The following is a 1,074,469-nucleotide window of genomic DNA, read 5'->3' as shown; positions in this document are numbered from 1 at the left end:
TTTTGAGTTAATTTTTGTGTACAGTGTGAGTAGTAGTCCAGCTTCATTCTTTTGCATGGATATCCAGTTTTCTCAGCTCCATTTGTTGAAGAGACTATTCATTCCTTATTGAATGGTCTTGGTACCTTTGTTAAAAATCAATTGACTATAAATATGTGGGCTAATTTCTGGACTCTCTGTTGATTGATGTATATATCTATCCTTATGCTAGTACCACACTATCTTTATTATTACACTTTGTAGTAAGTTTTGAATCTGAAAGTGTGAATGCCCCAACTTTGTTCTTCTTTCTCAAGATTATTTTGGCTATTCTGGATCCCTTGCATTGCCACATGAATTTTATTATCAGCTTGTCAATTTCTGCAATAACCTGGCTGGGATTTTCTAATTTCATTCTGTCATGGTTAGGGAACATATTTTATAGTATTCAAAACTATACATCAGTTTGGGGAGTACTGCTATCTTACAATATTGAGTCTTCAAATTTGTGAATATGAGATGTCTTTTCATTTATTTAGGTCTTCTTTAAATTCCTTTACCAGTGTTTCATCTTTTTTTAGTGTACAAATATTGCAATTCTTTTGTTAAGTTTGTCTCTACATGTATGATTCTTTTTGATGCTACTGTAAATGGAATGATTTTCTTAATTTCATTTTTGGATTGTTCATTATTAGTGTACAGAAATACAACCAATTTCTGTATATTAACCTTATATCCTGCAGCCTTGCTGAACTCATTGTTAGCTCTAAGAGTTTTTTTGTGGATTCCCTTGATATTCTATATTCAATAAGATGTTATCTGCAAGTAAAGATCCTTCTACTTCTTCCTTTCAAATATGGATGCCAATTTTTTTCTTTATTAAGTTCCGTAACTAGAACCTCCAGTACAATGTTAAATAGAAGTAACAAGAGTGGACATCCTTGTTTTTTTCCTATCTTAGGGGGAGAGCTTTTATTCTTTCACCTTTAGGTATGATGTTAGCTGTGAGGTTTTCATATATGCTTTTTAGAAGACTGAGAAAGTTTTCTTCTAATTCCTACTTTGTTGTGTGTTTTGACCATGAAAAGGTGCTGGTTTTTGTCAAATGCTTTTTCATCATCTATTGAGATGATAATGTGGTTTTTGTCCCTTATACTATTAGTATGGTATATTACATTTATTTTTTTTATGTTGAATCAATCTTGCATTCCTGCCATAAGTCCTACTTTGTCATGGTATGAAATACTTTTTATATGTTGCCGATTCAGTTTCCTGATATTTTTATCAGGATTTTGCATCTATATTTGTAAGGAATATTGGTTTCTGCTTGTGATATTTTGTTCTGCTCTTGGTATCAAAGTAATACTGCCTCACAGAATGACTTGGAAAATGTTCTCTCCTCTTATAATTTTTGGAAGTATTTGTGAAGTATTGGGCTTAACTCTTTAAATACTAGGTATTATAAAATTCCCCAGTGAGGCCATTTGTCATCTACTTTTCTTTGTGGCAAGTATTTTTAATCACTAATTCAATCTCTTTACTTCTTACAGGTCTGTTCCAATTGTCTATTTCTTCTTGAGTCAACTTTATCCAGATTATCTAACTCATTAACACACAAATGTTCATAATATTGCCTTATATTCCTTTCTATTTTTGCAAGGTCAGTAGCAACATTGCCTCTTTCATTCTTGATTTTAGTAATTTGGTTCACTCTCTCTCTCTCTCTCCATCAGTCAAGGTAAAGGTCTGTTAATTTTGTTGACCTTTTCAAAGAACCAAATTTGGTTTTGTTGATTTTCTCTATTCTTTTCTATTTACATTTGATTTCTTTCTGCTTTAATCTTTATTAGTTTCCTCCTTCTGCTTGTTCTGCGTTTAGTTTTTCTAGTTCCTTAAGGTAGAAGTTTAGATTACTAATTTGAGGTCTTTGTCCTTTTCTTCAATTTGGGTGTTTATAGCTATAATATTCTTTAAGCACTGCTTTGGTTGCATCCCATAAGTTTTGGTATGTTATGCTTTCATTTTTATTCATCTCAAAGTATTTTCTAGTTTTGTTTGTGATTTCTTCTTTGACTCATTGATTATTCAGAAATGTTGTTTAATTTCCATATATTTGTGAATTTACCTCTGTTATTGATTTCTAATTTCATTCTTTGTGGTTAGGAAACATACTTTATATTATTTCAAAACTTTTAGATTTATTGAAACGTGTTTAATGACCTGACATACAGTCTAAACTGGAGAATGCTCCTTGTGCACTTAAGAAGAATGTATATTCTGCTGTTTTTGAGTGAAGGGTTCTATTGCTATTAGGTCTAGTATGTTTATATTGTTATTTAGTCTCTATTCCCATACTGATTTTCTGTCTAGTTGCTCTATCCATTATTGAAAGTGGAGTATTGAAGTCTTCAACTATTGTCATATCAATTCTGTCAGTTTTTGCTTCATATATTTTGGGTCTCTGTTACTAGGTGCATATATGTTTATAATTTTTATATCTTCTTGACAAATTAATTTATTTATAATTATAAAACTGCTCTTTGTCTCTCATAACAATTTTTGCCTTAAAGTCTATTTTGTCTGATATTAGTATAGCCACTCCAGCTTTCTTTTGGTTACTGTTTGCCTGATATATCTTTTTCCATTCTTTTACCTTGAACCTATTTCTGTTTTCAAATCAAACATGTGTCCCTTATACATAACATATAGTTGGATCATGTATTATCCATTCTGCAAGTCTCTGGCCAGTCCTATTCTGAGGTTTTCTTGTAATACTTGCCAAATGCAGAAATAGCAGCCAACACATCTACTAATGTTCTGTTTTTCAGTCTCTTTTCCTAGAGATGCCATATAAGTAAACACAAAGCTTGCCTCCCAAGTTAGATTGGTTAATAATATTTTGGCACAACATAACATGCATTGACATATTTCTGGTCTCCAACATCAGTCTTCCTCTCAGCACGCCATCAGCTATTATAGCAGTGCCCTATTTCAATGTACCTATATCTGTCTTAGTATGATATTTATATTGGTCATAGTATGATAAACTATACCCTAGTAATAAATTAACTCAAAAATCTTAGTGTCTATTCACAATAGCCAAGATTTGGAAACAACCTAAGTGTCCATCAATAGACAAAGAGATAAAGAAAATGTAATACATATACACAATGGAGTGCTATTCAGCCATAAAAAAATGAGATCCTGTCATTTGCAAAAATGTGGATAGAACTGGAGGTCATTATGTTAAGGGAAATAAGCCAGACACAGTTAGACAAATTTCAAATGCTCTCACTTATTTGTGAGAGCTAAAAACTAACAATTGAATTCATGGAGATAGAGAGTAGAATGATGGTTACCGAAGGCTGGGAAGGGTAGTTGGTGGGGTGAGGGGGAAGAGAGATTGATCAGTGGGCACAAAAAATAGAAAGAACAGTATCTGACAGTAGAACAGCGTGGCTATCATTAATGATAATTTAATTATATAGTTTAAGTTACTAAAACTGTATAATTGAATTGTTTGTAACATAAAGAAAGAATAAATGCTTGAGGTGATGATACTCCATTTACCCTAATGTGACTATTATACATGGTATGCACATATCAAAAGATTCTATATACCCCATAAACATATACACCTACTATACAGTCATGAAAATTAAACATTAATAAAACATTTTTAAGTTTAAATATTAGCAATCTAACTCAACAAAGGTTTATTTCTCACTCATATCACCATTCAAGGCAGGTCAGGTAACTCTTGTGTGGCTTTCTCCAAGCAGTAAAGGATGTTCACATCTGGCAATTTAGGCATTTCAGAGCTCTTCATTTCTGGAGCCATAGAAAGGAGTGAAGAGGAGTGGTTGATAATGCGGCAGGGCCAGGGGTCGGAGGTGTTATTTCCAAGATAGAAAATGGCACAAATTTTTCTGCTCACTTCTGATGGGCTACACATAATCACATAACTCCAAATCAACTGCAACAGAAATAGGACTTTATAGGAACACATTGGTATTTGGTGATCACTAGTAGTCTCCACCACACCCCTATTCCATAAACAAATCAAAATTTCGCCTTTGAAAGGGGAGAAGACTGTCTAGAGTCAACTATTTTATGAATACAGGCCGTGTAGGGTTCTAAGAAGCATCATGATTAAGTGGTATTAGCTCTATAGCCAGTCCATCTGGGTTCAAATCTTGGATCTGCTGTCTATTAATTATGTCACCTTAGGCATACTTAAGCCCTATAAGCTTCAATTTCTTCATCTGTAAAGTGGGGATTAAATATTACCTACCTCCTAGGTTTATTGTCAACATGAAATGAGACATTCCAGTGCAGTACCTAGCACACATTAAATGTATAACAGATATACCTATTATAGCTAAAGAGCTAGAAAATAATGGGACATGAAATAAAACCATACAGATAATATTATAATTGTTAATGATATTTCCCTCTGCATGCCTGATTGGAAGTGCTCATGTCTGGGGGTTCTAAGCAGTGGCAGGAAACAGGAGGCAAGACAGATGAGACGCTAATAGGCCTACTTATATGAGATGAACAGGCATCTGATAATGGTATTAGCTCTCAGAAGTGCATTAGTCCAGGCCTGAGAATGCCCTCCTGAGGACTAAGAGAGGAGAGACTTAATTGAAGTTCAATTTAAATCTCAATCACATCCCTCCTCTCAGGACAGTAGAGCTGCCTGCCTGGTGGCGAGAAGCTTGGACTCTACTTGGGCTGCCTCTGATATTTCTAACCACTCTGTAGATTTGGGAATCCCAGTGGGAGAGCCTAGAGGGAAAACGGCAAGTGTGAATCTTGCAGCACCATTCTGGGCAGCAGGACTAGGAGCTCTTGTTGCTGTCACAGCTAAGAGGTGATACTATAAGGGGATCCGTGAGATAACATAATTCATCTGAGCTGTGCACAGTCAATCTGCTGTCTGATTTCAGGGTCTTCACCTGAGAGGTGATAGAGCCTGGTGGTTAAGAGCACAGGTTCCAGAGTCAGACTTACTGACTTCAAGTCCTAGCTCTTCCCTTGAGTTGACTGTGTGAATCTAAAGAAGTCACTAAGTCCTTCGAGCCTTAGATTATTCATCTGTAAACTGGGATTTGCATTATCGTCTCGGTTGTCTTCTATTTGCCCTTCCATATGTGCTCTCATTCCTCTCTACCCTGACCTGTGTCCCAGGAGGCTGACCTTTATGAACCATATCCAGGGACTCCTTTGCTCTCTGGCTTCCAGTTGCACCCATGAAACGGGAGGGTGGGAGGAGAGTGACATCTTGGTGCTTATTCCCCTGGTACCCACACCACTGGGTTGCTTGAGGGTTGCTTATGACTCTCCCAAAGACTGAAGCTACTTTCAGGCAGCCTTTTGGCAGCTCTTTCCATAGGTTCCAGAAGCCACTACCTCCTCTTTCCCCTTCAGGCCTGGGATGGTAACAGCTCCCACACTCACTAGCCCCAAGATACTTCAACATCCTTTGTTGCTTTCCCTAAACTCTTCTCACTTAATCTCCTTATTAAATACTCTTCAATTACCCACTTTTGAGTGTGCCAAAACCCTGACTGATACAACTATGTGCTTGCAGTTAGCACTCTTTGAGTGACCAATCAGCTCACAGGGATTCCATTTCTCTGAGCACAGCTCCTATATAAAGCTGAGAGCGCCTGGTGGCCATGCCTATGCTACAGGGTCCTTCAACCTGGTTGGTCCAGGAATATATACCTGACCCAAGATAGGTCAATCAGATTCTCCCATCTTGAAATGTGGTATTTGTAACAGAGCGATAACAGGGACTAGGAGCCAGTAGTGCTTCACCAAGTTTATTCCCAAATCCACCTTCTAAGGGGACAAGATCAGGAAAGAATGGGTTCTTGTCCTTCCAAGTTTTGATTGTTCAATCCTTCCTCTGACAGGGTATCCATTAGATACTCTATCATCCTTTCAATTCATTTCTTCTTTTCCTAGCTAGACTTGGTTTCTGTTGCTTACAATCTAAAGAACCTCAACAGACTCAGCACCTCATGGAATTTTTATTAGATATGTGTAGGGCAAAGTGTTTAGTTTATGGAAGCTTTCAATAATGTTTTGCATTTATTATCTGTAGAAGTAGAGCTAATAATTGCCTCACAGGTTTTGTGAAAATTAAATGAGTCTGTGCAGTCTCTACTAAAACCTGATGGGCACCCACAGAACTCAGGTCTGGAAAATTAAGTAGAGGTTCTGAATGAATCTCAGTTGGTTCTAATATCCTTCAAGAGTAATAATATTAACAATGCCTCAGACTGATACAGCCTTGGAATGGACATGTTATTTGGTCTGCTTGTGTTTCTTCATTTAGAAACTGTTCTGCCCCTGCTTCCAAGGGAGACTTGTGGGACTGCCACTCAAGTAATAGGGAAGAAGAGGGGCAAATATGATAAGCTGGCCAGACAGAAGACCCATCCCCTGGACACAGGGATGCCCAAGACACCCAAGCAAGGAGCAGTTGGAGTCCTCTGAGGAACAGGTTGGGTCTCTAGGAGGAGTCTCTTCTTCTGAGGTCACAAGCTTAAGAATTCTGAAAACCTGGAGTCTTTGAGATTCTTTCAACATGTGGGAAAAGTGTGCTAGGGAAGAAATTCATCATAGAGAGAAGCAGGCCCACAAGACAGGAAAAGAGAGAAAGATTCCTGGCAAAATTTTTGGGTTTCCTGAGCCAGCTACACTTAAAGCTGAAAGCTAGAGTTTTCAGTTATGACCGCCAATATATTTCCTTTCTTTCTATGTTGATTTAGATGGATACCAGTTATGTGCAATTGAAATAGTCCTATTATATAAGCCTGTCTTCTGAAAAGTTTAGACACTGTCAGAGTTATTTCCTTTGTCTTAACAAAAGCCCTGGGAAATGAGCAGGTACAGAAATTTTTCTTCTCATTTTTCTGGCAGAAAAAAAACTCTTATGTTAAGAAACGTATCCAAATTTATACAGCAAGTCAATGCACCAAAATGACCAATGAGTCAGGGTCCTATCAGGGCCACATTATTTATGGCTTTCATGAGCCCCCAATACTTTTGTCTTCCTGAGGTCCTTCCTCCATAAAATAATACTTAAAATTATATTTTATGAGTTCATGAGTATAAAGACACATATAATCCAGTTTGAGTTCATTGTTACATATTTTATATTCATTTTTCTATGTTTAAAAGAAATTAAAATTGATACTTTTTTATAGGCCTTGGTCCCTAATGTGCCTAATGGATAAGCTTTCAGTCTTCTTTGCAAAAGAAATTAGAAGAGAGTATGGGGAAGTGGTGTTTTGGAGGGAATCGGGGGCAAGCCCAACTGCAGTCCCACTGGAGAGACATGAGGCTTGCAGTCCTGGGCCTGGCCAGGTTGCAGCGGCTGAGCTGGAGGTCAAGGATGCACTCCAGGAGAGTTCCATAAAAATATATCATCAGCTCCAACCTGATATTTAACCAAACTGTGGAAAACCTCATTGACTCCTCACTAGATCAGAGCATAGCTGGCATTCTTAAAAACTCTTCCCATGAAAAAGTATCAGGAATGAAAACTTAAGATACATTCCTACCACTTCAAGATGTTCTTATACAAGACAACAGTCTAGCAGATCAGCTAGTCTCTTTCATCAAGCTGACATACTCGAGGCACCAACACAGCAAAGGGCACAATACGTCTCTCTGTGAGTATTTTTTATACTATGTGTGTGACCCATTAGTGAGGCATGAAATCAATTCTGTGAGTCACAATAAACTTTAAAAAAAAAAACATGTAGGTGGCTGGCAAGATGGTTGACGGTTGAATAGGAACAGCTCCCGCCTCTAGCTCCCAGCTAGATCAACACAGAAGGCAGGTGATTTCTCCATTTCCAACTGAGGTATCCAGCTCATCTCATTGGGACTGGTTAGACAGTGGGTGCAGCCCACAGAGGATGAGCTGAAGCAGGGTGGGGTGTCACCTCACCTGGGAAGCACAAGGGGTCAGGAAACTCCTTCCCCTAGTCAAGAGAAGCCGTGAGGGACTGTGCCGTGAGGAATGGTACACTCCAGCCCGGATACTACACTTTTCCCACAGTCTTCGCAACCCAGGTGAGATTCCTTCAGGTGCCTACACCACCAGGGCCCTGGGATTCAAGCACAAAACTGGGCAGCCATTTGGGAAGACACCGAGCTAGCTGCAGGAGTTTTTTTCATACCCCAGTGGCACCTGGAATGCCAGTGAGACAGAACCGTTCACTCCCCTGGAAAGGGGGCTGAAGCCATGGGGCCAAGTTGTCTAGCTTAGCAGATCCCACCTCCTTGGAGCCCAGCAAGCTAAGATACACTGCCTCGAAATTCTTGCTGCCAGTCCGGCAGTCTGAAGTCCACCTGGGATGCTTGAGCTTGGTGTGGAGAGGGGCGTCCACCATTACGGAAGCGTGAGTAGGCAGTTTTCCCCTCACCATGTGTACAAAGCCATGGGGAAGTTCAAACTGGATGGAGCCCACCACAGCTCAGCAAAGCTGCTGTAGCCAGATTGTCTCTCTAGATTCCTCCTCTCTGGGCAGGGCATCTCTGAAAGAAAGACAGCAGAACCAGTCAAAGGCTTATAGATAAAACTCCCATCTCCCTGGTACAGAGCATCTGGGGGAAGGGGCAGCTGTGGGTGCAGCTTCAGCAGACTTAAACATTCCTGCCTTCCAGCTCTGAAGAGAGCAGCAGATCTCCCAGCACAGCACTTGAGCTCTGCTAAGGGACAGACTGCCTCCTCACGTGGGTCCCTGACCCCTGTGCCTCCTGACTGGGAGACACCTCCTAGCAGGATGGACAGAGACTTCTTACAGGAGAGCTCCAGCTGACATCTGGCAGGTGCCCCTCTGGGACAAAGCTCCGAGAGGAAGAAACAGGCAGCAATCTTTCTTGTGCTGCAGCCTCCATTGGTGATAACCAGGCAAACAGGGTCTGGAGTGGACCTCTAGCAAATTCCAGCAGATTTGCAGCAGAGGGGCCTGACCGTTACAAGGAAAACTAACAAACAGAAAGGAATACCATCAACATAACAAAAGGACATCCACACCAAAACCCGATCCAAAGGTCACCAACATCAAAGACTAAAGGTAGATAAACCCACAAAGATGAAGAAAAATCAGCGCAAAAAGGCTGAAAATTCCAAAAACTAGAATGCCTCTTCTCCTCCAAAGGATCACAACTCCTCACCAGCAAGCGAATAAAACTGGATGGAGAATGAGTTTGACCAACTGACAGAAGTAGGCTTCAGAAGGTATGCAATAACAAACTCCTCCAAGCTAAAGGAGTATGTTCTAACCCAATGCAAGGAAGCTAAGAATCTTGAAGAAAGGTTAGATGAATTGCTGACTACAGCAATCAGTTTAGAGAAGAACATAAACGACCTGATGAAGTTGAAAAACATAGCACAAGAACTTCGTGAAGCATATACAAGTAACAATACCAGAATCAATCAAGCAGAAGAAAGGATATCAGTGATTGACGATCAAATGAATGAAATGAAGTCTGAAGATAAGATTAGAGAAAAAAAGAATGAAAAGGAAAGAACAAAGCCTCCAAGAAATATGGGACTATGTGAAAAGACCAAACCTATGTTTGATTGATGTACCTGAAACTGACGGGGAGAATGGAACCAAGTTGGAAAACATTCATCAGGATATTACCCAGGAGAACTTCCCCAACCTAGCAAGACAGGCCAACATTCAAATTTAGGAAATATGGAGAACACCACAAAGATATTCCTTGAGAAGAGCAACCCCAAGACAAATAATCATCAGATTCACCAAGGTTGAAATGAAAGAAAAAATGTTAAGGGCAGCCAGAGAGAAAGGTCAGGTTACCCACAAAGAGAAACCCATCAGACTAACAGCAGATCTATCTGCAGAAACCCTACAAGCCAGAAGAGAGAGGGGGCAATATTCAACCTTAAAGAAAAGAATTTTCAACCCAGAATTTCATATCCAACCAAACTAAACTTCATAAGCAAAGGAGAAACAAAATCCTTTACAGACATGCAAATGCTGAGAGATTTTGTCACCACCAGGCCTGCCTTACCAGAGCTCCTGAAGGAAGTAGTAAATATGGAAAGGAACAACCAGTACCAGCCACTGCAAACATACCAAATTGTAAAGACCATTGACACTATGAAGAAACTGCATCAAGTGATAGGCAAAATAACCAGCTAGCATCATAATGACAGGATCAAATTCACACATAACAATATTAACCTTAAATGTAAACAGGCTAAATGCCCCAATTAAAAGACACAGACTGGCAAATTGGATGAAGAGTCAAGACCCATCAGTGTGCTGTATTCAGGAGACCCATCTCACTTGCAAAGACACACATAGGCTCAAAATAAAGGGATGGAGGAATATTTACCAAGAAAACGGAAAGCAAAAAAAGCAGGGGTTGTAATCCTAGTCTCTGATAAAACAGGCTTTAAACCAAAAAAGATCAAAAGAGATAAAGAAAGGCATTACATAATGTTAAAGGTATCGACACAACAATAAGAGCTAACTATCCTAAATATAGATGCACCCAATACAGGAGCACCCAGATTCATAAAGTTCTTAGAGACCTACAAAGAAACTTAGACTCCCACACAATAATAATGGGAGATTTTAACACCTCACTGTCAATATTAGACAGATCAACAAGACAGAAAATTAACAAGGATATTCAGGACTTGAACTGAGCTCTGGACCAAGCAGACCTAAGAGACATCTACAGAACTCTCCACCCCAGATCAATAGAATATACATTTTTCTCAGCACCACATCACACTTATTCTAAAATAGACCACATAATTGGAAGTAAAACACTCCTTAGCAAATGCAAAAGAATAGAAATCGTAGCAAACAGTCTCTCAGACCACAGTGCAATCAAATTAGAACTCAGGATTAAGAAACTCATTCAAAACCGCACAACTACATGGAAACTGAACAACCTGCTCCTGAATGACTACTGGGTAAATAACAAAATTAAGGTAGAAATAAATAAGTTCTTTGAAACCAATGAGAACAGACACACAACATACCAGAATCTCTGGGACACAGCTCAGGCAGTGTTTACAGGGAAATTTATAGCACTTAACAGCCACAGGAGAAAGCAGGAAAGATCTAAAATTGACACCCTAACAACACAATTTAAAGAACTAGTGAAGCAAGAGCAAACAAATTCAAAAGCTAGCAGAAGACAAGAAATAACTAAGATCAGAGCAGAAATGAAGGAGATAGAGACACGAAAAACCCTTCAAAAAAATCAGTGTATCTAGGAGCTGTTTTTTTTTTTAAGATCAACAAAATAGACCACTAGCCAGACTAATAAAGAAGAAAAGACGGAAGAATCAAATAGACACAATAAAAAATGATAAACATGATATCACCATTAATCCCACAGAAATATAAACTACCATCAGAGAATACTATAAACACCTCTATGCAAATACACTAGACAATCTAGAAGAAATGGATACATTCCTGGATACATACACCCTCCCAAGACTAAACCAGGAAGAAGTCAAATCCCTGAATAGACCAACAACAAGTTCTGAAATTGAGGCAGTAATGAGTAGCCTACCAACCAACAAAAGGCCAGAAACAGACAGATTCACAGCCGAATTCTACCAGAGGTACAAAGAGGAGCTGGTACCATTCCTTCTGAAACTATTCCAAACAATAGAGGAAGAGGGACTCCTCCCTAACTCCTTTTACGAGGCCAGCATCATCCTGATGCCAAAACATGGCAGAGACACAAGAGAAAAAGAAAATTTCAGGCCAATATCCCTGATGAACATTGATGTGAAAATCTGCAATAAAATACTGGCAAACCAAATTCAGCAGCACATCAAAAAGCTTATTCACCACGATCAAGTCAGCTTCATCCCTGGGATGCAAGGCTCGTTCAACATATGCAAATCACTAAATGTAATCCATCACATAAACAGAACCAATGACAAAAACCACATGATTATTTCAACAGATGCAGAAAAGGCCTTTGACAAGATGCAACACCACTTCATGCTAACAGCTCTCAATAAACTAGGTATTGATGGAACGTATCTCAACATAATAAGCGCTATTTATGACAAACCTACAGGCAATATCATACTGAATGGGCAAAAGCTGGAAGCATTCCCTTTGAAAACCAGCACAAGACAAGGATGTCCTCTCTCACCACTCCTATTCAACATAGTATTGGAAGTTCTGGTCAGGGCAATCAGGCAAGAGAAAAAAATAAAGGGTATTCAAATAACAAGAGAGGGAGTCAAATTGTCTCTCTTTGCAGATGACATGATTGTATATTTAGAAAACCCCATCATCTCAGCACAAAATCTCCTTAACTGATAAGGAACTTCAGCAAAGTCTCAGGATACAAAATCAGTGTGCAAAACTCACAGGCATTTGCACCTATACACCAATAACAGACAAACAGAGAGCCAAATCATGAGTGAACTCCCATTTACAATTGCTACTAAGAGAATAAAATACCTAGGAATAGAACTAGGAATAGAACTTACGAGGGATGTGAAGGACCTCTTCAAGGAGAACTACAAACCAATGCTCAAGGAAACAAGAGAGGACACAAATAGAAAAACATTCCATGCTCACGAATAGGAAGAATCAATACCATGAAAATGGCCATACTGCCCAAAGTAATTTATAAGTTCAATGCTATCCCCATCAAGTTACCATTGACTTTCTTCACAGAATTAGAAAAAACCACTTTAAATTTCATATGGAACCAAAAAAGGGCCCGTATAGCCAAGACAATCCTAACCAAAAAGAACAAAGCTGGAGGCATCACGCTACCTGACTTCAAACTATACTACAAAGCTACAGTAATCAAAACAGCATGGTACTGCTACCAAAACAGACATATAGACCAATGGAACAGAACAGAGGCCTCAGAAATAATGCCACACATCTACAGGCATCTGCTTTTTGACAAACTTGACAAAAGCAAGCAATAGGGAAAGGATTCCCTATTTAATAAATGGTGTTGGGAAAACTGGCTAGCCATATGCAGAAAACTGAAACTGGACCCCTTCTAACTCAAGATGGATTAAAGACTTAAACGTAAGACCTAAAACCATAAAAACCCTAGAAGAAAACCTAGGCAATACCATTCAAGACATAGGCATGGGCGAAGACTTCATGTCTAAAACACCAAAAGCAATGGTAACAAAAGTCAAAATTGACAAATGGGATCTAATTAAACTAAAGAGCTTCTGCACAGCAAAAAAAAAAAAAAAAAAAAAAAAAAAAAAAAAAAAAAAAAAAAAGTCCTATCATCAGAGTGAACAGCAACCTACAGAATGGGAGAAAATTTTTGCAATCTATCCATTTGACAAAGGGTTAATATCCAGAATCTACAAAGAACTTAAACAAATTTACAAGAAAAAAACAAACAACCCCATCAAAAAGTCAGCAAAGGATATGAACAGACACGTCTCAATAGAAAACATTTATGTGGCCAATAAACATATGAAAAAATGCTCATCATCACTGGTCATTAGCAAAATGCAAATCAAAACCACAATGAGATACCATCTCACACCAGTTACAGTGGTGATCATTAAAAAGTCAGGAAACAACAGATGCTGGAGAGGATGTGGAGAAATAGGAATGCTTTTACACTGTTGGTGGGAGAGTAAATTAGTTCAACCATTATGGAAGACAGTGTGGCAATTCTTTAAGGATCTAGAACTAGAAATACCATTTGACCCAGCAATCCCATTACTGGGTATATACCCAAAGGATTATAAATCATTCTACTATAAAGACACTTGCACACGTATGTTTATTACTGCACTGTTCACAATAGCAAAGACTTGGAACCAATCCAAATTCCCATCAATGATAGACTGGATAAAGAAAATGTGGTACATAGATACCATGGAATACTATGCAGCCATAAAAAAGCTTGAGTTTATGTCCTTTGCAGGAACATGGATGAAGCTGGAAACCATCATTCTCAGCAAACTAACACAAGAACTGAAAACCAAACACCACAGGTTCTCACTCATAAGTGGGAGTTGAACAATGAGAACACATGGACACAGGGAGGAGAACATCACACACTGGGGCCTGTTGGGAGGTGGGGGGCTGGGGCAGGGATAGCATTAGGAGAAATACCTAATGTAGACGATGGGTTGGTAGGTGCAGCAAACTACCATGGCACGTGTATACCTATGTAACAAACCTGCATGTTTTGCACATGTATCCCAGAACTTAAAGTATAATTTTAAAAATGTAAAATATCAATGTGCTTTGCATGGATCCTTTGTCTGAATTGTGCATGTTGCAAGGAATACTGAGGTCAATTTCAATATGTGAGAAAGGTATTTGATGGAGGGGATATGATGAATAGAACGTATACTGGCTAAGAAGTGGTTTTCAGTCACTTGCTCTTGGATGTCTTGCTTGGTTTTCATATTAGCAAAGTTAATGTTGTGCAGTCAAGTTTTATATTATAATGACTTGAAACTAGAGATATTCAACTGAGATTCAATTGCAAACTTGGAGTGTAGTTTTTGAAAAGATGTCATTTAAACTATATATATATGTGTGTATGTGTATTTTTTTCTTCTTTTTTGAGTTAGTACCAATTATACCATTTTAATCAAACTGGAACAAATTGCTATTAAAATGCATAATTTCTTTATTAAAAGAAAGAGGAATCATGAACTGAAATATACAGAAGCATGTTCAAGTTCATCTGTTGTATTTGGAAGTGTGAGTAGTGACAATATGGAGAAAAACACAGACTCTAATCTGCAAACTTAAACTCCATTTGAGCCTCATTTCAAAAAGAAAATCTTCAGTGCAAGACGCTATTATGAAGATTAAAGTATTGCTTTATCGAATGTGAGAAGCCCATTGAAAATGACAGACCTCAGTGTGTTATTTGTGATAATATTCTTGCAAATGAAATCTTAAAACCTAAATTTAAAAGGCACTTAGAAATTCAGCATGCTAAACTTATTGATAAGTAATATTTTCAAAGAAATAAAAAAGATATAAAATTATCAACACAATTTCTTAGTTGCTCTACTACTGTTAGTGAGAAAGTCTTCTCATCTTATCTAGTTGCATATCATGTGGCAAAAAGAACATAGCTAACATAGCTGCTGAAAAAAATTATTCTTCCAGTATGTTTGGATACGATGCATACGATTTTTGATGAGAAATCAGCTGATAAATTAAAAACTATACCTAATGATAACACAATTATCTCTTTGGGTTTGTACTATTGCAGAGCATTTAGAAACAATGCTTATTACTCGGTAACAGTCTGGTATAGATTTTGCAATCCAGTGTGATGAAAGCACTGATAATATTGGGAGCTGCACAAGACATTCAGTTCACGTCAGATATGCGTGGAAAGATGATTTTATGAAGGGTCTTTTGTGTTTTTTAAATAACCTCACACCCAATTAGATTAAATATTTTTACAGGATTAGAAAGGCACATAGTTGGTCAATATAAATTAAACTGGAAAAACTGTAAAGGAATTGCAAGTGACAGCACAGCAAACGGAACTGGAAAACATAGCAGAGTAATTAAAAAATTACTAGAAGTGACTAATAGTTGTACTGTGTGGAATCATTGTTTTCTACATCATGAAGATTTAGCATCCAGAGAAATTCCACAGAATCTCATGGAAGTATTGAAAAATGCAGTGAAAGTTGTCAGTTTTATTAAAGGAAACTCACTGAACAACCAGCTTCTTGAAACATTTTGTTCAGAGATTGGAACTAATTGTACCCACTTTCTGTGTCATACCAAAGTTCGTTGGTTGTCTCAAGGGAAAATACTAAGCAGGGTTTATGAGTTCAGAAATCAGATTTACTTTTTTTCTCATTGAAAAAAATCTCATTTGACAAATATTTTTGAAGATGACATTTGGATTAAAAAATTGGCATATTTAACTGATATTTTTGGTATTCTTAATGAACTGAGTTTAAAACCACAGGGAAAAAATGTATTGTGTTCCCTGTGATGTATTCCAACATGTCAAACACATCCAGGGATTTCGAAAGACATCATTGTTATGGCAAGCAAGACTTAAAAGTAACTGTCTTAGCTACTACATGTTTCCAAGATTTTTGCAACACATTGAAGAGAATATTATTAATACAAACATTTGAAAGAAATAAAATTAGAGATATCGTTGAATCTGACTTCTCTATCTCAAACTTTTAAACATTTCTTTCCAGAAGAAAAATTTGAAACATTAAGGGAAAACGGTTGGGTAAGAGATCCACTTGCGGCAAGATGTGGTGGCTCACGCTTGTAATCCCAGCACTTTGGGAGGCTGAGGTGGGCAGATCACGAGGTCAGGAGATCAAGACCATCCTGGCCAACAAGGTGAAACCCCGTCTCTACTAAAAATACAAAAATTAGCTGGGCTTATGGTGCACGCCTCTAGTCCCAGCTACTCGGAAAGCTGAGGCAGGTGAATTGCTTGAACCTGGGAGGAGGAGGTTGCAGTGAGCCGATATTGTGGCACTGCACCCCAGCCTGGTGACCATCTCAAAAAAAAAGAAAATCCACTTGCTTTTTGAAACCCGGAATCAATAATTGGGCTTAATTAATAACTAGTGCCTGAAGAAGAGAATGAATTATCTCAGCTTAGTCATTCATATACATTGAAGAATGATTATGAGACCTTAAGTTTATCAGCATTTTGGATTAAGGTAAAGGAAGACTTTCCTTTGTTAAGTAGAAAGAGTGTCCTGCTATAACTACCATTCACAACTAGTTTGTGTGAACTAGGGTGTTCTATGTTAACTCAGTTAAAAGCAACAGAAAGAAATGTGTCGAATGGTGCAGCAGCTGTGTGGGTAGCGTTATCTTCCTGTGTTCCAGACTGGAAGGAACTTATGAACAAGCAAGCACACCCATCATAATTAATAAAATCTTATCTAGGTTTTGGTTTTGTATTTCTTATTTTGTAGTATTTTTCTGTATTATATTTAAACGGCAATATAACATTATATGTGATACTTTTATTATGTTTTAATTTTTGTTGTATCTGATAAAATTATTTTATGTTTGCTTAAAAAAAGAAGAAAGTATGGAAATGAGATAATATATGTGAATATACTAAAGTGCTCTGTTGACTATAAATCATTGAACAAATATAATAACTATTACATTTATTTCTAAAAGGGTGCTCTCTGGAGGGTAATGAAGGTATGTGGTCAAGAAATAGTTAAAAGCCAAATCCCCAAGTGGCTACAGATGTTTAATGGTAGGAGACCAGAAGGATGGGGAATTGATGACTTTTGGCAGTAAGGAGTCCTTTGTTGGTCAGCATCCACCCCTGCTGACCAGTCTGCTCCGATGACGTGGCCCAGCATGAGGCACAGCTGAGGAGAAGCCAATCCTGGGCACAGCTGGAGGCAGGCAGAGACCCTCACAGGTGTCTAGGCCATGCTCCTCAACTGGACAAGGCTAGTAGAAGCCACCTAGACAGATCTAGGCCAAGGAAGAGCTTTAGAAACAAAGCTGGAAATGGAGTTTTTATTCCGGTTGGCATAGGTGGAATAGAACCAGCAGCATGGATCAAATATTAGGTGCAAAAGACAAGGTGAAGCCAAACATGGAACAATGCCAGGTCAGGAACTGGCAGGATTAGGAACAAGCCAGAACACAGTGTGTGGAGCTGTCAGGTGAGGTTCAGGTCCAAAGCTTTCAAGCAAAGAATATTGAGACCCATGTTAGTGTCATGCTGGCTTTGTGACCCAAAGGCAGCCCCTGGTATCTTAAGGAACACATGCAGAGCCAAACACCCTGGATAAAAGTAAACTTCCTCAAAAACATGACTACTGGGCCTGGAGCAGTGGCTCACTGCCTCTAATCCCAGCAACTCAGGAGGCTAAGATGGAGGGATTGCTTGAGGCCAGGAGTTTAAGACCAGTCTGAGCAACATAGCCAGATGTCTATAAAATATTAAAAATTACCTGGGTGTGGTGGCACACACCTGTAGTCCTAGCTACTTGGGAGGCTGACACGGGAAGATCACTTGACCCAGGGAGGTCGAAGCTGCAGTGAGCCATGATCACCACACTACTGCATCTGCCCTGGGTGACAGAACAAGACCCCCTCTCTTTAAAGAAAAAATAGCTATTGAAGATTTTCTCCTTTACTGTGAGCTTTCAGCACCTGCTGATGGAGAGACTGAGAATTCCCTACTATTGATATTAAGACCCTTTTTATTTGAGATGGAGTCTCACTCTGTCTTGCCCAGGCTGAAGTGCAGTGGCACAACCTCGGCTCACTGCAACCTCTGCATCCCAGGTTCAAGCAATTCTCCTGTCTCAGCTGTAGAGACGAGGTTTCACCATGTTGGCCAGGCTGGTCTCGAACTCTTGACCTCAGGAGTCCTTGGCCTCTCGAAGTGCTGGGATTATAGGCATGAGCCACTGTGCCTGGCCAAGACCCATTTTAAGAAAGCAAATCATTTCAATGCAGACAGTATGGCATGCAGACAGCTTGAGATGCAGAAAAGGACTTAGAAGCAAAACCAGACAATAAATGAAGAGGATGCTGACAAAATCAGGACAGAGATAATCTCCTGGCCACATCTGGCTACAGCTGTCACAGTCCCCTAGAGAAAAGGGACTGGCATCAATAACTGAACAGCACTTCACCCTTTTTGTGATGATTTTGTGTCTATACACTTGCTTAATTCCACTTGTATAGTTCTCATCTCCTAGTGCCAGTATAGTCATTCTGGACTGACCTCTGTGTTGCCATTGTCTTTACAGAGTTCAGGAGAAAACAAAACTCCTCTCTGGATATGGTAATAAGAAATGCTTGTTGTTATTTAAAAAAAAAAAAAAAAAAAAAAAAAAAAAAAAAAGATCCCTAGGCCAGGTAGATTCCAACAGGTAGTCACTGTTTTGGTCCTGCTGCCCGAATAGAGCCAACCAGGTAACTGCTGTCCTTGCCCCCTTAGCAAATGTAGGACAAGCCAGAACATTAAAAAACACAGCCTAAACATGCCTCATGGCTATGTGGGTGTGCCACATATTACACAAGGACATAAATTAATTAAGAAGCAAGGAAGGGACTAAGGACTGGGTAAGACATGAAGGAGTCCAAGAAACAGCAAGAACTCCAATCACTGAGAATATGACCTGGGAACGTGCCAGGCGCGGTGGCTCACGCCTGTAATCCCAGCATTTTGGGAGGCCGAGGCAGGTTGATTACAAGGTCAAGAGAAAGAGGCCATTCTGGCCAACATGGTGAAACCCCGTCTCTACCAAAACTACAAAAATTAGGTGGGTATGGTGGTGTGCGCCTGTAGTCCCAGCTACTCTGGAGGCTGAGGCAGGAGAATCGCTTGAACCCAGGAGGCAGAGGTTGCAGTGAACCGAGATGGTGCCACTGCACTCCAGCCTGGCTGCAGAACGAGACCCCGTCTCAAAGGAAAAAAAAGAGAGAGAGAGAGAGAACGTGTCGCTGAGAGATTCCAAGTTTCTGCAAGATGAGTGAGCATTTTTCTCATGCTGCCTCTTTTCTAAGAAGCTAAAGAAGAGGCGATCGCAGCTCCAGGACTGCAGGCACATCAGGAAGGAGGTGGGAGGTCCTGGGGAAGCCACCACCAGCGCTCGGTGGGCTCATGCTCTTCTCAGGGCAGCAGGAGTTGAGGTTTAGCATGCTGAGGTTTCAAAAGTTTGGCTGACTCCAGTCTTCCTTAGTTCTGCAAAAATTCCACAGAAGTGCTGTGATCCCCCTGGAGCCTCCAGTCACTCCTAAAGGAAATATTTTCAGGTACCTGACTCCCCTCTTTCCTCTCTTCCAGATGTTAAGTTTTAGCTCTCTTTGTTCATAAATATGTTGCTATTTTTGTTTTTGTTGTTTTTCCCCAAGCCAAAAACTTCAATAACCACAGGGAAACACAAAGGAAAGGAAAGTGTGATAAATAGCCATTGCCCACACTCCAGCCCAAACTCTTAGGGAGAGTGTGCTCTTAACATCTGCTCCGAACTACAAACCACAAATATTAGTTTTAACATGGAGGAAAAATATGCTTCTTTAAAAAGAGCCACAAAGGAACATCCTGTATGTCACAGTCCAGGAGCCTCCTACACAAAGGGGAGCTGGGAGTCAGTGCCGGGTGCAAATGACAGGCGTCTTCCCTGTCTGATGGTCTCGGGCCTCCCAGCCATTGTGAGTCCCACTCCTCACCATTGCACTTGATGGAGCTGGCTGACCACGTGGAAAATTACCCAAAGGCTGTAAAAAAAAAATTCACAGAAAGTTACAGAATGTCACAATGAAAACGCTGTGCCGCTTGGGACAAAAGAATGGAACAAAATCTTTGCAGAGCAACACCTACTGCACCTTCACTGAGCCGTGCCACGCTCCCCACACCCACTGCCCCTGCCCTCACCTTTCCCTTCAATTTGTGCTTGCTGACCCTTTATAAAATTAGAAGACTTTGTGTCATACTCTGGCCTAGAATGAAGCAAAAGTTCAAGAGACACACTGTGGAATGCCTGTTCTACCCACATCCCCCTCTCCAGGGACTGTCTCTGCTCCTAGTCCCTTTAGCTTAACTGGTCATTCATTCATTGAGAGTACAGGTATGTACTGATCACCTATTGTATTCCAAGCACTGTGGTAGATAAAGATATGAAAAATGAGCAATACAGACAAGGACCCTTTCTCATAGAGTCCATTTTTTAATGGGGAGAGTTAGCTGGTATGCAAGTAAACAAATAAACAAAATAATTTTGGATAATGATACCTACTATGAATTTTTTAAGACAAGCAAAACAAAGTGATGTTCTAGAGCACAGATCCCCAGGGCTATTAACCAGTACCTGTCCATGGCCTGTTAGGAACTGGGCTGCACAGCGGAGGTGAGCCGTGGGCCAGCAAGCAAGTGAAGCTTCCTCTGTATTTACAGCCTTTCCTCATTGCTCACATTAGCACCAGAGCTCCACCTCCTGTCAGATCAGTGGTAGCATTAGATTCTCATAGGAGTGCGAACCCTATTGTGAACTGCACATGGAGGAATCTAGGTTGTACGTTCCTTATGAAAATCTAATCCCTGATGATCTGAGGTGGAACCGTTTCATCCCAAAACCATTCCTGGAAAAATTGTCTTCCACGAAACCAGTCCCTGGTGCCAAAAATGTTGGGGACCACAGTTCTAGCAAATGATTTGGGAGAAGGGGTTCCTACTTTAGATAAAATAGACTAAGAGAGCCTCTCTGAGAATGTATGAGCTTGCACCTGAGTGATGAGGAGTTGTGGCTGCAGTGAGAGTCAAGATTGTGGCTGCAGTCTTCCTTCTTGGGCAGAAGGAAGAACAAGTATAAAGGTCCTGGGGTAGGAATCGGAAAGGACCAGAAAGGCCAGAGTAGCTTAAGCCTGTAAAAAAAAAAGAAAAGAAAAGAAAAAAGTTTAGGCTGCGCACAGTGGCTCACACTCATAATCCCAGCACTTTGGGAGGCCAGGAGTTCTAGACCAGCCTGGGCAACATAGTAAGACCCAATCTCTTTTTTTAAAAAAATTAAAATTAGCCAGGTAAGGTGGTGTATGCCTGTTGTCTTAGTTACTTGGGAAGCTGAGATAGGAGGATCACTTGGGCCTGGGAGTTTGAGGCTGCAGTGAAACATGATGAAGCTGCTGCACTCCAGCCTGGGCAATAGTAAGACCTCATCTCTAAAAAGAAAAGAGAATGAGTTTGCAGAGTAGCAGAGGCCTTGGTAAGAAGTGTGAAATTTATTTTAACAGCAACAGGAAATCACTGGAAATTTTTAAACAAAGGAGTGGCATAACCTGATAGACATGTTCAATGGAATCATTTGGGTACTATGCGGAAGGTGGATCCTTGGAGGGCCATAGTGGAAGCCAGGAAACCACTCAGGAGTCAATTGCAATAGCCCAGGCAAGACATGATGGTGGCTTTAACAGGAGCAGTCAGTCAGCAGTGGCAATGGAGAAGTAGACTCACTAATCATATATCATGGAGGCACTGACAGGTAGCTTGCTGATATAGTAAATGGGAAAGGAGAAGGGAAGAGCTGAGTGAAGCATGATCCTGAGTTTTGGCCTTCAGCCACTCAGTGTATGAGCATGACTTTGATGGAAAATACTAAGAAGGAACTGGTTTGGAGGTGAAAATCAAGAGTTCAAGTTTACCCAGTTAAGTTTAAGATTAGGCATCCAAATGGAGATGTCTGGGAGGAGCAGGTAGTTGAGATTCAGGGAAGCTATCAAGGCTGCAGATAAATATGTGGGAGTCATTGGTATATAGAAGGTGTTTAAAGCCCTAGGACTAGATGAGATCAACTAGGGAAAGTGTATAGATAGAGAAAAGAAAAGGACCAAAGAAAGAGTCCATGGGAATTCCCAAAAGAGGGTGAAGCATGCCCAAAGGATGTAGCAGACAAATCAGAAGCATGTGTTATCATGAAGGTCAAAAGAAGCAAGTTTTTCAAGAACGGGGTGGTCAAGTTGTGGAATGCTGCTGAGAGACTGAGTATTATGAAGACAGACAGCAAAGTGACCATGAGATTTGGCAACATGGAAATGCTGGTTTCCTTGACAAGAATAGCTTCAAAGGACTGATGGAACCGAGAGAATGTATTGAACAGTGACTAGAACTTCTAATGAAACATAGGGGTGTAAACATATGTGGTATGTCCATTCCATCCTGACACCCATTAAAGTAAAAGTAATGAAAGTTTGTTAAAAAGAAAAAGAGTGAGCCCACAAGAACAAAGAGAATGGCATGAACATGACAGAGGACAAGAGAAGTCAATAATTATTGGAAGAGGTAAGAAGCTAGATGATAACCAACTTAGCAAAGCAGAGAGAGCTGAAACCAAGGTGAATGCAAAGAAAAATATTAGCAAGAAGCAAGCAAGCTCCAACCACCAACCCCACAAAGCCTCATACATTGGAGCCAGGGTGAGAAATGGGGCTGAAAACAGGTGGATAGGGCAGAAGTGTTTATAAGAAAGTGTTCCTACTCCAGTCCTCCTCCTAACCCTGCACTGCCTGGAAACTACCCTGGTAGGCTATAGATGATTTCATCTCCAGATAAATTGATCTAGAGAGACTCAAGGATAAGCAATACCTGGCAAAGAGAAAGTTAAAGAAGCACTTTCCTGAAAGTGGGGAGATTAAGTGAAATCTACATATGGGATGGTGAGACCCTCCCATCTTCCCCAGTTCAGCAGCCAGCCCTGTTGACAGTCCTCTCTGGAGGGCACTGAGGGGCTGTGGGTTACTCCCACTCTAGCTGGTAGCCAAGTTGGCTATGTACAGGCAGAGGAAGCCAATCAAGATGAGAGGAGAGAGAAAGTAGTAAAGAAGAAAGATGCTGCTGTCCCTGGGAGATGTGGTGCTGGCCTCAGGCCAGGAGCAGATAGCTCTTCCAATCTCATGACCTGGCGCATACTCACAACACCTTTTCCTTGAGCCGCTTGAGTAGCTTCCAACCTCCTAGGCAGATGATCTATAGCAAAGGCTGGAAGCATCCAGAAGAAGGCTGATTTTCCAGACCTTGTCCAAGTTCCACTTGCAGTGCTCTTGGTATTTGTTATGCAGAGGTGGCCAACTGAGCTGCAGACTTCCCTTTCCCCCAGGGACTCCAGAATGTCCAAGAAGAGCCCATCTACAGGTCTGAAGGTTCTAGAAAGGCAAGCAGTGGTCCCACATCATAGAAGGCCAGGCTGTTAGGCAATATCTTGTGTAGCTACCACATGTTACAGATAGGGAAGGTAAACCCAGAGGCATTAAGCCATTTGCCTAAAGTCACAGAGCTTTATTATCTGAAGAACTGGTTAAAGGTAAATTCCAGTCTCTTGACTTTCAGCCCCTAACTCTTTCCACTACCCCATATTGCCTCCCACTAGACTTGATTGATTTGAAACATGGGCTGTGCCCAAAGACTACTTGGACAGGTGAGATTTGCTTATTTCCATGGCACTACTGATATCAAAATACTAAAGCATGAAACTCTAGATTCACTATTGTGTAGCAGGTAACATGCTGAATGCAGAGCCCAGCAATGTGGGTTCCGGTCCTACCCTTACCTCCTTGTTCTGTGTTATCACATAGGCAAGTTGCTGATGCACCCCTCCAGACCTTGTTTTCCTCATTTGTAAAACATAGACAAAGTGACAGTGCTAAGGGCAGAGGAAAGAACACGAATTCCAAGGGTCTGAGAGCATCGCCTAAATATGCCTCTAAAACTCGAAATTTCTCTCCAGGCTCCCTATTTCCTTAAATATATATCTATGCAAATTCAGTATTTTTGTTTTATGTATATTTTTTATGTATTTTGTTTTACGTATATTTAGTATATTTGTTTTAATATAAACATAGGTGGGGGTGCTATTCCCCTCCAATGTTCACATCAAATTGATGCTCCAGGAAGATGACCCATATTAGTCCTAACTTTGCTTGTCCTTCATATAACCTGATGCTAAAAGGCCTCCTTTTAATGTCCTTTGTGAAGAAAAGAATAAACGTGTTAAAGACTCAAGCAGCAGTGTCAGCTCAGGCCAGGGCCATGCTGTTATGGTCCAGTCCACCATTTCTCCAAGGCTTCACGGGTGCCTCACACTATCCACAAAACAATGGGGCCCAGAGAGATCCCCTTCCTTCCACCTAAAATTGCCCTTTCCCACAGCAAGTATCCTCTGGCACCCACAGCAGACAAAATCTGAGAGTTGAAATCTCCTCTTATAAGAACCCAGGAGAGTTGTGAGTTTGAGTCTCCGGTGCTCCATGATCAGTTCCCAGGGATGCCAAGGAAGCTCTCACATGCCTGTAAGGCATAGCTCTCCCTGCGAGGCATGGGAGGCATCCAGCTTCTCTCCATCCTTCCCAGGAAGGGAGGGCCCCACAGGAAACCCACATCTCACTCCCCCTGCCCTCTGCTTCCTGCTGTCTCTGCCCCTGCCCCATGTCAATGCTCCTACCAAAGTCCCTTTCTGTAACCTGACCTTGTCCCCAAGTCCATCTCCATCCTTCTCTGCCCTGTGGTGTTACAGGACTCCCTCCTTGGTCCCCATCCCACTCCACCCCTCGGATTCCTTGTTAGTAAACATGACAAAATGTTCTGCAGTGTAGCAACAGGCAGGCATTCTCGGTGGCTGAGGGCCCCTGAGGACAGGGCAGGAGGGACTGGCTACAGCTCCCAGTTTCTAGCCAGGCCTGGGCAGATTCCACTAGTGAGCTGCTGATTCAATTCCAGACAAATATTATCAAGGCCCACTGTGGGCCCAGCCCTGCACTAGGTTCGGGGGGCAGCTGTGAAGCACACACAGCATGCCACAGCCCCTGGGTTGGGGTGCAGGCTTGAGAACCCACAATTACAATCTGTGAGTTACACAGACAAGATGCCTGCTGAATGGAGAAGGGCAGAGCGGGTGAGGGAAGGGAGCAGAGAAGAAATCAGGGAGGCCAGCCCTCCCATAGCCACAGCACACCAGCAGCAGGACTCTGATGGCCAGCTCCCAAGAGGCCACTGTAACACACAGACCAGCAGTCAGGGCTGCCTGAGCTGGGGCAGGGGAGGACGTGAAAGGAACCAGGGCTGTTATCCAGCTTAGCTAGTCCTGATTTTTTGTTTTTTTATTTTTCATTTTTTTTGTTCGTTTGTTTTTTGAGACAGAGTCTCACTCTGTCACCCAGGCTGGAGTGCAGTGGAGCAATCTCGGCTCACTGCAACCTCCGCCTCTGCCTCCCAGGTTCAAGCAGTTCTCATGCCTCAGCCTCCCGAGTAGCTAGGGTTACAGGTGTGAGCCACCACACCTGACTAATTTTTGTATTTTTAATAGAGGCAGGGTTTCACCATGTTGGCCAGTCTGGTCTAGAACTCCTGACTGTGACTCAGCCTCCCAAAGTGCTGGGATTATAGGCGTGAGCCACTACGCCCAGCCAGCTTACTATTCCTGAGCCAAACTGCCATTTTCCCTCATTCAATTCACAAACATTGGGCCCAGGAGAGCCCCAACAAGTGACCAGAGTGGGAGGGCTGGGAGCTGTCCAACAGCACCACTCTGAGGTACCAACTCCTGATTTCATCAAAAGCCTCCAAGATCAAGACCAAAAAGACAGTGTGTGTTGTAACAAGGAGGAGGAAAAGGGAATCATGGAAGGAAGGATCCAGGGATGCAGAATGAGAGTGAGACGTGGGACTCAGGAGCGAGAAAACAACAAGCAAAAAACAGAGTTGGCCATGGATAGCCACAAGTGCAGTCAGAGCTAAAGCACACCTGCTGAATGTGTGCAGGTGTTCAGCATCACGCAAGGCCAGAGAGAGGCCCAATCCCACCCCTTCCCATAGGGCATGCCTGCCCCGGTACCAGAGGAAGTGACTGCAATGCACCCTTGTTCCACTGTCAAATTAGCTACTGATAGTGGTACCTCGAGGGGCTCCCACCCTGGACTTTATCCAGGTTGTCATCCCCACACACATCTTTTTTTTAAGCTCTCAAAAACACAGAATTTGACTATTCATAACCATTAGTTCCAGGCATTCCCAGCACATATTGATGTCATTGTATGACCCTCTTTTATTATTTCACTTATGTCATGCCTAATGATTTCTGAAAACTTCTTTGAAAGTCAAATTCAAATGACTGAAGGTCAAAAAATACATCTGTATTATGGATGGGAGTTTTATAACTGAAATATATTAGTGCCTCCAGGGGCTAAGAGAACTTCTGGGTTCCATACAAAACACACAGGAACTGAAAACATCCTAGAAAAGCTAAATGTGATTGCTTCTTTAGCAATGCTGACACTCAGAATTCCAAGAGCCACACCTTTCCCTAAGTCCTCCACCCTCAGGACCCCCCACACTAAATACACAACTCTAAACCAGGAGTTGGCAAGCGATGCCCCAACAGCCAAATTAGGCCCACCACCCACTTTATGTGCATGATGAGCTAAGAATTGTCTTACATTTTTTATGCCGGGTGCAGTGGCTCCCAGCCTAAAAACCCCTGTCTCTACTAAAAATACAAAAATTAGCCAGGCGTGGCGGTGTGTGCCTGTAATCCCAACTACTCAGGAGGCTGAGGCAGCAGAATCGCTTGAACCTGGGAGGCAGAGGTTGCAGTGAGCTGAGATCATGCCACTGTGCTCCAGCCTGGGCAACAGAGCAAAACTCTGTCTCAAAAAAAAAAAAAATTGTCTTTACATTTTTAATTGTTGAGAAAAAAAAATCCAAAGAAGAGTATTTTGTGACACATGAAAATTACATGAATTCCAATTTCACCATTCTTGGAACATGACCACATTTATTCATTTACCCATTGTCCTTGGTTGCTTTTCCACTGCAATGGCAGAGTTGAGTAGTTGTGACAGACACCATATGAACCCAGGAGCCTCAGACATTTACTATCTAGCCCTTTACAGGAAAGTTTGCCAACACTTGCTCTAGACCAAAGCCCAGAAAGAGAATTTAAGACCCATCCGGCTGACCACTCTCACTTCTCTTCCCCTCCCACTCCATTTCTCCTTGCATTGCCCCTGCCACCGCCCTCCACTCTCCACCATCTCCTGTCCTCCCTCCTTCTTCCTCTCACAATTCCCTGGGACCAAGAAATGGGTGCTTATTTGCTTCCTTTATGTCAGATCCTCCCCCTTTCTACTCTAGCCTCACAAGTAAGCCTTAGGGACAGGCACAGGTACCTTCTCTAGGCCAGAGTTTCCCCGTGGAAGTGCTTCAGATGGGCCACAGGTGTGAGCACAATGGTGATGCCTTGGGTCCTCAGGTAAGAGCGGCTGGAGTGCACAGGTTGGGTATCTCTAGGGAGAACCTCACCTACAGCTCTTTGGAGGGCAGCCAAGAGTGGGCCCCATCAAACAGCAAGGACAGTGATCTCATCCCAAGCGGCGAGGGAGGCCGCCCCCCGGGACACGTCCTTTGGCAGCTTGCTGCATAGTGTGCCACCCCTACATGGACAGGGCCAGAAACCCACTGGAGGAGTGTGTGTCCCTTGTGTCGAGTGAGCACAGAGCACAAGCCAGGAGGGATGGGGCCGGGAGCAAGGAGAGAAGGAGGGAGCTCCTGGCGGCCACAGGAGCAATGGCAGGCCTGAATCCGTCTTCAAGCATATGTGCAGAAACCATATCATTCATGGTCCAAAATAGTACAGTTTCTTTTTTCAAATTGACTTTAATGAGGTATAATTTACATACAATAAAATGCATCTAGTTTAACTATATATTGGTATGAGTTTCTGCAAATGTATACAAGGGTGATCCACCAGTGTCACCACTCCCATGATCAAGATACACAATGTTGTCACTACCCCCCAAAAGCCCCATGTTCCCCACTGCGGTCACTCACCCCCACCACTGCCTGAGACGACTACTCATCTGTCTTCCATCACTACAAATTAGTTTTGCCTGTTCTGGAATTTCAAATAAATGGAATCATACAGCATGTACTGTTTTGTGTCTGGCTTCTTTCATTCAGGGCAATGTTTCGAGATTCATCCACACTGTGTATCAACACCAAGCTGGCACACTTCTTGTTTGTTTTTGAGCAAAAGGAAGTTCTCTGAATAGTCATGTCATGTCAGAAGAATGAATCAGAGCCCTTCGGGACAAATCAGGACAACAGTCACTCGATGTATATGGGCTATTCCTGTCTTTCTCGGCAGGTGAGCCTCTTTAGTCACATCCACACTGGCTGCAGGATATCTGATGAAAAGCGCATGTGTATTCTGCAGATTAGGGCTTCACCACTACCCAAGTGCACTTGAATCCAAAAGGTTTGAAGGGTGCTAAATCCAATGCGCATCGCAAGAAAGTTCAACACCGCATTTGTTGTTGAAAAAAAAGAAAATGCTGTTACAGTCTTTATATAGTGTCAACTGGTATATATATTTTTAGTAGGTGCAAAATTGTTTTTAACTTTTTATCACCAATCTGTACAAACAAAATTTCCTGTTAATGATGATTATGGGTACAATGTACACTATTCATGTGATAGCTACAGGAAAAGCTCAGACTTCACCACTTTGCAATATATCCATGTAACAAAATGGCACTTGTATCCACTAAATCTATAAACATTTAAAAATTAGAAACAAATAAAATTTGAAACAAGAATTTGAAGAAACCCTTAAAAATCTTGATCAGAAATCCCATGTAGCCATTTCAAGGTAAAACTACATTAAAAAAGCATATGCTAATTTGAAGCAAGCTCATGTTTAACAATACAATATTTAAATGATTTTATTTAGAATGTTATATAAATTCAATATTTAATATCTCGTTTCGTATATTATTGTAATAATATAACATGAAGAAAATGTGAATCTTTTTCACTGGCTCCCATGTAGGTGTTCCCAAATGCCCTTTAGCTAACCCCAGTGTGCCATAAGCATATTCTCACTTTCTAAGTGTGTTGTGAACAGGGAAGCATTAGTCAGCACTGCCCCCACACTATGGGAGAAGCCAGTACCCTGGGCTAGGACACATGTTTTCTTGCTAAAGAGACCTCTCCTGCCCTCTAGTGATAATTTTTGTAGCTGGGTCTCAGAGGGAAAACAGTGATGTAATGAGTAATTAAATATACCTGCTTTATATTTGCAAAATTGCCATCCCTGTCACATGCATTATACCTATCTTGGGTCCTGACAGATAAAAGCTTTCACAAGCATCCTTCTGTTGCTCCATGGGGCCTGAGAGGTTGAGCCTGTGGCTTCTCTTCCATGATTCCACCACTCCTCTCTGCCCTCATCTTCTCCACTCCTGTGACATGGCAAAGCCTCCACCATCCCCAGCCAGTGACACCACCCTTGCCATCATCTAGGACCATTGGCCACTGAACCCCCTTCCCACCCTTAGCAGATGCAAGGACTGTAGTGGTGGAGAGGGGAGCATGGGCCTGGGAAGCAAACACCCAATTGTTCATTGTACAACAATTTGTTATCAACGGACAAGTCCAGGCATTCAGAGAATTTGGGATTCTCTTGGCACACAGAGGAAAAGGGGGGCAGCTCTACCATAAATGCTTCCCATACCCCCTTGTCTCCGTAGAAACCCAGCCTTTTATCCCCAAGCAGCAGCACGTAGCAAGTGGCCACACAAGAGTGAAGGCAAAATCACCATTCGTCAACTAAAGGATGAAGTATCTGTTTGAGTTATCAGTATATAGTTACAGAAGTGAAAGATATATGAACGAAAATTATGTGAAAATTGGAACATATCAAAGTTGACGATCACCTATGCAAACAACAAAAAAGTTGTTGAGAACAGCTGAATTTCCATCTGAAATGAGAACTATAGAATATTTTGTATTGAGGTAATTTCTGTTCTGTTGAGTAGAAATCCAGCAAACAACAATTTTTTTGTTTGTTTGTTTGTTTGTTTTTGAGATGGAGTTTCGCTCTCGTTGCCCAGGCTGGAGTACAATGGTGAGATCTCGGCTCACTGTAACCTCCGCTTCCCAGGTTCAAGCGATTCTCCTGCCTCAGCCTCCCGAGCAGCTGGGATTACAGGTGCCTGCCACCATGCCCAGTTAATTTTTGTATTTTTTGTAGAGACAAAGTTTCATCATGTTGATCAGGCTGGTCTCGAACTCCTGACCTTAGGTGATCCATCCGCTTTGGCCTCCCAAAGTGCTGAGATTACAGGCATGAGCCACTGCACCCGGCCACAAACTACAATTCTATATCTACTTGGCCCTCCATATCCAAGAGTTCCATAGCCATGGATTCAACCAAATGTGGATGGGAAATGTTCGAAAAAGAAAGTGGCATCCATCCTAAACATATACAGACTTTTATTCTCTTCATTATTTCCAAGAAATAGAGTATAACAACTATTTACATAGTATCTACATTTTATTAGCTATTATCGGTACGGTTAAGCATCCATTAACAACAGGGATATGGTCTGAGAGATGTGTCATTAGGTGATTTTGTTGTGCAAACATCACAGAGTGTACTTCCATAAACCTAGATTGTATAGCCTACCACATACCTAGGCTATATGGGGTAGCCTGTGGCTCCCAGGCTGCAAACCTCTACAGCATGTTCTGTACTGAATACTGTAGGCAACTGTAACACAATAGTAAGGATTTGTGTATTTAAACATACGTAAACAAAGAAAAGATACAGTAAAAATACAGTATAAAATATTTAAAAATGAACAAATGGAGCTTGCAGGACTGGAAGTTGCTCTGGGTGAGTCAGTGAGAGATCGGTGAGTGAATGTGAAGGCCGAGGACATCACTGCACACTATCGTAGACTTCACAAATGCTGTACAATTAGGCCACACTAAATTTATTTTAAAAGTTTTATCTTTCTTCAATAATAGATTAATCTTAACTTACTGTAACTTTTCTACTTTGTAAACTTGTTAATCTTTGCAAATTGTGACTCTTTTGTAATAACATTTAGCTTGAAACACATAGTATAACTGTACAAAAATTCTTTATATCCTTATTCTATGAGCTTTCATCTATTTTTTATAAACTTTTTTTTTTTACTCTCTAAAACTTTAAACTTTTTTGTTAAAAACGAAGACACAAACACACACATTAGCCTAGGCCTGCACAGGGTCAGGATCATCCTTATCACTGTTTTCCACCTCCACATCTTGTCCCACTGGAAGGTCTTCAGGGGCAGTAACATGCACGGAGCTGTCATCTCCTATCCTAACAGTGTCTTCTTCTGGAATACCTTCTGAAGGACCCCCGAGGCTATTTTACAGAACAATTTTTTATAATTAGAAGGAGTACACTCTAATGATAAAATATATAGTATAATATAATAAACACATAAACCAGTAACATAGTCATTTATCATCTTATCAAGTATTATGCACTGCACATAATTGTATGTGCTATACTTTTATGCAACTGGCAGTGCAGTAGGTTTGTTTACACCAGAAACAATGTGAATGGTTGTTTATCATCACAACACATAAATGATGCATTGCACTATGACTTTATGAGGGCTACGCTGTCACTAGGCAATAGTAATTTTTCAGTTCCATTTTAATCTTATGGGACCCATTGTATATGTAGCCCATCGTTGACTTAATCATCATTGTGTGGCACATGACTGTAATCGAGAGATGATTAAAGTATACAGAGGATGTGCATAGCTTATAGGCAAATACTATGCCATTTTATACCAGGGACTTGAGCATCCTCAGATTTTGGTATCTGTGGGAGGTCCTGGAACCAATCCCCCATAGAAATCAAGGGACAATTGTAGTATGTTCCAGTGTTCAGTTCCATCTAATCTTCATTCTGCTCTGCTACAGTTTCAAACTCTGCAGGCCAAAAGCCCTGAATTCTCTGCCTAGCCCTCTTTTGTCCAGGTAGAGACCCAGAAGTCCATTTGGGGAAGAGCTGTCAGAAAGGTAAGTCATAGACAGGAGTGGCAGCTTGTATGACTATGATGGACATCAGAGGGACACAGGATTTCTCTCCTAGCCTTTATTTCTAAGTAGACCCCTTTCAGAAGCACCCTCTACCCCAGATAGGTTTGCCAAGTCCTAGTCCTGATGTCTAACTAATTCCTTTTCCCTGGACTACGTGAGCCGACTGGGCCATAGAGCTAGGCAGTAACCAGCCAAATCTCTTCCTAGTCACAGATACATGTGGCACAACAAGGCAGGTGCCTCGGTGTCCAGGTGGACAGGCTCTGATCATAGCTCATTTGGAATCAAAGAGCAGCTGTCTTGGGCCCCCAGACTGTTGGTCTCTAGATCAGTGGGGCCCCCATTAGATCCCACACAAGATGGCAGTCATCAACAATTGAGCTCCACTGAGTCCCAGTGGGACTGAGGTCTGACGATCTCTTGAGGACTCTTCCCCTATCACATTGATCTTTCTGAAGACAAATTTTATCATCGGATATGTGTCAGGTAGGGCTCCTCTGGTTGCAAGTGAATTTTTTAAAATTCTAATTGGCTTAAGCAAAAAAGAGTACATGAAACTAAAAAGGACCAGGGTCAGCTGGCTTCAGGCAAAGCTTCACATTAGGTTCAAAGAATGGCATCGCCCAGTTTAGCTGTGCCTCTGCTCTGCTGTCTCTGTTGGTTTCAATCTCAGACTTCACATCTATGGAAAAATGGCTACCAGCAATTCCAAGCTTCATCTTCCCAGATACACATCCAATGAGAAAAGAACAAGTCTCTTCCCCAGTGCTCAAGATCAATTCCTGGAATTCACTCAGAAAGACCACTCTTGGGCCATGCACCTGTCCCTGAACTAATCACTACAGTCATAGCGATGGAACAGGACACATTCCCAACACATCCAAGCTGTGCTCTCTTCTAAAGTCTAGCCATCAAGGCAGCAGCAACCTCAAGTACCAATTTCTGAGTCAAACCAATCTGCCCATGTCCACTTCCAGGTCTCAGCTTCTACAGAACTCTTTGTCCTCCCATCTTTTTTTTCCCCTGGGCTGTCCACCCAGAGGCTACCTCACTGAGCCTGTTGGCCAGCTGGCCCTCCCTGGTTCTTGATATAACCTACTCCTCGGTGCCCTCTCTTCCACCTCCAAGTTTAGGCCTGAACTCAGGAACTGGAAAATCGTCTTTCAAAACCCTGAATCTGTTAGCACGAGGCAGCCAGAGTTCCTAGAGAAAGACAGAGCTTCCCTGTGCTCAGGTGCCCAAAGTGTGCCCCTGCCAGGTTGCCTGGCACAGGAGACCAGCTGTGGTTCCCGATGAGGCGTGTGAAGAACTGGTAAGACAGAGGGCAGAACAAGAGCCATTCAGGAAACAAAACCTCTCATCCAGCTTCCTCCTAGATGGTACAGACTGTGAAGGGCCTTAAATGCTGTGTCAAGGAGCTGAGACTTGATCCAACAGGAGGTGAAGGGTAGTCAAAAGGCTTGCTGGACAGGTGAATGGGTGGATGAACACACAAACAAGTAACCTTAGCTCAGAGATGGAAAGCGACTTGCCCCATATCACATAGGAAGCAAGTGGCAGAAACAGGACCAAACTCCAGGCCTACCTGTGCTCATCCTAGGGCTCTAATATCAGCCCAGGCTGCCTCCATCTCAACAGGGCAGCCTGGGAAACTTGGAGATTGTCAGGCACTTCTCAGAGGCACCAGACCTGGGCTTCTGAGCTTGGAGCAAAAGCAGAGGCCTGGGCATTAGAAATGTGGACACTGGGAAATTTCAGGAAGGCTTGAGCTGGTGCCTAAAGTTGAGGCTGGGGAATTTGAGTAAGACTGAATTCTCTAAGAGTGAGGTAGAAGAGGGGCAGAGGGAGCCTGCCTGAAGCTCTGCTATGCTTTGCTCTGGGAGAGTCTAGCCAGATCCCCAGAGGGCAGCCCATCCCTGACAAAGCCCAGAACTCAGCGGGAGGGGATCACGACTCCTGGGGAAGAGTGGGGTGGAGATGAGGGGTGTTATCTTTGGCCTCCAAAGGCCTTGCCAGTGTTCCTGCTGAGCCTGGCACTTTGCCCCAGGGCACAGAGCTGTAATTTAGAGACAGCAGGGACTGGAATCCAGGGTGGAGGGGAGGAAGCCTTCTGGCCCTTGGTTTAGGGGAGGCTGAAACTAGTTTAGGACAGGATACGTCAGGATATCAGAGGTGAAGAAAGATCCAGGATTTTCATGAGAGCAAGAACTTTACTGTCTGGCTCACCATTGTATCTCCAGAGCCTGGAACAAACCCTGACACATAATAGGTCCTCAACAAATATTTGTCAAATTAATAATGAATCCTTGCTGAGGGTGAGGGAGCAATTTTTCACTCCCTTTTGCTGCCCACAATTTTCTCTCTACTGGATCTCCAGCATATAATAAAAAGTCTGCGTGGAGTCAAGTCAGCACATTTACATTGGTTGGCTGAGGACTTTATGTGCCCAGAGTGGCTGCACATCCCAACTAGAACAGTTCACCCTTAGCTCCATCAAACATATTTGATGGATACAAAAAGTATGAGGCTGGAAATCAAGAAATTTAGGTCCTAGGTACAGCCCACTGTTTATCAATGACAGATGTGAAAAAACTTTCAGAACATCTTCACAATTAATTCTCCTCTTGTTATGCCCATTTCATAGATGTGAAAACTAAGTTGAGGCTGGCACCAGATCACATAGCCTCAGAGTGGCAGAGCAAGCCTGACATCCCAGGAACTTGCTGTGCAACTATCAGTAGCTTCTTTCCCCTCTCTGCGCCTGTTTTCTCACCTGCATTATTGAGGTTTCCAAAGACAGTCCCAGATCTCCTATGGTAAAGGCAGGAGGCGACTGTCCGAGTACCCCACCACCCCCACTAAAGGCTGGTCCAGCTTAAATGGGGCTGCTTGGGTCCAGCATGTCTGAGGCCATCTTTCATTTGGATCTTTCTATTACCTCTTCCTAGAACAGAGTAGAAGGCCGGAAAGGACTTTTCAGGAGAAGTGAGAGGTGAGGTTAGAAAGGCAGGAAAGAAAGAAGAGGGAAAACAAAAGTAGAGAAAGGTACACTAGTGGCCAACAGGTACAATAAAAGATAAATCAAAACCACAATGCAAATCAAAACCACAGTGAGTGATCACCTCACACCTGTTAGGCTGACTATTATCAAAAAGACAAGAGATGACAAGGGTTGGCAAGGATGTAGATAAAAGGGAACCCTTGTATACTGTTGGTGAGAATGTAAATTGGTACAACCATTATGGAAAACAGTATGGAGGTTCCTCAAAAAGTTACAATGATCTGGTAATCTTACTATTGGGTATATATCCTAAAGAAAATGAAATCGCCACCTTGTAAAGATAGCTGCACTCCCATGTTCATTGCAGCATTATTCAAAACCACCAAGATATGAAAATGACCAAAGTGTCCATCAAGAGATAAATGGATAAAGAAATCATGATATATATGTATAAAGATATGTGTATATATATATTTCTTTGTGTATATATAAACATATATATGTGTTACATATATTTATATATAAGTGTAAACACACACGAAGAAATATTATTCAGCCTTGAAAAGAAAGTGATCCTGCCATTTGTAACAACATAGATGAACCTAAAGGACATTATGCTAAGTAAAATAAACCAGACACAGGAAGAAAGAAAAATACTGCATGATTTCACTTATACATGAATCTAAAAAAAAATGAATACATAAAAACAGAAGAATGATGATTGATGGTAGGGACTGGACAGATGTAGATCAAAGGGTTGAAAGGTATAGTTGTATAGGATGAATAAGACCAGAGATTAAATGGACAGCATGAGGACTATAGTTAATAACATTGTATTGCATACTGGAAATTTGCTAAGAGAGTGGATTTTAGGTTCTCTCACCAAAAAAAGAAAGAAAGGTAACTATGTGAGATAATGGATATGTCAATTTCCTTGGCCATAGTAACTGCTTCAGCTACTGAAAGAAGCTACTGATAGTTGCACAGCAAGTTCCTGCCTATGTACATTATGCATACAAATGTACAATAAAACATCATGTTGCATGTTTTAAGAAAGGAGGGAAAGTCAGCACTCCCCTTGACAATCACAGAAAAGGCCCTACAGCCTGATAACATGCATACAGTTAAGGTATCGCCACCTACTTCAAGGCATCAACTACTTCCACTAACCATCCTTTTTAAAAACGCAAAAGGTTTGGTTTGGGGGAGCTTCCTGATAGCTGAACACCTGGAGGCTCCTGGAAGGTGGTACATCCAGAGAGGGCATGGAGCCCCTCGCCTCTTCGCACATCTCTTGCCCTAGGCATCTATTCCATCTATCTGGCTGTTGTTCATCTGTATTCTTTGTAATATCCTTTATAACAAATTGGTAAACTTTTTTTAAAATTATGTCCTTCACTGGCTCCTTTGTAAACCCACTGGCAGGAGTGTCCCACTCAGGACCTAACAGTTCAACTTTCATAGCAAGGCTGCAATCAGCTGTACCAGGCTCAGGGGACCCATGGATGAGAGACAAGCCTGTCCCCCAGGAAGTCCAGTCTCTGGTTGGGGGTGGGGGTAGCAAGCACACACAGTCACCAGCAATCCAGCCTGCAAAGTGCTTTGAGGAGGCAAGCCCCTGGTCTGTGAGAGCAGGGAGGAGGAAGTGACTGGTTCTGCTCTCGAGGTCACAGAAGGACAACAGCCTGGGGCATGACGCCAAGCATGTGTATGAAGGAGGATGGAGTGTTCTAGCCCCAGGGAAGAGCATAAACAGAGGCACTGGGCATGGTCACCGTGAGGAAGCAACTGTTCCTATGGAATCCCCCTTAGTGATCACAGCCTCCGTCCTTCCCCTGATTTCCCTGCTTTGGCTTAGCCTACCCTTGACACTCTGCATGCCCTCAACCTCTGACCTCTCCCAGTTCCCCTCGTGCAGGGGAGACTTTCAGTCCTCTGACTTTCAGTCCCCTCTTCCCTGATCCCAAACCATTTGCCCACGAGGACTTCAGGAGAGTATCTTCCAAGAGAAGCCTGGCCCCACTGCAGAGTCAGGCTGTCCATCTTCCAGGGAGTCTTCCTGCAGACACTCATTCAACATAGGTGTCTCCCCAATTCTCTGGCCAGCAAGCTACCCTTCTTTTCTCCCCTCAGACCCCAAAGCCTCTTTTGCCAAGCTCAGCATTTGCAGAATAGCCTCCCCCTGTAGCAACAGGCAGTGGTCATTTAGCTGCCACTCCCTCCATTTCTCTTCCTTCCACTCCAAATCCACACTCTCTCATCTCCCATTCTTTCCTCCTGACTCCCCCTCTCCAGCCTTACCCATCTCCTGTCCATGCTCCACCTAACTATGAAAGACGACTATCTGATATACAAAATTGTCCATGTCATCCATGCTTAAAATGTTTTCTAACTCCCTATCATTCGCAGGGGTAAATCCAGACTCCTCAGTTGGCATTTGAAGCCCCCCACACTCTCTCCAGGTGAATTCTGTACCTGTCCCTCACACACCCTAAGATCCAGCCCCTTCCTGCTTCTTGGCCTATCCCGACCTGCCCTGCATTTTATCATACCTGTCACATCTTGAAGCAGCTGCAAGTTTGGGAAAGGCTGGGTGCTGGTGGTAACTCGAGACTGGAGGGAGAGGGATTAAGCATTGGGCACCTCACCCACAGAATAGTGGTCTTGGCATTTTGGGGGTCACCTACCTTTTTTTAGTGTCTGTTAGAAGCCATAGGTCCCCTTCCTACAAAAATTAATATATAATGTACCTAGACACAAATTTTATACCACATGTCTGGGAAGTTACAGATCTTTCCCTTGCAGTCTGATATGGTTTGGCTGTGTTCTCCCCATCAAATCTCATCTTGAATTATAATTCCCATAATCCCCACGTGTCATGAGAGGGACCAGGTGAAGATAATTGAATCATAGGGGCAGTTCCCCCATACTGTTCTTGTGATAATGAGTGAGTTCTCATGAGATCTGATGGTTTTATAGACAGCTTTTACCCCTTTTGCTCAGCACTTCTCCTTGTTACTGCCATGTGAAGAAGGATGTGTTTGCTTCCCTTTCTGCCATAACTGTAAGTTTCCTAAGGCCTCCCCAGCCCTGCAGAACTATGAGTCAATTAAACCTCTTTCCTTTATAAATTACCCAGTCTCGGGTATGCCCTTATAGTGGTGTGAGAACGGACTAATATGCCGTCCATGCACGAACCCAGGTTTTAAAAGTCCTGCTCCAGAGAGCAGGCAGGAACTGTGAAAGCTGGCCTAGCCATGCCTTGCAGGTCCTTGTGCCACCAACATCCAGCAAGGATCTGAAACTGAGTTGGTGTCCATAAGAACTTGTGGAACTGTGCTGAATTCAACAGAAGGCAGGAGCTGCCTCAGAGAGAGAGAAGGTTGGGGCTCAAGATACAGGGAGAGCTGAGAGGCTCAGGTAGAACTTCCCACAGGTGTAGCTCATAGGGTTACCATCCCATCGGTGGGCTTGCTGATAAAGGAAAGCAGGTGAATTCCAGGCAGCCACTGGGAAAAAGTTGCCCTGTCCAGGTTTCAGCTCAGGTCTGCCTCTTTGAAGCTGGCACCAGATAGGTGACCAGGCATGACCACATCCCTGCATACCTAAGAGGCATTACAAACCTGATTGCCCACCTTCACCCTCCACCAACCGTTGCTTCTCCCATCTCAGTTAACGAAAGCACCATTCTACAAATTTTTTAGACAAAAACCCAGGAATCTTCCTTCATTCCTCTTTCCTTCATCTGCCACATCCAATTCATCAAAAAGGCCTGTCATTTTAACCTCCAAAAATGCACCAAATTTACCTTTTCTTCATCTGCACTGTTGTCACACCTCTCCAAGCCACCATCATCTCTGGCTTGGGTGACGTCTCCAACAAGGCATCCTGCTTCCACTCTTGCCCTGTGTGGTCCATTCTCTACACGACAGCCAGAGTGACCTTTTATAAAATATGAGATTATAGCATTCTACCACTACAGACTTTCCAGCAGCTTCCTTGAAATTAGAATCAAGTCCCAGGATCCTAACCATGACCTGCAAGACCCCCATGACCTGGCCCTTCTTTCTCTCTGACCTCACCTCGTGCGACTCTCTCTCTTTCATTGTGTACCTAGCAAACGGCCTTCTTTCTGGCCCCCAAGAAGCCTCATGCTCAGGGCCTTTGCACTTCCTGACCCCCCTGCTCCCCAGATCTGGGCATGACAGACTCCCACACATCCCTCACTCTCAGTTCAAATGGCATCTCCTCAGAAAGGTGAGACCCCATCACTACCAATCCCATTGTCCTGTCTTATTTTCTTCATAGTATTTATCACGGGCTGAAATATTTTTGTTTATTTCTTCACGTTATTGACTGATTTCCAACTAGAATGTAAGCTCCACGTGAATAGGGACTGATTTCTCTCTTTTTAGTCCTGGAGCTCAGAATAAATGAAGTGACAAAGGGAAAAACTAGGTAATGACTCAGGGCCCCCAGGGATATGGATTTGAGGTAAGGGTCAGGCCAGAGGAGGGCCAGAACAAGGCAGAATAAGGGGCTTGAGCACCCCCTCCCAGTCCTTCCTGATGGGGCCCCACAGCAAGATGTGACTTGCTGCAGGAGGACTCCACCAGAGGCATGAATGAGACAAGGCACCTTGGCAGCTCCTCCTAATTCTAAGAAACTGCAGCTAGTGGACTGTTCACCAGCATATGTACTGCTCCCAGGGTGAGTCCCTGGGATAGTTAATTCTCTGCACTAGGCTATGGTGGCCAGTTGTTTGATCAAACACCAGTCTAGATGTTGCTGTGAAGGTGTTTTTGGCGTGTAATTAACATTTAAATCGGTAGACTTTGAGTAAAGCAGATTACACTCCATACTGTGATGGGCCTTAGCTCATAGGTTTAAGGCCTTAAGAGCAAAGACTGAGAGTTCTTGAAACAGAAGGAATTCAGCCTCAAGACTGCAATATAGAAATTTCCTGAGTTTCCAGCTTGCCGGCTTGCCCTACAAATCTCAGACTAGCCAGCCCTGCAATCATGTGAGCCAGTTCCCAAAAACCCATCTCTCTTTCTCTCTCCTTCCCTCTCTCTTCCTTCCTTCCTCCCTCCCCCTCTTCCTCCCATATGTATGTGTGTATCTATATATTCGACAGGATATATACTCAATAGGGTGGATGGGTAGATATCTTACTGGTTCTGTTTCCCTAGAGAGCCCTGACTAATAATACACTCCTTTCCCCTACTTCATCCGCAGAGAGCAAGTAGCCAGGGAAAATCAAATAAGAGTGAGGTCACTGTGGAAGTCCCAGAAGTGCCGTGGTTCTCTTCTCAAACATGAAGGGCCCCAGGGTACCAGCCTGTGCATCCCCCTGCGAGCCTGTCCTGCAATCTTTCCAGGAATGGCCTGGCTTGTGGCCTAATGCTCAGGCGGTCCCCTGTACTAATGAGATAATACTATCAGAAAATGAATCTAGTTTTAAAAGAATGTTGATAAACGTGGCAAACATGCACTCAACAGATTACATATCAATGTTAAAGAGTCACCAAAGCCTCTCTTCTCGTCAGATGTAGTCATTCATTCACTCACTCAACAAATATTTATTGAAAGCCTGCATGTGCCAGACATTCTTCTAGGCATCGGGAATGCAGCAGCAAACAAAACAGTGACATTCAAGCAGAGAGAGATGGATAGTAAAGAGATTGATACAGAATACGTTATGTGGTGATGATAAAGAGCTACAAAGAAAAATGAATCATGGTAAGGGGAGTGGGGGTGTGAGTGAAGAAAGTGTCTAATTGATGTGGGGTGTGTAGAGAAAGCCTCTTTGTTAAGGGAGCCTCTGAACGGAGGCCTAAAAGGAGTGAGGGAGTGAGCCAGGCAGCACTGTGCGAGAAGAGCATCCCAACAGAGGGCCCAGCAGATGTGAAGCCCCAAGGCATGGCATGCTGGCGTCTTCCAGGAACAAGGAGGCCAGTACGACCAGAATAGAGTACACAAAAGAGAGTCCAGGAGAAGGGGTTGGAGGCCAAGTCATAGAGGGTCTTAAGTCCATGAGAAGAACTTTCGATCTTACTGAGGAAGTCAGAAGGCCTTTGGAGTTTTTGTTCAGGGGAGGAGTACTAACTCCATAAAACTCATAAGAGGTAGAGAGAAAAGAAAGGGGCAGGGGTGGTTTTACTTCCAGCACTTCTGTGCCAGTCACTCCTGTGCCACATATGCCCCAAAGAGGCCTCCACGATTGAATTTTCAACAGCTGCTGCCTTGCCTCCCATTTATGTTGCCTCATCCAAACAGGACCAGTTTTAACTTCAGGGTGACACACCTGGGGGTGGGAGAAGGGCGGTAGAGGGAGGAAGACCGTCGTGGCCACACTAACCCCCATCTCCACAAGTTTGTGCTGCTGCTTTCAATGCTGCTTTGTCTAATCTTTTTTCATCATCATCTTAACAACTGTCAGGCCACTATACCACCTTGAAAACTGTCTTCCAGAAATAATCCCATGGAGACAGTGGCTCCCTCTTTCCTAGCCCTCTGGAGTGTTGATCCTCACCCCAGCCCTCCTCTTTCATGCTCAAGACCACAGCCCGGTGGCTCCAAAAACAACCTTCTGGGTCAGTGCACAGAGCACTTAGAAGCACCTCTGCCCCTTCCTCACTTACTTCCTGTTCCTCCATCAGCTTTCTGCAGCTCTGGCCAATGCTATCAGCCTCTACTCAATACGGTGCTTTATTCCACTGTGGGAGGGAAAGTGAGGAAATAAAAATATGACAAAGGAAGAGAGAGCTGAGAGAGAAGGCCAGAGGAGAGGAGAGCCACGATCAGGAAGGAACTGCTAAGACACTTCATCCCTGAAGGAGCTCAGGAATCACTGCATCTGGTGAGCAGGGACAAGGAGCTCATCAGAAAAGACTGCTTCCTCAAGTGTGTCCTTTAAAGCCAAGAAGAGTGATAGCAGGAATCTCCATGGCGGGGGGAAGGAGGTCCCTGTGGTCAGTTCGGGGACTTTTTTTTTTTTTTGACATGCAGAAGGGTTCAGCAGGTAAAAGGAAAACTGCACCTATAGAAGTCCTATCCTTTTCACAAGTACCAGCTCAGATGCCCCAAGAAAACAGCCCACATCTCCAAGTGGGAATGAACATCTCCCTCCCTCTCTATCCCAGAGAGCTCAGCCATAGGGAATCCAGAGCCCTAGGCAGGAAACCTTCTTCCTGGAAGCCAGAGAAGCACGTCATGTTCTCATGCCACACCAAAGTGACATTTTCTCCTCTCTTTCCAATCCTACCCTTCCTGCCTTGAATATTAGACTGACTGAGTGCCCCTCTCCCTCCACATCATGTGATGCTCTGCGTGGGTTTCTCAGGGGTGAAGGGGTGACTCAGCCTGGCTGCCTGAACGTACTTTCCAGCTCTCTGGCCCACGGCACATCCTCAGCACGGCCTCCACACCGCAGAGCAAGATGTGCCCTCTCTGCCTTCACTGCATTCAAATCCAAAAGAATTTTTCCATGATTTGTCACTTTCAGAGAGAGCTTACATAAAGAGTGGTTGTTTCCAGAGCAAAGCAAAGAATAATCAATGGAATTTAAAACAATCCTAGGAAAGGCTAGTCCCAGTGGAGCCAAGAAAGTTCTCCTGCCCCAGATGAATCACTATTATGCACAGTTCTGGCCCTGCAGGAACCCAAGAGCCCTCATTAAGGAAGGGTATTCCAGGTCCCCTGCGCCCGACGTCTTTACTCAAGGCTGTTTGAAAGACCTTAGCTTTAGTGCAAGGCTCCCAGGGAAACAGATAAGAGGGTGTCCCTCCTACCTTACCTATTCTCCATATGCTGGCAATTCAGCTTTCGCTCCAGCCCAAGCCTCTTCTGAGTTCCAGTCTCATTTATTCAAGTGCCTACTTGACCTTCGCGGATGTCTAATGGAGATCTCAAACTTAACACGCTCAAATCTGAACTCTGGATTTCCTCCCTGAACTCGGAAGCTTCTCTGCTTGTGATCTTCATATCTCCGTTGAAGATGCCACTATTCACTCAGTTTCTCAAGCCAGAAATGTGGCAAAAGTGCATGAATCTCCCTTGTCCACCACATCCTACTCTACACCCCAAACATGTCTCCAGTGCTGTCCCATCAGATTAAGACACCGTTATCCCTTGGCTAAAAGACCAGCAGTTCCCTGCTTCCATGTGACCCCCTCTCCAATCTATTTTTCACGTAGCAGCTAGAGCAATTTTTTAAATCAGATCACATCAATTCCTGCTTTAATCGTTTCCTTTTATAACTTCCTCACCAAGGCCAAAAAGCTGGGCATGAATATGTCTCCTGCCTTCTTCCCTGGTCTCATTTTATGCCACTTTCTCACTTGCTGTACTTCAGCCACATCAAGCTTCTTTCCAGTTCTGGAACATGTTTTCTTCTCTACCTCAGGGCCTTAGCACTTGTTTTCCGTTCTCTGCACATTTTTTCCCCTACGACATCCTTCAGATCTTAGCTTAGTCACTTCCTCAGAAAGCCTACTCCTAATACCCTTCCTAAGTAGGTGCCCCCATAATTTGTTGTCATTTTCTTTTGCAGTCTCATTTATTCTTTATATAACATTTAGTCAATTACCAGTTGACAATTAACTATATGTTTACATGTTTATTGCCAGTCTCCCTGACATTGTCTGCTATCCCCATAAGAATGAGCCTAGACTGAAGGCATGTTAGTGAGTCCAGCTGGAGACAGTCCAGGTCCCACCAGACAGAGGCAGAGTTTGAGGCCTGAGGCAGACACAAGGCTCCCGCAGGAAGAAACCATGCCTGAGTTGTTTACACAGGACTTGGCAGATATATTGATTGGATGACTGGATGGATGGATGGATGGATGGATGGATGGATGGATGGATGGATGGGTGGGTGGATGGATGGATGGATGGATGGATGGATGGATGGATGGATGGGGGAATTTCAGCTGTGGGCAAAAGGCAATAGAAACCATGTCTGAGGAATGGGAGTTGACTGAAGAGAACAGACGCTGCACTGGCAGGAATTCTATAGACCCAAGTTCAGAGACAATGCCATTTTAGCACCTGGATGAGAAAGAGACTGGGACAAGTCAGCCTTGCATGTGCTCAGGTAATACCTGCCTGCATCATGAGAGGGAGAATTAAAACCAAAAGAATAAAGAATATATATAGTCTGACTTTCTCCTTCTTCACTTTGGCCAGAGTTGCCTTGACTCAGGTTAATCACATGGGTTGATGAGCTGATATGGGATGACCCATAATACTCTGGGAGATGTCTACATGAAGAATTTGACTTTGGAGTCAGTAACCGTTACCGGTACATGAGGCGATCTATTCACTGGGGGAAGGGCTGCTGTCCATGGACTCCTAATGACCTTTGCAACCAACAGAAGGGAGACAAATGGAAAGGAGAGAAGACTCCTGGGCATGACTCAGTGGAACAGGAAGCATAGCCCATGCCAAGTGTCATTAGAATGGGCTAACAGAGAAAGTATGTAGGGCCAAGGAGAGGAACAAAGAAAATGGAGAAAGCCTCCTCACTAACCCTGAGCCACAGGTTCCAGCCCAGCTGCAAAATGGGCTGGTAAACTCTTCAGAGGTCATCCCTAGTTAGCATCAGTATTAAAGATAGCCAGGCCAGTTGGCAGAGATGATAGAGATGGGAGGTAACATAGAGCCAGGTGAAGGTTCATCACCATGCCCAGGGTTCCCTTCATCAGTGGCTGGAGTAATGGGCCAAAGTTTATAAGCAGGTATAGAGCCCCAGGAAGGCTTAGAACCTGAGTATAGACCCACAGGAAGGGTTCAAGGAAGTATAACCAAGTGAACTAGGACCAAGGCAGGACCCCAGTCCTGTGGATACACCAACACAGCAAAGCAGAAAGCCCAGCCTGGTGCTACCAGCAGGAAGATGATTCCAAGCCTCATGGAATGGGATTGCAGCTGTTGTCAGGATTGGCTCAGGTTCCCAGATGGGCTCAGGCCTGGAAGTGGGAACATCAGCGACTCCAGCCATGAGGTGCTGGAGAGACAGATGCAGGGACAGCAAGGTGCACACAAAACTGACAGTATCTGGAAAAACATGAGTATCCTTTCCCACACCAAGATGGTGGAATGAGGGAAAGTGTCATCGCTCTGCAGGATTACAGATGACTAAGGAGACACCAAATGTCCTACCCCTTGTAGTCCTTTAGGAGCTGGCTCTCTGGCCTGTCTTGGGGACCCTTCTCTCCTGCTTCAGAGAAAGGCCTTTTCCCCCAATACCATTTTATGCCTCAGTATGATTCCTTAGTGTGAGGTAGGACTCAGGAAAGAGAGGTTCTTCCTCCCTGCCTTGCCCGGGCCTTCCCTACATTCTGTCTAGGAAGCAACCTCAGGGTAAAGACCATCCTTGGTAAGGGCCCATCCTTCCCCCAGGATCCTGAACCCTGTGAGAGGTCACCCTGTCCGGGATCTATGACATGCTCCTTCTGATAACCTCCCCAAGGGTTGCAGCTAGCCATACCACTGGTGTTTGGCTCCCGGCTCGTTCCAAGGCCCGCCAACAAAATCCTATTTAATCAACACTGCTCGTTCTGCAGCTGCTCCCAAGGGGAAACCACATAGGCACAGTCCATTTCACAACTGTTGGCTCCACATCGGGACCAGTGGAACAGAGTGTAGTGGAAAGAGCACTGGGCTGGGAGTCAGGAGCCCTGGGTCCAGCCTTACTCTTACACTAATGGCTGGCCCCCATTTCCTTGTCCTGTCTCCCTCCCAAGGGTGGAGCTGCATCAAAGGAGAAGCTATCTGTGACTTCTAGTTCACTACTAAGCACTTTCTATAAACAAGAACCCCCAGGCATGGGACCTCAGGGTGGGCTCCTCTTAGCCATATTCATACATGTGACTCTGAACCCCTAGCCATTGCTGCTTTTACCAATAGTGAGCCTGTCACCCGCCAAGGCTAATTAGCACCTTTCCCCCAAGGAACTTGGAGTGGGGGAAGAAAGACAGAGAAAGGGGCTCATGTGGACTCAGGAGCTGTGGGGCAATTGCATTTTCCGCCACGCTGTCAGGAAATCAGAAAAACCTGTTCTGCAAGGAGAGAAACATGAAACAAATATGCAAGACTTGCAGACAGAGGTGCAAAGAGAGCTGGTGGACTTTTAGTTCTGGTTTCCAGGTCTGGCTGAAACCTGCCCGCACCTTTTTTTCAAGCTGGCTTTTAAAAACGAGTCTCTCTTGGATCCCAAGTCTCCAGACAGCTTCAAAGTGGTGAGCCCTGACAAGCTATCAGGGTCCCACTCAGCAGTCCACCTGTGTAATGCCTGTCTGTTTGGGCATCTCTCCTCGGCTGTACTGTGCTCGGGCAAGCTGGGCTCAGGCGCTGGTCCACACATGTGCTTCACCCCTGCCCCATGACACAGCCCAGTGTTTCGGCCAAAGTAGGTGCTCACTCAACTGGTGTCAGGTGAAGACAGAAAATCCAAAGACATCATTCCTCTGTGAGGCGTGTTCCTCAGAGCCAGGCCAGGCAGCAGCTCTCTCCCTGCACAAGGTTGTCCACAATAAATCCATGACCTGCTCAAGACCTTCCGGCTCTGCAATCCATGGCCCTGCATGAGCCCAGAATTCAACCCCTGATGCAGCCAGCCCACAACTTCCCAAGTTTTATTTTCATTAACCCAACTGGAAAATTGGACCTTACTCAGGATTGTGCTGAAAACCAGATGCTGGAGCTGGGCTCTGGTTTCCTAGATAAACACATTGCAATAATATGCATCTACCCGTGAGATGCTCTGTGTGGCGGCACGTGGCAGCACTCCAGAAGAAAGAAAAACAATGTCAAAGCTTCATTTGAGGCTTCTCACTCCCCTTCCTGGCCAGCGGCTGGGAAAATAGCCACATTTTTTGTTGGCCCCATTGCAGGCCAGCTCTCTGTCTCTGCTGGCTACCCTCGCCCTGTCCCTACCTCTGGCCCGGAACTTTACAGCTTCTAGAAAGAACTTCAAGCTTTTCCCAATTGCCCTGTCTGGATCCAGCCCTTTTCCTCTGTGTTCCCACCATGCCCTGTGTCGACCCCATCCTAGCAGCAGAAGACAGTGTTGCGATTGTTGGGGTTGTCTGGCCCCTCTAGAGGGCTCCAGCACAGTCAGCGAGCATAGTTCTTAATGTTGTTAAATGAATGAATGAAAATGAGTCATGCCAGTGGCTGTGGGTGGGGGACAAAGTGGGTTGCACATGTGGAGGAGGCATGGGCTTCAGGGATGTCACTGAGGGCTGATTTTCTACAGCCTGAGTATTTTCGCTCACTCATCCAAGGTTCACTGAGCTTTCCCCTTGCAACAGACCCTGTGCTTAGTGTGGGGACAGGCGGGATTCTGACACATCCCTGCCCTCAAGGGGCCTGCCACCTGGGAGAGGAGCGGTGGTAGCAGGATGAGGTTTCCTGTTCCCCTTGCCCACTTCTTCCCAACACATAATCCCACCATCCTTGTAGAGAAGGCTTGTCTCTAGATGGTCACCACTGAGTGGCAGAAACTCTGTTAGCATAAAAACCCCAAGCGATGGAAGGCAATCAATATTAGAAAGAGAATGACTTGGGTTTTGGGGCATGGGAATTTGAGACAACTCACTGCAACCTCAACCTCTTGGGCTCAAGCCATCCTTCTACCTCAGCCTCCTGAATAGCTAGGAACACAGGCAAATGCCATCACACCCAGATAATTTTTCACATTTTTTTAAGAGACGAGGTCTCCTTATGTTGCCCAGACTAGTCTTGAACTCCTGGGCTCAAGCGATCCTCCCTCCTTGGCCTCCCAAAGTGCTGGGATTGAGAAAGACCTGTTTATGATGCTCCTTTGACTATTTTGAAAGACATTAAGACCTGAAGACCTCAGGATATGATGCTATCATTCTATAATGGAGTAGGAATCCTAGGGGAGGCCAAGGAGTGCAAAAAAGAAACAGGGGGTCATAAGGGAGGCAAAGAGAGCAAAGGGAACACCCATTTGCCTATCTAAGGCTGCTTCTATATGAATCAGTGGATGATTTGCTGAGAAAATTAAATGCTTTGCTGTACCCTTTAGTCTCCACAGGTATACACGAATCCCTGACAATCAGAGGTGTTAGAGCTGTGTACAAGAATAGTTAAAGAATTACAAGATACTTCCAATGGGGCATAATTGGGAATGGTACAAGAGCCTGTGGAGCATAAAGGAAGGGAGGGTTTTTTAGGGAACCCATGCCCTCATTCAGGCATGTACGCTATGTGGCATTTGGCTTCGAATCCTGCTGTTGTCCTTCTCGTTTATTTCCTTGGCCTCTCTGGATCTCAACTGCTCCAGGTGGATAGTAAAAATCTCATCGTGCAAGGAGGAGAGGCTTATGTCAGGAAAGATGAGCACATGGATCCACAGAGCTGCCAGGGTAATCACAATCACAAACCCAGCTGTTGTGGTCAGGGACATCTCTCTGACGAACTCCCAGCTCACAGAACTGTGGTTCTGCTCCAGTCCACGTGGTGTTTCTCTCTTCTGAGGCCAGTCAGATCCCAGAGAGGAATTCAGTTGCTGCCCCCTTTCCTGGCCCTTGGCCCCGTCGGGTACTGAAGGGTGGTGTATCCTTAGGGTAATCCAGGGAAGAAGTCACATCTCCTTTGAGGAGAGTAGGGAGGGCAGAGCAAATTTCTTAACAACTTCAAAGCCTGACGTAAAAGCAAACAAATACCAAAAAAGGTTTAGTTTAGACAATAACATGTAATCTACATAAATGCAAATTTGGCCACTTTTTTATGTGGAAGAGGATTAAGTCCTTAAATTTTAAAAACTAAAGAAAAGTCAAGGTTTTAATTTAAATTAAATTTTAAAAACTTAGGAAATTGACACGAGCATTATAATGAAACTGTGAAGACTATTTTTAATTATAATTATAAAAATGTGTTGGGAGGCCGAGGCGGGCAGATCACTTGAGGTCAGGAGTTCGAAACCAGCCTGACCAACATGGAGAAACCCCGTCTCTACTAAAAATACAAAACTAGCCAGGCATAGTGGCTCGTGCCTGTAATCCCAGCTACTCAAGAGGCTGAGACAGGAGAATCACTTGAACCTGTGAGATAGAGGTTGTGATGACCCGAGACTGTGCCATTGCAGTCCACCCTGGGCAACAAGAGCGAAATTCTGTCTCAAAAAAAAAAAAAAGTGAAGACCACTTAATTATAAAGACATTTTTGTGTATTTCAGACTTCTGTGTGACTTCTCTCATAGGAATGGCAAGATATACTTTTTTTTTTTTTTTGCGACAGAGTCTCACTCTGTTGCCCAGGCTGGAGTGCAGTGGTACAATTTCGGCTCACTGCAACTTCGTCTCCCAGGTTCAAGTGATGTTCCTGCTTCAGCCTCCTGAGTAGCTGGGATTACAGGCGTGCGCCACCACGCCTGGCTAATTTTTGTATTTTTAGTAGAGATGGGGTTTCACCATTTTGGCCAGGCTGGTCTCGAACTCCTGACCTCAAGTGATCCACCCAACTCGGCCTCTCAAAGTGCTGGGATTATAGGCGTGAGCCACCGCGCCTGGCCAGTTGTGCCTTTTTGATGGATTTACACTTGCTATATATTTTTTATGAATCTTGATATTTTGTTCTATATACATTGCAAATCTTTTCCTTTTTTTTTTTTTTTAATCTTTTTCTTTTTCCTTATTGTTTCCTATGAATGAAACTCATCGTTTGTCTGTCCAGGACTCGTCTACTTTTCTTGAGGAAACAGATTGTGAGACAACCCGAGAGAAGAGGTAGGAGACAAGATTGCGGAGAAAACCAAAGAGGGAGGATGAGAGACTCAGAGCTAGGAGCTGAAACTCAGGAAGGAAGGAGCCAAGACAGGGAAGAGGAACAGTCTCTGAGACGGAGGAGCTGAGACTCAGAGAAGGAGGAGCCCAGACTCAAAGGCGGAAGGGCTGAGACCCAGAGAGGGAGGAGCCAAGACTCAAAGTGGGAGGAGCTGAGACTCTGACAGGCTGACAGGGACTGGGGAGAGGCCAGACTTAGAAAGATAGACACCAGACAGAGGGGACAGAGATGCAGAAAAAGTTTCTGTTGTGTTCTTAATGCTTTTATGGTGTCTTAACTTGCAAAAAAGTTTTCGAGTTTATGTAGTCAAATCTACCAGCCCCTTCTTATTAAGACTTCTCAAGTTTAGAATCTCAGAATGGTCTTTCCCACTCCAAGATGGAAAAACTGCTCTCAAATGTTGTGTTCTAAAACATTTTAGTTTTGTTCTTTAGTATTACCTCCGTAATCCATTTGAAAATGTATTTTCATTTGTACATGTGTGAGATAGGAATTCTAATCTAATTATTTTCCAGATAGATATCTAATAACATCATTTATTATAATATTCACCCTTATTCCCCTCTTTCTGCCCTGTCATTTCAAACACCGTGTTCATTACTTCTCAGTCTTTTGGCTAAGATCAAGTGTGAAATACCATATTCATCATATACTAAACTTTTACATGTTGGTGAATCTGTTTCTGGAGTCTCTATTCTCTTCCACTGAATTATTTATCTATACTTGTGCCAATCCCACAATGTTTTAACCACTATAGCTTTATGGTATATTTTGATATCTAATAGGGAAAATTCTTCACTATTGTTCTCTTTCAAAATGTTCTTGGCTAGACTTCTGCATTTTTTCTTCCAGATGAACTTAAGAATTTGTGGTCAAGTTGCATAAAAAGTTCAGAACCCACCAAATACTTTGTTTCTAAATGTTACTCCTTTTCTAGTTACTGATCTATTTCTCCTTCTTCCCATTCCACCTCCTTTAAGCAGTACATATGGTCATCAGCAAGGCACTCCCAAAATTCTAAGAAGTAAAAATTTTAAACCCCCACATTATAAATAAAACTAGAACATGTAGAAAGCAATAATCATAGACTATTCTGGGGTCAGGAGTAGTAAGCACAGAACCTAATTGATTCCATTTAACAAACTTTAAAGAATAAAGAATAAAGAGGCTGGGCACAGTGGCTCACACCTGTAATCCCAGCACTTTGGGAGGCTGAGGTAGGAGGATCACTTGAACCCAGTAGTTAAAGACCAGCCTGGGCAACATAGAGACCCATCTCTACAAAAAAATAAAAATAAAAAAATTACCCAGGTGTGGAGGCACACAACTATAGTCCCAGCAACTTGGGAGACTGAGGTGGGAGGATTGCTTGAGCCCAGGAGGTTGAGACTGCAGTGAGCCATGATCACACCACTGTGCTCCAGCCTGGGTGACAGGGTGAGAACTTGTCTCAAAAAAAAATATATATATATATACACACACACACACAGACACATAAATAAAGAGAATTGACCAATCATAAAGGGTCAATGATACAAGTATAGAAAAAAAAAAAGTGATGAGCTTTTTTAAGCAAAGTCAATTCATGACTGGCTACAGTGCAGAGATGGGCAAATATGTGACTTGTGCCCTTCTTTTATCCCCTCAGCACTATGCATTTCAGACCCACCAGCCCAACTTCTAACCACCACATCTGTTTATCTTGACCTGAGGACTCTCTGGCCACCAGAGCTCGTTCTTCCCATGTACACAGTAGGAAAGATGTGTTGACAAATTAGCCACCCAATCCACTCCCTGGTCAGGAGTATCACCCAGTCAACGACTTATGAGAGTTGGTGCATAAAGACCCAGATCTTCGGCTGAGCACAGTGGCTCGTGCCTGTAATCCCAGCACATTGGGAGGCCAAGGTGGGCAGATCATCTGAGGTCAGGAGTTCAAGACCAGCCTGGCCAACATGGTGAAACCCCATCTCTATTAAAAATACAAAAAGTAGCTTGGTGTGGTGGTGCATGCCTGTAATCCCAGCTACTCGGGAGGCTGAGGCAGGAGAATTACTTGAACCTGGGAGGCAGCGGTTGTAGTGAGCTGAGATCACCACACTGGACTCCAGCCTGGGCAACAGAGTGAGACTCTGTTTCAAAGAAAAAAAAAATAAAAAGACCCAGATCTCTGGCCCCTAGGTTGGATTAACATGGGGATGCATATTGTACACTGTCTCCCAGAGTCTCCAGTGAGGCCAAGCTTCAGTTACCCACAGTGGTATCTTGTTTGATAACATACCTGTATTGGTTTCCTTCCTTTCCCTGTTTCATTTCACTCTGCTACCACTGTTTCCCGGAACCATTTCCCAATTAAACTGTTTGCACTCAAATCCTTGTTTCAGGGTCTGCTTCTGGAGGAACCCAAACAAAGAGGAGCAGTCCCCTGACCCAAGGCCTTAACCTACCCAGCTTCAAAGGTAGGCCTTCCCCCATCCCAGGCATGGGGGAACAGTTGATTAGAACCTGCTGCCATCAAACCCCACCATCATAAAACTGTCACCCCTAAATCTGATTCTAAGCTCACCAAGCAATCTTCTGATGATGACCTGGTTTCCCAGATGGTTTCCATTAAAAAAGAGGGGATGCTGACAAGAGGCAGCAAATGCCCAGTCCTCGAGTGGTTTTGCTTCTTATCGCCAACAAATACTTAGCAAGTAGTTTACACAATAAGCACTTGCAAGCTCAGACAATGAAACCCTATTCTGAGTGATATACAGCCACTCTCAGTGTTGACAAACGTGTGTTTCCAAGCCTACCAAGATGAGAACCAGGCACTGGGCCAAGGAGACTTTCCAACCTAAAAGCTGATTCATAAAGAGCCTAATGGAAGTCAACCAGCCTCTCCTGCCAGCACCTGACCTGGCCACATACCTTCTTACAGGCTCTGGTGGCAGTGTTCCACCTCTGTTAAGGGAAGCAATAACAGATAGCATCACAATTTTTCAAACCTCTATGCTCCCTCTTTTATGCTTCCTCCTTTTACTAGAGGAAAATCTGTGTACCCTCTAGTACCTTAGTTCCCAGGGCATTCACAATGCCGGGACCTCCGTTTCCTGTTAGACTTCTCTCTTCTACCTGAGTCATTCTAGACTGCTGGTTATGAGCAAGATAAGCATAACTCTGGATTTTCTGGGACAACCCAGATTCCAAATATGCTGAACTTTAGCCTTAAACCATTAAAATATCCATGGAATTCTAAGATTTCTGTGTCCAACTAACCTCTCCCATATTGCATTAATACTGGGAAATAGCCCAAAACAATTTTTGTAAGACAATGTGTTCTCGATGTTGATTTGGTTCCGAAAATCCTGTTATAAAAGATTCCTGAGCTGTGATACACACCCATCCTTGAGCTGTTTCTAATTCAATTACTCAGGCTCTTATATTTAGCCAAAGGTCCTTTATTTGGACCAACTCATTCCTTTATATACATTGGATATCTTAAAGAATGAAATCTCTTAAATTGGAGCTTCTTACACCAAAGTGAATTTTTTAAGAAAGAAAGAAGAACAAGAGAAAGACAAGCCAGTGTTCCCAGAACACCAGTGGCCCAGGAGCCCCACTGAGATGGGGGAGATTCTGGTGGCTGATGGGGAGCTGTCCACTAGGGAGGTGCTGACAATTTCCTGGCGTTTAGATGGGGACCGTCCTCAAGAGTTGTGAAAGAGTCCACTCCATACCCCTACTACCACCACATTCCCCAGAGGAATTGTGAGGGTTTATGGAAACATAGGCCATGCCCCCAAGTTGGGGTGGGAAAGACAAGAATTGGCCCCGAGAGCTTTCTGAATCTTCTCCACTTAGCTCAAATCCAGATACAATATCTGCCAGGACTCCTTTACTCTGATTCTAAACATTCTGTGTGATGGATGCTATAGATGCCTCCAGGGAGGTCTTGAAGTCCCTGCAGATGCTAATTATGGCAGATCCAATAGGAAAAACAAGACTAGCTGCTGAAGAGGGGGAGGTTGCAGTCCCAATCTCCCTCCCACGCCCTAACATTGCCTTCCTTCTCCCTTTCTGTGCTGAGAATCAGGAGCTGAAGCCCTACCACCTTTCCTTACTCATAGGACTTGGGGGAAAATACTGAATGCCTTTAAAGGGACAACTGATTGCCTTTGCTGTGTGTGGCAGGCTGGCTGACTCTGAACAAGCCACTCCTCCCCTCTAGGCTTGCTCTCCTCCTATGTAAGATGAGAAATGCCTGGACTCACAACCCTTTTGCTGTCTCACTGTCCTCTGGCTGTCTTTCCTCCTCTCCTCAGCTGTATGTTTCCCTGCCAGGGTATCCACAGTCTCCTTGCAAAGAATTTCCACCACTCAAGTTCCCCAGCACTAAGGACCCCCGAGCTCTAGAAGCAAAAGCCTCTGGAACAATCATGGGTATTGGAATATCAGATGAACCTGAAAGCCTTGGTTCTGGAGTATATAGGGTGAGGGAGAGTAGGAAAAGCAAGGAAATCCCCAATTGTTTAGGGGAAATTCAGGAGCACTGTCTCCCTCTGTTTTTTTAAGATAATACTTTATTTTTATAAACATGATACATGCTTATTATAAAAAAACAAACAATATTGTAGAACACAAAGAAAATATTTAAAAATCTTCAATATCCTACCACCACCAAATAACCATGGCTGACACAAGTGAGCATTGTTGCAGATGTCACTCTCCTTATGTGTACAGAGAGAAGGATGGATAGGTAGCTAAGAAGGAAGAGTGAATGGATGTATGGATAGTTGAATATAAAAAGTGGTTTAGAAAGAGATCATACCGGCCGGGAGCGGTGGCTCAAGCCTGTAATCCCAGCACTTTGGGAGGCCGAGGCGCGCGGATCACGAGGTCAGGAGATTGAGACCATCCTGGCTAACGCGGTGAAACCCCGTCTGTACTAAAAAATACAAAAAACTAGCCAGGCGAGGTGGTGGGCGCCTGTAGTCCCAGCTACTCGGGAGGCTGAGGCAGGAGAATGGCTTAAACCCGGGAGGCGGAGCTTGCAGTGAGCTGAGATCCGGTCACTGCACTCCAGCTCGAGCGACAGAGCGAGACTCCATCTCGGGAAAAAAAAAAAAAGAGAGAGATCATACCTTATATGATATTTAATAAAAGGTATAAAATTTAATTTTCCTTGAATTTAAGAGAAGACAAAGATGTTAATAAAGCTAATGGAATTGCTTAACTTGGTGTATTCTCCACAAGAGATATTTTTATTTTTATTTTTTTGAGACAGGGTCTCACTCTGCCACCCAGGCTGGTGTGCTGTGGTGCAATTACAGCTCACTGCAGCCTTGACTTCCCTGGCTCCAACAATCCTCCCACCTCAGCCTCCCAAGTAGCGGGGACCACAGACATGTGCCACCACACCTGGCTAATTTTTGTATTTTTGGTAGAGACTGGGTTTTGCCATGTTGTCCAGGCTGGTCTCAAACTAGTGAGTTCAAGTAATCCGCCTGCCTTGGCATCCCAAAGTGCTGGGATTACAGACGTGAGTCATTGCACCTGGCCTAAAGGAGATAGTATTTCTCAAGGATGTTGTACCTCTAAGGTTAAGAAAATATGTTATGAAAAATATTCAGAGACTGGAATAAACTTTTTTACATGCTTCAAGTTTAGGCAATATCATTTGACTGACTGCTACAAAAGTTAAGGAAATTACCATTCTTACACTTCCCCTTCCTCCCTTCCCCCACTTCCCGAATATTATGAGTAATACTGTTCTTTCTTTCTATTTTTACCTCTTAATATGAGTCATTGTCAGTGCATGTGATCAAGATGAAATGGTGAATGTCATGGAGAAATGTGATAACATGGATGTCTATATTTATAGACATGAAATAATATCAAAAAAATTAAAAATTTTATTTGGCTACATAATTATAATAATGTCAATGATTTATGTGGACAACTGACTTTATGCACCTAATTACTATGCATCTATTAATTGTGTGTGATTATCTTCAAAGGTCAGATCAGAAAAATAATAATAAAATCAAATGAGCAGACAAACTGGATTATCACTGAGGCTTTTGTAATGCTATGACTTTTGAAATCTATCTTCTTAGAGATCCCCTGGAGGGATCTTTATATGAGCTCTGTGGAGGCTTTTCCTGTCACACAGCAGAGACAGACTTAATAATAATAGCAACAATTGGCCAGGCGCTGTGGCTCAGGCCTGTAATCCCAGCACTTTGGGAGGCCAAGGTCAGGAGTTTGAAACAAGCCTGGCCAACATAGTGAAACTCCGTCTCTACTAAAAATACAAAAATTAGCCGGGCGTGGTGGCATGCACCTGTAGTCCCAGCTACTCAGGAGGCTGAAGCAAGAGAATTGCTTAAACCCGGGAAGCGGAGGTTGCAGTGGGCCAAGATCGCGCCACTGCACTCCAGCCTGGGGGACAAAGTGAGACTTTGTCACCAAAAATAATAATAACAATAATAATAGCAACAATTTCTAACATTGCCACTCACTATCTGCCAGGCACAGGCTTAACTACTTTACATATATTAGCTTATTTAATCTCCCAACATCTCAATAAAGATGTACTATATTCTTAATTTAAAAGTGAAGAAACTGAGGCAGAGTGATTAAGTAACATTTGAGGTTCCACACTAGTGAGTTATAAACCTCAAATAGTCACAGTAAGTAACAGAGGTGGAATTTGAACACTGTTTCCTTGACCTCAATAACTCACCAAGCCATGTGTCCTTGGGTTAATCACTCATTCTCTCTGGGCCATCGTGTCTTCCATAAACTAGGGACTAATAAGGACTTCCCTGCCTGTCACCCAGGGCTTCACTGAGGATCAAGTAAGCAGTGCTTGGGAAAGGGCTTTGAAAAGCAGCATTATTATCTTCTTCTCCTCCAGTCCTCACTACGGCATGCGGCCAGTGGCCTTGGTCAGGGCTCAGGCAGGAATTAGCCTCTGCTGATGAGAAAAACATTACCATGAGACCACAAAAGCAAAACAGTCCTCCTGCCAGAAGACAGTGAGATGGGGTGGGCAGGGAATTCCGATGGCCACGAACACTTAACCAAGTTCGTGTTCAGGGTGAGTTACAGTGAGACACTTCATTTATAAGGTTTGTTGTCAAACGACGATTTCGCAGTGGAAGTCATTGCATGGAGAGAACATCAAGAGAGCCATTGGCTATTGTCTCCACTCCTTTGGGCCAGCTCTCTTTTCTCAGGTTCTCAACACTTGTTCTCCCCTGAAGCAGACACCCTTTGGCTGCCTACCAACCTGCCTCTCTGGATGTGATACCTGAAAAGTGAGGGCCAGAAAAAATGCCTTTTTAAAACTCAGCCAGTGTAAAGAAGAACACCAGGCCAGGATTAGGAGCCCTGGGGGCTCTGGGAGACAGAAAATCTGATTTCTGGCCCTGACTCAAAACCATAACCTCGGGCAAGTCCCTTTTCTTCTCAGGGGTTTTGCTTTCCCATCTGTAATACAAGGGCTTCCTGGATGCTCTCTCAAGGCCCTTCTACCTCTGCCCTCATGCTGACTATTCCGGGGAGAGGTGCAGTGCGGATATGACTGGCTGTGACTTATCTGGGAGATTTCCAGAAAGACAGCAATCAAGCAAGAATCCAGAGACCACAGAATAAGACCAACTGCGGTTTCAGAACCCACAGCCAACAATGCAAAGTTTCAAAGCCACAGCAGTTGGTTTGTAGGGCAAAAAGGAGAAGATAGTACTGTCTAGAGGAGCATCTGGGGATGGGTTTTTTAACAAATGTTGCTGGGATCCTCTATTTTATGCAAGGCACCGGGAGAAGCGGAGGGAAAGAGAAGCTATGGAAGCTCCCAAGACGAATAAGACATGGTGTCAGCCCTCATAGACTATAAACTAGGGTAAAAGACTGTTGTATACTAAGCTAAGAGGAATGAAAATGGTATAGGATAGGGCTGTCTGCACTCGCCGTGGGATGCAACAGGAGCCACTTTTAAGTCCTGTGCTAGGTATGGCAGGGTCAAAGGTCAAAGAGAGGGTCCTCTCCAGTCTAGAGGTAGGAAAGCTGGCTAGGCTGAAGGGATACTCTTAAATACTATCCCAGAACCTTGAAAAAGAGGAGAGAGCTCTAAAGGTCTGGGAATCAGTTGCCACTCCAGTTTCATACCTTTAAGTCAAGCCCTGTTTCTCTAACGGTCTTCCATTTCTCCATGAGCAAATACAAGAGCCACAGCTTCCCTCCCCACTGCCCCACTCCCAGCATCTGAGGCCTCATTCCTTTCAAAAGAAGCCAAGATTTCCAAACTTGTTCCCAGACTTGTCACCTTGTCACTGGCAGGGCTTTTCTCTGAGAGATGGGTCAGGGTCCTGTCTCCCAGCGAGCCTGCAGCTAAGTCTGGTCAAGAGAAGAGAGGCTGGATCTTCCCATTAGATAATCAGAATCATGGTGCTGTTTCTGCCTTGCTGGCTTTCTGTGCACTGCTTCTGGTCTAACATGCAACCCAAACAGATAGGCACAGGAGACAGCTCATCTGGGACATACACTCAGTCCAGGAATGATGACTACAATGCCAGCAGGTCCATTCATTCAGACCTCCCTCCTGAACAAAAGCTTCTATGATTCAGGACTTTGTAAAGATGACAAAAGGATCATTTGAATGACATAAATCCCCCTATGATATTAACCATGTAATACTGTTTGTGAATTATACATACATATAGATACACATGCATGCATGCATAAACATACATATACATACACATCCATGCATATATGTATATATACATGTATATACATTTATATGCATGTATGTATACATGTGTGCATGTATATACATGTACATACACATATATACAGATGTGTGTATATATAGCCTATACATATATACACATACATGTGTGTGTGTGTACATATGCACGTATACACATATACAGTGACTTTGAATAAAGTACAGTCATGGCCTAGGGGCCTGGGGTTAACTGCCAATCCCCCTCACCAGAATGAAACTGGCTACAGGTAGAGTTTCTGTGATGGCCTTTTATGGTCTACCTCTGCCTGATCTGATTGTACATCTGCTCCCCCATTTCTCCATCTTGATGATCTATATCCCACACAGACCCACACTTCCTTGACAGGTCCCATTTACCAACTGATAAATGGTGGAAAATTATCAGTAATTGATCTGATCTATATCTGTGCAGGCTATAGATCATCACTTCTGCCACAATTAAAAATAAAAATAAAAAAGGAGACCTCCTTTTTTATTTTTATTTTTAATTGTGGCAAAAAAACACACGCACAATGGAAAATTTACTATGTTAACCATTCTTTTTTTTTTTTTTTTTTGAAACAGAGTCTCGCTCTGTCACCCAGGCTGGAATGCTATGGCCGGATCTCAGCTCACTGCAAGCTCCGCCTCCCAGGTTTACGCCATTCTCCTGCCTCAGCCTCCCGAGTAGCTGGGACTACAGGCGCCCGCCACCTCGCCTGGCTAGTTTTTTGTATTTTTTAGTAGAGACGGGGTTTCACCGTGTTAGCTAGGATGGTCTCCATCTCCTGACCTCGTGATCCGCCCGTCTCGGCCTCCCAAAGTGCTGGGATTACAGGCTTGAGCCACCGCGCCCGGCCTATGTTAACCATTCTTAAGTGTACAGTTTAATAGTGTTAACTATGTTCACATTGTTGTTCTCCATCTCCCCTTTAGCACTTACCTAAAAGCCTTGAAGCAACACAGTCTTCGTTTGTTATGGTTAGATTGCTTCCAGAAATTTGACTCCTCTTTGCTCCTGCACAGATCTGTGTAGAGCTGAAGTTCAGGAAGTTCATACTTAACCTCAAATGCACTCTGCTAATGGCTATTATAAATTATCTTCACATTTTGCTGACTCTGTAGATAAAAGCAGATCAGCTTCCTGCAGCCAAGAGTCTTGGGCCAGGCAGTGGCATGGGATCCCTTCCAGGGAATCAGTCTCAAAAAGGAGTGGATCTACTGTGTTCACAACACAAGACCTGGACTCTTTGCATCAGATGGGGACACCAGAGGACTGTGCCTTTCAGGGTGGTAGGCACCCACCTGTGTGGCCCCAGCTTTGACCTTTGGAGGAGGCACTTGGAAGAAGCAAGTTATGTAATGTCACGTTCCTCATCTGAAAAATGGGAATAATATCCACCTTATAGATTATTTCAAAGCTTGAAAAAGATGATGCTCAAGATGATTTTCAAGAAGTAAATAGTTTAAAATAGTCATATGGTAAGTGCTTTTTTCCCCAAGTTTAATTTTTCAAATTCATTTCTATCTTGTAGTATACTATACTTCATAATATGTCCACTCTTTGAACTTCTAGTTACTTAATTGACAAATAAAAGTGTATATATTTGTGTAACATGTACAACATGATGTTTGATAATGAATACACTGTGGAATGACTAAAAATTAACATAACCATTATCTCACATACAAAGAGACTTCAAAAAGTTTATGGAAAATGTGTCTAATGAAAAAACTACGCATGGATTTAAATTTTTTTCTGCACCAACATAAACTCACACTAACTTGTTATAATATGTATGAACAGAATCTAGTTTGAGGCACTAAGGAGGATAAGACATGAGTTTGAAAAGAGCCTCTATCAGAGCAACATGAATTCTGCTAAAATTGAAGAACAAACATCAAACTTATGGTGAAGCTTGCATATATGTATATATACATGTATATACATTTATATGCATGTATGTATACATGTGTGCATGTATATACATGTACATACACATATATACAGATGTGTGTATATATAGCCTATACATATATACACATACGTGTGTGTGTGTACGTATGCACGTATACACATATACAGTGACTTTGAATAAAGTACAGTCATGGCCTAGGGGCCTGGGGTTAGCTGCCAATCCCCCTCACCAGAATGAAACTGGCTACAGGTAGAGTTTCTGTGATGGCCTTTTATGGTCTACCTCTGCCTGATCTGATTGTACATCTGCTCCCCCATTTCTCCATCTTGATGATCTATATCCCACACAGACCCACACTTCCTTGACAGGTCCCATTTACCAACTGATAAATGGTGGAAGAATGATAAAATCACTGATGCTTTACGAAAGTTTATAGGGACAATGCCCAAAATAAATCAGCAGTTTGCAAACAGATGCCTCATTTTAAGAAAGGATGAGACAATGTTGAAGATGAAGCCTGCAGTGACAGACCATCCACATCAATTTGTGAGGAAAAATATCATCCCAATTGTGCCCTAATTGAAGAGGACTGACAATTACCAGCACAAAAATATAACCAACACCATAGACATCTCAATTGGTTCTGCTTACACAATTTGCGGAAAAATTAAAGTTGAGCAAACTTTCCACTCAGTGGATGCCAAAACTATTGCACCCAGATCAGCTGCAGACAAGAGCAGAGCTTTCCATTGAAAGTTTAAATAAGTAGGATCAAGACCCTGAAGCATTTCTTTGAAGAATCGTAATGGGAGATGAGGGGTGGCTTTACCAGCACGAACCTAAAGACAAAGCACAATCAAAGCAATGGCTACCAAGGGGTGGCAATGGTCTACTCACAGCAAAAGCAGACAGGTCAAAAGCAAAGGTTGCAGCAACAATTTTTTGGGCTGCTCAAGGCATTTTGCTTGTTGACATTCTGGAGGGCCAAAGAATGATAACATCTGCTAAGTATGAAAGTGTTTTGAGAAAGTTAGTCAAAACTTCAGTGGAAAATGTCCGGGAAATCTTCAACATAGAGTCCTTCTCCACCATGACAATGCTCCTACTCATTCTTCTCATCAAACAAGGGCAATTTTGACAGTGTTTTGGTGGGAAATCATTAAGCATCCATCTTACACTCCTGATTTGGCTCCTTCTGACTTCTTTTTTGTTTCCTACTCTTAAAAGGTCTTTAAAAGGTACCCATTTTTCTTCAAATAATAATGTAAAAAAGACTGAATTCACATGGCTAAGTTCCCAGGACCCCTTGGTTCTTTAGGAATGGACTAAGTGGTTGTTATCATCAGTTACAACAGGGTCTTGATCTTGATGGAGCTTATAGTGAGAAATCACATTTATATTTTGTATTTTAATTTTTTAATTCCGTTTTTCCGTGAACTTTTTGAAGTCTCATACTAATCATTTTTTTCTCATGAGAACATTTAAAATCTACTCTCTTAGCAATTTTCAAGTATATAATACATCGCCATTACATACAATACAATACATACAGTCACAAGGTTGATATTGAATTTGTTCTCTGTGTCTAATCTTATATCCGTTGAACAACATCTCCCAATCTCCCTACCCCAATGGTAAGTGCTTAATAAGTAGATAAATAATATTTGTTGTTATTATTGGACCCCAAATTTTCCCAATCCCTGCAAGTCTGCAAGCATGAGTGAAGATGCTTTAACAGTAATAGATCTGATTTCACCAAGGAATGCTCCCCTTTAATAACTTAGGCTTTCACTTTTGTGGAGTGTGTCTCACAGAAGTTATTTTTGCCTATGAGCAAATCTCTCTCTGGGGCATCTGCTGTCCCACAGGTTCCTAGTTTCAGACACTGCTCTTTGCACTCAGCACCACCAGAGACGTGTGGAACCTTCTCAGTGTCATGTAGGCTCTCTCCCTGTGTGTCACACCCAGCAAAAGTATCCTAAAGAACTGTGGATGGTGCACCAGTGTTTTGCATTATTTGTAAAATGGCTTGAGTTTTTACTTAGAACTCCCTGTTTAGCACAAGACAGGCCTGAGTGAGTCTTTTGAGACTGGATCAAGAGAGATTTCTAAGGGATAGACAACAATCTGTATTAGTATTTCTCACCCCCTCCTCCCCTGGGTGGAGTGCTCTCAGCAACCATACACAAAGACATATGTGAAGCCTGACACTTCAGGTCACCAGCCATGGTGGCCATATCTGTCCCAGATCAAGGGACACAACCTATCCTAAGCAGAGATCTAGGATTGTTATTCTACTGGGCTTTGACATCCCAAACACAATCTCCCAAACACCTGCCCCCCTATTAGTTATTTATTGCTGCATAATAAATGACTCCACACTTCGTAGCTTTTGTTATGAGGTCAGGAACCTGGGAGTCGCTTAGCAGGATGGTTCTAGTTCAGGGCTTCTCCCAGGGTTGCCATCAAAGAGTCAGCCATGGCTGCAGGCATCTGAAGCTCAATTGGCAGGCGGCTTTAGTTCTTTGCCACATGAGCCTCTCCACAGCTTATGACATGGCTTCCCCAGAGCAAATTATCCAAGACAGGGTGACTGAGACAGAAACTACAATCATTTATAACCTAATCTGGGAAGTCACATACCATCACTTTGCCATAGTCTACTGATCACACAGACTTACACTGGTACCAGGTGGGAGGAGACTACCCAAAAGTGTGAATATCATGAGGTGGAGATCACTGGGAGCTGCCTTGGTAGCTGCCACCATATGCCCTCTGCTCTCTCCAGCTCCAGCCTCTACAATCTTGCCTGAAAGGAGCCCATCTTTCTTCAAAGTCAAAGAAGGGAGTTTAGAGGCCCTGAGGATAGAACTAAGCAATGGCAAAGTAGCACTGGGACCCAGGGATATGTGTGTAAAAGATAAGAACCAGGAAAAGAAAGAGCAGGACATAAGAGGACAGAAGTAAATCAAAGGGCACAGAGCTTGGAAGGAAAAAAAAGAAAGAAAAAAGCAATACTGTGGGACAGTAAAAGCTGAAAATAGACAGAAGACCTCGATCCTCAGGGAGGTAGATTGACAGAGGTCAGTGCTTTATAACAGCAGAGGTGCATTTCCTTCTTGTGCTACCTGTCCATGGTTGGGACTTCACTCTGCACCTCACTTGGGAGCCCAGGCTGATAAAGCAGCCATCATTTGAACATCACTGCATGTGGGTGGAAAGAGCGCTCTGGAGGGTCTTGTATTGGCAATGAAATATGCTCTGGCCCAGAAATTATTCACGCCCCTTCCATTCATAACCCTTTGGCCACAGAGGGTCACCGAGGAGCCAAAAAGTACAATCCTATCATGTTCCTGGAAGAGGGGAAAACTGGAAATATTTGGCAACAGCACTCATGACTCCTCCGGGTCTAAGAGAAGAACAAACTTTTCAGAGAGAAACGTAGGGAAGGGACTACTGGGGACCAGACTGGAGTCTTGCAAATGAGGCTTTTCCAGAGCTGTGCTCTAGAAGGTCCTCTGCCTGTGACCCCACCCCCACCTTGGGCTCAGCTCATCCTTTGCTGCCTCATACAGCAGGCCAAAGGAGCAAGCATCTTTTGAGGCCTCTGTCTGAGGCCTGGGTCATTCCCCGACCTTCACCTTACACTGTTTTCCTCCCTCACCCAGCCCATTGATCCAGGGGACGATGCCCCGACACCAGGTCACATGTTGCAAAGCAAGACCCAAGCCATGGGATCCGTGGGGGCAGCCCTCAACTCACTTCCCAGAGATGCGTATACCTCTAGCCCTAATCTGACCACCTGACCATGGTTCTTGGTAGATAGAACTGGGCCAAGCTCCCACCAACCTGAGAGGTCCCTGGAGAAGTAAAGCCCTTTCTTGCCTAAACCCATTCTCTCTCTTTTGACCAGAAGCCCAACTCCTAAGAATCTCAAGTTCTCACCCATACTAGCTGGCCCAGCCTACCCAACCAGGCCAAATATCTCATCTCCCTAACAGGCTTTTCAGAGAAAGATCTGGAGGTGGCTATAAGACAACACATGGTAGCAGTCTGGCTTGTCTCTCTGCAGACTCCATGTGACCTCACACTGTTGTTCATAGTCTTACATCCAACAACTGCTTAGGTTAATGCTGATTTAGTTATTGGCCATTCTTAAGGACTCCACTGGCTCACTCACAGATCAGGAATATCCATGGTTCATCAGCAGGGCCAATGCCACCTGACCCCAACCTCTTACCCCCATCCCCTAAGCCATCCCTAAAAAGTATGCAGTGTAAGTGAAATCAGCATGTTTTCCATACAAAACAAGACTTCTAGCTTTCCCTTCCACTGCAATGCCTCCTAATCCCTCCAACATAGAAATGCTGGAGCTGGCAGGGTGTGGTGGCTCACACCTATAATCCCAACATTTTGGGAGGCCGAGGCGGGTGGATCACCCGAGGTCAGGAGTTCAAGACCAGCCTGGCCAACATGGTGAAACCCCCATCTCTACTAAAAATACAAAAATTAGCCAGGCATGGTAGCATGTGTCTGTAATCCCAGCCACTCAGGAGGCTGATACAGAAGAATCACTTGAACTCAGGAAGCAGAGGTTGCAGTGAGCAGAGATCATGCCACTGCACTCCAGCCTGGGCAACAGAGCAAGACCCGGTCTCAAGAAAATAACATAAAAATAAAAGAAATGCTGGAGCCAATAGCACCTCTCAGGCTCAGGCACTCAGAGATCAACTCTTGGGGTGGGTTTGTCCACCAAAACTTAGGACATTCATCACACAAACTTTGACATTAAATTCATTCTCAGGGGCCAATCTCATCCAGTTCTTGACTGAAAATAGTTACCATGGCTGTGCTGCTACAGGAGGCAGAGAAAAACCTCTGAAGGGGCAGCCAGGAACTCTTCATGGAGTAGGTCATACTTTAACTTGGGCCTTGACAGTTGGGAAGATTCTCAGTCAAGGATGCTGAGGAGGTTAGTCTGAGTGCAGAGAGAACAGCATATACAAAGTGGTGAAAATTTAGCTGACTAATAATGTATGTGTAACAGAGTAGTGGCAATAAGGCTGGAAAGACAGTTCATAAACTGACCCCAACCTCAAGAGAGCCTTGAATATCAGTGAAGAAGTTACCCTGATTCTCAAGAGAGACAGAGAACAATCAGGATAAAGAATAATCTTAACTAATATATCAGTCCATTTTCATACTGCTATGAAGAAGTACCTGAGACTGGGTAATTTATAAAGAAAAAGAGATTTAATGGACTCACAGTTCCACATGGCAGGGAAGGCCTCACAATCACGGCAAAAGGCGAAGGAGGAGCAAAGGCACGTCTTACATGGTGGCGGGCAAGAGAGCGTGTGCAGGGGGACCACTCTTTATAAAACCATCAGATCTCATGAGACTTATTCACTATCATGAGAATAGCACAGAAAAAACCTGTCCCCATGATTCAAGTACCTCCCACCAGGTTCCTCCCACAGCATGTGGGGATTATGGGAACTACAATTCAAGATGAGATTTGGGTGGGCACACAGCCAAACCATATCAACTAATGTCTATAGAATATTTACTAGGTTGAGCATTAGGCCAAGTGCTTTATATGCATTATTATCTCACAACAGCTTAACAAGTGTATCTATTATTTTTCTGTTTTAAAGATGATAAAACTTGGCTCAGAGATGCTGAGTTACTTGCCTGAAATCACAGAGCTAGTAAGTGGCATGCCCAGAATTCAAACCCAAATCTGCCTGATTCTAGAACCACTAGGTGATATTAAATAGTGATGAACAGCATACTTACAAAAGTGTCTCTCCATGGCCTTGGTCTTAGATGGCATCAGGGGGATGGCAAGGAAGGTGTCAGCCTAAAGCCAGACAATTCCATGCACAGCTCAAGTGTCCCTATCTGTTGTCATTCACAGTTGACAGCTGAACAGAAAGGCTAGACATATACGTTGTCTCAGTTAGCAGGGAAGGACAGGAAAGAAGCACACTGGGCAAAGGTCCAGACTGAATGTGATCCCTTCCCCATTCTGGACTTTGCAGAGCTGTCCTGCCCGGCTGCACCAAGCCTTCTCAGAGTTGTCCTTTGACAGAAATGTAATTCATGTTCCCCACTGAGGGCAGAGTCCAGGCTTTGGGTCTATTCTGGCACCCCTTTTCTTCAGAGGCAGCCAAAACAACCCATTGCCTCATTGCAGCACCCCCTTCAAACCAGTCACTTTGGAGAACTTCCAAGGGCTTCGAGACATCTGTGAACACTGGATCTGTTGAACAGAGTCCCATTCTCAATGCTTCTGCCTGCGGGAAGTCACGACAAGGACAGATGCTAGAGGGCAGCAGAGAGCTAGAGGCAGAAGCCCAAGGAGGAGCTAAAAATCACAGCTGGGAGAGCTCTTGGAGGAAGTGGGGGGATGGGGACACATGGAGAACCTCCATCTGCCAAGGAAATCCCCTCCCTTGAGTTCACACAGAGGCCAGTTCAGGTTGAGCCATAGATGCTAGGGGATCACATTGGGAAGCCAGACCAGAGGAGAAACAGAGAGATGCCAGAGACAACACCACCAAGAGTCAAGAAGAGAGCTGGGAACATGCTGGAGGTCACCAGAGGCTATGGAGCAGGTCTGAACACAGGCCAGCCTTGTTCTCCCCAGGCCAGGAGAGCAGAGAAGAATTTGTGCAAAAAAACAAAGAAGAAAAGCTGCCCAGTTCATTTTATGAGGTTATCATAACCCTGATAGCAAAACCTGTCAAGAACAGCACATACACACACACACACACACACAAAAAAACAGACCAGTCTCACTTTTGAATGGGGACAGAAAAACATCTGGAAAAAAATTAGCAAATTGCATTAAATCTCATCAAAAAATCATCCATGATAGTCAAGGAGGGTTTAACAATGTAAGGATGGGTTGACATTAGGAAATGTATTAAAATTATACAGTTCATCCTTAAGAAAATAAATCACCCAAACCTATATTCTGAAAAGCACTTGATAAAGTTCCACATCCATTTCTGGTGGGGTTTTTTTTTTCACTTTTAAATTTCTAGGAAGAGCAGAAAAATCCCTTAACATAATGAGTGGTGGCAATATCTTACTTAAAATTGAAATACTACAGATTATTCCATTAAAATCAGTAACCAAAAAAGAATCATCAATGTTATTATTATTATTTAATATTGTTCTAGCAGTTTAGGTCAATGCAATAAAGGAAGGAATAAAACAAAAACCAGATGTGGCAAGAAGACAAAATTATCATTACTTATCAGTGCTATACCTTAGTTATAAAAGCTGTATTTTAAAATTCCAAGACAACTTCCAGAAATAAAATAATAGTAAACAAGAACTTAAAAATCACTAATAAAAGTAATGTGAATAAAACAATAGGCAATGTAAGTTGTTTACCACGTAGAATGTTAATGGTCAAAAAGTTTGAAAACAATGTTGATAAGGGTTTGGGTAAACAGGCACCCTCAAACGTTGCTGATGGTATTTTGTATAGGGGGACAAAAATGTTTCTTCTCTATACTCTCATAATGTTTCTGGCCACTAAATGTGTGTGAGCTTTTCCCATACCAACCAATTCTCCAATTCTCTGTAGGCACCAACTGGGTATCCTACAATTTAACTCAATTCTGACACTAACTTTCCTGAGTTACTGCAGACCCCACAGGTTAAGGGCTCAGTGCCATAGGACTGCCCCCAACTTCAGACACCAAGTACAAGGAGTAGGTCCCCAGGTTACCAAATTGAGGGTTGTCACAACCCCCTCCCCAGGTTTGATAATTTGCTACGATGACTCAGAACTCATGGAAACACTTACGTTTACCAGTTTATTATATAATAAAGGATCTGATAAGGATACAGATGGACAGCCAGAGGAAGAGGTACATGGGGCAAGGTCTGAAAGCAGGACAGGCACAGGAGCTTCTGTCCCTGTGGAGTTGGGGTGAACCACCCTCCCATCACGCGATGTGTTCACCCACCCAGAAGTTCTCCAAACCCTGTACTTCAGGGACTTTTATGGAGGCTTCATCACGTAGGCATGATTCATTATTAACTCAATCTCCAGCCCCTCTCCCCTTCCCTGAGGATGGGGTGGGGTGGGGCTGAAAGTTCCAAGCTTCTAATCATGGCTTGGTCTTCCTCGAGAGCAGCCCCCACCTAAGAGCCCACTAAGAGTCATTTTAATAGAACAAAGATGCTCCTGGTACCCTTTCACTTCAGAAATTACAAGGGTTTTAGGAGCTCTGTGTCAGGAACCAGGATCAGAGACCAATAAAAACATATATGTATTTCTTATTGTTTCACAGTATTATACATTGGTACAGCCTCTATGGAGAGCAATTTGGCAATATTTAAAAATCATAAATGCACTTGCCTTTTAGACTAGCAGTTCCTCTTTAGGAATTAATCTGACAGATATTCTTGTATCTATGTTAAAAAGTATATGTACAAAATTATTTTTTATTTATTGTCATGACATAAGAAAATGGAAATGACCTAAATAACCATCAACAGAAAATTGTTCAATAAATTGTGGTATTCATTCATTGGTATACTATGCGGTTGTAAAAAAGAATGAGGAAGATTTTTATATATTAAAATGGAATGAGCTCTAAGATATAAAGTTAAGTGAAAAAGCAACATACATAAGACCATGCACAGTTTGCTAGCATTTGTATATATACATTTTAAATACAGGAAAAATCATATTTACTAGTTTATGTATAAAATATCTGTGGATGGATATACAAGAAACTAGTAACGTTTATTAAATATGTATACCGTATTCTATAATTTGAGTTTAAAACTAAGTATATATATTACCTGTTATTAAATATATTTAATTTTAAGAAAGAACAGGGGAAAACGTTCACAAAAGTATGGGACATCCTTTGCTTTGCCAGACAGAAAATACATTTTAAAACTACTATTATTAAACACTACGCAACTATAATACTGGCAGAAGTACTGACACAACATGTAAATTAGTAACTTAAAAGACAAAGGAAAAATGAGAAATTAATGGAGAAATATCAAGTTATTCACTCACCAAATGATATTATAAAAAACAACACTTTGGCAAAAAATTATATTCCTACCCTGGCCCCATACACCCAAATTAATTTCAGATTATTTAAAATCTTAAATGTACAAAATAGAACTATATAAAAACTAGGTGAAATATATGTAAGTAGTTAACTGATCTTTAGATGTTGATGATTTTCTGTTTCAAATGTTACGTCTGCCTTCCATTTCTGGGATAAACCCCACCAGGTCATGATATATTTTCTTTTTCAAATATTATTGGTTTTAATTTGCCAAAGTATTACCATTGGTTTTAATCTGCTACCTCTATTCATGAGAGATGTTGGTCTTCAGTTTTGTTTGTGGTATCGAGATAATGCTAATCTCCTAAAACAAGTTGGGGGGTGTTTCTCCTCTATTTTTTAAGTGAGTTTGTATAGAATTGGTGTTATTCCATTCTAATGTATAATAGAATTTACCTGTTAAACATAAAGTTGTTCATAATATTCTTTTGTTTTTTAAATATCTATAGAATCTATAATAATGTCCCCTCTTTCATTCTTTCATTCTTAATGCTGGTAATTTCTCTCTTCTCTTCTCTCTCTCTCTCTCTCTCTGTTAGCCTGGTAAGAGATTTATTATTGACTTTTTTTTTTTTTTTCAAAGAACAGCTTTTGGTTTTATTTACTTTCTCTATTATTTTTCTGTATTCTATTTCATTGATTTTCACCCATTTCCTTACATTCTTAATTGTTTCTACATCGACTTATTTTGTGTTCAATTGCTCTTTTTCTAAGTTTTTGTTTTAAGGTGGAAAATGAGATCATTGATTTTTTTTTAAACCTTTTTTTCTCTAATATAAACATTTAATGCTAAAATTTATTTGAAAGTACTGCTTTAGCTTCACACCACCAATTCTGTGTGTGGTGGGTGAGGGCGGTTGTTGTTTTGTTTTGTTTTGTTTTAGACAGAGTCTCGCTCTGTCATCCAGGCTGGAGTCCAGTGGCATGATCTTGGCTCACTGCAACCTCCGCCTCCCGGGTTCAAACAATTCTCATGCCTCAGCCTCCCTAGTAGCTGGGATTACAGGCATGGGCCACCACACCCAGCTAATTTTTGTATTTTTAGCAGAGACATGGTTTACTATGTTGGCTAGTCTGGTCTCGAGCTCCTGGCCTCAAGTGATCCACCCACCTCAGCCTCCCAAAGTGCTGGGATTACAGGCGAGAGCCACCGTGCTCGGCCCATACCACCAATTCTAATTTGTTGTGTTTTCATTTTCATTCACTCCAAAATATAATTTCCCTTCTTTGACCTATGAGTTATTTAGAAGAATGTCATTTAATTTCCAAATATTTGTGAATTTTCCAGTTATGTTTTTGTTGATTTCTAATTTAATTTTATTTTTAAACAGAGAACCTACTCAGCGTAATTTCAGTTCTTTTCATTTTATTGAGACTTGTTTTATGGCCCAGAATGTGTTTTATCTTGTTCAATGTTCCACATGCACTTGAAAATAATGTGTGTTCTGTTGTCACTGGTTGTTAACATTCTACCTACCAATTAGATCAGTGGGTAGATAATGTTCTAGCCTTCTTTATTCTTTTTTTTTTTTGAGACGGAGTCTTGCTCAGTCGCCCAGGCTGGAGTGCAGTGGCGCAATCTCGGCTCACTGCAAGCTCCGCCTCCCGGGTTCACGCCATTCTCCTGCCTCAGCCTCCCAAGTAGCTGGGACTACAGGCGCCCTCCACCATGCCCGGCTAATTTTTTGTATTTTTAGTAGAGACGGGGTTTCACCATGTTAGCCAGGATGGTCTCGATCTCCTGACCTCGTGATCCGCCCGCCTCAGCCTCCCAAAGTGCTGGGATTACAGGCATGAGCCACCGCGCCCGGCCTCCTTCTTTATTCTTACTGATTATCTGTCTCTTTTACCAATTACTAAGAATGCAGTGCTCATATCTCCAATCATAAATGTGAGTTATTTCCATTTCTCCTTTCATTTTTGTTAGTTTTTATTCATTTTTTTCTTTTGTCTTTAGTTTTGTCTAATTGCAATTCATATATTTTGAAGCTCTGTTGTTGGGTATATATATATACTTAAAATCTTCTAATTAATTGATATTTTCATCATTAGAAAATGTCCCTCATTATCCTTGGTAATATTTCTTGTCCTGAAATCTACTTTGTTTAATATTAATATAGCCACTGCACTTTTTTGATAAGTGTTTGTGATGTCTATCTTTTTCTATCCTTGTTTTTTTATTATTATAAATAAATGAGACAGGGTCTCACTCTGTCACCCAGGCTGGAGTGCAGTGGTGTGATCATTGCTTACTGCAGCCTCAACCTCCGGGGCTCAGGTGATCCTCCCACCTCAGCCTCCTCATTCGCTGGGACTACAGGTGCGTGCCACTATGTCTGGCTAATTTTTGTAGATACGGGGTTTTGCCACGTTGCCCAGGCTGGTCTCAAACTCCAGGGCTCAAGTGATCTTCTCACTTCAGCTTCCCAAAGTGCTAGGATTACAGGTGTGAGTCACCATGCCCAGCTACTATCCTTTTAATTTTAAATTGTCTGTGTCTCTGTATTTAAAGTGGGTTTCCATAGATAGCACAAAGCTAATCTCTGTTTTTACTGGACTATCTGGACCATTTATGCTTAATGCAATTATGTATATGGTTAGACTAAGTTCATCATCTTGCTGTTTGTTTTCTACGTGTCCCATTTTTCTTTTCCTTTTCTTTTTTCCTTTTTTTTCTTCCTTTTTTTCCCTTATTTTATTTTACTTTTTTGAGATGGAGTCTCACTCTGTCACCCAGGCTGGAGTGCAGTGGTGTGATCTTGGCTCACTGCAACCTCTGCCTCGAAGGTTCAAGTGATTCTCCTGACTCTGCCTCCTGAGTAGCTGGGACTACAAGCACATGTCACCATGACTAGCTAATTTTTTTTTTTGTATTTTTAGTAAAGATGGGTTTTGCCATATTGGTCAGGCTGGTCTTGAACTCCTGACCTCATGATCTTCCCACCTCAGCCTTCCAAAGTGCTGGGATTACAGGTGTGAGCCACCACATCTGGCCTTTTTTCTTTCTTTCTTTCTTTCTTTTTTTTTTTTTTTTTTTTTTTTTTGAGATGGGGTTTCACCATGTTGGCCAGGCTGGTCTCGAACTCCTGACCTCAGGTGATCCACCTGCCTCAGCCTCCCATAGTGCTGGGATTACAGGTGTGAGCCGCTGGTGCCCAGCCTCCATTTTTTCTTTTTTGTTGTTGTTCTTTGTTGTTCCTTTTTTTTCTTTTTCCTGACTTCTTTTGAATTATTTGATTGCTTTTCCAGTATTCCATTTTACTTCCTGTTTGAGGTTTTTTAGCTGCACTTATTTGGACATGTTTTGTTCTGTTGCTTCTTGTTTTGCATACGCATATTTACCCTACCACGCCTACATTCAGACAATATTACACCACTTCATGTATAAGATCTTACAACAACATGCCTCTATTTACCCTTCCATCTTTTGTGCTGTTGTGGTCGTAATGTTATAAGCATCAGGAAAAGTTGTTATCTTTAAATAGTGAATTATCTTTTAATGAAAAGTTTAAACTAAAAAAATTGCATAAATATATTTATCATTTCCTTCACTCTGCTTTCCTTTATGTAGCTCCAAGTTCCCATGTAGTACCGTATTTCTATAGTCTCAAGAATTTCATGGCCAGTTGTAACGGCTCATGCCTGTAATCCCAGAGCTTTGGGGAGTGCCAAGGTGGGAGGATTGTTGGAGGCCAGGAGTTCAGGACCAGACTGGGCAACATAGAGAGACTGTCTCTACAAAATGTTTTTACAAAAATAAGCAAGAGCATATCTGGAAAAAAAAAAAAAAAAAAAAATTTCCTTTAACATTTTTGTATCCAGGTGATAGTCACAAATTCTCAGCTTCTATCTGTATAAAAGAGTCTTTATTTTACCTTCATTTTTAAAGGATATTTTTCCTGGGTAGAGAACTTTAGTTTGGCAGATTTTTTTGTCTTAGTATGTACTTTGAAGGTGTTGTTAGAAACAAGGGTTTATTTTTGCATTCATTCTTATCTGTGTGCCCCTATAAGTATCTCTTTTTCTCTGGCTGAGTTTCAGATTTTTCTCTTTGTCATTGGCTTTCAGCAATTTGATTATGTTTTACTTTGGTTTGACTTACTTTGTACTTATCTTGCTTGGGGTTTATTGAACTTCTTAGGTCTGTGGATTTATAGTTTTTGTCAAACATGAGAACTTTTTCTGCCATTATTCCATCTGCCCCTTGCCTTTAGGACTCCAGTTATACATCTGTTATACTTCTTGTTGTTGTCCAGTAAGTTACAGAGGCTCTGAACATCTTTTTCAGTCTTTTTCTGTGCTCTACATTTTAGTTGGGATAGTCTATTGCTCTGTTTTCAAGTTCACTGATCTTTTCTGCAGTGTCCAATGCATTATTAGGCCCATCAGTAAATTTTTCATTTTATGTATTCTATTTGTCAGCTCTGGAATTTCCATTTCATTCTTTTTGATATCTATCGTTTCCTTCCTTATTATGTTCATGTTACTCTTTAAATACTTAAGCATATTTATAATAACTGTTTTAAAGTTATTTTCTGCTAGTTCCATTAATTATTTAATATCTACATCTGTTTCTGTTTACTGATTCTTCTCCTGCTTGTGGGTCACACTTTCTTGCTTATTCTCATAACTAGTAATTTTTTGGATGCTGAGCATTGTAAACATTGTGTTGTTACATGGCTGTAAATTGTTGTCTTCTAATGTAAGTAACTTTATATCCTCAAACAGAAAAGGGACATTAGAGGAAAAAAATGGTGAAATGCAGAGTCTGTAGTTTAGTTTATAACATTGTACAATGTTAATTTCTTAGTTTGACAAATACACCATAGCCGTGTTTACAATAAGGTAAGCTAGGTGCAGGTCATACAAAAATTATCTGAAATATTTTTGCAACTTTTCTGTAAATCTAAAATTATTCCCAAATTAAAAGGTTTTTTTGTTCAATTTCTCCTTTTTTCCTTCTATTTATCTTAATACATTATTTGTTTTGTCTTCCCCTTCCATTGTCTTCTAATTTAGTCTTCAGTTCTACAACAACTTTTTCCCGTGGCTTCAAATTCTTTTGTTCTATCATCTCATTTCCAAGTTTTCTGATTCTAATTTACTTTGCTCTTAAATCTTTTGTTTGAAATAGAATGTTATATTTTGATCTCCTTTTTGAGTATGTCTCTCTGACATACATGCTTTTGTTGTCTGTGGGTATAATATTGCTTATTCCTTTTCCTCATATAATTTTTTTCCTTTTTTTCTTTTTTTTTTTTTTTTTTTTTTGAGATGGAGTCTTGCTCTGTCTCCCAGGCTGGAGTCCAGTGGTGCAGTCTTAGCTCAGTGCAATATCTGCCTCCCAGGTTTAAGCGATTCTCCTGCGTCAGCCTTCCAAGTAGCTGGGATTACAGGCACGTACCATTATACCTGGCTAATTTTTGTATTTTTAGTAGAGATGGTGTTTCACCATGTTGGCCAGGCTGGTCGAAAACTCCTGACCTCAGGGAAGCCCACCTCCGCTTCCCAAAGTGCTAGGATTACAGATGTTAGCCACCATGCCCCCGGCCTCTTCATAAAATTTTTGACCTTGATACTTTTCTGTGGGTTATGTTGCTATGAGTTTCATTTTTTATTTTTATTTTTTGAGACAGAGTCTCACTGTAGCCCAGGCTGGAGTGGAGGAGCTTGATTTCAGCTCACAGCCTTTACTTCCTAGGCTCAAATGATCCTCCCACCTCAGCCTCCCAAGTAACTGGGACTACAGGCACACTCCTTTTGGGATTTTATCATAAGAAAATAATTCAGCAACAACAAAAGGCAAAGCACATGAAGGTATTTATGACAGCATCATCTCAGACAGCAGAAAAATGGAAACAGCTCATGTGTCCACCAAGGGACAGGCTGAGTAAATTTTGGTATGGAATATTCTGTAACCATAAAAATGATCACTATGAAGATTATGTACCAAAGGTTTGCTCCTCAGGACTACAGGCACACTCCTCAGCTAAGTGTGTGTGTGTGTGTGTGTGTGTGTGTGTGTGTGTGTGTGTGTGCGCGTGTGGGTTTCCTGTAGAGACAGGGTCTCGCTATGTTACCCAGGCTGTTCTCAAACTCCTGGGCTCAAGCAATCTGCCCACATTGGCCTCCCAAAGTGCTGGGATTACAGGAGTGAGTCACTAAACCCAGGCTTGAGTTTCATTTTTTTAAGTTTTGTTCAGCTAGCCTTCAAAATCTCACAGAGCTCCCTCTTCTGTTGTTTTCATGTAATGTCAAAAAATAGCAGTCTACATTCTAAAATTAAAACGTTAATTTTTAAAAGTTTTCTTTTCAGATTTCCTAGTTCTTTTCTTCTTCTCCACTTTTTTTTTTTGAAACAGAGTCTTGCTCGGTCACCCAGGCTGGAGTGCAGTGGCACGGTCTCAGCTCACTGCAACCTCCGCCTCCCGGGTTCAAGTGATTCTCCTGCCTCAGCCTCCCGAGCAGCTGGGACTACAGGCGTGTGCCACCATGCCTGGCTAATTTTTTTTTTTTTTATTTTTAGTAGAGATGGGGTTTCACTGTGTTAGCCAGGATGGTCTCCATCTCCTGACCTTGTGATCCACCTACCTTCGCCTCCCAAAGTGCTGGGATTACAGATGTGAGCCACCGCACCCAGCCCTTCTCCACTTTTATCTAAACCTTCTTTCTTTAGTTTCTTCTGTACTTATCTTATTCAATTTTGATTCCCCTCCTAGAAGTTTCCTTAGATGGGGGCCTGTCTTTAAATGGCATACCACAGGCTACTCAGTTTCAAGAGTTCATGTTCAAACAGTTCCCCAGTCTCTTCAGGCCTTACCTTAGCCCTTTGTTCTCCTCCATTATTGAAGTGGACAAACTTCTTTCCAGTTTTAGCTGCTGCTCTCAAATTGACTCTCTGTGCTTTTCATCGTGTCTGATGCTTTCTCATAATTTCTCAGGTCCATTGGATGTCCTATTGCTTCCCACTGCTTTCTCCCCCTCAGATGCCAATAATATGTCTGTGGTTGTTGGTGACTGTATTCTGTCACCTAGCTTTATTATAAAAGTTGTCCCCAGGTCTTTAGTTTTGTTAGCTAATTGCTCTGTTTTTTAATGTGGTGATTCAAGAAGATTCATAAACCATGCTGCTCTGCTCCTGCCATCTTCCCAGAATCCCAATACTATCTATCATTTTTTAGATTGGAGCAGGATGGGGAACATTAGATATTTTGAAGTAAGCTGGGTGCTATGGCTTACACCTGTAATCTCAGCATTTGGGAGGCCAAGGCAGTAGGATTGCTTGAGCCTAGGAGTTCGAGACCAGTCTAGGCAACATAGTGAGATCCTGTCTCTACAAAACAATTTTACATTAGCCAGGCATGGTGTTGCATACCTGTAGTCCCAGCTACTTGGGAGGCTGAGGTGAGAGGATCGCTTGAGCCCAGGAGGTGGAGCCTGTAGTAAGCCATGATCATGCAACTGCACTTCAGCATGGGTGATAGAGTGAGACTTTATCAAAAAAAAAAGATATTTTGAAGTAACTTTTGTATTATTTTTGGGATTTAACTACAGTGATAGGAACTTGGAAAAAATTAGTTGCTTGAGACAAAGAAGAAATACGCAACACATTTGCACTAATAACATATATAGCATTTGGTATACTTCTTTTGACCAAATTATTTCTTCTGTGTTTTCTGTATTTGGTACCTAATCTTCACAGTGATCATTTTTATGGTTACAGAATATCCATACCAAAAATTAGTCAGCCTGTCCCTTATTGGTAGACACGTGAGCTGTTTCCATTTTTCTGCTGCCTCAGATGATGCTGTCATAAATACCTTTACGCACTTGGCTTTTTGTTGTTGCTGAATTATTTTCTTATGATAAAATCCCAAGAGTAGGATTATTGGGTCAAGAGTAGGAACATCTCTCCGGTTCTGGCAATCTGTAATCTGAAAATATTTTTTGAGAATTATTTTTCTTATTATAGGGGAAAGGTTGAAGCTCAGTTGGTGGTGGTAAGGATCACATGAGGAAAACAGGCCCGTTTCCCTGAGCCTGTTAGCCCAGGATCACTGCTAATCTATCTTTTCTCCAGCCATCAGCCTTTTCTATTTATTTTATTCAATTTTCATCATTCATTTAACCAATCTTTATTAGGAGCCTACTATGTATCAGGCACTATGATTTCTCTCTGCCACACTGCAGTGAATCCCAGAAGTGAATCTAATACACAGAATGTAAAGAGACCCAATCCAGATGTGCCCTGGCCTATCCTCTCTGAGGACTATGAAAGGTATTGGAGCTTGTCCTCGCCAGGGTTCCTGCACCCCTTCCAACATATCTGAGATTGTTCATGGAACCCTGGAATCTCTTGCCTGGACAGATCTGGCATTAGCAATCTAGCCCATTCCATAGACAGGTTTGGTACCATGGTAGGGCAGGCCTGAACAGGAAAGGGAGAGCCTAAGCAACCTCAACTGCACCAGCTGATCCAGTTGCCCCGATATCATCTTGATACTTCTGTCCCCAGAACTGGTAAGCTAGAAGTAACCCCAGGGTCTCCTAGCCACAACCTAGCAGCTATATTGATTCAGTCCCTATACTTGACTTTCAGCCTCAGTTTCCCTCAGTCTGTCTTTTCAGTGCCCCCCTACCACGAAAACTGAGACTTGTCATGAACCCAGGTCGTCTTGGCTTGGGTTCTGGTTGTGATTCTGAGTCCCTGCCTTCCCTGGCCAGCATCCTTTCATGTTGGGGCTGACCCTGCTCTACTGGTTGAGTCTGTGTGTTTGAAGTGGACAAACTCCTTCCAGTTCTAGCTGCTGTTCTCAAGCAGCAGACTAGTTGACTCATGGGACTAGTCCATGACCAGCTGACTTGTGGGACTAGTCCATGGTGCTAAGAACCCTATATAACTTGTGTCCAAGCCTGCTAAGTTATTAATAATAATCACAATGTTCTAAATGTGAGGACCCCAAGGGCTATAGAGTAAATGTGACTTTGTGAAAGTCAAATAGCAAGTTGGTATCATATTAGGCCTAGAGCTCAAGGTTTTCGCAATCTAGTCCCCTCCATAGGCAGACTTAGCCCCATTCTAGGGTAAACTGCTTTCCTCCTAGTTTATGCCTAGAAATTTAGGAAAATATCCCAAAGCAGAAGCCCAATTACAAGGCCTGAGACCCACAGGGTGGAGGAGGAGAGAAGACCCCAGGATCTGAGAATAAAATAAGTTCTACTTTTCAAAAGAGGGGCATGAATCAGGAAAGTCCTGAGCAGCAAGACTGATTTTATGTGGAGCCCTAGACCATCAGGCTGGATCTAGTCATCTTAAGATGCTTCTTACATCTCAAGAATGTACCAGGAACCTGGAGCAGGGCTGGGCTCATAGGTGAGAAGAGACAGGGTAGAAAATTGAGGAAGGATATGGGGGCGAGAAACCTGGCTGGACCTGACACAGAGATGCTCAAGTAGCCCACATGTCAGTTGAGACCTCACTGCTTCATAAGTCTTAGGTGACAATTGGCTTAAAATACACATCCCCATGGCCTTTGGAAGTCTACAGCTTTCTCCAAAATTTCTGTAAATACCCAGGACACATACTGTCCTAGTCTCTCAGGGATAATGTTCTTTGAGTAGTCTCTGCTCTCTATACTACATCAATCAAAGCACAAATTTAGCTCTTTAACAGAAAAAGATCTTAATATACCATATATGAATTTAACAGACTTTGCTGAAAATGTTGGGAGGGGTTTCACCAAAAGGGAGTCCTCTCATTCACTGTACCCTGGACAACCTAAAAGTCTCATTCCTCGTTGCACATTCTTGCTCTCTGCAGTCCTTGTCAGCCACCCACTTAAGATGGTTTTCTCTATTGGCTTCAACACTATACCCACCCTCACCTCACTGCACCCACCCTTGCATGCTCCTCTGGTTCTTCTGTCTTCCTTCTCTTTCCTCTTTCCTCTGTTCTTTCTTCTCCATCTAATCTCTCCAAAATCAGACATAAATTTCTTTCCTTATCTCATGCAGAGAGGCTCTAGTGGGGGAAGGAGGAATTATACCTCTGTTGCTTCATTATTAAACTCTTTTTTTCAAACAAAAACACTTCCTTCCCATCAAGAATTCTAGTGCCAGATGTTAATTAAGGTAATTCAAAAAATTACTCAATACACAAATGTAAACAAAAAGTATGCAGAATTATTCTGATGGATAGTTCATGCCAGACCAAGCACTATGATAGTCCTATTCAAAATGGACTAATGAGAATGTTTAGAACATCCTATTTGATTTAGGAGTATGCCCTTGAGCATAAAAGCTCAGTTGAATCCCAGAACTGAGCCTGGGAAAACTTGATTTGTCTCGTGTCCTTTGAAAGTATTTTACAAACTGCTGCTACAGGCAAGACACCCAAAATGGGGTGCTGCTTTTACTAGATAAGACAAAAAGTTACCTATAGTAGCCAGAAAGTTATGAGGTTTTTCAGATCTATGTGGACTCTTAAGGTATTTTCAGCTTGCAAACTTTGAGCTGAACTATGATATCAATCCAGTTGCAAAAATTGGCACGGGCAAAAATGCAATGGTCATTTCATGTGGTCAAATCAGGTGACAAGCTGAACAATGAAACTGCAAGATATGTGGCTTGTTCCAGTTGCTACCTAATGGTGTAAAACAACAACAGTTTATTATTCTCAAGGATTATATGGGTCAGGAGTTTGGGAAGGACATGACAAGGACAGCTTGTATTTGCTCTACAATATCTAGAGCCTCAGCTGGAAAGTCTCAAGGCTGAGGGTTACTGAATAGCTGGGAGCTGGACTTATCTGAAGGCTCTTTCACTCATGTGTCTTGGTGTTTGAGGTCAGAAAGTCTTCATATGACCTCCTCATCTGGACTTTCTCATAGTGTGCTAGTTAAGTTCTATGGTAAGAAGCCTCTAAAATGGTCCCCAATGATTTCCACCTGCTGGTATTCACAGCCTTGTGTAATCTCATCCCCTTGATTAACTTGCTTCTAACCCATAGAACATGGCAACATTGAAGGAATATTTCTGCTATAATTAGGTCACAAAATAATCTCTCTCTCTGGCTTTGATGAAGGAAACTGCCACACTGAAGAAGCTCCCGTGGTAAGGAATTGAGTGTTACCCTGGCCAATAGCTATACAAAACTAATGGTCTTCAGTCCAACAATCCCTAAAGAAGTGAATCCTGCCAAAAACCACAAATAAACCACAAAAGTGACTTTGGAAGTAGATCCTTCTCTATTCAAACCTTCAGATGAGACCCCAGCCCTGACCAAAATCTTGATTATAGCCTCGTGAAAGATTCTGAAGCAGAAGACACAGTTAAACTGTGGTTGAATTCCTAACTTGGAAACACTGTGGGATGGATAATAAATGTGTATTGTCTTAAACTGCTAGGTTTTGGGGTTATTGGTTACATAGCAATAGATATCTACTACAGGTTCCAAGAGCAAGTATCTCACAAGAACCAGGCAGAAACCATAGCTTTTTATGACCAAGGCTCAGTAATTACATAGCATCATTTCCCCCAAATTCACAAGCCTGCACAGATTCAAGCAGATGGAATATAGACCCCATGTCTCACAAGGAGGGGTGTACAAGTGCCAACGTGTCATCATAGGAAGAACATGTGGGAGGAGAGATGCTGCTGTGGCCATTTTGGGGGAACACAATCTGCCTCGTGGCTCTTTGGCCTTGACATGTAGCATGGCATGCTCTGCTCATGTGAAAATTTCAAGAAAGATTTATGTTGTTTTGCTATTTTGAAATTGAGGTTTTGTTTATGTTCCTCCTGACATGTCTCCTCTGCTTTTAAGAAATTCTCAAGCAATTCATCAGCATGTCACAAGATTAATGGGAGTTTCCCCTCCTGCAACCAAGGAGAACTCAGAGCGATAATTTCCAAGAATGTGAATGACTATCTGAAGAACAAGATCCTCTCCACTTAAGAGTGACTGCTAATAAATTACAACATTGCTCTGGCTACATGTTCTGAAACATTCCTGTATTGCCCCACATTCCATGCCAGTTGAGGGGAAAGAAGACAGTGAATGAGGAGGATGTGGTTAGGGGACCTAATGGACACTCAGGCCGGGCTGACTCCAGTGGTATTTCCACTACCCCATAAACTCACAGAACTTCTGAACATGAAGGCATCTCAAAGATTGATCAATTCAATTTATACTGGAAATGATCGTAGCTACATTTAGTGAGATCTGACTATAATAGTATGTCCTTTATAGCTGAATGAAGTAGATATTAGTGTCTAATAGAACTCAAGTATGTCAGACTTCACCAGTTTGTAACCTCATCCTTCTATGTAATGCACCATTATTGTAGCTTGAGCCTCATCCTACTTGACTTGATGAAATCAGGACTTTTTTTTGTTTGTTTGTTTTTGTTTTTGAGATGGAGTCTTGCTCTGTCTCCAGGCTGGTGTGCTGTGGCACAATCTCAGCTCACTGCAACCTCTGCCTCCTGGGTTCAAGTGATTCTCCTGCCTCAGCCTCCCAAGTAGCTGGGACTACAGGCACATGCCACCATGCCCGGCTAATTTTTGTATTTTTAGTAGAGACGGGGTTTCACCATGTTGGCCAGGATGGTCTTGATCTCTTAACCTTGTGATCCACCCACCTCGAGCTCCCAATGAAATCAGGATTTTATCCAGTTCTTCTGGGGAACACTTACATGGTCCACTCATTTCCTCTGTACTTTTCATCTCTGCCAGCTGCCTGGCCCCACATGGGGGACTCCTATGTCTGAACACCTGCTTCCTTCAGGGTACAACTTTCCTAACCCCACTGTTGTGCCCCAGCGTGGGCTGTACAGACTCCTCCACCATTTCCCTGTTGTGATAAAGCAGACTAGGCTGAAACTTTTAACAAGACATTACCAAAGGCTTGGAGAGAAAAGAGAATTACAACAGAGAGAAATCTGAAACTCAGTACCTTTGCCCAGATTCCCCAGTCTCTGGGTTTGACTTCTACATTGCTCTCTACTGCTGCCATGGAGGAACGGCCAGCCTGCCTCCCCGCAGTGGGAAGATACTTCATTCTACAAATCCTTGAGGTTCAGATCAAGGAGGCAGTTATCTCCCCCACACTTCAACCTAAGCCCCATGTCCTTAGTCTTTATTTCCTGCCTTAGGATTGATCATGTTCCAGGAGGTCTGAGAATTAACGTGTCTATTTCGTGGAAAACTCCGACTTCTAAACAATAACAGAACAAACATTCTAACCATGGAACACTGTGTGTGATAATAACAGCCCAGTCAATGCTGAGTCCCATAAAGCCCAATTAAGTTATTTTCCTCATTCTCTCCTCTAGCATGATCATGGTTATACAGTTGCCTAGCCATCTTCAGTCTCTCAGCTCTTGAGTTTCTATGATTGTCTAGTTGGAAAATGGCTTATTCGGCCTGGCATGGTGGCTCACACCTTTAATCCCAGCACTTTGGGAGGCCAAAGTGGGCCAATTGCTTGAGCCCAGGGGTTCAAGACCAGCCTGGGCAACAGGGCAAAACCTCATCTCTACAAAAAATACAAAAATTAGCTGGGCATGGTGCCCCTATAGTCCCAGCTACTCAGGAAGCTGAGGTGAGAGGATCGCTTGAGCCCAGGAGACTGAGGCTGCAGTAAGCAGAGATCATGCCATTGCACTCCAGCCAGGGCAACAGAACAAGACTCTGTCTCGAAAAAAAAAAAAAAAAAGAAAAGAAAAATGGTTTATCCATTAGAAATGTTCAAGAGCATGCAATAATAAAGCAACAAATGGCAGTGTAAATACACAGGAAATTTTAGGCTGGGCATGGTGGCTTTCACCTATAATCCCAGCACTTTGGGAGGCCGAGGTGGGAGGATCATTTGAGCCCAGGAGTTTGAGACCAACATTGTGAGACTCCATCTCTACAAATAAAAATAAAAATAAAAAAAATTAGCCAGGTGTGGTGGCACATAACTATACACCTAGCTACTCGGGAGACTGAGATGGGAGGACTGCTTGAGCCCAGGAGGTTAAGGCTGCAGTGAGCCATGATTGTGTCACTGCATTCCAGCCTGAGTGACAGAGCTGGACCCTGTCTAAAAGAAAAGAAAAGAAAAGAAAAAAAGAAAAGGAGGGAAGGCAGGGAAGGGAAGGAGAGACAAAGAAAGAGAGAAAGAAAGAGAGAAGGAAAGATAAAATGCTCCAAATAAAACCTTTTGAAGAGATCAATTCTGCCTAATATGTTGACATTTTACACAATTTTGCCAAACATTTTAGTTCTTGGAATCACAGTAACAGACCTTCCCTATTCCAAGGTAAGACTTTTTTCTCTGTATTTGCATACAGCTTATAAGAAGCATTTTCTGAGACATTTCCTATTTTTAGAGACACAAAAATGTGTACGGATTACAAATGACAGTTCTTTTTCAGTCTCTACTTCTCAAGTGATCCAAAAATATTTGGGTCTAATCTCAGCCAAGTTCACCTTGTTATATCCACCTTATGGACAAAGGAAGCTGAGGTTCTGTGAAATCCAATTTACTGAATTACACAATTAGAAAATGGGGCTGGGAATGGTGGCTCATGCCTTTGGGAGGCCAAGGAGGGAGAATCACTTGAGCCCAGGAGTTAGAGATCAGCCTGGGTAACATAGGGAAACCCCGTCTCTATAAAATGTAATAATAATAATTTTTAAAAATAAAACAAATAGAAAATGGGAAGGCTGAAATTCAGAACACCAGCTGCCCTGGACGCTCTGGCCCTTGCAACTATACCAGGCCACACTTGATCTAAAAGGAAATGTTACGTATCACAAAAACACGCTTTGTGAAGACCAGCCAAGCATACAACAAATCTGTCTCATTCAGTTTGGGATTACAAGCAGGACGAACAATAGAGCAGGCTTCAAAATAAACTTCCGTTTCCAGGATGAGAAGGAAACATAGGGACATAAGCTCTTAGGAGACACCTGCAGTCAGCAGGGACCCGCGCCAGAGAAAGGGTATAAAGCGGAGCCTGAAAAGAGGGTACTCCGAGGAGGACACCGTGTTCATTCTTTCATCTCACAAACTTTCGCCAAGTGCGTCCTTTGTGCCCGGCTTTGTGCTTGGCTTTGTGCTATGCAGCAGGCACATGCTGTTGAATCAATTAGAGGCGCCTGCCCCCTTGGGCCTCACAGTCTGATAGAAGGGACAAACAAGTAAACACAGAACTTGCATTCCTCTCATTCAAGTGAAAAGGACATCCTGATTAAACTATCTATGGCAGTTCTGAGAACATTTGTGCCCAATCACAGTAAGGGCCTGAACTGATTGTCATTTCCTTTGTTTAACCAATTCTCTTACACCTGGAGCAGAATCCCTGGGGCCAGCCTGGCTGAGTACCCAACGTGATCCCTCTAGATCTCTGGAGCAGCTCGTCTTCCTCATAATCATTTTACCCTGGGATGTTTCAGCCTTTGAGGTACAATGCGTGACTAAGGCCATGGTTAACAGGCAATGACACAAAGCATCTGTCGTCTGGCAAAGACCAGCTGAGCAAATGCTTAACTCAGAAAGCTGTTACAGTTTTTGTGAAAACAAATTACATCAGCGCCTAACCCAGGAGTCTCCCAACCAGGCTAAAGGGTGTTTTCTTTGGTGAGTGTGTGTGTTCCTACCTCACACAGCATGAAGGAACTATGCATAGAGTGAAGTGGCACAAAGTCTCCATATCTCAGAGCTTGGTGATGCCATCAAGAAGATTCCTTGCAAAATCGGCTTAGCAGGGAGGCAGACATTCTGAGACTTCTTGGCATGCAAAGAACCCTGTGCTGTGGGAAGGGACACACAGGAGGTCAACCAAGGTCATGGGCTCCCGAGGAAATATTTACTGATTAGCTTCCGTGGGCCAGGTGCTGCGTGGAGATTTAACTTACCTTATCTCATTTAATTATACCCCATATATGCTCAGCCCCATGGCATTACTCTGGACCTGCCTTAAGGCCAGCACTTCACAAAGATACCTTTAAAGCAATAGTGAATAATGCAGATTCTACCACTAACTCCATGGGGACATAGAAGGGACATTTATATTACAGACCACAGGGAAATATTAATCTTCAAGAGATCTATTGTACAACACGGTATCTATATTTAATAACAATGTCTTACATTCTTGAATATTGGTAAGAGAGGAGATTTCAAGTGTTCCCACCACAAAAAAAAGTACATGAGGTAATGCATATGCTAATTAGCTCAATTTAGCCACTCCACAACGTATACAAATTTCAAAAATCATGTTGTACACAATAAATACATACAATTTCATTTGTCAATTAAATACATAAATAGATAAATTTGAAAAAAAATACTTAATTTAACGCCTCCATTATCTTCTCCCTTCTTTCCCTTTCCATTCTCTCTAATTTCCCTGTGACAGTTTCCTCTCTCTCTCTTTCTCTCTCTCTCCCCATTTCTCTCACTGCTTCCCCATACACACAGCTTCTTCAAAATCCCCTCCACATCTTCCCCGGTCACTTGCCTAACCCCACACACAAAAGCCTAATAATAGCCAAAAGGCAAGAATATCCAATTACTCTTTAAGCAAAATCCTTGTGAGCCTCAGTTTGTCTCGTGCATTCATTTAACAAATAGTTGTCAAGTGTCCGGCACTGTTTTGGGTACAGGAGATTAGCAGTGAATATGAATATCTGCCCTCATCTAGCTTCCATAATCCTTATAGCAATCCATTCTTATGTATAAAAAAAAACAGAGGTTTGTACTCAATTTATCCAACAGAAGCAGATACTTGGGGCCCAGAGGCAAATTCCAGCCCAGAGAAAGCATCTGGCAGGACCCAATGAGGGCTTCAGGAACCCAGTCAGCACTCTGGAGTCTGGTGGTAAGACTAGGTGCCTAGAGCCTGGAGAACGAGGGGAAGGGACTCAAGTGTCATGTTATAAGGACAGTCCTTGGAAACAAATACATTGGGTTCAAGTTCAAGCTCAGCTACTTACTTGGACTAGTTACTTAATTCTCTCTAAGTCTTAGTTTTCTCATCCATAAAATGGGGACAAAACTTAAACTTACGTTAAAGACTGTTATTACATGTACACACACTGTGTATACACACACAGACACAATCATTAAATTCTCAGAACCCTATGTTGTGCTAAACATCATATATGTATATGTGGTCTCACAGAGTTAAATGCTGTAAATATTAGTTACCACTTATTTATTTATATTTGTAATTATTATTAGGTATAAAAATGGGTCTACTTAGTAATAGAGCCACATAATTTGTCAGCCCAGCTCCCTTCTTTTTCTGGGAACAGACTTTCTCACAATCACCCTCCCCGCCCATCCCCAACCTCCTGATCAACCAACTCTATCCAGGAGGTTTCCATGGAAGCCACATGTTGGTACAATATGAACTCTCCCCCAGGCCCTTGAACCAAGTTTGGCATATCAGAGTCCTTTCCCAGAATGCTTGCCACTGGAATAGGAAAGAAATTAGTCTTCAGGTAGCTAAAGCTGTTATTATATTACTAGCAGCCATGTTTTCAGCCACGTGAACTGAGGACAGAAATCAGTCTGCAATAAGAACAAAGAATGAAATTGGTGTGCAAATAGATAGAAGTGGAGATAGGATATGGGGAGCTGTACCAGCATCTGAGGGCTTGTTCCACTTCATTAAGTTCCAAGAGACAATTCTGTAAGCAAATACCTCATTTTTCTAAGCTGGTTTGATTTAGGACATTATGCCTTGCCATTAATGAGTCTTAACTAACTACAGGTCTAATCCAGCAGACTTGGCCTTGATATATGAGTCACACCAGTCTCTAAGAGAACTTCTCCGAAGAGAAATTCAATTTCTCCTTAATAGTCAGGATTAGTTATCCCAAGCCAGTTTAGTAGCCCTCTCCTTTTCCTGTTGATTCACTGGCATGATGAGCCCAATGTGGCCAGGTGGTCATCTTCACTTCCAGGTTAATGATACAATTGCTGTGCTCCCTGGAGGAAATATTCTTCCCCTGAAAAACAAGACTTCTAAACCAGCAGAGCCTAAAGTTGTAGATAGGAAGATAAAATTTCATAGTGGATGACTGAATGTAATAATAAGAAGAAATTCTCTCATTTCCACTCCTTGATTCCTGAACCCAGAACAATTGGCTATGGGAAAACAGCAATATATGTTGGTCACTAATTTAGGACATACACCACATCCTGAAGGACACTGCCCCAGCTCTACAAGGTGTTTCCACCCAGCTGGCACTGTAACTATGCCTTCAAAAGGTCATTCTTCCACTTTATCAGGACAGCTGCTTCGAGGTAATGGGGAATTTTGCAAGACTAGTGAATTCCATGAGCATGAGCCCATTGCCACACTTCATTTGCTGTGAGTTCCCTGGTCAAAAGCAATGCTCTGTGAAATACCATGTGAATAACACATTCTGTAAATCCCTGGATGGTGGTTTTGGAAGAAGCATTGTGAGCAGAAAAAACAAATCTTTATCCAGATTAAGTGTCTATTCATTCCAGTGAGAACAAAGTTCTGTCCCTTCCATGATGAAAGTGATCCTTTATAATCAATTTTTCACAAGGTGGCTAAACTGGTACTCCCAGGGAATGGTGCCAAATAAATGCTGTGTTAATCTCTGCTGTTGGCAGGTTGGACACTCAGCAGTGGTGATTCGAAGTCCATGTTGCTGAGCCCCCAAATAGCCCTATGGACCATTTTATGTGGCTTCCATAGAACAAAAAAGGGGAACCTAGGGAAAGAGGGTAATAAATGTTCACAAAACTGGCAATCTCATCCACCTACTTGTTAAGATCTTCTTCTGATAAGATTGCTGTTTGGTGAGCATTCACACAGGATATACTATCTTCCCATTCTGTGCAAATTCATAACATTCTACCTACAAACCTCTTTCTCAGCTCTCCCTGCCACCAGTTTTTAAATCATGATCCTTCTAAGGTTTGACCATCCAGCCAAACCATTAGCCACTATCCTAAGTCAATATAGACTCATACTGTCCACTGGGAAGATTTTCCTTCACCCCATCTTTCAAGGCCATGCTGTGGTGGAACTGCAATGGTACAACCACCTACTTTTGGGTAGTGCCAGCATATTGAACAGAACCATCTTAAAACAAGTCCTGGAATTTTTCCTCTTCAGCCAACTTGTTATAGGGAACTACCAAAAAAGACACAGATGCAGGTTGAGAGGGAAGAGAAATTAATTAACATAGGTTTCAAATTAATACAGATAATCATAACAGATAACATTTACTTAATATGTGATGTATACCAGACACAGTTCTAGATGCTTTACATGTATTATCTTCTTAATTCTCACAATAATATTCCCATTTTATAGATGAGAAAAGTGAGGCACAGAGATTTAGTAACCCGCTCCAAATCACATAGCCATTAGGTGGCAGAGTTGGGATTAGAACCCATACCTTCTCATTCTAAAACCTGTCATGCAATTCTGCCTCCCATGGTAAAACAAATTCACATATGTTTTTTCAAGTTACATTGTAAACTCCCAAAATTAATACTTTGATTGTTGCCATAGGAATCCTAACCCTGGAACTGTGTGTTTTCAACAGAGGGTTATTTTAATATACATTTTTATGTATGATAACAAGTGCAATAGGGCTGCTGGAAATGTTATTATGTGCCAATTTCAACTGCTCTTAGATCTCAATGTGATTTTCAACTTAAAATGAAACAATACAAGACAAAAAATATGATGCTTGTTATTCAAAGATAATGTCTCTTCAACAGAACCTACCTTCAAACAACTGAAACTTAACACAGGAACTCAAAGAAGAGAACTTTACTACAAAAAAAATTGAGTTTCCATATGTTGAAGCCCAGAAACATCATTTTCAACATCCTCTGTCTCTCACAGTTGAATAATCATAGACAAAAAGTTGTATACAAGGTTTAAAACATCTGAAGTGGAAAATTAAACTGTATCAATGAAATATGATTATTCTGATATTTCAGACTACAAAAGGCAGGCTGGAAGTTATAGTTTGGATGCTAAAACATTGATATTTTCCAGGTATTCTGGTGGCTTATGGAGATAGAAAACTTGAAGTCAGCACTGTCCTGGTTTTTCTAAGTTATGACAGCAATGTCACTTCTCTGGTTTCACTTGAATAGTCCCTGCAAGGATTTTTGTAATAGAAAACTAATGTGCATTTGTAGATGCAGAGAGGAAATTTTGAAGAAAGAGGTACAGCACTCTGAGGATTATGATTCTGCTAGGGATGGGAGTAGAGATGGAGCTGGTTGGAAACGGGAGAACCTATATGCTTCAATTTTTTGAATATAGCTTCAAAACATGTATTAATTACAAACGTATCCAGCTGGAAATGACAAAAAATAATAACAACCAAAAAAGGTGTTTTAAACCACTGGTTCTTAATCTGGGCTACATATTGGAATCTGCTGGAGAGTTTTTTAAATTACTGAGGCTAGGGCTGGGCGCAGTGGCTCACACCTGTAATCCCAGCACTTTGGGAGGCAGCAGAATCGTTTGAGGCCAGGAGTTCGAGGCTGTAATGAGCTATGGTTGTGCCACTGGCCTCCGGCCTGGGAGACAGAATGAAATCCTGCCTCTAGTTACTGAGGCTTAGGTCCTACCACCAAAAATTCCTATTCATTTGGGGGTATATAGGGAGATCTTAAAACTGAGAATGTTAAGACTCCACAGGTGATTTTAATGGGTAGCTGAGTTTGAGGGCCACTTTACTAACTAGTTCAAAAAAGTAAAGGCTTAGCCAGGTGTGGTGACATGCACCTGTGGCCCCAGCCACTCAGGAGGCTGAGCGGGGAGGATCACTTGAGCCCAGGAAGTTGAGGCTGCAGTGAGCAGTGATTGCACTACTGCACTCCCACCTGGGTGACAGAGCAAGACCCTGAATCAAAAAACAAAACAAAAAGTAAAGGCTTTTTTTAAACATAACACAAAATCCAGAGGTGGGTGGACCAAAACCAGCATAGTTGCTAAAGGTTGTCATCAAGGAATCAGGATCTTTCCATCCTACTGCTCCACCATACTTAGCTCTCAGCTTTCATTGTCTTGGTAACTAAATGGCTGCTTGCTACCACATTGGATCAAAGCTCCAGACAGGGAGAGGGCAGAATGGCAAAAACACTCCTCCTCACAAGTCTTTGCCTTTTTTTTTTTTTTTTTTTTTTTTAACATTTTTACCTTTTTTTTTTAAATTTCAACCCTCTGAAGTAACTGATTTTTTTTTGGTTGATACTATTTTCCTAATTTTATTTTTTTAATTTCTATTTTTTTATTATACTTTAAGTTCTAGGGTACATGTGCACAATGTGCAAGTTTGTTACATATGTATACATGTGCCATGATGATTTGCTGCACCCATCAACCCGTCATCTACATTAGGTATTTCTCCTAATGCTATCCCTCCCCTAGCCCCCCACCCTCCAACAGGCCCAGGTATGTGATGTTCCCCACCCTGTGCCCATGTGTTCTCATTGTTCAATTCCCACCTATGAGTGAGAACATGCAGTATTTGGTTTTCTGTCCTTGTGACAGTTTGCTGAGAATAATGGTTTCCAGCTTCATCCATGTCCCTGCAAAGGACATGAACTCATCCTTTTTTATGGCTGCATGGTGTACATGTGCCACATTTTCTTAATCCAGTCTATCATTGATGGACATTTGGGTTGGTTCCAAGTCTTTGCTATTGTGAATAGTGCTGCAATAAACATACATGTGCATGTGTCTTTATAGTAGAATGATTTATAATCATTTGGGTATATACCCAGTAATGTGATGGCTGGGTCAAATGGTATTTCTAGTTCTAGATCCTTGAGGAATCGCCACACTGTATTCCACAATGGTTGAGCTAATTTACCCTCCCACCAACAGTGTAAAAGCATTCCTATTTCTCCACATCCTCTCCAGCATCTGTTGTTTCCTAACTTTTTAATGATCACCATTCTAACTGGCATGAGATGGTATCTCATCGTGGTTTTGATTTGCATTTCTCTGATGACCAGTGAGGATGAGCAATTTTTATGTGTCTGTTGGCTGCACAAATGTCTTCTTTTGAGAAGTGTCTGTTCATATCCTATGCACACTTTTCGATGGGGTTATTTCTTTTTTCTTGTAAATTTGTTTAAGTTCTTTGTAGATTCTGGATATTACCCTTTGTCAGACAGGTAGATTGCAAAATTTTTCTGTAGGATGCCTGTTTACTCTGATGGTAGTTTCTTTTGCTGTGCAGAAGCTCTTTAGTTTAATTAGATCCCATTTGTCTATTTTGGCTTCTGTTGCCATTGCTTTTGGTGTTTCAGTCACGAAGTCTTTGCCCATGCCTATGTCCTGAACGGTATTGACTAGGTTTTCTTCTAGGGCTTTTATGGTTTTAGGTGTTACATTTAAGTATTTAATCCATCTTGAGTTAATTTTTGTATAAGCTGAAAGGAAGGGATCCAGTTTCAGCTTTCTACATATGGCTAGCCAGTTTTCCCAGCACCATTTATTAAATAGGGAATCCTTTCCCCATTTCTGGCTTTTGTCAGGTTTGTCAAACATCAGTTGGTTGTAGATGTGTGGTGTTATTTCTGAGGCCTCTGTTCTGTTCCATTGTTTTATATATGTATATATCTGTTTTGGTACCAGTACCATGCTGTTTTGGTTACTGTAGCCTTATGGTACAGTTTGAAGTCAGGTAGCGTGATGCCTCCAACTTTGTTCTTTTTGCTTAGGATTCTCTTGGCTATGTGGGCTCTTTTTTGGTTCCATATGAACTTTAAAGTAGTTTTTTCCAATTCTGTGAAGAAAGTCATTGGTAGCTTGATGGGGATGGCATTGAATCTATAAATTACCTTGGACAGCATGGCCATTTTTATGATATTGATACTTCCTATCCATAACCATGGAATATTCTTCCATTTGTGTGTGTCCTCTTTTATCTCGTTGAGTAGTGGTTTGTAGTTCTCCTTGAAGAAGTCCTTCACATCCCTTGTAAGTTGGATTCCTAGCTATTTTATTCTCTTTGTAGCAATTATGAATGGGAGTTCACTCATGATATGGCTCTCTGTTTGTGGTGTATAAGAATGCTTGTGATTTCTGCACATTGATTTTGTATCCTGAGACTTTGCTGAAGTTGCTGATCAACTTAAGGAGATTTTGGGCTGAGACGATGGGGTTTTCTAAATAAACAATCATGTCATCTGCAAACAGGGACAATTTGACTTCCTCTTTTCCTGATTGAATACCTTTTATTTCCTTCTATTGCCTGATTGCCCTGGCCAGAACTCTAACACTATGTTAAGTAGGAGTGGTGAGAGAGGGCATTGTTATCTTATGCTGGTTTTCAAAGGGAATGCTTCCAGTTTTTGCCCATTCAGTGTGATATTGTCTGTGGGTTTGTCATAAATAGCTCTTATTACTTTGAGATACATTCCATCAATACCTAGTTTATTGAGAGTTTTTAGCATGAAGAGCCGTTGAATTTTGTCAAAAGCCTTTTCTGCATCTATTGAGATAATCATGTGGTTTTTGTCATTGGTTCTGTTTATGTGATGGATTACGTTTATTGATTTGCATATGTTGAACCAACCTTGCATCCCAGGGATGAAGCCAATTTGATTGTGGTGGATAAGCTTTTTGATGTGCTGCTGGATTCGGTTTGCCAGTATTTTATTGAGGATTTTCACACTGATGTTCATCAGGGATATTGGCCTGAAATTTTCTTTTTCTGTTGTGTCTCTGCCATGTTTTGGTATCAGGATGATGTTGGCCTCATAAAATGAGCTAGGGAGGATTCCTTCTTTTTCTATTGATTGAAGTAGTTTCAGAAGAAATGGTATCAGTTCCTCTTTGTACATCTGGTACAACTCGGCTGTGAATCCTTCTGGTCCTGGACTTTTTCTGGTTGGTAGGCTATTAATTACTGTCTCAGTTTCAGAACGTGTTATTGGTCTATTCAGAGATTCAACTTCTTCCTGGTTTAGTTTTGGGAGGGTGTATGTGTCCAGGGATTTATACATTTCTTCTAGATTTTCTAGTTTATTTGCGTAGAGGTGTTTATAGTATTCTCTGATGGTAGTTTGTATTTCTGTGGGGTTGGTGGTGATATCCCCTTTATCATTTTTTATTGTGTCTGTTTGATTCTTCTCTCTTTTCTTCTTTATTAGTCTTGCTAGCAGTCTATCTGTTTTGTTGATCTTTTCAAAAAACCAGCCCCTGGATTCATTGATTTTTTGAAGGGATTTTGTGTCTCTATCTCCTTCAGTTCTGTTCTGATCTGAGTTATTTCTTGCCTTCTGCTAGCTTTTGAATTTGTTTGCTCTTGCTTCTCTAGTTCTTTTAATTGTGATGTTAGGGTGTCAATTTTAGATCTTTCCTGCTTTATCTTGTGGGCATTTAGTGCTGTAAGTTTCCCTCTACACACTGCTTTAAATGTGTCGAGAGATTCTGGTACGTTGTGTCTTTGTTCTCATTGGTTTCAAAAAACATCTTTATCTCTGCCTTCATTTCGTTACTTTCCCAGTAGTCATTCAGGAGCAGGTTGTTCAGTTTCCATGTAGTTGTGCGGTTTTGACTGAGTTTCTTAATCCTGAGTTCTAATTCGATTGCACTGTGGTCTAAAAGACAGTTTGTTGTGATTTCTGTTCTTTTACATTTGGTGAGGAGTGCTTTACTTCCAACTGTGTGGTCAATTTTAGAATAAGTGCGATGTAATGCTGAGTATATTCTGTTGATTTGGGATGGAGAGTTCTGTAGATGTCTATTAGGTCTGCTTGGTCCAGAGCTGAGTTCAAGTCCTGGATACTCTTGTTAACCTTCTGTCTCGTTGATCTGTCTAATATTGACAGTGGGATGTTAAAGTGTCCCATTATTATTATATGGGAGTCTAAGTCTCTTTGTAGGGGCTGCTCCTGTATTGGGTGCATATATATTTAGGATAGTTAACTCTTCTTATTGAATTTTTTACCATTATGTAATGGCCTTCTTTGTCTCTTTTGATCTTTGTGGGTTTAAAGTCTGTTTTATCAGAGACTAGGATTGCAACCCCTGCTTTTGTTTTGTTTTGTTTTGTTTGTTTTGTTTTGTTTTTTGCTTTCCATTTGCTTGGTAGATCTTCCTCCATCTCTTTATTTTGAGCCTATGTGTGTCTCCACATGTGAGATGGGTCTCCTGAATAGAGCATGCTGATGGTTCATGACTCTTTATCCAATTTCCCTGTCTGTGTCTTTTAATTGGTGCATTTAGCCTGTTTACATTTAAGGTTAATATTGTTATGTGTGAATGTGATCCTGTCATTATGATGCTAGCTGGTTATTTTGCCCATTAATTGATGCAGTTTCTTTAGAGCATCGATGGTCTTCACAATTTGGCATGTTTTTGCAGTGACTGGTACTGGTTGTTCCTTTCCATGTTTAGTGCTTCTTTCAGGACCTCTTGTAAGGCAGGCGTGTTAGTGACAAAATCAGCATTTGCTTGTCCGTTAAGGATTTTATTTCTCCTTCACTTATGAAGCTTAGTTTGGCTGGATATGAAATTCTGGGTTGAAAATTCTTTTCTTTAAGAAGTTGAATATTGGCCACCTCTCTCTTCTGGCTTGTAGTGTTTCTGCTCTTAGTCTGATGGGTTTCCCTTTGTGGGTAACCCGACCTTTCTCTCTGGCTGCCCTTAACATTTTTTCCTTCATTTCAGCCTTGATGAATCTGATGATTATGTGTCTTGGGGTTGCTCTTCTCAAGGAGTCTCTTTGTGGTGTTCTCTGTATTTCCTGAATTTGAATGTTGGCCTGTCTTGCTAGGTTGGGGAAGTTCTCCTGGATAATGTCTTGAAGAGTGTTTTCTAACTTGGTTCCATTCTCTCCATCACTTTCAGGTACACCAATCAAACGTAGATTTGGTCTTTTCACCTAGTCCCATATTTCTTGGTGGCTTTGTTCATTTCTTTCTACTCTTTTTTCTCTAATCTTGTCTTCTTGCTTTATTTCATTAATTTGATCTTCAATCACTGATATCCTTTCTTCCACTTGATCGAATCAGCTATTAAAGCTTGTGCATGCATCACAAAGTTCTCGTTCTGTGGTTTTCAGCTCCATCAGGTCATTTAAGGTCTTCTCTATACTGTTTATTCTGGTTAGTCATTCGTCTAACCTTTTTTCAAGGTTTTTAGGTTCCTTGTGATGGGTTAGAACATGCTTCTTTAGCTCGGAGAGGTTTGTTATTACCAACCTTCTGAAGCCTACTTCTGTCAACTCATCAAAGTCACTCTCCATCCAGTTTTGTTATGTTGCTGGTGAGGAGCTGTGATCCTTTGGAGGAGAAGAGGCACTCTGGTTTTTGGAATTTTCAGTTTTTCTGCTCTTGTTTACTCCCCATCTTTGTGGTTTTATCTACCTTTGGTCTTTGATGTTGGTGACCTACAGATGGGGTTTTACTGTAGATGTCCTTTTTGTTGATGTTGATGCTACTCCTTTCTGTTTGTTAGTTTTCCTTCTAACAGTCAGGACCCTCAGCTGCAGGTATGTTGGAGTTGCTGGAGGTCCACTCCAGACCCTGTTTGCCTGAGTATCACCAGTGGAGGCTGCAGAACAGCAAATATTGCTGCCTGATTCTTCCTCTGGAAGCTTCATCCCAGACGAGCACTCACCTGTATGAGGTGTCTGTCAGCCACTACTGGGAGGTCAGGCTACACGGGGGTCAGGGACCCACTTGAGGAAACAGTCTGTCTGTTCTCAGAGCCCAAACGCCATGCTGGGAGAACCACTGCTCTCTTCAGAGCTGTCAGACAGAGACGTTTAAGTCTGCAGAAGTTGTCTGCTGCCTTTTGTTCAGCTATGCCCTGCCCACAGAGGTGGAGTCTATAGAGGCAGTAGGCCTTGTTGAGCTGCAGTGGGCTCCACCCAGTTCAAGCTTGCCAGCTGCTTTGTTTACCTACTCAAGCATCAGCAATGGTATCCCCGCCAGGCTTCAGTCTTGCAAGTCCATCTCAGACTGCTGCACTAGCAGTGAGCAAGGCTCTGTGGGCATGGGACCTGCCAAGTGAGGAACAGGAGGGAATCTCCTGGTCTGCCAGTTGCTAAGACCATGGGGAAAGTGCAGTATTTGGGCAAAGTATACCAGTTTTCCAGGTATAGTCTGTCACTGCTTCCCTTGGCTAGGAAAGGGAAATCTCCTGACCCCTTGTCCTTCCTGGGTGAGGCTATGCCCTGCCCTGCTTTGGCTCACCCTCCATGGGCTGCACCCACTGTCTAACCAGTCCCAGTGAAATTAACCAGTTGCCTCAGTTGGAAATGCAGAAATCACCCGTCTTCTGCATCAATCTTGCTGGGAGCTGCAGACTGGAGCTGTTCCTATTCAGCCATCTTGGAAGTGACCCCAAGTCTTTGCCTTTTTATTCAGAAATGGAAGCCCACCTCAGGGACATGTGCTTACTTACCACACTATATTACACAGCTGTCTTAGATTGTGATGAAGTCTGGGAATTTGTGTGTGTTGTTTGCAGCCTCTATAATAGAAAAAGTCAACAGAGAAGGCAGTTGGGATGGTTATTGAGTGAGCCAGTCCACAGCATCTGCCAACCATGAATGTACTACTTTTGTCAGTTTTTAAATGTAAATATAGGCTGGATGCAGTGGCTCACACCTATAATCTCAGCACTTTTGGAGGCCAAGGCAGGTGGATTGGTTGAGCCCAGGAGTTTGAAACCAGCCTGGGCAACATAGTAAGACCCCTTTTCCACAAAAAAATAAAAGAACTAGCTGGGTGTAGTGGTGCACACCTGTAGTTCTAGCTACACAGGAGGCTGAGGTGGAGGGATCACTTAAGTCTGGGAGGTGGAGGTTGCAGTGAGCCGAGATGGCACCAGCACCACCGCACTCCAGCCTGGGTGACAGACCTTGTCTCAAAAAAAACCCAAAAATGTAAATATAGTGGCATAAGGACTATAGGGATACTGCCCAAGCATGGTGGCTCATGCCTGTAATCCCATCACTTCGGGAAGCTGAGGCAGGATTGCTTGAGCCCAGGAGTTTGAGGCTGCAGTGAGCTACGATTGTACAACTGCACTGAAGCCTGGGCAACAGAGTAAGACCCTGTCTTTAAAAAAGAAAAGAAAAGGCCGTAGGGAAACAACATACCTGGGAGTAATTTCATCATAACCTGGCCTATCTAACACTCCATTTTCTGCTTATGTCATTCTGCCCAAGCCCCAAATCTCTCTGTTACTTTTTCTGAGGCTATGCTAATTGGTTAATACAGCAGCCTTTTTAAGTCTCAGAGTTTCATTCTAGTAGAAAAGAAGCAGCATTTAGTTTAAGCCTGGAGAGTAGAAAGACCACAAAATCCTCCCCAAAGTCCTGGCCTCCTGTTGCCTGATAGTCTCCAAAATAAATTTAATTTCTCTGCTGACCTGAAGTTCACATTCAACTGTTTACTGCCAAGGGTTTGAATTACTGCAAATATGGCCCTTGGGTTTATCCCAGTTGAATTAATAATCACAGCCCCTGCCACAATCTCTTGTTTGCCAATTACACTTATTCCAACATCCCTCCTGAACTTAAGACTCATGATTTCCAACTTCCTGCTGGACAAGAACACCTCGATACCCCACAGACAAATTAAACTCAGTATGTCAGGGTGATCTCATGATGCTCCCCCTCCAAACTCCTGTATTCCTCAACTCAGTAAATGGCACGACTATTGATCAAGTAATTTGAACTACAAATCTCAGAACTGTGCTCAAATTCTCTCTTTTTTTAATATCATAGATCCAATCAGCAAAATCCTGTCAATTCTACCACATATATATTTTCTAATCTGTTCCTCCTCCTCTAACCCAATTATCTTCTACCTGGACTATTAGCACCTTCAAGAAACAGAAACAGAGGGCTGGATGCCATGGTCACTGTAATTCCAGCACTTTGGGAGGCAAAGGCAGGATAATCTTTTGTTTTGTTTTGTTTTGTTTCATTTTTGTTTTTGAGACAGGGTCTCACTCCATCATCCAGGCTGCAATGCAGTGACCAGATCACAGCTCACGGCAGCCTCGGCCTCCTGGGCTCAGGTGATTCTTCCATCTCAGCCTCCCAAGTGGCTGGAAATAAAGGCCGTCAGACCTGGCTAATTAAAATATATATATATATATATATATATATATATATATATATATATATATATATATTTATAGACATGGTTTCACCATGTTGCTCAGGCTGGTCTCGAATCCTGAGCTCAAGTAATCCACCTCCCTCAGTCTCCCAAAATGCTGAGATTATAGGCATGAGGCACCACACCTGGCCAGGAGAATTACTTGAGGCCGGTTGTTGAAGACCAGCCTGGGCAACATAGCAAGACTCCCTGTCTCAAAAAAAAAAAAAAGTTTTTTTTATATTAGCTGGACATGGTGTGCATCTGTGGTCCCAGCTACCCAGCTACTCAGGAAGCTGAGGCAGGAGGATTGCCTGAACCCAGGAGTTCAAGGTTGCTATGAGCTACAGTCACGCCACTGCACTCCAGCCTGGGAGACAGGGATGAGACTTCACCTCTTAACAAAAAAAAAAAAAAAAGAAAAGAAACAGAAGCTCATGGGCTTGGCATAAAGAACAGGGAAAAGAGTGTCAGCAGATGAAGTCAGAGAGGCAGACTGGGTCCAGATCCTGGAAAGCTGTGTGAGCCACATTAAGGAGTGAGTTATTTTGTTTTGTTTCTTTAATAATGGTGAAGGTAAGACACTGCAGAGCTTGAAAATGAAAGGGTACTGACTTAATAAATTTGAACTAGTTCACCTTCCACATTGGCCCCATATCACTTTTGTAAAACACAGATCAAATGGTCTTTAAAACCCATAGTACCCACAACCCCAATCTTGTCATGTGAAAAACATCAGAAAAATTCCAATAAAGGGGTATCCTACAAAATGCCTGGCCAGTACTTCTCAAAACTTTCAAGTTTATCAAAAAAAGAAAAGAAAGTCTGAGAAACTGTCACAGCCAAGAGAAGCCAAAGGAGACGCGAAAAATGTAGGGTCCAGATAGGATTCTGAAACAGAAAAAGAACATTAGGCAAAAACTAAGGAAATAATAAATGATGGACTTTAGTTAATAATAGTATATCAATATAAGGCCAGACACAGTGGCTTATGCCTATCATTCCAACACTTTGGGAGGCCGAGGCAGGAGAATCACTTAAGCCCAGGAGTTCAAGACCAGCCTGGGCAACATAGTGAGACGCAGTCTCTATAAAAAATCTGAAAATTAGCTGGGTTAGGTAGTGCACACCTGTGGTCCCAGCTACTCAGGAGGCTGAGGTGGGAGGATCACTTGGGCCAGAGAGGTCAAGGCTACAGCGAACCGTGATCACGCCACTGTGCTCCAGCCTACATGACAGGGCGAGACTCCGTCTTAAAAAATAACAACAACAAAAAGTGTATCAATACAGATTCATTAATTGTAACAAATGGATCATGCTAATGTAAGATATTAATAATAGGGGAAACTAGGAGGCTCTGTGGGAACTCTCTATACTATTTGCTTAGTTTCCCTATATTTCCAAAACTACTCCAAAAAATAAAGTATATTAATTTTAAAAAACTCTACAGTAATCCCCTAGTTCCCAAAGGACAAAGGACAAACAGCATTTGCTTAGGACATTTTCCCAAGTGAATTTCTTACTCTCCTCATGCCTCCAAATTACACCTCAGTCACACTAAACATTTTACTTTTCCTTGGACATTCTAGACCCTTTTGTGCCTCTGAGCCTTTCCATATGCTGGCCCCTCTACCTGAAACACCATACTCTGCCCTTCTTAGCTTAGCTAACATTTCAATTATTCACCTCAGTGCTTCCCCACCTCTCCCAGTTGACTTCCCCTGTGTCATCCTACAGCTCTTAAACGTTCACACACTCTCTGCTCACAACAAACTCTAGAAGAGCAAGCTGCCCAGGTCAACCATCTTCCCTTTATTCCCAAGGTTCAAGCATCTAGTCAAACCATCTCCATCTTTTAAATTTTCCAGGCAGAAGCCAGATGAAAGTCCAGTATGGACCCTCCCACCCCACAATGGCAGGAGATACATAACAAGTTCTCAGGGTGGTTCTGTTTAATCCCTTCTCTCTTGACCTGAGGTGATAGGAAAAGCAGTCAGCCTTATTCCTCGGGGGTTGATGGAAATACAACTCACTGCACAACTTTTCCACAGAAATCCTCTTTACAAATCCTCTTCTTTTTAATGCATTTGATACCTTTGATATAGGAGGGAAGTTTAATGAATTATGGTGTCAGTTTCAGGTGTCTACTCTGAGTACCTACAGATTGGGCACTTGCTTTCATCTGATATCTAGCATACTGTGCTGGATATGTCTGCATGCTTCAGTGTCCTTTCCCACTCCTTTCTTTGTGTCTTCCTGTGCTACAGAGGCTGGAAGGTTAAAAACTTCAGATACCATGCAGCTAGGATACTAGATTCAATTAAGTGCCCTCACATGAGATTTGGAAGGTATAACTGGGATGGAGGCCATCACCCTGCTGCCATTTCCTCCTGGCGGTTGAGATCATGGGCACCTGAGATGGGCAGTTGACCTCAGCTTTTCACTGACTCAATTGTGAAGAGGCAGCTATGATGGCCATGGCAGAGCCAACAGAAGAGGCATCAGTTTCACAGTCCCCAGACCACAGGCAGTGCATTCTTAAACACATTAGTTCTAGTGGCAGCCCCAACTCCAGCTACTTCAGCTCTTCCAAAGATTTTGAAAGCACCTAACTTCCTATATTAAATCTTTCTCTGCTTAAAATATCTACAGTAGTTTTTATATTTGTGCTAGTTTGCTAGAGATGCCATAACAAAATTCCACAGGCTGGGTGTCTAAAACATCAGAAATTTATTTTCTCATAGTTCTGGAGGCTAGAAGTCCAAGAATAAGGTGTCAGCAGATTTGGTTTTCCTGAGACTTCTCTCCTTGGCTTGCAGATGGTTGCCTTTTGGCTGTCCTCACATGGCCTTTCCCTGTGTGGGTGCATTCTTGTCATCTCTCTGTATGTCCTAATCTCCTCTTCTTATAAGGATCCCAGTCAGATTGGATTAGGGCCTATCCTAATGACCTCATTTTAACTAAATTTCCTCTTAAAGGCCTATCAAGATTTTTGTTTTTGTTTGTTTGTTTGTTTGTTTAGAGATAGGATCTCACTGTCGCCTCGGCTGGAGTGCAGTAGCATGATCATAGCTCACTGCAGCCTCCAGCTCATGGGCTTGAGTGATCCTCCCACCTCAGCCTCTGTATTAGTCCATTTTGATGCTGCTATAAAGAACTGCCTGGGCCAGGTGAGGTGGCTCATGCCTGTAATACCAGCACTTTGGGAGGCCAAGGCAGGCAGATCACGAGGTCAGGAGATCGAGACCATCCTGGCTAACACGCTGAAACCCCATTTATACTAAAAATACAAAAAAATTAACTGGCCAGGTGTGGTGGCTCACGCCTGTAATCCCAGCACTTTGGGATGCCAAGGCGGGCAGATCATGAGGTCAGGAGATCAAGACTATCCTGGCTAACATGGTGAAACCCCATCTCTACTAAATATACAAAAAAAAAAAATTAGCCAGGCAAGTTGGTGGGTGCCTGTAGTCCCAGCAACTCAGGAGCCTGAGGCAGGAGAATGGCATGAACCCAGGAGGCAGAGTTTGCAGTGAGCCAAGATCGCACCACTGCACTCCAGTTGGGGCAACAGAGCAAGACTCCATCTGAAAAAAAAAAAAAAACAAAAAAAAAACAACTGCAACTGCTTGAGACTTGGTAATTTATAAACAAAGGAGGTTTAATTGAATCACAGTTCCACATGGCTGGGGAGGCTTTAGGAAACTTATAATCATGGTGGAAGGAGAAGCAAGCATGTCTTACATGCCAGCAGGCGAGAGAGAGCAAGTGTCAGCGCAGGAAAAGCTACCATTTATAAAACCATCAGATCTCATGAGAATTCACTCACTACCATGAGACCAGCATGGAGGAAACTGTCCCCATAATCCAGTCACTTCCCATTAGGTCTCTCCCTAAACACCTGAGGATTACAATTCAAGATGAAATTTGAGTGGGGACACAAAGCCTACCCATATCAGCCTCCCAAATAGCTGGGGTTTTAAGCATATGCCACCACACCCACTAAGAGCCCTATCACATTCTAAGATGTTGGGAGTTAAGGTTTCAACATACAAATTTGGGGATTGATATGGTTTGGCTCTGTATCCCTACCCAAATCTCATCTCAAATTGTAACCCCCACGTGTTGGGGCAGGGACCTGGTAGGAGTGATTGGATCATGGGGGCAGTTTCTCCCATGCTGTTCTTGTGATAGTGAATTCTCATAAGATCTGGTGGTTTAAAAGTGTTTGTCAATTTCCCCCACCCTCCATCTAATGCCACCATGTAAGATGTGCCTGCTTCCCTTTCCTCTATGACTATAAGTTTCCTGAGGCCTCCCCAGTCATACAGAACTGACAGTCAATTAAATCTTCTTTTCTTTATAAATTACCTAGTCTCAGATAGTTCTTTATAGCAGTGTGAAAATGGACCAATAAAGGGAGACACAATTCAGTCCATGCCAATAGCCTTTCCTGAAGGCTGACTGATACACGTATCTCTACTTTAACATCTTTAACAAATGAATGAATGAATGAATGAACACATGTGGTAGAGCTTCACAGCAAAAGTCCTTTCCCTAGTCACTTTCTTCTCTTCATAGAGATTGCTGGAGTTCCCTTTCAATCTCCCTTCCCTATGATCATTTTTTTTCTCCTGCAGTTCTTATGGAAGGTAAAAGAGATTAACTATTAGGATATTAATTAACTATTGCTGCTTAGCCATATTACCACAAGTTTAACTGCTTAAAAGAGCCCACATTTATTATCTCGGTTTCTGTGGTTCAGGAGTACAGGTTTGACTTAGCTGGATTTTCTGCTTAGGGTCTCACAAGGTTGTAATCAAGGTGTCAGCCAAGGCTGTGATCTCATCTGATGTTGGTCTAGGGAAACATCTGCTCCAAACTCACTCAGAATTCAGTTGGCAGAATTCTGTTTCCTGTGGTTGCATTAATAAGACTCAGGACTTCAGTCTCATGGTGCTTGTCAACCAGTGGCCACCTTCAACTCTTAGAGGCTGCCCACAGTTTGTTGGCATGTGGGGGTCCCAACATAGCCATCTGCTTCCTCCAAGCCAAGAGAGCAGTTCAGTAAGACAGCACTAATATTCATATCATATGCAACATAATCAACAATCACATGTAATTCATCACCTTTACTATATTCTGCTAGGTAGAAAAGGTACAGGCCACATCCACACTCAAGGAGAGGGAATTATACCAAGGTATGAATTCCAGAGGTGAGGTTTCATGAAGGTCACCTTAAGAGTCTTTCTGCTTCTTCATGGTTCCTGTTTTTTGGCCTTTTCCTCTTTCTCCCTCTGTCAGGGTCCCTGTGGTCAGGACCACATGGCCTACAAAAGGAAGGAGAAGCAGGTCCTCACCGAAAGTAAGTGCCTCTTCTATCACACACTGCCCAAGCAGGAGCTGCCTGAAGGCAGAGAGCCCATCAATTTTCCTATCCTAGGTCCAAGAGTGGCAGAAGAACTTTGGTTGTGATGAGAGCCTCAGCTGCCTGAACATCTCTTGGCTGCTGCTCCCAAGTTCCAGCGAGCCCCACAGGAGAGAAAATTATAGTTCTTTGTATTTAATCAAGGCCCCAGAGCACATGGCACACTCCCCTGTAGTAGACCCTAACACAGAGAGCCTTGTTCCAACACTATAAATGTGCTTATTTTGTGACCTCTATCAGATTCCAAATCTCTGGAGGGCCAGGCCCTTACCAATTTTTCTTTTTAATTCCTCAATGTTCTGACGCAAGGTCTGGCATATGGTGGGTGTTTAATATACATTAGGAAGAACGGATTAGGCTGGGCATGATAGCTCATACCTATAATCCCAGCACTTTGGGAGGCCAATGTGGGAGGATTGCTTGAGCTCAGGAGTTTGAGATCAGCCTAAGCAACGTAGTAAGACACTATTTCTACAAAAAGTACAAAAATTAGATGGCTGTAGTGGCACCCACCTGGAGTCCCAGCTATTTGAGAGGTTGAGGCGGGAGGATCACTTGAGTCCAGTAGGTCAAGGCTGCAGTGAGTCATGTTAGCACCACTGCACTCCAGCCAGGCAACATAGCAAGACTCTATCTAGAAAAAAAAAAAAAAGGAAGAATAGATTAACTCCATAATTTGAAAATAAATGATTCTTATGTCAGAATCTAAAGAATTTAAACAGATAATGTGTTAAACACTTAGAAGAGACTAAGGTTCATGCAATAAAATTCTACTGAACAATAGGAAGGTAGCCAAAATAGATGAAGTCAAAAAGTGAAAAAAATAGATTAAATTTTCAAAATGCACATGATTATGTTTTTTGTAAAAAAAAATTATAATTTTGGGTATTGATAATGATGATAGTTGGCATAATGTATATTATCAATCACAGTTGACATTTTATTTTCCTGTAATGTGTGACATTTTCACTTAAAACAATAAAAAGGAATATAAAGAGCACTGAGAGCCCAAGTGGTTCATCAGTGAATCATGCCTCATTTTCTTCTTTTAAATATGTGTTTATTATGCTGATGAGTCACAGAATTCAGTTTAATTCCACAAACCTTTATTGAGAGCCTATTACGTGCAAGATACTGGGCCAGGGCCAGGCCGCCAGGGTAGAAATGCTAGAGTCAGTGTAACTTGATTTCATAAAGAAAATACACAATGCATCTCATGATCCAATGATGGATAAGGTGGAGAGGGAAAGTGGTATAAAAGTACCATGAGGCCAGGCATGGTGGCTTACATCTGTAATCCCAGCACTTTGGGAGGTCAAGGCAGGTGGTTCACTGGAACCCAGGAGTTCAAGACCAGCCTGGACAATATGGTGAAACCCCATTTCTACTAAAAGTACAAAAATTATCCAGGCATGGTAGAGTGTGTCTGTAGTCCTAGCTACTCAGGAAGCTGAGGTGGGAAAATCACCTGAGCCCTGAAAGTTGAGGCTACAGCAAGCCGAGATCACGCCACTGCACTCCAACCTCGGCAACAGAGTGAGACCCTGCCTCAAAAAAAAAATAAATAAAAAATAAATAAATATATATATGTATGTGTGTGTGTGTGTGTGTGTGTGTGTGTGTATACTGTGAGATGGTTTGGCCACTGACCAAATAGCTATACACACCCTCACTCCATCCTCACTCCATCACCCAGGCTGGAACAAGGGCAGTGGAGTGATCATGGTTCACTGTAGCCTCAAGCTCCTGGGCTCAAGTAATCCTCCTACCTCAGCCTCCCAAGTAGCTGGGACTACAAGCACATATCACCAGACCCAACTGATTTTATTTTTAATTTTTTGTAGAGATGGGGGTCTCACTTTGTTTCCCAGACTGGTCTTAAACTCCTGGCTTCAAGTACTTGGGTTACAGGCATGAACCACTGCACCTGGCCCTAGTCAATACTTTTATACATGTCTTAAATGATGGAGAAGGTAAGCATAAAGTTTAGAGTAATAGCTAATAGACAAAATAAGCGAGATGCAAAATATCTGACCAGCATGACTTTCAAGAAGAATAATTGTAAAGTTCTGTATTTGGTTCAAAGAAAATCGACAACACAAATTCATAGGGATTCCTGACTTGGCAGCAGTTCATGTAAAAAACAACTGGGCTTTTAATTGACCATGGATTCATTATGAGGCATTATTGGAATGTGACTGATAAAAATAAGACTAGGGCAATTCTTTACCACAGCCATAAATCTAGTGTCCCGATAAGAGGGTGGCAGCTCAATCCTGTTCTGGTCAGACCACACTGGAGTTCTATTTTCATTTCTAAGCATCCATTTCACAGTTGGAACATGGCACCCTTGACCCACTTTTGTGAAGTAATGTTTTCTCACACTCCTTTTCCACCCTGTGTTCTAGCGTACTCTGAAGCGCAGTATGCTAAACTAGGAAAAATGAGCTCTACCCTTGTAATATAGCACAATTGCAAAGCAGTAATGTCATGTGAATCAAGTTCCTTCAGATTTCAGTCATGTCAGCTTTTTGTTAACTTTTTCTTTTATTGCAGTCTCCTCTCCCTGGTGACTTGGGCTAAATCTGGGGATAATGAAATGACCGAAATCTGACTTACAGCCACTATGTGTACTCCAAATGATTCCTCCTTTCTATTAGTCATAACATAACCCTTCGTCCTTGAACCAGGCTGCTCTGCCTAGTTTCCTGTTCTTCATGCAAAAACTCCAAGAAACCAGTTTTGCCAACCTCCGATAGGAGTCTAAAGCTACCATTTAGTCTGAAAACTGAGATCTGTGCTATACTTGGATGCAAAGTCATCAGAACTAGCTTACACAAGTTCCCCTTTCTCCCTCTGGCATATACTTCCATTCCTTTGCCATCCCAGCTTTGACTTCCCTTTCTTCTTCAGCCCTAATGAGAACTGGGAGTGAGAAAAAATGTAAGGAAGAGAGGAGGAAAAAGAAGAAAGAGAGGAGAGATTAATCTCGATCCCAAAGATAGGTAGGACCTTTTGTTATTGCACCAGCAAATCATGGCTCTCTCCTTTCTTCCCTCTTTGTCTCCCAACCCTCTTCAACATGTATACTTGCCAAAGGCTAGGGAAACCCCAGGTTACAAGATCTACTCCCTCTAAAGGGACTGATCTTAAAATTAAAGCCAGTCCAGAGGGTCTACCTTTCCAGCCTAGGCAAGATATTCAAGCCTCAAACCAGGTTAAGGTCTTGCTGGAGTCTACACATGCCCTCTTCTTCCCTATCCAACAAAGGCCTGAGAAACAATGGTCTCCTCCATTAATGCCATTGGATTGGAAGGACAGGGGTCATATATAAATTCTGTGCTAAATACTATGATTTTTTTTTTCTTTTTTCAGCATGAGACAGATACTGTGAATGCTATATCTCATTTAATACCCATAGTAAATCCTGTGCTATAATGTATTAATTAAGATGACTTCCATTAAAAGGAGCAGAAAGCTCAACTCACTATGGGATACTAAGTGAAGGAGATGACTGGTTTACACAATAGAAGTATAACAGGATTAAGGATGGGTCCGTTTAGGAGTTCAACAACTTTATCAGGGAGTTCTATTTTCCATCACTCCACTCTGCCATCCACAGTGAGAGCTTCCATCTAGGGCTTGCCCCTGTTTTAGTCTCAGAGTGGCTTTCTATTGCTACTGAGACTGCATATGTCATGCATTCTTATCTAGCAGGAGAAAGGGAATTTGTTTTTCTGGAAATAAGCCAGTAAACTTATGCAAACTCATCAGCCTGAATTGCTAGTGAGACCACATATGTCTCCCATTCTTATCTAGCAGGAAAAAGGAAACTAGTTTTTCTGGAAATAAACCAGTAAACTTATGCAAGCTCATTGGCCTGAATTAGGCCAGCACCCATCACTGGGTCCTGTAATAGTGGCCTTAAAATGGAATTGTGCTAGGCCCGAGTCTTCAGAAGTGGAATGGTCTATTGGGGGAGATGTGGATACCCTAACAAAAGTCATGGTAGTTACCAAGGGAAGAGTAAGTGCTGGGGAGGCAACTCCAAGGCTCTCTTAGCTACATATTATCCCATTTTTCAGAGGAGAAACTGAAGCTTGGAGATGCTGCTCTGTATAATGATAGAGCCAGGATTCTCACCCTTCCGTACACCAGGATATCTTGAAGAAACAAACGAAAGAAAAGCTGGAATGGTCATCCCTTTGCTTTCAGCCTAAAACATGTAGATAGGAAAGAGACGCAGGGATTTCATGAGACTGGGAAAATCTCAGCCACTGTGCACCCAGGAGCCACTGAATCTACCTATTCCACAAAGCTGCAGCAGCTTTGAACCTTCACATCACCTGGGACCATGCCTAGCTCAGCAATTATTTGTAAACTGAAGAGCAGAGACTACAAATGTATTGCCCATAATGATGAGTTCTAGAGCATTACTTTCCAAGTCCATTCTGGGTTAAATCAGAGGTGTGGGCTAGCCTGGGAACCTTGCCACAGTGCATAACATTGCTCCTCCTGGGGAATGTCTTCCAAGTTCCAAAGGACAGATTTGCAAATAGACTTCTGGAGTACAGCCCCATCCACTGCTGGGAACTGCCTTTGTTTGACTTGTTTATTCAGGAGAGCTGCTCTGGACTTTCACCCAGCCGCTGCCTGGCAGGAGGTGACCTGGCTTTAGCCAACAGTGGGTGGGGACAGCAGGAGAGCAGCTTCTGCTCAGTGCTAACTGGACAGGAAGTTATACCATAGGAAGGGGGAAGGGCAGAGTATTCAAAGGCCATAAGACAGCTGGTCTTTGACAAGGGACCTCATTTAAGGAGCATGAGTCTCCCTGTCTCACTTCTACCTGATGGAAGAGGGAGACAAAATTAGCTCACATGACTTGAAAGGCTTTTGCAATTTTTGAGGGCCACTGAGTATAAATTTTCCAAAAAGCAGCTGTTGGAGTTTGTTCCTGCTGAGGTCTCTCACAAGGCAGCATCAGGTTTGAGTGTCATGGCCTGCCATGGCCACACTGGCCTGGAGGGTTTCTGTGGCCTATTTTGAGCGATTTTACTGTTCATGGTCCTGGCAAACATATCCATTTTTCTGACAATATTTATAGTCTGATGTAAGTGTGAACCAGATAATGACCTTTCAAGTCATGGCACAATGTTCTGTTTAAAGTTTTCATTTTTTGCTCAGAACATCTGCAAGATCCTTTGACCCTTCTGCATGGCCTCTTGGAGATTTTCCTAACTTTCTGACCACTTGTGGGGATAGAGGGGTGAATGATGGGCAGAACTTTCACGTGTCTTGGGTAATGTAAGCATCTGAGCCTACAGAGAACACTCCTTTTGCTTCTGAAGCTCTTGCAGCCTGTTCTGAGATATGTAATGCTGACCAGCTCATCTCAGGCATTTCTTTTTCTCTGGACATTATAGGATCATCCTCAAAACACGTGTGAGGGCACATACATCATCAGCTTTCCCCAGTGAGTAGTTACTAGGACTTGGATAACATTTCAAGCTTGACATGGCTAAAACAATACCATATCTGCAGTTAACTTTAGGTGACTCACCAGAAGAGCTATTTTAAACAGAATTTGTAGCGACTAACATTACGTTTGTTCTAGGGAAAACAGACTGAAAGGACAAAAGGCTAATGCAATATTTTTGAAATGCTCTTTTTAAGCTCAGTGAAGTCCTGCTGTATTTTCTTGACAGCATCCTAGTTACCAGCATAACAGGAGGGGCAATAACTGGTATCTAAAATACTCAAGAAATAAGCATGTCTTGACACCATCCAGCAGGAGTATATGTTCATCAGAAGACAGGTTTGTAGAAATAGTGATGGCCACGTTCATGTAGTCACCAGGGATTCTAATATATTCCCCTGCAAAATAATATTGGTCAGGTGAGAGCTCTGGTAGCCTTGTGAAAGGTACGGTTTACAGTCACCTGGCCTGCCTTAAGGTCATCTTCAGTTCTCCTGGCAATTACTGTACTCTCTTCTCTACCCCAGAATGCAGACAAAGTTCTGTATTTAGTTCAAAGAAAATCAACAACACAAATTCATAGGGATTCCTGACAGAGCCAGAAGGTCAGAGCTAGAAGCAGACTGGGGCTTCTAGCTCTGACCTTTCTGTCAGGCCTGTAGGCCCAAGCTAAGCCATCATATCCCCAGTGACCTGCACTGTACATCCAGATGGCCTGAAGCAACTGAAGATCCACAGAAGTGAAAATAGCTTACCTTGATGACATTCCACCATTGTGATTTGTTTCTGCCCCACCCTAACTGATCAACATTCTTTATAATCTCCCCCACCCTTAAGAGGTTTCTTTGTAATTCTCCCCACCCTTGAGAATGTACTTTGTGAGATCAACCCCCTACCCCCAAAACATTGCTCTTAACTCCACCACCTATCCCAAAGCCTGTAAGAACTCATGACAATCCCATCATCTTTGCTGACTCCTTTTTCGGGCTCAGCCTGCCTGCACCCAGGTGAAATGAACAGTCATGTTGCTCACACAAAGCCTGTTTGGTGATCTCTTCACACAGACGCATGAAACACTTTCAGCTGAGACAAGATTTCTAAAGGGAGAAGAATGAACAGATGGAGGAATGGAGTGCTCTCATGCTACTCAAATGAAGCACAGAGGTAAACACCAACCTCATTATTCTCCTGAGAAGTTGCTTCTTTACCTGGGGCGGGCAGCCCGGGGGCAGGCAGAACCTTCAAGGCCTAAGAACTATCAACAGACTCTCTAGGAGGCAAGGAGAAGCTGAAACCACTATCCCAACCCAGTTCTCCTGAGTTTTCCTTCCTGCTTCAGGTTTCCCACTTCATTTCCCATTGTCGTGGCATCATGTTAGCCTCTACCTCTGAGGAGATACTGATGTTTCTTTAGTGTTACACAAACTCCTTCTCTGAACTCTTATTCACATAGCTGAGATAGGCTGGAACTTTTCCAAAGCCTTTACAAAATTCTAAGGGAGAACAACGGGGACATAAACAAGAAAATACATGAAGCGTAAACATGGTCAAGTTTGTACAATACATTAACAATCATAATATTTAGGGAATGAGACAAGGAAGGGAGAAATGTTGTACATAATAACCTTGTTTGATAATTTTTAGGAACTGTATATACTTTATAAGTAACACATATATATTTTGACATATACAGTATTAATTTTGGTCCTACCATAGCATTCTAGCTCCCGTGGTTCACTCCACTTACAGATTTTCCACCTGATTAATTCTGAGACTCTTCCTTCTGTTCCTTTCTATCTCCATCCCTCCCCAACAGGTCTCACGAACCTTCTGGGAAGAACAACGGGTGATAAGTTTGATCATTCAGTCAATAAACATGCCAGCTATAATGCCAGACACAGTGATAAGCCATCACTTACCTTCAATGCTTATGGGTACCACTCAAATGCCTTTTCTCTTTGATAGGAGAAAAGACCAAGGGTCATTTCCTTAACACTTTTTTCTGTGTCCATCTAAAAAGTCACTTAGAATTACATGAAAACACACTTAGTAGACTCAGTAATCTCTGCCAAGAAAAAGATCTTTTTGAAAGAATTCTCAGCTACAACAATGACTGCAATCAAAAGGAACTCATTTACATACAAGTGGATCTTCCCAAAGAAGGCAAAAAGGAAAATCCCACTTTCTGATTTGGAGCAGCAATGAGCTACTAATACAGTCAAGGCAAGGCAGCCTCTGTCCTCTGGATGCCTCCAATAAGATGACTAAGGGCTTTATCAAGCCCATCTAAGCTTATGACTATATTAACTCTCCAGTGCTCTTTATTTGAGCTCCAAGAAGCCACCGTTTTTCCTCATCCCTCTCATCATCTAACCTGAGTTCAAGTATTCTCACCTGGGTGTGACTCAAATGGAGCTAGCCTTTACTTTCCTGGGGACCCCTCTTCCTTAATCTGCCTCAGTTTCCTCAAGGAAGACAAAGATGAAACATTTGGAGACACCACAAATGAACCTCATCACAAATGAACCTCAAGCTGAGAAGAGCACTTCTGAGAGGCACTTCCAATACCACCCACTGACACCCAGCGGAGAACAGTCTGTGCTTGGGGAATTTACCTGCTCTTACAGTTTTCAGACATCATTGGCCAATATGGAAAAGACACTCAAACCTATAAGCCTCCTGGGCTTTGCTCTGGAGCCTCACTGGTCAGAGCCCTGTGTGAACTCCCTTGGAAAGTTGTCTGGGATCAAGGAGTCTGCCCTTGAGTCTCAGCAAGGGATGGGGCAGGCAGGACTTAGTGGAATGAAAGACAGAAGCCACCCATGTGGCCCAACAGTTCATCCTAGGAAATGACAGTCCAGTTGGTACACAACGATACAAACACATATTCCAAAATCCCCCAAATTCACCACTAAGGCACTTGGCTAAGGTAAACCAATATACAATCAACCTAGAATCGGTTCAAAAATTTATTCCTAAAGAAACAGCAGGTGGCAGCAAAGTTTTACATTTTTTTTACCCTTTGGTCTGGAATGAAAACAAAGTGTCAAGGAATAATCTCCTCATCTCTGAGTCAGCCAGTTGGCCCAGAAACGGGCATATTGCCATCTTGTAACGTGAAGAGTATAGCAATTTCTCGAGTAGGGTCTGTGCATTTTGACAAGAGAATATAACATCACCTGCCACTCCCAGGCCAGAGGCCTGCCTGGTTCTGTAGGCCAAGTAGGAAAGTGACTGCCCCAGAATGACCAGATCACAGAGGCTGTGGCCCTGAGTTTCATATTCATTTTCCCAATATCAAGGTGTTGCTCATTTACAGTATGGAGGCCCTCCAAGAAAACCGAGTATGATTAAGTGGAAGTATGCCTAGGAACTGAATATATACCTCACAGCATTTTCACCATCTATTATGATACAATCTATGGCAGAAATGTGGGGGCAAAAAAAAAGTGGATGAGAAAAGGGGAATTAATAAAATCTGGTTTCTGGTGTACTTAGGGATTTAGAGATGTCTGAAAACTGCATCGCCACCCCACAGCTGCTGCAGCTTGGGCTCAGCAGCAAGCCATGCCAAGACCACTGTCTGCTTTGCCCTCAAATACCTTCCTTGACTTAGTATTGTGCTTGGCTCCCAGCTTCCAAGTTGTAGCTGGAAAGTTTCCATTGTCACAGTGCAGCACCAGAGTTTGGAACCCAAGTTTTTTCTGAATTGTTTTGCAGAGCAAATCCAGTTTTGCCTTTAAGAAGTGACTGGTCAGCCGGGCACAGTGGCTCACGCCTGTAATCCCAGCACTTTGGGAGGCCGAGGCAGGTACACCACGAGGTCAGGAGATTGAGACCATCCTGGCTAACATGGTGAAACCCTGTCTCTACTAAAAATACAAAAAATTAGCCGGGTGTGGTGGCGAGCACCTGTAGTCCCAGCTACTCGGGAGGCTGAAGCAGGAGAATGGTGTGAACCTGGGAAGCAGAGCTTGCAGTGAGCTGAGATTGCGCCACTGCACTCCAGCCTGGGCGACAGAGCAAGACTCCATCTCAAAAAAAAAAAAAAAAAAAAAAAAGAAGTGACTGGTCAGTTTGTTCCATCCCAAAATGGTGATTCAGAACTCTTTCAGACATACCTTAGACTGAGATACTTATTTCTTTTTTCCCTTATATTAGAGAAGGGGGATTTCCTTATGTTGCCCAGGCTGGTCTTGAACCCCTGACCTCAAGCAAGCCTCCTGCCTCTGCCTCCCAAAATACTGGGATTACAGGCGTGAGCCGCCTCACCCAGGCTGAGATGCTTAATTCCCATCCAAGAGGAAACTTTCTTATCATTTAAAGTAGAAATGGAAGGATGGAGGAAGGTGGGGGTAGGGCTGGAGGATTTTTAATTGTTGTTATTTTTTTTTTAAATACAAAACTTGTTCAGGAAAAAGATAAAGTTAAGGACCTTGTTTCCAGGATCCCAAACAGATTTTGCAAACATGTATTTGTGGGTTTTCTTTCTGGAAGTAGAGATGACAGAAAGTGAGTAGCTTTAACTCTGTAGCAACACAACTCCTGGTGACCAAAGAGAACATTCCTGAAAGATCCGGTGGAGGTAGAAGACGTTCATTTATTTACATGACATGCAGCCTCAGCCCCAAACATGTTTTTTATTTTCTTTTTCTGCAGAAAATAAGATTTTGTTTTGACAACTTAAGGACAAACTTCACAGCTCTCAGCCCAGAAAGGGTCATTTAAGATTATCTAATAAGGAAAACATTGTATAATTCCTTTGAATGTAATAAACATCTTTTGGGGCAACTTGCAGCAAATGTTCCAAATTTCACATCAACATTTAATTCCCCCTCTGTGTGTATGTTCTACACTCCACAAAAATGATGTTAAAACATTTAATGCAGAGAATTGACAGCACCAGGAAAATATTTGGGCTGTCTGGAGTTGCCATTATTGGCTTTAATTATGACCTACTGGCTCTTGGGTCCTAAAGCAGCCAGAAAATGAGATATGTGTGCCAAAATATTCATTAGAATTCCCTTCTCAGTCATTGTACAGAAAGAACAAGTTTCCTTCTGGCTCCCATCTTCAGTATTTTAAGTGGAGTTATTAATATGCCAGATTTTTTAAAGGATCAGTCAGTAAACAAGATTATGTGCATACCTTGTATTTTGCATTTTAAAAATCTTGAAAAGGTCAAATGTCCCCTTAGCTCTCATTGTATTACTGCGAAGAAAGAATTGTTTTTGCAGCCATGGAGTTAACCGGTACTCTCCACCCAGGCCTCCTTGTCCAAGCCCTGCTCTGGTGAACTGACTTGATCCTATACACTTTGGAACTGAAAGTACTGACGAAGCACAGCCTGAGTCTCCCAAGGAACCAGTCAGAAAGATGGTTTTATTTCTCCCGCTTTTCGGGGTTCATTTCTCCCTGAATATAAGACCTCAGAAGTCTGGAGTCATAGAGGAGGAATCTTGGAGATCCTTGATGCCATGTTCTCATTTTAGAGATGATTAATCTAAGGAGAAATGGTATATTCACTGCTTTACCTTTGTGTTCTGGCATTGAGAAAGAGCAGGTGCTATTTTTCTTTTTCTTTTTTTTTAAACCACAGCATCCTTAGTCGTTACTCTTAAACAGAGTTGCCATTTAATGAGCTTATACTACACTGCCAGGCAGGGGTTGTTGCTTTCATCCATGTTATATCATTCATCCTCACAGCAAGCCTATAAGGTAAATATTATTATCCCCATTTTATAGCTAATGAAACTAAGACTTGGGTTAAGAGATGTGCCCATAATTACAGGGCTAGGAGGAGGGAGAGTCTGTGTAAACTCAAGGTTGTCTAACTTCAAAGCCTATGTCCTCTACTATACCATTTCCCTGCCCCCATCCTGCCTGCCAAATGAAACAAGGCCAGACTAGAAATCAGTTGGCATATCTTGGGCTCTCACATTGCTTTAATTTTTCAAGTAGTGAGGTGAAGAAAGAGTCCTCCATAGTGATAAAGTGGAGAGAGATGCCTGTGTCCAAGCAGTCTTCACTTACCAGAATGTGCAAAGAGATAAACAGGGACCATATAGATGCAACTCTCACCTATTATCTACTTGTCAGGTTTAACACGACAGTTCACCCTGAAAGCTTTTGAAAGACTTCCCAGTTTTTAATAAAAGTTGGCTGATTTGGTCCTGACAATTTGTCTTTCATTTAATAGAAAATTGGAAGGGCAATTTGGGTCAGATGCTTATTTTGGGAAAAAATAAATTGGAGTTTTGTTTTCTCTCTGTGTGTGTGCCTGTGTGTGTGTGTGTGTGTGTGTGTGTGTGTGCTCAAGGTCATACAGGGCTAAGAGAGCAGATGTGGTATGAATTAAGGAAGTTTATCTGATGGTTGTCTACAGTGGCACAGATGATAGGGATATTGCCTGGAAATGCTTGTGTTTTCCATAGAAACATGGTTTGGGAAAGAAATTCTGATGTTTTAGAAAAACTAACAAAGTTAAGATAAAGTTGGAATGTTATGTGTTAAATTTAAGAGCATGAGATGAAGACATCTGGGCAAACATCTAAGTTTGCTAACCTAGGTGCCAGTGAAAACTGTAAACTGAAAATTTCTTTCTCTCAAAGAGAAAATTCATATACCTGGGTTAGTTATAAATAACCTGCCTGGTCTCTGCTCCCACAGTTCCCTCTCTGAAAATGAAGTTACCGGAACCCTTTGCAAATAGGTACTTGCCTGATCAGTAAGACTTAAAGGACATCACCTCCACAGTGGGTTGTTTGAGTGTCAAATCACCCTAGCCACTGACATCCTCCTAATCTAAATGAACATCATTTTCTATCTGGACCACTGCAATGGCAGGCTACTCAGTGTCTAGAACAGGGCCCTGCATGGAGCAGATTGTTGATCCAAAACATCATTGACTGAATGAATAAATGAAATTCTGTTTGCCCTAACTCAGTTACCCTGTCCTGATTCCCTAACTGTTGTGTGTCTGGTGCTGAAATCCAGCCACAATACCACGTTTCTAGGCCTGTCACCCTGTGCTGTTCTCACCAATCCCTTCGACAGAAGTACATTCATTTGTTAAGGACCGTCATAACAAAATACCACAGACGATGTGGCTTAAACAGCAGAAATTTATTTTCCCACACTTCCGGAAGCTGGAAATCCTTTTCTGCCTATTAAAGTCACGTGGGAGAAGCTTTAAAAAAAAAACCGATACCGAGCCTTATCCCTAACCAAGACAAGCTGCAGGTGATGGGGTAGGGAGTCAGCAGGTTTGGTTTCTTTGGGAACCTCTCTAGTTGGCTGGCACGTGGCTGCCTTCTCTCTGTGTCCTCCTGTAGTCTTCTTATAAAGACAAAAGTCATACTAGATTGAGGACCACACATATGACCTTATTTTTCCTTAATGTCCTCTTTGAAGGCCCTATCTCCAAATACAGTCACATTCTGAGGTACAGAGGGTTAGGAGTTTAGCATATGAATTGGGCGTATGGGGGTGGGGAACACAATCAGGCCCATCATAAGGAATCATTCCAGTCCTGTCTGCTGCCTCTGGCTGGACCTCTCTGGGGCCTGCCTATAGTTTGCTCCTAGAATGCATGCTGCTGTGCTCCCTGACATGCCTGATGCCCTGTCATTTCCTGCTGTTCCTCCTTGATGCCAACACCTTGCAGCACAACCACCTGTTGTCTGTTACCCTGCCCTTGGCTGGGGCTGGCCTCCTTCCCATCACCTGCAACTTGTCTTCTCTCCAAACACCTGCCCCGCTGGCTGCAGTTAACCCTTCTATTTCTCGCTGTTTGACTAGATATAACCCTCAATCTAGAACAAACAAATAAATAAACAAACTCTTGTTCTCAGTCTGTTAGTACCACCAGGGTGCATTTTTGAAATAGCTGTATGGGGACAATGTGTGGGCCGAACAAAGTTAAGTGGCTTCACAAAGATAAAATGTCACTCACAATCACACAATGACATTAGGCCCCACCCACAGACAATCCAGTTCCATTGGTTAGGGATAAGGCTCGGTATCAGTTTTTTTTAAAGCTTCTCCCACGTGACTTTAATAGGCAGAAAAGGTTAAGGATCACTGCTCTATCTGGTGGAACAAACCTATTAAATTGAAACAAAAGGTTACCAACTAGGTGAACATAGGAGCAAAACAAGGCTGGGGGATCCCCTTCCATCTATGACTTGTGGATGTAGTAGAGTACGCCTCCCCAGAGTCCAGTCCCTACAAACACAGGGGTGTCCCTACCAAACACAGGGGTGGGTGACTCTTCCTTCAGCTCTAGCACCCCTTTGGTGTTAAGTGCTCTGCCCTTTGGTCTCAGAAGTTGGGGGTGGCTTATTAGTGTCCTCTGCCATGTAGGGCAATGTGGGTAAGGTTCAGCAATGACTGTAGAAATAGGCAAGTGTCACGTCTGCTGGGCCATCTGATCATGACCTGCAGGCTGTTACTGATGAAAGATCTCCAGCAGTAATAAAAAGAGCAGCTAACATGGCTCTTTGGCTCAGGCAACAGTGGGACTTATTTGGATGGCAGGGGATGAACTCCAGGCATTTAATTGGCCTCTACAGGTTTGCTGGGACTGATCTGCAGGCTCTCCATGCTGATGTCCTCCTCTCTGTGGGGCTCTTTCCCAAGGCCTCCCTGCAACCTCATAGGTCCCTGCTCTCCCCCAACCCTGGATGAAGGCGGCTTAGTCCAGCTCTCCCTCTAGTCTCTTTCCAGTGTGGGTAAAGCCCAATCCCTGATGCTTCCGGGCCTTCCCTTTTGATTCTCAAGAGGCTTTTCTTCTCTCAACAAAACCTGGTTCTCTGCAAACAAAAGGCTTTGGCTTTCAAAACTATTGTTTTTGATGTGGGCTTCAAGAGGCTATTTTAAAGTCAGAAAACTGAACATTTACTGTTTTATTCTGTTTCTTTCTGTTAGCATTCCGGTTGTACCAATCCTAATTCTCCTCAAGGCAATGCCTCTGATTTACTAGGGTAAAGGTCAAGTGGAAAAAGTGTAGCAAAGAAAAGCATGAACAATAGCATTTCAAGATACCTTTTCTCTAAGTAAGAAATACTGCAACACTGGCCACACCACACCTCCCCTCAGGCAAGCCCCAACAAGTGAGCAGGCCAGGATGTTCTGGCTGAGTCCACACAGGCAGACTGAAGAGGAGAATCAAGATTTTTCTTGATAATAAAAGTTCTAAATCACAATGATTAAATCATTGTTTTCTTTAACAAGCCAATGGCTAAAAACAAAAGGTGGGAGGAGCTTGCTCTATGTTAAAGAAACAGTAGAGATAGAACAATTTTGTCCGGATTCTACTGTGAACAAACCATTGTCAAAAGACATTTTTGAGGCAATCGGGCAAAGTTGATTATGGCATGGGTATGAGATGATACCACAGAATTATTTTTAATGTCAAGTGTGACAATGGCATTTTGGCTAGGTAAGAAAATATTATTTTCATTTTTTTTAAAACAGATACATACTGAAGTATGTGTGGGTGATATGATGGGATGACTGGACAAAAGAAAATTGAAGAAAAGAAAAAAGTTATTAAGAAAAGAAGAAAAGAAAGAGGAAGGAAGAAGAAAAATGAGGCTAGGCAGGAAAGAAAAGAAAAAAACATACTTTGGCAAAAAATTTTTTAAAAAACAAAAAAAAAAGGATAGATGAATCAAATGTGGCAATATCATGATAATTATTGAATTTTAATGATGAGTATACGGGGGTTCATTATATTATTATTTCTCTGTTGTGTGTTTGAAAGCTTTCATAATTTTTTAAGTTGTAAAACTGGTGCAGAAAAAGACACACTGAGCAACGGAAGAGATTAAAAGGGCCAGAAACAAATTTAAATATTTACTATTTAAGGATTATTATATTACTGATTTGCAGGAAGATGAATTCTTTGTTCAAATAAAATCTTCAAATAAAATCTGACAAGGAGCTCCAACAAAAAGGAATAAAACAAAAAAGGGATAGAGATGTTCCACTAGAAGCTGGAGGAAGAGACTAGCATTTTTTTCTTCCTTCTTTTCTCCCCAGGAAACTTCAGAAGTAACTCAGGAAAACTCTGTGTCTCTGTGGAACACAGTTTAAAAACCTCTAGTGCATATGATGAAGGAAGATCCTCAGGTCCTACAGAAAATATGCATTACTCAGTATAAATACTGGACAATTGGCTAACAATTTAGGGGAAAATAAAAGTTAAATCCCTACCTCATCAGATGTCAAAATAAATTCCATTTGCTTTAAAATGTTTAGCCTGGGTAATATGGTGAAACCCCAACTCTACAAAAAATTTAAAAATTAGCCAGGCGTGGTGGTGTGTACCTGTAGTCCCAGTTACTAGGGAGGCTGAGATGAGAGGATCACCGAGCCCAGGAGGTCAAGGCTACAGTGATCACCCCACTGCACTCCAGCCTGGGCAACAGGCTCAAAATAGTCTCGGTATGGAGTGAGGCCACTGGTATAAGTTGGAAACCTCAAAAACCATTTTTATCTCAAAAAAATAAATAAAATAAAATGTTTAAAGTACAAAACAAAATTATAAAAATATTAGAAAAGAGAGATGGCTATTTTAAAATATTGAGGTAGAGAAAGACTTTGTAAGCAAGCCAGTAAAGACAGAAATTATAAAGGAAAAGATTGATATCTTTGATTATATAAATATTTATAAGTTTTATATGGCAAAAAATAAGCCACACTCTACAAAAAGAAAAAACGTGTGTCTCTATGTGACAAAACTTTAGTATTCTTAATCAATAAGAATATTAAAGTATTTCAGATCAACAGAAAAAAAAAATTCCAACAGAAAGAATGAATTAAGAACTCAAAAAAAAAAAAAAAAAGGCAGGGTGTGGTGGCTCGTTTATAATCCTATAATTACAATCCTGTAATTCCAGCACTTCGGAAGGTCAAGGCAGGAGAAACACTCGAGCCCAGGAGTTCAAGACCAGCCTGGGCAACATAGTGAGACCTCCTCTCTACAAAACATTGAAACATTAACCAGGGTGGTACATGCCTGTAGACACAGCTACTCAGGAGGCTGAGGCAGGAGGATGGCTTGAACCCAGAAGCTGGAGGCTGCAATGAGCTATGAGTTATGATCATGCCACTGCATTCCAGCCTGGGTGACAAAGCGAGACCCTGTCTGTTACTAATAAATAAAATAAAGAAATAAATAAATAGATAAATAAATAAACAACAACAATGTATGTAAGGGGAAATATAAATGATCATGAGTACATGAAAAATACTCAAGCTACACTAATAATCAAGGAAATAAGTTAAAGTAGGGAGAAGAGTTGATGCTGTTAAATTAAATTTAGCCCAAATCTGCTTCCTTACATATTTTATGTTTGGCCAAAAGCTTTTTGCATACATAGTGAATGGTAACCTAACAATGTGAAAACACACTGTAACCTATTCTTGTAATAAGTAGCCACGTCTCAGCCAATCACAGAAGCCCTACTTCGACTACTCACAGGTGGCTAAGTGTTCAAACCTTGTTTTTAAAAGGCAGACACAGAATTGTAATGTCTGACTGTTTCTGTACCTCACTTCCATTTTCTCAATGTCACTTTTGTCTTTCTGTCCATAAATCCTCTCCAACCACATGGCAGCACCAGAGATGCTCTGAACTTACTCTGGCTCTCCGGGGCTGCCTGATTCGTGAATCCTTCTTTACTCAGTTAAACTATGTTAAATTTAATTTGTCTAAAGTTTTGTTTTTTAAACAATGCTGATTCCTCTTTCTGGTGATATAGCAGACCAAGTTGAAAATCCTGCTACTATAAAACATCTAGAAATGTTAAGTAAAATACACTTAATATCCTTTTAAATGCATAGCTGAACCCCATGAAAATACAGAAAATCCACAGAAAACTAAACCAAGGTAATTAAAAACCAGAGTAGAAAACTTGAGCTGAAAAGCAGTTGCCTGGGTTTTGGGGAAGGGGTTTCCTCCCTTTGGTAACAGAGATTTGTTTAGGGACAGAAGAAAAGGAACTGAGATACTCACATAAATCCAAGGACTCTCAAAATGCTACACCCCACATTGCCAGCACAGATGCACTTTTGCATGGTTCATAAACATAACATTAAGAAATTAATATAAAGAATGGTCTCAGATGGGTAATAACCTTGGGACAATTGGCAGAAGCAAACATAAATCTCTCTGAAGGGACTCAACCCAGTCCACACAGAATTACCATCAACTGAGCTTTAATAAGATGAACTCAGAACCCCAAATTACAGGAAATAGGAGGAAATACATCACAATGAACAAGAGTCAGCTGATAAAGGTAACAGAGTTATTAGAATGAAACTATAAACTAAATGTTTTAAATTATTAAGGATATAAAATGCAGTCTCAAAAACATGAGAAAAGAATAAAACTTTTTAAAGAACAATAGGAAACACCATGTTTACCTATTAGATGACACAATATTATTAATTGAAAAGAAGAATAATGTTCAGTGTTTCAAAGGAAATAGGAAATTGACTTTTTTTTTTTTGAGACAGAGTTTCACTCTTGTCACTCAGGCTGGTGTGCAATGGCGCAATCTTGGCTCACTGCAACCTCTGCCTCCCAGGTTCAAGAGATTCTCCTGCCCCAGCCTCCTGAGTAGTTGAGATTACAGGCACCTGCCACCACGCCTGGCTAATTTTTTGTATTTTTAGTAGAGATGGGGTTTCACCATGTTGGTCGGGCTGGTCTCGAACTCTGAACCTCAGGTGATCTACCCATCTTGGCCTCCCAAAGTGCTGGGATTACAGGCATGAGCCACTGCAACTGGCCAGAAATGGACTTTTTTATACTGTTAGTAGAAGTAAAAATTGATCCTTCCAGAGGGCAATCTGGCTCAAATGCTTTAACAAAAAAGAAGACAGACCCAATGACCCAATAATTTTACTTGTAATAATTTATCCTAAAAAATAGTCATAAAAGTACTCAAAAATGAGGTGAATGCACATAAAAATGTTCACTGAAGCCTTTAAAAAAATTGTTTAGTGATGGGATCCCCCATGTTGCCCAAGCTGGTCTCGAACTCCCAGTTTCAAGTGATCCTCCCACCGTGGCCTCCTCGTAGCTGGGATTATAGGTACAAGTCACAGCACCCAGCTATACTAGGGGCATTTTTAATTGTAAAAACACAGAAGGAAAACCTTGACGTTCAGCCAGGCATAGTGGCTCATGCCCGTAATCCCAACACTTTGGGAGGCCAAGACAGGAGGATCACTTGAGGCCAGGAGTTCAAGACCAGCCTGGGCAACACAGTGAGACCCCAGTCTACAAAATATTTTTAAAATTAGTTGGGCATGGTAGTGCACACCTATAGTCCCAGCTACTCAAGAGGCTGAGTCAGAAGGATTGATTGGGCCCAGGTATTTAGGTTGCAGTAAGCTATGATTGTGCCACTGCACTCCAGCCTGGGACAGAGTGAGAAACACACACACACACACGTGCACACACACACACACCAAAACCAAAATAACCTTAACATCCAACAGCAGAGAATGGTTAAACAAACGATGATTTGGTTCATCATTTGTTTCATTTAATTTTAATAAAATGAAATACTGTGCAGGAAATTAAAATGATGTTGCACAGATATATTTACTGGTATCAAAAGATGCCCAAATATACTGAGAAGTGAAAAAAAAAAAAAAAAGCAGCTCAGCAGATCATGGACAAATATGATCTCACTTCTTTTTAATCGTGTAACCCATTAAGAAAAGTTCAAATGACCAATAAATAAATGAAGATATGTCAACATTCACCAGCAACCAGTAATGGAAAGCAAAACAATATTACTTTTATACTCATCAGCATGGCAAACATCAGAAGAGGATCCATGCTATATTTCTCAGGGTTCTCTAGAGAAACACAATCAGTAGGATATGTATAGATTTGTTGATTTGTTTATTATGGGAACTGGCTCACGCAATTATGGATGCAGTAAGTCTCAAGATAGGCTGTCTGCAAGCTGGAGAACCCAGAAAGCTGGGGGTGTAATTCAGTCCAAGTCCAAGGGACTGAAAACCGGGGAAACTGATGGTATAACTACCAGTCTCAGTATGGAGTGAGGCCACTGGTGTAAGTTGGAAACCTCAAGAACCAAGAGGTCTGATGTCCAAGGGCAGGACAAGATGGATGTCCCAGCACAAGAAAACAGGGGAGAATTTGCCCTTTCTCTGCCTTTTTTGTTCTATTCCAGGTCTCAACAGATTAGATAATGCCTGTCCACATTGGTGAGAGAGCTTCTTTACTCAGTCTACTGGTTCCAACGGTAATCTCCTCTGGAGACATCCTCACAGACATATCCAGAAATAATTTTTTACCAGCTATTTGGGCATCCCTTAGCCCAGTCAAGTTGACACATGAAATTAATCATCATACATATAAATATTGCAAAGACATGGGGAGGTGAGAACTCTCAGGCACTGCTCATGCAAATCCATACTGGTACAGGCATTTTGGAAAGCAAGCTCATACAATTTAGCATAATCTGTATGTAGAAGGCTTTCAAGTAAATGATGCCATTTCTGGGTATATATCTCGAAGAAATTTTCATTTAGACCCATAAGAGGACATGAAATGGAATGTTAATTTATATATTGTTTGTGGCAGAGGGGTACTGGGGGCAACCCAAGTGTCCCTCATTAAAGTACAAGAAAAGTAAAATGTGGCAGATCCATAAAATAGTGTAATATTCAACAGTAAGAGGAAACAATCTACCTGGATAATTTTTTTAAAGTGTTGAGTGAGATTAGGAAACAATAAATATTTTAACACAATGTGTTTGCAGGTTAAAAACATGCAGTTGTGAAATAACAGCAGATTTTACAAGATTGTATACTATAATAAGCACAGATATCAAACACATTAAAGAGGGTTCCTATAAAGGAGATGTGAAGGGATATGGAAATTAAAGAAGAAAAAATAAAATAATTTTAAAAAGAGAGAAGCCTTGCACAGATTGGTAATGACAATTTGCCTTAAACTGAGTAGGTTTAATTCAACTCTCTCCACTGAATTCAATTTTTTAAAGTGTGTATATGTATAATATACAACAATGTCTAAAAGGAAGTTAGCCAGGCATCATGCCTATAGTCCCCCCTACTCAGGAGGCTGAGGCAGGAAGACTGCTTGGGCCTGGGAGTTTGAGGCAGTGAGCTTGATCAAACCACTGCACTCCAGCCTGGGAACTGAGCAAAACCGTGTCTCTAAATAAATAAATAAAAGATTAAAATGTCTAAAATATTAATAGTGGTTATATCTGAAAGTAGTATTACAGGTGAATCTTTTTCTTCTACACTGAATAAATATTGTAAATAAGTAAAATACCTTTTTATGCTTTAAAATTGTATTTTAATACTCAAAACTACTTTCCTAATGTTGGATAAATGTACAAATACCTACTAAATTCAGCTGCCTGTGTGGCCACAGTCATTTTTATTGTTTTTCCAGAATGTTCCAAACAGCTCTGGAACAAGAACAGTGGGACCACCAGATAGCTATCTAGCCTCACCCTTCTTCCCATGCACGTGAAGACCAAGTCTCCAGCCTGGCTTTGGTAGAAACCTCTGTGGGACTCAGGATAATAAGGCCTTCTCCTTCTCAGCTGGGGAAAGGAGCGGCCTTATGTCACAGCTCTCTCTCGCTCTCTGAGAGTCAGCTCAGAAAATCCTCTGAAAAGCTGCGTTAAGCAGCAGTTGCCAAGACAAAAGGTCCCACCTCAAGGGTGGAAACTCTATTTGCAATTTTGTAGACACAGGTGTTCTTCCAGGCAACTTAAGATCTACAGTGTGGGACTGTATTTGGCCAGGAATAGCTCAGAAGGCCTTCCCCGCCGAAACCGGCTCTTGAAGCTTCAGTGTATATTTTAACTATATTTGGCAATTCTAACCAAAGAGGTCAGTGGCTTAGCTCAGGAGAGGAAAAAGGTTGATTTATAATCCCTTCTTCAAACCAAGACCAAGAATTTAAAACTCAGTTCATTTATTTATTTTGCACTCATTGAGCTTACTGCTGAAGCAGCTCTCCTTCCCTATTCTACCAGCCCTCATGTAAATCTTTCAAAACCACAGGTGTAAATCACCTATACAAGCTATCCCTGTTTTAGAGGACATTTGGGGACATTTGGCTGGAGAATCTAAATGTTAAAATTATCCCACTTTACTCCGTATGTCTTTTTTTTTTTTTTTTTTTTTTTTGAGACGGAGTCTCGCTCTGTCACCCAGGCTGGAGTGCAGTGGCCGGCTCTCAGCTCACTGCAAGCTCCGCCTCCCGGGTTTATGCCATTCTCCTGCCTCAGCCTCTGAGTAGCTGGGACTACAGGCGCCCGCCACCTCCCCGGCTAGTTTTTTTTTGTATTTTTTAGTAGAGACGGGTTTCACCGTGTTAGCCAAGATGGTCTCGATCTCCTGACCTCGTGATCCGCCCGTCTCGGCCTCCCCAAGTGCTGGGATTACAGGCTTGAGCCACCGCGCCCGGCCAACTCTGTATGTCTTTAGAGCATCAAAATAGCCTGTAGCACTTGGGTGCAAATCCAGGCTCCAGCACTTATTACTCACTGTGTAACCTTGGCTGAGTTACTTTATGTCTCTGAGGTTGTTTCCTTATCTATAAACAGATAACACCCACTTCACAAGGCTGTTATAATAATTAAATGAGATAAGGTATATAAAGTGGCAAAGAGAATATCTGACACCAAGCAAGTGCTAAAAAAAGAATCTGTCTCCATTCCTCCCCATCACTCCGCTTCACCCTTAGCTGTTCAGCCAAGGTGTTTGCTTTTCAAGAAATTGCCTGATACCCTGTGTTTGATTACACTTGGATGGTACCATTCCCATAGCAAGCAACAGTAGCTAAAGATAAAAGCTGTGACTACTCCTCAGCTGTGGACAGGTCGAATCAGCTCACAAATGACTCATCACTGTTGATAAACGATGTGTTCTTGGCATCAGGAGTCCCTATCCTGATAAGCTTCAGCACCTCAAAGAGAAGGGCCCAGGGTTTGATGGTGACCTTCGGTTAATCCTGAACTCATACCAAACTGGTCCTAGGAGGGTCTCTGTCTCCTTGCACATGTCTCCAGTCACAGGATTCTCAGCGGGAAGGACTCCAGCTGAGCAGCTGCCTCTTTCATCTCAGAGCTGAACCATCTTCTTCACTTGCCTTGAATTCCCTGAAGACTTCCTCAGCACAAGGCTAGACGCCTGTTCCCTGCTCATAACCGCCCTAAGCTTGTGCCCAACCTGCCTTTGGCAGCTTTGTTTGCTGGCTGACGCTGTGCCAGGGTGAGGTTTGGCTGGAGTGCTTTGTGGCTACAGGACAAACCTTGGCTCAAGGAAAGGAGTGAGTGTCTAATCTTGAGCCACCGTCTGTGAGGCTGAAGTGTTTGCTGCTCTCTGCAGTTTCTGTAGCCCCTTCAGACCACCCAGAACCCACTCACTGGCACAGAAATTCCATGACAGGAATCTTTTTTTTTTTTTTTTTGAGGCGGAGTCTCGCTCTGTCGCCCAGACTGGAGTGCAGTGGCCAGATCTCAGCTCACTGCAAGCTCCGCCTCCCGGGTTTACGCCATTCTCCTGCCTCAGCCTCCCGAGTAGCTGGGACTACAGGCGCCCGCCACCTCGCCCGGCTAGTTTTTGTATTTTTAGTAGAGACGGGGTTTCACCGTGTTAGCCAGGATGGTCTCGATCTCCTGACCTCGTGATCCGCCCGTCTCGGCCTCCCAAAGTGCTGGGATTACAGGCTTGAGCCACCGCGCCCGGCCGACAGGAATCTTTAGTCACTTTTCATTCATACATGCCTGGTACATTTTCGGTGCCTGGCAAAGAATTCCCACAAAGTGAATCTTTTTCTGAAAGGCCCTTGAGGACAAGAATGGTCTGTAGCTGCATTTCTAATCCCCTCAATTCTGGCAAACCTCACACAATTATTAAGATCAAACAGGACAATAAACTATATGAGATTGGCACTGTCAACAGCCAGGTGCCCAAACTGAGGCTTTGTATGGTCTTAAGGAAATTCTACGTGCTCGAGTTTACTTCCTTTTAAATTGAAACTGCTTTGAAATGAGGTATCTCTGGACCCCAGACTAGGACCCCTCTCTCTCAGTGGGTATGCAGTCCTCTTCTGCAAGAAACTAAACAACCTAGCCCCTCGGAGGGGGCCTTGTAATGTGCAAAAGCCCTAGAAGGCCGTAGGCCATCCTGGAAACATTTCCATTCTCCAAACTCACCTTCAGGTTTTCTTCACCAGGAAGGTTTCTGAGATCACCTACAAGCATTGAGGCCAGGGAAGCTTTTTGGAAAGGACAAGTAGCTGATCTCCATCTTGGTCCTTAGGATATTGGATGAGACAAACGGGGCACCCTGAAATCAAAATCAGGGGTCCTTCTCTTTACTCTCCCCTTATGTCCTAACTATTCCTATGTCCCCTGCCTTTCTAGTCACTCAAAGAGGGCTTAGTGTCTGTCTATCGCCGGAACTGCGATCAACCTTCTCAGAAGATAAGGCATATAAAGAAAGTAAGAAGGAAGGAGAGAGAGAGAGGAAGGCTGGAGAGAAGTGAAGAAAAAAATGAAAACGGCTTGGGAAGGAGGAAGGAAGAGGTGAGCGGCTAGGGGAGGCGGAACAATGAAGGTCTCAGGCCGTCGGAGGCTCACGGTTCCGGCGGCACGTCCGTCCCGCCCGCCTCCAGCCGGCAGCTGCACACAGCGCAGCGTGTGGGCGCTGAGTCACTGTCCCAGAACAGGGAGCCACGGTGCAGGTCTGGGGGGTGTAGGGGGACGGCCCTGGTTGGCATCTGCAAACTGTTTCTTTTTTTCTTTCTTTCATTAAGGCTGTGTGCTGACTCCCACGTAGCAGAACTTATTAAACCGCACGTACTGCTTGGCGGCGCCGGGCCTGTCTCAGCTGCCTGCAGGGGGCGCCACAGCCTCGCCCATGAGCCCGCGGTCCTCGGGCGCTCAGGCCCGGGGCAGACCCGGGGTTACTGGGGGTTACTGGCGGTTACTGGGTTTTCCGGAGGTGTCCCAACGCATTGCTGGGGCGCCTTGGAAATTTAACAACCGCGGCAGGAAGGGGGAATGCTTCTCTTAGAAGGCCTCAGAGACCACCCCAACTTTTCGAAGCGCGCTTTCGCGCAGGGTTCTGTGAGCAACCCTATAAATCTAGGACTCCGTTGCGCAACCCGAGAGTCCAGGCTTGCCAACCCACTAGGGCTCCCCCTACCCCCGCCCGGCCTGGCCGCCACGCCAGGCGGTGACCTCGGGCGTCTCCGCGAAGCCCTGGTTCGCACCCAGGACACGTGCTCTGCGCGCCCCACACAGAGAACAGAGCTCGTGACAGCTCAGCCCGCTCAGAGTAGAGCCAGCACCTGCACGCGCTGCCGTCCCACCTTCCCAAGCCCGGCGGCGGGACCCCAAGGCTCCTGGGCGGGCCGGGACCAGGGCACGCTTCCTCCCTAGACGCGAGAGCCGAGCCGAGAGAATGAATCAGCATTGAGACAGTTTATTGGTTTGCTGTTCGCATATCACCCATTTTATGTAAATAGATTATACAGAGACTTGGTGTTTCCTTCTTCCAAGCAGGAGGTAATCAGTCTTTCTCTTTCATGCACACAAACACAAACACACTCACATTCCACGCGGCGAGCAACTTTACACCTCACTGAGACATTCACGTCTTAAAATAGGGGGAGGAGGACAATACAATTGCTTTTAAAATGCCCTTAATACAATATATAACGTACAAAAATATCTCTATATTTGAAGTTACAAAAAAACTCTTGACAGCAACAAACTTAAATATTGATAGTTACCTCTATATGTACAACACGCATTGCACTTTTCCTCTCTAGGTTTTGGAAAGTTCAAGTAATAGTGAGGCTTGCGCCCTGGTGGGGTGACACGCCGTGAGAAATCAGTTTGTGGGCGAGCACGGCTGTGGCTCAGACCCCTGCCCCAGGGGTCTCAGCATTCATTTCTCAGTTTCTCCTCTACTTAAGCCTGGCAAACACTCACTCGGATTCTGCTGCATCCCGCCCCCACGGGGCACCCGCACCTGAGCAAGGCTAAGGAAGCGATGCCCCCAGAAGAAGGGGCCCTTGCAAAGCCAGAGATCGCCGCCGGAGGGTGCCTCCCGGATTCGGGGTCTCTGCAGGTCTGTCACAGCCCAGTCCCCACACCGCTCGGGAAGTCCTTCGTCCCGGGAGGCACCAGCGGGATGCTTGCGCGACTGTTCGTTGTGCCATGGGCACCTGAATCCTAAAGAAAGTGGGGAGCACTTCCACTCGGGGGAACTGGAGCCCCGGGTGCTTGTGGCTTAGAAGACATCAGAGTCCGACCCGGGCCGGCCTCGGGCAGGGAGCGCCGGCGCCGACGGCCGTAGCCCTGGGGGCTGATCTTGCTCCTGGGGGCGACGTTGTCCTTGTCCTTATCTGTGAACTGGTAGATCTGGTGTGCCAGCTTCTGCACCGTGCATGTCCCGAAGCGGCAGCCAAAGCTCCGGAGGCCCTGGAAGTTGTTCATGCTCTGGCGGTAGCGCTTGACTCGGATGCGGGCGGCATCCGGACTGCTTCGGGGAAGGGGGGGAGAAAGCCAACTTGAGACCCCATCAAGCAGAGCTTTGGCCCCAACACCAGGAACGGGAGCCATTCTAGGGCCAGAGGGAGCTGGAAACTGCTCGCGCCATCTGAGCTGCCGTCCAGCCCCAACGATCCCCCCGGGCCAGGGGAGTAGAGACAGAGAGCTCCTCCCGCACACCTTCCTTCCCTCCCGTCCCTGGACAGCACAGGGCGTAGTTACCTGTCTTCGGGGCTTCGAGAGGCACCCTTCATGTCCTGGGGCCGAATAAGAGTCTGGGCAGGCCCGGCCTTCACGTCAGCGAGCCCGGTGGGGTAGCTGCTGGACATCCGCAGTTCCCTCTTCCCACGACTCAGAGCCCACTTATTCCACCTGGAAAACACAAGCAGACCCGAGTCGCGTGCGTTCAGGCGATGTCCTGGCCTGTCCCTGCTCCCATTCACTTCTAGACCTTCGGGACCAATAGTCAGTTCCCCTTGCCTGCCAGGTACCAGGACGGGGGACGGGGCTGCCCCGGACTCACTTCTTTCGAAACTGCGACGCGACATCCAACCGAGCGGTGTCAGCGCCTAGGAAGGCGAGCGAACCCAGGTACATCAGGGTGACAGAAACCAGCTTCATCCCCGCCGCGAGGCGCAGACCCTGGAAAAGAAGAAAGAGTCGAGCGTGAGCACCCGGGCCAGCTGCACCACTCGGGCGGGGCACAGAGGGCGGGCAGGGGCCCCGGCGAGGAGGGTTTAGCCCGCGCTTTCCCTGGCACTTATCTCCTTCGGCGCAGAGAGGCGCCAGAGGCGTTTGCACGCGCCTGCCGGGTGACAGGCCCCGCACGGGAGGCCGCTGCACCCCGCCAGGCTCCCAGAGGGTCTCTGCTCAACTTCTTGGAACTTGGCTGACAGAGCAGAGGTGACTGGGTCTCTGGATCTCCAGCTGTGTGCACGAGCTGGGCCCAGGATATGGGGTGTATCCCTCAGAGAACCCCCCAAAGTGGGTTGTTCCCCTCACCCAGATCTCCCAGTTTAGGGCCTTGGCAAGCACTGCCCCCACTCCACCTCTTAACCCGCAGCGTCTGCGGCACCTACCTGCTAAGACAGTGATCTGCCAAGTACTTGGAGGAGAAAGTCTCAGACGTCCCACTGGCAATGGCAAAACCCCGAAGTCCAAGCCCAGCTGCAGTGAGAAGCCCGAAGTGGCAAGGCTCGAGCTCTTCTATCTAGTGTCACCAAGAAACCACTGAGTGGCCAGCTCTGGTTCCTGTGCTTTATAAGCGCACGGGTGGGGGAGCGGCGGGGCGGGGCCTGTGCTGCCCAGTTGCCTTCCCTTTCTTTCCTAAGCCACGCGCGCTCCTGCTCTCGGACGCGCGCATTGCTTCCTTCGGGGCTGGGGTTGGGATGGGGGGAGGGGGACTTGGGGGGAGAGGAGGTCCCTTGTGCCCAGAGGGCTTAGGTATGGGCTCCGGGCGGTTAGTGCAGGAACTGCTACAGCCCTAACTCTTTGGGCACAGGGTTCAGACAGTACCCCGGGGCCAAGGGGCGCCACTACAACCTCTTGAGGTCCTTATCCAGGACCTATGTAGCCCGGAGTGCAAAGCATCCTGGCGAAAAACAGCAAGAGCCCGCGGGAGGGACCGCGCGGATAGCCCGAGCCCCGGAGTTGGGGAGCCGTGGACTCAAGTGGACCGCGCCCCCTGCCGGCTTGGCGCCTGACCCGGCCGCGACCCCAGACTCCCGCGGAGGGGCCGGGGCAGGGACGGAGCAGAGCCGAGAGGAGCAGGACTCACTAGTCCCCCAGAGGACCGAGACCCCGGGGTTTCGGGATGGGCTAGTAAGATTTCACAGTAGGGACAAAGTTCAGAAAAGCTAAATTGAGAATTGGGATTTGGAGGGGGGAATTATCTGAAATTTCAGAATTTACATTTCTATTTGGAAATGTAGGAATAACCAAAATTAGGAGGAAATATACTGTTTCATTTTGCCTCCTTGTGATCCTATTATGCCTTATAAGGTCATAACCTGAGAGTGCGCCTGGCTGCCTTCAATTCATCCATCGTAAACGTGAGGACTGACTGCCAGGGAGCACACTAACGCTTCACGTATGCTAATTATTTTACAGTTTACCAAGCACGGCCACATCCCAGTCTACTTTGAGCTTCACACCCAGCCTTGAGTCAGGCAAGGAAGGTAACATTACTTTTCCCATTTCAGCAGGTAGAAAATTCAAGCTCAGAGAGCGGAGGTATCTGCAGAGAGGGGAAGTCACTCTGCAGGTGGGAAGCAGCAGAGTCCCTACTCGGCCCGACACGCAAGCACGGCCGACTGGGGCGCGGTGTGGATTCCTCTAGGCTGGGGTCACCGTCTTCTCAAGGGGGAAAGGAGAGTCCTAGCCCCCGCCCAAAGAATTTGTGCCTGTTCATGATGAATCACGCTAAACACGTTTGTCACCCGTTTGTGCTCTTCCATCACAGCTTCTGCTCTTTCTTACTTCTCTCCTGGGGGCCAAATTGGGAAGGAAAGGCTAAGCCACGGGGCTTCCTGCTTCTTGCTTGTGGGTTTCTGGGGTCCTACTAACCACTCCTCTACTGGAATGTCCTGAAGCCCAGCGACTCGACGGAGAGGCCAAGGGTGCAAGACCACTAGCCAAAGAGGCTTCTAGTCTTTACCTCCCGGCAATTCGCTGTGTGAAGGTGGGCGAGTCACGTCCCATCTCTCGTGTCCCCATCTTAGAGCCGGTCCTCAGCAGACCTTTAAGCTTCTTTCCTACTCTGCCATATGGCTCTGAGCTCCGGTGCAAAGGCGGCTGGGCGGTGGGGTCTCGCGGACCTTGCCCAGAGTGGTCTGTCTGGGCCGCGCACCGCTGGCTCAGCCGCCTTTTCACTCTCGGGACTCAACAGTGGACGTTGCACCTGGGGAAGAAATGGCCGCGCCGAGGTTGTTTATTTTAAGGACTTTTCCTGGAAGAAGCCACCTGAGCGGACCTGAATTCCATCTGAGGACGGAGGACAGATTCCGGGCCCTGACCCTGGCCCTAGTAAGGGGTTAGGACGCGGGGGGTTCTAGGAGTGCAGCACGGAGCACTGGTCGGGATCCGACCGCCTGGCTGGGGGCAGGGCGGTCACCGCAGCGGCCTGGCCGGGCGGCTAGTCCGTCTGCGCAGACAGCAGCTATTACTGCACGCCTGCTGGATGACCAGGAGCCTCCCCAGCCTAACTATTGTTCTTCTTCCTTGTCTCCCATTTCCTTTTCCTTTCACTTTATCCTCTGCGAGTCAAGCTCTTCCCACCGATCCAGGACTGGCTATCAGTCTCTCTGAGGATGCGACCTACTTGTCGCCAGTTTCCACTTGGGTCCGCGCCAGGACAGGTTTTACTTTCATTTCTCCCGCGCGCGCCTCTGACTGCTGGGGAGGTCAAGGACAGCTAGGCGTCGGCCCACAGCCAGGGAAGGTCCCGTGGTCTGGACTCGTTCCTTCCAGCCTCCACCAGTTCTGGGGGGGGTGGGGGAGGGTGGGCGGGGCGGGAGTGTTCGTTCTCCAGAGAACTCTGCGACTGTACCTAGCTGCCCTTTAGAAAAGCCGGTGATTCCGTAGGGGAAACTGAGCTGTCGCTCTGCCAGGAGGATCGCGAAGCGAGTGCTCTTGGTTCAAACACCTCTTTGAGCTGCAGGCAGCTTCAAAAAGGAAAGCAAGCCCAGGAGTGGAGGGAGACTCAGAGGCTAGGCTCTGCCACCCTCGGGTGCCTAGGCCAGCAACATTGTGGCTGTGCCAAGAATTCCCACCTGAGAGTCTTTGCACGCACCTTATCAGCCTGGTGCATTTTGTCGCTCTGGCACTTAGAGATCTGTCACTTGAGAACCAAGTCAATTCTTTCTTTAAGTAAAATCTTGGATTGGCAGCTCAAAGGATTTTGCTAGAAAGCCCCCATCTTGGAGTGTGCGTGTGTGTGTGCGCTCCCCGCTTGCAGGGGCCAGAGTGCTCCCCAAAGCGTCGTGGGTTTAAGTCGAAAAAAGATAAGGAATTTGTTAAATCTGGGCATCTATGTTTTTTCTCATGAAATCTCAAATTTGCTTAATTAATCATCGTTAATGACAAAAAAATCACTAGAATGCATTTCTGATTCAATGGTTCTATGGAGAAGGAAATGCTGCAGTGGGAGTTCTGATCCTGGGGATTTGTTAACATAAGTTGCATCCATTCAAGTGGCAGTGATTGTAGATTCACATTGAGCAAGGACAGTACAAGGAAGGAAGGAAGTGGAGGAAGAAACATCTTTAAAGTTTCTGGCAAGAAAAGAGAAAGAAAAAGAAAAAAAAACCCTTAATGAAGATCTACTTTTTTTTATGCTCCAGAATTTTAAAAGGTCAGATTATAAATAAACCTCCAAAGCACTGTAATAAATGTGTACATCCTGACAGTAGAGTGACATACATACACATATGCTAAAGGGTTTTTGCATAATGGTGTTTCAACTTCTTCACATTCCAATTGAATGATTTTTAGGCCCTACATCCAAGCCTGATTCTTAGAAATGTTTGGAATTTTTAAAAAATGTGTGGTAGTGGTTTATCAGCCAGCATTGTGGACACAGTTCCTAAAGCCAGAGTGGCCATACTCAGGTCTTTCAGGGAAGCAATGAAAAATAATAAATATCAATGATATTAATAAGAATAACTAAAATGTGAGTAGCTAAGTGCATTGCATAATTATCTCAGATGCCTCCTTTATCAAACAGGAAATTTTATGATGCATTTATTATTAATATAGTTCATAATGTCTATTAAGCTGAGGACTTGTTTACAAAGTTCACTTGAAAACAAAGTTCAAGATGCATCCTGAAGTCATAACACAAAGTGATTTAGAGAAAGGACACAATCGGCCTTGTGGATTCGATCACTTACAGGGAGAAGTAAAGCAGGATACAAAGCCCAGGGCACTTTTTTGGGATCTCTGACTTCTCTAATGACCTAATAAAAATATAGATCCTTTCCAGAAAAATGAACATGTACATAAACCAATTAAAGTATAAAATAGGCATACAGTTCTGGGAGGTTGACCAAGTTTAAAACCCTGACACAGAATAAAAAGCACTGTTTCCATATTTTAAATTTCTGTCTGGTTTGCAGTGGTAAGGGCAAGGAGGACAGTTAACCTCCCTCTTTAGGGCATAATATTTTCCAGAGCATCAGCATAAAGAAAAGTAATGGTTTTGCTGCCCCATTTTTGTGCTCCTGTACAAAATAGGCAGAGAGTAACAGTCAGTTCTTGTACCTGATAAAGCCAGAAGGCAAACCTCCCTGAAGCTTAAATAAGGTAAATTGCTGCAGAACAAATGAAAGAGAAGAGATGATACGGTACAGTGGCTCATGCCTGTAATCCCACCACTTTGGGAGTCCAAGGCAAGTGGATCTCTTGAACTCAGGGGTTCAAGACCAGCCTGGCAACATGGCAAAAACCCATCCCTACAAAGAAAAAAAAAAAATGAGAGAGAGAGAGAAAAGAGAAAGTAGTAAACCTAAAGAAGCTTGTTACAATAACACCTGTAACAAGACAAAATGAAATTACTTCAAGACAAATTTGCTACAGAGGTCACAATAAATGGCATCAATGAATGGATGATAAAAGAGATGATGATTAGGCTATTTGAATCATCCATAGCCAAAGAGAATGGTGTTAATGAGAGCAACCATCATGTAGGGATCTTGTGGTATCAGATTAGAAGCACCTGGAAAGAAGCAATTATTTTATATATGTATATACATTTATATTTTTTCTTTTTTCTTTTTATAGAGATGTGGTTTTATCATGTTGCCCAGGCTGGTCTTGAACTCCTGAGCTCAAGAGATCCACTCGCCTCGGCCTCCCAAAGTGCTAGGATTACAGGTATGAGCCACTGTGCTCAGCCAAGAAGCAATTCTGATGTATAAGCCTGAATGAATTGATAGTGTATTCATTCTTTCAACAGATATTTACTGAGTATGTATTATATACCTAGCACTGTGCTAAGTTCTCAACATACAGTAGTCACCAATGCAGTCATCAACAAACTTACCCTCAATGAGCTTACAGCCTAGTGACGTAGCCAGATATAAACAAATCCTTATCGGAATTACATATTTACATGATTATAAACTGGGTTAAGTATTCTGAAGGACAAATCAAGACTAGGGGGATCTAACATTCCAAATGGAGGAAACAGCATGTGCAAACACTCATAGATGGGAAAGAACTTGGTACATTAGAAAAAATGAAAGGAGTCCTGTTTGATTAGAATGCATTGAATGATGGAAAAAAGAGGCCTGAAATGAGATTAAAGAGGTCATCAGGGTCAGAGTAAATAGGACTCTTTCAGACATGAAGATTTTGCACTTTATTTAAGGTGACATGGAAAACTATTGACAGGTTTGAAGACAGGAGAGACATGATCTGATACACATTTATTTAAATGATCGTTTTGGTTGTGGAATGTGGTAGATAGATGAGAAAGGAGCAAGAAAGGAAGCAGCACAGTGGTGTACTCTGGAGAGACTGGAGAGGGTCTAGTCCCCCCATAACGTTGTTTATTATACTCCCTCCCCCACATACACATGCTCATTCCACCCTGAAGTTTACCAGCTTCCCTGACATGCATTCTGTTCAGTAGTACACGGCCTGCTCTCAGAAGAGCCCACACTTGGTGGAATGCTCTGCTGAAGCTGTTTTGAAATTCTCCAACACTTCTGAACAGGCAGTCCTACATTTCATTTTGCACTGGACTCCACATATTATGTAGCCACTCCTGCTCATCAAGCATGCGATCTAAGTAAAAGCAGCCTATAAACTCTTACAGTACCTACCTATACTGTAGCTGCTAATGTCAGGGATACTTCAAATGAATGTTAAGATTCAACCATTCATCTCATCACACATGTGACCTCAACTGCAGGACACTTTCTTTTTTTTTTTTTGAGATGGAGTCTCACTCTGTCGCCCAGGCTGGAGTGCAGTAGCCTGATCTTGGCTCACTGCAAGCTCCACCTCCTGGGTTCACGCCATTCCCCAGCCTTAGCCTCCTGAGTAGCTGGGATCACGGGCCCCCACCACCACACCCGGCTAATTTTTTGTATTTTTAGTAGAGACGGGGTTTCACCGTGTTAGCCAAGATGGTCTCCATCTGCTGACCTCATGATCCGCCTGATTTGGCCTCCCAAAGTGCTGGGATTACAGGCATGAGCCACCTTGCCCAGCCAGGACACTTTCTGTGTCATCTATGAAGCTTCTTCTTTGCACCCCAAACACACTCAAGGTAGAAATGGTGTGTTTGCTATACAAATTTAATTTTGAGACAGGTTCAATAACTTGCTTACTGTCCTTAACTTTTACCTATATAGAAAGTTTGGAACCATCAGTTAAGCTAGGAAAACAGTTAAGAACCTATTGCAATAATGAAGGTAGAAGGTGATAATGGCACAGACTAGTGGGGTGGCAGTGAGAGTGGAGAGAAGTGGACATATTTGGGAAGTAGGAACAATAGGACTGAGTGATGAATGTGGGGCTGAGAGACAGCTGTCAAAGGTAATATTCATTAAATTTCTTGCTTAGGAACTAAATGGTTGAAAATATAGCAATGGATCAGGGAATTTTCCAACACAGCTGCATAGTCTCCTTTGTTATGCTTTGGTAGAGATGATCTGAATAGGCCCCAGCCCTGCTTGCTGACATTTGCTCAAGTCTAACTCTCATACTGCCTCCTTGAACTACTGTGGCTAACCACAGCAAGCACTTGAAATGACTGTACAGATCAAACCACTTACTCCGCAATAGCCCACTAGGAACAATGGGCTGATAAAACTCGCTCACTGATAATCAGCTCTATTTTGTCTTTTTGTTTTGTTTTGTTGTTTTTTTGAGCTGGAGTTTTACTCTTGTGGCCCAGGCTGGAGTGCAATGGTGCAATCTCGGCTCACTGCAACCTCCGCCTCCCGGGTTCAAGCAATTCTCTTGCCTCAGCCTCCTGAGTAGCTGGGATTACAGGCACCTGCCACCACGCCCAGCTAAATTTTGTGTTTTTAGTAGAGTCAGGGTTTCACCATGTTGGTCAGGCTGGTCTCGAACTGCTGACCTTAGGTGATCCACCTGCCTCGGCCTCCCAAACTGCTGGGATTACAGGCGTGAGCCGCCGCGCTCCGCCTATTTCGTCTTCTAAAGCAAAAAAGAAAGGCATCTGCCAGGTACACATCGTGAGAGTGTTACATATCCTTCCTCTCTTCCTGCTCCCACCAGCCTTCAGGAAAACAAATCTGGGCTTGTTTTACTCTCTCTCTCTTTGGTGAAAGGTGATGGTGGTTATCGTAGGGGATGGTCTGGCTTTCCGCCAACCTCAGTAATCAGGCTGCCTTGTCAGGGCTTATCAGTTTCAGCAGCCTGGCAGCTGTTGGCTGAGAAGCAAAACACAGCTTTAGTATATACAAAATATGTTCACATGTATATACAAACATACAGTGCCTTTCTACATATACCTAGGATATGTTAAAATCTCTATGTGACAAAATGGGTGTTTACAAATGGACTGGAAGTCTATTTATGACAGTAACAGACGAAATATGCCTAAAAGCAGATAGCATTTGATTCTAGGCTTAAAAACAACTAAACTTTAATTTTAAAAAATTAAAACAATTTAAATGAGTACTTGCAAATGAAATAAAAGCCAAGACATTTAAAAGGTAAAATGAGACCCCTTACCACTACAAAATTAACTCAAAATGGGTCAAAGTACTAAATAGAAGAACTAAAACTATGAAGGAAACAAGAGTAAATCTTCATCTCACCTTTAATATGGCAATAAATTTTTAGATATAACACTAAAAGCAAAGAAACAAACTAAAAAATTTGACTTCATCAAAATTAAAAACTTTTGCGGCAAAGGACATTATCAAGAAAATGAAGTCTAGGTGTGGAAGCTCATGCCTCTAATCCTAGTACCTTGGGAGGGCTAGATGGGAGGATTGCCTGAGGACAGGAGTTCAAGACCAGCCTGGGCAACATCACATCATCTCTACATAAAAATAAAATGAAAAATAAAATAAAATAGGAAATATCTGGGGGGAATAAGGCATAAAAATTTTAAAAAGAAAATTAAAAGACAACGTACACTATGGGAAAATATCTGCAAATCATATATCTGACAAGGACTAGTATCCAGAATATATAAAGAATTCTTACAACTTAATCTCAAAAAGACAAAGAATCAATTTTAAAATGGGCAAAGGACTTGAATAGACATTTTTCCAAAGAAGATTTAGCAATGGCCAATAAACACATGAAAAGATCCTCAACATCATTAGTCTTTAGGGAAAGGCAAAACAGGACCACAATGAGATATCACTTCACACTAAGATAGCTATAACAAAACATAAACAATAGGAAAACAAGAGTTGACAAAGATGCAGAGAAATTAGAACCCTAGCACATTGCTGGTGAAAATGTAAAATGATGCAGCCACTGTGGGAAACAGTAGTAACAGAATTGCTACTTAATCCAGTAATTCCAATCCCAAGAATATATCCCTTAAAATTGAAAACAGGTACTCAAATACATGTACATGCATGTTTGCAGCAGCACTATTTACAATGCCAAAAGGTGGAAACAACCCATATGTCTGTATGGGTTGTTACAGATAAACAAAATATGGTATATACATATGATATGGTTTGGCTGTGTCCTCACCCAAATTTCATCTTGAATTGTACTCCGTAATTCCCACCTGTCATGGGAGGGATCCGGTAGAAGGTAATTGAATCATGGGGGGCAGGTCTTTCTCGCGCTGTTCTCGTGATAGTGAATAAGTTTCACGAGATTTTTTGGTTTATAAAGGAGAGTTCTCCCGCACAAGCTTTTTGTCTGCCGCCTTGCTCCTCCTTGCCTTCTGCCATGTGCAACTGTGAGTCAATTAAACCTCTTTTCTTTATAAACTATCCTGTCTTTATTAGCAGCGTGAGAACAGTCTAATGCAACATACAATGGAATATTATTGAGTCATAAAAAATAATGAAGTGTTGATACTTCAACGTGATACTACAACCTTGTACTGCATCTGCCCGTATAAAAGCTGAGAGCAATATACTAAATGAGAAAACCCAGACACAAAAAGTCACATATTGTATGATATAAACATGAAATATTCATAATAGGTAAATCCATAGAGACAGAAAGCAAATTGGTGATTGCCAGGGGCTGTGGGATAGGGGAATGAGAATGAGTGCTTAATGGTTGTGAGGTTTTCTTTTGGGTGATGAAAATGTTTTGTAACTAGATAGACATGGTAGTCGTACAGCATTGGGAATGTACTTAATGCCACTGAATTCTACATTTTAAAACGGCTAATTTTACCGTATGTGAATTTTACCCAATTTTTAGATAAGAGGTCAGGAAGGAATATGATAGCTGCCTTAAAAATCTATCATACGAAGACAGATTTTATTTTTTTTTCTGGATAGTTCCAGAGAGCAGAATCAGGGGAAATTACAGTAAGACAACTCTAAGATAATAAGGAAGAACTTTCTAACAACAGGGCTGTTAAACGGTGGAATGGGCTGCCTCCCAAGGAAGTAATATTATTCTTTGCTGAAAGTGATCAAGTTGGGTGATGAGCTCTCAGTGAAGTTACAGAGAGGATTGCTACATGGGGTATGACTGAGGTTTTTTTTTTTTTTTTTTTTTTTTTTGGTTTAATTATTCTCAGGATCAAACTATCTTCCCGCCACGTTTGCAAATTCAGCTGATTCAGTTTTACCATTAGCAACTGACATAGAGGTCCTGGATTTCAAGTATTCCTTCAGTTTCAGTTCTAGTGCAGCCCAACCCTCCCAATTTGTAGATGAAACAAGTGTGGCAGAGGAAGGGGAAATGGTAAATTACAGCAGAGTAAATCTTCAGGAGCTGAGATGTCAACTCTCTCAGTTTAGAGTCGGAACCATTGCGGCTTCCTGCTGGTCGTTGGGGAAAATCGCACTTTTACTCATTAAAAATATTTGGTAGAGGCCTTGTCTTATATGTAAATATGAAGGATCAAACCCTCAATTAATAATGAACAGTGATAAGCAACCACAAAGACAACTTCTAAACCAGAGATTTCCAAAACTTTGGTTTACCACTTGTACAAATTCTACTACCAAAACTTCGTGAGAGATTAACAAATGACAAAGTAAGTTCATCTGAATGTCGCACCACCCAAATTCGAAATGGTCAATATGAGGTTCAACAAAAAAGCATGCGACTTGGATAATCCCGAGACGGAAGGACGGGATCATTTATTCATTTTTGTGCGTGTTTGAGCAGGGAAGTTGGAAGTAACCACCTGTATGGGCTGCGAGAGCCCTGGGACCGCTGCGAGGGAAGCAACCCGAGGCGGGCGGGGCTCCCCAGGGAGAGGCCAACCCAGTTCGGGAGGATCCCGGGGATGCCGCGTTCCTCGGTGGAATCTGGCTCCCCGGGGCGCTCCGGGGGAAGCCCAGGCCGACCGCCCCCGGCCCACCCGGCATTGAAACCCGAGGCGCCTTGGAGAATTGCGCAAAAGCCTCTCCCTCCCCCGTCTGCTCGGAGGCATGTTTCTAAAATTCCCATCTACACAACATAAACAGGAAACATGCAGCAAAAGCCCTGTCGGTGCAAATTCCTTGCTTCCAACCGAGGGCGGGAGAATTTCATCTTTGGTGGTGGTGGGGAGCAGAGGAAGCAGCCAGTTTCCCAAGTGACCCCTCAACTCTCCACGTCCCTTCTTCCAAATCCAAACAGAATAGAGAAGGCGGAAGGAAGGACCCCCTGCTTTAGGAAAAACAGCGAGGGGGAGGGGGCCGTGAAGCAACATCCAGGCCTCAAACCACCTCCAGGGGCCGCATTGGCAGCGCGTGGCGGGAACGCGCCTGGCCGCCCACTCCCCAAGTGCAGCAGTCCGCGAGGCCAGCCGAGGGTGGGGGTGGGCTCGCCGCCCGGGCTTGGGGTAGCCGAGCCAGCGCGGGTGGGGGCGGGGTAGGAGCGGGCACTAGGCGCCGCGCAAGCGCAGAGCGCGCCTCGGTTGTCAAACATGGCTGAAGCGCTGCCGCTACTGCCGCTGCAGGGAAAATGCTGAGCCCTCCCGGGCCGGGTGGGCGAGGGCGGCGACGGGGACCCGCTTCCCGAGCGCGGCGGCGGCGGCCATGGCCCGGCTGGCTGACTACTTCATCGTGGTAGGCTATGACCACGAGAAGCCAGGTAAGGGTGTGGGGCGGCGCCGCCCCCGGGCCTCCCCGCCCCCCGGCCGCTGTCCAGTGGGCTCCGCGGGGCCGGGCGTCGGGGAGGGCCAGGCCGAGTCTCTGAGGAGCGGGCGGTCGGCGTCCGGCCTTCTCGGCTGGGCCGAGTCTGGCGGTGGGCGTGGGGGGCCGGCATGACGGTAGGGGGAGGGAAGACGCCGCGTCTGCCCAGCCCCTGGGCGCACCCGCTGGGCTGGCCGGAGGCGAGTTGGGGTCTTGCGACCCTCCCGCTGGAGGCTGCCGGGTACCCGGGGCAGAGCCCTGGGATTGGGCCCAGGACCGCAAGGCTGGGAGGGCAGGAGCCAACTGTGCTAAGTTCCTCGGGGATAAACTTCTGCCCTGCATCCTGAATGAGTAACCAGTGACGCAGGGGGTTGTCCTCTCCGAAAGGAAGTGCTGAGAGTCCAGTGCTACCTCACCCCTGTGCTGTTGGGGGCCTAGTGACCGTCCTAAGGAACGCATAGTACCAGGGAAGGGGAAAGGATTCTTTGCACTTTTACACCTTTCTAGGAAATGCTCCCTATTCTTTCAGGACAAATGTGACTTCACATTGTGACACTTCACAATGATATGACTTGTCTTTTAACTAGGGACAGCCAGCTGACCACTGAAAGTGATCTTGTTTCACTCTAATGTGTTTTCATTGTTCTTTTTATTTGTCACAGAATTTTCTTAGGAAGAATTGGGCAAATGCATTGTATTTTACACTTTAATTGATGGCCTTCCACAACTTAAGAGAATTCGCGGTTCATGCACGTTTATTTCTGTATTTGCATTCTTTTGTATTCCTGTGTAGCTAAGCATAATGTAATAACAAATTGAGCTGGGGAATCACTTCTATTTCAGGGCAATTCTAGTCCCGTATTTGCAAGGAATTTTAGATATCAGCTCCACAGCCCCTTCATTTTTCAGAGATGCTGAGATTGTGTTTTCCTGATGGTTACAGCCATTGGTAGCCCAGAATGCCGTTGTTCTACCCACTCGTGGTCCACTGTCTCTCTCATTATTCCTCTCCTAAGAACTTCCTCTCCTTTAGTGGGAACCTTTCATGTTCTTTTGCCTCTCACCAGTCATGACCTGATTGAGATCAGTTGTTAAAGAGAAATATTAAATTTTTAAACTTCTGGCTCCAAAATTTTATTTCCTAGTAATTTTGCATAGTGGGATGTTTCTTTTTTATCAAGATTAAGTGTGGGAAATCAGTTTTTTAACCTTTAGTTTTTAGTGACATTGTGCCACCCCCCCCACACTTTTAAACAATTTTTTTTTTTTGAGATGGTGTCTTGCTCTGTTGCCCAGGCTGGAGTGCAGTGGTGCGATCTCGGTTCACTGCAGCCTCTGCCTCCCAGGTTGAAGCAGTTCTCTGCCTCAGCCTCTGGAGTAGCTGGGATTACAGTTGCCTGTCAACACGCCCGCTAAGTTTTGTATTTGTAGTAGAGACGGGGTTTCACCATCCTGGCCAGGCTGGTCTTGAACTCCTGATCCTGTCATCCACCTGCCTTGGCCTCCCAGAGTGCTGGGATTACAGGCTTGAGCCACCACGCCCGGCCAACAATGTTGAAACAATAACAGACTTGCAAAAAATTTGCAAGAATGGTACAAAAAATTCTCCCCCACCCCCAAGAATTTGAGAGGAAGCTGTTGACCTGATGCCCTGTCATCCCAGAATACTTTAATGTGCATTTTCTGCAAACAAGAATGTTCTACATGATCACAGTGCAATAACCAAAACAGGAAATGAATAGTGATACAGTACTCCATCTAGTTCTCAGACTGGTTCAAGTTTTGTTGATTGTGCTGTTAATCTCTTTACTGGCAAAAGGATCCAGTTTAGCAATATGTGTTGCGTTCATGTTATGTCTCTTTTGTCTCCCTCAATATGGAACATTTCCTTTATCTTCTCCTAACTTTCATGACCTTGACATATTTAACAATTACAGGTCAGTTACTTTGTAGGCTGCCCCTCAATTTGGGATTGTCTGTTCCTTCATGATTAGATACATACGAATATGCGCTTGGGAAGGATATCACAGAAGTGATGCTCACTGCATCCTGTCAGGTGGTGCACAATTTCACTTTGTTTCGTTGTTATTTTTACTTTGATTACTTGACATAAGTAATATCTGTCAGTTTTCTCCACTATAAAATTAATAGTTGATTGTTTTTGTCATGTACTTTGAAACTATGTAAATATCTTGTTCCTCACTAAACTCTTAATCATTTCTTGACATCTACATGGAGTCATGGTTTTCTCTGTGTGTGTGTGTATGTATGTGTGTGTGTGTGTGTGTGTATGTGTGTTTAGTGGATTATATTCTGTTACTATTTGCCTTAGTCCATTTGGGCTGTTATAACAAAAATACTTCAAACTGGGTGGCTTACAAACAATAGAAATTTATTTTTCACAGTCTGGAGGCAGAGAAATCCAAGATTAAGACTCTGACAGGTTCAGTGTCTGGTCAGGACCTGCTTCCTCATAGCCATATTCTCAATTTAACCTCATAAGGCTTAAGGGTCACATGAGCTCTCTGGGGTCTCTTTAAAAAGGGAACTAATCCCATTCACAAGGGCTCCACCCCCATGACCTGATCACTTCCCAAAGTCATCACCTCATAATACCATTACCTTGGGTGTTAGGATTTTAACATATGAATTTTGGGAGAGTACATAAACATTCAGACTATAGCATTATTTATTTTGATGTTCAAATTGTTCTTTATTTGGCCAGTGAGAGCTGTTGAAGCTGGCTTCTGTGTTCTTATGGTACATCCCCATCACTCTTTGAGAACATCTTTTTACTTTTTGGTACAAGAACCTGTACCTGGCTCATCTTGTACTTTCCCTGCCTTGATTCTGGAATCAGCCATTTAGGGATCCCTGGTTCCTTTTAGTGAAGAATGACATTTAGAAGCTAAGATCTCAGTCAAGGCTAGTATGTTTATTGCTGTTGGGTTGTTACTGCTTCCAGGTCCTGTTAGTGGTCAGGCCTGGTAAGTATAGGTATGTATGCGTTTATATCTATATTTATCTCTGTATATTGAAAACTATGAATTCATACTGATACCTCCAATTTCAATAAAATATTCCAGGATCTATTCTAGTTTTCTCCTTTTTCATATTGTAATGTTCTCTGACAGTGAGAAATCTGGCTTCCATTATCCTTAATGTATTTACTTACTGTTCAGTCTCCCATCTTCACTGCCATCCATTCCTCTCACTGCTGGGACTTGGATTCTTCATTATATCTCCTCCATCCCCCTACCCCATTCCGGATCTAAGAGTCTATACCAACATGCTTCAATACAGGGACACCCTCCCCAGCGCTCTGGCTATGACTCCTCATGTTGGTCTCTCCACTGTTGGTGGACACACTTCTTACGCCACTCAGACTCTGACACCCCACAGTGAGCTGCTTCCATTGGAAGACATCCTCACTGTGTTGTACCCCAGTGCCCTTTGCCAGTTTTCCCCTCCTGCCTTAATGCTTGGGCTCTGAAGCAAAATGTTTGGCTTTGCCCGTACCACACATTCTCCCTCCTTAGCTCTCTTGGTCTATGGCAATATGACAAGCTCCACCCCAGGGATCCACCTTCACCCCAGGGGTACCATGACAACTGCTCTTCTCACAGCAGGAAAAGGGAAGGAGAAGGAAGATTAATTTTTTAAGTAACACAATCCAGAAGCTTGTATAAATTATAGAATGTCAATAGTGAAATGTGTAACTTTTTAACTTGGGAGAATTCTTCTTTAGTCATGGGGAGGTGCGGGCGGTGGTGTCAGGAGCGGCTGTGGGAGCAGCAGTGATGCTGGTGGGTCACCTGTGCCCTGTGTCCCTGAGAAAACCGACTGTACTGCCCCCGCCCTCGTGCCTCTGGCAGGACCTGCCCTCAGGCCCAGAGCCTCCCGGGCTCCTGACCCTGTGTCACCACTCTTGCCCACCAATGCTGCGGGGAAGGTATGAGTAGGAGGCGGAGCTGGAGGTGCGATTTGGGGGTCTGGGGCGGGAAGTGGGAGCAGTACCTGCTTCAGGGACCTGGCCAGCAGCGTGGTCACTGCATCCACCCTGCCGAGGGCACCGGGTTCCTGTGCCTCATGGTGAGGCTCTGAGCAGGGCTGCCCAGGGCCGCATCTCTGGGTTCCACCCTGCATCAGGGTGATTGCCAGGCCTGACACTCCCAAGGGCTGGGCCCAGGACCCACAATCTGCTCCTGGAGGCATCCCCCTAGGCAGGGCCACAAGCTGGGTAAGGGGGAGCTGGTAGAGATGTTGCCTCTGCCCTGGATACCGGCCTGGGCCCAGCGAGAACCTGGAGCCCCGGCTCCAGGCTACGAGGGGACATGGCTGGGGCTGCACACTGCACAGACCTGATGAAAGCCAGGAGCAGGCAGCAGCCCCGCCCTCCTGGGTGTGCTGCAGCCACCCAAGTCAGAGCTGTGGACCCAGTCCTCCCTGTGTTGTTGGGGGCCATGAGTAGGAGCCCCCACCCCACACAGCTGCAGCTGCCCAAGTTGGGGCTGTGGACCCAGGCCTCTTTGCACTCTTAGGGGCCAGAGGAGGCATCCCTCCTGCCCTTGTAGGCTTGGAGGTGCCTGCTCCAATCTCGGAGCGGGGTTGGGGCCAAACCAGGGTGCTGTCACAGCCCAGCCAGATGTGTACACACTTAGGTCAGCGCTGACACACTAGGCCCCTGCCTCCTCGGGCCCCTCTGGACTTTGGGCCCTGACAAGCACCATAGGAGGGGTTTGAGGGCAGCTTGGCGCAGGCCTGCAGGTACCCCTTGACGCGAGCAGCCTGGGCTTCATGGATGGCAGCAGGAAGCAGACAGGCTGCTGGGCGGAAGTGGGCAGTTCTCTGGTGAGGCCTCACCTTCAGGCCGGGGAGGGCTTGAAGGCTGGGGGCCAGGCTGCCAGTCCTATGGACTAGAGTGAGGACTTGTGGTACCTTTTCTGTGCCCACCAATAGACAATCGGTGTGCCCTTTTCCCTGTCTGAGGCCCATAAAAGTTGCAGGCTCAGCCCAGAGCAGAGAATGGAGAGATGACGAGACAACCAGTTACAGAGAGGAGTTACCCTCTCTGCTGAGAGCTGAAGAGATGATGGGACAATCTGCCTGCAGAGAGGAGCCACCCACTCTAGTCTAGGACCTCTCTGCTGAGAGCTGCAGACAGCAGGACAACCAGCTGCAGAGAGAAGCTGCCCTCTCTGCTGATAGCTGAACACCTGTTGGGATGACCAGCTGCAGAGAGGAACCACTCTCACTGCTGAGAAAATACTTGATGGGGTGACCTGCCTGCATAAAGGAGCTACCCTCTCTGCTAGGAGCTGAACATTCATCAGGATACCCTACTACAGAGTAGAGCTGCCCACTGTGGGTCTTTGAGCTGTTTTGTTGCTCAATAAAGTTCCTCTGTCTTGCTCACCCTCCACTTGTTACCTGAGGACCTCATTCTTCTTGGTCACAGGACAAGAACTTGGGACCCTTGAATGGCGAGGGTAAAAGAGCTGTAACACAAGCAGAGCTGAAACATGCCCATTGCTCACCATGTTGCAGGTGAAGGAAGGGGGAGAAGAGCTGTGGTGGCCCTTCTGGGAGCCCAGACCTGGGAGCTCCCCAAGCTAGGGCTGTGACCCCATCTTTGGGGCCCTATGGTTCCTGGCATCTTCAAGCTTCTGAGTTTCACTGCATTCCCCGGTGCCGGCCAGGGAAGCTGCTTGTGGTACACCTGGTCCAGCCACAGCCTTGCAGAGAGCTGGCACTCATGCCAGTACCTGGATCTGCCCACCCTGTGGCAGCAGCTGGCATGTCTAACTGCGCAGTGGCCAGACTGTACGCCGGCTTACATACCCCTCACCGCTCCACGCCTGACTCCAGTCTTTCTTGGAGGCATGGGGTCCAGGCTGGTAGCGTGAGCTGAGTGTAGCCTACCAGGCCGAGTGGGTAGAGCAAGCCTAGCGGATCTGAGCAAAACTCGGGCAGAGGCGCCACCGGCCACAGGTTTCTGGCCAGAAAAGTGACACCCTAAAGATCCCATAACAATGTCTAATAAAGTATAAATTACGTGCAATAAAATTTACTCTTTTAAGTGAACATTTCAGTGAGTTTTGATAAATATATACATTAGTGTAGCCACTACTGCAATCAAGGTATAGATACAGGGCTGGCCGCTGTGACTCATACCTATAATGGCAATGCTTTGGGAGGCTGAGGCTGGAGGATGGCTTTAGGCCAGGAGTTTGAGACCAGCCTGTGCCACATGGTGAGCCCCATCTTTGAAAAAAAAAAAAAAAAAAAAGTAGCCTGGTGTGGCACATGTCTGTAGTTCCAGCTACTTGGGATGCTAAGATGGGAGGATTGCTTGAACCTAGGAGTTTGAACCTGCGGTGAGTCATGATCACTCCAGTGTATTCCAGCCTGAGTGACAGATTGAGACTCCGTTTCTAAAAATAGGTAGGTAGATAGATAGATAGGGAACATTTTCATGCTTCTAAAAAGTCCTCTCATGCCTCTTTGTAGTCAGTTTCCTTTCTACCATCTGGCAGTCACTGATCTGTTTTCTGTCTGTATGTTTTTGTCTTTTCTAGAATGTCATATAAATAGTATACAGTTTTTTTGTGTCTGGCTTTTCACTTAGGATCATACAGTTGAGATTTATCTAGGTTGTATTTACTGACAGTTGTTGCTTTTTATTGCTGAGTATGATATGATTTATCCTTTCACCAGTTGAAGGACACTTGAATTTCTAGTTTTGGGCTATGGTGAACATAATTGTTCTGAACATTTGCATACAGATCTTTGAATGTTTATATGTTCCTGTTTTCATTTCTCTTGGGTAAATATGTAGGAGAAGAATTGCTAGGTCATAAGTGTCTTGTTTGTATGAGACTGACAAACTTTCCTAATTGGCTGTTCCATTTTACATTTTCACTAGCAACGTATGAGAGTTCTAGTTATTCTTTTTAAATTTAATCTATTACTTAAAAATATTTTTGGCTGCTCTGCCTGTGGAGTAGCCTTTTTTTTTTTTTTTTTTTTTTTTTTTTTTGTTCTCTAATAACCTTGGTTTCACTAAAAACAAAAAAACAAAACAAAACAGTCTGGGCACAGTGGCTCACGCTGGTAATCCCAGCACTTTGGAAGGCCGAGGTGGGTGGATCACGAGGTCAAAAGAACGAGACCATCCTGGCCAACATGGTGATACCCTGTCTCTACTAAAAATACAAAAATTAGCTGGGGGTGGTGGCGGGCGCCTGTAATCCCAGCTACTTGGGAGGCTGAGGCAGGAGAATGGCTTGAATCCAGGAGGCGGAGATTGCAGTGAGCCGAGATTGCGGCACTGCACTACAGCCTGGCGACAGAGCAAGACTCTATCTTAAAAAAAAAAAAAACTTCCCCTAGCTTTATTGAGGTGTAATTTACAAATAAAAATCATATATATTTATGGTGGACAGTGTGATGTTTTATGTATACATTGTGAAATGATTACCACAATCAAGGTAATTAACATACCCATCACTTCACATAGTTACCCTATGTGTGTGTGTATGTGTGTTTATGGTGAAGAAATTTAAAATCTCTCTTGGCAGGGTGCAGTGGCTCATGCCTGTAATCCCAGCACTTTGGGAGGCTGAGGTGGGTGGATTTCTTGAGTCCAGGATTTTGAGACCAGTGTGGGCAACAGGCTTTTTTCTCCAATAAAAAAAGATCTACTCTCTTAACATACCTCATTTGTGGTTTTAGTTTGTGTTTTCCTGGTGACTAATGATGTTGAACACCTTTTCAAGTGCTTGTTGCCATTTGTGTACTTTTTTGTAAAGTGTCTGATCAAATTTGTGCCCTTTTTATTGGGTTGTTTGACTTCTTACTGTTACTGGTGGAGGGTGTCCAGGTTCTTGGTGTTTTGAAAAAAGAATTGGACAAAATGCACAAACAAAGCAATGACAGAAAAGCACAGATTTATTAAAATGAAAGTACACTCCACAGGATGGGAATGAGCTTGAGCGAGCAGCTTGAGAGTGCTGGTTATGGAATTTTCTGGGGTTGAAATACCCTGTAGAGGTTTCTTGTTGGTTGTGCTATGTACGCCTTATGTAAATGAAGAGGATGAAGTGAAGTTACAAAGTTATTTACTTGGTGTACACCCTATGCAAATAAAGAAGATGTTTCCTGACATAGCTGAAGTGAAGTTACACAATTATTTACTTGGATGTAGAAAGTTGGGGTTTTTCTGTTTGATTTAGTTCTACAAAGTCCTTAGGTTCCCTGCCACCAGACCCTATTCTCCTGCCTCAGTATTATTGAGATTTTTTTTTTCTAATTCTAGATACAAGTCTGTCCCTCCCTCCCTTTTTCCTCCCCTCTCTCCTCTCTTCCTTGCCTTGCCTTCCCTTTCCTTTTTCCTTTTGTCGCACTCTGTTGCCCAGGCAGGAAGGCAGTGGCACAATCACAATTTACTGAAGCCTTGATCTCCAGGGCTCAATTCATCCTCCCACCTCAGCCTGCTGAGTAGCTGGGACTACAGGTGCACGCCACCATGCCCGGCTAATTTTTGTATTTTTTGTAGAGATGGGGTTTCACCATGTTACCCAGGCTGGTCTTGAACTCCTGGCCTCAAGCAGTCCTTTTGCCTAAACTTCCCAAAGCACTGGGATTACAGCCATGAGCCACCTCACTGGCCAAATGATACACTCTTTATTTTTGTTCCTAAAGTGTCTTTGCAATTAACAATACTTGCAGTTGAATTTTTAAATATTTATATTTTATAATTGGATAAAAAAAAAAAAACAACTCAGCTGGGTGCAGTTGGCTCACACCTGTAATTGGGAGGCTGAGGTAGGTAATCACTTGTGCCCAGGAATTTGAGACCAGCCTGGGCAACATAGTGAGACCTCGTCTCTACTAAAAATTTAAAAAACGTAAAAATGAATTAGCCAGGTGTGGTGATGGATGCCTGTAGTCCCAGCTGCTTGGGAGGTTGAGGTGGGAGCATTACTTGAGCCCAGGAGGTCGAGGCTGCAGTGAGCTGTGTTTGTGCCATTGTACTCCAGCCTGGGTGAAAGAACAAGATTCCGTTTCAAAAACAAAAGCAAAAACCCCTTGTCTTTTGAAAAATTTATTTTACAAACTGGAAAAAAGAGGTAATGCATGCTATTTGAATTATATAGAAAGAAGGGTGCCTGGTACATCATAGGTAGTTAACAAAGATAACACAGAATGAACACACAGTTGTTGAAAATATGGGGAAAAAAGCTATAAAAAAGGAGATTGGGAGGTGGATGTGGTTATAAAAGGGTAATTGGGAGGAATTTTTGTGGTGATAAAACTTTTATATTTTGACTGGGTGGTGGATACATATGTCTACATGTATGATAAAACTGCATAGAACTAAATACACGCTTACAACCAGAAATGAGTATAGGTAAAACTGAGGAAATGTGAATGAGATTGGTGGATTCTATTATATCCTGGTGGTGATTTTGTAATTTAATTTTGCAAGATGTCACCAATGGGGGGAACTGGGTAAAAGGTACATGGTTTCTGTATTAATTCTTACAACTATGTGTAAATCTGCAACTATCTGAAAATTAAAAGTTCAATTAAAAAAGCTGTAAGAAAGAAAGATACCCTTACTATCTTTTTAAAAACTATTAATGACATAAGGAAAATTTATTTTATAAAATTTTAGAAAAACATAATGTCCAGTGGCTGTATTATTATATAATTTGAGTGTATCATTTTAACTTAGTCACTTCACTATTGGACCTTGTTTCCAGTTTTGTGTTCTTATGATGCTGTTATGCTGAGGAGAACATAGCTTGAAAACCACTGATTTTTTATGACAGTTTGATTTTGATAATTTGAAATTAAGACTTTGTTTTTCTGACTCTGCCTGTGTACTATGGCAGAATAATTAGGAAATATCATTAGCTTCTAATATGTGGTTATTTAGCCAACCATACTTTTCTTATTGTTTTTACTTTCTTTTACTGAGATTTGTCCAGAAAAATTGATAATGACTACCTGGGTTAATTATTTTATATGCCTTTACTTTTTTTTATTTCTGCTGTCCATTAATACATTTATAATTCATTTATCTTGGTGGTATTTCATCTGGAGTCAATTATGTTAATCATTTGAAGTTCTTGTATTTTTTTATATCAATCTGCTTAAGTATGTTAGAGAATGTTTGACATGTTTCTTAGGCATTTAATCAGTATTTAAGCAGTATTTAAGCAGTATAAGAGAGATAAGCTAGAATGTAAATTTATGTATAACACCTGAAATACATTTTGAGACATTGTAAAAATTGATAATTGGTTGTTATTAAACCATTGTAATACATAGCTTGAGTTTTTTCCCCTGAAGTAGTTGGTATTTTCTAGTTGCTGTTTGTTGCCACCTGTCAAGAACCATTTGGGATTCACCGATTTAACAGTTATTTATTGCTTTCCAGGCATTGTGCTAAGTGCTAGGCTAGATACAAATGAGTAAAGATTAAAACTCTATCCCTAACCTAGTCATTAGTGGACAGAATCTTGAAGCAAGTAATGATAAATTATTTCAGGAGGATGGACCCACTTTACTGAGGGAAAAAGAGAATACTTCTTATGAGAGGTGATGTTTAAACCAAGTTGTATAGTTTGCATAAACATTTGCTATGTGGAAAAGAGGACAGAGAAGATTATAGGCATAGAGGAAAAATATGTGTGTGTGAATGTCTTGTTACAGGAATGGAGAAGTGAATGTAGATGGAAACTGAGATAGGCTTTGATGCTTGAGTAGGTTGACAATTGGGAAAAGCTTTGTACATCAGGCTATAGAATTTAACCTTGAATCTATAGATGGTAGGGTCTGTTGAAAAATGGTAGCTCTTAAAAAGCAATAAACAACAGAAATGTGACTCAAATGGCAATGAACTGAAGGGAGAAAGACCAGAATGAGAAAGCTCAAGCATTTTTATGGTGGAAATGGCAAGGAAGGTGTGGATGCTAGAGAAATTTGAAAGTTGAGGTTAATAAAACTTAGTAATGAATGAATGTGAGGGGTAAAGTAGAAAGAGTGGATGAGGCTAACAAACTTTGTAGCTTGGGTAATATGTGTCATGATACTATGGATACAAATAGGGAATTCAGGAGAAGAATTTGGATGAGGGAAGGAAATACTGAGTGAAAGGTGACAGTCTATAATCAAGGTAGAGATATCATTTAGGTGTTTAGACATGTGAGTCAGGAGGTAAGGAGAAAAGTGAAGATAGAGATTTAACTTGGCAATTGTCAGTAGCCAGCTGATTGTCAAATATGAAGGAAAACGTGAGATTGCGTAGGAAATGTGCATAGAGTGAAAAGAAGAGTGGCCTCAGAATTGTACTCAGAGAAAAATCAATATTCAAAAGGTAGATAAAGCAGTGGCAGCCTGGAAACTAAATAGAAGTAGTCAGAGGTATTGCAAAAGAATCAATATAGCATGATATGGTCTCATGGAAACCCTGGGTATAGAGAATTTTGAGGAGGAGGAAATAGCAAATGTCAAATGTGCTGAAAATGTCATGTATAATAAGGACTAAAAATAGGCTTATGGATTTAATAATTAGGATAACTTTAGAACATTATAGTAGAGTTGTGGGGGCCATAGTCATTTTGATGAATGCATGCCCCAAGTCATATGCTATATAAACCTCATGTAGTCCAGTTTGTTTCATTTCTTTTTAGAAGTTTAATATGACCTGCAACTCATGGCTTGTTGAAAATGGAAAGAGGAGTCAGAGGCAACTTCAAAATTGCAGATCTGGGGGTCTGGGGTACTTGTGATGTTGACTTAAATTGGAAGAATGAGAATGTTTTTCTTTTAAAATTACTTATTCGTGTTTGTGCGCTTGACATAGAATGGTATTTATTTTGTAGCTATCCAAGTGGAGACTTCAAAAGATGGGACAGGTGAGGACTGGGTGCAAAGACTTGAGAGTCATTAGGGTATATAGAGTTATGACATTGTGTAGGTGTCCCCAAGAAGTTGGCATAGAGACAGAAGAATAGAGTACCAAGAACCAAGCTTTGGAAACACTATTGATAAGAGGATGTAAAAGAAAAGGAACCATAGAAGGGTTTGGAGAGTTTGGAAGAGACATTTGGTTCTCCGTGGCGATTCTTCTCCTGATGGTTTTGACTAATCATGTGGACATGCTGAAGAGAGACTGTTTTCAAGTTTCTGACAGCTATAAGCAGTTAATAAGTTCTGGTCAGTTGGATGTAAGTGGAAATGATGAATGTAGTATCCTATAAGTGTTCTTAAAGGGTGAGGGTATGCCTTCCAAGCTTTTCTTTTTCCTAAGACTGGCATTCTGATATGAAGGCTGCAGCCCAGCAGCCATCTTGGGCCAAGAGGGTAAGGCCCAAACCCTAGGTATATCAGAGCAAAAAGCTAGAAAGAACCTGAGTCCCTAATGACTTATAGTGGGATTTCATAGCAGACCTGGATAGCTACCCTATGGATTTATTTTATTATTTTAATATGAATTTTAAAATTATTTATTTATTTTGACATGAAAGGCTATAATCTTGTATGTTTAAACCACTATAAATTTGAGTTTATTGCTTCATGTGGCTAATCTAAATCCAGATACACAGAAGAAGGCGAGATCAGAAAAGTCATAGAAAGTGAAGGAATATTCTTAGTGTCAGGTGTGGCAGATAGTGATCAGTGAGATGAGGAGTTAATGAAAAGCTTTGCATTTCACAAAACTTTAGGGCTGAAAGTTAATTGTACACATACTCTATTTCTGTCCAATTTTTGGGGAAGGAGAAACCAGTGAAAGCTGCCCGCCTACCCCACCCCTAATCCCCAGTTGTTACCTGTGAGTAGTTACACAGCTATTGAGTGGTAAATCCTGTCCTAGAAGTTTTCTCATGCCCATACTCCAGTACACCATGCTGTATCAAGGGTAGTTTTACCCCTAAATTGTTTCAGCTGGAATGTTGTGTTGTAAACCATATTGCAGAATTTTAGCAGGATGAAGAATAGGAAGTAGAGGCAGCATATTAAGATGATTTTTTTAAGTAATCTGATTTTGAGAGGTAAGAGTATCTGGTTGGAAAACTTTGAATGCTTATTCTTCAGGGTAAAAAGACAATTTTTTGTATCCCAGAGTTACCTGGCTTATTGCTCTCAGTAACATGTTTGTTGAATTAAATTTCAGACTTAATAAGATCCAATGAGAGTTTTAAAAAATGTGTGGAATAGATGTGACCATTTTAAAGGCAGAAGAGTGGAAATCAATGGAATGAGAACAGTTGATGCTGGAGAAAGTGGGGATAGTATGTATAGGAATAAAGTTCCTTAGGATGTGAGGGTCTCAAGCACATGTATTGGGGATACAAATATATCAGTCCAGCTCTTAGTCATCCCCTCTAGAGTATGTGCTTTGGAAAATAAAAGTGTCATTTCATTAATCTTGGAGATACAGGTTGAGTATCCCTAATCTGAAAATCTGAAATACTCTGAAATCTGAAACTTTTTGAGCACTGACATGACACTCAAAGGAAATGCTCATTGGAGCATTTTGGATTTCGGATTTTTGGATTAGAGATACTCAACCGGTAAGTATAATGCAAATATTTAAAAATCCAAAGGAGTCCTGAAGCACTTCTGATGCCAAACATTTCAGATAAATTATACTGAAAACTGTATTCTATAATGATGTGCATTAAAACATATCACTGATCAGCCGGGCGTGGTAGCTCAGGCCTGTAATCCCAGCAGTTTGGGAGACCGAGGCAGGCGGATCATGAGGTCAGGAGTTCGAGACCAGCCTGACAAACATGGTGAAACCCCCGTCTCTATTAAAAATACCAAAATTAGGCGGGCATGGTGGCGTGCACCTGTAATTCCAGCTACTCAGGAGGCTGAGGCAGTAGAATCACTTAAACCCGGGAGGTGGAGGTTGCAGTGAGCTGAAATCGCGCCATTGCACCCCAGCCTGGGCAACAGAGGGAGACTCTGTCTCAAAAACAAACAAAAAAACATATCACTGATCAGGTGTAAGGACACTGTGGGAGGTGACAAGTCACATAGGCATATAATAAAACTGGAAATCTACAGGTAAACTTAGCGCTAACGGACAGGGAGGTATTGGGAAGATAGTGGTGATGTGTGCCAAGAAGTTTCAGGGTAAGCTTTTAAATTTCAGGTACTAGTATCTAAATAATGAATTCCAAGAGACCCAACCTCTTGAAATAACTTTTTTTTTTGTTTGAGATGGAGTCTCGCTCTTGTTGCCCAGGCTAGAATGCAATGCTGCGATCTCAACTCACTACAGCCTCTGCCTCCCAGGTTCAAGCAATTCTCCTGCCTCAGCCTCCTGAATAGCTGGGATTACAGCCACCCGCCACCATACCCCGCTAAGTTTTTTTTTTTTTTTTTTTTTTTTTTTTTTTTTTTGAGACGGAGTCTTGCTCTGCCGCCCAGGCTGGAGTGCAGTGGCCGGCTCTCAGCTCACTGCAAGCTCCGCCTCCCGGGTTCACGCCATTCTCCTGTCTCAGCCTCCCGAGTAGCTGGGACTACAGGCGCCCGCCTCGTCGCCCGGCTAGTTTTTTGTATTTGTTAGTAGAGACGGGGTTTCATCGTATTAGCCAGGATGGTCTCGATCTCCTGACCTCATGATCCGCCTGTCTCGGCCTCCCAAAGTGCTGGGATTACAGGCTTGAGCCACCGCGCCCGGCCTAAGTTTTTATATTTTTATTAGAGATAGGGTTTCACCATGTTGGCCAGGTTGGTCTTAAACTCCTGACGTCAGGTGATCCACCCACCTCAGCCCCGCAAAGTGCTAAGATTACAGGCGTGAGCCACCACGCCTGGCTTTTTTTTTTTTTTAAGAGACGGGGTCTTGTTCTGTTGCCCAGGCTGGAATACCTGCAGAAGTGCAATCATAGCTCACTGCAGCCTCAAACTCATGGCCTCAGCCGTTCTTTCACCTTGGCTACCCAAAGTGCTGAGATTACAAGAGTGTGCCAGAGCCACTGCACCCAGGCTTGGAATAACTTTTTGAGTAGTTTTATTCCCAATTGTGGGTTAATTTGTATATTATAGGTTGTTATGCCCAATATGATAAAGATCATTTTTATTAAAAACTGTTAGGAAAGTGAAGGCATTGATTAACTCATTGTGTTGCTGGAATTGTATTTCTTTTTTCTTTTTTGAGATGGAGTTTTGTTCTTGTTACCCAGGCTGGAGTGCAATGGGGTGCGGTCTCGGCTCGCTGCAACCTCTGCCTCCCTGATTCAAGCTGTTCTCTAGCCTCAGCCTCCCAAGTAGCTGGGATTACAGGCACCTGCCACCATGCCCGGCTAATATTTTTGTATATTTAGTAGAGACAGGGTTTCACCATGTTGGCCAGACTGGTCTCAAACTCCTGATCTCAGGTAATCCGCCCGCCTTGGCCTTCCAAAGTGCTGGGATTACAGGCGTGAGCCACCGCGCCCAGCCAAAAATGTTTTAACAGTAGTACTTAGTTAAGCTCCAACACTGTGCTAGTTTCTTGGGGTTGACGTAACAAATTACTACAAACCTGTGGTTTAAAACAAACACCATTCTTTCACAATTCTGGAGACTAGAAGTCTGAAATTAAGGTGACAGGTGGGCCTCAGTCTCCTGAAGGATTTAGGGAAGGATCCTTCCTTTCCCTCTTCCAGCATCTGGTGGCTCCAGGTGTTCCTTGATTTGTGGTAGCATAACTCTGATCACTTTCTCTCTCATCACATGGCCACCTTCTCTGTTACTGTGTCCAAATCTCCCTTTCCTTTCTTTTATAAAGATGCTGGCCGGGCGCGGTGGCTCAAGCCTGTAATCCCAGCACTTTGGGAGGCCGAGACGGGCGGATCACGAGGTCAGGAGATCGAGACCATCCTGGCTAACACGGTGAAACCCCGTCTCTACTAAAAATAAAAAAAAAAAACTAGCCGGGCGAGGTGGCGGGCGCCTGTAGTCCCAGCTACCCGGGAGGCTGAGGCAGGAGAATGGCGTAAACTCGCGGGCAGAGCTTGCAGTGAGCTGAGATCCGGCCACTGCACTCCAGCCCAGGCGACAGAGCAAGACTCCGTCTCAAAAAAAAAAAAAAAAAAAAAAAAAAAAAGATGCTAATCATTGGATTTAGGGCTCACCCTAAAAATCCATGATAATTTTCATCAGAAGATCCTTAACTAATTATATCCGCAAAGACCGTATTTCCAAATAAAGTCACATTATGAGATTCTGATGGACGTGAATTTTTGGAAAACGCTGTTCAACTCACCACAAACACAATGGTTCATGCGGTTTTAATAATAATAGTAGTTTGTAAATAGTAGGAAATTTATCTGGATAGAACAGTGCTAAATAGGCTTAATTTTTTATTTTGCAACAAACAAAATTATTCAAAAAGCCAAATATATGAAATAGAAATCATTCTCTCAACATTATAAGTTAAATCAGCATCCACTCTAAATACTTCATTGAAAAATATGCTGTAGAAAGTTCATAATTCCTTGGAAGACAGATACATAGCTTTGCATGATTTTTGTTTGTTCGTTTGCTTGTTTAGAGACAGAGTCTTTGTGATGCCCAGGCTGGTCTCAAACTCCTGGGCTCAAGTGATCTGCCCGCCTCGGCCTCCTAAAATGCTGGGATTACAGTTTTTTTTTTTTTTTTTTTTTTTTTTTGAGACAGGGTCTCACTCAGTTGCCCAGGCAGGAGTGCAGTGGCACTGTCTTTTTTAATGTTTTTGTAGAGATGGGGGTCTTCCTATGTTCCCAGGCTGGCCTTGAACCCCTGGCCTCAAGGGATCCTCCTGCCTTGGCCTCCCAAAGTGCTGGTATCACAGGCATGAGCCATTGTGCCAAGACTGCTTTACACAGTTTTAAGAAAGGCTTAAATTTGTGTTGTGTTCTTTGTTCTAACTTTAAATTACTAGTGCCACCTGTTTTCTCCGTATTATTATATCGATAACAACCAGTAGATGCTTTCTTTGGATCTAGTGTCACAGCCTACATTTATTTCTCTATACCCTTGCTTTATAAGCAGAGACTATCAGATTGAATATTCATTCATTAAAAAAAATTGAGTGTGTTCACATTATTGCATCGACTCTTCATGGTTACACTGAGTTATCCTTGAAGGTGCATAAAGGTTAAATAATTTGCCCATGTTCATACTGATCATGAATGGAATTAAAAGGGATTAAATGAAACTTGAACACAGTTTCTGGCTTTAAATCAAAACTTTTGTCTATAAATACATTGTGGGGACTGGGAGGTTGAGATGAGTAGTGGCAAAGGCACTGAATTGATAAACAATGAGTAGATTCTCAATTTGGCTGGAATATTGGGACCATAAGAGAAAAACTAGTAAGTAATAAATGAAGATTATATTAGAGCAGCCAAAACAGGTATTTTTCCAACTCTTTTACCAGGCCAACCACTTTACATTGTGTTTCGTCTGTCCTTCATCTCTGGGGTTGAAATTCTTGATATTTTGGCAGCCACACATGATAAAATTGATACAAATAAATAAAAGAAAATTTAAAACTTGTTACACAGGAAGGTTTAAAAGTGTTTTCACTTTTGGTAGTGGAAACTTTGGTAGTCAGGAAGATTGAAAATGCTTTTGCAAATTTTTTTTGTTGCAAAGTATGGTTGCTGTTTTTGGCATAACAGGTAAAAGTCCAGATTCCTAATTATGGTAGAAAATAATTTTTCCCCTTATCAGTAAAGTATTTTGCAGAAAGTAAACAACTATGAGAATTGACTACTGTTAGAAGATCATTCTCACGAAACATTGTTTCTTTTCAAGCTTCTTGAATTTAATGCTTTGCTTTTAACTATGGTTACAACTCCAGAGAATTTTCAAATGTTGAAACCTGTATAGTGTGTTGTAATCTGTAGTGTTATGAATACCATATACATTTAGAGACAGCAATGAAACATCACATTTTTTTCCTTACTCTTAAATGTTGACTTAAGAAGTCACCTAGTAGACTCTCACTGATATGTATGATTAAAAATGGATAGAGCCTATAGAATTTTATGTTAAAATATTTATTTTGAAATAATGAATAGTTCCCCAAGAAGCAATTTTTGTTTTACCCCTTCTAGTGTATTGGATTTTTTGTTTTGTTTTAAGCCTTGGAAATGAGGAGGATTGGGATACTTTTTTTTTTTAATTAATGATAGAATATTAAACCATAGAATACAAGTTAATGACAAGTCATGTAAGTAAAAAGTAATTTTAGTTTTGTAAGGTATACATGTGTTTTACCGTAGAAACTGAGAACATGAATAGTAAAACAATATTCAGTACATCCTACAAATAACTTAAAATATTTTAGTTTTATCTTGTGTAAGTAGGAAATCATGCGGAGATGGGTGTCATACCCATCAAGATCCTCCAATAGAGAATAAAATATACTTTGGTCTTAGAATTTAGAGTTTTGTCACTAAAGACTTTTAAAGCCATATTGTGCTTTTATAGTTACAAGCACAAATGGGGGCAACACCTTGGGAAAAGTACTGGCTTTCAAAGGAACCAGGTTAATTCCATTTGCTTTCAGATTGATTGTCTGGTGTTCTTTCTCTCTTTTTTTTCTCTTCTCTCTCTTTTCTTGGTCTCCTTTCTCTACAAACTGTGTGTTTTGTTTTAGTCACATTTGACTTTACCTCCTTATAGACTTAGTTTCTGACTGATTCTTTCTCCCTGGCTATTGAGTTCATGTGTCCATGTGATTTGGAAACTGCTGCTCATCATTTTTCTGCCCAATTTTTACTTATAATTCATAACCAGGATGGTGGTGGTTCTGCTGCGCATTTCTGGTGCATGCTCCTGCATATTCATTTGCATATTGCTTCCACTGACGTGTCTATGCTAAACTGTTTTACTTACTGTAGTAATACATACTTGTTAAAAATTTTAAGCATTACAGAAACTCGCTGACTCTTGAATGTAGTACATATCTCTGCAGATCTTGTCACAATGAATTTGTTTCTAGGTACTTGAACAGAAACTTTCTAATTCTATTTTTTTTTGAGATGGAGTCTTGTCCTGTCACCCAGGCTGGAGTGCAGCGGCACCATCTCGGCTCTCTGCAACCTCCACCTCCTAGGTTCAAGCGATTCTCCTGCCTCAGCCTCCTGAGTGGCTGGGATTACAGGTGCCCACCACCACTCCCAGCTCATTTTTGTATTATTAGTAGAGATGGGGTTTCACTGTGTTGGCCAAGCTGGTCTCGAACTCCTGGACCTCAGGTGATCTGCCTGCCTCGGCCTCCCAAAGTGCTGGGATTACAGGTATGAGCCACTACTCCGGCTGCAACTTTCTAATTCTCTTAATAAAATGAGACTTTCTAATTATCTTAATAAAATGAAACCCTTAATAAAATGAAACCCTATAATTTTAAACACTACAGAAACCTGCTGACTCTTGAATGTAGTCCATATCTCTTCAGATTTTGTCACAATGAATTTGGTTCTAGGTACCTGAACAGAAACTTTTAAAATCTCTTAATAAAAGGAAACCCTAGTCCTCCAAGGTTGGCAGGGGAAGGAGCGCCTGCCTCCACATGGGAAGGATTGGCTTGAACTCAAAGCTCCAATTCTTCTATTTCTCCAGTGATCTCATGGAGTGCCACTTTTTCCTAACCTTCTGGCCTAACTCCCACTGCCAAATCATTCATCCCTTTATTTGCTGAGGCACAGCTGCAGCAGTGAAATAAAACTTTTCTAAAGGTTAAAAATAAAATAATGAAACCAGAGGATAACTTTTAAGTCAGTTGTCTGGTTTGCAAGGTATAGTTTCCTCCTTTTCAGTCTGTAGTGTCCTAAAGGGATTCCACCCTGCCTAGTTTGTGGTCTGCTGTCATATGATGAAGGTCATCTTGCCTGTAATATGTTTCCTTAAGTCTAGGCCCTAGATGGTGGCCAGACAGACAGCCCATTCCTGTCGGGTCTATCTAATGAGGTCCATTTTCCTGGTTCTAGTTTTCCATTCAAATGTCTGTTTCTTTTTTGTATGATTGATACCAGGACTATGCTTCAGGAGATACTCCATTTCTTATCCAAGGCCTTAAACTACAGCACTAACTGGTCTGCTACATTATAATTTAGCACAAGAAGAAGAGGTACACACATCAAGCAGTGTGGGAAGGGACATCTTTGTTTTTGTACCTGTTTGCCACCCATGGTCCCTAGCATTGACAAAACTTTGATGTTACCTAGAAACGTGGTCATAACATTCATGTACAAATCAAAGCACAGCTAAATAAGCTTTATATTTTCTGTTTCTTTTACAAGAAAAATAAGTTCTCTAGAAGTATGTGCTCATATTTACTTTTAACTGATTCATTGCAGTCTTTCCTGTTTGATTTTAATCTGAACAAATAATGATACCATTTTTATTACATAGTAAGCATGAATGTTGAAGCAGTTTTTTAAAAAACAGCAGTTCGAGTTCAAAAACATCTAGATCCTGGACTGATTTAACTTGTGCAATTAAGTTGAAGTAATGATTTCTGAAAGCTGTCCTATCCCTTTCATTTGACTCCGCTTTGTATAATGGGTCTGTTCTTTCTACTAATAATTAAACAGAATGGTTAGTTATCAAATAATCTAATTCAAAAACTAAAACAAAATGGTCTTCTATTTACATGTTACATAAAGGCTCACTCCAGGGATTTATTTAGTTATTTTATTATTATTATTATTGTTTTTTTTTGGAGACGGAATCTCACTCTGTCGCCCAGGCTGAGGTGCAGTGGCACAATCTTGGCTTACTGCAAGGTTCAAGCGATTCTCCTGCCTCAGCCTCCACAGTAGCTAGGATTACAGGCATGGGTCACCATTCCTGGCTAATTTTTGTATTAGTAGAGATGAGGTTTTACCGTGTTGGCCAGGCTGTCTTGAACTTTTGACCTCAAGTGATCCATCCACCTTGGCCTCCCAAAGTGCTGGGATTACAGGCATGAGCCACCGTGCCTGGCCTGTTGTTATTATTATTATTGTTGTTATTTTAAGACCAGGTCTGGCTCTGTTGCCTAGGCTGGAGTACAGTGGTGTCATCTGCACAGAGCCCACTGCAGCCTCTGCGTCCCAGGCTCAAGCCAACCTCAGCCTTCCAAGTAGCTGGGACTACAGGTGCATGCCACCATGGCTGGGTAATTTTTGTATTTTTAGTAGAGACAGGTTTTTGCCATGTTGCCCTGGCTGGTCTTGAACTTGTGAGTGCGCACTTTGGTAGTGCTGGGATTACAGGTGTGAACTAGTGTGCCTGGCCTGGTATTTTTTGTTTTTAATGAATAATTTTAAAGAAATGGTATGGTGAAATCACCGTGTTTGCCCAGGGTTGTTTGTACTTGTGGCTCATGAGGTTTGAAGTTATTGAAGAAATTGTTGCAAGACTGAAGGAAATTGTGTGAGTAGCGAGTAACTAGTAAATAAGTAAGCCTTAGCTATAGTGAACTACTTGTCATTCTCCTAAAGAATCAAGATTGCTGTCCTTGATTTTGCAATTGCTACTCCCTTGTTATTCTGTCTTTTTGATCATAACCACTCCAGTGGGTAAGAAGTGGCATACTGCTGACATTTTAACATATGTATTTCCAGAGATTTTTGTGTGCATCCATATACATATATATGTATCATTAATTTTACTACTTCTTTTTTTCTTTTTCTTTTTTTTTTTTCGAGATGGAGTCTCGGTCTGTCGCCCAGGCTGGAGTGCAGTGGCGCGATTTTGGCTCACTGCAGGCTCTGCCTCCCAGGTTCATGCTGTTCTCCTTCCTCAGCCTCCTGAGTAGCTGGGACTACAGGCACCTGCCACCATGCTCGGCTAATTTTTTTCTGTTTTAGTAGAGATGGGTTTCACCATGTTAGCCACGATGGTCTCGATCTCCTGACCTCATGATCCACCTGCCTCAGCCTCCCAAAGTGCTGGGATTACAGGTGTGAGCCATCCTGCCCAGCCTAATTTTACTTCTTAAATACGTGTTTATAGCATCTATCCATTTATATAAGCTGTGTTTTTAAAACTTAACTTCATGTTATTGGAAGCTTTCCATATTCTGTATACAGTTGACCGTTCAACAACATGGATTTGGATTGCGTGGGTCCACTTATACACATCTTTTTCTGCCTCTGCTACCCTTGAGGCAGCAAGAACAACCCTTTCTCTTCCTCCTCCTCAGCCTACTCAACATGAAGACAATAAGGATGAAGACCTTTGTGATCATCTACTTCCACTTAATGAATAGTAAATGTGTTTTCTTCTTATGATTTTATTAATAACATTTTCATTTCTCTAGTCTGCTTTATTGTGGAATACATTATTTAATACATATAAACATTAATAATATGTATTAATCTACTGTTTATATTATCTGTAAGGCTTCTGGTCAAGAGTAGGCTATTAGTAAAGTTTTTTGGGGAGTCAAAAGTTATATGTAGATTTTCGACTGCACAGGGTTGGGTGCACCTAACCCTTGAGTTGTTCCAGGGACAACTTTGTGTATATAAAACATAATAACATTAATTTTTATTAACTGCAAAATGTTTTTATCATTTTAATATATAATTTAAAGTAAATAAGTTTATCAATTAATCTCATGATTAGACAATTTTATTTTCAAATTTTTGCTATTATAAATAGTGCTGTGATGAATTGTTCTAGCCAGATTTTTGCATTGATTTTTAATTTCTCAGGATCAGTAAAGTTTAGTAGTGGAAAAGTTAGAAGTGTGGGATGAACTAGATGCGGTGGCTCACTCCTGTAATCCCAGCAAGTTGAGAGGTTGAGGTGGGAGGATCATTTCAAACCAGGAATTTGAGGTTCCAGTGAGCTATGATTGCACCACTGTACTCTAGCCTAGGTGACAGAGTGGGACCCCGTTTCTACAAAAATAGATAAAGTGTGGGATGGAGCCACATAGTCTGGGCTTGATTCTTGGTTTTGCCTCTTAGTAGTTCTGGCTTTAGACAAGTTACTTAATTTTTCTGTCTCAGTTTCTGCATTCATGAAATTGGGTAATAGTAAATAGTAGTATCTACCTCATAGAGATATAGTGAAGATTAAATGAGTTATTTCATGTAAAGTCAAACAGTGTCTGGTACACAATAATAGTGCTACATTTTCATCATAGAAATGGAACTGCTGGGTCAAGGATATGTATGTTTATATGGACGTATGTGAATGTTCTTCCTGGCATCCCTTCCTTTGGGAACCATGCCTTCTTTTCCCTATGGTTCCAGGGAAAGTTTCAGTCCCAGTTACCCTACCCTCTACTTTAAGGTGGGCCAATTAGAGCTTGGGTGTTTTCTTTTGGAACAAATGGGCACGCCTGTCTTTTCCCACTAGGATGACTAAGGTAAGATACTGTGATTAAGTTGAGGCTGCCAGTGTGTGTTTTCCTTACTGTGTTTAGAGAGTCTCTGAGTATTCAACACAAGCTGAGGCAGGGATAGTCAAAAAGTGAAAAGACAGACATAGCTTTGGAAACACTGTCTAAACTTCTGGTTTCAGCTGTTTCTGAAAGCCAAAAGAACATTTTGAATAGTTTTGAGGTATATTGCTAAAATGCCTTTCAGAAAGATGTGTCAGTTTATACTCTCAGTAGTAGTATAGAAGTATACCCACTTCCTTCAGGGAGATTTTAATTAGGAAAAAAAAAAAATCACTTAATGAGGTATTGCTTAAGAAACAACAGAGGAAACTGCATAGCTTCATGAAGATGAAAATGCTTAAGGGGCTGGTTCAGAGAGATCAGACCTTCAAATTACACTCTGAAACATTTTGCTGCTTGTCTTTGGTCTTTATTGTGTCCTAAGAATGTTCGAAACAAGGAATTGGAGTTCTGAAAATTTCAAGGTCTTTCCTTTTATATTTGTCTAATTTTTTTAGACTGAAAAAGAGTTCCTTGAGAGCATGGCCCAAATATATCCCAGTATGTTATCAGTAGAGAAACTTTTGAAACTGGAAAAAAAGTCCTTTCAACAGAGATACTACTATTATTTCAGCAGAATGCTTTACATACTGGGAAGTAAACAATTATTTATTGATTGTTTATTGAGTAGACAGTTGAAGGGATTTTGGCAATTTTCCTAACAGACTGAGTTAGGAGAAAGAATTTGTATTGTTTCTGGAAAGGCCTATTTTCCACTGATGAGACCATTCTATAAATGTCATCTTTTTCCTTGATCCATTGTAGCTTTTTGTGTACTGTATTATTAATTTACAAGGTTCACTAATACCATGATTTGAAGAAAACAAATTGTTTGGGAACTTGACATCTCTCTGTTTTTTCTTCAAGCAAACATTCTATCCTTATAGTAATTTAAAATATAGGTTTAAGAACTTTAAATGGAAGATTCTTGTTTAAAGAAAATAACTGGTTTTGCAGCAAGTTTTTAAGTGGAAAAAAAAATCTGTATAGTTAATGACATCAGCTTGTAGGTAAAACTATGTCCTTTGTTTTTCCTAGCTTAAGTTAATTCTAGTAACATTCACAGAGAGAAATCAAGTGTCAGAACAAACTTGGACAATAATGGTATGAATTTGAATTCACAGTTGAAAGTAGCAGTTGGGACTGGAGTGAATTTTATAAATGCTTCATATACTTGTCCTACACGGTCTTCTAGGGAGTTTGAAAAGAATGTTACTTGTTTTTCTTTGGAGACAGATGTTTTACTAAATCTCAGCCTGAGTAAACTCAAATCCACATGAGATTGGAGTTAATAAAACTCATTTTTTTTAACAGGAGGAAAGAAATGAGAGGGAACAACAGAATAAATATTCATTTAGGATAGTGAAACCTTGAAGATTTTTGAAAATATAAATTACTATATTACCAAAAAACTGTATTACTCACTTCTCCCTCACCCCCACCTTAAACTCCATTTCATTGCTACTGTTCAGATTGTGTGTTGGGGGAATTTAGTTGTAGAAGAATAAAGAAAATTCTAAGAGTATAGCACCTGATAAAGTTATCGCAATATGAATTAGAAGAGGATTATATGGTGACAGTCTTTGGCCTTTTTTAAATTGTGTGAATGATGGAACACGTAATTCCTACTATATGCCAGAATTTATCTAATTGTGTTAATTTCTCACAACAAGCTGATAAGATGGGTGAAGTTACTGTGATTTGGAGACATTAAGTAATTTGCTGAAGGTTATACAGCTGGTACTGGTGATATTGGTAACTGAGTTAAGTCTTTTTTTCTTTTTCTTTTTTTCAGTCCAAGGCCCATGCTCTTAATACCATGCACAAAACCTCTGTTGACCTTGGGGGAATCCCCAAATATTATTTAGTTATTTGTTTATTTGAGAAATGTTTATTGACCATTATGTGCATGGCATGATGCCACTAAAATAAAGCAAGTCAGATACTGAATGTGCCTGCTTGCAGATTGGAGTAAGCAGAACTAGCTCATTTAGGAAAAAGTGAGGCTTTTCTCCTTTAAGGAAGAGTTAGCAACCTTTCATAAGTGGAGTGCTAAATGACATCCTTTTAGCCATTCAGTCAAATATCTATCGAGTGATGGGATATTGGCTTTTTTCCTAAGGAATTTATCCAATTTTGCTAGGTTTAATCAAGTTTATTAGAGGAATGAAAAATTCTTCTTTTAAAAGGCTCACATTGGCTGATTGTGGTGGCCCACGCCTGTAATCCCAACACTTTGGGAGGCTGAGGTGGGCAGATCACTTGAGCTCAGAAGTTCAAGACCAGCCTAGGCAACATGGCGAAACTCCATCTCTACAAAAATACACAAAAATTAGCCAGGTGTGGTGGTGTGCACTGGTAGTCTCAGTTACTCGGAAGGCTGGGGTAGGAGGATGGCTTGAGCCTGGGAGGCAGAGATTATGAGATTGTGCCACTGCATTGCAGCCTCGGCAACAGAGTGAGACCCTGTCTCAAAAACAAAACAAAACAAAACAAGAAAACAAAAAAAAGCTCACATCCATATTATTAATAGTATTAAATCTGCTAAATTTGTAACAATCAGGTGGTTGTGGACAGCTGTGAGGCATCAGGAGGAACTAGCAGGGATATGTAGGTAGGGAGTAGGACGTGGAACTACCTACAGAAAAAAAATTCACCTAGATGTTTCATAAGAATGGAAAATTCAGGCTGGGCACAGTGGCTTGTGCCTGTAATTCCAACACTCTGGGAGGCTGAAGTGGGAGGATTACTTGAGGCTAGGAGTTCAAGACCAGCCTGGACAACATAGGGAGACCCCATAAATAAATTAGCCCGTTGTGGTGGTACGCACCTGTAGTCCCAGCTACTTGGGTGGCTGAGGGAGGAGAATTGCTTGAGCCCAGGAGTTCGAGGCTGCAGTGAGCCATGATCACACCACTGCATTCCAGCTTGTGTGACAGAGTAAGACCCTATCTCAAAAAAAAAAAAAAAAGAAAAGAAAAGAAAGAAAAAAAAAAGAAAATTCAGCACATTCAAGTATATCTGGCTCATTCAAACCTCTTCCCCTTGGCCATTCGCTCAAGTCAGAAACTTGCCATACTCTTTCCTTTCTCTCTCACCTTCACTTCAAAGTGTTGGTTTTTCCCCCCCTCAAAATTTTCTCACATTTCTTTTTTTCTCTCTGTTTTCACAGTCACTGCCATAGTTTAGGCCCTTATCAGTTCTTACTCGGATTACTATAAAGTGCACTCTGTTAGGATAGAGGTTTGGCTACCAGTAATAGGGACTTAAGTGTCTTAAACAATATAGAAACTTATTTCTTTAAAAGTTAAAGTCTGGGTGTAGACAGTTTTGGGTTTGTATAGCCATCTGGACCAGGCTGCTTCTAGCTTTGTACTTAGCATCTTGGCTCCATCCCATCTATATTCCAAGTAGGAGGATGGGGGAAGTGGGGAAGAAGAGATAGACCCTTTCCCTTTTTTATGTTATGTTATGTTATGTTATGTTATGTTATGTTATGTTATGTTATGTTATTTTATTTTTGTGATGGAGTCTCACTGTCACCCAGGCTGGGGTGCAGTGGCACGATCTCGACCCACTGCAACTTCATCCTCCCAGGTTCAAGTGATTCTCCTGCCTCAGCCTTCTGAGTAGTTGGGATTAAAGCTATGTGCCACTACACTTGGCTAATTATTGTATTATATTTTCAGTAGAGATGGGGTTTCACTGTGTTGGCCAGGCTGGTCTCAAACTCCTGACCTCAAATCATCTGCCAGCCTCAGCTTCCCAAAGTGCTGGGATTACAGGCGTGAGCCACCACGCCCAGACCCTCTTCCCTTTAAGGCCCAAATCAACTACGTTTCTTTGGCCAAAACTTATCCTGAGAAATGTGGTCCATATCCCTCATGTTAAAATTGGAGCTTCTGTTATCACCATCATCATTGTCGTCATCATCATAGCTGTTAGGAAATAACTAATCAGGTATAGACATCTCTTTCTTTCCTTGCTTTCAGGTAAATTCTTCTCTAGTTAGTTCCATGTTGCCACCAGAGTAATTTTTTAAAAAAAGAATGTTTACCTCACTTTGTATTTAATCTTTCAGTAGTTTGCTACTAGTTTCAAATTCATACACAGAATGTCTCACAGTATCTAAACAGTGTCAGTAGCAGAGGAAATCTGTATTTACCTGTATCTAGACTGGGTCCTGTTGTCCTGCATGCAGGGATATCCCCTCCTTCCCATAGTGATCAGTGTCTTCTCGTCCTTTACAGTCTCAGTGCCCTGTCCTTGGCCGAGAGGTCTTTAATTGCACAAATAGTGTCCTCTCCTCTGTAATTCTGCCCTGAGGGTCTGTATGAAGTAGCATGGCGGATTGATTGATCACAAGTAGCATAAGTTCTAGCATCAAACAACCTGAGTTTGTGCTTAGCCACCCACTGGAGTGTGGCTGTGGACAAATCACTTAACTACAGAGCTGAGTTTATCCTTTGTAAATCTGGGATAAAAGTACCAATAGTAGCTGCCTCATATGATTGTTATGAGGATTAAATGAACCGATAAGCAAGGTCTTCTGCCTATCAGAAAAAGTACTAAAAAAATGGCAGGTTGGGCTGCCAGGCATGATGGCTCATGCCTGTAATCCCAGCACTTTGGGAGACTGAGGTGAGAGGACCACTTGAGGCTAGAAGTTCTAAACCAGCCTGGGCAACAAAGTGAGACCCCCATCTCTAAAACACCGCCCCCCCCCACACACACATACAATTAGCCTGGCCTGGTGGTGTGCACCTTTGATCCCATCTACTTGGGAGGCTGAGACAAGAGGGAAGAGTGCTTAAACCTCGGAGGTTGAGGCTGCAGTGAGCCATGATTGCACCACTTGTACTCCAACTCAGGTAACAGAGTGAGACCCTGTCTCAAAAAGAAGGCAACTGTTATTATTTCCATATATGCATATATGTTCTTCACATAAGTCCCTAATATTTAGGCATGTTTCACAGAGTTTAAGCTGTGTGTGGTTTTCTTTGAGTTCTCTAGATGTTTTTATATTGACTGTATGTTTGTATATTCATTGACATATTTTAAAAAGATAACCTGTGTTGATCACCCCACCCCTACCCCCCCAATTTCTGCACTTGACTGTGAGTTTTTAAAGATAGGAACTGTTAAATTTACAAGAAAAAAACAACCCCATCAAAAAGTGGGCAAAGAATATGAACAGATACTTCTCAAAAGAAGACATTTATGCAGCCAACAGACACATGAAAAAATGCTCATCATCACTGGTCATGAGAGAAATGGAAATCAAAACCACAATGAGATACCATGTCACACCAGTTAGAATGGCAGTCATTAAAAAGGAAACAACAGATGCTGGAGAATATGTGGAGAAATAGGAACGCTTTTACACTGTTGGTGGGAGTATAAATTAGTTCAACCATTGTGGAAGACAGTGTGGCGGTTCCTCAAGGATCTAGAACTAGAAATACCATTTGACCCAGCAATCCCATTACTGAGTATGTACCCAAAGGATTATAAATCATTCTACTATAAAGACACGTGCACACTTATGTTTACTGCGGCACTATTCACAATAGCAAAGACTTGGAACCAATCTAATTGTCCATCAATAATAGACTGGATAAAGAAAATGTGGCACATATACACCATGGAATACTATACAACCATCAAAAAGGATGGGTTCATGTCCTTTGCAGGGACATGGATGAAGCTGGAAACCATTGTCAGCTAACTATCATAAGAACAGAAAACCAAACACCGCATGTTCTCACTCATAAGTGGGAGTTGAACAATGAGAACACATGGACATAGGGAGGGGAGCATCACACCCCAGGACTTGTTGGGGAGTAGGGGGCTAGGGGAGGGATAGTGTTAGAAATACCTAATGTAGGTGATGAGTTGATGAGTGCAGCGAACCATCATGGCATGTGTATACCTGTGTAACAAAACTGCACGTTCTGCACATGTACCACAGAACTTAAAGTATAATAAAAAAAATTAACAAAAATAAAAAAAATAAAGTAGGAACTGTTTTCTGCCCATTTTTTTCTGGTACCTGGCAAAATACCTGGCACATGGAAGACTCTTCAAATACATATTGAATTAATATTGAATGAACAATTTACTAAGATGGGATGGCAGCCTAGATGCTGTCCTTCTGCTCCCATTTTCTTTTCAAGCATGCATCTCCCTATGTCATCTTCCCTAAAAGAATTTTTAGTATACATAGGTGAGATCTTTATTACAACTCTTGTCAGTTATTCTCAACATTTTTTCTAACGAGAAGCTGAGCTTAATTTCCCTAAAGTATTGTGATTATTAGGATTAGAGAAGAAGGTGACCAGGTATCACTGTACCAGTTACTGGCAGGAGTGAGAGGAAGATTATGGTTGCTGAGCATTCCTTCCCCATTATAAGGAATACTCAAGAACTATAAAGAGGGCAGTTTAGCAGTAAAATCATCTTGGAATTTGACGACGTAAAGCTTGAAGATGTCCAAGCTGCCTGCTGTTGACAAATATTCTTTAGTAAGCTTTACCTAAGATGGAAGCACATTCACATAAGCACCTAGGATTATCTTGTAGTTCTTATTTTTTAATATTGACTTTATAAATCATGAATATTTTTGTAGTTACCAGGTTATTGTTAAGACCCGTTTGGATAATTTTCCTCAGATAATGCTTGAATGATATGGTTTTTGGATATTGTCGGTTTTTTTCCTTAAAAACTTAAAAGTGGGCCGGGCGCCGTGGCTCAAGCCTGTTATCCCAGCACTTTGGGAGGCCGAGACAGGCGGATCACGAGGTCAGGAGATCGAGACCATCCTGGCTAACACAGTGAAACCCCGTCTCTACTAAAAATACAAAAAACTAGCCGGGCGAGGTGGCGGGCGTCTGTAGTCCCAGCTACTCGGGAGGCTGAGGCAGAAGAATGGCGTAAACCCAGGAGGTGGAGCTTGCCGTGAGCCGAGATAGCGCCACTGCACTCCAGCCTGGGCGACAGAGCGAGACTCCGTCTAAAAAAAAAAAAAAAAAAAAAAAACTTAAAAGTGGGTAATTTAGACTGTTCAAGTGTTTCCTCACCTTTCCCATAAGGATTTTCAAATATGTTTAATGTGTTCCAGAGAGTTTAATTTCAGCCAGGATAAAATTTTCATTTGATATGGTATATTCTCCGATGTCATTTTCCCGGGTGAATGGAGTTGAGTATTCTTTAATATAGCCAAAGGCTTCTGTTCTTAAGTACAACAGAGATTTTATACAAACCCTTCACTTTGTAAATGAGGAACCTAATGTTTAATTCGGTACTTATTAGGTTTACATGGCAAATTAGTAAGAGTCTCTCACTTATTTAAAGGTCAGAGTTTATTCTAGTAGAAGTTACTGCATGTCTCTTGATATTAGTAATTAACCTATTGTAGCTTGAATTAACCATAGTTATCATTAAAGTTTTAAGAAGACCGTAATTAATTCTCTTGGTCATTCCTACATGGAAGTCAGGGCAACCCCTCTAAATAGAAAGTAGAGTGTAGTTTCTTCCAGCATTATCTCATTATAATTCACATAAATTAAAAAAAAAACTTGAAAAACTATATCTGATAAAAACTGTATCTGATACTTCCAGCTTCATAATTTTTCTTTGGGGGATAAAAATGTGTAATTATTATTAAAATGTAAAATATGAATAATGTACTTATTTTCTTTTGTCCTTAAATGTTGATTTATTATGCTGATTTTTTTATTTAGAAGGATAACAGAAGATTCTTGAATGATTTATTAATTGGCCTTCCATAGGTATAGAAAGAAGGTATCTATAAGGAGGAGGTTTTAAGATTCTAAATGTATATAATTTTTGAAACAAGGAAGTAGTACAATTTTTTTAAAATTTATTTATTTTTATTGTACTTCAAGTTCTAGGGTACATGTGCATAACGTGCAGGTTTGTTACATATGTATACTTGTGCCATGTTGGTGTGCTGCACCCATCAACTCGTCAGCACCCATCAGTACAATTTCTTTTTCTTTTCTTTTTTTTTTTTTTTTTGAGACGGAGTCTCGCTCTGTCACCCAGGCTGGAGTGCAGTGGCTGGATCTCAGCTCACTGCAAGCTCCGCCTCCCGGGTTCACGCCATTCTCCTGTCTCAGCCTCCCGAGTAGCTGGGACTACAGGCGCCCACCACCTTGCCCGGCTAGTTTTTTGTATTTTTTAGTAGAGACGGGGTTTCACTGTGTTAGCCAGGATGGTCTCGATCTCCTGACCTCGTGATCCGCCCGTCTCGGCCTCCCAAAGTGCTGGGATTACAGGCTTGAGCCACTGCGCCCGGCCCAGTACAATTTCTTTAGGATTAAATGTTGTATTGAACACTGGTAAAATATTTATTAGTTTTAAAGAATGTCATTACTTATGCAAGGTTTTTTTTTTTTTTTTTTTTTTTTTTTTTTTTTGTCTTATATGGTAGTAAAATTATAGACTCCCCGAGGATCCTTTTATCCTCAGATAAAGAATCTGAGACGTCTGGTGTCACAGCTCTTTGTAGAACATTTAGAGAAAGCATCAACCAATTCTTTTTGCACAGATGAACTATTAAGTTGAATTCAGTAGGTATAGGATATTTCATTAATCAAGGACTCAAAAAAATCAAAGATACTTGGTTAAAAGTTTTAAGCTTTCAATGTGTGTGTGTAGTGTATGCATATACCTCTATGTATTTACATTTTAGTTGACTGACAGTTGTCTTTTGGAAGTTATGGTTTATAAAATAATTTATATGTACATAGAAAGCATAATAAACAGATCACTAAACTCTTTTGTACCCTGCCATCAGAGAGCAGGCCCTAAGAGGCTTATAGTCTGTTTTATAAGGATGAGCTGTATATGGAAAGATAATTATCATATTGCCAGATGAGTGCTCTAGGCACTAAGACTAGGGTTCAGAAGGCTGAGGGTGACAGGAAAGAGCTTATGGAAATAGTTGATTTTGAGTTGCACTTTGAAGGATTGGGTGAGGCTTTTTTTCCTCTGCAACATTTGATTACGAAAAATTTCAAATACAACAAAGTTGAAAGAATTTATACTGAACACCTGTATACATACTACCTGCACTTTGTACAATTAACATTTTATTATACCTGTTTTATCATATCTTACTCCATCTGTTGATTCCTATATCATCCACTAATCTATCTTTTTTTTTGGATGCATTTCACAGTAAATTATTGATACCAGTGTCTTCTCCCAAACTAGTTTGGCATGCATTTAATTAACCATAATGCAATTTTGGGGACTTCTTTATTCTTTTATTCTTTTTTATTCTTTTATAATGAAATCTTAAATTTTCATTCCTGGAATTTTGCACATCTTTGTAATTTAAGCATTTATTAAGATACAATACATTATGTCCCTTCTGAGTCACTTCCTGCCCTGTCCTCCCAGAGGCAGTCACTGCTCTGATTTTTTTGTCTGTCATAGGTTAATTTTTCCTATTCTAGAACATCACAGAAATGGAATCATATAGCATATATTTCTTTATGTAAGGCTTCCTTCACTCAGCATGTTTTTGAAGTATATCCACATTATTATGTCTGTCAGAAATTTGTTCCCTTTTTTTGCTGAATGATATTCCATTATGTGCATCAACAAGTTTGCATATCCATTCTATTGATGAATACCTGGACTGTTTCCAGTGTTTGGCAATAATGAATAGACTGCTATCAATATTCTTATAAGTCTTTTTGTGAGTGTAGTTTTTTTTTTTTTCTTTTTTTTTGAGACGGAGTCTCGCTCTGTCGCCCAAGCTGGAGTGTAGTGGCCGGATCTCAGCTCACTGCAAGCTCCGCCTCCTGGGTTCATGCCATTCTCCTGCCTCAGCCTCCCGAGCAGCTGGGACTACAGGCGCCCGCCACCTCGCCCGGCTAGTTTTTTGTACTTCTTAGTAGAGACGGGGTTTCACCGTGTTAGCCAGGATGGTCTCGATCTCCTGACCTTGTGATCCGCCCGCCTCGGCCTCCCAAAGTGCTGGGACTACAGGCTTGAGCCACCACGCCCGGCCATGAGTGTAGTTTTTAATTTCTTTTGGGTAAATACCTAGCAGTTGAATTTTTGGGTTGTAGGTAGGTGTATGCTTAGTTTTGTAAGAAATGACCACATCTTTTCTCAAAGTGGTATACCATCTTATGTCACCACCGACAATGTATGAGAATTGCAGTTGTCTGGGCACAGTGACTCACGCCTGTAGTCTCAGCACTTTGGGAAGCCAAAGTGGGCAGATCACCTGAGCCTAGGAGTTTCAGATCAGACTGGGCAACATGGCAAAACCCACTCTCCACAAAAAATACAAAAATAAGTTGGGCATGGTGGCATGTGCCTGTAGTCCCCACTACCTGGTAAGTTGAGATGAGGGGGATTGCTTGAGCCCAGGAGGTGGAGGTTGCAGTGAGCAAAGGTGGTCCCACTGCACTCCAGTCTGGGTGACAGAGTGAGACACTGTTGCAAAATCAAAACAGCTACAGCAAAAAGAGAATTTCAGTTACTTTATAGTCTCATCAGTATTTGGCATTGTCAGTCTTTTTCATTTTAGCCATTCTGAGATACATGTACTAGTATCTCATTGTGATTTAATTTCTAGATTACTGATTAATGATGCTGATCAATTTTTTTCTTGTGCTCTTTGATGAAGGTTCTGTTCAGATCATTTGCCTGTTTTATAATTGGATGGCCATTTTATTACAGAGTTGTTACTATATATGTAGTGGTGCTTAAATATTGGCTATTGTTTTCTTTTCTCCCTCCCTCTCTCTCTCCCTCCCTCCTCTTCTTTCTTTTTTATGATAAGATCTCTCTGTTGCCTAGGCTGGAGTGCAGTGGCACAATCACAGCTACTGCAACGTCAGACCCCTGGGCTCAAGCAATCCTCCTGTCTTAACCTCCTGAGTAGATGGGACTATGGGTGCATACCACCCCGCCCATCTAATTTTTGATTTTTTTTTTTTTTTTTTTCAGATGGAGTCTCGCTCTGTTGCCCAGGCTGGAGTGCAGTGGCACGATCTCGGCTCACTGCAAGCTCCGCCTTCCGGGTTCACGCCATTCTCCTTCCTCAGCCTCCCGAGTAGCTGGGATTACAGGTGCCCGCCACCACACCGGGCTAATTTTTTGTATTTTTAGTAGAGATGGGGTTTCACCATGTTAGCCAGGATGGTCTCAATCTCCTGACCTCGTGATCTGCCCACCTCGGCCTCCCAAAGTGCTGGGATTATAGGCGTGAGCCACCGCGCCTGGCCTCTAAATTTTTTTTTGTAGAGATGGGATCTTACAATGTTGCCCAGGCCTGTCTTGAACTCCTGGCCTCAAGTGATCCTCCTGCCTTGGCTTCCCAAAGTGCTAGGATTACAGGTGTGTGGCATTGTGCTCTGCAAATATTGGCTCTTCTTTGCATATGCCAAAATATGCCCTTAGTGAATATAATTACTTATGAAAGATGAGTAATAGTCTTATTGAAGTAAAAGTAATGCAGACTTCTAATTTTATTAACACATTGTGGGTTGTGGGGCAAATAAAAAAAAGCTATTGTGGCCTTTTAAATTTTTTTATATTATTTCTAAAGCTGATCTGAATAACTATTTTGCTGTCAGGCAGGAGAACCCAAACTATCCAAATCAGAGGAGAATGATGTAGATAAATTTCTTAAGATAACTATAAATTGTTCCTAGTAAGCAAATAACTATTTGAATATATGGAGTGAAATTAACATGAATCAGGCATTAGTTGCGTTAAAATCAGCTAATAAATGGTAATGAGATCACTTGTTTTTGGATTTGAAATTGTTTGTTATTAAAAGGCCTCAAGAGAAGCTACTATTTTTTTCTTTTTAATTTTTTGTTATTGTAGTAGGTCTGCATATTTATCCCAAATATAATAATCTTAGAATAAAAAATTATTTTTTATTTTATAAAGTAGACTTGTTTTGTTGCCCTTTAAAATTTGTTGTTTTAGAATCTTTAAAAATGTTGATGCTTTAGATAAGTTATATCTGGTGTTGATGTAACATTTTTATCCTGTTTTGGAAGAATTATTTTGTTATGATCAAACATATTTTCAGAGTATTTAATATTATTAGTTCTATAAAAACTACAAAGGGTAAGAGATTCCCTACGGCTAAGGCCTTGTGGCTACAGTGTACTAATAATTTTTTGAAAAGCAATATTTATCAGATGTTTACCTCCAGAAATAGGAGTTTTCTTTTTTCTTAGTTACGTTCTGAGGACAAGGTTTTCCTGTTGAGTGAGAGAAAAGAAAATCATGCAGATTAGTAGTGATAATAGCTAACGTTTATTCAGTGCGTTCTATGTACACAGAGCACTTTACAGACAGCTCATTTAATCTTTGCAGTCTTACTGAGGTGTAGATACTTTGATTTCTATTTTATACATGAGAATTGGAGGCTTTAGTTAACTTTCTGCAAATGTTGCATCTTAACAATAAAAGATGTGGGCTTAATTACAAGTGTTCTAACTCTACAACCTGTGCTCTTAACACTTGACTGGTACTACTTCATTTCAGTGTAATTAAACTCTCGTTGTTTGAATTTAAATAGTGTTGGTTGCAAGGAAAAGACAACTTCTCAAGCTAGTTAAATCCAAAGGGGTACAATATTATAAGGGTACAACAAAGATCTCATAGAAATCCAAGGACTAGGTTCCCAGGAGATAGAACTAGCTCCAAATGTGAACACAGACTCCATCCCTTACTTTTCTCTATGCCTTCTCTGTTCCCTGCCCCTCCCTTTTTTCCGTTGACCTTTGCTCTGTTCCTTTGCTTATTAGTAGTTTCTTACTCCTTTGTGATTTCCATGGACTGCCCTTTTGTCATGGTATGGCTCTTCTGAACCCTCTGCTGTATTGTTTGTTTCCCATTTTTAAAGATAGATTATTTGCCCAACTAATCTTTTTGAGGCAGACTATGTAAGTGAATGGGCTATATCCCTTTGGTGCCTATTCTGTCCAGTTATCTCAGAATAGGAGTAAAGTTACATGATCCAAAACATGGTCACTGGCCCTCTGCGTGGCCATGACATTTTCATCTAGAAGGGGTGTATGGATGAGCAGTAATCATAAGATTTACTGATTAGTAACTGACCTAGTTTAGTTGAAATTATCAAAGAAAAAGATGGTCATGTGAATTTTTTTTTTTTACTAGATAAGCATTTTCTAAGGTGCATTCCACAAAACATGAGTTCCAGGCAATGGCCTGTGAAGAGTGGTAACTTTGGCTAAATAATTATGAGAAACTCAGCTTAATATCTTTACTTATTTACTTTTTGGCTAGGCACAGTGGCTGATGCCTGTAAATCCCAGCACTTTGGGAAGCTGGAGGATTGTTTGAGGCTGGGAGCTTCAGACCTACCTGGGCAACATAGAGAGACCCTGCCTTTAAAAAATAAAAATAAAAAATTAGCTAGATGTGGTGGTGGTGCATACCTGTAGTCCTAGCTACCCTGGAGGCTGAGGAAAGAGGATTGCTTAAGCCTAGGAGTTTCAGGATACAGTGAGGTTTGATCGCACCACTCACTCTAGCCCAAGTGACAGAGGGAGATCCTGTCTCAAAAAAAAAAAAAATGTGTGTGTGTGTGTGTGTGTATTTATAACTCTTAGAGATTCATAGTTTGGATTGGCATATTAAAAATACTGATATGTCCTACAATATAGACGTTTGAGTTCTTTTAAAAGTTTATTTTTACTTATTTTATTTTTTTGAGACAGTCTTGCTCTGTCACCCAGGCTGGAGTGCAGTGGCACAATATCGGTTCACTGCAACCTCTGCCTCCTGGGCTCAAGCAGTCCTCCTGCCTCTCCTGGCTAATTTTTCTAGTTTTTATAGAGACAGAGTTTCACCATGTTGCCCAGGTTGGTCTCGTATTCCTGGGCTCAAGTCATCCACCTGCCTTGGCCTCCCAAAGTGCTGGGATTATAGGCATGAGCCACTGTGCCTGGCCAAGCTCTTTTTAGAGTACAGTGATGCTATCATATTTCACTGCAGCCTCTACTTCCTGGACTCAAGTGATCCTCTCACCGTAGCCTTCTGAGTAGCTGAGACTGGAGGCACACACAACCATGCCTATTTTTTTAATTTTAATTTTTAGTAGAGACAAAGTTTCTACTGATAATAGGTGATCCTGAATTTCTGAGCTCAAGTGGTCCTCCCACTTAGGCCTCTAGAAGTATTGGGATTGCAGGTGTGAGCCACTGAGCCTGGACTGTAACATATCTTATGCCTATTTGGTCATAGAACTTTTTTATTGTATGATATCTCACTGTATAGTGTTTTGGGAATCATTGCATTAGAGCATATTGGAGGATTTTTTTGTGGGGAAAATGTTATAAGTGTTATAAATGTTAACAATGTTGTAAGTGTTATAAATTCTATACACAATTACCTGGTCCAGGTAATTGTTGCAAAGAAGAATGGCCTCAAGTCAATGGTATAAAATCCTATTGATGATTCTACTTTGCAGTCATTGACAGTATGGGATAATTGTTAAAAACATGAACTTTAGCATCACAGAGATAGAGTTTGAATTTCAGTTGTGCTATCTATTAGATGTGATCTTGGATAAGAACTTAATCTTTCTGGGCCTCAGTTTGCTAATGCGTGATGTTTCCTGTCAAGTGCTTAGCTCAGTGCCTGACATGGTAATAATTAATAAATGGTGATCAGTAAAATTTACCTGTGTTTTTACTAGGAAATGTTTGGATGTACCAATTAGTACAATCATTCTTCTATAATAAATAATTATCTTTCATCTGAATAGTTTTGTCTAGCATAATTCTTGTGTCAGACTTCATTGTAGGATAAATATGGAATAAATGCTGGGTCAAAGGGAAATTTCAATTTAGAGAAAAGATTTTGATGAGAGAGAGGCTATTACGTTTTCCAGGTCAGGAGTAGAAATTATGGGGCTGGTGTGAGATGAGATTGCTGTTTTGGATCTGCTGTGAAAGGAGTATTATGTATAGGGGTGACAGTATGAGACTGTACCCTGGAGAGGGTAGGCCAGATTTTTAAGTCTGAATTTATCTAATGAGGTTTTGGTTTATAATCCCAATGTATATGGGCAAACAGTGCTCTTAGTGGGAGCTACAACCATAGCTCATTTCTGACTAATGCAGCTTCAAGGGCTTGTATCAGTTGTTATGCTTTGTTATGAGGCCATTCTTCTTTGCCCACAATTACCTGGACCAGGAGCTGGCATCAGTGATATATAGATAGGCCAGTGACTTATAGCTTGGCCTGGCCCAAGAACTCTGTCTAATGGCTCTGTAAATGATGAATTAATTCAATTTTATCTTTCTTAGGGAATTTCAGTATGAGATATCAGAGAATGCAGTAAGCAGAAGCTGCAGTACAGAAGAAATCATGTAGTAGAAAGAGAGTAGTCATCGCGGAGAGTAAAATAAAACTACAATCATAATGGCGGCAGAGTTGGGAAGCTAAAGTTTGACAATAATCAACCAGAATTCCTTCCTATTGGGATACCAATTTTATTTTATTCTGACCAGTGCTCCAGTTGTCAGTGAAGCCTGATTGTGGAGATTTTTCTTATATTTTCATATTCCCCCACATTTTCTTGTACTAAATTTTCTTTATGAAGTAGCTCAAATAAGTCTGCCTATAGTTTGGCAGTTGGAAAGAGTCCATCTTGCGTAATACACCCTGTAAGTAAAGCACAATAATTTACTTAGTTGATGTGAATGGTGTTGACTGACTTGACAGGTGGGAGTCCTCAGTAATGGGGTAAAGAGACCTGGTTTTACGTCTCTGCCATGCATTAGCTATGTATGATCTTAGGTAACCCCCCCCCCTTTTTTTTTTTTGGTACGGAGTCTTGCTCTGTGGCCCGGGCTGGAGTGCAGTGGCCGGATCTCAGCTCACTGCAAGCTCCGCCTCCTGGGTTCACGCCATTCTCTTGCCTCGGCCTCCCGAGTAGCTGGGACTACAGGCGCCCGCCACGTCGCCCGGCTAGTTTTTTGTATTTTTTACTAGAGACAGGGTTTCACCGTGTTAGCCAGGATGGTCTCGATCTCCTGACCTTGTGATCCGCCCGTCTCGGCCTCCCAAAGTGCTGGGATTACAGGCTTGAGCCACCGCGCCCGGCCGATCTTAGGTAACTCTTAATTTTATGGATGACCATTTTCTTTCTATAATTTGAATTAGTCAAACTGACTTTTTGATTCAGAAAAAATGCTTTTTTAGGTCATTGTTCGTAAGTATTTAGAAATGGTCAGAGATAATAAATCTTAAAAAAGTTAGAAAAAGAGGAACTATTATGGTAAATCTGAGTAAACATTAAAATACTGATGCAGCTGCGCTAGGAAAGCCTAATAGTGTTACTCTACCACTTTTGTTTATGTAAAAGGAATATTTAGAGGATAATGTATCATCACAGAAGTGACAGTAACTTATTTACTTTTGCTACCATGTGTTTTTGTTTTTCTCCTTTATTTATATTTCAAATATTAATAACCATTTCCCCCAAAGAACTTAACAAACCAATATATTTGTTTTTTGTTTAAACATTTTTATTTTTAATTGACAAAAGTTATGTATATTTATCGTGTATAACATAATGTTTTGAAATACGTATACATTGAGAAATACCTAATCTAGCTGAATAGCATACATATTAACTTACTGATTTTTTATACTGAGAACACTTAAAATCTTCACTTTTAGTGCTTTTCAATACAGTGTATTATTTTTAACTATAGTCACCATGATGTACAATAGATCTCTTGAACTTTTTCTTTTGGCTAACTGAAGTTTTATGTCCTTTGACCATCTCCTCAATCCTCACTCCCTAGTCCCTGATAACCACCATTCTACCCTCTGCTTCTGTGAGTTCAACTTTTTAAGATTCCACATATAAGTGAGATCATTCTCTTTTTGGCTTATTTAATTTAATATAATGTCGTCTAGGTTCATTGATGTTTTTGAAGATAATAGGATTTTTTTTCCTTTCTTTCTTTGTTTTTTTTTTTTTTTTTTTTTGGGACAGAGTCTCTGTTGCCCAGGCTGGAGTGCAATGGCACAATCTCAGCTTACTGTGGCCTCTGCCTCCTGGGTTCAAGCTATTCTGCTTCAGCCTCTCGAGTAGCTGGGACTACAGGCATGCACCACCATGCCCAGCTAACTTTTTAAATATTTTTAGTAGAGATGGGATTTCATCATGCTGGTTAGGCTGGTCTTAAACTCCTGACCTCAAGTGACCCACCCGTCTCGGCCTCCCAAAGTGCTGGGATTACAAGTGTGAGCCATGGTGCCCATCTTCTTTTTTTTAAAGGCTGAATAATATTCAACTGCGTATGTATACCACATTTTCTTTATTCATTCATCTGTTGATAGACACTTAAGTTGATTCCGTATCTTTGACTACTGTAAATAATGCTGCAATGAACATGTGAGCACATATATCGCTTTGAGATATTGATTCCCTTTTCTTTGGATATATACCTAGTAGTGGGATTGTTGGATCATATAGGTAGTTCTTTTTTTTTCTTTTGAGACAGGGTCTCTTTCTGTTGCCCAGGCTGGAGTGCACTGTCACTACAGTCTCGACCTCCTGGGCTCAAGCAGTCCTACTACCTCAGCCTCTCGAGTAGCTGGGACCACAGGCACACAGCACCATGCCCAGCTAGTTTTTAAAATATTGTTATTTTTTGTAGAGATAGGAGTCTCACTATGTTGCTCAGGCTGGTCTCGAACTCCTGGGCTCAAGTGATGCTCCCTCCTGGGCCTCCCAAAGTGTGGGGATTACAGGCATGAGCCACCATACCTGAGTATTTTTAGTTGTTTGAGCAGCCTCCGTACTGTTTTCCATAATAACTGTACTAATTTACACTTCTTCCAACAGTGTGTAAGGGTTCCCTTTTCTCTACATCCTCACCAACACTTGCTATTTTTTATGTTTTTGATAATAACTATTTAACAGATGTGAGGTGATATTTCATTGTGGTTCTTTTGGCCAGATTTGTTTTTCACTCAGTGCTTACCTAGGCTTTTTATCTGGGATCAGCCTGATAAGGGGGCAGAAGACCAAAGAAGGCAATTTTTTTTTTGTTTTTTTTGAGATTTGGAGATTCCTAATGTGTGAATTATGGTAAATAACTGACAAACTAAATTATACTGTGATTCATTATAGTAATATCTCAGGGCAATAGTGATTTTTTCCTGTATGAGAAAAAGTGCCCCTTTTAGCAAAAACTAATGCAGACTTCCCAAAAGTAATCATTATGGTTTTGTATTGGTAGAGTCTGTGATTTGGAGATTCTTTGCCATAATATTCTGTTTCTCCACAGAATCAAGGATATATCCAGGAACAAAAAGAAATTAAGAACAGCATTTCCAAGCAGTTAAAATCACTGTCTTAAAGGTCATGTACTAATGTGCAGACAGGGTTTACTTTTGATTTTATATAGTTCTTACCTCGATCTCTTGCATCTCTTCCCAAAAAGAAAAAGACAGGCTTTCAGAAACAAGTTGTGGCTCATTTCTGCTTTCCTTTCTGTCATAACTCTTTTTATTTTCATTGTATTATATATGCACATAGTTTAAAAAGCCAGATAGTTATATAAAAGCATATTACATAAACTAGTATTCCTTACCACTATGCTCTAATTCCTGCTATCATTTTCTTTTCTCTAGAGGCAAATTCTGGAAACTTCTAAAGCTGATTTTTTCTTTTTTTTTTTGGTATTTACCTCCTGTGTGGAGGTCACTAGTTGTCTGCCAGTATGTTTTTCCCCTGTTAAAAGAAAAACTTAAGCCAAATTAAATCTAAAGGAGTTTAATTGAGCAATGAACAGTTCACTAATTGGGCAGTCCTTGGAATCACAGCAGATTCAGAGACTCCAGTGCAGCCACATGGTGAAAGAAGATTTATAGACAAAAAATGGGAAATGACATAGAGAAATCAGAAGTGAGATACAGAACTGCTGGATTGATTATAACTCAGTGTTTGCCTTATTTTCTTTTTTTTAATTTTAATTTTTTGAGATGAATCTTGCACTTTCGCCGAGACTGGAGTGCAGTGGCGCGATCTCAGCTCACTGCAAGCTCCACCTCCCAGGTTCACACCATTCTCCTGCCTCAACCTCCCGAGTAGCTGGAACTACAGGCACCCGCCACTACGCCCAGCTAATTTTTTGTATTTTTAGTAGAGATGGGGTTTCACTGTGTTAGCCAGGGTGGTCTCGATCTCCTGACCTTGTGAACCGTGATCCGCCCGCTTCGGCCTCCCAAAGTGCTGGGATTACAGGCGAGAGCCACTGCACCCGTCCAGTGTTTGCCTTATTTGAACACAGTTTTAACACTCAGCAGTGTATGAATGGTTGAAGTATGGCCGATGGGATTGGCTAAGACTTAGCTGTTATTACAGACGCATACTCCTAAGTTAGGTTTTCAGTCTTGTCTACATAGTAAGCTAGGTTGCAATTCATCCACAAGGACTCAAATATATAAGTACAGAGTCCTTCTCAGGCCATATTTAGTTTGCTTTAACAATTTCCCACTTTTGGTCATTTTCTCAATTTTGCGAGATTGACCAAAACTTTAGTTACTGATGTCACTATCACCATTGTAAATGTGGTTATTTGGTCTTGAAACCCACTGGGAAACAGTAGAACAGTGAGTTTTGCAAAGGTAAGAACAAGGACTGAGTAGAGGGTACCTCCTTATGCTGGAACATCCTGTTTACAAGAGAAAAAACAAAAACTGGTCTGTTCTAGGACCTAGGTGTTTCCTTGAAGTCTTAAGTTTGATTATGTCACATTTAGCATGATGACTCCATTTTAGTTTGGTTTGGCCTGGTGGGGCCTCTTGTATGAGCTTAGTCCAAAACAGTAGCCTCCTATAATTTTGCTTAAAAAAATTTCCCCATTTTGGTCAGCTTCTCACTTAGGTGAGAGAGTGACCAAAACTTAGGGCCTTAGTGCCACTCTCTGTTTCTATCATTTTGGGTTTCCGGTCATATTTCTTTCAGCTTTTGTCATTCCAGTTGAAGAAAGACCATTTGACATTCTAGAGATGGCTGCATGCAAACATTTAAAACCTTTGAGAGAATTCAGCGCACCAGGGAGACTATTATCATGACTATCGGGAGGATAATACCAGGAGTTTGGAGTGTGCTCCTTACCCAGGGTCCCCATAAACCAAACCACCTAACATTAAATAGATTAAAGAAAGAGCTAGATGAAGAGTCTACTTGCTTGACTCAGTAGTCTTTTCATTAATCCCCTACAACTGAAGTTTTATAATCTACAGTTGGTGGATTTCTCCATAGGCCCCAAGTGTCAGTGGCTGCATAGGTACTTTTCTGTTTAGCCAATTCTATTATTTAGCATGTCTTTCACAAGAGAATTTAAAGTCTCTTGTGTAACCATAGCCTTTACAGTAGAATCTGCTATAGAGCCTATTATGAGGGATACATTTTGATTATTGCCTCTTTTATTCTAAACCATGGAAAAAGGATCTAACAAATAATGTCCTTCTAGAAGAGTGAAGGGTTCCTGACAATATTCTCTCTAGCCCATGATGTGGCTTAAGAAGAGTTTTGACTGATTATGAGGCAACATATGTACCATTAAGGTTACTCATCTACATTGGGCCTGGGTCTTCATCTTTTATCTACCAAAGTATAAGGTTATTCCTGTATAAGGCTGGCTGCAAAATCCTCTACAAATAAGTGCACATAATAGACCCCCTTTACATTTCTATAGTTCATGGAGGCATAAACAAGGAAAAAATATTCAAAGATAAGAGTCTAATGATAGTAGAAGTCTTGATCCATGATCCTGGGAAAAGCTGTTCACATTAAGGATGCCATTTTCTTCTGGGGAGAAACTTGCCAGGTTTTACCTTAAGGGTTCCAGTGGGTGTACAGTTTCCAAGAGTGTGGAGGGACCCTTCTCAGTTGTGAGACTTATTAACCTAAGGTTCAGGCTTCCCAAGTTTTGTTGCAGTGTGAATGGCAAGCGCAATCTTTCTCTGACGTTCTCAGAAAATCTAATAAGTTCTAGATTGTGAAGGGGTTGATTGTCTTTAGTGAACCATAAAAACTTTCTTTACCTGGTGAAAATATACTGTGGCATAATAATTAATTGTTATAACATAAAACATACATTGAAAATGACAATGGAATGAAATCCCTTTATAAATGTTTAAATGACCCATCAGGTAGCCAAATGTACCTGAAGGTTTGATTGTCTTCCCAGGAATATGGAACCAAACATTGGTTTTAAACTATTTTCACAATTTATAAGTCACCACATCTACTTATTCAATTTGGATCATTTTATCCTTTCCATGGTGAGTCATGGAATGCAGACCCTTTAATAACAAGAGCTTTAAGGACTCAGGAAGGACAAGGCAGCTGTCCTGGTTCTGAGTCCAGGCTTAACATTGGACTTATGTCCTCTTGAATACCACTTGTTTCTACAATTTAGGTGCATAGCACAGATAACTAATGGGTTATCATAGGTAGTTTAACTTAGACCATGGAGTTCAAATTGTATATCTAAGCAATTTTAGTATCAGCTAGTTTAACATGAAAATCTGGCAAAGTATTTTCTTGGTATTTAATTAATTTTTTTGTTCTGCTTGGGTTAGGAGTTTTACACAAGGATATTTGGTTATTTCTGTGGTGTACAAAGCATAATAACCATAATTATGATTGATAGCATATGCTCAGACATATTAGAATTTTAGAAATCCCATACAATTTTGGAGCATACGTTAATATTCACTAAAATATAAAATATAAGATTAAATATTATTTTTACTTTGACAATGCTTCCCATGTAACTTAACATGTTAAATAATTCTCTTTACCTCTCTTTTAGATGCTTCAGGGAGGGGTCCTGCATAGCATTCCAAAGTTAGAAGTCAGAAGAGACTATTTGGAAGCCAAAATTTGATTTGGGGAAGCTTATTAAATATGTTAAAGCTTTAAAACACTTGATATTATGAACTAGAATTCCACGTTACTGAAAGTCATTCATTTAGCCAAAATAATGAGTCAGAAATTTTTAAAAAGGCAAAAATGTTTACTCATTGATGGAGGGAAGACTTAGCTTTTCAAGCAATCTTTTGTCTTTCCCTTCTTTTTTTTTGTTGGTAGTGTATTTAAAAGGTAAATAAAATTTTCATTATCTTTTAATATTACATGAAAATCTTGTTCAAGAGAGAAAGCCATATTTCACTCTGCATTAGTAGACTATTAATGTCAACCCCAATTTTTAATAAAATCTTATAGACAAATCTATCCAATCTTAATCAGTTTGACCATAAGGAGAGATTTTTATAAACCTTTTATAACCCTTTAATATTTTTTGTGTTAAAGAACAGATGAGTGATTTAAGAAAACCCTGTTGTGCTTTTATTTTGATGTTCAATTTACAGAAAAACTGGGTAATACCCCTTTAAATTTAGTCCATATTTTCACACATAGAATTTCTTTTTTTTTTTTTTTTTTGAGACAGAGTCTTGCTGTGTCACCCAGGCGGGAGTGCAGTGGTGTGATCTCAGCTCACTGCAAGCTCTGCGTCCCGGGTTCACGCCATTCTCCTGCCTCAGCCTCCTGAGTAGCTGGGACTACAGGCTCCCGCCACCACGTCCAGCTAAATTTTTTGTATTTTTAGTAGTGATAGGGTTTCACTGTGTTAGCCTGAATGTTCTCAATCTCCTGACCTCGTGATCCGCCCACCTTGGCCTCCCAAAGTGCTAGGATTACAGGCATAAGCCACCACTTCCGGCCTAGAATTTGTTTTACAGGGTTAATTTTTACAAACTTTCCACAAGTTGTTTAAACCTTTAAATTTTTCCTATTTCTCTTAAAACAATCTTTTAACTAAAGTTAGGCAAAAAATTCACATTCCCATGACTTTTAATAATCTTTTACCAAAAACACATTTAACTTTCTTTACACACCTTGCATGTAAAACTTTTTTATCAGTAGTTTCAAATACACATTACACTGTTAACCCTTAGCATTTTTACTTTTGTTGAAAAATCTTGGTAAGTTCGGCATTTTATTTATGTACTAGGTATGGAGCCTAGGACCCAGACAGAAATGCGGGTAAGGTCTGACTCTTTCCAGCATCTCACTCCACAAGTTCCAAGCCTTACCTAACTGTAAAGCAGGCAGGTTGTACAGTTAAGAGTCATAGTGGCATTTTATGAAGAATTTAAGAGGCCTAATCACCTTTAAATTGTACAACATTTCTTGCATAAATTCCCTTTCACCAATTATGACTTAGACCACCTACAACATGCTTAGACTTTTTGACTTGTCCTAAACATCCCACTTTTTAAATGACCAGTCATTTTACTTTAGCTTTAGGACAAACATTTACTATATAAGATCATTTTTTATATAAAATCTCTTTTCTTTAATACCTTCTTTGCCTAGCTAGGGGGCGTGGGTAATTTCACATGTCGCCAGGCCTTATCTAGAATGTAATGCTCCAAAATAAATTGAACAATTTTTAAAAGTCAAAGAAGCAGCTTATGACCTTAAACTATTTAACAAACTTAATATCCGACCTGCAAAATTTAGACCAAATGTTTATACTTTTGAAGACATTTTTATTTTACCAATAATATTTAAAGCTGGGAAGTGGCAGTGTCAGCAGTTCAAGACTGTTCATTCTACCCTCTTCAGTGCCTCTTTGAACAATATGAAGTTAAAACCAGGTACTGTGAGGGCTCACCTGATTTTTGTTTTTTATGAAGGTGTTTTCTTCTGTGGATAGTTGTTCAATTTGGTGTTCCTATGAGGAGGATGAGCAGGCTTCTATGTAGCCATCTTACTCTGCCTCCTATTTTGATTGTTATTTTATTTTATTCATTTGTTTTTTCGCAATGGAGTCTTGCTCTGTCATCCAGGCCTGGAGTACAGTGGCACGATCTTGGCTCACTGCCACTTCTGCCTCCTGGGTTCAAGCAATTCTCCTGCCTCAGCCTCCGTGAGTAGCTGGGATTACAGGTGCCTGCCACCACACCTGGCTTTTTTTTTTTTTTTTGTATTTTTAGTAGGGACGGGGTTTCACCATGTTGGCCAGGCTGGTCTCAAACTCCTGACCTCAAGTGATCTTCCCACCTCGGCCTCCCAAAGTGTTGGGATTACAGGCATGGGCCACTATGCCTGGCCTGATTGTTGTTTTACATTCTTAAATTGTAGTGAATGACAGAGACTGATTTTCAGATGTTAAGCCTATTTTACATTTTTGAAGTAAATGCAACTTGCTTTGCTATATTATCCTTTGTGTAGTTTGCTTGATTTTGTTTGCTAATGTTTTAGGAGTTTTGCATGTGTGTTTATGTGTCACGTAGTCTTGCAACTTTTCTTGTGTTTTCCATGTCATTTTTTGGTAATAATGTGCTAGCTGGGAAAGTGTTACATTCCACCCCATTTTTCTTTCATTGAAAGTTTATGTAAGATTGGTGTGATTTCTGTCTTTCTTCTCTTTTTTAAAGACAGGGTCTTGTTACGTCACCTAGTACAGTAATGTAATCATAGCACACTTTTACTTCAAATATCTGGGCTTAAGTGATCTTCCTGCCCCAGCCTCCCAAGTAACTGAGACTATGGGTGTATGCCCCATGCCCAGCACCATGCTGGGCTACTTTTGTAAATTTTTTGTAGAGACAGGATCTCACCATGGTGCGCAGGCTGGGCTTGAACTCCTGGACTCAAGCAGTTCTCCCCCTTTGACCTCCCAAAGTGGTTGGATTACAGGCATGACCCACCATGCAAGTCCAGTGTTATTTCTTTTTTAAATGTTATAATTCAGTAGTGAAGCCATCCGAATTCGGAGTTTTGTTTGTGGAAAGATATTAGATTCATTGTTTTTAATGGTTATAGTATTTTTCAGATTTTTAATTTCTTTATTGACATATGATTGTCTTTTTATCATATTATCAATTGACGTGATTGTCTTTTTATTGACAGAAACCTGTGCATATCAGCTGGGTGTGGTGGCTCTTGCCTGTAATTCCAGCACTTTGGGAGGCTGAGGCAGGTGGATCACCTGAGGTCGGAGTTCAAGACCAGCCTGGCCAACCTGGTGAAACCCTGTGTCTACTAAAAATACCAAAATTAGCTGGACATGGTGGCACACGCTTGTAACCCTAGCTACTCAGGAGGCTGAGGCAGGAGAATTGCCTGAACGGGGAGGCAGAGGTTGCAGTGAGCTGAAATCGCGCCATTGCACTCCAGCCTGGGCGACAAGAGCGAAACTCAGTCTCAAGAAAAAAGAAAAGAAAAGAAACCTGTGCATATTTAATGTATACAAATTGATGAGTTTGGCTAGTAAGTGACCTTTTAAAGTGTAACTACAGTGTATGCCATAAACATATCCAGGACCTTCAAAAGCTTCCCCCCACTCTTTCTTTTTTTGTGTGTGATAAGAACACAACAGAAGATCTAGTCTCTGTATAATTTTAAGTATACAATAATGTTAACTATCGGCAGTATGTGGGACAATAGATCTCTAGGATTTATTCACGTGTATAACCGTAACTTTATACCCTTTGACTAATACCTACGCAGTTCTCCACCCCCAACTCATGGTAACCACCATTCTACTGTTCTTTTGCGAGTTTGACTATTATAGATTCCCCCTATAAGTGGTATTTGTCCTTCTGGGTCTGACTTATTTCACTTAGCATAGTGTCCTCCAGATTCACCCATGTTGTCACAAATGGCAAGATACCTTTCTTTTTGAGGGCTAAGTAACACTTCATTGTATATATATCCCACATTTTTCTTATCCATTTATCTGTCAGTGGACATTTAGGTTGTTTCCATGTCTTGAGTATTGTGATTAATGCTGCAGTGAGCATGGGAGGGCAGATATCTCTTTGATATCTTGATTTCCGTTCTTTTGGGTATATATCTGGAAGTGAGTGCTAGCTCATATGGTTGTTCTATTTTTAATTTTTTGAGGTACCTTCATAATTTCTCTTACAGTGGCTGCACCAATTTATATTCCCACCAACAGTATACAAAGGGTCACTTTTCTCCACATCCTTGCCAAGATTACTTATCTTTATTTTTTTTTAAATAATAGCCATTCTAACTAAGGTGATATCTAATTTTGTTTGTTTAAAAATTTTTATAGATAGGGTCCCGCTGTGTTGCCCAGGTTGGAGTGCAGTGGCTATTCAGTGGCAAAGTCATTGTGCACTGTAGTCTGGAACTCCTGGGATCAAGCAGCATTCTCCTGACTCAGGCTCCTGAGTAGATGGGATTACAGGCATGCACTCCCACACCAAGACTCCATGTGGTTTTGATTTTGATGAGTAATGTTTTCCACCTTTTCATATACCTGTTGGTTATTTGTATTTCTTCTTTGGGTAAATATCTAATTAGTTTGCCCATTTAATTTTTTTTTTTTTTTTTGAGACAAGGTCTCACTCTGTTGCCCATGCTGGAGTACAGTGGTGTGATCTCAGCTCACTGTGGCCTTGACCTCCTGGTTGTAAGCAGTCCTCCCACCTCAGTCTCCTAAGTGGCCAGGACTACCCACGTGTGCCACCACACCCAGCTAATTTTTTTGTGTTTGTAGAGACAGAGTTTCACTGTGTTGTTCAGGCTTGTCTTGAACTTCTGAGCTCAAGTGATCCACCCACCTTGGCCTCCCAAACTGCTGGGATTACAGGCATACACCACCGCCCCTGGCCTGCCCGTTTTAAATTATGTTATTATTATTGTTTGCTATTGAGTTGTAGGAGTTCCTTGTATATTTTAGATATTAATCTTTTATCAGTTATATAGTTTGCAAATATTTTCTCTCTTCCGTAGGTTGCCTTTGTATTTTGTTTATTGTTTCCTTGGATGATCAGAAGCTTTTAGTTTTGGTGTAGTTCCTGTCAAAATCCCATTGGCATTTTTTACAGAAACAGGATAAACATGCCTAAAATTCGTATGGTACCAAAAAAGGCCCAAATACCCAAAGCAGTTTTGAGCAAGAACAAGGCTAGAGGCATCACACTTCCTGATTTTAAAATATGTTACAAAGCTGCAGCAATCAAAACAGTACAGGACTGGTATCAAACAGACTTGTAGACTGATAGAGCAGAATAGAGTACCTAGAAACAAATCCCTACATATAGTCAACTGATCTTTTACAAGGGTGTCAAGAACATACAATGAGGAAAGAACAATCTATTCACAGATGGTGTTGTGAAAACTGGATATCCATATGCAAAACAATCAATTTGGACCCTTACCTTACACCACAAACAAAAATCAACTCAAAGACTTAAAATGTAAGACCTGAAATGATGAAACTCCTAGAAGAAAATGTAAGGAAGAAGCTTTTTGACATTGGCAATGATTTGTTGGATATGACACTAAAATCATAGGCAAGAAAGACAAAAAATCACTTGTCTTGAGTTATGTATATTGGCCTATGCTTATGTCCCAGGAGGGAAGTCCCACTTGGTCATGGTTTATGATCTTCTTAACATGCTGTTGAATTTGGTTTGCTAATATTTTGTTGAGGATTTTTGCATCTATTTTCAGGGATTTTGGCTTGTAGTTTTCTTTGTCTGGCTTTGATACCAGGTTGATGCTGTCCTTATAAAAGAAGATTAAAAATTTCCTTGTTTTCATTTTTCTGAAATAATTTAAGAAGAACTGGTGATAATTCTTCTTTAAATGTTTGGTAGAATTTATGCCTGAAGTCATCTGGTCTTGAGCTTTTCTTTGTTGATTGGTTTTTGATTATAGATTAAATCTCCATATTTGTTATTGGTCTTTTTGGCCTTTTCATTTCTTCTTAATTCAGTCTTGGTAGATTATACATTTCTAGGAATTTATCTGTTTACTCTAGGTTGTCCAGTTTGTTGGCATAGAATTGTTCACAATAGTCTTTTATTGTGTTTTTTTATTTAAGTGGCATCAATTGTAATGTCTCTTCTTCCATTTCTGATTCTGAGTCTTCTTTTGTCTTTTTGTCTTAGTCTAGCTAAGGGTTTTCCAATTTTATTTTTTCAAAAAACTCTTAATTTTGTCATTAAAAATTTTGTTTTCTCATCTCTTTTTCATTTATTTTGACTCTAATTTTTATTATTTGATTCCTTTTTTTAACTTTAGGCTTGGTGTGTTTATTTTTAATAGACCCTTAAGGTATGATGTTAGGTTTTTATTTGGATCTTTTTTTAATGTAGGCATTTATCATTATAAACTTCAATTTTAGTACTGCTTTTGCTGCATCCCATAAGTTTTGAGATATATTTTTGTTTTAGTCTCAAGGTATTTTCTAATTTCCCTTTCTGGCTTCTTGTTTGACCCGTTAGTTGTTCCAGAATATATTGTTTAATTTCCATATATTTTCGAATTTTTTTCTTTTTGTTTTTGATTTAGTTTCATTCCATTATGACTGGAAAAGATATTTGGAATTATTTCAGACTTCTTATGTTTGTTAAGATTTGTTTTCTGACCTAGTATGTGATCAACCCTGTAGAATGTTCTGTTTGCACTTGAGGACACTGTGTTCTGCTACTTTTGGGTGGAATGTTTTGTATCTGTCTGTTAGATTTATTTGATATATAGTGTTGTTCAAGTTTGGTATTTTCTTTTGATTTTCCGTCTGGATGATTTGTTCATTATTTTAAATGGTGATTGAAATATCCTAGTATTTTTCTATTGCTATCTATTTCTCCTGCAGATTTGTCAATCTTTATATATTTAGCAGCTTTTATGTTGTATGCATATATAATTGTTTTATTTTATTTTCCTGTATTCCATTTTCCCTTTTATTATTATGTAATGACCTTCTTTGTCTCTTGTTAACAGTTTTTGACATAAAGTCTATTTTGTCTGATGTAACTACAGTCACCCTTGCTCTCTTTTGGTTACCATTTGTATGAAATACGCTTTTTCATCTCTTCTGTTTCAGCTTGTATGTGTTCTTAAATTTAACGTGTATTTGTTGCAGACAGCATATAGTTGGATCTTGTTTTTTAATTCCTTTCACTACTTTACCTCCTTTGGTGAATTTTACATTTAACATGATTGATAGATAAGAACTAACTGTAGACATTGTTAATTTTTTTCTGTCTGTTTTATATTTCTTTTTGTTCTCTATTGCTGTCTTCCCTTTGATTTGATTTTTTTTGTAATAATATACTTTTCTTTTTCTTTTTATCTTTTTTTCTACCTACTCTGGGTGTTTTCCTCATGGTCATCATGAGGCTTGCATAAAGTTTCTTAATAGTTATGACAGTCCATTTGAAGCTGATACGGTCTTTAATTGCATATAAAAACTCTACGCTTATATTGCCTTTGCCACACATTTTATGTTATTTATGTCAGAATGACTCTTTATGTTGTGTATCTATCAGCACATTTTTGTGGGTAGTTTTTATTTTTTTAATACTTTGGTACTAGGACCAGTCCTTGGACCTACCACTGCCCATAGACACCAGTGGACCTAACCTGCCCATAGACCCTAGGACCTAACACACCTGCCCTGGTGTCTGTGGGCAGGTGTGTTAGGTCCTAGGGTCTATGGGTAAATGGGTCTGCAGGGAGTAGGGTCAGCCTGGTGGTGTGGTCTGTAGGTAGACAGGCCTGGTGCTAGGATTTGTGGTGAAGGTAGACACTCACCTTACTCTTTCTCTCATGGGAGAACTTGTGGGCCAAGGGAATCTGCTGGAGGCTGATTTCTGGAGTTCTCTTGAAGGTAATTTTGTATTTAGATGGTTGTTAATTTTGTGTTTCTATGGAGAGATGAATTTTGGAACCTATTGTGCCGTTTTATAGATATCTGCTTCTCAGATTTTCAATTTCTTGAACCAGTTTCAAGAAGTTGTTTTCTAGGAATTTGTCCATTTCATCTAAATTTTCATATTTATTACCATAACATTGTGCATAATATACTTTTTTTATCTTTTTGAAGTCAGTAGGATCTGTAGTGTTTCCTGATTTTGATTATTATTGCCTTCTTTTTTTGTTTTGTGTTGCTGGGAGCTTATCAACAACCAACTTTTAGCTTTGTCATTCTTCTCTACTGTATAATTTTTTTCTATTAAAAATTCTATTCTCATCTTTATTTACTTCCTTCATTGGATTTAATCTGCTGTCCATTTTCAAAGTTCCTTGGATGAATTTTTATATCATTGACTTTTAGCATTACTTACTTTCTTCTTTTTTGTGACAGTCTCGCTCTGTTACCCAGGTCAGAGTGCGATGGCGTGATCTCAGCTCACTGCACCCTCTGCCTCCTGGGTTCAAGTGATTCTCCTGCCTCAGCCCCGCAAGTAGCTGGGAGTACAGGCGCGTGCCACCACACCCAGCTAATTCTTTTGTATTTTTAGTAAAGATGGAGTTTCACCATGTTGGCCAGGGTGGTTTCAAACTTCTGACCTCAAGTAATTCCCCCCTCCTCTGTATCCCAAAGTGCTGGGATTACAGGCGTGAGCTACTGCGCCCAGCCTCTTTCTTTCTTGTATATGCATTTCAAGCTATACATTTTTTTAAGCACTCTAATCTGTGACACAAATTTGTTTAATCTATTAATATTAATTTATCAAACAATTGGTATATCTTTAGATGTTAGATAAGTATTCTATTTCTTATGCAAATAATCAAACTTATTGATAACACAATAAACTTTCCCAGATATTTAAACACATATTGCAAACTTAAATACTTTTATTGATTGGAGTAATAAAATTTAATAATAAGTGTTTTAAAATGATCTAAATACATTAAGAAGCAGAAAAAAAACACACCATATATCTAAATTATTACCCCAAACCAGTTACATCATTAAATACCATGAATTTAACTGTTTCTTATCCTGATCATAATATAATTCTACTGTTCTAATTTTTCTGTTTTTGTAGGTATAGGTAATTCAACCAGATGCAATTATATTTTACTTTTATCTTCTCTGGGTTTTAGTCATATCACCAAACTCAAATATAAAGAGCATGCATTCTCAGACCAGCAAAGATACTGATTCTGTGTCACTGACCAGTTGATTTTTGTGTTGGACATGGAAACTGATTTCTTAGTCCATGATTATTCATATTTCAGTTACTGTTCTCTAGACTAAGTCTCCATTTAATCTGAGTTTTATGTGTTATATCATGGTACTTTTAAATTCCCATCTTTCCTATAAATTTATTTTGAAAATTTGTTACTTTTCTCAGAAATAAAGAAGTCTTTAAATTTTGTTTGGCCAGACAAACTTAACAGGTTATCCTGTTTTTTTTTCTTTGTTCTTTTAATTGTATGCATATCTCCTAAAATGATCAGCAACTTATGCCTGCACTTCATTACTCATGTTCATCTTGGGTTTCATCTCCTGAGATAAGGTTTTAAGTCTGTATAGTTAGTTCACTTTTGCGGACTTTTGTCTAATGTATTATTGGGACACATTGCAGAATCTTTCTTTTAATTGGTTTTTTGATATGACTGCCAATACTAATCAGCTGTGGGACTCACCTTATACTTAGTTACTAAAGGGCGCCTCCAATGCTGATTGGGTCTTCTTGTTTGTAGCATAATTCCTTCTTTTGGCTAGTGCTGTTTGGCTCACTACTAATTTTATTCATGCTCTGCTTACAAAGATAAAAACAGACACATTTATGTGTTTTGTAAATGAACACATAAAACATACTCAATTTTAGAACCCAAAATGTACATATATATCAATACTTTTCAATAAATTATAAAAACAAGCTACTATATTTACCATTAGGTTTACATAGTGTATTTTACGTTTTCTCTTGAGCATGTTGTGATGTCATGGTCTTTTATAAAATAACGTTAATGATCATTAGTTGGTATTTTTATTTTATAAGCAGTTTTTCAAAATGTAGTTAGTGTAATCCCCTATTTACCTTTTCCTCCTTTTTTAGTGATGTCTATGTAAAATTGTTTTCTGTTTACAACAGGATGTTATAGACATGTTCAATTTTTTCTCCTACTCCATTATATTGTGGTTTGTTTACTGGTAGAGTATTAGGCACCAAAATATGAATGCTAAGGAAGCATCTCACAAGTTTTGATATTGTATTTTTAATCATTTTGTTTAACATATTTTCCAGTTTTTATTGAAATTTAGTTTTTAACCCATGGATTATTTAGGAGCGTATTTTAAAATTTCCAAGTATATGTCAGTTTTCTATTTATTTTAGTCTTACTGATATTAGGTTAATTGAGTTGGTTAGGGAAGAAACTATGATTTCAGTCCTTTTAAATCTGCAGAAACTTGCTTTATGTTGCAAACAAATTTAATTTTGGTAAAATTTTGTATGAGCTTGAAAAGAATTTTATTCTGTAGTTTGTGCAGTGTTTTATATATATTCACATACATGCACATATACATATACACACATATACACACGTTTGTTAATATACATATTTTATACATGTATATACACATAAACATGTATGTGTGTATATATGTATAATTCAGGTCAGTTTTGTTTCTTCTGTATTCCTGCTTTGTTTGTTCGCATGTTCTCATCAGTTGCTGCAAGAGTTATATTAAAATCTTCTACCGTTATTTATTTATCTTTTGTTTTCTGAGATGAAGACTCACTCTGTCGCCCAGGCTAGCGTGCACTGTGGCAATCTTGGCTTATTGCATCCTCTGCCTCCCAGGTTCAAGCTGTTCTCCTGCGTCAGCCTCCTGTGTAGTTGGGATTACAGGTGCATGCCACCTGGCCAATTTTTGTATTTTTGTTAGAGACAGGGCTTCACCCTGTTGGCCAGCCTGGTCTCAAACTCCTGACCTCAGGTGATCCACCCACCTCAGCCTCCAAAAGTGCTAGGATTACAGGTGTGAACCACTGCATCCAGCCGTATTATTTTGGATTTGTCTTTTTATCTTTGTGTCGCTCAATTTTGCTTTATATCTTTTAAGGTTATACTATTAGATACTTAAGAAAATGTTAATCTTCTTGTGGAATTCAAGCTTTTTTCAATATGAAGTATTCCTAAAAGCCCACTTTGAAGTTAATGGAGCTACACCAGCCTTCTTTTGGTTAGTGTTTTCATGTTATTTTTATTTGTTTTTATTTTTGAGACAGGGCCTTACTCTGTTGCCCAGGCTGGAGTGCAGTGGTACGATCATGGCTTATCGCAGCCTCAGCCATCCCAGGCTCAGGCAGTCCTCCCACCTCAGCCTCCTGAGTAGCTGGGATTGCAGGTGTGCACCACCACACCCAGCTGGTTTTTCTATTCTTTGTAGAGATAGGGTTTTAACATGTTGCCCAGGCTGATCTCGAGCTCCTGGACTCAAGCAGTCTTCCCGCATCCATCCCCCAAAGTGCTGAGATAACAGATATGAGCCACTGCACACCAGCCTCTATGTTATATTTTTGAATCCTTTTATCCTTTCTGTATTCTTGTACTTTAGAATCTGATAGGAGTGTTATCAGAAACAGGCTTCAAAATATTTATACCTTATGCTCATACATAGACTTATATAAGGATGTTCCTAGTAGCTTTATTTGTAATAGCCAAAACCCAGAAACAGCCCAAATGTCTTTCAGTGGATTAACGGATCAACAACTTCAGGTCTACTTATACAATAGAAGTGACCCCCTCCCAAAGTACATACCATTTATTTACATGAAATTATAAACTAATTAAACAAACTAATCTATAGTGACAGAAGGTCCGTCAGTGGTGGTTTAGGAATGTGGAGTACTAGGGTAGGAACAGGTAGAAGGCAAGGATTACAAAGGAGCACAAAGAATCTTTTGGGGGTATGGCTGTGTTAATTACATTGACTGTGATGATGGTTTCACCAGTGTATATACATGTCAAACCTCATTTAATTGTACATTTTAAATATGTGCAGTTTATTTAACATTATACCACAATAAACCTGAAGAAAATAACCCTGCTCAATACATTCAAAGAAATAAAAGACAAGATAGGGGTTTTAGTAATTCTATATCACCTTAATCCAGTTTTAAGTACTGAGATGATTTGAGGCTAGGCAATATTCCCAGGGATAGTCAGTTTATTTTAGGTTTCCTAGGGTGGCCTTCAGTGTATGGTCTCCAAGCATCAGGTATTTAATAACATTCCCTTATTTGTCTCCAATTTTTTTTTTTTTTTTTTTTGAGACAGAGTCTCGCTCTGTTGCTCAGGCTGGAGTGCAGTGGCGCGATCTCAGCTCACCGCAACCTCCGCCTCCCAGGCTGAAGTGATTCTCATGCCTCAGCCTCCCAGATAGCTGGGATAACGGGTATATACCACCACACTCAGTTAATTTTGTATTTTTAGTAGAGATGGGGTTTTGTCATGTTGGCCAGGCTGTTCTCAAACTCCTGGCCTCAGGTGATCTCCCTGCCTCAGCCTCCCAAAGTGTGGCTCCAATTTTGTTCCACATTCTTTTATGCCTGTCAAAAGCCCTGCCTATCTTCTAAACCTTCATCTGGATTTCAGATTTGCAGATACCCTAGGGGAAAAGTGCCCCCAAATGCTGACTTAATCTCTGGGTTTTCTTTTTTTCTTTCCAGATCTGTGTCCTATAATTTATTTTCTGTTTTCTTCACTCATTAATGCCTTTAATCAGATTTATCCAGCTTTTCTATTTGTTTGCATCAGAGAAGTTAGTCCAAATTACTGAATACACATTACTAGAAATGATGTAATTTGTTTACATTGAACGCTCTTTAAATTAAATGTTTTAAGAGACAGAGTCTCGGCTGGGCACGGTGGCTCATGCCTGTAATCCCAGCACTTTGGGAGGCCGAGGCGGGTGGATCAAGAGGTCAAGAGCTGGAGACCATCCTGGCCAACCAACAGGGTGAAACTCTGTCTCTACTAAAAATACAAAAATTGGCTGGGTGTAGTGGCGCACGCCTGTAGTCCCAGCTACTTGGGAGGCTGAGGCAGGAGGATCGCTTGAACCCAGGAGGCGGAGGTAGCAGTGACCTCAGATCACGCCACTGCACTGCAGCCCGGGTAACAGAGGAAGACTCTGTCTCAAAAAATAAATAAATAAATAAATAAATAAATAAATAAATAAATAAATAAATAAAAAAGAGACGGACTCGCTCTGTTGTCTAGGTTGGAGTACAGTGGTACAATCATAGCTCACTGCAGGCTTGAACTCCTGGGGCCAAGTGGTTCTCCCACCGTCAATCTCTTGAGTAGCTGGGACTGCAGATGCATACTAGTATACCCAAATAATTTTTTTATTATAAAAAATTGTTAATAGAGAAGGGATCTTCCTATGTTGCCCAGACTAGTCTCAAAATCTTGGCCTCAAGCAATCCTCCTGCTTGGGCCACCCAATTTGCTGGGATTACAGGCATGAGCCACCATGTTGGACCTAAATTGAACATTATTTCAGATGTTCTTTGTTCATTTTTATTTGTTCATTTGTACATTTTCTGGTTATATGAGGACTCCTCTTTTTTTTTCTTTTTTGAGACAAGGTCTCGCTCTGTTGCCCAGGTTGGAGTGTGGTGGTGGGACCACGGCTCACTGCAGCCTTGACTTTCTGGACTCAAATGATCATCCCAACTCAGCCTCCTGAGCAGCTGGGACCACAGGCACAAATCACCACACCTGGCTAATTGTTTCTATTATTTGTGGAGATGGGGGTCTAACTATGTTGCTTAGGCTGATATTGAACTCTTGGGCTCGGGTGATCCTCCGGCCTCATCCTGGACTACATTTTTAAAAGCAAATTTGCTACCTATCTTAGATAAGGGATATTTGGATGCAGCAATGATTCAATTTTCCTGTTATGGATTAATAAAGTTCTAGGACATTGTCAATGATAGTGCTAGGATCTGGTCAGTGATAGTCATTGAGAAATTATAATATGAACTATAGAAATGTTCAAAAGATTGTTGATGTGAAAGTATCTTCCAATTTTTCAAAAAAGGGAAATTTATGTAAATAGGCTTGCTGTTAGTGTTGGTCAAGGTTCTCAATTGAGGTTTTTTTTTATTTTTTTTATTTTTTGAGGTGGAGTCTTGCTCTTGTTGCCCAGGCTGGAGTGCAATGGTGCAATCTTGGCTCACTGCAACCTCTGCCTCCTGGGTTCAAGCAATTCTCCTGCCTCAGCTTCCTCAATAGCTAGGATTACAGGCATGCACTATGGCTCATTTTGTGTTTTTAGTAGAGATTGGGTTTCTCCATGTTGGTCAGGCTGGTCTTGAACTCCTGATCTGTCTGCCTCGGTCTCCCAAAGTGTTGGGATTACAGGCGTGAGCTGCCGTGCCCAGCCTCAATTAATTGACTTTTAAAACATACTTCAAGTTCACTTAAAAAAGGAAGTATAATTAGATGTATTCTTGAAAAACAATAAAATGTAAATTAGTTTTTATTTATTAAATACTCCAAAATGTTGGCAATGAGCTATGAACTTGATATTATATCATTTCAATCTTTATAAGTACCATAAGGAAGGTATTTGTGTTTGAGGCTACCAGTGCTTACTCATATCTGTTTCTCCTTCCTTGGCACAAACCCTATGTAGTTCTCTTTGTACATAGGAAGCGCCACGTAACTAATTTTAGGCAATGAAATTTTAACAAATTGATGTGCCATGTCTGGGCTGAGCCATGTAAGAGATACTGTACCACCTGGCCACCTGTATCCCTTTTTTTACCAAGCTGTAACCATGCTGACTTTCTTTTTGTCTAGCCAACACACTAAGCTTGTTCCCCTTGTTCTTTCTATTTTGGATGCATGCATTCTTTTCATCATAGAAATGGAGGATTGTTCCTTTGAGAAGACGACATTTGTGACCTGAATTTGAAGATAATTTTGAAGTAGAGAGTTTAAATCCGAATAATCTTTGATCCTACCTTTGGATGGGGTAGATGTAACACAAATAAAAGCTGTTATAACGGCACATGGAAAATTTTGTTGTTGATTAAAATCTGATAGGAACACTATCATGACAAAATTTAGATCTGTAAAATTTGACCTTGGAAAAATAGACTTGGTTAGAAAAAGGCAGAAATTGGGCCACTCTCCCAAATTTTACTGTGATACAAGCTAACATTAGAAAAAAAAATTGATATGGTTATAAAACAAATTAAATTTGTTATAAAATCTACATGAATTGCTTTAGCAATTCAGTGAAATGAACATTTTTAAATAAAATAAATGGTCTAACTATGCTATAGAAAATCAAGATAGGATATTGGCTTAGTGAAATTGGCTCAGAAAAAAAAAAAAATACATCCTTGATGTCAGGGTAAAAGCATTTACAAGATCAAAATGAGGAGTAAAAACAGCTGCCTCAACCAACATCTCAAATCCTCTGCATGCCTGTTTTTAACAGTTTAATATACCCGTATTTTAAAAATTTTATCTGATAATTATGGCAGAATGTAAGGGAGCATATAAATGAGATAAACAGATATTTGTACTAGAATTATAATTTTAAATCTGGATCTTTGTTGAATAATATTCATGTGTCAATATTAAAACATTCTGTCTGTTGGGTCCTTTGGGAAGAAGATGCTGAGGTGAAGTTAGGAGTGCAAGAGGTTGATTGGGAAACAATGTCTGTGAAGGATTAATGACAACAGCATAGGGCCAGGGAGTCTCCTCACCATGATGCAGAGCTGACAGTCTCAGCCAGCCCAGTAGGGAGACCAAGAGTAAAGATTGCATATTGAAGGAGTCCCATGTTAGGCAGAGGTGACCAGGGACGTCACTTTGTAAATGACTACTTTGTAAGGAAAAATTAAAGAATTCAATTTGTATATAAATATGAAACTTTCAAAGGGAAGACATGATAGAGTAAATGAAAAGATATGAAAATTAGTACTAAAAATCTAAAAACAGATCTTCGTATGTGGCTAATTAGCTTCTTTGGCTGAAAATATTTGCTTAAAAGGACGGTGTGGACCATTGATGTTTTCAGCGTTTTATATTATAGACTGCATTTGTGACCCCTGGCAACTGGGGTTACGCAGATGGCAAATTTGTACTGTTGGTTTTCCTGAATGAAACAGCACAAATTCATCACTCCCTATCAGAGATAACAACTTCTAATTCTAGGTACAAAGTAGATGACTTGTCTGAAGGACTCCTTGTTGTTACAGAAGTAACAGAATTTAGTTTGGGGAAGCTTAAAAATAGGCTTGATATTTAGGAAATAAACTTTTCCCAAATGAAAGCATCTTTTCCCTTGTCATAGAAGTAGAAGATGCTCATTTTAAAAGGTCTAAACTGGTCACAATTGTGTGTACCTGTAGTCCTAGCTGCTCAGGAGGCTGAGTCAGGAGGATTGGTTGAGCCCAGGAGTTCGAGACTGCAGTGAACTATGATCTGACCAATGTACTCCAGCCTTGGTGACAGAGCAAGACCTTGTCCCTTACAAGAAAAAAAAGGAAAACCCAAAAATTCAGACAAAATAAAAATACGAAAAAGAAATGCTACTATTTTCATGTAATTCTGCTAACATTTTGGTATGTGTATTTCCTGACTTCTTAAAAATACATGTGTACCACATGCAAAAAACATGTTTTGTTTCTTAAATATTACTTCATAGTATAATGCTGTTTTGTGACCCCTTTTTTTATTTCTAGGTTTTTTGGGACTTCTTTCTATGCTAATAAATAAAGATATATGCTATTTTTAATAGCTATACACTGTCTTTTAAAAAATGAATAACCTTTATTGTGACTGGATTATGACCATGAATATGCCATAATTTATATAAAAAATTGCCAGTGTTAAGTATCCAAATGACATATAGGTCATTTAAATTTTTTCAGTGTTTTCAGTTTTATAGTAAACAGGCTTATATGTGTCTTCTGGCTGCTTATTTGTGTTGGATAAAATTTTGATAATGACAATCCTGGTTTAAAAGGCATGAATATTTTTTAAGACTTTAAAAACATACTACTAATCGACTCCTGTATATTTTATTTCGAACAGTGGGGTATATGAGTGCTTTTTTCTTTTTTAAAAAGATCTCATCAGCTGTGGGCATTATCAGTCAATTTAACTTTTGCCAATATTACTACAAATGGTTGAGTCTGAAATGATGAAATGTTCTTGGAAAGAAGTTGAAATAATTTCCCTTGAGATAGTTAGAAGTAAACTGAACAAAATGTTATTTTAAGAACTTTTATGACAGAATGGATGAATGCTTTTGATAGAATTAAATAAATGAAGGTAAAAAACCCAGCACTTTTTTCTTTTTAAAAATGATGCATCATCTAGAATTTCTGTGAAGATAATACAAGACACAAAAATAGAACACTTATTAGGAAATAAATTTCTGTTTATAATAGCACAAATACAACCTCTATGACTAGTCTTTAGAGACAGAGAATATTCCTTGTCTAGGATTTAGATGTACACTATTTTCTTAAGAACATTCTCATACCACTTAGACAACTGTTTTTTTTTTTTTTGGTTGTTTCTTGGTAGGAAGGGTTTTCAAAATGCTGCCTCTATTAAAAAGATCTTTTTCATTTATCTGGCATAATTTCATGTTCCATTTGTGTCTTTTTTTTTACAGAAGTGTTTTTGTTTGTTGAAACAGTTAAATATTAATAATATTCTCAAATTGGTATATTTTAAGATATGAGTTCATTTGAAAGATTGCCAGTGATTAGTTGAGTTTTTTAAATTTATATAAGTTCAGTTGTTTTTCATCCTAATTCTGAGTAACATAGATTATCAGGGACAATGAAGGGAATGTTTTTATGTTCACTTTATTTTTAATAAAAATACACCAAGAGCATTTATCAAATTAGTCTCCTCATACCTCTCTATCTCCAAGATGGCAAACCTATTTAAAATGAAACACTATTTGAAATTTGTGAAAATTTGAGTTTATCTTGAGCTTTCAGTTAATAAAATTTATAAGCACCATCGCTTACTCTTACTGTATTAGCCGTTGGGCATCTTGGTAAATCATGTAGGTGTGGTCCCTGTTTTCGTGGAGCTGTAGGCCTGTAGGGGTCTTAGACAATAAAAGCAAAACAAAACAACAACGTAATTACAATTTGCAACAAGTACTATGAAGGGAAAATATAGTGTTAAGATAGTAATAGGAAAATCTGTTTTCAACAGGTGGTCAGGATAGGTACTCTGAAGAGGTGACATACAAACTAACGTGAAGGATTTGAAGGAACCAGCCGTGTATGCAGAAGGGGGAGTAAACCAGTTTGAGGGGGCAGCCTATTAAAAAAAGCTTTAGGTATGAAAGAACTTGGTATGTTCAAGGAATTGAAAGGAGGCTTCTGTGGCTGGAATATAGTGAGTGACATTGAGACTAGAATTGGATGAATGAGGTTGTGGAGGTAGGGGCCAGATCATACAGATCTTGTAAGCTTAGTAAGGAGCTTAGATTTTATTAAAAGTGCAATGGGAAGCAAATGAAGTAAAGTGACATGATCTAATTTATTATGGCTGTTGTAAGGATTATGGATGGGGAGTGGGGAGACTAATAAGAAGTGATGGTGGCTGTATCTAGTGTAAAAGCAATAGAGATTGAGGGAAATGTATGCATTCAAAATATAGTTGACCATTTAACAACATGAGCTTAGACAACATAGATCTACTTATACCTGGTTTTTTTTCAATAAATATATTGGAAAATAATTTGGTGATGTGTGACAATTTGAAAAAACTTGCAGACAAACTGCATAGCCTAGAAATATTGGAAAAATTAAGAAAAAGGTATGGCATGAATACATAAAATATAAGTAGATACTAGTCTATCTTACCATAAAATATACACAAATCTATTATAAAAAGTTAAAATTTATGAAAACTTATGCCACAAACACTGTAGACTATACATGATAGCTTTCAGTTAAGAAATGTAAACAAGCCGGGCGCGGTAGCTCAAGCCTGTAATCCCAGCACTTTGGGAGGCCGAGACGGGCTGATCACGAGGTCAGGAGATCAGGACCATCTTGGCTAACACGGTGAAACCCCATCTCTACTAAAAATACAAAAAAACTAGCCGGGCGAGGTGGTGGGCGCCTATAGTTCCAGCTACTCGGGAGGCTGAGGCAGGAGAATGGCGTAAACCGGGGAGGTGGTGCTTGCAGTGAGCTGAGATCTGGCCACTGCACTCCAGCCTGGGCGATAGAGCTAGACTCCGTCCCTCCCCCCCCCAAAAAAGGAAATGTAAACAAATGTAAAGGTACAGTATTAAAACTGCATGAAGTGTACTGAAGTATGTACTGTAGTATTGTAATAATTTTGTAGCTGCCTTCTGTTGCTGCTGTTGTGAGCTCAAATCTTGTGAGTATCTGCTTAAAATACCATGTCATGCCAGTCATCTCCAAGTGAACAGTTTATCTATCCAGTAAGTTGCATACGGTAGTTAAAAATGATCTCCCTGGATTATTTTTCATCATGTTTAGTTGAATAACACTATGGGACTCATACACAGTGCCACTAGCGATGCTGGAAGTGTTCCTGAGAAACAGACAAAAGTCATACCATTACAAGAAAAAGTTTAGGTCCGGGCGCGGTGGCTCAAGCCTGTAATCCCAGCACTTTGGGAGGCCGAGACGGGCGGATCACGAGGTCAGGAGATTGAAACCATCCTGGCTAACCAACAGGGTGAAACCCTGTCTCTACTGAAAAATATGAAAAACTAGCCGGGCGAGGTGGCGGGCGCCTGTAGTCCCAGCTACTCGGGAGGCTGAGGCAGGAGACTGGCATGAACCCGGGAGGCGGAGCTTGCAGTGAGCAGAGATTGAGCCACTGCACTCCAGCCTGGGCAACAGAGCAAGAGTCTGTCTCAAAAAAAAAAAAAAGAAAAAGTTTAATTGCTTGATATGTAGTATAGATTGAGGTCTGCAGCTTTAGTTGCCCACCATTTCAGAGATTCATTTATAAACAGATGACATAAACTTTCAGTATTGATAAATTCAGTATAATACTATAAATATACTATAAATGCATTTTCTCTCCCTTGTGATTTTAAAACATTTTCTTTTCTCTAGCTTACTTTAGTGTAAGAATACAGTATATATACATATAACATGCAAAATATGTGGTGTTTATCAGTAAGGCTTCTGGTCAGTAGTAGGCTATCAGTAGATAAGTTGTTGAAGAGTTAAAAGTTATGTGCAGATTTTTGACTGCTCTGGGGGTTGGGGTTTCTAACCCCCAAGTTGTTCAAGGGTCATCTGTATATTTAGAAGATAAAAATGACAGGACTCATTGAGGAATTGAATATGGGACAGTAGGGGAACATAATTGATGTGAGTACTTCTAGCTTGTTAGATTTTATATAATCAGTGACTGCATAAAAGTATTTACTTAACAAATAATTTGTTTCTACTGAGTTACTTTTTATTTGTATTCTTGGTTTTATAAAATGAATATGATTTGCAAATACAGTTTGAGAGGTAAATGGTCTAAATATAGAGATCTACCAATAAAACGTCTCTGAAGATGTAGTATAAATTAATAAAAATGATTTATACATAAGGTTATTGAAACGGATTTATTGCCTAAAGGACATTATCTGTCCTGGGTAATTAACCCATTTATGCGTAGTGTTCCATTATTGGAATGCTAAGCTTGTGGGAATTATTTATATCCTACTGCTCAAGGTCTTTTTTCACAAAAGAAATTTGCAACCTCCAACATAAATGGGTTAATAAATATTTGTTGAATTAATGAGTGTATTTTAAGACAGATCTGATGCTTTCTTTCCTTCTGAAGACTTGAGTTCCCATCTAGCAACCTTCAGAAATCTTTCAGCATTGTATGTGCAGACCAGTCATGAAGCTCTGTTCCTTTTCCTCCCCAATTCGCTTATTTGCAGTTCTTCAAATTCAGTCATTTTATTCATCTGTTTTCAAGTGTACCTTTTTCTCTGTCATCTACATTCTGTTGTTAAGCCATCAGTGAATGTTTTTATTTGCGATATTGTATTTTTGAGATCTAGAATTTCTACTTTGTTACTTTTTAGGTTTCTATTGCTTTATTTTTTTTAACTTGTTATGATTGTATTTTTCTCTGCATCATTAAGCAGAATCACAATAGTTGCTTGAAAATCTATGCTGATTCCAACATCTAGATCATCCTGGAGTTAGTTTCTATTGGTTTTCTTTTCTCTTGCAAATTGGCCACTTTTTCCTGATTTTTTTATTAGTCAAGGAATTTTAGGTTGTGTTTTGGATATTGTGAATATGAAGTTGTGGAGCCTCTGAATTCCATTATAATCCTCCAAAGAGTATTGATGCTTTTGTTTAGCAGGCAGTTAACATGATTGGACACAAACTGCAAGCTCTGTCTCTTGAGCGGTAGTTCTTAGTTCAGTTCTTTTATCTCTACCTGGACTGCTTGCAATCCATCCTTTGCATGTTTGGTTCAGGGTCAGCCAGAAATTTGTACAGAGTTTGTACCTAGATTTTGTGTCTCTACCTTTCTGGGTCTCTTCTTTCTAGGGCGTGTTTCTCACTTTCCAGCAACTGTGGTCATCCTGAACTCTCTCCTTTGATTCTTCAAGATGGTAAAACAGTGGGGTTTATCTTAGAGTTTTAGGCACTTGCTATGGTGCTGACTGGATCCGGTCAACTTTTGCCCTGAGGCCAAAAGTTGTAGATGGGAAATTCACCTAATACCATACTCTTCCGAGTATTGACTGCCCTCTAATATTTGCCTGCTTTTGGTCACTCTTCAGTGCCTGATTTTTATATTTTGATATATATCTATTTATATATAGGTAGCTGATTTTTATATTTCGTTCAGAATTTGTAGTTGTTACCTGTGGGAAGGTTAATCTGGTAGGTGCTTACTCAGCCATAGCATAAACAGAATTCTCTCTTGTTCCTTTTTGTGTGGGGAAATTCCCTTCATGATTGTTCCCCCTAATGTAGATACTAGCTTTGTAGCTGTATGATGCATAAATTAGTTAAGAAATTGTCATTTTGAATATCACTATTGTAAAGTGCTTGACCTGTGAGAAAAGCCACAGCTCTTAAGAAGTAACAGTCTTGGTTGGGCACAGTGGCTCACGCCTGTAATCCCAGCACTTTAGGAGGCTGAGGCAGGCAGATCACTTAAGGTCAGGAGTTTGAGACTAGCCTGGCAAACATGGTGAAACATTGTAATTTTTGTAGAAATACAAAAATTAGCTGGGTATGGTGGCTCATTCTGTAATCCCAGCTACTTGGGAGGCTGAGACAGGAGAATCACTTGAACCTGGGAGGCAGAGGCTACAGTGAGCTGATATTGCACCATTGTACTCCAGCCTGGGCAACAGAGTGAGTCTGTCTCAACTGAAAAAAAAAAAAAAAAAAAAAAAAAAAAAAAGGAAGTAACAGTCTAGTAGGGAAGGCAAATAGGTAAATAGAAAATAGTAATATAAGTGAAAGGAGCCATGACAAGAGGTATAAACAGGACACTATGAAGAACACAGAGGAATAGAAGCTTACCCCAATCTGACAGGAAAGAGAGGAGGTGAAAGAAGGCTTTCTTTTTTTTTTTTTTTTTTTTTTTTGAGGCGGAGTCTCGCTCTGTCGCCCGGACTGGAGTGCAGTGGCCGGATCTCAGCTCACTGCAAGCTCTGCCTCCTGGGTTTACGCCATTCTCCTGCCTCAGCTTCCCGAGTAGCTGGGACTACAGGCGCCCGCCACCTTGCCCGGCTAGTTTTTGTATTTTTAGTAGAGACGGGGTTTCACCGTGTTAGCCAGGATGGTCTCGATCTCCTGACCTCGTGATCTGCCCGTCTCGGCCTCCCAAAGTGCTGGGATTACAGGCTTGAGCCACCGCGCCCGGCCAAGAAGGCTTTCTAGAAGAGGTGATTCCTGTGTTTTATCTGTGAGAAATAGGATGTGCCAAGTGAGAAATTAAATAAAGGGCTTTCTAGGAAGAAGAGAAAAGAACACAAATATGTATGTGGGGCCTTAAGAATGAATGACCAGTTGGAAGAATTGCAAGTAGTTTTGGTGGGGTCATAGTATAGGGTATATATGGGGAGAGGGGGAAGTGTCAAACTATGAGGCCAGAGAAGTTAAACTGGAGCCAGATGATTAAAGGCTTTGAATGTCATGTCAAGGACTTTGAACTTTAAATCGTAGATAGTGGGAAGGCATTGTTGCATTTTAAATGTGAGTATGATTTCAAATTTGCATGTTAGAATGATTATTTTGGTAGCAATGTACAGGGTAAGAAACAGGAGGTAGGGATACCAAGTCAGGCAAGAAATTATGATGGCCTAAGGGAGTGGTGGTAGAAAGAGGGATGAACTCACATGAGAATTTATCAATAGAAGCTATAGGTCTATTTAACAGATTTGTTGTATGTGCTGTAAATGTTAATGAACAAGAATCTAGAATGATTGGAGGTATCATTTGACTGTGTCTCCACCTAAATCTCATCTTGAATTCTAGCTCCCATAATTCCCATGTGTCATCAGAGGGACCTGGTAGGAGGTAATTGAATCATGGGCTGGCGGGGCAGGGGTGGGTCTTTCCCATGCTGTTCTCATGATAAGGAATAAGTCTTATGAGATCTGATGGTTTTAGAAAGGGGAGTACCCCTGCACAAGCTCTCTTGCCTGCTGCCATGTAAGATGTTCCTTTGCATCTCCTTTGTCTTCCGCCGTGATTATAAGGCCTCCTGAGCCATATGGAACTGTGAGTCTGTTCAACTTCTTTCCTTTGTAAATTACCCAGTCTCTGGTATGTCTTTATTAGCAGCATCAGAACTGACTAAAACAGTAAAGTGGTACTGTGGTAGGGGGGCACTCTGTAAAGATACTTAAAAATGTAGGAGCATCTTTGGAACTGAGTAACAGGCAGAGGTTGGAACAGTTTAGAGGGCTCAGAAGAAGACAGGAAGAGGTGGGAAAATCTGGAACTTCCTAGAGACTTGTTGAATGGCTTTGACCAAAATGCTGATAGTGATATGGACAATAAAGTCCAGGCTGAGGTGGTCTCAGATGGCAATGAGGAACTTGTTGAAAACTGGAGTAAAGGTCACTCTTGCTATGCACAGAGACTGGTGGCATTTTGCCCCTGCCCTAGAGGTCTGTGGAACTTTGAACCAGAAAGAGATGATTTAGGGTATTTAGTGGAAGACATTTCTAAGCGGCAGAGAGTTCAAGAAAAAGCAGAGCATAGAAGTTTGGAAAATTTGCAGCCTGACAATGCAATAGAAAAGAAAACCCTGTTTTCTGGAGAGAAATTCAAGCTGGCTGCATAAATTTGCATAAGTAACGAGGAGCCAAATGTTAATCACCAAGACAATGGGGAAAATGTCTCCAGGGCATGTCAGAGACCTTTAAGGCAGTCCCTCCCATCACAGATCCAGAGGCCTAGGAGAAAAAAAATGGTTTCCTGGGCCAGGCCTAGGGCCCTCCTGCTGTATACAGCCTAGGGACTTAGTGTCCTGCATTCAGCCACGGCTAAAAGGGGCCAAGGTACAGCTCAGGCCATGGCTTCAGAGGGTGCAAGCCCTGAGCCTTGGCAGCTTCCACATGGTGTTGAGCTTGTGGGTGCACGGAAGTCAAGAATTGAAGTTTGTTGAACCTCTACCTAGATTTCAGAGGATGTATGGAAACTCCTGGATGTCCAGGCAGAAGTTTGCTGCAGGGGTGGAGTCCTCATGGAGAACCTCTGCTAGGGCAGTGCACCAGGGAAATGTGAAGTCAGAGCCCCCACATAGAGTCCCCACTGGGGCACTGCCTAATGGAGTTATGAGAAGAGGGCCACCATCCTCCAGACCCCAGAATGGTAGACTGACAGCTTGCAACATGCACTTGGAAAAGCCACAGACACTCAACAGCAGCCCATGAAAGGAGCCAGGAGCAGGGCTATACCCTGCAAAGCCACAGGAATGGAGCTGCCCAGGGCTGTGGGAGCCCAACTCTTGCATCAGCATGACCTGGATGTGAGACATGGAATCAAAGGGGATCATTTTGGAACTTTAAGGTTTAATGACTGCCCTGTTGGATGTCAGACTTGCATGGGGCCTGTAACCCTTTTGTTTTGGCCAGTTTCTCACATTTAGAATGATGTGTTAACCCAATGCCTGTACCTCTGTTGTATCTAGATGAGATCCGGCACATTCAGGGTGGTGTGGCTGTAGACTCTCCATTGTATCTAGGAAGTAACTAACTTGCTTTTGATTTCACAGGCTCATAGGTGGAAGGGACTTGTCTTGGATGAGACTTTGGACTGTGGACCTTTGAATTAATGCTGAAATGAGTTAAGACTTTGGGGGACTTTTGGCATAATTGGTTGGGAAATGTGAGGACATGAGATTTGAGAGGGGCCGGGGTAGAAGGGTTTGGCTGTGTCCCCACCCAAATCTTAGCTTGAATTTTAGCTTCCATAATTCCCATGTGTCATGGGAGGGATCTAGTGGGAGGTAATTGAATCATGGTCGGGCGGGGGGGGGGGGGTCTTTCCCATGCTATTCTTGTGATAGTGAATAAGTCTCATGGGATCTGATGCTTTTATAAAGGGGAGTTCCCCTGCACACACTTGCTTGCCTGCTGCCATGTGAGATGTGACTGCAGTCGGGCACGGTGGCTCACGCCTGTAATCCCAGCACTTTGGGAAGCCAAGGCAGGTGGATCATATGAGGTCAGGAGTTTGAGACTAGCCTGGTCAATATGGTGAAACCCTGTCTCTACTAAAAATACAAAAATTAACCGTATATATAATTTTTTGTATATAAAAATACAAAAAATTAACATGGTGGTACATGCCTGTAATCCCAGCTACTCGGGAGGCTGCGGCAGGAGAATTGCTTGAACCCGGGAGGCGAAGGTTGCAGTGAGCTGAGATCGTGTCACTGCACTCCAGCCTGGGTGACAGAGTGAGACTCTGTCTCAAAGGAAAAACAAAAAAAAGATGTGACTTTGCTCCTCATTTGCCTTCCACCATTATTGTGAGGCCTCCCCAGCCATGTGGAACTGTTAGTCCATTAAACTTTTTTTTTTTTTTTTTTTATAAATTAACCAGTCTTAGTTATGTCTTTATTAGCAGCATGAGAACAGACTAATACAGAGGTTATCCTTCCCTTCACTGATTTTTATAAAATAGAGTAATACCTCTCCAAGGCTTAGAGTTTTTTTCTCTCATAAAAATTATCAGGAAGTAGCAGCACATTTTGGCCTCTGATAGAGGCATCTCATCATCTCTGACTTGTAGCAGTGAACATTTTGTGATTTTATAGCAATGATACATTAGAACTAATAAATAGAAGAAACTACTTAAAGTTGTCAGGGGTTATTTGCTTTTTATTGTCTTAAGTATGTAATCACAGATTTTCTACTTATTTTCTACCATGTTATAGCATTGGTAACTGTTTTATTAAGCTACTTGTATGTGTGTGTTTTGTTTTTGTTTTTTGTAAACAAACAGTCATTAAACAGAAAAACATAAAGTAAAAAGTCTCCTTTCCAAGAAAAAAGAAATAATCTTCTTGCACACTCAGTCCTACTTCCTCAAAATAAGACCGACCTCTTTTCAGTCAGTTTTTGTTCTGTTGCTGGATGCTTTATGAGCAATGAATATATTGGACAACTTTAGACAGCATCTGTTCTCCAATATGAAGGATGGGGAATTTTGTATTTTTAATAGTTATCTTCTCCTTCTACCTCCTGGTATCTGTTTGCTATGTTAATATTTAATGTTGTCAGTCTAGAGAATACTTTATTACATTAAACCTCTATTTCTTGAATTATCAAATGTGTACTGTCCATTGATTACCTACTATGAAAGACAAGGAAAGTGGTTTACTTTCTATTTTTAACCCCTGCATTATTTGTTATGATTTTTTAAAATATTCATTTAGGCAATTATTTATATAAGTTAAATCTTTGCATTTTCCTGAGATGAGTTCCACTTTTTATCCCTTTCTACTTTTTTTTTTTTTTTTGAGACAGATTCTCCCTTTGCCGCCTAGGCTGGTGTACAGTGGTACAATCTCGGCTCATTGCACCCTCCGCCTCCTGGGGTCAAGCGATTCTCCTGCCTCAGCCTCATGAGTAGCTGGGATTACTAGAGCCTGCCACCACACCCGGCTAGTTTTTGTATTTTTAATAGAGACAGGGTTTCATCATATTGGCCAGGCTGGTCTTGAACTCTTGACCTCAAGTGATCCACCCTCCTTGGCCTCCCAAAGTGCTGGGATTACAGGAGTGAGCCACCGCACCCAGCCCTCTTTCTACTTTTTAATCCTTTTAGAAGTTCTTACTCTCAATTAATTCTTCTTCTACATTCTTTAAATTGTTTCACTTTAGTTGAACACTATTAAGGATTAGAGCAGTCTAAGATGGGAAAACTAGTTACATTAGAGAGGATTGGAGAATCATGATTATGGCCTTCAAACAGCTGAGAAGCTATCACTATCATGTTAAAGAAGGAATAGATGCATGTTTTCTTATGCCAGGTAACATCAGTTGGTGAGAGTACTTCAAGAAGATTTTGACTCAGTGTAAGGAAAAAGAAAGTTTCTAAATGATTTAGATCTTTCAACAACAGAATGAAATAATCTCTCAGCCTTCTCTTAGAATCATTTTTATTTTTTAATTTTATGTCTTAGAGTTAAGTTCTACTGGAGAAGATTACATAACTGTTTGCATTTCCTCCCTTAAGGATTTTGAGTAAGATATTATGGAAGCATAGGGAAGGTCCACTCTTAGTCTAGGGGAACAAGGTGTCAAGAAACATTCCTAAAAAGAGATGACACTTTAAAATGTGTAAATGTTAACCTGGTAATGGGAGAAACAGAGGTGAGATTAAAGAGGAGAATGTCCACAGAAGAGACAGTATACTTAAAAGCAGATAAATGAGTTTGAATGGACCTGACTTATTTGGGGAGCTGTAAACAGATTGTTGAAACTAGAGCACTCTTAAGGACATAGATGAGCATTTGGTAAGTCAGATGGAAATTCAGTCATTATTCTGAATGTGATGAGAAGTCAGTTATGTGGAGTAATATGCTATATAAATTCTGGTACTTTTGGGAAAATGATTTGAAGTGGACAACAAGTGAAGTCAAGGAGAGCAGTTGTGAAGGTATTGCAGTAGTCTGCGCAAGAAATGATAAGGATTCATTGTAGTAAGTGTGGGAGAATGTTGCAGTTCAGAATCACAAGAGGTACATGGTTTTTTGTTTGTTTTTTTGAGTCAAGGTCTTGCTGTGTCACCCAGGCTGGAGTGCAGTGGAATGGTCATGGCTCACTGCAGCCTTGACCTCCTGGGCTCAAGTGATCCTCCCACCTTGGTTGTTGTTGATGCAGAGGATTTTCCTTTATGGAAGTCCAGATGATTACACAAAGAGGTTGCTACAAGGTGACATTAAACCTAGTTTGGAATCTATATTCCAGTAATTCAGGCTCAGGAAACCGCATTATTGGTAGGTTAAAAATGCAACAGTGCAATAATTGATAGGTTACATCTCTTGGAGAATACCAATTTTTAAGATGACAATGAAAAACATGAGAGTGCCTAATAGTCTTCTTGGCTAGTAAATTTTTTTTTTTTTTTTTCCTGTAGGCTGCTTTGTTTTCTGGACATGATTTAGGTTCCACCCTTCGGATGCACTTTGATTTGGAAGTGAACCACCTGGGGAGAGAGGCAGGCTGTGGGCTTAGATTATGAGAAAAGTAGAATGGTTCTGAGCTAGTAGTTTGTGGGGCAGCTTTCTCATTTAGCAGTGGCTTTCTAATTCTGCAGCTTCTACAGGAGCTTCCTGGCTTGCCAGCTTCCTACAATGGTGGTACCAGCTTTTGTGATTATGGCTGAGGCAGAGTGATTCTGTGGGCTAGGAGTTGTTTCTAGGAGTTCAGTTACTCTGAACCCTGTCTCTCTACTTTTTCCAATGATTTTGTGAGCATCTGATTCTTATCTTAAACCCCCTTTTTGTTTAAACTACCTGGAGTGGATTCTGATCCTGGACCATTAAATTGGTGTAAAACTGTTTTGGGCAACAAATCCTCAAGGAATCTAGAAGGGTCGCTGGTAGCCAGTTCATGGCACCTACTGTTTTTGATCTGTGGTTACCTGGGATGAAGTACCTGTTGAAGGCAAAGCTTTGCTGAACTGATGGATGATCCATTTAGGAAAGTAAAGATATGAGAGGACTGGCTGTTTTTGTTTGTTTTTTGTTTTAGACGGAGTCTCGCTCTGTCGCCCAGGCTGGAGTGCAGTGGTGCTATCTCGGCTCACTGCAACCTCCACCTCCCAGGTTAAAGCGATTATCTTGCCTTAGCCTCCTGAGTAGCTGGGACTACAGATGTGAGCCACCATGCTCGACTAATTTTTTGTATTTTTAGTGGAGATGGGGTTTCACCATGTTAGCCAGGATGGTCTGGATCTCCTGACCTCGTGATCCGCCTGCCTCAGACTCCCAGTGTTGGGATTACAGGTGTGAGCCACTGCGCCTGGCCAGTTGGCTGTTTTTAACTCCACTGTAGAGTTTAAAGCAGTGGTTCTCAACCTGGGGTGATTTTGCTCTCCAAGGCATATTTGGAAATGTCTGGTGGCATTTTTAGTTATCAGAACTAGGGGAGCAGGGTGCTACTGGTATCTAGTGAGTAGAGACCAAGAATGCTGATGCACAGGATTGTCCCCTCCCCACCACGACAACAAAGAGTTACCTGGCCCAAAATGTCAATAGTGTTTAGTTTGAGAAATTCTGGTTTAAAGTAAATTTAAACCACAGGGCTAAATTTTTAAATCTTGGCTGAAGTTATGGTTAGAGTACTAAGGAATTTGGTGATTGGCTTAAAAGAGTCTTTTATGTCTTATGACTCCAGGACTGTTATAGTCTAAGGTACGGAGTCTGATCCAACAAGTTATTAAACTGTGTTCAGTGCAGAGTGAACTCAGCTTCATCAGATTTCATAGGTGTAAGTTGGGTTATTGATTGGGAAAGAGTAAGATTCCAGGAATTGGAATCATGACATGGAACCATTTGAATGACTCCAGGTATTCTTAACCTGTGGTTTGTACTGAGCCTCCCTTGCCAGCAGAAGTAACCCCTCTTCCTTTGAGTGATCCTTAAAGATGCTGTAATGACTTCAGCTTGTTGAGTGATAGCTGTTGAGTGATAGCTCATTCCCACCATCTTCTGGCCTGTAGACCAATAGCTAGAGTCAGATCCCAGGAAGTTCAAGGGGCCAACTTTATGATGAAAGACAAGTTTTATGCATCAAAAGAATTGCAAGAGTTTTACTAGTTTATGTTAGCAAAAACCTATGCAATTGATATGAAATCAAATTCAAAGAGATGCTGGACTAGGAAAGGAGGAATCTAATTTTAGTTTGGGCTGAATCTATTAATGTAGATTCATCTGTGACAGATTTTAGATTTGGTTCTTGCTCAAGCAGCTAGGACTGGTTCTAATTGTCTGCTTGTTTGTTTGACTGAAATGTGGATTCGGTAGTGACCTCCATTGAGTAAAGTTGAGATGGCAAACTTGGGGAGTTAGGAATGTTGAGGTGGATTTATTTTGTGCAGCTGGCTTCCTTACTCTGTAAGTACATCCCCCAAGATAGGTGTTCTCTACTACCTTTAAGAAAATACAACAGTGAGAGAAACGCTGGCATCCTTAAAAAGTACTCTAGTGTCTGTCTTCTCTGGCCTTGGCATGAATGTAAGAGATACTGCTACAAAATGAGCTTTCTGAATATAGTGGAATCCTGGAATGGCAGAGGCAAGTAACAGAACTTTTTTTTTTTTTTTTTTTTTTGAGACAAAGTCTCACTCTGTTGCCAAGCTGAAGTGCAGTGATGGGATCTCAGCTCACTGCAACCTCCGCCTCCCAGGTTCAAGCGATTCTCCTGCTTCAGTATCCCGAATAGCTGGGACTACAGGCACATGCCACCACGGCCAGCTAATTTTTGTATTTTTAGTAGAGATGGGGTTTCACCATATTGGCCAGGATGATCTCGATCTGTTGACCTTGTGACCTTGTGATCTGCCTGCCTTGGCATCCCAAAGTGCTGGGATTACAGGCGTGAGCCAGCGTGCCCGACCGCAAGTAACAGAATGTAACCATCAGACACAAGAGAGGCTTGCTTAATATAGTATGCAAATTGATTAAGGGGTTCCTAGGACTGACGTGGAAGGGTAGCTCACTAAGGTCTTGATCTAGATACTGGAACTAAGCAAATGAAAACAGAACACTTTAGGTCTAATGAATGTAGGATTGATTTTAGGTCTCCATAATGTCTAATACCTATAGCTTTATTACTTTACAGATCTAGAACTCCTTGAAGAAAAAAGAGGCAGCATACCTTCCTTTATGGAAGGACCTTGTGGTAATATCATGGGTAAGCACAATTAATTTTCTTCATAGCCTTCCCTAAAGAAAGGGGTCTTACTGCACTCCAGTCCGGGCGACAGAGCGAGACTCCGCCTCAAAAAAAAAAAAAAAAAAAAAAAAAAAGAAAGGGGTCTTTTGTTATTTGCAAGCATAACTGTTCATCAGAAGGCAAATACACAAACCTTTCAGGAGTTATTGGAACCTGAGCTAATGATAATTCCCAGTGACTGAGGATACCATTGTGCTCCATGAGGCAGATAGGAGCTTATGGAAATCAAGCATGGAATGGAGCTTTGACTTGAAGCTCCATTATTTCACAATCCATGAATTCGTACTGTGGTTATATCTTGTTTCTTACTGCATGTTTGGAATAAATATGCTCAACAAATGGAAGAATCCCCAAATTAGTTCCCATATCCATGAGTTAATGGACTTTATGGTAGGAAGAGCCAAGTGTAACCCCCCGAAGTTCTTTTTACCAAAGCAGTCTTACATCCTGAATCTCAGAGATTAGTGCCATATTAAAGACTTGAAAGGTTCAGCCTGCTGACTTGTGTTTTACCTATGCAGAAGATAGATACCTTTTGGAGAATGATGATGTATTATCATAAGCTTCTTCTACCCCTCTACTTGTATCTTTGGTTCCACATGTGGTCTCTTTTCTAGAAACAGAACCCGGCACTTGGTAGTTAACTATTGATCTATCAACTGCCTTACTGAATCTAATTAACAGAGAACATCAGAAATACCCAGCAATGCAGTACACTGTCATCATATTGCCTCCATGGTTAGGTCAGCATTTTGGCTCTGTAGGGATTTTGTTCATCTCACTATCCCACAGTACATCATCCTGGTCCCCTATAGTGATGACATCATGCTGATTGATAGGACATTATGATAGTGAACTAGTAGGCGGCTTAGATCCTTTGTAAAGATGCTAAAGACACAGCTGATGATGGGACATGAAGTCCATAAAAAATTGGAGGACTTGACACCTTAGTGAAGTTTCTGAGGTAACAGTATTTTGGGATATATTGGGATGTCCTTTCTGAAGTGGAAGATAAACTACTGCATCTTATATTCATTGCTACCAAAAAGAAGTACAGCAACTGGTGGGTCTCTCTGGGTTTGAAGTCAGGATATACTAAATTTTAAGTGTACTGTTCCAACCTCTTGACTCAACAATCCATAAAGACTGCCATCTGGTTGCTATGTGGAATTTGTGGCAGGCTCTGACAGGAGGAGAATCACAGTGAAGGCTCCTTCATTTTAGAGCTAACTGTATCTTCTCTGAAAAAGCTACTGGCTTTGTTGTTATATGTGATAGAGAACAAATTTCTAAATACTGGATACCAGTGACATGAGCATGCATAGCAGTATTACATCATCAAATAGAAGCCATATACCTGGGATTGGGCAAAATGGAAGTACTGAAAACACATGTACATTGAGCAAGCAAGAGGCTCTTTTTTTAAAATTTGTTTATTTATTTATTTTTTAGAGTCAGAGTCTTGCTCTTGTCACCCAGGCTGGAGGGCAGTAGTGCAATCTCAGCTCACTGCAACCTCCGCCTGCTAGGTTCAAACGATTCTCCTGACTTAGCCTCCCAAGTAGCTGGGATTACAGGCACATGCCACCACATCCGGTTAATTTTTTACTTTTAACAGAGACGGGGTTTCACCATGTTGGCCAGGCTGGTCTCGAACTCCTGATCTCAGGTGATCCACCTCCCTTGGCCTCCCAAAGTGCTGAGATTACAGGTGTGAGCTACCGCGCCTGGCCACAAGAGGCTCTTTCTATACTGTGGTTCCTTTCACAACCCCACACCCATGGTTTTATTCCTGGGCAGTCTGCTGTGTTCTTGGTTAACAGATGGTTCTACATGATGTGTTGGCACCTATCAGACTAAGAGCAGACTCCGGTAGAAATGGCCAGTTGCCTCCTAATACTATTTTTTCTCCTTTAGAAATAAAACTCTTGTTTTTTAGCAGGACAATTGTCTAAGAGACTAAGAGACTCCCTTGCTGTTGGGTGTAGTCATGTGACAAGGCTTTGGCAAGTGATATGTAAGTGAAATTGTTCTTCCAGAAATTCTCCTTAAAATATTCTATACCTTCCTCCTTTTTCTCTTCCTTCTCCTTCTTCTCTCCCTCCTCCTTTCTTCTTCTTCTCCTCTTCTTCTTTCTTTTCTTCTTTTTTTCTTTGTGCAGGGGAGCATAGGGTCTTGCTCTGTTGCCTAGGCTGGAGTGCAGTGGAGCAATCTTGGCTCATTACAGCCTTGACCTTGTAGGCTCAAGCAATTCTGCCACCTCAGCCTCCTGAGTAGCTGGGACCACAGGTGTGCGCCACCACACCCAGCTAATTTTTGTAGAGATGGGGTTTTGCCATGTTGCCCAGGCTGGACTGGAACTCCTGGGCTCAAGTGATCCTCCTGCCTCAGCCTCCCAAAGTGTTTGGGATTACAGGCATGAGCCACTGTGCCCAGCTTCCTTCCTTCCTTCTTGATTTCTACTTGAAACATGGATGTGATGTTTGGAGCTCCAGCAGACATATTAAACCATGAGAACAAGGGTCTAAACCTGTAGATGGTGGAGTGATGAACCTGAAGAAGCTGGATCTTTGAGACCATAGATCTGACATTAATCCTGAATGTTGTCTTTGAGACATCTTTTATATGAAAGGAAATAAACTTTTATCTTGTTTAAGCTATTAATGTTTTAGATTTTCTGCCATATACAGAGGAACATAATCCTAATGGAGACACTGAATGCTTAGATGGATAACGTGCCATTCTCTGAGATACAGAATGGAGGGAGAGAAGATACAGATTTTGTAGAAATAATAGAAAAATCCCAATTTGGTCATGATTCATTTGCTGTGTTTATAGAAATGCTTAATAGGGGGTACAAACAGCATTGGGAGCTTGAGAAATACTCTGTTTTATGTGTTAGGAGAAGGAAATGATTGTCTTCAGGAGATTGAAATGTTAAGGAAAACAGCTGGTAGTAAAGTATGTTATAACCAGCCTCATAACTTGTTTGGACAGATAAACTGTAATTCTTTTTGCAGGATAGGAAGTTTGCATTTGAGAAGAGTTGAGTAGAAAACACACGACTTTGATTATCTGTGCTGTAGATGCTCCAAGGTGAACTTTGAGTTGCAGATAGGAAGTTAGAGATGAGAAAAAAACAAATTTGTGGAGAGGAGAGCATTGTACGCAGGGACATGTTTAAACTGTATTTGGGAAGAAGAAATTTGTCACCTGTATTTCTGTAACGAGAAAGGCCTAATTGATTTTGAAGGCACAGTTTGCTGGAGAACTAAGGATTTTTGTATCTTCTCCTTTATTGACTTAGGGTTAGGGAATACGTTGATAGGGACACATTGAATGAGTTTTAATGAGAAATTTATGTGTATCATGTCTAGTTGCATTATGCAACAGATACGAATTTCTCGTTTAAGGAAGATTAACGATTGCTGTTTTTCAATCGATAACTTTCCTCCCTAGTTTAAAAAGGTATTTAAAAAATCTATGCTAAAACTAAGCACTTGCTATGTACCAGTCTTATCTTCAATTGGAGGAAAATGTAAATATAACTTAAACATAGTGAAAGTGATAGTTAAGTCATAGTAGAGAATTGTGTTTTAAATTTTCAGTTGTCTTTTTATTCTGAAAGGATCAATGTTTTATAGATACTACCAATATATTAATGTTTTTAAAGCTGGTTCCAAGAAATTTGTCTGAAATTTTAATGTGGCAGTGTTTTCTCTGCCGAATTGTCAAGGGAGGCTAAATATTCTGTGGTACAATGGTAATACATTTTTATAATACATTGATAGGCATAGATAATACTGCAGAAATTGCTAAAAAACAGCTTCTTTTTTTTCTCCCTTCTGTCCCTCCACCTGTTCTTTCCTGCCCCATGTCTTTGCCACCTCCTTCACCCCCTTCTTTGTTGTAAACTTATTTTCTCAGAATTATATAATAAGCATGTCTTCGTAAATTTTTAGTTTGGTTCATGATAACTGTAACTAGTTCAGAAAGAGGTTTCTCATTCTACATCATACAAAATAAAAGTGTTTATGAGGTAGCCGGGAGTTCTTTGCCAGTAGACGAGTTATTGAGGCTTAGTTTAAATTGGCATAATTTAAACTGGTGTAGTTTTCTTAAGGTAATCTATCTTGGAGGAGATTTTGGTCTGCTTTTCAGATCAGCAATATTAGTGTTATGCCATCTAGTGGCAGATGTATGTATTTCACATTTTTTGTTGGTTTACCATGCCTAGAAGTTTAGAGCCAGGAGGGACCTAAGATCACTTTACAGGTGGGAGACCAAGGCTCAGAGAAGTTAGAGGATTTGCTTAAGGTCACCACTTAGTGACAGAGCTAAGATAAGCCTCAGGTCTCCTGATTACCAATGTAGTATTCTTTTAGAAACATGGGAGTGTTTTTCTTGAGGACTTTCTTAGATTAGTTTGAGGATATCAACCATGGGAAGGTATTTATATTTTAGGTTATTTTTGTTTATTCATAATTACTGTTGATAGCTTTAATGTAGTGGTGTTTTAATAGGCCCTTGTACTCAGAAGATAAGGGAAATGGACATCATATTTACCTTTGATAAGACACAGTAGTTTTCTTTAAGTGGTTAAATAACTGCTTGTGAGAGAGGGTTGAGCTTGTTTTCCATTTGTTACAGTGAGAACAAATATTAATTATTGTGTCTTTGGGCTTGCCCTTGTATGATGTATTTTTTTCTCATAGAAAAGGAAATACTAGGAGAGAGGGCCCTAGGACTCAACTTCTCTGTTAGGGTCATACTCAGATTAAGTTTTGTGTTGAAAAAGGAGTCAATTCTGACAGTGCCTTCTGGTCCCTCCTCACCCTATCCTGGCAACTAAAGGTTGCAGATCAGGCAAGCAGTAAGCTTCAAGGACAGAGAAGTTTTAAGCAATCTTAAAGACTGTTGGAATAAGGGTGAAGAATATTGCCCTGGGAAGAGGTTTAGAGCCCACTGACATCAGGACACCAGCTATTGGACTGGAGAAGTGTTTGAGTAGTAGACTGAGGATGACTTGGATTTGCATTTTTGTTTTGCCTCTGATGCTCCAGTGTTGCTTCTTTTATAATTTCTTTTCTGTTTAAACAGCTTCCTTCAGCCAATCTTCATTTGAATTGGTGTTTTCCTGTAGGTAAAATGTTTCTCTCTGGCTTCTTTCAAGACTTCTTTGTTTTTAATTTTCAGATGTTTCATTATAATGTATCTTAATGTAGATTTCTTTGAGTTTAGCCAGTATGAGATTCACTCAACTTTTTGAATATGTTTGGTGCTTCACCAAATTTGGGAGTGTTTTAGCCATTATTTCTTGGAATATTCTTTTAGTTTCCCTCTTCCTCTTCTCTTTTCTGGGACTCCAGTGATATGAATAGTGGATCTTTTGTTATGGTCTATGGATCTCCCATGGGTCCCCAATGTTCTTTTCTTTATATTTTAATTTATTTTCTCTCTGTTGTTCAGATTGGGTAAATTCTACTGATTTCACCTCAAGTTCACTGATTCTATGCTATATGCCATTTTCACTCTACTATTGAAACCATCCTGTGAGATTTTAATTTTGGATATTTTATTTTTTAGTTTTATAATTTCTGTTTGATTTATAACATATTTCTGTGCTGATATTTCTATTTTTCATTTGTTTCAAGATAATTTATGATTTGATGTATTTTTAAGGTAGCTGCTTTAAAATCTTTACAGATAATTCTGACATCTGATTCATGTCTGTGTTGGCATCAGTTAATTGTCTTTTTGTCATTCAAGTTGTGATCTTTTCTGGTTCTTGGTGTGATGGGTGCTTTTTTACTATATCCTGGACATTTTGGCTGTTATGTTAGTTTTTGTGTTTAGAGTTAGTGTGTAGACCATAGTCTAATTTTGTAGGCTGTTGTTCCAGTAGCAGTTTAATTTTCAGAGCCTTTCCAGTGTTATTTTTATTTTCTTGGTTATTTGGTTTTGCTTGTTTATTTAATGCTGGGGCCATTAAATAAAGCCCTTTCTGTCACCTCAGGCAGCACTAGAGCTCCCACTGGTGCTGCCTGAGGTGGCCGAAAGCATTCCACAGGCTGAGCTGTGTGATGTCTCTTGGTGGGGGAGGGTACTCTCAGGCTACAGGGACAAAGAGGTTTTGCTGGACCAGGCTACTTTTTGTGGCACGATGTTCACTATTGGTGCCATTTCACTGCCCTCATGTCACTGGGGAGTACATGAGAGATTCTGACTCATGAGGACAAAGAGGCTCCCTGGGCCAGACTGCTTGTTATGGTCGAGTCCCTCTTACTGGTGTCCTCTGACTACCCCAGTGTTTCTGGATTGGGGAGGGAATTCTTAACCCCATAGAAACAAAATGTCTGCCGAGGTCACTTGATACAGCAAGATACCTCTTGCTGGTGCTGGCTGGACACCTCAATATCTCTTGGTTGTGTAGGAGAGCCTCAGGCCTGTGGGGACAAAGGCTTCCCAGGCCAGCCTGCTTATTGTGATGGGGTCTCTCTTGCTGGTGATGCTTACTCACCAGTATCTCTCTTTGGGGGAAGGGAGTCAGGGCCAGGAGTGAAGGAAAGTGCTTTCCCTGACTGCTTATTATCATTGTGGTTGTCTAGCCCCTGCTCATGGTTCTGGGCTTTCCCTGTGTGGTTAGTGGAACTTCTATTTGATCTGGGAGATGAGAGAGCCTACCTTGGCTGCCTTCTGTTGTTAGCTTGGGGACTGGGACATGCTAGGCCTGGGTTGGCTTCTTCTGTTTGGTAGAGATATGTAAGATGTCCTGCCATTGTGTTGTTCCTCCAATCCTAGCATTACAAAACAGTTTACTTTCCTCTTACCACCTTTCAGAGTTCTCCTTTGGTTGCCTCATGTGTTATTTGTAGGCTTATACTTAGTGGGGAAGAGCAAGAAGAAAGGAGTCTATACCATTGTGTCTGATCAGAGATTCATTAAAGAAAATCCTTTATTGAGATATAATTTACATATCATAAAATTCATCCTTTTAAAATGTAAAATGCAGTGGTTTTAGTATATTCAAAGAGTTGTGCGGCCATTACCACTATTTATTTATTTGTTTATTTATTTTAAACTTTATTTTAAGTTCTGGGATACATGTGCAGGATGCGCAGGTTTGTTACATAGGTAAACATGTGCCATGGTGATTTGCTGCACCTGTCATCCTGTCACCTACATATTAAACCCCACATGCATTAGCTATTTATCCTAATACTCTCCCTCCCCGCTCCCACCTCCCCGCAACAGGCCCCAGTGTGTGTTGTTCCCCTCCCTATGTCCATGTGTTCTCATTGTTCAGCTTCCACATGCAAGTGGGAACGTGTGACATCACCACTATTTACTTAAAATATTTCATCACCCCAAAGAAACCCTATATTCATTAGCAGTCACTCATTTTACCCCCTTAAGCCCTTGTTAGCCATGAATTTACTTTCTGTCTCTTTGAATTTGACTTTTCTGGGCATTTCCTATAAATGGACTCATACAATATATAGCCTTTTGTGTTTGGTTTCTTTCAATTAGCATACGGTTTTCAAGGATTATCCATGATATGTCGCATGTATCAGTACTTCATTCCTTTTTTTTCTTTTCTTTTTTTTTTTGAGATGGAGTCTTGCTCTGTCGCCCAGGCTGGAGTGTAGTAGTATGATCGTGGCTCACTGCAACCTCCGCCTCCTGGGTTCATGCGATTCTCCTGCCTCAGCTTCCTGAGTAGCTGGGACTACAGGCACATGCCACCACACTCAGCTAATTTTTGTGTTTTTAGTAGAGACAGGGTTTTAACATGTTGGCCACGATGGTCTCAATCTCTTGACCTCGTGATCCGCCTGCCTCGGCCTCCCAAAGTGTTGGGATTACAGGCATGAGCCACTGCAGCCAACTTTCATTCCTTTTTGTGTTCGAACAATATTCGATTATATAGCTATACTCAACTTTTTTTTTGAAGGATATTTTCTCTGGGTGTAAAATGTTGGGTTGATTTTTTTTTTCCTTTCAGTATTTTAAAGATGTGGCTCCACTGTATTCTAGCTTGTACTGTTTATAATGAGAAGTCTGCTCTCCTTCTTATATTTGTTACTCTGCACAATGTATTGTTGTTCTCCAACTGTTTTTAGATATTTATCTGCATATCTAAGTAATTTATTTTGATATGCCTTTGTGAGTTCTGTGTGTTCTTCATGTTTGGGATTTGATGAGCTTCTATGATCAGTGTGTTTATAGTTTTCATCAAATTTGGAAAAGTCAAATTTCATTAAATTTGGCCATTACTACTTCAGATATATCTCCATCCCCTCCATTCCATTCTGGGACTCCTGACTCCTGTTACATGCATATTAGGCCACTAGAAATTGTTCCACAGCTCTGTTTTTGTTTTTTTGTCTTTTTCCCCATCTGTTTCTCTGTTTCATTTTGGAAGTTTCTATCACTATAACTTCATTAACCCTTTTTTCCTTGTAGTGTCTAATTCATTAGCTATATCCAATATATTTTTTACATTTATATTCCTGAAAATATGCAACATAATGGTAATTTAGAATATCTTTATCTACTAATTAATACCTGCATCATTTTGGAGTCTATTTCAGTTGATTGATTTTTTTCCCTCTTTGTGGCCCATACTTTTCTGCTTCTTTTCATGTCTAGTGATTTTTGTTTGCATGTTAAAGTTGTGAATTTTACTTTCTTGATTGCTGGCTATTTCTGTGTTCCTGTAAATATTCTTGAACTTCATTCTGAGATGTAATTAAGTCACCTGGAAATAGTTTGATCTTTTTGAGGCTCGTTTTCCAGCTTTGTTAGATAGGTATACAGCAGCATTTTATCTAGGGTTAATTTTTCACACTGAGGCAATACCCTCTGGGTTCTCTGCCTGATGCCTGGTGAATTATGCAAGTTTTTTTCCTTTGGCTGTTGGGAACAAAAACAGTCCCTGGCCTTGTGTAATTTCTAGGGATTGTCCTTTCTGTTCCTTTCATGTGCTTCATTCAGCCTTCTGCAGGTCTCTGAACTTCTTTCTCCCTGTTAATCTCTCTTCTCTTTGATACTCTGTGAACTCTAACTTCTTTGAGTTCCCTGGATTCCCAACTCAATTGCTTCAGTTTCACCAGGACTTCTCCTGGATTTTCCTTGATTGGACTGCAGTCTAGAAATTGCACCCCTTTCCCACCCCCCACCCCAGCTAAGCATCTAGATCCTGCATGGAAGCTCTTACCAAGAAGTAAGCTGGGGCCTTTATAGGGCTCATATAATTTGTTTTCTTTCTCTCTGGGTTCATTGTCCTCTATTGCCTGATGTCAGGTGTCTGAAAACCATTGTTTTGTAGATTTTGGTTTTTTAGTTGTTGTAGGTTGGAGGGTAAATTCAGACCTTGTTACTTTACCTTGGATGAAGTAGAAGTGCCTAAGGTAATGATTTTGGACAATTTTTTTTTTTTTTTTTTTTGGAAACGGAGTCTCACTCTGTCGCCCAGGCTGGAGTGCAGTGGCACGATTGCGGCTCACTGCAAGCTCCACCTCCTGGGTTCACGCCATTCTCCTGCCTCAGCCTCCGGAGTAGCTGGGACTACAGGCACCCGCCACCACACCCAGCTAATTCTTTTTTTTTTTTTTTTTTGTATTTTTAGTAGAGACTGGATTTCACTGTGTTAGCCAGGATGGTCTCAATCTCCTGACCTCGTGATCTGCCCTCCTCGGCCTCCCAAAGTGCTGGGATTACAGGCATGAGCCCCTGCGTCTGGCCAATTTTGGACTATTTTATTATGTAGCTAGTGGAAGAATTACTGAATTATTTTGGTCAGAGAAGTTAGTGTGAAGAAATTCGGTTTGGCAGAGCTTATTTCTAGACTGCCAGAAACTTGAGCATGACTATGAGTGAAGTGAAATAGGAAGCAGGGAGATGATGAGGCTGCTGCTGTTATTCAGGTGAAGATAATGAGAGTTTGAACTACTAGAATGACTGAATGATGCTGGGGGTGGGAAGACATTCCATGCATATTTGGAGAAGGGACTTGATAAGAATTTCTTTTCTTAAATGTTGATGTACAACCATATAGTTTTCGCAGCATTCCAGACTGCGAACCATTCTTTCTTCATTGCTGTTAAAGAAGATATTTTATTTAATTTAGTAAAATGACACAGTCTGAAGGATTGCATCAGAATGCTAGATCATATGTTTAGTTTTAATTTCAGTTTGTATTCATGTCTCAGTTTTTCTTAATCTTGACATTCTCTAAATTGCTAGATTTATACATTCTCAATGAATTGTGAGTTTATAAGGATTAAAACTGTAGCGGCTGTTTATTATTTTTAGTGACATACCTTGTTCATTATGTATTCTCGTCAACTTAAAAATGCATTTTTTTTTTTTTTGAGACGAAGTCTCGTTCTGTCACCCAGTGATTGTATTTTTAGTAGAGACGGGGTTTCACTTTGTTGGCCAGGCTGGTCTCGAGCTCTTGACCTCAAGTGATCCGCCTGCCTTGACCTCCCAAAGTGTTGGGATTGCAGGTGTGAGTCAGTAAAAATGCATTCTTTTTCATTTCTGTAAAAGCCTGTGAGCTCTTTGCTAAGTGTAAGTCTGGGAAAAATAGCTTGTGTGTTCCAAATAAACCTTTTGAATAATAGGAGATTGTACTGGACAATCAGAAACTCACATTACATTCCTACCTAAATTTTTAAATAACCACAAAAAAGGCTTATGTCAGTTGAAATAAACAGACTTCTCTCATTAAATGCTAAATGGATCAAATATGAAAGCCTTTTGTAGAATGATTTCCTGCATGCTTTCTTTTCAGTGAATGAACAGCTTTTATTTTCCTTATCTTTTGAAAGTTGGTCTATACTGGCACAATTAGATCTGTTTATTTTGGTGAACTTTGATTTTCTGGCTGTCTTGGCATTATAACACAGGTCTTCTAGAGAACATGAAAATAATATTTTAAAAAAATATCATTTGCTCAAAAGCAGATTTTCCAAATCACAAATGGGAAACTTGGGACTTGCAAGTTGAATATGGCTTTCATCTTAGTTCTGTCTTTGAACAAATTTCTTTAGATCAGCTTCTATTGTATTAAAATGAGTAAATCAATACATATACCCAAAAGTCTGATTTTCTGGTGTTGTGCTTTTGCTTTTGCTTTATCCATTTCTTCTGAGATGATATTCTTAATGAAGGAGAGGGAAGAACAGGTGCCAGGTTACAATGCTGAAGTTCCAAGCAGATTGTTCTAGGATAGAGTGGAATAGAAGCACTGGTGCCAATGTCAGTAATGTGTGTATATAGCATGTTTTGACTAAGACTTTTATCCTGAGGAAATTTTGATTATTATTGGGAAATTATAATTGGACTTAGGCCAATATTGATGAATTCTTTGGGGAAATATTTTCTGGAGGAACTCCTTAAGCAATATTTTAATATAGCATAATTAATTTCCATTTTCTCCATTTTTGTTTTTATTCTACTGCAATTGTTTTTATTGAGAGTTTGTCAATATATATCAGACTGTTAATTTAAAATGGTTGCATTTTGTAGTACGTATCTGTAACTAAAAAAGAGTAAGTTAATTAAATAAAAAATGGATATAAATACACTGGGTAACTGTCATAGGATCCAAAAAATGCATGTATTGAGCTGACTAAAGAAGTTTAACAGGGATAAAACTTGAGTCTGAAAAATCTTTTGTACAGGTACACAACAGCATTAAATATGTTTTAAAAGGGATTTACATGTTTCATTCAAAAGTAACTCCAGTAAATCAAGAGTCCTGTGGCCACCAGGAGACCCTATGTAACACCATTCTTCATTGTTAATAACATAGTGGTCTAGAACAGTAATAGTTTTCTTCTCTACACTGTATTATTCAGACCAGCTCAGTAATCTCAACTATTATGTTCCGGTTGGAGTGCTATTCTGAGAAGCATGCACGTGCTCATACTGGTATATATTTTACATGCACATTAACTTAAATTCTTCCCCACAAGAGCTCTAAGAGTTAGGTAATAGTATCTTCATTTTTTGTATGGGGAAAAACGAAGCACAGAGAAGTAATGTAATTTTCTCAGGGTAAAGAAAAGGTGAAACTGGACTATAGTATAGGTAATGTGGATCCTGAGTCCATGTCCTTAACCCTGTTTCATATGTATATAAAACCTCACATGATAGGTCACAATCAAAACGCAGATAAATGTTAATTTCTCAGTTTTGACAACTCCTGGGCTCAAGCAGTCTTCCTGCCTCAGACTCCCAAATTGCTGGGATTACAATAGCATGCCTCTGTGCCTAACATCCTGCTTTTAATTCCTTTGGAAATATACCCAGAAGTGGGATTGTCGGAATGTATGATAGTTCTATTTTTAATTTTTTGAGAAGCCTTCATATTCCATACCTCCATATTCCATATTTTCCATAGTAGGCCCACCATTTGACATTCCTACCAACAGTGCACAAGGGTTTCAATTGAGTCTCGAGTAGCTGGGACTACAGGTTTGTACCACCATTTGCAGCTAATTTTTGTAGAGATGGGGTCTCAATATGTTGCCCAGGCTGGTCTCAAACTTCTTGCCTCCTCACTCCTGGGCCTCCTAAATCCCTGGGATTACAGATGTGAGCCAGTGCACCTTGCTTTACTTTTTGCTTAAAATTTTCTGACTAAAACTCCTTTTTATAGTCAGATATACTTTGTTTTATTCTTTGCTTATTATTTATTATTATTTGTTTATTTTGCCTTAACAGATATTGTGGGTGGGTTTTTTTTTTTAAAAAACAAATTGAAGATTTGTGGCAACCCAATGTTGAACAAGTCTGTCAGCTCCATTTTGCCAACAGCTTGGGCTCACTTTGTGTCTCTGTGTCGCATTTTGGTAATTCTCGCCAGTTTTCAAGCTTTTCCATTATATGTATTTTGGTGATACGTGATCAGTGATCTTTGATATTAGTGTTTTGTTTTGGCATGTCACGAACTACCATGAAAGTGGCAAATTTAATCCATAAATGAATTATGTATTCTGACTGTACCACTGACCAGCCATTTCATCATCTCTCTTCCTCTCCTCAGGCCTCTCTATTCCCTGAGGCACGCTAGTATTGAAATTAGGTTAGTTGATGACTTTACAATGGCCTTGAAGTGGTCAAGTGAAAGGAAGAGTTGCATGTCTCTCACTTCAAATCAAAATCTAGAAATGATTACATTTAGTGAGGAAGACGTGTCAAAAGCCAAGATAAGCCAAAAGCTAGGCCTCTTGTACCAAACAGCCAAGTTGTGAATGCAAATGATAAGAAAATGAGACAGCATTATTACTGATATGGAGTCTGAGTGGCTTGGATAGATGAAATTAGCCACACCATTTTCTTAAGACAAAGCTTAATCCTGAGCACAAGGCCCTAACTCTCTTCAATTCTGTGTAGGCTGAGAAAGTTGAGAAAGCTGCAAAAGAAGTTTGAAGCTGGAGGTTGGTTCATGAGGTTTAAGGAAAGAAGCTGTCTCTATAATGTGAAAGTGCAAGGTGAAGCAGCAAGTGCTTATGTAGAAGCTGCTGAAGTTATGCAGAAGATCTAGCTAAGATGATGAGGGCAGCCACACTACAACCACAATGTAGACGAAACAGGCTCTATTGGAAGAAGATGCCATCTAGGATTTTCATAGCTGGAAAGCAGAAGTAAATGCTTGACTTCAAAGCTTCAAAGAACAGGCTTACTGTCTTTTTAGCAGCTAATGCTGCTGGTGACTTCAAATTAAAACTATTTCTCATTTACCATTCTGAAAATTCCAGTGCCTTTAAGAATTATGCTACATCTACTATCTGCTCTCTAAATGGAACAACAATGCCTGGATGACAGCACATCTATTTATACCATGGTTTATTGAATATTTTAAGCACACTGTTGAGACCTACTGCTCATAAAAATATTCCTCTCAAAATATTACTGCTCATTGACAGTGCACCTGGTAACATAAGAGCTCTGATGGACGTGTATAGGGAGATTAATGTTGTTTTCATGCCTGCTAACACAGCATCTATTCTGCAGCCCATGGATCAAGAGTCATTTTGACTTTCAAGTTTTACTATTTAAGAAATACATTTCATAAGCCTGTAGCTGCCATAGATAGTGATTCCTCTGATTGAATCTGGGCAAATTAAACTGAAAGCCTTGTGGAAAGGATTCACCATTCTAGATGCCATTATAACATTCATAATTCATGGGAGAAGGTAAAAATATGAACCTATTAACCAGGAGCTTAGAAGAAGTTGATTCCAACCCTTATGGATGACCTTGAGGGATTCAAGACTTTAGTGGGGAAGGGAACTGTAGATGTGGTAGAAATAGGAAAATAACTAGCATTAGAAGTAGAGCCTGAAGATGTGACTGAATTGCTACAATCTCACGATAAAACCTTTAATAGATGAAGATTTACTTCTTATGGATAAGCAAAGAAAGTGGTTTATTGAAATGGAATCTACTTTTGGAGAAGATGCTGTGAATTTTGTTGAAATGACAAAGGATTTAGGATATTACATCAATTTAGTTGATAAAGCAGCAGCAGGGTTTGAGAGGAATGATTTCAATTTTTGAGAGAAGTTGTGCTGTAGGTGAAATGCCATCAAACAGCATTGCATGCTATGGATAAATTTTTTGTGAAGGACAGTGTCAATCGATATGGCACACTTCACTGTTGTCTTATTTTCAGTGATTCCCGCAGCCACCACCCTGATCAGTTAGCAGCCATCAACATCAAAGCAAGACATTCTACCAGCAAAAAGATTACAACTGGCTAAAGCCTCAGATGATTGTTAGCAGTTTTTAGCAATAAAGCATTTTTAAATTAAAGCATGTACATATTTTAGACATAATGCTGTTGCACACTTAATAGACTATAGTGTAAACATAACTTATATGCACTGAGAAACCAAAAGATTTGTGTGACTCACATTATTGCAATATTCACTTTATTGCTGTGGACTGGAACCAAACCCACAGTATCTCCCAAGTATGACTGTAATTGTTTCCAGATCCTCTACTACTTTGAAAGAACTCTATCAAAGTGCCTCTTAGAGTAGTTTAGGTTCTTTTTTAGTTCTCATTTAGGTTCTTTTCTTATGAGGAATACACACCAATTCTAGCTTCATGTAAAAGGAAGAAGTATTGTCAGAATGCCTCAGACATTTGCTGACAGATGCTACAGTGCTGCCACAGTTTACTAGAGGTAGAATCTGGAAAAGAGTATTTTTTCAGGAAAAGTGAGATGAGGATAAAGATTTGTAAATAAAGACGTTTATTGTAGTATTATTTATAATAGTGAGAAACTAGTGTATGTTCAACAACATCAAAGGCCCTTTGTAAAATATTAGGTAATAAGCCAGTATATAAAGTTAGGTTTAGTGTGGTATTCATTCTGTAGGAAAAAAATATGTATTTATGCAAGAAAACCTAGGAATAAATGGATGGTCCAAAATGTTGATAATAATTGTCTCCAAGTGTGGGATTATGGGTGATTTCTTCTTTATATTTTTATGTATTTAAAATTCTTTCTGCACTTAACATTACTTTTATAATTAGTAAGAGTTAATGTGATTGGGCTGGGTGCGGTGGCTTACACTATAATCCTAGCACTTTGGGATTCTGAGGTGGGTAGATTGCTTGAGTCCAGAAGTTCAAGACCAACTTGGGCAATGTGGCGAAACCCTATCTCTACAAAAAAATATGAAAATTAGCTGGTTGAGGTGGTCTGCACCTATAGTCCCAGCTACTTGGAGGCTGAGGTAGGAGGATCGCTTGGGTCTGGGAGGTCAAGGCTGCAGTGAGTCATGATTTTGCCACTGTACTCCAGTCTGGGCAACAGAGTGAGACCCTGTCCAAAAAAAAATTAATATGATAAATATTTCTTGAACCTAAAATACATTAGGTATGGTTTTCAGAGCTGAATAAACAATATAGGGACATGGTTAAACATGATACAATAAGTACATTAATTTATCTCTTTAAAAAGAAGGGAGGAATAAACTTAATAATTTCAGTCAGTATCAATGAATTTATTAAAGTAAACATTTTACTCAGTATAGACTATCTGCCAGGAATTCAGTATGCCAGGTGCTTGGGGAAACAAGTTGGTTACTGAAAGAAAGCAAGCTTGCTGTCATTTCTTCCAGAAAGTTTTGTATGGTCTTTCTATCATTGATTGAGCTTACCATAACATAACTGAAATTATTGGTTCATTTGTTTGTTTCCCTAAATTGATTATGAGTCCCTTTAGGATAGGGACTATGTCTTTTTCATTTGTGTACCTCCAGCACCTAGCAATTTGTTTCATTAACTCTGCTTGGGATGTCGTAAGTGATGATGCTTGAGGTTTTTTGAAGAATGAGTGCCTATGATAAAAAGTTGGTTTAGTCTTAACAAAATCCTTCATTCCCCTATGACAAGAGACAGATAAGTTACTGTACTATAGCAATTATTAATTTTAATTGAGAATATTTTTATTTTGTCTTTTTCAAATGGATTTTGGTTAGACCTCATTTCAGAATACAGTTCTGAGTTGGTCAGTAAAGTGAATGTCACTTTCCATTTACATTTTAAACATAGAAATTTGGCCGTAAATTGGTTGCAGTTTAGTTGAGGGGCAAGGGAGAAGCTGCATTCATAGAGATGAGGTTGAGAAATCATAGTGGATGATTTTTAAAGTACATTAACAAAATGAATTCGTTGTGCAGACTTCCTCAAGTTAGATGTGCAAAACAAATAATCAGAATATTGTTGCCTTCATTTCATATGAACTAGGACAACATGTAGAAATATGCAAGCAACATGAAGATCTTAAAAAACTATAGCAAGAATTAGTTTAGATTTAACATGTACCTTCCAGCCCCAATTTACTCACAAATTATATCCCCAAAGTTCAGTGATAAGTTCATTCCTTCTTCGTTGTCACAGGATAATTTTATAACAATAGTGATAGACATCTGTGGTTTTCAACCCAGGGAACATTTGGTGACGTCTGGGGACATTTTTCGTTGTAACAACTTGCTGGTGGTAGGGGGTGCTACTGGAATCTAGGAATTGAGACTAGGAATACTGCTAAACATCCTACAATGCACAGGACAATCCCCATCCCCACAAAGAAGTATCCATCCCCAAATGTCAGTAGTGCTGATGTTGGGAAATCCTGCCTAAACAATGGTCAGGTTCCCAGGCCAGCCTCAAAAACTTTAACCAGTAGCAGTACTTATAGCCCATAACTGAAACTTAGTGCTAGTGGTGCAGTTTCATTTGTTACTTAAAATTATTTCATCTCCATAGAAAAGTTCTTCTTAAATTTCAATTTGGGATTAATTTCCTTATTGGGGCACAAAGGGTGGTTACTCCCATAATGTGGTAGAGACTCTAGATTTCAGTGCCTCTGGCTAGTGTTTTTTGGCTTTTCATATGTATCAGTCAGTCTTATAGAACAGTGGCCGGGTGTGGTGGCTCACACCTGTAATCCCAGCACTTTCGGAGGCCAGGGCAGGTGGACCACTTGAGGTCAGGAATTCAAGACCAGTCTGGCCAACATAGTGAAACCCCGTCTCTACTAAAAATACAAAAATTAGCTGGGCATGGTGGTGGGTGCCTGTAATCCCAGCTACTCGGGAGGCTAAGCGAGGAGAATCTCTTGAATTCGGGAGGCAGAGGTTTCAGTGAGCCAAGATCATACGACTGCACTCTAGCCTAGGCAACAGAGCAAGACTCTGCCTCAAAAAAAAAAAAAGGTTCATAGACGAGAGATTGCCTGTTATTTCAGTACAGTCATCCCTGGGTATTTGCGGGGGATTTGTTCCAGAACCCTCATGGATACTAAAATCCATGGATGCTCAAGTTCCTTATATAAAATGGTGTGGTATTTGCATATAACCTATGCATATTTTCCTATATACTCTAAATAATTTATTGATTACTTATAATACCTAATACAATGAATATGGTGTGGAAATATTTGTTATACTGTATTTTTAAGATTAGCATTTTTAAATTGTTGCATTGTTAATTTTATTTTTTTCATCCCAAATATTTTCATTTCATGGTTGGGTGTCTCCTGCAGATGCAAAACCCATGGATATGGAGGTCCGACTGTGTAATGTTTAGATGATGCATACTTACATGTTTTTTAAAACTTGAAAATGTTTAATCAATTTATTAACTTATTTACCAAATATTCATTTAGAAATAAGTAAGAGTAGAATGAGTATTTGTATTTTTTAGTATCCCATAACTGATTCACTTTGGTTTTATTAATAGGGTCAGGAGAAGGTCTAGGGAAAATAATCCAGAGATTTCCACAGAAGGACTGGGATGATACACCTTTTCCACAGGGAATTGAGTTGGTAAGTAGTGGCTGTATTTTTGCATGTTTACAATGTTCTTCTTCTTTTTTGTCACATTGATTTTTACATTTATGTTACATTTGCTGTTAAGTAATTTGATAATTTAATTGTAAGTATTACAGTACTAGAAATAATTACCTTCCCTCCTAGTCCCTGAAGTACAGTCATCTTTGAATATATTAATTCTAGAATGCCTATTTTGCTCTTCTTTTTCTCATTTAAATTTGTAATATTAAAGATGAAATTGATGATTTTCATATACTCAGAAGCAGAAAAATTCCACTGATTCTTTAGTAAAAGTCGTAGCCCAGTAACTTCAGGGATACACATATGTATTTTTTTTCCTGAAAATGTCCAGGTTATTGTCTTAGTAAAAACGAAACAAAAAAACACAGATAAATAAAATACCAAAAGTTTGTTTAATGTTAACCAGTCATGGTTTGAATTGGACCTTAAAATCACAAATTAGATTTCTTTTGTTTTTAGCTACAAGGTCCGAAGGTTATTTTATAATAGTGCAGTTCAACTCCTTTTGTTGTTGTTGTTGTTGTTGTGGTTAGCCATTTTAAAGGAATTTATTAATTGAACATAATTTGTGCTGCCCAAGATATTCTATCTGGTGGTAGATCCATGGTAGTAAAATGAGGGACTAGAAAGGTGATTACTAAAGTACTTTGTAATATATGTCTATGAAGTTTGGTTCTCTGAATTTACTGGGGGCTGTGTGTGTACTTATTTATATTCTGTTTATGGATACGCACACACACACATAGAAGCAGTGTCTTCAAGGCAGTCCTGTTGAGAGGACATTTGGTATAATATGATACTTAAGAGTGCAGGCTCTGGAGCAGAGTGCCTAGGTTAAAATCTCAGCTGCATGGTATGACTTTTGACAAGTTACTCAACTACTTTGAGCCAGCAGAATACTTATCTATAAAATGAGAATAATTGTTATATCAATCTCATAGGTTGTTGTAAAGATAAAGTGGAAAAAATACACATAAAATGCTTAGAACAATGTCTTCCATAAATGAGTTGTCCGGTTGTTTAATTAGTATTGTTGCTGTTTGTTCAGCATCTTTCCACACCTTACCCACAGGAACAATTGTTCATTCTCTTGTTGGCATGGATCGGAAATATCTATTAGATATTTTGTATTGAAAATTTTAAATTTTCTCATCCTAACTAATAGCTGTCCAGTTTTGCTTCACTGAAAATTAAAGATACGTTGCTAAGTCCTTAGTTTTGATTGTTATAACTCAGCCATGTAGAGAAAGCTGAGGGTTCTGTAGGTCTACAGAGGGGGTACATCTTGAATTTTGGCATTAAAAATGGGGAAGGAATGTGAGGATCCAAAGAAAATGGCTTTTTGGAGAGCCCTTTGTATTCCTTTCTCTTTTTCCCCATATGCCTGCAAATACCAGTACTTGGCCTTACAGTGTGAATAACCAGGCATTTGTTCTATAAAAACTTTTAAACCCTGTTTCAATGTCCCTTTTAGTGTGATTGAGGGGAAATTTTTGGTGCTGGGGACCTGTTAGAACTTTTTGTGGGTTCCTACCTCCATTCACATCAAAGTGGGAGAGATATAAACTATATCAATTTAACAGTATGAGCAGTGATTCACCTTCATAAGTTTCAAGAACAGCAGACATCATAGAGGGAGAGAGAAATCATGGATTGGCATAGCTATTTAGCTAGGACAGAGAAAGGATAATGTTGTTTTGAAAGCCAAGAGAATAGACACCTATGATGCCTCTCTTGTTTCTCCAGTAGCAAGGGAGAGAAACATACTGATTTTACTACTTAGTAAATGGATATTTTCTCTTTGTATGACAGACACTGCCATGTTCAAGTGCTATAAATGTCTCTCCAATAAGTGGAGTCTTGTGCTGCTAGAATAGTGAAATGGAAGTGCTTAAGAGGTAGACAGAACTTTTCCTCCCTAAGATTTTCCTAGATGACATCTTGGCATATTCTTAACATAGCATTTCAAGATTCGTTGGGCTAGATTAAAGAGTAATCTGTTGGATTATGTCAGAAATTTTCTTTTTCCTTTTCCTTTTTCCATAATGGATCACAATTTCAATTCTGTAATGTCTATGATGTTGTCAAGTACAAAATAAATTTATCTTATATCTATCAAAGTACATTTTTTTTCTCTCTCAACTTTTCCTATTTTTAATATCTCACAAAAACATTATCAAGAACAGGAAATGAACACTAGTACAATATTACTAACTAGACTATCTACCTTACTCAAACTTTTTCTATCAAAGTACTTTTTTTTTTTTTTGAGACGGAGTCCCGCTCTGTCGCCCAGGCTGGAGTGCAGTGGCGCGATCTCGGCTCACTGCAAGCTCCGCCTCCTGGGTTTACGCCATTCTCCTGCCTCAGCCTCCCGAGTAGCTGGGACTACAGGCGCCCGCCATCTCGCCCGGCTAGTTTTTTGTGTTTTTTAGTAGAGACGGGGTTTCACCGTGTAGACCAGGATGGTCTCGATATCCTGACCTCGTGATCCACCCGTCTCGGCCTCCCAAAGTGCTGGGATTACAGGCTTGAGCCACCGCGCCCGGCCTCAAAGTACGTTTTTAAAACAGAATAAATCACTATTAATTTTTTGTTTAGTCTTTATTGCCGTATTTTTGCATATGTTTAGAGAGTGTGAATAGTCTGTATATGAACAGCAATAACTTGAATAATTGTGATGCCTTATGTGATCTTGAGTAACCCTGCGGCTTCAAGACCAAAGATACATGGACTACAATTTTAGTCTAATTGAAGGTGATCTGGCTTAGTCCTTAAGTGGTTTGTTGTTTCTGGTGTAGTCATGACCCTTTTCTGATGATTTATGGGAAAAATTCTTACCCCTTCCACAATGGTGGAACAACGTTAGCATATAACATTCATGTTAATATCTGACGGTTGTATAGGGTTAATAAATTATGATGAACTCACGTACATAATGGTAGTAGTATATTAATTCACAAATAAGTAAACAGAGGCTTAGGAAGTTTAGATAACTTTACTGAGATCTAACAGCTAGGATACAGCAGAGCTAGGATTAAACCCTGATCTTCTGACCCTTAGTGTCAGCCAAGATCTGAGAGATTTCTGGGAGTGACACTTTTAGCTGTGGTTAGCATTTTAGTGTAAATGGTTAGTATTTTAGTATAAATGCAGAATCTGAAAACAGAATTCTACGATTTGGAAGAACTAAGGTTGAGAAATGTTAAGAGAAGGCTGTGTTATTGAATAGGGACCAGCTTTATTATTTATTTTATCTGAGAACACACATGGGTTCAGAATATAATATTATATTCAAATTATTTTCTATTGCCACTTCTCCTTCCCAGGGAGTTCTAAATGTATTTAAATTCTAAATGAAAAATAGATATGTTCAGCCTTACAACTGGTGGAAAAGGATTTTAGGCATTCATTCACTAATTAATCAAATTCCAAATTTAATTTAGAGGATGCCGAATTTCTTTTTCCATTTTTACACAAAGAAATTGCCTTCTATTTTTCTATTGAAAACTTTAATTCGGATGGATTTTAAAAATAGAAATATGAAAGTCAGCTAAACCGAACATAATGACTACTTTTCCAGTTCTGGGATACTTTTCTTTCTCTTGTGCCTTTTAGGCATACATGAAAACCACAGACATCATATAAATAAAGTTGTAGTTAATTTTAGTAACAGCATTTCAAAGAAAATTAAATTGGTTTTCAGAGGCATTCTATGGTTAACAATCTATTCCTGATTATAGGAACAATATTTTTATTGGCTAGATCAGAGACATTTAAACAGCTTAAAGAATTAAAGCAAGATAGTATTGTTTTGACCTTAGCTCCTTTTTTTCTTTTTTTTTTTAGACAGAGTTTCACTCTTGTTGCCCAGGCTGGAGTGCAGTGGCACAATCTTGGCTCACTGCAGCTTCCGCCCCCCAGGTTCAAGCAATTCTCCTGCCTCAGCCTCCCAAGTAGCTGGGATTACAGGCGTGTGCCACCACACCCGGCTAATTTTGTATTTTTAGTAGAGACACGGTTTCACCATGTTGGTCAGGCTGGTCTCGAACTCCTGACCTCAGGTGATCTCCCTGCCTTGGCCACCCAGAGTGCTGGGATTAAGGGTATGAACCAACACACCCAGCCGACCTTAGCTCCTTTTTAAGATGCCTTGTCTTAGGAGTGAATCTTTTTATATCATGATTCAGAAAATATGCCACAATCTCAATAGGGCATGCCTGTACTAAGGTTTTTGTTAGATGGGTACCTGATTTTTTTAGAATACTAAAGTACTGTGATAAATAAATTTTGTGGCTTGAAAAAGAGAAGCATTCAGTTAGAATATCTAATTTAATATTCTTAGGAAATTAGTTCTGTTATTTAAATTACACACTAGTGATTCGACTATCTGCAATGTGAATTAGGTGTTCTGTAAATGTAGATTGAGGAGAAGAGAGGAAAAAGAGCTTGTATTCCACATTGTGCAGGTGTAACATAGGAAAAGTGACTTTAATATGGGATGTTATTTGAGGGCCGAGGGGTAAATATAAGTACCATGTAGTGGTTTAATTCTTTAAGCTGTTTATAATGCAATACATGCAATAAATGGGTAGCAATCATCCATTTGACGTAGATGTAAATACTGTTTGGTTAGGAAACTGAGTGTAGAAAAGATGGAAGAGATTTTTCCTTTTTGTGGAAGAATGTGCTTGAAAGGAGAATGAGATGACAGAATCAGGGTTCACAAACATTTTAAAAGGCAGGAGTTATGGGATGTTTAAGAAAATGAAATATAATAAGTAAAACTTTAAGTTCTTGCATGTGAGTATATAAAGGTAGATTTATAAGTAATCATATCCAGCTAGAGAGGCTTGAGAAATACAAGAAGACAGATTTTAAAAAGTTTATAAAAGATATGTATGGTAGATACTATAGAAAGCATCTGAAGCCTCTGTACTGAGGTAGGATGCAAGATAAAATACTCAGTTTTAAAGATGGTCCAAAGCTTGGTATAAACGGTGTGTGGAAGGACTCTTGATTTAGCCTGGAGTTGAGGCTGAAAACTTAAGAATACTGCTATGAAGTATGAAGACATGGCTTTTAAAACATACTAAGAACTATAAAAAGGATTTTAAAAGTTATGTTCACAACAAAGCAAGTGGATATAAATGGGGGTTAAGCCAGTAAATGGTGGTTTGAGCTCATATTTTTGGTACCCACTTCCAGACTGTTGTCTCTTCGAAGTAATAAAACCACAGGGCAGGGAACCTGATGAAGTCTAGAAGGTACATTTGAGGTAGTAGATTCTTTTATCATCTCTGAGGAAGAGATCAGTTAATCTTAGTGTTATGGTTCTAATACACTTCTCCATACTCACTACTATGGTTTGTTTATCCTGTATTAGAACTAGTGTCTCTCAATTCTGCTTATTTTGCCAGTGCATTGATACCCTCAGTTATGCTAGAAAATCTTTCCCCTACAGTCACATACTTCACTACTGCTCTCAGAACCACTTTAGACAAAATTTTCTTGTCATGCTAGGGTTCTGCTCTACCTGATGCTTTAAGACCAAAGAGAACTTCCTGAGGAAGATGTAGAGCTACATAGGCCTCATCCACTACGTCTGTGTATTGTTTGCAGACAGCCTGGACTTCATTACATGGTACCATACTGCTACTCATCTCTCATGTGCTTGTCTGTCATATCACCCTTATGGCTTATTCTGTACTTCTTAAGTTCCAGTTCCTTTTTGCTACTATTCTATTTCTATTCATCCTATTTCCATTGTACCTATAATTTTAGCAAAAAAAAAAAAAAAAAATAAAATAAATAAATTTCTTGACTTTATGTTTTAGCTCTTTATGTTTTAGCTACTATCTTATTTCTTCTTTATTATAAAATGTTTTCAGTGACTCTTCATTTGCTGTCCCAATTTCTCTAAGAGACTAATGTGGTTCAGTAGAAAGAATATGGGATTTGAAATTTAAAAGCCTTGAGCGAAGTTAATTTACTCTCTCTGATAATAGTATTTTTCCTACAGGATGTTATTAGGTGATCATCTGTTAATATTTTAATATTTGTAATGTTACAATTTCTTATTTACTCTCATTTCATACCTCTATCTCACCCACATTTCAGGGTGAGGTCAAGAGTTTGAGACCAGCTTGGCCAACATGGTGAAACCCCATCTCTACTAAAAAATACAAAAATTAGCTGGGTGCAGTGGCAGGTGCATGTAATCCCAGCTACTTGGGAGGATGAGGCAGGAGAATCCCTTGAACCAGGGAGGTGGAGGTTGCAGTGAGCTGAGATGCGCCATTGTGCTCCACCCTGGGAGACACAGCAAGACTCCATCTCAAAAAAAAAAAAATTATCGAAACAAACAATAGTGAAAACACAGCATACCAAAATCTATGGGATATAGTGAAAATAGTATTAAGAGGGAAGTTTGTAGCTATAGGTGCCTACATCAAAAAAGAAGAAAAACTTCGCATAAATAACCTAATGATGCATCTTAACTAGAAAGGCAAGAGCTAACCAAACCCAAGATTAGGAGAAGAAAAGAAACTAATTAAGGTCAGAGCAGAAATAAATTGAAATTAAGAAAACAATACAAAAGATCAACAAAGCAAAAAGTTGGTTTTTTGAAACGATAAACAAAATTGACAAACCTTTAGCCCGAGTAAGAAAAAAATAAAGACCCAAATAAATAAAAACAGAGATTAAAAATAAGACATTACAACCAATACTGCAGGTATTCAGAGGACCATTAGTGACTACTATAACCAACTATATGCCAATAAATTGGAAAACCTGGAAGAAATGGATGAATTCCCAGAGATTTACAACCTACCAAGATTGAGCAATGAAGAAATCCAAAACCTGAACAGACCAACAGCAAGTAACAAAATCAAAGCCATAATAAAAAGTCTCCCAGCAAAAGAAAGCCCAGGACCCAGTGGCTTGACTGCTGATTTCTATTAATATCAAGCTTTTAAAGAAGAACTAATTCAATTTCTACTCAAACTATTCCAAAAAATTGAGGAGAAGGGAATAGTTCCAAACTTTATTCTGTGAGACTAGTATTACTGTGATACCAAAACCAGGCAAAGACACAGCAAAAAAGAAAACCATAGGCCGACTTCCCTGATGAACATTGATGCAGAAATCCTCTATAAAATTTTAGCAAACCAATTTTAACAACATGTTTAAAAGATCCTTCATCATGATCAAGTAGGATTTATCTCAGGGATGCAGGGATGGTTCAAGATACACACACTAATCAATGTGATACATTTTATCAATAGAATGTACAAAAACCATGTGATCATTTTAATTGATGCTGAAAAAGCATCTGATAAAATTCAGCATCCCTTTATGATAAAAACCGTTTAAAAACTGGGTATAGAAGGAACATACCTTAACACAATAAAAGCTATATACAACAGAGTCACAGCTAATATCATTCTGAATGGGGAAGAACTGAAAGCCTTTCCTCCAATATCTAGAAGATGACAAGGATGCCCACTTTTACCACTGTTATTCAACATAGTACTGGGAGTTCTAGCTAGAGCAACCAGATAAGAGAAAGAAGTCTAGGGCATCCACATTGGAAAGGAGGAAGTCAAATTATCCTTCTTTGCAGATGATGTGATCTTATATTTGGAAAAATCTAAACACTTCACCAAAAAACTATTAGAACTGATAAACAAATTGAGTAAATCTGCAGGATACAAAATCAACATACAAAAATCAGTAGCATTTCTATATGCCAACAATTAACGATCTGAAAAAGAAGTCAAGAAAGTAATCTCATTTACAGTAGCTACAGATAAAATATCAAGAAATTAACCAAAGAAGTGAAAGATCTCTACAATGAAAACTATAAGTCATTGATGAAAAAAAAAAAACTGAAGAGGACACAGAAAAAAGGAAAGATATTCCGTGTTCATGGATTGGAAGAGTCAGTGTTGTTAAAATGTTTATACACCTAAAGCAGTCTATAGATTCAATGCAGTCCTTGTCAAAATATCAATAACATTCTTTACAGAAATAGAGGAAACAATTCTAAAATTTACATTGAGGCAAAAAAGACCTAGAATAGCCAAAGCTATCCAGAGCTAAATAAATAAATAAATAAAAAATAAATAAATAAAAATTAAAAAAAAAAAAACTGGAAGAATTACATTATCTGACTTCAAATAGTAACCAAAATAGCGTGGTACTGGCATAAAACCAGACACACAAACCAATGGAACAGAATAGAGAATCCAGAGACAAATCTGTTTATCTACAGGGGACTCATTTCTGAAAAAGGTGCCAAGAACATACACTGGAGAAAAGACAGTCTCTTCAGTAAATGGTGCTGAAGAAACTGGATAGCCATATGCAGAAGAAAGAAACTAGACTCCTCTTTCTCGCCTTAAAAAAATAAAATCAAATCAAAATTGATTAAAGACTTAAATGTAAGACTTCAAACTATGAAATTACTGCATGAAAACATGGGAAAAACTCTAGGACATTAGACTGGGCAAAGACTTCGTGAGTAATACCCCATAAATACAGACAGCCAAAACAGAAATGAGCAAATAGGATCACATTAACTTAAAAAACTTCTATACAGCAAAGGAAACAATCAACATAAGTGAAGAGACAACCCACAGAATATATAAGGAGCTCAAACAACTGTGTAGTGAAAAAAATCTAATAATCTGATTAAAAGCTGGGCAAAAGATCTGAATAGACATTTCTGAAAGGAAGACATATGAATGTCTATTAAGATCTGAATAGACATTTCTCAAAGGAAGATATATGAAAGGAAGACATATGAAACAGTTATATGAAAAGGTGCTCAGCATCACTGATCATCAGAGAAATGCAGATCAAAACTATGAGATATCATCTCACCCCAGTTAAAATGGCTTATATCCAAAAGACAGGTAATAACAAATGCTGGCAAGGATGTGGAGAAAAGGGAACCCTCACACAGTGTTAGTGGGAATGTAAATTGGTAAAACCACTATGGAGAAGAGTTTGGAAGTTCCTCAAAAAACTGAAAATAGAGCTACCATATGATCTAGCAATCCCACTGCTAGTCATGCACCCAAAAGAAAGGAAATCAGTTTATCGAAGAGATAATCTGCACTCCCATGTTTATTGCAACACTCTTCTCAATGGCTTAGATTTGGAAGCAACCTAAGTGTCCATCAACAGACAAATGGATAAAAAAAATGTGACAATGCACAATGGAGTATTCTTTGGCCATAAGAAGAATGAAATTCTGTAATTTGCAACAACATGAAACTGGAAGTCATGTTGAATGAAATAAGCTAGGCTCAGAAAGACAAACTTTGCACATTCTCACTTATTTGTGGGAGCTAAAAATTAAAACAATTGATATCATGGAGATAAGAAGGATGGTTACTAGATGCTGGGAAGGGTAGTGTGGCAGGGGAGAGGAGGTAGTGGAGATGATTAATGGGCACAAAAATATACTTAGGCAGAATGAATAAGATTTAGTATTTTATAGCACAACAGGGTGACTACAGTGAACAATAATTTTTGTATATTTAAAAATAGCTAAAGGAGTATAATTGCATTTTTGTAACACAAAGGATCAATGCTTGAGGTGATGGATACCCCATTTACTGATTGTTATGCATTGTATGCCATATCAAAATATTTCATGTACCTGATAAATGTATACACATGTGTACCCATAAAACTTAAAAATTAAAAAAAGATTTCATTAAGAGTACTAACAGCTTCAGGATTTTTCTCCAATTAAATGCTCTTCAAAAGAAAGAAAAACAGTACAATATTATGTACTTACTTTGGAAAGAGGATTAAACTGCTTTAAAACTTGTGTGAGAAATGTGGTCAGTTGGTTTATTTATTGTGATTTCCTTTACTTGAAGTTCACTGTCTTTTCCCTTATGCAGTATAACTGCTTTTCCTGAGACTTCTGCACTTTGATAAAAAGATGAGGTGGAACTCTGGATTGTTTTAAATATTTTACTTTCTGACAAGCCAAAGAAGCAGAAGAAGAGACATGTCCTTAGTTAAGAAGCGGCACAGGAAAGCCACCTGCTCATAAATAATATCTTCCACTCATTCTGTTAACTACAGATTCTTTTAGACTGATTCTGGCCTCTTTAAAATTTCTGGAAGATACATTTCAAATTCACATAAATATTTACCTGGATTAATATTGTTCTACCTGGGTATTATCTGTAATTTCATCTCACATAGCAACCTGTTTCCTGTTGGTGACAGTGACATCTTTGAGTAGAATGACTATGTGATGCTGATATTAGTAAAAGGGAAGAATTGTTTCTTGAACATGAAACAGGGGTAAGGGTGGAGTCTAGAAACTAATAAGTTAGTTATAGATCACTCACAACTGGCTTGCAGGTACTTAGAGAAAAACAACCTTTTTTGGTCATTGCTCATTTATGCAGAATTTTGCTTTAAAATTTATAGCCTTTTTGAATATTTAGCAATGATAGATTCTAGTCTGTTCGTTTAATGATATCTATTTGGTACTTACTATGTGCCAGCAACTGAGATCAGGGTTGAAGATATAACTGTAAACCAGATAAAAGCTATCTTCTAAGAACTTAAATTTCTAGTGGAGAGAGACCAATATTAACCATAATAAGTTAGTAAATTATGTAGTATGTGATAATTGATAAGTACTCTAAAAAACAATAAAACAGTGATGGATGGAATGTGGCCTATTACTTTGTTTTTGTTTTTTGTTTTGATACACAGTCTCACTCTGTTGCACAGGCTGGAGTGCAGTGGCACAATCTCTGCTCATCACAACCTCCGCCTGTGGGGCTCAAGTGATTCTCCTGCCTCAGCCTCCCGAATAGCTGGGATTACAGGCACATGCCACCATGTCCAGCTGATACTTGTAGTTTTAGTAGAGATGGGGTTTTGCCATGTTGGCCAGGCTGGTCTTGAACTCCTGACCTCAGGTGATCCGCCTTCGTCAGCCTCCCAAAGTGCTGGGATTACAGGCATGAGCCACTGTGCTTGGCCGTGGCCTATTACTCCGTAAATAACCAAGGCAACCAGTTTTCTGCTGCTGTTTGCCAAGCAGAGTCTAAGGAAAGCAAATGATCTAGATAAAATAACTTTTAGCATTTTTCGTATTTCCTATATTATCAAGCAAATTGTAACTAGATTCTATTTATTCATTTGTTTGTTTATTTAGAAGACAGGGTGTGCCTGTTGAGCTCAAGTGATCCTCCCACCTCAGCCTTCCAAGTTGTTGGGCCTATAGGCATGATCCACCATGCCCAGCTAATTTTTTAATTTTTATTTTTGTAAAGACCAAGGTTCAGTATGTTGCTGAGGCTGGTCTGGAATTCCTGGGATTACAGACATGAGCCACCGTGCATGGCCTGTAACTAGACTTTTAATCTTAACAAATTACTGAAGAAAATATCTTTAATGTGAAGTATATTGTGGGAAGTTATGTGAAGTTCATTAATGGTGGACATTAGTTTCTTGCCTTAAATTAACCATTATTTAATGTGTGACCTATTTGTATTTACGAAAATTTCAAAAATATTTGTATTTTATAGAAGGGCAGAGAAAAGAGTAGGGAAATATAGAGTCAGATATTTGCAGCTTATCATTAAGTACAAGTATAAAAATCTTGTGTATTTCTAAACTAATCCTGTAACTGAACAATCGCTTAACTGGTACTGAACTTTTCAATTAGTAGCCTTTTTTTTTTTTTTTTTTTTTTTTTGAGACAGAGTCTTGCTCTGTTGCCCAGGCTGGAGTACAGTGGCATGATCTTGGCTCACTGCAACCTCTGACTCACGGGCTGAAGTGATTCTCCTGCCTCAGCCTCCCGAGTGGCTGTACAATACACTCGGCGTGCGCCACCATACCCGGCTTATTTTTGTATTTTTAGTAGAGATGGGTTTCGTCATGTTGGCCAAGCTTGTCTTGAACTCCTGGCCTCAAGTGATCTTCCCCACCTCGGTCTCCAAAAGTGCTGGAATTACAGGAGTGAGCCACCGTGCCCAGCTAATTTGCAGCTTTTAAGGAAAAAATAATTCTATTACTTTCGATACCAGAGATTTTCCCCCTAATTATTAATACATCATTTTTGGATTTATTCTTTTAACACAATTCATAGACCTGTCATTTTTAGATTAATTTTTTTAGTGTCTAAATATAGAAGTATATAAACAAGGTTAATTTATCCTTTAAGATCACTAATGTTTTATGGTTTCTCTTGTGCCCCCCCCCCGCTTGACAGTTATTTGTATAAAAATCCTGACTGGTAGATTATAGTGCATCCTGTGGTTATTGATAGACATGTTTCTAGTAGTCCTTTCTATAATAGAGTATGACCTTCATTTAATACCTTCACTGGCATAGTGATGAAAATGTTATGAAGTCTTGGGGTTTAGAAAGCACCTTAAAGATTTCCTGGTCAAATTCTAACCTTCCTTTTACTGATTAAATAAGTTTGTATACAATACCCTTGTCAAATGATCATCTAATTTTAGTTTATATTAAATATTTGCTATGATTCATTCAGCCTTATGTATTTTCTTAGTGCCTATTATGTGCTAGTCAAGGTGTTGGGTGAATATAGTGGTAAATAAAACCAATGTGGCAATGCCCTTATGGACTTGGTATTGTATGGTTTTTGCAGTGATTGTGAATTTCCTCTTGTATATATACTCACCTTCATTGATCCACATTATCTTCAAGAGTCTTGTTCTTTTCCGTGAGTTTATAGGATCATTAACTTGACATATGCTAAAAGTACAGTTACTATAATTGAAAATACTGTGAGATCTTTTTCTTCTCAGAAGCCTATGTGATAATTTGTATTAAAATACATACATATTCAAATTCCTTTTTCAAGAGTCGAAGGTCCTAATATGTATGGATGTGTCATTAAGTTATAAATATAGAACCCTTAACCTAATACAAATTTCTAGAACTTAAGCAGGGCAGAATGTGGAGTATTTCCCTCTCATTTAAGTACATTATACTAAGGGTGAGATTTTAGATACTATCTAGTTGAAGTGACTGACATGGAGATTTGGTTCTGTTTAGTGCTGGTACAGTGTACAGTGCTACAGTGTACTGGTAGAATCTTAATGAAATTGTCCTCTGCATTTCAAAAAGAAATTCAACTTCGACAAATCTTTGGACATCATTTTTGGCTAATTTTGCAACAGATCATATTGGAAACTGGAAACTAGTGCCAACTGTTGCTAATGGAGCCATGAGCTCTTGCTATTATTCTGGCAGTCATTTTTAGAGATGTTAGCTGTAGTGCTATTAGGGCATGAAAGCATGGCAAGGCATTGGATAATGTAAAGTTGATCTAATCCATATCACACTGGATTAATATCTGTGGCAAGCTTCAAATACTAATAGCAATGTATTATATCTTATAATCTCACATCACCTTAGCGCTTTGGATCATGTAGCTGTCCCTTGTCTGTGGAGGCAACAGCTCACCTAAAGACCAAAATCATTTATATAGTAAGTTACCCAGGCTGCTAGAAGAGGTATTTCTCCAGACTAAAAATAGAAAATAGGAGGGCCCAAGGTATAGGTCAGAATTAGCCATTGTTTATTTCTTTCTGCCTCTCAAGAGAAAGTACAGAAGACAGCACTTTCTACATCCTGTTGTAAAGGGAGCTGGGAAGCAAGGAATCCATTTGAGGGACCTTCAGAGTTGTTCCAAGGTTTTGGATGACTATCTGGTTTGGAATAGATTAGGATTTATTAATGCTGAGAGCAAATAAATTGTGGTAGTTTAGTGTGAAACTTGCTAAGAGATGCCCTGAGGCACTTGGCTCAGCCCTAAGTGTGTTGAGATATTGAGATCTCTGTGAGCAGTCTTGTGATTAGCCATGGTATGGTGTGTAGATAACATCCTCTATGTTGCATGAAGTGAAAAAGGTTGGAGAGCACTGTACTTTATTGTATGCTATGGACTGTTTTTAGCTATTTGGTTATTTCCATTTGGTAGTCTTTTTAGTCTTCAAACTGTCTCAGTGATACTCAGTGGAACCCAAGGAAGCACCGTGCTCCTGTGACAGTTATATAAATTGGGATTTCGGTAATTGAACTAAGAGTGCCCCACTCCAAAGTGTAACTTATGTGTTAAAAGGTCACTTGATTCAGCTACTCTCCCTGCCTATAGATTCTATTAAATATTTCCAGTGCTAAAATCTTAAAGGCTGTGTGTTTCATTTGAATAGGAAATGTGATTGATTTCTTTTAGTTTACTTTAAAGTTTTGCCTATCCAATTTGTGTTTGGTATGTATCTAGAAGGGAGAGTTAATATGTAGGCTGGAATAATGGACTGAAATTAATAAAGTGAATTTTTATGAGGAAATGTAAAATATTTTATTATAATTATGTCCTATAAAATTATGATGTAAGACCTGCAGTTCATGTGAAAAAGACCTAGATGTTTTATTAATAAGACTGGCATGAGCTGTTAGCTTATAGAAAAGCTGATGCAGTTTTTGGCTGTGGAATATCCAAGATGGTGACAATAGGAGTGGGAATGGAGTATTTAATTGACAGGGTTTGGTTGGATGACTAATTGAATATGGGATGCACTGAGGGACCAAAAGTTATCTCACTGATTCAAATTTGGATAACTGGGAGAGAAACAGTACCTTGATAGAGTAGTGAGAAGGTAGAAATAATTGCAGCTTTGTCCAGCTTGACTCTCTAAATGAACTTAAGGTATAACACTGAGAAAGTAATTTGGTAAAGTGGTCAATATCATGGACTCTAGACCAGTCTTCTTGAGTTTTAGTTCTGGCTTCTCCACTTGGTAACACTGTGACCTTGCACAAATTATTTAAAGGCTCTCTACCTTTTTTTTTTTTATCAGTCTAATGGGGATAAACTTCATATACTAAATACCAGGAACCATTTTAAGCACTTTATGTATATTAAGTCATTTGATCCTTATGTATCTATTAAATGTTTCCAGTACTAAAATCTTAAAGGCTCTGCATTTCATTTGAATAGGAAATGTGATTGACTTCTTTTAAAGTGTTACTTATCAAATTTGTGTTTGGTATATATCTGGAAGGGAGACATATGTGGATCAAATGACTTGAAACACATAAAGTGCTTAAAATGGTTCCTGGTATATAGTAAACATAAAAGTGAAAGCTGTTGCTATTCTTATTGTCATTTTTAGGGTACATTTTCAAAAATAATACTGTGGTTTCAGTATAAAACCTAATGTTACCAAAAGGATTTCTTTCATTAGGAGCAGTTCTAGAAAACTTCATTTTCTTTCCTTACTTGCCACCTCTGCCCTCTCAAACTTGTAGATCCAAGGTGTGGAAAATCAGTTGTGCAATTTTAATTATTAAATCTTGTCATTATTGTGTATTTTAGGGATGTGAGACAGTCTTTGAAAAAATTTTTTTTGGCTGTAATTACAATTCTTTTTGAATTTTAAAGAATCATATTGAAAATGTTTATTTCCCACTTTCTATCATTCTCATCTGGACACTGTGCTTAGCTTCAGTTCAGAGTTGTGATTTCAGCTTTTTTTAAAATTTTTTTTCCTACTAGACCTCACTTAATGACATTAGCTTTGTCCCTCAGTGAATTTGTCTAGTCCTTTGGACTTCATGTTTTATGCTCTCTTCGACCCTCATACGTTCCCTGATATTTTCATGAAACATACAGGAAGCAATTTGTATTCTTAGAGGAACTAAAACTAGTCTGAAGACTCAGCTGAAAAAGCTGGGTTTTTTGGAAATTTCCAGATGAAAGGGACAGTCTGAGGAATGCTGTCAGACTGGAAGAAGCCCCACATATAAACAGGGCTGTTCCTAGTTATTCTTGGATCTGTAAAGATCATATAGTTTTGGATGTTTCTTCTCTCTGATTTCCTTCCATCTATCACTATTTAAATAAATTATGCATATCCATTTCTGTTCATTCAGTGTTTTAAATAGAGCCTGCCTATTTAACTGCATGTCAGATAAGGATGTTAGAATATGGAAGGGGGTGGAGTACTGGTAATTTGGTTCTGATAATTTGACTGTCAAAACTTGTGACTGTTTTATTAAAAATTTTAAAAAGAGTGCATGTAGGGGTATCTATAAAATAAGGTTGTTCTCACTTTTCTGCATTCTGGTATCTTTTTGAATGGAAGAGAAACCAATGCTATTTTAGTTACTGCTCTGGCCTGCAATGAAGCTCAGACAACATGAAACCCTGCGTTCTTATTTCAAAGACATAATAAAAACTCTTTGGGTGCTTAGCGTTAGAGTTTGTCTTTTCACTCTTGGCTATATTTATCATACTCAATTATATTATTCCTTTGCCGCAAGGATAGAGATTTCAGTTAGTTCCACTAGTTATCCTCAGTCTCCACTGAGGCATATATTCAACTAAATGCCTATAACAGAATACACACTATAGTGGAATGAATGAGGTAGGGATGTATTTTTCTGCCCTGTTGGAAAAAGAGACAAGGTAGATAACTTGGGGCTGTTACAGTAACTTTGTGATGTTGTCAAAGACTCATGCTCTGTCCAGCTTTTTATTCCTTCCTATATAGGATATCACTCTTATCTTCATGTTGTCATCCTACACAAAAGGAAGAGGAAAGGGAAACAGTGCTAAAAATGCAACTGAGTCTTCCTCCTATTTTTATTTATTTATTTTTTAGACAGGGTCTCACTCCGTTGCCCAGCCAAGAATGTAGTGGCACAATCACAGGTCACCACAGGCTTGAACTTCTGGGCTCAAGCAATCTTCCTGCTTCAGCCTCCTGAGTAGCTAGGACTAGAGATATATGCCACCAATCCTGGCAAATCCTTACTTTTAAATTTTTTGTAGAGAAGGGGGTCTTGCTATGTTGCCTGGGCTGGTCTTGAGCTCCTAGCCTCAAGCAATCCTCCTGCCTTGGTGTCCCAAAGTGTTGGGATTACTGGCATGAGCCACCACGCCCACCCTCTTCCTCCTTTTAAAAAGAGTTTTCCTGAAAGTGTACCAAGTGACTTCCAGTGGTATCTCTTTGGCCAGAACTGATGTGTAACCATGTCTGACTACAAAGGAGGCAGAGAAATTTAATGTGTATTTGTTTGAGTTAGGCATATTGCCATATACAATATGGAAAAATGGATATTGGTGGACAGCCAGCAGTCTCTCCCATATTATCCAATATGGAGAGTTCTTAACAGTGCAGGCTTCACCTAGTCATTCCTGTGCTAATCATTTGTAGTTAGGAAGTTAAAATTGGTTTCTCTTGTCATTCTTGGCTTTATAAATTATAACAGACTGCTTTGGCTTGCTTTTAAAGACGAGGCAGTATAACTGGCAAACACTATAAGGCTTCATACCCTATTCATTAGGAGTAGAGTTATTTAGCTTGTTGTGGGAAGAATGCATAACTTTTGATGTGTCCATGTTTGTGGCAGCCAGAAAACATGATTGAAAACTGCTATTTTCTTATGACTCCCCCCCCCCCCTTTTTTTTTTTTGAGACAGAGTCTTACTTTGTTGCCCAGGCTGGAGTGTAATGGTGCGATTTAGGCTCACTGCAAATTCTGTCTCCCAGGCTCAAGCAGTTCTCCTGCCTTAGCCTCCTGAGTAGCTGGGATTACAGGCATGTGCCACCACGCCCAGCTAATTTTTGTATTTTTAGTAGAGATGGGGTTTCGCCATGTTGGCCAGGTGTGTCTCGAACTCCTGGCCTCAAGTGGTCTGCCCACTTTGGCTTCCCAAAGTGTCGGGATTACAGGCATGAATCACTGAGCCTGGCCTCATGTGACTGAATCTTATTTCTATTTAGAATCTCTGATCTTTCTAAGCATGATAATGTATTTTGTTATATGTTTTAATAGAAATGTACTTTTTAACTTTGGAAGGCAATTCTCTAGTGTTTGTTTAGTAGCTTTGAAAATTTAATCAATATCTCTCCTCTCCTCTTCCTACCTCAAAGTTTAATGAGAGAAGAACCCTGTATTTTGTTACTCATCCTTGTATCCTAATGCCAGGCTTATATGACATGTACTAAATACATGTTTGATGAATAAATGATTGACCAAAGGAACAAGAATGGTAGCATTCTGCCAGCTGCAGTGGCATGCACATGTCATCCTAGCTACTCAAGAGGCTGAGATGGGAGGATTGCTTGAGGCCAGAGGTTGGAGACAAGCTTGAGCAACATAGTGAGACCTTGTCTCTAAAAAGTTAAAAAAGTTAGTTGGACATGGTGGCACCCCACTGCATTCCCAGCTACTCAGAAGGCTGAGAATTGCATGAGCCTAGGAGTTGAGGCTACAGCAAGCTAAGATAGCACCACTGCACTCCAGACTGATGACAGAGTGAGACATCATCTCTTAAAAAAAAAAAAATGTTAATGTTCTGCTTCATTTTGAACACTCCTGACTAATTGGGAATCTGTTATTTTAGGAAATTATCTAGAGAGGCAAAACAATATGGTTCAAATAATGTTACTTTGGGCTGGGCGCGGTGGCTCAAGCCTGTAATCCCAGCACTTTGGGAGGCCGAGATGGGCGGATCACGAGGTCAGGAGATCAAGACCATCCTGGCTAACCCAGTGAAACCCCGTCTCTACTAAAAAATACAAAAAACTAGCCGGGCGAAGTGGCGGGTGCCTGTAGTCCCAGCGACTGGGGAGGCTGAGGCAGGAGAATGGCATAAACTCGGGAGGCGGAGCTTGCAGTGAGCTGAGATCCGGCCGCTGCACTCCAGCCTGGGCGACAGAGCGAGACTCCGTCTAAAAACAAAACAAAACAAATAATAATAATAATAATGTTACTTTGGAGTCATTTGCATAACAAATGTTTTTTGATCCCCTATGATGTGTCAGGTACTGTGTTAGGTACTGGAGACAGGAAAACAAAATGTGTTTCCTTTTATCAAGGAAAGAAGAGGACTTTAATTATTGAAATTACTGTGATAAATGCTCTATGTGTACAGTGGGTCCTAAAGATGCACCTAAAAGGGCTATTTAAATAAGGTTTTGGAACAGTGAGTATGGAAACAGCAGGTTTGTGGTACAAGAAGATTTTATGGAGGAGTGGTACACGTGTAGTTTGGAAGGATGAATAGGAATTAGCCAGGTGCAGGTAAATGGGGATAATGTTCTAGGAAGAGATAGCTGCTTGTGCAGAGGTACAGGTATGAAAAGATACAAGGGTATGGGGTGTGGCAGGAGATGTATGAACCAGATAATGAAGGGCTTAGAGTTCTTTCAGAATATCGTTAAAGACATTTTCAAAACAACTTTTTTTCTCTCTCTGGTGAAAAAGGAAGCACAGTTTTTCAGGACAATCTCAGAAATACAGAAAGGTGTATAAAGAAAAATATGAAGATGACTCATAATCTCTTCAACCAGAGATAACCACTGTTAACATTTTGGCATATGTACTGCCATAATTCCTCTATTTTTCCCCGTCTCTTTTTCCTCCTGTCTTTCCTTTTTTTCCTTCTTGCTTTTCTCCTCTCTTTCCCTCTTCTCTGGCCAGATCTTTTTGGCCCTTATGGCAAAAACTTGAAGCACTCACTGAAAATAGAGATTAGGGGTGGAAAGAGGAAGGGTTTTTATCTTAGAGTCATTTTCTGAAATAAATATTATAGAAAAAGGTATAATGTTGGGAATGGAGAGTTTGAATTTGGTCATTAGACATGTTTTTATTTCACCAAAACTAATGTAGCATGTAATATGTGTCCACTTCTATTTTAAGAGCTTTAAAAATTACATATTTAAACCTTTTCATGATCATGCAAGGTAAGAGCAGGTTGAATATCCCTTATCTGAGATGCTTGGGAGCAGAAGTGTTTTGGAATTTGGATTCTTTTGGATTTTGGAATATTTGCAGATACTATCCAGTTGAGCATCGTTAATCCAAATATCCAAAGTCTGCAATGCTGCAATGAGTATTTCCTTTGAGTGTTATCTCGGTGCTCAAAAAGTTTCAGATTTTGGAGAATTACAGATTTTGGATATTGGATTTTCATATTAGGGATGTTTAAACTGTATTATTATTCCCATTTTATAGGTGAGGAAATTGAGACACAAAGAGATCTAGTAATTTGTTTAAAGTTAACAAAGCTAGTAACTGAAATCCAGGCTCTAGATTTAAATCAGGGCAGTTCTGGCTCCAGAGATCATGCTCTTTACCACTATGCTATGCTACCTCTCAGAATGAGGCCAAAATGTATGTGAAATAGTCAAGTAAAGATATTCAATAGGCATGCAATTATCCATTGGAAACCCAGGAGCAGGTTAGGTCTAGGGATATACATTTGGAAGTAATTTGTATTTTTTCTTTGGAAAAATGTCTATTCAGGTTTTTTTGTTTTATTTTTTGTTGGTTTGTTTGTTTTGTTTTTTTTGCCATTGAGTCGTTTGAGTTACTTATACATTTTGGATCTTAACCCCTTATCACATATATGGTTTGCAAGTATTTTCTCCCATTCTGTAGATTGCTTTTTCATTTTGTTGATTGTTTTCTTTGCTGTGCAGAAGAAGTTAAATTTGATATAATCTTACTTGTTTATATTTGCTTTTGTTGCTTATGCTTTTGGTGTCATATCTAAAAAATTGTTGCCAAGAACAATGTCAAGGAGCTTTTGCCCTCTATTTTTATCTAGGAGTTTTACAGTTTCAGGTTTTATGTTTTATCAAACATTAATCCAGTTTGAGTTGATTTTTGTGTATGATGTAAGAAAAGGGTCAAATTTTACTCTTTTGCATGTGGATATTCAGTTTTCCCACCACCATTTATGGAAGAGACTGTCTTTTGCCCATTGTATATTCTTGGTAACTTTGTCAAAAATTAGCTGACTGTGTATGTGTGAGTTTATTTCTGGGCTCCCTATTCTGTTCTATTCGTATATGTGTTCGTTTTTATTCTAGTACTGTGATGTTTTGATTACTGTACCTTTGTAATACAATTTGAAATTAGGAAATGTGATGCCTCCAGCTTTGTTCTTCTTTCTCAAGATTGCTTTGGCTATTCAGGGTCTTGAGGTTTCATACAAATGTTAGAATTGTTTTTTCTACTTCTATGAAAACTGCCATTGAAATTTTCACAGGGATTGCAGTAAATCTGTAAATCATTTTGGGCAGTATGGACATTTCAATGATATTAATTTATCCAGGCTATGAGCATGATAAATATTCCATTTATTTGTATCTACTTCAGTTTCTTTCATTGATGTTTTATAGATTTCCAGGTACAGATCTTCACCTCCTTGGTTATATTCAGTTTCTAAGTATTTTATTCTTTTTGATGCTATCATACATAGGATTTTTTCTTAATTTACTTTTTTGGATAGTCCCTTGTTAATATGTAGAAACACAACTGATTTTTGTTTGTTTTGAGATGGAGTTTCGCTCTTGTTGCCCAGGCTGGAGTGCAATGGCATGATCTTGGCTCACTACAACCTCCAGCTCCCAGGTTCAAGCAATTCTCCTGCCTCAGCCTCCCAAGTAGCTGAGATGACAAGCACACACCACCACACCCAGCTAATTTTGTATTTTTGGTAGAGACAGGGTTTCACCATGTTGGTCAGGCCGGTCTCGAACTCCTGACGTCAGATGATCGCCCACCTTGGCCTCCCAGAGTGCTGGGATTACAGGCATAAGCCACCGCGCCTGGCCCACAACTGATTTTTATATGTGGATTTTGTATCTTATGACTTTACTGAACTTGTTTATTAGTTCTAACAGATTTTTAGTGGAGTACTCAGGGTTTTCTCTCTATGTATACATGATATTATGTCATCTGCAAAGACATTTTTTACTTCTTCTTTTACATTTTGAGTGTCTTTTATTTCCTTTTCATGTCTGATTGTAACTGCTTAAGGGGTTCACCTTACCCGCTGCCTAGCCAGAGCCGATTCATCAAGACAGGGGAATTGCAATAGAGAACGTGTAATTCACACAGAGCCAGCTGTGCGGGAGACCCGAGTTTTATCATTACCCAAATCAGTCTCCCCAAGAGTTTTTAAGGATAACTTGGGGGGAAGCCAGTGAGCCAATAGTGCTGATTGGTCAGGGATGAAATCATAGGCAGTCGAAGCTGTCTTCTTGTGCTGAGTCAGTTCCTGGGTGGGGGCCACAAGATCAGATGAACCAGTTTATTGATCTGGTGTGGTGCCAGCTGATCCATCAAGTGCAGGGTCTGCAAAACATCTCAAGCACTGATCTTATGAGCAATTTAGGGAGGGTAAGAATCTTGTAGCTTCCAGCTATATGACTTCTAAACCATAATTTCTAATCTTGTGGCTAATGTTAGTCCCACAAAGGCAATCTAGTCCCCAGGCCAGAAGGAGGTCTGCTTTGTGAAAGGGCTGTTACCATCTTTTTTTAAACGATAAACTACATTTCTCCCAAAGTTAGTTCAACCTACACCAAGAAACAAACAAGGACAGCTTGGAGGTTAGAAGCAAGATGGAGTCGGGTAAGTTAGATCTCTTTCACTGTCTCAGTCATAATTTTGCAAAGGCGGTTTCATAATTGCTTGTCTCTGATGTTAGAGGAAAAACTTTCAGAGGAAAAGCTTTTTGTCATTGAATATGATGTTATAGACTTTATTATTTTGGGCGTACATCCTTCTTACCTAATTTGTTGAGAGTTTTTATCATTAAAATATATTGGATTTTATCAAATGCTGTTTGTGATCTAATGAGATGATCGTGTGATATTAATAATTCTGTTAATGTGGTATACTAAATTTATGGATTTGTATATATTGAACCATTCTTGCACTCCAGGGATAAATCCTACTGGATCATGGTATAGGATGTTTGTAGTGTGCTGTTGAATTCCGTTTGTTTAATATTTTTGAGTCTATATTCACCAGGGACATTAGCTTGTACTTTTCTTTTTCTGTAGTCTTTGTATGGCTTTTTATGATTTGTATGATTCAGTCTTCTTGCTAATTATTCATCAGCTCAGATTTCCTATTTTGTCATGATTTAGTGATAGTAGGTTTTATGTTTTTAGGAATTTATACATTTCTTCTAGGTTATTCAGTTTGTTTGGATATGATTGTTCATAGTAATCTCTTTTTTTTTTTTTTTTTTTTTTTTTGAGACGGAGTCTTGCTCTGCCTCCCAGGCTGGAGTGCTGTGGCTGGCTCTCAGCTCACTGCAAGCTCCGCCTCCCGGGTTCACGCCATTCTCCTGTCTCAGCCTCTCGAGTAGCTGGGACTACAGGCGCCCGCCTCGTCGCCCGGCTAGTTTTTTTGTATTTTTTAGTAGAGACGGGGTTTCAGCGTATTAGCCAGGATGGTCTCGATCTCCTGACCTCGTGATCCGCCAGTCTCGGCCTCCCAAAGTGCTGGGATTACAGGCTTGAGCCACCGCGCCCGGCCCATAGTAATCTCTTATGGTTCTATTTCTGTGATATCAGTTGTAGTGTCTGCTGTTTTATTTCTGATTTTATTTATTTGAGTCTTCTCTTTTCCTAGTCTGGATAAAGGCTTGTCAGTTTTGCTTATCTTTTCAAAAAACCACCTCTTAGTTTTGTTGATTTTTTTCTTTTGCTTCCCTTGTTTATATTTCATTTATTTCTACTCTAATCTTCATTATTTTCTTTTCTATTGCTGACTTGGACTTAGTTTGCTCTTCTTTTTCTAGTTCTTGAGGTATAAAGTGAAGTTGTTTATTTGAGATATTTGATTTTTTCTTAATGTAGGCATTTAGTACTATAAACTTGCCTCTTAGAACTGCTTTTGCTGCATCCTATACGTTTTGATATGTTATTTTTTCATTCTCACTTTCTCAAGATATTTTTTGACTTCTCTTTTAGTTTATTCTTTGATCCATTAGTTGCTTAAGAGTGTGTTAATTTCCATAGATTTGTGAATTTTCCAGTTTTTCCTCCCATTATTGATTTCTAATTTCATACCAATTTGTTTAGAAAATATTCTCAGTGTGATTTCAGTTTTCGTAAATTTATTAAGACTTGTTTTGTGACCTAACTTGATCTATCCTGGAGAATGTTTAATGTGTGCTTAGGAAAACGTTTGTCCTTCTCTTGTTGGGTGGAATGTTCTGTATATGTCTGTTAGGTCCATTTGTTCCAGAGCAGTGGTCTCCAACCTTTTTGGCATCAGGGACCAGTTTCGTGGAAGACAGTTTTTTCATGGATTCTGGGCAGGGGGGTGGTTTCAGGATGATTTAAGTGCATTACATTTTTGTGCACTTTATTTCCATTATTATTATATTGTAATATATAATGAAACAATTATAAAACTCACCATAATGTAGAATCAGTGGGAGCCCTAAGCTCATTTTCTTGCAACTAGAAGGTCCCGTCTTATTGTGGGGTTGTTTGTTTTATTCTTGTAGATTTATGTTCCTTATAGATGCTGAATTTAGACCTTGTCGGATGCATAGTTTGCAAAAATTTCCTCCCATTTGGTAGGTTGTCTGTTTACTCTGTTTAATAGTTTCTTTTGCTGTGTGGAAGCTCTTTGGTTTAATTAGATTCCATTTGTCAATTTTTGCTTTTGTTACAATTGCTTTTGGCATCTTCGTCATGAACTCTTTGCCAGCTCCTATGTTTAGAATGGTATTGCCTAGGTTGTCTTTCAGGGTTTTTATGGTTTTGGGTTTTGTATTTAACTCTTTAATCCATCTTGAGTTAATTTTTGTATATGGTGTAAGGAAGGAAGTTTTAATCATCTGCATGAGGCTAGCCAGTTATTCCAGTGCCACCTATTGAATAGAGAATCCTTTCCCCAGTACTTGTTTTTGTCACGTTTGTTGAAGATCAGAGTTGTAGGTGTGCAGTCTTATTTCTGGGTTCCCTGTTCTGTTCCATTGATCTGTGTGTCTGATTTTGTGGCAGTCCCATGCTGTTTTGGTTACTGTAGTCCTGTAGTATAGTTTGAAGTTGACTAGCATGACGTCTCAGCTTTGTTCTTTTTGCTTAGGATTGCCTTAGCTATTTGCGCTCTTTTTTGGTTCCATATGAATTTTAAAATAGTTTTTTTCTAGTTCCATGAAGAATGTCAATGGTAGTTTAATAGGCATAGCCTTGAATCTATAAATTACTTTGAGCAGTATGGCCATTTTAACAATATTGATTCTTCCTCTGATAAGCATGGAATGTTTTTCCAGTTGTTTGTGTCATCTCTGATTTCTCTGAGCAGTGGTTTGTAGTTCTCCTTGTAGAGCTCCCTTACCTCTCTGGTTAGCTGTATTCTTAGGTATTTTATTCTTTTTGTGGCCTTTGTGAATGGGAGTTCATTCCTGATTTGGCTCTGCGTGCTGATTGGTCCATGGGTAGCCATGGACAGGCCTGGAAAAAGCGCCATCTGATTGGCTGAACAGTCATCAATGAGTTCTCACTCTGAGCCCCAGACTTCACCCAGAACTGGCACCCCGACTTCACCCAGAACTGGATGGCCTGGACCTCAGGCTTCAGGCTATCCTTGGCTTTAAGGTGGGGGTTTCACTGGGGACCCGCCCCTTCCTGCCTGGTAATCTGTCTGCCTCCCACTGCCATCGACATGCTGTCCATGGTGCCCAGGCTGTTCGCACAGAGGGTCAGCTGCAGGCCTGCACCCAGCTGTCTTCAGCACCACCCCAAAGCCTCCCTCCCATACTCACCGGTTACCAAAGTCCAGAGGTGGGTGAGGCAGCAAGGGGCTGGCATGTCAGCACTGCCCTGAGTGCACACACCTGGCCAGGTGGCGAGAGCACCCGGGCTCGGCCACAACTTTGCTCCGAAATCGGAGTGAGCACTGGAAGCGCGGAGAGGCCAGGGAACAGGAGCAGGCACTTCCAAGCCTGTGGGGATGGGGGGCTTCCTGGGCTTCCGAGAGTGCAGGGATGCCCGGGTCCAGAGCTGCAGCTGGGCGGCTGCAGCTGTGCCTGGTAGCACGGGACTTGTTTGGTGGCGGGGCTCCCACCTGTTCCCCACCACCATGGGCTCTGTGGAGTGCACAGCCCCAGCCCCATGTCCCCGACTGCAGCTGGCATTCCCACAGTGGCTCCTCCAAACTGACCACTGCCACCATCAATTTGTATTCATTCTTTCAGTAAAGTAAATGATCTGATAGCTTGATAAGTTGTATCCTTGAAAAGATACAAATAGTATAAAGTGCATGGTAATTTTCCCCATTTGTAACTGTTTCAATAATGTGAAAACACCAGTAGGCATGGAAAAATAAAATTATGAAGACATTTAAAACGTTACTCTATTTTAGAATAAGGTAGAGTTGAAAATTGTCAGAAATACAAACGTTATTTCGCTATTTAATCCTTTATATATGTGAAGTTTTAAAATATGTATGACCTTCCCCTCTGAAATGAGAATAAAATTGGTGGGAAATTTTAACAAAAGAACACATAAAGTTCTGGACTATAAACATAAATATTATTGTTTGGCATTACCCCAAAGTTCCCCTTTAAAAAAACAAATAAATGGGAATAATATATATTTGAGTGTTCTGTCTCTACGTTCTTTGAACCAAGCAGGCCTCATACTTTATGAATTTGTTCCACCCTCTCTAATATATCTATCAACAGAACATGGCAACAGTGTTACAAAATTTAATGTTTTAAAATTTTGAACAAATTAAAAACATTGAATTTATATTTCTCTTACATTTTACTGTTCTCTAATGAGGGAAAATGATTTAAATTTTGGACTAAATGCAACCAGTGTATAAAATAATTCTCTTCTGAGTGATAGTGAAACAATTACTGAATTACAACTATATGCAGAAAGTATTGTTGCCTAATGTGTTTTCTATGTGACTAACATGATAGCTTACTGCAAATGGTTTATTTGTTTTATAATTAATAAAGAAGTCCAGTTGGAGTTTAACACAAAAACAGAAGATAGAGAGCATTTAATTTTTGGGAGAGCTTTCAGTACTAAAATAGGTAGTCAGAATTTTCTGACTTTAATGGAGTCAGAAACTGGGTAACTTTTATTCTTTTAACTTAAATCAGTTTCTGGATTTAGTTTGTCAAAATAGATTATATTGTATGTGTATTGGTGAACTAGAAATAGATCAGCTCTTACTGGGACTGAATCCTAACCTTGAATAATTTTAACTGATTGAATTAAGGCGATTTGTTATTTCTAGGGCCATTAGGCTAGCTGCCTGCTAAAAGAAAACATAAGTTTAATTTGGATGAAGGTAGCACCATTGAGAGGCTCAAGTTATGGTCACATAAAAAACATACAGCATTTAGCATTCAATCAAAAGTAGTCAGACATTCAAGGAGGTAAGACAATGTGATTAAGAAACTAAGAGAAATATTAGTAGAAACAGACTCACAGGGGATTTAGCTAATGGCACTATCACACATGGCTGTGCTTAATATGTTTAAGGGGGAAAAAGACTTAGTATGTGGCAGAGAACTAGAAACTAGGAATTACATCAAATATGAGAACTGAAAAGGTATGATAACTGAAATTAGCAACTCAGAGGATTGACTTAGCAGCACATTGGGCATTGTTGAAGAAAATTACTGAACTAAAATGTAGGCCAGAAGAAAATACCGAAACTATTTCATGGGGATTTTCTTTAAAAGATAAAAAATACAGAAAAGAGTTGATAAAATGATCCGGTATGTGGAATACTTTCCAGAATCTCCAAACACTACTAAAACTAATTAAGGAGTTCTTAGAAGTTGCAAGATAAAAGATGAATTTACAAAAGTTATTTTTGTATAGGATAGCAATAATCTATTGAAATTCAAATTTATACGTAAATGCAAAAGACCTAGACTAGGCAAAACAACTTTGAAAAGTAAGAACAAAGTTTGAGGACTTCCACTAATTAACTTGAAGACACATTATAATGACTAAAATAGTTTAATACTGTAGATGAGATAGACAATAAACAATATTAATTTAATCAATAATACTAGAGAATACAAACATAGACCCACACATATACGGACAACCGATTTTTTTGAAAAATGTATAAAGATTATTCAGTGGAGAAAGGATAGTCTATTCAACAAATGGTGTGGAATAACTGAATAACCGTATTAACAAATCTTCAATCCATATCTCACAGTATATTAAAAAGATCCAAATTAATTGTAGACCTAAATGTAAACTCTAAAATTATGAAACTTCCTTCTTTCTTTTTTCCCTGATCAATCTATAAGTTTTGTTGATCTTTTCAAAACCAGCTTTCATTTATTTTTTTCTGTTACTTTTGTTGCCATTTTCATTGATTTCCATTCTCAACTATATTATTTTCCTCCTTCTGCTTACTTTTGGGTTAATTTGCATTACATTTTCAAGTTTTTAGGGTAGAAGCTGAAGTCATTGATTGGAGACCTTTAGTCCTTTCTGGTAAAAGTGTTTAGTGCTATAAATTAATCTTCAAGTACTGCTTTAACTGCACCTCACAAACTTTATTAAATTGTGTTTTATTTTAGTCAGTTAAAATATTTTTGAATTTTTCTTTTGAATTATTCTTGACCCATGACTTATTTAGAATTGTGTTAGAGTAGTATTTCCTAATATTGTGAGATTTTATAGATAAATTGGTTTTGAATTTAATTCTATGGTGGTCAGAAGATGTAGATTTGTATGATTCAAATTATTTTAAATTTTATGAATGCTAGTTTTGTGGCCCCAAATTGGTCCATCTTGGCCTCTACTACTTAAACTTAAGGCTCTCATTATCTTTCTTCTTGGTAATCATAAAAATTTCTTATCAAGTCTTCCTCTAGTTTATCATTGCTTACATTTCACTGTCACCAGAGTTATTATTCCTAAACAGTAATTTGATTTTGTCACTTTTATCTTACTTCAGAAGTGTCAGGGACATCCCACTATCTGTAGAATGAAGTGAATCCTCTTTATCATTGTAGAAAATGCCTTTCATTAATTGCCTATAAGTTATTCTTCTATGAAAGCCTCATCTAGTACTATCATCCTTTTCTGCTTCTTCCCAAACATTCTGTATGAGCCATGTTTTATTGTTTTTTTTTTTTTTTTTCCCAGAGAATGTATTACGGATTTTCAGACCTCTGTGCCTTCTATCAAGCTATACCTTTCTCTTTGAATTCCCCTTCTCTCGCCTTCTTGCTTTTCATTTAATACCCATGGTTGATTCTGCAGCACATGTGGAACATTTTTGATTCCCTTAGTCAGAATCCTGCTTTATCTTTGGTTCATCGTTTATATGTTTCTTATGGTATACTTTGACTTTGGGTGACACTGTGTCATTGTTCTCACCTCTGAGTAAATGTTATTTTTCTACAAATCTTTTAATACCTGAAATACAGTAGGCATTCACTGTATCTCAGTTGTGAGGAAATTAGGACAATATATGGAGTATTTTCTTTTCTTTTCTTTTTCTTTTTTCTTTCTTTCTTTTTTTTTTTTTTTTTGAGATGGAGTTTCTCTCTTGTTGCCCAGGCTGGAGTGCAATGACACAATCTCAGCTCACTGCAACCTCCGCCCCCCAGGTTCAAGCCATTCTCCTGCCTCTCCCTCCCAAGTAGCTGGGATTACAGGCATGCACCACTACACCCGGCTAATTTTCTATTTTTAGTAGAGAGGGGGCTTCTCCATGTTGGTCAGGCTGGTCTTGAACTCCTGACCTCAGGTGATCCACCCACCTCGGCCTCCCACAGTGCTGGGATTACAGGTGTGAGCCACCGCTCCTGGCCTATTTGGGGTATTTTCTAATTAATAAATGTGCCTTCCTTAATTCAGCATATAGATCAAGGGGTTCTGGCATGAAGATAATTTTTAAGTTATGTTTTAAGATAAATTGGATTCAAAATCATAGATTCTATACATCTTTTACAAGTCATCTGCATTATGGATAGTTTTTACAACAGAACAGAATTCCCACTTCAGTTCCACAGGTACAGCAGAATTCCCAGCCTAATTTTTAGTAAATCTTAGAGAAAAACAAAAACTAACTTTGATGATGCTACAGAAAATAATGATCACAAAAAGAACTAAAAATGTAGTTTATTGGCTGATAGCTATAAAAGTATGTGTTCCTCAAAGTTTAGTGAAGATGACAGTAATAGTTGATTAATGTTGACTGTTCACTGGAAAATGAAATTATGGGTGATGTAGGAATCATACTCATAGTGACAGCAATAGACCTATGTAAATATAAAGAGGAAGATGGCCAAAAATTACCTGCAAAGCTAGAAATTTCTTCTGTGCTAGCCAAAGTTCCCCAGTCCATACTTTTATGTTATACTCAATAATTTAGTTTAATTTACGATAAAACAGTAGGAAAGTTATTCAGGAAATCATCACATTTCTTCTAAATCTAAAAGTGTCTTATTGTAGTAAAAGTTGTACATTTATGTTTTGAGCTAAAATGAACAGTCAGAGATGTTTATCATTTTTTCTGATTTCCTGCATTTGTCAACTAGTTTAAGTAATCAGATTAACCTGCTGTATACTTTGTGATCTGTAATGGGAGTTATTCTTATAACCAAGAAAATAAGCTCTGTGCAGTAGTAACATTTGAATACCACTTTTACCATTTTCAAAGACATTTTGGGTGTGCTGTTTCTTTGACTTTCAACAACTTGGGGAGGAAAGGAATCCTAATTAAAGATATCAATAGATGTATGGAACCTTGTGCTCTTCCTCCCTAATCCATGAAAAAAGATGGATCCAGATGGCTGAGCAAGCAAAGAAATGCCAAGGGATTTTCTGGTCAACATTATAGAACCTCTTTAGAACTGGATTACTGGATATTTTTAGAGGTATAAAGTGTTGTGTATGTATGCATAGATGTTTTCAAATGTCATTGAGTCCCTGAAGGCTAGAGACTGTGTATTTTGGAATATAATATTTGATAACATATAGACATGTTCTCCAAGGGAAATACATGTCAACCTTTAGCATTGCAAGTTGGGAAGAACCTTTTACTTATCTAGGAGTCTTACAAGAAATGCTGACTGGTGTTTCTAATAATGATTTCACCCCAATTCCAGAAGGTTTAAGTCATATGTGATAAATAATTTAATATATTAAGTAATTGCTCCAGTTCTACCTTTATCCTTATTTGGTAATTTATCCTCCCATTTCATTCCTATTCTTGTTTTTACTTAGCAGTTGACCTTTTTATATAGACTTGAGGGAAAAAAACAACAACTAAATGCCTCCATTTATACTTAAAGTATGTTTTTCTTTGGAGCATTTAAGTCTTTACTGTTTTATCCAGGTACAACATGTGGGACATTTATGTTAAGGTAGAACTAAAACAGATGATCAGTTATTTCTTGATAAAGAGTTTTCAACTGAACAGTTTAAAAACTAGCTTTTGGAGTTGATTTCTAGGCAACAAAATATTTTTAATTGTTTAAACAAGACAGATTATTGTAACAAAACAGTTTTTTTCTTTGAAATAGATTTTAAAACATTTTAGTCAACTTAAAGGAAATTTAAATATTAAATTATTATATTTCCATTTAAGTACCCCCTCTTCCATCAATAATCCCATTCTCCAGAAATAATAGATGTTGATTTGTTCATCACAATCTTTTATGTAGATATTTGGTCAGGAATGAAAATGGTGTTTCGCCCCTGAAAAAGTAATGACTTTTCTGTCATAAATTTTATCCAATCATGATTAAGATAATCTGTCTTTAAAAGAATGATGATAAAATATTTGATTTGGATTAAGTTCATATGGTTATGTCAGAATTATACTTTACAGTAACTAAATGAACCTATTGAATTCCCTTCATCTGTGGGCTGAGAAGGGTCTGCTTGAAATGATAGTCTTGGATTTTGGCATAGATAAGAGTATGCAATTTTTGTTCAAGGATAGAGATATGGCAGAGATTGGGTGCTTATTCTTTTATAACCATTTTCTCTCTTCTGTGGCATACTATTAGACTGTACTTCCTCTTGTATTAGGTGGGGCCATGATACTAGCTCTCAAAAGTGGAATGTAGGTGAAAATAATGAACATGACGTTTAGACCTAACCCTAAAATTTCCTTCAAAACTTTCCATACTCTCTTCATTGAGGAATATTTAGTGGGAGTTTCCAAGGCCCTAGGATAGACAATAGTAGACAAAATGTCGTTGAGTCACATAGTGAAAGACCATCTTTCCCTGTCCCAAATTGATTGTGACATAAGAGGGAGAACTTTTGTTGTGTAAGCCACTGAAGCTTTGGAGTTGGTTGTTACAGCAGAGAGAGTTAGTTACCCTGATCAACACAGAAATTGACATTTTGAATTGGGTTGCTACTGTAACAAGATCCCAAGGTATATGACATTTGCCTAAGGGTTGGGCCATGGGGAACACATATAGCATACTGGGATGGCTAGATATCCATGTCATGTGATGAATATTTGCAAAAGTCTTACTTTTGGCAACTTGGAGGCCATTCCATGTTTCTACCAAGATTGAAGGTTTAAGAAAAGAAGTTGTTAGTAGTATATGTTCATTGTAATTGCACTACCTTGCCAAATGTAGTCAAGGAGGAGATCAGTTTAGGAAAGTATTGTTTGGTTTCCAGGAGTGAAAGAAAATAATAACCAGAAATTCAGAATTGGAAAAAAATGACTGTTTTTAAACTCTCAAAAATAAAAGATGGGCCGGGCGCGGTGGCTCAAGCCTGTAATCCCAGCACTTTGGGAGGCCGAGACGGGCGGATCACGAGGTCAGGAGATCGAGACCATCCTGGCTAACACGGTGAAACCCCGTCTCTACTAAAAATACAAAAAACTAGCCGGGCGAGGTGGCGGGCGCCTGTAGTCCCAGCTACTCGGGAGGCTGAGGCAGGAGAATGGCGTGAACCCGGGAGGCGGAGCTTGCAGTGAGCTGAGATCCGGCCACTGCACTCCAGCCCGGGCGACAGAGCGAGACTCCGTCTCAAAAAAAAAAAATAAAATAAATAAATAAAAGATGGGTTTTAAGAAGGCTTTGAGCAAAAAAGACCCCATAAGACTTCTCAGTTGAGCCGAGTGGCTACACAATGGTCAGATTAAGATATGTGGCTTTCTTGAGCCTGAAAAGTCAAAGTAGCCACCAGTAAATTAACGGAGAGATGAGGCATTGGGAAAAGAAGGAAATAAATAAAGCAGATTTGAGAATGATAAAAAGTAATTTTGGGGTTGGTTATTAGCATTTGGATCTGACTGGAAGTTGCTATGATTCTGATGGAATTTTGTTGCTAGAGAAACTGCGAACTTGGCCTTAGAAGGTATGTGACTGTTCATTGAGCCCTAGCTATCCTCAAGTGGCATACTTCTCAACACCAACTTCATATGTGGCCACGGGAGATAACAGGCAAGGAAAACCCGTAGAGGGTGAAACCAGGAGCCATGGAGAACAACAAAGGACTAGGGAGTTTCTCCTGGAGAACAAAATTAGGGCCTTAACAAGGAATTTCTTCCTTCACAATGTTCATACATCCAGTGGGATTTCAGAATGCTACAGATTAGCAACCACCAAATATTTTCCCTTTTTTTGGCCTTTCTAAATGTGGTTATCCTTTCTCTGTTTTCCCATGGTATGTGTTTTGTACAGAGGGAGATGGGACAGAAAGCTTGTCTTTAAGGCATATGTTGTAGGGACATGGAAAGCAACATCTACATCTGATGAAGAAGATTATGTATGAACTGGAGATCCTAGATTTTGTCCTGTCTGGGATCTTTGGTAATCTTCCTAGTGGAGAGCTTGAGTGCATTCTGTATCTGGGAGGAAGAATTAAAAAAAAAATAGGTATTTAGTGACTTAAATTAGGGATTGTGGCAGAAACTAATTAGATTCTGTCTTTGCTCTTCTGGGGCATGCAGATAGACTCAGATAGCCCTCATGTATGAAGGCTGTGTGACTATTCCTTGTCAATGGAATATTAGCAGAAGTCATTTCAAGGCAAAGGTAGGGTTTGCTTTCTTTTCCCTTTCAATTATGTCCTCCAAAGTAGATCTCACAAGATTTTGGAACTTAGTTCCCTAAATGACCATGTACCAAGTATTCTCTCTCTACTGCGATACTCCTGCTCACCCCCACCCCCAAATTATTATTTAATGAGTATTAGACTTTCGTTGTGTTAAGACATTGAGATTTGGGTTATAGCAGTAAACTTACTCAGTATTATACAATAAAGCACACATATAAAAATCAGTATTTTACATTTATAATATTTTGGTGACATTTAGAAAATAACATTTCTTGATTATTTACAGTGTTTTAGGTACCATGCTAAGCATTTAGCACATTGTCATCCTATTTGCTCTTTATAGTTACTTATCGGAAGTGAATCTTATTCCTGTTACAGAGATTTAGGAATCTAAAGCTGATAACATTTATAAGTAACTTGGTCTAGTAGCTGCTATTTATTGGGTTTGTATTTTACCATCATTACTTATTTAATTTCATTCTGATGGACAATAGTGTTTTAAGAACCAGACACAAAGTCTGCCTTATTCACTGCTATTTATCACTAGTAGGTTATAGAATTTGTAGTAGTTGTGGAATAAAAATACACATTTTAAACTTTTGTTATAGTTCAGGGGTTCATGTGCAGGTTTTTTATATAGGTAAATTTATGTCATGGGGGTTTGTTTGTACAGATTATTTCGTCACCCAGGTACTAAGCCTAGTACCTAGCAGTTATTTTTTCTGATTCTCTCCCTTCTTCCATCCTCCACCCTCAAGTAGGCCCCCGTGTTTGTTGTTGCCCTCTTGTTGTTCATAGGTTCTCATCATTTAGCTCCCTCTTAAAGTGAGAACATGCAGTATTGGGTTTTCAGTTTTTCTGTTAGTTTGCTGAGAATAATGGCCTCCAGCTCCATCCATGTTCCTGCATAAGACATGATCTCATTCTTTTTTATGGCTGCATAGTATTCTATGGTATATTTGTACCACATTTTCTTTATCCAGTCTACCACTGATGGACATTTAGGTTGACTTCATCTTTTTGCTATTGTGAACAGTACTGCAGTAAACATATGGGTACATGTGTCTTTATGATAGAATGAGTTATACTCCTTTGGGTATATACCCAGTAATGGGATCGCTGGGTCAAATGATAGTTCTGTTTTTAGCTCTTTGAGGAATTGCCACACTGCTTTCCACAATGGTTGAACTAATTTAGACTACCACCAAGAGTGTATAAGTGTTTCCTCTTCTCCACAACCTTGCCAGCATCTTTTTTATTTTTTATTTTTTTTACTTTTTCATAGTAGCCATTCTGACTGGTGTGAGATGGTATCTTATTGTAGTTTTGGTTTGCATTTCCCTAATGATCAGTCAAATTGAGCATTTTTCACATGCTCGTTGGCCACGTGTGTCTTCTTTTGAAAAATGTCTGTTTGTGTCCTTTGCCTACTTTTTAATGGGTTTTTTTTTCTTGCAAATTTAAGTTCCTTATAGTTGCTGGATATTAGATCTTTGTTGATACATAGGTTGCAAAAATTTTCTCCCATTCTGTAGGTTGTCATTTACTCTGTTGATAGTTTCTTTTGCTGTGCAGAAGCTTTTTAGTTTTAATTAGATCCCACTTGTTAATTTTTCTTTTGTTGTAATTGCTTTTGGCATCTTTGTCATGAACTCTTTGCCAGTTCCTATATTTGGAATGGTATTGCCTAGGTTGTCTTCCAGGGTTTTTATCGTTTTGGGTTTTACATTTATGTTTTTATTCTATCTTGAGTTAATTTTTGTATATGATGTAAGGAAGGGGTCCAATTTCAATGTTCTGCATATGGCTAGCCAGTTACTGCAGCACTATTTGTTAAATAGGGAGTCCTTTCCCCAGTGCTTGTTTTTGTTGACTTTGTTCAAAATTAGATGATTATATTTATGCAGCCTTACTTCTGGATTCTTTATTCTGTTCCATTGGTCTATGTGTCTGATTTTGTGGCAGCCCGTGCTGTTTTGGTTACTGTAGCCCTGTAGTATAGTTTGAAATAGGGTAACATGATGCTTCTAGCCTTGTTCTTTTTGCTTAGATTTGCCTTGGTTATTCTGGCTCTTTTTTGGTTCCATATGAATTGAAAATTTTTTTTCTAGTTTTTGAAGAATGTTATTGATAGTCTGCTAGGAATAACCTTAAATCTATAAATTTCTTTGGGCAATATGGCCATTTTAACAATATTGATTCTTCCTCTGATGAGCATGGAATGTTTTTTTCCATTTCTTTGTGTCATCTCTGATTTCTTTGAGCAGTGTTTTGTAATTCTCATTGTAGAGCTCTTTCACCTTCCTAGTTAGCTGTATTCCTAGGTATTTCTTTCTTTTTTTGGCAATTGTGAATGGAACTGCATTCCTGATTTGGCTTTCAGCTTGGCTATTGTTGGTGTATAGGAATGCTAGTAGTTTTTGTACATTGATATTGTACCCTGAAACTTAGCTGGAGTTGTTTATCAGCTGAAGGAACTTTTGGGCCAAGACCATGACATTTTCTAGGTGTAGAATCATGTCATCTGCAAACAGGGATAGTTTGACTATAGAATAAATATTGAAAAAATGTATTTGTGACATTAGTATAGAGCACTATACCAGGTGCTGTAATGGGATATACAAATTATGAAGCCCATCTCGAGAAACTCCCAATTAAATGGGAGGTTGTATTAAGTACCGTGATGATAATAACTATAAAATACTAAGAGTATATTGGAAGAATTTGTTTGCCTAGGAAGAGTTTGTAAACATTTTCTTGGAGGTAAAAATTTTACATGATTATAAAAGCTGTGGTAGTTTTTAAACACAGCCCTAAAGTTCTTTTATACCCCTCCCATCAAGATGTATACCTCTTTCTTCTTTCCTTAAATCTGGGTGGTCTCATAACTGATTGGAACAAAAGAATATGCATTTCTGAGGCTGAGTCATAAACGATGATCCAGGTGTATTCCTTTTTCTTGGAATACTTGCGCTTAGATCCCTGAGCCTATAGTGTAAGAAGTCTGACTACTCTGAGGTCTGCATTCTTTGAAGAAATCAAACCATTTGAAAAGGCTAAGGGTTGGTACTCTGTTTGGCAGTCGTAGCCTTTGAGTCTCCTAGCCCAGGTACCAGGCGTATGAGGGGACAAGACTTCAGGTGATTCCAGCCTCCAACTGTTGCATCATCTTTAGTCTCCAGGTTGTCCTAACTGAGGCCCCGGACATTGTAGAGCAAAGACAAGCCATTGCCTCTTTATGCTATCTGAATTCCTAATCCCCAGACTCCTGTGACCATGTTAAGATGATCCTTAATTTAAGCTATGTTTGGGATTAATTTATTATGTAGCAACAGTAACTGGAACATAGGTGGAACTCGAACACATGCTAAAGAGAAGAGGCATTTGTACTGCATTAACAAAAGTCCTGAAGTAGTATGTTTAATTGCTTGACGCTTAGTATTTATTTTGGATTTGGAAGGATGTTAGGTTGTAATAGAAGAGAAGTCTGGAAAGTCATTAGGGGCCAATTGTTTATGGCTCCTAATGTTTCATTAATAGGTCTAAACTTCTTCCCTTGTGCCATGAGACTATAAAGAGTTTTTGAGCATAGAAGAACATGTAGAAAATGACTATGGAACTTTCTCACTTTCTTTTACATCATCTCAACTTCCTGGAATGTGTTTAAAGTTTATTCTTATATATGTTCACTCAGCAAACATTTCTCAAACATGTACATTCTGCCAGAAGCATAGTTCTTGTAAAGTGAAAATATTTATTTTTTCATGAAATTGTTTTGAATAAGAAAGCCAGGCTGGGCGCGGTGGCTCAAGCCTGTAATCCCAGCACTTTGGGAGGCTGAGGCGGGCGGATCACGAGGTCAGGAGATCGAGACCATCCTGGCTAACATGGTGAAACCCCATCTCTACTAAAAAAAAAAAAAAATACAAAAAACTAGCCGGGCGAGGTGGCGGGCGCCGGTAGTCCCAGCTACTCGGGAGGCTGAGGCAGGAGAATGGCGTAAACCCGGGAGGCGGAGCTTGCAGTGAGCTGAGATCCGGCCACTGCACTCCAGCCTGGGCGACAGAGCGAGACTCCGTCTCAAAAAAAAAAAAAAAAAAGAAAGCCAGACATAATGTTTATGTTATGTTATGTTATGTTATGTTATGTTATGTTATGTTATGTTATGTTATGTTATTTTAGATAGGGTCTCACTCTTTCACCCAGGCTGGAGTGCAGTGGCACAGCCTCAGCTCACTGTAATCTCCACCTTTCGGGCTCAAGCAATCCTCCCACCTTAGCCTCCCAGGTAGCTGGGACCACAGGTGCACACCACCAGCTTGGCTAATTTTTGTGTTTTCTTGTAGAGACACTGTTTTACCGTGCTGCCCAGGCTGGTCTCAAACTCCTGGGCACAAGCCATCTGCCCACTTCGGCCTCCCAAAGTGCTGGAATTATAGGCATGAGCCACCACACCTGACCTATTATGTTATTTTTATTTCTAAATAGGGCACTAAAAATTATTTTGGCTAAGTGCATATATTAAGTAATCATATTGACTATGTAAAGCATAAATGCATAGAAAAGGCTTGAAGGTTAAATGAAGATCAGGAAATATTATTTAGTGGGGATACATATCTCTGTGCATTTGTCAAAACTCAGTTGTTAATATCTACAAAAATGTGTGCCATAAATTTGGTGAAGATTGCACTGAAATCTGTAGATCAATTTAGGGAGACATGACATCTTACTGATATTGATCTACCAATCTATGAACCCAGAATTTTTCTCCATTTACTGTTTTAGTATAGGTATAGTAGTAATTAGTGTTACTTTCTTTCATTGCATGTTGTTTCTCATGGGATTATATCACACAGAGCCAGCTGGTTTCTCCCTGCTACGCCTTTCTTTGATTTCATTTTATAGGCAAAAATTCATGGGCGGCCAAGGAGGGCAGATCACCTGAGGTTGGGAGTTCAAGACCAGCCTGACCAACATGGTGAAACCCCTTGTCTCTACTAAAAATACAAAATTAGCCAGGCGTGGTGGCGCACACCTGTAATCCCAGCTACTTGGGAGGCTGAGGTAAGAGAATCGCCTGAACCCAGGAGGCAGACGTTGCGGCGAGCTGAGATTGTGCCATTACACTGCAGCCTGGGCAACAAGAGCAAAATTCTGTCTCAAAAAAAATAAAGAAAAATTTCATATAATTGACTAGAGCCTACGATATCAAATTAATGGGAGGAGTGAGGATGAGGGTCCACTGTATCAGTATTTTATAGAGTAACCAAAGTGGGTAGAATTGGCAATAATTTAAGAAGAGGAATACTTTCACAAACCTGTTAGCTTTGTAGCAGAGATGTCTACTTAATAGTACCTACCCTCATAAGTTCAGGGGTTTGCAGAGTGATTCCCTAAGAGTATTTGTATCAGTTACATATGCTATCATTGCATTGCCAAGTTGTACCTTTCTTTAGACCATTCTCTTTGGAGACATCTCAAGTTACAAAGTCTTAAAACAGTCAAAATAAATTCTGAGTTTGAATACTTCCTCAAACAGAAGTGAAATAGTTGGTTGATTAAAATCAGTCTACGAGTTTTATGTGATTTGTAGGGAAGTACTAAGTATCAGTGGTTTTACAGAATTATAGCCTATCATTTATGATATTCACATACCAGAAGTCATTTCTGTAGAGAATGGTGACTTCACAAGTTTTTTGTGGTTTATGGGGAAGTGTTAAGTATCAGTGTTTTATGGAATTATATGCTATCATTTGTTAAATTCACATATCAGAAACCATTTCTGTAGACAATGGTGACTTCATGCTAGTTATATTATAAACTCTTCTTTGAGAAAAGTATAATGGGACTTCAGGAATTTGGGTAGAGAGAAGGGAAAAATGTTTTGTTCCAGTATAACTAATCTTGAAAAGCAAGGTTATTCTTATAACCTGTGGCTTTAATGGAAGAGGCTTTCTACAATGATCCCAATTTTTAAATTAGTTGTGAGAGTCAGACCTTGTGGTCCTTTCACATTGCAGGAGGACCTAACAACATAGTTCCCTTAAATATTGAAAAATACAGAGTCAAAATGTATTCCGAGTCTCTAGCAAATAAGGAAATTAATTTACCCCTAAATGACAGATGCAAGATAAGAAATTATAAGCCTTTGTGCAGTATTTCAGGTTATAGAACTGGTTATCCCTATCCATGCTTCTTTGCTAAGAGAAATGTCTAAAACATTCAGAAGTGGTGCAGTTCATATCCATGACACAGTTTACTCCTCTGCTAATGATGATAACTTTAGTATTTGCCGCCTTCTCAGAACTGCAATATTAGCAGTGAGAAAAATCTAGGCTGAAATATTGGAGGAATGATGTTTCTAAGAAAAGTGCAGAGCTCTAAGGTTAAGAGCTTAAAGAGGATGGATAACTTTTACTTCTGTTCTTACTATCCTGAATGTTACGTCAAATGCTCTACGAAGTAACATTTGAACACATTTAAACTCAGAAATTTTATGACATAGTTTCTTAGTGAATGCAAGTTTTGTAATAAGTTTGGTGGTGACTGCTTTTAAGATTATTTTTGAACTGATGTATCAGCTGGGGAGTCTTGTTGGAGAACTGGATAGATGCTTCACTGTGATTTATGTTCTGATAGGATTGCCAATCCTATACTTACTAGTATTTATGAGAGGGCTATGAAACTATGATATTTATCTGAGGACAAAAGATGTGTGGTAGTTTATCAAGCAACATCACCTTATTAAAAATTTGAGGGAAGCTATAATTTTGATGATTTAGTTTGATGGATAATAAAAGTTTTAATGTCTTTTGAAAGAAATGATTTCTAGCGTTAATACAGACTAGTATGCATATTACATTAGCTAAGGGAATCAAGCCCCGTTGTTGTTCTAAAATAAATAGATATTTACAGTCTTTTCCAGAGAGAAGGGGAGATGGCCTCTGAAGGAATAAAAGAAGGTCAAAACCAGCAAGCACAGAAAGCACTGTTTGAAATGGAAAAATTAACTAATGGTTCCTTCTTTAAATTTGATGTTTCTTTAGCTATTCCCATCAAGAGCACAGTTTACATTCAGCCGGAGATAATTGTGTACATAGCGACTTCTAATAAGGTAGCTTTCTCTTCTTTCCTGGGTCCCAAGAAACACTGTTATAAACCTTTTCTGAATACAGAACATGATACTGTAGCTATTACATGGGTTCTATGCTTTTATTCACAGGTATAGATTTAAGTCTGTATTTTTGGTAAGAGGAGATCAAGCATTTTTATGTTTGCCACACAGTGAGGATATATGCATCTCTCTGGACTGAGTTGTTTTCATTTACTTATGTTTATTTTTCTTCCTTTTTTCTTTTTTTCTGGGCATATTTTACCACCAATCATCATTTGCGTGTCTTTAAAGAAAGTTATATGAATAAAAAAGGAAAAATAAACTGTTTTCCTATACTTAAAATATTTCTCTTCTGAAAACAGATGTCTGGGAATTTTTGCCACATCAACCAATTTCCAACTCTCTGACACCAACTGGGTGTATTACAGTTCAATGCAATTCTGATAGTATATACGTGGGGTTATTACAGACCCCACAAATTAAGGGCTCAGTCCCACAAGACTGCTCCCCACTTCAAATGCCACTCTCAAGGCCAAATTGTCACCTGTGCTTCTGACTGACTAGCTATAAATGGGAAGTTCTCATGACCCCTCCTTGGGCTTGAAAATTTTCTAGAACAGCTGACAAAACTCAGGGTAACACTTTGAGTGTCGGTTTATTATAAAGAATACAACTCAGGAATAACCAAATGCAAGACACACATAGGGCAATTAAGGGGGAGAGACACAGAGCTTCCATGCCCCAGTTAGGCATACCACCTCTCAGAACCTCCATGTGTTCACCAACCCAGAATCTCGTGAAACCGGGTCCTTTGGGGTTTTATAGAGGCCTCATTGTGTAGGCATGATTGATTAAAATCATTGGCCAATACTGATTAACTCAACCACCAGTCTCTCCTTTGTAAGACATCAGGAGAGGAGAGCTGAAACTTCAGTGCTCTAATCATATTGTTGGTTCCCCTGGAAGCCATTCTCCAACCTAAGGCTCTTCAGGAGCCTTTAGCCACTGGATATCTCATTAGCATGCAAAAAGACACTTCTGAGATTCCAGAGATTTTAGGAGCTGTGTGTCTAGTCACAGACCAAATATTAGAACAAAAGATAGTCCTGGCACTCCTGTCATTCAGGAAATTGCAAGGGTTTTAGAAGCACTGTGCCGGGAACTGGTGGCGAAGACCAAATGTATATTTCTTACTGCAAATCACAATATCAAAGTGAAATACAAGTTTAATCTCCTCTATTTACATGTCCAAAGGCCTTTTATTCATGGAATCCACACCTAAGGATTTCCCTTCTGAATCTCCGGATAGCATCTGCATCATAGTTGACTTACACTTCTGCTGATCCGCACCCAGTGGGTAGGAGCAGAATGATCTAGCCAGTAGCCACAGAGGAATGTAGATGGAAGGAACTATGTAGAAGGCTGGCATTTTCTGTTGATTCTTCCTTGGCAGGGAAACTAATGAGGACAATAACTCTTACTTGGCCGAGATTAGTCATATTTTTGGAATGAAGGCAGAAAGACAATTACTTAACACTATCCACTTTATTGAACAAAAATTAAATAAAGCAAATAGCTAAGATTGGACAGGAGCTTATATACAGGAGCAGTTTTAGCCCATGTGATAAAAAATGTAAAAGTAAAATCTGAAGCAGTCTAATGTAAAACTAGGTATCCCAGTCACTCCTGTCTTATTCGCTTTAAATTCAGACAAATCTTGCACAGCTTTAAACAAGGTGTAATAAATGCAAGGGGCCTGTATTATGTTCTGATGCTACGCTCTCTAATATGGTAGACACTAACCACATGTGAGTATATAAATTAAAATTATAAAAATTTATTCTGTAGCATTAGCCACATTTTAAGTGCTCAATAGCCTCATGTATCTAGTGACTATAGTCTTTGACATCACAGATGAAGAATAGTTCCATCATCACAGAAAATGCTTTTGGATGGCAGTGATCTAACACAAGGAAAAAACTGCTGGAGAGTCTACAAGATACCTGGTTTATGATCCCCTAGAAAGTCTGGACCAACCACAGTCCTTTGTATATGATAGAGTGCTTAGTAAATATTTGTTGATGGGCTACATAAATGAAAATCTTAACATTTTCCCAAAAGTAAGTAATTTTTAATACTCATGTAAACTAAAAATACACACTCCTTCCCAAATTAAATTTAAATATGTAATTTTCTGGAGTTATTGTAGTAATAGTTTATGATATGAATAATCTCCTCTTCCATTAATACTTTCTTATTATATGGGTTAGTTTCTTACATGGTTTTCCATAGTCACATTTGTTAAAGAGTCCAGTTGATGGGCAAATTAGCAATCTTATCCTGGGATGCATGAACACTTTCCAAGGAAAACACAGACATGGAACATTCTATCCATGAATAGCAGAATACACAGTGTTTTCAAATGTTCATGGAAAATAAACCAAGATAGACCATAGTCTGAACCACTAAGAAATCTGAAAAATTTTTTAAAATTTGAAACATATAGAGTACGTTCTCTAACCACTGTGGAATCAAACTAGATATCAATAATGGAAAGAAAATAGGAAAATCTCTGGACACTTGAAAAGTAAACAGTATGTTTCTAAATAGTTAATGGTTCAAAGAAATAAAAATACATTGAATGAAAGTACAACATATCAAAATTCTGAGATTCAGCTAAAGCATTATTCAGATGGAAGCTTAGTGTACTACATACTTATACTGGAAAAGAGGCAAAGTCTAAAATTGATAATCTAAAATCCTGCCTCAAAAAAAAAAAAATAGAAAAAGAAGCTCAAAATAGTTAAGCCAAGCAGTAAGAAGGAAACAATAAACATGAAAACAGAAATCAATGAAATTAAAACATAGAGAAAAATCAGTGAAACACACAGTTGGCTCTTTGAGGGAATGACAGTTGTTACACCCCTAGAACAAATGGACAACATGATCAATATCAGAAATGAAATGAGATATCACTAGAGACCCTATAGTCAGTCATCAATGAGTTAATAAGAAACTACTGCAAATAACTCTATGCATGTAAATTTGAGTCACTTAGATGAAATGGACAAATGACTTGAAAAGCACAAACTGCTGTACCTCACCCAATATAAAATAGATAATTTGAATAACTCTATAACTATTAAGAAAGTTGAATTCATAATTTTAAAATTCTCAAAATAGAAATCTCCAAACCTAGATGATTTTACCAGGTAATTATAGTAAATGTTTCAAGACTAATTAATATTCATTCTATACAATTGATTCCAAAAAAACAGAAGAGAGAAGAACACTTTATTTATTTATTTATGGAGATGGAGTCTCACTCTGTCTCCCAGGCTGGAGTGCAATGGCACGATCTCGGCTCACTGCAATCTCTGCCTTCTGGGTTCAAGTGATTCTCCTGCCTCAGCCTCCCGAGATTACAGGCGTCTGCCACCACACCCAGCTTATTTTTGTATTTTTAGTAGAGACGGGGTTTCACCATGTTGGCTAGACTGGTCTTGAACTCTGGACCACAGGTCATCCGCCCACCTCGGCCTCCCAAAGTGCTGGGATTACAGACGTGAACCACCATGCCCGACCTCTATTTTTTAAAGCCTGTGTTACTCTGATATGAAAAGCAGACAAAGACAAAAACGGAAAACTACAAAATGTATATAAATGTGGAAAAAGCATTTGACAAAATTCAACATCCATTTATGATTTTTAAAAAAATGTTAGAAAGCTAGGAATGGAGGGGAACTGCTTCAACTTGATAAAGAACAGCTACAGAAAGCCAAAGGTAACATTATACTTACTGGTGAAATATTGAATGCTTTCCCCCTAAGATTGAGAATAAGAAAGGATGTCTGCTCTCACTACTGCTGCTATTCAATATGCTGTTGGAAGTTCTAGCCAGCTCAGTACTGCAAAGCAAGCAAATAAAAGACATACAGATCAGAACTGAAGAAATAAATCTGTCCCTGTTTGTAGTTGACATCATTATGTGTATAGACAATTCCAAAAAGTACACAAAAACACATCTAGAACTAATAAGTGAGTTATATAGATTCACAGGTTATGAGATCATACAGAAACTAATTGTATTTTTGTATATCCTATCAATGAAGATGTGAAAAAAAATTTAAAATACAGTGTAATTTATAGTTACTAAAAGAAATGATGTATTTTAGCTGTAAATCCAACAAAATACATATGGGACTTATATGCCGAGACTACAAAATGTTGGGAAAAAAATTAAAAGATCTAAGTAAATGGAAATACTGTGTACATAGATTGGAAGACTCAATACAGTAAAGATGCTAATTCCACTCAAGTTGATATACAGGTTTAAAACAATTCTTATCAAAATCCCCAAAGATTTTTTCAATACATGGACGAGATTATATATATGGAAAGATGAGGAAATTAGAATAGATAAAACAGTTTAGAAAAAGAAGAAAAAAGTGGGAAGAATCATCCTATTGTATTGGCAGAAAGATAATGAAAGAAAAACAGTTTCTTTATTCACAGCACTTGTTATATCAAATGTATGGGTGTTCCACACCAAGCAGTTCCTCAGTTCTCTGTGGATACCAATAGAGTGTCCTATAGTTTAACTCAATTTTTGACATTAATTACCTAGGATTCCCACAAATTAAAGGCTCAGTCCCACAAGAGTACCGTACCTCCCATTTCAGGTGCTAGTTGCAAGTATGGAGTATCCACACTTTTGTCTGACTTGGCTATACAACCCCCTCTTCAGGTTTGATAATTTGTTTGTTTTCCAAGCCCTGTAGTTTTGGAGGCTTCAGCAGATAGACTTTTTATGGAGGCTTCAGTGTGTACATATAATCAAATACTAACTCAATCTCCAGCCACTCCCTGGAGAATGCAGATGGGGCTAAAAGTCCCCAGCTTCAAATTATGGCTTGGTCTTTTCAGTGATCAGCTCCCCATCCTGAAGCCATTCAGGAGCCCACCAAGAGTTTCCTCATTAGAGCAAAGATATGCCTGTCACCGAGGAAGCCTGATATGATTTGGCTGTGTCCCTATAAAATCTCATCTTGATTTGTAGTTCTCATAATTCCCATGTGTTGTGGAGGGGGACCCTGTGGGAGTAGAGTCATGGAGGCAGGTCTTTCCCATGATATTCTCATGATAGTGAATAAGTCTTATGAGATCTGATGGTTTTATAAAGGGGAGTTTCCCTGCACAAGTTCTCTTCTCTTGTCTGCTGCCATGTGAGACATGCCTTTCACCTTCTGCCATGATTGTGAGGCCTCCCCAGCCACATGGAACTGTGAGTTTATTAAATGTCTTTCTTTTGTAAATTGCCCAGTATCCAGTATGTCTTTATGTTGCTGATAAAGCAACATAAAAAATGGACTAATACAGTAAATTGGTACTAGGAGAGTGGGGTGCTGCAGTAAAGATACCCAAAAAATGTGGAAGTGACTTTGGAACTGGGTAGTAGGCAGAGGTTGGAACAGTTGGGAGAGCTTAGCAGAAGACAGGAAAATGTGGGATGGTTTGGAACCTCCTAGACTTGTTGAATGGCTTTGCCCAAAATGCTGATAGCAATATGGACAATGAAGTTCAGGCTGATGTGGCCTCAAATCGAAATAAGGAACTTATTGGAACTGGAGTAGAGGTGACTCTTACTATGTTTTAGCAAAGAGATTGGTGGCATTTTGCCCCTTCCCTAGAGATTTGTGGAACTTTGAACTTGAGAGAGTTGATTTAGGGTGTGGGAGAAGACATTTATAAGCAGCAAAGCATTCAAGATGTGACTTGAGTGCTGTTAAAGGCATTTAATTGTATAAGGGAAGCAGAGCATTAAACGTTCAGATAATTTGCAGCCTGACAATGTGATAGAAAGGAAAATTCCATTTTCTAAAGAGAAATTCAAGCAGCTGTAGAAATTTGCATAAGTAACAAGAAGCCAAATGTTAATTTCCAAGGCAATGTGGAAAAGATCTCCAGGGTATGTCAGAGACCTTTGTGGTAGCCCCTTCCATCACAGACCCAGAGGCCTAGGAGGAAAAAATGGTTTACTGGGCCAGGCCCAGGGTCCCACTGCTGTGTACAGTCTAGAGACTTGGCACCTTGCTTCCTAGCTGCTCTAGCAGTGGCTAAAAGGGGCCAAGGTACAGCATGGGTTGTGGCTTCAGAGGCAGCAAGCCCCAAGCCTTGGCAGCTTCCACATGGTGTTGAGCCTGCCGGTGCACACAAGTCGAGAACTGAGGTTTGGGAACCTCCGCCTAGATCTCAGAAGATATATGGAAATGCCTGGATGTCCAGGAACAAGGTTGCTACTGGGGCAGGGTTCTCAGGAAGAACTTCTGCTAGGGCAGTGCAAAAGGGAAATGTGGGGTTGAAGCCCCCATACAGAGTCCCCACTGGGCTGCTGCCTAGTGGAGCTGTGAGAAGTGGGCCACCATCCTCCAGACTCTGTAATGGTAGATCCACCGACAGCTTGACTGTGTGCCTGGAAAAGACACAGACACTCAACAGCAGCCTGTGAAAGCAGCCAGGAGGGAGGCTGTACCGTGCAAAGCCACAGGGGCGGAGCTGCCCAAGACCATACAACTTACCTCTTGCATCCCTGTGACCTGGATGTGAGACCTGGAGTCAAAGGAGATCATTTTGGAGCTTTGATATTTGACTGCTCCTCTGGATTTTGGACTTGCATGGTGCCTGTAACCCCTTTGTTTTGGCCAATTTCTCACATTTGGAATGGCTGTATTTACCCAATGCCTGTATCCCCATTTTATCTAGGAAGTAATAAACTTGCTTTTGATTTTACAAGCTCATAGGCAGAAAGGACTTGCCTTGTCTTGGATGAGACTTTGGACTGTGGACTTCCGCGTTAATGCTGACATGAGTTAAGACTTTGGGGGACTGTTGAGAAGGCATGACTCGTTTTGAAATGTGAGGACATGAGGTTTGGAGGGGGCCGGGGCAGAATGATATGGTTTGGCTGTGCCACACCCTAATTTCATCTTGAATTGTAGCTCTCACAATTGACATGTGTTGTCATGGGAGGGACCCAGTAGGAGGTAATTGAATCATGGGGGCAGGTCTTCCCTGTGCTGTTCTAGTGATAGTGAATAAGTCTCATGAAATCTGATGGTTTTATAAAGAGCAGTTTCCCTGCACAAGTTATCTTCTCTTGTCTGCCACCATGTGAGACATGCCTTTCACCTGCCATGATTGTGAGGCCTCCCCAGCCACATAGAACTGTGAGTCTATTAAATGCCATTCTTTTGTAAATTGCCCAGTCTTGGGTATGTCTTTATCAGCAGCATAAAATCGGACTAATACTAAGTCTAAGGAATTTAGAAGCTTTATGTAAGATGCTCCTATCATTGCTATCAGTCAGGGGTTTTAGGAGTTCTATGTCAGGAACCAAGGTCAAAGACCAAATATTAGAACAAAAGATGCTCTTAGGACCCCTATCATTCATGAAATTACCAGAGTTTTAGGAGCTTTGTGTTAAAACCGGGGGCAGAAACGAAATATATATGTTTGGTTTGTTCCATTGACCACTAGGTCAGTGGAACAGAACAGCAAACCCAAAAATAGCCTATCCAATTACAGCCACCTGGCTTTTGACAAAGGTACAAAAACAATTCAAAGGAAAAGAATAATATTCTTCAGAAGTGGGGCCAGTGCGATTGGATATCCATAGACAAATACATAGACCCCCCCCCCAAAAAAAATCTTGACCTAAGACTCACAGTGGTACCAAAGTAACCCAAAATGGATAATAGATTGAAGTTCAAAATGTAAACTATAAAACTTTTAGGAGAAAACATAGAACATCTTTGGGAACTAAAGCTTGGTGAAGAGTTCTTAGACATGACACAAAAAACATAATCTATAAAAAATTGCTAAATTGGAATGTATTAAAATTAAGAACCTTTGCTATGCTAAATACCTTGTAATGAGAATGAAAAGACTAGGATAAAATATTGGCAAACCACTATCTGACAAAAGACTTGTATATAGAATATATAAAGAACTCTCTAGACTGGGCGTGGTGGCTCATGCCTGTAATCCCAGCACTTTGGGAGGCTGAGGCAGGCAGATCACCTGAGGTCTGGAGTTTGAGACCAGCCTCCAGCCTGACCAGCATGGAGAAACACTGTCTCTACTAAAAATACAAAAATTAGCTAGATGTGGTGGTACATACCTGTAGTCCCAGCTACTTGGGAGGCTGAGGCAGGAGAATTGCTTGAACCCGGGAGGCGGAGGTTGCGGTGAGCCAAGATCACGGCATTGCATTCCAGCCTGGACAACAAGAGCAAAACTCCGTATCAAAAAAAAATATGTATATATATATATATAAAGAACTCTCAAATCACAGTCTTTTTAAAAAACAACAGTAAACAACAGTTCATTTAGAAAATGGGCAAAAGACACAAAAAGGTATTTTGCAACAAAGGATTTAGGGTGGGAGGATCTACTTAAGCCCGGGAGGTCAAGGTTGCAGTGAGCCGTGATCATGCCACTGTACTCCAGCCTGGGCGACAGAGCCAGACCCTATCTTAAAAAAAAAAAAAAAATTAGCGGCAATATTAAATGTTGGCAAGGAATAGCCACTGGAGTTGGCAAGGATATGGTAATACAGTCTCTCACACATTGCTGGTAGGAGTTGTAAAATAGTATAGTTGCTCTGGAAAATGGTTTAGCAATTTCTTAAAGTGCTAACTATACACTTAACCATATGACTTAGCAGTTATACTCTTGGGAGTTTCTCCTAGAAAAATTAAAATTTATTTCTGCACAGAAACCCATACATGGTTTTATTTTCAATGGCCCAAATTGGAAACAATCAAAATGTCCTACAATAGTAGGAATGATTAAACTGTGGTACATCTGTACTATGGTATATCTCCTAGCAATATAAAAGTAATGAACTATTGATACCCTCAAAAATTTGGACAGATCTCAGGAGCATTATGTAAGTGAAAAAAATCAGTCTCAAAAGGACACATAGTGTATGATTGAATTTATATAGCATTCTGAAAACAACAAAATTGTAGAGGTCATCAACAAATTAATGGTAGTCATGGGATTTTCGTGGGGGCAGGGTTGGGTGAAACTATAAAAGTGTGGCATGAGGAAGCTCTTTATAGTGGTAGAATAGTTTTATTTATTGATTGTGATTGTGATTACACAAATCTATGCGTGTCATAAAATGGCATAGAACTATATACACATTGTACCAATGTGATTTTTCTGGTTTTGACATTGTATTATAGTTATATAAGAAATAACCATGGGGGGAATTGAGTAAAGAGTACAGGGGACCTCATTGTATTGCCTTGTAACTTGATGAATTTCTGTAATTTTAAAATAAAAACTAAAAAAATTGTTTAAGGGTGTATTGTTAAGAGTGTTAAGAGGTCTATTCTTTTTTTTTTTTTGAAATGGTTTCTTGCTCTGTCGCCCAGGCTGGGGTACAGTGGTGCGATCTTGGCTCACAGCAACCTCCACCTCCTGCATTCAAGTGATTCTCCTGCTTCAGCCTCCCGAGTAGCTGGGACTACAGGTGTTCACCACCACACCTGGCTAATTTTTTGCATTTTTACTAGAGATGGGGTTTCACCATGGCAGCCAGGATAGTCTTAATCTCCTGATCTCGTGATCTGCCCGCCTCGGCCTCCCAAAGTGCTGGTATTACAGGCATGAGCCACTGCACCCAGTGAGATGTATTAAAATTTAAGACTACTTTAAGTTTTCCAGTCCCTTTTTGGTTTTTTCTTTTTTAATACTTTGAGATTGGGGTCACCTTCTTTCACCCAGGCTGGAGTGCAGTGGCATGATCTTGGCTCACTGCAGTCTTGATCTCCTGGGCTCAAATGAGCTTCCCACCTCAGCTTCCCAAGTAGCTGGGATTACAGGTATGCACCACCATACTGCATTAATGTTTGTTTGTTTGCTTGTTTGTTTTTTAGAGATGGGGGTCTTGCTATGTTGCCCTGGCTTGTCTTGAACTCCTGGCCTCAAGCAACCCTCCTGCCTTGGCCTTCCAAACTGCTGCAATTACCGCCTTTTTATTATATTTGATTAAAGATGCTGTCTCTAGGTAAAAAATTTAGAGGCATAATTAATATTCATAAGATAGTTTTTGGGAAAACCATTTTGGTTTACTTCCCAGAAGATTAGAAACTGAATAATTCTTATGTCTGTGTACAAACCCTATTAGAAGTTAGATGATTCCCAACTAATTGCTTTCAATAAAAGTAAAGGAGGATCTAATTAGGTGTGAGCTGATACAAGAGAGCACCTGCCTTACTTATAATTTATTTTTTAGTTTTCTCACTTCTTAAGCACGGCACATGGCTATGTGTTTGATATATAGCTGTTGATTCTTTTGAAGAAAGGAGAGAAAATTGGCCGGGTGCAGTGGCTCATGCCTGTAATCCCAGCAGTCTGGGAGGCCGAGGTGGGCAGATCACCTGAGGTCAGGAGTTTGAGACCAGCCTGACCAACATGACGAAACCTCGACTCTACTAAAAATACAAAAATTGTCTGGGTGTGGTGCTGCATGCCATAATCCCAGCTACTCGGGAGGTTGAGGCAGGAGAATTGCTTGAACTTGAGAGGTCGAGGTTGCAATGAGCCAAGATTGCGCCACTGCACTCCAGTCTGATGGAGCAAGACTCTGTCTCACAAAAAAAAAAAAAAAAAAAGAAAAAGAAAAAAAAGGGGAGAGAAAATTGCATGCGAATAACAAAACCATTTTTTTCAATACTTTTTATCACCAAGAAAATGGTAACAAAGGAGTAAGAAATAGTATTTCATGGGAAACATGACTCTTTTAGCCTGTAGTCAACTTGTTTGGATACTATCTGCATTGGTGCAGGTGGAAAGGAATTCCTGTTTTGATAGCTGAATGGAACTAGGTAAGAAAACAAGCAGGAAAATAAACATGTATTCATATAAAATTATTAGCAAATGTAGTTTGAAAGAAAACAAACTTATTTCCCCTACATGTTTTAAACAGATGAAATGTTTGCAGCTCTCTAAATTCACTATCTTTTATTTTGTTGAGCATTCTTTTTTCTACAAATTGAGTTTATAAATTAATAAAACTGCCAAAGTGTACTGTTTCTCATTTTCAGTCTAAACAACAGTATTTTCTTTAGGACTTCGAAGTTTAGTACTGTAGTTTCATCTAATGCCAGAGTCATCAGAGTTTTTAACCAGTGTGTAATGTACAACTACAGATTATTTTTCTTTATCTAGTGTATGTTCTTGGAATTAGACCATGTTGTAAAATAGGCAGGGACTGAAACAGATTGATATTCTATGGTTACCTTTGTAAAAAATGTAATTTCTGCTTTTGCTAATTTCTGCTTTGTAAAAAATGTAATTTCTGTTCAAGAAGGCAGAATCATCTTTTCTTACAGGGAAAAGAGGAAGAGGAGTTGTTGTTAGTAATGTAAGCATCTGTGTTTGAATTTTACAAAATATTAGCTTTTTGATTAATTTAGTAGTTACTTGAATGCCAAATTTGCGTGCAGTATATTTCTCCCAACTTTTCTGTGTTGGGTACTCTCTATATGGTAATAGGTAAAACTGATAAAATGCCTGACTTCATGAAGGTAGCGTAGTTAGGAAGACAGCTAAAGAACTGGCAAACAAACAAGTGTGTGTTTAATCATATTATTTTCTCAAGTTTGTCACCAGTGTGCTGTAGAGTCACCAAAATCGAGTTTCATTTATAATTCAACTTCTCAGAAATTTGCTAAACATCATTTATGCTAAATAGTATCAGGCACTTCTAATAGTAATACTGAATGCTAACCTTTATTGAGTGCTTATGTTCTTTTAACATTCATTATTTTATTTAATGCTCATGTAATGTTATAAAGTATAAATACTTTTATTCTTGCCATTTTGCAAGTGAGAAAAAAGAGACTCAGAGATTAAGTAACTTGCCTAACCTCATAACTTGCTTAGCTTCATAATTTGCATAGCCTATTTAGTGCTAGAACTGGTTTTTGTATTGAGTTAGTAACAGCAGATCTTGAGCTCTTAACCACTGTGTATTCTGTTCTGTATTATTTAGCACTGTGTTAGGCCGTGTAGTGATATAAAAGAAACATGACCAAAATCCCTATCTCTTAAGGTGCTTTTGGTCTTATTCCAGTAAAGACAATATATTTAACTGTTAGATGATGTTAATAGATAAAATTCTAAAAGGATAGTCAAGTGACATACTTTGACATAAAAGGATTTTTGGATAGAAAATAGAGATAGAGAACCATCAAGTAGAATTATTGGGATCTTCAATTCCAGGTAGTAAGGAATCTGTATTTATTTAATTTTTTAAATTATGATAAAATATGCATACACATACAATTTACCATTTTAAGTGTTTTAAGTGTACCATTCATAGGCATTAAGTGCATTCACATTGTTGTGCAACTATTGTTGCTATTCATCTCCAGAACTTTTCCTTCATCTGAAACTGAAACACTGTATTCATTTTTTAAAAAACTCTCAATTTCCCTTTGCCTCCAACTCCTGGTAATCTCTGTTCCCTTGTATGTCTCTATGATTTGCCTGTTTTAGGTACCCCTTATAAGTGGAATCATGCAATTATTTGACCTCTTGTGTCTTATTTCACTTAGTGTAATGACATCAAGGTCTGATACTTGTATAGCAAGTATCAGAATTTCTTTCCTTTTTAAACATGAATAATATCCTGATGTATGATTATAGTACATTTTGTTTAACCTATTCATCCGTTGATGGACAGTTGGATTACTTTCACTTTTTGACTATTGTGAATAGTACTGCCGTGAGCATGGATAGACAAATATCTGTTTGAATTTCTGGTGTCAGTTCTTTTGGATATATACCCAGAAGTAAAATTGTTGGATTGTATGAAAATCCAACAATTTTTCAGTATCTCTTTACCAAATACTAGTGTTTAATTTTTCAGTGTCTATTTACTAAATATAATATTTCATTCCCACCTGTTTAATGTTGCTTAGATCTATTCTTTTTCATTCTTGCATGTATTATATATTATAGCTAGACCAGATTACAGATTATATGCTCCGTATTTTCCAGCCTTCTGTGGCTGTAGTCATCTGGCTTATTCCCTTTGCCTTCCTCTTTCCTTCTTGCTCTGTCTACACGTTGACCATTTATCAAGATCTAAATACCATTCCTTTGATACATAATAGAATTAAATAGTGACAGTAAATTAGAAAACCAAAATATAATTGATAATGAAACTCAAAAGATGAACAAATTAGGTATACCCTAAAGAAGCCTAAGAAAAAAGAGAAAGAAAACAGTAATATACAGCATTAGGGTTGAGAAAAGCAGTATAATCACAGATTTAGATAATACCAAAAGTAATAAAACATTTTGTGCAGTTTTAAACATATATAGTTATTAAATGTAGATGAGACAAATACATTTTAAAATAAAATATAAAGTATCAGAATGAAACTTAAGAAGAGAGAGAAAACCTGAACAAACTGGTAACAATGGATGAAGTGAAAAGGAGTGTTAATAACCAAGTAACCAAGATTCACATCACCAATAAATAAGTCATGTGGATAGAATGTACTTCCTAATATGATGCAATGAGAAGATCACTTCACCTTTGTGGTATCCTTCCCCTAAATCTGTAACACAGTCTAGGCATGAGAACACAGAAAATAAACCCAAATTTTGGAACATTCTACAAAATTTCTGACTCATACTTTTTAAAATTTCCAAGTTTATGGTAAAAAAAGAAAAAAGAAAAGATTGAGAAATTATCACAGAGCAGAGGAGAATGATTAAAGAGTCACGGTGCTAAATGCAGTATGGTGTCCTGGAAGAGAAAAGGACATTAGTGGAAACACTGGGGAAATCTGGATAGAGTCTGTAGCTTAGTTAATAGTATTATACTAATGCTAACTTCTTAGTTCAAACAACTGTACCCTGTCTCTAAGATGTTAACATAGGGGGATGCTGGGTGAAGGGTATATAAGGACTCTATTCTATATTTACAGTTTTCTTTAAATCTCGAGTTGTTAAAGATCTGACACACACACACACACACAAGGCAGCAGGCTATGTAGTTTTATACACTTACTGCCCTTTCTAGTGTCATTCATTAACAAGTAACTGAAAATTCTTAAATTACTATTAAAACTATTTCAAAATATTAAAAATATAGAAAGCATTTCACTGTATTATATGAAGGCAGCATTACTTCAATACAAAAAAAAACTTAATGAAGATACCAAAAAAGAGAAAATATGGATGCAAAAATCCTAAGCAAAGTATTAGAAAATCGAATCTCGTAGTCTGTTGAGAGAGTAATATGCTGTGTAGTTTTCATTCGAGATGTACAGTAGGTTTCATTGTAATGAAATGTGTCAATATAATTCATTACATATTGAAAGAGTAAAACTGCATAATCATACTATTCATGGTAAAATTCTAAGTAGAATTTTTTTTTGTTTTTGTTTTTGAGACAGAGTCTTGCTCTTGTCGCCCAGGCTGGCGTGCAGTAGCGAGATCTTGGCTCACTGCAACCTCCACCTCCCGGGTTCAAGCTATTCTCCTCCTGCCTCAGCCTCCTGAGTAGCTGGGATTACAGGCACCTGCCACCACGCCTGGCTAATTTTTGTACTTTTAGTAGAGACGAGGTTTCACCATGTTGGTCAGGCTGGTCTCCAACTTCTGACCTCAGGTAGTCCGCCCGCCTCGGCCTCCCAAAGTGCTGGGATTATAAGGCGTGAACCACTGCGCCCGGCCAGAAAATTGTTTTAATCTGTGGAAAATAGATGAGTGTGTATGTGTATATATATATATATATATATAATTCACAGTGCAGAGATGGAGATGACCTTCCTCAGTTAATGAGAAAGCCCAGGTGATTTAAAGGAATAACATTGATAGATCTATCTACAAATAAATTAAATGTCAGATAATTTTCATACATTAGAAAAATGACTCATGAAAATATAGAATGAACATGTGTCAAAAACTTAGGAACCAGTAAGATGATAAAACTTGATATTAGAGCATTTGAATAATAGAGACTTATATAGTCCACCTTTCCAACACAATTGAAAAATGATGCCTTCAGAATAATATTGATTAGATACAAATTTGGTTAAGTTTCTAAAAAGTTATAAAACTAACCTTTGGGTTTATGCTTTCTCTAGGACAGAAATGTACAAGTTACATGGAACTTCACAGTGTCTAGACTCTAATCAGATAGAGTAAGTAGGCAGGTTAACAGTTTTCTAGTATGCCACTGGAAGGATAAATTTTCTTAATATTAGTGTACTGTGGTAGACATTGTTAACCAAGTTAAAAGATAAAAAGGTTGATTACCTTGATCAAAAAGCACCTTAGAACTTAATAGTAAAACTAAACAACAACAAAAAAATACAAACTGTCAGTTCACTGAAGAAGTACCTATTGCCAGAAACCATGAGAAGCTGCCTCCAATCTGAGTCATAATTTTTAAAAGGCAATCTAAAATACAAGTGAATGAAGATTTCGGCTATCAGATTGGCCAAACTATAAAATGTTTCTATAACTATTAGTGTTAGGCTGTTCATACTCACACTTTAATAGTGAGGTTCTAATTTGTTATAAGCATATTCATTGGTGTTTCTTGGAATAGCGAAATACTGAAACCCTTCTCAGTAGTCTTGATGTTAGGTAAATGCACCATGTTTTAAAAGTGTAGAAAAGAATGAGATTGTTAAGTGAGAAAAGCAAGATGTGGACAAATGTACATTTTTATTTTAAAAAGCTATTACATATGTATGTTTATACCTAGGTCTGAATAATATAGACAATAAAGCTTATTTATGTTAGTGGAAGTAAGGAAAAAATTTTTTTTTGTAAGGAAGACTTTATAGTCAAGACTAGGGGAGAGAGACTAAACTTGACTCTGAATACAACAGGAACTAGTGGAGATCTATAACCATTAGGCACTGTTAGAAAGTAGATTTCTCTCTCTTTTTTCAAGTAGGGATAAGTGATTTTAATTTTTGTATTTTTAAAAAGAGTTTAAAAAATATAAATACAAAAACTTAAATATCACATTCTCTTGGTAGATTTCTTATTGTTGGGATTTATAAAACTACCCAGATAACAGGGAAATCCTTCCGTTTTTGCCTAGTAATTTTAAAGACAGATAAAGTAGAACAAGTGATTAGAGTATACAGTACCTCGAAGTGTCTGTCATAAATAAACTAGAGAGGAGGAATGAATATTTTGTACTCAAATAAGTTGCAAGTATTTATGAGCTGAACCCTATGTTTCCCTTCTTATTCCAGTTTCTGTTTGTCGAACTCTTCCTCCCTGACTTTCTCTTTCAAAGATGAGCATACATGTATTCATTTGGTTTTGTAGTGTTTTGTGACACTCTAACCCTGATGTTTTCTTCAGTAGGGAAAATCGGAAGGGTTTTCTATAGTTGAGCCAGGTGATTGGAGTGGTGAAACCAAGCAGGGAGAGGTAAAGCCAAAGTAAGAGCTGCCTGTGTGGGTGACTCATGAATTGGTTGAGGTTTGAATAGCTTTTGGCAGAAAGCAGAAGAAAAACAGAGACAAGGTATGGGTGTGTATGTGTCTGTGTAACTACACACTGTACAAGCTATGCATATTTCTGAGAGCACATACTAATATAATTTAACCTTTGATGACTAAGGCTATTATATAGAGTTTCAATTCTTGTAATCTATTCTAGTAAATGATGCATACAAGTAATATGTAAGTGTGTAGTTATGAAGGGCTGACCTAGCCTCCTGTGCGTGCTGAGACTCCCATGTCTCCATCTTCACCCCCAGTGTAAATGCATTTGTTATAAATTGCAGAATGACTTAGTTGAATTTGCTAGAATTATGTGTAAACTAATAGTATCTAATAACTGAGTGAGTGTCAAATGATTCTCCTATGAGGAAAATCAAGTGCCTTTTAATAAAGATTTGTGATACCTAATTTTAGTTTTTTATGGTTTGCTTGTTTGACCTACTTTTAGGACCGTGGCTGTGTGCCACATAATTGAGGGTGTTGAACAAGTGAAATGTTGGAAAAGTCTCATAATTCAAATATTAAGCAAGTTTTTAGGGCCTGTTCTGAGTTCTAGCTGTACACTCTAAATACATAAATATACAGTAGTCCTCACTTATCTGAGGGGTATATTCCACAACTCCCAGCCTGAAACTGTGGACAGTACCCACTTGATTGCCATCAGCTGGAATACATTTTTATTCCTGTCTTCTACCCACAAATTTCATGCCTTTTTCATCTTAACTAAACACTATACACTATAGCTGTAACTTTGGCAGCTTGAGATGTGATAGCAAAACTAGCAGGAATTTCTTTTTCCTTCTTCACAATGTCATGGGTAGAAGATTTATTCTTACCATAGATCATAGCAGCCTAAGCATATGATTTTTTTCTTTCCTTATTCACTTGAGAATTTTCACTTTTACCCTTAAAGGAAGCACTTTATGGCTTCTCTTTGGCATATCTGAATTGCCAGCATCACTACTCGTCTACTTTGGGGCCATTGTTAAGTAAAATAAGGGTTACTTGAACACAAACCCTGTAATACTTCAGCAGTCATCATAACCAAGGTGGTACTGATTAACAGGTGGGCAGATAGCATACACATTGTGGATTCACTGGACAAAGGAGTGATTTATGTCCAAAGCTGGATGGAGCGGTGACAGGTTTCATCACACTGTGCAGAATGGCTTGAAATTTAAAACTTATGAATTATTTATTTCTAGAATTTTCCATTTAATATTTTCAGATCTGCAGGCATATAAAATGAAACTGTGGGTAAAAGACGACAACTGTAATTTATTCTACAGATTCCCAAGTAAATGCTTGGCTTGTACAAAAGCATATTTTTATATTAATGTCGGTTGTTTTTGTTTCTAAAAATCGTCAGTCTTAGGTGAAATAGGGGATTAGCTGCTAGTCATGTTTAAAATTGGCTGTGAGAATACCAGCCCTGCATACCTCTACCTTGTAGCTAAGTCTTAAGGCTTTATCCCATCCTCCTTACCATGTAGTGGTGGGAGGAGGATATATCTTTCCTTTAACAGTGTTAAGACTTCATATATAAATGTCCCTGGGAGAAATAAAAAATGTTCCTCAAGTCATATTAAATCCTTTGTTAAAAGCAGAATTGAATTGAAAGAATATAGAAAAAGGAGAGATTGGAGAGATTTCAAAGAGGGAAGCAGGCTGTCTTAGATGGAAGAAGCAAACCAGTCTTACTTGAAAGTTTTGTCTATCATCTAATTGTATTTCAACCATTACCTCTCTATGCATTATCTTCTGAGTGCTGATCCCATATTTCTGACTGGATGTTATTATGTGGATGTTTCTTAACATCACTAATCATTAGAGAAATGCAAATTAAAACTACAATGAAATGCCACACCACAGCCATTAGGTTGGATACTATTTAAAAAAACAAGCAAACAACCAAAAAAAAAAAAAAAAAAAACAGACTGGGCGTGGTGGCTCAAGCTTGTAATCCCAGCACTTTGGGAGGCTGAGGCCAGGATCACCTGAGGTCAGGAGTTCGAGACCAGCCTGACCAACATAGTGAAACCCCATCTGTACCAAAAATATAAAAAATTAGCCGGGCATGGCCAGGCACAGTAGCTCACACCTGTAATCCCAGCACTTTGAGAAGCCAAGGCAGGTGGATCACAAGGTCAGGAGTTCGAGACCAGCCCGATCAACAAGGTGAAACCCTGTCTCTACTAAAAATGCAAAAATTAACTGGGCATGGTGGTGCACGCCTGTAATCCCAGCTACTCAGGAGGCTGAAGCAGGAGAATCTCTTGAACCCAGGAGGCAGAGGTTGCAGTGAGCCGAGATCACGCCGCTGCACTCCAGCCTGGGTGACAGAGCAAGATGTCTCAAAAAACAGAAAATAAAAAAACAAACAAATAGAAAACAACAAATGTTAATGAGGATGTGGATTAAATTAGACCCTTTTGCCCTATTAACAGAAATGTAACATGTTACAGCCATTGTGGGAAATAGTATGAAGGGTCCTTAAAAAATTAAAAATGAAATTAGAAAAATTATATTTACTATATGATCCAACAATTCCACTTTTGGGTGTATTTCCAGAAGAGCTTCAAGGAGAATTGCAAAGATATTTGCACACCCATATTCGTGGCAGCATTATTCACTGCAGTCAAGAAGTAGAAGCAGGCCGGGCGCGGTGGCTCAAGCCTGTAATCCCAGCACTTTGGGAGGCCGAGACGGGCGGATCACAAGGTCAGGAGATCGAGACCATCCTGGCAAACACAGTGAAACCCCGTCTCTACTAAAAAATACAAAAAACTAGCCGGGCGAGGTGGCGGGCGCTTGTAGTCCCAGCTACTTGGGAGGCTGAGGCAGGAGAATGGTGGGAACCCGGGAGGGGAAGCTTGCAGTGAGCTGAGATCCGGCCACTGCACTCCAGCCTGGGTGACAGAGCAAGACTCCGCCTCAAAAAAAAAAAAAAAAAAAAAAAAAAAAAAAAAAAAAAAAAAAGAAGTAGAAGCAACACATATGTCTATCAGTGGATGAATAAAGAAAATGTGATGTATACATTCAGTTGAATATTACCCAACCTTAAAAAAGAAGAAAATCCTATTACATAATATAACATGGATAAACCATGAGAACGTTATGCTGTGTGAAACAAGCCAGTCATGAAAAGACAAATACTTAATAATTTCATTTATAACAGGTCTCTGAAGTAGTCAAATTCATAGAATCAGGAAGTAGAATGGAATTGCCAGGGGCTCAGGGAAGGGAAAATGGGGAGTTGTTCAGTGGAGTTTCAGTTTTTCAGGATGAAAAAGTTCTAGAGATCTGTTGCACAACAATGTACATCTAGTTAACACTACTGAACTGTACATTTACAAATGGATAAGATGGTAAATTTTATGTTTTTACCACAATTAAAAAATTTAAAATATTGATTCTAAGGCCTGACTGCCAAAGTATTCTGATTTATACAATTTGAGATGGAGTCTTGGTATTGCAAAATTTACAAAGCCTCCCAGGTTGATTCCACAGCACAGAGTTGAGAAACACTGAAATAAACTTAAAAACATAAGTAATTGTAACCACAAGGTACTAAGTAGGTGATTTTTTTATGACCCTATAAGTAATTTTATTCCAGGAGATTAAACATTCTTTGGTTCGCATACTGTCAGACTCCAATTTACTAAGCAATTATTTATTAATTTAGCCATCAGAGTTTAAATCAGAGAATCATTTTAATAAATGAAGAAATATGTGAAAACAGAAATGTTAGGTTCTCTTATCAATGATTTTGACCAGTGTATACAAGATAACAGCATTATCACTTGGTTAAGAACTTTTGAATCTGTTTTTGACCTTGCAGTGACCTGTGTACAGTTAAACATTTATTTAACTTAAACTTTTGCTTTGGGAGATTAAGTACAGTTCAACTGGAATAGTGTTTGTTGCTTATGCCTTTATTGTTTTTATCTGTATATATCTTTAAATTTTTTCTGGATTTTTCCAGAAAAATTGTCTCTACTTTGTTCTTCATACTAGTATTTACTCATGAGAATCATAAATGGTAAATATAGTCCTTGGGAAAAACAAGCGGAACAGGGAGTACTGAGACAAGTTTTATCATATAAAGTTTTAGAAAACATGGTACAAATTGGAGACTTAGACACTAAGTGGCAGACTTAGTAAAATATATTAATTAAAAATATAACTACCGTTTAAATATTCTGAGTATGGAATTTCCACCTTAAATATTTGATCCTATAAAACTATTTTTTTCAAACATTGTTCTACCCTGAGCGTTGCAAAATATCTACTGGCAGGATATGAGCTTGGAACAGCAGATTGTTCTTTTTATAGTAGCCTTTTTCCTGCAGATGTGACTTTAACAGAGGAAGATGCTGAGTGTTTTTTTGTTTGTTTGTTTGTTTAGTTTTGTTGGTTTTTTTTTTTTTCTTCCTTCTGGTACTTCAGGTAATCAGCAGAAGTAAAGACAATAGTTATTTGCTAAATGACCCCTAGTTAATTTAGAGATAAAGGGTGTATACCATTTTAAAATGTTTGAGATTTTCTAAAGTTCTTTTTAAATTGCTTATTTTCTTTGAAATTCCTCTAGGAAAATTTTAGAAATTTTAACTCGTTCAATTATGTCATCTCTGATTTTGGGGAGAGCAGGTACATTTAATCCATCTTCTAAAATTGGAGTTGGAAAATTGATGGTAGCAATTTTTACATCTGATTATCACATGGCATTAGAAACAGGATATATGGTACAACCAAATATTGTTATAGAATTTAAATTCTTTGTAAATATTTTCTGCTTACATATGTTAGAAACGTGTACCTTCTGGCCATATTTTAAAATTTAATACTAAGCCAGGATTAAATTTCTTTGGGCGAAACTTGAGAATATTCTTTGTAATTTTAAAATAAAGATTAATACCCTGGTGAATTTGACCCAGACTTACCTACATATGTGTATGCTTATGGATCTTATTCTGCCTGACACTTGACTTTTTGCATTTTTTCTTTGTTGTACTTTAGTCTCTGTCGTAATCTGGAATGCAAAAAGAACTTCCGGGAGGGACATAAGTATTACTTTAAAAATGTACAAATAGGAATCGAGTCATCAGTCAGTGACTAAGGATAGCTGAACTCAATTTGCTGATGTTTAAATTGTCTAATGTCCTGTCTTTCAGAGAGAACAACATTTGGCCTTCAATATCTGGGATTTTGGGTGAGGTGAAAGGAAAGGTGAATTCTAATAATGAATCAAGGCAGGAACTGAAGGAGGCTTTGTTTGTTTCTTTAACTTATTTTGTAATAAGATCAGTTATTTCAGTGAATAACCAAGTTGTAGTGACATGAAGAATTGCACGTTGCTTGTGAGATGCAGAATGACATAGAAACTGCCAAAATTCTTTTCATTTATCATGAATTCCAGAAAAAGAACTTTTGACCAGAAGTATCACATTCTTTGTTTTAACAAAAAACTAAACAGTATTAATTCTTTAGAGAATACAGCATTCCAGCTTTACTTGAAATCCCAAATGGAGTTATATTGCATAAGTATAATCAGACAAAAAAAAAAAAAAAAAAACCAACAACATGGAAATAGCACCCAAGAGAGACTCTTAAGGCTGCTTTCCCAAGTTCAAATATGTCTTGTGTCTCTAAGCAAATCCATAATTAATCCTCCCCATCTCCCCTGCTCTCAATAATCACACCTAATTTGTATTGATGTGAACTTACACTTGAAAGTTCATAAACTTTCAGTCTCATCAGGAAAGAGGAATGTCAGTGGATTAACATGCAATAAACAGAAATGTGTAATGGGCCCCATTTGTGATTTTAATTTTTATATTAAGCTAGCTGAAAAGCAAAATAGGACACAGGATTTGATACATATCTTTTGTTTTGCTCCTTTCTTCATGTATCAGTACTATGAAAGTAAAAGGTCACTAACCTGGGTTTTTGACTAGCTTGAAATATTTAACTATTTGATCTGGGCACTTCACTTAATTTCTCTGAAATTTAGTTTTCTATCTTTACAGTCTCTTTTCTTTTTAATAGTATTTCCTCTAATGAAAAAGAGAAATGATCAATAATGTTTTCCATATTCAACATAAATTTGGAAAAAGTAATAGTTTTGAAACAAAGAGCAGACAAATGCCATGGATAACTTACATAATAATGACTCTGTCTATAAATAGGAGCTCAAAATGATGTAGATTAAAACTTGAATGGGCCTGAAGCCTGGGCAGGGTTTTTCCTGCTAGTAAGAGGATGACACAGGAAGTGAGGACCAAGGCAGAGTTGTAAGCAAGATGGGTACTTACTTAAAGAGACTGATCTGACTAAAGCAGAGAGCTCATGGAGAATTGTGGAGGAACAAAAGACAATTAAAATTGCATAAATTGATGAAGCCAGGTAATAGAGGGCCTTGAAAGTTGTGTAGAAGTTTATATTTGAATTAGGAAGCAAGTAGAAACCATTATAGATTCTTGAACAGGGCAATAATATGACAAATGCAATGTTTTAGAAAAATAATATATCAATTATTTTTGAAAAATTTAGAAGAGAATATCTTGATTCTTTTCTGATGCATAAATCCTCTCCTGGCATTGTAATTCAGCAACCAGTTCTTAAAGATTTCATGTTTTCCACTATATTTGATTAAATGCCTTACCTGGTATATGACAATCAACTTTATATGTATAGTCTTACTTTCTGTTTCAGAACAGTATCACAGTATAATCTTTTTAGAAAATTAGACAACCAGGGATTAAATGAATTACAGTTCGGTCACAATGACATACAAATGCAAATACCTCAACCAAAGTAATATTCAGATAAACAAATATATATTTTTTCTTTTTTTCTTTTTGAGAGGGGGTCTCACTCTGTCACCCAGGCTGGAGTGCAGTGGCTTGATTTCAGCTCGCTGCAAGCTCCCCCTCCCAGATTCACACCATTCTCCTGCCTCAGCCTCCCGAGTAGCTGGGATTTCAGGTGCCCACCATCACGCCTGGCTAATTTTTTTTTTTTTTTTTTTTTTTTAGTAGAGCTGGGGTTTCACCGTGTTAGCCGGGATGGTCTGTATCTCCTGACCTTGTAATCCGCCCACCTCGGCCTCCCAAAGTGCTGAGATTACAGGCCTGAGCCACCACCGCCTTCTGCCCAAATAAACAAGTATTTTATGTGCACAATTGTGTTTACAGTAGTATTATAACTTACTTTTCTACCTGATCATCAGAAAGTTTCCTTTGACGTTAATTGAAAGAGGTACATCCTGATTGTAGAAACATTAAAGTGTGAAAGATATGTTTTAGGTTTGAGGTTATATAGTGTTTTCATGATGTCTATAGCATTACGTGTCTCATAGATTAGGAGTGCCAATTAGTGTTATATGTTAATAATTGAAGAAGTAAAATAGGTGGGAAGAGTTGCAGGATTTAGTATATAGAATTTAGCAGAAAACAAGAAAGAATAATTACCAATACGAGAATATCAAATATGTGTACTCCAAATGAACAGTAAGTGGAAATGTAGTATATTTCTATGTATGCACGTGAGACAGTAGGTTTGGAAGTATTTTATGATCTTCATGTCTCAAATGGAATTAGTAAACCACGCCCTTTCTTCCCAAGATGGTTGCCAGGAATACATGGAATACACCATTTTTTGAATTTACTTAAAGGATTATATAAACTCTTAGCACACAACTTGAATGTATTTAATATCATTTTTATCACGATTACTTCTAAAAATACACAGCAATATATTGTAGTCCTTTATTAAAAAGATGATTTATAGAAAAGGTTAGAACTGCCAGTACTTGGGATAGTAGTATACATATCTGGTATGATTTGAATATATTGTTCAGAGAAAAACATCTAAAGGAACATTAAATTGTTCACCGAGGCCAGGAATTTCATTAACAATGATGAAGTCATTCATATCAAAATCAAAAATACTGTAAGCAAAAAATTATGCGTAAACAGTTCCTACAAACTTGAGTTGCATATGAAAGAACCTCTTTCCCATGTCCCTGGTTGGAACTAGTAAGAGCTCCTGGAGCCTGGCAGAAGCAAATGTCCAAATGCAACTGCCCTGTAGATGGGTTTCCGTAGCTCCAGGCACACCAGGCTCCCACAGAATAAACTGACCTTTGCTGACGGTTATAGATATTATAAAGCACAGGAGAAAACAAACCATCAGGTAAAAGAATGTGCAAACATAAGTAAGATAATAAACACAGCAAGAACTGGAGATAATAGAAAAACCTCAAAGAGACTGTGAAACAAATTTCTTTGAAATGATTATAGACAAAAAGGACAATAGGATCATAATGGAAAACCTGTGCAATACAGAAGGAACAGGAAGATTTGAAAGAGGTCAAACAATACGTAGAAATGAAGGCATACAGTAATTGAAATTAAAATGTCATTGGTTTTCATTCAGCAAACTTTTGAGTTCTTTCTATGTGCAACTGTGTAGTTCTTAGTGTAGTATTTTATGATCATGCAAAGACAGACTTACATAATCTGAAGGAAGATTTGAGGATGTCACCTAGAAAACAGCATGCAGATATAAAGAAAGAGGAAAGGAAGAGAAATGTTAAGAACATGGAAGACAGAATGAGAAGCTTCAACTTATGCCTAATAGGAGTTTTAGAACCCAAGAATAGAAAGAATAAGAAATGCCATCTGAAAGGAAGATAAAGCATATATATTTTCCAAAATTAAAGAAAAACATGAGATCTCAGATTGAAGACAGATACTGAGTTCCAAATAAAGTATATACAAATAAAAATACTACACTTAAAAATAATACGTAACATTTATTGAACACTTATTATGTTATATCCCAGGCATGTTCTAAATACATGCATTATCTAATTTAATGCTTTGGGGGAAAGTACTGTTTTTATTCCTTTTTTAAAATTGAGGAAACTGAGACCCAGAGAAGTAACCTACCTAAGGCCACACAAGTAGTAAATGGTGGAACCATTGTTTGAAATTGTGCAATCTTCCTGACATTGATCAAGAAATAAGAGAAGTACACAGTAACAATATTAGGAATGTGAAAGGCACCTGTTGCGATTTTAAAAATTATAATAGCAGCTTTGAACAAGTTTATTCTAAATTTATTCTAAAATTATGAAAATTTTGAACAAAGAATTTCCAATTTTCTGGAGAAATGTAAAAGCAAATAGAAAATCTTAACTCTAACCTTTAAAGACATTGACTCATTTTTTTTTAACTGCATGTAAGAGAAACACCAGTCTCATACATTTTATTTGTGAATTTTCCCAAAACTTCTATTAATATTTCCAGAAAATGTAAAATTGAATAATTTTTCTGAGTGGCATTTACCACACATCTCTACCTAATGTATGTTTCACTGCCCCACTAAAAAGTAACCTTTATAAGGGCAAGAACCATGTTTTTCTTATTTGCCAGCTACATCTTTTGTCTTTATAGTGAAATACCTGGCATGTGTTATGGTCTCAATAAATATTTGCCTGAAAAATAAATATAGTAATATCTTAATGTTGTAAAAATATTTAGAAGTCTTTCATAATTATATTTTTTCTCAGTATTCGAACTATCATAATTCCTATAGAAAAATATCAGATGAAACAAGTTTGTTTATATTTTTATATCTTATTATTTATTCTCTGCAAATATTTCAGGTTTAAATACTTAAGATTTTTAATGTGTGTCACTTTGAACATGTATGTTGTTCTTAGAAAATGGTTTCAGCCAGGTGTAGTGGCGTATGCCTGTAATCCCAGCACTTTGGGAGACTAAGGTGGGAGGACTGCTTGAACCCAGGGACTTGAGATGAGCCTAGGCAACATAGTGAGACCCCGTCTCTACAAAAAATAAAAAAATCAGCCAGATGTGGTGGTGTGCACCTCTGGTCCCAGCTACTTGGGAGACTGACATGGGAGGATCGCGTAAGCCCAGGAGGCGGAGGCTGCATGAGCTGAGATTGATCCACTGCACTACAGCCTGGGCAACAGAGTGAGACCCTGTCTCAAAAACAACAACAACAGCAAATAAACAAAACAAGAGAATGATCTCTATGAGATACAAGAGTTTTTTTTTTTTTTTTTTTAATTATACTTTAAGTTCTAGGGTACATGTGCATAGTGTGCAGGTTTGTTACATATGTATACTTGTGCCATGTTGGTGTGCTGCACCCATCAACTCATCAGCACCCATCAATTCATCATTTATATCAGGTATAACTCCCAATGCAATCCCTCCCCCCTGCCCCCTCCCCATGCTAGGCCCGATGTGTGATGTTCCCCTTCCCGAGTCCAAGTGATGTCATTGTTCAGTTCCCACCTATGAGTGAGAACATGCGGTGTTTGGTTTTCTCTTCTTGTGATAGTTTGCTAAGAATGATGGTTTCCAGCTGCATCCATGTCCCTACAAAGGACGCAAACTCATCCTTTTTTATGGCTGCATAGTATTCCATGGTGTGTATGTGCCACATTTTTTTTTTTTTTTTTTTTTTTGATACGGAGTCTTGCTCTGCCACCCAGGCTGGAGTGCAGTGGCCGGCTCTCAGCTCACTGCAAGCTCCGCCTCCCGGGTTCACGCCATTCTCCTGTCTCAGCCTCCCGAGTAGCTGGGACTACAGGCGCCCGCCTCGTCGCCCGGCTAGTTTTTTGTATTTTTTAGTAGAGACGGGGTTTCATCGTATTAGCCAGGATGGTCTCGATCTCCTGACCTCATGATCCGCCTGTCTCGGCCTCCCAAAGTGCTGGGATTACAGGCTTGAGCCATCGCGCCCGGCCACAGATGGACATTTGGGTTGATTCCCAGTCTTTGCTATTGTGAATAATGCCGCAGTAAACATACGTGTGCATGTGTCTTTATAGCAGCATGATTTATAATCCTTTAGGTATATACCCAGTAGTGGGATGGCTGGATCATATGGTACATCTAGTTCTAGATCCTTGAGGAATCGCCATACTGTTTTCCATAATGGTTGAACTAGTTTACAATCCCACCAACAGTGTAAAAGTGTTCCTATTTCTCCACATCCTCTCCAACACCTGTTGTTTCCTGACTTTTTAATGATTGCCATTGTAACTGGTGTGAGATGGTATCTCATTGTGGTTTTGATTTGCATTTCTCTGATAGCGAGTGATGATGAGCATTTTTTCATGTGTCTGTTGGCTGTATGAATGTCTTCTTTTGAGAAATGTCTGTTCATATCCTTTGCCCACTTTTTGATGGGGTTGTTTTTTTCTTGTATATTTGTTTGAGTTCTTTGTAGATTCTGGATATTAGCCCTTTGTCAGATGAGTAGATTGCAAAAATTTTCTCCCATTCTGTAGGTTGCCTGTTCACTCTGATGGTAGTTTCTTTTGCTGTGCAGAAGCTCTTTAGTTTAATTAGATCCCATTTGTCGATTTTGGCTTTTGCTGCTGTTGCTTTTGGTGTTTTAGACATGAAGTCCTTGCCCATGCCTATGTCCTGAATGGTACTACCTAGGTTTTTTGTTTTATTACTTTTTAGAAATAATTCAGGAGAGATGATAGAAAAATTGTTTTCTGTTCTCCATCATAAGTACACATATTTAATGCACTTCTTTCCTATTTATTTTTCATTCTGTTTTCAGCATACTTCAGTAGGTTTTCCTTTTAATAAGGAACATTCTCATATTATTTTCTTTAATGTACTTATTATTATTTAAAGAGCTGTGTCAGAGTCAGATTTACATGATTTTGCTTTCCCTGATCTTACCTTTTGCTTCTGTGTTCTGTTTCTTGAGCCTGACAAATTTTATTTTCCCCAAAGATATGTTTGCTAACTGACTTATTAAAGGTTGCATTATCCTTGTCTGGTAGTATATTAGCCCATTTCACACTGCTGATAAGGCAAAGAGGGAGCTTGTGCAGGGAAACTCCCATTTTAAAAATCATCAGATCTTGTTAGACTCAGTCACTATCACGAGAATGGCACAGGAAAGACCCGCCCCCGTAATTCAATCACCTCTCACTGGGTTCCTTCCACAACACATGGAAATTGTGGGAGTTACAATTCAAGATGAGATTTAGGTGGGGACACAGCCAAACCATATCAGGTGGTAAATGCCCTCTTTACTCTCAGGTTTTTTTATTTTGCTGTCAAGAGTTTAAATAAAGGAAAGACCAGATGTGTTTTAGAAATCAAGGGTTCAAGCTTTATCATGTGTAGAATGTGACATTTATTTAGTTCATGGCTGGTGTTATTCATACTTTGATTCTTGAAATTAGAGACTATATCTTTCTGTGATTCAGAGTAACTTGTGTCATTCAAATTTGATATCTAAATACAGCTTATAACTGGTTTCCTCTGAAATAGGAGATTTGCCCTTGTTAGAATTTGTTAAATCGTGAAACAAAACGTCTCTAACAGAATTCTAAGGTTTTTTGTTTGTTTGTTTGTTTGCTTGTTTTTGAGACTGAGTCACACTCTGTCACCCAGGCTGGAGTGAAGTGGTGTGATCTCAGCTGACTGCAAACTCTGTCTTCCGGGTTCAAGCGATTCTCCTGTCTCAGCCTCCCGAGTAGCTGGGATTACAAGCGTGCACCACAACGCCCAGCTAATTTTTCATATTTTTAGTAGAGATGCAGTTTCCCCATGTTGGCTAGGCTGGTCTTGAACTCCTTACCTCAAGTTATCTGCCCCCCTGTGCCTCCCAAAGTGCTAGGATTAAAGGCATGAGCCACTGTGCCCAGTCAAGTAAAATTTTTGTTCTTAATTTATTTGTATTTAAAATCCAACTACAGTTACTTTTTTCTAGACAGAAATTCTTAAAGCTCTAGAGTTATTGACACACACCAAAATTATGCATTAAATAAATATGTGTTTATGAAAATGATCTACTTCTGATTTTTTTATAGTATTGGAAACAAAATACTATTGCTATGATTTGAGTGATTGTACAACTTTACTGAAGCCTAAAACATACATTCTTAAAAGAAACAAAAAACAAAACAAAAAACATACATTCTTGCCGACTACTTCGCATTTACTTCTGATGCATATGGGAAACCATCCCTCTTCCATAAATTAAAAAGTAATTATTTATAAAATATTTCTTAACTGGAAAAGTTTCTTCTTTTTGTTTAGAATTTTAATTTTTGGAGTAAGCATGAAGTGTTTCTGTGAAATCATTTTAAATCATATTTTTATTAAATTAAAATGGGTTACTAAATTTAAAATATTCATTTTTATGCCAGCATATAATAATTTTATCATTCTTATTAAATAATCCTTGACAACCTAAGCTGTACAAAAGTTAATTCAGTTTAATGTGGTTGTATGTGTATATTTATACTCTTATAATTTGCATTGATATATGACTAGCTACTGTGTCTTGGTAAATTAAACAATTTTCATATAAAATAAGTATCGTTATACCTGTTTACAACTATTATAACTAAATAGTATATGTGTACATTCTTTTCCTGGGTAAAATTAAACATTTCAACTAGATCATCCATTTTCCTGATTTGACTTTCTTTAACATTTAAAAAGAGTTGTTAAGCATTTGAAAGATCTCTGGTAGAGGGCAAAGGAAATATATGTGCCAACAGAACCGTTTTTGTTTGTTTCTAGTTAGTTGAACTCTTAATATGATGGAGGTTGGTTTTGTGATATTAAATTTATAGCTTTTAAAACTCGTGTCATTGGTATTTTAAAGTAATTTGAAATTTTGAGATCATGCAATTAGATCCAGGCATATTACTAATTTTATTAAATTTTGTTGTGATCATTAATTTGCCAATGTAGATCCGTGTTTTCTCTGTGCATAGAAGTTTATTTTAGATTTTGAAGTCATGACATTTTAGTTAAAACTGAAGGAATACATTTTTTCTTTAATTTGCAAATAATATGAAAGCAAAAATTGTTTTAAAAATTTCTGTTTTAATTAGTATGGCTACTGAATACCAAGAAAAATGGTGGATTATAAAAATGATGTTAAGTTGATTCTGATTTACTAGTAACTTTAATGTGCATTGATAATATGAAAACTACTCTATATGTAGTTTGGTTAATTTAGTAATAATTCAATAAATGATTCCTTCAGAACAGTGGAAGACTCAAGATTTGTAGGATTTCCTTTTTGCTATTTTTATCTAGTGTATTTTTAAGTGGCCTCAAAGGCAGTGAAGAAATGTTTTATTTTTCCTCATACATGTGAAATACATCTGGAAGAATAAATCCACATCTGGTTCGTGGATTTCCTCCATGGAGATGATCCAAATTCAGTGTCAAGATTAGAGCTTGTACTCATGGGTTTGTAGAATCTTGTGAGGAATTTGAAATATTTTGTTTGGAAGTAGTTGGGGAAACAATTGATTCACATGTTTGTGTTAAGTTCTAATTTTAGATATAGTTCTCCCTCATGAAAAATAAAAATGTTTTGTGCTTCATAATATAATCAAGGTATGTGAAAACACGGTTTACATTTAACAAGATGTTTTAGGTGACCATTCTCAAACATTGCTTTATCAAAGGGAGATCAATTAAATCGTTAAACTTATTAGCTAATGATCATTGGTAATCATAACCCTTACTAGAAACACACTTCTAGTACATAATGTTATGTGGTCTGAATTATACCATCTTATTTCATTGAGTCCATGTAGAAGCAACAACAGTCCTTTTTTAATTATTCTAAGTGTCTACCCTAATAAGATGATAAATTTGGATTCTCACAATATCATGTTGTGTGCACTGAGTGCCTCCCTCAGCCTCCCAGTCGCTAACAAATGTATTTGTATCTGAATGGAGTCCCTAGAGTAGCATAAAGCAGAAGCATTTGTGGGCTGAATCCAAGAAGCATGCGAGCTAAAAATAATATTGTCAAACTTTTGTGAATTATTTGTCTTATGCATTGAGACTGCCAAATCAAGCTGCTAGTCATGTGAATTAAACTCAGTACACTAGAACAAATGGTTGCTGCTTAGTAAATCTCCCTCATTAAGATGTTTGATCTTTCTCAAGGATTATTTTTTGGTCCTTTAATGTGTAATATATTTTTCATATAATAACATGAAGTTTATTCACAGATAAATCTACAGCTATTTGCATATATATATATGACTTTGAGCTTTCTATGGAATAGAAAAAAATGCCTTTTGCATATGTATTGTATTTGGTGGTTTCTAAACAATATGGCAGGAATTTTTATGTTCAGCATATTTTTCAGCACATCACCAAATTATAGGTATTGTAAGAGGCTTAGAAGGGGCCAGCCTTTGGAGGTTCCTACTCTTTTCGTCTTATTCTTTCTTCTAACTTTTCCTCCTCCTCTAGTCTGCACCATGTAAAATTTTTTTCTTGGCAAATGAGAGTTCAAGTGGAAACCTTAATTTATTTGATCTTATGTTTGCTAATGTTACTATAGAAATCTGGTTTGTCGTACTGTACATACAGTCCGCTTTAGAAGGTAACTATTACTGTTTGTTTTTGCAGCCTTCTTTGAGGTTCTGTGTGCCTTACTTTGTCCCAACAAGCACCCAAACTGGCCTGGATCTATAAATACCACTTCCTAGTTAACACAGGGAACTCTGAATTAGTGCTTCATTGATCCATTGACTCACTCCACCAATATTTGTGTTAGGGTCTGTGTAGAAGACAATGCTTAGGGAACTAATTTTTTTTTTTTTTTTTTTTTTTTTTTTTTTTTTTGAGGCGGAGTCTCGCTCTGTCGCCCGGACTGGAGTGCAGTGGCCGGATCTCAGCTCACTGCAAGCTCTGCCTCCCGGGTTCACGCCATTCTCCTGCCTCAGCCTCCCGAGTAGCTGGGACTACAGGCGCCCGCCACCTCGCCCGGCTAGTTTTTGTATTTTTAGTAGAGACGGGGTTTCACGGTGTTAGCCAGGATGGTCTCGATCTCCTGACCTCGTGATCCGCCCGTCTCGGCCTCCCAAAGTGCTGGGATTACAGGCTTGAGCCACCGCGCCCGGCCGCTTAGGGAACTAATTTTAAACTGTCTGATTTACCTGTCTTCCCTTTTGGGGTAGCAGAACTCGTTCTTCCTTAGTCTCTGTCATTTATTAATTTATAACTCAGTCATCTGCTATCCTTTCTCAATTCCACATCTTTTTAAAACTATTTCTTCTATCGTGTTGGAATTTATGGTTACTTACTTAGGTTATATTTGATGGTTGTATTCAGAGACTCAGACGTGAGAAATTATGATATTCTTGTCACAAAGTATACACTTCGATAACTTTTAATATACATTTATATCCATGAAGTCACTACCACAGTCATGATAGTGGATATATCTATCACCCTAGAAGTTTTCTCATGGCTCTTTGTAATTCTTTCCTCTAATCCCTCCCCATCTCCAGATAACCACTGATGTGCTTTCTGTCACTAGAGCTTTGTAGTGGGTTGAATGGTGCCCCCACCCCAAAAGATATGTCTATCCATAACCTGTGGATGGTACCTTATTTGGAAAAAAAATCTTTGCAAATGTAATTGAGGGTTTCAGATGAGATCATCCTGCATTAGGATGGGCCCTAAATCCAATGTCAAATATCCTTAGAAGAGAGGGGAGGAGACATAAAGAGGAGGTGATGTGATGGAGGTCGAGATTGGAATAATGCATTTAGAAGCAAAGGAATGCAAAGTATTGCTGGCAGCCACCAGAAGCTAGGCAAAAGGCACAGAATACATTATCCTTCAGAGCCTCCAGAATGAACCAATCCTGCCACCACTTTGGTTTTGGACCCTGGCCTTTAGAACTGCAACAGAATAAATCTCTGTTGTTTAAAACCACCATGATTCTGGTAATTTGTCACAGCAGCCCTGTGAAACTAATATAAGATCAGTTTGTATTTTATAGAATTTTACCTAAATGGAGTCATACAATATTCTTTTTTATCTAGATTCTTTAACTCAGTGTAATTATTTTGAGATCTGTCTTTGTTATTGCACGGATTAATAATTCATCTTTTATTGCTGAATAGTATTCCATTTATATGTATATGCCACACTTGATCTGTTCACCTGTTGATGAATGTTCGGTTGTTTTAGTTTTTTGGCTATTATAAATTAAGTTACTATGAATATTTGTGTCAAGTGAACATATGATTTCATCTCCCTTGGTTAAATTTGTAGAAGTTGAATGGCCTGGACTTATTTAACTATATATATGTATGTAGTTAACTTTTGGAATAAACTGCCAAAGTATTTTTCAAATATATTGTACACCATTTTACATTTCTTCAAGTAGAGTGAGGTCCATTGCCTCCATATCCTGCTAACATCTAGGAAGGGACAAGTGATTTAATTTTAACCATTGGACTACAGTGTAGTGGCATCTCGTAGTTTTAACTTTCATTTGTCTAATGAATTAGAATATTGAACATTTTTATGAGCTCATTCTCCATCTGTATATCTTATTTGGTAAAGTACTTGTTCAACTCTTTGGCCCATTTTTTAAGTTGGATTTTTATTTTAAATTCAATTTTTCTTGGTTTAGAGATTTTAAAAAATCTATCTGGATACAAGTCCTTCAGTTATATGATTTGCAAATGTTTTTCTTTCAATCTGTGGCTTTTTTATTACTTTATATTTCAAAAAAACTGAGGTTTAACAATTTCATCAATTTTTTAAATTGTGTGGATTTTTTTTTTAATTGAGTTGGAGTCTCGCTCTGTCACCCAGGCTGGAGTGCAGTGGTGCGATTTTGGCTCACTGCAACCTCTGCTGCCCGGGTTCAAGCGATTCTCATGCCTCCAGGCACATGCCACCTGGGACTACAAGTTCACGCCACCATATCCAGCTAATTTTTTTGTATTTTTAGTAGAGACGGGGTTTCACTATGTTGGCCAGGCTGTTCTCGAACTCCTGACCTCTGGTGATCTGCCTGCCTCTGCCTCCCAAAGTGCTGGGATTACAGGCGTGAGCCACTGTGAGCCACTGTGCCTGGCCAGTTGTGTTTTTTGGTGTGTATCTAAAGGATTACTGCCTTACCCCTGGAACAAAGGCTTTTCCCTATCTTTTCTTTATTTCAAAAAGGTATTAAAAAAGATATAATTTACACACAATGAACTACACATATTAAAAACTACAGAGGGAAGTGAGGAAGTGGGGTAAGGGTTCAAAAACCACCTATTGGGTACTGTGTTCACTACTTGGAAGATGGGATCATTAGAAGTTCAAACCTCAGCAATATACCCATGTAACAAACCTGGACATGTACCTCCTGAGTCTAAAATAATAATAAAAATAAAAAATAAAACTACACACATTTGAAAAGCTTTGACATATCTAAACACCTATGGAGTCACTTTTGAAGATAATATCATATTCATCAACTCTAATAATTTCCTATTACCTCTTGGTAATCTCCCTCCTGCTCTTCCCCATGTGCCTCCCTCTGTCAGCTATCACTGATATGCTTTCTGTCACTATGCATTAGATTGTATTTTTAGATGTTGATACAGCTGTAGAAGCCAGAATGTGCTTTGAAAATTGGATTTGACTGTTGCTTCCAGTTACCCATTCATGCTTCAGCTGATGGCTGATTGACATAGGTTAGGTCATGTGCCTTTCCCTGGCTGCAAAGAAAACTAAGAGAGCAAGTGTTTGACATTTACAGCATATGTTAGTGAAATGGCCTTATGTTGGATATTCTCTAAATATAAAAAAAGTGAGCTCTTACTTTTCACAGGCCAGAAGAATATCAAATGCCTTCTCTGTTATTCAAAAGTTAAATAGCATGTAGTGATACCATGTTCACATTGTATAAGTGAAGAATGGTACAATCCATTTACTTAATCTATTTACTTTAGTAAGATTATAGCAGTGTGATTATTCTTCATGAAGTAATTGAAAGTTGGAGATATAAATTCCTTATATGTTTCTATCATCATGTTTTAGTAGCTTATTACCAATGTACCACAAGTTGCTGAGTTACGGCAAAGTAGGCAGCTTATTTCCTTGGTTTGTTTTAAAATTTCTCGTATTTGTTCCCTTTGTTATGGTATTTCTTCACCCCTCCTAAGACTGGCTTTAGCAGGTGAGATTTCACCAACTGTATCAGTCCTCTCAAGACACAGTGTTTTCTTTTGAATCCCTACAGCGCTAATCTATCTGTAGCTGATCGTTCACAAAGTCTTTTAGTGAATAGAGGAGGAGGAATACTTTCCAACTAATTATGAGGCCAGCATTATTCTCACCCTAAAATCAGGCAAACACATACAGGGGGTGAAAAAGGCCAGTGTTCCCATTGAAGACAATAAAAATATCCTTAACAAAATATTAGCAAATTGAATCTAGCAATATACAAAATAGATCATATGCTGTGACCAAGTGGACTTTATCCCAGGAATGCAAGCCTTGTTTAATACTGTGAAGAAGAGAAAATAATATAGTCAAACATGACTTCTGAAATGATAGCGTGAGATGCTCAAGTATTTTAAGTCTCTGGAAATGGTCCTAAGGTCATGTAGCAAATAAAGGAAAATTTATTTAAGAAAATCTATTGAGGCCGGGTGCGGTGGCTCAAGCCTGTAATCCTAGCACTTTGGGAGGCCGAGACGGGTGGATCACAAGGTCAGGAGATCGAGACCATCCTGGCTAACACGGTGAAACCCCGTATCTACTAAAAAATACAAAAAATTAGCCGGGCGAGGTGGCGGACGCCTGTAGTCCCAGCTACTCCGGAGGCTGAGGCAGGAGAATGGCATGAACCTGGGAGGCGGAGCTTGCAGTGAGCTGAGATCTGGCCAGTGCACTCCAGCTTGGGTGACAGAGCGAGACTCCGTCTCAAAAAAAAAAAAAAAAAAAAATCTATTGGAGGATTATGGGAAGAGGCTGAGTAGGAAGCAGTGGGAATCTGTCTCCCCACCTAGACAACAGTTGCACTGGTAGAATCTAATGTGACTATTTTGGAACTCTGGAGACTGTTTAATGCTTACAGTTTCTAGGAAAAGGTTTAGACAATAAATATAGTTAGTTTTGGTCAGTTTCAGCTCTTAGCACAGTACCAGCTTCCTATCTCTCACACCCAGCCTCATGATAGTCAGCCATGTACATATTCCTGGAGCAGTTTGCACCCACATTGCAGAAGAGAGGAGCCTGTTCTCCAAATATTGGGGATCTGTCCTCTGATTGCTGATTGCTACTTCTGATCACAGATTTCCAGACAAAGAAGTGGGCAGCCATTGTTGTTATACCTTCTACCATTGTTTCAAACTGCTCTTCTTTTGACAAGTGACTTCCAAGAGATTTAAAGGGCTGGTACTGTTTCCTTTTTCTTTTTTCTTTTCAAATTCTTCTCAGTTATACATGGAACATTTCCCAGGATAGATCATGTTTTAGGACACAAATTTTTGCCTCAGATTTAAAAAGAGATATCATACAAAGTATCTTCTCTGACCATAACAGGATGGAGTTAGACTTACTAGCAGAAGTAAAATTGGAAAATTCTCACATTTATGGAAATAAAATGGCACTCTTTTTTTTTGAGACAGAGTCTCACTCTCTTGCCCAAGATGGATGGAGTACAGTGGTGCAGTTTCAGCTCAGTGCAGCCTCCCCCGCCTGGGCTCAAGTGATCCTTTCACCTAAGCCTCCTGAGTAGCATGGACTCCAGGTGTGCACCACCATGCTTGGCTAGTTTTAAAAACTTTTTGGAGTGATGAGGTCTGACTGTGTTGCCCAAGCTAGTCTCAGCTATCGTCTCGGCTCAAGAAGTCCTTTTGCCTTGGCCTCCCACAGTGCTGGGATTACAGGTGTGAGGTGAGCCACTGCACCCTGCCAAATCATGAGGGAAATTAGAAAATACTTAGAGATGGATAAAATGACAACAAAACATACCAAAATTTACAGGATGCAGTGAAAGCAGCGCTAAGGTGGAAATTTATAGCTATAGACACTTACCTTAAAAAACAGGAAAGGTCTCAAATCAACATTTTGACTTAACAACTTAAGGCACTATTGAAAAAAAAAAAAAAAGACTAAACCAAAAGCTAGCAGAAGGATGGAAATAATAAATACTGGAGCAGAGATAGTAAAAAAGATAATAGAAAAAAAAATCCAATAAACCAAAAGTTGGCTTTTTAAAGCAAAATTGACAAAGTTTTAGTCAGATCGATTGATTAAGAAAAAAAGAGACAAGACTCAAATTGCTAAAATCAGAAATGAAAGTGGGAGCATTACTACTGATTCTGCAGAAGTAAAAAAGATCATACTGTGAGAATACTATGAACAGTTCTACACCAAGAAATTGGGTAACCCTAGGTGAAATATACAAATTCCTAGAAACAAAACCTACCAAGACTAGGTCATGAAATAGAAAATTTGAAAAGACTTATAACTAGTAAGGGATTGTAATAAAAAAATCTTGTGACAAAAGTCCTGAAGTTAAAGACTTAACTGGTGAAATCTACCAAACATTTAAAGAAGACTTAATACCAATCTGTATAGCAAACTGTTTTCATGCTACTGATAAAGACATACCTGACACTGGGTAATTTACAAAGGAAAAGAGATTGAATGAATGGGCTCACAGTTCCACATGACTGGCGAGGTCTCACAATCATGGTGGAAGGTGAAAGGCTCATTCCACATGGCAGCAGGCAAAGAGGGAGTGAGAGCCAATTGAAAGAGGTTTTCTCTTATAAAACGATCAGATCTCGTGAGACTTATTTACTACCATGAGAACAGTATGGGGGAACCACCCCAATGATTCAGTTATCTCCCACCAGGTCCCACTCACAACACGTGGGAATTATAGGAGCTACAATTCAAGATGAGATTCGGGTGGGGATACAGCCAAACCATATCACAATCCTTCTCACACTTTTTCAAAATATAGTAATGCACCACATAATGCTTTTCAATCAATGATGGACCATTTATATGATGGTGGTCCCATAAGATAATACTGGAACTGAAAAATTCCTATTGCCTAGTGATGTCATAGCTGTCATAATGTTATGGCATAATACATTACCTTTAATATGTTTAGGTATGCTTTGATACACAAATACTTATCATTGTATTCAGTTGCATATAGTATTCAGTATAATAACATGCTGTAGAGATTTATAGTCTAGGAACAATAGGCTATATCACAGCCTTGGATTGTATAGTAGACTCTGTCCTCTAGATTTGTATAAGTATACCCTGTGATGTTTACACAGTGATGAAATCACCTAACAATGCATTTCTCAGAATGTATCCCCTTTGTTAAGTGAATCATGCCTATATTGAAGAGGAAGGAACACTTCCTCTTTCTATGATGCCAACATTACCCTGATACCAATGCCAGACAGAGACACTATAGGATAAGAAAACTATATATCAATATCCTTTATGAACACGGATGTAAAAATACCCAAGAAAATACTAGCACATCAAATTTAGATGTATGTTAAAAGATTATATACCACAACCAAGTGGGATTTAGTCCTGTAATATAAGGATGGTTCAACATTAAACAAATTGATCATGTAATATACCATAGTGAATGAGTAAAGGAAAAAAAATCACATGATCACCCCAAGTAATACAGAAAAAGACTTTCACAAAACTCCACACCCTTTCATGATAAAAACACCCAACAAACCATTGTGGTTAGGAAAGATACTTGATATGATTTCAATCTTTTGGAATTAGTTAAGATTTATTTTTATGGGCCAACATGTGATATATCCAGAGAATGTTCTATGTATTCTTGAGAAGAATTTGTATTCTGGTGCTATTGGATAGAATGTTCTATATGGATCCGTTGGGTCTATTTAGTCTAAAGTGTAGTTCAAGACCATTATTTGCCTGTTTATATTTTGTCTGGATGATATATTCATTGTTGAAAAAAGAGCTATTGGAGTCTCCTAATATTATAGTGTTGCTTTCTATTTCTTCCTTCAAATTTGTTAATATTTTCTTTATATTTAGGTCCTTCAGTGTTAGGTACATATATGTAAGTGTATATATATAAATTTTGTTTGTTGTTTTGTTTTTTTGTTTTTGGGATGGAGTCTCACTCTGTCACGCAGGCTGGAGTGCAGTGGCAGGATCTCGGCTCACTACAACCTCCATCTCCCAGGTTCAAGTAATTCTCCTGCGTCAGCCTCCCAAGCAGCTGGGGTTCCTGGTGCCAGATACCATACCTGGCTAATTTTAGTATTTTTAGTAGAGACAGTTTCTCCATGTTGCCCAGGCTGGTCCTGCACTCCTGACCTCAAGTGATTCGCCCACCTTGGCCTCCCAAAGTGCTGGGATTACAGGCATGAGCCACCGCCTGACCACATATATTTGTTAAATTGTTATATTCTCTTGAAGAATTGACCCCTTTTTTATTATGTAACGAATCTCTTTTTCTGTTGTTAAAGTTTTTTACTTAATGTCTATTTTGTCTGTTTTAAGTATTGCAACCTCCACTCTTTTTTTTTTTTTTTTTTTTGAGATGGAGTCTCTCGCCCAGGCTGGAGTGTAGTGGCCAGATCTCAGCTCACTGCAAGCTCCGCCTCCCGGGTTTACGCCATTCTCCTGCCTCAGCCTCCCGAGTAAGCTACAGGCGCCTGCCACCTCGCCCAGCTAGTTTTTTGTATTTTTTAGTAGAGACGGGGTTTCACCATGTTAGCCAGGATGGTCTCGATCTCCTGACCTCGTGATCCGCCCGTCTCGGCCTCCCAAAGTGCTGGGATTACAGGCTTGAGCCACCATGCCCGGCCTGCAACCTCCACTCTTAAGGACAGCTTGGTGGGTTGGGGGAAGCCAGTGAGCCAGGAGTGCTGTTTGGTCAGGTCAGAGATGAAATCAGGGAGTTGAAGCTGCCTTCTTGCACTGAGTCAGTTCCTGGGTGGGGACCACAAGATCAGAGGAGCCAATTTATCTATTTGGGTGGTACCAGCGGATCCACTGAATGTAGGGTCTGCAGAATATCTCAAGCACTGGTCTTAGGTTTTACAATAGTGATTTTATCCCCAGGAGCAATTTGTCGAGGTCACAATCTTGTAGCGTCCAGCTGCATGACTCTTAAACAATACTTTGTAATATTTTGACTAATTTGTTAATCCTACAAAAGCAGTCTAGTCCCCTAGTAAAAAGGAATTTGTTTGGGGAAAGGGCCGTTTTTAATGTCTTTGTATTAAACTATAAACTAAGTTTTAAACTAAGTTCCTCCCAAAGGTATTTAGCCTATGCGCAGGAATAAACAAGAACAGCTTAGAGGTTAGAAATAGGATGGAGTTGGTTAGGTCAGATCTCTTTCAAAACTGTCTGTTGTATTATTTTGCACTGGCGGTTTCAATTCCCACCTTTGGGTTTTGTTAACACCTTGAAGTAAGGTGTTGGTTAATGAAAATGAGAAAAGGGTGAATACTGCTGTAATTTATTCCTGCTGACCGGGGCATAATGGGGGTAGGTGTTACCCCAAGGCAGGAGTAGTGGAACTGCTTTGCAACTGTCTGAATGTACTCACGCAGGCCTGGCTGGGGTTCCAAGGCTTGCATGACAAAGGAGTTAGTATTGTCATATATAGTTTTAGTACTGCATTTAAGAGAATAGTGTACTATAAGGTAAATCAGGAATATTAAGATTAAGGGGTGCAATTCTCAGTTTTAAAAGTAAAGATTTGAAAGCATTAGTATGGGGACTGGTAGCCTGCCAAGAATTTGGGATTTAGTCCAAACTGCAGGGAAAAAAACCCAAAAAACCTTAAGAACAGCTAAAAAACAGATGTACTATAGTTTTTGTAAAGCATAATTGTTCTCTTTCTAGTACCCATTTTTATTAAACATAAATCATGATAGGACTGATTTATTTGCAAAACAAACTTTAGTCTTATTATACTTGGCCTGATTATTTGCATAAAATGCAGCAAGAATAATCGTTTTCCCCATAGGTTTTGATGGAACTCTGTTCCCTAAGAAATCTCAGATAAGACTTTTTAAAAGCCATGCCCAGCCATGGATTTGTACCCTCAAATACCTCTAAGTTGGGTAAATTCCTCTCCTCTTGAGGTCCGAAGATAACTTGGGGCTCCTGGGCCTGTCAGAAAGTGACATTCTTTACTTACCACAGGTCAGGAACCCTGCACAGGGACTGTGTAGACAAGGTATGACACCAGTTTTCCCAAGGGGATTTGATTGGTGCTATAAGTCAAGTTTGATTCCTTAAAGGAAAGCACTCCATTCCACTCAAAGCCTTGGTAAAATAACTAGTTTCTCTAGTTGTATCCTGTTAAGGAAAACAGATTCTTATTGTACTTATGCAAATAACTATACTGCCATAAGTTGAGAAGATTCACAGTTTTTATATTCTGGAGAAATCAGGTACAGAGAAGCAAATATGCTCCAAATTTTGTTAACAGGAGTATGTTTTACTTAATGGTTAAAAGTTGTAAATAGCTCAAAAGGAAAGTTCTTGGCTCTGGAAAACAACAAGGATCAGCAACATTTTAGCAAAAAAATTTTAAAAAAAAGTTTACTTCCATTTTCTTTCTTTCTTTCTTTTTCTTTCTTTCTTTCTTTCTTTTCTTTCTTCTTTCTTTCTTTTTTTTTTTTTTTTGAGATGGAGTTTCGCTTTTGTTGCCCAGGCTGGAGTGCAATGGTACGATCTCAGCTCACTGCAACCTCTGCCTCCCGGGTTCAAGTGATTCTCCTGCCTCAGCCTCCCAAGTAGCTGGGATTACAGGCATGCGCCACCATGCCCAACTAATTTTTGTATTTTTAGTAGAGACGGGTTTCTCAATATTGGTCAGGCTGGTCCCGAACTCCCAACCTCAGGTGATCCACTGCCTCGGCCTCCCAAAGTGCTGGGATTACAGGCATGAGCCACCACACCTGGCCTTCATTTTCTCTTAGTTCAGTCCATTCAGTTAACTCCTGTTTTGCTTGATATTCATGGACATATCAGCTCTCCATGAGAGTCCTGAAAGTTATTTCCCTTCATTCTAATGTCACAATCTTCAAAGTTATCAGAAACCTGCATTTAAGAACATCTGTTAGAGTTTTACAGCTGATTATAAAATCACCATTTAAAGAGGATCAAAGCAAGACAACAATTGTCTGTGTATTACAAAGTCTTAGGTTAGCCACAGGTAAAGACAAAATTGACAAGGAAATATGTTACTTTTGTGGCACACAATAATTTAACATAATTATTACTGGTACCATAAATAAGTTATATTAGAATTATGACTTATAACACATTTACACAAATATAGCACAAAGAAAGCCAAATACCATTTCATATTTGAGTGTTTCTTTTATGATTTTTATACCAAATAAATCAAGTGTGTCATTTTTGGGCTTTAGAGGACATAATATCTAAAAGATTAATTAGGTCAGAAAAAGACATACTTCATAATTTGATTTTGGAAAGTTTGTTAAATATCAAAGGTTTAAAACACTGGATATCACAAAATAGAATTTCAGGTCACCATAAGTCATTCATTTGGCCAAAATGATAACTCAAAATTTTTAAAAAGAAAAACCTTTACTCTGATAGGAGACTCAGCTTTCCAAACAACATATTAGACCCAATGAAGACACCCTGAGGCCAACTGAATCTGTTTCTTCTCTCTCCCCTCTCCCCCCATTTTTTGTAGTTTATTTAAAACGCAAGCAAAAATCTTTCATTGTCTCTCAATATTACATTAAAACCTTTTTCAAAAGAGAAAAATTTTGTTTTTATTAGTGTATCTTTAATGCTAAAGCTAGTTTTTAAATAAAATTTTATAAATCCATCCACTTTTTATCAGTTTTACCATAAGGTAAGATTTTTGTGAACTTTTTAGATCTCTTTATAATTTTCTGTTAAACAGCAGATAAATTTTCTAAGAAAACCCTGTTACTCGGACACATGGGCCCAGATTCTGGCCCCACATCAGTGTGCCTTTATTTTAGTGTTCAACCTACAGAAAAAACGAAATAATCCCCTTCAAACCTTAGCCAACTTGCTTGTACCCCCAGAACTTTTTTAAAGGATCAACCCTTCACACACCCTTTTCAACTTGCTTAAACTTTCAGTTTTGTCCCTTTACTCTTTTAGGTTAAGACAGTCTTTAAAATCCTCTGAATTACACAAAATTACATTTTCTTTCACAAAAACCATATCCCCATGCCTTCTTTTGATCTCCCACCAAAACCATATTCTGCTTTCCTATTATACCTTGCAACCTTGTATGTCAAGCTGTTTCTCCATAGTCTCAATTACATATTACAGTGTTTAACTCTTAGCAACTTTTATTTTTGGTGAAAAATCTGATAAATGGGTGATTTTAATTATGTACTAGGTGTGCAGGCTAGGACATTAGTGCAGATGAGATGAGACAAGTGCAGATGAGGTCTTACTCTTTCCAGCATAGCTAGGGAACCAGGCTAAATCCACATGTTCCCATGCCTTATCTAGAATCTAATGCTCCAAAGTAGGTAAACTGAACAATTTTCAAAAGTCAGAGAAGCAGTTTAGGACCTTAGAACATTTAGCAAATCTGATATCTGATCTTAATTTAGACCAAATGTCTAAATTTCGAGGCCTTTTAATTTTACCACTAATCTTTAAAACTGTCTTTATTCCCATAAGATTACTAAAGTCACATGTCTTCTGGATGGTAGAAATCAAGGGAAAGTATCACCACATGGTCACAAGGTTAAGCTCTTAAGGACATAAAACAAGACAAAGACATTTCATCCAGTATTGGTTTCAGGGACCCCTAGCAAAGTTTGCAACTGACCAGCCTGCCAGGCTGGCTTGAAAGGTAGGCTTATAGGGGTCCTAAACCCATGTTCTATCCTGTGATACCCGCCTTTCCATTACAGAATGACACTGAAAGAAAATTCTTAGCACAAAGTACACCAGATTTGCTACAGCCTAAGACTAGTCTCACAAATCCTTTTTCCTATTAATCAAACCCTTGCAGAGGAGATAAATACTGACATTTACCACATACACACACACACACACACACACACAGTGAGAGATAGAGACACCAGAAACTTTTGACTGGCAAGAATTTCTTACCCTTTTTGCCAGCATACCAGGTTTCTGGGTTCCATTTCTCTGCAGCTTCCAGAAAAATGGAGCGGTTTTTGATGACACTGCTCACTGTGCCATAGCTGTGGGGGTCAAGCCACTTTACAAAAGGAAATCACCCTTTTCTGTTTTATGGAACTATTGTCAAAAGATTCCCAATTTTGCAAGATGCTGCCCAACAGACTGCATGGGGAACTGAGTTAACATTTTCCACCCCAACCGAAGCAAAATACATGTAACAAAACAGACACTAGTCAACTCAATTAGCACCCAATATTAAACTAACAAGGCTCAAACTTTCTCCTCTTGGTCCCTGTTGCCTTTGATTCACTCCAGGTGGGGAGGGATGACCTCCAAATGGTAATTCATTGGGTAGTTGCTGGGTAAGACGAAAAATGGATAGTCTCCCCAGGTCAGGCCTGTTGAGATTTCTTCAGGGCTCACTGAATGTGACCAGACAAATAAGGAGGGTTCTCTGAGTTAGACGTGCTGAACTTGTGTCAGCAATTACTCTAGAGATTCCCTTCACATAAACAAACACGCACACAAAGACACGACAGGCAGAGTGCCTTCCAAATCCAGATCCCTAACCAAGAACTCCAAGAGTATCCTTTCTAAACTATCCTATTTTCTGTCTGAGAAATCTCCCTGACTGAGATGTCTGCTGAACCAAGACTCCTCCTACTAATTAGGGAGAGCCAACCAAGACCCCCAAAAGGGCTGAACCAAGACAGACAGCCTGCAGTGGAGCTACAGACACCCCTGCACAAGGCTACAAAAAAACCAAGACCCCTGATGGAGCCTAACCAAGACAGACACCATGCAATGGGGCTACAGACAGACACTCCACCATGGGGCTACAGAAAAACCAACACCCCTGAAGGAGCCAAACTGATCTGGAGAAGGAAGGAGGCATGGGCAGCACCTAGGATACTCACCAAACCAGATACCCCATAATGGGGCTACAGCTATAAGCACTCCATGACCAGGCTACGGACATACACCCTGCCATGGAGCTACAGACACCCTGTGGTAGGGCTATGGTTACAGGGCATCTCCCCAGTACTGTTTCTCTATTGCAGTTAAATCCATGCACATTGGATCAGCAGTACCCTGCCAGCGGAGAGATTACCAGAATCAGCCCCCAGTCTAAGACAACTGTGACCGCTTGGGCTGGCCTTTGGATCTATCACCAGAGAGGGGGCTACTGAACCACAGGCAGGCAGCCACAAGGGCAAACCCAGACGAGCCCCCAAATTCGTAACTCTCCAGCAGGTTCACCTTGCCCGCTGCCTAGACAGAGCCGATTTATCAAGACAGGTGAATTGCAGTAGAGAAAGAGTAATTAATGCAGAGCCAGTTGTGCAGGAGATTGGAGTTTTATAATTACTCAAATCTGTCTCCTTGGTTTCCATTTTCACGGAATGTCTTTTTCCATCCCCTTTTAGCCTATGTCTGTTTATAAAACTAAAATGAGTCTTTTGTTGGCAACATATAGTTGGGTCTTGTTTTGTTATTCATTCACCCACTCTGTCTTTTGAATAATTTAGTTTCATTTGCAATTTTAAGTAATTATTGATAGATAAGAACTTAGTATTGCCGTTTTGTTAAGTTTTTTTCCTGCTGCTTTGTAGGTCCTGTGATTCTTTCTTCCTCTTTTGTGTTTTTCATTGTGACTTAATTTTTTATAGTGGTATACTTTGATTTCTATTTTTTGTGTATCTATTAGAGGTGTGTGTGTGTGTGCGTGCGTGTGCAGTTTTCGTAAGACTTATATCAAAGATTTTATAGTTTTAACAGTCTTTTTAAATCAGATAACATCTTCAATTCACTCACGTATAAAAACTCTGCACTTTTACTCCCCTCACCCCAACAGTTTGTTACTGATGTCACAATTTACAACTTTGTATCTTAATATACTTATTAACACATTATTATGGCTATAGTCATTTTAATAGTTTTGTCTTTTAGCCTTTATACCAGAGTTAAAAGTGGTTTGTGTATCATCATTATAGTATAATATTCTGGCATTGACTGTCTACTTACCTTTACTAGTTAGTTTTATACCTTCATGTTTTCATGTTATTAATTAGATTAGTTTTGTTTCAGGTTAAAGAACCCCCTTTAGCATTTCTTATAAGGCAGATCGACTATTTTTGAACTCCCTTAGCTTTTGTTTGGGAAAGTTTTTAATCTTTCATTTCTGAAAAATATTTTTGCTAGTTATAGTATTCTTGGTTCACATGGTTTTTTTCAGCACTTTGAACATATTATCCCTTTCTCTGGTCCATAACATTTTTAGGGAGAAACTAGTCTCATTGGTATTTCTTTGTCTCTGATGAGTCAGTTTTCTCATGCTCCTTTCAAAGTCTTACTTTGTCTTTGACTTCTGGTCATTTGATTAACACATGTCTTAGTGTAATTTTCTTTGGGTTGGTCTTGATTTTAAGGATCTTGGAGCTTCATGAACATGGAAATCCATATCTCTCTCAAGATTTGGATAGTTTTAAGCCATTATTTATCTAAAGAAGCCTTTTGCTCCTTTCTTTTTGTCTTCTTTTCCTGGGACTTCTATCATGCATATATATATATATATATATATGGTTCATTTTGTCCCATAAATCCTGCAGGCTTTCCTCACTCTTTTTCATTCTTTTTTTTCTTTTTCTCCTCTGACTGGAAATCAAATGACCTGTTTTTGAGTTTGCAGATTCTTTCTTTTCTTTATCAAGTCTGATATTGAAGTTGTCTATTACATTTTTATTTCATTTATTGTGTTCTTCAGCTCCAGAATTTCTTTGTGTGTGTGTGTGCATTTTTTATCTTTGTTGATTGTATTTTGTTGATATATTGTTTTTCTGGTTGCATTGAGTTGTCTGTGTCCTCTTGTAGCTTGTTAAACAATTATTATGAGTTCTTTCTCAGACAATTCATAGATCTCCATTTCTTTGGTGTTAGTTACTAGAAATTTACTTTGTTTCTTTGGTGGTATCATGTTTCCTTCTTTTTTTTTTTTTTTTTTTTTTTTTTTTTTTTTTTTTTAATTTTCCTTGAAGCCTTGCCTTGCCATCTTCACATTAAAAAGTGATGTTATCTTCTTTGCTCTGTAGTGACTGGCTTCAGGAGAAAAGACCTTCACCAGTCAGCTGAGGTAGGGATTCTGGAGGTCTTTCAGACCTTTTCTGTGGATATAACCACTCTACTTCTTCCCTTTTTGGGGGGAGAAATCTTAGGTTTATGTTCCTTCTCTCAATTCTGCAAAGCTAGACCCATTGTTGAGAGCCTCCTTTAATTTTCCCGGTGGTAATGTCCTGAAATGTTCAGAATCAAACCAAGTCTATGGATGCTTGTATGTGTTGTCTGCAGGGGTACATGCAGGGTGCCATGTACAGGAGAGAGGGGTGCATGGTGTGTTAGGGGAACATATAGCCTAGTTGGCAGATGGGACCACAGGTGAGATGTTCTTGGGAATACCTCTTGGTGGAGTGTGGGAAGCAATTAGCAGAAACCATGGTGCTTTGTTGAGTTCTGTGCCAGTAGTTGTTTTGAGTCCCCACCCTTTTCTCCTGTTTCTAGCTTCTCTCGTGAGTGTTCTCTGTGTTGTGGGTGGGGTTAGAAAGAAGTAGGCATCTTAGGCAGTGACTCTTAGAGCTGTAGAAGACAGAAACTCACTATGCTTTTACTTTCCTTTCTGGGACAGATCCAAGGCTGATTCGATCTCTGTTGGCACTGGGCTGTGCTGCTTTAGGAGAGGGATGAAGAAATAGCTAAAGTGAACTTGTTCTTACGCTTTTCATTGCATCTATTTATTTAAGTTTTTTTTTTCTAATGGGGTGCTGGCCACATCTGCCTGACTTTTGGGCTCCCACAAAGCTACTCTCATCTGTGGGTGGTTGACAAAATTGTTTCTGCAGGAGGATGATGGCTGAAATTTCCTATTTCTACATCTTGATGCCAAATTTTTGAGAATTTTCTTTCTAACAAATTTTTTTTAAAAAATGTGTTTTGGAATATTTTAAATTGTTTTGTTTTATTGTGTTTCGTGGTCTCTGCCTGAATAAAGAGGCACTTGCCTGGAAAGTAATACCGTTTCACTGCCTCTTTTTTACCCGTTTACTCTAGAACCAAATTGGGTCAATGTGTCAGTCTGTTTGTGCTTTTATAATAAAATACTACAGACAATAATTTATAAAGAACAGATATTTATTTCTTCACAGTTCTCAAGGCTGCAATTCCACGCTTAAAGATTCCAGAAAGTTTGTTGTCTGGTGATGGCTTGTTCTCTATTGTAAAGTCCTTGTTGCTGCATCCTCTGGAGGAGAGAATGCTGTGTTCTCAAATGGCGAAAGTGACAGACGGGGTGAACTCATTTCCTCAAGCTCCTTTTTAAAGGTTGCTAATTCCAATCATCAGGGTTGTATTTTCATGACTTAATCATCTACTAAAGGCCTCACCTCTTAACACTATCACATTGTTGATAAAATTTTAACACATGAATTTAGGGGCCTTTTAGACCATAGCAATCAGAATAGTAGGTTCTAGAGAGAGTCATAGTGACTGAATACTATAAATGTGTTGGTTTATTTCTTCTTTATTTATCCTTTATATACATGTCCAATTTCTCTTAATTTCTATTGTTGCTGCCTGTCAGAAAAAAATGAATCATTAACACTATAATTTGGAAAGCAAATTATTTTGTACTTTATAAAAGAATTTTTTCCCTTAAGTTTTATGAGAAAAAGTAATGACTCATTGCAAGGTGATAAAAAAGTGCATTATTATTGTCACACATGTACTACTGAGGTGCCTTTTGACATTAACAGAAAAGTAATACTTTTAAAAGACTTAAAGAGACTTGTATGAGATTTTGTGAATACTTTGTTCCAGATCTTGAGCAGGTCTGTTATTTTGTACTTGCATAATTACTTTATTCTAAGTCTCATAAGGCTTTTTTAAGTATTGTTATGATAACAATATTGTTAATGCCTTGCGTAATAGACAGCAAGGAATTTAGATTTGAATAACTAATTCCTGATAAAGTAATAGAGATAAGTAAGACCTTGTGGCTCATTTCGTTGCATTTTTTTTTTTTTTTTTTTACAGAACTGTGACATATAAGACTAATCTAATTAAGTGTTAAAAAGATGTATTTCTAGGGAAATATTTCATTTTGTTATATACCAAATCTTATATATCAATCAAAGTAAAATCTTGATTCACCTGTATTGTTTATTAATGTGTAGGTAGTTTTGATTTTAAATCTCTGCTTGTAAACTATACCTAAAACTTGATGATAAACTGACATGTAGAAAAATACAATTATCTTGTTTTAGAAAACCTCTAACATCTATTTAGCCAAATATTTTTAAAATATGAAGAGATTTGTTTATGAAGGTCTCCTTTGTGTTGAGTCGGTGTGGCATGGTTCATTTGTACTTATTAGATGTTAGGGCATTTTATGGCTCCTGGTTCAGTTTACTTTTGAAATCGTTCACTGGTTATGTCTCCTGATTCAGTTTACCTTTGAATAGTCACTTAGTTAAAGTAACTAAGCAGTGGCAGGTTGAAATAAAAATAACATTTATTTGTTTAGATATGTGCTTCTGATGTTAGCATACTTCTTTTTTTCCTCGGCTCTGAGACTCTATATGGCTGTTTTATTTGGGACATTTTGCTCAGCTGTGTAATATAAGGTTATTTAAGTCTAGAAACAGGTAATATGTGATTAAAATCAGTATGTGTGGCCATTAGTTTGTTCTCTGAGACAAAAACTTGAATCCTTTTCTTATCCTCATGCAACTTTCTTTTAAACCTTTTAAAAATGGACTATTTTCTTTGGAACATGACTCATTAAATATACCATGTGCTTTCATTTTCTTATTCTGTGCCATGTTATTACATCTAGCAGCAGTTGATTTTTTAAAAAAATAAGTTGGTGGAGTTGGCTGTTGAAAGTACTAAATTGTGGGTTTAAATCTGTTTCCATTAAACTGTTTCTATGTTGTATATCTTAAGTTTGTGTGCAGGTGATATCTTGCATTCTCTGTACATGTTTAGCCCGCCAGTCTTACATCAGGAGTTGTCATTTTAGTGGTGATACAGACTAAATCCTATTACTTCATTGTTAATAGTATTTTCTTACCGTTTAAATGTTTACAGTAACTTGAAGGTGATATTGCACTACTTAAAAACCAGATATAGGCAGGACACTGTGGCTTATGTCTCTAATCCCAGCATTTTGGGAGGCTGAGGTGTGAGGATTGCTTGAGGCCAGCAGCTTGAGATCAGCCTGGGCAGCATAGCAAGACTTTGTCTGTACCAAAAAAAACAAAAACAAAAAAAATTTAGCTGGGCATGGTGGTACATATGTGTATAGTCCCAGCTACTCAGAAAACCAAGGTAGGAGTTTGAGGTTACAGTATGCTATGATTGATTGCATCACTGTACTCCAGCCTAGGAGATAGAGCAAGTCCCTGTCTCTTAAAATGTACGTGTGGTGTGTGTGTGTGTGTGTGTGTGTGTGTGTGTGTGTGTGTGTATATTTAATGGCTTTGGTGGTTCCTTTTTTCTTTTTTTTCTCAGGTGGCCATAAGCTATGCTGTTTAAAAATGCGATTGTGTAGGATTCCTTTTTATTTTTTTTTTCTTATGGTTCATGAGTCTAAGAAGGCTTGTCAATGATACTCACTTCCCATTGCCACCACCCAAAAATCATATGATATTAATACACATAATCTGTATGTATGATATTATACATATAATCTGTATGTATTTGGGCCAGGCACAGTGGTTCATGCTTACAATCCCAGCACTTTGGGAAGGCCGAGGTGGGTGGATCACCTGAGGTCGGGAGTTGAAGACCAGCCTGGCCAACATGGTGAAACCTCGTCTCTACTAAAAGAACACAAAATCACCCAGGTGTCTTGGCGGACACCTGTAATCCTAGCTACTCGGGAGGCTGAGGCAGGAGAATCACTTGAACCCGGGAGGCAGAGGTTGCAGTGAGCCGAGATCACGCCATTGCACTCCGGCCTGGGCTACAAGAGTGAAACTCCGTCTCAAAAAAAAAGAAAAAGAAAAAGAAAATCTGTATGTATTTGTAGTATGGAAAAAAGTTTTTAAATGTATGTAGTCACATACCCACAGACTCATATGCACAACCTTTATAGGCAGTTGGGTTTAATTGTTAAAAATAAATGCCTATATGTTGAAAGTGAACATCACACACCGGGGCCTATCATGGGGAGGGGGGAGGGGGAAGGGATTGCATTGGGAGTTATACCTGATGTAAATGATGAGTTGATGGGTGCTGACGAGTTGATGGGTGCAGCACACCAACATGGCACAAGTATACATATGTAACAAACCTGCATGTTATGCACATGTACCCAAGAACTTAAAGTATAATAATAATAATAATAAATAAATATATATATATATATATATATTTATATAAAGAAAGTGATTCTAAATGAAAGTGGGAAATTCCAGGTCTTATTTTGAATAAAAAGTTTTTATATATACACATATTTTTTTTGGAAATGGAGTTTCCCTCTTGTTGCCCAGGCTAGAGTGCAATGGCAACATCTCAGCTCACTGTAACCTCTGCCTCCTGGGTTCAAGCGATTCTCCTGCCTCAGCCTCCCAAGTAGCTGGGATTATAGGCATGTGCCACCATGCCTGGCTAATTTTGTATTTTTAATAGAAACGGGGTTTCAGCATGTTGGTTAGGCTGGTCTCAAACTCCTGACCTTAGGTGATCTGCCCACCTTGGCCTCCCAAAGTGCTGGGATTACAGGTGTGAGCCACTGCGCCCAGCCAGAAGTTAATATATTTATAGGAAGTTTTAGGAAACTCCAAATTTTATGCTTTACCAAATATCCTTGTTTGTACTTTTTAATGCTTTTTAATGTTTATGTCATCTTACCATTACTGAATGGGATTGTCTAAACTTTATTGTGTCTATTTAACTACTGTATGTAGTTTGTGATTTATATGTGACAAGAATATTGGTATTATTTACTTTTCTTCCCACAGTTTTTCAAGATTTCACTCTACTACAAAATATCCCAAATTGGTGTTTACTGTACACAAAGGTATTTTGGGATAACCTTTCTCTATTTAGAAAAAGAGAACATACTTTAAAAGGTATTATTTTTGAAACAAACAATCACAATTTAGTGGGAGAATAGAAGTTACATATCTATTATTTATTGCTTTAAGAAATAAAACTAGATAGATATTTAGCGTATGTTAACTATCATGCATAGTTTTTAGTACATATGTGTACATCATATGTGATGACTGGGTTCTAAAAACACATAAGGAAAAAAATCTTGTATTTCCAAGGTTGTCTTAAGAAAATGATAAATTATCTTTATAATTACAGAGTTAATATAAGGTTAAATCTTATGTCTAAAGCAGCTTATTCTTTCAACATTGGAAGAAATGTTTCTTTTCTTTTTTTCCAACTGACTATTGGATGAAGCTGTTAGTATATTTGGAGTTTATGTTGATCAAAAATTATGAATTGTAGACTGGGCACAGTGGCTCACACCTATAATCTCAGCACTTTGGGAGGCCAAGGCGGGTGGCTCACTTAAGTCCAGGAGTTCAAGACCAACCTGGTCAACATGGCAAAACTGTCTCTACTGAAAATGCAAAAATTAGCTAGGCGTGGTGGCATGCACCTGCAGTCTCAGCTGCTTGGGAGGCTGAGGCGGGAGAATTGCTTGAACCCAGGAGGAGGAAGTTGCAGTGATCAGGGATCATGCCACTGTCCTCTAGCCTGGGTAACAGAGCAAGACCCTGTCTCAAAAAAAAAAAAAAAAAAAAAGAAAAAGAAAAAGAAAAAGAAAAAAGAAAGAAAAGAAAATGAGGAATTGTGTGACTTCAATACTTGAATCCACACAGTGTAAATGTATTCTTTTTTTTTTTTTTTTTTTTCCTAAAAGGCATTCCTAAATTGAGGTATATTGTGGATAGTGTGTTTTTGTTTTGAATCTTATGCTCATTCCAGGGTATAATCTTACTGAAAGGAATATCAAGTAAAATTGCCTACACTGCATTCATGATATTCTGTCTGTCTCACTTTGGTGTTGGTCAAGCTCCATTAGTTAACTCTTGAATTTAAATGCATGTGTATGTGTCATCCCTTTATTTTAGCATTAGTGGATGTTCTTTTTCTCTAAATCATACCCTCTTTCATTCCTATCACCAATAGAAATTACGGCTTCTGTTCAGATAGCAAGTTGACTCAGATCTGCCAGAATTAATTTCTAGTTCTAGAATATTAGAGAAAACAGATCTGTGATAAATGGTTTAGTGGAGTTGTATGATTGCATGGTAGCACAAATGATTAATGATACACCCCTTTCTGATAACAGTATGGGAAAATCAGATTCTGTCTTAGACAAGTCAAAGTTTTTCACTTGTCATTTCGTTCTTCAGCTAATTACAGCCATACATAAGCTGCAAAAATTGCAACTTCGGCCTTGTATTTACAGAGTCCTTCTTTTTAGAGTAAAATGTTTTAAAACTAAATATAGGAATAAAAATTACATTTTCTAGGAAAAATTAAAATCATGTATATGTTATCTCCAAGAAAAAAATTAGGGTATTAGTAATCATTTTGATTGCCAAATGATGGATCTTTCTAGGGCCTTACACCCTTACTGTTCCCTTGGGACTTGTTTTAATTTCTGTTTCTCCAAATTACTAACTTTGCTTTTGCTCTACTTCTATAAGTGATTGGAAGAGTTATTTTCTCTAAATATTGTCTTCATATCATATTTTGCATTATTTTTCCTCTGTATGGGGAATTTGATTATCTTTGGTAGTCTTGAAATGTTTAATTAATTTAAATTTCTTAAAAATCAGATTACCGTTATTACATTTTACAGTATAAATAAATTCAACTAAATTTTTACTTGACTAATCCAAATTGTACTGATATCTTCTGAACCTCTTCCAAGTAACAGAAATCAGGGAAGCAAAACCCAAAAACTCCCTAGAAATCTACCAAGAACTAACGTTTCATCATAACCAACAACTGTCTTGGTTTTAGATCATTTCATGCTTTCTTTATCTCCTTGTGCAGGAGACCACAAAAGTATGTACTGGGTCACCTAGAAAGTATAGAATTGTCCCAAAATAAAGGCAGCAAGTAGTTGTTGAATGACTGTCATATCCATAATGCTAATACTTTTTGGAGTGGGATAAATGATGAGATATAGTTCCTCCTCTATGCAGCCTCCCCACCCCCAGAATTATCTGTATAACAAACATTAGCTAGTAATTGTTTGCTTTATTATGTACACGGGCAGCATTCCTGAGTGCTTATAACGGAAGCATTCATTTCAGTTCATTGGGTCTTTATGGAGCACTTTCTTTATGTACAGAATTATACTTAATAATGTACTTTATTTTAGCTCAGTTGTTATGGTGACAAGATGGCTTATAAGAAAATTGAATATAGATTACAGCGCAGAGTACAGCAAATGACATAAAGAGGCTAGAATAATTAGGGAAGACTTCTGTGGAGAAAGACAGTAACCAAGTAGAGAGAATTGATAGTTCTTGAACTCTATAGGCAAGTTTATAGGAAAGTTTGTATCATGTCTAGAGGTTCCTTTCTTGTCTTAGCTCCTTTAAAATCTTTGTTTGTGCCACTCATTTTGAACCTTGTATATGTTGCTTTGTATTGTATATAGTTTCTAATGCTTACCTATCTAGTCCCAAACTGCATGGTATTCCCAGAGAGTGAGGATAGTATTATGCTTCATTGTACTTAATTTGTTAGCATAGATCTTGAGTATAGTAGGTATTCTGTGATGCTTAGTAGCTGTATCAATCCCTAGAAGGTGTGCTGATGAGTTTTCAATAATTATTTCTCAGATACCATTTTCTTGGATTTTGGTGTGTAAGAATTGCATTATAAGTTAGGTTTTATAGTAGAAGCTCCTTGTTCATAGCCCCTGGAGCTGGAAATTGAAGAAGAAAAAAGGAATTGCATTTTATTTAGCATACTGGCCTCACACTTGGCACTTAGGAAGAGGGGAATTTTTTTTTTGATTGTTTAGTTGTACTAGGTTCTAAGAGGTTTTTTTTTTTTTTTTTTTTTTTTTTTGAGATGAAGTCTTGCGCTGACTCCCAGGCTAGAGTGCTGTAGTGCAATCTTGGCTCACTGCAACCTCTGCCTCCCAGATTCAAGTGACTCTCCTGACTCAGCCTCCCAAGTAGCTGGAACTACAGGCGTGTGCCACCACACCCAGTTAATTTTTGTATTTTTAGTAGAGATGAGCTTTTACCATGTTGGCCAGGCTGGTCTCAAACTCCTGACCTCAAGTGATTCGCCCGCATCAGCCTCCCGAAGTGCTGGGATTACAGGCATGATCCACTGCGCCCCCAAGCCTCTAATAGTTTTATGTGGTTATTGCTTATTTTTCACAGTAAAGTTATATCTGTAAGGTGGGCATGGGTCATCTGTACCTGGGTCAGTGTTTGGGTGAGAACTGTCAACTCTTCCTCCACTAAGTTTATATATATAACCGTGTTAAAATATATATAACATAAAGTACGCAATTTTAACCATTTTAAAGTGTATAGTTCAGTGGCATTAAGTATATTCTCATTGTTATGCAACCAGCACTGCTATCCATCCCCAGAACTTTTTAATCAGCCCATACAGATGCTGTGCCCATTAAACAATAACCCCATTTCCCCCATCATTCATCGTCTCATAATCACCATTCTATTTTCTGTCTCTAGGAATTTTACCATTCTAAGTACCTTATATAAGTGGAATCACCCAATATGTATCGCTTTGTGTGGCTTATTTCACGTAGCGTAATGTCTTTCAGACTCATCCAGGTTGTGGCATGTATCAGAATTTCCAGCCATCTTAAGACTAAATAAATTTCATTGTGTGCTTGTGCCACATTTTGTTTATCCATTCATCTATTGATGGACATTTTGGTTGTTTCCACCTTTTGGCTATTGTGAACAATACTGCTGTGACTATTGGTATACTCACTGAGTTTTTATTGTTGAGTATTTGAATATTTCTCATTTCTCCCCACCTCCTTTCTACTTAATATAATTCTCTTGATAATATATTTTTAAGTAAATGCCATTAGTTTTGTGTTGGTCTGGCTTGTGGACTAGAAATTTCTGAAAAGATGACACTTTATTGAAAATATGTTAATGTTTAAAATTTTATCTTGGAGAACAGCTTTATTTCTTTCATTTCCAAGTTTTTTTGGTATGTAACTGCCCTGTATACATGTAATATTTGTTTACAAGAGGTATTAAAGTACTCTGGGTATCCATGAATGTAACAAAGTTGTTTTAATTAAGGTAAATCAGGGAATAGAGAAAGTGAGATTGAGCCAACACTTGGATGATTTATACTATTTTGATGAATAGTTGGAAAATGAGGGAGGCATTCAAGAAGAAACATTTTGAAAGGCATAGAATCAAGAAACAATGAAACTTTTATTGGCACGTAGGTTGTTTAGGCCAAAGAAGTACAGTCATGCTCTGCATAATGACATTCCAGTCAACAACGGGCTGCATATATGATGGTAATTTCATAAGATTAATGCCATATTTTTACTGTACCTCAAGGTATATATACGGACATACAGTGTGGACTCATAGACATTGGAGACTTGAAAGGTGGGAGGGGTTTAAAGGATGAGAAGTTACTTAATGGGTTCAATGTACACTACTTGGGTGATGTGTGTCACATTAAAAGTACAGACTTCACCACTATGCAGTGTATCCGTGTATCAAAACTGCACTTGTACCCACTAAATTTATACATTTTTTAAAGACCATCTCTTGGAGGAGGGCAGGACCCAGATTCTGTGTCAGTATTTACATAAGCAGTGGGAATACTGATGATGATCCTGGGGCTGATGATAATTATTTCACTTAGTTTATCGAATAACCACTATATGCAAAGGCCTGTTTTAGGATCTGAGAATACAATGAGAAAGATAAAATCCTTGTCCTGTGGAAGTTTGCTTTTTGGTGTTTCTCATTATTCTGATTGCCATAGTTTGGCTGTTTGTCCCACCCAAGCCTTGTGCTGAAATTTGATCCCAATGTTGAAGGTGAGGCCCTAATGGAAAGTGTTTGGATCATGGGGGTACACCCCCTCAAAAATAGATTAATGCCTGTCTGCAGGGGGATGAGGAGGTGAGTGAGTTCTCACACTATAAGTTCCAGTGAGAGCTGATTGTTATAAAGAGCCAGGCACCTCCCCTTCAGTTTTTTGCTGTCTCTCTCATCATGTAGTCTCTGCACCTGTTGGCTTCCCTTCCCCTACCTTGAGTAGAAGCAGCCTGAGGCCCTCACCAGGTGGCTAATCTTGAAGAGTCCAGCCTGCAGAACCATGAGCTAAATAAACTTCTTTTCTTTATAAGTTGCCTACCCTCAGGTGTTCCTTTATAGCAATGATAAACAGATGAAGACACTGTGGATATAGCGTATAGTAACTGTCTTTTCTGTGGAATGGCTACATCTCTTAGACTACTCATGCTATGAAGTTTGCAAAGGGTGCATGGTGGCACACGACTGTAATCCCAGCACTTTGGGAGGCTTAGGTGGGTGGATTGCTTGAGTCCAGAAGTTTGAGACCAGCCTGGGCAACATGTCAAAACCTCGTCTTTTACTAAAAATACAAAAAATTAGCCAGCCATGGTGGTGTGTGCTTGTAGTCCCAGCTACTCAGGAGGCTGAGGTGGAGGATCACCTACACCCAGGAAGTCAAGGCTGCAGTGAGTCAAGATCATGCCACTGCACTCCGGCCTGGGCAACAGAGTGAGAACTTGTCTCAAAAATAAAAAAATTAAAAAGTAATTTTAAAGCTTGCAAAGGAAATGACACGTTGACACTTCAGATTACAGTGATATCTGACAGAGAACCTACCACATATTAAGTACATAAATCTCAAAAAACACCTGTAACAAAATCATTCTTTGCCTGCCAGGAATCAAATGAAAATAAATTCCAAAATACCAGTTCAAATCATGGCTGAGATTTCAATGGCAGAAACAACCCAGATTTTACTGAAAATGCCGACTGATTGGAATACTCCACAGTCATTATTGTTCTTCAAAACACAGGATACAGTATAACTTGTGACTTGGAAATAAATCAAAATATACATCTAAAGAAAACTAATGAAATATGACTGAAGCAGTTCAAAATTTGTTAGTTTTAGTCCTCATGAGCTTCATAAAAATATGTTTGGTATGAAATACTAGCACTGTTTTTGATAAAAACCTGTCTAAACAAGATGAGTATTATTTACTATAACTGAAAAACAACGTTTTAGCCAGATATGGGCAGTTAGCTAACTAAATTTAACTTCTATTATCGCAGTCATTCGGAATATTTACTGCTTGTTTACTTAATGCAACCTTTCTGAGAAAAGCACTTGCAGAATATTCACTGGCTGCTAAATGTTATTGTTAGAATCAGCAACCAGAGATGGTTATCTGTTTAAGCTGTTTATCTTTGTCTCTTGAAAAAAAATTACGGCAAATGGAACACAATGTTCTACTGCAACGGCTCAGTCTAAATTGTATCTGGATAATAGCAAAATGGGTGTTTCCTTGGAACTTCAGATTGAAAAGCAGCCTGGAGGAGAAGATTTTCAATAATTACATTATTAAAAGTAAAACGTACAGTGACAAAGTTTTCCTTTGAAAATACACATCAAAATTAGCCATCACAGATGAGAGAATGATTGACTGACAAGCACCGGGACCCAGAAGAAGGAAGATTTAAGTGCAAGGTCTGACCTACACACTAAACAACAAAAAAGACAAAATGGCTAAGTGGTCTCCAATCAGATTCACTCATGAGAAAACTTTGGTAAATAAAATAAAATAATAGCACATCTTACATTTACATAGCATCTTGGCATTTTCAAAGGACTTTAGATCAAAGATGGGTTACTAAGTGAAGTTTTTACTCACTTCCTCGAATATAAATTGCTCCTTTTGGAGGGTGGTCTTAATTCATTGTTTATACCTAATTTAGTGTTTACCAAAGTCCACATTGCTTTGTTACAACTGATAATAAAACAGGCAATCTGGACCACAGTATTATAAATAACCAAAGGGCTATGCTTCAATTTTTATTTCCCTAGACCTAGCAATATACCTCTGTCCAAACAGAAGCTAAGTAAAACTTTGTTGAATTTCGCTCTGTTTTCTCTGCAGTATCCTCAACAACGCCATGCTAAGGTGAACATAGACATTATTATACCTGTTTTATAAAGGAGGAAATTGAAATACAAAAGTGCCCAAATTCACTCACCTAGGCTCCAGGACTTCAGACTTCTGGTTTAATTATTCTCCTCTGATTGTACCATAGTGCTTAGAAAACTTGGGAGCAGGAATTCGTGGAGAACTTACAGAATTCAGAATGAAGCCAAGCAATTGCACATTATCAATAAGGAAACCAATTATATATTATCTACTGCAGAGGACCAGCAAGTGAATTACATTAGATTTATCATCCTAACTTTTCCTTGCCTTTCCTTGTCCAGGTAAATTGGTAAGAGTTATGTCAGGTATATTCAAAAATCTGCTAACTTAGGAACCTGTCTTCAAATCAGGATGGCATGATAGGGAACCATCAATCTCTGATTGCACACAAAAAATATGGCCAGGACATGTAAAACATATGAAAAGATAAAAGGCAGAGCCAAGTTCAAAAGCAAGATAAACACCTCAATTGCCAATAATTAAACAGAAATTGTATAAAGTAGAAAAAGGAAGTAGCCTGTTGATGATAGAACTTAAACAGAAATGACAGTTTAGTAACACACCAGCACTTGTCTCTAAGAAGGCAGGTTAGAACACACACACACATGCATGCACACATGCATATGTGTGCCAACCTCCATTTACATTTTTTAACAAACTGCTTGCCTGAGTATACTTGGGGGGTTGGGGGGAAGGACAGCTGACATACCTATTAATCTATTAAAAACCGAACCAAAGTATCAAATGTGTCTATGAAAGAGTCTTCCATATGTACAATATAACTGGTGATAGAAGAAGAATTATTTTTGGCAGGGGACAGGAGGATCAAGATGAAAGATAAGGACAGACAGGTATGAGCAGGGAGAAGGAAGTGAGAGAAAACAACCGCACAAAAACATCTTCCACTCAAAATGAGCCAGTAAAACAATATTCAAAATCATATGGAGAAATCTGCTGCTAAAAATTACAGCCAGAAGAAGAAAAGTCAGAACCTGAATTTACTCAATATGAAATTAATTTTACAGAAATAAATAACAACCTTAAAAATATGTGCATACCAAATGTTCAGAAAGACAAATGCAGACAAAACATCAAATGAAAATGAACAGAAAATGATAAAAAACAAAAGCAGGACAGAAATGTATGTATGAAGAGAATCCAATTAGAAACTTGAAAATGAAAAACACAGTCGTTGAAGTAAACATAAATCAGTACATTAAATAAAAGCTTCTCTAGATAGAGTTAAAGAAAGATCAGATAGTCCTGATAACATTTACCAGAAACTCAGTATAGGGTCAGAAAAAAGCAATTTAATTTACCACAACTAAAAGACATATAAGGTAGATTGAAAGACTCTAATATGAGTTTGAGAGAAAGGGATTAAAAGAAACAGTGAAGGCCGGGCGCGGTGGCTCAAGCCTGTAATCCCAGCACTTTGGGAGGCCAAGACGGGTGGATCACAAGGTCAGAAGATCAAGACCATCCTGGCTAACCCGGTGAAACCCCGTCTCTACTAAAAAAAATACAAAAAACTAGCCGGGCGAGGTGGCGAGTGCCTGTAGTCCCAGCTACTCGGGAGGCTGAGGCAGGAGAATGGCGTAAACCCGGGAGGCGGAGCTTGCAGTGAGCTGAGATCTGGCCACTGCACTCCAGGCTGGGTGACAAAGCGAGACTCCGCCTCAGGAAAAAAAAAAAAAAGAAACAATAATTGCTAAAAGGTTTTGAGAACAAAAGAAAAATGAATCAAGAAACTGGACGTTTGAAGTCAGCATGAAAAGACAGTATTTTCAAATTGTTTGTTAATCTGTGAATTTCCCATAGATTTGTCTCTATCTCAACATCCTAGTCTTTTCTGTTTTGTTTTGTACTAATTTGTGGAATGCATGTGTGATTTTATTATATGCATAGATTATGAAGTCATGTCAGGGCTTTTAGGGTATCCATCACCCAACTAATACATATTGCACCCATTAACCAATTTTTTACCATGCTACCCCTGCCATCGCTCCTCACCTGAGTCTCCATTATATATATAATTCCACTCTCTCATCCATGTGAACACAATTTTAGCACCCATTTGTAAATGAGAACATGTGGCATTTGACTCTGAGTTATTTCACTTAAGATAACAGCCTCCAGTTCCATCCATATTGCTGTAAAATACATTATTACATTCTTTTTTATGGTTGAATAGTATTCTATTGTATATACCTACCACATTTTCTTTATCCAGTCATCCATTCATGGACACTTAGTTTGGTTTCATCTTTGCTATTGTGAATAGTGCTACAATAAAAATACACAAGTGTAGGCATCTTTTTGATGTCATAACTTATTTTCCTTTCAGTAGATACCGACTAGTGGAATTGCTGGATATAATGGTATAATTTTTAGTTCTTTGAGATGTCTTCATACTGCTTTCCACAGAGGTTGTGCTAATTTACATTCCCACCAACAATGTATATGCATTCTCTTTTCTTTGCGTCCTCACCAACATCTGTTATTTTTTGACTTTTTAATAATAGTCATTCTGACTGGTATAAGATGATGCCTCATTGTGGTTTTAACTTGTATTTCTCTGATTATTACTGATTTTCAGCCTTTTTTCCTGTGCTTGTTGGTCATTTGTATGTCTTCTTCTGAATAGTGTCTGTTCTTGTCTTTTGCACACTTTTTTATTTTATTTTTTCAAAAGTTCCAGGGTACATGTGCAGGATGTGCAGGTTTGTTACATAGGGAAACATCTTTCCCCACTTTTTAATGGGGTTAATTTTTTGTTTTGTCTTGTTCTTAGTTTGAATTCCTCATAGATTCTGAGTGTTAGTCCCTTGTTGGATAGATACTTTGCAAATATTTTCTGCCATTTTGCAGATTGTTTGTTCACTCTGTTGATTATTTCTTTTGCTGTGCATAAGCTTTTTAGTTTAATTCACATTTGTTTGTCTCTGTATGTTTTATAGAGATGTGGTCTCACGATGTTGCCCGGGCTAGTCTTAAACTTGTGGCCTCAAGCAGTCCTACTCTATTGACTTCCAGAGATGCTGGGATTCCAGGTGTAAGCCACCACGGCCAGCCATTTTTACTTTTGTTGCATTTGCTTTTGAGGTTTTAGTCATGAATTCTTTGCTTAGGTCAATGTCCAGAAGAGTTTTTCCTAGGTTTTCTTCTGGTACTTTTTATAGTTTCAGGTTTCATATTTAAGTCTTTAATCCATCTTGAATTAATTTTTGTATATGGTGAGAGGTATGAGTTCAATTTTATTCTTCTCCATATGGCACTCCAATTTTCCTAGCACCATTTATTGAATACGGTGTCCTTTCCCCATTGTATGTTTTTGTTAACTTTGTCAGAAATCAATTGTCCGTAGGCATGTGGCTTTATTTGGTTCTCTGTTATGTTCCATTGATCTGTGTGTCTATTTTTATATTAGTACCATGCTGTTTTGGTTATTATAGCCTTGAGTAATTTGAAGCCAGGTACTGTGGGGCCTCCAGCTTTGTTCTTTTCGCTCAGGATTTCTTTGGCTATTTCAGCTCTCCCTTGATTCCATATGAATTTTAGGATTTTTTTTTCTAATTCTGTGAAAAAATGATGTTCATATTTGGATAGTGATTGCGTTGAATCTGTAGACTGCTTTTGTCAGCATCATTGTTTTAATGATATTGATTCTTCCAATTCATGGCGTGGGATGTTTTTACATTTGTTTGTGTCATATTCAATTTTTTTCATCAGTATCTTATAGTTGTCCTTGTAGAGATCTTTCACCTCCTTGATTAACTGTATTCCTAGGGTTGTGTTGTTGTTTTGGTTTTGGTAGCTGTTGTAAATGGGATTGACTTCTTGATTTCGTTCTCACCTTGGTAGTTATTGGTGTATAGAAATGGTACTGATTTTTGTATGTTGATTTGTATGCTGAAACTTTAATGAATTCATTTATCAAATACAGGAGTCTTTTGGAGGAGTCTTAGAGTTTTGTAGGTATAAGATCATATTGTCAGCAGAGATCATTTGAATTCTTCTTTTCCAATTTGGACACCTTTTATTTCTTTCTCTTGCCTGGTTGCTCTGGCTAGGACTTCCAGTACTATGTTGAATAAGAGTGGTGATAATGGACATCCTTATCTTGTCCCAGCTCTTAGGGGAAATATTTTCATCTTTTCCCCCTTCAGTAGTGATGTTGACTGTGGGTTTGTTTTATATGGCTTTTATTATATTGAGATATGTTCCTTCTGTACCTATTTTGTTGAAGGTTTTTATTATAAAGTAATGCTGAATTTTATCAAATGATTTTTTGTATATGTTGAGATGATCATATGGTTTTTGTCTTTTATTATGTTTATCTGGTGAATCACATTTATTGATTTGCATATGTTGAGCCATTCTTGCATCCTGGGAATAAAACCTACTTGATCATGGTGCATTATCCTTTTGACATGCTGTTGAATTCAGTTTTCAAGTATTCTGTCAAGGATTTTTGGGTCTATGTTCAACAGGGATATTGATATGTAGTTTTTTTTTTTTTTTTTGTCATCATTGTTGTGTATTTGCTGTGCTTTGATATCAGGGTAATACTGGCATTACAGAATGAGTTAGGGAAGTTTCCCTCCACACTAATTTTTTGGAACAGTTTTAGTAGGACTGGTACCAGCTATTGTTTGTACATCTGGTAGAATTTGACTATGAATCCTCTGGTCCTGGACTTTTTTGTTGATGGGTGAATTTTTATTACTAGTTCAATCTCACTAATTATTAGTCTATTCATAATTTCTATTTCTTTCTGGTTCAGTCTTGGGAGGTTGTGTGTTTCCAGGAACTTATACATTTCCTCTTGGTTTTCTAGTTTGTGAAGGAAGAGTTGCTCATCGTAGTCTCTGATGCTCTTTTGTATTTCTGTGGTATCAGTTGCAATGTCTCCTTTTTCTTTTCTGATTGTGTTTATTTGAATCTTCCCGTTTTTTTTCTTGGTTAATCAAGTGTTCTATCAATTTTGTTTATATTTTCTAAGTATCAACTTTTTTATTTTTGGTTGATCCTTTGTGGTGTATTTTTTGGTCTCAATTTCTTTCTATTTGCTTGATTCTTTGTTATTTCTTTTGGCTTTGAGTTTGGTTTGTTCTTGGTTTCTAGTTCCTTGAGATACAATGTTAGGTTGCTGATTTGCAATATTTCTTTTTTTTTCCTTTTTTTTTTTTTTTTTTGAGGTGAAGTCTCACTCTGTCACCCAGGCTGGAGTGCAGTGGCATCATCTCGGCTCACTGTAACCTCCGCCTTCCAGGTTCAAGCAATTTTCCTGCCTAAGCCTCCCAAGTAGCTGAGACTATAGGCGCGTGCCACCACGCCTGGCTAATTTTTTGTAATTTTAGTAGAGATGGGGTTTCACCATGTTAGCCAGGATGGTCTCAATCTCCTGACCTCAGATGATCGATCCGCCTCAGCCTCCCAAAGTGCTGGGATTACAGGTGTGAGCTACTGCTCCCGGCCATTTATTTAAATGGAGGTTTTTAATGTTATAAATTTCCCTCTTAGCACTGCTTTTGCTGTATCCCAGAGGTTTTTAGTATGTTGTGTCTCCATTTTCATTCTTTTCCATTTTTGTTGTAAATTTCTGTGTTAATTTCATTGTCGACCCATAGATCATTCAGGAGCATATTCTTTAATTTCCATGTGTTTGTATGGTTTTGAAAATTCCTCTTGGAATTGATTTCTAGTTTTATTCCACTGTGTTCCAAGAAGATACTTGGTATGATTTTGATATTTTTTAAAAAATGTATTGAGACTTCTTTTGTGACCTAACATATGTACTGTCTTGAAGAATGTTCCATCTGTTGATATATTCCTTGTATAGAATGTTCTGTAAATGTCTGTTAGGTCCATTTGGTCTAAAGTCCACTTTAATTTTCTGTCATGATACTCTATGTAGTACTGTCAGTGGGATGCTGACATCCCCCACTAGTATTGTATTGCTATCTATATTTTTCTCTTAAGTTTAGTAATACTTGTTTTATGAATCTGGGTGCTGCACTGTTGGATCCATATATATTTAGGATTGTTGTATTTTCTTGGTGAATTGATTGCTTTATTATATAAAGACTTCTTTTTTTTTTTTAACTGGTGTTGATGTAAAGTCTATATTATCTGATGTAAGTAAAGCTATTTCTGCTTGCTTTTGATTTTCATTTGCATGGAATATGTTTTTTTACCCCTTTACTTTCAGTCTATATATGTCTTTATGAGTAAGGCACATTTCTCAGAAACAGAATGTACTTGAATCTGTTTTTAAATTCATTCCATGACTCTGTATCTTTTAAGTGGAGCATTTAATCAATTTACGTTAAAGAGTAATACTGATATGTAAGGTTTTTGTTTCTATCATAACGTTAATTATTGTCTACTTGCCTTTGGGATTTGTGTTTTTTTTTTTTTTTTTTTTTTTTGTCTGTCTGTCTTTTTAGGTTTAGTAGGGTTTTGTCACATGGCCATATGATTTATTTGTCTTTCTCATATGTATAATTGTTTTATAAGACCTGTGAGTTTTATACTTTTGTATGTTGTTAGGATGGAGAGTGTCAACCTTTTGTTTCCATGTTAAATAACGTCATTGGGTTTTTTTAATAGGACTGGTCTAGTGATGATGAATTCCATCAGCGTTTCCTTGTCTGGGAAAGACTTTATTACTCCCTTACTTACTCTAGCAGGATATAAAATTTGGGGTTGACTCTTTTTTTTTTTTTTTTTTTTTGAGATGGAGTTTCACTCTTATTGTCCAGGCTGGAGTGCAGTGGTGCGATCTTGGCTCAGTGCAACCTCCGCCTCCTGGATTCAAGCAATTCTTCTGCCTCAGCCTCCAAGTAGCTGAGACTACATGCACACACCACCAGGCCCGGCTAATTTTTGTATTTTTAGTAGAAGCAGGATTTTACCATGTTGGCCAGGCTGGTCTCAAACTCCTAACCTCAGGTGATCCACCTGCCTCAGACTCCCAAAAATGCAGGGATAACAGGCGTGAGCCACCGCGCCCAGCCCACATTTTTTTTTCTTTAAGCACTTTGAAAATAGAATCTCAATCTTTCTGGCTTGTAAGGTTTCTGCTGAGAAGTCTGCTGTTAGTCTGTTGGGGTTTCCTTGATAGGTCACCAGACGCTTTACTCTTGCTGATTTTAGGATTTTTTCCCCCTCTTAATGTTAACCATAGGCATTCTGATGACTATGTCATGGTGAGTTTCTTCTTGCATTGTATTTTCTGGAGTTCATTGAGCCTCTTGTATTTGAATATCTAGATCTTTTGCTAGAATAAGGAAGTTTTCAATAATTATTTCCTCAAATCAGGTGTCCAAACTTTTTTCTTTTTCGGGAGTACCTATGATTTGTAGGTTCAGTCCTGTTTTCATAGTTCCATACTTCTCAAATGTTTTGTTCGTTTTTTAAATCCTTTTTAAAAAAACTTTTGTCTAACTGGGTTGATTTGAAAGACTTGTCTTCAGTTTCTGAGATTCTTTCTTCCATTTGGTCTAGTCTGTTGTTGGAACTTTCAACTGTATTTTGGAATTTCTTCAATAAATTTTTCATTTCCAAAAGTTTGGTTTGGCTTTATAGATAAGATAGATGGATATAGATATCTTTGGTGAATTTCTCAGTCATATCCTGTAAATGTAGATACTGATGTAGTTGTATAATATATCTTTGCAGATTTCTCAATTATATCCTGAAATCATTTTCTAATTTATTTGCATTGGTTTTCTGGTTTCTCCTATACATTGTTGAGAGATTTCTTTTTTGTTAGGCTCCATTGCTGTTAGAATTACGGTGTTTCTTTGAGGTGTCATAGCACCTTTTTTTTTTTTTTTTTTTTAAATATTTCCAGTTATTATTGCACTGATACATTTGCACATGGGGTGACAGTTGCTTCTTCTTATTTTTGAATGTACTTTTACTGAAAAGTAACTTTTTTCTTCTTCAGGATGCATCTATGATGTATGTTGAGTAGGGTCTCTGGCTTTGCTTCTGGGTGCATTTAGTGGCATAGACTATGTATGATTTCCTTGGTTATAAATAGCCTCAGTTTGGTGGATTTCTTAAATGCTAGTTGCAATCATAATGTAAGGTTGAGCAAATGGGTTCAAGGTCTCCTGAGTAGCCAGGGTGTGATGTTGGTAGTAGAGGTCACACAAAGCTTGTCTGTTTTTCAATTTTTTTTAATTTGTGTTTTATTATTATACTTTAAGTTCTGGGGTACACGTGCACAACCTACAGGTTTGTTACATAGGTATACATGTGCTGTGCTGGTTTGCTGCACCCATCAACTCGTCATTTACATTAGGTATTTCTCCTAATGCTATCCCTCCCCCAGCCCCCGAACCCCTGACAGGCCCTGGTGTGTGATGTTTCCCTCCCTGTGTCCATGTGTTCTCATTGTTCAGCTCCCACTTATGAATGAGAACATGTGGTGTTTGGTTTTCTGTCCTTGTGTTACTTTGCTGAGAATGATGGTTTCCAGTTTCATCCATGTCCCTGCTCATCCTTTTTTATGGCTGCATAGTATTCCATGGTGTATACGTGCCACAATTTCTTTATCCAGTCTATCATTGATGGACATTTGGCTGGGTTCCAAGTCTTTGCTATGGTGAACAGTGCTGCAATAAACATACGTGTGCATGTGTCTTTATAGTAGAATGATTTATAATCCTTTGGGTATATACCCAGTAATGTCATGGCTGGGTCAAATGGTATTTCTAGTTCTAGATCCTTGAGGAATTGCCACACTGTCTTCCACAATGGTTGAACTAATTTACACTCCCACCAATGGTGTAAAAGTGTTCCTGTTTCTCCACATCCTCTCCAGCATCTGTTGTTTCCTGAGTTTTTAATGATCGCCATTTTAACTGGTGTGAGATGGTATCTCATCATGGTTTGGATTTGCATTTCTCTGATGACCAGTGAGGATAAGCATTTTTTTTCATGTGTCTGTTGGCTGCACAAATGTCTTCTTTTGAGAAGTGTCTGTCCATATTCTTTGCCCACATGTTGGTGGGATTGGTTGTTTTTTTCTTGTAAATTTGTTCAAGTTCTTTGTAGATTCTGGATATTAGCCCTTTGTCAGATGGATAGTTTGCAAACTATCCCATGGACAGTCCCATGCTCTGGCATCCCCAGCACCAAGCACAAGTGCTGTCCCCAACAAGGATCAGAAAGCAGTTCTCAGGCCCCTGGGACAATGCTCTAGGGAGGAGCAGAGTAACTGTTGCTGTGTCAAAGAGCCAATACAGAGAAGGGTCGTTTGGTCTCCACAGCCTAGCAGGCAGTAGTGGGACCTGCCTGACATCCACACTTTCAACCTGGCAGGGCTCCCTCCCATAGCCTGCTGCCAGTATGCTAATACAGCCAGCCAGGTTATCAGCAGTCTTTCTTTAGATTGTAAAGTCGACCCAGGTCTCAAAGCTCCCTGCCTGAGACCAAAAACGTGACTCCCAGGCCACACCCCTCCTGGTCCCATCCTGCAAACAGGTAGTGCCCAACTTCTGTACCCATAGCTGGAGCCCACATATACTCACCTCTCAGTTCTGGCCATAGGGGCTTCTGTCCCACTAGAGACTTAATTGCAAATCCTGGTCTGAAGATTCTCCAAACCAGCATCTGCCACCTGTGCTGGCTGGCTGGTTTTCATGCAGTCCCCTTAGTTAGGATCAAGAATGGCCTGTCAGTACTGGAAGATGGGAGTGCATGTGGAGCACTTTCCACCGCCATTCCTTCTCACAGTCTCCCTGTTGTTCTCCAAGTTAGATCTAGCTCTCAGTAGGGTCACGGAGCTCTCCAGTGGCCTGGATTGCCTTGTTCCTTAGTGGAAATATGTGTTGTAAGATACTCTCTCTCTTGTCATACACTGGTGATTCACTCACAGTTTTCCACCAGATCCACAGCGCAGCCTACTGCCCACTGTATTTTTCAAAGTATTCAATTATTCTCTTGCTTTTATGTTCAGTTCCCATTTTCCTTCTTGGATAAAAGTTCACCATGTGAATCTGTACACACTTTTGCTATTTCTGAGTGGGCGAGTTATGGTAACAAAGCCTCTAATTTGCCATCTTGAAGAAGAAGAAAAAAAAAACCACCAGAAATGATATTCTGTTTCGTCTACTATCCCATCCTTTATGTCTCAGGCTAGAGGTGTCCTCTGTTCCATTCGTCAATTACTGTGTTAGTCTGTTCTCACACTGCTATAAAGAACTACCCAAGACCAGTAGTTTATAAAGAAAAGAGGTTTAATTAACTCACAGTTCCACAGTCTGGCTGTACAGGAGGCATGGCAGAGAGGCCTCAGGAAACTTACAATCATGGCAGAAGGGCAAAGGGGAAGCAAGCATGTTTTCACATGGTGGCAGGAGAGACAGCAAATGAACGGGAAAGTGCTACACACTTTTAAACTACCAGATCTCGTGAGAACTCATTCACTATTATAAGAGCAACAAGGGGGAAATCTGCCCCCATGATCCAATCACCTTTCACCAGGCGCCACCTTCAACACTTGGGATCACGATTCAACATAAGATTTGGATGGGGACACAGAACCAAACCATATCAACTACCTATTATTCTCTTATATAGCAATAGCAGTGGTAGTGAAGATGTTCCTCATTACTTGAGTACTGATTGTATGATTGGTCATAACTCTGTAACAGTGTTTATTAATCACTGACGATATCTGAGGCAGTATGCTAACCAATTTACATGCATGATATTATTTAATCTTGACAGTAATGATATATTTTGTGTTCAAGGAAAACTGAGGTTTAGAGAAATTAGGTAACTTACCAAAATCATAACCTAAGTTAAGGGTCAGATCAAGATTCTTGTCTCTGTCTGGTGGCACAGGCCATGAGATTATCAAGTTTTAGCCTTCTCTGTGAATCTCTTTTTCAGTGTATTTGATAAATTGCCATCCAACTTCTAGTTTAATATGTGAAGTAAGGGGTTCTCATTCTCTAGGACATAGTTTATTCCATTGTTTGACAACTTTAAATGTTAACAGGTTCTCCCTAATATTAAGGAAACATTAATATATTTTTCTGTAACTTTTAAACTATTATGTCTTAATAAACCCAGATATACAGAGGGTAAAATGAATCTATACTTATTAACATTGGCTATATTTAGCAAATTGTGTTTAATATATGTATAAACAAAATTGGCCGGGTTATAAGCAAGAAATCTCTTTTCAGATGGATAAACTTGTATTTAAAATTGTATGTGTCTGATGTAAAAAGCAAAAACAAAATTACTCAGGGGAGCTTAATGTATACATTTTCTATTTTCTCTATTCTCTCTAGTCTACACCTACATCTAAACTTTATAAACAGAGACAGGTAATGGAGTTCAGTGCAAATGTTTTTTGATCAGCCTAAGTAAAATAATATAAAACACTTACTTAAAATAAGCAGAAGAGGAATATATAGCTATCACAAACTTTGAGAGATAACTTTGAGAGATAATAAAATCTGCAAAATGAAAAGTCAGTCACATGTGAGAGTTTTATAAACTTCGAAGAACATTTTGTTTCTAATTTTTGTCTTTCCATTTGATCTTCCTTTGCCGGTCTGTGTTTTTGTGAATTCATCATTTCTTACAGATGGACCTTTCTTAAGAATATTGATTTAAACATGTTCAACATATATGTTTTTGGTGTTTATTATTTATCAAATATAGTGCTGATAAGCATTAGGCAAGACACAGTTGTATAAGGTAGGATTCTCTTGGTTTTCTTGTTAAAAATAGAAAAACTAAAACATAAAAATAGAGAACAGTGAACTCCCATGTACTCATCCTACAGCTACCGCAATCATTAACTCTGGGTCACTCTTTCTTTCCCCCTTTATTATACCTGTATACCTACTGGCCTCAAACCCTTCTAATTGGATTATTGTGAAGCAAACTACAGATATTATATTAATTGAATCATATGAAATTGTCTACGTCCATTTATTTTAACCTATAAAATGATAATTACATATGATTCAACTTCATATCATTTTGTTCATAAATATTAGAGTACTTCTAAAAGATGTCTTATTTCCTAACACAACCACAGTGTCATTTATCATACCTGTGACAACTAATAATATCCCCAACCATCTGCAGTCTTTGTATTTCCCCACTTGTAGTATGTATGTGTGTGTATTGCTCATTTACTATATTTTCACAGTTGGTTTGTTTGAATTCATATACAAACAAGGTCTACATATGCATTTGGTTGCATAAATCTTTATCTTTTTTTGTTGTTGTTGTTTTGAGATGGAGCTGCACTCTGTTACTCAGGCTACAGTGCAGTAGTGCGATCTCGCGATCTTGGCTCACTGCAACCTCTGCCTCCCAGTTTCAAGCAATTCTCATGCCTCAGCCTCCCGAGTAGCTGGGACTACAGGTGTATACCACCACACCCAGCTAATTTTTGTATTTTTAGTAGAGACAGGGTTTCACCATGTAGGCCAGACTGGTCTCAAACTCCTGACCTCAAATGATCTGCCTGCCTGGGCCTTCCAAAGTGCTGAGATTACAAGTGTAAGCCACTGCACTGGGCCACTTAAATCTTTATTAATCTATAGTTTCTTCTTTGATTTTCTTCCATGTAATTTGTTAAGGAAATTGCTCTTCCTTAATTTCAATTTAATAAGTTATTTGAAAATTTTAATAATATTAAAATGAAAATAATTTTAATAATTTTTATTTCAACTTTACAAGGGATATAGAAAACACATAAATATAACTCATTGTAAGTAAAAGCTTACTTTATTTCTCTTCAGATAACCTTTATTAATTACTTACCTGCTAGGCACAATTCTAAGTACTTTCATATTCACAGCAACCCTGTAGACCCCATATTGCAATACATCCCATTACTCAAATCACATTATATATCGGCCTTTTGAAGGAGTCAATTGAAAGCAAGATTCCCACTGGGTGTGGTGACTCACACCTGTAATCCCAGCACTTTGGGATCCCAAGGCAAGTGGATTGCTTGAGCCCAGGAGTTCAAAACCAGACTGGGCAAAATGGTGAAACCTGTTTTTACCAAAAACAACAACAACAACAACAAAGAAATTAGCCACATGTGGTGGCACGCATCTGTAGTCCCAGCTACTTGACAGGATCATGATTGCTTGACCTGGGAGAGTGAGGCTGCTGTGAGCTCAGATGGTGCCACGGCACTCAAGTCTGGGCAACAGAACGAGATGCTGTCTCCAAAAAAAAAAAAAGAAGAAAAAAGATTCCACAGGTCTTTTGTTTTTTGAGAGCATAGTAATGCAGCTATTAGTGGAAAAGCCCCAAATGATAGCATTCCTTCTATTTGTTGTCCAGGAAATTAGTAAAATTCCAACGTTTATAATTTACAAGAAAGGAAAAGGAATTGAAATGGAACTCACCTTATTTCCTCTATTTAAGTACTTTTAAACTTATTCTTAAAAATCAAAGAATTCTGGCCGGGCGCGGTGGCTCAAGCCTGTAATCCCAGCACTTTGGGAGGCCGAGACGGACGGATCACGAGGTCAGGAGATCGAAACCATCCTGGCTAACACAGTGAAACCCCATCTCTACTAAAAAATACAAAAAAAAAACTAGCCGGGCGAGGTGGCGGGCGCCTGTAGTCCCAGCTACTCGGGAGGCTGAGGCAGGAGAATGGCATGAACCCGGGAGGTGGAGCTTGCAGTGAGCTGAGATCAGGCTACTGCACTCCAGGCTGGGCCACAGAGCAAGACTCCATCTCAAAAAAAAAAAAAAATCAAAGAATTCTTTTTTTTTTTTTTTTTTTTTTGAGACAAAGTCTCGCTCTGTCGCCCAGGCTGGAGTGCAGTGGCCAGATCTCGGCTCACTGCATATTCCGCCTCCCGAATTTAAAAAATCAAAGAATTCTTATTACTGTTTGTCAATTTCAATTGAAAAAAAAAAAAAAACAAAGAAAAATATATCTTCAACTGTTTCCTGAATCATTATACATAAGATTTTTGATTCTTAAAAGGTAGTGAGCTTCAAGAAGTGAGTAGGTTGTTGGGCCTGAGAGATTTTGAAATGTCAACACTTCGTGCTGACTAGAATCTTAAATTTCCCTTAAATATACAAATCCTTGATGATATGAGTCATATTTTCTTAAACTGTAAAGTTTTGGCTTTAGGAACTATAGTCTTAGTATCTACCTTAATGGCTATATAAGATATAAAATATATTTTGGTTAAAAATCAAAATTATGTATTTTTATGTAGTGAATTATTGGCAGTTAGTGAATCTAGGTAAGGGTAAATGGGTTTCATTGTGCTATTCAAATTATGCCTGAATATTTATATGCACACATACATGTATATGTAAATACATACAAAAATATTTGGAAGGAAACACATAAAGCAATTAATAATGATTCATATGACTGGAGGTGAAGGGTAAAGTGCCCCACATCATTGGGTTGGGCAGCAAGAATTTGAATGGTTTCCCTACAGATTTCTGTATTGATGCGAATATCTTCAATAAAATACTGGCAAACCGAATCCAGCAGCACATCAAAAAGCTTATCCACCACGATCAAGTCAGCTTCATTCCTGGGATGCAAGGCTGGTTCCACACATGTAAATCAATAAACATAATCCACCACATAAACAGATCCATGGACAAAAACCACATGATTATCTCAATAGATGCAAAAAAGGCCTTCAGCAAAATTCAACAGCGCTTCATGCTAAAAACTCTCAATAAACTAGGTATTGATGGAACGTATCTCAAAATAATAAGATCTGTTTATGACAAACCCAAAGTCAATATCATACTGAATGGGCAAAAACTGAAAGCATTCCCTTTGAAAACTGGCACAATGGCTGGGCACGGTGGCTCACACCTGCAATCCCAGCACTTTGGGAGGCCAAGGCGGGCGAATCATGAGGTTAGGAGATCAAGACCATACTGGCGAACACAGTGAAACCCCGTCTGTACTAAAAATACAAAACTTAGTCGGGCGTGGTTGTGGGCGCCTGCAGTCCCAGCTACTCGGGAAGCTGAGGCAGGAGAATGGTGTGAACCTGGGAGGCGGAGCTTGCAGTGGGCCGAGATCACACCGCTACACTCCAGCCTGGGCGACAGAGTGAAACTTCCTCTCAAAGATAAAAAGAAAAGAAAACTGGCACAAAACAAGGATGCCCTCCCTCTCCACTCCTATTCAACTTAGTGTTGGGAGTTTCACCCAGGGCAATCAGGCAAGAGAAAGAAATAAAGGGTATTCACATTGGAAGAGAGGAAGTTGAATTGTCTCTGTTTGCAGATTACGTGATTGTATATTTAGAAAACCCCGTCGTCTCAGCCCAAAACCTCCTTAAGCTGATAAGCAACTTCAGCAAAGTCTCAGGATACAAAATCAATGTGCAAAAATCACAAGCATTCCTATACACCAATAACAGACAAACAGAGAGCGAAATCATGAGGGAAACCCCATTCACAATTGCTACAAACAGAATAAAATACCTAGGAATCCAGTTTACAAGTGAAGGACTTCAAGGAGAACTACAAACCACTGCTCAATGAAATAAAAGAGGACACAAACAAATGGAAGAACATTCTATGCTCATGGATAGGAAAAATCAGTATCGTGAAAATGGCTATACTGCCAAAGGTAATTTATAGATTCAATGCCATCCCCACCAAGCTACCACTGACTTTCTTCACAGAATTGGAAAAAACTACTTTAAAGTTCATATGGAACCAAAAAAGAGCCCACATTGCCAAGACAATTCTAAGCAAGATGAACAAAGCTGGAGGCATCATGGTACCTGACTTCAAACTATACTACAAGGCTACAGTAACCAAAACAGCATGGTACTGGTTTCAAGCCAGAGAGAGAGACCAATGGAACAGAACAGAGGATTCAGAAATAACACCACACATCTACAAACATCTGATCTTTGACAAACCTGACAAAAGCAATGGGGAAAGGATTCCCTATTTAATAAATGGTGTTGGGAAAACTGTCTAGCCATACGTGGAAAGCTGAAACTGGATCCCTTCCTTACATCTTATACAAAAATTAATTCAAGATGGATTAAAGACTTAAACGTTAGACCTAAAACCATAAAAACCAGAAGAAAACCTAGGCAATACCATTCAGGACATAGGCATGGGCAAGGACTTCATGACTAAAACAAAAGCAATGGCAACAAAAGCCAGAATAGACAAATGGGATCTAATTAAACTAAAGCGCTTCTGTCCAGCAAAAGAAACTATCGGCAGAGTGAACAGGCAACCTACAAAATGGGTGGAAATTTTTGCAATCTACCCATCTGACAAAGGGCTAATATCCAGAATCTACAAAGAAATTAAACAAATTTACAAGACAAAAACAACCCCATCAACAAGTGGGTGAAGGATATGAACAGACAAGAAGACATTTATGCAGCCAACAGACACATGAAAAAATGCTCATCATCATTGGTCATCAGAGAAATGCAAATCAAAACCACAATGAGATACCATCTCATGATATTTAGAATGGCGATCATTAAAAAGTCAGGAAACAACAGATGCTGGAGAGGATGTGGAGAAATAGGAATGCTTTTACACTGTTGGTGGGAGTGTAAACTAGTGCAGCCATTGTGGAAGACAGTGTGGTGATTCCTCAAGGATCTAGAGCTAGAAATACCATTTGAGGCCCAATGCGGTGGCTCACGCCTGTAATCCCAGCACTTCGGGAGGCCGAGGCGGGCGGATCACAAGGTCAGGAGATCAAGACAATCCTGGCTAACACGGTGAAACCGTCTCCACTAAAAAGTACAAAAAAATTAAGCAGGTGTGGTGGTGGATGCCTGTAGTCCCAGCTACTTGGGAGGCTGAGGCAGGAGAATGGCATGAACCTGGAAGGCAGAGCTTGCAGTGAGCCAAGATCCCGCCACTGCACTCCAGCCTGGGCGACAGAGCGAGACTCCATCTTAAAAAAAAAAAAAAAATACCATTATACCATTTGACCCAGCCATCCCATTACTGGATATATACCCAAAGGATTATTAATAATGCTACTGTAAAGATGCATGTACACGTGTTTATTGCGGCACTATTCACAATAGGAAAGACTTGGAACCAGCCCAAATGTCCATCAATGATAGACCAGATTAAGAAAATGTGGCACATATACACCATGGAATACTATGCAGCCATAAAAAAGAATGAGTTCATGTTCTTTGCAGGGACATGGATGAAGCTGGAAACCATCATTCTCAGTAAACTATCACAAGGACGGAAAACCAAACACCACATGTTCTCACTCATAGGTGGGAATTGAACAATGAGAACACTTGGAATAGGATGGGGAACATCACACACCAGGGCCTGTCAGAGGGTGGGGGGCTATGGGAGGGATAGCATTAGGAGAAATACCTAATATAAATGATGAGTTGATGAGTGCGGCAAACCAGCATGACACATGTATACCTATGTAACAAACCTGCACGTTGTGCACATGTACCCTAAAACTTAAAGTAGAATTTAAAAAAAATCAAAATTGGATATTTTTATGTGGTGAATTATTGACAGTGAATCTAGGTAAGGGTAAATGGGTTTCATTGTACTATTCAAATTATGCCTGATTATTTATATGCACACATACATATGTATGTAAATATATAAAAAAAATTTGGAAGGAAACACATAAAGCAATTAATAATGATTCATATGACTGGAGATGAGGGGTAGAGTGCCCCACATCATTGGGTTGGGCAGCAAGAACTTGAATGGTTTCCCTACAAATTTCTGTATTTGGGTTTTTAACAATACAAATATATTCTTATTTTAATTGTTTAAAAAATTCAAAATAATCAGTATGTATTTTCATTTATCAGCTCCTTGAGGGCAACAATGCTGTGAATTAATTCAAGTTTTGAAGTAGAGAAGAATCAAGTTGAAATTATTTTGAAGGGAGTGACTGGGGGTGAGTCGGTAATAATATTAATAATAATGATAATACAACAACTACTATTAAATATTTACTCTTTGCTAGGTACTGTGTTAAACATTTTAGGTGCATGAAATAGTTTTTTTATAAAAACTAGGTAAGATATACCACAGTATTTTCATTAGAATTTTATTAAAGAGTTGTGGGGAGCCCGCACAGCTAAGTAAATAGCAATGCTGAAATTTGAATATGTCTTTTATTCTAGAATCCCAAGTCTTAAACCACAGTGCTAGAGTCTGAATAATGAGAATAGGGAAGAAATAGGAAAACAGTATTTCTAAAGTCATAGATCTGAAAGTGGTTAAAATGGTCAGGTCAGTGGTATGTAGAACCCTTAGCCAGAGGGCTGGACCTTGGATTCAGACAGAAAAGGACCTTGTTTCTCAAACTGACCAAAATGAGGATTCAGGAAAGGGTGAATTGTAATCAGATCTCAATTGCCTATGATTTATTCTTAAAAATCACTTAAGGAAGCACTTAATACTGTATAAATACATGTAAAGTAAAATTTAACCATGTGGGTGCTGTGCTGGGGTTGCAGTTGGCAGTTTGCAGGCAGCAATAGATCAGGTAATCCAATTTGCAGGGAGAATTTCTGCTGTCAAGGTACCTTCTCTGTTAACACATTGCTTCATTTCATGATTTCAGTACCCCCTGCTTTAAGAACACCTAACATTAGTTATACTTTTCTTGAGCAAGTGTTAAAGTTTCTCATTAATGTACAGGGATCAGTTGTCCTTGTATGTGTGGGTTTCTGTGTTTTGTTTTATTTGTCTGTTTGCATTTCTTTTTTGGGGGGGTGGGGGAGGGGTATCATTCTGTTGCCCAGGCTGGAGTGTAGTGGCATGATAATAGCTTACTGCAGCCTCAACCTTTTGGGCTCAATTGATCTTCCCACCTCGGCCTCCCGAGCTGGATGCACAGGCAGCTAAATTTTTGTTTTTTGGTTGTCGTTATTTTTTATAGAGATGGGGTCTCCCTGTGTTGCCCAGGCTGGCCTCAAACTGCTGGATTCAAGCAATCCTTCTGCCATGGCCTCCCATGGTGCTGAAATGACAGGTGTGAGCCACCACACCAGACCTTATTTGCATTTCTTTACTCTAGTAGTATGCTGGGATTTTTTTTTTTTTTTTTTTTTTTTTTTTTTTTGGTTACTGTTGCTTTACCACAATTCCTGGAATCAGTACTGTTACTTCTCCAATTTAGTCTTTTTCAGAGTTGTTTTGGCCTTCTAGGTTCTTTACATTTTCACTGGAATTTCAAACTCAGTTTTACAACTTCTACTGTCCTCACTTTCCCCCTCCCCCTCAAAAAAACAAACACACAACCAAAAAACCTGGTGACATTTAGATTGGGATTGCATCAAATCTGTAGATTTATTCAAACAGATTGACTTGTAGGAGAATTGACATCTTGACAATATAAAGTTGTTCAACCTTTGAACAACATACATCTTCCTATTTGTTTGGGTCGTATTTAGTTTTCCTCAGCAATGTTTTGTAATTTTCATTGTCCAGCTCTTTCACATCTTTTGACATATGTATCCCTAAGTAATTCATTTTTTTAAAAAATAGAGACAGGGTCCCACTGTGTTGCCCAGGCTGGTCTCAAATTCGTAGCCTCAACCAATCCTTCCATCTCAGACTCCCAAAATGCTGGGATTACAGGTGTGAGCCACCATACCCAGCCTAGTTCATGTTCTTGATGCTATCATAAATGACATTTTTATTTAAATTTCTGGTTTGCTCATTGCTAGTAGGAAGAAATGTAATTGATTTTTATATATATTGATCATGTGTTCTACTACGTGGCTGAACTTATTTGTTCTAGACACTCTTTGTAGATTCCACTCTTTGTAGATTTTCTCTGTAGATTTTCAGCAATCAGTTTCCTTCCTTTTTTTTTGCTTGATTGCACAGGCTATTATCTGGAGCACAAAGTTGAATACAAGTGGTGATAGAGGATGTGCTATCTTGTTTCTGATCTTAGTGGAAAAGCATTCAGTCTTTCAACATTAAGTATGATGTTAGCTGTAGATTTCACATCAATGCTCTTTATTAGGTTAAGGAAATCTGGTTTTTCTCCTAGTGTACTCAGAGGTTTTAACAGAAGTGTATGCTCACTTTTGTCAAATGCGTTTTCTCTTTGTATTCAAATGATCATATCATTTTCTTAGTTTGTTTCTTTTTCATGTAAACATGTTAAAAAGAATTCTGTTGATTGCTTTTCAAATGTAAATCAACCCTGTATTCCTGTGTTAAACCCCACTTGGTCATGATATGTTAGTCTTTTATTACATTGTTGGATTCTATTTGCTAAAATAAAATAAATTTTTTTTTAGTATGTTTACAACTGTGTTCATGAGGGATATTGAACTGTAGTTTTCTTGTAATGTCTTTATCAAGTTTTGGTATCAAGGTAATGTCGACCTTATAGAATAGGTTGGAAAGTATTCTGTAGTTTTCCATTTTTTTTAGAAGAGTTTGGGTAGAATCGCTATTTTTTAAGGAAAAAACCTTAAATGTTTAGTAAAATTTACCAGTGAAGCCATCTGGAACTGTAGGGTTCTTTGTTTTTGTGGAAAGTTTTTTTAACTATAGTTTTAATTTCTTCAATGGATATAGGGTTATTCAGGTTATGTCTTCATGAGTGAGGTTTGGTAGTTTGTCTGGGTTTTTTTGTTTGTTTGTTTGTTTTTTGAGAAGGAGTTTCGCTCTTCTTGCCCAGGCTGGAGTGCAATGGAGTGCCTGGAGCCGAGGCGCGTTCTTGGCTCACTGCAACTTCTGCCTCCTGGATTCAAGGATTCTCCTGCCTCAGTCTCCCAAGTAGCTGGGATTACAGACAGGCACCACCACGCCTGGCTAGTTTTTGTATTTTTAGTAGAGACGGGGTTTCACCGTGTTAGGCTTGTCTCAAACTCCTGACATCAAGTGATCCACCCACCTTGGCCTCCCAAAGTGCTGAGATTACAGGCGTGAGCCACTGCGCCTGGCAAGTAGTTTGTGTCTTTTAGAGAATTTCTTTATTTCATCTAAGTTGTCAAATTTATTTATAGGATGTTTTTCATAATATTCCCTTATGATCCTTTTAATAGTTATAGAAGTTCTAGTAATATCATCTTATTCCAAATATTAGCATATTTTTTCTCTTTGTGTGATCAGTCTGGCTAGAGTTAAGTTTTTTTTTTCCATCTCAAAGAACAAACTTTTGCTTTAGTTGATTTTTAATTACTGTGTCTACTTTTTGTTGTATTGATTTCTGTATTTATCCCTGTTATTTCTTTTCTTGTTTATTTACTTTGATTTAATTCCCTCTTCGTCTGATTTCTTAAGGTGGAAGCTGAGTTCATTGATTGAAATTTCCTATAACATTTTAAGTGTTTAGTGCTATAAATTTGCCCTTACGTACTACTTTAGTAGCATCCTACAAATTTTTATAGGTTGTTTTCATTTTCATTTAGTTCTAAATAATTTCCAGTTTTTCTTTTGACTTTTTTGGCTCATGAGTTATTTAGATAAGTATTTAGTTTTTAAATTTATGAATTTTCAAGAGATGTTTCTGTTTTTCGTTTCTAATTTAATTCCCTTTGACATAAAAACTTACTTTATATTGTTTAAATCATTTTAATTTTATTGTGGCTTATTTAGTGGCCCAGTATAATGGTCTGGTTTGGCAAATAATTCAGATGTACTTGAGAAGAATGCATATTCTGCTGCTGCTATATGGAGTATTCTATAAACATCAAATAGGTGAAGTCAACTGATAGATTGTTCAGATCATCTGTATCCTTACTATTTTTCTATTTGTTCTATCAGTTATTGAGAGAGGGTTTTGAAATCTTTGACTGAAATAGAGGATATTTTCTCTTCCCTTTTGCTGTTCTATCAGATTTTTTCATATAGTTCAAAGATCTTTATTATGTACAAAAATGTTTAGGATTTTGTGTTCTCTCAATTAGTTGGCCCATATATCATTATAAAATGTCTTCTTTGTTCCTGTTTAAAAAATTTTCTGAAATCTACATTGATATTAATATAGCTACTCTAGCTTTATTTATTTAATGGTAGCATAATATATCTGTTTCCCCTCCTTTGTCTTTTAACCTTTTCGAGTCTTTGTATTTAAAGTGTTTCTTGTACACAGTATGTAGTTGGGTCTTGGTTTTTTATGTGGTCTTAAAGTCTATTTAATGTGATGATTAATATGGTTAGGCTGGAATCTATTATTTTACTGTTTTCTGTTCATTCCATTGGTCCTTTCTACCCTTTATTTTTCAGCCTTCTTTTAGGTTAGTCCTTTGTTGGCTTATTAGTTACAACTCATTGTTTTTTCATTTTAGTGGTTACTTTTGGGCTTAAACAATACTTGTTTAACCTATGTAGTCTTTAATTTGAATATTCTACTTTCAAGTGATACTGTTTCACTTTTCCTATAGTATAAGAACTATACAGCAAGAGTACTCTTTCATTTCTCCCTTCCCAAATTTTGTGCTATTGTTGACATATATTGTAGTTTTATATATGCTATAAACCCCATGCTGCAGTGTTATTTTTATTTATATAGTCAATCATCTTTAAAAGAGATTTAAATGATAAGAAGGAAAAAGTCTTATACATTTATCTGTGTAGTTACTCCTTCTGGTATTCTTCATTGCTTTATGTAGAGTCATATTTTAATCTGGTATTAGTTTTTGCCATTATTTCTTAAAATATTTTGCTCCCCCTGACACCTTAATTCCTGTTACTTATATTTTAGGACACTTGAAGTTCTCTTACAGCTCACTGATCCTCTTTTCATTTTCTCTCTCTCTCTCTCTCTCTCTCTCTCTCTCTCTGTTTTATTTTAGATTATTTTTATTGGTGTAAACTCAAGTTTACTAATCTTTTCTTCCATAGCATCTAATCTGTTGTGAATATCATTTGATTTGTCTTTTATCTCAGACATTATGGTTTTAACTCAAACCTCTAAGGTTTGAGTTTTTTTATATTATCTTTTCTAGCTTTTAACAAATTTTTGACTGGGCACAGTGGCTCACGCCTGTAATCCTGGCACTTTGGGAGGCCAAGGTGGGTGGATCACGAGGTCAGGAGATCGAGACCATCCTGGCTAACACGGTGAAACCCTGTCTCTACTAAAAATACAAAAAATTAGCTGGGCGTGGTGTTGGGTGCCTGTAGTCCCAGCGACTCAGGAGGCTGAGGCAGGAGAATGGTGTGAACCTGGGAGGTGGAGCTTGCAGTGAGCCAAGATTGCACCACTGCACTCCAGCCTGGGCGACAGAGCAAGACTCCGTCTCACATATATATATATATATATATATATATATATATATATATATATTTTTTTTTTTTTTTTTTTTTTTTTTTTGCTGTAGGTTAGAGGGTACATGTGAAGGTTTGTTACATAGATAAACATGTGTCGGGGTTTGTCATACATATTATTACTTTACCAAGTTATTAAGCCCAGTATCCAATAGTTATCTTTTCTGTTCTTCTCCCTCCTTTCACCCTCCCCTGTCAAGTAGACCCCAGTGTCTGTTGTTTCCTTCTTTGTGTTCATATGTTCTTATAAGTGAGAACATGCAGTATTTGCCTTTCTGTTCCTGCATTAGTTTGTTAAGGATGATAGCCTGCAGCTCCATCCATGTTTCAGCAAAAGGCATGATCTCATTCTTTTTTATGGCTGCATGATATTCCATGTGTATATGTACCACATTTTCTTTATCAGGTCTGTCATTGATGGGCATTTAGGTTGATTCCATGTATTTGATGTTGTGAACAGTGCTGCAGTGAACACTCATGTGCCTGGGTCTTTATGGTAGAATGCTTTATATTCCTTTGGGTATATACTCAGTAATGGGATTGCTGAGTTGAATGGTAGCTTTGCTTTTAGTTCTTTGAGGAATCACCATACTGCTTTCCATAATGGTTGAATTTACACTCCCACCAACAGTGTATAAGGGTTCTCTTTTCTCTACAACTTTGCCAGCATCTGTTATTTTTTGAATTTTTGATATAGCCTTTCTGACTGGTGTGAAATGGTATCTCATTGTGGTTTTGATTTGCCTTTCTCTAATGATCAGTGATATTGAGCTTTTTTCCATGCTTATTGGCTACATGTACGTCTTTTTTTTTTTTTTTTTTTTTAATGGTCTGTTCATGTCCTTTGCCTACTTTTTAATGAGGTTGTTTTTCCCTTATAAATTTAAGTTCCTTATAGATTCTGGATATTAGACCTTTGTCAGATGCATAGTTTGCAAAAATTTTCTCCCAGTTTGTAGGTTTCTGTTTTCTCTGTTGATAGTTTCTTTTGCTGTGTGGAAACTCTTAAGTTAAATTAGACCCCATTGCCGGGCGTGGTGGCTCAAGCCTGTAATCCCAGCAGTTTGGGAGGCCGAGACGGGCGGATCACGAGGTCAGGAGATCAAGACCATCCTGGTTAACACGGTGAAACCCCGTCTCTACTAAAAATACAAAAAACTAGCCGGGCGAGGCGGCAGGCACCTGTAGTCCCAGCTACTCAGGAGGCTGAGGCAGGAGAATGGCGTAAACCCGGGAGGCAGAGCTTGCAGTGAGCTGAGCTCCGGCCACTGCACTCCAGCCTGGGCGACAGAGCGAGATTCCTCTCAACAACAACAACAAAAAAATTAGACCCCATTTATCAATTTTTGGTTCTGTTACAATCGGTTTTGGTGACTTTGTCATGAAATCTTTGTCTGTTCCTAGATCCATGAGGGTATTACTTAGGTTGTCTTCCAGCGTATTTATAGTTTTGGGTTTTACATTTAAGCCTTTAATCCATCTTGAGTTGATTTTTGTATATGGTGTGAGGGAGGGGTCCAGCTTCAGTATTCTGCATATGGCTAGCCAGTTATCCCAGTACCATTTAGGGAGTCTTTTCTCCATTGCTAGTTTTTTGTCAGCTTTGTCAAAGATCAGATGGTCATAGATGTGTGACTTTATTTCTGGGCTCTCTATTGGTCTCTTCCATTGGTCTGTGTGCCTGTGTTTGTGCCAGTACCATGCTATTTTTGGTTACTGTAACCTTGCACTATAGTTTGAAGTCAGAAAACATGATTCCTCAGCGTTGTTCTTTTTGCTGAGATTTGCCTTGGCTGTTCAGGCTCTTTTTTGGTTCCATATAAATTTTAAAATAATGTTTTCTAGTCCTGTGAAGAATGTTGTTGGTAGTTTGATAGGAATAGCATTGAATCTGTAAATTGCTTTGGACAAGGTAGCCATTTTAATGATATTGATTCTTCCTATACATGAGCATGGGATGTTTTTCCATTTGTTTGTGTCTACTCTGATTTCTTTGAGCAGTGTTTTGTAATTCTCATTGTAGAGGTCTTTCACCTTCTTGGTTAACTGTATTCCTACGTATTTTATTATTCTATGTGTGGGAATTGTGAATGGGTTGCCTTTCTGATTTGCCTCTCAGTTTGGTTGTTATTGGTGTAATAGGAATGCTAGTGGTTTTTGTACACTGATTTTTGTATCCTGCAACTTTGCTGAAGTTGTTTACCAGCTGAAGGAGCTTTTGGGCTGAGACTATGGGGTTTTCTAGATATAGAATCATGTCATCTGCAAACAGAGATAGTTTGACTTCCTGTCTTACTATTTGGATGCCCTTTATTTCTTTCTCTTGCCTGATTGCTCTGGCTGGGAGTTCCAATACTAAGTGGTGAGAGAGGGCATCCTTGTCTTGTGCCAGTTTTCAAGGGGAATGCTTCCAGATTTTGCCTGTTCTGTATAATGTGGGTTGTGGGTTTGTCATAGATGGCTCTTATTATTTTGAAGTATGTTCCTTCAATATCTAATTTGTTAAGAGTTCTTAACATGAAGGGATGTTTTATTTTATCAAAGGCCCTTTCTGCATCTAGTGATATAATTATGTGGTTTTTGTCATTAGTTCTGTTTATATGATGAATCACATTTACAGATTTTTATATGTTAAACCAACTTTGCATCCCAGGGATGAAGCTTACTTGATCATAGTGGGTTAGCTTTTTGATGTGCTGCTGTATTCAGTTTGCAAGTATTTTGTTGAGGATTTTTGCATTGGTGTTCATCAAGGGTATTGGCCTGAGGTTTTCTTTTTCTGTTGTGTCTCTGCCAAGTTTAGGTATCAGGATGATGCTGGCCGCATAGAATGAGTTAGGAAGAAGTCCTTCCTCCTCGATTTTTGGGAATAGTTTCTATAGGAACATTACCAGCTTTTCTTTGTACACCTGGTAGAATTCAGCTGTGAATCCATCAGTTCCTGGGCTTTTCTTTGGTTAGTAGGCTATTTATTACTGATTCAATTTCGGAGCTTGTTAATGGTCTGTTCAGAGATTCAGTTTTTCCCTGGCTTAGTCTTGGGAGGGTATATGTGTCCAGGAATTTATTCATTTCTTCAAGGTTTCCTAGTTCTTGTGTGCATAGGGGTGTTCATAGTAGTTTCTGATGGTTATTTTTGTTTCTGTGAGTTCAGTAGTAACGTTCCCTTTGCCATTTCTAATTGTGTTTATTTGGGTTTTCTCTCTTCTTAATTAGTCTAGCTATTGGCCTATTTTATTACTTTTTTTCAAAAAACCAATTCCTGGATTATTGATCTTCTGAATGGCTTTTTGTGTCTCAATGTCCTTCAGTTTAGCTCTGATTTTTGTTATTTCTCATCTTCTGCTAGCTTTGGGGTTGATTTGTTCTTCTCTAATTCTTCTGTTTTGTGAAGTTAGGTTGTTCATTTGAGATATTCCTAACTTTTTGATGTGGGCATTTGTGTATTCTTCTCTTAACACTGCTTTAGCTGTGTCCCAGAGATTCTGGTATGTTATATCATTGTTGTCATTATTTTTAAAGAACTTCTTTATTTCTACCTCAATTTCATTATTTACCCCAAAATCACTCAGGAGCATGTTGTTTATTTTCCAAATAATCATATGGTTTTGAGCAATTTTCATTGTGTTGACTTCTATTTTTATTGCGCTGTGGTCCAAGAGTGTGTTTGGTATGATGTCGGTTCTTTTACATTTGTTGGGGATTGTTTTATGTCCAATTATGTGGTCAGTTTTAGAGTATGTGCCATATGGTGATGAGAAGAATGTATATTCTGTTGTTTTGGGGTGGAAACTTCTGTAAAGGTCTATGAGATCCGTTTGGTCCAGTGCTGAGTTTAGGTCCTGAATATTTTGGTCAATTTTCTTGTTTAATTTAGGATAGTTAGGTCTTCTTGTTGAATTGAACCCTTTATCATTATGTATTGCTATTTCTTGTCTTTATCTTTGTTGCTTTGAAATCTGTTCTGTCTCAAATTAGTATTGCAACTTCTGCTTTTTTCTGTTTTTCGTTTGCTTGGTAGATCTTTCTCTATCCTTTTATTTTGAGCCTATAAGTGTAATTATACATGAGATAGATCTCTTGAAGACCACATATCATTGAGTCTTGTTTTTTATCCAGCTTGCTACTTTGTGCCTTTTAAGTGGCTCATTTAGCCTGTTTACATTCAAGATTAATATTGATATGTGTGGATCTGATCCTGTCATTGTACTGTTAGCTGGTTATTATGTTTGTGTGGTTGCTTTACAGTGACACTGGTCTGTGTGTTTGTTTTTGTATTAGCTGTTAGAAGTCTTTCCTTTCTATATTTAATGTCCTTTTCAAGATCTCTTGTAAGGCAGGTCTGATGGCAATGAAGTCCCTCAGTATTTGCTTATCTGAAAAGGATCTTATTTCTCCATCACATAGGAAGCTTAGTTTGGCTGGATATGAAATTCTTGGTTGAAGGTTTTTTTCTTTATTAATGTTGAATATAGGCCCCCAATCTCTTCTGGCTTGTAGGGTTTCAGCTGAGTGGTCTACTGTCAGCCTGATGGAGTTCCCTTTGTAGGTGACCTGCCCTGTCTCACTAGCTGCCTTTAACATTGTTTCCTTCATTTCGAAAATCTGATGATTACTTGTCTTGGGGATTTGTATAGGGTGTTGCAGGAGTTCTCTGTATTTCCTTAATTTGTCGCGGGAGTTAATATATTTCCAACTGATTGGCCTCTCTAACAAGGTGGGGTAAGTTTTCATGGACAGTATCCTGAAATATATTTTCCAAGTTGTTTGCTTTCTCCCCCTCCATTTCAGAGATGCCAATGATTCGTAGATTTGGTCTCTTTATGTAATCTCATATTTCTTGGAGGTTATGTTCATTCCTTTTTATTCTTTTTTTTTTTTTTTTTTTTTTTTGAGACGGAGTCTCGCTCTGTCGCCCAGGCTGGAGTGCAGTGGCCGGATCTCAGCTCACTGCAAACTCCACCTCCCGGGTTCACGCCATTCTCCTGCCTCAGCCTCCCGAGTAGCTGGGACTACAGGCGCCTGCCAGGTCGCCCGGCTAGTTTTTTGTATTTTTAGTAGAGACGGGGTTTCACCATGTTAGCCAGGATGGTCTTGATCTCCTGACCTCGTGATCCGCCCGTCTCGGCCTCCCAAAGTGCTATTCTTTTTTCCTAATTTTTTTCTGACCAGTCTTATTTGAGAGAACCAGTCTTCAAGTTCTGAGATTCTTTCCTCAGCTTGATTTATTCTGCCCTTAATACTTGTGATTGCATTGTCAAATTATTGCATTGTGTTATTCAGCTCTATCAGACCTGTTAGGTTCTTTTTCATACCAGCTATTTTGTCCTTTGGCTCCCATATCACTTTATTGTGATTCTTATTTTCCTTGGATTGGGTTTTGCCATCCTCCTGAATCTTAACAATCTTTGTTCCTATCCATATTCTGAATTCTATTCGTCAATCCATCCAGTTTGGCCTGGTTAAGAACTCTTGCTGGAAAACTGGTGCAGTCATTTGGAGGACATATGACACTCTGACCATTTGAGTTACCGGATTTCTTGCATTGGTTCTTTCTCATCTGTGTGTGTGAGTGTTTCTTTAATTGCATTGTAGACTGAGTACACTCAATAGACTTCTTTTCTGGATGTTTTCACCAGGCCAAGACTTTGTGTAGGGTCTTTATTTGAAGGCTACTTCTTGTCTCTGGTTTTAGAAGGGGGTTATGTTAATGAGGTATTTTTGGTGTTGAAGTTTTGGGGTATGATCCAGCAGGTGACACTTAGGCTTATTGGTCAGTTGGTTGATTCTTGCTTGGTCGTGTGGCTTCCCTATGTTTCCTCACAGTGTAGCCATGTTCCTTCTCAGTGCTGTGAAAGTATGGGTTCCTTTCCCACTTGAAAACTGGCTGTAGTTCATGACTTGGTACTCCTGGGCTGCCCACTGCAACTTTGGGGCAATCTCTGTGTTTATGTTCCTTTCTCAGCTTAGAGGCAGCAGAGGAAGAGATCTTAGTAGTGGTTGTGGCCAAGGGTCATTTGCTTGGCTCCTGGAGGCTCCACCCTAGAGAGATGCAGGTCAGCAGTCGCTGAGTGCAGTCATCCCAGGATGGACAGTTTGTGCTGTGGACCCAAGCCAGGGGTTCCCTTTCTGATGATAAGACAGAGAGAGTTTGTGGGACCCGTGGAAGATAGACTAGTCTCCTCTCCTTGGGTCAGCTGCCACTTGTTGGAGGTGTGGATAAGGTACTTAGCGTCTTTGCTCCTTCGTCAGTCCAAGAGTGACAAGGGCAGTTACATTGGCAGAGATAGTGGCAGAGAGGCTGTGTCCAGGGTATTGCTGAGTTGGTACTGGCTTAATAGTTCTGGCAGGGGGTGGCTGGAGGCTTAGGCCTAGAGGACCTGCCCAGTGAGGAGATACGGGAAAAGGCACCCATGTAACAGTCTGACCACTTTTCCATAGGGCTGCTACAGTATGCTTGGGGCCCACAGCAGTCTCTAGTCACCTCAGATTTTCCAGAACCTAGAAGTGTCACCAGCGTAGGCTGTGAAACAGCAAAGATGGGAGCCTGTTTCTCCCTCTGGGAGCTTTGTCCCAGGGAGGTACCGACCTGTTGCTGACCCAAAGGCACCTATAGGAAGTGACTGGAGAATCCTGTTTGGGAGGTCCCGCCCAGTGAGGAGGAATGGGATTGAGACTGCTTAAAAAAACAGTCTGACCACATTTTAGTAGAGCAGTTGTGCTGTGCTGGGGTCCAATTCAGCTCCCAGTTGCCTCAGACACTCCAAAGCCCAAAGGCTGGAACAGTTAAGTCACCCAAACAGCGAAGATGGTGGCCAGTCCCTCCCTCTGGAGCACCATCGTAGGGGAAATTCAGTTCTCTGTTGGCTGGAGACCTCAGGCAGGGGTGGCTGGAGGCCCTGGTTGGGAGGTCCTGCTCAGTGTTGAACAGGATCACCCACCCGTGTAAAGCAGCAGTGTGGCCACGTTTTGTTAGAACTGCTTCTTCAGCTAATAAACAACTTCAGCAAAGTTGCAGGATACAAAATCAATATACAAAAATCACTAGCATTCCTATACACCAACAACAACCAAAACTGAGAGCCAAATCAGAAAGGCAACCCCACTAACAACTGCCACACACAGAAATAATATACCTAGGAGTACAGCTAACCAGGAAGGTGAAAGATCTCTACAATGAGAATTACAAGACACTGCTCAAAGAAATCAGAGAAGACACAAACAAATGGAAAGACATCCTATGCTCATGTATTGGAAGAATCAGTATCGTTAAAATGGCTGCACTGCCCAAAGCAATTTACAGATTCAATGTTATTCCTGTCAAACTACCAACGACATTCTTCACAGGACTAGAAAAAATTATTTTAAAATTTATATGGAACCAAAAAGGAACCTGAATAGCCAAGGCAAGTCTCAGCAAAAAGAGCAAAGCTGGAGGAATCATGTTACCTGACTTCAAACTGTAGTGCAAGGCTACAAGTGGCCAAAACAGCATGGCATTGGTACAAAAACTTTTCTTTTGTGATCTTCATCTTGGAATTATTTTAAACTTAGAATTAGTTTGCAGGATATTTTATCTGTTTTCTTTTTCAAAACTTGAACGTTCAAAGCTATTCCAAATGTTTTTCTCTTTAATTTTCTTCTTGAAATTTTTATATTTATTTTTAATTTTTTAATTTTTTTATTTCAATAGCTTTAGTGGGGCATAAGTGGTTTTTGGTTATATGGACAGATTATATCATGGTAAAGTCTGGGATTTTAGTATAGCCATTACCAGTATAGTGTACTATGTACCCAATAGGTAGTTTTTCATTTCTTTTTTTTTTTTTTTTTGAGACGCAGTCTCGCTCTGTCGCCTAGGCTGCAGTGCAGTGGCCGGATCTCAGCTCACTGCAAGCTCTGCCTCCCAGGTTTAGGCCATTCTCCTGCCTCAGCCTTCCGAGTAGCTGGGACTACAGGCGCCCGCCACCTTGCCTGGCTAGTTTTTTGTATTTTTTAGTAGAGACGGGGTTTCACCGTGTTAGCCAGGATGGTCTCGATCTCCTGACCTCGTGATCCGCCTGTCTCGGCCTCCCAAAGTGCCGGGATTACAGGCTTGAGCCACCGCGCCCGGCTATAGTTTTTCATTTCTTACCCCATCTACCTTCCCCATTTCCCCACTTCTGGGGCTCTGTTGTCCATTATACCACTGTAGGCCCTTGCATAATCATAGCTTAGCTCTCACTTAAAACTAAAAAATGTGGTATTTGATTTTCCATTCCTGAGTTGTTTTTCTTAGGTAATAACCCTCCAGTTTAATCCAGGTTGCTGCAAAAGACATGATTTTATTCTTTTTTATGAGTTAGTAGTGTTCCATGGTGTGTGTGTGTGTGTGTGTGTGTATCATTTTCTTTATTCACTCATCTGTTGGTGGGCACTTAGATTGATTCTTTAGCTTTGCAATTGTGAATTGTGCTGTGATAACCATAATTCATGCAGGTGTCTTTTTCATATAATGAATTCTTTTCCTTTTGGTAAGATACCCAGTAGTGGGATTGCTGGATCAAATGGTAGATCTACTTTTAGTTCTTAGAGAAATCTCTTTACTGTTTACATTCCCAGCAGCAGCATATAAGTGTTCCCTTTTCACCACATCCATGCCAACATCTTTTGTTTTTTTACTTTTTAATAATAGTCATTCTGGCCAGGCTTGGTGGCTCACACCTGTGATTCCAGCACTTGGGGAGGCCAAGGTGGGTGGATCACCTGAGGTCAGGAGTTCCATACCAGCCTGGCCAACATGGTAAAACCCCATCTTTACTGAAAATATAAAAATTAGCCAGGCATGGTGATGCACACTTGTAGTTCCGGGAGGCTGAGGCAGGAGAATTGCTTGAACCTGGGAGGTGGAGGTTGCAGTGAGCCGAGATCTCACCACTGCACTCCAGCCTGAGTGACAGAGCAAGACTGTCTCAAAACAAACAAACCAAAAAAAAAAAAAAAAAAAAGCAAACAAAAATAACGGGCATTCTGGTTGCAGTAAGGTGGTATCTCGTTGTGGTTTTAGTTTGCATTTTCCTAATGATTAGTGATGTTGAACATTTTTTCATGTTTCCTGAGATTTGTATATCTTCTTTCAAGAAATATCTGTTCATGTCATTTGCCCAATTTTTAATATGATTATTTGTTTTCTTCTTGCTAATTTAAATTTCTTATAGATTCTGGATATTAGTCCTTGTCAGATCCATAGTTTAAAAATATTTTTCTCCCATTCTGTAAGTTGTCTATTCACTCTGTTGATTATTTCTTTTGCTTTGCAGAAGCTTTTTTAGTTCAATCAGGTCCCCTTCATTTATTTTTGTTTTTGTTGTATTTACTTTTGGGGCCTTAGTCATGAAATTTTTATATTTAAAGCCTTAATCTGTTCGTGAGACTGATATACCCAAATATTCAAAACTTAGAAGTTAGGTTAGCTTATCCTTTGTCTTTGAGAACATATTAAGATTACAAATAGGATCTTTTTTCTAATTGCTTATTGCCGTTGTCAAAGAAAACTTTTGATTTGTGTATGTTTGTATGTCTGCCTACCTAAACTCTTACCAATTCAAACAGTGTTTAGTCAGTTTGTATGTATTCTCTAGGCAGACAATCATATTATCTTACACATAATGAAAGGTTTATTAGAGTGGTGAGGACAATGCAAATGTTGTATGGTAGTAATAAAATATCTGGACGTAAATTTTTACCAAAAGCAATATAGGTCTCCCATTTCAGTTAAGCTTCCATTTTAAGCAAATAATTTTGGATAGTCCCTTTTAAGTATATACTTTATCAAAAGCTGCTTATTAAAATTGGGCATATATGTGACATGCATTATTCTGTAAAAACAAAATGTTTGAGATTTCACAAACTCTTAAATTGACTTCTCTTCCAAAGTCTTCTGCCCACTATATTTTCTCTGAACTTTTTTTTTTTTTTGGTGGAAGAACAGAATGTCGCTCTGTCACCCAGGCTAAAGTGCAGTGGCGTGATCACAGCTCTCTGCACCCTCAACCTTCCAGGCTTAAGCAATCCTCCTACCCCAACCTTCTGAGTAGTTGGGACTACAGGTGCATGCCACTACCCTTGGTTATTTTATTTTATTTTATTTTTTCAAGACAAGGTCTCACTCTGTCACCAAGACTGAAGTGTAGTGGTGCGATCTCAGCTCATTGCAGCCTCTTATGCCTAGGCTCAAGTGATCCTCTGGCATCAGCCTCCCAAATTGCTGGGATTACAGGCATGAGCCACCACGCTGGGTCTTTTTTCAAACTTTTGAAGAATATCTATATAATGTTCAGAGCACACATCTGACTCTGCCCTGGACTGGCTTGGCACAGACTTCAGTCTCCTAAAGCTTCTATTACTTTATTCACAAATCAGTTATTCTTTGGTCAGAATATAGTTTATAATAACAGTTCTTTGTTATCACTTCTATCCTCTTTAGAAATGTATTAGCAAAAACAAAGCAATTTTGGGGTTACTTAACCTTTAAAAAGGAATTCAAAGACAATTAAACATTTTTGTGCTCAACTTGTGCATGCTCTAGAAAACCAGTTCTATTTCCCTGAGAAAATAAAAAGACATGTCTGGAAATATTTATATACTACTATGCTTATTTCAGCATTAATTATAAAAAATAATAAACATCTTAACCAACAATAGGGAATTGGTTATATTTTATTTATATCTACATGATAGTATAATATTCAGTTATTACAAATAATTATGTTAAAAATATATAAATACATGGGAAAATACATGTTAGAGGAAGTGGAGAAAAACAGGATTCATAACTGTATATACAGTATGCCCCCCATTGGATAAACACACACACAGACACACACACACATACCTTCAGATATAAATGGTTGCTAGGAAATGTTACATGTTATAGAATTTATTTCACTTTCATTTTATTTAAGTTTTTCTGCCATGTATTTATATTAGTATAAAATAATATGCATAAGGTGATTTATGAAGATAATTTAGAAGTGAAAGAACATGGGTTCTAGAGATGCAGAGACTTGGATTCTAGTCCTGCCAGTGTCACAAACTCTTTATAACCTTAATGTCTAACAGTCTTGGTTTCATTGTTTGTAGAATGAGTCTTGTGAGATATGGTTATATATAAAGTATAACCAACATATATAAACATTTTGGGTTTTGCACCTGTGATAGCTTTTTTTTTTTTTTTTTTTCTGTTTGCCTATAAAGACCCTGGGGAGAGAAAAATCCTGATTTTTATCCTGTTTGTTTAATGCTTATCATCCTGCTTACTATCTTTTAGTGACTACTCTCCAGCTGTCTAAACTTTTTCCTCACGTTCCTGTCAGAAGTGTGACTTAAACCCGGGTTCAAGAATTGGGACGTCCACATCCTCATTGTTTATTTCTCTAACACATTTTTAGTTAAGAATGGAAAAGACTAAGCCAGCTAGCATTATTACATCTGAAATCCAAATTCTATGAGGAGTACTTCTCATTAAATTGTGGGTTTGTATTATACTCCAGAATCTATTATTGCTTAATCTTATGATACAGTGAATATGAAAAACAGTCATTTAACTGCAGGTTAGGGTCATTTCTTTTCATCCTTTGAAAAAGAATATTTGTAAACTGAATTGTGTAAATTATTGTTATTTTTCTGACTATGTCTGTTAGTGTATTTTATTTGAGAATATAGAATTCAAAATATTCTATAAAATATTCTAATGGTATTTTTAAATGCACAGTATATTTAATGTCATTTACATGTGAAATAGAGGATCTCATATGTAACTAGTGTCTAGTTAACTATCTTGACAACCTCTCTGTCAAAAATGTAGTAAAAAAACATCTGACCAGGCCACCTGTTAATTTCTATACTGTTTGAGCTGTGGTCACATTAAGCTGAGTTTTGAAGAAGTCTGTTGGATCTGAAAATTGATCCTTGGAATTTCCCAAAAGTTTTAAGGGTAATATTTTTTAATCACATAATTATTCTTACAGTGTAAACTAACATATTTATGAGGCTATTTAAGTAACTAAGGTGGTCTTATTACCTAAACCCTCACATTCTTTTTCTGGATGTTATATGTTTATTATGTTCTATTAGAAGAAGGAATTTTCTTATAGACTTTTTAAAAAGAGACACATTTAATTTAAAGGTTATACATTAAAACATGGCTCAATAGCAAAGGTCTTGGGAAATATTGAGAACCTATAATATTTCATTTCAAGAGATCATTTAATTTAGTCACAATGCTATGGACATCTTTTGTTATTCTGTTACATTTTTCTTATTGTCTGTGTGTGCAAAGCATTTGAGAAAAGTGGGCACATTAATAGTTATTTTTTTCTAGTTTCAGGCAGCAAAATATCTGACTGCCCATTTAAGTAATAGATTTACTGTAGTTTCCCCCTTAATCCATGGTTTTGCTTTCTGTGGTTTTATTTACCCATGGTCAACTGAGGTCCAAAAATATTAAATGAAAAATTCTAGAAATAATTCATTGGTTTTAAATTATGCACCATCTGAGTAGTATGATGAAATCTCACACCATCCCACCTGGGATATGCATCATCCCTTTGTCCAACATATCTACACTATATACACTATGCACCCATTAGTCACTTAGTAACCATCTTATCTGATTTACCATCAGAAGGTCAATAGTAGCCTATAGCTGTGTCACAATGTTTATGTCATTCACGTTTCATCTCATCACAAAGGCATTAAATCATGTCACATCATCACAAGAAAGGTAAGTATAATACAATAATACATTTTGAGAGAGACCCCACTCATATAACTTTTATTATAGTCTAATATCATAATTGTTATATTTTATTATTAGTTATTGTTCATCTCTTACTATGTATAACTTATAAACTAAACATTATCATTGTTATGTATGTATAGGAAAAAACATAGTACATATAGGGTTCCATATACATACATACATACATACATACATACATACATAGTACATATAGGGCTCAGTATTATCCACAGTTTCTGGTAACCACTGTGGGATCTTGAACATATCCTCCATGGGTAAGAGGGGACTTATATGCCTATATGTATAAGGTTATAAAAAGTTGCATTGTTATTTCTGTTAGGTAACTTCAATTTGAGAAGTCAAATATATTTGGTAGAATTAGAACTAAAATGAAGAGATTTTGCTTTTTCTTATTGAAAACCTGTAGTTTCTTTAAAAATATGAAAATAAGCAGTCATCATTCTCTAGTGTATTTTTTTGTACCATTTACCAAGCCTAGTGATTAGCTAATGATCATGAATGACAGACTTCTATGCAAATGGAATTATTTGCTGTTAATTCACAGAACTGATTCACTTTTTATCAGAGGGGCAGTTTGTGGTGGTGGTAGAACTGATGATGCAGGCTGTATCATTACATACTTCTTTCCTGATTCTGAGGCTCATTTTAGAAAATGATGTACCTTATTCACGAAAGAAGTTTGTTGAGAGAAAGTAAAAGGATTTTGAAAGAGATTTTTGGCTTTTGTTGTAGCCTGATAAAACTTTCCAGTTCTACCAAGGATTATACCTTTCTATTACCTAAGCAGTTTAAGCCAAGGGTAGTTACATGTTAACACCCATTCTCATTAAAATAGCAGTTCTCATACTTTTAGTCTCAGTACCCTTTATACTGTCACAAATTATTGAGAACTCTAAAAGAATTTTGTTTATGTGGTTTTATCAGTTCATTTATATATTAGAAATTACAACTAATTTTTTTTTTTTTTTTTTTTTTTGAGATGGAGTCTCGCTCTTGTTGCCCAGGCTGGAGTTCAATCACGCGATCTTTGCTCACTGCAACCTCTGCCTCCCGGGTTCAAGCGATTCTCCTGTCTTAGCCTCCCAAGTAGCTGAGATTGCAGACATGTGCCACCACACCCAGCTAATTTTTGTATTTTCATTAGAAGCAGCGTTTCACCATGTTGGCCAGGCTGGTCTCAAACTCCTGACCTCAAGTGATCCACCCACTTCGGCCTCCCAAAGTGCTGGGATTACAGGCGTGAGCCATTGCACCCAGCCACAACTAAAATAAAATTTTTAAAAAATTTTATCCACTTTTAAATAACAAAATCCCATTCCATGTTAACAAAAATACCATGTTTTTATGAAAAATAACTGTCTTTTCCAAAACAAAAAAAATACAGAAAAGAGTGATACTCTGTTACATTTTTGTAAATGTCTTTGATATTTGGCTTCATAGAAGCAGCTGGATTCTCATACCTGCTTTTGCATTCAAGCTCTTGGATTTGATTTTTTTAGTTGAAGTATATGAAGAAAATCAAATCTCACAAATATGTCATTGGAAAAGTAAGGAGTATTTAGTAGCTTTTTCAGATAATTATGGATACTCTTCTTCATATACTGCTCCAATATCCAATGAATAGTAGTTTCTTAAAGGTTAGTTACTGTGGAATTTGTAACCACATCTGTGAATTTTTCATATTGTTATATTAAAATCTGTTGGTCTACTGGGCACTTTGAATGGATCTTTCACATGCATGATTTTATATCATGCACCGGTCATTTGGCAAATACGGGTTTAGTGAGTTATATACAGCTTCCAAATATTGACACATGTCATTATATAATACTTAAAATATAACATTAACTAATAGTATAATATTTGTCATAGAAGTCTTAAAATATTGCAAAACTGTCAGGTACTTGAAAGCTCGTATTTTATCATTGATAACAAATTTTCTTAGATCTTTATCTTGAAGTGACAGGCCCAGATGATTCATGTTGAGAAAATATCTGCCAAAATACATGTCTGCCAAAATATGTTTGGCATATGTAATGCCAGTTATAATGAAATTAAAATGTTTATTGCCTCATCAAGGGCCTTTTCAATTAAAACTGACTTTTTTTATTGCAAATATGCAGCTATAAAGAATACAGCGATTACTAGTATGGTTTGGTGCCACTGCTTTGATTCCTATTAAGACACAAGCAGTTTTACTCACAGGAAAGAAACAACCAATATCTCAGTTTTATTATGAAAATAATTTTGACATTGGGGACTCTTTTGATAGCTGCTATTCTAGAATAAAATAGGCTTATTGCAGTCACAAATAAGCCTGAGATCTAGGGTTATGGAATTTAGTATAGATGGGTTGTTGAGAGAAAAATATATGGGTATCAAGGGCAATTTTTAATATCTGCAGGTTCCTAAGGGCTGACTGTGGGACTTGATTATCTGCAGATTTTGATATTAGTGAGGGGACCTGTAACCAATCCTCCACAGATACCAAGGGACACATAAAGACAATGATGTCGGTTTTTCTTTACCAGATTAGTATTAATAGATAAGAAGTTCTAGGGAAATATAGAGGAGAATAGGTTGTCATTATTATTGTTGTTGTTATTCATAATAAAGATGATTTTGGAGTATAGTAGAGGAACAGCCTGGCCTGATTCTTTGGTTTGGAGAGGGCTAGAGAAGCTAGGAAGTTTCAAAGAAGACTTCATGGAATAAATGATTCTTAAGTGATCAGTAATATTTTGAATAAATTGCTATTTTAAACTGAATATATAATAGAAATGTTTTTACTGATTTGCTAATTAAGGTACGGTTAAGCCTTTCTCTAGAGAAACTGTGAACATGATTAACATCCCTCTCCAAATGTAGGAAATCATGTCGATCTTATTTTCTGATGTCTCTAGACTCATACAAGGTAGGCAATGAGACAGTGAAAGCAGGAGCTAGTTTTGAAAAATGTCTGTGCAAAAGAGGAAAATGTCAAAGAGATGATGATAGAAACATGGGTTGGATCAAAGAGGGTCATGGTCATAATACCTAACATTTACATCCACTGGATTATATGCCAGGGACTTCTCTGAGCACTTTGCCGTATGTGTGTAAGATCAGTTGAATGTATTTATGTAAGTCTTCTGGGCTCTCTATTCTGTTTCGTTGATCTGTTTGCCTATTCTTTTGCCAGTACCACACTGTCTTATTTACTATAGCTTCCTGATAGGTCTCAAAGTTTGGTAGTGTCAGTCCTCCAACTGTTTTTCCCCAATATTGTACTGGCTATCCTGGATCTTTTGCCTCTCTTTATAAACTTTAGGATCATTTTTTTAATATCCATAAAATAACTTGCTGGGATTGTTTTTGGAATTATGATGAATATGTGGGTCAAAGTGGGACAAACTGACGTTTTGTCAGTATTGAGTCTTCCTTTCCATGAACATGGAATCTCTCATTTATTTAGTTCTTTGATTTCTTTCATCAGTGTTATAGTTTTCCTCGTATAGATCTTTTGCATATTTTGTTAGATTTATACCTAATTATTTCATTTAGTGGAGTGCTAATGTAAATGGTATTATATTTTTGCCTCAAATTCCACTTATTTCTGACATAAAGGAAAAGTGGTTGATTTTTGTATATTAACTTTGTATCTTAGAACTTGTTTTTAATTGTTTATTAGTTCCAGGGGTGGTTTTTGTTTGTTTGTTTGTTTGTTTTGTCCTTTCAGATTATCTGTTTACACAATCATGTCATCTGTGAATGAAAGCAGTTTTGTTTCTTTCCTCCCAATATATATACTTTTTATTTCTTTTTCATTTTATTGCTTTAGCTAGGACTTCTAGGATAATATTAAGAAGCGTGGTGAGAGGGGCATCCTTAACTTTATTCCCCTGATCATTTGAGTTTTTCATCATTAAGTATGCTATTAGCCATAGGAGTTTTTTTTTTTAAAGATATTCTTTATCAAGTTGAGGAAGCTTCCCTCTACTTCTAGTGTACTGAGGCTATTTATTTATCATCAATAGGTATTGGATTTTGTCAAATGCATTTTCTGCATCTATTGGTATGATCACATGATTATTCTTTAGCCTATTGATACGATGTAATGGTTTAATTGATTTTTGAATGGTTAACCAGCCTTGCATGCCTGGGATGAATTCCACTTGGTTATGATATTCTTTTTATTCATTGTTGAATTCAACTTGCTAATATTTTTGCTTTTATGTTTATGAGCAATATTGGTCAATAATTTTTATTTCTGTAACTGTCTATATCTGGTTTTGGTATTAGTATAGTGCTGGCCTAGTAGAATGAAGAAGGTATTCCCTTTGCTTCTGTTTTCTGAAAGAGTTTGCAGATAATTGGTATACAGTTGTCCTTTGGAATCTGCAGGGGGATTGGTTCCAAGAATCCCCCACACATACCAAAATCCGAAGATGCTCAAATGTTTTATATTACATGGTGTGGTATGTGCATATAACCCATGCATATCCTCCTGTATATTGTAAATCATCTTTAGATTACTTATACCTAAGACAATGTAAATGTTATATAAATAGCTACCACCTGGATTTTTATATATACTATTTTTATTGTTGTATTGTTATTTTTCTTTTTTTCCCAAATATTTTTGATCCATGGTTGATTGAATCCACAGATGTAGAACCCACAGATACAGAGGGCTGACTGTAACTTCTTCCTTAAATGTTTAAAAGAATCCACTAGTCAATCCATCTGGGCCTGGTGCTTTCTGTTTTAGAAAGTTATTAATTATTCAGTTTCTCTAACAATATAGGACTATTCTGATTGTCCATTTATTGTGTGAGTTTTGGCAGATTGTGTCTTTCAAGAAATTGGTACATTTCATCTACATTGTCACAGCTGTGGGCATAGAGTTGTCTATAATATTCATTGATTATCTTTTAAAAGTTCATGGGGACTTTTGTGTGGAGGAAAAGTTAAATATTAAATTTGAACTCAATTGAACGTGGACACAAACAATGGTCACCAAGTCCTGGAACAGGTTGTGTGAGCCCCTTGAGGCGTTCATCCAGCACTGTTTCAGAGAAATCTCTATTTCAATCTATTCCTATACCTTGGTTATTGAAAAGCAGTAGGCTGGGTGTGGTGGCTCACACCTGTAATCCCAGCACTTTGGGAGGTCAAGGCGGGTGGATCACTTGAAGTCAGGAGTTCAAGACCAGCCTGGCCAACATTGCGAAACCCCATTGGTACTAAATATACACGAATTAGCCGGGGACGATGGCGGGCACCTGTAATCCCAGCTACTCAGGAGGCTGAGGCAGGAGAATCACTTGAACCCAGGAGGCGGAGGTTGCAGTGAGCCGAGATCATGTCACGGCACTCCAACTTGGGCAACAGAGCAGGACTCATCCCAAAAAAAAAGAAAACCAATAGACAGTCACAAAAACAAGTTGACCTTTTTGTGTTCCTTGAGCACAGTCACCAAGGGCCTTCATGACTGGACCTCCTGCCAAACAACTCGTTAGAAAAACAGCTAGGTTCCCACGCTGCGCCAAAGCTTCATGAGACCTCTCCTTGTCTGTGTACAGACAAGTGGCTGACTATGGTGCCCAGGCTGTTGCTTCCCAGTCTGGTGGTTGTTAGAAACAAGTGCTCGGAGCCGCAAAGTGAAACCAGCACTCAGGCAAAAAGCGTTCTCAGCAAGGCAATTTACTTCTGCCAAAGGGTGCTCCCTGCATCAGCCATGATTGCAAGAGCACACTGAACAATTAGGGTAGATGCGCGATTCGCAAGGGAGTGGGTAGCAATGGTTCTTCTGCTATGGCACAAGACATGTCTGGACATGTCTGGGCAAGTTAGGGCACAGCAAGAGCGGGAGGGCTGCTTGCAGGCTAAAAACGAGAAAGTACAAGGAGGTGGGGCCTTCAAACCAAGGACATTACAGAATTAAACCCTTTGAAGAGGAATTCACCACCTCTGGCATGGTGAATCCGCCATAGTCTGGTGAGTGCGGTGTCCAGCTCTGGAGCCCAGGCTGTTGCTTCCCAGTTTGGTGGTGAATCCTCCATAGTCTGGTGGGTGTAAAGACATTTATCTATTTTCCCTTCTCCCCTTTGCATTGCTCTTTGCTTATTATATCATTTGCTTATTTTATTAATTTGCTTATTATATCATTTGCCTGTTAAATCTACATATGGTGTAAAGCTTGTTTACCTTTAAAGGTATTGTGTGTGTGCCTTTTCTTCTCTCGCAGGTCTCCCACCCAGAACAATCTGTATTGATAATCCCTCTTTCATTTCATTTGTTAGTAATTGGTGCCTTTTTTTTTCTTAATTAGCCTGGCTAGAGGCTTATTGACTTTTTCAAAGAAGCAGCCTTTTATTTTATTGATTTTTCTCTACTGATTTTCTGTTTTCAATATCATTGATTTCAATTTTAACTTTTATTTTCTTTATTTGCTTACTCTGGATGTAATTTGCTCTTCTTTTCTAGTTTCCAAAGGTCAAAGCTTAGATTACTGACTTTAGATCTTTCTTCTTTTCTAATATGTACATTCAGTGATATAAATTTTTCTGTAAGCACTGCTTTCACCACATCCCACAAATTTTGATGTTGGATTTTCATTTTCAGTTAGCTCAAAATATTTTTTAAATTTCTCTTGAGATTTCATCTTTGACTCATATGTTATTTAAAAGTATTATTTGGCTGGGTGCAGTAGCTCATGCCCATAATCCTGGCACTTTGGAAGACTGACGCAGGAGAATTGCTTGAGTCCAGGAGTTCGAGACCAGCCTGGACAACATGGAAAGACTCTTTCTCTACAAAATAAAAAATAAAAAATATTAGCCAGATATGCTGGTAGGTGCCTGTGGTTCCAGCTACTCAGGAGGCTGAGATGGGAGAATTGCTTGAGCCCAGGAGGTTAATGTTAAAGTGAGCTGTGATCATGCCACCACACTCCATCCTGGGTGACAGAACAAGACCCTATCTCAAAAAAAAAAAAAGTGTTGTTTAACCTCCAAGTATTTCTGGATTTTCCAGCTATCTGTCTGTTACTGATTTCTAGTTTAATTCTATCATGGTCTAACAGCAGACATTGTATGATTTCTCTTCTTTAAATTTGTTAAAGTGTGTTTTATGGACAAGAATATGGTCTGTCTTGCTGAACAAGATATCTCTTTTTTTGTAATAAATTGAAGACTCTCAGATTCATACGGAAATTTTAAAATAACTCTATTTTCTCTCAGTGATACATATTTTGCGCTTGATTTCCAATTTATTCCATGATTTGTTCTCATAGTTAGGGGGAAGTCTTTCATTTTGTTGTGGTGTTCCTATATGTGCCAACCTAGGTCTCAGAAATGGCACCCAGAGTGGCATCTGTGGGAAATCTAGGCTGTCTTTATGAAATATATATGCACATTGGTGAAAGTTTTCAACATCATGAATCTGTACATGAACTTTTTTTTAAATGTTGGCTTTAGAGTCATACCTCATCAGGTAGGAATTTGTTAAAATGGGCAAACATTTAAAATTTCTCAGAGATTAACTAATAATTAACTTCTATTAATTTTAAATGTTACTTTTTTTTTTTTTTTTCTTATTTCATTTAGTTTTGTCAGCCTGGCGGGTGGCAGCTGTCCAGAGAGAGGAAGCAGCCAACGTTCTTTGTGGTTGTCCTGACAGATATTGACTCAGATCGACATTACTGCTCATGCCTGACCTTCTATGAGGCAGAGATTAATCTTCAGGTACAAAAACCTTTACTAGCTAAAGTACAGTCGAAGGTACAACATTTAGGAATGTTTTTTATATGCATATTTTTGTTAAAACTGCAAGTTTGAGTTTTATGGGCTAGCTTAAGAAGCATGAAGAAATTTTTATGTTTAAGGTTGGAGAGGAGAGCAACATATTAAAATTACTTTCCAGATTTAATTGTCCTTTTTCAAAACATTGATCATAATCTGAATATTTCTAAAAATAGTGCATCCTTGAATTGGTTTATTAAGAATATTAATTTCTTCTCTTGGTGAACCTATGATTTTCCCTGCCAGCCCTTTTCCTGGGAGGTCTTTCATAGAATGTAGAACATTTACTCAAAATGTTTGCAAATCATAATTACAATGCCTGACATTATTGTTTAGGCATCCAAATGTTAACTCATTCTTCTTAGGGATAATGATATCAACATGATCAGGCAGAAATTAATAAGCTAGAACTATGAAGACTTATAAAATAATTGCTCTTTCAGACTATTGGTTGAGGTTCTTAATTTCACACTACTGGCTCTACTTTCTCTAAGCAGAAAGGAGTCATAACAAAGTATTTGGCAGCTTATGAAATTTTAGGGGTGAGGGACAAGCAGGGAACCAATATTGGGTACTAGGAACAGCCCGGCTTGGTGCTAGTCTCATAGAAACCATATTCCTTCCACCTTTTACCACTTGGCACTTATGATGCTGGGTATATATCAGACATTATAACCTTCACCATAGTTGTGCTAGAATATCCATTCTTCTGCAGATATTCACACTGCTGACTTCTGCTTTAGTCTCACACTGCTTACTTCTGCTTTTAAGTTTTACATGAGTTGTTTCTTTGGTGGAAGTAAGATTGCATACAGAGCCCGTTTTGCCCCAAAAAATGTAGGGATTTTTTTTGTTGGTGCTGGTGGTGGTGGTTTTTCTTTCCAGGCTCTATAATACAAGAAGGAAATTGTAAAGGGGATTTGGAAGATACTGAGTAAGCCAGTTTGCATAATCTGCTGTAGTTTCTTCTACGTATAGAGTATCACTACTGGGGGGAAAAGATTGGCCTGCTTTCTGAAATGGCTTAACAAAGGAGTGTTTGGTAGTTTTGATTATGTTTATTAAACTCTAAGATCTGAATTTTTTGGATGCAGAAATCTGATTTTTGAGTAAGAGGAGACAAATTACCTTTCATGATGCAGACTCATTATTCAAGTTCATTAGACTGATGTATTAAAACCAACATGCTAGATTACTAATTTATAGAGAATGTGAAAAGTGCTGAAAATGCATATAGAACAAAATATGCATCATCAGCACATTGTCTTCCTGTCACCAGATCTTAGTAGAAAGCCATATCAAAGTATGGACTTTTGATTATGGAATCAAACTAAGGGATATTTGATGTTAAATACTTAAAGACTATCAGACTAACATAGCCTGTTGCTTCTATTTGAAATTAGAGATTATGTTATCAATGGGGACAGAAAACTTTAAGTGTGATTTAAAGTCTCCTCTCCCCTGGATAATGTGTGGATGTATGTTGCCAACAAATAGCTAATCAGCTTCTCATTTTGATCAATTCAATCTGAATAAGTTAGAGAGTGTTCTCTGCCCAAGAACCACTTTGTCTCTTTTATTGGCCTTTCATTTCTCTGTTGATCTTTAGCATTTAAGTTAATGCTGAGAATTCAGTATTTTCTGTTATTTCCATATTCTTGAGGGTATTGCTTCACAACTCCTTGGAATTATCTAATGAAGCTAACTATAATTATTTAGATTCTCCCTCTTCACTATTCACCCCTCTTCTTCTAGACAAACTGTCAGAAAGGCAATATATTGACATTATATTAATAGCAGATGTTTACAAATAGGTTCTAGGAATTCTTGGGCATTTTTCAAACTTTTAATTTGGAAATAATTTTAAACTTAAAAGTTGCAAGAATAATGCAAACATGTATACAGCCTTTACCCATATTCACCTGTTGTTAATATTTTGCCCCATCGATTTATTTGAAGTCTTTCTTCCCTACCCTTCCTTCCTCCCTTTATCCCTTTTTCCACTCTTCCCCTGCCTTCCCTCCCCTTCTCCCCCAAACACACACACAGAGTTTTTTTTTCTGAACCATTTGAAATAAAGTTGCATGTATCATTTACCCTTACCCTAAATTCTTTAGTATATGCTTCAGAGGTACGTGAACAGTATGTAAACAGTACAGTTATCAGCCTCAGGAAATTTAACATCAATATAATAAAACCTACCATCCATGTTCCAGTTTTGTCATTTGACCTAATAATATCCTTTATAGCACTCCATATCCCTTTTTTCTTCCAGTACAGGATCTAGTACATACTGCATATATTGCATTTAGTTGTCATTTCTCTTTTGTCTCTTTTCATCTGGAATAGTTGTGCAGCCTTTCTTTGTCTATAATGTTGATATTTTTAAATAATGTAACTTTTCACCCCCATTTTTAATACAATGTTTCTTATTTTGCATTTTGCAGTGTCTCTCATTGTTAGTTTCAGGCTCTGCACCAACAGTTGGAATATTACCTGTGTTCCTTCTAAGGGACTCTTTCTAAGAGTACACATCTGGAAGTACACAATGCCTATCTGTCCCTCATTGATGATGTTAATTTTGGTAACTTGGTCAGATGATTGTCAGATTTCTCCACTTTATAGTGGCTATTTTTATGTTTGCAATTAATAATCAGTCTACTGGAAGGCACTTTAAGACTATGCAAATATCCTCCTATTCATCAATCATGTTCCCCTAGATTCAGCATTTACTAATGATTCTTGCCTGTAGCAATTTTGATTCTGATAACAAAAAATGATTATTTTCTAACTCCATACTCCCTCTATTTTTAGCAGTCAGCAGTCGACCTTTTACTATAAGCTAGAACTCTCTCTTCCTGTCTGTCTGAGCTATAGACTCGTGGATTCAGGTTTTTTTCCCCAATAATATATAAATCATTAATGCTTTTTATTATTTTAATGCACAAATTATCCCGTATTTGACCAGCGTGCACCACTCAGACAGATTCTCGTGTTCTTTTCACAGATCTCCTTTTAGAAAAAGTACTTTTTAACTTTTCTATCATAACAAGTTGATCTAGGATCATTTTATTCCTTCCCTGCCTCTGCCTTGAAATCAGCCATTTCTTCAAGGAGTCTGGCTGTTTTGAGTAGGGAATAATATTAGAAGCTAAGATCTGGGTTCTTGTGTAGTGTGAATCTGTATATCAACAGTTATTTCTCTTTTTAGCTTAGATATTTTCCTACTTGCTATTTTCAGTGGACCCAGAAATCTTAATTTATTTTTTACGGTCACCTTACAGAAGGTTACAATCTGCTTCATACCAGATTTTTCCAAGATTCTGAAAATGTAGATAGTGAGAATTCTGGATTCTATATAATTGTACTTAAGTACTAGCCAGAATTGTAAGACCACTTTTCTGGAAACATAAGTGAATGTCTTTTGGGTTTGGTCGGAAAGAGGGACAAACAATGAAGCAGAATTTGAAAAAAAAATAGAACCCAGAAGATGTTTCTTTCTTGGTCATCAGTAAAGTTGTTTTCATTTTTGGCATGAACTGTTTACGTCCCTTTAAAAATGTGTTTTTCCTTTCTTTTTGGATCATATCATCAGTTCAAAATAGATCTTTTAATTCTTGTTTGGTGTGAATTACTTCATACCAAATATACTATGACACGTTATTTGGAATCCTAAAGAGGGGGAACTTAAGGACATACACCATCCAAAATATGATTGTGCAACTTTAAAAATGTTAGCTCTGTTATCTTTCCAAGATACAGTAACACTGTCAGTAATCCTAAGCAAACCTTTGGCATTAAACTTTTGATAATATGTTCCCAAAATTACTCAACTAGGTAATGTGATCTAAATTTTTTTAAGTAATCAGTAAAATATGATAGATTTACATTGACTTTTATGACTTATCTAAATAATAAGTTGATTTTCTTAAAATATGTTAAGTATAAAATTTTAAATATCTAAAATTTAAATTTAGTTCTGTGTCTTTTTAAAGTTATTTCATATGTTTATATACTTGTCTCTGAATCAGTGATAATTATGCAGTTCTCAGTGAGAACATTTGGTATGTCATCAAATTGTCATCAAAGAAAGAGAGAGGGAATGAATTTTGTAATTTCGAGAGATAAGATGAGGAAAAAAGAGGGAGAAACATAGAAAGCATAAGATATGTTTCTCCATCTCAGTGGGCTTCAAATCTAGCTTGGGAAGCAGAACCAAAACTTAAGTACAAAAACAATCCAAAGTACCATATGCTAAGTATCATTCAGTGAAATAGATAATAATTGCAGACTAAGCAACTGGAATAAATCATACAGAGTTTAAAAGAGCCAACACCTAGAGTAAGGGAAAGAAAAAGAACAATTCAAACAAAAAGCTTGTGAAAGGGAAAAAAGATTGTAGTGCTTATGATAAATTAAAGTCTTACGTTCTAGGCACTGTGCTAAAAGTTTCACAACACTTTATTTCATTCTATTCTGTTTAACTCACATGTAAGTTTATTCTCACAAAACAGCATTTGATAGGTTTTAACATTTCCGTTTTACAGATGAGGCTTACTTAGGGACATTCAGTACTAAGTTGAAGTGCTTGATTCATTCTGTCTCCAAAGACCAAATAATAACCACATTTACTACAAACCTGCGAAAATTGTATCAGTGTGCTATAGGTTCAAGAATTAAGTGTCAAGGATAAAAACAATTATGGGAACAAAAATGATACTCCAGGAGCAGACTCTATTGTGTATAGATCAGTATCCAACAATAGAAGCTTTATAAATCAATGGAATGTGTGTATTTCGACAAATATTATTTAAACAGTTGATGAGCTATTTGAGAAAACAAAATAAATTTAAACATAATATCATACAATTAATTCCAAGTAGTTAAGTAATTACCTGGAAAATGGAGGCATAAAAAGGAATTTATAAATTCATCTCTAGGCCGGGCGCAGTGGCTCACACCTGTAATCCCAGCACTTTGGGAGGCCCAGGTGGGCGGATCACGAGGTCAGGAGATCAAGACTGTCCTGGCTAACATGGTGAAACCGTCTCTACTAAAAAAAAATTTAAAAAATTAGCTGGGCGTAGTGACGGGTGCCTGTAGTCCCAGCTACTTGGGAGGCTGAGGCAGGAGAGTAGCGTGAACCTGGGAGGTGGAGCTTGCAGTGAGCCGAGATCGCACCACTGCACTCCAGTCGGGGCGACAGAGTGAGACTCTGTCTAAAAAAAAAAAAAAAAAAAAAAAAAATTCATCTCTATATGTTATAAAACAGTGGAGACCACCACATACAAAACACTGTATAGATTTAGCTGAAGTACTACAACCCAATCATTTTTGGTACTCCCCCACCCCCACTGTCCCGCTGTTTATCATAGTGTACTATGCTCGTTGTAGAAAACATAGAAAGAACATGCAGGAAAAAATTTGAGAGAACAGAAAAAAAATGGACATATTTTCTTCCAATAAAAAGGATTTTTTTTTTTTTTTTTTACAAAAATTGCTGTACACTAATTGACCATATGGGTAGGTTTAATTAATCCCCTGATGGACATGTATTTCTTGTTTTGTCAATATTATGAATAACTGTGATGAATATCTGGAAAAATCTTGGTTCCTTCAAGAAAAACTTAGTCCAAGGTAATACAACTCTTTGAACTAAAAGTTAGAAATAGCGGCGTTTGGGAATTGGGCTTGCTGATATTGTAATCAACTTTACACTTGGTAGCATTCTAGAGACTAATTCTTAGGTCTTATTCAACAAGACTAGACTTTGTTAGAGTCTAGTGAAAACTAGCATGTGTAACATAATTCACACAGTGAAAAAATTGGGAGACTTGTATGTTCTGAGTTTATTCTATAGTTTGATAATTTACAACCTTTGCAAGTATCCACATGGGATTCTCCTTAGAGTATGGATGGTAAAGATTATGTTTTTTACCAAAGCATCTGTCTTCTCCTCCCCCTTTTTGAAATGAGAATTGGCAAATGGACAGAATGCTGAATCTTAACAGTCCCGTTGATGTCCCTCACAGTTGTATTTTGTAGGAAAAAACTATCACTGAATTAACTATGATTAATTGGTACTACATGCTTAAAATGATATAAGACATTAAAACAGCAGGAGAAACTTTTAGGAGTAAGTTTCCAGAATCCTTCAACATCAAATATCTTTTCTTAAATTTTGACAACAATTTCAGGCTAGGAAGGGCTGCGATGAGAATTGTGTATTGTTACTATTTCATTTTAAAATAAAGATTACTACATTCAAATATAATTAAAGGAAAACAAATCTGAACATCTTTTCAGATTGACAGTTTGGCTTCTCAGATGTTATCTTAAACAGCTTATTTGGACTAATATGTTATTTTTTACAAAGTTTACACAGAAGAGTATAAGATACTGAAAGGAGGCCGGGCGCGGTGGCTCAAGCCTGTAATCCCAGCACTTTGGGAGGCCGAGACGGGCGGATCACAAGGTCAGGAGATCAAGACCATCCTGGCTAACATGGTGAAACCCCGTCTCTACTAAAAATACAAAAAACTAGCCGGGCGACCTGGCGGGCGCCTGTAGTCCCAGCTACTCGGGAGGCTGAGGCAGGAGAATGGCGTGAACCCGGGAGGCGGAGCTTGCAGTGAGCTGAGATCCAGCCACTGCACTCCAGCCTGGGCGACAGAGCGAGACTCCGTCTCAAAAAAAAAAAAAAGATACTGAAAGGAGAAGTAGCTTAAGAGAAGACTTGGCTTATTAATCCCAGTTATGCCTTTAATGATCTGTATGACTTTGGCAAGTCATTTCATCTCTCTGGGCATGTGATTACTGATTTATAAAATGAAGCAGGTAGCATAGATTTTAAATATCTTCCACTACTGTATTATTTTTCTTATTCTGTCATTTAAACTATGTCTGAGTTTAAAGATATATTTTAATATTGTTCATAGCAGATACACTTTAAATTATGTCCCACAGAACACTGTTGCAAGTCATCTTCTGAATAAAGTGTACTTTAAAAAAAAAATTTTATTATACTTTAAGTTCTGGGGTACGTGTACATAACATGCAGTTTTGTTACATAGGTATACATGTGCCATGGTGGTTTGCTGCACCCATCAACCTGTCATCTATGTTAAATATTTCTCCTAATGCTATCCCTCCCCTAACCCCACTACCCACTGGCAGGCCCCAGTGTGTGATACTCCCTGCCCTGTGTCCATGTGTTCTCATTGTCACCTCCCACTTATGAGTGAGAACATGTGGTATTTGGTTTTCTGTTCTTGTGTTAGTTTGCTGAGAATTATGGTTTCCAGCTTCATCCATGTCCTGCCAAAGGACATGAACTCATCCTTTTTTATGGCTGCATAGTATTCCATGGTGTATATGTGCCACATTTTCTTTTTTTTTTTTTTTTGAAATGAAAGGCCTCACATATTTATTACTGAACCCAGCCAACCAACGCATTCATAATAGATTCAGAGAGGAAAATACGTCGAACTCTCCAGAGAGTGGTGACATTTTCAGTTTGATATGGTAATGTGATCGTGACCTTCAGACAGCACAAATATATGTGCCATCTCATGTGCAATTCCTTATAGCCCCAGCTTGGTTCTTCTCCAATGTCTCCTTTTGGAGTTGTACCTTATTTTATTTCCAGTTTTCATCCGAATCCACTGGGGAATGGGACGATTTTGCTTTTGTTTCTTGGCCAGGAATCGCTTAATCCTGAAAGTCTTGTGAGAAGACATGGCGAGAAGTGGAGGCAAGAACACACCACGATGGCGGAGAAAGGAAAAGAGCGCCACATTTTCTTAATCTGGTTTATCATTGATGGACATTTGGGTTGGTTCCAAGTCTTTGCTATTGTGAATAGTGCCGCAGTAAACATACGTGTGCGTGTGTCTTTATACCAGCATGATTTATAATCCTTTGGGTGTATTCCCAGTAATGGGATGGCTGGGTCAAATGATATTTCTAGTTCTAGATTCTTGAGGAATTGCCACACTGTCTTCCACAATGGCTGAACTAGTTTACACTCCCACCAGCAGTGTAAACGTGTTCCTATTTCTCTACATCCTCTCCAGCATCTGTTGTTTCCTGATTTTTTTAATGATCGCCATTCTAACTAGCATGAGATGGTATCTCATTGTGGTTTTGATTTGCGTTTTTCTGATGACCAGTGATGATGAGCATTTTTTCATGTGTCTGTTGGCTGCATAAATGTCTTCTTTTGGGAAGTGTCTGTTCATATCCTTTGCCCACTTGTTGATGGGGTTGTTTTTTCCTTGTCAATTTAAGTTCTTTGTAGATTCTGGATATTAGCCCTTTGTCAGATGGGTAGATTGCAAAAATTTTCTCCCATTCTGTAGGTTGCCTGTTCACTCTGCTGATAGTTTCTTTTGCTGGGCAGAAACTCTTCAGTTTAATTAGATCCCATTTGTCAATTTTGGCTTTTGTTGTTGTTGCTTTTGGTGTTTTAGACATGAAGTCTTTGCCCATGCCTATGTCCTGAATGGTATTGCTTAGGTTTTCTTCTAGGGTTTTTATGGTTTTAGGTCTTACGTTTAAGACTTTAGGCTGGGCGCGGTGGCTCACACCTGTAATCCCAGCACTTTGGGAGGCCAAGGTGGGCGAATCACGAGGTCAGTAGATCGAGACCATCCTAACACAGTGAAACCCCATCTCTACTAAAAATACAAAAAAAAAAAAAAAAATTAGCTGGGTGTGGTGGTGGGCAACTGTAGTCCCAGCTTCTCAGGAGGCTGAGGCAGGAGAATGGTGTGAACCTGGGAGGCGGAGGTTGCAGTGAGCCGAGGTTGCACCACTGCCCTCCAGCCTGGGTGACAGAGCGAGACTCCATCTTAAAAAAAAGAATTTAATCCATCTTGAATTAATTTTTGTATAAGGTATAAGGAAGGGGTCCAGTTTCAGTTTTCTGCATATGGCTAGCCAGTTTTCCCAACACATTTATTGAATAGGGAATCCTTTCCCCATTGCTTGTTTTTGTCAGGTTTGTCAAAGATCAGGTTGTTGTAGATGTGTGGTGATATTTTTGAGGCCTCTTTTCTGTCCCATTGGTCTATATATCTGTTTTGGTACCAGTACCATGCTGTTTTGGTTACTGTAGTCTTGTAGTATAGTTTGAAGTCAGGTAGCATGATGCCTCCAGCTTTGTTCTTTTGGCTTAGGATTGTCTTGGCTATGTGGGCTCTTTTTTGGTTCCATATGAAGTTTTAAAGTAGTTTTTTCCAATTCTGTGAAGAAAGTCAGTGGTAGCTTCGTGGGGATAGCATTGAATCTATAAATTACTTTGGGCAGCATAGCCATTTTCATGATATTGATTCTTCCTATCCATGAGTGTGGAATATTTTTCCATTTGTTTGTGTCCTCTCTTATTTCCTTGAACAGTGGATTGTAGTTCTCCTTGAAGAGGTCCTTTTTAGATGAATGTGTGTTGTAGAATTTATTGCATGACACTTGTTTATAACCAAATGTCCTCTTTCTTTATGCAGTATTTTAATATGCCATGTTACATAGTCATTAAACAAGGTTTTGACATTTTGTATCATATAATACTTCATGACAGCATTTCCCAGTATGTGTTCCATAGGGCACCAGGTCTTCTAGATGTGCCATCATGTAGAGATCCAATAATTTTGACGAATGCTGTGCTTTGAATTGAACAAACAATACTTTCATATCAAAATTTGAGAAATCCTGCAGTAAAGCAACCTTTTTAACGTATTGTTTCCAACATTCTTTGATTAGGAGACCCTTTTGCTCAGTAATGTCTCTTAGGTTCCAGGAGAAAACACTTCCTATTTTAGTGCCACTAAAACCAGAATTCTTTTTTTTTTTTTTGAGACAGAGTCTCCCTCTATTGCCCAGGCTGGAGTGTAGTGGTGCAATCTTGGCTCACTGCATGCTAAAACCGGAATTCTTTATGAGCAGATATATAGTAGACATATAATGGAATTTGTCCTGTCTTCTGAATACTGTAGCGCCCCAGGGCTCTGCTATTGAAGGGGAAAATCTGCAGTATATTCTCTTTGCTGGAGGTACACTTGATTCTGAACTGAAGACTGGTGGCCTAGATTGTTGGTAGGCTTGTTATCCTAAAATGTGTATTTCTTATGTATTCATTATTTTCCAGACCAATGAAAGGGCAAACCTGGTTTGATCATGTGGACATGTCAACATGATTAAAAGATTATTTTGCAAGAAATGAAGGGTTTTGGGGAGAATTTTAGAACTTACAGAATTTTGCAACTACTTAGGCTCCATTATTTCCAATTCTGGGAAATTTTTAAGTTCTTAAATTGCTTTACTGAGACAATTCTATATAGTGGTACAATTGCTATATATTACATTTCGGAAAGGAAATTGAGGACTGAAAATGTTTTACTTGTGGAATTAATTTTATCCTCTTCTTATAAGTGATTATTTAAGAAATGCTGTGGGAAGATTTTTACTGTGGTACAGTATTGTTAAAAATGAACATAGCACAGAGATGTTGGATGCCACAGTTCCTTTAAGGATAGAAGGGTCAGGACTTGACAGTTATTTTGATATTAAAATTAAGCATCAAGATACAACAAAGATGAGGCTGAAGTGTTCAACCTGAATGGTCAGATAAACTTCCTTAAAGCTTGTGCTGATCTGCTACATCGAGTTATTGCATGCAATCAGCAATCTAGTACTTTTTGTCTCAGGATATGTTTTAAGAGCAGTAGTAGCACTTTTAGTCCAGCTTGATATGGTGAGTACTAATTTATCCCATATTATTGAAGCACAGAGACTATGAACTACACATAATATAAGTTACACAGAAGCTGGGAATCACTGGCAAATGTAATCCATAGTAGTAATTGGTAGGCAAAGATATCTACAAATGGGCAAGTTGTGGCATGTGATTATGATATGTATTGACCTTATAAGTCAATGTGAGATAATTGAGTAAACAGTGTTTAAGTTAAATTTGTATCTTTAATGAGACCTACTAAAAGCAAGGAATAATCTTTAACTGGCCAATTTAATGAGAAGAAATAATCTTAAGTTGGCAAAGCCTTTAAAATATTGTTCAGCTGGATAAAATATGTGAAACTGTTTTGTACTGTAAAATATTGAATTTAGAAGCATTATTAGAGTATCTAATATTCATAAACTATGTTTTGAATTTCCTGCTTATTTTTAAGTTTCTCACATCTTTTCAGTAGGTGAAATCTGTCATTGTAAAACACACACCAAATAAAACTAGTGTCATTATATAATTATTACACAGGATATATCTAGCAGCTGTGTAGAAGAAGGAGTATTCCTCTTACATAATAAATTATTTCTAGAAAAATTTTATCAAAAATGTCTCTTTAACATTCTATAACAAACTTTATTTTACCTAACAAATTTGGGGTTTATTTGGGGGGTGTGTGTGTGTGTGTGTGTGTGTGTGTGTGTGTGTGTTTAATCACAGTACATTTTGCTTTAAAAGCAGAAATAAGAATTTTTCTCTAAACTTGGGACATTGCATTCTTATAGGAGAGATACTGAAATTAAGAACTAAGAATATTTTAGGATTTGTAGCACATTTACAAAGGAAAAGTCAACATCTGTAATAAAAAGTGATATAAATAAAAATTATTTTTTACTTAATACTGATTTTCACTCTATTGGACCTTTTTCTTTCTTGTTAATAACTTTTTCTTTTGGTGAGTGTTTAATTGAAGAGCAACTTTAAGAAATGACCAATGGCATTCTATTTTGTGTTTTGGTCAAAGTAAATTAATGGTTATATATTTGAAATGGTTATCTATTTACTCTCGCTGGCTTCTAATGGTACTCTAGGGCATTTATCACAATCCCATAAAAATGTGGATAGCTTTATCTCTTCCAATAATTTTAGTCATTCTTTTGTCATTTTGAATTTGTTGGTAATCCATGAAGAATATGATTCATTAAGTGTGGAAATCTTTGGTAAAGTCATATTCATCACTTTTATTATTTCTAAGGATTCCAGAAATCAACCAACCTAATGTTTGTTTTTGCTTTGTAATAAATGAAAATCTTTCAAGAGCATATGGACTTTATCATACATACAAAAAGTAAACAGCTCCCTTTGGATGTGTGCATTCCACAGACATCTAATACTGTTATATTGCATTGTAATAGAAACTAAATGAGCTCTAAAGGAAATAGAAAATATAATTCTTGGCCTCTATGAATAGGGGGGAAAAGACTTCCCTTGATAAAATGCTCAAAAAACTATGCCAAGAAAATGTATTTGTGCATGTATGCAATGAATTAATATTAAGTATCAACTATGGGCCCAGCCCTTATTTTAGGAACTGGGAGATCACCATTGAACAAAACTGAAATCCTGGCCTTTATGGGAGCATGTGCTAGTGTGGTTGACAGAGAAACTAAAAAACAAGATAAGTGAAATAGATATCCAATATGTTGGATAGTAACAAGTACCATGGAGAAAAATAAAGCAGAGAAAGTGGGTAGAGAGTGTTAGGGCATTGCAGTTTTAAATAACGTTGTCAGCAAAAGCTTATCAGAGCAGAAGATGCTTGAATGAAAACTTGAAAGTGATGAGGAACTGAGTCATTAAAATATCTGTGGAAAGAGTATTTAGGCAAAGGAATAACACAGAAGTGCGTAGATCAGTGGATGGGGGCATGCCCAGTGTGTTTAAAGAGCAGCAAGGAAGCAAAGTGGGGCTAAAGAAGAATAAAGGAGATGAAGGGAGGCTGGTAGAGTAATCCACACAAGAGATTATAGTAGCTCACAGCATTATGGTAGCAATAGAGTAGGTAAGAAATCAGGATTTGTTGACAGTGGGAGGTAGGTTATTAAAAAGAGGGGAATCAGGATTTTTTGGTTTGTTAAGTGGGAAAATCATATTTTTCCAAGTTTATTAACCCGTGTTTAGTTATTGAAACTTATGTATTGTTTTAAGCCTTTTTTATTGTGGTAAAATATATATATAAGATTTGCCATTTAGCCATTTTTAAGTATTCAGTTCAGTGGCATTAAATACATTTTGAAATTCAGTTTTGTATGTAAAAATTTTCTCTCAGCCAGGCATGATGGCTCACACCTATAATCCAGCACTTTGGAATGGTAAGGCAGGAGCATCACTTGAACTCAGGAGTTTGAAATCAGCTGGGCAACATAGGGAGACCCTATGGGCAACAAAAACTAAACAGTTACCCTGGCATGGTGGCATGTGCCTGTGATTCTAGCCACTCGGGAAGCTGAGGTGGGAGGATCCCTTATGCCCAGAAGGTTGAGGCTGCAGTGAGCTGTGATAGTGCCACTGCCCTCCAGCCTGGGCAACAGAGCAAGACCTTGTTTCAAAAACAAAAACAAAGTTCACTTTTCTCAAAATATCAGCATTGTCGCTTATGAACAAAAGCAATTTGGAGCCGATTGTGCTTTACTGCCAAGAGCATTGAGCACCGAGCATTCTGCAAGCCTTAGAATCCTTGTTTGAGAGATTGAGACAAGTAGAAAAACCAAAATGAAAATTAGCATCATATTTCCAAAACAGATGATCTTCTTTTGAAAACTGACTTTTCATTTAAATATCATTTTTTAACTTTTCATCTAAGTGAGTATAATTTTTAATTGTTTGGGTCACTATTTAAAATAATTTGAACATGTCTTATTTGCCTTTGATTCACTCAGAAAGGAAATGCTCAAATAAAGTTGTGTTATATTTCCAGAGCTTAAGGAGCTTTTCAAGAATGAAATAAGTATTCCCTGCCTCATAATGTGTCTACTTTACTTTTAGATTGCTCTTAAAGTCTACTCTTTATTTGTAGTTTGATTTTTTAAATTATATTTTATAATTAATTTTGAATTTGTATAAGTTATTTTTAAGGTGATGTTCATCTTTTGTGAATTATGAGTCTAGGAAATCCCTTCTGTTTGTTGATTTCAGTGTCTCTTTTTCTAGGGAACAAAGAAGGAAGAGATTGAAGGTGAAGCAGAAGTGTCTGGTTTAATTCAGCCTGCAGAAGTGTTTGCTCCCAAAAGCCTGGTGTTGGTATCCAGATTATATTATCCAGAAATTTTTAGGGTAAAGAACACATAGTTATTATTAATTTGTATTATTGTGTGAGTCTCTTGAGTGAACCATGGTACAAGTTATTTGGATTGAAAATATTGTTAGATTGATTTAGGAATTCATCTATGAAATACAGTTAGCATGAACAGAAGAAATATTTTCATGTTGGATGAAATAAATACCTGAATAAGTTAATGTGACTACTAAAACTTATAAGGATAGGTCCCACATTTATTAAATCCAGAATGTATACATCCTAAAGAAATAATTTGATTACCTATAGTAAATGTAAATGCATGAGTGATTTAACAATTTTGTGTATGTTTATTCCCCTTACGCGGAATCAAGTTTAAGTAAATAGGATGGATGTTTGAGATTTCAAATAATTCTGATCATACTTCTGTCAAAATACTCTTAAAATATTGCTTCCAGATATTTTCTTGTTTCAGAAACACAGAATTTTCAAACATAAGAGGAAATTTTTATTCATTTGTAAATATTTGTGCTAACATAAAATTTCTGTAAAACTTTTCCAGAAATTGAGATTATTTATGTTAAGAAAGAATTAATTTAGTGTCAAGATTTCAATGACAATGGGTAACTCCAAGCAAATATTAAGTTTTCAAAGTCACAAATTTCGCTATACTGAAAGAGATTCATAAAGATTGCATTATGTCTGTTTTACCACCTACCTTCTTCTGAACTCAGTGTTAATCTTACAATCTTGTCTCTGTTTTGCAATCCTTTCTTACAATTCACATGTTAAATTTTTCTGTAGAATAAGCATTCTGGATTTATAAGAACCACCAAACAAGATAAAATTTCTAAGTTTTTATCTTGAGATTTGGAGTTTAACAAACTAAGTTGAGGCAAAAACAATATTAGCCCTACAGATTTGCTAAAGTAGTTATCAGAGCACAAACATCTGTTTTACAAATTGTGGATTTCTGCTTTCTATAAACTCATCTCAGAAGCTCATTTGGAGGTTCTGGTTCTAAGGAAAATTTAATAAACTTAATTTTTGCTGTTTAAAATGTATTCCATGTTCACTGTATAATATACTTTACTAGGTTCAAAGAGAAATTGTCCTAGAACAGATGTCATAACAATTTATTTTTAATGCTTTTTCCATGAAATAATTACATGTATCTATCTTTTTGCAGGCTTGCCTGGGTTTGATCTATACCGTGTATGTGGACAGCCTGAATGTCTCCTTGGAAAGTCTAGTTGCTAACCTTTGTGCCTGCCTTGTCCCAGCGGCTGGAGGGTCTCAGGTAAATAGAATAGAAAGAGGGGTGGAGAAGGATTATTTCTCTTCCGCTCTCCTCCAGTTAATTTAATTTATGGTGAAAGGGAAAGAAAGAATTCTTTAAATATTTTTGTTTTAGGGAAGATCCTAGTTTAGTTAAGCATTGTCCCCATGGTCTGCCTTCTAGACACTCAAGATTCCATTCTTTTCTTAGGTCATGAGGTTAATTTTAACACAGGGTTCGTCTTTCACATAGCATGATTAGAAGTCATATTTCGTGTAACTTGAACCTCAGTTTGTATTTTCTTGGAAATATATTAAGTTGAACTTTTATGTGTGCTCTTTTACCTTTCTTATTCCTGTATATAGTTACACCTCATTTTTATTAACCTAAATTGAAAAATGTTGGAGTGATAAAAATTAGAAGATAACATTAAGAAAACTCTCAACACAGTTCTTTGTTACATTGTAAATACTTATTAATAGATTCATTTATTCTGTAGGTCTTGAGATTTTCATATTTGTCTCTAAAGTAGAAAAATAATCTCTGCTGCTATGATTTATTTATTGTTTCTTGGTCAATCACACTTTTAAAAGAATAGATTTTTTTCCTTAAACCCTAAAAATGAATAGTTGATAATTTATTTTGCTTATTCTTATATAATATTAGGGAAGAGGACAGCCTTCTAAAAATCACATTGTCTTCAATCTGACAAAGATCCTGCTTATAGTGAGATGGGCATTTCTTTTTCTTGCCCTTTGCCTTTTTACTTCTCTTCTGTCTTTCTCATTGTCTTTTGTCTTAAATTTTTATCCTTTTTTTCTCTCTCTCTCTCTTGCTCTCTCCTTCATTCTTCTATCTCTGCTCAAAGGGCAGAACATTAAATGTGAGTTTGATCACAGATGATTCTAAACTTGAATTGCTTTATGAGCCTTTATTAATGTTGTTGACTTTAACATTTCATTATTTTTTAGCCAGTTATGATTATCAATGATTTTTGTGTCTTATCTTTACTAGATTTGCAACTTTCAACCACTGAATTTTCTTATGCCACTTAAGTATACAAAGAACGTAAATGTTGTGGGGTATCCATTGTTGCCCTTTGCCCTTTGTACCTGTTAATTGGATCTTATATGGTTGTTTGCTCTAAAAATGAACATCAAAGATATTTTTATTTTTTAAAAAATGTCTGAAATCGTGTGTACGTGTGTGTGTGTGTGTGTGTTTCTCCCATTCTGCAGAAGCTGTTTTCTTTGGGTGCAGGAGATAGACAGCTGATCCAGACTCCTTTACATGATAGCCTTCCTGTCACGGGCACTAGTGTGGCTCTCCTGTTCCAGCAATTGGGTATGTCTTTTCTCCCATTTTCAATGTCATCTTGTAGAAACCTGTGATTAAAGGATTTATTTTAAGTTGACATCACCTCACATGAATCAAGAAAATATTTTTTAAACAATTAAATATTTTGTATATAGGATATATATAATTTTGTGAGTTCTGATCTTACCTAGTGTTCATTGTTTTTAAAAATTTTAACCCAGACCCCTTATTTTCTAGGTCAGTTAGACTTTTAGAAAGTAGATGGGATGAGTGTGGTAGCTCATGCCTGTAATCACAGTACTTTGCAAGGCAAAGGCAGGAGGATTGTTTAAGCCCAGGAATTTGAAACCAACCTAGACAACATAGTGAGATCCCATATCTACAAAAAAATTTTAAAACATTAGCTGGGCGTGTTGGTGCACACCTGTAATCTCAGCTACGAGGGAGGCTGAGGCAGGTGTATCACTTGAGCCCAAGAATTCAAGACTGCAGTGAGCTGTGATGGTGCCTCTGTACTCTAACATAGAAAGAAGGAAAGTGGACATATTTTCTTTATGCTAAAAGATGAATAGATGATATATTTAGCATTTCCGTAGATGAACTGCTTTTATAGAAACCTTGTCAGGTGGGACTATGAGTCTCATTCTTCTCATCCCACCATCTATATGAGGACTTTATCTCCAATTTTTCAGCAATGGCTAGGATGAAAGATTGGGAGGATTCTAGAAAGTGTCTACTGTACATTGGACAGCTTTTACATTATTTAAGAAAAATATAACAAAAATGAGGATGTTTCAAACTAGGGCTACCCAAAGATTCCCATTTACGTTACCTCTGACTTGTCCTTTATATATACCTGCCTATGAGTGTCCCACTCTCGTTGTTCTCCATCTGTGTTTGTCTTTTCCTAGTTATGCTGAAATCTTCCCTTCCCTAAGGTCCATACCCTGCCTCTTCATGAAATTCTTAATTTCTTGCACAGAAATTCTGCCCTCTTGCTTCCTTCTTGTCTCTTGTTGAATTTTGCTTTTAGTTTTGCTCTGTAACTTACCACCCTTTTCATTAGTGTCCCTATCCATATTCTTCTGCTTTAACTTCAATCAGTGAAAGTTAGAAAGCCTTAGAGGAAATTAGTATAAATATAAATAGAGTCTTCTAATATCTGAATTAAAATGAATGGTGATATCAATCTCAAAGTAATTCTTTCCAGCTACATTTGCCTCTTCTCAGGCCGACTCTAAAATAATATCTCCCTTTGGTCAAAGAATACAAAATTTCAATTAGAAGAAATAAGTTCAAGATATCTACTATGCAACATGGTGACTACAGTTAATAACAATGTATTATATACTTGAACATCATTAAGAGAGTGGATTTTAAGTGTTCTTACCACAAAAAAAAGTATGTGAAGTAATGCATATGTTAATTAGCTCAATTTAGCCTATCTGCAAAGTGTACGTATTTCAAAACATCACATTGTACACTGTAAATATATAGTTTTTTGTCAATTAGTGCAAGTTTTTACTCATTGAGCAATCATAGTTAAGCCTTAAAATATTTAAAGCTATTTTCTTTAAATTCATTTCATATTAGATATTTAATGCATATCTATCTAATATGAAATCATAATCCCTTCCTGGTGGCATATCTCCAAAGAACATCTTGTTGATTACATTCTCCCTCCACAAACTTTTGGAAATTAAAAAAAAAATTTTTTTTTGGAGATAGGCTCTTAGTCGTCACCCAGGCTGGAATGCAGTGGCATGAACACAGCTCACTACAGCCCCCAACACCCTGGGCTCAAGCAATCTTCCCTCCTTAGCCTCTTGAGTAGCTGGGATGATAGGCATATGCAATCATGCCCAGTTAATTTTTTTAATTTTTTATTTTATAGAGATAGGGTCTTGCCATGTTGCCCAGGCTGTTCTCAAACTCCTGGGCTCAAGCAGTCCTCCTGCTTTGGCCTCTCAAAGTGCTGGGATTACAGGCATGAGCCACTGCACCCAGCCTGGAAGTAAATTTAGTAGATTCATGGACTGCCTGCATGCATGGTCCCTATTAACCATTGACTTAATTGATTTTAGCCAAGCACCATTCACCTGACATTTTTACTTTAAAAAAAGGTTGTATACCTCTAAAGGGTCAAAGCAGAGATTTACTATGAAGAGGATTAGAAGGATATGACACAAATATTTCACAAATGAAATTATTTCACATTTCCAAATGCTACCATTTTTCGTGAACTTAATGAGTACCTATAAACCTCTACGGTCTTAGTTTTACAATGAGTTGCGAGTGGGGAGGACAGGAGAAGGTTGTAACCAGCACTTAGCATCAAGGACCAGGGATATTAAGCATCCTGCAGTTTGTGTGATGTTTAGGTACCAGAAAAAATTTTACCCCCAATACTTTAAAAGAAAAAAAAACTGTAGATAAAGTATACATTTATAAAACCCGGACCTCTCTGCCAGTAATGGTGGCCTGTGTAATTCAGAATAATCCTCTTAACAATGTCAACTTGAAAAGATACACAAATATAAACAACATCTGTTAAACCAGGCACAGTGGCTCATGCCTGTAATCCCAGCACATTGGGAGGCCAAGGCAGGTGGATCACTTGAGGGCAGGTGTTTGAGACCAGCCTGGCCAACGCGCTGACACCCCGTCTCTACTAAAAATAGAAAAAATTAGCGGAGCATGGTGGCAGGCGCCTGTAGTTCCAGCTACTCAGGAGGCTGAGGCATGAGAATCGCTTGAACCCGGGAGGAGGAGGTTGCAGTGAGCCAAGATCATACCACTTCACTCCAGCCTGGGTGACAGAGTGAAACCCTGTCTCAAAATAAACAAATAAAAATAACATCTACTTGAAGGCATCAGACCCAGTAAATAATTGCCAAACCACAATCCAAGAGAAAATGAAGTGAGCCAAACATTTGGGACCATTTTTTCCTAAGGGCACATGTTGATTTTGGAAGAAATGGCTGAGAAGCTGATCAGTACTATTGATATCTTATGGGGAAGAGGGAAAATTGGAATTCAAGTTTTACCAAGGTGGATTTTTTTAATGAAGCTCTCATAATTTGAGTTGAGACCATAAAAGGCCACAGCCTAGGAGTGGGTAAATCAGAATTAGATTGGCTCCTTGGGAACTACATTACAGCCTGAAATAATTTCAGTTTCTTGAGTTGGATTAAGGTAATCCTTGATGCTACTGTCTATCCATCTCATAGAAGTAAAAGTATATCCTCTCTAAAACAAGATAACTACATTCTAGACCTCCAATTTGTCTGTAAATTTTTATATACTTGCCCTGTACTCAATCAGAAATAACCAGAAACGTGAGAATCAAAACTATATGAAAGAAATGCAAAAGAAACCGTAGACAATGTGAAAGAACCACAGGGACTTTAGCAAATAGAGTTGTGTCAGATGCAGTTATTAAAATAATTATATTTAAAATAGTGAAGAAAATAGTCAAGACTGAGAATTTGGGAGTGACATTAACCAGATAGAGGAATAGGAAATTCCAGTCCTCCCTCTCTGACAGAAACACTGATTTAACAAAGATTTACTGACAAAAATCCCTGCATGGCAATTCCAGATTCTAGCTAAGAAATTACAGTACCTCAGACTTGCACAAAGCAGAGAATAGCAGCATTGAAATGTGTAAATAGAGCAATTTTATGTTACCTGTATCAGCCCCTTCCTCAACTCTCTAAGGCTTGGGGGTACAGGGAGGAGGGAAGAGTGGAGCTTGCATCTCAAATTCTGGCTGTTGAGCAAGCTGCCTAAGGGATTTGTTTCTGTGTTGCCTCATTGGAAGTACAAGCAGGAGCTGACATAGTTTGGATGTCTGGGGTGGCTGAGAACAAAGAACAAAGAAGGGGCTTGGGGAGACACTTGCTGTGACCTACACAGCTTGGTGTGATTGAAAGAAGGCACACAACTTGAGGCTTATCCCTTGGTGAGAAGGGGGAGGAGCATTTTGTGTTGAGACTTCAGAGTGCTTCCCTGAGTACTGGTGAAGATGTGAATGAATTAGACCTCTTATTCATGGCTAATAGGAATATGAAATGGTACCACTATCTTGGAACACAGTTTGACTATTTTTTTTTAAGTTTAAAAATGTTCATGAAAATATTTGTATGTGAATGTTCATAGCCATTTTATTTATGGTAGTGAAAAACTGGAGACAAAGTCAATGTCCACCAGTGGTAACGGATAATTGATTATGGAAATGGATAAAACATCTGTGGTATATTCATATGATGCAATACTACTAAGCTATATGAAAAATGAATGGCTGATACACGCAACACAGATTAACCTGAAAATAATTATTTTGAATGAAAAATGTCAGAAAAATTATGTATCATATGATTCGGTTTCTCTAAAGTTCTAAAAAATGTAATCTAATCTATGGTGATGGAAACAGGTCACTGGTTGTTTTGTGGATAGGAAGAGCGAGATTACAAAAGGACATGAGGAAACTTTCTGGATGATATTTGTGTATACAGTCTTGATTGTGGTGATGGTTTTATAAGTATGTACATATGTCAAAACGTATCAGATTCTTAACAAAAACATATATTCCCACCAAAACTTTTACATGAATGTTCATAGCAGCCTTATTTATAAGAGTCAAAAAGAGGAAGCAATCCAAATGTCTTTCAGCTGATGAATGGATAAACAAATTGTGATATATCTGCACAATGGAAAATTATTCAGCCACAAAATGGAATGAAGTATTGATATGTGCTACAACCTGGGTGAATCTTGAAAACATGCTAAGTAAAAGAAACCAGGCACAAAAACCATATATTCTGTGGTTCTGTTTATGTGGAATGTCCAGAATTAGGCAAACACATAGAGGCAAAGCAGATTAGTGATTATGAGGGGCTTGAGGGATGGGGCCATGAGAAATAACTGCCAATGGGTGTGGTGTTTCTTTTGAGGAATGAAATTCTTCTACAATTGAATACTAATGGTGCTTGTGCAGCCTTGTGACTACACTGAAAACCACTGAATTGTATACTATCTTAAGCCTTTCTAAAGGCTTATTGTATATTATCCTCTCAGGATAATACAGGCGGTGGCTCAAGCCTGTAATCCCAGCACTTTGGGAGGCCGAGATGGGCGGATCACGAGGTCAGGAGATCGAGACCCTCCTGGCTAACATGGTGAAACCCCCTCTCTACTAAAAAATACAAAAAATTAGCCGGGCGAGGTGGCAGGCGCCTGTAGTCCCAGCTACTCGGGAGGCTGAGGCAGGAGAATGGCGTGAACCCGGGAGGCGGAGCTTGCAGTGAGCTGAGATCGTGCCACTGCACTCCAGCCTGGGCGACAGAGGGAGACTCCGTCTCAAAATAAAATAAAAAGAATTGTCACCTACCTCAGAATATGATAAAGAACAATTTATCTTAAAAACTTATCAGTAAAGAAAAAATCATGATAACCAATAGTAGTTGAGGGCAATTATCTGTTTTAGAAAGGCTTCTAATTAATAAACATAAAATAAATGATAGAAATAGAATATCATATTGCAATCCTCAGTGAACCAAGATCTAAGTATCAACAGCTGTTACCACAAAAAGAAAAACAAGCAAGTATTATGTGTCTACCCTTACCAAACACTACTTATTGTTTTGCCAGAGGGATTAAACCTGAGTCTGATCACAGAAAATGTAGAAAATAGAGGAACATATTAAACTGCACCAAGAGAATGTAATTGCCAAAATCCAGGCTGTTGGAAACTCTCTTAGTCAAATGTCCCAGATTCTTTAACAATCTAGAGGTTCCTCAACCTCGAGATTGAAAGAAATTTAAAAGACATCCAACTTTTTAATAGAGAGAGACTAAACTATAGTGTCTACAGATGTACTTTTGGGTGATAAAAACTGCCTATAGAAAAAATCAGGAAAGTGGATAATATTAAATAAAAGCATGGTTACTCTTGGCAGTAGAAAGGAGATTATGATTGGGGGGCACATAAAAGGGGCTTCCAGAGGCTTTTACAGTTGCTGGCAAAGTTCTCTTTCTTGATATGGGTGGTATTTTTAAGATAATGTATTAAGCCGTACATTTGATTTGCATGGTTTTCTATATCTGTGTTTTATAATAAAAAGATTTTTTAAACTTGTAAAATTATTTATGTCCTTTATGTGCATACCTAATATTTTTTAAAAACCTTAAAAATATATATATTTAAGCAAAATACAGATTTTATCCTTCTCACATAACAAAAAGTCTGCTTACAGGTAGGCAGTCCAGGGCTGATGTATATTGGTTCCGGTATATCTTCAGGGATGTTACAGAAATTCTCTCCTATGTTTTTTTCCCCTGTTTGTTTATAAGAAGTTTTTCCTAAAACTTACATGTCTTATTATTGTGTACTCTATATCTGGCATAATGCCTCAGGTGCAAAAGGCATCAGTGTTTATTGAATAAATAAAAGAATGCACTAGCTATGCAGAAGTCATAATCATACTGTAGAAGATTTTTCTGTGTACTGATGAAGTGTGCCGGAATACATAATAATTGGTCATTTGAAGATCAAATTTTGTTATTTTATTTTACTCTCTAGTATTTTCAGCTTCATTATCTTTTGCTTGAATGTTGTAAATTCACTTTTTTCTGGGAAAGAATAGGGAAAAGATAAGGAAGGAAAGCAGAAAGAAAGATGCAGTGCAGTGTGCAGAGTTGTTGTTTCCAAAGCATATGGTGGCGATAATTCTATGTAAAGGCATTCCGTTATCACCATTTTGTTTGGACTTTGTCAAAGGCCAATATTAGGCCATTATCAGAGTTCTCGAGCTGGGTTGGGGGTAGTGGTGGTAGCAGATTTTACAAAGCACAGACAGGAAGCAGATAAGACTATAAGATCCTTTTGTAGCCTTGACTAGTTTTCCTGTGAAAGGTCTAAATGTAATGATAGCATTTCCTTTGTTCTTCTCTCTAAGAATTGTTATCATAATGAATTTGTTTTTCACAGTTTAAAAGGTCTTTGTGTTTTTCTGAAATAATTATATGGACTCTGCAGTTCCAAGCTTCACTCCCTACAATTTCCTGTTAATTGCTTTCATCTCTTGTTTACTGTCTTTTTTGTTTATTTGGGTTTTTTTTTTTTTTTTTTTTTTTTTTGGCAGCCTGTGTGAACTATTTTTGTTTACCTGAGGATTAGTGTTTTAAGTATACTAACAATGCTGGGATTTTTAATGTTAATAAGTTTGTATTCATAGGAACTGGTTTTTATAGACCCTGTGATGTTTTAATCTAATCCATACCCATTTAATCTTGGGTGTCCCTCCCTGCCCCAAATAATCTTGTAAAATGCTCTTGACATCTTTTGTCATGTCTGTTCACTTGTAAGTTGGATTTTACTAGCACATGTACTAGTTTTAGAATATGTATCCCCCAGTTTTCACAGTGCACAGTATATATATGTCTAAAGAGTATTCTTTAGACATTTTTGAAAACTGACTAAAATGATCCTGGGCCATCAACTATCAACTCTTTGTTTCCATAGTTAAACCACATTAATCTTGTATCATTTGTGTTTGTACCTTTTTCTATGCATGCTTTCTTTTTACTTGTCCATGTTTAACTTTGGCCAGTTTTTTATTAGCTATTAATGGGTCAATATGTCTCTATTGATGATCTCTGATATTAAATATAGATTTTTTTAAGTTCTTAAAGGTTTTGTTCAGTTTATCTTACAAATGTTATTCTTACTTTGTACATAAAAGTTATTAAAGTGTTGACTGTAGCCATTTCTTGCTATTATACCTAAAAGTTATTAAAATGTTGACTGTAGCCAGGGGCCGGGCGCGGTGACTCAAGGCTGTAATCCCAGTACTTTCGGAGGCCGAGACGGGTGGATCATGTGGTCAGGAGATCGAGACCCTCCTGGCTAACACGGTGAAACCCCGTCTCTACTAAAAAATACAAAAAACTAGCTGTGCGAGGTGGTGGGCGCCTGTAGTCCCAGCTACTCGGGAGGCTGAGGCAGGAGAATGGCGTGAACCCGGGAGGCGGAGCTTGCAGTGAGCTGAGATCCGGCCACTGCACTCCAGCCTGGGCAACAGAGCGAGACTCCATCTCAAAAAAAAAAAAAAAAAGTTGACTGTAGCCATTCTTTGCTATTCAGAAAGTTGTTTCAGTTTTAAAATGTTTTAATGGAAAACATTTGGTAGTCTCACTTTTGTCTTTCCCTGGAAAAACTTCTATCTGTAAAACTATGTGATTATTTTTGAAGTGATGACGTTACTGGCAGTGAACCCCTAGGGGTCTGCAGCAAAAATTCTCTCCTCCTTAGAAGAAAGAATTCAGCCAAGGGGCCTAAGGCAGAGTGAAAGACCGAGGCAAGTTTTAGAGCAGGAGTGAAAGTTTATTAAAAAGCTTTAGAGCTAGAACAAAAGGAAGTAAAGTACACTTGGAATTGGGCCAAGTGGGCAACTTGAGAGAGCAAGTGCACGGTTTGACTTTTTGACTTGGGATTTTATAGGTTGGCATGCTTCTGGGTGGTTGCATTTCTCCTCCCCTGATTCTTCCCTTGAGTGGGCTATCTGCATACACAGTGGCCTGCTAGCACCTGGGAGGGGCTTCACGTGCAGTGTGTTTACTGGAGTTGTACACATGCTCACTTGAGGCATTTTTTTCTTTACTAATCCAGTGTTCCTAGAGGAAGGTCATATAGCAGTTAAACTGCCATTTTGCCTCTTACTGCACCTGTGTTAGCCCACTCACCCGACTCCTGAGCTCTTATCAGGAAGCTGCTGATCACCAGTTTCAGGTATTTCTATCTATTGGGAAACTGCCCTTCCCTGGCACCACTGTGACCAATTACTATTTTAGAGAGACAGTTTAACAACTTGCCTGACCATCACCTGATGGTCACCTGACATTGCTGGTTGGGATTGGCCAAGGGAAGGAGGTTCTCCTGCTCTGCTTATGTCTGCCTGAATACCTACTATAACAATAGGAACATTTGTAGGAGCCTTAAAAATAACTTACGTTCCCAAAACATCAAGATGAAAAGATGCCAGAGGTAAAAATGAAGCTTAGGATGTGTAAAAATATTTTCTTTAAAAAGAAAATACTGATTGGTAAATTGCTGAACCACCCAATTCATGCATCAATTGTAGGATGATTTTTGTCCTTTTTACTTAAATGATCAACATCTAGGGCCTCAGATCATGGTTCTGTCTTCACTTAGTTTTCTCAGCTTATTCATATAGCATTATTACTTGTTTTAGTTTTATTCTCACTTATAAGGGGAAAAAATGAAGTAGTCTTTTTTTTTCAATGTTTGACTTTGAAGGAAGCTTGCTTATGTTTCTCATTAATCTGTCTTTTTTCATAAGGGTCTGTCCCAACAACAAACTTATCAGGGTTAAAAAAAAATTTAAAGAAAATACATTTCCTCTCCAATCATAAAAAGATAGTTTGCAAATTTGAGTACACAAGAGTTTAAACTATTACTAATAATGGCATCTTGTGCCCTATTTTACTATATCTATGATTATTTATTTTTTGACAGTTGAATGTCAGCTATGTTCTTTGGGATTTGAAGCAAATTAAATCTCCTTGCTAGTCCATTCTGGAGCACTTTTCTGAAGAAACTGCTTACCACGTATACCATGTGCTTACCTTTAGAGGCCTAAGGATCTCTAACGAAGACAGTTCTAATGTAATTTCTTCTAATAAATGGCATGGGAGTCTATAATAAAGTCCCCATAATGCCCTCCTGCTTATATGATGGTAGAAATATGTTTTTTTCACCAAATGTTTACAAAGCCATTTTTATGTGCCAGCTCCTGAGTTAGTCAGTGGGGATATAAAGATGAACAAATCACAGCCCTTATCCCAGATACACTTTTAGCCTAATGGTAAAACAGGTATTTTTTTTTTTTTTTTTTTTTTTTTTGAGACGGAGTCTGGCTCTGTCTCCCAGGCTGGAGTGCAGTGGCCGGATCTCAGCTCACTGCAAGCTCCGCCTCCTGGGTTTACGCCATTCTCCTGCCTCAGCCTCCGGAGTAGCTGGGACTACAGGCGCCCGCCACCTCACCCGGCTAGTTTTTTTTTTTTGTATTTTTAGTAGAGACGGGGTTTCACCGTATTAGCCAGGATGGTCTCGATCTCCTGACCTCGTGATCCGCCCGTCTCAGCCTCCCAAAGTGCTGGGATTACAGGCTTGGGCCACCGCGCCCGGCTAAACAGGTATTGTTTTAAAACTACAGTACAATATAATTAGTGCAATAATAGAGATACCAAGAGCAAACTCTTACTTGCTAGAAAAGTGGAAGAAGGGCATTCTAGAAGGAAAAGCGTGTTTAGCAGTATAGGAAGTTACGAAAGGCCTTCATGGAATAGTAAGATGTTTAGTGAAGCCTGATCACAGGATTGTAGGAAGTAGTCAGAATGTTATTAAGAAACTGATTGCTTTAATTTCAAAATTAAATATTAAATATGCTAGTTCTGTAAAGAAACCATTGTAAAAATATCAAAGACTGACAGTCATTGACCGATTGAGTCCTTGTGAACTGGTGTACTATGCTTGCCCAAATCACATGTGAAGAAAGGGTGTAGTTGCTACATGATATAATCTGAGGAAAGTTCAGAAAGATCCTGGTTCAAAACTGTCCTGCCCATTGTCCTTTTATGGCACTTAGGTGCTAATATTAAATAGCTCTATCTTTGTATTGAATTATCTATAAAAAATGTAAATGCTCTAAGGCAAGAGAGTCATTAGGTATCGTTCTTCCTTGTCACAAAGTTCTCTTGTCTAAAATTTCTGTTTGCTCTTTCAACATTTTAGTCTTTAATATTTTTATAAAATATGGCTACTCCAGCATTTAAGTATATAGCTTCCAAATGGTGGCAGGATGAAGTACCTTTTTTTTCCTGTGCTCTGTAACATTTGGTACATAACTCTATTCTTTTTTTTTTTTTTTTTTTTTGAGACGGAGTCTCGCTCTGCCGCCCAGGCTGGAGTGCAGTGGCCAGATCTCAGCTCACTGCAAGCTCCGCCTGCCGGCTTTACGCCATTCTCCTGCCTCAGCCTCCCGAGTAGCTGGGACTACAGGCACTCGCCACCTGGCCCGGCTAGTTTTTTGTATTTTTTAGTAGAGACGGGGTTTCACCGTGTTAGCCAGGATGGTCTCGATCTCCTGACCTCGTGATCCGCCCATCTCGGCCTCCCAAAGTGCTGGGATTACAGGCTTGAGCCACCGCACCCGGCCTTAAAATTATTGTTCCTATCACATATACATTATGAGACATATGTCCTCTCAGTAAATGTAGTATAGTATTGCCTCCCTTGACAACATCAACTGATTGTTTTTACTAGTATGAGTAAGGTAAAGTTCCTTACAACTGCATGCCTCCCTTCTTCACAATTTATCTGATACTAAATGATACTGATTATGAATTTTATTTTCTGATGAACTACTTGTGAATTTTTGTGGGGTAGGGCAGAGAGTTCAGATAAGAGCAAAGTGGGGGCCTGGCATGGTGGCTCATGCCTATAATCCCAGCACTTTGGGAGGCCAAGGCGGGTCGATCACCCGAGATGAGGAGTTCAAGACCAGCCTGGACAACAAGGTGGGTCCCCATGTCTACTAAAAATACAAAAATTAGCTGGAGTGGTGGGGGGGCACCTGAGGCAGGAGAATTGCTGAACCCGGGAGGCGGAGGTTGCAGTGAGCCAAGATCATGCCCCTGCACTCCAGCCTGGTGACAAAGTGAGACTCTGTCTAAAAAAAAGAAAGAGGGTAAGTTTTTCCCCAGAGTCTTCATTAAAAAGACTAGACTTGACATGACATACACATTCTTCATAAATTTGTCTTTGGCCAAGTTACTTGTAGGTCTGTTAATGCCGTTTGCTTCCTCACTCTTTTGTCAGCTTTGAATGCTATGCTTTTCTTTTCTCCTTAACTAATGCTTCTCTGTCAAAATCTACTTCAAGGGTCAGTCCCTTTAGGAAGCTCCCACCCCAGGTGGACCCACGATAATCTCAAGAGTCATTAAAAGATGAAATAGGGTGGCAAAAGATTCACCTTCAGAGTAATACAGTATGACTGGCCATTGTCAACTTTGAAGATGGACGGAACCCACAAGACAAAAAATGTGAAAAGTCAACAGAAGCTGGAAAATTTGATCACAGGACTTCCACAACAGTGAAATAATAAATTTGTCTTGTTTTAAGCCACCAAATTTGTGGTAATTTGTTACAGCAGCCATAAAAAACTAATACATGCACAGACTTTAAAAAGTATCACTCTTTATTTTAAATAGTTTGACTCACAAGAAATAACTAAATTCATCTGGAGTACGTATGTATGCATTACCCACCTTCCTAGAACAATATCTTACATAATCATAGTACATTATGGATATCAGGAACTAGCATTGATACAGTATTATTATTTTTATTATTATTATTATTATTTTTGAGACAGTGTGTCTTGCTCTGTTGCCCAGGCTGGAGTGCAGTGATGCAAACTCAGCTCACCATAGCCTCGACCTCCCAGGCTCAGGCAGTCCTGCTATGTCAGCCCCGACCCAAGTAGCCAAGACTATAGACACGCACCACCGTGCCTGGATAATTTTTGTATTTTTTAGTAAAGATGGGATTTCACTGTGTTACCCAGGCTGGTCTTGAACTCCTGGGCTCAAGTGATCTACCTACCTCAGCCTCCCAAAGTGCTGGGATTACAGGCATGAGCCACTGCGCCTGGCCTCGTATGGTACTATTAATTGAGGGAGGGAATGACACTTCTCTAAATGTGTCTTCCTGTATTATTTTGACTTGTGGCAGCCTATTTGTGTCTTTTTATTTTATTTTATTTTATTTTTTTTTAATTATACTTTAAGTTCTAGGGTACATGTGCATAACGTGCAGGTTTGTTACATATGCATACTTGTGCCATGTTGGTGTGCTGCACCCATCAACTCATCAGCACCCATCAATTCGTCATTTATATCAGGTATAACTCCCAGTGCAATCCCTCCCCCCTCCCCCCTCCCCATGATAGGCCCCGATGTGTGATGTTCCCCTTCCCGAGTCCAAGTGATGTCATTGTTCAGTTCCCACCTATGAGTGAGAACATGCGGTGTTTGGTTTTCTCCTCTTGTGATAGTTTGCTAAGAATGATGGTTTCCAGCTACATCCATGTCCCTACAAAGGACGCAAACTCATCCTTTTTTATGGCTGCATAATATTCCATGGTGTATATTTAAATATATCCACATTTTCTTAATCCAGTGTGTCACAGATGGACATTTGGGTTGATTCCAAGTCTTTGCTATTGTGAATAGGGCCGCAATAAACATACGTGTGCATGTGTCTTTATAGCAGCATGATTTAGAATCCTTTGGGTATATACCCAGTAGTGGGATGGCTGGGTCATATGGTACATCTAGTTCTAGATCCTTGAGGAATTGCCATACTGTTTTCCATAATGGTTGAACTAGTTTACAATCCCACCAACAGTGTAAAAGTGTTCCTATTTCTCCACATCCTCTCCAGCACCTGTTGTTTCCTGACTTTTTAATGATTGCCATTCTAACTGGTGTGAGATGGTATCTCATTGTGGTTTTGATTTGCATCTCTCTGATGGCCAGTGATGATGAGCATTTTTTCATGTGTCTGTTGGCTGTATGAATGTCTTCTTTTGAGAAATGTCTGTTCATATCCTTTCCCCACTTTTTGATGGGGTTGTTTTTTTCTTGTAAATTAGTTTGAGTTCTTTGTAGATTCTGGATATTAGCCCTTTGTCAGATGAGTAGATTGCAAAAATTTTCTCCCATTCTGTAGGCTGCCTGTTCACTCTGATGGTAGTTTCTTTTGCTGTGCAGAAGCTCTTTAGTTTAATGAGATCCCATTTGTCAGTTTTGGCTTTTGTTGCCATTGCTTTTGGTGTTTTAGACATGAAGTCCTTGCCCATGCCTATGTCCTGAATGGTGCTACCTAGGTTTTCTTCTAGGGTTTTTATGGTATTAGGTCTAACATTTAAGTCTCTAATCCATCTTGAATTAATTTTCGTATAAGGAGTAAGGAAAGGATCCAGTTTCAGCTTTCTACTTATGGCTAGCCAGTTTTCCCAGCACCATTTATTAAATAGGGAATCCTTTCCCCATTTCTTGTTTCTCTCAGGTTTGTCAAAGATCAGATGGCTGTAGATGTGTGGTATTATTTCTGAGGACTCTGTTCTGTTCCATTGGTCTATATCTCTGTTTTGGTACCAGTACCATGCTGTTTTGGTTACTGTAGCCTTGTAGTATAGTTTGAAGTCAGGTAGCGTGATGCCTCCAGCTTTGTTCTTATGACTTAGGATTGTCTTGAAAATGCGGGCTCCTTTTTGGTTCCATATGAACTTTAAAGCAGTTTTTTCCAATTCTGTGAAGAAACTCATTGGTAGCTTGATGGGGATGGCATTGAATCTATAAATAACCTTGGGCAGTATGGCCATTTTCACGATATTGATTCTTCCTATCCATGAGCATGGTATGTTCTTCCGTTTGTTAGTGTCCTCTTTGATTTCACTGAGCAGTGGTTTGTAGTTCTCCTTGAAGAGGTCCTTGACATCCCTTGTAAGTTGGATTCCTAGGTATTTTATTCTCTTTGAAGCAATTGTGAATGCAAGTTCATTCATGATTTGGCTCTCTTTGTCTATTAGTGGTGTATAAGAATGCTTGTGATTTTTGCACATTAATTTTGTATCCTGAGACTTTGCTGAAGTTGCTTATCAGCTTAAGGAGTTTTTGGGCTGAGACGATGGGGTTTTCTAAATATACAATCATGTCATCTGCAAACAGGCACAATTTGACTTCTTCTTTTCCTAACTGGATACCCTTGATTTCTTTCTCTTGCCTGATTGCCCTAGCCAGAACTTCCAACACTATGTTGAATAGGAGTGGTGAGAGAGGGCATCCCTGTCTTGTGCCAGTTTTCAAAGGGAATTTTTCCAGTTTTTGCCCATTCAGTATGATATTGGCTGTGGGTTTGTCCTAAATAGCTCTTATTATTTTGAGGTACATTCCATCAATACCGAATTTATTGAGCGTTTTTAGCATGAAGGGCTGTTGAATTTTGTCAAAAGCCTTTTCTGCATCTATTGAGATAATCATGTGGTTCTTGTCTTTGGTTCTGTTTATATGCTGGATTACGTTTATTGATTTGCAAATGTTGAACCAGCCTTGCATCCCAGGGATGAAGCCCACTTGATCATGGTGGATAAGCTTTTTGATATGCTACTGAATCTGGTTTGCCAGTTTTTTATTGAGGGTTTTTGCATCGATGTTCATCAGCGATATTGGTCTAAAATTTTCTTTTTTTGTTGTGTCTCTGCCAGGCTTTGGTATCAGGATGATGTTGGCCTCATAAAATGAGTTAGGGAGGATTCCCTCTTTTTCTATTGATTGGAATAGTTTCAGAAGGAATGGTACCAGCTCCTCCTTGTACCTCTGGTAGAATTCAGCTGTGAATCCATCTGGTCCTGGACTTTTTTTTAGTTGGTAGGCTATTAATTATTGCCTCAATTTCAGAGCCTGCTATTGGTCTATTCAGGGATTCAACTTCTTCCTGGTTTAGTCTTGGAAGAGTGTAAGTGTCCAGGAAATTATCCATTTCTTCTAGATTTTCTAGTTGATTTGCATAGAGGTGTTTATAGTATTCTCTGATGGTAGTTTGTATTTCTGTGGGGTCCGTGGTGATATCCCCTTTATCATTTTTTATTGCGTCTATTTGATTCTTCTCTCTTTTCTTCTTTATTAGTCTTGCTAGCGGTCTGTCAATTTTGTTGATTTTTTCAAAAAACCAACTCCTGGATTCATTGATTTTTTGGAGGGTTTTTTGTGTCTCTATTTCCTTCAGTTCTGCTCTGATCTTAGTTATTTCTTGCCTTCTGCTAGCTTTTGAATGTGTTTCCTCTTGCTTCTCCAGTTCTTTTAATTGTGATGTTAGAGTGTCAATTTTAGATCTTTCCAGCTTTCTCTTGTGGGCATTTAGTGCTATAAATTTCCCTCTACACACTGCTTTAAATGTGTCCCAGAGATTCTGGTATGTTGTATCTTTGTTCTCATTGGTTTCAAAGAACATCTTTATTTCTGCCTTCATTTCATTATGTACCCAGTAGTCATTCAGGAGCAGGTTGTTCAGTTTCCATGTAGTTGAGCGGTTCTGATTGAGTTTCTTAGTCCTGAGTTCTAATTTGATTGCGCTATGGTCTGAGAGACAGTTTGTTATAATTTCTGTTCTTGTACATTTGCTAAGGAGTGCTTTACTTCCAATTATGTGGTGAATTTTGGAATAAGTGCGATGTGGTGCTGAGAAGAATGTATATTCTGTTGATTTGGGTTGGAGAGTTCTATAAATGTCTATTAGGTCCACTTGGTGCAGAGATGAGTTCAATTCCTGGATATCCTTGTTAACTTTCTGTCTTGTTGATCTGTCTAATGTTGACAGTGGAGTGTTGAAGTTTCCCATTATTATTGTATGGGAGTCTAAGTCTCTTTGTAAGTCTCTAAGGACTTGCTTTATGAATGTGGGTGCTCCTGTATTGGGTGCATATATATTTAGGATAGTTAGCTCTTCCTGTTGAATTGATCCCTTTACCATTATGTAATGGCCTTCTTTGTCTCTTTTGATCTTTGATGGTTTAAAGTCTATTTTATCAGAGTAGGATTGCAACCCCTGCTTTTTTTTGTTCTCCATTTGCTTGGTAGATCTTCCTCCATCCCTTTATTTTGAGCCTATGTATGTCTCTGCATGTGAGATGGGTCTCCTGAATACAGCAGACTGATGGGTCTTGACTCTTTATCCAGTTTGCCAGTCTGTGTCTTTTAATTGGAGCATTTAGTCCATTAACATTTAAGGTTAATATGGTTATTTGTGAACTTGATCCTGCCATTATGATATTAACTGGTTATTTTGCTCGTTAGTTGATGCAGTTTCTTCCTAGCCTCGATGGTCTTTACATTTTGGCATGTTTTTGCAATGGCTGGTACCGGTTGTTCCTTTCCATGTTTAGGGCTTCCTTCAGGGTCTCTTGTAAGGCAGGCCTGGTGGTGACAAAATCTCTAAGCATTTGCTTATCTGTAAAGGATTTTATTTCTCCTTCACTTATGAAACTTAGTTTGGCTGGATATGAAATTCTGGGTTGAAAATTCCGTTCTTTAAGAACGTTGAATATTGGCCCCCACTATCTTCTGGCTTGTAGAGTTTCTGCCGAGAGGTCTGCTGTTAGTCTGATGGGCTTCCCTTTGTGGGTAACCCGACCTTTCTCTCTGGCTGCCCTTAAGATTTTTTCCTTCATTTCAACTTTGGTGAATCTGGCAATTATGTGTCTTGAAGTTGCTCTTCTCGAGGAGTATCTTTGTGGTGTTCTCTGTATTTCCTGAATTTGAATGTTGGCCTGCTCTACTAGGTTGGGGAAGTTCTCCTGGATGATATCCTGAAGAGTGTTTTCCAACTTGGTTCCATTTTCCCCCTCACTTTCAGGCACCCCAATCAGACGTAGATTTGGTCTTTTTACATAATCCCATACTTCTTGCAGGCTTTGTTCATTTCTTTTTCTTCTTTTTTCTTTTGGTTTCTCTTCTCGCTTTATTTCATTCATTTGATCCTCAATCGCTGATACTCTTTCTTCCAGTTGATCGAGTCGGTTACTGAAGCTTGTGGATTTGTCACGTATTTCTTGTGTCATGGTTTTCATCTCTGTCATTTCTTTTATGACCTTCTCTGCATTAATTATTCTGGCTATCAATTCTTCCACTCTTTTTTCAAGATTTTTAGTTTCTTTGCGCTGGGTACGTAATTCCTCCTTTAGCTCTGAGAAGTTTGATGGACTGAAGCCTTCTTCTCTCATCTTATCAAAGTCATTCTCCGACCAGCTTTGATCCATTGCTGGCGATGAGCTGCGCTCCTTTGCAGAGGGAGATGCCCTCTTATTTTTTGAATTTCCAGCTTTTCTGCCCTGCTTCTTCCCCATCTTTGTGGTTTTATCTGCCTCTGGTCTTTGATGATGGTGACGTACTGATGGGGTTTTGGTATAGGTGTTCTTCCTGTTTGATAGTTTTCCTTCTAACAGTCAGGACCCTCAGCTGTAGGTCTGTTGGAGATTGCTTGAGGTCCACTGCAGACTCTGTTTGCCTGGGTATCAGCAGCAGAGGTTGCAGAAGATAGAATATTGCTGACCAGCGAGTGTACCTGTCTGATTCTTACTTTGGAAGCTTCCTCTCAGGGATGTACTCCACCCTGTGAGGTGTGGGGTGTCAGACTGCCCCTAGTGGGGGATGTCTCCCAGTTAGGCTACTCAGGGGTCAGGGACCCACTTGAGCAGGCAAGTCTGTCCGTTCTCAGATCTCAACCTCCGTGTTGGGAGATCCACTGCTCTCTTCAAAGCTGACAAAGTCGTTCGCGTCTGCAGAGGCCTCTGTTGCTTCCCCTTTTGTTGTTTAGCTGTGCCCTGTCCCCAGAGGTGGAGTCTACAGAGACAGGCAGGTTTCCTTGAGCTGCTGTGAGCTCCACCCAGTTTGAGCTTCCCAGTGGCTTTGTTTACCTACTTAAGCCTCAGCAATGGCAGGCGCCCCTCCCCCAGCCTCGCTGCTACCGTTTCGGTTAGATGGCAGACTGCTGTGCTAGCAATGAGGGAGGCTCCGTGGCCGTGGGACCCTCCCGGCCAGGTGTGGGTATAATCTCCTGGTGTGCCCGTTTGCTTAAAGCGCAGTATTGGGGTGGGAATTACCCAATTTTCCAGGTGTTGTGTGTCTTAGTTCCCCTGGCTAGGAAAAGGGATTCCCTTCCCCCTTGCGCTTCCCAGGTGAGGCAATGCCTCGCCCTGCTTCAGCTCTCGCTGGTCGGGCTGCAGCAGCTGACCAGCACCGATTGTCCGGCACTCCCCAGTGAGATGATCCCAGTACCTCAGTTGAAAATGCAGAAATCACCGTTCTTCTGTGTCGCTCGCGCTGGGAGTTGGAGACTGAAGCTGTTCCTATTCGGCCATCTTGATAATAGCCTATTTGTGTCTTATATAAAAAAATTAGGATGAGAAGAAAGGAAAAGAAAGAAAATATTATCTTAAAAGTAAAAGCATATGTAAACAAACTCCACTGTCATTCAAATAATGTAACCACACTGAAGAGGGAAAACTAAGTTACTTTAGTAACTTATGAGTATTTGACTGTACAAACTCAACTTTGGACAGTTTTGGGAACAGAATTGCAAACAAATAGTGAACTCCATTTTCATTTTTTTTTTTTTTTTAGTTGAAATGGCTGAAACAATTCTGAAGTTCTTATATGTGTAATATAGGACTTAGCAAATGAATAAGTATGTTGATGTTATTAGGAGCCAGGATTCTCAGTGGAAGAAGGAACATACAAATATGAATTGGAATAGTGAGGAATACCCTGTGGGGATGGAATGGAATTGAAAGTAATGGCATAGACTCAGGATTTCTCAAATATATATGCATGTATATATTCGCATGTATGTATGTGTATGTATATATGTACATGCATATATTTCCTAGCTCCATCTATAGGCAAAAGTGGCCTAGAAGCTAAGTCACCCCAGTAAAAATGATCTAACACATGCCCTAACACCTAAAATTTTGGTCTTTGATACCATTTCTCAGCCAAAGGGAACCAGGACTCTTAGGAGAAATGGCTGGATTGGGGCTAGGACAGGGTAGGTACAATATGAGCCTGGAAAAAGAAAAGAGCTCTGTCTCAAGGACGCAGGAACTAAGTTAAAGGGTTCCTACTGCATAAATCTAGGACATGTTTAGCACCAGAATAATTAAGGATAGTAATGACTTATAGACTGTTAGGAAAAAAATAGGTATTCATGAGTCCACACTGCTAATGAATGAATGAATGAATGAGCAAGTAAGTAGAGAAAAAGGGAGGACTTTGCTATGTAGAATGCCAAGTGCTGACTGGTAAATACAGAGTGAGTGCTGGATTTGGAAAATAATTCTATAATCATTATAGTAAAGATCTATTCAGGCAGAAATTATCAGTAGATGCTCAATCTAGCCAGGCATTTTGATGAGAGATGAGATATTTACGTGGTCTTAAAGTGCCTTGCTACAGATTGCTTTTTAGTTGCAGGAAAAATATTAAGTATTCATTGGAGAAATTGGACAAAATTTGAGAGAACAAAACTAACATCACCAAAGACAGTACAAAGAGTTTAGCAAATCCTTTCCCCCAAAGAACCAGTATAAAACTAGACAAAATTGTTGAATACAACTATTTCAGGGCTCTGGTAATTGACCAAAAGCAAATGACAAATTTAGAAACATTTATTCGCCCGGGCGCGGTGGCTCAAGCCTGTAATCCCAGCACTTTGGGAGGCCGAGACGGGCGGATCACGAGGTCAGGAGATCGAGACCATCCTGGCTAACATGGTGAAATCCCGTCTCTACTAAAAAAAAAAAAAACACAAAAAACTAGCCGGGCGAGGTGGTGGGCGCCTGTAGTCCCAGCTACTCGGGAGGCTGAGGCAGGAGAATGGCGTAAACCCGGGAGGCGGAGCTTGCAGTGAGCTGAGATCCGGCCACTGCACTCCAGCCCGGGCGACAGAGCGAGACTCCGTCTCAAAAAAAAAAAAAAAAAGAAAAGAAAAAGAAACATTTTTTCATGCTAGAACTTTGTGTAAAAACAGCAGGAGTCTGCAGCATTCTTATCTGGTGGTTGCCCCCTCTCCCCTACGTCCCATCTCTGCCAGTGAGAGTGGTAGTGGCAGAGTAGGGCTGGGTAGCAAACCAGCTTTGCTGCCAGATGGAGTGGAATTTATTTGGGGTAGAGGGCTAAAACCCATGGCATCATTATCAATATAAGTATTGAACCCAGTAGAAGATGAAAGGAGAAAAACATCAGATGTCTGTCTGAATTACAGTCATAGTTGGGGCTAGTGACACATCAGCCAGAAATTTAACAGAGAAATTGTGGAGAGGAGAAAGTCTTAGAAGGAGTAGACAGTGTCTCTATACATCCCTGACTGCCTGGAAAACTATGCAAATGTGCAGAAAGACCCAATAAAACTCAGCTGGAACTGAAAGCATACTTAAAATCTGGATAAACTGAACGCGCTTCAACCCATGCAAAATTGGTCAGCAGTACATAGAAGCTTTCCTGGTTCAAGGTATTTGAGCACAACCTCTGCCCAAATTATGGACTGACCAAGTGGACCATGCAAACGCAGGGATAACCCCTAGGAAGCCAAGCTAAACAATAAAAATTTTTAAATGAGACATCAGCAGCCTAACATCACAAGCACATTTTGCAGCTTAAAGCAGTGACCACCCTCCCCCACTCAAAAAAAAGGCTTTCAGGAAAAAATAATTCAAATTTAATGCAGTATATTATTTATAATGTTCAATTTTTACCAAAAAGCGAGAGGCATTCAAAGAAACAGTAAAGTGTAACCCATACTCAGGGGAAAAAAAAATAGTATTAACTGACTTTGAGTGAACACACATACTGGATTTAGCAGATAAGGACTTTAAATCAGCTATTATAAATATGCTAAAAGAATTAATGGTAGCCATATTGAAAGAATTAAGACAAAATATAATGAGAGTGGCTCAACACCTAGGCAATTTCAGTAGTGAAGTAAAAACTGAAAAAGAGCAAATAGATATTATAGATTGAACAGTATGATAACTGAAACAGGCCAGGCATTGTGGCTCATACCTGTAATCCCAGTACTTTGGGAGGCTGAGGCAGGAGGATCTATTAAGCCCAGAAGTTCAGGACCAGCCTGAGAAACATAATGAGAACTCATGTCTACAAAGTAAAAAATTAGTTGGGTGTGGTGGTGCACCCCTTAGTCCCAGCTATACAGGATGCTGAGGTAGGAGGATCACTTGAGCTCAGAAGGCTGGGGCTGCAGTGAGCTGTGATTATGCCACTGCACTCCAGCCTGAGCAACAGAGTATGACCCTTTCTCGAAATAAATAACTGGAACAGAAATTCTCTAGCTGAGCTTAACAGCACATTTGAGATGTCAGAAATAAAAATAAAATTTGGTGAAAGACCAAGAGAAATGATCCAGTATAAAGAACATAGAGAAAAAGATTGAAATAAAATAACAGATTATCAGAGACCTTTGAAACAATACTACCTTTTAGGTACAGAGCATCTCCACTGGATGGATGTGGGGGTGATTAGAAAAGTGTATTTGAAGAAATAATGCTCAAAAACTTTCCACAATTTGTTGAATTGATTAAACTGTAGACCCAAGAAACACAATGAAGCCCAGGTTAACAGTAAAAAAATCCCCATGTAGACACAGCATGATTGTGAAACTGGTGAAAGCAAACTCTTGAGAATAGCAAGATAAAATAATTCATCAATATGAATCAAAAGAACTATAATATTATTACAGTGGGTCTCTCAACAGAAAGAATGGGAGACAGAAGGCATTGATGTGACGTATTAAAAGCACTGAAAGAAGGCCGGGCGTGGTGGCTCAAGCCTGTAATCCCAGCACTTTGGGAGGCCGAGGCGGGCGGATCACGAGGTCAGGAGATCGAGACCATCCTGGCTAACATGGTGAAACCCCGTCTCTACTAAAAAAATACAAAAAACTAGCCGGGCGAGGTGGCGGGCGCCTGTAGTCCCAGCTACTCGGGAGGCTGAGGCAGGAGAATGGCGTAATCCCAGGAGGCGGAGTTTGCAGTGAGCTGAGATCTGGCCACTGCACTCCAGCCTGGGTGACAGAGCGAGACTCCTTCTCAAAAAAAAAAAAAAAAAAAAAAAAAAAAAAAAAAAAAAAAAGCACTGAAAGAAAAATGTGAGACAAGAATTCTGTCTCTGGCAAAACTATCTTTCAGAAACAAAGATAAAATGAAGACATCTTCAAGTAAACAAAAACAGATTTATTGCTAGTAGACCTGCTCTATAAGAAATACAAAAGGAAGGCCTGGTGTGGTGGCTCACACCTGTAATCCTAACACTTTGGGAGGCTGAGGTGGGTGGATCGCTTGATCCCAGGAGTTCACAACCAACATGGTGAAACCCCATGTTTACAAAGAAATACAAAAATTATCCAGATGTGATGGCATACAGCTATGGTCCCAGCTACTTGAGAGGCTAAGCTGGAAGGGTCTTTTAAACTGGGAGGCAGAGGTTGCAGTGAGCCAAGATCGCACCACTACACTCCAGCCTGGGTGATCGAGTGAGACTATGTCTCCAAAAAAACAAAAAATCAAAGGAAATCCTTAAGACTGCAGGAAAAAGAGACCAGTTAATAACTTGATTTCGCATGAACAAACAACACTAGAAATGGCAAATCTGTGGGTAAATAGACTATATGTGTATTTTTTTGTTTCTTCTCTTAGTTTTTAAAAAAGCATAAAGAAATCACAAGCATTCCTATACACCAGTAATACACAAACAGCCAAATCATGAGTGAACTTCCATTCACAATTGTTAAAAGGAGAATAAAATACCTAGGAATACAACTTACAAGGGATGTAAAGGACCTCTTCAAGGAGAACTACAAACCACTGCTCAAGGACATGAGAGGACACAAACAAACAGAAAAACATTCCATGTTCATGGATAGGAAGAATCAATATCATGAAAATGGCCATACTGGCCAAAGTAATTTATAGATTCAATGCTATCCCCATCAAGCTACCATTGACTTTTTTCACAAAATTAGAAAAAACTACTTTAAATTTCATATGGCACCAAAAAAGAGCCCGTATAGCTAAGGCAATCCTAAGCAAAAAGAACAAAACTGGAGGCATCATGCTACCTGACTTCAAACTATACTACAAGGCTACAGTAACCAAAACAGCATGGTACTGGTAGCAAAACAGATACATAGAACAATGGGACAGAACAGAGACCTCAGAAATAACACCATACATCTACAACCATCTGATTTTTGACAAACCTGACAGAAACAAGCAATGGGGAAGGGATTCCCTATTTAATAAATGGTGTTGGGAAAACTGGCTAGCCATATGCAGAAAACTGAAACTGGACCCCTTTCTTATACCTTATACAAAAATTACACATGACCTTATAACTCAAGATACATTAAAGACTTAAATGTAACTCTTAAAATTATTGAAAACTCTAGAAGAAAATCTAGGCAATACCATTCAGGACATAGGCATAGGCAAAGTACTTCATGTCTAAAACACCGAAAGCAATGGCAACAAAAGCTGAAATAGACAAATGGGATCTAATTAAACTGAAGAGCTTCTGCACTGCAAAAGAAACTCTCAGCAGAGTGATAGGCAACCTACAGAATGGGAGAAAATTTTTCCAATCTATCCATCTAGCAAAGGGCTAATATTGAGAATTTACAAAGAACTCAAACAAATTTACAAGAAAGAAACAACTTCATCAAAAAGTGGGTGAAGGATATGAACAGACACTTGTTAAAAGAAAACATTTATGCATCCAAGAAACATGAATAAAAGCTCTTCATCACTGGTCACTAGAGAAATGTAAATCGAAACCACAATGAGATATCATCTCATGCCAGCTATAATGGCAGTCATTAAAAAGGAAACAACAGATGCTAGAGAGGATGTGGAAAAATAGGAATTCTTTTACACTCTTGGTGGGAGTGTAAATTAGTTCAACCCTTGTGGAAGACAGTGTGGCAATTCCTCAAGTATCTAGAACCGGAAATACCATTTGACCCAGCAATCCCATTTCTGAGTGTATAGCCAAAGGATTATAAATCTACTATATTCTACTATAAAGACACATGCACACATATGTTTATTGCAGCACTGTTCACAACAGCAAAGACTTGGAACCAATCCAAATGCCCATCAGTGATAGACTGGATAAAGAAATGTGGCACATATACACCATGGAATACTATACAGCCATAAAAAAGGTTGAGTTCATGTCCTTTGCAGGGACATGGATGAAGCTGGAAACCATCATTCTCAGCAAACTAACACAGGAACAGATAACCAAACACCGCATGTTCTCACTCTTAAGTGGGGGTTGAACAATGAAAGCACATGGACACAGAGGGGAACATCACACACCTGGGCCTGTCAGGGGATAGGGGAGGGATAGCATTATGAGAAATACCTAATGTAGATGACAGTTTGATGGGTGCAGCAAAGCACCATGGCATATGTATACCTATTTGGCAAACCTGCACATTCTGCACATGTATCCTAGAACTTAATAATAAAAATATATAGAAAGCAATAGTTTTAACTGTTTTGCAGTTTTAACATTTTTAAATGTTATATATGACAGTAGGAACATATCCAGACCTCTGGATTCATGAGACAGTCCATGGGCAGTTCATTCTTGTGTGTGGTTTCCTTGAGGCATAAGATTGCAGTTGGAAAAGGGATGTCTGCCCTGGAGGAAAAGTTAACTGAGCCCCTAGACTAAATAAAATATTTCTTCCCAAAAGGGGTATGGGACATTCTAGCATCACTAAAAACAAGTGAGAAAAGACAGTTCCCCCAGATAGGCAGCACAAAGGAGGAGTAAACCTCCTGGTTATGGGCACTGCATTTATCCCCATTATCTGGCAGGATTTGGAGGATAATTGCCCAGGAAAAGACGTAAGCATTGAGTAGGCTGCTCCAGTGTCCAAAAGAAAACTTATAGTCCTACCTGCCACATCCAAAGTATTCCTTGGCTCTGTCCCTTCAATAGTGATGTTTGATCTGGGAGCCAGCTGGATTGTAGGCCACTTCAGCTCAAGGCCAGGGATTCTCTCCCAGGAGCCCTCCAGCCCTCAGGGCAGTCCTATTCCCAGTTGCCAGGTTTGTGGTGGAGGGGGGCAAGCCATGCAAGGCTTTTTCCCATCTGTCCCATTGATGCAGTTGGCCTTCCAGTGGCCTGGCTTCTTACACCAATGGCGATTATTTGGGAAGATAGTCCTAAGGCAAATTGGAGGGAGCTGGTGGACTTCTAAGACAGCCAATAGTTGGAGCTGCCACTTTTCCATTTGCCTCTCCTTTTCCTGAGCCCTTTCTTCTTCCTCCTGGTCCTTGTTGTAAAAGACCAAGGCAACTGTTTTGAGAATGTCGGGCATAGGGGTATTGGGGTCCAATGGTAGCTTTTGGAGTTTGCTCTGAATATCTGGGGTTGCCTGAGTTAGGAAATGGTCCTGTAGGACCAGTTGCCCTTCTGATGTCTCTGGGTCTAGGTTAGTATGTTTCACTAGGGCCTCTTGTAGCCTCTCTAGGAAAGTGATGGGGTTTTCAAGACGACCTTGATCTGTTAAGGCCAATGTATTATAGTTCACAGCCTTTGTTCTGCTAGCTTTTATCCCTTCTACCAGACAGAGGAACACGTGGTTCCTTCCCCATATACCTCCCTGGGTATTGTAATCCCAATTGGAGTCAACCTGGGGAACTGTGATGACTCCTACAGGGTAGCCACCAGGGTCAGTCATATAAATTGGATTTGCAAATTGTTGGGCCACCTCCATAATGGAATCACTTTCTCCCTTAGACAGAATTTGCCCTAGTATGACTGAGAAATCCCTCCAAGTGAGTTCAAATGTTAATCCCAGTTTATAGAACCCTTTGATGTATTTGTCAGGGTCCTCCATAAACTCCCCTAGTTCTACTGTAATTTGGCTCAGGCCTTACATAGTGAATGGAGTCTGGGCTCTAGTGGGTACACTGGGGCTACTGGCCTCTTGAAGGGGGCGTGACCTAAGAGGGTGGTATCCAGATGATAGTCCTGGATATGGAGGGGCTCCGGGCCTGGAAGACTAGAATATAATGAGGTAGAAGGGGCAGTGGGGTTTGAGCTGTCATCTTTTGCTCTTCTGGGGCTTGAAACCAGGGTATACCCAATAAGGAGTGTCCCGAACCAACCAGAGGGGGCTGTCTGACTATGGCAGCTATCATCACTAGATCCATTTTACAAGCCCAACAAAGGTCAGGGTTGTTTCACAGGGCTATGAAGGCCTGTACATAGGGGATTTCTATCCATATTCCCTGCTGGTGGCAAAGTAAATCTAGTTGATAGATTATGTTAATATTTTGGTTTTCTGTCCAAGATTCCTGGTCTTGGAGTACAGTTGTATTCAACTCAGGCTGTGTTACAGATAAACATTAGCCTTTTCCTTTATAGGGTTTTGGAGTCAAACTTTTTCCAGTTCTTGAGAATACATCTGAGGGTTGTGTCCCGTGGTATGAAGATGGAATTACCCATCTGTGAAGAGAGAATAGATGAGAAAAAAAGAAAAAAAGCATCTTCTCTTCCTATTATCCTGAATAGGATGCCCCCGATTTGTCCTTAGGGTTCTGGAATGAGCTGATCTTACCATGTACCCTTAACTTCAGTACCCTCTTTTCACAGAAGAGATACCACAGTAAACAGAGAGCCCTCTCCTGTTCATCCGTGGGGTTCCGGAATGAACTGGTCTTATTATGTACCCCTAACCTTGCCTTCATCTCTGTTCTAATGATAATCTGTTAACTTGGGACCAACCTCCGTCTCTGTCCTGTGGGTCTCTTGTGCTGGCGGCCTTGGGCCATCCTATATGCTTGCTTCCATGACCTTACAGTGACTCTCACTTGGAGCATTCTAGCAACAAAATGATTATCCCTTTTCTCAGATTCCCATTTCCCTTGTTCTCTAACTAGACAAGAAACCTGTTTTTCAGCTAACTGCTGCAAGGGGGCTGAACTTCCCTCCCTTCAAATATAACCTTGAAGATCTTGATGAATATTGAGAAGGGCATGGAAATGATTAGAGAAATGGAAGCTCCAGGAGGAAGTGGGAAGAAGCCAGAGGAATAATCATGGAAACCTTTCTTAGGCTTCCAAAAACAGCATCCCTTGGATTTGAGAGGGCAACGTTTATTTGTCTTCTTAACATAAAGTGTTATGTTACCTCTGGAGGACTTAGGGCTTGATGTAAGAATTCACAAATGGCAAAGGAAGAATTTCCCCTCCTCCCGAAGTTGTGCTAACTCAAAAAAAGCAGGTAGATGGGGTCCTTAAAGGGCTAGAATGAGGCCCTATGCAGGCAGGAAACTACTTCAGAAGCCACCAGAAAACTCAGCCCTGGACCGTAACAGGAACGAAAAGCATATAGTAAGTCATAAGGAGCTGACTGGGGATCCAATTAGTGTCTGTCCTAGCAGTGTGCCAACAGACAGAGGAAGGATTAGAGGTCATCTGAGCTGGTAGGGTAAAAACTAGTCTGGTAGGGTAAAAACTAGTATAAGTCTCAAGATATCCACAAGGGAGCCCATGTTTTTGCTGCTGCGCAAATTCCGCAAGAGCTGAGGGTGTACCAATAACAGTTACATGGCATGCAAAGTGAAAGCAAAAGAGGCTAACTTGCCTCGAGGTGGACGGTCCAGAGGGTATACAAGGCCATTTCAGAATATACACAGAAAACAGGAGAATAGGTGGTGTGGGTTTTTGGGAAAGAGCCAATTTTAGTTGAAAAAGCAGAGGAAACCCCAGACATTGCACAGTTTTAGGTTTTAGCCTTACCACTCTCATGAGCCTCTTGTCTAGGAGAGCCTTTGTGTCTCAGGTCAAGGATCTTACCTGGGAAGGACTCCAAGGTCCTTCCTACCCCTGTGAGCTACCCATCAGCAGGAGCTGAGAGATGAGCTTGGGGAACAGAGCCACTGTGGCTGAGAATAATTGTTCTGGGGGTTGGTTAGTAAGCAGGAGAATGAAAAGAGCAAACAAAACTGTGTACAAGGGTTAAACACCTCCAGCCAAAGAAGGTGAGGCATAGAGATGTCTTACCACTGCGGAAGCATATTGGAGTCACGTGACACCAAAGTATGTTAACATTAGGGAATGTATCCAAGCCACAGCACCAAAGTATGTTACCAGCAGCAAATCCATACAGGTCTGCAGCAACCTCAATTCTTGCTTCCTCAGAAGAAAGAATTCAACCAAGGAGCATAAGGCAGAGTGAGAGACCAAGGCAAGTTTTAGAGCAGGAGTGAAAGTTTATTTAAAAGCATTAGAGCAGGAATGAAGGGAAGTAAAGTACACTTGGAAGAGGGCCAAGCAGACGACTTGAGAGATTAAGTGCACTGTTAGAGCTTTGACTCCGGATTTTATATATTGTCATGTGTTCAGGGTCTTGCATCTCTCCTCCTTGGATTCTTCCCTTGGGGTGGGCACTCCACATGCACAAAGGTCTGTCAGCATTTGGTAGGGGTCACATGTGCCATGTGTTTACTGGAGTTGTACGCATGCTCACTAGAGGCATTCTTCCTTTACCAGTCCAGATGTTCCTAGAGGGTCATATACCAGTTAAACTCTGCCATTTTGCCTCTTAGTGCACAGGCATGAGCCCACTCACCAACTCCTGAGATTTTATCAGAAAGCTGCTGATCACCAGTTTCAGATGTTTCTGTCTATTGGAAGACTGCCTTTCCCTGGCATCAGCTATGACCAATTATTATTTTGGAGAGACAGTTTAATAATCACCTGACCATCACCTGATGGTTGCCTGACGTTCTTGGTGGAGGCATGGGAGTGAGGGGGTCCTCTCCTTCCCTGCTCATGTCTGGCTAGCTACCTGCTGTAAAATGAGACATCAATCAATATGCGTAAGATGTACATTGGTTCAGTCTGGAAAGGCGGGACAACTCAAAGCAGGGGAGGGGGCTTCCAGGTCATAGGTATATAAGAGACAAAAGGTTGCATTCTTTTGAGTCTCTGATTAGCCTTTTACTGAATACACAATTTACATGTTAGTGGCAGATAGAGGAATAGTCACTTAAGCCTTAGTCTGGCTTAGTGAAATAATAGGGCAGAGGAAGCAATCAGATACGCATTTGTCTCATAGGAGTACAGGGATGACTTTGAGTTTTGTCTGTCCTTTGTCTACAAGGAATTTCCTTGTGGGCAAATTGTGAGGGAGGTATGGGACGTATGTAGCTTTTTTTTTTTTTTTCAGACGGAGTCTTGCTCTGTTGCCCAGGCTGGAGTGCAATGGCGCAACCTCGGCTCACTGCAATCTCCGCCTCCCGGCTTTCAAGTGATTCTCCTGCCCCAGCCTCCCGAGTAGCTGAGGTTACAGGCTTCTGCTACCACACTGATTTTTATATTTTTAGTAGAGACAAGGTTTCACCATGTTGGCCAGGCAGGTCTTGAACTCCTTACCTCAAGTGATCCACCTGCCTCGGCCTCCAAAAGTGCTGGGATTACAGGTGTGAGCCACTGCGTCCAGCCTTTTTTTTTTTTTTTTTTTAATCTTTGTAGCTATCTTATTTAGGAATAAAATAGGAGGTAGATTTTCCTGGTGCAGTTTCTAGCTTGACTTCCCTTTGGCTTGGTGGTTTGGGGATCCTGAGATTTATTTTATTTTCACAACTATATAATCATTATGCGCCTTACTACCCTCACTTAGTATTATACTTGGGAGAGTTAGTCATGATGATACATATAATGCTAGCTCATTCATTTCCACTGTTGTTCAAGTGTACCAAAACCTTAGTGGGTTTTTAAAATTCATGTGAAATCCACAAGAATATTTTTTGTAAAATTTGTAGCATTTATTCTTGTGGATTTAATATGAATCTTTAAAACCACTTGAAAATGTATTTAGATTTCTTTAATCATTATTTAGTTTTTTTCCCTTTATTCTAGAAACTATCTGGAGGGTAGATTTGAAGGGAATAAGGACTGGATTAGGAAAATCACTTATGAAACTATTACATTAATCAAAATGAACGAAGATTAAAATCTGAACTAAAGATTCTGATGTATCACATGGGATAAGTTGGAAATGATAAGAGGGAATAGCAATTAATAATAGACTAAGGAAATTTGCATGTCACATGAAGGAATAAGCTATGATAAAGGGAAAATATAGTATTTTACCTTGAGAAAACAAATGGGGACTCTTGCTTTACTGGATCTGTATGATTAAAGTTGAAGTGATATAAAGAAAGATAATTTGGTTCAGTAATAAACAGGAGAAAATAAGAAATTATGTATTTATTTAACTTCAATGTCATAAGGATGTATGCTGTATTTTCTGGAGTTGCCACTAAAAAAATAGAAAAAGAGTTTATAAATACCATACTAACAGAGGGGATGAAAGAAGAGACAGGAGAAATCGAAAAGAAAGATAAAAGAGAAGATAGAATAAAAAGCATAAAATAAGATACCACATATATCTCTATATATTAGTGTATATCTCAATAATTACAGTAAGTATAGATGGATTAAGTGAACTAGTTAAAAGACAAAGGTTGTCAGACTAAAATATTTCAGTTACAGACAGTCTCTGATTTATGTTCAATTTAAGATTTTTCAACTTTACAATGGGTTTATTAGGACATAACCCCATCATTAAATTGCAGAGCATTTGTGTATGCTGTTTACAAGAAGTAGAGAAAGGCTGAAATTAAAAGATGGGAAAAGATATAGTAGGCAAATTGCAACAACAACAAAGCTGGTGTGGTATTAGTAACGTCAGACAAATAGATTCTGCAGGGGTTAGTTTTTAGAACAATGCTAGCATTCTAAAACAGGAACCTAAATACAGGCCTTAGAGATGAAATTGAAAAGAAGGTAATAGTGTATTTCCAAACAACTTATATGTTCAATGAGTATTACCTGATTTGAAGAATAAAGGCAAAACTGAAAATTTGGGAAAACAAATACTCATAGATTACATGGAATTTACAGTTTAACCAAGTATTTTCCTTCAGAGTCCAAAATTACTGGCTTTTTCTTTCTGTGTATACTGTCTATGATTGTTGACAACACATATAAAATTAAATGCATTTGGTAAGTCCTTGCTCTTATGTTTTCAGGAATTCAAAATGTCCTCAGCCTCTTTTGTGCAGTCCTCACAGAAAATAAGGTTCTCTTCCATTCTGCAAGTTTCCAGAGACTTAGCGATGCTTGTAGAGCCCTGGAATCTTTAATGTTTCCTCTTAAATATAGGTGAGGTTTTCATTTGTTAATTTTATTTATTCCTAAACTACATATCACTTATTGTCGATAAGTCATAATGTTATGGCACAATGGTTTTGAACCACATAGGGGTATTTCACAAAGTTATGCTGTTACATGAGTCATAGTTCTGATAAAATCTAGTCTAGAATTTTGTTGTCCATTACTGAATGTTGATTAGTGTAAAAATATTTAATTTGAATAGTATTGTCAGCAACTTTTAATTGTCTTTTAACACATTTGGCATAAATGTCTAGTCAGTGCTATTTGATATTAAAGAATTATTAATTTTTAGAAGTTATAATGGTAGAGATTCTATTAATAAAAAGCTCTTATCTTTCTTAGATACCCACTGAAGTATTTATGGGTAAACAATGTGACATCTGGGATTTGCTCGAAAATAATACAGTAGAGAAGAGAAAAAAAGTGGGTAGAAATATATATGTAGCCATGCATTGGTAATTTGCAAAGTTGACAATTACTGCAGGGTTTCGTTATAATTTTTTCCTCTGTTTTTTCATGGGATATGTTAAAAAAATTTTCCTAATAAAAACTAAAAACAAAACAAAACAGTGATACCTAATAGTGCTATAACTAGAATAGCATATCTCTAATATGCTGTTTAATCAACTGATAATCTAACATCTAGGAAATTAGTTCATATAAACTAGATAAAATTTTAGACTCCAGAATTTCTTTAAAAGTTTTTTTTTTTTTTTTTTTTTTTTTGAGACGGAGTCTTGCTCTGCTGCCCAGGCTGGAGTGCAGTGGCCGGCTCTCAGCTCACTGCAAGCTCCGCCTCCCGGGTTGACGCCATTCTCCTGTCTCAGCCTCCCGAGTAGCTGGGACTACAGGCGCCCGCCTCGTCGCCCGGCTGGTTTTTTGTATTTTTTAGTAGAGACGGGGTTTCACCGTGTTAGCCAGGATGGTCTCGATCTCCTGACCTCGTGATCCGCCCGTCTCAGCCTCCCAAAGTGCTGGGATTACAGGCTTGAGCCACTGCGCCCGGCCTAAAAGTTTTTTTTTAATTTAGGTGCTTTTCTTAACTTTTTAGATAAGATAGAGAATTATTGGCCCTGGTTTTTTTTTTTTTTTTTTTTTTTTTTTTTTTTTTTTTTGCCATTCTTACTGAATGCAAAAATCGAGTATAGACAGTGGAATTTGAATGCTTATTTTATATAGACAAATCATTGCCTCATATTGAGAGGGGAGGCCCTATCAGAGAGTCAGTGTTACTGTCTAATGTCGGGTTTCTATGTAAGGAAAAATGCTTTCAAACAATATTAGAAGACCTAAAGAGACTGCTTGCCTAGAAGAAACAAAGGTTAAGGAAGCAGGCTTGGATTCCATTCACTTTATGTCTTATATCTTATTGTATTTTTCACATGAAGATTTTTAAATCATTTTTTCCAAAATTTTAGTATTAAAAAGCATGAAAACATTGATAATTTCTAAACCTAAGTAATATGCAACTTATACAGCATAAAGATGAAAGAAAATATGTTTATGTTAAAGAAAAATATATTTGACACATATTTTTATTCTTTCCAGTTATCCTTATATCCCTATTCTCCCGGCTCAGCTACTGGAAGTTCTGAGTTCCCCAACACCTTTCATTATTGGAGTACATTCTATCTTTAAAACTGATATCCATGAACTTGTAAGTATTCATCTTTAAAGTTTCCAGTTATTGAGTCCAGAAGTTTATCATATTACTTTGGGTCCTATAACATTTCAACTAATCACTATTTTCAGATCTGTAGCACTTCCAATAGAAAAGATTGGATAGAAGAAAAATATCATTGAAAAGTCTGTATATTAATTTTGCCATATACAAGTATAGGAGGTTTTATAAAGGAATTTATTAATATTTTTAAATATCCCTCTTTTGGTGCATTGTTTATCTTTATTATTCATCTTACATATGACAAAAGATAAATTAATCTACTAATATTCTATTTATACTTCTGATATTAGTGCATAATTGATTTATATTTTGAAGTGAGACCTGTCTTGATACCAATCAAAGCAGAAAGCATATGCAAAAGAGTGAAGAGTTTTAGTGGAACACAAGTTTAATATGAGCTTCCACCAAATTTTTTATTCTTAATGCCATATGAATAGAAATACCAAAGAAGGAAAAGTATACTCTACATTCAAGCCAGTTCTGGAATAATTCATTTAGCTCTGTGTATCACACTTCATGAGGGACTGTAACAAAATAAAGCATATCAGAAAAGGACATCCAGGATTATCAAGTATTTAGAAACTATATTCTGTAAGGGCCTAAGGAAATTTTCTCAGGTAATAAGCTGATACTATTTCACAGGTAAAGATAAGTATTTAAGTTACTGTCATAGAAGAAGGGTTGAGATTCATTTTTTGTAACTCCAAAAGGCTGAAATAGAATCAGTGGATGAAGTGGCTATAGAAACGGATTTCTGCCCATTAAAAGTGTTTCCAACAATTAGAACTGGGCAGTTATAGAATGGATTTCCTTATGTGAGATGAGGAGTGTACTCTCAAGCACTGTAAGTAGAGTGTAAGGAAAAGATTATGTGACACTTTTCAGGGAATCTGAGAGAAATTCTTTACTGTAAAATTAGGCTGCATAACGTCTGTGTTCCACAGATCCCTAAGATTTTGTAATTCTACTTCTGTGTTAGTTTTAAATGCCAGCAACTAAGTAATTACAGTTGTAACCAAATCAGAGGTGTCATTTAAAGTAACAAAATATTATTCAACATTATAAACAGGACTTTCATTCGTATAGTCATCATTCTTTCTAACTTTATATGTTGACACTTAGTTCCTATTTAATTTTGGTATCACCATATAAAAATATGTATAAATCAATAAACATTCAATAAAACCTAATTAATACTAATTAGAAGCATACCCACCTGGTTTGTAGGTAATTTTATTTCTTCTAAATATAAACAGTCACTGGAGGCCAGGCACAGTGGCCCACACCTGAAATCCCAACACTTTGGGAGGCCAAGGCAGGCAGATCACCTGAGGTCAGGAGTCTGAGACCACCCTGGCCAACATAGAGAAACCCCGCCTCTACTAAAACTACAAAAAATTAGCTGGGCTTGGTGACGCATGCCTGTAATCCCAGCTACTCAGGAGGCTAAGGCAGGAGAATCGCTTGAACCTGAGAGGTGGAGGTTGCAGTAAGTCAAGATTGCACCACTACACTCCAGCCTGGGCGAGAGTAAGACTCCGTCTCAAAAATACATACATACATACATATATACATATGTACATACATACAGTCACTGGAGATAGGACAAACCAAATGTTGCCAAATAAATAAATAAAAACAGTCGCTGGAGGTAGGACAAACCAAGTGTTGCCAAATGCAAATTTCTTAAAATTGTAATGAATAAATTAGAAAGAATTATAATATTGTCAATATAACAGCTTCACTCATCTTGGCTGTTTTCTCTTACATTTTTATGTAAGTTATTTTTAAATAGACTTTTGTAAAATGCTAAAAATCAGATTTTTCTAAGTGGCTAAACAGCACCCTTTTGATGTATACTAATTGCTTTGTTAATTCTTGTAATAAATACTAATTTGTTTAGAATATTACTGAACTACTTGAATAAAGTGTCTAAAATGCAGTCCTCTGTGCTTGCTGCAGCCGCATATATAGTAAAATCAGAACAAAATGCAGTGGCTCAAACAAAATAGTGTCATTGAACACTCATGCAGCAGTCCATAGAGATGTTCCATTATGCCAGACCAATCTGCTCTATGAAGTCATTCAAGATCCAGGCTTCCATCCTTGTTGTTTCTCCAACAGAATCCTCCCAGGCATTGTCATCATGTGTATGCTTGAAGGCTGGTTTGCTGTCAGTTAATAATTTTAGTCTAAGGGAAAAGGAAAGCATAGGAGAGCTTTACATATCCCCTGTCTTGAAGGACAGGGATATGTCACTTCTCATGTTTTATTGGCAGAATCTTAGCCACATGCCACATCTAATTTCAAAGGAAGCTGGGAAACACAGTGTTGCTGGGAACTTGTTAGCCCAGAATTGTACTACTATGGACAAACAAGTGTCTCTTCCACACGATTCTTCTCATTTTGAATTAGTCAAGGGAAAAATAATTTGCTTAACAACAAATGTATTTCCGTAATTATAGGTTAATTTTTTTTATCTCTTTCAGTTAGATGTAATCATAGCAGATTTGGATGGAGGCACTATTAAAATTCCTGAATGTATTCACCTCTCTTCTCTCCCAGAACCACTTCTACATCAGACGCAATCAGCTCTTTCTTTGGTATGACATGTTTTTGTAATAGTAACTTTCTCTTTATTTAAATCTGAAGCTAAGATAGCTGAAATTGAAAATGTTTGTCAATACGGTTTGTTACTTTAAAGAGAGCTATATGTTGGAAACATGAACATATTCTCTTAGAGTATTTAGAATTATTCGATTACTAGGTAGTTATCTAAAGCATATATTTTGGATCCTAACTGAATATTTGTTCTACATTGCTTCCTTCATTCAGCGTACAGGACCTAGTACTGTCCTAGGTATTGGAAATTCACCTGTGAAAACAAGGCTCTGCCTTGAAATCCCTGATTCCCCTAAGATCCCCCATTAGGTGTTGGCTTCTCTTCTCTAGCCTCCCTATTGGCATCTCATTCCTCTTTGGTACCTACAAAACACTGTAATATTGTCTTGGCAATACTTTCAGGTTATTACAGAAAGATGTGTCTTATTGATACATAAAATGTCCAACATTCCACTCTAAATGCCATATGAATAGTAATACCAAAGAAGGAGAAGTATACACTACATTCAAGCCAAGTAAAGCTTTAAAACATCTTGTGGCTTCAGTTTTTCTCATTGAAACAGATTGAATTTTTTTTGCAGTTATTTTACCTTAGCTGAATTTTGAAAACATGGTATTTTGTTTTACTGATAGCATTTTAGGTGTTTATCATCAGAAAATTGAAGTGTAGAAATTCTGCATTCCTTTTCAACACATTACTAGAACTAAGGCCTTCATATTCTACTTTAAGAATATTTTATTCTGGGCTATTTAAAACATTTTTTCCCTCTTAAATAGAAACTTAGAAGCCTAGGATAACCAGGAGGGATTTTATTCTCAGAAAACTTTCAAATGTGTGTTAGTCTTTTTTGTTGTCATAGTGGTATCTGTGAAATGGGAACAGTTAGAGAATCTACTAAAAATACAAAAATTAGCTGGGCATGGTGGCACATGCCTGTAATCCCAGCTACTCAGGAGGCTGACTCAGGAGAATAGCGTGAACCTGGGAAGCAGAGGTTGCAGTGAGCCAAGATTGCACCACTGCACTCCAGCCTGGGTAACAGAGCTAGACTCCATCTCAAAAACCAAAACAAGGCCGGGCACAGTGGCTCATGCCTGTAATGCCAGCACTTTGGGAGGCTGAGGCGGGCAGATTACCTGAGGTCAGGAGTTCAGGATCAGCCTGGGCAACACTATGAAACCCCGTCTCCACTAAAAATACAAAATTAGCCAGGCGTGGTGACACATGCCTGTAATCCCAGCTACTCAGGAGGCTGAGGCAGGAGAATCGCTTGAACCTGGGAGGTGGAGGATGCAGTGAGCTGAGATCGCGCCATTGCTCTCCAGCCTGGGCAACAAGAGTAAATCTCCGTCTCACCAAAAAAAGAAAAAAGAAAAAAAAGAGTTGATTTAAAGACAATTTAAAGAAAAATCTTAACTATATAATTGCATAGGTGGTATATGTATATATAGCAAAAGCTGAGAAGGTAGTATTTGAATGAATGAAGAAAGTTTAATGTTTCTAGAATTCCTATAGGGATTAAATCTTATGTGTGGTTACTTACTAGTGATATGAATAGTTATTTAGGGGTTAAGTACCAAAATTAACAAAGAGTAAGATTGTATTTCTTAAGCCAATGGCTCCTGGTAAGGGTTCTGCTGCATACTTGTATACCTAAACCTGCAACACCTGTGCCACCAAATTTGATCAATGTGTAAAATTCCTTTTTGGTAAAACTGAGTATACATATTGTTATAGTTACTAAGCACAATGGTGGATTAGGTACTACTTACTGTTCGTGAATAAGAAATAGGAGGCCGGGCGCGGTGGCTCAAGCCTGTAATCCCAGCACTTTGGGAGGCCAAGATGGGCGGATCACGAGGTCAGGAGATCGAGACCATCCTGGCTAACACGGTGAAACCCTGTCTCTACTAAAAAATACAAAAAACTAGCCGGGCGAGGTGGCGGGCGCCTGTAGTCCCAGCTGCTCCGGAGGCTGAGGCAGGAGAATGGCGTAAACCCGGGAGGCGGAGCTTGCAGTGAGCCGAGATCCAGCCACTGCACTCCAGCCCGGGCTAGAGCGAGACTCCGTCTCAAAAAAAAAAAAAAAAAGAAATAGGAGCATAGGGACGGGTGCGGTGGCTCACACCTGTAATCCCAACATTTTGGAAGGCTGAGGTGGGTGGATCATCTGAGGTCAGGAGTTTGAGACCAACCTGACCAACATGGCGAAATCCCATCTCTACTAAAAAAAAAAAAAAAAAAAAAAAGACAAAAAATTAGCCAGGTGTGGTGGTGTACACTTGTAATCCCAGCTACTCGGGAGGCTGAGACAGGAGGCTCGCTTGAACTCAGGAGGCAGAGGTCGCCGTGAGCCGAGATCACGGCATTGCACTCCAGCCTGGGCAACAAGAGCGAAACTCCGTCTCAAAAAAAAAAAAAAAAAAAGAAGAAGAAGAAAAGAAAAGAAAAAAAGAAATAGGAGCATAATGTATTGTCAAACTAGGACCAAAAAGAAACTAGATTTCATGGGTGATTGGGAACATCAACACACAAGCATATAAGCTTTGTTTCATTAGTAAATAATTATAATCAAATGGCAACACTATACTTAAACTGTGTAATAACAATGGATTATTTTATAGACACCAAGATATTTTGTACTGTGCCTGTGATTCAATGACTTGAACTGCCAATATTTTAGTGTTGTCTTTAAGTGTTGTTTTGAGTCTTTTGGTCTGTTCTCAGCATACCATCAAAAATCTTAGTATTTGAAAATGATCCTGCAAGGAGAAAATTTGCTACATACTGATACAATTTCATCTTCTCTGTGTAAGTCCTACACAGGCCCTTCTTTCCCAGCTGCTCCCCAACCTGCTTTCCTTCAAAGCCTAACTCATATGTTACTTTATTTTTTGTTTAGTTTTCCCTCAGTTGAATTAGTTATGCTTTACATTTCATATATTGCACTTATATAATTTTAGCACTTTTGTGACATGGTTTTATGCTTTTACCTGTTTAGACTGCAAAGTTCAAAATCTTATTTTCTTTCTCCTCAGTAATTTTTTTTTTTTTTTTTTTTTTTTTTGAGACAGAGTCTTGTTCTGTCTCCCAGGCTGGAGTGCAGTGGTGCGATCTCAGCTCACTGCAACCTCCGTCTCCCAGGTTCAAGCTATTCTGCCTCAGCCTCTCAAGTAGCTGGGACTACAGGCATGTGCTACCATGCCGAGCTAATTTTTGTATTTTCACTAGAGACAGGGTTTCACTATGTTGGCCAGGCTGGTCCCGAATTCCTAACCTCAAGTGATCCACCCACCTTGCCCTCCCAAAGTGCTGGGATTACAGGCATGAGCCACTGCACCTGGCATCTCCTCAGTAATTTTTAATTACACTTAGAACATAAAAACAAGCAGCTGTTTTTAAAAAATTCAGCTATATAGATTATTCCCTTACCAGAGATGACTACTATTTTATAGTTTAGTGTATTTTTTTCAGAACTTTTCATTCTCTCATATATATGTGTGTGTGTGTGTGTGTGTGTGTGTATGTGTGTGTACCTATGTAGATTTAGGGTTTATTTTGTTTTATTTTCAAATAAATTAGACCATACTGTGTGTATTTTTCTAGAACATGTTTCAACTGAATATTTTGTCTTGGAGATCTTTCTACAGTGGTACATATAGAACTACCCCCAGCTAGTTGAATTATATTAATGGAGGGAATATATTATAATTCATATGCTGACATTTTCATCTTAATGTCCCAATAATAGATTTCATTGATATTAGGATATTTTACATAACAAAACTTTTTTTGCTTTAGATTTTACACCCAGATTTGGAAGTAGCAGATCATGCTTTTCCTCCTCCACGGACAGCTTTATCCCACTCAAAAATGCTGGTAAGAAGTTTAATATTTAAATTTAATGCTGTTGAAGAGAGCTGTACTTTTATTTGTAGGGTTTTTAAAGAAGCTAAGTAAAGTTAGAGTTAGATGGACAGCAGAGTAAAAAGTACCCAAAACTAGAAATTAAGAGACTTGCCGCTGACTGTCTATGTCCTTTTCAAGGAGGAGGCACAGGGAAGCACAATGGGCAACAGGCCACTAGGGCTAAGACTGTTGCCCTGAGGAGGCATGAGTTAAGTGTAGGACAGAAAATCAGAGCCTAGATTATAGCCTGGAAAACTGTGCCAAGCATCAAATTGAAACAGCCAGGCAAGGGTTAAAAACAAAAGAGATGCTTACAAAAATGGATATAAAGAATGTTGGTTATAGGAGAGAATCAAGTTTGAAGAGTGTGTGGATGGATATAGTACCAATTAGAAGCCATAGAAGGTTATATATATAACAGAGGCCCCTTTTTTATTTTGCTCAATGCATTTCTTAGCAGTGGGCTTTGTAACCAATAAGGAACCTCAGGGAGCTGAACACATATACTTAAGCATTCTTGACTTTCATTTCCTGATCAATTAAGTAAGGCATTGACTAACAGAATCTGTCAGTTTCCTTACAGTTCTAAACTGTGATTCCAGTAAAAGCTGGATTAAATACAATCTTAAGAGTTTTTTCTTCTTATATTTGTCTTATATTTGGTTGTGACTGTAATTGTTTTGGTGCATATAAAAATAAAAGGACTTGGGATATATGCCAAAGGTCCTTGGGATATATGAAAAGGTCACCTTTTTGACTCGATATTTCGTTTGTTTTTAAGAAGTTAAATTACCTAACCTTTCTTATATTTTTAGGATAAAGAGGTGCGAGCAGTTTTCCTTAGATTATTTGCACAACTCTTCCAAGGATATAGATCCTGCCTGCAACTTATAAGAATTCATGCAGAGCCAGTAATACATTTCCACAAAGTAAGATATAGAGTGCTGTATTGTATCTGTCCAAGAAATATATTCTAATTTAATAAAACTACTTGATTTTTTTTTCCTAGCCATTTATTTTGACCTTGATTTATCAAATGTGATTATTTAAAATCTCTGTGTGGTTAGATATCAGTTCTTAAGAAGTTCCATAATAATAATATGGAACTCACATAATGTCTTAGAATATGTTAACTTTAAATCCATTTTTCTTTTAAAATTGAATGTTAATTTCTGATTTCTTCTGCTAACATGGAGACAGATTCATTTTTATTCTTTTCAATATATGTAGTATTTCAGAATAACTCTCTTTGAGAGAAATATATTTTATGACAACACATATTTATACATGAAGGGATTTATATAGGCCTTGCTCTTTTTACTGTATTTTTGTTTTGACCATTTGTCCATTACCAAGTGATAAATTATTATTTCACGTTTTCTTTTTTCACAGACAGCATTCTTGGGGCAGCGTGGTTTGGTCGAGAATGATTTCCTCACTAAAGTACTCAATGGAATGGCATTTGCAGGTTTTGTTTCAGAAAGAGGTCCTCCTTATAGATCTTGTGATCTCTTTGATGAGGTATAGTTCTTATTAAATGAAGGCATTATTTATAGACATAATTAGACTAGTAGTTAAAAGTAAAAAGTTACATTTTTCATATTTATATAGTCATATATAAATTAGGTATTAATCCCAATGTTATTTATTATGCTTATCAAATCTTGATATTTTAATGTGGATTATAAAAATTACCAAAAAAATTATAAGATGCCTTGAAAGTACATATAATTTTTGAACAACTGAATTTTAAATAATTGAACAATGTACACTACTCAGGTGATGGGTGCACCAAAGTCTCAGAATTCACCACTATATAATTCATCCATGTAACTGAAAACCACTCATACTCCAAAAACTATTCATATTTTAAACTATTACATTTTAAAAAATAGTTGATTAAAATCTTTTTGAAAAGGTAACAGTGATTGTATAAATAGAACTCTTATTTTTAAAGGCCCTAATACAGTAATTCTTTTGTCAGTGTTATAGGGAGAAAGGTCTACTTTGAAGCTAAGATAGCTGAAATTACTTCAAACTGGAGTTACATGTAGTCTATCAGAATCATAGAGCCATAGTTTAAGTTTGTGGCATTCTCACTAATCAATTTTCAACCCTTCTCTACCTGTCTTAGGAGACATTAAATATATGGAAAACAGATTTCTGTCTCTATCTTCAAGTAATTAGCCATATAAAGGGAGAAGCAGGGCAGATGTGACTCAAGAATGCTATTTGCATTTATTGTGCTCTTTTTTAAAATCACCTTTCCATTTATCATTTAACTCTATATTCACAGCAGCCCACTCTGGTGGATAGAACAAGAATATTATTCTCATTTCAATTTTTGAAAGAGTACCATATTAGAACCAAAAATCTAAAAAAGTTTCTTGATATCTATAAAAGAACCACATTCCTAGATCCCAAGATATTGGAGAATCGTGATAGTGGTCGTGTTTTGCCTCTGGTAATTTTCTTTTATATAGGGAAGGTAGGAATGAAGGTCTTAAATATCTTTGGTTCAGAGGAGAAGGATCTTTTATTTTTTTTAAAGATAGTGAAGTGGCCGGGCGCGGTGGCTCAAGCCTGTAATCCCAGCACTTTGGGAGGCTGAGACGGGCAGATCACAAGGTCAGGAGATCGAGACCATCCTGGCTAATACGGTGAAACCCCGTCTCTACTAAAAAATACAAAAAACCAGCCGGGCGACGAGGCGGGCGCCTGTAGTTCCAGCTACTCGGGAGGCTGAGACAGGAGAATAGCGTCAACCCGGGAGGCGGAGCTTGTAGTGAGCTGAGATCCGCCCACCGCACTCCAGCCTGGGCGATAGAGCGAGACTCCGTCTCAAAAAATAAAAATAAAAAAAATAAAAGATAGTGAAGTATTCATAGGTAAGAATTTTTAAAGAAGAGACACATGTTTTAGTTCTGTGTAGAATATGTTTACTGCATCAGATACTTTAATTAATAACACAAAGCATACAAAGATTTAGGAAACATCCTGAGGTGGACAATTTTTTGTAATCAATTATTGGTCATTGATTCTCTAATACTACCATATAACATGATTGGTTATTGATTCTACTAACATATCAGCCTTTAGATTCTGTACTAAGTAATTCATAACATAATATTTTATGGGTTTAAAATAGACGGTCTCCAAGGTCTTTTCTAGCACCTACATTTTGTTAGTCTTTGAAGCTTTATGAATAGTAACATTGGTTTATATACTCTCTCTTTTCTATTCAAATTTATCTTCCTCTGACAGCTTCATCACAACTGAAAAGCAAGATTGGTTACTTACAGAAAACTTGCTTGCCACAGCCTCTATTTTGTAGGTCTTTTCCCTCTTATCTCACCACCTCTCCCAAACTCTCCCAAAGTCGTTGACTCTGAGAGCCACTCAACTGCGTTAGGCTTCATTTTATGTCTCTAACTTTATGTGCTAACTTATTTTTTATGTATTTATTGTTTATACAAATATACTCTAGATTGGAAACAATGATAAGCCAAGGTTCCTACTGCGTCACCCATTAGTGTTCATCCAGTTCTCTGTTTGGCCCACAGTGGTGACTCTGGGTGTCTTACTTTTGTTACTTGACTGCCAGTGAATCATATGTATATATCAGTCAAGAGCCTAAGAAAAATGAGCCATCAGAACTAACTAATTTCTCATTCTACCCTCTTTGGCCATTGGCATGGGAATGCTTTGGTAGAAAAATAGCATTTGCTCCTGGGAAAGGGATCCTTGTTTTCACTTAGCCTAGGGCAGCCTACCACAATGGGGTATTATGGGGGCTTTGAGAGGCAGCTTGCATTGTGCATGGCCTTGTTCTCACACTCCCATCAGATAGATGTCTTAGAATGAAAAGAATGTTTGTCCTTGATCATCTTTCTGAATCCTAGCCTAGAATAGGTAAGCCATAGTTTTATATGCCTATGCAGCGAATCTATTAGTTCCTAGAAGAATCCTGTATTGTACCTTTTTATTTTTATTGTCCATCTATTTACCCTCCACAATTTTTTTCCTGTCAGCCTTCTTTTCTTTACCCTAAGTATACACTCACACAGTAAATTAGTTAATAAAGAGATAGTTTGAGACTAGAAGGAATCTAAAGGCCATTTTGTTCTTCCATCTTATTTTAGAGATGAGCAAACTGAAGCTCAGGAGTTTAAGTGCCTTGTCCCAGATCACACACTGTTAGCAGAGCTAGGACTAAAGTCTGAGCATCCTGACTTGGACATTTGGTTCATGTTTTGTGAGTTAAGGAAGTGTTCAGACACTTTCTGACTGTCTGAATTTCTCTGACTGAGGCCTGTGGAATGACAGGGTCTCTCTGAGTTCCAGAAATGACTTTTCCCTAGAAGAAGTAGGGCCCTAAATCCTCAGGGAGGGACCACTATACAATTCAAGGGTTTGATTGACCCTGTAACCCCAGAATGGAGGTGAAACCCCAAAACCTAAAATATTTTGTTTTAAAAATAATGTATATGTTGGATTTTTTTTTTTTTGGAGACGGAGTCTCGCTCTGTCGCCCAGGCCGGAGTGCAGTGGCCGGATCTCAGCTCACTGCAAGCTCCGCCTCCCGGGTTCACGCCATTCTTCTGTCTCAGCCTCCCGAGTAGCTGGGACTACAGGCACTCGCCATCTCGCCCGGCTAGTTTTTTGTATTTTAGTAGAGACGGGGTTTCACCTTTGTTAGCCAGGATGGTCTCGATCTCCTGACCTCATGATCCGCCCGTCTTGGCCTCCCAAAGTGCTGGGATTACAGGCTTGAGCCACCGCGCCCGGGCTATATGTTGGATTTTTTTGGCTTGCAAATTGTATGAAATTATCACAGTTTTTGAATTTGGCATATTTTGGAATTGATGTTTTGCCTTTTGATTCTTTTTCCTAGTTGGTAGCCTTTGAAGTAGAGAGAATTAAAGTTGAAGAAAATAACCCAGTGAAGATGATAAAGCATGTCAGAGAACTTGCTGAGCAACTATTCAAAAATGTAAGTAAGTATATTTATTGAGACAGTCATTAATTTTATTTATTTATTTATTTATTTATTTTATTTTTCCTAAGTTATTGGGGTACAGGTGGTATGTGGTTACATGAGTGAGTTCTTTAGTGGTGATCTGTGAGATTTTGGTACACTCATCACCCAAGCCGTATACACTGCATCACATTTGTAGTCTTTTATCCCTTGCCTCCCTCCCACTCTTCCCCCCAAGTCCCCAAAGTTTATTGTATCATTCTTATGCCTTTGTGTCCTCATAGCTTAGCTCCCATGTATCAGTGAGAACATATAATGTTTGGTTTTCCATCCCTGAGTTACATCACTTAGAAAAATAGTCTCTTATCTCATCCAGGTTACTGTAAATGCTGTTAATTCATTCCTTTTCATGGTTGCGCAATATATGTATGCATATATATATATATGGCACAGTTTCTTTATCCACTCATCGATGGGCATTTGGGTTGTTTCCATGGTTTTGCAATTGTGAATTGTGCTGCTATAAACATGCATGTGCAAGTATCTTTTTCAAATAATGACTTCTTTTCCTCTGAGTAAAACCCCGTAGTGTGATTGCTCGATCAAATAGTAGTTCTACTTTTAGTTCTTTAAGGAATCTTCACACCGTTTTCCATAGTAGCTGTACTAGTTTACATTGCCACCAGCAGTGTAGAAGTGTTCCTCGTTGACCACATCCACTCCAACATCAACTGTTTTTTGATCTTTTGATTATGGCCATTCTTGCAGGAGTAAGATGGTATCGCATTATGGCTTTGATTTGCATTTCCCTGACATTAGTGATGTTGAGCATTTTTTCATATGTTTGTTGGCAATTTGTATATCTTCTTTTGAGAACTGTCTATTCATGTCCTTAGCCCACTTTTGGATGGGATTGTTTTTTTCTTACTGATTTGTTTGAGTTTGTTATAGATTCTGCATAGTAGTCTTTTGTCAGATGTATAGATTGTGAAGATTTTCTCCCACACTGTGGGTTGTCTGTTTACTCTGCTGACTGTTCCTTTTGCTGTGCAAAAGCTCATTAATTAGGCCCCAGTTATTTATCTTTGTTTTTATTGCATTTGCTTTTGGGTTCTTGGTCATGAAATCTTTGCCTAAGCCAATGTCTAGAAGGGTTTTTCCAGTGTTCTAGAATTTTTATAGTTTCAGGTCTTAGGTTTTAAGTCCTTAATCCATATTGAGTTGATTTTTGTATAAGGTGAGAGATGAGGATCCAGTTTCATTCTCCTACATGTGGCTAACCAATTATCCCAGCACCATTTGTTGAAAAAGATGTCCTTTCCCCACTTTATGTTTTCGTTTTCTTTGTTGAAGATCAGTTGGCTGTAAGTATTTGAGTTTATTTCTGGGTTCTCTATTCTGTTCCATTGGTCTATGTGCCTGTTTTCATACCAGTACCATGCTGTTTTGGTGACTATGGCCTTATAGTATAGTTTGAAATCAGGTAGTGTGATGCCTCCAAATTTGTTCTTTTTGCTTAGTCTTGCTTTGGCTGTGTGGGCTCTTCTTTGGTTCCATATGAATTTTAGAATTGTTTTTTCTAATTCTGTGAAGAATGATGATGGTATTCCGATGGGGATTGCATTGAATTTGTAGATTGCTTTTGGTGGTATGGTCATTTTCACAATATTGGTTCTACCCATCCATGAGCATGGGATGTGTTTCCATTTGTTTGCATCGTTTATTATTTTTTTCAGCTATGTTTTGTAGTTTTCCATGTAGAGGTCTTTCGACTCCTTTGTTAGGTATATTGCTAAGTATTTTAACTTTTTTGCATCTATTGTAAAGGGGTTGAGTTCTTGATTTGCTTCTCTGCTTGGTCGCTATTGGTTTATAGAAGAGCTTCTGATTTGTGTACATTAATCTCGTATCTGGAAACTTTGCTGAATTCTGTTACCAGTTCTATGAGCTTTCTAGAGGAGTCTTTAGGGTTTTCAAGGTAAATGATTATACCATCAGCAAGCAGTGACAGTTTTACTTCCTCTTTACCAATTTAGATGCCCTTTATTTCTTTCTCTTGTCTGATTGTTCTGGCTAGGACTTCCAGTACTGTGTTGAAAAGGAGTGTGGTGAGAGTGGTTATCCTTGTCTTGTTCCAGTTCTCAGAGGGAATGCTTTCAGCTTTTCCCCATTCAGTATTATGTTGACTGTGGGTTTGGTATAGATGGCTTTTATGACGTTAAGGTATGTCCCTCATATGCCAGTTTTGCTGAGAGTTTTAATCATAAAGGGATGCTAAATTTTGTCCAGTGCTTTGTCTGTATCTATTGAGATGATCATGTGATTTTTGTTTTTAATTCTGTTTATATGGTATATCACATTTATTGACTTATGTATGTTAACCTATCCCTGCATCCCTGGTATGAAACCCACTTGATCATGGTGGATTATCTTTTTGATATGTTGTTGGATTTAGTTAGCTAGTATTTTGTTAAGGATTTTAGCATCTGTGTTCATCAAGGATATCAGTCTGCAGTTTTCTTTTTTTGGTTATGTCCTTTCCTGGTTTGGGTATTAGGGTGATGCTGGCTTCATACAATAAATTAGGGGGAGTTCCTTCTTTCTGTGTCTTGTGGAATAGTGTCAAAAGGATTGGTACCAATTTTTCATTGAATGTCTGATAGAATTCTGCTGTGAATCCATCTGGTCCTCGACTTTTTTCTGTTGGTAATTTTTAAATTACCATTTCAATCTTGCTGCATGTTATTGGTTTGTTCAGGGTATCTAATTCTTTCTGATTTAAGCTAGGAGGGTTGTATTTTTCCAGGAATTTATTAGTCTCTTCTAGGTTTTCTAATTTATGTGTGTAAAGGTGTTGCCTTGAATGATCCTTTGTATTTCAGTGGTGTCAGGTGTAATATCTCCAGTTTCATTTTTTAGTGAGGTTGTTTGAATTTTCTGTCTTCTTTTCTTGGTTAATCTTGCTAATGGTCTATCAATTTTATTTATCTTTTCAAAGAACCAGCTTTTTGTTTCATTTATCTTTTGTAATTTTTTTTGTTTCAATTTCATTTAGTTCTGCTCTGATCTTGGTTATTTCCTTTCTTCCGCTGGGTTTAAATTTGGTTTGTTCTTGTTTCTCTGGTTCCTTGAGGTGTAACCTTAGATTGTCTGTTTGTGCTCTTTCAGACTTTTTGATGTAGGCGTTTAGGGCTATGAACTTTCCTCTTAGCACCGCCTTTGCTGTATCCCAGAGGTTTTGATAGGTTGTGTCATTATTATCATTCAGCTCAAAGAATTTTCTAATCTCCATCTTGATTTCGTTTTTCACTGAATGCTCATTCAGGAGCAGGTTATTTAAATTCCATGTATTTGCATGGTTTTGAAGGTTCCTGTTGGAGTTAATTTCCAGTTTTATTCCACTGTGGTTTGAGAGAGTGCTGGATAAAATTTCAATTTTCTTAAGTTTATTGAGGCTTGTTTTATGGCCTATGATATGGTCTATCTTGGAGAAAGTTCCATGCACTGTTGAATAGAATGTGTATTCTGCAGTGGTTGGATAAAATGTTCTGTATATATCCATTAAGTCTGTTTGTTCCAAGATATAGTTTATATCCATTGTTTCTTTGTTGACTTTCTGTATTGAGGACCTGTCTAATGCTGTCAGTGGAGTATTGAAGTCCCCCACTATTATTGTGTTGCTGTCTATCTCATTTCTTAAGTCTATTAGTAATTGTTTTATAAATTTGGGAGCTCCAGTGTTAGGTGCATATATGTTTAGGATTGTGATATTTTCCTGCTGGAGAAGGCCTTTTACCATTATATACTGTGCCTCTTTGTCTTTTTTAACCACTGTTGCTTTACAGTTGGTTTTGTCTCATATCAGAATAGCTTACCCAGCCAGGCATGGTGGCTCACGCTTGTAATCCCAGCACTTTGGGAGGCCGAGGCGGGAGGATCTCTTGAGGTCAGGAAATTGAGACCAGCCTTGCCAACATGGTGAAACCCCATCTCTACTAAAAATACAAAAATTAGCCAGGCATGGTGGCAGGCACCTATAATCCCAGCTATTTGGGAGGCTGAGGCAGGAAAATCACTTGAACCTGAGAGGCAGAGGTTGCAGTGAGCCAAGATCGCACCACTGTACTCCAGCCTGAGTGCCAGAGCAGGACTCTATCTCAAACAAAACAAAACAAAACAAAACAAACCATCTAAAAAGAATAGCTACCCCTGCTCGCTTTTGGTGTCCATTTGCATGACATGCCTTTTTCTACTCCTTTACCTTAAGTTTATGTGAGTCCTTATGTGTTAGGTGAGTCTTCTGAAGGCAGCAGATGGTTGGTTGGTGAGTTCTTATCCATTCTTCAGTTCTGTATCTTTTAAGTGGAGCATTCAGGTCATTTACATTCAGTGTTAGTATTGAAATGTGAGGTACCATTGCTTTCATCATGCTCTTCGTTGCCTGTGTGATTTGGTTTTGCTTTTTGTTTTTGCTTTTTAACTTGTGTTTTTGTTTTATAGGTCCTGTGTGATTTATGTTTTAAAGAGGTTCTGTTTTGATGTGTTTCCTGGATTTGTTTCAAGATTTAGAGCTCCTTTTAGCAGTTCTTGTAGTGGTGGTTTGGTAATGGTGAATTCTTTCAGCATTTGTTTGTCTGAAAAATGACTTTCGTATGTGATGTTTAGTTTTGCTGGATACAAAATTCTTGGCTGATAATTGTTTTGTTTGAGGAGGCTGAAGATAGGGCCCCAATTTCTTCTGGTTTGTAGGGTTTCTGCTGAGAAATCTGCTGTTAATCTGATAGGTTTTCCTTTATAGGTTACCTGTTGCTTCTGTCTCACAGCTCTTACGATTCTTTCCTTTGTCTTAATTTTGAATAACCGGGTGACAATGTGCCTAGGTGAAGATCTTTTTGTGATGAATTTCCAGGTGTTCTTTGTGCTTCTTGTATTTGGATGTCTGGGTCTCTTGGAAGGCCAGGGAAGTTTTCCTCGATTATTCCCCCAAATATGTTTTCCAGGCTTTTAGAATTCTCTTCTTCCTCAGGTACAGCGATTATTCTTAGGTTTGGTCGTTTAACATAATCCCAGACTTCTTGGAGGCTTTGTTCATATTTTCTTACTCTTTTTTCTTTGTCTTTGTTGGATTAGGTTAATTTGAAGACCTTGTCTTCCAACTCTGAATTTCTTTCTTCTACTTGTTCAATTCTATTGCTGAGACTTTCCAGAGCATTTCCCATTTCTAAAAGTGTGTCCAAAGTTTCCTGAATTTTTTATTGTTTTCTCTTTAAGCTATCTATTTCCATGAATATTTCTTCCTTCACTTCTTGTATCATTTTTTGAATTTCCTTGCCTTGGGCTTTGCCTTTCTCTGCTCCCTCCCTGATTAGCTTAATAACTAACCTCCTGAGTTCTTTTTCAGGTAATCAAGGATTTCTTCTTGGTTTGGGTCCATTACTAGTGAACTAGTGTGATTTTTTGGGGGATGTTGAAGAGCCTTGTTTTATCATATTACCAGGGTTGGTTTTCTGATTCCTTCTCATTGGGGTAGACACTGTCAGAGGGAAGGAAGGTCTAGGGCTGAAGGCTGTTGTTCAGATTATTTTGTCCCACAGGGTGTTCCCTTGATGTAGTACTCTCCCTCTTTTCCTGTGGATGTGACTCCCTGTGAGCCAAACTGCAGTGATTGTTGTCTCTCTTCTGGGTCTAGCCACCCAGCGAGTCTACCGGGCTCCAGGCTGGTACTGGGGATTGTCTGCACAGAGTCCTGTGATGTGAACCGTCTATGGGTCTCTCAGCTGTGGATACCAATGCCTGTTCTGGTGGAGGTGGCGGAGGGTGCAGTGAACTCCCTGAGGGCCCTTAGCTTTGGTGGTTTAATGCTCTATTTTTGTTCTGATTGGCCTCCTGTCAGGGGTGGTGCCTTCCAGAAAGCATCAACTGTAGTAATGTGGAGAGGGACCAGCGGTGAACTCCCAAGATTAGATGCCCTTTGTCTTCTGCTATGAGGATGGATAGGGAAGGACCATCAGGTTGGGACAGAGCTAGGCCTGTCTTAGCTCAGGTTCTCTTTGGGCAGGTCTTGCTGTGGCTGCTGTGGGGGATGGGGGTGAGATTCCCAGGTCACTGGAGTTGCTTACCTAGGGAGATTATGGCTGCCTCTGTTGAGTCATGCAGGTTGTCAGGAAAGTGGGGGAAAACCAGCAGGCACAAGCCTCACCCAGCTCCCACGCAAACAGAAGGGCCAGTTTCTCTCCCACTGTGCCCCCCAGTAGCCCTGAGTCTGTTTCCAGGCGGAGGGCAAGACGGGCTTGAAAACTTGCGCGAGGCTATCCGCCTCCCAGCTGTGAAAGAAAAGTGCTTCAGTTCTTCCCCTGCCTGTGAAGTCTGTAACCCGGATTTTCATCCCCCACTACCCCTGGGGCTTCTCACCCCATTCAAATAGTTACAAAGTTCAACCAGAGAATTCCTTCTCCCTGTGGAGTTTTACCCGCCAGTCCTCTGGCCACCGTCCCCAGGGATCCCTGTGGTGCCAGGCAGGAATGGGCTGCTTTGGGACCCAGCGAGCTTCCAGGGCCTTTCTGCTGCTTTCTCTACCCCTGTATTTCGCTTGGCTCTCTAACTTGACTCAGCTTTAGGTAAACTAGAAACTTCTCCCACAAACAGACCTTCAGCTTCTCCACTGTGTGTTCGGGAGAGGAGGGTCTCCGTTTCCCACTTAGGCAGTTGGGGCACTCACAGTATTTGGGGTGTCTCCCGAATCCCGCAGGAGCAGTCCACTTCCTTCCGAGGGTCTCTGGGTCCTCTCCGGATTACTGGTTTGTTCTTGCAGTTGATCTGGAGCTAAAACTCACAATGCAAGCCTCCACATGCTGCTCTGTCTGGAGCTGCAATCTAGTCCTACCTGTCATCTGCCATGATCCCCTCTCTTTAGACAGTCATTAATTTTGAAAATATACTGTTAAAGTATTTTGTTGACAGAGCTAGAACGCTTCCTCTTTCTGTGATAGATTTTTTGCTCTAGATTGTAAATTATGAGATATTACAGTTGGTACTGTATATCAAAATAGACCACATTTTTCAAAGTAATTTTCCTGTCAATCAGTGTGTTATGAAAACATGTTAGTCACAGTTTTTTCAGTTTGTCATTTGCCCTCATTATGGTTTTTATTTGGGTCTCTTATAAGACATAAAGGTGAGACTCACTGGAGACCAGAACCACCTCAAACACAACTGACCAGTGTGCTCTGCTTTGGCTTGATACGGTGGTTGTCAGCTGGATCAGGAGTTGCACTGTTTTGAACAGAGAGGGAGCGAAAAGCTGAAAGAAAAATAGCAAATTGGGAAGTGACCACAGAAACACAAGGATGAAAATATTCCATGGATAGAGGAAATGCAATAAGTTAAAAGGATTCGGATGTGGTAAAATGTGAAAAACTATTTGAACACCAGGAAAGAAAAGAGCCTAAAATGACAGAGATTATATTCATATGGAAAAATGGATTTGGGCTCATGAGTGTTCCTTATTTCTCCTGCTGTGGAGCTTTCAGTCCTAAGAAAAGTAAAGTAAGTGGGAACTGTAGTCCTCCAGGGAAAAGTTGAGGGAAGATGTAAATTTTTAAAATTATGATTAGATTCTGACTTTAATTTAGTAAACAAAAAAATATTCTGGAAGACAGAAATGTAACATTCTATACTGTTTCTAATCTCAACATTGTCAAAGTAGAAATTTTCTTTTAATTTGTGGTTCTAACATATACTTTATCTGTGTAGCAAATAACTTCTGCAAAGACAACTCAACCAATCTAAAATTAGAGCCATATCATTGATTTAAATAGAGTATTGGCATCCAAAGATTAAAATATAGTAGTGGTTATACATTTTCTCATTAGTCTTTTCATAAGGGAAATGTAGAATTGAACATTAAAATCTTACTAATAAGATGGTGGTTATTGACTGTATACCTCTTGAAAAAAATAAGAGAAATTATAAATCAAGTAAACTTTTATTTTTGCCTATTTCAAACATCTTTTAAATAATTTCAAGTTTTATTTTAGATTTAGGGGTCACATGTACAGATTTGTTAGCTGGGCTTAGTGTGTGATGCTGAGGTTTAGGGTACGATTGATGCCACCACCCAGGTACTGAGCAGAGTACCCAGTAGTCACTTTTCACCCCCTTTCCCCACTCCTTTCCTGCCCTGTCTGGTAGTCCTCAGTGTCTATTGTTGCCAGCTTTAATGAGTACCACTTACTTAGCTTCTGGGGAAGATGTATTTTTAAGGAAATAGTGAAGAAGAATTCAGGGTCAGTATCTTGACCTGCAACAGGTGTTGTTTAATTTAGTGATTTGACTAGATGGACCTTTTTGGACACTGGATTATTAGTCAATGCTTTGTCACATTCATTTGAAATTTGAGAACCAATTGGATACAATCAGGGATACTTAAAAAAATGCCTTTTTTAATGTTATTCCATTATTTCTGAGTTTTAAGTTCTACATTTAGAATGTGATCTTTCTTTGAGGTAATATATACTTTTTTGAAAGAGAACAACATAAAGTTCAGAGGTTTCATATTAAAACAAAAAAATCCATCTTTTATTAATTATGCTTATCTAAATTTTGGTAAATAGAAAATTCTTAAGTTCTGTTTTATCAGTTGCTAGTGGTTCATTATAAATTCTGGAAATAGATATAGTCTGCCTGTAATATTAAGGCAACAGTAATATTACTAACACATGCAGAAATCATTAGCCATAACGTTTCTTGTGCCTGTTAAAAGATGAATTTAGTCTGAGTGTGGTGGCTCATGCCTGTGATCCCAGCACTTTGGGAGGCCAAGGTGGGCAAATCGCTTGAGGTCAGGAGTTCAAGACCAGCCTGGCCAACATGGTGAAATCCTGTCTTTACTAAAAATACAAAAATTAGCCACACATGCTGGCACATGCCTATAATCCCAACCATTTGGGAGGCTGAGGCAGGAGAATTGCTTGAACCCAGGAGGCGGAGGTTGCAGTGAGCCGAGATCACACCAACGCATCCAGCCTAGGTGACAGAGCAAGACTCTGTCTTGAAAAAAGAAAAAAAAATTACATGTGGTGATGGACACCTGTAGTCCTGCCTGTTCGGGAGACTGAGGTGGGAGGATTGCTTGAGCCCAGGAGTTCAGCCAAGGAGTTTGAGGCTGCAGAAAGCTATGATTGAGCCACCGTACTCCAGCCTAGGCAACAGAGCAAGAGACCCTGTCTCAGAAAAAAAAAAAGATGAATTTGATTTCAATTTTAAATTACTTAACACAGAAGTACTTTAATTGACTGTTACTTGTAGATTATTGGCTTCTTTACTAAGAAGCAATACTTTCAGATTTCTAAATACATCACACATTAAATCGTAATATTGGTTTAGCAAAAGTATAAATAAATTATTTTTCTGGCAACTTGCATGCCAAGATCTGTTACTTGAATTTATTGACTGATCACATTTTTTTTGAGGCAGAGTCTTGCTCTGTTGCCCAGGCTGGAGTGCAGTGGCGTGGTCTCGGCTCACTGTACTCCGCCTCCCAGGTTCACACCATTCTCCTGCCTCAGCCTCCCTAGTAGCTGGGACTACAGGCGCCCGCCACCATGCCCAGCTAATTTTTGTATTTTTAGTAGAGATGGGTTTTCACCGTGTTAGCCAGGGTGGTCTCGATCTCCTGACCTTGTGATCCACCCGCCTCGGCCTCCCAAAGTGCTGGGATTACAGGAGTGATCCACCGCACCCAGCCGGACTGATCACATTTTTAGTTGTTTATAACTATGATCAATATAATAAATGTGTTTCCTGATTAGTATACTAAAACTTAAAAAAGAAATCTGGTAGAATTCTGTTAGAAGGAAAACTTGTGTTGTGTGCTGGTCTTTGCCACTTATGGTGGCTGTGTAGAAGTAATTACAGCATGATCATCTGAGAAATTTCTGTTGACCTATTATAATAGTAATAAATATTGAGTTCATATATAAATATACTGCTTTTCTTTCCATGCCCAGCTGATAATGCAGGACTTGGCCCACTTTGGCTTTCAGAATCTTCAGTGTCTGCATGAGAGCACATTTAGCTACATTGTGTCAGGCATGGGATTAAGCACTTTACATACAATGATCTCTAATCCTCATGACAATGTAAGGCAAGTATCATTATCCCCATTTTAGTGGGGCTAATTGACTCAGAATCATACGACTCTTAAGTGATGAAATCCAGATTTTAAATTAGGAATTTTCATCTATTCATTTCCTAAGCCTGTGTTTTTTCACTATAAGGCTGGATCATCTCCAATTGGAAAAAACAATGATGTTTGCAGTAGTTGACTTTAGATGTTGTTCTTTTTGTTTGTTTGAGACAAGGTCTCAGTCTGTTGCCCAGGCTGGAGTGCAGTGGCACAATCTTGGCTCACTGCAGCCTCGACCTCCTGGGCTCCAGTGATCCTCTAACCTCAGCCTCCTGAGTAGCTGGGACTACAGGCATATGCCACCATACCTGGCTAATTTTTTTTATTTTTTTGGTAGAGACGGAGTTTCACCTTGTTGCCCAGGCTGATCTGGAACTCCTGGGCTCAAGGGATCCACTCGCCTCGGCCCAGGAGGTCGAGGCTTGAGCCCAGAAGGTTGAGGCTGCGTTGAGCCAAAGTCCTGCCACTACACTCCAGCCTGGGTGATAAAGTGAGACCCTGTCTCAAAAACAAAAACAAACAAAACACAGACTGTCCCTATCCTTTAAAACTGACGCTTCAAAAGTGAGCATCATGAAATATTAAAAGATTGTATTACTAGGTAAGAGCCCTTCAGATGTCTTCTACATTTCATGGGCCTTATTGGAAATTTTTTTCACAATCTAATTATATTTCATTTAATTTAATAAATTCTATTCCTTAAGTACTTATTAGTGCCAGGCATTTTCTAGATACATAATTCTCCTAATATCCTTCAGAAAAGGATACACAGACATGACAAGTAAGAATTTGTGGCTGGGCGCGGTGGCTCAAGCCTGTAATCCCAGCACTTTGGGAGGCCGAGACAGGCGGATCACGAGGTCAGCAGATCGGGACCATCCTGGCTAACACGGTGAAACCCCGTCTCTACTAAAAAATACAAAAAACTAGCCGGGCGAGGTGGCGGGCGCCTGTAGTCCCAGCTACTCGGGAGGCTGAGGCTGGAGAATGGCGTAAACCCGGGAGGCGGAGCTTGCAGTGAGCTGAGATCCGGCCACTGCACTCCAGCCCAGGCGACAGAGCGAGACTCCATCTCAAAAAAAAAAAAAAAAAAAAAAAAAAAAAAAAAAGAATTTGTGACTATCCCAGTGGATTGTCATTAGATTGTCTGAGATTCATTCTAGTGCTAAGATTCTGAAGTCCATGATAAAATCATCATTCATGAAGTAAACACTTCATAAAGTTAAAAAGCAGAACATGACAGTAAAGTTACTTTCATAGGTTGTGCAGGAAATTGGGGGAAGGGAGGCAGGATGGTGTCAATGCAAGGAAAATAATCCACATGGTTCTATTTTTAACTAGTCAGTTTTTTTTTTTTTAATCACATTTCTAAAATTCCCTTTTGGTAAGCAAGAACCAACCATATAATTTGACTCTTTCCTTATTATTGGGTTGGGATTGAGACCTGGTGATTCCATTCAGATGTTTGTAAATACTTCATTGCACTGAAGTCTGGTATGTGTATCTAGGCCCTCTTTTCGTTTCCCTTGGAAGCACCTCAAAAATGTACCTTAATTTTGCAGTCTCTTCTCACCACTCCTTTGTATTGCTTTTTAGTGAGATTTCAGGAATGTGAGTAGGATGAATTGTAACTGAGCTTAGCTGCTCTTTTAGCTTTCTGGAGCTTCCCAAATAATTAAGAAAGGCATTTGGTGACTTTGGGGGAATGGTTTAGGTGGAAGGAAGGAGAAGAAAAGGACTAAATCTAATAGAGACAAACCTTGTAAGCATTGGCAGGGTTTATACCACAGAGATTATCGGCAACACACCTATGCAGCTTCTTTCCATTTCCAGTTGATAATGTAGGGATTGACCTACTTTTTTGGCTTTCAGAATCTTCAGTGTCTGCATGAGAGCACGTTTAACTACTTCCCTGCCCTATCGCTATGATTCTTTTTTTTTTCTTAAAGAGACAGGGTCATGCCCTGACACCCAGAAAGGAGTGCAGTGGCTTGATCATAGTTCATTACAACCTTGACCTCCTAGGTTCAAGCAATCCTGCTGCTTCAGCCTTCCTAGTAGCTGGGACTATAGGCACACACCACCATGCCTAGCTAACTTTTTGTAATTTTTTTGTAGAGACAGGGTCTCACTATGTTGCCCAGGATGGTCTTGGTCTTGAACTCCTAGCCTCAAGCAGTCCTCCTATCTCAGCCTCCTAAAGTGTTGGGATTAAGGGGTGAGCCAGTGCCCCTGATCGCTATGACTCTTAATATGCACATATAAAGGGCCACTAACAAATGTTTTCACAAAGTGAGAACATTAAGATAGGCCAAGATAAAAAGATAGGCCAAGACAAGAACTTCATAAAACTACTTCAGGGCATTAAGAAATCAGTTGGACGTGTTTTATTGTTTTACGTAGTACAGTTTTTCTAATTTGTTTTGCATCTGTGATAGTATAAAAATATTTGTTAGATATGTAATTTGACAATTTTTGTTTTGTTGTTTCTTGCTTTTTATTTTAGAGATGGTGTCTCACTTTATTGCCCGGGCTGAAGTACAGTGGCTATTCACGGGCACAAACATAGTGCACTACAGCCTCAAACTTCTGGCCTCAAGCGATCCTCCCACCTCATGCTGCCAAGTAGCTGGGACTACAGACACTTACCACCATACCTGGCTTTATCTGACAGTTTTAGTAAAAGTTAAAGGAAATATTAAAGAACCTAGAATTCTTTGTAAAATAATATGAGATTTCTGGGCTGGGTGTGGTGGCTTACGCCTGTAATCCCAACACTTTGGGAGGCCAAGGCGGGCATATCGTGAGGTCAGGAGTTTGAGACCAGCCTGGCCAACATGGTGAAACACCGTCTCTTACTAAAGATACAAAAAATTAGCCGGGCATAGTGGCATGTGCCTGAAATCCCAGCTACTTGGGAGGCTGAGGCAGGAGAATCGCCTGAACCTGGGAGGCAGAGGTTGCAATGAGCCGAGATCATGCCATTGCACTCCAGCCTGCGCAATGGGGCGAGACTTTGTCTCAAAAAAAAAAAAAAAAGAATAATAATAATAATAATATGAAATTTCTAATTGTGCCTTATGGATATTTCATTGCCCAGCATTGAACCAAATAGGTGTTAGAAGTCCTAATGGGAGAAGAAAACTCAAATACAAGAAATAACTAGTCCAAATCAAATAAAATCTATACACTTTACATTTCTGCAAAATGTTAATTTCACTACCAGGCAAATGCAATCTACACTGATGATATTTATACTATTTGCCAACTGAATAAAGGAATTTTTAAATTATAGGATGGAAGTAAAATATTGTGATTACCTTTAGAGAGTCAAGACATGACATAAATGACTTATATAGATTATGATGATGAAGTGAAGCCCTACCCCAAAGCATAGGCTTCAAATTGAACCCCCTGTCCCGTCCGATCTGATTTCTTTGTTCACTTATAAGTCAGGTTTATCATGATCTAATTTTTATATACAGTAAAATGTATACTTTTTAATCTACAGTTATGAGTTTTGACAAATGCATGAAGTCATACAACCACTAGCACCACAATAAGACATAGAGTATTTCTATCATCCCCCAAAGTTCCCTAATTCTCCTTTATAGTCACATCTTCCCACCACCTCAAACACTTGGCAACCACCTATCTATTATTTTGTCTCTGTAGTTTTGCCTTTTCCATAATGTCATTATGTAGTTTTTTGCGTTTAGCTTCATTCACTTAGCACAATGTATTTCAGATTCAATCATGTTGCTTCATACAATTATTTATTCCTTTTTCTGAGTGGTAATCCACTTTACGGATGGACTAAAGTTTTATTTACAACTGAAAGACAATTTTAGCAATAATGAATAGAACCACCCCAAACATTTGCATAAGTTTTTGTGTGAATATAAGTTTTCATTTCTCTTGTATGAATACCTAGAAGTGGGATGCTGGAATATATGGTAATATAATATTTAACTGTATAGGAAAGTGCCCAACTGTTTTCTCAAGTGTCTATATCATTTTGCATTCTCACCAGCAGTATATTAGCATTTCATTTGTGCCACATCTTTACTCACACTTGGTATTGTCAGTTGGTTTCTTTTTTTTTTTAGTCAGAGTTTCGCTGTTGTTACCCAGGCTGGAGTGCAATGGCGTGATCTTGACTCACCACAATCTCTGCTTCCCGGGTTCAAGCGATTCTCTTGCCTCAGCCTCCCAAGTAGCTGGGTTTACAGGCATGCACCACCACACCTGGCTAATTTTATATTTTTAGTAGAGGCGGGGATTTCTCCATGGTGGTCAGGCTGGTCTCGAACTCCCATGATCCACCCGCCTCAGCCTCCCAAAAGTGCTGGGATTACAGGCATGAGCCACTGCACCCAGCTGGTTTCCTTCTTTTCTTTTCTTTTTTTTTTTTTTTTTTGGTGGTTGGGGGGCGGGGGAGTCTTGTTTTAGCCTTTCCAACAGTTATGTGGCGGTGTCTCATTGTGATTCTACTTTGTATTTTAGCAGGTAAGTGAGAGTGTAGGACTCTTAGCTGGTCACTGTATGTTGCCTTCGTACTTGGGACAAGAGTACCTGTCTTAAAATAAGAAATCTCCATCTGGAGTCATGAATTAGAGCATTGGTTCTCAACAGGAGCAACCCTCCCACCCTACTTCATGAAATTCGTCTGGAAACATTTTTGGTGGTCACAGTTGGAGGGACTGTGCTACTGTCATCTAGTGGATAAAGGCTAAAGATACTTCTAAACATCTTACAATATACAAGACACCCACTCTTTACCCCAAATAATTATCAAGCCCAAATGTCAATTAGTGCATAGGTTGAGAAACCCTGAATTAGGGCAACCAGCATATCAGAAATAAAGTCATCCACCAAATGTATTTGTATTAAGGATAAGACATTCAGGCCGGGTGGCTCACGCCTGTAATCCCAGCACTTTGGGAGGCTGAGGCGGGCGGATCACGAGGTCAGGCGATCGAGACCATCCTGTGAATGGTCTCGATCTCTAAATAAATACAAAAAATTAGCGGGCGCCTGTAGTCCCAGCTACTTGGGAGGCTGAGGCGGGAGATTGCCATGAACCTGGGAGGCGGAGCTTGCAGTGAGCCGAGACCGCCTCACTGCACTCCAGCCTGGGCGACAGACCAAGACTCCGCCTGAAAAAAAATAAAAAAATTAAAAATTAAAAAAAGGATAAGACATTCAATTGAATGTCTCAGTCATCTCACAAGGATGTGATCCTTGAAAGTCCTGTGAAGTTGGAAAATTGAGGACGAGTCATTCCATCAGTGTCATGTACACTACCAGGCAACTCTAAAGAGTCCAGTTACATTTTGACAGTGTTTAGCAATTTACTCCAGTGATAGTATTGCCATCAACTGTATTAGAAAAAAATTTGTGTAACTTGCTATCCCACATAGCTCTAAGTATAATTGGTGCACATTAAATAATTTCAAATACTTGAATTAATCTGGGAAGCTTGGTAAGCTCTAACAATATCATATTGATTTGTCATTCAGTGCTGAGACCAATGCGTAGGAAAAATTTTCTTTTTCCCATGGTGGCTGTTGCCTACTTTGAATTTCCATTGGGGTTTGGGGCTTTTGTTGTGCCTTGCTTTGCTTTTATTTGAAATTAATTAGTTTCAAGCCTTGTATTCTGTAACCCCGAGGAATATTCTCACTTAGTCTACCAAAGCTGGGAGGTTTGGGGGAGTGTTGCAGACTAGATAATGTGTGTATATGTCGTTTTTTCATGTCTGAAAAAAATTATTGTACTTCAAATTACTAAAGTATACTCTTAAAGCAGGATTATAAAGACCAGTCCTTGAAAATCATCATCCAAATTCAAAATTTAAAAGACAGTGCATTCTGCCAAACTTTTTTCAGTAGTTTATTTTGGTTGCTTTGGAAATAAATGTTGTCAGATTCACTGTAAGTGTTTAGTTGTCTAGCCCTTGTTTATTACTTTATATTTGCATTTCTCTGGAATCAGAGATGAAAATTTGGCTGCTGCTTTGTACTGTCAGAAAATAATGGATTTCCTTATTTCAACAAGGAGATTCAACACAAAATTGGGCTGTAGCTTTTAATGAGCTTGGTGACCTTCAAGGGACCAGTCCAAACACATTTTGTGTTACAAGTAAGAGCAGATGTTTTTAAGTATATGCAGAATACAGTGAGCCCTACCCTAAACCTCCTCTCATTGCTGTTGTCTTCTCAGAAGTCATTTTGTGACCAAATTAGGTTCGAGGTGGCAAATGTGGTCCTTTACATTTATCATGCTGCCCGTTAGAGGGCAGCAGTATACAGACTCAGGAGCCAGAAAACCAAATACTACTAGGTTCTGGGGCATGAGTCTTTTTCGAATCTTCTAAACACAGCTAACTACATCATAATTTAACAAAATTAACCCCTAACCTGCATTTTGGTGTAGAATACCTATACAACTACAGATATTCAACTTTGAACTTTGTTTTAACATGATCTTTTAAATGTTTATAATTCTAAATTGTGTATGGATTTGGTTTACAATATTTCTAATTGCTTCTGGGAAGACTGTTAATAAGTTATAGCAACATCTTTTGTACATAAATGTTTTCTATTTAAAACTTATTGGAGGGCGTGGTGGCTCATTTCTGTAATCCCAGCACTTTGGGAGGCCGAGGTGGGCGGATCACGAGGTGAGGAGTTCGAGACCAGCCTGACTGACATAGTGAAACCCCCATCTCTACTAAAAATACAAAAGAATTAACTGGGCATAGTGGTGCACACCTGTAATCCCAGCTACTTGGGAGGCTGAGCCAGAAGAATCACTTGAACCCAGGAGGCAGAGGTTGCAGTGAGCAGAGATCGCACCACTGCACCCCAGCCTGGACAACAAAGTGAAACTCTGTCTCAAAAACAAACAAACAAAAAACATCAGATACTCAAATATAAGTAGTTGGTAATATGATGGAAATCTTGGAAGAAAGAGATGGCTTTAGTTATAGAAGCATGGTACCATGCCATAGAATATGCAGAGAATAAGAGAATAAATACTTTTAAAATGAATGTAGCCAAAATTTTTGGAAAACAGACTTTAGATTCATTCTGGGGTGGCGTGTGTGTGTGTGTGTGTGTTCTAACAGCTTTACTGTAACAGCTCATTCAATACTCATAAGAACCTTATGAAGTAGGTACTATATTATTATCTTCCTTACAGATGTGAAAACTAAAACACCAGGGGTAAGTGAATTGACACTACACCAGGTCACAGTACTAGTAAGTGGCCAAGCTAGGGTTTGAAACCAGGCATTCTGAAATCAGAGATCATGAACTAAAAATACTTTGTTAAACTACCTCTCTCATTGAATTATCTAACCTTTCCCCCTGAATTGTCATGCCACCTATCTCTATCATATTTTCTCACATAGTCCTGTTTTGGGACTCTCTATTCCATTCGTCCTTTTAACTCTTCACTAATAACAATTGTTGTACTGTGTTAATTATTAAAGGTTTATATAAGTTTTGATACCTGGAAATCTTAACTCTCCCACTTAACTCTTCTTCAGAATTTCCTTAACTATTTTTGGTCTTTGTATGTCCCTATAAAGTTTAGGATGAACTTACCAAGTTACAGGACCAACTCCTTAGAGATTTTGACTAAAAGTGATATGTGCATCCTTCTTTTTCTTTTCTTTTTTTTTTTCCTTTTTTGAGATAAGGTCTCACTCTGTCACCCAGGCTATATAGTGTGGTGGTGCAATCACAGCTCACCACAACCTCCATCTCCCAGGCTTAAACTATCCTCCTCCCTCAGTCCCCTGAGTAGCTGGGACTACGGGCAGGCACCACCATGCCTGGCTAATTTTTTATTTTTTGTAGAAATGGGGTCTTACTATGTTGCCCAGGCTGGTCTTGAACTCCTGTACTAAAGTGATTTGCCCACTTCGAACTCCCGAAGTGCTGAGATTACATAAGCATGAGACACTGTGCCTGGCCAGTGCATCCTGCTTTTTCTAAACCACTGCAAGTCATTTTTGGAACAAACAAGACAGATAATGTAGCGATAGAGAAAAAAAAAAAAAAAAAATATATATATATATATATATATATATGTATATATATATATATAACTAGAAAAAATACTGGTGTTACTAAGATTATTTCTACTTTTATTTTTCTATGTTTTAAATTTTATAATATTGACTTCATGGGAAATATATTTAGAGTTTTAATTTTATTATAAGGAAAGTATAAATAGAAACCAAAGTAATGAATATACTTTAAATAATTCAGACCTCAAGATCCACATGAATTACCTGACCTGCCTGGAAAAAAGGTATCTACCCAATGTATTTTAGAGAATTGGTATTTATTATTTTTGAGAAGACAGTATATGGGTAAGAGTCATGCCTAAAGAACAGAGAACAAAAATACTACTTTTTGAAAAGGGCAGTTTTAGACATTTCAGGCCAGTGACTGTTAAATGTTGACTTGGTGTTAAATCCAGACAGAATTCTAAAACAGTTTTACAACACTTGGTTTAGAAAGAGTGGTTACTAAGAGTTGGACTAAGGATTTACTTACTTATTTTTCCCTGTCTTTGCTAGATATGGGGGAGAAATACAGAGCATGTATGAGGGCTGCTTTGGCAAGAACAGATTTTAAATCTGATTTCACCTTCTGAGGAGCCTTGTATAAGATAAGCTTAAGTATATAACTTAGGCAGAGTTGTTTGTCCTGCATCACATAATAAGGAGTAGAGCAAGAACTGGAACCCATGTGTTTTGACACATAAAGCAGTGGGAGGAAGCAGTGTGTTTCTGTTATATTGCTGAGACATACTAACTATATCATCTGCCTCAGCCCAATGTTTTCTTTATCCAGGTCTGGGCCATATAACCAAAAAGAATTGTGGGGAGCAGCCCTAAAAGGTGATGGCAGTTGGCCATTTTAACTGTCAAGAGGATGTATGGGATAGTATTGAGTTTAATCTACGCATCAATAACATAGGTTCAGTGGGAATAAGGAATTTTCTGGTTGCAAAGGGTAAGTGTTAGAATTGGTCAAGAATAGTTGTAAAGCAGCCTTCCCTAGAGAACTTTATAAAAGAATAGATTCCATTCTACCTGGGGTGTTTGAGATCTAATCCTGCTTAGCTAGATGACTAAAAAGTTCATGCCAACCCCAAGAGTCTATAAAAGTATTAGCTGACACATTTAATTCAATTCTTGCAATTCTTATGTGTGTTCAACATTGTGTCCCCCTCATTAAGATGCAGTAGGAAGAGATTTAGGGTGCCTGCTATGTGCCAGGCAGTTTCTAGACACAGTAGGTATACATCTACCCTCATAGAGCTTTATTTTATGGAGAGAAGGATAGACAATAAACAAGTTAAATAAAATGTAAAGTATGTGAGACAGTGATAAGTGATATAGAGAAAAATATAACAGGGATAGGGAGTGTGTTGGGGGAGAGAGTATAATTTTAGATAAGGTGATTGGGAAAGGTGGCTTTTGAGCTAAGAAATGCAAGAAAGCAAGGAGGATGCTGTACAGATTCATGGGGCACAGGCATTCCAGGCAGAGAGAACAGTTAAGTGCAAAGGCTTTGAGTCAGGAACAAGAAGTTCTGTGTGTCTAGAGCAGAAAAAATGAAAGAAATCATGGCAGGACACATCATATAGAAAGGCCAGATCTTGTAGGGCTTTATAAGTTGTTTTAAGAACCTTGGGTTTTATTGTGAGTGAGATGACGAGCCATTGGAATGAACAGAATGGTTATGTGATGAATCGACATACTCTTAACTAGATCACGTAGTTTGCAATGTTGAATGAAGGAGTACAGGTGGAAGCAGGGGGACTAGGAGACTGTTGTAGTGCTATAACATGAGGTGTTGACTTGAAGCAAAGTGTTGTGAAACTGGCCAAGTTGTAAACATTTTAAAGGTAAAGTCCGCAAGATCTGCAGAGGGACGGATAATTGGGTGTTAGAGAATGGCATTAAAGATAACTCTAAGCTTTTTGCCTAACTGATTGGAAAAAATAAATGTGCCATATACTGATGTGAGGAAGACTGAACAAAGCAGGGATAGAGGTGGGTGAAGAGTAAGAGCTCCATTCTGGACATAGGTTTAGAATTTTTTTAAAAATCCAACTGAAAATATTGTATAGAGAGTTAAACATGTGGGTATGGGGTTTAGGAGAAAGCTTGTTTAAAGAAAAAACCTTGCGAATTGTTGGTGTTTTTATGGTAAAGATAGGAGACTGGAAGTGATCACCAAGGAATGAGTGTTAACAGAAAAAAGACCCAAGGACTGAGCCCTGAGGTATTCACATTGTTAAAGAGATTAGGGAGATGAGAAATAGACAAAGATGTAGCAAGAAGACCTAGAAACCAAGTAAAGAAAGTGTTCATGGAAGAGGCAGACAGATGACCAGCTGTATCAGATGCTGCTGATAGAGCATGTAAGAAGAAGTAAGATTTTGGTACTTCATGTTTTATGGCGTATGTATGAATGTATGTATAACCACCCAGCTCGTGTCCCTGTAAGCTCCCACTCCCTTCCAGGCGATCTGCCATTGTGATTTTAACTTGGAATAATTTTACCTATGTCTGATATTACAGGAGAATCCAAACCCTCATATGGCATTCCAGAAAGTTCCGCGGCCAACAGAAGGATCCCACTTGCGAGTTCATATTCTTCCTTTCCCAAAGATTAATGAAGCCCGGGTTCAGGAATTAATACAGGAAAATCTGGCTAAGAACCAGAATGCACCTCCTGCCACAAGAGTAGAAAAGAAATGTGTTGTGCCAGCTGGTCCACCTGTTGGTATGTATTTGTCTGTCTGTTTTAAGAGTAAACTTTTTATAAAGATATAAGACCCAAAAAGGAAAAGTGTACAATTTGATGAATTTTCACGAAGTGAACAAACTCCTATAGCTAGAATCAGAGCATTATCAATACTTAGAAGCCCTGTTTCATTCACTGCCTCCCAAAAAGGGTAATCATAACCCAGCTGCTGCCACTATAGAATCTTTTCTTTTTTTAATAACAGCTTTATTGAGATATAAGTTACATACTGTAAATTCACCAATGTAAAATGTGCAGTTTCTTGATTTTTAGTATATTTACACACTCATTCAACCATTATCACTATTTAATTTGAGAATATATAGAGAGAGATGGCGATTCACTCTTGTTGCCCAGGCTGGAGTGCAATGGTGTGATCTCGGCTCACCGCAACCTCTGCCTCCTAGATTCAAGCAATTCTCCTGCCTCAGCCTCCAGAGTAACTGGGATTACAGGCATACGCCCCCTCACCCAGCTAATTTTGTATTTTAGTAGAAACAGGGTTTCTCCATGTTGGTCAGGCTGGTCTCGAACTCCTGATCTCAGGTGATCTGCCCACCTTGGCCTCCCAAAGTGCTGGGATTACAGGCGTGAGCCACTGCGCCTGGTGAGAATATTTTTATAACCTAAATAGAAACCTCACATCTATTAGCAGTCACTCCCCATTTCCTTCCCAAACCATCTCCTCCCCAGCATTATACTGTAATCTACTTTTTTTTTTTTTTTTTTTTTGAGACGGAGTCTCAGCTCTGTCGCCCAGGCTGGGGTGCAGTGGCCGGATCTCAGCTCACTGCAAGCTCCGCCTCCCAGGTTCACGCCATTCTCCTGCCTCAGCCTCCCGAGTAGCTGGGACTACAAGCGCCCGCCACCTCGCCCGGCTAGTTTTTTTTTTTTTTGTATTTTTTAGTAGAGACGGGGTTTCACCGTGTTAGCCAGGGTGGTCTCGATCTCCTGACCTCGTGATCCACCCGTCTCGGCCTCCCAAAGTGCTGGGATTACAGGCTTGAGCCACCGCGCCCAGCCCTATACTGTAATCTACTTTCTATTTTCATAGCTTTACCTATTCCGGACATTTTATATAAATAGAATTATACAATATGTAATCTTTTATGACTGGCTTCTTTCATTTAGCATAATATTTCAAAGGTACATCTATGTTGTAGCATGTGTCAGTATTTTCTTTTTTGTTGTTGTTGTTGTTGTTGTTGTTTTGAGATGGAGTGTTGCTCTGTCGCCCAGGCTGGAGTGCGGTGGCGCCATCTTGGCTTACTGCAAGCTCTGCCTTCCAGGTTCACGCCATTCTCCGGCCTCAGCCTCCTGAGTAGTTGGGACTACAGGCGCCTGTCACCACGCCTGGCTAATTTTTTTGTATTTTTAGTAGAGACCGAGTTTCAACCTGTTAACCAGGATGGTCTCGATCTTCTGACCTCGTGATTCTCCCACTTCGGCCTCCCAAAGTGCTGGGATTACAGACATGAGCCACTGCACCCGGCCTCGTTTCTTTTTAAATGTCTGAATAATACTCCATTGTCTGGATATATATCACATTGGTTATTTAGCCATCAGTTGATGGATATTTGAGTTGGTTCCACATTTTGACTATTATGAATAATGCTACTGTGAACATTTATGTGCAAGATTTTGTGTAGATATGTTTTCAGTTCTCTTGGATGTATACTTAGGATTGGAATTGCTGGGTCATATGGTAAATCTATGTTTAATGTTTTGAGGAGCTGCTGAACCGTTTTCCAAAGCGGTTATGCCATTTTAGATTTCTGTCAGCAGTGTATAAGGGTTATAATTTCAGCCACTGATACTGAGCATTTTTTCATGTACTATTGGCTAATTCACTGTCTCTTTGCCCATTTTGAAATTGGGCTATTTGCCTTTTTATTACTGAGTTGTAAGCATACTCTGTATATTCTACAGATAAGTCCCCTACCAGATGTATTATTTGCAAATTTTTCCCCATTCTGTGAGTTGTCTTCCTTTACTAACTTTTATCCCTTTTTTTCAGCTATTGAGGAAGATATATTAAAATCTCCCATTATAATAGCAGAATTCCCTATTTCTCAGTTTTTCCTGTTTTTCTTGATATATTTTGAAGTTGGTTAATTAGGTGCATGTATAAAATGTGAATTAGTTGGATTCTCCAAAGGAAAAAAATTCCAGATAGTAAACATATTTATTATACGAAAATATGTTTTCTGGCTGGGTGTGATGGCTCACGCCTGTAATCCCAGCACTTTGGGAAGCTAAGGTGGGTGGATCACTTGAGGTCAGGAGTTCAAGACCAGCCTGGCCAACGTGGTGAAACTCCATCTCTACTAAAAATGCAAAAAATTAGCCAGGCATGGTGGTATGTGCCTATAGTCCCAGCTACTTGGGAGACTAAGGCAGGAGGAGAATCACTTGAACCCCAGAGGCAGAGGTTGCAGTGAGCCAAGATCGCGCCACTGCACTCCAGCCTTGGTGACAGAGCAAGACTCTGTCTTACAAAAAAAAAAAGGAAAAAAATAGAAAATATGTTTCCTAGTAACTCAGCCTAAAGAAAATTTAAAATACTGCTAAAGATATTTTAGAATTAAAAGTTTATAAACATAAAGATGTTGCTCTCTCAATGAAGTATGTGTTGTTGGAGATTGTAAGTTTTCTGTTCTAATATGGATAGATTTTCAGTTTATGCCACCAACCTATGTGTGTGAGAAGCACCAGAGCCCACAATTATGAATGAGCATTTCAGAGAGAAAAGTCATGCAAAATAATCAGTTTAACCAGAAAATTAATGTTACATGATTAAAAATGATTTGAAGAAAACTGGTAAAATTCAAGTAAAGGCTATAGTCTCATTCATTGTATTGTGCCAGTTGTTTTTCTGATTCTAATAAAACATAATTATGAAAGATGTCACCATAGAGGGAAGCTGGGTGATGAGTACAAGGATCTTCTTTGTATTACGTTTGCAGCTTATTGTGAGCATATAATTATTTTTATAAAAATGTTTAAGGCTGGGCACGGTGGCTCATGCCTGTAATCCCAGCACTTTGGGAGGCCAAGGTGGGCGTATCACCTGAGGTCATGAGTTCAAGACTAGCCTGAGCAATATGGAGAAACCCCGTCTCTACTAAAAATACAAAATTAGCTGGGTGTGGTGGCGCATGCCTGTAATCCCAGCTACTTGGTAGGCTGAGGAAGGAGAATCGCTTGAACCCGGGAGGCAGGCGAGATCGCGCCATTACACTCCAGCCTGGGCAACAAGAGCGAAACTCTGTCTCAAAAAAAAAAAAAAAAAAAAAAAAAGTTTAAAACATTATTTGAAGAATATAGGTTTGGTATTGATGAGATGAAAGGAATACTAATGAGTAAAATATGATAGTCTTTCTTCTTAGTTATGGGAGAAGGTAAAGGGATTGGACCTTTAGAGTCCAAAGAGTAGCCATAAAGTGTAAGTAGTCTTTTTGGCTTGAGAATCATTGATACTGTTCTCACTTACAAATGGGAGCTAAATAAGGTGTACACATGGACATCAAGTGTGGAATAATAAGACACTGGAGACTCAGAAGGCTGGGAGGGTGGGAAGGGGTTGAGGGATGAGAAATTACTTAATGGCTACAATATACATTATTCTGGTTGATGGCTACACTAAAAGTCCAGACTTCACCACTATGCAGTATGTCCATGTGACAAGGCTGCACTTGTACCCCTTAAATTTATACAAAAAAAAGAATTATTGATACTACCTCATTTAAACAAATGACATAGTATAGTTCTTTGTGAAAGTATAAATTTTGTATAAATACTACTTTGATTTATTTCCTTCTAATATTATTTTAGTAAGTTAAATTTATTTAGGTAACCAGCTTAGTAGCCTAGGTAATACATTAGAATTTTCTAACCCTATGGTAAAAGGTGAAAGGTGCTACGTTTACATGACTAAAAAGTGACTTTCCTAAGCCAGTATAGCAGTTCATCGATCATGATTATTTCTTTTTTTGCACTACTTCTTTCCTTCAAGTCACCTCTACTCAAATGTGTAATATCTAATATTTTGTGGACTGTAGTTTTTCTTTAGTAATATCTTAGAAATATTAACAATATTACTAGTTACAAAGTTTCAAATAGATGTTTGCCCTTGTTTAATATAACTTTACTTTGCAATGTGAATTAGTTCACATAAAAGTTAAGTGTCTCATTAGAATCTATCCTGTGAAATTATTAATCGACTAGCCTGATACCTCAGCACTGCAACATGTAATCAAAATAATGATGTGGAATACTTTCAATGCTCTGTAATAAGGGAAAAAATAAAGTGTAGGTCATATCAATAGTTTTTGTTTCTTTGTTTTCTAATAAGAAATGTGGTCTCACTCTGTCACCCAGCTGCAGTACAGTAGTGCTGTCCTAGCTCACTGCAGCCTTGGACTCCTGGGCTCAAGTGATCTTCGCACCTTAGCTTCCCGAGTCACTGGGATTACAGTGCAAGGCACCATGCCTGGCTGATTTTTGTATTTTTTGTAGAGAAAGGGTTTGCTATGTTGCCCAGGCTTGTCTCAAACCTCTGGGCTCAAGGGACATCCCACCTCAGCCTCCCAAATTGCTGGGATTATGGGCGTGAGCCTCTACACCCAACCTACAGTCTTATAGTAATAGTCTCTTTGCTTTTGTAATTACCAAAGGAGTTTAATTTATTTGTGCTTTCTTTATATTCTTTTACTAGTTTCGATAATGGACAAGGTGACGACAGTTTTCAACAGTGCACAGAGACTAGAAGTTGTCAGAAACTGCATCTCATTCATATTTGAAAATAAAATTTTGGAAACTGAAAAGGTAATAAAATATCATCTTTCCCAAGTAAGCGTTTATCATTTCCCTTTCAGATTTACATGTCGAAGTTACCAGCTTTCTCTTCTTTTCTTCAACGGAGTCTCGCTCTGTTGCCCGAGCTGGAGTGCAGTGGTGCAATCTCAGCTCACTGCAAGCTCCGCCTCCCGGGTTCATGCCATTCTCCTGCCTCAGCCTCCCCAGCAGCTGGGACTACAGGCGCCCCCCACCACGCCCGGCTAATTTTTTTGTATTTTTAGTAGAGACGGGATTTTACCATGTTAGCCAGGACAGTCTTGATCTCCTGACCTCGTGATCCGCCCGCCTCAGCCTCCCAAAGTGCTGGGATTACAGGCATGAGCCACCGCGCCCGGCCAGCTTCTCTTCTTTAATTCTGTCCCTTTTCCTAATAAAGTCTCCTCTCATTGTTTGGATCATTTTAAATGAATAATGTCTAAGATATAAAGCTGTTGGGCCAAGCTTAATTATATGACCAGCAGAAAAATATTCATAGTAATTTTTTCTCTCAAACTTTTTTTTTTTTTTTTTTTTTTTTTTTGAGATGGAGTCTCGCTCTGTCACCCAGGCTGGAGTGCAGTGGCCGGATCTCAGCTCACTGCAAGCTCCGCCTCCTGGATTCACACCATTCTCCTGCCTCAGCCTCCCGAGTAGCTGGGACTACAGGCGCCTGCCACCTCGCCCGGCTAGGTTTTTTTGTATTTTTTTTTAGTAGAGACGGCGTTTCACCGTTTTGGCCAGGATGGTCTCGATCTCCTGACCTCGTGATCCGCCCGTCTCGGCCTCCCAAAGTGCTGGGATTACAGGCTTGAGCCACCGCGCCCGGCCTCTCTCAAACTTTTAAACATTGTTCACTAAACACTATTTTGGCATATTACTTAGAAACTTAACATTTTATTTATTGTAGTTTTTATTTTTGGAGACAGAGTCTTGCTGTGTCGCCCAGGCTGGAGTACAGTGGCGTGATCTTGGCTCACTGCAGCCTCTACCTCCCGGATTCAAGTGATTCTCCTGCCTCAGCCTCCTGAGTAGCTGGGACTACAGGCATGCACCACTGCACCCGGCTCATTTTTGTATTTTTAGTAGAGATGGGGTTTCATCATGTTGGCCAGACTGGTCTCGAACTCCTGGCCTCAAGTGATCCAGCCACCTCAGCCTCCCAAAGTACTGGAATTACATGTATGAGCCAACACGCTTGGCCAAAACTTAACATTTTAATATAATTTTATGTATTGCAAAGAATCTAGTTAGAATATGTAATGGATTATAGGAACTGTAGTATTCAACTTAAATGTGCCTCCTTAGAGCATGTTTTCTTGCCTTGTTCAGTGAAATATGCTGAACATAATATAACCCTTTCTTACTGACTCATTGTCATAGTTCTGAATATCTATTTTCAGGAACTGGTAAAGCTTATAGAAATGTTTACCTTTACCCTAACTGACCCAGTGCTCTTTACATTTTGTGCTTTTTGGTTTCTGTGTTTTCTTATAGTTGGAGTCTTTCACTTCTCTTGCTTTCAACTTACACATCCTATTTCTTATGCCTGCCTTTAGTGATATCATGCCCTCCTACTTCCTTCTTATTTTCTCCTTTGTTCTGATTTTTTAGCTAAATAAGCTTATTATTATTATATGTGAAGTAAATTAACTAAATCCTACATGGTGAACTGAAGGAGGCATCTTTAGGGATGTTCTTGTTGTAAAGTGAAAAGAGTTTTAATGCATACTAGAGATAATCTATTTTTGCAACTTTGAGTCCTTTTTCTTTCCTTTTTTATGATACTTAAATGAAAAGAGATTGTAGAACTTTTCAGTCATAAATTAAAGCTGAATAGTGATTAAGCAGCCAACCAGTTTAAAAGTATGAAATCACTTGTATTTCTTATTGTTTTAATTTTTCTTTCTGTTCTTGCCATGGAAAATTGACTAGTTATAGAAGGAAGGTGTCTTACGTATCTATGGCTTTGACTCATGATCTGAAGCAACAGTCAATTTGGTAACCAAAGTTTTATTAAGTTGAAGAAAAAAAAGTGAAATTAAATGTTTTTCAATTTATCACGTAATTCTTTTATATTTCTTGCTGGTTTACATATAAAAATAACTACAAATCTATTTTATCATTGGTCTTACTAATAAATCACCTCTTCCCTAGGAGTTTAATTTTATTAATAACTGTGTTAAATAAATTACAGGGTGCATTTGAATTTTCAAGATGATTGTTTGAAAGTTATTGTTTCCCCCAGTGGTACCATTTGGTCATTTGCACCTCTCTTGTCCTCAGACCCTTCCTGCTGCACTCAGAGCCCTTAAAGGAAAGGCGGCAAGACAGTGTCTCACTGATGAATTGGGTTTGCATGTCCAGCAAAACCGGGCAATATTAGACCATCAACAGTTTGACTACATAATAAGGATGATGAATTGTACTCTACAGGTAATTTTGTAGTTCTTTCAGATTATTCCTCTCATTTGAGAATACTTTTCGTTTTTCCAGAATATTTTGTAATTACCAGTATATCAGTTCTTGAACCTACCACAGCTAAAAGGATGAAGCGTCAGTATCTATATCATTTCTGTCAAATACTTTTTTATTACTTGGCATAAATATTAAGAGTTTTTTGTTCTTTCTTTGTTTTCTCTTTGAAAATGCTAGATTATTTTACTAGTTTTGTAATATAAGCAAGTTCTTTGAAATTGAAGTCGTCTTTAAAGCATTCAGTTGTATATTAATGTTGGTAGTCACATCAGCCCTTTTCAGTCAGTTTTCAGTTGTACTGTTCAGGCAGAGGACAATGAATGGTGGATAATCCAAATGATAAATGAACTACTCAATTAAGTATTTAAGTACTTTGTTTGTAAAGCACAACAACAAAATTTCCACTTGGCTTCAAAATATGTATGTGATCTTTCAGAAACAAACTTCCCACAAAACAGTGAAGACAATTTAGGAGAAGCTAATAATCTTATTTCCTCATCCTGCCTCCCTTGTTAGATAGTTTTTGACACTGGCATTCTGCCAAGAGGTAATGTAAAGTTCCTCTCTCAAACATTTTGCCCAAGATGGAAATGTAATTAAATATTAAAACTGTGGGATCATCTGTGGGACTCCAGAAAAAGTAAATAAATGCATGTTAAATATTGGTACATTGGAAAGCAAGAATTATAGGATATAATTAATCAAATGTATGAATGAAACAAGGCCTAAATGAATGAGATTTATAAATGTGCATGGAATGGAAGACTCACTATGTTAAAGATATCAATTCTCCCCAAAACAATCTACAGAGACAATGCAATTCCTATCAGAACCTTAAATAGAAGAATAAAAGCCTTAAAACTACCAACATACTCCTAAAGAAAAACAACAAAGTGTAGCAGTTTACCTTGTCAGGTATCAAAAGTTTAGTTTCAGATTATATTACTTGGCCAGGCGCAGTGGCTCACGCCTGTAATCCCAGCACTTTGGGAGGCCAAGATGGGTGGACCACAAGGTCAGGAGTTTGAGAACAATCTGGCCAGCATGGTGAGACCCTGTCTCTACTAAAAATACAAAAATCAGCCAGGCGTGGTGGTGGGCGCCTATAATCCCAGCTACTCAGGAGCCTGAAGCAGGAGAATCGCTTGAAACTGGAAGGCGGAGGTTGCAGTGAGCCGAGATCGCTCCACTGCACTCCAGCCTGGATGAAAGAGCGAAACTCCATCTCAAAAAAAAAATAGTAATTATTATTATTATTAATATTATATTATTTAAGACAGTGTAGAATTGGCACACTCATAAACAGATTGACGAACAGAATAAAATAGAAAGCCCAGAAACAAATGCACACATATATGGAAACGTAATTTATGATAAAACTGGCACCGGCAGTGAAAAGAGCAGTTTAATTAATAGTGCTGGGACATGTACACATAATATACCATTGATACAAAAAATGCATACATACCTCCTACCACACACAAGAATCATTTCCACATGTATTAAAGACTTAAATATGGAGAGCCAAAAAAAAAGCTAATCTATAAGGCTTAAGAGTTTTCAAACATAGTACAGGAAATATCCTTATGACTTTGGGGTAGGGAAAGATTTGTTAAACTAGTCACGACTAGTGCCGGTGTTAAAAGATTGATAAATTTGACTACCTTAAAATTAAGAACTTCTGTTCATTAAAAGATAACATAAAGAGAGTGAAAACATAAACCTCAGAGTGAGAGGTTAGTGCTCAGATTACAAGAACTATAAGCCAGGCATGGTGGTGTGCGTCTATAGTCCCAGCTACTCAGGCAGCTGAGATAGGAGGATCATGTGAGACCAGGAGTTAGGCTGCAATACACTATAATTGCATCTGTGAATTGCCACTGAACTCAAGCTTAGACAACTTATCAAGACCCCATCTCTTTAAAAAAGAAAAAAACCCTACAAATCAATATTTTTTCAAAAAGACAGCCTAATTCGAAAATGAGCAAAAGATTTAAGTGTCTTAATTAAAAGGATACAAAGGTAGAGCTGAGAATGGGAGAAGAGCAGAGTTTCTGAGCAGCACAGCGGCCTCCCCTCCTCTCTCCTCACCCCAGTCTCGCAGCCTACCTTTACCTACCTGCCTGCTCAGTGCCCAGAACACCTTCCACCATGACCACCTCAGCAGCTCCCATTTAAACAGAGGCATCAAGCAGGTGTACATGTCCCTGCCTCAGTGTGAGAAAGTCCAGGCCATGTATATCTGAGTCGATGGTACTGAAGCAAGACTGCACTGTAAGTCCCAGACCCTGGACAATGAGCCCAAGAGTGTGGAAGAGTTACTTGAGTAGAATTTTGATGGCTCTAGTACTTTGAAGGTTCCAACAGTGACATGTATCTCATGCCTGCTGCCATGTTTTGGGAGCCCTTCCACAAGGACCTCCACAAGCTGGTATTCTGTGAAGTTTTCAAGTGCAATTGAAAGCCTGCAGAGAACAATTTGAGGCACACCTATAAATGGATAATGGACATGGTGAGCAACCAGCACCCCTGGTTTGGCATGGAGCAGGAATATAACCTCATGGGGACAGATGGGCACCCTTTGGTTGGCCTTCCAATGGACTCCCTGAGCCCCAGGGTCCATATTACTGTGGTATGGGAGCAAAGTCTATGGCAAGGACATTGTGGAGGCTCATTACCGGACCTGCTTGTATGCTGGAGTCAAGATTGCAGAGACTAATGCTGAGGTCATGCCCGCCCAGTGGGAATTCCAAATTGGACGCTGTGAAGGAATCAGCATGGAAGATCATTTCTGGGTGACCTGTTTCATCTTGCATCGTGTATGTGAAGACTTCAGAGTGATAGCAACCTTTGATCCTAAGCCCATTCCTGGGACTGGAATGGCTCAGACTACCATACCAACTTTAGCACCAAGGCCATGCGGGAGGAGAATGGTCTGAGGAGGCCATCAAGAAACTAAGCAAGCAACAGCAGTACCACTTCCGCATTTTTGCCAGGCCTGGCACCTAATTGGATTCCATGAAATTTCCAACATCAGTGACTTTTCTGCTCTTATAGCCCATCATAGTGCCAGCATACACATTCCCCAGACTGTTGGCCAGGAGAAGAAGGGTTACTTTGAAGATCATTGCCTCTCTGCCAAATGCGACCCATTTTCGGTGACGGAAGCCCTCATCTTCCTGTGTCTTCTCAAACCGGAGTTGAGCCCTTCCAGTACAAAAACTAAGTGGACTAGACCTCCAGCTGTCAAGCCCCTCCTAGTTCTTCATCCCACTCCAACTCTTCCCCTCTCCCAATTGTCCTAATTGTAACTCAAAGGATGGAATACCAAGGTCTTTTTTAATTCCTCGTGCCCAGTTAATCTTGCTTTATTTGTTTGACTGAGATAGAGGGGTCACATAATTAATTTCTTCACATCTTTACCCTCCTTTTTTTCCCCATCACTGACGCTTTTTAGTACATTAGTGGGGAGGTGGGTAGTGAAACATAACCACTGCTTCTATTTAATGGGGTATGCCTGTTCAGTAAATCGCTTAGCTATCGGAACAGAGTGCATGTTTGCAGGATGGGGACTTTTTCTTTGAGGTACCTGAGAGGGGAAGGCCTGACTTAACTCTGGTTAGGTTAGGACTTCCCTTTGTGGGGGAAATGTTTCTTAAGAGGTTATAACCAACCTTCTTTTTTTTTTTTTTTTTTTTTTTGAGACAGAGTTTCGCTCTGTCGCCCGGGCTGGAGTGCAGTGGCCGGATCTCAGCTCACTGCAAGCTCCGCCTCCCGGGTTCTCGCCATTCTCCTGCCTCAGCCTCCCGAGTAGCTGGGACTACAGGCGCCCGCCACCTCGCCCGGCTAGTTTTTTGTATTTTTTAGTAGAGACGGGGTTTCACCGTGTTAGCCAGGATGGTCTCGATCTCCTGACCTCGTGATCCGCCCGTCTCGGCCTCCCATATAACCAACTTTATATTAAAATTAGGGATTAAGCGTCCGGGCGCGGTGGCTTAAGCCTGTAATCCCAGCACTTTGGGAGGCCAAGACGGGCGGATCATGAGGTCAGGAGATCGAGACCATCCTGGTGAACACGGTGAAACCCCGTCTCTACTAAAAAATACAAAAAAAAAAAAAACCAGCCGGGCAGGGTGGCGGGCACCTGTACTCCCAGCTACTCGGGAGGCTGAGACAGGAGAATGGCCTAAACCTGGGAGGCGGAGCTTGCAGTAAGCTGAGATCTGGCCACTGCACTCCAGCCTGGGCGACAGAGCGAGACTCCGTCTCAAAAAAAAAAAAAAGGTTCTTTTTGCTTGGTCCTCTATTTATCACACAAAACTGAGTAGTATTTTTATATTTAAATGTAAAAACAAGGGTTGGGTGCGGTGGCTCACACCTGTAATCCCAGTACTTTGGGAGGCCGAGGCAGGTGGATCACGAGGTCAGGAGATTGAGACTATCCTGGCCAACATGGCGAAACCCTGACTCTATTAAAAATACAAAAAATTAGCCAGGCATGGTGGCAGGCGTCTGTAGTCCGAGCTGCTCAGGAGGCTGAGGCAGGAGAATCGCTTGAACCTGGGAGGTGGAGGTTGCAGTGAGCTGAGATCGTGCCACTGCACTGCAGCCTGGGTGACAGAGCAAGACTCCGTCTCAAAAAAAAAAAAATGTAAAAACAAGAAGTTTATATATATAGTTTTGTGTCTTATGTTTGTTTTGCTAAAGGAAAACAACATACAGGTCACGGTGTACCAAATTCGAGGCAAATAGTCTAGATCGAAATCAAGTAGCCCCTTTTGAGTAAGGAATGAGGAAAGTGGTGCTTGAAAAGTTGTTGATTTGCGGTTAGTCCCTCATGACCACTTTAGGGTTTCTGTGCCCTGCCCACCCTCTGGAGAAGACGAATACTGGTCAGTTAACAGATGACATGTTACTAGCAGTCACTTGATCCCTGTGGCTTTAGTTTAAAAGACATATACTTGTCCACATGGGTTTACAGGTAAGAGTTAGCTGGTCAACTTGAGCATGTTACTGATAGAGGGGATATTGGGGTTATTTTCTGGTGGGAATAACATGTCGCTAAAGCAGGCCTTTTGATATATTAAATTTTTAAAAAACAAAATAGAAGTTTAGATTTTAAAATCTAAATCTGTAGGGTTTCTAAGTAATTTTTACAGAATTGCTTGTTTGCTTTAACTGTCTCCTTCTCCCTTTGCTCTTGAAGGATATGGGGACAGGGCTAGAGTCAAAACACTTGAAATTTTGTATCCCAATGTCTTTTCTCCCAGTGTGAAATATTCCATTCTTTTGTTAAGACTACTGAGGAGTTATTTTTTTCTTTTGTAATAAGAAACAAACCCCACCTTTTTCTCTACATTTCCCCTACCATTCTCTGGTTTTTTGTGTTTGCTGCAGGGGACCAGCTGTGGTTTTCTCTTGCCATGATGACTTCTAATCGCCATGTACAGTATGCTCAAAGTCAGACAACTCCTTACTGTAAACAAATTGTGTAACTGCCCAGAGCAGCACTTATAAATCAGCCTAACATAAGATCTCCAAAAAAAAAAAAAAAAAAAAAAAGATATAAGGAAACCCACTTGGATAATAATTGAAGAAATGCAAATTAAAACTATAAGGAGAGCCTTTTACACTCACTATTTGGCAAGAATTAAAAAGTCTGATAATATCAAACAAATGTTTAGAACAAATAGAGTATATAAACTCTGCTAGTGAGCGTGTAAGTTGGTATAGCTACTTTAGCAAATTTAATAAGATATGAGAAATAAGATAATTTGTCATTATCTTATAAAGCTGCATATGAAGCATACTCTATCACCTAGTGATTTCATTCCTAGAGGAACTCTTGCCCACATACCTCAAGAGACATGTACAAAAATGATAGTGTCAAGATTGTTCAAAATAGCAGAAAACTTGAAATGACTCATATGCCAACCAGCACTAGAATGGATAATTTATAATATCTTCTTACACTAGAATATTTTTTATCAGAGAAAATAAATGAACTGCAGTTACAAGGGATAATGTAGATGAATCTTAAAGGAGATAATTCTGTACAAAAATTAAAAAAAATTCAGTACTGTCATGAGTTACAGAAAAATAAAAAGAAAAAAGAAAAAAAAGGACAATTCAACTATAATATGGTTCCACTTTACACAATTCAAATGCATGTTATATACTATCTAAGGATATTTAATGATACAAACATACGTGGCAAAAATATTTTTAAAAAGCTAAGGTAAGGCCGGGCGCGGTGGCTCAAGCCTGTAATCCCAGCACTTTTGGGAGGCCGAGACGGGCGGATCACGAGGTCAAGAGATTGAGACCATCCTGGCTAATACAGTGAAACCCCGTCTCTACTAAAAAATACAAAAAACTAGCCAGGCGAGGTGGCGGGTGCCTGTAGTCCCAGCTACTCGGGAGGCTGAGGCAGGAGAATGGCGTGAACCCAGGAGGCGGAGCTTGCAGTGAGCTGAGATCCGGCCACTGCACTCCAGCCTGGGTGACAGAGCAAGACTCCAACTCAAAAAAAAAAAAAGAAAAGAAAAGAAAAGCTAAGGTAATAAGAAACAAAATATTTAAGAAAATTACCTCTGTTCGACACAGAGGAAGAGCAGTGAACATGGGGATCTTCCAGTGTAATGGTAAAATTCTATTTAGGTACATGGGTGTTCATTGTATCATTCTTGATAACCTTGTAGCTTATGCATATTTTATGTCTTAAAGTACTGACTGCTATTAGATTTTTTACAGGACATATTTATCTTCTCAAACTCACATCAAACAGTTTGTAGATTGTATAAGTTAATTGACAAGTTAGGGAATGAGTCACTTTTACTGGATTTCTTTAGAGTATGGATATTCTCTATTTCTTTAGAGTATGGATATTCTTTAACGTGTGAGACAGTAGATATAATACTTTATAATGACAAAAATCAAAAACAACCTAAATGCCTACCACTTGGCTAGTAATTAAATATGGTGCAACTCTTCTTTAGAACACTGTTCAGCTACTAAATAGAAACAAGTAGATCTACATATGTACTGATATGGAAAAATTTCTACTATATATTGCTAGGTAGGCAAAAGGGAAGTTACATAAAGTAGGTATGAATCTATTTTTGACCTAAAATTATATGTATGTATGTATGTATGTATGTATGTATGTATGTATGTATGTATATGATAGTAAAAATCTGGAAGGATATTTACACTAAACCCTGTTAAGATTATCCTGATAAGAGAGATACCAATGATTATCTCTGAGATATGGATTAGAAGAGTTTTGATTTCCATTTTAAACCATTCTCTGCTTGAAACATACACATATAACTACATTATATAAGATATATAACAAGTGTATATTACTTTTATGTTTCGAAAAAAGTCCTCAGTTTTTTAGAAAGGAAATTTTAACATCCTATGAGAAGAACTTGCCCTAAGAAAAGGCCCCGTCTTTTGTTACTTTATTACAGTTACTTTGTTACCATTGTTATAGAGAATAAAGCAATAGAATTAACAGATTAAGGTCTCTAGAAGTCCTAAAGTCAGGTGATTTCCTGATTCCCCAATAATTGGAATTAAAATTACAAAAACTATTTTGGAGCTTTTTGCTATTGTTACTTTCTGTGCTGTTTATTAGCTGAAGAACTAACTTTTAAGACTTTCTCTAAACTTAATTTTAGCATTTACGATTATGGCACTTACAGAATAGCAGATACCCTTAGGCTACAAATATTTTTCATTTGAATAATCATGTTTCTAGAAACAAAAAAGACATGGAGTTTTTTTGCAGCTTTCAAATACAATTGATTTACTCAGGAGTTGTTTGAAAAAAACCAAATACATTTGGATTGAGGGGCACTTAATATTTTATAATTCACTATTTCGTATATACATAAAAAGAGATCCTGTGCTTCATTAAGCACATGCTGTTGTTGAACGTTATATAGAGGCCCTTCCCAGTTATGAATGGGCTTATATGTGATGTTCTTACTTTAATGTGTTATTTGTTTAATGTGTTGCCCACTTGGAATTTGTTAGTATTTATATTCTTGATGCAACAACATGCTTATCAACAGGGATTTGACATGACATTCTGAACATATTTTTACAAAAGCATAGAGTTTCAAGGCAGAGTGGCCAAACATCTGTGTTGATGTTTTAAGAAAGAAACATTAACTAAATGAACTAATTTTTAGGTAGCGATTCAAAAACTTTGGTAATTTTTGCTTTTCATGACCTAGAAGTTATTCTTCTGTCTTTCCTGTCCACAAGGGAAAATTAAATGGAACATGAGTACTGCCAAAAGGCTGTTTATCAGGTTATTTCAATGCCAGTGTAATTTTTTACAGCACTGTTTCATAGAGGTTATAGACTATTCCTACATATCATTTCATTTCAAAGAACTGATCATATTTTAGTATTTTTTGAAAATGAGATTACTAAAAATCTCTCCAAAAATATCATGGCCTTAACTTACTTTGTCAAATATACAGTTAAAGCTTTTTATATGTCTAGATCCTAGCTAAGATCTTTTGAGAATAAATTATAATTTGAAAACACAGTGAAGTCTTCTATTTCCAGCATCATGTTAAATTGCATATACTATAAGGAATCCTCTCACTAACATAGAAATAGATCTCAGAAACAAATATAAACCATTATTTTGTCACATTGCGTCTCCCAAGAAGAAAAGAAAATCTCTAATATATACCTCCTTATACTCTGAAGAAAAGGACAAATAGAGAAAACCAAGCCCTGAGCAGTTAGCAGTTGGGGCAATCATATTTGTGAGTACACCCGTGGCCTCTATAAGTCTTGGCCATCTGGTTGAACCTGAAAGTTTTGCATCAAGCTGGAACACTGGAAAAAGAATATTAGAATAATAGTCTCCAATCTCATTCAGGTTGCTGTGAATGCCATTAATTCATTCCTTTTTATGGCTGAGTAGTATTCCATCATATATATAAGCCACGGTTTCTTTTTTTTTCTTTTTTCTTTTTTCTTTTTTTTTTTTTGAGACAGAATCTCGCTCTGTCACGCAGGCTGGAGTGCAGTGATGTGATCTCGGCTCACTGCAACCTTTGCCTCCCAGGTTTAAGCAGTTCTCTGCCTCAGCCTCCTGAGTAGCTGGGATTACAGGCGCATGCCACCACATCCGGCTAATTTTTGTATTTTTAGTACAAATGGGGTTTCACCATCTTGGCCAGGCTGGTCTTGAACTCCTGACCTTGTGATCCACCTGCCTCGGCCTCCCAAAGTGCTGGGATTACAGGCATGAGCCACCGCGTCCAACCCAATATGCCACAGTTTCTTTATCCACTCATTGATTGATGGGCATTTGGGATGGCTCTGCATTTTTACAATTCCAAATTGTGCTGCTGCTAAAAACATGCATGTGCAAGAATCTTTTTGGTATGACTTCTTTTCCTCTGGGTAGATACATTGCTGGATCAAATGGTAGTTCTACTTTTACTTCTCTAAGGAATCTCCACACTGTTTTCCATACTAGTTTACATTCCCACCAGCAGTGTAGAAGTGTTCCCTGTTCACCGCATCCACACCAACATCTATTATTTTTTTATTTTTTGATTATGGCCATTCTTGCAGGAATAGGGTGGTATCATATTGTGGTTTTGATATGCAGGAAAGAGCCTGTGTTTTTGAAAACTGAAGAATATTTCTATATTAGTGAGTATAGTGTAGAAATGTGGTTGGAGAAGAGATGAGAACAGTAGATGGAGTAACCTATGATTAAAGTAAGCAGATGGTATATATGTGTTAATCTCTGCTACCACCGAAAACCCCATTATAACAAAAGTAAACCACTTTAAAAAAATATATAAACCCACAGTCAAAACAGGAGAGGAGACAACAGCAACATCTTAGAAACTAGAAAGCTGATAGATGAGTGATCTTTACTTAGCAGACCCAAGAAAGCCTTTTCCTAAGTAGCAGCGGGAAAAGCCTTGAAGCAGCCCAGTTTACAAAACCCCAAAAGGCTCAGGAATTAGTAGCATCATGTATCTCTTGGAGCAGAAGGACAAGGTGGAGCCAAAACATAAAAATAGAGGATTGGTTGAAAGCTGCTTAAGATTCTGTTGTATTCCCCCTCCTAGATCCTTTCTTAATTCGGTATAAACAGCCAGCTGCCTCTCCTTTACCATGGCAAAAGATTCGATGTTTGTTTGTTTGTTTGTTTGTTTGTGCATTTATTTTTATGAGAGAGAGGCTGTCATTGGCCCGGAAGATACTAGGTCTGGTTGAGGGAAATTCTGTCTTGCTGTAAACAAGGAGGTTATGTGAATGCCAAATACTGAGAATGCCAGTGGGCTTTCCGCCTTCAGCTTCCAGAACTCTGGCAGCCTACCCCTCAAGGCAAGAGATTGTAAACCTGTTCTCTGAGAAATGTGACCAGCCAAAGAGAAAAACACTTTGTTAAAGATGTGGAGATTGATGTTTTTCAGTAGAGCAGCTCTCCCAGGCCATACTATAATGAAGCTGTCACTCAACAAGTTTCATCCATGTGGACATTATTTTCTTTTGTCATTCTTTGGTTTACTTCTCCTTTCAGGAAATGACCTAAACAGAAGGGACCATCAAACCAAGTCAGTTGCTGCTCCGCACCATTGTTCCCCCAGTCTGCTTTGATTTTCCATTTTTCCTTGTAGAAGAACCATTCAGTCAGCATTTATAATTGTCCTATCCTCTTCCTCTTGGGTGCCTGTATCACTCTGTACTGCCTCAGATAATCTCAGCTTTATTTGTCCATGAAACTGGGTAAGCCACAATCATGGTTGCCCTCTGGAAATAGACTTAAATAAATTAAGTACATTTTTGAAATCACACAACTAGTAAATTAAAGCGATGAATTCTAAATGAAAATCTGGTATTTTCATTTGCCTCTTTAGATCCATCTTTAGATCTTCTCTCAGTCTAAAATACTCCCTACACAATCTTACTCATCTGCATTACCGTCTCTTGCTTCTGCCTTCCAAATCTCAAGCCTAAATTCATCTCCTAAATTATTCTGCTACTGCACCAACTTCTTAACTGATCACCCTACCTCCATCCTGACCCACTTCTATAACTGTTCTCCATTTCACCAAAGTGATACTCGTATATTTCAAGTTGTACCTCGTCACTTCACAATTTAAAATCCTTTGCCTTCAGAGCAAATTCTGATCTTATCTTGGCCCCTGCCTATATCTATAGTCTCATCATTCACTGCTGCCAGTCCCCAGGCCTTACACATCTATTACCTTTGTTTGGAACACTGTTTCTTCCTCCTCTCCTTTCTCATCCCTGCTCCCTCAATCTTTCCTTTCCCTTGGCCAACTCCTCTTCATCCTTTAATTTCAACTTGGATGTCATTTCTTCCTATAAGCTTTCCTCAGCCCATGAAGCCTGGATTGGTAGCCACTCTGTGCCTCTACTTCTTCTTGTACTTCCCCTATACTATCCATCATGATCCTGCAGTAGCACTTACCACATATAATGATATTGCCTGTTGACATCTGTATTCCCGTTTTGTCTGGCATGGAGTAATAGTCTCACTAAAAATTTGATGAATTAATAAATGAATGCATTGCAAGTAGCTGCTTACCTCAGCTGGTTAGAATTTTAGTCCCTATACTGAGTTTCTATCCCTTCACAGGCCAGTAGCTTTTGCCCCTTTCTTGGCTATAATCTAATCATCAACCCAAGCCAAGCTCTATTCACCTTTATGTCTTTGTGTACAGTAATCTCTAGGTTAGAGAATGTTGATGGATGTGTTGATAATTCATGACCTAGCTTGAAAGTAAAACTTAAAGTTTATATACAGCTGGTCAATATTGTGCCAGTGGACAGTAGTGTCATTGATATATTTAAAGTGCAAATGTTCATACTGCCGAGTTACAATCACCATAGCTAAAGCTTACACATCTGTATTGTTTTAATGCCCCACAAGTAAATTTGATACATACCTAGAGTTGAAATATCAGTGTCCTGTTATCTGGAGTAGTCATTTTTAAAACTTTTCATGTTCATTTCTGGGCCTCATCATCAGATGTTCTGATTTGGAAAGTTTGGGAAGGGGTAGATGAGAGCTAACATTTGAAACTTTTCAACAGTGAAATGAGCAGCTTTATAGAAATGAAATCCCCATCTCATAGAGTGTGCCATCAAACACTCTTATAGTCATTTCTCAGGAAAGCTGTAAAGGATTTCTACATTGTCAGGGAGATTGGACTAAGTGCCCTCTAACATGTCTCCTCCTCTGAATTTCATGATCTCAGGACACTTTTTTTTTTTAATCCCTGCTTACGAGAAGCATTCCTGGTTCTCCAGTTCATAACACATTATCATCTTTGGTCCCTTCCTTCTTTTATTTATTTATTTATTTGTTTATTTTTATCAGCATGCTCCCAATCTCCCTCAAGTGTTTAAATGTGCTTGTTTAATTGACAGATAAAATTGTATATTTATCATGTGCAACATGATGTTTTGAAGTATGTATATATGGTGGATATTTTAATGTGTTCAATGTATTATTTTCTATGCAGGTGTCCTTGAAAAATGTATGTTTTTTAGTACACATGTATTTTAATTTATGTAAATGGTATGTTATGTATTTCATTCTGTTTATGTCTTTTGTCAGTCAGCGTTATGTTTTTAATAAAACGTGAATCTCGAGTAAATCTGATTCCAAAATCAGATCGATACAATATAAAGAAAGGCAAAAAAGCCCCTTTTTCTTATGAATGTAAATGCATAACTCTTTTTTTTTTTTTTTTTTTTTTTGAGGCGGAGTCTCGCTCTGTCGCCCGGACTGGAGTGCAGTGGCCAGATCTCAGCTCACTGCAAGCTCCGCCTCCTGGATTTACGCCATTCTCCTGCCTCAGCCTCCCGAGTAGCTGGGACTACAGGCGCCCGCCACCTCGCCCGGCTAGTTTTTTGTATTTTTAGTAGAGGCGGGGTTTCACCGTGTTAGCCAGGATGGTCTCGATCTCCTGACGTCGTGATCCACCCGTCTCGGCCTCCCAAAGTGCTGGGATTACAGGCTTGAGCCACCGCGCCCGGCCTAAATGCAGAACTCTTAAGAAAAATATTGGCTAATCTAATCTAGTAGTGCATTAAAAAAGTAAAATGCATAATGTAGTGGAGTTTAACCTAGGATTCTTTCAGTGTAATGCACCCCATTAATAGATTAAAGGAAAAGGATTACGATTATCTCAGTCAGTTAAGAAAAGGCATTTAATAAAGTTTAATCCTATTTATTTTAAAGTTCTTAGAAGCTATTATTAGAAAAGAGCTTCCATGTTTGGTAAAACCTACAGCAAGGCTTGTAGTTAACGAAGAAACTTTATATGCATTCCTTTAAAATCAGAGCAAGACAAAGATGCTTACTATTACACTATTCACGATATTATTAGTGTGTCAGTAGCTGTCATTATTTTTAGATAAAAATCAGATTTCTGATCCTCTACCTAGAAAATGTATCAGATAGAACAAACTATTTTTGCTAATAAGATGATTTAGTTAGGTTTTCAAATATAAGATTAGCCTATAAAAATCAATAGCATTTATTTTCATCAGCAAAAAACAACTAAAAAGTAAATTTTTTTAGAAATTGTGCTTTCTACCTTTCCTCTTCTCCCTCCCATTCCTTCTTTTCTCCCACCTTTCCTTTCTCCTTTCCTCCCTTCTTTCCTTGTCCAGGCACCATTCAACAGGCTGAGAGAGAGAAGTAATGGCAGCCAAATGGTAGCTGGGCCTTATACTTACAAACATTGAGTTTAAATGAGGTAGTATAAGTGGCCTTGTAAAGTCAGGGTATTGTTTATACTCAGAAGACAAAGCAAATACGTAAATCTACTGAGGGTAATGGTAGCCAAGTTTTTCACACATAGAGAAGTGAGTTCAAATATGGAAAAGGAGAAAACTAGAATGAATCATATGGTTTTGGATGAATTTAAGCTAATGATGCTTACCTTTTAATAAATACTGAAATAAATACGGCTGGAAAATGTGAGTGTGTATCTGTGTGTATATGAGGGGAGGAGTTAGGAATGCATATATGTATTTCCTGGCTCTGTTCTGAGAGAGTCTGGCAACAGACACCCTATAGCAATAAGCATATCTAGTGTCCAGATCTTGGTTTCTAAATATGAGTCTACTAAAAGGAACTAGGATTCCTTGAAGAAATGGCTAGCAGCAGGAGTGGGGCAAGGAAAATATAAGCAGGGCTTGAACATCTTTTTATTTCAAAAAGTACAGAAGTGCTTAAAGAATCAATGAACTCTAGTTGGATTTTTAAAAACTGTGGTTAAATGTATATAACATTAAACTTACTGTTTTAACCATCCTTAAGTATACAGCTTAGTGGCGTTACGTATATTTATATTGTTGTGCAAATGTCACCACCTTACATCTCCAGAACTTTTTCTATCTTCCCAAACCGAAACTTCCTATCTGTTAAACGGTAACTCCTATTTCCCCCTGCCCCCAGATCCTGACAACCACCATGCTACTTTGTGTCTGTATGAATTTGGCTACCCTAAGTACTTAATATAAATGAAATCATACATTGTTTGTTCTTTTGTGACTGACTGATTTAGCATAATATTGTACCATGTATCAGAATTGCCTTCCTTTTTAAGGCTAAATAATATTCCATTGTATGTATATACCATGTTTTGTTTGCCCATTCATCTGTCAGTGGACACTTTGGGTTGCTGTCACCTTTTGCTTATTGTAAATAATGCTGCTATGAACATGAGTATGCAAACATCTCTTCAAGCTCCTGCTTTCAGTTATTCTGAGTATATAGCCAAAAGTAGAATTGCTGGATCTTATGGTAATTCTCCTTTTAATTTTTTGAGTAACTGTCATACTGTTGTTTTTTTTTTTTTTTTTTTTTTTTTTGAGACGGAGCCTTGCTCTGTCGCCCGGGCTGGAGTTCAGTGGCCGGATCTCAGCTCACTGCAAGCTCCGCCTCCCGGGTTTACGCCATTCTCCTGCCTCAGCCTCCCAGTAGCTGGGACTACAGGCGCCCGCCACCTTGCCCGGCTAGTTTTTTTGTATTTTTAGTAGAGATGGGGTTTCACCGTGTTAGCCAGGATGGTCTCGATCTCCTGACCTCGTGATCCGCCCATCTCGGCCTCCCAAAGTGCTGGGATTACAGGCTTGAGCCACCGCGCCCGGCCACTGTCATACTGTTTTGCGTAGTGACTGCATCATTTTACATTCCCACCAGCCCAAGGGTTTCAGTTTCTCCACATCCTCACCAACGCTTGATTTTTTTTTTTTTTTTTTCATTAGTGGCCATCCTAATGTATGTGAACTGGGTATCACATTGTGGTTTTGATTTGCATCTCCCTAATGGGAGTGGTGTTGAGCATCTTTTTGATTAGTGACAGTATGAGCAAGCTGCAAGAGTACCTGACCCTACATTGACCTCTGAGCATAAGCATAGATGCCGCTTCACTTCCATCTTCCAATCACGAAGTGACACTAACAGCACCATACAGAGAAAGGAACTAGAGATAATGTAGTACCAGCTTAGTTAAATTGACAGTACATAGTCACCACACTCTTCTTCCCCGTCAGTATCGAATTTAACCTGAAAGACCTGTAAGGTTGTGAATTCAGTGTGTCTCATTAGCTGAGTCAGCTAAAAGATTAGACTTTGTATATTATATTTAGACATCTCAACACTGCAGCTACTGTATCTTAACTGATTTATCTTTTAGAGCTGTTATAGACATTTTTCTGTTCCCTTACCTGAAACTTGTGTTAGGAATCTAAAGCCTGAGTTCGTTGTGATCTTTCTTAAAATTCTCTAGCACACTTTAAAACAATGGACTAACCCCATTGTTCTTGTTTGAACTAAAATATTTTATGGCAGTAACTATTTGGTTTTCTATAGGCACTTGATTATAGTTGTCCATAGGTGATCGTTTATTTAATGAATTGTTTTGCTATTGCATGCCATGGACTACCAGTTTCTCATTAACCGCTGGCAAAACACTTATTAATGTTTTTGAATCTAATTAGATCAAATAACTAATTCTAGATTCCAGTCCTTAAGTTTCATTTCTCCTAAAACAACTTCTGTTACAGGTTAGGAAATTCCTTAAGTAACACTCTTTATTTTGTGCAAGTCTTTATTATACTTATCCCAGTTATATCTGTCTAAGTGTATAGAAAAGACCCACAGTAATTTCCAAATATTCTGGATAATTGCTTTTGCAAGTAGAATTTAAAATAGTATCTTACCTAGTTATATCAAATTGTATTAAGTATTTGTTATACATATATAAGGGACATTTAATAGAAATATAGGCTGGACACAGTGGCTCATGCCTGTAATCCCAGCGCTTTGGGAGGCCGAGGCGGGTGGATCACCTGAGGTCGGGAGTTCGAGACCAGCCTTACCAACATGGAGAAACTCCATCTCTACTAAAAATACAAAATTAGCCAGGCATGGTGTCTCATGCCTATAATCCCAGCTCCTCAGGAGGCTGAAGCAGGAGAATCGCTTGAACCGAGGAGGCGGAGTTTGCCATGAGCCAAAATCGCACCACTGCACTTCAGCCCGGGCAACAAAAGTGAAACTCCATCTCAAAAAAAAAAAGAAATATGATAGCCTGTCAGCAGTTGTAGATTTGGCATTTTTTCCCCAACTTTTATTTGAGGTTTAGGGAGTACATGTGCAGACTTCTTAGGTGGTTAACTTGTGTGTTGCTAGATTCTGTATAAAAGTGATTTTGTCACCCAGGTAATCAGGATAGGACCTAATAGGTAGTTTTCCAGCTCTTACCCTCTCTTCTCAAGTAGGCCCCAGTGTCTGTTGTTCCCATCTTTCTGTCCATGTGTACTCAACATTTAGCCACCACTTATAAGTGAGAACATGTGGTATTTGGCTTTCTGATCTTGCATTAATTTCCTTAGGATGGATAATGGCCTCCATCTCCATCCATGTTGTCAACCACTGATGGGCATCTAGGTTGATTCCATGTCTTTGCTATTGTGAATAGTGCTGCAATGAACATACAGGTATACTTGTCTTTTTGGTACAGCGATTTATATTCCTTTGGGTATATACCCAGAAATGGAATTGCTGGGTTGAATGGTGGTTCTGTTTTAAGTTCTTTGAGAAATCTCCAAACTGCTTTCTACTGTGGCTGAGCTGATTTACATTCCCACCAGCAATGTATAAGCATTCCCTTTTCTCCACAACCTCACCAACATCTGTTTTTGTTTGTTTGTTTTTTACTCTTTAATAATAGCCATTCTGATTCATGTGAGATGTTATCTCATTGTGGTTTTGATTTGCATTTCTCTAATGATTAGTGATGTTGGACATTTTTTATATACTTGTTGGCCATGTATATGTCTTCTTTTGAAGAGTGTCTGTTCATGTCCTTTGCCCATTTTTTAATGGGGTTATTTGGGTTTGCTTGTTGGTTTGTTTAACTCTCTTTTGGATTCTGGATATTAGATCTTTGTCAGATGCATAGTTTGTAAATATTTCTTTCTCGTTCTTTAGGTTGTCTGTTTACTCTTTAGATAGTTTCTCTTGCTGTGCCAAAGCTCACTATTTAGATCCCACTTGTCTATTTTTTATTTTGTTGCAATTGCTTTTGGAGAATTCACCATGAAACTTCTGCCAAGGCTTGTGTCCAGAATGATATTTCCTAGATTTTCTTCTAGAGTTTTTATCGTTTTAGGTCTTACATTTAAGTCACTAATCCATTTTGAGTTTATTTTTGCATACAGTGAAAGGAAGGGGTCCAGTTTCAATCTTCTGCAAATGGCTAACCAGTTATCCTAGCACCGTTTATTGAATAGGAAGTCCTTTCTTCATTGCTTGTTATTGTTGACTTTATTGAAGATCAGATGGTTGTAGATGTGTGGCTTTATTTATTTATTTATTTCTCTAACCTGTCCCATTGGCCTATGTGTCTGTTTTTGTACTAGTACCATCCTGGTTTTGGTTACCATAGCTTTGTTTTGGGTATGGTATCTTGGCACTGTCACTCAGGCTGAAGTGCAGTGGTGCAAGCATGGCCCACTGCATCCTCAACCTCCTGGGCTCAAGTGATCCTCCTGCTTCAGCCTCCCATGTAGCTGGAACCACAAGCATATGCCACCACACTTGGCTGATTTTTTATTTTTTTGTAGAGACAGGGTCTCACTTTGTTGCCTAAGTTGGTCTCAAACTCCTGGCCTCAAGCATTCCTTCTGCATCAGCTTCCCAAAGTGGTGGGATTATAGGCATGAGCTCCCACTCCTGGCCCCACGTGAATTTTAGGATTTTTTCTAATTGTGTGAAAAATAACATTGGTAGTTTGATAGGAATAGCATTGAATCTATAAATTGCTTTGGGCAGTATGGCCATTTTAATGATATTGATTCTTCGAATCCTTAAACATGGACTGTTTTTTCCATTTATTTGTGTCAGCTCTCTGATTTCTTTGAGCAGTATTTTATAATTCTCATTGCAAAGATTTTTTTACCTCCCAGGTTATCTGTATTCCTAGGTATTTCACTCTTTTGTGAAAATTTAATATTCTAAGTGTTTAGCTATTTGAGAATATCCATAAATATGTAGCAATTTGTGTTTTTGCTGAAGCAGAATTTTGGGTTATACATGTAATGCCAGTATGTGCTAGTGAAACACTAGTGTGTAAACCTTGCTAATCACTACCCATTCTGCATCTCAATTTGGCATTGTTTTCTAGTAGTCATTGTATGACCTATGAAATGAAATATATAGTATTTATTAATATATGTTTTGTTTAAAGAATAATAACAAAATATATCTGTGTACCCAACACCCAGTTTAAGAAATAGAAGATGAGCATTGAAGTCCTCAAAGCTACGCTGCAACTGCTTTCATTTTTCCTCTCCTTTAGAACCACTGTCCTGAATTTGGTTTAATCATTTCTTTGCTTTTTCCCACAGTTTCACCCAATAAGGACGTACTCTTATAATTCAGTTTAGTTTTGCCTGATTTTGACCTTCTTGTGATTGGAATCATCCTGTTTATTCACTGATAAAATAAGTATTCATTGAGCAACTGCTTATAATATTCATACATGTTGATTCATGTAGTTATGGCTTATTTATTTGCACTTATGTTTAAGTCCATTCTACTACTGAAGGTTATTTCATTGCCCTGGCAATGAAAACGGTGTTGTAACTAAACACGGTGTTGTAATGACCATTCCTAATAGATGTCTCCTGATGCCCTTGTGCAAGAGCTTCTCTTGGATAACTACATAGGAATGAAATCAGAGTCAAGAGTATGTGCATCTTCAGCTGTGTTTGATTATAACAAATATTTTCCAAAATGGTATTACAAATTTATACTCTGACAGCAATATATGAGAGTTTCTATTGCCTCACATCCTTGCCAACTTTTAGTATTAAAAATTCTGGATTCTTAAATTCTACCAGTCCAGTGATTATAAAAGGACATATCATTGTGATTATCATTTGCATTTCCTTGATGACTAATAAATGGAACAATTTTTCATGTTCATTGGCTTTGCATGTTTTCTGTATAAGGAAATGCCTTTGCTTCTTTTGACCTTTTTTCTTTTTCTTTCTTTCTTTTTTTTTTTTTTTTGAGACGGAGTCTTGCTCTGTGGCCCAGGCTGGAGTGCGGTGGCCGGATCTCAGCTCACTGCAAGCTCCGCCTCCCGGGTTTACGCCATTCTCCTGCCTCAGCCTCCCGAGTAGCTGGGACTACAGGCGCCCGCCACCTCGCCCGGCTAGTTTTTTGTATTTTTTTTAGTAGAGACGGGGTTTCACCGTGTTAGCCAGGATGGTCTCGATCTCCTGACCTCGTGATCCGCCCGTCTCGGCCTCCCAAAGTGCTGGGATTACAGGCTTGAGCCACCGCGCCCGGCCGCCCTTTTTTCTTTTGCATTGTTTCTTATTTTCTCATTGATTTATGGGAGTTTTTAGTATGTTCTGAATACCAGTCCTTTGATACTTATACATGTAGCTGGTATTTCTTCCTGGTTTGTGGTTTTCTTTTCTCTTTCTGATGTCTTTTGGCGAATATGTTTGTAATTTTAATGTCATCAACTTCATTAATCATTTCCTCAATGTTTTGACACTTTTTGTGTCTTGTGTAAGAAATCCTTCACTATCATGAGGCCATAAAAATATTCTCATACTCTTTTAAAATGTTTAGTTATTTTACCTTTCCTATTTAAGTCCTTAATCTGTCTGAAATTGGTTTTTGTGAATTGTGTAAGGTAGAGATCCAGTTAATTTTTTGCAAATGAATAACCAGTTGCCCCAGAACAATTTATTTCATACTATGTGTTTTCACCACTGATTTGCAGTGACCCCTTTTTTATACATCAGATTTCTATAAATGTGTGACTCAGTTCAGGATTTCTATTCAGTTCATTCATTTGCCTATTTATGTAAGAGCATCACAATCTCTTTTCTTTCTTTCTTTCTTTCTTTCTTTCTTTCTTTCTTTCTTTCTTTCTTTCTTTCTTTCTTTCTTTCTTTCTTTCTCTCTCTCTCTCTCTCTCTCTCTTTCTTTCTTTCTTTCTTTCTTTCTTTCTCTTTCTCTCTCTCTTTCTCTCTCTCTTTCTTTCTCTCTCTCTTTTCTTTCTTTCTTTCTGTCTTTCTTGTCTTTCTTTCTTTCCAGAGTCTTACTCTCTTACTCTGTCACCCAGGCTGGAGTGCAGTGATGTGATCATGGCTCACTGCAGCCTCTGCCTCCTGGGCTCAGGTGATCCTCCCACATCAACCTCCCTGGTAGCTGGGTCTACAGGTGCACGCCACAACGCCTGGCTAATTTTTTGTATTTTTAGTACAGACAGGATTTCACCATGTTGCCCATTACATAGTCTTAATTAAAGTTTTATAATAAATTTTAGTACCTGCCGGGGCAAGCCCCCATACTGTATCTTCCTAAGAAATATCTTGCATATTCTTTCCCCTTGTGTTTCCATATCATTTTAGAATAACCTTACTTACTTGCATGAGAACCTCTATTGGAACTTGAATTAAAATTACATTGAATCCATAGATTAATGTAGGAAGAATTGACATTTTTGCAAGTCTTCGTATCTCTAAACATAGTATTGTACATCTAGATCTTTAATGTCTTTCATAACATTGTATGGGCTGGGCACAGTGGCTGGGACCACAGGCATACGGCACCATGCACAGCTGAAATATTTTTTAATTTTTTTGTAGAGACAGGATCTCACTTTGTTGTCCAGGCTGGTTTTGAATTCTCAAGCAGCCCTCCCACCTTGGCCTCCCAAAGTGCTGGGATTACAGGTATGAGCCACCACATCCAGCCTTTGGGAGAATATTTTTAATTTCTAATTATAGTCTATTCCGATTTTCAACTTTTCTTGAGTTCATTTGGTAATTATTTCCTAAGAACATTTCTATTGATTAGTGACTTTTTTCTTTGTTAAAATTAGTTTTGTCCATTTTATAGTCTATAAACACTTTGCCTTTGTATCTTTGCTTTCTGTCTAATTAATTTCTTTTCTATCTTTATTATTTCCATTCATCTAAGTTTTTCACTTGTTCTGTTATTTTTGACTTCTTTGGCTGCAGGTTTAAGAGGTTCCCAAATTTTCTGAGTTCACGATGAGTCCTTAGTATCTCAGCAGTATTTTCTTGGTGCCCCCTGGGCCAAACCGAATACCTAACAGCTTCATTTAGTAAATCTTTCAGGCCAAGTAATGTGTATTATATTCCTACAACTTAATAGCCATCTGGGAAAAAATATACACTTAAATTTTTTCAAAAATAGTAATATTTTTATTTCATTTAAAAATAACTACAGTTGCTTACTAATGGTATATGTGCTCCTCTTGGGTATGCACAGCTGCTCAGACTTTGGTATTAGACTGACTGCACCACCAACATCTCTATCTTTTAGCATAGTATGCACTTTTTTTTTTTTTTTTGAGATGGAGTCTTGCTCTGTTGCCCATATGTACAAACATCCTTGTACATATGTCTTTATTTACTGGTACCTGTAGTTAATGAGTATTGGCAGGTTGCTGTCCAGAAGGCTAGGTTTCATATCACTACCATCAGTTTTTCAGAGTATCTCCTTTCTCACATCCTTACCAACAATCAGTTCAGTTGCTCTTGTAAATGTTGTTTGCTATATAGGCAAAAAAGATGGTAAAAGTACATATAAAGAACTTGTTTGGTTTGCTTCTGATCCCCAGCACCTAAAATAGGGCCTAGCCCATGAAAAGTTTCAGTAAATATTTGTTGACTGAATGGATGCAGGAATCAGTCAACTAACTTATATTATTTTTACTTCAATTTTTATTCCCTGGAGTATTAATTGAATTTGAGCATTATTTTAAATGCGTGTTTAGGCCAGGTGCAGTGGCTCACGCCTGTAATCCTAGCACTTTGGGAGGCCGAGGTGGGCGGATCCCAAGGTCAGGAGTTCAGGACCAGCCTGGCCAAGACAGGTGAAACCCTGTCTCCACTTAAAATATAAAAAAATTAGCCAGGCATGGTGGTCGGCACCTGTAATCCCAGCTACTTGGGAGGCTGAGGCAGGAAGGTCACTTGAACCTAGGAGGCAGAGGTTGCAGTGAGCCAAGATCACGCCACTGCATTCCAGCCTGGGCGACAGTGTGAGACTCTGTCTCAAAAAGTAAAGTAAAATGAAATGAAATGAAGCAAAGCGTGCTTCTTTGGCCTTTCTATTTTTCTTTGACTTGCTTATGCATACTTTTTGCCTTTTTTTCTTTTGGGTTAACTTTTTCTTGCCATTTTATAAGAGCACTTTGTTTAGTTTAGATATTACCCTTTACAATTTTTTCCCAAATACATTATTTATCTATTGACTTTGTATTTTAACTTTTGCCATAGAAAAACTTTTAATTATACTTGCTCATTTTGGCTAGCCTTTTTTTAAATAGCCTCCATATTTTCAGTCTGTTTAGAACATTTTCTTCATCAAGATATATATGTTGTCTGAATTTCTTGCAAGATTCTTATTGCAGCTGGAATTTATAACTGTATATTATATTAGAAATATCCAGTTTATTTTCTTCTGAAAGAATGGCCAGTTATTCTGGCAAAATTTATTAAATAATTTGACATTTTCCTACTGAATTGAACTATAATATTTGTCATATATTGGATTTTTATACATACTGGGATTTATTTCTGGATTGTTATTCTAATCTATGGATATTTATTTCTAAACAAATACCATATTTATTTGATTCCAAAATAACATTATGTTCCAAAAGCAAATATCCTACATTGATTTTTTTTGTATTTTTTAAGCCATTCCTGGGCATTGATTATTTAATGTAAACATTAAGACAATACTGTTCAGTTCCCTGAAAAAAAATCCACTGGAATTGAGAGTGCAAACCATTTGAAATTGCTTTCTATTTATATGTTAATTTTGAAAATTTAATATTTTCTTAAACTTGTAAGTCTTCCCATCTAATAACATCCAGTTTTCACTTTTTGTTGGTGCCTTTCAGTAAGCTTTTAAAGTTTTCTTACAAGTTTTTTGCTTTATTTGATGTATTCAATACTGATGTTGTGAGTGAAGCATTTTTTAAGTTTCCATTTTCAGTTGCTTTTTTGCTATACTAAATCAAATCTATTGCTTTTACATACTTACTTATTATCTAACAATTTTACCAAATTCTCTTATTAATTTCAGTTTTCTATTAGAGTGTCTTGGACTTTCTAGGCATGCAATAATACCAGTTCAGAAGAAAGTTTTATGTCTTTTTTGCCCATTTTTATACAATTTATTTGTATCATTTTCTTGTATTATATTTGCCAGAACCTCCAAGACATAGTTAAATAAAAATCTGATAAAAATTATCACTCTCTTAATCCTAATCAAAATGGTTAGTGTTTTGTTATTTGGGATAATTAGTTTTTATTTGGCTTCAGTAAATAATTGTTATTATCTTGAACTAGTTTTCTTCTGTTCCCATTTTACTTGTTATTTGTATTGGTGGATAAATATTTTTCAGTTGCTTTTCAGCACTCATTATAATGTTTTCCTCTTCCTTAATGTCCTGATTTAATAGATGAAATTGATAAATTTTTACACAGACCCATGATTGCATTCCTTTACGCTTCCCACAAAACTTTGTCTTTTCTCTGTGGAAGCTTGTAGGATCTTCCCTTTGACCCCAGTCTTCTGAAATGTTATAGTGATGTCTACTGATGTCATTGGGGTATTTGCATATATTGTGCTGAATATGTGACAAGCCCTTTTAATCTGGAAGCTTTTGTCCTTAAATTCCGGGCAATTTCATCTTCCTTCTTTTTCTCATTTTGCTCTTCTGGGATTTCCACTATTCACATGTTGGCCCTTGCTAGACTTTGAGTGTGTTCCTCAGAATTCATGTGTTAGAAATTTGACCCCTGATGTGTTGGTGTTGTGAGGTGGGACCTTTAAGAGATGATTATTAGGTCATTGACAGGGATTAATGCTACTCTTTTATAACTGAGTTAATCCTCAAGGGAGTAAAGGAGTTCTTGCTCTCATGTTCCATGTTGGTTTGCTGCACCTATCAACTCGTCATTTGCATTAGGTATTTCTCCTAATGCTGTCCCTCCCCCAACCCCCCACTCCCCGACAGGCCCCATGGTGTGATGTTCCCCGCCCTGTGGCCAAGTGTTCTCATTGTTCAGTTCCCACCTATGAGTGAGAACATGCGGTGTTTGGTTTTCTGTGATAGTTTTTTGTGATAGTTTGCTGAGAAGATCGTTTCCAGCCTCATCCATGTCCCTGCAAAGGACATGAACTCATCCTTTTTTATGGCTGCATAGTATTCCATGGGGTATATGTGCCACATTTTCTTAATCCAGTCTATCATTGATGGACATTTAGGTTGATTCCAAGTCTTTGCTATTGTGAATAGTGCCGCAATAAACATATGTGTGCCTGTGTCTTTGTAGTAGCATGATTTGGAATCCTTTGGGTCATACCCAATAATAGGATTGCTGGGTCAAATGGTGTTTCTAGTTCTAGATCCTTGAGGAATCGCCACACTGTCTTCCACAATGGTTGAACTCATTTACACTCCCACCAACAGTGTAAAAGCATTCCTATTTCTCCACATCCTCTCCAGCATCTGTTGTTTCCTGACTTTTTAATGATTGCCATTCTAACTGGTGTGAGATGGTATCCCATTGTGGTTTGGATTTGCATTTCTCTGATGACCAGTGATGATGAGCATTTTTTCATGTGTCTATTGGCTGCATAAATGTCTTCTTTCAGAAGTATCTGTTCATATCCTTTGCCCACTTGTTGATAGGGTTGTTTTTTTTTTCTCTTGTAAATTTGTTTAAGTTCTTGGTAGATTCTAGATATCAGCCCTTTGTTAGATGGGTAGATTGCAAAAATTTTCTCCCATTCTGTAGGCTGCCTGTTCACTCTGATAGTAGTTTCTTTTCCCATGCAGAAACTCTTTCGTTTAATTAGATATCATTTGTCTATTTTGGCTTTTGTTACCATTGCTTTTGGTGTTTTAGTCGTAAAGTCCTTACCAATGCCTATGTCCTGAATAGTATTGCCTAGGTTTTCTTCTAGGGTTTTTATGGTTTTAGGTCTAACATTTAAGTCTTTAATCCACCTTGAATTAATTTCTATATAAGGTGTAAGGAAGGGATCCAGTTTCAACTTTCTACATATGGCTAGCCAGTTTTCCCAGCACCATTTATTAAATAGGAAATCCTTTCCCCATTTCTTGTTTTTTTCAAGTTTGTCAAAGGTCAGATGGTTGTAGATGTGTGGTGTTATTTCTGAGGCCTCTGTTCTGTTCCGTTGGTCTATATATCTGATTTGATACCAGTACCATGCTGTTTTGGTTACTGTAGCCTGGTAGTATAATTTGAAGTCAGGTACCATGATGCCTCCAGCTTTCTTCTTTTTGCTTAGAATTGTCTTCACATTGCAGGCTCTATTTTTGGTTCCATATGAACTTTAAAGTAGTTTTTTCCAATTCTGTGAAGAAGGTCATTGGTAGCTTGATGGGGATGGCATTGAATCTATAAATTATCTTGGGCAGTATGGCCATTTTCACAATATTAATTCTTCCTATCCATGAACATGGAATGCTTTTCCATTTGTTTGTGTCCTCTTTTATGTCATCAAGCAGTGGTTTGTAGTTCTCCTTGAAGAGGTCCTTCACATCCCTTGTAAGTTGTATTCCTAGGTATTTTATTTTCTTTGTAGCAATTGTGAATGGGAGTTCACTCATGATTTGGCTCTCCATTTGTCTGTTATTGGTGTATAGGAATGCTTGTGATTTTTGCACATTGATTTTGTATCCTGAGAATTTGCTGATATTGCTTATCAGCTTAAGGAGATTTTGGGCTGAGAAGATGGGGTTTTCTAAATACACAATCATGTCATCTGCAAACAGGGACAATTTGACTTCCTCTTTTCCTAATTGAATACCCTTTATTTCTTTCTCTTGCCTGATTGCCCTGGCCAGAACTTCCAACACTAAGTTGAATAGGCATGGTGAGAGAGGGCATCCTTGTCTTGTGCTAGTTTTCAAAGGGAATGCTTCCAGTTTTTGCCCATTCAGTATGATATTGGCTGTGGGTTTGTCACAAATAGCTCTTATTATTTTGAGGTATGTTCCATCAATACCTAGTTTATTGAGAGTTTTTGGCATGAAGGGCTATTGAATTTTTTCAAAGGCCTTTTCTGCATCTATTGAGATAATCATGTGGTTTTTGTCATTTTATCCATTTTGTTGATCTTTTCAAAAAACCAGCCCCTTGATTCATTGATTTTTTTGAAAGGTTTTTTTGTGTCTCTATCTCTTTCAGTTCTGCTCTGATCTTAGTTATTTCTTGCCTTCTGCTAGCTTTTGAATTTGTTTGCTCTTGCTTCTCTAGTTCTTTTAATTGTGATGTTAGGGTGTGGATTTTAGATCTTTCCTGCTTTCTCTTGTGGGCATTTAGTGCTATAAATTTCCCTCTACACACTGCTTTAAATGTGTCCCAGAGATTCTGGTACATTGTGTCTTTTTTTTTTTTTTTAATGTTGTGGTTTCAGTTTTTTTTTTTATTATTATTATACTTAAATTCTAGGGTACATGTGCATAACGTGCAGGTTTGTTACATATGTATACTTATGCCATGTTGGTGTGCTGCACCCATCAACTCGTCAGCACCCATCAATTCATCATTTATATCATGTATAACTCCCCAATGCAATCCCTCCTTCCTCCCCCCTCCCCATGATAGGCCCCAGTGTGTGATGTTCCCCTTCCCGAGTCCAAGTGATCTCATTGTTCAGTTCCCACCTATGAGTGAGAACATGCGGTGTTTGGTTTTCTCTTCTTGTGATAGTTTGCTAAGAATGATGGTTTCCAGCTGCATCCATGTCCCTACAAAGGACGCAAACTCATCCTTTTTTATGGCTGCATAGTATTCCATGGTGTATATGTGCCACATTTTCTTAATCCAGTGTGTCACAGATGGACATTTGGGTTGATTCCAAGTCTTTGCTATTGTGAATAGTGCCGCAATAAACATACGTGTGCATGTGTCTTTGTAGTAGAATAATTTATAATCCTTTGGGTATATACCCAGTAGTGGGATGGCTGGGTCATATGGTACATCTAGTTCTAGATCCTTGAGGAATTGCCATACTGTTTTCCATAATGGTTGAACTAGTTTACAATCCCACCAACAGTGTAAAAGTGTTCCTATTTCTCCACATCCTCTCCAACACCTGTTGTTTCCTGACTTCTTAATGATTGCCATTGTAACTGGTGTGAGATGGTATCTCATTGTGGTTTTGATTTGCATTTCTCTGATAGCGAGTGATGATGAGCATTTTTTCATGTGTCTGTTGGCTGTATGAATGTCTTCTTTTGAGAAATGTCTGTTCATATCCTTTGCCCACTTTTTGATGGGGTTGTTTGTTTTTTTCTTGTATATTTGCTTGAGTTCTTTGTAGATTCTGGATATTAGCCCTTTGTCAGATGAGTAGATAGCAAAAATTTTCTCCCATTCTGTAGGTTGCCTGTTCACTCTGATGGTAGTTTCTTTTGCTGTGCAAAAGCTCTTTAGTTTAATTAGATCCCATTTGTCAATTTTGGCTTTTGCTGCCGTTGCTTTTGGTGTTTTAGACATGAAGTCCTTGCCCATGCCTATGTCCTGAATGGTACTACCTAGATTTTCTTCTAGGGTTTTTATGGTATTAGGTCTAACATTTAAGTCTCTAATCCATCTTGAATTAATCTTCGTATAAGGAGTAAGGAAAGGATCCAGTTTCAGCTTTCTACTTATGGCTAGCCAATTTTCCCAGCACCATTTATTAAATAGGGAATCCTTTCCCCATTTCTTGTTTCTCTCAGGTTTGTCAAAGATCAGATGGCTGTAGATGTGTGGTATTATTTCTGAGGACTCTGTTCTGTTCCATTGGTCTATATCTCTGTTTTGGTACCAGTACCATGCTGTTTTGGTTACTGTAGCCTTGTAGTATAGTTTGAAGTCAGGTAGCTTGACGCCTCCAGCTTTGTGTCCTTTTGACTTAGGATTGTCTTGGCAATGCGGGCTCCTTTTTGGTTCCAGAGGCTGAGGCAGGAGAATGGCATAAACCCGGGAGGCGGAGCTTGCAGTGAGCTGAGATCCGGCCACTGCACTCCAGCCCGGGCGACAGAGCAAGACTCTGTCTCAAAAAAAAAAAAAGAATGTATTCCAGTATCAAACGGCAACTTGCAACAATGCAAATACCTCAGTTACTTTTGCTTATCCATTCTCATGTTAATGAATATTTGATTCATTTCCAGTTGGGGCCTGGTACGAGTAAAACTGCTCTGCACATTCATGCATAAGTCTTTGATGGATATAATGCATTCATTTATCTTGTTTAGAATTACAGGAGTGTATTGGCTGGACCCTATAGTATGTGTACTTTTAACTTGTTAAGAAATGTCTAAGCTGTGTTTCAAGCAGCTGTATCATTTTACATTCCCACCATGAGTATATGAAAGTTCCAGTATTTCCACACCCTCTCCAACACTTCCTGTAGTCAGTCTTTCGATTTGAAGCCATCCTATAGTGGTGTCTTATGTGGTTTTAATTTGCACTTTCCTAATGACTAATGATATTGGACATCTTGATTTATACTTATTTACCATCTGTATATCTTTGTTGATGTATCTGTTCAATTATTTTGCCTTTATTTTTTTTTTTTTTTTGAGACGGAGTCTTGCTGTGTCACCCAGGCTGGGGTGCAGTGGCCAGATCTCAGCTCACTGCAAGCTCCGCCTCCCGGGTTCAGGCCATTCTCCTGCCTCAGCCTCCCGAGTAGCTGGGACTACAGGCGCCCGCCACCTCGCCTGGCTAGTTTTTTGTATTTTTTAGTAGAGACGGGGTTTCACCGTGTGAGCCAGGATGGTCTCGATCTCCTGACCTCGTGATTCGCCCGTCTCAGCCTCCCAAAGTGCTGGGATTACAGGCTTGAGCCACCGCGCCCGGCCATTTTGCCCTTTTTAAGTTGGGTTTTTTGTTTTCTTATTACCGAGTTTGGAAAAATTTTTAGTCTGAATGCAAGTCCTTTCTCAAATATATCATTTTCAATTACTTTCAGATACTGTCTTATATTTTTATTCTCTGAACAGTGTCTTTTAAAGATCAGAATCTTTTTATTTTGATAAAGTCCAGTTTATCAGTTTTTTCTTTTTTTTTTTTTTTTTTGAGACGGAGTCGCGCTCTGTCACCCAGGCTGGAGTGCTGTGGCCGGATCTCAGCTCACTGCAAGCTCCGCCTCCCGGGTTCACGCCATTCTCCTGTCTCAGCCTCCCGGGTAGCTGGGACTACAGGCGCCGCCACGTCGCCCGGCTAGTTTTTTGTAGTTTTTAGTAGAGACGGGGTTTCACCGTGTTAGCCAGGATGGTCTCGATCTCCTGACCTCGTGATCCGCCTGCCTCGGCCTCCCAAAGTGCTGGGATTACAGGCTTGAGCCACCGCGCCCGGCCATTTTGCCCTTTTTAAGTTGGGTTTTTTGTTTTCTTATTACCGAGTTTGGAAAAATTTTTAGTCTGAATACAAGTCCTTTCTCAAATATATCATTTTCAATTACTTTCAGATACTGTCTTATATTTTTATTCTCTGAACAGTGTCTTTTAAAGATCAGAATCTTTTTATTTTGATAAAGTCCAGTTTATCAGTTTTTTCTTTATGGATAGATATGCACTTGGTGTCATATCTAAGAAGTCTTCTCTAAACCCAAAGTGACAAAAATTTTCTCCTATTTTCTTCTGAAAATGCTAAATGTTTAGGTGTCATATTTAGGTCTCAGCTGTTTCTAGTTTATCTTTTTAATTTGGTACAAGGTGTGGGACCAAGTTCATTTCTTTTACAAACAGGTATATAGTTGTTACATCATTTGTTTCCTCATCGAATTGGCTTTGCACTTTTGTGAAAAATAGTATAGATTTAAGTGCAGACACTAGCTGTAGAGTTTTTTGTAGATACTCTCTTAACTGTTTATGGAAGTGTCCTTTGATTCCTAGGATATGGAGGAATCAAATAATTTTTATGGTATTTTGTCAGATTTTTTTTTCTGTATCTTTTAAGGTGATCAGATAGTTTTTCTCTTCAGTTTTTTAACAGAGTGAATTACATTGGTTGATTTTCTAATGTGAAACCAGCTTTCCATTCCACTTGATCATGATGTATTTTTTATTTTTTTATTTAAGTTTTTATTTTATTAGAGACAGAGGACTTGCTATCTTGCCCAGACTGGTTCCAATGATCCTCTTGCTTTGGCCTCCCAAATAGCTGGAACTATAGGCGTGTAATACTGCATCCGGTTTAACTTGTTGGATTTTATTTGCTAATTTCTGTGTCTGGTTTTGGTAGCAGGGTATTGCTGGCCTCATAAAATGAATTGGGAAGTGTATACTCCAGCTCGATTTTCCAGTAGAGTTTGTCTAGAATTGGTATTATTGCTTCCTTAACTATTTGGCGGAATTCACAAATAAAGCCATCCAGGCCTAGATTTTTCTTTATGAGAAGATTTTTAACTTCAAGTTCAATTATTTTATAGTTGTAATGTATTAGGGTTATTTATTTTGTAAGAGGTTTTTAGCAATTGGTGTCTTGAAAGGAATTTGTTCATTTTGTCAAAGTTGTCCAATGTACGGATATAACATGTTAATCCTAGTTCTTTATTATCTTTTTTTTTTTTTTTTTTTGGAGACAGAGTCTCGCTCTGTCGCCGGGGCTGGAGTGCAGTGGCCGGATCTCAGCTCACTGCAAGCTCCGCCTCCCGGGTTTACGCCATTCTCCTGCCTCAGCCCCCCGAGTAGCTGGGACTACAGGCGCCCGCCACCTCGCCCGGCTAGATTTTTGTAATTTTTAGTAGAGACGGGGTTTCACCGTGTTAGCCAGGATGGTCTCGATCTCCTGACCTCGTAATCCGCCTGTCTCAGCCTCCCAAAGTGCTGGGATTACAGGCTTGAGCCACCGCGCCCGGCTTATTATCTTTTTTAATATCTATAGAAGCTAGAGTAATGTCATCTCTCTCATTCCTCATGGCAATAATTTGTGGTCTCCCTTTTTTATCCTTTTTAGTCAAGCTAGGGAGTTATATGTTTTATTAAATTTCTCAGAGAACCAGTTTTGGGTTTCATTGATTTTCTCCCTGGTGTTTTTATGTTTTCTGTTATTGGTTTCTACACGAACTTTTATTTCCTTTCTTCTGCTTTATATTTAATTCGCTCTTTGTCCATTTTCTTAAGGTAGATGCTAAAGTGATTGATATGAAAGTTTCCTTCTTTTCTAACACAGGTATTTAGTGCTATAAATTTCTCACTAAATACTACCTTATTAGCAGCCAACAAATTTTTATATAATATGTTTTCATTTTTACTCATTTTTAAATATTTTCTCATTTCCCTTTTGATTTCTTCTTTGAACCCTTAGGTTATTTAGAATTATGTTATCTAGTTTATATTATAATCTTTGTGTGGATCTTTTAGAAGTTTTTCTCTTAATGCTTTCTAACTTCTATCGTGATCAGATGACATGCTTTTAAATTCATTGGGAGATGTTTCATGGTCCAGTGTATGGTCTAAGAAAAGAATGTGTGTTCTAATATATGCATTTTGATAGGTGTAGCATTATGAAATTTCAAGTAGGGGCCATCCTTTTGTTTTTTCCCTACTTAAGATTTTCAGTCATTCCAATGATAGTTTGTTAAAAGGAAAAAAAAAAAAAAGACAATTTTTTTTTATTCTTAAGGCTAAACTTCAATTTTGAATTGTCACCAATGAGAAAAAGGTTTGCAAGTTTCTAATAGCTACAGGAAAATCAAATACAGTCTACCCCAAATATTTTTCTACTTATGCGGTGTGGAAATGACCAAAGTTCAATGTGAAAAGGGAAAAAAAACAAGGAGACTAAAACACTTTTATAAGTACAACTTAAGCCAGAATACAGATAGTCTGCAATGGAGACAGCCCGGTTTCGTAACAAAGTCAAAGAGGAAACATCCACATATCAGTCTTTGAGGATGTCTGACTTTGATACCCTTTGAAGTTCAAACTGTTCTCTCTTTTTTCTATAACTAATTTCATGGAAAACATGTTATTACATGGTTCCAAACGTCTTTTTTTTTTTTTTTAGCCTGGGGAGACTGACATTTTCTAGTTGCCCTATAACAAGTTCAGTGCCCTGATTTGATGTCCCCTGCCATAATTTTCTAAACAGTATTCCAAAAATAGCAGCCAAAAGCCTAAGGAAATGGCAGTTGTGGGAAGAAAAGAGATAGATCACACTTTCTATAACTTTAGGACTACAAGACCTATATTTTAAGGGTTTTGTAGTCTAATGTAGTCCAAAATCTTCATGTGACACATGTGGAACTAGATTCGACTAGTGAAATATGTCTAGTTCAAACTGAGATGTGCTGTTAAGTGTGACATACACATTGGATTTTGAGGACTTAGGCCAGTAAAGGAGTATAAAATATCTGATTAGTGGCCGGGCGTGATGGCTCATGCCTGTAATCCGAGCACTTTGGGAGGCCCAGGCAGGCGGATCACCTGAGGTTGGAGTTTGAGACCAGCCTGACCAACATGGAGAAACTCCATCTCTACTGAAAGTACAAAATTAGCCGGGCCTGATGGCACATGCCTGTCATCCCAGCTACTTGGGAGGCTGAGGCAGGAGAATCACTTGAACCTGGGAAGTGGAGGTCGCGGTGAGCCAAGATCGCGCCATTGCACTCCAGCCTGGGCAACTAGAGCAAAACTCCATCTAAAATATATATATATATCATTAGTGATTTTTATATTAATTTTAAGTTGAACTATCGTATTTTAGATGTGTTTGATAAGATAAAATATATTATTATATTTAATTTTACCTGTTTCCTTTTACTATTTTAAATTATGCTACTAGAAGACATTAAATTACACATATAGCTCACATCACACAGATCCTGCTTGACTTAAAGTGGGATTACATTCCTGATAAACTCTTTGTAAGTTAAAAATATCCTAAATTGAAAGTGCAGTTAGGCCAGGTGCAGTGACTCATACCTGTAATTCCAACACTTTGAGAGGCTGAGGAGGGAGGATTGCTTGAGCCCAGGAGTTCAAGACCAGCCTGGGCAACATAGTGAGACCTCATGTCTATGAAACATAAAAAAAACTAGCTGGATGTGATGACCGACACCTGTGGTCCCAGCTACTTGGGAGGCTGAGGTGGGAGGATTGCCTGAGCCTGGAAGGTGGAGGCTGCAGTGAGCTGTGATCATGCCACTTCATTCCAGCATGAGTGACAGAGCAGGAGCCTGTCTCAATCAATAAATAAATAAAAATAAGAAAATGCATTTAATACACCTAGCCTACTGAACAACGTAGCCTAGCATACTTTAAACATGCTCAGAACACTTACATTAGCCTACAGTTGGCCAGAATCATCTAATACAAAGCCTATTTTATAATAAAGTGTCAAATATCTCATGTAATTTATTGAATACTGTGCTAAAAGTGGAAAATAGAATGATTGTATGGGTACTCGAGGTATAGTCCCTACCGAGTGCATATCACTTTCATATCATCTTTGTCATGCGCGTCCATGTGAAGAGACGACCAAACAGGCTTTGAGTGAGCAATAAAGCTTTTTAATCACCTGGGTGCAGTCAGGCTGAGTCTGAGAGTCAGCAAAGGGAGATAAGGGTGGGGCCTTTTTTGGGGTTTGGGTAGATAAAGGAAAATTACAGTCAAAGGGGGTTGTTCCCTGGTGGGCAGGAGTGGGGGGGGTCACAAGGTGCTCAGTGGGGGAGCTTTTGAGCCAGGATGAGCTAGGAAAAGGAATTTCACAAGGTAATGTCATCACTTAAGGCAAGGACTGGCCATTTTCAATTCTTTTGTGATGGAATGTCATTAGTTAAGGCAGGGGTGGGGCATTTTCACTTCTTTTGTGATTCTTCAGTTACTTCAGGCCATCTGTGCGTATATGTGCAAGTCACAGGGGATGCGATGGCTTGGCTTGGGCTCAGAGGCCTGACAATCTTAAACTAAAAAAATTGTAAGTTGAACCATCATAAGCCTCGGACTATCTGTATTTCAGTCAGACATCATTGCTCTAGAATCCCATGCTCAAACTCAAGCTTAAGACACTAGTCTTGCTTTCCTTTTCTACCACTCATTTTCCTTTGATCCTGATGATAGAAGCGCCTGAAGTAGTGGTGGTTGTAAGTGAGAACAATTGAGAGCATCAAAGCCCTTACAGAGATTTAGCAAAAATTGCTTTTTAAGTAATGGAACTAGCATGAAATTCAACCTAAGCTAATAAATCTGGTCTCTAATTCTCTGCCTCACACTTTATACTTCGGTGAAATCCACTTAGTTTGGATTTTATTGCAATATTTGATTGAAGTTTAGGTGGCCGTTTGGGGCCTGGAACTAGAGATGCTTTTTTTAAAAGGATAAAGAAAATCAATTAGGTACAGATACTTTGCCAGTAAGGGGTTACATTCCAAAGTTTACTGCTAAACCCTTCCTCCTGCAATTCATAGCATGATCTCCATGTGCCAGGAGGAGCCTGCCTAGAAAATGGTGAAGATCTACAACCATTTATTGTTTGAGTCAAGAAAATACGTCCCTTTGTAAATAGCTTTCCATTCTTTAAGGTTACTTACTCAAACAACTTTTGACAGATTCAAAATTTCACGACCATATGTAAACAGTGGCCATGATGTTTCTAAGAATTGCATTTAGACTGAAACCATTCTAACCACATTTTTGGAGAGTCTCATCTGTCCCTAAAGTTTATCTCAGTATAGCCAAAAATTCTGCCACTGGATTTAAATTGCTTAGTCTCTCCATTGTAGAACTCAGCATGCCTTGTCTGTGGTGGTGGTGTTGTTGTTAACTCAGGTGTAACCAAAATGCAGGTTTAGTTGCTCGTCACTTGCAGAGTCCAATTAACAAGAGAGAGATCTAGTATAAAGAAAATGACTTTATTCCAAAGCTAGTTTAGGGGAAGTACAGGCTTCCTGCCTTAAGAGTACTGCTTTGCTTTTGGAGCAGGAAGTGAGTGCTTTTAAAAGGGAGTTTGGCATGAATGGCATGCAGGGGAGGAAGAAAGAGGAGGAGATCCACATGCCTTGCTTCAGTACCCTGTCTGCCTAGCATTTGAGCTGGCAAGCACTGATGCCTTTGTAGGCAGAACTAGGTTGTAAAGGTAGCTGAAACTCTCCAGGTAGGAGAAAGTTTCCTAGGGCATACTTTGGATTGTAGATTGACTGTTGTCTCTCGAGGTAACCTCCTGGTGGGTGCGAGTGAGTTGCACTCTGGAGCTTCTAAACACGTAGTTAAATGAACTTGCTCTATAGGGAGTGTCTGGTAACAGGGAGGTAAAAGGTTATAATTGCATTTCTAAAGGGCTAAGTAGGAAATAGAAAGAGGGGGGAAATGGAGAAAAGAGAAAAAAACGAGCTCATCCTCTCTCTCTTAGAAAAATGGGGGTGCTCAATTATAAGAGTATGTTTCAAAGCAGGTCCTGTGCTTTTTTCAGTTTACTACATATGGTCTTTAAATGATAATGGTGTTTGGTCTATAACCATAATAACATTTCTTTAAATTTGTGTGAAAGGAAAAAAAATTTTTTGAATTCACATAATGATAAACTAGTTTCATTTTGTAAACTTCTATTTAGGCAAAACATAATGCTTAAAAATGAAAATCAGTAGACCCAATTTTGAGTGCAGATATGTGTAAAAACTTTATGTAAATTATAGGTATAGTGTAAACTATGTGCAAAATAACAGCCATTAGCTACTGGGATATAAGAGAAAAAATTAGAGGAAAATGTGAAAGAAAAATGAGTCCAAATAGACTATTCATCTTCCAGTCTAGCTAAAATATGTCTCACTCATGGAAGCTGATTTTTTACTTTTTTCTTTTTTCGAGACAGTCTTGCTCTGTTTCCCAGGCTGGAGTACAGTGGCATGATCATGACTCACTGCATTCAGCCTCCATCTCCTGGGCTCAACCAGTCCTCCCACTGCAGCCTCCTGAGTAGCTAGGACTACAGGTGCACACCACCATGCCAGTTAATTTTTAAGTTTTTTGTATAATTGGAGTTCCACTATGTTTCCCAGGCTGGTCTTAAACCCCTGGACTCAAGCATCCTCCCACCTTGGCCTCCTAAAGTACTAGGATTACAGACATGAGCCACCATGCCCAGCCTATGAAGGCTTTTCTGGTTGCTGTTGGAATCGCTCCCTCTTCTATAATCTCATAACATCTTTTTCTACTTCTGTTGTGGCAAGTTAAACACATGGATTTATATTAGCTATAGGTAAGCCTGCTTATCTGTTAGTTCCACTAGCTTGAAAGCCCTTTGAAGACAGAATAACTCCAATTGTAAGAGACTGTATGCAGGCTTTTACTTTGTATGCACTGGGCTCATACTTATTGGTGAAGAAATAAAGACATAAGTAGGAAGTAAGTAACACAAGCATATTTCTTTAAAACACTTAGATTTTAATTGTAAAAATGTGGTGACTGGCCGGGCGCAGTGGCTCAAGCCTGTAATCCCAGCACTTTGGGAGGCCGAGACGGGCGGATCACGAGGTCAGGAGATCGAGACCATCCTGGCTAACCCGGTGAAACCCCGTCTCTACTAAAAAAATACAAAAAAAAAACTAGCCGGGCGAGGTGGCGGGCGCCTGTAGTCCCAGCTACTCGGGAGGCTGAGGCAGAAGAATGGCCTAAACTCGGGAGGCGGAGCTTGCAGTGAGCTGAGATCCGGCCACTGCACTTCAACCTGGGCCACAGAGCAAGACTCTGTCTCAAAAAAAAAAAAAAAAATGTGGTGACAAGTTTAAGCAAATACAGAGTAATTTTAATCATGCAAAGAATTTCACACATTTGCTTGAATCTAAAATCAGGTATAATTCTAGTTTTCTAGAATGTTTCAAGGCCATATCAGAAAGGATAATTTTAGTACACTATAAGGCAGTGATTCTCGAAGTTTAGCGAGTATTAGAATAACTAGAGAGCATGTTAAAACACAGGTCGCTGGGGCCACACCCAGAGTTTCTGATTAAGTAGGTCTAGGATGGAGCCTAGGAATTTGCATATTTAACAAGTTCTAGCCAGACGCAGTGGCTCAAGCCTGTAATCCCAGCACTTTGGGAGGCCCAGGCGGGCAGATCACCTGAGGTCGGGAGTTGGAGACCAACCTGACCAACATGGAGAAACCCCATGTCTACTGAAAATACAAAATTAGCCAGGTATGGGGGCACATGCCTGTAATCCCAGCTACTTGGGAGGCTGAGGCAGGAGAATCGCTTGAACCCTAGAGACAGAAGTTGCGGTGAGCTGAGATCAAATCATTGTACTCCAGCCTGGGCAACAAGAACAAAACTCCATCTAAAAAAAAAAAAGTTTTCAGGTCATACTGATGCATATCATCCAGGGACCATATTTTGAAAACTATCACTATAGGCAGTAGGCTGAGAAGGGAAGAGAGGTAAACCAGAAAAGAGAAAGAAAGAAAAGTAGGGCAAAGGATGCAATGAATGGGAAAATTAAGGGTAGGAGGAACACTTAAGGGTAGGTTGTGGAACCCTGACAGAACACCAGGGCATTAGAAAGACTTGGCCTCTCTCCATGTCATGCTTCCCTGACTAGGGTATCACTGTCCTCATACCTGGACATTCTGAAATAAAGGTACAGGGCACAGTGTCCGCATTGCAATTTAATATCCAGTCACTTTTGTTTTGGGAAATTGGCCTCCTTCTGCAACTAGTCTTTTAAAACCAGTACTTTGAAGAGCTACTTTTCCACACAACACTGAAATCTTAGAATAGATAAAATCATAAAGAAATTTTAGATTAATGTCTCTTCTCATGTAGGAAAGAAGTTACTTTATCACTCAATAAACAGAGAGTCTAATGATCTGCAACCTAATTATAAAATTCCTTTAAATATATGTTCTGAAAGACAGACTAGGTTTTATGTAGGCATATGCTAAGGCATATATGTGGTAATTAATAGTACATAATTCTTGCACTGGTGCCTACAATGTCTAGATTCGGTCTTGTAAACTTCACACAAAGCTGGTAGCTTCTCTGTATCAGGAACTTGGCCTGACTCTTGCCTCCCTATCTCCCTGCCAAAGCTCAGTTACACAACTTGGAGTAAATTTTTCCCCCTTCCCAATTCTGCCTGTTTTTCCATGCTAAAAATAAATAAATAAATGTACATATATGTGTATATACATACACACAGTATTTGCAGTTTTGAGCCTTATGAGTTATATGTGGTTGCTATACTCTCCCAATATACCTGGCAACTTACTGAGTCTTATTTTCTTTTTTTTTTTTTTTTGAGACGGAGTCTTGCTGTGCCACCCAAGCTGGAGTGCAGTGGCCGGATCTCAGCTCACTGCAAGCTCCGCCTCCCAGGTTTACGCCATTCTCCTGTCTCAGCCTCCCGAGTAGCTGGGACTACAGGCGCCCGCCTCGTCGCCCGGCTAGTTTTTTGTATTTTTAAGTAGAGACAGGGTTTCACCGGGTTAGCCAGGATGGTCTCGATCTCCTGACCTCGTGATCCGCCCGTCTCGGCCTCCCAAAGTGCTGGGATTACAGGCTTGAGCCACCGCACCCGGCCCCCAGAGTCTTATTTTCTATTTCTTTGGACTAGAGGTCTATATAAGATAAGAAATAAGTAAGTTTTTTTTTTTTTTTTTTTAAAAGAAGAGGCCAGGCACGGTGGCTCATGCCTGTAATCCCAGCACTTTGGGAGGCCAAGGCGGGTGGATCACCTGAGGTCAGGAGTTTGAGACCAGCCTGACCAACATGAAGAAACCCCTGTCTCTACTAAAAATACAAAATTAGCCTGGTGTGGTGGTGCATGCCTGTAATCCCAGCTACTCGGGATGCTGCGGCAGGAGAACTGCTTGAACCCGGGAGGTGGAGGTTGCAGTGAGCCAAGATCACGACATTGCACTCCAGCCTGGGCAATAAGAGCGAAACTGTCTCAAAAAAAAAAAAAAAAGAAGAAGAAGAAGAAAGGAGAGGTTATTTCAAATCTTGGTGGAAAATCAGCTAAAGAATGTGAGAGAAAAGAGATTAAAATATTCTAACAATAGTGGTATAAATTTCTAGGAATTATGAACTCAAGAATGACCTAATTCTGGGCTCCTGGTCATTTATCTCCATATTCCATTTACTTCTACTCTTTTCCTAAAAGTTGGATATTAGAGGATTAAAAAAAAAAAAAAAGATGTAAATCCACAAGGAAAAGAAAATAAAGAGGTATTCACGACAAAATTTTAGAATATAGAAAGCAAAGGGGCCAGGCGTAGTGGCTCATGCCTGTAATCTCAGCACTTTGGGAGGCCAAGATGAGTGGATCCCTTGAGCCCAGGAATTTGAGACCAGTCTGTGCAACATGGCAAAACCTTGTCTCTACAAAAAATAAAATAAATAAAATACAAAGATACAAAAATTAGCCAGGCATGGTGGCGTGCACCTGTATTTCCAGCTACTCAGGAAGCTGAGGTGGGAGGATGGCTTCAGCCCAGGAGATCGAGGCTGCAGTGAGCCATGATTGTGCCACAGCACTCCAATGTGGATGACAAAGTGAGACCCTGTCTCAAAAAAAAAAAAGAAAATGGACAAGTAGACTTAGTAGACATGGGAAAGCTAAAAATAGGAGGATGGGGGGAAAACAGAGAAGCAATCTGATTTGTACTACAAAACTCCCCCAAAGGCTGTAAAATGGATAGGAGTAAAGGTTATAGCCATGGTGAAAGTCCAAAGGTAGTAAGTTAATAAGAGGGAACCGATGACAAAGATGGTGAAGATAGAAATAACAGTACTTGATCAAACTTCAAGAGGGCAATGATCATATAACTACTTAATTCATGGTCCCTAGATGCACCTATTTCAACTAAGCATATTGTTGGATGGCTAGGTAGAAAGAACATCACTTTGGAGGCATCAAGTTGATATCTGATGGAATCACAGGGCATAATGTGATGGAAAGGTTTTCGGCGAGGTAACTGAATAAATGCTGGTCCTGTTTACCAAGACAGTGTGGAAGAGGATCATGCTTAGGGGTGAGTGTCAGAGACCTGGGTGGAGATAATTGAGTTTAGGATATATCGAGTTTGGGGTTTTTAGAGACATGAAATTGGAGGTGTCCAGTCAGATGGAGCTGAGGAGGGTGGTCTTGGCTGGAGATACAGATTCCAGTGGTGCTTTATGTCACAAAAATTGTTGCCCTAACTTCAGGAAGGCAGGTACCATAAGAAGAGATCTGAAGATGAAAACACAAGTGAGGAATACTAATATTAAGGGGGTAGACAGAATAATAAAAACTTGTAATGGAACCTGAGACAAAAGAAGATCACAGAGGCCAAGGAAGGAAATCAGTTCAAGAATAAAGTGACTTTATAAAAGAGAAATTATATGAATAAATATGTAATCTGCTATTAGGAAGAAAATGAAGTATTGACACCAAAGAGTTACATTGATCATTCAAAGATGGCGGATTTATCCACAAGATATTTTGCTTTCTTTTCACTTACCTGTATTTCCTACATCTTTTATATTGAAATGGAAGTTCGTGAGTTTTTTTTAAATGAAAATTAAAAAGAACACATGTTTAATCTTAAATGGTACAGACGTTAAATTAAATGTCTAAATATAATCCATTTGGTTGATGAGGGTGTGGGGTACAGAAGGCCCAAGCCAAACAAGAGGCTGTTGATCTTCTGACTAATACCCTATTTTATGTTACCATTAACAAACAAGTTCAGGGCCAGGCATGGTGAGTTGCTTCTGTACCCTTAGCACTTTGGGAGGCTGAGGCAGGAGGATCACTTGAGGCCAGAAGTTCAAGACCAGCCTGAGCAAGACCCCATCCCTACAAAAAGTTTAAAAATAGCCAGATGTGTGTAGTCTCAGCTACTCAGGAGGCTGAGCAGGAGGATCATTTGAGCCCAGTAGTTCAAGGTTGCGGTGAGCCATGACTGCACCACTGCACTCCAGCCTGGGCAACAGAGTAAGACCCTGTCTTAAAAAAAAAAAGAAAAAAAAAAAAAAAAGGAAAAGAAAGAAAAAGATATAAGTTCAGGACTTGCACATTGTTTCTTAGTATTTCCAAGGCCGCTTTCATGTTACTATCCTGACTACCTATAACACTTCACATTTCACTGAGTGTATTTGTCAGTGCATCCGAAAAAAATATATTTAAGCACAGGCAAATATGTGAAATATAAATATATTTCATTTATTGTATAGAACAGGATTGTGAATTTCAAAAACATTTTCATTAATAATGCTCAGCAGGAACAATTATGTTCTTAAAATTTAAAATTTTTCTGCCAGTGTTTGTTTGTTTTTGACCATTTACAGTAATATTCCAGAATATTTTTCTTGAAACTGAGAACTAGGTAAGCTTTTCTCTGATCTTCTGTTATCATCTTTTTATGATATGTCATAAAGAAAATTATCCCTAGTTATTTGTGATAGTTGATTACATAAGTATATGATTAGTTTATCTTTGCTAGTATTATAAAGGCAACATTATGACAGCTCATAGATTTAAAATGCTAAAAATTACTATTTGGTTTTTTGTTTGTTTGTTTTTGGAGACGAAATCTCGCTCTGTCACCTGGGCTGGAGTACAGTAGCACAATCTTGGTTCACTGTAACCTCTGCCTCCTGGGTTCAAGCGATTCTCCTGTCTCAGCCTCCAGAGTAGCTGAGGTTACAGGCGCATGCCACCACACCTGGCTAATTTTTGTATTTTTAGTAGAGATGGGGTTTCACCATATTGGTCAGGCTGATATCGAACTCTTGACCTTAGGTGATCCACCCACCTTGGCCTCCCAAAGTGCTGGGATTACAGGCATGAGCCACTGTGCCTGGCCTATTTGGTTTCTTATGACATTTTTTATATGCATGAAGCCTTTTCTAATGTACAGAATGGTTTTTTGTACATTTTATTTATTTGGTCATCCTACTAACCCTTCTAAGTATGACAGATTTATAATTCAGTTTCCTTTTATCTCACAGGAACTTTAAGTCTAGTCTTTATTTTTTTTGTTTCTGAAAGAAAAGCAAAAAAAATTACAGTAGCAACTTTGAAACTATGTAAACTGTACAAATTATTAATGTTACCTCTTCATGGGTAAGTCCAGCTTTTCCTTGTTTTGAAGATAAAGGAAGCAGATTATCAGCTAGAATTTCTTTTTCTTTTTTTTCTTTTCTTTTTTTTTTTTTTTAAAGACATACTCTTGCTCTGTTACCAGGCTGGAGTGCAGTGGCGTGATCTCGGCTCACTGCAATCTCTGCCTCCTGGGTTCAAGCAATTCTCCTGCCTCAGCCTCCTGAGTAGCTGGGATTTCAGGCACGCTCCACTACCCCCAGCTAATTTTTGTATTTTTAGTAGAGATAGGGTTTCACCATGGCGGCCAAGATGGTCTCAATCTCTTGACCTCGTGATCTGCCCGCCTCGGCCTCCCCAAGTGCTGGGATTACAGGCGTGAGCCACCGCACCCGGCCTTCTTTTTCAAGTACTCTCTTTCCTTGGCTTCCATAATGAAACATTTCTAGCATATCCTTCTGTCTCCCTGGCCATTTCATCTCCATCTTCACAAGTTCATCCTTCTCCACTTGTCTTTTAATTTTTGAAGCCTTATATTCTTTTTCTCTTTAATAGACTTTATTTTTTAAAACAGTTTTTAGTTCACAGTAACAGTGAGCAAAAGGTACAGAGATTTTCTGTATACCACCTGCCCTCCACACATCTATCATCCCCTCCACTATAAACACCCTATAACATTGTATAATTGTTACAGTTGGTGAACCTACATTAACACATCATTGTGATCCAAAGTACACGTTTTACATTAGGGTTCATTCTTGGTGTTGTACAGATTTATATTTTGCCAATATTTTCTCTTAATCTGTGGCTTATTTTTTCATTCTCTTGATGGTGTCTTTCGCAGAACAGAAAATTTTCATTTTTATGAAGCCTCATTTATCAGTTATTTCTTTCGTGGATCATGCTTTTGATAGTGTGTCCTAAAAGTTACTGCCAAGCCCAAGGTTATCTAGATTTTCTCCTATGTAGTCTTCTAGGAGTTTTATAGTTTTGCATTTTACACTAAGATATCTGGTCCATTTTGACGTATTTTTTGTGAAGTGTGTAAAGTCTCTGTCCAGGTTCAGTTTTTGCATGTGAATGTCCAGTTGTGCCAGCACCATTTGTTGAAGACTATTTTGTTTCCATTCTATTGCCTTTGCTCCTTTGTCAAAGACCAGTTTACTATATCTATGCGGGTATCTATATCTATTTATTGGCTCTCAGAGATTCTTTCCTCAGCCATGTCCGGTCTACCACTAAGCCCATCAAAGGCATTCTTTATTTCTGTTAACTGTGTTTTTGATCTCTAGCATTACTTTTTGGTTCTTTCTAGGAATTTCCATCTTTCTATTTATATTGTCCATCTATTCTTGTGTACTGTCTACTTTATCCAGTGGAGCCCTTAGCACATTAATCACAGTTGTTTTAAATTCCTGGTCTAAAAATTCCAACATACCTCCATATCTAAGTCTGGTTCTGATACTTCCTGTCTCTTCAATCTGTGTTTTTTGCCTTTTAGTGTGCCTTATAATTTTATCTTGATAGCCAAATGTGATATACTATGTAAAAGGAACTGCTGCAAGGCCTGGTGTGGTGGCTAATCCCTGTAATCCCAGCACTTTGGGAGGCCAGAGCAGGTGGATGGCTTGAGCCCAGGAATTAGAAACCTGCCTGGGCAACGTAGTGAGACCCTGTCTCTATTTAAACAACAACAACAACCAAAAGGAGCTGCTGTAAGTAGGCCTTTACTAATGTATTGTGGTAAGGTGTCAGGGAAGAGAAGCGTTCTGTAGTTCTGTGATTTGGTCTTAGTCGTCTGGTGAGCCTGTACCTCTGGACTGTCACTCCTGCATTTTATTCATGTGGACATTTTGGTTTTTTCCACATCTCAGCTATTTTAAACAACTCTGTTAAAAACATCATTGTCATACAATTCTAGTACACAGGTATATACGTGTTAGAATATATACCTAGGAATGGAATTGCTAGATCTTAGGATATGCATATGTTCAACTGTATTAAATGAGGTCAAATTTTTTTTTTCTAAGTAATTATACTAATCTCATTCCCACAAGAAACTCCATTATTGTTTCACATCCTCATCAACACTTGTTTTGTCAGACTTTTTTATTTTTCCCAATCTGGTGGCTGTGTAATGCTATCTCTTTGTGATTATAATTTGCATTACTACTGAAGTTGAGCAGTTTTTCATGTCTTTGGCCATTCTGGTTTTCTCATTTTGTTTGTTTGTTTGAGACAGTCTCGCCCTGTCGCCCAGGCTGGAGTGCAGTGGCGCAATCTCAGCCCACTGCAACCTCCGCTCAAATGGTCCTCCCACCTCAACTTCCTGAATAGCTGGGACTACAGGCACATGCCACCACGCCAAGCTAATTTTTGTATTTTTTTGTAGAAACAGGGTTTCACCATGTTGCCCAGGCTGGTCGTGAACTCCTGGGCTCAAGCCATCAACCCCTGTCAGCCTCCCAAAGTGCTGGGGTTACGGGTGTGAACCACTATATCCAGCATGATTTTCTCTTTTTCGAAGTACCTGTTTACATTTTTACCCAACTTTTTCTGAGTTATCTCTTTTGTTCTTAATGTTTTATAATAATTCTTTATATAGTCTGGATAACAGTTATATGTTTTACAAATGTCTTCTTGTATGCAGTGACTTGTCATTTGACTCTTTATGATGCCATTTTATAAATTTTTTAATTGGCAGTGGCGATACATGCTGAAAAATGTGTAGCTTGTCAGTTTTGTTGTTGTGTGCTTAGGCAAAGTCTTTTTTTTAAATAAGTAGGAGTGTGCTGTAGATGGTACCAGGAATGTCCAATCTTTTGGCTTCCCTGGGCCACATTGGAAGAAGAAATGTCTTGGGCCATACATAAAATACACTGAAAATAGCTGATGAGCTAAAAATTTTTTTTTTTTTTTTTTTTTTTTTTGAGATGGAGTCTCACTCTGTTGCCCGGGCTGGAGTGCAGTACAGTGATCTTGGCTCACTACAACCTCCGCATCCCTGGTTCAAGCTATTCTGCCTCAGCCTCCCGAGTAACTGAGATTACAGGCACACGCCACTACACCCGGCTAATTTTTGTATTTTTGGTAGAGATGGGGTTTCACCATGTTGGCCAGGCTGGTCTTGAACTCCTGACCTTGTGATTCGCCTGCCTCAGCCTCCAAAAGCGCTGGGATTACAGATGTGAGCCACCGTTTTGAGACGGAGACTTGCTCTGTGGCCCAGGCTGGAGTGCAGTGGCCGGATCTCAGCTCACTACAAGCTCCGCCTCCCGGGTTTACGCCATTCTCCTGCCTCAGCCTCCCGAGTAGCTGGGACTACAGGCGCCGGCCACCTCGCCCGGCTAGTTTTTTGTATTTTTTGGTAGAGACGGGGTTTCACAGTGTTAGCCAGGATGGTCTCGATCTCCTGACCTCGTGATCCGCCCGTCTCGCCTCCCAAAGTGCTGGGATTACAGGCTTGAGCCACCACGCCCGGCCAAAAAAAAATTTTTTTAAAGAAATAAAAAAATTTATAGTGTTTTAAAAAAGTTTATGAATTGTGTTGGACCACATCCAAAGCTGTTCTGGGTTGCATGCGACCTGTGGGCTGCGGATTGGACAAGCTTCGTTAGCCTATTCCACACCTAGGTTGTATGGTATAGCCTATCGCTCCAAGGTTACAAATCTATACAGTGGCCGGGCGCGGTGGCTCAAGCCTGTAATCCCAGCACTTTGGGAGGCCGAGACGGGCGGATCACGAAGTCAGGAGATCGAGACCATCCTGGCTAACACGGTGAAACCCCGTCTCTACTAAAAAAATAAAAAAAAAAAACTAGCCGGGCGAGGTGGCGTGCGCCTGTAGTCCCAGCTACTCGGGAGGCTGAGGCAGGAGAATGGCGTAAACCCGGGAGGCGGAGCTTGCAGTGGGCTGAGATCCGGCCACTGCACTCCAGCCTGGGCGACAGAGTGAGACTCCGTCTCAAAAAAAAAAAAAACAAACAAAAAAAAACAAATCTATACAGCACATTACTGTACTGAATACTGTAAGCAGTTGTAACACAATGGTAAGTATTTGTATATCTAAACATATCTATACATAGAAATGGTAAAGCAAAAATACAGTATAAAAGATTAAGAATGGTATACCTGTATAGGACAGTTACCATGAATGGAGCTTACAGGACTGAAAGTTGCTCTGGGTGAGTCACTGAGTGAGGGGTGAGTGAATGTGAAGGTCCAGGACATCACTGTATGCTACTGTAGACTTTATAAACACTTTACATTTAGACTACACTGAATTTATTTTTTTAGTTTCTTCAAAAATACGTTAATCTTAGCTTACTATAACTTTTTTGCTTTACAAAATTTTTAATTTTTTAAACTATTTGACTTTTGTAATAACACTTAGCTAAAAAGCCATGATATTGTATAGCCGTACAAAAATATTTTCTTTCATTTTATCTTTTTTTTTCAAGACAGAGTCTCGCTCTGTCACCCAGGCTGGAGTGCAGTGGCACAGTCTTGGATCACTGAAACCTCTGCCTCCCAGGTTCAAGTAATTCTCTGCCTCAGCCTCCTGAGTAGCTGGGATTACAGGCACACCCACCACCACACCTGACTGATTTTTTTGCATTTTTAATAGAGACAGGGTTTCACCAATCTTGGCCAGGCTGGTCTTGAACTCCTGACCTCATGATCCACCCACCTTGGCCTCCCAAAGTGCTGGGATTACAGGTATGAGCCACCATGCCCGGTTGTGGGTTTTTTTTTGAGACGGAATCTAGTTCTGTCACCAGGCTGGAGTGCAGTGGGGCGATCTCAGCTCACTGCAACCTCCGCCTCCCAGGTTCAGGCGATTCTCCTGCCTCAGCCTCCTGAGTAGCTGGGGCTACAGGCGTGCACCACCACTCCCGGCTGATTTTTTTTTTTTTTTTTTTTTTAATAGAGACAAGGTTTCACCATGTTGGCCGGATGGTCTCAATCACCTGATATCATGACCCACCCACTTCGGCCTCCCATAGTGCTGAGATTACAGGCATGAGCTACCGTGCCCAACCCCAGCTGTGTTTTCTATTTTTAATAGAAAAGTAGAAAAAAGTAAAAAATTTTTTATTCTTTTTTACTTTTTAAACTTGTTTATTAAAAATGAAGACATAAATGCACACATTAGCCTAGGCCTACGCAAGGTCAGGATCATCAATATCACTGTCTTCCACCACATCTTGTCCCACTAGAAGTTCTTCAGGGGCAGTAACGCACATGGAGCTGTCATCTCCTATGATAACAGTGCCTTCTAGAATACCTACTGCAGGACTTGCCTTGGGCTATTTTACCATTAGCTATTTTTTTAATAAGTAGAAGTGTACTCTAAAATAATGATTAAAAGTTTAGTATAGTAAATACATAAGCCAGTAACATATTTATTATCCTTCAGTATTATGTACTGTACAAATTGTATGTGCTATATTTTTATGAGACTGGCAGCACAGTAGGTTTGTTTACACCAACATCACCCCAAATGTCTGAGTAATGTGTTAAACTGTGATCTCTTGGATGTTACAATGGCTACATTGTCACTAGACAATAAGAATTTTTCAACTCCATTATAGTCATATGTGACCACCATCATATATGCAGTCCATCGTTGACCAAAACATCATTGTAAGGCCACGTGACTATAGTTGAATTTATTAGTCTTTTTCTTTGTGACTGTGCTTTTTTGTATCATAAGAAATGTTCCCCTAACCTGAAGTCATGAAGTCATTCTTTTATATTATCATCTAACCTTCACCCACCTGCAACTGATTTTTACATGTAGTTTGAAGAGTCCAATTTCATTTTATTTTTCCATACGTCTGCCCAATAGCCTCAGCATCATATATTAAAATATATATCATTTCTTCTTTGATCTGCCATGCCACTTCTGTCAGAAATGGCAGTATTTTTTGATGGGAAGTCCTAGGCCTAGATACTATGCCAATAGTTAATGAAGATTCTGAGCTATACCTGTTAGTTAGTAGGGTAACTTCTGAAAAACCCACGGAGTACAGATGTTTACAACTTAACTTTTCAGTAAGATTTGAGTGTTTTTACCACAAAGGCCTCAGGGTATCTTCTATTGTGTAAGTAAGGTTTTTTTTTTTTTTTTTTTTTTTTTTTTTTTTGCCTTCCTTCTAAGGTCAAAAGGGAAAAAAGAGAGAGAGAGAGAAAGTATGGGGGGAAATACAAAACCAACAGAACAGAAAACAAGAACTCTCCAAAATAAGTGGTTAGGCTAAAGTGAGTTCCTTAGAATAAAAGTGCACATTTGAGAAGTGATTTCTTTTTTTTTTTTTTTTGAGACAGAGTCTCACTCTGTTGCCCAGGCTGAAGTGCAGTGGCATGCAAACTCCACCTCCCACGTTCATGCCATTCTCCTGCCTCAGCCTCCCGAGTAGCTGGGATTACAGGTGACCACCACCACGCCCGGCTAATTTTTTGTATTTTTAGTAGAGACGGGGTTTCACTGTGTTAGCCAGGATGGTCTCGATCTCCTGACCTAGTGATCCACCTGCCTTGGCCTCCCAAAGTGCTGGGATTACAGGCGTGAGCCACCGCACCCGGCCCCGAGAAGGGATTTCATAAAAAGGAATCGCTATACTAATACTTTATTTTCTCTTTTAGCTATATTTGTAAAATAGCTTTCTTTTCATTTTTAAAGTAATAGTTCTTTTTGTTTAGTAATATTTATTGAACATCTATTATGCTAACACAATCATGGCCCTCAAAAGGCCTTATGACTAATTAGGGAAGATATACAATATATATAATTTTAATACAAACTAAAGAATAGACCGGGCATGGTGGCTTACACCTGTAATCCTAACACTTTAGAGGCTGAGGTGAGAGGATCACTTGAGCTCAGGAGTTCAAGACCAGCCTGAGCAACATGGCAAAACTCCATCTTTACAGGAAAAAAAAAAAAAATAGCCATGCACAGTGGCACATGCTTGTAGTCCCAGCTGCTTAGGAGACTGAAGTGGGAGGGTCACTTGAACCCGGGAGGTCGAGGCTACAGTGAGCCAAAATCACACCGCTGCACTTCAGCCTGGGGGACAGAGTGAGACCCTGCCCTTTCTAAAACAACAACAACAACAACAACAAAAGATTATGAACAGATGGCATTTGGGCCAAAAATTTAAATAAAGGTAAGATTTTAATATCTAAAGATTAAGGAATACATTTCCAGTATCTTTCTACTCTAATGTAAACTCTATGATAAAAGGGAATTTGATTTGTTTACTGCTATATAACTAGCACCTAAAATAGCACTGGGCACGTAATGGGAGCTCAATGGTGGCTGAATGGTTGAATCTGTCCTCTACATGGCTCTTTCTCCACACTGTTGTCAGAGTGGTCACTCTAAAAAACAAATGAGCCGGGCGCGGTGGCTCAAGCCTGTAATCCCAGCACTTTGGGAGGCCGAGACGGGGGCGGATCACGAGGTCAGGAGATCGAGACCATCCTGGCTAACACGGTGAAACCCCGTCTCTACTAAAAAATACAAAAAAACTAGCCAGGCGAGGTGACGGGCGCCTGTAGTCCCAGCTACTGGGAGGCTGAGGCAGGAGAATGGCGTAAACCCGGGAGGCGGAGCTTGCAGTGAGCTGAGATCCGGCCACTGCACTCCAGCCCAGGCGACAGAGCGAGACTCCGTCTCAAAAAAAAAAAAAAGAAAGAAAAAATGCTCATCATCACTCGCCATCAGAGAAATGCAATTCAAAACCACAATGAGATACCATCTCACACCAGTTAGAATGGCAATCATTAAAAAATCAGGAAACAACAGGTGCTGGAGAGGATGTGGAGAAATAGGAACACTTTTACACTGTTGGTGGGATTGTAAACTAGTTCAACCATTATGGAAAACAGTATGGCGATTCCTCAAGGATCTAGAACTAGATGTACCATATGACCCAGCCATCCCACTACTGGGTATATACCCAAAGGATTATAAATTATTCTACTACAAAGACACATGCACACGTATGTTTATTGCGGCACTATTCACAATAGCAAAGACTTGGAATCAACCCAAATGTCCATCTGTGACACACTGGATTAAGAAAATGTGGCACATATACACCATGGAATACTATGCAGCCATAAAAAAGGATGAGTTTGCGTCCTTTGTAGGGACATGGATGCAGCTGGAAACCATCATTCTTAGCAAACTATCACAAGAGGAGAAAACCAAACACTGCATGTTCTCACTCATAGGTGGGAACTGAACAATGAGATCACTTGGACTCGGGAAGGGGAACATCACACACTGGGGCCTATCATGGGGGGGGGGGAGGGATTGCATTGGGGAGTTATACATGATATAAATGATGAATTGATGAGTGCTGACGAGTTGATGGGTGCAGCACACCAACATGGCACAAATATACATATGTAACAAACCTGCACGTTATGCACATGTACCCTAGAACTTAAAGTATAATAAAAAAAAAAATTATAGGTGTATTTCAGACATGCATTAAAAAGCGCTGTAAAAAAAAAGACTATAGGTATATTTCAATATAAATAAAATTAGAAAAATGAAAAAAAAAATGTAATCCAGCTACATCCCAGCTTAATAACTTGCTTTCACTTACTGTCAAAACTAACAAGAAAACATTGATATGTAGATGTCTATAAAATTTTATCAATGGGTATGAATATTTACAAAAAGTTTAAAGTAGAAAACTACTTATTGAGAAACCCAGTCATCTGTGTATTCACAGGTAGACATAAAAGATATTCTGTTTTCAGTGATTTTGGTGCACGTGTGTAGGACCAAATTTTATTGCTTTATTGCTGCGCATACTTGAACTATGTAGAAATGTTAATTCAGGTTTCCAACAAGTCCTGAAGTGGCACTGTATTTGGGCTCAGTTTCCGGAAATACTTCCACTGGTACTGTTTGCATGCTATTTAAGAAAATACTTGATATCTTTGTGAAATCAGTTTGAACAGCATTTTTTGTAGTATGTTCTAGAAGCTACCAGGAAGTCATGATAATAATTATTTTTTTGAGACCAGAATCAGCTCTTTCGAATCATAAATTATTCTGTATATCTTATAAAGTGAAAATTAGTTTCATTTACTGCCCCCGATAATTTTAATAGATTAAATAAATGAAACTATGTCTAGTGAATATTTAAAAATGAATGTGATGTTGGTGAATTGTACCAAATATTTCAGAAAAAAATGATACATCATGAACCAGTGGAATTTATCTCAGGGTTGCAAGTTGGTTAAACAATTGAAAACAAGTTCACCATATTAACAGACCAAGAAGGAAAAGCTATGTGATCATCTCAGTAGATGTAGGAAAAGTATGGACAAATTCATATCCCACTCATTACTAAAAAAAAGTTTCTTCACAGTAGAATTAGAAGGTAATTTTCTCAATCTAGTCAGTACACAAAAAACCTATAGCTAATACCAGATGGAATGGAAGAAGACTGAATGCTCTCCCTATAAATTTCAGAGGAAAAGTGAGGATGTCTGTCCTCACCATTCTACTCAACATTATAGTGGAGTTTCTTGGCAGTGAAATAAGACAATACAAAGAAATAAAATGGATAAGTATTGGAAAGGAAGAAGTAAAACTGTCTTTATTCACATATGATATCATATATAGAAAAAATCTTCAGAAATCCAAACATACACAAAAAACTTCTAGAACAAGTGAGTTTAGCAAGGCTGCCAAGTACAAGGTAAATTTTTAAAAACCAATTGATTTCTATATAATAGTAACAATTAGAATTTTTAGAAATACTATTTACAATAGCACCAATAAACATGAAATGCTTAGAGATACATTTACATGCCAAGACCTACGCAATGAACAGTACAAAATATTACTGAGACAAATGAAAGAAACTGAAATAAATGAAAAGATACCCCATAACACGTGTTCATAGGTTAGAAGACCCAAAACTGTTAAGATGTCAATTCTCATATTCATGTTTATTCAGTGCAGTTCTCATCAAAATCCTAGCAGTCTCTTTTGTAGAAATTAGCAAGCTGATTCTAAAATTTATATGGAGATGCAAAGGACCTAGTATAACCAAAACAATTATTAAGAATAAATTGGCCAGGCATGGTGGCTCACGCCTGTAATCCCAGCACTTTGGGAGGCCGAGGCAGGCAAATTACCTGAGGTCAGGAATTCAAGACCAGTCTAACCAACATGGTGAAACCTCGTCTCTACTAAAAATACAAAAATTAGCCGGGTGTGGTGGCACACACCTGTAATCCCAGCTACTCAGGAGGCTGAGGCAGGAGAATCACTTGAACCCAGGAGGCAGAGGTTGCAGTGAGCTGAGACTGTACTACTGCACATCAGCCTGGGTGACAGAGTGAGACTCCATATTAAAAAAAAAAAAAAAAAGAAAAAAAGAATAAATTGAAAAACTGATTTCAAAACTTACGTTAAAGCTATGGTAATCAAAGCTATGTGGTATTGGTGTAAGAATAGCTCAATAGGCCAGGCACAGTGACTTCATGCCTGTAACTCCAGCACTTTGGGAGGCCGAGTAAGGCGGATCACTTGAGGTCATGAGTTCAAGACCAACTTGGCCAACATGGTGAAACCCTGTCTTTACTGAAAATACAAAAATTTCCAGACGTGTTGGTGGGCACCTGTAATCCCAGCTACTCAGGAAGCTGAGGCAGGAGAATCAGTTGAACCTGGGAGGCGGAGGTTGCAGTACACCGAGATGAAGCAACTATACTCCAGCCTGGGCGACAGAGCGAAACAACATCTCAAAAACAAACAAACAAAAACAAAATAAAACAAAAAAATAGCTAAATAGATCCATAGAACAGAATGGGGAGGCCAGAAATAGACATACACATATATAGATAATTTATTTTTGACAAAGGTGTGGTAATTCATGGGGAGAGGATAGTCTTTTCAACAGATGGTGCTGGAACAGGACATCCACATGGGAGAAGAAGTGAAATTCAACCCTTAGCTTATATCATTTATAAAAATTAAGTTGTAGACATAAATATAAGAGCTTATGCTATAAAACTTCAGAAGAAAACATAGGGGGAAATATTTGTGACCTTGGTGTAAAGCAAGGATTTCTTAGGACACAAAAAGCACAAACCATAAATGAAGAAAATGATAAATTGGATTTCATCAGAATTTAAAACTTTTTCTACAAAAAATACTGTTTAAAATTAAAATGCAAACCACATACTAGGAGGAAATATTGGCAAAACATATCTGACAAAGATCTTGTATTTTTAAATATCTAAAGAATTCTTACAAAATATTAAAACAAGCCGCTTGATTTGTATTAATGGATAAAAGAGTTGAGCAGACATTTTATCACAGAGGATATATAGATGGTAAATAAGCACATAAAAATCTATTCAATATCTTTAGCCATTAGGGAATGCAAATTAAACCTTAAAGAAATGCCACTGTACACATACTAGAATGGCTAAAATAAAAACACTGAAAATATCAAAGGCTGACAAGGATACAGAGATAACAGAACTCTCAAATAAAATAGTACAACCAGCCAGGCATGGTGGTTCATGTCTGTAAAGTCAGCACTTTGGGAGGCTGAGGTGGGCGGATCACGAGGTCAAGGGATCGAGACCATCCTGGCCAACATGGCAAAACCCAGTCTCTACCAAAAAATACGAAAATTAGCTGGATGTGGTGGCATGTGCCTGTAGTCCCAGCTACTCAGGAGGCTGAGGCAGGAGAATCACTTGAACCTGGGAGGCAGAGATTGCAGTGAGCCAAGGTCTCACCACTGTACTCCAGCCTGGTGACAGAGTGAGACTCCATCTCAAAATAAAAATAATAAAATAGTACAACCTATCTGGAAAACAGTTTGGCAGTTTATTATAAAGTTAAATATATACTTGCCCTATGACTTAGCCATCTCATTCCTAGGGATTTACCCTAGAAAAAAAAAATCAGAACTTACATTAACACAAAAACCTGTACTTGAATATTAATAGCAGCTCTATTTGTAATTCCCAAAATCTGGAAACAACCCATATGTCCTTCAACAGATGAATGGATAAACACACTGGTACATGCATACAATGGAATACTACTCAGCAATAAAAATGAACCGTTGTATACAACAGTGTGGATGAATCTCAAAGATGTTTTCATGAATGAAAGAAGCCACTCGCAAAAGGTTATAAATAGTGCAGTTTCATTGACATAACATTCTCAAAAAGACAAAACCATAGTGTCAGAGAAGAGACCAGTAATTACCAGGGTCTAGTAGTCATGCAGGACAGCATGACTATAAACAGATGGCAATGAGAAATGTGGGGAGTGATGGAATTGTTCTGTATTTTGAATCCAACTGTGGTTATACAATCAAATGTGGTTATGTACTAGAATCCATAGACCTGTATAGCCAGAAAACAAGTCCATTTTACTGTATATTATTTTTAAATATAAAATAAAATAGATGTTTAAGTATTTTTTCTCAGCACTCTGAAAACATTGCTGTTTGTGATTTTATTTCTTTTTCTAAGGAATTTCAACTTTTATTTTGGATTTGGGGGTACATGTGCAGGTTTGTTACACAAGTATATTGCATAATGCTGGGGTTTGGGATACAGATTGATCCCATCACCCAGGTAGTGAGCATAGTACCCAACTGTTTTTCAGCTCTTGCCCCTGTCCTTCTCCACTGCCTTTTAGTAGTGTCCAGTGTGATTTTCTATCATCTAACATTGTTGAACTTCTTTTCACCCCTAATTCTTGTTTCTTTGTAGATGAACTGCTTTTTTTTTCTCTCTCTCTCTCTCTCTAACAGCTTTTAGAGTCTTTTTTTTAATCATTGGTGTAATGAAATTGCACCACAATATGTCTCAGTGTAGTTCTCTTTGATTTGTCCTATGTGGACTGTCTGCACCTGAGGACTAAATTTTTTAAATTATTTCTTCTACATTATCCCATCTGCCTTCTCTATTCACAATTTCCTGTACTCCTGTTAGGTATATTTTAGAAGCTTTAATTTCATCCTCTATATTTTGTAATGTTTTTAAATTCCAAAATATAGAGATAAAATGAACACATAAAGAAAAAAAAAATTTCTTCAAGCCCTTCCATTGCAGTTTAATTGTAACAATTATGTTTTTAATTGCTTTTTCATAGATGTATAGTTTCAAACTCTCTTGAGGATATTATTTATAATTTACAAGAAGGTTTCTTTTTCATGAATTACGTTTCCACAGACTCCATTTTTATATTCAGTTCAATATCTTGCTTGAGAGGCAAGAGAACATTGAGGTTTCAAGCACAAATACTGGAGTAAGACTACCCAGGTTCAAATTCTGGCTCTGCCATTTGTGGCCATATAATCTCAGGCAAATAATTTAACCTCTGAGAGGCTCAGTTTCATTATCAACAAAAAGGACATAATTACAGTACCTATCTAATCAAGATGTTGTGAAGATTAAATGAAATAATATCTGTAAATTCATACTTCGAATATTTGTGATACTTAGTAAACACTTAGTAAGTACTAACTATTATTGCCATATACCAGGTGCAGTGTTCTAGTTTCTTGGCATGTAAAGTTGAAAGTGACTTGGTCCTTTCACTCAAATAACTTAAAATAAAGCTTAATATTATTTGTCAAGTCTAGCATTCACCTTCTATCTCAATGGGAGTCATTGTACATATAAATAACAGTGGTATTCAAAACTGTGATACATCCTTTATGGTTTTATAGGTTTATTTAATGTTAAAATATAACTTGAAGCTGAAACTGTATTAAAAAAATCCTTTTGCCTATTTTTTGCTTAATATTGTACTTGGAAAGAAGGGAGAAATATGGGGGCATGCATATGAAAATACCAAGGAGAAAGCATATAAATGACAAACCAAAGTGTTGTGCCCGAAGTCGCGAGACCCCAGTAAGTGACCACCAGAGTCCAGAGTCAAAGCCAAATAGCCGGGGTCGCTTTATTACGAGTTCGAACCCGGACCTCTCCGCTTTATACAATGGCAGGTAAAGAGAGAGGCCCCGGCTGCTGTTTTAGGGTTTCTTTTATAACGAGGTACAAACAAGTCGCAGAGAAACAGTAGTTACAAGCTTATTATTGGTTAACATTTAAAGTTGAACATTCGGCAGTTTCTGGCTGGTTCCCACCTTTTTCGCAACCTCAAATGGCTGGGGGTTTTCCAGATAAGTTGTTTGTGTAAGCCCAGGGGGTGGTCACATGCATGTGTGTTGCAACCTCAAATGGCTAGGGGTTTTCTAGATAAGTTGTTTGTGTAAGCCCGGGGAGTGGTCACATGCATGTATGTTTAGAATTTTTCCCTTAGGGGCTTTCTATCTCATTCCCCCCTTTTAGTTGTGTCTTCAAGAGCCAATGTTGGGTCTTATATGTTTGTTTTAATTGTTTTATTGATGATGGGTTGATATTGTGTTCTAAGGACCATTAACTGGACAGTGTTGATTCTATCTTTGACAAAGTTTATTATTCTGTTTAGTATGCATGGCCCTATGGTGAGGAGGAGGAGTAGGCTTAGCAATGGTCCTGCTAGGGGCATTAAGAGGGAGTACATGGAGGAGCTCCACCAACTATCAGCTGCGGAATTGAATTTTTGTTTTTGTAGTTCTAGGCTGAGTTTGTGTAGCTGTTGGACCCGCGTCTCTACTAACCCAGATTCATTTATGTAAAAACAGCAGTCTTCTTTGAGAAAAAGGCAAGTTCCCCCTTTTACGGCAGTAAGCAGGTCTAGGGCACGCCAATTTTGCAAAGTAACTTGGGCGAGGGAGGTCAGTTGCCTTTGTAATGAGGCCAGGGATTCGGCTGAAGCTTCCATTGCTATGGAGAATTGTTGGGAGAGCTTAGCGGTAGTAACGAGAGCGTGGCCTAGGGCTCCTCCTGCTAACCCTGCCGCTATTACGGATGTGGTGAGTGAGACACCGGCTACTAAGGGAAGAAATACAGCCCTTTTTGTCCTGAAGGAAGGCACGTAGTCTCCTTCTAGATATTCAGCAGGGGTTCGCAGGGTTAGTTGGGGAACTATTGTAACAGGGAGACATAGGAGGCTCTTAGTGGCCTGAACAGTGAGATTTTTTTTTTTTTTTTTTTTTTGAGACGGAGTCTTGCTCTGTTGCCCGGGCTAGAGTGCAGTGGCCGGATCTCAGCTCACTGCAAGCTCCGCCTCCCGGGTTTACGCCATTCTCCTGCCTCAGCCTCCCGGGTAGCTGGGACTACAGGCGCCCGCCACCTCGCCCAGCTAGTTTTTTTGTATTTTTAGTAGAGACGGGGTTTCACCGTGTTAGCCAGGATGGTCTCGATCTCCTGACCTCGTGATCCGCCCGTCTCGGCCTCCCAAAGTGCTGGGATTACAGGCTTGAGCCACCGCGCCCGGCAGTGAGATTTTTATATAGAGTTCCATTACACCAGAAGAATGAGCCATGAGGGGCGTACAGAGTGGAGTTGGGAGGAGAGGTTATGTTGCAAAGGGAGGTGCTAGCGTTTGAATAGCAAAATAAAACCTGTGTTTGTTCGGGGTTTAAGAACAAAGGAACATCTGAGATGGGGGAGGATCCTTGGCTGGAAGTTGTTAGGGAATTATTGAAGGGGGCTGGGAGCGGGACGGCCGTCAGGGGTGGCTGTCCTAGGGTAGCGCAAAAGAAACATGCAGAGAGGTTTCCCAGACCGGTGGCGTTCGCGAGAAGTAACCCCTCCCTCAGCAGAGATAACCAGGAGAAAGGGCAGGAGGAGGTTAAAGTGGAGAGTTGTTTGTTTAGTTCTGTTTCCTGTTTCTGAATGTTAGCATGGAGGTTGGTTTGGATCTGAACAAGTGAGCGCCATAGATAGAGGCGGCTGCTAGGCCACTTTGTCCCAGATGTCATGTACATGGCCCCCTTCTGTTGGGAGGTCCAACGGGAGTCCCAGGGATCCCAGATAACCCATGTGTAGCCTGTGGCAGTTTTAAAAAAATTATGGAAATTCCACACTTGGCTCGAGAGGGTTTCTGAGGCCGTGAGAGTCTTGACAGTGTGGATTTTACATGAGCTATAGGGGCAACCGAAGCTTTGTTCAACCCATGTGTTTTTACAATAGGGGAGTTGTTGGTCAAAGAGAAAGCAAATAGCTGGGGTGACTTTTCCCAGTTGTGCCTGGAAATCAGTAAAATTAACATAGATAGGAGAGCTACAACCTTGAGAGGGGCAATCAGCTGTGGCCAGAAGATGGCCTTGTACCTGTGTCTGAGCGTAGTTGGTCCAATTCTCTGTCAGGAAAAAACACCAGGCAAACGGGGATGAAGCCTGCTGTGCTTGGATTTTCCAGCTGAAGGCCTGCAAAAGCAAGAGCGTCACAAAGGAGATGGACACCATAATTACGGTTGTTGACGGCGCAGGGTGAGTTTTAAAGGATTGTCTTTAGTCCGGTCAATTGTCCAGGCTGCGGTTTTCTCTGTGGAGGGCCCGACGAAGTCTGAGAGGGGGTCCACTGGCTTGGCGTGGGTGTAGTGGATCCAGGCAGCGATTCCTTCTACCTTGAGTGCTGTTGGCATGGTTAGGATCACCTGGAACGGCCCTTTCCACCTTGGTTCTAAGGTTTCTTGTCGGTGTCGCTTGACGAGAACCCAGTCTCCTGGCCGGATCTGGTGTGGAACGGGTGGAGGTCCTGTTTTGTATAGTTCTGTTAGTCTAGGCCAGATTTCTTCATGAATTTTCTGTATGGCTTGTAGGGAAAATAAGAGTTCAACACCATCATCGACATCAGATTTGATGAGATTGTCTTTTAGGTTAGGGACAATAGGGGGAGGTCTGCCATACATTATTTCATAAGGGGTGAGACCTAATCTGTAAGGGGAGTTTCTTGCCCTGAACAGGGAGTAGGGGAGAAGGACTACCCAGTTAGCGCCAGTCTCCATGGTCAATTTAGTTAGGGTCTCCTTTAATGTTCTGTTCATTCTTTCTACCTGTCCTGAGCTTTGGGGGCGATATGCACAATGTAATTTCCAATTTGCCCCGAGAATGGAAGCCAGACCCTGACTTACCTTGGCGATGAAGGCCGGCCCGTTGTCCGACCCTATCATAGCTGGGAAGCCATACCTGGGCAAGATTTCTTCTAGGATTTTCTTGGCTACGACTTGGGCAGTTTCCTTTTTGGTTGGGAAGGCTTCTGTCCATCCTGAAAAAGTATCTACAAAAACTAGTAGGTATTTGTATCCATATTTTCCTGGTTTTATTTCAGTGAAGTCAATTTCCCAATAAGCCCCAGGTCTATTTCCTCTTTGTCTTTTTCCAGTGGTTTGGGGTTGGTTTCCTGCATTATTGAGTTGGCATACTACACAATTTTTAGTCACTTGTTCAACTTTTTTAGAAGCACCTCTGATTTTTAGTTTTGAGTGTCTTATTAAGTCCAATATTCACCTTGAGCCTAAATGGGTACTATGATGGATTCGTTCTAGTACCCGTTGTCCTAATTTGTCTGGGAGAATAATGTTGTTTTTACAGTCTTTCCACCACTTGTCGTGGATCTGAGCCATAGGGAGCTCGTTTATCCACTGGAGGTCGCTCTCTGAGTACTCCGGGTTAGAGGGTAGCTCTGGGGGCCCCGGGTCAGGCAGCTGAAGGGCTAGGAGCTGTGAAGGGGTTTGAGCCACATTTTTAGCAGTCTGATCAGCCAGGTTATTTCCCCGGGAGACCATGTCAGTTATTCTTTGGTGTCCTGGACAGTGGACAATCGCCAGTTTTCTGGGTTCCCAGAGGGCAGCTAATAAGGCCGGGATTTCTTTTTTGTTTGTAATGTCTTTTCCTTCTGCCGTGAGGAGCCCCCTTTCCCTATATATTGCTCCATGTATGTGAGCGGTGGCAAAGGCATATCGGCTGTCAGTATATACCGTTAGTTTTTGGTCTTTCCCCAATTTTAAGGCCTGAGTCAATGCCACCAGTTCAGCCTTTTGGGCCGACGTTCCCGGGGGCAAGGGTTCTGCCCAAATGACTTTGGTTTCTGAGGTTACCGCCGCTCCCGCATACCTTTGTCCTTGGTGGACGAAACTGCTTCCATCGGTGAACCAGACGAGGTCAGCGTCTGGCAGTGGCTGGTCCTGTAGGTCTTCTCTGACTCCGTGTACCTGGGCCAATATCTCGGAGCAGTCGTGGAGTGGGCTATCCAAGTCCGGATTTGGCAGTAGGGACGCGGGGTTTAGGGCCGTTGGGGGCATGAAAGTTATTCTGAGGGGGTTTAGTAGCAGTCCCTGGTAGTGGGTGAGCCGGGCATTGCTCAGCCACCAATCAGGTAGCTGTCTTTGAGTACGCCTTCAATGGCATGTGGGGTAGTGACCTGCAATTCTTGGCCCATGGTCAGTTTATCAGCGTCTTTGACCATTAAGGCAGTGGCCGCAATTACCCGGAGGCAAGGAGGCCACCCAGCAGCCACTGAGTCCAGTTTCTTCGACAAATAACGCAACCGGTCTCCGCCAAGGACCTAAATACTGAGTCAATACTGCTTTGGCTACACCCCGGCTTTCGTCCACGTATAGGTGAAATGGCTTGGAGACATCAGGGAGTCCCAACGCAGGGGCTGATAGCAGAGCAGTTTTGATTTGTTGGAAAGCCAGCTCAGCCTCTTCTGTCCAATTAAAGGGCTGCTGCTCTTTTGTTGCCTGGTATAGTGGTTTAGCCAATTCAGCAAAGCCCGGTATCCAGAGTCTACAGAACCCTGCCGACCCCAAGAACTCTCTTGTCGTGTTGATTGGGGTCTAGGGATACGTAGAACAGTCTCTTTTCGGGCATCCGTCAACCAGCGTTGCCCCCCTTTTAACAGGTATCCTAGGTAGGTTACCTCTGATTTGCAGATCTGAGCCTTCTTTGCCGAGGCTTGGTAGCCTAGATCTCCCAAAGCCTTTAGGAGGCTTTCGGTTCCTTGTAGGCAGGCCTCTGGGGATTCAGCTGCTATTAAAAGATCATCAAAATACTGTAAAAGAGTGATCTCAGGGTGTTGTCGCCGGTACTCACCCAGATCTTCGTGGAGGGCCTCGTCGAACAGAGTTGGGGAGTTTTCGAATCCCTGTGGTAGCCTGGTCCACGTTAGCTGGCCATTTATGCCCCTCTCGGGATCTGTCCATTCGAATGCAAAAAGTTCCTGACTCTTAGGGGCTAAAGGCAGGCTGAAAAAGGCATCTTTTAAATCCAGGACGATGTACCACTGTTTTTTAGGGCTTAAGGTGCTTAAGAGGGTGTATGGGTTTGGCACAGTGGGGTGAATGTCCACGACTCTTTTGTTGACTTCTCTTAGGTCTTGTACTGGCCTGGAATCTTTACTGTTAGGTTTGCGTACTGGCAGCAACGGGGTGTTCCATGCTGAGTGGCAGGCGCGTAGAACTCCCTGATCTAGGAGCCAGCAGATGTGTGGTGTAATACCTTCTCTGGCTTCTAGAGGCATCGGGTACTGCCGTACCCGAATAGGATCCATCCCAGGTTTAACTTCAACAAATATGGCAGGACGGTGTTTTGCCAGTCCCAAACCTCCTGTTTCTGCCCAGGCCTCTGGGAAGCGCTGTAGCCAGGGACCGATATTCTGGTCAGGAGGTGCCGGTTCCTGATGGAGTCTATACTCATTTTCTAGGGCAATTGTGAGGACAGATATTGGCTTGTCTTGAGAATCGGTTACTTTGGGGTCCCCCGGTTGGAAATGGATTTGGGCTCCCATTTTTGTCAGCAGATCTCTCCCTAATAGAGGACAAGCGCTCTCGGGAATAACCAGGAAGGAGTGGGTTACCTCTCCCATTCCCAGATTTACAGTTCTTTGAGTTGTCCAAGGGTATCTTTTAACTCCTGTGGCCCCTTGTACCCAGGATAAGTTATTAGATAATTTCCCATAAGGCTTGACCAAGACTGAATGCTGTGCCCCGGTATCCACCAGAAACTGAACCGGGGACCCCTCCACTTGTAGAGTTACCCTAGGTTCGGGGAGGGGGTCCGAACCCCATCTTCCCTAGTCATCTTGGGTTACTAATATTGATGAGGGCTTGGGCTGCCATTGTTCTTGCCCCAGTTGGCGCTGTTTTTTCTTGGGGCAATTTTTTACCCAGTGACCCGTTTCCTTGTAGTATGCACATTGATCTATCTTTAAGTTGTGTCTAGGAGTACGCTTGGGTTGGGCGCCCTCTGACTGTAACTGTTCTTTCTGAACTACTGCGGCTAAGACTTTGGTCATTTTTTCAGTGGCCCTAATCTGTCTCTCTTCTGGGAGATCTCTATTATTGTATACTTTTTGGGCGATTCGGAGGAGGTCCTGGACTTGTTTTCCCTCTAGATCTTCTAATTTTTGGAGTTTCTTTTTAATGTCCGGAGCTGCCTGATTTACAAAAGACATGACAACAGCTGCCTGGTTTTCGGGTGCCTCCGGGTCCATGGGGGTAAACTGTCTAAAGGCTTCCATCAATCTTTCTAGATAGGTGGCTGGGCTTTCTGTTTTTCCCTGTAACACGGAATATACCTTGGCCAAATTGGTGGGCTTGCGAGCGGCAGCCCGGAGACCCGCCATTAGAGTCTGGCGATAAACGAGTAGCCTTCCCCTACCTTCTGCCGTGTTGTAGTCCCATGCAGGTCTGGTCAAGGGAAAGGCAGCATTAATGAGGTCAGAGTTGGTGGTAGGTTGGCCGTCATCTCCCGGAACCAGTTTTCTGGCCTCTACCTGTATTCTTTCTCGTTCCTCTGTTGTGAACAAAATTCTGAGGAGTTGTTGACAATCATCCCAGGTTGGTTGATGGGTAAACATAACACTGTCTAAAAGAGCTGTTAAATCTTTAGGGTTATCAGAAAACCGAGCATTCTGGGTTTTCCAGTTGTACAGGTCACTAGTGGAGAATGGCCAGTACTGGAGTCTAGGGTTGCCCGTGTCATCGGGGGGTCCTGGTTCCCTCAGGGGGAAAGCCACAGTGGAATCAGGGGGGGCGCGAGCTTATTTCCCATTGAGCGCATCCGTGCCTCCACCCCGCCGGCCCCCCAGAGTTACTTTCACTTTCGACGGCCCCGGCTGCAGCAGCAGCTGCTGCTTCCCGCTCTTCGAGGTCCCCTGGGGGGGCTGGGGGCTGAGGGCCAGGAGGGGGATGATAAGGCGGGGGTTCTAAAAGCAGGGGATCCTGACTGTCTTCTAACACAGGGGGTGGGGGAGCGGACGGTGTTTTTGGCCTACGGGGGTGTTCTGTCGACTCTACGACCAGAGCCCTACATGGCTCTGGCGTCAGCACAAAAGGAGTTAGCCAAGGGGATGGGTTTTCCACAAGGTCTTGCCACACCAGGATGTAAGGGATCTGATCAGGATGTCCTGAACGCCCCAGCAGGAAAATTTTTGATTTTACCTTAATGATAATGGGGAGACAGAAGGTCCCCTCAGCTGGCCACCCTACACCAAAGGTGGGCCATTCCAAGCAGCAGAAAGTTACCAATTTCCCTTTTCTGAGTTCTATGCTAAGGTCATGGCCCCTTGCCTTAACATCTTTAAAGTTATTTATAAGAATGGAGAGTGGAGTACTCTGGCTATTACCCATGGTAGTAGAATCCTAGAGATAGAGAAAAGAGAGATATAGAAAAGAGAGATAGAGAAAAGAGTAAAACCGAAGTATTGTACTCTTTTTTTTTTTCCTTGCCAAGTAGGTCCTGAAAAATGAAAGTAAGTTAAGTAATTAACATAACAATAGTCGCCAGCGTGTCAGAACCAGATGGGCTAATAAATACAGAGCCCCAGACGGGTGCCGGGGGACGTCTCCCACCGGCCCCTGGTGGCTGTCTTATAGCGCGTCCGCCAAGACTATGCCGACCACCGATACAGACCCCACGGGATTTTTCCAGACGACACAGAGACTACAGACAACACAGAGACTCAAGCCGGCCGACTTACCGAATCTGCTCACAGCGACGACCTGTTGACCTGGGGTCTGGTGGGCTTAGGGGAATCCCGGACGAGCCCCCAAATGTTGTGCCCGAAGTCGCGAGACCCCAGTAAGTGACCACCAGAGTCCAGAGTCAAAGCCAAATAGCCGGGGTCGCTTTATTACGAGTTCGAACCCAGACCTCTCCGCTTTATACAATGGCAGGTAAAGAGAGAGGCCCCGGCTGCTGTTTTAGGGTTTCTTTTATAGCGAGGTACAAACAAGTCACAGAGAAACAGTAGTTACAAGCTTATTATTGGTTAACATTTAAAGTTGAACATTCGGCAGTTTCTGGCTGGTTCCCGCCTTTTTCGCAACCTCAAACGGCTGGGGGTTTTCCAGATAAGTTGTTTGTGTAAACCCGGGGGGTGGTCATATGCATGTATGTTGCAACCTCAAACGGCTAGGGGTTTTCTAGATAAGTTGTTTGTGTAAGCCCGGGGAGTGGTCATATGCATGTATGTTTAGAATTTTTCCCTTAAGGGCTTTCTATCTCAAAAGCATGGATGGGCTTCTTCAACCATATTAGATATGGTAGGAATAAGTATGATGTGTAATAGAAGGTGATAAATAAAATAGGTTGACTAAAGCAGCAGCTTGTGACAGGGGCCCATATGGTCAGATGGGTATAGAGGTGGATCCGTACCGAGGAGGACTAATATGCCTGGCAGAAGAGTTTGGTCATTATTCTAAAATGGTCAGAAAATAGCTGAATTTTTGAATAGGAGAGTAATATGATACAAAGAGGAGTTTGTGTTTTTAATTTTTGCCCTTATATAGAAGATGCAAATGTTTTCAATGTTTTGGGCAATTCAAAAAAACTTTTTTCTAAGCTGTGTCTAATCTAAACTCTAAAGGAAAGTCAGTTCTGTAACACACTGTTCCTTTCCATCTAGTTTTTTCTTTAATGTTTAAATATAACATTTTTTTAGAGATTCCAGAGTTTTATCAAACTGGAATGTTGGCCACAACAGTTCAAAGGTATCTAGGTTAAAAGTATGAAGTAATTGAGGATAATGGGAAATTAAGATTGCAGGGCTCACTCTTCAATTGTAGTAGGAAAATTAAAGGTAAATTACAAAGCAAAGTTCAGAATAAAACGTATGTCAGTATTCAAGACCTTGCAAGTTTATAAAATGCTTGGTATGTTTATTACTATAATGCTATTATTTGACCAAAGCACAGGGGACTTCAGATTGTGTATTTATGGACTGATTCCCCAACAGATAACTGCACAATTCTGGAATGCTGTTGCTGTGTCAATAGTTGTAGACTTATTATTGTAAAATTTTTCCCTCTTTCAACCTAATTAACTTAGAATGTCTCTAACGTGATTTGCAAAGAATTTTTTATTTATATTTTGCAATCAGCATTTGACCAGCACACAGGTTTGAGATATGCACTACAATGTGTAAACATTTTGTAAGATAATAAATAGTGCCTACTAGTCTAAATGTTTTATGATTGCCTGTTCTCTGCTAATTGGTCATGGATTGAAATTCCCCATTGTTTAATTTTTTTAATTTGTGGAAAATTATTATAAATGAGTGTGTAGGGCTTCATATCACAGCTGTTGTCATTTAAAGTTTGGACAGTGTCATTACAAATGAAGCCCTGCTGTGAAATCAAAGTCAAAAGGCATCTTGGCATCCCAACCATTTCCTTGGGAGAAGATTACAGCTCAAGTCAGTTGAACTTTATTGCCTTGGGCCTCATGACAGTCTTCAGAAACATGTAAGGCATTTCTGTTAAAGAAATTCAGATGTGCTAGGACACAGATGACATTCTTGTGCATAGCAGTGTCCTAAGGGGGTGAGGAATAAGTCAGGAAGAAAAAGATGATTCATACTTTTTGCCGCATTCTGGCATTATTATATAAAATCCATGGAGAGGATGGAGACCTTGCAGTGATACCACATAGGAAAAACGTGCGGTGTTTTCCTACATGCCCTGACTGTATTCTAAAATAAAAACCTAAACATGACTCCAAGGTAATGACTGCCTTCAAAGTAATATTTCAGTTTATTTTAATATTCTCTTTGAAGGAAGTTCCCATTGACTCATATTTCTTTTCTCCCTTTCCTTTCTCACACACATTCATTTCCAGAGGTTTGACTGAGGGAAAGATGCTACTCAGTCACTCTTTTTATGTGTAAAACTCATGTTCTTGAATTTAAAACAAAAGATTACTTGTTCTAACTTAAAAATCTGCCTAACCAGTAACTGGGCTCCAACAAAAGTCCCCACAGAGACATCATGAAAGAACATCATTGTCCCTCTAATTTAAGGATGTATCTTATTCAGCCATGAATTTATCTCATCCCTTTAAAGTGTGTTCTTATTTGTCATCCCTATTCCCTCTTGGGATAAAGAGATTCCTGAGTTCATTAGGACACATAGTAGATACTCAATAAATATTTGTTGAAAAAATCGTTATTCAAAGGAAAATCCTGATTACGCGCAGTGCTAATTCTGGAAATCTAAGACCTAGTAAGATCATTTGTTCTACAGTTCTTTCAGCTTTGTATGACATTCAAAAAGGCACATCACTCATTCAACAGCTTACCATAAATATTGATAACTGCTTCTTACTCACTGCTATAAAAATGCCATTAAACTGCTTATAGTGTAGTAAAGAGACAAGTAAATAATCACAATAGAGTGTGATATGCTAAGCATTTCCTAGCCTCAGTGATAATAACATTTATTGAGTACTTACTATATACCAGGTACAATTTTAAGTATTTTACATGTATTAGTGATTTCTAACTTGATTGCATTGTGAGCTGACAACTCTATCTGTATGATTCAAAACATTTTGAAATTTACTGATAGTTTTTTGTTTTGTTTTGTTCTTGAGAGAGGGTCTTGCTTTGTCACCCAGGCTGGAGTGCAGTGATGCAGTCATGGCTCACTGTAGCCTCGACCAGCTGGGCTCAAGTGATTCCCCCAACTCAGCCTCCCAAGTATCGGGGGGTACAGGCACATGCCACCACACCCAACTAATTTTTAATAATTTGTAGAAGAGCTCTTACCATCACTCAGGCTGGTCTTGAACTCCTGAGCTCAAGAGATCCTCTCACCTCGGCCTCCCAAAGTTCTGTGATTATAGGTATAACCCACCATACCCAGCCCTGATACTTATTTTATGGACCAGTGTGAGGTCAATTTTTTTAAATCCATGTGAACAGTTCTGGGTACAATGTTAGAGTGCAGTGTCCATTAGAGCAAGCAAGTTTTTGTATACAGTGTTCTGTACATATCTATTAGCTCTAACTTTTGCAGTATTTCTTTAAATCTACTATACGATGACTGATTTTTCTTTTTTCTTTTTTTTTTTTTTTTTTTTTTGAGACAGAGTCTCGCTCTGTTGCCCGGGCTGGAGTGCAATGGCCAGATCTCAGCTCACTGCAAGCTCTGCCTCCTGGGTTTATGCCATTCTCCTGCCTCAGCCTCCCGAGTAGCTGGGACTACAGGCGCCCGCCACCTCGCCCGGCTAGTTTTTTTTTGTATTTTTTTAGTAGAGACGGGGTTTCACCATGTTAGCCAGGATGGTCTCGATCTCCTGACCTCGTGATCCGCCCGTCTCGGCCTCCCAAAGTGCTGGGATTACAGGCTTGAGCCACCGCGCCCGGCCACGATGACTGATTTTTCTACCTGCTTGACCTATCAGTTACTGAGAGAGGTATATTAAAATATTTTAGCATGATTGTAAATTTATCTATTGTATCTATTTTTCCTTTTACATCTGTTTTTGCTTTATATACTTTGAGGCTAAGTTACTAGGTTTACACACATTTAAATTGTTATAGCTTTCTGGTAGATTGAGCTATTTATTATTATGTAATGCTTCATTTTATCCCTAGTAATGCATTTTGCCTTAAAGAGTATTTTATAGTCTGATTGTTAATGTAGCTACCCCAACTTCTTTTGGTACATATTTTTTTATCCTTTAAATTTTGTGTATCCTTAAGTTATATATATATGTTATTTATAAGCAACAAATATTTAGATTCTGGTTTTAGATTTAGTGTCAATCTTTGTTTTTTTAACCAGAACATTTGGTCAATTTGTGCTATTGTATTTGTATTTGTTACAAGTAGTTAGACAGGCATGAGTGGGGCAGGAGAAAGCTGTCCTCCACCCACTAGGAATGTCAGGTGATGGTTGGGCAGTTATCACATTCCCTCTCTAAAAGTGATAAATTGACAGCTGGCACCAGGGACAGGCCATTTCCTGATTGTCCACACCTGGTACACTAAAGTGTTAATTGAATGCAGGCACCAGGGAGAAGCAACTTCCTGGGCATGAGCATTAAGAGACAAAATGGCAGAGTATGACCTTCCAGGGGCACACCACCCAAAAAGGGAAGAAAGCCACAGATAGGCATGCATACAACTTCCTAAACACACTGTGCATGCTCACCTCCCAAGTGTAAGAAGGGCACTGTACTTATGAGTAGTCCAGCCTACAGGAAGAATCATGGGAAAGGAGCCAGCGTATAAAGTCCTAGGATCAAGGTTAAAATGGCACTGGACCTTCACGTGCCCGCTTGGGTCTCTTCCAAGTGTTATTTCATTTCTTTCCTGTTCTAAAGCCTTTTAAAATAAACTTCCACTCCTGCTCTGAAACTTGCCTTGGTCTCTTTTTCTGCCTTATGCTCCTCAGTCCAGTTCTTTCTTCTGAGGAGGCAAGAAATAAGGTTGCTGCAGACCCATAGGGATTCACCATCGGCAATACCTTGGATACCTTGACTGGCAACGTATTTGGTGCTGTGAGACTCAGATATTTGCCACCACTAACATATTTATTCCTACCATCTTATTTTTTTCTTTTTCTGATTGTTTCCCTTTTCTGAGTTTCTTTTTCCACTTTGTTTTTGTTTCCCTTGGGTTCAGGTTTGTTAGTTTTTTTTATTTTCCTATTATTCCATTTTTTCCTCCACTACTTTGGAAGTTGCAACCCACTCTATTTCTGTTTCTTTGGTGATAATACAGACATTCTTTTTTTTTTTTTTTTTTTTTTTTTTGAGATGGAGTCTTGCTCTGCCGCCCAGGCTGGAGTGCAGTGGCCGGCTCTCAGCTCACTGCAAGCTCCGCCTCCCGGGTTCACGCCATTCTCCTGTCTCAGCCTCCCGAGTAGCTGGGACTACAGGCGCCCGCCTCGTCGCCCGGCTAGTTTTTTTTTTTTGTATTTTTTAGTAGAGACGGGGTTTCACCGTATTAGCCAGGATGGCCTCGATCTCCTGACCTCGTGATCCGCCCGTCTCGGCCTCCCAAAGTGCTGGGATTACAGGCTTGAGCCACCGCGCCCGGCCAATACAGACATTCTTAAATGCTTACTTAATTTATCAAAATCTATCAAAATCTGTCAGATTTATCAAAATCTAACTGCAATCCACTCCCTTACAAAGTGTGCTACCATGGTTGTATAGTTTAGTTGTAGCTTAATTTTCTTTGCCATCAAAAGACAATATTGTCATTGTTTTATACAGTCAGTGTGTGTTTAGATTTACCTACATATTTATCTCCTTTTTGGCTCGGTTATCTTCTTCCATCTCAGACTTTCTATCTGGTGTCATAGGTGGCTTTAGAGATCCCAGGATTATTGTCATTCTTGTTAACTGAAAAACCAAATCTGTAAAATATTTTAAAGAGGCTTATTCTGAGCCAATAGGAGTGACCACAGCCCAGCAGTTGGGTTGCAGTTTAATGTTATATATTTTAGGGAGACAGAAATTGTAGGTAAAATCATAAATCAATATATGGAAGGTATACCTTGGTTCATCCTAAAGAGGTGGGATATCTTGTGGGGTGGTGGCTTACAGGTCATAGGTGGATTCAAAGATTTTCTGATTGGCTACTGATTGAAAGAATTAAGCTTTGTATAAATACTTGATGTCAGTAGAAAGAAATGCTTGAGTCAAGATAACGGGGTTGTGGAGGTCAAAGCTCTTATTATGTAGATGAAGCCTCATAGGTAGTAGCCCTCAGAGAGAATGGATGGTACATGTCTCTTTTTAGACCATAAAAGTGTCAGACTCCCAGCTAATCTCTCCCACAGCTGAGAAAGTCCTAGAAAGGGAAGGCCTGGCTGCATTAATGGAGATTCTCTGCAGATGCAAATTTCCTCCACAACAGATGACTTTGCAGGGCCATTTCAAAATATGTCAAAGAAAAATATTTTTATTTCCTTCAGGGTCTCCTATCTATCATGTGATGCTGTATCAGAGTCAGGTTAGAAAGGAAGCTGCTTTATGCTGGGATAATTTTAAAAACATGTTTTCATGCCTATGATCCCAGCACTTTGCGAGGCCAAATGTGGGAGGATCACTTGAGTTCAGGAGTTTGATACCATCCTGGCCAATATGGTGAAACCCCATCTCTACAAAAAATACAAAAATTACCTGCACATGGTGGCACATGCCTGTTTTCCCAGCTATTCAGGAGGCTGAGGTGGGAGGATCACCTGAGCCCAGGAGGTCGCAGTTGCAGTGAGTGCAAACTACACCACAGCACTCCAGCCTCCAGAGTGAGACCCTGTCTCAAAATACAAAAATTTTTTAAAAGACAAAAACCATTTCATGAGATTTTATGGTTTATAGGGTATGACTTAACCCCTGCCTGGCATGGCCTTAGGTCGTGTTTATAATATGGTATCTTATTGCCACCAAGAGTCTGTTTTGTCAGATCTGTAATTTTACCTAAACACCAAAAGGGAGGGGGCTAATGAGGCGTGTCCGACCTCCCTTCCTGTTATGGCCAGGAATTCAGTTTTTCAGGTTTCCCTGGGATCACTTTGGTCAGGGGTCTGTTCGTTTGGTTGTGGGGCTCAGCATTACATTTTTGGTTTATATTCTCCTAAATGACTTCCTGCCTTTAGCAAGTGCTAGTCTTTTTGTCCTATCCCTTGAGTCCCTTGAGTTCAAAACTAATACTAAAATTTGCTCACCACCAGTTCCTAAGTTAAAATTTAGCTTCAGTGCTCTATCTTTCCAAGTTTCTACTTATATTTTGGTCTGCATATTCCTTGCTTTCTTGCCAATTTATTGCATTGTATTAAAGATTTTAAAATATTTTATCTATCATTGAAAATTATTTTTAGAAAAATTGTCTATCAGATTAGGAAAACAACCGTAAGTCAAGAAATAAAAATCTATAAGTAAATTTTAAAATGATCTTTTGGGCTGGGTGTCATGGCTTATGCCTGTAATCCCAGCATTTTGAGAGGTGGAGACAGAAGGACACAGGAGTGCAAGACCAGCTTGGACAACATAGTGAAACTCTGCCTCTACATAAAAAAATAAAAAATTAGCTGGGTGCTGTGGTGCATGCCAGGTACTTGGAAGGCTGAGGTGGGAGGATCCCTTGAGCCCAGGAGTTCAAAGCTGCAGTAAACTATGATTGTGCCCCTGCACAGCCTAGGCGACAGAGCAGGATCCTGTCTCTAAGAAATTTTTTTTTTTTTAATTTTAAATTCTTTTTGTTATAAATAAGGTTTTGGTGCCGCAAAAGAAATAGCACTCAAATGTAAAATTGTCTTTTTAATTCTCAGCCAGGCAAGTTACTTCTATAGAAGTGTGCGCCCTTACAGATGGAGCAATGGTGAGCTCACACTTGGACAAGGGAGGGGAAGGGGTTCTTATCCCTGACGCACGTGGCCCCTGCTGCTGCGTCGTTTCCCTGTTGGCTAGGGTTAGAGGGCACAGGTTAAACTAATTCCGATTGGCTAATTTAAAGAGAGTGACAGGGTGAGTGGTTTGGTGGCAAAAATGGTTATGCAGGGTGGAGAATGAGTCAGGGCGGAGCAGGTAGCGGGTAATTGGAATGAGTCAGGGGGGAACAGGTAACTCGAATGAGTCAGGGTGGAGCAGTAATCGAGAAAGGTTACTTTATGAGGAAGTTAAGTTTAAAAGTAGAAGGCAAAGAATTGAACATACTGACATTGATTCTTTGAAACGAAATTTAGAACTCATTTAACATTTTGATTGGAATTCTGTCATAGGATTTTTGATGATCTTAAATAATAATTTTCCAAAATATATTTTACAACTGCTTTTTTTAAAAATACTCAGTGAAATTAGGTTTACAGATGTTGTATGCCGAATTCCCTTCATAGAGTCACAGTTTAAACTCCCGCAAAATCCTGGGTTTTTTTTTGTTTTGTTTTGTTTTGTTTTGTTTTTTCTTTTTTTTATAAAAAGAAGGCCAGGCGCGGTGACTCACGCCAAAATCCCAGTATTTTGGGAAGCCGAGGTAGGCGGTTCACGAGGTCAGGAGATCGAGACCATCCTGGCTAACAGGGTGAAACCCCGTCTCTACTAAAAATACAAAAAATTAGCCCGGCGTGGTGGCATGCGCCTGTAGTCCCAGCTACTCCAGAGGCTGAGGCAGGAGAATGGTGTGAATCCGGGAGGCGGAGCTTGCAGTGAGCTGAGATGGCGCCATTGCACTCCAGCCTGGGTGACAGAGCGAGACTCCGTCTCAAAAAAAAAAAAGGAGAAGAAAGAAATGGAAAACCTTGTTTAATTATGTTTACCCAGCATTTCCCCAATTCCCCCCAAGTAACAGCTATCAGTGCTCTACAGAACTAGTATTTGCAGAATAGTTTAAAGAGCTCTCCCCACTCATCCTCCCCCCGCCCCGCCATAAAAATAGGAAGTCCTAAGGGCCGGGCGTGGTGGCTCACGCCTGTAATCCCAGCACTTTGGGAGGCCGAGGTGGGCGGATCACAAGGTCAGGAGATCGAGACTACGGTGAAACCCCGTCTCTACTAAAAATACAAAAAACTAGCCGGGCGAGGTGGCGGGTGCCTGTAGTCCCAGCTACTCGGGAGGCTGAGGCAGGAGAATGGCGGGAACCCAGGAGGTGGAGCTTGCAGTGAGCCGAGATCGCACCACTGCACTCCAGCCTGGTGGACAGAGGGAGACTCCCTCTCAAAAAAAAAAAAAAAAAAAAAAAAGGAAGTCCTGAGTCTTCCTTGCAGAACCAAGCTTCTTTTTCCTCATATGTTATATCTGGTGATATCATCAGGGATCTTGCTGTTTAATATAAATTCTAGATACTTGCTTTTTATGATGTTTTCAGGGTCTAACCCTGCCTTAGAAATGGGGACCATATTGACTACCAGACGTATCTCAGAGTCCTCAGTCTATTAGTGATCTTTCTTTTTCCTCTCTCTCCTCCATTGGAGTTTCCCTTTTAGTGTACTTGGGACCCTTCTAATTCTCAAGAATCAAAGGATTGGATAAAATCTCACCATTCATCTAGTTGAGCCCTATCGAGATTCATTAGACAATAAATTTAGATGTAATAACAAAGCTTTTTTTTTTTTTTTTGATAGTGTCTGTGTCACACAGGCTGGGGAGTCATGGCGTGATCATAGTTTGCCGCAACTGCAAACTCCCAAGCTCAAGCGATCCTCCCATCTCAGCCTCCCAAGTAGCTGGGACCTTCATACCCGGCCAATTTTTAATTTTTTTAAATTTTGTAGAAGCAGAGTCTCCCTGTATTGCCCAGGATGATCTTAAGCTCCTGGGCTCAAGCAATCTGCCTGCCTTGGCTTCCCAAAGTACTCAGATTATAAGCATAAACCACCACACCCAGCCCAAGTGGCTATTTTATTGCTCTCCTTTTCAACCTTGAAGATTTATAGTCAGGGCCTTTTGTTTTATTCTACTCACCTATTCCCTAATAATTTCAGAAGTCACCAGTGACCTCTTATATTCATCAGTTTCTCTCTTTTTTTTTTTTTAATGTTTATTTTACTAAACTTTCTCTAAAGCATATAACAGTATTGGTGATTTCCTCTTAATATCTATGATCCATTCTCAACAGTTCTCCTTCCCCATCTTGATTTTCCTCACTCCCTTTATATAAATACACATCTTTCCCAAGTTTCTGTCCTTAGCTCCTTTTTCTCATTATTCTCCTTACATTTATTCCTTTATTTATTCACTTATTCATTTCTCCAATAAACATTTACTCAATAGGATGAATTAGTTAAAATATTATTTTTAGCATAAAAAAAGTAAAAGATAGCTTGAGCCTATCTTTTACTTTTTTATTTTTAATTGGGTCACAGAATGTGAACCATATGAGAATTACTTTTTACTGCTGAGATATATCTTATAATCCTTTTTTTTAAAGGCAGATCTCACTCTGTTGCCCAGGCTGGAGTGCAATGGCACCATCTCAGTTCATTGCAACCTCTGACTCCCAGGTTCAAGTGATTCTCCTGCCTCAGCCTCCTGAGTAGCTGGGACTACAGGCACAGACTACTGTGCCCAGCTAATTTTTGTATTTTTTGTAAAGACAGGGTTTCACCATGTTGCCCAGGCTGGTCTTGAACTCCTGAGCTCAGGTGATCCACCTGCCTCAGCCTCCCAAAGTGCTGGGATTACAGGCGTGAACCACTGTGCCCAGCCTTATAATCCATTATTGTTTCAGTAGTCATTGCAATAGAACATGCAGTAGATTCTAAACTGTTTTTCAGAATTGACAATACATGAAATTCAATTGAAAACATTTTTAGCTGATCCTAGTACCAAAAGCACTCAGGCTAGAAAGACTGGCTTTAGACTAGATGGCCACTTCTAGGCTAAGCTCTTGAAAGAAAGTTTCTTCCTTTTTCCTCAGGGCAGTACTACAACCTCCCCATCCACTGCAGTAGTTTGAAATAGGCAAAGGTTATCTGTGGTGTATTCTCACTTTCCCTTCTGACTCTTCCTCCTGTTTTCTAGAGTGCTTGTCCCGGGCATTAGTGCACTTAGGCAGCTCTAAGCCTTTTGCTGCTCTCCTGGTCAGGTCTCACCACCCTCACACTCTAAAATTAGTGCTGGAAGTTCAGACAATCCGTATTTCCTACCTCACAAATTAAAGGAAAGCAAGTACAAAAGGCAATGTCTAGAGGAAAAAACACCACACCGATAGGTGGATAAATCTAGATTCCAGTTGTGGTTCTGTGGCTGACATCTATGCCTCTTTTCTCTAATCTGGAAAGTGGAGGAATTGCACAGGAATAATTGATGTCTAAGGTCCCAGCTCTATGAGTTTAAAATAATTTCATGCAAACATATAAAATAATGGATGGATGAGGAGTTTTGATGGAGATAGCTACATTGTCTAAGGTCAGGGCTTTAATCACTATTCTTCAGCCACTAGGGAAATCAGTTGCCACATTTGCAGCCATTGTGGGCACTTTTTTGGATTCTGGCCACATTGGACCCCACTGCCAGATAGAGGAAGAACTGGTTAATATAACTATATGAAAATATCTGTCTGCTGGGCATGGTGGCTCATGCCTGTAATCCGAGCACTTTGGGAGGCTGAGGCAGGCAGATCACTTGAGGTCAGGAGTTTGAGACCAGCCTGGCCAACATGATGAAACCCAGTCTCTACTAAAAATATAAAAATTAGCCAAGTGTGGTGGCATGTGCCTATAATCCCAGCTACTCGGGAGGCTGAAGCACGAGAATCGCTTGAACCTGGGAGACGAAGGTTGCAGTAAGCCGAGATCATGCCACTGCACTCCATCCCTGTGTGGCAGAGTGAGACTCTGTCTCAAAAAAAAAAAAAAAAAAAAAAGATTAGCATAATGATGTCCTCGAGGTTCATCCATGTGGTAGCTAGCATGTGTCAGAATTTCTTTTTAAGGCTGAATATTCCATGCATCTATGTATGTGTGCTTATATACCACATTGTGTGTTTTGTTTTGTTTTTTATATTTCTTAAAATTATTATACTTTAATTTCTAGGGTACATGTGCACAACATGCAGGTTTGTTGCATATATATACGTGCCATGTTGGAGTGCTGCACCCATTAACTCGTCATTTACATTAGGGGTATCTCCGAATGCTATACCTCCCACCTCCCTCCTCACCACGACAAGCCCCAGTGTGTGATGTTCCCCACCCTGTGACCAAGTGTTCTCATAGTTCAGTTCTCACCTATGAGTGAGAACATGCGGTGTTTGGTTTCCTGTCCTTGCGATTGTTTGCTCAGAATGATGGTTTCTGGCTTCAGCCATGTCCCTACAAAGGACAAAAACTCATCCTTTTTTATGGCCGCATAGTATTCCATCATGTGTATGTGTCACATTTTCTTAATCCAGTCTGTCATTGATGGACATTTGGGTTGATTCCAAATCTTTGCTACTGTGAATAGTGCCACTATAAACATATGTGTGCATGTGTCTTTGTAGTAGCATGATTTATAATCCTTTGGGCATATGCCCAATAATGGGATGGCTGGGTCAAATGGTATTTCTAGTTCTAGATCCTTGAGGAATCACCACACTGTCTTCCACAATGGTTGAACTAGTTTACAGTCCCACCAACAGTGTAAAGTGGGGTTTTATAGTCTCCCATTATTACTGTGTGGGAGTCTAAGTCTTTTTGTAGGTCTCTAAGGACTTGCTTTATGAACCTGGCTGCTTCTGTGTTGGGTGCATCTATATTTAGGGTAGTTAGCTCTTCTTGTTGAATTGATCCCTTTACCATTGTGTAATGGCCTTCTGTGTCTCTTCTGATCTTTGTGGGTTTAAAGTCTGTTTTATCAGAGACTAGGATTGCAACCCCTGCTTTTTGTTTTTTTGTTTTTTTTTCCTTTTCATTTGCTTGGTAGATCTTCCTCCATCCCTTTATTTTGAGCCTATGTGTGTGTCTTCGTGTGAGATGGCTCTCCTGAATATAGTACACTGATGGGTCTTGACTCTATCCAATTTGCCAGTCTGTGTCTTTTAATTGGAGCATTTAGCCCATTTACATTTAAGGTTAATATTGTTTTGTGTGAATTTGATCCTGTCATTATGATGTTAGCTGGTTATTTTACTCGTTAGTTGATGCAATTTCTTCCTAGCATCGATGGTCTTTACAGTTTGGTATGTTTTTGCAGTGACTGGTACTGGTTGTTCCTTTCCATGTTTATTGCTTCCTTTGGGAGCTCTTGTAAGGCAGGCCTAGTGGTGACAAAATCTCTCAGCATTTGTTTGTTTGTAAAAGATTTTATTTCTCCTTCACTTATGAAGCTTAGTTTGGCTGGATATGAAATTCTGGGTTGAAAATTATTTTCTTTCAGGATGTTGAATATTGGCCCCCACTCTCTTCTGGCTTGTAGTGTTTTTCTCGAGAGATCTGCTGTTAGTCTGATGAGTTTCCTTTTGTGGGTAACCTGACCTTTCTCTCTGGCTGTCCTTAACATTTTTTCCTTCATTTCATCTTTGGTGAATCTGACAATTACGTGTCTTGGAGTTGCTCTTCTCCAGGAGTATCTTTGTGGTGTTCTCTGTATTTCCTGAATTTGAATGTTGGCCTGACTTGCTAGGTTGCGGAAGTTCTCCTGGATAATATCCAGAAGAGTATTTTCTAACTTGGTTTCATTGTCCCCATCACTTTCAAGTACACCAATCAGACATAGATTTAGTCTTTTCATCTAGTCCCATATTTCTTGGAGGCTTTGTTCGTTTCTTTTAACTCTTTTTTCTCTAAACTTCTCACTTCATTTCATTCATTTGATCTTCAATTACTGATACCCTTTCTTCCACTAGATCAAATTGGCTACTGAAGCTTGTGCATGTGTCATGTAGTTCTCATGCCATGGTTTTCAACTCCATCAGGTCATTTAAGGACTTCTGTAGACTGTTCATTCTAGTTAGCCATTTGTCTAATCTTTTTTCAAGGTTTTTAGCTTCTTCACAATGGGTTCAAACATCCTCCTTTAGCTCAGAGAAGTTTGTTACTGCCAGTCGTCTTAAGCCTTCTTCTCTCATCTCATCAAAGTCATTCTCCATCCAGCTTTGTCTGTTGCTGGCAAGGAGCTGCATTCCTTTGAAGGAATAGAGGCACTCTGATTTTTAGAATTTTCAACTTTTCTGCTCTGTTTTCTCCCCATCTTTGTGGTTTTATCTACCTTTTGTCTTTGATGGTGACATACAGATGGGGTTTTGGTATGGATGTCCTTTCTGTTTGTTAGTTTTCCTTCTAACAGTCAGGATCCTCAGCTACAGGTCTGTTGGAGTTTGCTGGAGGTCAACTCCAGACCTTGTTTGCCTGAGTATCATCAGTGGAGGCTGCAGAACAGCAAATATTGCAGAATGGCAGATGTTGCTTTCTGATCCTTCCTCTGGAAGCTTCGTCTCAGAGGGGCACCCGGCTATATGAGGTGTCAGTTGGCCCCTCCTGAGACGTGCCTCCCAGTTAGGCTACTCACAGGTCAGGGACCCACTTGAGGAGGCAGTCTGTCTTGTTCTCAGATCTTAAACTCCATGCTAGGAGAACCACTACTCTCTTCAAAGCAGTCAGACAGGGACGTTTAAGTCTGCAGAAGTTTCTGCTGCCTTTTGTTCAGCTATGCCCTGCCCCCAGAGGTGGAGTCTACGTAGGCAGGAAGGCCTCCTTGAGCTGCAGTGGGGTCCACCAGTTCAAGCTTCCTGGTGGCTTTGTTTACCTACTCTAACCTCAGCGATGGTGGACACCCCTCCCTCAGCCTCACTGCCACCTTGCAGTTCGATCTCAGACTGCTGTGCTAGCAGTGAGTGAGGCTCCGTGAGTGTGGGACCCTCTGAACCAGGCACAGGATATAATCTGGTGTGCCATCTGCTAAGGCCATTGGAAAAGCGCAGTATTAGGGTGGGAGTGTCCTGATTTTCCAGGTACCATCTGTCACGACTTCCCTTTGCTAGGAAAGGGAATTCCCCAACCCCTTGTGCTTCCCAGGTGAGGCAATGCCCCACCCTGCTCCATGGGCTGCACCTCCTGTCTGACAAGCCCTAGTGAGATGAACCCAATACCTCAGTTGGAAATGCAGAAATCACCCGTCTTCTGCCTCACTCACACTGGGAGCTGCAGACTGGAGCTGTTCCTATTCGGACATCTTGGAACCTCTCTCCACCGCTTGTGTTTATTCACTTATCTGTCAACAGACACCTGAGTCACTTTTACCTTTCGCCTATTGTGAATAATGCTTCTGTGAATATGAGTATACAGAAACCTGTTTGAGTTCTTGTTTTCCATTATTTTGGCTATATGCCCAGAAGAATAATTGTAATATACATAATTATATGTTTCTTTATTTTTTGCGTGTGTGGAATTGCTATACACAGTCACTGTGCCATTTTACATTCCCACTGAGATTTCCTGAACTTTCTATTCATCAGCATTTCACTCAATGGGTTTTAGAATCAGTGATATATCTTGTCTGATCAATAGCAAGATCCCCCACGCCACCCACCCCCACCTTTTTTTTTTTGAGACAGCCTCACTCTGTCATCCATGCTGGAGTGCAGTGGCGGGATCTTGGCTTACCACAACCTCCGCCTCCCGGGTTCAAGCAATTCTCCTGACTCAGCCTTCCAAGTAGCTGGGATTACAGGCACCTGCCACCACGACTGGCTAATTTTTGTATTTTTAGTAGAGACAGGGTTTCACCGTGTTGACCAGGCTGGTCTCCAACTCCTGACCTCAGGCGATCCACCTGCCTCAGCCTCCCAAAGTGCTGGGATTACAGGCATGAGCCACCGCACCCAGCCTGCAAGATAACCCTTTTTATATAACAGTGAGAGAGAAAAAAATACCTCCAGTCAATTATAAGATGATCCCAATCTCAGAAGTGTTAAAATGTGCAAAAACTGTATCTTAGTCTCAATGGAATACAGTTGGTAAATATACTAAAACCCCCTCCAAAAAAAAATGTGTGTAAGTTACACAACTTTTAACACAATCTTTGTAGAGCAGGAAAGTAAAAGTGGCTACTCAGCAATGGTGTATGAAAATACCTTTCTCAAATGTACTTTTACATTATTTACAAAAGAATGTGGGCCGGGCACGGTGGCTCATGCCTGTAATCCCAGTACTTTGGGAGGCTGAGGCAGGCAGATCACGAGGTCAGGAGATCCAGACCATCCTGGCTAACATGGTGAAACCCCGTCTCTACTAAAAGTAAAAAAAATTAGCTAGGCGTGGTGGCAGGCGCCTGTAGTCCCAGCTACTTGGGAGGCTGAGGCAGGAGAATGGTGTGAACCCAGGAGGCGCAGCTTGCAGTGAGCCGAGATCGCACCACTGCACTCCAGCCTGGGCGACAGAGCAAGACTCCGTCTCAAAAAAAAAAAAAAGAATGTGCTTCACACACAGTTTTTTCCCCCAAAACTTACCTAGCTATGCCTTAATGGCAATTTGGAATAAAAGTACCAACCCCTACGTCAGGTCCTCTGCAAAATAAAAATAAAAAGGTAAAAACCCCATAGGACAGTAAACAGTCTATTCCAGATGTTAGTTCCCATATTTTTGTGATTTCTGGTAAAAGTATTCTAATGCTCTTTTGTCTTTGTTTTGCTTAAAGGATTGTTCAAGTTTAGAAGAATATAACATTGCCGCAGCATTACTCCCTTTGACCAGTGCTTTCTATAGGGTAAGTTTCACTGGTCCATATATAAGCTTGTTAACGATTTACATAAATGTATTCTGTTTGATTTATTATGGAACTACATGAGTCCTATCCTCTTAGTAGTATGCCTAAGATATATCTGTGGTTATATTTATTATAACATTTATTGCTATGTGTAGGAAATTTAATATAGAACATTCAATCATCTCCTAAAATAGCACCCACACCCATTACATCCTTTTCCTTAATTTTCTTTATAACACTTGAAAACACCTGAATTTATGTTACATATTGGTTTGTTTACATGTTTTTTCCCCATCATAGAAAATAAATTCCATGAGGCTGGGATATTGTCTGTCCTCTTTACTGCTATGTCCCAGGGCCACTCAGTAAATATTTATTGAATGAATGACATTGAAGCCGGAAATTAGAGTTTAACTTTACTGGTAATTTCTATGAACCTTCTGAGAATTTTCCGGAATGTTCAAAGTGATTTTTTAAAATTCTATCACTTATTACAGTTATATCTATGCTTTTTCGTAAGTAGATTAATTCTTATGGCAGACAAAAATCAGCAAATTTCTTTTCCTGTGAAAGACTTGTAAAGCATTAGATAACCACCCACACTTGGAACAATGCATTTAATACGTCCTTTTGAAATATGCGATAATGCACAGTAATTCTGTGGTAGCAGCTCACTTACTATTCAGCCACATGCACAGTCAGCTTCAAGAAGCAATAAGGTAACAAGTTTGGTAACTGCCATGCTGTTTCTCTCTGTTAGCAGAGTAATCATGCATACTTAATGTTTTAGTGGTGGGCTTGAATTTGATTTTTTGTGGTTGGCATGGTTTATTATTTGATGAGTTTGTTTTGGATTGTTTTGGTTTAGGGATGAATCAGTCAAGGTCCAATCAGGAAGCAGAAACCACACCAGTAATTTGAACAGAGAAATTTTATTTTATTTTTATTTTTATTATTAATTTATTGAGAAGGAGTTTTAGCTCTTGTTGCTAGAGTGCAATGGCGCAGTCTCGGCTCACTGCAACCTCCTCCTCCCATGTTCAAGTGGTTCTCCTCAGCTGCCCAAGTGGCTGGGATTATAGGCATGCACCACCACACTTTGGCTGATTTTTTGTATTTTTAGTAGAAATGAGGTTTCACCATGTTGGTCAGGCGGGTCTCGAACTCCTGACCTCAGGTGATCCACCCATCTCGGCCTCCCAAAGTGCTAGGATTGCAGGCATGAGCCACCATGCCCAGCCTATTTTTATTTTTTTTGAGACAGGGTTTCACTCTGTTGTCCAGGCTGTAGTGCAGTGGCACAGTCTTAGCTCCCTACAACCTCTGCCTCCTGGGCTCAAGTGATCCTCCCGTCTCAGCCTCCCGAGTAGCTGAAACTACAGGCACACGCCACCACACCCAGCTAATGTTTTTTTTGTTTTGTTTTGTTTTGTTTTTTTGAGATGGAGTCTTGCTCTGTTGCCCAGGCTGGAGTGCAGTGGTGCGATCTGAGCTCACTGCAACCTCCACCTCGCAGGTTCAAGCGATTCTCCTCCCTCAGCCTCCTGAGTAGGTGGGATTACAGGTGCGTGCCACCACACCCAGCTAATTTTTGTATTTTTAGTAGAGACGGGATTTCACCATGTTGGCCAGGATGGTCTTGATCTCTTGACTTCATGATCCTCCTGTCTTGGCCTCCCAAAGTGCTGGGATTACAAGTGTGAGCCACCACGTCTAGCAGATTTTTGTAATTTTTCATAGAGACAGAGTTTCACCATGTTGCCCAGTCTGGTCTCAAATTCCTAAACTCGAGCTATCTGCCCACCTTGGCCTCCCAAAGTGCTGGGATTACAGGGGTGAGCCATCACACCTGACCAGAAATTTTAATATAGGGAGTTATTAAGTAGTAATAGGGGATTAACTACTAAGAAGTAAAGAGAATTCTTAGGAGTACAGGAATAGAATATAGGGAGCAACTACTGCCTCTAGAGCTCAGGCATAGTACCCAACAAAGAAGCAGACTTGGAAGAAAGCCCCTCCCCAGATCTAGGCTGATTCAGATCACGTTGGAGAGGTGTTGTGGCCACTGGATGGCATAAAATTTCAACAGACCAGAACTGGCAAGCAGTAAACTGCCTGCCGGAGTGCTGGCAAGACTTGCTAGGAAGCCGCCCATTAGGATGGCCCTGAAACTTCTAGGGTGCCAGTGAAACTTGATAGGAAGCTACCACCTGGGGTACCGCTGAAACTTTATAGATAGTGAGCACTGCCACTGTGGTCCCACACACCACCCGTAGGTGCCTACCACAGTAGCAAGGAGAAAGTACACCAGAACTAGGAAGAGAATCCACTTCCTACTGCAGTGTTCCTTCAGCATCTTTACTGGCAAAGCTTAATATTCTGCATTTTGGCAAAGGAGAAATGTTTGTAAGGGCCAGTTCCAGTATCACAAAGCAAGACAGAGAAGGATAGGTTTGGAAGAAAGAAGTACTGCAGTGATAACAGAGGGGTTAGGTAAGGTAGATCACACTGATTCTCGGATATTTTCTAAATCTGTACCTTTTGGAAAATTATTTCTAGTGCATATTAGATTTGTTAATTAAGGAAGTAGATATAAATTGCAGTATCCTGGGCATAAATTGCAAATTAGCCATCCTCATACTGTCCAGCCAGTATAAACTCCTGGGTCTTGCCAGCATTGCTTCAGAGAATGGACTCAGCTACTTGTCTTGTTTAAACTTACTTTTAAAATATTTTAAATAACATTATTAATTTTTTTCAATGGAACAAAAGTTTATTGGGTATCTCAATATAAAAAACTACTATGACAGGCAACATCATGGGCAGCAACATTAATCAAACATTGACATGGTTCCTCGGAACTTATATTAATAGTCTAATACTGCAGATAATTTTTAAAAATCAAACTGGTCCACAATGCCACCAACCAGATGGACATTATCTTAAGTAAAAGTTATGTGTGTGTACATATATATATATATATATATATACACACACACACACACAGGCCAGGTACGGTGGCTCACGCCTATAATCCCAACACTTTGGGAGGCCGAGGTGGGCGGATCACCTGAGATCGAGAGTCCAAGACCAGCCTGACCAACATGGAGAAACCCCATCTCTACTAAAAATACAAAATTAGCCGGGCATGGTGGCGCATGCCTGTAATCCCAGCTATTCGAGAGACTGCGGCAGGAGAATCACTTGAACCTCGGAGGCGGAGGTTGCCGTGAACCGAGATCACACCATTGCACTCCAGCCTGGGCAACAAGAGCAAAACTCCATCTAAAAAAAAAAAAAAGAAAGAAATTCGTATATATATATATATTCCAGATAGTACAGAAAGGAACAAAAGGCGAAGTAAAAGTTCCCTTTTCCACCTTCATCCCATTTCCTCTGAACCATTGGTTTCCTTCCTGGGGAAAAGCAGTGGGAGTAGGGGTGAGGGGCCAGGGAAGAGTCATGCATTACTGCCAGCATATGCAGATTAAAATTTTCTTTTTTTTGGTGGTGGATCATTTGAAGTCAGGAGTTCGAGACCAGCCTGGCCAATGTGGTGAAACCCCATCTCTATACTAAAAATACAAAAATTAGCCAACCATGGTGGAGTGCACCTGTAGTCCCAGCTACTCAGGAGGCTGAGGCAGGAGAACTGCTTGAACTCAGGAGGCAGAGCTACAGTGAGCCGAGATCATGCCACTGCACTCCAGCCTGGGTGACAAAGCGAGACTATGTCTCAAAATAAAAATAAAAAATAATTTTTTAATAAAGTATCTTTTTAACAAAAAGAAACCATTTACACTATTTTCACACCTTGATTTTTTCACTTAGTAGTACATCTTGGTCATCCTCTCATAATAGCACATATACCTAATTATTTTTAATTACTCCATTTATATTTTTAATGAAAAGATGGCATATATGTACCTACTATTCTCATATGAGCAGAATATTTCATTAGCCCAGATGAAAGGTTACGTTTATCTTTTAGAGTTTTATTTAGTGTCAAAGTGTTCAAGATTTCCCACTTGTAACATTTCCTGTCTTAGATCCTTTGGAATTTGTCATGCAACAGCCACCACAAATTACTTTTTCCCGTAGATTGTAAGCCTACAGTTCCTTCTTTCTTCTTTCCACTTTTACTAAGTTACATGTGATTCACTAACTCTTATGGAAGCCTTCTTTGAAGGTGGTACCTTAACAGCCAGGTTTAAATTCTCAGGATTACTTCTACTGTGAAAAATAATGTAATCTTTTATACTTATGTTTGTTGTTTATATGGTACTTTCAGTTTTGATTTCAGTTTATTAGATATGGCAAGCCCTGTGCTTATGTCTGTTTCAGAGTAATCACAGATTAGTAACACATAATCCTTACCCTCAGGACACATACTAATGGCCTTTCATATCCATTGATCAGCTGTTGACAGTAGAGGAATCATTTCAAAGTTGATGAATAATAACATTGAGCTACTCATTGATTTACTTATGCCCTTTTCATTTAAAGATTATGTTTATTAAATTCAGAGCCAGAGTGTATACGGAGAATATGTAAAGCAGGGGTTCATGTCTAAAGGTTACTTTTTTAGAAGGAAAATAATAAAGTAAAACCCAATAGAGCAGAAATAGAACCACAGTAGGATACTTTTGTATTATTCCTTCCCAACAATAGCAGTGAGCAACAGTGAAAGTCATGGCCCCTTTACCACAAGCCACCGTTTAACTTTTTTTTTTTTTTTTTTTTTTGAGACAGAGTCTCGCTCTGTCGCCCAGGCTGGAGTGCAGTGGCCAGATCTCAGCTCACTGCAAGCTCCGCCTCCCGGGTTTACGCCATTCTCCTGCCTCAGCCTCCCGAGTAGCTGGGACTACAGGCACCCGCCATCTCGCCCGGCTAGTTTTTTGTATTTTTTAGTAGAGACAGGGTTTCACTGTGTTAGCCAGGATGGTCTCGATCTCCTGACCTCGTGATCCGCCCGTCTCGGCCTCCCAAAGTGCTAGGATTACAGGCTTGAGCCACCGCGCCCGGCCCTGCTGTAGTTCTTAATAACCAGGGTATTCCGGAGGGTTTCCTGGAATCTCAAAATATGGCAAAGCCCTCCCATTACTTCTTTGAGGCACATCTGTTGGTTATTGATACTCAAAATGACTCCCAGGAGACCTAACACTTTCTCCTTTGGTACCCATTATAGCCTATGTTTACCCTGAGAGGAAAAATAAATACCCTATTCACCTTAAATACAATCATCCTGACGTGAAGCCTTTCCAGATTCTAAAGATCCCCACATGTAGTTGGCATTTGGGAAGTTTTATTGATTGAGTTAGGTCTTCAGAATAAGAGCATTTATTCAGACACTCATTCTCAGGAGAAACATATTTTTTCTTCAAAATTCTCCAACATGTAAAAAATTATTTTCTAGTATCTAGCCATTAAAAAGACTTACTTGTTTGAAGAAGATTGTTGAAGTATAATTTATATATCATAAAATTCACCCATTTTAAGTATGTATTTTAGTAATTTTAGTGTTTTACAGAGTGGTAAAACCATCACCACAGTCTAATTTTAGAATATTTCTCAAAAACAAAAATAAGTAACTAAATAAATAAATAAATAGGCCAGGAGTGATGATTCATGACTGTAATCCCAGCACTTTGGGATGCCGAGGCAGTTGGATCACCTGAGGTCAGGAGTTTAAGTCCAGCCTGGCCAACATGGTGAAACCCCTGTCTCTACTGAAAATACAAAAATTAGCTGGGTGTGGTGGCACACTCCTGTAGTCCCAGCTGCTTGGGAGGCCGAGGCAGAAGAATCGATTGAACCTGGGAGGCGGAGGTTGCAGTGAGCCGAGATTACGCCATTGCACTCCAGCCTGGGCGACAAAGTGAGACTGTCTCAAAAATAAAAAATGGAAATAAATAAATAAATAAATAGAACATTTCTGTCACCCCAAAAAGAAACCTTATGCCCATTCACAGTCACTCCCCATCCGCAGGCAACCACTAATCTGCTTTCTGTCTCTATAAATTTGTCTTTTCTAGACATTTTATTTAAAGGGAATTATACAATGTATGTTCTTTTGTGTGTTGCTTCTCTCGCTGAGCATGATCGTTTTGAGGTTCACCCATGTTGTTAGAAGATTTCTTTAAGACTGCTAATTATTAAGAATTTTCCACACCTGGAGGGTTTAGGTAACCTGTATTATTTCAAAATGTGTCTAATTCAGTATATAATATATAATTAAACTAATTATCTTATAAATATATTAGGAAAAACTGTGAGATGTACAATATCACTCCTCAGTCTAAAGAAATATAAATTTACATTTCTACCTGATTTTATAGTTATTTAATTTCTTGATTGCTGAATTTTAGCTTTGGCTTATACATTCTACATAAAGACCCACTAGTTTATCTGGCTGTAAATATAATTTTTAGACCTAGTTGTTATTTCCATTTCAAAATATGAAAGCCCATGGCAAGTAAATTCAGGGTAGGGTAATAGGAAAGTCTACCTGGAAAAAGTAATCTGTGTCATTTGTATGAATCTAACTTACCTAACCAGAGAAGCAGTTAGAAAAGTCACTTGTGTCATTTGTGTAAATCTAACTGACCTAATCAGTTAGTGACGTTAAAGTATAGAGAGTCACAGCATTTCCTGAGCTAGCTAAGTGGTGACTTTCCTGCCACCATCAGACTCTAGCACTAATTCTTCCCCCAGCCGATACTCCCTAACATGAGTAAAGTAAAATCTGTGTTTTTCATGTCAAAGCCTGGTGTTTCTTGTGTAAGTCCATTTACCTAACAGAACACGGTAAAGAATGGCAGTCCAGAGGAAGATGATAGGAATAATAAAGAGAGCTAATATTTACTGAACTTTTACTACATACAAGATGCTACGTTTGACTTGGAGTACCTAATCTAACCCAGTGGAATTTTATTCCATTTTAAGGTGAAGGAAATGTGACTTGGAAAGAATCTATACTACCTATTTAGTAAATGTCAGATCAGGACTCACTCAATTCTGTTTGATTTCAAACCTCATGTTCTTTAACTATAATAGAGTTCTTCAAATGAGTTACAATTTATGAAGCATACCTCTAGAAACTTTTTAAAAAAATTTTTGCTTAGAGATATTGAGTTGGCATCACTCCTACCCTCTAATTTTTCAGCCATTTTCACACATATAACCAGCAAGGATACTTCATTAAGTTTTGGCTTAGAGGGGGCAAAGTCAAGATGTTATGGTTTAATTAATTGTTATATAGTATTATTTATAAGTTTCAAATTTTCATATATTTCTCTTTTTTTTTTTTTTTGAGATGGATTTTTAGCTCTGTTGCCCAAGCTGGAGTACAAATGATGCCATCTTGGCTCACTGCAACCTCTGCTCCCTGGGCTTAGGCAGTCCTCCCACCTCAGCCTCCTCAGTAGCAGGACTGCAAGCATGCACCACCAAACACAGCTAATTTTTAAAAATTTTTTTGTTTTGTAGAGATGACATCTCACTCTATTGCCCAGGCTGGTCTCAAACTCCTGGGCTCAAGTGATCCTTCCGCTTGGCTTCCCAAAGTGTTGGGATTATAGGCATGAGCCACCATGCCTGGCCATTTTCACATATTTCTAATAGGAAACATAGTTTTCAAAATTACACTAAATACACTTTTGTATTTCACTGATAATTCAGAAGTTCCTTGAATACTGGCCTTGCCTTAGTAATTAATATGGATCCTGATTGTCCTACTATAGATATGAGAGTTTGTAGGTAATTCTGATGGAATACAAATATGCCCATTTTCATAGTATTGATATTGTGGCTAGAAGAAAAATCTTATAGAAATATAAAAAATAGATATTTCATAAGTCATCACTTTTAATTGGTAAATGATAAGAGGTTCTTAAAAATTTACCAAATAGGAAAAGAATTTTGTTTTTTTTCAGACTTCATGATCTGGATACATTGCATTTCCTACAATAGGTCTCAAGGGATTATATTTTTGCCCAAAAAAAAAAAAAAAAAAAAGATGGGGGAGTGAGTGGGTGATGAAGGGTCTTTTTTCATCTTTTTTTTATGCTGTAAACCAAATATTAAACTTAAAAACAAATTAGCAGAAAAATGTTTGAGAGTGAAGACAAGCATCAGTGCTGGCTGAATCCAAATTTGGCCTGGAAAAGATGTGAATGTGTTTATTACAGCACATCTTGCCAGCACAGCAAAATTTTAGAATGGTCAGATAATTAGGGTATTGCTTTTATTTCCTCCCTTCATTTTCTTCTTGTTCTTTAAGACAGTTTAGCATTCCTCCTCCTCCTCTTCCCTTTCAGCACAACCTCTCCTTGCTTCTCCCACTTTTCCTTTCTAGTTGTGAAAGACTGTCACTCTATCCTACTGCTCCTGGAAAACTTCTGCTTCTGAGAAACTGTGAATTATTATAATTAGTTTAGAACTAATGTTCTTTATTAAGATTAGTTTATATGTACTATTTAAACTAGTGATAGAAGGAAATTGGGGCAATTTACTCAGAAGCTCTACAACAATTAAATTGTTTTTCAGTGAATAAACAGTATTTTTATCTTATTAAATTTATTTTTATAATATTTATTAATTTTTAATTTCTGAAATATTTTTCTGAACTTGTCAACTTTTTTTGTGTGATGATTAACTTTTTTCATGTGATGGATAGTTTTTTTTATATGATGAAAAAAGGTTTGGACCTTTTTGTTCATTCTTCAGAAGAATGAGGGAGCCTACTAAGACTGTTTCCTTCTCTACTCCAAAAGAAATATAGTACCGTTCAGTTCAGAGACATTGAAGTCCTATGCTACCACGTCCTGAGTATTAGGACTACAAAGTCCAACAAGTCAAAATCTCCACCCTTAAACACACACACGTACAGAGAAGATAGATTAGTAAAACAAATTATAGCATATGTACTCTAAAACAGATATAATCTAAGTACTGTAAGAATACATTAGTTCCTGGTGACCCAAGGAATACTCCCCAAAAATTGTGACATATATGCCCATGAATGATTAATGAGCATTTGTCTTGCAGGTGGGAATGAGATAAACAGTGAGTGAAGTATGAGATGACATAAATATTACAGGCAAAAAAAAAAAAAAACATGTGAATCACTTACTGGGAATTGTGACTGGAAATGGAGGCAGAAGGAACAGGATGGTGCCACTGCACTCCAGAGTGAGACTCCGTCTCAAAAAAAAAAGGCAGAAATCTACTTTTTGAAGATTTCCTAATTAATTATTAATAATAAAACTAAAACCTAAAGAACTACAGGCTACCCGTAGCTTGGACTTCTATGTGGATCTGTCCAGAAAACACGGAAAATTTCAGAATTTTAATTTGAAAGATAGGTCCAGCTAAAAATATAAATTCAAGAGACTTCTACAGAGAGATGATTACCGAATTCTGTTGGAAGAAGAGAAAAGAAAAAAGAATAGAGGTCAGAAACATGGAAGAAAAATCTATGGAATAACAAAGTGAAGAAAAGCTAAAGAATGAGACAGCACAAGAGAATCATGTGAAGATCAGGTGAAGTTGAAGAATTCCTATTTTGGAATAGAAGTTAAAAGAAAGTTGCTAATTTGAGCAGTCTTTAGTAGGTTATATAGTGCCATTAAAAATCAACTGATCATTTATTTTGCAAGAAAACAGTGAGAAAGGAAACATAATTATGACTGAGCCAGGCTCTAATTTATTCTACAGTAGCATGCAATTTGATTATTCCTGTTGGCCCCTCCAAATACATTTTCTGTTTTAGAAGATTGTAACACTTCCCACAAACAGATAAAGGCAGCACGTGTTTGACAAAAGGAACAATGCCCTCTCTTCTAATTCTGAGACAGTAGGAGGTGAAGGCAAAGGTCGTACTGAAGGGAGGAGGCATCCCATCTCCTAGAAAGTCATGCTGTGGAAGATTGGGGGCAAGGCTATGGAGATTGTCCTGTGTGAGTCTGTTTCATTTCTGATTCTGCCTTGGCCTTAGTTCACCAGTCATCCTGGACCCTATTACAGGAGGATTCCAGAACCATCAAATAATTCCTGACATACACATTTAAAAGTAAAATTTTTACAACAGAATAAATAACTTAATAAAAACATGAAAATTTTTATTGAAATTTTTCATCTTCCAGAAAAAATGGATTTCTTCCAGAAGTATACCTCTTCTTACTTCACTATCACCATGTATAGAATATGATATAAAGTGTCTATCCCCACTAAATTGAAAAAGGAACTAGCAAGCTTTAATGTCTACTGTGATTTTTCTCAGAACCAGTAAGATATCTGCTGTTTCTACCCACTGTCTTACGTCTTGTAAAACTTGAAGAAAAAATGATTGTGAAGTATACAGACCTAGACTTGCAAGAGTTTTATTCTTGGGCAACATGAGGGTTGGAAAAAATGTTAGACGATGTAGATTTAAATTTTCAATAATATTTTTAAATGTTCAAATAATACAACGAAAAGTTCATCATGAGCCACTCAAGAGTATTGGCATCATGTTCAGTAATGGGAAATAATTACTCTGGTATTTTTTGTGTGGTTTTTTTTTTTTTTGGAGGCAAAGTCTCTATCTCCCAGGCCGGAGTGCAGTGGTGCAATCTCAGCTCACTGCAACCTCCATCTCCCGGGTTCAAGTGATTCTCCTGCCTCAGCTTCCTGAGTAGCTGGGATTACAGGCACCTACCACCACACCCAGCTAATTTTTGTATTTTTAGTAGAGACGGGGTTTTACCATGTTGGCCAGGCTAGTCTCAAACTCCTGACCTCAAGTGATCCGTCCATCTCAGCCTCCCAAAGTGCTGGGATTACAGGCGTGAGCCACCATGCCAGACCACTATTTGAATGTCTAGGTCCCAAAAAACTTTCTTTGGTTTATGGATTTACTGCCTTAGATTGTTTCCATGAAATGTTGAGAATGTGTTTACATGATTGAATATTTAAGTTATTTTGTTAGGTTTTCCTTTCCCAGAATATTACTTGGAACAGTTGGAGAAGAGTGGCTAATTTAGCCCAGAAAACACAGGGGAGAGTCTAAGCAGAAAGTCAGAAATGGCACAAACTACAGTGCCTCCCATAAGATGAGCAGATAGGGACTCTTCTGAGCCAAGGTTCTATTCAGCATGAGTATTTTATGCACCCACAGCTCTGTGGCAAATGCTTGACTTCTCTTCTGTTGTGCTCCAAGAAAACTGAAATTTGCAACCTTAGGATAAGGAGAAAGTACACCACCAAAACTATAGGAGGAAAATGCAGTTAGTCATCTTCCAGTTGAGAAAAGCAGGGGGAGGGCTAATACAGTGTAGAATTCCTAATGCCAACCTACTTTCCTTTTGTTTCTTGTACATATATTGAACTTATATGTAAGATTTCATTTTTAAAAGCTAAAACCACATTTTTTAAAAGTAGGAAACCCCCTCCCATCTCTAAATGATCAGACTCAAAAACTAAAGGTCCGGATTATTGGCTCCTCATTCTTCATGTTGGCTCCTCGTTCTTCATCTAGCACAGAGCATTTCACAAAAATAGTTTCTCAAACTGAACTGATGATCTAATATTCAATACAAGAGCCCAGGTCTCCTGATTTCAGATCCGTTATTGCTCAATATGGGCTCTAATCCTTTGACCTGGACCCATGACTCTTTTTTTTTTTTTTTTTTTTTTTTGAGACGGAGTCTTGCTCTGTCGCCCAGGCTAGACTGCTGTGGCGCAATCTCGGCTCACTGCAAGCTCTGGTTCCTGGGTTCACACCATTCTCCTGCCTCAGCCTCCCAAGAAGCTGGGACTACAGGCGCCCGCCACCACACCCAGCTAATTTTTTGTATTTTTTAGTAGAGATGGGGTTTCACTATGTTAGCCAGGAAGGTCTCGATCTCCTGACCTCGTGATCCACCCGTCTCGACCTCCCAAAGTGCTGGGATTACAGGCTTGAGCCACCGCGCCCAGCCATCCACAACGTTTTGCAACTATCACCACTATCTAATTCCCAAAAAATTTAAGAATAAAACAGGCGCCTGCCACCGCGCCCGGCTACTTTTTGTATTTTTAGTAGAGACGGGGTTTCACTGTGTTAGCCAGGGTGGTCTTGATCTCCTGACCTTGTGATCCACCCGTCTCACCCTCCCAAAATGCTGGCATTACAGGCGTGAGCCACCACGCCCGGCCCTGGAGTGCTTTTAAAGACAACAGATGGAAAGCCCCCATCAAAGGGTAGTTGAAAACAAAATCCTTGAGGCTAAAGCCATCAGTGTCTTAAAAATTCCAGAAGTATTCAAGGATCTCAGAACCCTAAGAGTCTGTCATTCACTTCTGTGTAAATGCTGATGATGTCTAGTACAGCTTAATGACATACTTCACCAGTAGACACTGGTTATAAAGACAGTACTCTCCAGGCTAGCATGGCAGAGTACTTGGAGATTCTAGCCTCTAAAAAATAACTTAGGTCTGTAAGTTTCTGTAAGTTTAGGGTTCTAAAAGCTTAAGGAAAAATGAGGGATACTTATTTTTAATTTATCACACCTGATGATTCAAATCAACAGTATTTATTCAGCTCTTATGTTCAGAACCCTTTGGTAGTCAAAATGAGGAACCTCAAGATAGAAGATCTAGCCTCTGCCTTTGAGGAACTTATGATTATTATCATTAAGTTGAGGAAAAAGAACTCATAAAATATAATAATAATGATACCTAGCATTGACTGAACACTTCCTAGGTACCAGATACTATACTGAGCACTTCACTAAGCACTTCACATACACACATGTGTGGACTAAATCCTCACAATCATAACCTTGAGAGAGAGTCTGATTTCAGAACCTGTTCCCTTAACCATCAGTCAATCCATAGACTAGTGAGAGGTAATAAAATGGCTGTTTGCGGGGACAGAGCTGGAGGAGGCACCTGCAGTCCTCTGCTATGTCCTGGGTATAAAATTTTTTAAATCAATTTAAAATAAAAAAAACAAAGTGGTTATTCTTAAGCCACTAAGTTTTGGCTGTTTTTTTTTTTTTTTTTTTTTTTTTTCCCCACACAGCAATAGATGGTAGAAATACTGGTACATGGTAAGTGCTATTGATATCTTAGCTAATATTGCTATTATTATGTAGATCTTTGATGCCAGGTTATAAAATCCAGATGTGTGATCAGTAGGGAGCTTTTTCTTGTGTGTGTTTTTGTTTGTTTGTTTTGAGATGGAGTCTCGCTCTGTCGCCCAGACTGGAGTGCAGAGGCATGATCTCGGCTCACTGCAACCTCCGCCTCCCGAGTTCAAGCAATCCTCCCACCTCAGCTTCCCTAGTAGCTGGAATTATAGGAGTATGCCACCACAAGTGGCTGATTTTTGAATTTTTGGTAGAGACGGGTTTCACCACGTTGCCCAGGCTAATAGGTAGCTATTTTAGATGCTTGGGCAAGAGAACAATGTGAATTAGACAATACTTTATTAAGTTTGTAATGTAGTATGGCTTAAAAGAAATATTGATTAGTGCAAGAGAAGATATGTTTACGCACTGTATTAGAAGTTTCACAAAAACAGAACTGTATGTAAGTGCAAATCAGTGGTTCAACACAAAATTACATATTACAGATATCTGCTGAAGTTATGCAATTGTATACCTTCTGTGATTTAGGATATTGTGTCGCCATTAACAATTATTCTTCCTCATGGTAACAATCAAAATTTTACTGGCTTCATTCTAATCTTGTGAATTTTATAGGAAATTTTCTAAAAACAACAAAAGTAAAATTCAAAGTTTTCAAGGTTAAAAAATTTTGAAGAGGTTTGTTTTCATCCAAGCAAGCCCTAGAATACTTTTTCTGAAATGTTTTCTGGCGACTGCTTGCATTTTTGATGTCTTTTAAGCTAAGGTGACATTTGTATTGGTCTGGAATTTTTGTCTCTTTACTAAGTAACTGGTTTCCGAATTGCATGTTTCATAACTTCTCATTATGTTGGGTAAAGATCTGTGGTGTTACAAGGAGAGCTGTGGAAAAACGACACATTTGTGCTTTATTGTTTTTCATTTTATAAACACAAGGTCTCACTCTGTCACCCAGGCTGACGTGCAGTGGCACGATCATGGCTCACTGCAGCCTCAAACTCCTGGGCTCAAGGGATCCTCCCACCTCAGCCTCTTGAGTAGCTGGGACCACAGGTGTGCACCACCACACCCAGCCTATTTCTTATTATCATTATTTTTTTTTTAGAGATGGGGTTTTGCCATGTTGCCCAGGCTTTTATTGTTTTCCTTACAAAATCAACTTTGTTTAATTGGGGTGATGGGGAGAGTTGTAGAGACTCTACTTGGCCACAGCTAAAATCTGTTCTCTTTTCCATCCAAGAAAGCTAACTGAAGCTGACATGACTTCTGGGAAGTGCCTTGCAGCTGACCTCTGGGCGTGCCCCATGCCAAAGTGTTATCATGAGAAATCAGTCCAACAGGAGTGAGATTTGAATCCTCTAGAAGGATTAAGACAGGGGAAAAGTATCTGGACAGTATCGCCTTATTTGGAATTAATAAACTAAATTTGTACAGCATAACTCTCTCTGTAGTTATGAGAGATGAGATGCATGTAACAATTAAAAGTTACTCGTTCTTTCTAAAACAACTGTATTATCAGTTTCACTGGCTTCATCCCCATGTTTTGAACCTCATATGTGATAGTACATTTTAGAATCACCATCCCAGCCCCCAGCAGTAGTGCTAAACACATCTTTGGAACTCTAAGCACTTCACATACACACATGTGAGGACTTAATCCTCACAAACATAACCTTGAGAATTAGTCTGATTTCAGAACCTATTCCCTTAACCATCAGTCAATCCATAGACTAGTGAGAGATAATAAAATGGTTGTTTGGGGGAACAACCATTGGGGGATAATTTAGCCTTACGTACTAGTGCCGTGCCAAGAGCTTTCTGTCCAAATACAAATCTTACCTTATTTGATCATTAATTTGGTTCATTTAAATATTTTATCTGCCATCCTATTTTTGTTGTTGGACTTGAAGAAATGAGATTCTATATCCAAAAAATGCCTTTTTATGCTATAAAAAGGCAAAGGAGCACTAGTATCTCTGTGAGTGGCTTGTATATAATCTTAAAACCACCATTGACTCCAGATCTTTTTGTTAAGCACTTGCCAAAGTCTTCTGTAGGCAGTAAAAGGATTAAGGCACACATTTCTGAGGCTGGATATAAATAAATTATAGGTTTCCTTTTCCTTCTTCTTAAATTTGAAAATCATATTTCTTGTAATCCAAGTCATTGATTAAAATGCTGACAGGGCAGAATTTTGTAGCAGACTGCTAGATACCCCCTTCTAGGATAGCTGCAATCCATGCAGTCATTAGACAAGGAAAATATGACAGGAAAAGTAATTTGGAATCACATCACAGAATGTCTAGAATGTCATGTTAAGGAGTTTAGACTAATATTATTCTCTGGTCACTAAGGAGTACAAAATACTCTTGAGTAGGGCAGTGACATGATGGTTGCAGAAACAAACTAGAGCATTGTAGAAGATAGGAAGATGAGAGATTAGAGCAACACAGGCCACTTAGTAGGCTAGTATAACAGATAAGTACTGATGAGGGTACTTAGAGAGAGATCCACATAGAGGTAGCAAAAGTTACAAACCAAATCTACAGGGGCCAAACAAATAAGACAAATGAGTTAGCAGGCCACATGAAGAGCACATGTCCCATCTAAGGCGCAGCCTCTGCTCAGCTTCAGCAGTTGTTGCCATGCAGGGATGTAGGAACATTGCTATCACATCTTTAGGCTTTTCAAAAGAAGTGCGAAATTTAGATTGTATGTAAAACCTCTTCACTTTCAAATGTTGACTTCATTTTTCAAAAATCCTAGACTGCCAAAACAAAACACATATGCGGCCAGATGTAGTTAATAGCATGCGAGCTTCACAACCTCTAGCTTTTACCTTCTGGTTGTGAATTGTAGTTGTGTGGTATAGTAAGGAAAAGGCCTGAACTCTGGGGCCAGAAAGATCTGGATTTGAATCTTGGCTCATCCTGGGATCTTTTTCTTTTTTTGAGACGGAGTCTCACTCGTTGTCCAGACTGGAGTGCAGTGGCACAATCTCAGCTCACTGCAACCTCCACATCCCAGGTTCAAGCAATTCTCCTGCCTCAACCTCCTGAGTAGCTGGAAATACTGGTGCACACCACTACACCCAGCCAATTTTTGTATTTTTAGTGAAGATGGAGTTTTGCCACTTTGGCCAGGCCAGTCTTGAGCTCCTGACCTCAAGTGATCTGCCTGCCTTGGCCTCCCAAAGTGCTGGGATTACAGACACTAACCACCACGCCTGGCCTTATCCTGAGATCTTAAACAAATGTTTAACTGTCTGAACTTTTATTTTTCTACTCTAAGATGGTGATAACTAAAGATGAAATTATTCACATAAAGCACCTAACATAGTGCCTGGCATATAGTAAGTGCACAGCGAATATTTGTTGAATGAAAGGCAGGACATGAATTCAACTATAAATTGAATGTCTGCTTCACCAGTCACTGGATATATATTGACAAATAAAACAGACACAGTCCCTATGCTCAACAAGCTTAGCCCAGGTCCTCCAGGTGGCAAATGGCAAAACCCATGATGATGCATGTCAGCATCCTCCACCTTTGGGGTTGGAAGTCACATTATGTTGGTTTTTAGTGGACCCTAATATTTTCATGTAGGGCAAGGACTCTGTAGCCTGAAGATAGGAATTAGAATACTTTTAGTGAGATACAGCCTCATAACATAATTGAGAAAAGAATGGAAAATGCAAAACTTGTGAATAACAAAAGCAAAGATTTTAATAACTATGTATCCCTAAAAAGAACTTTATGAACAGATTATTATTCTAGTTTAATTTTGCTTCAGTGGCACTCTGTCCTTTGTATTAGCCAGCATTGTTAGCATTTTTGAGAAGTCATAGATTTGATGGGGATTTGTGGAGGAGCTGCTGAATTACAGAAGAAATTATTATGGCAGAAAATCAATTATGTGGTGCTGTAAATACTTGACTCAGTAACTCAGCAAATTCCCTTTATGTCCAAAGTGCAAACATTTTGTACCTAACTCAAAAGGTCTGTTTTTAATTTCTGCAGCTTTGCAATTGTTCCTCTTTGTCACTGATAGATTTTTACATGTTAAGAGAGACATAAAGATAAAGAGAGGTGACTTTCAGAGGGAGTTTTAAGTATTGGGGAGATGAAAGCATGGGATTAACCCTCAGTCACAGGCATGCTTCAGTATTGATAGCAGGAGATTACCTGGAAGAAGTCAGAGAACCATCTGGAATGACTGTGGAGTTAGCTGGTTTTATTATACTCTTGGGTGACATTTCCAGCTAATAAAATTAGAATTAAAATTATAATCTTAGAAGCAAGCCTCTGGGAAATATGTAATTAACCTTTTGGAATTTAACAAGCATTGTATGTACCTCCAGTACCTATATTTAAGATGCTTTAACCTAGCATTTGAATTGATGCCAAGATGTGCAAGACATGGTCTCTGCCCTCAAAGGCTATTAAGAGAGAGACTATATGTACACAGATTTTAAAAAATTATTTAGGTTTAATTCATAAAAACCTTAGAAGAAAACCTAGGCAATACCATTCAGGCCATAGGCATGGGCAAGGACTTCATGACTAAAACACCAAAAGCAATGGCAACAGAAGCCAAAATAGACAAATGGGATCTAATTAAACTGAAAAGCTTCTGCACAGGAAAAGAAACTACCATCAGAGTAAACAGGCAACCTACAGAATGGGAGAAAATTTTTGTAATCTACCCATCTGACAAAGGGCTAATATCCAGAACCTACAAAGAGCTTAAACAAATTTACAAAAAAAATAATACCCCATCAAAAAGTGGGCAAAGGATATGAACAGACACTTCTTAAAAGAAGACATTTATATAGCCAACAGACACATGAAAAATTGCTCATCATCACTGGTCACCAGAGAAATGCAAATCCAAACCACAATGAGATACCATCTCATGCCAGTTAGAATGGTGATCATTAAAAAGTCAGGAAACAACAGATGCTGAAAAGGATGTGGAGAAATAGGAACGCTTTTACACTATTGGTGGGAATGTAAACTAGTTCAACCATTGTGGAAGACAGTGTGGCGATTCCTCAAAGATCTAGAACTAGAAATACCACTTGACCCAGCCATCCCATTACTGGGTATATACCCAAAGGATTATAAATCATGCTGCTATAAAGACACATGCACACATACGTTTATTGTGGCACTATTCACAATAGCAAAGACTTGGAATCAACCCAAATGTCCATCAATGATAGATTGGATTAAGAAAAGTGGCACATATACACCACGGAATACTATGCAGCCATAAAAAAGAATGAGTTCATATCCTTTGCAGGGACATGGATGAAGCTGGAAACCATCATTCTCAGCAAACTATCACAAGGACAGAAACCAAACACCACATGTTCTTACTCATAAGTGGAAGTTGAACAATGAGAACACATGGACACAGGAAGGGGAACATCTCACACTGGGGCCTGTCGTGGAGTGAAGGGCTGGGGGAGGGATAGTATTAGGAGAAATACCTAATGTAAATGATGAGTTGATGGGTGCAGCAAACCAACATGGCACATGTATACATATGTGACAAACGTGCACATTGCGCACATGTACCCTAGAACTTAAAGTACAATTTTAAAAAAATTATTTAGGTTTAATTAATGATTTAGTGTTTAGTTTTTAAAACCTAATTGTTGGCATTTTAAAAATATTATCTCTCTTTTTTTTTTTTTTTTTTTTTTTGAGGCGGAGTCTCGCTCTGTCGCCCGGACTGGAGTGCGGTGGCCAGATCTCAGCTCACTGCAAGCTCCGCCTCCCGGGTTTACGCCATTCTCCTGCCTCAGCCTCCCGAGTAGCTGGGACTACAGGCGCCCGCCACCTCGCCCAGCTAGTTTTTTTGTATTTTTAGTAGAGACGGGGTTTCACCGTGTTAGCCAGGATGGTCTCGATCTCCTGACCTCGTGATTCGCCCGTCTCGGCCTCCCAAAGTGCTGGGATTACAGGCTTGAGCCACCGCGCCCGGCCAAAAATATTATCTCTTAATGAGCATACAAAAATAGGAACAATGTAGGAACTTACTTCATATAATACATTTCCTTGTAAAACAGTAGAGTATTATTTATTTTTTAAAAACTCTACCTTGGGCCGGGCGCGGTGGCTCAAGCCTGTAATCCCAGCACTTTGGGAGGCCGAGACGGGCGGATCACGAGGTCAGGAGATCGAGACCATCCTGACTAACACGGTGAAACCCCGTCTCTACTAAAAAAATACAAAAAACTAGCCGGGCGAAGTGGCGGGCGCCTGTAGTCCCAGGTACTCGGGAGGCTGAGGCAGGAGAATGGCGTAAACCCGGGAGGCGGAGCTTGCAGTGAGCTGAGATCTGGCCACTGCACTCCAGCCTGGGCAACAGAGCGAGACTCCGTCTCAAAAAAAAAAAAAAAAAAAAAAAAAAAAAAAAAAAAAACTCTACCTTGATCATCTTTGTTGTCATAGAGATACTAATACTTTATGTTGTTATTATGGCTGCTATTTTATCTTGTATCAAGCCTAAGAAAGGTTGTAGCATAGCATTTCGGCACATTTTAGAGCAAAAAATAGTCCTAAATGTAATAGAAAATAGAGTGAAATAATTGTTAAAGAAGTATAAACAAAGTTCTAGGCCAGCCACGGTGGCTCACGCCTGTAATCCCAGCACTTTGGGAGGCCGAGGTGGTGGATTGCTTGAGGTCAGGAGTTTGAGACCAGCCTGGCCAACATGGTGAAACCCTGTCTCTACTAAAAATACAAAATTTAGCTGGGGATGGAGGTGGGCGCCTGTAATCTCAGCTACTTAGGAGGCTGAGGCAGGAGAATTGCTTGAACCAAGGAGCCTGAGGTTGCAGTGAACCTAGTCTTACAGAGCAAGACTCCCTCTCAAAACAACAACAACAACAACAACAAAGTTCTACATAAGATAGTGTCATAGTCTGCTCAGGCTGTCATACTGAAATACCACCGAGTGTTTTAACAACAGAAATTTATTTTCTCAAGATCAAGGTTCCAGCCAATTCACTTTCTGGGAATGGTTTTCTTTCTGGGTCGCAGATGATGGCTGCCTTATCACTGTGTCATGTGGCCTTTCTTTCTTTTTTTTTTTTTTTTTTGAGACGGAGTCTTGCTCTGTCGCCCAGGCTGGAGTGCAGTAGCGCCATCTCGGCTCACTGCAAGCTCCGCCTCCCGGGTTCACGCCATTCTCCTGCCTCAGCCTCCCGAGTAGCTGGGACTACAGGGGCCCACAACCGTCTTCAGAACGTGGGGTGGCAGGGGGAGAGAGAGAACGTGTGAGCACGTGCAAGAACAAGCTCTCTATCTCAGGATACTAATCCTGTTGGATCAGGGCCTCACCCTTATGAGCTCATATAACCTTAATTACTTCCTTACTACAAATATGGCCACACTGGAGATAGGGTTTCAACATACGAATTTGAGGGAGACACAAACATTCAGTTTATAACACGTAGTAAATAAAGAGGGAGCAAACAGGGAGGACATTTTGAAAGAAGTAGCATCTGAATAGGCCCTTGAAGAATGGATTTTAACCATTAGAGATTGGAAGGAGGGATTCCAAGTAGATGAAACAGCTTGACCAATGTCATGGCAGGGAGAAAGCAAAGAGTGTGCTCAGTACACAGAGCTTTCAGCTCGTTCACCTGTGGGATACACCTTTAGGAGTGAATAGTATTCAGGAAGTTGAGGAAGGGAGGATGTGACCAGATTGTTTAATACCTTATAAAACATCTGATGCTAGCTTTAGCACTGCTCTATCTAGCTGTATGACCTTTGTTATGTTTCTTTACTTCTGTTTATCTCGGCATTCCCATGTATTACTGAAAAAAATCTCTGAGGTTTGTTCTAACTCAATGAGTCTATACTTAACAAGTAAGTGATTCAAGTTTGAGTGTTATGTGTTAGGGTGTGCCTGCATACTTTCACGTTTGTGTCTCACACCAGCAGATGTGCACTTTCTGCAAATTTTTGATCATGGGCAGAAAAATCTATTTTGGCTTCGTAAGTTGAATTTCAATTCCCTCCCCCCCTGGCCCCTCCATGAATTGGGAAGCTTATTCAGCATATTTCAAGTACCCAAACTGGACCTGGCAGGGAGGATTGACCAGGCAAATAGAGAAGATATATGGCTTCCCCTGCCTTGTTCCACACTCTTTTTTCCACTTCTCTGGCCCTGTTATTTTCTCCTGCTTTTGACTTAATTTCCCTCATAACTGGTCTTTCTCCCCTGTTATGGAAACTTAATCCCAAAGCCTTCTTTCATATTCAGTTATGGACAATTGGGTAAAGGTATCCTCAAGCCTATAGTAACATTTGCTTTGTATTAGGAAGTAGGCCTTAAACTATGCAAATGAAACGTAAATAGCAAACCTCTAGACATTAATAAATAGAGGAGCTAGTGGGTAGGAGGAAGGTGGATTTTATGGTGTTCCTAGAAGCCTTACAAGTGAGAAATAATCCTCTGGAGCTTGAAGACCATCTTCAGTCCTAGAACAGTTTAAATGTAACTTTATAGCTGTTTATTCTTAGCACTGGACCTGTCTTGGTTATTTTTAGCCAGATAATTACTGCTGTTTACTCATTTTCTAGAAGTCTAGGCATAATTATTGGCTTACCCATGCAAATACTTTGAGAACTTTGACCCAGTCTATATGATTTGATAGATAATTCTTCCTGGGAAATGGCCACTAGGTAAACAGCTTGTCTGTCATTCTAGAGGCTCAGTGTTAATGAATCTTTCCAAAATAAATACCGTCTAGAATTAAAGTTGAAGAGCTGTTTTCCTCAGAAGCAGGCATATTTCTCCTCAATAAATAAATGTTCTTATAATCAGCTTACAGTGCTAAGTTTTTCTTCCAGTAATAGGTTGGTCTCTTTCTTTCTCTTCATGTAATATTTTAACTTTTTGTACTGTTGGCTCATCAAGGTTGACTTTTAGCAGATGTACGTGCAAGTCAAGAGGTGTTATTTTAATAATAAACTTAAGCTAGGAGCTTAGGTGACTCATCCGATAATATTCTGTAAGTCAGAGCCTCTTCAAGGCCCAACCCCATATTTACTGCTTTGTAGCCTCCACTTTGTGTAGACACGACCTCAGTGAATCACACTGGCTGGCTGTCACTCATTCTCAGAAGACCACAGCATCAAAATAAAACCCTTAGAAAGTATAAGCACTGAAGTAACAGTTACAATTTAAATGCACCCATGGTTGATTATATCATGGAGGCAACCTACAGTTTGAGTCTTTATTTGGTCATTGACAAGAGTTTTTAAGTTTTTTTGTCAAAATGTCAGTGAAATTTGAAAAATTGAGCCCCTAAAAGATACTGATTTTCTTGTTTATAGGAAATGCTTTTTAAGACTTTGCTTTTTGTATCTCTGATAATTTTTTTAGGGGTCTGTGGAAAAGTTGAGTAGACAGAAACTAAGGAAAGAAGAGATGTAGTATAAAACTGTAATTCAATAGTACTGTGATTTCTGCCTTCATCTAGTAAGTAGAAAATAGTATAAGGAATACGTTTTTACTTAGATTCACAATTATGTACTTGGCAATAAAAATTCAAGTTAAAAATCACTTAGAATGAGAGCTTCCTAATTGTGTTTTTCTTCTAGATTCTCTTTGTCATTAGAGTAGTCTCTAAGATAGTAATAACATTATCCAGATATAATGAGAGGATTTAAACTCTAAAGTTCAGTCATACAAGGAAAGAAACATACTCTTTCAAGGGACTTACCTTTGTCTTTTCTTTAAATCCTAATACAGTGCTGACCTACTAAATGAAAGATCTTTGGAGCTAAATGATAGCCAGCTTTCTAGGTATATGCCACCTCACTGCCCATGCAGATCCCTAAAACTGCTCACTGTTCCTCTACCTAGGCAGTTGCTTCTATTTTCCAGTTATCTATGACTGCCTGTGTGAGTTTTCTGCTGTTGTACCATGACCTTGTGCAACTGTGCTGCTGCCCCCACTATCCCTTGAGCCCCTGGCTGCTGCTTCTGTTTTCTAAATACATATTAAGTGGATCTTCTTACGTTCATGTGGTAGAGCTGCCCTGAAATGAAGTTAGCACTATACACCATAATCTTCTTAGCTTTGTGTCCATGTTTCTTTTGCACTGTCAGACTGTGGTGAATGACTATAACCACCACTTGTTGTTGTGAACCAATATTTTTACGCTATACTAATCCATATCACTTTAAACCTTTGTGATGAACTACATAGAGCATTTTTTAGTAATTTTTTTTTGTTTCGAGATGGAGTCTCACTCTGTTGCCCAGGCTGGAGTGCAATGGTGCGATCTTGGCTCACTGCAACCTCCACCTCCGGGGTTCAAGCGATTCTCCTGCCTCAGCCTCCTGCCTAGCTGGGACTACAGGCGTGTGCCACCGTGCCCGGCTAATTTTTTGTATTAGCCACCCAGCCACACCCAGCCAAAGATACATTTTTTCCATAGTACTGCCATTTTATATTCTTTCCAGCAGTGTATGAGACTTCCAGTTGCTCCACATCCACATGTCAGTGTTTTTCAATTTACCCATTCTTATAGATATGAAGTAGTAGGTTATTGTGATTTTCATTTTCATTTCCCTAATTAATAATATTGAGTATCTTTGCATGTTCATATTTGCTATCAATATATCATCTCTGGTGAAATCTCTATTCACATATTTTTAGCCTTTTTAATTTTTACTTATTTTTCTCTTCAACCTTTATTTTTTTTAAATTATTTTTTATTTTTTTGAGATGGAAGTCTCGCTCTTTCGCCCAGGCCGGACTGCAGTGGTGCTATCTTGGCTCACTGCAAGCTGTGCTGCCTGGGTTCACACCGTTGTCCTGCCTCAGCCTCCCGAGTAGCTGGGACTGCAGGTGCCTGCCACCACACCCGGCTAATTTTTTTTATTTTTAGTAGAGACGGGGTTTCACCGTGTTAGCCAGGATGGTCTCGATCTCCTGACCTCGTGATCTGCCCACCTCAGCCTCCCAAAGTGCTGGGATTACAGGCATGAAACACCACGCCCGGCCTCAACCTTTATTTTAAGTTCAGGGGTACACGCAGGGTGTGCAGGTTTGTTACATAGGTAAATGTGTGCCATGGTAGTTTGCTGCACAGATCATGCCACCACCTAGGTATTAAGCCCAGCATCCATTAGCTATTCTTCCTGATGTTCTCCCTCCTCCCACCCACCTCTGACAGGCCTCAGTGTCTGTTGTTCTTCCCTGTGTATCCATGTGTTCTCATCATTCAGCTCCTGCCTATAAGAAAGAACATGCAGTGTTAGGTTTACTGTTCCTGTGGTAGTTTGCTGAGGATGATAGCTTCCAGCTCCATCCATGTCCCTGCAAAGATCATCATCTCATTCCTTTTTATGGCTGCATAGTTTCCATGGTGTATATATACCATACTTACTTTATTGAGTCTGTCATTGATGAGTATTTGGGTTGATTCCATGTCTTTACTATTGTTAATAGTGCTGCAATGAACACATGCATGCATGTATCTTTATAATATAATGATTTACGTTCCTTTGGGTGTGTACCCAGTAATGGAATTGCTGGGACAAATGGTATTTCTGCCTTTAGATCTTTGAGGAATCACCACACTGTCTTCCACAAGGGTTGAACTAATTTACACTCCCCCCAACAGTGTAAAAGTGTTCCTTTACTGTGCAACCTCACCAGCATCTGTTTTTTTACTTTAATAATTGTCATCCTGGCCAGGCGTAGTGGCTTACGCCTGTAATCCCAGCACTTTGGGAGGCCGAGGCGGGCGGATCACAAGGTCAGGAGATCAAGACCATCCTGGCTAACACGGTGAAACCCCATCTCTACTGAAAATACAAAAAATTAGCTGGGAGTGGTGGCGGGCGCCTGTAGTCCCAGCTACTCGGGAGGCTGAGGCAGGAGAATGGCATGAACCCGGGAGGCGGAGTTTGCAGTGAGCCGAGATCACGCCAGTGCACTCCAGCCTGGGCAACAGAGCGAGACTCCATCTCAAAATAATAGTAATAATAATAATAATAATAATAATTGTCATCATGTTTGGCATGAGGTGTTACCTCATTGTAGGTTTGATTATCGTTTCTCTAATCAGTGATGGTGAGCTTTTCTTTATATGTTTGTTGGCCACATGTATGTCTTATTTTGAGAAGTGTCTGTTCATGTCCTTTGCCTAGTTTTTAATGTGGTCTTTTTTTCTTGTAAATTTACTTAAGTTCCTTGTAGACTCTGGATATTAGACTTTCATCAGATGGATAGATTGCAAAAATTTTCTCCCATTCTGTAGGTTGTCTGTTCCCTCTGACAATAGTTTTTTTGCCGTGCAGAAGCTCTTTAGTTTAATTAGATCCCATTTGTCAGTTTTTGCTTTTGTGGCAATTGCTTTTGGCGTTTTCATTATGAAATCTTTGCCCATGCCTATATCCTGAAAAGTATTGCCTAGATTTTCTTCTAGGGTTTTTGATAGTTTTGCATTTTACATTTAAGTCTTTTATCCATCTTGAGTTTTGTTTTTTTTTTTCTTTTTTTTTGAGACAGAGTCTTGCTCTTCGCCAGGCTGGCGTACAGTGGCGCGATCTCGGCTCACTGCAAGCTCTGCCTCCTGGGTTCACGCCATTCTCCTGCCTCAGCCTCCCAAGTAGCTGGGACTACAGACGTGCGTCACCATGTCCAGCTAGTTTTTGTATTTTTAGTAGAAACGGGGTTTCACCATGTTGGCCAGGGTAGTCTCGATCTCCTGACCTCATGATTCCCCCGCCTCAGCCTCCCAAAGTGCTGGGATTACAGGCGTGAGCCACTGTGCCTGGCCAGGTAAATTTTTGTATAAGGTGTCAGGAAGAGGTCCAGTTTCAGTTTTCTTCAATATAGCTATCCAATTCTCCTAGCACCATTTATTAATTGGGAATTCTTTCCCCATTGCTTGTTCTGTCAGGTTTATCAACGATCAGATGGTTGTAGGTGTCTCTACTTCCATTAGATGAACGTTTTTTGCTCCCACATATGCATGAAAATGTGATATTTATCCTGTGCCTGGCTTATTTCATTTAATATAATGACTTCCAGTTCCATCCATGTTGCTGCAAATGACAGGATTTCATTCTTTTTTATGGCTGAATATTATTCCACTATGTATATATACCATGTTTCCTTTATCCCCTCATCTGTTGTTGTACACTTAGGTTTATTCCATATCGTGGCCATTGTGAATAGTGCTATAATAAATGTGATCTCTTTGATATACTAGTTTTCTTCCTTTTGGATCTATATCCAGCAGTGGTATGGTAGATCTACTGTTAGTTTTTTTTGTTTTGTTTTGTTTTTGTTTTTTTTGTTTTTTTTTTTTTTTGAGACAGAATCTTGCTCTGTCACACAGGCTGGAGTGCAGCGGCGCGATCTGGGCTCACTGCAAGCTCCGCCTCCTGGGTTCACGCCATTCTCCTACCTCAGCCTCCCGAGTAACTGGGACTACAGGTGCCCGCCACCACGCCCGGCTAATTTTTTGTATTTTTAGTAGAGATGGGGTTTCACTGTGTTAGCCAGGATGGTCTCGATCTCCTGACCTCGTGATCCACCCGCCTCAGCCTTCCAAAGGACTGGGATTACAGGCGTGAGCCACCGCGCCCGGCCCAATGGTGAGCATTTTTAAATATACCTGTCGACCATTTTTATGTCTTCTTTTAAGAAATGTCTGCTCAATCATTTGCCCATTTTTTTAGTCAGTTTTTTGCTTTTGAGTTGCTTGCATTCCTTGTATACTCTGGTTATTAATCCCTTGTTGGATGGATAGTTTGTAAATATTTTCTCCCATTTTGTAGGTTGTTTCATTAGTTTGCTGATTGTTTCCTTTGCTGTGCAGAAGCTTTTTAACTTGATGTAATCCCATTTGTCTATTTTTGCTCTTTGTTGCCTGTGCTTTTGAGGTCTTGCCCAAGAAATCTTTGCCCAGACCAATATCCTGCAGCATTTCCCCAATATTTTCTTCCAGTAGTTTCATAGTTTCAAGTCTTACATTGAAGTCTTTAATTCATTTTGATTTGATTTTTGTATAAGGTGAGAGATGGAGGTCTAGTCTCATTTTCCTGAGTATGGATATCCAGTTTTCCCAACACCATTTATTGAAGAGACTGTTATTTTCCCAGTATCTGTTCTTGGCACCCTTGTGGAAAGTCCATTGGCTATGCATACATAGATTTATTTATGGGTTCTCTATTCTGCTTTTTTAGTCAAAGAGTCTGTTTTTATGGCAGTACCATGCTGTTTTGGCTACTATAGCCTTATAGTATATTTTGAAGTCAGATAGTGTGATGCTTACAGCTTTGTTTTTTTTTTCCTCAGGATTGCTTTGGCTATTCAGGGTCTTTCTTATGTGATTCCATAGGAATTTTAAGATTGTTTGGCTAGGACTTCCTAATATTAAAGAATTATTGTTAATTTTTTAAAATAGTGGATTTGCAAAATACCTACATGAAATAATTTCTTATTAGAAAAATAACCAATATGCAATAACCCCAAAATGCTTATTGGTATAGATAACAATGAGAATTACCACATTTAGCCGGGCGCGGTGGCTCACGCCTGTAATCCCAGCTCTCAGGGAGGCAGATGCGGGAGGATAGCTTGAGCCCAGGAGTTCGAGACCTGCCTGGGTAATATAGTGAGACCCTGTTCTCCACAAAAAAAAAAGGAAAAAAAAAAAAAGACCAAAAGAAAAAAAAAAAAGAGAATTACCATATTTACTGGGACCTGTGTCAAGTACTTCCAGACCCTACTAAAAGGTGCTGAAACCAATAATCAATAGTTGGCAGTTGAAACATATGATGATATTTATGCATCACTGTTTATAATAGCAAACAATTGGAAATAATACAACTGTCTATTAACAGAAACAAGACAACGCTGTATATTCATACCGTGGAATTCCATACAATAGTTAAATTGTGCAGTAGTTGAAAAACAAGACTCTGTAAGCCAAACTGACTGGGTTCAAATCCCATCTCTGGCCTGTCACTCCCTATCAGTGTTCCCTTGAACAAGTCACTTATTTTTGCCTCAATCACCTCCCCACCCCCTTTTTTTTTTGAAACAGTTTTGCTCTGTCGTCCAGGCTGGAGTGCAATGGCACGACCTTGGCTCATTGCAACCTCTGCCTCCCAGGTTCAAGCAGTTCTCCTGCCTCAGCCTCCCAAGTAGCTGGGATTACAGGCATGTGCCACCACGCCCAGCTAATTTTTGTATTTTTAGTACAGATAGGGTTTCACCATGGTGACCAGGCTGGTCTTTTACTCCTGACCTCAGGTAATCCGCGTGCCTCAGCCTTCCAAAGTGCTAGAATTACAGGCATGAGCCACGGAGCCTGGCTATTTCCTCATTTTTAAACAGGGGAAATAATGGTACCTATCTCAGCGGGTCATAAGATTGTTGTGAGGATTAACTGAGTTGATAAATATTTATACTGAAAATGTATTATACTCAGAAAAGTATAATAATGATACTTTTGATTATAATAATTTTTTCTTATTTTAAAGACTTTTTACAGAGATATTTCTAGTTGTCAGATAATTTTCATTACCTGAATAAGTCTAACAACATAATGCATGAAAAACCAAGTTGCAGAATGAAACACAACATTGTACTACTTGTATAAAATTGTCCAGCCTAGGCATCAGAGTGAGACCCCCCATCTCTACAAAAATTTTGTTTAATAATTAGCCAGGCATGGTAATGCACACCTGTAGTCTCAGTTACTCAGGAGGGTGAGGTGGGAGGATCACTTGAGCCCCAGAGGTTCAGACTGCAGTGAACCAAGATCATGCCAGCTGCACTATAGCCTGGGCAACAGATGAGACCCTGTCTCAAAAAAAAAAAAAAAAAAAAAAATTAAAACTGGCCAAAAATAGGAGAATTAGGAGAATTTAGATCATATCTTATATTTTTGAGACCACCAAACCCAGGCAAAGGACTTGACAACAGTCTTGCATTTGATGTCTACAAATTTCTGGACCACAAAGGAAAGAAATTGATTTATCCTCTGAACTCTTGATATTTACTAAACAACTTAAGACACAGAATCATTAGAAGGCTAAGTGGTTTAAAACTAGAGTTCGGAAGGCCTGGTAGCTCATGGCTTTAATCCTAGAACTTTGGGTGGCCGAGGCGGGAGGATCACTTGAGCCCAGGAGTTTGATACCAGCCTGGGCAACAAAGTGAGACCCCATCTCTACAAATAATACAGAAATTAGCAAGGCATGGTGGTGTATGCCTGTGGTCCCAGTTACATGGGAGGCTGAGGCAAAAGGATTGCTTGAGCCCAGGAGGTTAAGACTGCAGTGAGCCTCGTTTGTGCCACTGCACTCCAGCCTGGGTCACAAGACGAGACTATGTCTTGAAAAAAAAGGACTTTAATCCTATCATCCCAACTACTGACATTTGTAGAACCTGGCACATCAAGTGAATACTGGACAATGCTGGTGGATGAATATGCCTCTCATGCAGAAATTGTATGCCTCGATCTTCGGAGCAATCCAGAGGGGTATAGACTGTTCTGAGTTTAAGGATACTTGTACTGTTCAATCTCTGAGTATCAGGTAGTAAAACAGGAAAAAATGTGGAATACGCTTATAGTCACCCCATTTAACTAAATGGATTACTCACTATTCTGTAAATCCCACTAACTAATGAACATAATATTCTAAATACTCATTGCTTATAGGCCATTCTCTTTCTGCTCCTGCTGAGTTGTATGTTTACAAAAGCCAGTTGTGTTTTGTCCCAATTAATTATATAGTTTTGTTAGATATCACATAAATAGATGAAGTATGAGTTATATACATGAAAAGCATCAATAAGGAATAGAATAAAACCTGCAATATAACTGATATATTCTTTATGGACATACACAGGCAAAAAACAAAATGGGAATGATGATACCTAATTCGTGATAATGGTCACCTCTAGGATAGGAGAGAAATAGAATCAGGAGAGGTATACAGTGGACTTGTATGTATTGTATGTCCTTTCTTTAAAAAAAAAGCGGGGGGGAGGGACAAAGCAAATATGTTTAAGATTTGATAAAGCCAGGTTTTGGATACATATTTTTCCTATTCCTATCTTCCTTTTGTTTGTCTCTCAAGACTAAGCAAAAGAAAGACTCCCAATTTCATCAGAAAATGCTCTAAAATTAATTATTAAAGTGATTTATTATCTGGACTTGGTGAGACCAGAGCAGAATCACAGGAGGACTTGCTAGCACCATCCCTGAATTGTGCGGTTAGTTAGGTACACTTATATTCCAGGGACCAGAACTAGATAGGAAATCTCCAGCAATTTAGACAATGAATCTCTACATTATTCTTTAAGACCATTACATGTTTATGGATAAGTCCTGCCAGCTAGCCTTCTTTCCTGAAATCTGGTTTTCCCTGAGCTCCCAAACTGGAGCCTTGAGCTTGGGGAACAAACATATCTAGCCAGACAGGCCTTTGACAGGCCCCTCATGCTGATATCTTAACCTTTCTCTTGACCTTCTCATCTCTCAGATGATTTGCGTCCTTTATTTGGATTTGAAACTGGCCTGCTGGTTGGCGAGCCCCATGAGTTTATTCTTCATGTCCTGTCCCATGCTGGGTTTCCTTTGAAAGCTTTGTGAAAAATGAATGGCATTGCTTAATCTGGTATCTTCAAGGGCTATTTTTTCTAGATAAAGAAGAAAGTCAACACATTATTAAACATCTCATAAAATTGCATGGCACGATATCACTTGTTTCCTTAGGACAGAATCATAAAAATTATTATGAAATATAAATATTGGCCGGGCGCGGTGGCTCAAGCCTGTAATCCCAGCACTTTGGGAGGCCGAGACGGGTGGATCACGACGTCAGGAGATCGAGACCATCCTGGCTAACACAGTGAAACCCCGTCTCTACTAAAAAAATACAAAAAACTAGCCGGACGAGGTGGCGGGCGCCTGTAGTCCCAGCTACTCCGGAGGCTGAGGCAGGAGAATGGCGTGAACCCGGGAGGCGGAGTTTGCAGTGAGCCGAGATCTGGCCACTGCACTCCAGCCTGGGCGACACAGCGAGACTCCGCCTCAAAAAAAAAAAAAAAAGAAAAGAAAAGAAATATAAATATTGTTGCCAGAATTGAAGAGAATGAGAGATGTGATTTGGCAAAAGCATTCCCAACCAGCACCACCACTCTCACACCCTCAGTATGAGTTAAATCTTAAATCTCATCTTTGTGCAATATTAAAAGATTATGATGCTAGTGTACAGACCAATTTGTAAAACCATCTTGTCTTGGGAAAGTTTTTTCTTCAAACCAGAGAAATTATTAGAATCAAAAAATTAAACACAAAATAATAAAGAAAACTTAAAAAAATAAATTGTTACAATCAGAAGATAGTTTTATCCATAGATGCTTATTTTCTCTGTTTACTAAAACTGCTGCTACTGTCCCAGGTTATACTGAATTTGAAACCCTAAAGTCTCATTACATCTTTTTCTACATAATTATATTACAGGTTTGTTTTGTAAAATATCTAAATTTTGTGTCTTACAGAGACAACATAGAGTAATGGAAAACTTTATTTCTGTTCCCATCTGTTCTACTCATCTTGCCATATGACCCTGAACAGTTCTCTTTCTTTATAGATTCTCTCAAATGCACAGTGAACACCTGAAATATTTACCTTACCACCCACTTTCTATCCCAAGCTGACTGCAAAGTTCCGTTTTTGCAATTTGTAGATCAAGCCATGATAGCGTCTAGGCAGAATAAAGTGATACTGCCCTCTGCTGGTCCTGAGAACACCCATCAGTGAAATGGCCCTGCCCATCCTCACTGAGGGACACAGGGCTCCTTGCTTGTGGTTGACCAGACAAAGCAAGAAACCACAAAGAAAGAAGGCAAATTGCATGTCTAGAAAAAGAATAATATTTTAAGTATTTGGAGGTTAATGATTTCTAACGCACATATCAGGAGATCGTTTTATCGACAGGCACTTATTTTCTCTGTTTACTAAGACTACTGCCACTATCACAGATGCCATAGCCATTTGTGTCTGTCTTGCCACCAAGTGTTTGTAGTATAGTCACTTTACCCTGCTGTAATTCTCACCTAGTAAGCAGGCTGTGGGCCCCTTTGGGCCACTGTCACTCTGTCTTGCACCGTTTTTCTTCCTTGGGACATATATAGTCCCGCTTTTGTTCAAACTACTTAGATTAGTTTTTGCATATTCAACTTTTAGTTTGTGAATAAACATGAAGATACAGGTTGAGTATCTCTGATTCAAAAATGTGGGCCACACTTGGTGGCCTAATCCTATCCTAGCACTTTGGAAGGCCGAGGTGGGGGGATTGCTTGAGGCCAGGAGTTCAAGACCAGCCTGGGCAACATAGTGAAAACCTGTCTCAAGAAACTTTCTTTTTTCTTTTTTTTCTTTTTTTTTTTTTTTTGAGATGGAGTCTTGCTCTGTTGCCCAGGCTGGAGTACAGTGGTGCAATCTCAGCTCACTGCAGCCTCCGCCTCCCAGATTCAAGTGTCTCTCCTGCCTCAGTCTCCCAAGTAGCTAGGATTACAGGTGCCCGCCACCACACCCAGCTAATTTTTATATTTTTAGTAGAGATGGGGTTTCACTGTATTGGCCAGGCTGGTCTCAAACTCCCAACCTTCAGTGATCTGCCTGTCTCAGCCTCCCAAAGTGCTTGGATTACAGGCGTGAGCCACTGTGCCTGGCCTCAAAAAACATTTTTTAAAATTAGCCAGACATAGCAGTACATGCGTGTAGTCCTAGCTACTCAGGAGGTTAAGGCGGGAGGATCCCTTGAGCCCAGCAGTTCTAGGCTGCAATGATCTATGATTGTCATCAGCCTGGGTGACAGAATGAGACCCTGTTTCCAAAAAGAAAAAAGAAAGTCCAGAATGCTCCAAAATTCTAAACTTCTAGCAGGCTGGCATGATACTCAGAAGAAATGTTCATTGGAGCATTTCAGATATTAGATTTTCAGATTTAGAATGTTCATCCAGTAAATATAATGCAGATATTCCAAAATCTGAAACACTTCTGGTCCCAAGTATTTCAGATAAGGAACACTCAACCTGTAATGTCAACTCACATGTGCCAAGGAAAGCAAATATACACCATCAGTGAGAAGAATGCTAAAGAAAGGTGGGGCTTCATTATACCCTCAGATTCCTGTACATCTCTGTTAAGTTTTAATAAAAGATGTTTAATTAATAACTTTTTTGGTGTGTTGATTATCCTAAAAGTGCTTTATAAGAATCTGATAAGGATTTGTTTAAAGCTCATTTTTTTTGGAGCTTATCTATATTAATATAATTTCAAGACTTCAACATTTTTAGAGTTGCCATTGATTATGTTACACTGCATTTGTAAGAAATGGTACTGCCCTGAGTATACTCATGGTAAAGGCAGTTGAGAATTACAGTTTTATCTTATTTGAATTTAGTGCCTTTAAAATCTCTTTCAGACTGGTCATGGTGGCTCACATCTATAATCCTAGCACTTTGGGAACCCAAGGCAGGTAGATCACTTGAGCCCAGGAGTTCAAGACCAGCCTGGGAAATATGATGAAACCCCATCTCTACAAAAACCCCATCTCAGCTCACTGCAACCTCCACCTCCCAGGTTCCAATTTTTCTACAAAAAACTACAAAAAATAGCTGGGTATTGGTGGTGCACACCTGTAGTCCCAGCTACTACAGCTACTAGAGAGGCTGAGGTGGGAGGATCTTTTGAGCCTGGGAAGTTGAGGCTGCAGTAAGCCACGATCATGCCACTGCACTCCAGCCTGGGTGACAAAGCCAGACCCTGTCTAAAAAAAAAAAAAAAAACTTTCAAAATAGGCTTGTGTACTGCTACTGAAATAATTGCTGGTCCTTACAGTAAAGGACTAAAAAATGAAGGAGGAAAAAGTGTGTAATCCATGTCCCAAGTGTCTTCATGCAGAGTATATAAGGAGCTTGTGATTCAGTGTGTGGCTTCTGCTTACGCACTCACAAAACCACACAAATTTTGTTCATGATTTCCCATAGGTAGACAGTAGCTGTTTGTTAAATGAGCAGATAGACATCATGAAATCCAACAGTGATCCCTGTGCACCCTCAAAGAACTCCTGATTTTTGCTTCATAGCCACAACTTACAGCCACTTAATAGGGAGAATTGAGGTTATAGCCAGTTACCTCAGCAGCAGTAACACAGTCCTATCTTGAAAAGGTCTTACACATGGCATGTAGTACACAGAGACTCTTCAAGGCAAAATCACAACCACCTGGCTTCTAACTACACAGGCACTACATTTTGTGGTATTCATGATACCTATTCCAGCTCTAAACCAAAAAGGAGATTAGCATGTATTAAGCATATAATTTTTACCAAATGTCTTATATATCTGGTATACATCCCTAAGAAATGAACCAACTTTTGTTGTGTAACTATTATATAACCTTAGTAATCATCTTCAGTGTCCAACATTTCAGAAGAGACTCGGCTTATTAAATTGCTTCAAAAGAAAACTTATCAGAAACTTTAGTTCTACTCACAGAAAACAGATGAACTCAATTCCAAAGAATAAAATGGGCCAAAAAATGTTTATTGAAAATGGTACCTACTTTTTCTTGGAAAATTATGAATTTTTTAAAATTTGAAACATCCTTTTAGAGGTGAGAGAAGTAGTTCTGGAAAGACTAACTGAAATTTGGCAGTGTACATTATCTTTAAAATTTGAAAAGCAAGTTTTTTTTAGAGGTTTCAAGGCAGAATATTACTTTGGGAAACAAAATCATAAAGTGAGGGGAAAACAGAAGTGCTAATTGGCAGTTAATTTGGCATTTAATTTATTTTGATTTACTTCCAGTTCTTTTGAAAGACAATTTGATGTTGTAAAAAGAGCAGGGGTTTTGGAACTAAACAAACTTAAATATATATGAAGTGCCTTCTAAATGCCTGCAGAGTTCATTTTCCTTCCCTCTGTTGTTAATCACCTCTTAAGTTTACTCTTACTCTGAAACCCAGCAGGAAGTCCCTGAAAGGAAGGCGGTTTGATTTGTGTTTATCTTTCCCTGTGCAAATTTGGTTACCAGAAAATGCCCTTGAAGCCCAGGACAGTCTTCTAGAGAGTATGTGAGCCAGGCAGCAGCTTTGGTGGGGAGGTAATGGGCTGGAATGAGCAGTAGGAAAAGTGCGGTTCTCCTGAGTCCCTAATTCATGCTATATCCTCATTCTGTGTGTAAGGCCAAGCTGTAGGTTCACTCACATATCAATTGCTGTCTCTTAAAAAGAGTACTCTAAAGCCAAGTAGAAGAAACGTTAAATTATCTGGAGTTTTATGTTTACATTGTGATGGATTTTATTATATGCCCTAATTGTAATAATATTCACTAAATCTACAGTGCCTCCTTTTCCTGTATTTTCTATTTGATATAATAACAGCTTTGATTTTTAGCTGTTACTAAAATACCCATTTTGATAAAGTGACTAAGACTCTCAAGGATCCAACAGCAAGCCCACAGTTGCCAGTTAAAAAGGAATAAGTTGCTGATTGCTAAGCCTGTACTACCATAAGATATTCTTTAGAGAAATCCTTTGATCACATCTATGATTAACTGTGGCCTCTGTGACCTTATGAACTGTTATAATTCTGCCAGCCCCATGGTGATATATTTTGTGTATTCTCACAGAAACTTGCCCCTGGAGTCAGCCAGTTTGCTTACACATGTGTACAAGACCACCCCATTTGGACAAATCAGCAGTTTTGGGAGACAACCTTTTACAATGCAGTGCAGGAACAGGTTCGCTCCCTTTATCTCTCAGCCAAGGAAGACAATCATGCCCCGCATCTGAAGCAAAAGGTAAGAGAGAAGAAAAGAACGCTAATTGTGTGGGATTAGGATTCTGGCTTTAAGGAAAGCAGACGTTCCCAGGGCAAAAAAAAGAAGCTCTAGCTACTTCCTACCAGTGTATTTGGGTTTTATTTAAGGAGCCCTGTGATATCTTTCTTCTGTTGTTTTCAGACATTGTGTTTTTCCATAGTAACTTCTTAATTCAGTTCTTCAGCACTAGGATTGTTTTGTTTTGTTTTGTTTTGTTTTGTTTTGTTTTGTTTTGTTTTGTTTTGTTTGAGACGGAGTCTCGCACTGTCGCCCAGGCTGGAGTGCAGTGGCCAGATCTCAGCTCACTGCAAGCTCCGCCTCCCGGGTTCACGCCATTCTCCTGCCTCAGCCTCCGGAGTAGCTGGGACTACAGGCGCCTGCCACCTCGCCCGGCTAGTTTTTTGTATTTTTTAGTAGAGACGGAGTTTCACTGTGTTAGCCCGGATGGTCTCGATATCCTGACCTCGTGATCCGCCCATCTCGACCTCCCAAAGTGCTGGGATTACAGGCTTCGGATTGTTTTAATATACTTTAATAAATAAGAATTTCCTGGAAATGATTATAGGAAGTTGAATAGAAAGAACAAACCTAAAATAACAGGCATACTTCTCTATGCAGCTAACTTTCCTGGAGGAATGTCAAATTAACGTTAATTGACTCCAAAATAAATGTAAAATTTAGTAGTTATATTTTTTTTTTTGAGACGGAGTCTTGCTCTGTCGCCCAGGCTGGAGTGCAGTGGCCGGATCTCAGCTCACTGCAAGCTCCGCCTCCCGGGTTTACGCCATTCTCCTGCCTCAGCCTCCCAAGTAGCTGGGACTACAGGTGGCCGCCACCTCACCCGGCTAGTATTTTGTATTTTTAGTAGAGACGGGGTTTCACCGGGTTAGCCAGATTGGTCTCGATCTCCTGACCTTGTGATCCGCCCGTCTCGGCCTCCCAAGGTGCTGGGATTACAGGCTTGAGCCACCACGCCCAGTCTAGTAGTTCTATTTTTTAAAAATGCCAGTAATAAATCTAGGTCTTCTTCTAGGAATATTCTATATGTTTCTGTTTCATCAGCATAAAATATTTTTATGAAAAATATCAGAAAATATTTTAAAATCAAGGAAATTGTTTTTAATTTGAAAGAGTAGTTTTAAATACTCTGAAAGTTTAAAATATCATTTACTAGCTCTCTGGTTTGGGTCAAGTCATGTTACTTCACTGTGCCTTATTTCCTCACTGGTAAAATGAACATGATTATTATGAGATTTTAGTGTCTAATATATAAAGTGCATTGAAGAGTACCTGGCATGCAGTAATAATAAGTGTTAGAAATTATCCTCATGAATTGAATTTAAAGCAGCCTTAAAGGCTGATTATCATTATACTTCAGAAATTTATTGGGCTTTGGGGGTGCTTTCGATAATTTTTTAAGCAGCTGTAATGGTAATATTGACACATCTCGAAAGAATTCATAGAGCAAACACATGTCACTGCTACTTTGCCAGCCATTCTAAAGAAGTCTATCCCGGAGCCAGCCCTAGGTTAGGTACAAGTGAGACCATAGACATACCAGCTCTTCACAAGCTGTAAGGTGCTTTGCTGCTGCTTTCTGAGGTTTGTCACATAGTTCCACTCAAGGCCTGTTGGATCTGGGAAAGACTAGGTTTTGTTTTGTGGTTGTTATGTTTTATGTTTTCATTTTTGCTGATGTAAGCATTTAATAGAATAGTTATTTAAAACATCTATGTTTTTTAAGCTCACCTGAAGTGATGGTTCTCTTTTGGATTGTGTTGCTTTATTTTTTAGGATAAGCTTCCTGATAACCAATATCAGGAGAAGACAGCAATGGACCTGGCAGCTGAGCAACTACGCCTTTGGCCTACCCTGAGCAAGTTAACTCAGCAAGAGCTAGTGCAACATGAGGAAAGCACTGTCTTTAGTCAGGCCATTCACTTTGCAAACCTAATGGTAAACCTGCTAGTTCCACTCGACACAAGTAAAAACAAGCTCCTAAGAACATCAGCACCAGGTGACTGGGAGAGCGGAAGCAACAGCATTGTCACAAACAGGTACCAAAATGTGAACACACAGACCCTCCTCCTACTCTTCTTGGGGCCAGTCTTGGCTTGACAGATAATATTAAACATTTTGAGCAAATACTGCTGTACATATTTCAAAAGTTAACCATTTTTTCCTCACCTTTGGACTTGTTCAGCTTTTCTCTCTAAAAGATTCACTTCATCCTACTATTCTTAACCACTTCCCACACTCTCTTCTTTTTTATGACCTAATTTTTCCAAATATCTCACCCATTACTGATCCAGCCCTTTAGTTACTGTCTGCCAAAGCAATTTACAGAAATCATTCCAGAGAAATTAGTGAGCACCTTCTTGCAAAAGTGAGTTTGTTTCTCAGCCTTCCTTTTCCTCAACCTTATAGTCATATCCACAACCATGCCTTCTGTGTCTCGACCCTCCAGTGAGTTCTCATACCACTGAAACTAAAACCCAAATGGGTTGCAGTTTACTCAGAGAGTGATAAATCCTGGCAAGAGAAGGGTTCATAGGACAGTTTGGTCCTTACATACCGAAGAATATGCTTGTTGCTGAGAAAAATTCTCTTACTTTGCCTACCAGGAAACATGTTCCTCAGTTGCCAAGTTGCCAAAGATAGCCATATTACTTGGTTTCTATGTAATAATTAACTTGGGAGGACAGGTTGCTTTAGAAGGCCCAGGTAGTCCATAATAAATGAGAGAATCCTCTCTTGGTTTATTTTCTGTGGTTCCTGGGTTCCTTTTGGGAGAGTGACAAAAGGTATTCCTTACAGAAACAAATCTGGGTCCAAAGGATAATGCCTGACAGTAGTTTCCAAATGTAGACAAGTAGAACATTGTGTTTTATCACCATGACTTACCAAGGAGCCATGGAGTTAAGTGAGCCTTCTACTTGAGTAGACATCTCTTTGATCATATTTCAATTGCTATGTAAATTGACTACTATATAGTAGTCATTTGTTGCATTTGAGTACTGACCATGATTTCTTTCCTTGACTGTCTTAGTATTGCAGGAAGTGTAGCTGAGAGCTATGATACAGAGAGTGGGTTTGAAGATTCAGAGAATAATGACATTGCCAATTCTGTTGTGCGATTCATTACCCGATTTATTGACAAAGTTTGTACAGAGAGTGGAGTTACTCAGGATCACATCAAGAGCCTTCATTGCATGATACCAGGTAATCACTTTGCAGATATTAGAGAATCAGAATATTGAAGATTATTGAGTTTCAGCATAAAACCTGGCAATACATGTCTTCCATGTAGTTCAGCCATGCTATTTATTTATTTTCTGATTAGTTTTTAAAATGTTTTTAAATTGTTGTAAAATACATATATAACATAAAACAATCTAAGTGTACAATTCAGTGGCATTAATTACATTTACAGTGTTGTGCAGCCATCACTATTATCTGTTTCTAAAACTATTACCCCAAACACTCTACCCATTAAGCAATAACTCCTCTTTCCCCATCCTGCAGCCCCTGGTAGCTTCTAATGTATTTTCTGTCTCTATAAAGTTGCCTGTTCTAGGTATTTCACATAAGTGGACTTAGATGCTATTTGTACTTTCAGATTTGGTTTATTTCACTTAGCATAATGTTTTTAAGGTTCATACGTGTTGTGGCATGTATCAGAATTTCATTCCTTTTTATGGCTGAGTAATTTTCCGTGGTATAGCTGTCCCACATTTTATCCATTCATCTGTTGATGGACATTTGAGTTGTTTCTCCCTCCCTTTTAGCTATTATAAATAATAATACATGAATATCCACATGTAAGTATCTGTTTGAGTCCTTACTTTCATTTCTTTGGGGTATGTATGTAGAAGTGGAATTGCTGGGTCATAATGGTAATTCTCTTTAACTTTTTTGAGGAACCACTAAACTTTAATTAACTTTTAATTCTAAAATATCCAGAATTTGTTTTTATTCTCCTTGTCTGTGTTCTCTCATTTTGAATACTCTGACTTATCCTAGGAATTGTAGCTATGCACATTGAGACCCTGGAAGCAGTACATCGAGAAAGCAGAAGACTTCCACCTATTCAGAAGGTAATAATTCCAGACTACATGCTTTCAGGGTATAGCCTCTCTTCTTAAAAACAAACGATAGACTGCTGTGTGCCAGGAAAGTGTGTTCACCTAACCTTTTACAGACACTAGCTCCAGTGTTAATGATATGTTAAACTTTCAGAGGAATTTGTCATATAGAACCTTATAAAAAGGATACTGAAATAGGAACAGAATCTTTTCTTGGATTCAACAAAGGAGCGATAATAACCTCTCACTGAGTCTACTTTTATAGGCAGAGCATAAATTAGGAACATTTCTAACCTCTAAGCCCAACCCAAGATTTTATTTTGTGCCTATTTTCTCCCCCTCCCCCACCCCTAAAAAAGGATTTAAGGCAATTATCATAAAAAACCTAGGTTTCTGAATCTGACTATACATCCCAAACAGCTGGAAAGTCTATTAAAAATTCAGAGTCCTGGACCCAACCTCACCCTCCTGAATCGGAATACCCCGGGACATGTCTGGGAATCTGTGTTTTAACAAGGCTCTCAGATGATTACTTTGTAGTCTGGTGCCAGTAGACTATGGTCTACTGTTGCCTATATAACAGAACTTTATAATAGAACAAAAACAAATTGAGGCCAGGAGCCATGGCTCACGCCTATAATCCCAACACTTTGGTAGTCCAAGGCAGACAGATGACTTGAGCCAGGAGTTTGAGACCAGCCTGGGCAACATGATGAAACCCCATCTCGTCAAAAAATAATTTAAAAGTTAGCCAACCATGGTAGTGTTATCTGTAGTTCCAGATACTCAGGAGGCCAAGGTGGGAGGATCACTTGAGGCCAAGAGGTTGAGGCTGCAGTGAACTGAGATCATGTCATTGCACTCCAGTCTGGGTGACAGAGCAAGACCCAGTCTCATAAACAAATAAATAAATAAATAAGTAAATTCATTTCATTCATTCATTCATTCATTCATTCATTCATTCATAGGAGCGAGCAGAAGCCAGATAGGTAGGAATATAATTCTAACAGAAACCTGAGACATAGTGATTATTATACTTTGGCTTTACATTTAGCTCTAAACTCACTAGAGCCAACAAAAAGAATACTGCTGATTAGTGTTTATTGCTTAGTAAAAAATAAGCATATTAGACATTCAGGGGAGATTTTTTTTCCTAGCCCTAAACTCTTCAGAGGAATGTATTATGTGGTTACTGAGTCAGAATTTCCTGAGTTGTGTAAATGTTCATTACGTGGCCAAGAAGGACAGGTCTTGTTAAAAGTTCGTCCATATTTTTTTTTTTTTTTCAGAAACAGAAATAATAATATCCAAATAATTTCAAAAGTAATAATGTTCTTTGTATAAATTTGAGCATAAAAGAAATACACATTGTACAAAGTGAAAGTCCCTTGTAGTCCTCCCTATACTACCTCCACCTCCACCCTTAACTATGATACCATTGCCTTTAATAGTTTAGTTCACAGTCTTACAATTCCTTTTCTTTTTCCAGAAATGAGATTATAATGTACATACTGGTTTCTAACTTATCAATGTATTCTGGAATTTTTTTTTATTTTTTTTATTTTTTTTTTGAGATGGAGTCTTGCTTTGTCGCCCAGGCTGGAGTGCAGTAGCGTGATCTTGGCTCACTGCAACCTCCCCCTCTCAGGTTCAAGCAATTCTCCTACCTCAGCCTCATGAGTAGCTGGGATTACAGGCGCCTGCCACCACACCCAGCTAATTTTTGTATTTTTAGTAGAGGCAGGGTTTCACCATGTTGGCCAGGCTGGTCTGGAACTCCTGACCTCAGGTGATCCACCTGCCTTGGCCTCCCAAAGTGGTGGGATTACAGGCGTGAGCCACTGCACCAGGCCTTCTGAATATTTTTCCATGTCAACACATACAGATCTATGTCATATTTTAAAGGTTACAGAATGTTTCATTGAATGAATATTTCAGATATTTGAGTTATTTCCCACTGATTTTACTTTTAGACAGTTCTGCAAAGAATCCTCCCACATTTGGATATATAAACTTCATTTCTGCCTCTTACCAAATCAGCTTTCTCATGTGACTATCTGGGAAGTCTGGCTTAAGATTTTTGGGTCTATAATTGAAAAGATCACCATGGTCTGAGTATTAGAAACTCCACAAAAGTTGTGTTTACAATACTTTCTCTAGCCAGGTAGCACTTTGGGAGGCTGGGGCAGGAGTATTGCTTGAGGCCAGGAGTTTGAGACCAGCCTGGGCAATGTAGGAGGATCCTGTCTGTACAAAAAAATTTAAAAATCAGCCAGGCATAGTGGTGCATGCCTGTAGTCTCAGCTACTCCTGAGGCTGAGGTCAGAGGATTTTTTGAGCCCAGGAGTTTGATGCTGCAGTGAATTATGATTGCACTACTGTATTCTAGGCTGGGCAACAGAGCAAGACCCTGTCTCTAAAAATCAATCAATTTGTCAATCAGTCAATCATTCTTTTTCTGTTGTAAGCCCAAGATTCTTAGACCTGCTCTGCTGCCAGGGGAAGAAATTGTCTGTGAGGGTCTTCGAGTCTTGCTGGATCCTGATGGAAGAGAAGAAGCTACTGGAGGTCTTCTTGGAGGCCCTCAGCTCCTGCCAGCAGAAGGAGCCTTGTTCCTCACCACATACAGAATTCTCTTCAGGGGAACCCCCCATGATCAGTTAGGTATGACTCAATATGCCATCAGAACATGGATATCTGTGTGGTACATGAGGTTTCGATCCCAGCTGTGCACAGTGATTTGCAGATCATTTTAAATCCAAAGTAAGCTTTTTGCCACACAGGTATTTTGGTGAAATACTTTAGTTGAACAGAGCTAGTGATAATTTGGGTCATAGTTTTTTACTTGAAGAACAAAGGGTTGTCTTCTAAACAATAAATCAAGGGTTCATTTGTTGAAATGATCATAATTTCATGGGGCAGAGTATTATAACCTAGAGATATTCACTCTAACTGCTGAATATATTCCTTACTGGTTTGTCTCCACTTTCTGAGTCCTACAGTTAACTGTAAAACTAAGGTCTTGCAGATACTTGAACCTTTTTGTGGAAGGATATGCTGACCATCACAAGGTTGTCCAGCACCAATCCCACTTCCCTCTTATTCCATTCCAATTAACCCCACTTCCCTTTTGGCAGACAACTTCTCTTCTACTTGCCAAACTCCTATAACTTCTATTTCTATTTTCTGCTATTCAGTACAGCCTTCTATATTAGAAAGGAATAGCATGCCCTACCAGAAGTAATCTACATTATCTTCTTAAAGTCACTATAGTCTGTATGTAAAATGCTCTTTTTGAGAGGAAAAGCACATAATTAAGACTTTTGGGCAAAGCAATAGGACTCCAAGTCAGAGCTCAGTGACTTGAGTCACTTAACATTTTTGTACTTTGTTTTCCTCTTTTATAAAATTGGGAGATTGGGCTTTCTTTGGTGATAATTCAGTGGTTCTTAACATTGACTACATATTTGAATTATCTGGAAATCTTTAAAAAAAAATACCAGTTTCTGGGCCCAACCCTCAAACAATTGAATTAGAATCTGAAGCAGTAGAAATGGGGAGACCCAGGCATCTGTGTATTTCTTTAGCCCCACAAGTGATTGTGATTGAGAACCATTGGGCTAAATGGTCACTAAAGTGCCTTTCTCCTCTAAAATTATGTATTTAGTAGCATATGATGAGTATGCACTATGTACTACTCATTTGTTGGACAATTGAATTCAGATATATAAAATGTATTCTCTTTTAAATCTTAACAGTTGCATTACCCCTAGGTTGAATAGAATCAAGATGATTTAGTATATCAGTCATAAAAGACTGCTTACCATATAATGTGCAACAAGTTCATAAAATTAAATAAGAAAAGATGAATTTGTAAGAATAGTTCTGCTTATTTTGAAAAAGTGAAAAGGAAAAAAAATGTCTTAGCCCACTCCTTCATATTGCTGTACACAAATCGTATTTGAAAGTAAACGTACTTCTAAAAGAAACCATACAGTACTTACAATTTTTTATAGTAGGACTTTTGTGAGATTAATGGCCATAAACATACATTTTGGACACATAAACATGTGATACTTACGTGGTCATTTAAATTGTTGTAATTTATTTTAAAGTCATGCTTAGTGTGAAATCTCATATTCTCTGGCTTTTTCCTTTCAAATTTTGGATTAATTTCACTTAGGAAAATTATTTTTGTCATAGAAAATATTTTTATTTCCTTTTAAATTTCTAATTTAAAATTTCTCCTTTGATGACACATATAAATATTATAATTTTACATGTTATATAAATGTAGGTGTTAAATACATCCTAGAACTTAAATCCTATGTACATCCTGACTTTAGCCTCTAGATATGAGCTTGATGTAAAAAGATAGTCAGAATTTTTCTAGATTATAGGTTGATAGATCCAGGGAATTAGGATTCTGATTATAATAAATGAAGAAATGTGTGGGCTGTTAAATAAGATGAACCTAGTTCACATCTCCCCACCTCCTCCCTATCCTGGCCTACTAGCTGGGAGGCCTTGTTCATTACCACTCCTGTTATGTTCCTCTACCACTGCCTAAAATGCTCTTCCTTTCCCTTCTGCAAATCCAGATTCTACACTTCCTTTAAAGCTCATCTTCTCCCTCACTTCTCCCAGAAATCATTTTCTATCCATCTAGCACGTAGAGATCCTTCTCTGAAATATTTAAATCCCTGTAGTCTGTTCCCTCAAACGTAAGAGCTAACCACATATTATTATATTCTGCATGTGACTCTCCTCCCACGGGAAATTGGAAGCTCTTCAAGGGAGGTCTTGAGTGTGCTACCTTTTTCTAGACTCTCATCTTCGTAACCTCAGGTACTTGATAAATAATTATTTATATTTTCCCATGTTTGCTTCAATAAACTCCTAAAAATCTTGCGCCTAAGTCCAGGCTTGTTTTCCAAAGTCACACATATATAGTATAACACCTTTTACCATATATGGAAACAAACTTTAAAAACCTGTTCTCTTTTGCTTCATCCTTACATTAAATATCTTGGATGTCTTTTCAATACTTGAGGAGTACTTTTTCTTTTTTTGAACAAAACCTCCCTTTCTATAAAATTGCCTTGAACCGGGTGATCTTGTGTGGCACACAGTAGGTTGGGGAGATAGAAAGAATGAAGGCAGTCAGGCTGTGACAGTTTCTTCACTCCAGGAAAGGATTCTGTCTCAGGAGTGGCAAGTCACTTGTCTCTAACTTCTCAGATTTCCAAGAATTCCAGTTCTTGCCTCATTCCTTCTGGTCAAGGATCCCTTCTATTGCCTCCTATGCTAATTGTGTGAAATGTAAGTCACTTGCCACTCCTGAGACATAATCCTTTCCTGGAGTGAAGGGCACTTGCTTTCACTGCATCCCTGGGCAGTGTCCTCTTCAAATTCATTTCTCCAGCAGTGATTGATGAAGTGAGCAGTAGATACTCTAGAAGTGAGCTATAAAGTGTTGTTGCTAAAGCTGTGTCCTGTCTGTTTACAGTGGGTGAGCAGACAGTTGTGCGGAGCTTTCCCATTGCCTCCATCACCAAGGAGAAGAAGATTACAATGCAGAACCAGCTACAGCAGAACATGCAAGAAGGACTGCAGATCACATCAGCATCTTTTCAGGTATTAAAAAAGGAAGCCATTGTTTTACTATTCAAAAATTTTCAAAAGTCAAATGATATTGTGGCCATTTTCTGTGGTCATGTGCTCAGAAGTTTCGAGGATAAGAATGGGGAAGGTCATAGGCTCTGAGAGGGTAATCATCAACTGAGTAAACTCATGAATGGTATTGGATTTAATCCCTGGAGCCCCTTAGTGAACTCAGAGTACCAACAGATACTCAATAATGGTGATCTTAGAAACTTAGACACATACAATTGGTTCTTATTCTCTCCCAAGTTATACCTCAGTACCTGTTTGATGAAGCCTTTAGATAAAAAGCAGTTGTCTTGGCATCTGTTTTGAAGGAAACGCCATGTGGCTGTTCTATGGAAAGGTAGAAAGTGTAGCTAGGGCTAAAGTTCTGTTGGTACTAGTTGCATACCCCTGATAAAGCAAGAAGTTTTCCAGGGGTTTATGACTATATCAGAACTTTGTAGAATCACTAATGCAAACCAGACCCTGGAAGAAGGACCTTTTCTTAGTTTTTCCTTTTTTTAAATTCTCAGTTTGTAATATTTTGCTTTTCTTATTCTTCATCACTTCTCAGATTTCAGTTCTTGCCTCATCCCTTCTAGTCAAGGATCTCTCCTATTGGCTTCTGTGCTAATTGTGTGAAATGTAAGACTGCTGATCTTTAGGCTCCAGACCTCTCATCACCTGAAAGCATTGGCTGCCTAAGGATTTCCTCACTGTTCCACCTTCCAAAGAACTCCACACTTGAATATTGCCTAGCTGTACTGATTAGGATTCTAGTCAAATGGATTTTTTTTCTTCCTACATTTGTTGTATCTGGGTAGGAAGAGTCCTTATTAGGCCAAATTCTCTATCTGGAACCAACCAGTTGAGAAATTAGAAGGGCATGTTTGCTAGTACAATTCCCTATCCCATTGTAGAAGAATAATCATTAAGAAACTGACTTGAAGATACATGATTTTCCTTGCCAACTAGCCCTTTATGGCAAGTAAACCTTTTTGAGCCTTTTATTTTTAAAAATTTAAAAATTGTATTGCATGTTATCCAAAGTCCCTTCAACCTCCAGTCTTGCCATTTTGTGTTATTATATTCTGTTGTTTGGGGGAAAGTTGCCTGGAAATCCTTAATGCTTCTTTTGTGTTTAATCTCTTTTGCTTCTAGTTGATTAAGGTAGCATTTGATGAAGAAGTCAGCCCAGAAGTGGTAGAGATCTTTAAGAAACAGCTGATGAAGTTCCGTTATCCTCAGTCCATTTTCAGCACCTTTGCTTTTGCTGCTGGACAGACTACCCCACAAATAATTTTACCAAAACAGAAGGAAAAGAACACTTCTTTTCGGTAAGAAGAAAGACGAGTCTGTTAATTTCAGCCCTCCCATAATTGATTGCAAAAGGAGTGACCTATCCTTTGTGTCCAGGTGTAAGCAATTGTTCTTTTCATTCACTATTCTGTTTCTGTCAAGCCATGGGGCCAAGATCATGAAGTTATGGAACAGCAGCATTGATAAATGTAGCAAGTTTCAAACACTGAAAGCTATCAGAGGCTTTGACTGTCGTGTCCATTGCTCATAATCCTTTTTTAGAATGTGAAATTCTATTTTCTCTTTTTTCCATATTATCACTTTCTAAATGCTTTTGACCAATCCCTTCAGCTTTTATTAATATCCAGGCCCAGTGGACAGATTTGCTTTTATCTAGAAACAGGAGGCTTTATTTTCTGTTTTACGTAACTCTTTTGAACATTCCAAACTTACAGAAAATTCATAACAGTAGTACAAAGAATTTCTGTGTATATTTTACCCAGATTCACCAGTAGTTTCTACTTTGGTCCATTTGTTTATCATTCTCTCTCTTATATATACATATATTTTTTTTGAGCCATTTGAGTTAGATATAAGATGTCCCTTTATCCTTAAGTACATCACATAAATACATTAAGGAATATATTTATCCTTAAATATATTTCCTAAGAACAAAGACATTATCTTTTTATTTTTTTATTTTATTTTTTAAATTTATTTATTATACTTTAAGTTCTGGAATACATGTGCAGAACGCGCAGGTTTGTTACATAGGTATACATGTGCCATGGTGGTTTGCTGCACCCATCAACCCATCATCTAGGTTTTAAGTCCCACATGTGTTAGGTATTTGTCCTAATGCCCTCTCTCCCCTTGCCCAACATTATCTTACATAAGCACAGTAATCAAAACCGGAAAATTTAATTAATATAAAACTTTTACCTAACCCAGAGTCTATATTCACATTGTGTTAATGATCCTTTTTTAGTTTAGTACCTAAACTTTTTTTTTTTTTTTTCTTTTTTTTTTGAGATGGAGTCTGGCTCTGCTGCCCAGGCTGGAGTGCAGTGGCCGGATCTCAGCTCACTGCAAGCCCCGCCTCCTGGGTTTACGCCATTCTCCTGCCTCAGCCTCCCAAGTAGCTGGGACTACAGGCGCCCACCTCGTCGCCCGGCTAGTTTTTTGTAGTTTTTAGTAGAGACGGGGTTTCATCGTATTAGCCAGGATGGTCTCGATCTCCTGACCTTGTGATCCGCCCATCTCGGCCTCCCAAAGTGCTGGGACTACAGGCTTGAGCCACCACGCCCGGCCAGTACCTAAACTTTTTTATTGCTGGTCCAGGATCTAATCCAGGATCAGGCATTGCATTTCGTTGTCATATTTCTTTAGTATGAACCCTTATTTTCTAGAAAGTTTTTAGAAATTTATGTTGAAAGTTTTAAACTTCAGTTATTACAAAATAACAATTGTTTTAAGTTATCTTCCATCAGTGATAAAATATAAGGGCTAAAATTTCATTCTTTGTTAACCATGTAGAATGTGGGCATCTGCCGATACAAATTACAATACTAGGGAGAGCTTTGCAGACTTTGGAAAAGAGACCCTTCCTTTTGCCTGAAAGAAGGGTAGATTGGGGATTATAGAAGATTTGAGGTTTCAGACAGTATATTATTTCTCAGTTGCGCAGCTAGCCACCTGTATTACCTGGTAAGCAAAGGAGACCAGAAATATCCAGGTATGGTATGCTGAAGCATGACCAAGTTCCTAGGGATTTACAGCAGTGGGCCAAGCATCTTGTCTTAGCACCATAGGGTCGCAGAGGAGCCTATGATGTTTGTTATCTCAGCCTTCAATGGAAGGGAGAAAGCTTTGTGTGATATTTTACATTTACAAACTATCAGAAACATGTATATTTATATTAGTTTCAGAAATATATACCTGTATCAAGCCTGTTGTATTAGCTGCAACAGAGATATAGCAATTTAAAAATTTTAAGGCCGGGCGCAGTGGCTCAAGCCTGTAATCCCAGCACTTTGGGAGGCCGAGATGGGCGGATCACAGGGTCAGGAGATCGAGACCATCCTGGCTAACCCGGTGAAACCCCGTCTCTACTAAAAAATACAAAAAAAAAAACTAGCCGGGCAAGGTGGCGGACGCCTATAGTCCCAGCTACTCGGGAGGCTGAGGCAGGAGAATGGCATGAACCCGAAAGGCGGAGCTTGCAGTGAGCTGAGATCTGGCCACTGCACTCTAGTTTGGGCGACAGAGCGAGACTCTGTCTCAAAAAAAAAAAAAACAAAAACAAAAACAAAAAAAAACAAACAAAAAAAAAATTTTAAGTGTTGCCTGGGTATATGAAACAAAAGATATAGCTTTAGCTGGGAAAAAATTTCAAAACTCCCATAGAGTTTAAATTATACCTAGTGTTACAGCTCTTTTGGAATTTGTCTAGCAGGCTTTCCATTTTTTGCCAGAAAGCCCACTAATAAAAATTTAAAAATAAAAATAAGAGTTATACAAGTGACTTACAATAAGTTTAATTTAGCAAATATCAGTATTTTATGCTTCCCAGCAGTTATCTCAAACTTGTTTCATAACCTTCAGGTTTACATTGCAAATAACTAAAGACAGAGTCTGGTGAAACTGTTTTGACAATAAAAGAAGCCTTATCACTTTTTACTGAATGGCAGGAAAACACCAGAAGAGTTCTTTGTGATAGAGAAGAACAGTCTTCAGAATCTTCACCTCCATCTGATTAGTCAGGAAATAGGTTCTCTGTTTAATTCTCTGGATTGCCTAGATTTTCTGTCAGCAAGAAGGGGTAAAGTGTTTGAATAAATAAAGTACTTTTAGGTCCAAATGATTTACATCTTAATTTCCCTTTAATTAAAGCTGATTCTCAAAAGGATACTCAAGTTTCTGATTTATTTTTATCCTCTCAAAAAAGGGGAATTATATTATTTTTCTATGCTTCTTAAGGTTTACAGCTAATCAGAGTCAGGACATCACATATACACACTTAAAACAGTTAAGAAATAAGCAAATGTGTTGCCAACTATGAAGGTCATATGATCTCAGAGAAAGTCTTGGGAGTTGGTAGAAAGAGAATTTGAGTAAGTAGAGAAGCAGGCAGGCTAGCTTTCCATGTAGGAGGACTCCAACAAGCATGCTTTGTGGGAACTGTGGTAGGGACAGTGGCATGGGGATAACCAGAGTGGGTTCAGGGCAGTCCTCCCCAAAAGCCAAACCAAGGAGTTTAGATATGGGGTGATAAGTAGTTTGTATCTCACTTTACGTTTTCCTGCACGTTTTGCCTAAGACAGTGTCCTGATGACAATGATGTTTTATGGGAAATTAGTCTACTGCCATATTAAAAATAACCTAAAGAAGGAGAGGCTTAACAAAAGTCTGGACCAGTAGTGGCTGTGGGAAAGGAAAAGAAACAATTTGAGCTAAGTAGGTATCAACAATACAAGTAGTGCTTTTATATTAAGTTAACATTCTCTTTGGTTTCATGACTTGTAGTACCTTCTCAAAAACAATTGTGAAAGGTGCCAAAAGGGCAGGGAAAATGACAATTGGACGGCAATATTTACTGAAGAAGAAGACAGGGACAATTGTGGAAGAAAGAGTAAATCGTCCTGGATGGAATGAAGATGATGATGTATCTGGTATGTGAGAACTTGAATTTCCTTCATTATTCAACTTTCTTATATGAATAAGAGACTAAAATGTAGTTGCACTTAAATTTTGATTCACGAAAACCTAGATCTCATGAGAAGATGGAAGCACTTACCAGCTTCTTAGAAGTGGGGGAAAAATATTTTCCCAGTATTCCATTGTTCAGGTAATATTTTGTTAAATTATACTTCTTCTTTACTAAATCCATACAGCTAATTGGTCATTTTTATGTGGGTCTCATTAAAGGAAGAAAGAAGGAAACCTCACTGCATGGGAAATTTAGGTATAGGGTAGTCCCCTGTATCTTATTCTTCTAGAATAAGAATTTAAGGTAAGGACATTGAACATTTCAAGTTGAAGATTTCAGTTTTTGGTAAGAACATTGTTGGTGCTCTTAATCAAAATGGGGGACCTAAGATGAAGGAATACTTAGGTCATAAGAAAAAATACTTGCTAAATATTTGAACGAATAGCTACAATACCTCTGAGTAGGAAAAATAGAGGCAGAAAGCTAGTAGCAAAATGTCTGAGTGACTGTTTCCCATTCTTAACCCGGTATCAAATAGGCTATGGAATCAGCACTACAGAAAAGCTGATATAATGGGAGGCAGAATGCCATTACACCCTTTTTTTCCCTCAGGATCTTAGAATCAGTCACCAGTGGTTATGTAAGAACTACTACTACTAACAACAACATTTTTAAAAAGAAACCTCATCTTTAGAGAAAGCACTGGCTAACAGGTCTCCATTTTCAGTTGCTGGGATAAAGAAGCTATGTGGGCTGGGCCCAGTGGCTCATGCCTATAATCCCAGCACTTTGGGAGGCTAAGGCAGGCAGATCACTTGAGGCCAGGAGTTCAAGACCAGCCTGGCCAACATGGCAAAACCCTGTCTCTACTAAAATAAAATTTTAGCCAGGCATGGTGGCATGCACCTGTAGTCCCAACTGCTCAGGAGGCTGAGGCATGAGAATTGCTTGAACTTGGGAGGAGAAGGTTGCAGTGAGCCGAGATGGCACCATTGCACTCCAGCCTGGGTCGGACAGAACAAGACTCTGCCTCAAAAAAAAAAAAAAAAGAACCTATGTAGTTTTGTATGTATGTATGCATGCCCTGGGTGAGAATGTGTACCTACAAGCTTGCCTATGGGGGCAGTGAAAATACTCACCATTACATTACTAAAATAACCATTTGTTGAAACCCTGATCTTTTCACAGTCGTATGTCAAGCCATAAAAATAGTGTTGCTACCCATCACTATTGACTCTTCTAACTCAATTTTTTTATGTTTCATGGAACAAAACTTATTATTCTATGATAATTATTCTACTAAAAGACAAAATTATATAATGTTCTTTGCTCCTCTGAAAATAAAAGGCCAACACAGAATTGATACCTGATTATATTGCATTGTGAAGTTCACAAATTGAAACACGAATTGAAGTTCACAAATTGAAACACAGCTGTTGATTTTCTGCTTTTTTAAAATATATTTTAATGAAAGAGGGCCATATCTTTGCCTGCACATTAGTACTTTGAGTACATTTTCAAAAACTTTGAAAGCTTGATTTGATGTCTCTTACTTTCAAAATAAATAAGGAAGTAAATTAGGACAGTTTTTAACATGGAATTTGTTTTTTTTTTTTTTTCAGTTAGAACATGCAGTACCAATTAGGAATGTCCTTTTAAAAAAAAAAGCCTCCCTAAAATATTTGATTATTGAGTAAATTCTTCCACATCTAAAATCGTAAGGGATTCTGTAACCTGTGATTGTAAAACTGTGAGGGGGTTTCCCACGTACACCACATCCTCTAACAAAAATATTTCCAGGAAAAAAGTGTAACTTCTTTATACCTCTCTGAGGAAATACAGTTCTTTTTCCCTCTAATGAACTTCTGGTTAATCCAGAAATTTCTAATAAAAGTTTATGGTCTGAAAAGTAAACTGAAATCTGGATGATGAGCTTGTATAGTGATTATACAAAAGATAAATTTTACTGATGGGTTAGCCTCTGACAAACTTTGAGTGTTTTTATAGAATCCTAAATGGAAATCACTGCAATTTGACAATAAGCAAGCCTGCGTGAAACAGAACAGTGTAGGTAATGAATTCAAAATTATATTGTTTTTAGAAATTACTTAAATGGTATTATTTTCCTGACATTTTTTAGTTGAATTACTGATATTTTATTTCTTGACTATTCATTACACTTTTAATTTATGTTTATTTAAGTGTAATCCCTCACAGAAGTTATATGATTTAATTTGTGATATACATAATACTTGTCATCCTAATATAAACCTGTCTTGGTGTAAGGGTCTTCTTTAAAAGGAAGTGGGTTTTTTTGGGTTTTTTGGTTTGTTTGTTTGTTTGTTTTTGAGACAGAGTCTTGCTCGGTTGCCCAGGCTGGAGTGCTGTGGCACAGTCTCAGCTCACTGCAACCTCCGCCTCCCGGGTTCCAGTGATTCTCCTGCCTCAGCCTCCCGAGTAGCTGGGATTACAGGTGACTGCCACCACGCCAGGCTAATTTTTTGTAGTTTTAGTAGAGATGAGATTTTACCATGTTGGTCAGGCTGGTCTCGAACTCCTGACCTCGTGATCCGCCCACCTCAGCCTCCCAAAGTGCTGGGATTACAGGTGTGAGCCACCATGCCCAGCCCAGAAGGAAGTTTTTAATCCTGTGCTTTGAGCTAATCATTTCTTCAATATCTATCTCTACCATCCCAGTTTCAGATGAGAGTGAGCTCCCCACAAGTACCACCCTGAAGGCCTCCGAGAAGTCTACAATGGAACAGTTGGTGGAAAAGGCTTGTTTCAGAGACTATCAGCGTTTAGGTTTAGGAACCATAAGTGGCAGCTCTTCCCGTTCAAGACCCGAGTATTTTCGAATTACTGCCTCCAACAGGATGTATTCACTCTGCCGGAGGTAAGTGTGTCAGTGGGCTGGAGAAAAAGAGGTCTTCTTTCCTTTCTTCTGATTTGAATCTTTAATAGGCCATTTGCATCCATAGCCCTGAGATAGATAAAAATGCCTGAAAATAAGAACAGGGTTTCCAGGATATGAGCAAGCATCTCATTGGCATTTTTGGAACAATTACCTTACTGAAAGTACCTCCAGTAGGTAAGAAGGTGAAAGGTAAACTACTCACCCCTCTATGAATTTCTCTTGTCTCTCTCTTCCCAGTTTGCTTCTTTTCTAGCATGACTAAAGATAACTTGAAGAACAGGATTTTCCCAGGCCAATAGAAGACATGAAAGTCTTTTGTAGACTGGGGAGCCACAAACTCTTTCTATAAAGGGTCAGTTGGTAAATATTTTCAGTTTATGAGCCATAGAGTCTCTTGTTGCGGCTATTCAGCTGTGCCGCAAAAGCAGCCACAGAGAGTAAGGAAATGAGTGGGCATGGCCATTTGTGGCCCACAGGCTATAATTTGCTGACCCAGGTGTAGGCAAGGGTTTCTTATGCCGTCTAACTGGAATGTTTTCAAGGGAATATTACTTAAAGGATGTAAATAAAGAGACATTTTCTTTTTCCTGTTCTTGTCATCTCTCACTGTTATTCAAATATTTTGAGCCTTATTCCATGCTTTACTATATGTAAATATATATTTTCTAAAATTACGTTTTCACCATTCACAAGTTTAGTCATTTTCATCTCTAGGTTAGTTGTTTTCTTTGCATTTATAAATTCCTGCTTAAACAGCTCTGAAAGCACTTTGTAAATTGTAAGCTTTGTACATATTTTAGAAAGTTGTCTTAATGTTACTGTTGGTTTCAACCCTGTTGCTCTTAAAGATAGATATGTCATTTTAAATGACAATTTAAGTTTACAAATATTAATATGAAACTTGAGAAACAAGTTGGGAATATAGTTTTGAGATTGTGGCCAAATAAACATTTTGAATGAAGTTCTGAAAAATTGGGACTCTGAGTATGCAGTAATTTTTCTGGACTTCTCTGTCATTCTAACTAAATGTTCTCTGAAGATAAGTCATGTTGTTGGGGTGTGATGTCCTGCTGTTTGGAAAGTTTGCTATCAAAATTATGCCAGCCATTGAGAAAACAGACTCATTTATCATTCCAATCTGTCAGAAGTAAAATAAAATTTTAGTAGATGACTTATTAGAACACTGTTTATAAAGCATTTATGGTGGTAAAAAGTAATATATATCCATTAAGTTTTAGCAGGAAGGAAATGGAATAAAAAATAATCCAAAAGAAGGCAAGAAAGGAAAAAAAAGGGGACATAGAACAAATGGAATAAATAACAAGTACTAAGATGGTAGATTTAAATTCAAATATATCCATAATTGCATTAATTATTAATTGACTAAATGTTCCAATTCAAAGAAAGAGATCAGGGTTTGCTTTAAAAAAAAAAAAAAAAAAGTGGGCGCAGTGGCTCATGCCTGTGATCCCAGCACTTTGGGAGGCCAAGACGGGTGGATCACAAGGTCAAGAGATGGAGACCATCCTGGCCAACATGTATCTACTAAAAATACAAAAATTAGCTGGGCATGGTGGTGCACACCTGTAGTCCCAGCTACTTGGGAGGCTGAGGCAGGAGAATCACTTGAACCCTGGAGGCGGAGGTTACAGTGAGCCGAGATCACGCCACTGCACTCCAGCCTGGTGACAGAGCAACACTCTGTCTCAAAAAAAAAAAAAAAAAAAAAACTTTCTGCTGCTTTTAAAGGACAAATCTAGTATACAAGTATGTAAAAAGGTAGAAAGTAAAAGGATAGAAAAAATACACCACACAAAACTAACTTTAAAAAAAGTTGTTGTCACTATATGAATATCAAAGTAGACTTTAAAAGCAATAAGAAAGGATGGTTCATAATGACAAAAGGTTTATTTTACACACAGTAATTCATTAAGACCAAATGGAGTTTATTATAGGAATAGAGTACTGGTTTGACATCTGAAAATCAGTCAGTGTAATTTACCACATTAACAGAATTAAAAAGTTTATTATATAAAGAAAAGCATTTTGGAAATGCAAAGTACACTTATGAGTTTTATTTATGTGAATTTATGTATGTAAATTCTGTATTTTTTGTCACATTTATGACTTTTAGAAAAAAGCTCTCAGCAAAATAGAGTAAGAATGAGCTCCCCATGAGTAGCGCCCCGAAGGCCTCAGAGGCGTCTGCAGTGGAACAGTGGGTAGCTCCTTAATCTTCTGTCTTAAAAATCCTGCAAGGAAATTACTTATCTTAAAAATAAATAAAATATTAAAAGCTTTTTCTCTGAAATCCGGACAAGGATGCCCATTATCACCATTTCTGTTCAGTGTTGTACTAGAGGTCTTAGGTAGTGCAGAGAGACTAGAAAAGTAATAAAAGGTATAAAGATTGAAAAGAAAGAAATAAAACTGCCATTACTCACAGATAACCAAAATGCACATGTAGAAAATCTGAAGGAATCTACCCATAAACTTTTAAAATTATTAAGTGGACTTAGTACAGGGTCACTGATAAGGTCACTAGTACAAAGTCATTTACAATAATTAGTCGTATATATACTGAAAACATTATTACAAAATGAAATTTTCAAAAAGTGGTGCTGTTTTGGTACTATTCCCACTATTTACAGTAGCACTAGAAAACATTACTGAGGGATGAATCTAATAACCTGTGCAAGACCTCTACATGGAATATTTAAAACAATATTGAAGATCATTGAAGAGCTAAATAAGTAGACATTTCAGGTTCTTAGATTAGAATATTCAATATTCTAAAACTGAATTTTCCTGAAATTGTTCTATAGAATCAACAGAGTCCCAATCTCAGCAAAATGTTAATGGAAACTGAAAAAGTAAATTCTAAGAGTTACATAAAAATGGAGAAGACAAAGAGTAGCCAAGTATTACAGAATAATACTATAGGATGTCAAGACTTTTTATAAAGCTACAGTAATTAAGACAGTATAGGATTGACACAAGAATGAACAAATTGACCAGTGGAGCAAAATAGGGAATATATTAAACAGAAATACCCCAACATATGTGGATACTTGATTTAAGATAAAAATAACAAGAGCAGTGGATAGAAAATGTTTTTTTCAATAAAGGATGCTGGGAAAAACTAATCTTGACCTCTACCTTATACCATTTACAAAAGTTAATTCCCATTGACATATAGATCTATATGTAAAAGGTTAAAACAATAGGTTTGTTATTAAGGTTAAAACAAACTTAAAACAATAAAGCTTCTAGAAGATAAGAGAATGTCTTCATGACCTTGAAGTATAGGGAAAGATTTCTTGGGATGGGAAAAACATTATCTATAAAGTAAAAAATTAATAAGTGTAGAACTTCTGTATATCAGGAGATATCATCAAGAGAGTAAAAAGGACTGTAAATTGGAAATTTGAAAATTTGGAAAGTTGTCTAATGCTATCTAAACATTTAAACATCTACTGAACATATTCATAACCTATTACCTAGAAATTCTCCTCTTAGGTGGAGTAGAATTTCTAACAGAAATACATATGTGCTCCCAAAAGACATCTACGAGAATGTTCATGGCAACATTCTTAATAATTAAAAAAACTAGAAACTACTCAAAATCAACAAGAGAGTAAATAAATGGTATTATACTCACACAGTGAAATACTATACAGTAATGAAAATGAACAAACTACACGTGAGTACAATAACACGCATGGATCTCATAAACATAATATTGAGCAAAAGAAGCCAAACATGAAAGAATAAACTCTGTTAATTCCCTTTATCTAGAATTCAAAAAGAAGCGAAACTCATCCACATTGTTAGCATTCAGGATAGTAGTAATCTTTTTTTTTTTTTTTTTTTTTGAGACATGGTCTTGCTCTGTCTCCCAGGCTGGAGCGCAGTGATGCGATTCCAATTCACTGCCGCCTCAACCTCCCTGGCTCAGGCGATCCTTCCATTTCAGCCTTCTAAGTAGCTGGGACTAGGCACATGCCACCAAATCTGGCTAATTTTCTTTTTATTTTATTAATTTTTGTAGAGAAGAGGTCTCACTATGTTGCCCAGGCTGGTCTCGAACTCCTAGGCTCAAGCAATCCTCCCAGCTCAGCCTCCCAAGTGCTGGGATTACAGGTGTAAGCCACCGTGCCAGGCAGGATAGTGGTAATCGTTAAGAAGGAGGAAGAAATAGTGACTGGGAGGAAATACTAGATCTTGGATGCTTGTAGTGGTCCATTTCTTGACCTAGGTGGTAGTGATATCACCTAGATTTTGAGCATTTGTATGTGAATTATGCTTGAATTAAAAAGTTTCCACAACAGCTTCTGAAGCCTAGTCTACCTCTTAAGAGTTAACTGTAGAGCCCAGAGCTGAAGGCTCTGAGTAGTGGGTTAGGATGGGAAATTGATATATTTCATTATGAAATGAGACTGGTACTGAGAGTAGCTTCTATTGGTCTTTAGGCTTCACACTATTTGCCCCAGCACTAGGGGCTATCCAGCTGTCATGCAAGCCCGTGTCAGGAAGCAGGAAAGAGTCATAGATCTTGTATGTAACAGAACATGGTCTGTGTGTAGTGTTCATTCACAGTGCAAGGAGATGGCCCACTACAGGGGGCAGGGAGTGAAGGAGTGTGCTCCTTCTTTACCAGTTATTGAAGTAGCTCCTGGAGCCATTAAACATTACTTCCTTATCTAATACACACTGTATCTTGAAACAAGTTGGGAAAAACTGATATTCAGGTGGAGATAGAGGGTCCTAATCATGGAACTGCCTTTTCAGTCTTCATGAGTGACTATGTCTGTAGCTTGGTCTTTTCATCAGTTTGTGGTATTAGAAAAATTCAGGTCACAACTTCCTAGAGCACCAAAGCCCTAGGCTTTCCGAATGCTTATAAGGTATCATTGGTTAAGAAGTATGGAAAGTTAATTTGGCATTCAGTAAAGTAGTTGAAGGTTATGATTTATGTGACCATAAACTGATTTCCTCTCCCTCCTCTCAGCACTGGTTCTTATCAAGATAAGGGATAAGAAGTTCTGGAAATGGATAGTGGTGGTAGTTGCACAACATTGGGAATGTACTAAATGCCACTGGTTTGTACACATAAAAAAGGATAGCATGAATCCCAGCACTTCGGGAGGCCAAGGTGGGCGGAGCATCTAAGGTCGGGAGTCCGAGACCAGCCTGACCAACATGGAGAAACCCCATCTCTACCAAAAATACAAAATTAGCCGGGTTTGGTGGCACATATCTGTAATCCCGGCTACTCGGAAGGCTGAGGCAGGAGAATTGCCTGAACCCGGGAGGCGGAGGTTGCAGTGAGCCGAGATCACACCACTGCACTCCAGCCTAGGCATAAAGAGCGAAACTCTGTCTCAAAAAAATAAATAAAAAATAAAATAAATAAGGATACCATGGGCCGGACGCAGTGGCTCACGCCTGTAATCCCAGCACTTTGGGAGGCCGAGGCATGTGGATCACCTGAGGTTGGGAGTTCAAGACCAGCCTGACCAACATGGAGAAACGTCTCTGCTGAAAATACAAAATTAGCCAGGCATGGTGGCACATGCCTGTAATCCCAGCTACTCGGGAGGCTGAGGCAGGAGAATTACTTGAACCCTGGAGGCAGAGGTTGCAGTGAGCCGAAATCGTGCCATTGCACTCCAGCCTGGGCGACAGAGTGAAATTCCGTCTCAAAAAAAGGATAGCATGGTAAATTTTATGTTAGGTATATTTTACCAAAATTTAAAAATCACCAGCCGGGCGTGGTGGCTCATGCTTGTAATCCCAGCACTTTGGGAGGCTGGGGGGGGCTGATCATGAGGTCAGGAGATCGAGACCATCCTGGTCAACACGGTGAAACCCCGTCTGTACTAAAAATAAAAAAAATTAGCCGGGTGTGGTTGCAGGTGCCTGTAGTCCCAGCTATTCGGGAGGCTGAGGCAGGAGAATGGCGAACCCGGGAGGTGGAGCTTGCAGTGAGCCGAGATTGCGCCAGTGCACTCCAGCCTGGGTGACAGAGCAAGACTACATCTAAAAAAAAAAAAAAAAAAAAAAAAAAAATCACCAATAAAAAGATATAGCCTTAGTGGTTAGGAGGTTATAAATATAAAATCTGTTTAGTGTAGTATTTCTAAGTAAACTAAAAAAGGAAATGACTCTGAAACCTGCCTATCTTCTTGCGTTTATTAATCTGTATGTATTCTTAAATGTTATTTTCCCAGCATCATATCCTGTAACTTTATAAGCTAATATTTTGAAGTAAGTATCAACATGTAGTGTTATTAACTATTTAAACTCATTTGACATTTGAACATATTGTTCTCATGCCAAAAATAATTTGGTTTTGGTTTTTAGCCTTTCACCATCTCAGGCAGTCTAATATTGGCATGCTCTATTCTCTGATGTCATCTCAGTGATCTGTGAATTGTTGACAGTTTGACTTGTCATTCTCATGAGGTTGACATTAATCCGGTAATCTTACAATCTTTATTTGAAGTTGTGGAAAAGTAATGTATAAGGCAAGTTCAACAGAGGCGTTTTAAAGAATTCTACATAATATTTTTATTTTCTAAACTTATTCAGCAGAAGTCTGCAATATCAGTGAAAGGGGCTTTTTCCAAAAAAGACTACAGATCAGTGGATGAGTTAGCTATTTTCACCATCTAGGGATTTTCTTCTCAATCCCTGAAGAATTCAGGAGTTGAAACTAAGTTCCATATTTGAAATATGTTGACCAGGCACAGTGGCTCATGCCCATAATCCCAGCACTTTGGGAGGCTGAGGAAGGAGGATTGCTTGAGCCCAAAAATTTGAGACCAGCCTGGACAACAAAGTGAGACCCTGTCTCTACAAAAAAAAAAAATTAAATTAAAAAAGAAAAGAAATATATCTTACCCTTCAACTAATATGTTTCTGAATCTTAGAAAATTACTATTATATTAATATTCAATTTCTTATATTCTCTCTCTCCCTCTTCTCTCATTTCTTTCCCCTTCTCTTCCCCTCTGCTCCTTCCCCCAATCATTATTTTCTCCCTTCTATGTCTCTGAAGCTATCCTGGCCTTTTAGTTGTACCTCAAGCTGTACAGGACAGTAGTTTACCGAGAGTAGCTCGCTGCTATCGACACAATCGCCTGCCTGTTGTGTGTTGGAAGAACTCAAGAAGTGGTACTCTGCTCCTCCGATCTGGAGGATTCCATGGGAAGGGAGTCGTTGGTCTTTTCAAATCTCAAAACTCCCCTCAGGCCGGTAAGCATCTGTCTATAACACAATTACCACCCGTTCACATAAGGGTATTACTAAAAATAAAGGAAGTAAAATCTGGGAATGGAACCTTTTCATCAAGTCTTGTCTCACACACGAACTTTTCCATTTTGCTACATACAACATGTACAGCTTAAACAAGAACTATACTAGGTAGTGTGAGGCTCCACATTGAATTTGACATCTTAATATGTCTGGTCTGTACTTGGATTTTAATAGAAATTAATATAATAAAGTCTTTGGTCCTAGGCAATTTTCATTCCAGCAAACCAGAGTATCCACAGATGGAAACTAGGTTATACCAATCTTTTTTCTTCTGGGAAGCATCCAAATACATTTAACAACTTCAGAGGCAAGATGAGATTCTGTGCCATATGATATGAGATATCCATCCTCATACTTACAAGTCATATGCACAAACTAATGACTGCAAATGCTGCTTCAGGGGCTTTCAAGCAAAGAGGTTTTTAGGAAGCTAGCGAAATAATATGTACAGCTGCCCTGTATTCTGAGGATACTTGTGAGTACCATGTCTGAGGTCTTGAAGTCAGGAGCTGTGTTTTGCTGACCTTTCTCATAGCTTCTGCCTCATAATAGATACTCAAAAAAAATGAAACAGTGGGCCACTAAGATATCAGATCCAATTTAGGGATGGCTGCATTCTTCCACCTTTGGAAATGAAGTAAACTCAGAATCTGATTCATCAGGTACAACCATGTGCTTTTTGAAAGTCAGCCAATGTTTTGATCATTAGGTTGACTGAGGGCAGCCTTCCACCTGCCTTGGAGTCTCACTATTGGTGTAATGGAAGGCAACTGACTTTTTACTGTTTCTCCTGTGAAACACTGTGTGCTCCCAAGCCACCTGGTGGGTATATTAGAACATAAGAAGGGGCCAGGTGTGATGGCTCATGCCTGTAGTCCCAGCTACTTGGAAGGCCAAGGTGGGAGGATTGCTTGCGCCCAGGAGTTCAAGACCAGCCTGGGCAACATGGCAAAACCCCATATCTACAAAAAAGTACAAAAATTAGCCAGGCATAGTGGCATGCACCTGAGTCCCAGCTATTCCAGAGGCCGAGGTGGGAGAATCGTTTGAGCCCATGAGGTAAAGGCTATAGTGAGCCACAGTTGTACCACTGCACTCCAGCCTGAAAGAATGAGACCCTGTCTCAAAAAAATGAAATAAAATAATAATAAAATAGAACACAAGCGTATATAAGTTATGTAAAATGAGTGAATGATGTTAGGAGCACCGATAAGTGAATCGCTAAGCTTTTAGTTGGAAAACAATTGAAACTTATTCCACTGGTTGCTGATTTTTTTTAATTTAATTTAAACTTACTGTATTTCATATTCAAGTCACACCTTTACTCACAACTAATATCTTTTTTTGTTTGTTTTGTTTTGTTGTTTGTTTTGTTTTTGTTTTCAGACAGAGTCTCGCTCTGTCGCCAAAGCTAGAGTGCGATGGCACAATCTTGGCTCACTGCAACCTCCGCCTCCCAGGTTAAAGCGATTCTCCCACCTCAGCCTCCCAAGTAGCTGGAATTACAGGCGCCCACCACTACGCCTGGCTAATTTTTATATTTTTAGTAGAGACAGGGTTTCACCATGTTTGTCAGGCTGGTATCGAACTCCTGACCTCAGGTGATCTGCCCGCCTCGGCCTCCCAAAGTGCTGGGATTACAGATGTGAGCCACCGCACCCTGCTGACAACTAATATCTTTGAAATTGCAATGCATCTTACAGTTGATGTGATCAGAAAGAATAGTGTCATAATTTAAATGGCAGTGTTTTTTATTGATAAGCAATGTTTATTCTTAGACAATCAAATAACAGTGAATCTTAGAATTGATGACATATTAAAGTTGATAAAATATAATAATGCTAATTATTTATTTTCTATTCAGGTTGTAAGAGAATTTATGAGTATCTGTTGTCCTTGTAGTGAGTCCATCCCCTATTCCTCTTTTAAAATGTCTGGGCCGATTTCAGTGATTCTGTTTTGTTTCACCCAAACCAGGCTCATATGCCCATCAACCCAGAATTGCTCTCACAATTGTGTATACTTTTTGCTCCTCGTTTAGACGGACCAGGGATTGGCAGTAGGTGCTCCTGTCTTCTCCCCATGTTCTTCCACTCTTCCCTCTATAAATCCTTATAGGTTCATGTCCCCTGGTGGGACTATGTGGCAAATTATTGAAATAAAATTACTGATATTGGAAAGTTCTTAACTCTACCCATTCTGGCATGTCAAAGGAACCCACTCCCAAACAATAACCTGGTAAGGATGGTTGGGGGATATCATCAAGGAGTTGTTGTTTGTAAATCTTCATTTTAAGTTGCTTGGATAATGAGAAGCTATGCCCTGTGCTTTCAAGCCCAATCTATGCTTGGAAGGATAGCCCTGTGCTGGTTTTCCAGACCTGGGCTCTTTCTGGAAGGATAATGAGGCAATCAAGAAGTAGGTATGGTAAAACCAGCATTACAATGGAGGATTAGCCATTTAATATACTGGCAATCTAAGTAGGGCTGGTTTCTATATTTGGGTGTGGTAACTTGTAGACTATATAGAGAAAAATAAGCATAGATAGATAGATAGATAGATAACTTGTTTTGTTAATACAGAGACAGTTTATTTTATTCAATATATTTTCCTTTTATAGCTCCTACCTCCTCTTTAGAATCTTCCAGTAGCATAGAACAAGAGAAATACTTGCAAGCCTTACTGAATGCTGTTTCTGTCCATCAGAAACTCAGAGGCAACAGCACTCTTACTGTCAGACCAGCCTTTGCTCTATCTCCAGGTAAGACTTGATAATCCTTTTCTTCTTGACAGCTTCTAATGAAAGGTCAGTTCTGTTCCCAGGGTTATTTGTACTGTTGTTTGTTATTTGTACTATTCCTTCACCAAGACTTCTTAAAAGTTTTACCCGGAAGGATTATAAGTTTAACTCCTTTTACTTAAAAATCTACTACTATTAATGTCTAGTAAATAGTAACTAACTTTAGAGATTCAGTTTTTTCTTTGTTTTATTTTTTAGAGATGGGGTCTCACTATGTTGCCCAGTCTGGTCTCTAACTCCTGGGCTCAAGCAGTCTTCCCGCCTCAACCTCCCAAAGTACTGGGATTACAGGTGTGAGCCACCCAGCTCAGTTTTTTCCTTTTCAAAAGAGTAATTGGAGAGGAAGTGGGGAATATAAATAAAGTCACCCTTTATTCCCATATTTATCTTTCATAGGCTTTAAAATATTATTATGACATGGAATATGTAAGTGGAACATGTTTGTTAAATGTGTGTTTATTAAAATCATCATTTGTAAGTTTGAAATTCCCAAAATATCTGCAATCTTTATGATTTTCAGTACAGTTTGTTTTCACGAGTTTTGGATGAAGCCATTAAGACTTGTACTAATATTCTGTTTCAGTTATCATGTGATGGAACCCCAAAGGGTTCATGTAGAGGTAACCCTAATGTGTTAGACACAGGAGCATGTGACTTGAGAAGTTGGTCTCTTTGGCTTAATCAGCTATTTGAATTAGCTCAACATAAGCAGAAAGTGGCTTTTCTTGTAAAGTAACACCATGCATGCCTTGCCCCATTTATCATTAAATTCTGTGATTGCACTTGCCAAACCTAACTCTATAATCTTGCATATGTGTGTTATCTCTGATTAATAATAACATTGCCTTGTTATCTCTAATAAAGCTTTGGGTACTTAAAAGTACAATGTTTGGCAGCAATTAAACATGCTACACATGAAGATAACTTTTTGTCATTTGAGTAATGTTAACCCAAACAACATGGTTTTTGTTTTTCTTTTTGGCTGACTTTAGGGACTGAAAGGAGGACTTCAAGAATGTCCACTGTGCTTAAGCAGGTAGTGCCAGGACATTTGGATGTAAACCCATCCAATAGCTTTGCTCGAGGAGGTTAGTAAGATTGATTTTATAACTGAGCACTGATGCAAGCTTAAAAGCAGAAAGCATTTTTCTAGATAGTTGATATTTTAAATCAACTAATTATGGTTCAAATTGTTCTTAATTACCCTCTTCTGAATGAATGGTCAAATTTATTACTAGCATGATGACAGATGAACTTAGCCTCGTGGGACAAGAAGTATAATAATTGCTGATGTCATGTATATTGATAAGTTTGGGAGCATTAGGAGGTAAGGGGAGCATGTCTAAATGACGAGTCAGCCCTGGGAGTACTCCATGATACTCCAGATTTGCAGGGCAGAAAGACCAATCCATCACAGAAGTATAGATAGTTAAGGAGAAGTGATTCCCGATCCAAGGAACTCCAAGTCCTGTTATTTTTTGCTCTTGTCCTCTGAAATACTGCTTTGGAGAATAAGACATTGTGATATCCAGGTAGCTGCTGGCATGAGGAAATCGAGAAAGGCTAAGTATTCGTTCTTTTAAGCTCCATAAGGTCATCCACTTTGTTCTCTGGAAGTTTATGTGAGATTCTTTCACTCTGCAGAGGAAATTCCAGACCAGAATTTTTTTTTTTTTTTTTAAGACAGGGTCTTACTTTGTTGCCCAGGCTGGAGTGCAGTAGAACTATCATAGCTAACTAACTGCAGCCTCCAACTCCTGGGCTTGAGTAATCCTTCTGCCTCAAGCTCCCAAGGAACTAAGACTACAGGTGTGTGCCACCACTCCCAGCTCAATTTTTAAAATATTTTTTGGGACAGAGTCTTACTGTGTTGCCCAGGCTGGCCTTGAACTCCTGGCCTGAAGCAGTCCTCCCACCTGGGCTTCCCAAAGTGCTGGGATTACAGGCATGGGAAAGCACCTGGCCCCAGATATCTCAACTGTGAAGTCCCACTGTCTCACAATGGAGTCACAGAATCTTAGACTTTTCCTCTCATCCCCATATAATGATGAACAGCCTTAAAAAGATACTAAGTAGGCCGGGCGCGGTGGCTCACGCCTATAATCCCAGCACTTTGGGAGGCTGAGGCAAGCAGATCACCTGAGGTCAGGAATTCCAGACCAGCCTGGCCAACATGGTGAAACCCTGTCTCTACTAAAAATACTAAAATTAGCCAGGCGTGGTGGTGCATGCCTGTAGTCCCAGCTACTGAGGAGGCTGAGGCAGGAGACTCACTTGAACCAGGGAGGCAGAGGTTGCAGTGAGCCGAGATCGCAACATTGCTGGGCAACAAGAGCAAAACGAGAGCCAAGATCACTCCAGCCTGGACAACAAGAGCAAAATTCCATCTCAAAAAAATTACACACACACGTATGTACACACTAAGGAAGTAATCTTGTTTCTGCTTGAACATCATCAGTAATGGGAAACTCATTTCTTCCCCCAAAATAATCCCTTACATTTGGGAGCAACTCTATGTGTTGCTTTCTCATATTGACCACCACTTTGACTTATTGGCCCTAGCTCAATCCTCTGAGGTTAGAAAGTAAGTGTAATCTCCCACACCTAAAACCCTTCAGGAAAAACTCTTGTCAGGCTTGCTTTCTACAAAAATCACTCTTTAAAAAATTCACTTTTTTCCCTTTTGAAAACCATACACATCCCCAATATTGGCCCTTTGGATACTTCCTTTTCCTGCCTTTAGTTAACTCTGAATATCCCCAGTTCAAATGGTTGTAGTGCGTTCACCATCCTTATCACTCTGAACACTCCACAGAGTTGAACCCAGCACTCTAGGTGTTCTCACAGCCTGAAACTGCATTCGGCTCCATCACTAGGTTAACCCATGTGGAGATTAATATCATTTGAAGTCCCTTTCTGCTTCATATGTGCTATTGTTCTTAAAAACATACTGGCCTTGATGGTTGCTTTTTGGACCCACTAGCAGTATTATAACTAGGAAATTTCATGTTTTGGGATGTGGACTGGTATTTTAGACCTTTGGACCCCGATTCTGTCTAGCAGTACATTTGCTGTTTTGCAAGCCTTTTGTCTTCCATACATTTGATGATTGTTCTCATGTGATTCTTTGTTTAAAAAAATGTTGAACAAGCCAGAGCTAAAGACAAAGACCTACAGCAAAATAACATAAACCTCTCTGAAGAAAAAGATCAATCTGTTCATCTATACTGGTTATGAGTCTTCCCACTAAAACTCACCAGGCCCATATTTCTAAATCTCTGTCAGTCATTTTAATCCACTACTTGCCAATCTTTCAAATAATTAACTGCATCACCAAGGGTTTTTTTTTTTCTTTTTTTTCTTTTTTTTTTTGAGACGGAGTCTCGCTCTGTCACCCGGGCTGGAGTGCAGTGGCCGGATCTCAGCTCACTGCAAGCTCCGCCTCCCTAGGTTCACGCCATTCTCCTGCCTCAGCCTCCCGAGTAGCTGGGACTACAGGCGCCCGCCATCTCGCCCGGCTAGTTTTTTTGTATTTTTTTAGTAGAGACGGGGTTTCACGGTGTTAGCCAGGATGGTCTCGATCTCCTGACCTTGTGATCCGCCCGTCTCGGCCTCCCAAAGTGCTGGGATTACAGGCTTGAGCCACCGCGCCCGGCCCTACCAAGGGTTTTATAGTTACTTTGCTGTGACTTATTATAGGAATCAGTGCTTTTTTTAAAAGTAATTATAAATAGTCCATTGATAATCCATTCCTGGAATTTGGTTCAGAATCAACATAAAGATTCTACTTTACAAAATTCACTTTTTCCCTTTTGAAAACCATACACATCTCCTAGTGGTCATACTGGTTTTTTGGATACTTTCTTTTCCTGCCTCGTCAGAACTTTCTGTCATTGCAAGATTTCCTAAGAGCTTTCAACCTTCTTGAGTCATCTTTCCAATTACTGTGTCAGGCCTTGAAGTCGTTGTATTAGTTTCCTAGGGCTGCCATAACAAAGTGCTACAAATTGGGTGGCTTAAGCAACTATTGTCTCACAGTTCTGGAAGCTGGAAGTCCAAGATCAGGGTATCAAGGGGGTTAGTTCCTTCTGAGGGCTGTGAGGAGGAATCTGTTCCATGCCTTTCTCCTAGCTTCTGGAGGTTTGCTGGCCATCTTTGGCATTGCTTGGCTTTGGAAGCATTACCTAAATCTCTGCCCTCCTCTTCACATGGCATTCGCCCTCTGTGTCTGGCTCCAAATTTCTCCTTTTATAAGTACACCAGTCATATTGAATTAGGGGCCCATTCTACTCTACTATGACCTCATCTTAACTAATTATATATATTCTGAAGCACTGGGGGTTAGGACTTAATATAAATTTTGGGAGGGGGACACATTTCAACCCATTACAGCCATATATTTCATTTTTCTGGATTTTTAGAGTACTACTATTTTAAAGTTTAAGATGCAAACTTTGTTCTTCTCATCATTTCTTTCTCAGTGAATTTGAACTAAATTCAAATTCACTGAGATGGTATAGTGATTTTTCTCCTTAGGGTCCTGGTATTTCAGTTGCTAAGCACTCTTGTCAGAATTTGGTTTGAGATTGCATTTCCCCTTACTGCTTTATTTACCATATGAAAGTTTATATTGTCAGCAAGGCAAGTCAGTAATTTTTCCACTCAACTTTTAGAGAATGCAGCTTTCAGCAGATGTCTGGTTAATTGAAGCCCTCCCACCCACAATCTGATCTTGTATTTTGCCATTGTACACATCACCATGTTATCAATCCCAGTATTTGGCCAGGTGGCCTATAATATAAATTGTGCTACACAATTGTCTCTACTTTTATGTTGGTACCGAAGATTCACGGATTTTCAACAACCTTTTTCTTTTTTTCTTTGAGATGGAGTCTCACTCTGTCACCGGGCTAGAGTGCAGTGGTGCGATCTTGATCTTGGCTCACTGCGACCTCAGACACCCTGGTTCAAGCAATTCTCCTGTCTCAGCTCCGAGTAGTTGGGATTTCAGTCACATGCCACCATGCCCAACTAATTTTTGTATTTTTAGTGGAGATGGGGTTTCACCATGTTGGCCAGGATGATCTCGATCTCCTGACATTGTGATTCGCCCACCTCGGCCTCCCAAAATGCGGGGATTACAGGCGTGAGCCACCCCACCTGGCCTTAACAATCTTTTTCAACTACATTATATTCTTTTTTAACACTGGCCCCCAGCTCTTGGCTTCTTTTATACAAGGGAATTCCCAGTAGTGGTTATATTCTTATGACTCCATTCTTTGTTAATCCTAAAGGCACCCAAAAGGCTGTATTTACCTTTTCAGATTAAAATCTCCTATTTAACTTACGATCACTATGTGCATATCTGAGGCTGTAATTATTATTTCTGACACCCTTCTCAAATACTTTCTGCTGAAAATTACTGTGAATTTGGCTTGTTTCCTTATGACAGTTTTGTACTCCTAACCAGGTGCCTGTCATTCTGGTATCTTAGGCTAAAATCCAGAAACGCAAATCTCATTTTTTTACTCCATCTCTTAACTCTTCACTCCCAAAGCCTCCAAAACCTCCTAAAGTCCCAGTGATAAACTGGACAAAGAGATACTGCTGTTTCCTGACACCTTGAACATTCTCTGTGATCTCTAGAACTGTTTCTGTGTGTCTTCTGATAATGTCATTCCTTCTCAAAGTAGGAAGAATGAACTGGGGCAGGCAAGTTAAGGATCTCAGAAGATTCTCTATTATGTGAACATGCCAGGCAGACACACATTTAGACTGGCAGGGCAAGACTAGGTTAGACATGCCCATGCCCTGCAAGGAATTCATTTCCTTGTATCAACTCAAAGTACAGAGTCTCTTCATTCTTCCAGAGTTAGGTACCACTGTGGGAGGAGCCTCCTGTCATCTAATTCTTCTTCTATTATTTTTTTTTACCCTAACCCCTAGTTCTTCCTAGCCTTTTTCTTTTTGCTCCCCTATTTTCACAATTTTTTTCATTCCTTTCATTTTCATTTTCATACAGTCCTAGTTCCTACTTTTCTTATGTGTTTTTTTTTTTTTTTTTGAGACAGAGTCTCGCTCTGTCACCCAGGCTGGAGAGCAGTGGCGCGATCTCTCTCACTGCAAGCTCCGCCTCCCGGGTTCCCGCCATTCTCCTGCTTCAGCCTCCCGAGTAGCTGGGACTACAGGTGCCTGCCACCACGCCCGGCTAATTTTTTGTATTTTTAGTAGAGTCGGGGTTCACCGTTTTAGCCAGGGTGGTCTCGATCTCCTGACCTTGTGATCCGCCCACCTCGGCCTCCCAAAGTGCTGGGATTACAGGCGTGAGCCACCGCGCCTGGCCTACTTTTCTTGTTTCCACTGTGTGTCTCTCCTGGTCTGATGAGCCAGAGTTAAAATTGACCTTCACCTCTTTTTCAGTCAGGATGATCACTTTGCATTCAGCATGCATGTTGGTGAGTTCCTAATACAAGGGATGTATCCTTTTTTACACAAGAATCACTTTAAAAGAAAGAAGTGAATAGATCACATTGTTTTTCATTTAAAATTAAAATAACATTTAAGCCCAATGGGGGAAGCTCCTATATTTACAACTTCGATAAATTTCTTTGTTGAGTAGAAAAATGCCTTGAGAAAATCAGTACTGTCTCTCAAATACCGAAATATAATAGCTGGGTATATTTGAGAAGTAGCCACTTGGAGGCAGCTTTTTAATTCTTCATCCTTTACATTTTAAGTTTTTCTCCATTTTATCCTTGAAATAAACTCCAGGATAGGTATTTAAAGAGGCCCAGGGAGATTAAGTGACTTGGCCAAGGCCACACAGCAAGTATCAGTAGAACTGGGACTAGAATTAGTTCAGTATTGCATCGTATCAGTGCAGATATATTTACTGAATATATCTTGTGTCTCATGCACTGGGCCAGTTATAAGATCAAAATGATAAATAAGGCACCACATGTGACCTTAGCATCTCTTTTCCTTTTCCCCTTTCATCAGAACAGAGTAGAGGAAATAACACCAGTGCTTAGGAAACACTGGTTCTTTGAACAGTAATGCATTCCTATGGGGAAAATGAACTGTGTCTTATCTTCCCTGAAGCAGTCCCCTTAGCCAGTTCCTACTGATTGGTTCCAAGGTCACATGGTTCCTCAGGAAACAGTACATTAAGAGTTTAGTTACATTCTAATTCAAACCATAGTCCCACTACTTACTGTATGATTAAACAATTTAGGAAACCTCTTAATTCTCAGTGTCTTCATCTTTAAAATTAAGGTAATAAATAATACAGATTTTTAAGGTAGTTATGAGGAATAAATGAAATAATATATGTAAAACATTTAACTTAGTAACTAGCCCATAGTAGTATTTTAATAAATGTTAGTTGTCATTATTATTATTATAGTTACTGTTATCATTGCCATTGCCTAATACTCTGCTGAAATGGGAAGAAAGTTGACATTTGCATTTAAATTGCTTTGAGCCTTACTGATCTAAGGCAAGAGATAGAAGGCATATGCCCTAGGTCTAGCCAGTGACTTTCAAACTTGTTTGATCATGACTCACAGTAAGAAATGTATTTTATATTTATATGTATACCTACCCATTCATTTTATATCACAATTCAGGTAGTAAGGCACATGCAAAATGTATAATATATACACTAAGGCACATGCAAAATGTATGATATATACACTAAAACAAAAGTTTTGTGAAACAATATTCATCTGTACCACATGCAGTGCTCATTAGTATTTTCAACTTTAATGTTTAATTTTGAAAAAAATACTGATTTGACCTATTAGAGTGACTTCCCAAGCCACTAAGGAGGATCCTGCAGTTTGGAAAAACACTGCCTGAGACCCTTTGCTGGTGTTAAGTGCCCAGGACATCTAGAAATCATTCAGGAAATCTAAGTAGACCTCACCACCAACAACCAATGCACTAGTCTAATTCCTTTGGTTAAAATGACTTCCAGATGGGATTAGAATTCTCAAAGCCCCCTGCTGGCCCCATATCAGTACTGGCCATTTTATCATTGCTGATTTTCTACTAATTGGCCAAAACTTTGCAGTTTTTCATTGATGAGTCCTGTTTGGGGGAGTCCTTACTATTTTTTGTTTAATACCCCTCTTTTCACTCTTTCAGTGAAAATAATTGGGTTGAAGATGTAATAGTGAATCACAACAGCTCACAATGTATTGGTTTGCACAAAGTAAATAATCAACAAATTCTTTGAGTGCCTGTATTTCAGGCTCTCAGCATGGATACAAGAATAAACATGATTGGGTGCTTGCCCTCACTAGCACATGTAAACTAAAAAGTACCTGAGACAGGTCTCAATAAATTCAGAAGTTTATTTTGCCAAGGTTAAGGACTCGCCCTGGAGACAGGTCTGTGCCTTTCTCCAGCAATGGTTTTGAGGGCTTTAATACTTAAATGAGAAAGAGGGAGGGTGTAGTAATCCACATGTTACAAGAAAAAAGGAGCAGGTAGGGGAATGGTCAATTATGTATTTGTCTATAAGATAAAGTGAACATACCAGTAGCTATCTGTGGATAAATTTAACCTTTTAACTGTAGCTGTTTGTTTAGGAACAAAAGGAAAAGCAGCTTCTTGTATGTCTCAGCTTTCAGCCACATTTTTTCCTTTTGGCATAGTGAACTGGAGTCCTGAGTTTTTATTTTTCTTTCACACACACAATCTTGTAGAGTGAAAGAATATGCAGATAATCATGATGCAATGTGATCAAAGTTCAAATAGAGCTCCCCAGCTTGGGAGCAGTCAGGAATGCCTTGAAGAGGTACTAACATTGTACCTGGATCTTAAGGGTTATGTAGGAATGTGTCGGGTAAGGAAATGGGAGAAATCATTCCAGGCAATAAGACTAGCATAAGAAAGTGTGATGTGGTAAGGAAGCTGTATCTCAGAATCAGGAACTACTCAAGCATCACTATCATCATCTTAGTGTCCCATTTTCAATAGGAAAGTTCAAAATTTTGGCAGAAAGGAGAGCAGTCAGCCAACACAGAGGAGGCCACACAGTGTGCCTTGGCCATGTCGTCCCAAGCCTTTGTTCTGTCTTGCAGTCACATTCTCTATCTGTCATCAGCCAGCACCTCTGCAGCCCTTACTTTCTGACTTCCTTTGGCCACCAGAGCCATCAGTGCCCTTCATTTTCTGCTTCTAAAGGAGTGAAGTGGGAATGAAAACTCACTTCGAATGATTTTTGTTATGTCATATGTTACACAATTTTGCATTATATAACTTAATACTACTATTAAAGATTGCAATCCTGACTGAATAAGTATAAAATCATTTCCTCTAATTGACTTGAGCAATTTGTTTGCTTGGAAAGTGCTAAAACTGCTCACAATTTTTGGTGTGCCATCATCATAAACTCCTTTCTTTCTGTCGGAAAAAATATATTACTCAAATTACAAAACTATTATCTCTAATACTGCCTATCATTTTGGTGCAAGTAGGGATTTTAAGAAAAGTCATTACTTCAGTCATCACAAGCTGTATTATTAGTGGTATTGGGTATTGTCACAGGGTTATGAATTTTTGCTGCTCATAAGTATTGATGGAAAATAAATGTAATTTCCCAATGAAAAGAGAAGGAAGATAGCGTGGCAATGCTTAATGCTCTACTGCAAAAATATGCCCTTAGTTATTCCAAATGGTTGCTAGAGCTTCATTGTTTCCTGGTGTGATGACCTTGCTCAAAGAACAAACGTGTTGTACAACACGCAGCATTCGCTAGTCTCCTTTAATATGAGGACCAGTGTGTTCCTAACATTTACACATACACACCCCAAATTCCTTAATTTTATTATATAAATTTGTTTCTGACTGAATGATAATCTTTAAAAGCTTATTCCATTTGGTATAATTTTTTAGTGGCACCTTCTGCTGTGTGCTGTCCATTTCATTGTGCTTATAATATTTATAAACAGGTGCTGAAATTTCATTTAACAGGTACTCAATGCATCTTTTTTTTGTGACTGCAGCTTTTTGTTTGTTAACTAAATCTTCTACTTTTATCATATTTACATTTTTCCCGTTAATTTTAAAAATTAAATAGCCTATTCTTCTCTTACTCAATCTGCTCTCACATTTGCTACTATATACATTTTATTTCTCTTTCTGTCTTTAATCTTACCTACCAGTGCATGGGTACAGAGATAAATGTTTTACTCAGTCAAATCCCAAATCTTCAGCTAAGGGAAGAGTCCATAATCAAGGTACTGTATTATGTGTCCTGATATGTCACTCTTTTAAACCATCTTCATGTGAAACTACATATGTTACAAGTAATTTTTTTGCATTTGTAAAATTATATCCTTTATTCTCATCTACATTCTGAATTTCCTCTGATTCCATTTACAAAAAAATTAATAATTGCCATAATGTCTAAGAAAAACTCATAAACTACATAGAAAGATTCATGCAGCCGGGTGCCGTGGCTCACGCCTGTAATCCCAGCACTTTGGGAGGCTGAGGCAGGCGATCACCTGAGGTCAGGAATTCGAGACCAGCCTGACCAAGATGGTGAAACCCCATCTCTACTAAAAATACAAAAATTAGCCGGGCGTGGTGGGGCACGCCTGTGATCCCAGCTACTCGGGAGGCTGAGGCAGGAGAATCACCTGAACCCGGGAGGCGGAGGCTGTGGTGAGCTGAGATCGTGCCATTACGCTCCAGCCTGGGCAACAAGAGTGAAACTCTGTCTCAAAGATTCATGCATGTGAAGCTTAAATGAGCAATAAAAACTTTTCTTGGGAACTGGTCTCCTGACCCCATAAATGCTTGTAAATAGAAAGAGAAGCAGAGGTGACATTATCATGGTGACTTCTGGTCACCTAGAAACATGACTTCGATTTAATACTGGGAAAAGACTAAAGCTTCTCAAACAGGCTTTCTAGATCTAAAGAAGAAAGCCCACTTTAGGGAGGCAGTAGGAAAGTCCTATATCCCTGTGACCCCATCACTGAGATAAACACCACAGTTCTACAGGCATTTATGAGGGCCTCTTGATTTGAGGGTGATACAGTGCTAGTCAAATTTGAGAATTAGTATATGCCTTTGTGTCTGGATGTTTGATATTTAATAGTCTCACTTGCATATAGAAATCCTTGATTTTTCTAATTAATAGAACTAAGGTCAACTTATCTCACTGAGACTCTTCTAGCATTTTAGCTTGCCCTTTCCCTTAGAAGACATGTGCTTCTGGCTGGGTGCGGTGGCTCACGCCTGTAATCCCAGCACTTTGGGAGGCATGAGGCGGGCAGATCACCTGAGGTTGGGAGTTCGAGACCAGCCTGACCAACATAAAGAAACCCTGTCTCTACTAAAAATACGAAATTAGCCGGGCATGGTGGTGCATGCCTATAATCCCAGCTACTCAGGAGGCTGAGGCAGGAGAATCACTTGAACCCAGGAGGTGGAGGTTGCAATGTGCTGAGATCATGCCATTGCACTCCAGCCTAGGCAACAAGAGCGAAACTCTGTCTCAAAAAAAAATAAAATAAAGGTATCTGCTGCTGACTGTACATTTTATTCATTTATTTTATTTTATTTTATTTTATTTTAGAGACAGTGTCTCATTCTGTTGCCCAGTCTGTAGTGTAGTGGCGCTGTCTCGGCTCACTGTAACCTCCACCTCCGGGGGTCAAGCGATCCTCGCATCTCAGCCTCCCAAGTAACTGGGACTATAGGTGTTTGTTTTTTGTTTTGTTTTGTTTTGTTTTGGTAGAGACGGGGTTTCACCATGTTGCACAGGCTGGTTTCAAACTCCTGGGCTCAAGCGATCTGCCCACTTTGGCCTTCCAAAGTGCTAGTGTTACAGGCATGAGGCACTGTGCCCATTACTAAATTTATAATTTCTCATTCTTCATGGATACTGAAAAAAAAACCAAAATATAATCTTGTTTAGAATTACATCATTTTGGCATGATATACAAATATTAATTCCAAATCCAGCTTCAGATTTTAGTAGACTTATGAAGTTTCTATTTTATATCTTTAAATGTCATGTGAAATTGGCCAAATAAGCAGAAGAATGTTCCTTACTTTTTTCATGAAGTCCTGAGAAATTAACTCAGCATTTGCCTTGTTAGACTTTACTAGTACCTCCTGCCAGCTTGTTTTGTTTTCAGTGTCAATGTACTGTTTCTACTTATGATCTTAGTATTTACTTTTAAATCCTGAATTTACATCAAAATATAAAATAAGATTGATTTGGGGGGGTTGGTAGGTCGTTCTGAGGCTAAGACTGTGTGATTTTGAAATGCTGTATTGGATAATGCTTATGTTACAGAAGTAGCAAATGACCATATGACTTATGATTTTTAGATTAATCAACTTGCTATGACCTCTAAAATTGTAGCTTCAGAGCATGCACCTTTTTCCTTAGTCAGTGGTATTCCCACATTAGATTATCTCACTCCATGACTTTGGCTTTTGTGAAGGTGTGTGGGCAAGTCTTCGCTCTAGCACTCGCTTGATCAGCTCTCCAACATCCTTCATTGATGTTGGCGCCCGGCTGGCAGGCAAGGACCATTCGGCCTCCTTCAGTAACAGCACCTACCTACAAAACCAGCTCTTGAAACGGCAAGCAGCCCTTTACATATTTGGTGAAAAGTCGCAACTAAGGGTAAGGTTTCTTTTTCTCACTTAGAAACTTTGTGGATATACTAGGGCTGTTTATAAAACATGTATCACAAACCAGGATTTGCTAGAATTTTTTTTTATAGCATGATTCTTAATCTGGAGTTAATAATCTCAAAAAATTTAGCTCTCCTTTTGAATTTATTTATATATATTAATTTTTATATAGATACATACACATATATACATATGCATATTTATTAGCCACGAAAATAAATATTTATTCATGACAGTAAAAAATCAACATAAACATCAGGAATACCAGGAAGTGTACATACGAAAAAAGAAATAAGGCTTCATCAGGCTGTGTTTTCAACAGCCTTGATTCAGTTTCCACAGGAATCTGCCCATGGCAAAACAGTTAGTTTTGTTATTGTAAACCTACTGATAAAAAAGGCTATAGAAAGATAGAAGAATGGAGAGAGGAAGACTGTGGTGCCACGTATGGAGGAAAGGCAAGGCCAAGTCTAGATTTTCTGAGTAACACTTGTTAAAACTTCTCAAGGCTATACAGAAAGAGACACATGTCCTAAGACATGTCAGAAAATTCAAAATACTAGATGCTAGTCAACTGTATTCTTACTGTTAAGTTGTTGTGCTAAAGAACTTCACCATGCTGAGGGCCCATAAATTGTAAAGATGGTCTTTTCCTCCCAAAGCAATGATAATTCCTTGAATTTAATGTTTTGCAAGTCACGCATTACAAAATAAATTTCATTACCATGAATAGGTGTATAGGACATGAAAGTTACCTGTTAACTCAGAAATCTCAACGTTTAGTCCAGTGCTCCAGTTGGCACTGGACAACCTAGACAGACCTCTGGCTGAACCGTGGAGCAGAAACTGTGAGCAGAGCAGGGTGCCATTAGCAAGATCCCACATGCTTGGCCCTTAAGATGCCAGTAACTGAGTCATTTCTTCTGGAGCAGGCTGGTGGCTTTGCTAGCTCTTCTCCCACTGCCTGGACTGCTGCAACCACTTAGTCACCAGCCTTTAGGGTAAAGGGCATAAAACTGCTGGGTAATGCTCAATTTTTAAATCTGCCTATGTGTCTTCTGATACAGTAAATAATTTTATATCCAGAAAATAGAACACTTTTCTACAGCAATCCAGGGTTGCTGGTGCCAGTGTCTTTTCCAGAGCACAGACTTTCCATGCCTCAGCACAACACTTACTCGTGATCCGAATCACTCACTCTCCGAGGTTTAGCTCCTTAATACTCCCCTCTGCCATTCTCTTTGCACATGATTTCTCAGATTAGCGGTGTGATCATACGTATTTGAGGAAGAAAGAGTTGGATGATGCCTTTTTCCTTCCCTCTCTTTTTTCTTTCTGTCTGTCCTTCCTCAATAAAGTATCATTATTATATATTTTTAATTTTTTGAGACGGAGTCTCACTCTGTCGCCAGGCTGGAATGCAGTAGCATGATCTCAGTTCACTGCAACCTCCGCCTCCCAGGTTCAAGCGATTCTTCTGCCTCGGTCTCCCGAGTGGCTGGGACTACAGGCATGCGCCACCACGCCCAGCTTTTTTTTTTTTTTTTTTTTTTTTTTTTTTTTTTTTTTTGGTATTTTTAGTGGAGACGGAGTTTCACCGTGTTGGCCAGGATGGTCTCCATCTCTTGACCTCGTGATCCACTTGGCCTCCCAAAGTGCTGGGATTACAGGCATGAGCCACTACGCCCGACCAAGTATTATTATTTTTAAAAATGTAATCCCACCATTCTGGCACAGTAGTTGTCAGCAATTTTATATATTCCATTCAGATTTTATCTTTTATTCGATTTTGTGTGTAGAATATGGCTCTGTATCTGTCTGATATGTGCCACATTCTAGCTAGCACAATGCCATCCAGTTACAATTCCATACCTTTTTCTCCCAACAAAGAAGCATAAAGGAAAGTCAATAAATTACAGTGACTTATTCTGAAAATAATCTTGAATTTGACCTTTACCTAGGTAAATTCACATACTTTAATACTTGATTATTGGGAACAAATTCCTTCCAACCTAATGGAGTGTCTCAGTACTTTGGTTAGTAACTCCTGGCTTCTAAGATAGGCATAGCTAGCTTATGTATAGTTGGGAAATAGGAATCTACCTTTCCTGAAAAGTAAACTATGTTTTGTCTATTATAAGTTTTTAAAAATAATAGAAAGGAACTCATGTATATCACTAGGTTCTTTATCTGAAGCCTTAACATCATGTTTCCATGTCGTATAGTAGTCTCCATAACTATTTTAGTCACTATTCAACCCGTATTGTTGGATGTTTAGGTTTCTTTATCTTCTGTATATAAAATTACAGTCACAATTCCAAGCAAATAGGTTATTTTGTTATTTTTTTTTATTGAGATACCATTCCCAGAGGTTTTTTCCTATTAGATTATTTCCTTAGAGTAGCTTCCTTAAAATGGAATTATTAAGACAAAGGAAAAATTATAAAATACACATAACAAGATTTACCATCTTAACCATTTCTAAGTGTATGACTCAGTATTATTAAGTACATTCACGTTGCTGTGCAACCAATCTCCAGAAAGCAGTTTTACTCTTAGAAAAGCAGATGGTCCAGTAGAGTAATTTGGGCAAAATGAAAAGAAAGTGGAAACATTTTGAGAAAATTAATTCATTCTTTGGCATGAAACGTTAGAGGACTTTTAAATCTTCACAGCTAGGTTATTAAAATGAAATCTACCAGCAGGCCATCAGTATAGCATTCTTTAATTACAAATGCAACACTCATACCACACACAAAATAAATTCCATATGGATTAAAGATGTAAATGAGAAAGTACTCAAATAAATATAGATTGATACATATACAATATTAAGTGAAAAAATATTATCCCAAAGATAGAAATGAACAAAGCCTTTCATGGTTCTTTTATGTAATTTTTTTTTTTTTTTTTAGGTGGAGTCTCACTCTACTGCCCAGGCTGGAGTGCAGTGGTGTCATCTCAGTTCACTGCCACCTCCATCTCCGGGGTTCAAGTGATTCTCCTGCCTCAGCCTCCCAAGTAGCTGGGATTACAGGTGCCCGTCACCACACCTGGCTACTTTTTGTATTTTTAGTAGAGATGGGGTTTCACCATGTTGGCCAGGCTGGTCTTGAACTCCTGACCTCAGGTAATCTGCCTGCCTTGGCCTCCCAAACTGCTGGGATTACAGGCATGAGCCACCATGCCCAGCCATGTAATTTTTTATTATTGACTTTTAAGAAGTAGGGCCGGGCGCAGTAGCTCACACCTGTAATCTCAGCACTTTGGGAGGCCGAGGTGGGCGGATCACAAGGTCAAAAGATCAAGACCATCCTGGCCAACATGGTGAAAGCTCATCTCTACTAAAAATGCAAAAATTAGCTGGGCGTGGTAGTATACGACTATAGTCCCAGCTACTTGGGAGGCTGAGGCAGGAGAATCCCTTGAACCCAGGAGGCAGAGGTTGCAGTGAGTCGAGATTGTGCCACTGCACTCCAGCCTGGGTGACTGAGAGTCCATCTCAAACAAACAAAAAGTCACCACAATGTTGGTAGTCTTGGGGCAGCAAGAAAGTGATTTTTATTTCTTTCTCAATCTTTATCTCTACCTTTTTTCATTTTTATTATGAATATGTTTTACTTGCATAATAAGAAACAAATATGTGCATATCTACAAACTTTAATATATGTACAGTCTGGAACTCCAACAGTGTATTACCTATCCCTTACCATATACATCTTGGGAAGACTTAGTTTACACTGTTGGAGTAGTCATACTGTCCATGTATCATTAGTTGCTCTTTAAACTTCCGGGTTCATGGCCTTATAATTGACTTATATTTGGTATTATAAGCTCCATCAAGTTCCAGTCTACCAGTAGTCTCTTCCAGTTCTCAGAATGAGAGCATTCTTAGGCTAAGTAATCTACCTCTAGTAAGGACTAGATTTGCCATTCTAGGCAAACAACTAGACTGTACTGAATGGCTCTTCCCACCAACACTGACACATTGCCATACAAGATTGACTCTCTTGACCCATTGGCAGCCTCTGCAGCTATTTGGCCCCAACTAACTGTTTACCATTATGCACTGCCCCATTGGAAACATCACTCTTTTACCTATAGCACTTCATCTGCCTGATTCTCTGAATCTTTATCCACAGAACTTCAAGGTAGAATTTGCTTTAAATTGTGAGTTTGTTCCTGTTGAATTTCATGAAATCCGGCAAGTGAAAGCCAGTTTTAAGAAGCTGATGAGGGCTTGTATCCCAAGCACCATCCCTACTGACTCAGAAGTGACCTTCCTGAAAGCGCTGGGAGATTCTGAGTGGCTCCCACAGGTAATGTCTGAAGCAGCTTCTTTCTTTATAACTCAGAGAAACAGAGGCCCAAGTAGATATACAGAACTGCATTTGAGAAAAAAAATACTTGGTTCCCCCACTCGCCAACATTCTCCTCCTTCATTGTGTGCCATCAGTAAAGGCCTTTCAGTTTCAGGAAATCATCTGATATAGGAGGTGAGGGAGTAGAAGTCTTGATCGCTGGGTTTTTATCTCTGTGTAATTCAAAGTTTGGTGTCTATAGGACACTAAGGAGAAAATTATTTTTAGATGGAAATTTTTGATGTAGTAAATTTAATCAGCATGTATATACAGGGGTCCTGCTCTGTTATCAGTACAGTAAGGATCCAGGGCAGAGGACAACTTCTGCATGACTCCAAGAGCTCTCACCTTTCATTTGTCTGCCTATCCCAGGTCTCTAGATTTTAGATTCACCCCAAACTACCCACCAAAGGCACACTGGATGCCCCCAAGCCTACCTAAGGCTAGAGAAAAAAAACACAGTGTCTGTCTTTCCGTTCAGTCAACTTTGGGATATTCTTAATGGAACTTTTATTGAGAAATTAAAGGGCCTTGTCTTTAAGCTCCTTTATTTCTTATATTGCCCAGGCTGGTCTTGAACTCCTGGCCTCAAGTAATCTTCCCATCTCGACCTCCCAAAGTGCTGTGATTACAGGCATGAGCTGCCATGACTGGCCCCCATTATTTGTTATCACCTTGCAGAAATTCCCAGTCCCTTGCCTCTATCTACCTCCAAGCATCCTGCCTCTTGTTTCCCACAGCACATTGGACTAAAAAGCAAAAAAAAAAAAAGGAATGATGTCAGTATCCAGGGCAGTGACTGTTCTCAAGATACTTAAACCAAAGAGAAATGCTACCACATATACATTTGGCTATAAATGTATCATGCCGTGTTCATTATTATTAAGGCAATTTATGGTGCTTTGCATACCCATGGAAGGAACTGATCAATACTCCCTTCCGTCCCCAGGCTATGAGCCCAAGCTCCAAACGGACCCCACCACCCAACTTATCTATCCATGTTTCTGATACATTCTGTGCTCTGCTCTTTGCTAGAAAGTAGACGTGTACCAAAAGTTAGAGACTAAAGACGGTGGAAATAATTGCCCACTTGGGATACTGACATCTTAAAAGTTAACTCTTTAAGCAAATTCTTTTTTTTGACTTTCATTTTGTGTTCAGGGGCACATATATAGGTTTGTTGTATAGGTCAATTGCATGTCTTGGGAGTTTGGTGTACAGATTATTTCATCACCCAGGTAATAAGCATAGTACCTGATAGGTAGCTTTTCTGTCCTCACCCTCCTGTCACCTCCAACCTCAAGTAGGCCCCAGGCATCTATTCGCTTCCTTGTGTCCATGTGTACTCAATGTTTAGCTGCCACTTATAAGTGAGAATATGCAGTATTTGGTTTTCCATTCCTGTGTTAGTTTGCTTCAGCTGTGTTACTGCAAAGGACATAAGCTCATTCTTTTTATAGCTGTGTAGTATTCCATGGTGTATATGTACTGTATTTTCTTTATCCAGTCTACTGTTGATGGGCATATAGGTTGACTCCATGTCTTTGCTATTGTGAATAGTATAGCACTGAACATGTGTGTGCATGTGTCTTTATGGCAGAACAATTTATATTCCTTTGGGTATATACTCAGTAATGGGATTGCTAGGTCAAATGGTAATTCTTTTTTAAGTTATTTGAGAAATCGCCAAACTACTTTCTACATGACTGAACTAATCTACATTCCCACCAGAGATGTATAAGCATTCCCTTTTCTCCACAGGCTCGCCAGCATCTGTTATTTTTTGATTTTTTAATAATAGCCATTTCTTAGAACGAATTCTGAGCCCAAAAGAATTCAGGCCTGGTGATAGCTATGTTGTAGAAACAGTTACGTGAGGAGCTTCTCATTACTAAGTAGGACATTTGCCTTATTCCTGTGTTTAAAGTAGCCTAGGCTGGGCGCAGTGGCTCGCAACTGTAATCCCAGCACTTTGGGAGGCTGAGGCGGGTGGATCACCTGAGGTTGGGAGTTCGAGACCAGCCTGACCAACATGGAGAAACCTCGTCTCTACTAAAAACACAAAATAAGCCAGGCGTGGTAGCACGTGCCTGTGATCCCGGCTACTTGGGAGGCTGAGGGAGGAGAATCACTTGAACCTGGGAGGTGGAGGTTGTGGTGAGCCAAGACTGCGCCATTGCACTCCAGCCTGGGCAACAAGAGCAAAACTCCGTCTCAAAAAAAAAAATTTTTTTTTAATAAAAATAAATAAATAAAGTACCCTAGCTCTGTTTAAGATATGGGTTTTTTCATTTTTGTTCTTGTTCAGAGTTAGATTCAAATTGCAAATTATGTCTGATGATCATTAAAATATTTTTTTAAACTAGAATGTTACACATTTGGTTTTAAAATCCAGATATTGTTCTCACACCTTAATTGTTTATTAAGGACTTTGAGCCAATTGATGTGGCTTTAAAAACTTAGCAAAAATATAAAAGTTCTTTTCTCATTTAGTACACAGCACAGACAAATTTGAGTTTTTTTTTTTTTCTTTGGAGACAGAGTCTTGCTCTGTCACCCAGGCTAGAGTGCAGTGGCACAATCACAGCTCACTGTAGCCTATATCTCCCAGGTTCAAGCGATCCTCCCACCTCAGCCTCCTGAGTAGCTGGGACTACAGGCAGATGCCACCACGCCTGGCTGATTTTTGTATGTTTTGTAGACATGGGGTTTTGCCATGTTGCCCAGGTGGTCTCGAACTCCTGAGCTCAAGCACTACTCTCGCCTCAGCCTCCCAAAGTGCTGGGATTACAGGCGTTGAGCCACCATGCCCAGCCAGGGGTATCTTTTTTAACATATAATTCATTTACCATAAAATTTATCCTTATGATAAAAGTGTACAACTCAATGCTTTTTGGTATATCCACAACGTTTTTTGTTTGTTTGTTTGTTTGTTTGTTTGTTTTTTGAGGCGGAGTCTCGCTCTGTCGCCCAGGCTGGAGTACTGTGGCCAGATCTCAGCTCACTGCAAGCTCCACCTCCCGGGTTCACGCCATTCTCCTGCCTCAGCCTTCCGAGTAGCTGGGAGTACAGGCGCCCGCCACCTCGCCCGGCTAGTTTTTTGTATTTTTTAGTAGAGACGGGGTTTCACCGTGTTAGCCAGGATGGTCTCGATCTCCTGACCTCGTGATCCACCCGTCTCGGCCTCCCAAAGTGCTGGGATTACAGGCTTGAGCCACCGCGCCCAGCCATCCACAACGTTTTGCAACTATCACCACTATCTAATTCCCAAAAAATTTAAGAATATCTGAAATAGAACTTACTACATCATGGAAAAACAAATTTTTTTTTTTGAAAAACAAATTTTAAATCCAATAAAATTCATGTGAATTTCCTTCCTTTACTGGGAAGTCCACATAGAATATCTTTTGTACTCTATGGAATTATAGCTCACCTACTTTTGGGGGAATCATGTAAGGTAATTTTATTTCATTATGTATTGTTTTAAAATGTGTCTACCTTTTTGAAGTGTCATTTTGTTGTTGTTTTTATTGAGATGGGGTCTCACTATGTTGCCCAGGCTGGTCTCAAACTCCTCAAACTGACCTGCCCAGCTCAGCCTCCCAAAGCGCTGGGATTACTGGCATGAGTCACTGCACCCAAACAAAAGTGTCATTGTTTAATCTTGGTTTGAAAGAACTTTAAGTATTTAAAACATTATGTGGTTCTTTTATCCAAGTGCTTTATCCCTAACTCGTTTGATTATCCAGGGAAAGCAACTCTCTCTGACTTCTGCACTCAGAAAGTACTTGGTCTAATTGCGTTCTCCTTCCTATCTCTTAGCTTCACAGGATAATGCAGCTGGCTGTGGTTGTATCAGAAGTACTTGAAAATGGTTCCTCAGTTTTGGTCTGTTTGGAGGAAGGCTGGGACATCACTGCACAAGTAAACTATTAGACATATTTTTTGATACTTCATTTTATATTTATATTTCCATTTGGTTGTTTTTAAATTCTTCAGATGAATGTTTTTTATAATGACTAATGTGTTTATGGACAGAGAAAGTCCTGTGTTAAACACCACCTGGTATCCATCAGAAAACTCTGTACCATGAGCTCTTAGCCCCTACGCAGCCTGGAGCTCTGGCTCCAGGCATCAAGCTCTCCCACCCACAGATTTACCATGCAGGCTTGTGGATGGAGCCCTTGACCAGCAGTGTGAGGCGTGTACCATCCTTTCTGGGTTTTGTCAGTCCATCCCCTGGCTCTCTGTAAGCCCCACCTTAACCCACTCCAGAGTGAAAAGTAAATTCAGACTACATTAAGACATTAATCTGCATCTGCCAAAAAGTAGAATTGATTTTAACTGATCCTCTGGCCTCTGATTAACTTAGGAAAACGTTGTTGTCAGCAAACTGGCCACTTAAGGATTAAAGGCTTAATTCCCTGAAAGTAAACTTGTAGCCAAAATGAATTTGAGCTTTAGTTTTTACTGGAAAGCTTACAGAATTCATTTTATTGGCCATCCTGGAATGGTTAGTGAACAAATTTGCTGTCCAGGTAAATTTGTGAATTAGCTATTATCAGAAGGAAGTGCTTTTATCTTAGTAATAGGACTTTTTCAGAACTAAAATTAATAACAATCCATCCTGTTTGTGCCCTAGGTGACATCCCTGGTTCAGTTACTCAGTGATCCCTTTTATAGGACACTTGAAGGCTTCCGGATGTTGGTTGAAAAAGAGTGGCTCTCTTTTGGTCACAAATTCAGTCAGCGGAGCAGCTTGACCCTCAACTGTCAGGGGAGTGGTTTTGCTCCAGTCTTCTTACAGTTCTTAGACTGTGTACACCAGGTAAGTAGAGCAAGCTTGAGTTGACTTGATGTGAAGGAAACAACACAACGTACTAGCATTGATGGAGCACTGCGATGGTGTGCCAGGTACCTTCCTATCATAACTCTGATTAACTCAGCCATAGGACATGCTGAAATCTTAGCAGTAGACCCTTAGAAATGGAAAAGAAAAAAAATTAGTTGGTTTCTGAAACGAGGACAGCTAAGCTGGCTACTGGGCTTGCGCCAAGTGAAGTAGCCAGCACTCTAAATGACCATCTTCAAAGAAGAGGGGCAAACTTGGGCTTATTACCTAAGAACAAAATCTCTAGGTAATAGGGGTCCTGAAATCCAGCACATGGTCTGCGCAGTTCAGGAGGACCCCAGCTTGTGCCTAGGAACATAAGAGGTAAAGCCTAACCCCTGGAGAAATAATCAGGGCCCAGCCAGATAGACATACAGGCTTGAGAACACTGGTCACTTCTACCACATTGAGAAACTGTGGTACGTATACACCATAGAATACTATGCAGCCATAAAAAAGAATGAAATCATGTCTTTTGCAATGACATGGATGTAGCTGGAGGCCATTATCCTAAGCAAATTAATGCAGAAGTAGAAAACCAAATACCTCATGTTCTCACTTATAAGTGGGAGCCCAGGTATATCCATTCAAATGCACTGAAGGTAGGGGAGATGTGAGTGCTCTAGGCGCCCTCCTGCAGGCACATCAGATACAGACCTCTGGATGGGACCTCGGTCAGGATTGGGTTTGAGAATTGGATGGCACCGAGCTTGCAAATTGAAGACTGAATTGGCCTAGGAAAAGCACACCTATTTCCAGCCTTCATTTGACCATAATCCCAGGGTTGGATGAATGAGTTCTGGCATGTCAAACCTATTTGTGGGAATGGTGAGCCTCTTTGAAACACACTGGCCTCAAATAGCGATTGGAAAGAAAAGTAGAACTATGTGTTCAGGAACCAGAGTTGAAACGAACTTTGATGACACCAAGTTAGTATGTGGTTATGTTTTATTTTGTTTTTATTCTAGTAATCACTTGATCAGCTTTCCAAATCACTACATAATTTTTGTTAATAACAGCTTTATTGAACTATATATCATACAATTCACCTGTTTAAAGTGTTCAGTAGTTTTGAATCCATTCACAAGGTTGTGTAACAATTACCACAATGAATTTTAGAGCATTTTATCACTCCAAAAAGAAACTCCATACTCATGAGCAGTGACTTTCCAACCTTCCACTCCACACACAGGAAGCTATGTTTTTTTACTGCTCTAATTTACTTATTAACGAAAAGACCTATTGAAGAATTTTCATTGATCTGTCCAAGCAGTTACTGGAGGAGCTCGTTACAAGGTTAAGCATGTACCTTTAAACTCTTTGCAGCAAAGAGTATACTATATTTGTTTTCTGTTTGAATATTGGCCTTTTTATTCAGACTCCTTTTGGCAAATAGATGAGAGAGAAGTTTGGAGACCATTATCTCTGAAACAGAAAGCTTACCTGAGGCCAAAGGAGAGGAGCAAGCATCTCTTCTCACTTCTAGGCAGGTGAAAGCATATGAGTTCTTCATGAAAGCACTTATCTTTTTATTATGCTTATCAATTGGACTAGACTATTTCCTGCCTCCATATACCACCATTACTAACAATTACTAATTTGTGTCGACTGCTTACTATGTGCCAGGCACTGTTCTGAGCACTACACATGTTATTTTAGTTCATCATTGTTTGAATCTTTCGCTGACCCTCACCCTCCCACTTCATTTATATTTCTAATGAGTCAGGTATAGACATCTTTGATAGCATCAATAGCACTAAAGTATATTTATTTGTATGTAAGTATTGCCCTCTACTTAGTCTGAGAATTCCCGGGAACAAGGACTATGTCATACTAGTCTTCACATCCCTAATATCTAACACAATTACAGTTTCAGTCTCTGGAATATAATAGACAATAAATAGATAATGAATATATGAGAATTTGAAAGACCACAAGTCTTGTTCATGCTCTTACCACCCTCATCAAGACCATCTAGAATATCCTGGCCAGGCATGGTGGCTCATGCCTGTAATCGCAGCACTTTGGGAGGCCAAGGTAGGTGGCTCACGAGATCAAGAGGTCAAAACCATCCTGGCCAACATGGTGAAACCCCATCTCTACTAAAAATACAAAAAATTAACCGGATGTGGTGGCATGCATCTGTAGTCCCAGCTACTTGGGAAGCTGAGGCAAGAGAATCGCTTGAACTTGGGAGGCGGAGGTTGCAGTGAGCTGAGAATCCCCCACTGCACTCCGGCCTGGTGATAGAGCAAGACTGCGTCTCAAAACAAACAAACAAACAAAAAACCCATCTAGAATATCCTAAGTAGAATTGCTGGCATAATCTTCCAAAAACTCAGATACAATCCTTTTATTCCCCTCCACAAAAGTCTTCAAAGCAAACAAACAGAAACCTTCAGTGGCTCCACATTTCCAAAAGAATTACCCTTCCACATATTCAATTTGAATATAATTGGGGGAACCAAAATGTCCTACAGTAGGTGAATGACTACACAAACTGGGATACATCCATACCGTGGACTACTACTGAATAGTAGAAAGAAATTACTGGCACATGCAACACTTTAAAGGGATCTCAAGGACATTATATTGAAAGGGAAAAAAAAAAAGGCAATCTCAAAGGGTCCAATTGGGTGTGATTCCATGTATATAATTTTTTTTTTTTTGAGACAGAGTCTCACTCTGTCACCTAGGTTGGAGTATAGTGGTGTGATCTCGGCTCACTACAACCTCAGCCTCCCAGGCTCACGCAATCCTCCCACCTTGGCCTCCCAAGTAGCTGGGACCAGGGGTGCACACCACCATGCCTGGCTGTTTGTGTTTTTGGTAGAGACAGGGTTTTGCTGTGTTGTCCAGGCTAGTCTTGAACTCCTGAGCTCAGGCGATCCATCCGCCTTGGCCTCCCAAAATGCTGGGATTACAGGCATGAGCCACCATGCCCAGCTAATATTTTCATAATGACAAGATCATAAATTATTGGTTGCCAGATTCAAGATAGCAGGGGAGAAGGAAATGAGTGACTATAAAGGGGTAGCATGAAAAACAAACCAAATGTCCATCAACCGATGAAGAGATGAATAAATTCGGCATATTAATTCAGTGGAATACCACTCCACACACAAAGGGAATGAAATACTAATATTACAAAGACATGACCAATCTTGCGATCATTATGCTCAGTGAAAGAAGCCAGGCAGAAAAGACTATCTACTACATAAGTTTATTTATATGACATTCTAAAAAGGGCAAAACCATAGTGACTGAAAGCAGATCAGTGACTGCCTGGGACCAGTGACCAAGGGAGGGGATGAATCGTCATGCAAACGGCATAAGCAAACTTTTCAGCATCAGGAAACTGTTCTGTATCGTGATTGTGGTGATGGTTACACAGCTGTGTACAGTGACCAACACTAATAAAACTGTACACTTAAAGTAGGGAAGTTTTATATTTAAATAATACTTTTATAAATCTGGAGAAAAAAATAATAATCTATAATTAGTAAGTCCAACATCTCAGTAAACTAGAGTTCCAGAAAAAGAAAACAGCAGCTACCTTGTTTCTATGGAGAATTTGAGGCCCAAAAAGTACTTGCAGGTCTGCCTGCTTGCTTTCTGGAGACAGGGCAGGAAACAGGTCCAGGGAAATCCCAGTTCAGTATGCAGACTTTTGTTTTTTTCCATGCTATTTTCAGTGTCTCCTAAGTCTCATCACTAACCCAGTTGTGTCTGGTGTTCCCAAGTCTAGAGCTTATCAGGTTTGTTTCTTTGTTTTTCAGAAAATAAACCTCCAATCTGTTGCTCTGAAAAGGGTAATCATATGACTACATGGGGTGGGAAAGGACCTGGGGTCTACCTACTGCCTCCATAGACTTCTAGCTAGTCCCATGATAGCCTCCATTTCACCCCTGCAGTACTTAATACTTGGGCCTCTGTGCCCTGAGCCTTTATAGGTTTACTTTAACAGCAAATTGTTACCTTCTCAAATCATTTTCCTCCTGGCAGGGATCCCAATATAGCTTCTCCTCTTCTATCATTTACTGCTATTCTTCCTTCTATTTTCCATCTTTCAAAAATTTGCTGAATTGCTTTGGCCCAGTACTGTGTCTCCTCCCATTCTCCCCACTCCCTTTTGGGTTTTTTACCTCTTAAAAATTCCTTTAATGGGGGCGGATTCCAGGGGAATGAGCTTGTACAGCCAAATTTGGCTTAAGTTAAATGTACTACTTAATATGTTAAATCTCTATGTTCAACTTGCAGAATTCTGCACACCTAAACACTAGGGTCAGCAAAATAATCCACTCACAATCAGTAAGAGATAGGAGGTTCTCATGTAAGACATACTATCCTCAAAGATGGAAGCATCATTGTCTCCCAAGTACAATAATCCTTACTTGGAATGAAATTCTTCTATTTTATTATTGGGAATGGGGCTCGGGGCGGGAGGAGTGGGAGAGGTCTAGATGCTGGAAGGTAACCTATATTCTGTGAGTACCCCTTAAGCGGTATGATTAAAGCAATTTAACACACACTAAGATGTAGCATAACTTACATTCCTATTATCTTTAGAATACATTACAATAGATGCTAAAACTACAAAATATTAAGTTAATTAAAACAATTTGGGGTATATATTTAATTTCTGCTGTTTTGTTTTATTTACTAATCAGCTGAATTTAAGATTCATCTGGGTTTTTTTTTCAAGTAAAGAGTTAAAATTCAAATGTTCTATATAAACCAGTTGATTCTGAAATCAAAAACAGAAGGTAACTTTTAATTAAAGTTCGATTATTTGTAGGTGAAAGCTTCACAAACTGTAAAAAGTAACATTGTTCAGGATCTGGAGACCCTATTAGTATGATTTCAAATCTGGCTGTGCCAAATTAAAATTTTTTAAATTAAAACATAAATTTTTAAGAATTTGCCTTAATCCTCCTTTCGCTTAATACCTCATACATAATAACCTAAGTGCAGACAAGTCATAGCAAAGCAAGCATATGACCTTAATTGCAGTAAGTAAAGCATGCTTGGCTACCAGAGGTATCAGCTTTGGTGATGCAAATTATTTTGTGCTGAAAAGGGATTGTTTATTCACTCAAAAACAGAGGAATCTAAGAAGACTATAGTTAACAAATAGTTTTTCTGACTCTTGCTGACTTAATTATAAGGTAGTGTTTCATCATCTTTGACATACGGTTTTAGGCATTAGAAAATGCCTTCTTTGAATGCCTTTGAAGTGAACACTAGTGCTTTACATGACTCTGGCTTTTACCAGATAATTCGAATCAGTGCGGCCCTCAGTCTCTCAGGGACACACAACCCTGCTAGTCCCAAGAACATCAAAAAAATAGGTTCAAAATTACACAGCAGCAAGTGAAGCTTTCCCAGATGGAATATGTTCCCTGCTTATTAACCATTTCTAACATTGAATGCCAAAAGGCAGTCCATGGACGTATGCCTAGACTTGTCCATTAGTACTAATAAAGTTACAAGAAAACAGATGAAGCACTGATCTTAAATTAGAACTGCCTCATTATATAAAAAGCCATTGTTTATGCCAGTATATCCAGGTGTCAAATGAATTATAAATGCTAGCTCACGGTTTCATAATAGCAACATCTGGCAGATTTTTTGCTTCTAAAAGAAATTGGCTTAGTTCAAATGATATCATTACAGGACTTCCTTTTCTTAAAATAGTTGAGCCAAATAAAAAAAAAAATCCAATATACAAGGATTAAAATTTTATGTAAAATTTCTTTTAAAAATATAATACCAAGAGAAAACCATATGAATAGTATGAATGAAAACATGAAGAAAGCATCCCCTTCATTCCGGCATTAGAGTAAATCTTTGAGGGCATCTTAGAACTTTTTCAGGATTTTTGACTTTGATTTCAAAGTTTATTAAAATTGTAAATTGATTCAGTCTGGTCTGGCTCTATGTGATTCTCCTCATGGTTACCTTATGACAGCACTATGCTAGGTCCGACCCCAAAGAGAAAAGCTATTTGCCTTTTGAAGATATGAGCCTTCCTTGTGAGCACATATGTGAGCCGCTAAGCTGCCCGCACACAGGTTGGTTATTCTAAAATTTATCCATTAATATTGGCAAAATAGCTGTAGCTGATGGATTCTTGGTATATTCAAGAGTTTCTGCTGTCTGCTTCCTATTCAGCTGCAAACTGGCAAAAATGAACATAATCCAATCTGTTTTATAACAAGGCAATTTTGCATCAAAGCTTAATATTTAAGGCCATATAATATGGAAGGATATAACACAAAGTACACAATTAATGTTTGTTAAATCTTAATCTGTGAAATAACAAAAATTAATATTAGCTACATACTGCTCTAGGGTCTGTTTAACCCTATCCACAGTTTTTCACGTGTTGATGTATAGTGTCTCTTGTAGCTCAATATTTATAATTCTGAAAGGAGAATCCAGTTTTAATGTATTAAATTTTATTTCCAAAATGTTGATCTTTCCAGGGATTTGAGTCATAGCTTATTTTTATGGGCCTTTAAATTTTACAAAGTACTTAATGGCACATGTGCAAAAAACAAGACCCTATAAATTCATGTTTCTCCAAATTCCATTTCAGATTCTCTTTGTAAAAATAAGTGAAGTTGGCAAGTTTCACTCCATAACAGAAAAACAAAACTAAAATGCTTCATGCAGTTTAGTCTTTTAAGTCTATGTACTTTTTAACCTGCAACAAAATAAATACAAAATTATTTTGAACAACAGAATCCAGATGATGCCTGTGAGAAGTCTAAAACTCTGTTCATCACCATACTTAGGGAAATGCTGACACAGAATTAATTTATTAGCTGAAATACCTATCATTCCCAATTCTTTATAATAAGGCTACATTTATTTGAAGCACATTGCCTTTAGGCCCCAAAATCTTGTGGCCAACAATAAAGAAAACTAATGAAACCAAAAGCTGTTCTTTGAGAATATTTATTGATATAAATATTTATTGATATAGCTAGAGATAAACCTCTAGCTAGACTGCTTGAGGAAAAAAAGACACAAATTACCAACACTGGAAATGAGAAAGATGACGTCACTACAGATTCTACAGATGTTATAAGGCTGATCCTTATTATAAGGCTGATCCTGGGTATGGTGGCTCACGCCTATAATCCCAGCATTTTGGGAGGCCAAGGTGGGATCAGTTGAGCCCAGGAGTTCAAGACCAGCCTGGGCAACACAGCAAGACCCTACCTCTTAAAAAACGTAATAATTTTTTTTTAAATCCCTGTTAAGCAAATGAAAAGACAAATCACAGAGTGGGAGAAAATATGTGTAAACCATATATTTGCTGAAGGATTTATCTAGAATACATAAAGAAACCTTAAAATTCAATAATAAGAAAACAACCTTTTTTAAATTTGAAATGGAGTCTTGCTCTTTCCCCCAGGCTGGAGTGCAGTGGCAAAATCTTGGCTCACTGCAACCCCGCCTCCCAGGTTCAAGCAATCCTTTCACCTCAGCCTCCCAAATAGCTCGGATTACAAGTGTGCACCACCACGCCAGGCTAATTTTTGTATTTTTAGCAGAAATGGTGTTTGCCATATTGGCCAGGCTGGTCTCAAACTCCTGACCTCAAGTGATCCACCCACCTCAGCCTTCCAGAGTGCTGGAATTATAGGCATGAGCCAGTGTGCCAGCCAACAACTTATTTTTTTAAATGGGCAAAACATTTGTACTGATTTCATCAAAGATATACAGATAAGCACATGAAAAGATACTTGACATCACTCTTCATTAGAAAATGCAAATTAAAATCACAGGCGTCTAGGTGAGTTCCATTGGCAAAGAGGAAAAGAAACCAATGAACTGGACAAACTGTGTCACTGGGGTGCAGGACTCAATGGAGAAAGTATGATTTTTCTTGCTTCCTAGAAATCTAAGCACCAGTAAGAGTTCAGCCATCTCATTTCTTCATACATGATGGAAGAAAGACATCTCAGAAAATTCCTTATGTTTCTTAATGTCAGATTCTAAACGTAGTATCTAGGTACTAATCAACCCAGCCTTGAGGTCTATCTGACTTTTCTTTTTCCACCAAAGAAATGCTTACATGCTTGTTACTTTATCGCTGAAGAGTAAACAAACAAATTGCTCGGCATCTTCTCTTCCACTTCCAGTAGACCTGATCATTAACCCCAGTTTGGGGGCAGATTGTTTTTCAACCCCAAACAGCAACTGGAGGTACTCCTGTGGCACACAGGAGGACACAAGCATAGTGCCCCCAGGTGTATACACCTTGATGCTCTCCCCAAGCACCCATTCCTGTCCCAGTGGAGTGGGTGCAAGGGGCCTTGGAAAATTGTCTAACCTTTCTAGCATAATTGTAGGGGGCTTGTGGTGAGGCCAATATACTGGGCTATGAAAGCATTTTTTGACTTGTAAAGAAATGTCACTTTTAATCTGAGTCCATGATCTCTCTGAAATGCCTGTAAGTTCAACTTAAGATCATATTTATGGGGCCGGCCGCGGTGGCTCAAGCCTGTAATCCCAGCACTTTGGGAGGCCAAGACGGGCGGATCACGAGGTCAGGAGATCGAGACCATCCTGGCTAATACGGTGAAACCCCGTCTCTACTTAAAAATACAAAAAACTAGCCGGGCGACGAGGCGGGCGCCTGTAGTCCCAGCTACTCGGGAGGCTGAGGCAGGAGAATGGCGTAAACCCGGGAGGCAGAGCTTGCATTGAGCCGAGATCCGGCCACTGCACTCCAGCCTGGGTGGCAGAGCGAGACTCCGTCTCAAAAAAAAAAAAAAAAAAAATCATATTTATTATCATTTCCATTCTACTTTTACCTCAGAAGTGGTTCTTCAAAATTGTATTCCTGGGTAGATTAAATATCAGAATAATCAAGAAAAGATATAAGTATGTATGAGGCATGTGGTTTCTGTGGAGAACAGTCATTGAGAGAAATGTTATTTTGAGGCTTTAATAAAGTTTTTTTTTTTTTTTTTTTTTTTTTTGAGACACAGTCTCGCTTTGTCGCCCAGGCTGGAGTGCAGTGGTGCGATCTTGGCTCACTGCAAGCTCTGCCTCCCAGGTTGAAGCCATTCTCTCGCCTCAGCCTCCTGAACAGCTGGGACTAGAGGCACCCGCTACCACACCCGGCTAGTTTTGTTTTTGTATTTTTAGTAGAGAGGGTTTCACCATGTTAGCCAGGATGGTCTCGATCTCCTGACCTCGTGATCCACCTGCCTCAGCCTCCCAAAGTGCTGGGATTACAGGCGTGAGCAACTGTGCCTGGCCCTTGAGGCGTTAATAAAGATTTTTAAAAGAGATTTTAGAACATATTGTAGACTGGATCAGTGGAAGGAACTCTTCCTTCCCTGGAAACAGTGAGCGAGGGGCTGACCTGTGACTACTGAAGATTTATTCCAAGGGCTGTTGGGGCAGTTGCCCTTGGAGCTCACCCTGCCTGAGCACACTGCAGAATTCTCCCCGGACTCAGATGGTAGGGAACCAAGTTCCATCCTCAGTTTCCCTGTCCCCTTCTTCTATACCAGCACCCACAATCTGAGTCACCCCCCTCTCCATCACTGGCCCCTTGGGATGGGGCTGTTGATTCCAAAGCCACAGCTCAGACTGGAGAGCTCTGTATGGCATTACAGGACAGGTTGAGGGAGAAACTTGAGGTCTGAACAATGCTTAAGGAAGGAGCCAGGAAGGCCAGAGAACCAGGCCTACTGGAGAGTCAAACCCAGGGCCTTCTTTGCTCTGCATAAGTATTAGTAGGGGCAAGCATTTGAATGAGAATTGCTGTATTAAGGGACATGGTTGACTACTGAGACACACATAGAAGGCTAACAAAACAAGGAAATAAAAGGTATTTTTTAATACTGATCCTTAATTATGTGTCAGATCTGCTTGTTTTATTATAACTATAAACTATTCAAGTTTAGCCTTTATCATTTTTTCATTCATTCATTCAGAGACAGGGTCTCACTGTGTCACCCAGGCTGGAGTATAGTGGCACAATTACGGCTCCACTGCAGCTTTGAACTCCTGGACTCAAGCGATCCTCCTCCTCCGCCTCCTGAATAGCTGGGGCTACAGGCACGTGCCACCACACCTGGTTAATGGTTTTAATTTTTGTAGAGAAAAGGTCTCACTATGTTGCCCAAGTTGGTCTCAAACTCCTGGCCTCAAGAGATCCTTACACCTTGGCCTCCCAAAGGTGCTGGGATTATAGGCGTGAGCCACCTTGGCCTCCCAAAGGTGCTGGGAGCCACTACCCAGCCAGTTTTTATAATTAGTTGCTCATATTACATGATCATAGGAAACCCATGATTTCTTACCCCTTCATTTTCACTGAGGAGAAAACTCATACTTAATACAAATGCTTGCAGTTCTAAAAACCTGGAGTATGGCACACTACCTAGCTATTCAGAACCATGTCCCATGGAAAGCTCTGCTGTCCTGTGGAGATCTGATGCAACAGGAAGGCATTGGCTCACATCAAGGAAGCAGTTCCATGGTTTGCAGGCCTACTGCATAGGAGTCAAACTTTTTTAATGCATCTTCCTAAAATCTATTTTATTTTGCATTACTTACAAGCTAAAATTTTAGTTCAATTAAAAAGCCAATAAGAAAATGTAGAAAAAAAAGCCCTTTAATCATCACAGAAAACCAGGTTCCTAACCAGATGATAAATTTTGATAAATCAATGTCCAGATCATAACTTTAAATTCCCATTGGTCCACTGGACAGTCAACATACTACACACATGCCTGCTCACTCTGGCTGACCCAGCTGACTGACTACAGGGCCGTATTGACAAATTAAACTTGGAGAACGCTGACTTTTAGACAGCTTGCCTTAGTGTTCATTTGAACCAGCTTTTAAGCAAGTGCAGTTATGACTGGAACTTATTTCAACCAAACAAAATTTTCTAGCTGGTCATGAGAGATTGTTTGAGCAATATAGAGGTGAGATCGCGAGGCAGGCTGGGGAGTTTCACAGGATCATCAGCTTACCCTCTGCCAACGTGAGATGGCTCCACAGTCTGTATACGGTTTGCCTAAAGCATGCTATGGCTCAATGACCATTCTAAGCTTTGCCCAGCCTTCTGCCTCCCATGTCATTCACTCATTCCTTTTTCTGTGCCCAGTGACCTCACTGCCTAAGTTACTGATGAAAAATTAGGGCTAAAAGGCATTAGCTCCTGCCCTTTCCCTTGGCACTTGAACTGTCTTTCTCTTGCCTACCTTTCAACCCTCCCTGTTTCCAAAGCTGTTGCCTAATTCTGGGCCCGAGTCTCATTCATTCTTGCTTTCCCAGGATCTTATCTTAGTTATTAGCTAACAAATTTTTCTAAAATGTGTTCTGTTGGCTCCTTCTGGATTGCCTTCAGACACACACACATTTCTTTTGACCAGAAAACATCTCTTGCTGTCCCCTTAAGCCACCACCTTCTCTTCTCAATCCTTTTCATTGCCAAACTTCTGTAAGAATAGTTTTTCTTGTTGTATGTCACACTATTACACCACAGTTACCTGGAAAGCAAGAACCATAACTTAATTAATATATATCTATCACGTGCCAAGCACAGTATAATGTAGTGAGTGGGGTAGAGACTTTGGAACTTAATAAGCCAGGGTTAAATTTGGGTTCCCTAATTACTGTTTAATGTCATTGGGTAAATGTCTTAATCTTGCTGATCCTTTGCTTTCTCAATTGTAAAGTGGAGATAATAATGCCTCTCTTGCTATATATAGAGATTAAATGAGATTATGTTTATTTAAAAAAAAAAAAAACCTCGTCTGGTGTCTGGCACATAGTAAGTGCTTGGAAAATCTGGTTCCCTTCCCATCTCTACTCATGGTAGGGATTCAGGTATTTGTTGAGTGAATGACTGAATGGTCTCCTGCATGTTTCAGTTGAGCCTTCAGTTCTGCTTGATTCTTACTCTGTTCTTTGCCTTGTGTGTTTCAGGTTCACAACCAGTATCCAACTGAGTTTGAATTCAATCTCTATTACTTAAAGTTCTTGGCTTTCCACTATGTGTCTAATCGCTTTAAAACATTTCTCCTGGATTCAGACTATGAAAGATTAGAGCACGGTATGTGTTTGTATGCCCTTGTTTCATCTTTTTTGTTGGTTCTGCATGTTTTTAATGAAAATTCTAATAATGTAACTACCCCCAAGAGTGACAAGCTGAGTTAAGGTTTAACTCTTAACTATGAATGTAGAGTAGATAAGTGGCCAAATTCTGAAATTATGTACCATGTTAGCTCTTAGCAGGCGGTCATTCCTATAGCATCTTTGTAAAATTAAAATGTTTACTATTGTGATACCTCAAAGTGATCACACTGAGCAGGAACTTTGACTCATAGTTTTTCCAACCCTGATGCACTCTGGTAGGAAGGGTGCCTGCCCTTGGAGACAGCTTGAATAGCAGCTAAGACCCTGTGGTCTGGACCAAACAGACCAGGGTAAAATCCCAGCACCAACTGAGTATTTTGGGGAGGGGTTAAATGCCTCTCTGAGCCTCAGTTTCCTCATCTTTAAAACGAGGACAGTGATACCATCCCACCTGTCAGGGCCATGATGATCACATGAGAAAATAGTTGTAAACTCTTCACAGTCACTTAGCCTCTTAGCACAGTCACTAGCGCATAGTAAGCACTCAGTAAATTTTAGACATTGCTAGCATTATCAATGATAGTGATGAACTATTTTTTTAATAGCAGTGATAGTTGTAATGAGTAGATTCTGAAAGTCAGCCCTGGTAAAAAACATTTCCCAAGGGGATTTTACATTCTTTCTTTTGTAACTGTTACAGGGGGAGAGGAAACACATGACTATTTTTGTTAAGACAAGCAAACAAAAATCAGCTCTGTTCAATGTATTATATGCATTCAGTATCATAAAGAGGACTCTTAATTCCAAGAAAATATTTACTGATGTTCTCAGTTTGAAATCTGAAATCAGGAAATACTGCTTTCCAGGGCATCCTATTGAAATTGTCTAGTATGATATTTCATACTTTTGATAAGGTAAAGAGCACTGGTGAGACCATTTCCCATCCTATTTATACTTCAAGTCCTTTGTTAACTCATAGAATTATGATTCTTCACATCACAATCAGAAACCTTAATTTCTTTTTTTTTTTTTTTTTTTTTTTTTTTTTTTTTGAGACGGAGTCTCGCTCTGCCGCCCAGGCTGGAGTCCAGTGGCCAGATCTGGGCTCACTGCAAGCTCCGCCTCCTGGGTTTACGCCATTCTCCTGCCTCAGCCTCCCGAGTAGCTGGGACTACAGGCGCCCGCCTCGTCGCCCGGCTAGTTTTTTGTATTTTTTAGTAGAGACGGGGTTTCACCGTGTTAGCCAGGATGGTCTCGATCTCCTGACCTCGTGATCCACCCGTCTCGGCCTCCCAAAGTGCTGGGATTACAGGCTTGAGCCACCGCGCCCGGCCAGAAACCTTAATTTCTTAAGCATCTGCATACTGCTTATTGGGAAGGTAGTAAGTATAGTTGGTTACAACTGCCCCAGGCCTGATCTTTTTTTTTTTTTTTTCTTTTTTATTGAGATTGAGTCTCACTCACTTTGTCTCCAAGGCTAGAGTGCATTGGTGCAATCTTGGCTCACTGCAACCTCTATCTCCCAGGTTCAAGCAATTCTCCTGCCTCAGCCTCCCGAGTAGCTGGGATTACAGGCCCATGCCACCATGCACAGCTAATTTTTGTATTTTTAGTAGAGACAAGGTTTCACCATGTTGGCCAGGCTGGTCTTGAATTCCAGGCCTCAAGCAGTGTGCCTGCCTCAGCCTCCCAAAATGCTGGGATTACAGGCTTGAGCCACCGAGCCCGCCCCCAGGTCTGGTCTTAAGTGGACTGACCTGTACCTACAGGGGTCACCATGTCACTCAGCTTCATCACTGAAAGGAACAATATGTACAAATATTGGTGGGAGTAAAACACAAGTATTTGCCTCTCTGGAGTAGGGTTTTTTGGGGGTTTGTTTTTTTGTTTTGTGGTTTGGGGGGGTTATTTTGTTTTGTTTTGTTTTTGAGGCAGGGTCTCGCTCTGTCTCCCAGGCTGGAGTGCAGTAGTGGCAGGATCTCGGCTCACTGCAGCCTCTGCCTCTGGAACTCAAGCAATCCTCCCACCTCAGCCTCCTTAGTAGTTGGGACCACAGGCACGTGCCCCCACGCCCACATAATTTTTGTATTTTTTGTAGACATAGGGTTCTGTCATGTTGCCCAGGCTAGGTTTTTGGTTTTTTAACAAAGCAGTTTGTTTTGCTGAATTAAGCTGATCAGCAAATTACCTTAGCAGCATGCAGATGTGGCCAAAGACCAAGGCTTCTCCTATAGCAGATGACTGTTCTCTTCATTAGAGAAGCAACAAGGTCTAGTGCAGTGGTTCTCAGACTTGACTGAACATTAGAATCACCTGGGGAGCTTTTAAAACTTCTAAGGTCCAGGCAACATCCCCAACCACTTAAATCAGAATCTGTGATGGCAAGGCCCAGGCATCAATAGCTTTTAAAACTCCCCAGGTAAGGCCAGGCACGGTGGCTCACGCCTATAATCCCAGCACTCTGGGAGGCCAAGGTGGGTGAATTGCTTGAGGTCAGGAATTCCAGACCAGTCTGGCCAACATGGCGAAACCTCATCTCTACTAAAGATACAAAAATTAGCCAGGCGTGGTGGCATGTGCCTATAATCCCAGCTATTTGGGAGGCTGAAGCACAAGAATTTCTTGACCCCAGGAGGCAGAAGTTGCAGTGTCCAGCCTGGGTGACAGAGTGAGACCCTGTCTCAAAAATAAAGAATAAAAAATAAAAACTCCCCAGGTGAGCCCATTATGCTGCCAAGTCTGAGACCCACCACTGGTCCCACGGGTAGAGCCATAGATCAAGAGTCAGAAAATGTCAGTAACTTTGGGTAAATTACTTCATCTGTTTCTGCGTCTGAAAAACTAAATAGCCCTGCCTATCACACAGGGCTATTGAAAAGATTAAATAAAATGATGCGGATAAAAGGATACGTTAGGTATATATTGAAAGATTATCATGATTATTGGAAAATATAAGCATTTCCATCCTATGAAACACGTTTCCTCTTAAAACTCATAAACACAGGCTGGGTGCAATGGCTCACACCTATAATCCTAGCACTTTGAGAGGCTGAGGTGGGCAGATTGCTTGAGCCCCGGGGAGTTCAAGACCAGCCTGGGCAACATGGCGAAACCCCATCTCTTCAAAAAAAAAAAAAGAAAAAAGAAAAAAATACACACAAAAAATAGCTGGGTGTGGTGGCACACTCCTGTAGTCTCAGCTGTTCAGGAGCTGCAGTGGGAGGATCACTTGAGCCCAGGAGGTCAAGTCTGCAGTGAGCCGAGATCACACCACCGCACTCCAGCCTGGGTGACAGGGTTGAAACCCTGTCTCAAAAACAACAACACATAAACATGCATTTCAAATCCTAGAATGTCATTGCCGAAGGCTCAGTAGAAATCATCTACCCAGCCTCCTCTCTGGATATTAGGCCACCCATCTAATCAGCATCAAAGAAGCCTGGTTTTGTGTCCCTAGTCCAGACTAGTTGCCTACTTGAAGTCTGTTCCTTCTTGTGTTCTGGTAGATGCACTCGTTATCAAGCCTACAGTGAAACCTTGTTTAGGAACAGCTGTGGTAGCTACCCTCTATATGCCAAGATGATGAAGTAAGTAATCTCAACCACTGCTGGTAGAATTCATCAGTCATAATTTTTTTTTTTTTTCCTTGAGATGGAGTCTCACATTGTTGCCAGGCTGGAGTGCAGTGGTACAATCTCAGCTCGCTGCAGCCTCCACCTCCTGGGTTCAAGTGATTCTCCTGCCTCAGCCTCCCGAGTAGCTGGGATTACAGGTGCCCGCCACCATGCCTGGCTGATTTTTGTATTTTTAGTAGAGAGAGATTTCACCATGTTGGCAGGCTGGTCTCAAACTCCTGACCTCAAGTGATCCGCCCACCTCAGCCTCCCAAAGTGCTAAGATTACAGGCGTGAGCCACTGCACCACACTGAGTCATAATTTTTAAGATTTTTAGCAGAAAAACTTAAACACAATGAATTCTCCTGTGTCCTAAAAGTTTAATATGTTGATTATTACATACTGGATTATGGGGTTGTAATTTGATAGTATTTGGCACTAGCTGTCTGATTTGGACTGTGATAGTATTTGGCACTAGCTGTCTGATTTGGACTGTTTTTAAGATGTTCCTTATATGTGTACATGTTGCCCTAAGCCAGCCATATGGATATTGTAAGAAAAGTCCATTGGACTTCGTTCCAATTACAAGGTGTTACAATAGCCCTGAGGAACAGAGGGCCAGGTATTGCATCTCCTCTTCTGGTTTCAGCTCATTCTCTTTCTGTCTACAAAGGTGCCTAGAGCCTATTTCAACTGGGGCTGACTACCACACAGCCTTTCAGTCTAATCCATGCCTCAAGGCGCCAAATGGAGCAATATACAAGGTGGCTGTCCAAATCTTACTGCAACCCCTAGAGCAGTCACAACTTTGGACTTTGGAGTCACTTGAACTTTTAAAATAACTAGTATCTCGGGCCATCCCCAGAGATTCCGATTTAATTGGTCTGAGGTGAGACCTGGGCATTGGGATTTTTTTAAAGCCCTTGGTTTTTCAAATGTACATCCAAGGTTGAGAACTACTGCACTGGACCCTGCAGTTAAAAGGTAGAGAAGAAACTGTTAATTAGTCTTAGGGGCCCCACATATTATGAATTTCATGCCATCTGGGGCTTGAGACATTTTTTTTTATATATATAAACTGGTAAAATGCATGTTGATTTTGACTGAGTCACTTCATTCCAAGCAAGACACCACTGCTGAGACACCCTTCATGGCCTTTTGAAGAACTACTTTTTGCCTCACCTCAACACATTTTCCTCCCTATTAAAAACAAAGTGGGCTCATGTTAGTAATAGATTGACTATTTGAAAAAGGTATAAAAGTTCTGCTTTTATTTTTAAATCACCCAAGGACACAGACTACACCCTTCTGTCATCTACAGTCTCAGTAACCATGATCTGTGGTATATATAAACTCCTAAACAAGAAAACACTTTAAATGGCTTCATAATAAAAAGCCAACAACTTAAAAGAGAAACATAAAATTTTGTTTTTTACTGAGCTTCATCAAATCAACTCTGAAGTCCTTCATTTTCTCTTGAAAACTATAGACTGCCTCCTGCATGGACTTCTTTGAATCTAGATATAGATGCAGGAGGAGGGTTGGAAGAGTCATGATTGATAGACTGCTGGTTGCTGAGGCAAACTTCATCAGATGTTTCCTCCATCTGGATTTGTTTGCCTATAGCTATGAAATTCATTCCTGTCTTTAGCTTTGCAGTTATTTTCTAACGTTTTTGCACAAATGTTGCTGTTTTTAAAGCCATAAAAAATATTCCACTTTATCTGCTACATGCATCATACTTTTTTTTTTGCAAAGTGTTAAAATTTATTGAATTTTGTTTTGTTGGATTTTTTTAACTTACAGGAACTTTATTTGATGATAAAGGAGAAAAGCATGCCAAAAAGGGAATCTGTATTTGGGAGTGTATTGACAGAATGCACAAGAGGAGTCCCATTTTCTTTAATTATTTATATTCACCATTGGAAATAGAGGTAGAGTAAGAAATCATTTATGTTTCATTTTCTGAAATTTTGTGTTAAGGTTTTCCTTAGTTTTAACATATATAAGCTGTTTAAGCTTTTTATAAACATTGGACTAGGTTTCATACCAAAAAGCTATGTCAAAGTTTGAGACATTATAGGTTTGGGTTGTGACACAAATGGACACTGTTCGCTAAAATCTTGCCACAAAAATTAAGAGCTGGCTCCCAAAACCTAGAAGGGAAAACCTGTAGAGAATCAAAGCAAGGCAACTTTCCCCAGAAAGAAAGAACAAAATTTGAAATATCAATAGGTGGTCTAAGCTGAAAAACCTTAAAATACTTTAGAAAAAGTTTCTTTAAGTCTATCTGTACCAAAGCCATGGAAGGACCCCCTATAGGAAGCAGAGATGTTTGGAGCTGAGCCCAAGAAGGGTAACATATCTCAAGGCAACTGTGCCCCACCATGCACATCTACATAACACACGCCCTGGAATGAAACAGACTGGTCTGATAAGCAGTTCCACCATTACTTAGGGCCAAGAGAGGTCCCTCCCCTGGGCCCCAATCATAGAACCCTAGTCTGGCCTTCCTCCAGCTGCATCCTCCTCATGAGGTGAGGAGTACAAGAAACCAAAGGTACATGGTTAGATGCCCCTCCTTCATCTAAACCATGCTCTGTCTGGGCACTTCAGAATTCTTTGCCCAAATTCAGGCTGCTCACCAGGCTACTTCTCCAAGTCAGTCTCCTATGTTAGTACATGGACCCCAAGGCCCAAAGAATGGCAAAAAGTAGCAGGTTTGACAGAGTGGACAGAGTTTGACTTTGTGGGCTGGGGTATACATAATCATTCATGTAACACCCTTAGAATGTAAGATAGGGGTGGGAGGAGAAAAGAGGCCAAGGACAGGGGACTGGGGCCAGCTCTCCCAGTGCCACCACTTGTTAGTATAAAATTCTGAGGAATCCAAGAATTCTCTATTGAACTTGACCTTCTAGGTCATTAGGAAGTTACATTTCTCAAGGTAAGAGGGAGGATTGGAAGATGTTTTATTTAATAATTTATCCTGATGTATGACTTTTAAATTAAGATTTAGACATACGGCATTTGAACTCCATTCATACTCTTCCTCCTCTGGACTCTACAAATGTCAGGCTTTGCCTGACAGTGAGCTTGGGGTACTTTGGGGTCAAGATGAAACTATGTTTCTGTTTTAACAGGCTCTGAAGCCCAATGTAAATGTCTCCAGCCTCAAGAAGTGGGATTACTACATAGAAGAGACCCTGTCCACAGGCCCTTCCTATGACTGGATAATGCTAACCCCCAAGCACTTCCCCTCCGAAGACTCTGACCTGGCCGGAGAAGCTGGGCCGCGGAGCCAGAGGAGAACAGTGTGGCCATGCTATGATGATGTCAGCTGTACTCAGCCTGATGCTCTCACCAGCCTTTTCAGTGTAAGTCAACTGTAGACACACACCTAGGGGCACCAGGGGCCCTGGAGGCACGAGGCCAAAGGAACCAGGCTAAGTTAAGAATGGTTTACAAACTTCTGAACATGGCTCTGCTTACTCTGGGCTAGGGTTATGGTAGCACCCTCTGTGTATGAAGAAACCAGATTTGCTCCCTATCATCAGTGGGGGACCAGGCTTCACTACTGGAAAAGAGTCTCAATAAAAGTGATTTTCCGGCCGGGCGCGGTGGCTCACGCCTGTAATCCCAGCACTTTGGGAGGCCGAGGCGGGCAGATCACGAGGTCAGGAGATCAAGACCATCCTGGCTAACACAGTAAAACTAAAGCCCATCTCTACTAAAATATAAAAAAGAAATAAAATAAAATTAGCTGGGCGTGGTGGCGGGCGCCTATAGTCCCAGCTACTTGGGAGGCTGAGGCAGGAGAATGGCGTGAACCTGGGAGGTGGAGCTTGCAATGAGTGGAGATCACCACTGCACTCCAGCCTGGGTGACAGAGCAAGACTCTGTCTCAGAAAAAAAAAAAAAAAGTGATTTTCCAGCATCACAAGGAAGCAATCAAGCAAATGGAGCAATTTACTCCTTCCGGCAGCTTCCCAGCTGTTTCAGTTGCCTGAGCAGCCTTAGCTGTCAGGCCTTGGCTGTGGCTTTTGTGGGTGCTTTACTTCCTCTGGTCAGAAGTGTGGGTGGTCAGTGGCCTGATGGGAGTGCTGCCAACCATCTTCTGCAAGGAATGTTCTGGAACCAACCCCTCCTGGCAGTAGCCAGCCTGAGGAATAGCTTTGAGCCCTGATATGGGCCAGACACTTCCTAAAGAGTCTTCCCCCTCTGGTTTCCTGACCAGGAAGAGTATGCTTCAGTGGTCATACTGTCACAGAGGCAGCTGCCCTGATCTCCACCTTCTCTGTCTGAAGGTGTATCTGTTTCCTTGGGCATTTCTTGGCTTATTCTTTCCATATCTGGTTTGAATCATCAGAGTTGAGGGGTTCCTCCTCTCAAGGACTGGCTTCTCATCTACCTCAGCTATTAGGGCTGGGTCATGGGCCAGTGCTTGACCTCTTGCTTTGGCTATCAGATTTCCCATGGGCCGCCCAAAGGTGCAGATGTCTGAGATACATATTTCACATTCTAGTATGTAAGCTCTCCTGTACAAAAAGGCCTAGTTATAGGTCCTAATAAACCATCTTCGCCACAGTGTGGCACACCAGCTAGAGCTCTCACCACTAGTCCTGGCTGGGAGACCTCTCAGACCCATGTCCACCACTTAACTGCCCTCTGGCCATGCTGCTCATCTGGGCCTAGTACAGAAGCAGTGTGGCTTTGGGGCACATCCTGATTTCTATGAAATACTGATCAGAAAACTTTTAATTTCTTTGCAGGAAATTGAAAAATTGGAGCACAAATTGAACCAAGCCCCTGAGAAGTGGCAGCAGCTGTGGGAAAGGGTAACCGTGGACCTTAAAGAAGAACCAAGAACAGATCGCGTGAGTTGGCAATGCCCTTTAAGAGCTACTTCTAAGCTTTCTGAGGGTGCTAAGTCAGGTGGATCCCACTGCCAAAGGTGACAAGACCCAGCTGGGTTTATGGCCAGAAGGAAGGGTAGAAAGGGGAGGGGTCATGTCCTGGAGGTCCAGGGCAGAAAGTTCCAAATGACTGAATACTTCCTGAGTGTCTCACTTCACCACAGTGACATACTACTTATGTCTCAGCACCCCGAATCCAAGGAAAATTATTGGGTTCTTTCCTGTCTCACTGCCTGTGTGGTTTCAGCTGATCTTCTACCACATGAGGGAGGAGGGGAATGCCAAGACCATGTTTGCTCCACAGAAAGTATTTTAAAACAACAAAATATGCCACCTTGTGTTGTTCACAATCCCTTTTCTGTTTCTGACTTAAGAAACATTTATCATAAAAATATTTTAACGACTGGGCAAGGTGGCTCACGCCTATAATCCCAGCACTTTGGGAGGCCGAGGCAGGCAGATCACGAGGTCAAGAGATCGAGACTATCCTGGCCAACATGGTGAAACCCCGTCTCTACTAAAAATACAAAAAGTAGCTGGGTGTCTGTAGTCCCAGCTACTCAGGAGGCTGAGGCAGGAGAATCACTTGAACTTGGGAGGCAGAGGTTGCAGTGAGTGAGCCAAGATTGCGCCACCACACTCCAGCCTGGTGACAGAACAAGATTCTGTCTCAAAATAAAAATAAAAATTATATATATATATATATATAAACGAAATACTCTGTTTTCTGCTTCTCATACCCCATTTCCTATTTCTGATCTAAGAAACATTTATCAAGCACATAATATGTGGAAGGGTCTGTGCTTAGTATGGTACACACCTTCGCATCCTATTTAATCCACTGTGAGGGAATGGTATTCCCTCTCCTACGTGAGGAACAGGCACAGAGATCATCCAGTGGCAACTGGTAGAGCCACCAATCGAACCCACATCAGACTGGCTCCAAATGCAACAGAAGGGAAATTAGGACAGATGAGTGTTCTGAAGAACAGTTCAGGAAGAAGAGGCCAGCAGGTCAGATGTTACAGAAAGGTCAAGAAGAATGGAATGTAGAAGAAAACCTTTGTGGTAAAAAGAGACCATCTGGGGCTCTATCTCTTAACCTCAAATAGCAATTCAGGAGCTGTTATCAGACAGACAACAGGTGGGTGATGCCTTAATGCTTTTTTGTTAGAAAAATAATAGTTTATTGATTTTTTCTGATAATGAAAATAATAATGTTCATTTTTTTGAAAGAACACAAAGTTATAAAATAGAAGATGAGAATCACCCACAATTTATAGCCTAGAAGTAAACCACTATGCTATCAAACTTGTTTTACCTTACAAATTCACATATAAAAGAGATTTACTAGACGTACTATTTTAAACCTGCTTTTTCGGCCGGGAGCGGTGGCTCAAGCCTGTAATCCCAGCACTTTGAGAGGCCGAGGTGGGCGGATTACGAAGTCAGGAGATCGAGACCATCCTGGCTAACATGGTGAAACCCTGTCTCTACTAAAAATACAAAAAAAAAGAAATTAGCCGGGTGAGGTGGGAAGTGGAGCTTGCAGTGAGCCGAGATTGCGCCACTGGGGGCAACAGAGCGAGACTCCATCATCTCAAAAAATAAAAAAATAAATAAATAAATAAACCTATTTTTTCACTCCACGTTGGCATACATGTCCTTCCATCTATCACTGTGTGTAAACCAATGTCTGCCAGGTGCAGTGGCTCATGCCTGTAATCCCAGCACTTTGGGAGGCCGAGGCAGGCAAACCACGAGGGCAGGAGTTTGAGACCAGCCTGGCCAGCATAGTGAAACCCCGTCTCTACTAAAAATACAAAACATTAGCTGGGCATGGTGGTGTGCACCTGTAATCCCAGCTACTCGGGAGGCTGAACCCAGGAGGCAGAGGTTGTAGTAAACCAAGATCACGCCACTGCACTCCAGCCTGGGCGATAGAGTGAGACCCTGTCTCAAAAAAAAAATCATCATCTTTATTTTTTTTGAGATAGGGTCTCACTCTGTCACCCAGGCTGGAGTGCAGTGGTGTGATCATGGCTCACTACAGCCTCAACCTCCCGGGTTCTGGTGATCATCCCAAGTAGCTGGGACTACAGGCACACATCACCATACCCGGCTCATTTTTAAAATGTTTTTTGTAGAAATGGGGCTTCATGTTGCCCGGGCTGGTCTCGAACTCCTGGACTCAAGTGATCCACTCACCTTGGCCTCCCAAAGTGCTGGGATTACATGTATGAGCCACCACACCTGGCCATAGCAGCATCATTTTTTAATGGCTGTCTAGAATTCCACTGTATGGAAATGCCATAATTTGTTTATTGTCCCTAATAATGGACGGGTAGGTTGTTTCCAGTTTTTTTTGTTTTTTTGTTTTTTGAGATGGAGTCTCGCTCTGTCACCCGGGCTGGAGTGCAGTGGCCGGATCTCAGCTCACTGCAAGCTCCGCCTCCCGGGTTTACGCCATTCTCCTGCCTCAGCCTCCTGAGTAGCTGGGACTACAGGCGCCCGCCACCTCGCCCGGCTTTTTTTTTTTTTGTATTTTTTAGTAGAGACGGGGTTTCACAGTGTTAGCCAGGATGGTCTCGATCTCCTGACTTCGTGATCCGCCCGTCTCAGCCTCCCATGTTTCCAGCTTTTTACCATGATAACTAACTCTGGGATTGATATTGTTGTACATTATCATTGCTCATTTGTCCAGTTTTTTCCTTGAGATAAATATTTGTAAATGAAATGTTCCAGTCAGTGGCTTAAGTGTCTGTAAAGGTTTCCTAGCTCCTGTCCTGTCTTTTTCAGTCCCAAAGACACTTGTCGAGGTCCCCAGGAATTGTGTCTACCAACCTACCTTCCTATCAGAAGAGGTCTCTGCTACATCTCCCAGACAGCAGCATGGGGGAGGAACAGAATTCCAGCATCTCCCCATCCAATGGAGTGGAGCGAAGAGCAGCCACGCTCTATAGCCAGTATACATCCAAGAATGAGGAAAACAGGTGACATGCTGAATCCTGCTCGGTGTGCTGAAGACTTCCCCACACCACCTGAGGCTAAACCACAGGTCCCTCAATAAGCTAGGCCTATGCACAGTACAGTCTTTTATAAAGTTGAAATGGATTTGCTTTAACTTTTGTAATGTTTTAGATGTTTCTTTGAAAAGAAAAAAAAATTACAACTAAAAATAATGCCAAGAGGTTGTAGTTATTTGTAGTTGAGTCTTGATGGCTCTTATCTCCTGTCTGCCAGAACGTTTGAGGGAATATGTGTTAGCCAGCACTTTGTCAGCGGCAAACATCAAAAATCCAGCTTATGCTAGCTGAAGCAAAAAGCAATTTACTCACATAAACTAGGACAGTCAAGGGTATGCTAGCTTCTCACACAGTATCTTCTATCCATTTCCCGGCTCTGCTTTGCCCTCTCTCTGTGTTATGTCAGTCCCAACATGGCACAAAAGATGGCTACTGATCATTCCAAGCCTCACAGATGTGGTAATCCCAGCAGAAAGCAGCAGTCTTTCCCCAGAGGTCTAGTAGAAAAATTCTAGGGAGAACTCTTATTAGCCATTTTTGGATCATCTAGGGGAAATAGAGACTTGACAAAAACAACAGACATCCCCTCCCCTTTACAGCATTTCGTAAGTGTAAATCAAAATTAACTCTCCTGTCATCATTTCTTCTAGGTCCTTTGAGGGAACGCTTTATAAAAGAGGGGCTTTGCTGAAAGGTTGGAAGCCCCGTTGGTTTGTTTTGGATGTAACAAAACATCAGGTAATACTCTTAAAGCCAAAAGAAATTACTTCTGTCTAGGCTAGTCCCAGTCCCTGGCTATTATGTGGCTCTAGCAGACAGATAGATTCCTCATGTACAGAGTGCTTTTTTAGTGCCTCTCGTATGCAGTCTGGAGGCTCCTTAAGGGCCCCAGATGTCCCTGAGTAAGGGCAATAGCCTTCCGAGGAAGTTTCCCAAGTAGCTCGGCCTGGTACTTGCAGGCTGAGGCAGCAACAGTTGAGCCCAGAGCACAGAGCAATAGAACTCTTTTTCTTAATGCTCAGATATCTCTCGCTGCCTGATCTTAAAACCCAGCTAAGGGGATTCCTGAGGTTTTCAGCCTGTTGCATACATGCACATACAAACCTGTGCCTGTGAACACTCCCCAGAATACAGGCTACCTTTGTCCTTGCAGCAGAAAGCATCCATTCAAAACGGAGGGCATTAATTTATTCTACAAACATTTATCGACCACCACCTCTGTGCCCATTGCTGTACTGGTTACTAAAGAAGGCACTGTTACCCTTCAAAGATGGCAGCAACAGGGGAGCAAAGGTGCCCCAAAAGAGGCAGAAGGGGATGTGCCCACCCAAACTTGGAATTCACTGTGGGCAAGTACTAGACTGGACCTTGCTGACTGTGTCAAGAAGTCTTTTGACTACTGTTAGGTTCTTAGCTATTCCTGTAGCAGCCTCTGCAATCCTTAGCATCATAGTCTTTACTCCAATGATTTCAAGGGAGAGCAATTCCTACCCAAACCTCCAGCAGCTCTGCACCCTGCGTTACTGAGAGCTGCATGGTCTCCTGTGTTCTGACTGCAGGCCTTACTCTACCTTGGAATTGACCACTCAGCCTCAAGGCTGAGGGTTCCACATTTTGATTGTCAATGCATTTACTATAAAATGGAATCTGTTAGGAAAAACCTGAACTGTTACTCCTATAATACAGTGCTTTGGTTGGACCTGCAGCTAGAAGACTCCTTCCAAATGAAGACTATATTTGGGGTCCAGCTTTTCCTCTACTTAAGGAATTTCATAATGATTACAGAGTCTTTGTGGGACAATATAGATAATTTATGTTCAAATATACAAATGGAAGCCCTGTTAGGGAGCTATACTCTGAAATCATAGAGGCTACACTGTGTAAAAAAGTTCCATTAAACTTCTAAATATAACATAGAAGAACGTCATAATTTTTCTATAATTTACAATTACATCAAATTATACTTACATTCTTACCAGTCTTCTGGACTTCTTTAACATGAAAGATACAGTTTTTCCACTTAGCCCTACTCATACCATGCCTGAGAGGAGAGACAGAGAAAAGTCTCAGGCCAGAGCCACATTGTCAGAAGCACCACTTTCCTGCCATATACGCTAGAGTGAAATCCACAGATTATGGCCCAATGAGGCTTATTCCCTAGCAGTCTCTTTGACATTTTTCCTTTTTTTTTTTTTTTTTTTTTTTTTTTTTTGAGGCAGAGTCTCGCTCTGTTGCCCAGGCTGGAGTGCAGTGGTGCAGTCTTGGCTCACTGCAAGCTCCCCCTCCTGGGTTCTCGCCATTCTCCTGGCTCAGCCTCCCAAGTAGCTGGGACTACAGGTGCCCGCCACCACACCCGGCTAATTTTTTGTATTTTTAGTAGAGACAGGGTACGGGGTTTCACTGTGTTAGCCAGGATGGTCTCGATCTCCTGACCTCGTGATCCGCCCGCCTTGGCCTCCCAAAGTGCTGGGATGGTTTTTTTCCTTTTTTTATTATTCCAAAAGGCAATATATGCTTATTATGCCACATTCAAACATTTCATACAGATCTCAAAGTCCCCTGTGTAGTCAAATGCTAAGCTATTTTATTGTGTTCTTCAAAAATCATTTTTTATCTACATGCTATTGGCAACTTGATTTTTAAAATGGCTTGAACAGTTTTCCTATATGAGTTCTATATGAACTCATATAGATCTTCCATATTGTTTTTGAAAAGCTCTATAGTATTCCATTTTATTGATGAATTGTCATTTAATGTATTCACTGCTGCACTGAAAGACAAATATGTCTTTTCCAATGTTTAGCTGATAAAACAAAGCTAGGGGCCAGGCGCGGTGGCTCAAGCCTGTAATCCCAGCACTTTGGGAGGCCGAGACGGGCGGATCACGAGGTCAGGAGATCGAGACCATCCTGGCTAACACGGTGAAACCCCGTCTCTACTAAAAAAATACAAAAAACTAGCCGGGCGACGTGGCGGGCGCCTGTAGTCCCAGCTACTCGGGAGGCTGAGGCAGGAGAATGGCTTAAACCCAGGAGGCGGAGCTTGCAGTGAGCTGAGATCCGGCCACTGCACTCCAGCCTGGGCAGCAGAGCAAGACTCCGTCTCAAAAAAAAAAAAAAAAAAAAAAAAGCTGAAGGAAACTTCTTCATCTTTCTTTGCATGCTTATAGGAGTATTTCTGTAGGACTACTTTATAAAGGTGGGAAAGGTGTTTCTTTTTTTTTTTTTTTTGAGATGGAGTTTCGCTCTTGTCACCCAGGCTGGAGTGCAGTGGTGCATTCTTGGCTCGCTGCAACCTCTGCCTCCTGGGTTCAAGCGATTCTCCTGCCTCAGCCTCCCCAGTAGCTGGGATAACTAGTGCCCACCATGCCCAGCTAATTTTTGTATTTTTAGTAGAGACGGGGTTTCACCATATTGGTCAGGCTGGTCTCAAACTCCTGACCTCAAGTGATCCACCCACCTCAGCCTCCCAAAGTGTTGGGATTACAGGCGTGAGCCACTGCGCCCAGCCTGGAAAGATGTTTCAATAGGCATAAGCATTCTAAATTTTAGTTGATATTGCCAATTTGTTCTCCAAAAAATTTCCAACAAATTATATTCATACTGGCAGTATTTGAGATGATCTAGTACCTTATTGGATATCATCAGCCATTTTTAATATTTCTCAATCCGAAAGTGAAATCTCATTTGTCATTTACTTTTCTTTGATTAATGAAGTTGATCATCTTTTCAAATATTTATAAGTCATTTGTATTTCTCTGTGACTCGCCTGTTGAGATATTTTGAGCATTTTTCTACTAGATTGTTTATCTTTTTCTTATCAATTTCTGGGAATTCTGTATATTACTAAACATTAGCCCCCTTTTTATATGTTACATATACTTTTTACAATTGTTACTTCACTTCTTTTTTTTTATTATTTTGTTTTTTGAGACAGGGTCTTACTCAGGCTGGAGTGCAGTGGCAGGATCTCAGCTCACTGCAGCTTGACCTCACAGGCTCGAGCAATCCTTCCACCTCAGCCTCCTGAGTAGCTGGAACTACGGGCATGCACCACCACAACTGGCTAATTTTTGTATGTTTTTGTAGAGACAGGGTTTCACCACATTGCCCAGGCTGCTGTCGAACTCCTGGGCTTAAGTGATCCATCCATCTTGGCTTCCCAAAGTACTGGGATTACAGGCATAAACCACCATGCCCAGCCTTAATTCTATCTTTTAAGATGTAATACATTTATTTGTTCAATTTTCAAACAGTACATAAGTCTTTCCCCCAGTGCTTTCTCCAAGCCACCTAGTTCTTCCTAGAAGCAACAAGTAACATTAATTTTTTGTGTATTCTTCCAGGCATAGTTTAGCATATATAACCAAGGTACAGAGGAAGGTATTCAAATACAGTTTGAAAAGCCATGCCATTTTCTCTTTCTGTGTCTCTTATATCTCACTTGTATCCTTTTGGTTCCAGCTGCGATACTATGACTCAGGTGAGGACACGAGCTGTAAAGGCCACATTGATCTGGCTGAAGTAGAAATGGTCATCCCTGCTGGCCCCAGCATGGGAGCCCCAAAGCACACAAGTGACAAGGCTTTCTTTGATGTAAGTTGATCTTACTTCTCTTTTCCTGGCTCTGCCTGCGCATCATTCTGTCTGTCTCCAAGAATGATGGAGCCCTCAGAGCAATTGGTGGTGACTACGGATGGATGACAGACCCCCTTGGCTATGGGAATTGTTCCAGAGCTTGAACTCAGCATTATTGACCCCAAGGCTATCCTCTCTTCCTGTCTGTATGTCTCAGAAAAGCTGTATACTGCTTTATGCAAAAGGAGTCCAGCCGCACATGGAAACATGAACTCCTTGTTAAATGCTGTTAGTTCAGTTACTACCTACTTTCAAGAGCAGATGCTATTTCCCTAGTATTCAGTGGTTTTCATGCTTGACCACCCACAAAAGACTGTCCTTAGGCACACATGAGAAGTATCTACCCTAACATCTTCAGCAGCCCTCACGTGGGCTATGGGGCACTTTATAGGCCACATAATAGAAGGGAACTTATGTAGTCCCTGGAGTCAAGCAGGGCTTCATAAAGAAGATAGGTCATCCTTTATGGCCCTGCTGAGGCCATGAGATCGTTTTCCTGACAGTGGGCTTCCAATATGGCTCCAACTGAAGAAAGGGGACACAAAGGCCAACTTTATGGTATGGATGAACCTCAGGTATCCCCCTGGAGCACAAGGAGCTCCCTCACCTTTAGTGCATTGGTGCAGTGCATGGGAGAGGTTAAAGGCACTATTCATTACTGACCCTTCCTCCTTAGTCAAAGAAGACACTAAGAAAATGCAAAGTAAGGCGCTCCCAGTGTGTCTCCTTTTCCTGCCAGTACCCTTCTATCAACATCCCCTATGACTCTAGAGACCAGAAAAGTAAAGGCAGTAACAGTATGGTAGTTCTGGGGCAGTATGGAAAAGAAAGGTCACAGGGACTGATTTACCACTTACCCAAATCTATAAAACAGCCCTGCCCTTCATCTCTGGTTCGCTGTCATTTGGTTTTGTAGCTCAAGACCAGCAAACGTGTGTATAACTTCTGCGCCCAGGATGGACAGAGTGCCCAGCAATGGATGGACAGGATCCAGAGCTGTATCTCTGATGCCTGATGCCCATGGTCAACCTATGCCGAAGAAATAGAGGAACTCATGCTGCCAGATAGAAAAAAAAAAGCATGGATCCTTGAGGAGCTGACAACACGTTATCCCAGGGCCTGAGGTTCTCCTGCCCAGTCCCTTCTTGCAGGGGTTGCTATATCTACTTAACCTGAATAGGTGTTTCACACAGGTCTGGTCAACAGCCCCATGCACTCCCTGTATCTTGCACTACATTTTTCTAACAGGGTCTTAGTGGTTAATGATCAGAAGATGTCTCCTGAGCCAACTGTGAACCTCACCCAGGCAAAATGGCTACCACCTACTTGGGTCCTTCTTCATGAAAGCTATAGATCCTTTTTTGTTCTCCAGGGTCATAATTTGCTTGGAGACCTGTTTAACAAGCAAAAATCAAAACCCTCCAAGATTGTCTCATATTCTACCTAGACTAGGTTTCCTATGAGAGGCATCTACTTGTACTGCCTGACCTTTGAGATGCTCAGTTCTCTGGTGCTGCCAAAAGGTGCTTCCATGGTCCCTTCTGTGCCATTGGGGTTCACAACAAGAGATGTCATTGTTCAGTAGCAGGCAAAGAGGGAGCACACAGCATTATTCTGATGGAAAAAGATTATCCAGGGAATGGTACAACAATGACCGGCCCAATGCAGGAAAACACTACTTCCAAAACGTTGAATTCTCTATCCAAAACGTTGAATTCTCTAGACCAGAGGTGCTCTGAGGATCCAGGGCCTTATGTTCTTATGTATCTTCTGCTTCCTGACAGTTTCTTTTTCAAAATAACATGCAAAAAAAGCTGAATGCACTAACTCACAAAACAAACACTTGCACTGAACTCCCAATGAAGTGAAGATGTTGGAAAGACAGAGGCCAGCTATTTAGGACCACACACACCTGTGACAAGGGCTGTGTTGACCACAGTCACACTGTGGCATGACTGGATACCCAAACTACACTTCTACACATGGAAAGTAAGAACTGTCTTTAGATTTTCTTTACTTTGATAACTTGTGTTTGTTTAGCTTAAGACCCAAGAAATGCTGTTTGCTCATGGTAAACAGAAACAGCATCTTTGCTACAGCCACTGACACCAGCTGGCGTCATAGGTAGCTAGATCATTGCATTTGTTTTGAAATGTTAATATGTTAAATACTAAACTAATATTTCAAAAATGTGTATATATGATTTCTATATCCTTGTTTTTCAGATAGCCTGCTTATAATTTAATATAAATTAACTGATGCATTCATAAGATTTCAATAATGAAATGGTTCCCTTTTTTAAAAATAAAAATACATTGTCTTTGTAGATTAAAAATAAGTCGGAATTTCAAATTTAAAATTGTCTACACACTAGGAAATAGAACTGTGTTAATATATAAGAAATTCGGGGATAATTAAGAATGAAGGACTTTTCTATCATTTCCATTTTATAAATTGCCACCTGTGAAAATGGTTTTTGCACATTATTTGTATTTTTCTTTGTATATGAAATAATTTTTTGTACTTTGTAAAATATGGAGCCCATTGAACCTTCAGCTATTTGAGACTATACACAGTGCTTCTTTTGTAACTGGACTATTTTAACTTTCGTGAAGGCATTACATTGCCTCACATTCACTAACCACCTTGAATTAAATTTATTTCTTAAGAAAAAGCCTCCCTCATTTACTGTGAATTAAAGTTCATTCTGTAGTGCACAGCACGCAGGAGGGTAACACTCAGGATTCATACATGGGACTAAAGGTTCAAGAATAAAACAAAGCATGACCCACTTTGTGCCTTCATTCTCCTAATGTCATCACTGCCCTTTGCTCAAGAAGTAACCAGGGATACTGAACATGTTAGCATGAGCTTCTGGGTTCCAGACACACTTCTGCAGAGTTAAGGTAAGAGACTTGAGGCCAAGATTCTCACATGTGCTGCCACTCCTACCACTATCTAATAAGCTGTTTGAAATTGCTTAAGTCCCTTACCTATTCTGGGTCCATTCCACCACCTAGAGTATATAGTAAATTGTGAAAATTGTAGGCATGAGACATTGAAGTCTGAGCAGCAGATTTTTCTGCTTCAGGGAATTTTTTTTTTTTTTTTTTTTTTTTTGAGACGGAGTCTCGCTTTGTTACCCAGGATCTGGAGTGCAGTGGCGCGATCTCAGCTCACTGCAAGCTCTGCCTCCCGGGTTCACACCATTCTTCTGCCTCAGCCTCCCAAATAACTGGTACTATAGGCACTTGCCACCACGCCTGGCTAATTTCTTGTATTTTTAGTAGGGAAAGGGGTTCTCCGTGTTCGCCAGGATAGTCTCGATCTCCTGACCTCGTGATCTGCCCTCCTCGGCCTCCCAAACAGGGAATTGTTAAACAGCACAAATGATCAGTGATTTCAGTTCTAGACAGTACTTCTCTGGTTAAGCCCATGAGTTTACCTCATGTAGCCAACAGAGAATGCAAGTTTTCATCTCAGGGCTGAGCCTTTAAGTCCTTTGACATCCAGAGTCCTCCGAGCCAAGCAAGAGGACCCCAAAGAGCCACTGAGGCTCAAGGTGAGACAGTGACATATTCCCTTGAGCTTTCGGTTCTCCTCAGTCTCAAGAGCATGCTGCTCTAAGTCAAGGGCCCTCAAGCCTTTCCTTGGTCCTAGGCCTCTCAACAGCTACCATTATGCATTGCTGTGTCCCTGAGATTCAGTCAGGCGGGAAACAACTGGGATTAGGGGTTGAGTAGAAGCTGTGTTCACAGTGTCGGTATCTGGATGCCCTTCATTCCTCAGGTCTTAACTGTGAAAGGGGAGAATACTGGGTTCTGTAAACCAAAAATAAAATTCTAAGACCCCCAGATGACTGAATGGATCCTTCTCAGCCAAGGGAGTTCTAAAGAAACCTGAAAAACGAGTTCCAGTCATGATGCTGGGGCAAGGAGGTGGACATGCCTCATTACAGCCTCTCCCTTTTGGAGTTTAGACACAACAGACTAGCATTAACATTAAAACAGATCTTAAGACTGACAAAATAGACTGTCACAATAAAATACCAAATTCCAACCTGACTCTAGTATAGCATCACATAACAGATAGTAAGCCCTAAAGGAAATCAAAGCTTTTTTAATCCCAAAATACATTCCTTTTACATATTTTGAAACGGCCCTGCAAAGCTGTATCTTGGGGGGATTTACATTCTATAGAGGATCCCTTTCCCTTCCCAGGTCTTTTTCTGATCCTGAAGAGATTAGCTAAGAGTCTAGTGCCTTTTATTAAATGTCTGAATAGGAAATATTTGCTATCTGTTGCCTCTAAGGGCAGCCACCTATGAGACTTCGTCTACATAAGAAACTAGGTCTCTACAACCCCTTATCTTAACCCAGACTCTCAATTTCAGCCTTTTAGATAATAACTCCTTCAACCAATTGCCTATCAGAAATCTTTGAATCCACCTGTGACCTATAAGCTTCCGCCTTTCCAGGCCAGACCAATTTGTACTTCACATGCATTGGTTGATGTCTTACGTCTCCCTAAAACATATAAAAACAAGAGCCTTTAACCCAACCACCTTGGGCTTGTATTCTCTCAGGACCTCCTGAGGCTGTGTCCTGGGTCACAATCCTTAACCTTGGAAAAATAAATCTCTAAATTGATTGAGACCTGTCTCATATACTTTTTTGCTTTACAGTTCCAAGGGAGAAAGACCAGGGCTTGGCTACCTGCAAGAGCCTTAACAGGGCCCTTCCTTCTGTGGTCCCAGTGACAAAACCCTTCTAATATGGGCTCTTGAAAGATGCAAACTCAAAGGAGCACCTAGCATAAAGTCACTTCCCAACCCCTTTGACCCAAATCCTTTATTCCCACCTCCCAAACCCCTTCATTCTACTGTCTCCACCCCGGAGCTAGAGCTTAAACTGGTAACACGGCAGATTTGCTTATCAAGGGAAACTGACATTTTTAGGTATTTAATCAGGGGTTCTTATACGAGTTGTTAAGTAGCCCTATCATCCCATAAAGAATTTCTGAAAGATCCCAAGTTGATAACAGGGAAGTGCCCTCAGCAATCCCAGCCAAAGCTATTAATTAAGCAGTGAATAAAGCAGTGTTGATGAAGAGATAGGGTTTACAGCAGCACCATCAAACATATAATGCAAGCCACATAGGTATCTTTAAGTTTAAAAAAAAGATGACATTAATTTTAATATATTTGTTTTTACCATATATTTACTCCAATATATCAAAAGTATTTTAATGTGTAAACAATACAAAAAAATTAATGAAATATATTCCTTGTTCATACTAAATCCTCAAAATCTACTGTGTATTTTATACTTACAGCACATCTGAGTTTGGACTAATATGTTTTTTTCAGAGGCCACTTCTGATAAAACAAATGCATGTAATGTTTCTATACCAGTTCTCCAACATCAACTGGACATCCAACAATCCAGTTCAAGTCTGACACTACCTCCCCAGATTTAGCACAGACTCCACAAGTTCAGGTCTGTCCTCAAGACTGCCCCCACTTCAAACACTAGTTGCAAGTTCCAAGGGCCACCAGAACTTCTAACCAACCAGCTATAAATATGAAGGTTTCCACAACCCCCTTCTCAGGTTCAGTAATTTGCCAGAACAAATCACATAACTCAGAAAAACACTTTACTTACATTTACCAGCTCATTTCTAAGGGATAAACCTCAGGATCAGCCAAAGGGAAGAGATGCACGGTATGGACGGAGGCAGCACACCATCTGCCCAGCATCTGATGTGTTCACCAACCCGGAGGCACTCCTTATCTTATTATTCAAGAGGTTTTACAACCCAGTCTCCAGTTACCCTCCCTCCCCCGAGGTTGGGGGTGGCTGAAAGTTCCCACCCTCTATTCACTTGTTTGGTCTTTCAGACGACTAGCCCACATCCTTAACCTAGCTAGGGACCCCACCTGAATCACCTTGTTAGCATAAACTCAGGTGTTGCGAAGGGCAGTTATGAATAACAAAAGATACTCCTAAAGGGTGGGGTGTGTTAGGAATAACTTTTAAAAAAAACTATCACTTAAGAAATTTCTAGGGTTTTAGACACTGTGTGCCAGGAACCCAGAACAAAGAACAAATATATTTGTACTCTACCACAACTAGCCTTATTTCCACTGCTACCACACTAAACAATACATATTTACAGCAAATAGCCTGCTCACAGCAGAGCCATGCTGGGTGGCAAGAGACCTGGCTTCTAGTGCCGGCTGTCTTCTAATCTCATCTATGACCTTGAACCAGTCCCTTAACTTTGCTGGGCTTTGACTTATAAAAATGCAGGACACAGATGATCTGTTACTTTGTGATTCCAAATATTTACCTTGGCAAGGACTTAGTTTCCAAACTGAGATTTAAAGGATGTGCTGAAAAATCCAAATCATCTAAATCAGTGCTTCTCAAATTATAATGCATATATGAATCATCTTGTTGAAATGAGATTCTGATTCAAGAGGTTTGGGGTGGGGCTTGACATTCTGCATTTCTGATGAGGCCAGTGCTGCTGGTCCAAGGACCACAGCACTGGTCCTTGGTAACAGAATTGTTGTTGGAGTAACAGAAATGTGTCTCGGTCCTCTGAGAAGCAGATGCCTGATAGGCAGGAACTCATGGAAGGCTAGAAGAGCCAAGAGACCATGATGCTGGTATAATCCTTTTGAAAAAGAAAGGGAAGCAAAGTTGAGTGGAGAAGACTTGGATTGCAGTGCAGTTCTCAAGAAGTTCAGCAAGGCAGGTAAGAAGTCCTTGAGCCATCAGGGGAATCCCACATATTCCAAGAACAGGCCTTCCTAGGATCCCTGCCATGCTCAATCATTGGCTAGGAGCAGTTCATGGGAAGCATGGTTTTGGTGGAAACACAGTAATAGATTTCAGAATATACCAGCTGAGGCCAACAGTCAATGACAGTCACTGCAGTCAGAAATCTGAAAGAAATCTTTCATGGTTGTCAATGTTAAAGTTGTCAGAATCAAAACGGAGTCACTTATGTTTACAAAAGCAAAACACAACAAAAAAGCCTGATAAACTGAGCCAGGAACAGCTATGAAGAGAGAGTACTCATGCATAAATACCTGATAACAAAACTATCATAAAAAAAACTGCAAAACTTGCAACCTTGCACAAAGGCCATTGCAACCTTACACAAAAATTACTCCTTTGAAGGCATCTGTCCAGCAACTGCCTGTCCAGCCTTGGATTAGTGTCACCCTTGTTATTGATCCTTGTAGCCAGGATAATTATCTCAAAACAATTACGTATTGATGCTCATTTTTCCTTTAAAAAACCTTTGTGGTCCTTTACCTCCCTGAATACACACATAGCTTACTATGGTGTTATATAGGTATTCCCATTGCAATGCCCCGATATAGTTTGGATGTGTGTCCTCACCCAAATCTCATGCTGAAATGTAATCCCCAGTTGGAGGTGGGGCCTGGTGGGAGCTGATCGGATCATGGGGGTGGATTTCTCATGAACGGTTTAGTACCATCAACTTGGTACTATTTTCATGATGGTGAGTAAGTTCTCCTGAGGTTTAAAAGTGTGTGGCATCTTCCCCGTCTCTCTCTTGCTCCTGCTCTGGCCATGTGACATGCAAGTTCCCACTTGGTCTTCTACCGTGATTGTAAGATTCCAGAGGCCTCCCCAGAAGCAGATGCCACTATGCTTCCTCTACAGCCTGTAAACCATGAACTAGTTCAACTGCTTATAGTTTGTTTTGTTCTGTTTTGTTTTTTAGACAGGGTCTTGCTATGACACCCAGACTGTAGTGCAGTGGCGCAATGACAGCTCACTGCAGCCTTGACCTCCTGGACTCAAGCAATCCTCCCAGCTCAGCCTCCTGAGTAGCTGGGATTACAGGTGTGCTCCAACATGCCCAGCTAATTTTTTTATAGAGACAGGGTCTCACTATATTGCCCAAGATGGTCTTGAACTCATGGGCTCAAACAATCCTCCCACCTTGGCCTCCCAAAGTGCTAGGATTCCAGGCATGAGCCACCGCACCTGGCATCAGGTATTTCTTTATAGCAGTGCAAGAACAGACTAATACAGCCCTATTATATAAATATTATTTTCGTTTAGAGAGCCTCTCTGTTATTTAAGGTGACATAAATGGTGTCCAGAAGCAGGACCTGAAAAAGAATATCAAAAGGAATTCATGATTCTTGGAACTAGTGTGCAATACTCACCTGAGCCCTTTGAGCACTCTGTTTCTATGGCTCACATTTTCTGCCCTGGTGGGTTTCCTCTCAGGCCAAGCCTCCCCCTTTTTGGTAGAAGCTCTTGACTTTGAAGTGGAGTTGTTGTCTGGGGTAATACCCAAAGTTCATTGCCTCGTGCCAAGAAAATTAAGGACACGGACATACACAAGGAGTGAGTTTAAGAGCAGAGGTTTACTAGGCAAAAGAAAGAGAACAGCTAGCTCTGTCCTTCAAGAGAGCCTGGCCCACAGTGGAGTGCACTGGATTTTATAGACAGGCTTGAGGAGGTGGTATCTGATTACACAGGGCCCAAAGATTGGTTGGACCAGGTGTGACATTACATAGTGTCCAGGGAATCTGACCGCCCCACCCTAATCTTATTTTGCAAATGAGGTCTTTGCTTGACTGGCGCCATCTTGTCTGCTCCTTATGGTATGCATTGCTGGCAAAGAAAAGGGAAGATGGAGCTGTCATGTTGGATATGCCTAGTCCTGGGTAGCTTTTTCCTATTGGCACAGATGCTGGCATTCACCCGTGCAAACTTGCAGCTTGCTTGTCTATGTCTGCAGCTCAATTTTACAGGCTGCTCTTTGTTAGAAAATTATTTGGACGCTTCTTTTCATTAAAAGGAAAACCTTACTAAGGACTTCCTTACCCTATGCCTAAATAATTTCTTCTTAACTCCTATATCAGCTTTATTCAGGATTTGGTTTAGTGATAAAGCCGCCTTTTTAAGGACTGTACGTCCTCCTGGAATGATAAAAGGGTTTTTATCTTTTGGTTTAAAGACAAGTGCTTTCTGGATTGAGTACTCTGGTTTCTCCAGAATCCATGTTCTGTCTGCAAGACATGTCTTCTCTGGTAAATTTACTTTTGTTTCTTTCTGCGTTGTGATGGTCAATACTGAGTGTCAACCTGATTGAATTGAAGGATGCAAAGTATTGATCCTGGGTGTGTCTGTGAGGATGCTGCCAAAGGAGATTAACATTTGAGTCAGTGGGCTGGGGAAGGCAGACCCACCCTTAATCTGAGTGGGCACCATCTAATCAGCTGCCAGCACAGCTAGAACATAAAGCAGGCAGAAAAATGTGAAAAGAGAGACTGGCCTCGCCTCCCAGCCTGCATCTTTCTCCCGTGCTGGACGCTTCCTGCCCTGGAACCTCAGACTCCAAGTTCTTCAGCTTTGGGACTCAGACTGGCTCTCCTTGCTCCTCAGCCTGCAGACAGCCTGTTGTGGGACCTTGTGATCATGTGAGTTAATACTTACTAAACTGCCTTTTATATATATCTATTCTATTCTGTTCCTCTAGAGAACGCTGACTAATACATGCATGCATAATTTAATTTTTTTCTACATTCCTGGGTTAACATTTTTGTGAACACTTTTATCTTGGTTTCATTTTGGTTTGGTTACATGAATCTGTAAATGATTTGGCTCCTTTCCCTTGCTTGTTTCTAAAAATCTTCTGAGAGCAAAAATAAATATTCTAAATGGCGGGTGCAGGATGGCTATTTAAAAGCCACTAGGACAGTCACCACTACCTAAACATGGGTCCAAACTCTTGACATTCTCTGCCAGGATTTATGGGATTTTCTTTGCTCTCAAGAGATTAATAAGAAATTAAATGGGATTCTCAAATATTAAGGCATGCCAAGGTTTTCTGAGACTCCAGCCAGCTACATATTATGGTCTATCTCATGAATATATTTAAACTAATGGGCCAGGTGCAGTGGTTCACGCCTGTAATCCCAGCAATTTGGGAGGCCGAAGCAGATAGATCACTTGAGCCCAGGGGTTCAAGACCAGCCTGGGCAACATGACAAAGCGCCATCTCTACAAAAAATATAAAAATTAGGCAGGCATGGTGGCATGTACCTGTTGTCCCAGCTTCTTGGGAGGCTAAGGCCCGAGGATTAATTGAGCCCAGGAGGTTGAGGTTGCAATGAACCATGATAGCACCACTGTATTCTAGCCTGGGCAACAGAGCGAGACCCTGTCTCAAAAATAAAAACAACAACAACAAATACTAATGGACAAATCATATCAAGGAAAATTCAGAGCTCAAATGATCTGGCATGGTGGCTCATGCCTGTAATCCCAGTACTTTGGGAGGCCAAGGCAGGTGGATCACTTGAGGCCACAAGTTTGAAAAGAGCCTGGCCAATATGGTGAAACCCCATCTCTGCCAAAATTACAAAAATTAGCCAGGCGTGGTGGTGTATGCCTGTAGTCCCAGCTACTTGGGAGGGTGAGGCACAAGAATCACTTGAACCCAGGAGGCAGAGTTTGCAATGAGCTGAGTTCATGCCACTGTACTCCAGCCTGGGTGACAGAGCGAGACTCTGTCTCAAAAAACTAAAAATAAGAGTCATAATTTGAACTCTCTAAAAAACACTACAACTATAGTGTTAACATCACAGTCTACTCCTTGTGCCACACAGATCTTTACTCTCCACCAGGTTTAGGGAGAAGTTCTTCCCCATTTCCCTTGGGCCTCTATTCCCAAGGGGAACTCAGAAGAATGCAGGAGGTCTGTGGGACTAACTATGGCCCCTACCAGTGAAGTTAATCTTGGAGCCATAACTGGCCTTCATTCTTTCCCTCTTCCACTATCTATTCTGAATTCCCTCCACCCTCAACAACTTCCTCAGATGTTGGTGGTTTACCTGGTGGTGTGAGCCAAACCTTCATTCTGGGGGTGAGCGGAGGGGGAGGGAAGGGGATAAATGCTAAATAATCAAACCCTTCTCAGGGTTGCTGCACATCCTTTCACAATTACAGTGGGGCTACCTGGAGGTGCCCAGTGGATCACACCTCTACACACATTCCTCCTGCCCTCATTATGCAGGAGCAGCCTTGCCCCTTCCTGTTGATCAGGGGCAGTTATCCCTGCCAGTATGATGACTCTTCTTCTTGTCTGCTGGTTTCTGAGCACGAAGAATCCCAAGTGCCCTGCAGCAGCCACAAACCATAGTTTAATAGGACCTTGGCCATCATAGTGTCCCCCAATTAAGTGCTGTGTGGAATTCCATGCCTTTGGATCAGGCATTCTGTATGTCCCTGGAAAGTGATGCTAACTAAGGCTCTGTGGTGAGGAAAGGCAAACCCATGCCCAGCATAAGTCTCTATCCCTGTAGAGATGAACCATTGGCCCTTCCAGAATGGAAAGGGCCTGATGCAGTTGACTTGCCCCAAATGATGTGTTGGTCTCAAGGAATAGTGCCATTTCAGGGGCTCAGCATTGGTCTCTGTTGCTGACACACTGGACATTCAAAGGCCCCTAGGCTTTTCTGCCATATCACATCACAGTGATCTCCAAAAGCCCTCTTTTTTTTTTGAGACGGAGTCTCCCTCTGTCGCCCAGGCTGGAGTGCAGTGGCCGGATCTCAGCTCACTGCAAGCTCCACCTCCTGGGTTTACGCCATTCTCCTGCCTCAGCCTCCCAAGTAGCTGGGACTACAGGCGCCCACCACCGCACACGGCTAATTTTTTGTATTTTTTAGTAGAGACGGGGTTTCACCGTGTTAGCCAGGATGGTCTCGATCTCCTGACCTCGTGATCCACCCGTCTTGGCCTCCCAAAGTGCTGGGATTACAGGCTTGAGCCACCGCGCCCGGCCCAAAAGGCCTCTTAAAGAAGGGCCATGATGATGCTTTGAGCTCCAAGTGTTAATGTCAACTCAAACTCTGCATCTACTACTCAAAATGTCTTGTTATCCCCATTTCTCTAGTGAATGATCACCTAAAGGGCCATAGGTCTCTTTGGGGGGAAAAATGAAGGAATCATTGTGGCATACACTTGCTGCAATTCTGCAAAGTCCTTCCTCTTAGAGAGCTGGCCACCTCTTTAGTCAATAGTTCTCAAACCTAAGCTAATTTTCAGATATAGAACCATTCATTTCTAAGGGAAGCACCTGTGAGGGACAATGGGCAGGGAGGCTAGAGAGGTTGGGAGGGCTGTCAGACCATGATGGGGGTGGACTGCTGTGAAAGAGAGAGGGAAGGAAGGAACAAATATGTTGAATAAATTATAAACATCTGGTGCATACTGGGCACTGAATGGCTCCCAAGGAATCTCTGGATGAATACAGTACAGCTCAGCCCCCAAAGAACTCACAATCTAAAGTAGACACAGACTATTTGTCTTAAGCAGAATAATCCCCACCCCCCTTCCCTGAAGATGTCCATGTTGTAATCCCTGGAACTTGTGAATATGTCATCTTACATGGCAAAAATTAAGGTTGCAGATGAAATTAAGGTTGCTGACCGAGACATTATCCTGGATCAGTCCAATGTCATCACAAGGGTCCTTATAAGTAGAAGTGGGAGGCAGAAGCAAATGTCAGAGAAAGACCCAACAGGAAACTCAATAGGAGAAAGACTTAATGAGCCACTTTCTGATTTTGAAGATGGAAGGAGGACGGATGTGAGCCAAGAATGTGGCAACCTCTGGAAGCTAGTAAAAGGAAGAAAATGGATTCTCCCTCAGAGTTCCAGAAATGAACATAGCCCTGCCAACACCTTGATTTTAGCCCAGTAACACCCATTCTGGACTTCTGGCCTCCAGAATACTAAGAATAAATCTGTATTGTTTTAAGCTGCTAAATTTGTAGTAATTATTACAATAGCAATAGGAAACTAATAGGACTATATAATGAACCACAGTGATTCGTGCAATTGCATTGTATTTGTACAACAGCTGTGTACAGGGGGCAGGAGCTCAGAACAAGCAAATTGGATAGGGGATGGCCTAGGGAGAAATAAGAGTGAGACAGAGGGGCAGAGGTGCAATGTGATATGCAGAGGCAGCTGCTGCAAGGCCAAGAGGGACACTCACACATGCAAACATATAATCCTGTGCACACACATGCAACACAAACAAGGGCATACATGTTCTCACATATACACACCCTAGTGTTATTGGCACTTACACATGCAGACTCTTTCTGACACAGGCCCACCCACTGCCTGGATTCCACCTGTTTTTGGTGACCTCTCTTGTATTAGTCCATTCTCATGCTGCTAATAAAGACATACCCAAGGCTGAGTAATTTATAAAGGAAAGAAGGTTAATTGACTCACAGTTCAGCATGGCTGGAGAGGCCTCAGGAAACTTACAATGATGGTGGAAGGGAAAGCAAACATGTCCTTCTTCACACGGCGGCAGCAAGAAGAAGTGCTGAGCAAAAGGGGGGAAAGCCCCTTGTAAAACCATCAGATCTCGTGAGAACTCACGATCCCAAGAACAGCATGAGGGTAACTACCCCCATGATTCAATTACCTCTCACTGGGTCCCTCCCATGACATGTGGGCATTATGGAAACTACAATTTGAGATTTGGGTGGGGACACAGCCAAACCATATCAAGTCTGTCATCTCTGAACACCATATTTCCTGAGGGCAGCTGAATTTAGCAGGTGGGGACAGGGCTTGTCTACCACGGCTCCATCACTAGCCTTCACCTGAACAGGAGGTACACTGGGAGGCTGAGACTCACCAGTGGGGGGGCAGCTGGAAATCATTTACCTGCCCAGCATTTTAGTATGTGCGGTGTCAGGGTAAGCCCTGACCTTGCACATGTTCTCCCAAATCTCAGTCTCTCCCCTCACAGCTGTATGATGGAACCTATTATAAATGAGCTGGTCACCCAAAACCAGTGTGTCCATCTTCCTATGCATTTATCTGTCCATTTTCATTCATTCAACATACATTTATTGATGCTTCTTCTGTGTTAATGCCTGCTCCTGGATACTTTGGACCCCAAGTAAAATAAGCTACTATCCAAGATATGATTTCTGGTATAACCAGAGCTATGATAGGGTGAGAGCAAGTAGGAGCCTGCAGAAAGATGGGAGGAGCTCATAGCCCAGCCTTGGGGTAAGAGACGACTTCCTGGGTAAATGACATTTCGGCCAAGTAGTAAAGAATAAGATCACTGGGCAAAGGTGAAATCAGGAGGAGCAAGGAAAAGAAGTTAAGTCAGGTTTGTGATGTGTATTTTAGAAAGATCTCCCTGGTGAGGATGGTGAACTGGGACTGGGAGGAAGGCAGGCCAGTGAGCAGCTGCTGTAATTATCCCAACCTGAGAAGGCAGTTGGGCTAGATAGACGTGGGAGCCCCAGAGACATGCCTGAGGTGGTATCTGTAGGATGTAGGGCCTAACTGATGGGGACAGAGGGGATAAAGGGAGAGAGGGACAGCTGAAGACTGACAGGTTGATGCCTGGGACATCTAAGAATGGCCCCAGTCTCAGAGTCAAGTGCCAGGAGTAAAGAAAGGTTAACCAGGCTGGGGGCACCCAGGCCCTGGTGCTGACTTCAGCAGCAGGCATATGCTTCCTTGGGGAGGAGTCAGCTGGTAGAGAGGGTATGTGCAGCACTTCCTGGATCTGGGAGGGGTTCCCCAAGTCACACACACACACACACCAATCACACATCTTCTTGGCTTAGAGAAAGAAGTTAAGTAGCCCCTCCCCATTTTAACAGCTGAGGAGTCCATGATTTCAAGAGGTTAAATGACCTTCTCCAAGGCCACAGAGCAGTGCCTGATGGAACTGGGATTTGAACCCAGGCTTGTCTGACTACATCCTGTGCTCTTCTCCCCAGTACCAACAGGTCAACCAGGCCAGTCTTGGCACCAGAGAATTAAGAATACAGGGGACCTCTGACCTCTACGTCACACCCAGTCTGGCCAGGCCACTTACAGGGCCATTCAAAGCCAGGACTGCCTCACCCTCTTAGACAATGGACCAGGACATAAAGTTCTTTTTGTGGGTAGAATAAGTTTGGGCCCTCCAAGGAGAGGCGGAAAGGCCCCACAGCTAACTTAGCCCTCTCATACCCACTCCACACCATGGCCACCCACCGCACAGCTGGAGCACCTAAGTAGTGCATCTCCTAGTCGGCAGGTGAGCAGGAGGAGCCCAGGCCCAGCCCAGTTCAGCACATCCCCATGTCACACAGCTCAGCCATAGCTGGGCCTTCCAGGAAATCCAGACCTGGGCAATTAGAAACAGAGAGCTCAGGGCTTAGAATGAGATACTCTGCAGGATCCTGGTGAGGATCTGGCCCTGTCTGAGCCTATTTCCTCATCTGTAAAACGTGAAGTTAGGCTTATTTATCCTACAGCTCCCACAGCTGCAATGGTCTTTTTGCATCTCCTCTGCAGTCCCTGGCCTCATCCAAGCCTAAGAGTTGAACAACAGATGCCTGGTCCCTACGGAAAGCCCCCAACTCTGGCCTCAGCAGATCCACCTCCTCACTCCCCACAGGTCCCCCGAGGTTCAGTGCAGCCCAAGCCAGAAGAATGTGAACCATTCCCGGCATCTCCTCCCCTGTGGCCAGCCCAGAGAGGGGCTGGAGCCTCTGGGCCCTTCTGACAGGAAATTAGCTGGGCCTGGCCTTCCCCACTACCAGCTGCTCTGCTGACCCCGACCCTGTGTTTTCTGAAACTTGATACTGCAAATTTCAAAGCCTCTTCTCCATTCCCTGGAGGCCTGGCTGAGCTGTGTGTCTAGTGGGGCCTCCAGCCTACGCGTGGGCCTGCCTTCCTGTCCTGGAAAGGGCCCTGGCTAAGAGTGGGGCAGGGAAGCCTGAGGCCCAGCCCCTGCCATGACCCTGAGCAGGGCCTACCCCCAGGCGATTCATTTCCCCATCTCCAACCCCAAATATTTCTTTATTTATGTTACGTGCAGAGTGGCTGCAACATGAAGAATGGGTTGGAGGGACACAAGAGGGGCAGTGGAGAGACCACCTCAGATGCAACTGTGATGTTTCAGGGAAGAGATGGTTTGGACTAGGATGGGATGGTGAAGATGACAAAAACTGTAGACTCAAGAGATATTTAGGAAGTAAGATGAAGAGATACTGGTGATGGTTTGGCCATGAAGGCTGAGGGACACAGGTGTCAAAGGGCCTGCTAGGTTTCTGAGTTGCCCACCTGAATGGATGGTGGTATCTCTCCCTGAGATGGTGAACACCAAAGGATGACCAGGGTTGGGTTGAGGAGGGAAAATATCCTGTTTGGCCTTAGTTAGAGGCTGAGGCGCCTTTGAGCTGTCCCAGTGAAGAGGCTGAGCACTTGGATATCCAGAGAGGAATAAGCTGAAGATACTTATTTGGGAGGGAGAAAAGTAGATGGTAGGTAAGGACATGGATAAAGCTGCCAAGAAGGAAGAGTATTAAGTAAGAAAAGAGCCCAGCCTGTGCCTTAAGGACACTAATGTTCAATGGCCAGGTAAAGGAGGAAAAACCTGGAATAGAGGGTGAACAGAGAAAGAGCAGCTGAAGATATAGGAAGAACCATAAGCATGTTGTGCCTTGCAATGAATGGAGAAGTGTTTCAAGAAGCAAGAGAATGTTTGGATGCTGCTGGAAAATCTAAAAAAAAGAGGAGAATGTAAAATGCACTTTGGATTTAGTGTCCTGAAGGTCACCTCACCAGTGTTTTAGGGAGGGCTGTTTCGGTGAAGTGAAGCCTCTACGCCAGACTGTCATGGACAGGAGGCACGTGAGGTGTGAGGAAAGAGACAGTGCTCTGGAGACGTTTGACTGTGGGTGAGAGGAGGGTGGGGCAGTAGCTGCAGTAAGACAAGGAGTCAAAGAAAGGGGCTTTTGTTGTTTTTTAAGGTAAGTGAGATTCAAGCATGTTTAAATGTTGATTAGCAGAATCTTGTTCAGATGAGAGGTTGACAATGCCTAAGAAAACAGGGACAACAAACATAAAAGTGTTTTTGACAGAGCAGGAGGGCTTGCCAGGGCCCCTCAGCAGGGTAGGGCTCAGAGGGAACATGTCCAATGCTTTGAAGCTGGCTCCTGGGCACTAGGCTGGCTGTGGCACTGTCTCTGAGTGCTCTATATGCCCCACAGCCAAGGCCAGCACCCTTGGATGGCCAAGTACATGTACCTTATGGACCCTATTCAACCCTAGTTGAGGATGGCAGGGGTTAGAGATGACCGGACAGACCATGGTGGGCCGTGATGTCCTAAACAAGGGTGCTACATCCCTGGGAGAAGAGCCATGGGCCTCTAGGCCTATTGTGGACATTGAGCCCATTGCCAGTGACAGGATGCCTGGAGCCCTGCTGGATGGCATCCCTAAGTCCAGGGTCCCCAGATGCCTCCATTCCAGCTTGGCAATACCATGTTGGCTCTACTGGCATGGGACACTCCCAGGCATACCACAGGGTAGTGGTTCTCAGAGGACGGCCTCTAGACTGGGAGTATCAGCATTACCTAGAAACTTGGAAATGCAAACTCTGAGGCCCCAACACAGATCTATCAAATCAAAAACTCTGGAGGTAGAGTCCAGCAGTGTGTGTATAACAAAGTTTCCAAGTGACTTTGAGGTACCACTTCTCTAAGATATCAAGCCTTTCATCCCTCCATTTGCTGTCCGTCGAGTAACCTAAAATTCACACATCTACCAATCTAAACAGCCATCATCCAACTGTCCATTTCTCAGTGCAATTCAACCATCTGTCCTAGTCAGTCTGAGCTGCTGTAACAGGACATCCACAGACTGGGTGGCTTATAAGCAACAGAAACGGATTTCTTGCTGTTCTGAAGGTTGGAAAGTTCAAGATCAAGGCACTAGCAGATCTGGTGTCTGGTGAGAGCCTGCTTCCTGGCTCACAGAGAACTAGCTATCAACAATCCACATTCACATTCTGTCCAGCCACCTGTGCCTCTCTATCTAATCTCATGTAATCTAGTCTATCGTCAGCCTAAATAGTCATCATCCTAAATATTTCTTTATTTATGTTACAAACATCTACTCACTATCTTCACAACTCATTTATGATACAAAAGAATATCTAAGCTCTGGTACCCACCACACCCACCTCCCCTTTCTAAGGAAAACAGACACAAACATTTCTTTCTGCTTAAAGTTTCAGGATCATATCATGTGTATTAAGTGAAATCAGTTCTATTTCTCTGGGGAGCAACCCTGACTGGACAAGGGGCAGGTTCTTGGGGTTCCTCAACTAAAGGCAACTGTGTTTGTATGTGTATAATCTTAATATATATACACACACACATATATAGTAGCTTAACTATTACATACAGATATGATATATTCTATAGATATAGATCTGTCACACATATGTGTACATATATAACTTCAATAGCTTGCCATAAAACTCTGCCCAAATGAGGTTGTCTGTACTGAATGGTGACAGACTTAGCCAGTCATAAACATTCTCTTCCTTCATTCTCTTCCTTGGAGAGTATGAATGTTTGGTATCACTGAGAAGTCAGGTCACTTCAAGCTCCAGTTCTATCCTAACAATGGTAAGCTATGTTCCAGTTTTCAATGAAGCCTGCTGAATACGTCTGCTTTGAAAGAGTGGGATTTAGAGTGACCTTACAGCTCAGACAGAAACAACTGTGCTGGGGGCATGACTCTGCAACCCCGCATTTAGCCCTCATTATCCAAGACAAATGTCAAGCTGCCTCTGCTGGAGGGTGGAGCTAGATGACCACACTATACCACATATCCTACTTGTCCACAGCTGATTTGAGCAGGGCCACCTCACCAGAGGGAGGTAGCACCCATATCCCATCCATCAGCAAATCCTGATTACCTTCAAAATAAATCCTAAACTGGACCACTTATCACTGCCCTCACCACTGCCACCCTGGTCCAAACTACCAACATCTCTCACCTGGATTTCTGCAGTCGCCTCCTAAATGGTCTCACTGTTTGCCCCCCTTTCCCGCCTTGTCCCTTTCAGTCTATTCTCATCACAGTAGCCAGAAAGGTCCTTTTTAAAATCTAAGATCATGTCATTTCTCTGTTCAATATCCTCCAATGCCTCCCCTCCTTCTTACAGTAAAAGTCTAAGTCCTCACAATGGCTTGTAACACACTTCATGATCTGTCCTGCTACCCGTCTGACCTCATCTTCCACCATCCTCCCCGTGTTCACACAACATCAGCCACACCAGCCTCACTGATGTTCCTCACACAGTGCCACAGAGTTCCCACCTCAGGACAATTGCACTTGCCATGCCCTCTTCCTAGAGCATTCTTCCCCCAGATATCTTCACGGCTCACCCCCTCAATTTCTTCAGATTTCTGCTCAAATATGACCATATCAGGGACACCCTCTCTGAGTATCCTACATGCAGCAGAAACCCAACCCCTCCCCAAACTGCTCCCTGCTTTATTTTTTCCATAGCATTTAACGTCAGCTCACATATAACTGCCTACTGTCTCTCTCTCCTCATTAGAAAGTATTCTTCATAAATGCAGCAACTTTGTTTTGCTTGCTGTCTATTTTTCAACACGTAGGAGCTTTGTTGAGGTACAAAGAGTCACATAAATAAGCACTTGGTAAAAACGTGTGGAAGGAATGAGTACGAGTGGCTGAGAGTAGACCATGAGGAAGAAAATCAAGCAGAGGGAGCCTGCTGAGACAGGAATGAGTACAGAGAAATGTGGGAAAGAGAGGAACCTTGAGGTCCTCGGGAGATGGAGAGAAGAGCTGCTGTTCCTGACTTTCCAGTTCCAATCTTCACAAGGCCTGAATGTCAGTGCTCTCTGCAAGGTTGTCCATTGTATTCTCACAATTGTACCCCTCATTCTTAAAAACATTTGGAGTTTTCTTTGTTCCTGGCAACAAAAACAACCTTGACTTGAGCAGTGTCCTTCCAACCATCCATCCACCCATCTCTCCATCCCCACATGCCCTCCTAATCATTTATACTTCCTTTTTATTCCTTTTTTTTTTTTTTTGAGACAGAGTTTCACTCTTGTTGCCCAGGCTGGCATACAATGGCGCAATCTCAGCTCACTGCAACCTCCACCTCCCGGGTTCAAGCGATTCTCCTGCCTCAGCCTCCTGAGTAAGTGGGATTATAGGCATGCACCACCACGCCTGGCTAATTTTGTATTTTTAGTAAAGACAGGGGGTTTCACCATGTTGATCAGGCTGGTATCAAACTCCTGACCTCAGGTGATCCTCCTGACCTCAGGTGATCCGCCTGCCTCGGCCTCCCAAAGTGCTGGGATTACAGGAGCCACCGTGCTTGGCTGATCACTTACACTTCTAACCATCTGTCTACAGATCAGTCCACTAGTCCGTTCATCCCTATAAGCATCCATTATCCTAGAGTCCAGCCATCACCCATCGATCCATGTAACCAACAACTATCCATGCATATGTGGATGGATAACCTCCTTTCATAACCTCCAGGTAGAGTGGAGTCAGCTCATGAAGGATCTCATCACAGGGCTGAGGCCATCCAACTTTAATGCTGAAAAGTGGGAAGCTATGGAAGGATTTTGAACAGGAAAGTTATATAGTTGGATCTGTATTTTAGAAAAATAACTCTGGGCCGGGCGCGGTGGCTCAAGCCTGTAATCCCAGCACTTTGGGAGGCCGAGACGGGCGGATCACGAGGTCAGGAGATCGAGACCATCCTGGCTAACACGGTGAAACCCCGTCTCTACTAAAAATACAAAAAACTAGCCGGGCGAGGTGGCGGGCGCCTGTAGTCCCAGCTACTCGGGAGGCTGAGGCAGGAGAATGGCGTGAACCCGGGAGGCGGAGCTTGCAGTGAGCTGAGATCCGGCCACTGCACTCCAGCCCGGGCGACAGAGCAAGACTCCGTCTCAAAAAAAAAAAAAAAGAAAAAGAAAAATAACTCTGACATCTATGAGCAAGATACTTACTGTCTAAAGGCAGGAAGACCAGTTGGGGTAATATTAAAATATTCCAGATGATGAATTAGGGCAGAGGCACAGGGGCTTCAGAAAAGAAGATTCAAGGGAGAGACAGGGAAGCAGGTCTGGGAACAAGCCCAAGCCAGAAGGGCAGGCCTAGACAAAAAACTGCCTAACAGGGGGCCTCAGTTTTGCAACCACCAGCTCAGCCCAGGCACTGTGTTTGCCCCAGATCTCAAGTGGGACCAGGCCTCTTGCACATTCTGCACATTTGGGGCAGAGTTCCCAAGAAGCCCAATCCAGAACCAGTCTTCACTGGGCCCTTCAGCAGAGCACTCTGTCCTACATCTCAAGTCTCTAAGTGATATGTCCAGAGTACACATTCCCCCACCAACTCATCTCACAGCTCAGCCCTGGCTACAGAAAGCAAGGGCCTCTTCTCTGTTCATTTTCTTCAACTCCTCAGAGGTTGGGCCTCTGGCCCAGTGAAGTCAGGGTCTGGGAGGTAGCCCTGGCTCCCTGCCCGCCCACAGAGGCTATATTTGGAGCAAGACAACTCCCTCTGGACACAGAGCTTGGGACCCACCCTGCAGGGCTGCCCCAACCAATTTTACCCAGTATCCATGCAGTGTGATTGTCACTCACGTTTTCACTTGTTAGTTCATTCATTTGTTTACTCATTTATTCATTCCACAAACATTTATTGATCTGCTGGTATGATGCAGCAGGTACAACAGGATGTGCGGTGGGCGCATATCTGTATATGTGTATATATGGTTCTCTCTAAGCAGGGATGGCAGAACATACTCTGGGTGCCCTCCCTCAGGGTTCGGTGGTGATGATGACTCACACTCAGGTGTATATGGATCTGTGGGGACCTGTGTGCAAGTGCATGCTGGCACGTGCTCTCTGAGGAGGTAGCTATGACTCAGTGGCACGTGGCATCTGTGGGTACCTGTGTGGATATGTGTCTGAGTGCAGGCATGAGCATAGACGCTAGCTCCTCAGGGGGTGGGGGAAGTGGTTGTGACTCAGCTGCACATGGTGACTGGGAGCCTACAAGCCAGCTATGACTTTATGGCTTTGCTTATTTGCCAAGCCAAACAGTTAGTGTTGGGCACAAATATTCTATCAGAATGTGCATGGAATAAGTCCTGAGCCAGCGACCTCCAGCAGGCAGGAGAGACTCAGTAGTCTTGGCCCAGCAGCATGTGTCCCCCACCTGCCCCCTCCACCGTAGGTATACAGGTCCTACCCTCCCCTCTTCGTCCTCTCCACTCCTGCCTCCTGGAGACTCAGCGAGCGCGTCCCTCATTGACTCTACATCACCCCTCACCCACCGGTCCCAGGTGCACACACGAGACCAGGCCCAGAGGTACAGGGCTGTGGCCGTCAAGCTGCCAGCCCAATCCATTTTTCTACCATACCAAAAACCCCTTCTTTTCCAGACCCCATGACGGCGTCTTACTCCAACATCCTAGCCCCAGTTGTAGGCTCGGCAAGCCCGCTCCAGGGCCCACTTCCCATCTCGGCGGCCGCAGACCCGCTGCCTCCCCATCGGCGCGGCCCCATCTTCACCTCTGAGCTCCTTGCCCCTCTCTCCCTGGCTGTCTCTGTCCTTATCTGTCCCGAGTCTATCTTTGTCTCTTCTCGAGCCGGACTGTCTGCAGCAGAGGCTTCACCAGAGTGGAGGTGCTGACAGAGTGGGGGTGTGGGCAGGACACTCTGTGTCCCTTCTTGAGCCTTATCGGGAAAACTTAAGTCACTGCTCAGGGCTCAGACTGGAATTTCGCCCTAGATGACCTTGCTGGGTCTGCCGGGGGCCTCCGCGGGGACAGCCAGGGTCAAAAGAGTCAGGAAACAGGCCCCTGCTTGTGGGCCGCCAGCCCGCCCTCATCCCAACCAGGCCGCCTGCAGCGCCCTCCGCGGGAGACGCCGGGGAGGGGAGAGAAGGGAGAAGACGGGAGGGGCAGCCCCGTCTTGGGCACTCGTAGGGACCAGCAGGAGGCCTTGTGGGGCTGGAGTCGTGACCACGGATGCCGCAAGGCCACAGGGCCCTCCTCGGGGTCCCGGCCGGAAATCCTCAGGGGCCCGAGGAGGAGCCCGGGCAGCCACCTGACCACCTCCCCGCAGGCCGCAGGCAGGCGGCGCGCCGTACCCGCGGGGAATGCGGGAAGAGGCCTTCGCGTCTGGACACCTGGGCTTCGTCCCAGAGCCGTCACTGCTGTGTCCCCTTGAGCAATTGCCTAGCTCCCTAAGCCTCACTTTTCACACCTGGAACATAGGAAAATTGCGCCCACCTTCTGGGTCGTGGCAGATAAAATGAGTTCACGTCAGGGCTGGCTCTCAGGAGGCGCTCAGTGCCCGTGGCTTTCCTCCCCGGTGAGCAGAACCCCGGGGCAGCTACCCGCGCCCTGGCACCCAGAGCGGAGCAGCCAGGAGCGGAGCCGCCACCGCACACCCGATCCGACCCGACCCTGGTCGGCCCTGCGCGCCCCGGTCGGGGATGGAACCTGCGGGCGCGGCGCACGCCTGCCACCTGCCGGCGAAGCCACCTGGCCGCCCGTCCCGCCCACGGCCGCGCGCGTGCGCAGGCCTGCACCACCCAGTCGCCCCCACCTCGCCGCGCCCCGCCTCCCTCGCCCAGGGACCCCCTAGGCCACGCCACGCCCCTCCAGCAGCCCAGCGAACCCCCTTGGCCGCGCAGACCTGCGCCACCAGGTCGTTTCCTCCCCTCCTTCCCTCGAAAACGTGTGCATTTCGTTACCCTTACACCTGGAACCGAGGTCATTTCAGGACCTCCCAAGAAGGGTCAGGATGGTGGGATTAGCCTCAACGGGGCGCGGACGCAGGTTGCGCGGTTAAACCGCGTGTTGCTGTTTCAAACAAACCTAAATGTAGGCCTGGAAGGCTGTGTACTGAAATCCTAGCGCTAGGTTGGTGCAAAATTAATTGCGGTTTTTGCCATTGTCGGTTGTCTGCAGAGTGAGATTATGGCGAAGCATTTTTTTTTTTTTTTTTTTTTTTTTTGAGACGGAGTCTCGCACTGTCGCCCAGGCTGGAGTGCAGTGGCCGGATCTCAGCTCACCGCAAGCTCCGCCTCCCAGGTTCACGCCATTCTCCTGCCTCAGCCTCCCGAGTAGCTGGGACTACAGGCGCCCACCACCTCGCCCGGCTAGTTTTTTGTATTTTTTAGTAGAGACGGGGTTTCACCGTGTTAGCCAGGATGGTCTCGATCTCCTGACCTCATGATCCACCCGTCTCGGCCTCCCAAAGTGCTGGGATTACAGGCTTGAGCCACCGCGCCCGGCCAGCATTTTATTTTTTTACATACCTGCTTTTTCTCAAATTTCCATATTGGGTATGTATTGGTGATAAGGAAAAAAAAAAACTACAAAAGTTATTTTTTGAAGAAAAAAAAAATCACAGGGAGAGACAGAGGGGGACAAACTGGCCTATCAAGGGGATTTCTGGAAGTTAACTTTCTAGTATCTCTGTTTGCATATAGACTCCCAGGGCCCCCTGGGAGAAATGGAGAAATAAAGCCCAGGACTTGAGGCATTGGGGTGGATGGTCCATCTTTCACATATGCTGGGATTAACTTCCTTTAAGATAAAAGAAAGGCAAGAGTTCCCAGCCTTATTAGGGTAACGTGGGGTAGAGCCTCCAAATAAACCAGAAACTCTTGAGAGTTGAGGTGGTCAGTCACTGCTGTCTGGTTCAAGCTCTGATTGGACCCAAGGGGACCAGATCCAGGATATATTTGAGAACAAGGAATTTATTTCAGAAAGGGGCCACTCAAAAGCCAGCATTTACTAAGAACCTGCTTGGTACAGGGTGCTGGAACTACCACAACAGGCTGCCCCTGCCCTTAAGGAGTTCTGGGCTGACTTTTGGGAAAGTTCATCAGAAGTGACGGGTAGTGAGTGAGGCAGATCAGCAGGAACATTACAAGCCGCAGGAACCGTCATCGGCTGATACAGGCCCTGGGAGGTAGAGTGGAGAACAGCTCTGGCCCCCACAGTTAATGGCCACCAACGGAGTGACAGGACCCTTGAGGGGAGAGCAGAGGCTGGAGGTCCTTGGGGTCTACTGGGAGGTGGCAGTCACAGGCTCTTGGGTCCTCTCCACAGCCTCGCTGGAACTTTCCAAAGAGCAGGTGTGACTGGGGAAGTGTGTTGCTGGGCTGTTGCCCTCACCTAGGACCTCATCTGTTCACTCATCCATTCACAGATTTGCCAGATACCTGCCTTTGCCGGACACCTCAAAAGTTACAGACCTGCCTGTGGACATGCATAGAGCACCTGAGGTATTTCCCAAACTCTCCAGTAGTAGCCTTGAATGGCTGACCTACCGCAGTCACCTGCCAGATCTTCTCAGAACTGGCCAGCCCACCAGCAACATGCCCATTAAGTGGCCTGGCCCAGCCCAGATGGAAAACCCCCCTCCACATGACTTTCTAAAGAACATGCATGAAGACAAAACACCAGGTGCCTCAGGTGTGACACCGTGAGGACACATCACCTGTACAGTATCCTAACCCACCCAAGATGACACAGTAAGATAAAACCACAGTAGAGCCCAGGCCTGTTTGACTCTGATGTCCAGGCTCCTTTCCAACTTAGTGCCCTAAAGGCCTGATTGGGGTGGAGGTAGGGAGGAAGATTCAAGCACTGACTGCTTGTAGCCCAGGCTGGGAGGGCAACAGCTTTAGAAAAAAAAGCCATTCATTGCTTTAACCATCTTCCAGCTAACTGCAGTCAGATGTACAAGGCCATGGGGCTCTGGGATGAAGTCTTCCACCTCTACACCTTGTAAACAAGGATTCCAGACACACCCTCCAAATGGGAATGGAGACACATGTTTGGCAGAGTTGGACAGTGACGCTGGTCTCTTATCAGCCTGGACTTTGAGGGGAGTGGAAAACCGATGAGTTTGGAGGTGCAGCAGCCCTGGTATCCCCTGAAACCAGCCTGTGGGAGGACAGTCTTCCCAGGGGAGCTGCTCAGGATGGTCCTGCTCCATGCATCAGGAAGAAAATGGAACCTGAAAACAGAGGGAAAATGCAGAAAGTGGGGCAGGGAGGCTGCTCCCTGAAACCCCCATGGGTTGCTGGTTCAAGCAGAAAGTGTTGCTGAAGGGGAACAGGGTGTTGCTGAAGGCAGGGTGAAATGGAACAGGAAACGAGAACTTCCGATGAGGAGGAGGGGGCAGTGGGCTGCAGAATGGGGTTTGCTAGACAGAGTTTTCCTCTACCCACTCCTAAAGTCCTGCTGGACCTCAGCTGGCCCCTGTGAACTGCTGTTGGGGATTTAAACAAAGTCCTGCATTCCTGTGGGTGCACAACCCTAAGAGACCATGGACTGCGTCTGTGTGGTGGGAACAGGAAAAGGCGGATGAGTGTAGCCCCGCTTGGAATTTAGTGTCCACCACAGATGTATCCACTACCCAGGGCCAAAGACTCGGGAGCCTCAGAAGCCTCAATGGAAGCTGAGCACAGGACTAGAAAGTGTCAGGGCCCTCCTCTGCATGTAGGGGTGGCACATGGCAACCAGCTGGGTGATGGGGAACTGAGAAATTAAATGTTTGACATAAAAATGTAATCAGGACCTGAGAGGAGGTGGGTAGTATAATGAACAGCATCCTAGAAGTCCGGTACAGATTTCGCATGTCCCCTTCTAGTTCCTTCTCTGCAAATTGAAACGTGAGTCCAGGTGCAGTGGCTCACGCCTATAATCCCAGCACTTTGGGAGGCCGAGGCGGGTGTATCATTGAGGTCAGGTGTTCCGAGACCAGCCTGGCCAACATGGTGAAACCTGTCTACTAAAAATACAAAAATGAGCCGGGTGTGCTGGCACATGCCTGTCATCCCAGCTACTTGGGAGGCTGAGGCAGGAGAATCCCTTGAACCTGGGAGGCAGAGGCTGCAGTGAGCTGAGATCACACCACTGCACTCTAGCCTGAGCATCAGAGCGAGACTCCATTGGGAAAAAAAAAAAAAAAAAAATTTAAAGGTGAGCCAGTTCAGGCATTCTAGAGGCACTGCAGTTACAGACAGTAAACTGCACAAATCCTGGGTGTAAAGTTGATCGTTTTTTCCTATGTAACCACCATTTACAGCATCCCAGAAAGTTCAAGTGTCCCTTCCCAGTTTACAGTCACCCGCCTCCCACCCTCACTTCTAAATCCACTGATTAGCAGTGTCTTGGAAATTTATATGGAATCATATAGTATGTGCTCTTTTGTGTTTGGCTTGTTTGCTCAACATGATGTCCATGAGATTCAGCCATGTTGTTGCATCTCTCTGTAATATGTTAATTTTATGTTAGTTTAGGTGTAGTATCCTTTGTCTGGATATACAATTCGTCTATTCTCTACTGGTGGGTATTTGGGTGTCTCTGGTTTGGGGCCATTATAATAAAACTATTGTGAATCTTCTTATACAAGTTTTTTGGTGGACACCAGCCTCACTTCTCTGAAATGAGTGGAAACTGCTGGGCCAGAGGGTAGCTGTTGTTTTTAGCTTTAGTGGATATTGCCAAGTAGGAAGTAGGGAGGTGATTATTACAGTCTCTAATATATAATGAAAGGAGTAGAGGGGGAAAGAGAGGAAAGAAATAGAGATTCCATAAACTATTCCCAAGACTGATCCTTTAAGAAATCTGGAGCACCTCCTGAGCTGCACTGTAAAAGCTGAGGAGTGCCTCTTCCCACCTTTTCATTACGTCTTGACCTTATTCACCGGATCCTCACCCCATTAGGGCAGCTGTGCCTTGCTGGAACTACCCAGAAGGTTGCAATTAAGGCTTGGCCAGTTAGAACAAGCACAAGCGCTGTGCAGGACACATCACCACCTGAGTGGCAAATGGGAACATTCATTCCTCACAAGCTGCTAAATGGTGCTGACAGACTCACCCCGTGTTTCAGCACCTGGAAAGAAATCAGGGTTATGGCAGCTTTTACACTTCACGCTTCAGCAACTTGCATCATAGTCTTTAAAATATATCCAAAGCAACCCCCTCCAGAGGCTCTGGGTGTGTCAGAGGTCCCTGCCCTCTGCTCTCTGCCAGCTCACAGAGAAACAGGCATTCTCCCTTCCAGGTGCTCCTCATTTGCACCGAAGAGGTCAGTCAACTCCTAGGACATCTGAAAGGCAAGTGTTCTGGATAACAGAACTTGCCTTTCTGTGGAGCAGGTTTTCTCAATCTTGCCACTACTGACATTTTAGTCCGGATAATTCTGTTACTGGGGGCTGTCCTAGGCATTGTGAGATGTTTTGCAGCATCCCTGGCCTCTACCTACACGATGCCAGCAACAGTCCCTCCAGTTGTGACAACCAAAAATGTCTCCAGACATTGCCAAACGTCCCCTGGAGGGCAAAATCACCACCAGTTGAGAACCACTGTGATAGAGAAAGAAGAGTTTGTTTTTTTTTATTTTTGAAATGTAGTCTCGCTCTGTTGCCCAGGCTGGAGTGCGGTGGCGCGATCTCAGCTCACTGCAAGCTCCACCTCCTGGGTTAACACAATTCTCCTGTCTCAGCCTCCCAAGTGGCTGAGACTACAGGCGCCCGCCACCGCGCCCGGTAATATTTTTAGTAGAGACAGGGTTTCACCGTGTTAGCCATGATGGTCTCAATCTCCTCACCTCGTGATCTGCCCGCCTCAGAAAGAACAGTTTTTAAACACACCAACCAGTGTCCTCTCCCTCCCTCCAAGAGGGAAAGATCAGCTTTCCAATATACACTCAAGCTGGACTTAGTCCACAATAGGCATTTTATCTTGGCAACAATGTAAACCACAACAACAAACAAAAAGCCACATGGTTTACTCTGGTGAAAGAAAAACTGAAAGGCATAAAAAGAAAACTAAGGAAAACAGAGGTAAGAAAATTTTAAGGTAACAGCAACAATGAATGATAAATCATCTTTGTAAGTTCCCGTTTGTGAGCTGACACATCAGCCATGGCTTGCCCACATTCGTGACTCAAACACCAAAGATGAGGCCATAGCTAACTTCTTGGGTTCTAAACTCCAAACCCAGTGTTTTCAGGAAGTGTCCCTAAACCAAAGTCCATCTCATTATATGAAAATACATACAGATACACCCAACTTTACCCCCACTGTTTTATTAAATCAGACAGTTAAATGTATATTCTGGTATTTTTAATTTTCTTACTGGGTCCATTTTACTTAAAAAAAAAATACAAAACATTTTTAATGTATCTTAGAAAAATCAGCAAAAATTTGAGAAACTTGAGCATATTACATTGTACAATGGTTTCATACTAATGTTTTAAAATCATAAATATTTGGTTTCCTCTCAACATAGCACATCACAAAAATACATTTCAAAAACTTTTTTCATGTATAATTCCTGTGAATGATCATATCCCTACTTATTAAGGAAAACACCTGATGACAAGCACTCAAACAATCCTGAAGTTTTCTGTACAGTAATTACAAAAGTAAAACCAAGAGTTCTGTTGGCCCTTTGACAGGTGAAACCATTTTAAATATTAGGAAGAATTCACTTAGTATCAAAATATAATTCCAAATGGGATACACTTAGTTCACTTCTTTGCCATCTTTGATTCACAAGTATCTATCTTAGCCAAAGCACTGTTTAAAAGGATTTTGCCTTCTAGACATAGTGCCACTGAAAACCAAGATGTAATAACACTACGCATTAAACAGAAAGCTTTTGCGCAACCACATATATGACTGCTTGGTCATGTCAAGGTCCACATGTGACCAGACAGCAGGCAGTCCTTAGGCGGATGACCAGGGGCCAGGCAGTGAGGTCTTCAAGAACCCAGGGCTAGAGCAGCTAAGCCCCAGGTCATGTTATCAGCTACAGTTGTGGAATAAGCCAGGTTTAAGGAAGGACATTCTGCAAAAGTGAGGGGCCTATTTCACAACTTCTAGAAGTAGAAATTCACATATTCCATCATGACCCTCCCCACCATGCAGAGACTATTTGACTCCCAAGGCCACACTGTTTCCATCCCATAGATTTCACATAGGTGACTAGGTTCTTTGTAAAATACTTTTTCCTCATTCTGGAATGACGGATACTGGAGTCTTCTGGTGTAATGTGCAATCAAACCACAGGAAAGGTTCCATTCCTTACCTAAGTCTCGTTGGCCTATACACCTGCCAGCTACTGAATAAAATGGTAATACTGATAAATGTCTGGGCAGAAATCCAACACCCAAATCAGCTGGCAAATTTCAAAGGCACATGATACAAAAATATTTTAGACAATAAACTTTATAAAGGCAACTATAAGAAATCATTAAATAAAGTTACATTTTTATTAAACAGCCCAAAATCTTAACACAAATACCTACAGACCATTTCTTCATTGGCAAATATTTTCCTGTCATAAAAGGTGATAATTTATGGGATTATATTCCAGTTTCCTCTCATGTAAATAAATACATACACTGAAACCTCTAATACCACTCTCTCTCGATGTATACATCTGTTTGGAATTGCTTTCTTAGTATGCACTCAGCAAGCACTAGCATAAGAACACCTGAGGTTCTCTGTCCTCATTTAATACTTGTAGAGAGAAAAGGACTGTATTCTACTGAATTCTGCCCTTTTTTGCAACAACTGAATTATCCTCATATTTATTTACAATTTTAAGCTTGATTGCTGTCCATGGAGTTACTGTTGCTTCTCAATTATAACTAGTGTTAGAAGGCTTGATTTCATAAATGTTCTTTTTAATCTAAAGATAGATAGAAAACCTTCCTTAATACTCCTTTCAAATCAGATGCATATAAACTATGATCCCAATTTCCCTGTTACACTTATTTCTATTGGATATTTTCTCCGTTGTCACTATAGAGGAAGGGAAAAGGCAGAAAAGCTGCCCACCTAACAAAGGCTAACATTATGGCTAGGCTAATATATTGACATGCTATCATCTTTATGATGTTTTGAATCTAACTAGCAGACATACAGTCAACTTCCTGTTAGCCATGTGCATCTCATCTGCTTTCTTTATGATCCAAATAATTTTCATTTCAAATTAGCTTCTTTCTACTACTCAGCATAATCCTCTCACAGCCTGGCATATACCTGGTAGCACATCATTCAATGAGAGAGTATGAGAGAAAATTAGGTTGACAATATGGGGCAAAGGGGTAGTCTCCTTTAAGGTGAGGGGAAAGGAGATGGGAATGAAACATGCCACGTGTATGATGGTTAGGGAAAGAAGTATCTTAGCAGAAGCTAGAAAACCTCTACTAACAGGATTACATTCCAAAAGGGCAACCAGGAAATGGCAGTGACTCCGTGACTTCTCTGTCAGAGCACCAATGGTCAAAGGCATTCCATGCCAAGTGTCAGGGAATGGAAAGCAAACCGGCCAATCTAGTTTAACAGCACATACTCAGAGAAGGAAACAAAGGAAACACGCTGCCAAAGGAAAGAGCTAACATCCAGTCCACAGAGGTTCTGAGTACCCAATGGCAGTGAGCCCCTCCAAACTCTGCAGAGCTGACTGTGCTGTCTGCACCCTGCCTCATTTGGGGAAGAATCTGAGAGAGCTAAAAGACAAATTTCAGAAGGTGATGTTTTCAAAGAAAGAGTAAATAAACAGCTTGACAATGTTGACTTTTTTTTTTTTTCTTTTCAGGTAGCCCTTGTTTGCAGGAAGATAAATAAGAAGGCTTCCTTAGGATATTGATGCACTTGGAGAGGCATGGAAGGAAGAATAGTTAAAAGCAGCAAAGCCTTTTTTTTTTTTTTTTTTTTAGATGGAGTCTCACTCTGTCACCCAGGCTGCAGTACAATGGCATGATCTCAGCTCACTGCAACCTCCGCCTCCCAGGTTCAAGTGATTCTCCTGCTTCAGCCTCCCAAGTAGCTGGGATTACAGGCGCCCACCACCACGCCCAGCTAATTTTTTTTTTGTATTTTTAGTAGAGAAGGGGTTTCACCAGGTTGGCCAGGCTGGTCTTGAACTCCTGACCTCAGGTGATCCACCCACCTCGGCCTCCCAAAGTGCTGGGATTACAGGCGTGAGCCACCGCACCCGGCCCCCAAAGCCATTTCTTTTGTCTTTAGCGTAAAGCTCCCCTGCCATGCAGTATCTACATAACTGATGTGACTGCCAGCAAGCTCAGTCACTCTGTGGTCTTTTTCTCTTTCCAGTTCTTCTCTCTCTCTTCAAGTTCTGCCTCAGTGAAAGCTGCAGGTCCCCAGTTAGTGATCAGGTGAGGGTTCTTTGAACCTAAGAGACAAACATGCTTTAAATACAGGAAGTATTGTATTCTTCAGGGTACCCCATAATTTTTCTACAGACAAAATAGTAACTTTCCTACTTTATTTCTTCTTTGAGGAACATCCATAAATGTCATACCAGCTAAAACAATTAGAAGATGTATACCGAGGGGATTAACTGGGCACTCTTACCTGTTAGGGGATAAGGTTTTCAAGAGAAACTTACCCTAAACAGCTTTTTTTTTTTTTTACATTTGGGCTAAAAAAGTTTCTTTAGTACAATTCAAATACACAAGTGAAACAGAAAAATAAATTTAAAAATAAATATATGGGCTGGGCACAGTGGCTCACGCCTGTAATTCCAGCACTTTGGGAGGCTGAGGCAGGCAGATCACGAGGTCAGGAGATCGAGACCATCCTGGTTAACACGATGAAACCCCGTCTCTACTAAAAATACAAAAAATTAGCCGGGTGTGGTGGCGGGCGCCTGTAGTCCCAGCTATTCCGGAGGCTGAGGCAGGAGAATGGTGTGAACCCAGGAGGCGAGCTTGCAGTGAGCCGAGATCATACCACTGCACTCCATCCAGCTTGGGCGACAGAGCAAGACTCTGTCTCAAAATAAATAAATTAATTAATTAATTAAATTAAATTAAAATTAAAATGATTACTTCATAGAGTCTGTTGTTACCTGGTTCTATCAGTCGAATTAATCCTTCATGATGGGCCACTTTGTCCTTCCAGCTCTTGGTCTTATCAGCTGCCATCTCCAGCTTCTTTTTAACTTCCTGAAACAAAAGTGGATTTTGGACTATGCAGACACACAGGTAGTTTAAGAACCAAATCACAACTATTGGGCCCTTACTACATATTTGTGAATTATCTCATTAAATCCTCTCATAGCCCATTCTAAGAAGCGGGAATTACTATTACCCCATTGTACAGAGTGAAAATGGGTTCAGAGAAGGTCAGTAACCTGCCTAGGGTCACACAACAGGAAATGGTAGAGCCAGAATTGGAACCCAGGCTGTCTGATTCCAAAGCCTATTCTTCTACCATCTGCACACTAATTACAATGGGTGTATGGCTCTGTGTGCCAGTTACAGTTTACTGCTTCTCCACTCCAAATCCACCCTGAACCGTCCTGCTGGTGATACTAAAATAATTCTCCCTAACTAGCTGGCAGCATAAAGCTTTGTCACTAGAGGGTGCTGCAGGGACACGATGAGGGAGGGACTTTTCTTCTAGGTTCCACTCAGTGGCTCCTGTGGCACTCAGAACACCCAAAGTGCTCACCACCGGTGAGTTTTTGTAGCACCTCCCTGTGGGCAGCTTTTGCCAGTGCCCCAAAAGGTGGCCTCCCACTGAGCTTTGCTGGCACAGCACCTCAACAAACTTTTCTGCCATCCAGGCACCCTCTCCACAGAGGTCTGGATCACAGCACTGGGGTTACGGAGCAAGGAGCAAAGAATCCTCTTCCAGATCCGTTCCCTCCCTGGTGCTCTGCCTCAGTCTTCGAGGCAGTGGCTGCTCCCTACGTCTGCCATTCCTGCATTCTCAAAGCCTTCTTTACAACACAGTAGGTAATTTCCTGTTACAGTTAATAATGTTTTATATTAAACTTTCCCTGTTCAAATTACTGTACAGTTTCTGCCTCTGACGGATGTATAATACATCTTATCTCCTGTAAAAACGTCCTCTTTCTTCTTTCTTACAGCTAAGCAAGATTCTTACTACAGCTTCATTTTGGCAGCTAAATAAATAATTCTATTATTGATAAATGTTTTTCAAAAATTTAAATACAGAAGTTTGCAGGGCCAAGTCTCATCACCTCGTACTGCTCAAGTGCTTGTTTCCGTTCTAACTCAAGCTGCTCCAGCTGCTCCATGGCCTCCTGCAGGGCCTGTTCCTTCAGGACACGCTGATTCTCCAACTCCTGCTTCTCCGCCTCAGTTGTCTGAATGGCCTGCTGCTGCTCCAAGTGCCACTTTTCTAGTTCAGCCCTCTTGGAAGACTCTTCCTCCAACAACCTACAATGTGCAGGAAAGCTCCAGATCAAATCCTGCCCAAGTCACCACCCTGACCCAGCAGATGAGGGAAGCATTTTAGACAACAGAATATTTGAGGTCGTCTAATCCGCCTCTCATTTCACCAGGAGGAAAGCAGGAGCCAGAGAAGCTCATATTCACAAAGCTGGTAAAGCAGCCCATGTGTCCTGCTCTAAGCTCTCTCAGTTTCACCCTTTTGTGAAATAAAAAATAACATTTATCCAGAGTTTAATGTGTGCCAGGAACTGGCCTAAGAGGCAAGTGTATTTTCTCAATTAATCCTCACAGTAAATTTAGGTGCTGTTACTCGTATTTTAGAGATGATGCAAGTGAGACACGAAGGTTCAGTGGCCTTTTTTCTTATACTAAGATGAGCTCTCCCATCCACTACTCTAGTTCCACAAAGGAAGTATCTACACCCTCTTCCCTGTGATAGCCCTTCAGCAACTGGAAGGCAGCTTTGTTACCTGCTGAGAACATCCTTCTCTAAGAAGACCACCTCCAGCCTTCACTCCAGCTTCCAGACTCAATATCCTTCTTTGGAGACACTGAGGTCTCCTCAGATGTCTCTTGGAGTTTGATGTACACAATAGAAAACAACACTACAGATGTGGTCTGACCAGTGCTGAGTTTATTCACTCAGGTGATGTGTATTTTTTGTGCCTTCTACATGCTTTTCTAGGCACTGGGGATGTGAGAATGAACAATACTGGATGGGTCTGTTTTTCATTCTAGTGGTAAAAGTATGGAGGGGTAATGGACATTTCCAGACACATGAAGGAGTTCAGAGGCTGGGCAGCCTAAGCACCTGGAAATTCAAATTCACAGGCCAGACACCTGCCCTCCCACCCCTCGGCAGCTAGGTTATGGTGGAGGCACAAGCTGGGCTTAGCTAAGTAGATGCTCCTTCTGGAACTTTGACTCTGAAGCAACTGGCACAAAGAAGCAGAGCCAGTAGAGAATTCATCTTGCTGGTGGCAGTAACATCCAGTGTTGAGTGACAGTAGGCGCGATGGCACTGCTGATGCCTGGTACCAACATGGGCGCCAGTGGCATCCTCACTGGACTCTTCCCATGGCCTGGCTTGGGCTGTAGTTGAGGCTGCTCATCCCCCTGTGGTTCCTGCCTGTGTTCAAGGCCTGGTCACCTGCCTTTCTGTGGAACTGGCAAATTATTTAAGAAACTTTCGAAGCATCAATAAATCCAAATCACATTGAAAAAAAAGAAACTTTCAACAAATTGTTTTATTGCTTTAGCTAATACAAGGTGGTTTCTGTGGTCTGCAAACAAGACTCCTGACTAAACTTTAGTGCCTCACTCTTTTTCTGTGTATCAGCTTCCTCATTTATCAAAAAAGGAATAGAAACTACACCTACCATCAAAGGTTTATTAATGTATTAAATGTGATAATGCACATAAGGTATTTACATGCCTACCACACAGCAAGGACTGGTAGATAACAGCTCACATTATAGAGGGACAATTATCTCATTTGCTCTGGATACTTCACATTCATTAAGGCTGCCTAAGAGTGTATAGAGTTTTGACAACCACATTTCAGGGATATGAAACTGTAGAACTTTTCAAATGAATTTCTATAAAGCCGAGTCTCCTGGATCCTGTGCTTGTTCTTTTGATATGTTAAATTATCTTCTTGGTCTAAAACCATCATTCTAGCCTGTCAACATCTTTTTTTGAATGCTTATTTTTACATTCTACACATTATATATCTTCACTGTCTGTAAATGAGATAAAGGAACAGAAAGCAACACACTCTGAGTGACTCCTAAATGCTAGGCATTACTCTAAAACACTCTGCATGCATCATCTCATTTCATCTTCACAACAACTGTATAAAGTTGGTAATTCTCTCAAGTTACACGGCTAAAAGTACCAGAGCTAGGAATCAAACCATGGCCTCACTCCAGAGCCCAGTCTTTAACCTTCAAATATATGAAAAGTATAATATCAAATGGAAGAGGGACTGTTGTTTCATGTGGCCCCACTGGGTAGAACTTGGATCCATTCATTCATTCAAAAAATATTCCTTGGGTACTTACTGTGTGCTAGGTACAAGTTGCTGGGAATACAGACATGACTAAGGTGTACTCCTGGGTGTTACAGATCCAAAGTGGGTAAGAGTTATAATAGGACAGATTATGGCTCAGCTTCAAGAACTTTCCAATAACTTGATTTTTCTTATTTTTTTTTTTTCATTTTTTTCTTTTTTGAGACAGACTGGAGTGCAGTGGTACAATCTCAGCTTAATGCAACCTCTACCACCTGGGTTCAAGTGATTCTCATGCCTCAGCCTCCCGAGTAGCTGGGATTATAGGCATGCACCACCATGCCCAGCTAATTTTTGTATTTTTAGTAGAGACAGGGTTTCACCATGTTGGCCAGGCTGGTCTCAAACTCCGAGCCTCAAGGGATCCACCTGTCTCAGCCTCCCAAAGTGCTGAGATTACAGCGTGAGTCATGGTGTCCAGCCAGTAACTTAAGTTTTCTAAATTTTAAATGAACAGTTTTCTTTTGAGTTCTCATTCAGAAGAGGCTACGTCACCTTCAGGATTACACATAAAAAAATAAATGTCATCGCACAGAGTGACTACAGTCAATCATAATTTAATTGTACATTTAAACTAACTAAAAGAGTATAATGGACTGTTTGTAAGACTAAGGATAAAAGCTTGAGGTGATGGATACCCCATTTACCCTGATGTGATTATTATACATTGTATGCCTGTATCAAAATATCTCATGTACCCCTACAAATATAAACACCTACTATGTACCCACAAAAATTAAAAGTTAAAAAAAAACTTCAATCATAATTTTAAAATTACAAGACCTAGATGTTTCAAGCTAAAGTTCTTGTCTTTTATTTAAACAATTGACTATAAAAAGTTTCTCTGGGTAAACTTAAGATACTGACAGAGAAAGAACTATCCATTAGAAGAATAATGAGATTCCAAATATTCCACAAATGATTAGCTGTTGCTTTAAGAAAGGAGTGAGAAGAGTTAACTGAGCAGACTTTTACACAGGCCCTTGGCGTAAGATTATGTTCATTTCATTAGTGCTGGTTTTCCAACCCAACTCCAGAATGACTTCCCTTGTTTTTTCTATCCAGAAAGGCCTATCCTGAGGAGCAAAGAACAAACCCTCCATGCCAATCTGACAGAAAGTCTCTCTGAATCACGCACAGCCTTCAGTGACTTCAGGAAAGAGGAACACACTTCACTTGAAAATGACCACTAGGCCGGGCGCGGTGGCTCACGCCTGTAATCCCAGCACTTTGGGAGACCGAGGCAGGCAGATAATGAGGTCAGGAGATCGAATCCATCCTGGCCAACATGGCGAAACCCCATCTCTACTAAAAATACAAAAATTAGCCAGGTGTGGTGGTGCACACCTGTAGTCCCAGCTACTCAGGAGGCTGAGGCAGGAGAGTCGCTTGAACCCAGGAGGCAGAGGCTGCAGTGAGCCAAGATCACGCAACTGCACTCCAGCCTGGTAACAGAGCAAGACTCCGTCTCAGAAAAAAAAGGGGGGGCAGGGGGGGCAAATTTGTCCATTTCAGGTTCCAAAAACTAAGAGAAAAAAATAATTTGGAATAATAAAATAATTACATTCATAAAATGCCCTTTGCACATCAAGAAAAAGTTAAATTTGTGTGCAGTACTTTTAGCATATTAGATCAGAGCTGTATGTAGAAGTTACATCTGGATTCAAAAGGTTGAAACCATTTTGCTATTGCTTAAATCAGAGTGTGCAAAATAATTAGCTGGAGTTTTTTGTCGTCGTTTTGTGTTGTTTTTTTTTTTTTGAGACAGGGTCTCATTCTGTCCCCCAGGCTGTAGTACAGTGGTGCAAATGCAGCTCACTATAGCCTCAACCTCCTAGACTCAAGTGATCCTCCTGCCTCAGCCTCCCAAGTAGCCTTTTTAAAAAAAAAAAAAAAAAAAAAAGATGAGGTTTCACCATGTTGCCCAGGCTGGTCATAAACTCCTGGGTTCAAGTGATCCTCCTGCCTTGGGCTCCCAAAGTGCTGGGATTATAGGTGTGAGCCACCACACGTGGCCTAGCCAGAGCTTTTTAAATAACAACACTCGTGTCTGGCTCCTATCCACACATATTTTGATTCAATAAATCTAGAGTGAGGCCCTACATGTGTATTTTTCAGAAGCTTCATCAGGTGATTCTGATATATAACAATGGTTAAAAAACCACTGGCTTCAATTATCCAAAATTATCCCTTATTCAAAAATATCACTCATCCTATAAACACTAAATAACAAAGACTAGTATTTCTAGAGTTATGCAGTTCCCTCTGTGATCTAGTCTCTGCTGTGTCATAATATATTTCCCACAAAAGTGCAGTAATACATATAGCATATTTTACCTGTGAATTCTCTGCACAAAAACAATCTATAAACTCTCAACACAGCTCAAATTATGAGGAGGCTCAAAAAATGTTGAGTGTCATGTAGAATGTCACTCTGGACGTCACGCAGCACTCAAACATTCCCATAGAGTGAATCTTCTGCTAAAATCACTGCCCAGTGGCACTGGAAGGGAGTTCCAAGAACCTGGTTAACCTCACAGTGCAGTAAGTTTGTACCTGTGGGGCCTATAAATGTCAGGCAATATGCTACATGCTTAATTTTCTATTTAGAAAATAATTTTTCCTTAAAAAATTTTTTTAAAAATTAGATTTAAAATCTAAATTTCCAAAACAATTTATTTATTTTTGAAGTCACTTTTGGCAAAACAAACAACTAAAGATGGCTTCTTCTTTCTCTTCCTATCTGAAGACTAATGAAACATCTTTTGCTGCTCTACATGTAAAATGGCAGCCATGGAAAATCTACCCCAGCTCATCTTATAACTGCTCCCCAAAACAGGGGGTCAGAGATCAAAGACTGGACCATGTGCTGCTACTGTAGTAAATACTTTTTAGTGTTGTCTCCCATCCCAGACATCTTAAAGAATGTAAATGGGGCAGCAAAGTAGAAACTGGCAGAGGATATGCTCAATTTTTCCCTTTGGGAGTCTTCATTTTATTTTATCCTCCCTGCTGCTATGAAGACCCCAAACTGAGAATTTTCATCTGAGAACATGACTATCATAAATAAAATTCTAAGGGGAAAAAAAAATCTAGGTTTCAAATACTTTTAAAATTAGGATTTCAAGTAGTAATTACTGAAGGAATGTTACCAATCCTGAATGACCAAATAGAAACTGCATATTTCCTTCTTATTCCCCAAAACCTGACAGCAACTTCGGCCCGAACAGGCACCTGCCTGCATACCAGCGGCCCTCTCTGGTCTGGAACATATTGAAGATGCCAAGCTCTCATCAGAGCTAATTCTGGGTTTGTGGATTTTCTCAAATATGACTAAGGGTATCATATCAAACATACCTACCAGACTGCTCCAAAATAGGCCCTTATTTAGCCCCAGAAGCAAGGGTTTCCCAGAGCCCCAGAATGAAAAGAAACACCCCAGCCAGTCGAGTCTCCATGGTCTCTCTAATCTGGACAGCACCTCGAGCCCAGTAACAGCCAGAGCAGAGATACTTCTCCCTCTCCACCAGAGTGTTAGTCATTCCAAGAAACTGTATTAGCCCAGGCAAAGTACACAAAGGCAGTCTGCAAACCAATCTAGCACCTGGCCTGAAGCTTCCGCACCGTCTCTTCATCTTGCCGGGCCTGTCTCTCATCTTCGAGAGCCTCCTGCAGCTTTAGGTACATGTCTTCCAGCTCCCGTACTCGCTGTAAATACTGTTCCAGTTCAGAGGACTTTTGGGCAACCTGTTCTTCCATCTGCTGTCTGATCTGTTGGTATAAAAGGGTCTTGTTTAAGTGCAGGTTGACTTCTTTTTCAGGGAAAGCCTCCCCTCCACCTGAGGGGTTGCCTACAGCTGCAGCCTCAGCCCATCAGCGTGGCAGGACCCTGTCCTTCAATCCTTGAAGGACTGAAGATGGAGGAGATGAGGGCACCACACCCAATTGCAATAATGAAAGAGTATAGGAAGAACAAATTATAACCTAAATTATGTTCTGCCCTGCTGTATTTTCCATCCCTTCCACTCCACATTTTAAGACTCAAGTCAAGAAAAAAATGTTTCCCTGTATAATTTCTCTCTAAATTCCTTTCTGTCTTAAAGTCACAATCTTTTTACCAATAGAGTCTTCTCTAAAAGGAATGAACCTTTTCCCAGTCAGAACAGTAGAGTGTTACACTAAAGAAGGAAAGCATGGGATTCCTCTGGCACTTCTCTGGCAGCCTCCACTCCCTGGGGCACCTCCAGCCCTAGGGGAACTCAAGCATTTCAGTTAGTCTGTGTAAGTTAATGGTTTTTCCCTTCTGGATTACAGAGTTTTGAATCCCTGCCTTAAAAATTACAAGAACATCCTAAATATAACAAACACATTAGCCTACTTCTCTGCAGTTGATAAAATATTTTCACTTGCATTAGCTCACTCTGTCCTCATAAGAGTCGTGAGAGAGCATGTGATCATCCTGTACTTAAAGAAGAGAAAGCCAGTCCTCAATAAGAAGGACCAGAGAGGAAACAAGACCAGACCTTCCGGCTGTTTCTCTACGTCACATCTGCCTTCCTCTTTTCTCTGAAACCACAAACACATCTCTTTCAACTCTAAATAACAAAGAGTGACTAGAGGAAATGTCGCATGCATCTACTTAGGCACTGGACTCAGCACTCTCCGACAGAGTATCACTCAATGTAAGAAGACCTGTGTTCTAGCTAACCAGGTAACTACCTAAGACAACCTGGATCTTGCGTCTCTTGAAGATGGAAGCCTCTAGAATGAACCAGAGCTGCCAAGAGCAACAAATCAGAATCTAGATGTTCTCACAATTTCAGGATCTCACCCCTGCCATCCTTGCTTATTACAGAGGAGAAATGCCATGGAACCTATGGTTACTTTTTCCATAACTATTTATTTTCCAAATCAGAACTATTTTGAGAATGAAAAGGAATGTTATTAATAATTATACCAGAATGGCAGGGACTCTCCCAGGCAAACTAGGAAATATAGTCACCCTAACCAAGCATTTATCACATCATTCCACAAATTTCTTTTATTTATTTATTTATTTATTTATTTATTTATTTATTTTTTGGAGACAGGGACTTGCTCTGTCACCCAGGCTGGAGTGCAGAGTGCAGTGACACAATCACAGCTCACAGTAGCCTTGAACTCCTGGGCTCAAGCAAACCTCCCACCTCAGCCTCCTGAGTAGCTGGAACTACAGGCATTTACCAACAGGCCTAGCTAATTCTTGTTTTTTTGTTTTTTTTTTTTTTTGTAGATATTGCCCAAGCTGGTCTTGAACTCCTGGGCTCAAGCAATCCTCATGCCTTGGCCTCCCAAAGTGCTGGGATTACAGGAGTGGGCCACCATGCCTGGCTCCATAAATTTCCACTTAGGAGTCTTGAAAACAAGGTTTATGTCTTTTGCCATTACATCTTTGGCACAGTGCCTGGCACATAGAAGGTGCTCAATAAACAGATAATGAATGAATGAACAAACATGCAACTTCCCCTACAGCCCATTCCAGGTCAGTAGCAAAGCCAAGCTGATGACATGCCTCACTGTAGCCTCCAGCCCTTCCCCGTTCCCACGAACCCAAGCTGAGCTACTGCAGCTGCTTTCTCCAGCCACGTGACACTCACAAGCTTCTCTCTTTCCAGCTCTGTGCTGAACCTGGCCTGAAGTTCCACTTGAGTCTGAAGGCGTTTCTTTTCCTCTTCTGCTGCACGAGATGCTGCTTCCTCCAGTTTCTAGCCAATCAAAAACCCATCCACAGAAAAGCAGATGTTAGAGTAGAAGTACATTAGAGAGAGAGACAGTCACACTTAAGTACCAGAAAAGCCAAACATTCTTAACATTCAATGAAGATAATAGAATAAAAACTTTTAGCTCCATTAGAATTCCAGTCTAACAATCTGCTGAGTCAACATATAAAATAAATTAGGTAAATGAAAGACTATTGATAAGCCTGAACAACATTTTGCAAAGAAAGTTTTAGTATAGTCATTGAATTAAACTCACCTGCAATTGCACTCATGAGATTTTTATTCATTTATTTATTTTTTGAGACTGAGTCCTGCTCTGTCGCCAGGCTGGAGTGCAGTGGCACGATCTCAGCTCACTGCAACCTCCGCCTCCCGGGTTCAAGTGATTCTCCTGCCTCAGCCTCCCGAGTAGCAGGGACTACAGGTGCACACCACCACCACGTCCAGCTAATTTTTGTATTTTTAGTAGAGACGAGGTTTCATCATGTTGGCCAGGGTGGTCTCGATCTCTTGACCTCATGATCTGCCCGCCTCAGCCTCCCAAAGTGCTGGGATTACAGGTGTAAGCAACCATGCCCAGCCACATTCATGAGATTCGAGAGCTGTTTCTTGAGTTCTTTCTGTACAGTTTCGTCATCTTATACATTATTCCTTATAACTTTTACCAGAACCAATTTCTAGAAGGGTGGCATGAGGAACTCCACAGACCCTTTCCCCAGTAAAACAACCATAACTGGTGAAAATTATTGTTAAAAAAAAAAAAACCTTTAAAAGTCTCTAGAAATTATGCTAAGGACATTCTAAAACGGAGAACATTTATCTAAGAAAATCTAACTCTCAGTAAGAACAGTGAGGGTCTGTGGCATATGATGCACTCCCTCCCCTCCCCCACAGTGTCAGTGAGAAGGAAGCTCTTCTCCTGGCAGATGGAACCCCAAACAAGGGTTCTCCTCCCCTCAGCTCAAGTCTAGGGCTATGATAACTTCCTGAGAGGGGCAGGCTGACTGCCAGAATTTCCCTTTGTCCCCAGCTGCATGTTGCAGAAACTTTATTCCAGGCAAGAGTGGCTGAGAATTAAGAGGAGGCCAGTGGCTCCATGAGAACAACACGCTAACCCACAGACCAGCTAAGAGTGTTGTTGGTTGGTTGGTTGGTTGACTGATATGAGGTCTCGCTATGTTGCCCAGGCTGGTCTCAAATTCCTGGCCTCAAGTGATCCTTCTACCCTGTCCTCCCAAAGCAATTAACAGGTGTGAGCCACGGCTCTTGCCAGACTAGCCAAATGTCTGACAGAACCAGAGAAAGAGACAGCCAAGAAGAGTTCTCATGTAGCAGGAACAAGTCTCAAAGACTGACCTTAAAGACTACATGTAGGCCTGAATTTAAATGATCTCAGACTGTGAGGCAATTCAGGTTTCAGGGCATTGTGGAGAACAACAGAACAAAATTAGTGAACTCTAACAGCTGTTGGTGTGGTACCAACAGAGGTGGAAAGCTTAAATGAGAGATCAGAGAAAGACACTCAAAGAGTACCCTGCAAAAATCAGGGTCTTCACAGGGTGACTGTGCTCCTGTCCAAGCCTGCGCCTCTGAGGAGCAATAGTCAGAAGCTTCACACTGTGAGGAAAACAAACTTCACTGAAATAGTTCAGCCAAGTCACTAAACAAAGGAACAAACCACAACAGGCCCTTGGGGAGAAGGGTAGAATCAGAATCCAGAGTTGCTACCACACATTATCTAAAATGTCTAGTTTTCTACAATAAATTATGAGACATGCAAAGAAAGAGGAAAGTATGGCCCACATACAGGGGGAAAAGCAGGCAATGGAAACTGCCTATGAAGAGGCCCAGATGGTGGATTTAGCACATGAAGACTTCAAAGCAGTTATAAATATTGTATGCTCAAATAACTAAAGGAAAACATACTTACAGAAGTAATGGAAGGAATGATAATATCCCATCAAATAGAGAATAATAAAGAGATATAAATCACAGAAAGAACCAAATGGAAATTCTGGAAGTAAAAAGTCCCATAACTGCAACGAAAAATTCACGAGAGGGACTCAACAGTATATTTGGGCTACAAGAAAAATCTACTAAAGATAGATCTATATAAGTTATGCAACTGGAAAACAGAAAGAAAAAAAAAGAAGAAGAAAAATGAACACAGCCTTAGAGAAATGTGGGACACCATTATGTTTACCAACATTTGCATAATGGAAGTATCAGAAGAGGGAGAAAAAAGCAGAAAAAATATTTGTGGCTGAAAACTTATCCAGCTTAAGGCAAAACATTGATCTACATATTCAAGTTCAATACACTCTAAAGAGGATAAACACAAAGAGATCTATACCCACATACACCACAGTAAAACAGTTGAAAGACAAAGACCAAAAAATAATCTTAAAAGCAGAAAAAGAAAAATGATTTACCACACACAAGGGAACTCCTGCAAGTTTGACAGCTGACATCTCATCAGAAAGTTCTGACTAGTTCTGACCAAAATATTATAAATAGAAGTATAGTGTGACATTTCTGGGCTGGAGCACTGCACTGCCAAACCCTAGAACACTTTTTCTTCCAGCACAGTGAATAGCAACACTCAAGATGGTGGCTGGTCCATCAGCCTGGATTTCATAATTACACACTTTGACCCAGCATTCCCACTTCGAGAATTCATTCCCCAGAGATACCAGAACATGTATGAACACATAGACAATAACACAGGTACAAGATAATTCCCTACAGCATTACCTATTAAAAGATTAAAACAACCCAAATGTTCACTAACAGGGAATGATTAAGTAATGACACTGTTGTATAACAGAATACTCTACAGCCATAAAAAAGAATGAGGAAACTCTCTTTATACTGATATGGAAAGGTCTAAAAAATAAAGTATGTGAAATAAACTAGAGGCAGAACAGTAATACTGGTATATACTTTTGTGTGTTTAAAAAATGGGAAAATGGCCGGGCGCGGTGGCTCAAGCCTGTAATCCCAGCACTTTGGGAGGCCGAGACGGGCGGATCACGAGGTCAGGAGATCGAGACCATCCTGGCTAACACGGTGAAACCCCGTCTCTACTAAAAAAAAAAAAAATACAAAAAATTAGCCGGGCGAGATGGCGGGCGCCTATAGTCCCAGCTACTCGGGAGGCTGAGGCGAGAGAATGGCGTAAACCCGGGAGGCGGAGCTTGCAGTGAGCTGAGATCTGGCCACTGCACTCCAGCCTGGGCGACAGAGCGAGACTCCGTCTCAAAAAAAAAAAAAAAGAAAGAAAAAAAAAATGGGAAAATAAGAATGTATATTCATATTTCCTTACCTTGGGCAAGGGGTGGAAATTCATAAGTGGGGGAGGGGGAGGAAATATTTCACAGCTGCCTTTTTATATTTGTGTATTTTGAACCTACCCAAATGATTTTTTAAAAGAAACAAAACTAGAAATAAAAATTTAAGTAAACTCTTTAAGTAAATCTATTAATTTATAAAAACTACCATGATTTCTTATTCCTTCTTCTAATTAAAATGAGGCCTGTCAAATTTTAAGAAACCCACAGATACATAACCTAATTCCAGATGATTAAAAGATTCAGCTGGGCATGGTGCCTCATTCCTGTAATCCCAGCACTTTGGGAAGCTGAGGTGGGTGGATCACTTGAACCCAGGAGTTTGACACTAGCTTGGGCAACATGGCAAAACCCCATCTCTATTAAAAATACAAAAAATGAGCCTGTAGTCCCAGCTACTTGGGATATTGAGGCAAGAAGATCTCTTGAGCAGGGGAGTAAGCAACCACTGCACCACTGCACTCCAGCCTGAACAGAGTGAGAACCTGTCTCAAAATAAATAAATTTAATTAAATATTCATCTAAGCTGTGTTTTTCTAAGAATGTCTCCATGAAAAAATTGAAGAACTGTGTTAGTTGACAAGAAAATCAAAGATTATTAAGCTATCTATAAGAATTTTTCAGCACTTATCCAAGAATCCTAAATCAGTCATCTAAATAATTCTATAAACCTAGGTAGTGGGAAAGCTGTCTACATAGGTCTACAGCTTGCTAACACCAGGCATGCCTTCTTCACATTATACAGAGCAGAACACTACATGCTCCTGGATGGCAGAGTTTAAAAGTTAAAAAGGGCATCGATGTATGAATCTCAGATGTACAACGCTAAGTCAAATAATCCAGTCTTAAAATGTACATTCTGTATGATTCCATTTACATGACAATTTGGAAAAGGCAAAAATACAGGAACAGAGAATTGATCAGTGGTTTCCAGGGGTTAGGGATGAGTGAAAGATCTGAATAAAGAATATAAAATGCTCCAAAATCCGAAACTTTTTGAGCTCTGACATAATGCTCAAAGGAAATGCTCGCTGAAGCATTTCAGATTTCAGACTTTTGGATTTGGGAGGCTGAGGCAAGAGGATCTCAACTGATAAATACGGTATATAAAGTAAACATTCCAAAATCCAAAAACATCCCAAATCTGAAACACTTCGGGTCATAAGCATTTCGGATAAGGGATACTCAACCTGTACTGGCAATAATCTATCTTAACCTGGGTAGTATTTTCATGGGTATTCACTGTATGATTATTTGTATATACATATTTCATATTCTCCTCTGCAGGTATGAGCTACTTTATAATTTTAAAATTCTAAAAAAGGACACCAAGTTCTAGCTCCCCGCCATTCCCTCATAACACCCACTTTTGATGTGTGCACAGTGGAAGGAAGCAGCAGCAATCACATACTGCAGGTGCTCAGCGTAACCTTTAAAAGGAATTTTTACAGAAAATGTATTGCAGCAGAAAGAGGCAAGATGCAAGAGTGTTTCGGGGGCGGGAGGCAGTCAGAAACAAGGAGCTGCTTTTACAAAGTTAAGTGTGTGATAGTAATAACTGTTTCTAAGATTATACATATGCCCACGCAACTCCTAAGATTATAAAAGCATTCTTTAAAATCTTCATGAGTCTACCCTACTCAGAGGAAGTTCAGCACACAATGTGGCATTTCCATGGGTTACCAAGGGAGAACCCCACTAGGAATGTGGAGTCATAGATTATGAGTGCCCCCATATCCCAGGGCAAAGTTTTTGCACAGATGTGCACGAAAGAGTCCTTGAGCTTGTGGTTAGCAGGTGCTCACTGATTCAAGGCAGACAGACTCAGCACAAAAGTATCTCAAATAAAGACCATACCCATATACTGGGAACTCACTACCACCCCTGGGATCATGACATAACCGAGGAACTGTTCCCAGTGAACATCAACTATCTCATACAGCGTATGGTACTTGACCTCCTGGCCTTGAGATGGAAGGAAAAGCTAACCCAGACTGTATCTTAACTCCAAATAGTATGTAAAACTAACAGTTAAGCATCTTCCAAGGTACTCATGAGTGAAGATGGGAGCTAAGGAGAAAACTAAAAAGCAACACACCTTGCCCAGGTCACTAAAAACAGCCTTGACATCCTCAAGGGAATGAAATTTCCCATCTTCTTCTGACAAAATTCAACTGTGCTCATTATTATTAAAAATATTCCTTCCTAGCCAAAGAAATGTTTTTGCTGCCGAGATCAACATAGTTTCAGGGCTAGGAAAACCAGTGTGTCTCAGTTGATGGTCTGGAAACACTTTTGAGAACAGTTCACCACAAGTATCTCCCTAAAACTGCACTACATTCGTCTTGGTAGAACCAATGCCCCTAAGCAAGGCACGATGGCTTCTGCAGGGGAATGAAAGGCCCTCTCCCAGCCCAGCGCCCATTCCCACCTTCCGCACAGCCTCCAGCTCCTGCTGCTTGCTGTCATTGGCGACCTGGAGCTCCTTCATTTGTCGCTCCAGTTCCTCTTGTTCAGCCAGCTGCTTCTTCCGGAGTTCTTTCCGACGCTGGCGGGCTTCTTTGTGTGGTGGAGGGCTGCCCAGCTTCAACAGATGAATAGTAGAATGAATGGCTGTAAAAGGTGTAGGAGAAAAAAAAAATGGGGAAATAATAGTTATTCTTTGTAAGCCTACTATGCAAATGGCACAGTGGGAAGAAAACAAGACAGGGAGCCACAGGCCCAGTATAGATTCTGATTTTGCCACTCCGTAGTGGGGTGACCCTGAGCAGTCACACAACCTCTTGCTTTTTTTCAGAGTTCCCCTCAAGAAATAACCTCTTGCAGCATCAGTTTCCTCACCTCTAAAATGAGAGATGATCTATAAAGTCCTTTCTAGCTCCAAAATTCCGTAACTGTATCTGTGCTCACAAGCACTCAATCTGGGAATATTGCACACATTTTTAAGAACTAATGACAATACTTTCAACTCCTTTCTCTATACTTCTCAAAAAGCCAAACAAGATTAAGACATAGTAAGGACAGAGATTCAAGTTTCTGATATCTAATTTGCAACCTACTGTGTTCAGTTGGCCTATCATCTATGCCTTATGCAACCCCTTCCTGAGATAACAGGTTAACAGCAGCTGTCATTTATTTTAAAAATAAAATAAATACATCCTTTACATGCATTATCTAACTTTTTATACCACATCTGATTTTTCTTTTGATATTTTAAATTACTCAAATGTAATTTCTTGAATAGCTAATACTTTCACATAGTTCAAATTCAAAGACACACAGGAAAGTCTCCCTCCTACTCCTGTACCTCAAGTACCGGATTCCCCTCCCCACTAGTAACTAAAGGTAACAGTTTCTTATGCATCTTTCCTGAGATAGTATAAGCCTATACAAATAAATATGTATATGTGTCTTCCATCTTCTTTTCACACAAATGATGGCACAACACACTCTTCTAACCCTCAGTTTTTTTCATTTAATCTATCTCACAGTTCCCATTATCGATACATAAAGTACTATACATAAAGTACTGCATTGTATACACCATTGTGCAGCTAAACCATAACTTATTCAACTATTTCCCTATTAACAGCTAACTAGATTGTTTGCAATCTATGTCATTTTGAAAAATGTGTGAGTATATTTGTCATTATCTATTTTCTAACCCTCACCACCACCCTGGGAAGAAGGTACTATTATTATCCCCACTCCGCAGAAGAGAAAAGCAGTTACAGAATTTATAACTCAACCCAAGAGACCCAGGAAAGAGCATTCAAACCAGGTGCATTTGCCTCAAACTCTTAAACCACATCAAAAATTCTCCAATATAACATAATTTTATCTATGTCTAAGAATATAATATTCAGAATCTCCTTTCAGGATTTTTTTTTAAAAAAGCCCTCTTATATTGCACTTTATTCTTTACTAATTTTGGAATAATGGAACACTTTAAAGTTATTCATTCACTACGGAGCCATAAAAAAGAACAAAATCATGTCTTTTGCAGCAACATGAATGCAGCTAGAGGCCACTATCCTAAGCAAATTAATGCAGAACAAAAAACCAAATAATGAATGTTCTCCCTAATAAGTGGGAGCTAAAAACTGGGTACTCATGGACATAAAAGTGGCAACAACAGACACTAGGGACTACTGGGATGGGAGGTAGAGAGGGGGGAAGAGGTTGGAAAACTCTGTTGGGTACAATGCTCATTTCCCAGGTGATAGATTCAATCATACCCCAAACTTCGGCATTACACAATATACCCATGTAACAAACCTGCACATGTACCCCTGAATCTAAAATAAAAGTTGAAATTATTTTTTTAAAAGGTTATTAATTCAAAAGTTTGTGTTCTTGAGTTAGTTACCCAAAATTAGTAATTTCTCGTGGAAGTAATGGATCTTGAAAATCACTTGAAATATTAAAAAACTATTGCATAATTCCTCTTTTCTTTTACATATTACCTCAAGCTCAAGATGGCCACTTTAAAATTCTTCACAGTCCTTAAAGGGGAAAATTCTATACTCTTCAAATAATAAGTAAAACCTAAAATCTCTAAGATACGGAATCAACCCACGTGGTCCACCAACAGTTGTAGTGTGTGCATATACACATATACCTTGGAATACTACTCAGTCATTAAAAAAAGAATGAAATAATGTCTTTTGCAGCAATATGGATAGAACTAGAGGCTATTATCTTGAAATATTTCTTAAAATAACCCATAAACAGAACATAAAATACTACATGTGCTTTTTTTTTTTTTTTTTTTAAAGTAGAGACAGGATTTCACCGTGTTAGCCAAGATAGTCTCGATCTCCCGACCTTGTGATCCACCCGCCTCGGTCTCCCAAAGAGCTGGGATTACAGGCATGAGCCACCGTGCCGGGCCTACATGTTCTTATTTATAAGTGGGAACTAAAATATGTGTACACGTGGACATAGAGCATGGAATACTAGACATTGGAGACTCAGAAATGTGGGAAGGCAGGAGGCTGGCAAGGGATGAGAAATTACCTAAAAGCTACTATTCGAGTGATGGTTACACTAAAAGCTCAGATTTCATCACTACACAATCTATTACTGTAGCAAAACTATACTTGCAACCCCAAAATCTATTTAAAAACTAAATCGGCTGGGCGCGGTGGCTCAAGCCTGTAATCCCAGCACTTTGGGAGGCCGAGATGGGCGGATCACAAGGTCAGGAGATCGAGACCATCCTGGCTAGTAGAAACCCCGTCTCTACTAAAAACTACAAAAAAAACTAGCCGGACGACGTGGCGCCGCCTGTAGTCCCAGCTACCCGGGAGGCTGAGGCAGGAGAATGGCGTGAACCCGGGAGGCGGAGCTTGCAGTGAGCTGAGATCCGGCCACAGCACTCCAGCCTGGGTGACAGAGCGAGACTCCATCTCAAAAAAAAAAAAAAAAAAAAAGTAAATCTCCCATTTATAATTTACCCCAGGTTCATTATGCAAACAAAACTAGTGAAAACTTTGAGAGCTCATCTTAATTTGTTTTTCTCTCAGCTACTGTATCACATGCAGAAATAACTACAGACAATGAGGAAATAAAATAATGCCTTAGCATCCTTCATGAGATTCAAAACTAGAAAGTCAGAGGTCTCAGCTGGGCGTAGTGGCTCACGCCTGTAACCCCAGCACTTTGGGAGGCCAAGGCAGGTGGATCACAAGGTCAGGAGATTGAGACCAATGTGACCAACATGGTGAAACCCCATCTCTACTAAAAACACGAGAACATTAGCTGGGCGTGCTGGCTATAGTCCCAGCTACTCTGGAGGCTGAGGCAGGATAATTGTTTGAACCCGGAAGGTGGAGGTTGCAGTGAGCCAAGATCGTGCCACTGCACCACAGCCTGGGCGACAGAGCGAGACTCCATCTCAAAAAAAAAAAAAAAAAGAAGAAAGGAAAGAAAGGGAAAGGAAAAGGGAAAGAAAGGGAAAGGGAAGGAAAGGAAAGGAAAGGAAAAGAAGGAAGGAAGCGAAGGAAGGAAAGGAAAGGAAGGAAAGGAAGGAAAGGAAAGAAAAGAAAGAAAGAGTCAGAGCTCTCAAGTTATATAATGGCAAATAATAAAAATCACCTGGCTGGGCGCGGTGGCTCAAAAGTCTGTAATCCCAGCACTTTGGGAGGCCGAGACGGGCGGATCATGAGGTCAGGAGATCGAGACCATCCTGGCTAACACGGTGAAACCCCGTCTCTACTAAAAAAATACAAAAAACTAGCCGGGCGTGGTGGCGGGCGCCTGTAGTCCCAGCTACTGGGGAGGCTGAGGCAGGAGAATGGCGTAAACCCGGAAGGCGGAGCTTGCAGTGAGCTGAGATCTGGCCACTGCACTCCAGGCTGGGCGACAGAGCGAGACGCCGTCTCAAAAAAAAAAAAAAAATCACCTTACCTTGAATCCACTCCTGTTTCTTCTTCTTATCTGAAGCACTGATTTCAAAAGTCTTATCAAAACATTTTACGAGAAAAAGACATTTCTTTCCATCTTTGTCAGGCAAGGACTAAAACAGAAAGCAAAGTTAGTTCTTCCAAATTTTAAGTAAAAATCAGCTGAAACTTAATGTCAATGAAAAATACCTATAAATGCATATTACTTATTTACTAATGCTATTTCCTAAGCACATCACTTATGGTAAAAATGACCCCATTGGTATACTACATCTAGACTGGGAAAACTATAAACACCTGATAGAATGCCATGCACTGCGATTTCCTGGGCATAGCAGCTCTTACCCTGAGCACCTCCCTTGCAGGAATCCTGAAAGGTGCATCTGTGATGATGTTACAAGAGGTATTAACTCCTGTGGGATATGAAGCACCTAAGCTAGGGTGATTCCTACATCTGCATAATGTGGCTTTCTTTCCTTGCACTTGGAATGTTGTGGCTGGCAACCTGTGGTTTCTGTCCTATATGTTTATGAGTAAACTGGCCTTTGGTAGCCTTGTAGTTCCCTACGTTTAGTTAAATCTAAGTAGACTCCTTCATGGACTTTACACATCTCAAGACATTATTATTCACTAAAATACATTATAGTTTATGCGTGAGATTTCAGGTATTTAAACGTTCTTCAACACATACAGACACAGGGACAGTTCATATAAAAATTAAAAACTCAAAAATTTATGTTCTTGAGAATTTCACTTCTTTCAAGAATTAGTACCTATGAATAAAGTGTCCTGAAAGTCACCCAAAGCATTCAAAGACAATGCTTACATCTTCTTTTATTTCTTGCACTCAAAATGTCCCAGATTTTCTGGCATATTTGTGATTCCAAATATTGTCTTACTGAATATTTTTTTTACTTTATTATCTTTTATGACTCCATTTTATTCAATAAATGATTCCTTAAATGTTCCAATAAATGATTTAATCCTTATATTCTGTTCACAAGTATAAGGTTGAAAATAAATTCATATTAGAAAAAAATTTTGTCAGCTGTCTTTAATGTTTGGTTCAGAAACCATGGCAACTGTATGCCTATGTTATTTTGGAAATGTAAATTTGGGGATTATTTTAAGGTTCTAGAGTCTAGGTGGAAGAAGGTGAGAAGCTACTTCAGCATCAGGGGGCAGCATGGGTTAATAATGCAAAGAAGTAACACTAGACTCACCTCTACACAGCAATTTTCATCTAAGAGAATGTCTCCTTTCTTATCTTTCAGATCCTCACTCACATAGTAAGAAATTATGTTGGGTTTTAGTACAAACCATCGTTCAGTCCAGTTTTTCCGTCTGTGGCCCTTTTTCATCATGTAACCCTGTGAAAGATAAAATGTGATATAAATTCTTGTCCTTTTACTTGTAAGAGCTGACATCTCTTCCTTGATATACTTGCCTACTCCATTATTTGATATATGATCCTGAAAACATGAACACCAATTGTTCTTGGACCCTCTGAGAATCTATGAAGGCGAGGAGCATTATACCCAGTCATGCAAGCATAACCGGACAAAAATCTGCATATAATTTCAGACACTTCAGACAACCCCTCCCCAAAATGATATGCAGATAACAGAACCCCCTTGATATTAAGTAGCATTTGACATTTTTTAAAAAATCATTATCTTTTAGAGATACCTATTGAAATGTTTATAAACAAAATAAAATACCTGAGATTTGTTTCAAAATAATACAGGAGAGGTAAAAGTAGGTGGGGTAGGATTAGCCATATGTTGGTGGTTACTGGAGTTGGCTGATGGGTATGTGGGAGTTTATTATACTGGTCTATTTCACTTAAAAAGAAAGAATGAACCCCTAACAATGATTCTCTGTAAATTAAAACCTCAATTAGGCCTGATGCAGTGGCTCATGCCTGTAATCCCAGCACTTTGGGTGGCCACGGCAGGAGGATCATTTGAGGCCAAGAGTTCAAGATCACCGTGGCAACATAGTGAGACCTCATCTCTACAAAATTTTTTTTTTTTTTTAGAAGGAGTAACACTCTGTCGCCCAGGCTGGAATGCAGTGGGTGCGATTTCGGCTCACTGCAACCTCTCTGTCTCCCAGGTTCAAGTGATTCTCCTGCCTCAGCCTCCTGAGTAGTTGGCACGCCACGATGCCCAGCTAATTTTTGTATTTTTAATAAAGACAGGGTTTCAACATGTTGGCCAGGATGGTCTCTAGCTCCTGATCTCGAGTTCTGCCCGTCTCAGCCTCCCAAAGTGCTGGGATTACACGCGTGAGCCACTGCGCCCAGCCAAAATTTTTAAATAAAATAAGTAAAACCTCAATCAATGAAAATGCTAAAGCTTGGCCACATATATCTTCTCAACAAATATTCAAGGACTTCCACCTCTGGTACCAACCTACCTTTCTGCCTGACCTCTCGGTATTCTGAAGGAGGAACTCTGCCCCAGACGCAGGAAAATACTGCACCAGGAGTTCGAATACTGGCTTCTAAATGTGGCTTCTAAGCTAACACTCACTAGCTCTGTATTTCCTTCCCACAGATTGGCCTCAAAGGTGTGTGACTCAAATGTTTACTTAAGCAAAATTATACATTATTATAGGCCAAAGCCCTTCAGGCTTGTTTAAGAATAGTTGCTATTTTTAGTATTAAATCTACAGGTGCTGATAGCGCATGACAGAATATACATATCATTAAATATATATGATATCGATTGAAGTTTCAGTTGGTTATTATACTAAGTTCTAATCATATTACATATTCAGTTTCCTAATCTTTGGACATTTAAGCAAAAGCTATCTCATACTGCAGTTCTACTACAGTCATATCCTGCCATCCTAAGAGGCTGAGAATTCCACTTCAGATGGAGACCACGTCTCATACCTCTTTGTAGCACCAAAAACCTATACAAATTTAGCCTCAACGTTTATGATGTGCTCCACTAGGAAAAAAAAAGAACAAAGACAACACTATTACCTATGGAAGAAAGAAAGGATCAAAGTAAGGGAATCCCAAATCAGTTATTATTCAATATAATAATGTAAGAAGTTTCAAAGAGCCACCAAAAAAATATAAATTGTATTTAACAAGCATCAAGCTTCATCTGCTATGCTGGGTGCTAAGAAAAAGATGACAGTCTAAGTAAGACAAAAGCAACTTTGTTACATAAAGGTATTTTTTTCCTCACAAATAGAGGCATTTTTCTGATTTTATAAAAATAATATAAAATCATATAGAAAGTCCAATAATACAGAAAGGAATAAAGAAGAAAAAATTCACCAAAATCCCACCATCTAGAGGTGATCACTGTAAACATTTTGGCAAGCATCTTCCCGACAGCTCTACACACACACATTAACATTACCTGAAGGGGATTACAAGGTATCTCCTGTTCAGCAGTGTGTTTTTTTTTCCACTCAGCATTATGCCATGGAGATCTTTCTGGATCAATGGTTATGAATGCACACATGACAGGAAGATACTTTAAAAATATTTTGGAAATAGGCTAGGTGCAGTGGCTCACACCTGTAATGCCAGCACTTTGGGAGGCCAAGGCTGGTGGATCACAAGGTCAAAAGATCGACACCATCCTGACCAACATGGTGAAATCCCATCTCTACCAAAAATACAAAAATTAGTTGGGCATGGTGGCACATGCCTATAGTCCCAGCTACTCAGAAGGCTGAGGCAGGAGAATTGTTTGAACTTAAGAGGCGGAGGTTGCAGTGAGCCAAGATCATGCCACTGCACTCCAGCCTGGTGACAGAGCGAAATTCCGTCTCCAAAAAAAAAAAAGTTAATATATAATAATATATGTATTCTTAACTGTACTTAAAATTCTTAACTGTACTTTAAAATTGCACCAATAATTTTTTTAAATGAAAAGCCTAATACAAGACTGGAAAAATAAGAAATTTTATTCCTATTCAAAATCAGGCCAGGCCCAGTGGCTCACACCTGTAATCCCAGCACTTTGGGAGGCCGAGGTGGATGGATTACTTGAGGTCAGGCATTCGAGACCCGGCTGACCAACATGGTAAAACCCCATCTCTACTAAATATACAAAAATTAGCTGGGCATGGGGGTGCATGCCTTCAAGGCACAAGAATCCCTTGAACCCAGGAGATGGAGGTTGCAGTGAGCCAAGTTCATGTCACTGCACTCCAGAATGGGCGACAGAGCAAGACTGCCTCAAAAAAAAAAAAAAAAAAAAAACCAAATCAGTGTAGGAAAATAAGTGACTTATACTCATCTTTGTGATAAAAATATTAATTTTAAAATGTCAAATTCTAAAGATGAGAAAAAAATACAGTAACAGAATTCTTACCTGTTTTAACACATCTAATATAAGTTCATTAAAGACTTCATTAATTGCCATAGACACAGTCTGCCGATCCATGCCTTTGCTAAACTGTCCATTTCCAATAAGTTCAATAAGTTCCCATGCAGAAAGGCCATTTTTACTGTCATCAAAGTTGATTTTATAATGTTCAAATTGTTCTTGCTGCCAGCCTCCTCCCATAGCTTCTGTAAGCTTCTTAAGCAGGTATTCAATCTATATAAAGAATGTAGAAGGAACAATTATTTCCTAGTTAAAAAAAACTTTTTAACAGGCCGGGCGCGGTGACTCAAGCCTGTAATCCCAGCACTTTGGGAGGCCGAGACGGGCGGATCACGAGGTCAGGAGATCGAGACCATTCTGGCTAACACTGTGAAACCCCGTCTCTACTAAAAAATATAAAAAACTAGCCGGGCGAGGTGGCGGGCGCCTGTAGTCCCAGCTACTCAGGAGGCTGAGGCAGGAGAATGGCGTGAACCCGGGAGGCAGAGCTTGCAGTGAGCTGAGATCCGGCCACTGCACTCCAGCCCGGGCAACAGAGCAAGACTCCGTCTCAAAAAAAAAAAAAAAAAAAAAAAAACCTTTTTAACATAGTTATGTATTTATGTTATAAACACTGATATGTTCAACTTAGGAAATACTCTTTACCATTCCAGAAATGCCTATCTTTAAAGAGTCTCCTAAAATACAGGGATAGGAGTATAAATAAAATGCCACTGGTCTGTATTAGTGCAGAATAAGTAAAGGAATCAAAAACTGATAACCCTCTAATAGTGCAGTATATTTGTATGCAGAGCTAAAACAAACTGAACATATATGAGAATATACAAACAAATTAATGTGATCCAATTACTCTGTTAAATATTTCAATATATCAGAACATTTGTCTTACTGAACATATAAGTGCTAAATTAAACATCTCAAAGTAATACGTACAAGTTATTGATCAATTTACAAACTTTCCACATAAGCCAATTATTCAAAATTCATGCTGCTTCCTCCCACTGGAACACTACAATGTTGTAAATAATGGTGGAATACCTAGCCTGAGCAGGAAAAGCTTACTAAATCCTAAAACATCATACTTTGTGTAGAAAATACTGCTATTGAAATAACAGCAGTTAGGCCAGGAGCAGTGGCTCATGCCTATAATCCCAACTCTTTGGGAAGCCAAGGCAGGAGGATCACTTGAAGCATGGAGTTCAAGACCAGCCTGGCCAACATGGTGAAACCCCATCTCTACTAAAAATACAAAAAAGTTAGCCAGGCATGTGGCACACACCTGTAATCCCAGCTACTCAGGTGGCTGACGCATGAGAAACACTTGAACCTAAGGCAGAGGTTGCAGTGAGCGGAGATCGTGCCACTGCACTCCAGCCTGGGCAACTGAGCAAGACCCTTGTTTCAAAAAAAAAAATAGTAAATAAATAAATAACAGCAGTTAAACAAAACAATAAGGCAGTAAAACTGAATGAGAATTGATACCTCTTATCTTCTGGAAAGCCCACATATCCTACAGTGCTCTCAAACTCAACATACGTACAAAAATGAATGAATCCTCTCTACCTTCCAAATGGCTTCCCCCCTCTATTATTGATTTCCATTAGGAAATAACACCATTCACACATCCATGCCGGGATTCTTGCTCCCCAACCTCCACATCAAACCAATGACAAAATCCTGCTGTTTTATTTCCCTAAATGAGCTCCCTAATAAGTTTGAAAACTGTGGGTTACGGTCCACTATGAAGTCAACTTAGTGGGTAGCAACAGCATTTTCTTTTTTAATGGAATGAAAAACACGTGAGTTCATCCACAATAAAGAAACAGTGTTTTGTGGTAAGTTTTGCTTTGAGTGTATATGCATGCTGGGTCATAATATAAAATGTTTATCTTCCTATGGGTTGCAGTGACAATAAAATTTAAAACTTTGTCCCAGGCAGCTCTGAACTCTGTCACTCCTACTCAATCTGCTTTTGGTCAGGCCTCCTGGTTGGTATCCTTACCTGCAGGTCGCCCCCTTTTATATATATACTGCCAGAGGGATTTTTCTAAAACAAAAGCCAGAGCCTGACACTGCCCTCTTTAAGCCCTGCCCTGGCTCCCGATCTCCTCAAAGACAGAGGCCAAGCTCCTCTGCATCCCTTGGTGATCATCCCCCAGCCTACTTTCTCAAACATGTCCCACCTCAGACTTTACACTCCACCAATACCGCCAATACCACAGATAAGGGGGCGCAAACTTTTACTGTAAAGGGTTGACCAGTAAATATTTAAGCTTTGTGCCTCCCTATCACGTGTTCTTCCTTGATTTTGTTTTTTTACAACCCTTTAGAAATATAAAAACTATTCTTAGCACACGTGCCATGAAGATACAGGCTGTGGGCTGGATTTAGCCAGCAAGCTATAGTTTGCCACCACTTGCCATAGATTGTAAGTAGTTTACCCTCCTACCATACTTTCCTTATGCTTTATGTCATTCCTCACTCTGTCTTCTCTGTCTAGAATACCTTTTCCCATCTCTCGACCCAGCTAATTGGTATTTATTCAAGTTCTACATCCTCTAGAATATTCCTACTCAAAATGAAGTATGTGGGCCAGCGACGTCAGCACCACCTGGAAGCTTGTTAGAAATAAAGACTGTCAGACCAACCAAAGGACCAAAAATGAGAATCCATATTTTAACAAACACCCCTAGTACTTCCATATGCACACTGAAGTTTTGAGAAGCACTGCTGCTTTAGCAAACCTGCTCTGACCAACCCTAACCCAGGTCACGTGTTCCTTTTCTAGGTCACTGCACTTAGCGTATTTACACTTATTTGTTTTTCTACCATTTTCTGCATTCCTTGTAGGAGGAACCATGTCCCACTCATCTTTAATCCCCAAAACTCAGCATGGTACCTCAGAGCTCAACTAGTGTTTGCTAAACTGAAATTAAATAAGCTAAGCCTCAATTTTCTCTTCTATGAAATGGGCATAATAATACTTACAGAAATGCTGTGGGGTGAAATGAGACAAATATGGAGCAATTTGCACAATGCCCATCCCATAGCAGGTACTCCACTAATGTTGCTTCCCTTCTACACTGAGTGAAATACTATACAACCGTTCAAAATTACATTTAAAGAAAGCATTTATGAAACAAAAGAAAGCGAAGAATGCAAAACTAAATACCTATGATTTCTACTGCACAAAGATTATGTTGTTTTGACAAATATTTGTCAAAATATTTTAATATATAATATATTAATATATTAAAAATTATATTATAATATAATAAAATATAATAATAAACCAGAAATAGTAGGTTTAATTTGTTACTATAGGATCATGAGTTACTTTTTTTCCTTTTTCTTCTTTGCATTTCCAATAATTTGGTTATAATGTTTTTTGTAAAATAACATATTTTAACAGAAAAATAGACATGCATGTTCGCAAGGGCATATATTCACAAAATATCCCAAGTTCAAAAAATATCAAGAGAAGCCAGGTGTGATGGCTCACGCCTGTAATCTCTTTGGGAAGCGGAGACAGGAGGATCACTTGAGGCCAGGAATTCAAGATCAGCCTAGGCAATATGGCAAGATCTCATCTCTAGAGAAAAATTAAAAGGTTAGCCAGGTGTGGTGGTACACGCCTGTAGTCCCAGCTACTCAGGAGGCTACAAAGGGAAGATCGCTTGAGCCAAGGAATTTGAGGTTACAGTGAGCTATGATCACAACACTGCACTTGAGCTTGGGCAACAGGGCAAGGCCCTATCTCATTAAAAAAGTACTTACATACACATATATATATGTCTACTGATTTAATTTGGTGAGATGCTGTAGGCTCTTTTAGGACAAAGATTTATCTTACACCCTGTAACCGCACATGGTAAGTGTTCACCAAAATTTACTTGTTGGAGAAAAACACACTTAGATCTTTTCCTTTCTCTTGTTGGAGATATATCATCTACTGTTAAACTTATCAGATATTATCAGGTTTTCCTTGGCTCTTTAAAGAGAAGTAACAGGGATAGGCAGAGGATGAGAAAAAAAGAAAATGTTGAGAAAAAAAGAAAATGTTAAGAAAAAGAGGGAAAAGGGAAGAGGGAAGGAGAAAAGGGGACAGAAAAGAGAAAGGTATAAAAAGATTCAGAGATTGAAGGCCAAGCGTGGTGGTTCATGCCTGTCATCCCAGCATTTTGGGAGGCTGAGGTAGGCGGATCACCTGAGGCCAGGAGTTCCAAACCAGCCTGGCCAACATGGCAAAACCCCATCTCTACTAAAAATACAAAAATTAGCTGGGTGTGGTGGCACACACCTGTAATCCCAGCTCCTCGGGAGGCTGAAGTACGAGAACCGCTTGAACCTGGGAGGCAGAGATTGCAGTGAGCCAAGATCGTGCCACTGCACTCCGGCCTGGGAGACAGAGCTAGACTCCATCTTTTAAAAATAAATAAATAAATAAGAAGAGATTGAAGAGATAAAAGCAAGAAAAAGAGAGTTAAAAAGGACATTAAGGTAAACTATTGCTCAAGGTAAAATAATCAGTAGCATTAACAGGTACAGAAATTCAATCTCCCTAAGGCAGCAAAAAGAAGGGCCCAGGCCGGCAGATTACAACTTGGGGTAAAAGGAGTACAGGCACAAGTCGAAGTTTCAGTAGCAAGGCAAAGGAAGCACATGTGTATAGCCACATGTGTGTGCAAGATGACTACACGTTGGTGAGACAAGATGGTGGAGCTGACTGACCATGTCCTGGCAGAAGTCAAGGATCAGTCTTAGCTCTTCCTCACCTACCTCTTACCGAACCCAAGCCATTCACACTCCAAGCTTCAGTTTCCTCTTCAAAATCAGATGACTTTTTATGTTTGTAACTCAGAAAGCACCTATTAGCAGCAAACTCAGCTCTAGAAGCAGCTTGCCAGGTTCATCCTGAACCTTTCTGAAGGTGCCCTCCCAAGCCTTATGAAGTTGTCATTAGCACCCAGCTTCGATCTGCTCAGCATTCCCAGTGTCTGTGCCAGACAACTAATCTAGATTCATTTCCTGCTGACTTTCAACACAATCATATACTTACCATAACCAAATAACTTAAGGGCCTTTTGATTCATTATATTGGGCCAAGGAGAGACAAACATTACCATTCTCCACTATTCAATTATACTAAATAATAAATCACGTGTTGCCGTTTTAGTCTCTAGTGGCCTGCATCAATTCTAAGAGCTCATTCAGTTTCAGGAAGCAGCTGACTTCCTCCTTTCAAGCAAGTTTCACCAAAAATAACAAAGAACAAACTTTCAAGATACATGTGATTTTTGAGGCCTTCAGTTCCAAAATTTATTTTATTAAAAATTCTTTATCATCATTAATAAGGGGCATTTTATTGGCTTAATGGGTTTTATTTTATTTAGGGTCTCTTAAAACTATTTCAGGTTCAATTTTTAACTGCATCAAGGCAATTCTTCCAAATAAGTACACAAGAGACACATCCTGTTTTGTTCCTGGTTCTGTGAGAAACGAATACTAAATAAAAACTATACTTTGCAGGCACATATTTCCAGGAATATATTCTTACAAAAATTATGGAACCAACTCAAATGGGGACACACTATTTCTTATATCTGTGTGACAGAAACATCTTAACTTCACTATGTAAGTCACTTAAATATTTATTTAACAGACTTGACACTACTTTCTGGGTAACAGGAAACTGAATCAAAAGCAAACATTAACTCTTTTTTTTTATTTGAGATAGAGTCTCGCTCTGTTGCCCAGTGGCACGATCTCGGCTCACTGCAACCTCCACCTCCTGGGTTCAAGCAATTCTCCTGCCTCAACCTCCCAAATAGCTGGGATTACAGGCATGAGCCACCACACCTGGCTAACTGCCACGGTTCTATCTTTTTTTTTTTTTTTTTGAGACAGGGTCTCATTGAGGCAGTGGTGTGATCTTGGCTCACTGCAGCCTTGACCTCCCAGGTGAAAGCGATCCTCCCACTACAGCACCCCTGCCTGGCTAATTTTTTATATTTTTTATATTTTTTGCAGAGACGGGGTTTCACCATGTTGCCCAGGCTGGTCTCGAATTCCTGAGCTCAAGTGATCAGCCTGCCTCGGCCTCCCAAAGTTCTGGGATTACAGGTGTGCGCCACTGCACCCAGCTGACAATTGTATTTTTTTTTTTTTTTTGGACTCAGTGTCTCGCTCTGTCCCCCCAGGCTGGAGTGCAGGAGTGCAATGGCATGATCACAGCTCACTACAATGTCCGCCTCCTGGGTGATCCTCCCACCTCAGCCTCCCAAGTAGCTGAGACTTCAGGCATGTGCCACTGTGCCAAGATAATTTTTGTATTTTTTGTAGAGATGAGGTTTCACCATGTTGCCCAGGCTGGTCTCAAACTTCCGAGCTCAAGCAATCCTCTCGCCTCAGCCTCCCAAAGATTGCAGGCATGAGCCACTGAGCCAGGGTGGTTATTTCCTACATTATATTAATTAAGGCTTAAAAGAAAAATCTTTCTTAAAAAACACTCTAGACTTAAACAAAATGCAAATGATCATTACGGTAAGTGGATTATTGGAAACAAATATTACTTTAAATTTATAAGCCTAAAACTATTGATAAGATAACAAGTTAAACCCAGCTATATGTTCATGAAAAATTATACTACAGAATTTATTTTTTAAATATATCTGTTTTCACATTAAATTTTATTAAAATCTGTAAGTCTACAATCAGTCGAAATTTAGTTTTTGAAGTGTTATTATTCAGAAAGGAAGCAAAAGCTAACAGAGAATGTATTTTTCATAATATAGCATGACCTTGAGTTTGCAGTGCTTGGTCAAAGGCCAGGTGACAGGCTAATAGCTCCATAAATACAAATCCATGTGTTTAACCTCAGGAGGGTAGTTCAGTAGCTAGACAAAGCAATCTCACATAAATCTACTCCAACGATCCCTTCTTTCCCCACACAAGCACTCCTGGCCCCAGAGGAAAATCTGTAAAACTAACTCAAATTCTACTTCTAACAAGAAGAAATGCTGAGAGAGTAAAAGCTGTCAAAGTACAGAGTGAGTCCAAACAGTAACATGACAAGGTATGCTGCCTGGCTATTCTAACAAATCAAAGAAAGGCTGTTCACTTCTCAAATGAAATTAACTTGATTTGAAAGAGAATCAAGACATTTCTGTTAGCCTGCAAAGGCGAAGATAAACACGCCAGGAGCCTTGGCTGGGCTCTGGCCTACAGAAACACACATCAAGGCCCATGTGGGTCCCAATTCTTCGGGACACCTGCAGCACAAATCTTTCAAGTTTCTTAGGCAGAGTAGTCAGAAAACTGATGCTGACTGGCTCCCTTCACAGCCTGTGGCTCAATGGTGATTTAAAGCCATTGACATGTCATCCACATTAAGCAAGTGCCGCCTAAGGCAACAAAAATACTCATTAATTTCTAATTCTGAAATCAGGACAAGGTCACTTTCAAGTCCACCAAATATTTTAGTGATGGAAAAAAAACAAAACATCAAAGGTAAAAGACCCACCCCACATTCAGTTTTTCGAAGAAAACACAATTAATTGTGGAACACAGTATAACTACAAAATGTTTTAAAATACTATAAATTTTTTTCTTTTTGAGACAAGGTCTGGCTCTATCTCCCAGGCTACAGTGCCGTGGCATGATGTCTGCTCACTGCAAGCTCCACCTCCCAGGCTCAAACCACCCTTTCAGACACAAGCCATCCTCCCACCTAAGCCTCCCAAGTGGCTGGGAAAACAGGTGCACACCACCATGCCCAGCTAAGTTTTGTATTTTTTTGTAGACACGGGGTTTTACCATGTTGCCCAGGCTAGTCTTGAACTCATGAGCTCAAGCAATCTGCTTGCCTCAGCCTCCCAAAGTGCTGGGATTATAGGCTTCAGCCAGTGTACCTAGTCTAAAATACTGTAAATTTTATTTGCACAGTTCTTTCAAGCAGCAGTTAGGTTTTAAAATCACCACTGGTATATCTTTTCTACAGACATTCCCTCTATATACCTCTGTATCAAGCTAGACAATTTCCTTGGACAAAAATTTCATAGCATGTTTTATTTTTCATTTCCTTTTTAACATACATACACGATTACATCATTATTGTTATCAAGCACTAAGAAACTGTTCCCACCACTACAGTGAAACCAATGAGCACCTAACTGTTAAATCCAAGGGCAACTTCTCACTTACCATTGTCTAATTTTTGCATAGCATCTAATGCCAGTAACTACTTTTGTGCTACTTAAAACTTTGCGTTTCTTAGACATCTATGACTCACCACTATCCCAGTTCTCCTACCTCACAGCCTGTTCAATTCAACTTCCTCTGCCAAACTACTTCCTCTTTCTGCTACAGAAATGGTCCCAAGGTTCCGTCCTTGGCACTCATGTCTCCAACTAGTCTTCCTCCCTGATCTAACCTACTCCTGTGGTTTTCCCATCTCTGTGTCCAGCCGTGGCCTCTCACAAGTTCTAGATAAACACTTCTAGTGCACAGCTCCACAAGGGTTTTCCACCTAAAATCCCAAATGTGCCAAACCCACCATCATGCAATATGTCCCAAATTTGTTCATCATCCTATCATTCATTCACACACACCCCTTTTAGTGAGCAGCTACCATAGGTCCAGGCAACTTTATTGAATGTTTCACATACATCAATTTTTTCAATCCTCATAGAGTCCAATGAAGAAAGTAGTTATCACCATTTTACAGATGGGGAACTCCAAACAGAGAGAGCGTGAGTAATTTGTCACATAGCTAAGAAGTGGTAGAGTTGGGTTTCAAACCAGTCAGTCTGATTTCAGAGACCATGCTTTAAACAAATACACTACATTACTCCCCAGTTGCCCAGCCCTGAAACTTGTCTCTACTTCCCCACAGCCAGGCACTATATGCTTGGTCCTGTGACCTCTAGGTTCTTCCCATCTGGCCTTCTTTTCCATTCTCACTGGTTTTTTTTTTTTTTTTTTTTTTTTTTTTGAGACAGAGTCTCGCTCTGTCACCCAGGCTGGAGTGCAGTGGGCGGATCTCAGCTCACTGCAAGCTCCGCCTCCCGGGTTTACGCCATTCTCCTGCCTCAGCCTCCCGAGTAGCTGGGACTACAGGCACCCGCCACCTCGCCCGGCTAGTTTTTTGTTTTTTTTTGTTTTTTTTTTTTTTTAGTATAGACAGGGTTTCACCGGGTTAGCCAGGATAGTCTCCATCTCCTGACCTCGTGATCCGCCCGTCTCGGCCTCCCAAAGTGCTGGGATTACAGGCTTGAGCCACCACGCCCGGCCTCTCACTGTATTTTAGTCCTCAATGCCACTTAGCTTCTCTCAACTTCTCACCTCCTATGTCTCCATATTTCATCTATTCACCTATCACTCTCTTCCTCAAAAATCATCAGCAGCTCATCTTTTCACACTGCCTACAGGATAAAGTCAAAACTATCCAGCTTCGTCTACCACCTGTCTTCTTCACAGTAATCATGTTCCAGTGAGAAAGGACATGTATCATTCTTTTTTGACTGCCCAGCATTTAACCCTTTTCTTATGTCTGGGGAAATCCCTACCTGCCAATGTAGAAGCTGAAAATGCAAATGTATCCTTTCCAAGACTCCTTTGCAGCTAGTACAAGGTGCCTGACCTAGGCCATGCCAATTAGATACATCATACCCTGATGATAATTGGGAAGTGGGAACTATGGAGAACACTCCCTTGTAGGAAGAACAGTTGCAAGAAGATTTGAGTTCTGGGGCAGTGATATGGTTTGGCTGTGTCCCTACCCAGATCTCACCTTGAATTCCCAGGTGTTGTGAGAGGGACCCAGTGGGAGGTAATTGAATCATGGGGGCAAGTCTTTCCTGTGCTGTTCTCATAATAGCGAATAAGTCTCATGAGATCTGATGGTTTTATAAAGGAGAGTTTCCCTGTACAAGCTCTCTTCTCTCGTCTGCCACCATGTGGGACATGCTTTCAACCTTCTGCCATGATTGTGAACCCTCCCCAGCCACGTGGAACTGTGTGTTCATTAAACCTCTTTCTTATATAAATTGCCCAGTCTTTATCAGCAGCATGAAAATGGACTAACACAGGAAGCAATCAGTGCCTAGGACCAGATGTATTCCATGGTATAAGTGCAACACCCATCCTCTGGTGGCAGCAGCATTTTCCTTGTGGTTCCTCACTGAAGTGGTCAGTACAGTAAATAGAACAGACCAAATGGCATAGCCTCCACACCTGTTGTTTAAGCCATGATGATTCTGTAAGCTATCCAGTATCCCTTTTAAAAATTCCCTTTTAGGCCCTGCACAGTAGCTCATGCCTGTAATCCCAGCATTTTGGGAGGCTGAGGTAAAGGGATCACTTGAGGCCAGGAGTTTGATACAAGGCTGGGCAACATGGCAAGACCCCATTACTACAAAAAAAATTTTTTTAATTAGCTGAATGTGGTGATGTATGCCTATAGTACCGGCTATTCAGTAGGCTGAGATAGGAGGATCCCGTGAGCCCAAGAGGTTGAGAAAGCAGTGAGTCATGATTGCACCACTGCACTCCAGCCAGGGCAACAGAGTAAGACCCCGTCTCTTTAAAAAAAAAAAAAAAAAAGGCCAGATGTGGTGGCAGGCACCTGTAATCACAGCTACTTGGAGGGGTGGAGAATCATTTGAACCCAGGAGGTGGAGGTTGCAGTAAGCCAAGATTGCGCCATTGCACTCCAGCCTAGGCAATAAGAGTGAAACGCTATCTCAAAAACAAAAAAAAAAAAATTCCCCTTTTGGCTTGAATCAGCCAGTGTGGCTGTTTCTAAGTAAGCATCCTGACTGGCAACTCAGTCAAGCTGGATACCTCCCTCACTCCTTTTAGAACATGCCCTTTGCTTCCTTGACTCATAAAATACTGCCCACTGTTGCTTCCATCCAGAATTCTCCTCTGCCTTCACTATCGGTCAAAATCCTTCCCACCCTTTAAGGCCTTGGTACGGCCTTTCTGAAGGGCAACTTTGCCTTGTTCATCTAATACCCTGAAAGTGTGCATTTCTTAGGACTCAAAATTCCACTGCTGGAAGTTTATCCAAAGAAAATAAGCAGACTAGTATGCAAAAATGCATGTAATAAGAGTAGTCATAAGAGTTACTGAGTACATATTAAGTGCCAGGCATTAAGCTAAATCCTTTAAATGCAGAGCTTCACAATCCTTAGAGTAAATATTGTAATTAGCTTTATTTCACAGATGAGAAAATGAAGACTTGCAAGTTAAATCATTTGTCCAAGGTTAAGGGATTACAGATGAATCCTTTTTAAGTGTGGGGACTACGGCTGATTTTAATTGTACATATTAATCTTTTCTAAATTTTCTACTATAATAACCATGTATTAACATGTGTCACTTTTTAGGACAGTAAGATAGCACAGAAGCCTTACTCCTATTATTTTTTTCCTTTGGAAGAGTAGGGAAAACAACAAAACAAGCATTCTGTTTATTTTACTTTGAAAGGTATGGAAAGTCATCACCCTGGACTTTGAAACAAGAAATAGTATTTACTTACACAAAACAGCCCTGAAAACAACATTATGGGTCTTATGTGTTTCCCATGTACCAACACTCAGTCAGTTACATTTTGTCAATATGCAAGTAGTATTAAAATTATGTTGTGACTTGTACAGAATACTCTTTGAACATGAGGATAGATTAACTTATCATCATAGTCATTTAGAGAGGAAGAGACCCACTTTCCCTGCAAACCTCCAGGGGTATTACATGCCCCAAATTACTACATTTGGAAGGCTTTTCTATATTCAGGCTGCTTTGCCTCTGATCCAAAAACACTAGTCAAGGATCTCCTTCCATATCTATGCTGAATTAACAGAAAAAATACCAAGCCAGGTCTATTAAATGCTAAAATGACCAAGTAAAAACTCCCCAAGCCACACCCCTTACCTCTTCTGACACAATAATTAGTGGATACTTGTCCTCAGATAAAAAGTTGAAAATAACCCATACTTTAAATGCATCTTCTTCTGTAATGAGCAGGGGATTCTTTGTGAGGTTTTTTTTGACACATAGGGTCCAACACATCCTATTGAATTCAATCTTGTCAAAGTTGTCTTGGACCTAAAAAGGAATAAGGAAAAACTCCAACAAATCAGTCCGATATAAGCAGTATATAAGGCAAGTAAAATGGAAAGACAAAGCCTCCTTTGGCTCCCATTTTAATCAATCCAATTAACCAACAGCCATATCCTACATATTTGCTTTAGGTATTACACTTCTAGTGGCTCAATTAAGATGTTACATTTAGCATGACACTGAACCAACATCTGTCCATATCACTCCCTTGGCACATAAAATATTGACCTCTCAAATAGTTACTGTTTCATGTGTATACACTATCTTCCTATTAATAAATAGACTACCAATCCTAGCACTGACCTCTCAAATAGTTACTGTTTCATGTGTATACACTATCTTCCTATTAATAAATAAACTACCAATCCTAGCACATAGAAGAAACTGAGAATGTCAATTACTTCGTATGAGCCAAGTACAGGTACCTTATCTTTACATATACAGTCAAAGAAGAGGCTGGGCACGGTGGCTCATGCCCGTAATCCCAGCACTTTGGGAGGCCGAGGCAAGCGGATCATCTGAGGTCAGGAGTTTTTTTTTTTTTTTGAGACGGAGTCTCGCTCTGTCTACTGGGCTGGAGTGCAGTGGCCAGATCTCAGCTCACTGCAAGCTCCGCCTCCCAGGTTCACGCCATTCTCCTGCCTCAGCCTCCCGAGTAGCTGGGACGACAGGCGCCCGCCACCTCGCCCGGCTAGTTTTTCATATTTTTTAGTAGAGAGGGGGTTTCACCGCGTTAGCCAGGATGGTCTCAATCTCGAGGTCAGGAGTTTGAGACCAGCCTGACAAACATGGAGAAACCCCATCTCTAGTGAAAATACAAAAATTAGCCGGGCATGGTGGTGCATGCCTGAACCTGGGAGGCGGAGGTTGCAGTGAGCTGAGATAGCGCCATTGCACTCCAGCCTGGGCAACAAGAGTGAAACTCCATCTCAAAAAAAAAAAAAAGAAGAAGAAGAAGAAGATACCTTCTTTTGGGGAAAATTATTTAACTGAAATTCTAAAACGGCAATCCTGCCATTCATTCATTTGTTCATGTATTCAGTGTTCCCTCAGCATCTACTACGAGCCAAGTACTATGCTATAAACTAAGGATACAATGATGAAGAACTAGGTCTGTGCTCTTAAAATGTTCACAGTTTATTAGGGAAAACAGATATGCAAATAAATTTTAATATAATTGTGTATAATTTAACAGTGTATAATTCAACAGAATTGTTCACTCATTTGACAAATAAAATTTAGATCATAATTATTATTTGCCAAAGACAGTACAAAAATACTCAACATAATACTGGCCTGTTCCCAAGGAATGTAAAGACAATTACAGCAGAGTGTGAGAAGTACTGCAAGAGAGATAAGCAGAGGATTTTGTGGGAGCACTGAGGAGCTAACACAATCTTGAGATCTGGGGAAAGCTTCGCAGAAAGACTGCCAGGACAACAGAGCTGAGTTCTCAAGGAGCATCAAGAGTCAAACAGATCAAGAATGGGATAAAGAGTATTCCAGGTAGAAGAGAATGTGAGAAAGCCCCGAAGTGGAGGACAGTTTGGAAGAACTGTGAGTATTTAATGAGGCACCTGGTGCTGGAGGGTGGTATAATCAAGGCTCTTCATAAGTGCAAGTAACAGAAACCACCTTGGGTGGAATTTATTGGAAAAACAATGGGTAACCTCACAGATCTAATGCAAGGGCTAGAAAAATCTAGGCTCTGAAATTAGGCTGGTATCAAGGTAGGGTAGGCAGCCAGAACTGCAGCTGAACCACTCATGGGAACAGTCCGGTGGAGACACCACTGCCTGTATAACATGAGAGCACTCTCACTATTACCACTGCTACCACTGCCCCATCCATGATCTTCTGCGTCACTCACTGCAGATTCGAAGTTCTATTGGCTGAGCCTGGGTCACATTCCTGTGCTCTAGCTGCCAAGGAGCAGGGAAAAAATCAGTACCTGAACTTTCCAGATGTTGAGGTGTGAGACAGGTCCTGTTCCCCACCACAACTCTGTAGAATTTCCCAAATGTAAGAAAAAAGTTCAGATGCTAAACAGACAGACAGACACACACACACACACACACACACACACACACACACACAAAAGGTAAATTTCCACTACATGGGACACAGTGAAAGACGAGCCAGTGAGGTAGGTGAAGACCAGATCATTAAAAGATTTATCAATCATGTTAAGGAGCTAGGCCTTTATCTGGACTGAAAGAATTGAAGGTAGTAACAGATACACTCTTCACTTTAAAAGCCACATTCTGTACCAGTGCAGTGCCTCACTCCTGTAGTCCCAGCACTAGGGGAGGCTGATGCAAGAGAATTGCTTAAGGCTAGGAGTTTGAGACCAGCCTGGGCAATATAGCAAGACCTCATCTCTCTTTATTTTTTAAATTAATATAAACAATGTTAAAAAAAATAAAAATAAAAAATAGGCCAGGCACAGTGGCTCATGCCTATGTAATTTCAGCACTTTGGGAGGCCAAAGCATAAAGACTGCTTGAGCCCAGGAGTTTGAGACCAGCCTGGGCAACATAGAGAGACCCCATATCTACAAATAATAATTTAAAAAATTAGCTGAGCACGACAGTGCATGCCTGTGGTCCCAGCTACTCAGGAAGCTGAGGCAGGAGGATTGCTTGCACCCAGGAGGTCAAGACTGCAGTGAGCCATGATCGTGCCACTGCACTCCAGCCTTGAAGACAGGGCAAGACACTTTCTCCAAAAAAAAAAAAAAATTTTTTTTTGAAAATAATAAAAAAAAAAAGCCATATTCTGGAATAGCATAGAAAATGTACTAGAGGAGGCAGGCATGGGCAGCAGAATAATATCACCAAAGCATTTCTTTTTAGAAAGATATGAACAAAGCATTTTGTTTACTACATGAAAGAAGTCACCAACCGTCTGCAGGCAGAAGTTTCGCCTGATCGCTAACTTTATTTTGTAGTTGGCAAACCAGTCCTCCAGGAGCAGAAAGAGCTCCTTTGTGTTCTGCCTTTAGCACTCTGCCTCAGTCTAACACCATTTCCCATGGCCCCATCAAACACAACTGATCCCATCGAGGGAAAGCAGCAGCAGCAGCAAAAGCAGCAATTGCTGCTGCTTTTCTTTTTTGGCTTATCACTATCACCTTGAAGACTTACTATATGCTAGGCATTTTATATGTGATTTCTCGCTTAAATTTTGTATTAGTCCTATAAGGTTAATTACTGCCCCTGTTTTACAGATCAGAAAATAACGGTTCCAAAAAACTGAGCATCCTTGAACAACATAGGTTTAAACTTCGAGGGTCCACTTAAATGTAGATTGGATTTTCTTCTGCCTTTGCCACCATTGAGACAGCAAGACCAACAACTTCTGCCTCTTCCTCAGCCTACTCAATAAGAAGACAATGAGGATAAAGACCTTTATGGCCGGGCGCGGTGGCTCAAGCCTGTAATCCCAGCACTTTGGGAGGCCGAGGCAGGTGGATCACAAGGTCAGGAGATCGAGACCATCCTGGCTAACATGGTGAAACCCCGTCTCTACTAAAAATACAAAAAACTAGCCGGGCGTGGTGGCAGGCGCCTGTAGTCCCAGCTACTCCGAGGCTGAGGCGGGAGAATGGCGTGAACCCGGGAGGCGGAGCTTGCAGTGAGCCGAGACCGCGCCACTGCACTCCAGCCTGGGCGACACAGCAAGACTCCGTCTCAAAACAAACAAACAAAAAAAAAGACCTTTATGATGATCTACTTCCACTGAATGAATAGTAAATATATTTTCTCTTCCTTATGAACTTCTTAATAACATTTTTTCTGTAGCCTACTTTATCATAAGAATAACTGTATATAATACATTTTACATTAAAATATGTGCTAATCAACTGTTTATGTTATTGGTAAGCCTTCCAGTCAACAGTAGGCTATAAGAAGATAAGTTCTGGGGGAGTCAAAAGCTATCCTTGGAGGCCAGGCACAGTGGCTCATGCCTGTAATTCCAGCACTTTGGGAGGCCAAGGAAGGTGGATCGCTTGAGTTCAGGAGTTTGAGATCAGCCTGAGCAACATGGTGAAAGCTCATCTCTATCAAAAATTCAAAAAATCAGCCAGGAGTGGTGGCATGCATCCGTGGTCTTAGCTGCCCAGGAGGCTGAGGTTGGAGGGAGATTGCACCACTACACTCCAGCCTAGATGACAAAGTGAGAGACTCTGTCTCAAAAAAAAGTTATACTTGGATTTTCAACTGTGTGAGTTCAAGGGTCAACTGTACATTTACAAACTTCACATGGCTAGTAAATATCAAAACCAAAGTTTAAACTCAAGCTCAGCAGGGTGTGGTGGCTCACGCCTATAATTCCAATGCTTTGGGAGGCTGAGGTGGGAAGACTGCTTGAGACCAGGAGCTCGAGACCAATATGGGCAATATAGTGACATCTTATTTCTAAAAAAAAAGTTTTTTTTTTAATTAGCTGAGCATGTTGGCACGTGCCTGTAGCCCCAGCTACTCAGGAGACTGAGGCAGGAGGATCACTTGAGCCTGGGAGGTGGAGGCTGCAATAAAGGCAAGACTGTGCTGCTGCACTCCAGCCTGGGCGACAGAGTGAGACTCTGTCTGAGGAAGAAAAAAAAAATCCAGCCTGAGCAACATAGTGAGACTTCTGTCTCTAAAGAAAAACATTTTTTAATTAGTAGGGTATGGTGGTTTGTGCCTATAGTCCTAGCTTGTCAGGAGGCTGAGGTGGGAGTATCGTTTGAGCCCAGAAATTCACGGCTGTAGTGAGCTGTCATCGTGTCACTGTACAAATCCACACTCTAGTCTGGGTGACAAAGCGCAACTCTGTCTCAAATGCCAGCTCTTCCCACCATACCAAATTGCTTGTAGAACTCAGTAGGTGGAGGCCATCTATGGGATGAACGCCATCTATGCAGAACATTTCCAAGGCCACTACCACCAACTCTTATCCATCCACACCCCACAAAACACTAAGTGGAAGATATGCCACACAGGGGAAATGACATGTGCACAAAAGCTGATAACCTTGCTCTGAGAACAAGAAGTGATTCTATGTGGATTATGTGGTGAATCATAGGGTTCCTGAGGGGAAGTGGCTAGATACACAGCTGGAAAAGCAAACGTAAGACCAAATCACAAAGGGCTTCATAATTTTAAGAAATAGCCTGTAGGAAAACAGTTCAAGGATTTTAGAACAAAATACATAAAGAACTCCTACAATTCAATAACAGAAAAACAAATAAGCAAATTTTAAAATGGACAAAGAAATTATTCAACACGTCTCCAAAGACATACAAACGACCAACAAGCATATGCGAAGATGGTCAACATCACTTATGATCGGGGAAATGCAAATCAAAACACAATGTGATATCACCTCACACCTGTTAGAATGGTCACTATCAAAAAAACAGAAAATAACAAGTGTTATTGTTAGGATGTGGAGAAATCCAAACCCTTGCACACTGTTGGTGGGATTGTAACATGGTGCAGCTGCTATGGAAAGCAGTGTGGAAGTTCCTCAAAAAGTTAAAAATAGAACAACCATATGATCTAGCAACCCCACTTCTGGGTATATATCCAAAAGAATTGAAAACAGGACCTTAATGAGACATTTGCACACCTATACCCACTACAGCATAATTCACAATAGCCAAGATGTGGAAGCAAACTAAATATCCATCCAAGGATGAATAGATAAAGAAAATGTGATATACATTGGGTGCAGTGTACAATTCTTGGGAGACAGGTGCACCAAAATCTCAGAAGTTACCACTAAATAGCTTATCTATATAACAACAAAACCACCTGCTCCCCCAAAACTATTAAAAGTTTTAAAAAGTAAAAAAACAAAAAATAATTTTTAAAGAAAATGAGGGCCAGGCCCAGTGGCTCACGCCTGTAATCCCAACACTTTGGGAGGCCAAGATAGGTGGATCACTTGAAGTCAGGAGTTCGAGACCAGCCTGGCCAACATGGTGAAACCTCATCTCTACAAAAAATACAAAAATTAGCCGGGCACAGGTGGCAGGCACCTGTAATCCCAGCTACTTGAGAGGCTGAGGCAAGAGAGTCACTTGAACCCCAGAGGCGGGGGCTACAGTGAGCAAAGATTGCACCACTACTCTCCAGCCTGTACAACAGGGCGAGACTCTGTCTCAAAAAAAAAAAAAGAAGAAGAAGAAGAAGAAAAAGAAAATGTGTCATATACATACAATGGAGTATTATTCAGCCTTAAAAAAAGAAGGAAATCCTGTCATACATTGCAATAGGGAAGAACCCTGAGGACACCATGTTAAGTGAAATAAGCCAATCAAAAAAAGAAAAATACAGCATGATTCTACTTATAATAAAGTAATCAAACACACTTTAAAAAGATAGTAGAATGGTGATTGCCAGGACCAGGGGGAGAAGGAAAAAATGTGTTGTTCAAAAGGTATAGAGTTTCAGTTATGCAAGATAAAAAAAGTTCTAAAGATCTGTTGTACAACAATGTGCATACAATTAAAAATACTGTACTATACCGTTAAAACTGTTAAGAGGATAAATTTACATTATATATTCTTACCAGTTTTTTTAAAGTACAAAATCCATAGTTTTCATAGAAAATAGTGCATAAAGCATTAGTAATCAAGTGTTTTCACACAAGGTATAATGTCAAACAAAATAAGGAAATTCAATCTTGGGTTTCCAGAATTTCATATATCATAAATTATACCAAATGGTTTTCAAGGTTCTAAGTACAAGAATAAAGAAATATATGTGAAAGAATCTTGCTAAAGAAGAAAAACGCTTCCTTCCTGTAGGAGATAGGTAAAAATGAAGAAAAAAAAAGGAAAAAAAATGCTGCAAAGTATTTATTATTAAATTATATGATGTACTGACCATATACACAGCTGTAACAACAAAAAAATGAGTTCTTTATGTGTTAACGTGAAATATCACCAAGATATGACATGAAGGTACACAACACAAAGAATTATACAATGTCCAGTGAAAAACACAAGTCACAAAATACTATATAGAACATGATCCTATTTTTATGACTCCAGAGTAAAAATTAATCATACATTAAGATATACATATATGACAAAACTTTTTTCTAATGTGACAGGAAAATGCACATAAAATTCAGGATGGTGGCTTCCTCTTGGGAGGAGGCAGGGAAATGAAAAAAGAGAAGAGCAAAGAGGTTGAGGCAACAACATTAGTGATATGTTTCCCAAAATTAGTGGTAGGTTCACAGATGTTCATTTTATTATGCTTTATAATTTTCATATATCCTACAAATATTCTTTTATATATATCATAAAATAAATAAAAAGACAAAATGGGGGAAAAAAACAAGTGCTGATCAATGTATACAGATCACCAAGTGTACACAGATCACCAGTGTACACAGATCACCAAGTGCATACAGATCAAGCATTTGTGTACAAAGGGGAAAGAAAAGATCATCTTTGCTGTTTGTATAAAGTGTAGCAATGTCTGCATCAATATGTCTTTGAGCTGAACTGCAGCTCAAAACTCTTATTCTAGATCCTGTCTTTTACTGTGTATCTGTGGATATGCAAATATGTGTTACCTATCTACTACAGGTCAGTCAGCATCTGGTATGGGAGGAGTCCCACTTAAAATAAGACATATGTACTCTCTAAGGAGCTTCTAGGGCAGGGAGGAAGACAGACTAACAGTTACGTGCAAATGCTCCAATAAAGGGGAATACAGGGAACTCTAGCATCTAATTCAGCAGGGCACAGTGGTTCATGCCTGTAATCTCAGTGCTTTGGCAGGCCAAGGCAGGCAGATGACTTGAGGCCAGGAGTTCGAGACCAGCCTGGCCAACATGGTGAACCCCATCTCTACTAAAAATACAAATTACCCAGGCGTGGTAGCTCGCACCTGTAATCTCAGCTACTCGGGAGGCTGAGGCATGAGAATCACTTGAACCCGGGAAGTGGAGGTTGCAGTGAGCTGAGATCATACCACTGCACTCCAGCCTGGGCAACACAGAAAGACTGTCTCAAAGAAAAAAAAGAGAGAGAAGATGGAGGTTCTCTTTCCTTGCCTAATGCAGCCATGGCTCGTGGTCCCAAGAAGCATATGAAGCAGGTAGCAGCTCCAAAGCACTGGATGCTGGATAAATTGACCAGTGTGTTTGCACAGTGAGGTCATATATACACACAGTAAGGCCATAAATATATATATGATCTCTCTCTATATCAGTAAACAGAATTATGCCTGTTATTAAAATATTATAGAACATACTGGGAAATTAACAGAAATCCAGAATTTGGATAGGGATGATGGCCACACAACATAGTAAATACACTCACAACCATTTTACTGTACACTTTAAAATGGTAAGTTTTATGTTACGTGAATTGTACCTCAATGGTTTTATACTTTCATAAGACCATTTAAACCACAGCAAAAGTCCAAGAGCCAAGAAAATGGAGAAAGTAAAATGGTAGGTTCTTCTCATATAACTACATATATATTTCTAACCTCAAACTCTTTCCTGAGTCCCAGTTCTATATTTTATTACAACTCACATGAAATCATGAATTCTTTGAAATCAAAGGCCATTATCTTATTCAGCTTTGTATCCCCTCTGCCTGGTTTGCAGTATTAATTTGCTCATTCATTCATTCAAATCATTGTGTGTGTTTACGAGGTGTCAGTTACTCTGCTAAGAGCTGGATAACAGTGAACCAGTTCTTGCTGTCACAGAACTTATACTCTGGAGAGAGAATCAGATACCAAACAATACAGCAACAACCCAACCACTAGTAAGTGCTATAGAGGAAAAGCACAGGCTGCTGTGGGAAACACATTACAGGAGAGCTGGTTAGCTCTGGGAAGGGTGGGTGCTACCAGGAGAAACCTCCCTGAGGAAGTGACAATCAAGTCCAGAGCTAAAGGATGAACAAAAATTCGCTGCATTTGATGGGCAGAGTTGGCCTTACAACACAGGAAGCAGCATGTCTGAAGGTTCTGAGGCAGGAAGGGTCTTGGTAATCTGAGGTACGGAGAAAAGGCCAACATGGTTGCACTAAAGTGAACAACCCATATGTCCAAAAACTGATGAACTGAATGTGTAAACAAAACATGGTATATCCATAATGGAATGTTATTCAGCCATAAAAAGGAATGAAGTATTGTTACAGGATACAACACAGATGAACCTTGAAAACATTATGCTAAGTGAAAGAAACCAGATACAGAAGGCTGGCTATTGTATGATTCTACTAACATTGTATGCCCAGAATAGGCAAATACATATAGACAGAAAGTAGATTTGCACTTGCGTAGAGCTATAGGGGAGAGGAGGTGATTGCTAAGTGGGTATGAGATTTTGGGGGCAGCAGTGAGATGAAAATATTCTAAAATCAATTGTGGTAATGATTATAGTGAATGAACAAAAAAATCACTAACTGGTACATGTTAAATAGACTAATTGTATGGTATGTGATTTATATCTCAATAAAACCACTATTTTAAAAAACAATATATCTTTACAGCACATGACTCATATTGCTAGCCAAAGTATTCATCAGTATAAAGTCATTCATGTTTCTTAGCATGAAACCCCTTTATTTACTCAAAAGTTTATAGTCCTCTATAGTTTCACAAATGTAATGAAAATGTAGAGTCCAACTTGGTCATTGCACCAAATTAAAACTATGCAACTTTCAGTCAGGTGCAGTGGATCACACCCATAATCCCAGCACTCTGGGAGGACAAGGCAAGAGGATCACTTGAGCCCAGGAGTTCAAGACCAGCCTGGACAACATAGTGAGATCTCTACAAAAAAAAAAAAGTTAAAAATTAGCCAGGCATGGTGGTGCACACCTGTAATTCCAGCTACTCCCCAAGCTACTTGGGAGGCTAAGGTGGGAGGATCTCTCAAGACCAGCAGGGCAAGGTTGCAGTGAGCCACGATCATGTCGCTGCACTCCAGCCTGGGCAACAGAGCAAGACCTTATCTCAGAAAACAAAAAAACAAAACAAAATAAAGAAAATGCACACTATGTAACTTTCAAACAACAATGAACGAAAAAATAACACAGGCTAAAGGGCAATCAAAAAGAACCACACGAAAGCACAGGTTTGAGTGTTTAAGAACAGTACCACTTCCGATTAAATGACGTTGTTAGGCACACATTTGAAGTGCTTTCAGCGCTGACGGGATAGCCATTTAATTAACTGAAGAAACTTGAAACAACACTTTATACAAGAATTATAAGTGACATATGAACAATAAGAAAGTACACCAAGAGGAAAAGCATAAATGTTAGACTAGAAAAACAGAATGCAGAGGCAGCTAGGCTCTAGAGGATAGACATACTGAACTGAAATGTTTCTCTGTTTTTCTTTTGTGTATGTTTCCAAAAAAACAAAAACAAAAAGGCTTCTGTTGGAAAGCACCAGATTCCCCAACTGGAACTTGGCATACTGCCAATGTATTAATGATTTTAATCATATAGCCCAAACCAAGCCTTAATATGAGAATCAGAGAAAATAACTGATAAGATTTGGACTAGCAAGCCTAATCAGCCATTAAATCTCATGGAAGAATTAGACTGCCTTAAAAATATGCTGAAGGAAAACTAGTTTTTTACATACTTTATTGGTACTAACTAGAAGGTAGTAATATACCACTTTCTTCAATTATTCACTGTCACATAATTCAGCAATAGTGTCTCTCTGCCCCCCCCCAAAAAAAAAACAAAACCCACAAGTTTCTTTCTAGATGTTTAAAGAACATTCCTTTACTAAAAAAGGATTTTTTTTTTTTTTTTTTTTTTTACAGACAAGGTCTTACTTTGTTGTCCAGGCTGCTCTAGAACTCCTGGGCTCAGGTGATCCTCCTACCTCAGCTTCCCAAAGTGCTGAGATTATGGGCATAACCTACGACGCCCAGCCAAGAAGGAATTTAAAAATTTAACATTTGGGGCCAGGCGTGGTGGCTCACACCTATAATTCCAGCACTTTGGGAGGCTGAGGCGGGCGGATCACCTGAGGTCAGGAGTTCAAGACCAGCCTGGCCAACATGGTGAAACCCCGCCTCTACTAAAAATACAAAAACAAGCCGGACGTGCTGGCATGCGCCCGTAATCCCAGCTACTCAGGAGGCTAAGGCAGGAAAATCGCTTGAACTCAGGAGGCAGAGGTTGCAGCGAGCCAAGATCACGCCATCGCACTCCAGCCTGGGGAACAAGAGTGAGACTTCGTCTCAAAAAAACAAAAGTTAACATTTGGAAGGATAAAATACTTGGTAAAGGAATAACAGGTTAATCATTTGAGGTCTCAGGAAAGCTGAAAATTAATTCTATCGATGTAAAAGAACAAAGTAAATACAAAACCCAACCATAAAAATTACTTTTTGGGAAGTTTCAAAATAATTTAACTCTTGGTACCAACCTCCTCAGAATAACTCTCCCAGGCAAAGGCAGAAAACCCCTAAAACAACCTGGGAAAAAAAAAAACGAAAAAACTGACCAAAATGAATACCAAGGAACACCACACACTAAGACAAGAGAATCACCTTAAAACAACTTGAGACAGAACAGAAGAAAACTGGATGAAAGCTGAGCTACTTTGAGGTAATCAAAATGGCTTTTAAACAACTTTACCCCTTCCTGCCTTCGACCAAGACTTCCCCTATGTATCCAAATATTAGACACTCGAAAAAACTTAATTCCTAAAGGGAGTAATTAATCCTTCAATAGTCCAGTTAAAGAAACATTGGTGGTGAAGTTAAATAGCTTAGGTTCAAAAATCTACCTACCCCTTATTAGCTAGGCCACCTTAAGCCATTTCCTCCTTAGGTAATGGGGGATAATTCCAGTTCTGCCTCACAGAATTAACATAAGGATCAAATGAGACAGTATGTATACATGACAGTATACCTTGTGACTGTTTAATAACTATTTCATATTTTCTCTGCCTAACTGATTATAATCTCTAAGTTTTATGTTAACATTCTTCAGTCACTGTTGGCATTTCTTTTTTCAACCAAGTTTCAAACAAGGCACTAATCTTTGCTCAATTTAAACTCAAACCATGGAAACCTTGGCTACTTTACTTGAATTGCAGGACTGGCAAAATTCCACTCCAGGTGGCTAAGCAATAATAAACAAGGGCTCACTGTTTCATCACATCCTCATTCCCTCTGTGAATAAGTTTCTCTCCAAATTTAGTGGCTCATTTTGGACTTTCAAAATACTACTGTATTTCCTCCCCCAGTTATAAAACTTTTAAAACATTGAAATACTAAAACAAAGAACATTTTAAAACTAAATAAAATTCAGTAAGTTTAAAGAATGTCACACCAAGGAAAACAAAATGCAGTAGTAGGGTACAGCACTTCAAGATATTAAACCATGTTTCTCTATTCACTAGCCCAGCACACACAAATTCTAGCACTGAAATAAGAAAAACAAAATCAGGTTTCTAAGAATTTCCCAGTATGTTCTATAATATTTTAATAACAGACACAATTCTATTTACTGTCTATATCTAGAGACTATATATATATATATATATATATATATATATATGGCCTCACTGTGTCACCCAGGCTGCAGTGCAGTGGCACCATCACAACTCACTGTAACCTCGAACTCCTAGGCTCAACTGATCCTCCCACCTCAGTCTCTTGAGTAGTTATGACTACAGGCATGTGCCACCAAGCCTGGCTAATTTTTAAGATTTTTAATAGAGAGAGGATCTCACTATGTCACCCAGGATGGTCTTGAACTTCTGGGTTCACATGATGCTCCCACCTCAGCCTCCCAAAGCACTGGGATTACAGGCATGAGCCACTGTGCCCAACCAGTGTCTGTCATTAAACACACATACACACAGCAGATCATCAAATATTTGTGTTCTATAGTGTCTATCATTAAACACACATACACAAAACAGATCATCAAATACTTGTGTTCTATAGTTTTATTGTAAGTATATATGAAATATATTCAGCAAATATTTGACATATTAGACATACATATAATAAAACTATAGAACACAAATAAACTACCTGAGCAATACACAGAACAGCAACACAAAAAAGCATTATACTATAAAGTCCTGAGACTTTACACATCAATTTTGGTACAATTTAATTATTTTTTATTAAGATACAATTCACATACCATAAAATTCACCCTTTTAAAGTATACAATTCAGTGGTTTTCAATATATTCATAAGGCTTTATCACTGGTTAATTCTAGAATATTTTCATCATCCCAAAAAGAAACCCAAGACCATTAATAATCACTCACCATTCCTATCTCCCCCTCACCCCAAGAAACCTCTAATCTACTTTGTATCTCTATTTACTCGCCTATTTTGGACATTTCATATAAATAGAATCATACCATATGATGCTTTTGTGGATTTAATGAAATCTTACCTTTCATTATCATGTGGTTTTTATTCCTTCTTTTTTTCCTAATTAAAGCATGATCATGTACCACATGATAACTATAGTTAATAACAATGTATTAAACACCTAAAAATTGCTGAGAGTAGATTTTAAATATTCTCACCACAAATAAGGATATGAAGTAATGCACATTACCTAGTTTCACTTTACCATTCCACAATGTATACACATTGCAAAGCATCATGTTGTATCCCATAAATATATTTTTTTGGTCAATTAAAAAAATAAACACTAAGAAGAGAAAAAAGCACGATCACGGCAATGTTATCATCTCTGCAAGGGAAATTCTTCAAAAACATGCATTGAGGTTGGGCACAATGGCTCACATCTGTAATCCCAACACTTTGGAATGCTGAAGCAGGCAGATCACCTGAGGTCAGGCGTTGGAGGCTAGCCTGGCCAACATGGTGAAACTCCATCTTTACTAAAAATACAAAAATTAGCCCGGTGTGGTGGCACATGCCTGTAGTCCCAGCTACTCAGGAGGCTGAGGAAGGAGAATGGCTTGAGCCCGGGAGGCAGATGACACAGTGAGCCAAGATTATGTCAGTGCACTCCACACTGCAGCCTGGGGGGACAAAGAGAGACTCCGTCTCAAAAAACAAACAAACAAACAAAAAACAGGGCAGGCACAGTGGTTCACGCCTGTAATCCCAGAACTTTGGGAGGCCAGTGCGGGCAGATCACCTGAGGTCAGGAGTTTAAGACCAGCCTGGCCAACATGGTAAAACCCCATCTCTACAAAAAAAAGCAAAACTTAGCCGGGCATGGTGGCACGCACCTATATAATCCCAGCTACTGGGGAGGCTGAGGCAAGAGAATCACTTGAACCCAGGAGGTGGAGGATGCAGTGAGCTGAGATCATGCCACTGTACTCCAGCCTGGGTGACAGAGCGAGACCTGGTCTCAAAAACAAACAAACAAAAAACATGTATTGGCCAGGCATGATGGCTCACATCTGTAAGTCCAGTACTGTGGTAAGCCCAGGTGGGAGGACTGCATGAGGGCAGGAGTTCAGACCAGTCTGGGCAACATAATGAGATCCCGTCTCTATAAAAAATGTTACAACTTAGCCAGGTGTGGTGGCACGCAGCTGTAGTCCTTACTACTCAAGAGGCTGAGGCAAGAGGACTACTTTATTTAGCACAGGAGTTCAAGGTTGCAGGAAGCTGTGACGGCATTACTGCACTCCAGCCTACCCGACAGAGCAAGACACTGTCTCAAAAAAACAAAAAACATGTATAACACATGAAATACACACACACATATACACAGGCATGCATACACATAAAGAAAGATCAGGAAATTGTATTGTGAGGCTGATATGGAATAACAGATACAGATAAAAAGATTACCACACAGATGAACATTGTAATTTTTAGAATCTTTGCTGCAAAATTCTTGAAAAATATTTGTTGGTTTCTAAAAAGAATCCTGGCTGGGCACAGTGGCTCATGCCTGTAATCCCAGCACTTTGGGAGGCTGAGGTGGGAGGAACACCTGAGGTCAGGAGTTCAAGACCAATCTGGTCAACATGATGAAACCCCGTCTCTACTAAAAATACAAAAAATACATGGGCGTGGTGGTGTGTGCCTGTAATCCCAGCTACTCAGGAGGCTAAGGCAGGAGAATCGCTTCAGCCCGGGAGGCAGAGGCTGCAGTGAGCAGAGATCGTGGCACTGCACTCCAGCCGGGGCAACAAGAGCGAAAAAAAAGAAAAAAAAAGAATCCTGACCAACATTTTGGCATTTTCCAAACTATTAAATTATTATTATAAATGTTAATTACTATACTTCACTATTATAAAAAGACATTAAACTGTTTTAAAATTATATAAAAACAATAAAAAATCTGAAGCCACAGAAAAACATGTATATAGTTGTGTATTTAGGTTTGATGCAAAAATTGAGTTTTTAAAAATTTTTTAATGTTTTATTTGTATTTTTACTATGTTGCTCAGGCTAGTCTTGAACTCCTGACCTCAAACAATCCTCTCACCTCAGCCTCCCAAAACGCTGGTATTACAGATGTAAGCCATTGTACCCAGCTGCAAGTATTTTACTTTTAATTCGAAAGTATTATCATTATCATTTTTTTGAAAGGCATTACTGAAATATACTTGTTACAGAGAATGGCCTGAGCAAAAAATAATAAAAATAAATATGAATTTAAAAATTAGAAGTATATAAAGACCCCTCAAAAAAAAAAAAAATTGCCAGTACATACGAAACCAGATTGTTTTCGTCTTAAAAAAAAAAACAGATACATGTGCAGTACGTGCAGGTTTGTTGCATAGGTATATATGTGCCATGGTGGTTTGTCACACCTATTGACCTATCCTCTAAGTTCCCTCCCCTTGTCCCCCAAACCTCAACAGGTCCTGGTGTGTGTTGTTCCCCTTCCTGTATCCATATGTTCTCATTGTTCACCTCCCACTTATGAGTGAGAACACATGGTGTTTGGTTTTCTGTTACTGGGTTACTTTGCTAAGGATGATGGATGGCTTCCAGCTTCATCCATGTCCCTGCAATGGACATGATCTCATTCTTCTTTACGGCAGCATAGTATTCTGTGGCATATATGTACCACATTTTCTTTATCCAGGCTGTCATTGATAGGCATTTGGGTTGGTTCCACGTCTTTGCTATTGTAAATAGTGCTACAATAAACATACGTGTGCATGTATCTTTTTTTTTTTTCTGAGACGGAGTTTCGCTCTTGTTGTCCAGGCTGGAATGCAATGGCGTGATCTCGACTCACTGCAACCTCCGCCTCCCAGGTTCAAGCGATTCTCCTGTCTCAGCCTCCCAAGTAGCTGGGATTACAGGAGCGTGCCACCACACGTGGGTAATTTTTGTATTTTTAGTAGCAACGGGGTTGCATCGTATTGGTCGGGTTGGTCTCGAACTCCTAACCTCTGGTGATCCGCCCACCTCAGCCTCCCAAAGTGCTGGGATTACAGGTGTGAGCCACCCTGCCCAGCCATGAATGTATCTTTATAGTAGAATGATTTCTATTCCTTTGGGTATATACCCAGTAATGCGATTGCTGGGTCAAATGGTATTTCTGGTTCTAGATACTTGAGGAATTGCCACACTGCCTTCCACAATGGCTGAACTAATCTACATTCCCACCAACAGTGTAAACGCGTTCCTATTTCTCCACAGCCTCACCAGTATCTATTGTTTCCTGGCTTTCTAATAATCACCATTCTGACTGGCGTGAGATAGTAACTCATTGTGGTTTTGATTTGTTTTTCTCTGATGATCAGTGATGTTGAGCTTTTTTTTCATACATTTGTTGGCTGTGTAAGTGTCTTCTTTTGAGAAGTGTCTGTTCATATCCTTTGCCCACTTTTTGATAGAGTTTTCTCTTGTAAATTTGTTTAAGTTCCTTGCAAATTCTGGATATTAGACCTGATTTTTTTAAAGCGCCCTGAGAGAGAACAGGTACAGATTAACACAAAACACAGTTCTTAATTTCAAAGAATGAACCAAGTTGGAAAAACATTAAACCAAGTTTAGAAGACAGTGGAGGAGAGGGAAGAATAAGAAGCACTGTCAGTCTCTCATTCTTTCTTCCTTTCTGATTTATCTAGTGATTCTTTGTACCTCAACTCCTTAGTGAACTCACCAACAGGGGGCTTTGGGGCCCACTTGAAACATGCAAACCAAACAATGCTGCACCCAAAAAAATGTTAGAATCATACCTTTTCCAAAATGAACCTATTTAAATAAGGCATGTAGCCCTGGTTGGACACTGGCCCCTCATCATCATCCCTGAAGTGCTCTTCAAGGGCAACCGGGTCATGAGGAACCTTCAGCACCGTGCACAAGTTATGGGAAAGGACCTGCAAGGGAAAAGAAAATTGTTTAAAGACTCCCACTAACCAGCACATGACACCTTCACCGTGAACACAACACGCTGCTCCCTGTCCTGGATAGAGAAAGATGGAAAATAAACTAGCAAAAACAGGGTGAGGGCTGCTCAGCTGCCAGCCCCTACTTGTCACCTGTTACTCTTTCTCATTCCTTCCCAGGTTTGGTTCACTTAGAACTAGTCTCTCCTACAACATAATACTCCTGTGGTCTTTTGCTAATTTATCCACATCAGAAAGAAAAGCGGGGGGAGAAGTGTAAGAGAATGCGTTCAAAATTAAACTTTTTGCCAAGTAGAGCACAGTCAGCCAATTAGAGCTGTTCCGAGAAAGAACCTGGTATTGGGATGGCAGCCAGGGGTTCTGGACAAGGAGGCTGACCTAGGCAAGTCACAACCTCTCCAGACTTTAGTTTTCTCATTTATTCAATATAAAGGGGCCAAATTAATAACCAAATATTAATTAGGAATCTCTAAGTATCTAAATATTTCTAAAATTCTATGACTAGGCTAAGTTTCAGCATGAGTATAAAAGAATATTAATATAAAAAGAGAAAAAAATCCAGGGCCTGGATTAAAAATAAGAAAAAATTAAATAGCAAAAATTGGAGTCACTAACATGGTTAAAAATACTTTATAGAAAACTTGCATTCCATAGCATAAATATATATAAAGGGCTACTGGTCTTGCAATAACCTAAGTTCACACTTCAATGTCCAGATACAGTAGTTAAATTAGCAGTCTGGGCTACCTTAGTATTAACCTTGTTTTACATTAAATGAAAATTTTAAAACAGAACTTAAGTCCCTTCCATTTCATTTGTGCTTTCTGAACAGGTCAAATTATATAGCTAAGGCTGTACTTTCTTCAACAGAGAATCTTCCTAGTTGAACCCCAGGTAAAAACATTCCTTATTTTTCTCAGCCCTAAACATTTAACCTTAAGGAGCCACATTCATATCAATAAATACTTTTATTTGCATTAAGCGAGTCCCTTTTTCTGCATACACATATTTCAGTTAGGAGTTTTTTTAAGATTAAAAATTTTTAATCTATAAAATAATTTGCATATCTTCTTTCTAAATTTGTTTTGTTTCTCAAAGCTTCATTTATGTGGAGATCCTTTTCTACACGCTCTACTGGTTTTAAGGAAGTAAGTTAAGGAAGTAAATTCACAAATGATTATAAATGCAGTAATGAAGACTTTTATGAGCCTCTACAAAGCAGGCTGTGTTTCTCAAGCAAACCCTGTGTTTGCCAGTAAAGCACATGAAAAGACTACGGTGGAGCTTTTATTGGAGAATCTTGCACCACAGTCAGCAAAATTTTAAATAGATATTTAATTTCTACTAGCCTAGTAAATCCTACATACTAAAGATCAATTTCAACAATATAAAGTGCTTAAAAACTGTAAAATGCTATGGAAACACAAGTATTAAAGAAATGAAATGCACATTACTCAGATCAGGTTCAAATGTGATTCAAATTTTAAAATCATTTGGAACTCTACCCAAGTTAACAATTCCCAACTACTGGTTAAATTACGGTATATCCATGAAACATAAAAACCATGAGAAAGCTTGCTATGTACTGATATGAAAAGATCTCCAACATAAATTAAGTGAAAAAAACAAGGTACCTAAGAATATGTATGTCATCTTTTGTATGAAAGAAAAGGGAGGAAGAAAAGAAATTCTGGAGAGATATATAAGAAACTAGTAACTGTGAAGGGAAGACAGGTTTGATGAGACCAAGGTTAGAAAAAGACTTCACTGCGCCTCTTCTTTATATTAAGTTTTTTTAAAAAATTAACCTACTCAAAAATGTACTACATATTTTAAAAATTAAATATACATATATATATATATATAAAGTGGCCAGCCTAAGATCACATAGATCAATCTATTTATCTCCATAGCCTATGCTTTTTCTTCTACATTAACCTGCTGACTAGAGATGAGGTGTAAAAGGAATACATATTCCACAGCAATGTACCATGACTAATGGATGAGTGAGCTGTAACGGCAATAAATGAGATCAGAAAAGGAGAAACAGTATGTGTTACAGTGACTTCACAGAGGAAGTGAAATGTAACTTATTGCTTACAGGATAAATAAGGATAGTTTTAGGACAGGAATAGAGGCAAATAGAAAAATTTCCAGATAGGGGAATAACATGATAAAAGTAGTTGATTTTAAAATCCAAAGCACTCAGGAAACAAAAAACACCATCTCCTCCATACCCACCCCGTTCTCTACCTTTGGGTTTCATAGATCGTCTAAGTAAAGTCCTGGCTTTAGATGCCTTGGATGTCATATTGTCATCCTCATCTTATAAATGGTGACTACAGACTCACAGATATTAAATTTGTTTTTCTTGACTAAAGTTACCGAGAACTGAGACTAGAACTCGGGTTTTGTAATCTCTGGTCCAGCACTCTCCAGTAATAAGAAACATTATGTCGGCCGGGCGCGGTGGCTCAAGCCTGTAATCCCAGCACTTTGGGAGGCCGAGACGGGCGGATCACGAGGTCAGGAGATCGAGACCATCCTGGCTAACACGGTGAAACCCCGTCTCTACTAAAGAAATACAAAAACTTAGCCGGGCGATGTGGCGGGCGCCTGTAGTCCCAGCTACTTGGGAGGCTGAGGCGAGAGAATGGCGTAAACCCAGGAGGAGGAACTTGCAGTGAGCTGAGATCCGGCCACTGCACTCCAGCCTGGGAGACAGAGCAAGACTCCGTCTCAAAAAAAAAAAAAAAAAAAAAAAAAAAAAGAAACATTATGTCTTCAGTTCTCTAAAGTCAAAAGTGCTCTTTGTACATATAGACACTTAGTTTGATTAAATGATCCCACTGAAGAAGATACAGATTTGAACTTGAGATTTCAGCCTTGGACAATTAAACAGCACTCCTGTTAAACACACGGATGGCTAAATTCAGTGATAATTTTCTTAACCATATTTACTTAGTTAAGCAAACTGTGAGGAAGGCTGCACTTATACAAGGCACCTAGAAGGGACCTGAACTCCAATGTCTCTGCATCCTCACTATCAAATGAGGAGTTGGACTTGTTTGTAAAACCCTTAACTATCAACCCAAACTCATTTCATAATTTAGATAAGAAGTCCAGCTTTGTGACAGCTTTTTCACCATTAGTAAGGTCTATTAAAGGGAAGTCTTCTTCAAAAAACATAACAGGCTGGGCGTGGTGGCTCACGCCAATAATCTTAGCCCTTTGAGGGGCTGAAACAAGTGGATAGCTACAGCCCAGAAGTTCAATACCAACCTGGACGACATGGCAAAACCCCATCTCCACAAAAAGTACAAAAGCTAGCTGGATGTGGTGGCATGTGCCCGTAGTCCCAGCCACCTGGGAGGCTGAGATGGGAGGCTGAGGTGGGAGGATCACCTGAGCCTAGGGAGCTTGAGGCTGCATTGAGCTGTGATCATGCCACTGCACTCCAGCCTCGGTGACAGAGGGGGTCCCATCTCGAAAATTAATTTATTATAATATATATGTATATATAAAACAACCAACTGAATGAAGCAACAATGAAACAGTATTTCTAAAAGAGGAAAAACTTGTGTACTATCTTTAAAACTTTTCATCAGCAACCTTTCTTTAAAGCTTAGACAGTATCTCAAGTATTTTTTTCTTTTTTAAGATTTATTTTGATTTTTTAAAAATAGAGATGGGGTCTCACTTGTGTGCCCCGGCTGGTCTCAAACTCCTAGGCTCAAGTGATCCTCCCACCTCAGCCTCCCAAAGTGCCAGGATTATACACATGAGCCACCATGCCCAGTCTCAACAAGGTTTTTTGTTTGTTTCTTGTTTTGAGGCAGAGTCTCGCTCTGTCGCCCAGACTGGAGTGCAATGGCATGATCTCAGCAACCTCTGCCTCCCAGGTTCAAGCAATCTTCCCACCTCAGTCACCCAAGTAGCGGAATTACAAGCACCTGCCGCCACACCCAGCTAATTTTTGTATTTTTAGTAGAGACAGAGTTTCACCATGTTGGCCAGACTGGTCTCAAACTCCTGACCTCAAGTGATCCACCCACCTTGGACTGACAAAGTGCTGGGATTAAAGGCGTGAACCAGTATACCTGGCCAAGGTTTTCTTTTTATAAAAATAAAATATACAAGAAATAAAATTTTTGATGGCCGAAATATAAACTAGTAAAAAGAAGTAAAAGCTCCTCCATAAACTCATACAGCAATTTATGCTTTTTCAAGTAGACTCATACCATCTATTAATCTGTTTTAGCCTCTCCACCGGGAGAGTAGATATTATTGCTATTTTACAGATGAAGAGGTTGAGTCAGAGATTAGGAGATGTGTCCCAAATCACAGAGTTTTATGTGTAGTGAAACTGGGATTAGACCCAAGTCTCCCACTCTGGTGTCCTTTCCATGCTTTGCCACCTTCCCTCTGTTTCTGGAAAAACAGATAGCCCTGCCAATACAAAGATGAACGTGCCTGCGAGTTGTTTCTAAATTTCAGTGATGTGCTGGTGCTACCCTAGCCCCACCCCATCAGCCCCACAGGACCCAACAGAGATGACTGGCACTATTCAGCAGGGCCAAGTCAGTGCCAGTGGCAAGGAAGTACATGGACCTAGAAGTCTGGGATCATTCTCTCTCTGGGAGCCCTCATCTCCCAGCACCCTATCCCTCTGGGGGAAACCGCATTAAGAGGCACTAACCCCTTCTCCAGATGAGAAAGCTGAAAAGCAAATTAAGACAAAAGAATGAGAAAGAGGACTACAAGTTCTTGATTTGTAAAAGGACTGCCCCAGATCACTCTAATCAGGGTGTTTGCAAGTTTCTTGAAAAAGCTGAATTTATCCCACTTCAAATGCCTGCTCCTCCAAAGGCCATTCTTTCAGCACGCACATAATTGCTAAGCAGCTTTGCTCTCATTCTGCTAATTTGAAGAATAAACTATTGTTACCACAATAACAGATCCATATCCATGCCAGAAACTCATGTCTCCAGTTCCCTCATAGCTGTCTGCAGTTGCCTCTGCAGGGCCTCTGCTGACAAGATGACTAATTAACTGCATGAGCCCTGCTCCTGTGGTCTGTTCCTGTTCAGTGGTTTGCTTGCCATTTACCCTTTTTGAGCATTTTGCTCCAGCCATCATGAAAATAAAATCAAGGATGGTCAACAGTGTTTTAACACACGAGTAAGTAGTGTTCACCATCCTTTCTCCAAAGACGTAGAGATTCTAAAAAGTTATTTAAAATGTGCCGCCCAGTAACACAGTTTCCCTTTACAGGATGTACATAATGGGCAAGATTCAACACTGAAAAAAAGGGGAGCGGGTGGATTTCTATTCCAAAAGACTTATCTGAACTGACACAATTATAGACTTATAACTCATAATGAGCAATCTTTTTTTAAAACATTAAAATTCCTGTCTGATTTATAAAATTTCAAGCTAATAGCAAATTACCAGAAAATTCTTCCTAACAATGGACCAGCATGACCAATTTCCTACCACAACTATGCCCTGCCTTAAGAGCATTGTCTACTCTAAGTCCTGCCCATTACCGCATGGACTCATTTTCCCCTTCCAAACATCTTTTCATCCTGCTTGTCACTGTTTAAGTCTTGCTTATTTTCTCTTATCTTTAATCTATTCAGCCTTAAAAATCTCAGTCACTGTTCACATTGCTCTCGATACCTAAGTGCAATCAATTACCATCCTAGACACTTAAACCAAATCTTCAAGTACCACTAACATCACATTTTCCCCTGCCTAAAAATCATCAGAAGACTACAAAAGTAAAAGCTAAGGAAATATGTGAGTTCTATATTTAAGTCACTCCACAAGCCAGCCCACTTCACCTTCCTTATTTCTTCCCACCCCTCTGCACGAATCATACAAATACAGCCAAATAAGCTTACTAACTGCATCCCAGGCAAACCCTGTACCGCACCGCTTTCTCCCCTGGGCCCTTGCTCAATTTACCCCCGCCTCCTTTCCTACCTAACAAAAATGCCATCTCTTTCTGAAGCCTTCATCACCCAAACCAAGATGATCTTTCTTCACTCTGTTTCCCAAAAAGTACCTCTTGTGGTAACTACCACACATGATTTTTCTCTCCTGTAAGACTGTACATTTCTGAAAGGCCCATATCTTACACAACACTGCATGCCCAAAGCACCTAGCATGCTGCCCAGAATCCAGAAGACTTTCAATAACTGCTAAGTGAATTCTTTCTAAAAATTATCTTAACATTAAAGCCATGATACTTTACTATAAACAATAATCTTTTTTTTTTTTTTTTTTTTTGAGATGGAGTCTCGCTCTTTCGCCCAAGCTGGAGTGCAGTGGCACTATCTAGGCTCACTGCAAGCTCTGCCTCCTGGGTTCACGCCATTCTCCTGACTCAGCCTCCCGAGTAGCTGGGATTATAGGCGCCTGCCACTGCACCTGGCTAATTTTTGTATTTTTAGTAGAGACGGGGTTTCACCGTGTTAGCCAGGATGGTCTCGATCTCCCGACCTCATGATCCACCCGCGTCAGCCTCCCAAAGCGCTGGGATTACAGGTGTTAGCCACTGCACCCGGCCAACAATAATCTTAGAAAATATACTATCTCTATCTCCTCACTTCACAGATAAAAAGACTGTGGCCTGAGACGTGGCCTAAGTCACACAATAATTAGCAACAAAGTAGGGACTAGAACTCAAATCTCTTAACTATCTATCACACAGTGATGCCCTGTGCTGGAAACATTTCCCTTCTGCCTAGTCACATCCTTCAAGATTGGGTCATTCATAAACTCTAGGAAATGTTCATGGATTACCACCCTGCCCCATGAACTCCCATTCAGCATTTAACTGTTCTGTTTCAGATACTAATGGTATCTCATCTAACTGTAGATCAATAAGAGAGGAAACAAATATTTTCCTTCTACATCCTTCAGTGACTAGCATAGGGCTAAGGGAAGATTCAGTAAGAACAGAACACTTACAGACAGATTAAGGAAAAGTAACTCAAAGTCATCTGTTGGAATGCTGTCCACAGAATATATGCCACTGATGTCATACAGTGGAACTGGATTACACTCTAACTGAACTGAACCACCTTTTTAAATTTATTTTGGATAACTTACCAACTTACCCCTCTTCAGAAATGAAACAGAAAATACCGGTAAATTTGACCACATAAAAATGCTTACATTTTCTTTTAAAAAGAAGAAACCATAAACAAACAAGGCAAATAGCTCCAATATTCAAATCATTCTTGTGGGCATGAATAGAAAATTCACAAAAGAAACTAATCACTAATAAAAGAGGATACCTTTCAAGTTGAGGTGGAACTCCGGGGACCTTTAACTTCTAGACTGAATGGCTAAGGCGCTGTAATGCTGTTCGCTGTGTATTATATTTGGTATAACTTTTTTTACTGTTTCTCTACTAAGAACTCCTTTAAATGTGGTTTGTTATTGTGATACCTTTTACAAGGAAACTATACTTGAACAGTTCCAAACTGTACATACTGTATGAAGCTGTATGAAGCTTGTCCTCTGAATGGGTTGCTTGTTTCTACATGGAATTTCATAGCTTGCAGTATCATGTAACTAAAGATTAAACCCCACCTTTTACTTCAAAAATAGGCAAATAAAATATAGGAAAAGATGCTTTATCGTGCTAGTAATCAAAAGAATGCACATTAAAAGAGCCTAAGTAATAACTTTTGGCCTAAGTAATAATACCTGGTGTTTGAGGAGCTATAAGGGAGTAAAGACTACCAATATCCAACACTGCAGAAGGTACAGAGCAGGTTTTCTCAACCTCAGTACTACTGACATTTTGGGCTGAATAATTATTTGTTTGGGGGACAGGGCAGATAACCTATGCATTGTACAATGTATAGCAGTATCCTGGGTTAAAAACATTTAAAACATCTCAAATACCTGTGAATAGGAAATGGTTAAATAAAGAATGATGCATCAACACAATGAAATAGTTCACAGTCATTATAAAGGATGGTGTCTGTTATCTACATGCATTGATACAGAAAGATGACCCTAACACAATGCTTAAGAAAAGAGACTACAGGCCCGGCACTGTGGCTCACACCTGAAATCCCAGCACTTAACGGAGGTCAAGGGAGGAGGATCACTTGAGCCCAGGAGTTCAAGACCAGCCTGGGCAACAAAGTAAGACCCTGTCTCTACAAAAAATACAAAAGTTAGCTGAAGCGGGTAGTGTGCGCCTGTGGTCCCAGCTACTAGGGAGGCTGAGGTAGGAGAATCAAATGAGGCCAGGAGGTTGAGGCTGCAGTGAGCCGTGATAGCACCACTGTACTCCAGCCCTGGCAACCGAGCGAGAACCTGTCTCCAAAAAAAATATAAATAAATAAATAAATAAATAAGAAAGAAAAGAGGATATGAAAGGACACAGAATATGACCCTATTTACACAAAAGGACATATATGTCTATGTATTTACACATGTGTATATGCATGTGTGTGCATGACAGAAGAAGGGAGAAAGAGAGATATATAAGAAAGATATTCACTGAAAAGTTAATTGCATCTGCCTTTGGTGGTAGAATTTGAGTGTTTTACCTTTGACTCTGTACTTTAATACATTGAGTATTCTATGTATTACCTTTTAATCAGAAAATGAAGCTTTTATATTTTAATATTTTATATATTTTAAATAGAAAATTTAAAAATTAAGTAGGGCTGAGGGCTTGCTATGGTCTGAATGTGTCCCCCAAAATTCGTATGTTGAAACTTAATCTCCAATGTGTCAGTATTAAGAGGTGAGGCCTGGCCGGGAGCGGTGGCTCATGCCTGTAATCCCAGCACTTTGGGAAGCCAAGGTGGGCGGATCACGAGGTCAGGAGATCAAGGCCATCCTGGCCAACATGGTGAAACCCTATCTCTACTAAAAATACAAAACTTAGCCAGGCGTGGTAGTGTGTGCCTGTAGTCCCAGCTACTTGGGAGGCTGAGACAGGAGAATCGCTTGAACCAGGGAGTCGGAGGTCGCAGTGAGCCGAGATCACGCCACTGCACTCCAGCCTGGTGACAGAGCGAGATTCCATCTCAAAATAAAAAAGAGGTGAAGCCTTTATGTGCTGATTAAGTCAAGAGAGCAGAACTCTCACAAATGGGATCAATGACCTTATAAAAGAGGTTGAAAGGAGGGAGTTCCCTAGTCTCTTTTGCCCTTCTGCCACATGAGGATACAGCAATAAGGAACCATCTTGAAAGCAGACAGCAAGCCATCACCAGACACACTCAATCTGCCAGCATCTTGATCCTGGTCTTTCCAGTATCCAGAACTGTGATAAATAAATTTATATTATTTATAAATTACCTAGTCTGTGGTATTTTGCTGCAGTATCAGGAATAAGTGAAAACAGGGCTCCTGCCAGAAAACACCAGTAAAATTAGAAAATGAAAAGATCATTGTAGAACTATGAAGTTGATAAAATTAACTCATGTGAGTCATCCACAAAGCAGGCTTTCCCATGCCTCTTTAAAAAGCCACCCTATGGAGGTTGCAGCAGGCCAAGATGGTGCTACTGCACTCCAGCCTGGGCACAGAGCGAGACTCCATCCCAAAAAAAAAAAAAAAAGTCACCCTAATGGGCAACAAAGTCCCCCAATTTGGGACAGCCTCCTGAGAGTCCAGCTCCTTAATAAAATACTGCACAAATGTCTTTTAAGAAGGTAAACCATTTGTGAGAAGATTTAACTCCAGTAAGCTTCTTTATCTTTCTCACTACTCTGTAAGTCCCTTAAAGAGAGGGTCTGTATTTTAGCCATCTGTGCAACACGTATTTTAGCCATCTGTGCAATACCAAAACCGAATGAAGTACCTAAGAGAGAGCTGTTCAACAAATGTTTGCTAAATTAGTCCCATTTAAGAATTTCCAAGAATTTTTTTCTTTTTTTAAATTTCATTTTGCTACTCTACCATCTTCATCTAGATCTGGGTCTTTGCATTTATTTTACTATACTACCATGTTTCTAGCAAAATTTTTAATTGGAATCTCTAGATCAAATCACTTTCAGAGTGAAAAACAATGCCTCCATTAGTTCTTTTTTTTTTTTTTTGAGGTGGAGTCTCGCTCTGTCTCCCGGGCTGGAGTGCAGTGGCCGGATCTCAGCTCACTGCAAGCTCCGCCTCCCGGGTTTACGCCATTCTCCTGCCTCAGCCTCCCGAGTAGCTGGGACTACAGGCGCCCGCCACCTCGCCCGGCTAGTTTTTTGTATTTTTAGTAGAGACAGGGTTTCACCATGTTAGCCAGGATGGTCTCGATCTCCTGACCTCGTGATCCGCCCGTCTCGGCCTCCCAAAGTGCTGGGATTACAGGCTTGAGCCACCGCGCCCGGCCGCCTCCATTAGTTCTTAACACCACCAGAACTAGTCAAGTGTAACTCATCTGGCCTGAGATCTAGTAGAGAAGTCCAGTTCTTTAAAATTCAAGTACAGACTTCTGAGAAAAGGACACAATAAGAATTAACAAGCATGTGTGAGAGAAGGCTCTATAACAGAAGAGGGGGCTCTGAGTTGTGACTCCTTGACTATCACCTTCCTTGGAAGTTTAATTTAGTACATTCATCTCCAAGAGAAAATGTGATGTCACAGTGTGCACTCAAGGTGGTGACAAAGATCACAAATCTGGCTGGATGCAGTGGCTCATGCCCGTAATCTCAACAATGGGAGGCTGAGGCAGGAGGATCACTTGAGGTCAGGAGTTTGGAACCAGCCCGGGCAACATAACAAGACCCTGTCTCTATGAAAAATACAAAACTTAGCAAGGCATGGTGGTGCACACCTGTAATCCCAACTGCTCAGCAGGCTGAGGTGGGAGGACCAATTGAGCCTAGGAGTTCAAGGTTGCAGTGAACCATGATGCACTCCAGCCTGGGTGACAGTGTAAGACCCTGTCTCAAAAAGAAAAATTTTTTAATTTAAGAAAGATCAGAAATCTGAAGTCATTAAAATATACAGAAATCGAAAATATGTAAAATAAAATTAAAAATAAAAGAATGAAAAAAAATCACAAATGTGAGGTTTCCCTCAGCTGCCCCACCTTCTCACCTACCTGACCCCGCATGGTCCTCATAATATGACTTCTATCCTTATCAATCTCTTGAAATTGCTTTTCTAAATGGATTCTGAAGTAGACACAGAGATGCACCACTCAGATGTCCCCTCAAGAAGGTAACTGCTACCCAGCTACAGGGACTGTGTTAAGCTGACAGCCTCCAGCTACCTTCAGGGTCCCAGTGACAGAGTGGGGCGGTAGGATCACTTTTCCTCAATGTGGGAGTCCCATAAGGGGCAACCTTTGCTTCAGAGCTCCTGGTTTTGCCAAATCCATATGATGGTTTGACAGTTCCTTTTCCCAATTTCATTTCCTCTCTCCCACCCCACAGAGGAATAATACTTTTGTATTCCTAACACTGTCTTAGCATTGGCTTCCTGGAGAACCCATGCTGGGACAGGTACCTTCTGGCCAAGTCACTCTCCCAAAGGTCTGGCAGTTGGCAGTCTGAATCACGCCCCCTCCTCTTAGATGTTTTTGGTCCCTGACATACCATTTTCTTTTCTTTCTTTCTTTTTTTTTTTTTTTTTTTTTTTTTTTGAGACAGGGTCCTGCTCTGTTACTGAGGCCGGAGTGCAATAGCTCGATCCAGGCTCACCACAGCCTCAACCTCCTGGGCTCAAGCAATTCTCCCACCTCAGCCACCATCCCCCACCCCTCACCCCCAGCAGCTGGGACTACAGGCACCTGCCATGACATCCAGCTAATTTTTCTGTTTTTTTGTAGAAACAGGTTTCATCATGTTGTCCAGGCTGGTCTCAAACTCCTGAGCTCAAGCCATCCACCTGTCTCAGCCTCCCAAGTGCTGGAATTACAGGCATGCGCCAGCACACCCAACCCAGACAGAATAGTTTCTAAGTTCTTCAAAGGTGCCTTTATGCAGTCACATCCATCATCCCTCATTCTCCCAATCTGGTCATTTCCCAAAGGTCAATTTTCAACCCTGAGTTCTTCTTTAATTTCTTCTTGGAAAGTGCTTTTGGCCAGGTACAGTGGCTCACACCTGTAATCCCAGCACTTTGGGAGGCCAAGGCAGGTGATCACTTGAGGCCAGGAGTTCAAGACCAGCCTGCCAACAGGGCAAAACCTCGTATTTACTAAAAACATAAAAATTAGCTAGGTGGGGTGGGGTGGCACACGCCTGTAATCCCAGCTACTTGGAAGGCTGGGACACAAGAATCACTTGAACCCGGGAGGCGGAGGTTGTAGTGAGCCGAGAATTGTGTCACTGCACTGGGCAACAGAGGAAGATCCTGTCTCATAAATAAATAAATAAATAAATAAACAAATAAATAAATAAAAAGACAATTCTGTATTTATGAATCAAAAGAATTAAATTTTTTTAATTTTATATTTTATAAATTTAAAAATTTATAAAAAGGAAAATGCTTTCATTCTGACAACCTTAATTCATCTCTATCCAAATGATTCACAGATCTCTTTCTGCTCTTGACCTCTCCAATAAGCTCTGGTTTATATCACTAAACAATACTAGAGATTTCTATTCTAAATCTGCCTCTCGCCCAAAAGATCCAAATGAGATCTCATCACCTTTCTCCCCAAAATAGGTTTGCCACCCTGATTCTGACTTTGGTATCACCATTGCCTTAATAAAACTATGGTCTCTTCTTATATCTCTTTTTCATATAGTTTGTCCACCTTCTGGATCTAATTCAGCCCCAGCCAATGCCAACTCCTGTCTCTACTGCATGAGGGGCTCTGTCACCTTCAGGCTAACCAAGCAGAGAGTGTGAGGCTCGGGAAACAAGGCTCCTCCCCTCACCTCCCAGTACAAGGTCCCATTCTCCCCTCTCAGGCCCTGACAAAGAGTTGCTGCACAGCAACCACTCCTCAGGATATAACCATGGTAAACACATCAAGCTACAAGGTTTAGTTAGAAGGCTAAACCTCAAAGAGCGTGTCTGCTACCCTACATTTTACAAATGAGGAAACTAAAGCTCAGCAAAGAGAAGTGACTTCCGATGACCACACAAGTAATGGAGTACAGGTAACTCTCCTTACTCCCCAACTCCGTTCTCTCTTAACACTTTTCATGTTCCTCTAAAGGTTTTACTTTCTGAATCTTTCATCATAGTATTCTTACAGAGGAATTTCACACATCCTTTTCAAGTTAGTGACAAATGTCTCCTCCTCTAGGAAGCATTCTGTGAGCTAACTCCTCATATCCTTACCCAAGCTAAACAGGTTCCCTTCCTCTGCATTCTGCCTTCTGTATCTCACTGTATTTGAGTTGCCAGTTTGCTCATCTGTATCACTCACAAGATTTTAAGCTCTATAAGGGGAGGGTACATATCTGTTTTAATTTCCATAGCCACCACTCCTGTCCCACACTCACCAACTTACCCAGACTTCATAACACCCCACTAACAAGTCCCCCAATCTCCAGCCTCTCATCTTTAATCATCACACCCACATCATCAGAATAATTTTAAAACCGTATCTCTGCCATTTATCTACCTAAAAACTTTAAATGACTTACCCTCTTTACAGGGTCAATTCTGAACTAATTCTAACACAGACTGTCACTCAATAAACACACATTAGCCATCTATTCTGTGCAAAAACATTCAATGACATCTAAAATGTAGCCCCATCTCTCTTTAAATCCTAATTCTCCACTATGCATCAAAACAAACCTTCCACTCCACTCACAGTATTTCCTTTCTGCTCAAATACTCCAAGTTGAGGCTCTTGCTCTTAATTTACAGTGCTACCACCATATTTGTCACCTTTCTGCAATTATACTGGACAAGATCTGCTCCATTCTCTCAAGACCTTGAGAGCTTGTCTGGAGGTTCTAGCAGGGGAGCACAGCTACTCACATACCCTTGACCGAAGACGGGTCCTCCTCTATCAAGGATGGTCATTCTCTTTGACTGAGCACACAGCACTGGGAGGGATGCACATGGAGTGGTGAGGGAGGAAGGGGACAACCACCTAGCCAGTCAGATCAGTGAAATCAACCCTGGTGATCAATGGGGTGACAGATGTCACAGCCAGATCACCCTCAACATTCGCCATTCCCTCAAGAAATAGCTGAAGTTCTATCTCCTTCATGAAACTTTGTCTGCAACTGTCTATACCTTTTCTCTATTTGCCGTGAACTTCTACAGCAGTTCTGGCCAATGGAAATATACTGCAAACCACATAAGAAATTTAGAATGTTTAAAGCCACATTAAAAAAAAGTAAAAGGGAATAGGTAATATTAACTTAAATACTATATCCAAAATATCGTAATTTAAACATGTAATCAGTATTTTTAAAAATCATGCCTGCAATCCCAGCACTTCGGGAGGCCAAGGCGGGTGGATCACCTGAGGTCAGGGTTCGAGACCAGCCTGGCCAACATGGTGAAACCCTGTCTCTACTGAAAACAAAAAAATTATCCAGGCATGGTGGCGGGCACGTGTAATCCCAGTTATTCTGAAGGCTGAGGCAGGAGAATCACTTGAACTCAGGAGGCAGAGGTTGAAGTGATCCAAGATCGTGCCACTGCACTCCAGCCTGGGCAACAACAGCAAAACTCCATCTCAAATAAATAAATAAATAACGAGATGTTACTCTTGTTCTGGTACTAAGTCTTTGAAATCCAATGCATATTTTATACTTGAAGTACATTTCGACTCAGGTTCATGACTTGTCAAGCAATCAACAGCCAAACGTGGCTACTGGCTAACACCGGATGACACGGCTTACAGTGGTCATCTTCTACACTCTCTAGAACTTGCTTATATATTGCGTCATTGTGGTCATTTCATGTATTGTCTTCTTGACTACATCACACAATCCTGAACATAAGGGACAAGGCTGCATGTTTTTTTCTTCCCCAGGGTGCCTAACAAAAAGTGTTCAGTAGACTGAAACCTTCAAACTCATATAATGTTTTATACATTAATTTTCTTCAACATCAGTGTTTGGTAGAAAATAAGACAGAATTTCTGCTGTCACATATAAAGGTTGTGAGCTCTATTATAATCTTAAAATATAAAAAGCAGGCCAGGTGCAGTGGCTCACGCCTGTAATCCCAGCACTTTGGGAGGCCAAGGCGGGCGAATCACGAGGTCAGGAGATCAAGACCATCCTGGCTAACATGGTGAAACCCCGTCTCTACCAAAAATACAAAAAAATAAGCCGTGCGTGGTGGTGGCCACCTGTAGTCCCAGCCACTCGGGAGGCTGAGGCAGAAGAATGGCGTGAACCTGGGAGGCGGAGCTTTCAGTGAGCCAAGATCGCGTCACTGCACTCCAGCCTGGGTGACAGAGCAAGACTCCGTCTCAAAAATAAATAAACAAAAATAAAAACAATAAAAAGCAAAGTAAGCTTCCCAAAGTCACCCAGGTAAAGGACCTCAGAATCCCAATGTAGTCTGATCTACTAATCATCTGGTGTCCTATTACCTAACAGTGTTTCTCAAATCATCACTGAAGACGATCACTGAGACTGGAGTCAGTTGCTCATCAAGCTGCAAGGTTCAGTTAGAAGGCTAAATTTCAGGGTAACAGCCAGCTAGCTGAGTATCCATCACCTAGGAACTGAAAGAATTGATGGGGATGTGCTGCCTGCCAAGGCAGACAGTGCCCCATCCTCCCACAGCTGTCTATCCAGTGAAATGTAATACCTTCCAACACTGTCCATATGACCAGAACAACTTTCATCCTAACTAGTGTCACTTCCAGCTGATACACCATGCCCACATAATACCATTCTCCTCCTTCAAATCAAATGCTGTAAAGCGAATTATTCCTTTACAGGTATAGGAAGAAGCAAAAGGTATAGAAAACAGAAGAGTCTTAAGATCAAAAAATTAGTTTTTCTAATATTGCAGAAATCTCTCCTTAACCGCAAGACCTCCTTATATGAAATTCAAGTACACATACAGATTTCCATTTAAATATCTCTCCCTCAACTGCTGAAAACTACAGTTTTTGACACAGATTTTGAGTTTAAAAAAAAGGAACACGAAGGTGGGATGAGAAGAAGGAAATAAAGCAGAAGGTAGAGCAGGAAAAATAGTTTTATGAAATGCAGCCTTGGGGAAGAAAAAGGAAGCTGAGGCAAGGATCTACCTTAGGCTTGCATTGTGGGAGGGGAACAAGGACATGCCTAAAAGGGACTAAGGAAGCGAGTGAGAGTGCTAATGTGCTAATAATCAATAATCACCACTCACAGGACTAAGGTTCTATAACCCTCATGGTGGGAAAGAATGAGAAATACCTATTGAGTGATGGCATGCTGAGTACATGGGAGAAGGTTGCCCAAAGCCTCTTCTGTCTCTAGCTTTGTTACTACTTACCTCTGGGACTGTGATGAGACCCCAAAGGAAATACAAAATGGGGATCAGAGAGGTTTAGAACTCTGAGTCATAAGATCAGAAATGTACTGACTATTAATATTAAGATGGAAGGTCAAATACCAAAAAAAAAAAAAGCACCTCACCGTTTACATGCTATTTTCAATAAAAGTACATGTATTTCAAAAAAAAAAAAAAACCACAAAAATGTCCAAGTTATCTCACTGAAAAGTTTCTAACAAGTAAGGAATAGAAACTAGAAATAATCCAACATTCATTATCCTATTTTAAGATTTCTAAATGTCTAATTTTCTCTTTTTTAGAGAGTTGTCTTTACTGTTTTATTTTGGTGATATCTACACAAAAAATATTTACGAAGACTTTAGGCTGGGTGCAGTGGCTCATGCCTGTAATCCCAGCACTTTAATAGGCTCACTCAAGACTCTGATCCCCAACCCTATTTTAAAAATTGATGGTTGTTGTTCCTCAATAGAACCTTTTACCATAGAGATTAACAGAAACATAACACAAAAGATTAGGGAGGGAATACTATACATGCCAAGTTCACAAAAGAATTAACTACATTTGTATATTGTGTTCCACAAATAAAAACCCTGTCTCATAATTTGCTTCCTTTATATTTTCAACTTACCAATGGCCTGGCTGAATTACCTTTGTAACTAGCAAGGTTAAAATTTTTGGAGGCTAAATGTCTACATGGGAACAGAAAATATGGTACGATTCATAAGATATCCAAACCAACTGTGAGGCAAAATATAAAAAAAAATTTAAAAAGAGATGTTAGCCGGGCACGGTGGCTCAAGTCTGTAATCCCAGCACTTTGGGAGGCCGAGACGGGCGGATCACGAGGTCAGGAGATCGAGACCATCCTGGCTAACACGGTGAAACCCCGTCTCTACTAAAAAATACAAAAAACTAGCCGGGTGAGGTGGCAGGCGCCTGTAGTCCCAGCTGCTCGGGAGGCTGAGGCAGGAGAATGGTGTGAACCCGGGAGGCAGAGCTTGCAGTGAGCTGAGATCCGGCCACTGCAATCCAGCCTGGGCAACAGAGCGAGACTCCGTCTCAAAAAAAAAAAAAAAAAAAGAGATTTTAGTTGAAATCTATCACTGAGAAAATAATAAAGATTTAAACCACCCATGTTGTTCGTCAAAATTTTTTTCATTTAGATCTACACCAGAGTTGTAAATTCTTTTATTTCAAAAAGGTACAATAAATTTTTTAAAAGCTGTATTTCTAAAAACAACAGGATAAAAATTCACAGCCAATGAGTTCATTTCGAGACATTTCCAGCACTGACATGTAATTCACCCTGCAACCATAATTGCAAAGTAAAGCTATAACAGAGGTTGCAAAAAATATCACTAGATTCTGCTATATTTAAGAGGAAAACATTTACTAAATAAGGATATTAATTTTAAGCTTCATTTTGATCTCTCAAAGGAACAGAAGAAGCTAGAAATAATGGTTACCTCCAGAACAGGGGACTAATGTGGGCCAAGGGTTAAGGAAAACTTACTTTTCACTTTTGTAAATACCCTTCAGAATTTTATAACTTTTATATGTGTCTATATGAGATATTCAAAAAGTTTCTTTTTAATATACATGTTTAAATAATAACCTTTCTTATTTTATTAGAATTACACGTACTGTATTTCTAAGTAACACTGGAGATTTAGCATCTTTCAGCAAGACCACTGAAATTTCTAAAAAATTTTTCTTTTAATTTTTAGCACCAGTAGAGGAGAAACAATTATTGCTTCTACTTCAAATAAGATGCCCTATTCCTATTTCCATTATGATCTTCTGAAAATTTATACCATAATTTAAAAGTAACAATCTCTGTTTCAGGTGCCACATTAATAAGGTTTATTATTATCAGAGAGTATAGAATCCATATACGAATAGCTCTCATTAAAAAGAAGAAGAAGAAGAAGAAATACAGTTGGCCCTCCGTATTCCTGGGTTCTGCATCTGTGGATTCAAGCAAGTGTGGACTGAAAACATTCCCCTTAAAAACTGCATCTGTACTTAACATGGGCAAACTTTTCTTCCTGTTATTATTCCATAAACAATGTAACTTAACAACTATTTACATAGCATTTATATTGCATTAGGTATTATAAGTAATCTAGAGATAATTAAAAATATAAAGAAAGATGTACATAGGTTATATGCAAATACTATGCCATTTTATATAAGAGTCTTCAGCGTCCTAGGATTTTGGTATCTGCAGGGAGTCCTGGAACCAATCCCCCAAGGATACCAAGGGACAGCCTGTACAAACAAAAGAAGAGCACCAAAACCAAACCAAGGGGGAAAAATGGTGGAAAAAAATGTCTAACATTCAATTCAACTACATTTACTCAGCTACCTATATGCACCTAGCGCCTTCCTATAGATATAAAGAAAAGTTTCCTTCTCTCTCAATACAGTTTTCAGTCTCCCATCAGTTATCATAGAATATACTAAAATTGCAATCAAAACAAACAATATAGTCTTAAACTATATGGTTTGTTCTAAGAAAGGACTATTCATGAATACAAATTTAAAAGCAAGTAGAAAATGTGTTTCTGGAATACTGTTTCCCCACTATTAGCTTATTGCTACCTACTTCAGCTGCTGAAAAGCAAGTAAATCTTTCCTTAAGAAAAAGCTCAAAACAATCACTTAGTGTTGTTCGGTAGTTCAGCCTGAAAAACAAAGTAACACCAAATCAACATGACAATCAGTTGTCTTTTAACAATCCAATTGCAAATTAAGTTAACAGAGCTGATGACTTCTATGAAGGTGCACAGGATGAGTGTAGGGAAGAAGGCCTGCGTACCCTCAACTCACGGGGGAGCCAGAAAACTTACAACTGGAGCCAGAGAGACAGAGCTCCCCTGTAGAAGGTGCACAGATTGCCAGGAAGACACCCAATGAGATTACAGGGAATGTGGGAGAAGGAAGGAGAAAAAAAATCAAGGTAAGTAAAGGGAAGCAGACAGAAGTGGTTTCCTTTTTGGGGAGGGGGGTGGTGTGCGGAGGAGGGCTTAAAGATTTGAGAAAACCTACTGACCTGCAATGACCTTATTTATGGCTATAAATATATATAAAATATATAAAATATAAAAGTTGTTTTACCAAGAAAACATTACTGTGACTAGACAACCAGCAAACATCTGTTTCTATTGTAGTTTATATAAGTCATAAGAGGTCTTTCTTTCTCCCTTTCCCTTCCTCTCTCTCTCTCTCTCTCTCTCTCTCTCTCCCTCCCTCCCTCCCTCCCTCCCTCCCTCCCTCTCTCTCTCTCTCTCTCTCTCTCTCTGTTTCTTTCTTTTTCTTTGGATACAGAGTCTTACTGTTTTCCAGGCTGGAGTGCAGTGGCACGATCAGAGCTCACTCCAGCCTCCATCTCCTGAGCTCAGGCCATCTCCTGTCTCAGCTACAGAAGGAGCTTAGACTACAGGCCTGTGCCACCATACCTCTCTAACTCTATTAATTTATTGTAGAGATAGGGTCTTACTATGTTGCACAGGCTGGTCTCAAACTCCTGGGCTCAAGTGATCCACTTGCCTCAACCTCCAAAAGTGCTAGTATTAAAGGCATGAGCCACTGCACCCGGACTAGGAGTGACTTCTATTTTTTTAATTTCAAATTTTTTTTTTTTTTTTTTGAGACGGAATCTCGCTCTGTCACCCAGGCTGGAGTGCAGTGGCAGTATCTCGGCTCACTGCAAGCTCCGCCTCCCAGGTTCATGCCATTCTCCTGCCTCAGCCTCCTGAGTAGCTGGGACTACAGGTGCCCACCACAACGCCCAGCTAATTTCTTTTTTTGTATTTTTGGTATAGACGGGGTTTCACTGTGTTAGCCAAGATGGTCTCAATCTCCTGACCTCATGATCTGCCCACCTCGGCCTCCCAAAGTGCTGGGATTACAGGTGTGAGCCACCGCGCCTGACCTATTTATTTATTTTTGAGACAAAGTCTTGCTCTGTCACCCAGGCTGCAATACAGTGGCACTATCTCAGCTCACTGAAACCTCCTCTTCCCGAGTAGCTGGGACCACAAGTGCCCACCACCATGTCCAGCTCATTTTTAAATTTTTTGTAGAGACAAAGTCTCACTATATTTTCCAGGCGGTTTCCAAACTACTGGCTTCAAGCAATCCTCCTGCCTCAGCTTCCCAAAGTTCTGGGATTATAGTCATGAGCCACTGCACCCAGCTTCCCAAGGGTTTAAATCTATGTTCTATAGTTCAATTTTATTGATAACTCTGACAAAAGTCTATGTTTGCAACATGTGATATTATGAGACAAGCGATATATATAGATAAATATACATAGGTTTTCATCCATGGTCCCTAGCTCATAATGCCATAGCCCTTGTTATAATGTTGGGGTACTTTAGGCCTCAGAAGCAGGTCTCAGAAAACAGAATCTCAGCCGGATCCGGTGGCTCACACCTGTAATCCCAGCACTTTGGGAGGCCAAGGCGGGCGGATCATTTGAAGTCAGGAGTTTGAGACCAGCCTGGCCAACGTGGCGAAACTCGGTCTCTACTAAAAAATACAAAACTTAGCTGGATACGGTGGCGTACACCTGTAATCCCAGCTACTTGGGAGGCTGAGGTAGGAGAATCGCTTGAAGGAAGGAAGGAAGGAAAGGCAAAAAAAAATAGATCTCTCTCTCTCTAACCTTCTGTCCTTTCTTCACCTGCTCCTTTTTCTCCCCAAGGCAAGCCGTAGAAACTAAAAATATAATCTCATCTCCCCCAACCCTTCTATCTTGGAGCTGGTCATAAAGAAATTCTCTGACCTTCCTTGTCTAATTGTAGGCCACAAGACCTTCATTTCAGAAGGGGTCCTCCCCCACACCCTGGTGGAAGGAAGGCTGCACAGAGAGACCAAGGAGAATCTGAACAGACAATCCTTGCTGGACTTTCCCAGTCTATTAATATTAGATCATACCCTTTTTGTCTAATCACATTTCTACATGGTTGTCTATACTTTAATCACGGCTATCCAATAAAGTCTCCATAAGAGACCCGAGAGGACAGGGTTTGAGGAGCTCCCAGAGAGCTGAACATGTGGAGACTTAAAGGAAGGTTAATGAGAACTAATTCATGTACCAGGAGGGCAGTGCACCCAAACTCCATGAGAAGTTCCTCACCCTGTGTCTCTCTTCACCTGTCTATTTGTATCCTTTAAAATATCTTCTGTAATAAATCAATAAACATGTCGCCCTGAGTTCTATGAGCCACTCTAGCAAAGTAACTGAACCCAAAGACAGGGTCACGAAGACCCCAACTCGAAGCTGGTCCATCAGAAGTTCCAGAAGCCCAGATTTGCAACTGGTAGGAAGGAAGGGGACAGTCTTGTGGGACTGAGCCCTCAATCTGTGGGATCTGACACTCTATGGTATCTGACACTGTCTCCAGCTAGACAGTGTTGGAATTGAACTGGAGGATACCCAACTGGTGTCCACTGCAGAACTGATTGCTTACTTGGTGTGTGGGGAGAAACCTCCACACATTTGGTCACCAGAAATCTTCTGTGTTGATTGTTATTGTGGTGTGAGAGCAGAGAAAAAAACAGTTTGCGTGTTGTTTCCACTGACGTAATATTAAAATGGTATCTAATTACATTGTTAATTTTTCTACAGATTTTGCTTCAAATTTTATTTGGATAATTTTTCTTTTACTTAATAATATGCTATTTGTTAAAAATTCAGTATATAAATAAGCTTTGTCTGTACTACACTGGAGGCCCTCAAGGCCAATATTTACCAATTATAGCATTGACTCAAGCACATTTATCTAACTGAATACTATTCTACAAAGTAATCTTCTTAAAAATGAAAAATACAGGCTGGATGTGGGGGCTCATATCTGTAATCCTAACACTTATAGGTGGATGGATGGATTGCTGGAGCCCAGGAGTTTAAGACCAGTCTAGGCAGCAAAGTGAGACCCTGTCTCTACAAAAAACAAAACAAACAAACAAAAAAATTTGCGAGGTGTGGTGGCATACACCTGTAATCCCAGCTACTGAGGAGGCTGAGGTGGGAGGATCGCTTCAGCATGGAGGTCATGGGTATGGTGAGCTATGATCATGCCACTGCACTCCAGCCTGAGTGACAGAGTGTAACCCTGTCTCAAAATAAATTAACAATTTTAAAATAAGTAAAAAATATATTTATTCCAAAGATGATGTCAATATTCCAAGCTTTTCATAACTTCTCTTTAGAGAAGAAATATGAAGTTTATGATACATGGAAAGGAAGAACCAACCTGATTACTTTACAGTCTCCTATATATATGTGCATATATATATATAAAACAAAATTAACTTTCAAAGGTTAATTTTTCCTTAAAACTCTTCTTCCTCAGCTCCAACATTGCCCCAAAGGGGTTCTTACCTCTGATTTCCAGTCCTCTGCTTTTCTTGTTCCTCTCACCATCTACTATAGCCATTCCCCAAGACTGTCAGTGGTTCTCTTCTCCTCTTTTTCCAAGCTTCAACTACCAAATTCCTTACTGACAACCCTACACTTCCTAGGAGTATCATCTCCAGCTGAACATACACCCATCAAGGACCTCAAAAAAAATAAATAAATAAACAAAAGTTTTCATGTTCAAAACTGTATCATTGCATAAACAGCTCCTTCTCATGGCTTTTCCATTTCTATTAAAACCTACTTCTATTAAAAACCATTATTAAAAAAATAAAAACCACTACTATATATTTGGTCAACTGCATTTGACATCTGAGACATTTTTGAATCTGTCCTTTCCCGTCCTCCTCCCACCCAATCATGGGTCAAGGCTCATACCTTGACCCACCATTTCCCTCTTGTCCACCTCTGCTGTCTCTAGTCCCTATTACCTCTTATCGGGGCTATTGCAATGGTTTCTCTTATCTTCCCAATTCACTCTAGCCAGCACTTCTGCTATGTCACCCAAGCTGGAGTACAGTGGTGCGATATCGGATCACTGCAACCTCTGCCTCCCAGGTTCAAGCGATTCTCCTGCCTCAGCTCCCAAGTAGCTGGGACTACAGGTGCGTGCCACCACACCCAGCTAATTTTTATATTTTTAGTAGAGACAGGGTTTTGCCACATTGGCCACACTGGTCTTGGAACTCCTGACCTCAGGTGATCCACTCACCTCAGCCTCCAAAAGTGCTGGGATTACAGGTGTGAGCCACCGCGCCTGGCAAGTAACTTTATAAAGTGCAATTCTGATCACAACTCCTCACCCTCTGAAAACCTGGGGGGCCCCTGGCATCTACCTAATTTGCCTGGCAATCAAAGCTTTCTATGCATTAACCCCAATCTATTTCTACAGCTTTATCACCAGCAATAATTCTCCCTCATACACACACAGGAACACACCTGTGTATGTTCTACACTACAATCAAAATAAGTTACACAGAAGTCCCCTTAAATATCTGATTCATTCCCATCTCTTGCAGTAGTTCAGTGTCCCCTAGGGATAACAGCAATCAATAAATATCCATTAAATAAATAAATTAGGCCAGGCGTGGCCACTCATGCCTGTAATCCCAGCACTTTGGGAGACCCAGGCAGGTAGATCACTTGAGGTCAGGAGTTTGAGACCAGCCTGGCCAACATGGTGAAACCCTGTCTCCACTAAAAATACAAAAATTAGCTAGACATGGTGGTGCACACCTGTAGTCCCAGCTACTCGGGAAGCTGAAGCAGAAGAATCGCTTGAACCAGGCAGGTGGAGGTTGCCACTGTACTCCACCCTGGTCAACAGAGCAAGACTCCGTCTCAAAAAACTAAGTAATTAATTAATTAATAGAACGGGCTTAATCTTCCCCCATTCCTACATAATCACATCCTAACTTCCTTCAGAGTTCATTTCAAAGAAGCTTTTTTCATAAAGCAATCACACCAGTGAGAAGAAATCGCCTCTTCCTTTAAAATCTCATGGCCCCATATCTTCTGTCACACTCAGTATCTTCTACCCAATATTTCTGTTTCTTTTCTTTACCACCAGACTTTATGTTTTTTAAGGATCAGTAATTGTCTGAGTAATACAATCTCCATCGGGGGAGAAAGAGAGTGCCTTCTTTAATGGTCATTTAGTCTTTTAATTTACCTACCAAAATTTAAACTCTTTGAAGGTAAAGATTCATATTTCTTTTTTCTCTGCCTTTCACCACCATATCCCTTATCTAGTGAATATATCCATTCTCTGTCTCAAAAGTTGTGAAGATAACTCAAAAAGGCAAGTATCAAAAATATTTTTTTAGAATACCCATATAGCTTTCCAAAGCAATACATTTTAACCATCATTTTGGATATATATAATTATTAGTCTGCTGCTTAACAAATCAATTATTTGACATTTCCTCCAAGGAGATAATCTTAAGAGCCTAAAAATACTAACCTTCTTATTAAATGAGCATGGTACCTTACACATAGTAGACTTACAGAAGGTTACTGTATGAATGAATGAATCAATCAACAAATAAAGGCAAAAACTCTACTCCCAGCCAACAGAACACATAACCAGGGTCAAACACAAAAGGACACCTAAATAAAAATGTTTACATATTTTCAATTCTACAAACACTGGCACGATGAACAGAACTGAACCCATCCCAAAGTCTCACACAGACAAGAGAGACACAAAATACATGCGCAGTTGCATTATCAACATACTATGGGTGAAACCTATGAACTGGTATTTAACACTTCCTGCCAAGACGCTTTTCCTATAAGCAGCCATAAAGACAATTGTGAATAAAGTATAATCAAAGTAATTCAAAAAATCTCATTTATGCCGTCAACTGGAAGAGAAGAAAATAAAGAAACCATTGGCTTTAAAGTGTGAAAATAGGCCAGGCATGGTGGCTCACGCCTGTAATCCCAACACTTTTGAGAGGCCAAGGCGGGTGGATCACTTGAGGTCAGTAGTTCAAGATCAGCCCAGTCAACATGGTGAAACCCCATCTCTCCTAAAAATACAAAAATTAGCCAGGTGTGGTAGTAGGCGCCTGTAATCCCAGCTATTTGGGAGGCTGAGGCAGGAGAATCGCTTGAACCCAGGAAGCGGAGGTTGCAGTGAGCCAAGATCACACCACTGCATTCCAGCCTGGGTGATACAGCCACACTCCATCTCAAAAAAATAAATAAAACAGTAATAGTAATAAAGTGTGAAAATAGGCTGGGTGCAGTGGCCCGTACCCGTAATCCCAGCATTTTGAGAGGCTGAGGCAGGCAGATCGTCTGAGCTCAGGAATTCAAGACCAGCCTGGGCAAATGGCGAAACCCCATCTCTACAAAAAGTACAAACATTAGCTAGGCATAGTGGCCTGTGCCTGTAGTTCCAGCTACTCGGGAGTCTGAAGTGGGAGGATTGCTTGAGCCCAGGAGGTTGAGGCTGCATTGAGCCATGATCACGCCACCACACTCCAGCCTGGGCGACAAAAAGACCTTGTTTCAAAAAAAAAATTATAAAGAGTTGGCTGGACAAGGTAGCTCATATCTGAATCCTAGCACTTTAGGAGGCCGAGGCGGGTGGATATCTTTGAGCTCAGGAGTTCAACAACAGCCTGGGCAACACGACAAAACCCTATCTCTACAAAAAAATACAAAAATGAACTGAGTATAGTGGCTCATGCCTGTGAGCCCAGCTACTTGGGAGGTGGAGGCTGGAGGATCACTTGAGCCGAGATAGCGCAACTGCATTCCAGCCTGGGTGACACAGCGAGACCCTGTCTCTCTCTCCCTGACATACACACACACGTGTGAAAATCTTGGTTCTAGATTTAGCTACTACTTACAACTGTGACTTTGGACAAATCACTAAACATATCATCATGGTGGCTCACACCTATAATCCCAGCACTTTGGAAGGCCGAGTTGGGCAGGCGGCCTGAGCTCAGGAGTTCCAGACCAGCCTGGGCAATACGGTGAAACCCCGTCTCTACTAACATACAAAAAAAAAAAAAAAAAAAAATTAGGCATGGCAGTGGGCACCTGTAGTCCCAGCACTTTGGGGGTCCAAAGCGGGCAGATCACGAGGTCAGGAGTTTGAGACCAGCCTGGCCAATATGGTGAAACCTGATCGTTCCTAAAAATACAAAAATTAGCCAGGCTTGGTGGCACGTGCCTATAGTCCCAGCTACTCAGGAGGCTGAGGCAGGAGAATCACCTGAACCCAGGAGGCAGAGGTTGCAGTGAGCTGAGATCACACCACTGCACTCTAGCCTGGGTGACAGAGTGCGACTCTGGCACAGAAAAAAAAAAAAAAAAATTAAGAGGTTATTTGGGAATATCTGGAAAAAAAGAATAAACTTTTCTTCTCCTAAGATCTTTAAAAGAGAAATGATGGTTGAAAGCAAAAAATTTAATATTGTCTGATGGGGATTTCAATGTATGTAGATTAATATGACAATTACAACATAAAGCAGTGAGGGTAAAGGGACCTATATGGTGATAAGTTTTCTACATTCTCCTTAAAGTGGTAAAATATTAACTCTAAGTGTACTATGAAAAGTTAGGGATGGATATTCTAACTCCTAGAGCAAGTACTAAAAAAACCTACATGAAGAAATATAGTAAAAAACTCACTATTAAAATGGAACATTGGCCAGACACAGTCGGTCACACTTATCCTAGCACTTTATGAAACCAAGGAGGGCAGATCACCTGAGCTCAGGAGTTCAAGACCAGCCTGGCTAACATGGTGAAACCCCATTTCTACTAAAAATACAAAAATTAGCTAGGCGTGGTGATGCACACCTGTAATCCCAGCTACTTGGGAGGCTGAGGCACCAGAATCTCTGGAACCTAGGAGGCAGAGGCTGCAGTGAGCCGAGATCGCACCACTGCACTCCAGCCTGGGAAACAGAGCCAGACTGTGTCTCCAAAAGAAAAAGAAAAAAAACTAAAGCATATTCAAATAATCCCAAAGATAGAAGAAAAGTAGAGGACAAAAAAAACAGAAATGAAATTATAATAAAATGGTAGCCCTAAATCAAACCATACCAGTAATTACATTAAATATAAATGGCCTAAAGATGCCAATTAAAAGACAGAGATTGTCAGAAAGAATAAAAAAAAGACACAGCTACATCTATTTATTAAAAACTTACTTTAAATAAAATGGCATAGGTAAGTTAAAAGTAAAAATAAAAGTAAAATGTAGACCTACTCATAACTCCCCTAAACTGGAAATAACACAAATTCTCAAGGATGCATGGCTAAAAACTACCATACATCCATGCAATAGAATATTACTTAGCAATTTAAAAAAGTATTGGTACACACAACAAAATGGATTAATCTCTAAGGCATTATGCTGGGTAAAAGAAATCAGTTTCAACAGTTACAAACTATACGACTCCATTTACATGGCACTTCGGAAAAGGTAAAACTATAGCAATTAGGAAAGATCAATGGCTGCCAACAGTTGGGGTGAAGGTAGGGCAACATCACGGAGTTTTTTAGGATGATGGAACTGTGGAGGCCATGGTTGTGGTGATAGTTATATGAATCTATACATATGTTGAAATTCATAGAACTGTACACCAAAAGTCAATTTTACTGTATGTTAATTTTTAAAAATAAAGTAAAATAAAAATTACGTGGATGACCTCCATGGACCCTTCCAGACTATGATTCTATCAGTGAGAAAAAGAGAGGAGAGGCAAAAGGAAGACAAGGAGAATGCTAATCCTACTGGCATAAAACCCACTACTCACAAGAACCTGATTACTGTACAAAAATATACAAAACAAACCCAATCTTCAGAATTTATTCCCAGAAGGGGCTAAGAAAACCGGACATTCGGATCTAAAATGTGTACATTTTTAAACGCCTATGAATAGCTCTTTTTGTCTGTTTCTATATTTTATACTTTGAAGAAGCTGCCAATTTCTCCTGGCTGAGTGCCAATTTCCCTGCTTGGGGTTATTCAATTTACAAGCATCCCTTTATTTATACCCTATACTCTGGGGTCTCTGGCAGTCACAATAACGACTCTGAAAAAGCAGTCGCTTTTGCAGGGTGCCAGAAAGATCAGCCCTCCTCACCCGGAACTAAGGTCCCTGCGGGACACAGCACACCCGGTCCACTAGTTCCAAACCTAAAGACGCTGGGCTGGAGGTCTTCTCAAGTCAAAAAGTCTCCCAAAGGAGGAAGACGCTGGAGGCCGGGCTTCGGGGCATTTCTGCCGTCTCCGGACTGCCCTGAAGCCTCCGGGGCAGCTAGCCGTTTAGAGGACAGTACTGGCGTGAGGCTGTGGGCTGCAGAAGGTTCTGCCCAGCGACCTTGGGCAAGTCCCTTCCTCTCCTGGAGTAAGAGGAAAATTCTGGGAAGGTTGTGTAAGCTGGCTTCCCATTGACGCCTCGGAATCCACTTTCTGCCCCTCGCTCTCCAACGCCAAGAAGGAACCACACTTGTCCCTCACAGACTTCACCCCAGCCTTATGCCCTCCACCTTTCCCAGTCCCTGGGAGACCCGCGGAAACTAACACATCCAGCCAAGGGCAAGGCCCGAAGGCAAGGGGGAGGCAGTAAACACCAAATCCCGGTCTCAGACCCACTCCGCCCCAAGCGGGCCTACTGGGCGCATTCCGGCCCGCCCCGCCCTGCGGTCACAGCCCGCCAGGTCCCGCTTCCACCCAAGGGAAGTACAGAGCGCGCCGGGGAGGGTCGGGTCGGGGGCCGGGTCAGGAGGCGCCCACCTTGAGCTGGGACTTGGAGACCTTGCCGCTATGGTCCTGATCGAGTGCGGTGAAGGCGTGCCAGATGGCTTTGAGCAGCTCGTCCTTCAAGCTCCCCATGGCCGCGGCCCTGCTGCCCCGCCAACCCCTCCGGCCCAGCCAGCCCCTCCGCGCCTCGAACGCCCCTCAGCCTCCGCGTCCGCTGCCAGCCGCGCAGTCACCTGACCCGCCAGGCCCCGCCCCCGCCAGACCCCGCCCTGCTGCCGGCGCCAGTCCGGTGCCGCGCCCACAGCCGCCGGAGCGTGGGTTCTGCGGGTCAAGCCACCCGTGGTGGCAGGAATGCCTGGCCTTCTTTGTCAGCCAGGACGGTAAACACATCTCCCTAATGTTTCCCAGACCAGTTCGGTCCTTTTTGGGTGCTCGAGTAGAACACCTCACACAAATGACCCCGTCTTGAGGAAAAACCCGAGAGATTAGGTGAGCAGCCTACCCGCCTCTTCCCAGCGCCCCGCAGTGAAAAAGGGAGCCCTGGTCCTGTCTTGGGAACGGAGTCACTGTTTGAGGAGGCCGAAGAAGACCCCGAAAAGTCCCCAGACAGGGACTCAAATGATAGCGCAGTCCCAAGTCGGGGAGATGCAGGGCGGTGGGGAGGCAGGGAAGGACTTCGAGGGAAGTTTGTTCCTTCACTTCGCAAAAGTTTATTCGTGCATACTCTATCGTGGGTTCTAGGGACACAGAGACGAGGTTTAAGGGGAGTTTAGAAGTCAGGGTCAGGCAGCAGTTTCTTCCTAACGCCTAACTGTTGTTCAATTCACATCTTAGGAAGGGTTTGACCTGGTTAATGCCTCTCTGTAGTGTTTCTGTGCTTGCAAAATAGGAGATCTCCGCCAACTGTAAATCACTCCACCCATTTTACTAATCAGAACAGACGGACTATTTAAAAGAACGTATTTGGCCGGGCGTGGTGGCTCACGCCTGTAATCCGAGCACTTTGGGAGGCCAATGTGGGCGGATCACTTTGGGAGGCCAACATGGTGAAACCCCATCTCTACTAAAAATACAAAATTAGCCAGGCGTGGTGGCACATGCCTGTAATCCCAGCTACTCGGGAGGCTGAGGCAGGAGAATCACTTGAACCTGGTAGGCGGAGGTTGCGGTAAGCCAATATCGGGCCTTTGCACTCCAGCCTGGGCAACAAGAGTGAAACTCCGTCTAAAAAAAAAAGTATTCGATTGCAGCTGTTGAATTAATATTTGTTCACAATGGTCACAATGGTCACTTGATCTCTTTGGGCTTCAAATTTATCCTGTATAAAAAGAGCAGGGTTGCACCAGATGTTCTGGAAGGGTTCTTGCAGTACTAGCATTCTAGGATAATAACTATTGCCGGTTAACTAAGGTCTGATTAAGTCACCAAGCTCAGTACCTCTCCTCTCCAATCCTAGACCAACTGGAGAGAACAACAAACACCAAGAGTTTTTTAAATGAGGTGGTTCTCAGATGAAGTTTGATTTTGTTTTGCTTTTTTAAGTTGCTTAATGCACATGTTTGCCTTATTAAGAAAGGAAAAGATCTTCATAAGAAAGGGATATTTGGAAAGATCAGAACAAAGAGGAGCTTCTTCAGTGAGTTTGAGATCAAAACGGAACTGGTGGGGAAGAGGAGAGGATGGCCCCACTGACGAAAGAAAGGGCGGGAGCAAAAGGATGGCCAGCCCCTCACTGTGACTGTCCTGAAGGTTCCACCCCATTTCATCACCATTTGTCAGGACTTTTTTTGCCCTACCAGAATCCAATTTCTATCATTTATCTTCCCCATTTCCAGCCCAAGTCTGCCAGTCAGCAAAAACACATGGTTTAACCTCTGATTTATTCATGCGAACTCAGCTTACCCTGAGTGGCAAAAAAAAAAGAAGAAGAAGAAGAAAAAAGAAACGAAAAAAACCTCCTAATTCTCAATGTTCAGTTTAACCACTATGTGACACTCCTCTCTCAGTATCTGGAAGCACCAAACATATTTCAAAGCCTTTTTTTAAGGACAAGACCAGGACATTATGGACTTCCGAAGTCCTACTTCTCCCATAATCTTCATTCATACAATCTAAACGAATTTTTTTTCTTTTTTTTTTTTCTTTTTTTTTTTGTTTTGTTTTTGAGACAGAGTCTTACTCTGTTGCCCAGGCTGGAGTGCAATGGTACGATCTCAGCTCGCTGCAACCTTCACCTCCCAGGTTCAAGCGATTCTCCTGCTTCAGCCTCCTGAGTCCTGGGATTACAGGTGCCAGCCACCACGCCCAGCTAACTTTTTTTATTTTTAGTGGAGACTGGGTTTCACCATGTTGACCAGGTTGGTCTCAAATTCCTGGCCTCAAGTGATCTGCCTGCCTTGGCTTCCCAAAGTGCTGAGATTACAGGCGTGAGCTACCACGCCCTTCCTGTCCAAACAAATTTTAAAGTAGCATAATGTCACAGAAAGCTCTCTGCTTTTCCTGGGTATAGTGGCTCCTGCCTGTAAACCCAACAATTTGAGAGACTGGGATGGGAGGATTGCTTGAGCCCAGGAGTTTAAGACCAGCCTGGGCAACGTAGCAAAACCCCGTCTCCACAAAAAAAATTGAAAATAAGAAAGAAAGAAAAATAAAGAGTTGTGCTTCAGAATCTAATAGATTATATTAATCTAATGCTGTGTAACCAATTAACCCCAAATTTAGCAACTTAAAACTATAATAAACATTATTTCATATTTTCTGTAAGTCAGGAATTTAGAAGCCACTTAGCTCTGTGGTTCTGGCTTGAAGTGTCTCAGGAGGTTGCAGTAAAATATGGGGCTGTAGTCATTTGAAGGCTAGGCTGGTGCTGGAAAATCTACTTCCAAGGCGGTTCACTCACATGGATGGGTTGTTTACAGAAGGCCTCAGTTCCTCTCTATATGGGCCTGTCCTCAGGCTGCTTGAGTATCTTTACAACACATCAGCTGGCTTTCAATTTATTCAAGAAAGAGAAAGATGGAAGCTGCAATGTCTTTTATGATCCACCATCAAAAATCACTCACCATCATTTCTGCAATGCTCTACTGATTGCTCAGGTCAAATCTATTTGATTTGGGAGGGAAACTACAAAAGGGTATGAGTACCAATGGGCAAGAATCATGGGGGTCATCTTGGAAGATGGCTACCCCACAGATGTCGGGAAGAATCCAGGCTTCCCCACTGACTCATCTATGAATAAACATGAGGCTTCATTTCCTCATATGTAAAATGGGAATGCTAACATTTCTTTTGCAAGACCTTTTTTTTTTTTTTTTTGAGACAAAGTCTTGCTCTGTCTCCCAGGTTGGAGTGCAGTGGCTTGATCTTGGCTCACTGCAACCTCTGGCACCCGGGTTTAAGCAATTCTCCTGCCTCAGCCTCTGAAGTAGCTGGGATTACAGGCGTGTGCCACCGCGCCCAGCTAATTTTTGTATATTTAGGAGAGATGGGGTTTCAGCATCTTGGCCAGGCTGGTCTTGAACTCCTGACCTCATGATCCACCCGCCTCGGCCTCCCAAAGTGCTGGGATTACAGGCGTGAGCCACTGTGCCTGGCCTCTTTTTTTAATTTTTATTTTTTGATGAGGTCTTTACAGATGAGGTCTATTTTGCAAGACTGATATGAAGTTTAAATGAGAGGCTAGTGTGTATAAGACACAGCTTCGGCATCATGGTATCTGACAGTCACTGGTGTTTGTACTGTGTCAGTTAAGTAAGTTGAAATCTAGTTCCTCAAATGTCTCTTCCCAATATGGTTCCAGGATAGGATTGGCCACAAAAGCATTTCATGTAAGTTTGGAAGGAGCAAGTAAGATTTGTGTAAGATTTGGAAGCAGCAGCCCTTGTGTTCTGAAAGTTGATGGAAATATCACATGCTATGCAGATCATAGAGTTGTTGCTGATCTGCTAATATACTTTGTTAGTACAGAGCATTAACCGGCCCACAGCTCTTTCAACTCCCACCAGATTTTCTATTTCAGTGTCTCCAAGCCTTGGGGCAAGGCACATGTGTAGTTCCGTGGTAAGGGCATTAGCTTATGCTACATATCACATGCTCATCAATGTGAAAGATGGCTGTGAGTTCCATTTTGTCTTCGTGGGTTCCAGTTTGTCCTGTGGATTCTAGTTTGTCCTCACTCTCCCTCAATGCAATCCAAGTTTTCTTCCTGATTGCTAGCCCTGATGACCTATCATAAACTTCAGGCCCATTGCTGGATGCAGAGGGAACAGCCTTCCATGGACTCATTCGTCAGCTTTCCTTTGTGATCTCTGGTGAGTGACTTTTCTGATTGTCCAGCCATCTCCTTTCAGACCTTTTCTTTCCTAGCTTCTCCTGCAATTATATTGTATCCAATTCTTTTTTTTTTTTTTTTTTTTTTTTTGAGACGGAGTCTCGCTCTGTCGTCCAGGCTGGAGTGCAGTGGCCGGATCTCAGCTCACTGCAAGCTCCGCCTCCCAGGTTCATGCCATTCTTCTGCCTCAGCCTCCCAAGTAGCTGGGACTACAGGCACCCGCTACCTCGCCCGGCTAGTTTTTTGTATTTTTTAGTAGAGACGGGGTTTCACCATGTTAGCCAGGTCTCGATCTCCTGACCTCATGATCCGCCCATCTCAGCCTCCCAAAGTGCTGGGATTACAGGCTTGAGCCACCGCGCCCAGCCCCAATTCTTAGAATAAGGCTTAATTCCATAGTGGTGGCCACTTTCCTGATCAGCCCATAACTGATAATGAAATTGGTGAAGTTAGATACTGCAACAATGAAAAATGTGTCGGCCAGGCGCGGTGGCTCAGGCCTGTAATCCCAGCACTTTGGGAGGCCGAGGCAGGTGGATCACAAGGTCAGGAGATCAAGACCATCCTGGCTAACATGGTGAAACCCCATCTCTACTAAATATACAAAAAATTAGCCAGGTGTGGTGACGGGTGCCTGTAGTCCCAGCTACTCAGAGGCTGAGGCAGGAGAATAGCGTGAACCCGGGAGGCAGAGCTTGCAGTGAGTGGAGATCACACCACTGCACTCCAGCCTGGGTGACAAAGCGAGACTCCATCTCAAAAAAAAAAAAAGGAAAGAAAAACATGTGTCATTGGTTTTGGACAGGGGTAGGCGGAAGCCAAAAAGACCTCAAGGTCCTGAAGTCTTGAAGGACAGTGAGGGAATTGTTATTGAAGGTTGGTGCTTTGAATTGACTTGTGTCCCCACCAAAATTCATATTGAAATTCTAACTCCCAGTACCTCAGAATGTGATCTCATTTACTCTTGTTTTTGGGATTTTTTAGCCACAGGTCCTCACTCTGTCACCTAGGCTGGGGTAGAATGGTGCAATCATAGCTCACTGTAACCTTGAACTCCTGCGCTCAAGTGATCCTCCTGCCTCCACCTCCCAAGTAGATAGGATTATAGGTGCATACCACCATGCCCAGCTAATTTTTTTTACTTTTTTTGTAGAGACGGGTTTTTGCTATGTTGTCCACACTGGTCTAAACTTCTGGCCTCAAAGGATCCTCCCACTTCAGCCTTCCCAAGCACTGGGATTACAGGCATGAGCCACTGCACCCAGCCAGAATGTAATCATATTTGAAGATAGGGTCTTTACAGAGGTAATTCACTTAAAATGATGTCATTAGAATAGGTGCTAATCCATTATGACTGGCGTCCAAATTTTGGACCCAAACATGCACACAGAAAGAACACCATGTCAGCCTGAAGACAGAGATCAGAGTGATGGATCTACAAGCCAAAGAATGCCAAACATTGCTGCCAGCAAGCAAACCACGAGAATCTAGGAGAGAAACATGGGACAGATTATTGTTCACAGCTCTTAGGCAGGATCAACCCAACCAACACCTTGATCTTGGACGTCTAGCCTCCAGAACTGTGAAGCTGCCAAGAGCAGTGGCTCATGCCTATAATCCCAGCACTTTGGGAGGCTGAGGCAGGTGGGTCACTTGAGGCCAGGAGTTCAAGACCAGCCTGGCCAAGATGGCAAAACCCTGTCTCTACTAAAATACAAAAAATTAGCTGGGCATGGTGGCACGTGCCTGTAATCCCAGCTACTTGGGACAAGAATCGCTTGAACCTGGCAGGCAGAGGTTGCAGTGAACTGAGATTGAGCCACTGCACTCCAGCCTGGGTGACAGAGTGAGACTCTGTCTCAAACAAACAAACACACAAAAAACCAGAACTGTGAGATGATAAATTTCTGTAGTCTAAGCAACCGGTTCTGTTGTTTCAACCACCCTGTTTGTGGTTGTTATGGCACCCTTAGCAAACTAATACAGTTGCATAAAAGGCGACTCCTGTCGTATAGTGGTAGAAAGTTTGGCAGCACTGTTGTCTAAGGTAATGTAAAAAACAGAAAGAGTAGCGAGTATGCGGTGTGTACCTATAGACCCAGCTACTCAGGAGGCTGAGGCAGAAGGATCATATGAGCCCAGGAGTTCAAGGCCAGCCTGCGTCACACAGTGAGACACATCTCAACAAAAAAAAAAGAAAGGAAAGAAAGGGTATCTCATGAAAATTAGAAAGCGCAGTTAATGATCTTGTATCTCATGGGTTTGGCTAGGGAAGTTTCCAGTCAGAGTGTTGAAACTGCCAAGTGGAGTCTTCTATTTGTCTAAGACAAAATACAAGAAAGTTGAACTAAGGAATTGTTTAATTTTCAAGCAGCACTTAGAATATTAAAAAGTCAAGACTTGCTAGGTCAAAAATAAACCTGTTTCTAACCTCTAGTATCTCCCAACAAAAAGACTTTCACAGCAGGAGATGACCTAATAGCAAAGATTAAATTCAATACACTTTAAGTAAAGTATGGCCTCTGGGTAAAAATAACCTCAGGGAGGCCGGGCACAGTGGCTCACGCCTGTAATCCCAGCACTTTGGGAGGCTGAGGCGGGTGGATCACGAGGTCAGGAAATTGAGACCTTCCTGGCTAACACGGTGAAACCCCGTCTCTACTAAAAAATACAAAAAAATTAGCCAGGCATGGTGGTGGGCACCTGTAGTCCCAGCTTCTTGGGAGGCTGAGGCAGGAGAATGGTGTGAACCCAGGAACCAGAGCTTGCAGTGAGCCGAGATTGCACCACAGCACTCCAGCCTGGGCGACAGAGCAAGACTCCATCTCAAAAAAATAAAAAATAAAAAATAAAAATAAAAATAAACCTCGGGGGGCCAGGCATGGTGGCTCACACCTATAATCCTAGCACTTTGGGAGGCCAAGCCAGGAGAACCCCTTGAGGTCAGGAGTTCAAGACCAGCCTGGGCAACATAGTGAGACCTGGCCACTATAAAAATAAAAATAAACAATAATAATCTTAAGGGATTTTTTCAGCTCAGGAAACATCTGTAAGATTGAAGGGCATGCTTCATAGACATTCCTAGTTAGACAAAAAGGCTTCAGGAATTTTAAGAGCATTATCTCAGAGTACATTGATTCTAAGTCCAAGGAAGAGAGAAAATAGCCTTTAAAGACTTTAGGGGGCCAGACTTAGTGGCTCAGGCCTATAATCTCAACACTTTCGAAGGCCAAGGTAGATGGATCACTTGAGTCCAGGAGTTTAAGACCAGCCTGGCCAACATAGTGAGATCCCCCAGTTCTACAAAAGAAATTTTTCTTATTAGCTGGGCATGGTTGCATGCACCTGTAGTCCCAGCTACTCTGGAGGCTGAGGTGGGGAAGATTGTTTGAGCCTGGAAGGTCAAGGCTGCAGTCAGCTAGATCGTGCCACTACACACCAGCCTGGGTGACAGAGCAAGACCCTGTCTCTTAAAAGACTTTAGAGTGTGGCTTTTGTCTAATAGAGTGAACCTCAATACTGTTAATAGAAAACTCAAAATGTTTTTAAGAGAATTATATTGGTAGAAGCACCATGAACTTGAACTGAAAAGAACAGATAATTCAAAATGAAAAGAGACCTCAGGGCACCCAACTTTATATAGAGAGGAAGCAGAATGAAAAGGCAACTTATTTGCAAACACAGGTTATTTTTTATGGAAAAGAAGCAAAGCTAAATGCAGAGCCAAGAGTCCAAAGGGAAGAGCCAAGAATCACAGAGAAAAACTCCCTTGGAGCAGGACTAAGCCTTAGTCAAGGAACTAGAAATATGTGCCTGGATGGATTTCAGAATTGCTATGAGCCAGTAACTGCTAGGTGCCTCTCATTCTTCCTCCCTCCACCTTTTCCTTATTCTTTTTTTTTTTTTTTTTTTTTTTGAGACAGAGTCTCACTTTGTGCCCCCAGGCTGGAGTGCAGTGGCGTGATCTTGGCTCATTGCAACCTCCACCTCCCGGGTTCAAGCAATTCTCCTCCCTCAGCCACCCAAATAGCTAGGACTACAGGCACATCCACCATGCCCGGCTAATTTCTTCGTATTTTTAGTAGAGACGGGGTTTCACCGTGTTGCCCAGGCTGGTCTTGAAAGCCTGAGATTGAGCAATCCACTCACCTCAGCCTCCCAAAGTACAAAGATTACAGGCGTAAGCTATCATGCCTGGCCCCTCCACCTTCTTCTTTTTTCTTTTTCTTTTTTTCTTTTTTGAGATGGAGTCTCACTCTGTCATCTAGGCTGGAGTGCAACGGCACAATCTCGGCTCACTGCAACCTCCGCCTCCCAGGTTCAAGAGATTCTCCTGTCTCAGCCTCCCAAGTAGCTGGGATTGCAGGCACACGCCACCAGGCCCGGCTTAATTTTTGGTGTTTTAGTAGATACAGGGTTTCACCGTGTTGCCTAGGCTGGTCTTGAACTCCTCACCTCAGGCAATCCACCCTCCTTGACCTCCCAAAGTGCTGGGATTACAGGCGTGAGCCACTAAACCCGGCACTTCCTCCACCTTTTTCAGTGGGAGTATTTGCTATAATTTTGCTGTACTTATATCACCATTACATGTTGGCCAGTGTGCAAAATAGAGTTAACCATAGCAGGCCTGACTACTCATCCTTAGAAGGGTCTGCTTAGGCCAGGCGTGGTGTTTCATGACTATAACCCCAGCACTTTGAGAGGCCAGGGCAGAAGATCACTTGAGCCCAAGAGCTTGAGACCACCTGGGCAACATAATGAGACCTCATCTCTACAAATAAAAAAAAAAAAATTAGCTGAGCATGGTGGTGCATACCTATGGTCCCAGCTACTCAGGAGGCTGAGATGGGAGAATCATATGAGCCCAGGAGGTCAAGGCTCCAGTGAGCTGTGATTGCACCACTGCACTCCAGCCTGAGTGAAATAAGATGCTACCTCAAAAAAATAAAAGTAAAAAGCTAGACAGGCATGGTGGTGCATGCCTGTAGCACCAGCTAATTAAGAGGCTGAGGCAGGGGGATCACTTGAGCCCAGAAGTTTGAGGCTACAGTGAGCCATGATTGCACCACTGCACTCCAGCCTGAGCAACAGAGCAAGAACCAGTCTCTAAAAAAGATAAAAGACAGAAAGGTCTGCTTCCAAGGTTAGCCTTTGTTTCGTTTTGTTTTTTGAGACGGAGTCTCGCTCTGTTGCCCAGGCTGGAGTGCCATGGTGCGATCTCGGCTCACTGCAAGCTCCGTCTCCTGTGTTCAAGCGATTCTCCCACTTCAGCCTCCTGAGTAGCTGGGACTACAGATGCATACCACCATGCCCAGTTAATTTTTACATTTTTTGTAGAGACAGGGTTTTGCCATGTTGCCTAGGCTGGTCTTGAACTCCTGAACTCAAGTGATCCACCCACGTCAACCTCCCAAAGAGCTGTGATTACAGGCGAGAGCCACCACGCCTGGCCACTTTGCCCTGTACCTTCTTGTAGTAAATCTTAGCCATGAGTATGACTATTTGCTGAGTCCTGTGAGTCTTTGTAGTGAATCATTCAACCTCGGGTGGGGGACCTCTAACACAGGCAAGAGACACAAATAATTTGTCTCTAGTTCGTGGCTCTTCTGATCCAGAGGAGATTGCAATCAAGGAGCCTCATTCACACCTGAACCTAATTTATATGCGAGCCTGGACTTCAAGCCAATACCATGAAAGGGACATGAATCATGGTAGTCTGTGCTGTTCATTCTATTCCTTCCTATAGACACACATCAAGGAAGTCTAATTCCCCTCCTCTGGAATATGGGCTAAACTTCGTGGCTTGTTTGAACAATAGAATGTGGCAGAACAGGGACTTCTAAAGCTAGATTGTAAACTTTTCACCTGGATTTCTTTTTCTTTTTCTTTTTCTTTTTCTTTTTTTTTTTTTGAGACGGAGTCTCGCTCTGTCACCCAGGCTGGAGTGCAGTGGCCAGATCTCAGCTCACTGCAAGCTCCTTCTCCCGGGTTCACGCCATTCTCCTGCCTCAGCCTCCCAAGTAGCTGGGACTACAGGCGCCGCCACCTCGCCCGGCTAGTTTTTTGTATTTTTAGTAGAGACGGGGTTTCACCGTGTTAACCAGGATGGTCTCGATCTCCTGACCTCGTGATCCGCCCGTCTCGGCCTCCCAAAGTGCTGGGATTACAGGCTTGAGCCACCGCGCCCGGCCTTCACCTGGATTTCTTGGAATTTTCACTCTTGGGTTGCTCCCTCTTGGAAACTTCCTTCCATCCTCTAAGAAGCTAAAGCCACATGGAACGGCTGCATGGAGAGAGAGAATAATGCTGGCCAACCCCCAGCTGTTTCAACCACACAGCCCACAGATAAGATATGTTAGGAAAGGAGGTGGCCGGGCGCGGTGGCTCAAACCTGTAATCCCAGCACTTTGGGAGGCCGAGACGGGTGGATCACGAGGTCAGGAGATCGAGACCCTCCTGGCTAACACGGTGAAACCCCGTCTCTACTAAAAATACAAAAAAAAAAAACTAGCCGGGCGCGGTGGCGGGCGCCTGTAGTCCCAGCTACTCGGAGGCTGAGGCGGGAGAATGGCGGGAACCCGGGAGGCGGAGCTTGCAGTGAGCCGAGATCGCGCCACTGCACTCCAGCCTGGGCGACACAGCGAGACTCCGTCTCAAAAAAAAAAAAAAAAAAAAAAAAAAAAAAAGATATGTTAGGAAAGGAGGAAAGGAGCTACCTGGGACACTCTAGACCCAGTAGATGCTACATGGAGCAAAACTGAAGCCCCAGACATATGACTCTGGTCAAGCTGTTCTTGCCATCTCCAGCCATTTGAGCCAACCCAGCTGAGACCTCCAACGCTGGGAAGCAAAGACAAACCATTCCTGCTCTGCCTTGCCCAAACTCCAAGCCACTGATCATGAGTACAATAAAATAGTAGGGCCGGGCGCTGTGGCTCACGCCTGTAATCCCAACACTTTGGGAGGCCAAGGCGGGTGGATCACAAGGTCAGGAGTTCAAGACCAGCCTGGCCAAGATGATGAAACCTTGTCTCTACTAAAAATACAAAAATTAGCTGGGAGTGGTGGCAGGTGCCTGTAATCCCAGCTACTTGGGAGGCTGAGGCAGAGAATTGCTTGAACCCGGGAGGCGAAGATTGCAGTGACCCGAGATTATGTCACTGCACTCCAACCTGGGAGACAGAGTGAGACTCCATTTCAAAAAAACAAACAAACAAACAAAAAAACACAGTAGTTATTTTATGTCACTAAGTTTTGGAAAGGATGGTTATGTAGCATTAGATTACCAAGCAGCAGTAACATGATAGTGTCCCCAAGAAAATGTTTCCTTCTCCTGCCCACCAGAGAAGATTCTGTCTTGGCCTACTCAGATTCTTCCCCTCCCCTGCCTTCCACGGAGGGTCCTGCTTTCCCAGACCAGTTGTTTTGTTTTGTTTTGTTTTGTTTGGTTTTGTTTTGTTTTGTTTTGTTTCAGTGGAGAATTAAGAAGAAAGGAAGAAGGAAAGAGGACCACAATGCAGAGTTTTTTGGAGGGAAGGGGCAGTCGTTGGAAAAAAAAGAAAGAGCAGCTACAATATGTGAAAACATTGGATGGGAAAGGGATGAAGAGGGAATTCTAAGAAGTCTCATGGGAAGCTAAATGTTTCTATAGTGTTCAAAATGTACAAATAAAGTATACGGAATATTTTTAAATTTGTTCTGGCTGCATGGACTGTGTTCTTATATTTAGGGCTAGCTCAGTCACGGCTGACGCTTAGTCATTGCTTTCTAAGAGTTATCCTGCTAAGAGCTACAAAGAAAATGTAGGGGTTGATATGAGAATATACACTGGTGAACTTGCTGGTCTGTTGGGATCAGGGAAGGCTTCAAATGAGAAACTGACAATGAGTCTGGATCCTGAAGGATGAGTTGCAGTTAACTGGGCAAAAAAATGGGGGAAGATCCTTCCAGAAAGAAAGATCAGCCTGAAAGGAGAATGGTTTAGTAAAGAAACCCAAATGAAGGCCAGCAGGTCTAGAGTGTGGTGAACACTGTGAAGAGTGCTGAGATGAAAGAAGGGAATTGGTTGGTATCTGAGTCTATTAAGCTAGGAGCACCAGGCCTGTCAGTTACTTCAGTAGAGCTCTTATCTTCCCCCAAATACCCTGTAATCAGTGGACACAATCTGGCAACAGGAAGCAGAAATGTTGAATGTCTGTGACTAAAGTTGGCAGATGTGATAGTGGTATCCAGCCCCCGGCCACTGGGTCCCCCTGGCCACTGGGTTCAGCAGTAGCTGATAGCATCTTCATTACTGCCATTTCCTGAGGAGGAAAGGTCACTTCTGGTTCCATGGTAAGTTTCATAAGCTGGTCCAGGATTTAACCAGAGCCTTAGGAAGTTAGGCCTGTCTCATGTCTTCAGAGTCAGGTGAGATTGCAGGCTCCTCAAATGGCAAAAACAACACCCCTCTCTGCCTCACAGGGTTATTATGAAGAATGAATAAAATAATAACAGCTGTGAAAGCATGGCATAATCACGATAGCCTATCCAAGTGGGAGGGGTGAGAGTGACAAACAGGAAAAAGGAGAATAATAATAATAGAGTTCTGATGCCAAAGAGGACAAAGGCCTCTGATGCCTTGGGGTTGGGTGTTTTGCTCAAGGTACAAAAGCAGCAAAATACGATCTTTTAATGATAAGAACTGGGTGACAGGACTAACTTTGAAAGACTTCTCAGACATTACAAACTGGAGTTCCGGCTGAGACCAGCATTCTATGAAAAACCCCAATTTAGTGATAATTCCACTGCGACAAAGGCCAGATCTACTGCCACATTGAATGCATGAAAATCCGTATCAGCCTGACCCACTGAGGACAGGGCTAGGAGTACAGCCAGGAGAAGCTTACTACATATGGCATTTGAGACTTGAGAATTAAAGTTCACAGATAGCTATAGAGGGGAGGAATGACATTCCAAAAACAGGTAGCTACATGTGCAGACATATGGGAGCAAAAACAAAACAAAACAGGCCGGGTGCGGTGGCTCACTCCTGTAATCCCAGCATTTTGGGAGGCCGAGGCAGGTGGATCATGAGGTCAGGAGTTCGAAACCAGCCTGACCAATATAGTGAAACCCAGTCTCTAATAAAAATTAAAAAATTATCCAGGCACGGTGGCACATGCCTGTAATCCCAGTTACTCAAGAGGTTGAGGCAGGAGAATTGCTTGAACCTGGGAGGTGGAGGTTGCAGGGAGCCAAGATCACGCCACTGCACTCCAGCCTGGGCAATAGAGGGAGACTCTGTCTCAAAAAACAAACAAACAAAAAAAACAACAAAAAAGTATATGAGAGATGAAGGAGAAAAAGGACTGCGGAATGTTGTAGAATGGTATTTTGGCCAAGATTCTTTGGTGTTTGCTGTCAGAAAGGTGGTACAAGACAGGATTTTTTTAAGGAGAAATTGAATCAAAAAGTCAGGCAAACCCACAGCCAACATTATACTCAATAGTCTAAAACTATTAAGTTTTTCCTCTAGGATCAGAAACAAGGTAAGGATGCATACTCCCACCTCTTCTATTCAACATAGTACTGGAAGTCCTAGCCAGAGCAATTAGGCAAGGAAAAAAAAAAAAAAAAAGAAAACATTCTGATTGGAAAGGACAAAATAAAATTATCTCTGTTCACAGATGATATGATCTTATATGTAGAAAACTCCAAGATTCCACCTCTCAAAATGTTTAGAACTAGTGAGTGAATTCAGCAAAGTTGCAGGATACAAAATCAACACTCAAAAATCAGCTGTATTTCTATATACACTAACAATGAACAATCCAAAAAGGAAATTACAAAAACAATTTCATTTATAGTAGCATCAAAAAGAATAAAATGGCCAGGCACAGTAATCTTAACACTTTAGGCAACTGAGGCAGGAGGATCACTTGAGGTCAGGGTTCAAGACTAGCCTGAGCAACATAGTAAGACCCCATTTCAAAAAAAAAAAGTATAAAATGTTAAGATGTATATTTTAAAAAGAGTAAAATACTTAATAAGTAACTTAATCAGGAAGGTAAAAGACTTGTACAATGGAAACTACAAAACATTGCTGAAGGAAATTAAAGAAAATACAAATAGGCCAGGCATAGTGACTCACACCTGTAATCCCAGCACTTTGGGAGGCAGAGGCAGGTAGATCACCTGGGGTCGGGAGTTCAAAACCAGCCTAACCAACATGGAGAAACCCCATCTCTACTAAAAATACAAAATTAGCCGGGTGCGGTGGTGCACGCCTGTAATCCCAGCTACTCAAGAGGCTGAGACAGGAGAATCACTTGAACCCAGGAGGCAGAGGTTGCAGTGAGCCAAGATTGTGCCATTGCACTCCAGCCTGGGCAACAAGAGCGAAACTCTGTCTCAAAAAAAAAAAAAAGAAAAGAAAAGAAAAGAAAAAAGAAAACACAAATAAGTGGAAAGTTATCCTATGTTCATTGATTAGAAGACTTAATTTTGTTAAGATGTCAATACTACCCAAAGCAATCTACAGATTCAATGCAATCTCTATCAAAATCCCAATGACATTTTTTGCAGAAATAGAAAAAAATAAAAATCCTACTCCAGGCATGGTGACTCACGCCTGTAATCCCAGCACTTTGGGAGGCGGAGGGGGGAGGATCACCTGAGGTCAGGAGTTCAAGACCAGCCTGGCCAATGTGATGAAACACCATCTCTACTAAAAATACAAAAATTAGCTGGGTGTGGTGGCAAGTGCCTGTAATCCCAGCTACTCAGGAAGCTGAGGTGGGAGAATTGCTTGAACCTGGGGGATGTTCAAGCCGAGATCACACCCTTGCACTCCAGCCTGGGTGACAAGAGCAAAACTCCCTCTCGAAAAAATAAAGAAAAAAAATCCTAAAATTCATATGGAATCTCAAGGGACCCCAAATAGCCAAAACAATCCTGAAAAAGAAGAATAAAGCTAGAGACCTCACACTTCCTGATTTCAAAACTACTACAAAATTACAGTAACCAAAACAGTTTGGTACTGGCATAAAGACACACATATAGACCAATGGAATAGAATAAAGAGCCAAGAGAGAAACCTTTGCATATATCATCAAGTGGCGTTTGACAAAGGTGCCAAGACCCTTCAAAGGGGAAAGGACAATCTCTTCAACAAATAATATTGAAAAAACTGGATATCATCCACAGGCAAAATAATGAAGTTGGATTCTTGCCTAACATAATATGTAAAACTTAACTTAAAATAGATCAAAGACCCAAAGGTAAGACCTAAAACTCTTAACAGAAAACGTAGGACAAATTTTCACTACATTAGATTTGGCAATGAGTTATTGGCTTTGATGCCAAAGACATAGGCAACAAAAGAAAAAATAGACAAATTGGACTTCATGGAAATTTTTAAATTTTGTGCATCAAAAGATAATCTCAACAGGGCAAAAAGACAACCCACAGAATGGGCAAAAATATTTGCAAGGCATATATCACATAAAAGTTTAATATTTAGAATATATAAAGAACTCCGCAATCTCAACAACAACAAAAAACCCTCAAATTTTAAGTGGGCAAAGGACTTGAATATTCAAAGAATGTATGCAAAAAAACTAATGCTCAACATTACTAATGTTGATTAGATGCTCAACCTTATTAATCATTAGGGAAATGAAAATCAAACTACAATGAGCTATCACTTCACACCCATTAGGATACCTACTATCAAAAAAAGGAAAGAGTAAGGATGTGGAGAAATTGGAAACCTTGTGCATGGATAGTAGGAATGTAAAACAATACAGTCATTGTGGAAAACATTATGATGGTTCCTCAAAATGTTAAAAATAGGATTACCACATGATCCTGCAATTCCACTTCTGGGTATTACCCAAAAGAGTTGAAAATATGGTCTCAAAGAGTTATTTGTGTATCCATTTCATAACAGCATTATTCACAATAGCTGAAAAGGAAAAGCAACCTATGTCCATGGATGGATGAATGAATAAGCAAAATGTGGCATATGCATATAATGGAATATTCTTCAGCTTTAAAAAGGAAGGAAATAGTGATATATGCTGCATGGATGAAGGCTGAGGACATTATGCTAAATGAAATAAGCCAGTTGCAAAAAGACCAACATTATATGATTCCACTTATATGAGGTACTTACAGACTAATCTAAATCGTGGACACAGAAGTAAAATGGTGGTTGCCAGGATTGTGGGGAGAGGAGAATGGGGAGCTGTTGTTTAGTCGGTGTAGATTTAGTTTTACAAGATGAAAAGAGTTACGAACGGTGATGATGGTTATACAATGTTAGGAATGTAGTTAATATTACCGATTGTATACTTAAAAATAGTTAAGACGGTAAATTTTATGTTATGTGTGCTTTGCCACAATAAAAAAATTAGAAAAAAAAAGCCAAGCCGAGTAGTGAAATCTCAGGACAAGACAAAGAGGAGGGGAATCTGGTATAAAACCAGAGGTGGAGAAATCAGGAAGAACAGGCCAAGTCAAGGATCCAAACCCAAGGGCAAGAGGCAGAGCCTGAAGAAATGACTGAGATTTTCTCATGGTCCCTATGGGTAGTCTGAGGAATTGTGGGTAATGCCCAGCTCAGGTGTAACATACATGTACAGTTGATGCTTGAACAACACAGGTTTAAACTGTGTGGGTCCACTTACATGCAGATTTTCTTCTGCTCTGCCACTCAGAGACAGTAGGATTAATCCCTCATCTTCCCCCTCAGCCTACCCATCATGAAGAAGTTTATGATGATCCACTTCCACCTAATAAATGTTAATGTATTTTCTCTTCCTTATGATTTTCTTAATAATATTTTATTTCTATAGCTTTATTGTAAGAATTCAGTATATAATAAATATAACATACAAAATATGTGTTAATCAACTGTTTATGTTTATTGACTGTTATTCTATTCCATTAGTCTGTATGTCTGTCTTTACACCAGTGCCATACTGTTTTGATTACTATAGCATTGTAGTACTTTTGAATCCAGGAAGTATGAGGCTTCCAGCTTTTTTCTTCCTTTTCTGGTCAACAGGAGGCTATTAGTAGTCAATTCTGGGGAAGTCAAAAGTTATATGAGAATTTTCAACTGCATTGGGTGGGGATGGGGTCAGCTTATTAAGCTGTGGCTTAAATTAAGGAGTGGCTTATAGGGGAGCCCATGAAAAAGACCAAGACTAAGACAGTGCAGCCATAGCAGTGTGCAGTGACTCATGCTTGTAATGTCAACACTTGTGGAGGCCAAGGCAGGAGGATTGCTTGAGGCCAGGAGTTTGAGACCAGCCTATACAACAGGGTGAGACTCCATCTCTACAAAATTAGTTTAAAAATTAGCCAGGTGTGGTAGCACTTGCCTGTAGTCCTAGCTACTTAGGAGGTCAAGGTGGAAGGATCTTTTGAGCCCAAGAGTTCAAGGTTGTAGTAAGCTGTGATTATACTACCACACTCCAGCCTAGGTGACAGAGCAAGACCCTGTCTCAAAAAAAAAAAGAAACAGAGAGAGAGAGAGAAGGGGAAGGAGGGAGGGAGGGAGAAAGGAAGGAAGGAAGGAAGGAAGGAAGGAAGGAAGGAAGGAAGGAAGGAAGGAAGGAAGGAAAGGGAGGGAGGGAGGAAGGAAGAAGGGAGGGAGGGAGGAGAGGGAGGGAGGGAGGGAGGGAGGATGCAAGGAAGGCGTGCCACTAGAGGGGTCCAACGTCTCCCTTTCACCCTCCCCATCAAAATCTTCTCCTAAGTGTGGGAAACCAATCTAAATTAAAGCAATTTATATTCAGGTGTGAATGACCAATGCTTCAACCATGATGGGTATTAACCTACAAGTGTAAATTAATCTCCACTGGATGAAATTTTAGCCTACTTGACCTGGGAGTGGCAAAGAATGCTTCAATTATGGCTACTGTAGCCATTGACTTCAGCCTGTGGGAGAGAAGCAGAGGAGACAGTAGGAAGCAGCTCTGAAGCCCCTCTGAAGTCCTAATTCTGGGATACTCATGTGTTTCCTCTTTCCCAGCATCTTCTAATGAGGACATCTATGGTTTGAATCTGATGCAAACCTCTAACTGACAGCCACGTATCCATAGAGTTTCTAGGCAAATATTGGCATCCAAGTGGGACAGGGCAAATACTGGTTTCCAAGGTCCAGTACAGCCTCAGGCTGAATATCCACCTGTCCTCTGCCCCATTATTGACTCAATAAGGACAGAACAACTCAGGCTTCTGACTCCACACAAGAAACTAATGGCAGAGAGTAGTAGAGAAGAGGTCATCACTCTCCACTCATCCTCTCCCTCTGGGAAAGCATCGAACATCTTTTCCTCCATTCTTCACTCCCTTTCTTTTTTTCTCCATGCCTTCCTTTCCTTTTTCCTTTCTTCCTTCCACAAATATGTATTGAGCATCTTCTCTGTATCAGGTATTGTGCCAGGCACTGGAGATCCAATAGTGGACGTGCATGTACGTTCCTTTCCCTCGTGGACTCATGGTTTGGTGCAGTCCTGTCCCTTCTGCAGATGACTTGAGGAGGCCATGCCATGTGGGTGCTGCTGAGTTACCACTCAGAACCATACAGCAGGCCCTCAGAGCGGCTTCCTCCTCCTTCCCATGTTTCCAGTCCCCCATTATCTAATCTTTATTAATAGTGTCTTTCAAAGGTTTTACCAGCCAGGAAAGAAAGGATTGAGTCTGCAGAGTCAGCTTTTTTTTTTTTTTTAATGGCATCTGATTTACACACCATTTTGTAACACATTATCAGACTCTCTTTTTATCTGGTTATTAAGTAACCATGAAGGTTATTCAGTTTTTCCTGTTCTTGGTATGATTGCTGCTTTTTTACAATACTCTTTGGCTTACTCACAAGTTCCCTGAATACACTCTTCCCCCATTACCAGAGAGAAATATATTTTATACACAAAATGAACTTAACAGAAGAAATACAATAGGCCAGGCTCAGTGACTCAAAGCCTGTAATCCTAGCACTTTGGGAGGCTGAGGCGAGCAGATCACTTGAGGCCAGGAGTTTGAGACCAGCCTGGCCAACATGGCACAACCACGTCTCCACCAAAAATACAAAAAAAAAAAAAAAAAAAAAAAAGATTAGCCAGGTATGGTGGTGCACACCTGTAATCCCTGCTATTCAGGAGGCTGAGGCATGAGAATCCAGGAGGATTCTGCCAGGAGGCAGAGGTGGCAGTGAGCCAAGTTCGCACCACTGCACTCCAGCTTGGGTGACAGAGCAAGACTGTCTAAAAAACACAAAAAAAACAACAGAAAAACAAGAAATGAAACAGTTTGATAATGAGTTAGAGGGACACTGTTTCCAGGGGATACAACTGAAGAATATTTTTCTTTTTAAGACCATCAGTTTTTATTAAAATGTTTGATTTTTTATCCAACTCTATCTTATTCTAAAATAGAAATTTCAGTAATGTTCTCTACCACATACTTCCTTACTTTTTAACCTGTCTCCAAATTTATTATTGTAACCTCTTCTTTTTTATAATCTTTATTTGAATAATATATTACCATTCAGAATTCTCTTCACTGATGCAAATTTGTTTGCATTCATTTTTAGTCTAAAATAAATTTAATGCTCAACTGTAAGATTTTCCAGTTAGCTCTGCACATCTATACTTTGGCTATTTATAAATAACCTGTGCTATGCTTCCAATTTAATCCTTTTATGGAAGAATCTAAGTATGAGATAAACAAACAGTTTAGTATTTTAATCAAATAAAACTTGATAACAAAGCAAATCTGATATATATTTATGAGTTGTTATTCTGTTATGTATGTACAGAAAAGTCTGCATACATTATATAATTACACATCTGAAGATAGTATGTCAAGGGTTAGATGGCTGAAGAGATGAGGAAAGACTAGAAACATGGGAGGGAGGAGGAAGCTGCTCTGAGGGCCTGCTGTATTGTTCTGAGTGGTCACTCAGCAGCACCCATATGGCATGGCCTCCTCCAGTCCTCAGCAGAAGGGACAGGACTACACCAAACCACGAGTTCACGAGGGAAAGGGCCGTGCATGCATGTTCACTTGTTGGATCTCCAGTGCCTACCATTCCAATACCTGATACAGAGAAGATGCTCAATACATATTTGTAGAAGGAAGAAAGGAAAGGGGAATGGAAGGCAGGCATGAATGAAGTAAGGAAGGGAGTGAATGTCTAATATATAAGGCATGTGAATATTTCCAATCATTCCAAACATCTGGGTCAATATATAACAAAGACACTATAATCAATTACATGATACTAACCAAGCAAAATTTAAAAAATACAGAGACTAGGTGCTGTGGCTCATACTTGTAAGCCCAGCACTTTGGGAGGCCTAGGCAGGAGGATCACTTGAGGCTAGGAGTTCGAGACCAGCTTGGACAACATAGAGAGACCCTGTCTCTACCAAATATTAAAATAAAAATATTAGCCAGGCATGGTGGTGCTTGCTTATAGTCCCAGCTACTGGGGAGGCTGAGGTGGGAGGAGTTCTTGAGCCCAGGAGTTCCAGGCTACAGTGGGCTATGATCACACGACTGCACTCCAGCCTGGCCAACAGAGCAAGATCTTGTCTCTAAAAAAAAATTTAAATACATAATTTCAGGAAATCCCCTGTGAAGAGTATAGACATGGCATGTGCCACTGATAAAGCAAGCAAAGTTTAATGATAAAAGGTGCCCAGCCTCCACATAATGTATGATTCTATTCACATGAACTGTCCAGAAAAGGCAAATTCAAAGGGACAGAAAGGAGACTGGTGGTTGCCCAGGGCCAGGAGGAGTGGGGAATTGGAGCATGACTGTTTAAGCGGTTTCTTATTGGTGTGATGGGAATGTTGTAAAACTGATTGTGGTGATGGTTGCATAACTCTGAGTGTACTAAAAACCATTGAATTTTAAACTTTAAACAGGTGAATTGTATGGTACGTAAATTTATTTATACAATCCTGTTATTAAAAGAATGTAAGAGGCACCCTAATGCATGCCGACTAAGGTTTAGAAGGTGCCACCAAGTCCTCTGCTCCAGCCAAGAATCAATCTCAAACAAATACTATAAACAACCTACAACCTTCGCCAGCATGAAATAGTCTTACTCGAATTTGGGGTTTAGTAATATTACTGTAACCCTAGAAAAATGTCAAAATAAATATTACTTATAAGAATAAGTGTAGAGGCAATAAAAATAAATTAAATCCATGATTTTAATGTTTTAAAATTAGATTTAAGTATAATTTTAGCCTTCGTGATCATTTTATTTCCATGTTTCTGTCCGTTATTTGATGTGTTAGGATGTTCACAGGTTTAAGAGATCAGTCTTATTGAATTTATTATTGTAATTTAGATTCTTTAAGGGAATTTAATTTAAGTTTATGTAATGATCCTTATGATAGACTCCCAACATTCATTCCACTCTGAGATGATTAGTAAAAGCCAACTGGCAGTCCCATTCTCACCAGTGGTTCACTTAGGAACAGGTGTTTTACACAATTCTGGCCAATGAGGTTTCAGGAAAAGTCCACTGTGAGGCTTCTAGGAGAGGTTTCCACAGTCCCTCCAAAAAGGAAATAGTAAGAATCCCACTTCCTCCTCCGAACTGTGCCTGGATATGACATTGTCACTGCACCCGTCACATTGCTAGCTGAGAATGATACAAATACACTGAGAAGGGCAGCAATGAGAGAATCACAGGAAATGGAGCCCAAGCCCAGACGTACTGTGCCCGAAGTCCACCCTACCTCCTGGTTTCATGTTATGGGAGATAATAAATTTCCTTTCACCCTGGCAACAAATTGAGATCCCCATCTCTACAAAAAAAAAAAAAAAAAAAAAAATCAAAAAGTTAGCCAGGCATGGTGACACACACCTGTGGTCCCAGCTACGTGGAAGGCTGAGGCAGGAGGATCACTTGAGCCCAGGAGGTTGAGGCTGCACTGAGCCTTGATCATACCGCTGCACTCCAACCTGAGTGACACAGTGAGACCCCATCTCAAAAAAAAAAAGAAAAAATCCTTATTGCTTCAGACATTTTGAGTCAAGCTTTTCTATTATTTTCACCCAAAAGAAATATAGTTTGTAATCAGGATTTAAATGTAAAAATGTGGCTTAGAAATTTTTACTTCTAGCCAGGCTCTGTGGCTCACGCCTGTAAGGCAGGCAGATCACCTGAGGTCAGGAGTTCAAAACCAGCCTGGCCAACATGGTGAAACTCCATCTCTACTAAAAATATAAAAATTAGCTGGGCATAGTAGCATGTGCCTGTAATCTCAGCTACTCAGGAGGCTGAGGCAGGATAATCACTTGAACCCAGGAGGCAAAGTTTGCAGTGAGCCGAGACTATGCCACTGTACTCCAGCCTGGGTGACAGAGCAAGACTCTTGTCTCAAAAGAAAAAGGAAAGAAAGAAATTTTTATTTCCTAATTTTGTTCTCTAGGAATATAAATTTGATAAAGTGAGCATCAATTATACTGGAAGTTGTAAAGGGTATTCGTTTGCCCACACAGAAGCCCCTTGGACTATAAAGAACCTAGAAACAGTGCAAAGAGACAAATTTCAAAAAGGGATTCATCAGGCCAGGCACGGCGGCTCACGCCTGTAATCCCAGTACTTTGGAAGGCTAAAGAGGGTGAATCACCTGAGGTCAGGAGTTCAAGACCAGCCTGCCCAACATAGTGAAACCCCATCTCTACTAAAAATACAAAAATTAACTGGGCATGGTGGTGCACGCCTATAATCCCAGCTACTCAGGAGGCTGAGATGGGAGAATCCCCGGAACCCAGGACGGAGAGGTTGCAGTGAGCCGAGATTGTGCCATTGCACTCCAGCCTAGGCAATAGAGTGAGACTTCAGCTCAAAAAAAACAGGGGGTGAGGATTCATCCCCTCACTCCTCATATGAGGACCAAGAGGTAATATGAGAAATGTTTTCAACTGTAGTGAAATATCTTCAACAGTGGGCATTAAATGTAAACTTGGGGAAGACGTGGTTCTGCAGAAATCACAAACACTGATCTGCTAGTATCATTTCTCACAGAGGGGGAGAGAGCAGAGAACACAAAGAAACAGATCACTGGCAGCTGTGCTCTCTATCAATGACCAAAGAGGACTTCACAGGCCAAGAGTCCAAAATTCAAATGGCTTCAGAGCCCAGGCAAGTTCCATAGATGAATGAAACAGACCAGAGTGAGGCAGTAGAAAATGGTGGCCCCACCTAGCGACAGCATCTTCACTCAGATCCAGGTGATGTTACTATGACGAAATGGAGCTTCAGTATCTCCAGAGCTTCCATTTTTTCAAGAAAAGCCAGAAACCTGGATCATGTGAATCTATCAGTTTTTAGATTTTTGGCAAACAATTCAAATTGAAAAACAAAAGTGAAATACCATTGGACCAAACAAAACACATCTATAGGCTGTCTGTGGTCCACAGGGTATCCTCTCAGCCCGCAGGGAGGGTCAGAGTGGACATGTGTGAAGTTGAGAGGTCTGCCCTTGGTTTCAGGCAGGGCAAACATTTCCCTCAACAGGAGCTTCTTAGACACTTGGATTCTGGACCACATAGCTGAAAAGATACGGTTCATTCTAACAGCCCACCAAGAAGGATTAGCTGCAAGATGCACCTGAGTAGCTGAATGAAATAACCTGTTTCCTGGGGCCACTTAGTGTCATCTGCTTAAATGTTGAAGATTGACACACAATTTTCATTTCAATCCTTGCCAGAGCCAAGCTGTACATCCAGTCGTTGATTAGCTACCAATGGGATCAGTCCCACTAAACTCCTTTGCTGTGTTTATAGAATGTGTAAACTGACACAGTCATTCACCTGCAATTGAAAACTAAAGAGAGAAGAAGGACTGAGATTCCTAGAGCTGGAGTCTTGTCACACCTCTTTGGAGTTCCCCAGCACAGCCTAGCATAGTCCCTGCCTGCAGTAGCCACACCACAAATATTTACTGGTTTCTTGAAGATAAGAGCAAACCCAAGGCAGGTGAATGCCTGACTCATAGAAAATCTGCTCATTTTCATGGGCCTCTGTGTGTGTGTGTGTGTGTGTGTGTGTGTGTGTGTGTGTGTGTGTGGTTTGCTGTTTGTTTGTTTGTTTGTTTTGAGACAGAGTCTTGCTCTGTTGCCCAGGCTGGAGTGTAATGGCATGATCTTGGCTCACTGCAACCTCTGCTTTCTGGGTTCAAGGGATTCTCCTGCCTCAGTCTCCCAAGTAGCTGGGATTACAGGAGCACACCACTACGCCCAGCTAATTTTTTTTTTTTTTCGTATTTTTAGTAGAGACAGGGTTTCACCATGTTGGCCAGGTTGGTCTTGAACTCCTGACCTCAAGTGATCTGCCCACCTCAGCCTCCCAAAGTGCTGGGATTACAGGTGTGAGCCACCGTGCCTGGCCTGTGTGTTATTTTAAAAATAAGTGTGCTACGACATACTGTAGCAGGAGAAACTTAGGTTAGATATTAAGAACTATTTCCTAACTACACAGATTGTGAAATATTAGAGCAGGCTACAAATGAGGAAGTGGCAGCTCCATCTATGCAGGACTTTTCCACATAGGGTAAATGCTTGGTATCTTGGTCAGATGTTATCACTGTTGAGGCGAGAAGGTGGCATTTATGCAATATGTGTGCTCCTGTCTGTCTTCACTTTTAGTAAGAGCCACCATTTACAAAGGGTCAACCTGCTCAGTGTCCTACATCCCTTATCTCACCAAGCCCCCACAGAAATCCAGTAAGATAAATTATTCCCATTTTGCAGTTGAAGAAATGGAATAATTTGCTCAAGTTCACCCTGTTAACAAATGGAAGAGCCAGGATTAGGACACACATCTGTTTGGCTTCAGGCTGGGCATGGTGGTTCATGCCTATAATACCAGCACTTTGGAAGGCCAATGTGGGTGGATCACTTGAGGCTAAGAGTTTGAGACCAGCCTGGCCAACATGACAAAACCCCATCTCTACTAAAAATACAAAAATCAGCAGGTCATGGTGACACTTGTCTGTAATCCCAGCTACTCTGGAGGCTGAGGCATGAGAATTGCTTGAACCCAGGAGGTAGAGGTTGCAGTGAGCTGAGATTGTGCCACTGCACTCCAGCCTAGGTGACAGAGCAAGACTCTGTCTCAAAAAACAAAACAAAACAAAAACACACACAGCTGTTTGGCTTCAAAATCCAGGCTCCTTCCATCAGGCCATGCTGCCTAAGGTCCCTGGGAAGAGCACCTGTGATGGCATGTGGGGAAGAGAGACCAAAAGGCAGTTAGGCAAGGGGAGCATTACCTAAAGAAGTTGTCAGAGCATTGTTGAGGCCCAGACAGGAAGCCAGGGTCAGGAAGAGAGATAAGATGCCAGTTGGGGAGGAGACAGAGGCACCAAGGGGAAGCAAGGTCAGAACCTGGAAGTCAAGGGACATTATTCCAGAAGTGAGTTGGGAGTGACTTGGACCATCCAGGAAGGGAAGATGTGGTACAGGGAGTTCCTTTTAAGCAATATCCAGCTCATGCTGCAGAGCCTGCCAAGCACTGGCCAAGTGCTGCTGACCCACCCAGCTCAGAGTTTCCTTTGGTGATCCTTGGCCTGCCAACAGTATCCTTGGACTGTTCTCATTCCCACTCCCTACCCATCAGCAATTGTCTTTGGTCTACAAGAGCTGAAATCCTGTTTCTAACAAAGACTGTAATTTAATTAGGTGCATATGAACTTCCTCAGATACCTGCAATAAGGGAACTTTCCTTCTGTAAGGCATGGCCCTGTCGTTTCTGCCCTGGTAAGGTCCAGGTTCCTAGAATAGCATCATTGCTGCAACATAAGATGAGGCAGGTTGAAAACTAGTGGGTCAGTATATTATAAGTTAAGCCACATTACCTTTTCAACTTAATGCTTGTGGCTGAAAAGAGTTAATGTCTCCATTGCAAAATCAGCCAAAAAGTAGCTCCAGCCAATTCTGGGACTGGGGCCACATGTAGACTATTTCAATAGGTGATCTGGGTCCTTCATTCCCTCTTTTGAAAGTTTGGTTTTCCAGCCAGGCATGGTGGCTCACGCCTGTAATCCCAGCACTTTGGGAGGCTGAGGTGGGTGGATCACCTGAGGTCAGGAGTTCGAGACCAGCCGGACCAACATGGTGAAACCCTCTCTGTACTAAAAATACAAAAATTAACTGGGTGTGGTGGTGGGCACCTGTAATCCCAGCTACTTGGGAGGCTGAGGCAGGAGAATCACATGAACCTGGGAGACAGAGGTTGCAGTGAGCTAAGATCCCGCCATTGCACTCCAGCCTGAGCGACAGAGTGAGACTCTGTCTCAGAAAAAAAAAAAAAAGAAAGAAAAATGTTTTTTTTTTTTTTTTTTTCCAAACTCCTGTGATCCTCAGGGGCTCCAGACTCTGTGTTCAGACAGGAAATCTAAGGACATGAATACAACACAGACATGAGGGAGAACAATGGGGCTGGGCTCCCAGATGTTTGACTAGAACTGACCACCAATTCCCTTCATTAAACTCAAAACTTCCCGGAAGTTTAAGCCTCCTGCACCAGGAGGGAGCTCCAAATCTGCCCTGCAGGTCAGGGCCTTTGGGAAGTTACTTCATTCATTCTGCACTTTCCTGAAGCCTACACCCTTTAATGAGGGCAGTCAGAGCAAAATAAACCAGAAATTTAATAAATAAACAGAAAATAAACAAACCAAGACTTTTCTTTCTCTGGGTGGCCTTAGGTTGCCCAGGTGAACAAATCAATGCAAGGATACATCTTCCTGAAATTATTTATCTCACCCCACCCACTATGAAAAAGGTCAGAGCTTATTTAGCTATGATTCTAGGGAAAGGTTCAAGTTCTCGAAAGCCTTTAGAGATTTTGGCCTAGGAATTCACAGAATTCTGGGGGGAATGCTTTGGACTTCAGATTAATCAAGTTATTCCACAATCATCTATTGGGTACCTTATATTTTCTGGGTGCTGAGTTGAAATGGTGGAATCCTCTGGAGATTACTAGAACACAGACTGTGCTCTCCAGATGCTCAGGGAGGAGTAGGGAAGATAAACCATGAAGTGGATGACTCTGGAGAGAAGGAAAAAAGTGCTAAGTGCCACAGAGAAACATAACCAAATAATAATAATCATTTATGTTTGAACAGGACTTCTTTTTTGTTTTTTTGAGATAGGGTCTCTCTCTGTCACCCAGGCTGGAGTGCAATGGCATGATTATAGCTCACTGCAACCTCGAACTCCTGGGCTCAAGCAATCCTCCCACCTCAGCCTCCCGAGTAGCTAGGACTATAGGCACATGCATATATAACCACACCTGGGTAATTTGTTTTTGTTTTTGTTTTGTTTTTTTTTCTGGTAGAGACAGGGTCTTAACATGTTGCCCAGGCTGGTCTCAAACTCCTGGCCTCAAGCAATCTCCCTGCCTTGACCTCCCAAAGTGCTGGGATAACTGCACCCAGCCTGTCAGGACTTTTGAAGTCAGTTTCCTCATATTGTCTCATTTGATCCCCAGAATATCTGTGGTGAACCTCTGCAGTTATTCTCATCCAGCTTCCTTTCACCATGCTGGAAATGCACCCTAACTTCTCATTGCAGAACCTCCACCCACCCACACTCACCCCATGTGTTACTGCCAGGGATGTACCCCAGGGTCTGAGGCAGAACAAGTCCCCTTGGGGTACAGGGACTGTTCCAGGGAACAGCATTCCCCCCAGAATTCTGTTAATTCCTAGGCCAAAATCTCAAAAGGCTTTTGAGAACTTGAACCTTTCCCTAGAATCATAGCTAAATAAGCTCTGACCTTTTTCATAGTGGGTGGGGCCTTAGGCAATCCAAGCATCAAATTATCCTGGCCATAGTGACCACCTCAGGGATGGGCAGATGACCCAATAAGAGCCCATGATAATTTTGTTGTGACTTGAGAAAGATGTTCTCAAGCTAGTCAGCTGGACTTGAAGCAGAAAGATTGGGTTCTGGGAGTGCTGCCAGCCATCAGGCTACTCTTTGAACCTGGGCATAAAGGTGACAGAGCAAAAGGCAGCTCTGAGAGAAGACAGAGACTCCTGCTGATAGCATTTGAGCTTTGAATCCACCCCATGCCTGAAGTCATCTCTACCCCTGAACTTTTCACCTATATAAACCAATCTATACTCTTTTCATGTTGGGTTTTCCTTCACTCAAAATCAAAGTGGTCATAAAAATGACTTTAATTCTGTGAGGGAAATATTTCCATCTGTTTTAGATAATAATTGAAGTTGAGATAGGTAAAAAGAGGCAGCTAAGAAGTAACAGAGCCAGGTCCTGAGCCCCTAAGTCCTGGTATCAATTCACAGGTTCAGTCCTTTACACTGCAGTGGACTTCTTCAACTGCAGAAATACAGAGGAAGTACACAAAACTTTAAGCTGAGAAGATTAGTCAGGCTTCATAGCAGCACCCATTAAGCTAGACTTTGAAAGATCAGTGGATTTGGCCTGCAATAATGCCAAAAGTGTATGGTTAGTTACTCAGGAGGCTGAGGCAGGAGGATTGTGTGAGCCCAGGAGTTTGAGGCTGCAGTGAGTTAGGATCATGCCACTGCACTCCTGACTGGGCGACAGAACAAGACCCAGTCAGCTGGGGAAAAAAAGTACCTGGGTAAAGAGCGCATCATACGCAAGGACATGGGGCCAGGCGTGGTGGCTCACGCCTGTAATCCCAGCACTTTGGGAGGCCGAGGCGGGCAGATCACGAGGTCAGGAGATCGAGACCATCCTGGAAAATGTGGTGAAACCCTGTCTCTACTAAAAAAATACAAAAGATTAGCCGGGTGCGGTGGCACGCGCCTATAGTCCCAGCTACTTGGGAGGCTGAGGCAGAAGAATTGCTTGAACCCGGAAGGCAGAAATTGCAGTGAGCTGAGATCACACCACTGCACTCTAGCCTGGGCAAAAGAGTGGCCTCCGTCTCAAAACAAACAAACAAAAAAGAGCGCATTACATGCAAGGACATGGATATGAGAAAGCTCAGAGGTACACTGAGGAAAATAACAAGCACCTTTGGTTTCTCTAAAGCATTGGGTAGATAAGAGAGGGGAGTAGGAAAGTGAGTTAGAAACATACTTGGGGCAGAAAGTTTGGAGGATTGAACTTTATCCTGAAGGCCAGAAATTCTCAGACCCCACTGTATTATAGATTGGCTGCAAGTGACTGACACTCAATTTTGGCTAGCTTTGTTGCCCTATATCTTAGGGATGAGACTATTGACCCAGGAAAGAGAACTCAAAAGAACCCAGTCAGGAAAAAAAGTCAAATTCTTGGCTCTGAGTTCCAAAACAGTGTCTTTTTTTCTTTTTCTTTTCTTTTTTTAACACAGAGTCTTACTCTATCACCCAGGCTGGAGTACAGTGACATGATTACAGCTCACTACAGCGTCTACCTCCAGGGCTCAAGTGATCTTCCCACCTCAGCCTCCTGAGTAGCTGGGACTACAGGTACATGCCACCACGTCCAATTTTTGTATTTTCTTGGTAGAGACAGGGTTTCGACATGTTGCGCAGGCTAGTCTTGAACTCCTGGGCTCAAACAATCTACCTGCCTCGGACTCCCAAAGTGCTGGGATTACAGGCATGAGCCACCACTCCCAGCCCAAAATAGTGTCTCAAAATCAGACAAGCTGACTGAACTGAAGCAGGAATCATCTCTCACACAAACAGAAATGCTGAGTAATTTTTAGAGACATATATGATAGCCAAACTAAGAAAAAAAGAGAGAAGGCCCAGGTGCAGTGGCTCGTGCCTATAAGCCCAACACTTTGGGAGGCTAAGGTAGGCAGATTACTTGAGCCCAGGAGTTCGAGACCAGCCTGGGCAAAACGGCGAAACTTCGTCTCTACAAAAAAATACAAAAATTAGCTAGGAGTGGTGGCACATACCTGTAATCCCAGCTAACCAGAGGCTGATGTAGGATAACTGCTTGGGCCCAGGAGATCGAGGCTGCAGTGAGCCGAGATTGCACTACTGCACTCCAGCTGGGCAACCAAGGGAAACACTATCTCAAAATAAAACAGAGAAAGAGGGAGAGAGACAGAAGATCTAAATAAATAGAATCAGAAATGAAAAAGGAGACACTACAACTGATATTGCAGAAATTCGGAGGATCATTGGTGGCTACTATGAACAGCTATATGCCGGTAAATTGGAAAATCTAGGAGAAATGGAAAAATTCCTAGACACATACAACCTACCAAGATTGAACCAGGAAGAAATCCAAACCCTGAACAGAACAATAACAAGTAACAAGATCAAAGCCGTAATGAAAAATCTTCCAGTAAAGGAAGGCCTGGGACCCAATGGCTTCACTGCTGAATTCTACCAAACATTTAAAGAACTAATACCAATCCTACTCAATCTATTCTGAAAAAATAGAGGAGGAGGGAACACTTTCACACTCATTCTACAATGCCAGTATCACCCTGATACCAAACCCAGACAAAGGCACATTAAAAAAAGAAAATTACAGGCCAATATCTCTGATGAATATTAATGCAAAAATCCTCAACAAAATCCGAACAAACCGAATTCAACAATAGATTAGAAAGATCATTCATCATGACCAAGTGGGATTTATCCATGGGATGCAAAGATGGTTCAACATGTGCAAATCAATCAATGTGATACATCATATCAACAGAATGAAGGATTCAAACCATATGATCATTTCGACCAATACTGAAAAAACATTTGATAAAATTCAACATCCCTTCATGATAAAATCCCTAAAAATATATCTGAGATTGAAAGTAAGAAAGAGACATTCCCAGGTGCCACAAATCAAAAGGGAACCCAAAGCTACCACAGTAAAGAGAATCTGAAGCTAAGACAGAATAGGTCTTGGCATGGCAGCAGGAAATGAGGCCTTGAGCCCTGACAAGATCCGAAGTTGGAATAAAGGTTTTATTTGCTCCCCACAGGAGAAAAGAAAAACTCTACTTACCAGTTTGGGGAAGGAACAAGAAGGCTTACCATTGGCCTGGACCACAGGGAGGAAAAGAATCAGCTATGAAAAATAGGAACCTCAAGTCTGTTTCTGCAACAATGGAACATGAGCGCACATAATCTGTCAGGTGCAGGCCATAGATACTGAGTAAAATACAAATAAATTCATGTCCAGCCAGTGTGACAGCTTTGGAAAACATCAAACATAAGAACCCCAAATCTTAAAAATGACTAGTAGAAAAAGACTTACAAAAGAGTAACAAACCACTGCAAGCTACTCTTCAACAATATATGCCCAAAGACAAAGAAATAGCTTTTAAATTACTGATGGAAAATAATTGTCAAACTCAAATTCTACCCAGCTAAACTAGCATTAAAGAAGGAGAGGCAAATACAGAGCAAAAAAGATGACCACCCAGTTTCTTCCTGAAATAATGATTAAAAATATTTGTCAGCACAGAGAAAATTGAACCCCAAATATCTGAAGTAATAACAACAAATAGGCATTCAAACGGATACGTCTAAGCAAGTATTGGCTTCTTAAAAAAAGAAGACCAACTCAAAGCAGTTGGTTAAAAATAAGATAGACCTGGAAAACCCAAAATAATCAGATAAATAGTTATTATGAATAATAAGAAAAATAGATGAGAAACTTGAATAAAAATAACTGTAGGGAAATTATTAGTCCCCAAATATATCAAAAATAAGCAGTTGAAAGATAAAATGGAAGCAAACACCATTTACAATAGCAACAAACACAATGAAATACCTGAGTATAAACATAGCAAAAATGTGCAAAGAAAGAAAACTTTATAAAGAAAACTTTCCATTTCTACTTGAGGACATGAAAGAGTAACTGAATAATTAGAAAGGCACAGCATGTTCTTAATAGGAATACACACTTCGTAAAGACTGATCAATCTGGCTAATTTAGTCCATCAATTAAACATCACCCTATTAAAAACACCAGTACATTTTTTAAGGCAGATAAGCTGATTTTAAAGTTCATATGAAAGAAATAAACAAGCAGAAATAGCCAGAAAATTTCTGATGAGGAAGAAAAAAAAAAAAAGGAGAAACAAGCCCTACCAAAGAACAAAATATAAAGCTATAATTATTTTTAAAAGAGAGTATTGGTGCATTAATAAACATATCAGTGAACAGAATAAAAAGTCTAGAAAAAAACTCAAGTACATACAGGAATTTAATATGTGCTAATGGTGGCATTTCAAAACAGGATATGATTGATTGTTCAATAAGTTATTTTGGATAACTGAGTAGTGATCTGAAACATAATAAAGTTGGATTTCAATCCAACTTATTCCAATCCATATCTTATATCAAGTTAGTACTATAATTGAGCAAAAAATTTAATGAAAAAAATGGCCCATAAAAGTACTAAAAGAAAACATGGAAAAAAATTTTTTAAATAATTTTAGAGTTTCAGAGTAGTTTCTTCTAAGCATAACACAAAATTCAGAAGATATTTTTAAAATCTGATACATTTAATCACATGAAAATAAAAGCATTTCTACATGGCAATTAAAAAAACTATAGGCTGGGCACAGTGGCTCATGCCTGTAATCCCAGCACTTTGGGAGACCAAAATAAGAGGATTGCTTGAGCCCAGGAGTTCAAGACCAACCAGGGCAACGTAGCAAGACCCCATCTCTATTTTTTAAATTTAAAAACTTAAATAAAAGAAAAAAATTTAAAACCTATAAGACAGAGTTGAATAATTGGGGAAATTATTTGCAAATCATATAAGAGATAAAGACCTCTTTTTTTATATATATGTAAAATGCTCTTGCAAATAAGTGGAAAAATACTGGCCCATGGACAGTGGCTCATGCCTGTAATCCCAGCACTTTGGGAGGCTGAGGCAGGCAGATCATTTGAGGTCAAAAGTTTGTGACCACCCTGGCCAACATGGTGAAAACCCGTCTCTACTAAAAATACAAAAATTAACTGGGTGTGGTGGCGGGCGCCTGTAGTCCCAGCTACTCAGGTGTCTGAGGCAGGAGAATCCCTTGAACCCAGGAGGCAGAGGTTGCAGTGAGCCAAGACTGCGCCACTGCACTCCAGCCTGGGTGACAGAGCGAGACTCAGTCTCAAAAAGAAAAAACAAAACAAACAGACAACAGCAACAATAAAATCAGAAAGAAAAAGAAAAGAAAAATACCAACAGTTAAAAACAACAAAAAAAGACAAAGCTGTAGCCAGATCATAAAAAGGAAATACAGCCCGGGTGCAGTGCTCATACCTGTAATCCCAGCACTTTGGGAGGCTGAGGCAGGTGCATCACCTGAGGTCAGGAGTTCAAGACCAGCCTGGCCAACATGGCGAAACCTGTCTGTACTAAAAATACAAAAATTAATCGGGTGTGGTGGCGTGTGCCTGTAATCCCAGCTACTCAGGAGGCTGAGGCAGGGGAATTGCTTAAACCCAGGAGGTGAAGGCTGCAGTGAGCCAAGATCACACCACTGCACTCTGGCTTGGGCAACAAAGTGAGACTCTGTCTCAAAGAAAAAAAAAAAGGAAATACAACTGGATCCTAAAAACAAAAACAAAAAATATAGTTACCCTAAGACATGTCTTACCCCCAGTCAGAACATCAAGCTCGTGGTTCTGCTTTTCAGTTCTGACTCCAATCCTGATAAGGCCAAACAAGTTGAACTGATGAGAGACTATTGCATTAAGTATCCTAAAGCTGACATGCAGATTTTGCCTGTGTCTGAAGAGCTTTCAAGAGCTCCAGCCCTGGAAGTAGGATCTTCCCAGTTTAATAATGAATCTTTGCTTTTATTCTGCGATGTCCTCATGTTTACTACAGAATTCCTTCAGTGATGTCAAGCAAATACAGTTCTGGGCCAAAAAATACATTTTCCAATCATCTTCAGCCAGTGTGACCCAAAGATTGTTTATAATGGGAAAGTTCCAAAAGCAAAAACAAAACAATTTTTTTTTTCCCGAGACAGAGTCTCGATCTCGTCACCCAGGCTGGAGTGCAGTGGCGTGATCTCAGCTCACTGCAACCTCTGCCTGCCGGGTTTAAGCGATTCTCCTACCTCAGTCTCCAGAGTAGCTGGGATTACAGGTGCACACCCCCACACCCAGCTAATTTTTGTATTTTTAGTAGAGACAGGGTTTCACCATGTTGGCCAGGCTGGTCTTGAATCCTGACTTCGTGATCCGCCCGCCTCGGCCACCCAAAGTGCTGGGATTACAGGCGTGAGCCACCACGCCCAGCCAAAAACTATATATATATATGTATACACACACACACATACACACACATATATGTGTGTGTTGTTTATTTATTTATTTATTTATTTATTTATTTTTTTGAGATGGAGTCTCGTTCTGTTGCCCAGGCTGAAGTGCAGTGGCACAATCTCGGCTCACTGCAAACTCTGCCTCACAGGTTCTTGCCATTCTCCTGCCTCAGCCTCCCGAGTAGCTGGGACTACAGGCGCCCGCCACCACGCCTGGCTAATTTTTTTGTATTTTCAGTAGAGACAGGGTTTCACCATGTTAACCAGGATGGCCTTTATCTCATGACCTCATGATCCGCCCATCTCAGCCTCCCAAAGTGCTGGGATTAAAGGCATGAGCCACTGCCCCGGCCTACAATTTTTTTAAAAGCCATTTCGTATTCCAGTTGTAAGATAAGGAAATGTGATAATAGCTGTCTCTTCCTTGTCTTCAGGAGAGCTTTCCAACGTTGATCATTTCCCCGAACTTTACTCTGGTCATCATGGTCAGGTAGATTTATAAAGCGAGGAATGTGAGGACAGCACAGAGAGATATATGACTGTTCTTGTGGTAGTTCATTTGGTCTAAATGGACCTGGCATTAAATTTCAAGGAAGATTTGGCATTTTCTCTTCCTGACTCTTCCCTTTAAAGGGTAAAATATTAATGTTTAGAATGACAAAGGTAATTAATTGTAATAAATCTGATGTATACAAGCTAAAAAACACACACACCCTAATAACAACATTGGGGAAAAATGTATTTGGTTTTGTTCCCTTCATCCTGTCTGTGTTATTTGGGTGGAGATGGTTTTCATTCTTTCATGACTGTTTTGTCTTATCCTTTGTTTCTGAAATATCTTTAATTTATTTAATATCCATTGTTCAGAGGTCTGCCATTTCTTTTTTTTTTTTTTTTTTTTTTTTTTTTTGAGATGGAGCTTTGCTCTGTCTCCCAGGCTGGAGTGCAATGATGCGATCTCAACTCACTGCAACCTCTACCCCCCGGGTTCAAGCGATTCTCCTGCCTCAGCCTCCCAAGTAACTGGTATTACAGGTGCACACCACCACGTCTGGCTAATTTTTTGCATTTTTAGTAGAGATGGGGTTTCACCATGTTGGCCAAGCTGGTCTTGAACTCCTGACCTCAGGTGATCCGCCCACCTCGGCCTCCCAAAGTGCTGGAATTACAGGCGTGAGCCGCCGTGCGCAGCAAGGTCTGCCATTTCTTGAGTACCTGTTAGTTATTATTCATGTGTATCAGGAGTATGTTTAGTATGTTTTATTTGCAGTAAACCAATCTGCAAAGATTTCCTTTTGAAAATGCTTTTCCCCCTCCTTAATTTTTACATTCCTTACTGTTTTAGTAAATATTAAGTGCTCTTTGACAATTTTGGTGCTCACATGATTTGGAGACAAAAGTGAAATGAATCTGTCATTATACCAGAAAGCTTGTTTGTTGTCTCAGATCAAATGTGCCTGAATAATTTTTTTTTTCATTTAGATTTCAAACAATGATAGATTTGCATTTGAATACACATCATTGGAAATCTGCTTATTTATAAATAGCCCGTTGCTCATTTGGAAAAATAAACCAGTGAACGATGTATTCCTATTGTACTTTTCAGAACCATTTTGTGCTGTTATTCCTGTTATAGCTGAACAATTGTATTACATTTGGAGAGTAAAAGACTTAAACACGAAAAAAATAATAATAATGGCTCTCAGTTTGTAAATGATATTGTCATGTGTTGGGAAAGACTGAAAGAGGAGGAAGTTTGCAGGAAGAAATCAAGAGTTTTATTTTGAATATGTTAAACTTAAGATATTTGTTAAACATGCAACTGTAATTGTGAAGTTCATATGTAGCCTGAGTCTGGAACTCAGATAGGACATTTAATCTGGAGATAAAAATTTGGGAGTTATCAGACTATAAATGGTATTTAAAACTATGGAACTGAGGATATCTTCAAGGGAAGGGTGTAGATAGAGAAAAAAGCCTCAGGCCCAGAGGTGTAGAATTTCCATATTAGTTTTTGAGTTTGCTTTTATTTTTTATTTTTAAAAGCTTTTTGTAGAGACAGGGCCTCACTATGTTGCCTGGTCTGGTCTTGAATTCCTGGCCTCAAGTGATCCTCCCGCCTTGGCCTGTAGAGGTGCTGGGATTAGAAGTGTGAGCCACTGCGCTGGCCAGAACTTCTATATGTGGAATTCAAGGAGAGGAAAAGGAGCTGTAAAGGACAACGAGAATGAGTTTCAGGAGAGTGTGTGGTCAAGCAGAGAGTGATGTTTTAAGAACAGTGTGGTCAGTTATGTCAAAAGCTGACAATATGCCAAGTAAGATTAAGACAAAGAAACGTCCATTGGATCTGGCATCCTAAAGATCACCAGTGACCTTAACCGTGGTGGTTTCAGTAGAGGGGTAGGGGACAGAAACCAGATATGAGGAGGTTGAAGTCAACACAAGGAAGTGAGCTTGTCTCCAAAACCCCCTTTGCTTCAAACACCCAGGTATGACATTTAAAATATAAAAATGATTTTTTCAAAAAAGACACAGTTGCACTCTTATATATCTCCATGAACCAGAAATAAAATGGAAACACGTTAAGCTAAGTGGGGCTGAAGTCTCAAGCTTGTGGGGCTCTAAGTCTGGAAGCTGGACACTGACAGCTGGATGGGGGTTTAGCAGGGGGGTGGGGCTAAAGCACTCCCCACAAGGTAGGAGACAGAAGCTTTCAGCTTGATATCAGAGGCTGAAGTGAGCTCCACCGCCTGTGACAAGAAGATGAAGATAATAGCTGTTAATCTATGGACTGAGACTTTATTAGAGCCTAGGGAGATGAGGAGCAAAGAGAACACCTCATTACCAGAAATTGTCAAGCTGTCTGCTGGACCCATAACTAGACCTACCACATCCCTAATATCTAAGGCTAGAAAAACCATAATCTTAAGCTTTGACTCTAGTTTGAGGCCCAGAGGGCCAGCTAGAGCCATCCTGGAAAGGAATGAGGAGAGAGTGAGAGAGAGAGAAACCAAACAAAAACAAATACTTTATCACACTAAAAGACCTTTCAACCACAATTGCAAAACAGAAAGATAGCCTTTGTTTTGTTTTTTTGTTTTGTTTTGTTTTTTTTTTTTGAGACGGAGTCTCACTTTGTCGCCCAGGCTGGAGTGCCAGTGGCACCATCTCGGCTCACTGCAAGCTCCGCCTCCTGGGTTCATGCCATTCTCCTGCCTCAGCCTCCGAGTAGCTGGGACTACAGGCACGCACCACCACGCCCGGCTAATTTTTTGTATTTTTAGTAGAGACAGGGTTTCACCGTGTTAGCCAGGGTGGTCTCGATCTCCTGACCTCGTGATCCGCCCGCCTCAGCCTCCCAAAGTGCTGGGATTACAGGCGTGAGCCACGGCACCCAGCTGTTGATTCATTTTCTATTGCTGCCAGTTTCTTGCGGTTATTCCAAACAGCCAGGCACGCTTCTGCCCTGCCATTTTCTGCCATTTTTCTGCCGGGAATGTTCTCCCCCGAGATAGCTGCACAGTTAACTCCTCCCTTGGGTCCTCACTTAAAAGCACCATCTCAATGAAGCCTTACCTGACCACGCTAATTAAGGATCATTATCCCTCTGCCTACACTCCTAACTCACTCTGCTTTGTTTGTTTCATGTATCAACTTCATGAAAGGGGGATCGCAGGATGACACTCAACAAATATCAGGTATCCAATGTAATATTTATTCAATGACTACACATTCCATACATGACTACACAGTCATTTAAAAGGGTGAATGGGAAGAGAGGAGATAGACACACAGTGAGCCAACAACTTTTTCAATACTTTTTGCTATGAATGGGGGCAAATAAATTGGATGGTGGCTGGAAGAGGACATGGGGCCAAGGAGGGGCTGAAGATGGGGATCCAGCAAGTAATTCTGATGGACACATATGCTAATATCATAGGAAAGAGGAGGCAATTAAAGAAGCTGGGTTCTTGGAGAGGTGAGAGCAATGGGGCGCAGAGACAGGAGGAGAGAGTGGCCGATAGTGGGCAGAGATCTGTCCTTCCACTGTAACAAGAGGGAAGAAGGAACAGTCTCAGGCAGGGTTGCAGCCTCGTGGGAGGGAAGATAAGGGAATTCCCATCTTCTGGCCTCTGGTTCCTCACTGAAGTGTGGGAGATGAGATTATCTGCTGAAACTGAGGAGTGAAAGTACTTGGGAGGTTTGAGAAGAGAGGACAGTGTATGAGAAAGACAAAGGGACTTTATTAGGGAAATGGGAAAGGATAGGCAGCTTGGCAGTTATTGAGGGTTATTTAGGGGCTGTAACATGAATTTAAATGAAAGCAGTAGGCCCAGTTTGGTGATTATTTTTCTTGAGCAACCCCAGACTCCTTGGTTGCAGGTGTGAAGAAGACTGTCAAGTGCAATCAGGGTGACTGTAGCAAAGCAGTGGTTCTCAATGTGTGGTCCCTGGACCAGCAGTATCAAAATCATTGAAAACTGGTGAAAAATGCACATTCTCAGACCCCACCCCAAACTCTTGCCTCAGTAACTCTGGAGGCGGGGCCCAGTAGAGGGTGCTTCAACAAACCCTCCAGGCAATTCTGATGGTGTGCCAAGTCTGAGCAGCACAGTAATAAAGGGAGAGAAGAACAAGGGAGCTGAGGATGCTTATGTGAGATGATTAAAATGGCAGGCTACGGATTCCAAATTGGAAAAGGAAGACAGGAGAGGTACGAGGGGGCTGTTCAATAGTGATAAAGTCATGGGTCAATGTCTTGGAATGTAATAAGCTCAAATAATTGTAGCATGGTGTATTCATTTTCTATTGCAGCCAGAATAAAATACTACAGACCTAGTGGCTAAAACAATAGCCATTTATTATCCCACAGTTTTGGAGGTAAGAAGTCCAGGTACAGCATGTCTCAGCTGGCTCCTCTGTTTAGAGTCTCATAAAGGCTTAAATTAATGTGTTGGTGGAACTGCATTCTTCTAGATATTCTAGGGATAAATCTGCTTCCAAGCTCATTCTGGTTATTGGCTGAATTCAATTTCGTGTGGCTGTAGAAATGAGGTTATCATTTTGTTTCTGGGTGTCAGTCCGGAGCTTCTATCAGCTTCTTCAAACCACCTGCATCCCTTGTCAAGTTGCCTCCTCCATCTTTCAACCAGCAACAGCACTGGAGTCCTTCTTTTTTATTTGTATTTTATTTTATCTTTGTAGAGATGGGGCCTTGCTATGATGCCCAGGCTGGTCTCAAACTCCTGGCCCTGAGTCATCCTCCCACCTCAGCCTCCCAAAGTGCAGGGATTCCAGGCAGGCATGAACCATTGCACCCAGCCTGGAGTCCTTCTTTCACCTCAGGTCTCTCTGACTTCCCTTCCAGCCACATCTCTTCTGCTTTTCTCTTTTGTTGCATCTGTCTGACTCCAGCCAGAGAAAGTTCTCAGCTTTTAAGAACTCAGGTGATTAGATTGGGCACACTTAGATAAGCTAGGCTAATCTACCTATTTTAAGGTCTATAACCTTAATTATATCTACAAAGTTCATTTTGCCACGCAAGGTTACATGTTCACAGGTTCCGTTCCTGGAATTAGCATGTGAACATCTTGGGAGACCTTTATCCTGCCTCCCACAACATGAAGTGACTAGAACAAGTGAGCTAAAGAAACAGAAGGTGCAGAATTTAGAGGTGGGGAAGATTCTGGTGGTAAGGTTCAGGGTGTATCCGCAGGAGTGAGAGGAGTACAGGGAATGTCATTGGTGGCTAGAAGGGCAAAGAATTGAGAGGCCTGGGTGTTGGGAGGTCACTCACCTGGATGTTGGAGTCATCAACAATAATTATGCAGCAGGGGTGGAGGGAAAGGCTATGAAGCAGGAGCTCAAGTTCTCATCAAAAGGCTTTAGTCTCACTGACCATCAGAATTACTTGAGAACTTCATAAACATGCATGTTTTGGAGCCCCACTCCAGCAATCCTGAATCATAATCATGATTATGATTAGTCTGAATCATGCTTCTGATGATAATCAGATTAGGAGCTACAACTGCAGGCAAGCAGAAGCTGCTGAAGCCTTTGGTTGGGAAGTTACTGATTATAACTATGCTTTGAGATATTGGTCTCTGGGATGTCAAGGGTTATGCAAGAATGAACAGTTTAAGGGAAACTTTGACTTCCATAGATACTTTTCTTAATTTTAAAAAAATTGTTTTAAATTTTTAATAAAAATTATATTTAGTAGAAACCAGGTCTTGCTATGTTACTCAGGCTGGTCTTGAACTCCTGGGCTCAAGAAATCCTCCTGCCTCAGCCTCCCAAAGTGTTAGGACTACAGGCATGAGCCACCATGCCAACCCATAGGTACTTTTGCATAAAATTGACCTAAGGATGCACCTTCAGTGTCTACCACCATACCTGTTGTCCTTTCCTATCTCCCCTTTCACAATCTCCCTTTCTCTTTGCAAAAGAAAGGTACATTTCTTACCCATCCTGAATCTTACATTGTAAATTGGCCCAGGATATTAAAAATTCATCTCTTTTAACGGGACACCTATAGGAGGCTTCATGTCTTTCCCTGTCTTATACATATTTCTGTTAAGTTTGAAGCACCACAGTGGAAACAGTGTAACTTGGCACATGTTGAGATGTTAGAGATATTGACCAAGGAATAATAACAGGCTTTACTCCTTCTCCTGTCTCTCCACCGCTGTGAAAGAATGCACTGCTTCCAAGACAGAATCCTATGAGGGCAAAACAAATAGAAGTTCAGTAGGAAATACCAAGCGTGGCAGCACCTTCTGTCATCCCAGCACAAACTCAGGGCCTTGCTCTCTGCCTTGGATAGTTATTCAATTTAGAACTAGAATTCAGACAAGAGATAGGGAAACACACATTTTATCAAAATTGAAAACTGAAGCCTAATTGGCTATTAATTTGATAATAAGACTGGTTTTGTCAATTTGGTTATATGACAGATATTTTCCTAAGTTGAATTAGTTGCTTCTGTAGCTCCAAGATTCCGACAAACTATAAAGCCCATAGTAAGATAAAGCATTTTATTTTAAAATAATTATATTTGGGCTGGGCACGGCGGCTTGCACCTGTAATTCTAGCACTTTGGGAGGCTGAGACGAATGGATTGCTTAAGTCCAGGAGTTCAAGATCAGCCTGGACAACATGGCAAAACTTTGTCTCTAAAACAAACAAACAAAAAATTATATTGGCAAGGCATACTAAAATTAATATTTTTTATGTTTCCAATTCTTTCTGAGTATATTGGGCTACATAAGGTGCCTCTACATGAAAGAATAAAACATATAAATAACTTTTTTTTCTTTTGAGATGGAATCTCACTTGTCACCCAGGCTGGAATGCAGTGGCATGATCTCGGCTCACTGCAACCTCTGCCTCCAGGGTTCAAGCGATTCTCCTGCCTCAGCCTCCCAAGCAGCTGGGACTATAGGTGCCTGCCACTATGCCTAGCTAATTTTTTGTATTTTTAGTAGAGATGGAGTTTCACCATGTTAGCCAGGATGGTCTCGATCTCCTGACCTCATGATCGGCCCGCCTCAGCCTCCCAAAGTGCTGGAATTACAGATGTGAGCCACGGCGCCTGGCCAAGTGATATTAATTTGTTAAGTTTTGGTAAGAATTTTCTTGGAGCCAGGCGTAGTGACTCATGCCTGTAATCCCAGCACTTGGGAAGCCAAAGCAGGAGGATTTCTTGTGCTGAGGAGTTTGAGGGGCAACATGGCAAAACTCCAACTTTACAAAAAATACAAAAATGAGCCAGGCGTGTTGGCATGCAACTATAGTCCCAGCTTATTGGGAGGCTGAGGCGGGAGGATCACCTGAGCCAGGGGAAGTTGAGGCTGCATCAAGCCATGATTGTACCACTGCACTCTAGCCTGGGCAACAAAGTGAGACCCCATCTCAAATAATAAAATAAAATAACAAAAATAGTCCCCTGCTCGTTTTAAGAACTCATATAACACCAAAATATATAAAGTGAAAAATTAACCCCTTTGTCCCACCCATCTCATTTTCTTAAAGCTATCACAGTTACAAAATGGGATGATTTCTATACTACCAGACCTCAGGTGGAAAAAAACATAGACTAGCTAGAGAGGAAAGGAGTCAAAAGGTGAGGAAGCCTAACTCCTGCATCACCCTGGGTCTAGATCTGGATCCGTTCCTGCCCTGAAGACCTAACTTAATGTGCTCAACTGTGGGTACACTCACACCCTGAGGGTAGTAAGGAATGACACTGCTATATTCTTTGTGTTTCCAGATGCCTCTGAGACCCAGGGCCCAGCGAACTTCTTCTGTGCATAGACCCTGCAGGCAGATTCCCCTTCTGGGGCTCTACTAACTCTGGTACCCATATATTTCAGTCCTTTCAGGGACTTGCATGTTTGAAAAACCTGCTGGTTAACCTGGGTGAATCTCTAATTGGTCTAACTGGTAGCTCTTCCCCATATTCCTTCCACCCACCAGCGTGTCCTACCCCAGGACTTAACTGGCCTCAGAGAGTTCACAGGGGATGAGGAAGGGAAGCTGGAGCACGGTCTCAGCTGCACAGCTGCCCCACACAGCTGCTTGGGAAGCTTTGATGCTCTGATCCCGCTTTTGTGCCCTTCTTGACCCAAGGCAGGTCCAGAGCCCCTGGGCAATAAAAGGACAGCATTTACTGGAGGAGCACCAGCCAATTCACTTCACTCTTCCCACCTCTGAGATGTTTGGCTATTCCTGCAACATATTGGTAGCTCTGTGAGTGTGAGACAAATGTCCTGCTCAAAGATCATATCACTTGTGTGCTTCACCTTTTTATTTTTATTTATTTATTTTTGGTCTCGCTCTGTTGCAGGATCTTGGCTCACTGCAGCCTCCGCCTCCTGAGTTCAAGCAATTCTTCTGCCTTAGCCTCCTGAGTAGCCGGGATTACAGTTACACACCACCATGCCTGGCTAATTTTCATATTTTAGTAGAGATGGGGTTTCGTTATGTTGGCCAGACTGGTCTCAAACTCCTAAACTCAGGTGATCCACCTGCATCAGCCTCCCAAAGTGCTGAGATTACAGGTGTGAGCCACTGCACCTGCCTGAGTGCTTCACCTTTTGAGTTAAGGATCTGTCTGGACATAGTACTGATATTCCCAGTGTCTTCTATGTTGAAAGTGCAGAAAAGGCATTTGATGAATGATTAACTGAATGAATGAATGAACAAATGACTACATGGTTTCTCTAACTTCCTGTTTTTTAAGACTGTCACTGCAGTGTGTTTTAAAATATGTTTTCATTCCCTGCCTTGGTCCAGGCCCTTGTAATTTTTTGCCTGTGCCCTTCACCCAGTCCAGAAGAAGTCTCAGCAAAATCTTAGGAAGGTAATGAATGAGACAAGGGGGTTAGCGGAGAGAACAGCTTTGTAAGCAGAGGAAACTGAGGCAGGAGTGTGTCTGGCATGGTTGAGGAACAACATGGTTGAGGAACAAAGCTATGTTGCTGGGGCCAATTGAGTGATGGAGAGAACAGTAGGATGTAGGGTCATAGGTAGAAGCTCTGGGTCAGATAGGATAGGTCATTATAAGTCATTTTTCTTTTTTTTTTTTTTTTGAGATGGAGTCTCACTCTGTTGCTAGACTGGAGTGCAGTGGCGCGATCTCGGCTCACTGCAATCTCCACCTCCCAGGTTCAAGCAATTCCCCTGCCTCAGCCTCCCAAGTAGCTGGGACTACAGGTGCGCACCACCACGCCTGGCTAATTTTTTGTATTTTAGTAGAGACGGAGTTTCACCATGTTGTAGGATAGTCTCGATCTCCTGATCTTATGATCCGCCCATCTTGGCCTCCCAAAGTGCTGGGATTACAGGCATGAGCCACCGCTCCCAGCTAAGGACTTTGTCTTTTACTCTGAAACAGCAAGCTGTTTGGAGGATTTTGAGCAGAGAAGGGACGTGATTTGACAGGTTTTTTAAAAATCCCTCTGTTGAGAACAGAGTGGTCGGGGATGGGGAAGGCCAGTTGCAGAAGCAGAGGAATTGTTAGGAGTAAGCTAGGCAAGAAACAACTAATGGCACCTCTGATCCGATGAATGGTAGCAATGAAAGTGGTAAGAAGTGTTTGGATTCTGGATATATTTTCAAGGCAGAGCCAAGAGAACCTCCTAACCAATTAAATGTGGGAGATGAGAGAAAAAGTAAAGTCACTCCAGGATTTTGCCTGAGCAATGAAAGAATGGTGCTATCATTCACTGAGCTGGGGAGGCTACAGGTGGAACTGTTTAGGGGAGTTAAGATCGGATGTTGTTTTGGACGTTTTGAGCTTGAGTTGTCTTTTAGACATCCAAGTGGTGATGTCAAGTAGATAGATGGATAAATGACTGGGAGAGAAGTCTGGGCTGGATCTCATGCCATTTCATGCTTTAAATATATCCTCACTCATGTCTCCAAAATCAGCTCTGACTTCTCCCATAAACTTCAAGTTCTTATATTTGACTTCCTACTTGACTTATTCACTTAGATTTCTAACAGACATCTCAAATTTAGTAATGTCCAAAACTAAATCCCTAATTCCCCATCTCCCTACACAAAACACAAACAAATGAACAAACAACAAAACTCAGAAAACACAATAGCGGTTCCATCTTCCTAAACCTTGAAGTCATCTTCGACTCTTCCCTTTCTGACTTTTAAACCATCAACGAATCCCGTTAAAATCATCCCCAAGGTGCCGTGGCTCACCTCTGTAATCCCAGAACTTTAGGAGGCTGAGGTGCGCCACCAGCAGTCAGGAGTTCGAGACCAACCTGGCCAACATGGTGAAACACTGTCTCCACTAAAAAGACAAAAATTAGGGCTGGCCGTGGTAGCTCACGCCTGTAATCCCAGCACTTTGGGAGGCCAAGGCTGGCAGATCACATGAGGTCAGGAGTTCGAGACCAGCCTGACCAAAAAAGAGAAACACATCTCTACTAAAAATACAAAATTAGCCAGGTGTGGTGGTTCATGCCTGTAATCCCAGCTACTCAGGAGGCTGAGACAGGAGAATTGTTTGAATCCAGGAGGTGGAGGTTGCGGTGAGCCAAGATCGTGCCACTGCACTCCAGCCTGGGCAACAAGAGCGAAACTCCATCTCAAAAAAAAAAAAAAAAAAAAAAAAACGTCCCCAGGCTATCCCTACCACTCACACCACTGCGCCCCGCTCCAAAGAAGGGCTTCGTCTCTTGCCTGGATTGTTGTAACAGTCTCCAAACTCTGACAGTCTGTTCTCCATTGACAAATTCATTCTTTTAAAATGAGAGCATCTCATTCCTCTGCACAAAACCCTTTAACAGCTCTTCTTCTCAGAGTGAAAGCCTATAGGCCTCACAGGGTGTGGGCCCACCACTTACGACTCACCTTCCTACTCACAACAGCTTTCAGTCCTCCTGGCCCACTTCACTCCGGTCACACTGGCCTCCTTTAACACACCAAGCACCCTCCTACCTCAGGGCCTTTGCAATCATGTTTCCTTTGCCTAGATAGCAGTTTCCTCAGCCAGGCACAATGGCTCACACCTGTAATCCGAACACTTTGGGAGGCTGAGGCAGGAGGATCCCTTCAGTTCAGGAGTTTGAGACCAACCTGGGCAACATAACGAGACCCGCCCCCCCACCCCCACCATCTCTACAAAAAAAAGAAAGAAAAACTTAGCTAAATGTGGTGGAGTACACCTGTAGTCCCAGCTACTTGAAAGGCTGGGGCTGGAGGATTGCTTGAGCCTGAGAGGTCGAAGCTGCAATGAGCCATGATAGCACCACTGCACTGTAGCCTGGGAAACAGAGCAAGACCCTGTCTGGAAAAAAAAAAAAAAAGAGGAGACAGAGAAAGCCCTTTTCCCAGATTTGCAAAAAGGTTACTTCTTCATTTCCTTCATGTCTCTGCTCAAATGTCACCTTATCAAAAAGTTCTACTTATCAAGTAAATCTACTTGAACTTAACTTGGCTGTAAAATGAAACCAACTATGCCCTTGGAATTTTTCTGGGGTCTCGGGGAGGGACAGTCTATAAGCAGGGAAAGTCAAGTCCTGGCTCTACTCCAAAGTACATCAGATCTCCCTTACCTTGCTTCATCTCTCTCTGTTACACTTACCAGTACCTGACTATATATATATACACACACACACACAGACATACATATATACACTATAGATATACACTATATAGTGTATATAGTATATATGTATATACAATATATACTAGTATATATGTATATACTATATATAGTGTATACATAGTATATATAGTGTATATATAGTGTATATCTATATATGTATATAGTGTATATCTATATATGTATATAGTGTATATCTAATATATAGATATATAGTGTATATATAGTGTAGATCTATAGTATATATATGTATATACTGGCTAGGAACTGGCTAGGGAAAAGAAACTGGCTAGGGAAAAGAAGAGACCTCAGTATGAGCACCACTACCACACACACACACACACACACACACACACACACACACACACACACACACATTAAATAACCTGGAACCGATGCAAATGTACAGCAAAGGGAAATGATAAAGTGTGCTTGTGGGGTAGAAAAGTATACAGTGACTGGCTGGGTGCAGTTGGCTCATGCCTGTAATCCCAGCATTTTGGGAGGCCAAAGCAGGCAGATCACCTGAGGCCAGGAGTTTGAGACCAGCCTGGCCAACATGGTGAAACCCCATCTCTACTAAAATACAAAAATTACCCGGATGTGGTGGCACATGCCTGTAGTCCCAGCAACTCGGGGGACTGAGGCAGGAGAATCTCTTGAAGGCAGAGGTTGCAGTGAGCCGAGATCACACTACTGCACTCCAGCCTGGGCAACAGAGTGAGACTTTGTCTCAAAAAAAAAAAAAAAGAAAAGAAAAGAGAAATATACAGTAATTAAAAACACTAATTACAGAGACAGTAAAATTCTTAGAGCATGTTATGGAAAAGTAATACAATCAATTGTAAAACAGACTGGCTCTTAATATATAATTACATACAGTACTGCTGTAATCACAACAATGCAAAATACGTACACATAGGAAAGCTGAGATTTAAAACAAAATTAGTTATTGTGTTAGGCCTATTAAGGGGATTATGGGTAGTTTTGTAATCTTTTATTCTTCACAAGTAAAAAAAAAAAAATAGTATACTCTTTTTTCCCATAAAAGGAACACGTTTTAACTCCCTGGGCACATTGGTTGAGGAAAATCCCAGCCCAATGAAGTCAGTACCCAAGTTCCCCAGAGACTCTCATGTGTGGGTGGCAGAAGGGTCCTGGGCCAGGTCTGTGCAGAAGGGCTGTCCCAGAGGTTGAAACGAGTGGTAAGTGAAGCATAGGGCATTTGCATGACTAACCCAGGGGAAAATACCCACCAGAGAGTTATTTCTATTTAAAACAGAGAAATGCAGAAGTAAATCTACTTGAATCTAATATGGCTTTAAAACGAAAACAACTGTGCCCCATGGAGTTTTGGGGGGCCTTCCTATAAGGAGAGAAAATCAAGTCCAGGCTCTAGTGACCTTCACTGGAGAACCAAACTCTCCTGCAGGGGTCCAGATCGGGGGCTTCAGGCCCTCAAGGGGGCCTCAGTGCTAGTGCAATGAGTTCTGAATCCATAAACAGGCTGAGCACTGACTTTAGACCAGCATTTCTTAACCAAACTAAGGTTATGAACCCTGGTAATCATAAATACAACAGAACTTCTTCCCAGAAAAACTGCACATTTGCCCTAAAATATGAAACAATATCAGGAGTTTCATGGGTTCCCTGAATCCTATCCACTCCGAGTTGTCCCCGTACCCCAGATTAAGAACCTCTGATGGACCTGAATTAATACAATGTCCTACATACAATGTAGACAATGTGTATGCTGTTATTAAGTCTATTGATAGAAATGTGATGAATAAATACAACTTCATTTAAAAGAAATACTGAATTTAGAGACTTCTTGTTATGTGTGATATCCAGAGGACCAGTGAATGCCTGTGCAAGCCAAGGAACATGTTAAAAGAATCCCCTATCCCTGCAACAAAGCCGTCTTCCAAACGCCCGAAAGGGATCCAATTGGAACAGTTGCTCTGTCCCAGGGCCCAGGCATTGGAGAGAGCCTGGCTCCAGAGACTCTGTGGCCCCGCCAGAGCCGGCGCCGGCTTTTCGGGGTTTTCTCACGGAAATGGTCAGCTGTTGGTGGGTTCACGTGTATTTAAGTTTTATTCTCCAGTTAGGACCGGGTTTTCCAGATGTGGGTTGTCAGCGCGTGCCCAGTAACCAGCGTGCGCCCAGGCGCGAAACGCAGTCATTGGGTAGCTCCGGGTGTGCGCCCTGGGTGGAGCCCCAGCGCGGGGCGTGGGGGGCCGTCCTGCTGCGCTGGTACCAGCGGAATGCCCTGCCCGCTTGCTCCCTCTGCTGGGCGCGCCTCGGAGCCTTCCGGGTGCACGGCCCTGGAAAGGCGCGTGGGGCCCCGGGCTTGCGGATGAATGGGGAAACAGCGAGGGGAGGGGCACACAGCACAGCCCTTTCCCTATTACTCGCGCCTCCAGAACAGTCCTCCCGCTAGCCCCAACAGCTCCTTCTATGCCCTCTCCCCCACTCTTCCCCCCTCTCCCCAGACGCTCTTAAACTGATTGAGACTTTGGCACGTAAACCCGGTTCTAGGAGCCCGGGCTGGCTCAGTGCACAACTTAACAGACACTTATCAGTATCTAACACACAACAGATTCGTGCACACTGTTGAATAAAGAGGAGTTTGTTTTTCGTGTTTGAACCGTGTCTGCTTTAATAACGCTTCCAGCAACGGTCCTTCTTAGGAGGGATACAGTGAGTGGTATACTGCGAGGGAAGCAGGACAAGGAGGCAAAGTGAAGGGAAACAGGCGGGCCCAGAGAGCAGCTTCCGAGTGAGCTGGAAAATCAGCGTCCAGAACTCATCTAGATACAGAGGCTCGGTGCCGTGGCATTCCTCGCTGACTGCCAGAACCGCGGACCGCGGGGCCAGCGCTGTGCCAGCAACATGGTGGGGCGGGTGCCGTGGGGTCGGAGAGGTGGAAAGGCCTGAAAGGAAGAGCCCAGAAGGGGACAGTACCCACGCAACGGCAGGGTAAAGGCCTGTCTCTACTGGTTACTAGAGACGTGAAACCCAGGAAGCTGGAGGCCCCGGGAAATCGGCATAGAAAGAGGCCTGTCAAAGGGGCCCCGAATCCTCCCGCAGGGACAGAGCGACACGTCCACCCGAGCTCGGAGGACTGACACCAGGAGTCCCCTGAGGCCCTGCCCCAGGCTTCCCAGGTTGTGGGGACACCAGCTGCCTGCAGGGGGCGAGATGTTCCTTTGGCGCTGCTGGGCTGAGACTAAGAGCAGATACAAAAATAGAAGCGGAGATCAATGGAAAGGAATGAGACTGAACAAACACACGTATTAATCCTGATGGGACACATAGTAAAATAACATTCCCAAACACGGCAGTAAGAAAGGATGAACTATGTAAAGAATGCGCAGATAAATGAATGAAAATTTGGAGGACAAAAATGTAAGTTTCACAACCTATATCAAAATAAACACCAAGTGGATTAAAGTGTTAAATATTTTAAAGAACAGCCATATAAACTATATATTTAATAGGATAAGGCAGTTATATTTATGGATAAATGTCAGCATTCTGAAAACTCTGAAACAACAGAAGAAACAACAACGGAAGACTAATGTTCAAAAATATAAAAGCTGGACATAATTTTAAAAAGACAACTTGAGAAAAATGTCTGCACCAAGTGACAAGCAAATACTACTTGAAATGTATAAAAACTTGCTTATAGGTCAGGTGCAGTGGCTCACGCCTGTAATCCCAGCACTTTAGGAGGCCAAGGCAGGTGGATCAACCGAGGTCAGGAGTTCGAGACCAGCCTGGCCAACATGGTGAACCCTCCGTCTCTACTAAAAATACAAAAATTAGCTGGGTGTGGTGGCATGTGCCTGTAGTCCCAGCTACTTGGGAGGCTGAGGCAGGAGAATCGCTTGAACCTGGGAGGCGGAGGTTGCAGTGAGCCGAGATCGGCAGCCTGGGTGACAGAGCAAGATGCCATCCACCCCACCCCCCAAAAAAAAGCTTGTTTATATATATAAAAACAATCAAGGTAGCAATTGCTAAATAGACAAAGAAGGTAAACATGCACTGTAATTCACAATAAGAAATAAAAGTCATACCCAAGTGCATGGGGAAATGTTCATTGATAATCAGATATTTTAAACTTAAAACAGTCATGACATAACACCTTACATCTCTTAAAGTAGCAAAAATGTTTTATAATTATAATGCAGGATGGATGTAGTGGCTCGTGCCTATAATATCAGTTCACTGGGAGGCCGAGGCAGGAGGTTCCCTTGAGGCCAGGAGTTGGAGACCAGCCTGGGCAACATAGTGAGACCCTGTCACTACAAAAAATTTAAAAATTAGTCCAGCACGGTCCTGTGCTCTAGTAGTCTTAGCTACTCGGGAGGCTGAGGTGGGAGGATCCCTTCAGCCTGAGAGTTACAGTGAGCTATGATCACATAAGTGCACTCCAGCCTGGGCAATAGTGAGACCCTGTTTCTATAAAAATAAGTAAAATAAAATAATAATGCATAATGTTAGCAACATGGTAAAATAATAGTCACCATTGCTTCATACAACTCTTTCTGGTTTTTTTGAGATGGAGTCTTGCTCTGTTGCACTGGCTGGAGTGCAGTGTTGCCTCACTGCAACCTCTGCCTCCCAGGTTCAAGTGATTCTCCTGTCTCAGCCTCCTGAGTAGCTGGGACTACAGGCACACGCCACCACACCCTGCTAACTTTTGTATTTTTAGTAGAGGGTTTCACCATATTGGTCAGGCTGGTCTCAAACTCTACTGCTCTGCTGCCCAGGCTGGAATGCAGTGGTGTGACCTCGGCTCACGGCAACCTCCACCTCCCAGGATCAAGCGATTCTCCTGCCTCAGCTGCCCAAGTAGCTGGGACTACAGGCATGTGCCACCACACCCAGCTAATTTTTGTATTTTTAGTAGAGACAGGGTCTTGCCATGTGATTCACCCACCTTGGCCTCCCAAAGTACTGGGATTACAGGCGTGAGCCACCACGCCCAGCCCATACAACTCTTTGAATAGCAATATAGCGATCTTCATTTATTCAACAAACGGCTATTAGGGAGTTCCTATTGCAGGTTAAACACTACTCTAAGATCTCACTATAATGGAGGGAAGAGAGAATAAAGAAACAAACATACATGATGCAAGGTGGTGGTAGTGGTAGGAAGAAAAATAGAACCATGAGCAATAGGATATGCTAATTGAATTCAGCTTGGTTAGTCAGGGTAAGCCTCCCTGATAAGATGACATTTGAACAGAGCAACATGAATGAAGTGAGGGAGCAAACCTCATTCACACCTGTGGGAAGAGTGTTCCAGGCAAAGGGAACAGAAAGTACAGTGACCCTGAGGCAAGATCATACTGTGGTAGAACATCAACTGATTGCCTTTTAACCATGCACACAGTAACACTGAAGAAATGTTTAAATTAACTTACTTTATATACATACCACAATAAATGTATTAAGCAGAAGCAATATAGTCAAATATCTGTTTTTTATCTTAACTAAACCAAAACTTAACCTTAGTGGAAGGTGACATTGCCAAAAGTTTGCTTCACCCCATCCTCTTCTCAAAGCTAGAGTCTGCCAGACATGAAATGTTATGTCTTCATTTGCAGCATGCTCAGTCCTTTTCTAAATAATATCTAAACATGTGAATTAAAGTACTGTCACAGTTCAGAAAAAGGGTCATCACAATAAAGACAGAAAGTCTTGAGTGGAATTATCCAGTTTTGTAGTTTTTTGGTTTTTTTTTTTTTTTTTTTTTCTGAGACAGGGTCGTGCTCTGTTGCCCAGGCTGGAGTGCAGTGGCTTGATCTCGGCTCACTGCAACCTCTGCCTCCTGGATTCAAGCGATTCTGCCTCCCGAGTAGCTGGGATTACAGGTGCCTGCCATCATGCCTGGCTAATTTTTGTATTTTTAGTAGAGACAGGGTTTCACCATGTTGGCCAGGCTGGTCTCGAACTCCTGACCTCAAATGATCCACCCACCTCAGCCTCCCAAAGTGCTGGGATTCCAAGCGTGAGCCACTGCACCTGGTCAGTTTTGTAGTTTTAATTACCATCACTTTTCTAGTGAGCCTCAAATAAATCCCTAACCTGAACTTTAACCCTGAACTTCAGACTCAAATACACACCTGTCTACTTGACCTCTCCACTTAGATGTCTGATAGGCACTGCAAATTTAAATATCCAGGCTGGGCACCGTGGCTCACACCTGTAATCTCATCACTGTGGGAGGCAGAGGCGAGCAGATCACTTGAGTTTAGGAATTAAAGACCAGTCTGGGCAACACAGCAAGATCCTGTCCCTATAAAAAAAAAATTTGTAATTAGCCAGGCGTGTTGGGACATGCCTGTAAGTTCTAGCTACTAAGGAGGATAAGGCAGGAGGATCACGTCAGCCAGGAAGGTTGAGGCTGCAGTGAGCCATGATTACACCTCTGCACACCAGCCTGGGCAACAGAGCAAGAACCTGTCTGAAAAAAAAAATTAAATGCCCAAAACTGACCACTGATTTTCCATCTGCCCTCCCCACACACACGCATAGTTTCTCTAACAACTAATAGCAAGGCAATTCTTTTTTTTTTTTTTTTTTTTTGGAGATAGAGTCTCACTCTGTCACTCAGGCTGGAATACAGTGGTGCCATCTCAGCTCACTGCAACATGCGCCTCCTGGGTTCAAGCAATTTTCCTGCCTCAGCCTCCCAAGTAGCTGGGATTACAGGCATGTGCCACCATACCTAGCTAATTTTTATACTTTTAGTAGAGACAGGGTTTCACCATGTTGCCAATGCTGATCTCGAACTCCTGGCCTCAAGTGATCCACCGGCCTCAGCCTCCCAAAGTGCTGGGTTTACAGGTGTGAGCCACCACACCCAGCCAACTAATAGCAAGTCACAAGGCCCCATGTGACCACCTTCGTCACCTCTGTGACCTCCTACTCTAGCCTTCCATCACCCCTCTGGGTTGAATTGGCCCCCTTGCTGTTCCTCAAACACACCAGACATGTGCCCACCTCAAGGCCCTGGACTTGTTCCCTCTACTGAGAGTGATCTTCCCCTCCATACTCATCCATGGCCCATGTCCCAGTTTGATGAGGTCTTTACACAAAAGCCAAAGCAACTTTCTGAGTGAGGCCTTCCCTATACAACCTATCTAAAATAAACACACAAACAACTCCCTGATTTGAATTTTCCACTTTAGCATTTTATTGCCTTTTTCAAGACAAGGTCTTGCTCTATCACCCAGGCTGGAGTACTGTGGCATGATCATAGCTCACCACAGCCTTGAACTCTTGGGTTTATGCAATCCTCCTGCCCCATCGTCCCAGGGCCACAGGCATGTGCCACCATGCCTGGCTAATTTTTTATTTTTATTTTTTGTAGAGACAGGGCTCTCACTGTGTTCCCCAAGATGTTCTCAAACTCCGAGCCTCAAGCAATCCTACGCCTCAGCCTCCTAAAGCACTAGGATTACAGGAGTGAGCCACCATGCCTGGCCCATTTTATCACTGTTTAAAGTTATATATTTTTTACTTGTTTATTTTGTTTATTGTCTGTATCTCCCTATTAGAATGTAATCCTATAAGCCCCAAGGGCAGAGATTGTTGTCTATTTTGTTCACTGATATATCCCCAGTGCCCAGAATGGTGCCTGCCACCTGGTAGACACTTGATAAATATTCACTGAATGAATAAGAGTGGGAAGGAAAAGCACGTAATAACCATGTGGTGTGGATCAGAGACAACAGGAAACATTCTTATTAGCAGAAAACTAATTTAGGGAGATTACTAAGAAAGTCAGGTGTGGTCATGCAAAAGATTCTACAAAATATAACTAAGTGTCTGAGTCACCAAGATAGGGGCTGGGGGTCAAATAGTCTCTGACAGAGAAAACTGACTCCCTCCCCAACTCACAGTTTACATCCAGCTCCCTCTTCAGAATCACAGTCCCCTGAGGGCTGAGAACTCCAGAATCTACACATGCCCAGCCCCCATACATACCTTGGTCCTGGAAGATGGGTGGGAGCTAATGGGGCAAAGGGATGTCTAAGGTATGTTTCTTTCAGCTGGGATACTCTCAGGTAAGGCATGGTAACAGAAAATCCAGTTCAAACTGGTGTCAATAATAAAGAACATTTGGGAGGCTGAGGTGGGAGGATCCCTTGAGCCTAGGAGTTCAAGATCAGCCTGAGAAACCAAGCAAGACCCTGTATCTTGCTTACAAAAACTAAAAATTAATAATAACAAAAAAAATTAGCCAGGCAGCCGGGCACAGTGGCTCACGCCTGTAATCCCAGCACTTTGGGAGGCCAAGGCAGGCAGATGACCTGAGTTCGGGAGTTCAGGACCAGCCTGACCAACATGGAGAAACCCTGTCTCTATTAAAAACACAAAATTAGCTGGGCATGGTGGCGCATGCCTATAATCCCAGCTACTAGGGAGGCTGAGGCAGGAGAATCGCTTCAACCTGGGAGGCAAATGTTGCGATGAGCCTAGATTGCACCACTGCACTCTAGCCTGGGCAACAGGAGCAAAACTCCACCTCAAAAAAAAAAAAAAAAAAAAAAAAAGGAATGGACTCAGACAAGGCTGTTTCTCCTTATAGGGGCAGAAATGGCTGTAGTTTTTCAAGATTTTACATCTTTGCACTAGACTTCAATCTATCACTTCAAATTACTGGGCTTCAATCTGTTTGGGTCGTTTGTCATAGATTCATTCTAAAGCAACGCCTGTGACCAGAGAAAAGTCAACACACAAAGGAGGGTAGAGCTGGCTCGGGCCATCCCCTGATCCAAACACTGGGCCCAGGGATGGGATTTTTCTAACTGATTTAGGACACGCCACTGAGGCTGGAAGTGAAGCCAATCCTATCTAAATAGCTCCTCCATAGGGAACAGTGTGTGAATGGATGGTGGACCAACTACAGAATCCATGACAAAGACATATCCACCCAGGGGGGTCCAGGAGACCACTGTCTACTTCTATTCTGACTTGGGTCTAGTTATCCCTCTCCTCACCAGGGCCAGGCACTGCAGAGGCTCACCAAATTTCTGTTGGGAACCTGGTGCATACCAGGCTGTAGGCATCACCTAGGACCTTGGTTTGCACAGCGTGGAAGCCGAGTCAATCCTGGTCTCTTTTAGTGCCTCTTTAATCAGCCCCGTGATGCCCCCAACTCTTCCTGTCATCCTAATGCAAGTGAATCCAGATAGTGGGCCTCTCCTATACTCTTGGGATGATGCTGCCCTCTGTGTTTCCTGCTACTACTACAGCGTCATGAGCCTGTATCACCTGGAACCTTGGTTCATTCATAGATGTGAGCTCCCTCCACCTTCTGCTTTAACTGAAACCTGGCTGAGGACACGGCATGAGGCCTTGCTAACTTCATCAAGATAGCCCACCTACCATGTGATAAGGAGGAAAGTGGTCCGCATCCCCTGCCCTCACTGCCTCTTTCAGATCACCACTGTTCTTTGGGCTCCCTTCCTTGGCACTTCCCCTATGTTCACTAAGGACTTTGGCCCCTGACTCACAGACTTCCCAGGAGAAATACTGCCATCGTCCTGGGTGATTTAGTATCCCTGTGGATAACACCTTCTATATCTTAATCTTAAAGTCTCTATCCCCCTTGTCTTCAGTGACCTTAGCCCTTCTTACTGCTCAGGCCACTCATTCCCTTGGTCACACTCTGAGCCTTGTCATCACCTAAAAGTAATACTCTGACAAAATCCGATTATCCAAACCTAAGCACCTGTTCTTATAGCTCCCCCTTCCTTATCTCATTACATCTGTGTCCCCTTAACCTTCCATCTTCTTGTCATCACATAGTACTGAGCAGTGTAGGGAAAGCTCCATTCCCCTGTGGACTGGTGCCAGGGTCTTCAACCCCCTGACATCTGGATTCTCTCTCTACTACACCACTGAAGCCACTAACGTCGCCAGGGACTTCCTTGTTGCTAAACTAGAGGGACCTCTTATCTTCTTAGTCCTCTAGGTCCTTATCTTTTTAGTCCTCTTCTCTGTGTTGACCACTTCTTCATTCTTGAAATCCTCTTCTGCTGCCACTAAATTGCCGGTCACCTGTCATTTTTTTCTATCTCCTCAAATGTGCTTTCTCCTTCTTCTTCACTAATTCCTTTTCTTCCCATCAGCCCCATAAATGTTGCTGTTCCTAGAGCTCTGTCTTGGTTTACTTCTCCTTTCATTTTACAAATTCTTCTTGGATTATCTCACTCATACCCACGGTTTCAACAACCACCTAAATGCCAATGATGTCCAAACCTAAATTTGGGGACTTGATTGCTCATTGGGTATTGCCACTAGCATGCCCTGTAGGGACCTTAATTTCAGCATTTCCCAAATTGAACTTTCTATTCTCTACCCTACACTCTGTGGGACATGACAGAACGTATGGCCGGGTGCGGTGGCTCATGCCTGTAATGCCAGCACTTTGGGAAGCTGAGGCAGGTGGATCACTTGAGGTCAGGAGTTCAAGACCATCCTAGCCAACAAGGTGAAATCCCGTCCGTACTAAAAATACAAAAATTAACTGGGTGTGGTGACACGCACCCGTAATTCCAGCTACTCAGGAGGCTGAGGCAGGAGAATTGCTTGAACCCAGGAGGCGGAGGTTGCAGTGAGCTAAGATCGCACCACTAAACTCCAGCCTGGGTGACATAGCCAGACTCCATCTCAACCAAAAAAAAAAGAAAGAAAAAAAAGAAGTTGAGTCATATGTAAAGCTGAAAAGAGATGAGACCCCAGCATGTCCTCTGAGGACTCTGCATGAGGGTCTCACATCACCTTTTGAACCGTGGGCTCTTACCAGGCATTCCAGGTCTTATGTAAACGGACTGAGAATTTTCTAGAAAGGGAGACACCAGCTCTGGTAATGGAGCTCCCAAAACTGCCTAGGGGAAAAGCAGTCCCTATTGACACAGCGCCTCCTGGGTGCCACTGTGATTGAGGGATGCAAAGTAATCTGAGGTCTCAGGATGAACAAAGCTTTGGATGACATTAATTTAACCTACTCAGTTTGTCATCTGTTTTCTTGGTCTGTGGTGCAAGAAACAAAAAACCTAACCAACTACTTTAAGAAGGAAAAGGGGGGATTGAAGCTTGCTGGAAGCATAATTGAGTGTTTCAAGTAGCAACTAAACCAGAAGAATAAAAGGGAAACTGATTTGGGGCCTTGGTCAGATACGAATGGAACCAAAGATTCAATGTCTAGTTCTCTGGTTTCCTCTGCACGCTGCCTTCAACTTTCCCCACCACTGCCTGAACTCCTCAGTGTGACTGAGTGCCGTTAGCTCCCTGGCCTCATTCACATCCCACTTGCCACTGGCAGAGAGGGACTGGTCTATTCTCACTCTGTTCTGCAAAGGGACTCTGGCCTGGCTTGGCTTGGAGGGAGACCCCCAAACTATTGGTGGTTGAGCTGTGAAGAGATCTGATGAGACCTCTTGATTCAAGTCTGCCACTGGATCAATTAGCTATACGCCATGGGGAGAGGGTTGCATAGTACAGACCTGGTCACTGGGCACTCACCCTGTGTGACAAGGACAATTTCCAGGGTAGAAGGATGTGTAAGAATATTAGAATTTGGGGCCAGTGGGGTGGCTCACACCTGTAATCCCAGCACTTTAGGAGGCCAAGGTGGGTGGATCGCCTGAGGTCAGGAGTTCGAGACCAGCCTGGTCAACATAGTTAAACCCCGTCTCTACTAAAAAATACAAAAAATTAGCTGGGCATGGTGGCGGGCACCTATAATCCCAGCTACTCAGGAAGCTGAGGCAAGAGAATCACTTGAACCTGGGAGGCAGAGGTTGCAGTGAGCTGAGATTCCGCCATAGAGCTCCAGGGCAACAAGAGCTAAACTCTGTCTCAAAAAAAAAAAAAAAAAAAAAAGGAAAAAGAATATTAGAATTTGGACTGCAATTACAATATTAGAATTAGAATATGGGCAGCCACCCTAGTGGGGATTACTACATCATTGCTAAGTAATTTTTTTTTCTTTTTTTCTTAAGATAGAATCTCACTTTATCACCCAGGCTGGAGTGCAGTGGCACAACGTTGGCTCACTGCAACCTCCATATTCTGGATTCAAGTGATTCTCCTGCCTCACTAAATACAGAAATACAGAAATACAATAATTTCTGTATTTTTAGTAGAAACGGAGTTTGGCCATGTTTCCCAGGCTGGTCTCAAACCCCTGGGCTCAAGCCATCTCCCAGCCTTGGCCTCCCAAAGTGCTGGGATTACAGGGGTGAGCCATCGCACCCGGCCGCTAAGTGCTTTTTAATTCTTTCCCACAACACAGTCAAATAGCCTTAGCACGTTGCCCATGATAATGAGGTCATGTGCCAAAGCACATAAGGACATGGCTGAACCCTCTCTCCTTGCTCTGTCAGTCCCTCAGGCCCTTGGGCTGTGCCTCCTCTCCTGGCTTCCAAGGCCTCAGCCCCTCTCCCAGGCTGCTTGCAAAAGTGTCTACACAAACCCTGCCCTCTGTGTTCCCTCCCTCTCAGGTGATCTCGTTTCTTGTTATGCCCAAAGGGAGAGCCTTGAAGTCTCCCGGAAGGGAAACATCTACAGATATAAATCTGCATGCGCTCCATAAGACTGGCGGTTGAGGAAGGGTTTCCTTCTAAGATCTGGTGCAGCCGGGCACGGTGGCTCACGCCTGTAATGCCAGCACTTTGGGAGGCCAAGGCAGGCGGATCTCTTGAGCCCAGGAGTTCAAGGTCAGCCTGGCCAACATGGCAAACCCTCGTCTCTACAAAAATACTAAAATTAGCCTGGCACAGTAGCTCTGGTAATCCCAGCTATTCAGGAGGCTGAGGCAGGAGAATAGCTTGAACCCAGGAGGCAGAGGTTGCAGTGAGTCAAGACCGCACCGCTGCACTCCAGCCTGGGTGACCAGAGTAAAACCCTGTCTCAAAAAAACCCCAAAAAACCAAAACCAAACAAACAAAAAAACCTGATGCAGAAGAATAGGTGAGGGGAAGGAGCATTTGTGTTGCAGACTCCCCAAATAGGTCTGGGTCCCTCCCCAAGTGAGGGGATTTTCTGACCCCCTAGATGTGTAAGCCAGTGTGTGTGTGTGCGTGTGTGTGTGCTCATGCGTGAGCCTGTGTGACAGACCAACCGCGTGCAACTGACAAGTGTGCAGCTGAGAGTGGGCGGTGATTGTCCCAGGCCCTTCCCACTCACTCCAGGTGCAAGCTGGGATCCAAGCTTTCTGCCTCTGGCTTACAATTGAATTTGACGTCTGCACTGGCCCTTGCTGCTCCCTAAGGTCTGAGCTCTTATTCACCTTCTGGCCACTTTGGTTAGCATCTCCTCCTCTAGTTTCAGCTTTCATATTAAACCCCAAACCCAGCCTGTGGGAAAGTCCTCCAGTCAACCTCACACCAGCAACAGTCTTGGGGCTCAGCAGCAAATATGCATACTAATTCCGGTGGGGGAGGGAGCTAGATTCTTCCTGGTCCTGTCTGGGCACTAAGGAGTAAGAAAGATAGAGAAGCAGCTGCCCTGCCAAAGGGGAAGAAATGTTCAACTCCGAAGTACAGCTCTGCCCTCCATCACTAGCCTCCAGCTCTGTCTCTACTGGGGCCGCTCAGCATTTGGGGACCAGGAGATAGGAAGGGACCTAAGAGGACCTGTGGGTGGTGATGCTCAAGACTCAGGCACAAGGACCTGGGCACAGAGAAGGCAGCACCAGGAACACTGGGAACAGGAGGATGGTGTAGGGGGCATGAGGGACAGTGCCTAGATCTAGCCTGCTGAAGGAGCAGACAGCAGAGCTGGTGTTACAGCAAGAGGAGCTGCTCTGGGCCCTTTCCAGAAGAAGATGGGGCTCCAAAGAGGACAACATTGCAATGGTGACACAAGTCCTTCTCTTCTTTTCTTCCCAGGGTTGTTGTGACTCCTTTCTTGGTGGAAAAAGCCTAGGCTCTCTTACATACATTCCTTTCATTTGCTCATTCATCAATATTTTCAGCTTTTGTCTGAACAAGAATAAACAGAAATTCTTATTTTTCAGAAGTTTGCTTATTGCAGAATTGAAACCCAGCAATGGAAAACATGAACCTGGCAGTGAAACTGGCTTCACTGCAGTGAAACACACTATGCTCTTGCCACCTTAATAACCTGCACAGTTGCATTCCTGTGGGCCTTGTTCATGATGATGGATCCCACTACCTAGGAAACACTTCTGCCTCATCCACTTGGCAAACTCTTACCATCTTTCAAGCCCTAGTTGAGGTGTCGCCTCTCCTGGGAACAGCAATACCCACCTCTTTAACCCATGGATTAATTGCTTATCATTTGGTCCCCATAGAGACCTATGCTTGCCACAAAAGAACATTATTTTATTGTATATGGTTGTTTCTGCCTAGTACTGCCACTAAACTATGTATAATGGAGAAGGAGGAAGGATTATCTTGTTTGTATTTGTATCTGTATCCGTGTCTAGCACTAGCTAATAACTGCTCAGCATTCAGGTACCAGGAGAAAGAAGGGGACCTGGGGTTGACATTGCTCAAGTCTCAGGCACAGGTGCCTGGGCACAGAGGAGACAGCACCAGAACACTGGGAGCAGGAGGATGACGCAGGAGACATGAGGGTGCAAGGACTAGCACAATGCAAGTTCTTAAAGTAAATGTTACTGCACATGGTGGCTCACACCTGCAATCCTAGCACTTTGGGAGGCCAAGGTGGGCAGATGGCTTGAGTTCAGGACTTTGAGACCAGCCTGGACAACATGGCAAAATCCCATTTCTACAAACAAACAAAAATTAGCTAAGCATGGTGACAGGAGCCTGTAGTCCCAGCTACTTGGGAGGCTGAGGTGTGAAGATGGCTTGGGCCTGGAGACTGCAGTGAGCCAAGATTGTGCCACTGCACTCCAGCCTGGGCAACAGAGTGAGACTGTCTCAAAAAATAAAAATAAAATTAAAAAAAATGTTTATTGAAAAAAATGAACCAAAAAATTGAATCAACAAAGTAAACCTAAGTGCCATTTTCCTGTATGCCCTGGTCCCTTCAATGTCGGAGCCAGGAATCTAATTGGGAAGCACATGGTGGAGCCAGGTCCTCTGTCTTCCCCAGCTTCAGTATTTTGGCCAATCGTTTACCAAGGAAGCTTAAGGCTAGGGGTGGCTCATGCCTGTAATCCCCGCACTTTGGGAGGCCGAGGCAGGAGGATTGTTTGAGGCTAGGAGTTTGAGGCCAGCCTGGACAACACACCAAGACCCCATATGTACAAAAAAATTTTAAAGTGCCGGGCGCGGTGGCTCAAGCCTGTAATCCCAGCACTTTGGGAGGCCGAGACGGGCGGATCACAAGGTCAGGAGATCGAGACCATCCTGGCAAACACAGTGAAACCCCGTCTCTACTAAAATACAAAAAACTAGCCGGGTGACGAGGCGGGCGCCTGTAGTCCCAGCTACTCGGGAGGCTGAGGCAGGAGAATGGCGGGAACCCGGGAGGCGGAGCTTGCAGTGAGCTGAGATCCGGCCACTGCACTCCAGCCTGGGCGACAGAGCAAGACTCCGCCTCAAAAAAAAAAAAAAAAAAAAAAAAAAAAAATTTTAAAGTTAGCTAGACATGGTGGTGCATGCCTGTAGTCCTAGCTACTCTCGGGTCTGAGGCAGGAGGATAACTTGAGCCTAGGAGTTTGAGGCTACAGTGAGCCATGATTATGCCACTGCACTCCAGTCTGAGTGAGAGTAAGGCCCCATCTGCAAATAATAATAATAATAAAGAATGAGGAGCCCTGAAATACAACCTTTTCCCAATTTCAAATACAAATTTAAGACTCCTCATGTGCTTTTTTTTTTTTTTAGATGGAGTCTCACTCTGTCACCTAGGCTGGAGTGCATTGGTGTGATCTCGGCTTACTGCAACCTCCACCTCCCGGGTTAAAGTGATGCTCGCTCCTGCCTTAGCCTCCTGAGTAGCTGGGATTACAGGCGTGCACAATCATGCCCAGCTAATTTTTGCATTTTTAGTAGAGATGGGGTTTCACCATGTTGGTCAGGGTGGTCTCAAAATCCTGACCTCATGATCCACCCACCTTGGCCTCCCAAAGTGCTGTGATTACAGGCATGAGCCACCGTGCCTGGCCTGCCTCAGGAGCTTTTATCTCCATTTTCATTCCCCAGGAATATGTTGTTCAATACTTGTAGCAATAGTGTGTAACAGGAAAACAAACTGCACATTTTATTGTCCAAATCACCTGGCTGCATAGGTCTCTTTAATTATTAATGGAACTATGGGATGTCTAACCTTGTTCAACAGAAGTCAAGGTCTAGCAATAAAATTCTTTCTGGAACTGCTGTGTCTGGTGCTTTGCACCAAGTAGCCACTAGAAAGTTAATGCTATAAGTACATGTAACCAGGAAAGCGAGGCAGGCCAGGAGGAGATGCTGTGGGGTCTGCTGCTATCACATGCCATTCTTGACATAGCAGAAACCTCAACCAAGGAATGAACCCAGGCACCCTCAGATCTTTGGCATGCAATTCTCTGCCATGCTGTTAGGGAAGGAGAGTCAGAGAGACATCATTTTAAAATCAATTCCATCTTTTTTGTTTTTTTTTTGAGACACAGTCTCACTCTGTCACCCAGAGTACAGTGGCACAATCTGGAGTGCAGTGGCATAATCTTGGCTCAATGCAAACTGCGCCTCCTGGGTTCAAGTGATTCTCCTGCTTCAGCCTCCTGAGTAGCTGGGATTACAGGTATATGCCACCACGCCTGGCTAATTTTTGTATTTTTAGTAGCGACGGGATTTCACCATGTTGGCCAGGTTGGTCTTGAACTCCTGACCTCAAGTGATCCACCTACCTCAGCCTCCCAAAATGCTAGAATTACAGGCATGAGCCACCGTGACTGGCCTAAACTCCATCTTAAAACTAGCCAAGGCACATTCCTTGCCACTCATGACTCATGATCACAAGCTGTTTACAGTTGTACTTAAAGGTACTTGCAAGGACATACTCCTACAGTAACTAAAAGTCCAGATGTCCCAATACCCATAACAATATATGCTTTCAAGATAATTATAGTGGCCAGATGCAGTGGCTCATGCCTGTAATACTAGCATTTTGGGAGGCCAAGGAGGGAGGATTCCTTGAGCCCAGGAGTTTGAGACCAACCTGGGCAACATAGCCAGACCCCATCTCTACGAAAATAAAAAAAAAAAATTAGCCAGGCATGGTGGTGTGCAACTGTGGTCCCAGCTATTCAGGAGGCTGAGGTGAGAGGATCACTTGAACTTGGAAGGTGAAGGTTGGAGTGAGCTGAGATTGTGCCACTGCATTCTAGCCTGGGTGAGAAAATGAGACTCTGTCCCAAAAAAAAAAAAACCCAAAATATAACTATAGTTACACTTTGAGGTACTTACACACTAGAATGTCAAGGATAGATTTCTTTAAATCAACAGAATAATAAATTTTGTGATGCTGTCAACCTACTCTCATGTAGACACATCTTAGCCTAGTTTTTATGTAGACAAGACCTCTATATAAGAAAAACTTAACGATGAGGCGTTCCTCCTCTTGCCTTCTGAGAATGTTCTACTCTGTAACAGTAGCCTGCCTTTCTTTCTTTCTCTCTCTTTCTCTCTTTCTCTCTTTCTCTCTCTCTCTCTCTCTCTCTCTCTCTCTCTCTCTCTCTCTCTCTCTTTCTTTCTCTCTTTCTTTCTCACATGGAGTCTTCTCTCTGTCACCCAGGCTGGAGTGCAATGGCACAATCTCAGCTCACTTCAACCTCCGCCTCCTGGGTTCAACCAATTCTCTTGTTTCACCCTCCTCCTGGGACTACAGGCGCCCGCCACCACGCCCAGCTAATTTTTATATTCTTAGTAGAGACAAGGTTTCACCATATTGGTTAGGCCAGTCTTAAACTCCTGACCTCAGATGATTCACCCGCCTCAGCCTCCCAAAGTGCTGGGATTACAGGCATGAGCCACCACCCCCAGCCGACAGTAGCTTTCAATAAACTATCTCTTCTCACTGCACTGTGACTTACTTTGAATTCCTTACTATACAAGATCCAATAACCTTCTCTTGGGGTCTGGATCAAGACCCATTTTTCTGGCAACAATACAATATCTAGATGATTTAACTCATGGCTACAAGTTATAGAAATATGTTGCATTAGGCAAGCTCTTTTCATTTCAAGCAACTGACTCACCTTAAAATAGCTTAAGCCAAAAGAGGAATATGTATAGGCTCAAGGAACCAAACCAAGATTGGCGTTAGGGACTCAGACGTTCTCAGATCTTGCCCTCCTCATTTCTCAATTCTGCTTCTGTGTCAGTTCATTCACTTCACCTGCAAGTCAGCTTTTGCTAAGCAGCTTGGCTTCCTTATCTTTGCCAGCAACTGGAGCATCTGCAAGGTTCCAAGAGAAACTCCATTTGGTCCAGCCCAGATCATATAGGTGCCCCTGTATTCAAGGGAGTAGTGCCCATTATCAAAAATTTGTAGGGGGAGTAGAGGATGATTATTGGACAAATCTTTGCAAGCCAGGTGACTTGCTCAATTTCTATTGACTGCATATGCTAATAATTTTTTTTTTTTTTTTTTTTTTTTTTTTTTTTCTGAGACAGGGCCTCACTCTGACATCCAGGCTGGAGTGCAGATCTTGACTCACTGCAACTGCTGCCTTCTAGGCTCATGTGGTCCTCCCACCTCAGCCTCCCAAGTAGCTGAGACTACAGGTACACACCATCATGCCTGGCTAATTTTTGTATTTTTAGTAGAGATGGGGATTCACAAGTTGCCCAAGCTAGTCTCGAACTCTTGAGCTCAAGCAATTCCCAAAATGCTAGGGCTACGGATGTGAGCCACCATGTCTCAAATACACACACACACACACACACACACACACACATATATATATATATATATATATTTTTTTTTTTTTTTTTTTTTTTTTGAGATGGAGTTTGGCTCTTATTGTCCGGGCTGGAGTGCAATGGCATGATCTCAGCTCACCACAAACTCTGCCTCCTGGGTTCAAGCGATTCTCCTGCCTCAGTCTCCAGAGTAGCTGGGATTACAGGCATGCGCCACCACACCCAGCTAATTTTGTATTTTTAGTGGAGACAGGGGTTCCTCCATGTTGGGCAGGCTGGTTTCCAACTCCCGACCTCATGTGATCCGCCCACCTTGGCCTCCCAAAGTGCTGATATTACAGGCATGAGCCACCGCACATGGCCCCGGCCTCAAATATTTTTTAAAAGGCAAAGGAGTGGGAAAGCTTCGGTAATCCCACCACTCACATGAATGACAGCTGTTGTTGGCCTTTATTCTTTTAATGCTTTAACAACAATCCCATGTGTACAATTTTGTTTGCTGATTTTTTTTTTTACTTTATTATAACACATACATTTCTCTAATCATAAAAACTTCTTGAAACGCTGCTTTAAATAGCTATGTAGTACACTTTAAAGACTCACCTAGGCTGGAGTGCAGTGGCACATTCTCAGCTTACCGAAACCTCCAGCTCCTGGGTTTAGGTGATTCTTCTGCCTCAGCCTCCCAAGTAGCTGGATTACAGCACCTGCCACCACACCTGGCTAATTTTTGTATTTTTAGTAGAGGCGGGGTTTCACCATGTTGGCCAGGCTGATCTTGAATTCCTGACCTCAAATGATCCACTCATCTCGGCCTCCCAAAGTGCCGGAATTACAGGCATGAGCCACCACTCCCAGCCCTCTGAAGACTTTTAACCACTTCATCCAGAAGAAAAGAAGGCAGCAGCAGCTGAATGAGGAGGCATTCCTTCTGTGCATGTGCTTCTGTCCTCAGTCCCCGGAGGCACTTTAAGTTCCTGGGACACAATTCCGACTTCAGAGGAGAGGGCATTAGACTGGAATTCCCCCTCCCCATTTCCTGCACTTCCCAAAACTTGTCTCATTCACACTTATTCTTCCTCTGCTCCAGACTCAGAGGACTTGCTACAAATTTGGCTAGTGGTTCAGCCAAACACCTTTAGGTTTGAATTCTGATGCTGTAGCTCTGTAATTGGGGAAACATTTTACCTCTCTAAAAACCATTTGTAAAATGGGGATTTTGTCACAGAGTTCTTATGAGGATTAAATGTCATTATGTATATAAAACACTTAGCACGTAGATGATAAATAATAGCAAAATAAGCAAAACCCAGGCCAGATGCGGTGGCTCACACCTGTAATGCCAGCACTTTGGGAGGTCTAGTCAGACAGATCACTTGAGCCCAGGAGTTTGAGACCAGCCTGGGCAACATGGCAAAACCCTGTTTCTACCAAAAATACACAAATTAGCCAGGCATGGTGGTGCACACTTGTGTCACCAGCTACTTGAAAGACTGAGACAGGAGGATCATTTGAGCCCGGGAGGTCGAGCCTGTGGTGAGCCGAGATTGGGCCACTGTACTCCAGCCTGGGCTATAAAGTGAGACCCTATCTCAGCAAAACAAAACAAAACAAAACACCCCAGCAAAACCCGAAGAAGATTCCCCTCTAATTATAGCCCTCTCCTCCCTTCCCCTTCTCTTTCAGTCATGCTTCTTGCAAATGATCTGTGCTTGCTATCTCTATTTCCTCATCTCCCATTTAAATCTCAACCCATTGTAATCTGGCTGTTTCCCCTGCTCACCAAATATCTTCTAAAGCACTCTAGATATCTTCACAGAGCATTGTTCAATCTTTTCTGTATTAGTCGCAGTTAATCAATTTCTCCTTCAAAATTCTCTTGTTCTTTATCAGATTCCATCTAGTTTTCCTAATTCTCAGCCTGCACCTTCTTACTCTCCTTTGCTTCCTCAACTCTCTTTCAAGTCAGGGGTCCTCAACCCCTGAATTAAGGTGAAAACCCCATGGTACCAGTTCGTGGCCTGTTAGGAACTGGCCTGCACAGCAGGAGATGAGCAGCAGGCAAGCCAGAGAAGCTTCATCAGTATTTACAGCTGCTCCCGATTGCTTGCATTACCACCTGAGCTCCACCTCCCATCAGATCAGCCATGGCATTAGATTCTCATAGGAGCACGAACTCTATTGTGAACTGCACATGCGAGGGATCTAGGTTGCATGCTTCTTATAAGAACCTAAGCCGGGCGCGGTGGCTCAAGCCTGTAATCCCAGCACTTTGGGAGGCCGAGACGGGCGGATCATGAGGTCAGGAAATCGAGACCATCCTGGCTAACACGGTGAAACCCCGTCTCTACTAAAAATACAAAAACTAGCCGGGCGAGGTGGCAGGCGCCTGTAGTCCCAGCTACTCGGGAGGCTGAGGCAGGAGAATGGCGTAAACCCGGGAGGCGGAGCTTGCAGTGAGCTGAGATCTGGCCACTGCACTCCAGTCCAGGCGACAGAGCGAGACTCCGCCTCAAAAAAAAAAAAAAAAAAAAAGAACCTAATCCCTGATGATGTGTCACTGTCTCTCATCACCCCAAGATGCGACCATCCAGTTGCAGGAAAACAAGGTCAGGGCTCCCACTGATTTACATTATGGTGAGTTGTATAATTATTTCATTATATATTACAATGTAATAATAATAGAAATACAGTGCACAATAAATGTAAGGTGCTTGCATTATCTTGAAACCATTCCCCTGCAACCCCTCAACCCCGGTGAAAAAATTGTCTTCCACAAAACCAGTCCCTGGTGCCCAAAAGGTTAGGGATCACCTTTTTAATTAGTATTTGTCTTCAACTTTCATATGTCTAGAAAAAGCATGATTCTTTGCTATGAGATCTGAGTTGGAATTCTGACTCTGCTACCTACTAAATTGATTCCCTAAATTATTTTACTCCCTTGAGCCTTCATACTTTCACCTGCAAGAAAGTTCCTCCTCTCCTGGATAGTCATCCTAAATCGAATTGTATACCAAACCTATATTTCCAGGCCGGGTGCGGTGGCTCACGCCTGTAATCCCAGCACTTTGGGAGGCTGAGGCAGGCAGATCACAAGGCCAGGAGTCCTAGACCAACATAGTGAAACCCTGTCTCTACTAAATATACAAAAATTAGCCAGGCATGGTGGCGGGTGTGTGTAGTCCCAGCTACTTGGGAGGCTGAGGCAGGAGAACCACTTGAACCTGGCAGATGGAGGTTGTGGTGAGCCAAGATCATGCCACTGCACTGCAGCGTGGGCAACAGAGACTCCGTCTCAAAAACAAAACAAACAAACAAAAAAACTGTATTTCCCATTGGCATAATGAATTAGTAAGCATAAATTGGAATTCCAGGCCTGGAAACCTATTTCATACCATAACTATGTCAAAAATCAGAACAAATATATGCTCTTCAAAATGTTTATTAACCATATAAAACTAAACAATGTGAACTGTGATGTAAATGTTCCTTTGAGGTATTTTTCTTCATGGGCTGGACTGGCTGAAGTTTCTTTGACTCTTAGTTTAATGAAGTTTGGACACAACATGCCATCTTTTCCTGGTGAATCTTCCTAGGGCATACATAGATATTTTTCCTTACTCCAGAGACCTTTGAATTTGCACTGAAAATTAGGGTCATCTGCCACAAAGAAAAAAGAAAGTTCAGTGATGTTCAGATGAATGCCTCTCAAAAGTTTTTGAATGCTAAATATTGGGAGAGGGACAGTTTCAATGATGTCTTATTCTTCCATTTTTATAGACATCTACTTTGCTGAGCTTCCAAGAAATGTCTAGCAATATTATCAGTTTGCAAGAGAAATTTCTAGATTCACTTACTCTGCAGTGTCAGTTTCAGTGATGCTTTTTACAATTATACAAATACCTTCAAAAATACTGAATGAGGCAGTTTCCTCCAAATTCCTAGTTCCAGGCTTCACTTAAGATTTACATGATATCCAAAACACTTCCAAAATTCTTTTTTGATCTATCCTCCTTGTATTAATGCTTTAATTGGCCTTTGCAAATTTCACAAATAAAGATACCTTAAGAATGCAACAAATTCTGTAGCAAGCCAACTTAGGAAAAAAAATGCAACAGCTTATTTGCTCTGTTGGTCAAAGTCAGTGAGATGCTTTGTAAAGATTGGGGAAGAAGGAAAACTACTCTATTGTCAGGATGCTGCTGCTTAAGAATTGGGAGACAGCCTGGAGCATCCCAGGACAGTTAGCATTAAACCTAGCTATTATGAACTTTTAAAAAAATGCCATAGTTTCTTTTTTTTCTTGAGACAGAGTTTCACTCTCGTTGCCCAGGCTGGAGTGCAATGGCACAATCTCGGCTCACCACAACCTCCCCCTCCTGGGTTCAAGCAATTCTCCTGCCTCAGTCTCCTGAGTAGCTGGGAGTACAGGCATGGGCCACCACGCCCGACTAATTTTGTATTTTTAGTAGAGACAGGGTTTCTCCATGTGGGTCAGGCTGGTCTCAAACTCCCGAACTCAGGTGATCCGCCCACCTGGGCCTCCCAAAGTGCTGGGATTACAGGCGTGAGCCACCAAGCCCGGCCTTTTTTTTTTTTTTTTTTTTGAGAAGGAGTCTCGCTCTGTTGCCCAGGCTGGAGTGCAGTGGCATGATCTTGGCTCACTGCAACCTCCACCTCGTGGGTTCAAGCAATTCTCTGCCTCAGCCTCCCAAGTAGCTGGGATTACAGGCATGTGCCACTACACCTGGCTAATTTTAGTAGTTTTTTTTTTTTTTTTTTTTTTTTTTTTTTTTTTTTTTTGAGGCGGAGTCTCGCTGTGTCGCTGGGACTGGAGTGCAGTGGCCAGATCTCAGCTCACTGCAAGCTCCGCCTCCCGGGTTTACGCCATTCTCCTGCCTCAGCCTCCCGAGTAGCTGGGACTACAGGCGCCCGCCACCTCGCCCGGCTAGTTTTTGTATTTTTAGTAGAGACGGGGTTTCACCGTGTTAGCCAGGATGGTCTCGATCTCCTTACCTCGTGATCCGCCCGTCTCGGCCTCCCAAAGTGCTGGGATTACAGGCTTGAGCCACCGCGCCCGGCCAATTTTAGTAGTTTTAGTAGAGATGGAGTTTCACCATCTTGGCCAGGCTGGTCTTGAACGAACTCCTGACCTCATGATCCGCCCACCTTGGCCTCCCAAAGTGCTGGGATTACAGGCTTGAGCCACTGCACCTGGCCTCAAAAAAATGCCATAGTTTCTTGACTTCCGGAACAAAGTGGAGTGAAAATCAAAGCTTAATAATGGACTCTTCAAAATACATTAGTTCATTAATTAAAAGTCTACTGCTCTTGTATTCTTGACAGGATAAAGTTAAGGCAACAGTTTCAATTTGCAGTCAATCACAATATGTAATACCTCCTACCCAACCACATAGTCAATACTTAAAAATTTTCTACCTTACCAAAGTCAGCTTTCCAAAAAAGAAAAGTTTTATCGATGGCAAATACCTGTCTCAAACAGTAGCATACCCCTGCATTTTAGTTAAGTGTTCTGAAAAAAGCTTCAATGCTTCAATTTTAGCAACAAACAAACACTGTTCAAAGTTTCAAACCGTTCATAGTCATTACTGTACAATAATGTTGAAATTAGTCTGAACATAATTCCCTGCATCTATTCTCCAATCTACCACCAGTATCTTCATAAGATATGTATAGTCTTTCGAACCTTCATTCTACCTTGCACAATCCCTCCAGCATTAGCATTTATTACATTTTATTGTCATTATATATTTACAAAAGTCTCCTCTATTTTATCCTGATTTCCTAGTGGGCAAAAACTAATTCTTACTGGTCTCTGATCTACTACATAGTCAGCACATAGCACTCAACAAAAGTACCTTTAGGTTAAATATGAGTCTAACTCGCATATCAGCTTTTAGATGGCCTAAGAATTCCCTCTTTGAACACCAAATATCAGTTTTCCTTAATCCAATATTCTTATGTGAAAATTTTACTACAAATATTGATGAAAAACACCTGAATGTTTCTTTGAAGCTAGTGCACTGGAAAAATACACCTTAGTGACTTAAAATGATCATAAATTAACACTGATTATATATATATATATTTTAGGAGACAGGCTCTCACTCTGTAACCCAGGCTGGAATGCAATGGCAGCATCGTAGCTTATTTTATAGGTGCAAGCCACAGCACCCAGCCCAATTATCGTGATCTTTTTATAGCTTTGTCATCAGTAGCTACTAAAAGGTGTGAGTTGCATGCTCCAGTTCCTGTAGCTTTTTAGGTTTTATCACACATACTCACCAGCTTTTATATCTAATTCTTCTGTCCGCACCAATTCATCTCACACCTCTAAATTTTAAGATACCATAGACTAGAAAGCTAATATAATCAAGTTTGTTAGAAGTATTTATGGCAGAGGTTGGGCATGATTATACACACTCATAGTCCCAGTTACTCCAGAGGTAGGAGGATCTCTTGGGCTCAGGGGCTCAAGACCAGCCTAAGCAACAATGAGTCCCCATCTCTGATTCTAATCAACATCAGAAAAAGATGCCATAGAAATAACACTATCACTTCAATTTGCACTCAATTCTTTTGTTTTTTTGTAGAGATAGGGTCTCACTGTGTTGCCCAGGTTGGTCTCGAACTCCTGGCCCCAAGCAATCCTCCTGCCTTGGCCTCCCAAAGTGGTGGGTATTACCGGCATGAGCCAAGATGCCTCGCCTCAAATATTAAAACCCAGCCTAGTTTAGTGAGAATTAAAACCCTCCCCACTTTAGGGGCCAGGCACCTGTAATCCCAGCACTTTGGTAGGCCAAAGCAGGCAGATCACCTGAGGTCAGGAGTTCGAGACCAGCCTAGCCAACACGGTGAAACTCCGTCTCTACTAAAAATACAAAAAATTAGCTGGGTGTGGTGGTGCGTGCCTGTAGTCCCAGCTACTTGGGAAGCTGAGGCAGGAGAATCGCTTGATCCCAGGAGGTGGAGGTTGCAGAGAGCAGAGATCATGCCACTGCACTCCAGCCTAGGTAACAGAGTGAGACTCTGTCTCAAAAACAAAAACAAAACCTCCCCAAAGTTTTCTTCAGTGAATCGTATTACTTAATAATCTGAAGATATTTTAAATTACATCATGCTACATTTCTAGCAAGTCACATGCATAACATGCAATGTGATATAAAAATACTAAACACTTATGACAGAATACATTCAAAGTTGATGGGTAAATTTTTCTTCAATGGCAAAATGTAGCTTTGTTCTAAAGCCCACCACAAAATTCCATATTCAATCAAAATGTGCCCTCTGCTTTTATAATAGTATATTATACGCACTATACATTTTATAGTATAGTGATAATAGAGATAAAATATTAGAAAACAGGCATCACAAGGATTTAGACAATTAAGGTAAGCTCAGAGTGACTTTTAATATGCCAATCAATGTTAATAAAACACAAGTCAAAGACAAGTGCAAACATGTTTTAGACCAAAATTAATGAGAAAACAAACAATAGACAATGTTTTTCAACATCTGTTAGCCAGTATTATTAGTCAAATGGCTAATCAGATAAAATATATTTTGTGAAAAACTTGGAATGTCAGAAGTCATTCTGGCATTTCAAACAGCTATATACAATATGACGAAGATCAGTTTATATACACAAATATTGAAGAGAAACCGGGCAAAACATTTAAAAACAGACTAATAATACAATCAAGTACAAAACTTGGGGGGAGACATTTTAAAAGAGTCAGGGAAGGACATTACCAGAACAAGTTACAAAACCAGTAATTATTATACTACATTAATACAGCATTCCAAAGGGGGGAAAGGGTGCATTTTTCCAATGCACTAGCTTCAAAGTTCAAAGGAAAAAAAAAAGGCAAATAGCTGCTTTTCATCAAAAGCAGCTATACATTTCACATAATTGTTTCAAAAAGAAGACCTATTAACAACAATGATTGTTTAATGCTACAAGTTTACAGCAAAGACAAAACTAAAATAGCAGCAAATTCACAAGGCAATACTTCCACAGAATCATCATCCCATGGCTCATGCAATGCCTACAAAGTGCTCCCAGTGGGATATACAAGTCTAATTCACAATTTAAAAAAAAGAAATACAAGATGGACACACAGGTACACTGAAGGCTGAGTAGTAACAAGTCTTTTAGCATGTCCCTTTTCAAAGGGAGAGTATGTCTGTAACAAAGCCCTTGACTACTTTTTACAGGTCACTACAGGGAAAGACACCTTCTATTACAATGCAACAGCAAACTATAAGCAGCACACCACCACAGTGGTTAACCCTGGAAAGGCTGGTGTAACATCCAACAGTGACACATCCTACAGAAGACAGACTGGTAAGATTAGATGAAAGCCTGACATAGCAATGGTCAAAATACAGCTTTCAACTGTAATTCACAATAAAAGTCCTAATCAGTAAAACTACTGACACCAATCAAAAAAGTAATTGCAAACTGGATTCTATCAGTGATTTCAACCTAGCTTCCTCTTGTCACAGTGTTCAGGGGGAGGTGGGAAATGAGTAGCTCAGTATATAGTAAGGCTGACAGAGCGGTTCATTTTCTTTCCAATAAGTCGAGATGTTCTATTACTCTGGGTGGTGGACCTAGTGGCCATCCGGTCAGTGAAGAGTGCTCTTTCCTCAGCTGCAGCTTTTGCCATCTGTGCTTTCTTGAGTTCTCTGACATAAAAATAGAAAACAAGGTATTATTCTTAGGAAGAGATCCTAAAAAACTAAACACAAACTATATTGTCGATTGGGAGATATTTGCCATCATTATTCTAAGACACAATTGAAAAATAAAACATGAAACTGAAGCTTCTATTAAAACAACTTAAATTTATTAAATTATTTTGCGCTTTTTGAATTAAAATATCACATATACTTGAAAACAAGTAGTAAAGATGCTAGTAATGACTTTGGTTCTTATAAAATAATTTGAGCTGGATGTGGTGACTCACGCCTGTAGTCTCAGCTACTCGGGAAGCTGAGGTTGGAAGACTGCTTGAGCCCAGGAGTTTGAGGCTGCAGTGAGCTATGATTAGCGCCACTGCACTCCAGCCTGGGTGACAGAGCAAGACCCCATCTTTTTAAATAAATAATAATAAATAATTTCCAGACAAACCTATCCCCAGTAAAAAAAAAAATTAAAAATAAATAATAATTTCAAAAACTCCTATTGCGAATCTATCCTTACATAACAGAGATGAAAGGAACACTTTATTTCCTATTTGTATGAACTATGATGGATATCAAACTAGTGACAAGTAAACCTCTTAATATACACTTTTTAAAATTTAAATTTTTTTTTTTTTTTTTTTTTGAGACAGAGTCTTGCTCTGTCACCCAGGCTGGAGTGCAGTGGCCAGACCTCAGCTCACTGCAAGCTCCGCCTCCCGGGTTCACGCCATTCTCCTGCCTCAGCCTCCCGAGTAGCTGGGACTACAGGCGCCGCCACCTCGCCCGGCTAGTTTTTTGTATTTTTAGTAGAGATGGGGTTTCACCATGTTAGCTAGGATGGTCTCGATCTCCTGACCTCGTGATCCGCCCGTCTCGGCCTCCCAAAGTGCTGGGATTACAGGCTTGAGCCACCGCGCCCGGCAAATTTAAATATTAAATCTTAATACTTAACATAACCTTTTCAAGTCAGTGTTATTAGGTTAAAAGCAAAATGGTTGCAATAAATAAAAAAATTAGAAATGTGATCTGTGGTAACTTAATGTTCTCTAATATTCTCTTTTCAATAACCTTTACCATTGCAACCAGTTTTTCGAAAATATCCAGTCATGAAGTCAAATATGAGAATCTTCATTCAGGATAAAAAGATTTAGCCAGAAATTAAAAACATATGTATAAGAATCATCTACTAACCAAAATGACATTAATTTCATCCTTTCATAAAATAAGAATAGAATGTTTCAAGGACAATATTAATTTTTGGTGACAATCTGGGAAGAAAACATTGGTATAGGCTCACTTAGCTTTTACTACCATTTATGGCTTGGGGACTATCACCACTTGCAAATATATGTTAGTCTCAACATTTTTAAAGTTCATAATTTGAAAGTTTAGAAACAACACAAATTTAATAGGTCAAATACTAATTTATGGCAGAAGTCCCCAAGCTTTCACTGTATAACAACATATAGAACTACTGGAGCCGGGTGAGGTGGCTCACTCCTATAATCCCAGCACTTTGGGAGGCCAAGGCAGGTGGATGGTTTGAGCCCAAGGAGTTCAAGACCAGCCTGGGCAACATGGCAAAACCCCATTTCTACAAAAATATAAAAATTAGCTGGGTGTTGTGGCACGCATCTGTGGCTCAGCTACTCAGGAGGCTGAGATAGGAAGATAGCTTGAGTCCAGGTGGTGGAGGTTGCAATGAGTCATGATAGCACCAGTGTACTTCAGCCTGGCAAAGTGAGACCCTGTCTCAAAAAACAAAAAACACAAAAAACCACCACACCCTTGGTTGATAGAAAGCTTAAATCATCTCTCATTAAAATTTGAGAATCAAAGCAAATGAAAAAGTAAAAAGAAAACATAAAATCCTTACTTACTTTTGTAAAAGTGAGTTTTTGAATTTTTCAGCATTCAATTCTATTCGTAATTGTTCTGCACTCTTTCTAGAAGCGGACAGCAATACTGAATGCTTTACCAGTGCCATTGCTGAAGGCCTTCTCTCTGGATCTGGATGAATCATAACCTTGAAAAGAGAAGTAAAATTAAGGTACAGACATGCATTTAATAAAACATAGAACCATGTCAATAAAGGGCCTCATATATAAAATGCTCACTTTTAGCAACTCTGTAAATTCTTGGGAAAGCACTTGTGGTATCCGAGGTAATCTACCCTGTCTGATTTCATGCCATTGATCTCCATTTCTAGGAAGAGGTTCAGCACCAGCAGCACATACCACTGTGAGGGCAAGCTGCAAAAATATCTGCTTTTGGTAGATGGGTGTAATTCTGTAAAATTAAAACAATTTTTTTAAGGAATGTAAACATGGTCAAAATAAAACAAGATTACACCTCAAAGATGACTTAGGTGAAAAATAAGACTTAATCAAAATGTCTAACATCACATTTAAGTTTGGGACCTATTCAGAGAATAAATTGCTAAATTTGGGGAGGTTTATTTTTTAAATTACAAAGTAATATACACTCTTAGGGGGAAAATGCACACACATATAAAAAAGTAAATGCCTTTTCTTTATCAACAGCTCAATTCAACTCTCAAAAGAAACCCCTCTACCTCTAGGGATTCATATGCAAACACAAAACACGTAGAAACACACTGACAACTTGCAAATACACACATACGTGATAAATCAAACATATATATATACATATTTACAAAGAACAATGGGATCAGACAATTACACTTTAAATTTTTCTTATTCTATTTTCATTCAAAATTTTTACCAAGAAATACTTTGTCACACTCTTTTGAAACTATATGCCATACTAAAAACTATGTGCCATAATTTACTTAATCATTCTCTTATTAGTAAACACTTATTTACATTGTTCTCAACTTGTGTTTGTATATGAATATGTCTACAGGAAAAACTCCTAGAAGTAAAAATTATGAGTCAATGAGTACATGATTTTTAAATATTAATGCAATACTAATACTCTGATTTCCAAAAAGGATATGCCATTTTAAGGTTCCACCAGTGGTGTATGAGAACATATTTTTTACCACAACTCCATTATAAATCTTTGCCTTCATGACTTTTTGCTAATTAAATGCCCTCAGATGATGGTTTAGATTGTATTTCCCTTCTATTAGTTAACTTAAAAGTTTAAAATATCTGAATTTCTATTATTCTATCAACTGCTAAGTGTTACAAAGCAAACTAGCAAACTATGATTAAGGGAGAAGAAAAATTACCTCCTGTAAAACTTCATTTGCAAGAAAACGACTATCACCCTCTTCAACTTGTGGACTAGAGATCCTTGTTACATGTCCAAGATCACCTGGAAGTATTGAAAAAAATACAGTGAAAAGCAAAAACAAAAAAGCCTTCTCTTTATTTTAAGGTAGTAATCTGGTTACCTTTCTTACCTATTTTAAATATAACTTTGTTAGATGCCCAATCATCTTCGTCTCCTTCTTCAGAGGCAGCATTTGGGATTGAGGTTCGAGATATGAAAATATTACCTGTCAAACAGTTAATTATGTAAGCCAAACTAACAATTAATAATAAAGCCAGAGTTCATAAACAAGATCATATTCCAAAATCATCCAGAATGCTCTTTAAAATGCTGATTCTCAAGTTCTAGCCCAAACCCATGGAATAAGCATCTCAGGGAATAGAGACCAGGGTTATATTTGCTGGGAATTTTTTTTTTTTTTTGAGAAAGTCTTGCTCTGTTGCCCATGCTGGAGTGCAGTGGCATGATCTTGGCTCACTGCAACAAGGGTCAAGCAATTCTCATGCTTCAACCTCCTGAGTAGCTGGGACTACAGGCACATGCCACCACATCTAGCTAACTTTGATATTTTTAGTAGAGATGGGGTTTCGCTATGTTGGCCAGGCTGATCAAACTCCTGGCCTCAGGTGATCCTCCAGCCTTAGCCTCCCAAAGTGCTGGGATTACAGGCATGAGCCACCACTCTGGGCCTCTGGGAATATATTTTCCAGCCTATCACTGATCCTAAACACTTTAAACTGGATGAGGCCCTTGTCTTCTGCACATTACTCTTCAGCAAAAAAGGTAATATCAGTAATTTGTGAAATTCTGTGAAAGCCCAAATTTTAATGTAGTGCTATAAGGCTGGTGTGAACAGAATGAGTCATTTAGCCAGTGAGTCTGGCTGACCATACAGCATCTACCTTGCAATATGGCTTTGTGATTCACTATTTCCTACTGTATACATATTACCTTTTTCTTCAAATTCAGGTAAGATCATGATTAACATGAGCTTTTAGTGGCAGATTTTAATAGTTTTATCAGTATAGTATTGGCCAGGTATGGTGGCTCAAGACTGTAATCCCAGTGCTTTGAGAGGCTGAGGCAGAAGGATTGCCTGAGACTTAGAATTTGAGACCAGCCTGGGCAAGATAGTGAGACCCTATCTCTAAAAAAAGAAAAAGAAAAAATAAAAATAGCTGGGAATGGTGGTGCACGCCTGTAGTCCCAACTACTTGTGAGTCTGAGGCAGGAGGTTCATTTGAGCCCAGGAATTCAAAGTTGCAGTGAGCTATAATTGCACCACTGCATTCTAGCCTGGGCAACAGAGTGAGACTATCTTTGAAAAATAAGGCTGGGAGTGGTGGCTCACACCTGTAATCCCAGCACTTTGGGAGGCCAAGGTGGGTGGATTACTTGAGGTCAGAAGTTCAAGACCAGCATGGACAGAACGACAAAACCCCGTCTCTATTAAAAATACAAAAATTAGCTGGGCATGGTGGTGCACGCCTGTAATCCCAGCTACTAGGGAGGCTGAGGCAGAAGAATTGCTTGAACCTGGGAGGCGGAGGTTGCAGTGAGCCGAGATCACACCACTGCACTCCAGCCTGGGTGACAGAGCGAGACTCTGTCTAAAAAAAAAAAAAAAAAAAAAATATATATATATATATACACACACACACACACACACAAATATATATAGTATTAAATTTATGTTACATTTACTGGAGTCATCTATACAGTTTTACTTTCTTCATAGGACAACTTATTTTATGATGGTATTTGTAAATCTGAAGTTTTTCTTTTTTTTTTTTTTTGAGACAGTCTTGCTCTGTCGCCCAGGCTAGAGTGCAGTGGTGTGATCTTAGTTCACTGCAACTTCCGCCTTCCGGGTTCAAGCAATTCTCCTGCCTCAGCCTCCAGAGTAGCTGGGACTACAGGCACCTGCCACCATGCCCAGCTAATTTTTTGTATTTTAGTAGAGATGGGGTTTCACTGTGTTGTCCACGCTGGTGGCGAACTCCTGAGCTTAGGCAATCCGCCTGCCTCGGCCTTCCAAAGTGCTGGGATTACAGGTGTGAGCCACCACGCAGGCCAATTTTTTTTTTGAGACAGAGTCTCGCTTTGTTGCCTAGGCTGGAGTGCAATGGCGCGATCTCGGCTCAATGCAACCTCCGCCTCCCGGGTTCAAGCGATTCTTCTGCCTCAGCCTCCCGAGTAACTGGGACTATAGGCACGTACCACCACACCCGGCTAATTTTTGTAATTTTAGTAGAGACGGGGTTTCACCATATTGTCCAGGCTGGTCTCGAACTCCCGCCTCGTGATCCACCTACCTCGGCCTCCCAGAGTGCTGGGATTACAGGTGTCAGCCACTGCGCCTGGCCTAAATCTGAAGATTTTTAAACTTCACATCCCTTCATATTTTCAACTTTTATACCGTATAAGGGTCTATTATATTTGTCTAACACTTAATATGAATACAGCTATTCCTTAAGAATTCACATTTACTGCCTTAAGTCCAAAGATATTTTTCTCTTTTGAAAATAAAACACATGCCAGGCACATTGGCTTATGCCTGTAATCTCAGCACTTTGGGAGGTCACGGTGGGCAGATCGCGAGGTCAGGAGTTCGAGACCAGCCTAGCCAACATGGTGAAACCCCCGTCTCTACTAAAAATACAAAAAATTAGCTGGGCATGGTGGCAGATGCCTGTAGCACGGCTACTTGGAAGACTGAGGTGGGATGACTGCTTGAGCATGGGATGGGGAGGTTGCAGTGAGTGGAGATGGTGCCACTGCATTCCGGCCTGGGCCACAGAGTGAGACGCTGTCTCAAAAAAGTTTATCATTTCAAATGTTGGGGGTTAACAAGGGAAGAGATAAACAGAAATCATAAAACAATATTGGTAAGTGGATCCAAGGCCTTTTAAAACTAACAATGAGAAAACATAAGATACATATTTTTTCAATGTTGTCATAATGAAGTAATTTATTCTCTACAACCCCAAGGAACACAGGTCAGAAGATCGGCAATACTTACTAGGTTTTATATCCATGTGAACCAAAGACATTGAATGAATATATCTCAAGCCTCGGCCAACTTGTAAAAGGAGATCCTTCAACTCTGCTTCTTTAAAGTAATTCATGATTCTGTAGTTTTCACTTATAGCATCAGCTAAACTTCCACCTGACAAAAATAGAAAATATTAGCATTTTCTTCTTTCTGAAATATTTTCTTTCTTCCATCTTTACTGAATAAGTCTCAACCAACCAATCTCAACCAAGAAAGTGTTATTTTTATAGGACCTTCTCCCTTCAACCTGCTTGTGAAATCAAAATTTTACTGATTTTTCAATAGGTAATACATCTGCATGGGTACAAAATAAAATGTAAAGTCTCTCTCAATCATACACCTCAGCAACCCACCTGTTTCTTTCCCAGAGTAAACCAGTATTATCAGGGTTTTTTGTTTTTTTGTTTGTTTTAATTTATAAGAGACAGAGTCTATTTATGTTGCCCAGCTGGAATGCAGTGGCTATTCACAGGCTTGATCCCACTACTTATCAGCACAGGAGTTTTGACTTGTGCTGTTTCCGACCTAAGCCAGTTTACTCCTCTTTAGGCAACCTGGTGGTGACCCACTCCACAGAGGCCACCATACTGATGCTCAACTTAGATCGGCATAGCGCACCACAGCCTAGAATTCCCAAACCCAAATTCAAATTCCCTGCTTCAGACTCCCAAGTAGCTGGGACTACAGGCTCACCACACCCAGCTCAGGTCTATGTATTCTTTTCAACTTTTTGCATAAATAACAGCATATATTTATTATCTTAAAGATCATTCTATACCAATATACAAAGACAATCCATTTATTCTTGTCTCTATGGAATTCCATTGTATAATTGAATAGAAATGCATTTATCAGCTGGGCATGGCGGCTCACACCTGTAATCCCAGCACTCTGTGAGGCTGAGGCGGGCGGATCACGAGGTCAGGAGTTCCATCACAAGTCATGATCAAGAGGTCATGACCATCCACGCCGACATGGCAAAACCCTGTCTCTACTAAAAATACAAAAATTAGCCGGGCGCGGTGGCGCACACCTGTAATCCCAGCTACTCAGAAGGCTAAGGTAGGAGAACTGCTTGAACCTGGGAGGCGGAGGTTGCAGTGAGCTGCTATCAGGCCACTGCACTCTAGCATGGGTGACAGAGTGAGACTCAGACTCAAAAAAAAAAAAAAAAAAGAAATGCATTTATCAGTCCCCCATTTGATGGACATTTTAAAATTATTTCCAAGTCTTTGCTATTACATACTATGGCCTAATAAATAACCTTGTACATTGCTCATTTCACATACATTTAGTATATCACCTAGAAGCCAAATTGCTGGGTTAAAGGGTATGCACGTTTGTAATATATGGAGACTGTGTTTTACACATACACATTTCTCCATCGAGAAGGCTGTACCAATATATATGCCCATTGTCAATACATGAGAATACCTATTTCCCCATACCCTTGACAAGTTTATAGATGTTATAGGTAAAAAGTCAGTATTTTAGTATAGTTTTAATTTATTAATTTATACTACTCTTACTGTGAATGAGACCATAACCTGCTTTTATAGAATTAGTTAAATCAATCAGTTAATTTGTTTACATTTTTTCAAACTTTTAAAGTTTATATTTTATCTCAAAGGCAATGAGGAATTGTTTTAAACATCTTCTGTTTAAGTCTTAGGAATAAAAAAATCAGATCTGGGTAATAAAATTAGGAAGGTCAATGATGTATTAGTCAGAAAAGGAGGTCCTACAATTTAAATAAGACTGAATAACATAATGTCAAACATGTTTTTAAAATAAAAATAAATTACCATCTCGGTATCTTAGTCTTGAGTATGTTCTCCTTACTTGTACAAATCTTGAACTGAGGGGGGGAAAAGAGTGCTCTAGAAGAGAGCAAACCAATAACACTGTCAGCCAAGACAGGCAAAGTCCTAGATCAAATTTGCTAGAAAGAATATGGCTAATTCTCTTTTTAGCAGATTCAGCAACCTTAGCTGTGCCAATTTCTTCTTTTATTGCTAGAAGGGCAAGAAAGGTGACGAGAGTAAAACAGGTTCTGACATTTCAGGTTTTCTTTCCCTATCCATCAACATTTTTCTACACTTGTTTATACAGGTTAATTCCAATCTATCACCAAACCAAGATAAAAGGCTTATAATGTAAATGAATAAGACAATAAGGAAATTAAATCGCAATAAAGGGAATCAGTTACTCATGTACAAATAACAGAATCATTTTCCTGTGAAACTGTGGAAAAGATGTGAAGATGAGCCCTTAGTATATTCAAAGCTTTATGTGGAAAGAGGAATGGTGGACACAGGAAACAAAAGGAAGAGATCACAAATGCATCCAGATAGTCTTATTTTCTTTTATCTAAGTAGGACAAACAGCCACACAAAGAGGCAGTCCTGTTTCACAGGACTACTTATTTTCTTCAAGAGTCTTATATTGCTTTAAGAGGCTGAGGCAGGCAGATCACGAGGTCAGGGTTCAAGACCAGCCTGATCAACATGTTGAAACCCCATCTCTACTAAAAATACAAAAATTAGCTGGGCGTGGTGGCACGTGTCTGTAATCCCAGCTACTCAGGAGGCTGAGACAGGAGAATCACTTGAACCCCAGAGGTGAGGTTGCAGTGAGCAGAGATTGCTCTGCACTCCAGCCTAGGTTGACAGAGCAAGGCTCTGTCTCAAAACAAAATAATAAATTTTAAAAAAAACTTATTTTCAATAGATTATTTATAATCTAACATTATAACAGGTCAAGGTTTTTGTAATCTGAGAGGATAGCAAGACTACTCTTCCCTATCTCCCAGGCTCAAGTAAGTTTTCTCAAAATCATCTGATTTACACAACCATGTCCTGGTAGGTTGCTACATATTTGCCATTCCTGGACTACTAATGAACTATTCTGTTAAGAGAACTATTCACATCAACAAGGTGAGAAAGAGAAAAAAGGAAACTGAAAAGAGACGGTGTCTAGCAAATATGGAATGGACATGACATTATGGTCAAGTTGCTCTAGGTCAAATGCAATACCTGAAAAATAAAGGTTAAGAAATAGAATAATCCATAAGGTTGTGATAGATAGTTACATAAATATTTTGATGGTATGAATAGAAACATCTCAAGAGCTGTGTGAAAAAAACTAGCAGCAATGCTGTATACTAGACACTCAAGTTCTTTCAAGTGTGGAGAAATTTATTAAATAACTTAACGAGGAATCAGGTTTGAAAAATGGATCTTTTACTTCTGTTTTGTTCACTGCTTTTAAATACGGGGGACCTGAATCCATACCTACACCACTTATTTATTTATAAGTTATGAGATAACTGGTCTTGTTTATTTAAGGAATAATAAGAATCAACAAAAATAAAATCTTTGTTATCTCCTCTCAAGTGTTCACTAAACTCTAAATTCTCTATATTCACAGAAGATATACAGAAACAAACAATCTATAGATATTTTTCATTTCAGACTGGCAATGTGCTGATGTCGTAACAAGGTTAGAGGGAGGCACATTTCACACTTGAGTATGAAAACCCAATCATCATGCTTATAACTACAAAAATGTTGAGAAATAATCTATAAAAGATTTGGTGTATAATAATGACAGACGTCCATAAGAACCAGAATTCTGACCAAGACTTTGGTAAAGGTTTTTAATAGAAAAGGAGAGACGTAAGTTGGCCCTTGAAGGACTTACTGAAACTGAAAGCTATACAGAGACATCCAAAGTTGAATCCATACATGCCTGTTTGTTTCATCCTTGGGAGAGAGGAGGCAGAGAAGACAAGCTAGAGAACTAAAATAATGTAACATAATAAAAGTGTTAGTGTATTCTAGTGGTAGACTAGGTTGGACACATGGGAGTAGGGCAGGACTACAGAACGCTTAAAGAAACAGCTGAATTTAGATCAATGGAGACTCGCTGACTAACAAACATCAGTTTTAGCACCACACCACATGAAAAGGAAATAAAAGACTAGACACAGAAGAATCTATTCAACATAACATTTCATAATACTATATGCTCCACACACTATGCTAGGTACTAGGGACACCAAAGTATATGTGGTGAGGCCATTGTCTTCTCAAAAAGTTCAGTTGGAGTGACAAGCACATAAATAGTACGCAAAGTTCTACTACTGGGTATGTACTAGGTGCTTCAGAAGGGACAAGGTTTTTAATCTTGTACTTGAAATTTATATTAGGCCTCTAATCTTTAAATTTATAAAAGATAAAAGTGACAGAAATAGAGCAAGATTTTAGATAACTATAAATACTTCCTCGGTGTTCATTTTCTCAAGCTCACAAGAAAACCATTACATCACTCACCATTACAATATTCATTCTGTATAAGCATGTGATCATCTTCTGCCCAAGCAGAGAAATATCGAACTACATGAGAATGCTGTCCAAGCACTGCATGAGCATATACTTCTCTCAAAGCGTTCTGCCTAGGAGAATTTGAGATTAATAGAATGGTAAATAATTTTCACTCAAGCTTAAACTGAATTAATTTATCTGAAACTTCATACAATAAACTTTTGTATCTATTGTTATGCTAAAAAGCAACTTGCTTAAGAGAGAAGGGGTTTAGACTTGTAAGAGATTTTTCCAAAGGCAGATTCCACTAAAGATTTATCAGAAAGAAGAAATGTTGCTTGCCCTAGGACTCAGGTAAGAATAAACTCCATTTTACTGTGAATTCATGGATGCTGACTAGAAATAAGAAATTTAAATTAGGTTCCAAAATCAGACTACTCATATTATTCAACAAGTCCAATAAGAACTGATGGTACTAAGTGAAAAGGACCTGATTAAATCATTACAACTTCTCAAAGTCAGAGATGGAATTCAGTGTTTGGTCAGCTGAAATCTTAATGTTAGTAACACTATAGGGTACAAAAGAGCAAAAGACAAAATGTTTAATACATACTCATCAACAGAGCCGGCCAATGGCTTTTTTGATCGCTTAATGGCATAAATGCATCCATCCAGCCTCTTCACACACTTAAATACAGAACCAAATTCTCCAGAGCCAATTTTCTCTAGCTCATGAAATTCTGTTGTATATCGGGACTTCATATTGCTTTCAGTAATTGTAATTCTCTGTAATAAAAAGTGTTACCATATATGTAATACAAACATACGAAAACAATTATTTTTTGCTATGGTGATAGGGCTATGTGTGAAATTTAAAAACCATTCTACCTTATGTATAAATGCTTATTTAACATATTCATAGCATACTTTAAGTGGTAGAAAGGTAAATTTCAAAAAACAATAAAAAGCTATTTACCTTAGCAGGTCTTGTTTCATCTTCAAGCTCATAATCACTGGCTTCCATGTCTTCACCAAAGAACTGAAAAAATGTGTAGTTTTCTATCAATATATCTGACAGATACATCCATGCCATTTAACAGAAACTAAATTTTGATAAGTATACCAAACCAATCTTAGGTTATTTGGATAACCAAATTGTTAAATAAACGACTTACTCATTCCAATATGTTCTCTTTCTACGACGACACTGTCCTGAGGAATGAAGCAACAAAGAATCCGGAGTAAAAGGATTAATATTCACTTGAGGAGTCTGTCGCACATCAAATTCCCTTTTTCCTGATTTTTCTGTATCCATGAAGAGAGAACTACCCCGGAGCTTCACAGAGCTGGAATCAATTCCTCGAGCTTTGGAGAGCAAACTCTAGGGAAGGAAAAATACAAATACAATTTTTAGGATCCAAGTCCTATCGTCAGCCTTCTCAACCTAACCTTCAACGAGCCTTATTCATATGGCTGAATGCGTAGGTCAAAGCGACACACAAGCCTTTGTTAGAGTTCGAGCAAAATAAATTGTGGTTAATTTAGGAAGACTGAAGCTGGGTATTAACTACCTTTTCTGGAAAAAAATAGAAAAGTAAAATCTGCCTCTAACCCTAAAAAGAATATGAATGCTGCCTAAAACTAAGTTCATTCTAGTGGCTAAAAGTTAACAAATTCTTTCAACCCATCCAAAAATAGAAAGCAGTCTGAGAGCCCCATAAAAGCTCCCCTCCCCCATCTAAATAGGGCTTGGATAGCCACCTTCACTGGACTCCTCCCCTCACTTCCAGAGGGATTTTGCCTTGAGCAAGTCGGCCAATAAAACCGTAAAGCTCAAAAGCACACATATTCCTGAGGCTGATGACAAACGGTACATTGAAAACAAAACAAACTCACTTTAAAAGGTGCATTTTCCATATTAATCTTACAAATGTGAGGCTTGTCTTAATCTCTGGAAGTATCAGCTTTAAAATCCGCAGTTTTATAAGTGGTAATCTGCAGAGTACTCGAAGGCCATTCAAAACACAGGTGCTGAACACCTCCTTCTTTAAGATACCTTATCAACAGTAGGATGTTCCTAATCGCACGGAGGCCGGCCAAACTCTGGGCACTACAAACCCAACGATATAAACAAACGCTAGGCCAAGACCTTGTCCAGAAAGAGGCTTCAGCGCTACCTGGACTTACGGATAAGGATGAGTTTGCAGGACTGCAAATGCTTGGAAGGCCAGCCTTTACTCCCAAGTCCAAGCGCAGTCTCCCTGCATGCCCCAGACTTTCCCCCCATCAACGCCACACGACACGACACGACACGATCAGCGCAGGACAATTTTTTTTTTTTTTTAACTCCTTCTGCCTGCCCCGCCCAAATTACAGGCCCGATCACCGCGTTTAAAAGGCACCATATGGCTCGGGAAATGTCAGGTGGCTGGGCCAGCACCCTCCAGCATCCTCGCAAACTGGCGTTATCTGTGCCGCACTCGAGGCTGACACGCTCGGGGCGGCCCGGACTCAACAGGCGGCAAATCCTTGGCCACCTGGACGGGCCGATCGGCCCCTTTGTAAGATGAAGAAGTTCCAGACGAGGCCCATTGTTCAGTTACATAATCTCAACGGACAACCTCGGGACAGGGCCAAAAACAAGGGCTGCCAACTTTGGGGGGCGGCGCAGGAAAGCGAGCGGGGGTGCAGCCGGCCGGTTATGTAACCGAACCCAGGCAGCGGCGCTGGGCTCCGGCGCCGCGGCCTTTTTAAAAGGCTGGGTCGGCGCGGGCCCGGGGTCGGCCGCTGGGTGCCCGCGCCCGCCGCTCTCACCTTGGGCGTGTGCGGGGTGTCGAAGAGCCGCAGCTTGCGGAAGGTCTTGTGCGGCGGGGTGCCCGGGTGGTCCGGTCGCGGCGAGCAGCGGCCTTCGCCCGCCCGGCGCGCCCCGCAGCCCCGCGGCGACGCATCCCCCGGGCCGCCGCAGCGCACCGGCGAGAAGGAGCTGCCCAGAAAGTAGGGGGCCGCCGGCGACTTGACCGGCGACGAGGAGCCGAAGCCCTCCTCCTCCCACGAGTCGCCCTCCGCCCCGCCGCCCGCCTCGTCCGCGCCCGGGCAGGCGCCAGGCAGCAACAGGTCCTCCTCCAGCTCGCCGGGGCTCCCGGGGGCCTGCCCGGGCGAGCGGCGGCGCTCGGGCCCTGGCTCCGTGGGGCTCCGCGCGGGCGGCAGCGGCGAGTCGGGCTCTTGAAAGGCCGAGTCCTCCCCGGTACTGTGGCCGCTGCCCTCCTCCTCCTCCTCTTCCTCTTCCTCCTCACAGTCGCTGCAGGGCGAGAAGATCAGCTTCTGCCGCAAGGTGCAGGCCGCCCCGGCGCGACGGGGCGGCGGCGGCTGCTGCCGGCTCAGGAAGCTCATCGCGGCCCGGGGGACCCGGCCGAGGACCTGAGAGCGGAGACCCACGGGGTCCAGGACACTGCGGACCAGGGGGCGGGTCCGACACGTGCGGCTGGGCGCGCCTAGTCGCAGTCGCGGCGTCTCTGCCCGGCGGCGGCCTGCGGCTCCGGGGCGCTCGGGCTGCGGACGGTGGCGGCAGCGGCGGCGCGGACTGTCCGGCAGAGGCGGGGCGGCCCGAGCACCGAGGCTGAGGTCTCCTCAGGTCCAGTCTCAGGTTCGGGCTCCGCGGCTTCCCGCGACCGTTAACCACGTGAGTGCCCAGTCCACCAATCCCCGTCCAGCTCCGGGTTTGAAAAAAAAAGGAGGGCGCGACGTAGCCCGCGGGGGAAGGACCAGCTACGCGATTTTGGCGGGAACCCGCTGGCTCCGCCCCCGGCTCGGCACCAGCCAAATCTGGGCTGGCTGTGGTGTTCCGGGCCTATGAGCGAGCCCGGGGTGGCTCGAACACCGCCCGGACAGGGCTGGGCCCGGGACCCGAGGCGGCCTTCTGGGAGGGGCAAAAGAGCTGGACTCGCCGAAGCCAACCCGAAAGCCGGCCTGGACGCATCCCGGTCGCTGCTCCTCCCGTGCTGGGGGATCTGAAGAGGGGCAGGCGGCCGGGCAGCACCTCTCGGTCTCTGCGAGCTGAGAAGAGCCAGCGACCGAATGGCCTTCGGCCGCTTTCCCCGGAGGCCGCTTCTTGCCGCTTGTCCTTTGGGGCAAGCACCTGGGGCGTAGTGGGCGTGGCAGTGGATATCCACGTTTCGGGTGGAGGTCTGAGCCGGAAATGGTGACTCAGGCCTCCCGACCTTTCTGAACTGCGGGAGGCAATGTGCTTAGGCTGGACACTGGCTGGGAGGAGGCCTCTGAGCCCCATTATTTCCCCAGGTGGGTGGCTGTTAGGGGCGGGTGTCTGCACAGCGAGAAGAGCTCTCCCAAGCAGAGGTCCACCTCTGCAGCCGACGTTGTCCGCGGCCAAAAGGAACAGCAGCACAGTCGCCCACCATGAAACCAAGTGCCCAGCACACGATCTCCGTGTTTACATTTGTTCGCCAGCACGTGGGCATGCGTTGGCAAAACCGATTGGCCTGGCTCGCTGCAAACTTAAACGCAATTTAAAAAAAATCTCCCTAGTGCTTCGTTAAACTGATTTAATCCGTCCCTTAATGCACTTACACGTTTCTTCCAGTTTTTTTTTTTTTTTTTTTTTTTTTTTTTTTTTTTTTTCTGAGACATGGTCTTCTTGCTCTGTCACCCAGGCTGGAGTACAGTGGCACGATCTCGGCTCACTGCAACCTGCAACCTCGCCTTTAGGGTTCAAGCGATTCTCGTGCCTCAGCCACCCCAGTAGCTGGGATTACAGGCGGCTGCCACCACACCTGGCTAATTTTTGTATTTTTAGTAGAGACGAAATTCCCAATGTTGGCCAGGCTGGTCTCCAACTCCTGATCTCAAGTGATCCCCCCGCCTCAGCCTCCCAAAATACTGGGATTACAGACGTGAGCCACCCTTCCTGGCCTCTTCCAGTTTTCTGTTGTAAATAACCCCGTGGTGTATATTCTTCCTTCTCCATGTTTTTTGTTTGTTTGTTTGTTTTCCGACACGAAGTCTCGCTCTGTTGCCCAGGCAGGAGTGCAGTGGCGCGATTTCGGCTCACTGCAGCCCCCACCTCCCGGGTTCCCGGGTTCCAGCGATTCTCCTGCCTCAGTCTCCCGGGTAGCTGATATTACAAGCACACAGCAGGCCCGGCTAATTTTTGTATTTTTAGTAGAGACGGGGTTTCACCATGTTGGCAGAGTGCTCTCAAACTCCTGACCTCAGGTGATCCCCCCACCCCACCCCGCCTCCGCCTCCCACAGTGCTGGGATTACAGGCGTGAGCCACTGCGCCTGGCCTTTTTAAAATATTCTTTTGGCTACCTCCCTGGAGTGAGAATTCCTCAGTCAAAGGATATAAACTGGCAAACTGCCCTCCAGAAACACAATACATTCTCACCAGCAGTGGATTAGAGCACACTCTGTGAATTCTGGACATCAGTGGATATTTAATGTTCTCTGATGTGGTTTTTTTGTTTTGATTCATATTGTTGAACAGTTGTCATGGGTTTAATGATAATTAACATTTATTTCTATTGCCTATTTTTCTTATTGTTAGCCCTTTATGGATTTTTTTTTTTTTTTTTTTTGAGACGGAGTCTCGCTCTGTTGCCCAGGCTGGAGTGCAATGGCTCGATCTCGGCTCACTGCAAGCTCCGCCTCCCGGGTTCACGCCATTCTCCTGCCTCAGCCTCCGAGTAGCTGGAACTACAGGCGCGTGCCGCCATGCCCTGATAATTTTTTGCATTTTTAGTAGAGACGGAGTTTCACCATGTTAGCCAGGATGGTCTCTATCTCCTGACCTCGTGATCCGCCCGCCTCGGTCTCCCAAAGTGCTGGGATTACAGTCTCCCGGCCCCTTTATGGATATTAACACTTTGTCATGTATGTTGTTCTAATGCTTTTCAAAGGCTAAATAAACTCAAGCTGAATTTTTCATGAAACACACGGTAGTACTTAACACGTCAAATCGGGAATTTCCTGAGATCACACAACTGAAGACACAGTGAAGGATCAATAGCTGTCTTTTCTCCCAACATTTGCTAACTGGTGTATAAATGTGTTTTTTATATGGTCATGCAAACTTAATTTTAAGCTCTTGGAGGACAAGAACTCTCGACTTGTATAAGGAGAATTAGTCTCTGATCCACAGTGGCCAAAGCCAAGGAGTGATTTTCAGAACCCTCCCTCCAACACTTCTCCTCCTGCCACTCCTTTTTTTAAAATTTTTATATTTTGAGACAGGATCTCACTCTGCCTACCCTGTCTCAAAGTGGAGTACAGTGGTGCAATCACAGCTCTGCAGCCTCGACCTGCCCAGGTTCAAGAGATCCTCCTATCTCACCCTCCCAAATAGCTGGGACTAATGATGTGTGCTACCACGCCCAGCTAATTTTTGCATTTATAGTAGAGACTGTGTTTCACTATGTTGCCCAGACTGGTCTAGACGGGCTCAAGCAATCCACCTGTCTCTGTCTCCCAAAGTGCTGGGATTACAGGCATGAGCCACCATGTTGCCCAGGCTGTGGGCCCCCTCCTGCCACTCATGATGACAAATATAATTATTTGATATAATTGACATTTTCTCTATTTAAGATGAAGCATAAATAAAAATAGAGAACTACTACTTTTATCGATCTGTAACATAAACTGCATGTGAAAATAGTGTGCTTCTAAGTAAATGGGACTTTAAATCCCCTTAGATACCTCTCCACAACTAGATTGATGCTCCTGAACTCCTCCTATGTAAGAATTCTGTATCTCTGTTCTCACGTCCCCTCCTTCACCTTTTGCTCTTTCACAACATCTGGCTTTATTTCCTTAGCAGGCTTATTTCTATCTCAAAGTATGTTGTTAGTTTATTACTATCTCCTAGAAAAATAAGGTCCCCTAGGGTAGGGACCTTCTGTTTCTTGTTTATTGCAGTATTCTAATGTGGATTAGGTGCTCACTCTCTTGTGAGTGATAAAAGAGCCCTTATTTAAATAATTGTTGGTTTATTCGCTTCCTAAATTGGCACATTTGCAGATAAGTTTGCCTATTTAAGATTTTGAACTGGGTGTGGTAGTTCACACCCGCAATCCCAATACTTTGGAAAGTCAAGACAGGAGGATCACTTGAGGCCAGGAGTTCAAGACCAGCCTAGGCAACACAGTGAGATCTCACCTCTACTAAAAATTTAAAAATTAGCTGGGCATGGTGGCATATGCCTGTAGTCCCAGCTACTCAGGAGGCTGAAGTGGGAGGATCGCTTGAGCCTGAGAGACAAAGGCTGCAGTGAGCCGTGATTATGCCACTGCACTCCAGCCTAGGCAGCCGAGCGAGAACTATCTCAGGAAAAAAAAAAAAAAATTGAACAGAGATCACCACTCTATTACTCTATTTGATGCAAGATTGTACAGGTAGCAGCCATCACACCTTATATTTTTCCCCATGGTTTTTCGCCACTCCAATAACAAAAATTTAAATGGTACAAAATTCTCCCACCTATCCCTTCAATTCCCAGCCCAGTTCCCCTTCCTGAAGGTAAACACTCTTAACAATGTTTTGTTTTGTCAACTCCTATTTTGCCACCTGTCTGCTTCCCTAAACTACTTTGAAGTAGGCTAAGGCAGAAGGGCTTGGGTTGTGGATGGGAAGGAAAGAGTTCTTGGTCCACAGACCCAGGACTTTGAAGTCCTCACACAAAATCGAAGAGGTAAGCTCACAATGAATGTGTAGAATGACTAGGGGAAAGAAGGATTTTTTTTTTTTTTTTCTTAAGACAAGGGTTTGCTCTGTTGCCTAGGCTGGAGTGTAGTGGTGCTTTCATGGCTCGCTGCAACTTCCCCTTCTGGGCTCAAGCAATTCTCCCACCTCAGCCTCTTGAGTAGCCAGGACTATAGGCAAGTGCCACTACTCCTGGTGAATTTTTGTATTTTTTGTAGAGACCAGGTCTCACCATGTTGCCCAGGCTGGTCTTGAACTCCTGAGCTCAAGTGATCTGCCTACCTCAGCCTCCCAAAGTGTTGGGATTACAGGTGTGAGCCACTGCGCCTGGCTGAAGGAATTTTTTTTTTTAAGTTGAAAACAAGACTCAGTGCTAAAGCCGTTTCCTCTATGAAGCCTTTCCTGACTCTCCACTCCCTACTCCAGACTTTCCACCGCACCCAGCATGGACTATGTAACACTCTTACTTTGTTTACTTGTCTGGTTTTCATACTGCCCAGGGCTGGGTCCAAACTGTATTTGTCTTCAGAACTCCAGCAACCAGCACTGTGCCTTGGCCCCTGAGAAAGTGCTTAATAAATGTTTCTGGAATAATTTAATGAAAATCCAGTGATCTTTAAAACAAAAGTGCCAAAATATGTGAAAAACCCAGGCCCTGCCTCTTCAAGCTGAGAAGGTGGCACAATATTATGGTTTAACTGTAGCAACATCCTAACTGAAATTTTAAGTGACTGTTCTGATTTTTAAAATTTCACGCTCCTCTGAGTACAGCACACACTGTACTGGAGAGATGGGTTACACCCGCCTGCCCCAGGCCATATCTAATTCAAATTTCCAGTTCCTTTCTCCAACCAATGTTGTTTCCAACTAATGTTGCTAGGCAACTTTTGCAGAATCCACATGCTTGTGGTAATGTTGTAAGAACTGAGTAAAAATCTTGCCTCTAGCTTCTGGGATAACAAACCTAACCCGTTTATTCTCTTTAGACTCATGACTTAGCACATAAAGCACTTTTAAACTATTTTCAACCCATTCACCTTCCTTAGCAACAAAACAAGCAAGATTCTTGCCCTGAAGATTTAAAACTGAGATTTCTAAATTACCTTCTCAAGTATTTTTAACACATATAGCACATGAATATGCATGCATATTCCTATTAACATGAGACTTGCACTTTGAATGAAATCCTTCAGAACTAGGAACGAAATTTTCTCAATGATGCAAAGCCTTCAGGAATGTTTCTTAAGACTAGTCAGCCATTACCGAAAGCTGAATCTTTTCTATTAATATGCTCTTTGTTCTGGAGAAGTAATCAGTTTCTCTAAAGACCCTACTCTGATAGATTTCTAACTTTAAAAAAAGACACATTAGTCAAATGTCAGTTTTTCACTTAAAAGACAAATAACATGCTTAAAGAGTTCAACTTTATTCATCTTCCTTGTTATCTTTACCTTTCTCCTGCTTGTTCTCGCAGCAAGTCTCACTTTATTTCAACCCAGCTCTGTTACCAGCTGCCTATTGGCCTCAGGAATACAAATCCCAGGCTAGAATGCGGTAACTCCTAGACTGCTCCTGTTTGACTTCCCAGGTATAAATTAGATTTCTCTACTTTGTCACTTGCCTTAATAACCTCTGATGGATGTGATTATTTGACCATTTCACCGCATGTTCATCAGCACACCCTGAGAGTACAGTGCAGTCAAAGTCAATTCTTCCCTAATTATTCAGTTTTTTTGTTTGTTTGTTTTTTGTTTTTTGTTTTTTTGAGACGGAGTCTCACTCTGTCGCCCAGGCTGGAGTAGAGTGGCGTGATCTCGGCTCCCTGCAAGCTCCGCCTCCCGAGTTCACACCATTCTCCTGCCTCAGCCTCCCAAGTAGCTGGGACTACAGGTGCCTGCCATCATGCCTGGCTAATTTTTTGTAATTTTAGTAGAGACAGGGTTTCACTGTGTTAGCCAGGATGGTCTCGATCTCCTGACCTCATGATCCCCCTGCCTTGGCCTCTCAAAGTGCTGGGATTACAGGTGTGAGCCACTGCGCCCGGCCAATTGTTCAGTTTATTAAATGTGAGACTAGCATTATCTCTTGCGAATAGTGTTCAATAAATATAAGTGTGCTTTCTGGTTTGGCATGGTGGCTCACTCCTGTAATCTCAGCACTTTGGGAGGCCAAGATAGGAGGATTCCTTGAGCCCAGGAGTTCGAGACCAGCCTGGGCAACATAGGGAGACGCCCTCTCTACAAAAAAATTTAAAAAATTAGCTGGCCATGGTGGCGTGTGCCTGTGGTCCCAGCTACTCTGGAGGCTGAGGTGGGAAGATTGCTTGGGCCTGGGAGGTAGAGGTTGCAGTGAGCCATGATCACATCACTGCATTCTGGCCTAGGCAACAGAGCAACACCCTGTCGGGGGGAAAAAAAAAAGTTACAAGTATGCTTTCAATTATAGCAATATTGTTTGAGAAAAATTCATAGTTGTTAATGGCTTTATAGTCAGTAATTGCAATATGTGACTCCTGATGTCCCCAAAATAAGTTTACTTAATATGGATGGGCTTGAGTTTATGCACAACTAGCTAGGAAGAGCAAATCAGAACAGAGTACCTATGTAATAAGAACTTGACAAGCATAACCCAGGAAAAACAACCAATTAAGAGCTTGTATTTTAATAAAATAAACATTTCTTGTCATGCTGAATTAATCTTTAAGGACTACTAACATGCAATTTCCATGCATCGTTCTGATATTTATTTAAGATAGATCAAGGACAGATCATTGTATCCTTTGGATATGGGCATATCAATTGTATGGATTCTATACAAAATGTCTGAAGATCTGAGATTTTCATTCAGGTTTTACTTGGGGTCTTCAGCTAGGAGACACCATGCTAGGGTACTTAAAGGTTGTGTCCGTTCATATATGAAACAGCTGTAACCAGCCTTATTTGTGAAAGGAGCCCTTAGGCCTACTCCTAGTTATTTCAGCAGTTCTTTCCCAAGAGAAAATACCACTGACCATTTCATTCCTAGATAAGGGAGTAGCTCAACCAAGATATTTTAAAATTATAGCTCTCTGAAGCATTTAGCTAAAACATTAGCAAATAACCCCTTCCTATTTGCTATTTTGTAATTCTTTTCTATTGGAATGGAACTGAATAGCCCCATTTTCTCCAATATTCCTTTTTTTATTTCCTTTACAGAGGCACAAAGGTTGCTGTTCTCTATATTTTTAATGAGTTTCAATAACTGAAAAGTTCACTTCACAGAAATGTCATAAACAGAGGGAACTGTGAGTGCCCAACAGAGTACAGGCACTCATTAAATATTCAGGTAATTGATTAATTGCCTCTCCTTTTGGGTTAGTGACATACACAGGAAATGACCTGAATGACCACAAGGACTGCCACTTATTTGCTGGCCACATTGTGATTATTTAAACTGGCTTTGTTCAGATTACTGCAGCACAAAAGATGTGATGACTCTTCTCCAGTGAGTCAAGGGGCCCTGTCTCATTAGGGGAGGGAAAGGAGGTAAGACAGACATCCCATGCTGGTCTTTTGTTAGCAACAGGAGTGTGTTTAGGTATTGCTGTGTTTTGATGACTCAGTGGTGAGTCAACTTTAAAGTTCTATAAAAGGCCTTGTTCAGCTCAGATGGGATTGAGAGATGACCTCATCCAGTATCTAGTTGGGTAGAGAGTAACCAGTTGTGTGTGACATGATAAGCCGATAAGCCGATTGGGAGTGTATACAAGAAAAAAAAATACTGGTAAGGATGAACTAGTTTCTAACTACAGAAATCAACTCTGCTTGGCAGTCCTCTATTGAGTGTCTACTATGTTCAAGCATCTTATCCTACCAACTGCACATTTGCTTAATACAGGTCAGAATAAGAGAAATGCCCTAAGTGCTACAAAGAGCTGGGGTGCTTTTGCAGGAGCTGGGAGAGGGGAGAACATTTTGATGCCAACTATATGATAGGCACTGAACCAGATGCTTTACATACTTATTTAATCTTTACAGGAACTCTGTAAGAGAGTTATTTTTCTTCACATTTTATAGATGAAAATGAAACACAGGTTAAAAAATGCCTTCATCATACAATCATAGAACTAGTGTTACTGAGACTGTATTTCTGAAACTTTATTTTTAATTTCAAAATTTAAAAAATTTTTAAATTTATCCATCCAATGACCTATCAATATTTTTTATTTTAGTATTTTTTTTTTTTGAGACAGGGTCTCCATCATCCAGGCTGGAGTGCAGTGGCACGATCATGGCTTACTTGCAGCCTCAATCTCCTGGGACCAAGCAATCCTCCCACCTCAGCCTCCTGAGTAGCTGGGACTACAGGCACATGCCACCATACCTGGCTAATTAAAAAAAAAAAAAATTTTTTTTGTAGAGACGTGGTCTCACTATGTTGCCCAGACCAGTCTCTCACACTCCAAGGGATGCTCCCACCTCAGCCTCTCAAAGTGTGGATATTGCAGGTATGAGCCACCATGCCCAGCCTTCTGAGACTTTATTACTGCTGACTTAAAGCCTGGTTCTTCCTACCCCAGTAAGAAGGGGGTAAGGTAAAGGGCGAAACAGGGAGATTTGATGAAGGCAGGGTCACACTGGACCCAGCTGGTAGGCCAGACTAGTGGAGCAGTGTGATGTCTAGAGTCACCCTTCCAGGTAGTCCGGCACACAACTTGATGGTGTGAATGTGGACAGTGGGATCCAGAGGGAGTCAGACTTGTACCTTATTTTTTTGTTTCATCATAAAACCCAAATGTATTTTAAACTCTAAAATCAAGAGGAAAGATTACAAAGATTGATATCAGAAAGTAAAGTAAGGGATGAAGAAGTGGTAGAGGGTTGGAGGGAAGTGCTAGTTTAAATAGTGAAATCAAGGAATGCTTTTCTGAGGAAGTGGCATTTGAGCAGGAACCTGAATGGAGTGAGAAAATCAGCCACATAGAGATCTGGGAGAAAGTTTACAAAACCAAAAATTGGCATTGTTTATTGTACTCCATATTGGAAACCACCCAAATTTCCATTAAATACTAAGTAACTATAGTTTGCAAAATAATGAGCTGGAACTATATGTACAAAATGAAAAGATGTCTATAAGATAATGGAGAAAAGGGCCAGTTGTGGTGGCTCATGCCTGTAATCCCAGCACTTTGGGAGGCCAAGGCACATGGATCACTTTAGGTCAGGAGTTCTAGACCAGCCTGATCAACATGGTAAAATCCAGACCATACTAAAATTACAAAAATTAGCCAGGTGTGGTGGTGCATGCCTGTAATCCCAGCTACTCGGGAGGCTGAGGTGAGAGAACCACTTGAACCCTGGAGGCAGAGGTTGCAGTGAGCTGAGATTGTACCACTGCACTCCAGCCTGGGTGACAGAGTGAGACTGTGTCTCAAAAAACAAACACACAAAAACATATAATGGAGAAAAGTTGCAAAACTATATAATGATTCCATTAAAACAAACAAATGAGAAAATTAACCTAAAGCAAACATATTTATCACAGGGAGAACATCTGAAGAAATACAAAAAATTGAAAATTGGGCCGGGCATAGTGGCTTACATCTGTAATGCCAGCACTTTGGGAGGCCGAGGCGGGTGGATCACTTGAGGTCAGGAGTTCCAGACCAGCCTGGCAAACATGGTGAAACCCCATCTGTACCAAAAATACAAAACTTAGCTGAGTGTGATGATGAATGCCTGTAATTCCAGCTAGCTACTGGAGAAGCTGAGGTACAAAAATCGCTTGAATCTGGGAGGTAGATGTTGAAGTGAGCCAAGATCATACCACTGCACTCCAGCCTGGGTGACAGAGCGAGACTGTCTAAAAACAAAACAAAACAAAAATTGAAAATTGGATGGTTGGAAGCAAGATGGCTGAATAGAAGCCTCCATCAATCATCCTCCCCACAGGAACACCAAACTGAATAATTATCTACACAAAAAAGCACCATCATAAGAACCAAAAATCAGGTGAGCGATCATAGTACCTGGTTTTAACTTCATGTCACTGAAAGAGCCACTGAAGAGGGTAAGAAATAGTCTTGAATTGTGCAGTCTTGACAGGACCCTTCCCCCACTCCCCAGCAGCTGCTGCATGGCACAGAGAGACAATCTGTGTGCTTCAGGGAGGGCGAGTACAGCGATTGTGGGATTTTGCGTTGGAACACAGTGCTGCCAACACTGGGCAGAACTCCACCAGTGCCCATAGAGGCAGCATTAGACCAGCCTTACCCAGAGGGGAATCACTCATCCTAGTGGTCAGGACTCGAGTTTTGCCAAGCCTTGCCACCACAGGCTAATGTTCTCTGGGGTCCTAAATAAAATTGGAAGGCTGTCTGGGCCACAAGGACTGCAAATCTTAGGCAAGGCTTAGTCCTGTGTTGATCTCAGAGCCAGTGGATTTGGGAGCCATACAACTTAGTAAGACACCAGCTGGGGCAGTCAGGGGAGTACTTGTGCCACCCCTCCTTCAAGTTCAGGCAGCACAGTTTGCAAATCCACAAGAGATCCCTTCCTTCCACTTGAGGAGAGAGAAGAGTAAAGAAAACGTTGTCTTGCAACTTGGATGCCAGCTCAACCACATTAGGAAAGGGCGCTGGGCAGAGTTGTGGGGCCCCCGTTCTAGGACCTAGCTCCTAGATGACATTTCTAGACACAACCTGGGCTAGAAGGGAACCTGCTGCCTTGAAGGGAAGGACCCAGTCCTGGCAAGATTTATCACCAGCTAACTTAAGAACCCTATATAAGCAGCAGTGGTAACCAAGTAGTACATGCTGTGAGCCTTCAGTGAGACTGAGATGTGCCAGCTTCAGGTCTGACCCAGCACAGGAGCAGGGGTGGTGGCCACAGGGGTGCTTGTTTAACCTCTCCACCATCTAGGCAGCTCAGCACAGAGAGAGAGAGAGATGCTGTTTGTTTGGGAGAAAGTATGGGGTCAGGTGCAGTGGCTCATGCCTGTAATCTCAGCATTTCGAGAGGCTGAGGCAGGTGGATCAGTTAAGGCCAGGAGTTCAAGACCAGCCTGGGCAACATAGCAAAAACCTGTCTCTACTAAAAATACAAAAATTAGCTGGGCATGGTGGCGCATGCCTATAATCCCAGCTACTCCAGAGGCTGAGGCATAAGAATTGCTTGAACCCAGGAGGCGCAGGTTGCAGTGAGCCCAGATTGCACCACTGTATTCCACCCTGGGTGACAGAGTGAGACCCTGTGAGAAAAGAAAGAAAGAGAGAAAGAGAGAAAGGAAGGGAGGAAGGGAGGAAGGGGAGGAAAAAAGGAAAAGAAAAGAAGGAATATAATGTATGAGCAAAGAATGAGAGTCTCTGCCTGATAATCCAAAGACTTCTTCCAGGCCTTATTCAAGGTAACCAAGGTGGTACCTCTATGAGTCTGCAAGAACCATGGCGTTACTGGGTTACATTGTGGGTTACCCACTAGTGGCCCACTAATGACCAAAAACTTAAGTCACAACACTCAAGTCTCTTCAAATACCTGGAAAGCCTTCCCAAAAGGGACAGGTACAAACAAGCCCAGATTATGAAGGATACAATAAATACCTAGCTCTTCAATGTCCAGACACTGACAAACATCCGCAGGAATCAAGACCATCCAGGGCAATAGACACCAGGGACTAATCCCAGAGAGAGAGAGAAATTTGACCTTTCAGACAGAGAATTCAAAATAGCTGTCTTGAAGAAACTCGAAGAAATTCAAGATAACACAGAGAAGGAATTCAGAATCCATTAGATAAATTTAACAAAGAAATAGAAATAATTAAAAAGAATTGAGCAGAAATCCTAGAGTCAAAAAATGCATTTGACATACTGAAAAACTTATCAGAGTATTTTAATAGCAGAATTGATCAAGCAGAAGAATTAGTGAACTTGAAGATAGGCTGTTTGAAAATACACAGTCAAAAAGGTCCTGCAGAGCTGAGCAGTCAAGATGTGTGACTTCACCGAAGACCAGACCGCAGAGTTCAAGGAGACCTTCCAGCTGTTTGACCGAACAGGTGATGGCAAGATCCTGTACAGCCAGTGTGGGGAGGTGATGAGGGCCCTGGGCCAGAACCCTACCAACGCCGAGGTGCTCAAGGTCCTGGGGAACCCCAAGAGTGAAGAGATGAATGTGAAGGTGCTGGACTTTGAGCACTTTCTGCCCATGCTGCAGACAGTGGCCAAGAACAAGGACCAGGGCACCTATGAGGATTATGTTGAAGGACTTTGGGTGTCTGACAAGGAAGGAAATGGCACCGTCATGGGTGCTGAAATCCGGCATGTTCTTGTCACACTGGGTGAGAAGATGACAGAGGAAGAAGTAGAGATGCTGGTGGCAGGGCATGAGGACAGCAATGGTTGTATCAACTATGAAGAGCTCGTCCACATGGTGCTGAATGGCTGAGGACCTTCCCAGTCTCCCCAGAGTCTGTGCCTTTCCCTGTGTGAATTTTGTATCTACCCTGAAGTTTCCCTAGGCTCTCTTGTCTCAGCACCTTTCCCATCTTGTCTCCCTTGGATGATGTTTGCCGTCAGCATTCACCAAATAAACTTCCTTTCTGGGCCCTCAAAAAGAAAAGAAAAAAAAAAAAAAAAGAAAAGAAAATACACAGTCAGGGGAGACAAAAAAGAAAATAATAAAAAAGAATGACGCATGCCTACGAGAGCTAGAAAATAGCCTCAAAAGGGCAAATCTAAGAGTTATTGGCTTTAAAGAGCGGTAGAGAGAGAGGTGGGGTTCATTCAAAGGAATAATAATAGAGAACTTTCCAAACCTAGAGAAAGATATCAATATTCAAGTATAAGAAGGTTACAGAACACCAAGCAGGTTTAACTCAAAGAAGACTACTTCAAGGCATTTAATATTCAGACTCCCAAAGGTCAAGGATAAAGAAAGGATTCTAAAACCAGCAAGAGAAAATAAACAAATAACATATGATGGAGTTCCAATAGGTCTGGCTGCAGACTTTTCGATGGAAATCTTACAGGTCAGGAGAGAGTGGCATGACAATATTTAAAATGCTGAAGGAAAAAAAACTTTTACCCTAGAATAGTATTACTTTATCTGATGAAAATATCCTTCAAATGTGAAGGAGAAGTAAAGACTTTCCTGGACAAGCAAAAGCTGAAGGATTTCATCAACACAAGACCTATCCTACAAGAAATGCTAAAAAGAGTTCTTCAATCTGAAAGAAAATGATGTTAATGAGCAATAAGAAATCATCCAGGCCAAGGTGGGAGAACTGCTTGAACCCAAGAGTTTGAGATCAGCCTGGGCAATGCAGTGAGACTCCATCACCACAAAAAAAAAAAAATTTTAATTGGCTGGGCATAGTGGCTCATGCCTGTAATCCCAGCACTTTGGGAGGCTGAGGCAGGCAGATCACTTGAGGCTAGGAGGCTACAGTGAGCTATAATCAAGCAACTGGACTGTAGCGTGGGCGATAAAGTGAGACCTCGTCAAAAAAATAAAGAATAATAATAAATAAATAATCTGAAGGTGCAAAACTTACTGGTAACAATAAGTACTACACAGAAAAACACAGAATATAATAACACTGTCGTTGTGGTATGTAAACTACTCATATTTTAAGTATAAAAACAAAAAGACGAACCAATAAAAAATAATAATTACGAGTTGGTTGCAGTGACTCACACCTGTAATCCCAGCACTCTAGGAGGCCAAGGCGGGTGGATCACGAGGTCAGGAGATGGAGACAAACTTGGTTAACATGGTGAAACCCCATCTTTACTAAAAATACAAAAATTAGCTGGGCATAGTGGCACACGCCTATAATCCCAGCTACTCAGGAGGCTGAAGCAGGAGAATCACTTGAACCCGGGAGGCAGAGGTTGCAGCGAGCTGAGATCATGCCACTTTACTTCAGCCTGGGCAACAGAGTGAGAATCCGTCTCAAAATAATAATAATAATAATAATAACAACAACAACTTTTCAAGACATAGTACAATAAGATATAAATAGAAACAACAAAAAGTTAAAATGTGGGGAGACAAAGTTAAAGTTTGATTAGTTTTTATTAGTTTCCTTTTTGTTTATTAGTTTACACAATTAGTGTTAAATTGTCATCAGTTTAAAATAATGGGTTATAAGATATTATTTGTAAGCCTCATGGTAACCTGAAATCTAAAAGCATACAATGGATACACAAAAAATAACAAACAAGAAATTAAAACACACCACCAGAGAAAATCACCTTCTCTAAAAGGAAGACAGGAAGGAAGGAAAGAAGGAAGAGAAGACCACAAAACAACCAGAAGACAAATAACAAAATGGCAGGAGTAAGTCCTTACTTATCAATAATTGCATTGAATGTAAATGGACTAAGCTCTCCAATCAAAAGATGCAGAGTGGCTGAATGGATTTAATAAAAAGACTCAATGATCTGTTGCCTACAAGAAACACACTTCACCTATAAAGACACACATAAACTGAAAATAAAGGGATGGAAAAAGATGTTTTATGCAGATGGAAACTAAAAAAAGCAGAAATAGCTATACTTATAACAGACAAAACAGATTTCAAGACAAAATCTAGGCTGGGTGTGGTGGCTCACACCTGTAATCCCAGCACTTTGGGAGGCTGAGGCAGACAGATCACCTGAGGTCAGGAGTTCAAGACCAGCGTGGCCAACATAGTGAAACCCCATCTCTACTAAAAATACAAAAATTAGGCTGGCATGGTGGCACACACCTGTAATCCCAGCTACTCAGGAGGCTGAGGCAGGAAAATTGCTTGAACCCAGGAGGTGGAGGTTGAAGTGAACTGAGATTACGCCACTGCACTCCAGCCTGGGCAACAGAGTGAGACTCTGTCTCAAAAGAAAAAAGACGAAAACTATAAAAAGAGACAAAGAAGGTCATTATATAATGATAAAGGGGACAATTCAGCAAGAGAATATAACAATTGTAAATATATATGCACCCAACACTGGAGCACCCAGATATATAAAGCAAATATTATTAGAGCTAAAGAGAGAGACAGACTCCACTCCAATAATAGCACAAGATTTCAACACCCCACTTTCAGCATTGGACAGATCATCCAGACAGAAAATCAACAAAGAAACATCAGATTTAATCTGCACTATGGATCAAATGGACCTAATAGATATTTAGAACATTTCACACAATGGTTACAGAATACACATTCTTCTCCTCAGCACATGGATAATTCCCAAGGATAGCTCCTGTTAGGTCACAAAACAAGTCTTAAAGCATTAAAAAAATTGAAATAACATCAAGGATCTTCTCTGACCACAAGGAAACAAAACTGGAAATAAATAACAAGAGGAATTTTTGAAACTATACAAACACATGAAAATTAAACAATATGCTCCTGAATAACCAGTGGGTCAACTAAGAAATTAATAAGAAAATTTAAAAAATTATTGAAACAATAATGGAAACACAACATATCAAAACCTGTGGGATACAGTGAAAGCAGTACTAAGAGGGATGTAAGTGCCTACATCAAAAAAGTCTGGGTGCAGTGGCTCACGCCTGTAATTCCAGCACTTTGGGAGGCCGAGGTGGGTGGACTGCTTGAGCGCAGGAGTTTGAGACCAGCCTGGGCAACATGGGAAAACCCCATCTCTACTAAAAATACCAAAAATATTATCCAGGCATGGTGGCACATGTCTGTAGTCCCAGCTACTTGGGCAGCTGAGGCATGTGAATTTCTTGGACCTGGGAGGCGGAGGTTGCAGTGAGCCAAAATTGGCCACTGCGCTCCAGCCTGGGTGACTGAGTGAGCCTCTGTCTCAAACAAACAAATGAACAAACATACAAACTTCAAGTAAATGACCTAATGATGCCTTTTAAAGAACTAGAAAAGCAGGAGCCAAACCAAACCCAAAGTTAGCAGAAGAAAATAAATAATAAAGACCAGAGCAGAAATAAATGAAATTGAAACAAATAAAACAATACAGAGGATAAAGACAAAAAGTTCATTTTTTGGAAAGATAAACAAAATGACAAACCTTTAGCCAGACTAAGAAAAAAAGAGAGAAGACTGAAATAAAATAAAATGAGAGATGAAAAAGGAGATGTTACACATGATACCAAGAAATTCAAAGGATCCTAGGTACTACTATGAGTAAGTATATGCCAATAAATTGGAAAACCTAGAAAAAAAAGATAAATTTCTAGATACATGCAACCTACTGAGTTGAACCATGAATAAATTCAAAACTTTAACAGACCAATAATAAGTAACAAGTTCAAAGCCAAAATAAAAAGTCTGCCAGCAAAGAATAGCCTGAGACTCAATAGCTTCACTGATGAATTTTACCAAAGATTTAAATAACTAATATCAATCCTACTCAAACTATTTTTTTTTTTTTTCAGACGGAGTCTCGCTCTGTCACCCAGGCTGCAGTGCAGTGGTGCGATCTCAGCTCACTGCAAGCTTCGCCTCCCGGCTTTATGCCATTCTCCTGCCTCAGCCTCCCGAGTAGCTGGGACTACAGGCGCCCACCACCGCGCCCGGCTAATTTTTGTATTTTTAGTAGAGACGGGGTTTCACCGTGTTTGCCAGGATGGTCTCGATCTCCTGACCTCGTGATCCGCCCGTCTCGGCCTCCCAAAGTGCTGGGATTACAGGCGTGAGCCACCGCGCCCGGCCTCAAACTATTTTAAAAATTTGAGGAGGAAGGAATACTTTCAAACTCATTCCATGAAGCCATTATTACCCTGATAGCAAAACCAGACAAAGACACATAAAAAAAAAAGAAAGAGAGAAAGAAAAGAAAGAAAGAGAGAAAGAGAGAAATAAGAAAGAAAGAAAGAAAGAAAGAAAGAAAGAAAGAAAGAAAGAAAGAAAGAAAGAAAGAAAGAAAGAAAGAAAGAAAGAAAGAAAAGAAAAGAAAGAAAAAAGAGAGGGAGGGAGGGAGGGAAGGAAGGAAGGAAGGAAGGAAGGAAGGAAGGAAGGAAGGAAGGAAGGAAGGAAGAAAGAAAACAGCAGGCAAATATCTCTGATGAACGTTGATGCAAAAATCCTCAACCAAATACTATTAGGTTGGTGCAAAAGTAACTGTGGTTTCAGACTGTGAATTTTAAATCATTATAACTAGGCTCAAACACATCTTTATTAATCAAAACAGGAACCATTACAATCAACATATTTTTTGCCAATGAGAAATGTTTGTTAATTCCTATATTGTAAAAATCCATGCTTCAGGATTCAATAAACTCTTGGAAATCATTTTCTGCATCCTGCTGGTTGTGGGAGTGTTTTCCCTACAAAAAGTTGTTGAGATGCTTGAAGAAGTGGTAGTCAGTTGATGAGAGGTCAGGTGAGTATGGCAGATAATGCAAAACTTCATAGCCCAATTCGCTCAACTTTTGAAGTGTTGGTTGTGTGACGTGTGTTCGGGTGTTGTCGTGGAGAAGAATTGGGCCCTTTCTGTTGACCAATGCTGCCTGCAGTTGTTGCAGTTTTTGGTGCATCTTGTCTGTTTGCTGAGCATACTTCTCAGATGTAATGGTTTTGCCGGGATTCAGAAAGCTATAGTGGATCAGACCAGCAGCAGACCACCAAACAGTGGCCGTGACCTTTTTTGGTGCAAATTTGGCTTTGGGAAGTGCTTCGAAGCTGCTTCTCAGTCCAACCACTAAGCTGGTCATCGCCAGTTGTATAAAATCCACTTTTTGTCACATGTCACAATCCGATCAAGAAGTGGTTCACTGTTATTGCATAAAATAAGAGAAAACAACATTTCAAAACAACATTTTTAAAATTTTTTGCTCAGCTCATGAAGGACCCACTTATCAAGACCCCTTTTTTTTTCACCTTTCCAATTTGCTTCAAATGCCAAATGACCATAGAATGGTCGATGTTGAGTTCTTTGGCAACTTCTCGTGTAGTTGTAAGAGGATCAGCTTTGATGATTGCTGTCAGTTGGTCATTGTCAACTTCTGATGGTTGGCCACTACACTCCTCATCTTCAAGGCTCTTGTCTCCTTTGCAAAACTTCTTGAGCCACCACTGTACTGTACATTCATTAGCAGTTCCTGGGCCAAATGCCTTATTGATGTTATGAGTTTTCTTGCTCCTTTATGACCCATTTTGAACCCAAATAAGAAAATTGCTTGAATTTGCTTTTTGTCTAACATCATTTCCATAGTCTAAAATAAACATAAAATAAACAGCAAATAATAAGTCATTAGCAAGAAAACATAAAGCAAGAAATGTCCATGAAAATGATGTATAACATAACCACATTTATCGAAGAATGTATTCCGATATCAAATGGCAAAGTCCAACAATGCAAAAACTGCAATACTTTTGCACTCACCTTAATAGCAAACTGAGTTCAACAACACATTAAAAAGATCATTCATCATGACCAAGTGAGATTTATCCCAGGGATGCAAGGAGGGTTTGTCATATGCAAATCAATGTGATACATCATATCTACAGAACGAGGGACAAAACTATACTATCATTTCAACTCACGCTGAAAATGCATTTGATAAAATTCAACATCCCTTCATGATAACAACCCTAAAAAACCTGGGTATAGAAGGAACATACTTAGGCCGGGCACGGTGGCTCACGCCTGAAATCCCAGCACTTTGGGAGGCCAAGGTAGGTGGATCCCTTGAGGTCAGGAATTCAAGACTGGCCTGACCAACATGGTGAAACCCCATCTCTACTAAAAATACAAAAAAATTAGCCAAGCGTGGTGGTGTACACCTGTGATCCCAGCTACTCAGGAGGCTGAGGCAGGAGAATCACTTGAACCCAGGAGGCAGAGGTTGCAGTGAGCCGAGATTGCACAATTACACTCCAGCCTGGGCCACAAAAGTGAAACTCTGTCTTAAAAAAAAAAAAAAAAAAAGAACATACTTCAACATAGCCCTACATGACAGACCCACAGCTAGTATCATACTCAATGGTGAAACACTGAAAGTCTTTCTTCTAAGATCTGGTGCACGACAAGAATGCCCACTTTCATCACTGTTACTCAACACGGCACTGGAAGTCCTAGCTAGAGCAATCAGACAAGAGAAAGAAAGAAAGGGCATCCAAATTGGAAAGGAAGAAATCAAATTATCTTTGTTTGTAGATGATAGGATCTTGTATTTAGTAAAACCTAGAGACACCACTAAAAAATTATCAGAACAGATATACAAATTCAGTAAACTTGCAGGAAATAAAACAATATACAAAAGTCAACATGCAAAATCAACATATATCAGTATACACAGCTATTATTAGGTTAAAAATAAAAGAGAACATGACATATAAAAATCATTTCTAGGCCAGGCATGGTGGCTCAAACCTGTAATCCCAGCACTTTGGGAGGCAGAGGCGGGTGGATCACGAGGTCAGGCGTTCAAGACCAGCCTTGCCAACATGGTGAAACACTGTGTCTACTAAATATACAAAAATTAGCCGGGCATGGTGGTGTGCACCTATAGTCCAAGCTGCTCGGGAGGCTGAGGCAAGAGAATCACTTGAATCTGGGAGGCAAAGATTGTGGTGAGCTGAGATCGTACCACTGCACTCCAGCCTAGGCAACAGAGTGAAATTTCATCTCAAATAAATAAATAAATAAAATTAAAATAAATTTAAAAATCGGCCAGGCACAGTGGCTCACACCTGTAATCCCGGCACTTTGGGAGGCTGAGGTGGGCGGATTACGAGGTCAGGAGATCAAGACCATCCTGGCCAACGTGGTGAAATGCCATCTCTACTAAAAATACAAAAATTAGCTGGGGATGGCAGCATGTGCCTGTAATCCCAGCTACTTGGGAGGCTGAGGCAGAAGAATTGCTTGAACCCGGGAAGTGGAGGTTGCAGTGAGCCAAGATCGTGCCACTGCACTTCAGCCTGAGCACAGAGCAAGACTCCATCTCTTTTTTTTTTTTTTTTTTTTTGAGACGGAGTCTCACTCTGTCACCCAGGCTGGAGTACAGTGGCCGGATCTCAACTCACTGCAAGCTCCGCCTCCCGGGTTTACGCCATTCTCCTGGCTCAGCCTCCCGAGTAGCTGGGACTGCAGGCGCTCGCCACCTTGCCCGGCTAGTTTTTTGTATTTTTAGTAGAGATGGGGGTTTCACCGGGTTAGCCAGGATGGTCTCGATCTCCTGACCTCGTGATCCGCCCGTCTCGGCCTCCCAAAGTGCTGGGATTATAGGCTTGAGCCACCGCGCCCGGACCGACTCCATCTCTTAAAAAAAAAAAAAAAAGAACCTAAAAGAGTATAATTGGATTGTTTATAACACAAAGGATAAAGGATAAATGCTTGAGGGGATGGATGCCTCATTTCCGCTGATGTGATTATTACACATTGTTTGGCTGTATCAAAATATCCCATATGCCCCGTAAACACAGATACCTACTATATACCCTCAAAAATTAAAAATAAAATTTTTATAAGTAAATTTTAAGCATTGTCAAAAAATCTGACTTCTAAGAGTTGTTGCATGAATTGAGTGAGAGAACAATAAGTCAAAGTGCTTAGGTGCATACTAAAGAGAGAGCCAGGAGGAAGGCCTTGTCATCTCTGAGACAGGATAGGGCAGACAGAATTATGACATGAGTCCTGAAGATCCATCCCCTTGCCTTTTCTGATATACTTAGAGCTCTCCTCTCTTTTAAGCCACATATTCTTGAGCCTTCCTCATTTCCTCACATGGTTTTGTCCCTCCTCTAGCTTTGCTCTTGGGAAAGGAGCTTGTGCTTCTGTTTTTTAATCTGGTTCCTTCATCTGGAATGACCTTCCCGCCACCCTCAAACAAACAGCTTTGTGCTCTGGCTGCAGTCCGTGGAGAGGTGCTGATAAGGAAGAGGGTTTCCTGGATCCCTCTGGTTCATTGTAGCCTCACTTCAATGTGGTGCAGTGCAATGTCAAGAGCAGTGTCAAAGGCTCTGTCGTGTCTCCCCCACCAACCCCTTTCTAGCCTCAGAACATTAGGATTGCTCACACACACTCCGGCTGATGTTGACTGCATCGCCTGCCTTCCCTTTAAGGTTTGTGTTTTGTTTTGTTTTTCTGAAACAGGGTCTTGCTCTGTCCCCCAGGCTGGAGTGCAGTGGTGTGATCTTGGCTCACTGCAGCCTTCACCTCCCAGGTTCAAGTGATTCTCGTGCCTCCCCTCCCAAGTAGCTGGAATTACAGGCACAGTCACCACGCCCAGCTAGTTTTTGTATTTTTAGTAGAAATGGGGTTTCACCATGTGGCCAGGCTGGTCTCGAACTCCTGGCCTCAAGTGATCTGCCCATCTCGGTCTCCCAAAGTGCTGGGATTACAGGTGTGAGCCACTGCACCCAGCCCTATTTAAGGTTTTTGAGGGATTCAAGCTGTAACTGTTTCTGCCCATCCCATCCCCACTCTCAGTCTCCACTACCAAGCTCTGCTGACTTTCAGGGTCCTGTGTGCTTGAAACCAATTGGTAGAAACAATTGGCTCTGTCAGTATGCTTGTCAGTCAATTGTTAGAAACAACACAGCACAGAAAAATCACAAGTATAAAATAAGTGCAAATAAAATAAATATAGAAAGAATATTCTGTGCTCTTGTATTATTTCTAGCAACTATTCATTTGATCATTCTGGATTTCTAGGCTGACAATCAGGTAATTGATAATAATTCTCTCATCCACTTTAGTATTTTGACTTTTATTCTATTGTCTAATTGCATTAACTAGCACTTCCAGAACAACATTAAATAACAGAGGTGGTAAGAATCCTTGTCTAGCTCCTGACTTTAATGGGATATTAATAATAATATTGATTGGGCCAGGCACAGTGGCTCATGCTTGTAATCCCAGCACTTTGGGAAGCCGAGGCGGGTGGATCACCTGAGGTCAGAAGTTCGAGACCAACCTGGTCAACATGGTGAAACCCCCCCATCTCTACAAAAATACAAAAATTAGCTGGGCGTGGTGGCGGGCACCTGTAATTCCAGCTACTGGGGAGGCTGAGGTGGGAGAATCACTTGAACCCAGGAGGCGGAGATTGCAGTAAGCCGAGATCACACCTATTGCACTCCAGCCTGGGCAACAGAGGGAGACTTCCTCTAAAAAAAAAAAAAAAAAAAAAAAAGGGAGAGAGTTAGGGCCTTGCATTGGCCTAAGGGAATGTTGTGACAGGTTTGATCTATCCAGGCCATTGAAACATCCTCCATATCAGCAATAAGGCTGTTCTGCTTTCTTACCTCATTTCCATATTCACTGGAGTAGCACTTTTAATCTCCTTCAATAACTTTTCCCTTGTATTTACAACTTAGCTAACTATTTGGTGCAAGAGGCCTAACTTTCAGCCTGTCCCAGCTTTCAACATGCCTTCCTAACTAAGCTTAATTATTTCTAGTTTTTGAGAATGAGAGATGTGTGACTCTTTCTTTCATTTGAACACTTAGAGGCCACTGTAGGGTTCCAACTGGCCTAATTTTAGTATTTTTGTGTCTCAGGAAATGAGGAGGTTCCAAGAGAGGGAGACACACAGGGGAACACCCAGTCCATTCAGTAGTCAGAACACACACAACATTTATAGATTAAATTCACCATCTTGTATGGGCATGGTTTATGGCATCCCGAAACAATTACAGGTGTAACATCAAAGATCCAGAGATCAACATAACGGATACAATAATAATGAAAAAGTTTGAAATATTGCAAACATTACTAAAACTGTGACAAAGAAACATGAAATGTGCACATGCTGTTGGAGAAATGGCCTGATAGACTTGCTAAATATAGGGTTGCCACAAACCTTCAATTTGTAAAAATGCAGTATATGGCTGGGCACAATGGCTCATGCCTGTAATCCCAGCATTTTGAGAAGCTGAGGCAGGTGGATCACTTGAGGCCAAGAGTTCGAGATCAGCCTGGGCAACATGGCAAAGAACCATATTTACTAAAAATACAAAAAATTAGTGGGATGTGGTGATACACACCTGTAATCCCAGCTACTCAGGAGGCTGAGGCAGAAGAATCACTTGAACCTAGGAAGTAGAGGCTACAGTGAGCCAATATCACTCCACTGCACTCCAGCCTGAGCAACAGAGCGAGACTCCATCTGAAAAAAATAATAATAATAAATAAAATAGGCCGGGCGCGGTGGCTCAAGCCTGTAATCCCAGCACTTTGGGAGGCCGAGACGGGCGGATCACGAGGTCAGGAGATCGAAACCATCCTGGCTAACACGCTGAAACCCCGTCTCTACTAAAATATACAAAAAACTAGCCAGGCGATGTGGCGGGCGCCTGTAGTCCCAGCTACTCGGGAGGCTGAGGCAGGAGAATGGCATGAACCCAGGAGGCGGAGCTTGCAGTGAGCTGAGATCTGGCCACTGCACTCCAGCCTGGGTGACAGAGTGAGACTCCGTCTCAAAAAATAAATAAATAAATAAATAAATAAATAATTAAATAAATAAATAAAATAATAAAAGAAGACGTCCAAGCACAGGGGACCCCATTTTATAACAAAACCAGTCCCTGCTTATCTGCGGTTTCACTTTCTGCAGTTTCAGTTACCTGAGGTCTGAAAAATATTTTTTTAAATGAAGTATTTGCAAAGCCTAATAAAGCAGAGCAATAAAATGAGATATGCCTGAGTTTTAAATTTTGTTTTTCCTTTTTAATTTTTTAATTTTAATTTTAATTTTTTGATTTTTTTTATTAAAACAAATTTTTTTTGAGACAGAGTCTTGCTCTATTGCCCAGGTTGGAGTGCAGGGCACCATCTCATGCTCACTGCAACCTTCACCTCCCAGGTTCAAGGGATTCTCCTGCCTCAGTCTCCCTAGTAGCTGGGATTACAGGCACACACCACCACACCTGGCTAATTTTTGTATTTTTAGTAGAGACGGGTTTCACCATGTTGGCCAGGCTGGTCTCAAGCTCCTGATCTCAGGTGATCCGCCTGCCTCAGCCTCCCAAAGTGCTAGGATTACAGGCGTGAGCCACTGCGCCCAGCCTTAATTTTTAATTATACTTTTCTATTTCACAATCTAGTCCCAAGATGTGCCTGTGTTTTTTAAGGTGTTCTACATCTACATTTATACATGAGATTGGTTCATAGTTTTCTGCTGTATGATGTAAAATTTTGGCTTTATGAAACACTGGGATGTTTATCCTTTGGAATATGAGTATGATTGATCGCCTGAATGTTTAAAAGAAGTTGCTCATTAACCTATCTAGTTGCAGCTTTTGTCCTTGAGTATATCTTTTGGCAGCTTTTATCCATGATTATTTATGTTTAGATTTTTGAGTCCCAATTGGTAATTTATATTTCCTCAAATATTATCTACTTCATTCAGGTTTTATATTGTATTAGTATTGGATTGGGCACGGTATTCCCTTGTAATTCTCATTTCCTCTGTATTGATGGCTATAAACCCTTTCTCATTCCTGATGTGTATATTTATGCCATTTCTTTTTTCGTTTGTTTTGTTAGCTAGTGGTTTATCAAATTTGTTGCTTGCTTCTTGCCAAAGAACCAGATCTTAGAGTTATTCATCAACTATATTGTCTTACTTTTTGGTTTTGTTTTGTTTGGTTTTGTTTTGTTTTGTTTTGAGACGGAGTTTCCCTCTTGTCACCTAGGCTGGAGTGCAATGGCACAATCTCGGCTCACAGCAATGTCCACCTCCTGGGTTCAAGTGATTCTCCTGCTTCAGCCTCCCAAGTGGCTGGGATTACAGTTGCCTGCAACCATGCCTGACTAATTTTTGTATTTTTAGTAGAGACAGGGTTTCACCATGTTGGCCAGACTGGTCTCAAACTCCTGATCTCATGATCCTCCCACCTCGGCCACCGAAAGTGCTGGGATTACAGGCGTGAGCCACCGCGCCCGGCCCCCAGAATTTTTTTTAGAGAGACAGAGTCTTTCCCTGTCGCCCAGGCTGGAGTGCAATGATGTGATCATAGCTGACTATAACCTCCAGTTCCTGGGCTCAAGTGATCCTCCTGCCTCAGCTTCTGAGTAGCTGGAACTATAGGCATGCGCCACCATGGCTGGCTAGTTTTGTTGTCATTGTTGTAGAGACAAGGTCTTGCTGTGTTACCTGGGCCAGTCTTGAACTACTGGCCTCAAATGATCCTCCTCCCTTAGCCTCCCAAAGCATTGGGATTACATGCATGAGCCACCACACCTGGCCAATTATATTGTTTTTCTGGTTTTGAAATAATTCTGTTTGCTTTTATCCTTAATTTTTTCCTTTTGCTTTCTTTAGATTTTGCCTTACTGTGACATTTTCCCCTTTTAATTTCCTGCATTGTCTGCTTTGTTAATGAACTTTTATTCTCACTAAGCAATAAAAGTGTTTACGGCCATGCATTTTCTTGTGAAAACTACTTTGGCTGCATTATATAAATAGTGTTTCATGAGTTATTTTTAGAATAGTCTATAGTTCTGTTTTTAAGCTTTGTATTGAAGTATGATACACATACAGAAAAGCAAACATATCAAAATATGTACAGTTTAGTGAATATTCACAAATTCAACACCCAGATTGAGAAACAGAACATTACCGGTACCAATCATATAATTTGCAGGGCCCAGTGCAAAATGAAAATGCTCAGCCCTTTGTTCAAATATTATTAACAACTTTGGGTGGGGGGCAGTGGCTCAGGCCTGTAATCCCAGCACTTTGGGAGGCCAAGACGGGTGGATCACCTAAGGTCAGGAGTTTGAGACTAGCCTGGCCAACATGGTGAAACCCCATCTCTACTAAAAATACAAAAATTAGGCCGGGTGCGGTGGCTCAGGCCTGTAATCCCAGCACTTTGGGAGGCTGAGGCGGGCGGATCACGAGGTCAGGAGATCGAGACCATCCTGGCGAACACGGTGAAACACCGTCTCTACTAAAAACTTCAAAAAATTAGCCGGGCGTGGTGGCGGGCGCCTGTAGTCCCAGCTTCTTGGGAGACTGAGGCAGGAGAATGGCGTGAACCCAGGAGGCGACGGAGCTTGCTGTGAGCTGAGATCGCGCCACTGCACTCCAGCCTGGGCGACAGAACGAGACTCCATCTCAACAACAACAACAACAACAACAACAAAATTAGCCTGGCATGGTGGTGCACACCTGTAGTCCCAGCTAGTTGTGAGGCTGAGGCATGAGAATTGCTTGAACCCGGGAGGTGGAGGGTGCAGTGAGCTGGGATCCCACCATTGCACTCCACCCTGGACAACAGGGCAAGACTGCATCTCAAAAAAAAAAAAGTCTGTAATTCAGTTTTGGTTTGTCACTGATTAAAGAGTTGTTTAGGCCAGGCGCGGTGACTCACGCCTGTAATCCCAGCACTTTGGGAGGCCAAGGTGGGCAGATCATGAGGTCAGGAGATTGAGACCATCCTGGCGAACACTGTGAAACCCCGTTTCTACTAAAAATACAAAAAATTAGCCGGGCGTGGTGGCAGGCGCCTTTAGTCCTAGCTACTGGGGAGGCTGAGGCAGGAGAATGGCGTGAACCCAGGAGGTGACGGAGCTTGCTGTGAGCCGAGATGGCGCCACTGCACTCCAGCCTGGCCGACTGAGCGAGACTCCCTCTCAAAAAAAAAAAAAAAAAAAAAAAAAAAAAAAAGGTTGTTTAGAAGAACTTTAAAATTTCTCCAAGAGGTTGACTTCATCAGGCTAAGGACCAAGTTCCTGGTTTCAGGGGTGGAGCTAGAAACAGATTGGTTTTCTTTGAATGAGTGGGTCTTTACTCATAGAATATACAATATGGGTAAGAAACTAGCAAGCTTTATTTTCTCCTCCTGATCTTCTGATACTTAATGAGGAAGAAAAGAGCCAATGAGAATAGTTAAGGGTAACAGGTTTTTCCTCTCCAGGCAAAGTATAATAGCACACACTGACTGTGGACACAGGGACTGAAGTTGTCTTGTCAGCTGTGAATTCTCAAGGAAACTGGGAAGAAATTGGCTCCTTCTTTATCAAGTCAAGGGAGGCACAGCACTTCTGTCATGGATCTGTTGCCTCACTGTCCTGGAGAAGCAGCCAGGGGGTCCTTTCTATTTATGGGTACAGTTGGGTAGAGTCCTGACATTGAGAATAGTTGGATATTCAGAGGATAGAGATAAGTAACCCAAACAAGTAGTCCATCCAGCCTTAAAAAAATATTGCTACAGAGTGAGATTCCATCTCAAAAAAAAAAAAAAAAAAAGAATATGTTGCTAAAAACCAATCATACTTTTCCACTTCAAACCTAACATTGGAGCCTAAATTCAAACTACTTTATTATAATCAACTTATATGAGCCTTATATTTAAGACCTGTAGTTCAAATTTGGTGACCAAAGATAGAAAATCTTTTTCAAAGTGTTATTTGCTTGAGGTGGAAGGTCTGTCATTTTGTTTGTTTCTTTAAAACCAGTAATAACTTTGTTTATTCAAAAACAGATCAGGCCAGGCTCAGTGGCTTAACCCTGTAATCCCACCATTTTGCAAGGCTAAGGTGGGAGGATCATTTGGGCCCAGGAGTTCGAGACCAGCCTGAGCAACACGGTGAGACCTCGTCTCTAAAAAAATATTTTAAATTAGCCTGGCATGGTGGTATGCACCTGTGGTCCCAGCTATTCAGAAGGCTGGGGGAAGATCACTTGAGCCCAGGAGGTCGAGGCTGCAGTCAGCCGTGTTTGTGCCACTGCACTTCAGCCTGGGTGACAGAGTGAGACCCTGTGTCAAAAATAAAAAATAAAAAATAAAATAGACCATAAAAAGCTTATAACACAGAATTCAAAAGGCATAAAAAAGTATACAGTGAAAAGTAAGTCTTCCTCTCACTCCTAGCTCCCACCTATTCCCCAGAGGCAACCCCAGGTTTCTTGTATATCCTATCAGAAATAATCTATGTAAATATATGTAATCCTTCAAATGTTTTTATAAGAAAGTATACCATATTATGCATACTGTTCTGCTTCCTTATTTTTCACTTAATATTTATTGGAGATTGTTTCATATTAATGCATATAGAACTTTTTTTTTTTGAGACAGAGTCTCGCTCTGTCACCCAGGCTGGAGTGCAGGGGTGTGATCTCGGCTCACTACAAGCTCCGTCCCCCAGGTTTACGCCATTCTCCTGCCTCAGCCTCCGGAGTAGCTGGGACTACAGGTGCCCGCCACCTCGCCCGGCTAGTTTTTTTTTAGTATTTTTTAGTAGAGATGGGGTTTCACTGTGTTAGCCAGGATGGTCTCGATCTCCTGACCTCATGATCCACCTGTCTCGGCCTCCCAAAGTGCTGGGATTACAGGCTTGAGCCACCGCGCCCGGACTTTTTTTTTTTTTTTTTTTTTTTTGAGACAGAGTCTCGCTCTGTCATCCATGCTGGAGTGCAGGGGTGTGATCTCGGCTCACTGCAAGCTCCACCTCCCGGGTTCACACCATTCTCCTGCCTCAGCCTCCCGAGTAGCTGGGACTACAGGCGCAGTACACCACCACACCTGGCTAATTTTTTGTATTTTTAGTAGAGACGGGGTTTCACCGTGTTAGCCAGGATGGGAACTGCCTCGTTCTTTTGAAAGGCTGCATAATATTCATTGTCTGGATGATGAGCCATACTTTTTTAAAAAAGGTTTTTCTTTTTTTAACAGCTTTTTTAAGATAAATTTACACACCATAAAATTCACCTACTGCAAGTATACAGTTCAGTGATTTTTAGTGAATTCATAGTTATGCAGCCATCACCACAATCAAGTTTTAGAACACTGCTCTCACCCCAGTTTTCTTCTTCCCATAATTTATCTTTTAATCATTTAATCAAACTGTTTTTCCTTTCCAGTAATTTGTTTTAACCTTTCCTGAGGTTGTGCTTCTTTGTTTTGTAACACTGGGTAGGTTTTGGAGTGGTAGAGATGTGTCAGGAGAGCACCTCGAACCTCATACAGTGCTGGTACTCTCTATTAAACAATAACTATTGTTCTTTTCATTCAGTTGAAAACATTGCTGTGAATTTACAGATTGAGGTATAGCATATCCTGAACATTCTGCCAGGGAGCTGTTTGCTCTCCCTCTTTCTTTCGCTCTGCATACTATGATAATCAAAATAAGTAGAGTTTTAAAGATGATAGACAGGTTGGAGAAGATGGATGAGCATCTATCTGCTCTCTCCTTCCAGAAGATGGCTGATTGTGATTAGCATTAGCTAAGTTACAGTGGTTATAGACTGCCCTGGGAGAAGTGAGACGCAGAGGCAAGTGACCTCCCCAAATTTGCTAGCACCCCATCTTGGACAGGCGCTTACCCTTCATTTAGCAGATTATCCCCAAGGCTAATGAGAGAGTATGTATGACTCCTTCTACCATAGCCCATGGCCAGCGTACATATCTGCAATGGAACAGGGGGCACCAGGAGGAGAATAGGTGGTAGCAGTGTCATCACATGGTCTAGAATGTGAAAGTATGTTAAGATCGTCCATTGCTGTGGTTTTTGCTTTTCTTTGAATGGGCTCTCAGTTCTACTCACTACTTTTTTGCCTCACATATAAGGTTGTCCATAGTTAGGACTCCAGAACAGGAAATATCACACTAAAATATACAGGATAAGTAAAAATTATTTTCTCTGATATTGTTCTTCCAAAATTAGGATACTTTTTGTTTTTCTCAGGCCTTTTTTCTCCTCAGTTCTAATATCAGAGTTATGTACCTACCTGTTAGGGACATAACTATAGCTGCATGGTGGTGCGTGCCTATAGTTATTCCCTAATCTTCATCTACAGCCTTCTTTACATTTTATTTTCTTCTTTCTTTTTATTTATTTATTTGAGATGGAGTCTCACATTGTTGCCTAGGCTGGAGTGCAGTGGCATGATCTGGACTCTCTGCAACCTCCGCCTCCCAGGTTCAAGTGATTCTCTTGCCTCAGCCTCTGGAGTAGCTGGGACTACAGGCGCTTGCCACCACGCCCAGCTAATTTTTTGTATTTTAGTAGAGATGGGGTTTCACCATGTTGCCAGGCTGGTCTCGAACTCCTGACCTCGTGATCCACCCGTCTCAGCCTCCCCAAGTGCTGGGATTACAGGCGTGAGCCACTGTGCCTGGCCCCTTTATTTTTATTTTTTAAAAGTATGGAAAGCTTCATGAATTTGCATGTCATCCTTGCACAGGGGCCATGCTAATCTTCTCTATATCATTCCAATTTTTACTGTATGGGCTGCTGAGATGAGCACATTTTTACCTTCCAAATGAGTAATTCTCCAATCCAAATTTAAGTAGATGAATCCTGTTCTCTTCCATCTCAACAGGAAAGAGAGGAGAGCAGATTGCATGATCAAAACAGGGCCCTAGGGGAGAATGGAGGAAGGGCTTACGTGCTTTCCCTGGTCCTGGCTCCTAGCAGTGGTATCAGACACACCCAGGTTGTTCAGGGGAAAAATGTATCTGCACAAGGAAGTCACTGCCTGGTCAACCTGGGTTCTCCCTGAGGTGATGCTCCCCTCCTGCTGGGAAGCACTCTTGTGACTCAACTTGTAGAGAGGAGATGACTGTCTAGCCAACACATCTATGCGCTCAGAAATGTAAACTTAGGGGCCAGAAAGAAGAGGAGCCAGGGGAAATCTCTGTAGAAGGTTGAAATGTCAATGGGCCATTGGATACAGGTGCCCTTGCTCCAGCCGCCTTGTGAAGGGAGGCCTCTGGGTCTTTCCATGAACTCATATCTGAGAAGAGCCTGACCACTGTTTCCCAGGGGCTTGTGTCTGTGATGTGACTTTTCTGAAGATTCCCCTTCTCTTGAAGGAGATCAAACTCTAACACCAGGGAACGTATGGGGGCGTGGAGAGCCAGAACAGAGACTGGATTTCCCTTTCAGAAGGCCTTCCTTGTCCCTGGGCCAGCCTGCGCTAGGCCAGCGACCCTGAACTCTCAAGGCTAGGATGGCTGTGCCTTAGTTCCTATTGCTGTTGCAAAAAAAACACCACAAATTTGTGGTTTAAAACAACAAAAAATTATTACAGTTCTGGAGGTCTGAAATCAGAAATGAGTTGCACTGGATTGAAGTCAAGGTGTTAGCTGGGCATAGGAGCACACCCCTGTAGTCCTAGCTACTTGGGAAGCTGAGACAGGAGTTATCACTGGAGCCCAGGAGTTGGAGTCCAGCCTGGGCAACATACTGACATGTCCCATCTCTTAAAAAAAAAAAAAAAAGAGTCAAGGTGTTGGTTCCTTCTGGAGGCTCTGAGGGGAGCATCTGTTTCATTGCCTTTTTCAGCTCCTAGTGGCCTCCTCTATTCCTTAGCTTGTGGCCCCTTCCTCTGTCTTCAAGGCACATCACTCCAACCTCTGCTGTGTCGCTGAACAATTGTCTCGTTGTCTCCTGCTGCCTACTTCTTATACAGCCATCATGATTACGTTGGTCCCACCCAGATGATTCAGGATCGTCTCCCCATCTCAAGAGGCTTAATCAACATCTGCAAAGTCCCTTTTGCGATATAAAGTAAGATTCAGCTGGGTGCAGTGGCTCATGCTTGTAATCCCAGCACTTTGGGAGGCTAAGATGGGAGGATCCCTTGAAGACCAGGAGCTTGAGATCAGCCTGGGCATCGTAGTGAGACCCTATCTCCATAAAAGCTTTTTATAGAAATTAGTTGGAGGCTGGACACAGTGGCTTACGCCTGTAATCCCAGCACTTTGGGAGGCTGAGGCAGGTGGATCACTTGAGGCCAGGAGTTTGAGACCAGCCTGGCAAACATGGCGAAAACCCATCTCTATTAAAAATATAAAAATTAGTCAGGTGTGGTGGCGGGTGCTTGTAGTTCCAGCTACTCCAGAGGCTGAGGCAGGAGAACTGCTTGAACCTGGGAGGTGGAGGCTGTAGTGAGCCGAGATCATGCCACTGCACTCCAGCCTGGGCAACAGAGCAAGACTCTGTCTCAAAAACAAACAAACAAACAAACAAACAAACAAACAAACAAAGAAAAAATTAGCTGGGCATGTTGGTGTGCACCTATAGTCCCAGCTTCTTAGGTGGCTGAGGCAGGAGGATTGCTTGAGCCCGGGAGGTCAAGGCTGCAGTGAGCTATGATCATGCCACTGCACTCCAGCCTGGGTTATAGAGCAAGAAGACACTGTCTCTAATCAAAAATAAAAATAAAATAAGATTCACAGCTTCTGGGGATTAGAATATGGACATATTTGGCGGGGGCATTTTTCAGCCTACGACACCTCACACCCAAGAGCAACCTACCCAGCAGCTTCCCACACAGTGCTGAGGCTGGGAAGAGCCTGGGGCAGCATGATTTTTCCCATGATTTATCTAAACAGCTCTCCATTAGGCTGTTTTCAAACTTTTGCTATTATGAGCAATGCTGCTCATATATCCTTAGGATATACTATTTGAAGAAGAATTGCCAAATTAAAGGATATATGCACTTTAAATCTATTTTTGGCTGGGTGCAGTGGCTCACATCTATAATCCCAGCACTTTGGGAGACTGAGATGGGAGAATCAATTGAGCCCAGGAGTTTTTGAGATCAGCTTGACCAACATGGTGAAACGCCGTCTCTACCTAATATACAACAACAACAACAACAAAAATTAGCAGAGCATGGTGGCACGTGCCAGTAGTCCCAGCTCCTCAGGAGGCTGAGATGGTAGGATGGTTTGAGCACAGGAGGCAGAGTTTGCAGTGAGCCCAGATCACACCATTACACTGCAGCCTGGGAGACAGAGCCTGACCCTGTCTCAAACAAAACAATCATTTTCCTGGTCAGGCACGGTGGCTCAAACCTGTGATCCCAGCACTTTGGGAAGCTGAGGCAGGAGGATGGCTTGAGCCCAGGAGTTTGAGACCAAATACAAAAATTAGCTGGGTGTGATGGCAAATGCCTGTAATCCCATCTACTTGGGAGGCTGAGGCAGGAGAATCGCTTGAACCTGGGAGGTGGAGGTTGCAGTGAGTGGGGATTGTGCCACTGGACTCCAGCCTGGGCAACAGAGTGAGATTCCGTCTCAAAAAAAGAAAGAAAGAAAGAAAGAAAATTTAAAAATCAGCTGGGTGTGGTTGTTTGCGCCTATAGTCCCAGCCACTCAGGAAGATGAGATGGGGAAATCATTTGAACTTGGGAGGTTGAGGCTGCAGGGAGCTGTGATCGTACCAGTGCACTCCAACCTGGGCAATAGACTGTCTCAAAACAAAACAAAACAAAAACCTATTTTCCTGCATCTCTGCCAACATTATCAACTTTTTAAATATTTACCAATTTTATAGGTGAAAAATGGGATTTCAGTATGGTAGGTTTTTTCTTTTTTTTTTTTTTTTGAGACGGAGTCTCGCTCTGTCGCCCAGGCTGGAGTGCAATGGCGTGATCTCGGCTCACTGCAAGCTCTGCCTCCTGGGTTCACATCATTCTCCTGCCTCAGCCTCTCCAGTAGCTGGGACTACAGGTGACTGCCACCACGCCCAGCTAATTTTTTTGTATTTTTAGTAGAGACACGGTTTCACTGTGTTAGCCAGCATGGTCTCGATCTCCTGACCTCGTGATCTGCCCGCCTCAGCCTCCCAAAGTGCTGAGATTACAGGCGTGAGCCACTTCGCCCAGCCCAGTAATGGTTTTTTTTTTTTTTTTTTTTTTTTGAGACGGAGTCTCGCTCTGTCACCCAGGCTGGAGTGCAGTGGCTGGATCTCAGCTCACTGCAAGCTCCGCCTCCCGAGTTTACGCCATTCTCCTGCCTCAGCCTCACGAGTAGCTGGGACTACAGGTGCCCGCCACCTCGCCCGGCTAGTTTTTTGTATATTTTAGTAGAGACGGGGTTTCACCGGGTTAGCCAGGATGGTCTCAATCTCCTGACCTCGTGATCCGCCGGTCTCGGCCTCCCAAAGTGCTGGGATTACAGGCTTGAGCCACCACGCCCGGCCTGTAATGGTTTTTTAAACTTTGAAAAACTTTTTGAAATAATTTTGGTATTGTTTTAATATTAATTGATCTTATTATAAGTGAGGCTATACATTTTTTCATAAGTTGAAACTGCCATTTCTCTCTCTTTTCTGTGATTTATTGGTCCCTCATGCAACACTGTATCTGAAGGCATAGTCAACAGTGGCAGTCCGGGCGCAGTGGCTCACACCTGTAATCCCAACACTTTGAGAGGTCGAGGCTGGCAGATCACTTGAGGCCAGGAGTTTGAGACCAGTCTCGCCAACATGGCAAAACCTCGTCTCTACTGAAAATACAAAAATTAGCCGGGCATGGTGGTGCACGCCTGTAGTTCCAGCTACTGGGGAGGTTGAGGCATGAGAATCACTTAAACCCAGGAGGCAAAGGTTGCAGTGAGCAGAGATTGCACCACTGCACCCCAGCCTGTCTCAAAAATAAAGAGTGGCAATCGGGCGAAAAAGTAGTGTCATAGGATTAAAATAAAATAAAACAAAGCAAAGCTCCTCTGAAGGGTACAGAATTCAGGGGCAGGAGAAGAGAGGAGTTATGGTAGGAATAAGACCCCTTGCTACCAGGCTGGATTTCAATAACTCTGAGTCCTTTTGAGTTTTGCTGGGATAAACATGGCCACAGTTGAGCAAGTCTGGGGGCCAGGAGAGGTGATCAAGGCAGAGTCAATCCTCAAGAACAATATCAGAGCCCACTTCTTAGACTTGGGTCCAAGGGCAGGGCAGCAATGGGGCTTCTATCCCAAGTTCTTGGACAGGAATTTGGCATTTATCCCATAAGTTTGGCATTTATTCCAAAATTTCTTGTCTAAGAACTTGGGATAGAAGCTATTGGTAGCATGTTGTCTCCAGGCATGGTTGACACTGGAGCCCTGGACAGGGCTCTGCCTGTGGATGAGCAAGTGACTTTCCCTGTGGGGATGAAGGAAGGTGACCCTATAGACCTTCTCCTAAGACTGCAGAAGGCATGCCAAATGGCAAATACTACAGCAACCTGGCCTCACCTTAGGACTGGGTTTAAGAGTGTGGAATGGGCTGGATGCAGTGGCTTACGCCTATAATCCCAGCACTTTGGGAGGCCAAGGCAGGTGGATCACCTGAGGTCAGGAGTTCAAGACAGCTTAACCAACATGGTGAAACACTGTCTCTACTAAAAATACAAAAAAATTATCTGGTTATGGTGGCAGGCGCCTGTAGTCCTAGCTACTCAGGAGGCTGAGGCAGGAGAATCCCTTGAACCCAGGAGGCGGAGGTTGCAGTGAACTGAGATCGTGCCACTGTACTCCAGCCTGGGCAACAGGAGCGAAACTCTGTCTCATAAACAAACAAACAAACAACAAACAAACAAACAAACAGACCAGGCCTGGTGGCTCACGTCTGTAATCCCAGCACTTTGGGAGGCTGAGCTGGGTGGATCACCTGAGGTCAGGAGTTCAAAACCAGCCTGGCCAACATGGTGAAGCCCCATCTCTACGAATAATACAAAAATTAGCCGGGCGTGGTGGCACATACCTGTATTCTCAGCTACTCGGGAGGCTGAGGCAGGAGAATTGCTGGAACCTGGGAGGCGGAGGTTACAGTGAACCGAGATTGCACCACTTGCCTGGGCGACAAAGCAAGACTCCATCTCAAAAACAAAACAAAGAGTGTGGAATGTTGCTAGGAATGAATGACTGGGGCTAGAGATTCCTTAGGCCTGGCAGAGATTTGCCCTGGAAGTGCCTGTGTGAGAATGATATTTAATTCTTAGCACCTTCTTTTCACAGGATTGCAACTAGCGTCTCAGGAAGCCAAATCTGAGCTACTCCTGGAAGTATCATCTTGGTCAACACTGGCTATAAAACCAAAAGTGGCTGCCAGATTGTGCAAGGAAGCAAAACTAGTCTTCCAGGTCTGGTGAGGGCATGTTGTCTTCAGTGACGTCCCAATGACCTGAGGCTGTCAGGGTTCTTCTCATCACTTGCCTTGTTTTGACTGCCCCCATCAAGGCACAGCTGGCTCATTCGTCTCAGAAGGAAATGGTGAAGCAAGCAGATGGATTGCTCCCCGAGCCTCCACAGCGCCTCCTGCTGGTGGTCGACCCCAAGGCCCACCATCCTGCCTTTAATTTATTAACCGGCTCCTTTCTTTTTGGCTTTGAAACACCCAAAGGTTCCACCAGCTTTCCAATAGTGAAGTCCACCTTTGTAAAAAAAAAAAAAAAAAAGCTCCAATTTTTCTGTTGCCCCTGCTTTTTCAGTTAAAAGAACATGAGGCGATTTCAGGATATTAGAAAAGTCCTAAGGTGTGAGGAAACTTACCTAATCAGTTTTATCTGAATAAAACATCAGGTGGGTGTGGGAGCTGCCCTCAAGCAGGACCTACTGTCCTCCCAGGGCCCTCATCAGCACAAAAGCCCTGTCACTGGCTTAGAGTAAAGGTTTCCTATTTAACAAGATAAGCCAAACCCCTTGGGGCAGCAGAGATTTTTTTTTTTTTTTTTTACTGCTTTGGGTTTTCTTTAGAATTTGCAGAATTTGTGTGAAGGGCATTGGCACTGAGTCTGCAGCCCAGATGAGAGCTGTTTCCCACATTCCTTTCCTAGGCTGGGGGGCTTTGGGGCAGATTCATGCTTAGGCTTGTGGGGGGCTTTTGTGTGCTGTGACCTGTGTGTGCCAGGGAACCCCTGCAGCAATGAGGCAAAGTAGGAAGAAATCTGGAATTGACATTAGAGCTGGAATCTCATTTTCTTTCATCTTGTAAACCAAAACATGACCATGGCAGATCTCAATTGAGTAGAGGTTTATTTTGCCAAGGCTGAGGATTTGCCTGGGAAAAAGAAACCCAAGTCACAATAGGATCTGTGACCTATGCTTTTTCCAAAGAGGATTTGGGGAACTTCAATATTTCAAGAAGTGTAAACCAAAAAGTATGTGAGATAGGTAACAATTAATTTAGAAATTTACGTTATCATCATTAAGGATGTGCACTTGGGAGACAGGTCTGTGCCTTTCTCCAAAGATGTTTTTGAGGGCTTCAATATTTCAAAGCAGGAAAAGCAGGCTGGAGGGGAAAGACGGAGGGTGTGGTCACATGACTGAATCCACATGTTGCAAGAGAAAAGGAGCAGGTAGGGGAGAGTCAATTATATATTCATCTTTACAGAAGCTAAGGTGAGCATAGAGTAGCTCTATGGAGATAACTTTTTTCCTGTAGCTACCGGCTTAGGAACAAAAGGAAAAGTAGCTTCTTGGATAATTCAGCTTTCAGCTTAATATTTTTCTTTTGGCATAGTGAAATTAGCACCCCAAGTTTTTATTTTCCTTTCACAGAGGAAAGGGCAAGCAGGAGGGAAAGGGAAAAAGAAAAAGGAGGGTGGGTAGACAATGAGGCAAGTGGTTATATTCTTGTGAGGCTCTGGTTAGAGTTCAGTGAGTCTACGTTTTACATGTGAAAAGAAAAGGGTAGAGGAAAAGTCAATTATGCATTAGTCTCATGCTCAGTTGATCTACATTTTTTATAAGATAAGGTAAGCATATGAAATTACAGCTGTTTGGGAACAAAAGAAAGGCTGTTTTTGTCTTGTTTTTTTTTTTTTTTTTTTTTTTTTTGAGATGGAGTCTTGCTTTGTCTCCCGGGCTGGAGTGCAGTGGCCGGATCTCAGCTCACTGCAAGCTCCGCCTCCCAGGTTCACGCCATTCTCCTGTCTCAGCCTCCGGAGTAGCTGGGACTACAGGCGCCCGCCACCTCGCCCGGCTAGTTTTTGTTTTTTTTTTTTTGTTTGTTTGTTTTTTTTTTTGTATTTTTAGTAGAGACAGGGTTTCACCGTGTTAGCCAAGATGGTCTCGATCTCCTGACCTTGTGATCCGCCCGTCTCAGCCTCCCAAAGTGCTGGGATTACAGGCTTGAGCCACCGCACCCGGCCTTGTCTTGTTTTTGCTTTTTTGTTTGCATGACTCAGTTTCCAAGCTTAACTTTCCTTTTGGCATAGTGAATTTGAGGTCCCGAGAGTCTATTTTTCTTTCACAATCTGAATGCAGAAAAGCGAGCAGAAAAAGCTTTTGCCAGGCAGTTTTAACGATTCATGCAATTGTCCTGAATTTTGAGCATTCTTCATTCTCAACAAGACTTTCTGTCCTTCCAGTTTAGCCGTGCTCTAGAAGCAAAATGAAACTCTTGCATGGAGAATTGAAGAATCTCTCTGTACATCTCAAGCCCCATGAGTTTGGAACTGGAGGGAACAGCTAGAGGTGCCCTACTACTCTGCAAGGCCTCCAGGAGTTACCGGGAAATTTAAATCCCCAGCTGTCTTAAAGGAGCCCATAATCTAACAAGAGATAATATATTCCCAAAACACAGGTCACACATCTGCAGCAAAAACAAAAGGGCTAATAGAAGCACACGCCTCAGCAGGACAGGCTACATAATCCGTGGGGTTCCGTGCAAAAATGAAAATGTGCAACCTCTTGATCAAAAGACAGGAAAAACGTGCTTTTAAAGGTACACATAAAGCCAGCCACAAAAAGACAAATATAATATGAGGTGCCTACAACAGTCAAATTTATAGAGACAGAAAATAGAATGGTGGCTGGGCACGGTGGCTCATGCCCGTAATCCTAGCACTTTGAGAGGCTGAGGCAGGCAGATCACTTGAGATGAGGAGTTCGAGACCAGCCTGGCCAACATGACAAAAACCCATCTCTATTAAAAATACAAAAATTGGTGGCTCAAGCCTGTAATCCCAGCACTTTGGAAGGCCGAGACGGGCTGATCACGAGGTCAGGAGATCGAGACCATTCTGGCTAACACGCTGAAACCCCGTCTCTACTAAAATATACAAAAAACTAGCCAGGCGATGTGGCGGGCGCCTGTAGTCCCAGCTACTCGGGAGGTTGAGGCAGGAGAATGGCGTAAACCCAGGAGGCGGAGCTTGCAGTGAGCTGTGATCCGGCCACTGCACTCCAGCCTGGGCGACAGAGCGAGACTCCGTCTAAAAAAAAAAAACAAAAACAAAAACAAAAATTAGCCAGGCATGGTGGCACATGCCTGTAGTCCCAGCTACTTGGGAAGCTGAGACAGGAGAATCGCATGAACCCAGCAGTGGGAGGTTGCAGTGAGCCAAGATCGTGACACTGTACTCCAGCCTGGGCGACAGAGCAAGACCCTGTCTGAAAAAATAAAAAGAAAAGAAAAGAAAATGGTGGTTGTCAGGAACTGGAGTGAGGGGGGATGTGGAATTATTGTTTAGTGGTACAATTTCAGTTTGGGGAGATGAAAACAGTTCTGGAGATGGATGGTGGTGATGGTTGCACAACAGTGTGAATGTAGAGTTGCCCTTCAGTATTGGAGGGGGATTGGTTCTAGGATTCATCAAGGACACCAAAATCCATGGATTCTCAAGTCCCTGGTAATAAATGGCATAGTATTTGCACATAACCTACGCACATCCTCCTGTATACTTTAATTCATCTCTAGATTACTTATGATACCAAATACAATGCCTACACATCACTCTTATGAATTCAACATAGTACTCGGTACCTTGCAAATTCAAGACTTGCTTTTTGGAACTTAGTCTTTTTTTTTCCTGAATATATTTTTTCTCTTTTTTTGTTGAGACAGGGTCTCACTATGTTGCCCAGGCTGGTCTTGAACTCCTGGCCTCAAGTGATCCTCCTGCCTGGGATTACAGGTGTGAGCCACCACACCAGCCTTTTTCCTGAATATTTCGATCCATGGTTGGTTGACTCCATGGACGTGGAACCCAGGGATGTGGAACTGAAGGATACAGAGGGTTGGCTAAGTACCACAGCACACCCAAAAATAGTTAAAATGGTAAATTTTATGTATATTTTATTACACACACAAAATGGTAGACATAAGCTTTTTCCTTCTTTTGTAGTCCTTCTCTTGACTTGTCATGGTGCTTATTTGCTACTTAATGTCATTCTAAGAAAAACTACAGGCCGGGCTCAGTGGCTCACACATGTAATCCCAGCACTTTGGGAAGCCGAGGCGGGTGGATCACCTGAGGTCAGGAGTTCGACACCAGCCTGGCCAACATGATGAAACCCTGTCTCTACAAAAATACAAAAAATTAGCTGGGCATGATGGCGGGTACCTGTAATTCCAGTTACTCGGAAGGCTGAGGCAGGAGAATCACTTGAACACAAGAGGCGGAGGTTACAGTGAGCCGAGATCGCGCCATTGCACTCCAGCCTGAGCAACAGAGCAAGACTCTGTCTCAAAAAAAAGCAAAGAAAAACTACAAATTAAAAATTTTGGCATGCATTTTACCCTCCATTTTGTATCATACAGTGCCAATTTTAAATGTAAATATCAGAATATTTATCTCATATTTGGAATCACTGAAATTACACAATTTGAATTTTGTGGTTCATCCCAGAAGGTTTATCTCCTGCTGGTTCGAAGACACAGCAAACACAAGCCAGGCTCTGGAAAGCTGGAAGGAGAAAGAGTGGATTCCCCCAGGCACAGAGCCTGTTAAGAAAGCCCTCCAGGGCAAGGGACTTCACAGATGCCTGTGGGCAGGTGCTCTCTTGGGTCTGACAGGTTCCAGGTTCCCTTTCCTCCAGGTGTCTCCCCTTCCCACAGGCCTGCCACTCCAGCCTGCAGCAAATGGGCTACCAGTGTCTTTAAAACTCAGAGCTGGGACACTGTCAGTAAAGGGCTGGGCAAGAGGCTTGCGCCTTTCAAGGCTCAACTAAGGCTGGTTGTCCACCAGGAGCACTGTGGTGCTGCCAGCCTGGAGTGGGGATGGCCACCACCTCGCCCCAACCCTCCCTGTATTGGGATCAGACTCCTGCCAAGGGTAGAGGGTGGCATGCAGTTGCAGGGTGAAGGCAAGGAGGGAGAGGCCAGGTGGGGCAGTGGTGGTGAGAGCCCTTCCAGAGAGGCAGCAGCGGGCGGAGCTGTGTGTAAGCTCAGGCACTAAGTCCCCAGCACATGCTTTGTTGATGCACGGGACTTCACTTATAAAACACAAAGATAGACATCAAGACTACAGCTGGGCGCAGTGGTTCATGCCTGCAATTCCGGTACTTTGGGAGGCCAAGACAGATGGATCACTTGAGCTCAAGAGTTTGAGAACAGCTTGGTCAGCATGGTGAAATCCTATCTCTACCAAAAATACAAACATTAGCTGGGCATGGTGGTGAGCACCTGTGGTTCCAGCTACTTGGGAGGCTGAGGTGGGAGGATCGCTGGAGCCCAGGAGGAGGTTGCAGTGAGCCCTGATCGTGCCACTGCCCTCAAGCTTAGGTGACACAGCAAGACCCTATCTTAAAAATAAACAAAAATAATTTCAAGACTGCAACCACAGTGCATTAAACCCCAAATCCAGGGCCCTTCTGAGTGGAGTTTCTTGTTCAAACTGTACTGGTCACATGCCCATGCAGGTGTGTCCTGTCCCTCAGGCAGATGAAGAGAGATTATTTGGCTAGAGTATTCCTTGAGAGCATCCTCATCCCCAAAGGAAACCTAGGTACAGAAAGTGCTTATCATGGAGGAGGCTGAGGCAGCTTTTCTCCCCCTCCCACATGCTCCCTTTTCCTCTTCGACACTAGACTTTAGCTCTGCCTCCTTCCTTTTTACATCCCACTCCCCACTCGCTGCTGAGGTCTACCAGTAGTTAACTAGTCTATAATCTTATCTGAGCCAGGAAATACTGGATGGTAAACTCCTTGGGTTGATAAATGCAGTCCAGTCAGTTTCAGCACTGAGTCCACGGTTTCCCAAGTTGCTTACCTAGCCCCAGGGCTGTCACTCGGGAAGGCAGGCAGCAAGTAAAGGGACACTGTTCAGAGTTAGTTTGCCCCTGAAGAGCTGGGGGTGGGTAGGAGGGGAAGGAGAGATCTGGCTCTCTGGGCAGCTGCCACCTGTAGAGAATTGAGAAAGCCTCGTCCCTCCCTTAACTCTAAGTTCTTACAGAGTTCAGACTGCCAGCAAGGCACATTTTCTTTGTAGTGGCCTCAAGCTGTGTCTGGGGCAAAGCAGGGTGATTTTTTTGGACGGAGAGGTTTTCCTTGAGCATTGTCTGGATCAAATTCCAGAGGGTTATGTCCCACCTGGTTGTTTGCTAGCGTTTACTCTTATTTCAAGTGTCTTTTTGGGATTTTCAACCTTGGACGTTTCTGTGTCCTGCACTGTGAAGAGACCCCCCACAAAGCAGCTTTCCTAGCAATTGTCAGCACAGCAACTGCACCCTTCCCCTGGAGGAAACAGGCCACCTCGCTAGGCTTCTGAAGCCCCATTCCCAAGACGGCAGGTCAGGGAAAACTAACAGTGACCCTAGACTCTTTTCTCTGGGTGCCAGTAGGAAGTCATTTGCTTTTGAGCTGAGGGATAATCAGGCTAACCATAACAGTCCAGGTTGAGCCCTGCCCAATTCAACTGGCAAAGGTGCTGGGAGTAAAGAGAAACACCCTGGAATTTGAGCAAAGTCAGATCTAAGGGGCCATGGGAGGCTGACAGCTTGGTTTTTGGTCCTGGGAAGCACAGCAGCCTGGCTGGGCCCAGTGGGGAGGAGCTCCTGGCCAGCAGCCAGGAGCCACGACCAGCACTGGGAGGTTGGGCGCCACCTTGCCCTCGATTTCGCAGATTCTGGTCTTCTATCCCAGCCCGACAGCCCCTTTCTGAGCCTCAGTGGGCTTCAGCGGGGAATTCTGTGTGGGTCTGTGTCTCTGTCAAAAATGAAGACTGGATCTGTGGTGACTAGGGCTTTTGCTAATGTTATATATCTATAAAGGGTTCCTATTTCAAATAAGTCACCATCCTTTTTAGCAAGAGTTCATAGAACCGGATCAAAGATAACATTTATGTAAAATAAAACAGCACAATGTTTTCCCCTTTCTACTGTAAAGCTTGAAATGAAAAAGCGACATTTCAGCTCTCTGCAAACAAAGTTCGCTGAACGACAGTGCAGGAGGGCTGCTGCAGAACACACCTTCATCTTTTTTTCTTTTTTTGACCTTTGTGAATGCTGAATTTTCAACATTAGAAAATGGTTTTTCCATGGCTCAATTCATTAGGCAATCAGAAATCACCAAAGTTCATTTTGATCATCTCTGCCACAAGCGAGCATTCGGGGAGGTCACTGTGGTGCAGTGCCAGAAAGTCTGGGTTCCCATCTTGGTCCTGCCTCTCCGTAGCTGTGAGGGCTGGTAAGACAGTCAGCCTCCCTGGACTCTTGGTTTCCTCATATATAAAATGGAGGTAGTAAATCTCCTATGTTTCACAAAATTGTTGTGAATATATAAAAATATATGGAAAAGCACTTATTCTGTACTTGATACACAACGTCCTTTCAATGTGCGTATTAGGTTACACTCCATTACATTTGAGATATTTTCTGCACCATTCCCCCATCCCAATTTGATAAATAAAAAAATATAAAAGTAACATTTTAAAAATTGCTGTATTCAACATTAATAATAAACTTTGGGGTAAATAAGCTTTAAAACAAAAATACATAAGCAAAAATAAATAATTTACACCAACCCACTAACCTAATTTTCAGAGTAAAGCCATTTCCAATTACAGTACTGTTATCTCGGGAACCAGTCTGTGGTTAAACTTTGATAATTATTTTTAAAAAACAGTAATAAAAACTGAATACTAAGCAAAATCTTTAACAAAACCGCTGGATTTAACTTTTTAATTTTAAATAATCAAATTTTATAATTTTGTACATAATTCAATGTAATGCCAATATAATTAGCATTTCAGCTTGAAGAGCTGGTTTTTAACAGGGATGGGAAACTATAAATTATTCAAATAGTCTGCAAACCATGAGATACAAATAAAAATGGACAAACATATAGTAGAACAAAAACTGCAGACATTCTATTAACTGGGGAAATATCTGAAGGCTTTACATCCTTTATTATCCATAATGGCTTTTGGAATTACGATTGTGTGACATATAGAACCTTTGATATTTTAGATACAGCCTTTATTTTTTTTTCCATGGGAAGTTAAAAATCCATCATAAGACTCCATAAGACTTTACTAGTCTTGCATGTAGACTCTAGGAGTTTGTGATCTGATAAAAGAGTAACATGAAAATTTACTGTATTGCCCTAATTTCATACTTCCTTGTACACAATGAATCACTCTGAGAATCTATTCCAAGGGTTATATACACAAAAGTGTCAAGAATAAAATGTTCTCCACTCTCGCATAAAAATGTGTACAGTGTATCAGGAATGGAAAACTTCTAATTTTCCTGGGCCCGGGCTTCATGGATTTCTGCTGCCAGAAGATGAAAGACTCCTGCTTTATTGCTCCATTGTTCTGAGGATTAATCATCCAACCCTGGTGTTTCTCCTTGTTGGATTCTAGATGCTATTCTGATGGCTTCTTCCAGAGATGGCTGTTCTCCAAGCTGAAACAGGAACACACACATCAAATGCTAACAATTCAAAAGCCACAGTCAAGAAAATGCCAAAGAAATGTTACATGCCAGAAGGAAAACTTCCCTCTGTAATTCTGACACTTGGGATTGTTAAGATACTACTGCTAACTCAATCATTAAGAGAACAAAACAATTTTCTGCAGGGGAGGATAATGCAATGCAATGCAATTTCTTTTTCTTTTTTGAATTTAGAATCCTAGGTGCAGCCAGGCCTGGTGATACGATGAGGTCTCAGTGGGGCATGGTGGCCCATGCCTGTAATCCCAACACTTTGGGAGGTGGAGGCAGGCAGACTGCTTGAGCCCAGGAGGAGTTTGAGACCAGCCTGAGCAACATGGCAAAACCCCATCTCTACTTAAAAAATACAAAAACTGGCCGGGCACGGTGGCTCACGCCTGTAATCCCAGCACTTTGGGAGGCTGAGGCAGGTGGATCACAAGGTCAGGAGATCAAAACCACCCTGGCTAACACAGTGAAACCCCATCTCTACTAAAAAATACAAAAAAATTAGCTGGGTGTGGTGGCGGGCACCTGTAGTCCCAGCTACTCGGGAGGCTGAGGGAGGAGAATGGCATGAACCCGGGAGGTGGAGCTTGCAGTGAGCCGAGATATCGCCACTGCACTCCAGCCTGGGCAACAGAGGAAGACTCCATCTCAAAAACCAAAAATTAGCTGGGCATGGCAGCGTGCACCTGGAGTCCCAGCTGCTGGGGAGGCTTAGGCTCCCACCTCAGAGGAAGAGGCTGAGGGACAGACTCTTCCGCTTCCTTGGTTCAGCCATCCTATCCTGTCTCAGCTTCCCCTCCCCTCCCTTCTCCCCTCCCTCCCTCCCTCCTTTCTTTCTTTTTCTTTCTCTCTCTCTCTTTCTCTTTCTTTTCTTTTCTTTCTTTCTGCCGTGCCTGGCCTGCAATTTATTTGGGATTCTGATAAAATCTTCGTACAGTCCGGCCGTGATGGCTCATGACTACATTCCTAGCACTTCGGGAGGCTGAGGCAGGAGGATCACTTGAGCCCAGAAGTTCAAGACCAGCCTGAGCAACATAGTGAGACCCCATCTCTATTTTTAAATAAATACAAACTTAAAAAAAAAATCTTCATACATGCAAGAGACAAAAGATGCTTACCTCAGCCAACAAAAGAGAGCTTCTTGAGCCTTTGGCTTCTATACCCACAAACTACATAAAACCAACAGCTGACATTTCCTCTAGTGTGTTCCAACTCTTTATCAAGTAAATACATGGGGGAAAAAAAATCTCCCTAAGGACAGGTAATCTGCACCTAGCCCCTAGGATTCTATATTACTTTACATTCTTTTTTTTTTTTTTTTTGAGACAGGGTCTCGCTCTGTCACCCAGGCTGGAGGACAGTGGTGCAATCTTGGCTCACTGCGGCCTCAACCTCCCTGGCTCAAGTGATCCTTCCACCTCAGCCACCAGAGTAGCTGGGACTACAGGTGCACACCACCCCATCCAGCTAACTTTTGTATTTTTGTAGAGATAGGGTTTCATCATGTTGCCCAGGCTGGTCTCTCTTATTTTGTGAGATGGGGTCTCATTTGCTACCCAGGCGGGAGTGCAGTGGCACAATCTTGGCTCACTGCAGCCTCCAATACGCTGGGCACAAGTAATCCTCCTACCTCAGCCCCCTGCCAAATAGCTGGGCACTACAGGCACCCGCCACCACACCCAGCTAATTTTTGTGCTTTTTGTAGTGATGGGTTTTCACGATGTTGCCCAGGCTGGTCTCTAACTCCTAAGCTCAAGCTACCTACGTGCCTCAGCTTCCCAAAGTGCTGGGTTATAGGGATGAGCCACCATGCCCGGCTGCACCTAAGATTCTAAATTCTCTGCTTCCCAGAGAATGATTCCTTCTAACTCTTCTGACATTCCCCTCTTTAAAATGGGGGCTATGCACAGATTCTCAGAGGACTTATTTAGGATTTGTATTTCCACTAGGTTTCGCTCTAAGGAGTAGCTCTTAAGTGCTTTATAGACCCCTGCCTAATTTGAAGATGCCTGGGTGGGTGCACACAGGGATGTACACCTGAAGGTTTTTTTTCTTGCTATAAATTCCCCTAGAATATGCAAAGATGGGTACAGAACAAAGTACTGGTCTCTTTGAGTCCACCTCAAACACTGCAGTTTCCTTAAAGTAGGCTAGGTGACAGAGATTATTCTGTACCTTGCCTCCTGTAAAGGTTATACACAAAGCACAGTGTACAAAGTTGAGAGCTATGAGCAGCACTGCTGTCGACTGAGGACAGCCTGCCTTGGTACTCACCTGAACTGCAATCTGGGTGCCATTGGATGTTGCTACTAAGGTCAGAGGTCTGGTTTCTGTGGTTACTAAGTGATGGCTATGCTGCTGGTGCCCCATTTCTGATGAGGCAGTATGGAAGGCTGCCAAGTCTTGAGCTACAATTGCAACCTTAAGCAAAACAAAACAAATCACACACATGAAGAATTAAATCTGAGATTTAAATAGGTTAAAGTCCACTTAATACAATGGACTGTCTTCAAATTGAAAAGGAAAAACTCCTCTGACCATAGACTTGTCAAAGTCTATACTGGAAGGAGTTTTATTTGAGGAAGCTGAGGCTCATTATTTAAGGTTATGAAGCAAGCCAACGGCAAAACAGGGTAGAGGACACTGGAGAAATGGATCTGCTATGCCAGGCCCCATTAGCCAGGGAGATGTGGCTGTACCTAGGTTCAATTACCCCTAAGGGGCTGCTTGGGTAGTTATGCATGTGGACTAATTTGTACCTCAAATGTCCATTTTTTCCCCTGAGATTGGATCATAGGAGAAAATAAATGATTATTTTCCTGTTTACTTGTCATATTTAAAATCAGATTTCCATTTAACTAGGAAAACTGAAAGGTCCAGTGGTATTACTGAAAAACAGCATCTCATCTCACACTCATTTCCCATTTTAGACTCTATGGAATCTCCCCATACTCCTCTTGCAGCACCTAGCCAGGAAGATTGAACGTGCTTTTGTGGCTCTTATACCACAAATACAACTTTTTTAAAAAGGCAGATAACATGGAAAATGGCAATTAACTATTTCTGTTAGATGATATTCTAAAATTTTACTCAGCCACATTCAGAGAAAGAATAGATTAAAAATGAAAACTGCTGTTTTACTTGGCTATTCATCACTAAAAATGCTACATTTTAAGCTAATAGATATTTAGCTTGGATCAATCCCAGTAATGTTTCCTAATTCTAAAAGAACAACAGATTTCATTCCAGCAATGTCTAAGTAGCTTATATTGGGCTAACCTTCCTGCAGATAACAATTATAAACCCTTGACAAAAATATGAAAAAGCAACTATTTGAAGGCTTTGAGAAGCAATGAAAAGCAGGAAGAAACTAGAGGGGATTCTCGAAAGAAGGGAGTCACACTGTGTTACATCTGTGTTTACACAGATTTCACACTGAGGGCACTACCCAGTTTGAGCAGCATGGGGCAACTTAATGTTAAAGATAATGGAGTCCAGGGCTGCCAGAATAGCAGTACAGAGAATAGCCCAGAAAGCAAAGAATCTGAGTGGGGAGCCCCCAAATCTTTGTATAAACTGTCCTCAAATCCTTAAGATCCCTGAACACAAATATTTCTAGTTTCCAATAACGTTCCAACAAGATTGGCAAAGCAGCATCTAGAAGGCTGAGAAGTCAAGGAGAGCTTTCAGTGCAACTCACCAAAAAGAGACGGAATTTGAAGTTTCAATCTTACCAAGTTATGAGGTAAGATTACATCCCAGGATTAAATATTCACCCTAAGACATAATGGCAACACTGAAACAGATCTGCCTTAACAAAGTACAAAACCCAGCCTCAACACATAATTTAACTAGTTAATAGAAAAAAAAATTAATATTCTCCACAGAAAGATAACAAAATTCATAATCTCTATAATGTGACATTCACAAGGTCCAGAATGCAATTTTAAAATTACAATTGCTTAGCCAGGCATGGTGGCTCACGTTGTAATCCTAGCACTTTGGGAGGCTGAGACAGGTGGATCACCTGAGGTCAGGAGTTTGAGATCAGCCTGGTCAACATGGTGAAACCCCATTTCCACTAAAAAAAACAAAAACAAAAAACAATACAAAAATTAGCCGGGTGTGGTGGCGGGTGCCTGTAGTCCCAGCTACTCAGGAGGCGGAGGGAGGAGAACAAGGTCAAAGACAAATTAATATACATTCTCCATCTGAAGAACCTTGAGAAAGATTGATAAAAACCCCAAATAGGCTAGGTGTGGTGGCTCACACCTGTAATCCCAACACTTTGAGAAGCCAAGGCGGGTGGATCATGAGCTCAGGAGTTTGAGACCAGCCTGACCAACATGGTGAAACTCCATCTCTACTAAAATTACAAAAACTAGCCAGGCGCGGTGGCCAGTGCTTGTAATCCCAGCTACTCAGCAGGCTGAGGCAGGAGAATCACTTGAACACGGGAGGCAGAGGTTGCAGCGAGACGAGATCATGCCATTTGCACTCTGGCCTAGGCAACAAGAGCGAAAACTCTGTCTCAAAAAAGCAAAAAAAACCAAATAGATCCCCAGCAACTTGTAAGACAACACCAAGCTAATATACATATAATTAGAGTTCCAGAAGGGCAGCAGACAAAGAATTTTTTTTTTTTTGCCAGAAGCAGTGGCTTCCTCCTGCAGTCCTAGTTACTTGGGAGGCTGAGGCTGAGGGATCCCTGAAGCCCAGCAGTTTGAGGCCAGCCTGGGTCCCAGCTACTCGGGACCGCTTGCTGAGCCTCCCAAAGTGCTGAGATTACAGGCATGAGCCAGTGCGCCCAGTCCTTATTTCCCTCCTTCTATTTACTTTTTAATTTTTCTTAAGGTAGAAACTAAGATCATTGCATTTAAAACTTTTTTTCCCAATACCAACATTTAAAACAAAATTTCCCCTAAGAATTGCTTTAGCTTCCACTGCCTGTTCTTTCCTTTGTTTTTTTGGGACAGGGCCTCCCTCTGTTGCCCAGGCTAGAGTGTAGTGGTGCTATCTCAGTTCACTGCAACCTCTGCCTCCTGGGCTCAAGTGATCCTCCCACCTCAGCCTCCTGACTAGCTGGGACTACTGGCGTGCACCACCACACCTGGTTAATTTTGTATTTTTAGTAGAGACGGGGTTTCACCATGTTGCCCTGGGTTGGTCTTGAACTCCTGACCTCAGATGATCCACCCACCTCAGCCTCCTAAAGTGCTGGAATTACAGGCATGAGCCACCGCGCCTGGTCCCCAGATCCTATGTATATTAAAGGGATAATAAGGAAATAGTATGAACAACTTTATATCAATAAATATGAAAACTTAGATGAAACAAACTTATAAACAAAACTTAGCAAAATGGAAACAAAAAAACGTCGATAACTTGAATAGTATAGATCTACTTAAAAACTTGAATACATGAAAAAAAAACAAAGCCTCCCAAAAAAGAAAACTCTAGGCCTAGATGATGGTGGTGTCCTGATTAATTCTATCAAGCTTTTATGGAGAAATAATACCAATCTTACACAACTATCAGAAAATACTACAGAAGAGAACACTTCCCAACTTGTTTTATGAGGCAAGCCTAACCCTGATATTGAAACAGGAGATGAAACTTTTTCTTATAATTTCATAATAAATTATAGATCAAGGCTGGGCGCGGTGGTTCACGCCTGTAATCCCAGTACTTCGGAAGGCCTAGGTGGGCGGATCACGAGGTCAGGAGATCGAGACCATCCTGGCTAACATGGTGAAACCCCTTCTCTACTAAAAACACAAAAAATTAGCTGGGAGTGGTCGCGGGCGCCTGTAGTCCCAGCTACTCAGGAGGCTGAGGCAGGAGAATGACGTGAACCTGGGAGGTAGAGCTTGCAGTGAGCCAAGATTGTGCCACTGCACTCCAGCCTGGGCGACAGAGTGAAACTCCGTCTCAAAAAAAAAAAAAAAAATTATAGATCAATATGGTTCATACACACTGACACCAAAATCTTTAACAAGATACTAGCAAACTGTCACAGAGGATCTTAAGGGCAGTAAAAATACTCTGATGGAGTATGATCCTCTACTGATAGATGTATGTCATTATACGTTTGTCCAAACCCATAGAATATACAACACTAACAGTGAATCCAGATGTAAACGATGGACTCTGAGTGACTATGATGTGTACAGTGTAGGTTTCAACAACGGTAACAAACATGCTCCTCTGGTGGGGGTGTTGATTATACAGGAGGCTATGCATGTGTGGGGCCAGGGAGTATAAGGAAAGTCTCTGTACTTACCTCTCCATTTTGTGGTGAACCTATAACTGCTCTAAAAAAAATCACCTTTAAAAAATATATTAGTGAACTCAATCCAGCAAAATATGAAAAAGTAAACACATCATAATCAAGTGATATATTAGCTTTTTTTTTTTTTTGAGACGGAGTCTGACTGTGTCGCCCAGGCTGGAGTGCAGTGGCGCGATCTCGGCTTACTGCAAGCTCCGCCTCCCGGGTTCATGCCATTCTCCCGCCTCAGCCTCCGAGTAGCTGGGACTACAGGCGCCCGCCACCACGCCCGGCTAATTTTTTGTATTTTTAGTAGAGACGGGGTTTCACCATGTTAGCCAAGATGGTCTCGATCTCCTGACCTTGTGATCCGCCCGCCTCGGCCTCCCAAAGTGCTGGGATTACAGGCTTGAGCCACCGCGCCCGGCCATATTAGCTTTTTTATATGTAAATTAAAACCACAATGATAGACCCTTTCACATCCAGTAGAATGGCTAAAACTTTAAAACAACTCCAAATGTTGGTGATAATATGAAACAAACAGAACTCTTTTTTATTTTTCATCTTTTTGAGACGGAGTCTCGCTGTCACTCAGGTTGGAGTACTATGGTGCAATCTCGGCTCACTGCAACCTCAGCCTACCGGGTTCAAGCAATTCTCCTGCCTCATCCTCCTGAGTAGCTGGGACTAAAGGTGCGCGCCACACCACACCCAGCTAAATTTTTTTGTATTTTTAGTACAGACAGGGTTTCATCATGCTGGCCAGGCTGGTCTCGAACTCCTGACCTCACAATCCACCTGCCTCAGCCTCCCAAATTCCTGGGATTACAGGCATGAGCCACTGTGCCTAGCCTCTTTTTAATTTTTTTAGAAGACAAGGTTTTGCTCTGTCACCCAGACTGTAGTACAATGAAGATGGCTCACCAAAGCCTCAACCTCCTGGGCTCAAGTGATCCTCCCACCTCAGCTTCAAGAGTAGCTGGGACTACAGGCACACACTGCCATGCTTGGCTAATTAAAAAAAAAAAAAAAATTGGCCAGGCACAGTGGCTCACACCTGTAATCCCAGCACTTTGGGAGACCGAGGGGGGTGGATCACCTGAGGTCAGGAGTTGGAGACCAGCCTGACCAACATGGTAAAACCCCGTCTCTACCAAAAATACAAAAATTAGCCGGGCATGGTGGCGGGCGCCTGTAGTCCCAGCTACTCGGGAGGCTGAGGCAGGAGAATGGCATGAACCCAGAGACGAAGCTTGCAGTGAGCCGGGACTGCGCCACTGCACTCCAGCCTGGGTGACAGAGCGAGATTCTATCTCAAAAACACACACACACACACACAAATGTGGTGGAGACAGGGTCTTGCTACATTGCTCAGGTTGGTTTTAAAATCCTGGGCTCAAGCAGTCCTCCCACTTTGGCTTCCCAAAGTGCTGGGATTACAGGTGTGAGCCACGGCACCCAGCCTATTTTAAAAAAAAATTTTAACCACAAGAAGCAGCATTGAACAAATGAGACTCTTATATATTACTAGCGGGAGTGTATGACGGCCCAACCACTTTGAAGAACTGCTTGATACTATCATAGAAAGGTAAATATGCCTCTATTCTATGAGCCAGCAATTCCACGAATAGGTATTTATCCAAGACAAATGAGAGTATACATCTACAAACATATTTTCACTAGAATTTTTATTGCCATCTTATTCATAATAGTCAAAAACTGGAAGCATTTCAAATGTTCACCAAGGGAAGAATATATCAACAAATTGTGGTATATTGTTACAATAGAATACTGCTCAGCAATAAAAAAGAATGAACTGTTATTATATGCCAACAATGTGAGTAAATATTCAAAATGTTAAGTAGAAAAACCTAGACACAAAAAAGTTCATACTGTGGTTCCATTTATGTAATGTTCAAGAATAGGCAAAACTAAGCTGGGCGCAATGGCTCACACTGTAATCCTAGCACTTTGGGAGGCTGAGGCGGGCAGATCACTTGAGGTCAGGAGTTGGAGACCAGCATGGCCAACATGGTAAAACCCCATCTCTACTAAAAATACAAAAAAATTAGCCACGCGCGGGAGGTTGCAGTGAGCTGAGAACGTGTCACTGCACTCCAGCCAGGGTGACAGGGTGAGGCTCTGTCAAAAAAAAAATAATAATAAGCAAAACTAATTCTATCACAACAGTTTCTGCCGAAGGAGGGTAAGTACTGGCTACAAAGGAATCACAAGGGAACTTTCTGGCATGATAGAAATGTTCTACATTTTGTTTAGGATGTTAGTTATATGGGTGCATATTTAACACAACTCATTGAATTGTAAATTTAAGATCTGTGCATTTCATTGTTACGTAAATTTTACCTCAAGAAAAAAACAGATTGCAGGCAAATATGAAAAACAGGTTTAACTTCACTAGTGGTCAAATGAAAATAAACAGAATTTAACTTTTGCTTGTTAATTCTGTAAATATGAAAAAAAAAAAAACTTCAATGCTAGCAAAAGTACAGTGAAAAAGAAACCTTTTAGATCCATAACATGATTATTAAACCTTTCTGAAAAATAATTTGGCAATAAGTAACAAGCAGTTTAAAACAGCTTAAACTGTTAATACAAAAATTTGTTTCCTATGAAAATAACCAGAAGCCTTTTTTTTTTTTTCCTCTTTAAGATGGAGTCTCACTCTTTTTGCCCAGGCTGGAGTACAGTGGTGCAATCTTGGCTCACTGCAACCTCTGCCCCCTGGGTTCAAGTGATTCTCCTGCCTCAGCCTCCGGAGTAGCTGGGATTATAGGTGCCACGCCACCACGCCTGGCTAACATTTTTGTATTTTTAGTAGAGATGGGGTTTCACCATGTTTGGCCAGGCTGGTCTTAAACTCCTGACCTCAGGTGATCCACCTGCCTCAGCCTCCCAAAGTGCTGGGATTACGGGAGTGAGCCACCACACCCAGCCTGCATTTTCTTAATGACTAATGATGTTGAACATCTTTTCATGTGCTTATCGGCTATGTACATCGTTTTACACTCCCACTAGCAGTACATGAATGTTCTAGTTGCTCCGCATCTTTGCCAACATTTGGAGGTGGTGGTGGTGGTTGTTTCCTCACTAGTTTCTTAGGAGAAATCAACATTTGGTTTTTGATTTTAGCCATCTTCTTGGGTTTGAAATGCTCTCTCATTGTGATATTAATTTGCATTTCTTTGATGATAAAAGATGTGCACTTTTTGTGTTATGTATCTTTTGAGGGAGGTTTGTTCAATGAGCAACTGAATGATTTGTACATTTAAAACATTTTTTGGCTCATTTTTAATGGTTGTTCATCTTTTCATTGTTGATTTGTAGAAGTTTGTTACGTATTCTCAATACAAGTCCGTTTTTAGACTTGTATTGTGTGAATATAGTGTGTGTATATGGTATGAATATCTTTTCCTCAGTCTGGGAGGTGTCTGATCTTTTTCTTAACAGTGTCTTTTGGTGAGAAGAATTAATTTTGATTAAGTCCAATTTATCAGTTTTTTTTTCTTTCATTGTTACTACAGTCTGAATACAGTCCAAGAAATCTTTAAGGCTGCAAAACTATTTGCCCCTCTTTTCTTCTAGTAGCTTTATGATTCTGAGTTTTGCATTCAGGGTGTTATGAGACCACCAACTTCATTCTTTTTTCAAGAGTGAGACTCAACATTGCCTTTAGTATAGTACAAAAACAGTTTTTAAATATATTATGTTATTTAAGGGAAATGAAAATTAAAACTACAAAAAAAAACATCAGATTGGCAAAAATCCAAAAGTCTGATACTACCATGGTGACTATACTGAAGGAGAAGAGGCACTATCAAACCCTGCAAGTGAGAATGGAGACTGGCATAACCCTAGAAGGGAAGTTTGGCAACACTGATCACAATTACGAATGCATGTATCTTTGCATCAGCAATCCTGCTCTAGGAATTTATCTAGCATATATACTCACACTTATATAAGCAAAATCGCATGTGCACAAGGTTATGTGTTGTTTGAAATAGCAAAAGACTTTAATTACGGCACATCCATAAGTGGAATACAATGCAGCTTAAAAAAAAAAGGATGAGGAATCTCTCTATATAATGAAATAGAAAGATTTTGAAGATGTATTGTTAAGTTTAAAAGACAACATACAAGATGCAGAACAGACTAGTTTACTATCAATAAAAAAAAAAATGGAGGCTGGGCATGGTGGCTCATGCTTGTAATCCCAGCACTTTGGGGGGCCAAGGCCTGGGCAACATAGTAAGACCCTGTCTCTACAATTAAAAAAAAAAAAAAAAGAAAAAAGAAAAAGAAAAATTAGCCAGGCATGGTGGTGCATACCACCATGTCTCAGCTACTCAGGAGGCTGAGGTGGGAGGATTGTTTGAGCCTGGGAGGTGGAGGCTGCAATGAACCATGATCGTGCCACTGCACTCCAGTCTGTCTCAAAAACCAAAAGAGAGCTATTATGTTAGCTGTGGGCTAGTTAACAAAAAAGGAAGGGGGAGATGACTATTTACTTATTTGTATTTGTTTGTATATGCTTAATGATTGGAAGAATACACAAAAAATTGATAAAAGTTGATTATCTGTGGAGGCAAGAAATGAGTTGATGAAGGCAGGGGTGGGATGAAGACTTTTCATTACATACCTGTATATATTTTTTGAGTTTTAAACCATATGAATATATGACATATTCAAAAAATTAAATAGTAAATTTTGCAATTATTTCCTAAGTATCTGATATAATGATGATAATAGGAATAACTACCACTACTGAATACTTAATATCTATTTAGGCTGAGTATCTTATATACATTATCTCATTCAATCCTTACATCAACCTCATGGGGTAGATGCCACTAGCACCCTACTTTGCAGATGAGGAAAAACAGGCTCTGAGGGTTAAGTAGCTAAGAAGTTGCAAAATATTATTCACTCCAAAGTCTGTGTGCTTAACTGTTGTACCACATTGTATATCTATGTAACAGTTTTGGTACTGATATATGTATTGATTGATATAACAGAAAAAAGTAATTACCTGTTGCCCTTCCGTACCCTCAGCAGTAACCATAGCAACAGAATGTGTTCCTGCTGACGAGATGACTGCATCATGGGCGGGAACTGTGATGGGCGTGCCATCCTGCGTTACCATTGTGATGGTGTTGCCAATGGCCTGCATGTCAGCTTGAGATATGTTGACCTGCAATACAGTGAATTTTACAAAGCAGTCAATGTTTCCTGTTATAGCTGACAATCTGACATAAGGACTGGGACTAATCCTTGTATAAGTTTGCCCTGTGAATGTAAATAAGTCTTTTAGAATGAAACTCATTCAGTCATCAGAAAAAAATCAATACAATATTTCTTTTAAAAATTCTTATTTTATTATTATTTTTGGAGACAAGGCCTCGCTCTGTTGCCCAGGCTGGAGTGCAGTGATGCAATCATAGCTCACTGCAGTCTACAACTCCTGGGTTCAAGTGATCCTCTAGCCTCATCCTCTTAAGTAGCTATGACTATAGGCGTGACCCATTGCTCCTGATTAATTATTTGTATTTTTCTTTTGTACAGATGGGGTCTCATCATGTTGCCCAGACTGGTCTCAGACTCCTGGCCTCAAGTCATCTTCCCACCTCAGCCTCCCAAAAGTGCTGGGATTACAGGTGTGAGCCACTGTTTCAGGCAATATAGTATTTCTTTCTTTTTTCTTTTTTTTTCTGAGACAGAGTCTTGCTTGTTGCCCAGGCTGGAGTGCAGTGGTGCGATCTCTGCTCACTGGAAGCTCTGCCTCCCGGGTTCACGCCATTCTCCTGCCTCAGCCTCCCAAGTAGCTGGGACTACAGTACAGGTGCCCGCCACCACACCCAGCTGATTTTTTTTTTTTGTATTTTTAGTAGAGACAAGGTTTCACCGTGTTAGCCAGGACGGTCTTGATCTCACTGACCTCGTGATTCACCTGCCTTGGCCTCCCAAAGTGCTGGGATTACAGGTGTGAGCCATGACGCCCGGCAATACAGTATTTCTTAATTGTATTTCCTCCTCTCCATTCCTGTTGCTAATTTAGATCCTTATTTTTCTCCCATCTGAATTTCTACGAGAATCAAACTTCTCTCCAGGTAATCCAGTCTAACCCTCCTTTATGTTGACATCTTTCTTTTTTTTTTTTTTTTTTTTTTGAGATGGAGTCTCGCTCTGTCGCCCAGGCTGGAGTGCAGTGGCCAGATCTCAGCTCACTGCAAGCTCCGCCTCCTGGGTTCACGCCATTCTCCTGCCTTAACCTCCTGAGTAGCTGGGACTACAGGCACCCGCCACCTCGCCCGGCTCTTTCTAAAACAAAACGAAACAAAATCTTATTATGCTCTCTGCTGCTGAAATCCCCTGTGACTGCCCATCACCTATAGTTGAGACTTTTTTTTTTGAGAAGGAGTTTCGCTCTTGTTGCCCAGGCTGGAATGCAACGGCATGATCTCGACTCACCGGAACCTCCATTCCTGGATTCAAGCGATTCTCCTGCCTCAGCCTCCCAAGTAGCTGGAATTACAGGCATGCGCCACCACACCTGGCTAATTTTGCATTTTTAGTAGAGATGGGGTTTCTCCATGTTGGTCAGGCTGGTCTCAAACTCCTGACATCAGGTGATCTGCCTGCCTTGGTCTCTCAAAGTGCTGGGATTACAGTGTGGGCCACCGTGCCCAGCCCAGACTTCTTATGCAGCATTCTTGACCTTTCATGACCTGGCCTTTACCAACTTCCCCAAACTCATCTTCCACTACTTTTAAACTAGCAACTGACACTCCAGCCACTACTAGTCATTTGCAGTTCTAGAAAATATATTCTCTTCCCTTTACTCTCTGTTTTGTGAGTTAATGAAAATCCTTCAAGACCCAACTGAACACCCATTCTCTATGAGGATCTGCAAGATTACTTTAGGAAGAAAAATTTACTCTCTCCTCCAGGGTGCCATAGCACTTTCTATATCCCTCAATTATATACCCGTCATTATGAAAAATTATTCATTCTAAAAGGGTGTCTCTCCTACTAGACTGTGATACTGCCCTTCCTGTGATTCCAACACTAAGTCCACTGACCAAAATGTCTGGCATGGGGTAGATGCTCAATAAATGTCTATCGTTTGACTGATTAAAGGAATGGAATGGAAATCTAATTCCTGAAGGAAATGAGAAGGTTAAGTGTAGAGAAAGTACAACATTGGGAAGGGAAAGATAGTTGTTTTGGAATATATGAAGAAGGATTAGACTTATTCAGTATGGTCAGAGAGGAGCCATGACTGGATGATACAGGGGTGGGTTCTGGTCTGATAAATACTAGAATACAGGTGGCTCATGCCTGAAATCCCAGTGCTCTGGGATGCTGAGGCAGGAGGATCACCTGAGGCCAGGAGTTCAAGACCAGCCTGGATAACACAGTGAGCCCTCACCTCTGAAAAAACATGTTTCTTTAATTAGCCAGGTGTGGTGGTACACGCCTGTAGTCCTTTGAACTATGGTTGTGCCACTGCACTTTGGCCTGGGCAACAGAGTGGGACCATCTCTAAAATCACACAAACACACACTAGAATTATTCAACAATGGAACAGATTGCCTCTTTTTAAAACTGTACTTATTTATTTATTTAGAGACCGAGTCTCACTCTATTGTCCAGGCTGAAGTGCAGTGGCATAATGTTGTCTTACCCCGCCTCCTGGGTTCAAGTGATCCTCCCGCCTCAACCTACCTAGTAGGTGGAACTACAGGAGTGTGCCACCACACCAGCCAATTCCAATATTTTTAGTAGAGACGGGGTTTCACCACTTTGGCCAGGCTGGTCTCAAACTCCTGATCTCAAGTGATCCACCCGCTTTGGCCTCTCAAAGTGCTGTGATTATAGGTGTGAACCACTGCACCCAGCCCAACATTGCCTAAGACAGAAATTGCCTAATCACTGGGGGTTTCTCAGTAGTGGCTATTTCAGACCTGCTATAGTGGGAATTTTTCCTGTATAGGGAAGAGGGAGGTTATATAAAACAACCTCCAGAGGACCTCTGTATGTGATGATCTAATTCAAGAAAAAGTGTTAAGGCTGATGCAGAATTAAAACTTGGTTAATAATCTTGCATACCAGTCAGAGGACAAAGAGTATAGTGTGAAATTAGTGACGTCAAAATGAGGAAGGAGATAAATGAGATGGTTTAAGAGCTTTGTACTTTTGAATCCTGAGTATCAAAACAGGGCAGATTAATCATTAAACCCTAAGAGAGATGGGTAAGGAGAGCATTCTCATGAAAGAGGCAGACACAGAAGGGTAAAAGAAGCACATTGCGCATATTTCCACCAGGTATTAAGACAGCCTTTGCTAGAGCTTAAAAATGGAATCAAGGTGGAATTATTTTAGGCTAGCAACATCTAGAAAATAATAACAAGTTTGACTATCAGAGAACCATTACACTGTGCTTTTTCTGGGGGAAATCAACATAACTATTCTATCGACTCTGTGAAGCTAGTTGAGTGAACTCTCATGATTCCTGATCTCTTAATGGTGTCATCATATGCTGATCACCTCAGCCAAATCTCTGTTTTTTCAATCTCACCTCCTGGATCTAATCAGCCACCAAATCCTATCGCTTGTCTGAGCTGTATTTCACATGGATCCAGTACTTTTCAAGACCTCAGCCTCTCTGTGGCTGACCTTTATCATCTCACCTTTGAGCTACACCAAGAATACCATTTGGATTCTGCAGTCACAAACATTCTCTCTCTCCTCATCTCTCTGCACATAGTCTCTTTAAGCAGACTACTGAAAAACCTCAGGGTTTCCAAACTTTGTGCCCTGATATTTCAAAGTTTTCCTCAATGGGGAGCCAGCCTGCCTTTCAAGCCCAGGTTCACGGAAAGATTTAATTTGTTTGGCTTTTGATGGATACTTACATGCTGAGTTCCATCTTGGGATATGAGTGTAACTTGTTGACTCAGCCCAGATTGGGTTACTGTGGCTACTTGTGTAGAAACAACGTCGTCCCCTTCTACACCTGTGACATACGTAATCTGGGACCCTTTAAGAACATCTTCACCTTGACCTGTTTAAAACAAATCAATCATTTATTTGACCAACCAACCAATTTGTTTAGAAAATAGGACATTTTAAATATTAAAGAGAAAATTATATAAATTAAAATGTACATATATCATATTCTAAGTCATAAAAATGGCTTCCAGGACCTCCTTCCAATTCCTCCACCTCAACTTTTGCAAAGGCAAACCACATCAAAGCAGACCAAAGAAAAAACTTTTCTGCATCATATTTAAATGTTCTGATTTTTAGGGACCTGTTTTATTCTCTTAGTTGGAGTAACTACTTGATACTGCATGTGTATTAGGGGCAGGGAGGGGAGGAACTGTACAGGAAGACTAGCAAATAATCCTTCAAATACAGCAAGTATGCACTAAGTTCTCGCATTCACTTAAGAAGGTGCTAAAGGCCAGGCACGGTGGCTCACACCTGTAATCCCAGCACTTTGGGAGGCCAAGGCGGGCAGATTACCTGAGGTTGGGAATTCGAGACCAGTCTGACCAACATGGAGAAACCACGTCTCTATTAAAAACACAAAATTAAGGCCGGGCAGGGTGGCTCACGCCTGTAATCCCAGCACTTTGGGAGGCCAAGGCGGGTGGATCATGAGGTCAGGAGATTGAGACCATCCTGGCTAACACAGTGAAACCCCATCTCTACTAAAAATACAAAAAAAAAAAAAAAATGAGCCGGGCATGGTGGCAAGCGCCTGTAGTCTCAACTACTCAGGAGGCTGAGGCAGGAAAATGGTGTGAACCTAGGAGGCAGAGCTTGCAGTGAGCCGAGATGGCGCCACTGCACTCCAGCCTGGGCGACAGAGCGAGACTCTGTCTCAAAAACAAAAACAAACAAACAAAAATACAAAATTACCCAGGCCTGGTGGCATATGCCTGTAATCCCAGCTACTCGGGAGGCTGAGGCAGGAGAATCACTTGAACCCAGGGGGCAGAGGTTGTGGTGAGATGAGATCGCACCATTGCACTCCAGCCTGGGCAACAAGAGCAAACTCCGTCTCAAAAAAAAAAAAAAAAAAAAAAAAAAAAAGAAGCTGTTAAAAGTGGTTAAGACTATTTTCATTTTCATAAACATTAACCACAAAGCCAGAATGGTTTGTAAACACACTCACTGATACTAAACTTGGTCTTTAGCACAAGTGATTGATTGCAAGGCATCAGTACACAATGACCTCACTGTGTAAAGACAATGTATGGCATATTATCTGAGGTATGGTTAATAATTTAGTGACACAAAAGGAAACTCCATCACTTCTTTATTTCATAAAGAACCAGCAAGTAAACAGCAATTTCAACAGTCGATTACTGCTATAACTGTCAACCAGGAAGATTCCTGGTCCCTCTGTCTTTCATCATTTTCCACCTCCCATGAAGTCAGAAAGACAGCAAAAAAAATGTTTCCCCCTCAAAGGACTTAATACGCTAATCTAAGAGTACTTCTCAAGTCAATGGTTAATCTATGCACTCATATGGCTACAGTCATCAAGGTGTAATTTCCATGACAGACGTTACTTCATTTCTTTTTGTTCTGTTCCACAGCTATTTATATACCATTATTCCAATAGGTTACAAAACCCAGGGAATCATGTGAGAGAAAACAGAAATCCATCCCTGTACTTTGAAAAGCAATCTTAGTTTTTTTTTTTTTGAAAATAAAATGTATATTATTATATTATAGACTATTTTCTAGAATATAGGAACTTCCGGGCCAGGCGTGGTGGCTCACGCCTATAATCCCAGAACTTTGGGAGGGCAAGGTGGGCGGATCATGAGGTCAGGAGATCGAGAACATCCTGGCTAACACGGTGAAACGCTGTCTCTACTAAAAATACAAAAAATTAGCTGGGCTTGGTGGTGGGCGCCTGTAGTCCCAGCTGCTTGAGAGGGTGAGGCAGGAGAATGGCATGAACCCGGAAGGCGAAGCTTGCAGTGAGCCGGGATTGCGCCACTGCACTCCAGCCTGGGCAACAGAGCAAGACTCTGTCTCAAAAAAAAAAAAAAAAAAAAAAAAAAAGAATATAGGAACTTCTGATAATGTGAAATATCAACATTTAAGGAAGAGACTTGAGGAAGGTTAAAAAATAAAAAAAGAGTCTTGCAACCTTAAGTCTGACATCATTAAAGCCTGCTTTCTAACTGAAAAGATTCAGTAGTTGTTGTAGTATCTTATTTACTTCCTTTCTCTTAGCAATTGTCAAATATACAGTACATTATTATTAACTGTAGTCACACGCTGTGCAGATCTATGGAACTTATCCCTCCTAACTGAAACTCTGTACTCTTTGACCAGTATCTCCCCAATTGATGTAATATCTAACCATGCACACTTACAGTGTTTTGGCTAGAAAATAATCACCATGAAGACTGATGGAATTGCTATTTTCCTACCATCACCTAACAAATACCTGAAAAGACAAATCAGGACTACAAGGATTCATCTGAGCAGATGACCTGTTCTTTCCCTTATTCTTCAACAAACTTTTTCCACCTAAATGTTTTTCAATGCTTCAATATCAGTTGTTAAAAATGAGAAAAGATGCCATCTCTTAATTTTCAAATTTACTTCATTTAAGAGGTACTCAGTGAAACTGTAAGACAACTTGCTTTGTGTTTTAGAAGAACCTACTTCCTTTTACCTACTTACCTATGCTTATTTACCTGAAATAATTCAATGTAATTCTCTAAAATATTTTTCCAAGAGTTTACTGAAACAAATAATTTTGTCTCTTACAATAACATACTTAATAGCACCTGAATCAATGAAGAGTTATTTGGGAGTACTTCTCTACTGTTACGATTAAGACCAACATCCTTAATGGACCCAAACAGTCTGGCTGCCCCTGCCTCACTCTCCAGTCTTGTTTCACCACCTTCCCAGGTAGTATTGCCCTACTGGCCAGGCTTCATCCAGTATCTCCAATTTACTTTGGTCTCTCCAACCTCCTGGCTCTCTGCATGTACCATTCTCTCTATTTGGAACATTCTCTTGCCTTTGCTTCCTGCTTCCCTCCCCAACAACCTCTGCTTCTTCACCCAGTTAACCCCTATTCAACCTCCAGATCGCTCTAAAAATTCCTTCCTTGACCTCCCAGACTAACATTCCCTTCTATACATCCCAGAGCGCCACATACTTTTCTTCAATAGCACTTACTGCAGCTGTGAATTATGTTTGTGATTATACGACTGACACATTATGATTTGAGAAAATGCTATGAATCATAAATTATGTTCATAACTGTTGATTCTCAAACTCAGAAACAAAATATAATAGACAAAACTCTCACCTGGGGGTGGCTCAAAGAAGGCTTCCTGCTCCTCCTCGATGGGCTCAGTGTCATTGTGGGCTGTTCGTTTGTGCATGGCCAGCGTGGAGATCTGCTTGTATGTCTTCCCACAGTGGTTACAGTTGTAAGGTTTGGAATGAGTGTGGACAACATGATGTTTGTACAAACTGGAATATTCTGTAAACCTTTTGTCACACCCAGGAACTGTACAAACATATGGCTTTTCCCCTAAAGAACAGCACCAACAAAAAGTTCAACTTTTACATATGTAGGCATAATCATTCCATACTTCATCCCCAGGGGGTAAAATACCTCTAAAAACAAATAATTGCCAAATCCCTCCTCATCCCACCATGAGGCAGCACACAAGAAAAGACTCCCTAACTATGGTTTTGACTTGACTCAAAAGGTAGTATGCATCCTTAGTGCTGTCTCCATGCATCAACACCAGGTTCCCTTTAATCTCAAGGAATGAGAAAAGGATGGAGATGTTGCCCAGTTTAACTTTAATGAAACTGTAATTTATTGTTTCCCATAATAAGATAACCTAGATACTGTTAGTGATACTCTATTAATAATGACAATAATAAATGCTATTATTACTGTAACTTATGCAGCTTCCTAAGAATTTTATAAAGATAATAAAAAAGGATTTTATTTAAAAGTCTATTAAACCTAGTTAGGTATGTCAACTAGGACATACATGTTTCATTTAACTTAACCTGACTTCTTGCATCCAATCAAAAGCTACTGAGTATTTACTAAGAGCAAGCAGGCAATACATAGGGAAGTAAATACTTAAATTTTTGTCCCATGAAACAGCTTGAGAACATTATAGGCAGTACATATATTTTTAGGACTTTTTATTACAGAAAATTTCAAATATACACAGAAGTATAGAGAAATAGTACCCCATGTACCAATCATCCAGCTTCAACTATCAATTCATGACCAATATTGTTTCTTATATTTACTACCCATTTCCCCCTTCTTCCTGACCAGGATTATTCTGAAACAGTTCCAGGTAACACTCTTTTTCTTTCAGATTGTATACCTAAAAGATGTGTCCCTGTTTAAAAAATATGCAAACAAAATTAATATTACTTAATATCACAAAATACCTAGACAGTGCTAACATGTGGTGGTATACGGACCTAAAACTGAAAGCAAACTGGAACAAATTAACCTAATTGTTGAAATGAATACTTTTAACTACACTGAAGGGGTTGGGGTGGGGGAACAAATAAATTAATTAAAATAGCTCATTTACACAGTATTTGACTTATGCCCTCAGTCTTGGGCTCAGTGGTGAGGGTGAGGGGAAGAATTGCAAACAAATATTCAGCTCGTCTGTAGTAGGCTTGTTTATTGTAGTGGTATGGGTGAGGGGTAGAATTGCAAACAAATATTCAGCTCGTTTGTAGTAGGCTTGTTTACCGTAGTGGTATGAGTGAAGAGATTCTGAAACTATTTTAGTTGGAATAAAACACTGAGCAAATGAGTAAATATTTCAAATGCTGCTGGAAGTAAGGGCTCCAGCCGTGGAAAAGAGAGAATACAAATATGGAATGGGGGAAGAAAAAAAAAAGAAGAACCCTGTGGTGAAATGGAATTAAGAGGTATTGGTGTGAACTCAAATTTTTAAAATGTACATATGAAAGTGTGTATACATATACACGTCCTGATTTGTTCTCATTTGACACATTCCTTGCGTAACTGCACCTTTCCCAGTGGTTCTAAACACACTAAACCCACCCAAAATAATAAGATATTACACTAATGTACTGGAACATAAGTCTTATACATAATGTAACTGGCGATTGCTTCCTGTCCTCTGCCCAGTTCCCACTCTCAAAGCAGGCAGATTAATGTTCTTATTTTGGTGGATGGTTGTTGAGATGTGGTGAGGGCAAGAGAAAGGGCAGCCCATCTCAACTTGGAAAAATCAGCCCAATTGATATTTAGGCTGGAGCAGAAACTGCCACTAGGTGGCACCAAACCACAGCCAAGAGGCGAAAGGATTTGGATTGAGCTTTTGAGCTCCCTTACTGGCTAGTTGCATAGCCTGCCTCAACTGGGTCATCTGACTAGCCTTGCCGGGGGGGGGGGGCGTGGGGGGGGAGGGTGTCGCAGAAGGACTGCATTTCTCAGGGCTGAATCTTTACACTCTACTGGATATTGTGACCAGTTATTGTAGCAGTTACTTGATCATTAGCCAATCTTTTCTTCCAGCCCACAACTACCTCTTAGGTCAGACCAACATTTATAACTGCATACTGACTGTCTCTACTCCAATTGTTCTCAAACAGTCTACTAAAAGACCTGGGAGCTTTCAATACATCCTGATGCCTGGGCCTCACCCCAGTCCAATTATGTCAGAATCTTTGCAGACAGGATCTGGGGAATCAGTCTATTTTAAAGAGATACATCCAATATGCAGCCTCATTTGAGAGCACTGCTCTACCTAAATGTTCCAAAGATATTGGTATGGCCAAACTTAATGTAGGCATCTCTCTTATCGAATACTAATTTGCCCATAAAATGTGTTGAATGGCTACTTTCAGATAATTAGTCTGTATTCCATTACTTTTTCCTTTTCTTTTTGAGACGGAGTCTCGCTCTGTCACCCAGGCTGGAGTGCAATGGTGTGAGCCACCACGCCTGGCCATAATTATTTAACAGTAAGTGAACTCATTTGTAGGTACATGTTTATGTATAGCACACAAAAATTGAGTATCAGGGCTGCGAGTGGTGGCTCATGCCTATAATCCCAGCACTTTGGGAGGCCAAGGCGGGTGGATCACCTGAGGTCAGGAGTTCAAGATCAGCCTGGCTAACATGGTGAAACCCTGTCTCTACTAAAAATACAAAAATTAGCCAGGCGTGGTGGCAGGGGCCTGTAATCCAAGCTACTCGGGAGGCTGAGGCAGGAGAATTGCTTGAACCCAGGAGGCAGAGGATGCAGTGAGCTGAGGTCACGACACTGCACTCCAGCCTGAGTGACAGAGCGAGACGCCATCTCAAAAAAAAAAAAAAAAAGTATTTTGGCCGGGCACAGTGGCTCACACCTGTAATCCTAGTGCTTTGGGAGGCTAAGGTGGGCGGATCACACTGTCAGGAGATGGAGACCATCCTGGCCAACACGGTGAAACCCCAACTCTACTAAAAACACAAAAATTAGCTGGGTGTAGTGGTATGCACCTGTAGTCCCAGCTACTCGGGACGCTGAGGCAGGAGAATCGCTTGAACCCAGGAGGCGGAGGTTGCAGTGAGCCTAGATCATGCCACTGCACTCCACATTGGGTGACAGGGCGAGATTCCGTCTTAAAAAAAAAAAGTATTTTAATTTTGAATTAACAAAAGTTTACTCTTAATACCAGTAATAAAACAGTATATTAAAATTTTTCTTATAAAACTAATGCATATCCTGCCTTACTCTCACATTTGCCATTCCATTCTCACCCACCAAAACTACATCCACAAAATGGAGCATTAAAATTAAAAGCTTCTATACTGCAAACGATATCATCAAGAGAAAAAAAAAACCAGCCACAGAATGAAAGAAAATATCTGTAACTCATATCTAATAAGAGACTTAGATCCAGAATTAAAGTTATACAACTCAGTAATAAAGACACAACCCAATTTTAAAAATGGGCAAAGGATTTGAATAGACATTTCTCCAAAGAAGATATACACGGCTAATAAATACATAAAAAGATGCTTTGGCCAGGTGCGGTGGCTCACACCTGTAATCTCAGCACTTTGGGAGGCCGAGATGGGAGGATCACAAGGTCAGCAGTTTGAGACCAGTCTGACCAACATGGAGAAACTCCATCTCTACTAAAAACATAAAATTAGCCGGGCGTGTGGCACATGCCTGTAATCCCAGCTACTAGGGAGGCTGAGGCAGGAGAATCACTTGAACCTGGGAGGCGGAGGTTGCAGTGAGCCGAGATTGCGCCATTGCACTCCAGCCTGGGCAACAAGAACGAAACTCCATCTCAAAACAAAAAACAAAAAACAAAAAACAAACTATATATCTATACATATATATCGTTTAAGAAGTGCCTTAACTGTGACAGCACAATACGCAAGGCCTCTGGCTACCTCTCAGAACTCACCTTGTACAAATCTTCTACATGTACTTGATGCTCCTGTCATATGGAACCACTAAGTATCATGCTTTTTCATACCTTTGTGCCTTTCCCCATGACATTTCCCCTGCCAGGAATACCCTTCTCTCCTATGTGGTAAACTTCAGGATTGAGTCTGTATGCCGAATTTCCCCCAGAAAGCCTTCCCAAAATGCTTCTCCCATTCCTGCAGAAGTGACTGCCCACCTCTCTGCTCCCACAGCATCTTGTCCATATAATGGGAGACACTGCAGCAACTGTATGTCTACTATCTCTTCCCAAGTAGCCTGCCCTTGGCAATGTCTTATCTCTCTCTCTCTCTGTTTGATGCCTGGCAGGAGATACTCAATAACTGTTTGTTGGATAAATGAATGTATGAATGTTAAGGTGAAACTTTTTTAAGTTGCTTAATCTCCTTCCACCATGCCAAGTGATAGAAAGGAAGGAAGAGATTAGTTGGAAATGGTTTCTGAACGAGGCAGGAGTTAAACTGAGCCTTGAATGATAAAAGACCAAAAGATCAGAGATTGTTACCTGTGTGTATCCTCACGTGGTTTTTATAATTTGTTGCACTGGCAAATGCCCTCCCACATCCTGGCTCTGTGCAGTAATAAGGTCTTTCCCCTGTGTGTGTCCTAACATGCACTTTTCTGATATTTGATGTTGTAAAGGACCGACCGCAGCCTTCGAAGGGACACTTAAAGGGCCTTTCTCCTGCAAATATAAAGGGTAATACATTAAATGGTGCAAAAATATATAGAAGATTGAAATGTCTTATCCTTCAATCCTGCCTAGGATCATGCTTAAGACTCTAGCCTTCTTGTGTTGAACTTCCCTTTCGGCACTTTTTTTGGCAGGGGGGTTGGGGAAACAGCATCTTCCACTCCAAACTTAAATTTACATAAGAAACTGGGAATGGTATTCAAAACTAATCACTGATTACTTAGCTCTCCAAGATGGAATCATCCAGGTAGGCAAAAAATGAGCTGAGAAAAGCAGAGAGAAAAACATAAGAAACATAAAAGAAAAGTACAGTCAGGAACATGAATTAAATTAGAACAAACCCAGAATTCCCTAAAAGCTTGTATCCTACTTGATTTATTCTACAATATCTTGCAGGAAAAAAAATTTTGCTCTTCAAAAATATGGTGTTTTGACCAGCCTGGTCAACATGGTGAAACCCTGTCTCTACTAAAAATACAAAAAATTAGTCGGGCGTGGTGGCAGGTGCCTATAATCCCAATTACTCGGGAGGCTGAGGCAGGAGAATTGCTTGAACTCAGGAGGCGGAGGTTGCAGTCAGCTGAGATCGTGCCATTGCACTCCAGCCTGGGCGACAGAGCAAGACTCTGTCTCGAGAGAGAAAAAAAAAAAGGTGTTTTAACTAATGTTCAACAAGATAATGCCTAATATTAACTGTGTCAGGAAATAGTAGGTGTTCAATAAATACTTGTGTTAATGAACCAAAAAAAAAAAAAAAAAAGAAAAGAAAATCTAGCGCCTAGCACATATGTCAAAAACACCTGCTGGACATACTACTACTACTCTCATTATCTAAGTTTATAAAAAGTCTGGCCAGGCACAGTAGTGCATGCCTGCAATCCCAGCACTTTGAGAGGCTAAGGCAGGCTGATCACTTGAGCTCAGGAGTTCAAGACCAGCCTGAACAACATGGCGAAACCCCATCTCTACAAAAAAAAATACAAAAATTTAGCTGGGTGTGGTGGTGCACACTGGTAGTCCCAGCTACTCGGGAGGGTGAGACGGGGGATCACCTGAGCACGAGAAGTCAAGGCTGTAGTGAGCTGTGACTGTGCCATTGCACACCAGCCTAGGCACTGAAGTGAGACACTGTCTCAAAAAAAAAAAAAAATCTGCTTTACCAATTATGCTTCTTTCCTTCATATTTGCTTTATACAGTCTTGGAACACAAAAGGCCTTTAAACTGTCAAGCAAGAAGGAGCCTTTGCTTTTGATTCCCATGTACCCTTTTCTAGGATGAGCTCAAATTAGGCAAACAACTTCTGGGGAAGGGAAAATAATATCTCTTTATGTAGACAGATACAGATATTTATCTATACATAGTAAGGATGTTAAATTTTTTTAACAGACGGAGTCTCACTGTGTTGCTCAGGCTGGAATGGAGTGGCTCTTCACAGGCACGACGGTTGCACACTGCAGCCTCGAACTCCTACCTTCAAGCAATCCTCACACCTCAGCCTCCCAGGTAGCTGAGACCACAGGCACATGCCACCATGCCTGGCTAGTTTGTTGTTTTTCTTTTGGTCAAATGAAATTATGATTTCCCTATTGGTGGAAACCATTCCAAAAGATTTCTCCTCTTAAGTATGAAATCATTTTAAAAGGAGCAGGAACCTTTGATCCTATCTTTAGTAAGTTTTATTCACTATGTCAGCCTAAGGAAAACAAAGAGTTTATCTTAGGCAAGTCTTTTTCTCTTGGATCTAGATGACCTCTAAAGTATTCCCAGCTCTGTCATGCTATGATAGGGAATCAACTGTTCTAGAATAATTTTCACTGTATTACTACTCTGATTCTGTAACATCCTGCTTTGTTTTTGCACTGAAATCTTCTGTATTTGTTACAGAAGTCCCTATGCCCCTTACTCAATCCCATACTATACCAATGAAAACATCATGATTTTAAAGCTGTTATATGAACATGTGGTTTGACAAATGAATACAATGAAATAAATCACAATTCTGATGTTTTTAAATCAATATTTATAGAACTAGATTATTGGTTTGATATAGCTTTTATGTAACAAGTTGGTTTTATTTGCAAATTCAAGTAGAATTTATGGGAGCTTGGAAATACTCACCTCTGATTCAATAAATAAAAAGTATATGAATGAGGCCGGGAGCGGTGGCTCAAGCCTGTAATCCCAGCACTTTGGGAGGCCAAGACGGGCGGATCACGAGGTCAGGAGATCGAGACCATCCTGGCTAACACAGTGAAACCCCATCTCTACTAAAACATACCAAAAAAAAAAAAAAACTAGCCGGGTGAGGTGGTGGGCGCCTATAGTCCCAGCTACTCGGGAAGCTGAGGCAGGAGAATGGCGTAAACCCAGGAGGCGGAGCTTGCAGCGAGCTGAGATTCGGCCACTGCACTCCAGGCTGGGCAACAGAGCGAGACTCCGTCTCAAAAAAAAAAAAAACAAAAACAAAAACAAAAAGTGCATGAATGAGATGGAAGCAAGGACCTACAGTTCTGTTCCTCAATGTTGTAAAGTAAAGCCAATTTGGGGTCACACTTGAGTTGCAGGTTAAATATTAATAGCTGCAAGAATCCTACATGGAAATTAGCTAAACTATTTCATATATTTCCACATATGGGGACACAGCTATCACGCCATGTTTAAAACATCTATACTAAAATCCCAAACTAAATTATCTTAATGCTGTATTATTTAGTCAACAGCTTATAATAGCATCTCTTATCAATAGCTGCTGAACTTTTTTTAGCTCCAATCCAAAGGAAATATTTACCTTATTAATACCAACTCCACAAGTAATCAAGTATAAGGAGGAGAGGAGATGGTCGGGGAAATAAGAATAAAGTACTATTTAGGAAAAGAAGATAAAATTTAAAGAGAAATGATCACAAAAAGTAATGAGTCTTTCTTTCTGTGGGGCTGTTGGGGCTCAGACACTTTCTTTTTTTTTTTTTTTTTTTTTGAGATGGAGTCTCGCTGTGTCGCCCAGGCTGGAGCGCAGTGGCGCGATCTCAGCTCACTGCAAGCTCCGCCTCCCGGGTTCATGCCATTCTCCCGCCTCAGCCTCCGAGTAGCTGGGACTACAGGCGCCCGCCACCACGCCCGGCTAATTTTTCGTGTTTTTAGTAGAGACGGGGTTTCACCGTGTTAGCCAGGATGGTCTCGATCTCCTGACCTCGTGATCCGCCCGCCTCAGCCTCCCAAAGTGCTGGGATTACAGGCTTGAGCCACTGCGCCCGGCCCAGACACTTTCTTTAGCAGCTGCTTAATGCAGGAGAAACAACTAGGTGCCTTAGGTTCTGTCTCAGCTCGGCGGCTAATTAGATGTGTAATCTAGGTAAATAAACTTGTTGCCCAGACAACTCCTAAAACCTGAGAGAGTTCGTGGTCTAGGGCCACTGTTAATCCTTTCTGGGACATAGACCCTTCTGAGAATCTAACAGAGCTATGGGACCTCATCCTGAAAAGCAGCAGACATGCACAAACAGCAAGTCATATGGAATTTCAGGGTTTTAAGAGAGGCCCTTGATACTGACTTCCTGAAACTCTTCCAGAGACTCCTTCCTCAAGTCCTCTCCCTGCAGATTAAGAATTCCTGGCCTAAATATGACACTCTCTTTCCACTAGTACCTGTATGAGTTCTGATGTGTTTCTGTAGATCTCCTGAAGTTTTGAAAGATTTAGTACAATTATCTTCTGAACACCGATATGGCTTTTCTCCTGTATGGGTTCTGACGTGACTTTTTAATCCATAACCTTTAAGAAAAAATTAAAAGAAATTTCATTACACAATATTCCTCTAAACGTGCACACTGAGATTAAGTCATTGAAAAATATAGTCAATACCAAGTATAAAATATTAGGCAAATACACCGAATAACTATTTAAAATGTACAAAAGGGCCAGGCACGGTGGCTAACACCTGTACCCCAGCACTTTGGGAGACCAAGGTGGGCAGATCACCTGAAGTCAGGAGTTCCAGCCCAGCCTGGCCAACATGGTGAAACTCCGTCTCTGCTGAAAATACAAAAAATTATCCGGGTGTGGTGGTGCATGCCTGTAGTCCCGGCTACTTGGGAGGCTGAGACAGGAGAATCGCTTGAACCGAGGAGCAGAGGTTGCGGTGAGCTGAGATTACGCCACTGCACTCCAGCGACAGAGTGAGATTCCATCTCAAAAACAAACAAACAAAAAAATGTACAAAAGTAGCATAGCTCAGGACTGCCATCCTAAAAATTCAATAGTTTCATTTCTGTCTAGAAGAGGCTGTGTGTTTCTTTTCTAAAGTGCCTCAGTTTTATCAGATGTTCTCATCCTCCAAAAGCTCAAAGTGGAATCAAGACATGGAATGAAGAATGGAAGTCAGAAGACCTGGTGCCAGTCCCGGCCCTGCTGGATGCAGAGGTCTCATCCCATTGCTAAGGCCTGTCCTGATGTTGGAGTCTATGGTAGCCTTTAAAGCTTGGCTTTTATTTTCCTGCTAAAATAAACAGAATGTGGAGGAGTGAAAAGTATCAAACACAGCAGGCAGGCCGGTTGCAGTGGCTCACACCTATAATCCCAACACTTTGGGAGGCCAAGACGGACGGAACACTTGAGACCAGGAGTTTGAGAGCAGCCTGGCCAATATAGTGAAACCCCATCTCTACTAAAAACACAAAATGTTAGCCAGGCATGGTGGCACGCGCCTGTAATCCCAGCTACTTGGGAGACCGAGGCACTAGAATTGCTTGAACCTGGGAGGCAGAGGTTGCAGTGAGCCAAGATCCTGCCACTGCACTCCAACCTGAGTGAGCGACAGAGTGAAACTGTGGGAAGGGAGAGAGGGAGAGAGGGAGGGAGGGAGGGAGGGGGGGGTGGGAGGGAGGGAGGGGGTGGGAGGGAGGGAGGGAGGGAGGGAGGAAAGAAGGAAAAAACACAGCAGGCAGAGACAGGTCAGTGGAGAAAAGAACAGAGAGGGGTCTAGAGCAAGCAGGACAAAAGGCAGTTATGAGAGAGACTGAAGAACTGATCATGTGCTTCTGCAGATTCAGACACAGCCAAGGGGTCAGTTCCTACCACTAGCCTGTCTCTACTTGACCCCTAATTAGAACCAAGAAAAAAACAAAATTCATACTTTTACCTGTTGCAAATGCCTTCCCACAGCCTGCATGCTCACACTGATAAGGCCGATCTCCTGTGTGTGACCTCTCATGGACCTGTGATTAAAATGCAGGCATGATTCTATTTCCTTTACCTATTCCTCAGGAATATGGTTGCAACACAGACCTACTTTTTCCCACACTGCTAAATGATTTTGTTGTATGCTTTTTTTTCCTTATCAAAAAGATAACTTCACAAAAACGATAGCCCAATAGTTCTCAATATAGACCTAAATGTTAAATATTAAGAGATACCTACTAATAATATTTTAAGTAAGGAACAGGAACGTTTGAGGCGTGAGCTTTCTCGAGTGGTCAAAGGTGTTTGCACGAAACATACACATGATGAGAAACTAGAAGCAGGGGGCTGGGAGAGGCTACACAACGTAAGGTTAAGAGTGTGGAGGCTGCTGCTAGAGGGGCCTGGATCTGAGGCAAGGATCCACTACTGCCCAGTGGTGTGGACATGGGCACTTGCCTTCTCTAAGCCTCAAAGGCCTCTCTGAAAAGTGGGGACACAACAGTATCTACCATAGAGGGTTGCTGTGATAAATGAGTAACAATGACAACGGCTAACATTTACTGAACGTTTACCACATCAGGCCACTCTTTTTACTTTATGTGTATGGTATTAATTTATTTAATTTTTACAACCACTCTGAGAGGGAGATAACTCTTAGGATCCAATTTTATAGATGAGGAAAATGAGGTACTAAGAGGTCAACTAACATGCCAAGGTAACTGATAAATAATGAAGATGGGCCCTAGGGTCACTATTCCAGATATGCTAAGAGCATACTTCGTGACACATTGAAAGTTCTTTAACAAATCTTAGCTATTATTGAGTCATGGTATGTTCTGTTACGTATAGCAACAAGTGAAATAATAATACTTAGCCCAAATATTTATGTATTTATTATTATTTTTTTGAGATGGAGTTTCGCTTTTTGCTGCCCAGGCTGGAGTGCAGTGGCACAATCTTGGTCCACTGCAACCTCTGCCTCCCGGGTTCAAGCAATTCTCCTGTCTCAGCCTCCCGAGTAGCTGGGATTACAGGCGCCTGCCACCGCGCCCGGCTAATTTTGTATTTTTAGTAGAGACAGGGTTTCACCATGTGGCCAGGCTGGTCTCGAACTCCTGACCTCAGGTGATCCACCCACCTCGGCCTCCCAAAGTATCAGGATTACAGGCGTGAGCCACCGCGCCCAGCCTTAGCCCAAATATTTACAAGACAAATTAACACCAACTTTTGCTAAACTTCAGTGAATTAACAGAGATGTGTGACTACACACATATCTCTCATATAATTATATGGATTTCATACTTGACAACATATATTCAAATATGTAGAGTACCTACCATGTGCCAGGTAGTATCTTGGACACTAGGAATACAAGATGAAAAAAACACAGTCCAAGCCCTCAAAAAATTAACAGTCTCTAAAGTCTGCATAGGTTTTTACATGTCTGTGTATGAGTGTGACCAAGTCCCAGTATCTTGATAACTGGGACAAAACAGTGGCATCTGAATTACACAAAAATATGATCTTAGTATTTAATATCCTAGGTATTCGCATAACCAGATAGAACATTTCTTTTATATATACCTTGAGATGATGAGCTGTTGTATATAATTTTCCACATCCATCATATTCACATCGAAATGCCTTCTCTCCACTCTGCTGAGATTTAGCAGTTACTCTTGCAGCATGTCCTTGTAAAACAATCTAAATAAAACAAATAGTATCATTTAAATTACTTAAGCCAGGCACAGTGGCTCATGCCAGTAATTCTAGCACATGGGGAGGCAGAGGTAGGCGGATCATTTGAGCCCAGGAGTTCAAGACCAGCCTGGGCAACACGGCAAAACCCTGTCTCTATATAAAAAAATATTAAAAAGTTACCCCGGTGTAGTGGTGCATCTGTGGTTTCCAGGTACTTTGGAAGCTGAGGTGGGAGGATCACCTGAGCCCAGGGAGGTCAAGGCTGCAGTGTGCTGTGATTGCACCACTGCACTCCAGCCTGGGTGACAGAGTGAGACCTGTCTCAATCAATCCATCAATAATACAGAAATAAAATAGATAAATTATGATTTTCAGAATAAAAAAGATAAAACTGTTATGTGGGTTTCCAATCTCAGGTCATCACTTTATTAGGATTCTCACCCTAAGTCAGTCAGGTTAATTCCATTGCATGGCTGAAGTCAGTGACTCTGAAAGTACAGCAGTCAAAAGGACAGTCACAGAAATATACAGCTGGAGCTCACAGGTCTATTCCCATTCTAGAAAATCAACCTAAGTAGCATTTTCATTGGATGCAGGTATTCCTTGATATACTCAAGTGATCCGTCTACCTGCTTTTTTTAGAACCTGTGTCCTAAAAACAATGTCAGAAGTGTTTTCAATTTCAAAAGCAATGAGAAAGGGAGGAATTAGATCATCTGAGTCACCTATAGGAAATATTGCAATCCATACAAAAAAATTACTACTCTGTACTTATATTCACTAGAAGATCATTTTTCTGGGATGTAATACCATAAAAATCCAAACACTGATTTTTAAAGGCTTTTTAAAATAGAAATTAAAGTATCATAAAAATTGAAGAATGACTTTCTACTCTGTGGGCCATGTGGTGATAGTGTTGCAACATCCTATCTCTGCAGACTGTCACACATGGCACACAATTCTGGGTAATGACCTACTACTACAATTACACACATCCCAGAATGGTAAGGGGAGAGAAAGGAGGAGTTACAGAGGCTAGAATAACGGTGGGGGAATTGAGAAGTGCCCTGCATTAGGTGACAAGAATATAGAAAGACTTTGACTTTTCCTTGTAATATAAATCAACTAAAACACAAGCAGGAGAGATCTCAGTGTAACTGTTAAATTACAAGCTATTTATTTTGTCATCCCCATACTGTGGTATGTCTATTAAACGTTGCAGACCATAATTTTCTTTTTTTAAAAATTTTTTTATTATTATACGCAGACCATAATTTTCTGAATGAAGGTAGATCTGTTGATAAAATATTTGTATAAAAGTATGCATAGGCTAGGTGCAGTGGCTCACGCCTGTAATCCCAGCACTTTGTGAGGCCAAGGTGGGCGCGTCACGAGGTCAAGAGATCGAGACCATCCTGGCCAACATGGTGAAACCTCGTCTCTACTAAAAATACAAAAATTAGCTGGGTGTGGAGGTGCACAGGCCTATAGTCCAGGCTACTCGGGAGGCTGAGGCAGAAGAATCGCTTGAACCCAGGAGGCGGAGGTTGCAGAGAGCCGAGATCGCGCCACTGCACTCCAGCCTGGAGACAGAGTGAGATTCCGTCTCAAAAAAAAAAAAGTATGCATAATTCCCAATGGGCAAAAGGGAAATGTTCATTACAGACTGAAAAGTGCCTATACAAAGAATAATGTAATTCTATATCTTTTCTGCCTAGAAAATTTCATCTCCCTACTTCCATGAGGCCTGTTCTCATCATTCCAAACACAGATGATTCTTCACTTCCTCAGCAAACCTGTGATATTTAGCTTATATCACTAGTATGAAACTTGACCTTCACACTGTCTTATTGTAAAGATATTTATATTTCCTTCTCTTCCCTATTAGTCTATCAGTTACTTGAAGTCAAGAACTGTGTCTTATATGCCTTCATAACTCACAGTGCTAGGTTCACCCTGAAAATGTCATACGATTTATAAAAGGATTCATACCACTAAAATATATGAACAGAATTACAAGAAATTTTTCTTTTTAGGGGTATTTTTAAAGTTCTAAAATTAAGATTGTGGTAACTGTTCAATTTTTTGAATTTACTAAAAACCACTAAGCTGTACACTCTAAATGGGTAAATTTAAGTATGTAGGCTGTGTCAGGCACAGTAGCTCAGGCCTGTAATCTCAACACTTTGGGATGCCAAGGTGGGTGGATCACCTGAGGTCGAGTTTGAGACCAGTCTGACAAACACTGTCTCTACTAAAAATACAAAATTAGGGCTGGGTGCAGTGGCTCACGACTGTAATCCCAGCACTCTGGGAGGCCAAGGTAGGCGAATTCACCTGAGCTCGGGAGTTCCAGACCAGCCTAGCCAACACGGTGAAACCCTGTCTCTACTAAAAATTACAAAAAATAGGTGGGCGTTGTGGCATGTGCTTATAATTCCAGCTACCAGGGAGACAGCGGCAGGAGACTCGCTTGAACCTGGGAGGCAGAAGATGCAGTGAGCCGAGATCACGCCACTGCACTCCAGCCTGGGAAACAAGCAAGACTCCGTCTCAAAAAAAAAAAAAAAAAAAAAAAATAAGCTAGGTGTGGTGGCGAATGCCTGTAATCTCAGCTACTTGGGAGGCTGAGGCAGGAGAATCACTTGAACCCAGGAAGTAGAGGTTGCACTGAGCTAAGATCATGCCATTGCACTACAGCCTGGGCAATAAGAGCAAAACTCCATCTCAAACAAACAAACAAAAATAAATAAATAGTATGTAGGCTGGGCACAGTGGCTCAAGCCTATAATCCCAGCACTTTTGGAGGCCAAGGAAGGCAGATCATTTGAGATCAGGAGTTCGAGACTAGCCTGGGCAAATGGCGAAACCCCATTTCTACAAAAAATGCAAAAACATCAACTGTGCATGGTGGCACCTGCCTATAATTCCAGCTACTCAGGACTGAGGTGAGAGGATTGTTCGAGTCCAGGAGGTTAGATTGCAGCAAGCTGTGTTTGTGCCACTGCACTCCAACCTGGGTGACAGAGTGAGACACCTTTCTTTTTTTTGAGACGGAGTCTCGCTCTGTCGCCCAGGCTGGAGTGTAGTGGCACAATCTCAGCTCACCGCAAGCTCCGCCTCCCGGGTTCATGTCATTCTCCTGCCTTAGCCTCCCGAGTAGGTGGGACTACAGGTGCCCGCCACTATGCCCAGCTAATTTTTTTTTGTAATTTTAGTAGAGATGGGGTTTCACCATGTTAGCCAGGATGGTCTTGATCTCCTGACCTTGTGATCTGCCTGCCTTGGCCTCCCAAAGTGCTGGGATTACAGGTCTGAGCCACCGTGCCCAGCTGACACCTGTCTTAATAAACAAAAAAGTAATACAGAAATATAATAGATATTGAGACCCTGTCTCAAAAATTTAAAAAAAAAAAAAAGTATGTAAAATATATCTTGTTTTAAGAAACTGGAGTCTTGCTATGTTGTCCACACTAGATTCAAGTTCTTGGGTTCAAGGAATCCTCCTGTCTCAGCTTCCTGAATAGCTGGGACTACAGGCATGTAACACTGTGCCCAGCTAGTATGTGAAATATATCTTAATAAAACTATAAGAAATGGAAATCAAATATTATTAGAACAAAAAGGTTTCTTAGGCCAAATGCAGTGGTTCATGCCTATAATTCCAACACTTTAGGAGGCCAAGGTGGGAGGATCGTTTGAACCCAGGAGTTTGAGAACAGCATGGGAAACATGGGGGAACCCCCATCTCTGCAAAAGATAAAAAACTAGCTGGGTGTGGCGGTGTGTACCTGTGGTCCCAGCTACTTGGGAGGCTGAGGTGGGAGGATCACCTGAGCCTTGGGAGATCAAGGCTGCAGTAAGCTATGATCACCCCATTGCACTCCAGCTTGGGCGTCAGAATGAGATCCTGTCTCAAAAAAATCAGTTTCTATTTACTTCTCATGAAAACAGAAGAGCCTCTATGAACCCTTTAAAAATTAGCTATTATTTTGATAACTTCATTATTATTTTTTTCATGTATTGTAACAGCAACACATGTACTCTGGAGGAATCTGGATACCATAGTGAAGAACAAAAAGTTCAACCAGGCACAGTAGCTCACATCTGTAATCCCAGCACTTTTGAGAGATTGAGGCAGGTGGATCACTTGAGCCCAGGAGTTGGAGACCAGTCTGGGCAACATGGCAAAACCCCATTTCTACAAAAAAATACAAAAATTAGCTGGGCATAGTGCTGTGTGCCTGTCATCCCAGCTACTTGAGGGGCTGAGGCAGGAGGATTACTTGAACCCAGGAGGTTGAGGCTGCAGTGAGCCAAGATTGTGCCACTGCCCTCAGCCTGGGTAATAAATGAGACCCTGTCTCAAAAAAAAAAAAAAAAAAGAAAAAAGGAAAGAGAAAAAAAAGGCTCAAGCGTGTTATAATTCCACCATCCAGGGAAAACCACTGTCAACTTCCTGGTCTATTTCCATTTAGGATTTTTTATTTATTTATTTTAGAGATGGGGTCTCACTCTGTCACTCAGGCTAGAATACAGTGGCACAATCAGCTCACTGCACCCTCCAACTCCTGGGCTCAAGTGATCCTCTTGCCTAGCCTCCCATGTAATTAGGACAACAGGTGTGTACCACCATGCTCAGTTTGTTTAAAAAAAAAAAAAATTGTACAGATGGAGTCTTGTCATGTTGTCTAGGCTGGTCTTGAACTCCTGGCCTCAAGCAATCCTCCTGCCTCAGCCTCCCAAAGTGTTTGGATTACAGATGTGGGCCACGTGCCCAGCCCAGTGTTTTTTAAATACACATATAAGTGTAGAGCTTTATTTTAGTAGAATTGGCATCAGGCTTTATATGATTTGTAAAGGCAGATTTCAACTGACGAAAGACTCCAAATTAAGAGAAAAGGACTCTTCTTCCTGTTCTCTTCCCCTCCTCTCTAAGAGCACTATGAAATGAAAGTGCTTACCACCTTTCCACATCTGCCAAACTAAGCCCAGCTGCTCACACCTTCAGACTAGGTAGCAGCAGCAAATAATCCCTGAGAGACCCATATCTGAATCTTTTCTGTTCTTCTATTGCTTCCTCCTAAGCCAATTTATTAGGAGCTTCAATTCTGGTATGAAACATGTACCAGGAATTTGGCATCTAATTTAGTTAAGCCAAGGAAACAATGCTGAATTCCTAACCAATGATGAGTATTGGAAATTTTTTCCAAAAATGTACTTGTTTTTGCTCCCATTCTTAATGTCTATAGTGGAGACTTTAAGAACTTACAGTAGTAAAATAAGGGTCAGAAAATTCAGTTTAGGGAGAACTACTGAGGTTTCTGAAAGTGTGCCTATGGGGTGGGGACATGGGTGATAACAGCAAGGTTTTGTATTTCTAAGCCAGCTGAAGTCACTAGCATTTGGCATGCTATGAGAACTATTAGTAACGGCAGTGTCCAACAGAATTATTTCCACTACTATCTCATCACCCAAAACAGCCCTCTCTTAAAGGCATTCTCACAAAGTGCAGTAGGATGAATACCTGTACAAACACCCAACTAACAAAAGGAATCTCTGGAAAGAAAACTACAAAAATAGCAATGACCTACGGTATATAGTAGTTGGAAAAATAAAAGGCCAGGAAGACACAGTCAAAAAGTCATTCTGGCTTTTATCTCAATGCATACAGTATTTGGGTGTGACAGGATTCCCTCTCTTTTTATTGGAAATGTTTCCTTGCAAAGCTCTTTATCTCCAATCTAGGCTAGCATTTACCTTCTCAATTCCCAAATAAATGTTTTTTTTCTATTTGGAAACTGCTTTGTATCTGTACCTTATTCTATTTCCAATAAACTACCCTTTATACCTATCCCTCCATCACAACTCCCTACCACTTCCTATCACAACATTGTAAAATAATAAATGTTTAATAAATGATTGGCTAAATACCTACTTCCTAAAATGATAAATAAAATACTGTTCCTGCCTTTGTAGGGCTCTCAGTCTAGCTAGTAAAACTGTGCTATTAATGAAGGATTATAAGAGAACATAATAATTGCTATCACAGGAGTCTATGAAAAGATCTCACAGGGCAAAATGCAAAAGTAGGGAGATGTAGGTTACGGCAAGCTGTCTAGGGGTGAAATTTGAAGGCTGAAGAAGATGACTGGGGAGTGCTGTCCAGGCAGAAGGAACAGTATGATCAAAGGTTTAGAGTATATCGGCCAGGCGCGGTGGCTCAAGCCTGTAATCCCAGGATTTTGGGAGGCCGAGACGGGCGGATCACGAGGTCAGGAGATCGAGACCATCCTGGCTAACACAATGAAACCCCGTCTCTACTAAAAAAATACAAAAAACTAGCCGAGCGAGGTGGCAGGCACCTGTAGTCCCAGCTACTTGGGAGGCTGAGGCAGGAGAATGGCGTAAGCCCGGGAGGCGGAGCTTGCAGTGAGCCGAGATCGCGCCACTGCACTCCAGCCTGGGCGACAGAGCGAGACTCCATCTCAACAACAACAACAACAAAAAGGTTTAGAGTATATCTAGAAGAAGTGGAAACAACATGAGAGTATTATGCTTACATAATAGAATGAGTTTCATGAAAATGAAAGTTTAGGACCAAGTTTGTGAAAAGCAATAGATGCTACCTGGAACAGTAAGCCTAGACAATGGAAGCCAAAGGAAGGTGTTAAAAATTTTTAAGTAAGGGACAAGCCAAGATCAGCTCTGTGTTTTTTATTATTATTATTATTATTATTATTATTATTTTTGAGACAGGGTCTCGTTCTGTTGCCCACAATGGAGTGCAGTGGTGCAATCTCAGGTCACTGCAACCTCCGCCTCACAGATTGAAGCAATTCTTGTGTCTCAGCCTCCCGAACAGCTGGGACTACAGGTGCGTGCCACCATGCCTGGCTATCTGCATTTCAGAAAGATAACTACAGTAATGGCGGGGAACAGATTGAAAAGACAAATAAGGTAGGGAAACCAAAAGAAGTTTGTATAATCATAAACATGCAGGAAAGAAGTGATAAAAACAAACCCAGGATAACGACTGTGGAAAAGAAAGCAATAGCTGATTCTACAGATGTTTTAGGGGCAAAAATGGACAGAATCCAAAACTCAAAAGCTAAATTAAAAGACCAAAACTATAATAGGTACTTCAGGGTTATGTAGCATGAGATATGTGCAGTCTCTGTCAAAGAAACAGCAATCTGATATATCATCACAAGGGAAAACTCTCAAGGGCAATTTTGAAGCTAACACCAGGGAAATATTAATCAGCTTCCAAGAACCATGTATAGAAAATGACTTAACTGGTATTTAATGTATGTTCTGAGAATTAAGACATAACCTTAGCTCTGCCATAAATTCATCATGTAACATTGTGCAAGATACATAGGGCGTACCTGCCTGTCTATAAAGAACATATTGTGGCCAGGTGCGGTGGCTCAAGCCTGTAATCCCAGCACTTTGGGAGGCCGAGGCAGGCAGATCACCTGAGGTCAGGAGTTCGAGACCAGCCTGGCCAATGTGGTGAAATCCCATCTCTACTAAAAATACAAAAATTAGCCGGGCGTGGTGGCAGGCACCTGTAATCCCAGCTACTCGGGAGGCTGAGGCAGGAGAATTGCTCGAACCTGAGAGTCGGAGGTTGGAGTGAGCCAAGATTGTGCCTTTGCACTCCCGCCTGGGTGACAAGAGTGAAACTCCATCTCAAAAAAAAAAAAAAGGGCCGAGTGCAGTGGTTCACACCCGTAATCCCAGAACTTTGGGAGGCTGAGGCAGGCGGATCACGAGACCATCCTGGCTAACACAGTGAAACCCTGTCTCTACTAAAAACACAAAAAATTAGCCAGGCGTGGAGGCAGGCGCCTGTAGTCCCAGCTACTCGGGAGGCTGAGGCAGGAGAATTGCCTGAACCCAAGAGGCAAAGGCTACAGTGAGCCGAGATTGTGCAACTGCACTCCAGCCTGGGTGACAGATGAGACTCTGTCTCAAAACACGCACGCGCACACACACACACACACACACACACACACACACACACACACATTGTTCTAAGTCAGTAATGTTTTTTTTTTTTTGAAGGAGTCAAACACCTTTGGCAGATAAAATCTTACACAGCATTCTGCTGTGTAAAACAGACAAAGGAACTGGAGCTGTTGGCCTTGGCAGATGAGAGTAGATCAGAGATCTGCAAGTCCCTGACAGGACTACTGAAACCTCAAAAAACAGAGCTTGAAAAGCCCATACTAGACAGATAACCTAAGTCCTTTTGGGCTTAAACAATCTAGGAGGTGCTAATTATATTAGCACCTAGGACCACTATATTCTAAAGAGGTGCAAATTCCAGAGGTAGATACAGGACTGGAGCTAATATTAAATTCCAAGGTGACCTCAATAATACAGAGGCTAACTGGCATTTACTGAGCAGTTGCATTTATGTGATGCACTGTGGTGGCTGCTTTACACATACTGTCTAATTGGCCCCCCTGGCTATCCAATGAATTCAATATTATCTATGATTTACAAATAGAAAAAATGAGACTCAGAGGGGTTAAGTAATGTAACTTGCCCATGGCCAAAAGCTGAGAAGTGAGATCTGAAGGAGTTTGGCTCTAGAGCTCAAGCTATTAACCCACCAGGTTTCAGGATGCTGTAGTCTAGTGGGACCTACCTAACTAGCAGACCTTCTGTAATTATAGAGTGAGAGACTCAGTAGGGCTGAGGATAAATATTGCATTATATTGTCTGGTTTAGTACTTATAATCCCATTTACTGTAATGGCCTAATGCACATGGCAGATATAACTTACAATCTGGTGTTTGTTAACTTGTATGATATAAATAATCTATATTCTTGGGGGAGGATAAAATAAAAACAACTTGAATTTTAAAAAACTGTGTTCTCTTTGAAGAAAGGAAACAATCCTAGAAGTGTGGCACCAGAGGAACTTCTAAGGAACCATAAGACACATCAGCACTGCCAGGAAGATTAAAAAACAAAAACAAGGCGGGGCATGGTGGCTCCTGCCTATAATCCTTGGGAGGCCGAGCTAGGCGGATCACGTGAGGGCAGGAGTTCAGACCAGCCTGGCCAACATGGCGAAACCTTGTTTCTACTAAAAATACAAAAATTAGCTGGGCATGGTGGTGTGAGCCTGAATCCCTGCTACTTGGGAAGCTGAGGCATGAGAATCACTTGAACCCGGGAGGCAGAGGTTGCAGTGAGCCGAGATTGTGCCACTCTACTCCAGCCTGGGTGATAGAGTGAGACTCTTCTCAAAAAAAAAAAAAAAAAAAAAAAGAGAGAGAGAAAACAAAAACAAAGCCGATTTCTAACAATAATTATTATCAGGCAGTAAATCTCTCACTTTTTATTTTTTACTAATCTATACTATTTGGATTTTCTAAACATAAACATGATTCCTTTTATCTTTAAAAATATGTAAAATAGATACGTGTAGAGTAAGATTATGGGTCATTTTGGGTTTTCTTCTTTGTACTTTCTCTGAATTAAAAAAAAACTACTACAAATATTATCTTAAAAAATCTTTGGCCAGGTGCGGTGGCTCACGCCTGTAATCCTAGTGCTTTGGGAGGCTGAGGTGGGCAGATCACTGGAGGTCAGGAGTTCAACCGGGAGGCAGAGGTTACAGTGAGCCAAGATCAGGCCTTTGCACTCCAGCCTGGGCAACAGAGTAAGATTCCATCTCAAAAAAAAAAAAAACAAAAAACAAAAAAACAAACTTGCCCCTAAGACAGTCATGGATCTAATTAATAGCTTTCTTTTAGAGGTGGAAAAAAAGAGACTTAGAAAAGCAGGGTTCAGGCTGGGCATGGTGACTCACGCCTGTAATCCCAGCACTTTGGGAGGCAGAGGCAGGTGGATCACTTGAGGTCAGGAGTTTGTGATCAGACTGGCCAACATGGTAAAATATAAAAAAATTTTTTTTTATATTTCTTTAACGAAAATACAAAAAATTAGCCGGGCATGGTGGCATGTGCCTGTGATCCCAGCTACTCAGGAGGCTGAGGCAGGAGAATCGGTTAAACCCAGGAGGCAGAGGTTGCAGTAAGCCGAGATCAGGCCACTGCACTCCAGCCTGGGCAACAAAGCAAGACCCTGTCTCAAAAACCAAAAACCACAAAAAACCAAGTACTAGGTTCTCAACCTTAAATATGGTAATTAATTGTTTTAGAAAATAGTGAAGTCATGAACTTCCGATCCAGCACTAATGAAGAGAAATATAATGAGTCACAAGTGCAAGTCACATACATAATTAAAAATTTTCTGAGCTGGGCGCGGTGGCTCACACCTGTAATCCCAGCACTTTGGGAGGCTGAGGCGGTCATATCACGAGGTCAAGAGATCGAGACCATCCTGGCCAACATGGTAAAATCCCGTATCTACTGAAAATACAAATATTAGCTATGTGTGGTGGCATGTGCCTGTAGTCCCAGCTACTCTGGAGGTTGAGGCAGGAGAATCGCTTGAACCCGGGAGGCGGAGGTTGCAGTGAGCTGAGATCACGCCACTGTACTCCAGCCTGGTGACAGAGTGAGACTCCATCTCAAAAAAAAAAATTCTGGCCACGTAAATTGGTTCACACCTATAATCCCAGGACTTTGGAACGTCAAGGCAGGAGGCTCACTTGAGCCAAGACTGCACTACTACACTCCAGCCTGAGCGACAGAGCAAGACTCAGTCTCAAAAAATAAAAAAATAAATAAAATAGGGGTCAGGCGTGCTGGCTCACGCCTGTGGTCCCAGCACTTTGGGAGGCCGAATGGGCGGATCACAAGGTCAGGAGTTCGAGACCAGCCTGGCCAGCATGGTGAAACCCCATCTCTACTAAAAATACAAAAAATTAGCCAGGCATGGTGGTGGATGCCTATAGTCCCAGCTACTCAGGAGGCTGAGGCAGGAGAACTGCTTGAACTGAGCAGGCTTGAATGGAGGTTGCAGTGAGCTGAGATCGCGCCACTGCACTCTAGTCTGATAGAGCAAGACTCTGTTTCAAAAAAAAAAATACCAGGCATGTTGGCTCACACCTGTAATCCCAGCATTTTGGGAGGTTGAGGTGAGTTGATTGCTGGAGGTAAGGAGTTCAAGACCAGACTGGTCAACAGGAGGAAACCCCATCTCTATTAAAAATACAAAAATTAGCTGAGTGTGGTGGTGCATGCCTGTAATCCAAGCTACTCGAGAGGCTGAGGCAGAAGAAACATCTGAACCCGGGAGGTGGAGGCTGCAATGAGCCAAGATCACACCACTGCACTCCACCCTGGGCAAGAGAGTAAGACTCCATCTCAAAATACATAAATCAATATAATAAAATAATAAAATAATAAAATAAAATAAAAAATTTCTAGTAACCAACTGAAAAAAATTAAACAGGTGAAATTAATAGTAATTATTTTGTTTAACCCAGTAAGTCCAAATTATCATTTCAATGTTATCAATATAAGAAATTATTGATGTTTTACGTTCTTTTTATTGTACTATGTCTTCAAAATCCACTTACAGCACATCTCAATTTGGACTAGTCACATTTCAAGTGCCACATATGGCTAGTGGCAACCATATTGGACATTGCAGATCTAGTCTGTAAGGAAGAGGTACAAAAGGCAAAGGAGAAAGAGCTACAGTAAAAAAAAAAAAAAAAAAAAAGAATCCTATTCAACAGTCTTCTATTTGTTTACTGGTACCCATACCAAATGGTAATATGTCTACAGATAAAGAGTAATGGGGCTTTTTATGACATTTTGCCTCAGCAGTTCTGAATTCCTAGCTATTGAGTTCAGAAATTTTTTTTTTTTTTTCAGACAGTCTCGCTCGGTTGCCCAGGCTGGGGTGCAGTGGTGCAATCTTTGCTCAATGCAACCCCCAACTCCCAAGTTCAAGCGATTCTCCTGCCTCAGCTTCCCGAGTAGCTGGGATTATAGGCACACACCACCACATCCAACTAATTTTTGTATTTTTAGTAGAGATGGGGTTTCGCCATGTTGGCCAGGCTGGTCTCAGACCCCTGACCTCAGGTGATCCACCCGTCTTGGCCTCCCAAAGTGCTAGGATTACAGGCGTGAGTCACTGCGCCCAGCCTTTTCTTTAAAATATTCTATTTTTAAAAAATATAGTTGTCTGTCAGTTACCAATAAGACAGATAACTTATTGGGCCACTCCAATACTCCAAGCCACTGACCTATAACTCCCGCATATATTTACCCTGTGTTTGCATCTTAATAGACGTTGACTTAGGTGGATTTGACATAGAACTGTATAAAAAATATTGAAGTCTCATTTTTGGGGGGGGTAGGGGAGAAAAGGGTCTTGCTCTGTTGCCCAGGCTGGAGTGCAGTGGCGCAATCAGCTCACTGTAACTTCCAACCACGGGCTCTACGGATCCTCCTGCCCTAGCCTCCCAAATAGTTATGACTACAAATGTGTGCCACCACGTCTTGCTAATTTTTAAATTTTTTGTACAGACGGAGTCTCACTCTGTTGCCCAGGCTGGTCTCAAACTTCTGGGTTCAAACAATCTTCCCACCTCAGCCTCTCAAAGTATTCAGATTACAAGTGTGAGCCACCACACCCACCCTAAAGTCTCATTTCATTCACAAAATATGAACATGAATTGAGACCTGAAAATTTTGCTAAGAATCACACAGCATCAAAGCTGATGGGCTTAGTGAACTGAAAACTGTATTTATACTATTGCCACTTTGAGGCATCACTTCAGCTGGTAAACAGAAATATTGGCTATTCAGCAATGTGTAGAAGCATCATATTTCTTTTTTGTTTTTTTTGAGACAGTTTTGCTCTTGCTGCCCAGGCTGGAGTGCAATAGTGCAATGTGGGCTTACTGCAACCTCCGCCTCCTGGGTTCAAGCGATTCTCCCGCCTCAGCCTCCTGAGTAGCTTGGATTATAGGCACTAGCCACCATGCCTGGCTAATTTTTTGTATTTTTAGTAGAGGCAGGGTTTCACCATGTTGGCCAAGTTGGTCTCGAACTCCCAACCTCAACTCATCCATATACCTCAGCCTTCCCAAAGTGCTGGGATTACAGGCATGAGCCACCATGCCTGGCCAGAAGCATATTTCTACAAGTGAGTTCAGTGATTCCTGTTATTTTATCACTTACTATTAGCATAAATGTAAAATCTTCTTGACAACCCCTAACAGTATCACTCAATGTCATAAGTGGTCATGTTAATGCTCAAGGTTATAAATGTGACCCTGAGTAGTAATTTAAGGAGTTAAATATAATACAACTCTGAAGAATGAAAAAAAAAAAAACTACTATAAAGGAACAGTCAACAAAGTATTAGAGATAATTGCTGAGAAAATAAAGAGCAGCATTAAAGCAGGAATGTACTACAATGATTGTATAAGCTCCAAGCATACCCTGCACACAAACATCCCCCCCCAACACAAATACGATTCTTGAATAACATAAGTTTTGAATTTTTGATTGTAGGAGATACCCAAGAATGTACCTGTGACTACTTTGTACATACTACAAAACTTTGAGAAGCACTGGTGCTCTAGGCTGTTACTTAGGTAAGGGGCAGCCAATGACTGGACCCAGGGTGAACATTTGAACCATGGGAAACCAGCCCATAGGTCACCTGTAGACCAGGAAGCAGTCTGGTAGAAAAAGTATAAACAGCTTTGTCCAAGATTAGCTAGGCTGGACTCTCTTCAGAAGTTGAAAAGGAAAATATGGAGGGAATCAGTTGGAAGGAGAAGAAATTTAAAAATACAAAAAGCAAAGCAGTGAGGATTATTTAGAAAGAATCATCATGGAGTCCCAGAAAAAGTATCCACAAATTGCCATGCCATGGGTGGGGGCAGTCAGGAAATCACCTTGTCTCCACAACTGCCTTGTCCAGAAAACTGCCTTAGAATTCAGCACACAAGCTTCAACTGGATTTCTGTGATATTTCCATTTCTTTAGTGTCATTTTGCATCCACCAATGAACACTGGGACCTCAGGCAGTTTGAGAAAGCTGCTGCCTAATACATACATTGTTTTTCTGAATTGGTGAGATTTTCCTAGAGAGGTAGTGAGTTACCTATTCTTGCTTTCATCCACAGAAGGGCACAGAAATGCTAAGATAGATTTTTATATTAAAAACTAGTTTTACATACCTGCATTTTTTTCTCTTGCTCATTTTCTCCAATCATTCCAGAACCTGTTACACTTTCACTTCCATCAATGGACACCTATAGGAATAAAATAAAGCTTTAAAACACTTTACATTTTGATAACGGTTTAGCCTGGTTAAGTACATGGTTCAGGGAGAAGCTTACAAAAACAACAAAAGAAAAAAAAAACTACATGGTGTTTCATTATCATTTATTTTTGTGTATATCTGAAAATTTCCATAATAGTCTGGGCATGGTGGCTCACACCCGTAATCCCAGCACTTTGGGAGGCTGAGGCAGGAGGATCATTTGAGCCCAGGAGTTCAAAATCAGCCTGGGCAAAAGAGCGAGACTCTGTCTCTATTTATTTTGTTTGTAAAGGAAAAACAAGAAAATTTCCCTAATAAAAGTAAAAAAAAAAAAAAAAAACCTTTTAAGTTATATGAGAGATACATGTTCAATGCAGGGGAAAAAAAATCAGCCCTTTTGATATAAAACTTGAGACTTTTCCTCATCTATAGTTACTACTTCTTAATTCATAAGCAGTTCCATTTATACTTTATTATTTCTTTTATAGCTCCTCATCTTTGTGTATCTTTTGGTGAATTACCTGCCACTCATTTCTCTTCTATAATCCTTTACCCTATTCCCTTATTTTTTTTTTCCAGTCTTTCTACACTTCACTTAAGATAAATGCTGATCTCTTCGATACTGACTGATTTTGACTTTGAATTGCTAGTGTCTTTTTCTTTTTTTAATTTCTGAATTTGAGACAGGGATCTGTGCTCAAACAATCCTCCCATCTTGGCATCCCAAAGTGCTAGGATTACAGGTGTGATATCACGCCATGCCTGGCCAAAATTGGCCAGTTTTTTTTGATGAGGTGTACTTTTTTGTTTTCTTTTCTTTTCATGAAAAATAAAGAAGTTATATATTGGACATTCTTGACATTGTGAAATGCTATACCTTTGCTGCATACTGTTCCAAAGCACTGATGGTGTCGGGGTCAATTGTGGCATCCCCAGTGTGCAGACCTGCCACTGTCCCATCAGCCTGAATTGCCAAGATGGTGTCAGACTGCGGGACTTGCACTGCGTGGTGGATATAAGCTGTGGTGCCATCTTCCAGCTGAACCGCCTGTAATGCACTCTGGTCATAACTATCTGAGAGAGTGGAAGAGAATGGCATTAAATTAAAGGTAAAATCTGACAAACATTTACATATTGAAAGGAAGAGAGAAATGAGCTTTTATTGAGTAGTTTACTCTGAGTACTGGACCACGTACTTTATATGTGTTATTTCATTTAATCCTCACAGTAATTCTGCAAGGCAGGTATATTTACCGCCTTCATTGTATAAATGGGAACTCAGGTTTGGAGAAGTAACATCACTTTCCTTGGGAATCAGAAAATTTAAAAAACACTAACAGGCCGGGTGCAGTGGCTCAAGCCTATAATTTTATCCCAGCACTCTGAGAGGCCGAGACGGGCAGATCACGAGGTCAGGAGATTGCGACCATCCTGGCTAACACAGTGAAACACCCGCTCTACTAAAAATAGAAAAAAAATCAGCCGGGCATGGTGGCACACGCCTGTATTCCCAGCTACTGAGGAGGCTAAGGCAGGGAGAATCTCTTGAACCCGGGAGGCAGAGGTTGCAGTGAGCCAAGATTACGCCACTGCACTCCAGCCTGGGCAACACAGCGAGAGTCCCTCTCAAAAAACAAACAAACAAAAAAACCACACTAACAATTAACAGTCAAAATCAATACGTAGAGAAATCAGAATTTGAACTCATGTCAGTATGACTCCACAGTCCCTCCACGGTGTTTTTCTTTTTACCCTCTAAATGTCTACACTAAGATATATCTATACCTATAATGGTATCGATATAAAATTGTGATTTTATATCGATATATATATAGACAGAGAGTGAAATAATAAATCTAGCCAGTTACAATTAACATATGACTAACACTTATTGATAAATAAAAAAGTGTGCCCATGTGCAGTGGCTCACGCCTATGATCCCAGCACTTTGGGAGGCCAAGCCGGGCAGATCACAAAGTTAAGAGATCAAGACCATCCTGGCCAACATGGTGAAATCCCATCTCTACTAAAAATACAAAAAAAATAGCTGGGCATGGTGGCGCACACCTGTAGTCCCAGCTGCTCAGGAGGCTGAAGCAGGAGAATCGCTTGAACCTGAGAAGTGGAGGTTGCAGTGAGCCGAGATCGTGCCACTGCACTCCAGCCTGGTGACAGAGCAAGACTCTGTCGAAAGAGAGAAAGAGAAGAGAGGGGGGAAGGAAGGAAGGAAGGAAGGAAGGAAGGAGGGAGGGAGGGAGGGAGGGAGGGAGGGAGGGGAGGGGAGGGGAGGGGAGGGGAGGGGAGGGGAGGGGAGGAAGGAAGGAAGGAAGGAAGGAAGGAAGGAAGGAAGGAAGGAAGGAAGGAAGGGGTGCAGACTTTACTTTTTTCCAACTGTAATTAAACAAATTTATTTACAAATTTAAGTATTTTAATTTTTTTAAAGATTCCTCCCTTTGGCTTCACAATAAAACCGTCTTTCTAAAATGTGTTATGTCATTCTGTAATAAAATATTCTCTAGCTGGGCGTGGTGGCTCACTCCTGTAATCCCAGCACTTTGGAAGGCTGAGGTGGGCGGATTACCTGAGGTCAGGAGTTCGAGACCAGCCTGACCAACATGGTGACATGTTTAGTAGACATGGTCTACTAAAATACAAAAATTAGCCGGGTGTAGTGGTGGGTGCCTGTAATCTCAGCTACTTGGGAGGCTGAGGCCGGAGAATCACTTGAAACCAGGAGGCAGAGGTTGCAATGAGCCGAGATTGTGCCCCTGCACTCCAGCCTGGCAACAGAGCGAGACTGTCTCGAAAAAATAAATAAATAAAATAAAATAAAATACTATCTAAAGTAGTAACAATAGGTAACATTTGTTGAGCATTTAGTATGTGACAAACACAGTTCTAAGTGCTTTACATGTTTGTGCATTCTGCCCTCACAACAACCCTACATATGATATGGACACGTACTATAATCCTCATTTTACAGATGATGAAACTAAAGAACAGAGAAGTAATCTGCTTAATGTCACACAACTAAAAAAAAAAAAAAAAAACAGTGGTTTTGAATCTACATAGTCTGGCTGCAGAGCTGTACTCATCATTCCTACACATTCCACCTCAAAACCCTGAACTTCCCTTAAACAAATGTAATAAGTATTAACGTTTTGCTGTATTTGCTTCAAATATTTTTGAAACTGTATACTTAGTTTCAATTAAACACAGTAGGCAAAGGACCCTGCTTTTAAAATTTTATATATATGTATATATATATATGTTTTTTTTTTTGTTTTTATTTTTGAGACAGAGTCTCACTTTGTTGCACAGGCTGGAGTGCAGTGGCACGATCTCGACTACACTGCAACCTCCTTCTGGGTACAAGCGATTCTCCTGCCACAGCCTCCTGAGTAGCCAGAATTAAAGGCATGCGCCACCACACCCGGCTAATTTTTGTATTTTTAGTAGAGACAGGGTTTTGCCATGTTGGCCAGGCTAGTCTCGAACCACTGACCTCAGGTGATCCGCCTGCGTTGGCCTCCCAAAGTGCTAGGATTATAGGCATGAGCTACCGCATCCAGCCAAAAAATTCTATTTAAGAGAAGAAACAGGTTAGGCAAAGTGGTTCATGTCTGTGACCCCAGTGCTTTGGGAGGTCGGAGCAGGAGGACTTCTTGAGGCCAGGAGTTCAAGACCAGCTTGAAGCAACAGAGCAAGACCCTATATTTAACAAAAAAAATTTAATCAGAAAATAAAAGTTAAAATTTTAGCTGGCTGTGGTGACACACACGTATAGTCCTAGATGCTCACAAGGCTGAGGCAGGAAAGTCCCTTAAGCCCAGGAATTCAAGGCTGTAGTGAGCTATGATCGTGCCACTGCTCTCTAGCCTAACAGTAAGATCTTATCTCTAAAATACAGAAATAAATAAAATATGAAGTTAACCATTTCAATGTTACATCGTGATTTTATTTCTTAGTCTTTTTAAAAAGTAGCCAAGGCTACATTTAAAATATGAAATTAAGGCTGAATGCAGTAGCTAACACCTATAATCCCAGCACTTTGGGAGGCTGGCTTGAGGTCAGGAGTTTGAGATTAGCCTGGCAACAGAGTAAGACCCTATCTCTACAAATAATGAAAAAATTAGCCAGGAGAAGCGGCGCACACCTGTAGTCCCAGCTATTCAGGAGGCTGAGGTGGGAGGATCCCTGAGCCCAGGAGTTTGAGCCTGCAGTGAGCTGTGCTTGTGCCACCACACTCCAGCCTGGCAACAGTGAGACCTTGTCTCTTAAAAAAAAAGCCAACCAAAAAAACAAAATGTGGCCTCTACTTTAAGTCTTCCAGGGACCAGTCATTTGGTTTGCTGTTCCAGCCTGTCACTGGACATCTCAAACTGTAGGAAAATTTTTCCTTAAACCATGCCACCTTGTACTTTAATGAAGAAATACAATTCTTTCCTATGACAACACTTCAGAAGCTAAACGCAGGTCTTCTTTCCCCCTACACTCTCACTTCTCCCTTATTTTATTCATACTTTCAAAGTTATTTTACCTTTGGAGGTGTGGTGAATAAATGCTGTGGTACCATCTTCTAACTGCACTGCTTGACCATCCTCTAGACGCAAACTGTCCCCTGCTCAAGAACAATGCTTACATTTAGATCTCATGTTTTCTAGCACATTCCAATTAACTCACTTAGCAACAAGAGTCAATAAACCATTAACACATTATAACCATCTATATTTGCTTCATGAGTCTTTGAACATTTAAGTAAGTTCAGCAAAGCTTCTCTGAGTCAGTGTTTAAAGGTAAAAAGATATTAGAATATTGGTTTTAGGAATATATACCAGTATTAAAGAGAGTTGAAAGAAGGGGAAAAATGAAGAAAATGAGAGACATGTACGATTCAACTCAAAAAACAGAAACATTCACTTAGGACTGTTACTCAATCTCCACAGTGCAGTCCAGTAACTTCTTTTCCATTATCTTTAAGAGAAAGTCTTGGTTAAGATCCACTCTGTGGCATCTATAATCTCCCTTTACAGAAAGAGGACTTGAGATCAAGTCCAAGTTTAGGTAGTAAGAGGGAGCTGCAGGCAGCAAATACTAAAAGCCGAGAATTAAAATGGTTTCCTGTGCCGTTATCTTAAATACTTACTACTTTTAGGTATGGGTACATGTTGAACATAGGCAGCAGAACCATCTTCCAACTGAATGACCTGGCCATCTATGAGTTTTCCATCTAGAACAAAAGATTCAAGACAATAAATTGGCACAAACAAAAATTTTAAACTTTATACAATTTCAAAATGGTATCAACTATAAAAACATACACAACTTAAGCTCGTGTTCATCTTGATTCTTCCCTCAACGTTCTGAGGCAATTCAATAACACATCCAGTGATCCTACAGAAAGCAGAAAATCCTCCCTCAGCCATCCTTCCTCCCCTGCAATTTTCAATTAGATGAGGTCAAGAGGAAGAGTGGCTCATCACAGCAGGCTACATGAGTTTGACTGCTATATAGGTATTTTCAGAGTCACTTAGAATCAGTGACCATGACCGGGGGGAGCTGAAGCTGGGAAGACAGACAGATATGTCAGTGCATATGAAGTCAGTTATCATTCTCATCCCTGAGGGCTAAAAGACCCTTGCTTATGTATGCATGTGTTCAGTAGGTTTCCATAAAAACAAGGAGTTTTTGAGGACTTGGCTGTTTCCTGGAGCAAAGCAAACACTAATTCAGAGACAATGTTAGATAAGCAAGACCAAATGTCTTTTTTTTTTTGAGACAGAGTTTTGTTCTTGTTGCCCAGGCCAGAGTGCAGTGGCATGATCTCGGCTCACTGCAACTTCTGCCTCCTGGATTCAAGCGACTCTCCTGCCTCAGCCTCCTGAGTAGCTGGGATTACAGGCATGCACCACCATGCCCAGCTAATTTTGTATTTTTAGTAGAGACAGGGTTTCTCCATGTTGATCAGGCTGGTCTTGAACTTCCGACCTCAGGTGATCCACCCGCCTCGGCCTCCCAAACTGTTAGGATTACAGGCACGAGCCACAGTGCCCAGCCCCAAATGTCTTTACTCTTACACATATTTGGTAAAAATATGAAATAATGACCTGAAGTAAAGAAGCAAGAAAGGTCTTACTAGAAAATAGTCCAGACATACTCCTTGCTCTCCTCTCCCCCACTAATTTTGATATCCCAGGGTATCTCCCAAGTATCTCAAGGGACGACCACAAATTATATTTAAAAAAAAAAAAAGGAATTAAACTGAAATGACTTAAAATTATCATGTGCAATACAGCATCTTTAGGAGAGATAGGAAAGGTGGGATAGCTTCTAGGTGCTCCAACTCACAGGTCATAAATCACTGGTGTTAACCAATCAGCCATATGTGAGGCACATACCTTTAGAATTGTGTTGTATGTAAGCAGTAGAACCATCTGCAAGTGTTACTGCTTGCAAGCTTACGCCTTCCATATTTTCTAAGTTGTCACCATCTATTACAAAAAAAAACAATATTTTCTTTAGACAGCTAGCATATGGACACGCTAATTTTTTTAAAAAATAAAGATCAGAAAAAAGGTAGATTGCTTAACTCAGACTCAAAATAAGATTTAGTGGCCAGGTGTGGTGGCTCACGCCTGTAATCACAGCACTTTGGAGACACGGGTGGATCACAAGGTCAGAAGTTTGAGACCAGTCTGGCCAATGTGGTAAAACCCTGTCTCTACTTAAAATACAAAAATTAGCCGGGCACGGTGGTGCGCGCCTGTAGTCCCAGCTACTTGGGAGGCTGAGGCAGAAGAATTGCTTGAACTCAGGAGTCAGATGTTGCAGTAAGCCGAGATTGTGCCACTGCATTCCAGTCTGGGCGACAGAGCCAGACTCCGCCTCAAAAAAAAAAAAAGTGAGATTTAGCGCTTACCAAAAAAATAGGCTGGTAACAAAAGGCTCATGCCTGTAATCCCAGGACTTTTGGAGGCTGAGGTGGGTGAATGGCTTGAGTCCAGGAGTTCAAGACCAGCCTGGGCAACATGGTGAAACTATGTCTCTACTAAAAATAAAATAATTAGCTGGGCACGCTAGCATGTGCCTGTAGTCTCAGCTACTTGGGAGGCTGAGGTGACAGGATGTCTTAAGCCCAGGAGGCAGAGGTTGCAGTGAGCCGAGATTGTGCCACTGCACTCCAGCCTGGGCAACAAAGCAAGACCTTGTCTCAAAAAAAAAAAAGAAAAAGAAAAAGAAATTCCGTGCCCTACTGTACCCACACCAAGGTAAAAAATACACATAGAGGCTGGGCGCAGTGGCTCATGCCTGTAATCCCAGCACTTGGGGAGGCCGAGGCAGGTTGATTACCTGAGGTCAGGAGTTTGAGAACAGCCTGGCCAACGTGGTGAAACCCTGCCTCTACTAAAAATACAAAAATTAGCTGGCGTAATGGTGCGTGCCTATAATTCCAGCTACTCAGGAGGCTGAGGCAGGAGAATCACTTGAACTTGGCAGGCAAAGGTTGCAGTGAGCCGAGATCATGCCATTGCACTGCAGCCTGGGCAACAAGAGTACAACTCCATCCCGTTTCAAAAAAAAAAAAAAAAAACCTCATAGAAAGACCTAGGTTTATATATGTTGTTTTCTGCTAAATCAGGAACTAGGAAGTTGTAAATTTTCATTTTCCTTTAAGATAAATGATATTTTCAAACTCATCCCTTCAAACACAACGGCTCACCTGCCACGGTGACTGCCTCTGTCAAGCACAGGGTAACATGCTGAGCCTCCATCCCTCCTCCAGGAAACTCTGTCATTCCCTGAGAATCTCGATTTATTTGGGCTAACAACATCTTCTACCTTGAAGAAAAATAAAGACGCTTAGGAACAAAGAATGATACATATGAAATGAAAGTTACAAATAATATTTATGAACCACAAAAAACTGCTGAGGATGTAATGGTGTTGGAAGTAAGATGAAATTTCACTCAATATGTAGGGTAAGAGTATTAGCCCAAAGTCCAAGGCATGCATCTCATAATTCAAAAATTCAAACTGATGGGCACACTCTATCAGTGTGCTCAGCAACTTAGAAGCGCACTGACGAATTGTACCCATCAGTTTTATATGATCTCTAAAATTCCCATAATTTGACTCCTTTGGGTTTAGCATTGTTGAGGATTCCCACTTACAATGTGTCAGCATATTTTGTTGACTTAATCTTCAGAAATCTACCCCGAATCTGACTACCTCTCACAACCTTCACCATTACTTCCCTGATCCAAGCCACAACCAGTCTCTCATCTGCATTACTGTAACAGCATCCTAACTTATTTCCCTGCTTCTCCATTAGCCTCCTACACTCTTCTTTTGACACAGCAGTCAGTGTCCTTTGAAGGGAAAAGTGAGCTCATGTCCCTCTTCTGCTCAAAACCTTCCGAGGACTCCTCATCAGAGTAAAATCCCCAAATCCTTACACTGACCAAGAGGCTAATGATCTTGCCCCTCATTTCCTACTACTCACCATCTCATTCACTCCACTTCAGCTACACTGGCATCCCTGCTTTTCCTCAAGCATACTGGATGTTCTGCTGTCTTAAGACATGTTCATTTGAGTTTCCTTCTGCCTGAAACATTTTCCCCAGTATCTTCATTATTCATTCCCTCACCTCTTCAAGTCTTTGCTCAAATGGAATGAGAGCTTCTCTGTCCATCCCATTTCAAACTGTACCTCCCAACTGCTCAATCATGGTAAACCCCATCCTTCTTTTCCCCTCCATATTTCTGCATAGTACTTATTATTTGACAAATTACATGTATTTACTTATTTAGTTTATCTATTTCCCTTTCCATGAGAATGGACAGAGATTTTTGTTTGTTTGCTCACTGCTGACTCCAGTGCCTAAAAAGTGTTTGGCCCATAGTAGAAGTACAATAGGTATTGAATAAGTGGATGAATGGGCAACTCTTCTGCCAATTACCAACACAACCTCCTTCTTCCCTTCTACCTCCAGGTCTCCTTACCTCTGTGGACCTTGGCTTACCTCAAACAGTAGCTGGGATAATTTAGCTGCCTTGGGCCAGGGAACTGAACCAGATGTCTTGAGGATGACCTTTCCAGGTCCAAAGATCTGACTTAGCATCAATATTTAAAAGAGCAGGATGGGCACAGTAGCTCATGCCTATAATCCCAACACTTTGGGAGGCCCAGGTGGGTGGATCGCCTGAGGTCAGGAGTTTGAGGCTAGCCTGGCCAACATGGTGAAACCCTGTCTCTACTAAAACTACAAAAAAAAAAATTAGCTGAGTATGATGGTGCAAGCCTGTAATCCTAAGCTACTCGGGAGGCTGAGGCAGGAGAATCGCTTGAACCCAGGAGGCGGAGGTTGCAGTGAGCTGAGATCATGCCATTGCACTCCAGCCTGGGCTACAAGAGTGAAACTCCGTCTCAAAAAATAAGTAAGTAAATAAATAAATAAATAAATAAAAGAGCAATACACAGATAGTAGTAATAATTTGTAATTCATTTTACGTTTAGGATTGCTTGAAGAAATTTGTCTTGGAAATACTATGAACTGTACCCTCATTAGACCAAAAGTAGGAACTACTGTTCAGATACACAAAAAGGTATCAGTGCTATGATAAAAGTCAGTCAAGGCTGGGCGCAGTGGCTCACACCTGAATTCACAGCACTTTGAAAGGCCAAGGCAGATGGATCACCTGAGGTCAGGAGTTTGAGACTAGCCTGGCCAACATGGTGAAACCCTGTCTCTACTAAAAATACAAAGAAATTAGCTAGATGTGGTGGCACGCATATTTAAAGAAAAAAAATAAAAAGTTAAGGGGTGACCTTTTAGATACAAAAGGATCCATAATCTATAACTGTTCATAGAACAAGCTGAAACGTCATTTCCTTGAATGGGAATGAAAACGTCATTTGAAGGAAAACGTCATTTCGTTTTCCTTGAAAACGTCATTTTCCTCCAAAGGCTGACAGAGAAAACTCAAAGTAACACCAGTACCTTACTGTTAAGACCCGTGGGCTGCGTGCAGTGGCTCGCACCTGTAATCCCAACACTTTGGGAGGCCAGGGTGGATGGATCACCTGAGGTCAGGAGTTCGATACCAGCCTGACCAACAAGGTGAAACCCCGTTACTATTAAAAATACAAAAATTAGCCGGGCGTGCTAGTGCACGCCTGTAATCCCAGCTACTTGGGAGGCTGAGGCAGGAGAATTGCCTGAACCGGGGAGGCAGAGGTTGCAGTGAACCAAGATCACAACACTGCACTCCAGGCTGGGCAACAAGAGTGAAACTCCGTCTCGGGGCATGGGGGAGGTAAAAAAGAAACAGACTCCTGCTGAGTATAAAATTAGCATAAGCTAATTTTCTGTCACAAAAAGACAAATACTGCATTATTCCCCCCCACCCTTTTTTTTTTTTTGGAGACAGAGTCTCACTGTAGCCCAGGCTAGAATGCAATGGTGTGATCTCAGCTCACTGCACCCTCCACCTCCCAGGTTCAAGCGATTCTCATGCCTCAGCCTCTTAAGTAGCTAGGATTACAGGTGTGTGCCACCACACCTGGCTCGTTTTTGTATTTTTAGTAGAGGTGGGGTTTCACCATGTTGGCCAGGCTGGTGTCAAACTTCTGACCTCAAGTGATCTGCATGCCTCAGCCTCCCAAAGTACTGGGATTACAGGTGTGAGCCACTGCGCCCAGAAAATATATGATATATATTTGAGAGTCGAGTTTCACTGTGTCACCCAGGCTGGACTGCAGTGGCAGGACCCTGCAACCTCAAATTCTTGGGCTCATGTGATCCTCTTGCCTCAGCCTCCTGAGCAGCTGGGATTATAGGCATAAGCCACATCCAGTGTTGAGTTATATTTAAATATAGCCAGAGTCTAAGCATGTTCCATTAAACAAACATCATTTAGTGAAGTAAAAAGTACTCAGAATGTGCTGGCAAATGAGACAAAGTTCTCACAGACTCCATAAGATGCTAAGGGTTAAAGTATGGAGAAAGAGTTTATACTGCCAATTTTAATTGGGGCAGCAGAATACCCTACTGGACGGGTGAAATGTTGAAACTTGAAGGCTTTGTGCAGTTCCAGGACTATTCAAAAACTGAATATATGAAACTGACTGGCAGGTAGGTAGAGCCTGATACCTTTGAAGTGACAACAGATATAGGGCCTGCTAGGCTTAAAGCTAAAAATACCTGTCAGAAAAGAGCTGAGAGCAGAGACAAGAATTTAGAAATGAACATCTAGGTCTAGTCATCAGGTATGCCCATTTTGGTGATGGTTTGATCTTAACTGAACTATTGATGTGAAAAAGAACAAAAAACACCTCTCTTAAACTTCGTAAACTGGTGTTACAGGTGCACACCACCATGCCCAGCTAATTTTTTGTATTTTTAGTAGAGAAGGGTTTTCACCATGCTGGCCAGGCTGGTCTTGAACTCCTGACCTCATGATCCACCCACCTCAGCTTCCCAAAGTGCATGAGCCATTGCACCAGCCAGCCATGATTTTTACTCTTCAAAATTTTTGTTGTTGGGCATGGTGGCTCACACCTATAAACCCAGCACTTTGGGAGGGTGAGGCTGGTGGATCACCTGAAGTCAGGAGTTTGAGAACAGCCTGGCCAACATGACAAAACCCTGTCTCTACTAAAAATACAAGAAAATCCGCCAGGTATGGTGACGGGTGCCTATAATCCCAGCTACTCGGGGGGCTGAGGCAGGAGAATCACTTGAAGCCGCGTGGTGGAGGCAGCAGTGATCATGCACTCCAGCCTGAGCAACAGAGTGAAACTCTATCTCAAAAAAAAAGAACTTCTTTTTCATCCTCTCACTTAAGAGTATTACCCTATTGTAATATTCAAAAGTATTACGGTAATCTGTCTAAATCCGTCTGCGCCACGTTCTCATCGTTTCAGTCTAATAACACTGTCAGCTATTTTACTGTGTTTTGTAGCCCACTAAAATTTTCCTTGCAGGGTGGGCATGGTGGCTCACACCTGTAATTGCAGCACTTGGGAAGGCCAAGGAGGGAAGACGGCTTGAGGCCAGGAGTTCAAGATCAGCCCGGGCAACACAGTAAAACTCTGTCTCTACCGAAAAAAGAAAAAAGTTATGCTGGGCATAGTGGCTCACATCTATAATCCCAGCACTTTGGGAGGCCGTGGTGGGTGGATCACCTAAGGTCAGGAGTTTGAGACCAACATGGCCAACGTGGTGAAACCCAGTCACTACTAAAAATAGAAAAATTAGCCGGGCGTGGTGACAGATGACTGCAATCCCAGCTACTTGGGAGGCTGAGGCAGGAGAATCACTTAAATCTGGAAGACGTAGGTTGCAGTGAGCCGAGATTGCGTCACTGCACTCCAGCCTGCGCGACGAGAGCAAGACTCCGTCTCAAAAAAAAAAAAAAAAAAAAAAAAAAAAAAAAAAAAAGAAATTAGGCTAAGCATGGTAGCTCACGTCTGTAATCCCAGCACTTTGGGAGGCTGAGGTGGGTGGATCACCTGCGGTCAGGAGTTCGAGACCAGCCTGGCCAACTAGGTGAAACCCTGTCTCTACTAAAAATACAAAAATTAGCCAAGTGTGGTGGCAGGTGCCTGTAATCCCAGCTACTCAGGAGGCTAAGGAAGGAGAATCACTTGAACCTGTGAGTTGGAGGATGCAGTGAGCCGAGATCTACAACTGCACTCCAGCCTGGGTGAACTCCACCTCAAAAAAAAAAAAAAAAAAAAATTAACCAGACATAGTGGCTTGGACTTGTAATACCAAGCTACTTGGCAGGCTGAGGAGAAGGGAGGATCACTTGGGCCTGGGAGGTACAGGCTGCAGTGAGCTGTGATTGTGCCACTGCACACCTGCCTGGAAAACAGAGAGAAATCCTCCCAAAAGCAAAAAAACAAAAAACAAAAAACAAAACTTTTCCTTGCACACAATATTGTAATATAAATTTAAAACTTAATAAGTCCTTTGGGAGGCCAAGACGGGCAGATCACGAGGTCAGGAGATCAAGACCATCCTGGCTAACATGGTGAAACTCTGTCTCTACAAAAAAATACAAAAAAAAAAAAAAAATTAGCCAGGCGTGGTGGCAGGCACCTGTAGTCTCAGCTACTCGGGAGGCTGAGACAGGAGAATGGTGTGAACCTGGGAGGGGGAGCTCGCAATGAGCTGAGATCACGCCACTGCACTCCAGCCTGGGCGACAGAGTGAGACTCCATCTCAGAAAAAAAAAAATAAAAATAATAAAATAAATAAATAAATAAATAAATAAATAAATAAATAAATAAATAAAAGTAAGTCCCAGCCAGGCACAGTGGCTCACAAGGTCAGGAGTTCAAGACCAGCCTGGCCAACATGGTGAAACCCTGTCTCTACTAAAATTAAAAAAATTAGCTGGGCGTGGTGGTGCACGTCTGTAATCCCAGCTACTTGGGAGGCTGAGGCAGGGGAATCATTTGAACCCAGGAGGTGGAGGTTGCAGTGAGCTGAGATCGCACCACTGAACTCCAGCCTGGGTGACAGAGTAAGACCCCGTCTCAAAACAAATAAAATAAATAAAATAATAAGTCCCAATAGCTTAACAAATCAAACATTTTCATTTTTCCTGGTTTTATTCTCTAGCCTTGCTAGCCACACACATACATAATTTTTACAGCATAATTATCATACAGATAACATTTTGTATCCAGCTTTTTTTCATTTCTATAAATTTTCCTAAGTTGTCAAAAATTGATCACTTTTAACTCACATTTAACAAATTAGTTACCCTTACAGACCATTTAGCATTTTTTTTTTTTTTTGAGACGGAGTCTCCCTCCGTCCCCCAGGCTGGAGCACAGCGACACCATCTTGTCTAACTGCAACCTCAGCCTCCCGGGTTCAAGCAATTCCCCTGCCTCAGCCTCCTGAGTAGCTGGAATTACAGGCAACCGCCACCATGCCCAGCTAATTTTTTGTATTTTTTTAGTAGAGATGAGAGTTCACCATGTTGGTCAGGCCGGTCTTGAACTCCTGACGTTGTGATCCACCCACCTCGGCCTCCCAAAGTCCTGGGATTACAGGCATGAGCATTATTCTTATTATGTAATCAACACGCACCATTTATTGATTGATTGCTCGATTGATTGATTGAGACAGATCTTGCTCTGTCCCCCAGGCTGGAGTGCAGTGGTGTAATCTCAGCTCACTGCAACCTCCGCCTCCTGGGTTCAAGCGATTCTTCTGCTTCAGCCTCCCGAGTAGCTGGGATTACAGGCATGGACCACCATGCTCGGCTAAATTTTATATTTTTAGTAGAGACAGGGTTTTGCCATGTTGGCCAGGTTGGTCTCAAATTCCTGACCTCAGGTGATTCAACCGTCTCAGCCTCCCAAAGTACTGGGATTATAGGCGTAAGCCACCGTACCCGGCCTACAAACTTTTTTTTTTTCTTTTTTTTTTTTTTTGAGACGGAGTCTCGCTCTGTCGCCCGGGCTGGAGTGCAGTGGCCGGATCTCAGCTCACTGCAAGCTCCGCCTCCCGGGTTTACGCCATTCTCCTGCCTCAGCCTCCGGAGTAGCTGGGACTACAAGCGCCCGCCACCTCGCCCAGCTAGATTTTTGTATTTTTTTTAGTAGAGACGGGGTTTCACCGTGTTAGCCAGGATGGTCTCGATCTCCTGACCTTGTGATCCGCCCGTCTCGGCCTCCCAAAGTGCTGGGATTACAGGCTTGAGCCACCGCGCCCGGCCTACATTTTTTTAAAAAATTAGCTGGGCATGGTGGTGTGCATTTGTAGTCCTAGCTACTCAGGAGTCTGAGGTGGGAGGATCGCTTGTGCCAGGGAGGTTAAGGCTGCAGTGAGCTGAGATCATGCCACTGCACTCCAGTCTGGGTGAGAGTGAGACCCTGTCTCTTAAAAAAAATTGATTTTTTTTTAATATCTATACACAAAGATGCGCGCGCGTGTGCACACACACACACACACACACACACACACACACACACACACACAGGGCATCCCTAAATGAAACATGTAGGCATTTAAAAGAATGAGATCTATCTATTTGAAACAGTGAGAAATATGTCCAAGACACATGGTAAGTGGGAAAAAGCAAGTTGCAGAAGAGCAGATACCACATGATTGCGTTCATGTTTTTAAAAATGTATATAGATATCTGTATATGCTTGCATGAACATTTAAAAATTCAGTGCTTACCTTCCAGAAATGGAACTATGCTATGAAGGTGGAGTGGTTTATTTTAAAAATAAAACCATGTAGTAGAGGCACAGTTCAATACAGTCATGCCATATTTCTGTGAAGAACACAATGAGCCCTTACTTCACAGCAACATCCCAACACACGGGAAAGGACTATGGACATTTTGCAAACCATGTATCTGATAAGGGACTTCTATCTAGAGCATATAAAGTACTCTCACAACCCAGTCATAATAAGATGAATAATTCAACTTTAAAATGGGTAAAGGATCCAAACAGACATTTCTCCAATGATTATAAATGATCACTAGGCATAGAAAAAATGCTCAACATTATTAACCATCAGGGAAATGCAAATCAAACCTACAAGAGACACCATTTCATTCACATTAGAAAAACTATAATCAAAAAGACTGATGACAACAAGTGTTGGTAAGGATGTGGAGAAACTGAAACCTTTACACAGTGCTGGTAGGAATGTAAAGGTGGTGCAGCCACATTGAAAAAGTTTTAGAGTACCTCAAGAAGTTTAACAGAGTTACTATATGACTCAGCAATTCTATTCCTAGGTATTCTACTCCCAAGAGAAATGAAAACCTATGTCCACACGAAAACTTTTGTACAAATGTTCATAGCATTATGCATAATAGCCAAAGGGTGGAAACAACCCAAATGTCCATCAACAGTGAATGGATAAGTAAAACGTACTATGTTCACACAATGAAATATTATTTGGCAATAAAAAGAAAGTATTGATACATGTTATAACATAAATGACCCTGGACAAGACTACATACTATATGATTCCATTTATGTGAAATATCCAGAATAGGCAAATATGCAAACTAGTAGTGGGGTGGGAGAACTGAGAGGAAATGGGAAGTAACTGCTAATGGGTATAGCTTCTTTTGGGGGTGATATGTTGTAAAATTGATTGTAGTGATGGTTGCGCAACTGAATATGTTAAAATTCAACTTTATTTTTGAGATGGAGTTTCACTCTTGTTGCCCACGCTGGAGTGCAGTGGTGCAACCTCGGCTCACTGCAACCTCCGCCTCCTGGGTTCAAGCGATTCTCCTGCCTCAGTCTCCCGAGCAGCTGGGATTATAGGCGCCTGCCACCGTAGAGAAGGGGGTTTCACCACGTTGGCCAGGCTGGTCTCAAACTCCTGACCTCAGGTGATCCACCCGCCTCGGCCTCCCAAAGTGCTGGGATTACAAGTGTGAGCCCCCACGCCCAGGCTAAAATTAAACTAATAATAACTTTTTTTTTTCTTTTTTGAGACAGGTCTCTCTGTCACCCAGACAGGAGTACAGTGGCACAATCATGGCTCACTGTAGCCTGGAACTCCTGGTTTCAAGTGATCCTCTCACCTCTGCCTCCAAGAACCTGGGACTACAGGCACACGCTGATTTGACTTAAAAAAATGGTTTTTTTGTAGAAACGGGGGAGGGCCGTTTCCCTATGCTGCCCAGGCCTAATTACACATTTTAAATGGGTGAACTGTAAGGTATGTGAATTACATCAATAAAGCTATTTTAAAAAATAAAGGGGGGGCTTCTGTAAAGGAAAAAAAAGACACTCAAATATCTGTAGACAGCTGACTGCTCATAGAATTTCCAAATAGTGGACACTGACAAAAAAAAATTTCCAAACAGTCAAAATACGCAGGATAAAATTAGCTATGCATGTTATGGGTGCTTTTGAGTGATCTCCTTATCACGTATTTTCTTACTAAATGTAAACTTGATCTACATACTCAGCAAGAAAAAAACATTAAATACTGCACCATTTTCTGTCAACTACAGGAAAACATAAGTATCTTCTGACAAGATTCAGGACAAAGCCGACCACAATCTCGAACCTACAATTTCTCCCCACATCCTCACTTGATTATACCAGCTGATTTAGACACTTTCAAGGCAAAGGCTGACGTTGATTTTAAACAAATAAATGGGTTGGCGATGGTATTCTTCTTTACTCTTTTTAACTTCGTTATTATGTGGGGGAAAAAATGTCAAAAGCAAAAGGGGAAGGAATAAAAACTGGTTCACGTTCCACAATAATATGTTTCAAAGCGACTTATAAGGATTTGCTCACTCTTTTGGCCAAAACTGGAGAAAAGGACGATAAAATTGTAAATTTCTAATATTCGATGCTAGACCTCAGTAACCTTTTTTTTTTTTTTTTTTTTTTAAATAAAAGAAAGGGTGTCGGGGAAACAATCTGCCCACGATACGGATAGGAGGAAACCGCTACGTGCGATCGGCAGGCGGGGTGCTGGGAGCGCCTGGGCCAGCCCTGTCCTCGGCGCCCCCGCTGCGGCCTGGTGCGGCCCGTGGGCTCGGCGTCCCAGGCGGCGGAACTCTGCCTCGGCGGCGCCTGGGGACTGGCTCCGCGCGGAGGTCAGGCCGAGAAATGCGGCCAAGGCTCCCGAGGGCTCCACCCTCCCCTCTTTCACTCCCTCCCCTTGGCGGTCCCCTGAGGGAAACAGGCGGGGCGCATCGCTCAGAGACGATTTGGGGGGGTTGAGTCCTCAGCGAGAAAACCTCCGCCGCCTAGAGTGGCGGCCGCGGGTTATTAATAAACTCCGCTTCTGCCCAGACGCCGCTACTGCGGCCGGCCCATAGAATCGGCAAGGCCTGCGGCGGAGGCTGAGCAACGGGAGTCGGAGCCCGGGCCCAAGCGGGCCCGCGCCGCCGCGCTGAGGGCGGCGGCCGGGCGGAGAATAATGCACACTGGGTAAAAACACATTTATATACGAACCTCCGAGAAAATTTTCCAACAATTCCTTCGTCCGACCACCATGCACCAGGACAGGAAACAGCCGTCCGGCCCCCAGGCCCCGCAACCCGCATAGTGTGTCTGAGGCCCGCCCCCAGCTTCCATTGGGCTGTCATTACATCACTCACAGGACGCTTCCGGTTTTCCATTGGCCCACGTTTGGTCGACGCAAAAGAAAACCGCCCTAGCCGCGCCCCCTCATCTGACGTCAGCCAAGCCTGACTTTACAGCCCGTCCCTGAGTGGCTCGCGCAAAGAGCAAGTCAAAACTCCTGTGTCTGACTGGTTGACAGAACCGCTCATCCCAGACGGACACCGCCTCACTGACTAGTGAGTTACACCGATTCTGGGGCCCCAGCGGGAGGCGCCATTTTGTAGCGAGGGAGGGAGGCTGGTCCTTGTAATTACCCGGGAGGGAGAAGGGGTGACGAGCGCCATGTTCCCCACAGGGGCGAGGAGTCGGCCTTGGTTCTCCAGGTGGCCTTGCCGGAGTGCGTTCTGCAGACCAGAAGGGCTTTGCCTAGCGATTGCTGAATGCTCAATAGCAGCCCGCTGGGAGGGAAGTCGAAGGGAGGAATAGGACAGAATGAGAGTCCTGACCTTTCCCTGGAGGCTCTCAGTGTCGGCCGAGGCCCTTGGTCTTGGTCTGGTGCTCTGCATTCCCGAGAGCTGCTGTATGCTGGGGATTGGCTTCCAAGCCTGTCTGAGCTTCTCCAGTCGCCGGGGCATCGCCATGCGGTGGGAGGGTGAGCCTTCCTCTCCTGCTGAAATGCTGGCGGCTTGGCAACCGGCCGGGGGGTCTTGGATTCCGCTGGGAGACACCACGGATGCTTTGTGCTTTCACGTAATTTCGGTTCAAAATTTGAAGGCGTCAGAAATGGTGTCGCTACGGTCTTTTGTATGTTCTTGTGTCGCGAACTAATAAAGGAAATTCAAAAGGATGGGAAAAGCATTTAGTCTGGTTCCCTAAAGTTACTAAGAATGGGTACAACTTAGTTGTGTCCGTTGTGGTAATGCTTCTTGTAGCTCTCAACCCAGCCCTTTCTAAATCGTTGGATATACTTACTAGTCAGTTCCGAAGGTACTCAGTACAAATTTGCTTTGGCGCACCCGGCCGACTAAAGATGAGATGGGTGTATTAGACTCAAAATTTCTTAAGTTGGCCAGGCCAGGGTTAGAATTGAGCTACCGAGAGAATGAGAGGCTACCCTGTTGTGAAAGATTTGGATCCCTCTTAGAAAAACAGAAATCTGGATGATGTTCAACTTAATGTCTTGCATTTCAGACGATTATCGAATGGACAGGGATAAATAAAAAAGATGTTAAAGATAGCCCTCTAAGTGTGGATAGTAAATGTTTTGATTTACAATTAAGTCTACTTTGAGGTGCGGACCCTAACCAACTGATAGTTGAGTAATAGCGGCCTGGACGCCATTCGAAAGAAAGTAGGACTTTAAGCTTTGTTTGAACACATATTCTGTTAATAAAGAAGTTTAAATCCGTCCGGATTACTTTTTTTTTTTTTTTTTTTTTTGTGAGACGGAGTCTCGCCCTGTCACCCAAACTGGAATGCAGTGGCATCTCGCCCGGCCTGGATTGCTTTTTAAGCCCTTAAAATAAAAGTGCCACATATTAAAAAATGGATTAGGTGGCCGGGCGCGGAGGCTCACGCCTGTAATCCCAGCACTTTGGAAGGCCGAGGCAGGCGGATCACAAGGTCGGGAGATCAAGACCATCCGGGCTAACGCAGTGAAACCCCGTCTCTACTAAAAATACAAAAAATTAGCCGGGCGTGGTGGCGTGCGCCGGTAGTCCCAGCTACTCGGGAGACTGAGGCGTGAACCCAGGAGGCGGAGCTTGCAGTAAGCTGAGATTGCGTCACCGCACTCCAGCCTGGGCAACAGCAAGACTTCGTCTCAAAAAAAAAAAAAGGATTAGGTTACTTTTAACGGGAGGATTTTGCTCAGTTAAATCAGTCTCCTACCCAATGGATACATTCTCTGTTACAGAGAAGTACAGAGCTTAGCTGAAAAACAAACGGTTTTAATTTATACTTTCGGTTCCTTCCACATGTTACTGTGTTTTCTAATCAGAAGGGTTTTTTAACCAATCAGAATATTTTTATGCAGTTCCACTAAGTCCCATGCCTGTAGGCTACTCATTAAAGCATTGTAATACAGAATCTCAAGAATTTTTAAATCGCCCTCTTATTGTAGATAACAGTTACAGGACATCTTTGTGTCCCTGGAAGTTACTGAGTGGTTGTAAAAATTGAATCGCGGTGATGGTGGTGGTGGATAGGATGCTGTAATTCTAACTGGATTTAGAGAGAAACCTAATTCTGATTTGTCACATGTAATGGAACCTTGTATTAATAGTATTTATCAGTGACTATAGAACAGAGTTCAAATGTACATAGTATTCAGAGAGCCATTCATAAGCTTAAAATGTTCTCCAATTCATCCCCCTTCCTTTATATCATGTTACATGTGGTCAAATTAATGGCTTGAAAATGTTTCCCTGTCAATCAGTATTAGTCCAGGCTCTTAAATACAGAAATTAAATAATTTCCCCAACTTCCTAAATAAGAGGTAACTTATTTCTAGCCCCCTTCAAAACTGTTAAGATCATATTTTCTAAAACACTTCTTTCAGTAACTCAAAACTTACCAGAGAATTGGTTGGTTTGGCATATTTATACCATGCTATAAGCATTAAAGTAGTATATATTATATATGATATATATTTCCTATATATATAGAAAAAAGATAAACGATGAGTTAAGCTTAAAAGCAATTATTTCAGGCTGGATACGGTGGCTCACACCTGTAATCCCAGCACTTTGGGAAGCCGAGGCGGGCTGATCACGAGGTCGGGAGTTTGAGACCAGCGTGATCAACGTGGTGAAACCCTGTCTCTACTAAAAGTACAAAAATTAGCCAGGCGTGGTGGTGGACGCCTGTAATCCCAGCTACTCAGCAGGCTGAGGCAGGAGAATGGCTTGAACCTAGGAGGCGGAGGTTGCAGTGAGCCAAGATAGCACCACTACACTCCAGCCTGGGTGACACAGTGAGAATCCATCTAAAAAAAAAAAAAAAAAAAAAAAAAAAGGCCGGGTGCGGTGGTTCACGCCTGTAATCCTAGCATTTTGGGAGGCCAAGGAGGGTGGGTCACTTGAGGTCAGAAGTTCATGACCAGCCTGGTCAACATGGTGAAACCTCGTCTCTACTAAATATACAAAAATTAGCCGGGCATGGTAGCAGGTGCCTGTAATCCCACCTACTCGGGAGGCCGAGGCAGCAGAGTCGCTTGAACCCGGGAGGCGGAGGTTGCAGTGAGCCGAGATTGCGCCATTGTGCTCCAACCTGGGCAACAACAGCGAAACTTTGTCTCAAAAAAAACAAAAACAAAAACAAAAAACCAATTATTTCTGGGAAAAGGGATTATAGATGATTTCATTAAGGTTTTTGTTTGTTTGTTTGTTTGTTTGTTTTTTTCTTTTAGTTTTTGTTTTTTTGAGACGGAGTCTCTCTGTTGCCCAGGCTGGAGCACAATGGCTGATCTCGGCTCACTGCAACATCCACTTACCGGGTTCAAGCGATTCTCCTGCTGCAGCCTCCCAAGTAGCTGGGATTACAGGCGCGTGCCACTGTGCCTGGCTAATTTTTGTATTTTTTAGTAGAGATGGGGTTTCACCATGTTGACCAGGCTAGTCTTGAACTCCTGACGTTGTGATCCCCCACCTCGGCCACACAAAGTGCTGGGATTACAGGCATGAGCCACCGTGCCCGACCAAGTTATTTCTAATATATTTGAATGTTTTTATCGTGTACTTACTTCATTATTTTAGTAAACTTCCCTAAGGGTGGAGAGTAGATTTTTTAAACATAAAATAATTTAAATCCAAACCAGTGGCTTGTTCTCCTTTGGAAGTTGTGGCTGTAGATTTGTCAGTTATCTCAGAACCTGTTGCCTCATCTGTAAGGTAAAACCACCCATTACACAATATGATAAGGAGGATATATGATAACATAGAGATGCTTTTAAAGTGCTTAAATGTTAGCCCATCTCCACCATTCCCACTTTATGATTCATAGAGTCATTCCTAAGTACTTCAACAACTCCTTTCAGATTCTGATGACAGCTATGAAAAATATACTAAAAAGTTTGCAGTTTGGGCCGGGCACAGTGGCTCATGCCTGTAATCCCAGCACTTTGGGAGACCGAGGCAGGTGGACCACCTGAGGTCAGGAGTTCAAGACCAACCAGGCCAACATGGTGAAACCCCATCTCTACTAAAAGCACAAAAATTAGGCTGGGCACGGTGGCTTACACCTGTAATCCCACCACTTTGGGAGGACAAGGCGGGCAGCAAGGTCAAGAGATCCAGACTATCCTGGCTAACGCGGTGAAACCCCATCTTTACTAAAAATTAAAAAAAAAAAAATCAGCCGGGCGTGGTGGTGGGCGCTTGTAGTCCCAGCTACTCAGAAGGCTGAGGCAGGAGAATGACGTGAACCCGGGAGGAGCTTGCAGTGAGCCGAGATCACGCCACTGCACTCCAGCCTGGGTGACAGAGCGAGACTCTGTCTCAAAAAAAATAAAAATAAAAATAAATAAATAAATAAATATAATAATAAAAAAACCTGTGAAAATTATTTTTTGATATAATTTATCATAAAATTCACCGTTTTATACACTTGAGTAGTTTCTAGTATATCCACAAGGTTGTGCACACACCACTATCTAATCCAAAATATTTTATTTCCCCTGTAAGAAACTTCATACTCATTAGCAGTCACTTCCATTCCTTCTTTCCCCCAGCTCCTGGCAACCATGAATCTAACTTTCTGCCCTTTTGGACTTGCCTATTCTGGGCATTACATATTAATGGAACCTTTTTTGTCTGCCTTCATTTAGCACAATGTTTTCAAGCCTCATCCAGGTTGTAGGGTGTTAACAGTACTTAATTCCTTTTTATTGCCAGATATTTGGTTGTGTATATGCCCGATTTGTTTATCAATTTATAGATATTTGGGTTGTTTCCACCTTTTGGCTATTATCAATAACACTACTATGAACATCTGTGTGCAAGTTTTTTTTTGCAGACCTTGTGTTTCATTTCTTTTGGTATATATACCTAGGAGTGGAATTGCTGGGTCATGTCTACATAAAATATTTTCTTTTCTTTTCTTTTCTTTTTTTTTTTTTTTGAGACATAGTCTTGCTCTGTCACCCAGGCTGGAGTGCAGTGGGGTGATCTCGGCTCACTGCAAGCTCCGCCTCCCGGGTTCACGCCATTCTCTCTCCTCAGCCTCCCGAGTAGCTGGGACTATAGGCGCACGCCACAACGCCCTGCTAATTTTTTGTGTTTTTAGTAGAGTCGAGGTTTCACCATGTTAGTCAGGATGATCTCGATCTCCTGACCTCGTGATCCGCCCGTCTGGGCCTCCCAAAGTGCTGGAAATGCAGGCGCGAGCCACCGCGCCCGGCCTCACAAAACAGTATTTTCAACCTTTTGAGAAACTGCCAAACTTCCACAACAAATAAGCATTTTACATCCCATCAGCCATGTATGAGGGTTTCAGTTTCTCCTTTTTTTTTTTTTTGAGAGGGAGTCTTGCTCTGTCGCCCAGGCCAGAGTGCGGTGGCGCGATGTCGGCTCACTGCAAGCTCCGCCTCCCGGGTTCACGCCATTCTCCTGCCTCAGCCTCCGGAATAGCTGGGACTACAGGCGCCCACCACCACGCCCGGCTAATGTTTTGTATTTTTAGTAGAGACGTTTTCACCGTGTTAGCCAGGATGTTCTCTATCTCTTGACTTCGTGATTGGCCCACCGCGGCCTCCCAAAGTGCTGGGATTACAGGCGAATTTCTCCATATTCTTACCAATACTTCCAGTTGTCCATCTTTTTTTTTTTGGATGGAGTCTCACACTGTCGCCCAGGCTGAAGTGCAGTGGCGTGATCTCGCCTTCAAGTGATTCACCTGCCTCAGCCTCCCGTGTACCGGGATTACAGGCTCGTACCATCACGCTCGGCTAATTTTTTTTGTATTTTTTTTTTTTTTTTTTTTTTTGAGACGGAGTCTTGCTCTGTCGCCCAGGCTGGAGTGCAGTGGCCGGATCTCAGCTCACTGCAAGCTCCGCCTCCCGGGTTTACGCCATTCTCCTGCCTCAGCCTCCCGAGTAGCTGGGACTACAGGCGCCCGCCACCTCGCCCGGCTAGTTTTTTGTATTTTTTAGTAGAGACGGGGTTTCACCCTGTTAGCCAGGATGGTCTCGATCTCCTGACCTCGTGATCCGCCCGTCTCGGCCTCCCAAAGTGCTGGGATTACAGGCTTGAGCCACCGCGCCCGGCCGGTATTTTTAATAGAGACAGGTTTCACTATGTTGGCCAGGGTGGTCTCAAACTCTTGACCTCAAGTGATCCACCTGCCCGGGCTTGGGGAAGTGCTGGGATAACAGGCGTGAGCCACTGCGCCCAGCCCATCTTTTCTTTGTTATAGTCACACTAGTAGCTGTGAAGTGGCATCTCATTGTTTCTGATTTGCAGTTTCCTAATGACTGATGATGTCGATCATCTTTTTCTGTGATACTGGCCATTTGTATGTATTCGTCAGATAAACATCTACTCAGATTCCTTGCCCATTTTTTAACTGGGTTGTCTCTGTTGAGTTGTAAAAGTTATTCACATATATATCTATATTCAGTTATATACTTTGCAAACATTTTCTCCCTTTCTCTGGCTTGTCTTCACTTTCTTGAAAGTGTCTTTTGGGCACAGTGGCTCAAGCCTGTAATCCCAGCACTTTCGGAGGCTGAGGCAGGTGGATCACCTGAGGTTAGGAGTTCAAGACCAGCCAGGTCAACATGGTTAAACCCCATCTCTTAAAAATACAAAAAAATTAGCCGGGCATAGTGGCTCACACCTGTAATCCCAGCACTTTGGGAGGTCGAGGTGGGGAGATCACTTTAAGTCAGGAGTTCGAGACCACCCTGGTCAACATGGCAAAACCCCGTCTCTACTAAAAATATAAAAATTAGCTGGGCATAGTGGTGGGCCCCTGTAATCCCAGCTACTCTGGAGGCTGCGGCAGGAGAATCACTTGAACCTGGGAGGCGGAGGTTGCAGTGAGCCGAGATCGTGCCATTGCACTCCAGCCTGGGCGACAGAGTGAAACTCCGTCTTAAAAAAAAAAAAAAAAAGCAAAAGTTAGCTGGGCTTGGTTGTCGGTGCCTGTAGTTCCAGCTATTTGGGAGGCTGAGGCAAGAGAATTGCTTGAACCCAGGAGGCGAAGGCTGCAGTAAGCCAAGATTGCACCATTGCATCTGAGCTTGGGCAGCAGAGTGAAACTCCGTCTCAGGAAAAAAAAAAAAAAGCCAGGCGCAGTGGCTCACACTTGTAATCCCAGCACTGTGGGAGGCCCAAGCTGGTGGATCATGAGGTCAGGAGATTGAGACCATCCTGGCCAACATGGTGAAACCCTGTTACTACTAAAAATACAAAAATTAAGGCTGGGCGCAGTGGCTCATACCTTTAATCCCAGCACTTTGGGAGGCCGAGGCGGCAGGATCACTTGAGGTCGGGAGTTCAAGACCACCCTGACCAACATGCAGAAACCCCATCTCTACTAAAAATACAAAATTACCCAGGTGTGGTGGCACATGCCTGTAATCCCAGCTACTCGGAAGGCTGAGAGAATCCTTTGAACCTGGGAGGTGGAGGTTGCAGTGAGCTGAGATTGTGCCATTGCACTCCAGCCTGGGCAACAAGAGTAAAACTCTGTCTCAAAAAAAAAAAAAAAAAAAAAAAAAAAAAAAAAAAAATAGGCCTGTAGTTCCTAGTTCCAGCTACTCTGGAGGCTGAGGCAGGAGAATTGCTTGAACTCGGGAGGCAGAGGTTGCAGTGAGCCGTGATTGCGCCACTGTACTCCAGGCTGGCAAGAGCGAGACAAAAAAAAGTGTCCTTGAAGCACAAAATTTGTAACTATGATGAAGTCCAATTTGATTTTTTCTTTCTTTGCTTGTGTTGTGTTGTATTAAGAAACCAGTCCCTCATCCAAAGTCATGAAGATTTATGCCTATTTTTTTTTTTGAGACAAGCGTCTCACTCTGTCACCCAGGCTGGAGTGCAATGGTGTGATCACAGCTCACTGCAGCCTCAATCTCCCTGGGCTCAGGTGACCCTCCCACCTCAGCTTCCCGAGTAGCTGGGATTACAGTTGTGTGCCACCACGCCTGGCTAATTTTTATGTTTATTTGTAGAGACAGGGTTTTGCCATGTTGCCCAGGCTGGCCACATACTCCTCGGCTCAAGGAATCCACCCACCTTCGAAAGTGCTAGGATTACAGATGTGAGCCACCATGCCCAGCCCTATTCCTGTTTTTCTCCTAATTTTATAGTTTGAGGTCTTACATTTAGACCTTTAATCTACTTAATTTTTATGTATAATGTGAAGAGACCTTCATGTTTTGGATGTACAGTTTTAATTTCCTTTCCAATCTGCATGTCTTCTATTTCTTCTTTCCTAATTTCCCTGACTAGGACTTCCTGTACAATGTTGAATAGAAGAGGCAGAAGGGAGCATCCTTGTTTTCATCTCTGGCATTTTGTCTTTCACTATCAAGTCTATTAGCTTTATAGTTTTGTTAGATGCCTTTTATCAGGTTAAGGAAGTTCCTTTTTCTAGTTTCTTGGGTTTATTTAAAGAAAAGATTCAGAGGCTGGGCGCGGTGGCTCAAGCCTGTAATCCCAGCACTTTGGGAGGCCGAGACGGGCGGATCACAAGGTCAGGAGATCGAGACCATCCTGGCTAATACGGTGAAACCCCATCTCTACTAAAGAATACAAAAAACTAGCCGGGCGACGAGGCGGGCGCCTGTAGTCCCAGCTACTTGGGAGGCGGAGGCAGGAGAATGGCCTGAACCTGGGAGGCGGAGCTTGCAGTGAGCTGAGATCCGGCCACCGCACTCCAGCCTGGGCGACAGAGCCAGACTCCATCTCACAAAAAAAAAAAAAAAAAAAAAAAAAAAAAAAAAAAAAAAAAAAAAGAAAAGATTCAGAAAGAAACCTTAAATGCTGTGGTAGACTGGGCGCGGTGGGACACGCCTGTAATCCCAACACTTTGGGAGGCTGAGGCGGGCGGATCACCTGAGGTTGGGAGTTTGAGACCAGCCTGACCAACATGGAGAAACCCCATCTCTACTAAAAATACAAAAATTAGCTGGGCATGGTGGCTCATGTCTGTAATCCCAGCCACTGGGGAGGCTGAGGCAGGAGTCTCTTGAACCCAGGAGGCAGAGGTTGAGGTGAGCCGAGATCATGCCATTGCACTCCCGCCTGGGCATCAAGAGCGAGACTCCAAAAAAAAAAAAAAAAAAAAAAAGGCTCTGGTAGTTATAGAGCTCAAATATTGTGTGTAATCGACAAATTCCAACTTATATATGAAAGCAGAATCTATGATTACCATTATTTTTTTCTGAGATGGGTCTTACTCTGTAGCCCAGGCTGGACTGCAGTGGTGCGATCTTGGCTCACTGCAATCTCCGTCTCCCAGGGTGAAGCAATTCTACTGCCTCAGTCTCCCGAGTAGCTGGGATTACAGGCACGTGCCACCACGCCCAGCTAATTTTTGTATTTTTAGTAGAGACGGGGTTTCACCACGTTGGCCAGGCTGGTCTTGAACTCCTGGCCTCAGGTACTCCGTCCACCTCAGCCTCCCAAAGTGCTAGGATTACAGGCATGAGTCATCGACCATGCCCAGCCTATTATTTTTTAAGACAGGGTCTTGCTGTATTGCCTAGGCTAGTCCTGAACTCCTGGGCTCAAGCGATCCTCCTGCTTTAGCCTTCCAAAGTGCTTAGATTGCAGGTATAAGCCACCATGCCTGGCCCAGCATCTATAAATATATAAAGGTGAATTCTCACCTGTGCCTTAAAAACACCTGGAGGGGGGATGACTACCTCACACATACAGACACATACATACGCAAAAATTTGATATTTGTTTCTCCTATGGTGCTAAAACCAAAGATTTTGCCTAACTCTCCTTTTTAAGAACCATTGTCCAGCTTCTTTTGATATGCATGGTTATAAGAATATGTTTTGACCCTTTATATAAGGGGCAACAATGAGTGTAGCTTGCTGTATTGGTTCCTAAACGAAAGGGATATATCTGTCCCCACTGCTTGTTTTATTCAGTCGTAATACTACATACAAAGGATGAAGGGCCTAGAACAGTACTGGATAACTTTAGTTAGCTGAATTACAGTCTGGGTCTAGAAGACCTTTGGAGAAGCATACTGCTTCTGCTAATGCTAGTTTTTGGATTGCCAGGTCAACTTAAAATGTAACTGTTTGTTAAATAATCTATTGGCTTAGCCTTCTCTAATTTGGAGGTCTGATTTAGGTAATTCCCCCAAATGAGAGATGACAGTACTATTTCCAAGAGCACTTTCCAGGTAACCTTTGTTACCATGAGCCAAAGTGTGAAGTAGCTATTGCAAGAATGGCCAACTCACCAAGGATAAAAGCCAGAATTCAGTAGGCACTGATAAATGGTCACAGAAAATCTTTACTAAATTTTAAATTACAAAGAACTGACAGTTTTATAACTGATGTTTTAAATTTGTCATTTATTTTAGAGACTACCTATTATACTTAAGACATTGTGTTAGATCTTTGCCAAAGACATGATTTAGTCATATTAATGTAATTCATTTTTTTAACTTTCCATATTAATTCAATTTTTAATTCATTTTTCTTTATGCTTGCTTCAGGGGCTACATCTGGGACTGAATAGCAGCATATGGGCCAAGGGCTGTGGTTTTGCCACTCATGCTCTATACTCTAGTCTTCCAGAGTTGAATATAGCAGTCACTATCTCTTTTTTTTTTTTTTTTTTTTTTTGAGACAGGGTCTCGCTCTATCTATCTCCCAGGCTGGAGTGCAGTGGCGCGATCTCGGCTCACTGCAAGCTCCGCTTCCCGGGTTCATTCCATTCTCCTGCCTCAGCCTGGATCAGTAGCTGGGACCACAGGCGCCCACCACCACGCCTGGCTAATTTTTTGTATTTTCAGTAGAGACAGGGTTTCACCGTATTAGCCAGGATGTTCTCAATCTCCTGACCTTGTGATCCACCCGCCTCGGCCTCCCAAAGTGCTGGGATTACAGGTGTGAGCCACCACGCCCAGCCAGCAGTCACTATCTTAATACAGTGTGTCACTATTTTATTACCTGCAGAGAAACAGATTAAATTCCTTTATTTAATACTGATAAACAGAAAGGCTTTTTCAAGGAAAAAAAAAAAGATAGCTTACATTTACAAAAGTGATTTATGCTAATATCTGCCATTAACAATGACAAATACTGAAATCCACACAAAATCAGAATTAACTTCTACAACTAAAAAAAAAAAATTATAGGGTAATAAAACTGTAGGAAAAGCTGTATGTAAAAAGAAAAAAAGACAAGTCCCTATGCAGCTAATTACAAGGTAATATTGTAAATACATTCAAAAAGTTTTCCAAATATCCTGCAACCTCATCTAGAAACTGATACATGTTGAGATTCTTGATCTATACCAAACTATAATGTTAAAGGAAATCATGAAAACTGAGGTATATATTTGATGCATTAGAAACTATCATTTGAACACTATTTAAATGCTTAATAAGGCCCAATTTCAAGTTGAAGTCTGTAAATGGAGATTAGTTTGGATTATATGACACAGGAGACAATAAAACATGTTCTCAAATACACTTTCTGGAAACAAAACCTCAGCAAATGAGAATTTTCATACTGTGCATGGGAATAACTAAAACCTTTATTAGATATGATTTTCCATTAACAATAATGTGAAAATTAGAATTATGAATTCAAAAAGCAGTGAAGTCTGAAAATTTAAAAAGTAGACTAGGTATTAGGGGATTAAAGGTAAAGGAAGACGAGAATGTTTCTTTAATACTATTCATTATTTCCCCTCTGTACACAATGTTGCATATATACAACTACTTCATTTTTATTGACTTTATATAATAGTGAAATCCCTTTAAGCAACCTAGGGTATACAGTTGGTGTCCAACTTTCAGGGGGCGGCGGTGGGGGGGAGTAGAAACACACTTGATTAACAGTTTTCACCCACACATTTTAGACAATTTTTTTCTTTTTTTGCCAAGATTTTAGTAGTAAATTCATAAATATAGGAAATACTTTCACTCCTCAGTGTTAAAATAGAAAACCAAACAGTGCCAACAGTAGTGGCTTAATTATTGGTATACAAGAAAAACACAACACCAATGGGTTTTCTTAATTATGCATTTTAAATATCAATATGTGCATTTGTTTTTACAGTTATAAATTTTTTTATCATCTGTTTTAGACAACAGCTTGTAATAGTTTTGAATCCATTAAGATGTTGCTTTCAATTTGAAATATTCTGTGTATACATGTATATAAAAAATAACCCAATGTATGACTCATCTGATATTTAAGATCAATAACGGCTTATTTTTCAACATGCAGTTAGGAAGAGAGGGAAGCAAGCCAACCTCTCTACACTATCTTTTTGCTGGCTTGTTTTTGCAGTGGTATCAATAGTGGTTTTTGGAGGGAACCATGTGCCTTCAGCCTATCTAGTCAAGATCAGATACCACAATCAACAAGAGGGGTAGAAGAGTTGGGGAAGGGGGAGTGGGTTAAGTGTTAAATATCCATTTTTTCAAGTATGCATTTTGTACTCTTTCTAGGCACAGGATTAAAAACAGGCCAATGAGGAAAAATTTGTTATAATTAGGAAAAAACTGCAATCAAATCAAGACATAATAGCCGAATTAAGTTATTTTAATAGATTGCATATATAGATGTTTAGCCATACTCTTAGATCAACTCTTTAAGAGAAGAACTTTATATCCAATTTACATGCTCTAGATACCACCTTTCTTATTGTTTACAGTAAGGTCTGGTATTCAAATACCCACTTGTACACTGACAGCTTTAAGAAAAACAGGACACAGAGGGAGTTGTCATTTTTAGCAGCAATGAAATACCATTAACCCTTTTTACATACCGAATTCAAGTCACTATCAGAGGTGAGTGCACCACAAAGTCACCAGGTACAAAATTGCTAGTTCATTTTTAAATTAATAACTTGAAATTACCCCTACCCCCCACCCCATTACATCTTTTTATAAACAGCAAACATTTTGCTATTTTATACATAGGCTAGCAGGCTTGTTTCAATATGAAAGTGCTAATTCATTTACAGATTTTTATAATCAGTTATGTAGTGCTACAATAAATGTCCAATAATCTACATAGGAACAATGATGAATGAAAATGATGAAGACTGAATAAGGCTATCAGATGACCTTATCTTATTTACATATAAAGAATAGATACCCAATGGTGAGGAAGAGACAGAAATTGGACAAATACTCATAGGTGTAAAAATTACATCTACCTTTGAGTTTTATACTGTAAATGAGACATTTTAAATAGTCCTGTAGCCCATGCCTATTTTTTCCTCAGAAAAAGAAAAGCTGCCTTCATGACATCCCCTCTTGTTTCAGATTTCCACAGTGTCACTTTGAAGCTTCAGAGTCAGGATCTTACTTTCTTCAAAAAATACACCCCTGAAGGTACCTCCCATCCCCCCCACCCCCACAATCCTGCTGATTTCTTTTCCAGTGCCAGGTTGCATGATCAGGTCCCATCTCCTAGGGCTGTTGTTTCTTTTGTCCATCTATTGATCGTTAGTTTAGAATAGATAACATGAACCAGTTCTGGAACCACTACTAGGAGGAACACAAGCTCTTCACTACAATCACACAGCAGGAAAGAAAGAGATAACTCAATTCATCCCTGGTGCTGGGCCTCCAAAATTGAAAGAACTTGGCACAACTGGAGCACTGAATTTGTATCCTCCATGCTTCTCAATCATTTTGGATTCTAGAAAACAAAATTTTAATAGGGCATTCAATCATCTACTAACTTGGGGAGAAACTGACAAAACATTAAACAAGCCAGTAGCTTAACCATCATAAGTGGCCAGGAAGTTCCAAAGCTCATGTTTTCTCCAATGTATAGGGGCAAGGGAGCATGCATTATGTAGAGAATAAAATCTTTTTTATTGTATGCCGTACACTTCTTAGCCAATTTTCATTTCCCATTGTTAAGAAAAAAATTTTTCTTTTTTTTTTTTTGAGGCGAAGTCTGGCTCTGTTGCCCAGGCTGGAGTGCAGTGGCACAATCTTGGCTCACTGCAACCTCTACCTCCCAGGTACAAGCCATCACGCCCAGGTAACTTTTTGTATTTTTAGTAGAGGCAGGGTTTCACCATGTTGGCCAGGTTGGTCTAGAACTCCTAACCTCAAGTGAGTGATCCATCCGCCTCAGGAGTCAGGAGTTTTCGAGACCAGCCTGGCCAACATAGTGAAACCTCGTCTCTACTAAAAATACAAAAATTAGTTGGGTGTGGTGGTGCGCACCTGTAATCTCAGCTACTCAGAAAGCTGAGGCACGAGAATCACTTGAAATCGGGAGATGGAGGTGGCAGTGAGCTGAGACTGCACCACTGCACTCCAGCCTGGGTGACAGAGTGAACTCTGTCTCAAAAAAAATAAATTAACAAAATAATTTTTTTAATTTATAAAAAAATAACGTCTATAGATAATTGTTGTGCATTAACAGTGGTATATAACCTAAAATGTACTTTTATTTTTGTTTTTATTTCTTTAAAGATAGAGTCTCGCTCTGTCTCCCAGGCTGGAGTGCAGTGGCACGATGTTGGCTCACTGCAACCTCTGCCTCCCAGGTTCGAGCGATTCTCCTGCCTCAGCTTCCCAAGTAGCTGGGACTACAGGTGCGTGCCACCACGTTCAGCTAATTTTTGTGTTTTTTAGTAGAGATGGGGTTTCACTATATGTTGGCCAGGCTGGTCTCGAACTCCTGAACTCAAGTGATCCGCCAGGCTCAGCCTCCCAAAGTGCTGGGATTATAGGCATGAGCCACTGCACCTGGCCTAAAATGTGCTTTTAAAAATTACACACCACACAGAAACATTTGAAGATGAAAAGACATGTCTGGGAGCTATTTAACTTCCTAAGTTTTTACGTTTTTGGAGACGGGGTCTCACTCTGGCACCCAGGCTAGAGTACAGTGGCACAATAATGGCTTACTGTAACCTACACCTCCCAGGTTCAAGTGGTCCTCCAGCCTCAGCCTCCCAAGTAGCTGGGACTACAGGCATGCACCACCATGCCTGGCTAATTTTGTTTATTTTTTGTAGAGATGATGACTCACTATGTTGCCCAGGCTGAACTTCAACTTCCAAACTCAAGCAACCCTCCTCCCTTGGCCTCCCAAAGTGTTGGTATTACAGGCATGAGCCACCACGCCTGGCCAAGTATTTACTTTTTTTTTTTTTTTTTTTTTTTTTTGAGATGGAGTTTCACTCTTGTTGCCCAGGCTGGAGTGCAATGGCGTGATCTCGGCTCACCGCAACCTCCACCTCCCAGGTTCAAGCGATCCTCCTGTCGCAGCCTCCCAAGTAGCTGGGATTACAGGCATGTGCCACCATGCCCAGCTAATTTTGTATTTTCAGTAGAGACAGGGTTTCTCCACATTGGTCAGGCTAGTCTTGAACTCTCAACCTCAGGTGATCCACCCACCTCGGCCTCCCAAAGTGCTGGGATTACAGGTTTCAGCCACTGCGCTCGGCTTAGGTGTTTACATTTTTAACAGAATTTTCTATTATCTAACCATCACCATGAGCTAAAGTAATTGCATACTGAAAGTACATTTTTTTTTTTTTTGAGACTGACTTTTGCTCTTGTCACCCAGGCTGGAGTGCAATGGTGTGATCTCGGCTCACTGCAATCTCTGCCTCCTGGATTCAAGAACTTGCCTGCCCCAGCCTCCCAAGTAGCTGGGATTACAAGCATGCGCCACCACGTCTGGCTGCGTTCTCTAGTTTTGTTTTTGTTTTTTTGGAGATGGAGTCTCGCTCTGTTGCTCAGGATGGAGTACAGTGGTGCAATCTCAACTCACTGCAACCTCAACTCACTGCAACCTCCACCTCCTAGGTTCAAGCAATTCTCCTGCCTCAGCCTTCTGAGTAGCTGGGAATATAGGCATGTGCCACCATGCCCTGCAAATGTTTTGTATTTTAGTAGAGACAGTTTTGTCATGTTGCCCAGCCTGGTCTCAGACTCCTGAGCTCAGGCAGTCCACCCACCGTGGCCTCCCAAAGTGCTGGAATTACAGGCATGAGCCACCACGCCTGGCCCAACCATACTTAAAAATAAGCAAACTGGGGCTGGGCATGGTGGCTCACACCTGTACTCTCAGCACTTTGGGAGGCCAAGGCGGGCAGATCACAAGGTCAGGGGATCAGTATCATGGCTAACACAGCAAAACCCCGTCTCTACTAAAAATACAAAAAATTAGCCGGGTGTAGTGGCGGGTGCCTGTAGTTCCAGCTACTTGGGAGGCTGAGGCAGGAGAATGGCGTGAACCTGGGATGCAGAGGTTGCCGTGAGCTGACATTGCGCCACTGCACTCCAGCCTGGGCGACAGACCAAAGCACCATCTCAAAAAAAAAAAAAAAAAAAAAAAGGCAAACTGTAGCCAAAGCCAAAAGTAAGTTATCAGTTATCCTGTATTAAATCCCTTAGATTAAATTCCTATCACCTGCAACAACTAACTATACCTTTTATATCATCTTAAATCATATAAAATTAAAAACCTGTAAAATTTTAAAGCTATAAAAGTCACTAATTAAAGAGAAGTTACGGTTAATTAACATACCATGGGCTGCTCTTCTTTGATCAGCCAGAGTTGCTATGTCCTGTAACTGTTTTCTTTGTTCTTCATTAAGACCGTGAGTCAGTGCCTGATACCACACAGGATTACGATTTTGAATAGCTATCAAAAAACAAAAACAAGGGAAAAACAACCTGAATAAGAGAGGTTTGGTAGCTCTGTTCTATTCTACTCCTCCTACTCCATCCAGAGCCAATACTGAAATTCTGATCTATTTTATATTCTCCCAATAATTTCTAAAATTACTGTATTTGTGAAACAACAAATACAGGAATAAAAATTAATTACAGCTTATCTTTATGCCTCCAAAAACTCTAATCATTCTTACGATCCATCTCTCTAGCAAATAAGGATTCAGAGCCTAACTAGTTCTTATATAGTTAAGTAACAGACTAGGGAGACTTCAGGAATAAAGCTAACCCAACCATCTTAAAAGATTCAGAGCTAAAGCAACTTGAAAATCATCAAGGCTACTCTGGTACATGGGCCCTGTGTTAGGAACCATCCTTTAGCGAATAACATGGGGTGTTTGTCTACCAAGTACGAGGCACAGACACAAGTTAGGCACCTCAATCAGTTCTTGTTGCCATGTAGCTCAGAAATCAGCACTTTGTGCTTCTGCAACCTTGCATCAAAACTGCCTTGTCATGGGCTTAGAAGACTCAAATCCCTGGTTATCAGATAATGTATTATATCAAAGAATATATTCATCAGTTCCCAATGCATAGGAAATGATTTATAACAGCAATTAACTCTGAGAGGAAAGGATGTTTCAAATACAGGGGAAATTTAATTTCTTAACGTGGATGGTAAAACACAGATGCTATGCCCTGTTGAAATCCAAGTAAATGATGGTAAAAACCAACCGGAACATAGTATTCTGAAGCCACATACACTGACACATTACAGGAATAGTGGACTTTTCCTGGAATATTTAACAGTGTATATGGCTCCAGAATCCTAGGCATATATAATTCAAAAATCTCAAGGTTAAATAAGTTGTTTAAAGCTAAAAATTTGATCATGCCAAAGGTGTTAATTTAGTAATAATAGATTAAATTAGTTAACATATCATAGAATATAGGAAAAAAAGAATTATAAGATCATATGCCATAAATGTTAATATACTCTAACAGGTAAGTATAGGTTTGGGCAGGGAAAAAAGATACACACAAATAATAACATACAACAAACAGGTATACATGTAAGAGTGGTTGCTTCTGAGGAAAGCTGGGAGACTGGGAATCAGAAGTAGCAAAGAGGCACTGTCACTGTATACTTTTTTGAACTACATTATTTTCCTATAATCTTTCAAAATTACAATCTAAATGTAAAATAACAGGATGAATAAATAATACTCAGAAACTATGGCAACCTTAGAAATAATTTTGGTTACTTTGCCTTACAAGCCTTTTCTAGTCTGGGTTTGACATCCTCCAAACTCTTCCTTTAAAGGGCAGAAACTACAACAGATTTGTTCAATGAAATGGATCCACATGTAATAAGTTGACTAACTTTGAAAGATAGCTTTAAATATCTGATACTCATCAACAGGGTTATCTTCATCATCAATGATTGTGGAATAGCCTTCCAGAGCAGTCTCTTCAGCATCATCTTCTTCCCAATCTTCATCATCTCCATCCTCACCAGCCTGCTTAGCCAGAATCTCCAAATATTCTTGCCCATCTTCATCAATATCATCTTCATCACTCCCCAGTTCCTCTGCCAAGTCATAATATAAGTACTTTCATAACAATGAGATCTTTTGTTACTCAGCAAATTGACAATCATCTCAATCACTGTCAGTAAATTACAAGTCACAACTGACAAGAGAGAGCTCTAGGAATTGGGGTTTAAATACATGTTCAACAATGAACAGAAATGAAAATTCCCATAGGAGTCCAAGAAAACCAACCTTGATTTAATGTATTCTTGATACCAGATATCTGAAAAAGGACTGCATATTATGAACACACTACCGTTAACACCCACCAAACCTTTTATAAGATTTTTTTAAAAGGCTAAGTTAGTAATGATAAAAGACAAAAATGGCAATAGCTTATCTTATGTTGAAACCCTTACAATAATTTATCTTAATATTCTATCAATTTATACACTGATAGTGTACCGTCTTATAGATAAAATGTATTTATCAACATTTAATTAACATAAAGAGCGATAATCTCTCACTCTTAAAACATACTCTTAAAACAGGTATGCTTAGGTTTTAGAATTAATAGACGATAGGATGGATGTCTCCAATAAATTTAGTTAACATTAAGACCATAAATCCTTAGTAGTTTAAAAATAAAATGAAAACCCCATAAATCTTGTAATAGTAAATATAATGATGTGTGTACCTTTGTTAATACTGTTAATTCAGTGCCATCTGCCAAGCCCTATGTTAAGTGTCAAGGATTCCCTCATGTAATCCCCACAACTTTTTTTAAGAAATGGGGTTTCGGCCGGGCGCGGTGGCTCAAGCCTGTAATCCCAGCACTTTGGGAGGCCGAGACGGGCAGATCATGAGGTCAGGAGATTGAGACCATCCTGGCTAACACAGTGAAACCCTGTCTCTACTAAAAATACAAAAAACTAGCCGGGCGAGGTGGCGGGCGCCTGTAGTCCCAGCTACTCAGGAGGCTGAGGCAGGAGAATGGCGTGAACCCAGGAGGCAGAGCTGCAGTGAGCTGAGATCCAGCCACTGCACTCCAGCCTGGGCGACAGAGTGAGACTCTGTCTCAAAAAAAAAAAAAAAGAAAGAAAGAAAGAAAGAAATGGGGTTTCAGGGCAGGGTGCAGTGGCTCACGCCTATAATCCCAGCACTTTGGGAGGCCCTGGAGGGTGAATCATCTGAGGCCAGGAGTTCGAGACCAGCCTGGCCAACCTAGTGAAATCCCGTCTCTACTAAAAATACAAAAATAAGACTGGCATGGCGGCACGCACCTATAATCCCAGGTATTTGGGAGGCTGAGGCAAGAGAATTGCTTGAACCCAGAAGGCAGAGGTTGCAGTGAGCCAAGATCGTGCCACTGTACTCCAGGCTGGGCAACAGGAGCCAAACTCTGTCTCAAAAACGAAACAAAACAAAACAAAAAGAAATGGGGTTTCACTATGCTGCCCAGGCTGGAATCAAACTCCTGGGCTCAAGCGAATCTGATTCCTCAGAGTCCCAAGTAGCTGGGACTACAGACTCATGCCACCTTATAAAAATTTACAAAAAAGGTTCATGTCACTTTATAAAAAAGGGAGCTATAATCTCTCGCTCTTAAGTGGACTCAGCACTTTTGTGAGAACTCTATTATTATATACAGAATTATTTGGCTTTGTGATACTTTCCCACAGTCGGATAGAAAACTTTTGAAGAACTGCATGACATCTCATTCATCTTTGTATCTACAGTGCTGAGAATGTATAAAATTAACAAATCTTTGTTGACTGCATACTATAATGATTTGAACTGCTCTACATGTTGGTGATACAGCTGAAGTTCCTGATTACATCACTCTAGTTAGAAGATAGGAAGCCTTTTCTGTGAATGAAAGCATTTGGGTATGATCCCACATACATACTTGGGAGAAGGGCTAGTGATGTTTTTTTCTTTTTCTTCTTTGTTTTTTTTTTTTATTCTGAGACGGAGTCTCGCTCTGTTGTCCAGGCTGGAGTGCAGTGATGCATGCAATCTTGGCTCACTGCAACCTCTGCCTCATGAGTTCAAGTGATTCTCCTGCCTCAGCCTCCCAAGTAGCTGGGACTACAAGTGCCCACCACTACACCCAGCTAATGTTTGTAATTTTAGTAGAGGTGGGGTTTCACCATACTGGCCAGGCTGGTCTCGAACTCCTGACCTTGTAATCCACCTGCCTCGGCCTCCCAAAATGCTGGGATTACAGGCATGAGCCACTGCGCCCGGCCCAGTCTGGTTATATTTCTAAGTAGATACATTTCGTCTTCTTCCACTGAAAATCCCTTACCAGTTTCATCATCATCTTCAGCTTCATCATCATCATCACTGTCATTCTCGTGTTCTGCATGGCAGGCATATGCTCTTTTCAATCCATTAAATAAAAGGATAAAAGCTGGCAAAATCTGTCCAGAAACCTGATTTAAAACCTGAGGTATCTGTTCCATATCAATAAGAGCACAGAGTCCGAGAACACACATCTTTCTGTCATGAAGCCTTAAAAAGAAAGAAAGAAAAAAATTCTGTTTTCTTTTCTTAAGCAGAGTTCCTCGCAAAGCAAATATAGTAAAATTGCAATATGTGTCACTTACCCCAAGAAACAGTCAACATCATTAAGCCACTGTGTAATAAAATGATTTGTAACTGGTTCAACATTATTAGGGAAACGAAGATTTTCTAAGGTATTGAGTAGTAGGTGTGGATTATAATACAAAGCTGCAATTGCAACTTGCAGACACATAGTTCGAAGTTCACTTGTCTTAACCTCTCTTGTCAGTCTTTCTAAGGCTGCTTCCACGAATAAGGGAATGCACTACAAAAAAAGATAGCAAGATATTCTAAGACTATAATTAATAGCATGCAAACTATTCTAAAAATATTAACTTCTTTGTTGCCTCAATTAACCCTATTGTAGCATTACATGACCAATATTTATTGCTGAGGCACTGTACTGGGAAATCTAATTTTAGAGAAAGTCTAGTAGTCTTCATGGAGCTATTAAAAGCTCAAGACGGGCCAAGCGCCTGTAATCCCAGTACTTTGGGAGGCTGAGGCGGGCGGATCACAAGGTCAGGAGATGGAGACCATCCTGGCTAATATGGTGAAACCCCGTCTCTACTGAAAATACAAAAAATTAGTTGGGCGCGGTGGTGGGTGACTGTAGTTCCCAGCTACTTGGGAGGCTGAGGAAGGAGAATGCGTGAACCTGGGAGGTGGAGCTTGCAGTGAGTCAAGATCACGCCACTGCACTCCAGCCTGGGCGACACAGAGAGAATCCATCTCAAAAAAATATATAAAATAAATAAAAATAAAATAAATAAATTTTAAAAAGCTCACGACAATATCAATCATGCCTTCACAATGTTCCTATTAAAACTGACCATGGGCCGGGTGATGTGGCTCACGCCTGTAATCCCAGCACTTTGGGAGTCTGGGGCAGGCAGAACACTTGAGGTCAGGAGTTTGAGACTAGCCTGGCCAAAATGGCAAAACCCCATCTCTACTAAAAATATAAAAAATTAGCCGGGCATGGTGGCAGGTGCCTGTAATCCCAGCTACTCTGGAGGCTGAGGCAGAGAACTGCTTGAACCCGGAGGCAGAGGTTGCAGTGAGTTGAGATTGCGCCACTGCACTCCAGCCTGGGCGACACAGCAAGAGGTCTCAAAAAGAAAAAAAAAAAAAAAAAACTGACCATGGAAATTTAATTACTAAAGCTATCCAAAAAATCTTAAGCCAAAATTTACCTTTCATGATAACAAAGTAGCCATAAAACTTAGTCCAATTCCTATGTATTAAACATATGATCATTGTTATATATTAAATTTTAAACTAAAAATATTGTTTAGATGTCTCAAAAAACAAAAACATACAGAATATGCAACAAATGCCAAAAAATGAAGCAAGTGGAAGGAAAAGATTACCCCTCTGAACTACAAATCATCATTAGCCTCACTGACCTGGTCAATGCCACGCCCTTTGCACTGCAGAATGATGACCTCTAACAATTTTGCTGCATGACACTCTGCATCTTCTCCTGCAACTCCTGTAAGAACCTAATCAACACAGAATATAAACTGCAGTAAGGCTTTATCCTGATTTAGATATCTAAATCAAGGAAACAATTTCCTACCCTTTGTACAGGCTCTGAGTATTACCTGAAGTATCCTAATTAATACGAGTAACTGCAATGTTCACTGCACAGATGAAAGTCTAAAGGATCTGGATAGCTCTGAGGATCTGGAGCTGTCTGCCTCCTATCTTTCATAGTCTAGCCCTCTGGCCCTTTGTCTTTGTGATCAAAGTACCTATCCTGTAGTGCCATTCTGGATTACAGCAAGTTGACAACCACTAACTTCTCATACACAGGTGGTAGCTAAAACGCCTAACCTTTCTCCTGTAAAGAACTACTTTCTAGGAGTAGTTTCTAGGAAACTCTTCTCTCTTTGAAAAAGAAAACAACAATAACAAACAAAAAAAAAAACAGTAGGGGAGAAAGGAATGGAGGGAGGAAGAGGCAGCCTTTTGAGGGCAAATGTGGCCCTACGAACTCCACGTAAGAAACAAACATGGACTTAAAAGCTAGTGAAAACTAGATGACTATAAACATTATGAATAAGTGTTCAGGAATAGAAATGTAGATAGTATAGGTATATCTCTGTTCCCAGAATATTAATAATATAATTGGCAGTAAACAATGACTAACATAACTAGATGATTATGTGTGCCTTTGTGTTCAGAAGGGAAAGAGATGAGTGAAAGAAATCTAAAAACTTCATGGAGCAAATCATTTTCTAACGACCTACAACAGACATTGCTAGAAATTAAAATACTACCAATTACAGTGACTTTGATACTGATGGACTGCAGTTTATTTGTTTCCCCAACCAAACTGAAGGGAGACATTCATTCCCTATTGCTTGTTGTAAACCTACAGCTGCTAAGCTTTTCCTTTATAAAACATCTCTATCCATTCCTAATCCTTTCAAAAATCTCTCAAATTCTTGACCCTTTCCTTCTTTTGATTCCATAAGACTATGTTAGTTAAACTCCAGGCACTCTAAAATTCAAAAACAAATTCCAAGTGTCAGAGGGCACACAAAAGACATGTATTTATCAAAGCTGTGGCATCTAGGGACCAATGACTTTTAACTTTTAAAGCCCTTAATTCTGTCAGATCTATGTTTACACGTTTATTACTACAATGTAGTATCACATGAGTCCTCACAATTTCATACATTTTATAGCAGAAGCCTCATGAAATCTGATATATAAAAACGACCTACCTTTTTGCACATACTGTATATCATTTCAAGATACTTGGTGTCAGACAGAAGTGTGTCTGTATCAACTGTTACATAATTATGAAGGAGGGGCATCATATCTATATTAATAAAAAACATCAGTTATACATCTTTAGTAATACAAATGCTTTATCTTTGTTTTTGAAAAATTTCCTTAGAAAAAGGCAAATCTATGAGATCACTTTGTCTCTAACGTTCACCTTTTTTGGGGGGAGGGGTGGACACTCTCACTCTGTTGCCCAGGATGGAGTGCAGTGGTGTGATTAAAACTCACTGTAACCCCAAACCCTGGACTCAGGTGATCCTCCCACCTTAGCTTCCCAGGTAGCTGGGACTACAGGCACACTCCAGCTCGCCTGATTAATTTAAAAGTGTTTTTAGAGACAGGGTCTAATAGCCCAGGCTGGTTGAGAACTTCTGGACTGAAGTGCTTTCCTGCCTTCCCAAAGTGCTGGGATTACAGGCGTGATCCACTAAGCCTGGGCTTAACATTCAGTTTTAATTAAAATATATTCATTTATAATTAAATGCAGAAATGAACCTATTATGAAAGTGATTTTCTTTGTACTTAGTTAAACATAAAAATTATAGACACATTTTTACATTTATATGGAGAAGATTATGAGGGGGTATGTGGGTATGTTTGTGTGTTAACAAAGAATAAACCTATAATAACTAAATTATATAGCAGAAATCAATACCATGCGTCACCACTGAGCATTAACTTCTATTGATAACTCTTCCGAACAGTGAAGCAGTCTGAACACTCGAAAGTGTACGTTCAGGCTGGGCACAGTGGCTCAGCCTTTAATCCCAGCACTTCAGGAGGCTAAGGCAGGAGGATCACCTCAGGTCGGGAGTTTGAGACCAGCCTGACCAATATGGAGAAACTCCGTCTCTACTAAAAATACAAAATTAGCCGGGCATGGTGGTACATGCCTGTAATCCCAGCTACTTGGGAGGCTGAGGCAGGAGAATCACTTGAACCCAGGAGGCATAGGTTGCAGTGAGCCGAGATCACGCCATTGCACTCCAGCCTTGGCAACAAGAGTGAAACACCGTCTCAAAAAAAAAAAAAAAGTGTACGTTCAAATGATAAGCTACAAATACAAAGCAGGGAAACCCCTCAGTATTTCCATGCTGATTTGACTCACCTGTAAAGTAATCAAAGCCATCTTGCTGAAAGACTTCAAATACAAGGGGTAGTAGCTGCCACATCTGTGGAGACACTTGTTGACATGTCAAACTGTGCGCTAAAGAGAAGATCTCCTCATAGAATTCTAAAAGAGAATACTGAGTCATTAGGAAAATGCTTGCTCATGTGAAACAGCACTAAATTCTTAGCACAATCAGAGGTATAATACCTAAGACATGCTGTTGTAAAACAGTACCAATGACCTGCAAGCAGATTCCCTCAAGCTGTTGGGTTATCTAAAAGAGAAGAAGAAAAAATCATATGCAGTTACAGCCCAGTAAATGGCTTAGTAAGATAACATATATAATTCAGTACACTTAAATATAAAGTCAATATTGTGAAAAAATTAAGTCTTTGTTTTAAAATGACTTACACATTATGAAACTGTGATCTCAGATAAAAATGGAATGAAATACCATTACATTGAGAAAAACACAAGGAATGGCCAGCTTAAATTTACCTAAAAAGGAAAAAACAACATTCTCAAAAAATGCAAACAACTATGAAAATAAAGGAGTTGGCCGGGTGCGGTGGCTTAAGCCTGTAATCCCAGCAGTTTGGGAAGCCAAGGCAGGTGAATCACCTGAGGTCAGGAGTTTGTCACCAGCCTGGCCAGCATGGTGAAACCCCGTGTCCACTAAAAATACAAAAAATTAGCCAGGCATGGTGGTGGGTGCCTGTAATCCCAGCTACTTGGGAGGCTTAGGTAGGAGAATCTCTTGAACCTGGGAGGCAGAGATTGCAGTGAGTCGAGTGCCATTGCACTCCAGCCTGGGCAACAAGAGCAAAACTCCATCTCAAAAAAAAGGAAAGGAATTACAACCATTCTGAAGATAGCACATCTGTTATGTGCAAATAGAGATTAATCAAGCTCAATGTATGAAAAGTCACTGTCAATGACTTACAGAGAAATTATCTGAAGGAAGGCATTATTGCTACGAATCTCAATAATCCTTAAGTCACCTTAGTTTTTCAAAGTGTATTAGATATAGGGAACCACGGAATCTGAACTCAACCCCCAACTCAAGACTGACAGGAAATACAAATTCCTCTGTAATTGTCAATATAGTCCTAAATTAGACCCCAAATCCCCGAGGGCCATAAGAATGTTAAGGGGAGGAAGGGTAAAATAATATCCACTAATCAGATATAAAAGCAAGACATCCATTTCAAATACACAGAACTTAATACATTTACAACTCCTTAAATAGAATAAACAATTCATCTGTTAAAACATAAAGCACATATAGGATTGGCCATGGCTTCTGCTTATATCCAATTATAATGCAGAATACAAAAACAGTTTACGTGGCTGGTGTGGTGGCTCATGCCTGTAATCTCTGCACTTTGGGAGGCCAATAGAGGTGGATCACTTGAGGCCACCAGTTCCAGACCTGCCTGCCAAAATGGTGAAACCCTATCTCTACTAAAAATAGAAAAATTAGCTGGGCGTGGTGGTGCATGCCTGTAGTCCCAGTTACTCAGGAGGCTGAGGCAGGAGAATCACTTGAACCTGGGAGGCAGAGACTGCAGTGAGCCAAGATGGTGCCACTGTACTCCTGCCTAGGCAACAAAGGGAGACTCCGTCTCAAAATAACAAGCTTAGTGAAAAACCTCATGCTGTAAAAGGCAACGTGCAGATAATCTGAAAACATGTTATTTATGGATAAAAGATATATTACATTCCAAGCATCTGCACAGCAATTATAAACACCAAATTCATGACAGTGTTACTGATACAGGAAGAAAGGAAGTAGGGAAAAGGGGTTAGGAAGTGGTCCCCTGAGGGCTTTCAACTGCATCTATCTGAAATTGTTTTTCTCTTCTCTTTTCTCCTTCCTTTGTTTCTTTTCTGACGCAGTGTCTCGCTCTGTTGCCCAGGCTGGAGTGCAGTGGCGCGATCTTGGCTCACTGCAACCTCTGCCTCTCAGGTTCAAGTGATTCTCCTGCCTCAGCCTGCCAAGTAGTTGGGATTACAGGTGTCTGTCACTGCGCCCAGCTAATTTTTTGTATTTTTAGTAGAGACAGGGGTTTCACCATGTTGGCTAGGCTGGTCTCGAACTCCTGACCTCAGGTGATCTGCCAACCTTGGCCTCTCAAAGTGCTGGGATTATAGGCATGAGCCACGGCGCCCGGCCGCCCAATAATGGATTTTTTAAAAAATGGAATTATTTAAAACATACAGAAAAGAGTAAATAAGAAGAAAACTATAACCAAAACTTCTTAATCACCTAAACTTTATTACATTTTTAACACTTAAAATATTTCCTTTATGTTAAGAAAAACAATTTCAGGGCCAGGTGCAGTGACCATTGCAATCCAGCCTGGGCAACAGAGCAAGACTCTGTCTCCAAAAAAAAAAAAAAAAAATCTATTATTATGGCCGGGCGTGGTGGCTCAAGCCTGTAACTCCAGCACTTTGGGAGGCCGAGACGGGCAGATCACGAGGTCAGAAGATCGAGACCATCCTGGCTAACACGGTGAAACCCCGTCTCTACTAAAAAAAATACAAAAAACTAGCCAGGCAAGGTGGCGGGCGCCTGTAGTCCCAGCTACTCGGGAGGCTGAGGCAGGAGAATGGCGTGAACCCGGGAGGCGGAGCTTGCAGTAAGCTGAGATCCGGCCACTGCACTCCAGCCTGGGCGACAGAGCGAGACTCCGTCTCAAAAAAAAAAAAAAAAATCTATTATTACAATTCTTACTTTTCCAAAAGACAACTGGAAAACTAGGAAGATGGTAGTAATAGTTGCATAACAATATGAATATACTTAATATTACTGAACTATATACTTAAAAATGGTTAGGATTGTAAATTTTATGCTATGCGTATGTCACCAAAATTTTTCAAAGAAAAAGAAAACTAAGAAAAATATTTTTTTTTCCTGAGAACCACCATATTTCTGGATCTGAGAAAACATAACGAGGAGCCAAAATCCTGAGCCCTAAGATGGCAAAACAAATACTTGCTTCCTATTCCTTCTACTAATACTTTAGAACTTATAATATACCAATCTTATCTTTAAAAGAGAAAATGGCAAAAACACAGTACATGAGATGCCAGAGAGATATCAGAGCCCTCTAAAAAGCATAAAATGGCTTGAAAAACTGCAACACTGGATCATCTTCTTACCTCTTTATGATCTTCAACTACACTAAGAAGTGTATCAATTGTATTCAGAATTCCCATAGCAGTAACTGCTTTGTCATCACTACCTTCTTCATCTGGCCCCGTCTGGATTACTTGGTTAAATGTCATTGCCTAGATTCAAGAGAATATAACTCAAGTTTGTCACTGAGGCATTATAAACATGTTTTCGTCTAAGACTTTTAATTATTAGAATGTTCTCATTGGGATACCACAACAAATCAATGTCTCCAAATTGATTAATGATCATAAAGAGCTTAAGCTCTATAATCAAATAGTCTACTCATTGGTTGATCTTAAACAAGCTACTTGACTTCTCTTGACCTTTTCTGCATGCCACTTTGGGGATTTCATAGATACCGTATGAGGACTAAATGAGGCAAGGTATAAAAAGTACTTAATATTATGAATAGTTTTCATTAATATTACTGGTTAACACTTGACAATGTCCAAATAAAAGCATATTTAATCATCAAGGGAGTCACTGATTTATCTTTTGTAAAATTCAATCGATTATTTTGAGCATTCCAGGCCACTACACAGATAGTCATGCTGCAGCCTGAGGCAGTAGTTAAGAACAAGTACTGTGAAGGCCCTATAAATCCTAATACCACCCTGCCTAGCTTAGGCAATTAACCATTTTATACCTCACATTTTCTCTGTAAAACAGGAATAATTCTGACACACGATTGTGTTAGAATTAAGTAACTTAAGTGTCTCTCAAGGGCTTTACGTGCTACACAGTAATGTCGGTGAAGTATCTGCTATAAAGCAGGGGTCCCCAATCTCCACGCTGTGGACTGGTACCAGTCCATGGCCTGTTAGGACCAGTAGATAAGTGGTGGGTGAGTGAGCATTACTCCCGGAAATTCTCATAGGAGTGCAAACCCTACTGTGAAATGTGCATTCAAGGATCTAGGTTGCACACTCCTTATGAGAAACCACTGCCTGCCTGATGATAAGAGGTGGAACAGTTTCATCCCAAAGCCATCTCCCACAGACCATCTGTGGAAAAATTATCTTCCACAAAACCAATCCCAAGTGCCAAGAATGTTGGCTGCTATAAGGTAAGGCAAGTCACTTGTGACACAACCTGAAACATACTGAGAGCTACATTAAAATGCTTGAAAAATGATAGGTTCAAACAACATACCAAATGTTGTGTCATTTCTACTGCAATAGGAGTAACTTCTTCACTATATTCACAGATCATTTTCTGAATTACATTGGTAAGGTCATCATTTTCTGTTTCTCTTATAATATGAAGAAGAGCCTGCATTACAGGTCTGATGAATGGTGTGATATATTCTTTAGCTGTAAGAGAAAGAGTAAAAAACTTGCATAAAACACCTAAAACTTCGGCCGGGCGCGGTGGCTCAAGCCTGTAATTCTAGCACTTTGGGAGGCTGAGACGAGCGGATGCGGAGGTCAGGAGATCAAGACCATCCTGGCTAACACGGTGAAACCTCGTCTCTACTAAAAAATACAAAAAACTAGCCGGGCGATGTGGCGGGCGCCTGTAGTCCCAGCTACTTGGGAGGCTGAGGCAGGAGAATGGCGTAAACCCCGGAGGCGGAGCTTGCAGTGAGCTGAGATCCGGCCACTGCACTCCAGCCTGGGCGACAGAGCGAGACTCCGTCTCAAAAAAAAAAAAAAAAACACCTAAGACTTCTTAAAACCTGGTATAACAAATATCAATGAGTTTTTTAAAAAGCACTTTCTCATAAAAAGCAAGTATGCCAAGTTTCTAGGATTATGACTTTTTACAATTACTACATATATAGTTATAGATATATAGTAACTATATATAACATATATAACTATATATTATATATAACTATATATATAACTATATTTTATATGTGTGTGTGTGTGTGTGTGTGTGTGTATATATATATTTTTTTTGTTTATAAGAGGCAGGGTTTTGCTCTGTTGCCCAGGCTGGAGGGCGGTGGCAATCACAGCACACTGCAGCCTCAAACTGCTGGGCTTGAGTGATCCTGCTGCCTCAGATTCCCAAGTAGCTGGCACTACAGGTACATGCCACTATGTTCAATTAATTTTTTTTAAGTTTTTTTGTAGAGATGTTACCCAGGCTGGTCTTGAACACCTGGCTTCAAGTGCTCTTCCCACCTAATCCTACCAAAGTGCTAAGATTACAGGTGTGACCCACCACACCTGGCCAACATTCACTTTTCTTGACATACACAAATCCTTTACCTTTTTCTTGATTGCTGATCAATACTTGAAGAGCAATGGCAGCTTCCACTTTCACAGGCATTTCTCTATCATCAATCAGACATCTTCTTGTTAGCTCTAAGGCCGTCTGAAGGTTCTGATCACTTTTGAACTTCACTTCACAAAAATAGTGAAGTACCCAGCAAGCCTTTTGTAAAAACACAGTGAGTTAGTGTAGATACCTTACCTTAAATTCCCCCAAGCTAATCTCTATTCCCTGAGTTCTGTGTGTGGGAATTTGGAGGCTGGCCAGTGGTAGATGTGTCCAGAGACAACACTAGACCAGTACTATGATCCCAAGTTACTCTTTGGCTGCATGACGTTTGTGTGGATAGCAAGATCTGAATGCAAAACACAGACAGACACTGCTACCAGACACAGATGGAACCTATGCACACATTACAGCAGCCATGTAAAGATTTACATTAAACAGAAACCTAAAATAAAACACAGCCTTCAAAGTGAACATTTCAAAGTTTCAATATAAAAGTCCACAGAATCATTCATTACAAAAGTATATAAATAATGCAGCTTTAAAACATACCCTTGCTCTCATGTAGCCTAGTTCACTGCTGAAGAGAGGGAATACATGATTCTGCAACATGTATTCCATCTGATCTTTATAGATCTTTTTCTGTAAATATAAACAACAGTTATTTTGATACAGTTCCAAATATAATCATCTCAATTTCCAAACAGATATAACACTGTTAAAAATGACTATTAATGTTACATATATTTATGCTCATTCTTTGAACCCCAGAATCCACAACCAATTTTCTGTTTCTTTTTTTTTTTTTTTTTTGAGACGGAGTCTTGCTCTGCCGCCCAGGCTGGAGTGCAGTGGCCGGATCTCAGCTCACTGCAAGCTCTGCCTCCCGGGTTCACGCCATTCTCCTGTCTCAGCCTCCCGAGTAGCTGGGACTACAGGCGCCCGCCTCGTCGCCCGGCTAGTTTTTTGTATTTTCTATTAGAGACGGGGTTTCACCATATTAGCCAGGATGGTCTCGATCTCCTGACCTCGTGATCCGCCCGCCTCGGCCTCCCAAAGTGCTGGGATTACAGGCTTGAGCCACCGCGCCCGGCCCACAACCAATTTTCTTATTCCAGAACTTCACTACCAAAAACCACGAAACACATTTTTACATGCTTTTATATTCCTTGATTAGAAAGCCATTATGCCAAATCTTACCAGCAATAGTGTTTGAGTGTTGTAAGTTTGGTTAATTTTATTTGTTACTATGAAACTTTTATAATTAAAAAACTTCTCTGGTTGAAAATTTCTGGTTGAAAATAACATAACCTGAGAAAAATCCTGCTTTCAAACTAATAAACTGGCTATCTAAAAAGGCAGACTCTTTTTTTTTTTTTTTGAGACAGAGTCTCACTCTGTCGCCCAGGCTGGAATCCAGTGGTACAATTTTGGCTCACTGCAACCTCCACCTCCTGGGTTCAAGTGATTCTCTAAAAAGGCACTCTCAATATTCAAGGTGAGTATTTTCTAAGTGTGAAGAAGCTTTTTACAAGAGTTCCTTAAACTGCACATTAAATCAACATTAAAAATGTAAGACACTTATATATCAACACTTACCTAATCAAACATGACAACTTAATGCATTGTGAGACCCTGGACTGGGTCATGGAACAGAAAAAAGGACACAGTGGGAAATCTTGTGAAATTTTAAAAAGGTCCATAGATTAGTTGATAGTATCAACTCAAAATCAACTTCATGCTTTTGATAACTGTGCCTCTACCTATGTAAGGTATTATCCCTAAGTGAAGCTGAGTGAAAGGTAAGAATAGATAAACCTGAACGTGCCAAGAGAACTCACTTAATTCTCAGCCTTCTATACCACAAATGATTAGAATGTCTTTAATATATACTTTATAAACAAAGAGAAGGATGGGTGAACACGTATAGAAAAGATGAAAGACGGCCAGGTGCAGTGGCTCATGCCTGTAATCCCAGCATTTTGAGAGGCCAAGACGGGTGGATCACCTGAGTTCAGGAGTTCGAGACCACCTGGCCAACATGGTGAACCCCCATCTCTACTGAAAATACAAAAATTAGCTGGTGTGGTGGCAGATGTCTGCAGTCCCAGCTACTCGGGAGGCTGAGGCAGGAGAATCGCTTGAACTCAGGAGGTGGAGGTTGTAGTGAGCAGAGATCACGCCACTGCACTCCAGCCTGTATGACAGAGCAAGGCTCCATTTCCAAAAAACGAAAAGATAAAAGATACAATGACTAAATATTCTATGAATATTTAGTGCTTGGCTTTAGAATGTAAAGATTTCTAACAACTCAATTATAAAAGACAAATAACCCGATTAAAAATGAGCAAGGGTTAGGCCTGGTGGCTCACGCCTGTAATCCTGGCACCTTGGGAGGCTGAGGCGGGCAAATCACCTGAAGCCAGGAGTTCCGAGACCAGCCTGGCCAACTTGGCAAAACCCCATCTCTACTAAAAATACAAAAATAAGGCTGGTGGTGGGCACCTGAGGCATGAGAATCCTCATGGTTGCAGTGAGTTGAGACTGTGCCACTGCACTCCAGCATATAGGGACGTGGGGCCGGAAAGCTCAGCTTCTTGGGAGGCTAAGGCAGGAGAATCACTTGAACCCGGGAGACTGGTGGCTGCGAGCCGAGATCTCACCACTGCACTCCAACCTAGGTGACAGAATAAGACTCCATCTCAAACAAACAAACAAACAAACAAAAAGTCAAGCAATGTTTTTGGGGCAAGCAATTTGAATAGATATTCTCTAAAGAAAATATACAAATGGACAATAAGCACATGAAAAGTTTCAAAGCCACAGAGAGATACTACTTCACATTCACTAGGATGGCTATAATCAAAATATACTGCTGGTAGAAACATAAAATGGTATAACTATGTTGGAAAATGGTCCTGCGGTGTCTCAGATTATGACCAGCAATTCATACTCTTAGGTACATACCCATGAAAAATGAAAACATATGTCCACATAAAAACTGAAACATGAATGTTCACAGCAACATTTGTAGTAGCCAGAAAGTAGAAACAATTAATGAATGAGTAAATAAAATGTGGTATATTAATATAATGAAATATAATTTGGCAACAAAAAGGAAAAAGTACTGAAACATGCTACAACACAGATAATCCTTGAAAACATTACACCAAATTAAGTCACCCAAAAAGGGCTACATATTATATGATTCCATTTATATAAAATATCCAGAATAAACAAATCCATAGAAAAAATGTGGACTATAGGTAGCCTAGGGCTGGGAGATTTGGGGTGAAATGTGGAGTGACTGCTAATGTATACAGAGTTCCTTCTGGGGGTGATAGTTATACAACTGTGAATAAACCATTGAGTTGTACACTCTATAAGGCTGCTATTTTTTATTTTTATTTTTTGAGTCTCTGTCACCCGGACTGGAGCGTAGAGTGCAGTGGCATGATCTCGGTTCACTGCAGCCTCCGCCTCCTGAGTTCAAGTGATTCTCCTGCCTCAGCCTCCCAAGTAGCTGGGATTACAGGCGCCCACCACCATGCCTGGCTGATTTTTGTATTTTTAGTAAAGACGGGGTTTCACCATGTTGGCCAGTCTGGTCTCCAACTCCTGACCTCAGGTGATCCCCCCTCCTTGGCCTCCCAAATAGCTGGGATTACAGGCGTGAGCAACCACACCTGGCCTGAGATAGGGTCGCACTATGTTGCCCAGACTGGTTTCCTGGGCTCAGGCAATCTGCCTGCCTCAGCATCCCAAAGTGCTGGGATTATAGAAGTGAGCCACTGTGCCTGGCTGGCTGTTTATTTTTAAAAACTACTTGCATACTCATGCACCTACAAACACACTAAAGAATACCTTCAGAAGTATTTCAGCTAAAGAGCCAATCATATGCAGGGCTCCATCTTTTTTTCGAGGGTCAGCATTTGGTTCTGTAAGAATCTGGTAACAAAATCCCATAGTCTTTTGCAGTACCTAGATTAAAAGAGAAAAGTACTGTTATTGAATAGGCCAACAGTCCTTAAAAAACATACTAACAAAACGACTCACATGACTAACATGTAAAACTGAGTGTATAGTTGAATAAATGTTAAATAATACAGCAAAAGTTATGTAAACATTAAATAAGCCTACCTCTTTCCTCTTACTACAGGCTGTAAACAAAAGTGTCTGGGCAGCAGTGGTAGGAGAAATGAAATCTTCAAACACATCTAGAGAACAAGTTTAAAATTAAGACAATAAATATTAATTTCTTCACCAAAGCATTAAAAAAATTGCTTAATCTTTACATATGGTATGAAAATGATCCCAGATCCCCTTATAATTTTGCAAAAGCAGAATTCAATGTCTTTTCTGTACAAATTAAATGTTTTTGTTTGCTTGTTTGTTTTGAGATGGAGTGCAGTAGGGCGATCTCAGCTCATTGCAACCTCCAACTCCCAGGTTCAAGCGATTCTCCTGCCTCAGCCTCCCAAGTAGCTGGTTTACAGGTGCCTGCCACCATGCCCAGCTAATTTTTGTATTTTTAGTAGAGATGGGGTTTCACTATATTGGCCAGGCTGGTCTCAAACTTCTGACCTCAAACGATCTTCCCACCTAGGCCTCCCAACATGTTGGGATTTACAGGCTTTAGTCAACGCACCTGGCCTATGCATATTAAATGTTAATCCACTAATTCCTCCTAATAGTTTTTGTTTTTGTTAACTCAGAACTTAGCAGTTTAAATCATACGTATGAAACACTACTGATGTTAGAATTTTCACAACAGAGTCACAAAAGTACAAGCTGCAAAAAGCACAGATGACTTGGTAAGAAGGACCAATCAATACTCAACATTATTAGCCAAATTACAATTCTTTAGTTCTGTGCAAGGACTTCATGTGACTCCAGCTTCCAAGACGTGTTTTCTCATTTCCCACTCATATGATGGCTAACGTAAGATCCAAAAGTATAGTTGAGACATTTAGTGTTGAGGTGTAAGCTTAAATATCTAACAGTTTTGGCATTCAGTAATAAAAACTTAACAGTACTGAATTTATGTCTGCTAAAAATAAGATTATCATTATCAAATATCATAATTAATAAATAGCCCCAAAAAGGACTACACAGGGGATCAATTACATTAAAACACCAAAGAAGATACATAATACCCCCTAGGTTGGCTACACACAATCGCTGTAATCTTAATTACTGACATTTTTTGTTTCTAAAAATGTGAAAATTCCTCACCAAACTTCATGCGTATATATTCATAAGGGTCTTCTTGCCAAAGTTCCTCATCAGCATCTGTGTAGCACATCAATGGAAAAATAACATCTTGGATAATGCCCTGCAATTTAAAAGTTAAGAAAATAGCCATCAATTTTCAAATTTAAACCTTCAAATGTCCTTTAAGTATTAAAACCAAAGTAACACTGTATGTATTTTAAAGCTTAATATCAAACGTTAGTAATGCATTTAATGTGTTCTAAGATCAACTATCAAACTTCCCCTCTCTGTAATAAATAATTATAAGATATATGTGTACATAGGTCGCAATTAAGTATTCTAAATATATATAATTTAGTCTATAAAATTCTACAGCTCTAAATAAAGCACATAAATTATTCATAGAAATAGCAGGTAAGTCACTTATCCTAGAAACGAATCTGGTGAAGTAAATTTCCTTGGCTACTCCAAATTACATGATAAAATATAATCATAGTCCAATAGTAAGAACTTAAATTACAAGTTTGAAGACAATAGTTTTGGATTTTAAAAGATAAGTTGGATATTCACAAAATAACTCTCATAACTTTATGTCAGTGTTTTCTCTCCTTTTTCTGCTACACTCTCAAAACAATCACCAGAAGTAGGCTAAGTAACATAACTCAATAAACATGGAATTTTTCAACCTTTATGGCAATTGATGTTATTTCTATTATATTTGCTATAAAAACATTTCAGATAAAAATTATTACTTGTATATGGGGCTTCAGATTCTTCCAGGTGAGAGCATGAGAAACTCCTTGATTAATATAGTTTAATGTCTGTTGTAAAACTCGAGGAGCCATATATTGCTTCTCCTTGTACTGATATAACACCTTCAATAAAACCTTGGGAAAAAATTTTCGATCAAAAATCAATGTTCAAATAGAAATTTCAACCACTTACAAGCCAGTAAAAACAGTTAACACATATCTTAATGTCCAGCTCATCATCAAGAAAAACAACTGTATACTTTGAAAAATAATTTAACTCATTCCTGATTAAGAAAAGAAGAGAAAACTATATGCTATCTTCGTTTTTCTGGTGTTTTTGTTGTTGTTGTTGTTAGAGATAGTGTCTCACTATGGTGTGCCGGCTGGTCTCTAACTCCTGGCCTCAAGCGATTCTCCCATCTCAGCCTCCCAAAGTGCTGGAATTACAGGTGTAAGCCACCACACCTAACCTGTATGCTACCTACTGAAAAATCACAGTATTAGGAGAAAACCCTATCTTGTTAAAGCCATCTTCTGGGAAAACCTTACCCCAAGCAGTCACTGCCTATTTAGCATCTGTCAATTTAGCACTCTACTTCATGTTTCAGAACATCGATAATGCAAAATGTGGTCCACAACATCTAGTGGTCCCCAAGACTATTTCAGAGGATCTACTAGTTTAAAGCTACTTTCATAATAATGTTATCTTTTTCTTTTTTTTAAAAAAACTGTGTTTTGAGTAAATGAGTATTTGCATCAATGGTACAAAACCATGGTGTTAAATGTTCTGATGGCTTATTTGAATCAAGAGAGTATGATATTAAAATCACTGTATTTTTATTTACTTATTTATTTATTTGAGACGGAGTTTTTGCTCTTGTTCCCCAGGCTGGAATGCAATGGCACAATCTTGGCCCACCGCAACCACTGCCTCCCAGGTTCAAGTGATTCTCCTGCCTCAGCCTCCTGAGTAGCTGGGATTACAGGCATACGCCATCATGCCTGGCTAATTTTGTATTTTTAGTAGAGACAGGAGTTCTCCATGTTGGTCAGGCTGGTCTCGAACTCCTGGCCTCAGGTAATCTGCCTTCCACAGCCTCCCAAAGTGCTAAGATAACAGGCGTGAGCCACCACTCCTGGCCAAGTCACTGTATTCTTTACAGCCATATTCTTATAGAACAAGTTTTTCCTAAGATTTTTTTTTGAGACAGAGTTTTGCTCTGTCTTCCACGCTGGAGTACAGTGGCGTGATCTCAGCCCACTGCAACCTCTGCCTCCTGGGTTCAAGCCATTCTCCTGCCTCAGCCTCCCCAGTAGCTGGGATTACAGGCACAACCACCACGCCCAGTTAATTTTTGTATTTTTAGTAGAGACAGGGTTTCACCATGTTGGCCAGCCTGGTCTCGAACTCCTGACCTCATCATCTGCCCGCCTTGGCCTCCCAAAGTGCTGGGATTACAGGTATGAGCTACTGCACCCAGCCAAGAATATATTTAATGACAAGAGAAATTATGATTATTCAATGAGAAGTATACATATAGCCATTCTACTACATATCAAAGTACAATGGTTACAACACTTGGGAAATTGAGTTGCAAGCTGAAATCATCTCTTATTCCATGAAACACTACATTATGCTTAAAAGAACAACTGATAGACAATAGTTATTTAGACTATGAATACGGCAGATTTTTCTCAAACGAATAAAATGAGTACATCATTTCAAGGAAAATTGCTGACAATATGTTACTAGTGTTAAAATTTGAGGTTTCAAGCAAAAATTAGAATTATGGGCCAGGCGTGGGGGCTCACGCCTGTAATCCCAGCAGTTTGGGAGGCCGAGGCAGGTGGATCACCTGAGGTCAGAAGTTCAAGACCAGCCTGACCAATATGGAGAAAACCCGTCTCCACTAAAAATTCAAAATTAGCTGGGTGTGGTGGTGCATGCCTATAATCCCAGCTACTCGGGAGGCTGATGAGGCAGGAGAATCCCTTGAACCCGGGAGGCAGAGGCTGCAGTGAGCCAAGATTGTGCCACTGCACTCCAACCTGGGCAACAAGAGAAAAAGAAAAAAAAAATTGTTTCTGTTAACATGTAACAGGCCTGTTATTATTTTTTAAATGAACTGCTTACTCTTATTTTAATTTCTAAATGATAAATATCACTAGGTCTAACTCACATAAATGAGAACTCAATGGTATCATAAGTAATTTGAACATAAAGAGATCCTGAGACCAAAAATGTTTGAGACCTGGTACAGGGTCCAAACATGCACTCTTTAGAAGTCAAAGAAACTAGAAATAAGCAATATATAAATTAACTTAAAGATACCATGTTTCCACTTAGAAAAACTAAAAACAGACTTACTTGCTGGACACCAACAGCAAATGCCTTCAGAAATACTTCAGCAAATTCATTATACTCTTTGGAAACATTGCCAGGGCTTCCATATCTAAAAGAACATCAAAATGCCCACTGTTTCTTTATAATGCTTTATGCCAGCACTTTAAAGCAAAACCTTAATAAATTAATTTAAATCACCATATATGGATGAGATTACCTTTCAAAAAGTCTTGCTAAAATATGTAAGGCCCACTTCTTGCATTTCCACCATGGTAACTCAGGTCGATCATCTTCTTCAACTTGAAGTGTTTCCTTTAAAGAGACACTTATTTAATGATAGAGATAACACAATATAGGAGAAACAGCATGAGATGAGAACAGACTGACAAAAATGTGAATGCTTCTCTAATATTGGCCTTTTTTTTTTTTTTTGTGAGACAGAGTCTTGCTCTGTCACCCAGGCTGGAGTGCAGCGGCGCCATCTCAGCTCACTGCAAGCTCTGCCTCCCGGGTTCACGCCATTCTCCTGCCTCAGCCTCCCAAGTAGCTGGGACTACAGGCATCCCCCCACCATGCCCAGCTAATTTTTTGTATTTTTAGTAGAGATGGGACTTCACCGTGTTAGCCAGGATGGTCTCGATCTCCTGACCTCGTGATCTGCCCGCCTCAGCCTCCCAAAGTGCTGGGATTACAGGCGTGAGCCACCGCGCCTGGCCTGATGTTGGCCTTTCATAGTAGAAGGTTAGACTTGGAAAAGTATTAACCCTATTTAAATCCAAGAAGCATCCTCAATGCTTCACTAGTTGTTATAAAAGACATGCTTTTTAAAATTCTTCTACAAGCTTAAAACCAAACATTTTAGTCAAGATCTAAATAGTATAGTCAAGGCCACGACAATTGTAGCTTAATCAAAATCAGTATATTTCATAATGGAAAGGGCATGAGAAACTCCATTTCGGAAATCTAGTTTCAGGTATATAAGTATAAATGTGCAAGGATTTGTGTACAAGAATACCAATTCTAATACTATTTGTAATGAAAAAAATTGCCAAGAACCTGAACATTCATTAATATGGGAACATTTAATTATGGAAGATCCATAAAAGACTATTACACAATCACTGAAAAAAGGAACTGGATCATTATATATTAACCTAAGACATCCATAACATATATATATTTTTTTTTTTTGAGACAGAGTCTTGCTCTGTCGCCAGGCTGGAGAGCAGTGGCACAATCTCGGCTCACTGCAAACTCCGCCTCCCTGGTTCAAGTGATTCTCCTGCCTCAGCCTCCCAAGTAGCTGGGATGACAGATGCGCGCCACCACGCCCAGCTAATTTTTTTATTTTTAATAGAGACGGGGTTTCACCATGTTGGCCAGGATGGTCTCGATCTCCTAACCTCATGATCCGCCCACCTCAGCCTCCCAAAGTGCTGTGATTACAGGCATGAGCCACCACGCCCAGCCTATCCATAACATATTTTTCAAGTAGGATAAGGAAGTGAATATACAGAGCAAGTGAACACTCTCATACATTGCTAGTGAGAGCAATGCTACAGCCACTTTGGAAGCTACTTACAAAGTAAAACATACACCTACCCTATGACCCAATTCCTTTCTTTGATATTTATGTAAGAGTGTGAAAAACATGTGACCACAAAAAGACACGTAAGAATGTTCATAGCTTTACCTATAATACTGAAAAAGTAAAACTACCCAGATGTCCATCAACATACATAAATTGTGATATATCTATACAATGGGATACCACTCAGCAATAAAATATAATAAATACCACTACACAACATGAAAGAATATTATAAATATATTAAGTGAAAGAAGCCAGGAACAAAAGATTACTTAATAAGTTCTAAAACAGATGAAATCTATTGTGCGGGAAATGAGATGATGGCAGAGATGACCAGAACCAGCCATGAGCAAACATTCTGAGGTGATGGTTACATAGGTATGTATAATTGTTTTAACTCACTGAATTGTTTATCTATAATCGGTGCACAGATTATAAATTATACCACAAAAAGGCACACAATATGTATATGAGACCTTTAAAAGTTATATTTTATATCTATTAAATGTGCACAGAAAAATACACACCAAACTAGTTTCCTATGGAGTGTGTAGAAATGTTGTTTCTTATGCATTGTTCGTAAATCTTTTTGAAACAAATCTTAAAAAAAAAAAATTAAACTACAAAATAGGACTTTGGTCTCACTTATGCGATTAACAATATTATATTGGATAAATTACGTAACCCTTCCATGTCTAAGTTTAAAATAAAAGTCAAAAGGAATTTTGAGGGTTAAATGAGTATATATTAATAACAGTACATAAAACACACTAGGTAGGCTGGGCGCGGTGGCTCACGCCTGTAATCCCAGCACTTTGGGAGGCTGAGGCAGGTGGATCACAAGGTCAGGAGTTCAACACCAGCCTAGCCAAGATGGTGAAACCCTGTCTCTACGAAAAATAAAAAAATTAGCCAGGCATGGTGACGGGCACCTGTAATCCCAGCTACTTGGGAGGCTAAGGCAGGGAATTGCTTGAACCTGGGAGGCAGAGGTTGCAGTGAGCTGAGATCACACCACCGCACTCCAGCCTGGGTGACAGAGTAAGACTCTGTCTCAAAAAAACAAAACAAAATACAACAAAACAGGGTATTCAGTAATCTGTAAATTCCCCTATATCTCTAGAAAACTAGACTATAGGCTGGGCGTGGTGGTTTACGCCTGTAATCCCAGCACTTTAGTAGGACAAGGTGGGCAGATCACCTGAGGTCAGAAGTTTGAGACCAGCCTGGCCAACATGGTGAAACTCCATCTCTCTAAAAATACAAAAATTAGCCCGACTTGGTGGCACACATCTGTAGTCCCAGCTACTTGGGAAGCTGAAGCACGAGAATCGCCTGAACCCAGTAGGCAGAGGTTGCAGTGAGCCGAGATTGCACCACTGCACTCCAGCCTGGGAAACAAGAGCGAAACTTCATCTCGAAAAAAAAAAAAAAAAAAAGAAAACTAGACTATAAAGAAAAATTGTAGTAATTTAAAAAATTTTGATTATAAAAATAACACAACTGGACAACTCTGAATGTACTAAAAACTACCAAGTTGTACTTTAAAAGAATAAATTTTATGGTATGTGAGTTATTTCTCAATAAAGTTATTATGAAAAAATAACATAACTACAAAGTTTGGCCAATTTGTAAAGCAAGTTCTTCCTCTGTACGCAGGCATCTGACAAATTAACTAGGCTAAGAGCCAGCTATGAGCTCTTAATTTAAGAACTGAGAAGAAACAGAAGATTTAGGATGAAACAAAAGGATAACAGAAGCACTTAACCAATAATACATTTTAAAAAACACCCTTTACAACTCTTTACACTGAGTAAATGTACATATATAATGCATATGTAAACAAATGAAAAGGTACCTCTAATCTATAGAAAAACACATCACATATTATAAAAGTTCACAAAGAATGTTACAGGAAACACCAGTTAGAGTCTTCAAAAGACCATTAAATATTTATATTTAGTAATATAAGAGAACATATAGAAACTTACATTAGGTACATCCCTGTTCACAACAGTCTTTAAAATTTCTATCCATTCTGTCAGGTTCTGTTGGTTTATCAGTTCCAGTGGTAGTGTATACTAAATAAAAGTCAAGAATTAATATTTCAAAACCCTTGCTGAAGAAAATCCCACTTCTTTTTACTCTTCACAATGCCTACCAAAAGTATTTCATTCAATCCACATTTCCTACTTTTGGCATATAGGCAAATTCCTTTGCTTGTTATCTATAATGGTAAACAGTGAGTGGGCATCCTTGCCATATTCCCATTTTACTGGGATATCTTATTTTCACCATAAGGTGTGATATTTATTGTAGACTTCTAATGAACAACTTTCATCAAGTTAAGAAAGATTCTATTTGAGGATTCTAACAGTTGTTTATTTTTTTCAAAGCAGACATGGTTATTTAATTTTATGACATGCTTTATCTGACATCCATAAAGATGGTTACAGGTCTCTATTTTAATGTGATGTAAGGGTTAATTAAAAAATTAATTTCTTACTGTCGATCCATTCTTGTATGCCTGGGATAAATCCTATCTCTCAGTAGACCAATAAAACAGATATCCAATTTGGGATTTTAGGACATCTATTTTCACAAGTGAGATGGGGCTATATTTTTACAACAGGGTATGCTAGTCTCAAAGAATGAGTTGAGAAACTACTTTGTCCTATTCCCTATGCCCTATGATAGTTTTCAAAAAGACCTATTATTTAATCCAAAAGTTATGATCCTCAAAGTTAGAAAAAATATTGAAAAGACTAGTGTTTATTCAAATTACTTAACAAAAGAATCATATAAGAGTCCAACAGAACGGCATTAAGGTGCCCTTAGATTCATAGTGGGAGATATCTGAATGTCTTTAAAGATCTAGCAAAGACATACAAAATCCAACCAAGGAATAGAGTTAGGCAAGTACAATCTTAGTGGAGGTGAAGCCATAGATCTTTCTTCCTTTTTTTTAAGAGACCAGGTCTCGCTCTGTGAGGATGGAGTGCAGCCTTGAACTCCTGGCTTCAAGCAATCCTCCCACCTCAGCCTCCAGAATAACGGGGATTACAGGCTTACAGGTGCAAGCCACTGTGCCTGGCTCTGATCTATTTAAATGAGAGTTTTTAATGTAATGGTATGACTTGAGATAAACCCTTCTATGGTACACGGTACAACAAAAAGAACCAGAATTTTCCTGGTTTTTAAAAATCTGTTTTACAAGTAATTACATTTCACTGCGAATACTGACCCAACCATTTCTTTAGTGGGTATCTTTTATCCTAGAAAAATTTAGAACAACATACAGAAATAATAAAAGCCATTACTGTGTACCAGTAAAGCCCACTGATTTAGTATTTTTGTGACAAGTTTAGGAATAGGTTTTGTATTGAGACAATCTATGTATATTTTGCATATTAAGTATGTGTTAGACTTCAACTGTAATCAAGTAACTGGTTTTCAGATTCATTAACTTTTTTTTTTTTGAGACGGGTTTTTGTTCTTGTTGCCCAGGCTGGAGCACAGTGGCATGATCTTGGTTCACCGCAACCTCGCACGTTCAAGCTTTACTCCTGCCTCAGCTTCCCGAGTAGCCGAGATTACAGGCATGCACCACCACACCCAGCTAATTTTTTTGTGTTTTTAGTAGAGACGGGGTTTCTCCATGTTGGGTCAGGCTGGTCTCGAACTCCCCTCCTCAGGTGATCCACCCACCTCGGCCTCCCAAAGTGCTGGGATTACAGGTGTGAGCCACCGCGCCTGGCCCAGATTCGTTAATTCTTAAGGTGAAAGACAGTTTCTGAACTGACTAATTTGGTTGCAGTGGATGGTTTAAGAGAATTAGACATTGCCCATCTGCAATTTAAGATTTATCAGGGGCCTGGCACGGTGGCTCATGCCTGTAATCCCAGCACCCTGGGAGGCCAAGGCAGGCGATCATGAGGTCAGGAGTTCAAGACCAGCCTGACCAACATGGTGAAACCCTGTCTCCACTAAAAATAAAAAAATTGGCCAGGCACGGTGGCACGTGCCTGTAATCCCAGCTACTCAGGAGGCTGAGGCAGGAGTATTGCTTGAACGCGGGAGGAGGAGGTTGCAGTGAGCCGAGATCACACCACTGCACTCCAGCCTGGGCTACAGAGCAAGACAGTCTCAAAAAAAAAAAAAGATTCATTAGGTTTGTTTATGTATTTGGGCAGGAAGTATGTTTGTTTAGACTTATAATTTTGGCAATTTATGTTCTGCTAGAAAACCGTCCACTTAATGTACATTTTCAAATTAACTATTATTCAAATGCTGAAATTCTTTGTTAATTCTTAACGTGGTAAATGACAGATTAACTTTTTATATATAAAAACTGCTTCATAGATATTACCTGAACAAGAGCATAGAAGATCTTGAATATTTGTTTCTGGATGAGGACAGACTGATCAGACTGGTCAGAAAGAAGCTGGATAAAACGATCCTTTAGAACTGGCAGAAAATGCTGCATTGCTGCTACCAATGGACTCCGCTCCTCTGGTTTTTTATACCTTTGAGTAGGAATACAAACTAATTCTGTAAGAATTTATTTCCACAATTTTATATATATTTAAACTATGCATTTATTTACACAAATATAATCAAATACTTCCTAACCAATTTAGAGAAAGAAAAATATATACAACAAAACCATAAAAAGAAAGCATCTTGAATAAAACGTTGAGTAAAGATTATCCAGTATTTTCTGAATATGTATTATGAGGTCAATAATCTTCAAGGCACACATGAGTATCCTCACTTTTATAGTTGAGGAAACTGAGGCACAGACATTAACTATCTTTCTCAGAACCTAGGCAACTGGAATAGGTTACTGACCTCACAATAAATGTTCAGAAAATACTAGATAATCTTTACTCAAGGTTTTACTCAAGATGCTTTCTTTTTACGGTTTTGTACTAGATATTTTTCTTTTTCTAAATTGGTTAGGAAGTATTCGATTATATTTGTGTAAATAGCAGCAGCTGATAAATAAAACTGATTATATATTACTATCCTTAAGTAATTTACATACCAACAGCATTAAGGCAGAAGTGGTATACATAAAGCAGAAAATATTTTATTTCAGCCGGGCGCGGTGGCTCAAGCCTGTAATCCCAGCACTTTAGGAGGCCAAGACGGGCGGATCACGAGGTCAGGAAATCGAGACCATCCTGGCTAACACGGTGAAGCCCCGTCTCTACTAAAAATACAAAAAACTAGCCGGGCGAGGTGGCGGACGCCTGTAGTCCCAGCTACTCGGGAGGCTGAGGCAGGAGAATGGCGTAAACCCGGGAGGCGGAGCTTGCAGTGAGCTGAGATCCGGCCACTGCACTCCAGCCTGGGCAACAGAGCGAGACTCCGTCTCAAAAAAAAAAAAAAAAAAAGAAAGAAAATATTTTATTTCTAAAAGCATCATAAACCAGAAGTTCTTCCATTAACCCAAAGGGCAACAAAATGTGACCAACAGGCTATCAATTATGAGCCAAGACTGTGCCACTGCACTACAGCCTGGGTGACAGAAAGACTCGATCTCAAAAAATATATATATTGTTAAAAAGCCTGTTGAGGGTTGGGCACGGTGGCTCACGCCTCTAATCCTAGCATTTTGGGAGGCTGAGGCGGGCAGATCACGAGGTCAGGAGACCCAAGACCATCCTGGCCAACACGGTGAAAACTCATCTCTACTAAAACACAAAAAATTGGCCGGGCGTGGTGGTGGGCACCTGTAGTCCCAGCTACTCGGGAGGATGAGGCAGGAGAATGGCATGAACCCGGGAGGCAGAGCTTACAGGGAGCCACTGCACTCCAGCCTGGGCAACAGAGAGAGACTCCGTCTCAAAAAAAAAAAAAAAAAAAAAAAATCAAATTTGTAACTATACAAAAGCAATTCCAGTGTCCTCTTTTTTTAAATTTATTTTTGGAGAAAAAGCCTCACTGTCACCCAGGCTGGAGTGCAGTGGTGATCATGGCTCACTGAAGCCTCAACCTTCCAGGTTCAAGCTATCCTCCCACCTTAGCCTCTTGAGTAGCTGGGACTACAGGCATGTGCCACCACACCTGGCTGATTACTTTTTTTTTTCCCACAGAGAGAGGGATAGAGACGGGTTCCACTATGTTGCCCAAACTGGTCTCAAACTCCTGGGCTCAAGTGATTCGCCTGCCTCGGCTTCCCAAAGTGTTGGGATTATAGGATGAGCCACTGCTCCCAGCCCCAGCTTCCATTATTAAGGAGTCAATAGGCAGCCTAAATTTTTTTTTTTTTTTTTTTTTGAGACGGAGTCTCGCTCTGTTGCCCAGGCTGGAGTGCAGTGGCCAGATCTCAGCTCACTGCAAGCTCCACCTCCCAGGTTTACACCATTCTCCTGCCTCAGCCTCCCGAGTAGCTGGGACTAGAGGCGCCCGCCACCTCACCCGGCTAGTTTTTTGTATTTTTTTGTAGAGACGGGGTTTCACCGTGTTAGCCAGGATGGTCTCGATCTGCTGACCTCGTGATCCACCTGTCTCGGCCTCCCAAAGTGCTGGGATTACAGGCTTGAGCCACCGCGCCCGGCCAGCAGCCTAAATTTGTAAAATACAGATTACTGATTATAGAAATCATTATTCTAAGAGCCACAGCTTATCTTTCTGGAATAGATACTATCAAAACAGCTTTAACTTGGTTTTCCATAGCACATCCCAGTTGTATTTATTGGTACCCCTCTTCCTTAAGAGAGAAAATATAAAGAATTGAGTGAGTACATTTTAAAATGATAATGGGAGACTCTTTTTTAAAGCTAGATTTTTTTTCCTATCAGTTGAAATGAGTAACAAAGTAAATCACCAGGAATAAAAAATACAAAAAGGAATGTTCACATTAACAATGACTGCTAAAGCTATTAATTAACACAATCTACTGACAAATTATTTCAAATATTACTTTAATGTGCTAAGAAATTATACCTAGCATATATTTTAAAAGTTTATCTATACCTTCGAGTTGATAAAATAGTAACAATTCACAAAAGAAAGCCATTTGTACTCTCCAATCTGATTATACAAACTACAATTATACACAAAATTCCCTTTAAACACTAACTAATATGATGCAGCTCTCTCTATTTATGCATCACAGGTCTATCACCCACCCTAAGAGGCTTTAAATACTTGTTCTGCATCAGATATTCTCTCCTACCTCCCTCAATACCCTGAATAGTGGACTGGGAGTTGAGTGGTACTAGTTGTTAATCTAAGCTAATGAGTAAAAATTACGGTACCAAACTTATTACTACCCTGTAAGACCTGAACATTCCTGAAAGTATGAAAATATGACACTAATAAAATTCTACTACCACAAGGCTGTGATGTGTCAAACTGGAGAACCATACTCACAGAAAATCCTTAAATACTAGTCTTATCACTATTCTGTTAAAAAAAAATTTCAGTGGTTCTTAGTATCTAAAAGATCACATCCAAATTTCCCATTCTGGCACTCAAAACCCTCTTTAACATGGTCCCAATTTACCAGTACAAAATTATTCCCAACCTCTCACTGGAAATTATCACTAGCATTAAGCAGTCTCCTCACTACCCACTAAAGACAGGTTCTCACATTTCCGTCTCTTTGTTCATACCACTCCATATGGTGTGACACGCCTTCCTCTTCATATGTTCTTTGTGTTCCTTCAACTGACAAGCATTTCCTGAGATCTATGCTCCTGAGGACCACCACAAATTCCAATTTTTCCATAAATTTTCTTAGAACTGCTTCAGTCCACACAGATCCCTTGTGAACACCTTGTGCTTCACAACGAAACACTGGCTGAAAATGAACTGAATTCCAATGATGTAGCAGCCTCCTGTATCTCCCATTTAAAAATCCCTGTCATGGCCAGGCGCGGTGGCTCAAGCCTGTAATCCCAGCACTTTGGGAGGCCGAGGCGGGCGGATCACAAGGTCAGGAGATCGAGACCATCCTGGCTAACCCAGTGAAACCCCGTCTCTACTAAAAAATACAAAAAACTAGCCGGGCGAGGTGGCGGGCGCTTGTAGTCCCAGCTACTCGAGAGGCTGAGGCAGGAGAATGGCGTAAACCCGGGAGGCGGAGCTTGCAGTGAGCTGAGATCCGGCCACTGCACTCCAGCCTGGGCGACAGAGCAAGACTCCGTCTCAAAAAAAAAAAGAAAAAAAAAAAAAAAATCCCTGTCATATTCCCTCCTGCTAAGATTATGGGACAGGAGGGACTTGAACCTCCTCAATGATATTGACAGCTTATTGCTTTTATTCTCTCCAATTTTACTCACTCAGACTAAACTGTAACAAAACTGTAACAGCTGGAACATTCCTTAGCAGGAAGATGGGTATCTGGTGGGAACACAAGAAAACACCAGTACCAATGCTGTAAATGGTATTGTTTCTCTCCTGCTCAGAGAACAAAAGCAGCAGTTCATCAGTCACTTTGAGATGGGACCCAAAGAGGGTAGCGGAGGCTAACTACAAGTCCTGGAATTAGAGGGCTCACAATGGCATCTGTGTAGCTGTTAGGACTGGCAATAAAGTCACCATCATGGTATAAAATTCTTCCTTATGCCTTCCTCATAATTTCCCATCAAACCTTTTCAAGGGCCTATCAACTACAGACTTAAAAAACTCCTTCAACATGTGGCTTACCACTCTCAGTGCTATACTTCAACTTTCCAGGTTAGATCTTTTTTTCCTGATCCCTAAAACAAGATCTAAAATAACCACTTGGCCTAAAATCTTTTTTTCCTAATACTAATGACATATATGAACTATAATCTGCTTAAATATGCCAACAATGAAATAGGTGAGTGTGAATCCCCCAAAACACACTGATTAAAGAAGATCACATGAAATTCCAATGAATTCTTAAAGAATCAGAGGGAGGTTCCTAAATTGAGATAAAAACTCAAAGAAAAAAAGCCACAAGTAATAAAGAGCTTTAATCCTCAATGTATTCTGATCACCTTCACATTTTAGAAAACTTACCTGAAGGACTTTTATCAGCATGTATTGAAGAGCCCAGCTTTAGAGATAACTTAGTTTTTGAATAGGTAAAGAGACAATGATTAAGAAAAAAGGGCACAAGGAGTTTCTTAATAGAATAAAGAAACTGCAGAGTTAGAATGCTACTTCAAAAAGAAGATAATAAATTGAAATTACCATATAATTCACTAATTTTATTATCGATAATTTTACATGTTCAAACTGGCTTAAATTTTCCCAACTTTTCCTACTTCTCAAAGCTCTACAGGAATTGAAAGAAACACTTACTCATAATTTTTCACAAGCTGATAAAGGCAAAGAAGAATTCCTAGCCAACAAGCACTGTTATCGGACTGAAGATAAAAGCCAATTTTGTCCACAATGGCAGTCCAGCGGCTTGGATAATCATGTTTGATGATGTGATGAATGCATGTAGTAAGCTGTACCCTGAAAGCCAAAAATAAACAGTAAGGAAAAAATCCTAACTAGGTAAGATTTTGCTAACTCATAGAAAGGAAAATAGTGTTTAGACAAAATCTGATTTCAAAATAACCCATGTGGGCCGGGCGCGGTGGCTCAAGTCTGTAATCCCAGCACTTTGGGAGGCCGAGGCGGGCGGATCACGAGGTCAGGAGATCGAGACCATCCTGGCTAACACGGTGAAACCCCATCGCTACTAAAAAAAATACAAAAAACTAGCCGGGCGAGGTGGCGGGCGTCTGTAGTCCCAGCTACTCGGGAGGCTGAGGCAGGAGAATGGCATGAACCCGGGAGGCGGAGCTTGCAGGGAGCTGAGATCCGGCCACTGCACCCCAGTCTGGGCAATAGAGCGAGACTCCGTCTCAAAAAAAAAAAAAAAAAAACCCATGTGATGTTAGATGTACACAGAATATATATGATTCAGAAAAGTCACTGAGAAAACAAAACCCAACAAATGTTACAAATACAGGTGTTTTATTTTTCATTCCTATCATCAATAAACAAGTTTTATTATTTAAGAACATCAATTAGGCTAGGTGCGGTGGCTCACGCCTGTAATCAAAGCACTTTGGGAGGCCCAGGCGGCAGATCACAAGGTCAAGGGATCAAGACCATCCTGGCCAACATGGTGAAACCCCATCTCTACCAAAAACACAAAAACTAGCTGGGCCTGGTGGTGCACGCTTGTAATCCCAGTTACTCAGGGGGCTGAGGTCACTCTGCCCGGCCCACAAGTTTTATATGAAGTTTTTGGTTTCATCAATGTGTAATCAAACCGTAGTAAGAAAATAAATTACAGGCCAGGCATGGTGGCTCACATCTGTAATCCCAGAAGTTTGGGAGGCCTAGGCAGGTGGATCATTTGAAGTCAGGAGTTCCAGACCAGCGTGGCCAACATGGTAAAACCTTGTCTCTACTAAAAATACAAAAATTAGCCAGGGATGCTGGTGCACGCCTGTAATTCCAGCTACTCGGGAGACTGAGGCAGGAGGATTGCTTGATCCCGGGAGGCAGAGGTTGCAGTGAGCCGAGATTGCACTACCTCACTCCAGCCTGGGCGACAGAGCAAGATTCAATCTCAAAAAAAAAAAAAAAAAAGACTAAGGCATTCTCCTATAATAGCATTTGTTGGGTAAGTTTTCTGCTACAAAAAAAAAAAAAAAAAAAAAAACAGGGCTATAAATTCTGAAAAGACCTCAAAAGCCCCCCAGAAAAACAAAACATAGGCTGCGTGCAGTGGCTCACTCCTGTAATGCCAGCACTTTGTGAGGCCAAGGCAGTTGGATCACGAGGTCAGGAGATCGAGACCATCCTGGCTAACACGGTGAAACCCCATCTCTACTAAAACTACAAAAATTAGCTGGGCGTGGTGCTGTGTGCCTGTAATCCCAGCTACTCGGGGAGCTGAGAGCCAGGAAAATCGCTTGAACCCAGGAGGCAGAGGTTACAGTGAGCAAGGATCACGCCACTGCACTCCAGCCTGGCCACAGAGAGGGAGTCCATTTCAAAAAAACAAAAACAAACAAAAAACAAAAAACCCTGAAAGTTACATCCCTGCAGAAATGGGTAAATTTTAAAAACACATACCTGATGAGCTCAGGAGAATGGATAATGGCTTCTACAATATTTTCTCGAATACAATGGCGATCTTCTTCTGGAATAGTATAAGGGGATATATCCCCTGGTGCTGTTTCTCGATCAGGCCAATACTGTGTTATCATATTTTTCAAATAGATAACACCTAAAATACAGATCAGTTTGACAAAAGAATGTTTACTGTGAAAGTACTGTGAAAATCCCTTAAGTGTTCATACTTAAAGTATTTCTTTCAGACCACTGTTTGTAAAGCTATGCTTTCATTAACAAAATACTACATTAAATTATTTTTAAAGTTGATAATGCACAAATTGAACACTCAGTTACAGCAATCATGCACAAAGTTATTACTAATCACATAGTGTAAGAAAATTCTGCAAATAACCCCAGAGAAAACTGGTTTTTTTAACGTCACAACACTTTTTACCCTGTTTTCTATAGGAGAGTTAAATTTAATCAAATCAGTTTTCTAAATGAAGCCTCTCAAGACAAAACCATCATACACACCCCAACATAGCTTCTACAACTCATCACACAAAGGTAATTAAAAAACCAATTCTTATCACAGAAAAATCATAGCATACAAAGGTTCTTAATCTATAAATTTAAGTATTTCAATCCCATACCACTTCAAATTCAAATTATGTTATGGGAGAATTTACTGTGTTCAGAAATTACAGATTACTATTTTTCCGTCAGTTATCATACTGCTACCTTCGCACATTGCTATTTGACAAGTTAACAAACTGATGAAGTGGCAAAATCTAGGTTGCTAGCAATGCTTTTTACCCAGCACTTTCAGAGAGAGGGGGACAACAGAATCACAAATGTGTAAGATGTACTGTAAAGGGAAACTGTCCAAAATTAATTCTTAAATTCTGCAAAACACTGGATCGTCTCTAATTAGCAATTCTTATCTCGAGTCCTGTACTTATTTGAACAAGGATAACCGACAGAACTGGGATTTTTATATTCTAGTTTGCTTTAATTTAGGAATTAAATATTCAATCTTATAGTATTTCAAATAGATTAAGACTATATATTAAAATACCCCTCAAAGAAGTATTTTTTTTTTTGAAACGGAGTCTTGCTCTGTCGCCCAGGCTGGAGTGAAGTGGCCAGATCTCAGCTCACTGCAAGCTCTGCCTCCAGGGTTTATGCCATTCTCCTGCCTCAGCCTCCCGAGCAGCTGGGACTACAGGTGCCCGCCACCACACCCGGCTAGTTTTTTGTATTTTTTTAGTAGAGACGGGGTTTCACCGTATCAGCCAGGATGGTCTCGATCTCCAGACCTCGTGATCCGCCCGCCTCGGCCTCCCAAAGTGCTGGGATTACAGGCTTGAGCCACCGCGCCCGGCCTCAACAAGGTATTTTTATGAGACGGAGTCTCACTCTGTCGCCAGGCTGGAGTGCAGTAGTGCGATCTTGGCTCACTGCAACCTCTGACTCCCTGGTTCAAGCGATTCTCCTTGCCTCAGCCTCCCGAGTAGCTGGGATAACAGGCATGCACCACCATGCCTAGGTAATTTTTGTATTTTTAGTAGAGACGGGTTTTCACCATGTTGCCCAGGATGGTGTCGATCTCCTGACCTTGTGATCCGCCCACTCTGGCCTCCCAAAGTGCTGGGATTATAGGCGTGAGCCAACATTTTAAGATAAACTACACCTACGATAAAGAGTCAAATAGGACCAACAAAATCCAGGTTATTACTACTACAGAATTTTGGTTCTTTTTCCCCAAAACAGAACAGAGACCAACATTAAGACCACACAACAGTCCTAATGTCTCTGGATGCAATCTCTGAATATTTCCATTCTAAGTAAAGAATGGGATATATATGCTTATGTGATTTGGAATGATAAACATTTTTTGCCCCAACAAAACAGAACTTGGTACTGCACTGTAAGGATCTCATGATTCAGTCTACTCTAGCCAGAATAGATACTCTAGCAAAGACAGAATGAACTAATCATTCGAAATCCAGCAGATGAAACCACCATATGCCATGCACTACAGAATCTCATTCAATTATTCCAAGAACATGATTTTTTTTTTCTTTTTTGAGAGAGGGTCTCAAGTCTGTTGCCCAGACTGGAGTACAATGGCATAATCTCAGCTCAGCACAACCTCCATCTTCCAGGTTCAAGCAATTCTTCTGCCTCCGCCTCCCCAGTAGCTGAGATTACAGGTGCATGCCACTACCACCCGGCTAATTTTTTTGTATTTTTAGTAGAGACAGGGTTTCACCATGTTGACCAGGCTGGTCTTGAACTCCTTACTTCAAATGATCCACCTTCCTTGGCCTTCCAAAGCGCTGGGATTACAGGTGTGAGCCACCATGGCTGGCCCCAAATATATAATTTTTAAATTAGTGATATTTTAAATTTTTTGACCAATTCCAGAGTTTAACTGCTTCCAATTGTGTACACACTAAAACAATTTCCTAGTGTAATTTATTTTTCTAATACACATAACCAAGTCTCTAGAATTTATTAATATCACTCCTAAAGGCCACTTAACTGCATAGTAAAATTTTGGACTTAAAGGCAGATTCTTATCTAAAAATGGGAAAATGTAAACTTTACTAGTAAAAGATAAATGAGACTTGAATATATATAAAAAAGAAACAAGACCAGGAACAGTGGCTCATGTCTTTGATCCCAGCACTTTGGGAGGCTCAGGTGAGAGGATCACTTGAGGCCAGGAATTCAAGACCAGCCTAGAGGCTAGGCGTGGAGACTAAGGCCTGTAAATCTCAATACTTTGGAAGCCGAAACCAGCCTGGGCAAGACAGTGAGACCCCGTCTCTACCAAAAAAAAAAAAGACCAGCCTCAGCAACATAGTGAGACTCCATCTCTAAACAATAAAATAATTAAGATGGGTGTAGTGACACATGCCTGTAGCCCCAGATGTTTGGGACGCTAAAGCAGAAAGATTACTTGAGCCCAGGAGTTTGGAGATTCAGTGAGCTATAACTGAGTCACTGCACCCCAGCCTGGGCAAGGATCAAGACCCTGAGGAAGAAAGGAAATGGAGGAAGGGAAGGAGGGAAGAGAGAAGGGAAGGAAGAAGGGAGGGAGGGAGGGAGGGAGGGAGGAGGGAAGGAGGGAAGGAGGAAGGAAGGAAGGAAGGAAGGAAGGAAGGAAGGAAGGAAGGAAGGAAGGAAGGAAGGAAAGGGAAGGAGACAATAAAAATTATTACCCTTTTCTATTAAATTTAGAAATATTTTCAAAAAGATTTACTGCTGACCTGGGAGTTCAGTCACTTACACAAAAATGTTTGCTTTTAAAAAAGTCATGGCCAGGAATGGTGGCTCACGCCCATAAACCTAGCACTTTGGAAGGCCCAGGCAGGCAGATCGCTTGAGCTCACAAGTTTGAGACCAGCCTGGACAATAGGGCAGGACCCCATCTCTACAAAAAAATACAGTTAGTGGGGCATGGTGGTGCTGTCTATAGTCCCAGCTACTCAGGAGGCTGAGGTGGGAGGATGGCTTGAGCCTGGGAGGCAAAGATTGCAGTGAGTCAAGATGGAGCTACTGAATTCTAGCTTGGGCATTATAGCCAGTTTGTCTAAAAAAAAAAAAAATGAATCCTATCTGCCTAGCAGAGTCCAGGATATTTAATTAATTAATTTACAGTGATAAACAATTTAAATTCATTTATTTCCTGAGTACCTACACTGTACTAGGCAACATTTTAGGCACTGAAAATGAAAATACACTGTTGGCCGGGCGCGGTGGCTCAAGCCTGTAATCCCAGCACTTTGGGAGGCCGAGACGGGTGGATCACGAGGTCAGGAGATCGAGACCATCCTGGCTAACGCGGTGAAACCCCGTTTCTACTAAAAAATACAAAAAAAAAAAAAAAAAAAAAAAAAACTAGCTGGGCGAGGTGGCCGGCGCCTGTAGTCCCAGCAACTCAGGAGGCTGAGGCAGGAGAATGGCGTAAACCCGGGAGGCGGAGCTTGCAGTGAGCTGGGATCCGGCCACTTCACTCCAGCCTGGGCGACAGAGCCAGACTCCTCAAAAAAAAAAGAAAATACACTGTTAACAAAACAGACCTGAGACTAAATTCTATTTCTAAAAATTGAAACAGTTTACTGCATATGGCACATTATGGCTAATTATTTAGCCATTAAAATATGAATCTGAAGGCCGGGAGCCGTGGCTCACGCCTGTAATCCCAGCACTTTGGGAGGCCGAGGCGGGCGGATCATGAGGTCAGGAAATCAAGACCATCCTGGCAAACACGGTGAAACCCCGTCTCCACTAAAAAATACAAAAAATTAGCTGGGCGTGGTGGCGCACACCTGTAGTCCCAGCTACTTGGGAGGCTGAGGCAGGAGAATGGTGTGAATCCGGGAGGCGGAGCTTGCAGTGAGCGGAGACCTCACCACTGCACTCCAGCCTGGGAGACAGAGCGAGACTCCGTCTCAAAAAAAAGAATCTGAAGACTGGAACTACGTAAAGAAAAGGGAAATGCTTAGTATACAACATTAAGTGAAACAAGGAAAACAATTTTTTTTTGAGGCGGAGTCTCGCTCTGTCACCCAGGCTGGAGGCAGTGGTGAGGTCTCCGCTCACTGCAAGCTCCGCCTCCCGGGTTCACGCCATTCTCCTCCCTCAGCCACCCAAGTAGCTGGGACTACAGGTGCCCGCCAATTTTTTGTATTTTTAGTGGAGACAGGTTTCACAGTGTTAGCCAGGATGGTCACTATCTCCTGACCTCGTGATCCACCGCCTCGGCCTCCCAAAGTGGTGGGATTACAGGCTGCGCCACCGCACCCGGCCCCAACAAAATTTTCAACAAAATAGGTACAGGGGAAAAGAACAGCAAGAAATAACACAAAAATGTAATATGTTTTTCTAGAATGATGAAATTATTGGTACTTTATATTTCCCATAACAAAATTATTACATCTGCAAATAAATTAAGAAGAAATGAAAAGGCTAGGCGTGGTGGCTCACGCCTGTAATCCCAGCTACTCGGAAGGCTAAGGCAGAAGAATCGCTTGAACCTGGGAGGCAGAGGTTGCAGTGAGCCGAATTCGCACTGCTGACTCCAGCCTGGACGACAGGGTGAGACTATCTCAAAAAAAAAAAAAAAAAAAAAAAGAAAAGAAATTAAAAATGTAAACTCCATTATTTTTTTACAGATTAACATAATATTCGGAAACGTATGCCACATTTTCAGACTATTTGATACTGAGGGAAGTGGCTCAATATGTTGAACAGGAACTAAAAATAGTATAATACTTTTTTTTAAAAACTGTTAAAATGATAAAAGCAAAAAGGTGTTAAGAGATGACTATATAAACAAACAAGTTTGAGTCTTGTTTGAATCACTCATCAGGGAAGGACTCTAAAAATACATAGAACCTTTTAATAAACCCCATCAATTTCTATTTGAAGCTTCTTTTTTAATTCAACTAAATATAAAATTATTCTTTTAAACTCTGCCACCAGATATCAAGGTACCTGATGTTAGCTGTAAACACTGAAGGTAAATTACCTGGGGGGAAAAATTGCCAAAGGGCCATCCCAAGATACTTCTGCTGTTTGATTATGAACCTTTTAAACAATAGATTACATACACTCAAAATAATTTAGGAAACTTGCCTGCCTGTCTCACAGGTAAATCCAGCTGTTCCGACATAGTAATCTGGAGCAGTGTTGAGACAAAATTCAGAGACTTGTGTGCCTACGAAGAAAAAAAGTCCATTTTAAATTTCTGCAAATAAGTGTACTTTAAAATAACAGATCAAAGAGGCTTCAATACATTTCCATTGCTTGGCTCCCACAAAAGGCTCTTCATAACTGGTTCCAGCCTTGTTTCTCATCACTCCCTTATACTGAACTTTAAGGAATTTAATGACTTAATTCCTAAAACTTTTTGGATGTCTGCATTTGCCTGTATACCACTGCACTTCCCATTTATCCCGACTAGCATTCTTTTTTCTTTAATTTTTGAGACGGAGTCTGACTCTCGCCCAGGCTGGAGTGCAGTGACGCAATCTCAGCTCACTGCAACCTTTGCCTCCCAGGTTCAAGCGATTCTCCTGTCTTAGCCTCCTGAGTAGCTGAGACTACAGGTGCGCACGACCACACCTGGCTAATTTTTCTTTTTGTTTTGTTTTTTGAGACAGAGTCTCACTCTGCTGCCCCAAGGCCAGAGTGGAGTGGCGCAATCTCAGCTCGCTGCAACCTCCACCTCCTGGGTTCAAGCGATTCTCCTGCCTCAGCCTCCTGAGTAGCTGGAACTAGTGCCACCATGCCCAGTTAATTTTTTGTATTTTTTTAGTAGAGATGGGGTTTCACTGTATTGGCCAGGCTGGTCTCGAACTCCTGACCTTGTGATCTGCCTGCCTTGTCCTCCCAAAGTGCAGGGATTACAGGTGTGAGCCACTGTGCCCAGCCCTAATTTTTTATATTTTTAGTAGAGTTGGAGTTTCACCATATTGGCCAGGCTGGTCTCGAACTCCTGACCTTGTGATCCACCCTCCTCGACCTCCGAAAGTACTGGGGTTACAGGTGTGAGTCATTGCGTCTGACCCCCAGCGAGCATTCTTTTTTTTTTTTTTGAGACAGAGTCTCGCTCTGTTGCCGCGGCTGGAGTGCAGTGGCATGATCTCGGCTTACTGTAACCTCCGCCTCCTGGGTTCAAGCGATTCTTCTGCCTCAGCCTCCCAAGTGGATGGGGCTACAGGTGTGCACCACTATGCTTGGCTAATTTTTGTATTTTTAATAGAGACAGGGTTTCACCATATTGGCCAGGCTGGTCTCGAACTCCTGACTGTGTGATCTGCCGCCTTGGCCTCTCAAAGTGTTGGGATTACAGGCGTGAGCCACCATGCCAGGCCCTCCAACTAGCATTCTTAACCTACACTGGTGACAGCAGCTCAATAACAATATCCTCTGTGATACTTGTTTCCTCTTTCAAGTAATTTCTCCATAGAAACATTTCATTAAATGGCCAGACACATACGAAATCAATAAAAATGAACAGTTTGGTCTAGGCATGGTGGCTCTGGGAGGCCGAGGCGGGCGGATTGCAATGAATAGTTTGGGGGTAGTTTCCAAGGTGGCGATAGTGTTATTTCTTGATATGACTGCTGTTTTATACAAGTGTGCTCAGTTTGTGAAAACTGTACCTTTATGACCACCTTTGTGGATACATGTTACATTTCAAAAGAAAGTTAAAAATCAATAGCTTTGAACATACAAAAGAATACAGACTATATGATCATAATGTAATAAATACATTTATGTGAATATGAAACAGAATTTCCCACATTTTAAATTTTTTAAATTTTCCACATTTTACATTATAGACCTGGATCACTTTCACTAACAGTACAAAAAGGTTACATATTTCTAAATTTGTCATATTTGCTTCTGATTGTTTTTTTTTTTTTTTTTAATTTTTTGTTTGCTTTGTTGTTGTTAGAGATCAGGTCTCGCTATGTTGCCCAGGCTGGTCCTAAACTGCTGGGCTAGGCTCAAGAGCTCCTGCCTTAGTCTCCTAAAGTGCTGGGATCACAGGCATGAGCCACCACACCTAGCCTGCTTCTCATTTAAAGAACTGAACATTTTATCTTGAAATGGTGGGCAAAACAATCTTTTTAAAATGAACATTCAAGTTAAATCTCTTCTTGTATATTTTCTCAGTTTCATTCTCCTTTGTCCCAATATAACCACCACTTACAATGTCATCTTTTAGCTCAATGTTCACATGAACAATATTCTGATCTGTATTTTAGTATATTCTTTTGTTTGTTTTTTGAGACGGAATTTCACTTTTATCACCCAGGCTGGAGTGCAACGGTGCAATCTCAGCTCACTGCAACCTCCGCCTACCAGGTTCAAGCGATTCTCCTGCCTCAGCCTCCAGAGTAGCTGGGATTACAGCACGTCCAGCTAATTTTCTGTTTTTTTTTTAGTAGAGATGGGGTTTCACCATGTTGGCCAGGCTGGTCTCAAACTTCTGACTGCAGGTGATCCACCCGCCTCGGCCTCCCAAAGTGCTGGGATTACAAGCATGAATGAGCCACCCGTTCCCAGCTATTTCAGTATCTTCTTACAGACTTTACCCCATTCTGCAAACACATTCTTATAGAGAATTTTCCAGCTGGGTGCAGTGGCTCATGCCTGTAATCCCAGCACTTTGGGAGGTTGAGGCGGGCAGATCACCTGAGTCCAGAAGTTCGAGACCAGCCTGACCAAAATGGTGAAACCCCGTCTCTACTAAAAATATAAAAATTAGCCAGGTGCATGCCTGTAATCCCAGCTACGTGGGAGGTTGAAGTATGAGAATGGCTTGAACCCCAGAGGCAGAGGTTCCATCGAGCCAAGATAAGGCCACTGTACTCTATCCAGCCTGGGTGACAGAGGCTCTGTCTCAAGAAAAAAAGGGAAAAAAACCCAAAAAAAACCACACAAAGACTGGGTGCAGTGGCTTACGTCTGAAATCCCAGCACTTTGGAAGGCTGAGGTGGCTGGATCACTTGAGGCCAGGAGTTCAAGACCAGCCTAGCCAATGAGGTGAAACACCATCTCTACTAAAAATACAAAAATCAGGCCGGGTGCGGAGGATCATGCCTGTAATCCCAGCACTTTGGGAAGCCACAGTGGGCAGATCACTTGAGTTCAAGCCTAGCCTGGCCAACATGGTGGAACACTGTCTCTAATAAAAATACAAAAATTAGCCGAGTGTGGTGGCGCATGCCTGTAATCCTAGCTACTCAGGAGGCTGAGGCAGGAGAATCACTTGAACCCAAGATGCAGAGGTTGCAGTGAGCTTAGATCCCGCTACTGTACTCCAGCCTGGGCGACAGGGCGAGACTGTGTCTTGGAAAAAAAAAAAAAAAAGCCAGGCATGGTGGCTCATGCCTGTAATTCTAACACTTTGGGAGGCCGAGGCAGGTGGATCACCTGAGGTCAGGAGTTCGAGACTAGCCTGACCAACACGGCGAAACCCCGTCTCTATTAAAAATACAAAAATTAGCCAGGCTTGGTGGCAGGCACCTGTAATCCCAGCTACTCAGGAAGCTGAGGCACAAGAATGGCTTGAACCCAGGGGGCGGAGATTGCGGTAAGCCGAGATAGCGCCACTTTACTCCAGCCTAGGCAAAAGAGCGAGACTCGGTCTCAAAAAAAAAAAAAAATTTTTTTCCTTTGAATATAAAAAATTATTTCATGTTAGAATCTAGACTTTATTCTTTCAATCACTCCAAAAATTACTTATTTAGGTGTTTGTGGTATAAGACATTATGCCAGGAGCTGAGACTACAGGGTTGAATATGACAACCAGGCTCTATGACCTCATAGCAACTTACAGTGTTGTCAAGAAACACAAGATAATCAAATAGATAATTGCAATAAAGTACAATCAGATATAATTGCAATAAAATACAGTTGGCGCCCCCATACCTGTGGGTTCCAAATCCATGAATTCAACCAACCACAGATGAAAAATATTTGGGGGAAAAATTTTTAAATAACAATACAATAAAAATAATACAAACTTAATAATACAAGTACAGCAACTATTTACATAGCATTTACATTGTATTGGGTATTAAAAGCAATCTAGAAATGATTTAAAGTGTTCAGGGGGATGTGCACAGGTTATAAGCAAATACTACACCATATAAGGGACTTCAGCATCCATGAATTTTGGTATCCGTGGGGGTCCTGGAACCAATCCCTCATAGTTACCAAAGGAAAAGTGTGTAATGGAAGAAGTAGCAGTATGGAAGAATCAAAAGGAGGATCTCCTAATACAGAAGACCTGAACAGAAGGAGTTAGGTGGATGAAAGGGAGGTATTGACCCTTTTCACTACCCTAGATGTGAAGACTACCAACCACTATCACTTTACTTAAACACCCTTCCACCTATGCCATTCAGCATACCATTTTTTCTGGTCTCTTTCTCAGGCTCCTTTACTGATTTCTCATCCTGTTTAATCTATAAATGCTAGAATTCACCAGGACTTGGTCATAGGCCATCTTTCTTCTTCCCAGATGATCTCATCCAATCACTACCTTTATAAAGCATAATTTTCCCCTCAAAATTATTACTCTACTTCCCTGTACCACTTCTTCCAACCTCTCATCACTATCCTCGCAGTAATCCTCACCACTTTCCTCTTCATCAACCCAATTTAATATATCAAGTCCTGTCAATTCTATATCCAAAATCCTTCTTTAAAATGTATCCACTTTCTCCATTCCCATGAACACCAACCTAGTCCAAGTGACTATCATCCCTCTTAATTTAACTATTTGTGCCCCCAATCATTCTCCATTTAGCAGCCAAAGATCTTTTAAAATTATAAATCCTCTTTAAACAAACCTTTTAACAAGCTTTCTACTGCACCTTCCAAGGTCCTACATGAAGACATCTTGTCCCTGCCATTTTCTTCAGCCTCATTTTTTTTTTTTTTTTTTTTTTGAGACGGAGTCTAGCTCTGTCGCCCAGGCTGCAGTGCAGTGGCCAGATCTAGCTCACTGCAAGCTCCGCCTCCCGGGTTCACGCCATTCTCCTGCCTCAGCCTCCTGAGTAGCTGGGACTACAGGCGCCGGCCACCTCGCCCGGCTAGTTTTTTTGTATTTTTAGTAGAGACGGGGTTTCACCGGGTTAGCCAGGATGGTCTCGATCTCCTGACCTCGTGATCTGCCCGTCTCAGCCTCCCAAAGTGCTGGGATTACAGGCTTGAGCCACCGCGCCTGGCCTTCAGCTTCATTTTTAAAAACTTTCTCAACATGCTCTCCTCACTGCCCCACCTACCAGCCTTTAGGTGCTTTCACCAAGAAAGAAACATATTTAACAGATAAAAAATCACAGCCAGATAGAACTAGTAGGTTCTAGTGTTCTATAGCACTGTAGGGTAACCATACAATAATTTATTGTATATTTTCAAATAGCTAGAAGAGCAGATTTCCAATATTCCTAGCCCAAAGAAATGATACACATTTGAGATGAATATGCTAATTACCCTAATTTGATCATTACATTGTTGTATACATGTACTAAAATACCACTGTACCCCATAGATATGTATTATACAATTATCATGTATCAATTAAAAAATAATAAAAGCAAAAAGAAACACATTACTTCATTTCAGAGTCTTTGTGCATGCTGTGTCTTTCTACCTACAATATCCTTCTCTTGCACGCTCCACCAGTTAACTGGTTCACAGTTTCACATTGTTTGGGTCACTGCTTAAACATTATTTCCTTAGAGAAGCCTTTTCTGCCTGATCACTCAAGCTAAAGCAGGGATCCCTATTGCTCTCATAACCATTATTTTCCTTCATAATGCTTATTACATATTTGTGTACTATATTTGTAGATGGTTCTTATGCCTGTTTCTCCTATTAGACTCTAAGCCCCACTGAGTAAGGACGATACTGTTTACATCCCCAGTTCTTCATATGACACTTGGCATTTAAGCTATTCAAAAAAATTCACTGAATGAATTGGAAGAGCCAAGAAATAAATGCCTTGGAAGATGTGATTGCCTAGGGTGAGTATAGAGTGAGAAAGGTTTTTACATTTAAGGGACAGACGGATGAGCCCGAAGGACATTACTATCCACACTACTAGGGCACTTTTCAGACCATTTACATTACAGTATATATCTTATCTCCTGCATCAAATCATGAATTCCTGGAATGAACTGCTGCAATCAGATAGTCTTGGTTGTAAATCTAGGTGATGCCACTTCCTAGAATGCTAAGCCTTCAACAAGTTGATGCAGTAAATCTAAGTCTCAATAACAAATTAAGAATAATAAAATCTACTTCACAGGATGGCTATAAGGAGCATATAAAACAACACAGGTGCACGGTGTCTCATGTGGTCAGGAGTTCAAGACCAGCCCGACCAACATGGTAAAGCCCTGTCTCTATTAAAAATATAAAAATTAGCCGGGTGTGGTGGCACACACCTGTAGTCTCAGCTACTTGGGAGGCTGAGGCAGGAGAATTGCTTGAACCCAGGAGGTGGAGGTTGCAGTGAGCCGAGATCACGCCACTGCACTCCAGCCTGGGTGACAGAGCAAGACTCTGTCTCAAAAAACAAACAAACAAACAAACAAACAAACAAACACAACACAGAAAATATCTTAGCAAATATCAAGACATAACAAATATGTCTTGATATGGATATATCCTTTATATGTCCATATTCAGTAGAATCTCACCTTCCTTAGAGTACACTCTAACATCAGGAAGGTGTAAATCGATATATAGCCAAGTTACCCTTTAGTTCCTTAAACTGCCCATAAAGCACACATATATGGTTTTGTGTATACAACCTCTCTTTAGCTCCCAACACTGAAGTTTTTCCTTAATTTGAAACAGGCTACTTTATATGATTAGAACCCCAGATTAAGCTGTTGGTTTATGTTTGGGAGCTATGTTGGAACAACAAAAACTGCCCAGCACAGTGGCTCACACCTGTAATCCCAGTGCTTTGGGAGGCTGATGCAGGAGGATCACCCAACGTCATGAGTTCAAGACCAGCCTGAGCAACATAGCAAGACACTACCTCTACAGAAAATTTTCTTTTTTTTTTTTTTGGAAACGGAGTCTCACTCTGTCGCCCAGGCTGGAGTGCAGTGGCCGTATCTCAGCTCACTGCAACTTCTACCCTCCGAGTTCAAGTGATTCTCCTGCCTCAGCCTCCCGAGTAGCTGGGATTACAGGCACCTGCCACCATGCCCGGCTAAATTTTTTTTTGTATTTTTAGAGACGGGGTTTCACCATCTTGGCCAGGCTGGTCTTGAACTTCTGACCTCATGATCCACCGTGCCCAGCCTAAAAATTATAGCTGGGAGTGGAAGCATGCATTTGTAGTTCGAGGCTACAGTAAGCTATGATCACAACACTCCACTCCACCCTGGGCAACAAAGCAAGACCTCAACTCTAAACAACAACAAAAACCACCACTGTTTTTGTTAGCTTGACAGATGTACAGCTACATTATGTGCATTAAGGCAGGCAAATCTAATCTATAGAAATAGAAGTCAGAAAAATAATAACTTGGGAGGAGGAACAGTATTGAATAGGAAACTTTCTATCAAGGAAACTTTCTAGGCCAATGAAAATGTTGTATGTGTCTTGGTCTGGGTGCTGGTTACCCAGATTTAACTTAAAAAAACAAAATCAAGACTATTTTTACCCAACTTTCACAGCAGCATTACTCATAATACTCTAAAAGTGGAAACAACCTGTATGCCCATCAACAAATGAAAGTAAAATGTCTTATTGATACACACAACAGAATGCTATTTGGCAACTTAAAAAAATGAAGTACTGATACATGCTACAACAATGCATCAACTTTGAAAACATAATGCTGTATGAAAGAAGCCAGTCACAAAAGACTACATATTGTATGATTCCAAATACATGAAATGTCTGGAATACACAAATCTATATAGACAGAAAATAGGATTGTTGCCTAGGGCTAGGATGGGGGTCGGAGATGGAATGGGGAGTGACTGGTAAGATAATGAATTTTCTTTGTCGGGTCATGGAAATGTTTTAAAGACTAGGTGATGGCTGTACAACTGTGAACATACTAAAAGCCACCGTATTGCATACTTTAAATGTGTGAAGAGTTAAATCGACAACACTGAACTACGAAAATAAGCACTTAACATTTTTTTTTTTTTGAGATGGAGTCTTGCTTTGTCTCCCAGGCTGGAGTGCAGTGGCGCAATCTCGGCTCACAGCAACCTCCACCTCCCAGGTTGAAATGACTCTCCTGCCTCAGTTTCCTGAGCAGTTGGGATTATAGGGGCATGTGCTGCTACGCCCAGCTAATTTTTGTATTTTTAGTAGAGATGGGTTTTCGCCATGTTGGCCAGGCTGGTCTCCAACTCCTGACCTCAAGTGGTCCGCCCAGCTCAGCCTCCCAAAGTTCTGGGATTATAGGGGTGAGCCACCACGCCCGGCCCAACACTCATCACTTTATTAACCTCATTAATTACCTTCGAAAACATGTTAAGTATAAATTTTAAAAGTGCAATTGATTAAAAAACACATAACTTTCAGCCAGGCGTGGTGTCTCACGCCTGTAATCCCAGTACTTTGGGAGGCTAAGACAGGTGGATCACCTGAGGTCAGGAATTCGAGACCAGCCTGACCAACGTCGTAAAACCCCATCTTTATTTAAAAAAAAAAAAAAAAAAATACAAAAATTAGCCAGACGTGGTGGTGGCTGCCTGTAATCCTAGCTACTTGGGAGGCTGAGGCAGGAGAATCGCTAGAACCTGGAAGGCAGAGGTTGCAGTGAACCGAGATTGCGCCATTGCACTTCAGCCTGGGGAAGAGAGCGAGACTCCGTCTCAACCAAACAAACAAAAAACACCCTCCAGAATGCCGTGCGCAACATGCTGGATGGAGAGCTGCTCAACTGCTACCTGTACCTGAGCACCAGGGAGCACAGCGAGCTGGCGAAGAAGACTGGCACCACGCCCGACATAATCCTGGACAACTTGCTGGAGACAGACCGTGTCACCACCCACTTCTAGCCCCGTGGATGCCGTTGCCACCAGCACCACCGCACTACCTCCCACCCCCATTTTTGTACAAAACACAAGGAAAAACATTTTTGTTTGAAACAAAAAAGTAACTTTATAACTTTCATACAACTAAGCTAGAGTAAGAATAAGAAAGAAAAGATATTTCTGCTAGCGGGGACATATAGCACAGGCAATCTCAACCAGGAACATCTATCTAGCTGTCCCATACACATTTCTACCCACCTGAAATTCCTAAGACAGGAAGACTTGTATTCTCCCAAAGAAGGTAACAAATGAGGGCCAGATGTGGTGGCTCACACCTGTAATCCCCGCACTTTGGGAGGCCGAGGCGGACAGACAACAAAGTCAGGAGTTCGAGACCAGCCTGGCCAACATGGTGAAACCCCATCTCCAACAAACATAATTAGCTGGGCGTGGTGGGGGGGGCGGTGCCTGTAATCCCAGCTACTCGGGAGGCTGAGGCTGGAGAATGGCTTGAACCTGGGAGGCGAAGGTTGCAGTGAGTCAAGATCGCACCACTGCACTCTAGCCTGGGCGAAAGAGTGAAACTCCATCTCAAAAAATAAAAATAAGCTAAATTAAAAATATCACTAGCATCAATCTTTATCACAAAAACCCTCTAAAATTTGGGCAATTATGATATTATTGTCAACAATTTGGCAAACATCAATACAGGCCTCAGAAGATGCTACAATAGATCTTTTACATGAGTCAAAATATAAATGTAACTTCTGGATGCTGCCCCTAATTATATGCCCAGTAGTCCCCTTCTCAAGCTCCTGGATTCTAACATAGAACTGAAGCACCAAATGAGTCATTATACATCATTAATTAGGGTTAAACCTCCTAATACTCTACTTTTAAAAGCTCCTAACCATAACGCAAAACCACCTTCCTACATATCTTTGAACCTTCTCATTATCTGTCATCAACCCAGATAATTTCAATAGTCACCCTTAATTCATCTCATTAAAATTCTTCAACAAACCCAACTCCATTCTTCTTACTAGTACTGATAATGCGCCAGACACTATGAAGAAAAAAAAAGATCAGTACTGAAGTTATGTCGGGAGTTTAATTCCAATTGGACTAATAAGTAAAATTTCAAGTTAGAACCTAAGGGACGTAAACTCAGAAATCGGAGAAAAGACTTTGAACAGTGAAAGATAAAAATGAATTGGTAGGGCCGGGTGCGGTGGCTCACGCCTGTAATCCCAGCACTTTGGGAGGCTGAGGCGGGCGGATCACAAGGTCAAGAGATGGAGACCATCCTGGCCAACATGGTGGAACCCGTCTCTAAAAATACAAAATTAGCTGGGCATGGTGGCGTACGCTTGTAGTCCCAGTTACTTGGGAGGCTGAGGCAGGAGAATCGCTTGAACCTGGGAGGCAGAGGTTGCAGCGAGCCGAGATCACGCCACTGCACTACAGCTGGGAGACAGAGAGAGATTGTCTCAAAACAAAAGAAAAAAAAAAGAAAAAAATTAGAAATTGCTTTTCGAAGGTTACCGATAGTTTAAGGCATTTTCCCAGAAAGTCTTCAGTTTGTTTAACCTCTCTCATTTAGGAGTATCAACATCCCTTTCTTTTTTCTAAACTTTTTTTACTCATTTTCAAAGTAATTCATGCTCATTGGTAGATAATTTCTTCAATCTATGTAAAAAAAAGGAAATTAAGCCTGTTGTGGTGGCTCGCGCCTGTAATCCCAACACTTTGGGAGGCCGAGGAGGGTGGATCACCTGACGTCAGGAGTTTGAGACCAGCCTGGCCAATGTGATGAAACCCCATCTCTACCAAAAATATTAAAAAATTAGCCAGACATGGTGGTGGTTGCCTGTTAACCCAGCTACTCTGGAGGCCAAGGCAGAAGAACTCCTTGAACCCAGGAGATGGAGGTTGCAGTGAGCTGACACGGTGTCACTGCACTCCAGTTTGGGCAACAGTGAGACTCCATCTCAAGAAAAAAAAAAAAGAGAAAAAGGAAACTAACCACTAACCACAACAACCTTCTTAAAATTATCTTTCTTGGCTTCTCTCTTACTTTTATGCACAAAATCCCAGTTTGCTTTTTCAGATGTTTCTCAAAGTACTCAAAATAGACATGGTTGAAAGTTTAGCCCTCTCGTCCATCTCATACCTTTGGATCATACTACTATAATTACCTGCCTGCAGAAGAATATCACTTTTCCATTGCTGCTTTCTCTCTTAAACTTCAGCTCCACATTCCAATGGCCTGCTAGACTTTTTCTACTTGATGTTTACCAGCTCCTCAAACTAGACACCCTGTATGTAATGCATGTCTTCAAAATCAGTTTTCCCTCTAGACCCACATTTTCCAATGTAATCACTAATGTCAATATCTTTTAAAACTTACTCTTCAAACCTGTACCTTTTTTTTTTTTTTTTTTTTTGGAGACAAGAGTCTTGCTCTGTCGCCCAGGCTGGAGTGCAATGGAGCAATCTCGGCTCACTTCAGCCGCTGCCTCCCAGGTTCAAGCGGTTCTCGTGCCTCAGCCTCCTGAGTAGCTGGGATTATAGGCACGCAACACCACGCCCAGCTAATTTTTGTATTTTTAGTAGAGACAGGGTTTTGCCATGTTGGCCAGGCAACCCCCGATCTCAGGTGATCCTGAGATCCACTCACCTTGGCCTCCCAAAGTGCTGGGATTACAGGCCTGAGCCACCGCACCCGGCCAAAACTGTAATTTTGTATTATTTCTCTCCACTGAAATATAACCAAAGAGACTTTCAATTAGCTACTATACTTCAGACCATTTTTAAGGAACATAGGAGGTGGAAGAATGCTGTGATATCAGATTTTTACATAAAATACAACCAGGTAATTTCAAGAACGAAGGAACTTCTAACCTTTGTTGTTATTAAAGCATTTGACAAGCTGGGCACAGTGGCTCACACCTGTAATCCCAGCACTTTGGGAGGCCGAGGTGGGCAGATCACCTGAGGTTGGGAGTTCGAGACCAGCCTACCAACATGGAGAAACCCCGTATCTGCTAAAAATACAAAATTAGCCAGACGTGGTGGTGCGTATCTGTAATCCCAGCTACTCAAGAGGCTGAGGCAGGAGAATCACCTGAATCCGGGAGGCGGAGGTTGTGGCGAGCTGAGATTGCGCCATTGCACTCCAGCCTGGGCAACAAGAGCAAAACTCCGTCTCAGAAAAAAAATAAAAAAAATAAAAATAAAGAATTTGACAAAGGCAAATATGACATCTACTTTGGCTACATGAAATATGAGGCACAGTGAGGTTAAGTCATTACAGTCATAGACTCAGGACAAGGCTAAGGCTCTTCACTGTGTCCCCCTGCCTTTGTTAAAAAACAGTAATATGTCAGGTGCAGTGGCTCACACCTGTAATTCTAGCACTTTGGGAGACAAGGCTGGGCAACAAAGACAGACCTCATCTCTACAAAAAATCAAAAACTTAGCCAGGCATGGTGGTGCACGCCTGTAGTCCCAGCTAGTTGGGAGGCTGAGGCAGGAGGATAGCTTGATCCTAGGAGAGTCAAGGCTGCTGTGAGCCATGTTCATACTACTGCACTCCAGCCTGGGTAACAGTGTGAAATCCCATCACAAAAATAATAATAATAATAATTATTATTATTATTATTATATTATTTTACAATATTATTTTTATGCTTTCCAACTAGGAAGTTTTATGTTGTTTTTTTTTTTTAAGATGGAGTCCCACTGTGTTGCCAGGCTGGAGTGCAGTGGCGTGATCTCTGCTCACTGCAAGCTCTGCCTCCCAGGTTCATGCTATTCTCCTGCCTCAGCCTCCTGAGTAGCTGGAACTACAGGCGCCTACCACCATGCCCAGCTAATTTTCTGTATTTTTAGTAGAAATGGGGTTTCACCATGTTAGCCAGGATGGTCTCCATCCTGACCTCGTGATCCACCCGCCTCAGGCTCCCAAAGTGCTGGGATTACAGGTGTGCGCCACCACACCCAGCTGGAACTTTAATTTTATTTTTCTTTTTTTGAGACAGTCTCGCACTATTGCCTGGGCTAGAATGCAATGACGGGATCTTGGCTCACTGCACCTCCGCCTCCTAGGTTCAAGCGATTCTCCTGCCTCAGTCTCCCAAGTAGCTGGGATTACAGGCACCCACCACCACGCCCGGCTAATTTTTCATATTTTTAGAGACAGGGTTTCACTATGTTGACCAGGCTTGTCTCGAACTCCTGACTTCATGATCCACCCACTTCAGCCTCCCAAAGTGCTGGATTACAGGCGTGAGCCACCGCACCTGGTCTCCAACTAGGAACTTGAAAAAAAAAAAAAAACTTTTTTATTAGAAATTGTTTAGCAGCCAGGTGCCATGGCTCATGTCACTACAAGAATTTTTTCGTAGTGACAGGGTCTCCCTATGTTGCCCAGGCTGGTCTCGAACTCCTGAACTCGAGTGATCTTCTCCCTGCTTTTACCTTCCAAAGTGTTGGGATTACAGGCGTGAGCCACTCCGCCCAGCCTCTTTCAGATCTTTAACAAGCTACATCACTGAATAACTTGCTATCTAAGAGCCAAAGTATCCAGGGACTTTCCTTCTCCCAAATTCAGAACAGTAACTTTAAAATATTCCTGGTGAAGGAATGTTATCTAAACTACAGGCTACTCTGGTCTTCTTTTATTGCTTTATTTCTAAACATTCCAAATTATCCTACAAATATGCCATTATTTTACACTTCTCCAGACCTAAGATTTTCATTAATTAAATATTTTTAATAAAATGAAAGCAAATGAACCATTTATAAGTAAGGTATATCACATACAGCAGTAATAGTTAACTGTCTGTGACAATCCCAAAAGTGAGCCAGGATAGTGTGAGTTTAAAAAAAAAAAAAAACAAAAAAAAAACCCAAAATATCAAGAAACTTATCAAAAGCAAGTTCACTTTTTCATATAAAGCATGTGAGAAAGTAGCCCTGCTGCCTATATACATAAAACCATTAGGCCGAGCATGGTGGCTCAGGCCTATAATCCCAGCACTTTGGGAGGCCAAGACGGACGGATCATCTGAGGTCAGGAGTTCGAGACCAACTGGGCCAACGTGGTGAAACCCCATGTCTAATAAAAATACAAAATTAGGCCAGGCACAGTGACTCACGCCTGTAATCCCAGCACTTTGGGAGGCCGAGGCGGGTAAATCACCTGCAGTGAGGAGTTCAAGACCAGCCTGGCCAACATGGTGAAATCCCATCTCTACTAAAAACACAAAAATTAGCCGGGTGTGGTGGTACATGCCTTTAATCCCAGCTACTTGGGAGGCTGAGGCAGGAGAATTGCTTGAACCCGGGAGCAGAGGTTGCAGTGAGCCAGATGGCGCCAATGCACGCCAGCCTGGGCAAAAAGAGCGAAACTCCACTGAAAGAAGAAAAGGTATATATATATATATAACCATTATATAAAATATTGAGCTTAGGAACTAAGAGTCTAAATGTCCTCTGGGTAAACCCTCTAATTCTACTTACAGCATTTTTCTTGGCTGCAAATACAACAGGGGAGAGACTATTGATGCCGAGATCATATCCACCTTAGCCAAAATCAGATCCAATAGTTTCCTTATCCAAACTTTACATATAGTTTTATTATAGTACTGACCACATGTATTGTAAGGGCCAGTGACATAGTGATTATGGAGCTCTAGAAAGAAAGTGATCATGAATTTCTCTGCATCTAACTACTTAGCTCAGTGCCTAGCACACAGACATTTGCTGTTACATGAACCAGACTGGGAATTATCCTTCGGAATGAGTATTTCATAAGTATCTTCCTGGCATTATATTTAAAAATGCCGGCTGGTGCAGTGGCTCATGCCTGTAATCGCAACACTTTGGGAGGTCAAGATGGGTGGATCACTTGAGGTCAGGAGTTCCAGACCGGCCTGAGCAACGTGGCGAAACCCCGTCTCTACTAAAAATACTAAAATTAGGCCGGGCACGGTGGCTCAAGCCTGTAATCCCAGCACTTTGGGAGGCTGAGACGGGCGGATCACGAGGTCAGGAGATCGAGACCATCCTGGCTAACACAGTGAAACCCCGTCTCTACTAAAAATACAAAAACTAGCTGGGCGAGGTGGCGGGCGCCTGTAGTCCCAGCTACTCGGGAGGCTGAGGCAGGAGAATGGCGTAAACCCGGGAGGCGGAGCTTGCAGTGAGCTGAGATCCGGCCACTGCACTCCAGCCTGGGCCACAGAGAGAGACTCCGTCTAAAAAAAAAATAAAAAAAATAAAAAAATACTAAAATTAGCCAGGTATGGTGGTATGCACCTTAAGTCTCAGCTACTCAAGGGGCTGAGGCCTGAAAATCGCTTGAACCTGGGATTGGAGGCTGCAGTGAGCCAAGATCGTGCCACTGCGCTCTAGCCTGGTCAACAGAGTGAGACCCTGCCACAAAAATAATAGTAAATGTTTAAAAATAAATAAAAGAGCTAAAGCCCATATTGCTATTTACTAGTATCATAACAGTAAGTCATAAAGCCTATTACTGGCAAATTAAGGAATAACAATAACAAAAAATAATAAGTCATGACCTCATGAAACTTAAAATTATAGTGGAGAGAACAAAAGTAAAATTAGGCCAGGTGTGGTAGCACATGTCTGCAGTCCCACCCACATGGGAGGCTCAGAAAGGAGGAGGCTGCTTGAGGCGAAGAGTTCTAAGCTGTAGTGTACTATGTAGTGCACCAGAGTCCACTGCACTCCAGCCTAGGCAACACAGCAAGGCCTTGGCTCTGAAAAAATTAAAAACAAGCTTGGGCAATACAGTGAAACCTTGTCTCTACAAAAAATACAAAAACAGTTGGGCATAGTGGCACGTCCCTATAGTTTCAGCTACTTGGGAGGCTGAAGTGGGAGTGTTGCTTGAGCCCGGGAGGGAGAGGCTGCCATGAGCCATGATGGTACTACTGCACTCCAGCCTGGGTGACAGAGCAAGATCCTGTCTCAAAAAATAAATATAAATAAATAGGCTGGGCATGGTAGCTCATGCCTGTGATCCCAGCACTTTGGGAGGCCGAGGCGGGCAGATCATGAGGTCAGGAGTTCCAGACCAGCCTGGCCAACATGGTGAAACTCTGTCTCTACTAAAAATACAACATTAGCCAGTTGTGGCAGCAGGCACCTAATCCCAGCTACTCGGGAGCCTGAGGTAGGAGAATCGCTTGAACCCGGGAGGCAGAAGTTGCGGTGGGCTGAGACTGTGCCACTGCACTCCAGCCTGGGTAACAAGAACAAGACTCCATCTCCAAAAAAAAAAAAAAAAAAAAAAAGGCCAAGTGCAGTGGCTCACGCCTGTAATCCCAGCACTTTGGGAGGCCGAGACGGGTGGATCACGAGGTCAGGAGATCAAGACCATCCTGGCTAACACAGTGAAACCCCGTCTCTACTAAAAATACAAACAATTAGCCAGACGTGGTGGCAGGCACCTGTAGTCCTGGCTACTCAAGAGGCTGAGGCAGGAGAATGGCGAGAACCTGGGAGGCAGAGCTTGCAGTGAGCTGAGATAGCGCCACTGCACTCCAGTCTGGGTGACAGAGTAAGGCTCTGTCTCATAAAAAAAAAAAAAAAATTATTTATTTTTATTTTTATTTTTTCAGATGGAGTTTCGCTCTTGTTGCCCAGGCTGGAGTGCAATGGGGCACGATCTTGGCTCACCGCAACCTCTGCCTCCCAGGTTCAAGCGATTCTCCTGCCTCAGCCTCCCTAGTAGCTGGGATTACAGGCGTGTGCCACCACGCCCAGCTAATTTTGTATTTTTAGTAGAGACGGAGTTTCTCCATGTTGGTCAGGCTGGTCTCGAATTCCCGACCTCAGGTGATCCGCCCGCCGCGGTCTCCCAAAGTGCTGGGATTACAGGCATGAGTCACTGTGCCCGGGCAATTTTTAAAAATTAATTAATCAATTAATTTTTTTGAGATGGAGTCTCACTCTGTTGCCCAGGCTGGAGTGCAGTGGTGCGACCTCAGCTCACCGCAACCTCTGCCTCCCAGGTTCAAGCGATTCTCCTGCCTCAGCCTCCCGAGTAGCTGGGATTACAAGCATGTGCCATCGCCCCCAGCTAATTTTGTATTTTCAGTAGAGATGGGGTTTCTCCATGTTGGTCAGGCTGGTCTCGAACTCCCAACCTCAAGTGATCAGTCCGCCTTGGCCTCCCAAAAGGCTGGGATTACAGGCGTGAAACACCACACCCGGCCAAATAAAATTAATTTTAAAAATAAACCAAATGTGTATAACAAATCAGTGCTATAGAGGAAACCAAGTGAAAGGAGATAGGGAGTATGATGGTCAAGGAATTCCTCAGTGATAAGGAAATATTTGAACAGGGATGGAAGGAAATGAGAGAACAAGTTAGGGGGTTAACTATGTGAAAGGAGTTCCAAGGAGTTAAGTGCAAAGACTCTGAGGCAGAAGCGCTATTTTATTTTGACACTATCTACACTATAAACACTTTAATAACATTTACAAATTTTACATTGAGTCAGTGATTATTTCACTTAGTGAAGAGATTCATTCAAACGTCAATGATCTTTTTCTTTGGTTCTAAATGAACCAAAACACAGCCTCAGTGGAATGACAGACATCATAGAATAATTCCTTCTTCTATCTTCTTCAAAGCAAGAGCCTTCCAGAAATGTTACTTCCTCATTCTTACTATATTCAAGACTTATCTGAGATCTGTCTCCCAAATCAATGTTCTGCCACAAGAAAGTCAAAGCAAAAAATATTTAAATGGAAGAAGGGAGAGGGAGAAGCAGTGTATTAAAATGGAATGAAAGTAAATACACTAATAGAAAATTTACCTTAGGAAGAATATTTAAAAATCTAAGTGTTATAATTGAAAGAAAGGTATGAAATGTAAATAGCTAAGGATTACAAAAGTAAAGGCCATGCAATAAATTTTCTTTGACAGATTAGCGGTGTTCACTGTTTGACAGTATTCCAAAACAGTAGTTTAATGGTTAAGTAAAAAAGGCTTTGAATGCTATTTTGATCATTTGTTTATTTTCCAAAAACCAGCTTGTGAAATACCCTAGGTCTCTATTACAAGATGTTAGTGCATATACTAGACATGCAATGTCTATCTGAGGAATAAATGAATATCAGATTTTCAGGAAGTATTATTTCCCCAATTTTTGTAGAAGCGAACCAACTCTTTCAAGTACTCACTTTTAAAATCAATAATTACACTCAAGTATAATTAGTCAAAATAATATGCGATTACAGCAAAGTCATGATAGAAATGACCGTGACTGAACTTTCAGCTTTTCTAGGCTTGTAACTGCATTATTATTTAACAAGCAAAATAATGTTCACCTTAACCCATGTCTATCACAAAGCAAATCAAAACAAAAAGTGATCCGTTCCATAGCTGTGTAATGGTTCAAAATAGTAATACGGTTCAACTCACTACTTTATATCCAAAAAAACTAAGCTCCTCCCAAGGTGACTCTGAGTCTAAAAATTTGAACACATAATCATCACTTCGTGTGGTATAATGATCTAATTTACATATAAAATGGATTTAACATTCTCAAATAATTTTACATTTAATTTCTGTAAACTCTGTAGGTAGTCTTCTTGAACTGTAAGTTCCATGAGGGACGGATCTCTAGTGCAGCCCTTTACACTGAAAAAGTCCAATTAGTAACATTTCTGCTGTTTCTGGTAAGTCAATATAAACAACGTTTTTAAATTATTTACCAGCTAAAAGACGCATAAAATAGTTGAATTTCTATTTTAAAGTGTGATTTTTCAGTTAAAAAATGTACACTAAAGTTCAATAAAGCTGGCAGATTCAGCAGTATGCTAAAAGACAGTTACTAACTGGCAAAAAAGTTACAGCAGCCCTTTTAAGGAGGCTTTAAAATACTGATCATTAATACATAAAACTGCAAAAGTTTAGAAACAAAGAATGACATTGGAGATAGTACAATAAATATTCATGCAATAAAGCTGTTTTCCAAGGAGCGGTCCCCCCAAAATATGGGGAAAAAAAAAAAAACAACCTTCAGAGAATGCAATATCTGAACTGATAAGGAGCTCGGAACATTCCAAGGCACTCAGACTTAACATTATCGCACCTGACTGTCACAGCAACTCTGTGGCGTAATTTTATGAATGGGAAAAACTCAGGATCAAGAGGTTAAGTGACTGGCCCAAGGTCACTCAAGAAATCAATGGTGCAGCTATACCTAGAAGGGTGCACTTCACCTGATTCTTTCCACTACATAAGCCAGCCCTCCGACTGAAGCATTATGACAGTGGAAGAGCAGGGATCAGACTCTGAATGTCCCGCACTACACCTGTCCTACTAATGAGGCGCGGGTTTGCCTTTGAAAGCCTTCCCTAGCAACTCAGACAGAGAGAAGGAAGTTGTACCCGAGGCAGGCCACTGATCAGCCCAGCCAAGTGACAAGGATGACAGGCGCAGCCCCCAAAGGACCGATCGGCATTCCCAGGAGACCCTCCAAACCCTGCGACAGCGAGACTGGTCTCAGAAACGTCTGAAAAACCTCCCAGTAAGTTTCGCCCCGTCCTGGGCGTGAGGAACGAGCTGGGCATGAGCCAGAGGGCGGCGGGCCACCCTAGCCGGCCATGTGTCCAACCCGTCACGCCCGCTTCGCCTCAGCCGGCTCCTCATGCCTAGACCGCAGTCAGAGGCCCAGCTCAGGATCCGAAGCAAAGGCAGCCCTGGCTGCAGCCACCACCACCATATCACATCGAGGCGCCCCGGCGTGGAAGTCGCCGTCAGATGTCCGCCCCACCCTCCTGTTGGGGCCCTCAACGACGTCGTCCGCGCCTCCGGCCAGGCCCCGGGGGCTCGGCCTGCCACCTCTGTCTGCCCGCCTGCCCGCCGCCACCGCTAGCCGGGCGTCCTTACTTCATTGAGCTGGCGCTCCGCGGCCTCACGCAGGGCTGGGTCCATGGTGCCCCGCAGGGCCTCGATAATGGTGTTGGGGTCCATCGCAGCGCGGACTCGGTCAAACCCGGGGTTCGGGTGCTACTGGGCCAGGGATAGCGCCACTCACTGCGCACATGGACCCGCCGCGCTCCGCAGCGGCAACCGGCGCGAAAGGAAAGAGAAGCTCCAAGGCCCCGGATAGAACCTCTTCGCCTCGGCGTGGAGGCGGGAGATGCTCCGGCGACTTCCTGTGGGCGCGCCTGCGGAGCACTTTGGGAGATGTAGTCCACAAAACACTGTCCGCAGCCCACGTGACTGCCTGAGCTGTCGTTCCTACAGAGAAGTCTTGCTATTCAAAAACGAAAAATGTTCAAATTCCGCAAAAAGAAAAGCAAAACAATCAGTTACAAAAGGTTTCACAGTGATCATAAATGGAATCAGATACAGTGGTGCAATCTATTGCTAATGGCTGCGTAAATGAAGGAAACTCTGAAAATCAATTTGAGATGTGTTTCTGATTGCCATTAAAATGTTTACACTGCCGGGCGCGGTGGCTCACGCCTGTAATCCCAGCACTTTGGGAGGCCGAGGCGGGCGGATCATGAGATCAGGAGATCGAGAGCATCCTGGCTCACACGGTGAAACCCCGTTTCTACTAAAAATACAAAAAATTAGCCGGGCGTGGTGACACACGCCTGTAGTCCCAGCTACTCGGGAGGCTGAGGCAGGAGAATCGCTTGAATCCGGGAGGCGGAGATTGCAGTGAGCCGAGATCGTGCCATTGCACTCCAGCTTGGGCAACAAGAACGAAACTCCGTCTCAAAAAAACAAAACAAAACAAAACAAAAAATGTTTAAACTCTGACCCAGTAATTCCACTTATGAGACTTTATCCTAAGGCAATAACACGGAAGATTTGAAAGGTTTTTTATCACATTACATGTTGGTAATTACCAAATACTGAAATTATGGCTTTTTATTGAGCATCCAAATTTTAATTGGGACTTTATATAAATCACCTCTTAATGCAGAGTAAGAGCATAATCCCTATTAAAATTTACCTTCCTAGCCGGGCGTAATCCACCTGTTGAGGCAGGAGAATTGCTTGAGACCAGGAGTTCAAGGTGGCAGCCTGTTAAGATCATGCCTGTGAATAGCGACTACACTACTGCCTGGGCTACCTAGCGAGACCCCATCTCTTTAAAAAAAAGAGGGAGGGGGGAGAAAGAAAGAAAGAAAGAAAAAGTCCTCTTTTATAACAGCCAAGAAAAAGTTTGTTTCAGAAAGGTTAAATAACTTACCCAAGGTCACGTAGTAAGAGGTTCAACTAAGATTTCAAACCTAGGATCTTTGTTTTCAAACTTTCCATTGTTTCCACTAAATCACTCTGCCTCTGAAGAGGAATGTTGAACAATATAGGACTGGTTAAGCAAATAGCAAGAATCCAGTAAATTAAATATTTCACAGCCATTAAAAAGTATAACAAAAAAGTATTTGTGTAAGGATATGGCTTTGTAACATGGACAAAGACTGAAAAGCAAGGTTGGCAAATGAAAATAATTTATTTTCTATTAATAGGATGGTGAAATTTGGAGTAATTTCCTTTCATATCTGTTATTATTGTAACAAAGTTATATAAACAGGTATACTTAAAATTAATTGTAAGCCTTCAAATACAATTTGTTAAATGATTGCTTATTGTTTTTAGTTTACAAAAAAAAAAGAAGGAAAGGCACACGAAAGCCTTTCCCTGGAGCGGTGGGTTTTGCAATGTTACTACCTTCTATATGCCAGCCACTGTGCCTGGAAGACAGAATTATTCCTAACTTAGGCCAGGTGTGGTGGCTCACAATGGTAATCACAGCAATTTGGGAGGCTGAGGTGGGTGGGATCACCTGAGGTCAAGAGTTTGATCGAGACCAGCCTGGCTAACATGGCAAAACCCCATCTCTACTGAAAATACAAAAACTAGCCAGGCATGGTGGTGCTCACCTGTAATCCCAGATACTCAGGAGGCTGAGGCAGGAGAATCACTGGGACCAGGGAGGCAGACGTTACAGTGAGCTGAGATCGTGCCAGTGCACTCCAGCCTGGGCAACAGAGCAAGACTCCGTCTCAAAAAAAAATTTACAAATGAAGAACCAAGCCTCAGGCTACTTAAATTGTGAAGAGTCAGAAAGTTTTCATAATAATAACCTGTAAAAAGTGTAATAGTATTACAAATACAATCTGTTTAAGAATTCTCCTCTCCCTGAATTGTTCGAACCCGGGAGGCAGAAGTTACAGTGAGCTGAGATCGTGCCATTGCACTCCAGCCTGGGCAACAAGAGTGAAACTCTGCCTCAGAAATAAAAAGAATTTTCCTCTCCCTGCTCCACTGCCCAAACTGAGGCCCTTGAAAACAGGATTATGTTCTATTCACCTTTGTATCCTCACCTCCTACCACAGAGTTAGAATGTATAGGAGCAGTTTAAAAAATTCTTTAGTGAATAAATGAAGAAAGGAATTAATAAACTAGTAATGACTTTTAGGCGGCTGAGCCAGAATTGAAGCTTCATTCTTCGTGATTCAAAAGTTATTCCATTATACGCCTAGATTCCAGAATTGACTTGTATATCATGGAATTGTGAAGATATTAGCAGAGCACAATGTGTGTGAAAGAACCTGGCACATAGAAAGTAGTCCAAAAATGTTGATTTCCTCTCCCTAAAACTGAAAGGGAAAAGAAGTGGTGGTGAAAAATATGGTTTTAAGCTATAGTGCTGGGAACAGGGAGCCAGCGAGGCTTGCAGATCTACAGCTGGCATGGGGCCTGTGTCTCATTCTTCAGAGAGAACAGAGCACACTGGGTACAAGATCCTGTCTGGGGAGCCAGCATTCCTGTATTCACAAAAGGAGCTTGGCCCCAGGGCCCATTCAGGAGTTAGCTGGTAGAGTGATTAGCACACTCAACCTCTTTGTAGATTTTAGTTTTATTTTGTCAAGCTGGTGACACAGACAATGTGACTTATGTGACTGGAAGTTTCCGTGTGAACTCCTCTAGGGCAGGGACCACATCCATCTTTTTGTGGTAGACACCGAAATGAATGAGTGCTCAATAAATAAATATGATAAGACTAATGAAAAAAGTTGTTTGTTAAGCCACTGTAAACACAATTACATAATCTTATGGTGTCCCACAATCTCAATCCCCAGCACTACAGCCAACATAGGTATCTAAGCCTCCTTAGGCAAGGTGAAGGCTGAGAATTCAGAAGAGCATAAAACATAGTCTCAGAGTTGATTCTGAGGTAGGATGAAATTAGACAAAAATTAAGAAGAGATGCGGCCAGGCGCGGAGGCTCCTCACGCCTGTAATCTCAGCACTTTGGGAGGCCGAGGCTGGCAGATCACGAGGTCGAGAGATCAAGACCACCCTGGCCAACATGGTGAAACCCCGTCTCTACTAAAAATACAAAACTCAGCTAGACATGGTGGCGCGCACCGGTAGTCCCAGCTACTCGGAAGGCTGAAGCAGGAGAATCGTTTGAAACTGGGAGGTGGAGGTTGGTTGCAGTGACCCGAGATCACACCACTGCACTCCAGCCTGGCAACAGAGTGAGACCCACCTCAAAAAAAGAAGAAGAGCGCCTGTGGTCAGCAGTTAGAGACCAGCCTGGTCAACATGTTGAATCCTCGTCTCTACTAAAAATACAAAAATTAGCCAGATGTGGTGGTGTGCGCCTGTAACCCCTGACATCAAGTGATCTGCCTGCCTCGGCCTCCCAAGTGCTGGGATTACAGGCATAAGGCACCATGCATGGCCAAGGCTACAAATCTCCACAGCATATTACTGTACTGAATACTGTGAGCAATTGTAACACAATGGTAGTATTCGTGTATCTAAACATAGAAAATGTACAGTAATATAATATGCTATTATAATCTCATGTTCACTGTCCTGTATGCAATCCATTCTCCCATTCTCGACTAAACCATCATTACATGTTGCATAACTGTAATAGATTTTTACATGTTGCTTTCCTGGGATAAACCTCATTTGGTCATGGTGCATTGTCATTTTTACATATTACAGAATTCAATTTGCAATTTTTTTTTTTAACAGAGTCTCACTCTGCCACCCATGCTGGAGTGCAATGGCATGATCATAGCTCACTGCAGCCTCAAACTCCTGGGCTCAAGTGCTCCTTCTGCCTCAGCCTCCCAAGTAGCTAGGACTATAGGTGTATGACACCATACCTAGCTAATTTATTTTTTTAAATTTTGTAAAGACAGGATTTTACCATGTTGCCAAGGCTGGTCCCAAACTCCTGGTATCAAGCAATCCTCCCACCTTGGACTTTAGAAACTCTGGGATTACAGGTGTGAGCCACGGTGCCTAGCCAATTTGCTAATTTTTTTTTTTTTTTTTTTTTCTGGGAAATGGAGTTTCACTCTTGTCACCCAGCTGGAGCGCAATGACACAATCTCGGCTCTCTGCAACCTCTGCCTCCTGGGTTCAGGCAAGTCTCCTGCGTTAGCCTCCGGAGTAGCTGAGATTACAGGCGCCCGCCACCACATTTGGCTAATTTTTGTATTTTTAGTAGAGACGGGGATTCAACATGTTGACCAGGCTGGTCTCTAATTGCTGACCTCAGGTGATCCACCTGCCTCGGCTTCCTAAAGTGCTGGGATTACAGGCGTGAACCACCACTCCCAGCCCACTTTTTCTTAAGTCAAATTTGGCAGTCTGTGTCTATCAAGGAATATGTCCGTTTCATCTGAATTTTCAGATTTATTGGCATAAAGTGGTTCATAATATTCATTTATCACTATTCTGATGTCTACACTATCTGCAGTGATATTTTCATCCTGATATTAGTAACTTGTGTTGCATTTTGTGTCTTTTTTACTGGATATTGATATGAATTTCAAGTTGTTGAGTGAGTGAGTTTTCTTGTTTTTCTTTAACAAATGTTGGGATTTGACCTAGTTAGCAATTAAGTTATAGAGTTCAGTTTGATACTTACAAATCTTGTTTAAAGTTTTTTTTTGTTTGTTTGTTTGTTTTTTGTTTGTTTTTTTTTTTTGAGACGGAATCCTGTTCTGTGACCAGGCTGGAGTGCAGTGGCATGATCTCAACTCACTGCAACCTCTGCCTCCTGGGTTCAAGCGATTCTCCTGCCTCAGCCTCCTGAGTAGCTGGGACTACAGGTGTGTGCCACCACATCCAGCTATTTTTTTGTATTTTTAGTAGAGACAGGGTTTCACCTTGCTGGCCAGGATGGTCTCGATCTCTTGACCTCATGATCCACCTGCCTCGGCCTCCCAAAGTGCTGGGATTACAGGCGTGAGCCACTGTGCCTAGCCAATTAAAGGTTTTTAAGATCAAGTCTGCAGGGGTTGGGGGGGCAGAGGGAGGGAGAGCATTAGGACAAATACCTAACGAATGCGGGCTTAAAACCTAATGACGAGTTGATAGGTGCAGCAAACCACCATGGCACATGTATATCTATGTAACATGTTCTGCACCTGTATCCTAGAACGTAAAGTCAAAAAAAAAAAAAAAAAAAAAAAAAAAAAGAGGAGGGCCGGGCACGATGGCTCATGCCTGTAATCCCAGCACTTTGGGAGACCGAGGAGGGCAGGTCACCCGAAGTCACGAGTTCGAGACCAGCCTGACCAACATGGAGAAACCCTGTCTCTACTAAAAATACAAAATTAGCTGGGCGTGATGACACACTCCTGTAAGCCCAGCTACTCGGTAGGTTGAGGCAGGAGAATTGCTTGAACCAGGAGGCGGAGGTTGCAGTGAACCAAGATCACTCCAGTCTGGGCAACAAGAATGAAACTCAGTCTCAAAAAAAAAAGCTATACAACCATAAATAAATAAATAAACGAAAATATCAAGTCTGTTAGTATCTACTATAGGGCTATTTTACTGTACAACTAATGTGTGGCCTTTTGGGGATTTCTACTGATGCCCCCCAAGTAATCAACAAGCTTTCTCTAATCTAGTGTCCTAGTCCTATGAGAGCTCTAGGAACTCTTTGGCTAACCCCTTCCTTGGTTATTATTTGTCCAAGCTGTGAGGTTTCACCCTGCATATAACCATCTTAATATTCAGAAAAGGAGGAGGGGGACCCCATGTGGATTTCTGGAGCTCTTTTTCCGTGTAACTCCTCTTTTCAAAAATCATACTGCTATAACCATTCATCTCAGCCTTCTAAACTTCAAACTCTTTCTCCTTGACCCAGTGAGACCACAGTGATGTTTATGGGAATCCCTTCCCTATGCTATGATTAAGTGTGATTAAAATTATTAATATTGATGTTATTTGTCAACAACATTAATTATTAATCTTAACATTATTTTAATATCATCATTATTTATTTACTATTGATTTAATTAACATTACCTACTATTATTATTTTTATTAATAATAATGATATTACTATTAATTATTAATAGTGATCTTTAATATTTATGAATAATATTAATTTTGACTATCATTATTATAAGTATTAACATTGATGATACTATTAATTACTATTATATTTATTAATATCAATAACTAATATTGTTGTTCCATCAATCCAGAGGGAGAGGATGATATTACTCCCAGTATCACACGAGTTGTAAAACCCCTTCAATATTTTGCCTACAATCCCGAGGGGAGAGGATGATATCGAAGAAGGTGTACACCCCCGCTGTGACATTATTATCGAAGAAGGTGCACACACACCCCCGTGACATTATTCCCAATATCCACATTGGAAGACGGTGATATTACGCCCAATATCGCAGGAGATGTACACCCACCATGGGATATTGTTCCTTATACCGACAGGGAGAGAGAATGATCTAACTCCCGGTATCTCAGAAGGTGCACACACACCTGTGATATAATTCCTGATATCCAGCGTGAAAGAGGCTGATATTACTTTCAATGTTGCAGTGGGTGTACACCCCACCACCCCTTGGTATTGTTCCTAATATCCGGGGGAGTGGGGGAAGAGGATGATATTACTGACGATCTTCTGTGATATCCAGGGGGTGAGTGGATGATATTACTCCCAATAATGTAGGAACTATACACCCACCCTGTGATTTTGTCCCTAATAACCACGTGGGGAGAGGTGATATTACTCCGAATATTACAAGGGGTGTACACCCCGCCTGTGATATTGTTTCTTATATCCAGGAAGGGAGAAGATAGTATTACTACCAATATTGAAGAGATGTACAGCCCCGCATGGGATATTATTCTTAATCTACAGGTTGAAAGAAGATATTACTCCAAATATAACAAGGGCTGTACCCTCCGCCTGTGATATGAATCGTAAAATCTAGAAGAAGAGAGAATGATATTACTCCCAATACTACATTGGGTGCACACCACCCACCCCGTGATATTGTTCCTATTATCTAAAGGAAGAGATGATGATATTACTCCCAATACCGCAGAAGGTATACAACCCCCTGTGATACTGTTCCTAACCACTACTGGGGGAGAGCACGATATTACTTCAAATATCACAGTGGCATTGCACCCATTCTGTGATATTGCTCCAAATTTCCAGAAGTTGAGTATGATGTTCCTTCAAATATAGTAGTTCGGGTGCACCTGCCCTGTGGTATTTCTCCGAATATTCAGGGAAACGCAGTATGATATAACCCGAAATCTCGCAAAGACTGTACAACATTTCGTAATACTGTTCCTAATATCCGGAAGTGGGGACGACGATAATAGTTTCAAACTCGCAGTCTGTGTACACACACACTGCAAAATTGTATCTAGGATCCAGGAGGAAAGAGATTGCCATTAATCAACATGTGAGGCACCCCTCTCAGTATAGGGAGTAATGGCACCCCCTTCTCCTCTCCCCCCGGCCATTACTATCCACATCGCAGGGAGGTGAGGCACCGCCCGCGATATGGGGAGTAAGAGCCATCCCCTCTCCCCCACTGGCTATTATGATCTACGGTGGACTCACAGCCTGTTTACGATGTTGTGAGTAATAACATCTCTCCCTCTGGAAATTATGAACTATTTCACAGACGGTTGTACACCCGTGTACATTGGCAGTAATATCATCCTCTTCCTCCCTGAATATTAAGAACAGTATCACAGGAGTGTTTCTACTCCCTGCAATATTGGGTATCATGTCCTCCTCTCCCACGTTGAAATTAGAAACAATATCACTGGGGGGCATGTACACCTTCTGTGATATTTAAAGTAATATCATCCTCTTCCCTCCAGGATCATGGCAACAATATCGCTGGCAGGTGTACACTTTCTGCGATATATGTAGTAATATCCTCCCCTCCGCCTTGCCATATTATTAAGGAACACCTCACACGGGGGTATACAACCCTTGCAATATTGGGAATATTATTATCCTCTTTCCCCCCTGCATATTTGGAAAAATATCAGAGTGAGTGTACACCTCCTGCGATATAGTGATTAATATCCTCTTCTCCCTTTCTGGATATTAGAAACAATATCACACGGGGGTTTACACTTTCTTCGATATCTGGAGTAATGTCATCCTCTCCTGTTTTGAATGGCAAGAACAATATCTCAGGCGGGATGTACATCCCCTGCCATATTGGGAGTAATATTACGCTCTCCCCTCCTTGATATTAGGAACAAAATCCCAGCGTGGGTGTACACCTCCTACTATATAGAAAATCATACTCTCCTCTCCCTTCCTGGATTTTAGGAACAATATCACAGAGCGGGTGTACACAACCTGCGATATCGAACGTAATATCATCCTCTCCCCGACCTGATATTAGGAACAATATCACAGAAGGGTTGTACACTCTCTGCAGTATTGGGAGTAATATCACTTTCGCCTTCCCTGAATATTAGGAGCAATATCCCCGGGTGGATGTACACCCACTGTTAAATTGGGAGTAATGTCATACTCTACCCTCTGGATATTAGGAGCAATATCACAAAGTGGGTGTACATCCACGGCGAGACTAGGGGTAATATCATGCTCTCCCTCCCTGGATATTCGGAACAATATCACAGGTGGGTGTACATCCCCTGCACTACAAAGAATAATATTATCTTCTCTTCCTTTAGCTATTGAGAACATTATCACATGGTGGAGGGGTACACCCCCTGCACTGTTGGGAGTAATATCGTTCTCTCTTATTCTGGATTGTAGGAAAAATATCATAGGCGATGTGTACAGCCCCTGTGATATTGAGAATAATATCACCCTCTCCCAACGTGGATATTAGGAACCATATCACAGGGGGCCTGTACACTTCTTCGATATTGGTAGCAATATCATCCTCTCCTCCCTGGATAAAATAAACTATATGACATGCGGGGTGAACACCCCCCGCGATAAGGGGAGTAATATCCATCCCTGGATATTGGGATCCACGGTGGACACACAGCGTGTTTACGATTTTGTGAATAATATCATCTCCCCCTGTAGAGATTGCGAACAATATCAAAGACTGGTGAACACCCTCTGCAATATAGGGAGGAATATCATCCTCTCCCCCGCCCTGGATATTAGGAACAATATCAAAGGAGTGTTTATGACCCCTGCGATAGTGGGAGTAATGTCATCCTCTCCCACGTGGAAATTAGGAACAGTATCACTGGGGTCGTGTACACCCCCTGCGATCTTGAAAGTAATATCATCTTCTTCCCTCCTGGGTCATGGGAATTCTGTCACTGGGGGGTGTACACTTTCTGCGATATTGGGAGTAATATCGTCTTCTCCAGCTTGGAATATTAAGGACTATATCACGGCGGTGGGGGGGTGTACACCTTCTGCAATATTGGGAATAATATTATCCCCTCTCCCCCTGCATATTAGGAAAGCTATCACAGAGTGGGTGTTCACCTCCTGTGACATGGGGAGTAATATCATCTTCTCCCCTTCTGGATATCAGGAACAGTATCACACAGGAGTGTACACTTTCTGCTGTATTTCGAGTAACATCAACCTCTCGGCCTTTGAATATTAAGATCAATATCACGGGGTGGATGTACACCCCCTGGCATATTGGGAGTGATATCAGCCTCTCCCCTCCAATGGATATTAGGAACAATATCCCAGGGTGGGTGTGCACCTCCTGCTTTATGGGGACTAATATCATCCTCTCCCTTCCAGGATATTAATAACAGTATCACAGGGTGGGTGAACACAGCCTGCAATACTGGAATTGTTATCATCCTTCCCCCTCCAGATACTAGGAACAATATCACAGAAGAGGTGTACACTCCCTGCGATATTGGGCATAATATCATAGGCTTTTTCCGTGAATACTAGGAGCAATATCACCGGGTGGCTGTACATTCCTTGCTCTGTTGGGAATCATGTCATACTCTAGCCCCTGGATATTAGGATCAGTGTCACAGGGTGAGTGTCCACCTACTGTGATATTAAAACTAATATCATGGTCTCCATATCTGGATATTAGGAACAATATCACAGTTAGGTGTACACCCCCTGCAGTATTAGGAGTAATAATATTATTAATTATCAAACATCAGTTTTATTAATAATTATCAATGTTAACATAATTAATAGTATAATGCTATTAATTTTTAGTAAATATAAATATATTATTATGCATGGTTGAATTAATTATTACTATTCATGTCATTATTCAATAATATTAGTTATTAATCTTAATATTAATTATTATTTTATTACCAACGTCACTTATTGATTTAAGTAACATGAATTACTGATATGATTGTTCTATTATTAATGGTGATATTACTTTTAATTATTAATAGTAATTGTCAATATATTAATCAGTATTAACTTTTACTCTTGTAATTATTAATATCGATGATTACTATTAATTGTGCTTATATTTATTAATACTAACAATTAATATAATTGTTCCTGATATCCGGGGGGGAGAGGATGATATTACTTGCAATATCGCAGAAAGGGTACACCCCTCAGGCCGGGCGCGGTGGCTCAAGCCTGTAATCCCAGCACTTTGGGAGGCCGAGACGGGCGGATCATGAGGTCAGGAGATCGAGACCATCCTGGCTAATACGGTGAAACCCCGTCTCTACTAAAAAATACAAAAAACTAGCCAGGCGACGAGGCGGGCGCCTGTAGTCCCAGCTACTCGGGAGGCTGAGACAGGAGAATGGCGTGAACCCGGGAGGCGGAGCTTGCAGTGAGCTGAGATCCGGCCACTGCACTCCAGCCTGGGCGGCAGAGCAAGACTCCGTCTCAAAAAAAAAAAAAAAAAAAAAAAAAGGGTACACCCCTCTATGATGTTATTCCTAATAGCCAGGGGGTAGAGGATGACATGATTGAAAGTATCGCAGTGGGTGTACATCCCTTCGGTCATCTTGTTCCTCATATCCTGGGTGGGAGAGGATGATAAGACTCCCAATGTCTCAGGGGGTGCAGACCTCCCCCATGCCAATGTCACAGGGGGTGTACACCACCCCTGTGATATTGTTCCTAATATCCAGGGGGTGAGAGGATGATATTAGTCTCAATATAGCAGGGGGTGTACACCCCTTCTGTGACATTGTTCCTAATATCCAAGGGGCGAGAGGATGATATTAGTCTCAATATAGCAAGGGGTGTACACCCCTTCTGTGACATTGTTCCTAATAGCCAGCGAGGGAGAGGAAGATATTACCCCCAATATCGCAGGGGGTGTACACCCCCTTGTGACATTGTTCCTTATATCCCGGGAGGGAGAGGATGATACCAGTGGCAATATCGCAGGGGGTGTACACACCCACAGTGATATTGTTCCGAATATCCAGAGGGGGAGAAAACGATGTTACTCCCAATATCGCAGGCGGTGTACATCCTCCTGTGATATTGGTTCTTACATTCCGGGGAGAGGATGATATTACCCCCAATATCACAGGGGTTGTACACACTTCCTGTGACGTTGTTCCTAATATCTCAAAGGGGAGAGCATAATATTACTCTCAATATCGCGGGGCGGGGGACCTCCCTTGTAATATTGTTCTTAATATCCATGATGGGAGAGGATGATATTACTCCCAATATCGCAAGAAGTGTACAGCTGCCAGTGATATAGTTCCTAATACCTAGGTGGGGAGAGGATGATATTACTGCCCATATCGCATGAGTTATAAAACCCCTTCGATATTCTGTCTACAATCCCGAGGGGAGAGGATGATACTACTCCCAATATCGAAGAAGGTGTACACCCCCCTGTGACATTATTCCCAAAATCCAAGTTGGGAGACGATGACATTACGCCCAATATTGCAGGGGATGTACACTCATCCTGGGATATTGTTCCTTATGTCAAGAGGGGGAGAGGATGATATTACTCCCAATATGGCAGGGGCTGTACAGCCCTCCTGTGATATTGTTCTGAGTATCCTAGGGAAGGGAGGATGATACTACACCCAATATCGCAGCAGGTGTACACCCACCCAGTGATACTGTTCTTAAGGTACTCCACCTCCCCCTACCAGGGATATTGTTCCTCATATCCAGGGGAAGAGAGGATAACATTATGCCCAATATCGCAGGGCGTGTACACACCCTCTGTGATGTTGTTCCTGGTATCTAAAGGTAGAGACGATGGCATTACTGGCCATATCACAGGAGGTGTACACCCTGCTGTGATATTCTTTTTGATATTCGGTGGGGAGAGGATAACATTGATCCCAATATCGCAGAAGGTGTACAGACCCCAGTGATATAGTTCCTAAGGTACAGAGAAAAGAGAATAATATTATGCTCAATATTGCAGGGAGTGTAACCCCCCTGCCTCCCGTATATTGTTCCTAACTGGCAGCAGGATAGAGGCTGGTATTACTCCCAATATCGCAGAAGGTACACACACACCTGTGATATAGTTCCTAATATCCAGCGGGAAAGAGGCTATTACTCTGGATCTCACAGTGGGTGTACACCCCCAAACCCCTGTGGTATTGTTCCTAATATCCAGGTGCAAAGAGGATGATGATATCGCTGATGATATCGAAGGGGATGTACGACTCTTCTGTGATATGGTTCCTGATATCCAGGGGGTGAGTGGATGATATTACTCCCAATGACGGAGGAAGTGTACACCACCCTGTGATTTTGTCCTTAATAACCACATGGGGAGAGATGATATTACTCCCAATATAGCAAGGGGTGTACACCCCAAGTGTGATATGAATTGTAAAATCGAGAAGAAGAGTGAATGGCATTGCTTCCAAAATACACCGGGTGTACACCCACTCTGTGATATTGTTCCTATCATCTAAAGGAAGAGATGATGATATTATACCCAATACCGCAGAAGGTATACGCCCCCCGCCCCGTGATATTGTTCCTCACAACTCGTGGGGGAGAGCATCATAGTACTTGAGATATGACAGTGGCTCTACACCCCATCTGTGATATAGCTTCTAATTTCCAGTAGCTAACGTAGGATGTGCCTCCCAACAGAGTAGCGGGTGGACACCCGCCCTGTGATATTTCCCTGAATATTCAGGGAAACCAAGAATGACATTACCCCAAATCTCACAAAAAGTGGACACCCATGATGTGCTATGGTTCCTAATATGCGGAGGTGCAGAGGATGCTATTAGTTTTCATATCGCAGGCTGTGTACCCACACCCTGTGAAATTGTCACTGATACCAGAGAAAAAGAGAATGGTAATAATGGACACAGAACGCAGGGGGGTGAGGCACCCCCAGCAATATGGGGAGTAAGAGCCACCCCCTCTCCCCGCCTGGCTCTTTGGGTTGAATCTGGACTCTACAGTTTCCTAGATTTAACACCATTGTCTAACAACAAATACTCTAGATGAAGTTAAAAGACAAATAGCAGACTCTGTAAAGATATTTACCACATCTAGAAGCCACAGAGCATCATTATTAGGTATACATGTGGAATTCCTATAAGCCAATACAAATAAGACTGAAAAAAGTGGGAAAATATTAATAGGCAATTCATAGAAGAGGAAGCTTGAATTCCTGAATAGGATGTAAAGAAATATTTAAGGTGGCCAGGCACAGTGGCTCACAACTATAATCTTGGTGCTTTGGAAGACCAAGGAAGGAGGATTGTTTGCGGCCAAGAATTCAAATCCAGCCTGGGCAACTTAGCAAGACCATAGTTCATAGTTCTGCAGGCTGAACAAGAAGCATAGTGCCAGCATCTGCTCCTGGTGAGGCCTCAGGAAGCTTACAATCATGATGGAAGGCGAAGGGGGAGCTGGCATATCACATGGTGAGATAGGGAACAAAAGAGAGGAGAGGAAGTCACAAGCTTTTTTAAACAAGCAGATCTCCTGTGAACTAATGTGGCGAGACATCAATCACTACAGTGAGAATGGCATAAAGTCGTTCATGAGGGATCAGTCCCCATGAAGCAAAACGCCTCCCACCAAGTCCAGCCTCCAACACTGGGGATTACATTGCAACCTGAGATTTGGAGGGGACAAATATCTCAATGTATCAGCTGTGTTCCCAGTTCTAGGTTTATATTTCAGAGTATATTCTTCATCACTTTTTGGTGGTGGTGTTGCAGGGAGAAGTAGGCAGCAACCCAGATACCTATCACTAGGTCAATGGAAAAGACAAAAGTAGTATATTCACATCATGGAGGGCTGGTACAGTGGCTCATGCCTTTAATCTCAGCACTTTGGGAAGCTGAGGTGGGAGGATCACTGGAGGCCAGGAGTTCAAGACCAGCCTGGGCAAAAAAAATGAAACCTTGTTTCTACAAAGCGAGACTCTGTCAAAAAAAAAAAAAAAAAATTCAAAAAACAAAGATTCAAAGCTAAACATGTTTATGTATTTATTTATAGGGGGAGACAGAGTTTCACTCTGTCACCCAGGCTGGAGTGCAGTAGCACGATCTCTCGGCTCACTGCGACTTCTGCCTCTGGGTTCAAGCAATTCTCATGCCTCAGACTGCCAAGTAGCTGGAACTACAGGCACACACCACCATGCCTGGCTAATTTTTTGTGTTTTTAGTAGAAACGGAGTTTCACCATGTTGGTCAGGCTGGTCTCGAACTCCTGACCTCAGGTGGTCCACCGCCTTGGCCTCCCAAAGTGCTGGGATTACAAGCGTGAGCCACTGCACCCAGCCATCTTTGAAGATTTATTTTCTTTATCATGTGGCTAGGTATGACTGTCTTTATTTTTGCCTTTTAATTTTTTTACCATTTATGAAATTTGTTGAACTTCTTACATCTATTCTTTTATCAGAATATATTTTGTTGCCTTGATTTCCTCAGATTTGGTCTGGCAGAGGCTCTGCAAGCTGGCTCCTGTGTCCTTATAATGTCATCTGTTCTTATCAAATATGGAGAACTTTTGGCTTTTTTTTTTTTTTTTTTTTTTGGAGATGGAGTCTTGCTCTGTTGCCCAGGCTGGAGTGGTACAATGGCATGATCTCAGTTCACTGCAACTTCTGCCTCCAGGGTTCAAGTGATTCTCCTGCCTCAGTCTCCTAAATAGCTGGGATTACAGGCAACTGCCACCACACCTGGCTAATTTTTGTATTTTTGGTAGAGATGGGGTTTCACCATTTTGTCCAGGCTGGTCTCGAACTCCTGACCTCAGGTGATCCGCCTGCCTCAGCCTCCCAAAGTGTTGGGGTTACAAGTGTAAGCCACCACACCCGGCCACATTATTTCTTCAAATAGTTTTTTTTCTGATCCAATTGCACCCTCTTTTCTTTCTGGGACTCCGATTACATATATATTAGGTCGTTTGATATTGCTCTAAAAGTCCCTGAGGCCATTTTTCTTGTTTTTAAATTCATATAAATTTGAATTATATTCAAATATAATTTGAATATAATTATATTCAATTATATTTGATTGAATGTGTCTGTTCATTTTTCTATAGTTTCTCAACATTCTGTTCTTCAGAATGAAAACTTTCTATTGGCCTATTAAGCCATATATAATCTGCTCTAAATCCCATCCAGTGAATTTTTTATTTTAGTTATTGTGATTTTCAGTTCTAGAACTTCCATTTGGTAATTTTTTATGGTTTCTATTTCTGCTAACTCATTAAGATTATACTTTTCTTTCTTTCCCTAAATATATTTTCCTTTAATTTTTGAACTTATTTATGATACCTCCTTTAAACTCTTTTTCTTTTTTTTTTTTTTTCGAGACGAAGTCTTGCCGTGTTACCCAGGCTGGAGTGCAATGGTATGATCTTGGCTCACTGCAACCTCTGCCTCGCAGATTCAAGTGATTCTCCTGCCTCAGCCTCCCGAGTTGCTGGGAATACAGGCACGCACCACCATGCCCAGCTAATTTTTTTTTTTTTTTTTTTTGTATCTTTAGTAGAGACAAGGTTTCACCATGTTGGTCAGGCTGGTCTCGAACTCCTGACCTCATCTGCCCACCTGGGCCTCCCAAATTGCTGGAATTACAGGTGTGAGGCACTGTGCTTGGCTTTGTGTATGTGTGTGTGAGATAGAGTCTTACTCTGTCACCCAGGCTGGAGTGCAATGGCACCGTCTCAGCTCACTGCAACCTCTGCCTCCCGGGTTCAAGCTATTCTCCTGCCTTAGCCTCCTGAGTAGCTGGGACTACAGGTGTATGCCATCAGACCTGGCTAATTTTTGTATTTTTAGTAGAGACAGGGTTTCACAATGTTGGCCAGGCTGGTCTCGAACTCCTAATTCTCCTAATTCCTGACCTCGGTGATCTGCCCACCTTGGCCTCCCAAAGCGCTGGGATTACAGGCATGAGCCACTGCTCCTGGCCTAAACTCTTTTTCTGATAAGTTTAACATCTAGGCCATCTTGGGTTTAATTTGTATAGACTACTTTTCCCCCCACCTTGACTATGGATTTTATTTTCCTCATTCTTTGTATGTCTAGGAAATTGAAATGTAATACTAGGTGGGATGCAATGGCTCACGCTTGTAATCCCAGCACTTTGGGAGGCCGAGGTGTGCAGATCACCTGAGATTGGGAGTTCGACACCAGCCTGATCAACATGGAGAAACCCTGTCTCTACTAAAAACACAAAATTAGCCAGGTGTGGTGGTGCATGCCTGTCATCCCAGCTACTTGGGAGGCTGAGGCAGGAGACTCGCTTGAACCTGGGAGGCAGAGGTTGCAGTGAGCTGAGATCATGCCATTGCACTCCAGCCTGGGCAACAAGAGTGAAACTCTGTCTCAAATAAATAAATAAATAAATAACTGTAATACTGGGCGTTACGAATAATATATTGTAGGAGTCTGGATTTTGTTATCTTCCTCTGAAAAATGTTGATTCTTGTCTTGGTGGGCAGTTCAAATACTTGATACAAATAATCAACTTGGCAGGGCATGGTGGCTCATGCCTGTAATCCCAGCACTTTGGGAGGCCAAGGCAGGCAGATCATCTGAGGTCAGGAGTTCAAGACCAGCCTGGACAACATGGCACAACCCTGTCTCTACTAAAATTGCAAAAATTAGCAGGGCATTGTGGCACACTCCTGTAATCCTAGCTACTTGGAAGGCTGAGGCAGGAGAATCGCTTGAACCTGGGAGGTGGAGGTTGCAGTGAGCCGAGATCTTGCCACTGCACTCTAGCTTGGACAACACAGTGGAAAAAAAAAAAAGAAAAAAAGAAAGCAAACCCTTAGGACCAGGTGCGGTGGCTCATGCCTGTTATCCCAGCACTGTGGGAGACCAAGGCAGGTGGATTGTTTGAGGTCAGGTGTTTGAGACCAGCCTGGCCAACATGATGAAACCTTGTCTCTACTAAAAATACAAAAATCAGCCAGGTGTGGTGATGCATGCCTGTAATCCTAGCTACTCGCAAGGCTGAGGCAGGAGAATTGCTTGAACCCGGAATGTGGAGGTTGCAGTGAGCAGAGATCATACCACTGCACTCCAGCTTGGGCAACAGAGTAAGACTCTGTCTCAAAAAAAAAAAAAAGAAAAGAAAAGAAAAGCAGACCCTTAGGAAGAAGGGCCTCAGTAGACCTTCTTCCACCAGTGCGCGGTGGACCTCTTCCATTTGTATATTAACATTGGAAGCATTGGAATGTTCCAAAAAAAGAAAAAAGGAAAAGTTATGGTAAACCACTTGACAAGCTAAGCTGTGAAAGCAACAGAGCTTCTATGACAGCATTTCAGAAGACCCTCGATACTTATAACAATAGGGTAGACTGCACTAAAAATCAGGCCTAGGTTCTAAGAGTAAGGGCAGCATTGCTTCAAAACCTCAACAAAACTCTTAAGTCAAAGTCAGGCCCTGATAGAAAGTGGGACACTAATACCTAAGATAAAGATATTTGGGTGGATAAACATGAGAATTTTGAATCCTGGATTCATTCTCCTAATTCCCCAGGCTATCAGAAGCAATCTGTTCTTTAGCTGGAAGAGAGACACTTCAGCTGGCTTGGACACCTTGCAAGAAGACCTAACCTGAGGCAGATGCCTCACAAATGACTCTCATCTTTAAGATCTATCTCTGCCATCCTTCACTGCCTCCAGGCTCATACTGATAAACCGAGCAAAGTCTCAGCATACCCCAGGGAGGGAAGTAGCTTTCCTGCTCAAAGAGAAAATAGGTTACACACCAAAAGAGTCACAGAATTAGGAATAATATGTCCAAACTGAAACCAAAGGAGTGCATCTTCAGGTTGTTGGAGCAGGGGAGTGGAACATAAGGCTGAATAGATGACAATTACTGACATACTGGCATTGCTCATGACTCAGATTCAATCTTTTGGCAAGAACGTACCTGGAGCTGGTCCTAAGAGCCTGCTGGGGATGGCTCTTTTAAAACTTGAACACAAGAAACATATCAACACAGCTTCTAGCAATTAGTATGTGGCTACTGCTCTGTAGAAAGTAAGGACCAAGGCCGGGTGCCTATAATGGGTGCAGGAAACTTAGGCGTGATTCACAGAGGGTCAGATAATATATTGGTACTAAAAAGGACCTTGCTGCACCACAGCTCTACTCAGGGGTGCCCCTAAAAGATAGCAATAAAGGGAAATTCTCCCAGTGGTAGAGTTGAGAATAGTATATTTATTTGTTCATTCACTCTGTATGGAGGGATAAGTGGGCTGAGATTTCACTTTCTGTGTTGAGTGTTTTATCTGGTTAATCAGGGCCCTGGGGCAGGGTGCAGTGGATCACTTGAGGTCAGGAGGGTGAAATCAGCCTGGCCAACTTGGTGAAACCCATCTCTACTAAAATAATACAAAAACTAGCCGGGCGTGGTGGCTCATGCCTGTAGTCCCAGCTACTCAGGAGGCCAGTGGCAGTAGAATCGCTTGAACCCGGGAGGCAGAGGTTGCAGTGAGCCGAAATCGCCCCACTGCACTCCAGCCTGGGTAACAGAGTGAGACTCTGTCTCAAAACATAAACAAATTTAAAAAATTGGCCAGGTACAGTGGTTCACACCTGTAATCCCAGCACTTTGGGAGTCTGAGGCAGGTGGATCACGAAGTCAGGAGATGGAGACCAGCCTGGCCAACATAGTGAAACCCCGTCTCTAGTAAAAATACAAAAATTAGCCAGGCATGGTGGCAGGCGCCTGCAGTCCCAGCTACTTGGGAGGTTGAGGCAGGAGAATCACTTGAACCCGGGAGGTGGAGGTTGTGGTGAGCCAAGATCACGCCACTGCACTCCAGGCTGGGCA

General features: G+C 40.8%; 8 protein-coding genes, 1 long non-coding RNA gene, 5 other non-coding genes and 1 pseudogene across 22 annotated transcripts; 5 read left to right on the top strand and 10 right to left on the bottom strand.

The window, feature by feature from the left end:
• The first annotated feature begins 36,441 nt into the window (after positions 1–36,441).
• LOC115893778 lies at positions 36,442–36,566 on the top strand. The gene has a single exon (XR_004053833.1). It is a non-coding gene; the product is annotated as a U6atac minor spliceosomal RNA (small nuclear RNA).
• A 92,996-nt stretch (positions 36,567–129,562) lies between these two features.
• ADM (adrenomedullin) lies at positions 129,563–131,979 on the bottom strand. Of its 3 annotated transcripts, none has more exons than XM_010384823.2 (4): positions 131,731–131,979; positions 131,175–131,293; positions 130,874–131,023; positions 129,563–130,643 (listed from the first exon to the last, which is right to left on the bottom strand). In XM_010384823.2, exons 2-4 carry the CDS (start codon positions 131,270–131,272, stop codon positions 130,334–130,336), a joined length of 558 nt encoding a protein of 185 aa, XP_010383125.1. In that variant the 5' UTR covers positions 131,273–131,293; positions 131,731–131,979; the 3' UTR covers positions 129,563–130,333. The 3 variants fall into 3 exon arrangements, with proteins under 3 accessions (XP_010383125.1, XP_010383126.1, XP_010383124.1); XM_010384824.1 differs by having other exon boundaries at positions 129,563–130,640; XM_010384822.1 differs by having other exon boundaries at positions 130,874–131,293; positions 131,731–131,876.
• Positions 131,980–142,690: 10,711 nt separating this feature from the next.
• SBF2 (SET binding factor 2) lies at positions 142,691–670,552 on the top strand. Of its 2 annotated transcripts, XM_010384825.2 has the most exons (40): positions 142,691–142,867; positions 237,943–238,028; positions 382,577–382,714; positions 396,723–396,845; positions 397,997–398,107; positions 399,325–399,430; positions 431,178–431,310; positions 432,871–432,979; positions 435,496–435,609; positions 439,431–439,508; positions 440,354–440,467; positions 440,931–441,059; positions 444,433–444,531; positions 465,315–465,519; positions 470,258–470,367; positions 472,663–472,812; positions 553,775–553,843; positions 589,666–589,836; positions 591,652–591,914; positions 592,907–593,079; positions 593,881–593,954; positions 596,411–596,606; positions 599,452–599,579; positions 600,753–600,928; positions 604,416–604,561; positions 607,297–607,495; positions 614,580–614,776; positions 617,457–617,597; positions 630,110–630,294; positions 634,448–634,624; positions 638,489–638,590; positions 639,309–639,494; positions 651,525–651,651; positions 657,096–657,223; positions 658,433–658,666; positions 660,062–660,166; positions 663,005–663,198; positions 663,882–663,969; positions 667,695–667,826; positions 668,785–670,552. In XM_010384825.2, the coding sequence occupies exons 1-40, from the start codon at positions 142,813–142,815 to the stop codon at positions 668,881–668,883; spliced, it is 5,550 nt and encodes a 1,849-aa protein (XP_010383127.1). In that variant the 5' UTR covers positions 142,691–142,812; the 3' UTR covers positions 668,884–670,552. The 2 variants fall into 2 exon arrangements, 1 of the variants encoding a protein (XP_010383127.1); XR_004053641.1 differs by lacking the exon at positions 651,525–651,651 and having other exon boundaries at positions 668,785–670,544.
• Positions 390,161–390,562, bottom strand: LOC115893585 (60S ribosomal protein L39). Its single transcript, XM_030918142.1, has one exon. It carries the CDS (start codon positions 390,508–390,510, stop codon positions 390,355–390,357), a length of 156 nt encoding a protein of 51 aa, XP_030774002.1. The 5' UTR covers positions 390,511–390,562; the 3' UTR covers positions 390,161–390,354.
• Positions 474,678–476,080, top strand: LOC115893584 (annotated as a pseudogene).
• LOC115893732 lies at positions 603,312–603,373 on the top strand. The gene has a single exon (XR_004053789.1). It is a non-coding gene; the product is annotated as a U7 small nuclear RNA (small nuclear RNA).
• Positions 639,131–691,345, bottom strand: LOC104679297. The gene is made up of 2 exons (XR_004053642.1): positions 691,064–691,345; positions 639,131–639,645 (listed from the first exon to the last, which is right to left on the bottom strand). It is a non-coding gene; the product is annotated as an uncharacterized LOC104679297 (long non-coding RNA).
• A 5,565-nt stretch (positions 691,346–696,910) lies between these two features.
• SWAP70 (switching B cell complex subunit SWAP70) lies at positions 696,911–782,758 on the bottom strand. Its single transcript, XM_010384826.2, has 12 exons — positions 782,557–782,758; positions 753,272–753,412; positions 735,924–736,097; positions 723,975–724,202; positions 720,852–720,998; positions 719,633–719,741; positions 715,653–715,834; positions 709,749–709,856; positions 707,717–707,883; positions 701,828–702,026; positions 700,688–700,784; positions 696,911–700,009 (listed from the first exon to the last, which is right to left on the bottom strand). The coding sequence occupies exons 1-12, from the start codon at positions 782,653–782,655 to the stop codon at positions 699,903–699,905; spliced, it is 1,758 nt and encodes a 585-aa protein (XP_010383128.1). The 5' UTR covers positions 782,656–782,758; the 3' UTR covers positions 696,911–699,902.
• Positions 782,759–855,493: 72,735 nt separating this feature from the next.
• Positions 855,494–871,121, bottom strand: WEE1 (WEE1 G2 checkpoint kinase). Its single transcript, XM_030918758.1, is given in 12 exon segments — positions 855,494–856,807; positions 858,688–858,833; positions 858,925–859,059; positions 859,061–859,096; positions 860,025–860,110; positions 860,199–860,294; positions 863,091–863,237; positions 867,458–867,579; positions 868,062–868,234; positions 868,425–868,487; positions 868,620–868,829; positions 870,263–871,121. Coding segments are annotated over 12 exon segments (1,944 nt in total). The 5' UTR covers positions 870,839–871,121; the 3' UTR covers positions 855,494–856,653.
• Positions 866,591–866,693, bottom strand: LOC115893784. Its single transcript, XR_004053838.1, has one exon. It is a non-coding gene; the product is annotated as a small nucleolar RNA U13 (small nucleolar RNA).
• An 11,978-nt stretch (positions 871,122–883,099) lies between the features above and the next one.
• Positions 883,100–883,740, top strand: LOC104679302 (myosin light polypeptide 6-like). Its single transcript, XM_010384829.2, has one exon. The coding sequence runs from the start codon at positions 883,125–883,127 to the stop codon at positions 883,578–883,580; it is 456 nt and encodes a 151-aa protein (XP_010383131.1). The 5' UTR covers positions 883,100–883,124; the 3' UTR covers positions 883,581–883,740.
• Positions 883,741–901,205: 17,465 nt separating this feature from the next.
• Positions 901,206–901,313, bottom strand: LOC115893698. Its single transcript, XR_004053761.1, has one exon. It is a non-coding gene; the product is annotated as a U6 spliceosomal RNA (small nuclear RNA).
• A 13,109-nt stretch (positions 901,314–914,422) lies between these two features.
• ZNF143 (zinc finger protein 143) lies at positions 914,423–978,141 on the bottom strand. Of its 5 annotated transcripts, none has more exons than XM_010384830.2 (16): positions 978,030–978,141; positions 967,776–967,894; positions 966,454–966,546; positions 965,202–965,285; positions 964,596–964,679; positions 960,933–961,129; positions 959,970–960,044; positions 945,713–945,832; positions 944,088–944,163; positions 942,596–942,721; positions 938,761–938,940; positions 934,091–934,318; positions 930,651–930,799; positions 926,765–926,926; positions 917,721–917,867; positions 914,423–915,410 (listed from the first exon to the last, which is right to left on the bottom strand). In XM_010384830.2, the coding sequence occupies exons 2-16, from the start codon at positions 967,885–967,887 to the stop codon at positions 915,327–915,329; spliced, it is 1,917 nt and encodes a 638-aa protein (XP_010383132.1). In that variant the 5' UTR covers positions 967,888–967,894; positions 978,030–978,141; the 3' UTR covers positions 914,423–915,326. The 5 variants fall into 5 exon arrangements, with proteins under 5 accessions (XP_010383132.1, XP_010383133.1, XP_030774229.1 ...); XM_010384831.2 differs by having other exon boundaries at positions 964,596–964,676; XM_030918369.1 differs by having other exon boundaries at positions 964,596–964,676; positions 967,776–967,890; positions 978,030–978,115.
• Positions 978,142–989,849: 11,708 nt separating this feature from the next.
• On the bottom strand, positions 989,850–1,055,081 carry IPO7 (importin 7). 2 transcript variants are annotated; one of them, XM_010384832.2, is made up of 25 exons: positions 1,054,856–1,055,050; positions 1,035,017–1,035,098; positions 1,029,386–1,029,539; positions 1,027,607–1,027,765; positions 1,022,691–1,022,847; positions 1,020,313–1,020,402; positions 1,016,948–1,017,042; positions 1,016,755–1,016,839; positions 1,014,387–1,014,521; positions 1,013,656–1,013,755; positions 1,012,561–1,012,637; positions 1,012,285–1,012,401; positions 1,008,973–1,009,062; positions 1,008,411–1,008,576; positions 1,007,344–1,007,504; positions 1,006,176–1,006,304; positions 1,003,215–1,003,281; positions 1,003,005–1,003,130; positions 1,001,833–1,001,930; positions 1,000,507–1,000,602; positions 999,142–999,362; positions 998,841–999,046; positions 996,382–996,588; positions 994,852–994,968; positions 989,850–991,992 (listed from the first exon to the last, which is right to left on the bottom strand). In XM_010384832.2, the coding sequence occupies exons 1-25, from the start codon at positions 1,054,937–1,054,939 to the stop codon at positions 991,895–991,897; spliced, it is 3,117 nt and encodes a 1,038-aa protein (XP_010383134.1). In that variant the 5' UTR covers positions 1,054,940–1,055,050; the 3' UTR covers positions 989,850–991,894. The 2 variants fall into 2 exon arrangements, with proteins under 2 accessions (XP_010383134.1, XP_030773931.1); XM_030918071.1 differs by lacking the exon at positions 1,035,017–1,035,098 and having other exon boundaries at positions 990,865–991,992; positions 1,054,856–1,055,081.
• LOC115893756 lies at positions 1,008,653–1,008,834 on the bottom strand. Its single transcript, XR_004053811.1, has one exon. It is a non-coding gene; the product is annotated as a small nucleolar RNA SNORA23 (small nucleolar RNA).
• Positions 1,055,082–1,074,469: the final 19,388 nt, after the last annotated feature.

The sequence above is a fragment of the Rhinopithecus roxellana genome, chromosome 15 (genome assembly GCF_007565055.1).
Source record: "Rhinopithecus roxellana isolate Shanxi Qingling chromosome 15, ASM756505v1, whole genome shotgun sequence".
Classification (NCBI taxonomy): Eukaryota; Metazoa; Chordata; class Mammalia; order Primates; family Cercopithecidae; genus Rhinopithecus; species Rhinopithecus roxellana.
The sequence above is the reverse complement of the archived record's forward strand: the minus strand, read 5'-3'. Positions and strand labels throughout refer to the sequence as shown.

What these genes read in the sequence shown, in the direction of transcription:
- SWAP70 (XM_010384826.2), bottom strand. Translation starts at nt 782,655, where the DNA reads ATGGGGAGCTTGAAGGACGAGCTGCTCAAAGCCATCTGGCACGCCTTC. An exon ending in TCTCCAAGTCCCAGCTCAAG is followed by an intron (nt 753,413 to 782,556) that starts GTGGGCGCCTCC and finishes TTTCCCTTGCAG; the next exon opens with GTCCTTTCCCATAACTTGTG. An exon ending in GAAACAGGAGTGGATTCAAG is followed by an intron (nt 715,835 to 719,632) that starts GTAAGGTGATTT and finishes CACCTTTTACAG; the next exon opens with CCATTCATTCTACTATTCAT.
- LOC115893585 (XM_030918142.1), bottom strand. Translation starts at nt 390,510, where the DNA reads ATGTCTTCTCACAAGACTTTCAGGATTAAGCGATTCCTGGCCAAGAAA.
- IPO7 (XM_010384832.2), bottom strand. Translation starts at nt 1,054,939, where the DNA reads ATGGACCCCAACACCATTATCGAGGCCCTGCGGGGCACCATGGACCCA. An exon ending in CAGCTTGTGAAAAATTATGA is followed by an intron (nt 1,022,848 to 1,027,606) that starts GTAAGTGTTTCT and finishes TCCTACTCAAAG; the next exon opens with GTATAAAAAACCAGAGGAGC. An exon ending in ATCTGAAGCCCCATATACAA is followed by an intron (nt 1,013,756 to 1,014,386) that starts GTAATAATTTTT and finishes TTTAAATTGCAG; the next exon opens with GGCATTATCCAAGATGTTAT.
- SBF2 (XM_010384825.2), top strand. Translation starts at nt 142,813, where the DNA reads ATGGCCCGGCTGGCTGACTACTTCATCGTGGTAGGCTATGACCACGAG. An exon ending in TTCCACAGGGAATTGAGTTG is followed by an intron (nt 238,029 to 382,576) that starts GTAAGTAGTGGC and finishes TATTTCATTTAG; the next exon opens with TTTTGTCAGCCTGGCGGGTG. An exon ending in GAAAAGAACACTTCTTTTCG is followed by an intron (nt 600,929 to 604,415) that starts GTAAGAAGAAAG and finishes CATGACTTGTAG; the next exon opens with TACCTTCTCAAAAACAATTG.
- ZNF143 (XM_030918368.1), bottom strand. Translation starts at nt 978,071, where the DNA reads ATGGTGGTCGGACGAAGGAATTGTTGGAAAATTTTCTCGGAG. An exon ending in TGTACCCATACCTAAAAGTA is followed by an intron (nt 964,680 to 965,201) that starts GTAAGTATTTAA and finishes ATTGTTCTTGAG; the next exon opens with CAGGGGACAGTTTGCGTCTA. An exon ending in TGGAACAGTATGCAGCAAAG is followed by an intron (nt 960,045 to 960,932) that starts GTATAGCATTTC and finishes TTATTCCTATAG; the next exon opens with GTGTCCATTGATGGAAGTGA.
- ADM (XM_010384822.1), bottom strand. Translation starts at nt 131,199, where the DNA reads ATGTCGCGTCGCAGTTTCGAAAGAAGTGAGTCCGGGGCAGCCCCGTCC. An exon ending in TCTCGAAGCCCCGAAGACAG is followed by an intron (nt 130,644 to 130,873) that starts GTAACTACGCCC and finishes CCTTCCCCGAAG; the next exon opens with CAGTCCGGATGCCGCCCGCA.
- LOC104679302 (XM_010384829.2), top strand. Translation starts at nt 883,125, where the DNA reads ATGTGTGACTTCACCGAAGACCAGACCGCAGAGTTCAAGGAGACCTTC.